The following is a 1,153,433-nucleotide window of genomic DNA, read 5'->3' on the forward strand; positions in this document are numbered from 1 at the left end:
GGGAAGTAAAGGTGAAGAGAACCATGGATTTATATACGGTACAGTTATGCTTTTTGCACAGGTTTTTTTTTTTCAAATATTTTTAAACTATTTTACCCTCATTTTGTAATTTTCAGCCTTAGTTCCGCCACAGAACTAAAATTGATTTAAAAAATATTTTTTAAAAAGTCTTATATTGAATTGTAGAAAGCTAACTTGTGAAGAAATCTTGGTTAATTCTGTGCTGAAGTAAGCTGTCAAAGAAAAAAAGGAAAAACTAAAAAGAAACTGAAACTTTAAATAGCGTCTTGATTCTTTTTGTTGTTAACCATAAATTAGATGAGTCAAATACATCTCAGATGGTTCTAGCTGTGTAAGCCCTCTGCTAGCTTTTAGGGACATTTTTGGCTAACAATATAAAGCAGCTATGTATTCTTTTCTGTGCTCTAGCCTTAAAAGAACAAAAGATCCTTAGTTATGTGTATCTCTTCCCTGCAGGTTTATATCCCTATCTAGCATTTCAATATTTAGCCTGAATATGCTTTTGTACCTCTGTGTGTAAAAGGAGATGAACAAATTACACACTGCATCTTAACTCTGCTTTCTATGTTTCTCTGGCTGTAGCATCTCTACAACCCTGTGTATAAGAAGCGTCATCTTGGGTTTGTGTTGTGTGGAAGTAATTAGTGCACTGAACTATGAAAGGCTGGGAGCTTATTTAAAATTAATTCTATCAAAATAGCATCTTGCTGCAGTGAGGAGACAGATTATATCTTGAAAAACATTTAGGTGAAATGAAAAATAAAATAAAAAATAATGTTTCTAGCTGCATTCTTTACCCACAAACAAAATGCTGCATTGCTCTTATTTTAAACAGGGTTTAAGATTTTATTCATCTAGTCTTATAGACTCTGGGTTGCATTATGAATATTGATATCAATGCTAGAAGTCTCCTTTGTGAAGGGTGCTTTAAAGTAGTAATATATAATCAGGCTCATGGAGGATGGAAATATGTCTATGCAATGAGGCATCCCAAGAACTAATGGAATTTTAACAGGATTAACTTGATATACTGACTTCATACTGGACTCTTCATGGGATGTATACTATTTTATAATTGGAAATATGTGTATGCAGGGCTTGGTGTTCAAATGAACTCAAGACCTGCAACTGGAGCATGTAAAAGCAGTCTCTAATGTGACTTTCCACCCAGCCACATTGTACAGCAAGAGCTGCTAGGTGCTGCGTGCATTTGAAAACCTGGTGTTTATTGTGGGAGATCTGTAGAAGAGAAATAGAAGAGAAAGGGCAATGAGAATTGCTTCTCTGCAGAGCAAGAGACCCAGACCAGGGATGGAACAGCATGACTGCATTCTCATTATGTTTATATGAACATTGCAGTTACTGACCATCTCTGTTTCTCCTGGTATGGCAGCTGGGAAGAGCACCTGAAAACTTTCACAAGTGGAAGAAAATATGCCTGATGTCTCACCGTTTTTACAGATAAGGGTGAAATAGTCCTTATTTTTCTACTTTATCTGCAGGCAAATCTAGCAGATGTATTTCAAAGGTGATTTATCTTTTTATTATGTTTTTCCCTGAGTCTGTTTCTCTGACAGCCCACATCTCCTAAATGGATATGTGCTATCCATCAGAGTCTTACAGAGCTGGCTGAGCAGTTCCATTATTCATTGGCCCTATTTTTATATAGTACTATGGAAATGAATAAGATTTTTTTTTTTTAACTTGCCTAGTCCCTTAAACAAAATAGGAGCTAAGAGTAAAAAGAGAGATCACGAGGGTTTACTTCTTGCTCTAGAAATGGATGCTCCCTGGAGGCCGTACCAACAGTCTGATCTTGTTGGATATTCACTCCCTTTTGGTGGCCTCAGTTCCTCAAGACTTCACTAAGCTCTGAAGGTGCAAAGCAGCTTGCAATATCAAGCCTAGAGCATCTAGCAACACATTTATTTATTTTTCCCTTCGTTCCTTTTCTCGACATTTCTTTATCAGTCTGGGAACTTCTTAAGTAAGGGAAAAATAAATATTAGCCTAGTTGTTGATCTTTTCCCTCTTTTAATCATTTGACTGTGCATTTTTCTTGCTTCTGTCAGACATTTTTTTGGGAGAGCTAAGCATTTTCACAAAACTCTATGCTCTTTGTCCACCTGCTACCAACATTTTCTGACCTGAAGTTCATGTGGTCTCTTAGTGCAATAAGCAATACTCAGCAATATCATTTTGAAGACACCAAATGGGTTCTTCAGAAAGGGAGCCAGGGAATACAGCAGCATGGCTGTAGTGTGTAGTGTAGTGTAGTGTAGCAGGATCAAGAACCAAATATGTTACAGGGAGCAAACTAAGTTGTTGGGCAGGCACACTTGATACAGATCAGATGTTAGGATCATCTTTACTCTGAAGTTACTCTTTGCTTGGAACTTTTGAAAATTTGGCTTGTAAGTACAAGTGAAAAGTCAAATAATGTAGTCAGAGGAATCTGATGAGGTCTTGCACTTTCTCCTGCACCAAATTCCTGATGGAGATTTTTGCCTCAAGTGTGAGAAATAACTCAGCAGTGACAGTCTACTGTAAATTCTCTATTCTAAATGAATTGTCTTAAGCTGCACTAGGACTTAGAACAGTTTTAAACAAGTACTTCCTGCTAAGTTAACTGTTACACTCATTCATTTACGGCAAATAGCTTAAGACTATATTGTACTAGTGTTAAGGTAATAAAAAGAACATTTTGCCCAGAGGCTTTTCTTCACACTGAGTTTTCCATCTGTAGATGCAACAAGACCTCCTTTGAAAAGTGGGTCAGATCTATCCTTAATAGTGAGTTGTGATTCTTTATAACTTTGGTTACTGACAAGAAGGATTAGGACTTCTTGTTGCATTCATAGCTTCATAAATATTTTATTGCATATCTATACATTTTTCATCTATGTTATTTTAGTTGCATTATAGTTTAGTAATTTACTTTATTATGCGTTTAAGAGCTTCATTTACATTCTTTGAAGTCTCTGGCTTTTCAGGCAGATTATCTTTGCATTTCTTCTTGTTTTCCCTCATGCCAGCAGACAATAAGATATTTTCCTTTATTTGACCTCCAGTCTTCAAAACAATTACTGTCACTTTATAGTTTTGGCTTCCTTTTCTCAATGGTTTTGAAAATCCTGTTAGCAACATTAGTTGGCTTCATGCTTCTGTTTCTAAAAGAGATGAAATCTTTTTGAGAAACAAATTACAGCTATTCATGTACTCCAAATCCATGAGACTGTAGAGTTCCTGGAGAGTGAGTATAACACTGACTACTTTAGACTTTGCCAGCAAACCTAATTTTGACTAAATTACCTGTGGTGTTCCATATGTCTCTGGCATGCTCACATTTTCACATTCTGTACAAAGATGGTACAGCACCAGACTTGGTAGAGTTAGACAATGGTTGGACTCAATCTTAAAGGTCTTTTACAAATGAAACTATTCTATGATTCTATGCAATTTATTACTCTTAGAAGTTAGGCCCTTGACAAGGCATGCAGAACCTGCTGCTTGTGTGCAGTAGCTAATACTAACAGCCTTAACAATCAGGTTGATGTTTTGTGAATAATCATAGTTCGAGCCAAAAGCAAAATGAGCTGGCTCATACAGCAAGCTCCAGTACTACTGTCCCAGTGCCAGATACTAGATGACATCTACTTTTTAAGAAAAGGTCCTTTGTAGGAGTAAAACCTCACAAAGCCGGATTCAGACACATCCCCTCCTAGTTTTCATTCTAGCTCAACAATTAGATTGTTTTACTATTATGAACATTTCATGTTAAATTTTCGTTTTTTTAATCTAAAAGTTTCTCATCTTAACTTTATTGCTAACACCAAGAAATAGTTAACCTTCTAATCTTTATGCAGTGTTACAATTTTTTTTATGAGCAGCTACGTTGTAGAATTTTCCAGATATTCATGAAGTAAACCCCTAGAAATTACAATTTTTCAATGTTAAGATCAAAGAATTCATCTGAGGGGAAAAGGCCAATTGCATTGGAAAATCTAGCTATTATCCAAGAGAAAAAACACACTGCTAATTTTAAATTCATTTAAAATTCATCAGCCTTCTTCTGAGACCAACTCTGCTCAAATCACTGACGACTGGTCTAAATCAGGGTGGCTGCCAAATTTTCACAGGGCCAAGAGTCACCTAACACACATGGCATGGTCTATGAGGAGGTGGAATAATGAGAGGGAAGGAGGAAGGGAAGGAGGAAGGGAGGAATGAAGGTTGGTAGGTTGACTCAGGGATGCTTAACACATGGCATGACAGAAACACCTACGGGTCCGACCATTCTGTTACCCGAAGGAGCTGGGTTGGGTGTGCAGTTATTTTCAGGGGGATGCCATAGCCAGCAGCAGATTCTGCTTCATTTCCTCCTGCTGATGGGGTCTGTACTGTCTATACAATCCTGCCCAATCATGGGCAGTATGGTGACCAGGCAGATGCTTATAACCTGCCATGGTGTGGCTCCGCAGCACTTGAGGGTGAACCTTGCAGAGAGATGTGTTTTCCCCAGAATTCACAAAACAGTTAACCTTGATCTGTTCACAGCCTCAGGGGGAATTCCCATTACATCTTGGGTCATGAACTGACAGCAGTACTAATAATAGTCATTATGGACAAGATTAAAGGCCATCATGTGCCCCTCTGTTCTTCTGTCTACCTTCACCCAAGCCATAGACGAAATTCTAGGTCAGGGAGGGTGTCACATTGCCCCCGCTCAGAAACAGTGAATACAGAGAATCACACTTTTTACGCCAAAAATAAAGCATTTTACATTCAGCCCAGCCCTCCTGTGAAGAAGCAGGGAGGAGACAACAGGGGAAACACACAGCAGCAATTGAGAGTGCCGGCCGTGTCTGTAAAGTAGGTTGGCTGTAATCAGGGGGAGGGAGTACCCTCCACTTGGTCTGCTGCCAGAAGCTACTGAAAATGTTCAAGCATGTGGTTGAGAAGCAGCAGCAGCACAGGCTGATGCGTGCAGATCAGCTAATCCTAGAAGATGTCATTCCCAGACCCCATAATCATGAACCATGGCTGAAATTAACTACTGCTGGGTGGCCATGCGCACTGGGGGACTCTCCCTTTATCCCCCATTGCACCAGCCCTTGATCTGGCCCTGATGTTTGTGCAGCTGCTCAGGGAGTCAGCCTTGCAAATTGCAATTTTAGTGTTTTGTCCTTTTTTTTTTTTTTTTTTTCTTTCCAGCCAGATCAATGCCCAGATCACTGCTCAGGCACAGAGACACTTTGGGGAGTGTGTCAGGATGGGTAGGTGAACCCGGCAGTTTAATCTGGTGTAAGACGCAATTCACTGAAAGCAAACCATGTTCTGTGTGACCTGGCCCATTAGCTAGAAGATAAATGGGATTGTGGCAGATCCTCCTGGGATCAGAGACAATACTTAAGGTTTTTTATAGCCAAAATCTTCTCTGAATATGCCAACCTGGCCCACTCTTATGCATTATTAAAAAGAAGCTTTCTGCTGTTTTTTAACATTTATTTCTGTTTAATCCTTTCTCTGAGCTTCACATTTTTGAAATATGAAATGATCTGGCTTCCATTCACAGTTTGGTCTTTAGTGTTGAGAATTGATTCCAAATAATCACCTGACATCAATAGGTAACAGTATGCTACAGCTAGAACAGATCAAATCTTTGGCCTTCCCTTTCTGAGATTTTCTTTAATAATTGGCATTTCTTGAACAGCCTCATAAGCTGCCAAATGTAGCATTTCTTTATAAAAAGTCTCCTAGAGAGATAATGTCCAGCTTCCCAAATAACCTCACATATAAATATAGGACAGTTGGAGAAACTTTACCTCAAAAAATAATCAACTGAAGGTTAAAGTTGTTCATTTTATCATTGAAAGCCCTTTTTGTAACCCTGATATTCACAATGGTCAAACCGCATCTGAGCTGTCTGTATTCAGGGTAGGTGGTAACATGTTTTGGCCACATTCTGCAGCTGTATAAGCTAAGGTGGATGAAAAATAACTTGGCTGAAATGAAACCAGCCTAGAAATTTGTATCAACCAGCCACAATATTTGTTTGCTTGAGTCTTCAGTAAGTGTAGACTCAAGTCAGACTCTGGGGATCAATACAGAAAGCGTTGTGGAGAAGAACCACCTAATATATAAACTGGAGAGCACAGCATTGCAGGTGAAGTTTGCTTGATTCCAGGAAGTCTTTCTTGTACCATCCCACAGGGCTGGCTCAGCTGTCAGTCTCCCAGACTAATTTGATTTTAAAAACTGTTTTTCTTCAACTGATTTTTAATGTATTTTACCAAAGTTGTGGTGATGTGTTTTTTGAGCAGGCAGCTTCATTAATAAATGATATCTCTTAGTATAATTATGCCTCTTAGCATCAGATATATGATATGCCACATACACCATATACATGTGCTATGTACATACATATACATACATAGACATGTGTAACACTTAATATATTAATATAATAAACACCACAAAGTACCAATTCCTGAGCTTACTAGTGCAAACTGGCCATGCAGAGAAGGAAGGTTGGGTTCCTGGATCTGAGCAGCTGAGTGTGGTATAGACTGGCAGAAGAGTTCATTAGAGGGTGCAGCACAGCATCAGCACAGCTATATCCTGGAGATCTCTGCACTGACATAATTGTATTACTCCTCATTCTGAATTAGCTCAATGCCTGCTAACTCAGCAACTCTGTGCTACTATCCATTACAGACTTGCCTTCCCCACAAACCTTCGGAATTTTATTTTCGCACTTTTACTGGAGGAAAAATATATTATTTAAAATAAATAAATAAATAAAAGGAGTAGCTATGTGGTGCTGATAGTGCAGCACTTAATATAATGCCTTTCTTGGCTGGGAATCTCAAGTGAGCAGAATCCCAGAGGCAGTGGGGAACATTCAGCATGCCTTCAGCTCTTTTCCAAACTCCAGAAACAAAGAACAAAAGAGAAGCAAAACTTATTCATAAAAGGGAAACCAACAAAATGAAGCACTGAGTTATCACTCTGTAATAGCAAAATATTCTCCCTTCTTTCTCCTCAAAAAGTCCTCAATGCAGGGAGGAATCCATCAGGACCAAGCTAAGAGGTGAAAATTCCCAGTTTAGTGCATGGAGCTTCGTCTACGTGATTATATGATGTGCTGATGGCCTGTGGCTTTTCCAGGTGACCTTCTTATCCACTGCAGCTTCCCAGGGTCCCTGCAGCAACCCAGCCAAGCAGAAAGGTTCATCCATAAGACTTTTATAGGTCACCTGGTGAATGAACTGCTGCATCTGAGTGGTCTTAGTGCTTATGAAGAGAAATAAATGTAGGGCAGTTCTACATGAAAGAATAAAAGGAAATAGCTTATGCATAGGAACTCCTTATCATACATTTGCAGGAAGGATGGCTCTTTGAGAGGAGGTATATCCTAAAAAACATAGGACACTGATTACAGGTAGTAAACAGATTGAAATATAGATAAAATCCAGAACAAAAGTAGGTATCTAAAGGAGATCTAAAGGATTGAAGGGAGAACTGGAGAGTGAAAGAAAGCCCTGACAGGCATATTTCAAACCTTGGTGATAAAAGCATGAAAAAGTTTATATTAGATTAAGAAGATGTATTAACAAGTATCATAGGAATCATCTGTTTAGGACTTAATTGGATGCCTGAAAAGTATAGTGTTTTTATGGTACCATCACTCACCTACTTCTCGTGTTCTTCTACCTTAGGCATCTGCTATAGGCCTGGTGCCCACGAGTCTGCAGGATTGGAGCTGGATGGACTTTCATTTTAAGGCAGCACAGCTCTCTTCTGATTATGGCTTTGTAGGACTCCAGAAATGACTAATGAGAAAAAAATACAGATCATGGACTGTATTCCAAAAGAAGCGATGTATCACTGGTTCTTCATAAAATGTACTCAGGCTGCAGGAGTACAGAGCCTATCAATTATGAATGAATAGATTGCAGTTCCATTATTTACAATAAAAAATGTGCTCTGTAAGTATGCATAAAATAGCAATGAATAAAGGAAGCTTGGGGAAAGGCAATCCTCAGGCAAAAATATATATAAAGGAGTCAGCAGTAAGGAAGGTCCTTCCCCAGGTATTTTTTAACAGGAGGCTGGACATCCTATTTTGTTGTACCCTAAGGAGCATGACCTAGTCACTTCTATAAGACAAGATAAGTCATCCAGTGGGCATTTTTCACTTCAGATCCTTGCAATTCTATTAAACCAGGGTAGATATGGATGCCTTTAGGGGTATGATGATGAATGAAATGCTTCCTATGATGTGTGCTCCTCCTTGATAAGACTCCTGGCAAGCCATTTCCTGGAGAGCTCACAATAGAAACATTTAAATAGATTAAGTATGGAAAGCATACAAACAGTGTGGACAATTGCTTTTTAGAATAAGGTTACAGTTAAACATTTATGTCAGTATTAGCTAAAGATTATCCACAGGCAGCACAGTAGAAATGAGTCTTCAGGGAGATCTTAATCAAAGATGGCCCAAATCTTGTGACTGAATTTGTGGCCAAAAATATAAATGAGGACACCAAAAGGTCTTTATAAGCTCTGCTTGCAAACTGGCTAGTCAAAGCTAGCACAGATAGAAAAACAGAGACAGCTGTGGGGGGATAAATAGGAACAAAACCCCACAGGGCTTTGAAAGAGGCTTGACTGTATTGAGTTAAGAGAGAAATTTGAGGGAGTGAGTAGCATAATTAAAGCAATGAGAGAAAAAAAAACCAAAACAAAAGTGATACTAGTAGATGCATTTTTCAGACCTGGAGGATAAAATGGGAGTTCAGGGAAGAGGATGCTGAGCAGTAGGTGCTCACATAGAAAACTAACTTTAAAAATATTTCAGTTTGTCTGGGAAGTCAGGCAAAATATCTCTGAAACAAAAAACAGTTACTAGTTCTCTTTAAAATGATGGAATAATATGTCCCAAAATTTTTACTTGAAAAATACTTTTTTTTTTTTAAATCCATATTATGCAGCATAATTCTGAAATTTTTTAAGAGTCTTGAATTGTGATTACTGTAATCACACCCATCTACTGATAGCAAGTAGGTTTAGGTGGACTTGGAAGAAGAAATGCACTTGATGTTTACATAGGCTAAGGCAGATCTGGGAGTATTCAGAGATAATTTTAGTAAACATGGCAATTCAAGTGAGGCTTTGGTCAAAGAATCTAAATTGAATCTCTGTATCTGTACTGTTGCATTCCCAAGGCACAGAAGGACAGCACTTTTTGTTTTGCCATAAGAACCCTGAACAACTTTTGCTAGTATTCAGCTTTAGAATTACAATAACACAAAAATACAACTTCTAATGTGCCAACATTGCTTTTCCTTATGACTCTCAGAATTCCATTAGTTCTGCTCCATGGCAAGAGTAAGAGAAAAGCTGATGTGTTGATGGCACAATACACTATCTCTGCCAGATTGTCATAGCTGTATTGCAGTAAAAGAAAATCATAGTCAGTGATTTATGAGGTTACCAGTCTTTTCAGTTTACACTGATTACAAAAAAAGAAAAGGAATAAAAAGCCAAACCAGCAGAAAACCTCAGACAAGCATTAAAATTGCACAGTGAATTCCACATGCAGACATATATATATATATATATACAACCTCAGCAAACAACATCACTATAAGGTTCTAGCTACCAACTTCTCTCTTATCATATTTTCCTTAGCATCTTTTCATGTGATATCATTATACTTTAGTCATTTCTATAACTATGGAATGAGATTTATATTTAGTTGTAGCTCCTGCTTTCTTTGCCAAACAGAAAATGCTGCATATCATCTAGGCCAAGAAGGCTGAAGAAAAAAATACATTATGAATGATATAAAAGAAATAATAGTCTCACTTGTTTTCAAAGGCCCACAGTGTTTTTTCTTTCCAATAGTGTAAGTTACTTTATTATTTACACTTGAAATGAAGAGTGTTTGGTAGTTTCTAACCATTTTATTGAATATTATACTTGAGGATGAAAGGTTAATGTCCAGACAGAGGTTAAAAAAAAAAAAAGCTTAATTATTATGTAGAACAATTATTAGCAGTGCAATAAAGAAATTCTGAGAATATTCTTCTTTTTAAATATGTTTTTAAAATTAATAATAGAAGGGACAGTGTACATGGGAAGGGAACTGGAAGAACAGTGAAGTAAGAGGGGCAGAGAAAGGAACAAATGATTCACATGGAGGACTTTTCCAAAATACATACTGCAGGATGAGCCTAAATTATAACTAAAATAATAATCTATGCCTAATTACTAAGAGAGATGGTTTCCTTCTTATTTCATATTCTGGGAAAGCCTTGCTGTGTTTTTATGGGTATGAACTAGTAGAAGAGGGCTGCTGCTGTTGGATCAAGAGAAAGGGAAGCAGCTCATTTATACAAAACATTGCATTATACAAACTCCATTTTCATTCTTCAGATTGTTATTTAACCTCTGAATTTGATTTAGAGTAAATAGAAAATTATAATTGAATGTGTTGCCTGCTTCCTCTGATTTGATGAATCCACCCCTTCTTGCAGTTTCCACCTGTATTTTCCCTGCATTTACAAAACTAGTTAAACATATTTATTCACTCTCCAAACATTAGGTAGGAAGTGAAGACATAAGGAAATTTGTTCCATTTGGAAGGGTTATGGGTTTGGAAAGAAAAACAAGGTCAGCTCTACCTAAATACACCTTTTAGGAGAGCATTAACTAATATTTATCCAGCACTTTTATCCAGTATGATTTTAAATTTGTGTTCATATTTGTATATGATTTGACCTTCCAAGAGCTAAGTAAGCATCACTACAATGAGATAGCCTTTCACTTAGCACCATCTTTCTTCCTTCTTCCACAAATAAGAGTTGAATTAGGGTGAATATTGTCAGTGCGCTTGTATGTGTTTGATCTCCTCAGGAAACAAAAAAGAGAGGACTGAAGGGTTTCTTTCCCTCTTTATTGAAGAAACTTAGGCAAACATTTTAGTAGTAAGGAAAAGTAGGAAAGACTTTTCAATTTTTGTTATGTTTACATAGTTTAATGGGTACTTAGATATCACAGAGTATTATGTAGACAGGTAGATTTCTATTATGAGCAGATAGGTATTTTTACAGTACATATCCTGTAATTTCCTGTTGAGGTATGACCTTTTAAATTAAATTCTCAGAAAGCCCATTCTACTGATTAGCCTGCCTTTATTTATTTATTTTGGCTTCTGCAGCCCAGAAGGTTTTGTAGGGGGTGGAAATACAAGTACACAACAGACCTTTCCCCATTATTATAAGGAAACAATTTATTTTATTTAAAACATGTAACAACATTTTCAGTGGCTAAGATTTTATTCTTAGCTCCTTAAAATCAAGCTGTCATTTTTGTCTTGATTTAATGAATTGTCAGAAAGATTTTAAGTAGGTTTTTATTTGGAAGCCTAGAAGTTCAGTCTGTGATTTACAAGAATATGCTTTCTTTCTTTCATCATCCACCTCTGGAAAACTACAAAGGATACCCTGAAAACTGCTCACAGTACATGGAACCACCATAATGCCTTCCATGCTGACTTTTGGTTATGTTGCTTTCATTACCTAACATTGATTCTCTCTTTGTTTGTGTCTTTAGTATCCGTCTTGTTTTTGCCGAGACAGACTTCCCAGGCTCAGCCATGGACTGCAGGCCATTAACAATTCTGAGTCAGAAAGGACAGCTGATTTGAGTTTGCCACAGGTGTATCTCAGACTCTTGCTGAAGTCTCTTTTTTGGGTTCCTCCTCAGGGTGTTCCTCTTCCTTTACCTTCTTTTGAGGGTGGCCTTCCTGGATATTGAGGCTGCTGTACCTTTGTTGGGCTGAGTATAACTTTGTATTGTCATTGGTACAGTTTGGCTGTTTCATCAAATTAATTTTCATTGTAGCCTGTGGGTTGTCTCTCCTTTTCCTGATTCCTCTTTTATGCTGGGGAGGGGTCATTGGGTGGCAGAGTAAAGGCTATAGATTAGCTCCAGGTACAGGATAAACATAGTATGATACCAAAGAGCTGAAGGTAGATAAATGCCCAAAGCAATATTTTTGCAAAATGCTCTGTATTTTGAGCTCTCTGGTTTGAATTTTGAGTAGGTCCCTCCAGTATTTTTCATAAATGTGTAGATTGTCATAAGAGGCCTGAGCTAAAAGAAAACCTGTTCCTTTTTTTTTTTTTTTTTTTTTTTAAAGGAATATCATCTATACTTGAATACAGTAAAAGTGTTTTCAGTTTGCAGCTTCAGCCATGGGTATAATTAGCCATCATGTGCTATGGACTAGAAAGCTAGTACATTGCATTCAAGAGCTCTAATTATTTACTAATATGTTTTCTACTTTATTACTACTGGAAAAAGTAATTCTTCCAGATGCTTCTGGAAGAATGTGCACATACAGTAAACAATAAATTTAAGTATATCCTTGGTCTGGTCAATATTTTTAAATCTTTTAGTGTTCACCTAATAATCTGAGAAAGTTGAAATGCATTGAGAAAATGACTGATATTTTAATCTACAAGGTAATTAGAAAAAACCCTTCTTTTCTGTTGCTTACTAAAAGAGCTGGAAAGTTGCACAATCTCTTTAAACTACCATAGGAAGACTAATTAGTCAAAATAGCACAGAATAAGAGAATAATATATTAGAATAGCACAAATAACCAGAAGAATACATTTCTTGAATCTGGGACTCAGATAGTCCAACTCTCCTGGAGGGAGATGTGAAATAAAAGTGTTAAGGTTGAAGAGTAACATAGAAGCAACAAAGAATAAATACCTTGATGAATAAATAATTTGAACCAGTAGGGATAAAAAGTTTCTAATCTGGGTGGAATGCCTTCTAAGAAGGGCAATAAACTTGAAAGGAATAAAATAGAAGGAAAGGAGATAGTTACAACTGAGAGATATATAACTACAGAGGAGAAAGGAAGTCATGCATCCATTGTAGTTTAAGTCTAGAAAACTGAGCTTATCATTGTTTTTGTGTTTGATTGGTTGGTTGGTTTTATCTTATTCTCCTAAACTCTCCTGTTTTCTTATTTGTTGTTTTTTGAACTTTTAAATAATCTACATCTGAGATAGTCAGAATGGAAGATAAACTGAAGATATGGGCTATGAACTTTATTACTCATTATTGTAGATATTGTTTTAAATTAGATGGATAGTATTAGCAATCAATGGAATTGTTTAGAAGGGGTGGTTTGGGGTAGTTTTAGGCTATGCCTTTAAAATTTTCCACAGATCTTGAACAGAAAGTGGTAGAATGTAAATAATCACTATTGGGTGTAAAAAGGAAAATAATGATAGTTCTAAATAATCCCATTGGAGAGGTATCTACCATAAGAGTTAGTTTGGTAAAACAACCTCTCTCTTTGCTATGGGAGAGACTAACTCTCTTTGGCTTGACCTTGACTGCACTGCTTTGTTGTGACTGGTATTAACAATGACTTCTCTGCTCTTTTCTCTTGTCCTTTTTGTGTACAGGGAGGTAGGGAAGGAGGCAGGGAAGGGAGAAGCTGTTGCAGCTCGCTTGGTCTTTGGCCAGTGTGGGATCATGTGCTGTTTATCAATTGTGAATACCTGTAAATACTGTATATTTTATACATATTCGTTGCATTTCATTGTAGATTGTAGTTTTGCTTGTAAATATTGCTTCATTTGCTTCCCAGCTCAGCTGGTCTGGCAAAATTTAATGTTGGGGGGAATTTTCAACCCACCACATAACTTAATGTTAGAAAGTTAGTGGGGCTTCTGATAGCAGATTGCCACAACAAGCATGTATTAACTTTTTCCTGAATGTCATGGCAATGTTCAAAGGTTGTATTGTGAGTTCCCAGAACACTGGATAAAGTAATAACATGATTTTGGCTATGTTGGAGAAGAGTCTGATTTAAGTTCAATTCAGAATACCTATGGAAAATATTATTTTGGATTACCTTAGAAACAAAGACAGACTCATAGTACCTATGCTAGTGCTGAATTTATTGGAGGAGAACTAGTCTGCTCATTAGTGGTTCTGTTATGTGGGGCTGTTGGACAAGTCACCTCTTAAAGTCTGAGGTATTCAGAGCTCGGGACCCAGGTCAGCTCCATGCATATGTGAACCCAAGTGAGAATGAAGACATCTTCCTTTCTGAGCCAACTTACACTGCAGACAGTATTAAAACCATCTGTGTTTCATCTTGCCTTCACCCCTCCAGGGTGAACTGCCAGCACAACTGCATCTGTGTGAGCCTGTTTATACTTCCAGTGCTGAGTTTGAGGGCCCCATCATTGCCATTGTCTGCATCTTTGCTGCAGACATACTTTCTGAGACCTTGATTGTCTTCTCAATTTTATGGTTGCTCCTCAGTGTGATTTTCTGTACCAAGAAACCTAGAGGCAAGTAACTACTGTGATGATTTGGCTTGTGGAAGTGCACAGCTGACTAGTTGACTGCATTTTATACCTTTTGTTGTTTTTTATTCATGAGAGAGTGCTTCTTGGAATAGCTTCAAGTTTGGTTTCAAAGGATGAAAGAATCTCAAGTGAGTGTCTAGTTGGTATCCAAACACTCACAATAAATCAGTATTTTCTTCAGTCTCTGAATGTTCATAGAGTCCAGATGATTGATTTATCTGGAATTGCAAGGTTGCAGCTTTCTAAAAGAGTTTCTATTTTATTTGTGGTCCGTGAAATGCTTCCACAGGTTCATTTAGCTCTAAGTAAAAGCATGTCCTTCAGAGGTTGACAGGACTTCAAAGACAAGAACTTTTTGTTAACAGATAACTCTGTTCCTTCTTTAAATCATACTTCACTGTGTATGACAAAAACTTGCCTGTGAAAAATATGGTCAAAAGCATAGAAAGAAGAGTATGTGGAAACTCTGTGATGTATATGAAGCAATTGGTTAGATGGAACTAAAGAATAACAGTAGGGAGTGTTAGCTAAATCAGTGCAGGTGAACTCTTTTGTTGCCGCTTCAGCTATAATAGCATAGTAGTGTCTGGTCTTTCCCTCTAACAAAATTCAGGAGGGAACGAATTATCTGATATTGCTCTCTAGATCAAGCACTCCTTCCTGAGGTAGCTTTTTCAGAAGGCTATCTCAATATATGAAAAGATGTCCAAACGTCTTTTAATGGCTTTATGCATCAGAAACCTCTCAGTTTACTATTATAGCTGATATTCTACCTCTCTTGTAAGTCTCTGGGAATTCAGGACATGAGTTAAGCTGGATTTTGCCTGTCCCTTGCTGCAAAAAGAAGTACAGGTGTGGTATACTGAGGTAGGATCTGTGGCATGTGGCCCTACAGTCACTGAAAGTCCATCAGTTTTAAGTGGACCCAGGGCCTTCATGCTACCTTAACATGCACACATTGTAGTGCCTAGCCAAGGCTGGCTGGGACTATCACCAAAAAACAAAACAGAGGTGTCCATAATCTCCTTCTAGCACCCATGCTGTTCCTCTGTGTTTGGGCTAGGCATCCCCAGGGACTGGAAAAGATAAAAAGGATGAAGAATAGATTAATGGGGTTTAATGACAGTGAAAAAACAATGGAAGAAATATTCAAGCCTTCAGGAGACTCAGAAAGGGCAACAAGACCAGAATCTGAGAGGAGCACAAGGCAACGGACTGAACCAGGGCAATAGATTGGCAGTTGTGACAGAGACAGATGAGAACCCAGGGGATGAAAGCCTCCAGGAAAAACTCCTCTACAGAGTCTTGATCCGTAGTAGAAAAGGATTTATCTTCATCACTCTCACAGTCTGAACGTTGTACAAATAGTAGGACTCTGATGAGCCTAACCATGATGCTGAACTGGAGAGAGGAAGAAGCTCAGTACATTATCATTTGATACTATTTTTTAAATCTGCAGGTTTTTTTAAAAGGTGATATTGTGACATGAGAGAGGAACTATGCCAGTGAGATCAGTGTTACGCATTTGGGTAAAAATGGCAAAAGAATGCTGAGCAAACAAGGCTGACTTTGAGAATTTATCATCTGGAAAGCTAAACATTGGAACTTGCAGCAACTGGAACAGCAGTGTTTGCCTCCTGATGATTTCTCTTTACAGTGTGACATTGGTGCAATCACTTGCTACTGAGGCCATTCAGATCTGGTCTAGCTGGTAGATTGAAGTGGAGGAGAATCTTAGACCTTTCTATCTGTTTACTGTCACATTCTGTACACGTCGATAGTTTTGGTCTTCATAAATTTGCTCCTGGGGATTTTTTTGTTTGTTTTTAATAAGTAATGTTGCTCTGGATCAAGTCCAGAATCTTAATCATTAACTTCTTAGCCAGTTTTAAGGAAAATCCAGACTTCAGGTCTAAATTGTGCTCTATGTCTCTCCATCTTGTTACAGAATACCATAGTCCTTCCAGTGTCTGTGGGACTTGGCATTTGCTCTGAGTTGTGTCTCTTGCTCTTGCCATACAGCTGTCTTTTCAGTTTTTGTCTGCAGCACAGGTTTGTACTATCCAGAGCAATTCCTTGATGCCTCTAGCAATCCCTTGACTTTCCTTTCCTGACAGACTGGCACTTCCCTTGATCCTAGTGGGTTGCTAATTACACTCTAAACCCTCTTGGTGCCAGTCATGTAAGTAGGGATGGTTTCCTGGGATTTTCCTGATGAGGTGCGGATAAGCGTCTCTCAAGGGCCCAAAGCAGGGTGGAGAATAACGAGGGTTTCAGTACTTTGTTGTCACAGGGATGTGATTTAAAGCCTGTTTTGTTTCTGGTGTGAGGCTTTTTGATCCCAGCTGGGATCTGTGTGATTTTTCCATCCAGCTAGACACCAAGATGTCCATGGATACTGGAGTTAGCATCAGGATATATTTTTCTTCTGCTGTACTCATGATCTGCGCAGATGCTAAGGGATTAGCATACTAATAAAGTCCAGTAACCATGTTGTGGCCCTGACCCCATCTGCCACAATATGGTATACATCTATACAGCTAAGGTCTCCTACCTTCCTGAAAGCTAAATTGAAAGCCACACACAGAAGCAAAACAAAAGAAGGAGCTCATTTTCAGGCAGACATTCAGCCTTCTCCAGGCTCTATCACACTTAAGGATTGCTTTGGAAGACAAATGTCATCACTCTGAATTTACCCCCCTTCCTTCTTCCTCTTTATATGTTGAGCAGGATGTCCCATGGTATGGAATATCACTTTGGTTTGTTGAGGTTAGCTGTCCCAGCTTTATTCCTTCCCAACATGTGCCCAACCTTGCCTGGTGACTGGTGGGGTGATGTAAGGAGCAAATGTATAGATTCTATGGAATTACTGCTCAGCAATAACTAAAACAGCCTTGTTATCAGTACTCCTTTGGTCACAGCCCCCTTCCCGATGCAAAAGAATCTGCCTAGAACAAAAAACAAAGTAGAATAAAGTATAATTATTTGTTTCCTTACAGAAAGAAAAGTTGTCTTGAGGACAATAAATAAAAATTAGAATTACATTTACTTTTTAAATTGAGAACCTGAGATGCTGAAAGAACTTTTTGTGCATTACAATAGTAAACATCTCAGTAGAATTCCCTAAACATGAAATCTGTCTTTCAAGCTGAAATCCATAAAGGTTTCAGAAGAAAATTCTTTCTCTCCAGCAGAAGGGCTGGAAATTTTGTCTGAAGAACTATTTCAGTCAGATGCCCTCAAACAGAAATTCAGTGTTTGTCCTGCTACAGCCTTTGGTGGGAATGTGGATTTTGTGTTAATTTACTTGGAGCTTCCTTAGGAGTCAAGAGGAGAATCAGTGTTCAGGGGGACATTTTTTCAGTTTCTGGTAAGAAAATCAATACTGGAGACTTTGTCAACCAGCCACTGATGCTTTGAATGTTGAGTGGCAGAAAGCTCATTTGACTTAGTGGCTGACATGAAGGGCGTGGGATCTTCTTCTCCCAAAGGACACTTGAGTTGTGCAGTTGCTTTCAGATGACTGAAGACTCTCTTGGCTAAATTCCCTGCTGCTTTAAAAGACAGAAGTGTCACTGAAATTGATGGAATAGCTTCATTTCACATGAGCAAGCAGGTTCTCTCCTGCACGATATCTTCTTTCTTCGTTCTCCGTCTTCATGTCACAAACATAAAGGGACGTAGACCATCTGACTGAGCTGTGTTGGCAAAGGAAAATGGGCACACTTTTCAGGGACTGGAAGTAATCTGATGGCTGTTAGATTATCTGCAAATCTTTCAGGGGAATTGAGTCCCAGTTTAAGGCAGCGGATTATAACCAACAAAAATTGTATTTTATGTGCAGGTCCTCTGTCACCTACTGAAGCTAGCTCATAATAAATGTTATACGATAAACAAAGTAACGAATAAGTTCAACAACATATATGCTTGGAAGAAGGTAATGGAGAACTGAACTTAATACAGAAATTAAGAGAACTGCTGGTGGGTAGAACAGATATTTGGGTATGAGATTGCTTTTCTATGTGTTGGAAGTAGTCAGACTCTGTATATATTGAAATCTGGAGGCTGAACAGACAAGGATGGTGAATGAGGATGTTTCTGGGGGTGGCAGTGATGCAGTGGCATTCAGAGGAAACGTTACCATGGTATTCACAGGCTGATGTGAACATATAGCTGATACAGAAGATGGAAAACTCTGAAACCCATGCCAGGAGATGAACAGAAAAAAGCAAGAGTATGTTGAAATCTCTCATTATCCAAAAGTGGCATTCTGCCTTTTCATGTTATCAACTTCCTTTTCCTTCACTGCAGCATTTGTGTAACCCACTCTTTGACAATTACACTCAACCATATTGCTCCCTCCCATTTGCAATTCATTTTAGTTAAGTCTTCAATAAAACCTATTGCTCAAAAACACAGCAGTGGTTAGTCATTGCTATGGCGATCTGTGCTCACTTCTCTAGGTTAGGACACTCAGTGATACCAGGTACTGTATTACATCAAGGTTTGATTTTTATCTGCATTCCTCACGCAGTTCTGGATGCCACCGATGTGGTGGGACACTGCATATTGGCTGATGATAATGCTGTTATAGGATACTGACTTTCCAGAGAGATACTCACCTGAAACCACTTGCTCAGTCTGCTTCTACAGCAGTAGAACACAATGTGCTACTTGCTTTTTTGTTGATTTTTATCTCCTGTATACTACTGGTAACTTCCCATGAGAAATACTGCATCTCCAGTGCCTATTTGCACCTATTTGTAGGGCACCTGACACAAAGGGTTGTGTTCTGTTTTTGGGAACTGTAGTTGCTGCAAGAATACAAATGGCCAGCACTACTGTTTCTCATGATGGCAATGTTTCTGGAGTTCTTGGAGAAAAACAGGTAATTTATTTGTTATCCTGGATAATATTCTCATCTTAATTAAAACATCTGCAAATATCTAGGCTTGGGTGTTAGATACTGATAAGTACATTGTAGCTAAGAATCCCTCATAAATATGTAAAGCAAGTTGAGTTACACCAAGTGTGTCTAGCACTATAAAAATAATATTTTCTTAATGGAAGCACTAAAATATAATGCACTGGTAAAACTGTTTATGTGAAAAATATGCAGAAACTAATAAACCATCAAGAGCATTGATTTGTGAAATTTAGGCCTGTCATTTACTAAAGCCTGAGTTCTATGAAACTGTGATTATATTTTGAAAAACTATAGGTGTAGCACTGATAGTGATAATATTATTGAAAGTGCATTAAAATAGATATTCAATGGTCCTGAAAAATATGCCAGATCATGTCATTTCCATATGCTGAATATTTCAGTGCTAAGATATATCTCACCATAGCTGTAAGTAGGTCACAGGTTTTTTTGCAGTATTCATGGAATTTGCATCTCAGGTAATGTCAGTAAGATAACTATTCCTACCTGAAGGTTGTTATCAAGAAAATTCATTCCCAAGAGTGTAAAAAAACTTGAGATTTCATAGTTGTTAGCCTCATGCATCTCAGTATCTCTAATTTTGATTAACAATTTTACACCTGGATGGAGCATGTGAATTTTTGTGGTATTTTTAGTGACTGTAAAGATCTTTGATAAAACCTGTCCAGCAGTGACGTTGTTATACATATATAATTCATCTGAAAATCCTTTATCTCACAGTGAAAAAGATCCCTTAAGAGGCTGTATAAGCATTTCAACAACTTTTTAACCTAAACAGATGTAAAGCTGCTCAATTATATAAAGTATTTAACTGATAGAGGAATTATAAACTCTTTCCTCAAGACTGGAAAGCACACAATTTCAGCTGATAAATTCGGCATCCTCTCAAAGATTCATGCACTCTGCTTACAGGAGTTTCCTATTAGTCCCACAAGAGTTTCATTGCAAGGTTAGACTTTATGAAAAAGAGTGATTGCATGTTGAGTTAAAATAATTCAGTTTGGACAACTGAAAAATGAGATTATTTTGGATAGTTACAGCCATACAGGATATTTGTCCAGCTGCTAAGATGTCTCTGATGATTTAAATCTTCCCCATTAAAAAAACAAACAACAAAAAAATCCCAGTAAGGTCACAGGGCAAATAAGACTGCTGTTTCTTATATGACATAAAACTAGTTCCAGCCAGTTAATTTTGGCTTTCTGTGCTGAAAAACCCTTGGAAATTTTTTTATTTAATTGTAACAGGAATGTCCTCTTCTGCTTCTATGGCCTGACTTGAATGTTCTCTGAAGAAGAAAAGTGTGCATGAGGAAGAAGCAATCTGTGCATAAATTAAGCCAAATTTTCTGCTCTTGCCTTTGTGGTACTAAAGTCCCCAGGCACCTAATGGTGTTTCCTTCCTTGGACCCCTATTTTATATATTTATATATATGTATAAAATTACAATGAAAAAAAAAGATCAGGCAATTTAATTAATCAATGTTTATAAAGCTCTTGCAAGATGGAAAGAGCTCTGTAAGTGGCATGCATTATTAATTGATATTAATATTTGTTCAGAAATTGAAGGTTGAAATTAGTGACATCATTAGTGTGCAAAATTTAGCTTTTTAAAAATTCATTTTTTATTTTAATGTAGTTGTTCATTCGCTTTGCAAATTTTTTTACTGTTTTGGTTTACGAATTCTGCAGAAGTTTCAGCTTTGTCAGCCAGTAGTGAGTAAAGGAATCTGCTATGAATGTTGCACAGGCAGTCAGGAGTGACTAGGTTTGAACACCATGGTGTCTAGTCTAATTTAGGTTATGCTCAATAATGTTTCCAATAGGTCAATATGGAAAGAAAATTCATGTAGAAGTTGTGGTGGAACAGCAGTATGCCTCTAGCCATACCCAATTCGGGAACAATGTAGGCATGGGAAATAGGAAGTCCATTTCTCAAAGGGGTTAAAATCAGATGTCTACATTGTTTCCATAGATAAGTGGATGAAATTTGGGGGGAATCTTTATGAAAGAGTTCAGAATTAAGTCCTTGGAAGCCATTTGTATCTGGCATCAGCATGTGCAGCCTTGAATAGTGGGCTTGGTGATTGCATCTTTCTTTCTCATTCATCATACCATTGAGCTTATGCATTGTAGTTTCTCTCATGTAGTGTATTAAGGTTTTCAAATGGAAAAACTTCATTTCTGGGAGCTGAATCCTTTGGAGACTTACATTTCACATCCACCTGATCCACCTTCTTTGTGCTGATTTAAAAAATTGCCAGGACTTCACAATTACTCAATTGCATGTGACACATTTGCCAACACTCTTTGGAGGATTTACTTCTTTTTTCAGATTGCATTTATCCATTTAAACTTGATACATGTGGATGTCTTCCATGGGTTTGCTGCCATTTTATGGGCTTTCAATAGATGAGGGCTATGTGAGTTTTATGGCCCTCAGACATTTCCAGGCTATCAAAAGTTAATGGGTAACCTGGGAATTTGGCAGCAGCACATCAGCATAGGAATTTATTGAACGATATAAAAGGATCTGGTTATTGCCAACAGGAAATTTAAATATCTCTGAAACCCACTGCTCATTAGTAAGCCCAGTTAATGCAAGTATGTAGGCTGATTGAATGGAATTGGGTGTGCTATTAATTTCTCACTGTGGCTGCATGTTAACCTTTTGAAGATGAACTGATCCATTCATGGTCTTACTGTTAGAAAATAACAATTTAACATGGAGGAGCAGTAGCAAAACAACTGGCTGAATGAATAAGAAGCAAAGAGGTGAGTGTCCACCTCTTTTGAAGAAAGTAGGTGCCACTGAGCAGTATTTGTTTTGAACTGTGAATATATGATAATGCACCAGCTAGAAGAGCCTCGCTGCAGCCTGAGATACAGGGGCACATGGATTTTAACATTCAGTCAGCAGCCAGTGAGACATCATTTCCCAAGAGATAGTCATGAGGGATGTGATCAAAGATGTCTTGTATTCTCTCTTGGAGGACTCAGGGCTTTTTTCCTGGTTTTAATTATTTTTGTTTCTAATATATGTATAACTCAAATGCCAGTGGACCTGCTTTTTCTTCTATGCATTTGGCTTAGATTAATTTATTAATATATTAGGTGGGAGAATTGTGCTCCCACCCCTAGGTATGTTTTACTTATGTTTTGGATAATTTGATGGTGCATTTTAAGGATAAAGATTTTTCTTTTGCTATATGAGGTTTGATTGTGTTCTTACTGCTCTTTTGTTTCATGATTTAAACATAGATAATTGAGAGGACTTGATTGTTGAATTTCATATTAAGCTTAAGATATGAGCTAAATGGAGCTACTTGCTATGAATTCTGTTTTAAAAGAAGTTTTGGAGTTGAAGAAAGATACTTTCTAAAGTGAAGGAGCAAAGGCACATTGATGGTCTGGAAGCTTGGAAAAGTTATAGAAACATTGTAAGTGAAAATGAGTGTAATGTACAGAATGGTGAACTTCAGGACAGCAGGGCAAGAGTAGGCACACAGTGAAGCAGTGTTCAAATTTGTTAGGATACAGTGCAGAGAGAACTGCCAAGCCAGTACTCTAGGGATTCACAAACTTCATCCAAAATTCACACATACTACTCTCTCCAGCTGCAATCCCTACCTCACCACTACAAATAGAAAACTGAATCGTGTGTGCACTGAAACGTAGCATGAACTATTTTGAAAAGCCCTTCAGTTTTAAGCAGATGTTTCAATGGGAGCTGTGGGCTGTGGAACCTCTATGGCTATGTGGTAAAACTTAAGAACCCAAATCAGTTCTTTGTTCTTGGGAATTTTCTGTGGAGTTTCTTATATCCCCTGTGTTTCTCTGGGAGCAGTGTGCACAGGGCAAGTAGAATATTTCACAGTGTCATAGTATATCAGAGGTTGGAATGGACCTCAAGAGATCATCAGGTCCAACCCCCCTGCCAGAGCAGGATCACTTAGGGTAGTTCACACAGGAATGCATCCAGGTGGGTCTTGAAAGTCTCCAGAGAAGGAGACTCCACAACCCTCCTGGGGAGCCTGTTCCAGTGCTCTGTCACCCTCACTGTAAAGAAGTTTCTCCTCATATTGAGGTGATCTCTTCAAAGTTCAAGTCTGAACCCATTGTTCCTTGTCTTATCACTGTGAACCACTGAAAAGAGCCTGGCCCCCTCCACTTGATACCCACCCCTCAGATATTTATAGACATTGATCAGATCCCCTCTCAGTCTTCTCTTCTTCAGACTAAACAGCACCAGGTCTCTCAGTCTCTCTTCGCAGGGGAGATGCTCAAGTCCCCTAACCATCCTTGTGGCTCTCCATTGGATTCTCTCTTGAGCTGCATTGTAGTGTGCCAGTTGAAAGGGGTGAGTAATGAGTGGCTTCTGCTGTTCCATGCAAATTACAATTCCTGAAGGGCTGGAGAGAGAAAAGTCTTCCTAAACAGGGATCTACACTGCCATTCACTCTCTCCAATTTTGCTCATTTCCAATGCAAACTTTAATAGGCATGTAGGTAGTTCTAGCCACCTTTAAATGCTTCACATCTTGTCTTTGACACTGTCTCCCACAGCATTCTCCTCAAGAATCTTGCAGCCCGTTTCATAGACAGGTAGACTCTTTGCTGGATTAAAAATTGGCTGGATGTCTTAGCCCAAAGATTTGTGATAAATGAAGTTAAATCCAGCTGATGGCTGGCCACAAGCTGTGTCCCCTGGGGCTTGGTATTGGGGTCAGTTCTGTTAAATATCTTATTAATGATCTGGATGAGAAAATTGTGTCTACCACCAGTAAGTTTGCAGATGACACTAAATTGAGTGTGAGTGTTGATTTGCTTGAGGGTAGGAAGGTACTGCAGAGCGATCTGGACAGGTTAGATTGATGGACTAAGGTCAAAGGAATGAGATTTAAAATGACCAAGTGACAGGTCCCACACTTCGGTTGCATCAACCCCAAGCCATGCCCCAGGCTTGGGGAAGAGTGGGTGGAAAGCATCCCTGTGGAAAAGAATCTGGGGGTGCTGGTGCACAGCTGGCTGAACATGAACCAACAGTGTGCTCAGGTGGCTAAGAAGTCAAACATCATCCTGGTCTGTATCAAAAAGAGTGTCCAGCAGGAGGAGGGAAGTGATTGTGGCCCTGTGCTCAGCCCTGGTGAGAACCAGCTTGAGTACTGTGTTCCGTTCTGGGCACCACAGTGTAGGAAAGACACTGAGGTCCTCGAGTGTATCCATAGAAGGCCAATGAAGCTGGTGAGGGTTTGGAAGGCATGTCATGTGAGGAGTGGCTGAGGGAGATTGGATTCTTTAGTCTGGAGAAGAAAAGACTAAGGCGAGCTCTTACTGCTATCTAACACCTACGTGAAAGGAGGTTATAATGAAGCTGGTGTTGACCTCTTCTCCCAAGTAACTAGTGACAGGACAAGAGGAAATGAATTTAAGCTGTTCCAGGAGAGGTTTAGATTGGTCATTAGGAAAACCTTCTTTACTGAGAGGGTGGTGAGGCACTGGAATAGGCTGCCCAGGGAGGTAGTAGAGTTACCATCCCTGGAGGTGTACAAGCAGCTTGTAGATGTGACTTTTGAATATAGAGCAATGTGCTCTTGTGGTCAAGAAGGCCAATGCCATTCTGGGGTGTGTGGTTAGCAGATTGAGAGAGGTTCTCCTCCCCCTCTATTCTGCCCTGGTGAGGACACCGTGGAACACCGTGTCCAGTTCTGGGCCCCTCAGTTGAAGGAAGACCTCAGGGATCTGCTTGAAAGAGTCCATTGCAGAGCCACAAAGATGACTAAGGGAGTGGAACATCTTCCTTATGAGGAGAGACTGAGGGAGCTGGGGCTCTTTAGCTTATAGAGGAGGAGACTGAGGGATGACCTCATTAATGTTTATAAGTATATAAAGGGTCAGTGCCAAGAGGATGGAGTCAGGCTCTTCTCAGCAATGCCCAATGACAGGACAAGGGGCAATGGGAATTTGAGGCATAGGAATTTCCGTGCAAACATGAAGAAGAATTTTTTCACTGTGAGGGTGATGGAATACTGGAATAGGCTGCCTAGGAGAGTTGTGGAGTCTCCCTCTCTGGAAATATTCAAAACCTGCCTAGATGCATTCCTGTGTGATCTGCTTTAGGTGATCCTGCTCTGGCAGCGGAGTTGGATTAGATGAACTTTCGAGGTCCCTTCCAGCCTCTAACATTCTGTGATTCTGTGATAGTTTAGTGGTCTTGGTAGTTGGGTTATGGTTGGACTCAATGATCTTACAGATCTTTTCCAACCTTTAAGATTTTCTGCTCTTATTCTCAGTTTGGTATTTTTCCTCTACAGATTTACTCCTACCTTCTCTCCTGTGGTGTCTCACCCACCTTTCATTAGGGAGATAAAAAGGTTCTTGAATTAATGTAGTTTAGCAAGCAGGAGAGGAAATGCAAATGTGTAGATGATAATGCTAGATTTCTATTCAGTATTTTACTGTACACTTGTAAGAGCTGGAGTATTATGAACCCTTCAGATTGCCCATGAATATTCACTGAGCAAATAACCGCATGGACTCTGGCTGATTTTCACTTTCATGTTCGTTTTACAGTTATTCTAGCAAATATTTTTAGTAGCAGGAATCCTGCAGAAATCTAACTTTTTTTGTTGTTTGTTAAGATTCTTGGGTTCTGCACTGGGGAGCTGATCATAGGAGTTAATTTATACTGCCTATAAGGAAAATTGGATAATCCAGTCAGAATTCAACTGTATAACTGAAGAGTTATAGAGAAAAAGTCAAAAAAGACAAAAAAGTCACAATAAACTGCTGGTAACTCTTGACATGTTAAACAAATAACAGCACAAAATACTTGTTATGTAATTGATGTAGGGCATCACAGAATTTGGAGAAGTTTGTAAACAATGTGTGGGCAGTTGCAATAAAAGAGATTAATTGATCAAGTTATTTTCTACCAAACTGCTGCCTATTCATAACAGATTCCAATTCACTGCTACTCTTAAACTCTCGTGAATGTGTGACACTACTTGGAAGAGGTTGAATGAATTGTATGATTTGGTAATGTTATAACAGGACTTGAGTTAGGTCAGAGTTTCAAATAGAGAATTTGTCATGGTAGGGCCAAAAGAGGCCCAGCACAAACCCAGACAGGCCCTAAGGTGTCTAGACATGGTCACCCTCTCCGCCCTCCTTCCTGCAGAAAGTCAGGGCAATGCAGGAAAAGGAACAAAGGGGACAGGACCATGCATGTCTGATAAACAAGTAGTTTACCTGGGGTAAAAGCATGTGTACTGGCCACTGCTCCCCCAGAAACAAGGCTTTTGTTTCTGCCTTTTATGGCCACAACCTGGCAGAACCATTTTCATTGAGCAGCTGTATGCTGGCTTCAGTCGCTCCTATTGGCCCAAATGGATCTTGGGCAAGAAATATCTATCTATCTACGTATATATATATATATAGGTATGGACATATATTGGCTGACTTGTAGTCACCTTTGCCTTGCCTTCAAGCCTTGCCCTTAAACCTTGCTTTCAAGCCTTGCCTAGCTCAAGCCTTGTTTGAATTGCCTTCCTGGACCCGTCTCGTGTGAAGCTGCCTCAATTCACCCTGCCCTGCTTTGAGTACCTGGTCCAAAGACTGGGATAAAGCCATGAGCTTATGCCCAGCAGGCTGGAGAAGCCGTGAGCTTAGGAGTCAAGCCTGCTTCCCCTTGCAACAAGAATTGTGCCGTGCCTCAGTTTACCCAGGACAAAGCAAGTGCCCATCATGAAGAACGAGTTGTAAACCGCCTGCCATCCTCTGAAGCCTGACCAGCCTGAGACTGCGTGGCACTGTCTTGCCAGCAACCTGCCATGCCTGGTGCCTGAGAGTGCCCCAAAGCCTCATAGCTAACACAGCAGCAGCAGCAGCACTTCCCACGTGGGTAGAATCAGCTGTGAGTAATTAATTCATTGCCTCTTGGGCTTAAAGTTTCTTACCGAGTCTCCCCCCCACGCTGTGGGTGAGCACCATTTTCACTCTTGGGTTACTCTTTTTCCATGTGATTTCCTCCTGATTTGCATAGAATTGTTGTATTTGCCCAAAGACTGTACCTTCCTATTGTAAATATATGTTCCAAAAGTACAACGATTCTCTTTAACGAGTTTTGGCAGTTTTCATACCATAAAGGGTTGCTAGTATTTTTATTAATACCTGCTTGCCATATGATTTGTTGGTTAAGTACAATCCCTTAACAGAGTTCTTATAATTGATCTCTAATTCCATGTCACACCAAGGAGAGGATAACTAACACATGATGTTATGCTGTTTGTCATATCTGACCTGTTCTTGTGGTTCACTTGTAACCCATCAAAAAATGATGGGTAAAACCTAATTCTTGCACTGGTACTCTTTGGGTAACTCAATTTTGCCTAATTATTTTTGAGGTACATCAGTATTTGTAGAATTGTGCACATATGCACTGTAGCCTATTTACAATGTATTTAAACACTTGGTTACACAGCAGAATGTTTTTTTTTAATCTAATGCCTTTCTGTGCTGCAAAGTTCCTTTGGCTGGTTGGAGACCTCCAGGGAGAATATCATTGCAGGGCAGGGGGAAACTCAACCAATACTGAATCTTCTTAGTGCTGTTTTCTGCCTCTGGTATGGGACATGTTAGGATTGAAATGAGCTGCAGAGATCAGATCTATTCCTTTTCAGTTTCTAAGTGGATATTTTCTGACAGTGTGCTGGACAGCAGGGAAGCACAGTCCTGCATGTAGATTGCAGTCAATGATATTTTTGCTCTAGGCTGGTTTATCCATTTGGGGAAAAGATGCTAACCTCTGGACAACACCAAGCTGCTCTAACTAATTCCAGTATCACAGCTAGCTTATTTAGAGCTAGAACAGATGCCAGGCTGTAATATTGATGTATGCTGGAGGTTGAAGCCTGAGGATCATTTTCGTTGAAGAGTACTTTACTTCTTAACATGCGAAATCAGGCTGCTGGATTACAGCAAATGTACAGGGGAATGTGAGACTAGGAATGAGACTGGTTGCTTCAAAGGAGAAAACAGGGTTCCCTCTGTCTATCTACATTTGGTCCTGCACAGGACGGGGGGTATTAGGGTAGGTGGGAACATACTTTCCAGCCCTGTCAGCCTCTGTGACATGAAGGAGTGGGAAATAGAGCAGCTGGGTGCCATGAAGTGAGATGGGTTGTGGAAATACTGCTTTCCTGGGGACTGGCTGCTGTGGACTGCAACTTACTGGCAAGTGGAGAAGGGGGCTCAGGGTGATGTGCTGGAGCAGGGATGTCTCCCTGTGTCCCTTCTAGGAATGTGGTAAGAAGATGTCAGTCCTATCAAACTGAAATGAAAGCAAGCCACTAGTTTCCCTTGCCTCTGGGAATACATAGCCAGGGAAGGAGAGAAGGATAAACAGAGGAAGATGTGTTAAGAGCAAGAGGAAAACCAAGCCACTGTGATGTTTATATCTTGCTGCAGTGATCTGACATTGAACCACAGAAATGGAATTCTTTATTTCTTCCTTATCTGAGGCAAGATTTGCCTTGCTTTTTTATTGTGGATAAATTCGTCATGTGGATTTCCTTTCCTGGGCAGTATAAGAACCGCAATTATCTTACAGTGCACTGGTGGATATTGCTTCCAAAAAGTGTGCTACACTGGTCACCTGGGTAAAACCTCTTCTTTGTGTTGCTCATGACACAAAAAATATACATTAGTACATATCTAGCTTAACACTTGATAGAGGTCAACTGATTCTCGAAGCTGACCTGACACTTTTGTGTGTGCTTAAATCAAAACTATAATCATTTGAGTTACCATAGCATTAGCTTTTCAAACTGATCTATTTCTAATCTTCACTTTATCACTTACTGTCTCTTTGCTCTGTCTTTTGAGCTCAATTATTTTATTTTCACATTAATTTTTTTTTTATTATTACTTTGCATTTCATATGTATTCATTAATTTATGTAACATCTGTTGCAACTATACCTGGAAACTCTTGTTAGGTGTATGGCTTTTTCTGGGAATCATCAAGCCTGGCCTCTGGGAACAGTTGGTCATGCATCCTCAGGAGACAGTTTATGACAAGAGCATTCCAGGATGAAGTTTCCCTTGCATTACAAAGTGGTAGACATACCATAGTGAGCTGTCAGAGCAGTTACATTGAATGGCATCCTAGGGCTCGTTGACACAGTGATTATAGTGCCTGGAGTGATGCTATATCATGACTTGGTTACATCTGTTTTTGTTGAGCCCAGCCTTGTAAATCCTAATGTATTGAGACCACTGGCTATCATATCACAGTAGCCAATATGCTCCTGTAATATCCAATGTCCTAGAGACATTGATAAATTTGGCAAGTCACAAAGATGATGTAAAGGCACCTTTTCACCTTCATTTTCTATTATATTTGGTATAGTTTCAGAAAACCTGAGAAACAAGGTGCTTGAAAGCAGTGAGTGCATCTAAGAAGCTCATGGAAATAATATATTTACAGACAACTGGAATTCTAAGCTACCACCAGTGCCTGTGATTTCATGAGTAACTAGCCCCAGGCAATGCCATTGAATACTTTGAAGCCAGAATTGAAAATTTACAGCTTAGGGCAGGATGTATGACTCAAGACCATTATTTTTGTTCTGCGATTTATCCCTGTTATGTTTTTTGAGAACTAGGCCATAGTACCACACATCTACTGAAGTTTCCATATACTTGCCATAAGAAATACTAAGCATATTACATAGCAAAAATCTGGGCTGAAATCTACTGAAACATACTTGGCCAGCATAAGCTAGAGCAATACTGTTAAATGGTGTTGAAAAAACACTGTGTATACGTTGTTTTCAGACAACAAGCACATTATCTTAGACTTCAGATTTCAATAAAGATGATTACATAAAAGATTATACAGTGCTAAGATGAATAGTGATGCTTTTTCTGCTTTTGACATGCAATAAAAAGTAGATGGAACAAAGCACAAAGTCAGCTAGCACTGCAAAGATATGTACATATGCTAAATGATTTTAGGTCCCAGTTGGGGAGCAAATATGTAATGACTTATCCATAGATATTCAGTTGGGTGCATGGAATGTTTTACTAATGGCTTTTGAACAATTCTGGCTTGCAGAAAATAAGAGATGCTTGCAACTGTTGGAGAAGACAAATCTGAAATTCTTTTTTGAAAATTACCTTTTTTTCACCTAGCAACCATCTGGTTTCTGAACTGACATCATGCCTATTTCAGCCTTTTATGATTCATGAAGAGTCTTTTTTGTCTTGGCTTTTGAAGAGAGAATGATAGGCTGAAAATGCTCCTAAATGACTATCCTTCCATATGTTTTTGGTCAATACTTAGGTTTCAACTTCATGTTTAGCATCCCTCTAGTCAAGCCCAGTACAAGAGTGCCCATTAACAATCCTCATATCCATTCTTTGTTATTCAGCTACGGAGCTCTGTGCTCTGGCAGTTCATCACGGGGTTGGTTATCAGGTTTCAGGCTTTCCCATATAGAGATTAATTTATTTTCTGGTCTTTTCACCTTCTCTATCTATAAATCTTGCCTATTTCCTCTCAAGGTTAGGCTATTTCAGGCTATGGATTGAATATCAAGAGGTGACTCAGATCATGCATTACTGATGGAAAGCAGCTCCTTAAATTCTATATCCATTTTTTAGAATCTAGGAGGAAAGCAAGGGGATGAATCACATTTCTAGGGAGCATGTGTAGAAATGGGATGCAATGTTGATTAACCTTCCCTGCACGCATTTAAGGAGCCTTTTTACTTTGGAGTCAGATACCAAAATGGTGGCTTTATATAGGAAGTAGATTAGTCTACTTTCTATGGAGGGGTTTGGTTTAATAAACTTTTGTTTAGCTGATAACATTATTTGGATTGCAGTCTGTGGATTTAGTAATGCAGTCATGTGTGGCTTTTGCCATATCAAGAAATGTTTCCTGGCATGATTCCATCAGTTGCATTCAGCCTAATTGCAGTTCTTGGGCACTCTCACAGTAAAATTTTAGGCATCTGCTTGAGAGCAGAGGGGATAAGTCTGCCTACCATAACTAAATTCCTGACAAGAACAAGGAGTGAAATAGGCCTCTCAGGACATGCAGAGGGCAACCTACCTGGCTCAGGCACTTGTTTTCCATAGACAGAAGGAACTCTGAAGACTCCAGAGATCTATATGGTCTGCTTAACTTAGGTCTCTCTCTTTTCTATTGTGATTGATGGGGAGCCATGAGGAAAAGTCCATCCACTCAACATCTTGCCATAGAGCCCACCTCTGAAAATTAAGGTGAGTGATCCCAACCCAGCTGAAAAGATAGCATCATTTTTGCTGCTGCACATTGCCATGATGCTCATGGCAGCATTGACTTCAGGTAGGTTTCATGCTTCTTAGAGATAATTAGGCAGAGGTCAAGGAATAATTTAGTCAGAGTTTGTGTCTATCTCCCCAAACGTGAATTGAAGCAGGGTTTTAGGTCAGACAGAGTTACCAGTTTGTTAGAATACATGCTTCTAGTATGTGTTAACTTAAGGGTGAAACAAGCATTCAGATTGAATCAGAAAATACAGTATGTAGACATCTAAAGGCTTTAGCAGCTCTGGAGAAGAACCAGCAAATTGGGTGGCTCTTTGAGACTTTAAAAGGACTCTAGGTGTCAAGCTATGTCCCAGATTAGTTTGGGTTAGGTAGACTTGATTTGACATTGCTTTTTTTTTTTTTTTTGTGGTTGTTTTGGTAGCATCTGAAGTTCTTATAATATTTAAAAGGCTTAATCATACTCATGAGCTAATCTTCATATATAAGAACCTGAGATCTTGTAGGTTAAACATCTTGCTATTTATAACACTGTGTGCCTGTGGCAAAGCAGGGAGTTAAACTAAGTCCCAAACTAGGAAACTCCTGACCTGCAAAGGATGCACAGCTACTGCTCCAGTAAGATTTTTTTCATATGTAGTTGTTCTTTTTAGCGGAATTAAAGAATATTCTTTTGCTAGTCTTTTCTGTGTCCTGTTTCTGCAGCTGAACCTTCTGACATGTTACCTACATAGCTCTAAATTATGTCTCAGGCATAAAACTGTCAGAGGCTTCTTCAGAATATTTGGCTATAGGGCATAAATTCTCTTTCCCTCTCACGTTGAACTTATTTTCTGTGGAAATCATAGAGTGGCTGGAAATACTATAGTAAAATAAGCAGAAGCAGAGCAGGGAAGGGTTCTTAGAAGCAAGATGAAGACATTGCAAGCTGCTCTGGCTGCTACCTAGCTACTTTTGATGACTATGGCTCAGTGAAAGGTAAGACCATATACCAGGGAAAATATAAACACAGTAATTTAGAAGGTATTCAAACAGAGATCTGAGTATATTGATGGTGTATTCTGGTAGAAAGTACAGAGAAATATTAGTAAATAACATCTCACTGATTTTGATGCTTTACTAAGTATATAGCAGTGTTAAATGCTTGATCAATATTAGGTGGCAACCTGGAGATGTCTTCAACGTGTGCTGGGAGGGCTGTGAGAAAGATCAAGTTCCATTCTTGAAACCAGGTTTGTGATAGTGGAAGGTACAGATAAATGTATTCACACAGGGAAATACACTTTAGGAAATGCCGTAGGTGGTAAAGCACAAAGCTGCACACTGTAGGTGGTAGAGCAAAAAGATTCAATGAGCATAGAGATGTGTTTGCTCAGATTAAGGAAATCAAATATTGCAAACCAATCTTTAAACCTGACTTGAAAATAGCTGTTGCTATTACTTATACTTGTAATTCAAAGATTTTTAGACTGAAATGTGTCCTTAATGAAAGGTAAGATGCAGTTGCAGTACAGTCATGGACCAGCAGGGACTGGGAATTGTGTTAAGAACATGGATATTTTAAGCATAATTACTGGGAATGACACCATGACCACCAGTTTGTGAATGAGTAAACTGAGAGGTAGATCTGTTTACCACACGTGGTAAGACATGGAGAGATCCTGAGAGATTTGACTCTCCATTCAGTCTCTGAATGCTACCAGTTGGTCTTCCAGTATAGAAAAATAACATTGTAATTTACATTATTTGCTATTCAATAAGAAAATAATGAATAAATGGATATTTCTTGCAGTAGCAGAATCCAGAAAGTGAAAAGCAAATTGTGATTTGCTGTAGTCTGAAATACTTCCCAGTTGCTTTCATGCAAAAAAAAAGGTTTTACCTGTTCAAGCTGTTTAGGGCAATATGTAGGCAGAAGGTGCTTTATGCATAAAGTTCAATTTTCACTCTGATTTTAACAATTAGTATTGAATACTGTGCTAACTTAAAAAAAAAAAAATGTCAGAGATGATGGTAGATATATGAGATCTGTGATAATAGGAATGTGTTGCCATAGACACAATTGTTCAATATGACACCAGGACACTGCTGCTTAAAGAAACCCATTGAAGTTGTATTTCACAATGTCCTGAAATTATGCAGTTGTGTAAAATTAATTATAATCCTTTCACTGAAGTGGTGGTACTGTAATGCTGATTCTAAAATATTCAACAAGCCATTTCGGTGCAGAGGGTTGTGAAATGATAGAAAACTAATGTATCTAAGAAGTATTGAGACATCCTTAAAAATTTAAATTATAGCAGGTGGCCAGCATTTCTGAGCCCTGCATAGCTTAATTTTAGGAGTTTCAGTTATAGCTTTGAAATGTCTACATCTCTTACAAAAATCCATCTCATAAATTGGCATGAAATATCACTATTTATAGAAACTATAGGGCAAGAAGCAGAGAACAATGCAAAGGAAAAGTATAAAATGACAGCTTTCTGTTGCAGATAGTAACAACCTGGGGGTTGGAAAGCTTTTCCAGATTCTTCCAGTCTTGTGCTTTTTTTTTTTTTTTCTTCTTGCTGTGAATTAGCAAAGACATACATCTGGATTTGGGCCAGAAGGCCTGGGCTGTCATCTAGCTTGACTTCGTGGCCAGAACTCCTCCAAAATCAGCAGGAGGCAATAATCTGCCTATTTAGTGTATTTTGTGGCTTGCCTTGCTTTTCAAGAATATCGTATCCAGCAGCAGCAGCCATTAATAAACAAATTTCTGAACAAGTATTTGGAGAGACACATTCTTATCATTGCAAAGGGTAAAATTATTCATGCACATAAACACGGGTCAAGCATTACATTTAATTCTCATTACCTTATTATGTCACAGGTTTTGTGAAACACCAAGAGTCATCAAAGGTGGGATGATGAGATACTTTCCTGTGTTAGTTTGGTGAAGGATAGAAAAAAAGCCCTTCCTCTGTTGTATGTTTATATTTTTATTTCACTCTTTCTCTTTAAACTTCACAATATCACAGTATATTAGAGGTTGGACGGGACCTCAAGAAATCATCAGGTCCAACCCCCCTGCCAGAGCAGGAGCACTTAGGATAGTCCTCACAGGAGCACATTCAGGTGGGTTTGGAAAGTCTCCAGAGAAGGAGACTCCACAACCCCCCTGGGCAGCCTGTTCCAGTGCTCTGTCACCCTCACTGTAAAGAAGTTTCTCCTCATGTTGAGGTGAAATCTTCTATGTTCAAGTTTGAACCCATTGTTCCTTGGCTTATCACTGTGAACCACCAAAAGGAGCCTGGCCCCCTCCACTTGATACCCACCCCTCAGATATTTATAGACATTGATCAGATCCCCTCTCAGTCTTCTCTTCTCCAGACTAAACAGCCCCAGGGATCTCAGTCTCTCTTCGCAGGGGAGATGCTCAAGACCTCTAATCATCCTCGTGGCTCGCTGTCGGATTCTCTCCAGCAGGTCTCTGTTTATCTTGAACTGGGGAGCCCAAACCTGGACACAGTATTCCAGGTGTGGTCTCACCAGGGCAGTGTAGAGAAATAGAAGAACTTCCCTAGACCTGCTGGACACACCTTTCTTGATACATCCCTGGATCCCATTGTCTCTCTTGGCCACAAGGGCACATTGTTGTTCCATGGAGAACTTGCTGTCCACCAGCACTCCAAGGTCTTTCTCTGTGGAACTGCTTTCCATCAGGGCAGCCCCTAACCTGTCCTGGTGCCTCTTGTTATTTCTCCCCAGATGTAGGACCCTGCACTTGTCCTTATTAAACTTCATGAGGTTTGCCTGCACCCAGCTCTCCAGCCTGTCCAGGTCACGTTGGATGGCTGCACAGCCTAATGGGGTGTCAGCCAACCACCCCAGTTTGGTATCATCAGCAAACTTGCTGAGGGTACTCTCAGTCCCTGCATCCACAACTTAGTTTTTTAAAAAATAAACAGCTGTATTGGCTCTCTCTAGCTCACTAAAGACTAACCCAAGTGCATTCTTCTATTTTCTAGACATGAGTCACCTCTCACAGCAGATCCTCCTATCCTCCCCCCTCATGAAAATCTTTTTATAGTCCAGTCTGACTTGTCTTGCTGAGTCACTAAGAAGCAACTCTTAGTGGCCTTTCCTCCATTCTGCTTGATAAATACTAACTGAAATATCTCCTGCCCACTTGCCCTTTGAATATACTTCGACAAATAAGTCAAAATGATTCACTTCAACTTTTTTTCCACTGGCAATCTTATGTGAACAAGCAAAATATTTTCAACAAGTTACATTTGAATAGAAATCTTTTATGCTGACAGTATTTAAGCAATTTTTATTGTGTCAGTGAGACCCATATAATATTTCAATTATTTAGATCGGCACCAAACCCAAAGTCTTTGATTTTTGGAGCAATTGCTGCTAGTTTATATATTTTCCATCACTTTTACAGTGTTTATGGAAATCAGCTCCATGTAAGACCCACATGTGGATTAAAGATGCCCAGGAACGTGTATGAAATTCTTCAGGTGTCTGTATCTTGTGTTAAGAATGCTATCTGATAATCATATGATGCTCTTACCCTTTATCCAGTGTCCCAGTCATTGTGACTGGATAAATATCCACAAACACCTCTTAAAGAGTCTTTCAATACCTGGATTTCACTTTGAATGTGGTGATCGGTGGGGGATAGAAAAAGATACTTTCATATTGTGTTATTCTGCTTTTGTAGAATTGCTAAAGTAGAGCTGATAATCTGCTAAAAGAATACCAAGGAACACTAACTCTTTATAACTGAGGTTTACATACTGACTCACTCCTGTACTATGTGCAGTACCTTGAATATTAGTAAAATTCTTTGAAATTAGTAATTTTTTTTTTTAGTATTGGCTTTAAAAGAGGTAGATTTTCTCACAGTGCATATCAAAATTCACTCTAATTTGATTTATTTTTTTGGCCAGATTCTCATATTTTATAGGATTGCAGATTTTTATGACCCTGTTGGAATTAAAAGATTACTTGTGTTATGATTGACTGTAGACCCTGGCTCTGTTTTTCTGAAGAGATTTGATATTATTTTTGTTTAATGTGTGAAATAGGGTATGCTGTAACTTGGATCAAGGGGACTGCTATTTCCAATATTATTTGAATACACTGTTAGGGGAAGAATTTTGTCCTTTCAGATAAATACAGCTCTAGTCAATTGCTGTTCTGCTGTTAGCATGCATGTCTCATTCAGTCTCGTTCTCCAGGCAAAAGAGATATTGACCCTGTGTACTACACTGAGAATAGTTTTGCATATAGAAGTAATAACATACTGTTTATAGACAGGCTCATATCCAGAAAGATTCTCAAGGATTTTTTTTTTTCTTGCTTTTGTAAATGGTTACAGAGAAAGCTGTGCTAAAGTCAGTTAGCTTGTGAAGTATCATCAGATTATATCAGTGATTTGCATTTTATAAGATATTTCAACTGAAAACATTCTCTGGGTTTATCTGGTCCTCACTGCATGTGACTCAAGGGAATACTGAAGTGAGAAGAGGACGTCTATGGAAGAAATGTGCAAGGCATGGTACTTTAAAAAGGAACCCTCTAACTGCTTGGAAATAGTTGAAATGGTTAATTATTATCAGTACAACAACGTTCGTTAAGTGCTGGGAAATAATAGAATTGCTTAGATACTGTCAGTATAAAAAGTTTCTATGCATATGTGACTTGTTGAAAATATTTTCTGGGATGAGATAAAATTTTCAGGACATTTACAGATTTTTTTAATGCGTGCCATGTTCTCCACATCTCAGGTCACTGAAAATAGTCTGGGGTCCTGAAAGAAATAATCATGCTTTGTCTACAGCATTGGAGCTTGTCCTTTTTTCATGATACCATTAATTAAAAACCCTAAAAATATTAGATCTAACTGCATTGAGAGGCCTCTTCAAAAACAGCTTTTGGGAACACCAGGTGATATTCTCAAAACCAACAGCGAATTCAAAAATGTGTTGTCTTATTAACTGGGTATGATTTAGAGGATGTACATTTTTCCACTTGCTGCTCAGGCAGAAGCACTTTTGCTTTAGGAATCCTATTTGAAGGAAGATACCATTCACCTTATTTCAGCAATTTAGAAATAATAATTCAATTGGTGTGTAGGAGGCTTAGAGGGATGTAGCAGAAAGGGAGGGGAGAGCAAGTATGAGTAGTGATCTGCTCATTAGGGTGATGGAAATTAACATTTTAATGGATCCACAAAGTTGATATATACACATTTGCATATATTGTATATATGTATGCATGAATATGATATGCATGTATACATGTACCCATTTTCAGTGGTGTCTAAGTTTTAAAACTCACTGAATGCTAATGGAGACAAGTAAAATTGCATGACACCTGCTGTGAGACATCAGCAACAGCAGAATGGTATCAGCTTGTACATGGCAGAAGGTCATGAAGGATGAAACCTTTTTCTCCAGTCGCTTTTATTCCTGCTTCACCAGGGCAATGAAATAGATAGCCATCCATGAGGTTGCAGGGTGACACACAGAAAGGATGAGGAAAAGACAAAAGTGAATTTCTGAGAAGAAAATCTATCCTGAGAACTTTCTGTAATCAATTTATGTTATAAAAATCAGGAACAGCTTTAGAGGTATTGGTGGAAGGGCAATCATGGAATCAGAGAATGATTTGGATTGGAAAAGGCCTTGAAAGATCATCTAGTCCAACCCCCCAATCTGGGCTTCAAGCACATATTGCTGCCTCAGGTTCAATTCTTTATCCACCAGTATTCCCAAGTCCTTCTCTGCAAGACTTCTCTCAGTCCGTTCAGCCCCCAGTCTATATTGATACTGGTGACTAACCTGACTCAGGTGCAGCATCTTGCACTTAGTGTTGAGCTTCATAACATTTTCAGTGGCCCACTCCTCAAGCCTGTCAATGTCCCTCTGGATGGCATCCCATCTCTTTAGCATATCAACCAGCATGGTGTTATTTTGTTAATAAAGAATACTGAACAGTACAGGTCTCTGAGGGACATCAGTTGATACTGATCTTCATTTGGACATTGAGCCTTTGACTGGAACAGATTGTGTGTGACCATTCAGCCAGTTCCTTATCCACTGAATAGCCCATCCATCAAATCCACATCTCTTCAATTTAGAGACAAAGGTGTTGTGTGGGATCATATCAAAGGCCCTACAAAAGTCAGGGAGGATGACTTCAGTTCTGTTCCCTTATCCAGCAACATAGTAATTCCATCACTTCATTGTAGAAGCCCAGCAGATTATTTAGGGATAACTTGCCCATTGCAAATGCATCTCATCAATTCCCATGGATGTACATATGTACGTGTGAAAATATTTTGACTTGAGGACTAAAAGAGTAGTTGAAGTAAGGAATTAAATAATCGGTAGATCTCTAGAGGAAAAGTCCCAAACAGTCATGAGAGATTTTTGCTGACTTTATTGCTCCTGCTAGGATAAATTTTTAAAATCTTAGTCTGAGGATTATTTTTATAATTCAGATAGTACCAAAGGAAAAAGTATTTAGGTTGTGTAGGTATCTCCAAATACTAAATGACAGGTACCAGAGGAGATGCAGATATAACATACATCCACACATTTCACAAAGATGTATCACTGACAAAGATGTATAGTTTTACATAGGGGATGCCTGATATAAGCACACTTTTCTTAGATTCCATAGACAAACTGGCTAATTGTATTTTAGAAAGCTCTGATTACAAGTGGATCATGTATTTTCCCCTGCAGAGCTGTTTGGGTTTTGGTTTATTTGGCTGCCTTTTGGTTTATCTGGCTGTATTTTTAAGGAAGTAAATTATTAAAACAATCACTTTATTAGAACAATTAGATTGGCTATATATTCTTTACTAAGCTCAGACTCAGAATGCTTCCAGAAATATCTTGACTCTTGGTTCAAAATCATTAAAACATAGCAAATACACTAATTTTCTTGTAAATGGTTAATTATCCTTTGTTTTCAACTGCTGTGCAGGTTTCGAAATAACTTTTAAAGAGCTGGCTAAATTTAAACATTTTCAAGCCAGGGTATTTGTATAATCGATCAGACTTCTAGCTGAGGTTTCTACCTTATTAGGCTAATGACTGTTATCAGTTGAATGAAGAATAGTTGCAACATAGCTAATGAATATCCGTCATTGTACTCTCTTGTAAGACATTGTACCACTTTGCCTGTTTAATGAAAACACTGGGTATAACAAAAACAGGCCAAAACCTGTGTTTTCGTGAAAGCATGGGTTACTTCCACTGCTACAGAATTTTATATCATGCTTCTCTGCCTAACAATAGGTTGCCTTTAAATAGTTTCCTCATTAAAACCACAGTACAAAAAGTAAAATCCAAAGTGTTTTGGAACATACAGGTCTTTAGCAAGTACAATAAAAAAATCAAGCTGTTTTATGCAAATTTGCAGTAACAGCTTTAAATTCTTTAGTTTGTTTTTGTTTTTTTTTTTCTTCCTGCCCCCACCCCCCTACAAAAAGACTACAGTAATTTCTTGGATGAGAATTGCTGAAGGTTTATTTTTAAGTACTGTAATAAACGCAGTTGAACTTTGGAGGTTCATTCCTTCTTCATTCATGCTGTTACCATGGAAATGTGGATTTTATGCTTAAATGAATTAGCTTAGTTCATAAATTATAGTTCATAAATTATAAAAGTAAAATGTTAATTCATAATTGGGAGGATGGCAAATCATGAAAAGATAGACATCATTTTCCCCAGGATTCATTTTCCCCAAGTTTCATTTTCCCATGTTTCAAACAATCACAGTGAACTATTTTTTGGGGGTGGAAAGTAAGCACAGGCTTCTTCTAGTTTAGGTTTTTTTTAATTGCATTGAGCTCTGTATCTGTCTGGGCTGAATCATCAGTGTACATCAGAAAGTCCCAGCCATCTTGTATGTTAGCTTCTGTGGAGGGCACCATTGAAGATACTCCCTTTCTTATTTTGCTTTTGCTATTCTGTGTAACAAAAATAAACATTGCATACCTGCATATTCCTGTATATGTGTGAATGTGTGTGTACACATCAACAGTGCAGAATACATGGGAACCTACTTGTCTACACACACTGCTGGCAAGGTAACAGTCTTACCCTACAAAGGTGAATGGCAAGCTTCAATATGTGCTTGCTCTTCCAGCACTTCAAAACTACTGACTTTTAGACTTCACATCTTTCCCGTTCATTTACCCATCATTACGATCTCCCAGAAGTGGAAAATTCTAAGAACATTCCAAAAATAGTTTTATTAAATTGGATGAAAGGTGGTACCTTCCTGTTGTGGTGCTGTCCTTAGGCATATCAAGGACAAGAGGGTCGTTGGGATCAGTCAACATGGTTTTGCCAAGGGGATGTCATGTTTGACCAACCTGATAGCCTTTTATGAGGACATAACCAGGTGGACAGCTGATGGTTGAGCTGTGGATGTGTTTTATCTTGATTTCAGTAAAGCATTTGACACTGTCTTCCACAGCATCCTTGCAGGTAAGCTGAGGCCATGTGGTCTGGATGATCAGGTAGTGAGGTGGATTGTGAACTGCTTGAAGGAAAGAAGTCAGAGAGTTGTGGTCAGTGGGATGCAGTCTTGCTGGAGGCTTGTATCTAGTGGAGTCCCTCAGTTGTCAGTACTGGGACCAGTACAATTCAGTGTATTCGTATTTGTATAATATGAATGACCTGGATGAGGGCACAGAGTGCACTGTCAGCAAGTTTACTGATGACATCAAACTGGGTGGAATGGTGACACTCCTGAAGGTTTTGCTGCCATTCAGGGAGACTTAGGCTAGAGTGTTGGGCAGGGAGAAATTTAATGAAGTTCAACAAGGGCAACCGTAAAGTCTTGCACCTGGGAAAGAACAGCCCCATGGATCAGTATAGGCTGGGGACTGACCTGTTGGAGAGCAGTGAAGGGGAAAGGGACCTGAGGGTCCTGGTGGATGGAAAGTTGACCACAAGCCAGCAATGTGCTCTTGTGGCCAAGGTGGCTAATGCTATTCTGGGGTGTATTAGAAAGGGGTGTATTAGTAGGTTGAGAGAGGTTCTCCTCCCCCTCTGCGCTGGTGAGGACACATCTGGAACATTATGTCTGGTTCTGGGCCACTCAGATCAGGAAGGACAGGGGTCTGCTTGAAAGTATCCAGCGCAGAACCACGACAACGATTAAGGGAGTGGAACATCTTCCTTACAAGGAGAGAGTGAGGGAGCTGGGACTCTTTGGCTTGGAGAGGAAGAGATGAGGAGTGATCTCATCAATGTTTGTAAATATGTAAACAGTGACTGCCAAGAGGACGGAGTCAGGCTCTTCTCCTGCCCAATGACTGGACAAGGGGCAACGGGTGGAAGTTGAGGCATAGGAAGTTCCATGTAAACATGAGGAAGAATTTTTTTCACTATGAGGGTGATGGAATACTGGAAGAGGCTGCTTTGGCAGGGGGGGGTTGGACTAGATGATCTTTTGGGGTTCCTTCCATCCCCTACCATTCTGTGATTCTGTGATTTTCTTGATCTTCACAGAAACATTCCCATAATAAGAATAAAGAACCATCTAAAGCAAAGATTGTATTCCCTTTGTAAGGTATTTTGATGGATAGGTTTAGACAAATATTTACCAGAGTAGTCCGTGTATGTTCTCTCATCACGGAAAAAAGGTTAGATAATCTTCTAGGATTCCAGGTTGTCATGGCCTTTCATATGACTGTGGAAGGTGTTTTCATGAGAATGCAGGTCGAGAAGAAAAGTAGCTCTCCTTTTAGAGTCACAAAAGAAAACACACATTACAGAGAGATATTAGTCATCAGTTTCGGTGAAATTCAGGAAATTCAATTGAGGATATTCAGAGTTGAAAAGTTCTTCACAGACTGGGTGTCTCAGTGAAGCCTGTAAGAATCACATCTTCCTGATAAGATGAGGCATGTTTGATTCACAGGTTGCAGGTACAACAGAGGCAATTAGTAACTCAAGATGTTTTGTGCAGCTTAATCCTTTCTGGACCTCTGTTTTTTTCAAGGGAGGTGATTCTCCTTCTGTTATCTGCTCAGGAGAGACCTCACCTGGCGTACTGCACAAGAAGGACGTGAACATGTTGGAGCAGGTCCAGAGAAGGATCACAAAAATGGTCAGAGGGCCGGAGCAACTATGCTATGATGACAGACTGAGAGAGTTGTGGTTGTTGATCCTGGGGATGAGAAGGGTCTGGGGAAACCTTGTTGTGGCCTTTCAATACTTAAAGGCTGCTTATAGAAAAGATGGGGAAAGACCTTTTTAATAGGGCTGTTGTGAGGGGAGAAGAGGTAATGGTTTAAAAATGAAAGAAGCTAGGTTTACATTGGACCTAAGGAATAAATCTCTTACAATGAGGGTGGTGAGACACTGGAACAGGTAATCTAGAAATGCAGCAAATGCTGCAACTCTGAAAATATTCAAAGTCAGGTTGAATCAGGCTCTGACCAACTCGATCTAGTGATGTATTGTCTCTGCTCACTGCAAGGGGGTTGGACTATATGACCTTCAAAGGTCTTTTCCAATCTAAACCTTTCTGTGATTATTTTATAGTATTCTGGTTTAAAGTCTTTTGGGACAGTGAGGAAGCCTTTCCAGAGACATTCACAGTCACAGAGAAGATTTAAAGAATCAGGCTATTGTTCACTTATTTATTATTTGGCCATGTAGTTTGTCTTAATGTGCTTACTGTAAACAATTTTATGGCTGATTGAAATACTAACCGTGAGAGCTTGGTTGATAAAATATGTTTAAACTTAGTACTTAGGGACAATTCCTAAGTAAATTGTGTATTTTTCTCATACATACCTGATCAAATCCTTCCTCAATGCAACAACAGAGGACAGAAAGCAGAGGGCTGGGACATTAGGAAGAAAAGTATGAAATGCTGCAAAATCAGACAATTGAATTAACAAGATTGTGCAGGAAAAAGGAAGTAGAAATGTTTTAGGAAAAATGGTGGCTTAAGTTAAATCAGCTCAGGGAAAAATCTTTGCTGCTTACTGGCCTGGAAGTGAGGAAGAATATTTGACACAGCAACTTTTGCAGCAGAATGCTAGGATGCCAGAGAGATGTTTATAATACTGGAGATGAGAGTTTGTAAATAATCTATTCAGTCTTTTTATTTCTCTTTCTGGAAATGTTAAGATTTACTGAGCTCCAGCCACTGACTTAGTTCCTCTGTCTGTTCTCTGACTGCTGTAGTGGAAACCTTAAGCAAACCTTCTTTCCAGTTGTGGCTTCTGTTCCACGTTCTTCTTTCTGTTGTTGTTTTCAGATTGGCCATTGACTACTGAAGAGTGGAGTCACTCTACAGTAGTAAACAGTTTCCATCTAGGAGCTGTAGACCCTAAGGTATGCAAGATCAGCACTCCACGTCAATGCTTCTTTCAATAGCTCATGCTCCGGTAGGGATACTTTCAGTGTAAGGAACTTCCCATAGAAGTGGAAAATTACATTTTTGTGACAATTTAAAGACTTAGGAAAGGAGTAAAATTGTTCCATTTTAAAGTTCATGCTGAAATCAGGGGCATTTAAGCAATGTAGGATTAGGATGTTATAAAGATTGTATTGCTGCAGTGTACAAGGACAGGGTGTGATGGAGCATGACTGTAGCCATATTGCCGTGACTGCACAAGCCAGTACCTCCAGCATCACTGCAAAACCAGGGAGAATTACACCCCCAGGTGTTCAAAGTTAATGGTATGAAGTATCAGTGTTAATACAAATAAGTGTTACATGGCCAGACTCTACAGATGGCTTTACAAACCTCTACCACTATGTCCAACTTCCTGCAGGCATCTACTCTCCCCTGTTTTGGAGGACAGGAAGATCATTTCTCCCTATCCACTGAGATTGTCCATAAATGTGGTGCTTAAGTGAAGTGAGGCACGTTTCACTGTTGTAGGAGAAACACTGTAGAGTATTGCTTTCTTTACTGCATTTTTTGCTTATTGCCTTTATTGTTACTCTCCTTTAAAATACCACTCTTTCTGTAATGCCTGGGGGAAACAAAAATCCCAAACCTTTAAAATGGTTAAGCTGATAAGGATGAAAGTATTACTCTCTAGTATGGTTTCATTGTTCCTCTACAAGGTTTTCCTAGTACTGTCTGTTTGCTTTGTGTTTGTAGATCGGCATAGCACAGCGGGGGGCCTTGGCCACAGCTTCTGGACACAATGGCAATAGGGCTTTCCTACTACTGCCACTAGCTCCTGTTGCTCTTCTAGGCAGTGACAGATGCTGCAAAGGGCTGTCCCCCCCTCACTCTTCTGAAGCAGACTGCCCTCAGGACCTCCCGAGATCAAGGTCTTCCAGGGCAGCACATTCCCTCTGCTCTCTTTGAACCTGTAAAGACAAGCAGGGTTTCCTTCTAAGTGCTCCCTTTTGACTTTCTGAAGTCATAGGAGAATAAAGTAACAATGAAATTTCACAGTTCAAGATAGTGACTCCAGTGGTTTATGTCATCTAAGCCTATTCAGGTCATAAGTTATGTATCCTTTTAAAGAGGGTCTGTAATGTGGCTCTTTTGGACTACTGTCTCTGGTTCCATACCTTTTTTTTTTTTTTTTTTAACATTCTTTAATCCGTGGGCTTCTTTCCTGTGGTCCCACTTTTAAATGTTTTGCTACTTTTTGGCGTGTCTGGCAGTCTTGGGCAAAGCTTTTTCCTCACTCATTATCAGCTCCATGTCAAAGACTGTAAATATGACTAATATGTGATGCTTTTGAGTGACTGTTAGTCCTTGATGAGAATTCCGCCTTTAATACTTGGACTGCTGCAATAAGAAATGTTTTGGCAGGGGTGAACAAGCCCTGCAGGGATCTGCTTGTGTAGATTACCTGAAGTAGCCCCTGCCAAATGTGTTTGGTTGGTCTGCTATCAAAGTAATACCTTGTTGTTTAGTACAGAGGATTCAATTTTCCAGCAAATTCTCAAATGCCCCACAGTTATTATAGAAGGCATCTGCCGCATAGATGGGAGTCTTTCCTTTTCACTCTTACAGTGTAATGAAGGTCAGGATCTACAATTTCCTAGATAACTTTTCCTCCTAGACACTCAGGAGTCATGGGAGGTTTTTCTGTGTGGAGACTTTGGGACTGTATTTTTGTTTTCTTAAATGAGTCAGCAGTCTTTTATACAGGTGATCACTTGGGTATCATATAGTTAATGTAGCCCTGCTTTCTTTTAGTGAGATTCTTGCTTTCCCCACCTTGGGTTTGTTTGCCTAAACCCCAAAACATTAACTTTTTAGGATCATGGAGAAAAATGTTGCAGATAGTTTGTTGACTGAAAACTTGTGTAATTCCTTTGGCAGAAAGGAGGCTTGAATTTGATTTTCCTGTGCAGCTACATGCTTGTCTGAGCCTTACCTTGCAGTTCAGGACTGTGTCTTTACTTTTTGAATTGCATTTCTCTGGTGGATCAGAGTTTCCCAAGACGTGATATTTTTTCAATGACTAAATGCTCGATTTTACTTGTTAGTGTACTGTACTGCAAAATAATCCATGATTTCTTTCCCCTTCTATTCACTTGAAGAGGGTCAGAAAATTACATCAATGAATTCTCCCATGCTTTTGCTGAGCAACATGTCCCTATGTTTTAGCTTATTGGATGGATATTGCTGTAACTGAAGTCTGAACTGTCATAACTTTGGGATATCCCAGCTTTATGAACTATGGCATCTAGACCCCCAGTTTCATTACTAATAAGAACTGCACAATTAAATTTAAGAACAGAGTTGGTCTCCTTTGTTCTGCAAGTCATTGCTTGTGCCAAAGAAGGTAGTGATTTCTAATTACTTAATTTGTATGACAGATGGAGCTGAGGATCAAATTAAGTAGCTGTCTTAAGATACATTGTAGAGCAATATCTGGCTTTAAACACGACTGCCGTTTTCGGTCCTAAAAAAAGGCACAAACAATGACAGGCTAAAAATAGCTGTTCACTTGGAGTTGACGACAGTTTCTGAGAGCTTGTCTTTAGGAAGATGTTGGAAAAAACCCTGCCGCCTTTTCCCCTCCCCCCCTTTTTTTCTTCTTTAAATGCATGTCCTTCTGTTTAAGCTTCTTCACCTCATTGCCCACAGAAAGATCCCCACTGACTCTGATGGGACTTCAGTATTTCTGCAGATTTCCAAAGGGGTTTACGTAAACCATTATTTAAAGAAATTCTAAAAGTCACTGCAGATATACTTCTATTAAGTTATGCTTATCCTACACAAATTGCTTTGTGCTGATAGAGAAGGAGGTAGTAAAACCTTTTCCACTCTTTGCCTCCCACAGTATCTGCTGCAGTGGGGAAAAAGAAAAAAAAAAAAAAGCCTTATTTCTGGTTTTATTCCTGAAGACTGCTTCATAATTCAGTATGAATATCAGTGGTTCTCGATGCTGTAAACAACGAGTTCAGTCTTTGACTTTTGTGTCCCTGCAGTCTAGTAAACAATCAGTTAATTTGTAGCATCCCAGCAGTTGACAGGAGTGAAAGAAGTGGTTTGATCTTATTTTTGTGGTTGTGAATTAAAGCTTTGCCTCCTGGCTAGCTTCTGAGTTCCCTCCTTCTGGAAGATATTTGAGCAGTTTGAATTCAGAATATGTACTTACAAATATGAGGACACAGCCTTCTCCAGGATTTTTCTGCTTTCATTTTAATTTTTCTCTGTGTTCCTAATCACAGTGGACAAGAAAACAGTGTGAAAACGATGTCCAGTGGCTAAGCTAGGAACACAATGCAACTGAGGATCTTTAGAACTAGTCCGCTGCATTTTTATTAAATGAGAATGAAGGAGTAGGTGGGACTTTTTATTTAAAAATAGATTAGCACAGGGGACTGAACTTGCCGTGAGGAGACATTAATAAGCCAGACAGCCATTGTCCTTAATCAGAGACTGTATTTGTAAGTAGAACATGTTGAATCTGTCATGATTGATGACGTTGTCTTTGTTAAAAGGGATGCTGCATCTTTAACAAGAGCAGACAGAAACAGTGCAGAATCTACAGTAGATTTGAGAACTGGAAAAGAAACCTTTCTTCCTTTTTCTGAGTATAGCGTTTGTAAAATATTGGAAAGAGAAACATCAAAGCCAGGGGGAAATATAAGTAACCCGCTGCTTACATTTTAATTCCTCACCTTTCCCCTCTGGGTGAGTTCCCCCTCCTTTCTCCCCCCTGAATTTAAAATGCTGGAAGGAAAAGCAACTGAGGTCCAAGTTTCAGATGCTGAAATCTCTGCTAATTGAAATTACTGGGCACATTTCTATATATAGTCGATGAAGAGATATGTAGCTTTCACTCAGTGCCTTCAAGACATGTCTTTCTGTAGTCAGAAAAACAGAGATCAATGCATTTTCAAACTGACAGAGGGAACGGATGCTCCTTAGTAGCACATGCTCGGGATCGTGTGTGTACCGTTTGTGCAGAGCAGAGAAGCTGAATACTGGTCCATATGCTCCTTGTTTACTGCAATGTTTTTTGCATGTTACTGTGCACTCCGGACTAATGTGAAGGTAAGAGGAGATGAGACAACAATTTGGCAGGAATGTACATGTAAAACCAGCTGCAGAAAATGTCTACCTTGTGTTGCTGAATACTTTAGAATTGCTAGCTGAACATGCATATTATTACAGGTGGTTGTGGAGGCTTTGTTTTATCGTTGTCTGTGTAGCTAATGCATAGAAGCATGTTTTAATTTTGCAGCTTAGAGACCTTCAGTTTTTAACTGCTTGCAGTTCAGGTTCTGAGCTTGTATGGTCTGATAAACATGTTTTGCTACTGTCCAGGTAGGCCAAAAACAAGATGCCAAAGGCTGTTTGTGGAAGGCTACATAGCTTTGCATAAGATAAGGATTCCTGTACTCTAGTCCCCTGTGCATCGTCCAAGTGATGCTGCTTACATGCTGTCTCGATTACTTGTCTGAAAACTGGGGGGTCTTGCTGGTGTTATCTGTGTTGTTTTTTGTGCTGATTTCTTTCTAACTTGAAACACAATGCATACAAACAAATTACAAGCAATGTCCTAACTAATAAAAAAAAGGATTATTACTGCAAAATGCTACAACTGCCAGCTGGCAGCACTGGTCTCCCAGTAACTATTAACCAGCATTTGTCACTCGTGTCAACATTTACTTGCTCTGTTAATTAGTGTCAGAACTTCAATATAAGTTGCTGGATATATTACCTTTTCTGCAAGTAGGAAAATATTAGCAGACAGGATCATTGGCATTGAATAGAGCTCCAAGCCAAGCTGTGGGCCAGCTGTGGGAATCCAGTTGCATAATTTAAATGAATTACAGTCCTCAGTCAGCATATTGGGGAGGTACGTTTGGCATTCTGGCTTTTGCAAGTTCAAATGAGTGTGTCTGTCTGGGAAGAAAAGCACTGGCAAGTGCTGAATAATCATAGTTTGAATGCTTTTACCTGGAGAAATAATTGTAAATGGTATTTTGCTTTCAAACTGCTTTCAGCATGCCTCTGAATTAAAGTGAGTTTGCTGTATTTGCACTTGGAACGATACCAATGAAGTTCACATTTATTTATCAGGTCAAAATATTTTTTGGCCAGTTGGTTAAAAAAGTGTTTTGCATTTAAACCCCACATTCTTAAGAATCTGCTTCTTTGTATGTAGTGAAAGACTGTATTCCTGAATGCTGTAGTAAAACAGCTTTCGCATCTTATTACTTTCTAATTAACTTTTATAATTCACTTTCTGTTCCACTTCTGAGGACAAAGGTGAAAAATATATTTACTTTGACTATGTGGATAAAAAGCCAAAAAATATGAGTTAAAACTTTTAATGCTTCTCTGTCTTCCTAAGACACATCTATTATTCTTTCCTTATGTTTTCCCTAGAATGTTTTTGGCAGGTTAGTAAATTATATACATTATGTGCCCTCTGTTCTGTGCAGTAAATCGTCAATAAAAAAAATGTTTTGAGACCAACCATTCTTTATTTCTCATTTTGTCCTCCAGCCTGCAGTAACTGTGCTGAAGAGTGGGTTTGAGACTGAAAAATGATTTCTCAGTTTAAATAAGAATAGGTACAGGGGAAATTTCAATATGGCTATTTTTACTGTAACTTCCATGAGATACCTCATCAGTAAGTACCACAGCAAATCTAGGAGTCTTGTAGGTTTAACTGTTGAAATGTCTTTTTTTTTTTTCCTTTTTCCATTCATAAACACGGGAAAAAGTGAAAGGCTTTTACTACTCCAAGTCTGACAATTGTTTGGATAAGATAGTTTTAATTTGTTGGAACTTCTTCAACTTTTTAGTGTCTCTAGAATAATTGTTTGATATACAGTAGCTGTTCTTTACATGGTATTTTTCTAAGGATGTTATTTTCAGTTTTTCTAATTTCATCAAACTCATCCACTTTCAATGTATACATTGATCATCTGCTTTCCAAGCTACACATTTGGGTACAACAACATAAAAAAGCTGAATAAACTTTGCAAATCTCCCCACAAATGGCTCATGTAGGGCTGTGTCACTTATATCCCCAGTAGTTCCTATACTTTTTTCCTGGCATTGAAAATTACTTAATAGGAGTTCATTGAAAGGTGCTCCTCATGCCTGGTCATTCTGAAATGTATAACATAGTGTTTCTGCAGAAATCTCTTGCTTTTAACTTGGTTGGCACTAACATAAGCCAGACCTCTACGGGTGGCCAAAATAAATGAAATACATTATAGAACATCTGTTTTCAGTTTTGTATTTTACCCCTTTTAAATGGGTGGAAAAATCTTAATGGTTCTCAAATATTTTAGTCTTTAAATCATAAGATGGAATTAAACTGTAAGTACAGGCTGTAACAGGAATAGATTTGCTTGCCCTGGAAAGTGAAAAAGAAAAGCAATTGTGTCTATTTCTGATGACAGCTGCAGTTTATGGCTTTAGAGAAAGCAGATTTTTCAAGTTCAAGGTAGGACTCTTGTTTCTTGATTGCCAGTCTATCTGAAACTGCCCATATGAACTTAGCTGTCAGATGCAGACTTAGAAGAAGAGGTCTGTCCCATGCTTTCTTGATCACAGCCCATTTTTACAGTTGACTAAAGAGCAGTACTGACCATGAACATGTACCTGCCTATGTGAATTTCTTCCTGCCTAAGCAGAAACAAAGTCAGTGGTTAAAACAGGCAGAAATATGTCTGAGAAGTTGTGAGCAAACTATCTTTCTCTGTCAGAATTTCTCTGGACTTAGGTTTTTAAGTAAAAATTCAGCTTGGATTAGAAAAAAAAAAAAAGAAAGAAAGAAAGAAAATATAACTGTTGCTGTTGTCTGTTTACTACATATTCTTAAAATTCTACATATTTGCCAGATTTCTTTCCTAGTTTCTCACATATGCACAATTTTGCACCTCACTGGAAGATATCATACATGAGCAGAGAAGTCAGGGAATTAAAAGCTCAAAGCGATGCCTCCAAGACCAGAACTGTTCTTGTAGCAATAGGTAGTGTGCCTGAAAAAGTGAATTCCTGCTGTATGCAGTAGTTAATATTGTTATATCTTCATCAGTAGTAGGTCTCAGGAGTACAAACCAACTGTGGCAAGGGGCTGCCAGTGTCCCGTGTTTGTAGCTTTAATTGTGTCCACTGTGTATTGAAAATATCTCTTGCATATAAATACAGAATGTTTTTAGAAGTTACCATTAAAACCTTTCCGTTCTTGGCTTAGCCAAGTGTTTTAAATTCCCTTAATATTAGCAATATTTCCTGTAAAGCTATGGTAAATGTTGCAAATATTTAGCTTCTATAGTCTGAGCAAAGCTTAAAAACATTTTATGGATTGGAGTCTTGCTTCTCTTAAAAGTTCGTAGGAGTTTTACCTTGCCCTTCTCTTGATGAACTCTATGGGTAGTTCTGACAGATTTTACTGTAAATCTGGGCTGCTATTTCTGGCTGACAGTTGAGGGTCTTATTGGAGGCACAGCTGGTGCTTATGGGAATTTGGGTAGCAGAGCTGATGTCTTTCATTTGTACTTTAACATGGGACTTGATGTGAGTACTAGCTCACCTTGAAACACCTCATTCTCAGCAGTAGTTAGCACTGGCTTTGGGGTCATCAGAGCTCCATGTAAAAATCAGGATCTTTTTGTTATAGATTCAGATCCCAAGCCTTTGAAGTTCCAAAGGCTTCCCAGGATGTTCAGAGTTACTCCAGCAGGAGTTTAAGGCTGTCTTCATGTTAATGGGTATTCTTGGCACCTCACAGAACTGAGCTCCTACCTGAACACTGGGTTAACTAGAAGTCTTTTTTTTTCTTCATTCTGACTGCTAACTTTGGGTCACTGTGGTGGTGATAGAAATTTTCTGCATATGACCCCTTGTATCTCCTGTGCTTCAGCTAAAAGATTATGCTAGCCTGTGTCAAACAGTAACCACAAAATGATTTATGGCTGAAATTTGACCTATGCATTGTCACTTTTTGAGGTTCACAGATGACAGAGGACCTGTTGGGGTAGTAATGGAGTGTGGCCAGGACCCATGGAGAATGCTAGCATCCTTTAATCACTTCAGCTTCCTCTGTTCATCCTCTTGTCCCACCCACAGTGCAAAAAATATAAGTAATTATTTTAAACTATCAGTTTCCAATTGCAATGCAAGGCAGAAGAATCACAGTAACAAACAACAAAATGTTGCATTGCCAAAAGCTGCAAAACATCACAAATGCCAACTGAGATGCTGACTTCTGTCTACATTTTTACACACAGCTGTTACTCATCCCCTCTCCCACTGTACATTAATGATATAGCTACAAAATTAAATTGCATATGTCATATATTTCACCACCTGTACCAAGAATTATCCCAGTGTTCCAAAGAAAAAAAGTTCATGAATATTTCAGATATGAGCCTCTATTGCCAAAATATGTTCAGCTGTATTGTTATGGAGTTCTTTGCAAATGGGGGGACAAAGGCTAAAAGATTTGGACTCCCAGCTCTCATGGACTTCCAGACCTAGTCCTTGGTTTCTCATTCGTATTTTCCTCCTTAAATGTTCTGTCCTGCACCATCCTCTGGCACCTCTCTATTAAGTGAAGAACAGTTCAAAAAGTCACAAGAATGGCTTTGATGTATCACTTTAAAGGGAGTAAGCAGGAAAGATTAGATTCTCACTTTTTGTAGTGTAATTAAGGCTAGACTCAGAGGTAGTTTTTGTTTGAGTTTACTGCTATTTGTAGCTCTGATTATATCTGACAGTCTGGCTTACTGTACTGATAAATGCATAGTCATAACTATAGTACAAGTAGCAGGTCAAAGTACAGTTCCTCTGTTACTGTAGGACGCCAAGGCAAAATGTAGGTTAGTACTGGAAAGCAAACAAAGCTGGTGTGGAATTTCCATGCTGAGAGGCATAAGGACAAGGAAAAGGATAATACTGTGCATTGTGAACATCTAGTTGCATTTCTGTAATATATCTTGTCATCTGTTTATCAAATGTTTGCCTAGGCTATTAAATAAGCAAGACCTTGAACTTTATAAGCAATTTGTTTAACAACTCCTTTGGATCTAGCTTTGAAAGCCAAAAACAGCTGAGCTGTTTGTTATGCAGTAATCCTTTCATTAAATAAAGATGGAATTTTAGGGAAGAGATAACTGGTTGCAAAAAGGGGTTAGTGATCTCTTGGACCAGCTTCTACAAAGAAAGCTCTTTCAAAATTATGACAGTAGTAATACCACAATATTTCTTTCAGTAGCTTGCTGTACCTGCTACTAGCATATATTGGTACTGCCCACTCTCATGCTTTGCAGGAAGTTCTCATTGATGGCCGATTTAGTCACACCACATCAGTGATTTGAAAAGGAGTTCTGGTTAACAAGACATTAGAATCCAGTCTCATACAGTTCAAATAGTAGTTCTGTGTAAATGAGAAGTATATTATTCGAATCTCAAAGACTGACTTTTCCAGTTCTGAAATAAAACTTGTCCAGATTTGCAGGCATTTACCATACCTAAGTCCTTTACTACACAACCCAAGCACATATGCTGATTTACAATACAGGATCATAGCAAGTTATGAATGAAAGCAGTAATTAAAATAGATTTATAACACAGCAGAAGCTCTAGTTTTCTAGATATAATAATATTGGGACTCTGTTTAACCCATAGACCAGAATGATATCCCCCTTAAAGGCCATTATAAATGCATGAACAGGTACAGAGATGCTCAAACAATCTACTAATAATAATTCTTGATGAACACTAAGCAAATATGAATATTGTGCTATAGGGATAAGGGGCACTTATTTAAGGTTAGACAAGTTAGTCTCAAAATCATTTGTTGGAAGACATAGACACTAAGCACTATTTTCTTAATTCAGAAATTGCTGGGTAGATTCTAGTACCAACCCCCCCCTTATTTCAGTCCTATTTTGTGTCTCCATTTTCATGCAGGCTCACTAGAGCTTATCTGATGGACTAGTCTTCTCAGAGATACATAATTGGTCTTTTTATAAGGGAAGAATTGAAAAGACCTAGGACTATAAAAGTATTTAAATTTGTTGAGTTTTTAATATGTGCAAGTAGCTAGAATATAATAGCATGTCTATATGTGGCAACTTCATGTTTGCATAGAAATGATGAATAATCCAAATCCACTACTGTTAAATCGCTGCTGATAGGCTTTCTCTGTGTACTTAAGATGCTAATATTTTTGTGATGTTTATGAGATTGCATAAATATTAGATCAACAATCCTGACAGCAATGCTGCTCACAAAATATTGTGGAACATGCAGTAGACCCAGGTAAAAATAATTTTTCTTGGGAAACTGACTCCTCTCTCCTGGCTGAGGAGAAGTGCAGAAGACCACTAAGTGATGGATGGAGTTCCACAATTAAAGGCTTCCCAACAATCTCTCATGGTCTATCTGCAATCACGTCTAACTTCATCAGTTTCTCTTGTCCTACTGAGTTGGTTAAAGATTGTCTGTGTCTGTGGTTGAGCAGAGTGTTGCATTTTCCAGGGCTAGCCTTCACAGGTGTGTCCCATCTTAATGCTGCTGCTACTGGTTGTATATATATTTTTGACATGCTGAGGTGTTTGACTGCTTTCCAGGCTCCCATGTTTTTGGCATGGGATCAGTGTACCTGTTTTTGGAGGGGGAAGCCCTCACCTCTTTCTTTCCATGGTATCTTTACAAAGAGTGGGAGACAAGGAAAGTACCTTTGGAAGCAGGGGCAAAAGAAAAAAAAAAAAAAACAAAAAAACATGAAAGATTCCAAAGGAAACACTGATATTTTTTTTCAGTTGTGGACACACACCAAAGAAATGAACTCTGAAACATAGTCAGACAGTCTACATTCCACCTGTGTCCTCATGCCAAAACAATGACCAAGAGCTACAGATTAATGACTAATACAGAAGATACAGAATGAAAAAAACTATTATTGAAAGCAGAGCCATCCCTGTTTTCTCAGAGGAGGAGGTGGCTGAGTTTTTCTTCTGTATCTCCAGACAGATCTGATTGTTTGAAATAGTATAAATTCTCCTAAAAACTGAGTAGCTTCCAGACTTCTGTAAAAGGAGTAAACCAAAATCTGAATCCCATAAAAACAATTCAAAGAAACCTGGGCATAAGTGTTTTTTGGTTTAAGTCTCACTTTGATTGAAGAGGCTGGCCTCTCAAATTTCAAATAAGAATCTCTGCAGAGAAGTAATTGGAAAGGCTTGCCTGCTTTTGATAGCACAGAGGGTCATTAAAATCTTGGAAAAGGAGGATTGACTGGAGAGGTAAAACTCAGAAAAACATTTTCATCCAACTTGCAGGACTGATGAAGCAAAATATTGTAGATATTCCATACATATTTGCAGATATTTTCAGCAAGATTTTCAGCTCACTCAGATTTATTTCCAAACTTCAATTTTCATTTGCAAACAAAAATAAGTCACCAAGTTTTCAAGTTAGACTGAACACTCATAATTAATCTAGCCTGTCAGCACAGACTGTAAAACTACCATGAGTTGTTGGAACAAAGAGACAGCTCTTGACACCTGCTGTACCTTTTAGAAAAGCATTCTGTTTCTGGTGAATAATTTCTGATGAGGGAGAACATCTCACAACCTTTACAAATGTATTATTCCAGGGGTTAATTGCTCTGTTGGAGGTATGTGCCATATTTCTGGTCTGAATTAATCTAGTTGCAGCTTCCAGCTTTTGGGTCATTTTCAATTTTTTGCTACATCTTAATCTGCTGGACTGAGGTTGTTGCCCCCAAGAATAGCTCTGGGCTGTGGTGAAGGAGTCACCTAATCATCTCTTTGATTAAGTAAATAAACGGAGCTCCTGGCATCTTTTACTGAAAGGCACGATTACCAGAGCTCTCATCCTTCTCATGACTTCTCTTTGAGCTCTCTCCAGTTTCACAGCAGGCCTCCTGATCTGTGCATGCCACAGCTGCACGCAGCCTCAGAGCAGTTGCAGCCCCGTGCAGAATTAATACATCTCCTGGCTCCCACAGAAGGTACTGTGTGTTTGTCCAGGGTTGCACTAGCTCCTTCAGCCACATTGCTGTACTGGGAGCTCATGTTCTGCCCTGTATCTAGCATTACTTGCATCTGCTTAACAGCAAACCTGTCAAGCTAGGACTTGATTGCTCTTTGTGTTAAAAAATACACTGATCTGTAGCACTGACCTGTGTTCTGCACCATTTACCACACTGTCTTTTATCTCTCATTGCTAAATCTACTCAGTAGTAAATGACTGAGTTTTCACCCAGACTGTTCAATATTTGAAAAGCATAAGTCCACAACTGGCCCTTGAGGATCCTACTGAACACAGCTGATCAACTGTCCTATTTGTAATTGCATTCTGAATCCTGTCAGTTAGACACTTTTTAATCCATTTAATGTGTGCCATTTTGATTTTGTTTTTAATAAAATGTCATGCAGCACCATGTCAAATGATTTACAGAAGTCTGAGTATATTATATCAATACTGTTACCATTGTCAGCCAAATTTGTAATCCCATCTGAAAAAAGATAGTATGTTAGTTAGCTTGACAGAAGCAGTTTTTCATTAACCTGGCATTATGTGTATTTCTTTCCTTCAGAAATTAACATATATTTTATCAGCAGCTCCATGCTCAGTGATTTTGAAAAATTAGCCATAATGAGCACAATAGAAATTGCTGGGAATGAATCTTTGTAAATCCAGTCCTTGTTTAAGTCCCTGTATAGAAATCTATCTACAGCTGAATACTAAGCCAAAGAGAGAAACTACTGAAGGGTTGGTCTTTTAAAACAGGAATCTGTCAGCTAAAATGGAAAAGTGGATAAAGTGTGAGTGAAACAAAACTTGTGTGGAAGAGATGGTTTCTTTTTGTTGGAAGTGGGGAGATTCAGGCTGGAAGTGAGGAAGTTCCTCACCATGAGAGTGGTGAGAGCCTGGAATGGGTTGTCCAGGGAGGTGGTTGAGGCCCCATCCCTGGAGGTGTTTAAGGCCAGGCTGGATGAGGCTCTAGCCAGCCTGATGTAGTGTGAGGTGTCCCTGCCCATGGCAGGGGGGTTGGAACTAGATGATCCTTGTGGTCCCTTCCAACCTTGACTGATTCTATGATTCTATGATTCCATGATCGTCTCTGGTGGTTAAAAAAAGAGTGAATGTGCTTCTGGGTACACAGTGCCCTTTGGTCTCCCTTGCATCCTTAAATCATCATGGTTATGACAATGGCTAGCAACTCAGCAACTAGACGTTACATGAAATGTCACTTTCTTAGAAATTAAACAATACTATATAGTTCTTTTAGAAAAGGAAAATGTTAAGACTTTGAAAGATAATTTCTTTCATTTCTATGAGATAACCTATGAAGTCAAAAAACTGAATTTATGCTGAGAAGATATTTGAGTACTGACCAGTACTTTCATACTTTCTTCTTCTTGTCTGCTTTTGCAATGTTATTAATTTTGTATGAAAACCTGATTTTGTATTGAATCATAAAATACATTCATACATCTTATGCACTGCTTGAGTTCTTAAAACTGAGGACATGAAGGCCATGTGCTCATTTCTAGCCATGTGTGTAAACAGAAGTGAATGTAAGGCATTTTGCCTCTAAAGCAAGAAAGCAATGTAAAGAACACAGGTGACATTCAGCTCACTTCAGACATAACTGATGTAAACATCTATATCTTGTGAACAAGCTGCCCAGGAGGGCTGTGGAGTCTCCCTCCCTGCATATATTCAAGACCCTCCTGGATGCGTTCCTGTGTGATCTGGTATAGGTGATCCTGCTCTACAGTGGGGTTGGACTAGATGATCTTTCGAGGTCCCTTCCAGCTCCTAACATTCTGTGATTCTGTGACTTCAGGCTCCCTTTAGTGTCAGTAGAGAGGAACTGTCTCTTCTAAGGCATGAGTCATATGACCTAGTTTAAATATCTACATGGGTATGAGATTAATTGTGTCCTGAAAGTGCCAGTTTTTCTCCATTTACCAGAGAGAGCTTAGGTGGCTAGCTGAGATATAGGTCTCTCTTATAGACATTTCCATTTAGACAAAGTAATCCCATCCTTCAAAGCAGCCAAAGATGGGATTTTTAAATGTTGGTCAGACTGGCTTTCCTTTTCCTTTTCCTTTTCCTTTTCCTTTTCCTTTTCCTTTTCCTTTTCCTTTTCCTTTTCCTTTTCCTTTTCCTTTTCCTTTTCCTTTTCCTTTTCCTTTCCCTTTCCCTTTCCCTTTCCCTTTCCCTTTCCCTTTCCCTTTCCCTTTCCCTTTCCCTTTTCCCTTTCCCCTCTTTTTCCTCTTTTTTCCCACTCTTTTTCCTCTTCTTTTCCCGCTCTTTTTCCTCTTTCCTCATAACAGAAGGAAGACATAAAAATATGGAGAGGAGGAGTAGGCTGTTGCTAAAGGTCAGACAAAATGTACTTGAGATGAGGCAAGATCAAGACCTTGTTGGACTATGATGATCTCAGAGGTCTATTCCAGCCTCAATAATTCTGTGATTCTATGAGATCATCTGATTTGTTTTCCTTTTTTTTTCTTTCTTTCTTTTTCTTTTTTTTTTTTTCTGTCTTGGTTCTTGCTTCTAAATTACTTCATTAATATATAAAAAAAATAAGCAGTGGGTAATTGAACTGAGCAGTTTGCAGCATGCTTGTCTCTCTACCCAGATGGTAGATCAGCCCATTATTTCAATGATGTTCAATTGTTACATTTTATTTTTGTTGCTTGCTTTAAAATTATGAGAGAGCAAATTGAGGACTGCACACTTAGGTCTGGTTCTTTTCTGAGAGTTGTGCAGCCTTGGCAGAGTAGGCAGGTGCTGCAAAGTCATCAAAACAAGAGCTAGAGCAGATACATAGAGTATTTTAGGCATCTTTGAGGCAGAGGGTCTTCATCTGAGCTTAGTTTCTGTTAGCCAGTAGATCTAGATAACTGAGAAACCAATTCAGCTCATTTTCATGTAACCAGCTGAACTGTGAGTTCAACCCACAGCTGTCCAGCTGAATAGCTAACTGCATCACCAGCCTCAAAAGTGACTCAAAACTATAGTACCATCTCAGGAGTTGGCTATAAAGGCAAGAAAACTGAATCTAGACCTGTAAGTGCAGGTGTGACTCTGGAAGACCTGAATTGCTTCCATGGGTTCACCAGGAAAGGTCAATAGATTTGATAATGCATCTTAAGGGGGATATCTTATGAGGATTAATTAACAAATATTTGTACAGTACAACCACTGTAACTTTGCCATGACTCTATAGTGTGTTATGAAATTAACAAGTAATTTAAGTGCCAGAGACTGTTTAAGATAATTACCAACTTTTCAAAAGTTATTAGGAGCTGAGTACCAGGGGATTGAGGAAGATCTAATTGCCATTAGCCATCTGATTCACACAGGTGACTTGATTCTGAGATTTCTTCCCAGCTAGATAAATATGTTGACATGATCTTCTAAACAGATTTGTTTAAAACAACAGTTTATTTCATTTTTATTTTATTTTTTTCCCACATAAAATGCAATACTTCTCAACCTAGAGATGAACTCAGATTTAATGTAACCTGTGACTTGTGGCTATGTTTGTTTTTTTCTTAACCATATTAAGCTAAGGGAGAATGTTTGCTGCCTTCTGTTTCCAGGAGAATTCATATATTTAATGTGGAAAAATATTTTCAAGATTTCTTGACAAACTAATAAATTATGAATGAATGGATTGTCCCCCCATCAGGGTATAGACTCACAGAGGATCACTAAACAAAGATGCAAAAAAAGTTTTTTTTTTTTTTTGCTCATCCATAGTTGGTGGTATAGATAAGTTCTGATGGAAAAGGGAAAAAATAAATGGGAGGAAAGAGAAAAGGAAAAGTTTCCCCAGTCATCAGCCAGGAAGAGAAGTGGCAGAGGTGTCCCTAAATGAGCATTCCCTTCCTGGTGTCTTCTTCAGTGCATCAGGTGTCTCCTAAATATGTTTTCCAAAATAATTTTATAGTTTCCTTGGGACCTCTTTTGTCTTCTTCACTGTTTTTTCTTGCCTGTTATGCCAGTATTAGCTGACTGATTAGTCAGAGTCATTGCAGAGCTGATAAGCTTTATGCATATACATTATAGCTGTCTTAAGGACTACTTTTTACTGGTATTACCTACTAAGCTGTTTCATCCCTAGCATAGGGATGGCAAAGAGTGAGTAGAAAGAAAAGTAATTCAAAAACTGGAAACCAAGGACTAGAGGTACTGCCACAGCAACAGGGGGTATGTAGGTGGGATGTGTCAATGGCAGAATCAGACTACAACATTGCACATGAAGGGCTGTGAAGGGAAAGCTCTGAGCATCACATGGATTAAGGCAGTGTGCAACCAATAATTTTTTGTTGTTGGTGGTGGGAAGAGAGGAAAAGAGAAAGTAACTGTAATAATTTTTCCAAATGAATTAGTACACAAACTTCTTAACCTTCAGCAAAGTCTCATGGCACTGTTCTTGAAACTGACTGGAGAGAATACTCCCTTAACCTACCCCTACTCACCCCAAACCCCCAGGAGAAGTACCTCTTGCTCTTCTTGCTAACTGTAAACAGTAATGAGTCATTGGGTTTCCCTGGTTTATTCTGGTCTTACTCATTTCAGTTTCATTATGCCTAACCTGCATCTGCCATGGTTCTGTCTCTGTTTCACACATGCTCAGTCTCTCCACTACTGACATTTGATGCTAGTTCCTGGCTTTGCATCAAACTTATCTGTGGAGCACTACTTTTCAAAACAGTATCTGAGTCTCTGATCCCTCCAGTGATATTTTCTCGTTGAAATACTATCTCTTTCTCTTGCAGTGCATATCTTTCACGAGTACCCTGGGACACAGCTCAAAAAAAATTGCTAGTCTTACTGTTGCAGATCTTTTTCCAAGTTGTTTTTTTTTTCCTGGTGGTTTTTTTTCCCCCTCTTGTCCTTTCTGTGGCGCTCAGAAGCTGACTGCTGTGCACTTTGAGAGTCTGTCTTTACATAGTGAATATAAGGTAATGCAATATGAAAACAGTGCTCTATCAATGTACTGAATAAAATGAAGCAGAAAGGTAATAATATGAGCTGATTGTGGACCTAAACACAGTGCAAAGTGATTTCCCACCACTATAGTGGTGTCCTCACTGTGTGCTGTCCCCATCCTTCTGTTCCAGTGTGTCTCCAGGACCACTGCTGCTCCTTCTTCATCTTCATCATTTCAGGATGTTGTGCTCCTATCTTCTGTTTCCCTATGCCTTTTCCAACTCAGTCCCTGTCTGATTCTCTCTTAATAAAACACCTCAAGAGCTGGAAACCACTGTTCTGTGTTTTTCATCACATTCCTCTATGCTCAGCATTTTTCCCTGTCAAATAACTAAGTTGCTTCTTGTTCATCAGGGAAAGCTTTATTTTGCCCTGTTTAATTTCTTCTTCCAAGGAAAAAAACATTTAGTTATCCTCATTTTCTTTACCATGTAATACCATTTTCTGGTTAAATTAATAATAAACAGAAGTAGTTGTTTGGATCTTTTCCCCCCTATCTGTAATTGCTGGATCTGAAATGTTAACAGCCTGGAGCAAGAACAAAACTACAGTACTTATCTGAAAATTCATCAGCTTTTGTTTATCTAAAGGTCACTAGTGAGTAGAGGCAAAAAAGCTTTCAGGACTTGAGGCTGTTTCCTTTACAAATACATAAATCGAGAGGCCACAATTCTAAACATTGTAAAGAAGATAAATTTTCTTTCTGTCTCAAAGTTTTCCTACACATTCCACCAAAGGGGTATTCAGTGAGGCTGAAAGGCAGCACTCTAGACCTGCTGAAAGGAGATGTTTTTAAAAGCAATAGTGCATAGTGATAAAATACCATGGATGCTAAGAGTCTGTAAGAACTTAAAAAAGAAGGGAAAAAAAAAAAAACCTGGGAAAGTGACATATGATTTCAAAATATGGGCTTGATATTACAACCTAGATAAGTTTTTCTATTGGCGTTCAAATTTCTTACTCCTTCTTCTGAAGCAGCTGGTACTCTCCTCTGCCATACACAAGTCAATGAATAAGATGATTCATGACAGTTTAGTGTTTTTGTTATAATGGTAATTAGAAAACAACTAACTAAATAAATGTAGTGCTGGAATTTAATCCCTCAAGAAAGGTCTTATGAAATTAAGGTCTGACTCAAGGAATGGTCTCTCTGGCTTCCATTTCTCTGAGGGTATTTATAACCTCTGATGCATTTGGCTGAAGTTTATCTTTCTGTTCCTCCTGTTGAAATTTCTAGCAGAGGGATTCTGATATTTACTTATCTAGCATAACCACAACTGGTTGAAAATGCATTTTCATCCACAGAAGAAAAATATGGCATCAGTAGGAATACAGAACAACATGAGGCATCATCTAGATTATTGTGTTCAGTTCTGGGTTCCCTAGTTCAAGAGAGACAGGGAACTACTGGCCACAACAACCCCATGCAGCGCTACAGGCTGGGGACAGAGTGGCTGGAGAGCAGCCAGAGAGAGAGGGACCTGGGTGTGCTGGTTGACAGTAGGCTCAACATGAGCCAGCAGTGTGCCCAGGAGAGCCAATGGCATCCTGGCCTGGATCAGGAATAGTGTAGCCAGCAGGACAAGGGAGGTTATTCTTCCCCTGTACTCAGCACTGGTCAGGCCACACCTTGAGTATTGTGTCCAGTTCTGGGCTCCTCAATTCAAGAGAGATGTTGAGGTACTGGAACATCTCCCAAGAAGGGCAACGAAGCTGGTGAGGGGCCTGGAACACAAACCCTATGAGGAGAGGCTGAGGGAGCTGGGACTGTTTAGCCTGGAGAAGAGGAGGCTCAGGGGAGACCTCATTGCTGTCTACAACTACCTGAAGGGAGGTTGTAGCCAGGTGGGGGTTGGTCTCTTCTCCCAGGCAACCAGCAGCATAACGAGGGGGAACAGTCTCAAGCTGTGCCAGGGGAGGTATAGGCTGGATATTAGGAGGAAGTTCTTCACAGAGAGGGTGATTGCCCATTGGAATGGGCTGCCCAGGGAGGTGGTGGAGTCGCCATCGCTGGAGATGTTCAAGAGAAGACTGGATGAGGCACTTAGTGCCATGGTCTAGTTGATTGCTTAGGGCTGGGTAATTGGTTGGACTGGATGATCTTGGAGGTCTCTTCCAACCTGGTTGATTCTATGATTCTATGAAACTGGAAAGAGTCCAACAGAGGGCTACAGGGATGTTTAAGGGAATAGAACATCTCTCTTATGGGGAAAGGCTGAGAAACCTGAGGCTGTTTAGCATGGAAGAGAGGAGGTTGAGAGAGGATCAGATCAATGTCTACAAATACTTTAAGGCTTGGTATCAGAAAATGGTGCCAGTCTCTTTTCACTAGTGCCCAGTGACATGTGGATGGGCAATGGACACAAACTGGATCTGCTCTGGAGATTTTCAAACCTGTCTAGATACACTCCTGCATGGCCTGACCTAGTTGATCCTGCTTTGACAGGGGAGTTGGAATAGATCTCTGGAGGTTCGTTCCAATCCTTAACACTCTGTGATTCTGTAATTAAACATAAGTGGTACTGTACATAACTTCAGAGTACAGCTGCATTCTGTATTGACTGCATGCATCTGAAAAACTGACTTTAAAATAAAGAGTGCTTTAAAATAAAGAGTGCCCAGAAAGGGTGCATTTCTAGATAAAAAAGAAGTGAAATTTGCCTTAGGAAAGACAGTTCTTCATGTAATGATAATTTGAATGATTAACAATGTGTTCTTGCAGCCCAGAAGGCCAATCACATCCTGGGCAGCATCAAAATGAGTGTGGCCAGTGGATGAAGAGGGCTGATTCTGCCACTCTACTCTCCTCTAGTCAGACCTCACCACCTCATCCAGCTCTCGAGCCCTCAACACAAGAAGGACTTGAACCTGACAGAGGGGGTCCAGAGGAGGGCCACAAAAATGGCTGGGGCACCTCTACTACGAGGACAGGCTGAAAGAGTTGGGGAAGTTCAGCCCAGGGAAGAGAAGGCTCTGGGGAGGCCTTCCAGTACCTGAAGGAGGCTACAGAAAACCTGGAGGGACTGTTTACAAAGACATGTAGCAATAGGACAAGAGGTTTGAAACTAGGGAAGGGCAGATTTAGATTGGACATCAGGAATAATTTCTTTATTACTATGAGGGTAGTGGAAGACTGGAACAGGTGGTTGAGGAAGGTGGCCTCATCCTTGAAGATGCTTGATGGGCAGGCTTCATGGGGTTCTGAGCAACCTGATCTATTTGGGGATGTCCCTGCTTATTGCCTGGGGGTTGGACTAAATGACTTCTGGAGCTCCCTTCCAACCCAGTGCATTCTATGGTTCTATGATTACAATCTGAATTATGTTTAGAAATCACTTTGTTTTCTCCCTGTTGCTGACAGCTTAGGCTATGGTGCATACTTGTTTTCTTAGATGTTTTCAAGCAGGGTTATGTTGTGAGATAGTAGGATTTTAGGAGACATTTTCACACTTGCTTTTCTATTGTGAGTTATTCTGGAAATTTAAGTGTAAGGAAGACAGGAATATCTGCCTTACTAATGTTTTCTTTATGGGAAAATTTTTCTTGCTGAAGTTTCAGGGAACTGAAACTGTCAGAAGTTCTAACTTACTAGCTGAGCTTCAGTTACTTGAGTAAACATTTTCCCTGCTTTTCTGAAGGTTTGCCTTGTCCTCCTGTCCTTCTGTCTGGAGCAGACAGTAGAGAAGAAATCCATCAAAGTACTTCTATAACTATCTAGAGCTCATTGCAAAAACTCCTTGATCAGTGCATCTTTAGTAATTTTGTCCCTCCTTGTTTGCTGTCTTTGTCACATCATCTTTTACCTTTTGATCCTTGTTTGTCACAGTTGTTTATTTTTCTGAGTACCAGTTTAACCACTGGTTGAAATTTCACATCACATTTTAGGATATGATAAAGTAAATAAACCAAGACAAATAAGCAGAAGACATTAAAAGTCAACATTTCAAAGCTTAGAGTTGTGAAGGAGAAAAAAAATTAATCCATTTTTTCTCATCATACAGTTTTATGTAAGGACATAAGGCAAAAACCAGCCTCCTCAAAACATCTACTTAAAAGTGGCTTGAAAACATTCATGGTGGAAACATACAATTGAAAAGATTTAAAACTGAAAAGTGCAAAAAACTGCCCTGCAAAAATAGCAGCAGGTTTGGGGATTAATCTGTTTTACAAAACCATTTTAAACCATTTTGTAACCCTTTTCAAAAGTCAGGAAAAACACATCATCATACAATCACAGAATGCATTGAGTTGGAAGGGACCTTCAAAGGTCATCTTGTCCAACCCCCCTGCAGGACATCTTTAACAAACCAGGTTGCTCAGAGCCCTATCAAGCCTGCCCTTGAATGTCTCCAGGGATGGGGCCTTCAACACCTCCTGAGCAACCTGCTATAGTCTTCTACTATCCTCAGAGTAAACAACTTCTTCCTCCTTTTACAATACTTGTAAAAGTTATCTTTTCCCACCCCCTTGAAACCATCCAAAAGGTCTTTCAAAATATTGCACGTGAGTTGGAAGCTTTTAAAATGCTTACATCTGCCATTGGTTGTGAAGATGCATCCACACACGCATCAGAATATGCTAAAATGTTGAACTGGGATCCAAAATATCTTCACTTGTGTTCCAACTCATTTTCTGCCTTCCAAAATCACTAGGTTACTTTAGCTTAATCTTCTGCTTTCAGAAAATGTCTTTCCAGAGAAGAGAACTAGGACTGTACTAATCCTTAGAGGCTTCAAATGAATTGCCTGTGTTCTTAAGTTAATATAGATGGTGGTAGCTGTAATTTATGTAATATTTCTATCAACAGAAATGAATATTAGGATCAGTCAAATAGTGCTGAGAATTAGAGTAAACAGAAATCTTTTATAGAGGAATTATATGGTTTTGTAGGTCTTATATTACCTTTCCCAGACCTTGTTCTGTCAGCACAGTCTGTATCTTTACACAGCCCAGCAGTAATTATTTCTTTTTTTTTTTTTTTCTGTGGTGAACTAATCCCTGGACACCTTCTATCACCTTTTATCAGCAAAAACACCTTTCAAATAGTAGCTAACCAGAAAAAATATGTTAAAATGAAACCAAAGTGATGAATGAAGGCAACAGCTGTGAGCTTTTTCAGTTGGAGAGTTTTATTTGGAGGCAGTATTCATCCACACAGATGGTTGAGATGGGCTATAAAAATGCATTAATATATTTACTTCAAGAAATTACAGTATTATAAAATGGTCATGTTCAACTGAAAGAAGAAGAATCAACCTGGATGGAATGCAAAGCCTTGAACTGTTATGGTGAACAATGAACTGCACAGATGAACTCCAGAAAATGTTGGTAGCAATAGACTGTAGAAAGAGATAGATCTCCCTTTCTCTGCTAAGCCATTTGGTAGATAAGGTCCAGTAGAAAGGAGATTGAGAATCTATAGAAATAAGAGTTTAGTTTTTACTCAACAGGAAAAATGCCAATTGTTCCTCAAGTCTGAATCCTAGGTCATTATAGTTTTATGAAGAAATGTTCATTAAATTAGTGTGCATCCTTCACAGAGAATTCAAGATACCTTGCTTCTATAGGTAAGGAAATAAATGCTCTACAAACCTTAATAGTAAGTTACTGTAGGATTAAAACATATTTTAGTGATTACTTAAGTGAAATCCTCATCCTCTCTGTATTTACAGCACACAAAAATGTCACAGATGTTACAGAGCCCTCAAGGCTTCTTTAACGGCTTTAAGAAGATTTCCTTGCAAAAACTTTTGTAGAAGACTATTGTAAACTGTGGGAAAACAACCCACAGCACTGCAAAGATTTCCAATAGCACTGAATGCTGCTCTATGTCACAAAGCCCAAGGCTATTATTTACACCAAGGTCTTTGTTCTTTGAGCAGCCTAGCACCAAGAAGACAGAAATATAAATGAAATCTGTTTTATTGCCCTGCTGCTCTTGGTTAAAGTTCCTAGCCTACACCTGTTAGAAAATGACCATAAGTCTCTGCAATATCTGGTTTGCACTGCTTTCCATTAATTCAGTTTCCTACTACTTTGCCTGCTCTATTAGATAGAACAAATTGCAGATTTAAGCCATGAATATTACTCTAACATGCTTTTGACTTTTTATTATTTGGATTGTAATTATTGCATTGCCAGTTATAGATATATACTGCCTCATATAATTAATTTCACATGTGACTATAGTACAAACAGAAGAGAAATGGGTCTAGCTACATGCTGTATTCAAAATTGCCTGCGTCTTCTCGGCAAAGGGGATTTAGCCAAGCTCTTTCTGTTTCAAATATGTGAAATTCCAAGGTTTATTCATGATGGTTCTTCATGCAAACATGTCTAATTGTTACTGAGACTGTGTGTAATTCCACATTCCTAATCCAGAAAGCAGGAGCAGTTAGGATTTATAAGTAGCATTGACTCTGAGATTGGTACCTTCTAACTGAAGAAAGCTGCTGCTGTGGTACGTTGTGATGGTTTGAAACTGTCTTTTTAATGTTTCTTTGCAAAGTTCAAGCAGAGAAAGCGAAAGAGTGTAAATAAGTCACTATTGGGTGTAAGAAAGCAAAATAATGATTGTTCTAAACACTTCCACTGGATAGATAGAAATGTTTAAGAACTATTACTCTGCATATTCTGCATACTCTGCACTCTGCATTCTGCAGTGGGGGCAGCTTGCTGGGCTGTCTGGTTGCTGTTTCTTCTTCTTTTCTGGCTGAAGATAACACACTGACCTTGGCAGCTAAGTTAACAACTTTCTGCTCTAACTAACTCTCCTTTCTGCCTGGGGGCTCTGGGGGCCCTGGGAGAGAGGCCCCTTGGGAAAGGTCCCCTTTGGGGGGAAGCAAAGGGAGCTTGGTTGTGCTTTTTCTGTTGATTGTATATATTTGTAAATGTTGTGAATTTTGTATATTTGTACATATTCATTGCATTTCATCATAGATTGTAGATTTTGCTTGTAAATACAGATTTAATTTCCTTCCAGACTGAGCTACCCTGGTTATTGGTGGTGTGGGGGGAATTTCAGCTCACACTGACACATATGTTCTGAGTCACAGCTACTTGCTTCAGTGGTGAAATTCCATTTTTCATTGTTTTTTGCTCCTGTTAGACCTGCTGAGGCAACACCACTAAATGAGAGTGAGGAGACATCTCAGTTCCATTTTGCACATCGTGAACAGAATTATCTCCTGCAGTAAATTCCTGCTGAAAGCAACAGGGGACCTGGAGATATCACAGGGGCATAAACTGGACTTTGTGGGGTTGCTCTGGTGCTGCACTAAAGACCAACAGAACATTTTGTGATGTGGTTGAGTCTCAGAGACCTGAGACAGGGACAGAGGCAGCTAGAAAGTGATTTTGCTCTTTGCAAATTGAGTGCATATCTTCTTCAGAGTCACTGAACATTATGGTGATGCTCCCTGACACCATTTTGTACAGTCACTTTTCATAATACTTTTTCTGCCTTTCGAAGACCGCAGTTTCTTCCTCTCTAAAAATAAAAATATCTTGGTGATTGATTTGCTCCACTTTTTAGTTTGTATTACATTGTGAAGCTTAGTTTGAAATGTTTATGTTGTAAATCATACAAGATGTTTCAGCTAGATAAGGAAATCAATGGTGATAACCATCAATAGCACGTAACAGAATTAGGAATGATGAATATTAGTAGCAAGACTCATATGAGATTTTGCTTATGTACTTAGTATTTATGCCAGATTGAATCTTCCTTAGAATAAGTAATTACACTACATTTATAAGGTAAGCAACATTTTAAATAGTCTGTTGTTTAAATTGGTAGCTGTAGGGTAGGCTGAAAGTCAACTCTGCTCAAGTAATTGCTACTATGACTCAGACCTTGTAACAGATACACAATTAGGTTTGGTTTTCTTTCAACCCCCTTTCCAGCTCTGATTTTCTTTATAGGACAGGATAAAGAAGGAGGAATGCTTTTTTGTATCAACCACAGCAAAGAGAGCTTAAAATGAAGGAAAGCTTCTACATGTAATACTCTTGTTTTAAGGGAGAAATTTACACATGGATTCAAAAATTTAGGACTGCTCAGCAGTAGAGACATAGAGTTACCTGCATTTCTTAGAGCTGATCCAACATGTAGCATATCATCTTAACTGTCCACTGCTATTTTTCATTATATTTCTCCCAGAGATGCTTTACTATTTTACTTTTAAAAATCCAACAAAACCAAACCAAATAGATTAAGATTTTGCTTTCTATGCACCTCCATCAATTTTGTTTTTTTCTTTGATTTTTTTTCCCTTCTGGTTTACAATTTAAGGAATACTAACTTTTGATTCTGCGAATTCAACTCTAATTCAGAAATTCAGTTTGAACTGTCAATCCCTTCTGCATCATTAATGAAAGATATTTGATGAGTTGAAGATATTTGATGAGTTGGAACTTAACTTTTCAGTCCTTTGAGGACAAAAGGCACTCTCCTAGCCTAGGTGAGTTCAGCAATGTTAGTAATGGCAACTTTTTTTACCCAGATTTTCAGTCTGACTGCCAGGAGCAAATGCATGGAGGAAAAATACTATTTTCCTCATTTTCTGAACTCATTTTTCCCTTGTTACACTATCTGTACAAGCACAGAACTGGAAACTGGATTTCTGATTTTGTCAGAAAACTTGGTAAAATGTTTCCAGTATGTAATTCATAGAATTATATAATTCAGGATGGCTTTAGACTTTTCTGGATTCATCTGACAATATTCAAGTAAACCAAGAAGCCTAGATTAGTACCACAGCTGCTATGAAGTCCCTTTGGAAGGAGAGAGCTCTAGGGCACAATTTACACTAGAGCAGAAACTGGATAACAGCTGGAGGGGGGGGGAGTGGGGAGGGGTGTTTAACCTGAATTTCTCAGTTAGGTCTCTGAAGGTAAGGTGAATTCATTAGTTTTCTTATAAAATCTGAGAATAAAGAAAGCATTTTCCTCTCTGAACCAAGCTCTGTGATGGGAAGCTTCTCAGTCTCTGCCTATCAGTAAGAGGAGTTTGTGAACTCACACAGTTAAGGCTTTTAATCTGGATTCAGACATCATGCTTCAATGAAATGGTGTACAGGTCCCTCCAGCTGCTGCTTACTTCATTTTATGTTTGTTTATGTTCTTGTGGAAAGATGAAGCACCAGTTTACACTGTGTACCATGTGGCAAAAGGGAAACTCATAAATAGTGGCTGAATAAGAATCTTGTAAAACGATACCTCTAGGGAAGAGGAGTTACAGGACTTGCAACATTTCTCTTCTGCCTGTGATGTTTGGCTGATACTACGGATAAAATTTGAAATGTGTTTGGCTTATTAGGACAAGCTGATGAAAAAAAAGTCCAGATTCATTTTCTACAAATAATTCTCCGTGTCTTTGGATAGAAATAGATAGTTATCCTCGTGTCTTTTCATTTTGCAAGTGATTTAACATATCATATCCTGCAAAAAGGAACAGGAGATGGTGCTTTTCTACAAATTAACTCCTGTACAGATAACTAATACTTTTTCAGGCACTTTGTCCTCATAAATATGATTGTGAAATGGAATAACTGGCAACTGAATTCCTGTCTAAGGGTTAGTCTTTTTTTCCCCACTTGTGCTGGGGCTTGATCTGAGATTGTAACACTCTAAATCGATTTGATTCCTCTTCTACTACATTGTTACTATTAATTTCAGTGTCTAATCAGTATTTTATGAGTGGTGCTGTAATACTACGCTCTAGTACTTTTAAATGCTCAACTTTCTGTAAAGAAATGGAAAACAAAACCCCAGCAAAAAAACTCTCTAATCACTTTGATCTTTCAGGTAAGGTCATTCTACTTTTAATGAGAATCAACGCTTTAGGTACCTTAAGTAATGTAGCTCCTAATTGCCTGTCATCAACATGGCCATTATAAGGTTTTAAAATTCTTCCTGGAATCTGCATGCATTAAGATATGTGTGAATAGAAATAATGTACTTCAGCAACTTTGATTTGGCTTCAGAAACAGTTTCACAGTAATTCACTGAAGTACAAACCTAAGGGCAACTGCATGTGAGTGACAAGAAATAGAGGAAGGCTTACTGAACAATGATAGTGAGTTTATCCCTGTCTGGGTATCGGGTGCCCACCAAGCTGCTCTTTCACTCCTCAGGTGGACAAGGTGACAGAAAATATACAATGAAAGGCCAGAGAGAGATCACTCAGCAATTACCATCACAGGTTAAACTGACTTGACTTGGGGAAATTAATTGAATTTATTTCCAATCAGATTAAAGTAGGGTAATGAGAAATTAAAACACCTTCCCCTCACTCCCCCATTCTCCCTGAGTTCAGTGTTTTGGTACAAATTCTTTACCTTCTCCTCTCTGAGTGGCACAGAGCAATGATATTGTCTTTGCTGAGGACTCCTCACACTCTTACCCTGCTCTACTGTGGGATCCCTCTTATGAGGGACAGTGTTCCACAAACTTCTTCAACTTGAGTCCTTCTAATGGGCTGCAGTTTTTCACAATTTTATCCAACATAGATCCCTTCCAAGGAGTGCAGTCCTTCAGGAACAGACAGGTCCAGTGTGGGTCCCTCACACGGTCACAAATCTTGCCAGCAAACCTGCTCCAGCATGGGCTCCTCTCTTTACAGGTCTTGCCAAGAGCCTGCTCCAGTGCAGACTTCCCATAGAGTCACAGGCTCCTTCAGGCCACCTGCTCCAGCGTGGAGTCCTCTTTGGGCTCAAAATGAGTATCTGCTCCACAATGGCCATCTATGGGCTGCAGGGTGTCAGCCTGCCTTACCATGGTCATCACCATGAGCTGCAGGGAAATGTTTGTCCCAACACCTGGAACATCTCCTCTCCCTCCTCCCTCACTGACCTTGGTGTTTGCAGAGTTATTTCCCTCATGTACCCTCACCCATCTCCTCCAGCTGCTCTTCTGTAGCAAGTTTTTTTCCCCTTCTTAAATATGTCGTCCCAAAGGTGCTGCCACTGGAGATGACCTTGACCAGTGGCAGGTCCATCTTGGAGCCGCCTCACATTTGGTCTGTCAGACGTGTGGAAGCCTTCTGGTAGCCTCTCACAGAAGCCACCCGTGTAGCCCTGCTCTCTACAAGAGCTTTGCCAGACAAACCCAATACAGCTCTTCAGAGGGAAGATATGGAAGGCATTTGAAGTCCCTAGTGGCTACATTTCTTACTGAAGTCCTGTGTATAGTCCTGTGCGTGTGTACTCAGCTGGCAGGGTCATTTCTTCTTGACTAGAAGTACAACTACTTACATTCAGGATCTCTCAAGGCTTTGGAGATGAGTCCTGTAGTGTACTGAGGAAACAAACAAATAAGACAAGACACAACAACAAGCTTTTAAAGGAAAAGTGAAGGTGGTACCATCTACCTGCTGGACTGACTGCTCTATAGCTGTGCCTCTGAGGGTGATGTATGTGGAGGGACACTTCTGCTGACATCACTACCTGAGTGCTCTGCCTGTGGCTGCATGTACAGCTGGGCTGATCTAAATGGCTTTAGTTTTCATCCAAATGTTTAATGAAAAATTGTTTCACTTTGAATTTTGGGGATTTGAGCTTATTGGAGTTACTAGAGAAGAAACCCCATGACCTGTATAGTGGAGTTGGGAGAGACAGCATCCTGCTCATAAATCAAAGCTAGTGAATTTGCTTTCTTTTTTTGTTGGTTTGCTGATTGTGTGTGGGTTTTGTTGTTGTTGTTGGGTTTTTGTGGGGTTTCTTTGGGTAGTGAGGGTGTTTTGGTGTTTTGTTTTTTTTTTTTTTTTTTTTCAGAGAAGAGCTTCCTAGAAATAAAATGCCATTTTTCTATGTGATTTTAGCACAGTAGTTGTGAGTTGTAAGACTATGTTTGTTTTAAGGAAGGATAGAGAAGACTATATTCCAGAGATGGGACTTTTGCCATCACTTCTGAAAGCTTCACATAAGTAGTTGAAAAAGTCATTGTTGTCAAATACCATCTCCATGGAAAAAATAGCTTATTTTCCTTCCACAGGAACAACATCTGTTGAATGAAACAAAACAAAGCAAGTGAAGTAATATCAATCTTATAAATGACATCACTCAGTCATGCTGGTCCTGTATACATTTTTTTTTTTTTATAGAACTCATTTGCTTTTACATCTTTTTCGTGCATTACTTAAATCAGATTTTTGCTGCTGGCTTCACAGCACAGATTTCACAAAGTAGGTGAACTGAAAGCCTGGAGGAGACTGTGAGGGAATCTTATCAATGCTAATGAATAGTTAAAGGAAAAGAGCATGGGGCCAGACTCTTTTCATTGATGCCCAGTGACAGAACAAGGGGCAGGGAGCACTAACTTGAAAACAGGCAGTTCAGTCTGAACATAAGGAGAAACATTTTCACTTTGAGGTCGGCAAAGCACTGGAACAGGCTGTTCAGAGTCTCCTCGGGAGATTCTCAGAACCTGCCTGGATGCATGCCTGTGCAACCTCCTCTAGGTGAACCTGCTTTAGCAAAGTGATTGTACTAGATGATCTCTGTAGGTCACTTCCAATTCTGTGGTTCTGTGAAAGGGTATTCTTCTGTCCTTGAAGTTATCAAGTGGGGATCTGCAGTGTGTTCTCACACTCTGAGCTGCTTACATGTTCTCCTTGGTTCCACCTACACGGAGGATGGTGACACTGGATTAAAGCTTGTTAGTGATTTGCCTCCAGTAACTCAAACAACTACAATCAAGACCTGAGGACAACGTTTCTGCTTTGCTTTGTTTCCCTTTATATCTATCCCTGCAAGCAACAGACGAGAGAAGGATAATGTTCAGCAGTTATTCAGAGAAAGCCACTTTCCTCTCCTAGTAATGATGGGTTAATTCAAACCATTAATTATTTTTAATATTTTTTTAAGTTACATAAATGTGCTTGCAGGCATTTCATTATTAATATTACTATCCCCAAAGGTCACAGATTACCTAACTCTGTTTGTACTCTGATCTTGTCTCAGCTTTGGCTCATGTGTTGCACAGAGCTCAGAGCGAAGGAATCCACAGTGACTCTGGATGTGGGATTTAACTTCAGATAAGTCACTGATTTCTCTGCTTTGCAAGCAAGTTTTCTACAGCCTTGGGATACTATCATACAATTGACAGCCAAGTAGTCATGTACAGGAAAAAACACAAGCCCTGAAAAAACCACAAGAGACTAAAATGTTGTGGAAGATACTGATGGTTTATCTGGCAAAGAGAGTATGAAGGCAGACATTACCACTCAAAGAAAGAGGTAAGAGAATTGCTCTGAACTTCAGATAGATTAACTAGTGCTCATTGCCTCTCCACATGTGAAGCCATGAACAAAGTGTCAGGATATGTGCCCTTTCACATGAATACCTGTACTCCACGTCTTTGGGGGAAGGTGCAATGATTTCTAGGGACTGGTTTTCCTTTTTAAAATGGGAGGTGGAACTGGTGTGGTAGTGTGCAACATGCAATTATCTCATTTTTTTCTGTCCTAGTATAATTTTTTTTTCTTAATCTTATGTGGCTCCTTCCCTGACAGTATGAACTATCAGCTGAAGAGGTTTGACAGCCAGAATAAAGCATCTTGAATCAAGTGCCTACTTACCTTTGAGGCAGGATCTGGGGTTTGCTGTTCTATGAACTGTGAATATGTTACTGAGCAGTGTGTACCTGGAAAGCCTTCATCTGACTGGTAGGGCATGTCTGAACATTGAAGACAGAGATGGGTTTGGACTGCTTTTCACACACTAGGATTGCCAGATGGTCAAGCCTGTGTACCCACAGCTATCAAACAGCAGAACTGAACTCCTTTAACAGAATTTCTTTAAATTCATAAAAAAATTAAGCAATCTTTTTGATTGAATAAACTGTAAAGAAGGTTTTCAAGTGTGTGGAATTGTAGTAGAAAAGTCTGAATTGCTAACTAGTACAGTGAATTGTCCAATGTGAACATATGCTGATAACAATGAGAGTCACAAGGCCTTACATACTGAGTTAAAAGAGGAATCAGCCTGATTGCAGCATTTTGCATCATCAGTTCACAGGACAATTATCTATGTGCAAATACATATTGTTTCCCTTTTATCCTCTCTTGTGCTTTTGTGCCGTCCCTTTTTTTTCTGGTGGGCTTTAACAGAATTTCCCTTTTGCTGGGCTTGCACTACTTTATATAAAATAAGGGAGGTAAGTTACTGAAATTAGTGATTTTGATAAACAGAGACAGGTTGAAGGACTATGAATTTGCCTCTAGAGATGGGTTACTTGAAGATGACATTGGAGGTGGTGAAATGTAATCTCTATAGAGCAATGTTGCTTTGGGATACTGCTTAGTGTATTGGGAACTTGGATTGCAGCACAGATGATACAGCATTACTGTAGTAGAACCTGGGGAAAGGCATCAGTGTTTAAGCCAGATTCCCAGCCTGTGTCAGTGTTAGCAGTGACAGTTTACTCAGAGCATTTGTTATCCATCTGTCTCATTGCTTAATGAGGATATATTGAAAACGAAACTTGGACACAGAGATGTATTTTTTAACATGGGATTTTGGCAACATGTTTTCTTTTACCTTTGGCATGACAGTGAGAAAAGCCCAGCTATCTGGCAATTTGTTTGAACCTGTTCCTCAATTTCCTGCCCTACCCCATGAACACAATGAGGATGTCCGTGTAGTTCTTCTGCCTGTGCAGCTTTCATATTTCTCTTTTCCCCCTTCCCGAGACTCTACTAGTTGTGTCCTGGCTGCACATGTACTTCGAGGAGTTGTCTCCTTTCAGTCTTTAATGCTGGACATTGTCTGCATGCTGCACAGCTTTTAGGTCCTGTTTCTGCTTCTTCTTAATTTAATATCAGGCCACCAAGAGACTGCTGGTGACTGAGGACACTAAACAGAAACCCCACTCTTGAGACATAGTGTCAGCCTGTCCTGTAGAGATAAATTGTTTATCCCAAACCCAATGAAACAGTCAGCCCAACCATATTTGGAAAATGTATTTATTTCAGACATTCTTCTCATGGTAGGGCAGGGACTGTAATTAAATGACCATGTTATGACCTCAGAACTTCACAAGGAATGTCCAGCCCTGGAGGTATGAATGTGTAGTAAGTGCTGAGAAGTGGAAGGATGAAATTAGGTTAAACATCTGTCAGTGTTGCATTCATGTCCTCAACGTAGTGTAGTGGTTTGAACCACATAATATTCCCCATTATCAGAATCATCAATTTACAACTATGGCATTTAGGGCTGTGTGGTGTTAGGGCTCTGGAAAGGAGAGTCTCAGGTTCTCTCGCCTTTCCGGTCCTTGAGCCGGTGGCTGCGGGTTTGCCTGTTACAGGATCCAGATGGGTATTCCTTTCCCTTTTCCTTCTGTTCCCTATATATACTGATGCAATCTGATAGCTTTGTACCAGAGGAGTAAAATATTCTGTGTAAATCAACTGAAAACTCTCCCTCTATCTTTTCCCCGCTCCCTTTCTTATCTCCTGGTAAGGAGAGAGGAGATTGGAAGGGGAATGGGGGAGAGGGCCCCCTCTAGCCCTTGCACTAAACCATCACAACTAGTCAGACTCAGAGTCTCAGCTATTATACTAAGCAAACAAAAAGACTGTCATCTCTTTACTTGAGTTTAAATGTATAGGTGTATGTCATTCTCTCTCTTGCTGCAGGGAACAGGCATTGCACAAAATGGACAGTGGAAATTTGAAGGTCCAGCTGCCTCCTCAACATCCATCTGCTTACAAGGCTTCCCAGCTTTCTGCTTCAAGAAGGCATGAGCCAGGGGGTGACTTCTCAGACCTTTTGGCAAAGTTTTTCCAAACTTTTAGAGAATAATATAGCATGGGAGCCACCAGGATCAACTTATTGATGTCAGAACACCAGGGAAACAGTAACTGCAGGAATAGCTGGAAGACTCTTCCACAGATTGCTGAGCCCTGTGCTGCCAAGAAAACAGTAGGTCTATAGGGAATTAGGTACTGGTGTGGTCTGCTGTTGGGTGAAATATCTGATTTTTCTGGCAATAGTCGAATCATTGACTTTGGCACCTATGAAGTTATTGGAGCTGCTTTTCTGTGACTCTGAACCTTACACAGATGTTTACCCAGCAGCTAATAGATGTTAAACCTCACTGCTGGATGTGAAGTCACTTGGCCCACACTCTACTCTTGTATAAGTTATTATGCCTGACGTGAGGCAACAATAAATTAAGATTGTTGATTCTTTTTTTTCAGTACAAGAATAACCTGTTCAAGGTATGCTCTGACTCAATAAAATCACTGGTGCTGGCTACCTAGTAATTTGGAGCAAAATTCTATTTTATACCTGCACTTAAGGAAATGTTGCAAAATTGCCTGTGATTAAGTGGAATCCAAAGACACAATGGAAATCTTATCATAAGCCTTCATCTTATTCTGTTTCCCTGGGTTTCGACTTGCTGCTTCAAAAGGAATAAAGCGACAGATTTGGTTTAGCATTAAAGAGGAGCTTGCATGTTTTCCCAGACCAGAGCACTTTTATTTGCTCTCTAGCAGGACACAGATGTCTTCACAACAACCAGTAAAGAGATCATCTCTATAGGTTCTGGTTTAATATCTGGTTCTAATATATCCTTAGGTTTTTGCACCACCAGTCTTTGAAGGAGACAAACTTCCATTTTAGCGTGTCTTTCTGTCTTTCTTTGCCAGTCTGAAGGACTGTGTTTTTCATTTTATAAATACATCTCGATATTTCTGGTAGCGGCACATACAGTAAAATTTAACCATCTTCTTTTTTTTGTTGTTGTTCTACCAAAATATGGTAAGAGCTGTTCTTAAAAGCTTTCTCCTTTGTTAAAGGATAGAGGATGAGGTTCAGGATGAGGTTCAGTGGCATCTCAGGCTTTGCGTTTGAGTATTTTTATTAAAGATGTCTTGATGATATGAGTTTTCATCAGTCTTAGTGAGTAGAACTGAGTGAGTGCTAATGGCATTTTTCTCTTAATGTCAATCAATGTCATCAAATGCATCTCTGAAATTTGTCATGATACAGAAGTCAGTTATTATTGCAGACCTTGATTTTAACTGTTAGGACTTAAATTCAGACTGGTGTACTGCTCTTTCCCACACTGCTACATAGTGAGTAACAGCTGCATATCTCTTACTGCCAGTTTCTCTTGTATTAGCATCATCTACACCTACACCTGTAATGTCACAGGTATTTTTGCCATTCTCATTTTAGCAGAACTGTTGAAAGAATAACCTACTGCAAGAGAGAGCAGTCCTTGATTCTGTTTTCAGCATAAACAACTGCATCATTTAATTTGTAGGTCAGATTGCTGCATATTGACTGGTGTTCCAAGTTCTGAAAAAAAATTAGATGATTTGGAGTTTTTGTGTCTTTGTGTCTCACCAATATTTTGCAATCTACTGGATTAGTGATATTACAGTTTGGTGTATTGATGTTTTTGGGTGAGTTCTTGCAAATACTGAGAGTGAAAAAAAAATCTCTTGCAGTGATCCTCTAATTCTGCCCTCTATTGACATATTCCTGCTTATTGTCTCCCATTATATCTCTTGATCAGGATACTGGTGTTCCTCTTGTGCAGTGTCATTGTGATGTCTTCTTAATGTAAGTATTTGTACTCCAATTAGTTGCTTCTTCATGCATTCTCATCTGCTACTATGTATAGGTCATCACTTTGTTCCAAACCATTTGTATCTGCAGTGTTTGAGCGGGGAGGAGAGGAGCATGACAGTGTGTGTTGTCATCTCGTTTTCTACTTCTGTGGTCACAGCTTTTGGGATTGATTGGTTATTTATGCACTGTGTTCATCATTGATTTTTGAGATCGTACCACTTTGAAAAAACTCTAGCTTATACCTGGCATTTTCTTCACTAGCTGCAGTTATTCCATCTTGGCAGGATTTGGGGATCGTTGACTCCAGAAGATTGATAGCTGGGGAAGTCAAAGCCCCAGTGCATCTTGTCAGTTAGATTTTTGCTTTTTTGATACCAGGGAAGTCTGAGAGTAACAGTTTGCTGCTTTCCTCGGTTAATTCCAGTAGATTGCTTGTTTGTGACTGAATTTCTCTGAGAGGGTTTTCAAGGATAGCTTTTAGTCAGTGGATTGAAACTATGGTTGCTATAATCTGCTGCTGAATTTTTGATTCAGGACAGACCTTCTTCTTGTAAAGCATCCTTGGCTTGAAAGTCATCTTACAATTCCCTCTTTCTTATGCTTTTAACCTTTCACTACTTCTTTGTGGCAATGGGAGCTAATTGAGAGCTCAGATTGCAACACCTTGTTCTGAAACTAGTTTCAGTAATGCTTTTTGGTCTGAATTACACTCATCATGAAATAAATATTCATAAGGCTATTCCAGCAGTGAATTCAATGTCTTAGACTTCCTAATTTTATACTTAAGATATAGGATGTGCTAAAGATTAAAGCTCCATATTAATTTTGTACTCACTTATTGATGTTGCAAACCATTCCTGATTGTTGCTGTTATCCACATATAAATAAGAGTGCACTGCTCACATGGAAGTGCATAAAACAGGGCTGTAAGTGGACCACTAGAAGAGGTGTACTGAATGTACTTTTATTCCCTCTTAGGTCCCTGGAAGCTTATCAAAATTACAGGAGTATCATGGGTTTAACTGAAAGCAAAGATTGACCCACTGTGGTGAATTACTGGCACTCCGAATTTCTTAGTTCCTCACAAGTGAGTTCAGATCTGGTGTAGCAAGGGAAGACAGGGTGAGTGGCTGTTTAACTGCATGGCCACTCCAGACCTAACTGTGTGGAGCAGCTACTGAGTTCTTGTCTTCCTCCTCATGTCTTCCTCCTTGAATCACAGAAACATTCAGGTTGGAAAAGACCCTCCAGATCATCAAGTCCAACCAACAACCTTACTCTACAAAGTTCACCCCTAAACCATATCCCCAAGCACCACATCCAAATGACCTTTAAACACATCCAGGATTGGTAACTCAACCACCTCCCTGGGCAGCCTATTCCAATGCTTGACCACTTTTTCTGTGGAAAAAAATGTTCCTAATGTCCAGTCTAAACCTACCCTATTGCAACTTGAGGCTGTTCTCTTTTGTTCTGTTGTTACTTACCTGTGAGAAGAGACCAGCACCAGCCTCTCCATAACGTCCTTTCTGGTAGTTGTAGAGAGCTATGAGATCTCCCTTCAGCCTTCTCTTTTTCAAACTAAATAGCCTCAGCTCCTTCAGTTGCTCTTCGTAAGATTTATTCTCCAGGCCCAAGCTTGTGAAAACATGGAAGTCCTGTGGAATTCAGAAGGACCTTGGGCTACAGCAGATTTTCTGAAGAAACTCTCTTCTGCAGTCAGGAGAGGGACAAAGAAACACTATTGCTCCCTCTGTTATCTGCTAAGAAGAAATAGAGACACGACTGAATGAAATTAAATCAGTAAAAAGGCAGTAATAATGATGGCCTGGTATTGCTTTGCAGTTCTACCCATCACAGTGCAACATCTTGGGGTGATAACTCTGAGCAGCAGTGACACAGTAATCAACAAATGTCGTGGTGTGATGAAAGGCTATTTTGATGCAATTATGTAGTAATAGCATCTCTGCCCATCAAAATGGTCACTCTCCCAGCACTTCTGACAAGCTTTAAAAATCATGTGATGTATTTGCATTGGAGGGAGAAACAAAAATCAATCAATGTATTTATTATAGCTGTACATTCACTGTAAATGTGAACTAGCTTTATTTTGAGAACACTGCACATGTTAACAGTCTTAACATACCCAAAAACTATTGACATCAGCTACAGCAAATTTATCGCAGGAATTTTCCAATGGAGCTCAGTGGAGCAATGTAAATGAGTAATGTTGCCATTACAATATTTGTTTCTACACAGACTTTAATTTCTACACAAGCTCTCTTGCCTCTGAGTGGAACTGTTTCTACACAGTATTTTGTCAATGGAAAATTTACAGTATCTGCAATAACAACAGCTTAGTGGATTGCACTTTGAATGCGATTGAGATAATTCATTTCTTCTGGCCCTTAGAACATAAAAATTTACAAGTCAGAACTGTTGTGCCCTTCTCCCTTGAATCTGTCTGTGCACTTTGATGCCATTTCTTAAAATGTAGCAGCAAATGTAAAGCTGTTTCTATGATGCCAAAGGAGTATTATAGTGAAAATTTATATGAAGAATAAAATTCAAGCAGTGGAGCGAAATATGAAAAGTAATCAAGATGGTTGTTCTTTGCAATCTATACAGTCTGTTCAATAAGTACTTAAGATGAATGTGGTGACTGTCTCCACTTTCTTGACCTGCCTCAAATTCCTTGCTAGGAGTCTACTTACACTAGCTCACACCTGTGCATGCTAAATGTGTGTGCGTCAACAATCACACCCATATGTCTGCTGTAGCTCCAAGCTTCTGTCCAGCATGCCTTCTAATCTGGATCTAAACCAGATGTACTTATCGCCAGTTTGTTGACTGCTTTTGGAGTCAAAGTAGAGCATGAGTAACTGTAGCAAATTTGACACTGAACGGTGATTCTTTCAAAGTTCCAGGGATAAAGAAAAAATCTCCTTCAAAGAGAGAGAAAGCTAAACGGTCACAGACCAAGCAACTGCTTGGTCTCAATAGGACCCTGGTATTCCTGACTTCAGTGCTGATTTTAAATTATGTCTCAGTAATGTGAAGTTGTGGGAGTCATTAATCACTTGGTCTATTTTCCCACCACTTTATAGAATAGAAGCATAGAACCATAGCATTGTTTTGTTTGGAAAAGAACTCTGCAATCATTTGGTCCAACTATCAACCTAAGATGACCATTGCCATTAAACCATGTCCTGAATTGTCATGTCCACGTGTTTCTTGAACGCCTCAAGGGATGGTGATTTCACCATCTCTGTGGGCAACCTGTTTGAAAATAAAGTTAAAATTCTATTCAGCAGGATAATGAATTAAATTGTGATTGCGTGGCAACTGAAGAACCACACATAAGGTTTTGAATTGCAACAATGACTAAAGAATGGTGAAAGATCAGGGAAGCTCAGGCAGATATCTGAAAGAAGACAGTCTTGGGGAGCCTGGTTTGTAAAGAAAGCACATAGGAAAGTGAATTCTGTAAACCATCTTGGTGAAAACTACTACTGAAGAATCTCTTTGTGAAAAATAACCTTGTTGTCTTCATGAGACAGTTACAGGCTAGGCTTCTTTTCATTATATATAATTTATATGAGTTTACACTGGGTGTAATCACTGATGAATATTCATGTAATCTAGTATCTTTGAAGAATTGTTATCCTGTTTAATCATGCTTTAAAGCCTGTGATCCTCTTTGCTGTTGATAATGCTTCTTAGCATATTTCCTGTTGTGGAGAGTCTGAGCCACTCAAAGATGCTGAACATCTTTGGGGATATAGGACACCATGCACAAGTGGGATATGTTTTCATTTCTTTTGAGATCCGAGGCCAATAAGATGCTTAGTGTTGTCTCTGGGAAACTGATGAGATCAAATACTCCCTGACATTGGGACAGCAAAATAAGCAGCATTCTGTATTTTTTCTTCTGCTATTGGAGGGTGAGACTCATTCACTTTTCAAAGGAATGTCACCTTCAGCAACCACTTTCCTTGTCACTCAAGTCACTTCCCCAAAAGCAGGAGTCTGGCTGTTCTCAAATTTCAAGAATTAATCTTTTGTGTAGGGGGAACTAAGCAAGCACTAGTGAAGGGGCTTGCACCAAGCTATGTCTTGCTCAGTCTAGTTGTGCCGAATACACAAGAGTCTCTGTGCCCCCTGCCTCCAATTGCTCTCTAAGTGGTAACAAAACTAATTGCAGTCTCTGATTGCAGCCTCTGGAAGCTTCTCTGTCTCTGTGTGCACACAGTGGTGTTAGCAAACATAAACTGGAGATAGGCCTTAGAGTCTCGTTTTACAGACCTGAATGTGATGATTAAATATCTATACTTTGGTACAACACTGTCACCTGTCCCACTTCATGGGGCAAAATATGTTCTCTAGTAATATTTTTGGAGTTAAACCAGAAATAAACACATCATCCTAAAGGTTTCCAGCATTGTTTCATGTCCTCTGATTTTTTTTTTTTTTTGTTCTTTTATGTGTTCTCTCTGATTTTTTTTCTGTCATCTCCTTCTTGAAGGGCTCAGGACTGTAATATTACTGTTATACAGGCAATTATAGATTGCCTGAAGACACTTGTTTTGTATCTTCCCAGGAATATTGCAAGCACAGGTACAGAAATACAGTTCCAACTTAACTGATCTCTACAATTCAATATCTTGAGGAAAAAAAACATCCTGATGCTACTTTGGCTGTGTTCTCATGGTACCCTTGTGGCAGTTTCTGTGCTTGCAGGCTCACTGCTTACATGTAAGCACCTTTTTGACAGCTGTATCACAGCACCTGTTTTATTTGTTATGTGATATACCGCTGGTGGGTACAGGCAACTTTTGGGGCAAAACCATTCTCCCATAATTTATCTTTCCAATAGCAGGTGCACAGAAAAATGTGTTACTGGAGTATTTTTTAAAACAAATAAAGCAAGACAAAGGAAGTTTCTTATCTGCAACCATCAATCACTTCTAGATCAGTGTTTTGTGTAGATGCTTAATCAATGATCTTTTGAAGGTGATTAGTCCACTGTATTTATCCCCCAGGCTTTGTCCGATGTCCAGACACAAGATATTTGTTTATATCACAGGAAGATTGCAGTGGTGACAGGAGAGGATGCCACTGCTGCAGAGAATGTGACAGGAGGGGGCATGTACAGCCATCTCCAGCCTTCCTTTGGGTAGATTTGATTTCTTTGGTAAAGAAAATAGAATTTTCTTCTATTTGTGTTTCTGTTCCTTTGAGCTTTGGTTAAAACAGGAATTTTTATTGCGCCATAAATATGCTTTATATGCCCCTTAAAGGAGATATAGTTGTTTTGTTTTTTAATTAAAAAAAACCCCAAAACCCACCAAACAAAACAAAAAAAATGCAAACAAACAAACTAACCAAACAACCCACCATGCTTTACTAAAACTGGAAAAATAATATATTTTTTAATGTTATATTTAATCATCACTGGTTTTGAGGGTAAAAAAAAAACAAACCCTGTTGCCTTCACAATGAATGCTTACATGTATTCATCTGTCATCTTTTTATTTTAGGACCATCTTTTTATTTTAGGATCACTTTTGCTTCATAACGATCCGTTAAAAGAGCCTGGAAAGTTTGATGACTGTGATATATACTGCATGTTTACAAGGTCAACTTAATTCTTTTCTTCTCCTTTACAAATTGACCCGTCTTGAACCTTATAAGGCAAGATTTCTTCTTTGCAGAGAGGGTTATCAGATATTGGGATGGTCTGCCAAGGGCAGTGGTAGAGTCACCATTCCGGGAGGTGTTTATCAGTGTGTGGACCTGGCACTTAGGGACATGGTTTAGTGCTGAAACTTCAGCGCTAAGTTGAAGCTTGGACTGGATGATCTTTGAGGTCTCTTCCAACCAGATGTTTTCTGTGATTCTGTGATTCTGATTTCACCATCTGTTCTTAGCATCCACATGGAATTTGTTAACTTGCTTTTTTTATATATATTAGTAATCATATAGTACAAGAATAATATTGCTTATTTGGCTTTACATGTAAATGGGCTTTATGGTATGGGAAGGGGGAGAGAAGACCAATCAGTTGCACAGACTTCTGTGGGCAGAGAAAGGCTGGGCTGAACATTCCTGCTCTCACGTTATGCTTGAGAGACAATCAAATAAATCATAACAACTCCCCACTTAGGTGGGGAGTATGGTATGTATGAATAGAAAAGAAATAATTACATAATATCTAATACATTTATTCTAGTATAGAAGAGAACTAGCTTCCCCACTATGATGGTATAAAACCACAGCAGACCAACATTTCTATCAACTTTTTCTGTTCAGCCATTAAGCTCTTGACAAGATACCTGCATAGGTATATGCCACAGTAATTTAGCAGCCACAAAGTTATAACAGTTTCCAAATGAACTAGAGAAGTGGTGATTTTAAATGTAAGAACGTGCTTCTATGGAGTGAGGCTGGCATTCAAGTATATTGAAAGATGCTCTGGCTGTCTTTATATAGTATGTGATGCACATTACTCAAGTATTGAGAGCTAGGTGCTGACCAGACAAGAAAAAAATGTTTCTACCAGTCCCATTTCAAAATGATTTTGCTTGATGGAAAATCTGTGTAATGGGTGATGCCAAATATTGATTTCTTTTCCTCCTGTATTTCCAAGAGATTCTTGCTGCCTTATACTGCTTTTTTTTTTTCTTGTCCTTTTTTTTTTTTTACAGATGTTAAAATTTGAATGCTGAGACTTTTTTTTTTCTTTTCTCCCCTCTGCAGTAATTGCATGAGAAAAAGAATAATCAGTTGAATTTATCACAGGACACAGAGCCAGGAGTTTCCTGAATCCCTGCTCTATTGTTAGACATTTGCCTTGGGAAGTCACTTAATTTCTCTGCTTACAGTGGAAAGCTATACTTGGTAATTCCTCAGGAGTATAACACAGCATATGTTAGCAGAAGACTGGGAAGATATATTCTGTTCTGCTTAAGCATGTATCCTATGGTCAGGTTCATTAAATCCTTTTCTAGATTCTGCGTTTCATAGCCATTCTTGTGCCTCTCGGTTTCTTGCTGTGATCTCCCTTGACTAGACACTGTTTTTTAGTCTCAAGCATGGGGCTCCACATTTCTTCTTCTTGATGTTTTATCATGACTGACTTCATCCTTCATAGCTAGAGATTTATGTTCTCTTTTTGATCTCGGGTTTGCTTTTGCTTGCCCCTTGCCTTGTTTGTCTCAGAAGAATCCTACTCTCAAAGACCCTGAATATTCAGTCTCCACAGACAGTGGTTATGTGGACTGTCCTCCTTCCTTCCAACTATTTCTGTGACCTCTTTTTTTCATTCGTTTGAAATTTCCAAGAAAGTTCTCTCCTCTGTTTTAATAGCCCAGTATCCCATTGCACATACAACTCTTCCATGATGGTTATATTCTGCTGTGGTCAGCTCTTGAACAAATCCTTCAATAAGAGTGGTAGTACTGGCATTATCAGAGGACACTTTTTGACTTTATGTGAATAGTTTTGACCTAGCAGCTGATGATGTGGCTGATGTTCTTCAATATAGCTGTGAAGCAATATGTGCATCATAATGTCATTGTACTAAGCATTACAGACACAGTTTCTTAACTAGGGCATCACAATCCACTGCATGTACCATTTTTTTTCAGTCCTGGGACTTTGACTGGAACCAGCTTCTTTTATTATTAATGACATCAATAACTACATCCTTTTTCAGTTTCCTCTGACCAAATATGTGCATGTCGTCCTCATTTTTTAAAAACCAAAGCATGCCCCCCTTTTATTTTGCCTAATAAAGTATCTATAGTCCTTTTATTAGTAAATTTCCTTTATCTTTCCATATAATGTCTCTATGAACCTGGTCTACCGTAGCTTTCATAGCATCCTGTGAACCAAGGCAAACCTTGGAGTCATAGTTCACAAAGTACCAATTCATACATCACCCACTCCTCTTTGCCTACAATTTTTATGTGTGGCTAAGTTTCCTTTTGAGATTCATCTAATGTGATTACATCGATTTCCAGACATTCCAGGAGTTGTGCTCTTCACTTGCTGTGCTCCATCTGCATGCTAACTAGGGGGCAAGAGGTGCCCTCTTACCTGTACTATCCTTTTCCTTCTTTTCTGCATGGTGAGAGAAATAGATCTTCAAATCCTGTAGCTAGGAAGAATGCAATGATTATATGTGTGAAGGAGATACTCACAGAAATGAACGTCTTAGCAGGGAAAGTGTTCTTTTCCATCCTTCCTCACTTCTCAAAGTCTAAGTGATTTCTCTCCATGCAGGCTGAGTCTCCTCAGCTCTTATTCAGTCATTCAGCTTCAAGCAATTATAAAATTCCAACATCTCTCAATGAGCCATAATGTAGAAATACTTTGTCCCATTAAAGAAAATCTCTTGAGACAGGGTGCTGATGCCTTTCTTATTGGAAATATCTGCTGTTCCCTTGAGCAATTTTCTGTTTTGAAGAACTGTTTGAATTCTTTCTTCTTTTGTTATCTGCCTTTCTTCAATATATGCAAGTAGTAAATGGCCTTGCAAACCACCTGGCATTAAAGGACCATTATAAAGCAAAGTTTACAACACTAGAGTAAATTAAGCCTGAATAACAAATTTTACAGATTTCTATATTTTTGTTTATGAGCTAGGAAGTATACTTTGAATATAGAATCCCTCCTAGCATGTTTAGCTATTTTACTGTGTTCAGTTTCCTAGAGAAGTTCTTGTACCCTGGCTAGCTGATTTACAATGAAAGTTCTTGATTTTTCTCTATTACAGAAGATGTGATACCTTCTGGATAAGTTTACCCCCACTGTTATCAAAAATCTACAGGGTGAATGATATAGTTTATGATCAAATCTATAAGCCAGAAATCTGATAAAATATGAATATGATTTATTAGATATATTTTTTTTTCCCGAGCTAATTTGATCCAGGTTCATTTTCCCAGTCGATGATAGGTTGATTACACACGGTAGGACGCTAATGAACATTGGAATATTAGTCTAGAAAAATCACAAACTTGGAATACAGAGGAACAAAATGGAAACTCTTATAACGTGAGAACAAACATCTATACCGCCTCGGGACGCAGGACAGACACCCCTGGCCTCGCTGTGGCGTTAAGCTACAGAGTCTGAACTTTAGAAATAACCAAGTAAATTAGCTTTAGTTACTCACGAACTGCTGAGCTTCTAGTTACCAAAACCTTTGCCAAATGAAGAGATACACGGAGCTGCAATTTGTAATCCAAAGGGCAGAGATAATCCAAAAACAAATCCCAAAATGGAAAGCAGTGAGGGAGAGAAAGAGCACGCCGCTGTGGTGTGGCCCGGGACCCAACAGGCTGCTGTTAGGACAATAGCAGGTAATCGCCCTGAAGACAGGCACAAAGTGGGTGCTTGTCGCTGCCTTGAATCCCGCTAAGGAACAGGGTGTGGGCTTTCGAATCACCCCCTATAAATTCCCCTTTTGAAACTGAATGGCCCAATGGCAGATTACCTTTTCAAATACCGACAATCAGTTCCAAGTGCTGTATGGCAGGCAAACTGAACACGCCTTCTCCACTAGCCTCTGACACCTGCAGTTGTCTGTGTGAAACGTGGGGCACGGGGTCCAGCTTCCACCCCCGCCACCCCAGCCCCAGGCAGCCTGAACGGCACCTGCCGGTTGGCCCTTGACCTCAAACCTGGAGCCTGCAACGAGGAAGGAGGAGAAGGGGCGGTGGCCAAACAAGTTTAGCTGGGTCATTAAAACCGCTTCCAGGACAGTGAACTAATCTTCACAGTAATATCTGTAACCTTTGACCATACTCTTTTGCCTTCACTGTCCTCTCACAGGTATAGAAGAATGAAAAGTAAATCTGCAGAATGTTAAATGTGATTCATCTGCTGAAATGTGTTTCAGGGTTTGGAGCTGGGCTGGCCATGAAACAAGTGACAGATGCTCTCTATTACCCCCTCTCTTTTCCCAAAGGGAAGAGAAAGGGAATAAAGGAGAGAGATTTATGGATTGGAGAATTAAAACTGCTTTAATGACAATAATAACAATAAAATGAAATATATACAAATGCATATAAACCCAATATGGAACCGAATCTCTCTGAAGGCAGTTGCATCATTGTTATCACTGATGCTGTGGCAGGCACTGGCTAAGTTCTGGACTGGACACAGTGGTGGATGGGAACTGAATTCAGAATTTGGATTCTGGAACTGGATTTGGGAATGTACAGATCAAGATCAGAGGCAGAATGGACAGAGCTCTCATCAGATGCTTGGCATTGAAGAGAGAGCAGCCCTTGTGATCCCTCAGCTTTATACTGAATTTGACATATATGGAATGGAATACCTCAGTGATCAGTTTAGGGTCACCTGTTGTGTCCACTCCTTCCCACAGGTGCAACATTTTACTTTCTGCACCCACCACATGGTACACAAGATTTAGCAGTGATCTTGGTCTGCACAGGAGCAATTGTATGCTGTAGCCTTTCTGCATGCCAGTCCTTGGTAGCAACTATAAGCATCAAGTGCTATAGCTTCTAGAGGTTTCACTGTCTCTGAAAACATGTTATTAACTTCAGAAAGTGCAGTTACTTAGACTGAGCTGAAAAGCAAAATTAGTTCTGTTCTAGCTCAAACCAGGACATTGTGCTTTTTCAGAGACTCTACTAATAGTTGAGTCTACATTACAGATGAATATACACTCAGTAATTATTATCCAAGAGAAAAATCTGGACAAACATGACACTCATGAAAGTCCTAGGAAAGCAAATTATTTGAAACACGCATTTGTCTATCTCTCTTTCCATTGTCAGCTTGGGCTCCCAGATACACAGGTGGTCTACTCAAGACTAGTAGATCTGATCCTTTCCAGAAGCATCAAAGTCACTGTGCACCTTTGATGCTCAATGCATGCATTTTGAAATACACTTTGCAATTAGGCCCCTAACTCTGTGTGTGCTCGTGCCAGCTTCTGCTTTCTAACAGCCTGATGGGTACACAAAGTGACAGAGAGAAAAGAAGCAAATACTTAGCACAAATGAGAAAGGTAGAACAAATTCTTGGTAACCGCTTTCCCCAAAGAGTTCTGTAAATGTGATCTCTTCCATCAGTGCTGCAGCAGCAGCTGAATTTGAAGAAATAATCACCCGACACAGAAATGAGGGGGCTAGTGGGGTATATCATGAAGGTCAATGTGGGTGTTCAATAGAAATGATCAACAATAATAGTCTAGACTACAATAGACTGGGGGACTGGCAATGATCATCTAGTCCAACTGTGTGGCCACTTCAGGGCTGACCAAAAGTAAAAGCATGTTAAGGGTTTTGCCCACATGACTCTTAATAAACACTGAGAGGCTTGGGGCCTTGACCACATCTCTAAGAAGCCTGCTCCAGTTTGACCACCCTCTCAGTAACTAAATACTTCCTAACATCCAGTCTAAGCTGCTCCCTTGGTGCAGCTTTGAACAATTCGTACACATCCTGTCACTGGATACCAGGAGGAAGCACCTTCCTCTCCTCAGGGAGCTGTACAGAGCAATGAGACTCATTCATATTCTCTGAGGCAAGACTGGATGGAAACAAAAATGTATTTTAATAAGTATTTTCTGACCTTGCTCTTCAAACGGCTGACTCATTTTCATATTGTGTTTTCTTTTATTTAAACCCCCAGCCTTTTAAAATTGTATGTTCATTTATGCCAATATTTAAGCACAAAAGGACTAGCAAGAAGAGATTTTCACTCCTCAACCAAATTCCAATGGCTTTCACACTAGGGATTTGCAGTGTTTTCCCCTGGTTGAAGAGAGGATGAGCAAAAAGCTGCATTGCTGTTCTCACCCTGGTAATAATACAAAGTTTTTCTTAAACTGACTGTGCAGATGGCTGTCTGATTTATTGGGTCATTTATTTGCTACTATATCATCAATTCATGTGGCAGAACTATATAAAAAAGGAAAGGCATGCACTGTTAAAAGCTTTCATTGAACACCTTTGGAAACATAGTTCTTATTGTTCATTTAATGCTTGTTTTGTTTCACACAAGCTGCTCAGCAATGACAGCCTATCTCATGCTTGGGTGCGCTCCCTGCTGGATCCCTGCTGGATCCCACATGGATCCTGGTCTTCTTAGAGAGATGACAGTGGTGGCAACCTGATAACTTGGTGGCATCTGCCTTGACATGTGAGGCTTGGAAGTCATTGCTTTCATGCGAAGGACTCTCTGCATGGAAGCGGGATTTGGAACACTGTGGGGTTTCTTGGAACATCCCTCTATCTGCTGCCTGGTTATCCTGAATGGGAAGGAGAGAAATAGAAACCAGATCAGTTATCAAACTCAGTCTTTTAATTGGTTGCCTTTAAGGAATGTTTTTTTGTTGCACAATTAGTCTGAACTTCAGATGTAAATTTTTTTTTAGACATTTTTAATCCTGAGTTAGCTGGAAAGCACACACTTGGACTAGTCAAATGGTCAAGATGCATTCTGTATGTAACCTGCAAAATACTTTCAACATGAGACTGGATTATTGACCCTGCCAAGACATATCTCTTTCATTCTGCTCTGTAGGGAGAAGCAAAACATCCAAACAAAGGATATCAAGTAGGCTTAGAGTGTCTCTCTTTAAGTTATGTGCCAAGAGTAGGACAAGCTCCCAGGCAGCCAGGCAGCTGGCATACATGGTATACACTACATCCCTTGCTGTTGTCTTCCAAGCTGTGATGGGAATTAGGCAGAAAGGCCACCCTGGGCTGGTTTGGGCATGAAAACATTTTTTAACACCATCATCAGGCTACAGTGCCAACATTGCTCACATTGCCCTGAGTGGTTCAATGTACTGAGTCAGAGCTGTTGTGGGGGGGGCAGGCAGATGAAGAAGGAATTTGCATTCTTTTTTCCTCTTTCTCCCTATGGCCTTAGCTGGACCTGACAGACAAGAATTACAAGAGGTTGCTTGGCTGGACACCGTAATTTACATTCCACCTTGTCTCTGGACAAAACATTAAGGTAGTTGCTATATAGTAACACCTGATTAAACCTCACAAAACATTAACCTTATTAATATTTAATAGTTATATGCAAATTACAGTCAGCCAATTAGTTTTCTCTGCAGCTTCAGCAGTTCCCAAGAGACCGATGCTTAAGTACCTTAATTTGTCTCTCTGACGAAGGTGAAAGTGTTAAGAGAGCTTTAATTTGTTTTTTAGTTGTCTTTTCAGGTTTTATAGGAATCATTTGAAAGATGATCAGATGAAATGTATTTACTTTTATTTCATGCAAAAGGCAATTGAAATGTTGACACTGAAGCAAAGATAAAGCTTGGTAGTATAAGAAAGTTGTTTCCCTTTGTTGAGGTATAATTACACCTCCACAAACAAGATATTTTGCTCTTTAACAATGAATTAGATGTGGTGTGTATTAATACCTTGGTTCATTGTATGTAATTGCCTCCTACCTATACAAATCCAAAAGTCAACTACCTACTAATCTTTTGCTTTAGCTCAGAAGTCAGATTTTCACCTATTTGAGGTTCAAGATTATGATGGTCATGCTCCCCCTCATCAGCTTTGGAGCAGAGGAAAGTATGATAGCATAGGACAAAGGGTATAGCAAAATGATAGTGTGATCAAACAAAGCTAAAAATTTACAGATTTGATCTTGAAATTGGATGGATTATATATATATATATATATATATATATATATATATATATATAAAGAGCCCAAGAAAAGTGTCTGTTTTAAAGTCCTTCTTCACTCTAGTGTAAAGAGGTATCTGACACACACCACACACAGATGTCTCAGTTTGCTGATGGTTTATCAAATATCTGATAAAGTGGGAAAACTGGCAACACTATTTTTCCTAATACTTCATTGCTGTTAACACAACAGAGCTGGCCATATCTGTATGTAATGTGATTAAACCACTGTCTGATGCTGCTGACAGCAGGGGAAAAGCTCCACTTAGCTGTTCCAGCCAAAGGTGTTGAGATTACAGCTCTTACAGTCATTACCAAGCTCAAGTAGTGCCTTGAGGACTTGATGTTGAAACTCTGCACCAGCATTTTCCACCTATCTGATGAGTCTCATCCTCATTATGGTATCTTTACTCTTTCATTTTCTTGACACCTGAACTTCACTTTGTCTCTACTGAGCATGTATTGACTCGTTACAAAACTGATGCATTTCAAAATGTCCGCATGTTCCTTCATTTGTTTTTAAAGACATTAAATGCATTGGTTAAGCAGGTGGTGCTTTTATTTGTTGTGCTATTTGTTTTTTTGACTGTTTCAAAAGTACAAGTGCTGCCAGGTAAGATGCAGAGATTTCTCTACACGCTGAAATATATTGTCCTCATGTATCACTTAATTGCTCAACTAGTTGTAGTAAAATATCTCAGTGTGAGCTAGTTGCGTGACCTCTCCTCTGAATACAGAAAAGTTTCCATATACTGCCAATCCAAAAGAAGTAGCATCAAAATAAGTATGGCCAGCAGATCAAGACAGTTGATTCTGCCACTCTACTCTGCGCTAGTCAGATCTGAGTTGGAGTATTGTGTCTAGCTCTGGGACCCTCAACACAAAAGGACATGAACTTGATGTTGAGGGTCCAGACAAGGGCCATAAAAATGCTCACAGGTCTGGAGCACCTCTCCTGTGAAGACCTGTTGAGAGAAGTTGGGGAAGTTCAGCCCAGAAAAGAGAAGGCTCTGGGGAGACCTCATAGTGGTCTTCCAGTGTCTGAAGGGGGGTACAAGAATGCTGGAGGGACTGTTTACAGAGGCATGTAGCAATAGGATAAGAGGTTTTAAACTAGAAAAGGGTAGATTTAGATCGGACATTAGGAAGAAGTTCCTTACTATGAGGGAGGTGCAATACTGCAACAGGTTGCCCAGGGTGGTGGTGGGGGCTCCATGCCCAGAAACATTCAAGGTCAGGCTTGATGGAGGTCTGAGAGCTCTAATCTAGTTGGGGATGTCCCTGCTTACTGCCTGGGGGTTTGGACTAGATGACCTCTAAAGATCCCTTCTAATCCAGTGCATTCTATGATTCTATGGATCCATGCAGTCCAGGAGAAAGAACCATCACTACCCCAGCTTGTTTCACGCGAGTAAGCAAATTACTGTCAAGACTGGGATAAAAACAATTCCTTTTTAAATGCTAATCCATTTTGTAGCATTATTTGTTATTTCCAATCATCATCAAGATGGTACTTTACTCCCTGTTATCACCTATAATTTCTCCCTTGTCTTCAAGGCATGATGTTACTTTTAAGGGTTATACTTGGACTTACGCACAACATTGTCAGTCCCGGCTCAAATTCAACCTGACATCCCAAATGCAATGAGGTTAGTGGTTTCATCATAGCCTCAAGTGCTCAGTAGTGTGCTGAATAAACCCGCACACAGAATTCTGCTAAATTTGGACTCTAAGGGGGCCCTAGCACTGAGTTACTATGGAAACAGAATTCTTCTTTTCTTTAGAAAGATATTCCCCCTAGGTTTAACAGTGTGAAAATATTCCCAATATTCCAGCTCAGCAACGTTTCCCTCCGTTATTCTTTTGTGCCCACACTTTTCGTAATAAGAACTTAAAGATGACTTTTTTGACTTGTCCACTTAATATTCAATTTGATCACCGAGACTCTCTGATAATGTAACTGAAAGCAAAAGCAGTGCTCTTCCCCCAGTGCTGTTTGGATAGCCATATATATCAGTGTTGATGTTTTCTACAGGACTGTGCACAAGCTGAGCAGAACACAGACTTTGTTTGCTCTTCAGTAGATTATGTAGACACAGGAGGAATCTCTTCCTAGCAGGCTGTCACATACAGGCTAAAATCTTGCTCTGCATATTATATTTGCCATTCCATCCAGGTCTCAGGCTGAAAGATTTTATGACAGAACACAAATAAAAGATTTACAAGATGAGAAACCAGAGTGCTTGGAGAGGATGGTAGTAAATAGAGAATTATGTTGGACAGAGATTTGGACAGTAGTGTATTTTTCCCTGAGACTATATTTACAATAAATACTTTTTGAGAAGCAGTTTTAGAAGGAACTGTGGGAAAGCTGCATAGGAAGAGAACTAAGCTAAACATTAATGAAAGGTGCCGTGGTACAGAGAGATAGAAGGAAGCAAAGAGGGCTCTGTGTGTGTAGAGGAAGAAATTATGTAAGAGCACAGAGTGTGTGGGAGCAATTGGGACTTGAGAAGAGAAGGGAATTAGCAGTCACTCAAAGGAGAAGTTCTGAAGCTTGATTCTGTGTAAGGAAGTGCAATTATGTTTGTAAGTGCACAGTTCACCAGTGGATAGACTGATGAGTTGAGGAACGCTCCTTGCACATGTACCTGATAATAACCACCATATCTAAGTGAGTGGAGAAAAAAGTGAGATTTTCCAGTTTGAACACAGGTTGAACAAGCCAGTCCTTTTAAAACTGATACTGGGTCCAGCATAACATTAACTCTATAGTCAAGTATAAATACATCATTTTTTGTCCTGGTCTATAAAGTTTATCTCCTCTCTTGTGAAGATCACTGGGATGCATGTTTTCTAAAACCTGTTTTGTTTAGGTGGTGAAAAAACACTCTTGAGAAATATTGACTCTCTTCATATAGCCCAACTAATCTTCAACAACAATTGATTTTCCTTGCCTTGAAAAGGCAGGTTTGTAAGGTCATACAAAGACAAAGGAAATGAGATAATTATAGACTTAGACTCCATGAACAATTTCCATTCATTCCTGTAAATGCAAAACAAATCATATAAATGATGTGTGGCATAGAGCAATGCTGCAACCTTGGAAGAACATTAGCACACATACTCCACATAATGTGGGGAGCGTATACAATCCTCCATTTCCATATAATATGTGTCTGTAGAGCCAATAGCCAGGTTCTTTGTGCTACTGAGGGTATCTGCAATGCCCTGAGGTGTCTAGTGGAGACTTGTCCTTGCAGAGTACCTGTAGGACAGAAAGCTGGTAGAAGCCTTCAGATTTACTTCTAGATGTGGAACAACTTTCATGTTGTGAGTAGACACCTAGTTGCAAAACATATAGCCTTGAAATGATCACTGTATGTTTTAGCAAGGTCCCTTCCTCTTGTTCGTCCTGTAGTATATTGTAAAATATCAGTTGTGAGGACCACAATAGCTCTCCTAACTCCTTAATGGTTGCCCAAAGCTGAATTCCTAGGCATGACTGTGCACACCAGTGTCTTTGTCATGGAAAACATCAGACATTAGAGGATGGGAACTGAAGTCTCCTACAGAGGATTTCACTTAAACAAATTCTGTGTCCAGCTGAGGTGTCAATCCTTGCCCTTTCTGAGGACTCACTCTGCCTGTTACTAATTTCTACAAGTTAAGAGGTTGACTATTGAAGCCTCTTTTGGATGTTAGAAACAAGTTCTTTGCCATGAGAGTAGTGGAACACTGGAATAGGTTGCCTGGACAGGTGGTTGGGGCCTCATCCCCGGAGATATTCAAAGTGAGGCTCGACAGGGTGTTGGGCAATCGGGTCTAGCTGAGGATGCCCTTGCCTACTGCAGAGGGGTTTGGACTAAATGACCTCTGGTCTTCCAACCCAGACCATTCTGTGATTCTGTGATTCTAGCTTTGCCAATGAAACATGTGAAACTTGCCCCTTCCACCCTGCCCCCAAACTTGTTGAACTGTCAAATCAGTCAAGACATTTGGAGAGATTTTTAAAGGTGCAACTTGTAAGTGGGTGTTGAGTAGCATTTACTAGTGTTAGTCAAAGATAACTTCTTGTTTGTGTTATTGGTTTTTATAATAACAACAAGGTCTAGGACTGTGGTATTTCTGACTCCACTTGAAAAATAGATTCAAACAATATTTGAAGAGACTAAATCTACAAGGTGACATGTAGACAGTTAGTGTTCCCTGGCAATACCCCTATCACTCCTCTTACTGCTCAAAGGCAGAGAACTCTGCATTAGGGTATCTGTACAGTAACGCTAGAGAAAATTATAGATTTAAGAAATATAACTATTGTAAAAAGTAAAGATGATTGGACTTAAATGACACACTACAGATAATAGAAAGTCTGTCTATGGCAGCCCTTAGTTGTATTTCAGAAAAAGAGTAGAAGTGTGTTCATAGAATCATAGAATGTTCCAGTCTTGAAGGGACCTTGGAAGGTCATCTATTCCAACCACCTCTGCAGTAGCAAGGGCATCCTCAACTGGATCAGGCTGCCCAGAACCCTGTTGAGACTCACTTTGAATATTTCCAGGAATGGGACCCCAACCACCTCCCTGGGCAACCTGTTCCAGTGTTCCACCACCTGCATAGTAAAGAACTTGTTCCTAATACCCAGTCTGCTCTTCTCTAGTTTGAAAGCATTGCCCCTCATCCTGCCACTGTGGGCTTTTGTAAACAGTTTCTCTCCATGCTTTTGTAGGCCCCTCTCGGGTACTGGAAGGTCACTATTAGGTTTCACTGGAAGCTCCTCTTCTCAAGGCTAAACAACCCCAGCTCCCTCAGCCTGTCTTTGTAGCAGAGGTGCTCCAACCCCCTGATCATTTTCATGGCCCTCCTCTGGACCAGCTCTATCAGGTCCATGTCCTTCCTGTATTGAGGGCTCCAGACCTGGACAGAGTACTCCAGGTGAGGTTTCACCAGAGCAGAGTAAAGTGGCAGAATCACCCCTCTAGATCTGCTGGCAACACATCTTTTGATGCAGCCCAGGATGTGATTGGCCTTCTGGCTGCAAGCTCACACTGTCTGCTCATGTCCAGCTTCTCATCCATCACCACCCCCAAGTCCTTTTCCATAGGGCTGCGTTCTAACACCTCATCCCCTAGTCTCTATTGACTGTGTTACAAGTTTCCATGTTGCCAATGTATCAGATAATTGCAAGGGAATATAAGCTTTAATAAACTGATGATACTTTTTTTCCCCCTAATTTATAATTCTAGACATAGTGACTGAATCCTCCTAATCACTTTTATTACCCAAAATCTGAAAAAAACCCCAAACAAACAAACCAACCAACCCCACAACATTGCAGTCCTAGATTTGTGGGTGGGTTTTTTAAAGCAATGACATTACTATGGCTATTTGAAATATCATGTATACCAAAATGACTTTTGAAATTAATTTCAGGGATATTAGTTTCCAATAAGTGCATAATTTAATTTTGATTCCAAAGTGTACTGATGTCACCAGGAAGTACCTAACAGAAGGTTTGTAGCAGAGCTCTTTTCAGCTGCATGAAGCATATTGAAGGGAATCATCTGGGCACTCACACGTTTTAACACTTTGTAATTTGCAAAACTTCCACTGACATTTGATGCATTAGTACCAATCCAAGTAGTATGTTCCTTACAACTCCTTTCTAATACACTGGAACAGGCTCCCCAGGGTGGTTGTGGAGTCTCCTTCTCTGGAGACTTTCAAAACCCACATGGGTGCATTCCTGTGAGGACTACCCTAAATGATCCTGCTCTGGCAGGGGGGTTGGACCTGATGATCTCTCAAGGTCCCTTCCAACCTCTGATATACTGTGATACTGTGAAATCTTTGTTCTGTTGAAAAATCAGTGTTTAAGTCCTCAGAGCTTTTGTGGGACATAAAATCTTACCAGAGATGCATCATCAGAAAGAGTAGTGCATGAAGAAGGAGCACTGACAGGCAGAAGTCTCTCTGAAATAAACTAAAATCTTCATTCAGAAACCATTTCTATGTTCCCACTTAAAGTTTTCCACTAGATGTTAGAACAGTGTGGTTATTTCAGCAATATATATCTCTGCGTGTGGTCAGTTGTTGAAGTGAGCATATATGCCAAAGACTTTCCCCTTAAAAAACAGTCTAAGTCACAGCATGTGGAGCAGACAGTAACCACTAGAACAATTGGTCAGGGTTCATGAAGATCTGCAAGAACATTTCTTTCTGATTTTCTTGCATCCAGGTAATGAGTGATTTGCTCATGGTCACAGAAGGTCTGTGGCAAAGAAGATGAACCTAATGACTGAGGATTATTTGGATTAATTCCTGAACCCAGTCCAGTGCCTTCACCACACAATCATTCTTCTTGTTTTCACCAAGCATGTTTCACACAAGTTTTCTGTTTATTTGGCAGCAGTTCTTGGTACTTTGTAAATAACACACTTTGGACTAGACATCCTGAAATCAAGTGTATAACCTTCAGCATAGGGAAATGATGGGTAATATGTCACTGTATGGGTGCAATTCTTACTGCATTGTGCCAGCTGTGCAAGCACATATAGAAGTGTCAGAAAATGCTGGATTTCCACAGAGATTGTCTGTGAGGATGTGTCAGAGTCCAGAAAAATGTTCAAGCTCTAGCTCTAAATTCTCATGACCTGCTTTATTGTTTAGCTAATTCAGTTCCACATTGAATGGGCTTAAAAAAGGAAAACAAACCTGGAGACTACTCCTCCATTTCTCAGCTCTCATTCTCTCCTTGTTCTTCTCCTTTGATGCCTAAACCCAGTTATCATTCAGTGTTCCACTGTTCATATTGCCATAGCATCCAGGGAGCCTGACACATGAATCAGAAAAGCACAGTACAAGCACAGATCAGAAGGCTGCCTCAGTTCCAAAGACCTTACAATTGAGGTGAAAAGCCTGAGAAAACAAAGGGATACAATGGGGTAGATGGGGAACAAAGGAAACAAGAAGCTGCTGTTGCCTAGGTAGTAGAACCAGCATACAAGGAGGCAAATCTTGGATTTTATTTTTTTTTCAATACATAGTGGGGGACCAAATTATTTTACACAGTTCAGCTGAGAAAAGTGAGTTAGTTTGCAGGTGTCAGGGAACCTTTCTCTCCAGCATTAAATGCAGCATGAGAAAAAGGCACACAAAGACTATGTGAATTTTTAACAATGGCCACTCAGAAGGAGAATCTCCCTCTGTCACTGAATTGGAGATAATGACCGAGGACAGCATTCAGAGAGCATTGACAGAGAAGACAAGCTTCTATTAGATGCAGCAGGGAAGTGAAACCCATGCTGGGATCATGGAGAGAAGGATGATATGGTCAAATTGATGGAAAAACTATCTTATTACAGCATCTAGAATGGATCAGAAGAGCCCAAGTCAGGATCTGTCATGGCCAAAGAGAAGATAGAATTTAAAGAGATGATGAATATTGATGGCTAGCACCGACTTCACCTTTGAGACATTGCACATCAAGAGTTTAAAAAGACAAGGACAGGCGAGGAAAAGAGAGTTTAGAGAGAATGCAGTTCTCCTAAGTCACATAAAAAAATCAGTAGCATATTCAAGAGCAGGATTTGGGACCGCTGAATTCCAGCACACATTTCTACTTGTTGAATCATCCATTGCTTGGGAAACAGCTTATTTTTGTAGCTCTGTGAACTTAGTGTGAACTTTGCATGTTTTTACAATACCATAATTTGCGGATCTCCAGACTGAGAGCAGATGAGTCACATTATTTAGGCCGAGAAGGATGTGCTACAGGGCCATTTCTGTAGCATGGAAAAATCTCCTTTCCCTGAGGATGAAATCCCCTCTCCTCCCACAAAGCAACTAATATGTTTCAGAACTCCACATCGACTGGCAAATACCTCACTTATTTTGGCATTTAATTTCAGCGTGACTACTTTAAGATAACACAAGGCATTAAAGCTGTCAATATTTTTGAGTGACAAAGACAGAACTGAAACTGTTACTCTCTTTTTCCCTTTCAAGTGACAAACATAATTTGTATTAGGTGCTGAGTATAACTTACTGCAGTGCAACAAGAAACCTTTGCAGTTTGCTTTAGCCATATGCCCATGCAGAAGCAAGCTGTGTCTCTAAATGTGTTTGTGCAGCACCAGACACCAGGAGGCCCTAATCCTCCAACAAGATTCTTCTATGCTCATTATTTTGAGTGATATTTTGAAAAGTAATAGGAGAGGATGACATATTTAAAAGCCCCTTTAAGCTGCAGTATAGCACAGTGATTTGAGCTGGCACATTGCTTTCATCTGTTCCTGCTGCTTCCCTACAAGATTCTCCTCTTAAAGAGAAGCAGGGATTTACTAAGTCATTCAGCTTTGAAAAGTAAGTTTGTCTGTGCATGAGCAGGGTGAGGTCAGGCTCAAGACCAGAGCTGGTGGTTCTGTGTGCAATTTCACTCTGGCCAGCTTTTTACCTTCCACATCATGCACTGCCCACATCTTCCCATTTTCAAACCACTCACAGTTTGAAGTATCAACCAGAACAGATCTGTCATCATCAGAAACCCAGTCACTATGCTCAGCATCTTTACAAAGGATCTGATGCTGCTGTAATGCATATGAAATAGTGCTTCAAATTCATGTTCTTAAGATAGAAAAAGAGGTAGAATTTTCCTTTTGGAGTAGGGAAAATTATGGTTAGGTATACTCAAGTAGGGACAGAGGCCAAAGAGGAATGCTAAGTGGTGGACTCTAGTACAATACACCTACATCTCTAAAGGCCAACTCATCACCTCTCTTTGAACCATTCCAACTAGTTTTTTCCAACATGAAGCTGATCAGGAAGGGACTAAGCCTATGCATGGACAGCAGACAGTTTGTGACATTGGCTTTCAGGATCAGTGCTTGCCCTGCTTTAATTTATCAGTATGGACATAAATCCAATATCCATATCATTGTTTAGATAACTACATCCTTTCACGCTCCATTTCTTGCTCCCAGTCCTTCAGGTGAAAGGTTCATTTTGCTTTTACAGTTAGGAATCTGATTTCCAGCCTGAATGATTCACAGTCAGATTATATTCTCTGTCTTTTTTTCAACTTTTACTTTCTCTGTAACTTTCCAGTTCAAAACTCTCTTTTCTGAGAATAGATTAAAACCATCATATTTGCTCTTTTTCATGAGATCTTGCCAGTGGCTTAGCATTACTATCTTCCCTCGAACTGCCTTGCTCTGTGTTTCATGCTACTATGATTACTTTCTCACAAAGCTTCCTGTTAGAGGTACACAAAAAGTCTATAATTGACTAATACTCCATTTCCCCTCCTCCCTCATTTTAATCCATGACACAATATATTACACAAATCATTCCTTTTATTAGTCCCTAAAGTTTTGTTTTCCTTTCTTTCTCTTTCAAAGAGATTTTTTTTTTAAATTTGTGTTTTTATAGCAAAAAATCAATCAGAAGTCTGATTCACATTTTCAGGTTTAACGTTGTTTTTGAAAGCAGTTTATTGTTGAAAGTAGCAATTGATGAAACAGCAATCTGATTTGTGGGGAACAAGAAAAACCCTGGAAGGATCAGAGATTTATAAAATAAAAAAGAAGAAAAGAGCAGGGAAAGATATCACATGAATAAATAAGTTTAGGAAAAAACATCATAACTCAGTTAATTTCCTTGCTAGCTTTGCTGCTTTCCTGAAGCTATTATTAAGAAAGGAGGAACACTGCTGAAACAAAAGAATAAAATAATTTAAATATCTTTTAGAAACCTGCTCCAAATCCGTACAAGCACTTTGCCTTTATCAGAGAAACACATATTGCAATTTCCTCAGATGGCTGAAGTCACTTCTCAGAGCACTTAATTTGTGTTGCAATGACCTGTTACTGTGTCCTACTGCTATATTAAGTTGTCTGCTCTATCCTTCCACCAGCAAAGTATGGCTGAGGGTTTTTATATCTCTGCATCTTTTGTGTGATGTATCCCAGGGACGTAAGGAGCATCGGGATAACTTTGGGACAGGTTGAATGACAGGTCTGGAAAGATTAAGTGCTGAACAGACTTGGAAGGGCAGAACAGTGGAGTAACAGAGTAGGAAAAGTAGTTTCTCTGTGGACCAGAGCATTTGTGAACACAATTAGGAAGAACATGAAGTTGACAAAAAGGCTGCAATGACAGCCATATCTGTTCATCCACATTTTTCAAGACTGTCAGAGATTCAAGACTGTTCAAGAGATTTTCAAGACTTTTCAGAGATTCATGACAAGCAAAGGAATAAATGCTGAATATTACAGGACACAAAAGTTGGTCAGCAGTCCAATGTGTAGAGTAGGAGTTTAGGACAAGAGTGCTGCGTTTCACAGGTGCTGCCTTCTTGTGGTTTGGCCTTGGTGAAACTACTTCTTGCTAATTTTCTTTCTCACCTGTAAACCAGAAACAACAGTAGCTCCCAACTTCCCATGTGTGAATATATTCACACACTATAGTAGTGAGATCAGATTGAAGAAGCTGGACATGTTTGGTTTGGAGAAAAGGAGGGCTGAGGAGTGACTCTATCACTCTTTACAACTACCTGAAAGGGGGTTGAAGCGAGGAGGATGTTGGTCTCTTCTCCCTAGTAATAAGTGACAGGAAGAGCAGAAATGGCCTCAAGCTGCACAAGGGAAGGTTTAGATTGGATGTTAGAAGACAATTCTTCACTGAAAGTGTTCTCAAAAACTAGATTAGGCTCCCAAGGGAGGTGCTCAAACCCCCATCCCTGCAGGTGTTTAAAAGATGCATCCATGTGGTGCTAAGGAACATGACTTAGCACAGACTCAGTAAAGTTAGATAAAAGTTAGAGGTCTTTTCCAGCTAAAATGGCTCTATCAATCTATGTCTCATAGGTGTGATCCCACTGGCAGCTTCGATTTTCTGTTACTACTGCCCAGACAATAAAAGTCTGCCAGATTCTTCATTGTTTTCTTGATAATTAACCATTTGATAGTTATCAGATCCAGTTACAGGCCTTTTATTGCTGAGTTAATGCAATTCTCTAGCTTTAAGTTCAAGGAATTCATCGTGAATTCCTATTTCCTGGTTTAGACTTCAAAACTGACAGCTGGGGGAAAACAGTACTTTTTTTCTCTGGCTTTAAACTGTGAAAGTCTAGGATGAAAATTAATAAGAGATGAGAAAATTAGGATCCTTCAAAGCCATCCTTCTATTTCAGACTACAGCTACATTTTAATATTACATTGCAACATTGGTATAAAATGCAGTACAAGATATTGTCAAATAATAATTTACTGGTGGAACTAAAATGTAGAAAAAGTTATTAGCTGTTAATCATTTGAGACAAAAGATAGTAGGTGAAAGACAAGTCAGAGAATAAATGCCAGATTGACTGTAAACTATTTATTACAGTTCAATGGCTATTTAAAATTATTTTGAGTTTTCAGTATTTCTCAAACCCATTTCTTTCTTTAAACTAGAGAAAGTATTTAACCAAGGATTTTCAATGACTTTTCTGCACATTATGATCAGAGCACATTGATATTTGAATTCTGAACATGGCAGTGTGTGTTATGATTTGTTTTCATAAGCTGGATCTTATCTATTAAAATAAACACATTAATAAAATGTGGCAAGAAGGATATGAATATGTGAATATAAAGCCATGATAGACATTTTTCTATTGCAAACTGTTTATTTCTGGAGATCAAGTCTTCAAGAAGATTAAACAATGCTGAAGAGATAATTAAGCCAAAAAACCTAATAGGCACAAGCTTAAGAAGATGCTGATATGATAAAGGAGTGTTAGCAGTGTGGCAAACAAATAAACAGACCTAGAATGTCCTTGGTCCTTGTGTGAGTTTGAGGTATACAGGGCTGCAACATTGCAGGGAGTCTCCCCTTGGTGCTCACATCGACATCTGAAGTGTGCACTCCACAGGGGTAGCACAGGATGACCCCACTGCACTTTAGTATGGGAAGGATGAGGTGGAAGCTAATTGATCACCGGGCTAGTGCCCTTCTTGGAACGCTGTCTTGGCTGATGCAAGTCTGAACAAGCAGTAGTATAGGCTTGAGGTGAAATCCTTCAATCCGGTCCTTGGGAAAAAACAGCTATGAGGAGTGGGGAATGCCAAGGGTTCCTGCAGAGCATGTTCTTGTGTTGTAATATAAGCCAGGTTTTTGCACAAAAGGAGTTACAACGGTACATCTTCATACCTATCAGCCAGAGCACCAGGAGCACTTGGCAGGGAATTCATTCCTTGGGACATCAGAGGATTTCTTTTCTTATACAGCCAGTGCTAGAGCAAGAGCTGACACTTTTTCTACAGAAGTTCATTGTAAAATGAACAAATAAAAAATTTCAGGCTGATGTAAACACAAAGATGTACCTACTGTTTTTCTCCACCTGTGGTTAGTAAAAGTGAGGTGTTAAAATACCCCTATTTTCTATAATTAAATGTGTTTACTTTGCCCATTGGGAGTTCTTTCTGTGTTGTTGCTTTCATTGCACTTCAATTGCAGTCCTGATGACAAGCACTCAAAATCATACATTTACCCCCAGAATCAAAACAAGAGACTTTTGAATCATTAGACTTTTAGATGATTATATTTTCATGCTAGTTAAGAGTTGGTAGAATCCTTTCATGTTACATATTCAACTTTTTCCCTTTAATCAGAAAAGTTGTTCCTTGTTGAGTGAAAGCCTAAATGCTTCTAAAAATCAGGCATTTCCGGGAGAGAATGTTTTAACAAGAGCATCATATGTTACTAAAGCCATTGTAATATTATGGGTGTTAGAAATTATTATGCAGCATTAGATTGTTAGAGAGCTTGGGGACATCAGTGTGAAATTGAAAGTCAGTCCTGGGTCTGTGTTAGCAATTCAAAGCATTGAAAACAGATCACAAGATCAAAGCAGCTGGTACAGAAGTCCCTAAATCCATGCAATAAGTGTCTTAAGGATTTAGCTGTGGACTAGGCTTTGGACCTAACTTCTTGGCCTTATACACGGTTTAAAATCTGTCAGTCTGAGAAGATATAGATGGATAGGAGAATGAAGGAAGGAAAATGTGTAGTGGCACAAAACAGATCTTGGAGATACACAGACAGTTCATTTGCTTTCAAACTTTGCAAGAAAAGATTTCAATTTGTGTGCTCAATAAAGAAGTTGAAACACCTTCCTTGTGAGAATCCAGGAACTCAGGGGACAGTCACCTTTTCCTGGATCTTGCTCACTGACAGCATGTGACAGATGTAGGACTTTCCTGAAATAATTAATGAATACCATATGTTGACCTCATACCATGTTTACAGCATAAACATGTTGAGTTACCAAACAAGGTGTTGTCCAGATACAAATTTGGACAATACCATACAATGGTCTGAGTTGTGTCTCACTTCTCCAGAGCAATCTAGCATCCTCAGAGCCTACTGGTTGGGGTTTGTTTGGTCTCCAGGGAGCCTTCACAGTATCACAGTATATCAGAGGTTGAAAGGGACCTCAAGAGATCATCAGGTCCAACCCCCCTGCCAGAGCAGGATCACTTGGGGTAGTCCACACAGGAATGCATTCAGGTGGGTTTGGAAAGTCTCCAGAGAAGAAAACTCCACAACTCCCCTGGGCAGCCTGTTCCAGTGCTCTGTCACCCTCACTGTAAAGAAGTTTTTCCTCATGTTGAGGTGAAATCTTCTGTGTTCAAGTTTGAACCCATTGTTCCTTGTCTTATCACTGTGAACAACCAAAAAAACCAAAAAGAGCCTGGCCCCCTCCACTTGACACCCACCCCTCAGATATTTATAGATATTGATCAGATCCCCTCTCAGTCTTCTCCTCTCAAGACTAAATAGCCCTGGGGCTCTCAGTCTCTCTTCATAGGGGAGATGCTCAAGTCCCCTAATCATCCTCATGGCTCTCCGTTGGATTCTCTCCAGCAGGTCTCTGTCTCTCTTGAACTGGGGAGCCCAAAACTGCACACAGAATTCCAGGTGTGGTCTCACCAGGGCAGAGGAGAGAGGTGGAAGAACTTTCCTAGACCTGCTGGACACACCTTTCATGATGCATCCCAGGATCCCATTGGCTCTCTTGGCCACAAGGGCACATTGTTGTTCCATGGAGAACTTGCTGTCCACCAACATTCCAAGGTCTTTCTCTGTAGAGCTGTTTTCCAGCAAGGCAGCCCCTAACCTGTACTGGTGTCTGTTGTTATTTTTCCCCAGATGTAGGACCCTGCACTTGTCCTTATTAAACTTCATGAGGTTTGCCTGCACCCAGCTCTCCAGCCTGCCTGGGTCATGTTGGATGGCTGCACAGCCTGACGGGGTGTCAGCCAACCCCCCCAGTTTGGTATCATCAGTGAACTTGCTGAGGGTACTCAATCCCCTCCATCCAGGTCGTTGATAAAGACCTTCAAAATGATGGTGTTTAGAAATTGTTGATTCAGCAGACAAAGAAGGAGAAAGGGGTTATGTAGGTTTTTAAAAGATGTTTTCTGGTGAAGGAAACACCATCAGACAACACAAGGTCTTGGTAGGTATCTGAAGAAGACAGTCTTGTCTAGGTCACCACTATCACAAAGATTAACTGCTCGATTCACATGAAATAAATCTAATCAGAATTCAAGTGGTATATTGATCTACGAGTGATTTTTCATCAACTGGCCAGCAGCAAAATATGTTCAGGACATCTATCAGCAGTGCACAGATAAGCCACAATAGTAGAGACCTAGAAAATATTAATATATAAATAGCAATGTCTATGTATCTTTCAACAGTTATTTCCATGCTATTCTAAACTTATATATACACACTCAACACTCACAATCTCACACATTCCCCTCCACAGAGCAACCACCTTCCTCTTCCTGGAGAGCAGGTCCCCTTCCTTGCTTGCTGTTAAGCCACAGGTGCTCCACCTTCATGGCCAACCATGCTGCCTTTACAATCTGCTGATATATCTGCTGATGAGAAAACCACACACACACTGACACCCAGACACTCCAGCTGTGGGTCCCTGCTGCTCTCACACAGTGAACCCATTAGTTGGGTGCAAACACTTCCTGGTGTCCAGCAAGGAGGTTGCTCTGTTTGGCCTCAGACGGAGATTTTGATGATAGGACAGCTTCTGGCAGTGTAAAACCCATGTTGTCTGCTGCCCTGTCCCCATGGCATTGTGTGTCCCCACTGTCACGGATTTTCATGCTTTTTTAAAACTTTTTTTTGTAATTCACTGGTCATCCTTTAACCCAGCTGCTGGTTGTTTTCCTCCTTCACACAATCACTGTCAGACAAACACCTGCTGAGATTTTGGGCATTTCTTTTTACCCAGACTGTTTGTGAGCACCCACACACACCACTGTGGGTGACACATGGTGATCTTACAGAAAGGCAGGAAACTCAGTAAGAGACATGTTTGTGTCAATTCACTGAAAAATCTATTTTTTGCTTCTTTTAAAACTTACTCATACAGCTAAAAATGTAAGCATGTATACATATAAATTTCAATTATAAATTAAGCATTTAATTATCATTGCACATCATAAATATTTATGTAAATGTATATATATACAAACAGAAGTCTGGCAACTATAAATCCCATTGGCTTCAAACTTCAAAGGGAAGGGGAAACGTAAAATGAGATAAAGCAGTTGGATCATGAGAAGGAAAAAACTGATACAGAGGTTATTATCCTCAAGTTAAAGTTTAAAAGGTCAAGTTCTGAAGTAAACATACTCAATACTAGGAAATATGATAGAGATATAGATAATTCTAGAACCATAGCATAGTGACAGAAATATAGATAATTCTAGAACCACAGCATAATGACTCTTTCTAATACATAGCTGTATATGAAGGTCTGCTAGCATGTGGCTTGGTTTACACACAGAGGTGGAAACAACAATCAGGTTAGGCCACAAAAATTAAGGGAAGAGCAAAGCACAACTCTGGTAAGTAAAAAAGTTATTAAATGTGAATTCATGGACTCAGTGGTAGAGCCACAAAGGTAGATGCCTTTGGGACCACATACTGTACATCTGTACATCTTTACACAGATTGATCTGTGATGATTAGTAAAATCAAGAGCTAAGGCAAGGAGGACAACGTCACCAGCACTGACATCACTCCACTACTGCAAAACTTACTGTAGAGGAGAAGAATCTTGTATCCCAGTGGAAAATTCTGCAGTGCAACTGTGTGAGTGTTCATTACAGCTGTACTTCATTATAAAGTTTGTCTGATTATTGCAATCACTTTTAAGATGTCTTGAATAGCCGAGGTGACTCTTTTCTGATTTGAGGCTAAGAAGCAATTTTGAAGTTTCTAGAACAAACAGGAAGGAAATTATTTTTATTTTAGGCCTGTGACTCAGCAATGGATCAGCAAAACCAAAAATGCATTCATTTTTATCGTCATCAGTGAAGGAAGAAGTGGGGTTTCAATGAAAATTTAAATTTATGCCCTGGATAAGATACTTTTCTTATATTGATATCTTAACACCTAACAAAATAACTTATAATACCAGTGTAGATAATATAATAGGGAAGGTAGTGTCCAGATTTCAAGATTTAGAATAATTTGATTGTAAAATGCTCTTTTCTTTGCTTGTAAACTCTCTCTTCTTCCTCTAAGTTTTATTGTACGCAACTTTTAAGACTAGAATAAAAAAAAAAGAACAAAACCAAAACAACAACAAAACAAACAAACAAACAAACAAACAAGCAGGGAGCTTATTTGCTTCTTTTAAACTCTTGAAGACTTTAATCTACATTATAGCTTATATATCCTGTCCAAGATAAATAAACAAGAAAAGCATATCCAAAATGATTTATAGGATTTATATAATTAGAGAATACTTTTCTAGTTATCCAGTAATAAGATCATAAAAGTGCTATAAAATAGGAATACTATTTAGTAGAGAGTGTTGCTGATGTTCTGGTTTGTAAGTCTATATTCCACAATGGAGGCCAAGGTGCATGAAATACGAAGTTTCTGGCTTGTTCAATTTGATGCTCTTGCTGTCTCCAGCATCTGATGTTTGTGGCATTACTCAATACTGTAAAAATGATATACTGTCCAATTTTTTGGAATCATCTTTAATTTTAGTTTTATCTTGTGCCATCATCATATAACAAATCCCTTTTTTGAAAGTCTGCTTTTTCTGAATAACAGTGAAGTGCCTTTTTTTCCCCCAAAATTTGAATAATAGACATTGGGAGATTGGAGAGGGATGCAAACCTGCACACCTCGGAGTATCAGCTGGTCTCTGACTTTAACATACGGAAAATGAGAAAAAAGAAAAAACAACTTTCTTATGGCATCACAGAATTGTAGAATCATAGAATGGTAGGGATTGAAAGGGAACTCTGGATATCCTAGTCCAACCCCTCTGCTAAAGCAGGATCACCTAGATCAGTCTGCAAAAGAACGTGTTCATGTGGGTTTTGAAAGTCTCCAGGGAAGCAGACCCTCCAGCCTCTCTGGACAGCCTGTTCCAGTGCTCCATCACCTTCACAGTAAAGAAGTTTCTCCTTAAGTTCAGGTGAAACTTCCTTTGTTCTAGTTTGTACCTATTACCCATTGTATCTCCAACACAACTTTTTTCCTTTTTTTTTACTTTCTTTGGTCTTGTTCATTGCTGGAAACATGACAGACAATTTAGTAATAATAAAAATATTTTAATAGAAAGTTTTCAAAGATTAATTATTTCTGTAAGATTAAATTAGTTATACATAAGTTATTCATTAAGTCTAGGGACACTGTGTATGAGGTGAAATATGATGTCCAGGTATGGAATACATACTATATAACTGAATAGAGTTTTATTAATTGTATTTAAGTAGGATTTTACTGAAGCCATGTTCTGCTTCTAGGGTATGGTGATAAAAAACCTGGTTATTAGATTGATAATAACTCACAGGGAAAGTTTCCACAGTTTCAGCTTAATTACCTATTTTTTAAAAAAAGTTCTAAGTTTTACCATGGGTGATATATGTTTTACTATTGCCAAGACCTTGGGAAAGCCTTCCTTGCAATACTGTTGTGTCTCAAATATTTTCTTTCCTGAAGCTAACATTAAGCGTTTTGTATCTGTGTGTTGGATATTTGGGAAATGTGAGTGCTGAATTATCTGTTAAGCTTTTAATTGCCCAGACTCTTCTTTTAGTGATTAGTCTGAGAACTATTTCATTAAGTGATCCTGCAGCAGTCGTTTAAAGCTCTGTGTTGTAAATACGGACCTTGTTAGAGACCACAATTAGTAACTGAGCATCACTTCTGAAGAAATCACTTGAGAGTCTGTTTTACAAATGCTCTTAATATGATTAAGAATTGCATGAATGATCCTTAAAGTTCTCACTTTGGTCTTCCAGATTAAATTATCAGTCTGCTGTTTTAATACTTGCCACACTGTTAATACTAGTAGATAGGATGTATTGCTCACAGCTGGCCTAAAAGCATATTCTGTTGTAACAAGGTTACCCCAGTTCTTCATTAGAGGAATAATCAGGAAGGCAAGTAGCAAAGTTAGATTTAGTGCTTTGTCTGGGCAGTGCAACTACGCAAAATTTATGTTTCTACATTCCACCACTCCTACCAATCTCTGCTTAGCTGATGATTTTTGTTTTGCTTCAGGAAATAAAATAAAAAGTGGAGGTAAAGGTGATTATTTTGCAATCAGCCCTCCAGCCCAGCTTCTGCTGGCATTATTCGAGTTTTCATCTACTGAGCAGCCCCCATTTCCCTTTTCCCCAATACTCACCTAGTTTGATTTTGAATATGCATTCAGCAGTCATAGCCTGCCTGTTTTAGCACTCAGAACGAGACTTGTCAACTTTTGCACATTACCGAAGTCTAACATCCATGCTAAACTCATGATTAGCATGGCATAGACCATCTATGAAATTTTAAGTGCTAGTTGGCAGGAAGACAACCAAAAATTGGCTCATGTTTCTTATCTTTGACATACAGAATAACAGAGTGATTACAGAAAAAGAGTGTTATATTTAGAGAAGGAAGGAGGGCTTATTTCTGTGTTTGAAGCCTCAAAATCATAACAGCAGGTCTTATCCCAGTGGAAGAGGAGTCTCAGAACAGATGGACTACAGCAGTGCTCTGATCTGTGTTGGACAGTTAAGTGGAACAGATTTCAAAGATGCAAAGACACGACTGAATAAAGAGGTGTTTGAGCCATGATGATAAAATGATGGTGTTATTCACAAGGAAAAAAATTGTATTACTTAGATATTTAGACTTTACATTTACACAGAAACGCTACTGGTTCTATTCCACCTACCTTCTTTTCTTACAGAGATAAAAAAAAAAGGAACAGCATTTAGGGTTCTACAGAAAAAGACGCTTTTCCTGTTACAGGAATGTGAGAGAATCTAAATTTCAGAGTAACCTAAAAATTCTTGAGTGTTATATCATCCTCATCAGCATCAAAAGAGTTCCTGTCCAGGGGATCATTGTGAATGACAAGAAAAATGTGTATGATAAAATCCACCCAAAAAGTCAATGTTATGTGATGAACTTGTATCAAGCCTGTCCATACCAGACAGAGCCTTTCTGTGAGATTTATTTCTTCCTAGATGCAGGTCTTTTAGTGCCATATTAATGTACTTCAATGTTTTATAACTTGCTGAAAGATGCATGAAAGGGTGTGTGATCAGTATTATAGATTTCCTTGTGCATTCTGTATACACAGAAGAAAAGATTCAAATGGAACAATCTGCTCTTCATTAATCTTCATGATGCTTAGGCTATGACTGCCATTTAAGGACAAATCCAAATAAAAGCCTAACATATATAGAGCTGTATTTCAGCAGGCTTCACACTGAATACTTTTGGTTCCTCAGTAATTTCTTCTTATGCAGTGGATAAAGAAAGGCTGTGGATATTGTCTACTTAGACTTGAGTACAGCTTTTGATACTGTTTTCCACAAAATATTCTTCTAGAAATTGGCTACTCATGGCTTGGATGAGCATAAATTTTGCTGTGTGAAAAACTGTCTGGCTGGTTGGGCCCAAAGAGTTGTGGTGAACAGAGTTACATCCAATTGAACACCAGTCATGTTCCCCAGGGCTCAATATCTGAGGCAATTGTCTTTGATATCTTTAGCAATGATCTGGACAAGGGAATTGAGTACACCCTTGCTATGTTTGCAGATGACACCAAGTCAGGAGGGAGCGCTGATCTGCTTAGGGCAAGAAGGTTTGCAAAGGGATCTGCACAAACTGGATCAATGGGCCAAGGCCAGTTGTATGAGGTTTAACGAGGCCAAGTGCTGGGTGCTGCACTTGGGTCACAACAACCCCATGCAATGATATAGGCTTGGGACACAGTGACTGGAAAGCTGCCTAGTGGAAAAGGACCTTGAGGTTTTGGTTAACAGCCAGCTGAACATGAGCCACAAGAGTGCCAAGGTGGCCAAGAGGGCCAACAGCACCCTGGCCTGTATCTGAAATAGTGTGGCCAGAAGGAGTAGGGAAGTGATTGTGTCCCTGTACTCAACACTGGTGTGTTTGGTTTTGGGCCCCTCACTACAAGAAGGACATTGAGTTGCTGAAGTGTGTCCAAAGAAGAGTACGGAAACTGGTGAAGAATCTAGATCCCAAGCCTTTTGAGAAGTGGCTGAGGGAACAGAGATTGTTTAGCCTTTGAGAAAAGGCTATATCTGAATTTACACCATTTTCTAAAACTACAAACAAGTTTCAGTGTGTGTGATCTAAAGCTCACCCTCAGTCATTCTTTTTCCATTTGATCGATACTCAGTCATTAATTTCTATACCAATCCTTCAATTTAAGAAGAATGAGAGGAACCTGCTTATTCATATAGCAGGTAAAATAATGCAACTGATTCACAAATATTAAAGCAAATATTATGATTGAGTGTGGCATGCTATATTTTAACAGGTTTTATGCTTTGTCATTAATGAATATACAACAACGACTGGGTAATTCTGACATGGCTTGGGCCTCCAAAAGTTGTCTGCCTAACTCAGTGAATGTTTTGTTCTTGAAACATATAGTTTGTTCTTCATTTCATGTGTTTCATCTGTAATGAGAAGGAATATGACCAGACACGTGATATTAAGTGACATAACACAGAGTATGAAGTTGTGAAGGTGAAGTCTTAGTTTTCCTAACAGTTGGCTTTTCCATTTTTCTGCAAGCTTTCTTGGCTCACATGTCTTCATGTGACCTCCATAATTTGGAGTGCAATAAATATTTGTCCTCACTTCTCTGGTTTGGAAGAGAGTAAGTGACTGTTAACAGGTAAAGGTTGATAACTTGACTAACAAACAGTTTCAGAAAAACTTCTTACTGAACTGAGTACCTTGACCTGCAGGATTTGGGCTCCTATTGTCTCTTCACTCCACCTTGCCCTGGGTGTCTTCCCTGGTCCCTGCAAGACTAACTCATAGAGCAAGGGATCCTTCTTCCCACTCCATTGTGGTCCAGTTTACTCCAAGTATGCCTGCCATACATAAACCAAGTGAAGGCTGCTATGAGCCTCACTGATACAAAACAAAATCTTTTGCCGTAGTAGCTCAGAGGAGTGATCCATCCAATTAATCTCAGCTGCAGGTTGAGTCACTCAGCAGAGTAAATAGAAATATCCTCTTCTCACAAAAGACTTAGGCAAAATGCCATTCTGTTGAGAGTTAGTATCTGCCTCCTCTACTCCATCTCTACCTGATTACCAGGTGATAGATTTGAAGGATCAAATGACAAAGGTTTTGAACTATAGACTCGATGATCTTTGAGGTCTCTTCCAACCTTCTTGATTCTATGATTCTATGATTCTCTTTGTATAAGTCCACGTACCAGTCTTTTTAATCTCACCTAACCTCTGTACTCTGTCCTGTTGGTCTCTCACATAGCTGTTTATTCCACAATTAATCATTCTATTACCCAGCTAATGAAACTAACTGAAACTCAAACTTACGTACCCCTTGCATTTCTAAGTGCTGAAACCCCAGTTTCCTGTCTAATAGTTATCGCTTCTGGCATGCCCAAGACAAGTTCTGTAATTATCTTATACATTTTTAATTTTAAAAAATCTGTGCCCTCTGGTAATACATTTTTTTAAAGACTAGTAACCTAAGGCAATCTTGAATTAAATAAGACAGAGGTACTCTACTGCCTGTATTGTTTATATTTAATGAAAAAGAACACATTTCCTTAATTTATCTGAAGCAATCACAATCTCCTCTCTCCTGCACTGGAGAGATGAAGAATTTAGGTCAAATATACCAAACAGTAAACAGGGCTTTGCAAACAATCACATGGAATAGCTCATGACACGTATCCCATAGCAGTCACATTAATAAGTGAAATTATTCTTTGGCTTCCATCATAATGAAGTAAATTCCAAAGGTCCTAATGCTGTGAGGTGGTCCCTGTTCTAAAAGTTTTAAAGTTAACAGTACAGCCAAAGAGAAACAGTGGATAAATTGAGCAACATAACCAAGAGCTGCAAGACATAAAGTTTTCCAAGGAAAATAAGGATTTCTTACTGCTGACTGGGACTTGCTAGGATTTTACTAGCTCAAGTTATATATTCCCCTGTATTAAAAATCATATCTATGCAGTAGGTTTTGAAGCCCATGTTCCATGGGTGGTAGGGCCAGACATAAGCAGCACTGAACGTTGCTGAATAGGTAGCTGGGGATCAACTCCCCTCCCACTCTTGAGTAGCTGCATTTTCCAAGAAGTAGGTTGTAGATACCAGAGCTGCTTGCAGCTGCAGAGCTTCTGGACCTGGATCAGTCTTATCAAAAGGAAGTCATATTATCCTGCACTTGTCTGTGTAAACATATGCTCTGATAAAATAAAAATACGAAATAACCATCTCTCATGTCTCATCACTCTAAAGTGCCACTAAAAGCATGTCAGAATCATAGGCAAAATTGTAGTTTATCTCCTCCTGTCTCAAGGATGAGAAGCTTAAATCTTGTCCTCCTTCCCCATGGTGGCCAGCAAGACTGAGACAGGGAGTGTAACAGCTAGATCTGTAATTTCTGGTCCTGCCCCCTGTTATCCAGGTTAAGCGGCACCCATGGGCAGTCAAAATACTCCATATCTTTTCTGGGCTTCCAGAGCTTTGGCATATCCAAAATAAAGAGTGGTGTGCTTATTTTGCTGTTTCTTGGCACTCTGTTTTCCTCCACAGCTGCTTAGATGGTCTGTCTGGAGCAGGCCCCAGTCAAGCTATCATGAACAAGTCCAGCTCTGTGGGTTTTTTTTCAAGAGAGGATCCCAAGAACCTGACACCTTTCAACAGTTGTATTTACCACCTTGCAACTATTTCAATAAACCCCAACATGTGTCTTATGTTTACAACCCAGGTTGGTTGTCATTTATTGCACAGTTGCTTAAACCTTCCAGTAGCTGAAAAAAAATGTGTCCACCTAAGGTGAAAACTAGGTGTCATACTAAAAGATTCTTCCTGGTCAAATAATGGAGTATGAGGTTTATTTCAGTAGAAAGCATTGCTCATTTGATCTGATAGAATTAACAGGAAGGTCTCTTATCCTTCCAAGCTCCCCCTACAAGAAGGTGTTCTGGTACAATCAGATTTTATAACCCCTTTATTTAATCTCTAGATTGGTAAGAATCATAGAACTATTGAGGTTGGAAAAGAGCTGTGAGATCATCAAGTCCAACTGCTTGCCTAGAGCTCACAATCCCACCACTACCACTATGAAATTTAAGAACTGCAAAATACCCCTTTCGGTTAGTTTCTAATGACAGTTTCTGTTATTAATGAAGTAGTCTTTAGGTGTATCAAAGAGGAGATGATGATAGATGAACCACCATGACAGCTGCACTTCTTTGGATAACACAGATTACAAACGGCAGACCACAGTGCATATGAGCTGTGCACAGAGGGTAATTAGTTGTGTGATCCAGTTACGAACTACATAGCAGACATTCAGGAAAACCCAGCATTTGATCAACATTAGGAGATTCCCCAGAGCCTTTCTCTTTACAAGAAACCCTCTCTTAGAAGTGTAGCATGACTCTGATTCTGTTTTAGCCACCAGCAAAAAAGTAGGAAAACAAAAAAATTTAAAACATCCAAATGTGAAAGCACGCCCTAAGCAGATTTCTTATCACTGTAATGGAGATGTGCCAGTCATTCTGTAAAACCCATCATTAATATTAAAACCATTATCAGTGTAATGTGACAGGAGCTCTGATCTGACTTGATGGGTAGCAATATAAAACACAAGATAGGTCATTATAGTTAAGGCTAGTGATAATAATCTTTAATGGAGACACAGAAATTACTGGTAGGGTTATAATGCCAATCTAAATTCTTAGAAAGGACAACACATATCTACTACTTTACTCCTCCTTCTACTTTCCACCCTCTTTACCTCTCTCTGCTTGGATTCACTGAAGGTCTTTTTTCCAAACACCATTTCTTTCAGAAAGATGTGTCTGATGAGACCTTCCTTCATCACCTGTGTTAACACGTGGTGGCCTGCTGAAGTGTTTGGCCAGGTCTTCCCCATGGTCACACTTTATTATCTCCACATACCTTCTAGGACAAAATAAATTGTTTCAAAACCTGCTGAGCTGCACTCAATTTCCTAAGCAGTGGAGCATGGACTCCCTCTAGCCTCTCTCATGTTTTCTGCAGCAGAAATGCGTTGATTCAGCTTCTCTGAATTTTTAGATCCTTCTTGTTCATTTTCCAGCCTGCACCATGCTACCTTTAGGTAGCCTCCTGTGAGAAGTGGGTTTCCAGGTCAAAACACAGCTCTTTCTGGCAATCAAAAATGGCAGACTTCCTAGAAAAATGTTATCTTTTGCAGCATTATGCTTTTTTGGAGTTAATCCCTCAAGGCCTGGATCTGGCCAACTTGAACGCGCTAACTGTGGCACACTAGCAGGAGGGGCAGCCCAACATCGCATCCTTTGTGAATGCTGAAGGCATTACTCCAGCTGAGTATCTCTAAACAGCTGAGCCCTTTGGTTAGAGGACGTGTGCTACACGACCTCAATTCTAAGCTCAATTAGCTTATAAAAATACCAGAATGGCACCCATGGCTGCCTGGGGTCAAAGGCTTTTGGCTTGGGCAAAGTGCTGAGCGAAGGAAGAGAGAATGAATTTGACATTTCTGTTTACTTCTCCTTGTGTAGGAATGGATTACCAGAAGTGGGGAAAGGCATGCAGAGGTGTATAGCTCTTTAGGAAAGAAATTGTGCCCTAGGGCAAGTGATGATGCAGCTTACCTCCCACCTTCAGGGAGTGGAGTCACTGTACCTGGAGGTGTTTAAAAAATGTGTAGACATGGCACTTTGGCACATGGTTTAATGGCCATGGTGCTGTTAGGTCAACAATTGGATTCAATGATCTTAGAGTTCTTTTCCAACTGAAACAATTCTGATTCTGTGACAATTCTGGTGCACCAGTGAGCATTGTGATAAACTGTAATCTCTGCTTCTGTGAGAAGGGTGCCTGAGACAAAGGAAGCAGCAAGCTGAGAGCTGAACATCAGGAATATCTCAGAGCTACACCAAAACACAGGCAATTTCCAGTGCCAAATTCAATTTGAAGTGCTGCAGCATTCACACAACTGAGTAACCACGTGAGGTGTCCCGGGACAGCAAGGTATCCTCCTGACCTAGCCTAGAAAAGTGTCCTTTAGGGACGCTGCCTATTTACATTTAGTTCTGGTATCACAGATACATACAGAGATCATTCAAAATGGAGTTTTAGCATGGGACACACAATGGTTCAGGTCTGAGTGCTTCAGGGTGAGCTATAGGTGTGCCCAGTTTACGTCCTTAAACTTGCAGAGAGTGTCACTCCTTGAAGTAAACAGGAGAGATGCGTCCAGTGCCCAACATGTAACTAGGCCACTTATTTAGATACTTAAATTTGAATTGAGAGATTTCATTTTAGGACTCGAGCTCAAACATTTTTTCTAACATGTCCAAACCCAGCTGCTAACCATGGTTTTAAAACACTTCTCTCTTTCTTTTTTTTTTTTTTTTTTTTTTTCAGGAGCTCCAAATGTGCAGGCATTTGGCTTTGAAACTGTTGTGTGTGCAAATTTAAAAATACAGCCCTTGTCAGGTTGCTTATGCAACATCTGATGCCTGTGTTGCTATGGTTAATATATGCTTTGGGTGAAGGCTGTGGTAACTAGTCACATATGGTATTCTCACAGAGCTGTGCACAGGAATTGCATCTTAAAATACAAATTCAAGTAAATATAGACTGGCTGTACCAGGAACTGAATCATAGAACCATGGAACTGTTTTGAGTGGAAAAGGCCTTTAAGAGCTTGGACAGAATTGCTTTTATCCCAGGGGAAATTCATAATTAGTTCATTAACAATTTAACCATGTAGCACCAGCTCCTGCTTCTATTTTTTGTAGCAAAGAGCAAAGGTAAATGATAAATAGTCAGAGCAAAGCAAATGGAGGCCTCATGGTGGTGTGAAGATATCATAACGCAGGATATATATATTTTACAAGGTGATATAAAAGAAAGTCACTGTTGTCATCTTTATTCTTGGAGTTATGTAAAAGTTAATGGCATGGCAAAGAAGCTACATGGTTCAGAAAGAAAAGCAAGATGTTCACAGAACATATGCATGCCATTTCTATGGGCATAGTTGTGTTTCTTCTATGTTTTCTTTGTTTTGTACAAAAGTCTTATGGGCATAAGCTTCATTAAGGTATGCCAGTTCTAATTTTTCCTAAAGAATAGGTGCTTAAATATTGCATCACTCAAATGTCCTTTCCTGTAAGCTGTGCATGTGCATATATTTCTTTTTCAGACTGAAAAAAACACCCAAAATCAATAAATTAATTAAAAAAATTATGGCTAAGTTGTGAAAAATACCTTCTGATATGAAGCTAATAAATCGTTTTCCTTCTGAATTAGCACACTGCAACTGAGAAAAAAAATATTAATGAACTTTTTCTGTAAAAGCTGCAGAAGGGCATGTATTGAACAATAATACTGTATATAATTAAAGCTTTAGGTACAAAGAACCCTGTGGCAGCAATGGTTGGGGAACTCTGCTCTGTGTGAAACTCTTAGTACAATTAAAATCACATTAGTTTTTTTAAATGTCACTGGTGGTAGTTCTGCATAGTAATTTCAGAAACAGCATAAAATGTGGCATAACAGTTCACTGTGGAAATCCAATCCACTCCACACTGTGGGTATAAGACATGCATCTTGTTCCCGTGTTAGAAACATGCCAGAAACACAATCCTCTTTTAAAAACCTTCCTGGTTTTAATCAAAGTAGCAGTAGCTCTGCAAGAACCAAAAGCACTAGAAAACATACAATACAGAAGCACATAAAGTAATTTCCACATGTCCTGTCGCTCTTATCATGATACCAGGATACACAACTTGAAAACACTGAGGTACAGTGATGGTGATCACTTTTGAAGTGGGGGTGTGTTAACTCTGTGTTTGCACAGAGTAAACTACAAGATAATGGATCCAAGTGGAAGGAGACAAACTGTAAGAGTGAAAATTGGAAATTCTTACCCTTCTGAGAACAGAGAAGGGTTTCAAGGAAGCAGATCAAGGTAGGTGGTTAGATGGTTGCAACACTGTCTTTAAATAGAATCACAGCATAATTTGGATTGGAAAAGACCTCTACGATCATGAAATCTAACTGTAAATGAGCTACCATAAGTTGTGAAGGTTCGTCAACAGTTAAGATTTCCTCACCACCTAGATCAGGAGCTGTGGATGATAGATAGATCAAGTAATGCAGAAACCTAAGGCAACTGCTACTGCAGCACACCATTTCTAAGTGTCAAGAAAGACATCGGTTCTGATAAAAAGAGGCATGGCTGGAAAGGTCTATTGCCAAAGGTTTTATGTAGAACAACCTTCTCTACTACGTATTATGCATGCTAATAAATTGCATGTGCTGTAGTAGCAATCATAAAATAATAAAAATATGATAGGAGCAAATTAAAAAATGAATGGTTGGAGCTTACAGAGAATCAGGAGAAAAATTTAGACCAGCACTAAATTTGAGTTATCTTACTTTAACGTAGTGAGATTTTCTCATGTGATTGTTGAAAACAGGAAATGTTAATGTCAATACAAATTTGAGAAGTTTTATATTGCTATGTCATATTTCTTAAGCTGTGTCAAATACACTAAGATGTATTTTAAATTTATAGCAGACCTAGAATTAAAACAGGAATTAGAACGTAGAATCATAACACAGAAGTGGAATTCTAACTTGCAAAAAAACACCACCCAGAATTTGCCAAACTTAGCTGGCAGGTTTTGCCTGTGAAGTCCACCAAGAAGAGAGACAATCACATGGCATCATACTTCTGTACTGACAGTGTTGCTTGATATGTGAGAAGAGTGGCTTTGATGTACATCAGATCGAATCATAGACATTTATTTAATCACTATAGTATAGAATTGTGAAGTTAATTTAGTGATGAAGACATAAAATTTATTCATCAGGGCTCACATGCAGATTTATTTTGATGGCAGCAATATAAAAGTTACAGCAAATGGACCTAAATCTGTTACAGGAGATACTTTCTGTTCCTGTTAGAATATTGAGAGCTATTTCATCACAGATGTATATAAATTAACTGCTTATAGGTTCTTCTACTGGCTTGTACAAGATTTAGATTCTCTACTTCCAAGTACAATTGAGGAATCTAAATACAAAGAAAATTTTCTTATGGTAATGTAAACTATTTTGACAAGCATTTTTCTTTTCCTATGAGTGAGAAAATCCACATATCAATGGGATTACCACTGTTTCAGTTCAGTGTCTTTCCATCTAACTCCTTTTACAGCATTAGCTTATGGACAGATAATGGTGTGGTCTGTGGTGAAAGTAGAGTGCTTTATGTATGCAGCAAAGAGAAACGCACTTGCTGAAAAACAATATTTATTAGCTGAGGAGGAGTGCAGCACTAATTATAGGATACAATCATAGAATGGTCTGGGCTGGAAGGGACCTGCAAAGGTAACATTTAGTCCAACCCCATCTGTAGTAAGCAGGGACATCTTAAACTAGATCAGGTTGCCCAGAGCCCTGTCGAACCTTACCTTAAGTGTCTACAGGGATGGGGCCCCAACCACAGAATAACAGAATCAATAAAGTTGGAAAAGACCTCAAGGATCAACCACCTGCCTGGGCAACCTGTTCCAGTGTTCCACCACCCTCATAGTAAAGAACTTGTTCCTAACATCTAATCTCTTCTCCACTGCCATTGCCCCTTGTTGTATCACCACAAGCCTTTGTACACATTCTCTCTCCATCCTTCTTGTAGGCTCCTTTCAGATACTGGAAAGTTGCTATTAGGTCTCCCTGAAGCCTCCTCTTTTCCAGGCTGAACAACCCCAGATCCCTCAGCCTGTGCAGAGGTGCTCCAACCCCCTGATCATTTTTGTGGCCCTCCTCTGGACCTGCTCCATCAGGTCCATGTCCTTCTTATACTGAGGGCTCTGGACCTGGATGCAGTATTCCAAACAAGGTCTCACCAGAGCAAAGTGGAAGAATCACCTCTTTGGATCTGCTGGCAACACATCTTTTGACGCAGCCTGAGATGCTTTTGATGCAGCCCTGGATGTCTAGTGCTGCATTGTGTGTATTGTATATGCACATAACTGCAAGAGATGTGAATTGAAAGTGGGGGTGTGCAGCAGGTCTGAGAATCAGTCTGCCATCAAAATGATGCTAGTGCCAAAAGGCAGAACAAGAGCTATTTTGCAGGAGTGAGTGGGAGGAGGAGGTATGGTACAGCAGGCTGGAACAGTCAGACTACAGCTGAACTACTTGGCAATTATCAAACAGGCTGGAGAAAACTTCACAAAATCTGGGTTTTCTTTCATTTACTTTTTGATTTTTAAAATCAGATTAATCTGAAAGTGTGCTCTAGCAAAGTCTTCTGAAGGGATTGTCTGCAAATACCTAGAAAACATTCAGTTTCTCTTTAGTGTTTCTGATGGTTACTTAGGCATAAGTTAAATTGTTTGAAATGTCTTTGTTACACATGAAAATCTCTGATCTAGTTTATTTCATTAGCGCAATTTTATTAAACCGCATATTAAAAATTAAGCTGAGGTTTCAGAGTTTTCCCTCTGCTGTTCCTTTTCCCAAGCTGACTATTGTCTTATTACTAGTTTCTTCAGGCCTCATTTTGTTGTATCTTTGACTATGAATATTTATAGCAGCTTCTAGAAGTTCGTTTTGTCTGTGTGCCTTGAATGCCTTTTCCAGGTATAATTAACAAAAAGAATTATTAAGACTACACTTGGTACCAAGCCAGGTTTACTTCACTAATCTTCTCCCAAGACTTGTCATGTTGCCCCTCATCTTTGCATGAGATATGAATGGAAATGACTTATTTAGATTATACACTACCTTGACATGGAACTTGGTATGAGTTTACTAAATTCAAATATGAGTTGCTCTCAGCATAACTCTGAGATGACAAGGCTACATGAAAGTCTGATTTTAGTCCACTGGAAAAGAAAAAAAAATCTGTTTCATCACAGAAATACTAAAATTAGACCATATGAATGTCCTGGAGAGACACTGACAATGTGCCAGGGCATTTAAAGTGCTGAGAATACAAAGAAGTAGATAAGAGAAGTCTAGAAAAAGAAGTAGATAAGAGAAGTCTAGAAGATGGAAAGTGAGAGCAGAAGAGATGAATAAATGGGAAGGACTCTGGAAAAGCACATAATAGAGGTAATAAAAGCAGCAAGAAGCAAAACAGGGTCTCCTCCCCTATAACAGAATTCTGTTGTCTCCAATAGACTGGAATTTGCCACTCCTTTAAAAAGGCCATGTGCCCCCACCAGAAGTTGCTCAGAAAAGCCCAGACAGTTTATTCCATCAGCATAATGTAGCAGTTGGCCAAAGTGATGGTCCTTGTACACTCCGTCACACCAAGCATTTATTGTGGCGTCTTTCTCCCTGAGATGACACTCATGTCACAGGCTTGTGACATCTGAGCTGGGTTTCCTACTTTCCCTGAGACAGATCAAGGTACTAATTAATGTTTCTATTACATTTCTTCCTTCTTGTATCACTTCCTTTCTGTCTTCTCTTTGTTATTCCTGGTGCTTTTCTCACTGCATGTGATGAGAGCAGTAGGAAAGCTCACTGAAGTGAGAGGGACCCTTCACCACTTGTGTCTCTTCTGTGAAGTGCTGTGCTGGTGCTCAGTGTCATCTTTGAAGCTGCCAGTGTCAGAGCTCTTCTCCGAGGAGCTTCTCTTAAGGTCACCCTAAGGAGAGCATTAAAAATTAAGCTCTAGAGCCTGAATATAATATGACATACTGCAAGGAGACAAAGTCTGGAGCACAGCACTAGGGAGATGGGCTCATTACCACCAAAGATGTTAGCCCAAATATCTTTCATATGACACACAGTTATACTTCTAGATGAAAAAATTAGGAGTGGGGAATGAAGGTGAAAGACAGGACTGACTAGGTACCTAGCTGAAGTTGTAGGAATAGCTAGCAGCTGAAGAGTTGGCCTAGGTGATCTTTAAAGGTCCCTTCCAACACATGACTGCATGTGATATCTTGACAACAGCAGACCACCATGGAATAGAATCATAGAATCATAGAATCATAGAATCATAGAATCATAGAATCATAGAATGGTCTGGGTTGGAAGGGACCTCCAAAGGTCATTTAGTCCAACCCCCTCTGCAGTCAGCAGGGACACCCTCAATTAGATCAGGAGGCCCTGCTGAGCCTCACTTGGAATATGTCCAGGGATGGGGCCCAACCACCTCCCTGGGCAACCTGTTCCAGTGTTCCACCACCCTCATAGTAAAGAACTTGCTTTCTCTGGTTTGAAGCCATTGCACCTCATCCTGTCACCACAGGCCTTTGTAAACAGTCTCTCTCCATCCTTCTTGTAAGCCCACTTCTGGTACCAGAAGGCTGCTATTAGGTCTCCCTGGAGCCTCCTCTTTTCCAGGCTGAACAACGCCAGCTCCTTCCTTTTATAAAGCACAGTCATTTGCTTCTTCTGGATCTTTATTCTTAAGATGTTAACTGACTTATTTTAATATTTATTTAATTTTCATACAATTAAACTTTCTGGATACTTCCTGCAGAAACACAGAGTATTATTTTTTCCCCTTTAATCTTCATTCATTCTGGAAACATCACCTAAGGAAAGAGAAATATTTCAGAATGCATTAAAATAAAACATTATGTATAATAATATTGATGTATAGAAAACAAACACAATTAATACTGCAGAGATCTAAATGAAAACTCAGGTGATGGCTTATTTAGTACATTTTTCAGGGCTTTTAAAAGGTCTTATTTCAATGTATTACACACCCTCTTTTTTTGTTCCATTTGAGATCCCAGGTTTTCATGTAGAACAGTATGAATAACTGAATTTTCAATTTTGCTGGCCAATGAAAACTGAGTAAATGATGATTTAAGAGGAATAAAACCATTCATGTGAACTGAAACATCTAAAACCTCTTCAGTGTTGATTTACATTTTCATTTGGCAGCTAAAATACATAGCTTTCAAAACAAAAGCCAACAATCTTTATTCTTCAGTCTTCAAAAACTTTCTTAGTTTCTCTAGATCTTCTTGTTGCAAAGCTTGGCCTAATTTGACCCTTAAACTGCCATCCCTGCATACAAATGTGAGATGGGAAGCCCAACATGAGCCACCAGTGTACACTTGCAGCCAGGAAAGCAAATCACATCCTGGACTGCATTAAGAGAAGCATAGCCAGCAGGTCAAGGGAGGCGATTCTCCCCCCTCTACTCCACTATGGTGAGACCCACCTTTCCCCCCAGAGTACTGCATCCAGTTCTGGAGCCCCTGTTACCAGAAGGATCTGGATGTGCTGGGACCTGTCCAGTGAAGGGCCACGAGCGTGATCAGAGGGCTGGAGCACCTCTCCTATGGAGACAGACTGAATGAGTTGGGGCTATTCAGTCTGGAGAAGAGAAGACTCCATTAAGAGAAGACTCCATTAAGAGTAGTCCTTAATGTGGCCTTCTACTATCTTAAGGGGGCCTACAGGAAAGCTGGTGAAGGACTTTTTAGGATGCCAGGTAGTAATAGGACTAAGGGGAATGGAGCAAAACTAGAAGTGGGTAGATTCAGATTGGATGTTAGGAAGAAGTTTTACACCGTGAAAGTGGTGAGACACTGGAATAGGTTGCCCAGGGAGGTGGTAGAAGCAGCCATGGCAGGGGGGGTGGAACTAGATTATCCTTGAGGTCCCTTCCAACCCTAACAATTCTATGATTCTATATAAAGTAGCAGAAGTGCCAGTCCAGTAACCCATCAGAGAGTGTGACTGATCTACAGTATCCCTTGATAGCAATTCCTCAGTGGATCATAGGGTATGCAGTCTGAGTTTTTACTACTCTTTTCCAGCTTGGCAGAGTTACTGATGCTCTCCATAAGTTCTCTATTTTGTGTTGTTTCTTTGACACTCACATCTAGAGGAGCTGGAGATGAAAGGACCTATCAATCCTAGAAATAGCCAAGTCAGGGGGATTCAGCTCCTGCATGCCTCTCTCCTGGCAAGGCAAATTAACCCACATAAATCTTCACACTATTAGCTTGCTTTTGATTTCCAGGCTATCATGTCTAAAGTCATTTAGAAGGCCTTAATTTATGAAAATTTGTTCCAAGTTCCTAAGCAGCTTCAGTTTTTTTGAAAGCTTTGCTAAAAGACTTTGCTAAAAGACAATTTGGAAAAAAAAACAAAGAAAAAAAGCAGAATGTAGTAGTACTATTTGAGCCATACTAAACTGGATGATCACAGATGAAGCCAGGATAAACAAATGCACATAGATCTTTTTTATTATTGAACATGACTTTTGTATGATATATCATCTTATGTCTGTTTGGTGAAAGAAGCCTATGTTTCTAAAGTTGTCCCAATGTGGCTGTTTATCTTCTCTGTATACAGCATTTTATGACTCATAGGCAGAAAACTTGTTGCTTTGGCCAAGTTATTAGTCATGTAAATGCTATTGGAGGTGCAAGAAATGTCATTCTAAATTAGGAAACTTTTGAAAATCCATCCAACATATAATCCAAAAATATTTAAATGAAGTTGCACTAGCAGTTGCCTCTGCCACCAGTGCCTTTTTATTCATTAAACCTTAGGAATTCCTATTTTGATGACACTGTATAACTTCCTTGCTCCTTTCATGTTTTCAAGTCACTATTGCTTGAGGCAGGTTGCTTGTCTCAGCTTTTGTTTGCTTTTGAAAGCACTTTGAGGTTTCTTTCCTTCAGTGCTGTGAGTTATGGTTTGTCCTAGTTTTTCCTTGTTTGGTTTAGGTGAGGGGTTTTTGTTGAGCAGGTGTTTTGCTGTTTATTTCTTTCCATTGAAATGGTCTCTGCCACTTCTAAGTATAAATAATGAATACAATATCCAGGTGTGATCATTGCAAAACCACCACGAACATTGCTTTCTAAAGCAGTCAAAACATGTCCACTGGCTACTTGTACTCCATGCAGGAACTCATCTAATGTGGAAACTCAGGACAGGTAATACTGCTAACTGATCTTCCCAAGAGTGAAAATTTCCTTGGCTTTTTCTGATGGAAGGTCAGTGAGTTCAATGCTTTCCTGTCACAAGAAACCATTCTGAGTAATCTTAACCCTAAATTTACTTAAGCTTCTTGTCCTTATATAAGAGATCCTTCTACCTAGGAGTTGAGACATCCTCATTGATATCAGCTGCTTCTTTGATAGGTGCTTTTAATTCCATTATAAGAAAAATAGTTCTTAAAAAGTGGTTTAACTACTGTTCAAGGGGGAATGATGCATCAAACAAAAATTTGAGGTTCCTAATATTGGTGCTAGAAAAATTAAGTTCTTTTTGCTAGCAAAAGAAGACTGCAGGGCATGGAGGAAAGAATTCCACATCAGAACTTGAAAAGTTTTGTTCCTCTGTTGCAATCAATCTCAATAGCCTTGAATGACTAAGTCGTCCAGTGACACAAGGAAATTGTAACTAATCTCTCAGAGAGATCACTAATTAACCAGTATACAGTCAAAATTATCTTCTTACATATGGCAGGGTAGAGTCTCCACCACTGTAACTTTCTCACTGCTCTTGAAGAGAATCCTGAGAGTTGCACACTCACACAGTCTTAAGTTGTGCCAGAGGAGGTATAGGCTGGATATCAGGAGGAAGTTCTTCACAGAGAGAGTGATTGCCCATTGGAATGGGCTGCCCAGGGAGGTGGTGGAGTCACCGTCCCTGGAAATGTTCAAGAGAAGACTGGATGAGGCACTTAGTGCCAAGGTCTAGTTGATTGGATAGGGCTGGGTGATCGGTTGGACTGGATGATCTTGGAGGTCTCTTCCAACCTGGTTGATTCTATGATTAAGACTTCAGTGATGTGTAGGTCAAGGAGTGATGTGGAGATGGACGGAAAGCATCTGTGAGTGGCCTGGTTGGCTGACAGAGACACAAAGAGTATGGAACAGAAAGGAAGTTAAAACTACCATGGGAAGAGATGAGGCTTCACATTTTTTGCCTGTACCATGAAAAAAAAAGAATATGTGAAGAAGAAATATTTTTTTTCTCATTGAATGGGAGGCTCAGAATCAAGAAAGAAATATCAAAAGTAGCTAGAGGAGTTTGCTGCTTTTTGCTTCAGCAGGGATTTGAGGACAGATTGTTGGTAAATAATTTGGGCCACTATTAAAAGTAAACTGTCTTTTATGGTACAAAATCTAATTCTCAAAAAGCTTTTCAGCAGGCAATCCACATTATTAAGGCAAGTGCTAGGTAATGAATTTTCTACAAGAAAAGAAAACCCTGCTAAACCCTGTCAACTAATCAGCAAAAAATTACAGACATCTCTTCCAGTTCTTGCTTGTGAGTTAAAACTCCACAAAAAAAAAGAGAAGGATTATAAATCATTTTTAGTGTTATTATTTGTTTGAAAATACTGTACTTGATTCCAATAAAATTTGTAACAGTTTGAGTCAAATAATACCAGGAGAGTTATTGCAGATAATACTAGTGTGACAAAAAGTAGAAACAGGCTTTGCTATCTAGAAGGCATTTTTGAGAGAGAATGAGAGCACGTAGGAGGAGGTCTCAGTCAGGATTTGCCTTTCCACCTAAGCAAGGCTTTTCTTTTTCTATAAGTATTGCAGAGGCTGTGAGGATGTATTTATTTTTATAAATGAAAGGTTTTTAACAGAAATAAATTTCAGAAGGGGTCTGAATGTGACCTGCACACAAATCCTACTTCAGTTCAGTGAATAATTTTGAACAAAAAGGAAAGCCATTGAGAGCTCAAACATTTTGTTTTGAGGCTGTCAATTTTATTGTGAGATGCTAGTCTTTGTATCACAAGAAACTGAATAACTCCTCCGTATTTATTTCCTCTGCAAAACAATCTAAAGAAAATAAGAGATTGCTGGTGGTTATTGATTATAGCCCCTAGGCCACTGCTAGGATCTAAGGCTGAAGAGTGTAGAATCACAGAATCATAAAATCATAGAATAGTTTGGTTTGGAAGGGACATTTATTGTTGCCTTTCAATACTTAGAGGGAACTTATAGGAAAGATAATGACAAACTTTTTAGTAGGACCTGTAGCAACAGGACAAGGGATAATAGTTTTCAACTAAACCAGGGTAGATTTACACTAGAGAGATGGCAAAAGGTTTTTACTCTGAGAGTGTTGAAACACTGGCACAGGTTGCCCAGAGGATGGTAGATGCTCCATCCCTGGAAATATTCAAGATCAGTCTGGATAGGGCTCCAAGCAACCTGATCTCGTTGAAGATGTCCCTGTCTATTGTAGAGGGTGTGGACTGGATGATCTTTAAAGAAGCTGTGGCTTCACCCACCTATGAGTGATTTCCTACCTTTCTACCTTTAAATTGTATATTCTATTTTAACAGGTGTGTCTTGTACAAATATTGTCATGATTTGAACTAATTAACAGCTAATCTTTGGGTAGATGTGAAGAAAAATTGTTATGAGACTATACCAGAGCAATCTGTAGAAAACCTTCGGCTGATGCTTTACAGGTTTTCTGCTGTGGGAAAGTTGAGCAGATGCCATCTAGTGGCAAATAAATTCAAGAAGCTGAACTTTTCATGGGAAATAGCAAAACTCCAAATATTGGTATTTTCAGCAAGCAACTGGATAAGAATACAAAACATGAACTGACTAGACTTCACCCATGAGCTGCACAGAGACCTGAATCGTATTCCAGTTTCGAATGTCTCCAGCATTTCCCACTTTGACTTCATCTCTATGATTTTCATACATTGCAAGAATTCATCACAAAACCCCACGCTTTGTTTCAGATTCATTTCAGAGCCACTATAAAGCAGAATAAGTTTAGACCCTTTACAAGATTTGCAGTTGTTGTACACTGAATTTTCTACCGTTTCCTTTTTTCCACTGCCCTGTCCCACTTCATCTCTGCAGGACAGTGCCTGATCTGAAGCGGCACTAGCAGTGCCAATGCTTACTCTAAGAACACAATTTTCGTTTAGAAAATGCCTAGTTCTCCCCTTTCAAGAGCTTTGGCTTCATTAACAAAGAAAAATTCTGACCTACTAGAGAATCAGGCTCCCCTCTGGGCTTGTCTGTTCCTCGATTTCCTCCCTATGGACCACTGCCAGCCAACTGTCTGCAAACTACCTTATGTCCAGTGAGGCAATGAATCTTGGTGAATTAGTAAACCCACACTACTCTGTTTTAGCGCAATCAAGGTGTGGTATAGAAATGGAGTGGCACAGAGATGTCCTGTTGTCTCTTGTCCTGCTTTCTGCTCAGGTGAATCTCAATGTACTTCTCCTCCAGGTATTCAGTCCAGACCAAGACCATTTCTCTTCCAAGACTGAGCCAAGTGTTCTGTTTGACCAGAGATCTACAGAGTGGAGTGCCCAGACAGAATTCTCTGTGTGGCTTTGTTATCATTGTGGTTGAAGATGGGATTTGTCTTCATGTTAGCCCTATAAATAATAAAAGTCTAAATCTTCCTGTAGTCAGCAGAGGTATGTAGAAAGAAAAAAGGATGCTTATATTTCAAATAAATACCCAAGTTAGGTGGAGAAATTGCCCTCTGGAGGAGCTTCTCTCTTCATTCATTTTGGAGAAGCTGAGGGTATACATAAGTAAAGAAGCCTGAGATTGTCCCTTGGACCAGAGCCCTACAAGTGTGGAAGAGTTTACAGCCACACTGTTAAGCTCTACTGTTCTGCAAGGTGGCAGGGATGCATCTAAACTGCCTAATGAAAACAGGGCTTGGCCCATGATTATCTAGTGAACCATTACCAGGGATTGTCTGGGACAGTGTTCATTGATATGGGTCAAAACTTTGCTAGATATTTTCACAGTGTAACATCACAACTGATTTTTAGCACCCACCGGAAACTGGTAGTGCTGTTAAATGTGTTTGTGTAGATGTACAGAACTCAATTTAAATGTGGTTAATTTTACTATTAGCAATTGTTGTATATGATATTCTCAGTCTGCAAGTAGAAAGGTGACTCTGTGAATAGAAATGTAAAACTATTCAGCAGATAACTTCAGAGTTAAACTGAGCTCCTTTTCTTAAATAATCAGCAGTTGCAGAAGCTGCCCAGTGCAAAGATTTCTTTCAAGGACATACCTGTTTTCTCGTTGCTTCCAGCAAGGTTTTAGAATAGAATTTGTTTGGATTCTGCTGATGCTGTATAAGGAGGACTACTATATAGTAGGGATAGGGATCATGCAAGTAATCCCATGAAATAATGAATAATAAACTATCTCAGGTAGAAATAAGCCTATCTTCAGTTGGCTTTTGGTATTTCTGGAAATGAATTAATTTGCTTCACTCTTCTAAAGATGAATGTTACTCCATCACCATGCAAGGAAGGAATCACTATCATTCTTTTTTGGAGTTTGTGTAATTGAAAAGTCCAAACATTCTCATGTCATGCCTAGAGGCATAGAGTAACTTGAAAGATGGTGTTGCCTGGTACTTCAGAACCTCCAGTCCCATGTCTCTTCTCTATCAGCATTAAAACCTCTTCTTTTCTATGCAGAGTTAATATCTTATAAAAATGAACTGTACAACTTGTTCTCAGCTCGATTCTCCTACATTAAAATCTTAATAGTGCAAGTAATGGATTGCCAGAAACATTGTGATGGACCAGCAAGGAAGAAAATTAAAAACCTGAGACTCATGAAGATGAAAGAGTTAGGCCAAACGGCTATCCTACTAAAGAAAGTTCAATTAAAAACATTGATTTTGTTTAGAAAGAGATCAAGCCAGCACTCCAGCACTTATATATTTATCAATGGATGGAGGTTTGTTATTATTATGAAATGCAATGGCACATAAATGGAATCTGTTCTTTCACAACAGTTGGGTTACCAGCTTCCAGGGGTGGTGCCCGGCTCCAGATCATATGGGCTTTAAATTTCCTTGTTACAAGAAAAAGTAGGTTAGGAATGTTTATAGATATTCTCCACTTGGCCCAGCAGAATACAGTCAAGTTGATAAACGTCTAGATTGTAACTTAGAACTGAAAAATTGTTAATGTTGCTTTGTGCCATTTTTACCATTCACACTTTCAAGTTGCGAGATGCATGTTCTCATTTTCATTCTTTCAGTGAATACATTTTTATTACTGAAAAAACAGCTTTCAGTGAAATAAACAGACAAAGAGATAAGCTTTTCAGTTTTTTTTTTTTTGTTGTTGTTTTTTTTTTTTTAACTGCAGTTTTGAAGTATAGGACTATAAAAGTTTAGCAAAAAATAGGAACTGCTATTTACTCCAGACAAACCAGGAGGTTAATTTGTGGTTAATCTTGAAAAAAAACATGCACACTTAAACATATTTGCTCATTTATGTTTCTCCCAACAGACCAATTAGCATCTGTTTCTCCCAAGCACTGATCACTTCCTGCAAAAAGAGAAGTATCCTTACCTCTTTCTGACTTTAATGGAAGTTGAGTGCACTAAAACACACTATTGGCATCTGGCCCTTAGAGATTAATGGCACTATGCAAAGAGTATTACTAAACAGTATACAGCACAGAAGGCATTTTGGAACACTGCAGAAATAGAGTCCCATTTTAAGACTCTCATTACTGTCATAGAAAACAGATGGGAAAGATATGAAAGTTTAAGATGATAGTAAAAAAAAAACTATTCCTGTGCCAAATGCAACTTCTGAGAAAGTTTGTAATAGATTGACAGGAACTAGATTTGAAAAGGAAAAATAAATTGGAAAGCATTGCAAAAGAGAAGACTGCATTGGAAAAGATAGCCAGAATAATGATCTAAAAACCAGCACACTCTGAAAATGTCAGGAAAAGGGAAAAATATGTTTTACTGCTGCTTTCATAGAAAATCGAATGGAAGGATTTTAACTTAAATGCAAAATAAGGACCTGAAACAAGAAGGCAAATATTTGCCATTCATAAACTTTGTCCACGGCAAAATTGGTGTCACTGTGGTGTTAAATGAAAACAATCCTGTCTTTGTGTATATTGACATTTTTTACAGTATTGGACTCCAGGAAGTGGAAAGACACAGAAAAGGTAGTCCTTGTATAAACTGTGTCACATAGGGAACCTAGTTGTATGATATTAAGTTTTCTGCCTCCACTTGTTGTCTGTGTGAGTTCACAGGGATAATGATAGGTTAGCAACTAATTTGCAAATGTGTGTGCATAAGGGTATGTGACTAAGTCTTTTTAAAGTAATATATTTAGTCACATCTTTTGTCACAACTGTTGTTAATTACTTACATTCAGATAGCCAGGTTTAAAATATGGGCCTTTATTTGCCATTTTAATTACTACACTCAAGTTTTGAAGTGCAAGAATATTCCTTTCTTGACATGCTTGGTAAAATTGATAAGTCTCTGTTTTAGTGTCTAGTGCATAAGTGTCTGCTTATGCATCTTTTTCCTGAGGGCAGTTGATCTGAGTTTCAAATTTCTTTTGTAATTAAAGCTTTGGAGAACTTTTACCTGTGCACTGCTATATGAAAACTGATAACGAAGAAAAATTCACCCAAACTGTGTGAAAGGCTGAGTCTAGTTTTGCAACACGAGTAGCACAGGAAATTAAAGTCTTTGGACATTTTAATCCATTATAACAAATTCAGTTGCTGTAGACTGTGAAAGATGACAGCCTGCTTCCCAGGACTGCTGCCCCTCATGAGCTGTGCTTACTCTTTCTTTTGACCTTTAATGTTGACAGCAATGGAGGCAAACGACAGCAGATGATACCAGACTAAGCAGCGGTCAAGTCAGTTTGTCAAACATTCATCTTTTCACAGCTCTAAATGCAGATTTAATGGGTTTACCAGAGCAGATGGAAAAAGGAGTGGAAGAGGAATAGATGGGAGAGCAGGCTAAGGGTCAGCAAACTCCAAGTATAAATGTTTGCGAGGGAGGAATGTAATGGTTATAGGCAGTAGATTATGCAAGGAAGGAGAAAGCATAACTCAAACCCACTTGTCCTCTTGGTAATATTGTCTATGATACTTGACATTTTTATGCCTGCTTTGACTTGTTGTGCATTGGGGATGCCTGGATAAGCAGACCCTTTCCTATGAATTTAGGAAGCAAATTGTGTTTAAAAAGGTAAGAAGTACTAAGAGACAAATAGAAGGGATGGTGTACATTTGGGACAAAGCTTTTTAGAAATTTTGGCAAACCTCAAAAAAGAAATTAAACCTGCACAAGCAAAAGAACCACTTTAAATTCGGCCTGGAAAAATATACAGATAGCTTTTGGTAGGAAAAAGCCCTCATGAAAGAACCAGGGTGTGTATTGGGGTTTTCCACATATGTGCTCAGATGGAGGGAAATGCAGCAATAGCATTTCATTAATTTCCAGGTTACAAGTTATACAAATTTTTTATTTTAGAGCTTGGAAGCTAGTATCCAAATTGTTTGATAATTCTTTCCATGTTATTGATGTTTTTAGCATTATAATTCTAGCAATCAATTTTGGTAAGTGCTTTATAAGCTCTAAATTAGTCATGTTAAGAATTTCCGATTTTCACTTAGCTCATAAGCTGTATTGAGACATTGCTGTAGCTGAGGAAGGTCTTAGGAATCCTACAAAGACAGCTGTGGTGGTTTGCCATTCCAGCCATGAGATCTGTGCTCTCTGTTGACAGACATCTCATACCTTTTGGGTACCATTTAACATGATAACCTAGATGTGTGTGAGTCAGCTGCTACTGTCACCATATGAAAATTAGGGAGTTCCCTTTGTCACTCAGAAAGTCAATTTGCCCCATACGTTTTCCTTTTGGGGTCAAATCCAGCTAAATCTATAGCTCATTTGACACATTTGCAAGGATTTAGTTTGTAACTAAAACTATAGGTCTCTGTTTATGCAGTCATTTAATGTCAGAGCATAGGATGCAGTGGAATACATAGAATCATAGAATCAGTCAGGGTTGGACCACAAGGATCATCTAGTTCCAACCCCCCTGCCATGGGCAGGGACACCTCACACTACATCAGGCTGGCCAGAGCCTCATCCAGCCTGGCTGCAAACACCTCCAGGGATGGGGCCACAACCACCTCCCTGGACAACCCATTCCAGGCTCTCACCACTCTCATGGTGAAGAACTTCTTCCTCACACCCAGCCTGAATCTCCCCACTTCCAGCTTTATTCCATTCTCCCATGTCCTGTCACTACCTGATATCCTAAAAAGTCCCTCCCCAGCTTTCTTGTAGGTCCCCTTCAGATCCTGGAAGGCCACAATAAGGTTGCCTTGGAACCTTCTTTTCTCCAGAACGAACAGCCCCAAATCTTTCAGTCTGTCCTCATAGGAGAGGTGCCAGCCCTCTGCTCATCCTGGTGGCCCTTCTCTGGACACCTTCCAGCATGTCCATATCCCTCTTGTAATAGGGGCTCCAGAACTGGACACGGTACTCCAGGTAGGGTCTCACCAGAGCTGAGTAGAGGGGGAGAATCATCTCCCTTGACCTGCTGGCCACACTTCTCCTAATGCAGCCCAGGATCTGGTTGGCTTTCTGGGCTGTAAGTGCACATTGACAGCTCATGTTGAGCTTCTCGTCCACCAGCACCCCCAAGTCCCTCTCCTCAGGGCTGCTTTCCAGCCAGTCACTGCCCAGCCTGGATTTGTGCTTGGGATTGCCTCTACCTGTGATAAGAATCACAGAATCATAGAACAGAATTATAGAATCATAGAATGGTCCGGGCCGGAAGGGACCTCTGAAGCTTATCCAATCCGACCTCCCCGCAGTCAGCAGGGACATCCCCAACTAGACCAGGTTGCCCAGGGCGTTGTTGAGCCTCACCTTGAATATCTTCTGGGAAGATGCCTCAACCACTTCCCTGGGCAACTTGTTCCAGTATTCGACCACCCTCATAATAAAGAACTAGTTCCTAACATCCTATCTAAATCTGCTCTTCTCTAGTTTGAAGCCACTGCCCCTGCTCCTGTCACTGCAGGCCTTTGTACGCCATCTCCATCTTTCTTGTGGGCCCCCTTCAGGTACTGGAAGGCTGCTAGTAGGACTTCCCAGAGCCTCTTTTTTTCCAGGCTGAACAACCTCAGCCTGTCGTTGTAGCAGAGGTTCTCCAACTCTCAACTCTCTGATCATTTTCATGGACCTCCTCTGGACCTGCTCCATCATGTTCCTATATTGATGGCTCCAGACCTGTACACAGTACTCCAGGTGAGGTCTCACAAGAGCAAAGTGGGAAATATATAGCAGTGAACATATCTGATGCCCTATAAAGGTGTGTATTCTGTGAAAAATGGAAAAAAAGGGAACACACAGAGGGGATGGACCCCTTTGGCTGGGAATACCTACTGAGCCTAGTGGCATTTTCAGCAGTGACAGTCTCACCACAGCAAGTGCTATGGAAATTGCAAAGGAGCATAAACCCCAATAATTAGCATCATTCTGAGACTGAAGAACTGACATCTGAATTTGACTTCTAAACCTCATGTTCTCCATTTTTGTTCAGAAACCTTTCTTTAATCAAATTGTATTTTGCCTTTTTCATCCAATATTGTCAAAATCTCAGTGAAGTAGTTCGCCCATTGGAGTATTATCACTGATGTTCCTGGAAGCATCACTTGCAGCCAAGAGAAAGATTTAAAGGCTTCAAATTATTCATCTTTGCTGCCCCTATGTAAAAAGAAAGTAGAATGAGCATCTCTTTCTGAGCCATGAATATGTGTCTTTGTAACTTTGGTGTCAAAAGTGCCCTTGTCTTCTTTTACTTGCTTGGATGTTATTTATTGAGGAGTTTCTGGTAACTTCTGCCTGCAAGACTGTTTTTGTACCTTCTTTTGTCCTATTTCTCTATTTTAATTTAAATGTTATCCTTTCTGATTCTTAAGTATCTTCATTTTCCTGGTGACAATCTTTTTCTTTTCTTTCTTGGGTTATGCTGACTTACCCCATTATCTACTTCCTGTCCTTAAAGCAATGAATAGGCTGTAAAAATGGTGACAGTGACATCTCCTTCCACAGAAGTGAACAGACAAAGCGACCCTCTGTGCTTCTGACACCTTGATTATGAAGGGACAATGGCAGCTCTCTGCCAGCATTCCATGCCAGGCATTTCCCCTTTATATCTCCAGCACAGCAAGTCCAAAACCACTAACAGAATAGAAACTGATGGCATTGCTTTTGTTGCAATCACAAACATTGTATCAAAAATATACTGTATTTTCTACTATGGCTAGTGTTTTTAGTGTTTTTAGCTATTATCTTTTTTTCCTTCTTGATTTTCCTATGTTTTGGAAAGACATTGCAATAGGCTTGTACCTCTCCAGAAATTAAAATAAACAGCACAATCTGGAATGAGTGTTTTGTGGAAATTAGGAAGCATTGTTACATGACATTTTAATCCAGCACAATGCCTGGATGCTTGTGTATAAATTCTAACTGCATCATTTCTGGCTATATTGGAGAAAGCAATGACCACCACAACTTCCAAATATGTTCAGTTAACTTCCCAGTAACTCAACAAGGGATGTTTTTGTGACAAATGGCTAATTACTGAATCAAAAATTAGTAGTTGCCTTGGTAGCAATAATCATGGTCTAGCTATATTTACAAAAACAGAATGTAACATCAAGCAGTAATTGTTTTCAATGCATTATTTTTTAAAGATTAAAATAACTCTTGGCATGTCTGTGAAAAGTTAATATCCTTGAAATGGGAAGTTCTAGCATAACTTGGAAGTTTTGAGTGTCCTTAATGTCACATCTTAGAAAACATAGTGAAAATGGTTTCTTTAATAAGAATATAATAATAAAATAAAACAACAAACAAACCCCAAAACAACAACAAAACAGCTAAAACAGGGTAAGGGGAATGCAAAACAGAGAATTTAACAGAGAATATATACAGAAAGCATGGAATAAAGGACAAGAAATAAGCAGAATATATAAAAATACTACTGGTAAAAGATGTTACAATGTCTACAACAGATGAAAATGGAAGCAATGAGAGGCAAAATGTGTATAGATGGATGTCTATTTTACACACTGGCAATTGCAATGAAGAAAAATATCCTACCTCAGATATTCAGATGTGAGTGTCAGAGAAGGACTTAAATAGCACTGTAAACAATGTTTCCAAACTGATGTTCTGAGATCAATACAGTGACTAGAAAATATAGTGTGACGCTTGGGTACATTAAAAAAAAAAAAAGAAGAAATAGAAATATGGTGTAGCATTTTATGTAGCATTAGTAAGACAGTTGGTAGAACTTTGTCAAAGTCCCTATTTTAATACAGATGTGGAAGCAGAGAAAAGCATGAAAAAGAAGATGGAAATAATCTTTCCAAAAACAGGCTGAGGACCTCAATCTGTTCCACTCTCTGGAAATCACCTTAGTAGAGGTGATTCGATTACTGGGCTTGGCTTCCTGTAATAATAGAAAATACAAAGGAGTTTTCCAGCTCACTGGGAAAGACTTAAAATTACCCAACAGAAATTAGATAGAACCACTTAGCAGTGAGGGTAGGTGTTGGAGCACCTTACTATAATTAAATCTTCATATATACATAGAGAGAGATACCCATATAATATATATGGGTATATATAATACTGAATGGGCCAGAAAAGATGGAAAGGGATCAGGTCTTTGGGGTTTTCTTTATTATTAAAAAATTTACCATGTACCTTATAAAACCAATAAGAACCAGATTTAAAACGAATAATCTTTGCATTCTGACAGAATGCATAACTATAGTTCATAAAAACATAATTACAAATATTATGCATTTATAGAGGGTAAATCTATCTATGGATGTTGAGCACAATGGTGTGAGTACTGTATTTAAATAAAGAAAATATTCATTGTCCACAATTAGGACTGTTTACCAAAAAGAAACATCATATTTATATTGTTTGCAAAATCCTCACCAAGTATTCATTAATAGCTGTTGTCAGAACCAGAGTAGTTTAGTTTCAGTGTGCCCCCAGCAAGTTTGCTGATGACACCAAACTGTGTGTTGCAGCAGACACGCTGGAGGGAAAGGATGGCATCCATAGGGACCTTGACAGGCTGGAGAGCTGGGCCCGTGACAACCTCATGAGGTTCAACAAGACAAAATGCAAGGTCCTGCAGGGCAATCCCAAGCGCCAATACAGGTTGGGCAGTGACTGGCTTGAGAGCAGCCCTAAAGAAAAGGACCAGGGGGTGCTGATGAATAAGAAACTCAACATGAGCCACCAGTGTACACTTGCAGCCCAGAAAGCAAATCACATCCTGGACTGCATCAAGAGAAGCATAGCCAGCAGGTTGAGGGAGGTGATTCACCCCCCCTACACCACTCTGGTGAGACTCCACGTGAAGTACTGCATCCAGTCCTGGAACCCCTATTACAAGAAAGATATGGACGTGCTGGAACGTGCCCAGCGAAGGGCCACGTGCAGGATCAGAGGGCTGGAGCACCTCTCCTATGGAGACAGACCGGATGAGTTGGGGCTATTCAGTCTGGAAAAGAGAAAGCTCCAAGGAGACCTTATTGTGGCCTTCTACTATCTTAAGGGGGGCTACAAGAAAACTGAGGAGGGACTTCTTAGGGTGTCAGGTAGTGATAAGACTAGGGGACATGGAGCAAAATTAGAAGTGGGTAGATTCAGATTGAATGTTAGGAAAATATTTTTCATCATGAGGGTGGTGAGACACTGGAACAGGTTGCCCAGGGAAGTGGTGAAACCCCCATCCCAACAAGTTTTTAAGACAGGCTGGATGTGGCTCTGAGCAACCTGATCTAGTGTGAGGTATCCCTGCCCATGGCAGGGGGTTGGAAATGGATGATCTTTGAGGTCCCTTCCAACCCTGACATTTCTGTGATTCTTTGATCCAAGACCCATTCTGTCCTTAAATCTGTTATTTTTATAATATCCAGTTGATCATGAGATTTAGGAAGGATTATTTCCATCTATGATTCACACTGAATATGTATGCTCAGAAATACAATTTTTTTTGCTCCCCATAAAACATCAATGTTGGATATAACTGGAGAAGACATGCCAGACTGAGTAGGCCAGAGCTTCAAGGGGATATTGAGAATTCACTGCTTTAAATGCCTGGCTGATGCATCTTAGCCAGCTGGTGGGGATTAAATTTATCATGGGACCCTGGGACAGGCATGAATTTTCCACAAGTCAGATTAGAAGGAACAGTGGGATTTTTTTTCAGTTTTTGATCTAGCTTTGGGCATGGATCATTTCCCACCTAATGAATTCCTTGTTATTGTTGAAGCCCAAGGTAACACCTTGTTCTTTTCTATTCTCTGCCTATGGCACTTAATAATTTAGTTTTTCATGAGCTGAAATGATGTAGTTTAGCCTAAATTACTGGGTTCAGTACAAGGTGAATGGAGGGAAATTAATGTCTTCTGTTATAGACTTCAATCTGAGTCCTTTGGTGTTAAACATAAAACTTTGCCTGGGCAAATTAATTTGGCCTGAAAAGTGAAAAATGGAGGAAATGTCAGAAAGTTAATGAGGATGTTTCCTGCAAACTGAAAACAGTGCCTTTCTTTTGTTTATTTCTATTGTGTCACTAACAGTCTGAAATCAAAACTTTTATCTAAAGTTTCCAGTATACTTTTCTTTCATGTTTTTCATGTAGTTAAATATACTTGAAGCTGGAAGTTCAGAACATATAATGCAATTATAAAACCAATAGTGTTAGAATTCGGAGTTCATTTTATGCATAATTTTGAGAATTACCTAACTTCTCCTGAGTCAGTTAGTTCCAGTTTGGCCACTGCATATAGTGGAACCAGAATAAGTTTTCTCATTGCTGTTTTGTCTGTGTTCAGTTTTAACAGGGAAGTCCTTTCATGGTTTGGTATTAACTGTGCTGACTATGGCTACCCCTAAAGAAAACCTTCCTAGAAAGGATCCTTGTTTCCCAGGCTTGGTGATACATGGTGCCTTGGTGATGCACAATGCCTGACTCCTCAAAGGCAGATATGTCACACATATCTGGGTACACAATGTGCACCCAGGCATCTTCTGAACCTGATGCACAGTGTTGCAGTCCAGCAGTTTGCTACTTCACAGAAAGCTGAGTCTGCATGTGGTGTGGTCTGGCACATGGGATGAGCTTGAGGACACTTCCTGCAGACATAATGCTGGAGGCCTGGTCTAAAGTGTTCTCAGTTAAAACTTGAGTTTCAGCTCAAGGAAAACAATGTTCCCCCTCCACCCCCCCCAAAAAAAAAAAAAAATCTCCATATGATGATATGCTTTGAACATTATAAAAATAATGACCTAAGTTTATCAAATGAGCAGAGGAATTCAGTTTTTTGATAGTAGAGAAGCAGACAGTGTTCATAGTTTCCCCACTCAGATGCAGAAAAGTAGCTGGGGAAGGAGCAACATTCAGAGGTTTCTCAGGTCACATTCTGGCTGTTCTTTTTTTTTTCCTAAATGGAAATCTAAACATCACATGAGAAACATAATGGTGGGCAGGAGATCTTGGCCCTCATAAACATAGTGGCTGTCTTTCAGTTCATTAATGTTATCTTGATCCTGTGTCAAGATGGACTACAGTCAAATACTTTCATCCACCTTTTCTCCCATTCTCCATTAAGGCAAGCCCAGTTTGGGAAGTCAGCCCATTCTCTATTCATTGCTTTGTTTGTGAATTTAAATGAAAAATCTAGCTAAAAAATAAAGGATAACATGTTTTGGAAGAGAAATGTTGGAGTTCAAGCACTGGTGTATCATTTTGTAACAAAATAGTTTTGCATAACATTTAGAAAAGCAGTTCCATTTTAGGATTAACTGAAGGAAATTCTACAGCATAAATGTAGCGTCATAAATAAAAATTACAGTATTTGGTCTTAACGGACATAATTTAAACTAAAGGACAATAAGATTTTATTTTTTATTACCAATATATCAAGTTCCATCCCCAGGCCACACATGTAAAAGATATTCGTAAGGTATTGTGAAAGTTAATGAAATTGAAGCTTCTTCTGACAGCTTGATCTGTCCCAATAACAACAAATGGACTGAAATGTAGTTAAGTAGGTCACTGACATCTTCAAGGGATTGAGAATGAAGTATGGGAGGTACAGGAGCTCATGGGCTACAGGAGCTCATGGGCTCTTAGTTGCACAAAGAAAAAAAAATTATGCAGAGGAAAAGTTTGGGGAAAGAACATTTGTTCTGCATCACTTTGGATATATTTGTTTGAATAATAAATCAGCTCCTGAGAAAACAACTTAAAAGACACTTAGGCAGGGCTGAACCTGCAGCAGATTTTAAGTAGCTGAGTGTAAAACTTGTCTAAACCCTAATCCTAAACACACTGAAGAGCTGCAGAGACCTGTGTTTTTGCCCATAACATGGGTGGCTTTGATGAAAGGACCTTAGTGTTTCTTTGCTATCTCTTTCACCCCAGTGTCCTCTTCCTTCCTGAAACAGATATTTGCACTGGCTGGGTTCCTGACTTTGAAGAATTAGATGGAAAAAAGTCACAGTTAAATGGTAGAAAGTTACAGTTAAATTGTAGAAACTCACAACAGACTGATTTTGTTGTTTGAGCTGGGCAACGGAAAGAAGGAGAAATATATCTAAAGTTTCCCATTCCTACAGAGAATAGTATATCCCCTCTGCTAGTGAGGCACAGCCTCAGCTGCTTTGCTGGAGCTAAACTCTTGACAGTTTTGAACCCCAGGAAGAGACAACAAAGTCTTCAGCTCCTCTTTGTTTCACGTCCATGTTACTAGAATATAGTCCAGAAGCCATGAGATGTGTATTCCTTCTGTCAAGAGGGGAAAAAAAGTAAATGACCTGGAGAAAGAGACATTGAGCCTTACTCAGTAGCACAAATAGAATATTTCTGAGTAGATAGGTGCACATGCAAGTTCAACTTGTAATCGCTAACCTGTGCATTACTTAAGCAAGTCACAGCAAAGGTTTTTCAACAGCATCCACTCCGAGACCAAAGACAAAACCAAGCTGGGGAATTTGAACAGAGGCACCTTGTCTTCATAAGCTCATGCACCTCACATCTATCCAAGTCAGCTTGGATACCTGAAGGGATGACTCAGAGCTGTACAAGTCTCTGCGGAAGGCAGCATGAAGTAAGTAGGTGGGCTTAGTGCAGCATCTAGTGGACAAATGTCCGCATCACAAAACCCCTCTTGTTTCTGGCTGTCTACTGCAGGAACAATCAGCAAAGCAATAAGAGACTGTGGAGAAAAGCAAAACCCACTTTAGATGCAGAAGGCATATACTTTCCCTAAAGAGGCACGCAGCCTAAGGGAAGAAACTCATCCTAATATTACCCATCTAATAAATGTGAAAGAGATATATAAATATGGAATGTGAGGCAACTAAATTGATTTAAATCAAAATGAATTAAATCATGGGTTATATTCATGAATGAAATTAGAAACGGGAAGGCTTCAGTTAAATTGTGATATTTTAAAATTTTGTTTGCATTTTATGTCCTAGGGAATTTTTCTCAATGACTGGCTTTAATGTGGTGATGTGCAGACAGATATGGTTTTTACACAAAATTTGATTCTCTGTATTTGCTAGTGAGAAGGATGCACTTTGAATGATGTATGATGCCTGTATGCCCATTGAATTAGCTACATAATTAATAATTTATTTTCTGTCATGATTTTTTTTTTTTACATTTTATTTGAGTTTAGATTCTTGATAAGTTAATTAGAGAGATGATGGATTGAAAATCTGGTGTGTTGGTGTCTGACAAAGGAAACAGGTAATCAGTAGGATTTTCAAAGCCAATAAGCAGTCAGGCTCTTCATTCTCAATCACATAAATATATCTGAACTAAATCAGAGTTTGGAGCCTAGTCTTAGTAGATACTTTTCAAAATCTTACATTTTTAATTACTTTAAAGAACTGGCAAATATGTTATCATAGATATCATATTCTTCTATCTGGCATTTATTTATAAATTGGAAGATGAGAACAGCATGGCTGCTAATTCATTTCTGAATAATTTTCTCAGATTTCAATGAATTAATTCACAAGAGGAAAATATTCCCACTGAATCTGATAATAAATAGAATATAGAAGAAATGAAAGCAAATGCTTATTTACACAACAAAACCAGAAACGACTGGCCTTTGCAAAACATGTAAATATTTGCATTCAGTCTTTTGTAAAGCTACAATACAGGATAATGTAACATATTTACAAAGTTTGAGCTTCCCTAAAAAGCAGCAATTCCTCAGTTTTAGCTATGTCATTATGGAAAAAAGGTAGCACTCTCCTTAATTCTTTAAAATCTGGAGATAAATGACTGGTGCAGTACACTTTGTTATTTCTCTACTCAGATGTAGTAATTTTAGTAATTTATGCTAGGCTTAGCATAAATTGCTAGGCTTAGCATAAATATGCTAGGCTTAGCATAAATTGTCACAGTGTGCATTTTGCTGATTTTATTTTTAAGAGGAAAAATATATCCTATTTAAATTTTAACAAATCTGATTTTTAAAAGTTGTAGGTTTCATTAAAAGAAAAAAAAAAAAAGTTTAACAGCTCTACTGAGCACTGCACCAAGACCTTCTTTGCCCAATGTTTTGTCTCTGATGTGAGGTCTTTCCTCATAAGGACCCCACCATCCTCACCAACTGCCCCCCGCATACACACTGGCTAGAAGAAGGGACATGGCAAGGGAGTTTCTATGGACAGTGAGCCCTGTTTTCTTACTTTTATCCTCTCACCACCTCAATCCACTGGTTCATTGAATACCTCCAGGGACCAGAGTGCCGGTTTGGGTGTTCTCATCAGCTAGCTCCTCTGGTGGCACCTGTATCATTTTCCTTTTCTCACTTGTGTCTTCACCATGCCTCAATTAGTTGGTGTTTTTCATTTTCTTCCTTTTCTTTCATCCTTTCTCCCCCTAAGAGGGCTTTATAATGCAGTAACATTAGGAGAGTTTGTTTAAGGAGACCATGTGACAATGGCTACTTTCTATGTTCTTTCTGATCTCTGCAAATTCATCCTGGATCTCATTCTCTTCCTAATCCAGCTTCTTTAACATCATCAAAATTATTGTTAAAATGCAATGGTAGCCACACAATTATTTTACTTATATCATTCATGGCCATAATTGCCATAACTGTGTGATAAAATGAGGAAACATGAGTGAGGGGTACCCATGGACATCATTTACTTTGACTATAACAAGATTTTTTACATACCTCCTTTTGTATCCAGGTTGGCATCCTATTGTTTGGATGGATGGACAATTAGATGAGTAGCAAACTGGTTGCGTGATCAGCCTTAGATGGTAGGAACTAATGTGTCACACTTTTTCTTGAGACTGGTGATGACTACCACAGGAGCCTATCCTGAGACCTGTCCTCTTCATCAGTTGACCTTTATCAATGACCTGGAAATGATGATAAAATGCTCATCACTTGACACAGTGCAAGGACAGGCTCAAGGGCAGGGACATGCTCAAGAGCAGGGCTGCCATCCACAGGACTTGGACAGTCTGGAGAATGAAGCCAACAGAAACCTCATGAAATTCATCCTGTATGAATGGGACTAGAGCCAGGCTATCCAGAGAAGTGATGATGTCTGTCCTCTCAAAGCATATTAGACAGCATGCACCTTCCAGCACAAGGAAAACGTTGACAAATTCAAGCAAGTTTAGCAGCGCCCACCAAGACGGTCAGAGATGAAGCACTTACCCTTTGAAGAGAGACTGAAAGAACCAGATTTATTAAGCTTTCAAAAGGATGCTTTGCAGGAAGACCTAACCACAGGCTCAAATGGTCACAAGTTGGTCCTTGAAGAGGTGAAGCTAGGCTTTTCACCATGCTACATGGTTGAAGGATGAGAAGTAATTGGCATATATTGAAATGAGATACGTTAAGAATGGATATGAGGAGACACTGTCACCACCACGCAGGAGTTTGCATTAGAGTCTGCCTGAGGTCCTTTCCAATGTGACTTATCTTGTGATCTAAATTTCTTCACATTAAATAATGCATGGTATAGAACATTTTTTGCTCCTAGTGAGGACACCCCAGTATTCCATCTTCCTTCCTGTAAAACAAAACAAAACAAAACAAAACAAAACCAACCAAACAAAAAAAAACCCACCAAACAAAAAAAAAACCCAAACATTTTTAAAACTGTCAGATTTTCTTGTAGTATGAGAAGTGTGTCTGTGCTGAAAAATGGCAATATATTCCATTGCGCAAGATAGATGTAAGAAGCCTCTACAGAAACATCTAATACCAGGAATGGTTTGTTGCTAAGAACTATGTTTCTATGTGTTGAGATATTTTTCAGTTTATCTTTGTTTAGAATAGTGTAGTGGAAGTTAAAATTAGCCCCTCCCCCCGCTTTGGTTGTAGGATATTTCTAACCCACATAATTGCAGAGAAATACTTTAAAATATGACCCTTGTGCACCCTGATGTCTCAAATAAGAGAAACAGATTATGGGTGGAGTTTCCACTTCTGCTAAAACTCCTCTGCAGGGTCAGGTTTCAACCAGTTGATATCACTGCATCCAAATCTGCTCAAGAGCAGTTAGTAGAAGACTCCAGATGGGCATTTCTGGCTGTGATATTCATAAAGGATCATCAACCACAGTAGTAGATAGAATTCTCCCACAGCTACCAAATCCTGTTAAGCTCCTTCTCTTTATATTCTGGTGCCAAGATGTGATACAAGCATCATGATATTCTGGCAGAGATGCGATGTGCCAGCAGAGAGGGAAGAGCAGACTGCCTGGGATGTGGAGGGAAGGGTACAGGTGGCAGAAGAGAACAGTTTACAAAGCCTCAGGATGTCAACCTACATTCATGTGGTTGCAGCATCACCTGCAGTTGCCAAAGCCCTGCAAACAGTTTTCTTAATTTAAAGGCAGCTCAGGTTTACAGGCACAAAGACTTCCCAGTTTTTTATCCAACTATGGGACATGAAGTGGTGAGGAATCTTAAGGCAAATCAATTCATCTTAGAAAAGTTGCTTTTACCAGCCAGAAATTCCATGTGGATGTGGAGGGGAGGCTCCTCTGTGACTTTGCCATTCTGCCCTTGGTTGTAAGGCAGTTTCCCACCTTCTGCCTGCTTTCCAGCACATGCCTGGCTAAGCCAGACTGCTGCAGTTTAGAGAACAGCATCCTTCAAAGCTAGACAGTACTTAATTTCAATCTGGCATTGATGTGTGGAGTGTTAACACAGGTAATTCCCTTTAAAGCCAACAGTAGCTATCTTTGTCCCTGGTGTGCTCATGGAGAATTTGACTACATGAGCATCCTTAAATTCTGAGGGGTTTCATACTTGTGTTAAATGGTTTGAATCTGTTGTTAAAGATGCAGTGAGGGGAATAAAACTGAAAGCATATATTGGTTTTATCATTAGTAATATTCTTCAAAGAATATAAAAGCATATTCTTGTGAGGTTCATATGAAAATATATAAAAGGTGTACTAATAGTTCAACAATTCCTTTATTCTCTGTAAAATAACTTGTATGTCACACTGACACCAGAAACAAGCACAACTTCCAGGTACACAGCTTTCTAAATACATTTCCAGGAAATTTATGTAACTTTAGCTCCTTCCTATGGCTAAAAATGCAATAGCCTGAAACAGGCGTCACTGTTACATATCCTTAGTAAGACAGGGATAATTGCTGGTTGTGGCTGGCAGTTTATCTTATTCAGAAGAGTGATTTCATAGTAAAAGAACAGAATTTCAGCATTCTGTTAAATCAAGCTGGTATATAAATTAACATCTGAATGAATCTGTTTCTTTAGATACTGTGTATATCAATAGTGCCAGCAGATCAGTTAATTAACTTGTAAGTTACATAATTTTATTTTCATCACTTCAGAACAATTTTCATAACCATTTACATTAGTCTAACTTTGTTTACTAGGCCTTCAGAGAGATATTTTCATCTCCTATCTTGTATAACACAAAACATATTCCTAGCAATCACTAAACAACAGACAAAAATAATGTGATTGAGAGTAGAAACATAGGCTGGATGTACACTGACTTTCACCTTTGAGAACTGTAGATAACTTCTTATGTTAGAGAGCTGCAGGCATAACCCAAAAGAGATATTTATCAGGGGACAAAGATCTTTAAAATGAATATGTAGAATGAAAAGTAATAGTAATAAAAAGGGCTAAAGACCACTGTCCTACACATTCATCTGCATATACATAAGGATTTGCACTCATGGCCAAGTTACCCTAGATTAATGTTGTCACGTCTGTTCAAAGTGTGATTGTGGTATGTAAGCTAATGCAGTTGAACTTCAATTAAAAGAGGAATTTGCCATAGATTATGAGTAATCACATGGACCCTGTCACGACCCGGTTATGCTGTACCACCCCTGGGCAGCAGGGGCGGGGGAGGGTTTCGTGCTAAGGTTCGAATAATTCCCTTGGAGTAAATAAAGGCCAAACGACGCCCAATGGCTGATGAACTGGGTTTATCAGATTGAACCGGAGTAGAGGGGAAAAAGGGAAGGAATAGTGGTAGGAAAAAGATGGGATATCACAATTTCCCTGGCCTGAAATCATGGAAATGTCGCAGGAGCAGTTCCAAGTTTGCCGGCAGCAGGCGCACACACTTTGAGGAGCAGCCGCAGGGGAGTGCAGCTGTGCGCTGCGGTCTTCTCCAGGCCGCAGGCAGGAGGAAGCTGGCAGTGTGGAGTAGCGGCAGGAACGGCGCGGCGGTGGCAGCGGGACGGCCTGGCTCCCTCTGGCCCCTTGTGCCCTGGCCCCCCTGTGACTCCCGTCTTTCCCCCTCGCCCTCTGTGCAACAGGGGCAGGGGAGGGCAGTGCCCCCAGACTGCTGTGTGCACGTCTGTCCTTCACTGGTGTTGTTTGAGACACCCAAACCTCTCAGGGTCTCACAGACTCTTACCAGGATTCGAGGCAAACCCAGTTGTTAATTAAAGGTAATTTGGCAAATGATGTGATCATTGAGCGTTTGCAGAGTTAAAACAGTCCCAACAGGGTACGCTTTGGCAAACTAGGGATGAGTGGTCTGCATCAGTGATGAAGATGGTATTTGGTGTTTGAATGTCACAGACACATGTTCTTTCAAGCACATTATTAGTGAGAAGCAATATTTCCTAAATCTGGATATCCTGGGCTCCACCTCTCACTTGGGTACCTTGGACCTGAGTGTGATTCCTACCTAGTATGAGGACCCATTTTGACAAAAGTCCACTGTTAGCCTCACTGTGCACATCTTTAGCTTCCCAGCTCATTCCAGGATCCTGGTTCTCTGGTTGTACATATTACATAAATGTTAATTCAGTCTTTGACTAGCTTTTATAATCAATCAAGCATGCTGGGGCAGGGCCCTGGTGGGATGCCACCCTGGAGAAGAAAGTTCACAGTGTGGAAGCTGCACAGTCGTCTAGGACAATCCCAATATATTTTCTATCCTCAGACACAGAAGGCAAATGAATGCAACACAGATCTCCAGTGTCATGAACTGTCCAAGATCAATTGCTATGTAGTGCGTATATGGCCCATCTGAGCTGTAGGTGAAGAGCCATACACATTTTCACTATGAGATATGCTGCATTTCTTTAGCCTGAGGTGGATGCAGTCGGATTCATATATTTTTTCAGAAGGATTTAGAGTATGTCTGGGAATCATAAAGCTAACCATAACCTTTTTCCATTTGCCAGACATGCCAGTCTCACCTTGATTTAATTACTGAAAATTTAATTTGGATTATTTAATTTCTTCCTAGAACCAGTGCCTAGGTCAATACCTGGTGGTAGCAATGTGTTGACCATCATGCCTACAATTCACAAACAAATATCTTAAGAACCTTCTGGGTGACCACAAGTCCATCATTTTTTTGATTAATCCTTTCTGAATTGTCAGCTATTTCATTTACATCTGTGAGATGACATTCATAATCACTTATTCCTTAGCAATATATTAGAAAGAGGAAAAGAGGACAAAAAATTGTTACAGTATTCCTATAAAGGAATAATTTACTTAACTGGAAAAAGAAATATGTAATCAAGACTTTAAGTACTGCTGTTCTTTGGAATTGACCCTAATCTCTACCATGAAGTGATAAATGGATGCTAAAGGCTAAGCAGATTATCCTCTGAAAGTCTCCTTGAAAGTAATTTAACAGCTAATCGTATGGTAAGGTCAAATATTCCCAGTTTCTCATAGAAGAGAAGTAGACATCCTGTCTGATTTTTCTGTTGTGAAACAATTTTAGGAATATGTCCAGATGCAAGTTTTCTGAAAATGTCTCCTGAGAAACACCTCTTGTATGGCACTTCTACTGACTGACTTTATCTCAATTTGGTCTGGCCAACATCTATCCCAAGGGCAACAGAGGCCTCACATATTTAGAAGAAATAGAGTACATTTTCTTTTTTGGTGGTTGGGTTTTTTGGGGTGTTTTTTTTGTTTGTTTGGTTGTTTTTTTGGTTGTTGTTGTTGGGTTTTTTTCCTTTTATTCACTCACAGAAAAGCCTGGCTGTGGCACCTGCACTGCCCCAAAACAATTTCACAACATGATTAAGGGTGAAAGGGCACGGAGCTCCAGGACACTATGGCACACAGGTTGACTCTGCTCAGTGTCTAGTTCAGTCCATAGTAATTCCTTCAGTCTATGGCACTCAAGCATGAAGACAATCTAGGGTAACTGACCTGCAAATTTTAAGCAGCTGTATGAGTAGAAACTACAGTTAGGTGAAATGGTTTGGGCATTTATGGAGACACAGCTGACACAACCTGTTTTCCATCTTATATCACTTTTCCACACTCTAAGCTAGTCATGCCTCAAAGGAATAGAATTTCATAACAAGGAGCTGAACACTATAAAAGGATGATGATTTTATAATGATACTGCTTGAAACTTATTTTTTCTACTCGTGAATGAAAGAACTTTCCTTCCAGAGTGGAAAGGAACATATGAATGTAAGGAAGATGATGACTCATAACTGTAAAATTGCTCACATGCATTACATTCACAGAATCGCAGAATCACAGAATCAATAGGGTTGGAAAAGACCTCAAAGATCATCGAGTCCAACCTGTCACCCAAGACCTCATGACTACTAAACCATGGCACCAAGTGCCATGTCCAATCCCCTCTTGAACACCTCCAGGGGTGGTGACTCCACCACCTCCCTGGGCAGCACATTCCAACAGCTAACAACTCTCTCCATGAAGAACTTTCTCACCTCCAGCCTAAACTTCCCATTGCGCAGCTTGAGACTGTGTCCTCTTGTTCTGGTGCTGGTTGCCTGGAAAAGAGACCAAACCCCTCCTGGCTACAATCTCCCTTTAGGTAGTTGCAGACAGCAATGAGGTCTCCCCTGAGCCTCCTCTTCTCCAGGCTCAACAATCCCAGCTCCTTCAGCCTCTTCTCATAGGGCTTGTGTTTGAGGCCTCTCACCAGCCTCATTGCCCTTCTCTGGACACATTCAAGAGTCTCAACGTCCTTCTTAAATTGAGGGGCTCAGAACTGGACACAGTACTCGAGGTGCAGCCTAACCAGTGGTGAGTACAGGGGCACAATGACTTCCCTGTTCCTGCTGGCCACACCATTCTTGATGCAGGCCAGGATGCCATCGGCCTTCTTGGCCACCTGGGCACACTGCTGGCTCATGTTCATGAGCCCTCGTGAGTATGAAGGTATGACTGCAGGCAGTATGTGGCTGTAGTTCTTGTAGACACGTACAAGGCAGTCAGGGCACCAACTGCTTTTGCTAAGGCAGGTCAGAGATGAGCATGGACTGCAAAACCCGCTCAAGTAGCAGTGCAAAAAAAGGGTTTGGGTGACCAGCTCTCACTGAGTGATGGTTCCCATGTCTGTATTGCTTTTTATGTTTGGGCTTAGCTAGCTTATCTCCCCAGCTGACATAGCTTTGTTGGCACTGTAGTCCTGACTCTGATTGTTACAGCTATACTTCCTAAAATTTTGTTAAAAGACACATTTGAGAAGTATTTTGATCCTGGCAATATGCAAGTAAGAAGAAAATGAAAGATCATGGCTTTGCAGAGATGTGGGGTAGATAGAAAAGGGATGAAAGGGAAGGAATGGGAGAAGAAGGATTGAACTTCATCCCTTTCAACAGAAAATGACAAAATTCTTCACCCATTTTCCAGATGAAGGAAGGAAATAGGCAATTTTCACTGTACAGGAAGCTTTTAAAATGACATATTCAATAAACAAAGTGACCTTAGAAATCCAGAAAGGAAGAGTGGCATTTTCTGTCTTTGCTGAGGTGGAGGAAGAAGCTGGAAGAGCCTGCCAGGGTTAATGAAGATCAAGCAAACCGTTCCAACCATCTAGATTGTTGTGTAGAAACTACATTAAGCCACACAGACTTTTCTGTCACACAAGTGAGCTGGTTGAGGTGATGCTGCTTGCTTATTTATTTGTTTATTCAATTTACAAAAGGCTCTGGTCAGCACAGTCCCTTTAGGGCACATATAGTAAAAACAGTACATCAATTAAATAACAATGTTTACAACATTGACAGAGTGCCTAACAAGGGACTTTGAATTACTTCAGGCCTGTCCCTTTGGAGAATATTTAGCTTGTGGCTCTCACACATCTGGAAGGTTTGGAGGAGAAAAAAGGCTGCATGAATATATGGATGTACCTTGAAGCACAGTTTGAAGGACAATAGAAGCTTCAGCTGTTGTCTTGTATCTGTCAGGGAAGTTAATTCTCCAGATTGGAGCCCTACATGAAATAAACTTGAGATTTTTAAAGCTATTTATGTACCTACAATCACAAGTAGGCACTGGTGGGTGTTCTTACTTGCCCTGTTTTTTAATTTTAATTCCAAACTTGTTCAGCCTACAAGTGAAAATCCCACAAGGTACCAGACTGCACTATCTAGCTTTAAAAATCTGGGCCTTGGTAGATAATTGCTACACTGTTAGCAAGTCGATAGAGATACAGCTTCTGAGGTCTCTTTTATAGGTATTTGGTCAGGAAAACTGTCCCATTTCCCCAGTGGCAGTTTTTGTACTCTAGTAGTGGATCCAGCCAGATGTCCCATCTTGTGGTCCTTCAATTCATGCAAACTCACTGGTCCCTGGGCAAGAAAACTTTTATTTTCCTCCTCAACCCCCAGCTTTCTGGCAACAGGTCCACAGGAACTCATGGGGAAGTCACAGAGAAGAGGCCTGTCTAGACGCATAAAGAGGAAGAAAAGAGGCAAAATCTGATTAACCTGACTAGAATTTTCTTCTTAGGTACCTCTAGACACAAAAGCCAGCATTATCTTAAAGGCTTAGTGATTTGGGGTGCCTTCTTTTTAGGACTTGGAACTTAAAATACCCCTAGGGTTGGTTTTAAATACAGACTTGCATTCTTCACAGTAGAATTACAGATGCTCTGTGCTGTCACTCAGACCTACAGATAGATGTTCTGCACCTACAAAATCAGACCACAAGCCTTTTGGCTCAGACACCCTAAAATAGTGCACTACTTCTGCACAAGATTACCTTAGCCCAGCTCAGTTTCTTCACCTATAAAACTGGACAGAAGATGTTTGGTTGCCTAGCTCAAAGGCATTTTGTGAAGATCACTTAGCTAGCCTATAGAGTGCTCTGCTTGTATCTGGCTCAACCAGTGTTGTGGTGTAGCACTGCCCTTCCTCACCATGCTCAGTAGGAGCACTGTTGCTTTAAAAAGGAAGCTTGTCCAAGCTCTCCTCCTTCACTGGATCTAAGATGGATGCTCCTGCTGCAGCACAGCCTGTAAGCAGACTTTGCCCAGCCTGCTTTTTTTGTTTTTCCTGGAAGCTTGCTCCAGACAAGTCAGCTGCAGTGCAGACTGAGCAGAAGCAGGAGGGCAGTTCTCCCCAGGTAAGCTAACACCACCACAAAGCTGCTCATTCCTGCACCTGGACGGGGTAGCAACAAGGATGCTGCCATCCTGAGAATTATGGTCCTCTCCGTCCATGTCTCTAGCTGACTCACAACAGCCCTCAGCCAGGCAAGAGTCAAACAGCCCTGGGCCCCTGCTCCCTTACACTTCTTCCTGGCTGACTGGCATTGATTTAGTTACCAGGAGGACAGGGAGACTCCTGTTCTTGTGCACATTCCTTTCAATTAGTATCATCTCTGTGGAGGCACTCCTGAATGACATGGGAGCTGCCTGTGGCACAACAGTCCAGAGGCTGTGCTGGGGGCCCAGCAGCAGACTTTTCACCCCAGGGTGAGATGGTCTTCAGTCACTGGAGAGAGCTGAGGGATTAGCTTAGAAGGGTTCTTCAGGCTCTCATAGGCCCGCAGTCACTGAGAGCAGTTAAGCTGTGCTGGCTCCTGTCCCTCAGAAATGCATTGATTTTGCACTAAGCTTTTCTTTGAGGCATTAAAACTGTCATCTTTAGAGGATTGCAAACTCGTCACTCCAATAACTCTCCAAAATTTAGCTTTATTTCATCTTATTATTCCCATGAATACTTTGGAGGAGACATTTCCTCTGTATAGTGTTCATTTTAAAAAGGTCTTTCCCTTCCCCATCTGGTGGTGGAGTGTTGGAGGTAAGAGATGTTCCTGACTGACATGGAGCTGGAGGGAAAGTGCTTTTCCTTAACAACTTCGATTTACAGGACTGTTTCTCCTCAGTCAACAATAACAGACCCTGCTAGTACTCCCACAGCCCTGGAGACAGAGTGTGCTTGTGCAGGGCCAACAGGGTGGAAAATCTCTGCCCTGACTTTTAAAGGCATTTTAGAGAGAGAAAGCTGATGCAAAGGGCCCATGGTCAATGCCCACTGGGAAGGAGCAGAATAAGACCATTGAAATCAGCCCCATGCTTTTCCCTGAACAAGCTGCAGTGAAGGATTGATCAAGGACTGCAAGCATTGAGGGAGTGTCTGTGCCATGAGAATGCCCACTTAAGAAGCTGCCATGAATGAGAGGATTGATAGGATTCCCAGGTAACCTAGGATTAAGTTCTTCTCTCCTCCACCTTTTTTTTTCTTTTTTTTTTTTTGTGATCCACAAGGCTTTGTATTCTTGATTTTAAAGCCATGATGACGGGAATCAGCCCATGGAAGCAGAGGGAAGCTCTGTTACAATATTAAAAACACAAAAGCAACACCCTCCAGCTTTCACTGGGTAACCTTTTCTTTTCTCACTGTGAAAAACTGATCAGCTTACAGAGCAAGACACACAGGAAAAGCTGAGTGCAGGGTGGAAAAAAGTCATTTTTCTTCAGTGGTCCCTTGCCATTATTAGTGGCTCAGCTGGTTGGCATCTCTGTGGGGTTTGGAGTCAAGAGCAGCCTTCTCTTCAAAAAGAAAAACATGAACATTAAGGGTTTTCCCTTGTTGACGATGGTTGCTTCCCAGATATGGGGTGGATGTTTCTAACACAGAGATCTGCAATCTCTGTTCCCCAAATTACACTGTGAGGGTCACATAAGGGGATCATGTGTGCCTGCTGTGTCCAGGGTAAACATCCATGGCCCATCCTGAGCATGCTGGGGTTAGAAAATCCAGAAAACAGCCTGAGCAGATGTTGTCATACAGCTGTTTCTGCTATAGTTTTGTTGGAAAAACTGCTGTAGAATTTATCTGTGACCACAATCACATCTCTTTCAGCTTTCCACTGAAATGAGAGTGAATAATGTTTAGAGTTTGGGGTTTTCTTGGTGTTTTTTTGGGTTGTTTTGTTGAATGAGAATTGCATAGTTGAAAAGCCTTTACATTTTAAAATCTGAGAGAATAGTGCCATTTGCTAGAAATGAACACAGAATTTCCTGTTGAGAAAATCTGAGGAAAATCAGTGACAATCTTTCTGACAGCTGAGAACTGCAGGAAAACACTTTTAACAGGAACTGGGGAAAATGGAGATATATATATATATGTATTAAAAATTGTAAAAACAAAACTGCCAAACAACCAAAATATCGGGTTAATCAGGACTTCCTTTTCCATATATCATATGTATTTTCTGACCAAAAAATCCTCACAGAAGAAATGAAAGATGTTCTTCTGTTTCTAGTACATGTGATGCCCACCTGGCTTCATCTCTGACATGAAATGTGTGTCTGATTAGTACCCAGTCAGGGTGCTTGCACTCTGACCATTGTAAGTCCTAGCCATAATAATATGGAGCAAGTGATGTAAGACTTAACAAAATAGGATTAAGTTTTATGCTTGGTCCATTTTTTAAATTTATTTTGGTTTTGTCTCGTCTCCCTGAATGTAAAGCTTTGTTTAATGACATTTTGCTGTCAAGATATCAGACTTTCTTGCAAAAAGCCAGTAGTGTGAAAAATTCATTGTTCTAAAGCATCAAAAAGCCTGACCTTCTCGTGAATTGTGATACATCATGGCTTTTATTTGTACTTCTGCTTTCATCAAGTACTTTTGTTTTAGGCTTATCATTCCTCTCTAAATAGCACCATATGACACAAGGATTGAAGACTGGTTTCTGGTGGTTCCTTTCTGGACCTGCCATCAGCAGTCTGACCTTCTCAGTACTAGAGATGGTAGTATAAGCACTGGCTTTCCAGTAAAAGCAAATTATGGGAACCACATTTGGAAATTCATGCCAAGCCCTTATGAAACAATTTCAGGGAACGCTTTCTTACGTTTTTGTTTTATGATTTCTTCTGTCTCCTAACTTTTATTTAGGTTGTAGCATCATTTCACACATGGCTCTTTTAAGAAATAGACTCCTTATTTTCCTTCAGTCCTTATTTTTTTTCAGTCAATAGTCCCTTTTGGCTTTGCACATATATGGGTCATTAATGTTTACCAGAATTTGAATTCCATATGATCCAAAGACAGTAAAGTCTAAGCAGAGTATGTATCTTCTCAGTAAGCAGAGACATTCATTTAATTTATTGAAAATGGACTTTCCCTTTGAAAATCTTTTTGGGGACTGTAGCACTCTGTGCTCTAGCTAGCCTAAATCCCAGGAAGAATTGCTTCCAAGTAATTTTATTGAAGCCCATATGCTGAGCACTCTGGAATTTGTCAGAGGAATAGCACTTGTAAAGTTCAACATAAATAAATGGCCTGAAAGCAATAGCATGAAATACAAATGTGAAGTGTTGCATGTAGGGAGGAATATCCAACTGCACAAATACCAAATTTGTATTGATTAAACCTGCAGCAGAAAATAATGGGGTTGGGTAGAAATGAATCCCAGAGAGTCTCAGTGAAAAATGTAAGGCTGTTGCAAAGCTAATATAAAAACTTGGGCTATATTCAGAGAATTACTGTGAATGAGAGTTGGTAAGAATTATTCTGCTGAGCAATGTCACAGTTTGGATGCACATTTTGAGAGAGATGGAGAGATTTTAGAGGAAAAGACCAAAGACATAAAGGATTTTATAGTGTTTGAGCTAAAGTGAAGTTTGAAAGAATTAAGTAGAATGACCACCTTCAAATATATAGAAACTGATGTGATAACGATGACTGAGATCTGTTGGGTTCTAACTTTTCATTATGGAAGAGAGACCAGTTGGAAAGGATATAGTACTGGATTATAAAAGCATGAGTGACAGGGTGAGGATGAATAGGAGTTGACTGTTCCTTTTTTACTTCCATTCTGACATTTTGAGCTTGCTATTAAAGATATCAGGAAGAGGATTCAAATTAAAGAGAGAGATTGTCATAGATGAAATGGAAAGCTTGTAGAACTCTTCACCAAGAGATGTTATGGAAGTAGAAGTTTACCTGGATTCAAGGGTAGACTTGAAAATTACTGGAAAATTACTGCCAATTATTGTGCTTCCTGCTGGGGGAGTCCTGTTTGCTCACAGCAGGCAGTACGTGCCTGCAGAGCTGGTGTGTAGGATTGTGGCCAGACTTATGCCTCTATTAAATGCATGTAGTAAATATGTGTATGGTGCAATAACTTAAGTGCATATTGACATAACTAAGCTAGCTAATTTAGTGCTAGCAACAGCACAGAAACACAAAATTTAGTATAGGCTAACCGCTCTTCTGCCCCAGCAGTCTGGATAAACACTGAAGGTCTTAGTCTTTGGTGAGCTCAAGCATGTTTTGGCTAAACTGATCACTTCAGCCTCATTTAGGTACATGTCTGTTACACCGTAATCACTTGAAGAAATCAGTAGGTCTGCCTAATGACATTAAAGTGGGGCATATATATTCTGGATGTGCTGTGTGCATGTTTTCGCTCTGTGTTGGCAGCACTAGGCCTTTATTTCTGTTAATTTGTCACAGAAAATCTTAACAATTCTAACGCATGATATAAATAGGAATCTTCAGAAAAGCAGAGCTCTTTTGTAGCTATTGAGGACTGGCAGTAGACTGCTTAATTTTTTCCTTCAAGATGATATTTAACTTGAGTGATTTTTCTCCCTTTTCTCCTTTTTCTTTTAAATTTATACTTGGCTAAAGAGGTTACTTTAAAAAAAATAACAACAAACCCAAATGGTGATTTTGTGAATTATTTAACAGACGAAATTTCTTTTCAGAAATTATTCATAGAGGTTTCCACTAGTCAAAAATGTAAAACTGTGCTGGTAATGTAACATTATAAAAGGTGTAAACGCTTACGAACATTAGTATTTTGTGTAAGAGTATTCCCATTAACTTAAAAATCATTGTTTATATTACTGTCTACCTAGAGATATGGGCATTTAATTGGAAAGCATTATCTCCATCTTCAGGTAGGAGATTGAGCCATATAATTCTTTCCAAGCTGCCTACTGCATCTGAATTCTTGATGAACAGTTGTTCTTCCAGAGTATCTGAACTGTCCTCTGCCTATCTACCTGCCTCCATACTGTTATCTTGAGTTGTTTGAGGAGAACTTTCTATCTCCGTGAGCTGTCCATGTCCTCTTCAGCTCTAGGAGAAGCAAAGCAGCTCTCCACTAGCAGGGGCTGCTGTTGGCAGGAATCAACTAGCAACTCATTCCTGTCTATATATAGAGATGTGGGAAAGACAAGCCAGCTGCCACAAGCCACCATGTGAGAGGCAGCAGCTGCTGCTCATGATAGTGGAAGAGGTGAGTCCCAGCCATCGCAACAGCATCTCACAGAAGTAGCAAACTTCACAGAATCTCAGAATATTAGGGACTGGAAGGGACCTCAAAAGATTGTCTAGTCCAACCTCCCTGCTAGAGCAAGGTCATCTAAAGTGGGTTTTGAATGCCTTCAGAGAAGATGACTCCATAACCTCTCTGGGCAGCCTGTTCCAGTGTTAACGTGTAACCTCCTACTTGACATGAAAGTCCCAGGGCCACTTTCTCTCACCTGCACCCTAGTGGCCCTATTTATGTCCTTGTTATGGCATGACTCATCCAGATCTAGTCTAGTCCTTGGGCCTTGGACACACACAAAAGAAGTTCCTTATCCTTGTTCAGCATAGAGAAGAGAAAGCTCCAGGGACACCTTAATTGTGACCTTTCAGTTCTTAAAGGGGGCCTATAAGAAAGTTGGAGTGGGACTTTTTACAAGGGCAAGGGGCAATGGCTTTAAACTGAAAGCACATGGATTTAGATTACATGTAAGAAAGAAGGAGTGAGGATGGTGAGGTACTGGTTTCCCAGATAGGTTGTAGACACCTTCCTCCTGGAAGTGTTCCATGTCTTGATGGGTTTTGAGCAACCTAATGTAGTGAAAGGTGTCCTGTCCACATTGGAGAGGTTGGAACTAGGCTGCAATTTGCTTTAAGGTCCCCTCCAACACAAATCATTCTAAGGTTCTATGTTTCTATGAACACATGACACAGGTGAGTGATGTAATTTCTAGTTCAATGGGAGACCTTTCAAGTTTGACAAAGTCAAATGCTAGAAGAAAGTTAGCCACATGTATATCTTGGCCAAGGGTCTATAGATCATCTTGTGGTATCTAATAAATGTGGTAAGGAATTGGAAGAATTTTTAATGGCATAACAATGGGACAAATATTTGGGTAGTGAAACTAGGGAAAATACACAAATTTGTAGTATAGTACTAAAACTTAAGCAAGTTGCTCAGCAGAAACAGCAAAGAATAATAAATAAATAAGTAAAAAGGAAATAAATAAATAAATAAATTCCTAATGTAATCAATGGCAAGTATGTAAAGATTATTTGTGACTCTCCTGGTCTTTACTTCTATTTTTACCTATCTTGGTCTTCTTGATTCTCACATGATATGTCAGGTGCAGGGCTAAGTATTGCTATTTGAACTAGTTCCAGTGGATGAGGACATATATATACATTCATGAAATACTATGCAAGCATGACTATCACACTTTTGGAAATGTAGCTCAGTTCAAAGTTCATTCATCTATTTCCACATAATGATGCACTGTGAAAGGCAGACATCATCAAAGAAGGTTGGGTGAAGGCAACTGCCAGAAAGACTGGTTACACAAGAGAGATTTTACCAACCAGCGGAATGAACCAAATGCAAGTACTAAGTGGAGCAGCAGTTGTTACGTAATAAAGTTGTTTTTGTTCCTCCCATATCCAGCAGGTGAGGGAAAAAGTAACTTTTGAAAAAGTAAGCTCAGACAGCAGGAGTTGCCTTTTGTTCACTGATGGGAACATTTTACTTAAGGTTTCTGAAAATAAATGCATTTTCTGGGAGTGCCCCTTTGCTGATACTTCATTGTGACAGCGTGGTGGTTGAGAGCAATAGGTTGGATCAGTTCACACAAGTCCAATGGAAGGTGAAGGGCTCACCAAATTCAGCAGATCTGTGGACTCTCTTTTTCATACAGTAACACCCACAACGTAGGTTTCGTTTATCCCATCAGACAGAGAGAAAATGTGGACATAGATTTTACAAGATCCCCCCTGCTCCTGCATTATGACTAGGATTTAAATGCCTTTTTTGGCAATTAGCAATTTGCTTCTCTGTCTGAATGAGTGCTGTTTGAAGCAAAAAAAAAAGGTAGAAGAGGATCTCTGAGATAATGTTTTCACATAGCAGTTTTCTATATGTGATAGTCCCCTAATTAAAATGAATGCCTTGGCCATTCTTGATACGAGTTATCATTATTCCAATGTGTCATTGGAATGAATCTTTCTTTTCTTTTTACCCCAAATGACTGTATGTCAGGTAACTGGTTTTTACTTGAAAGCAACAATTAGTTAAAGTGTGAAGAGAGATACTTTATGCCTTGAACCATACTCAGATGATTGGTGTTTGGTGCATCTTAACACTGAAATGAAAACACAGATGAAACATATTCTGGCTGGAAACCTGCAACAGTGTCAGGGACTAGGGAAGAAATGGGAATTTTAATGAACAGGTACGTCCTCCCTTTTGAGAGCATGAGCCAGCTGAATACATAGAGATCCAAAAGATGCAAGAGGCTGACTGATTTTCCTTCCCTCCCTTGAAATCTGAATTTGGAATTAAATGCAGGTGATTTAAATAAGGCCTGTGAATATTAATTGGAAATCACATTTGTGTGATGATTGTGTCTGGTTTTAAATCAGGACATCGTGTTTAAATCTGTGAAAATTGCAAATGCAATGTATTCTTATATTAGAAATGGTAATGATTAGGACAGATTGAGAGCATTCCTGATCACTTCAATATCTAAGATGGGTGAATATTAGAACTGCTAAAACAGTTAAATAGCAGAGTTTTCTGGCATTTTGTAGTAGTGCCTCCTAAAAATACTGTCACGCCACCCCCATCCCAAATTAACACTTCTAGGGCCAATGATGTAGTGTGCTTACACCTTAAGGTAGCACTGTGATTCATGTTTTAATGATAGTGGCTGCTGGCTGTAACTATGGAATGTATTGTCATGGAAACTACACTTTTCTATATTTACACCAGTGTTGGTTATGCGAGAGACAGTGCTTGAAAGAAAATCTGTATAATATATAGCTTAATAATGAGACAGGCAAGCTAGGAATAAACAGATCAAAGATTCAGCAATGCTACAGCTGCTGTTTGTCACCCTAATACATTTCTAAACAGGCTCAGTGACTGTTCCAGATGATAACTAGCACAGCAAGTCAGAAATAAGTGCTGCTGCAATGTCACTTTGGACTAACAGGTCAGACAGACTTAGATTATTGGTAGCTGATTGATTGGTATCTGTGTGGTGAACTCCCATGACATGTAATACCCATGTCCAAGCTGTTAGGAAGAAACCATGAGCTGACTGAATTGAGGACACTGGGTTCCAAGAGCCTGTTATTTGCAAAAAATAAATCTTCAGAAATGGAACTAGGTTGTTACTCTAGCTATGTAGCAGTTCTATCTGTCACTTCAATCTAGAAACTGCTGTCATTTTCCTGAGCTTGGGCTCTTGAGAGCTCTGAGTTCAAAAATACAGAGTGAGAAACAATAATCAGAAAATGTTATACCAAGTTGAAATTTATCTGCTTACAAAAATTGAATAAAAATAAAGTCATTGTATGGTGCAAAAGAAATAATAGGATCAACGTTGGTTAAAAGAATGGTTGTTTTATGTTTTTTGAACTTTACAAAGTGAGAATAAGTTATACTCTACAAATTTTACTTAAAATTTAGCTATATACATACATGCAATACATAGACACATATATATCTGTATAAGTAGTAAAATATTAATAGAGGAGCTCTCCTACACTCAGGTCTGCAGTCTCAGGCAGATCTTTTTAACAATTCTGTACCACTCACCCTCTGTACTGCTTGACCTGGCTGCACACACAGTCCTCCATTCGACAGTTTCTACATTCTGTTGTATAACAAATTTTTAGTCCAGGTTTAGTACAGAAAAATGTTTCAGTTGTGCCTTAAGAACTCACTTGCAATTGCCAGGGAGACAAGCTGCTCTCATTTCTTTAGAAGGAGTTTCTAATTTGATGGGCAGAGCTTAGTGAGTCGCAAAAAAGCAGGGTCAAATCACTGTGAAACAACTGCTGGGTTTACCTTGCTATCAGCTGTGAAATCAATTGAAGACATCGCTTTACTTTCTATGCCGTAGCCTTTTCATTTTATATTTGTCTGTCTGCCATGACCAAACCTAAAACTGGAGCATACATTCATCCAACTTCTGATATAAATAATCCTCTTATAAAGCACAGCTAGTGGTTTGCTCATCCAAGTGCTTTATTATGCATTTTCAGTTGGTGTTGCTTTAACTGAAGGAGCAACGACAGCTGTAACTGAATCCAAACCAGCGTTATGCTCCCAAACTTCTTTAATTACTGCATTTCTGGAATACAGCAAGCGACTTGCAGGTTATAGGATAACAGTACTAGCTGAAGTCATTAGTGACATTGCCTCAAAAGCAGAGTTTAGAGGGTTACGCTTTAAGCTTCACGCTGGTGCATTTTCCGTGTAACTTCATATCTTTATTCCGTGTCTCCTGCAATCCTTCAACCTGTCTATTTGTAAATTCGTGCCTGGAGAAAGCTCCCATGTGGCAAGCCAGGATTGGATAAATGTTACTTGTATTTCTCTGATTGCAAACTCCCAGCATCTGGGATTTTCAGCTTTGAGTACAGTTTGTTTCATGCTGAGATTCATCTTTTTGGGGAAAGCAAAGGTCATCTCTTCTCCGGAGTTGCGACTGATTTGATTCTTTTTCTCGGGGAGGCGCTGGGAAGGGAATCCTTACTGGAATGCATATTGATAAAGGCTGAGGATTCTGGCTTCTTAGATAAGTAATTTTTTTTTCCTCTTCTCTCCCCACAATGACTATGTATTGCAGCAACTCACTGGCTTTTTACCAAATCAGGAGCTGCAGTATTTTTCTTCCGATGGAATAATTTCAGCCCACTTCAGCTAGCATGACAATCTTATGTGATTGTTATGAGTAGGCGTTTACATCCTTTTACATGCTAATACTGCCACACCTGCTAGTCCCCCTCATTTCCATTTCTCTCCTTTTTTCCCTATTTTTTTTTTCCTTCCCCCCCATGATGTAAAAACTAATTTCCCAGAGGAAGGGAAATCCTGAGATTCATGATCAATGCTGCATCGTTGATTCATCAACAAAGAAGGGGATGGCTGAATGGGACACAGGTAGAGATTCAAGCAGGCTGCTTCCGACCAGCAAGAGAAAAGCTAGCTGTTGAGCAGCATATGTTGCCACTCCATGTGCTGTATTAGCTACTTGTTTTCAGCCTTCAGTAGGCTGCCACTACTGCAGCACTAAAGGAATGTGCCCTATTGTTAAAAATCCTGACTGCTTTACACCAATGATTTGCCACTGCAAAGTTGCATGCACCAACAACACTTTATCGTTGATGTTTGGATGCAAGGTAGGATGTGGTTAATGTATTTCAATGCATGCTTGTAACTCCTTTGAATATCTGTGTTGTTAAATTTGATGTCTGACTAGAGATTTCAGTGCAAATTGTGATATGTTGGCTATAAATTAGGGCTTGCAGCAGTCATGTTTTAAATATTAGGAAAAAAAAATCAGAAGTAAAGCTTTCTTATTTCCCAGGGTTGTACGAGAGGAGATTTACATAGGGGAATATAATGGATTATGAAGCTTTTCTCTTTGAGTTGATTGTGTACTTATCTAACAGTGCTAAGATTACTAAACCCCTACTCTGCCATTTGCCCAGCTTTATTGATTTTGATGTGTGTACTGTTATTACAAAAACACAAACCAGAAAGACTAGATACATATATTTTTTTTTCATTTATATTGCTGACATGGCATACTAAAGTATAAAGCCCTGCACTTCTCTGTAACAAATAAAGTAAGCTCCTGAAAACATTTTTAAGTCTACAGAAATATTTTTAAATAAGTGTTTTCTTCTAGGGACTGGACAATCACTGAATTTCTCATTTAAATTTAAATCAAAAGGTGGCGCAGTTAGACAGAGAAGTTTCTTTTCTGGCTGTGTAATGCAAGCCCACCTCAATTTTTTTAACAAAGGTGTTGGATTGGACTATATTTTCCCCCATATAGATCCTGACTTAACATTAGAGTATAAGCAATGCTATTTGTTATCTTACTGAAATAATTCAAAAGTGATGGCATGTTTAAAAAACTTATTATATTGAGTAAACAAGTTTGGTTCATGGATCACTGAATAATTATGATGATTTCACAGGGGGGTTACAAATGTTGTCCCATTCCTTTTCCCTGCTATCCTTAATACTGGGTGATATTAAAACTATTCCTCTATACTTAAATAGAATAGGAAATGAACAGTTATGTAAGAAATAATAGTGGTAGTGTTGTTTTGTTTTTTTTTTTAATTATCCGTGTAAATTTTTTAATCTTCAAAAACCGCTAAACCACAAAAATCAAATTTTATTTGTACAGCCCACAAACTAGGGAACACAGTACAGTTTTCTGAGTTCTTTGTGACAGACCAGCCTAAATAAAAGGAAGTAACTTTATGAAATAGGTTATAGATGACCCAATGATCCCTAAACATAGCTCTGTCAGAAGTTAATGACAGATCTACTGCTTCACATAGTATTCTTAAATCAGCTTTCAGTCAAACATTTACAAATTGTCTACCTTCTTCTCATCCTCAGACTGTGGCCTGCCTACATCTCTAGTTACTTGAAACTTTCCTGACCTCAAGTTTCTTGTTTCTTCACTTCCATTTTAAATAGGCAAAATTATGTTCCGTTAGCGAAAGAGTTATAATTTAATTGCTGTGTCATGATGCCACAAGTGATATAAATAGCACCAAGAGTTTAGCAGTTTAAAAGCATTTTTTTTTCAATTTGCATCTTTTTCATAGGAACAATTCATATTTATTTTATGTTTCACCTTTAAAAACTTAAACCGTCTTGTTTTCAAGTTTTAAATTCTAATTAATAATGATGAATTGTTAGTCATGGGAAATTAAATGCAAGCCACCCTTCTACAAAGGTAGGCCAGTGGCCTAGGGACTAGTATCCAATTTGTATTCCTGCCTGTAAGCATGATTTTCAAAGGATAGTCTTTGATGCACTTAAGTTCTTTCATGATTTTCAGATCCTGTTAGGGAGAAGCAAAAGAATAAAAATAATACATTTCAAAAATTTTTTTCCTCCTTTTTTTTTTCTGTGCTTCAGGCTCATTAAGTTAGTCACAGTCAATGTTTTATCTTCTTGTGGTAGTGTATGAACTACTTCTCAAATGAAAAGTGGATGTGTGGGATAGTGATCCTTTTCAGAAAGATGAGAAGGAGTACAAGCGAACTGAGTTATCTTGGGTTGGTTCAACACATGTCAGATCAGTACCCTTTGATACCACCATCAAGCATCCATGAGATATTCTCTACACACCAGTGTATCACCTCACTTCAAATACCTTTTGCTCATTTCTATCTGTTCTGCAGCGCATATCTAAATACGTGACTTTTTGCTTTGGGCACGTAGGGCCATATTCCTAGATTTAAGGGTAGAGAGCCATTGTTATCAAGTAAAGAAGTCTGAACAAGAAATAAGGATATATCTTTTTTAGGAATTCTGGTAGTTATGTGACATGATATAATGGATCTAAATGTGCTCATAATATTATGACTTCTGCAATCGCGTGGTTCTTGAACTCGGAAGGGAGACTAATAAACTGGAATGACACTTTATATTCTGAGTGAAAGGGCAGAAAAAAGGTTCTCAGAATAGAAGAAGAGTTTTAAAATATAGGTAGTGGTATAGACAACAAAGGCAAAGATAAACATCTCCAAATTCAGGCGAATATCTCCAAGTGACAAAATAATCAGGTCAGGTTATTAACTAGCTCCTTTCAAAAGGGCAGTCAAGTTAAAGGAATGCGATATTGCTCACACTCTACATTTATGTTCTTTACTTTCAATTTTGTGCTGTATGCAGTCTTCTTTTCCTATGGGCACAGAAGTGTGTGAGTGAAATGCACCACATCAGAACCATCGCACCCATTTTTATCTGCTCCCAATGCAATAATTTTACATTCTGATCACTCCTAACAGGTGGTGCCAGGGAGTAAATTGGGGGGGCAGGAAGAGGGTGTGCGTGTCTTACTACACCATATGTTGCAAAGAAGACACTGGAGGAGTCAATTGCACCTGTAGGAAGCTTTCCTTTTCAGCTTGATTTCCTGGATTTGATAGCTGACCTTTTCCTGTACTTTTACTTTCAATCATGTCTAGTTTTATGATCGTTGACCTTGAAATTGCAGAGAATTCAGAGCAGTTTAATTTAAAAGGTAGGGTAATGTCTACCTGAAGTGCCACTATTGCAACCTACTTTAACATATTTAAACAATTTTCCCATTTCTGGTAGAGAAGTGCTTTTAAAATATAACTCTCATGTGCCAGAAAGTGTTTTGCAGGACTGTCTTGTTCATAATCTTGCAGGGCTGGGACGTGAATGTGTATCCCTTGAGTCCTAAAGTTGCTCCATAGCTACAGGACAGATTTCTGTGTGAGGATTAAAGGACATCTTATGTGTAAGACAGAGCTGTGTTTGTGGATCTCCATCGAGAGAAGTGCCAAGGCACCTGAAGATGACGAGACTTAAAATCAAGTTTAAATTTCAGTATGTGCTTACTCGTTTTGCTGAATTCAGCCCTGTAATAGTTCATTCAGTATTGCAGATGAGTTATCTCCCAACTCTTAATATCCTGTTCGTTTTGCACTTATTAGGAGTGCCAGAGAGGGATTTCAGGTTGACTGAGATGTCTCTTAAATTACATTGCAAGCATTCACATGGAAGTGTTTTTCTGTCTTATCTCCTTTACCTCTATGTATTGAATGTAGATATTGAGGAAATTCCATTGAAAGATGAGTGACTTCTCTGTTTGTTGACCTTGACCAGGTATTTTGATAAATCCTACTTTCCTTTTGATTTAGGTTTATTTTTATATCTGTCCTAGCATAATTCAGACGTGGGGTTTGGTGGGTTTTGGGTTCTGGTTTTTTTTGGGTTGTAAGTTTTTTTAATTTTTTAAGGAATAAGATATACCTCCCTCTCCTCCCTGTCTCCTTTCTTTCCTCCCAGCACATTTATCACAAGCAGTTTTCTGGCACAATAGCTGATTTCGGTATTTTTTTCCTACTATTTATCTTTTTTTTTTTTTAAGCAGGACTAGCCACATAATGACCTATTCCTCTATCCAAGGTGAGCATGAAAGCAAAGCCACTTGTTTCTTGAGCTGCCAAAACTTTTTTGTTTTGCAGAACAGTTGCAATGCAGAAGTTTTAGTATTAAAACAAGTAGTAGGGGAAATGCCATCCATCCTTATTTTATGAAGACAGAGGCAGGGTCCTAGGGTCAGGCATTTGGTGAAGGATGCTGGGAAGGGACTTTTTAGGCTATCAGGTAGTGATGGGACTAGGGGGAATGGAATAAAGCTGGAAGTGGGGAGATTCAGGCTGGAGGTGAGGAAGAAGTTCTTCACCATGAGAGTGGTGAGAGCCTGGAATGGGTTGTCCAGGGAGGTGGTTGAGGCTCCATCCCTGGAGGTGTTTAAGGCCAGGCTGGATGAGGCTGTGGCCAGCCTGATGTAGTGTGAGGTGTCCCTGCCCATGGCAGGGGGGTTGGAAGTAGATGATCCTTGTGGTCCCTTCCAACCCTGACTGATTCTATGATTCTATGATTACTGAATGTTTAGATATTCCTATTTATTATTTTTGTCACGATCAAACTATTAGAAAGCTACTAGTTCTCTGTATTAGCATTATTAGGCTCTTGAATGCTTAGCTCTGGTATGTTGCTTAGTTATTAATCAAGAATAGTCTCTATATTGTCATAGTCTAGACATGACTATTGTAAGAAACAGCAATTTGAGATGACAGGAAAATTCTGCTCCAAACTAGGCATGATCACAGAGACCATGTGCAAAGCTTTGCATGCTTTAACTTCTTGATGCATCTTCATAAACTCAGATGGGATTTTACATTTCATGGGGCAGTGTGAGGTGGTTTCTGGATGCAACTAGATAGAATATGCATTTGAATTCTAAATGAGCTATTGAAATTAGTCACCCAGGCCTGCCCATATAGAATCATAGAATCAAGAAGGTTGGAAGAGACCTCAAAGATCATCGAGTCCAACCTGTCACCCTACACCTCATGACTATCTAAACCATGGCACCAAGTGCCACGTCCAATCCCCTCTTGAACACCTCCAGGGATGGTGACTCCACCACCTCCCTGGGCAGCACATTCCAATGGCCAAACACTCTCTCTGTGAAGAACTTTCTCCTCACCTCCAGCCTAAACCTCCCCTGGCGCAGCTTGAGACTGTGTCCTCTTGTTCTGGTGCTGGTTGCCTGGGAGAAGAGACCAAACCCCTCCTGGCTACAACCTCCCTTCAGGTAGTTGTCCTATGTCCTGCCCTGTTTAGTAGGCTTGTAGTGCGCAAATGGAATGGCTTTTTGATGAAACTAAGCAGAAGGATGTACTCCAGGAACAAACCAAGTAGTGTGTAAAATGTTACAGGTATTCAATTAAACCACAAAACAGATTAACACTCTTTAAAATTACACCACAAAACATATGTGTAATGTTGTGGCTGAGTGCTTCTTGCCAGCTCTTCATTCTGTGGATCCATACCTGTTTCTTGCTGATGTGGGCATAACCTCTGACTCCATTAACATATTTCAGTTCTGATATTTTAGAGGCCAGAAGTGGATACATTGAAAAATACAATGCAGTATGGTCATTCTGACTTCCCTGATCCATCTATAGAGACTGATACATTGTATAGGGTTCTAGAAGTCTCTGAAAGAGCTTACTGCTTATTCATAAACAATCATCAAAGTAAGTCAAGTGGAACATTACTACTACTCACTATGCATAATATTTGGCAGTGGCACTGAGAAGCCTGCTTCCACATATTCTTGTTAGGCCACTGTGGTGTTAAAATAACAATGCTCAGCAATAGAAGGAGCTGCTGAAGAGATGCAGGATTGCCACTGGCAAGAAGCTCTGAGTATGATCAGCTGTGTCACAGAGGATTTGTGCATTACTGCACAGTGCTCAAGGCAGGGAGAGTTTTCGTCTCTGCCATAGCATCTATGGAAGATAGACATGGGGTGTAAGCCCAAGCAAATTCAACCGGCCATACCTTCTTTTTCTGTTAGGTATTGCCTAACCCCTTACATGTTAGCACTCATGGCTTAATAACAAGTACAGGCCCTCCCCAGCAGTTCCCATCCATCATTGTGTGTGGGAAAAGATGGACTATGCATTGTACTGGAGGGCCCCAGACTAAACTTTTCTGAGGGCAAAATACAAAGTCATAAGGCTGTGGGACTCTGCCAGGAGCTCCTACCAGTGTTGAAAAGTTTATAGAATGGATCCTACTCTTCAGAACTTCTTGTTCCAAACTACTGAAGAGCATTGCACTGGTTAAATACTCTGGTATCAGAGATGAGTAGACTGTGACTTCAACAGTGTTCCTGAGTTTATCTTGAACTCAGTGTGGGTGCTGCAGAGATCAGTATTACAGGAGACATAAAGATGGCAGAAGCCTAATAAGATGTAGGATGCAGCAGCAGGAAGATCCAGGTGGGGCAAGTGGAGGAGAGAAATGAGGAAGGACAATGCAAAGACAGCAGCTCAGGGGTAGGATGAGAAGGCAGTGACCTTGACAAGGGTCCTAAAGAGGAAGGCAGAAGAGAAAGTAATGCTGGTGAGGTCTGGCTAGCTTAAAAGTGAAGAAAAAAATTGTTCGATGGTGAATTCCCTCAATCACACAGGAGTTAAGCCACTGATTAAGGAATGGAAACAAGTGTTACCATTTCAGTCTTACTTGATGTGAGCTCATTTGCTAGCTGTCACTCACTGGCACTGGCCAGCGTTTGGGCGGGTGATGCCCAAGCATTTTTCTAAAAGCATCAGGATCAGATGTTAAAAATATATCTGTTTGTCTGAGAATGCTGTTTGCCACTGTCCTGCCCACGAGCTCCCTGTACACTGTAAAGAGGGGTGGCTGGTAGGAGACTCCCTGAGAATCCATGCCATAATAAATGTGCAGACAGCTTAAATCAAGAAAACAATACTAAAAGTAGCTTTTAAAATAAATTTGGTGGTTGTTGTTGTTTGGGGGATTTTTTTTTGTTTGTTTTGTTTGTTTTGTTTTTTTGTTTTTTGGGTTTTTTTTTTATGTGTACGCTGATAGAAACTTTGCTTGTTGGTGAAATCTTCAATCCCTGTGTTATTTTCAATCATTTTGTCAAGCCTATGACGTGGTCCCCCACAACATCCTGCTTGCCATGTTGAGAGATACAGATTTGATGAGTGGCCTGTTCAGTGGATAAGGAATTGGCTGGGTGGTCTCATCCAGAGGGTAATGCTCAATAGCTTGAAGTCCAGATGGAAAGCAGTGACAAGTGGTGTCCCTCAGGGATCAATACTGGGACCTGTGCTGTTTAATATTTTTATTAATGGCATAGACAGTGGGACCGAGTGTACCATCAGCAAGTTTGCAGATGACACCAAGCTGAGTGGTATTGTCAATATGCCAGAGGGATGAAATGTCATCCAGAGAGATCTGGACAAGCTGGAGAGGTGGGCTCAAGTGAACTTCATGAGGTTTAACAAGAGCAAGTGCAGAGTTCTGCACCTGGGCCAGAACAATCCTCACTATAAATACAGACTGGGGGATGAGGTGATAGAAAACAGACCTGTGGAAAAGGACTTGGGGGTGCTGATGGAAGAGAAGCTGGACATGAGCAGACAATGTGAGTTTGCAGCCCAGAAGGCAAATCACATCCTGGGCTGCATCAAAATATATGTTGCCAGCAGATCCAGAGAGGGCCACAAAAATGATCAGGGGGTTGGAGCACCTCTGCTACAAGGACAGACTGAGGGAGCTGGGGTTGTTCAGCCTGGAGAAGAGGAGGCTCCGGGGAGACCTAATCTAATGGTGTCCTTCCAGTACCTGAAGGGAGCCTACAAGAAGGATGGAGAGAGACTGCTTACAAAGGCCTGTGGTGATAGGACAAGGGGCAAGGGCTTCAAAGTGGAGAAGATCAGATTTAGATTCGATGTTAGGAACAAGTTCTTTACTATGAGGGTAGTGGAACACTGGAAGAGGTTGCCCAGGGAAGTGGTGGGGGCCCCATCCCTGAGGTATTCAAAGTGAGGCTTGACAGGGCTCTGGGCATCCTGGTCTAGTTGAGGATGCCCCTGCTTACTGCAGAGAGGGTTGGACTAGTTGACCCTCTGAGGTCCCTTCTATGATTCAATGATTCTATATCTGTTTCTAGCTAATATCAGGGGCTGGACACTGGACTGGATGGCCCATGTTACTTGTTGTGTATGCTTCTGTCATCACAAGAATATTTACTGGTAGCACAGCAATACAGTCTGATTTTCATCACTCTAAAATTCCCCTTAATCTAAAGGATGCCATGAATACCCTCTCTATTATACTTTTGAACATTTTGAACATGGTGGGAAATGGGCTTTTTTTTTTTTAGCCAGTAATAAAACAGAGTTAATTGTTGTGCTTCACAGGCAATAAAGTGTACCTATGGAAAAAGCAGGGCAGAAGGCACATGGGTAAGGGTTACTGATTGTTTTGAAGGGGAAGGTCAGAGTTTGCTCAAACACTTAATGTTTTAAATATACCTTTGATTTAAAATATATGTAGTAATTATATAAAATGAGGTGCTTTCAAATAGAAATGTATAAATAGTAGAATGACTTGATGCACAGTTACATGAGCTGCTTGATTTTACAAACTAATTATTGACTGAGGAAGCTATATATAGACATTCATCTTAACTGTAAAAGATGACAGAAAAGAGAATGGTGTTAAAGAAGTGTTATATAAATATATTTAAGTGATAATAGCAATAAAACTGAAAACTGTCACTGAACAGTTCTCCTAATCTTTGAAAAGTGGCTTTTATGTTTCCAGGGTAGTTGTCAGAAATATTCTCATTATTAAAAAATAGGTGTTTATTGCATTCACTTTTTTGATCATATTTCCTTCAGCTTTGAGCATTAATAACCATTAAAGACAGGATTTTTCGAGAGAGCCTACTTACAGGTAGTACTGAAAGCAATGAAAACTTGAATGGGCAGAAAGATTACTGGTGGGATTCCTGTGCCAGGAAAGATGGCACAGAATGGTATGACAAGGTATTAAGGAAGCTATTCAGTGTGTTGAGAGTATAATTATGAATCTGTAAGGTAAATATGGCCCTCTTCACCCAGCTTCAATGAAGAATTGCACCCATTAGCTCAAACAATCCCCTTCACTTTGCACGTGTTCGGAAAGCAGGCTTTCTGGGAAAATGTCTGACTGTGAAACAAAGTTCTTGGTTTTTAGTTTTCCTTCAAACTGACATTTCAGAAACCTTGATTCTGAGAATCCTGATGCATCATTTTTAGGAGATTTTCTGTAGGAGATGTTCACAGCTGTTGAATGTAATTAAGGCAGAATATGCTAAATAGGAGTTTTCAGAAAGATGTGAGCTGGTATCACCACTAAAGTCCACACAATGAATCACCTGGAGGCTCTGTAGCAATAGCAACTATGGTACACAGCCTATGTCAACATGCAGCTTTCTGCAGAAGACAATGTTTCCCCTGTGGAAACAGACCTGTAACTACAGACCTTGCATCAGCTGCAAATTTTTTAGGATATACCTATATCACTAAGTTAAAAAAGGGCTAATGAGTAACCTCAAGTACCCAAGTCCTAATATTCCATATTGCAACACTGTAAGTTCTGTTCTTTGTCTGTGTTCTGGGGTGCTTCCAAGCACTTTCAACACAGTTTGTAGGCATGGATTGTAGGATTGTTCACTCTTTCCAAGAGGGAGCATAGAAGATTACTTGCAGCTTACAGCCAGTTCTCTTGGCTATATCTTCAAACACCTCCCACCTCTGCCCCTTGCCTTTACATGATATTTAAAAGTCTTCAACACATCTCCACAGTTTCATTTAGTAAAAATGACACTTTAGTTGCCACATGAACTCTCTCAACAACTTGGCCTGGGAAGCAAGGATCAGGCTAAAAACCAGAAGCCTTTAGCATAGTATATGTGGTGTAAGAGTCTCTGTCATGATACAAGTAGGGCAGAGACTCTAATACCTCTGTCAGACTTTAGTTCTTCTGGACCTTATCACCACTACACTTCTGAACTGTCACACTACCTGGAATATACGTAGGCATACTGTGTTAGAGATCTAAGCCTGAATCTGAAAGAAATTTGCCTTGGGCTTAGCAAAAGGCAAGATAGCTTTTGCTCAGCACATGGGGGAATCCACCATCAAGCGGAAAGTAAGAGAGGTTTAAATTCAGCTATTTAAAAGATTACATACCTATAAGGTAATTTAAATTAGTAATGCACACTTGTCTACCACCATGTAAGGGCTGGCGTATAGCTTACAGTGACCACCTGTTAAAATTGTTAAAAGTATGTTAGTCCTGGCACTCATCCTGTTTCTGAGAGGTACTGTCAGCCGGCACTGAGATGCCCTGGAATTCTTAACTATCCTAGGGATACCCCAGTCTGTACTAAACAAGGTTCCACATAACAGTGTAATCACCTCTATAAACCATTGAGAAAACAGTTGCTGCCAGAGAGGGGTCTGTGGCCTTGAGAGCGAACAAGAACTCCTTATTTCTATTCTTGGCTCTTAACATAGAGTTCCTGTTGTGGCCGGGAGCAAATTGTGCCTTTCGTCTCTTTCTAGAAAATCAAGCTGGAAATACCTGCCTCAGAGGAATATTGAGAATCAGTAATTATCGCATGTATGCAGCACTGACATTAAATGAACAGTGCAAGTGTAATGCACCATTGGTTTTAAGAACCAACATAAAGCTGTGGTGAGCTGAAAAAGGGGGAGAATATAAGTGAAAATTGAATTATATTAGTGAAAACCAAATCATTTCCTCCTCCTTGTTGTGCTGTACAGTCCTCTCTCCACATTATTTATTTCAGGTATACCTTGTAATACTATTGATCATCTCTTTTTAAAGTTCTTGCTTCAGGTCTGAGCTTTCACATCCCATTTTTGCCTGTAGCGAGTTATTATGTTTGAGTTGCAAGTCCCTGGAAAAGAGAAGCTGAAAAGAAAGTGCTGACAGGCTCTTATCTCCACCCATCCAAGTAGTGGTACTATAATCTAATTTATTATATACAGTTGCCATAGGGGAGAAGCACTTTCCAGAGCTATGGTTATTTGAGCTTTTATTTTGCAAAGACTGTTTAAAAATAGTCATGGGATGATGATACATGAGGCAGGAAGCAGACAAGCAGATGAGCATAAACCTGTTGCAAAGAGGCAAATCAGTAGCTACATCACACAAATTTTGTGACTATTGAGGAATCTGGTTAGGCTTGTTGCTAGGAGGGATGTTCAGCCCAGTTCAGAGGACCATATGGCTCTCCTCAACTACACATTAAGTCCAAAATTCTACTCTCTACAATAAATCAAGCAAAGTGCTGCGGAGTCACGTCAAATCCAGAGCACAACAATCTGCAGAGCTTGGAAGGAAGGTCTTTTCCCTGCTGTTAGTAACGATGTTTTGCACTGTTCTTGTAAAATACCAACAATTTATATTTTTTTCTTACTCATTCCATTCCCTTGCCTGTGCTAGTGTTTGCACTTGGATTTCTGGTCCTTGGTTTAGCTGAGTAGGAGCTAAACAGTTGACAGTATAAGAAAGCATAGCACATTTTGGCACTGGCAAAGTTAACCAAGGACTATGATATTACATGCACAGTAGTTTGGGATATGTAATAAACAGGACAATATGTTTTCATAAGGCAAAGTTTTGTGATACATTTTGAAACATGTATTCCTTTGAGAACAATTAAGAAAACTCAGGGGAGGAGGGAGAGAGCAGAGGAGGGAGAAGAAAGATGACCTAGAAAATGTGCAGATCTAATTTTGTGTGTCTGTATGTATTACAGAAGAGCCTGTTGCATCTCCTTCCTTAAAACTCTGGTGTTTTGCACTCTACTGTATGCATCAACCTCCATGTGAGTCCCAGGCATGCAGCTCCTTAATTTTCCAGCATTAAGGGCATATCTTTCCAGTATCTTGAGGTTCACAGCTTGTAAAGATGTTGGAATCTAGCAGAGGCAGAGGGAAGTGGGACTTTGTGAGACAAAGTTTCAGAGGACTATGAGGTCTGGTTATGAAGAAGGAGCTTCTGTACTGAAAGTGCTAGAGCTGTAAGGCCAGAGCTTCACGTTTGCTTCATCAGGTCAGATACAGCTGTAGGGACAGAGGAGCATCCTCTCCCTCATAGAGAAGGGAGTTGAACCTCATGCTATTGTATCTCGTGCTGGAGCTGGCTTCCTAAAACAGAGGGTTTAATTTGCTCTCTACAACTGCCTAATCTGTATGGATCTGATGTATAAATCTCTTATTATTGCCAGGTTGCGGCATGTTCTCACAGAGCATTAGCAACGACTCCTTCCCATGTAATTGGAATAAAAGTGTTCAGTGTGTTGAGACAGAGAAACAGAGGTTCTCTCAAACTAATCCACATCCTGTGTGCAAACACCAGCTATTTCTTGACTATTTGTATTCACCAAGAGGGGTGGCATAAGGCTCCATGAGTTAATAAAGTTTCTGTTATTAAATGAAAACTATTTCTGTAGTCAGATGAATTTCCTTCCATTGTCTTCAGTTTATTCACAAAAGAAAGGAGCTTAGATAAGAACAAAATCATCTTACATTGTAAGAATATGTACAAAACAATCACAGAATCATTGAAATGTTGATTGGAAAGGATGTCTATAAATCACTTCATCCAAATTTCACTGAAAGCAGAAGTGAGAGGTGATTTAGCATGCAGCTAAATACCTCACTTTGCAGAAGAAACAGATTGGTTTTTAAGCAGTGTTAGGTGAAGTAGCTCTTCAGCTGGGAAGCATAATCCAATGTTTAAAACAAAGGAAAGGAGGTTGAACGACCTGAGCATAGCTCCTTGTTTTTCCATTGATACAAGAGAAGATGTAGAAGATGGCAATTTAGCCCCTTTTCATAAAATGGGAAATATTACCAGGGACTCATATGGTAGAGGTTGCTGCTGCAGGGGTAATATTTCACATTTTGTGCTTCAGTTTCTCCATTAGTAAAAAGTTTGGAGTAGAGTTTATGAAACTCTAAGGTCAAGATCCTTGTGATACTTGAGTACTGGCCACCTTGGCTTTTCATAGCAGATCCTTCTAAGGGTCTGAACATCTGGTACCTCTCTTCCTCCAGTACTTCCTTTCTTCAGCCCTATGCCTTATCTCATACTTTGCTTTACTCTCAAATATGCATATATGCTTTCTTTGCTGTTGCTGACTCTTACCTTAAGTTCACTGTTATACCCAAGAGGGTTATACCCCAGAGGTCAGAGGACATGGTTGAGAAGGAGAATGATTTTAGCAGGGCAGTTCTGGAGTAAGAGGTAAACAGGAATGGGGAATTGTGTCCAGCTGATGATACAAAACTCTGATATGCTGTGATACCCTCTCACACATGTAGACAGCGCAAAAAGGTCACAGGATCACAGGATGTTAGGGGTTGGAAGAGACCTCTGGAGATCATCAAGTCCAACCCCCCTGCCAGAGCAGGACTGTATAATCTAGTGCAGGTTGCACAGGAATGCATCCAGACAGGTCTTGAAAGTCTCTAGAGAAGGAGACTCCACAACATCTCTGGGGAGCCTATTCCAGTGTTCTGTGACCCTTACAGTAAAGAAGTTCTTCCTCGTGTTGAGGTGAACTTCCTGTATTTTAGCCTACATCCATTGCCCCTTTGTCCTATCACAGGGCACAAGTGAGAAGAGTCTGTGCCTGCCTTCTTGACAGCCAGCCCTCATATATTTATATACATCTATTAGATCCCCTCTGAGTCTCCTCCAGACTAAAATGTCCCAGGTATCTCAGCCTTTCCTCATCAGGCAGGTGCTCCAGTCTCTTAATCCTCCTTGCAGCCCTCCGTTGAACTAAACTCTACACTCACCTGGTAATTAGCAATATTCCCACTCTTAAATTCTGAAAATTTGGTGGCTTTAGGTTTTGGATGAGAAGGGGACTAGATGGGAGAAGTGGAATCTTTGTTTAAAGCTGTAAAGCTGCATTTGAAGGTGTAAAAAATATGTGTGATACAGCAGTCTTATGGAGAAAATGCACATTGACACATCCCTGAAATTTCTTATGCCAGAGTGAGAAGTCAACACGACTTAGAATGATGCAGCAAATAATAACATGCATTGTGGTCAAAAATTCTGGTAAGTTAAATCCTGCTAATGCAATTAAAGCATTTCTTTCTTAAGAAGTTTTTAACTCCTTGAATTAAGAGCAACCAAAACTTGATTGACTAGATGACTTTTGGAGGTCCCTTCCAACCCAAACCACTTTGAATTTCTTGCTTAACTGATTCCCCTTGTTAGGTGGTGAGAAACTGATGCAGAGACGAAAGTAAGACTGATAAAGTATATAATAGCAAAATACTTCCATACTGGTAATTCCAGATTTGGCTACAGCACTTAATAAGATGTTTATCCTTGGATGTAGTTTAGTCTCAGAAATTAGAGTTAGGGCTTTTTATTGAGATGCTTACATGCAAAATCCTCTTGGAGCTCAGTAGGAGTGGGTCCTGAAAGAAATTTGATTACCTGGTTTGAAAATAATACTGACTTTTTTAAAGGGTGTACGGCCCCAGAAGATTGGCTTCTCTTTCTTTTCCTATCATGCTTAGACTGGCTTGACAAAAGCTCCACAACACATCAAATGAGTCTAAAATACAACATTTCATGTGGTCCTTTGGTATCTGTTGGGTTTCAGACGGATTTAGGGCCAACAAGTTTAGGCACTAAATTTAGCAATGTAGTTGTACATTGGGCTTTTTGAGTACAAGTCAAAGCATGCAAAAGTGATAATTTAGAAGTATGGCATTTCTTTGCTGTTCCTTAGCTACTGCATTCTTATTTCCTGCAAGTGAATAAAAGTTCTGATAGCTTTCATTCACCAACTGAAAGATAAAATTCATTTTCATAGTGCAACTAATATGGAATGGTTTCTTTTAATCCAAAAAGGCTAGCATGTATTGCAAAGAATAAGGAAATAATGAAGCTGTAGCAGGACAAAAGAGAAGGTGCTGAAAACCAGAAAAAGCTGAATAGGTTTGAATTTGTTACTCTGCAAATTAGGTTTTCTCTGTGTGAAGCTTTGAAAATGAAGTGAATTCCTTCCCTTCATAATAATATTCTTGAGCCTACAGTGTGCAAGCAAACCAATTCTCTGTCTGACCCTCAGACAGAGGCTAGACCCTGTCTACACTCAGCCTGTATCTGAGGTTAAACTGTAGCAGTTGCTCTATTAATTGATAACCCCTCCCCAGCCAGGAAGTGGGATGAGGAGAAGGAGGAGAGCCCCATAGGATGAAATGAAAATAGACTTGATGAAACAGTAAAACTAATGTTAATACTAATGCCCTTATGAGTGAGGTACGTAAAGTAAAACTCAGCCCAATGAACGTGCAGCGGTCACAATAAACAGGAAAGCAGTCTGCAGGAGCAGAATGATAAGCAAGCCCCTCCTGGGATAGTGATCCTTGAGAGGAAAAGGAGAAAGAGTTCCCATCTCCAGCAAACTTCCCCCTTTATAATGTACATGATGTTTATGGTCTGGGGTACACCTGTAGCCAGCACAGGTCAGCTGCCCTATCTTGTGCCTCTCCCGGCTTAAGCTTCTGGCTAACTCAGAACTGCTAGTGCTATGCAGACTGTGGCTGGCCTAGGATTCTGTCCCAGTTAAAGCAGCACAGAGTCATGCCTGTATAATGATGTTTAAAGTTTCAGTACCATTTCCAAAGGAGAAAAACTTTTCAGACACCTAACTTGTGTGCAGGTTAGCATGTGAGATCCCAAAAGAAGAGCAAAACACTTAATTTTTTTTTTCTTAATTTTTATTTTTTTCAATGTGTTATCACTAAATGTTAAATGCCATAAATATGAGCAGAGACACCTGAGGACTTGGTAATTTTGTGGCTGAAAACAACCTGTCTTCAGGAGGTTGTGGTCTTCTGGTTGTATTTGCTACCAATAGATAACCTATTGGCCTTGCCTGTAGAGTAGATGTAACCATTTAGTAGCTCGCTGCAGAGCTCCTGCTTGACCCCTAAGTAGAATGCAGACTGCTTAGAGTCATGTAAACTTTCTGTTCCCTGCTCCCAAATGCACCATTGTGCTCAGCTGCTGTCTGCAAAGATCAGTTTCAGGTGCAGTCCCACAGTGGAAAATCAGTTTTAGAACAAACACACCTTGAAAACCTGGCAAATGAAAAGGGTTCTGAATTTTTAAAGGAGCTCTGTAATCATTGTTGTATTTTTTTGATCTGAATATCTGCCTTAAAAAAAAAAAATCCTTTATTAATTGTATTGAGAAGTTCCTGTCACTAATCCTAGGGCAAAAATAAATTGATCTACATGATATTTATGCTGGGAATACCCCTGGAGGTATGTCCATGAAGGGCTGTCCATCTTTTTGTCACATACCTGGTAGGGGTTGAACTAAGGGAAGACTAAGCTTGCCTTATGGGACTTGGTGTTGTAGTGTGGTGACAGTTTTTTGCTTCTTGTCACCTCTAATGTCAGTCCAGGTGTGCATTGAAGCTCTTTGTAGACCACCCAGATTTTTCAAACCACATGTCCTGATCTTTTGACACTTTAAGAACAAAGTCATAAGTAAGCTTTTTCCCTTTTCTTACCTGGAGAGGCTTTTTACCTACGTGGAAACAAGGTATTTGCAATGTTCTCAAACTTCTCAGAAAGTCTTCTATCAGTAGAGACAGGCCTGTCTTCAGTATGCATTGCGTGGAGGGAGAAATATGAAATTGGGGAAACAGTTCTAATTTGGATTAACTGTCTCTTCGTTTCAGTCAAGACTTTTGTCTGATTCCAAAGTCTGACATGAATTTCTCAGTGAGGAGCTTAAGGTCTGAGTTTTACTCCTGAAATTTCTTCCATGGGAAGTTTTCCTTAAATTTGAAAAAACAAGCCTGGATAACAGGAGAGAAATTAGAAAATACCTGGTATAGCCCTAGTATGTGGGCATTTTCTTGGTGGTGTTTTGTTTTTTTTTTCCTGAAGAACTGTACGTATATTTTTTTCTTTTTTTCATTTAAAAAAAGCCCACACAAAACCAAACAAAAGAATACTCCCAGCTTTAATTTGTGCTCTGCTGTATCACTTCCTAGAGATGCAGTGTACCATTTTCAAAACAAACAGGTCATCTTCTCTAGAAAGTTTTGCATATATTAGAAAATCCAAGAAGTTAGTACCGCTCTCCTTTCTTCATCTTATGATAGAGCACTAACCTATCCTCCTGCACAACCACTTGATTTTTCAAGGACTTCAATTGGATACTCCAGAGCTGTAAAGCCACTGATTGTCATTTGACTTACTGTGAGGAAAATCGTATTTGTTTTTATTTTGTCCTTCAAACTGACTGAGTTAAGCAGTGATGTGTGTTTGTTTAGTCTTTTCTACATAAAATGTTAACCCTTGCCTTGAGGAGAGATTAAAGCTCTGATTTCTTCTATTTCTGGCCCTGCGTTCTTTTGTGGCTTTAGTATATGACCTGTTACTAAATATACATGCCAGGTATTGTATTATTTAATGCTACTATCTAGTCCTATTTTCAGACCCAAGATTGATGCTTTCAGGCGATTCAGTTTTATGCTGATTTCACCGAAAGCAATAGCAGCATTGCCATTGTGTAGGCGCCCAGCTGGGGTTGCATTAAGCAAGCAATCTCCTGAAAAAAAATACTCTTACAGTCCAGTCAGCAACAGAGGTAGGAGCAAAGCAAACATACAGCTAAATGAGGAGGTCCAAAAAGCATCTTTTTTCCCTCAAGTTCCTAGGCTTAAGCATCCCCACTACTAAAAATTTTGCTGATTATCCCTTTAAGGGAAAAATGTTAATATACAAGATCTAATTACCTCTGTCTAAGCTGATACGCCTACAGCACCTTTTACATAACCCAAACACTTGAGTTCCAATTATACAATTATATTTTAACATGTATTAAATGCTATTCCTTTAGGGAGGAGATATACTGAATATTTTAACCAAACTCCTTCCTCAATACAGACCTATATGGTAGGGTCTCATTTCATTACAGTTCCAAAGACTTGGGTGTTTCTCAGTTTCTTTGCCTTTGAATACACCAGATGGCTCTTCAGAAAGCACTTTTTTCCATGTCTGCAGCACTGACAGCAGTGTCTGTACATGTATTTCAACGGCAGGCTATGAAGCTAATGTTCTTGGGGTTAATAGTGGCACTGTTACTGCAATTAGATCAATAATGCTTGCGCAGAGTGAGTATCCTCTGTTTTGTCTATAACCTATGGCAAGGTCCCAGTCTCTAGAGGAAGCAACATGGTCAAACGTGGAGGAAAGGCTGCTGCTATTTTTAATAGTGCATCTCATTCTAGAGATTGATAGCACAAAGGAATACATTTTCCTTTACTAAAAAGACAGTTTACTCCAATGACCATTCTTGTTTTCTGGTACCTTGATACAACTTCTGTAAGACACAAGAGCCCTCATCTGGAGAGATGACTTGCTGATTAAAGATATTTGCTGAATACTTTCAATTGTTAAAATCAATCAAGTTTCTAGGTCAACTCTTCTGAACACCCAGAGCCTAACTTTGGAGTGAGGAACCTGAGTGTATTCTTACACTCAGTGCTAACTCAAGTGTTCTGAATTTCCAGGCAGAGTTGGGACTTGGCCTGAAAGAGCACAGGAGAAGAAAAGGGAGGAAGCAAGAAAGAGTGAATGGAGGGCAAGCCTGGCAAGCAAATCTGGAGACCATTTGTTCTCCTCAAGGTGGATTAAATGCATGTGGCACACAGGCTGCTGGTGGAGGAGAGGAATCAGGTCCCAGAAGTGTTCTGCTTCTTCCCGTATCTCAGTGCCCACCTATGCCAAAAGCTAGTATAGCCTATAGTGCAGCCTCTCAGCTTGTGCTAAGTTGATTGCTGCCATGGTGGTTACCTTATCAACAACTGAACCACTTGGTTTAACACTGGTAGAATTCTGGCAGGGGAGTTGGATCCGATGATCCATAGAGACCCCCTCCCGCTCCTACCATTCTATGATTCTATTTCTATACTATATTGTAGTTATTTCTGCACAGTGATTTTTGGCATAAAATGCTCCCCTCTTAGAATACCATGTTTTGGGAATGTTGAATAAAGTTGTCTCAGCGGGCTCTACCCGTCAGATAAACACTCCTCCTGCTTAAAGAAAACCTGAACACAAGGTAAAGCTATATTATTGAAACATTGGATTTGTTTTGTTTTTTTTTTTTTAATCATACAACCCCCAAAATTCTGGAGGTAAGTTCCCATGGCAACCTTAGCTCTGTCTCCAGTGTGCAGTGGATGTCTGTGTAGGTTTGGGTAAAATAGGATCATTCATTATCATGGCCAGAGTGATTTAGGACTTGCTGATCAGGAAGACGTTAATCAGGTCAGAAATCTCATCTTTAAAAGTGATTTATTTTTGCTATTTCTCTAGCCAAGTGTTGCAGTGAAGAGGAGATTTTGCATTTCTGTCCAGTCTCATCAGTATTCATGCTAAAACATAATGCTCAAACAATCCATATCTTGTCATGAATCTGATCTGTCATTTTTCAAATTTAGCTATGATTGTGGCAAACACCCTGCAGTCTCTAATTTCAAGAGACAGTATGAAGAATTTGGCATCCATTTTTTTTCTGGTGAGCTCACTAGAATCAAACATTTGATTACACTTTGTGCTTTGATGATAGCACTTAATACTGCAGAGCTAATTTAATCTTTTTTTTTTTTTTAATGGGTTAGACATCTTTTGCCTATCCATTAAGGGTTATGGATGATGCAGAGGTCTGGTGGCATATCAGAATTATCTTCAGTCCTTTTAAGAATGTTTCTAGCAGGCATTGCCATGAGATAATCCATTAATCTCTTCATCTCCACCCCCCCCACACCTTGCATATGTTCAGTTTTTCTAAAATGTATACATCAGCTACCCCTCTTATAAATGAAGGTCTTAGCAGAGCAAGGGGACTGATGATCAGGGTAAGGGATGTGTTTAGTGTTAAAGTGGGGAGTGACTGACAGCTGTAAGAAATTTGAGCTATTTTGTGCAGGCAGAGTGAATAAGGCACAGTTTTGTGGAAAAAAACCCCACCAAACACCAACAGAAACAAACCAACCAACCAACCAAAAACCCCACAACACCCTCCCCCCACATATTATACTCCTGTGAAATGTATCTAGCTGGTGAAAGCATTAAAGGGTGCTATTCATTTTTATTACTGTCATGAGATTCAGTGAATGGCATGTTCGTGATAGTGAGCTTTGCAAGTATTATGTAAAGTACTTTTCCAAACTAAAGCTTCTTTTTTTTTCTTTTCCTGCAATTGCCCTGTAACTCAGTTTTCAGTGACATAATTCTTCAGGGTAGTAGCTCAGAAAGAGGATTAATACTTTAGAGGAAGAGCTGAAGATGTGTCATTTTTCCCAGACCATTAAGTACACATTCCTGCATCTACTAAATAGGACCATATTCTTTCTGAGCTGTTGTATAAGGTCAAAAGAGATTATGTACATAAGCATACATATACATAAACATAATGCATGTATCAATATATTTAGAGCACTATGAAGATTTGCAGGGTTCTAAATTCCCAAAGACAGAAACCTAGAGATGGAAGAAGTAAAAGTTCACCATATTTAAAAGCTGTGACTATATAAAGCACATTTAAGTATTAGCTTAACAAAAAATTATGAAAAGAGAATTGAGAAATATTAAGAAAATGCATAAAAATGATATTCTGTAGTCATTGGGAGGATTAAATGTTACAGCAATTAAGTTCAGGAATGTCTTTAAATATAGGAAAGCTGGACTGACTGAGATTGAGCAATTATTTCTGGTCTTTAAATATATGTTTTTTTCCTGTGAGTCATGAGGTCGACGCCTGATACGTAGCATCCTGCTAAAATTAAACAGCATAAAGATTTCCTGCCAACATATTTCTGAATTGGTATATTTTATTTAGATATAGCACAAAAGCTGAAATGTACTTTTATACCCCTGAAGGCATTAAAAAAATACAGCATAGTTATACTCCCCAAACGTTTTTCATCCTAATTACTTTTTGTTCTGCTTGTAGCACCATTTGTTATATTTTGTTAGGAAGATAGGTTTGAAATTCAACTTTAAAACCAAGTAGCATATATTTGGAACAAGCCTCATGACAGGCCTTTTCTAGATTTGCCCTCTCCGAGATAACTGTTGAATGTCTGTCTGAGATAACCAGTGAATTCCACTGTATTCATGTCAGTAAGCCACTAAGACACAGTCTCTGGGGCACGAGAGGTGACATCTGATTTCTTTGGTCATTCCTAGCTGGGGATAAAGGACACCTCTTGCAAGTGCTGTCAGAACTAAGGGATTGCTGGGCATAACTCATAAAATGATCTAATAAAGAACAGAGAATATACACAGTGGAGGAAAGTGAAACATGTCAAAGCCAGCCTCTCCAAGGCTGAAATTCTCCAGGAGGGTGGAGGACAATGAAAGCAACACCACTCGAGTTTTGCCAGCAAAAGGCCGCTTCTTTTCTTACAGTCACTGGTTTGAAATCCTTAGTATGTTTCATAGTTTTTGTTGCCCCAGACATAAAGATGGTAAAGCTGAAGTAAAGACAGATGAGTGTTCTCTACCATATAAGCATGAAATATCGGTAGTGGTTTTAATGAGATGTTCAGAAGATTGAGGAAACTGTGAGTAAAAAGCCTTTTGGCATTGCTGTGAGGGTTGAGTCTTTGATGAGATTGCGTTGGTTACATGTACACTGAGACGTAAGTGTAGTCTCCTGCACACCCCACAAGGCTGATTCTTGGTGTGAACTATGAACACATGCTGACTCTATATTCTGTATTACATACACCCAGTGTTTGTTTTCTCCCAGTCATTCAGCTGGAGCTCTTCCAAGAGCATGTCAAGCCTACTTGGCTGTTCTGTAGCAGAACACAGGGGAGGAGGGATTGAGCATGCCCAAGTCACCTCCCAAAACAGCCCTTGTGCTTGGGAGGGTAAGGAAATCTCAGGAACTTCACTAAAGGATCCCAAAAGGAAAGATGTAAAAATCTGGCAATAAACAGAAGAGACCAAGTCCAGACTCAGAGTAATGGGCAGACAATTATATCCTGATTGAGAACATCAACACTATAAGAGAAAAAAGCTAATCACACAACATTGCAACTCCAACTACAGCAAAAAGCATGTGGAGTTCCAGAAGCAAAGTTAGTTAGCAGAAGTCAACCCACTGGGTGTCACAAAAGGAAAGATGTGAGAAGGAGGATGTATTATATCACTCTGCAAAAGCTGGCAAGAGCCAACAATGTGTTTTGCTCAGATGAATCCTCACAGGAGCAATGAGCACAGTTCATTAGGAGACAAATACACTATTGAACTTGAAAGTGAATGGTATATTTATGAGGCTGGACATGGCACACACCCCACTATTTTTGCCAGAACAGCTGTTTTCATTGTTAGAAAACTAGAGGCTTCAATAATAGATAGTAAATTTACTACTGATAGTAAAAGAGGTAAGCACTGCACCTATTGCCATTAAAGAGGCACAGCAAAAGCTAAATAGGAAAAGATCTCTGAAAATCAGAATTTACTTTGGAGACCTATGGTAGTTTTAGGCGGTACCTGAAAAATTTTCCACAGATCTTGAGCAGAAAGTGGTAGAATGTAAATAAATCACCATTTGGTGTATAAAAAGGAAAATAATGATAAATTCTAAACAATCCCATTGGATAGATTACAAACAAGCTGATTGTGTAAACTATTCTTTCTCTCTCGGTTTCCTCACTCTGGGAGACACCGACTTCGGCTTGGCTTTGCTGACCTTGGCTGTGTTCTTTGTTGTGGCTGAGTATCCTGACAAAGCAACTCTCTGCTCTTTCCCTTGTCCCTTGCATACAGGAGGGTAGAAGGAAAGGGGCAGGGAAGGGGAAAGCTATTAGCTCCCCTGGTTTTTGGCCAGGGGGGTTCTTGTGCTGTTTATAAATTGTAAATACCTGTGAATATTGTAAGTCTGTATATTTTGTACATATTTATTGCATTTCAGTGTAGATTGTAGTCTTGCTTGTAAATACAGCTTAATTTGCTTCCAACTGGGCTGGTCTGGCAATTCAGTGTTGGGGGGGAATTTTCAACTCACCATAAGACCCCAGGTAAAGAAAGATCAAATTTATCAGACGGATGATCAGCACATTGGAAGACAGTCATCTTGTAATGGTACTAAAGCAAGCAGCTTTTACTAGCAGAGAATATGATAGCTCCTTTTCTTCATCAAGAAGCTGTATGCCTTAAAACGAAGGAAGCAAAGCGGAGGTTGGAGTAATATTCTTCAGGAGTAACAAACTTGCAAATGCACAGACATCTAGTAGCATTTTAAATGTCACAGGGTATCTGAGACTCCCCAAGTGTGTGTGATGTAGATCCATCACCCTACTTGTAGGAAACCTGTGCCTTTCTCCAATGACAGCTGAGGACAGCTAAAGATCAGACAGGTCTCTCTGGTATATAAATTCCCTCATCTCAGCTGATGAGCATGGTTATAGCCTCCAGAGACATCACAAAAGGCAACCACTCTCAAATCCATACATATCCCTTAACCTGACGACTGGCAGAGAAAGCACGGTTAGGTTTGGGAAGAAAAAAAAAAAAATCATGTTTCAGTGAAAATTTATTCCAAATGGTTTTATGAGCTTGATGTACCTTAGAAATCCAGTCATATAAGCTTTTTTAATCCATGGAACATATTTCCTTATATTGCCATTTCAGTTGTGCTGGGCAACCAAAATATTTCAGCAGGAAGTACTTCTGTGCTATCTTCACAAGCAGGAATACCTAGAAAAGTGAGAAAGCCACAAGCAGAAGCTCTCTGAAAGAGTGAGCTACTGGGTCAAAACTGAACAAAGTTCTACGTTAAATGTGATTTTTGGGGGGTACTGTTACATCATAACATTGATCCATGTTGACACCTCAAGGCTAAGGCTTTTTTTTTTTTTTTTTTTTTTTTTTTTTGGTGGAGAGAGCAAGAGAGGGACATCAGAGTTTTAATCTTACTATAGAGTTTGGCAAATTGAGAGAATTAGCAGGTCTTGTTTAATTTACGACCTGCAAGAATTAGAGAATCCTGTTTCATTTATGATCTTCATAAGTGAAACATTAAGTTTCTTTCAGCCCGCTTATTCCACTCAGTGAAGCCTGGGAATAGCTTTGGCATTACAGGTGATAAAGGCTGAACAGTTTACCATAATACAGAAGGTTTTAGACTGTGAGTGCAAATGTCTCATGCTCCTAATCCTGGGAAATCTGTCTGTAATCTTATACTGATCACAAACAAATTGCCAAAATGGCCAGGGGAATCCCCATTTTTTTCGTTGTCATTAATAAAAATATGATCCATGAACTGAATATAAACTTGTAGTCTTACAATGGTTATAATGGACGTTGGTTATAGACAAAGTTTCATGCATTTGACAAAGATTTGGCAGAAACAAACAAACAAACAAACAAACAAAAAAAGGTGTCCTAGGCTTAAATTTGTTTTCCCATAACTGGAATTTAAGAACTAGGCTGACTTCAGAGGAGACATTCACAGAGGCTGCCAGAGCAGACTGAAAATAAGACACTGAAAAATGACTACATTTGGCATGTATTTAACCCTTATTGTCAATTTTGGGAAGAATGTGTGGAACAACTAGAGAGGGTGCAAAAATATAATGAACCAGGTTTGGCTGAAGAGCAGTATTACTGATCTGAAGTGTTGCAGGATATCCAAGCTCACGTTGGTCATTAAAACAAAACAGCTCATTGGAAAAAAAGAAAAAATGCCTTTATTTGTTTATATTTTTATGGGGGAGAAAAAAACCCTACAAACCTATGTATTTGTGCTTGACAACTAGCTTTATTTTATCAGAGGATGCTCCTATGAAAGAAGATCTCATTCCATATAAAATCCACTTTTACTGTAGATAGTACAACTACCTTAGTAATATCTGAGAACAGACCACAGTTTACTTCTCAATAAAACTTATGTTTAACCATGTAAGTTCTTATCCCCATCATTCCCTGTCTCATTGGCTGATGAAAATAATGTAAAAAAACTCTGAAAACAAATCAGATTATAAAATCAGGCAGACTGTGGTCCTTATTCAGCACTTTGAATTTCCAGCATGACACCGGTGAAGTGAAGATATGATCATTTATAATTCTGATTAATAGAAACCTGAAAACATGCTCATTTGCATAGCTAGAAACCACCTCTAAAGTCATTTGAGTCTTGCAAATGGGAAAAAAAAAACAAAAGACATGGTGAAATAATTTGAGGCAATGCCTCATGTCCACTCTACCTAAGTCTGGCTCCATTAAGAGCAGTATTGACCTGGAAAGAACCAGCTGGAGTGACCCAAATCAAACAGGTTTCAACTAACATCCAACAATAAGAATAGCGAGGGTGCAGGCTTGAGTCTGTTACTCAGCCCCCTTTTTTCTGGTGATACAGGAGTAATGGTGTTATGGAATTACATTAGGTTGAACTGACCAACACAGGCAGAAACATGAACAGGGAGCAACCAAAACAAGTGATTTTGCATCTCTTTGAAGCATTAGTAAGCATATTTTATTTGAGACACACTGGACATAAGAAACAGATCTGGAAATCTCCATCCTAACTATACTCCTCTGGTAAGATGACTTAGATTCACCAGAAGTATGTTAGCTTATACAGCTGGTGCTTTTTAAGCAGTAATTTTGAGATGGGAATGAAAGGCATGCTTTGAGGACTGTTGCTTTAATGGATGATTTTCCCAGGCAATGGAGTAATAACTTGCTGCTGAGCCTTGCAGCAAGTACCAGACAAGAAATGAAGAAGATCTCTTAGAAGACCCCTGGGCACTAAGTAATCACTGAATGTGACACAAATATCAGTTAGACTGAGTTAATTTTATTCATTTCATGAATGGAGTATAATAATGGGATTATAGAGATGTGGGTTTGCACTAGCTATCTCAATATTTGTTTATATGGAGATAATTAATTGGAAAAAGAGATGTTCTATGAGATGACAGTGTAGAAAACATCATTTTCTAGAGTAGCAGTGAAAAGTAATAGGCTATCAACAGAATAAGTATATGCTTGGTAACCCACAACAAAGATCTTATACCCCTGGCTTTCTCTGATACAATTCTTTCACTTGATTCCCCACCTTTCTTTACTGGACTTGTTCTCTTTACTTTTCCTGTTACCTCCAGCTCATCCAATGTAGTATTAAGCAGATAGTGATATTATACATTAACTAAAAAGAATAAATCTTGATGCATCTATGCAGACAATTACATGTAGTAAAACACAGATCCACTCTGAACTCCAGGGACTGCCTTGAACCCACTGGTTCTCTTTTTCCAAAGTTCCTCACAAACCTTTGTTTTTACAGAAGCAATTAGCTTAGTAGAAGATAAAAAACCCAGTTTTTCCATGCTTCAATCCTAATGTAGGTTTTTCACTGCCAATTGCACTCATTCTTTTGAACTCTATCTGTACTTTTGTGCATTAGTCTATGGCTTTGTAAGTTTCAGGTTTATTCCATGTCACAAATATATGTGTAAGTCAAATATATTGATACATGGTAACAAATGCAGAAACTCTAATTTAGTCATAGCTGCCATTTGACAATCACAGCTTTTAGTGGATTAAGAGGAGAAGATAAATCTGTTTTTAGAATGGGGAAGTTGTTACCTGTTGTCCTGTGCCTCCAGGACTTTGTGTTTTGCTTCAAATTAACAGTGCACAAGACATGGAGGCAATCAGATCGTGGCTGCAGAAATTATCAAATGCAGCACGCCATCTCAATTCCCACATCCAGATTAAGAATTAGAAGGGCAGGCAATTCATAACATGGTTATTATGTAAAACATATGCACAAACTGAGGCATTGTATACACTAGCACAATTACCCACTGCTGGCAATGAATACACTGGTCCTGAATATGATTAACCTGCAAGCACAGCCAAGAACTATTCTTGTTTCAGAAAACCCATGTTAAACCTGCCTGCTTGTGAAACCATGCTCAGCATTGCTTTAAGCGCATCCACTGCTGACATGCATTGTCAATAAGAAGCATTTTTGCTGCTGTGGACAGGGGTAAAATGTAAAGATGTTGCAGTGAGCCAAAGCTTGATACCCCTCACTCAGGATTTAAACTACTAGGGAAATTTTCTCTCTCTGGCTATTTATTATTACATACAACATGTTCTTGGAAATCGCTCCACATTTAACAGCAGTTAAACCCATCTGCTGCTCCTGAATTTTCATTTCATTCACAAGCCTGTTTTAAAAGTATTTTTGGACTTATCACTAAAGTGCTGTCAAGTCTTCTTTATTCTGTTGTAAATTTTAAGAGGAAATTGTGGCCTCCAATAAATTTTTGAGCTTTTCGCTGAAATTTGCCTTCCCCTTATTGTCTGATGTAACTGAAATGTTTAGTTTAACAACAATTATTAGCCACAGAAGTTCATAACCTCATGCTAAATGCCTGGTTTAGTCACTAGTAATTATGTATGTGTAAGTTATGCAGAATTCATCTAGTAATGACATTACTGGCCTAAGGGACAGACTTGAACTTAGCACTGTGATCACAGGTACTATTCGTCAGACTCAAGTTCTTGTAAGTGCAACAATTTTTCATTGCTTTATTACAATTTTATTTACATGTCTCTTCTCCCTGTGTTCATGTTTTATTGCTCTTATGCTTACTTGGCATAGCAGTACTTTAATGCCCTCCACATAAGTCATCAGGAACTTTGCAATTCCTTGAGATTTTCATGAGAACTTCACCATCTCATTGGACGATACCGTGCAATAGTCCTGTATGAAGATAACTTTTGTTGCCCTAAGGTATTTCCCAATACTTATTAGTGCCAATCTTTTCCCCAAGGCACTAATTTGATAATTCCTTACCCTACAGATTATCAAGGCTTTCCAGACTATAGATATATTTAAATTTATCTAAAAGTGGAATACATAGACACTGAAAATTGTTTGTTTCTTGCCTAGTGTAAAGCTTTCACAGGATTTTTTAAAGTAAATTCTGAGAGATCAGATATGTCATGGTAGTCCATAACATTTAAGGTAGTATGAAATTTTAGGGTTTTTTAAAAATCATAATTTAAAAAGCAGAATATTTAGATTTTCTATGCAATAAACTGAAAAACTTTGTATTTTAACTATATAGTTAAATATAACTAGTATTAATGATTATGTCTGTTAGCAAATATAAGACCTCCTTAAAAAGAAAAAGACTTTTTAGAGAGAGATTCAGTCTAAGACAGGCATATAGTGCCATTTTAGATGTCTTGCAAGATCTGAGACATGTATGTGGCTGTCAGAAATGACAGAAGGAAACCCATGCCTTTCTGAAGCATCAGATGAAGACAAAATGATACCTTAGTGTATCTAATGACACAAGACAACTCTCTTTGGGAAACTCAATCTTGCTTTTAGCATGGTCATATTTGTAACTTACAATATGATAGTCATTAAAGAATACGGTTTATAAATGGTGCCTCAGTTGCATTTGAGTAAAGTTTATTCAAAAGCCTATTTTTATGAAGAATATTACCTTTGGACATTGCATGTCCACTTAGTGTCATTTGTACAATGTTACTTTGAAAGCAAAGTACCAAAAAAATCAAACCAGTGGAGAGGAATGTACATTTTGCTGTTAGCAGCTAATAATCATCTGGTTCTCAGAAAAAACTGTGGAAATTGCTGTAGAATAAACTTTCCATGGAAAAATATGGAGTCATAGTACGTAGGCTGTCAAAGGATCTGTTTCAATGTTTTATCAATGTTTTTTTTTTTTTCACCCACACCACCAAGTTTAGGATGATTTTTCTGGATTCTGTCCTCATTGGCGATCATTATCCCCATGTGGTGTTCCTCAGGGCTCAGTGTTGGGACTACTTCTGTTTAACATCTTCATTGATGATTTTGATGAAGACAAAGAGTGTGTCATCAGTAAGTTTGCAAACGACACTAAGTTAGGTGGTAGTGTTGATCTTTGTGAGGGTAGGGAGGCTCTCCAGAGGGGTTTGGATAGATTGGATCAGTGGGCCAATGTTAATAGGATGAGCTTCAATGAGGCCAAATGCCAGGTCCTGCACTTGGGTCACCACAACCCCAAGCAATGCTACAGGCCTGGGGAAGTGTGGCTGGAAAGCTGTCTAGCAGAAAGGGACCTGGTGGTGCTAATTGGCAAGCAGCTGAATATGATCAAGCAGTGTGCCCAGGTGACCACGAAAGCAAATGGTATCCTGGCTTGTATTAGAAATGCTGTGTCCAGAAGGAGTAGGGAGGTGATTGTCCCCTTGTACTCAGCCCTGGTGAGGCCACACCTCAAGGATGGTGTTCAGTTTTGGGCATCTCAATACAAAAGAGATGTGGAGGTGCAGAAGGGAGTGCAGAGGAGGGCAATGAAGCTGGTGAAGGGCCTGAAGAATGAATCTTATGAAGAGGAACTGAAGGAGCTGGGGCTGTTTAGTTTGAAAAAGAGGAGGCTGAGGGGAGACCTCATTGCTCTCTACAACTACCTGAAAGGACATTGTAGAGAGGCTGGTACTGGTCTCTTCTCACAGGTAATTAGTGATAGAACAAGAGGGAATGGCCCCAAGCTGCAACTGGGGAAGTTTAGAATGGACATTAGGAAAAAAATTTTCACAGAAGGTGTGGTCAGGTATTGGAATGTGCTGCCCAGGGAGGTGGTTAAGTCACCAACCCTGGATGTGTTTAAAGGTCGTTTGGATGTGGTGCTTGGGGATATGCTTTAGGGGTGAACCTTGTAGAGTAGGGTTATCAGTTGGACTTGGTGATCCTGAGGGTCTTTTGCAACCTGAATGTTTCTGTGAGTCTTTGATGTAATGTCCTGCTTTTAGTCTTTCCTAGCTTAAGATTTCTCAATCCCTCATCACTCTTTTTCCTTTCCTGTAGACTTCCTTTGGCTTTTTCAGTACCTATCAAAATGCAGTACCTTCAAAAATGATGCAGTTTTGCTGGTGTGTCTTCATCAATTCTTACAGCAGAGTAGTTATAACCCATGACCTTATACACAGCAATCATTCCTATTTTGAAGGAAGGCCATTTTGTAAGAGAGCCTTACTCTTGGCTTCACATAGGTGTTCATGCTCCTTGTTTTTACATTTGATGTTTCCTCTATCAAAGCAGTGCTTACTGCTCTGTAAGCACTTTTTCTGTCTGTGTTTATGAAGCTACAAATTTCTTTTCAAAAGACTTCTGAAACAAATCCACAAACCAAACTACAAATATGCAGTGGCTTTTTGTGGTAAAAATGCATCATCTCTCATGGAACTGTCTATTAACTGTCTCTTAGTTCCTTCTGGTAGACTTGATTCTGATATTTGGGAATCCATGATCACTTATTACACTGTAAAAATCAGTCTCTTGATTTTGTCATATTAAAAGTCCTGTCTGTATGAGCTTGATTCATACAGCCCTCAGGTCATCCCAGTGCATTGAAACAGTGCATTTAAGCCCTGAACCATTTTCAGAAGTTTCCCCTGACTGAAAGGACTCTGCTCCTAGCTGACACATCTGGATGCCTGAAATTTGACAGCATCAATATAAGCCTCAGCTCTTAAGAATGCTGCTGTATGACAGCAGCAATCCTTTTAAGAAGAACTACAAGTCCCTTTTCTTTAGACTATACTTAACATTAAAATGTTATACCCTGATTTTTTTTTTTTTTTGACATTTAGGAGCCAATCTTTATACTAGGATTGTTTCAAGATTTCCCTCAAATGATGAGTGGTTAGATGAGTGGTTTTGTGTTTGCTATTAAAAAAGACTCAATTTTGCAGGTGAGACTGAAGAAGTGTTATATTTTGGTTTTTAAAAGTTGTGGGTTTTAGTAATAAAGAAGTCTCTGTAGTAATATATTACAAGGTGAGGGTTAGCGTTATGAAAGTATCGTAGTGAGTAACTGTGAGAATGCAAAAATGCTTTTCAATACCTTAAGTATTAAAGATTCTGTTAAAAAAAAAGCTACTGGATACATAGCTACAGACGTGGTATTTTTGCTGTTAACAAAAACTGCAATCCTTGCAACATAAGCCTCCCTTTTAATGACAGGGTTCTTCCATATGGTTGGTTTTTAAAAACTCATGTTTTTTTTTTTCACAATGGCATTGACTCATGCCTAGGTGGGAGCCTGAATTCATTGCAGACTTTCTGTTTCACAAAAAACGAAGCCTGATGTTTATTAAAAGCAAATGTATAGTCTCCTTCTGTTAAAACCTCAAAAATTCATAGTGATAATTAGAGTGGGTTTTAACATGTAGAAGCAACAGGATTATTTCTAATTTTAGCTAGAGAGAGGTGGACTGTCAAGAGAATATTTATTTATTCCTAACAGCCTTTTTGCCCGATTTGCTAAAAATTACTTGATTGGTAGATGTTGCTTAGCAAAAATAAACTGAAATATACTAGTGCAGAATTAATTGTAAAATATATATCCTTCACTTGCTCTCCACTGAAGGATAAATAACTATTCTGTAGATATTTATAATCAATAATATGCACTCACATTTTGAGTATTCAATAATATAATGCCATTTCATTTTTGCTGGAAAGCCTCTGGGCAATTCCACTTCTATTAATACCAATTTACAGCTTGAAGGGAATAGATAGCATGCCAGATTATTTCCCAAAGCAGTTATAGCAAAAATGAGCCCCTGACCCCAGTAAAACAACCTGGGAATTAAAAAACCCACACAACTAAGCACCATATGCAAACACAATGAAAAATCTGAGTTTGGAACATGTCCTGAGCAGATGTCTCTATGTACTTCCAGAAAGGCCAAGAGGAAGAAAATCCCACAGGTAGAGGCCTTCAGCTGGGACCTTTTCCTGAAATGGAATGGACTAATGGACAGGTGAGAGTAGTGGATTTACCTGTGAGAAATATTTTGAGGAAAGGAAATAGTTTTTCAACTGCTGCTTCATAGTTTTGCCATTTTTCTCATCAGTGCTTCCCTAGACCCATGCCCTCTTGTTTCATGTTAATAAAGTATTTGGGTGAATGCTTCAATAGTTGCTAAGAGGCTGAGACATATAAGAAGCCTCAGCTACATATGGATCAAACTGAAAACAAATTGGACTGTTAGGAAGACAAATTAGCCTCTCCTGATTTAACATTTGAGGAAGATAATGATATTGCCATGACAGTCAACAGGAAGACCTTCGAGGAATACAACTCTTCTACACTTTTTTTGATGTCTCCTTTAGATGGAGCTGAATCATGACCTAAAAATTATTTTCTCTCTCCATTTACTAGACATTCTCTGTAGTCAAACAACTTAGATGTAAATGTCTAGACTTCAGCTATCTCATGTGATCAGGAAAATTTCATCTTGATCTTTTTGAAATTTCTTTTTATTGTCTTATTTTCTGACTTTTAACAGGCAGGACCAACCTAGGACATATGACAGGAAGACTAAGCATATTTATGTTGGTTAGTGCTGCTATCATGGACCTGAACAGCCTGACAGACAAAAGCATTGTTGAAGTTATTTGCTTTGTCTGTTTTTTTATTGAAGAGCTGTTTTTGATAGAGGAGCTGTCATTGAAACTAGTAGTACAAAACCCCTCCAAATCAAACAAAAACACAAGTGACTCTACCACACTAGGAAACTAACCTCCATAAATGTGTTATCAAAATATTCAGTTTAGTTTGTGTTGCATTTTGCTTCTTAGTTTTCAGTGTATGACCTCCTGCCATTATGATAATAGATGTGTGAGAAACTTGATATTTTGCTTGTTTGCCAGCTGTGTCCTTTGCAATCTCAGGAGGATCAGGATAATGCACACTAATGGGATATTTCTGGTAGAAGTAGTCTAAAGTGAAATATAGTTGATGTCCAAATTGCTATCTTTTGATTTCAGAGTTAATAAGACACTCGGATAAATAGGACAGATGACAATTCTGAGTGACCCTTGCACAGTTCGTTGCCAACTGGATGTCAATTTGTAATGACTTAGGATGTCTAGGTAATTTTCCTAAATATATAGACAAAAAAATATGTGGTGCTTAAAGGGGCAATCCAGGATAAATTCAGTGGCAACTACAATGGATCAGAACTCTTATAGTATATATCTGTTCGCTCAATGTCTGCCTCACAAGAATTCGAGAGAGGTTTTATTTCTTGGTTTAACTTGGATGCATATAACTGATTTTTTTCTGCTTTCTTTTGTAACACAAAAAAGGAGAGAAAATGAAGCTAGTCAATCACTTTTTAATTAATTGTGTCACTTATTCAAGTAAAGATGAACAAAAGACTCTGATACTTCTTCAATACTGAGTGGCACACAGTAGGAGGGAAGTGCTGTTTGCTCCTTAACAAGTCCATATGGTGGTAGGAGATCCAGTGTCCCTACTATGCAAACAACACTGAATCTTTAAAGGCATGTTAAACATCTGCCAGTGATAAGTAAAGTGGAAAACTTTCTTAAAGCAGAAGATAACTTTCACCTAAGAACCTTAAAAAAGGAGGCTGAAGAGATCTATTGGAATATTTTTTATATTCTAGAGAGATGAAGTGTGAGCATGATGCTATTATTTTTACCTTTATTTTCCAAATAATGCTGCAGAGCAAGTTAGAATCATAGAATCATAGAATCAAGAAGGTTGGAAGAGACCTCAAAGATCATCGAGTCCAACCTGTCACCCTAAACCTCATGACTATCTAAACCATGGCACCAAGTGCCACGTCCAATCCCCTCTTGAACACCTCTAGGGATGGTTAGCTATATGCCAGCCTTGGGAGAAAATATTGGAAAGATCAATAAGGATTTAGCTAAGAAAACAAGCATAACAATAAACTAATTGTAGGGATATATTAATGACAGTCATCACAGTTGTAAAGCAAAGTAATTATACTAGATAAACTTCATTTCAGAATGTCACTGTGACTATTGGATAGTCCTAGGTGTTGTTTAGGCTTTTGTAAGGCATTTGATTTAATTTTACATTGTATTTGGTTTAAATCACTAACAGAATAATTTATCAAAATAATATTCCTTAAGAACTGGCATCTCAAAGTACTAGTCAAGGAGAAATTACTCTTAGACAGAAATTCTGAGGGATAACTTTCCATGGTTTAAAGTTAGATGTAAATAACATGTTTAATGTTCTCAAGAATCATTTGGAAGATAGTATGAAGCCTTGGATGGTAAAATTTGCAGATGATGCAATGATGCAAAGGTAGAAAAAGTAGGAAAAAAGGAGGACACAGTATATAGAGCAATCCAGTTACACTCTAGCCTGGTAAATGGAGTCCACTTGCACAAAATTATTATTACCTAGGAAAGAAGTATTACACAGAAGGAAGCAGTGTCAGCCATATTCACACAGAGGAGACCCCTACAGTGAAATAAGCAACACAAAGAATGTTCAAGAGGAAAGAGTAGAGAGCTCTGTAGGGCTTGTACTATTACCTTTAAATGTTAACAAAAAAATCCCAAAACAAAACCAAACCAAAGCAAAACAAAAAAACCAGACTGGAAGTTAAGAAGGAGGTGGTAAGGTCATATTATTTCATATGTGTATGTCCAACAGTGAGAAACATTGGAAACATTGTTCCAACTTTTGGAGTCTGCACTTTAAAAATATATTAAATATATATGAAAAGAGAGAAAAGACACTAGAGTGGAGAAAAAGTCTTCCAGAGAAAGGCATGAGTTAATGACAGGGTATTCCTGTGGGGAGACTGGGAATACAAATATTCTTCAGAGTAGCAAAGAAGAGCAGAATATGTAATAGTGTGAAAGGAAACAAATACTGGGCAGGCATTTTTAGCAGTGAGAATATAGGACAAACTATCAAGGGAAGTGGTAGATCTCAATCTCATTATGTTTTCCAGATTAGATGCTTTTCTGAAATAGATAGGCACACTTCTGTTTAGGACGAGTTAGTTATTGCTGTCAGTGCTGTGCACTGCCGTGCATTAGGCTAACCTCAAAGATGTAATGATACTCTTTCTTAAACACTGAATGTTTCAGGTGCCTGCACTTTGCTCCAGCACAGTCAGTAAAAATTTTTTGAAAGCAGAATGTGGGATTAGATGATACAGTTGAGGGAGATTCAACTCATATCAGTAATGCAATTTATTGCTTTCTTCCCCAGCCACTAGTTCAGATGAAGAAATGTGGACCTTTATTACTTGACCTAATGAGAGCATTTACTTCCTTTTTGCTTCTCATGGATGAATGGAGGCTAGGATTGCTTTTCTCATTTTACATTTTCCTTGGTCTGAGATTTGCAACTTGCATTTTAATACAACCACAAATCAGTCAGACTCTATGTGGAAGCTACATACAAGGCATGCTACACACAGCTACCTTTTTAAATTTTGCTGTTGGCGGCTCACTTGAAGAGTATTCTCAGAAAAAACAAGGGACACTTGTATTCTATCTCATCCACACACGTTATTAGTGTCCCAGGAAAAAAAAGAAGTTGCAATATATTCCGAGGTCCTTAGGTTTACTTTGTCTTTCTTTCTTGTTTTGTTTTTGTTTTGTTGTTTGTTTGTTTGTTTTTTAACCCCATAAGACACTAGATCACGTAAAAATTTCAATACAGCCATCTCCTGGCTTTCACATGTGGAGGATGAAATTTGCATCCTTCCAAGGTCATTGATCTCTGAATTAATTTTCCTTTATTGAATTTTAATCTTGAGTAGATAAATTTTGATTAGAACAGCAAGATTTGGTTGAGAGGGTTTGATGTTGTTTTAGTGCTGTGTGACTGCCATCTAAATCTCAGTGAACTTTGTATAACTGATTGAAGATTGGGTGATCTTTAAAAATGAGATTCTAGACTTAAGATATGTTGTTTCAGGTTCTGGCTTTGGAACTAATCTCTTGAGTCATCCCGGACAGATTGCTTCATTGCTTTTGTTTACCTGTCTGTAAAAGAGAGATACATTGATAAGTGGTTTAAGAAGCATCATTCTTCCTGAAGAGACTTTATATCTGTTTCAGATATACAACCATTACACATATTCTGAGAGCAGTTAAGTGTATGTTCTCGTACAATAATATTCTAGAACATATAGAGATAAGAAGAAACAGAGACTCCCTAGTCTACAAGTCTATAGGTGCACTGATTAGCCCCTGGAGGTGCTGTAAATAAAATCAGTTTTGCTTTGTCCTCCACTAAGTACAGCCCATTATAGCATTTCTTGCCTGGATCCCTGCTTTGACTTGCACCTAAAATAAACTGCCTTGTTTATTCTCATCCTACTTGCCCTCCGTCATTGACTGGCAAAAAAATCCCTCCTCTATACACTTAGGTTAGGATAGGAGAGTCTATTTTTCAATTGTGAAATCTTTGAACAAAACCCATTTTCATTCTTTTTGGTGAATTCATCAGCAAGGTCTGTCTTTGTCTCAACATCTAACAAAAATTGAATAGCTAGGCAATTAGGCTTGTAAAACAGGGTCAAATCCTCATGAGAACCATTGAGCAATGGTTTCTGTCTGTTGCCTCTTGTGTTATACTCAGACTAGAAACTCTGAAGCTCAGACATTTCAATTTTTTATTCTGGATTGCTGGAGGCCTTCAACAGTGGAATACCAGTTCTTAACACCAACAGTGAGGTGTTATAGTGGTGGATATAGGGCTAATCAGAACGTAACCATTTTTTGCATAATCTTCACTTTTCACCTAGGAAAAAAAGAACTGAGCTCCTGTAATGTGAAAATTACAGTAGAGAGGTAGAATTTCTGTTTCAATTGTATTGACAGATTGTATTAAAGTGGAATTTCTCTGATGTATAGCTCCAATTCCTTTGTGTACTATAGGCCATATTTACTAACGGTATTTAGCTTTGTGCCCTGCCAAATTTTCAGAAACGAATCTTTACTCTTACCTATATACCCCTATAAAATTATGAATTCAGTCATTTCTCTGTGAAGAATTTTTGTACTGAAAGTAATGCATGGGTATCAGAAGGCCTACTTTTGCCTTCAGGACCTTTTCATTATTTATGATTATGCACAAGCAGCAGAAGAGTTAGAGGCACACTTGATACGCTTATTTTCCCTTTTCTTGTGGTGTCAGTTGACATTCCCTTGTGGTCTCCCTCATGGATTTTGTCAGAAATTGCTCCAACAGTCCAGCTTATCATCATTATGTAGTTGACCTTCCAACCTCACAAGATGAGCAGAAGAATTCAAGCAAATGATAACACTTCTAAAGACTTTAATGAAACCACGATAATGTCCACTATTTCTAGATGAGCAAACACTTACAAAGGTAGCCAATGTTTGAGAGAATTTATTACCAAAGATCTTTCTTCTGTCTTGAATGCTACTGAAAATTGTCTTTATTTTTAAGAAAAAGGAAGTTATTGATACTAAAAAGGGGCACTATTTGTGGGCAATTTTTTTCAATGTGAAAGTCTTTTAATTGTTCAGTGTCTTCTAGTAACAGTCATCATTGATATTTCTTATAAAATTAGAAAAGTAATTAGGTAAACTGTCTGGAGTAGCCCCTGCAGACACATCTGAAATTATTTTTTTCTGTATTCAAGTTTCCTGCATAGAAGAGTGTTCGTTAGAGCTTCCAGGTACCAAAACTGAACCCTAGAGTTTTAAACAATCTTATGCCTCTTTTGCTACCAGCAGCAAAGGTAAATGCTGTTTTTAAATCCTCAATTAAATAATTCTCACATGCTTTCCTGCCTAATATTAATACACAGATAAAATGTATACGTACTAATTTTGTCAACAAGCTGAGGAAAACAGTGGTAACATGACTATTCTGTATTTCTTGCCTGTATTAAAGGGACTAAAGCAAGTCCTAGAGTTTGGAATGAGTTTTTATACTAGTTATTCTTGATTTTGTCACTCATGGGATGTAATATTGTATGTAATATTGTACGTAAATGTTGTTTAATTTACAGCAACAAAATGGTTTGGGGTTAAACGTTAGAGAGGTAAAGAAGAGGTTGTTCTGTTTTTAATTGATGCTGTGACCTACATTGTTCCCCAAGGCACCACAGACATTTTTCAGCCAAGTCTCCTGTTAATTATAATTGTACTCTGTGGTGCTGGGTCAGTTGCCATTTCTAGTATAGAAACTAAAAACTAGAGGGGGTTTATTCAGTTATTTTATATCACAATAGGTAAGATATGCTATTGAAGCTGGTAGCTGAGATGGAAGCATTTTCCAATATGATGGTGGCTTCAGCCTCACAGACCCTGTGCATTTTGAGGGCTCAGAAAGGTATCTGTGTAGCTGTGCAGACACCGAAAGCACTTCCTACAATCTTTGTAACTTGTGACAACCTAAATTCCCGTAAACAGCTGTAGAGCAAATGTGTGATCCTGACCATTGGCTCACTCTGATATCTGGATAAAATGCTAACCTCACTGCACTGATGAATATTCTCCAGATTTCTTCCCAGAGGATATCATGTGCATTCTTATGTCCTGTGGTCCCTATACCATGTGCCTCATGAAAACAGTAAGATGTATATTTGTAACTTGGATGAAAGATGGCTTAGATTTGTGTAAAGAAATCAACCCTCTTTAAAGAAAAAGAAATTTATTTCTCATCCCTAAAAAGTACAACTTCAGTGTTGCCAGACTTTAATTATAGACCCTCTGCATTCCCATTCATGCTCAGTTTATGTGGTCAAACTGTGGTATCAGGATGTTAACTTCCTCAAGATTTCTCTTCCCTCAGGACACAAAATTTTTGTTGTTGTCATTGTTTGTTTTATTATTATCAGTTTACTCTTGATGGGGCAAAAGCCCACAGAATCACAGAATGTCAAAGCTTGGAAGGGACCTCCACAGATCACCGAGTCCAACCCCCCCTGCCAAAAGCAGGATCATTTAGGGTAGTCCGCACAGGAATGCATCCAGATGGGTTTGAAAGTCTCCGGAGAAGGAGACTCCACAACCCTCACCCTGCACAGCCTGTTCCAGTGCTTTGTCACTCTCACTGTGAAGAAGTTTCTCCTCATGTTGAGGTGAAACCTTCTATGTTCAAGTTTGCATCCATTGTTCATTGTCTTACTACTGTGCACCACCGAAAAGAGATTGGCCCCATCCACTTCACACCCACCCCTCAGATATTTATAGACATTGATCGGATTCCCTCTCAGTCTGCTCAAGACTAAACAATCCCAGGTCTCTCAGTCTCTCTTCATAGGGGAGATGCTCAAGTCCCCTAATCATCCTCATGACTCTCCCTTGGGCTCTCTCTAGCAGATCCCTGTCTCTCTTGAATTGGGGAGCCCTAAACTAGACACAGTATTCTAGGTGTGGTCTCACCAGGACAGAGTAGCTCCATTATAACCTGATTGCTTGAAACATTATGAGAGCTACAAGTACTTTCCAACACTGAAAGACTGACCCAGAACCTCTAAGTCTAAGAATTATAAAACCAGTAATCTTTGTAATCTTGAAAGTTATTGGACAATCTTTAAATCATTGCATGAAGTCAACATTACACACCAGTAAGGACCTGAGAAATTATGCTTCCAAAAATTTCAGAAACATCAAATCATGTTCTCAGATCACTAACTTTCAGGTCTTTTAAAAATTGTACAGCTAAGGTTAATTTTCCTGAAGAAACAGAAGTGTTTTCATTGCTTCTGGAGACAACATCCTGATTAACATTTAAATGTTATTTATTCTAGTTAGAAATTTGGAATATCTCCGACCATGGAGAATGATTGATGTAATTCTTTTAGCTCTTAACATAAATTCCAAAATTAGTCAGAATTCAATTTGTAGCTTAAGGTAAAATGGTTACTGTAATGGAAAACTCTCTACCAAAAAAAAAAGAAGTATGTTATATCTTTAAATGAACTCCTATGTGCTTTTAATTTGTATTGATGCTGCCTGCTGCCTCAATGAACTCTTTTACTTAATTTTGTAATTTATTCAAACTCCTAGGGAGTGGAATTATTTTTCACTTTGTTTCATACTTGCAATTTTCCCCCAATGCAGAAAAACTTATATTGGTAATCCATGTTCTGTCTGTAGATAGCCCAAAGCCTGTTGATTGTTTATATAAACTGTTTATAGGAGGTTTACAGCTACAAGTGGAATTCTTTTCATATGTTATTGAAAAAAGTTTTCCCAGGGTAAAAGTGATAATGATGAAATTATGTCTTTACAGTCCAGAATTGGCTTTCATGGAAACTCATATCAGTTGTACTTTTTTTATTTCTTGGTTCACTAAAGAAATATAGAAGTCTCCACAACATCAAGAGACTATACCTCTGAAAAGAAAATGTTTTAATTTCTTTTCTTGATGATGAACTCTAGTTGAAATCATATTTTTATTCAAATCCTTTATTCAGTGAAGTACTGAAAAGGGATGTAGGAATTAGTAGACAATTTGAAGAATTTTAGTGAATAAATAGAAACAAGTTAAAAAAAAAAAGAGCAAACTGATTAATTTGTCTGGCTTCAGCTTCTGTCATGGGACACTCCTCTATGACGCCTTTTGCACTCAAATCTCAACAAGAAAACAGCAGCGCTTTTATTTTTGGGGGATCAAATGATTATTCTTGCTTACAAAAAATGTTGTTGCTGATTACATTACAAATTAAAGAGTTCAGTTTAATCTGTAGCTAAAGCCTGTAGAAACCGCACACATCAGGAAGCTGTTGAATCCCATAAAGTACAGTTAAGATACCTTTCCATTTTCAGCAACCTGCCTATGAGCCAAACATACTCTTTTTATAAAAGTGACTCAATTGTTTAATTCAAACATAGAAAACCTACAAAAATGTGCATGTGTGTGTGGGGGGAAAGGTCCTTTTTCTATATGCTGGTTATCTACAAGGCAGAGTATACTGTTGAGAGATAGGATATATGTGTAGCTTCTTTACTATATAAGCCTTCAGGGCTGATACAGGTTTTAATTATCACTGAATGAGTTGTCTTAAATCTTCCCACACACACATATATAATTGTAATCTATTCTACTTATTTAAGAACGCTTATAGCTCACTTTGGCCATAGGTATTTGAAAATTGCAGGGTTTATTTTGGCAGATAAAAACTTGCCAGTTATATATTTATAATCTTACAGATGCAAGCAAAACACGGCACATTCTCTGTTCCTATCCTATATTCAAAGGGTTTCTGATCCTTCTGGTGATCTCTGAAGGCCTCTATCCCTTTTGAAATACACATTTTAGCTCATTGAACTAAATGTTCAATAACCAGATTCTTCCATTTTGTGTAGAAGTTCTGTAAACAGAATTGTCCTTTTCTTAGCTTAATTTTTTGTTTAGCTTAAACTCATTAGACCTTTTGGATCTCGAGTTTTCAAGCTCCCCTTGAAGGTCCCTAAAATTACAAGGACCTGAATTTTTTTTTTTTTCAAAAATAATATAGGCCCTGAGTCCCCTACTTTAACTGAAATTAGTTCCACTTTGAAAAGGAGTTGGACTACATGACGGGTTATTTCCAAATTGAAATTTTATGATTCTATAATTCTGTGACTTTCACTGAAATTATTTAGAGATTTATTTTGAAGATGGTAATTGTAGACTAGGAACTAAATATGTCAGTCATCCAAAATAAAAAATCCTAACCCCTGTTTCCTAGCCACACATTGTCACTCTTAATGTTTAGTTCAGTTTTTCCTTTCTGCTGTTTCATTTTTCATTCCTACAATGCTAAGCTGTTTTTTTTTTTTTTTTTGCTTTTTTCCTAGTAACTTTGAAATATTTGGCAGTTTTGCTTTGGCATTTGTCCCTGATCACAAAATCATGCTATAAACTATCTATATCATAGTGAAATCACTGATGCTGAAACTTTCTCTTTTTATGAAAGTTTATAGAATAATTGGAATAAACCTTAGTGTAGCATTTTTTCTGATATAATCTGCATTTATAATCCAAGAAAATGTATACTTTTGCAAAATCTTAAAATCTAAGTCATTACTTGTAAAAAATGCATCTATTTTTGAAGCAGTTAAGGAGCTTTTCATTAATCAGTGCTGATAAAGTGTGCAAAACCGTATGCAAAACCCAACTCCTTCTTTCAGAGACTTTTTTCTTGCTACCATAATACCTATTGTGAAAATGGGGAACTAGAATCTAAGAAAACAGTGCCACAGGAACACAGAGTGAAGAAACAGACTGTCTCTCGAACAGTTTCCAAATTAAGTAGAGAAAAAACCAAAAACAGGTGAAATAGGAAAAGAGAGGTATAAAAACATATCAAGATGACATTATTAAGAAAGTACCAACTACTGATAATTTCAATTAGTTATTACTCCAAAGAAAGATGTTAAAGAACTAGCGTTGTGGAATGTTTCAGATTTCAAGTGCCATTCCTGGGAACGTGATGGAAAATTAAATTTACGCAAGATCCAGTTTTACTCTCATTTTAGGGAAATCTTTGAGTCCTTGTAAGGTTCAAAAAGTGTAGGTGCTCATTTACAGAAGAGGACCAAAAACTACACATGAGCTTAGAATGCCAGATGCTTTGAGAGAAACAGGATAAAACTTCTTCCCTATCCACTCTGAAAAGTTTGTTATCTCTGCAACAAAATCTTATAGGCAAAATAATGCTCTTTCCACTGTGATGAATGTATTATGTGCTCTCTAGCACCAAGAGATGATGCACCAGTCTGTAAGTCTGCTATTCACACATTTCTAGGTTCTCATAGTTCTGGCAATAACTATTTTTCATTTCTTCAGCAGTTGTATTAACAGATTGTTCATAAGGCCATTTTGAGCAGTAATGGAGAAAAAAGTTATAATAAATGACTAAATCTTATTCACTCTTCCCCAGTATAACAACTGCAATTTGAAGATGGCTGGAGCCTGTTATCAGCAGGTAGAAATTCTACCTACATTTGCGGAGTGTAAAACTCTTATGATTTTTGAAAGAACTGGATGACTTCTTGAGTTCTGAGTCAAGATTTATTTATTTATTTCTTTTTAAAAATCTTTTTGAGGATTTAGTATTTGCTGCCCTTCTTCCTGGTAATTTGTCAGTTCAAATCAGATAATTGCTGAGCAAATTTCAAAGTTGTTCTGTGAATGTCAGCACTTGCCTTCTTTAGCTGCTGGAAGTACTTCTTGAATGAGTAGTTGATCATAAAGGGGGAAGAATCTCTTATTAGTTTACCTAATTGCACTGCTACCTCTTTTGTTTTGTTTTTCCTGATGTGTATGTCTGTTGGTAAAGAGGATGACTGGGGATGAGTGACAGTGAGTAAATTAGGTTGAAAACAATAAGGAGAAATGGTACCCCTCAGGAATCTGTACTGTGCCTCAGGGATCTGGGGGGTCCAGTGATGTTTAGTATCTTCATCAGTGATACAGTCAGTAGCATTGAGTGCATCCTCAGCAAGTTTGCAGAGGACACCAAGCTGAGTGGTGCAGTCGATATGCTAGAGGGATCAGTTGTCATCCAGATGGATTTGGACAGTCTGGACAAGTGGGCCAAGGTGAATCTCATGAGGTTCAACAAGGCCAACTTAAAGGTCCTGTACCTCATCTGGGGCAATCCTCATTATCAATACAGGCTAGGGGAGGATGTAATAGAGAGCATCCCTGCAGAAAAGGACTTGGGGGTACTGGTGCACAAAAAGCTGGATTTGAGTCAACAAGGCATACTTGCAGCCCAGAAGACCAGTTACATTCTGGGCTGCATCTAAAGAAGTGTGGCCAGCAGATTGAGAGAGAAAATTCTGCTAGTCTGCTCTGCTCTGGTGAGACTTCACCTGGATTACTATGTCCAGCTCTGGGGCTCTCAACACAGATGATCAGAGGGCTGAAGCACCTCTTCTACCAAGACAGGTTTAGAAAGTTGGAATTGTTCAACCTGGAGAAGAGAAGGCTCCAGGGAGACCTTATAGCGGCCTTCCAGTACCTGAAGGTGGCCTACAAGAAAGCTGAGGAGGGATTGTTTAGAAGGGCATGTAGCAATAGGACAAGGGGCAATGGTTTTAAACTAGTGAAGGGTAGATTTAGATTGGACATTAGGAAGTTCTTCACCATGAGGGTGGTGGGACACTGGAATAAGGTGATCAGGGACATTAAAGGTCAGGCTTGACAGGGCTCTGAGCAACCCTGTCCCTGCTTACTCTGGTGAGTTGGACTAGGTGACGTTTAAAGGTCCCTTCTCACCCCATGCATTCTATGATTCCATGAAAAATTACAGACATGTAAATTAAAAGGCCCTATAGAAAAGTATTGTATGGGAAAGAGTGAATCTGAACAATGTAAAAGGTAATGGAGGGAAAGAAACAAGTAACAAATGTCAATAAATGCCCTGTGGAATGGATACCTGCTGTTTGCCAAGTAGTAGGTGGTTAAAGTTCCTTTCCTCTTGCTCCTCATCCCCCCTCCTTCTTCATTGACCTTGGTGTTGTTTCTCTCATAGATTCCTACTCCTCTCTCCAGCTGCAATTTCTGTCACATACCAACATTTCCCCCTTCTTGAATATGTTATACCTGAGCTGCTACCACTGTTTCTGATGGGCTCGGGCTTGGCCTTGCCCAGTGGTAAAGAAGCCACTTGGAGCTTGCTGGTATTGACTGGTATTTGCTCTGTCAGACATGGGAGAAGATTCTGGCATCTTTTCACAGAAGCCAACCTTGTAGCCCTCCTGCTAACAAAACTGTGCCATGCAAACTCAGTACAAAAGGCAAGCAAAAATTCTCTGTTCCCTGGATTTGTGTGTGTTGTGAAAATTGTTCTTCACACAGATCTGTATTCGTATGATGTAAGTAATTTTGCTGGTCTTTTGAAACATTCTTTATTTGATATTTTATCAAGTAATGAATTATTCAGGATACAAAGAAGGCTTTATAAGTGGAGGCTCAATGGATTCATGCAAAATGACTGTTTCTGGAAAAGCAATATACAGAGCATTTTTACTGTTTCTCCTGTTTAAGATCTCATAAACCAGATTGCCTTCTAACTATAAACATGACCAAGCATCTTGAATTCTGGTTAAATAACCCAAAGAATTCATTATTCAAGTAACTCTCTGTGGTTATACAGTAACAATGAACTGAAGAGCTCTAAACTGATGTACTTCTTATTTTTAGGTTTTATTGCACAGGTTATGCTAATATGAGGAAACAGGCTATTGCAATATATTCCTACATTGCTACAGATATATGTTTTACCATTTTAAAGCTAATTCTAGGACAGAATAGCATAAAGCTCTATCATTTAGCATTTGATTTGTGAAGCAAATATTTAAAATGAAGCACAGCTTTGGAACAGTGCTCCATACTACACTGTTCTGCAGGCATTTGTGGGAAGTTAAGAGGTGTCATATAAATAATGTCAGAATTTCTTGCATTTGACAGGATTGAATGGGGTGGAATATTTCGTATTAAGAGTAATGGGTTTATACCTGTATAATTATTTACAAACTAGCTAAATTATCTGCCAGAATAACTTGATCAGCTACCTTTTTTTTTTTCTTTCTTATTTTTTATTTTTGATTTGATACAATTGTATGTGATTTTCCAAGTACAGGTCAGGCCCCAAACTCTTAGGCTTGGAGAAAAGCATGTATCCTCACAAAGCTGAAGAATATGGTTCAGAGACAGTTCTAAGTTAGTCTGTCTCTTTCTATTGAGTATGTAAAGATTGGCTGTTTGTATAAGAGAAATTAGTAACTTCTATTTGTAAAGGAGTTGCTTAGTTTGGTATATTTGCTCTTCTAGGAGATGGCAAATTTGTGATTTAGTCTTCTAATCTCTTTATTTGGGACAGTCATCTGACAAAAGGAGAAATTATCCAGAGCCTTTTGCTGATGAAACATCTGTTTAAAAAAAAAAAAAAAAAGACAAAACCCTCCAAAATATCTATTTTGAAAACTATGTCATTATCATCTGAACTTTATCCAATAACCACTTTTGTACAAGCTAAGTAATTGAAGGTTTGAACCTAACTAATGTGGTTTATCTGGAGCTTATCATGCATCCTTATTAAAAACTTATATTACAGAAATTTTAACTACTGTAAGCACTTCATTTACAGATCTGAGAATCTGAAATCAAATTTAGAGTTAAATGGAGATGAAATGATGAGTAAAGATATGACAGTCTAGATTATCTGAGGTGCCAGTCTTAGGCTAAACAAAGCTCTCATTCCACTTCCAGGTGGAAAAGAAGATGATCACTGACTTCCTTAAAGATGTTTAGCTAAATGTAGCTGTTGACTAGGGCTCTTAATCAAAATTAAAACTTCTTTTCAGGCTTTTTGTGAATTGCTGAGCACAAAAAGACATTGTGTACACACTACCCATCTTTTTATTATGGATGAATACCATAAATATGCATGGTAATGTATACACCTAACCTGCTTAGGCTAGCTGTAGATGTAATGATATAACACAATACATAATTCAGGGAAGGGACTTTCAGGAGTAACTTAAAAAAAAAAAAACGGTCAGCTTCATAAAGAAGACATGGATTTTCTATTTGTTCATCTTTGTGCTTTTGTGGTTTTGGTTTGGGGTTTGTTTATTTGTTTGTTTGTTTTTAAAGGAGGGGAATGTGGATATTTCCTTAAAACAAAAGTGAAAAATATGAAGAGACAAAATTAAGAGGGAAGTATCTGTTGTGCTGTAATTGAATGGTTTGTCTATGGCCTCAGTGGATACTGGGGTAGTAGATATGTCAGATCAACTGTCTCCAGCAAATAAAGGGTGACAATGACTGATTAAATACGAAAACTAGCTTGTAGGAGATACTTTGAGGAGATTTTGTCTCAGTTCTCTTGCAATTCATTGTGATGAAAAGCAGAGTCTAAGCCTTTGGATAAGTGATGTCTCATTCTCTTAAAAGATACAGTTTTAATACATTTTAATTTTATGAACCTTTGGCTTTAAATCCAGATTTACCAGGTGACAAATGTAATTTTAGATGTAGGAGAATCCCACAGATTAAAATCAATATTTTTATGGGTCTTTTGGTATTTAATGTGAAAGAAGTATAAATAACTTTGTGAAGTAAGCAGAAATTTTACAAGGTACACTAAACTAGGTTCAGTGGAGTATTGCTGAATACTGCAGCTTTGCTAGTTTTGCTGTAAACTGTTCACTTAAAATTAGTCATTGCTGTCATAAAGCTAAAGATTTTCATATTATGCTATGTAGAGAGAGATTAAGGCCTTCCAATTGATGGCTAATTCTAGACTGGTCATTTGCTTTCATCTTGTGTTAATATGCTGACATGAGTTGTTTCAAGTAGAGACTTGCACTGACTTCAGTACTTAGTTAATGTTGCACCTCTATTTCTGTTCACATGGCCTCACATAGACTTTAGAAAGAATATTTTATTTCTCATTAGAAAGAACATTCAGAAAATAGTGTAGTGTTAAATATGCCATTCCCAGCTATTTCCTGAAGGGAACTCTATGACTGAGAGCCAAAGAGGAGGGCAATGCCCCATACAGCAGAGCTTTGTAGTCAGTTTTCACTGTCACTAATCTAAGGATGTAACAGTGTGAGAGCTGAAATCACCCCCACTGACAGTAACCAAGCTAGCTCAGGCTGGAAGCAAATGAAAGCTGTATTTGCAAGCAAATCTACAATCTATGATGAAATGCAATGAATATGTACAAATATACACTCTTCACAACATTTACAAGTATGTACAATCAACAGAAAAGCACAACCAAGATCCCTTTGCTTCCCCCCAAAGAGAGGACTGCCCAAGGGGCCTCTCTCCCCCCCCTCCCCCCCCAGAAGAAATCCCTCCAGACCCCCCTGGCAGAAGGCAGAGAGTCAAGAAGCAGAGAGGCTGTTAGACTTAGCTCGCCAAGGTCAGTGTGTTATCTTCAGCCAGAAGAGAAGAAGCAGCAGCAGACAGCCCAGCAAGTTGTGAACCCAGACTCCGACTGCCCCAACTTTGTTTTGAGTAGTGGTTCTTAAACATTTCTATCTATCCAATGGAAGTCTTTAGAACAATCATTATTTTGCTTTCTTACACCCAAAAGTGACTTATTTACATTCCTTCACTTTCTCTGCTTGAACTTTGCAAAGAGAAATTAAAAAAAACATTTTCAAACCATCACAAAGGAAAACCAGTTTTCCTTTCCCACTGCAAACCAGGACAAGCTGACTCTCCACAGATTTTCTGTCCATTTATGTATCTCATTTTGCTAAGTGGAGAACAACAGGATTCTGTTGTCATTTTATCATTCCCAGTGTTCAGCTTTGCAAACAAAAATTGTGTTTCACCCTGGTGAGGTGATCAAGCAAATACGACTGAAAGCATACTGTGAAAGGGAAGAGGTTAAAAAATATCAATGCTAATTCTGACATCCAATTATATGCTGATGCAGAAGATGAATCAGAGTAAACCATTTCTAGCACTTAGAAGCATGCTGATATAGGGACTGCTAATGAAAATTGGTCTAATAATTTGAAATACATGCATATGAAATACACGTACCCCGTGCACTAAAATATTTTGAGTAAATGGAACTTCTATTGGAAATTCTAATCAATGCTTTATTAAAAATGCTACATTTTCAGTCAGATGCACACTATTAATCTATTCCACCACTCCACTGCTGTACAACATTTGAGATTTTCATCTTCCTCATAAATTACACTTCAGTTTTTGATGAAAGCATCTTAGCAGATGAAGAATATTTGTTGTCCATGTCATTAGCTGTCTTGAAAGCAAACTGTTTCTAGTTTGATTGCTCTTGGGTATGGCTACAGGTCCTTGGTTTCAAGTACCAGAACTAAAATTACAATGGACATTGATTATGATAGATTTATGACTAAAAGTAGTGACACAATTGTACTAATCCCTTCTATACTTACACAAGCAATTGGGATCATTCTGTACAAATCTTGATATTTACATTTGTTGTGAGGTAAATAACAATTAGTTTTCACATTGGTGAGAACTGTAGAGATGCCCATCGTATTGAATATTCTTTTACCAGTATATTTCTTGACACCTCTGTGTAGTGCCCCATGATGTCTAAATTTGCCACAGAATACATGTGTTAGTGTCCATCAGAATGTTCAAAGAGCAATATTTGTCTTAGCCTCTACACGGTGAAGATATCAAAGCAGCCTAGCAGTGTCTTATGAGCAGATAATTGGAAAATTCTGCTTGCTTTTTGTGTCATTCTGTCATTTGAGTGAGGTTTTGATCAATCTCATCCAGACTTCACTATTTGTTTTTAATCCTAGGAAGCAGCTCAGAATCCATCACTTTGTGAATGCTCTCTGTTCATAGTGAGGAAGTTCATAAAAACCAAACACTAGCAATTCCCCAAAGGACAAGCCAATTAAAATACATTTGATGCTGTTGTACATATTGTGTGAATTGATGAAAAGAAAGTATTTAGTATTCATCTTCTTTAGGACTTCAGATTAAATTAGTGACACACCTTCTCAATCTGGTAGCCAGACCAATTTATATATATCTATATATCTCCTAAATTCCATATGGTTCCCTATTCCAAGACAGGCAAATAAAGTGTTTACACTTTTCAGATCATTTTCATAGAGATGAGATTTTTCTATCAGCAACCTCCATCTAGCCTTCAAAATGTCTAGGCCGTCAGTTCACCTCAGGGTGTGGTAGTGGAGCCTCCTTTCAGTGACATTGCCAGAAAAACTGGGACTGCTATTTTAACAATGGTATGTCAAGCACATAGTACTAAGAAACAATTGTGGTAATTAAGAAAACCAAACTCTCTGACATTCTTTATACAGCATAATTTATATATAAATATTCCATGGGCCAAAAGAAATTAGAATGTTGAGTCTGATGAATAGTTTGGTGGAGTTGAATAAAAAAATTTCTCATTTGGTATAGTCTCTTTATTAAAGTGGTATTTCTGAAATAATTTCTCATTTGTGTGAAAGGCACAGGAGAGATTACTGAGAGGAACTTTCTTAATGTACTTGTCAGAGAGAAAGGACAGGATGCTGATGAAAGGAAATAAAATGTTGTAAGTTACTGAAAAAGTACGGAACAGCATGGAAATTATAAAACAACCTTAACTACAGAAGTCTTCATTATACTAGATATATTATGTATAATTATAATTTGGAAGATGTATTCCTTCAGATTCTTGTTTGCTTTTGCTGATGTCAAACATCCAGATGGTACAGTGCATTTTCCGTAATCACCTCTTTTTATCTGCTGCTTTTCCTGATCTGTATTCCGCACAGTGCTTCCTTTTATCTTGTCTTTCTTTTTTCTTATAAAAGATATTCCAATGTCCTTCATTCTTAGCCCTATAGCCATACTTTTCTCTCTGTTGAAACTATGTCTTAGTTCATAAACTTAATTTGTCCTTTTTTCTTAAACATGCTTTTTATCTCTGTTTGCCGATTTCAGATCTAATGGCCTGAGTGCTTTGGAAGCAATTACTTTTAAAGACTATTGCCTGTTACTGTTATCATTCTCAGATCCTGTAGCAGTAAGGATTGTATGCATAAGCTATATGTATTTCACACATATGAATTCTGAAGTTGGATGCTATGAGCTGACACATTTTTCATACTGGCTTGAGATGCGGAGATTATCTGCATGCAGTTTGAAGGATTGATTTTTTGAGAATCTGTGGAAAGAAAAACTCTTCTAACGAGATCTGATAAGCTACAAAGGAACAAACTGGTTCCTCTCAGTGACTATCCTAGGCAGACAGTGCAGATGAATATGTGACTTGGGTAACAGAGTGGGTGGTGGCATCAGCCAGGGGAGGGAGTGTTGAGTGTTTCTACTGAAACTGCTTATCTTTGGAAGCACAGACTGGAGAGGACATGAACTCTGTGTTTATTCTCAATCTCCGGTCTTTGCAGACTTTCCTTTTCAGTGTCTACAATATAAAGAAATTTTTTGCATGAAAGTTTCAAGATTCCCATTACCCAGTCTCTGTAGTGAATGCATGACAGAAAAGAATTAGCATAGAAAGACACTCAAGCACATGATTAATCTTATGTGTTAGCTTTGCTGTCATTTCCATTAAAATGAACAATTTTAATATCCATATGGAATTTAAATCACACCTTTTGTTGCCTGGCTATCTCCCAGCACACAACAATATAAACTAAATCTCCCTCTGTCTTTGTGAGTTAATGAATACTAACAAATGATGTCATCAGCCAAAGAACTTAGAGAGACATAAGTATACATAGAAAACTTTTCCAGGCGCTGAAAGGCATCTGACAGCTATTTGAGAAAGAGTCAATCAGTTATTTGAACAGTGCATGTAACACGTAATAAAAGTAAAAAATAAGTGAAACTGCCAGGAAAATCAACTGATGAAATTTAAAATTTAAATCAGTATTAACTAGGGCACTGGAATTAAAACTCCTAACCTTTCAGAAAATGCTATTCATTTTTTATTGGAGCAATGCTGCTGTCTGGAATTATGATGCTGTACTTAACGTCACATTAAGTACCAGTGCAGCATTGCTGAGGGAGAGGAGAATACTTTTGCCTACTGAGTTGTGATCACCACCTTCTGAACCTCTGTGACAGTTCTGGCAAATCTTCCTGGTCTGACCTTCCAACAGGTCTTCTCGAATACAGATGCAAGTGTTTGTGCATGTGCCACTGTTTCAAGTACTCCCTTGTGCCTGTGTAGATGGTCACATGTAGATGATAACTTTCTATCCTGGCTTCAGCTAAAATAGAGTTAAGATTTTGCTTTGTGAGGCTGGTTTTCTCCCCTTCACAAGAGTCTGGGTGAGGTCACAGTCAAGACAGGCAGCTGAACAAATCAGTGGGTGTTCAATACCATACTGACATCCACTATATAATGGAAGGGCTGGACTGGACAAGTTGTGTTTTGAGCAGGTGACTGTGGTGTTGGTGGCAGTGGCACAGGATCAGGTGGCTGGGCCAGGCCAAGCCATCATGGTCAGTGCTACATTTTGTATCACTCACTGTATATAGTATCTCATTAGTATTTTTGTTTCTCTGGATCATTGTTCTCTCTTTGTGCTGTTCTATTAAAGCCTCCCTATCTCAACCCATGGGACTTCGTGTTTTTCTCCCAGTTTTCCTTCCCATTCCACTATGGGGTGGGGGGGTGAAGGGCAGTTGTGCAAGTGGCTGTGTGGGGCTTGGCTTCTGGCTGGGCCTGAACCAGGGCAGCTTCACATATACCCATCAACGTTCTTCATTGTGGGTTTTCACTATGCTTTTGTTCTCCACACTTTGGCATATGCTGCTAGAGCACCTTTTGATCAGAGACCCTTTTTAAACAATTTTGGAACAGATCATCTAGTTTCAACCTCCCTGCCAGGGGCACAGATACCTTTCACTAGACCAGGTACTTCCACAATACACAGGTAATTTCCTGATTTTTACAGAGAATCACAGAACCACAGAACCAGCCAGGTTCAAAGAGAGCTCCAAGATCATCAAGTCCAACCAATCACCCAACCCTATGTAATCAACTAAATCATGGTACTAAGTGCCTCATCCAGTCTTTTCTTAAAAACCTCCAGGGATGTAGACCCCACCACATCCCTGGGCAGCCCATTCCAATGGGCAACCACTCTTTCTTTTCCACTCTTTATTTTCCACTCATCAATCCATAGGAAGCAAGACTTGAGAAGCTTAAGGCCAGGAGGGGCTATAGAAGCAGAGTGCTTGAAGAGTGTTAGATTTAGTCGTATTTCCTCAAGCCAGCAACTTGCAGTGGACCAAAGAACATTTGCATTTCAAAGACATGTATTTCCCTGCAAGACCTTCAGTCTTTAAAGGTATCAGGTAACACAGAAGCCATCGCTTCTGTGGCCAATTGGTTCTGATGGCTGTTTTCCCTGCTGTTAGCATGTGCCACGTTTCCAGTGTGAAGCTTTCTGACACCATTTTACACTCAGTGGTTCTTGTTACGTTTTTTTCTACTGTGTTAAACACTGCATTCAGATCAATTCTAAATAATCAGATAGAAAGTTAAACATCTTGAGTTTTTCAGTCTTTTACTGAAAGAGAAAATTTCCCTATCATTTGAATCATTTCTTTATTCTCTTTCTTTATATCTTGTTTCACAACATCCTTATTAAAATGTAGTGCATTTAATTTTATGCAATATTCCCACACTGGAGTTATGGTGCTCTATTCTGATGTAAAATTTCTGAACTACCACTTGCTACTAACTGGACCTATTGATCTTCAAATAGCTGTCTAAGGATTAAGTTATTTTATTCCAAAATAGTCATAGAATCATAGAATCATACGTTGCAAGGGACCTTTGAAGGTCATCTAGTCCAAGCTCCCTTCCATGAGCGGGGACATCATCTATTAGATTAGGTTGCTCAATGTCTCATCCAAGCTGACCTTGAACACTTCCAATGATGGGGCATCCATAACTTCTCTAGGAAACTTTTTCCAATGCTTCACCAGCCTGATTCTTAAAATTTTCTTTATGATGTCCTATCTATACCCACCCTCTTTCAGTTAAAAAGCTTGCCACTTGTTCTGTCACTACAGGCCCTGGTAAACAGTTTCTCTCAGTCTTTCTTATAAGCCCCCTTTAAGTATTGAAAACCCACAATAAGCTCTCCCTGGAACCTTCTCTGTTTTAGGCTGAACGATCCCAACTGTCTTTCTTCATAGGAGAGGTATTCCAGCCCCATGATCAACTTTGTGGCCTTTGTCTGGACCAGCTTGAGGCAGCTCCATGTCTTTTTTATGCTAGGACCTCCAGAGCTGAACACAGTACTGCAGGTGATGTCTCACCAAAGTGAAACAGATGGCTGAATCACCTCTCCTGACCTGCTGGCCATGCTTCTTTTGATGCAGCCCAGGATATAGTTGGCTTTCTGGGCTGCAAGTGCACATTGCCACCTCACGTCCACGTTTTCTAATGTTTTTCATGATTCAGAAACCTGCATGTCTACCACAAACACTCAAGTCTTTTAGGAGTCCCTGTTTTCTGATACTCAGCTACTGTTTCTGTAGATTTGGGCCCCTCAGTTTAAGAAAGATGTTGGGTTGCTTGAACGTGTCCAGAGAAGGACAGTCAAAGCTGGTGAGGGGTCTGGAGCACAAGCCCTATGAGGAGTGGCTGAGGGAGCTGTGGTTGTTTAGCCTGGAGGAGGCTCAGGGGAGACCTTATTGCTGTCTACAACTACCTGAAGGGTGCTTGTAGCCAGGTGGAAGTTAGTCTCTTCTCCCAGGCAACCAACAACAGAACAAGAGGATGCAGTCTCAAGCTGTGCAGGGCGAGTATCAGGGGAGACCTTATTGCAGTCTACAAATGCCTGAAAGGAGGTTGTAGCCAGGTGGGGGTTGGTCTCTTCTCCCAGACAGCCAGTGACAGAACAAGAGGGCACAGTCTCAAGCTGTGCCAGGGAAGATTTAGGCTGGATGTTAGGAAGAAATTCTTCACAGAAAGAGTGATTGGCCATTGAAATGTGCTGCCCAGGGAGGTGGTGGAGTCACCGTCCCTGGAAGTGTTTAAAATAAGACTGGATGAAGCATTTAGTGCCATGGTTTAGTTGATTAGATGGTATTGGATGATAGGTTGGACTTGATGATCTTGAAGATCTTTTCCAACCTGGTTAATTCTGTGATTCTGTGATTTCACCTATATTCTAAAAGAAAAATCTGAGAAATTTCAACTCATTTCAAAAAATGTCATGAGTCAGTCTGTATTTTCTTTAGAATCAGTGGAGGCAAATAGACACTTTTAGACTGTTACTAACCTGAACAATCATAGGCATCTAACAGTGCCTATTTTCATTAACTAAAAGTAGGTGGCTCATACAGAGAGGTGACTAGCTCAGATACCCACAAATCAGGCAGTTTTATCTGGTCAGGAGAATCCCACTCCCTTTGAGGAAACAGAACTTTACAACTCTGCCTTTAGTATTCTGAGGAACACCAATCTTTATGTCAGCCAAAATGATGATGAGAAGTGCTTTTATGTATTTCAAACCATTGAATGAAACGGTTCAGTAGTGCAGGACTTACTGCTATAGCTACAAACCTACATTAGAGACATTTTCATTCAAATTGTATTCCTCTGAATATTGACTGCTTTTTCCATTTATTGTCTCTCCTGTTGTCTGTTAAGTCTATGCTTTAATGCTATTTAATAGTGCTAATTTTCTGTATGGTTCTTATTTAAAAGCCTTTCAGAAGTCTGAATGTTTTGCATTGGACAGTTATCTTCATCAGTTGAAGTGGCATGCTCAATAGAGGATGAGATCAGGTTTAGCAAGACCTGTTTTCCATAAAATCTAGGGCGAGCACTTAACAACACTTTAATTTCTATTGAACTGAAAATCTTTGGTCTCTGTTGATGCACCTTTTCTAAATTTCCAAAGAAAAATCACACACAACAATGTACCTGTTATGATCCTTCACATGCTCTGTAGCTTTTAGTATTATGCTATGAAATTCCTAGTAGACTAACCTGACCATCTGCTGCAGCCATAAATACCATAGCATTGAAAATCAGTATGAGAATATTTTATTTCTTAATATACAAATAGACAAGAAACTTTCAGTTTACAAAAGAAGTGTGTACACATGTTTGGATTTTTTTAAATAGCTATAACTCTCCATTTAACAGTATTAAGGAAGGTTTAGAGGTCCATCTAATTATTTTTTTTAATTACTATTTTTTGGAAAGGCTCACACATAGTAATTGTCAGTCATAGTTCTGTATCAAAATCATGGACCAGTTCAGCTGTTTTGATAATCTTTTCTGACTAGAAGGTGCACAAAGTTTCTTTTCCTTACTTGAAAAAGTGGTATTTGGAAAGAAATGGCATATCTTAGTCATGACTATCAGGTCTGCCAGTAGAATGCACTATAGTGCTCAAAACATTGTGTGAGCTACGTTAAGATGTACAACGGCTGCCATGACTAATAATGTTGTTCTTCTGAAAGTCCTCTATAAAAGGTTTTGAATACCTGGTATATGAAAATATATTTGGTTCTTTTTCTCAGAAGCACCAGGTACAATGAGACATCTTCACTTTTTCTCTTCTAAAAGTCCAGGTGACATTGGAGTCAAAGAAATGACAGGTAATAACTGAATTAAGCCATCCAGGATAGCCATTTCCACTTGATTCATCCAGACTTCCAACTTACTCTATTATGTTTTGTGTTCTGAAAACACCAAACTGTAGTGATTCATTGCTATCCATGGTTTGTGAGCAATACCATTTTTTTTTTCATGACATCAACTCTTTGCACTTCTATGATAATTTCATGCTTATGACAAAACTGATGCTCCTTATTTGCCAGCACAGGTACACCCTGTTGCTTGAAATAGCTGAGCCACTTTTCAGAGAGAGATTACTTAATATGTGAAAGATGTTTAAATATTCTTCTGAAGTTGCAGAAACAAGATTTTTATGTATAATTTAATTTTGAATTTATGAACAGGCTTTGAGCTGGAAAGCTACACAGATTTAAATTCAGCTTTACTTTGTTGCTTTAAAAATAAAATGCATATTTAATCACTTACTATTCATTAGCTTCATATTTTCTCTTGCTCTATAAGATTTTAGTGGCTATTATGGATTCTTTAAAGTCAATAAAAGTGATACAGTTATATTTTGAATATATGGAAATTAATTTACCTAAACGCCCACTCCTTGATCATTTTTTTCAGATATAAGCTTTTGGCTTTTATTCCTTCTTTCAGGCACAGCTTATTTACCATTTCTGGAGAAGTGCTTTAGAGGTTGTGACTATAAATACTGCTAGTGGTTCCATTTGCAAGACAGGCATGTAGTATATATCTACTTTCAATGCTGAGATTTTATTTTTATTTTTAACCAGCACTGTATGTGTCACAGAACTGTTGAATTGGAAGGAACCTTTTCGGGTCTGTGTACCCAGCCTGCTCTTCAAAGCAGGGTGAACACTGAAATCACAGAAGGTTGTTCAGGGTTACCAAGTTACATCCTGAAGACTTCCAAAGGTTGAGATCTCAGGACCTGTCTGGACCCTTGTTCCAGTTCTTATTTGTCTTCATAGTGATTTGTTTTTACCTTATATCCAGATGGAACCTCCCCCAGTATAGTTTATGACTGTTGTCTATTCTCCCACCAAACATCTGATGTTGTCTCTGCCTTCTTGGATACCTCCTTGCAGGTAATGAAAAGCTGCCCCTAAAAAGTAGTCCCACTCCTTCAGAAGTGTATGTACAGTACATCACTTTCTCTGATTTGTGGGACATTTTCTTCAAGCTTCTTTCATGATAATTTGCACGGGGTTCACACCCTTTCCCCCCCAGTTATGTTACAAAATATAGCAACCTATTACTTCTGATTTTAAGTCAAAACTTATTTTTTCTTGGAACCAGCTATATTCAGATCCCACATTTTATTGCTCATCCTTTAATACGGCATCTAGTTATCATGCTCTGCTAGTCAAAACTTCATTTTGCCTAAATAACCACTTTTGGCAGAGAGATGTTAATTATACTTGCAATAATTGACCTTCACACCTATAAAGTGCAAATAGGTGCATATATGTAAATTAAGATATAAATGTGACAGAATGCCAGCAGCATTTCACATCAACTATACGCCTTCTGTCTCTCTTGCACTAATAAAACAGCTGCTTGAATTGGGCTCAACTGAATTAAAAAATCAAAAGACAAGTCCCTTTTTTGTATAATTATGATGAATGCATTAAAACATAAAATCCTTTTGGCTCTTTTGCCCAATTCCATAATATTCTTCTGTGCATTTGGATCCTTGCCTTCTTAGCCCATTGCAATGACAACCTTTCTACCTTTTGTAAAGATCCTGAATTATTTTCCTTCTATTTTTTTATTTTTTTTCTCATTGTCCTACCTAATGGAAATGTGTGATGAATTAAGTATCTTTGATTTTCCCTTCAGAGCATTTCTGCTCATCATGACTGCATAAAAAGACAATAAAAACATGAAACGAAACATCAGTAAATAGTGTTTCATTTTCATCACTTTTTTTTATACTTCTGGCTTGTTATGCTATTTTTAGGTGAGTGTCTTTTTCTAATGTTAACATATTTTAAATAAAAATATTTATTTAATGGTTCTTTTCATTTTTCCCCATTTTTGACTGCAACATTTAACCCTTAACCTTGATAAAACAGGTTATATTGGGTAATTAAAATGGCAGTAGTTGTAAAAAAAAGGGATTCTGAGTATTAAGCTTCTTTCATTTTTATGGCTTTTAAAATAATGAATAGAACAGATAGAGCTCATGTTCTTCCCTGTGTCATGGGAAATGCTGGCTTCTGGAGATATGAAAACAATTTTCACAGTGTAATGGGTTCCTCCTTCCCATGTGGCAGAGCTCCAGGCTTTGCACTGCTGGTAGGCTGAGTTTATGGAAGCTTGAGCTAAGAGCTTTGTGGCAGATGAAGCTAAACGTCACCACCTCTGGCCAGGTTTACCCAGTGTTATATAAACATGGGTGGAGCCCTGGGATATCAGAATCACCATCACCATCTTCCTCCCACACAACAAGCTTTTGCAGAGGTCGTTCTGGCATCATATGCTTCACTTGTGTGCTTGGACTTTCTGAAGATGCTCCATAAAACTGTCCAGCATTAATGTCAAGCCTCAGCGTCCAGAGGTTCAGATAGCTTTAGTCTTTCTTCCACTGTTAGGCAGATTAGGATAGTGAAGATAAAAATCCGCTGTCAAACTATCTCTGCCAACAGCTGAGTCTGTATTCTGTGAAGGTGTGGTAGTGATTTGCAGTTAAATATTGTTTGGACCAAGGAGAGCAGCCTTTGCAATCTGGAAAAGAGAGGCTGCAGACATGAAATGTTGATTATTTACACCAGTGGTCACTAACAAGGTTTTTGTAGCTCAGCTAGGCTCTCTAGCTCCAGGTCAAAAGAGACCACAGGGCTGACTTAGGTTAGATTGCAACTCTGTGAATATACATTAAGACTCTTCTGTTCTTCATTCCTGTTACTAATTTTATTTTTGCTATTGACAATTTCTATTTGCAGATTAGTTTTTCCCATAAGTTAGTGAATGCTGGTTGTTAGTTTGGACTCTGTACTGACCATCAAAACTGGTGCAGCATGAGCCCTCATCTATCTAGGAAAGACTAACTTCTATAGGCTGCATTGAACAGACTTGAACACGTAAATGTGCACTCACCAATAGATGAAATAAATTTCTGCAGTTCATAGAAATACTCTGACTTTTACTAAAATTCATTCATGTGTGGAAATCTGGACTCTGGTCACCTGGGAATTAAGGAGAGTGCTGCATCTACTTTACAAATATTTGACTTGCCACTGTTTCTCTAAGGAGTTTTTGGCCTGTTTGAAAAATAGTGGTGCAAAACTTGCACATTCATTAATTTACTCTTGTGTTCACAGATGGAATTCATTCACTGTTAGAAGAATCTGTAAAACTTTCTTCATAAAATGATTTTATGTTATACCCAGCAGGACGTAATTTATGCAAATAATCTTTAATTGTTTCCTCATTTTGGCAGGACTGTTAGAAAATTTGAATGCCACTGTTTCCAGTGACTCAGAATGATGCCCAAAGGGATGAGATTTTAATATTTTTCCCCTCTGTAATTTTCTTTTATCATAAAATTTTGCAGTCTCTATGAATATTTTGCTGTCCCATGAAGATATCACTGGCATTTATAATATTATAGAAATGAATGTAAGTTGGAGATATTTTCTGGTTTTAAATTCCATTGACAATTTTTTTCCTAGGATAGGGAGGTGATTTTATAATATTTCCCTGTAAAAAAACCCAAACCAAACAAACAAACACCCCCCCCCCAAATAATCAAGAAAACATTCAAATAAAACAACCCCCCTCCCCAAGTCTAATCTTCTAGAATAAAAAGAAAAAAATCTTATTTTCTGAAAATCATAACATCATATAATAACTTTTGGCTGGAGGGGATCTCTGGGAGTCATGTAGTTCAATGCCCACTCAAAGTAGAGACAACCTAGAATTTTGAAGTTACATCCAGCTTCAAAGTTAGATCAGGTTCTCCAGAGCTTTGTGCAGTCAAGTGTTGAATATCTCCAATGTCTTCACAACTTGTCTGTGTGACTGGTTTCAGTGTTTGACCACCCCTGTTTTACTTTTTGTCTGTTGAATTCTGGGTTTTTTTAATTCATTTCTGGGAGGAGTATTACTCCTTCTTCTCTATCATCTCTCATCAAGTTAGCTGAAGGCTGTTTTCTTCCTCACCTTTGATTTTTCCAATCTGTACAAACTCATCTCTCATTCTCTATGTATCAGGTGTTCCAAATGCCTAATGATCTTTTTGGCCTCTCACTGAACTTATTCCATTATCATTCTTCTTGTGGGGCACGGAAAACTGGGACACAGTAGCTAGATGAACCTCATAGCCATCAGATGGTGAAAATAGTAAAAAAAAAGGTATAAAATCTGCAGAAATGAATGTGAATGCCTCTAGGTGTTGCTTTAGTTGAGAGATGCTTCATTAAATTATTATTAGAAATATATTAACCTTTGTGCATTGTAATTCTCCATTAGTTATATAGCTATAAGAAATCCTAAACACTGTGGAAAACTTTTGTTTATTTATCTACCGGTAATAGATAATGTGGATGTCAATTTTTATAGCATTATCTTACAGAGTTACTTTTCTTTAATTATTATATAGGACTATATAAATGCTTCACCATTGTATTAGACAAAAGAAATATTTCTTTTGCATACTAGATTTCCTTATCTCAAAGAGCTTAAAAAGAGTGGGTACAAGTTAGTTTGTATATTTTCTTCCAAAAAGGAAGTTTCTCCAAAACATCATGGCTATACTAGCTGTGGTGTTTAGTCTGGTTTGTCTTGCAAAGTCTTAGGAAAAAGTCATAAATGTCCTTGAAGAAATATTTGTGTAACATCCCTACTGCTATTTGGTACCATATCATCATCAGTTAATTAGTGCAATTAACTGAAAACAAATGAATGCTGCAAATTGTACTCTGGATTTACCCTAAGATGTCATAGTAAGTACAGATTTGAGGAAGACAACATGTTGACATGTTTAGAACATATTGACAATTGGGCTCTAGTTTACAGGAACTATAGCCAAATGTCAGTTTACATCCTAAGGGGTCTGTACAATAAATTATTCCTAGTAAACATCTTATAGAGGCGTTGGAGGTTTTTGCTTTCTATCTACCCCTTGTGACTGTTTTCATTCCAATTATCTCAAATAAGGTCTGGTGGCATGTATAGAATCTATAGAATGAAAGGAGCTGAACTGGCTTTGAAACAAGCAGGTGCTTCTAGAAAAGCAGGCACTCATACATTAAATATTTTGTACCATTGAGTGTAGACCTCAGCTCTGTACGAAAGCAATGAGCATTATTTCTAACTACCGAACTGATTAGACTGGCCTTGTACAAATGGTGATTGTAATGAGAGTTTTCATTTCACACTTTGCAAAAAGCTGCCTCACACAAAGGTATGATCGTACCTTCCTAGTTAAATATTTTTTTCCTCTAGAAACATTTTAGTGAATTTGTCTTCTTGTTAATATTGGACATAGTGTTCCTGTTAATGGCAAAGGAGACTCGAAAAGCCTTCAGACTGAGGAAAGAGGAATTGGGGCAAGACTCAAAAGTATGATTACCAAGCAGCATTTGTGTTACCTCAACACAGCTTAAATTTCAAAATATAAAAAAATAATAACACCTCCTGCACTGATTAAAAGCTGAAGTGTCAGAAGTTGCACCCTGGTGTTTGCACTCCAGATACACTCTCCAGAAATACAGCTAATGATTCATTGTGATTCATTGTACTTCTGATAAACTTGCTAAATGTAAGCAAAAAATAATTCCACCATTTCTTCACTTTTGCAAACTGTATGTGAAGCACTCAAGCACTGGGTATTTTACTTTCGTTTGCCTTATTATCAGAACTTTCTGTGAGTGATGACACATTGGCCACAACAACCCCATGGAGCGCTACAGGCTGGGGAGAGAGTGGCTGAGGAGCAGCCAGGTGGAAAGGGACCTGGGGGTACTGGTTGACAGTAGGCTGAACATGAGCCAGCAGTGTGCTCAGGTGGCCAAGAAGGCCAGTGGCATTCTGACCTGTATCAGGAAAAGTGTGGACAGCAGGATCAGGGAAGCCATTCTGCCTCTGGATGCAGCACTGGTTAGACCACACCTTGAGTACTGTGTCCAGTTCTGGGCCCCTCAATTCAAGAAAGATGTTGAGTTGCTCGACCACGTCCAGGGAAGGGCAACAAAGCTGATGAGGGGTCTGGAGCACAAGCCCCGTGAGGAGTGGCTGAGGGAGCTGGGGTTGTTCAGCCTGGAGAAGAGGAGGCTCAGGGGAGACCTTATTGCTGTCTACTACTACCTGAAGCGTGGTTGTAGCCAGGTGGAGGTTGGTCTATTCTCCCAGGCAACCAGCAACAGAACAAGAGGACACAAGTTTCAAGCTGTGCAGAGGGAAGTTTAGGCTCAATCTTAGCAAGGAGTTCTTCACAGAAAGAGTGACTGCCCATTGGAACGGGCTGCTGAGGCAGGTGGTGGGGTCGACATTCTTGGAGGTGTTTAAGAAAAGACTGGATGAGACCCTTAGTGCCATTGTCTAGTTGATTAGTTAAGGTTAGGTGATCGGTTGGACTTGATGATCTTGGACGTCTCTTCCAACCTGGATGATTCTGTGATTCTGTGAAACTGCAGCTCATCTTGCTCCGTAGCTGCCATATCCTTAAATAAAGACTCATGCTCTTTACCATTCAAGGATGTTTTCTTTGTGCTGAAGACTACTCAGCTCTTCTCAGGTATAAGTTAAGGTGGCCTGGATGATTTTGCCACCTTAACGAGCATGTGAACACCAGATATATTTACACGCAGTTTCTCCTAAGTTTCTTTCACATCATGCTTTTTAGCTGTTTTATTGTGTTTTTTTTTCTTAAGCCTTTGGGTGAATTCTCTGATAATTGAGTGTGCTTGACTTTCTCTTAAATATCCCAAGAGCACTGTGACAGCTTCATTTCAAGCACAGGACTAGATAGTGTGAAAGGCAAAATGTAAGTCTGGAACCCAGTGAAATGTGTCTTTCAACTTGACTGCTGAGTCACCTCTCAGTGCTGAAACTGAGACTGCTAGAGGTTTTGAAGCAATACATCTGTAAGGTCCTTACGGTCACAGACCCATTAAAATATGAAAGTTGGAGCAACCAGTAGCCAATCTGCACATAACTCAATTGCCAAAAGACTTTCTAAGTTGACTAATTCATTAAATCAGCAATAACAATGAAATTTTCTTGACTATAGTTTCCAGGAATGATAATGTCTGTTGGAAAGCACTTGAGAAAACTTGCTTTAAGATAAATTTTGGTATCACATTGTCCATTAAGAACAAGATAAGCTCAGAAGTCTCTTTTCCCATAAGTAAGAAATTCAGCTGCCTTCTTCCATAACACAAGACATGTCTTTTCGCTTCCCTAAGAATGGCTTTAATTTCTCAATATGATATGATTGTAAGGCTTCTATTTTTCTTTATTGTATCTTGAATATAATGATTAATATTTGCCAAAAGAAAAGATCCATTTTCCCACAGTATGAAATCAAAGCAATATTTCTACCCATTGGAAAATCATCAGACATTACTATAACCTGCTGATATAGTTTATTTGCTATGTATAGAGAAGTAGGAATTGAACTTTTTCTTAAATTCAGCCTAATTCTTCTGCTATTTCAGTTGCCTGCAATCATTAGTTATCTTACTGAACAAAAAAAAAAACCCAACCCCCCCCCCAAAAACCACTTACTGATCATAGTATGCAATTGTGCACTGTTAGTTACTAATAAAATTAATAATAAAAAGGACATGTGTTATCTGATTTTGTTAGGGTGTTGTAAATGTAATTAGTAAAGCAACCAACAACCATCCCTATGGTATTTTTTTTATATAAACTGATAATGAGTTTTGAGTTGCTGATTTTATCGTACATATTACACTGAAACCCAATAAGAGTAGCTAATGAAAACAAAGTATTTTATTTTTCCTCTGTTTTTCTCACTAAGACAATGACAGTCATTGAAGTTTGGGGTTATTTCTAAAATCATACTGTTTTAAATATATATGTTCCAACTATTTCCATCGGAAGAATTTTAAAGGAAGTGTTTGTCTACAAACTTCCACATGAATTTGAGAAACAAAAGTCTAATTGTTGTTTGGTTTAGTTTTGGGGGTTTGTTTGTCTGTTTGTGGTTTGTTGTTTGTTTGTGGTTTGTTGTTTGTTTGTTTTTCCTGGAAGTTAGAACTATTTTATTCAACTTCTTCCAATCTGAAATGGAGATCAAAGTCAAAGTGGATAATTGTGAAAAAATAACATTCTGAACCTGTATAGACCTGCCATCTGACCAGACTTTTGGGGGATTTTATTAAGAAATTAAAACAAACCTTTCAGTTACCTCAGAAATAGCGCAGCCAGCTTGTGGAGCTACAGACAGACCAACTATCAGGTGCAGCTTTCTTTTGTGTGGCATAGTTTGCCCTCCTCCAGTGCTACTGAGAAAAGAGGAGGACAGTGAGCAGTTTGTGAGCTGCATGGGTCTTTCTAATGGCATAGATTTGTCCATGGGTCATAGGTTGGCCATCAGTGAATTGGTTAGTCATCCTTGTCTGTCTGCACTCTTTGTGTAATTGTCAAGTTCTGCTTGACTTGTGCTTACTGGCCATGTAGGATGTACGAAGGATTTTATATATTAACTAAGATGATACAGGTGATGACTTTATGGGGAAAAGTTCACGTAAGAACATTTTTGATTGAAAATGTTGACTTAGATACTTCAGGGCATGGCTTCAGGGTGTAAAGTGAAGTGCATTTCAATTTTAGTAGTAAGAATGATGAAGATGAGACTCACCAGTACCATTTCATCTCAAATAGTAGTATATTCATTGCAAAGATACTTTTGAAGGACGCTGACTTATGCAGCCTGAGTTAAAAGAATACAATCATAAAATCACAGAACGCATTGTGTTGAAATGGACCTTTAAAGGTCATCTAGTCCAACCCCACTGCAGTAAGCAGGGGCATCCCCAACTAGATCAGACTGCTCAGAGCCCCATCAAGCCTGACCTTGAATGTCTTCAGGGGTGGGGGCTCAACCACCTCCTGGGCAACCTGTTCCAGTGTTTCACCATGCTCAGGGTAAAGAACTTCTCCCTAATGTCCAGTCTAAATCTGCCCTTCTTTAGTTTAAAAACATTGACCCTTGTCCTGTTGCTATAAGCCCTAGTAAACAGTTCCTGCCCAGCTTGTAGGTCCCCTTCAGGTATTGGCAGGCTGCTATAACATCTCCCTGGAGCCTTCTCTTCTCCAGGCTGAACAACCCAAGCTCTCCCAGCCTGTCTTCATAGGACAGGTGCCCCAGCCCTCCTCTTTTTTTGTGCCCCTCCTTTGGTCCCTCTTCTTTATCCACAGCTGCTGTTCCAGGCCTCTGTTGCAAGCATTTGATTCCTAGGGAGATAATTTAAGTAAAATATGAAAGCAAGCAAGGAACTCCTGGTCACCTACAAGCTTTTATTTGCACAAAGGAACTTGTCTTTGAAAAGCATGTAAAAGGTAAATTTATATTAAATTCTGACAGAGAGACTATTCTCATTCATGGTTCTATGAATGTTTTTTTAAACAGTTTTCAGAATTAAAACTCATTCAGAGCAGCTTGGTTTGGACCATGTTTAATGTTTTAAAATTACTTTAGTATGCCCAACAGCAATGCAACCTGATAGGGACTCAACAGAAAAACTATCAAGAAAAATAAAAAGAACCTAGAGAAGTGACATGCTAAACTTTATTTCAATAAAATCTTTCAGGAAGTACATGTACATACAAAATGACCTGACTCAGTCACACTGTCTGATTTCCTCATTTTCAATCAGTTTTAAAATTCTTACCTAAAAATATTAAAATGAATAGCAAGAATCAATACAGTTTAAAATCCAAAAAGCAATCCAAGATGCCTCATGCCACAGTAGTCATTAAGCTTAGACATATTTAATGAATCAAAAAGCGTGGCAAGATTCAGGCACCTTGGACTGGTTTTCTCTTTTTTTGGATTTTAAACTGTATTGATTCTTGTAAAGAATTGCAATCTGCTAATTCTATCAGCTCTTTTATTAATTCAAGAAACAAAGGTCTAAAAGTTTCCAGTGCTCTGGAAAATGGAGACTTTAAAATGTGGGGTTTTAAAATGATAGCTCATTTTTCAAAGTATATTTTTATATTGTGAAATACAGTCACATAAAGGCTTTCTAAGAAAATTCATCAATTTATAGTTCTAGAAAGATTTTAATATTTTTTATACCTTATACCTCTTTTTTTTTTTTTTTTTTAATCAGTTCAGTGTGATGATCCTTTAGCATACACCATTCTCCTGCCTGTCTCACTTATTTTCCTGAAAGAAAACCACCCATATTTCTCATATGAGTCCAATAAGATGTAGTCTAAGGTACTTCATAGAGTGCTCCAGTGAGTTTTGGAGAAATGGAATGAGAATCATGGAATGAGAGTTATTACCAACTATTAGTGACATCCCCCTGTGGAATTAGAGAGAGATTACATAAAAGAGAGATACTATCTTGCTTGCCCTTCATTTGTTTTGTTTCCTCTCTCCCTCTTTGGAGACTGTGATTAAAAGTGGGCATAAATTCCATTGATTTAACTTTTCATAAACTTGGTCTTCTTTGTACATTTTGAATCACAGAATCACAGAATTATTGAGGCTTGAAAAGAGCTCTGAGATGATCAAGTGCAGCCTGTAAGTTTCAGAACTACCAGAGCTTCAAAGCCTTAAAGAGATAGAAGGAGGTAAACCCCTTCAGTTTGGTGTTAACAATTTAATCAAATTTACAGAAGTTTAAGTGCAGTAGGTCAGGTATGGAGAGTCAGTGACATTTCCTAGGCTTTTAGCAAAGTTAAGCGAATTTCAGTGTTTTGGTTTAAGCTACAATGTAGCATCCAGCTAGGATGTCAAGTAATTTGGCAAGAATGTAGTATTTCTCAGACAAAACAAAAATGCAAGACAAGGGATGCAACTGCAGGAGTGAGGCTCCAGAAAATGTGTCCATGAGCAGTGGGAGGCAGATGAGGAAACAAATTTTAGCCTGCAGAAAGGGGAGAGAAGCGGTGACCTGTGTAATGGAGCTATCACAGCACAATATCAGTTAGTACTGGTAAAAATGGACTTGCATTTACTGGGGGTCAGGTAATTCTGTGCTCATGGGTAAGACATAGCCTTAGTCATTGCCTGGCTGACCCATTGTCTATTAATTTTGTATGCTATAGCTGAAATTCAGTCCTTGTTGCATTCCGTAATGGGGCTCCTGTAGACTCTAATCAGCTCAGCCAGCATCAGTGAGGGACCCAACATTATGCTGGATGAGACAGGCAGAGTTGCTCTGAATTTCCTCAGTGAAGCTGACAGAATAATTGGTCTTCTTTTTAAAAGCATCTTAAATATGTGATACAGTCTAGTTTTGCCTGACCCTCCTTAAATAGTCATATACTTCTTCAGACATTCAATAACTTATTGGCAAAGCATGATATTTTGACTTAATGAACATTTTAAGAAGGTGGATGGCATTATGACCTCATTGGAAGTATTTCCTTTCTCTTACTGCATTGTGATAAGGTAGTTAGACTACCTTAAACAGATTTTTTTTTTAAAGCAAGTCCCTTGTATGGGACATTTAAGGGACAGATTGAGATGCCCAAATATGAATAGAAATAATTTTGGAATGTAATTTCAAAGTTTATAATTAAACATGCCCAAGTCAGTGTACCATTCTCTGGAACAGTAGTGAGCTTGCAATATCTGTAGAGCATGTAACAGGCAACAGAGGTAAGTTTTTACCAGGACCATTTTTTCAACATTGGTAGTTTGGAAGCCATATTCATAACCACGTTTCATGACTACACACTGCATGTCAGAAAGTTATATGGCTGAGAGTCATATGCCATCCTCTTTGTCCATGGGTAACTGATTGGCACAAAGTCTCTCAGAGAGATTGCAAGGCAGGAGGAGGCACCTGAAGGGTAAGTCTGGGTTGGGGGGCAGAGGATCACAGGAAAAACCCCTTATGTCACCTCCTACTGCAGAAAGGGATTAAGACTGATGATCAGCACAGATTCTTGGCCAATTGTGACACAACCTCATCACATTTGCAAAGCCATTGTTCTTTCACAACAGCCTGCCCTCAGGTTTGAACTGTGCCCACAATAGTCTGTAACTGTAGAACTGGAAGAGTCCTAATGTCCATACTCCCATGCCCTCGACAATTTTATTTCACAGGAATTGCCTTCACTCCCTTGATGACTGGATGGACCTGACACACTAATCTTTCCATATGCCTCTCTATCCTTGTGCATTTTGTTTTGAGAAGAGAAGACTGAGAGGGGATCTGATCAATGCCTATCAATATCTGAGGGGTGGGTATCAAGTGGAGGGGGCCAGGCTCTTTTCAGTGGTTCACAGTGATAAGACAAGGAACAATGAGTTCAAACTAGAACATAGAAGATTTCACGTCAACATGAGGAGAAACTTCTATACAGTGAGGGTGACAGAGCACTGGAACAGGATCCCCAGGGTGGGTTGTGGAGTCTCCTTCTCTGGAGACTTTCAAAACCCACCTGGATGCATTCCTGTGAGGACTACCTTAAGTGATCCTGCTCTGGCAAGGGAGTTGGACCTGATGATCTCTTGAGGTCCTTTCCAAACTCTGATATACTGTGATACTGTGATACATGCATAGATAGACATACATGCATATATATATATATATATTTGTCAGAACTTCCACATTCCTCAGAAAATTACAGATCTCCATTTTTTCTCACCTACAGCCCCTAGCAATATGGTAGCTTCTTCAATTTCTTCATCATCCCACATAATACTGTTTACATAGGGTGATTTGATGACTAGACAGATTAAAAAGAGCTCTAGACAAACCATTTTTGTCTTTGCAGGCTTTGTATATACTTATTCAAGCAATTCATGGCAGTCTATTCTTTCTAGGAAGTCTCATTGGGTAATAACTAATTCCAGTGTTAGCAATCATATTAATTAGTAGTCTTATAGCACCTTAAAGCATGTTTCAGACAGGAACTTAGTTGCCTTTTTTTAATGTATGGCTTAGGATAAACATAGGGCTTAGTTAATCTCTTCACTGAAATTTTCTTATTTTTCTTCTTGATTTACTGTCACTTGCTTTTTCCCTGTGTGACATTCTTCCATAGTTCTTTACAATAGTGCAGTCAAATACTAGCTTTCGTTCTATTCAATAAAGTCTAAATAATGTGCCACAGTTTTCCCTGTTAAAAGAGAAAAATGGCAAAATCTGTGTAACAATTGAAAGAAAAACTGCAGCAACTCACACAAAACTCCTTGCCATATGCTGTGGGATAATTTCAGAAAAATATCACACATGTCTCTATAGATGAAACATCAATGTGATGGAAGGTGCAGTTATTCTTTCCTGTCTCAGAATGTTTACAATGGAGTTCTTTTTATAGTGGAATCACTATCTTCTATAAAAATTCTTTTCTCAAGGTCAAGTTGTACACAGTAAATGATGGCCTTTGCCTCATAGTATTGGATAAGTGCCACTGACTGTATTTTTTTTCTCCCCACAATCTCTTTCATCTTTTGAACACTCAACATTTTCTTTAAAAAAAAAAATAAAATTATGCTTCGCATGTCCAACTGTCATAAAAATACTTTAGATTATGACCTTTCAATGCTCAATGGATAAGATATAGAGGTAGCAACACGTATTTCATGGCAAACAAACTTGCCCATTCAACTCTTTTAGACTGTCAATAGTAAAAGAACTGAATAAACTAATGGTACTGTCATTTCATGCCCAATTCAGAGCATAGATTGCAATAAGTCTGTTAAATAGTTAAATTCTGACTGTGCTCAAATAATTAAGTAGTGTGTAAATTACTGTGGTGCTTCTCCATTGAAATAAAATCATAGAATCATAGAATGTAGGGGTTGGAAGGGACCTCCAGGTTCATTGAGTCCAACCCCCTGCCAAAGCAGGATCACCTAGGTCTGGCAATACAGGAACTCATCCAGATGTGTCTTGAAATTCTTCAGAGAAGGAGAATTCATGGCTTCTCTGGGCAGCCTGTTTCAGTCCTCTGGTACACTCCCAGTGCGAAAGGTTTTCCTCATTTGAGGTGGAACTTCCTGTGTTCCAGTCTGTATTTGTTGCCCCTTATCCTATCACATGACACAGTTGAAAAGAGAATAGTACCAACTTCTTGACACCCACTCTTCAGGTATTTATAAACATTAACAAGATCTCCTCTCAGTCTTCTCCTTTCCAGATTAAACAGCCCCAGGTCTCTCAGACTTTTCTCATCAGACAGATCATAGAATACAATCATAGAATCAATCAGGTTGGAAGAGACCTCCAAGATCATCCAGCCCAACCTATAAATGTTGGATGTTGCTATAGATGTTCCTGTCCCTTAGTCATCCTTGTAGCCCTCCATTGGACATTCTCTAATGTATGCCTGTCCCTCTTGAACTGCAGAGCCCAGAACTGGACATAGTACTCCAGATGTGGTCTCCCCAGGGCAGAGGAGAGGGGAAGGATTATCCTTAGGATAGCAAAATGATATCCTAAGTTTTTATTTGTAAGGATTAAATTGCTCACAATGCTGAAAGTGAATTTTTTTACTATGCTATGAGAGTACATTCAACTCTAAAGTTCAGATTGATATTCAAAAACAGATATAAGAGAAACCAAAGAACCACTGATGTAATCACGTATTGTAGCAATCTGGGGGCAATATTTGAATCTAGTAGCTAATTTGGACTTCATATCTTTCTTTTTATTGTGCTGAGACTATGAATCCATGCATCAGAAAGTAGTTTACACTTCAGTCCCAGTGATTCTTATTCTCATGTTTTATGCATTAGTTTTATCAGTGGCTGTTTATGCACTTGATTTAAAACTTAATCTACTACGACATAACCATTCACCCTTCTCACTGAGCTTTATAGATTGGCAAGTAAAGAGTGATTAGAAACTAATTTTATATTTTGCATTCTAATCCCTAAAATTTCTATTTAAAAACATTGTGCTCACATCAAATTTCCATTATAGCTGACTTGCCTTGTATAACTGACAGAAATGGAATACTTGTTGTCTACTTTAGTATACTAAAATATCATCTTCTCTGAATCAGGCTTTAAGAAAAATAATACTTAGCAAGATTTTATTTCCTTAGATACCTATTTGTTTTGCCCTGTGGCAAACTTGCATCCAATGAAATAGTTTAAGATATTTTATTCACTTTGTAGACTAGACATCCTGCATTCTTAACAGCAAGGAGTGTAGATACCTTACACAGTAGTTTATGTATTTTAATGTCTGCAATTTATGGTGTGCCTGATTCATTTTGTTGGCTTTTAAAACCAATCACTGTGTTTTCTATTTTAGGCCTTTAATTGGGCTGGTTTTAAAAATAGCATTCAGTGCATGCACTGTTGCCTGTTTTAAAGGCAGAATTTTGTAGCAGTTTTCTGCCACAGTGGAGACAGAGGATTTCAAAGATTGCAGGGCAGTTTCTGCCTGTGAGAGATGCATATGCTATCTTATACTTGTTTCTCTAGGAAGGAGCATGATAGAACATCCAGGACAGACCTAAGCTGATGAAGGAGTGGAAAAATGTTTTGAAAGCTGGTTCCAGTAGGTGCAGCCTCTTTCATAATTTCAGATTCCAGTATAGCATCATGATGAGATGAGAACAGGCTTTTCATTGCCGCTCTAGTCTGCACTCTTTGTCTTTCACTCCTCTAGTGCAATGTGCTCATTGTGCTCATGATATTGGGTGAATGTGCTGTAACCATCAGTTATAATCTCAGAAAAACAACTTTTTGTTTGTTTGTTTGTTTTCTAATTCCAAAATTTATCATTGATAATCGTTGTATTACACTTCATAGAATCAAAGAATCATAGAATCATAGAATTGTTAGGACTGGAAGGGACCTCAAGGAACATCTAGTTCCAACCCCACTGCCATGGGCAGGGACACCTCACTATTTTAATTTTCTCATGCACATTTACTTAATTATTTGTTTCAGATTCAGTTTTAAAACATGCAAACTATAATTTTTCTAACAGATTTGCATTTCTACATACAGATTTATGCAATGCAGAAAATGGCACAGAGACCATTTCTAAAGCTGTTTCAGCATGGATCATAGAATTGTAGAATTGTCAGGGTTGGAGGAGACCTCAAGGATCATCTAATCCTGACCCCCTTGTCATGGGCAGGGACACCTTCCATTGGATCAGGTCCCATCCGGCCCGGCTTAAAAACCTCCAGGGATGGGGCTTCTACCACCTCCCTGGGCAACATGTTCCAGTGATTCACCACCCTCATGGTGTAAAACTTCTTCCTAACATCCAGTCTGAATCTACCCACTTCTAGTTTTGCTCCATTCCCCCTAGTCCTATTGCTACCTGACACCTTAAAAAAGTGCCTCCCCAGCTTTCTTGTAAGCCTCCTTAAGATTACTGGAAGGCCACAATAAGGTCTTCTCAGAGCCTTCTCCAGACTGAATAACCCCAACTCTTTCAGTCTGTCCTCACAGGAGAGGTGCTCCAGCCCTCTGATCATCCTCGTGTAATACATTTATAATTTCTCTCACATACTTCCATTCTTAAATATATACTCTTACAGCTTCAATTACCATTACCATTAGTTTCATTTGGGAAGAATTAGAAGGTGATCAGCAGAGCTCAAAAGACTGACAAGACTGACTGTCTGGCAAGAGGCATCTGTAGGCAAATGAAAATTGTTTATTAGCGTTCTGCTGAGAGTTTTATTAGCAAGAAATAAGAGCCCAAGCTAAGGCAGATGGACACTTAATTTCATTTTACTGCCAAGGAATTGTGGCTCATAGATACATAATTTCTCATGGATCTGCACAGAACTTAAACACAACAGTTTGAATCAAGCTTAAAGGAATTTAACCTTGGCTGGGTACCTTTGGGTTGTTTCACCTTTTGTTTTACATCTTATCTTTTACATCTTATCTTTTATGGAAACAGTTGGTAGGTAGTTTATTATACAGCTTTGCTGAGGTCTTTTTGAAACTCTCTCTGCTTACACTGTATGATGATCTGTCTTTTTTTTTTTTTTTTGGTTTACTAGAGGAATGAACCCAAGTAGTCTTCCAGAGACAGAGATGAGTAAATCTGTAACTATTCAGTCACTATGGTCATGTCACATTTCCAGGAAAGGTGAGATGAAAGCAGGCATCCCCAAATAACCTTGAAAATCTTCACATTTAGTAGATGAATAGCCTAGTTAAGCTCATCAACTTACTAATCATTTGAGCAATCACAAATTGTTTTGCTATAAACCTGTGCATTTTCAAATTCTAGTTAGCAATTTGTTCTCATAAATTATCATTTATTATTTATCCTTGCCATAGTGTCTCTATACCTGGAATTGTGCCAGTCTCCAAGCTGTATGCAAACACAGAGATCTGCTTGCAGTCTGTGACCTTACTACTGTATAAGAGCAAACCTGGCCCATCCTCCACATCCCTGTGTTACAACTTTCCCACCTGAATATCTCTTGTACTCTACCCACTCTACTATTAACTGCACTCTATCTTGAATTCCAGAGCATTCCTCACTCTACAGCACATTAATTGTCCTCAACATCATCTCAAAACATTTCATACCACTCAAACACTCATGTAACACCTCAGCCTTTCTGAGCCTACAGGGCCAGGGGAGCATGATACAGAACTCCTCCACTCTGCTTCTAGGAAGTGGGAATCCCCAAAGCATCAGGCCTGAATTTTCTCCTGTCATTTTTAAACGGGACAACAAATCACATATTTTATTGCACTTTAAAGTCAAGAGGAATGGTTAGAGTATGGCCTCCAGAACGGATCAGCAATGCTTTTTAATGGAGGTGGAGAGGTATAATAGATCTAGGTGTGTAAGTCTTCTATATTATGCTGTTGTGTTTTCCTCTATTACAAAAAAACCAAACCAAACCAAAACAAAAACAACAAAACAAAAACAGCATTGCAAGTGTCTGGCAAAATTTTATGCTGATAATTTTTTTCTAGGCCTCATTATTGCCCTGCAGTGCTATTACCACAATCTGGTAATAAGCCTGTGGTAATGCAGTTATTACTCAGATGTGTAAAAGCACTTCATAATAACACACTGAGTTGTGCCCCTGCAGTTGCTGTGAAGATAGGAATAGCCATGTTTTGCACTACCATAATGACTCTTTAGCACTAAATATGCAAGACTCTGTTATTATGTTATGAAACTCATGAGACTAATTCAAGTTTGTTTGAACAGTCTAGGCTCAGTTCTGCACAAATTGAAGACTTTGTTATACAGAATCTTAGAGGAATTCATAGAATCATAGAGGAATTAATGGAATCATAGAATGGTTTGGTTTGGATTAGAGGGAACCTCTAATGGTCATCTAGTCCAACTGCCCCACAAAAAGAAGGGACATCTACAACTAGATCACAGTCCCTTCCAACCTGGCCTTAAATGTTTCCAGGGTCAGGGCATCTACCACCTCTCTGGGCAACCTTTTCCAACATTTTACCACCCTCATCAAATAAAATTTCTTCCTTGTGTCTAGTCTGAATCTACCCTTTTATAGTTTAAAACCATTACCCATTCTCCTGTTGTAACAGATCCTACCAAAAAGTGTGTCTTGTTCTGGTGGGCTCCAGAGCTGAATGCAGTACAGCAGATGGGTTCTCATGCAATCTGAATAGTGCAGCAGAATCACCTCCCTTGACCTTGCTGGCCATGCTTATTTTTGTGCAGACCAGGATACAGTTGGCAATCACTGTACAGTCTGTCATGACGAGACAGTGTAAATAAAAACACTATTTTGAATCATTCTTCAGAGATATCTGTGTATAAACTATGTATGATTCACCATTGAAAACATCTTTAAATATAGACTTCTAGTATTAAAAATGTACATGTATGTATGTACAAAAAGTAATTGACAAAAAGAGTATTCTAAGCTACAGAATCAATTGGGCTTCTGAATATTGTCACTTATACACAGAAACATAGCATGCCATGTTGGGAAGGACCTCAAATACCATCTGGTCCAACTTTCTTGGCAAAAGCACAGTCTAAGCAAGCCGGCCCAGCACCCTGTCCAGCTGAATCTTAAAAGTGTCCAGTGTTGGGATTATTCCAATGGCTAATTGTTCTTGTTGTGACAAAACTCTAATCAGAATCTCCCCAGGAGTAACTTGTACCCATTATCCCTCCTTTTTTTCCATATGCCTCCTTGTACAAAGGGAGCAGGCCAGTGGAGGGACACAAAAGTGATCAGGGGGTTGGAGCACCTCTGCTACAAAGACAGGCTGAGGGAGCTGGGGTTGTTCAGTCTGGAGAAAAGAAGGCTCTGGGGAGACCTAATAGCAGCCTTCCAATGCCTGAAGGGGGCCTACAAGAAGGACAGAGAAAGACTGTTTGCAGAGGCCTGTGGTGACAGGATGAGGGGCAATGGCTTCAAACCAAACTAGAAAAGAGCAGATTTAGATTGGATGTTAGGAACAAGTTCTTCAGTATGAGGGTAGTGGAACACTGGAACAGGTTGTCCAGGGAGGTGGTTGGGGGCCCATCCCTGGAGATATTTATAGTGAGGCTCCACAGGGCTCTGGGCAACCTGATTTAGTTGAGGATGCCCCTGCTGACTGCAGGGGACTTGGACTAGATGACCTTTGAAGGTCCCTTCCAACCCAGACCATTCTATGATTCTACAACTCTTTATAACCACCCTTTAATTACTGGAACAAGATAAGGTCCCTCCTAAGCCTTGAACAAACCCAACTCTTAGCCTTTCCTTGTATGGCAGCTTCTCAGTCCTGTAATTATCTTTGTGGCCCTTCTTTGGGCCCTTTGCAGCCTGTCACATTTTTTTTTCTTATAATGGGGACCAAACCTGAATATGTGTGTTCAGACCAGGTCTGCTCTGACAAATGCTGAGTAGAGTGGGATAATGACTTCTTTATATCTGCTGCTGATGCCCTTGTTGATGCACCCCAGCATGCTGTTGGCTGTCTTTGCTGCTGCAGCAAGCTCATATTGAACTCATCGTTCACTAAGATCCCTAGGTCTCTTTCTGGAGAGCTGCTTTCCAGCAAGGTAGACCTTGGCCTCTACTGAACTTCTAAATTGTGTTTCCCCAGATGTAAAACCTTACGCTTTCCCTTGTTGAAGTTCATCTAGTTCTTGTTAGCCTACTCTTCCAGTCTAACCAATAGTCCTGTGGGGTGACTCTCTCTTCCATAGTACCCACTTCTCCATTTAGTTTGGTATCACCAGCAAACTTCATCGAGGTATGTTCAATTTCCTCACCAGACCACTTACGAAGATATTAAACATCACTGGGCCTAATATTGAGCCCTGGGGGACCTCACTTAGGCAAGCTGCCAGTTTGAAAAGGAGATATTTACCATCACCTTCTGGGTGCCACTGTCATACAGAATCCCACCCACCACAAGATCACTTGTCTAGACTGTAAAACATTTCTCTAGGAGGAGGCTGTAAGCATTCATGTCAAAAGTCTTGGAGAGACCCAGGTAGGCAATGTCTGCTGCTCACCACACGTCGACTGAGAAGGCTACTTTGTCATAGAAAGTGATCAGGTTTGCAAAGCGTGGTTTGCCCTTGGTGACTCCATGCTGGCTTTTTCCAATCTTATGCCTCATTTCATGTGTGATAGCTCCCAGGAGGATTCATTTCACAACATTAGCAGGGACTGAAGTAAGACTGATGGGCCTGTAATTTCCTGGGTCTGCCTTTAAGGCCTTTTTATAGATGAGGATAACATTAGCATTCTTCCAGGCTTCTGGGATGTCCCTCGATCTAATTATCTTAATTATCTTTAGTAGTTTTTTATGTGAGTTCTCAAAACAGAGAATTGTTTTGATGCAGAGGTGTAAAATAAGCAGATGGGTAAAAGCAATAAACTTCATTTTTAAAAATCAGCTTAATTTTTTTTTTGGTTTACATTAGGGTACACAGAAATATATATCCATTCTGTTGAAAACTCCCAATATTTAATGTGCAAAAGATGTTGTAGCAAACCATTGTGGTCAAGTTTGAAAAAACAAATGGAACTGATTGCTAGAATAAAAAAAGATGGTTGATGTTATTTACTGTAGTAAGACTTCATTGCAGATTACTAATATTAGATCATCATGTATTTAATTAATGTGCAGATATCAGAACATTGGTAAAATATTATGGTAGTCACACTTGGTGGTTTTCAAATTTGAACTAGTATTGATGCTGTCATTGCTTAGTGAAAGGTATCTCATATTTAGGATGTTGGTCTTTGCTTAGAAAACAAACACAGGAAGCATAACTAAAGTAAAAATGTGTTCCTGTGATCACCATGCCATATTATATGAAGGGAGGTGAAAGTATTGAATAAAACACAGTTTACCTGTAGACTTTTTTCCCAAAGGTATCTTTTTTTTGCTACAGTAAAAAAAAAAAAAAATCAAACTTGTAAATTTTTTTTAGGTTCTTCTGATCTCGCTATAATGGTAATGATGTAGGAAAGCTTCCAGTCCTGGTCCAATTATGCCACTCATAAATTATTCTCCTTTATAACCTCTCTAGTCTTTCTAATTCCATAGCAAATGTTCTTTATAAACTTGTCACACCTGAATTTCATGAGTATGTACTTCAAGAGATCAAGTGTGTGTGGCCAACCAGAACAAATGTAATGTCTTCAAGTTATGACTTTCAAGGTCACAAATATATAACATGAAAAATATTCTTGAATTTTCAGTCACTGAATCACTAAGAAAACTATATTCATCTTAACTATCACCCTTCCATTTCCTTCTTAAGTCATAAATGTTAATTTCAGATTCCCAAACCCTTGAAAAGAAATGAAAAAGACCTGAGTTACTATTAGAAGAGAATCAGTTTCTGCACCTAATCCTGCATCTCAAAGCTAGTGAAAAGTTTAGTATGTTTAATGAGAGCAACAGTTTAAAGATAAATCTGCAACCAGGGGAATTGCTTATATAGTATTGGGTCATTAAAAAAAAAAAAGGAGCGACTTTTATTGATATTATTTAATACGTACAATAGATTTGTGTGTGTGTGTGTGTGTGTGGTTTCATCTTTGTGATCCTATAATGCATAATAAACTGGTTGGAGTCTCTATGCCTTAAAGTCATAATAGATTTAGAAATAAATGAATGTCTGCAAGCAGCACTTTGCTACAGATCAGGCCAACAATTTATTTTAACTTCTAAAATCTCTTAAGAATTTTCTAAATCTATCAAAATATATATATATTATCATGTTCTTAAAAACCTAACAATAACATGAAAGTATGGTTTTGCTAAACAAGAAATATTTAAAAGGTTTAGGTAAGTGTCTTCATTTCAATTACGTGTAAAATGTAACAGATCTTACAAATAATCCACCTATTTTATAAATACTTATGGCTAGCTTTAGCCTTGAATGTGAACAATGACTGCTACAATCCACAAACAGATACAGCTGCTGCAATCTATTTATGGAAAAAAAGAAAAAAATACTACCTACCACTGTTAGATATTTTTATTTCATGAGCAATACTTCTAGAAATAATTTTAAAATGACAAAAAATATTGTACTTTTGTATTAAATTATCTCATAATATGACATTGAATTCAGAACATTGGATGCATAAAGTTAGTTTGTAACATATCTGATGACCAGAGATGCTTGAGAAATCCAGGGGTACTTCTCAGAGCCCTCTGCAAATTGTGGAAGAGAAACCACTGAACTATTGGAAAGTATTTATCAGGTTCATTAAATATTAGACTTAATAGCATAGAAATAGAAGCCAAAATGGGGCTGATTTGCATAGAGAGGTCCAGAAGGGTATGTGTGTGTTTGTATAGCTTTTTAACATTTCCAAAAGCTTTCCAGGTCAAGAAGCATGGATTGGAAAGCCTTATGAACAATTTAGATTTCACTGGATTGGTACTTGTCAAAGGGAAAGTAGCTCTCTGGAAAATTCCTGAGTGTCTCCAAAGACATTGACGTGAAGCAAGGCAGAATAGGGAGGAGGGTGTGTTCCCAGACCTCCCAGGGACACAGCTAGGGACGTAGATGTATCCTCTAAAAGGCCATTAGGAAGTCAACATCAACAAAATGTTTCATCAGCTCTGGGAAATGACAGAGGTGAAGGAGCTCCTCTGCAGTGCTTTAGGTGTTTAGTAGGGGAGCTCAGGGACATGGTCTAACAGTTGCATACAGGGCCATGATAGGTTATGGTTGGGCTTAATGATTTTAAGGTCTTTTCAAGCCAGGAGGTTCTATAATTCTATCACATAGATTATAAAAAGGAGTGACAAAAGAATCAACCCAGAGGTTAAAGTACAGCATAGATATGTATTTACTTCTTTTGAAACACCTCAGCATTGTTTCAAACTACAGAACCTCATTTAATAAAGCAGCTGCAATCTGGAGACTTGGCTGTGCAGGTGTCTGTGGGAGGAGGAGCATGGAAGATGAATTTTACCCTATTTGAAGTACTGAGCACAACAGAATTGTGACTAATGCAGAAGTATTATTCTGTTCCTGCACACAGTAAGGAATTTCTCTATACCTTCAAGCTCACTGGAGTCAATAACTATTTGTTAGCCCATGATGACAGATGGGTATAAGGGTGCTAAACAACAAGAATCCAGTTTCAGCACCAAGAGATAAATGGAAGCCTTGGGAGACACAATGTAAGCAGTTTTCCACAATATTACATATCCTGTCTTGCTAGTACTAGAAAAACTAAGACCACTTCTATATGTATCAGTAGCTTCAGGAGACTGGGATATCCATGGGAGTTATTAAAATAGATTATAATAGCTTTTGAGGTCATTGGCTCTTCTGGAGACTCCACTGTGCTAGTGTAAACATTCACAGGGAAAAATCCAATTCTGAAAGTTATAGTCACAGGACACAAAGCTCATAGCCCTACAGAGGGTTGAAAAATGTATCTAAAGCATGAGAAGGTCCTCCTGCAAGGAATGACAAGCCTGACCCAACTGCAATCTGCTGGAAGTTTCCATTTGACTGACAGTAATTTTTTTTTTCTTAAACTATGAGTGCAGTCATGTTTTGCAGGGGAAATGCCCAAGACTCATGCATATATGAAATCCCTATGTATTTTCTAAAATGCTCTTCAAAGATTTTAATTTTTCAGCTCTAGAAACTTTCCAGTAGATTTCTGAGTCAAATCCTCAAAGATGCTGTACTTCTAAGAGATTCTGTTCACCATAAGTGGAAAGAGGTAATTAGAAAAGTGGTAGAAAAAATACATATTTAATTTAATATTGTGTTCCTAAGCACTGTGCACTTTATTATTTACCCATTTAATAGATTATAAGTCATTACCTAATAAACTGAAAGTAATTCATGTGTGTGTATTAATACGCATGTATGTCAGGAAAATAATAATCTTGGATACATTCAGGTGATGGATCTATCAAATAGAGGATAGAAAATAAGCCCTGCTAGGTCTTCCTCATCAGCAATTTTCAGTTAGTTATTCAATGTAACTTTAAAACAAGGCAATATATCTCAACAGATTAGGGAGAAATTTTATTCATTAATTGCTTCTTGTTATTAACTCATGTCAAACTCTCATACCATGTTTATTTTCCTATTTATTGCTTACCTGTGAAAACAGTCTCTACCTAACAGAAACAAGTTTTCACTGCAGAAAAACTGAGTGAAGAAACACTGTATAAATTAAGATTTATTTGGTACCTGTTAGACTGATGCCAGCACATGTATTGCAGCATTTCTGATAGTTTTCTGCCTTTGGAGCTTTCAAATGAAAGAAAAACTTGGAACTAGTAAAACTTTTTCCATCCTCGAAAAGATAAATAAGTCTCAAGCTGTGCCAGGGGAGGTTTAGGCTGGAGGTGAGGAGAAAGTTCTTCACAGAGAGAGTGGTTGGCCATTGGAATGGGCTGTCCAGGGAGATGGTGGAGTCACCATCCCTGGAGGTGTTCAAGAGGGGATTGGACGTGGCACTTGGTGCCATGGTTTAGATAGGCATGAGGTGTAGGGTGACAGGTTGGACTCGATGATCCTTGAGGTCTCTTCCAGCCTTCTTGATTCTATATCATCATCGAATGATTTGGGATGGAAGGGACTTTAAAAATCATCTAGTTCTCACCATGCTGCCATGGACAAGGACACCTTGCACTAGATCAGGTTGCTCAAAGCCCCAACCAGTGAGGCCTTGAACACCGCCAAGAAGGAGGTGTCCACACCTGCCTGGACAACCTGTTTCAGTGTTTCATCTCCCTCACCATAAAGAATGTCTTCCTAATATCTAATCTAAATCTAGTCTCTTTCAGTTAAATACCATTACCCCTCATTCTGGTGCTACATTCCTTGATAAGAGTTCCTCCCCACCTTTCCTGTAGCCCCTGCAAGGGGGCTGCAAGGCTATTATAAGGTCTTTTCTGAGCCTTCTCTTCTCCAGGCTGAGCACTCCCAGCTCTCAGTCTGTCCTCAAAATAGAGGTGTTCCATTCCTCTGATCATCTTTGTGTCCCTTTTCTGCATCTGTCAAAGAACTGGCTTTCTGGGCTGTGAGTGAACATTGGTGGCTCATGTCCAGCTTTTCATCCACAGGTATTTCTCTATAGGGCTGCTCTCAACCAGCTCATTGCTCAGTCTTTTTTATTTGTTACAAATCTTTGTCTTTAGAAAGTAAACATTTAAAAAAAATTAAAATCTGCATACATACAAGTCCAATGCTGACTGCACAGGATACAAAAATCCGTGTTTTTGAGGTTACAATTCATGATTCATATTTGGCATCATCTCCTTCTGGTTCATGAGAACTATGCAGACATATATGAACCAGTAAAGGAACTTTAATATGAATTCCTCACTAAAGTAATAGCACAGTGTCTCCAAACCACAGTTACATTGTTGCTTGAGCATCAAAATTAAGGAAACTTTTGCCTAAATAAAATAATGTTCTGTAACATGACTTGGCCTCTGGAAAAGAAGAATCTGTCACTGATCTGGGATAATTTTTGTGTAACTAATGTAATTTTAGAATAATACAGAGCCTTGGGAAGTTCTTGGCAATTTCCTCCCCAACCATATGAAATGCATGCTGTTCAAAAACACACTGCTGAGGCTTCCAGCATCACACGACAGCAGAAAACTCTGTCATAATTATCTTTGCAACATAATGCATTCTGATTACCTCTGTACAGCAATTATATAAAATAACAGACCTGTTATTGGGCTATTGCTGAGTCACAGAATTCATGTGAATAATTTGTGTAGAATGAAGTAGAAAAGGGCCCCCTATTAATTAATGTTAAACTCTAGAACATTCTTAGTCATTCCAAAGATTAAAAAAAACCCCACATCACTGATTCCTTCTTTCGCCTAACTTTTGACTGTATACCTAAGTATGGCTTTACCCTTTCTCTTAGAGGCTACTGAACATGTGGTTCTTGTGTTTCTCTTTAAGGAAAATCATGCATGTGGCTTTTTATACAATATAAAATGTTCGCTGTATTATATGTTTTTAACAGAAAAGAACTCACAGGCTACCTTGAAATTATCCTAAACTTTGCAGGAATTAGTTGAATTTCTTACCGGCCTCCTTCATTCAAGAAAGACATTGGACAAATTCATTTTCTTCTTGTGAGGGACAAAGGTGTTGTGCTAGAAGTGGACTTGGGTTTTGTCCATTGCATCTGTCTTGGGAATTTAAGCCATTTTCTCATTGTACTGGATCCAGATCATTAAAGGCTCTAAAGATGCAGACAGAGTTGTTGAGATGGTTGTCTGTAAGCAGTAGTGTTGAATAATTGCAGTGTGTTCCCAAAGCTTTCATTATCTGAATCAGGATGCATCCAAGTACAGATTTTACAAGACATTTCTGAAAACTAATTTTTTAGGCCCCTGTCAATGTCATTTCTCAAGTAGCATTACTGAAAAAGCAAAAAAGGCTGAAAAAGCCCCCCGTTTTAGAACTTCAGTACAGCCTGTCCAGTAGTGCTATTTTGTTCTTTGCTTACAGTTCAGAGGGCCAGCCTTTCAAACTAGACATGAAGTTTGAATGAAAGCCTGAAGAAATGCAAGTCCTTTCACTGTCTTGAATAAATTTTAGATAGTTTCAGAAGTGCTTGATGTTCCTTCAGCTTGAAAGGGGAAGAATGCATCCGGGAGTACATCACTATTAAAATCACTGATCACAGGCTAAGATGAAATGATCCAATTTACCACAGTTTAGAAAACTTGCATATTAAGAATATGTTTGTTTGTTTTATTGCAAATGACAATGAAAATGGATGTGTTTCTAAATATTGTATCAATACTGAACAGCAGCAGGTTTGCTATTCAAATACACCCTGACTCAGGTCTGATTATTCCCATTACATACATTATATATACATTATTTAAATGCAATTTCATTCACACTAGAGCATTTCCTAGCAACATACCCATTTTAATTACTTTTTCCCTCAGGACACAATCACAGTGAATTTTTACTTCAGTTTCTTATTGTGATTTACTTAGTCCTACTAACATTTTAAATGTATTAATATACCTTCTATTCAACACTTTGTCTTCTAATATTTCAATACTGTAAAACATGCTTCTGAATATTTTTTTCAAACTTTATTTGGTGAAAAGCTTTTCTGAGTACTGCAGAGATTTTGTAATTCTAAACACTGAGAATTGTCTGTTAAATTCAAAGAAAAGGTAACTTTAAAAAAATAGGAGGAAAGAAAAGACACTATACCCTCTTCATATTTTGAATTCACGTTTTGAAGCTGACCTCACAATAATAAATAGAATAATTTCTTTTTCAGTTGGTGAAGATTGCTATTTACAAAGTGGCACTGTAGGCACATGAGTAAAGCTCTGATTGCCAATTTTTAAAAATTTGCTTCTGTCTTGTAGTTGAATATGGGCCACTTAGTTTACCATATGTTTATTTTCCTTCACAAAATAGGCTTATATAACTGACCTCAAAATTAAGTCCGTTCAGCTAGATTAGTGAAATGACTACATAAGAGGCTTAAAAATATTTGATTCTCTGTTTTCTTAATTAAGTAATTAAGATTTTGTTACTAAGAACCTGACTCCTTGAGCTATTGTTTTGCTAACATCACCAGAGTTCATAGGAGCTGACAGAATTGTGTTCACCCTGCAATCACTGTGAATGTGAGTCTGAATCATTAGAGTAACAATACTTCACAGGAATTTCATCAAAATCACAAAGGCTGCCATCCATTACTGTCTCAGTGCTTCATTTCTAAATGTTGTGGGTTCTCTAGTGGTTAAAATCCACATTATTACTGACAGCTTGGGAAAGAAAATAACAATTTTTTTGTTGAAGTATTTCAAACAGTAATGCTATTGTACAGATTACAGAAGGCAGCTATTTGAAGGAGTTTTCCAGAATGGCCTCTATATCCAGCAAATATAAGAAAGCTCATTAGTAGTGGAATGCTTCCTGTACCTTGTAGAATTGTCTGTGAGAAAGGAAAAAAGAATAAATTGGAGTGTCCTCTTTGCTTTACAGGAAATGTATTAGGAACCTTTCACAGAGTGTGTCCAGAGGAGGGCCACAAAGATGATCCAAGGGTCATCTGCTATGAGGACAGCAGAGGAACACCTCTGCTATGAGGATAGATTGAGGGAGTTGGGTTGTTCAGCCTAGAGAAGAGAAGACTCCAGCGGGGACTTTGTACCTGCCTTCCAATAGCTGAAGGACTGGAGAGGGACTTTTCATAAGGGAGTTCTTCAGTATGGGGTGGTGGAACTCTCAAATAGGCTGCCCAGGAAGGCTGTGGATGCCTTCTCCCTGAAGGTGTTCAAGGCCAGGTTGGATGAGGCCTTGAGCAGCCCAGTCTAGCTGAGAGGTGTCCCTGCCCATGGTAGGGAGATTGAAGTAGATGATCTTGAAGATTCCTTCCAACCTAAGCCATTCTATGTTTCTATGAAAAGCTTCCATCCTTATTTATTTTTGTACTTGACCTCATTCTTATTTTCATGAAGGCTGTTAAATCCACCTTTAACACCGTGAAGGGTTGTGAAGTTGGGTGAAAATTATGCATTTGGTCCCAGTTAAAAATCTCCTTGAACAGCTAGTGTGGTATATATCAGCCTCTGTGTAAATGAGAATCATGTTCATGTTAATGAAAACTTTGCTATCACTGTCCTTTTTCTTTTTTTCCCCCCATTCTTTTAATATTTTAACATACATTTAATAAGTTAAGAACATCAGGTTTCACCTGCTGAGAACTGCTTTCAATCCATTAATATCCAGAAAATAAATTAGCTTTTTGAAAAGTCTTGAGTGAAACCAGGTTCAAGCAATTCCTCCTTCCATGTAAAACAGTTATATGCAGTCAAGTACTTTGTTTCCCAGAGCTGATAATAGCTTTTGAAACTATAAAGTGATTGCAATCCTACAGGAGGTAGCAAATAGTTGGTTATTTGTATACTGATTTTAAAGAGCAAGCTTGGGATTGTCCATCAACACAATTTTCCATCATTAGCCCTGTGGCTGCCTTGTGGAAAACCTCTGCTTCCCACCTACACACAGTTAAGATTTCTGCTAACATCCTGGTTTTAGCAGAAATTTGGCATGCTCGACTGCCAGATTCATGCTGTTAGGTTTTCAGATCTTGAAACAACTGGTAGATATTTTCTAGGCACTTTGTACTTCCATAGAAGAATGCAGCGAGATGACAAAACCTGTGGCTTGTAGGAGCTAGAATATCACACAAAAGACAAAAGTAGCTGCTCATAACGCTCAGTGAGGTGTCTGCCTGTATGTACCACCTCCAAGGAAAACCTCCTCCTCCCCATAGTTAGCATGTCTTAGCAATACCATTCAACTGCAAAATGCTCCTTCACTCTTCCCATTTTTTCCTTCACCTATTCCACAAGTCTTTGTGCTCCTAAAATGTTACAGCTCATGACTACAGCTGAATTTTTATGGCACTTCTCTGCTCATAAATCTCCTCTGAAATTAGGAAAGTGATGTTCAAAAATATGTGCTGCTTATTTCTTAAAGTCCTTTTCCTGGTGATTTTTAACAATGGAGCAGTTTTCTGTTGCCTATAGCAAAATATTGGATATTACCATGAAAAACACTTTATTGTGAAATTGAATTACTTTTTTAGGCTTTAAATACAGTTTCTTATAGGTTTTTTTTTTACAATTTTATTTTAAGTAAACTAAAACTCACCCATGTTCCCTTTACTAATAATGTCATTCTTCTCATTCTAAATCACAGTGTATTGCTGGAGATTATATACCCCAGTAAGAGTCCTGTCAAACTCAAATGTGAATAGACCTTGAAAAAAAAAGGAAATGCATTGACCAGAACTTAAAATGTCAGCTTCACTTTGTGTTCAGATGATGATGGATTTTCTTTTTAATATCACCTTGCCAGTTCCCTGTTGGATAAACCATAAAGTTGTGTAGTAGACAAAGTCTGTTTTGCATGCAAAGATGCTATGCTGTTGTATCTACCAGTTAAAACCCCTAAAATTTAATGGTCTTTTAATCATTCTTCCATTTATTTCACTGCTTTCTTTTATCTCCTTAAAAAAAAAGTATGACTACATTGGTATTTTCAACAACTTGAGTCTGAATTATGTGTACAGCATTACAATTTTTACTACTAAAAGCCTTATTTCTCTTCTTCTACAAGCCTGAGTGGGGATTTTTCTGACATTAAGCATTAATGTATGACTTAGAGACTTGGTTTCAATTCCTAACCTTGCCATGGATTGATTTTTTGGATAATTGCAGTAACATGAAGTGTTAAAGCTAGCCTAATACTGCCTGGCATACGGCTGTATGCACTTAACAGAACTAAGACCTGCAGCTTTCGATGTTTCCTTTCAATTTGCTTAGCAGATGCAAGATTTTTCAACCTTTAGAAAGTGCTGGAAAAGAGCTTGTTATCAAGAGATAATGAGGAGACCTGAAGGATGTTAAAGTGCAGTGAAGTGACATAGGGATCTTGTTGCCTCCAAAAGCTTTATGTTGGCCTAAAGAGTTCTGTTTCTCTTCTCTTCCATGTTTTAATATATGTTAGCTTGGATGATAAATAAAGTTAACATAAAGAAAATTAAACCATATGTGAAGCTCAGTTATGGAAAGAAAGTGCCCATACATGCCACTTGCTTGTTGCTAGGTTTGCAATCACCAGGGGTCCTGTGACTATAAGGATGTGAGATGGATAATGTGTTGATTAATCTGGATTGAACCCTAGCTAAGACTTGCTCTTCCCATATTCATAGAATCATAGAATCATAGAATCAGTCAGGGTTGGAAGGGACCACAAGGATCATCTAGTTCCAACCCCCCTGCCATGGGCAGGGACACCTCACACTAGATCAGGCTATTGGAAAACATGAACAGGGAAATCAGGATTACAGACAGAAGTAAGATACCACTTTATAGAATTAACTTCTATTTTAAAAGCATTTAATTTGGTGAACCTGACTTTCCTGCCAAACAATTTACTTACGGTAAGACGAGTGCTTATTCTATTGCTGCTTCTGATATCTACAACCTTGTCAGACAAATTTGTATATCAGAATCCCAGATAATAACAGAAATGTCAAATGGGAAATGCTGGTGTGAATTTAGGCTTGTCATAGATATAAAGTGAAACAGAAGTAAATTTAATTTGTGGTAACTTATATCCCATAAAGAAAATTGTTTACAAAATCACTGGAGTTTATACTGTTGGTAATTCTCAGCATCACCACCAAGCCAATATAGGAGCTTGTCATTGTGGAATTAAATATTTTTCTATATTAATAAATTTAGTGCATTTGGTCATTATGATCAAGCTCCCTCAGCTACTAGGAATCTTTTAAATACACCAATTATTCTGGACTTTAATTTTTGCAATAGCAGCATTCTCCTGTCTTAGTGAAAGTATTTTTGTTATGACAATATAGTCTTCTCTCTAAGAAATTATAAAGCATTGAGAAAGACAGAAAAATTGGAGCTGCCATTCCCAATGACTTTCCGTTTCAGATTAAGTAAGATAAATTGTTAACACCCCTTTAAAGCCTTTCTTATGCTGTTTATTACTGCTGTCTGTACAGGTAGGTGTCCCAGTGCAAGCTCAGACCAACAGATTTGCTTACATTTTAACACTGTGCATATATATTTGTGTATGTGTGTGTGTGTATATATATATATATGTATATAAAGCTCTATAACACTGTGTATATATATATATATATATACAGCTCTGCTGTAAATCTTGCTCTATACATCAGAGTTATGGCATTTCATTAAAAAGAGAGAGAGAGACTTTCACTCTTGTCATTTTGTCAAAATCATGTACACTGATCATGGACCTCTCTGACCTCATCTGTTTCCATCAGTGATCATTTTTTATATCCATCTTCCCATTTCTTACATCTGACAAAGAAATTTTCAATATTGCTAGTTTTATTTCCTTCTGTTCCTATGTCTACATGCAGTACTGATATACGTCAAATTTCCATGCCCTTGCTTTCCTTCTGCAAGTCTCCAGCCTCTTCTGAGTTTGTTACTCACGAGGGCCATGAAAATGACCAGGGGTTGGAAAACCTCTGCTGAGGGAGCTGGGGTTGTTCAGCCTGGAAAAGAGAAGGCTCTGGGGAGACCTAATAGCAGCCTTTCAGTACCTGAAGGGGGCCTACAAGAAGGATGGAGAGAGACTGTCTACAAAGGCTTGTAGTGATAGGATGAGAGGCAATGGCTTCAAACTAGAGAAGAGTAAATTTAGATTGGATGTTAGGAACAACTTCTTTACCATGAGGGTAAAGAACAGGAACAGGTTGCCTGGGTAGGTGGTTGGGGACCCATCCCTGGAGATATTCAGGGTGAAGCTCAACAGGGCTCTGGACAACCTGATCTAGTTGAGGATGACCTTGCTTACTGCAGAGAGGGTTGGACTAGATGACCTTTGGAGGTCCCTTCCAACCCAGATCACTTTATGATTCTATGAATCTATGATATATATGTTAGCATTTCCAAGGATTGCAAATTCCTCCTTCTAGCCACCAAATCACGACTTGTTCAAGAAAAACAGTATTGAATAAAAGGGAAGTGAGTGTTACTTATTCATTTCTGAACTCTCTTTGGCCATTCATATGTTTGTGGAATTTCTGGCCTTTTTTAGTTAGGTGTCTGATGTTCTTCTTCCCTATCTTTTCAGGTAGTCTGTGCTGCTGATGCAGACCCCTAAAATATTCACACAGCCCTCCCTTTCTCTGTAGGTCTGGTCACCCCAGTGATTTTTGTACCTCTTGGAGGCATCTCATTCATTACTGCAGGAAAGGACCAGGGCAGAAAGCAGCATAACTCATTCATGAATGTAAGACAGCACAGGAAACATCCCTTCATTAGCAGTGATCATTCATTCGTATGAAATTGATGGCAAAGAGATATACTTGCTGGACACATCACTCTCTGGAAATTTTCTAATGAACCTCAGGAAATTAAGAATGTATTTTCTGCAGAAGAAAATTCTGTATTCAGTGGTTTCTCCATATCCACAGGAAAAGGTCTACCATCAATAAAAAGGTCTACCATTAATATTCAGCTCCCCACTTGTGTTATTAGTCCTCAACTAAAATGGCCATTTGTACAGGAAGAAGGAATTTGGTTCACTGAATATTTCATGTTATTTAAATTAATTGTCTCTATTAGAGCTTGTGCAAAGCTTCTCACACACAGGGATGAATGCAAGCCCTTAAGTGTTAAGCCCATGCATCTCACCTTAGACTTGTGAAATTTTGTGAAGAGAATTTTGCTGAAAGTGATAAGGCTAAAGAAACAGTGATTCTTAGGGCCAGTTTTGTGTGCTGAATTGCTTCATTTAATGAGTTGCAGGGGGCTTAACTAAATTAGAAATAATTTATCTCCTCTGTAAAATTCTTTTGAAACTTGGAAATATAAAAGAATGAATAAGAGATCAAGAAACTCTGCAATATGCAATTGCACTTTTAGGATATCTATTAATACCTTCATTACTGAGGGGAATGTGAGTTTTAACCTCATCTCTGATCTTTATTTTTAATTTTTTATATTTTGTTTTATATCTAAGTCTTTCTTTGGGACTTAATTGGCAGATGGATTAGGAACGCCTAAAGATAGAAACAAATTTAATTAAATGACAGAGACTCTGCACACGAATGTTTACCAGTATTTTTTTTTTTCAGATACATTAAGCCTCTAATAAATTATATTGCTATCCCTTCTCCACCTTCAGGTTTAATGAGTGTATTATTCACTCCTCTAAACCTTCATTTTCTATAGTTTTAATATACAGGTGAATATTAGATGAATTAGGTGAATATTTTTACTAAATTACCTATTTTGGGGCTCAGTAAACAAAAGAAAAACTTAATTTTTGTAAATATATATTTATGCAGCCTGCTTACATGATTTGATGTAATTATTTTAGTTGAAACGTTTTTTCTTCCTGGTGGTAAAAGGAAATCTGAATTTTTGCCACAGGAAATGTTTCATGGGAATCTATCCATCTTCACTAATTGTCTTTAAAATAATTTAAATCACAGGTGCAAACCAATGGAATATTGTATCTGAAATCTTCCTTTTAGTTTTGTTTCACATCATGTGTTAGCTTGTAATATTAATTAAAAGCTGGTACCCTGATTGAAGTTGACTGTTATGTTGATTTTCTTTATCCTGTTTTTGCAAGGAAATTCCTCATTTGATTTACTACTGAATGTTTCTGAAATAGCATTTGCTGTGAAGCCCCCATGGGTAGTGGTATAAATAAATACAGATATTCACATTAATTTCACTTGGGATATCTTTTGTTTCTTTTTGTGGTCTTTTGGGACTTTCCTGACTACATTTTCTTACTGATAACAAGTAATAAAAACTGCACATCCTACTAATAAGGATCCAGTGATGGTTTCTGATATGCCCTAGAAAAACAGCAAGCAGACAAATAATCAAATACATGACAGGATACAAATGCCAGATATAAACTCACTGTAAGTATTCATTGTGCCAAAAAAAAAAGAGATGGTTCTAGTCTCTTTTCAGTGGTGTCCTTTGATAGGGCAATGGATACAAACTGGAACACAGGAAGTTCCACTTCAAGAAAAGTGGAAACAAAAATTCCTTACTGTAAGGGTTGCAGAGCACTACAAAAGGCTACCCAGAGATGTTGTGGAGTCTCCTTCTGTAGAGACTTTCAAAACCCATCTGGTTGTGTTCCTGTCTGATCTGCCCTAGATGATCCTGCTTTGACAGGGGGGTTGGACTCAGTGATCTCCAGAGGTCCTTTCCAACTCCTACTATTCTATGATCCTGTGATCCTATGATTCTATGGTTCTGTGTTTTGTGGAAAATGGCCATGCTCTTTATTCCAAAGAAGAAATCTGTCAACGGCACCTTCAACAGCTTCACAGTATCACAGAATGTTAAGGGTTGCAAGGGACCTCTAGAGATCCTCAAGTCCAACCCCTCTTGAACTGGGGTGCCCAGAACTGGATGCAATATTCCAGGTGGGGCCTCACCAGAGCGGAGCAGAGGAGGAGGCGAACCTCCCTCGGTCTGCTGGACACAGTCTTCTTAATGTATCCCAGGACACCATTGGCCTTCTTGGCCACAAGGGCACATTGTTATCCCATGGATAACTAGTTGTCCACCAGGTTTACAGGGCACAAAAAGGAGCCTCCACATTTTTTTTAATAGAAGTAAAAATATGAGCAATACATAGGCTATTTCACAAGTTGGTGTTTTGTACATAAAAGTATCTCTGAGAAATATGAAGCATTCCAAAGCTGGAACAAGGAACAGAATGGGTCCAGAATACCTGATTAGCCACTTATGCATAGGAGGCTCACTAGTATAGATTGGCAATATATATCTAAATGCAGGTATTCAAATTATTTTACAGGCAGGTCAACCCTGATAGCATGCTGAGAGCTGTCAGGAGGTATGCAAGAGTTTTGGAAAATGTAGGAGCTTGACCTATTTCCAGTGAATGACAAACACTTGCAAATGGGCAGTACCAATCTGCAGAATGTAGTGAGGTGGGAGGAACTCAAGACCTGCAAATTTTCATGCAGTGAGGACAATAACTAAAATGCTTCAGAAATTTGGTAAAATTGAATGCACTTCATTTTGAAAAAAAAAAAAAAAGTCTCCAAACTTGAGAAGCTTTGATTTATCCTATTGATGTTATGTGTTTTCCATCAAGCTTTTTAGGAGCTTGGTTTCTATCTATTTTACTGTTGTAATAACATTTCTACTTTTAAAAATTAGGACAGTTTTTACAGAAATTAGATATTATGGTACATGTATTCAGACAACTAGAGCACATCTCATAATACTAGTTAATCATCTGTAAAAGAAGCTCTTCAAAACATTTCCTCCTGCACCATTTAATCATCAATTTGGCGGTTAAAAAAGTTAATAAGGCCACACTTTTAATAAGCTAATAAAGCTGAAAAGTATCTATGAGAACATGGAAATATAGAGATAAAATACTACTGGCAACTGGGATTTGACTAATGTTACAGTATCACAGTATATCAGAGGTTGGAAGGGACCTCAAGAGATCATCAGCCCCAAGCCCTCTGCCAGAGCAGGATCACCTCAGATAGTCCACACAGGAATGCATCCAGATGGGTTTGGAAAGTCTCCAGAGAAGGAGACTCCACACCCCCCCGGGGCAGCCTGTTCCAGTGCTCCGTCACCCTCACTGTAAAGTTTCTCCTCATGTTGAGGTGAAATCTTCTATGTTAAAGTTTGAACTCATTGTTCCTTATCACTGTAAACCACTGAAAAGAGCCTGGCTCCCTCCACTTGACACCCACCCCTCAGATATTGATAGACATTGATCAGATCCCCTCTCAGTCTTCTCTTCTCCAGACTAAACAGCCCCAGGGATCTCAGTCTCTCTTCATAGGGGAGATGCTCAAGTCCCCTAAGCATCCTCATGGCTCTCCGTTGGATTCTCTCCAGCAGGTCTCTGCCTCACTTGAACTGGGGAGCCCAAAACTGGAAACAGTATTCCAGGTGTGGTCTCACCAAGGCAGAGTAGAGAGGTTGAAGAACTTCCTTAGACCTGCTGGACACACTTTTCTTGATACATCCTAGGATCCCATTGGCTCTCTTGGCCACAAGAGCACATTGCTGTCCCATGCAGAACTTGCTGCGCACCAGCACTCCAAGGTCTTTCTCCATGGAGCTGCTTTCCATCAGGGCAGCCCCTAACCTGTACTGGTGCCTGTTCTTATTTCTCCCCAGATGTAGGACCTTGCACTTTTTCTTATTGCACTTCATGAGGTTTGCCTGCACCCAGCTCTCCAGCCTGTCCAGGTCACGTTGGATGGCTGCACAGTCTGATAGGTGTCAGCCAACCCCCCCAGTTTTATATCATCAGCAAACTTGCTGAGGGTACTCTCAATCCCCTCATCCAGGTCATTGATAAAGATATTGAACAAAACTGGACCCAGTACCAAACCCTGAGGAACACCACTTGCCACAGGCCTACAAGTTGACTCTGTGCCACTGATGATAATCCTCCGAACTCTGTTGTGGATCCAGTTTTCAATCCACCTCACTGACCAACCATCTATGCCATATCTCCTGAGCTTTTCTATGAGGATGTTATGGGAGACAGTATCAACAGCTTTACTGAAGTCAAGTTATATAACATCCACTGCTCTTCCCTCATCTACCTACTTGGTCATAACTTCATAGAAGGCTATCAAATTAGTTAGAAATGATCTTCCCTTGGTAAATCCATTTTGGCTCTGCTGGATAACCTTCTTGTCTTCCATGTGGTTAGAGATGACCTCCAGGATGAGCTGCTCTGTCATCATTCAACATTGAGTCTCATAGTTTGCATGATGGCAATCAAATAGCACAGCCCTTCCCAAGGGAGCTACAGAAGAACCATCCTAAATTAACACCACCTGGAGATGATCAGTTTTCAAAACTACAGATGTATATTCACAACAAGTTCTGACAATTCCCACATAGAGAGCTTTCACTTTGATTTAGTCACGTAACAATTAGGAGAAAATGTCAAGTCATTACACTGAAAAATAAACATACCTCCCAAGGGGGAGCATATGTCCACTGTTTATTTCAAGGTCTGAGAGCCAGAGGAGCTTCTGAGTGAGGTTCACCAATACCAGTACCTCAGTTTTGAGCTATCTTGACACTTAACTAGACAGTTAATGGTCAAGCACGTGGTACCATTCAAATGCAGACCACCCCTTTCTGAGCAGCAGAGATGAGATGAATCACTCAAAAAGGTGCATTTTCCTTGGTGTCAGTTGTCATTCACACAGTTGTGATTAATGTTTGCAGAACTTTGCTCATGCAGAAATGTTTTATAAATAGTAAAATGTGTTTTTCCCACTGCATATATGATAGTTCAATGTGAATAATGTTATATATATATATAGCCACTGACTTTTACATCAGTGATCCAACAGCAACAAGGTCAACGACAAGTTAAAGTCATGCTCACTTTCTCATTGTCACGATAAAAATGAGCTCTAGATCTCAGTTTAGTTCCCAGGGATCATTTCTTTTCCTCAACAGAAAATCACAGCTCCAGACTCAATAAATTGTTTTCTTTGTTGGTGTTATCAGCTGAGTAACAAAGGATTGACAGAAAATGCAGAGTGACACTCCTGCTCTCCTAAAGGTGATTTATGGAGAGAAAAAGATGTGATTTTTGCAAAAGAACATTTATTTCAGAGAATTTACATTGCTACTTCATAAAAAATATACAGAGATATAGGTCTTTGGCTATTCATCTAGCGCTTAGTCAAATAGTAAAAGGATAGAAAATAAATAATAAAATATCTCTAAATAGGCCATATTCCCAGATGGATGCTGCAGATCCGAGGATTTGGCCCACTGCACATATAAAGCTCTGGAAAATATTCATTTATGTAATCAATCAATCAATCCATTTGTTGGGTCAGAACTTAAAAAACCCTCTCTGCCTAATAATAAAACTGCTGTGTCTAGACTAAGCTATTAGCTTGAGATTGTGTATGAGTTTTGTTTTGGGTATCATTTTATAGTAATGCCTTTCATTTCAAAGTTAACAGTGCCTCATGATTGCCTTATGATCTGGGCTGAATCTAATTTTAACCAGGATGGGTTTTGCTTTGTCCTCATTTTCTAATAATTAAGAACAACAGAAAATGTACCATGACATTGTTATTCAGCTGACAGTCATTTATGCAGACTTCCTGAAAGCTAGTCCTTAAAACCAAAGGAATTTAGATTTTATTTTCTTCATAATATTTCATATAAGACATTTACTTCCTTCAGCTGAAAAAGTAAAGAAATTGAAAGAAAGTTGTTAAAATATCTAGATGCTTTCAAACAGGGATTCTTAGTGAACACAGGTGGGATTTAACCTTTTAATTGAGCTAGTGTTATTGCAGGGAAGGATAGGTTTGAACCTCGCTCAGGTCAACCTGCAATAAAGAAACTTCTCATTGTTTTGGAGACAACTTTGCTAACTTCTAAAGCAGCCAAACTTTCCCTTTGTCTTCCTGTGGTAGTTTTAGGCTGTGCCTAGAAAATTTTTCACAGATCTTGAACAGAAAGTAGTAAAATGTAAATAAATCACCATTGGATGCAAAAGTATTAATTTTTATAGCATTATTCAGCTCTAAAGAACTCTTCAGACATTACTAATCCTGCCAGATTTACACTATAATATGATACAAAACAAGTACCTGATCATTTAGGCATGAACTCTAGCTTATTTGCAGAGACTGAGTGCCCAGCTGGCTTATTTAAAAGATAAGTGCTGAGATCACTTAAAAATTAAACATTTACCTATTTTTTTCCATGACTTATAGATATCCTTTCAACGTGACTATGGAAGGAGATCCCAAAATAACAGTAGCCCCATCAGAGAATCATTGTCTCCATCTAGAGTAATCACTGGTTGATTATCACATTTTAGTTCAAATGTGAGAAATGCTTGTCTGTCTTACATAAAGGCAACTTTTTGGTGCCTAAATCTAAAAGCAGTTCTACAGACAGTAGAAATCTGTGCATTTATCTCTTTGTTTTCTTCAGTTTTGCTAGATACCTGCATTTCCATTCACAATGAACCACTCAGTTCCTTGGTTCTGGCTAGGCCCTGTGGGAAAAAAGGAAAAGAAAAGCTAATGAAAAAAAAAAAAAAGGAAAACTATGCTGGTAGGCTTGCTTGATCCTTCAGAAAATGCAGGTGTAATGCCTTTGTTAGTTTAATTTTAAATGGAATAAATAAAGATGATGTAAATAAATAAAGATGATGAAAGCTGGTCCCCCTTCATTTCATGTAATGGTATGGCCCAAGGCGTGGTGAATTCACCCTGTTTGTTGACTCAAAGAGTGTAAACCCAAGAGATTTTCCCACTACATTAAACTCGGGGTCCCTGTTTTATGGGATACTCTCCTAGCTTCTGATCTGGCAGTAGTTTTACCTTAAATTTAGTCTCATCATCAGATCAATGAGCTGAATGAGCTTCCCCTAGAACAATAAAATCCCTAGATCAGAAGCTTGTAGAGAGGTGAAAGATTGGAAACACTGATTTTGGTGGTAGCCTCAGTAAAGCAAATACTCCTTTGTTCATACAATATCTTCACATTTCTCTGTATTCATTTTTCTAATGACAGACAATTTGCCCACTTGTACAGTAACCAGAGTTTTGTTAAAGTGTCTGAAAGAACAGATTTTGCCACATTTATGCTGTACTGAAAGGCTGTAGAAGGATTAAGACCCAAAGGTCCAGAGCTGCTTTTTCTGTAAGAGCCTTTCTTCAGAAATGTTGATCTTGACTCTAGCAGGTGTAAAGCACCTGCAAATTCACCTGACACAAATGTGATTTGCTGGCCTATTGAATACCTAGTTAAAAAATGCTAAATACATCTTTTTGTCAGTAAAAGAAAAATTAAAAGAGCTTTTAAAATAGAGGACTGATAAAAATAGTAGATGTATGCAACTTCTAATAACTTTTCCAGCACCAGCAAAAATTGGTTTGATACAAAAAGAATATTATCTTCAGAGCTAATGGTCTGAATTCATCAGTGACAACAGCAGGGTTTGTATTTTTATTTAAGAAGTTTTCCACAAACACTGAAAAATTCAGTACTTATCTCTATACCTTCTTCACAATAGAAGTAGGAATGCTGTTTAAATTTATGAGATTTTTATGTGTGTATACGTTGTGTTCAAAGAACAGTTAAGAGATGGCAGTGTTAGCCACTCAGATTTAAGAATTAAGATCAGAGAATCACAGAATGTTGTGGGTTGGAAGGGACCTTGAAAGATCGTCTAGTTCAACCCCCCCCTCCCACAGCAGGATCACCTGTTCCAGATCACAGGAATGCACCCAGGCAGGTCTTAAATATCTTCATAAAGGGAGACTCCACAACCCCCCTAGGCAGCCTGTTCCACTGTTCTGTCACCCTCACAGTAAAAAAAAATTGCCTCATGTTTACATGGAACTTCCTATGCCTCAACTTCCACCCATTGCCCCTTGTCCTGTAATTGGACATCACTGAGAAGACTCTGACTCCATCCTCTTGGCATCAGCCTTTACATATTTGTAAACATTAATGAGGTCACCCCTCAGTCTCCTCCTCTCCAAGGTAAAGAGCCCCAGCTCCCTCAGTTTCTCCTCATATGGAAGATGTTCCACTCCCTTAATTACAGTATCACAGTATCACAGTATATCAGAGGTTGGAAGGGACCTCAAGAGATCATCAGGTCCAACCCCCCTGCCAGAGCAGGATCACCTCAGATAGTCCACACAGGAATGCATCCAGATGGGTTTTGAAAGTCTCCAGAGAAGGAGACTCCACAACCCCCCTGGGCATCCTGTTCCAGTGCTCTGTCACCCTCACTGTATAGAAGTTTCTCCTCATGTTGAGGTGAAATCTTCTGTGTTCTAGTTTGAACCCATTGTTCCTTGTCCTATCACTGTGAACCACTGAAAAGAGCCTGGCCCCCTCCACTTGACACCCACCCCTCACATATTGATAGACATTGATCAGATCCCCTCTCAGTCTTTTCTTCTCCAGATTAAACAGCCCCAGGGCTCTCAGTTTCTCTTCGCAGGGGAGATGCTCAAGTCCCCTAATCATCCTCATGGCTCTTTGTTGGATTCTCTCCAGCAGGTCTCTGTCTCTCTTGAACTGGGGAGCCCAAAACTGGACACAGTATTCCAGGTGTGGTCTCACCAAGGCAGAGTAGAGAGGTTGAAGAACTTCCCTAGACTTGCTGGACACACTTTTCTTGATACATCCCAGGATCCCATTGGCTCTCTTGGCCACAAGAGCACATTGCTCTCCCATGGAGAACTTGCTGACCAGCAGCACTCCAAGGTCTTTCTGTGTGGAGCTGCTTTCCATCAGGGCAGCCCCTAACCTGTACTGGTTCCTGTTGTTATTCCTTCCCAGAAATCATTTTTTGTGGCTTTGCGCTGGACTGTTTAAAGCAGTTCCCTGAGGTCCTTCTTGAACTGAGGGGCCCAGAACTGGACACAGTATTCCAGGTGTGGCCTCACCAGGGCAGAGTATATGGTCTAAGCTGTTTTATTGAAGGCCTTCAGGTTGCTGAGAGCCACATCCAGCCTGACCTTAAAAATCACCAGGGATGGGGTCTCCACCACCTCCCTGGGCAACAAGTTCCAGCATCTCACCACCCTCATGGTGAAGAACTTCTTCCTGTCATCCACTCTGAATCTGCCCACTTCTAGTTTTGCTCCATTCCCCTTAGTCCTATCATTACGCAACATCCTAAAATGTCCCTCACCAGCTTTCTTGGTGGCCCCCTCAAGATACTGGAAAGCCACAATAAGGTTTCCTTGGAGCCTTCTCTTCTCCAGACTGAATAACAACAACTCTCTCAGTCTGTCTCCACAGGAGAGGTGCTCCAGCCCTCTGGTCATTCTCATGGTCCTTCTCTGGACATGCTTCAGCACATCCATATCTTTCTTGTAATCAGGGCTCCAGAACTGGATGCAGTACTCCAGGTGGAGTCTCATCAGATGCACAACTCCTGTGTCCTTCAATACAAAATTAATTCCCAAAGGACTGTCCTCTCTGCACAGCAAATGTGATAGTGTTCACAAGGAAATCATATCTGACTGCTGAGCTCTTTACTTTGTGGATTTATCTTTCTTTCAACCTATGAGTTGAGACTTAATTTTTAAAGAGCAGAATTTAGTTTTCCTCCTAGATTTCATTTAGACCTGTGATAGCAACAAAAACCAAGGGTACCCATGGGAACACTTACATTCAAGGAGCCTGGGAAATAGGAATGTGTGAGCAATGAAAGGATCCCATTTTAAAATTACTCTCCACAGCCCTAGATGAAAAGTCTACACCATCTAACATGGGGCAAGGCCACCATCTTCAGAGCCACATGCTCTGCCATTGGAGTATTGGCAGAGTAGCAGCTGGGAGAAGCTATTGCTGTGCAAACTAGTCCCAAAGGGAAATAACACAAGTGCTTTCCTTAGGGGGCTCCCAAGTATTCTCCAGCACCAGAGCAGCACAGATGCTGAAGTTCTCTTTCTTTTCTGGTTTTATCACCTAAACCTTGGTCTTTATCCCCTGAACCTTAGTCTTTATCCCCATTCATTCCACTCCCTGTTTTCATGTTTTTTTCTATTCCTTCTCTTTCCTGGAGAAATCTCGTCAGCTTTCCTTGGATGTGCCATTACACATTACAGTTTCCTTGGCTTATTTTAACTTTGACATATAAAGCTCCCTGTACTTGATTATGCATGTGCACAAAAGAGGAAAGGGCTCAGGGTAGTATTTTTGTGTATCTTTTTTCTTATCAGTAAGGCTGTCTCAAGTAATTACTCTGCTCTTCCTTGACTTTTCATTCCTATTCCTGTGCTGCCTCCTCCAATAGAGCTGATGCACCTATTTGTGAGGCTGGGAGCTCCATAAGTGCATACTTTAGGTTCAGACAAACCTGTAAAAACACCTAATCCAAGTCAGTGACTGATCAGTAAAGGAGCATCACAGAGAGGAAACAGATACAGGAGGTGGAGAACCACCCATGCCTAGCACTACTACTATGAAAATCTATACCCAAAGGCTGTGTGAGATACTTGGGCATCATGGGGAAAGCTCTAGAGACTATGTCCAGAGACCAACCCTCCCTAGAGACTTTCTTCAGTGAGACCTTTCAGGGGAGGATAATTAATACTGAAATTAGCAGAGTCTCGCTGCATCCCTTTTTCATCTGAGGGCTCTCCACAGTGACCAGATGCTATCAGACCCGGGCAGTGTTCCGAATTAGAACTATGGAATGGAGCAAGCTTGAGAGGCCAAAAAGCCCTCCACAACTACATCTATTCAAGAGCCATGAGGGCTAAGAATAATAGTCAGGGGACAATATTTGTAATCCTCTAGAGTAACTCAGAAGGTGCTATCCTACTGACTGATGCTCAGAGGGCACTGGGAAATAATATGATGAAAATATAGTTAAAGTTTTAAATCAGTACATAGATACATGCAAAACTAAGGATACAAGCCACTTACATTTTTATAGTTAGATAACAGTGAAGAAGTCAGTGGCAGTGTGCACTAGGAAGAGGAGTCCTATTTTTTTGGTATAAATTCAACTAAGTAGGGCACCCAAGCGTGAAGTCTGGGGAGAGGGTTTCAGCTGCAAAACACAAATGGCCTGCTGTGTCATGTGCTGAGCAAAGCTGGACTAAATTAAAAACTGTATTTTTGTACAGGAAACACATGAGGGGCAAGCCATTTGTTCTGTGATTTTTGTTTGTTTCAGGCAATAATAATATATTATTTATTTCCTGCAATACATGATTACTTTGTAATCTTCTCATATGAAACCAGGGTGTTTGTTTTGCTGTGCTGCATTCCCACCACAGATTTATTGGCAGGGAAACTGAGATATGGTGACCAATGGCATTTGCCAGCTCTGTCTCCAAACGCTCAGTAGTAACCTCAGCACAGCTGCCCCATGCCAGAAACTCTTCTTCAGATGGGGCAATGGGTGCAAAAAAAGAACTCTTGAGGCTCAGTGCTCTCACACTGGGAGATTGTGGCAGCAGAATTGGAGGGATCAGGGAATGGGAGTGGGGAAATGGTTCTAGGGATAAACAGGGAGCTGCAAGGGGGAAACAGCAGAAAAAAGGGAGCTGTTGAGGCATGAAGACTTCTGTAGTGGCTGTGGGAACATGGATATATTGGGAAAAAATATTTTTTGAGGGGAAGAGTTGAAAACTATAAAAAGGAGCATGAAAACTGAAGTTATTGTGGGACAAAAGGAGGGAGAGGGGGCTACAGCCTGGTGCTGATAAACTGTATAATTCCACCCACGTCTTTCCTTTGCTCTGCTTAGATAAACAATCAGTATTAGTTGAACTTTTTTTTTTTTCTTTTCAATTTACTTATTTTTGTAGTCTGCAGCCACATTCACTATTTAATACTAGCAGAGCCGCCCTCTCAGAGTGTCTTTTTTTAAAACTGGTACTTCAAGTTAAAAATCTATTTTAAATTATTGGATAGCAAGTAGCAACCTCCAGAGGGCTAAACTGATGCTGTTAACAGGTCCAAAATGCGATGCAGCATATGGAGCTGAATACCTCATGGTACAGATTTGCATGCAGGCGGTTTTAATTAGGATTTAGAATTCCTTGAGGAATGCAGCATTCTGGGCTAGTCTCAATCTTGTCAATACATAGTGGTTTTGTTCATGCTAAAGCCTGCAAAAGCCAATAGGTTCCTACTTGCTCAGAAATTTTGATGCTTTTATGAACTGTTAGACTTTTCTGTAGCTGCCAGCTTTGTGTGTGATCATAATCTGCTTTTAACTATTACTATAAAACATGGCCATATTTTTATTATTTTTAATAACATTGTACCGGGTCAGTTCAAAGTAAAAATCGTTCGGAGTTCTATGACATTGTGCAGCTACTTGTCTTTTTCCTGCAACACTTCGTGTTCAGTGAGAATCTGCTTTAACTCGACGGCTGCTGTGCCATCTTGTGAGCAAAAGGTGCAACTACGTCCAGCTATTAACCAGGAAGAGATGCTTTGGCTAAAGTCCATTTCAACTCTTTTTCATCGTGAAAATGAAAATTATTGAGAGTTAAAAAAAAAAACCCGAAACACAAGAAAACAAAACCAGATGAGAACAACTCTGGAAAGTGCATTATTTTTCCACTATATTGTACTTGCATTTTAAAAACCCCCAAACATCAATTCCCTGTGGGCAAATAGTTGCTTATTTCAGTAAACTCAGAGAAAAAAATCTTATTTGCTTTCCCCCCCACCTCTTTTGAGAAGAAAAAAAAAAGAAAAATGAACTTTTTGTTCTACTGAATGGAAAAGCTATGCAAGTTCTCAGTAATTAGTGCTGATAGTGTCCCTTCTGTGGAACGATTTGGTTCTTAAAGGGAATCTCTTGTCCTCTAAAAAGCACTGTGTGTTTCTTAGAGATAGTACAATATAAATTACGCAAAGCAGTGCTAGCTATTACACTGACATAGAGAAAACCTAATTTGCGACCTTAGAGAGTCTGATACCTCCTGAAACCTTTGTGGGGGAAAAAAAAGGGCATACCAACTAACAAAATCCCCCAAAACTAACCATAAATCATAATGGCAGCACCCTTATTTCTTACTAGGAATAATTATTATTACCATTAAAGTTTGTGTAGTTGCACTAGGTCTTGAGCTTAGAAGAGCAGACTGGAAAATCTCATAGTTCTACCACTGGTTAGTTAAATGATTCTTTCTGTGACCTTGAGCAAGTTGCTGTATTTCTGTGCTCAATTTTACCCACCTTTAGATGATGCACATATTTTTTTTTTTTTTCAACGGGATATTATCAGACTTGACTGCCACTTATAAAGCTCTTTGGGCTTCTTGGATGAAAGGTATTGCGGTGACATAGTGACAAGCTTGTTAGAAATCTACTGGATAAGCAAAAGAGCAAGTCATTCACAATAAGTATAATTATTCAATGACTTAAGCTTCCTAATCTACTTCCACAGTCTTAGCAAGCAGATTGTGATTTCTTCCATTTTATATAATGAGAAGAGTATTTTTTTTTTCTCTTCTTACTATATAGATTGATTGCAAATATTCAAAATTCAAGCTGTGTTGCTCATTTGCAATCAGTTGGATGAGTAACATTATTTCTACTCATGATTGGAAGAATGCCCAATGACTTGTTTGTGCATATTGTAACATTTGTTTTCTCAAGATACTCATCTGTATGACATTGAAATTTGCTACCTTTGGAGAGCAGTATCAGTAAAAATCAACACAGAGAAAGACCACCTAAAAAAATGATCACAAAAGTAAGACAAGGTAACATTAATGTGTTTAATGGGACTTTGCAGATTTAACTTCCATCTGAATGGATCAGGTCCATTATGGTTTTAGTTGTCTGTTCCTAATGCTGTGAATAAATCCAGTGAATTGAATTCTGGACCTAACATCATGTAGAAGGGGGGTAGTAGCCTGGCTATTGTAACTTGTACTTCAACTTCCTTTATGTTTTGGTTGGTTCCCTACCCCCTCCCCCCCCCCCCCCCCCAGAAAGCTGGCTTTGTTGAAATTTAAGGTTTTCGACCTTCTCCTGGATTCGTATCTTCAGTCCTGTCTAGCTCACGAATCCTTGGCAAACACAACCTTAGAAATGCTCACTTAGAGAGTACGATGCAAGAAGCAATGATGCTGTAATAATCTCACATTGTAAAGAGAATGATCTCTTATGAAAATGTTCGTTCATATTAAAAATTCACAGCAGCACACTCCACTCCCCCATTATAGGTAATTACAGAGGATTTTAAATATCTGATGCTAGCTGGCAGCGTACAATACCCTGTCAGCAGCAGGCACTGATTTGTAATTTAATTATCATGAGACATCCACCTGTTCTTTTGTCAAATGAAGAGTAGCATTTCCGTGCAATCATGCTTTTTCCCCCAGAAATTTGAATTAACCCTTAGAGAAAAATCTGGTTTCTAGGGAATGGGATCATTTCGAGGACATTTGCATGCCCCCTTGAGGACAATCATCGAGAGGAATGAGGCATTTCTGCAGGACAGTCTCAATTCTGGTTTGATTTTTCCAGCCTTACCGTTGGCTTTTTGCTATGTCAAGATGTTGTGATTCCCAGCTGAAAATATTTCAGCGAAGAGATAACTGTGGGAGGAAAGATGTATGAAAACCAATGAGTTTGGTGCTAAGAACACAGCAAATACGTAACAGGATTGACCTAGAAATGCTCTAGGCTCATGCTTTGTAAAGAATGAGAACACTGGGCTTGGGATCAGAGAGACATAAAGGTATATGGAGAAGAAGAAATATGCTCTATGAACTTCCCACTTTATGGTGAATATTATTGAACTTGTTAGGGGAATGCGCAGTAATCAGATAAAATGATTAATTTTAATTATAAAGCATAAGTTTTCATGGAAGAATCTACCAATGGAGATGCATTGAAGTGTTCTGGTTTTTGAGAACTGAGGGCTCAAGGTGAGACACATTCCTCTGAGCCTTGACTTTCATTTAAGCTACACTGCTGTGTGGTGATGGGGGAAGGACTTACTGATGGATACAATGAGATGTTCTCTAGCGCCACTTTACACTGTTTCTTCTGCTGTAAAGCTGAACTAATGTTCTGGCCCAAACTCATTACTGGCTTCTGCCACTACTGTCCCATCTCTTTGGAAAGCTATCATTGGACATTTTCATTTTTACCATTTCCAGGGGAGATGGATTACTCTGGCATTCTGTGGTTATTTCTCCAAATCGTGTTTTAGCAAATGACTCACTTTAAAGAGAGTGTCTCTGAGTAGTTGTCTCTTTTAAAAGAGTACTCACTGGATTCAAAAAATAATTGATTGCTTGGGGCTTAAAAGATCTGTGTGCCAAGGCTTTTAATGTGACATTGGTTGGAGTAACATCTATTAGACTGATGGCTTCTTGCCCAATACTTGTCTGGTGCCAGTCATTTTATAGATTCATTAATTTTGTTATTTGAAAAGTGATCATGTGAAGGGTTGCAGGCATATCCCAAAGAAAAAGAAGTTAAATCATGTCACATGTGTGTTCTGAAAATAACTGGCAACAGCTGAGCCATTTCCATACATGAGAGTGAAGGCAGGAGTTAACTGGGATGATTTCTTCTGGAGTAGCACCCCAGAGCTGAGTGGTTAAAGTGAATGCAGGAGCAGCAGAGAGGTTTGCTTCAAAATGTCCTTGTGAGCATACCTGAACTTAAGGCTTCTTATACCTGGCATTCCAGATAAGTCTTAGTCTTTGATTTTGCTCATCCTAATATTTTAGGATATTGCTATCAGCTGAAAATGACATTTACAATGGCACTATCTGTTCCTCTTATTACCAAAGACTTAGGACACTATCTGCCCCTGCCAGACACAGCCAGTTTCAGACAGCTCCAGACATAGCCAATGACCCCCACCACAAGACACAACCTGGCCCATTCCTTTTTAGACAGAATTATAGCTACAAACCAAATATAGTGATTTAATTTTATCTTTAGTGTTACCAGCTTTATTCTGGATCGTGGACAAGTTTCTTACCTCTTGTTTCTTTTGTTGCCTCTCTGTGGAGCAGGGGGTTATAACATCTTATGCTCTAATTAGTCTTCAGAGTAAGGGGAAAACTTCACTGGAATAGTAATTTTCTGCCTGCCTGTGGCTCTGTGGAAGCGTATGTGTGATCTCCAGCATGAGAATACATGGTACTGAATGGAAAATTGCTCTAATGTTTTGCAGAGAAAAACTATGGAAATGCAGAGTTATTAATGTGGGTATGTGAAATGTGACCTGGTGTTATGGCTCAGCCAATCAACATGTCTATGTTTTTTCAGTATCTCAGACGTCTATCCGATGGTGAACTTTTTGTCTATCAGTATGACGTGCCACATTTGCTATCTTAAATGAAATGTTAAAAAGAAAAAAAAAAAAAAGAGAGAGAGATTCTCTCTAGAATGCATTAGAAAATCCAAGGATTACTTTGTCTAATGTCTGGTACTTTATTTGTTATCCTATATTTACATTGCCACATGTGCATTGCCTACTCAAAACTTATTAGCTCTTCCATGCTCTCTTTTTTCTCTAGAAATATCGTTATCAAGATGAGGATGCTCCACACGATCATACTCTGCCTCGATTAACCCATGAAGTGAGAGGCCCAGAGCTTGTTCATGTGTCAGAGAAGAACTTGTCTCAAATAGAGAATGTCCATGGATATGTCTTACAGTCACACATTTCTCCTTTGAAGGTAGGATCGATATTCACTCTGACTTGGGTCCTGCAAAGCCAAGAAAACATGTAGTATGAAATGCTTGGGAAACTTATTTTGTTGTACTAACAGAAAAGCTGCTTTTTGAAAGGTATAATAGGAGATTGATTGTTCTGTGATGGGTTTTAAAGGCTCGGTGCCATGTAAAATGTGATGGTCCACTTGTCAAAGCTTTGTGTTCAGTTGTGGGCTTCTTAGCTTTAAGTGAGATTTTTGCCTGAGGAAAAATCGTTCCTAGGAAATGAGCCCGGTTTTCTGTACATTGAGAAAGGAACGATGCAAGTTATTAGCTTCAATATCATGGTGATTTTTGAATGGCAGACGTTCCTTCCTGATTTTCCTTCTTCAGAAACTGATAAAAAGCTACTGTAAAGGTAACCATCTGATGGAATCCTGGATTTTGCATATCACAAAAAGCCATAGCAAAGTCTTGAGTTATGCCTGAAATGGGAGCTCATTTGTGACTATTCAGATCCTTACTGCTCAAGCACTTGCTGTTTCCTACGGGTTTTGCTGCAATTCAGAGTGATGAAGAGGCATGTCTCTGTTAACTGAGGCAACTATTTACAAAATAGAGAAAAAAAAATTCTGCATATCTGACATCCTCTAATATATCTTGCTGGGCAAAATATGTTTATCTTCATGGTGAACCTGTATATTAACCAAAAAAAAAAATCCATTCCTGAAAGTTACATTTGCTCTTTAGTAAGGCTGCAATAGTTTAAAGAAGTTCTTGAAAGTTCTCCAATGAAAGGAATACAGTGGAGTTATGAGCATGACGGTTTTCATATTTTATTCTCTACTAGGCTTGAGAAGGTGGCAAAAAGAGTATTTTTTACTAGAAATGGTGATGTTCTGGGTATTAGTTTTATTTGGTCAATTAACTAAGCAGCAAACAGGGCAGATGTGTTTTGCTCCTTCTGGTGCTCAAAGCCTGTGAAATGGACATCACTTGCCTAGCAGAGCGATTACAGCATGGTTACAAGTGAAAGGAAATGTTTATTATTCAAGATTGATGTGAATGCAGCTGCTGTTCATTGAGCCTTCATGGAATAGCCATGCAAATTAATCTTTATCCTCTGCTCTTGTTCTTGTGTGTAGTTTTTTTGTTGTTTCTCTTCATGTTTTAGCAGCTTTCAGGGTTGTTTGCCTAACTTCTACTGCAGAAGCCAACAGTATCAAGCAGTGATGTGTCTTCTTATACTGAAGTAGATCAATTTAGTTGTTTGAAATTATTACCTCCATGTGGCCTCTGTGTAACCTCAGGGGACAATCAGAGACAAAGCAATTTCTTGCCTGAAAGGGAAATGGGAAAAGGAAGCATTCCTCTTGGGTGCCTTGAGTATTATGATTATAGTGGTGCTTCTTACTCATGGAAGCTGAAATTAGGCTTTTTTTTTTTCACATTTGGAGACTTTCAAGTAAGACAGCATGATCCAGGCTGATAAAGTACAATGATGACAAAAAGCTTATTATGAAGTGAGGTGAAGGATATCCCCAGACATCTATAGTGCCTTTAATCAACTCCCAGTCTAATTTGATCTTGTAACAGAAGAAAGTTGTCTGCTCCTGTTTTCTGAAGTGATGGGAGGAGAGGAGATATATAGTGGTTTATTTTCTCAGAAATCAGTGTCTTCTGCAAATTTTCAGCCTGAGAATTTCTGTTATTGTCTGTCCCTTTCCCTTCTTTCCTTCAGATACACAGTGTCTCATCCTTGCCACTTAATAGTGTCTTATGCCTGCCACTTAATCTAAATTTAGTAACATGTCTCTTCAGATGGTTTTGAAGTTCTTTTTTTCTTTCTCCTGCAGTGTATGTCCTGTCTTTTAACCTTCAGTAGAGAATTACCTCAGCGGGCTGAAGTAAACCTTCTGCTATAACCAATGGCATTGTGGTACCCTTCCTAACTGAAATATCTTCTTTGAGTTCAGATTTGTTTCTAGGAATTTTCTGAAAATGCCATTTAGAAATTTTTTGTCTCTGTGATTTTCACAGAGTTGAGAAATGCCATTCCAAAATCTAATCAGAATTGGTTGTTGTTTTAAATTAGAGTTAAATTATAGACTTGAATTTCAGACTTTCCATCCTATAGCCTGATATCATTGAAGTGTTCCACCCTTCTCTTAGCACTACTGTAGTAATATTGTAGACATGGCTGCACTGAATAATGGCTCCATCTGAGGCATACTGACTCTCAACCCATAGCCTGCCTTCCTAAGGAAATGTGAAATACTCTTTTTTAAAGATTGCTTGGATAAACGTGCCTGCAATTTAAATTCACTATTGCCTTGTGTGAGAGGTGGAACTGCTAGAATCCTGCAGTGAGGATCTGTACCAAATACTGAGGTTCAAACACAGCCTGTCAGTTTCTTAGGAATGAGAAGACACTGGCAATTGCAGTGGGATAAAGCTGTCAGAAAACTCTACTGAGAGCTGTTTGCACTGGAGAAGTTGGCTTGCTCTGCCCCAGTTTTCTGAATACAGGTCAGAACGTTTGGTGCAAAGGGAAAATGTGTGTAAATAAAAGTCACAATTTAGATTGTGCCAACAGAGGGATCCCATCACTTCCTGTGTGTCACTAGACTGTCTGACCAGCCACCCAGCCAGCAAGCACGTTGGGTGGCTGTCTGACTGAGTGGGGATCAGTCACTGCTTGACTGCATTTCACTGCCTGATTGTCACAGAGAGGTCTGCAGCACCACAGAGTGCCTCGTAAAGAATTTTCGAGGCAGTCTTTTGTGTTTAGTGGCTGAAAAATACCCTGATGACAGGATGATTTGCTCAATATTGTTATGTTTGAAATAGTATCATAAAAAAAAAAAAGAGCATAAAAATAATCTAGTTGAGATGCCTTGGAACCAAAGTGTTGTCCCAAGGCCAAGCCACACATTCATCTTACATCATTTTTCCTAAGTGACTTGAGTCTGGCAGAGGAGAAAGTCTTTTGTTTCCATATATTTGTGTGCATTTGGAAAGAAATCTGCAAAGAACATGCAGTCAGAAAACTTCAGGGTGACTGATTCCATCCCTCATAACTGACCAGTACCCAAAGCCATATCTGGAAGCCATAGGTGCTGTACCTTGTCATTAAAGGTAGACTGCTTGTTACCATCAGCCTGCCTATGCTCCAGGCTTCCAGGGAACATCTGAATCTATAAGCCAGCCTGACAACTTGAGCACAGACTTGCATCGTTACAGTTACAAGTTTTATGGATGAAGAGCCATCAGAGAAGCCATGGACCTGTCTATAACCTGCATACATCACCAAATAAAACATTCTGGGGATTCTTGAAGGAGTTTTTAACACTCATTTTTTTAACACTTGTGATTCAAAATGCTTGATATGGTTCATGTTGTATAAAACAGCTGCATCTTAAATTTTATATCAAGTTGTGGTGTACAAATTGTGACGGAACTCGGATGTAATTTTGTATTCCAGACTATGTGGTTTGATGTAGTTCAGAAATATCCTAGTGGAGCTCATCATCATTAGATGCTTCAGAAAGTTTTTTTTAGGTACCAAAATATAAAAAGCATTTTCTCTAATGACCTTACATTAATCTGGTCCTCAGACATTCTGAAAATCTGTTTGAGACACTCAGATGTTGATTATGATGAATAATGTTTAGGAATGTGAAAATGTTTTGTGAGAGTGAGATTTGATCTGTCTTTCAAGCGCCTAAAATCTAGCATGCACTAGCCAGATCACTTCCTTTCAGACAATAATAGTAAGCAAGAATAGTTTTGTTGTGTTGTATGTTGTAGGTTTGAACAGACAGAAGCTCTTCTACCTTTCTCCAAAGGAGTAAAAGAAAAATGTTCCACACAGGATTGGAAATAATTGGAAATTAGATGGAAGTACTATTCACAACTATATACAACAGTACAAAAACATACAAAATACACAAAATCATATTCAGCCTCATCCCAGTTCTTTCCATCCTGGGTTTACCCAAACCTAACTAGTCCAGAACCTTCCCAAACCTTCCCTCCACCAGGCCAAAATACCAGGTGTCAATGTCCCCCCAAGACCTCCCTGCCCACCCCCCTCCACTAACCAGGCCTGAACAACTACACAGCACAAATTAGCCAGGCCACTCAAAGCCAAAAGCCTCAACTCGCCCAAGAGAATACCGGAGAGAGAAGAGCTCGGATGCTGAGAAGACAGCAGAAAGAGGAAAAGGGCAGAACAGATAGAAATGCCCATTAATAGAGGGGTTGCAGGATTATGGGAGAGAAATAACAAAATATTACATTTTCCAGTGTCCACCTCCCTGGCCTATCTGGTCTTTTGGGGACTTTCAACTCCATGGTTAAGACATCCACTCTTAAACCCACAACATGCTGAAAACTAGTCCCTCTTCTCACTGTGATTTTTACTTTTGTAATTTGCCTAGCTCTTGCATTAACTTTCCTTTTCTGCTGTCCTCTAGCATTTCCCATACATTCAACTAGTTTAGGAAAAATGCTTGAGGTTAGAATTCTCTTAAAGGTTGATCTACTTATTAGTGTAAAGGGGATAGACAGAGAGACAGAGAACTGTTGGAGAGAATCCAACGGAGAGCCACGAGAATGATTAGGGACTTGAGCATCTCCACTATGAAGAGAGGCTGAGATCCCTGGGGCTGTTTAGTCTGGAGAAGAGAAGACTAAGAGGGGATCTGATCAATGTCCATAAATATCTGAGGGGTAGGTGTTAAGTGGAGGGGGTCAGGCTCTTTTCAGTGGTTCACAGTGATAAGACAAGGAACAATGGGTTCAAACTAGAACATAGAAGGTTTCACCTCAACATGAGGAGAAACTTCTTTACAGTGAGGGTGAAAAAGCACTGGGACAGGCTGTGCAGGGTGAGGGTTGTGGAGTCTCCTTCTCTGGAGGCTTTCAAAACCCACCTGGATGCATTCCTGTGCAGACTACCCTTAGTGATCCTGCTCTGGCAGGGGGGTTGGACCTGATGATCTCTTGAGGTCCCTTCCAATCTCTGATATACTGTGATACTGTGAAATATTTTTTGCAACTTATGGATGTGATGAAATTATGGTTTGTTAATCTATTAAAGGGAAAAGTAATGAACTGGTAGTTTAAAATACGTTTTTTGCACTTTTCCCTTTTTTGACACTAGATGGTGCAGCAAGCTCAGAATCCTTTGTGCGGTATCGCTAAAGCTTCACTGACATGCTACGGAAGTTTTTCCTGCACGGCTTATAAAGTGCTATTTCAGTAAAAACGCTTTGTTATAAATTAGGTGCTTTCTGAATCACTCGTCTGTTGGGAAATCTGAGTACAACACATCTATACCTGAAATTCAGACAAACAATTTCTATCTCTAAATTTCATCTTTTCCTCTTAGGAACAGGGCTAATCATTGTTCATTAAATGAACAACAGCTCTGGCTTCTAAATTAACATTGTCAGTATTACTGTGATGTTAGATTTCTCTTTATTTTTTTTTAAAGTATATTCCATTTCTCTTAGATAAGATTAAGAGCAAAATTCCATGGAAGGATCTTGCATCTCCATGTTTGCCTAAGCATTTTAAATGTCAGGTTATTCCATCTCTGTTTCCTGATTTAATGTAAGGTTTGAGTATAAGCATCAATGACAGTTGTGCACAAACAAGCAGTCAGGTAAATCACTGTTATTATATTAGCCTAAGAAATTTTTAAACAAGGAAATTCAGAAAACTCTTAAAAGAAGAGTTGGTCTCACTTCCTAGAAGGGAAGGAGCTGCTCCGGATATTTCTTCTTTCTTTGCATTCCAAGTGCTGTCCTGCAGCTCAGCAGGATTACTGAGATGTTACAGAAAGTCAGGATTTGATGGAATGACATTGTAGTAGAGAGAAGGTAAAATGACCTCTACATGGAACAAATGAGCAATTCATTTGCTTAGCAGTCTGTAAAATTAAGGTTATATATGATTTGTGCAAGTTACTATTCAGAATATTTGCTTCTCATACTACCACAGCAAGTTGATTCCACCTGTTCATTTTCCTTGCTGATGGAAAATGCTCCTGTTTCACCCATTACTTGAGATTCTCTGTATATACTGGGGAAAAGATGCTTTGTTTCTGCTCCAAGACAGATTTCTCTCTTTTCCAGCTCCCACCCTAACTGTGTAGAGTGTGCTTTGCACACCTGTCATTCTTCTTATTATCCACCTGGGTGCAGGAAGGTCATTCCTGTGAAGGTGCCTAGAATCTGGCACACTTCCTTTTTTGTCTTTAATGGAACAGTTTTTCATCATCTCTGGCACCCTCCTTGTCCAAGAGTGAGTCAGAGCAAAACTACAGTGGTTGCTGTGCTTCTCTGTCAAATTAACAAAGACGAGGAAGGAGGCTCTGAAGATGAGTATAGATGATTAATTAATCTGTGAAAAATGTTTTAGCCTGAGCTTCCTGGAAACTGTCATAAAGAGTAATTTTTTATGTCAAAAATTTAGATTGGGTAAAAGCTATTTATTACATGAATTAACATTGACTTAAATAAAAACAGACATCTAAAGACAATTTGAATAATTAAGGTCAAAACATTCTATATCGATTTGGGGGGGGGTGGAGGGGTGTTGTTTTTCTTTGCCAGATGAAACATTTCCATTTCTCAATTCAAAAAGTTTTGGGATTTTTTTTTTTTTTTTTTACTGTGGAATTCTGTGTAAAATACTAAGTCAGGCACTAGTCACAGGTACTGTGAAAACAGCAAACATCAAGGCTCCCATGATGTTGCAGTATATCATGTGGGTTGTAGTTTGACTGGAGATGTTGCTCAACAGAGCTGCAAAGCAACACTAGAAAATAGACTCAACAGGCCTGTGTAGCTGGAAAGTCCTCTGCTGCTGTAATTGCAAATACCTCTGGCTAACAGAGAACCAGATATATGCAGGAAAAGCTGGTTGCTGCAGCTTTCAGCATTACCATGCCTGATGCTCCTTCATAAATATAGTTCATAGTGCTTTTGAGGGGGATCATCTAACTGTGATAAGAAATTCCATTTATTTTTTCAGAGCTGCTGAACATTCTCAATTCCTATTACCAGGGAAGAATCCAATGTTAGAGGTGAAGTTCCGATAGGGAAGAGAACAAGATAAGGCTGAATTTGTTTTAATTTCTGTTGTTCAGGTGTGACAAACAATTGAGGTTGTGCCATAGCACAGACTGTTCTTCCAGAGCAAAGATGCTGCATTTCAGAGGCTCTTAAGAGCTCTGGAGGGCTGGGAGAGCCTGGTGCTTTGTAATGTGTCAGGAACAGAAGTCTGAAGTTTTCTCTTGCAGTTACAAAATTAATTGGGGTTATATAGAGGACATATTAATGTATGCATGGATATATGAGCAAGCCATCTAAAATTTAATCTTGCATTCTTTTCTTTGCTTACACTGACTGCATTTTATAAGTATAGCTAATCTGCATGAAGTATTTTTTTAGCCCCAGGGTAGCTCAGCCCAGTAGCAACGATCTTACAATAACACTTTTGATCTCTGCCCTGGTAGCTTCCTAGCTTTTGTGTTTTGAGGTTGTTATTTCTTTTGTTTTTTGTTTTTTTTTTATGGTCCCTGTTCCTTTTTGATATGCAGTTATTGGCAAAGTCCCATACTGCAGTCTGTCTGTTAGTGAATTCCACTGAATATTCAGTAGGTTGGTTCATTAAGATACAACACTTGTTACATGCTTAATCATGTACTGCTTTTCTCTTATCTCTTAGTGTAACAGCTGATAAGCATATATCACAGATCTGTATCTGTGATCTAAGTTTTTTAATATAAAAATGCAATCGGATTAAAAAGAGACAAAGGAAACACACAAATGTGCCTATGCCTGTTCTTGCTCTTAGAGAAGTGGCAAAAGTAAATGTGGATTTTTGTTTCATTTTGTTGTGGTTCAAGATGAAATAAGCAGCTTATAAATTAGTATTCTGAATATTTTGTATTTCAGTTTCATGTGGGCAGAAATGCTTTCCATTTTTGCAGCCCTTGTCTTACTTCAAAGAAAGTCCTAAAATGGTGCAAAATTTGAATATTGAAAACTGGAGAATAGCTACTAATGAAGAATAGGTTTTGGGGTTTGCCATCATAACAAAGTTTGTGCTCCTGATTTCTCTGCCTTGGATTTCTGATTGATGGCTTTCCACATTATTTATATTGTTGCAGACTGTATCTTGTTATCTTTCTAGCTTTTGAGAGAATTAAAACAACCAAGTAAAATTGCTTCTGTCAGTGGGTGATGTAACTGTAGAAACCTCAGCAATTTAAGGTAAACCTTAGGTGTTGCAATCCTTTATTTTTTCTTTTTTGCAAAACAAATGATGGCCTCTGACTGACACAAGCAAATCAAATTCTGACAGTATCTACTAGCCCATTATATGTTGTCAGATTTGTCTGAAGAATAAAGAAAAGAATTTTCAAATGAATTTAAAAATATTTTCAGGTTGTGGGCTCTGTTTACTTTATAGGGACCTCCTAGGTATTGAAAGTCTTTTCAAATGTTAATCTGAATTGCAGTTTCAGGAGACTTTCTCTATTCTTAATCTACTTGGTGCTTTATCCATTAATATTAATTAGCTGTTTTATGTTTTGTCTTTTGTTTGTTGTTGTCTTTTGTTGTGTTTTTTTTTTTTTTTTCCAGATAGTAGATTTTTCGTAAGGATGGTCTTGTTCCTGAGTCTTCTTTTGGGAAAAAAAGGGGGGAAAAAAAAATCTGATATATTTCAAATATTTCTGGCCATGTCTCAGTTATAATCAAGAAAAATTAGAGATTACAGGAAGCCCTTTTTCTCCTTGTCTTTTTGTAATGTTTTGCATGGCACTACTTACTCTTTGCGTCCCTATAACTCATTGAGCTGTTTTTTCCCTTGGTATATTTGCCACATGAACCACTCATACAATATAAAATAAACAGAGAGAGATGTACTATTCTAAGGGTGAGGGCTTTTCCCAGCTGAAATAAAGAAACATATCAAATATATCCATGGAATCACTACTAAATGCTACAAGCAAGATTTGTATCCTCTCTTAGTTCCTTTCTTTGAGCCTAGGAGTACAAGAATATCAGTATATTTGTAAAGTCTCTGTAATGATATTTGCCACCTTTCCAAAGTGTTTTGTGACCTACTGATGAAAAGTGCAATAAAGCATCTTGGTGTTATTAGTCAGGCTGTAACAGGAGGGATTTTTCTCTGAGATGTCAGACAGGTTTAACACCATTTTTTTCCCTAAGCTCAGTCGCTGAAATGCCCTTCTGTCAGACTTCAGCTACGTGTGACACTTGGGAGTGTACTCTACATTTTAAATGAAGCATTAAACTGACATAATACCTTTTCACTGAGGAATATCTTGATTATTCACTCACTCAGTAGAAAGAGGCATTCATACCTCCAGTGATGTTCTGGCTTTTGTCAGTATTAGAGAAAAACAAAGTGCAAAGCAGGAGTTTTCAGCTTGAGAAGCTGTAGATAGGTGCAGCCTCCACAATGAAGAGGACAATCTGTCTAGTCAGACCTTATGGTAGAGTATCTTGGCAGACTAAGAAGTGCTTTCTTTTGTTTTGTTTGTGGATTTTTTTTCCCCCAAGTGCTTCCTTTTTAAGCTCGTTTTTTGTGGATTTTAATTCATCTTGCGTTAGTGTAGTTTTGTGGACAGTAGTGCCTTAAAAACAGAATTTTGGTATTTGAAAGAAAAAAATCTTTTTGAACTGGACATTGTTTTCCAACTCTTTTCACGAATTTAGTCTAAATGAGTCTTAGAGACTATAATTGAGTAACATGTGAGTAGCACCAGATAAATGAGACTTCTCAGAAAGATTTTAGATGGAAAGCGCTTTTCACCATTTGGATTCCTTCAGCATATCTGTTTCAGCAGATCATGTTACTTTGTTTTCTAAGAATCTATTAAAGACAATATTGCTACTGAAGCTTATGATATTGGGAGAAATGTCAAAAAATAATCAGACTTGATGAGATGATCCTTGTGGTCCCTTCCAACCCTGACTGACTCTATGATCCTATGATTCAGGTGACTTTTTAAGTTCTTAAGTTCTACACTGTTTACTAACTTGATTTCCTGTGTTCTTTTTGCTGTCTTTTCTCATCCTATGCTGTTGTTCATCAGCCACTCTATTCTGCTCTGGTGAGACCCCAGCTGGAGACTTATGTTCACCTCTTAGGCCCCCAACATGAGAAGGACATGGAACTGTTAGAACAGGCCCAGAGGAGGGCCACAAAGTTCATTAAGGGGCTGGAGTACCTCTCTTATTTAGAAAGGTTGAGAGACCTGGGGTTGTTCAGCCTGGAGAAAAGATGGCTCAGGGGAAACCTTTCAATACGTAAAAGGGATCTATAAAATGATGCGGACAGTCTTTTTACCATGTTGTGTATTTCTTGTTGGGTTTTTGTTTGTTTGTTTGTTTTTTTGTGACAAGGGATAATGGTTTTAAACTGAAAGAGTGGAGAATTAGACTAGATATACAAAAGAAGTTTTTTTTTTTTTTTACAATAAGGGCAGTGAAACATTGGCACAGGCTGCCCGGAGAGTTGGTAGGTACTCAAATTCTGGATATGTTCAATGTCAGGTTAGACAGAGATCTCATTAGTCTCTCCCTCTCAGATGTCTTAGTTTTGGTTTTAGAATGGACAGAAAGATATTTTACCCCTCCCCGAAGGAGTAAAATATGAACCCCCCTCACAGAATTGGAAATTTAAATGGAAATATTATTTACAAATATTTATACTGTTTACACAAATGCAAAACATCCAAATTCACATTTCAGCATACATCAACCTCAATAAGCCAAAAACATTCCAACAAACCAGGCTTCAATGCTCCCCTCCCAGGCCTCCCACGATTCCTCCCTCCCACCCCTGCAAGCTAAGCTTAATGGCACCACTACAAAACTAGCTTTGGCAAAGCCAAGCCAGGCTGCAAACCTCCCTCACATCACAAGAGATATGAAATCCATGCTGGGAAGAGAGAGACAGGCAGAAAAGGGACAAATTGACTCTGCAACCCATTTATACAGCAGATGCAGGGTTTATGGGAAGAAATAACAAAAGATTACAATGTCCTGCACCTATCTAGCCTCTTGGACTTTTCAGTTCTTAACTCTATGGTTAAGACATCCAGGTTTAAACCTACAACACCTGACCTAAAGATGTCTCTGCTTACCACACAGCAGTTGGACTAAATGACCATTAAAGGTCACTTCCAACCCAAACCATTCTGTGACTCTTTTCCGTGGTTAATCAGTGTACCTTGTTCTTGCTATTTATTCTGAATTGTTTCAGGATCCATTCCTATATTTCTCCTTCAGGTATTTCTTCCTTGCTTTTCTCTTATATTCATTACTACACATACACATGGATCTTGTTAATACTGCAAGTCACCCATGAAGGCCAAGTTTGTTCCAGGAATCTGTTAACATGTAATGATTGATGCCCTTCTTGTTCAAGACAATTGAACTCTTATTGATCATTTTGCTTTTTTTCTGGCTGCTTTGAAAGAATAGGAGACATGGTTGCCCCTGCTCCCCTTTGTCGTGCATGGTCTTTATGAATAGTTTCTGTTATTTCTCTTCCTGCTGGAATGTTGATTTGAATATTAGAAAGTCCACTGGGTCAGAGTTGCCCACTGAAATGGCTGCACTGTGGCCACCATTTATTCTGCTAAAAAGGACAGAAAGTCTGAACCATGGTACATGCAGGGTTTTTTTCCACCAACAGACTTAAGCATACTGAATTGCATCTGTTATCTTCTGAATGTGAACAGAATGTATCTTTTACATGCACAAGAGCTAGGAGCTAGCTTTTTAGGTTAAAGTGTGTTATGCAGAAAATGACTACATTCTCAAAGGAAATGTACATAGTTCTTTTTTTTTTTTTTCAAAGCCTCCCTTCCACCGCAATTATAATAAACATCTGCCTGGATTGCTGCATTGGAATTAATCAGCACTTAGTGGCTGGAGTTTGTGCTTCCTAGTAAAAAATTCGTTAAACCTCATAATCGACTTAATAAAACTATTATAATTGATAACATGGCATTGGAAAGGCTGAAAAGGGTAATGATGTTTTCAACAAATAAAGAAATTTCTCCTTTGAAGTCAGTGTCACCAATTGCGTCTTTGATCAAGTAGATGAGCAAATGCCAAGCAGGGAAATAGAATTTTCAGTGGTAGTACATAGCATACGAGTATAAAGGCATATATTAATTACTGGGAATTGGCTAAAACAGCTCAAAGTTAACAACTTAACACTCTTGGAGTGTTAATGTCATCAACCAGTTTCTGAAGACCACACCTGCATCCAATTCACATTCGAAGTGCTGCTTTTTCCCGTTTAGCAGTCACTAAGCAGCTGGTTTCCTTTACCATTTTACAAATCGGCAAACTGAGTAGATCTGGACTGAGTCTGAGTTATTTTCATATATTTAATTTTTTTTTAATAACTTCATTTCTGTTTTGAAAAGCTTTTTTTTTTTTTTAAGATCTTAGAGATCTGATATTTACTTAAGGCAAATGGGAGTGAGTACAGAAAGTGCATACAAAGGTATTTCTGCTTTCCTTATACTTTACTGATAGCCGTAATGTCAGAGAATGTCTGAAAAAATGGCTCAAGCAATTTCAAGGCAGGTTTCCGTTTCTGACAGTGGTGTCTACCTACATGCTTTTAAAGTTACTGGGATTAGTGAATTTTAATCCTGTCTTTGAAGTGTAAACAAGGCCACAAGGACTACTAAACACTTGTACCTCAAAGACTAATTAAAAAAAAATAGAGCTGTATATATAAAGGCAACAATCAACCAGGAGGAGCACCATGTCAGCATTTATGTTTCTATATAATAGACAAAAAATATTGAGCAAACAGAGTATCAGCATGTTGGCCTGTTACTGCTATTGAGAAAGTGAAATGGAAATGCTTTCCATAACTTATAACAGTAACTCCCTCTCTGGAGATATTCAAAACCCACCTGGATGCATTCCTGTGTGATCTGGTATAGGTGATACTGCTCTGACAGTGGGGTTGGACTGGGTGATCTTCATAGAATCATAGAATTGTTAGGGTTGGAAGGGAACTCAAGGGTTATCTAGTTCCAACGCCCTTCCATGGGCAGGGATACCTCATTTGAGGTCCCTTCCAGCCCTTACCATTCTGTGACACTTTTCCATCTCATACTTTCTTAATGAAGTGAAATGACTCAGCAGCAGTCTTTCTATGCTAGGTAATTGTCTCATACCAGAGGGGGATCTGAGCCAGGTTGGATCTACATGGAATGTGGTGGAGTAGAGAAATAACCTGAAAAACATGCAATCTGGGCTTCATCCCATTGTTCTTTTCTTATCTCACTGTCTCTGAAAGTCTTTTCCTTTCTTACTTCCTGTACAAGATTTTTTTTAGGAAAATGTATTTTACAACTAGCTGATTGTGAGGAACCATGAGAATGGAGTTTGGCAGTCAGCAGCTGAAGCGCAGATAGGTGTATGCACCCACGGGGGAAGAGGCACAAAGTGTTAAAATGACAAGGGAGATAGAAGAAAATATTTTAGAGCCTACATTTTGCTACCTGACTGCCTGATTTGACTTTGTAATCATTTAACTGCTCACACCGTAGACCACTGGTACATCTTCAGCGTTATTGAAACATATCTTTGTTGACAGTATGGAGTCAGTATTAGGGGTGAATAAACTGGTGTGCCTGCCACAAACCTGGTATCACAAAATGCATAGAGATTTTCTCACTATTTCTGCTTTTTAACTCAGACATAGCTATCTTAGTAGAGATAATTCTGGCAATTGGAACTCAGGTTTTACTCAAGTTATTCAATTAAGCTGAAATTGCTTGTAATGTAGTACCTTAATTGTAGCAGAGGCATCCTTGGAAGATGGTAAGTAGGTGAGATACTAATTAAATTCTTCTGAACTTCAGTAATTTAATATTCAAAGGAGGCTGAGCCCATATAGTAACTGCTCATTGCTTTGCCAGTGGGGATCACAGAAGAAGAAACCCTAACAAAAATAGCAGCCTCCAAACGGTTTCTTCTGGAGTTGTCTGGCTGAAATTTGGGGGTTGTTAGTGTTGCTCCACTATTCTAGATACAAACACATTGGGTCTTATCTGTCTGTGGGTGAATTTTCTGCAGACTTCAGTAAGATCATGTGTGGGTGGATAAGTACAAAATTTTCCCAAACACCGCTAAACCAGGGGATGATGGTTGTGTTTATATATAATCTTGAAAAGCCAGATTCTTTTATATTCAGCCTTCTGAGAAAAGTAGGTTTCAGCCTAATTTAAGCAGGAATACAGCTCCCTTTGATTTTCAAAGGACTGTATGCCACAAACTCTTATAAATTCCTTTTGAGAATCTCATCTGATAATAAAATGAGAGGTGTGGGAGAGGATGAAATGCATCCATTCTTGGAGTCATCCTCCAGTAGCACAGCTCAGATTGTTTTATCTTTGCTACATCAAGATTATTGACCAGGTTATTAGTGCAGTCCTCCCAGGCCACTGAATACATCAAAGCAAATATTCCACTGCCCTTCTCATTATAGCTATCAGTAATGATCTAAGCAAGACTGGTCCAGAGATTCCTCCCTAGATGCATATTCTTTCCAAGCCTCTTAATTCAATCTGAATGATGATGATGATAATTTAGGTTACAGTATTACCCAGGGGCTATGACTGCAGTGCAAGGTTCCATTGTCCTAAGAGCTATACAGTCATGGAAAAAGCCTAAATGTTGTCATAACATGGAGCTGCCCAGACTAAAAGCAATAAAAGTGAGCAGAAATTAATAGCAATCCCTGTGTATATTCACATTTTATATACTAATCTATCTAATTATAATCAAACTATATCTACTTTTTAACTATTGTACAAATGCTATGTGATTTTTTTTTACCTAGAGATGTTCATATAGACATTACATTTATTGGCTTTTTCCCATTAACACTGCAGTGATGCACTGAGGGAGAAACACGTGGACAAACACACACATTCAGGAAAAAACAACGCTTGGTGTTAATTGAAAATGGTTATGAGAATAGAGTCCTTTTTAACTAAAGAGTCCTAAACATTAAGAATCTTCTATGGTTGCCCAGTGTAGAAGCTAATCCCCTAACTAACATACCACCACTTACTTAATGTGTTAATTAAATAATGTCCTTGATTTAATTCTTCACATGTTGAACTGAGTTGATGAGTGTTACTATACTTTCAATTAGATGGGTTTGTCAACAAAATTTTAATCGTAATGGTTAGTATAAATGAGTTTTCTTAATTATGCTTGGGTGAATGCTTCATTAAGAGGCTTGAGATGTAGTATAACAATATTTGGCACATCCTTGTGGGGACTCATTTTCACAGGGACACCCATCTCCACCTCTAACAAATTCTTTCTAATGATATTTGTTGGCCTTCTAGGTGTGATATCAAAGACCTGTGAAAGGTAGATGGTCTAATACAGCATCTCCATAATATTATTTGAGTATTATGGTTATTATTTAGTAATGGGTTTAGTGTACTGGCACTTTCTACCTTCTGGGAGCACTGGTGGTGTGCACCATGGTGTACCGTAATTCTGCTCTCTGACAATGTCCTGGGGACTTCAGTGGCATTTGATTCAGTGATAAGATCTTATTAAGAAATAAGTTAACAATTTGCTATCAAAAAGAAACATCTTCAGGGCAATATTTTATGGCTGTTAAAATGCAGAATTTGCAAAAAATTCTTAAACTCTGGAAATGCTTTGTCTTCTACCAGGACTGACTGATTCAGCAGGCAGTGTCTTTCCTGGCTTCCCTTTTCCTGCAAGGTGTCCTGAATGAGTGCTTTGACTTCTGCTTGACTGTGAGGAAGGATAATGATTCACTTGCTAAGGAGCATGTTGACTATCCAGATGGCTGTGTATTGTGGCTGAGTCTGAGACAAGAATTGGCATTAGAGAAAAAGATGGAGAAGACAGGAAACAATATTCTTGATATTAATCCCATTGCCATCCTCAAATTAGCTTTTTTATGCCCTATATCTACCCTGAAGCTCAAACTTCACACAATTCTTACAGATATTACATCACGAATAAAGATGGGGGTGTTGGACAACAATGTTTTAAGAACTAATTGATGTAGGTGCAGTGCCAGAACATGATGACCCTGTGTATTCATGGTGTATTTCACCCGGTTACATATATTTTTCTAAAGGGTTAAGGTTGTAGAGTAGTAATCTACCACTCACCTGTCCTTATTTTCTTTGCTCAACCTCGGGCTGTCAGGGTCAGTGGCTCTTTTGTAGCTCTGAGAGGATAGTAGGGCTCCAAAACACACTGTTCAGGACAGTGGCTATGTATCAGGGAAAAACCTGGTCCTAAGAAGCAAAGAATTCTATCTGCTTGGTACAGCTTCTTTTCCAGAGATGTAAGTAAATTTGTAGTTGGGATAATTTAACTCTAGATTTTTAAGATTTAATGGTATCACATATTTTCAAAATAATAACAAAAAAAAAAGACAAAAGTCTTCTTACAGGCACTAAGATGGTTGATGGGCTTAGTTAATAAAGATGTGCAACATCACAGCTTTTCCATTCAGAGAACAGGATGGCAGCAAATGTTTATATCTTTTAAGAAACACTTGGGATGATCTTGGGAATTACACATCAGAAAATCTGTGCCAGATACTTTTAATGAGATAAATGTGATGGGACTGCAATGAACAGGAATAGCTTCTGCAAAAGAAAAACAGGTTTCTTTTGACTTAATGGAATCTCTGATAGCATCAGTAAATCATTAATAAGTGGGAAAGAGGCTGAAGTCATTTATTTGTACTTAATAAATAAGTTTGCCAAATTCCCATCACTCTTAGCTGCTAAGGAAAGAAAATATATCTGAAAATAAAATACTAGGGAAAATTACGTGATCAAAATGGTAGAAACACTTTAAGAAGTTCTATAAACTAAAGATTTTAGAAATGCAGAAAAAAAAGAAGAAGAAAAGGAAATACACTGATGAAAATGAGAAAAGAAAGTGGTAGTGGTGCATGTTTTTCAAATAAAACACTGTGTTAGGCTATGATGCTAATTTTTGCTGCCTTCTCTGATTTTCTTTCTCTTTGATCATTTTCAATCAAATCTGAAAGAGGTCAGTGGTTGAAAAGAAATTCCTATCACTTCCACAAAAAGAGGTAACCAAAGAGGGGAAAGACATAGCATCAACTCATCAGGTATTAGATACCAGGGAATCAATACAGGCTGGTCATTAGAAAAGTGGCAGGTGCTCTCTATTAACCCCTCTCCCTTCTCAAAGGGAAAGAGAAATGGAATAAGGGAGAGAGACTGATGGGCTGAAAAGGAAAACTAGAACAGCTTTAATAAAAATAATAATAACATTAAATATTTACAAATATATACAAAATGAATATTTAACTCAACATCCCTGATGGCAATTTATCACCACCACCGCTGATGCTGTGGACAGACACTGGGGAAGTTCCAGACTAGGGACTCAGTTGCAAACAGGAAGCAGATTCAGGAGCTGGATTCTGGAAATGGACTCAGGAATGTCCCTGTCAGGTTTAAAGGCAGAAGAATGGATGGAGTCGTCCTCTGATGCCAGCCATGGAAGAGGAAAGCTTAACCCTTGTGATCCTTCAGCTTTATATTGAATATGAAATACATGGAACAGAATCCCTTTTTGGTCAGTTTAGGGTCACTTGTCCTGTCTACACCTCCCTGCAGGTGTGACTTCTTACATTATGGCCCCCCAGTGTGATACACAAGATTTATCCATGATCATTAACTTTGGCAAATGCTGGACATTAAAGATCATCTGGTTCCAACACCCCTTCCATAGGCAGGGACACCTTCCACTAGGTCAGGATGCTCTAAGCCCCATCCGTGGAACTGTTCAGATGGATAGGAAATTATAATGTAGAAAGGTTTTCAGTTATGCTGTAGAGATCAATGCGTGTAGGTCTCCTAGAGGTCTCTTTCTGATAAAGAAGATGATTAGGGGACTTGAGCATCTCCCCTATGAAGAGAGACTGAGAGCCCTAGGGCTATTTAGTCTTGAGAAGAGAAGACTGAGAGGGGATCTGATCAAAGTCTATAAACATCTGAGGGGTGGGTATCAAGTGGAGGGGGCCAGGCTCTTCTCAGTGGTTCACAGTGATAAGACAAGGAATAATGGGTTCAAACTAGAACACAGAAGGTTTCACCTCAACAGGAGGAGAAACTTCTTTACAGTGAGGGCGATGGAGCACTGGAACAGGTTGCCCAGAGAGGTTGTGCAGTCTCCTCCTGTAGAGACTTTCAAAACCTATCCAGATGCATTCCTGTGTGGACTACTCTAGGTGATCCTGCTTTGGCAAGGTGGTTGGAGCTGATGATCTCTTGAGGTCCCTTCCAACCTCTGATATAGTGTGATACTGTGATTAAGGGAGTGGAACATCTTCCATATGAGGAGAAACTGAGGGAGCTGGGGCTCTTTATCTTGAAGAGGAGGAGACTGAGGGGTGACCTCATTAATGTTTACAAATATGTAAAGGGTGAGTGCCAAGAGGATGAAGTCAGAGTCTTCTCAGTGATGTCCAATTACAGGACAAGGGGCAATGGGTGGAAGTTGAGGCATAGGAAGTTCCATGTAAACTGTGATACTGTGACAAAACAAGTCCCTGGTTAATAGGATGCAATAACCTGTAACATAGAACCTTTTCAAGGTTGTGCAGATTCGAAACTCCATAAATTTGCTAGCTCAGTGGTAATTTCTGGAATCTACAGAAGGGGGGAAAAAAGGAACTAAACAGCTGTAGTGTTTGAACTTTCTTCTTAAGTGATAAATTAGGCATACTAAACTATAAGATGGCCTTAAATCTTGCAAGTTGTTTAAAAGATCATATTTGAATTATTTCTAATTCCTGGACTGAAAGTACTTATGGTAATTGAAAATACAAGAATATGTTACTTTATAAGAAGACAGCTTTGACATAATTACATGCCTCCTGTTTACTAGACTCTCAAAAAAAAAAAATGAATATTGTCATCAGTGAACAGTATGGTCTTAAATGCTTCACAGAATTTAAGGGAAGGGAAACTTGATGCATTGTTTTCAGTTTTTCACAATTCACTCATACGGATGAACCTCCATAGGTATGGTTTTATACCAGAGAAGTTCATTGTATGTACAATGAAGATAAAATGTTATGTGTGTGTCTAGCTTGAAACTTTACCAGTGAATTTTATGATGTATATTTATCATGCTTTTAATAAAGCTTTAACATTTTTCTAACAAATAGATCACTGAGCAGGAATTGAATTTGGAACTTTCCTGTTACCTTTCTGCATCACTGACTGATGAGGTCATAAAGAGATTGAAAGAAATAAAACATATTTTAGTGAAAGTAGTCTGGATGTCATTTAGTAAAAGCTGATGGTGATCATCACATTAAGTTCAGTGGAGATGTCAAAGTGCTAAACAGATTGAAGGAGTAATTTTTTTTATGTCACCTTAGAGGTTGCAGAAGTTAACGCACAAACGCCCTCACTGCTTAGTTAATGATATTTTAACTTTTTTCCTGTCAGTTTACTAGTTTCAAGAAAGAAAACCAAACTAAAAAAGACCTGATCCTGCAAGACGAGGATACTTTCTTGTCTGTTTTGTTGTACAGTTTGATACTTTATCTAGTTCTAGAAAAAATCTTCAGAAATTAAGAAACATTTTGTGATCATTCTGAAATACTTAAGGTGTTTAAATACAGGGGGAACATGATTTTTTTTTTCTTGGATTTAAGTGGTATGGCTGCAACAAAACTATAATTTTCTGTATAAAAAGAATCCGCATGTATATTTGTCAGAAATTATAGCTTACAACTAAGTATCTAACCACATAAGGTGTTTACCATAAGTGCAGATGGTGACATTTTTAATAGTAAATTTGCTACAAAAAAAGCTATTCTTAATCTTCTCTTAAAACTTTCAAGTCAAAGTAAAAAAAAAAAAAATCAGAAATGACAGTGTCGTGTGTTGACATTTTTAATGTAAGGTTTGTTTTGGAAAAGTCAAAACATTTTATTTGAAAGCTGCAAAATATTTTTTTCCTTTTCTTTTTAAACTGGCAATCTAAAATGGAGTGAAATATTCAAAAGTAAACATAGCAAAAGAAATAATGTTCACATTTATAGATGAAAACATTTTTAGTGGAGTAAAAGAAATAATTCAGGTCTACCTGACATGATGTCTGTCTTTGTTCACTGAATGAATAATCCATTATTTGCACAGGTTTATGAGAAATTCTAGAACACATGCAGCAAATCTTTTAGTTCTGAATCTTTATTTTGATTTATTAAAATACAGAATAAGTTTCTGCATTTTTATCATGTTTAAGAGTTACCAGTGTGCGCTTGCAGCCCAGAGAGCCAATTGCTTCCTAGTCTGCATCAAAGTGTGGCCAGCAGATCCAGAAGGGTGATTCTGCCACTTTGCTCTGGTGAGACCTCACCTGGACTACTGCATCCAGCTCTGGAACCCTCAACACAGGAAGAACATGGACCTGATGGAATGGGTCCAGAGGAAGGCTGCAAAAATGCTCAAGGGACTGGAACACCTCTCCTACGAAGACAGGCTGGGGGAGCTGGGGTGGTTCAGCCTGGAGAAGAGAAGACTGAAATCCCCCCACACTGGCAATAACCAGGCTAGCTCAGTCTGGAAAGCAAATGAAAGCTGTATTTACAAGCAAATATACAATCTATGATGAAATGCAATGAATATGTACAAATATACACTATTCACAACATTTACAAATATATACAATCAACAGAAAAAGCACAACCAAGCTCCCTTTGCTTCCGCCCAAAGGGGACTTTCCCAAGGGGCCTCTCTCTCTCTGGCAGAAAGCAGAGAGAGTTAAAAGCACAGAGAATTAAAAGCAGAGAGTCTGTTAACTTAGCTCGCCAAAGGTCAGTGTGTTATCTTCAGCCAGAAGAGAAGAAGCAGCCACAGAGCCCAGCAAGTTGTGAACTCAGACCCCGACTGCCCCAACTTTGTTTTGAGAAGTGGTTCTTAAACATTTCTATCTATCCAATGGAAGTGTTTAGAACAATCATTATTTTGCTTTCTTACACCCAATAGTGACTTATTTACATTCTTTAGCTTTCTCTGCTTGAACTTTGCGAAGAAAAATTAAGAAGTTTTAAACCATCATACTTCAGGAAGGCCTAATAGTGACCTTCAGGTACCTGAAGCTGGCCTAGAAGAAAGCCAGGGAGAGACTGTTTACAAAGGTCTGTAGTGATAGGATGAGGGGCAATGGTTTTAAATTAAACTTAGTTTGGATGTTAGGAACGAGTTCTTTATCATGGAACAGGTTTCCCAGAGGGGTAGTTGAGGCCCCATCCCTGGAAATATTCAAGGTGAGGCTCAACAAGGCTTTGAGCAACCTGATCTAGTGGAGGATATCCCTTCTCATTGCAGGGAGGTTGGGCTAGATGACATTTGGAGGTCCCTTCCAACCATTCTATGATTCCATGATTCTCTGATTCACACCTTAACTATAGACAATTTCCATACTGAGTACTGTGACCTTTCATTGTACGAAATGATCCATCTATGGCTGTCTTAGGCAAAGTACGCAGTTTTGTGAACACAAATACTGCATTCCCTTTCTGCTAAGTGTTCATGAGACAATCTCCCCAAAAAGCTTACCAAAACACCCCAAAAGACTCACTTATCATCTTGTCATTGATGTTTTAAACCTGGCTTTGGAAATACCAATCTATGAGGATTTTTAAGAATAAGTTATCATGTGTACTTCCAGCACCATGGCCCAAAGGATAAGCAAAATATGAACTGGAAGAGAGAGATGAGAAGGTGCCATTTATGCCTTCTTTAAATCCAGGGTAAGTAGAACAAATCTCAGTCCTTCAATACCAGGTACTAGGAAGAGGTTCTTTACTCTGTGAGGGTGATCAGATGCTGGAACAGGTAGTCCAGAGAGGCAGTCCCTGGAAATGTTCGCAGTCAAGTTGGTTGGGGCTTCGAACAAACTCATCTGTTGGAAGGTGTCCCTACCTATGGCAGGAAAGTTGGAACCAGATGATCTTTAACGTCCCTTCCAACCCAAACCATTCTATGATTCTGCTATCCCTCATAAGGTTTCTTCACCCGGTTTGCAAGACACCAATCAACCCACTGAGTCAAGATGTTTGTCTTTACTTCCATTCTGCATCTAACACAGCTAGCACACTTTTTGAGAAGCATGTTGAACTTTTTACACAAAATACTGACAAAGAAAATGCCCAAAAGTAAATGATTGGTTACACAACAGTAGTTTTTGATTGGCTTGTACAACAAAAGTTTGTTTGCACATGTCCTGGCTCCCATCTAACTCCCATCTAACTATATACAAAAGTGATCCCATATTTCCATAAAAAAATCTCCTCCTAGAAGAGTATTTTTATTAGCTTGTATTTGTATTATTTGTATTAGAGGAGTATTGTAATTAGCTAAAGTAATTAGATGTAATTTCTCCATCCTATGAACCATCATCACATTTTTCTTTAACTTCATGTCTAGCTACAGTTCCTGTTTGAATCTGTTTTGAACAATAATTTCCTTGCACAACGGGTACTGCAAAATTCTGTTCTTAAGGACTCTCCATTCCTATTATCATGATTTCAAAACAAATCTGTCATGGTTGCCTAATTTTTGGTAAATTTTTAACTTATTTCAACATCTGTGATCCTATGGTATCCACATGTATAAACAGGACTATATAGCTACTGCTTGGGAATAGTATTGAGTTTTGATTTTTTATGCATCAGTTTTTCAGCTTTTTCAGTTTTCCATCTGATATACTAGGTTACTGACAGCCAGCTCTGCAGTCAGGGTGATATGCATTCAAGGCAGTGGAAATGCAGTCTAAAAAAGACCCTAATGGATATCTCATATGGCGTACTCCACTGTGGCTTGAATCCAACTCTTGGAATTACCAGTTCATAGTTCCGTGCTCCTCTGCTATGCCACAGTCTTTGGTTACAGTCCTTCCCTGTCTTCCTCCACACCAACCCACCACACCACCTTTCAATAAATGAAAAAAAGACATTTAAATTAGCTCAGAAAGGCTTTCTAAGATTTGACCTTCTGTGAATAATACTTGGTTCTACTTAGTGTACTGTATATTAAAATGTCTTACATTTAGAGTTGAAGGAAATGACAAAAATTTTCTTTCTACATTTGTAACACCTTGTAATGACAGAGGATGCAAAGATTATACACTCAGAAGCACTTTATAAAATGTCAATCATAAACCATTTGCCTGAGATATTTTTTTGGTAGACTTTGCCTTTCTAAATTCAGTAGGGTTTTTTGTTTGTTTGTTTTGGGTTTGTTGTTTTTTTGCTGTTATTGGTGGTGTTTTGTTTGTTTTTTTTTTTTTACAAAACCAGAGTAAGGAATGTGAGAATCAGCCGTCATCGCGGTTTAATGAGCAGACAGATTGCTCTATTGCTCCAAAAGGGGGCAAAAGAATAATGCTCACACGATTGGATTGGATAGTGATGGAAACTTTAAATGGAAAAGTTATTCACCAACTAGAATGCTATGGCTACATAGTGGTGAGCATTGTATATAATATACAAAGAAATCCACATTCTGGGCTTAACACACAAGCTCATTAAGCCAAAACATCACACAGAACTCCCTTTACACCAGGCCAATTAATTCAGACCAAAACTCCAGGGCTCCTCCTTCCTCCCACCTGGGGTTTACCATAAGCCCCAGGGCTCTTTCTTCCCCCCCCCCCCCAGTAGGTCCACACAAGCACAATTGCACAGGAAAATTTTGTCAGGCCTTGAATGCTGCAGATAAGACTGGTCTGGCTTTGAAGGCCACTGACAAGCCTGAAACCATCCTCCCAACTCCACACCAGATAAGGTATCTCACTGCATCCAGGGAGAAGAGAGGGAAGAAAAGAGAAAGAGAATAACTTTGCAGCCAGATTTATAAGGATGCAGGATTTATGGGAAGAAATACACTATTTCCTGTGGGCTGACACTCTAGACATTGGAGGTCTCAACTATGTGACCCCTTTTTTAAAGGCACATAGCCTCAAACAGACACAGCCAGGTAAAATGTAACTCGACTTGTCAAGTGTCAGCAAGTCTGTTTTGGAAAAAGGGAGTAAAAAAAAAGGATGAGCAAATAACAAATGATGAAAGCATCAAAATGGAGTGTTTAATATATTTTATTTATATTGTGTTTGTGCTTAACTGTTATTGGGTGTATCTATGTTTTGGCAGATGATCTGGTTAAAGCCAGTGAGGAGTTCAGCCTAAATGCCATGGTATTGTCCACTGTGTGGAATATTGTCAAAATTATATAATTTTTAATTAGGCACCTGGTGTAAAAGAGTTTCAAAGGGCATTTTAATGATATGCTTTAGATAGAAAAAAACAACAACAAAACCAACCCCTATAGGTCATGAGAAACTTAACTGAATGCGTAGTATGTTCTGTTTAGCTACCTGTCATTTTTTATAGATAAGAGATCAAAAGAGGTTTAAAATTTGGATATCCTGTTGAAAAACCTTTGGAGGATTCCAGTTAAGGTTATTTTTAAAGAATTATATGAGTGATTTGGAGAAAAGGATGAGTCATCTTCTCCCATTTCAGCAGTAGCTTCTCAAACATTCTGCTCCTGTAGCATCCTGTGTAATATATATGATATTGCATGTAACTCATTAAGAATTTTTAAGTGATCATAATTTTTAGAAGAATACACAATTTGATTTTAGTCTTCCAGAAAGAGATCCCTTCACTCATTCAAGGCTTTTTATCTTATTTCACTTCCTTAGAAAGATTGAAAAACATTGACAGTCCTATTTATATATGTGTGAGTGTATATGTATTATATAATATGTAAGCTAGAAAGGTAGGTAAAGGACAAGACTTACAAGGTGCAGAGGAGGGTTGAAGGCTTTGAAAAGACGTGGACAAATAGCAAATAAAATGAAAAGGGACTGCAATAGGAACAAATTAGGAATTTACAATAACTACTGGGGAGAGGAAGAATAAATTATTACGAAGATGAAGTAAGACATGAGGAAGACAAACGAGAAAAACAGAATTAATAACAAAAGTTTTGTAACAGTTCTGTGCTACCAATTTAAGTTTCAACCTGCTCTATTCTTTCCTTCAGAAACCCTTATCTGAAGTAGTTTTGATTTTGAGATCTAAATGGTAAAACATGTATCTTTTGGATAATGTCTTAACTAGTGTGAAGCAAAAAGGATGTTAATTGTACAAATTCAGCTGCAACACATCTTCATAATTCTTTTTTTTTTTTTTAGTCATTATCTCATTTAGTATTTCACTCAGTATAATCACGATGGCTTTTCACAGTTCATTTGTGAGTTTTGTTGGTGAGCATCTTGCAGTATAGGGCATTTGGTTTTGGGTGGTACAGGGAAGGATCTCATTCTTATTTCCCCAAACAATATTGTTTATTAAATATATATATTTAAAAAATGTTTAATGATCAATCCTACCTCCAAATGCTGTGATAGTTTACCATCAAACAGTGTCATAAATTCCTGGCTGTGTTAAAAGAATATAAAATTTGCTTTTGCATCAGCTGCCAAAGAAAATTCTTCCTAAGTTTTCTATCTGCAACCCAAATGCTCTTATACAGGCACTTATTTGAAACTTGTCTGGTCCTTTGACTTTTTCACCTAGGACACTATTTTGTAGTAACTTGTTCATAAGTCAGTCCCTGCTTAACTTTTGCAGATTGCATATTCTGTATTAAAACACTTGAGGAAAGGAAAGTGAACAAGAGATACCCAAGATCACAAGAGCAAAAGAATGTTGAGAGCAATCACTTATAGTTATTATTATAAATATAAGTTCGAAAATAATAAATTACTACATACTGCATTGATTTGTTTTGTGAAATACTGCCTTAGTGTGCAATAGCTAAGGTTTCTCCACGAAATGTCAGGAATGAGATACTTGCTGGGTATGTTCAGAAGTTTAGTTGCTCTCTTTAAAATTGAATTAGGATTAGTCAGAGTTAGCTAAATCTGGATGCATAAATTTATGGACACTTAATGGGACCATAGACTGGCTAACTACCTGTGGTCATTAAAATCAATTCGCTATATATCATCTAATCATAACATTTGATGTTAAGACTATATTTTAAATTGAAAATTTCAATGTTGATTTCACAACTTCCCTCTCTAATGTCTGATTACACCCTTTACTAGTGAAATGGTAACTTGGAACTGATCTAGAGGTTTTAACTGGCTAATGCCCATGGTACAAAGAGGATCAAGAAAAGATTTGCAAAAGTTCTTGACCACAACTTAGCTGCTCATTACATGTTATATAGTGGACCAGGCAAATGGTACACAGACTTGAAAATAGAACCATACAGAGGTTATCCTCTAACACAATCATATTTAGAATAATGACTGGAACCTTTGATTAGGTTAAATCCATTCTTCCCCTTTCAGAGCAAAGGGAGAGTCGAGCACATTAAAAAGCTAATTGATTAGATGTCTCTGAGACACACACTGCTGGGGGGTATGCAAACCACAGTGAAGGATTTCTCTCTGTTGGAACAACTGGTTTTAAAATATGGTATTTCTAATATAGATGTTTATTACAAAAAGCACATTTGAAATTCTGCTGTTGTATACTGTAATTTAAGGATTAAACCCATTTTTTTTTCATATCATTGTTTGTTTCCCCTGTGAAAGAACTGATGCAGTGTATCCAGATTAAGATCGATTAACAATTCTGTGAATTTTGCCCAGCAGATATAATCGTTGGTTGCCTTAGCAACTTGGAAGATTAAATCATAAGATAAAATCCAGTGGGTTCAATTAAAAATTCTTGCTGAAATTCAGATTCCTTTGAGGGTGAAAATGACCAGTGTTTCAAAATGCACTTGAGAATTCTCAGAGTTGTCCCCTTTTATTTCAGTGTCATTTACTAGAAATAAAATATAAATCAAATATAATATTCAGGAAATATTTACCTATTGTCATTTACTATTGGTGTTGATGCATTAAAAATAATGAAGCTTGGTGGTTTCGTTAAATAGCAAGGCAGAGGCTAAACTTTATCTTGCTGACAGAAGAATTTGATTTATCATGTTCGCTAGGCTATGTTTCCTGTATTTGAAACCAACCAGGATTTATGTTAGTATTGGTCCTACACATACTTTAAGAAGCAGCATTTTTTAATGTAGTTTTGATGTATTATGCTAGGACTTTAATTCTGAAACATGCTCCTAAAGGACTTTGTTTTGTTGGAACTGTCTACTGCCCAGTGTGTGGCTGCAGAGCACACACAGACAAGGTTCTCTCCTCTCACCAGCTCCAGCTTGGGTGTTTTCTGTAATTCCTGGGTAAATACCAGGGCCTATTCACCTCTTTTTGACTAAACTGATCATTGTGCTACTGACTTGCTGGCAACTGTATTGTCTTACAGATCTTCTAGCTCTTCTGGTGTCCTGATGACCTCTTCTTTGGGTAGATGTACTTTTAACACAGTGATGCTGAGGGAAGTCTTATTTATTGTTCATAAGCTTTTCTCAAAGATGTCTTTATTTCATAAAATGACCTCCAGGTATTCTGATATGGTGTCAAAAAGCATGAACACCAGAGCATTAACATGTTGATGCTGACCTTGCGTAATGCTTGCCTTTCATTCTTCCCCTTGCATGAAAGAGAAATAAGTACATTAGTGCTTTCTATCTTCACTTGTCCTAATGAAATGTTTGTTTGTTTTTTTTTTTTACTTATCCTCCACTGCTGTCATGGATATCACCAAAGACAGACTACCTGGTCAGACACTAAACATATTGTATCTCATGCAAAGGAATGCATTCTGGTGGGGACTAGCTTGAGTGATCCTGCTTTGGCAGGGGGACTGGATCCAGTGATCTCTTGATGTCCCTTCCAACTTCTAATATACTGTGATGCTGTGATAATGCAGAACCCATTTCCAGCAAAATTTTGGTTTTCTTACTTTAATCATCCTTTTACTTGACTTCTTTGGAAACAAAGATGAAATGATGATGACTGGAAAGAATGTGCTTCTTTTGAAAGAATTAAATAGAAAAATTAAATAAAGGGAAATAAGTAGAATGAGAGAAAGGTAATTGCTGCTGTAATATCCTAGACACCAAGAGAAAAACAGTGTCTTCCATTTACAGGGATAACAAAAGGAGTCACCTCTTTCATTCCCTGTTTAAGTCGCTTCATTACATTTTGGGGTTTGATGCATATTCTACATGTTAGCAATTCTACAGACAAGATACTGAACACCTGTTCTGAAATTATATCTCAATTGTGCTGAATACTGGTGGATTTCACAGATAAAAGGAATAGCAATCAGAGAAAGGAAAGTTGGTATAAAATTTGTAATAAATTGCATAGATAAACCACCATCACTTGACAGCTGAATATAAGACAAATCTGAACTCCTTTGGGACCTGTATCAGCAAGAAATCTTTGCAGAGATATTTTATCCTAAGAGTTATCCCTTGAAACCTTTTTAATAATTCCAGCAGTTATAACAAATTATATTAAATTACAAGGTAGACCTAAAGCAGTATCCTAGAAGCCTCAAAATTCTGAGTCTAGTTTGGGACATAAAAGTGTAGCTCTGGGAAAAAAAAAATATAGAATAAAGTATTGGAATCAAAGCATAGTAAGATAAAAAAGAAGCCTGTGAGTAGAAAATACCTTTTTTCACATAGTTTAAGTTCTCTTTCTCTCTCTCCCTTTTTTTTTTTTTTTTTTTTTTTTTAGCATGCTAAAAACTTTGTGTTGTCACTGGGCATGAGGAACTTTCTTATCACTAAAAGCTAATTAATGAAGCTTAGTGAAAATGAAAGTTCTCTTACCTCTTTTGCTGGAAGGTACTTCCTGGCTTTTTGGTGTCGATTTTACAATCAGCATGTACTTGCAATTATTTTTATTTTATTTAATGTTTATGACAGATTTAATGTTTATGACAGATTTAATGTTTATGATAGAAATCTCATGCTAAAGTGACCCCTTTAACTGCACAGAAATGTAGATTTGCTAAACTTTGCTCTTATGCTGGCGAGAAATCTGCTCCATTGCTCTGTTATTTACAGAACTGTTTTGCAGTTCTACACCATTCTGAAATTACTTTCTTTCAGTTTAAACTCTCTGTTATGGAATCACAAGTGAAAACCTCATCCTAGCTTCATCTGTGCTCTACATTCCTTCCTTAATTTCAATTACTAGTTTAAAAGGAATCAGCTGGGAATAGGCCAGAGGGAAATTTATGTGAATGAATGAATGAACCTTTTTCTCGGTTTCCTTATCCTAAAATAAAAAAAAGCTAAAAGGAAAAATGTAGGAGGTTTACAAATAATTTTGTATATATTCTTGGAAATTTAAATAAATTACTATGTATTTTTGCATTATGTATTTTAGATGTAATGCATAGTGTAAAATCTTACTTTTTTTTTTTTTTTTTTAATTGACCCATGAAGCAGTCTTAATCTCTGTAATTTGAAAGGCTTTGTAGAGATCAGTATTACCATTGTCTTCTGATTTGGTGAAACAAAGATATGGAATGGGGAAGGGAAGGGCCTTCAAGTCCCACAACACTGCACAACAATTTCATGGCTGAGCTACCAGCTCAGTTTTCTGAGTCTCTTCCGGTGCCCTAGCAATTCTCTCCCATCGCTAATACTCCTTGTGCATAACGAGGATATCTTTTTGTTCTAAAGGAAATTGCTTGCAACAAGTCAGAGATGCTTTAATAGGACAGCAGGACTTCAGGCATGATGGATGAGTACTGAAGGAATCATGTTAACAGATGTTGATGAAAACTCTTCTTTCACAGCACTAAGGATTACATAGTGTCAGAGTGCCTAGTTTAGAAGTTTGTGTAATTTGCAAGCCAGACGTTTCTGAAAGCACATCTACAAAGTGCATGCTTTCTTTTAATGCAACTTTAAAAGTAGATCTCAAAAAAGAAAGAAAATCAAAAGACTCCTTGTGTACCAACACCATCAAGGGAGATATGTGATGGATTGTAATATTAAATACTTTCCGCTGTGCATGAAGATTTAAATGAGGGCTACATTAGCCAGCTGATGAATTGCCCAGTTCTTCAGCTTGCCTAGAGAAGTATCTCAGGAAGGGTCATCCAAATTATAACAGAATATATAGCCAGCTGTGATAGAACCAAGTAGTTTTTCATCTGTGTGCTATGCTGGAACTCATTACAAAAAAAAAAAAACCACAACAACAAAAACAAACAAACGAAAAAAAACTTTTAAGCCAAGGAAGCATAATTTTAAAACTTACTCTTTGACTGTAAGATCCATTGGCCAGGCCCTAGTAAGAAGATGTGTTGATGGAGAGAGATTGTTCTTTAAGGCAGCTCTCAATGAGAAAGGTGTAAGGAGAAGAGGAGAGTGGGTTTGCATCACACTGTAGACTTTAATAGATTGCTTTCCGAATGCCTAGCACAATTGCTGGCATGTAGCATGTAGTGAAGATGGATAAGTATCACACCTCCTGGCAAGCATACAAGCAAATAATTGTATCAGCAAGCTGGAAACATGAGTTTGATCTCTAAAGCAAGGAGGTAAATGAGGAAATAATTTTAGTTTTTATCTAGCCTGACCTAAAAAATTAGTTCAGTGTATTTTCTCCATTTTCTGTATCCTGTCTAGCTACATTTTTTTTAAAGATATAAAGTCTTAGAAACTCTTTTATTGGGATTACTGTACCAGAGAAAAAATGTTTGTTTATGGATGCTTGCTTTCAATTCTGTTCACAGAACTGGGATCCTGTCAAATTTTCCCCTGTCAAATCTTTCTCTGATTTGTGAAATTAATGCATAATAGATCCCTGCCTTTTGTTTTCATTTTAATACTAAAATCAGGGTGTGAGTTAATAATGTGCAGTGGCATTCAGCTTAACTATTTCATTGCTTTCTGTAGATAGTTCTGCTGAAAAATGTCAGGCATTAAAATAACATAAATCAATGCTAATAACCTTCACTAAGATATCCTTAATATACCCTTTAAGGTAATATATAACATCATGAAGTCTAATAAGGCAGAAAAATGTAGTTTGAAGTCTTGGTGCTGCACTAACTCTACTTATTCAGAGTGCATGTGTGAAATGAATGTTAATATTGAAAATATGTTTGGTATTGGCATGTTTTACAGTTCCTTCCTTGCAGTGCACAAGAGAAAGCTCTGTGGACATTATTCAGCTTAGTGGAGAAAAAAAAAAAGTCTTATGAAATTTTAAAGTGATACATTTGGGAATGGTAGAACAGAGTGGCAGCACATTAATCTTTACAAGGGTTATCTGTCCCTGGTGGAAAATGCATGATAAGGTGCCATCCTTTTAAATCTCCTGGAAACATATGGACAGGAAGGATGGTGAATGTTTAAGCAACCAAGTTTTTGCAGAACTTTAATTTCTAAATAATGTGGCCAAGGACTAACTTTAAATGGATCTATCCTTGGGTATTGTCAAGTAGTTTCTCCAAATAAGTGATTACACTTGCAGCCAGAGACCCTGGCTAAGAAATCAAATATACTATCTGAAGCAAACTGTAGGCATGACTTGCTTTAGCAATAAGAAAGGGTCATGTTGATGGTCCTGCATACAAAAAAGCTATTTTTCTTAAATAGTTACTGGAAAGCCAGGCAGAATTCCAAATAAGGTAATTGTAACTGAAGATGTATGTGGAGGTGCAGCCCCATAGCATGAATGTGTATATTGAGTTTTAAAAAGATATTTGAATATATTTAAAGTACACTGGGATAATCTGGTGCTTTTCCTGACTTAGCTGAGCATCTGTGTCTGTGGAACCCAAATATTTCAATTCATCCTTCTAGAAAGCCAGTGGAAATCAGTCCAAAAACTATACCGAGACTAGGATGTCTTTGAATGACACCAATTAAATCACATGTTCTTCTGAGTGCTATTCTTAACTATCCTAATTAATTATGCAGAAGGGACATAATTACATATTCCTATCTGTCAACTCATGAAAATACAGAAGTGCATGTTTTTTGTTCAGTAGTATAAGGTGTTTGTGAAAGCTATGTCATGGCATGAATCACCTGCTTTTTAGACATCTGAATGTTAGGAATCTCAGTCCAGGTTTGACATCACAGGACCCATGACAGTCACAGTGGCAAAAAGCAGGCATGTTATGTTGTCAGTTTTGTATGATGTTTAGTCTGAGATTACGTGAGAAACAATCAAACATTCTCAGAAATCCCAGGATGAAGCTCATAGGTGCTGATGGATTTTTAGGGATGATGCAGCCCACATGGGATCCCAAACTGGCAGTTAAGAAGGATGTACTGCAAGGAGTTAACTGCTTTAAAGCAAAACAGGGTTTGACTATTCAGGAATCTATAGTGCCTGAAAGAATCATTGTCTAGAGGTAAATTTGTGCAATTTAGAACAGCTAGTGGCTTTGCAAACATTCTTCAAAATGTCTCCTTCTCTGGAGACTTGCAAAACCTACCTGGATGCATTCACTAACCTAAAGTGATCCTGCTCTGGCAGGGGGGGTTGGTTGATGATCTCTTGAGGTCCTTTCTAACCTCTGATATACTGTGATACTGTGATTTTGCAGCTATAGCTTTAGATCTCCATCTATACTGCGTAATATTAAGATTCTTTGAATAACTGTAAAGATACCCAGACACAGACTAATTTGAGCCAAATTAGAGCTGTTCTGGCTTCTCCTTTTAAAAACGAAACAAATAACAACAGAAAACAAGTAGCAGCTCTCTGGCCATGGCAATTTTCCAGTATCATCTGTGAGCGGCACCTCTACTACAGTGCATAACAGCACTACAGAGCAGGAGGTACTCATCTTCCCAAACAATTATGAGGTTTTACAGAAGGGAGAGACTGCAGAAAGCGCCTACATCAAGGCCAGTATAACAGACAAAACTGACATTGCTTTGTTTGGAAGTGGTGTCAATCTGCCAAACTGTCATTAAAACTTCTTTTTCTGTACACTGCTGTTTCTGTGTCTGTGTGTGTGATTCAGCATTGTACCAGGCATATTACTGGTGCAATAGCTATAATCTAAACATTTTGAAATGTTAGTATTTATTTATAAGATAAAAATTTAGTTTTTAAACTTACTTCAGTCTGGTTTTAGTTTAGCTTTTTTTTTTTTTTCCCTGTCAGTTTTTCTTTGCTTTAGCCCAGGTAAAATATGGGTAAGTTGTGTTTGAGCTTCTATATTTTCACATATTCTTCTTTATTAATTACATTTCCTTTTGAGAACAGAAGTGGGAAAATATAATCGATGCAGTCAACAAAGGCAGTGAGGGGTCTGGAGCACAAGCACTATGAGGGGCAGCTGAGGGAGCTGGGTTTGTTTAGCCTGGAGAAGAGGAGGCTCAGGGGAGACCTCATTTCTGTCTACAACTACCTAAAGGGAGGTTGTAGCCAGGTGGGGGTTGGTCTCTTCTCCCAGGCAACCAGCAGCAGAACAAGAGGACACAGTCTCAAGCTGTGCCAGGGAAGGTTTAGGCTGGATGTTAGGAAGAAATTCTTCACAGAAAGAGTGATTGGCCATTGAAATGTGCTGCCCAGGGAGGTGGTGGAGTCACCATCCCTGGAGGTGTTAAAATGAGACGAGGCACTTAGTGCCATGGTTTAGCTGATTAGATGGTGTTGGGTGATAGGTTGGACTAGATGATCCTGAAGGTCTTTCCCAGCCTGGTTAATTCTGTGATTCAGTCAATAATAAAAGTGTACTATCAAAGCAAAGGATTGTCCCTTCACCTCTTCTTCTTGGCTTAATCCTTTCTGTCCTGATGAAGGAGTTTTGAAGGAAGATTCCTTCTGGTTCCTGAGTCATGGGCATAAAAGATTATCTCATAAACTGAAAACCTCTGAGGCAGAATGAGATTCTTAAAAAAATGCTTGAAAAGTGAGAGATTTTTAATGAATTATTAATGTTATTGGTCTTTTTCTCTCTTTTTTTCCTAAAGAACTTGGTAGACTTTTTTTTGCATTTCAGAAAGTTGCCTAATTTCTACTTCACAAAGTAAGCTATTGGTTAAGTCTTGTTAAGTTGGTTGAGTTGGAAGTACAAGAAAAGGAGTTTAGGGAAAAAAATGCCAGAAAACCTTTTTCCACCTCTTGTGAAGAATCTATGCTGGAGTGAGCTGGGAATCAAAGGGAATGAGAGTAGGCTGAAAAGGATGACATTATTTCCAGTTTGTACCAAGAGATTATAAATTAAAAACAAATAAGTAAGAAAGGAAAAGAAAGTGAAAATGGTCACTGACAATAGGTAATCTAAGACAAGAGAGCCCAGTCAGCACAATCATAACATGTTTGTTTTGCATGGATGGGTTTGACAGAGAATTAATATGTGTGGAAAGATGCATACTGTGTTTCATGCAGATAATATGCTACCTGTGACCCTAATGACAGAGGAATAAAGAAGAGAAAAACGGAGCAAATGAACGTGAGTGCCCTCCTAGAGATGCCCTGAATTAATAGAGTTAAATGACTGGGTACAATTGCTCATATGATAGAGTGCCAGGAGCTGTCAGCTGGGATTGGTTAGGAGAATAATGTCCCTGCGTGAAACATAGTAGAAAATAGTAACAATCTATAATATTAATTGAAAGGTTTAGAAAATAACAGTGAGATGGAGCTTGAGACCTTGTCTAGAGCTGGAGCTTTAGCACAGTGCGGGTGTGCAGAAATTGATTTGGTTTTCAATGTTAAAATTTCCTGAGTAATTGCCAGGTATAGATTCCCCTTTAAAAAAACCCAAAACCAAACACACAACAACAAACAACAAAAAACAGATCCCCATTAAAAAATCCAGCTCGTGCATCATCTACAAAGCAGTACTGGTGTGCCAGGAGTACAGAAGCTGTGGCCTCCAGAAAGGAACGCCTCGTGGAAAACTTCAGATGTTTTTGGGCTTCTGTAAAATGATTCAAGTTATTGTCCAGACTGACACCTTGTATTGCTGACACTTTATTCAGCAATGCTCTGGGAAAGGTCATGACATCTATCTCATGCAGTAGCTTAGAAAATAAAGTGATGCACAACTGCCTATCTGACACGCCCCGGTCTTTGGCCCTCTCTCTTTCCAGTCCTGTTGCTCCAGTTATCTTGCTAGACTGCTTGTAAATACGTCTTGCAGACAGATTGCTGTTACATGTTGGCTCAGCTATTTTATCCTCATTTTCTTCAAATGTTTTTGTCTGAGGATGGGTATAGTCACTCCTGAATGTTGTCAAATAAAAGCATTTGAGAAGTTGATAAAAGATCTGGGCTAGTTATACATGAGGCTATTTATTTAGTGTGACATTTTTAGTTGCTAAATCACACGCGTGCAAATAAGCATAAATCCATAAATTGCTCAGGCATCTTGGACAGGCAAGCCACTTACCTTTCTGATTCCCAAAGCAAAATTGATATTTATTAATCAACCTGTCTGCCTCTATAATAAACTCCTGTAGCTCTCAGTGTGTGGCCTCTTAGAATGCTTTGTAAAAATATACTCCTTCCTAAGAGATTCAGAGCAGCTGTTAAGCAAGCCAGCTGAACAGCTCTGCTCAGTTGCAGTCTGATTCCAGTCATGCACATTACTGTATTATTGCTTTTCAAATGTTTCGGTTCATGTTAAAAATGTGACAGAGAATCTGTGTTGTGTCTCTAATAATGCACTATCATATGCATGGATTAAAATTTGGATTTTAAAAAAGAATACTTATGCATACCAACACAGATGTGGAAAACTGTCTAATCAGAAAAAAAAAAAAAAAAGTGTGCTCATAGGAAAAATGGTGTCATTTAGATTATTTAACTCCATGGGCTATGTTCACTGCTGAGCAAAGGATAAATTGCTAGTTCTTGCATAGCTGCTTTTCTTCATGTAGGATAAATTACAGCAGCATTAAGTACCAGAATCAGTGTTTATTTATAAATGAATTCAGGGCTTTTATGGTTGTCGATTTTTATTCTCATTGACCTGTGGTACACCTCTACAGTACTTTCACATGTATTGAGAAGCTTAATTAAGTGAAAGATATTACTTTTTGTAGCATTTCAGGCTTTCTGCTTGGTGAAGAAATGAAGCTGGATGAATCAAATGTGAGTGACTTTTACAGTCTATAGTTTGACCTTTCTTCCCAACTGAAGAATTATCTATAGATTAGTTGCCTGGTGTTGGCAATAGTCTAAACCATTTAGGCAACCTTTATTTTTTTTTACTGTTGTATCCAATAATGTCTGGAACATGGAAATAGCGAGTCTTCTCATTCCAAGGGAATATTCAATCTTTTATAAATCTTTGGAGGGTGCCTAGAATTCTTAAAGGCACTTAAGCACAAGAACAGAGGCTTTTTCAGAGTCAAATAAGAGAGAAAAAAATGTCATTCATTAGGCAAACTCCCATGTAAATCAGTGGAAAAAGAGAATTTAACTTAGGAATTAGGGGTTTGCTTGTTTGTTTGAAGTGAAACATCCTTCAGACCATCTCAGGTATAACTATATCTATGCTATGTATAACTCTGCATATTTCCTGAAAATTGTTACTGGGAAAATTGTGCTGCATAGTATCAGTCATCTGCTTTTACATACATACTGAATTTAAAACAGTATTCTACATTATGGTGCTGTTTTACAGTCACATCTTACTTTCAACTCTGATTTTAAAACCTGCCCAAAGGGGGCACAATAAGTAAAACAATTATTTAAAATTACATTTAATAACATTTAAAGACTTTATTGGTTCTATGACTAAAGCATATCAGTGCTCATAAATCAAACAGGCCAGCAGTTTAAATATTACTAACATATTACTTCAGTTCAAAGACCTTTTCTCACACTATGCATAGAAAAGCATTGAAGGAAATGGCCTCACTTTCTGAAGGCCACAGCTTTACAAGTAGTTTGTACTTCATTTTGTACCTTAGGGTCTCAAAGGATATACCCCTTCTTTTGTAATTTTGGATCACTTTCAACTGTAATGACTTTATTTACATATATTTCAAGCATTGCTTGAAATGTCTTGTTTTATTTTCTTCTGTCTCTTAAGTTGACATTTGTAATGTATTGTGCCTTGCCACTACACCGTGTTCTCTTGCTTATATAGGTCTCTCTCAACAAGGCACATTGCATATTCCTAAATCTACAACTGTGGAGGCTGAAACCTAGGCTGTGTGCCCTGTACTGCAAACAACTGAAATCGTGACTTACACAGTACTGTAGAATCATAGAATATTTTGATTGGAAAACAGCTCTAAGATCATCAAGTCCAGCTCTCAACCTAACACCCCTATGGCCATTAACCCATTTCCCAAAGTGCAACGTCTACACATTTGTTGTACACTTCCAGGGACGGTGGCTCTACCACCTCCCTGTGTGACCTGTTCCAATGCCTGATGACTCTTTCAATAAAGGAATTTTTTTAATATCCAATATAAACTGCCCTTGGTGCAATTTGAGTCCATTTCCTCTTGTCCTATCACTTGATGCTAGGGAGAAGAGACCAACCTCACTATAACATCCTTTCAGGTAGTTATAGAGAGCGATAAGGTTTCCCCTCAGCCTCTTCTTCTCAACTAAAGAACCCTAACTCACTCAGCCACTCCTCATGGGACTTGTTCTCTGAGTGCTTCACCAGCTTTGTTGCACTTCTCTGCACATGGTCCAGAACCTCAATGTCATTCTTATAACGAGAGGCCCAAAACTGACCTCAGTATTCGAGGTGCAGCCTCACCAGTACCGAATACAGGGGGACAATCAGTTCCCTACTCCTGCTGTCCACGCTATCTGGTATTCCATATGTCTTTGCATGTGAAAAGAAATTCAAGATTTAACATGTAGCATTTATCCATGATACATTGCTTGAGATGTGCAATGAGCATGAAATCAAAGCCAAAGTGTTAGTATGCTCTTTCATACACTTGTTCTGATGGAAACCCCATAGGTAGGAATAGCCATGTTTTGCTGCTGAGTTGTTGCCTTGAAGTATACTGAGGTAATGCATTCACGGAATATATTTGTGTTGTCATGTTATGTCCCGAGGTTTAATGTTGATTTATTGTCCCTAATAGATGAGATAATCAAAAGGTATATTTCTTTAGACCTCTTCAGACTGAGACCAGACTGGAAGATTATACTGCCTGCTTATGTCATCTTTAAATCACAACAAATTACCAACACATTTGTGTAATACATTTGCAATCTACCATCTTTTTGTTGTCTTCCTGCACCATTACTGTAGGCAGAGTATCTTCTCAGGCAAGTGAATATGCATCCATTATTCCAAAGGAATTGAAAAAGCATAAATGCCTAGTATGTACTGGAAAGGGGAGGCTTGAAAGCAAGAAATAGACGTGTCAGAGGGCATTTTAGTGAAACTATTTTGGCAGTGGGATGTGTTTAACTGATTAAAATAATGGCTGTGAGAGTGTGAGGCAGGTTAGTGCAAGGTAGGTAGGCAACTAGAGACACTCCTCTTATCCACTGCAGATGTGGTTTGCTGTAATAAAGATCTGGTCTGGATCGGAGCTGGGGCTCACCGTAACCCACACCAACAGTTATCATTAACTACCAGACTGCCAGGTTGTGACAACCAGCAGTATCTGGGAGCCTGCTAGGATAAGGCACAACTTAGAAGACTGGAGCCTTTTATCACTTTTACCTTCACTGAACTGTTCAAGACTTTGAACAGTGAAGAGGAGGAAAGGAAAGAGAACAGATTGTTTCTCTTAAGATCAGAGTTCCCATCCAATACTGGGAATGGGATTTTGGCACATCAGTAATTATTTAATTTTAGAGCTTTTCTATCTAGTTGGCTCCCCATGAGCCATATAACAAATAAGTAGAGTCTTTGGATATGCTGGTTCTGGTGCATTAATACGTCAAGGGCAAAGATGAGTTGTGAAAATCTGGGTATATTGCATCTTTTGTGTGTTTAGTTGTGGGGACTGGTGGAGAAACAGCCCTTTGTTCTACTTCCATTCTGCTTCTGGCAGGTCTAGGCATGCTTGCTAGTATACATGATAAAATGAAGCGCAGTTAATTGCTTGCTTTTGTGGTGCTTTCTCTCCTTCAGATGCCTTTTTAAAAATTCACATAAATTCACCCTAGCACCTTCATAGAGTCTAGGTGACACGTGAGAAGACAATGAATGTGCCTAGCTTGGCAAAATTCAATGTGCAGAAAGGTGTGGGAGAGTCTTTTGGGCTGCTAGATGTATGGATCAAAAGAAAGTATTTCCAGTGAGATGTGCAGAACAGGAATTTTAAAAATATCTCTTAACTGGGATCCCAAGGAAAAGTTAAATGTAAATGTAAATTTAATTTAGGCTGAAGTATTAACAGCCCTGGAGAAGGCTGAAATGTTCTGATTTTGGATGAAAAAGATAAATATTTTCACAATTTCAAGGAAAATTTTCTCAATTTTCTGATGGCTAGAGAGCTTGAAAAGTTTCTACTTTCTTGAAACACTTGGATAAAATTTTAAAACTTTAAACTCTTTGAAAAGATGCTGTTTTTTATTGTTGTCCTAGAAAGCTACAACATTTTTTTCTGGATTTTTTTGGGGTCTGTTGTCAAAGTATATCCCACTAGCCATATGCTGCCTGAATTCTCCCTCTGGTTTTCAAAGTGCCAAAATCCTTTGCAAGAAAAGATTTTCCCTCCATAACTGAGTTTCTCATGCTTGTCCAGAGCAATGGGAATAAAATATGCTGGGGTTGCACTCAAAAGATATTCACTAAAAAAATATGGTGTCATAAACATTCTTTTCTCCATTGTTAGCATATAATTAACCAATTGATTGAAATATGTATTAGAAAGGTAAATTAAATTTTATACTATAGTACTTGCTGTATTTATTTTTATTTTTTAACTTCTAAAGATCTCATAGGTGGAAGAATAACTTCTTGTCCTTGAATACATATTCCTTTGCAGATCTTTTTTCTTTCTGGTCTAAATGTGTGTAACACTGCCTTTTATTCCTGTTATTGATAAAATGGACCTTTTTACATGTCACATCGCAATGAAACATTTGTGTAACCAGTTTTGTTAAGGACTTGCACAGACCTTTCAGCAGAGTTCTGCAAGGTTTGGTATCACCCAGTGTGGGGGTAGATGCTCTCTTTTTCTGTATGCTTTCTATCATATTATTTCACATTCACTAATACTTTTATCTTTAGGCTCTCCCAGTGTGGTAGAGCATTATTCTTTTCATTTGAAGAATGAGCAGCTGGCTTGCAAAGAATAATTATGCTTGTGCAGAAGAATTGTAGCAGAATTAAGAGAGAAAGGCTGGTGCTTGGTGTTCTGTGTTTTGGGCTGTCCTCCCCCTGCTTTTCTTGAGCAACAGAAATGTGGTGAGTCAGTTTCAAAGCACAGAGACTTCTTCCTGGTCTTTGCCCATAAGAAGCAAGACTTGCAGCAAGTCGTAGATAAAGACTTGCTGTTGTTTTCCTATCATTATATTTGAATTTATTTATGGATCCAACCATTTATTTATAGATATATCTGGATTTTTAAGTATATATTTATATTATTATTTAGTAGAATGTTTTTCCTCCATATTTCTTCCTTTTTCTTGCATTTTAGCAGAATACGTTATTTTTTTCAAGCCTTTGTTCAGCACCTGAAGTGTTCAGCAGTGTTGATCTTAATGATTTGCCTCCAAAATGACTTAATTTCTGAACTGATATTGAACTGTAGGTTCTCTCCCCATGCTGTGAGAATTACAAGCTGGGAAAGCTTAGGACTGAAGTAAAGAGAAAATACTATAATGAGAACCAGCAGAACTCACTATCTGTTGTAATTTTTTTTCTGCCACATGTGGGTTATATTCTGTATCAAGCATTAAAAAACAGGTAGGCAACCCTGAAATGGGAGGGGGGTGACATGAACAATTAGGGTGTGGGATGGCCCAGCCAACAGCAAAATATGGCTGGAGAGAGTGATTGCTGAGAGCGGGGAACCACTGCTTTGGCAGAGGCTTGGGAAAATGACCAAAGGTGGCTTAGCATGAGCTGCTCAGAAATGTGCTGAGTGGGCTCAATCCATGCAACTATATGTCTTGCCTCTAAGGTGCTGGTGGCATGACATTGGTTTACAGCTATCTTGTTTGATTTCATCGCTTGTAATTCTTTACTATTTCATAGCTGAATGATGCCTGGATTCTTGCGCACGAGAGTTTTCTCAAGAGGTTGTTATAAGGACGTGGGCTAGGCACATTCACCTCGAACTATTACATGACTGTGGGTCAAAGGAGGCCATGTGTTTCACTATCAGTGCCTATCACTTGTGGTGATTCTGCTTAAGCTGACTTTTTAATTTTGCTCTTGGGGCTGATAAAGTGCAAGTGAGATTTAAGAAGGGCTTTGAAAGAGATGGCTGCTTGTAATCATCCAGGAATAAAAAAAATAATTAAAAAATGATAAAATTATATATATCCCTGTGATTGTGCCTGTAACTGGCTTTGGGGGTTCTTTTGTGAGTATCAGTGAGATGAGCAGCTCATTAAAGGCTGCCTCACTTGCTGGTGCAAAAAAAAGATCATACAGAAAAGATGTATCCTAGTGGTACTTGTGGGTAGGTAAATGGACATTGGCAGCCCTCCTGCTCCTTGCCTGCTCTGTACAGACAGAAAGCTGTGACTGGCACAGGACTGAGTTATGGAGAATGTATACCACCTCTGCTTGGCTTTGGCCATGACAAGCTCTGTGTCCACATACTGCCATAGAGGAGATTTTGAGCTCCCAGGCATCATGCAGATTCTCTAATGCCCATAACCAAGTAGCTTCTTTGAACTGTCCTTCATCCTGTTTTGAAACAGATAATACTCCACCATCATACAGAACTATTTGTAAGCACTAAGGAAAAAAAAGTACTTGAATATTGTAGGAAGAGAGGAATATACACAGTGCTGTAATATAATAATTAGAATCATAAAACTGTTTTGGTTGGAAAAGACCTCTAAGATCATTGAGTCCTATTACCTTAACACCACCATGGCCATTAAATCATGTCCTGAAGTGCCCACGTCCACATGTTTCTTGAACACCTCCAGGGATGGTGACTCCAACACCTCCCTGGGTGACCTATTTGAATGCCTGACCAGCCATTTCGTAAAGAATTTTTTCCTAATACCTAACCTAAACCTCCCCTGGTGTAATTTGAGTCCATTTTATGTTGTTCTATCACCCGATGCTAGGGAGAAGAGGCTGACTCCCACCTCACTGCAACATCCTTTCAGGTAGTTGTAAAGAGCAATGATGTCTCCCCTCAGCCTCCTCTTCTGCAGACTAAAGAACCCCAGTTCCCTCAGCCACTCCTCATAAGGTTTGTTCTCTAGACCCCTCAACATTTTGGTTGCCGTATCGCTTTCCATTCCAGATTCCATTTTGATCAGGATTGTATTTGGCAAGTCCCTTGCAAAATGCACTGGTGACACACAAATAAGCACTGCTTGTAGTGTGTGGCTCCTTCTTTCTTTTTCCCTCCCCAAGGATAAATTTTGTAGTCCATATTATTTCCTGTGGGCGTACTTGCCATGCAAATAGATAACTGTACTACATACACCGTGCTTTCACTTGACACAAGAATCTGAGCAGCATAATGGCACATCTGAGTATTTCATACAAAATTTTGGTTGTGATTTCTTAACATAGCAGGAAGAAACTTAAAAATTTCTACCAGACAGGTAGAACAAGAGGCAATTTGTGCTGAACTAGGGAGAGAGAGGAAAATAAAGTGACATTTTTCAAGTTTTTATTAATTTTTCAAGGCTGCTAACAGTTGTTATATTGTGTGACTCACTAGAGTTTCCTATGCACCAGCAGAAACTAGAGTGGAAAATCAATTTCTAAAATCAAAATTAAGTACCATAATTAGGTTTGTCTCTGTTCCAAGGCTTAACAAATAAAATAGGAAAAAAAGAACTGCCTGAATTTAAAACACTGTCTTTTATGCCATTACATTGTAAAGTCCTAGAATACCTCCCTGTGTGCAGGGATGAGCTCGGTCTCAGTGTTTAGCATAGGAATTATTTCATTTCCATTTCTTGTGCTTCCACAGTTAAAACTCTATTTCACTCCATTATGTAGCACAACACCTCGTCCTCTCTTCTATTGACCTGTTGTGGCACTAGATAGACGGTGAGTGCCATCTATCACATCAAATAATAGGAAAGTAGGAAAATAGCAGGGATAATTGCATGGCAGAGGGCAGGTACACCATTTTTTAGGCTCTCACACTTAAAGGAGATCAACAGGAGGATATGCTTGCATTTTATTTCTTTACTGCTCTGAAGTCCTGTGACATTGCACACGAAATTCTTCATGCCCTCTGCTAGAAGACAGTTCTGCCATATATCAGAAAAGGTGAGAGAAGAGGTGTCTTCTATTTTAAGGGGAAGTTAGACCTGGGGCAAACTTGTAATGTCACAGATGTGTTTCTGAAAGCACAATTTCTTAAAAAAAAAAAAGGCAGAAGAAATATTAAGGGAGTAGAAAAAGATAAATTGGAAGAGAAGAGCATGAATATCTGCCATCCTTAATATATAGCTTTTCATTCTTATTTCCCCCAACTTCTATCCTATCTTCCTTCTTTTTTTGCCTCCTCCTTTTCCCCTTTCCCCCATCCCCTGAAACATTTCTTTGTTAGGATACATGACTGTTCTCAGAATCACTATGCTCTATTTCAACCGTTGACTTAGAAGCTGCAAGAAAGCATCTGGTTTTTAAGCACCCAGATTTCCCTACCTTTAAAAATCAGGCCTATGTGATAGAATTTTAATTTTTTTATTATGGGGAAAAAAAAAATAACAACCTGTCAGGAAACACCATAAATGGTGAGGCTGCATCTTGAATACTGTCTTCAGTTTTGAGCCCCTCAATTCAAGGAAGGTATTCAAGGAGTGTGTTCAAAAAAGGACAGTGGTGGAAGGGTTGATGAAAGGTCTAGAGAACAACTCTTATGAGGAGTGGCTGAGGAAACTGGGGTTGTTTAGCCTGGAGAAAAGGAGGATCAGGGGAGACCTCACTCTCTATCTAAAAGGAGGTTGGAATGAGGTGAGGGTCAGTCTCTTCTCCCAAGTAACAAGCAATAGTGCAAGAGGAAACAGTCTCAAATTGCACTAGGGAAGGTTTAGGTTGGATATTAGGAAATATTTCTTTACTGAAAGAGTTGTCAGCAGGCTGCCCAGGCAAGTAGTGTAGTCACCATCCCTGGAGGTATTTAAAGGACCTGTAGAAGTGACATTTATTGACATGGCTTAATGGTGGACTTGGCAGTGTTAGTTTTACAGTGGACTCAATGATCTTAAGGGTGTTTTTCAACCTCAATGATTCTATGATTCTGTTTTTTTGAATATTTTGGCTGTATTGTAACTTCAACAGAGTGGGTTCTCCTTTGGCTGAAAAAGAAGTCTGGATTTTGGTGGTGCTGGAGTTACTACCCCTTTTGTGAAAGTGGCCTTTCCTGTGCACTTTGTGAAAGTGCATTTCCAGTAAGAACACTGCCAGTTGCAGTAGGAGGAACATTTGTACACATGCTTCTGTTTGTAGCAAGGAATGAAAAATAAGATCTTTACAAATCTTGAGACTGCCATCTACTTTAACTGTTGTAAGGTCTGAATGCCTAAAATTTATATCCTCTAGATGGAATAGTAGACATTAAGGTTCCTGCCTTTCCTAGAAATCTGGTCATTAAGTAATATGTCTTGGCATCATGTAACTGTGTAAGATAATTAGTTGTGTTGGGGATGGGAAATGATTGCTTGTACAGTCAGCCAAATCAATATCTGTTGTTGCCTAGTACTAAAAAAAAAAAAAACACCAATAAAAAAACAACAACAAAGCAAGTAAGAAAAGCTAGCTACCTTACTTTCACATGTATCCACAGCTATGCTGAATGCTAACATTTAAACCTCAAAGTGAAGTGATTGTTTTAAACCTTTGATAGTACATTTTTTAATTGTTCCATCTCCTGTCCATTTCACTGGAAACAGAGCTCTGTAACCCCTGAATGACTAATCTTTTCATCTGCCTTCCTATTCTTACAAGAAAGGGATTATTTATGACTGAAGAGTATTTGTAATTTAAACGGCCCTGTCATCACATTTTCTGACTACTGTGTGTGTATATTCAGACAGAGGTAGGAAAGAAACAGAATCCACAGCTAACATCTATCTTCACCACAGGTGTGTGAGGGGGAGGTAGACACCCCACGTGTGCACTGTGAGAAGTTATCCCTTAAAGAGAGAAGATTAATGCTCTGTCTAAAGCTAAGCTGTGCTTCTTCCCATGTGCTGCTGAAGTAAAACAGCAATGTTAAAATTGAAAAAGAAGGCAATGCTGGTGATACTCAGTGCATACAAACAGTTGGCAAGGTGTTTGAAACAACCATCTGTTTTGGTACTGAGCATCAATTGCCTTTGCTTACAACGTTGGGGAGCTGTGTCATAAAAATAATAGAATTCAACACCATAGTTGCTTTATGCTTATACCCATGTGTCCGCTTGTGGTAAGACCAATTCTTCTCACAGAACCACAAGAATGCAATTTAATGTATAACATAGATATGGTTTGGTTTACTGAAAGCCACCCACTCATTCGCAGCAATAAAGCCCCTCGTAAAATTTATTCTTAACTGATTATCTCCTGTCTGTGATAATATTGCTGCTCAATTGCATGCATCTCTCTGCCCTTGTAATGTAGCACTTCAGTGAGCAAGCTAAAGTACGTATTACTCCTGTGAGCAGGCAGCAGCTGGGAGCTCCAGTTCTTCTAAAGCAGCTCTGCTTGTAGCACTTCTATAAAACGCAGGCTTCGTTATGATTACAGTAAAATATTAATGATCATAAAATCCCTGGATACCAGTACAGACCTAATAAACCTGCTGTTGACAATGTATGGCAGACTGCTGTATGAAGGAGCTGTGAGAAAATGGCTTGTAGTCTAGGGTTGTAGGATTTAGATAGACCTGCAAATGCATGCAAATAGTTAAAATGCTTTTCTGATCGGAATCAGAATTAGGTATTTCGCGAGATTTATTCTTCCTGATGTAACATTTTCAGTGGGTGGAAAAAATTACCTCCCTATTGCTTTGTCATTATTCCTTAAATGAACAATGTAGTCTTTTTTAGTTTTTTTCCCTCTAAGTGGGATGAATTGTGGCTTTTTATTGCTCTCTATTTTTCCTGAATAAATAGTTCAGTAAAGCTGGTAATGTTGATGATAGAAGTCATAAAAAGGAGGGTTTATTGTTTAATGAGTGTTTCCTCTGATTTTCTCAGCAGCTGAATATACATAAGACTATATAAATAGTTGCTTGAGAGAATGTACCCTTTTTTGGTTGCAGTGCAATGATTTCAAATTATACTTATTCTCTGTATAAAAGCATGGGAGAGAGTAGAAGAAGTGTTCTACTGTTTATGAATATAATATGTGAGATATTTTTTCCTGTTCTTTTTGTGTTAAAATTTATAGTATTGGTTAAGCAGTATGATGATGTCACTTCTCCTTTTCTGTACTTCCCCATCCCCCTTACCCCCCTCTACCCTGTTCATGTTTTCTTACTCTGATAGTCCAGCTAAAAAGATTTCTTCCTAAATTTTTCAAGCCACCTTTCTTCCTTTTCTTCCTGTCACTCCATTATAGGGCACTCTGTTATCCCACAAAGGTGGAGAATGGTATGAGCCTATTATGTGGCATAATAAAGGTTTTCGCACCTTAAAGAATCCATCTTACTATTCTATCCAACTAGAGCTGGAGTGGTATTAAGGACAGATATCTCTTTTATATCAATTTAAACCAATGGCTATACTCTATTCTGTGGTCATATAACTTTCTAACTGCCAGGATTATCTAAAAGTCTGAATTGGAAGTAATTAGAAAATATTATCTTCCAGGAATGCTACCAGTTACCAAATAATTTGCCATAAGGTTTTAAATGTTAAGCAAAACCAGAACATATACTTTGCAGTTTCCTTGACAAAAAATTCACTTTCTAAGAATTTCAATTTAGTTAGTCAACTTACCATTTTCAAATGTGTTGAAGGAATTCTTTGAACTCTTTATAATCTTAATGGAATTGAGCAATATATGCCTTTAGGCTCAATGCTTGGGCACTGCCATCCAGCTCCAGTAACTTGGATATTCTGTGTAAGTTTTAAGTGGGAGTGGAATATTTTCCCTTTTGAATTCGTGCGCCCTGGGGAAAATAATTTCAGCCATTCTCTGAAAATCCAGGGGCAGAAAAAGTGTTTCCTTGGCCCCAAGAGCCCTATACTAGATTGCTGTGGCTGTATTTCCCTTGCTGTGCGTCTATTAATTTTGATTTTCTCGTTACCACTGAAAAGCAGAGGAGAAATTATTCTTTCATGTGTGCATCCCGAATGCAATCCTACACACAGGACATCAGTGATTCTCCTGCATGTTGGTATCACAGCAATGATTCTCCCACATGTTGGTATCACTGCAACTGTAGGTAGGAGGGCAAGGGACAGGATTAATCCTATAATACAAAGTGTTATCAAGTACAATACATAGGTATAAAACCTGTAAATTTCCAGCTTTGATAATGCCTCTGGATGGGAGGAAATCTGGTTAGTCATATGTCTGGAGCCAAAAAAATGTATGTTTCTGCTTATTGTTTAGAAATTATTATTGAAGAAAGGTGCAAGGGTTAAAGCTGAAGTATGCTACAAAAGGAAAATAGTAACACTGCAAAAATAGGTGTTTATAAGTACTTCTCAAGTCCTGATTTAAAATAACTCGAAACTGAAAGAAGAGGAAGAATCAAGCTTAGGTAGGGCAGAAGTTAAAGATTAATTTGGGGAAAAAAAATCTATGTCATGGAGCCATTATCAAAGAAAACCAGAAGTCCTTGAGTGAGTCTTAAATCCTTCAGCAAAGCATGTGTGACATCAGCAAGTGAACTGAACAGCTATGATGTTTTTCTGTTGCAAACTAAAACTAGGTAACAAAAAATATCTCTGATTAGATCTGAAAACACTAGAACAAAGTAAAATCGGTTTTCCTTTCATATCTTAATTGCAGTGAAAGACATAAAACACCTGTTCCTTCACCTTAACAGTTAATATCCATTTCTATTTTTGGCACTTCTGTACCCCTTTCCTCTCCTGCAGTGCTGTGTATCTCATATTCGAACTGCTGCTGCTTCAGTTGCATGCTGGCAAATCAAAGAGAACCAAGGAGTTAAATTTCAGAACAGGAGAAGAGGAGGTGAGCTGTCTGCTACAGTAGTTTACTGCAGTTTCCTTTCATACTGACACATATGTAGTTTGTGGTGACAGTGCTAAAGAACTGCAGACAGGCATTTAGCAGACTGGATGTGAGCTGGATGCAAAGATGCCTCACCCTGGACTTCCTGCTGGCAGTATGTAAATACACCTGCAGACTGGCCACACTGGGTGCTTGTGGTTTTGTTTTTTTTCAGAAGGCAGCATGAGAGGACCTGACAAAGCAACAGCATAGTTGAGAGACCTTAACCAGCATTAGATTTGTATCTCAGTTGTGGGGGAAGTTATTTTTGGTGGTGGTTCTTTTTTGTGTGTTAGTGCTGCATATTCAGACTGAAATCTTCATCACTACAATGTTTGCCTCTATCTGGTATGCCAAGAAGCTGGGACGCAGGTTTGTGCATAACGCCAGGAAAGCAAAAGCAGAAAAGGTATGTTCCTAGTGGGAATATAAAGCCTTATGTCTCATGCAAGCTGCCTGCTGGCATCCTGTTGTGTATTTGGTTAGCTTTTTTAATACCTTGAAAAACAACCTATTGCTGTTCATGATTTCATGCAAGAATCCTCGAATACTTTGCATATTATTAAATAAAGGGGAGAAGATCCTTTCAAAAGTCTTTATGCCCTCTTTTATTTATTTTCTTGCAAGATAAACAGCTGTACATCTGGTATGTTGTGTGTTAAGGGAGCACTCCAGTGAACTTGTTGCTGTGCTGCATTATTTTACTAGTGCAATATTAGGCTTTGAACAATAGTTGGTTGTTTGCTGCTTGTGTATTTCTTCTAGTGTGGGATCAACGGGAATGTAATAACATGTTAAGCATTTATACTGTTTGGGAATTTTGTTTCATGATACTTGTTGAAACTGCTGCAGCAGAGATCCCTTCTATTTAAAAAGATACAGGTATGTAAAAATGGTCAGTACTATCTTTCAGTGCTTTATTCCCATAAAATCTAACTATTTTTAACCAGCTGTTTTCTGGAAGTCCTTATAGGTAAGATTCTTCTGCCAATTTTCTCCATGAGTAAAACTTAAATTGTTTTAGAATTTGCAGTAATGATAACCGGGGGACATCAAGGCAATTTTGTTTAGTTCTAAATACAGATTTTTTTTTTTTTTTTTTTTTTTGTTAGGAGACCTACATTCCAATTTTGTCTAAATTAACATACAAAACACTTTCAAAATGGGACTAATTCATCTTTTACAAACCCAGCATTAGACTGGGGTAAAAAACTTCAATGTAATGTTAGAAAGTTACCAAATTAGTCTGATAATGGTGCCTTCTTCTTTTCCCTGCTGTCTTTGATGTAGTGTAAGAATTCATAAATGGATTGCTCTATTATTTCTTTGATATATCTTCTGCTATGTTATGCAGCTGCCAATCCGCTACATAATTATCCATTGCCCAAATCCCTCTGCATAGCAAAAATGCATTATATTTGTGATTAGAGAAGAGAGAATGGGCAAGGATTTGCTTTTTCTGCAAAAATTCCAGGGATTGAAAAGATGCTGTGTGGAAATTTTAAAATGTAAATATTAAAGTCTTTGTTTTATATATTTCACATTGTATGCATATGGGAAAATAGAAATGCAGTTAGCTATACATGGGACTGTCAAACTTTCTTTCTCATTAATCATATTTCGGTAAAGAGGGCACCATATAAACTCTCTTGATGTTTGTGTGTTGCTATGGAAGGAAAAAAAGTTGCAGGCTGGATCTTCCTCAGTCCTGAGGGGCTCCCTCCAGAGGAACATTTGCTTTCAGGCTTCCTCCGAGATGACAGAGGCAGGATGAGTGGACATATTCCACCCTTGACACAGTGGGGCTCACTCGGCAGCTTTAAAAGCAGAGTTAGTATGGGTGGTTTAAAGCATGTATGTTTGTAGATGATTCCAATAGCCTTGAAAATTTTCATAAGAGTGTTATTCACTAAAAAATTATATTCTTCTCTGCAGAGTCTTGTAGCATAGACTAAAGCTTTAAAAATTTTGTCTTTCTCTTTATCTTAAGGTATATGAAATATTTCTATAGAAATCAATTATGATGCTACTTATTCAGCTCTATAGCACTTTTAGTATAATCAAAATCAGCTGAGGTCTGTGCTGCTGAAGCTTTGAAGCCATACCTCATTTTTTTTTAGAGAAAAGCTTCCTTCTGAACATTTCTGGAGTATGCTATTGGCATATTTGCAAAAGAATTTTATTTTTGGCAGAAGACAGTAAGTCTGCAAGAAATCATCTTGTAAATTGTTTACTTATTTTCTTATATCAAAAATAAAATGTCTTTCTTGGAGCTTTATTTCACAGTCATGGCTTACTTTAATGATTTAATTTAATAATTTGTTTTACATAAATCAGTGGAGTACTCCAGCAAAGAGAAAAAATGCCATTCCTAGCAGGATGCTATTTCAGTAAGTGCTATTGATGATTGGAAGCTGATCAACACTGACATCTTCAGTACAATACCTTGTCACAGGAGAACACAGATCTGAAAACTGGTCTATCAAAAGTAAATGAAAATTCATATTTAAATGCATAGATTTTGGGGCTTATTTTGTTTTTCTTTTTGTTTTGTCTTTTTTTAATTTTTTTTTTAATGGTTGAATAACCAACTTGTTATTCAGTGCTATCTTGCATATTTCTTTTTTTCTGGAAGAATAATTATCTTTTTCTGTGAGTGCACGATTTGAATTAAACATTGGTTTTTTTAGTGTGCTTCTGGAGACAATAACAAACAGCAATAAATTGTAATACCCTATGTATGCAGAAAGAGTTTCTTGCAGTTAAAATCTGCATAGCAGGGATCAGAAGAGTATGGTGCCATAACAGATTTTTCTATTATGCTTAGCTTCTTTGTATTAGTACAAGTCAATTTTTTTTTTTTTTTAAGGAGTATTTCTAATAAACAGATTTTTTTTTCTTAGGACCAGGAAGAAAACTGGGGGAGGGCATAATAGAAGAGTGCTATAGCATGGACTGATATGTGCACACACACATATGCAGAACCTTACATAGTAGTACCTTAAAATACCAGAACTTTGGGCTTTAACTGTGCAGAGAGAGGACTTGGATCTCCTAGGTGACTATGTGGTGAAGCAGAATTTCCAAGGTATAAAACAGAGCATCCAGTGCCAGGGGTGCACACAGAGGCAGGGGAAAGGTTGATGAGAGGGACAGTCCCTTGTGGGACAGTTGTGTGGTGCCCCTTTTGTGTGTGTTCCATATCTGCATGCGGGTGTTTGGTTTTGTCAGTGTGGGTCAGTTTGGTCTCCAGCATCTCCAGAGCTCCCTATGCTTTCCAAAGTTGGACTTCCTATCCTCATACTTCCCATCTGCCCGTACCTCCCTATAGCTAAATATGGCAGCCCTTGCTCTGGAAGAGCTGGCATGCAAATTGTCTCAGAGTGGGACATACTTGTTCTTGATACCGTGAGCCGTGCAGAATTGCAGACCAAGGACTAGGGTCTCTCAGGAGCTAGAACTTGGCCTGTGCTAAAGAAATGGTGTTTGGAGCTTGGTGAAATGGAAAAGGTAAAAGCTGTTAGTATGTGGCAAATAATTGGGAGATCAAAAGGAGAAGCTGGACCTTGTGATATATTAAGGGTATGGACCCCCAAGATATCGACGATGACAACAACTTGACGGCACCCCTAGATAGCTCAGAAATGATCCATTTATTGCAGTTCTCACTAAGACCTGTGGTAGCTCTTTGGCCTCTTTTACTTACATCCCTAACCCATACCTGCTGTTGAGTGCCAGCACTTCTATTCCTGGCCTGCATTTTCAGTCCTTGCTTCCCTTCCAGCCTGGCATTTCCGTGGAAGCTGTGGTCATATGAGTAACGCCCTGTGCTAGGGCACTGTTTCATTCACTCCCACACACAACTTATGGACTTCTTGGTAGATAATAGGCTTCATGAGCTCTTTCTGTTAGAATGTCATCTGGACAGTAGAGAAGACATCAGGAAAGAACTGGATGGATGGAAGCCCTAGGTCATAAGTTCATAGGATTGTTTTGTTTGGAAAAGACTTTTAAGATCATCAAGTCAACCATGATGATAACAGTGCTTCAGTGCTTTCTAGTTAAGCAGTGTTCACTAGTATGTTTATTTGGGTCATATTTTTGTAATATATTGAAAAGCCTTATTTTCATTCAGAAATAGAACAAAATTTGTTGGAAAACCTTAAAACTTTGGAAAACTGAACTTTTTTTTCTTTTTCCCCCCCCAACAGTCCTGGCTAAATCTTCTTATCTACACAAGTAAAATGGAATAATACCTATTGTTTTTAATGTTCTCTCTCTTTTTTTTTTTATCCCCAGGGAAAACTCAAGCATGTCAAAGTTCCTTTATTGGTTTTATTAGACTGGGTCATAAACTCTTTCTGGCATATATTATTGGTGTTAACTACAAATTCTATCTCAACCTGGTTGTCTTGGCTTGCTTGCTAGTGTTACTCACCCTCAAATAGCAAAATACTAAGTGTACAGGGAATACTGCCACTAATATTGCCTGAAAATAACTGAAGTCTTTTCAAAACTCCTCTGCTGTTACCTGTTCTATAAACGTTGTGGAAATGCTTTGTCACATGAAAGGATTATTGTTATGAGAACAAACATAGCCATTTGATCATCAGAACTACAATAACTTAAGCCAAAGATTGATGTGCTGGATTTTTCTCATTAAACCGCAATCAAACAGAAATCAAGAGATATTAACTGCATGTGGTTATGCTATAAAAATAAGTACTCCTAATGATTGGAAGAGGTACAGAAAAGTAACTGAGCAATTAATCATGTTGATCAGAGAGGGTGAGCTAAAACAGCGTGAAAAAGCTGATAATGCTTCACTATACTGATAAAATTTGGATTTCAAGGTACAAAATCAAAAGTGGGGAAAGACTTGCCAAAGTCACCTTATAATTTAATTTCAGTGGGGAAGCTGACTACTGTTTTTCCTGCTTGTTCAGAAGTGGAACGTGTTTCAATCATGAGACCCAAATTATAAAGACTGTTACAGTTACAATTAGTCACATGGTTGAGTTTTTGTACCTAAGGATAACAATAATTTTTAAAGGAGCATTGTTTTTGGAAGGAAAGCAACAGGACCCATTCAAAGTGTTTAAATGCACTGACTTTCACCATCCTTCACAGAAAAATGTCATTAGAATTCTATGCCTAGCTTTTAGATGCCAAAGTGCTCTTATGATGTTATCAGTTCTAACAACTGATGTCCTGTATTTGAAAATATATAAGCTTTACCCCAGGAGGTTTACTTTATCAATTTAGTTTAACTCATTTAATATTTTTATAATTTAAGGCAGAAGCAATTTAACTTTCAAAAATAAGTGCATGCACAGTGAAACAAATAGCATGCAGTTTCTGGACTCTCAGTTGTAAATACAAATAAACATTCCCAATAAGCAACACTTACAAACTGAATAGTATTATTTTGAGTGAGTAGTTTTAAGCACAACATAGTGCAGAGTAGATAAGCAGAACATTGTTCAGGAGACAGCTTTTCACTCTATGTGCCTGGATTTAGAGTTGAGTAAATTCAATATCCTTGGTGGACTGTGATCCTACAAGGAAACAATTACAAAAAACAAAATTTGCCTTAAGAGGTTAGGAAAACTGGAAAATGTAACACAAAAATTGTCTGCAAATGCAGGCATATTTAGTAATTTTTCTGACTGTATCCTGGCAATAACAACAATTAACTCTTCATGTCAAGATGACACTTAACATCTAGCTCATTCTCCTATCTATTTTAATGTAACTAATTGCAGAGTAGGCTGTTCTAGGCAATCCATTCCTTTAATTTTTACTTTGTTTACAAGTAGATGCCCAGCAATTTAATTTGAAAAAGAAATTCACTTGAAACAGTGATTACCCACAACATAGAATAGAAAATCATAAAATACCAGATAAACACACTTTTACTTACATTATTTTTAAAGATTTTTTTTTAAAGATAAACTCTTTCTTTCCTTCAATATTTCCATGTATACCTTAGACTTCTTAACAAGAGCTCTCTTTTGAACCAGAGCTTACCAAATTATTCCAGTCCACTGGGGCTGTGATGAAGTGATAAAGCTTGCAGGTCTAGTTATTGCCTTGGCTAAAGGTGAAATGGCTGCTTCGCTAAGGGACATCTCATGTAGCTGCCACACACTGTACAAACAGGCAGATAATTTTAATTGTATTTGGGCAAAGGAAGGCCCACGCTGACCACAGTCAATGGGATGACAAAAGCGTGTCACTTATTTGTAGAAATCCCTGCTTGAGCAGATACCAGAGCAATTTCAGATCCCTGGAGGACCCTTTTCAAATGGACTTTTTAAGTGCTCTATTTTATACTTTCACAGAGAGATCTTGTCTTTTCACACATAACTGTGCAGAGTAAAATATGTGAATGTTCCTGTTTCCAGAGCTTTGCTTTAGCACAGTTGGAATTCTAAGACATTTTCTTATACTGAGATTTAATAGAGAAATATGTAACTACTCAAATCTTTTTCTTTTACCTTCATTTGTTGTTTGCAGTTCACTATAATCCCATATGTGCCATGACTAATATATAATAGTAGTGACAAGCTGCTTAAGTAGAGATCTATTATGCTTATAGCACTTCCGCATCACAATCACCATAATAATAATAGAATTGAAAAAATGCAGGAGTGGTATTTTAAAAGAAGATACCGATCAACAGTAAACTACTGAAGTTAATCCTTTGCAGTCTTTCATTTAAAATATTTTTCTTCTGTGAGGAATTTTGCTCTTGTTTTGCTTGCCCATTCCATCTGCACACACCCAGCCCCTACCTGTAGCAACTAATGAGCAATAAGTGGTATTCTTGTTTAAATTAGTTTTTATTCATTAAAGAAATACCTGATAATGAATTACAGGTAAGTTCTTTGTAAAAAACAAGGTATTTGTTCTTTTTCTTTCAAATTTAATCTAAGAAGACTAAATTAATCTTAGCTGTCTCTCATGCATTGGTGATGCCTCTTTCCCCCACGCGTTGTCATTCTGGCATACACACTGCTGTATGTATTTGCCTGCCAGATAAAACAAAGTCCTAATTCATGATCCATAGGTGTCTGCAGAATGTCAGCTAAACTAGTTTTTCCTTTACTGATTTAGCTACTGTTGTGATCATCTTAGAAACAGGCTAGGTAACTTTTCCAGTTAAACTTCTTGCTTGCTTTAAACCAAAACCAAAATAGACAGGAAGACATTCAGGAAACAACTGCCACACTGATCGCTGCATTAATTGCTACTCTCAGTGCTCATGCTGTGACTCAAATGGAATCAGTTTGGACCTGCTTCTAATGAATAAGTGGGCTTATTATCGTTGCCTACAAGCTACCCTATTTTTCAGAAGATTTTTTTTCCTCAATTTCTTTTTTTTACCTGTTTTCCTTCAATAGATAATTTCTCATTTTCTTCTTCATTTGTTTTCTTTTAAAGAAAAAAAGTAGTATATCTGCTGTATTGCTAAATTTAGTTGGAATTTCCACATTTCCACATTGTATATCACTTTATTTTAAATTCCAGTGTGTAACATTGTAAATATAGTATTTAATTCTTAAGGAGCTGATTGTTTTATTGTAATTGTTTTATTTCTTTGCATTTTTATGCAGTGTTCAAATATATTATGAATATGTCTCTTGTGACATGCCAGAATGATTATTTCTCTTTTTTTGAAGTTACTTTCCTTTCTGTATATGCAATTCAAAACAGCACATAGTAAAATAGCTGTTTGATTTATGTTCTGAACTGCATTTGGCATCACTCACTATGTTTGCAAATAGAGATCAGTTTGAAGCTCTGACAAGAAACAATCTGTCCTTTGGCTTTAGAGTCCCTGGAGAAAACTGAGATGAGAATTCTCTCACTAGTTCCTGAAGGTAGATTATCAAATTATACTTTACATGTTTTTATTATACTATGTGGGCCATTACAGCTGGTATGTGTGTAACTTCCTCCCTCTGGAAGGCATCCTGCCAAAGATGTGTGTGTACAAACAGCTTTAGTAACATTTAGAATTATTGTCATGTAATATGGTTCTCAAGACAGTTCATTTTAAAGGAAGCACAGTTTATTTTATGGTGCAAAAATAATTCCTCTGCTGTATACCACTTCAAATGTTGAGGCATGTCAGGAAAAGCTTATTGATTTAATATATGTTAACAATTTCAGATGAGCAATTTGACAGAACCAGGGGATTAGCTTGTGTATGTAATTTGAGGGTTTTAACACCAGGAAGGACTCAGTTATGAAGACCGAAGCTATTTGTTTCACAACAGCTTACATATACCTCAGAAAACAGTAGCACAAGGTTTATCACATTTCCCATTGTATGCCTGTTCATAAATGATAGCCCTTAGATACAGAGAAATATGTGAACCACAACTTGGCTCTTCTGAGGCAATGGGTGATGATACCAGCACTATGATGAGTGATTCATTATGTTCAGCTATTCTATTAGTTTACCAATTGATTAACTAGTCTGAGGCTATCACATGCCTTTTGTGAAGCTCAGCAGTTCAATAACTTGGTTGTTATTAAATTGCAATTGGATTTGAACAGCAAACTTTGCATGAAATCTCTGTATTTCAGTCCCAGACTAAGACTTTTTTTCCAATTTACCTGGCTTTCTTCCATTAAGTTCTACTTCCACATTCTACGCAGTAACATTTAAACTAACATGGACTGATGAAAACCTGTTGCCTTGAGAAGCAAGGCCATATCACTAGGATAACATTAGATGCTGAAGTGAAATGAGAGACTCAATACCAAGCATATACTTCTTTATACTGTTTAGAGTCTTGGATAGTCATAGCATACAACCAGAAGTTTGTGAAATACTCTTTAGGTCTGAGACATAAGGAAGATGTAGAAGAATGTTTTATTAATTTTCTAAATATGATACTGTTTTCCAATTAGCTGTTAGCTGTGGTTTTCCTAGTTGACAACTTTTCTAAAGATTGTAGGTGAATTATTTTTGACAAGACTGTCATGTACTTTTATAAAAGTAGCAAAAGGTCAGGATTTGCTATATTATTAATAAAAACAGCTTGACAGCTAAGAATGATTAATTTACTGCTTAGAAATAGATGTTTAAGATTAAGTGAAAGTGATCTTGTGTCTACTCTTTGTTTTCAGAACTAAGCTTATAGCCTGATCATTGTTTTGTTTGGTGTAATATTCTGTGGAATGAGCCTTCCTGTTGAAATGGGACACGCTCTTAGTGCTTTTAACTTCCTCCAGCCTATCTCTGTGGGACACGCTCTTAGTGCTTTTAAATTCCTCCAGCCTATCTCTGTATTCTTCACATTCATCTTTGTTCACAAGGATAAAAGAAACCCTGCCTTCCTCTTCTGAAAGCCATGCTACCTGAGTCAGTGAAGAGGTACTGGAGAGAGTCCAGCGGAGGGCTGTGATGATGAGGGGACTGAAGCATGTCTCTTATGAGAAAGGCTGAGACCTGGGGCTTCTTAGCCTTGAGAGAAGACTGAGAGGGGATCTTATCAGTGCTTGTAAATATCTAAAGGATAGGTTTCAAGAGGATGAGGACAGTCTCTTTTTACTTGTGCCCAGTGATAGGGCAAGGGGCAATGGCCATAAACTGGAACACAGGAAGTTCCACCTAAACATAAGGAAAAAGTTATTTCTTTGGAGGATAACAGAACACTGGAACTGGCTGCCCAGAGATGTTTTGGAGTCTCTCTCTGGAGACTTTCAAACCTGACTGGATATATTTCTGTGAAACCTGCTCTAGGTGAACCTGCTTTAGAAGGGTTAGAATAAATGATCCCCAGAGCTCCTGTCCAACCTCTACCATTCTGTGAATCTGAGAACTCCTCATTGTCCATCTTGCTATACATTAAACAATTTCTGAAACATTCAGTTACATTTATGGACCTAATGACATGTTTTGAAAGCTCACCTTAAAAAGATATGCCATTCAGGTTCAACACTGGAAATAATAGATCAGTCTGGAGAAGAGAAGGCTCCAAGACGACCTTATTGTGGCTTTCCAGTATCTGAAGGGGGCCTACAAGAAAGCTGGAGAGGGACTAGGGGGAATGGAGAAAAACTAGAGGAGGGCAGATTGAGATTAAAGGGTAGATTTAGACTTAGGTTAGGAGGAAGTTCTTCACTGTAAGGGTGGTGAGACACTGGAACAGGTTGCCCATGGAAGTGGTGTAAGCCCCATCCCTGGAAGTTATTAAGGCCAGGCTGGATGGGGCTCTGGACAACCTGGTCCAATGGAAAGTGTCCCTGGCAAGGGGGTTGGAATTAGACGGTCCTTGAGGTCTCTTCTAACCCTTCCAACAGTTCTATGATTCTATGATCCATGCTGAGACAGCTTTAGAAATGATCTGTGTGCCATTTCCTGCATTGCATAAATCTGCATCTATAAAAGCAAATGTGTTAGAAAAATTATAGTTGGCATGTTTTAAAACTGACTCTGAAACAAAGAATTAAGTAAATGTGCATGAGAAAGTTAAAATACCATTACTCTAATTAGTGATGGTACTGTTAGAAAGGAAGCATTGAATCAAGACTGTAACATTGCAAATGCAAAAATAACCTGCTATAGAGAATATAATGCTCTTTTCCTCCAAATTCTATTTATTTTAACTGGCATATGAAGCACATTGTGTTTTCAATTAATTTAAAATGCCATTTAAAAATTATTTCTGTTGCAAGTACTGTGGGGAACAGACCTATCAGCAAATAGCAAACTGGGTAGTCAAGTACATGATTCTTCACTTAACTGCTAAGGGCAAACCCCACAGAAAAACAAATTGTATTTCCTTCCACTTGTATTAGAAATTTACCATTACTGCCCACAATACAGTTAAGATTTTTATTGTTTAAAGGATTGTTTAATTTCAACTAAGCACCTTCAGCTTTGCTACCATTTGTAATTAAATATTTAGTTGTGTAGTAAATTAAGCATGTCATGATCTCTGCAAAGTGGTTCTCCGTTTACTGCTGCATAAATGTTTTACAAGCTGCTCTATTGTTTCTAGTAAATTAATAATGAAGATTTAGATTTTAACTGATTAATAATCTAATTTAGTATTTAGGAGGAATCTAATTTAGGGCTGGAAACAAAATTGAGGTAAACATCCTTGACAGTGATCCCAATTCTCTGGCAAAGTCACCAAGTGATAAGGAAAAATCAAATCAGGGTAAAAGAAATTAAAAGGTTGGAACTTCTAAGAGAAGTGTTGAAATTGCTGAAATTGCTTTCTAAACTGCAGTGTACTTGCACTTCACTTCTCCTGTCGTATCACAAATTATTATACAAATTTTATAGAGCAAATTGCTAGGAATTTTTAAGATAAAAAAATACGAAGCTGACATAAGCAAAGAACTGTCTTAAAGCAAGTTTACTGTGGCGTTCTAGAAATATTGTAATACTCTCTACAGTATTATTTCTATTTATGGTGTCCATAGAAAAACAACAAGTATGCTAGGAAATGTTCAATCATTGAATGGTCTAATTAAGACCTTGTGAGGTGGGATGGAAAAAGCTCAGCACAGCAAAATTAGGGTTGCAAATAGGTGCCCTGTCACAATTAGATACTGTGAAAATATGGGAATGAACTGGCTATTGGAAACTTTGCACATTCTAAAAAGTGGTGAAGTGGATGTGACTGACCAAGTTGAATGTCGAAGTAAGGTACAGCATGCACAGGAAGGAAAATTAACTGTCAGAAATAGCTAACAAGGAGAGATGCTTCCCATCTTGCTCTTCCTTCTATAACCTGAGGGTGTGCAGGTTGGGTTTACGCAGTAATAGCATGTATGAACCTCCTGTTTGGTGTCTTCTCTAATGCGGTTTGGGGTGAACTGTGTTAGTTTTGCTGCATGAAGTGGTTTATTCACCACTTAAAGCTCTGACTTGAAGTAGTAACTGTAAAGTCAATGCTTCTAGTTGCCTCTTGATGTTGAGATGAACAGTTTGCAGCAACTGCGCAGATTTCACTTCTTGTATCTACTGTTTTTCATTTCCTAATTTTCCAGGACATCTTCTGGCAATAGTCCTCTTGTGTCAGTAGTCCTTTTCTGCTTTTATGCAGTGGAAGTTTAATCCAAGAACTTAAACACTTAGGTTTAATTTTGGGTGTGTTTGTGAAACTTTATTGAGTTTTAGAGGATTGCCCTGGGTTCATCCAATAGTCTTTTTAGCTATTCATTTATATTATGAGAGCTTATAGTCAAAACTTGGCTTTATCTCAGATTCTTTCATACGAATGACTTGAGTAGAAACACTACAGTTTATCAAGGATCAGAACCTGTCCTGCTGTGTTTCCCTGTATAAATAGGTCATATCTATTGAGTGGAGAGAAGATTATTTTAATTGATATAATTAACTTTTCTTGTGATTATCTTAGGCTTGAAAATGCATTTTACTCTTTCCCAATTACAGCTTTTTCTCTGATAGAGCTAAACATGCTGTGTGTAATAATGAAGGTGGTCTTGGAAGGACTTAATGTATATAATTGGAAACTAAGATGAGGTAGTATTCTATCAGCAGGAGGGTAGGAGAGCTGGGCTGTATAATTGAAGTACACTGTAATAGGATTACCTGCAATTTTTAAACATTACTTTCATTAAGGAAAATAATAAGCGTATTTATTAAATAAAGTCTCTGCTTGGGACAATATTTGTTATTATGAAAAAGCTTTTGTAATTAAGCTTGAGTATAAAAAAGTATAGAACACACTACATCAGATTCTGGAAAATGCTTTTGTGCATAAAATTTTACTAAAATAGAAACAGCTTTCACAGCAAAGGCAGTTAGCCAGGTATTAGTGCCCGCATCTAGCGTTCACTGTAAATTTTTCTATGTGCTTTCAATTTAGTCAAGGTAAAAAAAAAAATCATAGTCAAATACTCTTAAATATTTATCTTTATGAAAGCATTTAATGCTTATGCTGGTTTTCATTATTATGTTTAGTGGAAATGAAGGCTAGATTTTTTTCTAAAGAGTGTTTTCTTGCTGAAGCTGCAGAAGTATTATGGTTTAGGAATTGTGGCATAGGTTTCTATGAATTTTGCAGGCAGTCTGTTCAACCTGGAGAGCAGAAGGCTCCGAGGACACCTTATTGTGGCCTTCCAGTATCTTAAGGAGGCCTACAGGAAAGCTGGTGAGGGACTTTTTAGGATGTCAGGTAGTGATAGGACGAGGGGGAATGGAGCAAAACTAGAAGTGGGTAGATTCAGGTTGGATGTTAGGAAGAAGTTCTTCACCATAAGTGTGGTGAGACACCGGAATAGGTTGCCCAGGGAGGTGGTAGAAGCACCATCCCTGGAAATTTTTAAGGCCAGGCTGGATGGAGCTCTGAGCAATCTGATCTAGTGTCAGGTGTCCCTGCCCATGGCAAGGACGTTTGACCTAGATGATCCTTGAGGTCCCTTACAGTCCTGATAGTTCTATGATACTATAAAATTCTCCTAAGGATCCTTCTTGTTCTTAAATATGCATCTATCCTTCTTGTCCTTAAATATGCATCTGTGAAAGTCTATAACAGCAGAAAGTATTTTTAAATTGCTTAAAGCATTTTAAATGTGATTGCTATGTTGATGCTTGAGGTATACTATGGTAGTCCCTCTGGATGCTCTTATTATTTCTTTTCATTATAGCTTTCCAGGATTTCTCTTCAGAAAAGCTAAATTAAAATGTGTAGCTACTTTCCTTAATCAAAGTTTGTACTGAAAAGAATTGTCTTCAACAAGTGCTGCAAAACCCTCCTAGATTACTTCCAGGTGTTCTGCTATGGTGATGCAGGAAAGGACAAAAAAACGGAATTGCAGAACAATAATATGGATGATGTTGGAAGGGACTCAGGATATCATCTGGTTCAACCATGCATTCAAAGCAGGTTGCTGAGTACTGTGGCCAGTGAGGGGTTTAATATCTCCAAAGATGAAGACTACACAACCTGTCTGAGCAGCTTGGTCTGTGGTCTGACAACACTTGCAGTAAAATAAAACTGCTTTCTTATGTTTAAGCGGAATTTTCTGCATTTGAGTTTGTGCCCATTGACTCTTGCCCTGTCAGTGAGAGCTACTGAGAAGACTCTGGTCCTCCTCCTCCACCGTGAGTGTCTTCCTTGCTCCAAACCTTCCCATTGTTTTCAGGTTCCTGGGATTCCTGAAGGCTGAATTTCCAGCAAAGAGTGAGGTGAAGGCATTAAGTACTTCGTCCATTACCATGTCCAGTGTCAGCAGGTCCCCTGTACTATTCAGCAGTGGGCCCACATTTTCCTTAGTCTACCTGTTGCTGCTGAAGTACACATCAAAACGTTTCTTGTTGCCCTTGGCAGATATAGCTCCAAATGGCTTTCCTAACCCCATACCTGTGTACTCAGTATCTCTGCATGCCTCCCTAGGTTCCCTGTCTCTGCTTCCACCTCTTATAATCTTCTTATGTCTGAATTCTGTTTGGGGCTCCTTTTACATCTAACCAAGCCTCCTGTTACTCTTGCCTAAACTCCTGTCATTGGGTTAGATTATTCTTGAGCTTAGGGAAGAAGATCTCTGAAAAAAACTCAGCTCTTCTGGACCCCTCTTCCATCCTGGATTGTATCCCATGGGATTCTTCCAAGCAGATCTCAAAAATAGTCATTGATTTGGCTTATGTATGGTGCTCATTTTCAAGTATTTTGTTGCTAAAGGAAATTCTACTCCAGTCTCCAGAATCATTTGCCATACTAACTGACAGAATGATGCCAGCTCATATAAATCTGTACAAGTTGTTCTTGAGGGAATGTGTAAAAATGGAAAATCTAATCTTCCATACTAGGTAAAAAAGTTAACCTTTAATAACAGTTCTACCTGAAATCTTCTCAGATGCAATTTTTTTTTCCTTTTTTCTTCATTACTGCTAAGAATAATTGTATCTCGTGCAAGGGAAAATCTTCTGGAGGCAGGAGGTGAAGAAGTTCAAGAAAAAAGTCCATGCCATTCCTATGCGTAAGAGAAGTTATAAAGCATCAAGAAAGAGGGAAGTACAAAGATCTGGAATGCATGGCTAAACACCAACTCAGTTTTAAATGTCCTAGTTATGTTTGTCCCAGGATTGTCTCTTTGCCAAGACCTCTTACAAGGAGCCTTGCCTTTCTGCCAGGCTGCTTGGAACTTAAGAGCAATTTGCAAAAACTGGCAACATTTTGTTCCCCTCTCTTTTCCCAGGTGGAGGGTTGTTTAATATTTTCCATCCCAGCTTTCAGCAAGTTCTCCATTATCCTGGGTTTGCTGGTGAGATTCCCAAGCATCTCTTAAAAGTTTCTTTTACTCCCCTGCCACTTGCCTTCCTTTCATTATTCTTACATAAATTTGGCCAGTTTCAGGAAATCTTTTCTATGTGGTCTTTTTTCTTTTAACTATGTCATGCTGAAGTAACTTCAAACTGATACTGACAACACAGTGAAGGATCTTTTTACTCTGTCCAAGAGGATGAGGATGTTCAAACCCATAATTTAATGAAGAAAATTTTTCTCTTGATTATGGCAAATTTTTTTTTGAGACATGTTAAAAGAACATACATGTTCCAAAGAAATATAGTATTAAAATATAGTATTTAAAGAAATAGTATTAATTCTGGTTTGGACAGAATTGAAGAGGGCAATAGTTCCATAGCTATTTATCTTTTCTGTTTCATTCATAGCTTCAAGGGCCAGCATTTTTTTTACTAGATTCACTGTCTTAGAAAAAAAGATCATGAAGAAGCCTTGCAGATGCTTGACCGTAGTTTGTTCACCCAGCTAATTCCTCTTTCCTTCCACTGCTGCTAATGACACTCTCCATTCTGGCAGTTCATTAACCCTGATTAAAACACATACCTCCCAAAAAAACCCCACAGAGATAATAATCTTTTTCATTCAATTTTTCAATCAACCTGATTTCTGGAAGCAGATTCTGACTTTCCCAGGAACTTTACAGACCACTTATTAGGGTTGTTTTGTTTATCTCCCACCTAGTTCATGCAACAGGCTGAAATGGGTGGCTTTTGGCTTTGTAGTGTAGGCACCAATTTCCAACAGGCTGCTCGAATCTGAAGATTTTCAGTGAGTGATGTGAAGGAAGATGAGATGTTACCAGGAATCAAGGTGAGAAAATCCACTGACTGACTATTTTTATTTTGACTTTTTTCCTAAAACTCACATGTATTTGAAACAATGAAGAGCTGGAATTGAATGAGAAGCTGACAAGACTGGGGAGAATGGAACACAAAATCATACTCACTTGATAGCTTCTTTGGATGTGGAGTTTAGTTTTTAAATTTTCCTTCTTCAGTATGGGAAGACATTATGTTCAGGGATGTAAAGTATGACAGCCAATTGACCAGATAGTCTCCCATGTTTAGAAAGAAATCTGTTTGGACAGGATAAAGTAGGTTGCATGGTAAAATGCTTTATTTACAGATAAAATTTCTGGCTCATGTGAGAACTGAATTAAAATGAGTAAAGTAAAAAGCAAGGGTTAGAAACTGGAATCGTGAGTTCAGCTTTGGAATCATGCCCACAAAATGCAATTAAATAGATTAGGACCTAAGAAGGAGGCACAAAAAGTTCACTATAGATGCCAAATGAAGGAAGAAGAAAGGGCAAAATATAACCAAGGGAGATTATAAAGAAAAGAGGGAGAAAGAATAAGAATGCTGGAGCTTGAACAACCGCAGAAGTGGCAAAGGCAAGCAGCCACTAAGGGAAACTGGAAATCTGTACGGTAGGATATAAATATGTGAAAATACTTCTGAGAATAAAGATACTTTGTAAATGCCCTTATTTTTATAATGTAAAAGGTTGTTAGTAACCTGAACAAAAATAAGATCAGAAAAATGGAGAAGTCAGAACTCCCAGCCTGGGAAAGAGACACATTGAATATGTCAGGGAGGAAAGTGAGATGCTCAGAATGCACAGCAGGATGCTGCTTTTTTGGGCCTACCATACAAAATTTCAAATAAAGAACTTGTCAATTCTTGTCTTGAAATGTTTTCTTCTTCTTCTTCTTTTATTTTTTTTCCTTCAGATTATGGCATTTGTTGTATCTTTTTCATTAATCATGAATATTTCTTTTCCCAAATATTTAAAATATCAAAAACTTGTGGTCCTAAAAAGAAAAATAGATACTTTAGTTAAATTACAAGTAATGATGAGTAATTTTGATGATTTATGGACAACAAAATTAAGTGATTAAATAGTAGTTCATCATATATGATAGGATCAGAATCCTCAGCAAGAAAAAATAATTTTCAATAGTTAAATTTATTTTCTGTTTCTCTTGATTTTCTGAGTAGATTTAAGTGCTTTGGACTAGGTTTGGATAGTGTGGTAGAGAGACAAAGTGATCTTGCTATGAATCCAGAATATGAGCCTTGACTGAGCCTGCACCCAGTTTGTTGCTCATGGGTAGTTATTCATTTAGGCAAAAATATACCCATGAGTACTTCTGGAAATAGAGGGTAGCCCTCCTTACTCGTATGAGGTTGCCAGTTTGTGGAAAGATCTTTGATCATTGGTTATTTACAGCTTATTTGTAACTGATTTTAAAAGTACCTCTACTTTCAAATCAGATTAGCAAAGCACTTGGTAAACAAAGTTATAATTGCCATGTGTTTCAATGAGTTCCATATTCTGATTTTCAGGTATCTCCAGCAAACTCCTTTTCCTTTAGAAAATATCTTCCAGTAGGATTTGTTTGTATTTTTAAAAATAGATTTCTTTCCTGCTATTTCTTAAAAAAAAAAAAAAAAAAATTGTTCAGGCTACCACTCTATTGTTGGAAGCATCATCAACTGACATCATGATGTAGATGCTGTGAGAGTCTCCCTGCAATTCACAAACCTTGTGTTTCATTTTGTCTTGGAACAAAATAAGCCACATTTTTGAAAACAATGTATTTTTACAGATGGGTTGCTCTGGAGCCAGCTGTATTGAGTAGCAGGATGCCATGGAAGTAAGTAGCTAACAGGCACACTTAGGCAGGTCTGCAAGTGGAGTCAGATGATGACAAATAAGTCTGACTAAATCTGGTATGCTGATTGATTAGGACTCCCAGGCTCCAACAGTGCCAGTTTGTGGAGAAGGCTTCTCCTTCTGTACGCAACGTAAGTAAGAAGTTCTTTTTAAAGAAAAACTCTGAGAACTAGATAATATTTAGATAATATTTAGACCTGTACGCAACGTAAGTAAGAAGTTCTTTTTAAAGAAAAACTCTGAGAACTAGATAATATTTAGACCTGTACATATCCTCACAAATGGAGTCATTAAACTTTAGTTGCTCCAGTGCTGATAAACTATGTTTCTGAAATGTTATCCAGAAGGATGTTAACTGCCTATTGACATTTTCTTACAGAATAATTTAGTATCATTAGACTAGACTGGAATGGAATGGAATGGAACAGAGTATTCCAGTTGGAAGGGATTTACAATGACCTTTAAAGGCCATCTGGTTCAACCCTCTTGCAGTGAGCAGGCAAATCTCCAACTAGATCAGGCCGCTCAGAGTCCCATCCAAAATGATCCTGAATGTTTCCAGGGATGGGGTATCTACCACCTCTCTGGCCAAGTTGTACCAGTGTTTCACCACCCTCATCATAAAAATATTGTTCCTTACATCTAGTCTAAATCTGCCTTTTTTTTAGTTTAAAGCCATTACCCCTTGTCCTGTTGCAACAGGTCTTTCTAAAAGCTCTGTTCCCATCTTTTATACAGGCCTATATACTGTCTGTCTGGAGCCTTCTCTGTTCCAGGCAGAAGAAACCAGTTCTCTCATCCTTTCTTTTTAGCAGAGATGTTCCAGCACACATTGCCACCTCATGTCCAGCATTTCATCCACCAGTACCTCCAAGTCCTTCTCCACAGGTTTGCTCTCAATCCCATCATCCTCCAGCCTGTATTGATACTGAGGATTCCCCCAACCCAGATGCAGGACAGTCCTCCAGTTTGTCCATATCCTTCTTGATGGCATCCCATCCCTCTGGTGTGTCAACTGCACTGCTCAGCTTGACGTCATCTGCAAACTTGATCCCATTGTCTATGTAACTGATGAGGGTATTAAGCAACACTGGTCCCAGTGGAGACCCATGAGGGACACCCCTTGTCATCAGTCTGCAATTGGACATCAAGCCATTGACCGTTACTCTCTACATGCAGGATGTGCCTTTGGTGAAGCCATACTGGCTGTGTCACATCACCTCCCTATCCTTCATGTGCCTTAGCATAACTTCTAGGATGATCTGTATCATGTGACTAGGCAGAGAGGTGAGGCTGACAGGCTGGTGGTTCCCACAGTCCTTCTTCCAACCCTTTGAAAAATGGTCAATTTGTCCAACTACCTGACCAATTCAGGGTTGACCAAAAATTAAAGCATTGTCCAAATGCTTCTTAAACACTGACATGCCTGGGTTATTGACCTCCTCTCTTGGATCTGTTCCAGTGTTTGACCACTCTCAGTAAAGAAATGCTTCCAAATGTCCAGTCTAAACCTCCTCTGGTGCAGCTTTGAATCGTTCTCACATGTCATCACTGGATACCTGGAGGAAGAGATCAGTAATAATCAGTCACCCAGTTTTGGTTTTATGGGAGTAGGAAAATAAAATTGTAGAATTTTTTCACTAACCTTAGCTGGTAGATTTAAAACTGAGTAAAAATCTCGAGTGTCTCCTTTATAGGGTGTTATCCTGAAGCACTGAAGAATTGACATTTCAAAAAGACAGATCCTTTGATGTCTTTTACAAGATATTTTGTATTACAAAAAATAAAAGCCAAAAGGTTTAACCCCTGTTGGAGCAGCTCTGGCTAAGTCAGACTTACTAGCTGTCCTCTGATGTGGAAAGGAAGAGGAATGAGGGGTTACAACTTTTTTCATTTGATTTCTTTTATGATGAAAATTTGTGTTATAAAACTATTTGGAGAATCTCTAGTAGTGTTTTGTGAACCTACAAACCTTTATGCATTTTTCTCTCTAACAGTTCTTATGAGCCATTCCCATTGTGCATAGTAATTTTTCACTGAATTACCATAGAGATTTTCTGAGAATGCCCCGAGCTTCTTGTGCATGTCTTACCAGTCTGCCTAGATTCTTTTTGCTGTTGTTGTTCTTAAAATTATATTTCTTATTATACATAGGAGGGATCTGGGTTCCACAGATCCATGATAGAAGGATTTTCATGCTGTCTTGAAACACACTAAAAATGTGGTAAGATGAATACTGATGTCTTATTGTGATTAACCAAGAGTCAATAAGGAAGACGTGGCATCAAGTTGTTTTCTGTAATTGCCAATAAGAAGAGCATCATCAGCACCAAATCATAAGAATAGAGATTAATATTCTTAACAGTTAAGTTGTGAACAAAACCTAAGTTTGTTTAATTGACACTACAGTACTTCAGATATGTTAAAGATAGTTACCAGTGGATGGCTCTCTTTAATATGCAGGCATGCTTTTCATAACTTATCATACAGAGGTAAAAATAAATCCATGAGATGGATTATTCGTCACTCATCACTTTATTTGTACTGCCACCATTTAAACTTTCTCATTGCAGAACAGACAATAGGTAATCAGTCAGTAACTGGGATGGCTTCTCTCCTGAATGATCAAAATTTCACATAAAAGTTTAAGACCTTTCTTTTCTTTTTTTTTTTTTTCCCCTTAAAACAAAGGTGGCAACTTTGTGAAAGATACATTTTCCTATCTCTTTCATAACACATACTGAAATACCTGGGACTCAGAATAAATCTGAATAAAGAAAACCACATCTGAAGTTGTTCAATATGGTATTGCTATTTCCCGGGCAAATATTATGCTGTAGATTGCTAACAGGGAATGTCAGACTTAAAATAATATGCTCCGAAAACACCCATAGCTCATTCAGGTTCTTTTATTCATTCAAATTTCTTGTTAAATTCAATTTCCCTGGGAATATTTCATTTAAAACAAAAAATCCACTTACTATGAGCCTTACCATATTTACTGAGTTTAACAAACAGACTTCAGTGAATTTAATCTGGGAAGCAGTTGTCAACATGCAACGCCCGTGAAATGACACAGCCCAGCATGTGCTGAAAGGCTTCACATTTGAACAGACTGAGAGAAGACACTAAGGATATCTGACAATATTAATCACTGGAGAGGCAAATGGTGAACAAGGACATCTTTGTATTGTTCCAACCTTCTCTCTAGGTTCTCCTTTTCCATTTCCTCTTTCACTTTTGAGTTGCTGTCTGGGCTGCCAGCTATTCCCAGCTGGAAGTTGTCTTTTTGTGTGTACTTTTTGTGCTGCAGGTCCTCATAATCTGCTGAATGACTGCACCTGCAGCTCTGAGAGACTGCAGATGGAACATGTACTAGGGGAAAAACACCTTCATGTCATAAATAGCCATAGCTTAACTGATCAGGCTTCATTATTCTATGGTCACAGGAGAAAAATACTGCAGGCATGGTTTAGTAAGATCTGCATAGTGTGATTTTCAGTTATGGATAGCAACATATTCCTACATCTGGGTGCTGTTTGCTCAGCCCTAATGTAGGAGCAGAGTCACATTGCCCCATTCAGTGTGCAGTATACATTCAGGAGTGATTCATATTTACATATGCTGAATTGCTCCCTGGCAATGCTTTATTCACCATATGGGTAGACAAAGTTGACTAGGCTTCTAACACAGGCAATTAAAATTATCTGAAATGCATCCAGGTTCTACTGTAATACACACATCAACCTTTTCACCTCTCTTCCTCCCTCATGAGAATGAGACAGCTATAGGGAACAGTGTGCTCTTCTGTAGCATTTGGCATAGTACCTACTGAGAAAACTTCCAACTTTCACAAAGGTTTCCTTTCTGAAGCATTCTCTATAATCACACAGTACTTTTAAATGCCTGTATGACTAGTCCTAGCATACATGTGGTGTTAGATCTTTGTGGTGAACAGTGGGAGAAATCTTGCAAACTGGATTTCCTGGGGGACAAACCTTATGTCAGTAATTTTCTCACTGCCTTTTCCTAAAATTAGGCAAGGAAAACCCAGCAAGTGGGTGGCAGAAAGTCAAAATGCCAATAGAAAATATGTTAACACACATAGTAAAAGGTGCATATGGTCATCTTGAATATAATGCTCCATTTCTTGTAGTGGCCACAGTAGATGAATTCAGAAAATAAATATATTTTGAATTTCAGATTGAGTAACGTCATAAACCTCAGCCACTGCATTCAGTGCCTATTCAGCAGATCAGAAACAAATCAGAATTGATAGTGAGATAGATGCAAAATTTATTCCACATCTTAGTTATATATGACTGAACTATTGATTTTAATTGCATCTGTCAGAATTTAGCTGCTCATTCACACATGTGATATACTCTAATCATTTGTAGGCACATGCCTCTATAAGACTCGTTTCCTGTGTAGATAATATACTGCAGTTCCCTGGAGACCTTATATGCATATCACAAAGTCCAGCACAAACAGCAAGCTTGCTAATACCAAAACAAATGATTAATATTAATTCCTATACTCCATTTTTGTCAAAGGTTTCAGAATCAGCATTTGTTTTTTATCCTTGGAGAACATAAACTAGGAATACAGATTCTAGGATGCCGGTGTAGCAGTCTATTTTTATGCCAGAGGTTGCTATTTTTTAACTTGCATAAAAGTATGTTTTTTTATATATATGGGAATATATTATATTCCTCTTGTTTTACTCTAAATGCTCTTTCCTCATGCTTTTTCCTGAATTTAAGAAGAAAAAAGGCATCACATAGTCACTACAGATAAGCTATTATAGCTAATACATTACTTTAAAAATTAAAAAAAATCAACAAAAATATATTCCTGACCATATTTTTATACAAAACCAAATCATGTGCTAAGGCTCTTTCATGTATCTTTTCTTTTTCCTTATTTGGAAATGTCTTCAGCATGTGGCTGAGATGAAAAAAGTTGGTGTACACTTGGTACTCGATAATAAAGGGTTTGCACTTCTTTAGGAGCTTTTCAAGAGCTAATTAGAAGAAAGAAGCTGAAAGATTATGCTTACTAAATTACCATCTGAAAGACTTCCTGAGCCAGACAACTGCAGTATTAAAATAAGGATTTACTGTCCTTATGATTTTAGAATAAATAACCAAATAAATTATGCTCTCCTGTCTTGAAAAAGCTAATATGTAGTTTTCAGCTTATCAATGGCTTATCTCGTAAGTTCAATGTAAACAATAGAATCAACCATAGCAGAAACAATAGAATTTGTTCCAGTGAAGATCTATTTTTTTTTTCCTAAATATTTATGACACTTACTATCTAGTGATTTATTTTGTTTTAAGGTAAATTTAGTGATTTGGAATTCCATTTCTTTCTATTAACTCCTGAAATGTCTACTAAACCAGTTTTATACCCATTTATGATCATGCTAAGTGTTTGAGGTCTGGAAACAGCAGTGCTATACCTTTGAGGCTATCCTAGTTGTTCTGTATGTAAATGTGCTTTTTTCAGGTGATTTTCACTAATGGATTTTTTCAGATACATTTCTGTTTCTACAAATTGGTATCTTTCAGCAATTAATTTGAAGGCAACAAAATTAAGTATATGAGGAATTACGTTTATCTTAAGTGAATAGAATCACTTCTGACACTCAAGTTGAAAATATTTGGTCTTTGGTCCATGTCAAACCACTGTGTGAATTTATGAAAGAATCATTCTGCCAAGTGGTTAACCAGTAAGCTGAAACCTACTCTTTAGGTGCTATCCTATCGATGTCTGTGAAAAGGAAAAAACAACTAATAGTGACTTAGGTGTGATGTAAGTGGTATGGGAGAAGGGCTGGAATAATGTCCTGGTTTTGCTGGGACAGGATCCCAGGCCAGCCATGGGCTGCAGGTCATTAGCAAGGGAGCTGAGTGTAGCTAGCTCACAGGTGTATCCCAGAGCATGAGAATCACCCTACATATAAAGGAGGAAACTTGCTGACAGAGGAAAGCCTCTTGCTGTTGCTTCCTGAGTGGGCTTTCTTTGGTGCCCTCTCATCCCGTTCCTGCTCTTGAGGACTGCTTTCTTAGGTATTGTGACTGCTGCACTTTTGCTGGCCTGAGTATAACTTTATATGTAATTTTGTATTGATAGTGGTACCAGTTTGGCTATTTCATGAAATCTGTTTTCATTTCAGTCTGTGGGTGTTCTCTCCTTTTCCTGATTCCCCTTCTCTGCTGGGGAGTGGTTATTGGGTGATAGAGTAGTTGCTGTAGTTTAGCCCCAGGTATGGGCTAAATCTAGACACTGATATATCTAATGGTGTTGCTGTTCTCTTTAATCTTTGTTGAAAATATAAGTAGTATATGTTCCATGTTCACAAAGTGCTTCTCGTGGTGGTTTAGAGGTTAGGTGCCTTTAAGAACCGCAAAGCGCAGACCTCCAGAAGGTCCAGAGGAGGTGAACTAGAAGCATATTTCATTCCCATAAGTCCTGCATCCCTATAAAATTGGCTGCAAAAATCACTTCTCTTCTCTTTTCCTTCTCTTTCTTCTCCTGGGAAGGACACACAGGCTGTTATCCCTCTTGTTGAGGGAGGGTTGACCCTGGTCAGCCTTGGCAATGCTGCCAGTTAGGCCTGGAGCAGTCTAAGAGGGGCCTGGTGCTGCCAAGCTGAATTTTAACTGCATCATAATGGTGTGGTATGGAGGTAAGAGAGGCTTGATGGAGGGGGGGATTGGTTAGCCTGGTTTAAAGGCACGTTTCTGTGAAGTTTTGGCTTAATGAGCTGTGTTAAGCCCAGACTATGGATTTTGGTGTGTTTTATATGCTTTGTACTGCTTTGTATCATTGTTTGTAGTTGTGAATAGCATTTCCATTTAAACTTTACAATTTTGCCATCCTGTGTGTGGAGTGTTTTTCTTTTGCCCGTTTTGGAAGAGGTAAAAGGGCAATCTGTCTCATTCTAAACCAAGACACTCATATAGATGACTTTCTCAAGATACTTGATAGGAAGCACTTCAAAACACTGTTTAAATTTGCATTAATTCATTTTAAACACGTAAAAATGTAGAGAAATATGAAGTGATCATTAATTGTGAGTAATACTTTGATGCCACAGGTTTTAAGTCAATATTGGATTCTGAATTCTTAAATGCTCAGTTTTATAGACAGCTGTACTATTAAAAGGGGAACTCCTTAGTTCAAATCTCTATGTTGTGAATTAGTCCCACTGCAAACCTGTTTCTTATTTGAAGATCTCTGTATTAGTAATAGCTGGCAAGATAGCTCAAAGTACACACTGTTGACTTTTAGGTCACAAAGGCTTTCCAGAGAATTATGTGGGCATAGAGAATGGAGATTAAGCTTTTGTCATAAATCTGGCCTTGTTAACACTTAGACATTTTGGGCATGGTAATGGAATAAATATGGAAATTTAAAAGGGAAGAAGAATGCTGAGTTAAAAAGAAATACTTTTTTTTTTTTTTCCTAAAGTATAGATATACTAAATTATTCAGACTATAATAAGGGGAAGAAGCTTATGGAATTATCTCTAAGATATAGCTGTGTGGAAGATATAAAGGCTGAAATCAAAACCTATTAAAAGAGTATATTTAATACAGTGGAATATTTGTAAAATTATGGATTGTTTTATTTTACATTCGCTTGTTCTTTGACTTCCCACGGCTAGATAGGAAGGAAAAAAGGCATAGCCAAAGATTTTATAAAGTGCTTGCACTAGCTTAATTTTGCATGGTTCAACATAATTTCAGTCATACATCAACCTGTATTTTCCAGAATTTTCTTCTTTATGGTTATGAATACACAGTAAACCATTCAGATAATGAAGTCTCAACTTGGTGAAGGAATATTCTGTAGTCTTTATGGACCATTTGCCAGACCTTTTTTTTATCCCAGCCACGGAGGCTGAGGGGAAACTTTGACTGCTACTGGAAATTTTGTGTCATAGTAACACGGTGCAGAACATATATGTATGTACTATATAAGTCTCCTTCCTGGCTTAGCACAAAGGAAGATCTACATTTTTTAAACATCTGTCTTATAAAATCTGTTTTTAAGCACTGCATAGTTTTAAATTACCTGTGAAGTTTCCTCATAATACAGCTGCATTTTAGCTTTCACTATTTTCCCATTCCTTTCAGAAGAAAGGTTGTGATTCTGAAATTTATCAATGCTGTTCTTGGTTTATGGTTTGTTTAAGTGTAATCCTATTTGGAAATTGTGAATTGGTGGTTAGATGCAACTGATAGCCTACTATTAGGCAAAACAACTGGAAATATTTTGTGAGGTTTTTTCCTACCAGAATAGAATTTAAGGAAGAAAAAAATATGCCTGACAGTTTATTACTGTTACTAAAGGAACATGACTTTGCCTTTTATCTGTTTAGTGTATTTCCCTGTGTGATGGTTTAGAACTGGGTTTTTTGTTGGTTTTTTTTTTTAATTTTTCTTCACAAAGTTCAAGCAGAGAAAGTGAAAGAATGTAAATAAGTCACTATTGGGTGTACAAAAAGCAAAATAATGATTGTTCTAAACCTTTCCATTGGAGAGATAGAAATGTTTAAGAACCACTACTCCAAACAAAGTTGGGGCAGTCGAGGTCTGAGCTCTCAGCTTCCTTGCTGGGCTATCTGCTGCTGCTTCTTCTCTTCTGGCTGAAGATAACACACTGACCTTGGTGAGCTAAGTTAACAGCCACCCTGCTTTTTAACTTCTCTGCTTTCTGCCAGGGGAATCTGGGGGGAGGAGGCCCCTGGGAGAGAGACCTCTTGGGAAAGGCCCCTTTTGGGGGAAGCAAAGGGAGCTTGGTTGTGCTTTTCTGTTGATTGTATATATTAGTAAATGTTGTGAATAGTGTATATTTGTACATATTCATTGCATTTCATCATAGGTTGTAGATTTGCTTGTAAATACAGCTTTCATTTGCTTTCCAGACTGAGCTAGCCTGGTTATTTTCAGTGGAGGGGGAATTTCAGCCCTCACACTGATGCACCTTGTTGTTTCTTGATGGTACCTGATGTGATAAGAAGTCCCCAGATGATTACATTGTTCTCTCAGAGTGGCTACATATGTTGGGATTGGAAGTACTTACCATAGTGTCCAGTCCATGCTGCAAAATCTGGAACAGTGATTCTTAAGTTGGTACAACAGAACACTTCTGTGGTGCTAAAGGTTATCTTCTTGACTGTGTGCCTATCACTTATCAGAGTTCTGTGATGTCGCCTCCATTCTCCTCTGAGACCCAGAATATTTTTAAATGTTACAGGTTGGTGGGTTTTTTTTTTGTTTTGGGGTTTGTTTTGTGTTTGTTTGGTTGGTTTTTTTACTGTCTACCTCTGTTACTCTTATGGTTAAGGTTTCTGAAAATATTTTTTCATAACTTCTTGCCAATATCAACAATTTCACCAGTTTCATAAATCAGGGATTTAGGTTATGACTCTTGTTCAAATCACTTCTTGAAATAGGGGAGTCAGAAGTCTAATCTTAAAACACAAAATATTTTTTCCATAAATGGATAACAGAAGCTGTAGAGGCTTCTAGTTTTACCTAAGAAACATGGTGTTTCTATTACAAGTATCTTGACTGGGAAGCATAGAGGCAGCTGAAAAATATTCAAATTTAAAATATTCTCTTGAACTACAGGAGTGGTTTTCAGGTGTTCTTATTCACCTTCAGTTCAGTCAGAATTTTTTTGTATCATCAAATTATAGAATGGTTTGGGTTGGACAGGACCTTAAAGATTGTCTAGTTCTAACCCCACTGCTATGGGCAGGGATACCTTCCACTAGATCAGGTTGCCCAGAGCCCCATAGCCTGGCCTTGAACAATTCCAGGGAGGAGGTATCCACAACTTCCCTGGGCAACCTGTCCCACTGTCTCACCATTCTCTCTGTGAAGAATTTCTTCCAAACATTTGGTCTAAATCTACCCTGTACCAGCTTCAATCCATTCCCTCTCATCCTATGATTTCAAGCCCTTGTAAAAGGCCCCTCCCTGGCCTTCTTGTAGGTCCCCTTCAGGTACTGGAAGGCTGCTATAAGGTCTCTCCAGAGCCTACCCTTCTCTAGGCTGATCAGCCCCAACTCTTGCAGCCTGTCCCCATAGGGAATGTTCTTCAGCCCTCTGGTTTAGTGCTCATGTGTGTTAGAGTTGAAATGTGGTGAAGACTGGTAAGCAGAAGATGCTAAGTTTGTCCTCTGTTAAATCCATAATAATTTTTTTTTATGCTCAGAAATGTCACTTTCTATAATGTCTTACATACTTGCCTTTGCATTAAATAACCTGCATTCATAGAGAAATGTCATAAATCAAGAACTAAATAGTAATTCTAACCATATTTGCTGTCTCTAGATAACTAGAAGACAGGAAATTTGCTAGTACCCTTGTGAAGAAAGTTCACTTCCATCTAAAGGCTGCCTTGCTACAGTTGTATTTTTGAGCTGAGAGCCCATTTCCCCATCTTGTTGTTGTACTCTGTTCTTGGTTGTATTTAAGGACTTGTATTAAGTGCTACTAAAGTAAATTTATTAAAGTGATATTCTACTGTGCTAGTGGTGAAAGTTAGCTTTCACTGCTCCCTGAAGGGGAAAGCAGATCAGTAATTGAGGTGTTCCCCTTGCTGTTCTATGAACCTTGCACTGATGTATGAAAGGTGTCTTGAATTATTCAGTGTTCCTTGTTAGTTATGTTTCTCCTTGGTTTCTCTGTGCAGCTGGTTGTTTGCAGAGGTGAGGATTTTGTGTGCATAGAGCTCAGATTTGTGGGAAAATATCTTTCTTTTTTAGGTTTGTAACACTTAGTAGCTAACATGTTCTTTTGTCCACCTTTTTGGAGATGAAATGTTTGGAAAACTTTTGAAAGTGTATATTACTTTTTCAAACTTCCTACACTGACAGGAATAAAAGAGCATTGCAATAATGCTGATGTTTGCAGTCCTTAGGGTAATTTAATGCTGAGATCACAGAGAATGCTTCACAGGATAAGCATTCCCATTCTGCTTTATTTAAAATTACCTCTATGTATAGGTACACCCATTTCTGAAATTCTGCTCACTTACATTTTACACTCCAATACACATCTTTAAAGACCTTTCATAAAAGGAAAATTCATGTATGTATGAATTTGGAGGTTTTACTTAACTCTAGAAAAGAGTTAACAGGTTTATTTTAGTTTGATTAATCTTAATTTATAACTGGAAAAAAAAATCTATTAGTTACTTAATCCCTAAGCTATCTACTAGCAGGAATGCCAGTTGCAACCAGATGTGCTGTAGGACAGCCCATTCTGGCATAAGATCATACAATTATATTAATGTCATTAAAAAATGTCATTTCTGTGAATATGGTTTAGTTAGGTGTTTTTTTATTAGTCTTTCATCTTTTAATTCCCCATCCAACAGGCTAATGAGTTATATTTTAACTTTAAATAGTTATGTAGTGTTTATATCAGATTACAGCTATAATGCTATTTTCTAATGTTGTCCATCAATACCAATCCCATGAAGGTGAACAGCAATATGGCCTCAAATTGATACTGAACAACAGGGAATGTGCAATGACTTCTGAAATTAGTTGTCACCTTGCTTGCTGCTGATCTCATCACAGGTGGAGTGGATTTTTTCCTGCTTTGTCAAGGAAGAGGTCATCGTATGCTTACGGACCTTAAAGTAAAGGAAAGAACATTTTGTTTGTCTTTCAAAAATGCAGAAACATCCCTCTGTATTCTGAAACATTTTTCACTTGTGTAGTTTTCTGAGCACCTGGAGGAGAAGGGCAGCTGCATCAGGCTGGGTGATCTACAGGAATACATATGTGCTGGTTTTGGTGGGTATAGAGGTCGTTTTCCTCCTAGTAGATTGTACAGTACTGTGTTTTCCATTTAGAGAATAACGATGGTGACACACTGATGTGGTTATTTGTGATAAATAGTATTTATACTAAATCAAGGAATTTTCAGCTGCTTATGGCCTGCCAGTGAGAAGACTGGAGGGACACAAGAAGCTAGGAGGAGACACAGCCAGAGCAGCTGACCCAAACTAGTAAAGGAATATTCCACACTATACAATGTCATGCCTGATGTATAAATGGGAGGAAAGGCTTGCTAGGGGCCACTGCTCAGGCGCTGATGTGGCATTAAGCAGCAAGTGGTGAACAGCTGCACTGTGCATCACTTATTTCAAAAATTAGAATATACAAAACATTATTATCATCATTTTGTGTACTGTTAAGCTCTCTTTATTTCAATCCACAAGTTTTATTTATTTTGATTCTATCTTCCACTCCCTTCTGTGTCAGGGCAGGTAGTGTGGGGCTAAGTTGCTGACTAGGGTTAAACCACAACAGCGCAGCAGAGAAGTCCAAATCTGCCGTTAAACCTACTCTGATATCTCCTTGGAAGACTAGAAATCATACTGAGGTGAAAGCTGAATGTTTCCCAGATGAGGAAATAAACATTTTTGTCTCTTGGTAGACAAAAAATATTTCTAGCAGTATAATTGAGCATATTCATCAGTTCATACAAGATTGTTATATTTGAAAGTCTTACTTCTTGCTTTGCAAGGTCACCTTGGTCCCTAATGGAGAATTGCAATGAAAGGCTAGAGACTGAAACACTATTCTCAGATTCTTCCACTGACCTGCTTTTGCAAATTGTCTGTTTTCTGTATTTTTTTCATGTGTGTATGTACATTTTTACTGTGCACTCTCTCAAAGGTAGGAAATATTTGGTTTAATGCACTTTGGACTCCTCTCTTAAGCACTATATGAAAATAAAAAGAAAATTGAGAAATGTCAGGATCTGGTTGTATTTTACATGGATAACTAATAGAAAAAATACAGACCAGTAAGATGCATAAAATCTCTTTTAGGGTGAGAATCTCAGCTGTGGTTCAAAGATAAATTCTCCAGTAATTGGCGTGAAGTAACTCCCCTGTTTCAATATTAATGCTTTGTAATAGCTGACATTAGTAGTCTGATTTTATTGTTCTTTCTTAACTTTAAGTAGCACATTTTCTTCATTTTCCTTAATTAAAGTCTGTAATATGTTATATAATATTGCAGTCCTAGTGAACTTCCTGCCCAGTTCATGGCTCCACCTAGAGTGATTTGGCTTTATTGATAACGTATTAATACGCAGTTGATGTGGTGTGCCACACCTACCAATTCTAGTCTAAACTGCTTAAATAATGTCCTACATGCAATGTTTAGAGTGTCCCTCTAGACTTTGAGAGCTTACCAGAACAAATTCATGATACAAGGGGTGTGCAGAAATTCGAAGCTTGAAGACATTCTTGTGTATTTTTGTATAATCAAGCAGAAACACAGCACAGCTTTTGGGGCAAAAGCTAACAGAATACCCAAACCATATGCACATATCTTTCAACCAAAGACAATAGAACTTGCAGCTATTCTTTATCCAGAGGGATGTAAATGAATTTTGGAAGAAAAATGCAGCTGTTCCTTTATATAAATGTCTCTGCAACTCTATTATACTAATAAGATTTGTATCTGCAGACTTCAAAATAAAGGACAAATTGTTACTAAGGCTCATTCCATGTGAGGTGATTGCACAGGCCTCATTCAGTAATTCACAGCGTCTGCCATACATGTTGCTTTTTATCTACCAGGGAACTATCATGATTGCTGTTCCCTTTGGCAGCAGGGCTACAACTTCTGGAACCTGCCTGACATCACCTCTTTAGATGTTTATCCTAGAGGAAGGATGTGTCCCAAAATGTTCCAGTATTGTAACTGCTACTAAATTCTTCTGGGCAGCTTTACAGGGGCCAAGTGCTACTGTACTTCTTTGTAAATTATAGGCTATTTTTATGGGAGTAGAGAGCAGTCTTCAAATATTTCTATTTCAAAGTCCTGAGGCAGCAGAGAGCATACTATATTATATTTCCATTCTATAATGGAAATGCAGGAAAATAAATTTTGTTTTTTATTTCCTTCCCTAGACTCTTCCATTTATTTTCTGACACGCCTTCTTCCAAACTAAAATTTTTCAGTAAAATGTCATTATGCAATCTCTTAACACAGGCTTGTGACCATTTTAGATCAATCATGTTTGATTGCTGATTTTTTTTTTAACTCACTTTGCATGCCTAAGAATAACAGGAAATCAGAAGGCAGGTTTTGATTATTATTTGTAGTCTTTTATGAAACACCTTTGTTTGAAGATACCTAATCTGATGATTGGCACCATCTCCATTTTATAATGCAACTGTGTTAACTGCAGATGTCTGGTGCTTCCTATTTTAATCTTGCAGTTGTGGGAATCAGAGGAACTCTGGCATTCCTCTACAGTTCTTACCTTTCTGGATGGGTTTTATACTTGTGAACATATTTAAACATGTAAATATCTATACATAGGTAGCTCAATACATAAAATTAGCTCATTGTTTTCATACTGTTACTGTTTCAACCACAATCTCCTGTAAACAGATGAAGGAAGTAAGGCAGAAGACATAGGATCTGAATACTTAGGGTTGACATTTAAGCTCAAATTAGAATTTCTGCTTTGTTAGGAGACTGTACTTAGTAAATCAAAGGAACTTTTGAAGTGTGATTTGACATGAAGAGCAATGTGTTAATATTCTGATTTCACAAAGCACAAAAATGTCAGTTATCAAAATGGTGTTGATTACATTTCACAGCTGCTTATGCTGATTCCCACTGAGTTGTGGAAAATTATTCCAAAGGATAAAACTAGCTGCTTTAGTACCTTTTAAAACATTTTAAACCATTACAAATAAAAGGGTTGTCAGAAATAAAAACACTTAGATTGTGAATAATTTGTGAATTGAATATAGATGGATTATTTAAGCTATATTGTAATACAAATGCTTGATAATGACAGTAATGAGCACCACAAAATTTTCCAAAAACTAATATAATGCACTTGAAATAATAATGTAATTAATCTTGTGGGTATAAGGTTGTCAGTCATGTTGTAGAGAAAATCTGTGCATTTGAAACCCTCCATTATCTACTAAGATCCTCATTTAGTTTGTAGTGAAGTATTCAATGGGTCATAAAACCTCCATTTGGCTACTGATAATACGAGAAAAATTTCTTTCTGCTTTCCAGAGAACTATATGACTTAAGGTTTGAGTAGCCTTCACAGTGCTGTGTCTACTAAGCATTTTCATTTCCACGCTGACACAAAAAATCTGATGTGAAGAAAAAAAAAATTTGGGAAGGATATCAGCCAGCAAGCAGTTTACAGTGCCTACAAAAGGGGGAAGGGGAGGGGAGGATGGGGTGGACAGGAGCTAAAGTATTTTCTTACACTAAAGTATGAAAATATATGGCTATTATAAAAAGCACAGTGTTAATTTCAGGTTGCCCAATATTTTATAGAATAACAGTTGAGAAACGCCACTCATTTTATGTGATTCTTTATACTCTGAATACTTAATATGAAGTTCAAAAAGCAACTATGGGCTAAACTCTGGTGTACAGCATCCATGGCACAATTTGTAATGGGGTATTTTCAAATCTTCAATGAAGTTAGTAACAGATATAAAGAATTTTTCATCCTGTACTCTTCACATCCTGGAGGAACTTGTTAGTATGTAGCAGCAATTGTTTTTTCCAGGTGTAACTATGCTTGTAAGGTGACCCAAAATAATTAGTCATTAGTTGATCTGCTGGCTCTTTTTTGTCTTTTTCCCATTAACCAGAAATCTCTACTGTCAGAAAATAATGGAAACTCTGCAGTTATGAATTGAAACTGATAACAACTCCAGTCATATATTCAGGTAATGATCTTGCCTAGGGGTTATCAATAATTTATGTTTTAAGGGAAAGGTAGTTAGTAGGTAGGAACATATTTCAGGAATAATTAAGATATCATCTTCTTAAAGGTACAGAGAAAATCTGAAAAAAAGATGTTCATTCTAGCAGGGTCAGGAAGGAAGCATGCCATTTAAATAGTAGCAGCATTGAATGAAGATGGGTTTTGAGGCAGGGGGAAAAGAAGTGAAAAAAGCTATTTTCTTCTTGGCTGTGATCACTGGCAAGATGAAGCAGTGGACAACACTATAATGAATGTTTGCCTGTTGGATATACAAAAGCTCTGAAAGAGCTCTGAAAAATAAGATCAATGCTCTAAAAATATTATTGATTTCAAAAAATGTCCTTCTGGAAACAGAAGAGTCTGAAAAGTGAAGGCAAATTCCTGTCTGTGCTCTGAGGAAAGGAGAGTAGATGGAAAAATTCAAAGTGCAGTCATGTCTGCCCTGTTACATGAGGCTTTTCTGCTTTATTTTTTGTGTCTGTTTGCGGTTGGTTTTGCTTGTTTTGTTTTTGGTTGTTGGTTTTTTGTGGGTTGTTTTTTATTTTTTAAGTACGGAAAGATGTTAGCTGCACCTAGAATTTATTATTCATATTTGAATTAATTAGAATAGCTATGCTGGGTTGGTCTGCCTAAGAGGTCCATCTTGTTCAGTGTCTTAAGTGGGTGAGAGTTGAACCAGAACTGAGAACACGTCCCTGTCTCTAGCTTTTCAGCTAAGAATTACTGTGGTTAAACTAATTATTCTACTAATTGTTTATTTAATTTCACTTTTAAGTCATTTGCTTACTTCCATCCATCTCTATGTTAAGCTTCCTACAATGGTGCAGTGAAGATTCTTTTTTTTATTCAGCTCTCCAGTGGCATTTTTCACTTCATGCCTCTTTATTTTTCTTATCCTTGCTTTTTTTTTATTGATTACTTTTCTTCTAAATTAGGCTGCCATTAGCATACTTACTCTAGCTGGATTTATTTACATGTCTTTGATCTTTAGGCTTTCTTGAAAAACTGGGAGGAACTGGTTTCCAGTTAGTGTTGGAAGGTGAATTTGTTACTTACCTCGTTAGACTCAAGAGGAATTTCTCTTTTATCTGTCCTTTTTTTCAACCCCTCTCTCTCCTTTTCCTTGCTTAACTTCATTTCATAGGCATTTGAAATTTTTGATACTAAATTGCATAAAAATGATTTCTGTTGCTAATATTTTAGTGCATTCTACTTTAACAGGGACTGAGAAGCTCACTAAGGAATATGTCAGTTCTTTCTGCTCACTGCAGAGGCTTCTGGGCAAATTAATGAGTTTAACATAATTATGCAGTTGTAATACACAAGCAGGCATAAACTGCTTAGGGGTCTCAAACATAATTGGCACAATTTAGATGTCTAGGAATCAGTCTCTTGCATTTTAGGTACCTTAGAAATTCTGAGACAGCTGCATGAAGTGGCAGACATGACACAGGACCTTTAGAAACTTGACCTTTTCCAGAGTGGCAGCTCTAAGCTTGTCAGGATACCCTGGGGCACCTAAAATGTTACTAGTCTCATATACACAGACAGCTGAGTTCCACCCCAGATCTTTTATTTCATGCTCTTAACATGCTGTAACACTTTGAGGTACAGTCTTTTCTGCAGCGTTGCATATCAAATTCTAGGTTTGGGGAAATACTCTCCTGTGTGTTGCCAGTATCTCCCAACACACTTAACACTTAGGGTTATGTGCAAAGACCCTGTTTGCTTTAAGTGGTTTTTTTTATTATTATTATTTTTTTCTTTTTGTGGCCTCTGTGATGTGTATATATATATGTTGTCTCAACCATTGCCAAGGAAGAAACATGATACTGTAAGCTCTCAGTTAAAAAAAAAAAAAAAAAACAGATATTAATAGTAACTTGACTGATTTCAATTATCTATTGTGCATACAGTTAGGCATATGGAGCATTAGTACCTTTCTGAATAATTAGGAATTTAAATAATGACAGTTGTTTTTGAAAATAAGTGAGGTTTTAGTATCTGCGTTGCTTTAGAAATGGTCTTAATTCTGTATTGTCAAACCTGTTGTTGGAAGAGTAGGGAGAGAAGAAAAATTATAGCATGTCTTGGGTTGCAAGGGACCTGTAAAGGTCATCTGGTCCAACTCCCCCTGCAGTGATCAGATGAGGTTTCCCAGAGCCCTGTTGAGCCTTGCCTTGGAGGGGGCCTCAACCACCTCCCTGGGTTACTGGTTCCAGTGCTCCGCCACTCTTATGGTAAAGGACTTGTTCCTAACATCCAATCTAAATCTGCTCTTCTCTAGTTTGAAACCTTTGTCCCTCATCCTATTTCTGCAGGCCTTTGCAAACAGGCTCTCTCCATCCTTCTTGCAGGCCCCCTTCAGGTACTGGAAGGTCCCAGGAGCCTTCTCTTCTCCAGGCTGAACACTCCCAGCTCCCTCAGCCTGTCTTCATTTTAGTTGCTTCTTTAAGAAAATATGTACTTGAGTTTTAGTTTGTTTTTAAGAAGAAACTTCCTGATCATGGAGGGATAGGGGCAAGTGTATTTTCTTATTTTGTATTACATTTTTAGGTGTCAGTGAATGTATATATGGAATTTGAATGATTAATACCAAATGTCTGATAGTGTAATTTTTTTCATTTCCATGTTACGGGAGGTTCTTCAAACCTTCTTGAAGATGCTCAGCATTAATAGAGGCTGCCCAGAGAGGTTGTGGAGTCTCCTATGGAGACTTTCAAAAGTTTCCTGTGTGTGATCCTGTGCAACCTATATTAGATGAACCTGTTTAGTGGAGAAGTTGGACTTGATCTCTAGAGGTCACTTCCAAACCCTAACATTCTGTGGTTCTGTGAAAGCTGGAGGCTTTAGCCTCCTTAGATTCGTGCATTTCCTGAGATTTATTCTTGGCAAGTATCTTCCCCTTCCCCCCCACCTTTTTTTTATTCTTTTCTACCAAACTATCCCATTGAATGCTGTTTGTGTAAATGCTTAGAGGAAGTTTCTAAGAGGATTTTTTCTTTGCATTTACTGAGAAAAGAAAAAACAAATGGGAGGGAATGCTTTCAAGTCTGATTCTGTCTGAATTGATGTTATATCTGTTATCCATGATCTCATTTTTTTCTTCAAAGTGAAAATATGATTTCTGAACCTAAAGCTGGAGAAATAGAATTTTCTCAATTACACAATATTTTAAAACTAGCTTGTGAATTTACTGTTGAAACTCAGAAAGTAATTTTAGAAACTTCAACCAAAAAAAAAAAATCAATTGTAGAAGTGCTGAAAATAACAGACAGTAAAACTTTTTAATCATGCACAGTGTTGTAGAAGTCATGACAAAAATTAGTTGAAAAACAAAATTAGTTTTCTCTTGGACTGTTTTATTTCTGATAATAATGATAAAGTCAGCTTGTGCTACTTGAGAGTCATGATTTCTTTTTATCTGCCTACATGCAGTGGAGGGTTTCCAGCTGAAAATCATGCTTTGTTTGAGGGAGAAGTAAAATCTTCCTGGCTCACTTGCAGTTTTGTTTCTGATAGTTTGGTGGGAGAACGTTACTGGTGGTCATCTAAAGCAAATGGTACTCACAGAAAGAGAAACTGGCCAGTGGAATGGCCTGCCCAGGGTGGTGGTAGAGTCACCATCCCTGGAGGTGTTCAAAAAAAGATTGTATGTGGCACTTGGAACCATGGTTTAGTTGTCAGGAGGAGTTAGGTAATAGGTTGGAGTTGATGATCTCTGAGGTTGATTGTGTGATTTGTCAGTCCTATATATGGTATGCATCCCTACCCCACCAAAAAAACAGCACACCACAAGAGAAAGAAAAACAAGCAAACAAAACCCAACCAAACCCCATCTTACATTACAAAACTTTCTGATGCACCTTAAATATTTCCTACTTGTACTACTGAACTTGTTTCTTCGTCAACATCCCTTCCTAATAATAGGAAAGAATTTCAAGGAACCATCAAGTTTAATTTCTGATAAATTCTCCTCATTTGATTCTTAAATGTATAGTGTGCATGATATCATTGGAGTTTTACCTGCAAATTTTCTTGCTTCCAAGTGAAATATCTGGTGTTTAAAAATGTTACAATGCTGCAGCTTTTCCTTCACAAGCAATAATATGTTTTTTTCCTTTCAAGTCTCTTACTGTTCCCATGAAAATTGCCAGGAACTCTAAGAGCTGGCCTCATTTGCTCAGAAATGTCTCAGTAATTGTTGAATTCATTGCTCAGTAGTACCAGCAGATAGATGTTTGGATACAGTCTTTTAAATCATACTGTTGGGGGAGGGGTGGAAGGTGGAAACGAAGTTGTTGGTTGGTTGTTTTTTCTACAAACCAGTTTTCTATGTACTGTTAATGGTGAAAGAAAACTTTTCTCAAATTTTACCTGAAATGAAGACAACTGTGTGAAAAGCAAGATCATATCCTGATTAATGACAAATGTGTTTGCTTGGCTTCTAGAAAATTAAGTTGGAGGCTGCAAAATTTGTGAACAGTTCTTATTATAGGATGGTTTGTGTTGGAAAGGTCCTTAAAGATCACCAAGTTCCAACCCCCAAATCATGGGTAGGGACACCTTCTATTAGACCAGGTTGCTCAAAGCCTTGTCTGACCTGTCCTTGAACATCTCCAGGGAAGGGACATCCATGACAGACAACTGTCATCACCCTCACCATAAAGAATTTCTTCCTAGTATCTAGTCTAAATCTACCCTCTTCCAGCTTAAAGCCATTCTTCCTCATCCTATCACTACTTCCTGTATCTGGTGTGTTTGAGGAGTGTGCAGAGGGGGAGATCACACAGCTTTTTCACAATTGCAGCTTTGCTAACTATAGCTTCTGCTTTAGGCATTTTCCCATTATTTTGGTTTGGATAGTTATGTCTCTCTGCATGGTCTCAGGCTTGTATGATTGATTTTTATTTTATTTAAAAAAAAAAAGGGGGGGAGAAGGAAGTAAAACCAAACCTGATCTGTTCATAGAGCAGAATTCATAGCCCTCTGGCATTAATTATGTGGCTCTGCAAACTATATTCAGGGAACTTTTTAATTTTTTTGCCTGTGTTTTCACAGGCTTTTCATAAGGCTGTGATGTCTTTATTGGCTACATTGACTATGTGTCAATGGAGTTGTTTTTCATGCTGCATGAGTGCCCTGATGCTGTGATCTGCTTTTGGCAATTATAAAATAGAGAGCAGTAACATTAGTACAATAGAAGAGGCACAGCACAGGACACAGAAGTGAGAGAGAACTACCACACAGCCTCTCGCAGAAGAATTGTTAATAATGGATTAGGATCTGCTCTGAGCTTCTGAGATAGGTCAGATAAAAATGGTCACCAGTTTTGTGGTAGGTGCATGACAGAAACTCAGTTTAGGATTGCACAGTTAATGGTATCAAATACCATAAATTACAGTGCAATTTTGGGGTTTATAATTCATGGTACAGAATACTATCTTATGTAGCAAACAGTTTCAGGAGGCTTTGAAATCAGATGTGTAAGGGAATTTGGTTGGCTGGTTTTGGTTTTTGTTATAACTATTTTAAGTTAGAAAACAGTCAGAAGGCTGGGGTTAAAAATGAACTATCTAGTGGTAAATAACTCCTCCTTGGTAAATCACAGAGGAAGTGTACCTAGTGTAAAATCAGCATCTCAAGAGCTTTTGCATCCACGTTACCAAAAAAGGGGCTCTTTGGATGAGCAGAAAGGAAAATCCCAAGAGTCAAGCCAACTGAAGTGGCCATCCCTTCTCACTATTTTTAAGTGGAGACAAAGTTTGGAAGAGCGCCTACTGAAGAGGCACAAAACTAAATTGAATTGTTTTCAGGTAATGTGTCACTAAGAATATCTTGATATTGTAAGTAGTATAGGTAAATGCAATTGACAACTGCATGTGGCTGTGTCTAGGAGGTTAATGTTAGATATGTCTGTCATTCCTAATTTACGCTAATAGTTTGGAAGCTTACTAGTATGTTTTCAGAATTTTTGTTAGTGCATGGCCCAATATATGATGTTCTAAATGGCTAAGTCAGTTCTTACTAATGCCTTCTGACATGTCCACAAACATATTTAGCAGGCTTTGCTGAAAATCATGGAGTCTTTTCTGAAACATCTCAGATGAGAGTTCTGAAGTTGAGGGATAATTCATTCTGAATATAAACATGGTTATTTTAATTTTGCAGTGCATGTGAGTGCTATGTAGTATTATCACAATGCTATGTAGTATCATCACACAGTGCTATGCAGTATCATCACAAATGAAGTCTTTTTTTTATTCTGCATTATCTATTTTCTTTTCTGTAATTGCTTAAAAGCAAATAGGAAAAAAAGTATTACTTGTAAACACAACAACTATGAAAAAAGTAGTTTGCCAGTCACTGTAGTAATGTTTGCAAGACTGTGAAATTTCTTACCTCAGTTCAGGATCCCACATTAAACTGAGAAATAAACAAACATATTTGGAAAAAGTAAATACAATCAAGTGGTATCTCAATATGAGTCATTAAGTGCCTGATTAAGTTGAAAGTTTTCTGCTGACTTCAGTGACAGCGAAATTTCAATAATCTCTAAACAAAATGCTGCGGTATGTATTACTAGTAATGTTAGAGATTAATAGAATAGACTGTGTATAATGCTATGTGTATCTGTTTTCAGGATATTTTGTAGTGAATTTAGTTTCTCCTATTATATTACTACTGTGATTTAACAAATTTATTCTCATCAATGCTGTTACTTGTAGATGGACAGCTATAATTCATGCACATAATGGTATCTTGTCCTAAGTTAACCTCCAAGCAGAAATCCTTTTACACTTCAGAAGGCAAAACTGCAAAAGCAATTTTTAATGAGGAATGGATTTTATTGTAGTTCTGGTAGCAGTGCTTGAGCGATAAGTGTGTGGGTCATAACAATCATTCACAATTCCATTCTTTTCAGAAACTACCCCTTTTTAAAATTAAATGCAGGGCAGGCTTTAATAAAGGATTACTTTAAAAGAATTCGTGTTCTGTTCATATTCAAAATAATAATTTACAGAATGAACTGCTTTGTACTTATGCGACAGTTTTAAGCAGGAAAAAAAACAACGGAAAAGAAACAACAGAAAATGCTTTTGTTCTCCACCTTTTCTTGCACATTTCTTTGTATATAGAATTTAGTTCCTTTTTTTAATAATGTAATGTATTTGTCATGTTTTTATCAAATAAACCAGAATTCTGTCTAAATATTCCATAACACACATGACTGATTAAAAACAAACATGCAGATTTTCTTTCTATCATTAGTGTGTGTTAGTGGAAGCAAACACTCTTGAAGGAGGCAGCTTTGTGTGTAAATCTAAAATCTGTAAATCTCAAATATTTTCATACTTAGCATAGAAAAATCTATAGATACTGGAATACAGATAAATTTGCTGTTACAATATAAACAAGATACTTTATGATGCCTTGTGAATTTGTGATACGCATGAAAAAACATTGCAGAATCTGTAGCAGCTTGGTACTGAGTTTGGGTGTAGGTGACTGGGTCTTAGGAGAAGGGAAAAAGAGGTTGGATTAATATGTTGCCTAACTTGAGTTTGGGATGAATAGTCAAGATTATATTTAAGTGATGACAAATTGCAGGTTTAGGTAGCAAAGAGAGAAAGAAGGATGAATTGCAAAAGGGTCTTAAAAGACTGAGATAAAATGGCTAATGAAATTTAGTATGAGTGATTGTAAAGCAGTGCACCTGGTGGTAAGACTGAACACCTTTTAAGAAGGTTTACTCTAGGTACCTAGGACAGAGTCAAGATAGTTCCAGATAAGATTTCCACAGTAGTGCTTAAAAAGCTGAACAAGCCAACTCCTAAATGCCAAAACTTGTATCAGAAATGAAGGAGAAGAACACAGGAAAAGCCCCAGAAGTCCAGAAATTAAGAGAACAGAGTGACAGACAGGAGTTAACCTTTTTAACCTTGAGGCAAGAGTAAATTGTGGGGGGTTTTCATCTCTTGAAGCAGATAATGGGGTGATGTATGGGGGCCACATATCCTAATAGGCCATAGTTCAGAAGGTCTGAGCCTGGTAAAATCAGCCAGTCAGGTGCAAAAGCCAGAGCAGAATGACCCCTGCCTAATCTACAACTACCAACACACTCCATCAGAATTAGCTACTGGAGAAGGTCAGAGCAGCTGTGTATTTTGGATAAGCTTAGGATGCCAGGTGGTAATAAAATGCCAGGTGAAGATGGAGCTAAAGGTGCTGATATCCCTGATACCCAGTGATATCTCCTGTGGGTATGGTTCAGAGCTGCACTAGGGGAAGTTCAGGCTGAACATTTGGAAGAATTTCTTTACCAAGAGGGTGTTCAAACAGTGGAACGGGCTTCCTAGAGAGGTGGTTGATGTCCTGGGCCTGTCAGTTTTTAAGAGGCATTTGAATAATATCTTATGTCAGCCCTGAAGTGGTCAGGCAGTTGGACTGGATAATCCTTGTTAGGTCTGTTCCAACTGAAATATTATGTTGTGTTCTATTCTTGGCATTTTCATGCTGCTTGGGGTAGAGAAAGGGTCCGTTTTCAAAGTTTAATCTTTGAGGTGGTTACAGATTTCAGTTAAGGCATTTCAGTAGTTCTTATACAGAGAAGTGGATGATGAGCTGCTTTCCTGCTAATGGGAAGTAGTGAATGAATCTCTTGTTTTGCTTTGCCTGCACAAGCAGCTTTTGCTTTAGCTATTAAAGTGCTTTTATATCAGCCCACAGTTTTCACACTTTTACCCTTCCACTTCTCTCGCCCATCCCACTGGGGTGGAGTGAATAAGTAGCTGTGTGAAAATTAGCTGCTGGCTGGGGTTAAACTGCAGAAGTTGTTTGTTGTGGGTTTTTTTTTTTTAGCAGAGCATGGATTTTTATCATGAGTTGTAATACCTGTGAATGGGGAATTAAGTTTATTACTATTGAAGTAAATTTTTATTAAACAAAAACATTTAGTTTTCCTTATACTTTGAAGGTGGAAAAAAAAATTACTTCATGATGGCTTAGCAAAGGCATGCAGTCAGATCAGCCCTTTTTAAAGCCTTCTACTTAAGATTTGTTTGGAGATTAACATAGTGGTAGGTGATTGAATTTATGGCTTCAGGAACCTTGATGATGAATCAAATTATCTTCTCACAGTGAAGTTCAGTCTGCCTTGCTCAGACTGGGATGGCTACTTGCTGCTGCTTGTTGTCTTGCTTTAAGGACTTGGAGTAGCATCAGGGGCAGAAAACAGCACAAGTGATTTCTGTATTTGCACTAACTTCAAGTGTTTCACCTGCAACAACACACCTTTTAATAGATGGTAGTTTAGCCTGGAAACTGCCTGCTAGGTGCCCTCTTCCTGTGTGAGTGTGTTTTTTTGTTTGTTTGTTTTTTGTTTTGGTTGTGTGGGTGTTTTTTATTTTGTTTTGTGTTGGGGTAGGTTTGGTTGGTTTGGGTGGGGTTTTTGGTGGTTGGGGTTTTTTTTTGGGGGGGTGTTTGGTGGGTTTTTGGTTTTTTTGGTTTTTTTTGTTTTTTTTTTTTTTTTTTTTTTTTTTTTTTTTTTTTGTTTTTTTTACTTCTGGTCAAGAGAAATTACTACCTTATTGACAGCCACATGAGATTGCTTTTAATTCTGCTTCATAATGTGTTTGGAGCTCCTCTCACCTTGTCTCAACAGAGCTTTAGCAATTGTGTTGAAAACCTGATGTTTATAGTTCCTTGAAGTCAGAGAGCTGGGCAGTTGTTCATTGACTAAATAAAGTCTTTTTTGAACTTTTTTACTGGTCAATATAGGCTTTTCTTTCACAGATGCTGCTATCAAGATAGCAGCAATTTTGACTTAAAGATGTGTCCCCTTTTCCAGTCTTTATTCTCCCTGAGCACCTTGGAGAGTGTATTTAGCTTCAGTTTAAGATGAGTGCCTGCTGCAAATTTTACAGGGTGGAATTTTAACAAGGAAGAGGTAATTAAGCATTTTCCTTTTCATGTAAATTACAATGTCACCAGTTGTATATAAAAAAATGTGTTATTTTGAGGCTACTTCATATGAATTATGTTTGAAAGCAGCCTGATATAGCAGGTCTTTTCTTCTAGCTATTGCAGTTTGTTGAACACTACTGTCCCTTATTACAGAATTGAATGGAGTAAAATATGTGTTCAATTTCTTGATGTAATTTTACTCTAATTAGATACGGGAAGGAAACTACTATCTCTAATTGTTTTACTGTATTAATCTTTCCTGTACATAAATTCTTGTATGGAGAAATAGACTTCCTTCTTTTCTGAGTCCTCCTCTGCTGTCATTGTCTTCATCTTGCCTTCTGGGTTTTTTTGAGTGCCAAAGAAGGGAGTTTCAAAAGCAAAGAATAAGAGACAATAAAATTTTCTTTTGTTTCACATATACAAAGCACTTGTCTACTGGAGGCAGAAACTGCAACTCCCTTTAACTAGTCTTAATCTACTATATTGAGGTGATAAGCCATGGATATTTCTGAAGTACTTCTATGCTAAATGCACATAGGTCAATGTTACAAGAGACCTGAGTTAGCACTACTAAGAATGATGTGAAACATTTGGTGATAATTAACTCAGTGCACCAAATTATTTTCTAAATACTTGTGTTCCTGTACAAGATGCTGGTGAATTTTAAGAACTAATTCTAGAAAGCAATAGCAAAGGTAATAAGACCTTTTAGGCCTCTCCTTTTAGGGTGCAAGAGTTTCACTGATCATAAGGTGTCAGGCTGGAAAGCACCTTTTCATCTCATGAAGCACTCTCATATTTGACTGTACTCTGGCTTCTATATTAGATTTCGTTTTTTAGATTACTGGGTTTAATAAAATCCGCAGCAGAAATATTCCCTGACTGGAAAGAAAACATGATATAACTTTACATAAGTTTTTAAGAACATTAATAAGCAGCTGATGGGACTGCTGTGGATTCAATTGGAAACAATCTTTTAGAATTCTGTCACTGTGGTAGATAAGCACCACATAAAATGTAGCTTTAATATTTGAAACCTAGAAGCACTGCAGCTCAAAGTGTTTTTATTGAAGGAGCTGGAGTGTTGCTTTGCTTGCTCACTTGAAAGGAGTTTATAGATACATTTCATAATTATATTCTGTGTGTTCAAAGTAAAATTAGCCTGCAAAACACTCAGACATTTGGAGTTATGTAGTCAATGTTTTTGTCTAAGTGTGCCTTTCTACACATCCCGATCTAGCATGAACTAAGATAGGCAAAGCTGGTGTTTAGTTTCAAGTTTCTTGCATCTGTCTTCTTCAGCAGAGCTTTAAGTGTGTGACGTGTGATACCAAACCACTCTGTGATGCCAGGTAGTGTCTAGAGAAACTAAAGAAGTTCACGTTAAGGATAGAAAAAGGATCACACATATGTACTAAAGCAGAATGCAGTCACTGATGTTTATTTAATTCCAATACAGGATTAAAACTCTACATCAAACTTTAAAAAAAAAAAAAATCCATGAAATGCAATTTGTGGACATCTGAAATGCTGTGTAGTGTTTGGGAATGAAGTCAAGACTGCCTTTCACATAGGGCTTCCACAGAGTTTACTTCACTTTCAGGTAATTTCAATGGAGAAGGAAAGCTATTCGTGTTCCACGGGGGACAACAATGTTGTTGCAGCAGTGATACAGTAGTGTAGGATTTCTAAATACTGCCTGAGTGGTGAATGCACTCACTACAAGAATTTGAGGGATTGGAATTGAATTTTTATATTGTATTCACTGATATGTGTGTTGTATTACTTGATCATTCCGATAGTTTCAGAAATCTCTTTGGTTTCCTGTCGCTGTAGTCAGATTATACTAATTAAAAATACATCTGTAAATGCATTGCAATGGGCTTGTAGGTAAAAGCAGTGATGTTTCACTAGCATAGTGTGTATGCAATTCCTAGAGGTCGATTGATGCCCTTGAATTGTATGTTTTATTTTCGTAAATCTCCAGTAGTTGCTGCAATTAAAATCTTAGACATTGCACTCAGAGGAAAGTGTTGGGTTGTTAAAAAGATAAGGTGGCTAATAAAGCTGCAGTGGTTCATCCTTCTGATAAACACAATCTTTGGTCTAGACTGCGAGACACAGGGAACAAGCAATGTGCCATCTTGTGGCCTCTGTAGCCACTGCAGTTTAGTAGTGGTCAAGTGTTAGCTGAAATACTTTTCATGCCCTTTCTTTTTACCTGGTGATTTGCATACAAGCTCTAGTAGAGAGAAGAAAAGTGGACTCTTTTTGAAGAGGAAGAATGTTGTAGACTGTTGGAAATGTATTGAAGGACAGGATTTGAATTGTTGAATAAGTTTTCAGTAATTGTTCCTCACTCGTCTAAATGTGATGCTTTTTCCAGTGATGGAGTCAGCTTTTGTTTGTGTATTCTACTTGTACTTCATAATTAAAACAATTAACACGTAGGCTGCTATGTCTTTTAGATGGAAGCTTTAAGCAGTGTATAAACAGATGGTCACAGCTTAACTGGGTGCAGTATTACTTGACTGGGTTGAATATAGACAATCCACTTCTGGAGCCCCTATTACAAGAGGGATATGGACATGCTGGAACATGTCCAGAGAAGGGCCATGAGGATGATCAGAGGGCTGGAGCACCTCTCCTATGAGGTTAGACTGAGAGAGTTGGAGCTGTTCAGTCTGGAGAAGAGAAGGCTCTGAGGTGACCTTATTGTGGCTTTCCAGTATCTGAAGGGGGCCTACAAGAAAGCTGGGGAGGGACTTTTTAGGATATCAGGTAGTGATAGGACTAGGGGGAATGGAATAAAGCTGGAAGTGAGGAGATTCAGGCTGGACGTGAGGAAGAAGTTCTTCCCCATGAAAGTGGTGAGACTCTGGAATGGGCTGCCCAGGGAGGTGGTTGGGGACCTGTCCCTGGAGGTGTTTAAGGCCAGGCTGGATGAGGCTCTAGCCAGTTTGATCTAATGTGGGGTGTCTCCCCTCAAGGTAGGGGGGTTGGAACTAGATAATCCTCGTGGTCCCTTCCAACCCTGACTGATTCTATGATTCCAAATGTTATTTTTCTATTACAAACATTGTAGCAATGAACAGGTTTTACTTGGATCATGGAGAGAGGTGATGTAGCAAAACCAAACAAAAGCCCAATTATCTTGCAGCCCTAGGTCATTTTCTGTTTGTGACCCATTTTTGTGGCATATATTGACAGTTTACCCATGTCAAAATGTGTAACAGAATCTTTCACGAATAAGTAAAATGTCTTTAATAAAAACATTGAGTTATAGCCAGTAAGGCTCTACTGCAGTGTCAGGAAGGATACCTCTGAGCCACAGCATCAGAAAATGTGTGAAATAATGGAACATTTGTGTGGGCAGGGGTTAACTGACAGATCAATTCATGTATTAAAGACCATGCCAGACCTTTTTCTGCAGAATGACCAGCTGTTTCCTGGAGTAGGAATAAGAGGAGAGGGCTCCATTTGCTGTGATACTATCTGCAGTGGGAGTAGTACTGCAGAGAGTGCTGAAGTAAGAGTGTAAAAAGCAAAAGAGGATGTGGAAGGAAGAAAAAACCATTTTTTTTTTTTTTTAACAGGGTTTTTGCTCTATCTGTCCCAGAGACTCTGACAGGGACAATGACCAGAAATACAACTATGGGATACAAGGTCTGGACCATGGAGACAATACTGTAGTTCTGAGAGATCATCTCTTCTAATTTGAAGCATTTTCCTTGTTTTTCAGAAGAAATGTATCCAAAATTGTTTGGGGTTTTTGTTTGTTTTTTCTTTTTGAACTAAGTAAAGCCAGTATGCATCAGGTGTCTGAGGGGTAATAGTGCCCAAGTCACAGACCACAGTGATAAACCCTAAGGACATACTAAGGATTTTTTTTTTTGGTCTTTTATTCAGCACCTTCGAATTTCCTGTCTATGCAATCTTACTTGAGGTTTCACTTGTACAAATTAGCTTGATTCACACACAAGCAATTGTAAACCAGCTTTGACCAGGTCGTTTTCAGTACCTGCATCCATTTTTTTTCAGTGTAGAAATTCACAGATAACATAGGAGGAAGTAAACCAACTTGATTACAAACAGACACTCAGAGTTCAAGTCTAAACTGTATAGCTATTAACCCTTGAAATGTCTGCAAATGGCAATGATTTATCTTCATATCAAGACTTATTTGTATTTTACTCTTCATCTACAGAACACCTTCAGTATTTTCTTTGTATTAATATGTCAGATAAACCAAACCTGCTTTTCTAGATTTAACTGTATGATAAAGCATTATAAAAAAAGGATAGGTTTTTCATCTCTTTAAATTTCATCAACATGAAGTCATTAACCTTCCTACTTACTGAAGCTACAACTTCTCTTGTCTGAGTGTTTGGGAAAGTTTAACCACTGTTCTTGAGGATACCCTTTGGGAACATAGACTGTCACTGAGTATTTACCTGCTCCTGAATCTCTTTTCATAAGAGGTTGTCTGACATGTTTCAGATGGAACAACCATATCAGGCTATGGAGAATTCATTCTTCCCTGACTCTGCAGCAAGTTTAGAGTCTCATGGCTTAAAATATATATAAAATGGTCAATGAAAACTGAATATTTAAATATATTTATGGTTCTGAGAACAATCCTGTTATGTGAAATCAGAAGCATGAAAGAACAGGATAAAGAAATGTTTTCTTGTTTTACTTTTCATAACTCAGAACTGTTTCATATTCAAAGAAAAAGCATATTGCACATTTTCAGCCATTTAGAGTATTGTGCAGGCCAAGTCTGAGCACAGCTGGATCTGTCTTGGTTTCAGCCAGAATTTGGCATTGAGATTTGACTCTGCCTGAGCTGACACCTTTGTATGACTCATTTTTAGCTAGATTATTTTTTGCACATGTTTCTACTCAGATATCACTTCATTATTGCTGAACAAAAAGGTTGTGAGCTTTTAGGTATTAATCTTGGAAAACCAGCAGAGTAATTTGGCCTTTACAAGATATAGTTTTCCTTTAATGTCTGTATTGAAAGTAAACACACAGATTATTTGTAACACATCCTTCAGTATGGAAAAATGTTCTGTCCCAGTGGTCATAATTTCACCTTTGAAATTTTTAAAGGGTGTTACACAGCTACCGGACAATACAAAGGCAAACTTTCTTACAGAAAAAGCTCAGAAGTACAAAATGTAAGAAATTGTATGGAATTTAACATCCAGTTCAGGAATTTGTAGCCCAGATCAGCCTCATAAGAGGGAAAGAAAGTCACATACATATCTCTGGAAGTATGAAATGCTATGGAAAGAAAGGACAAAGGGCTGGGGGCAGGAATAAGCCACTCCCAAATAAACAAACCCAAAAACCATCAAGCTGTGTGAAGAGTATTTTAATAGAAATACATTTCTATGTGTGTGTCTGATATCTTAAATATTGTTCTGTTTAGATAAATGACCTTATAACAGCCTTCTAGTACCTGCTTACAGGTAAGCTGAAGAGGGGTTATTTATAAGGGCATGTAGTGACAGGACAAAGGACAATGATTTGAACCTAGAGCACAGTAGGTTTAGGTTAGGTATTAGGAAGAAGTTCTTCACTATGATGGTGGTGAGACACTAGAAAGGGTTGCTCAGAGAAGTTGTGGATGCCTCATCCCTGGAAGTGTTTAAGACCGGGCTGGCTGGACAAGGCTTTGAGCAACCTCATCTAGGGCGAGGTGTCCCTGCCCATGGCAGGGGAGTCAGATCTAAATGATCTTTAAGGTCCCTTCTAACTCAATCCCTTCTATGAAATGCCAATCTAATTTATAATTTATTTCAAATTCATAGTGTATAAACCCTGTTGTTCAGATATTAGAACCCTCCTTGGAAGGGTTCCCAGGCAACCAGTGACAGAACAAGAGGAGATTCTCAAGCTGTGCCAGGGAAAATTTAGGTTCAAGGTGAGGAGAAAGTTCTTCACAGAGTAATTGGCCAGTGGAGTGGGCTGCCTGGGGAGGTGGTGGAGTCACTGTCCCTGAAGGTGTCCCAAAAAATTTTGGATGTGGCACTTGGAGCCATGATTTAGTTGTCATGAGGTGTTAGATATTAGGTAATAGGTTGGACTTGATGATCTTTGAGGTCTTTTCCAACCTGGCTGATTCTGTGACTCTAGTCTACGGTCCTTCTCAAAGCTGGGTCAGTATTGATTTCACAGACAGCTATTGTGGGTTTTGTCCAGCCCAGTCTTAGAAATTTCCAAAGGTGGAGACTGCACATCATCTCTGGACAGCCTGTTCCAATGCTTAAATTCTCATAGCAGTTTTCAAGATGTCAGTAATGTGCTCTTCCTTCTAATATCTTTTTCTTTACACATCTGAGTCTCCAGTTTCGTTCAGTTAACACTGGTTGAGCCACAAAAAGAATAAAATTGTGAGATTGCTTAATTGAAAAAATATGTCTAAAAAGACATCCTTGTTCTGCCTTTTAACATATTTTATTGAGTTTATGTAGCACTTCCGAGGCCACTTATTGTCATTGTTATCTTTTCTAATTTATTGGAAATTATTTTTTTCCTCTGTTTCTAATAACTCAGAACTGATTTCATCCTTCCTTGCCCTAATCCACAGTACTTTGCTTAGTGTATTTTAGGTTTTTCTGTGCTAGGTTTTTTTGGTGTTTTTGTTTGTGTTAATTGAAGATACTGTATAATTGCAAATTCTCTTTAGCCCTTTTGTACGCTTTGCATATTTTGAACCACATGCCTGATCTTAACTGTTAACTTGCAATCACCTCCATTCTTGGTTTAATTCTTGGGTTCTGTAGGCTTTTTAAATTTCTCAAATGCTTTTGAAAATATTTCTCTTACTATAGCATGTATAGCAGTTCTACAGGCAAATATATTTCCAGGCCAAACATACAATATTGAAAAGCACCAGTTTTGCTTAGTTTTTAAGCTAGATGGTGGTGGGGGGGTTGTGGTTCTTGTACTGCTTTGTGGTTTGTATAGTGACCTTTCCAAGTATGCAATCACCTGAAAATATTTTAATGCATCTAGTTTAGTCTGGACACAAGGTAGCATATGCAGATAGCTATCTACAAAATTCAATTAAATTGCATTTTCAGTGTTATTTTTGAATCCTGAAAAGTTTCTATCACAAGGACATTCTGCATATTCACTGAAACTGAGGACGCTGATAGTAGTATGAGCCTTTAATTATTTACATAGATTTGCACACCCATAAGGACTCCTCAGGGGGATGAAAAAATACGGTTCACTTATTAAAGTAATTTTTGTAATACATTTGTATCAAAGATAGTATTTACTAAAACCATCTTGGAAAGGGTCAGGTTTTGTTTTAATCATTTGAAACTGCTTGTAATGAACCATTAATATTCGATTGGTACTTTTGCAAAATTCAGATTTGTTGTGCCTATTATTTTGAAAATTACTTCAAGGCTGACATTTTTACGATGTATTTGGTCAGTGAAGGAATTAATAAGGAATTTAGAAGTTGGTTTATTAGCATTAAAAATCAAAGTTTCATTTAAATAAGGTTAATTTAAATGTAAATGCACTTTGTGTAAATAGAATTATTCTTAATAATCTGCCAGAATTCACTGGCTGGGATAAAAAGAATTTAAAAATTACTTTCACATCAGGTGTTAACTATTGGTAAGGAAAAAAAGCTTAATTTTAGAAGTCTGGACTTCAAAGTAATCTTAAAACTTTTTTGTGTAAAAAGAAAAAAAAGCTTGCTTGATAACTTGAGGAAATTTAATGTTTATTACAAATGCAGTAGCTGAGATTTTTCTATTTGGATTATATAGCCCTGGACTATGGGTTGACAAGTATCCCTCAGAACTTTCTTAAAGATATAGTATAACTAAAACCTGCAGAACTGATGTCTGAACAGCTTCACTCTCCCCAAGCAAAACACCACAGAACTTGCAGGATACCACTGAGCTTGGAAATCTGAGAGATCTCCCCTGTTGGGGATGCTTGCAAATGCTGACATAAAGAATCTTGCTGAAAGCAGGGCTGCTAGACTTGTGCATTAAAGTAGGTATTGCATACATAGCATACCTATGGGCTTAAGGAATTGCATTCAGTGTTACTGTCCATAGCAGGCAGAGAGATTGCTGCAAGATGCCCAGATTTTTCCTGTAGCAAAGGCTCTGATATGAAAGAGACTAAATTTGACTGAAGCTATACCTGAGGCTTGCAGCTCTTTCTCAAAGAACAGGGAAGCAGCCCAGAGTAGCTCCTGTGGACTGCTTGACTCCTTACATGAACAGCATGTCACCTTCCCAGTACCTTTCTGCAGTTTCCCCTTGGCAGTGAGATTTAACCTGAATGCACAAAGGCACTCAAGGCAGAATAACACAGGGAGCTAGTGCCAGGCAATTATTTTTTCAGATATGAGCAGTAGCTCCTTTTGATGATGCCTGTGCTGTGTAGACTCTCAGGAGCAGAGGAAAGGCTTTCACAGAATCATAGAATTGTTTTGGCTGGAAAAGCCTTCTGAGTCCAATCATTAATCTCATGCCACCATGGCCATTAAACCATGTTGTGAAGTGCCATTGTCCACAGGTTTCTTGAACAACTACCAGGTATCTTGAACAACATCTACAGGTATCTTGAAAAACTACCTGAAAGGAAGCTGTAGCCAGGTGGGGGTTGATCTCTTCTCCCAGGCAACCAGTGACAGAACGAGAGGACACAGTCTCAAGCTGTGCCGGGGAGGAAAGAGTGATTGGTCATTGAAATAGGCTGCCTAGGGAGGTGGTGGAGTTGTAGTCCCTGGAAGTGTTTAAAATAAGACTGAATGAAGCACCTAGTGCCATGGTTTAGTTGATTAGATGGTGGTAGGTGACAGGTTGTACTTGAGGGTCTCAAAGGTCTTTTCCAACCTGGTTAATTCTGTGATTCTGTGATCTCCAGTGATGGTGACTCTATCACCTCCTTGGGTAACCTATTCCAGTGCCTGAACACTTTCCACAAGGAAATTTTTCTTAATACCCAATCTAAACCTCCCCTGGTACAGTTTCAGGCCATTTCTTCTGATTCTATCACTCGATACGTGATACCCCCACCTCACTACAACCTCCTTTCAGGTAGTTGTAGAGAGCAATGAGGTCTCCCCTCAGCTTCCTCTTCTCCAGAATAAAGAGATCCAGTTTCCTCAACCATTCCTTGTAAGACTCGTTCTTTAGGCCTTTCACCAGCTTTATTGCCCTTCTTTGCACATGCTCCAGTATCTCAGTGCTCTTCTTGTAGTGAAGGGCCCCAAACTGAACACAGTATTTGAGGTGCAGCCTCACCAGTGCCAGGTATGGGGACAAAATCACCTGCCTATGCCTGCTAGTCACTATTCTTGATACAGGCAATGATGCTGTTGGTATTCTTGGACACATGAGCCTACTGCTGGTTCATGTTCAGACAGCTGTCAACCAACCCCAGGTCCTTTTCTGCTTGGCAGCTTTCCATCCACTCTTCCTCAAGCCTGTGGAATTGCAGAGGATTTCTGTGATCCAAGTGCAGGACCCAGCACTTGGTCTATCAATCCAGCCTGTCCAGATGTCTTTGCAGAGCCTTTGTACCCTCAAGCAGATCAACACTCCCCACCCCAAACCAGTTTGGTGTCATTTGCAAACGTACTGATGGTGCACTTAATTTCCTTGTCCAGATCATTGATAAAGATATTAAGAGAGAGCTGGCCCCAAAACTGAGCCACAGGGAACACCACTAGTGACTGGATGCCACCTGGGTTTAACTCCATTTATCACCATTCTTTTATCTCTGGCCATCCAGCCAGTTCTTAACCCAATGAATCATCCACCCATCCAAGCCATAAACAGCCAGTTTCTCCAGGACAGTGGGAAATCATGTTAAAAGCTTTACTGAAGTCCAGATCAACAGTATCCTTTCCTTCATATATGAAGTGGAAGTTGTAGAAGATAAGGTTCATTAAGCAGGAACTTGCTGGGACTTCCCTAGTTAGCCAGGACTGCTGGTAAATGATGGAAAGGGGCTTGATGAGCACTTCCACCAGCTCCCTCAGTATGCTCAGATGTATGGTATCTGGGCCCATAGACTTATGTGTAAGTAGTGTAGCAGGTCACTAACCATTTCCTCTTGGACTATGTGGGCTTCATTTTGCTCCCTACCCTATCTTCCAGTTGAGAGGACTGCATATCTAGTGAACATCTGGTCTTACTACTAAAGACTGAGGTGAAGAAGATATGAAGTACCTCAGTCTTTCCCTCATCCTCAGTCACTGTGTTCCCCCCTGCATCTCTAAAAGGACAGAGATTCTCCTTAGTCCTCCTTTCGTTGCTAATGCATTTTTAAATCACTTCCTGTTCTTTAACAGACAAATTAATTTCCAGTTGGGTTTTGGCCCTCTAATGTTCTCCTTGCATATTCTTATGACAGTCCTGCAGTCCTCCCAAGTGTCCTGTCACTTCTTCCAATGACCATAGGCTCTCCTTTTCTCTCTAAGCAGCAATCAAACCTCTCTATTTAGGCAGGCTGGCCTTCTTCCCTGCCAACTGATCTTTCAGCACATGGAGATGGTGTGTTCCTGTACCTTTTAAGACTTCCTTCTTGAAGGGTGTCCAGCCTTCCTGGTCTCTTTGGCCCTTCAGGACTGCCTCCCAAACGACTCTGTCCACCAGTCTCTGAAACAGTCTACCCACTGGAAATAGCAGGTGGCAGTTTTGTATCTCATTTTATTCTGTATTTGCTGAAGTTCAGCTCTGGTGCGCTTAAAAAAAAAAAAAAAGGTTAGATGGCTGAGTCCAAAGGCTGGTGATGCACTTGCATCACAGCAACTCCATGTAATGTTGTGGACCTGGGGCAGGGTGTCTGGAAAGCTGCCTGCTGAAAAAAATTGGGAATGCTGGTAGACAGTCAGCTAAACACGAGCCAGCAATGTGCTCAGGTGGCTGTGATGCCCAGCAGCATCCTGGCCTGCATCAGGAATAGTGTGGCCAGCAGGAATAGAAAGTTCTTGTGCCTCTGTACTTGGTGCTGGTGAGGCTGCACTTTAAATATCATGTTCAGTTTGGGTTCCTCACTGTAAGAAGGACATTGAGGTGCTGGAATGTGCCCAGAAAAAGGGCAACAAAGGTGGTGAAGGGTCTAGAGAACAAGTCTTATGAGGAACAGCTGAGGGAACTGCAGTTGTTTGGTCTGGAGAGGGGGAGACCAAGGGGAGACCTCACTCTCTACAATTACCTGAAAGATCGTTTGAGTGAGGGAGAGGTCAGTCTCTTTTCCCAAGGAACAAGTGATAGGGGATCGGACTCGATCTCCTGAGGTCCCTTCCAACCCCTAACATCCTGTGAATAGCCTCAAGTTGCACCGGGAGGGATTTAAATTGGACATTAGGAAAAGGTTCTTCCCTGAAATGGTTGCCAAGCCCACACTATTGCCTGGAGTCACCATCCCTGGAGATTTTTAAAAGATATTATAGATGGTAGTGCCTAGTGATATGGTTTAGTGGTCTGTTAGATTAATGATTGACCTTGACGCTCTTAAAGGTCTTTTTCAACCTAAACAATTATGTGATTCTAAGATTCTATGACTTTTTCCCAGTACACATTCACTAAAGGAAACAGTTTTTTGTTTGGAAGCTCCTATTCCCTTACTTACTAATAAAATCAATAAAGAAGAGAACAAGAAAATTAAATCTGATGTTGTCATTAAGAATATTCTGTAGGGGAAAAAATTCTCACCACTTAAGGGTAGCAGCTACAGTAATGTAGCTTCATCTGTTTATCTTTGAAAGTGTTATATTGTCACGACTGCTCAAAACAAAGATCAAGACTGATCAATAACATGCATTTAATGCTAAACATCCATTGTCCATATTCAAAGGTATCCTTTAAGAAAGTTGTAGTATATTTTAAAGGCTCTAACAGAAGTCATGTTTTTTTACATCTAACCCATGTATATTTCATGGTTGGGTTTGTTATTATGCACTTGATCTCATTCTTTTAATACCAACATGAGTATAATAAAAGAAATTCTGTGGTAATTGGTTGCTTACTGTCATTAAGTTATTTAGATTCTGGACTGGCACAGGACAAGGATAGGAAATAATATCCAAAGCCTATTAAATTACAAATCCTAGTTTCCTTAATGAAGTACAAAAATTAATTAACATGAATTTGCTAGACCCCATCATAGATAGACATGTGACTGGTGGATGGTTTTGCCTTTACAGCACCATCCAAGCTGTATTTAAGTGTCTTGGTTAGTATGTCTTCCTTTTTATGCTCATTAACCCTTGGATTCTGAAGCATCTTATAACAGAAGTACCAACTTAGTTTTCATTAGAGAATCTCTTGGTGGAGTTATGATAATGTGTTTTTCAGTATCTGTAATGCTTTCTAAACGTGAGCAAGAAGGCAGCTTGGGAAATGCCTTTCTTTTATTGTGGAAATAGTAAAGCAAATTGAAGTCTGCATTGTTTCAGTTTGAGATTTCTTTGAGTACATCCTGCTGAGACAATTAAAAAAATTAAAACCAAAATTAATATTTTTAAAAGAGGGTGCATTTACAGGTCTTGAGATGCATCTGTGAGTTCTGAGGGAACAGAGAGATCAAGTTGCTAAGCCATCATATTTGAGAACTTGTGACACTGACTTAAAATGAATGTGGTGGTTTGGCCCTGGCTTGGGGCCAGATGCCCACCAAAGCCACTCTCAATCCTGTTTTTAGATGGACAGGGAAGAAGGAAAATGTAACTGGATATGAGTCAGCACTGCATGCTCACAGCCCAGAAAATCAAGTGTATCCTGGGCTGCATCAAAAGAATTCTGACTGGAGGTCTAGGGAGGTGGTTCTGCCTGTACTCCTCTCTCATGAGACTAGTCTTGGAATACTGTATTCAGCTTTCGGGCCCGTGGCAGAAAAAATACATGGTCCTGCTTGAACGGGAGCAGAGGAAGGTGGTGAGGATGATCAGGTGGCTGGAACACATCTGCAATAAGGACAGGCTGAGAGAATTGGGGCTGTTTAGCCTGGAGAAGAAAAGGCTCCAGGGAAACCTTGTAACAGCCTTCCAGTACATAAAGGGGACCTACAGGAAAGATGGGATGAGAAGGGACTCTTCATCAGGGAGTGTAGTGATAGGGCAAGGCTAATGATTTTGAACTGATGGCAGGTAGATTTAGACTAGATGTTGGAAAGAAATTCTTTACTTCAAGGATGGTGAGGCATTGGAACAAGTTGCCCAGAGAAGCTGTGGCTGCAAGGCCAGGTTGCATGCATCTTTAAGCAACCTGGTCTAGTGGAAGGTGGCCCTGCACGTACCTGTAGTGTTGGAACTAGATTATCTTTAAGGACCCATCCACTCCAAACCATTCTATGATTCTGCATCAAGGAGAAAGCTTGATTAGGGTACATTAGAGATTTAGTGCAAAACAAAGCTGTTTTAACTGAAGAAAAATTACAAAAGATAACATCTGCTCCTGTTAGAATTGCATGATTTTGCCCATGCAATTGCTCTTCAGTCTCTATCTTTGACAAAGATTATATATAAAACTAAAATATTCCATGATCTCTTTTGTATCTCTAATTAATCTGATTGTGTTTTCAATTTTAGCCAAAATTATGTAATCATGTATGGACTTAGAGAGTGAAAAGACATTATCTATATATAATAATAATTAAAAAAAAAAAAAAGCAAAAACACTAAACCTGGAATTCTTTCCTGTGTTCCTGATATTCCAGCACTTCCAGAAGAGCAAGATGACTTTTGTTAAGGACAGTCCTTCTGAAAATGCAAACAAATTTGGCTGTTACAGTCTAGACTTCACACAGGCTTAGTATTTACTGGAGATAATAATAGTCTTCAAAATTTAATTTTTCTTGCACATACTGAAGTTTCTTACAGCTCCTTCTGCTAACCAAAGTACATGGGTACTGTTTTCTCAGAGATTAAGCATGATTAACTCCAAGATGAAGTCAACCTTTTGCTTTTAACAACTGCTCCATCCAGTTTGTACACTGGAACTGGAAGCATAAAATCTTTTTTTCATGCTCCAGAATAAGAAGCCAAAATGAGAAACAGGCTCTGTTAGCCTAGGAACAGCACTGTGTTAACATAGCTACATATTGAGTTCAAGTAGCTTACAAACTGGGCATTAGCAGTTATATGACCCCATCTGTCTAGAGGGTGTCTGGAAAGGAAAGTGTAAGAAGAATGCACGGGAAGCAGTAGGATGAACATAATCACTTGGATAACAAATTCTAGGGAAAATGAGACAAAGGAAAAATAACAGAAAACAAACAAAAACCAAACCTAAAAGCTAAACCCACTGTTACACAAATCTTGAATACTTGATTTATCCATGCTTGGTAATTAAAATTTGCTCAACCGTATAAAGTTTGTGAAATATGTGAGAAAATTAATGTTGACATCAGTTGCTTTTTTGGTGTAGTGGTTAGGTGGTGGTGGGGTTGTCATTGTGTGTATTTGTTTAATCTTGCTGCAAATTAGGCCAAATGCTCTCAAACTGAATAGTGAGGCAGGCATATGCAATGACCATGTGTGATAATGTTCTTTTAAATGGCTTCCCCAGCAGAACATAGAAACACAGTGCCAGAAGATGGAGTTAAAGCCATCAGTCAAGGGAATGATTTGGTTACTTTAACTGTAAGACCTTGATTATCTGTATGTATTCCCTGCTCTGGTTCAAATGAGATAGAAGCCTTGAAAACAGTTTCATTCATATAGCCCTAACTTATTTCCAGAGGAGAATGGAGAAAATAAAGCTCGGATTGCTAGTTTTTCCTTAGCCATCACAGACTGGAATTTTTTTTCAGACCAAGGAATCTGCTTTGCCCAGTTAAACAGTAGGTACATCTGATGTTCCATATGGGTAAATGACTTTAATGATCATTCTGAAAAGATGTAATCAGATGGCAAATATAACATCTGTTTACATATCTCCATTAGAGCTAACTAACATTCTTTTCAAAGTCACCCTCAGGGTCTGGAGAGATAATACCGTGTGATAACTCAGTGGTTCATTACTGGAGCAACTGAGGATTATTCTTGTTCTAGTTAACATCAATAACTATAGAATTGCAAAAGGTCTTGTAAAAGATGGAAATTACCATAATCAGAATGATTTAGGATCTGATGAGCTCTGGCCTTTGAAGCAGAAATGTGCTGTACCAAATACGGAAAAAATAAGGACTGGATTCTGAACCGCTTGTGACTGTCTGCATGGGGTGTTTATTTGCACATGGGGAGGGAGGTAGACCTTGAATTCCCTGTATCTTCTCCTTATCTCTACCTAGTGCAGCACATATGTGCCAAGGTACAGTTCAGTGCCCAGCCTTGTTCTGCTCCTGGTGTCATTCAGTCATTTGTGAGATAGGGTTAAAGTTACAAGCCCAAACAAATAGGGACACCTCCCTTCATGGAATGAGTTTTGGGTTTTATAAATTGAGTTTTCATGTCCCACCACACTTGTAGATTTAAAAATTAAATGAAATTAATTAGTTTTCAGGACTGACACTAAATTGCTGAGGAGTTGTGTTACGAATGTCATATGTTTACATTTTGTATTGGTATCTTGAAGAAAAAAATAACTGAAAGTCACATTGGTAGTGCTGGCTAAACTGTGGTAGGCATTTTCCAGGTTAGTTCCTGACAATCCTGCACAAAATTCATGTGCTATTTCTTCATCTTTATGCTATATTTGAGTCCACTGATTTATGTTGAGCCCTTTATATGACTTGTGAAGTAAGGTTTGCATCCTAGCCTTTCTGGTGACCAAAACTTATGGTCAGGGTCCTACTATCAGAATTCTTCCATGTATCCAGATATAGGTTATTTCCTAGTGCTCCAGACTTGCACATTGATCCACTCTTCCAGATGTATGTTAGTCAAAACGAAGAGGTTTGAACGTGTCAGATGAGATTTACAAATTAGCTCTTTGGTTCAAACTACATTGGCACCCAATTCCTTCCCTCAACAGATGAATACACTCAGCAGAGTTCTATAGTTCCATTTATTGTCTTTGTTCTGGAACCACACTGACGCCAGAGGTCTGCCATAAAATTATTTAAGTAATTACATAGAAGGTGAATACCTTTCATAAACTGCCTGGAAAGTAGCTTTGCAGAAAAAGAGCTGGTGGTCCTGTTTAGCACCAAGTCAACCATGAACCAGCCCTTACAGCACAGAAGACAAAGAGACTTGGCTGCATTTAGGCAGTGTTGCCAACAGGCTGATGGAGGTGTTTATTCCTCTATTTAGCATTGCTAACTTCCCAGGTCACATATTCAGTGATTCTGCAAACTAGGTCTACAGGAAAGTGTACGCACTGAAAAGCATGGGAGCCTCACAGGAACTCAGAATTTTTTATTTGCCTGGTAACTTGTGAGGCTGCCAAAAACTATAGTTTTGATTGTCCCTTAAATATTTACTAACTTCAGTAGATTTTACTAAATTAGTTTTAATCTGGAAATAATTCTGGTTTGGCTCAGTTCATGGCACATGGAGAGGTCATGCCAGGGGTTGGAACTAGATGATCACTAAGGTCCCTTCCAACCCAAACCATTCTGTGATTGCCAGCAACCTGTCCATATATATACATGGAAAACAAATGTATGTGGCAAACCATTTCTGGTACTAGAGTAAGGAAGAGTCTGGTTGATCATTTTATTCTGTTGTAAAGTACAAAGTAATGTCATGGAATTCATTGAAATCATGTTATATGTTGTACTTAAAGTAGTACAGTAGTTTATGGATGCTCTGTTTTCGTATTGAAAAGTGTCTGTCACGATGAACCAGCATAATAATTACTGAGATTTAGTTCTGGTCTTTAGTTTCTGTCAAAATTGAAATGTTTTATATTATTTTTCTATGTTTTGATGCCTAGAAAAAAAAGGAAGAACATGAAACAGCTCTCAACAAAGCCATTAGGATAGAAGTCAAATAATGGGAGAGCTGCATTTGAAAATGGGGTAATCCATGTGTGTTCAAGTTTAGTTTAGAAGTGGCTGGTACCATTAAATCTGAGTTTAGTTTTTAATTTTTCTATTATTTTTTTGAGGATTAGCATTTATGGCCTGAAATATCTGGTATCGTTTTTTTTTATCTGCTCTCTTACCATACTCAATAACCACTTGTAATCAGGCAAAATGAAGCTAGATGAAGTTCAGGGAATAAGTACCTGACTGTTCAGCAGTTGCTATCACTGCTAAGATGAGCTGTGGCAGGACACTGTTCACTGTCAAGCTTTATCTACTAACGAAGACGTTCTAATTTTTTGACTGTGTTCCATCCACTACTTTTTGGGAGGATGTAGCTTAGGACACAGGGTCTCATCGTTGGGATCATCTGGTTTTGCTGGATAGCTTGAGCAGGATATTTGAACAGAGATACTCCTAGGCGTGCAAAGACTTGGGTTTAGGTCAAGATAAATTTAAGTCATCATGTCTAGAGTATGTTAAAGACTCCACAAAAACCTTGTTGTGGGTGAGTGTCTCAATGCATGAACTGTTGCAGAAAACGAAGTCATACTTTCAGTAGTTCTGTAAATAAAAGGTTTATTTTGCTTTCCTCTTTTTGAACAGGTAAATCAAATACAATCTGAGTCATGGTGGGTGTTTTGTGTTAGCTGAAGCAGAAGGCTGATTATTTCAGTAAGAGCAAAATACTGATTTCTAATATTGATTTAGTATGAACCTCTATTTTAATTGGGTGGGTAGATTGCTTTTGGGTGGCAAATACACATTTATTGGCAAAACAATGCTTACAGAACTTTACAAAAGCCTTCTGTCCTGAGGAAAGTTAATCTCAAATGTCTTAGAAGGGAAAAATAATGAAGGTGAGTGGAGGTCACAGAAGACATTCAGTAGAGAATTTTTTATGGCTTTATGTATAGATTTTTTTTTTTAATTTTACTGCCAGAATTCTAGCCTCTACATAAAATTTTTGATGCCTGTCAAAGTTTTGCAAATTATTTGGCTGTAAGGAGATAATCTACAAATATTTTCTAAATCTGCACTGGCAACTTTCAATTTAGAACACAATTTGTAGCACAAAAGTAGCATGCATCTGCATCGTCAAATAGCAGAAGGCACAATAGAACAGGTTCTACAGGGACTGTATTTGTGCACTTCATTCCCTGATTCCTTAAATTTGCGGGTCATGATCATAGACACACATGAAATATCCATATTAATACAACTGCTGTCAGGGGATTGCGTGGACCAGAAGCTTGCTGGAGAATGGGTGCTGTGGAGGCTTCCCCAGGGCCAGTAGGTCAAAATGTCACAGCCAGACACCTGAAACCACAAAGTAGTGCAGCACCTCTGAGAGGATGAGACTGGGATGTCAGCCCACAACTGATCCCAGCTCAGCAGGGCTCATAGTTGGACAGAACAGAGCCATAGTGGAGCTTTAGACCACATCCTGCACAGCAGTTCCTGGTGCCAGGACTGGTGGCCCTGGGCTGGGCTCAGATGGGGTCCTGGGACATAGACAGGGCTAAGGGAGACCCATGGGGGAGGTGGGCAGGAACTGGCAAACCTCGCAGTGCCCTGTCCTGGTTTGAGGCCAGACAGATTGTCTCTTGCCCCAAAAGGGACAAAGGAATGACACTCACACAAACGGATTGGAGAGTGATGGAAAGTTTAAATGGAAAAGCGATTGGTGAAACTACAGAAAACTACAAAGCATAGTGGCAAAGAATATCCCAAAGCATACAGAGCCCCTTACATACTACCCAGAGGCTTCCCCAGCTTTCCCTCCTCCCACCTGAGGGTCTACCCAAAACCCTCAGGGCTCTTTCTTCCCCACCCTCCCACTGCTAGGCGAGTCTCAGGCTGGCCAGGTCAGGGCCCAGATACTGCTGTCTGCTGGCCTCATATTGTCTTGCAAATGACATAGAAGACAAAAGTTCCCATACACCTTTCACTCTGTGTAATGATTACTTTGTTGACAAACTTTGAAAAATCTAATCCTTTGATAATCTACTAGCAGCTATTAAAAGATGTTGATTGAGAACTGTATAATCTCTTTTCTAAAAGAGAACAGACTATTAGTATTATAACGCAACCCAGTGTCATCTTTTGCCATGATGAAAGTCCTTGGATAATTAACATGAGGCAAACTTATTTCAGATTTTTTAAATAGATTCTTCACTTTTCTCACATTCTTTTAGCTTGTTGGCAGTTCCAGTATGAAATGTCCAAGCTGAAAAAGTTTGTCTTTACTTGCCAAGACCTACAATCAATATTTAAAAAAAAATTAGTTGGGAGGAAAGAATGAGGTAAATGAGGCAGTGTTAACTCTTGCCAAATGGTGGGTCACTTGGGAAATAAGAAACAACTGTCACTTCTATCTAGCAATTAATTTAATTTACATCAAGGTAACTTTCTAATGTGGTTTATACTAGCTGGGTGTCTCAAGCAGAAACACCAAAGATTGACTAGTCAAACATCAAAAGATGTGCTCTACACCAGGAGACATTTGTTGAGTAAAGAAAACATTTGCAACACTTGTGTAAGCATTAATGTTTTTTATGTGCTAGGCAACTTGTTCCTGTGCTTGATCGCATTCATGATAATTTTTATTTTCATGTTTTTGTCTGCCATCTAATGATATTTCTTTTGTGCTAATTCCTCCCCTGCATTCTGTTGCACATCTCTGAAAGAAAGTCTAACTGGCTCCTCTGTAACTACCCATTTAAGAAGAAAGCCATCTAGATTTGCCCATAAGCACCTTTCCTGGCCTGAAAATTGCTTTCTTATTCTCTCTGTATACATCATATGCTCCAGCCCACTGACCATCTTGATGACTCTCCACAGGACTCATTTCGGTTACTTTATTTTTTACTGAGTAGCCCAAAACAGGCACAGTACTTCAGATGTGTTCTCATATTACTCAGTGGAAGTAAAGAATCACTTTTCTTGTCATTTTTCTACGCTCCTACTGAAGTAAAGTGGTATTTGGTTTCCCACCATTGCTGAAAGGGCATGGTGCTGACTCCTGTTTAATTTGCCCATCAGCACCCCCACCTCTTTTTCTGCAATCATGCTTTCAGCCAGTTTTGTTTTGTGGGGTCATTCATCCCAAGGTACCAGACTACATAATGCTTTTTATGAAGTTTGTGACATTTCTCCTATGAATGACAGCTATGCCTATCAGTGGATCAACAACTTTACTCCAATTTGTGAACTGTAAACTTATTTTTCTTTACAAACTTCCCATTGACTGATGTTAGAAGGACCATCTTGTTGTTCTTCAGTTCTTCTTCTTGCCTTTCTTGAAGGTGGATGGGTTATCTGTATTTTTCAGTTATCGAGATTCTCCTGACATTACACCCTTTCAACAATGAGACATCTCACTACAATGTCTGTATGCTTCCTAAGCAATTTTGGAAGCATTCCATCCATTTCCATGGAATTGTGTGTATCCAGTTCAAGTGGTTTCTATCTTCATATTCCTTTATTGCAGGTAGTACTTCCACTCCTTTACTACTCATTGTAGGGACTAGGGAGGCCAGAAGACTGACCTTGCCTATTAATGTTGTGAAAGAAACCATGTCACAATAAAGGCTTTACCATGTCTTTGACACTGTTCCCAGATTTCCCTTGATGTTCCTTGAGTTGCTGATGTACCTGTAGAAACCTTCCTTGTTATCTTTCACGTCTGTCTCTAATTTTAACTTCAGCTGAACTACCTCTCCTTCTAGAGAATTTAAATTGAGCCATGAATGTATGTCTTCAAATAACACTACCTACCCAGATTCAGTAGTCCAAAATATTTTCTGAGAAGTGCTAAATATTCAAGATTTCCAGTAATTCATTTCCTTTCTCCTCACCAATAACAAGTTTTCATTGAATTCTTCCTCTAAAACTTTATTGCCTTTACAAGTCAATACATACATGGCCTAAAAGAAATCTGGAACACTGCTGTTGATATATGCTCTCTTCTTCCTGTTGTAATTTTTTGCACTCATTATATCTATTTAGGTACGTAATTAGAAACGATTATTTTGACATAAAAGCAATTCTCTAATCAGTCATTAGTCATGAAGAAGCAAAATTATGTTGATTGAAATGGCAGATGAATATGTCATCATGTTTTAATCTGATTCTACTAGTTAAAAATATACTTTCATATTTATGTGAAGTTTTCTTTATATAATTTCAAATTTGCTGTCTAATAAAGACTAATGCAGTGTGCTCAGTTGTAGAGAGACAGAGATTCAGAAAAAGTGTAACCCTCTCTTTCAGAGTTATCTGCCAATAGCAATGTTTAGTTTTCTTGAAACTATCTAATACCAGTTTCGGTAAAGCTTTTGATACTGTCTCCCATAGCATCCTCATAGAAAAGCTTAGAAAATGCAGCATAGATGGCTGGTCAGTGAGGTAGATTGAAAACTGGATCAACGTCAGAATTCAGAGGGTCGTCATCAGTGGCACAGAGTCAACTTGGAGGCCTGTGGGCTGGTGGTGTTCCCCAGGGATCGGTACTGGGTCCAGTTTTGTTCAATATCTTTATCAATGACCTGGATGAAGGGCTTGAGAGTATCCTCAGCAAGTTCACTGATGATACAAAACTGGGGGAGGGGTGGTTGGCTGACACCCTGTCAGGCTGTACAGCCATCCAACGTGACCTGGACAGGCTGGAGAGCTGGGTGCAGGCAAACCTCATGAAGTTTAATAAGGACAAGTGCAAGGTCCTGCATCTGAGGAGGAATAACAACAGGCACCAGTACAGGTTAGGGGCTGCCCTGCTGGAAAGCAGCTCCATGGAGAAAGACCTTGGAGTGCTGGTGGACAGCAAGTTCTCTATGGAACAACAATGTGCTCTTGTGGCTAAGAAAGCCAATGATGTTCTGGATTGCATCAAGAAAAGTGTGTCCAGCAGATCTAGGGAATAGATAATAGATAGCAAGATACAAAAAATGAGCCATGGAAAAAGATAAAATTGCTTTTGCAATATTATCAGTTGCTTGCTTCACTTTCAACTGCACAGAAATATTGGAAGTTTTTTTTTTTTTTTTCTGTACAGGAAAGAAGTCAGGGAAAATGCCTCAAATCAAGTTCCATAAAAGAGGAATATGATTAATTTAATAATCTTATACTGGTGGTACCATGTGGGTTTAGCCCTGGAAGGAACTGAAAATTAAATTTTTAAAACATTAAAACAATGTGTATCCTACAGCTTAGGATGCTTTTGGAAATAGAAGAATGGTAGAAGAAAAAATGTAACGTTCTTAAAATGTGTTTTAAAGATGAGTTAAAAAATATAGACTGGGATTTAGACTGCCTAAAATGGGTGAAAATACAATGCCTTCTGTTCTAAAGGGAAGGCTTTGTCAAAAGACTGTTCCAGTTCCTTGGAAAAGTAGCTGTGTGAAAGAAAATATATGTATACACTGTGATTGTGTTTTAAAAAGCGTTTGACAAAGTTCAGAAAAATGTGTCTGAAGAAAATGATGGCAAATTGGGGAAGATAATAGAAGGTCTATTCTGGATTTATAGTTGCTTAACATGTAAGAAACCTGGAAAGGTAATAGAATTGTATGGCAGTGTAAAATTAGATGAATGAACCTGAAGTACAACAAACTGTGAGGTTACAGAAGTTACTAACTGAACTTGCCAGCTCCTGGGTGTGAAGTAGTTGACTCAGTCTTCATAAAAGATGAAAAATAAAATTGAAATTTATATATTTGCATATATTGAGATCAGTAATACACAGATTGCTTTACTGGCACCTTTTAAGTAAATGCTATATCTATCAGTTTATCTATCCAAAACCATAGCTTTTTGAAGGATATGTGATTCTTAAGAGTCCAAATAGTCACCACTAAGCATACAAATAACTCTCCAGCTTTTGATTGTCTAGAAAAAATGTAGTTTCTGATTAATTTCTTTTGAAGGTTACTTTAGATTCTTTTATGTAGTATATATTATATGTATTCTATATCTCCTTGTCATAGTGTGCCATCCTTGTCATATAAATACACAGCACATGGACCAACTGAATCAGGTTGCTGAAGGCCCCATCAAGTTTGACCTTGCATGTCTCCAGGGATGAAGCCTCCACCACATCTCTGGGCAACCTGTTCCAGTGTTTCCCCACTCTAATAGGCCTTTATTTGCTACATGGATGGGAATAAAAAACACGCTCTTGCAAAAGCCTTGGCTTGGTTATATTGTCCTCTTTATTTATGCAATGCTTGCAGTGCATATTTCTTTATGTAGTATGACTGTAATAAAACTCCTGATTAATCTATCCTATGGATATCTCCTGGGTATTTATGGTATACTTGCTCTGCTTAGGTTACTAAATGAACAGAGACCTAGCATAGTTGAATTTCTTTTAAAATAAAATATCATCTGTAATGAGTAGCATGTTATTTTATTCCTAACTTGACTGAGAGACGAATACTTTAAGTAACTATTGGCCATGAACATTTCTTTATATCTTTTTCTTATTATATAGTGTTAGGCTGATACTGCAATTCTGAAACACAACTCCTAAAAACCCAGGCTTGCAGAGTCAGGTCTTAAAAAAGCTGTCTCAAATTTGCCTGTGTGCTGGACATGAGCAGACAAGTGCGCACTTGCAGTCCAATAGGCATATTGCATCCTAGGTTGCATCAAAAGAAGTGTGGCCAGCAGATTGAGAGGGGCAATTCTACTGCTTTACTCTGCTCTGGTGAGACCTCACCTGGAGCACTGCATCCAGCTCTGGAGCCCTCAATACAGGAAGGACATGGACCTGATGGAGCAGGTCCAGAGGAGGGTCAAGAAATTGATTAGGAGTAGGAGCACCTCTGCTACAGAGACAGGCTGAGGGAGCTGGAGTTGTTCAGCCTGAGAAAAGAGAAGGCTCCAGAGAAACCTAATGGCAGCCTTCCAGTAACTGAAGGGGGCCTACAAGAAGGATGAAGACTGTTTGCAAAGGCCTGTGGTGATAGGATGATGGGCAATAGCTTCAAACTAGAGAAGCACATATTTAAATTGAATGTTAGGAACAGTTTAGCGTGAGGATACTGGAACAGGTTGCCCAAGGAGGTAGTTGAGGCCCCATCTGTGGAGATGTTCAAGGTGAGGCTTGATAGGGCTCTGGGCAATCTGATCTAGTTGAGGATGCCCCTGCTTATTGCAGGTGGGGGTTGGACTAGATGACTTTTGGAGGTCACTTCCAACCCAGATCAGTCTATGATTCTAATATTAGACTCCAAATTTACTGGGTATTAAAGAGACTAAAGTCCTTAGACTCACCGTGCTCTTCACAAATTACCTGGTAAAGGACTTCCACTCATGATAGTGGGTGGCAGTTCAAGGTTATATTTAAGTATTTTGGGGAAGTCTTGAATCTGGTCCTCTTTGTCTTCAACAGCGTATGGAAAAGAGCCATCAGTAAGTATTTCCCATACAGTGAAAATGATTGCAAGCAAGTTTTGCTGTCCTTTTTACCCTCTGTTTTTAATACATCTTTTTCTAAACAGATGTTTTTGCAGTTCCATCTAAGTTGTATTAAGCCATTAGGCAAAATAAATCTAGTTTAAGTGGAATTAAAGCACTAAAATAAAGTGCACAGAATTCCCCAGAAGAGAACTTCACAAACTATTACACACCTCCATCCGAAAATAACAACCTGTAAGGGATACTGCTCTGTTAGCATGGAGATGCTCTTGTATTTCAAACTTTCCACTGTAATTTTGTGATTCTTTGATCCACTTGGATGTGAAATTGGTAAACCTGCTGCTCTGTTCTCCACCAGTTTTGACATGATTGACTTTGACTTCATATTCCCAGGTGAGGGTTCTTTTCTTCTGTTGATGCAGTTCCCTTCCAAATCCTTGTCATTTTTCTTCTTCATTGTATCTTGATTTCTAAATTATTGTCCTTTATCTTAACCTTAGGATATGAAGCTATCACTGAGAATGGGAATGTTTACAACTGTAACTACTTAAGCTTTTCTACTATAATAATCAGAAGAACAAGCCCTTCTACATACAGGCAGATATGTTTTGCAGGAAACTCTCTCAGTACTGTGCTAATATTTTTTGTATGAAACTTCAAAACTTAAAATTCATCCCATTGCTTAAAGGATATGAGGATTGTACACCTTTTAAACAAACAAAATTTTACTCTTAAAGACCATTTCAGACTTCCAGTGAAATTCCCTTACTGGTAAAATTTTCAAATAACCACCTTTTATTCCTTGATTTTTTTCTCTCTTACTGTTTTACTTTTGGTTTTGTGATCGTGTGTGACTCTGTCTTGCACACCTGTAAGAAAGGACGAGTAGGCAGGCCTGAAATAGAACCTGAGCTTTTTTTATTTCATTTCACTCCTTACCCACACCTTATGTTCTTGTTTCTTTAAACAAAACAAGTTTTTCTCTTTTTGCATATAGGATTTGACCAAGATTTCCTAGGTACCCTGTGATAGCAATGAGTTATGCCAGATCAGCTGGTTCCTGGGCTAATCACAACCATTCCTTCTACTGTATGTCACCACTAAGAATATTATTTCCACAGAGGCATAATTGCTTTTCACCCAACAGAGAAATTGCATCTGATTTATTTCAGTAACCTTGCTATCGTGTTAATAATTGTTCTTATTTGTTTCTTTTCTAGAAAAATATTTGTAGGCATTTTAGAACCACTAAATAAGCTGGTCCCCTCCGTGTTTATTACTCTTCTTTTATTGTCTATTTTTTTTTAGGGTTGCATAACATTACATCCTTGATTGGAAGGGAAAATCTGTTACTACATCCAAATCATCTTCACCCATGCTTGTAGCTTCCCTTTCAGAAGTCTATTAGTAATTTTGGTTTCCCATATGCACTTTTTGTTTCGCATATGCACATTTTTGCCTGAAGCAAACTCTTCTTAGTGTTTATTTTTGGTGTATGTCCAACATTACTGTAATCCAGTTACAGTTATTTGTGCTGGTAGAATATCAGCTAAATCTACTTGCTCCATTTTGTCATGCTTACTTAATATTTTAAAAAGAAAATTGGTGATATTTTTCCACAACGTTATTGGGTCAAACACAGTTCACACAGTGTACTGTACAATATTTTTTTTGCTTTGTGCACCAGTTGTTATCAAATTAGGATGATAGTTGGGCATGTGGACTTGAGCCATGTGTTAATCCAAGTTCATCCAGAAGTGTGTGCTATCCTGTCTAAAACAATAGTTCAGTTACAGCTGATGAAATTGTGTTATCTTTTCAATCCATCTTACCATGTTGTCTGGTAATTAGTTGCACATACACATCTTGTATTCACAGATTTGTGACTCACATAGGCAGTGATAAGTTTAAATAAAAAAACGTGGACAGCTAAATAATTTATTAACAGAATTTTTTTATTATGGACAATCCAAGTATGAAATAGCCTGGAAGTGTTGGTTACGTTCAGAGTAAGTTCAGATTCTTTTGGAAATAAACCTTTTCCACATTCTGATAAGAGTCCACCTCAAATATAGTGTTCTAACAGCATATGAATAAATGGTACAGTCAAGAGGATGCCTTTGCAGTTCTACCTTGTTCTGGTGAGGATATAATAAGGTTGCTAAAAGGTCACATACTGCTATAAAATATAGACCTATGGGGATATCTGATAGACCTGTTAGTGCTCTGGTCTAGATGGTTTTACCCAATATTATCAGTGTAGTTTTGTCTGGTCACATAATGTGTAGATTGTTTCCATTACCCAACCATGATGCAGTTATTGCTTGCGCTGATATATCTTTTTTTTTTTTCTTTTAAGTAGTCCTTTATAAACTTAGGTGTGAACTTTTTTTTTTTTTTTCCCCTGTAATTAACAGGACTTCTCCAAATAGCTTTGAAAGACATACTTAAACTTGGGGTATTTTTTAGATTCTGACTGGCATTTGAGATCAGTATATTCTGGAATGAACTGCATAGCTTGCTATATGACAAAAAAAGTTGATGGTTTTAAGCTGATGGACACTGCTAATACAGGTGTACAATGATGAAGTGTGAATTTGGCCTTGTTACTGTTTTGCCTTTAAATATACAAAATAATAATTTATTTATATATACCATATACATATGATTTAAAACCTCAATTGGAAATGACGTAGTAATGATTTGGATTATCTTCTGGTAGACAAGTTTTTAGGTGCTCAAGGTTGAGTTACCCTCGAGCACTAGGGGAAAGCAGCTTTGTGGACAGCTCCCACACCTTCACTTCTTATGCTTGAGTAAAATTGCAAAAATGTCACTCAGTCTTATGTGTCTTTATATGTAGCAATGGTTACCTTGTAGATTACCTTAGCTTGGGCTTTTAAATGTTGGCTTCCCCATCTGCAGTTCAGAAGTGTGTCAATATTTGTTTTTTCAAACATGAAGTGACCCAAACTCTACGCAAAGCTATGAGAGTTCTTGCAGTTGGGCACAGGTGTATGATTTCAGTTTTTCATCAAAGTTCTGAATAAACCTTGCATTGTAAGATAATTGTGGTGTAGTTTGGGACAGGCACCTTGAATGAACATGTGGTTAAACCTGTTGTTAGTTTCATGTTTCAATTTGAATTACAATGTTGTCAAAATATATTCCCCACTGATAAAGCATTGTTGTAATTTCTCATTAAGAATTACTGCCAGTGTTATGGATTTTAGCAATGTCTAAGCTTTGAGGGATTTTAGGTTAGTAATTTAGGAGGAATTAAATAATTGAATCCAGTCATTGCACCAAAGCATTTCTAAAGACTCATTTATTTCACTTGAATGTACGTGTGCAGATAGTTATAGTTGTCTTTGTCTTTGAAATCTTTAAAAGAAAATTTGGTTCAGCCTTTGAAATGGTAAAGCTATGTATATCACTTCTTAATTATGTGTAACTTTTGCGTACTTAAATCCTCGCTGAACACCCACAGACATAAAAGGATTCTGCTGCAGAGAACTATATTTTGTTTAAAAATAAATTGGTTATTTTCTGTAGTTTAAAGTATTTAAGACATGCTCAGTTTAAAAGAAAATATCTCAAAAAATATAGATAAATAGGGGTCTGAGATCCACTGAGTCTTAAGGAGCTGCAGAGTGAGTTGTCTGAGACTGGAGCATATCTCTGAAGCTCTCCAGAAGCTTGAAACAGATTTTATACACTTTACACTCCTGTAACTTCTATGAGAAGAAAGAAACAAAATACTGGCAAGTAAAGATTTCAGAGAAATTTAAGGAAAGGAGATTATATTAGTATTCAAAACCAAAGAGAAGATTTACAGAAAACTCTATACAGAATTTGCAAGAACCAAAGAATTTGTGAAGTGTGAATAAAAAGAAAAGAAAATGATATATCAGTCATAATCTTGAAGGTCTTATGCACAAATGCATATATTCACATTTATATATATGTAAGCTACTGGAGAATTGTCAATTTGTTGCATAGATCTTCCCTAGGTGGCTTTATTTTTAAATTCAGCCTCTCTCTCTCTTTCTATTATATTTCTGTACATCAAGACATACTAAAGTTTGTGCTATGGTTTAGCATTTAGGGTAGATGACATTCTTCCTGAATTTGTCATTTGCATCCTCTGATGCAATTTTGTTGACATGTTTTTTTTCAGGCATGCAGAGAAAAAAATCACTCCTGCGTCTGTTTTGGTCGTTGGCAAGAGGGTATCTTTTTCAGTAGTTTGTCTAGATTCTATTTCCACAAGAAAGCACTTTGCCTGTAAAGCTTGTACATATAAATCTGCTTCAGCAGAGTGCCTGCAAGTTGTGTCAGGGTCAGCTAGAAAAAGACAATCTTCTTGAAAATTTGCAAGGGTTTTTTGTTTGTTTGTTTGTTGGGTTGGTTTGTTTGTTTGTTTTTTCTCCTGTGGTTTGTCATCCAGAAAGGGATGCAGGCGTGCGTCCCAGCCACGCAGAGCATTGATTGCTTCTGCCTGCAACGGGGATGCTGTCAAGTCGCTGCGCGAGTGGAGCCCGGTATTGACACAGAGCTGCTGGCCAGCAGCTCATGCTGAGCCCCGCTCCCGCCATGCCCTGCCGCTAGCTGCTGCCAAAGGGGCTGGAGAGGCCTCGGCGAAGGACCTCGGGTTTGCGAGAAGCAGCACTTTGATGCAAACTAGCCAAAGGAAGCCCTGGATGCGCCATGCACGCACACCTTCCCAAGCAGCACAGCTGCGGCAGGGGGTCCGAGGGGCCGGACGCCGGCAGGAATGTGCCTCCCGTAGCGAGGGATGCCCACTGCGCCTGTCATTGGCACCAGCATCCTCCGGGGCTCCAGTATAGCTCTCAGGCGCTTCCCTCCTGGGGACCTGGGGGTGCCAGCCAGAGCAGGAACAAGTGTGCCCGTTTGCGGGACACTCTGCGGAAGAGCCCGCATAAATCTTCAGCCAAGCCACAGGGCAGCCCGGGGGAGTGGTGGTCACAGTGCGCCTGTGCCCATGGCTGGGCTCCCCCGGTGCAGGTGAGCCAATTCTTCACTCTCCAAGCGACTTAGAAGATGCTCCAGAGAAAGAAAGTGAGGTTTGGTGGTGTTGGCAACTTTTTGTGCTGTCTTTTGATTTGTTTATTGGTGCCTTCTGGAAAAATTATATGCAAGGGTGAGCTGTGGATTGTTAAAGCCTGTTGTTTGAATATTGATTTTTCTGTGGCCTGTGGAAATTGTGGAGTCCTCTTGGAAGGGTTTTCTTGTTAAAACGTTTTGGGGTTTGCCTTCAGGTTCTACAGACTTTACACATTCTATCCTGTTGTGTAAAGAAAGGATGTTTATCCCTTCTGTGTGATGGATTTTGCCTGCTTCTGTAAACAGTTTGTTTTCATATATTGCATGAAGTTAATGAGGATATTTTAAACAGAGAACATGGGAGGGGGGGGGGAAGTGGTTTAGTTTTATTAATAGGAGAAAGTGTGACCTTTTTTTTCTCTGAATTTTAAATATAATTGAAATATTTAATAAGTATGAAATAGACCTTTAGTTTTCATAGGGCTACATGTTTTTATTTAATGGGGAGGCAGTTTTATTTAAAATACAAACCAACCAGGCTCTAGAATGTGTAAAGATACATGAAAGCAATTAGACTGTGAATAATTACACACCATACAACACGGCACTGTGAAATAGAAAACATAGTGATACTCATATGATGGTTACTATTAGAAGCATTAACATTTCCTGCACTGATGCATGCTTTCATTTTTCTTTTAGAAAACTTTAAGCTCATTCAACAGCTTTGTATTATGTCAACATCAAGTCATTTTGTCATGATTTTACTCTAACAAAGCATAATTTAAGGTTGAAATAGCTTTCTGAGGTAAATGTTTACTTACTGAAATAGTATACACTAGTTTAACTAGCCTTAGCCCACACTGAACATGTGCACTCTCTCTAGAGATTAAATCAATTCTTTGATGGAAATGTTTTTAATATACTTCCACTGAACAGAAAAGCAATAAGGCAAAAGATTGTCAGATAGTGTATGTGTGCTTTATCTTGTCTTATGGTCTACAAACTGATGCTCTTGACTGAAAGTGATTGCTGTTTATAAAAAGCTTCATTCTTTGCCTGAAATCTATCATTGAGTGGAAAAAGAGCTTTCTGATATATTTTGGAATGATTAACATGTTGCATGTGATTATATGTTATATATTTTCAGTATAGCCTATATTCAAAGACTATACAAATAATGATGCCAGAATAAATCCAGTTTTAAAGCAATACATAACTACACTTCCTCTCCCCGACTTTTAATGATAAAAAGCTCTAAATATTTTGTTAGGCTCTGAAGAGCCAAGAATTTCTTGGTTTTCAAAGCTATATAATTTATAAAAAGCAAATCAAAGTGTAATTTAAAAATAATGGTAAAAAACAGTAATTAAAGGCTACTTCTAAGACTACTTCAGTATGTAAGTTTATAGATTCATTGTCAGGTTACTTCAGTATTTTCGCTGTCTTTGTAATCATATTCACTTGCCTTTAGGTAATGTGAAACTGTTCAAGTGTATGTACTTATACTTCATTTTGAGCTCTGCACTATAGACTTTCTTTACTATACATTCTTAATGCCTATGACCTTATTCTGTGTAGAAAAATCTTTCTTCAGTTCTGCCTATAATGGATCAACTGAACTGTGATGTTCTGTGCCTAGGGGTGGACAGATGCACTTACTTTGTCAAATACTTGGTGGTTTTTGATATCATAGTTTGTTTCCAATATTTTTTTTCTCCATGTGCAAAGTAAGCGTTGTGCAAGCTATGGGAAGGAAGTGTGTGTGTATGTGTATATTCTATGTATATACCCTTAGAAAATAATTTAAAAATTATACTGCATATATGCAATATAGAAAAGAATATTACAGAGCTGGCCCTTTAATTGCCCTTACTTTAGGGGCACAGGGGTACAAGTTGAAGGCAGTGACATTTCTTGAGGACTATGTTGATTTGGAAAACTCGTTTTTCTTGCCAAAATAAAGAGCAGTAGTGAAACAGTTCTATTTACTGGCCTGAAGAAAAAGGAAAATTGATTTGAAATTTTCATCTTATGTATAGATATGATGATAAATTAGCTAGTGACAGCTTCAAAGGTGGAAAGGCTTTTCTCTGTAAAGTTTTGAAGATATTTTTCTTCTGCTTGACATTTTTGGGAGACACTACATTGTTCAAGCATAGGAAAGACATAACACCTTGAAAAATTGCTTCTTGATTAGTACTAAAGTAATTTAATGCAAAGGCCCTTAATTCCTAGAGTGTGTACTAGACAGCTCTTACTAATGGACACTTTGTCATCCTGACTGACATGAATGCTGATTTTTATAACTGAGGACATGGCTGTGTTTTCTTTACCAGTTCTTCCTTCTTTAGTATGTCAGAGCAAAGGATGACACTCTGGTATTATTAATATTTTAACAGTCTTAGAAATTCTGCTTTGTTAGCTTGCATGTTTATGTTAGCTTGTGGTTTCATGCTGAGTTCTGTATAGAAAAATGCTCTCTATATGTCCCAAAAAGGGATTATTTAGAATTACAAAACCCAACCAAACAAAAACCCTTTAATTTTGAAAATTATTTGAAATTTGATTCCAAAACTTGTTTGGTTTTTTTTGACACACTTCTCTACAGTTTTGTTTTCTTTGTTCAAAAAAAAAAAAAAAAAAAAAAAAGGACAGAAAGAAAAAAGAGAAGAAAAGTAAGTTAATAGGCAAGTTTTGTATGTCCATGTTTCCTGCAGGGCACTGGCTATCTCTATCATTGTTCGGTCATGGAGTCACATTAATTTGTGTGATTCACTCAGTGATTTCATACCTAAGGTCAGTTTTATGCTGTGGGATATCTGAGCAAAATTTTGGATAGAGGGAGTGCAGATGCAAGGAGGTGATTTGATGTTTTCCATGAAACATTCCAACATTGGATGTAGTTTGTAACATTGGGTGTGCTTTCCCTGTTGGCATGTATAGACTGCTGGCACATATCATCTACTGATTAATCAGATTAGAAATGTATGGTAACACATGTAGCTGGAAGCGTGCAATGACCAGCTATTCTTTGTGCAGAAGGGAGTCTGTGTTACTCTGATTATAGGCTCACGAGGAAATTGCAGAGATTGAGCTGCTGTGCTTGTTTTAAGAAGTCCAAGGTATGAATTTTAGTCTGTGCAAACTATATGAAAGAGGACATCCTCTGACCACCTTCCCAATATGTGGTTAACTGCCTGATTTGTAGTTTGTAGAGGTCATCATTGTTCTGCTAAAGGGAAAGGAAGAGATAGAAGCACATTCCCATCTTTGGCTGTTTCCCAGTGGACTCCAATTCAGCTAACTCTTATTTGCTGTTAATTTTTAGGGCCTTCTATTTTGAAATGTTTTCAAGGAAAAGCTTATCAGATAGTATCCTGGATGTGTCATCTGCAAAAATCCATCCATGTGCTTGACTTTGAAAACTTACACAGAAGTGTAAATTTTCACATATTTTTAAATAGTTTCTGTCAATGTTAGCTTTGACTTTTTTGATTGGTTGGATTTTTTCCTAGAAATAGCACGGGGGAAAAAATGGGGTTTTTATGCAGTCAGTCTCTGTTAAACAAAATAGCATCACTTAGCTGTTTTGCTACCTGGTAGAGAGACTTGTGAGCTAAATCCAATTTATAGAAATTGGGTGACTTAAAGACAATGGGTAGCCAGATTCTGAGGTATCAGCTGAGAAGGGTCTTTTGTCTTGGAAGGCCTTTGGTGCTGGTGCAGAAATTTCAATATATCACTTGAGAGTTCTTTGCATGGTGAGATGAAGTGAGAGCTAAATTCAAGGCATTCTGTTACAGTACCAAAGCAGAAAGTGTATTGTAAGAGGTGTATTGCTCTCCTGACAAGATAAAGAAATGATTTGTCGTCAGCTGTGTTTTTGAAAGCTTAGGTAACTCCTTTCAGGTTAACAGATTCCAACATGTAACTGGCCATTCCTCTGAATCACTATGAACAATGAAGGTATGTTAATTAGCTAAAGGAGATCTTTTTACTCTAATTTAGTGTGTTCAGGTGCCAGCAAAACAGCAATTAAGGGAAAATCAAATAATATTATTTAATTGGACTTTTTATATATATATATATCAAGGCTATTGAGAGGTAGATATAAGTCAAGAGTTAGACTGATGTAACTCTGAGACTGTTAAGAAGGATAAAATGGAGAGGAGATGATCAATTTTTAATGCAGAGAAAGGTTCATGCCCCATTTTCAGGCTGGTATGCTCTTAGCAGTGGATTTAGGCAAAATCTCTTAAGTTTCAGGCAGATGCATCTTAGTTCATCATCTTGCCATAGAAGGATTATTATGCTGCATTTATACAAGTCAAGTCATTTATTCATCTTTTAAGTGACAGTTGCACAGATTGCTGACAATGTTTGAAAGTGGAAATACAAAAGCTGTTAGAATATTCTTTTGCAAGATGAATAATACTGTTCTAACAATTCTTGGAGAATGTGGAGAAATCTACAGTGTTCTGGGTGATATTCATATCTGCTGCTACCAGGACAGCAGCTTTAGAAAACATAATGCTTCACATTCATATTTAACCTATTTATTCTTTCAAATAAAGGAAAGCATTTTTAATATTGAATTCATAGTGTTTAGGTTATGTTTGGCATAAAAAGAAGGTCAAAGATTAGCCTTGAGTCTCCTCCATTGAGATCAGCAGTCTCATTAGCAATGTGGGGAATGTTCCTAGTCAGAAGTAACATGAAATGTTGCATAAAATAAGTGGAGTATAAGTGAAGGAGAAGAATGTTATCAGGAGTGTTTAGCATGGATTCATAAAGGGAAACTCATACTTGACCAAAGTTACAGCCTTCTATGATGGTGTAATTAGCTCAGTAGATGAGGGGAGAACAGTGAATGTTGTCCACGTTGACAAGACTGTCTTCCACAACATTGCAATAGGTAAGCTTAGGAAGCTTGGGTTAGATGAGTGGACAGTGAGGTGGAATGAGAGAGTTCAGACAGTTGTGACCAGTGATGCAGTCTAATTGGAGGTGTTCCCTAAGGGTCAGCATTTGGTCCAGTCTTGTTCAACATATTCATCAGTGGCCTGGATAAAAGGATAGAGTGCTCACTCAGCAGATTTGTTGGTGATGCAGTCCTGACTATGACACACCAGAAAGCTGTGCTGCCATTCAAAGAGACTCAGACAGGCTAGAGAGTTGGGCAGAGGCAACATAATGAAGTTCAGCAAGGGCAAGTGTCAGGTCCTACAACTGGAGTCCAATAACCCTGTGCACCAGTACAGGTTAGGGGTGACCTGCTGGAAAGTAGCTCTGCAGAGAAGGACCTGGCAGTGCTGGTGGACAGTTTCACCATGAGCCAGCAATATGCCTTTGTGGCCAAGAAGGCTAATGGTAACTTGGGGTCCATCAAGAAGAGTGTAGCCAGCAGGCTGAGGGAAGTTCCCTTCCCCCTCTATGCTGCTCTCATGAGGCTGCACCTGGAATATTGTGTCCAGTTTGGGGCTTTCCAGTTCAAGAGAGGTAGGAAAGTACTGGAGAGAGTCCAATGAAGGGCTAAAAAGATGATGAGGAGGCTGAACCATCTCTCTTACAAAGAGAGGCTGAGACCTGGGGCTGTTTAGCCTGGAGAGGGTTGAGAAGGGATCTTGTCAATGCTTATGAATATCTAAAGGGCAGATGTCAAGAGGATGGGATCAGTCTCTTTTCAGTGGTACCCAAGGGGCAGCTGATACAAAGTAGAACACAGAAAGTTCTATGTAAACATAAGGAGAAACTTTACTGTTGAGGGTGACAGAGCACTAGAACTACTGTCTACCCAAAGAGATTGTGGAGTCGTCTTCTCTGGAGACTTTTAAAGCCCACTGAGATATGATTCTATGCAAACTGCTCCAGGCAAACCTACATGATGAGCAAGGAAGTTGAACTCAAAGATCCCCAGATGTCTGTTCCAGCCCCTACCATTCTGTGATTTGCTCAGAAACATGGTTTGCTTACCTCAATGGCTTTTCCACGTAATTCTGATTTGAAAGATGCGCATTCTTCATAACATACAATTAAACAGTGGTAAAAAAAAAAAAGAAAAGAAAGGAAAAGGAGAAAGGAAACCCCATTGCCAGTCATATGAGGCACTGTGCTTCTTATATGTGGGAACCTTGAGGCCCTGAGCAACCTGGTCTAGTGTAAGGTTCCCCTGCCTGTAGTGCAGGGTTTGGAACAAGATGATCTTTAAGGTTCCTTCTAACCCATACCATTCAATGTGCTATTCATTCCAGATTTTCCACCATGTCTCAGGTCATCATTCAGCCACCACTGCCTGGATTGATAATGTAGCATTGCTTTGCAAATGGCATTGGGAGTAAAAGAAAAATGGATATTTTCTTTTGTTGTGTAATATTCTGTCTTCTTCTATTAATGTATTAAGTCTTTCATCGGTGTAAATATTTTTTGATATTACATAATTTTAAGTGGCAAAAAATAGTTAAGAAATAAGCCTGGTTACACAGATCATCAAAGTATTTGCGTGCAAGATGTTCTGTATATTTTTGTCAAAGTAATGAAAAGGATAAATATGTGCTATGTACTGTACTAACCAATGATTGTAATGATTTATAGTTTATCTACACCCATTTTGGCTCCTGATGATTGTTCAGTTATAAACCTGTTAATGCTTAATTTACGTAATTTGTTGCACCATATTTAGATTTGCATTTAATTAGTCCCATGTTTCAGAGTTTCTCCTCCGAGATGCCTCAAGAAGCCAAGAACATTTTCTCCCCTTAACATATAATTTCACTTCTGGGATTTTCAGGGGAGATGAAAGGGGGCATGGGAAGGGAATTGTAGAATTTGGAAGGGGATTGTTTATAGCATTGTTAATTGGCCAGAGCTACACAAGTGCTCTAATAGTCCTACCACTATTGATAAATTTCTCTAATACTTGGCATATGTATTCACGCATGAATAAACTGTTCATTATATTTGAGAACAGATAGGCATTTTTCTAGGACCAGACTGGCAAAACCCGAAGGGATTCACATTTTATGTTATTGGTTTGGTTTTCCCTCCGCTTTTTCTATTGTTTTCTATGTAATCCACTCCTAGGAATACACAGACGTTTTAGAATCATAGAATCATAATCAGTCAGGGTTGGAAGGGACCACAAGGATCATCTCATTCCAACTCCCCTGCCATGGGCAGGGACACCTCACACTAGAGCAGGCTGGCCAGAGCCTCATCCAGCCTGGCCTTAAACACCTCCAGGGATGGAGCCTCAACCACCTCCCTGGACAACCCATTCCAGGCTCTCACCACTCTCATGGCGAAGAACTTCTTCCTCACATCCAGTCTGAATCTCCCCGCTTCCAGCTTTATTCCATCCCCCCTAGTCCTATCACTACCTGATAGCCTAAAAAATTCCTCACCAGCTTTCTTGTAGGCACCCTTCAGATCCTGGAAAGCCACAATAAGGTCACCTCGGAGCCTTCTCTTCTCCAGACTGAACAGCCCCAACTCTTTCAGTCTGTCCTCATAGGAGAGGTGCTCCAGCCCTCTGATCATCCTCATGGCCCTTCTTTGGACACCTTCCAGCATGTCCATATCCCTCTTGTAATAGGGGCTTCAGAACTGGATGCAGTACACCAGGTGGGGTCTCACCAGAGCTGAGCAGAGGGGGAGAATCACCTCCCTTGACCTGCTAGCCACACTTCTCCTGATGCAGCCCAGGATCTGGTTGGCTTTCTGGGCTGCAAGTGCACATTGACAGCTCCTGTTGAGCTTCTCGTCCACCAGCACCCCCAAGTCCCTCACCTCAGGGCTGCTTTCCAGCCAGTCACTGCCAAGCCTGGATTTGTGCTTGGGATTGCCCCGACCCAGATGCAGGACCCTGAACTTGGTCTTGTTGAACCTCTTGAAGTTGGCTTGTGCCCACCTCTCCAGCCTGTCAAGGTCCCTCTGGATGGCATCCCTTCCCTCCAGTGTGTCTGCTGCACCACACAGTTTGGTGTCATCAGCAAACTTGCTGAGGGTGCACTCAATGCCACTGTCCATGTCACCAACAAAGATGTTGAACAAGCCTGGTCCCAGGACTGATCCCTGAGGGACTCCACTTGTCACTGGCCTCCCCTGGGACATGGAGCCATTGACAGCCACTCTTTGGGTGCAGCCATCAAGCCAGTTCTTTATCCATCTCATGGTCCACCCATCAAACCCATGTGTCACCAGCTTGGAGACCAGGATGTGGTGTGGGACAGCATTGAAGGCTTTCCTCAGGTCCAGGTAAATGACATCAGTTGCTCTCCCCTCATCTATTAATGTTGTCACCTGTTCATAGAATGCCACCAGGTTTGTCAGGCAGGGTTTGCCCTTGGTGAACCCATGCTGACTGTACCCAATCACTTCTTCATTATTCTTCTGTCTCAGTAGTGACTCCAGGAGGATCTGGTCCATGATCTTACCGGGCACAGAGGTGAGACTGACTGGCCTGTAGTTCCCTGGTTCTTCCTTCTTACCCTTTTTGAAAATGGGAGTAGTATTTCCTCTTTTCCAGTCTGTGTGGAATTCCCCAGACTGTCAGGACTTTTGGAATATATAGAGAGGTGTTTAGCAACCTCGTCTGCCAGTTCTCTCAGTACCCGTGGGTGTATCCTGTCGGGTCCCATGGACTTGAACACTTTCAGCTTCTTCAGGTGATCACAAATCTGATCTTCATTTATGATGGGCAGTTCTTCCTCCCACTCCCTGCCATTAGCTTCCATGACTATTCCAGGAGTGTGGCTGGAGACTCTTGTAGTGAAGACTGAGATAAAGAAGTCATTGAGAACCTCAGCCTTTTCCAGGTCACTTGTGACCATTTCACCTGTTTCCTTTCTGAGGGGGCCCACACCTTCCCTAGTCTTCTTTTTACCATTAATATACCTGTAGAAATTCTTAGTGTTCCCTTTAACCTCCCTGGCTAGATTCAATTCAAACTGTGCTTTGGATTTCCTAACCAGGTCCCTTGCTACTCAGGCAGCTTCCTTATATACCCCCCATTCCAGCTGTCCTTTCCTCCACTCCTTGTAGAGCTTCCTTTTAAGTGATAGTGTGTCCAGCAGCTCCTTTCTTATCCAGACAGGCCTCCTAGCATTCTTCCCTGCTTTTCTCTTTGTTGGTATACATTGCTCCTGGACACAGAGGAGGTGGTCCTTGAATACTGACCAGCTGTCCTGGGCCCCTCTTCCCTCTAGGGCTTTGTCCCATGACACTTTGGCCAGCAGATCCCTGAAGTGATCAAAGTCTGCACACCTAAAGTCTCGGGTCGTAAGCTTAGAATGCATCCTTCTGGTTGCCCTGAGGATGTTAAATTCAACTGCTTCATGGTCACTGCAGCCACAGCTGTCTCTGAGCCTCACATTGCTTACCAGCCCTTCCCTGTTGGTGAGAACAAGGTCCAGCATAGCACATTTTCTTGTTGGTTCCTCTACCATTTGGAGGAGGAAGTTGTGATCTGTGCAGTCCAGGAACGTCCTGGATTGCTGGTGCCTTGCTGTGTTGTTCCTCCAGCAGATGTCAGGGTGGTTGAAATCACCCATGAGGACCAGGGCTTGTGACCTGGTCCTAACAAGCTTCATACCATCACAGGAACTTACAACATAAGAAAGTCTTTGATCTGCCCTGTATCATTCTGATGGCATATCACCACCAAGAGGATCTTAGTCTTCCTGTCTCTTACCATGACTTGTGATGTTGCTAGAACTGTCTTGTGGCATGTCAAAAGAATTGATAAGACTGGATGGTCTCTGGAATAAAGGGGTGTGATGGGCAAGGCATTACCTTATGGCTTGCTTAAAATGATAGGAATAAGACTTGATAATCATGATTGTGCTTTTCTGATTAGCGTTCCACTACTTTTAGGTTAGACATTCAAAGAAACCATCTACAAGATGGTTTTGGACTGATCAAAGCAAAATAAGTGAAGGATGGTCACAAAGTCACAGACTGGTAGGGGTTGGAAGGGACCTCTGGGGGTTATCTAGTTCAACTTCCCTGCTTAAACCAGGTTCACCTAGAGCACGTTACACAAGAACATGTACAGGCAAGTTTTGAAAGTCTCAAGAGAAGAAAACTCCACAGCCTCTCTGGGCAGTCTGTCCTAGTGCTCCACTACCCTCCAAGAAAAAAAGTTTCTCCTCATGTTTAGATGGAACATTCTGTGTTCTAGTTTTTGCCTGTTGTGCTTTGGGCACCACTGAAGAGATTCTGGCCCCATCCTCTTGACATCTGCCCTTTAGATATTTGTAAGTATTGACAATCTCAATCTTCTCAATCTTTAGACTAAACAGCCCCAGATCTCTCACTTTTTCCCATGTAAGAGAGGTTGTTCAGTCCCCTTATCATCTTTGTAGCCTGGACTGGACTTTCTCCAATGTCTCTCACAGAATTGTTGGGGTTGGAAAGGACCTCAAGAATCATCTAGTTCCAACCTCACTGCCACGGACAAGGACACCTTCCACTAGATCAGGTTGCCCAGAGCCACATCCAGCCTGGCCTTAAAAACTTCCAGGGATGGGGCCTCCACTACCTCTTTGGGCAACCTGTTCCAGTGTCTCACCACCCTCATATGGTGAAGAACTTCTTCAAGGTCTAATCTAAATGTACTCTCCTCTAGCTTGGATCCATTCCCCCTAGTCCAATCACTACCCGACACCCTAAAAAGTCCCTCACCAGCTTTCTTGTAGGCACCCTTCAGATATTGGAAGGTCACAATAAGGTCTCCTTGGAACCTTCTCTTCTCCAAACTGATCAACCCAAACTCTCTGTCTGTACTGTCTCCCTGTCTCTCTTGAACTGGGGAGCCCAGAACTGGATAAAGTACTCCAGGTGTGACCTCATGAGGGCCGAGTAGAGAGGGAGAACTTCCCTTGACTTATTGGTTACATTCTTCTTAAAGCACTTAATGATGTCTGACAATTTATGTCTGTTTGCAGAGTGATGGCTAAGATTGAAATAGAATTTGTTTCAGCTCTTTTGGCATGACACACAACTTGAAAATTGATTTCTGTTTTAGAGATGGCTCTCTCTCCTGTTCTGGGGTATTTGAAGCAACTGTGAAAATGTCAGAGTACTGTACAACAAAACTTAAAGGGAGTTTCTAGTTGTAGTAATGACAGGATTTACAGAGTTTGCCAATTCAGTGCTCTGCTTTCTCATGTTTGCATGTGGCTTTTGGATGAAGAATAGTAAAAAGAAAGCCAAAAAAGAATTACGGATTAAATTACTTTGCTTTGAAGAATTGTGTTAGCTTTGAAATAAGCCATAGATTGTTAAAGTAGAGTTTATAAATTAAATAACATATATTCATTTACCTTTTTGTATAAGTATTTTTTTAATAAATTATTGCAATTAGACAGATGAATTGGCTCAGTGGTCACCCAATTTCAAAACCTCCAGTTGTTTGGAGAGTTAGAAATACAGGGATCAAAAAAAGACTTCATGCATTCAAAATACAGGTTTTGCAATATCTGAAATGGGCATCAGAAAAGCAAACAAAGTAATCCTTTTTGTAAATTCCAATTCTGGTATAAGCTTTCTTTTAAGTCACAGGAGCCCGCTATGAAAGCAGTACGAGATCCAATTTAGCAAAATCACATCTGGTTTTGTTTCAAATATATTGTACTTTTAATACAGAGTTTTACTTTTCTGATTAAGTATTTGTACAAGGAGAAGCAGGTTACTTCAGCAGCTGCAATTGCTCTATATAATTGGTCAAACAGAACGTCAGAGAAATTATTTCCATTATGCATTTCAAATCAGAGCAGAATGGAGGAATAGTGCCATAGACCCCCAATTTATTGACATTCTACAGCAGCTAAGCTGCACTCAGGTATGAAAACAGTTAAACAGAGGCTTTTAAGACTGTTTACATTTCTTTTTCTTTTAAATCCTGATAAGCACTTCCTGCATACTGAACTGGTATTTGTTGCATTCACAATCACAGAAATGTTTGCTATTTATTTGTGTGCTGGTTTGTCCAAGTTTTTATGCTGCAGTCATCACTCACCTGATAGCTGAGCACATTAAATATTTATTGAAAGTATGAGTAAGGTTTAAGGTCTGTTTTTTAATTTTTTCTTTATTTTTTTTTTCATTCTGTTGGGTCTTTTTGTGAAATATATGATTTTGACAGCTCTGGGGAACAGAAATGCAGCTGTGCTCCACTTAAGAGTGACTGCAAGAGGAGTAAGGTCCTGGCCCTATGCTTTGCTTCCTTCATTTTGCTGCTTTGTGCCATCGGGTACTGAGCTCAGAGAACTGATACGCCAAAAAGTTAAACCACAAAAGCACTCAAAACGTGTTTAAGATCTATTTCATGGCCCAGCTTGGTGCCCACTAGCACAGTTTCTAGCACCAGTACAGGGCTGAGGGCAGAAACATGTGACAAGGCAAGTGTCCCAGAAGATAGTGCACAGCTGCCTCTTTCAAGGCGAGTCACAGTTAACGTGTTAGCTGATGTGAGCTTTTGGTTTTGACAACACAATAGTGCTTGGGGGGCTCCCTGTGCTAAGTGCAGAAACTTGTATCAAGCTCTTTGCTACCTTCAGGAACCCAATAAAAAAACTTTTCACTTAGGAAATATACTGTTTCAGGGACATCTTTCTCCCTTTTCCTTTCTGTTCTCACTTCCTGTTCCACAGATAAATTTGGATTCTCTCAGACTGTCCATCTTGCAGTCATGAGTATAAAAGTCACTTGTCACAGGTCATTTATTGCCACCTAATTTATCTCTGTGAGATTGGTCAGGCAGACAGACTCAAAAAGGCAAATAACATTTTGCAGAAACCCCCCCAAAATTCTTATCTAGATACTCAATAAGAAGGCAGTAAAAAAATCAGAGCCCTGGCCTCACATTTTCTTTGAAGCTGATGCTGACACACTTACTGATGCTGTGTTCTGGATGGTCTTTGGCCTTAGACTTGCTCAAGCATAAAGTTAGAGGCAAGTGCTTTCAGACACACCACTGTTGTTTTATTTTCCAAAGATTACTTCTCAAACACACACACACACGACTCACCAAAATCCACGAAAACAATAAAACCAACCAACCAAAACAAAACAGCATCACCCAACCCCAAGGAACCAGTTATTATAACTTACACAATTTGGTACTGAAATATCCATCTTCCACGAATACAACTGTGGCTCTGCAGATCAGTTTTCAGAGCCAGCTGGGATTTCTGCCATTCGACATGAATTCTTTTCTGTGTTTTTATTGTGTGTGTAAATGTGGAAGAGTAACATTGCCCATGCACATTTCTAGTGTACAAGACCTTCATGTTTTAATCATTTAATGTTTTAATACATCAGTAGGTAAATGATACTGCATTATGCAGCTATGCACAAACCAAAGCAGGACAGATATTCTGGTCATGTTCTCAGATAGTAATAAAAAAAAAAAATCTTTGTTTTTTCTATTATTTTTATTTTCTAGGATATGGGGTTATTTAAAAATAAAATATTTAAGCAGTTTGATCATCATCGGTTTTCCTTGTTAGACATTTCCTTATCAGCCACGAGGATGATTAGGGGACTTGAGCATCTCCCCTATGAAGTGGAGACTGATATCCCTGGGGCTATTTAGTCTGGAGAAGAGAAGACTGAGAGGGGATCTGATCAATGTCTATAAATATCTGAGGGGTGGGTATCAAGTGGAGGGGGCCAGGCTCTTTTCGGTGGTTCACAGTGATAAGCCAAGGAACAATGGGTTCAAACTTGAACATAGAAGATTTCACCTCAACATGAGGAGAAACTTCTTTACAGTGAGGGTGATGGAGCACTGGAACAGGCTGCCCAGGGGGGCTGTAGAGTCTCCTTCTCCGGAGAGTTTCAAAATCCACCTGGATGCATTCCTGTGCAGACTACTCTGAGTGATCCTGCTCTGGCAGGGGGGTTGGACCTGATGATCTCTTGAGGTCCCTTCCAACCTCTGATATACTGTGACGTGTATATCTCTGACATCAAAATTTAGCACAGAGCTCTAGGTTTCATACTTCAAGAGAGTATGGGACATCTGGGAAGACCTTATTTCAGCCCTTCAACCAGTAGGGCTTATAAGAAATATAGGGACAAGCTCTTTAGCAGGTGCTGAAGCAAAGGGACAAGGGATGATGGTCTTAAACTAAAGACAGTAGGTTCAGAATAGGTATTAGGAGGGAAATTTTATGATGAAGTTAGTGAAATAATGGTACAAATTGCCCAGAGAGGTGGTGGATGCCCCATTCCTAGAAACATTCAAGGTCAGATTGGATGGGTTCTGAACAACCTGATCTAGTTGAAGGTGTCCCTATGCACTACAGTGGGCTGTTGGACTGGCTGACCTTTAAATGTCCCTTCCAACCTAAAGCATTTTATGATTCTGTGATTCTCTGATTCCTTTGCACTTCTTTCTAACACACAGAAAAACCACATATGGGGAAGTAACCCAAACTGTTTAACGTGAGAAATGGTAAAACAGGTGAACAAAATTCAGATCCCAGTACAGATGATTAATATTTTTTCTGGCTGTTCATCTTGTTAGTGTGTATGGATTTACCTATGAAAAATGTGAAAACGGTTTCATTCAGTTATAGACAACCATACACCCTCAGTTTCCATTGATTTAGTTGTTTAGGAACTACTTTTTAGCATTGCCTATTCAGAGCAGAATAGGAGTATTAGGGAATTGATTGTAGGTAGAACTTATCTGTAGGTTAATAACCAGCAACAACTGGCTAGAGATGCAATCATGTAAAATTTGGAGAGGAGCCTAGAAAGTGATGGGAGAAGAGGGTGCCACATCTTCACGCTTTCAAGGATCTTAACCTTTGGAAACACTCAGCTAGTCATTCACTGAACACATGAATCATTGGACATTTTTTAAAAACCTAGTCTAGGGGATTTTTAGCAACTTTGCAAACATTTATGGGTTGCTATGATTATTATTGTAATTTTGAATCGTTATTGAACTCTTTAATGACTTTAAAGAAGTGAAATCCTACAGAAACCTGAGGAAGGACAATATCAGTGTGTCGCAATTTGATTTGGCTATACCACACCTTTTCTGTAATGTACCACATGTAGGTGTATTGTGTGTAATAACCAGTCATGATAATACTACAGTTGCCTCTGGGGCAGTTTCTAGCTTGCTGTAACTGTTTAGCACAAGGGCTAAACTGCCTGCTCCCCTAACACAAAAGTGAGAGGAAGAGTAATACACACAACTCAGGGCTGAGATAAAGAGATATGAGTTTAATGTAACGTAAGATAGCATAAGCACAATGCATAATTACCTTAGCTAATAGTCTAATTAGTCTAATTATACAATACATGATTACTATAGCTTAGCCTATTTGCAGAAGCGCAAGGCAATACACAGGGAAAAAACCAAAACCACGTAAAACAGAAAACCAAACCCATTAGCTACCTGACTCCCACTCTTTTCACCTCCATGTCTGCAGAAAAGAGCCAACACCCAAAAAAACCGGAACCCAGAAGCAGCAACGGGAGCAGGAAACCTCCCATGTTGCAGTCCGAACTTCAAGACCATAATACTTTGCTCCAGTTAGTGTTTTCATTTTTGAATCTGGCGTGACTGCAGCATGGTTTGAACAGCAGCAGCAGGTTCAACTCAATCCATGACACTTGCTCAGCCAGTGCAAGTATAGAAGTGGTAGTAATCTTCTGTGGACAAATCTGCAAAAATACTTCCTTTTGTAGTTCTTTTTTTCTTTGAGTTATCATGGTAGTATTCTCAATGGATTTTCTGGTTTTACTGAAATGCATTTAAGTCTATGTAGTCAGCACAAACTTGAAACTCACACATTCTCTTTAAAGAATTTCTGCTGAAAATTGAGGTTATTGACCCCTAGATTTTTTTGTTTGTTTGTTTGAAGCATTGGTTGTTGTCTGTCAGCTAAACCAGTCCATGAACCAAGAAATAAACTTGTTTTAATCATATAGAGACTTAAAAAAGGAATGAATCAGCTCTCCGTAGTGGATGAAAATGCAGAATTGCAGAAATACTTTGCTGAGTGGCCAAAACCTAAAAAGTTCTTCAGATTCATAATTCTTGGGTCCTTGTATCTTTTCATGGTAGCTCTTGTCCTGTCTAATCAAAAGGTTGCCTTTTGCTCATTTTATGTAATGCCCTTTTAAAACATGTTTTGGTACTGTGGAAATCTAGTACCTCTTTTCCTTCTTACCTTTGACACTGTCTTCTTTCTGAAAAGCCCCATTGTTCTACATTTTTTGTTGTTATTTTTTTCATACCTTACATGTATTTTCACATTTTTGAATGGCTGCCAAAATAGTAGTGGAATTACTGGGTTTACCTGTATGTTCTTTGTCTTATTTCCAGATGGAAGTCTTTTTTTCTTGTGGTTCACTTGCCAGGATTTGTCCTCAGGTGGTAATAACTTTAATGTACTTTCTGCCAGTTTCTATTTCATCATGTTGACTCTTGCACTTGAGGGTTCAACAAATCTGACAAAACAGCAAAATGCAAAAGGGAACAGAACTGCCACATCAGAAACATTTGGTGGCAGGAGGATAAGGGGTAAAGGAGCTTGGTTTTGTTTTTATTAATAGTAATAGCTATAATAAAACCACAAAGATGAAGGAAATTCTTTGCAGTCTGAAGTATTAGTTGGTGTTGAACAAACAACCAGAGACAGGAAAGGTGATCAAAGCAAAATTGATCCTATTTGTGTTTTCTCCAGATGTCATTACTGCCTGATGTCTTGACATTTCTTAGAGTGCCTCAGAAGGCATAGCTACATGATTCTTTTGTTCTCTGACACATTTGTGAGTTAGGTCCATGTTCATTTGATATCAGACTGGGAAGGCTGAAGCAGTGAGGTTAACACTTTGTGGATTGTAAATAAAACAGAAGGACAGCTTTGCATTTTCAACCCCTTTGTCATAGCTTAGTCCTATAGGCAACAGATAGACTGGACCAGTCTGTACTGTTTGTTGAAGTACTCTAATTTTTAGCTTATTTATGGTGGGTTTTGGCTAACCCATCTATGTGTTAAGATATCTGGAATCTCTTCTCCATTCGACTTTCAAGGGCCTTTTTTACTTGTGGCCACCATTGAGGTGTGCCATCCTTGCTGGGAGTCCAAGAATTCGTGGATCTGTAGGCCTGTGTGTGTTGATAGGATTTCCATCTTTTCAAGGTTAGCAGTTCTTCCTGTTACTGAAGAAAGCTTTGCACTGAGTAAGATCTTTGCTGTAGTGGATCAGTTTGCATCAACTCATTCAATCAGTCTATGAGAAATTTGAGCTAAAAGTAGGGCTGTACTCTTGGGTGAGGGCCATAGTGGTTTGGAGTTAACAAAGCAATTAGTCAGCCAGCACTACTTCTTCAAGTCTTTCTGTCAGTACAGGATGGTCAGTTCAGGAGTTTGAGATGACCTTGTTGCTGGGATGTGCAGAGCTGCACAATACAGTTTAAACAGTTCTTGTTTATATATTAGCACAGTTAGAAAAAGAGGGGAAAATACTAAAAATGTAAGAACAAAACAATGACAAAAAGTCATTTGAGATAGCTAAAACTTCTTAAACAATGTTTTTCTTCATGGGCATCTGAAAACCAGAAGTTCAATAAGAAGCCATGCCAACAGAGAGGAAAGTAGAAACTTAGTGCACCATGGGTCAGCATAGTGCTTAAAATGGTTCCCTAAACATTCTGAAACAGTTTATGTTAGTGGGATTTGGCATTACTGGCAATGTTTTGAATGCTGAAATCAACCCAAAAGTTAAGTATCCTGCTGAACTTGGACCAAAGTAGTAATGTATCCTGCAATTAGATTAATTTTTTGTTCATGCTATTGTTTTTTCCATCTCTATGTAAAACTAAAGGAAAAAAATCCTTTAAAATTCCATCTGATATATTAATTGCCAGGATTTAAAATAAATAAGTTTATATGTTTTCAAAGTTTAGTACATCAAACATGAAGAAAATGCTACTTCGTTGTTTATAATTTTTAATTTAGCTTGAATCTACACTAAGAGAGTTGTCAAATGAGAGGAAGAAAGAAAATTATATTTCTGTAGACATTCAGATTCAATTCACCAAAGGAGTTCCAAGGCCATGGAAGTCAGTTGTAATTGGTGCAGTGACTGATCAGTAACGACTGTAGCACTAGTGGGAACAGTTAGTGAAGTAGGATTTTAGTTGATCTGAAATACTGTAAAAGGCATTATTATTGCCCCTGACTATTGGATGCAGAGGTTCAGCTATCATCACAGTATCACAGTACATTAGAGGTTTGAAGGGACCTCAAGAGATCATTGAGTCCAACCACCCCAGCCAAAGCAGGATCACTCAGGGTAGTCTGCACAGGAATGCATCCAGGTGGGTTTGGAAAGTCTCCAGAGAAGGAGACTCCACAACCTCCCTGGGCAGCCTGTTCCAGTGCTCCATCACCCTCACTGTAAAGAAGTTTCTCCTCATGCTGAGGTGAAATCTTTTACGGTCAAGCTTGAACCTGTTGTTTCTTGTCTTACTAGTGCACACCACCAATAAGAGCTTGGCCCCCTCCACTTGACACCCACCTCTCAGATATTTATACACATCGATCAGATCCCCTCTCAGCCTTCTCTTCTCAAGACTAAACAGCCCCAGGGTTCTCAGTCTCTCTTCACAGGGGAGATGCACAAGTCCCTTAATCAACCTTGTGGCTCTCTGTTGGATTCTTTCCATCAGGTTTCTGTCTGTCTGTCTCATGATGCAAGAGTTTTGGGCTGGATCTTAGCTATTACTATACTATTCTTATTGAAAAGTCAAAAATAAGAACCACCAAAGACCTCGAGACTTAAACAGCATGTACATTTCTACAGCCATAAATAAACACACTTGTGTGTAAAACTGCATGGCTATATTGCTCTTATTCTTCTAATGTAGAAGTGAACTAGTTAACTCAATCCTTGTTTTTAATGTATAAGTTTGCAAACAACCCATGAGCAAAACTCCAATGAAGCTTTCTAGAAGCTATTCCCTTCTAAAATTTATTTTAATAATTAAACATTTTAATGTTTCGTAGGAAGGCTCTAATCCAGTTGGAGAGATGTAAAAGGGTGAGGTACACTTAAGTCTAACACTCTCTGATGCAGAGACACGGTGGGGTATTCCCAGCTGATCTGTTATATCAAGTTATAAAAAGGAATCTTGCTGGTTGAATTATTTAACATTTACTTGATTGATAGTAGTACTTGTTTTCATAGCAATAAATATGTATTATAAATGGCATTGCACATATAAGGCATACAGGAACCTCAAATACCATTTTCCTTCAAAACATAACAGTGTACCTGGGACAGTTTTGTCTTTGTGTATAAATTGTATGACCTTTTATTTGATGTAGTTGCATAGGCTTTTGTGATACTTTGATCTTTATTCATTATGAGTTCTATTTTCATGTTTTGTCATTATTGTCTGAGATATTACATACCTACAGTGGGTTTGGGTTTTTTTAGAGATACTTTAGGCTAGTTATTTTTAAACATGATAGAAAGTCTGCTAAAATGTGCTTTAATTGGAAGTATGGTAGATCAAGTTATGGTGAGTTGGACCCATCTGGCAGCCAAGCACCTGCACAATCTCTCACTCACTGTTCTGCAGCAAAGCTGGGTAGAAATTAGGAAGAGCAGGAATGTGAAAGTTCACGAGATGACATAAAAATAAGGAAGTTGCTCACCAACTACTGTCACAGGCAAACCAGGCTCCGCTTGGGGAATTTAACTTAATTTATTGCTAATTAACATAAACATTTAATTACTGAGTGGGGTATTGAGAAACAAAAATAGAGTTAGAGGAACAAAACCCCTCTCTTCCCACTTTCCAATGCTCAGCTTCACTCCAGACACCCCATTTTCATTGCTGCAGGTAGCTCTCAGTCTCTTTGATGAGGTGACAGGTGGTGCAGGAGGTTGGGGTTAGGATGCAGTGATTTGTCTCTGCTGCTGTTTTCTCCTTCCTTGTTTCCTCCTCACCAATGTGGGTCCACCATGCCCACAGTCACTCCGAGTCCTGGCTTCACCATGAGTTTAGCCATCAACTATGGTCTGTGGGGGAGTGCACCTTCTCTGCCGTGCTGCACTAGGCTTGTTGTTCCCGTATTCTCTCCTCCTTGGCATTTTCTGCTCTTTATTAAATACGTTTTTACAGAGCTGCCACCAGCATGGTTGATAGGCTCAGCTATTTCTATTGTGGTCTGTTTACATCTCTCAAATTCACAGGACAAGTTACTCTGCAAATTGAACTTTATTTTTTTATAACATTCAGAAATACGACAAACAAATAACTGCGCTGGAGCATGTGCAGAGGAAGGCAATGAAGCTGGCAAAGGGCCTGGAAAATAAATCTTATGAAGAGCAACTGAAGGAGCTCAGACTATTTGGAAAAAAGGAGGCTGAGGGGAGGCCTCATTGCTCTCTACAACTACCTGAAAGGACATTGTAGAGAGGCTGGTGCTGGTCTCTTCTCACAGGTAATTAGTGATAGAGCAAGAAGGAATGGCCTCAAGCTGTGACTGAGTAGGTTTAGACTGGACATTAGGAGAAACATTTTCACAGCAAGAGTTGTCAGGCATTGGAATGTGCTGCCCAGGGAGGTGGTTGAGTCACCAACCCTGGATGTGTTTAAAGGTTGTTTGGATGTGGTGCTTGGGAATATGGTTTAGGGGTGAACTTTATTTAGAGTAGGGTTATCAGTTGGACTTGGTGATCCTGAGGGTCTTTTGCAACCTGAATGTTTCTGTGATTCTGTAACCCTGCACCTTGCTATATTAAATACAGTTCTCATATTTCAGAATTTCCACTAAATTAACTTGATCATTTGGTCAGATAAGATATTTCCTGAAATTCACTTTGCAGGCATATTGTGTTGTAGTTAATATTGAAGTATTTTTGCAAGATTTAAATTAGCTGAGAATTTTCTCATTTATCAAAGCAACAGTAGGTGCAGGGGTGGAGGGGGAAAGCAGCTCAAGATCTCCCTTTCCTTATCTCCCCTCTGCAAAACTACACAATTTTTGTTACCAGGGTTTATTTTGGTCTTTATGGGAATTGATTTGCTCAGAAAAAAATCCCAACAGTTTTACCTTAGGCTGTTTATCTTATTTTTCTTTTGAAACATTTTGTATCAATTCTTTTTTAGAAACTGCTCATCAAAAATATTCTTATGCTACATTGTAAAAGGCTTTCATGCCAGCCAGTCACCGAGGGGAGCTGCTCTGGAGAGAAACTAGCCCACAGCAAAGCAGTAGATCTCAGTATGCAGAGGTTTTCCTGAGGTCTTCCTGACGTAGGGAAACTCCAGGGCAGTGGAGAGACCCCCCAATGCCAGCAGCTGTCACAGCAGAGGCTGAGGAGGCTTTGGCCTTTCAGGCCAATGGCAAGAAATTTAAACACTCTGTAGTGGATTCCCCATCTTTGGAGGTATTTAAAAGATGTGTAGATGTGGTGCTGAGGGACATGGTTCAGTGGTGCCTTGTCAGTGATGGGTTAATGGTTGGACATGATGATCTTCACAGAACCACAGAATTAACTAAGTTGGAAAAGACTTTCAAGATCAAGTGCAACCCATCACCCAACATCATCTAATCAACTAAACCATGGCACTAAGTGCCTCATCCAGTCTTTTTTTAAACATTTCCAAGGACTTGGACCATTTCCAAGTGGTGACTCCACCACTTCCCCGGGCAGCCCATTCCAATGGCCAATCACTCTTTCTGTGAAGATTTTTTTGCTAACATCCAGCCTAAACCTCCCTTGGCACAGCTTGAGACTGTGTCTTCTCGTTCTGTCACTGGTTGCCTGGGAGAAGAGACCAGCCCCCACCTTGCTGCAACCTCCTTCCACCCAAAACAATTCTAGCATTCTAAGTTGTTTTAAATAAAATATTTTGGTTTAAACCAGACAAAGGTTTAGGATTTTTGAATGTTTCTTCTTAATTTTCCCCTCCTCCCCCCTTTTTTTTTAATCATTATTAGTTGCTGAAGTTTACTGATTTTTCAAATATTTTCAGTCCTTCTGGCATTGTTTTTCAGTTAACTTTGACCATACATATTTGGAAGCCTAAACTGATACTAGTAGACAAAAAAACCCCAAAGTTTAATACAATGATAAAGACATAATATTAGATAAGACATAATGTTTCCTACCCTTGACCTTACTATTATGTAGTTTTCATACTCCCTCCTCTTGTCCCTTCTCCCTCTCCACAAATAATTACTTCCTACTTCCTTTTGAAAATCAGCTTTCATGAGAAGGTGAGGAATTTAGGAATATAAAGTTATTTTAAGTATTTCATCCTTCATACCTGGTATTTCTATTTCACCATGATTCCTCAGCTACTCTGACACTTGAATTTGCTTTAGAGCTTCTTTGGCAAAGGGTGACATCTTGTTCCAGAAAATCTGTGCAACGTCAGTCTTTGTGTGGGTTGTCTGAGCAGACAGTCTGTGTGCACACTATACTCTCCTCCCCAGAGAATGTCATCGCTAAAATCCTGACCTTACAGGCATCTTCAAGATTTCTGTGGTCTCTTTGCTATGAGTAAAACAAACATGTCTCTCCTCTGATGGATGAAAGTCCTGTCATTTATAACATGTATGATAACATCACCCATAAGTGCAGGGAAAATAAACCTGAATAGGTAAAGAGTTGTACAACATGCCTTTGAGAGAGATAAGAAACCATCCATCTCTCTCCTGTGATTGTTAGAATAGTTTTCCTGGATTTAGTCATATTAAACAAATCTTTGTAGGTTGATTATCATGTCAATTCTGTATTCAGTACCTTTCAAATTTTTCTTTTACTCATGAATGCCTGTGATTTTAAAGGGGTCTGAGAGTAACATGCTTACTGCATTGAAATATAAATACAGGGACATCTCCTGAGTTCCACTGAGGAAAGCCAGCTGTGAATAATGTAGTCCTAAGTCATGTAAAGAGATCATTTGAATTCACACACATGTATTTTCACTTCTGAATAGTGGAACAGCATCTAGTTAGACAGTTGAATGATTATCCCAAAGTGAAACAGCTGTCTCTGCTGTAATCTTGTCCTCCTATCATTCCAATGAGGCTTTTTGATTAACTTTTTATTCTTAAGATAGTAATTTGTACCAAGGATCTAATTAAGAACTTTATGTAACACAGCCAAAGTCCTCCTTTTGCAAGTCTGTCTCACCTCAGTCCTACTAATCTTGCAGCTTCCAGTATGGAGCATTCTGAAATGTCTGATATTTCAAGCTATCTCATCTGGTTGAAAACAATTTCAGCTATTGAGAATCGGGAACAAGATTCATTTGATTCTTTTGTCCCGGTAAGGAAAACTGTAGGGATGGTTTTAAAATTTAAATTCTGAGGGCTAGGCTTCTTCTGGGGAGGGGAGGAAATGGCTTGAACTGAACTTCTCTGATGATGAATGGGTGAGTGGGAAAGAACCTTTAATAAAAGCTGGTGATTTCTGGGGAGAAAATGCATAGTTCTCTATCTGGAGTTAAAAGATAGTGCCAACATTTCTATTTTATCATTACTTTAATGATAAAGAAGAGAAATATTACATATGAGTCTTATTTCAAGCAAATTGTATAGCTGTGTATTTATTAACTGTATTTAATAAGTTGAACATCTGGATATTACTGCTCATCAAATGGCATAGAATGTATGGAGTTGTGTAGAAAAGAAAGACGAGTTGACTACATTTACAGCAGTGTGTTACTAATTTTAAACATATTTTGCTTTCAAATATTTTGAGCAACATTTTACTTAGTGTCATGTGCACTGGAAATGTTTATTTTCCCTTATGCAGTAGCAGATGCAGAATGATGCTTTTGGCAGCTGGGTTAGTTAAGCTGGCAGTGTGCTGAAGAGGAAAGAAAAGAGTACCTTTGTTTCTTCTATGTATCTTTATTTCATGTGAAATAGAAATCTTACAGTACCTATCTTTAAATGAAAATGCAACATTGTTGTGCAGAAAAGACAAATACCTGAACTGTTGCATATATTACCAATAATCTGCAGAACTATTTAAGTGCTAACTATATCAGCTCAATATTGAGCTAGTAAATCAGCAAAATGAAGTGCCTTCTCTACCAGATGGGCTGATAGGAAAAGATGTTTGCACCCTCTTTTGTGTATGAGTACAGAGCTTATAGTACAATCAAAGAAGACATTTCAAAATGTGTCACAAAGCATACAGCAGCATGTGAAGGATGAGCTGACTTTAACTTTGAAATCTCTTGATTTCTCTGTGTAATGCTGCCCTAAAAACCCTGGTGCTTCCTGCACATTCTGTGTTCTTCTTGCTGTAATATTTTCTATGTCATTTTTCTACCATTTCTCTGAAGCACATGATGTTCCCATTTCTTGTCCTCCCAACCAAACATTTATTTAGTATCAGGGTCAGGTCTGCAGTGGGGGTTTTCTGTGTTAGTGCTCAGAATTGGTGCACCTGCCTGTGAAGTTGTTTAGCTTTTGGAAAGGACCGTCAGATTAGGTGTTAATTTTCCCCAGACGTCCTATGGCGAAAATCAAGATTTACAACAGGCTGAGAATGGTAAAAGTGATATTTCTGCCAGGTATCATATTTTAATGGGTGAGGGGGATATGCTGAAAATCTTTTCTGTGTCATTTGGAGGGTGGAATTGGTGCCTAGAAGACAGGGTAGGAGGAGACTGGATCTGTCCAAAGGGGTTCTTTGGTAAAGGCTGCCTCGTGTCTGAATGTCAATTGCATGAGATAGATGTTGAGTTGTCTTTTGAGGTTGAAGCACTGTTGTATAGCTGCAAGGCAAATTTGAGTTCCTAAAGCTGAATATTTTCTCGAATGCACACTTTGATACCTATATTCTACCTGCACCCTGCCTTAAGCAGTCAGCTGCATTTGTGTTATTAAATGCTATGCTTAGTCCTTTTCCAAGTATTCTCTCCTAGCACCTGATATAAAGTGCAAAACTTCCTCTGCTTTCTTTGTCATAAATGTTTTCTTTTTCCCTCATAACAGTAATCAAAGCTTATATTGGAAAAACTGAAAAACAAAATAGCATCATATCAGACAGACATCCAGGAGATTATTGCTGTTGTTGTTGGTATTATTATTATTTTTATTAGAGGTTTCCTTGACATTATGAACTGTTTAATATTCCAGTGTTTTGAAGGATCATGTTAATGCATGAAATGAAAGGTTGTTATGACATTTGAATTTCCCCTAATTGATTTGCAAACCCATCTTCTCCATCTTGGTAGATCAGTTCTGACAGTTTTTAGGCTTTATATCTCTGTGATTGTTACTTCATTGTCCAATACAATGACAGTGAGAGGTCATTGCTGTCACTGTGTACAAAAAAGGTTGTTTCATTTTGTGGGCTTCTAGTCATACTTGTTCACACACTAAATCCAGAGAGCACAGAATTCTCTTAGTCCTGTCCAGGTCACTGTACACAAATAGTAGCATCCCAGACTTTTGTATTTTACACAGCAGAAAGTATGTCCTGAAATCCATATCTAGAAGATATCCTATAAGAAGGATCATATTTCAAAGTGGTCCCTTGTGTTATTTTTGACAGCCGAGTCAGTAAAGGTGCTATGCTACTTGCTGCTAGATGTCACTGTTGAAACTGGCCCCCATCTATTTTAATTAAGATCATAAGTTTTAACTCAGTGTTTCTACATCCACTTCTAGTCAGAACAACACTATTTAGAAAAGACAGAATGCTAAAAGATAAAGTTGGAGAAATCAGCCAGGATGTGAGTACTGCCTAGAGTGGTTTGTCTTTTATACAGAGTTTCAGGCAATAAAGATTCTGTCTTCTATAGGGAGATTATGCTATAGTTTGAATTTACCACACAGTTGTATCAGTGTATAAAATCTGTTTGCCAGCCCTTGGCTGAAAAAATATTCCCATGTTAAAAGTAGCAAAACATTTTTTGAAAAACAGGCAAGTATAATTTTCCTCATACAAAGTGTTTCTCATCATCATGCATAACATCAAAGAAATTTGTTTTGACATTTCTTTCCTTTGCTTTTAGTTCAGCTTCTGAAGTCTGTCTGTCTTAGTATTGCTACACTTATTTATAACACTTCTGTAATTTTGTTGGGTTCACAAGGATGCTTTTTCCCTGATTATCTCTTGACAGGAATTACCTTCATTTTTTTCCAGGCCTGTGATTTTGATTTAAGCAAGGTGTGTTTTCAAGGTCCTGTACAAGTTCTTTGAAAGACACTGTACCCTCCAGCCATGTTGTTTGTACTTAGACTTAAAATGGCCCAGACCATTTACTTAAACAGTGGCATACTGTAGAGCTGTTTTTATGGCACTGTTACTACTCATCTCAAGCTCAATCCCTTTATATGGTTTCATCATTCTACATGTCTCTGATGCCATGTTGCTTTGATTTTGGTTTTGAAATTTTGGTAAATGCTATTTCTAAGAGTTTAAAGGTTGACAGCAATAGCATATTGACAGACTATATGTTAGGAGAAGAAGAGATGTCTTTGCTTCTCTGTGGAAAGCTCCTCTATGAACAATGATCAGTAGCTACTTTATGTGTTTGTTTTAATGCTATAACTTTCCTTATGGTTGCAGTACTGCTTCTGCTTTCTCTTTGTTGTTTCAACTACTCAGGTCAATATTTATTTTTAATACAGAATGCCTCGTTCTTCTACTTTCTTCTGCTGTTCCAGTCTCATCTCCAATATGTGATTTGTAGATATATCAGAAAATAGGATACGTTATTAAAAGATACTGAACAAATATCTGTTCTGCAATGCAATTTCAGAAGAATGGGTGTACTGCAGAGAAAGCAGACCCAACTTAATTAACTTTATTAATTTTTAAGTTAGGTATTGAGAAACAAAGTTGACAAGCAGTTAAACTAACACTTGGGGGAAAAGCCTCTTTGCAGGCTTGGCTTCACTCTAGACACCTCTTCTCCTCCTAACCACTGCAGGTCACCTCCAGTGAGGGGAAGGGTGGCACAGGAGGCTGAGGTTAGGGTGTGCTGGTTTCTCTCTACTGCTCCTTTTTCTCACTCTTGTCTTCAGTATTGCTCATTTCTTCTGCTCCCACCTGGGCCATGCACAGGCTGTGGTCCTTGTGGGTTTTCACCCACCCCACCATGAAGCACCACCAGAGCCTGTGCTTTCACAAAGATGCCACAAACAGCATTGGATTAGTTCAGAGGTGCCACTGGCTTTGCTGATTGGCTCAGCTGTATCTTGCAATGGGTCTGGGACTGAAACCAACTCTGGTATGGGAGCCTTGACCTCTCTTCACAAAAGCCACCCCTGCAGCCCCCTTCCCATTACCAAAACCCCACCGATTACAAGGTGGAAAGAAGGCAGGTATTACATGAACTTATGTTTCAGCAGGGCTCATTGCTTGAAAGAGGCACTTGAACATAGCTGATTAAGGAACAACAAAATACAGAGCCAGGAACCTAGACTGGGTTGTTTTTGGTCTGTGCAAATATTTTAGCTACGAGGGGAATAGGTTCTAAAAAACCCAAAATAAAATGGGATCTGTGTGTTCTTACCACCTATCCTAAATCAAGACTGCACCACCCTAAAGGGAACAGTGTCTGTTTGTCGGTAACAAGTGGATGGTGTTGCAGAGAGGACAGCCCTTGGGAAGCTTGGCAACCCATGATGTGCCTGCTGGCTGCTGCAATCTGTAAAACCATGGAAAAAAGCAACAGTTCTGGCATCTGCTGTCCTGCAAGTCACCCACAGAGAGAGAGGTCTCTCAGGCAGAAGGATGTCAATGAGAAAACTGAGATTAAAAATGGTTGGCAAGCCCTATAGTAAAATACCAAATATTTGTAATTTATGCAACAGCACATCTCCACAGAGAAATGCATTTTTATGCCAGGTGAGGCAAAACCTTGTAAAACATCTTACTTGTCCTGAGCCCTGGATAGCTTCAATTTACACACTGATGTTTCTTATCTTTTGAAATAGAGTACTGTGAGTGCAGTGGTCCTGCAGATTTAAGGTTTGGAACAAGCTGTTGGCAAGTGATATATTTTGAATTATTTTGTTGATTTTATTCATACATAGAAACTTTGTGTCTTGAAGGGAGGGACACTCTGGGACATCAGCTAAAACTTTTACAGAGGATGCTAGGTTAGAAATTTACTTCTAATGATGTAAAAATCAAAGCTCTCTTTACTCCAGCACAGAGCCATTTGAATGCAACTTATCTACATATATTCAAAATTAAGTTTAATTATTTAAGTACTTTCTAAATAGCTAAATATACATTCATCAAGTGAAAGCATTTGCCAAAATAGTTTCACTCCTCTATGTATTTAGCCAGAATCAATGAGTTAAGTTGATGCATTTTATGGACCAGAGCAACCCTCATTTCTTCTGGCAACTTCAGTGCTCAAAAAGGATCAATAGTAATTTTGCTGCTTCTGTTATACACGAGAATATTAGAACCTTTCTAAAACTCTGAAGATGATTTCATCTGTATTTCTTATTCTTTTCTTTCTGAAGAGTTTTAGCTCTAGTCTACAGGGTTTTAGCTGTAGCACCAGTAAATCTTGGTCTCTTCTGCTCTTGCCAAGCAGAGTTGAATGCTCTTTGGCAGTGATTCCATTATTTCTGGGCTGCTGTATACAATGCTTCATGTAATTGATTAGTTCTGAAAACAAGTGTTTCATTCTTTGAAATTTATGTTCTGATAAACAACTTTAACAGATACTGAATTCTGGTATTCTCCCTATTTATATTTAGCTTTACTTTGCCTTTTTTGGGGCTGGTTATGAAAGTCTTGACACAGGAATAAATGTTACACTCTACCTGCAGGTACTTCAGACTGTAAAAAGGTAACAGAAGAAAAATATTGAATAATTGCTTTGGTAACTTGGTGTTCCATGATTTTAAAAGTAAAAAGTCATGCTGTTGGCAATGCAGTCTTCACTTTTGAAGAGAAGGGATGGAAAGAATGGGTGTGGGTTTGCTTTGATTTTGTTTTCCTTTTTGTAGAAGTTTTATCTTTGTGCACATCAAGGCTGTATCATGCACTGTAGCATACAGCTGGGTGAAACAGGATACTTAAAAACTATTTTTTTTCCTAGTCTATGAGTCTACATGCATACATGTGTATCACAGAATGTATATGTTTATATGCATATAGTGGGTGTGCGCACTCTGTATATCTATCTCTCTCTATATAGAGAATCATAGAATCAGTCAGGGTTGGAAAGGACCACAAGGATCATCTAGTTCCAACCCCTCTGCCATGGGCAGGGACACCTCACACTAGAGCAGGCTGGCCAGAGCCTCATCCAGCCTGGCCTTATACACCTCCAGGGATGGGGCCTCAACTGCCTCCCTGGCAACCCATTCCAGGCTCTCACCACTCTCATGGGGAAGAAATTCTTTTGTTATGTCCAGCCTGAATCTACTCACTTCCAGCTTTGTTCCATTCCCCCTAGTCCTGTCACTGGTCACTACCCATATATGTATATATGAACTGTTTGAAGGGAAGAAGTCAGAGTTGCGCTCAATGGGACAGTGTCTACTTGGAGACCTGTACCTAGTGGAGTCCTTCAGGGGCTTGTACTGGGACTAGTACTGTTCAATACATCCATCAGTGATCTGGATGAGGGAACATAGTGCACTGTCAGCAAGTTTGCTGATGGCGCAAAACTGGGAGGAGTGGGTGATGCACCTGAAGGCTGTGCTGCCATTCAATGAGACCTCGACAGACTGGAGAGTTGGACAGGGAGAAATTTAATGAAATATAACAATTACAAATGTAGTGTCTTACATGGGGGAAAGAACACCTTCATCTACCAGTATGGGTTGGGGACTGACCAGTTGGAGAGCACCATAGAGGTAATGGACCTGGGGGTCCTGGTGGACAGAAGGATGACCATAAGCCAGCAATGTGCCCTTGTGGCCAAGAAGGCAAATGGATTAGAAAGAGTGTGGTTAGTAGGTTAAGAGAGGTTCTCTTCCCCCTCTACTCCACCCTGGTGAGGCCGCATCTGGAATATTGTGTCCGGTTCTAGGCCCTTCAGTTCAAGAAGGAAAGAGAACTGCTTGACAGAGTCCAGTACATAACCACAAAGATGATTAAGGGAGTGGAACATCTCCCTTACAAGGAAAAGCTGAGGGAGCTGGGTCTCTTTAACTTGTAGAAGAGGAGACTGAGGGATGACCTCATTAATGTTTTTAAATATGTGAAGGGTGTCAGGAGGATGGAGCCAAGCTCTTCCCAGTGATGTCCAATGATGGAACAAGGAGCAATGGGTGCAAGCTGGAGACATAGGAGCTTCCACATAAACATAAACTTTTCTGCTGGGAGGGTGAAAGAACATTGGAATGGGCTGCCCAGAGAGGTTGTGGAATCTTCTTCTCTGGAAACATGCAATTAAGATATAAACCAAATTTGTTTAATTGTTTCTAAATATTTTTGCTTAATATCACTTATATAAACATGCTGACTAAATGCATGAACGCTTTATATATCCTTCCAGGAGGAAAACCCAAAATAATATTGGGAAGAAACTTATTAGCTTAAATTTTTACTCTATTCAAGCATATCAGTGTTTTACCATTAGCTTCACTTATGCAGGGACTTCCACTTAGAAAGTTATGGATCTGTTAGATGTAGCAGAATGTCACTGAGCTGTTTAAAATGGAAGGTGCTACTTGTTTTGCTAACTTCATGGTATAAAAACAGGTAGCTGGGTTTTCAGTAGCATAACTCCATATTGTGTCTTTCCACTAATATTGACTGTAGTGGCAGGATTTTTTTTCAAATATTTTAATCTTTATAAAATTGTTATGAATTACATGAAATATTTTTAAATGTATGCATAGCAGATGTCAGAGTTGTGAAGATAATACACTTATAAAAAGACCATATGGAATATATTTCTATTTTTCTTCCCAGTTCTAAAGTTTCCACATCAAGGCTTGAGAACATACCAGAAAGTGGCATTGCCTGGATTGGTTCAAGTTGTTATTTCCTTAAGGGATGTATTTTGACATGGACTTTGAGAAAAGTTCTCAAGCATAGTGGAGATCAAATTGGAGATCTATGTAATGAATGTTTTGATCTATTCACTTCCAAAAGCCCATGAACACATGCTGCAGTAGTATATCTAAACCCAGGATTCAGGCCTAAACTTCTGCTCAGAGTTTGAGCAGTGGTGTAAAACACTTTGCATCAATTTGTGAGTCAGCAGAGATGTGGTAATAGGACCCCTGTGTAAGTCTAGTATAGCACTTGACATCCTAGAATGAGACAGATGGATCCACCCTGTCTAGTGATAGTGAGGTTATCACCTCAAAATTTAATGGGAAATAGCATTTAGGTGAATAATATCTTCACTGGAAATTCAAGTGTACCATAATTATCCCTCATTCTCTATAGAGCTTTTCCCTTTGACATTTCTGTGTCCTTCAGCGGACCTGAGATTGGGCAAAAACCTACTGTGTTGTTGAGCGCTGCTAATTCAAGTGGCTAACGGGCAGTGACACATAGAGGTGAAACTTCTAGAGTTGTAAAGCAGGTACTTTCTTGCCATTCCCTCTGGAAACACATGGATCCACAAAGAAACTTTAGGTTTTCCTTAGGTCTAAATTATTTTTTGTTTAAATGATGTCACTGCTAGTACAATTTTAAACAGGAAATTATTCCTACAGATTAAGTAAAAACCAGCACAAAACCCCAAGTACAAAAACAAGGCCACCTTCTTGGAGAGGCACTATTTACCTTTAAATTAAATGGCTTTATATAAGGTCACGTCATATGTGTAAGGGAAGGTCTCAGGGATTTCTTTAGGCATTTTTCTTCTATTCTTTACATCTGCAGCCTACAAGCAGAGCTGCTTTTGACTTCTGGTTTGTGTTTCTAAGTAGAGGTAGGATTGTTTGCTGACAAGTCATTCTTTAGGAGTTCAAAGAGGCTCCCTTACCCTTTATGTTTAATAACAAGCAAATGACTTTCTCTCTTCTTAGACTTACTGTTTGTAATTCAGTGATAATTACAACAAAGGTTGTGTGCGTTCTGTGATCCTGAGGCCTCATAGCATGCCAGAGAATTACTGTTTTGACATCTAAACTACCATTTAATCTTTCCTGCCATTGTGTGTCAGTGTAAATCTATTTCTTGCATTTGTAAAAAGAATCTTTTGAAAATATGAAATAAATTTAAACTAATTCAGAGTTACCTTCTTAATGCCTCAGTCTGACACATTGTATCTGTGAGATACAGCTTGCCCTGTTCATGTACAAATAGAAAGGCTCCTCTATTTAATGTTATTAAAAAGTGAAAATGCTAACATTTTGAAGTAAAATAAAACTGCAGCTGAATATTTGAGAGGATGGTTTAGAACTTAGAGCTGGCTACCTGGAAAGATCAAACCTTCTGATGTACAGTCCACAAGAGTCAGTTGCTGCAAAGGATGGTAATAAGCCGCTAACAACTGAAGTTACTTTTTTACTGGTAATACATACACTCTTGTACTGCTCTAAATTTCACCACTCATTTATTTTGAGTTTACTTAGATTTAATAATGTAGATAATGACAGTGATTCCTTAACAGGAAAACAAGCAATTGAGAATTCTGAGTCAATTTAAAATCACAGTTAAGAATAAGCGTAGGTGGATAGTTTCAAAATGATCACATACTTGTTTTAGTGGTTGCTGGTGAAGAAGTGATGTGCTGGGCTCACTATTTATAAAATAGCTACCATCTATCTATGCAAGTAGTTTCACAGCCTGGTGTTGAATACACCACTGCATAGTAGAAACTGTTAAAACGGGGAGTTGAGTTATGAATGCTCCAAAAAGAATTAAATTCAATACAGTATGGATGGTCTATAAAACTGTGAACACTCTAAATAAAACCAGTCAACCAGGATAATGATAGTGCTTGTGGTAGAAGGAAAGTTCATTTTGTCTGAGAGATATGACTCATGTCATACACTTGTAAAGAATTTGGTAACAGAGTAAATGTTCATGAACTAGACCATGTGCATATTTGTTCTCTTTCTACTGTCTTAAAGTGCTTCCACTGTATCTTGCTTTTAAGTTGTGCTTTTGATGGAAAAGCAACTAGCCTGTCTGACTTGCTGCAGGCAGAACAATCTCATATGTATTTGTGGAAGCAGTCTGTTGTGCTCAAGCCCTTTAAAAAGAAGGGGGGGGGGGGGGAATCTTCCTCCTTTTATTTTTTTTTCCCCAAAGCTATTCAAGTTTTGTCTCAGCTATGCCAATCTGTCACTGCAGCTGTCAGTGTGATGCCTTTTCTTCAAAGCGCAGATGCCTCAGCTGAAAGCACTGCTTCTAGTCAAGGGCAGGAAAAAAGGTCTGTGCAGGGAGCAGTAGTTATAAGGCTGACAGCTCACATGGTACATTGTAAGCATAAAATAATACTTGATGTATAGTTAAGGGTTAGGGCAGAAAGGAAAGTGCATGAGGAATGGGGAAAATAGGATCAGTCCACTCACTGCACTCACTAAAATTCCTCTTTCAGAGATTGGTTTGGATTTATTTTGCAGCTGCAGAACTGTGAATAAGTTCACAAAGGCCTCCTCCCATCTTTAAAATCTGATTGCTAAGCCTGTGAGCCCTTGGTATGCTACCTGACTTAAGAAAGGGCTATCTCTTTCATGAACTATTTACTACTGATGTGAATTCACCACAAGTTAGGAAATTAGATATACAAAATTTTAAAACTCCCAAACTCCCTACATACAGATTCTCTCTCTTAAAACTTAGACCAAATTAATTCAGTTTTACCAGAGTTGGTTTATATCTGGGAAAAGCTGGGTAAAGAACTATTAGATGTCTTGTTGAAGACTGTGGAGCAGACCAAAGGGCAGAGCTAGGAAAAAAAGTCATTATCTTTGTCTTCTAGAAAGCCATTTCTTCTTGTCACTCAGTCTCAAACTTTGATAGTTTATATATGTGTGGGCAAGTAGATTGTGGTAGATAAGAGGCAGTGCTGTCTCAAAGACAACATGGGAGGAAATTCTTGAGAGAACCTAGTTTTTTGTGTGTGTGTATTTGTTAATTTATGCATAATTGTACTTATTCTTGATGAGCCGATGGATTGCTATGATAGATTTGTCAGTGTCCTCTATAAGAAATGCACAGATATCTGGGTATCTTTTTTGAGACTTTGGTGAATCAGTGCATGTGACATGTTTTTAAGTCAGGATATAGGCACATCATCCTGGAAGGTAAAATCCTTCTGACTCCCTGTTGCTACTGATCTTCTCTTGACCTATCCCTTGAGTAATATCACTGTGATTACAGTACTACTTTGTTGCTATTCTGTGCTCCATGGCTAGCACTATATAGCTCTCTCCAGTGGTTGCAGACTGTCTTCTCAACTCTGCATGATTAGTCTCCTACTTTTCTTTAGAGTTTGAGCTACAAACAGGACACAACTAATAAAATCATCTTCATTTCCTGCACTTAACTGCAATGTTGTAGCTCAGGAGGTCACTGTGCTTCAAATTACTGTATGTCAGAAACACTGGTGCTATTAGTTGTGAGTGAATGGTTGCAGTCACTGGACCTATCTGAAACTATTGCTTCGTAAATTTTCTCATGCCCTTCTGTCTGATCAGGATGAATACCTCAGTAGCAGAAAAAGATCAGTTTGATATTCAAATTCTTCCAATCAGTAAAAAATGCAGTAAGCATTGTATTAAAACGAACCCCGAAACATAGTCTTGCTTGAAAGCCAATTCTTCACAGATGCTGTAGGAAGGCAAAGAAGGGGAGGATCAAACTATTTAAAAGGGCAACAAATGCTCAGACTTTTACTATGCAAGGGATGATGGGCCAAGTGAGAAACTGGGAGGTAGGATTAAGTAGGAAGTTGACAAATGGAAACATCCTGGTGAGTGCCCCCAGGAAGCTTGGTCAAGGCTCATGAAGAACAGAGAAAAGTGATTACAAAGAGGCAGGTCACTTTATGAAGGGTAAATTGTGCCTTGCCAACATGACAGCTTTCTGTAATGACTAGCTCTGAGCATGAGAGGAAACCAGTAGGTGTCATTTACTTTGATTTTAGCAAGACTTTCAGTGCAAATTCTCTGTCTTGTAGCCAAATAAGGGTGATTATGGACGAGTGGATGAATGGATAGATGTACTAGAAGATGAGTGGGACACCAGCTGGACCATTAGACCCAAATGGTAGTGGTCAACAATTCAAAGTCCAGTAACGGATACAAAGCTTTATCCTTCAGTGGGTTAGAAGCAATTGCTAATACTGGAATAGTCTGTACATGGCAGTGGTGGAATCACCGTCCCTACAGATATTTAAGCAGTGTGTGGACCAAGCACTTAGGGGCATGGTTTATTGTTGACCCTTCTATGCTGGGTAGAAGGTTGGACTATATCATCTTGAAGGTCTCTTCATTCTGTTATTCTGTAATATGAGAATGCTTTCAAAAAGGACTTTCAAAAGATGTTTGTTATTTTGAGAGATGCTGTTTTTTAAAGCAGTGGAAAAATGCTTTCATTCTGAAGATTGCAGACGTTGTTTACACTTGGTACTAGACCTTCTTCCAGTATGTAAAAATAAAAAGAAGATAAATTCTGTACAAGAAAAATAACGTTTTTCTTCCTGTAGCAAAGGTAGCAGTCCTTAAGTGTATGCAGCTAGGCCTTCATGTAAATAAAAATTGATTCTAAACCCTAAATCCTTTGTTTAACCTGTAGGGATAATACAGTTATAAACAATTCCATTTGCCTAAAGCTAAAAGTATAATCATATGGCCTTTAGCTTGTGTCTGTCACTTCAGGGTCCAGTGTTATGGGGCACAATGGGAATAAATGTATCATATCTTTTCAGATAATAAACATTTAAATATCAGACTATACCTTATTGTGATAATTGATACATGCCACGAAATGTATACATACTAAATTGTGCACATCTCATTTTAGTCTTTATTCACAGGATACATAGTTGTATAGAAATAATAACATTAATCATCAGGGGCTGTTATTCAGTCAAATACAATTAATTTCATCATAGAATTATCTTCCAATAATGCACCAGAATTGGGAAGAAACTGATATTCTGAAAGTATTTTAATTGTTGCACTAATGCTACATTCTTAACTTGGGTTATGTTACTTAGTGTTTGAAATCCTGCAATGAATATTTGACAACAGAAATACAGTCAGGGTTTTCAATAGTGCTACAGACACGCCTCTCATGCAAAGACCCTGCAGTCTGTACCAGTTTAAAGTACAGTCAGTCATTGGCTAATGCACAATATAGATAAATAGAGCTAATGAGCCACTATGCTAAGCATTAGTATGTTCATCAGCCCAATACAGTGCCTGAAGAGTTATTGCTGTCGAAGCAGACATTAGTCAGGCAGGGAAGGGGTGCCTTCCATCTCTTTGTACTGCCCTGAGTACATGTTGATCCTTCTCCTGAGTCCCTGAGCTATTTACAATTGCATCTCAGCAGTCCTACCTCTGTCTGACATTTTACTTATCGTATGTGGCTCCACTCAACACTTTCTCACAGCTCTGTAGTTTTCTCAAGAGGCCAAGGCAAGATTAGACAACTGGGTCAAATCAAAGCCCAGCCTTGGGTCACCACCACCGAATCCAAGCATTGGAAGGCATTTGGCTCTTTCAGGTGGTTGGAAACTAGCCTGGATATGGTTTTCATCAACAACTTCAAGATCAAGTTGGCCAGCTTTGCACATTCACAGATCTTTTCAAACTAATTGGGTTATGATCTTTTCCAACCTTAACGATTCTATGATGCAATGTCTCCAAGTGAACATAAAATGAGTGCACGTAAACCTTATAGAATATAGAGCTTTGACCTAAACGTCATAGTATTCATGCATATATGTGTACTACATACCTATATAATACTGATAAGTAGTGTAGAGTTAAACTATTGAGGCTTATCCTCTGTGAAGATCAGCTGATCATCTTGATTTTGTTCAAACAAGTGGATTTGTAAGGTGAGGAAAGCTGAAATCTTCATCCCCAAAATCACCTAACTGTAAAATGAATATATCAAGCGTCTTACAGTTCTTCTCAAATATCAATGACTAATTATGTATTCAGGATGTGATCCAAAGCCTAATGAAATTGAAAAGAAGGATCACAATGAATTGTGGCTTAAAGAATCAGAATCTATTTCTTTCACCCTTAATTGATAGAACTGTACCCAAAGCTGTTGTATGATGTGAATTCCACAAGAAGACAGGCTTTGAGATTTTAAATATATCATTATATGCTTTTCAATGTTAATTAACTTCAGATCTTAAAATTTTGTTTCTCTTATTTTTTCCTCCTTTCAGGCAAGCCCTGCCCCTATAATTGTCAACACAGACACTTTGGACACAATCCCTTATGTAAGTATTATTTCTTTTTACTAATATTTAGAATTTGCTTATTTTCCTACAATTTTTTTTCAGTATTGCATAGAAGTTCTAAACAATTCTTGCAATTACTCATGTTTTTTACAGTTATACAGCTACTTCTTTTTTAGAAGAAAAAATCAGAAATTATTATTGCACTAAGGTGAATGATAGCATACTATATACACATAATTTGTAGTTTAGACTTCAATACATAAGCTGCAACTTACTAAAACTAAGCTTTGGGAAAAAAAATAAAAGGAGCTATTTCATTAAAGCTTTTCTCCTTACCACTAACATAGGGTATGAATATTTCCTTTTAGAGAAGCATGCACCCTCTTAGCTTACTAAGAAGATACCTAGATGAAGATACCTTCATTTATCTGTTTATATTCCTTTTTCTACAAGCATTTGATATAATTGTCATTTTAGACTGTAAAACCAACTCTAATTGAAGATAAAGGACACAGTGAAAGACAAAGTGAATAAGTGATAATGAGAGTAACAAGCTGAAGTGATTGGAAGCACGAAAAGCAGAGTATGAAGCTAGCCAGCCAATATCTAATCTTTCTACTTCCATCCTCTTAGTTGTCTTCTCAAAGCTCCTAATTAATGTGTCTCATCTGTTGTGTTTTGTCCACATCTGTTTCTTATGATACCAGTGCATAAGCCTAATTTTTTATCCACCTACACCAATCATATTGCTAGGTCCTGTCTTTTAGAAGACTCTTGATGAGGAAGTTTAATAGGGCTTGTCCTGGCCAGCTTGTTTATTTCTGACAATTCATAAAACTTAGGAATTATTGTGCAGAACACACGTAAAGATCACAGATGAGTAATTTAGAAGAGTGACACTGCTGTAAAGCAGAAAAGAATTAAATTCCTTGTTGGGAATTTCAACCATCAGGAAGGGTGGAAAAGTTAAATAAAATTTCTCTGTCAATTTGCATTTAGATTTCTTAAAAGGCTTCTCATCATTTCTAGGTCTCAGTTTTCCTTCCTAACATCAGAACCATCTTTCTGTGGCCTCACTGTCAATAGCTCTGTCTTTTCTTCTCTTTTAATGAGACATTTTATACTTAGTTTTCTCTAGATCTACCAAGAGGGACATAGTGAGCCCCAGCACTCATTTCCAGTACTGGACTTGTGCCCAGGATACTCTGCAACTATGGTGGTAGAATTCCTAAATACAGAGGCAATTACACCAGTGACAAGATGTTCGATCAATAAGATTAATTCACATAAAAGTCTATCAATACTTACACACTTTTATACCACTTTTGTATTAGTGTTCCTTAAAAATAAAAAAAAGGACAAATTACCAAACACATTCAAGAGAAATACTGACAGTAGACTGAAAAGTGCCTGTGGGCTCTTTCAGTCTCCAACACATGATGTGAACTAGATAAATAAACAGAAGGTGCTTCTTGTAAAAGTAGAGAATTCTGTGAAAGGGCAAGGTGAAGCATACCTGCTGAGTCCAGGCCACCATAGTGCCCCACGGGACACGGGGTCTTTGCTTTACAAATAGGCATTTCTTTCTTATTAGTAGTTGTGTCCTTGAACATTCTCCCAAATGATACAGACAGACAAACAAACATATGGTCAGATGACCTCTTTCTCCAGCCTAATACTGCCTGTGTTTGCTTGTGTGTTTGCTTATGTGTGCATCCCCTCTTTCAGCCTTTCAGCTTACCAAAACAGGTTTAATGGACAGTATGTGGTAGGTTGACTGTGACCAATAGCCAAACACTTGTCATTCCTCTGTCCTGTGGGCCAGGGACAAAATAGAAGGCAGGCAAGAAGAGTTGAATATTGAGATAATGACAGTTAAATAGTAAAAGCAAAAGCTGCACATGCAAGCAAACTAAAATATGGAATTAATTTTCTACTTCCCAACAGCAGGAGATGTTTAGCCATTCCCTGGAAAGCTCTTTCATATGTAACAATTGCTTAGGAAGACAAATGCCACTGGGACATGGTTTTAGTGGGCATCATGATATCGATTGATGGTTGGACTTGATGGTCTTTTCCAACATTAATGATTCTATGAACGTTGCTACTTTCTCTTCCTTTCCCTGAGTTTTTATTGTTGAGTAGGATGTCATATAGTATGGAACAGCCCTTTGGTCAGTTGGAGTTTTCTGTCCTGACTGGGTCTCTTCCAAGCTGGTCCAGCTTGCTTTTGGGAGGAGGAAGGACAACATGTGAAACAGGGAAAGGCTTGATGCTGTGCAAGATGTTCAGCAATAGCCAAAACATTGGTCTGTTATCAGGATTGTTTCAGCCACAAATCCAAAGCATTTGTCCCATCCAAAGTGGTCCATCATATGGACCACTACGAAGAAAATAAACTCCATCCTAGCCAAACTCAATACAGCCTATAATACCCTGTGGATTCCATAACATAGCCTGGAACACTGTGGGATGTTAGTGGGATTTTACCTCTCTCTGAAATGCTTGGAAAGGCAGAGGAAGATCTTCCCAAACCCAATGAGCTAAGTATAATAATGCATCCATTAACATATCTTTTATTTTACAGGAGATGAAATTTAGCAGATATGCCCTAAAATATTTTTTCCAGATGGGTCAGTTCAGAGATAATAGAAAACTAGATTTAATTAACATTTTGAAACTTGAACATGAGTCAAACACCTGACTTTTCAGCACTGTCAGGACTTCCAAATGTGCCTGGAGGAAGACAGTTAAAGAGTGGTCAGGCATTGGAATGGGCTGCCCAGGGAGGTGGAAAGTCACCGACCCTGGATGTGTTTAAGGGTCATTTGGATATGGTGCTGTGGGATATGGTTTAAGGGTGAACTTTTTAGAATAGGGTTATCGGTTGGACATGGAGATCCTGAGGGTCTTTTCCAACCTGAATGTTTCTGTGATTCTGTGGTTTTGTAAATGCTTAGAGACATCTCTGGTGAATCTTTAGGTATCCCTGCTAGTTATTATAGCTTCTGAAAGGTATCATTCTGGTTTAGTTACCTCAAAAATACATCTAAACACTATAGGGACAAATTATTTTATGGTTCAGAGAATACAAGTTATGATATTTTCTTTCCAAAGCTAAAAGTAGCCCTGATGTATCACAAAATCACAGAATTTCAGGGGCTGGAAGGGACCTCGAAAGATCATCTAGTCCAACCCCCTGCCAGAGCAGGATCACCTACACCAGATTACACAAGAACGCATCCAGGCGAGTTTTGAATATCTCCAGAGAGGGAGACTCCACAACCCCCCAGGGCAGCCTGTTCCAGTGCTCCGTCACCCTCACAGTGAAAAAATTTTTCCTCATATTTACATGAAACTTCCTATGCCTCAACTTCCACCCATTGCCTGTCACTTGTCCTGTCACTGGGCACCACCGACATTAACCTGGCTCCATCCTCTTGGCATTCACCCTTTACATATTTATAAACATTAATGAGGTCACTTCTCAGTCTCCTCTTCTACAAGCTTAAGAGCCCCAGCTCCCTCAGTCTCTCCTCATATGGAGGATGTTCCAATCCCTTAATCATCCTCATGGCTCTGCACTGGACTCTTTCAGGTAGCTCCCTGTCTTTCTTGAAATGGACATAGAGTAGCTGATCCTGTCTCATAACTGTAGGTAAAACACCTGGAAGTGCTGATCTTCTGGGCTGAGTCATTTTGGATTGCTGCTATTCAGCTCCTGTTGTCAAGCCTCAAAGCACACCTGGAGTTCAAGAAGTCTCCTATGAGAGGAACAACAGAAATATTTAGATCTTATCAATCAGACTGATTCTTCTCATCATGTTCTTTTGCTCATATCCTATTTTTCTTCTCTTAGGAGAAAAATACTTCTTCTATGATTCTATGATTCTTTCATTTGAATGTGCACTCCACATATCAGAATATAATTTCTAAATTAACCTGTTAAATAACATTAAAAAAACAAGAGGAAATATAGACAAATGATTTTTTGACATATTATTTTTTGATATATGATGCTTGGGTGTTTTTTTTAAGATGCTTTTTGGACAATTGATTAATGTTGTCCAGTCAAGTTGTTGTAAATAAATGTTGTTTAAAGAAGAAGAAGGAAAAAACATTATTATATTGTTTACATCTTTTTGTATTTACCATACCAAAGTTAAATAATCCATTTTATGCCTTGTAGAAATTATTTTCTGCTTTTAACACTGAAATAAGCAAAAAATTGCAAATTTTCATGAATTAAGATGTTCTTACTTTTCACTGACATTACTAGCCACAACTGATAGTCTGACCTTACAAAAGGATCTCTCAGGCTTTTTTTAGGGTTGTGACACACCAGATGGAGACTTCTCATGGTTTCATTTGGTTGTTGGTTCAGCAGCACAAGAAACCTGTCTCATTGTTTTGTTTCAAGCACTGTACCTTCAATACTTTTCCATTTCAACAACAACTCTGCTCATCCTCTCTGCCACCTCCTTCTAAAATTCCTGAGTGTTTTCAGAGGGAGGAGGCCTCACACCAGTGATTAGCATTTGCAAAGCATTTTCAAATATGTTTCCACTGGTCCACCAGAGAGAAATTTTGCTTTTGTTTTACAGCTTGTATACAACTGATAAATTCTGTGATTTGTCTCATTAACATTCTAATGATTTAAATTTATGCAAATAAACCTTTTGGTGCTGTTCATGCTCTTTAAACCTTTTAACTCAATAGTTTGGAAAAAAAAATCTTTCCGCGAGGGCTTATTTTTCATCAGTATGTTTTTCTTAGATAAAAGGCCTTATTCTATTATACTTTATGCTATTACTTATAACTTGGGACTGTGGTGAAAGAAAGAAGAAGCAGTAAATTAGCTTCGTTTCTAGGTTCAGTGGCTTGAAAACTTTGGCTTGCCAAGCTTTGGACATGGGAATAAATTTGATAGGAAGCTTTGCTGGTACAAAACAAATTATTCTGTGGCATTTTAAGCACAATTAAACATGCGTGGGAGTTTGTTTGTTCTCCATTATTTGGCTGTAAATTTTAGATCTTTTTGCATAATGAGAAACATTAATTTAATAACATATGAATCATCTCAGTTTATCTGTTGCACAGAATAAACCTTTTTTTTTCTTTCTTTCTTTCCAAAATGCAGTATAGTTAAGTTAAAAGTATCTATAATGCTGGCTTTACTGCGTCACTTTCAGAAACTGATGGGAACCTTCCCATTTATTTTATGATTGGATTTAATGTCTTTTCACCTTAACTAAACATTAATACAAGTCCACTCAGGCACAGTGGTTGATCTCTTCCTTGCCCTGTTTTATCACAATGATAAGATTTAAGGAATATGTACTTTATTGTCTTTTTGGTCCCTCATATTTCTTCATTCCCCCATTGTTGTTGTTATTAATTGTCCCTTTTATTATTACAATTTGCTGTTATTTTATTATTAGAATTTGTTTCTATTTTATTATTGGTTTACTTCGTTAATTGTGCCACCAATGGTGAATTTTGTGCAGATACACTCAATGTTGTTTCCTAAAGAAGCGATTTTCATACTACTTAGGTTATGGTTTTGTGAGCTGTAATCAAATCTTTAGATTGTTTTACACATGCCTGAGCACAGTCATGCAGATGGCTGTGCAGCTGTTTCGGTGCATCCCTGCTTAGGGACACTGGGAGCTCAGACCCTTTCTGGAACATGGCAGTTGGTCTGTGACAGCTCCTGTGTGGGCAAGTGTGAGGCCATGAAGATGCCAAAAAAGGGAGATTATGAAAATGTTCAGCTTTCTCCTCTGACATTCCAGTCAGCCAGCACACCTGGTTAGCACATAAGAGGGAGGTATATAAAGCCTTAAACAAAAGGCTGCAAAGAAAAATACATTATTCCTAGGAATAACCCAGTGCACCAGCACAGGTTAGCGATCAACCTGCCAGATGTCAGGCCTGTGGTGAAGGACCTGATAGCCCTGGTGGACAACAAGTTAACCACAGGACAACAATGTACTCTTGCAGCCAGGAAGTCTACAGTGCATTAAGAAGAGCATAAGCAGAAGGTTGAGGGAGATTCTCCTCCCCCTCTACTGTGCCCTAGTGAGGCAACGTCTGGAGTGTCGTGTCCAGTACAACTACCTGAAGGGAGGTTGTAGCCAGGAGGGGTTTGGTCTCTTCTCCCAGGCAACCAGCACCAGAACAAGAGGACACAGTCTCAAGCTGTGCCAGGGGAGGTTTAGGCTGGAGGTGAGGAGAAAGTTCTTCACAGAGAGAGTGGTTGGCCATTGGAATGGGCTGCCCAGGGAGGTGGTAGAGTCACCATCCCTGGAGGTGTTCAAGAGGGGATTGGACGTGGCACTTGGTGCCATGGTTTAGATAGGCATGAGGTGTAGGGTGACAGGTTGGACTCGATGATCCTTGAGGTCTCTTCCAACCTTCTTGATTCTATTCTATTCTATTCTATTCTATTCTATTCTATTCTATTCTATTCTATTCTATTCTATTCTATTCTATTCTATTCTATTCTATTCTATTCTATTCTATTCTGTTCTGTTCTATTCTATTCTATTCTATTCTATTCTATTCTATTCTATTCTATTCTATTCTATTCTATTCTATCTATTCTATTCTATTCTATTCTATTCTATTCTATTCTATTCTATTCTATTCTATTCTATTCTATTCTATTCTATTCTATTCTATTCTATTCTAGGCTCCCTAGTTCAAGAGAGACAGGGAACATCTGGGGAGAGTTCAGAGGAAGGCTGTGAAGGTGATGAAGTGACTGGAGCATCCCTCTTATGAGGAAAGGCTGAGACACCTGGGACTGTTCAGCTTGCAGAAGAGAAGACTGAGAGGGAATCTTATCAATGCTTATCAATATCTAAACAGCAGGGATCAAGAGTATTGGGCCACACTCCTTTCAGTGGTGCCCAGTGATAGGACAAGGGGCAATGGGCACAAACTAAAACAAAGTTTCACCTAAACATGAGGAAAAATTTTATCCTTTGAGGGTGACATAGTGCTGGAACAGGCTTCCTAGAAATGTTGTGTAGTCTCCTTATTTGGAGACTTTCAAAACTTGTAAGAACCCTTTCCTGTGCAACCTACTCTAGGTGACCCTACTTTAAGAGACTTGATGATCTCTGGAAGTCCCTTCCAACCTCTATCATTCTGTGATTCTATTCTGACTGTATAAAGATTTGGGAACATGCAAATGCATTTCTGTCATTTTTGATACACAGTGCTACAGACCCATAGTCAACATTACTGGATTTTGTAGCAGTAAGCTAAAACCAGTAGGGGCTGTGGGTTCGCAGGGATCCAGTGGTTACCACAACCTCTTGAAAATATGCTTTTGTAGCCCAATGCATGGTCTTAAGCCATCAGACACATTGTTTTCCATAAATATTTCTTGGTCTCCTTTTTATTGTTTTGCATAGAGAACAATATACACAAGGACACAACGCATTTCAAGTACACAAGACTATTTCTCCACAGTGATGGCTTTATTCAGCTTTGTTATGAAGTCAGTTCTGAAATGAATTGGTGTTGTGGATTGAGGCATGTGTTTTAAACATAGAGATAATTCCTCCAGAGTAACAGAGGGTACAAGGAGCTGAACAGTCCAGCCCAGTGGGTGGACACAGGAAATTATGTTATTCCATTCCCAGAAAGCCTGCATCTCCCCTTTTATAAGGAAGCAGCACAAGCTGTCCCACCCTCTTTTTCCTCCCTCTCTGCCCCCTCGGGAGGACGCGCCAAGCTTTATCTCGGGTTCAGTGTGGGGGAGTTAGGCCAGGTTCAGCCTTGGCAATGCCTCCAATTGGGGCCTGGAGCAGCCTGGCTCACCCTGGAGCTAGCAAACAAAATTTGTAGCTGTGTCACTCAGGTATAGGATCAGGTAGAGAGGCGTGGAGGTGGAGGGCGGCATTTGAGGCTTGAGGATTTTGGCCTGGTTTGGAGGGAGGTTGTGTGAAGCTTTGGCCTAAAGAGGTTCTTGGAGAACCACAGCCAAGGTGGACTGTGAAGCTTTGTGTATCTTATATGCTTTGCACTGTAGAATGTAGTTATGAATAACATTTCCATTTAAACTTTCCAGTTCTATCCATGCCTGTGTGGAGTGTTTTCTTTAGCTCCTTTGAGAAGCGTTAAAGAGCTCTGTCTCGCTCCTTAAACCCAAGACAATTGGGAAACAGCATATATCTATAAACTTAATTTCTTTGTGATTTGAAACAATGACACTTGCAGGTACGTTTCACTGCATTAGAACGCTGTAAGACTTAAGGCTGAGAGGAACATGCTGCTTAGTACTGAAGAAAAATCTAGTTCTGATAAAATGTGGAAACGAAAACTATTGGTTTCACGTGTTATGGGAAATGGAAGAGTTTAATTATTATGAAGCTTCAGTTCTTTAAATTGAGATAGATCTGAAATTTATTTAACAGTGACCCTTCTTTGTAATTTTAAGGATTTTTGGGGTTTAATGTCTAAAATTGATTGGTATACTGCTTTGCAAAAGTTCAGCCGAGACAAGGTTGTTATTATCTTGGCAGTACATAGTGCACCATTGGATAATTGGAGAGAAAAGGTTTCCTTCTCTTATAATCTTTTATGTATTGCTTTTAGCTTTACGCATTGTAGTTTATGTAAGAGGAGTTTTCACACTATGTTAACTTTTGTATAATTTTCAAATAGCTACTGCATGTTCTTACTCTTTTCCTTCAGCAATATAAATAAATCTGAATTAACATTGTTTTGCATTAATAAAAATGCAAAAGTAGCCATTTTAATTTTCTTTTATTCTCCCTGATGGATAGCCAGAGATCAGATGGTCTATGCTGTAAAATGTATACACCTTCAATGCAGTTCCAAGAAATGTTTTGAAGCAAAATTACTACTGTTGCAAGTTGTGAATGTTGACTCTTTTGGAATGTGACTCACTTCTAATCCACATTTCTCGTAATAAAAGCCCATTCTAATGCAGTGGTCTGGTGAATCAGCCTCAATGTTAAATTATATTTGTAATCAGTGTATAGATGACTTAGCTTTCTACATATAGTAGCAAACCTAAATATACCACATATATTTCTTTTCCTTATCCTACAAATCCCAGCTCTCATTCCATAGAAGATTTACTTAGTTTGAGGGTAATAGAAAGTAAAGATAGCTATAGGAAATAAATTTCCACTTTGTAATTATTATTGATACGAATAAATTTCAACTTACACATCTTTTTTTTTTTAATCTTACATTAATATTCGATCAGCTTATGAGTGATTTGTGCCAGTAAGTTGTTCTCCATGAAGATGGCAGTAGTTTGAACCTTTGAGTTCTTTTTAGTCATAAGTTATTTGTGCTAAGTGGTATTTTATGTTAGGCAGGCAGAAAATTTCACTTTATTGGATTTTGGCAAGCGTGATTGTTTCATTCTTTGCAGAGCTTAATAGGGCAGTAATGTGGTCATAACAAAATTAATCTTGTGTAATGTCCAAACTCAGGACTTAAATTTTGTGAAGGTGAAGCAAAGGTGAGCATGGAACACTGGGTTTATCTTGAGACTACTGAGCTACAATAATTTTTCAAATAATGTGCAGCATACAAATTTGATTAATATTCTGATTTCACCATCATATTCATCTTTATTAGTGCTCTTTTTTACTATGTACATAGCAGAAGTCTCTAACCTCTTGTTATGCTCCTAGAGGAGGACAAATGTGATTTGCAGCTGGTGCTTTCAATACTCTTTCATTTATTTTTAGAGACATTGTGTATTACTTTGAAGTTTGTTTGTAAAATAAGTCAGAGAAGTGCTCCTCTTTCATTCTCCAGGCATTTGATTTTCACATACAAGGACACAAATATATTCTCGTTTATGGAACATTTTTTTTCATATATCTTGACATTGTTGAAAGATTTCCATCATTCTTTCAGGAATCAATCTCCAGGAGCTATTCTTGTGATTTAAGGAGACTGATCTCATCAACACAAGTTGGTCTTTAGACAGGACTAGGCAGACCCCTTTCAACTACCTATCTCAATGAACCTTATCTTTATACACAGACCTATTGGAGAAAATGATATTTGACTTTCTACACAAATTTTGAATTCCACTTATTTTTGATTTCTGGCTATGCTTAAAATGTAGTTAATTTTTTATGTTGTAGGCATTTCCCTGCCTTACTAGAGTTAAAGCTTCAACATTGTTTATAGTTTGCCATCATATGCATGCTCAGTGCAGTTCCTTATTTCCATGCCTCTCTAGCTATTGTTCTTTCCCTGCCAAATGCTGGTGAAGAATGACTCAGAAAGGTTGTGTTATTATAATAGCTCTCCCTGTCATACTTTTAATCTTTCTGTTTTACTGAAAGTAAGAGGTACATTGCAATGAACATGAGCCAGCAAACTTCAACTTTTTTTTCTGTTTAACCTTCCATTGTGCTGTAGTATGTGATAATAAAAATTACTATACTTACATGTGTATGAATTATTACAAAGTGTTAAGGAGTTGCTGAATTTGGTAGCCTAATAGAGGCAAGGCTGCTGCAACTCCATGCAGCAATGTTCAACCAGTGAAGGTTGAGCCTGTATTCCCAGTAAGAATATGTATGAATAGAACAAGTATACTCGCAGCTGAATAGTACAGTCAGCACTCAAACAAAAGCACCACCAATAGCTCCATCATATGTATGTGTGCATACATATGTATAGAGTGAAAACTGCCAGTGGTTGGATTTAGACACTTCCTCAACTCGGCAAAGCTGACCCCAGATCATTCCTTCACCAGATGCTGGCACCTGGATGTGCAAGTCCTTCAGGCTGCAACCCCTCTACAGGTGCTGGTACAGACCCCTTTGTATCCTCCACTGTGGATTCTTCCAGTAACTGGAATTCTTCCCCCTGCATAGTAATGTATGCACACACAAATGGGTATCTCTCTACACCTGGATCCTAAACTCTCTTGGGAAGTTTTCATGGACCACTTGTTCCTTCAGTAGCCAAATCCTCCAGTTGTCTCACTCCCAGTTACACACACTCTTGGATTCTGATTGTTTCACCTTCTCAACAGCTTTTCCATCTTGATGTTTGCTGGCAATCACCCACTGCCATATGCATCCTCAAACACTCCAGCTGCTGGTATCACAGACCTCTATACACATGCAGACACAGAACAAAGTGCCCCTCACCCAAGAAATCAGGTAGAAATGGAATTTAATAGAAAACATGACAGATGATGCTCAGCAGGGACAAGGCATGAACAGGGAAGTGCATTGATTACGTGTGACTGTTCCCTTTTAACTCCTTACCCTTGTCTTCCTGTGCAGCTCCTTCTCCATACTACCTTTATCCGTTCTTTTTCCACACCTTTTGTTTCTCCCCTAAAAGTCTCATGCGTCTTGTTACAACCAATACCAATATGCTACTTCCCTTTATCCTACAGTGTGTCTCATCCCCACAGGCAGTGATACACTCCCCAGTCTGTAAGGTACTCTCCAGTTGTTTTATGGTGCTGGGTTTAGATTAGATATTAAGAAAAGACTTCTTCATCAAAAGGGTTATTAAACATTGGAACTGACTGCCCAGGGAGGAGGTAGAATCACAATTCCTGGAGATACTTAAAAGACTTGTAGATGCGGTGCTGTTGACCTCAAAGATCTTAAAGGTATTTTCCAACCTAAACAATTTGAGGATTCTATGTTAGAACTTGTAAGTGTAGGAAAGTCCAACAATGCCTGTTTAGTTGCCTTGTGGATATTAGAGAATTTGGTGTCTAAGTGATATATTACACACAGTTCCACCTGTGATAGAATAGAATAGAATAGAATCAAGAAGGTTGGAAGAGACCTCAAGGATCATCGAGTCCAACCTGTCACCCTACACCTCATGCCTATCTAAACCATGGCACCAAGTGCCATGTCCAATCCCCTCTTGAACACCTCCAGGGATGGTGACTCCACCACCTCCCTGAGCAGCACATTCCAATGGCCAACCACTCTCTCTGTGAAGAACTTTCTCCTCACCTCCAGCCTAAACCTCCCCTGGCGCAGCTTGAGACTGTGTCCTCTTGTTCTGGTGCTGGTTGCCTGGGGAGAAGAGACCAACCCCCTCCTGGCTACAACCTCCCTTCAGGTAGCTGTAGACAGCAATGAGGTCTCCCCTGAGCCTTCTCTTCTCCAGGCTAAACAGTCCCAGCTCCCTCAGCCTCTCCTCATAGGGCTTGTGCTCAAGGCCTCTCACCAGCCTCGTTGCCCTTCTCTGGACATGCTCCAGCAATTCAACATCTTTCCTAAACTGAGGGGCCCAGAACTGGACACAGTACTCAAGGTGTGGCCTAACCAGTGCTGTGTACAGGGGTACAATGACCTCCCTGCTCCTGCTGGCCACACTATTTCTGATGCAGGCCAGGATGCCATTGGCTCTCTTGGCCACCTGGGCACACTGCTGGCTCATGTTCAGGTGGCTGTCAACCAGTACCTCCAGGTCCCTTTCCACCTGGCTGCTCTCCAGCCACTCTGACCCCAGCCTGTAGCTCTGCATGGGGTTGTTGTGGCCAAAGTGCAGCACCCGGCACTTGGACTTGTTGGACTCTGCCCATCTGTCCAGCCTGTCAAGGTCCCTCTGCAGAGCCCTTCTACCTTCTAACAGATCAACACCTGCTCCCAGCTTGGTGTCATCTGCAAATTTACTGATGATGGACTCAATCCCCTCATCCAGATCATCAATAAAGATATTGAACAGGATGGGGCCCAGCACTGATCCCTGGGGGACACCACTAGTGACAGGCTGCCAGCTGGATGTGGCACCATTCACCACCACTCTCTGGGCTAGGCCCTCCAGCCAGTTCCTAACCCAGTGCAGAGTGCTGCTGTCCAAGCCACAGGCTGACAGCTTGGCCAGGAGTTTGCTGTGGGGGACAGTGTCAAAGGCCTTGATGAAGTCCAGGTAGACTACATCCACAGCCTTTCCCACGTCCACCAGGCGGGTCACCTGATCATAGAAGGAGATCAGGTTGGTGAGGCAAGACCTGCCCTTCCTAAATCCATGTTGGCTGGGCCTGATTCCTTGGCTATCCTTCAGGTATGCAGTGATTGCCCCCAAGACAATCTGTTCCATGATTTTCCCTGGCACTGAGGTCAGGCTGACAGGCCTGTAGTTCCCAGGTTCTTCTGTTCGAACCTTCTTGTGGATGGGCGTCACATTGGCCAGTTTCCAGTCTTGATTGAGTGCTAACTTTATTAGATACTGGTGAGATAAGAACCAGAATATTTTGCACATTTCTGCTGCCAAATAGTTTACAGTTTAGTCAAGGATGTCATAGATTTCATTATATTAGAACACCCATAGAGAACATGCTAAAGATACTTCATATGAGTAGTAAATTATGCTCTACTTCTGAAAAGAGATGATTGACATCATAAAGTAGTAGTGCATAACATTAAACATTTTCAAAGTATTTCTGTGTGGAAGTTGTATATTTTAACATATTAAGAATATTCTCAGAATGTTTTTTTCAGCCATAGGTTTTTTTTTCCCAACACTGCTTTCTTAGTCTGAGGGAGTTTATTGCAAGCTTTTTGTGCTTTTTTTTTTTAAAGAATTTTATGTGTCAGATTTTTCTCAAGTTTTCTTTTTGGCTGTTTTCTTAGTGCTTCAGTACAGTATCTCTGCTGTTGTACGCAGTAATTAATAGATAACCGTAAAGGATTATTTCAAAAGTAACGTTCAGGTTCAGCTTTAAAGATTTCATCGTTGTATCGGAAATGGAACTGAAGGTGGTTTAAATTAATTTTTGCACCTTCCAGACTGAAGATGAAGATTTTTTTCTGAAAAACTGAAATGCAGAACAGCTTTTCCTACTAAGAAAGCTGAGAAACATTTGGAACAATTTGCTGAATTTTGGCTAGGCTTAGATTGTGATTGGTGATCATCAGTTGTGCTATATTAGCTGCTACTCAGGGTGTGCACTGTTAATCCCTGTGGACAACAGCTACATCAATTTTCTTTCCCTGAGCTTGTGAGGAGGAGCAGAAAACCACTTTGATTTTTGTCTTGGCCTTTCAGATTGTCTTTTTTTTTTTTTTTTTTTTGTGCAGCAAAATTAATTGGACATGAGGGAGCTGTTCTGCTATGCTTTTAGTTGTAGAGTGCAAAGGACTGTGGCTCTCTGCCCATATATACACCGAAGAGTCTTCCAAGATATTAAGGGAAATAGTGAACATTTCTTCTGCTATAAAAATGCTTGTAAAGCGAGTAACTCATGTGTGAAAATCTTGTCCTGTGGAATATATGAACATTTGTTTACAAATGTGCATATACTTTATTTATGTGAATGTTACTCATTTTTATTATCTGTGCAAGTAGTTTTTTTGCCTTTTCAGGTCTGCTTTCTCCTGCAGATGTAAGTGCATCCGCAGATTAATAGATGTAACATCAGTTACACTAGTACAAGCCCAGTGACACCGATGGGATTGCACCAGTGTTACTGAGAGTACTGTTTAGTCTTCAGTTCTTGTGCTAGAGTTAACATATGAGAAGAAAAGAACTCAGGATCGAGTTAATTGATTGTGGTTTGCTCATAATCCAGAGGGTGAGAAAGCAGGGAAGAGAGTGAGGGAATTTTAACTTTCAAAGGTAAATAAGCCTACTGGGAGACAATTTTAGGCACAAAAATGTCTTAGGTTTAGGGAGCAAGACAGAATTGCTCTTTTCCCCTTCCCAAAGGAGTGAAAGAAAATGCTTCACACACGATTGGAAATTTAAATGGAAGTACTATTCACAACTAAATGTAACAGTACAAAAGCATACAGAAATACCCAACAATTCATATTCAGCTCAGCTCTCTAGTCTGGGCTTCTCCAAAAACCTTACTGGGCCATCAGCTTCCCAAAACCTTCCCCCAAACCAGACCTCAATACCCTGGGCCTCAAAGCCCCCAAAGCCTCTAATGCCCACACCCCCCTCGTGCCTCCCTACCCAGACCCAAGTGACACAGTAAGCAAAGCAGCTTGCCAGCACCAGGCCCCATTCCCCCACACTGCAAGAGAGAGAGCAGTCCGTGTTGGGAAGGGAGCAGGGAGAGGAAAAGGGGCGAAACTGCCTATGCAGACAGTTTACGTAGAAAATAAAAATGCAATATTATGGGATGGACTGTTCAGCTCCTAATACCCTCTGGTACTCTGGAGGAACCATCTCAACATAGTCCTCAACCTATTACAAAAACTAAAACTCAGACAACATTGTCATTTTGCAAACTGCAAAAGATTAGATTATGTTGGTCATATATTTATTCATCAAAGAAATGGGGCCTGTCCATTATGTGTATTGTATATGTATATTTCGTTATAGGACAGCAGTAAATTATTGCTGTTATTTCCTTGCCTAAAATTTTGCCAGTTAGCATGCTATTGATTCCCCCCTACAACTGAGAGGCAATTTTATCATGTGTTTAACTTAACTTGCAGTTTATTTGTCAATTTCTGTGTTTTAAACAATTTAACTAGAATTACCAACCTTTTATATGCAATTATGCAAATTACAGTATTCAACAGTATTAAAATAACCTTGTAAATAAATCCCAAATTGCAAGTATTTCATAATCTTTGTTGATGACATATGGTCAAGCAAGCAACAGCAGTTTTCTATTTTTATTATGTATCTTGTGCATAGAATGAAATATTGCACAGGAGAACAGTTTTTAGCAGTGTATTACCTGTTCAGACTGTTGAAAATTTTGATGGATTTTCAAAACTGAAATGGAACAGAGATATAGGAACCTGACAAATGGAGCATTTATGAAAACTCATATTTTAGGGTGTCAGCAACGGCAGAAGCACAGAAGGGAATGAAAAGCAGAGTAACTGAATCTCTGGAGCCTTATAGTAAATGACCTGAATTGCGCAAGAAAGAATGTAATTTTGTGGAAATGACTGAATCCAGTTCTCTTGAATGCACAGTTCAAATTCAAAGTTACAAATTTAAGATAGAGAGATATATTTTTAGGGTACAAATCCTAAAAGTTTGAAGTGTCTGTATATAGTCAGTGGGCAGACATATGTTCCTCAAATGGAAATGCCATCCAAAGACTAAGGCACCTCCTCTTGATTCTTGCTTCCTAGTGCCTGTAAAAAACAAAAAAAAAAAAACTAAACAAAAAAACAACCTCCTAGAATATTGCCTAACTTAGATTTCTACCTGCTAGCTAATCTGATGGCATATGAATTTCTCTTAGGGTAAGTGAGAATATTGTAAGTAAAATTGCTGAAATTTGCATTCTTTTATTGATATCAATATTGTACAATTCAGAAGTGCTGGCTTAAACAGAATTCACACGTGGAAGTAATTTCGTTCGCATTTGAAATTCATTTCATTTGAAATCATGATGTCTAATTTGATCTGCTTCATGGATCATGCTTATGGAAATGGGAGTTTTGTGATGGGTATGCATTAGATGTATCAGGTGCTTACAAGCATATATGGACGTTTTTCTTATGTGGCATATATGCCCAGCATCAAACTACAGACAAAACAAATTGAAGATGAAGGAAAATTTGATGGTTCACTGCTCTGGCAGGGGGAGTGGACTAGATGATCTTTCTAGGTCCCTTCCAACCCCTAATATTCTGTGTGTGTGTTTGTGTGTAAAGAACAGAGTGCTACCACATAACATGTAAGCCATGTAAAATAATAATACCTAGGAGGAAGATATCAAGATATTTGTTTTTTGAATTGTAGAAAGTGTCTGATCTATGGGAACAAAGCAGCTGAAAAAGAGCTAAGTTGTTGCTAAATAGGGGAAAGGAGTGAGAGCAGCAAGTAGGGGAACCAGAAGAGAATTCCTTATTTGGATGAGATTTTGAAATTATGGTTAAGCAGATGAAGCATACTAGTGAAAGAAATCAAGGTACATGAAGTGTATATGAGTTATGGGAGAGGATTACATTAAACAGAAAAAAATGAGAAGATGGAAAACTAATCACAAATGCTCACTTGGATTACATGGGATTAGATAAAGTATATTTAATTCATTGCATATGTGCAAGCATCTGTGTGAGAGCAAAAAGAAAAAAAAGCAGATTTTGAGGTAGTAAGAAGAAAGAAACAGCTGGAAAAACAAATATTAAAAGAATGGGGAAAAAGAGAAATGGAAGTTGAGGTGGAGATATAAGAAGTTATGATTAGTTTTAGGGGATGGTGATGCAGAAGGGATACAGAAAATGTGATTTTGTTCTGAGTAAGATTTGAGAAATGAAGTAGGGTAGGATATGAAATCAGAGAATACACAAGACTCTTTCCTGTGTGTTTATATGCAGAGAGAAAGGAAACTTTCAATGCATTTGGGAAACAATTTCTAGAGGACATCAGCAGGTTTCCTTTGACACTTAATGAAGAAATAACCTAAATCTGGAAATGGCAAAGGGCTAAATAAGGATCACTCTTTGGTCATGCTGACAAAACAGAAATCATGAAGAGCTATTTAAAGCTTGCACTCGTTAAATTACCCAAATAACCTTTGTGTTTCTGAAACATAAAATGGACCGTCTTAATTATGCAGTAAATTGGAAGTTTTTAAAGGACAAATACAGCCTAGGGTTACTTGTACAACAAAGATTTGGAAGTCTTGTATTCTGGTGAGGTTTGGGTGGGTAGGCAACTGGTGAAACCTACATAAAAGAATAAAATTTTCATGTTGAGTGAAAATCAGTATCAGGATTCCTGTCTTCCTATGCATATAATGAAAATAAAATAAGCAGTCTTCTTTCTTGAAGACATCTGGAAAACAATATTCAATTAAATATAATTAAGGTGGGGTTTGCCTGTAAAAAAAGTCTACAGATGTAATTTTTAGGCAAAACAATCTCTTCTTGAAAATAAGACTAAACATAGCAGCTCCAATGATATTCATTTTATAGGAAAGAATAGGTACAGTGGGCTATGTAAATAGTGTTACTGTCACTATCATAATAAAGGTTTTATAATTAAAATTCATACGATGACATCTTTATCTTATTGAGTTGGTGGATACAGCTGTAGGTGTGTAGAAGTGTATCTAGAAAGAATTCGGCAGTGCTCACTTGTTTCAGTGTAAATGGGTCTATCACATCAAATAATTGCAGAACTATAAAAACTGTATTATTATTATGATTGTTGTTTTTACTATTATTATTATTGGCAAAACATCATATCAGTAAAATCTTTAAATAGTGACAAAATATGTTAAAGAGAAAAACCCAACAAAATGTTTTTCTCAAGAATTTTGGGAATCTATCATAATCTGTAGAACTCTCTTTCATTAAGGGACTACTTCAGCTGCTTATGTCATCCTTAAACTGCACTACCTGAGAGAAACTTCCTAGAAAGTTAAATTCTTCAGGTAATGCAACAAACCCAAGTTTGTCAGATCCTTATTTTGGTGTTCTGTGCTGTTTATTTTAGGTTTTCCACAAAATAGTATGCAAAAATCTGTCTTTACTTGTTCCTTATTTCTCACCATCCTGAAAGAATAGTCTTGAAGAAGACTAATGCTTTCTTCTTAGAAAGATCACTGAACTCTAGTAGTAAGTAGAGCTTTGCCAGGAAATTGCTCTTGAATGTTGGAATCTAGAGAATTGCCATCCATTACATCTCTTTCTTAAAGATATTTTTGAGTCTGTAAATGAAAGGCAACTGTTACCCCACCTTTGCAAGTAGATGCTTTAAACATTGGGACTTAGTTGAATTATGGTGACTTATTCTACAGGGGCTGTTAAGTTCATCACACTTCGGACCATGAACACAAATAAGGTTGGGAGACTGAGAAGCCTTTTTGTATGCAGAAGTGTATGTCAGTGATGCTACTCTTTTAAGGTTTTCTAAAGGTTTCACGTGAATCAATTCCTCATATAGCATTTGCACATTTTGTTCCTGTTCCTGAATGAGACTTATTTTGTTTCCAAATTATCTGCATTGAAGAAAGGATGTATTTGATTGCATCCTCCCATGATCATCTGTGCACTTCTTATCCGCTTTGGCTAGAGTCCTCTGGGTCTGTTACTGTCACAGGCAGTGTTGAGCACTCTTTCCCTGAAGAAGGGACTTCAGTGTTTCGATTCAAAGAGTGAAGCCAACAGCAATGTATCTCAACTTTGAGCAACTGAGTTTTAGCTTGTAGTCATCCTAAAAGGTTGGGCTTGTGGGAGCAGGTGCTGGTTATCATGCCCTGTGTGTGCTGCCAGATACAGGCACAAAGAAGCCCGACAAAGCAATTGGAAAAGCTGTTAGTCCAGAGATGTCACCTTTCCCTGGTACACAATTATAAAAGCCAAACAGCATTCCTTAAAGCAGAACTTTGTTAACAGTCTCTGGTTAGGAGCAATGTAGAGAAAACACATTTAAAAGAACTGCTCAGCAAACTATACATTGTTTTTAGACTTCACTGATATGTAGTGGAAAGAAACCCCAGGGGTACAAGGCATCTAACTTACCTGCAGGAGGAAATGAAGACCTGAAAGTCCTCTTTTGTTCTTACTGAGTGTACAAAGTGCCAGATGACTACCTCACATTTCAGCATTATAAATATAAACATTTATTTCAGATTAAAAATATCTGTTGTGTTAAAATTGAACTCCTAAAGGATGGGAAAGCGTATTCCCAGACTGACTTGGAAGTGCTGATGATTCCTTTGACTGTAGAGAAGAGAAAACGCTATGCAAATGGTTGGAATTTTTCATAGTTATTTAAAATTATACAGGCCATAGTAAGTTTTGCTGTGTGTTCTTGCTGCAATCTGACATAAAGTCAAAATTCAGAAAGCAAGCCATAGGAACAGGTTCTCTATACTTTCAAGAAATGGAAGTTGCAGGTTCAGACAGCTTGTTTAGATGTTTTGTCAGGTCAGACACTGTCAAATTAAAATGGGGGAAAAAAGAGGATATGTCCATATGCTGCTAAATGAGAGGATGGACAAGCCAGTTCCAGTGCTGGAATAATGATTCTCCTCCTCCTTAACTGTTGGTTCTCTTTAGCTGTTTATTTCCAGCAGGTTCCAGACAGAAACAGCCTTAAGCACTGAGACTTGGCTGAAAATTCACTCTAATTTAGCAGCGTAGGTGCAGCCAGAGAATCTAAATGTGAAATAAAATGGTGCTAGCAATGAATGGTACTGCATACATCATCATTCCACCTGCCTCAGGTAGGTGCAATATCTATTAGATCCCTTACAAAATAACTACATTGGTGTTCTGAGCAACCAGCAAGGAAAACAGGGCAGTGGGCTGTGATGTGGATATATATCTCCTTAAATAAGAAAAGGAGTTGGATCAGGATCAGCTTGTTAATTCATATCATCCCTGCTGCTATGGAACCTGGTAATGGATCTCTGCTGTGATTAATGGGATTTTAATTTAAGACCTTTCTGGAACTGTGATTGAGGATGATAAAAGGATTCCCAGATGATCATAATAAAGATATTTTTTTGTGTGAGAATACAGAATGAGTATTCAGCTTGTGTTTTCTCCTTTCATCTTTATACAGAGGTTGCTCACTTCTCTTGTCCCTCTTTTTCCCATTTTGCTGCACTAACGAGTTTTTAATGCAAAAGAAAAGTGATTATAAGCAGTGAAGCAAAGACAGCTTTATAGAGCAAGACTGAGGAATTGAAGACATAGATCAGAGCTATCCAACAACCTAAGATAAAAGAGAAGTTCATGAAAACAGAGACATATAGATAGCTTTGATTTCATTATCATTAGACAAGAAAGGACAAAAAATGGAATAGCTGCAAATCTGTTTATATCTAGTAAGTGGCCTGTATTAACAAATAAGTCTATGCAGAAAGCATTAAAGTGATAACATAGAGCAGAAAATTACCCTATAGCATACTTTTGTTCATATCTGGTTTTAGTAGGGTTACCAGATTAAAAAATTTTAAAAGTTAATCAATAAAAAAAAGAGTATGTTTTGAATAGTTTCCTTTTTGATTATGTGTTTGTTTGTTTTTTTCCATTGTTAATCATGGGTTATTTGTTTGGAATTTTCTCCCTCTCCATCTTTCCTTTTGAACACAGATTGCAGGGATAATATTTCTGTTACTGATTTTGTGGTTTATCAGATCTTGAATTGCAGACAAATTAAATAGTGGGTGGATTTTTCAGGAAGGTTTTATTTGGTAGATAGATACACCTAGTTATAATACTCACAAGAATCACAGAATCGACAAGGTTGGAAAAGACCTCAAGGATCATCAAAGTCCTGTTGCCCAAGACCTCATGACTACTAAACCATGACACCAAGTGCTCCATCCAATCCCCTCTTGAACACCTCCAGGGATGGTGACTCCACCACCTCCCTGAGCAGCACATTCCAACATCTAACACCTCTCTCCATGAAGAACTTTCTCCTCACCTCCAGCCTAAACTTCCCCTGGCGCAGCTTGAGACTGTGTCCTCTTGTTCTGGTGCTGGTTGCCTGGGAGAAGAAACCAAACCCCTCCTGGCTACAACCTCCCTTCAGGTAGTTGTAGACAGCAATGAGGTCTCCCCTGAGCATTCTCTTCTCCAGGCTAAATCCCAGCTCCTTCAGCCTCTCCTCATAGGGTTTGTGTTCGAGGCCTCTCCCCAGCCTCGTTACCCTTCTCTGGACACGTTCAAATATCTCAATGTCCTTCTTAAATTGAGGGGCTCAGAACTGGATGCAGTCACTCGAGGTGCAGCCTAACCAGTGGTGAATACAGGGCACAATGACTTCACTGCTCCTGCTGGCCACACTATTCTTGATGCAGGCCAGGATACCTAATTACATTTGAAAGGTCTTGGCTAAAGAATGATTTGTGTAGAGTGTTTTCTGATTCCAGTTAGAAAATTAATACAAGAAAAGAATCAGCTGGGCGTGGGGAGGAGTAATAAATGTTCTTGTTCCGAGAAAGGACAAATTTGTTCCTCCAAGGGAGTTCTGATGCTTCATGTCAGTTTTGCTCTTGGATTTTTTTTTTATGAAGTAAAACATTAAAGCTATTTTCAGGAATTATCCTATCACAAAAACTTAACAGGCATGACTCATGTGCAATATGTATTACTTTTGATTAATCAATATTTTCTGTCCAAATAATAAAAAAAAGAAAGTGCTGACCAGCTGCAACTAAATAACACTTTGAAATGTTTCTGAGATTTTAATACTAGAAGTTTTTCATTACTCTGCACTTTGCTTACAGCATAGTCAGCTTTTGCAGCATTATCTGATGTGGTACTCTACCCATTTAAGAAATGAGGAACTAAGAAAGGCATGTTAAGTGAGTTGCCTAGAGGGACAGAAAAAATCCATGTCAGACTGGAACAAGGTTTTAGAATACTGCTTAAATCAGTGTCATGTCTTCAGCTGATAGATTTCTTGTCCGGTGCAATCCATTTTGGTGCTCTACATTTTGTAGCTTAATTTATTTTGACACTGAAACTCAGCGTTAAGAATTGCATTAACATTCTGTGCCCTTTTGCCATTCAGCTATCTATTGTAAAGGTCCTCTGTCATGTTCTTGCCCTGGGTTAATATAGTAAACAAGATGTATTTCAGTATATGTAACAGTGGGTGATTTTTGCATAAGTTCTATGAATTTCCTGTCTCTCCAATTGCAGAGTCAATTGGAGATAATAAGGCAATGAATAATTAATCTTCCATTTTGTAAGAATAACTTTTAGAAACAGATCTTATGGTTTAACATAAAACCATTTCTTTGGAAACTATTTAGACATTTGCATGAAGTCCCCTAACAAACTTTTATCAAGTATCAGTCATGTTATGTGACTTAGTTATCCCATTATGCCAGAGTTTTACAAACTGAAATTTGAGTGCTTTCAAGTTTGTAGGCTTGACCACATGCCACTCAAGACAAAGGGGAGCTTTGTAGGTTGTAATTTAGATAGCCTCACCTATATGTTGAAAAATGTCCTTCAATAAACTGACCTTTAGTGATGTATCTGTTCAGTATCCCTTCCGAGCTGTCTTCCATGTGCACTTAAGGAATTTTCTGGGTTTTTTTGTTTTCTTTAGGTCAATGGAACAGAAATTGAATATGAATTTGAAGAAATTACTTTGGAGAGGGTAAGTACAATTTATTTTCTTATAAGAGAAAATACACTATTACTTATAAAAATACACAATTACTTATAAAATAACACTATTACTTATAAAATTAAAAGTGGCTAAAAAATACCTATAATTTTAATAAATATGTCCACTCTTTAAACTACAAAAATGTCAGTGATACAACAGGATAAGTCTTTCATGCTTTTAAGAAGGTTCAGGTAGAGATTCTTGCTGATCACTGTCCAGAATGCCTTTCCTCCCTATAATCATGTCAATGCTCAACTAGGTGTTTGATTACTGGAAAGAGCTATTGTGACTTGCTACTTCCCTTTTAGCCTGTAAACTGGAATTGTGGCATCAACCTGCTTGATTTCCTTGTGTATGTACAGTAGAAGACACACAGTTTTATACTGTAAAACAAAAATTGCTATAGACCATATCCATGTGTAAAGGATATATTTACACATGTCTGAAATACGTAAGTTACAATTAGGTCTGGCACTGAGGGCTTTGATTGTAATGTGGTTTAAAGGTAGCACGCAGAAAAAAACAAAAAAAAATATTTAAAATTTGTGCTAGATTTGTGCTTTTTCCTTGTCTTTTTTGTTATGTAACTGTTTTAGACTGCAGACTTCCCTTGCTTACAAGATCAAGACCAGATGGGCTGCTTATTGTGTGAAAAAGAAAGTCTGACCTCTGGCATGTGTCACAATGCTTAACAAATGTTTCTAATGGAAGTCAGCAAGGTTGCCGTTGCTGAATTCCTTCAATATTCTACCAGCATCCTGGTAATATTAAGTTTTGTCATCTTGAAGCAAACAGAATTAGGGTTCTTTCTGTATAAAATATTTGAAAGCAAGGTTGAACTTACCAAGACGTGACTGACACCATGTGAAGAGATCCCTATAAGGTAGCGAACTACTATTAACGCAGATACTTAGATTACACAATTCATTACTCTTTTTCTGTATGTTATATTTTTAATTGTCCATGATAATGAATTCCATAACCATTCAAGTTAAAGGAATACAAGTTTGTGTTCTCATTGATTTGTGCTCTCAGGCAAATTATGAAAGAGTAATGTATCTTTTCACCATAGCCTCACTTCATAACAGATAACATATAATGTTATAGGCACTTTTTATCTACTGTCTCTCAACTTATTTGCGCATCACTAGTTATTCATTGGACCAGAGTTTCCAAAGGTCACTGAACAGAACACATGCCTCCTGGGTGATATTTTGAAAACCACTTTATTTTAAACAGATGTGTAAGTTACCAGTGTACATACTGCAGGATGATCGTTAATTGCATCTTCTGTACCTGGCTGATGCAGACATTCTGTCATTCATAATGTCATACAATATAATAGCAGCTAAAAGATGAACAACAATAGCAAAAAAAGCTATGGATCTTAGTAGAAGATAGTTCAGCTGTTTTCAGGATGCTACTGAATCTGTGGCTTGTGATTATTACTGCTTGAAATGTTCTGTCACATGTATCAGTGTTTTGTCTCAAAGGCAGGGTACTGTGTCTGCTGTTTTTTGTGTGAGATATAAAACATAAATGATTGCCTTTAAATAGCTGTCATTTATGTTAGACTAAAAGCATTTTCAGAAGAAAGACATCCTCCAAGTTGATTACCCATTTTCTTCCAAAAAAAACTTGCTTTTAGAAAATCATCTCTCTGTATTTAATGGCAAAGCTGCAAAATATATTAATGTTGCTTCTGTAGAGAGATAAAAAATGAAAATGTAGTTTGCTTGTATTAAGCAGCTGGCAATAAACTTTCCATTTTAGTCCAGTTATCCAAGTTACAGAATTCTGCATCCCCAAAATCATCAGTTATTTTCTTCATTGCCTTTATCCACATTTTGAAGTAGTCAATATAGTTTAAAGAATTTTACAATGTAAAAAATAAATTGGTTGAAAGTGTATTATGACTTTCGTAGAATGAAAGCTGGAGGTGCTAAAGGACTGAATATTTTAGAGCATCTCTGAGTCCCTATAGACTTGGCAAGGACACCATTAATATAATTGTAAGCAGTCACCTTTATCTATAGGTGACACACATTTGTAGGATGTATTCCTGAAGAGAGTTACTGGTTTGGGTATGGTCTTTGCCCGAAGTGAAGAGATGGCTTCACCCTTTATGGTGACAGGGCCACTGTGTGCATGTTGGCAGAATGTGACCCGTATGAAACTGGGAAGAAGATCAGCAGAATCTAAAAAATAACAAAATGAAACCCTGCTAAGGGACTAGGGGGATGGAAAAGAGGAAGCTCCAGGGAGACCTAATAGCACTCATCCAGTACCTGAAGGGGTCCTAGAAGAAGGATGGAGAGAGACTGTTTACAAAGGCCTGTAGTGATAGGACAAGGGGCAATGGCTTCAAACTAGAGAAGAGCAGATTCAGATTGGATATCAGGAACAAGTTCTTTACCATGAGTGTAGTGCAACACTGAAAGAGGTTGCACAGGGCCCCATTCCTGGAGAAATACAGCAAACTGTTCTGGAGCAAGTGCAGAGGAGGGCAATGAAGCTGGTGAAGGGCCTGGAAAATAAATCTTATGAAGAGCAACTGACGGAGCTCAGACTGTTTGGGAAAGAGGAGGCTGAGGGGAGACCTCATTGCTCTCTACAACTACCTGAAAAGACATTGCAAAGAGGCTGGTGCTGGTCTCTTCTCACAGGTAATTAGTGATAGAACAAGAAGGAATGGCCTGAAGCTACAACTGGGTAGGTTTAGACTGGACATTAGGAAAAACATTTTCACAGCAAGAGTGGTCAGGCATTGGAATGGGCTGCCCAGGGAGGTGGTTGAGTCACCAACCCTGGATGTGTTTAAAGGTTGTTTGGATGTGGTGCTTGGGAACATGGTTTAGGGGTGAACTTTTTAGAGTAGGGTTATCAGTTGGACTTGGTGATCCTGAGGGTCTTTTGCAGCCTGAATGTTTCTGTGATTCTGTGATAATACTGTTCAGTTGTTTCTATTTAAAATGTTGTGTCCTAGTTTACACTTTAAACAGACTTGGGGTTTTGAGCATAAAAGGCTTCAGTGAGAGCTCAAAAGACACTGAATTTGAAGCAGATCTACTTTAAAGCTGTGATCAGTTCTGTTCCAGGAGTTAAGAAATTTGTAAATATGCCTCTGCCAGCCTGCTCCTTAGTGCCATGGTCTTATCATTTTACTCTTCTCCAGTCGTGTAAGGTTCAGTCATCAATCCCTGAGCCCACAAGGATCACTGTTAATAAATTATCCTCAGCTAGAACTCTCAGAAGAATCTACTTGAGTAACACAATTACACAGTTAAATGAAACAAATTCTCTTCTCTTAAAAAATATATATAAAAAGGCAGTTTTAATTCCTTCAACTACCTCAGAGGATGTGTGAATTTCTCTGCTAATCTACAGGCATAAAATGCAGATCCAAGTGTGGATTAAGACTTGGCAATTTAAGATAAACTACAATGTCCAAATGATCACTTAAGACAAAATTCCTTAAAATAAGCTATTACCTTGCTCTAGCTAGAGTACTAAAGACACTGTAAAAGGGAAACTCTACCTAAAATGACTCATATTAGTGCAGTGATGTTAGTCTTCCATTATTGCAAGACTTGAAAAGTGTATATGGTGCTATGAGGAGACCAATTTGCCCTTGTAAATCAGTAGTCAGTGTAGGAGATAACTGAACACTCTGTTACCTTGAAGAAGAGTTTAGAAAGACAGGGTCACTTAATGATTCATGTTGGATTCATGAAGAGTTCCACATCTGAGTTCAATTCTCAGTACTTTTTTTTGCTCATCTAACCTATTCTTTCGATGTTAGAGAAAAAGAGGGCAGTTATGATTAATAAAGGTGTTTTCACAGAATCTTGTGGTGCTTCAGCATGTATTTTCATTCTGTATCTGTATAAAAGTAAATTTGTCTTACTTTTTGTAGAATAGACTGTTTAGAAAAATTGAAATCCACACTGGAATAAGAGACATCTTATTCCCAGTGCATTTATATTATGAGATGACTTGGTATCTGAGCTGATTGAGCTCTGACTGGCAATTTTCCCAAGGTTGAAATATGAATAAAATGTCTCTGTTTCTTTTTCTTTTATACTCCTGTAGATTCTCTGGCCTATGATAACAATTCAGGTTATGCTGCAGAATGTTCCTGTTTATAATGAACCATATTGTTTTACAAAGTTTTAGGAATTTACTGTTTTTTTTCCTCCTTACTGGTTGCTATTGGGCTTACTACAATTAAGGAGATGCAGGCATGGTTGTTCACATAATAGAATTTACTACCTTAGAAAAATCAGGTTCCAAAAACAGTAAATGATTTATTATTGAGGAAAGTGCTGTGATAACTCTGATAAATTTTATTCTGTATCCACCACACACTCTGTTCAGTGGAGAGACTGAAAATTCATTCCCTCTTACCTTTCCTTTGACTTGGTATTTCAGTGACAACAAGTGCCATGAGAAGATTTGATTTTTCTAGTTCAATATCTAGAAAATAGAACTGCCCCATCCCCGGAAGTGCTCAAGGCCAGGCTGGATGGGGCTTTGAGCACCCTGGTCTAGCGTAAGGAGTCCCTGCCATTGGAATTAGAAAATCTTTAAGATCTATTCCAACCCAAATAATTATATGGTTCTAAACTTATTGTTCTCTAAAAGGTTGAGTTTCTACATTTCCACCAAATTCAAGAGTCTGTTCAAACCTCAAGTATAAAGATATCACAACAAATCTCAGCTATAATCATAAGTAAAGGGATAAAATTTAAAAATCCTGAGGAAACAGCGGAAAAAGCAATCCCAGTACATTTTGGTAGAGTAAGGAATTTATTTCAGGCCTAGACTTTTACTTCCTTTGGTACCTTGTAAGTTTAATAGAAAATTATTACTGTACTATTAATTATGTTGTTTTCATTGCTAATATTCTTTGTCAAAATGCAGGAGTTGGCAAAATTATGGAGAGGTACTTTCTACTGAGAACTAAAGATAAGTGGAAATTAGACTATTTTCAATGACACAAGGATTTCAGTTTGACTCAATGTCTTGCTTTCAATATCTATCTTCTTACCTACCTACCTATCTTTAATTTTGGCAGAGATTATAGAATCATAGAATGATTTGGGTTGGAAGGGACCTTTAAAGGTCATCTAGTCCAGACACCCTGCAATAGAGCAGGGACATCTTCAAGGAGATCAGCTTGCTCAGAACCCTGTCCAAAGTGACCTCGAATGTTTCCAAGGGTGGGGCTTCTACTACATCAGTTTTTCTTACTCTCAGTGTAACATCTCTCTGCCAGAGATTCTGTCTGAATCTCCCTTCTTTTAGTTTAAAATCATTACCTCTTGCTACAGGCTTTGCTAAAAAGACTGTCCCCACCTTTCCTGTAGGCCCTCTTTAAGTACTGGAAAGCCACAATAAGGTCTCCCTGGAGCCTTCTCTTCTGCAGACTGAATAACCCCAACTCTTTTCAACTTTTCTTCATGACAGAGGTTTTCCAGTCCCTGTAGCTCTCCTCTGGACCCATTCCAGTATGTCCTATATCCTTCCTGTGCTGAGTATGTCAGAGCTGGGCACAATACTGCAGGTGGGATTTCACCAGAGCAGAGAAGAGGGACAGAATCACCTCCTTCTACCTGCTGGCCACACTTTTTGTGATGGATGGGTATGATTGGCCTTCTGAACAGTGAGCTTACATTGCTGGCTCATGTCAATCTTTCATCCACCAAGATCACTGCTTGCTTGTGTGTCTGGGAAGGTTTTCATTGTTAATCAGTACTGTATCTGCTTTCTACCTTTTTTAAGGTGTTAGACACTAGTTGTTCATGCATCAGTATGCTTTGACCTCCCAAGAAAGAGATTGTAAGAGACAGCAGTGCCAGGAAAGTTGTCAGCGTGTGCTTCAGAAATAACAGATTGGGAGTGGTCAAGAAATAGCCACTAAGGAAAAGTATTTAAAAGTTTAAAAGCTTATGCTGTAGACACGTGCCATTTGAGAACTTTGAGTGCACAAATCAATATCCAACCATCAACAGCCCCAGTGGAGTAGTCTGACATCTTCTAACAGGAGAAAGAAAATCTTTTCAAATGACTGTCCCTCAGGTACCTGCCAAGATCTTCCAAATGCAGTGGTGCTCTCTGAGTGTTTATTTCCGCAGAACTGTAGATGTTTTCTTCACTGTTGAAAGTTTTCGAACTGGATGCTCTGATTACATTTCTTCTTTGCTAAGTTCTGCCTGCATCCTACGTGAGAGTACCAGTCGTAATTAGTCTCGCAGCATCAGACTGAAATAAATTATAATTCAAAGGCAGAATCCTTCTTATTGACTAGTTTATTACAGGTTCATAGTAGATTAGTAATCTATGAGTGTTTATTTCAATAAAGCTTAGCTACAGGAACTTTGTGCTGAAAAGGGACAGCACAGTCTGCCTGCAAGAAGAGGCAAAAGTTTGTATGGATCTTATGCCTTGCCAGATTTTGCTTCAACCTTGTGTTTTCCCGGAGCATGGTGAAAGGAGCTGAAGGGGTCTGGTGTGCAGTCCTGCTAATGTGACACTGAAATACCAGGGCAACATTTTCCAAAGCAGCTGCAGAATTTGATTGCTTTAGTTCAGTGACCTAAATTAAGATTCCTTGGAACAGTCTGATTTTTTTGTAATATTACTCACCCAAAGCATGTGACTTTATCACCTCAGAGCAGCCCTAATTTGGCACCCAAAATATAACTAATCACTGAAAAACTTTGTTCTTTGTTCTTATTCTGTCAGAGAGTCATTATACTGAAACTATTCCTGGTTGTAGAGTTGTGCGTGTCTTGTGGGGGCCTGTTCCACCTGTGCTTCATAGAAGTACAAAATGTAAAATGTGCCAGTCTAGGGTATGCATGGAAAAGAAGAAGATCTGGGAGCTGGGGGGCTGTACATTTTGAGAGACAGAAACTCTTGCCAGGTGTTGTTAGCTGTCATTTCCCACTTTCAGTGTCTGAGACTGGAAAGTTGATAAATCGATGTAACTGTCTTACTGAAGACTTTTAGATAGGGATGTGAAGGAACAGCTGCTAATGTTATGTTCCTCTTTGAGACGTGAACAAAAATGTGGGTTTTTATTATTATTATTATTATTGTTAGTAGTGGCATTGCTACATGTTGGGAGTGTAGTGAGGTAGAGCAAGTGAGCTGCCCACAGTACTCCTGAAAGCAGTGGTAGCACTTAGTGGGACTACTCTAACATCCTCTATGGATGGGGTTGATCTGGACCATATCAAACTATGCACTGCCAGAAGAACTGGAGTCATCCAAGGCAAATGCTAAAAAAGCACATGGCTTTCCCTTGAGCCTCTGTTTATAGGGAAGACTTGCTCCATGTTTCATCATTACTACAGCTGTGCAGGGAGTTCATCCTTTCCCAGCTGTGGAGTCGCAGCACCTCTCATCCCAGTAGTCACAGTAGAAATGTTGCAAAGCCATGAAAGGGGAGATGAAGGAGGGGAAAACGCCAGGGAAAAAATATCACTGCTACACTGTGATTAGGAAAATAAGCTGAAAACTACTATACATTTAGCTCCCTCTGGGTGCCTAGCAAAGAAATGCATATTTTCACATTGTTATCTTAGAATCTTGCTTTTAAGTCTAAGTTGCATGGATATTAGCTCAGTTAAATCAGAATAGTGTATTACCTTGGATTTATCACTGTGATGCTATTTAAACTCCCCTGAGGGTGTTATCTTAATGAAAGATGTCCCCTTCTGTGATGCATGCTGGCTTTATATTTCAGAAAGAAAAAAAAATACATAATTTGGATTTATACTTGATGATTCAAGCATTCCAAGGCAAATAATATTTTGTTAGTATGGATTACGGTTTTATTCATTTGTATATTTATTTTTTAACATCTATGTATTCACTGGTTTTAGTAATTCCTATAAAGGTTTCTGGGTTAAATGAGGAGTTCACAAGTTGTTTCAGTGAGTCCTTGAGTCAAAAGAAGATGATGAGAGTTTTCCTGGTTGTGTGAGAAATTTTAAATAGCTGAATATACTGCTATGAAATACGGTGCTATTTTAGCATTTTCAACATGATTTGAAGCTTTGAGGAATCCTCAAGCAGAAGAAAATTGGAGATTTGTTAAATTTAATTGGAAAACTCTCAAATTTAGTAAGAATCACTAGACACACTGAGCCATTTTCCAAAAGGAGTAGAAGGAACTTACTTATCCAATATATCGAATCACAAACCTGAAACTACCTAAAGCCTCTGCATTGAAAACTTACAGGGAATTCTTTTCAGGGAGAGCTTGTCAGTAGAATCTGCAGATACTAGAGAGATGGAATTAACACAGTACTAGAAAGTATTCTGAAAGTGATAGAAACAAGTTAAGAATCAACTGCAGAAAGCAATTCCCCTGTAGTGATAATGATGTATGTTCAATATCAAAATGAAGAAAAGTTGGAAAGTTAAGCAGCATTTATTTAAGAATTCAAACCCACCTATGTGAGTATAGGAAAAAGAATTCATGTCCATCTCTACTTGAAACTTTTTTCCTTTAACTTTGCCAAGATCACTGAAACCTTGAGTTCCCTATTATGTGAAAAGGTTTTTGATGCAAGTCATAGCTGCCTCAAGGCAGCATTCTGCTGCTGTTTCTTTTAAATTATTATTATACTGACATTTTATTTTTTCAGGTAATATCACTCATTTATTGCCTTTCTCTCATTCCCTAGCTCATTTCCTCTCACCAGATAGTTTTCATTGAATAATTCTGCTGCTTTTTTTTATTATTATTTACAGCTTTGCATGAAAATTTCCTTTACTTCTGATGCAGCTCTTTAGGATGTGGTATTTCATCTTACTTACTCTAGGATCTATAACTGACAAAGTCTAAATTTTATTTCACTCTTGTTTGGTGTTTGGAAAGTTTGGAAAGTGGGCATCTAACAGAGACTGGGTGTGAAGCTGTTTTGGTAGTAAAATGAGAGCAGAAAGCATCTCAGAGGTGTTTTGTGTCATCCCAGACTAGCAGTGTAATATTGCAGAGTGAAACTCGCTGCGCAGGAGTATATCACAGTGGCCAAATGGAGACTTTTACAGGGTTAAACTCAGAAAATGCTGCAGTTCCTGAAAGCAATACTTCAGTATGCAGTAGATAGTGGTGGTCTAATGAAGAAAAAAAACAAAAAAAAAACAAAAAACAAACCAAAATCACCAACAACAAAAGACTACAAACCGAACCACAACAAAAACTTATCACAGTGAAACAGAGCAGTCTTTTGGAGCTTTATCCTGGTCCTATAGTTTGAAGTAGGAAAGTAAAGGTTTTTTTTCCCCCTAGCTTAGCATTTGTGCTGTAAATGTCAGCGTTTTGCTTGGAAATAATTTTTAAGGAATAAATCCTTTATTGATTCAAGAGTTTAACAGGTTTAAGGTATTCAGAGTGCATTTCAATTTGCAGGAACTGGAAACAAGTGGGTATTTTGCTCTACACAGTTCAGCTTTTCCAAACTGACATATAAAGCCTACCAGTAGAAATAAATCTAAGCAGATCACCTAAGGAAACCTGAAGTGTCCTACCCTGAATACTTTGCTTGGCAGTATTCACTAATGAGCAGAGCTGCAAGTGTGACTTCCAAGTAAACATAGCACTTCTGGATAAAAATTTCTGGAGCACTTTAAGAAGGGTGTATATGCACTGAAAAAGAGTAATATATGTGTCTGGAATACTGTCTTTTCCAAGAAGCTATGCAGGGGTCGACTTGCAGAAAGATCAAGAAAGCAGCACACCAGAAAAAAAAAAAAAAATAGAGATCTGCAAAGCAGTGGTTTCACTCAGTTTTCATTTAGTTTTGCAATTGGCTTTGGTAAATAATATGTAGATTTAAGATTATATGTACATTTAAATAAATGAGAATGATGAACCTCAATTTACTGGCAGAAAAGAAATCATTCTGGAGATGATAGCAATCATCTTGCAGCAAAGATGGTCACTGTTGTAAAAGGCATCTCTGATGCACTGGATTTGTCTCTTCTGAAAAAAAGCTATGTTTTGCATAGCAGAAAATTGCCTTTCATTTTTAAAATTAATTTAGAATCAATTGTAATGCATAAATTAGGGCCACTCAACCTTGAGGAATCAGTATGCCACTTCAGTAGGGAATGACATTGCAAGTTGAAGAGAAATAAGAGGGTAGGGGTGGGAGAGAAAAAGGAGGAATTAATTTACTGATTTACCCAGACTGAATTCTGCAGCTGTCATTTCTGTGCATCATAACATAGTTATATAGTATCGCAGTAAATGTTTCTAATTTGCTCTTTAAATGCAGCATTGCAGTTATTTTCTGTTCTTATGCATTTGTATTTGAAGTAGTCAGATCATTTGTCTTCCACTTATAACTACCAGCCAGATTCTGTCTGACACTATGAAAGGACGAAAAGTACTTTCTCATCACAAGAAGGATGAGAATTGATCTGGTATACTTTTTTCCAAAGTAGTTTTGCAGGAACAATGTCCCACATATAGAAGTTCTTTGGAATTACGTGCTATAGACCATTTCCTCTCAAATTTGTCCCTATATTTAAAACTGGAGCTAAATGTCAAATGGGTAAGGTAACTGCAGGTATGCTAAAGCTGTAAAGTAGTTGAAAAGCAATTGTATGCTGCTCAAGCATGTTTTATATTGCAAGATACTGCTTTACCCTAAGAATTTCACCCAGCTAGTTTCAAGCATGGCTTGAAAGTCACCTTATGCAGCTTAATGTGATATATGAATTCCAACTGAATTCTATGAATAATTTAATTTTTAAACTGGTTTTTAATTTTGCAGAGTTTAACTGATTGCACTTGGAGCACAATATACATTTCCTATTCCTCACCTGCAAAGTAGAAGAGATGTCCTGGTGGCACACTTTCAATGTGAAAGTTTATACACAGATTGTCATTAACAAGAATTCAACTATACAGGGGGGAAAAAAATCCAACAAGCAACCACTAAAATTATGAGCTTGTATCTTTGATTTTTAGTATCATCAAATAATGCTTCAAAATATGGTGTGTTTTTTTTTTTTTTCTCTTAACTGTGATGAGGATGGTAATATACCTAGGGTTTTTACAGTGTTTCATGATGTGGAAGTGGGCCAGCTGTAAAAGTAGCATGAAAGCACACATATCCTAATCTGTAGTCTAGCAGCCTTTTTGAATCCACTTTGAAGAGCAGACAGTGAAAAATACCAACTTCATTGATACCAAGGGTCTTAGTAGTGCACAATTTGCAGAAGTTTAGGAAAAACTGGGAAAGAAGATGACAATTCTCCATTCTTAAAGTGTCCCTTGAATTTTTAAAGCAGCTAAAATATGTGCAATACTTGTCAGCCCAATTTGTGTGTAGAAATGAGAGCTGTAATATGAATAGTTTATAGAAAACATTGGCAAATGTAGTTGCAAAATTGATGCTTGACGAATAGGTATTTTAATTATCTTTCCAAAGCAGAAATAAGGCTGCATTACCCAGTGAGGTAACATGTCTTTGTCAATAAACATGTAAGATAATTAAAACACTGAATATTGAAATCAGTGTATTTTTAAGCAAGGAGTAATGCTACACCTATGAAACTTACATTATAATGAATGTACTTAGAGAAGTCATATTAAACTTTCTCATGGGAAATCTAGAGATCTCTTTGTTATAATTCAGATGGGGGAAATGTCTTTCTGAGAGGAAGCTTGGAAAAGGAATATGCCATATCTAGGTGTATTCAATGTAATGTACCTGAGGGAGAAATGAGAGAGTCAAGTGTGTATATGAGTGGACCTAGAGTAAAAAAGAAATACCAACTGCTTCAAGTTATAAATTTTGAGCTAAAGAAAAAAGCAAACAAACAAAACCCAACAGACAACAACAAAACCAAACAAAACACAAATGAACAAAACCCAAAACATTAAAAATCAAAGTCTACCCTGATTTTCCAGCTCCAAGCAATGCCACAGTTCATCTCTCCCAGCAGCGGAAACTTCATTGCTAGTTAAACTGAGGAGTTAGTTGAAGAGTGTCTGCATCTGTCATGCTGAGTTTTCAAAAGATCCCTGAGTACTGCAAAAATTTCATTGTATTGAAAGAGAGTTGATGCTGTGGTAGTGATTAAAAAGGGTGCATGTGATAGTGTGAGTCATCATGGTGCCTGTATAGGTCAACAGAGTGCCAGACTGTGTTGGGTATTACAAACTGTCCATATGTCAAGAAAAATTAATACAGTCTATGTATGAAATCAAGGATTCCTGCCTGGAAGACAATGAATCTGTATAAAGACCTGGGCCGCCTTGGCTCTTCATCAGCCAAACACACATTTTCAGTCCAGTGTTGCAGCCAAAAGTCTAGTGAAGACCTCAGGTGAATAACTGAGGACTACAGAGGTAGAGCAGGACTTGGGATGTGGAATAAAGCAAGATTTGGGTCCTAATACGTAAAACATTTGGAAAATCTTGCTTAATTCTACTTGAAAAAGATACTGCTAACTGGAAGTGTCTTTAGGGACGGCCTTGAGAACTACTGTGAATTTAGAAAGCACATCACCTTAGTGAGAGACCCAGGAAGCTTCTTTAATTTAGCTTCTTGGAGGTGGAAATTAAAGGGTAACCTCGTTAGAGAAAATGTGCGTCTAAATGAGAAATGTAATGGTTGTCATCTGACCTGGAAAGAGATAACAGGAGCTGATGGTTTGATGTTACGTCTAGACAGACTAAGAATGTGAGAATGGACATAAATATGTTAATAATTTAGCAATGACAAATGAGAAGGATGCAAGCTTTAGGAAAGGCAAGAGGGTGTTAGGCAGCAAGAAAGAGAGTAGATGAGGAAAGAAAAAAAAAAAACAAAACAAAAAAAGGAGCTTAATATAACTACTAGAAAGGAGAGAATATCAATGAATACAAAAAAGGTTGTCAAACATCAACTAATCTGATAAAAGGCAAAAACGGACTTTTTGGGAAGGACTAGGTACACAGCAGGATGCTGGTAGTGTATACATGTGACACAGCTGTGTATGCAGCATATTTTTGAGAGACCAACAAGGCAAAGCAGATGCTGTAAACCAACTTGGCATCCTTTACTGACATCCTTCCTTTATGAAATGTAGAAGGGACTAAAACTACAGAGTATTTGTGGAGGAAAAAAAAATTGTTCTCAGGGAATGTGTGTTACGTTTCTTTATGAAGGAAAACCTGCAATGCCTATCCTGGCTTCTGTCTTTTCTTTTGGCAGTCATTGCTCTGCATAAGGAAGAGACATTGTGGAATTCAGTGATATTTTTCTCCAGAGATGATATAAGTAGGTCCTACAGCCTATATTAGGCAGGAGTTCAAGGTAAATGATCCAGTTGTGTCCTCTGTCTTAGATTAACTTTGAGGCATTGATTACCTACTTGGATATAATTAAAAAGGTGGCATTTTTCCAAAAGTGTTTGTAAATTAAGTATTTTTATCTCCTTGTTCTGAGGAACAGGGTATTTCAGGTGTTAGAGCATAATGACTGTTGTTAAATACTATTACTTTAACAGTGACCAGGCTGAGTACCTATCAACCCCACAAGTTCTTAATGTTTACCAGATGATAGATCAGAGTGTCTGCACTGGAACTCAGTCTTCCATAAATGGTGTCTGAACTCTGTATGGCCAAGGTGATTTCTTTATATCATCTTCAAGACCTTCAGGAAAAAAAAATCTTCAGCTTGTTCAGGTTTGTTTAGAACACAATGGAGGAAGGGCAGAGAAAAACCTCAATAAAAGTGAACTAAAAATAATGTCTTAGTGAAAAATACTTGCTCAGGCTGCAAGAGCCTGGAGAGAAGGCAGCTCTGGGGAGACCTTATAGTGGCCTTCCAATACCTGAAAGGAAGAAAGCTGGGAAGGGACTTTTTACAAGGGCTTGTAGTGATAGGACAAGAGGGAGTGGATTTAAGCTTGAGGAGAGTAGATGTGGACTAGATGTTAGGAAGAAATTCTTTACAGTGAGGATGGTGAGAGACTGGAACAGGTTGTCCAGGGATGTTGTGGATTCTACTCCTGGGAGGTGTACAAGGCAAGGCTGGATGAAGCCTCGAGCAACTTGGCCTAGTGGAAGGTGTCCCTGCCTCTTGTGGTGGAGTTGGAACTAGGTGATCTTTAAGGTCCTTTCCAACCCAAGCCATTCTATGAATCTATGAATTTAAAACAATTTCTACAATTCAACTACAAATATAGTTGAATTAACATACACTTGAAATAAACAAAAATTTTAAATAGGAATAAACATGAGACAAAAGCAACATACTAGAAGTGGAAATATAAACTATAACAGCTGTTATGGGACACATATGTTTGCTTTGGAAATTGTCAGGTTTTCATTCCTGTTATATTATTCTGCTATGCTTAACAAGTGTTTTGCTTGTATTGTATTTTCCCAGGTAAATCTACTCTTTAGATGCTATGGCTAACTAGGAAAAGTGATTCAGAGATAAAAAAGTTCTTGGTTCACTGGCAGACTGAGTGTATGCATGATAAATGTACATGTCAAAGTGAATAATAAAGCACAATGCAGCAACCAAGCTAGATCCTGGAGGCCAGCCACCCTAAAAGGAACACAACCACATTAACTATTTCTCAGCAGAAACGTGTGCAACAATACACTGACAGACCTGTGATATACTCCACTCTACACTGCAGAGTGGACACTACTTTGAGCTTGCTTGCACAGCAGTGCATCTGAAGTATAAGAATTTTAAAACAAACACAAAAAATCCTAGTGGTCAGTGTACAATGAAAACATCAGTCAAGAAAAGGTTGACAGGAGCTTGAAAATGGTGATGCAAAAAAGCTCTGGCTTTAGTTGTAGGTGAATTTAGATGTGAGGAGATCTGCATCCCATGAGAAACAAAGGTTTTGTTGAGAAACTGAATGGCAAACAAAAACACGGGGACAATACACAAACAGGGATTCCCTGGAAAAAGCCATTGAAAAGCAAATGCAGTGTTTTCCTATATTTCTCCCATTTCCAATTAGTATCTTTATTTTGTTTTGTTTTTACCTTTATCTTATTGCTATCCTAGCTTTCAGAGATCTTTAAAATATGGTGATAATTGCTTTCTTTACTTCTGTCCTTTGGAAAAGAAATAAAATGTTTGAAGATATTACAGTACCAGAATTAGCTATATAAATAATTGTAGTAAGTAAAAAGCAAAGTTATGCATCCTTGAAGATACCTAGTAAATTGTTTCTCAGGATTCATGTGTGTTGTTTTTTCAATTAGATTTATTGGTTTTTTAATAAAGGATTCCAGAGCATCTATTTATCCTGCAGGTGTTTGCCTTGTAAATAACTATTAAAGACGGATTAGCAGAAAAGCTGTTCCTTCTTTGAAAAAGAAGTAGTGGTAAGAATGATAGCTGGATGTAAAACATCCCAAAGTTTAGTCTTAGAGGACAGTATTTATGTGGAGAGGATATTTAACATGTCCTCCAGTAGAAGCAATGATTCACCTGGATAATATAATACTGCATTTCTCTTCTCCACATTTATGCAAAAGGTTTCTGCCACCTTTTTTAAAGGTGGTATTTCTGACTCAAATTCATAAAGGCACTTAGATGGCCAGAGCAGCCACACAGATGAAATGCAGGCCTTCAACTCTGAAAAAGTGCGTAGCAATTTAGGTACCACAGAGTCTATCTGCATTTCAAAATGTGCTGCCATTGATGCTGGTGACCTTAATTCCACTCTTGTGCTTTCTTGTCAATGCTGCTGCTCAGAGATCACCACTTGTCTTTCAACTGGCACTATATGAGATTCATGAACATGATGTCACTAGGTTTGAGTCACTTAAGAGGTTTCCTGTGAACCTGCTCACTTAATAGGGAGGGAAGAAAAGATATATGAAAGTTGCCTATCTGTTCCTGCCCCACCACTGAGGAGGAGACATGGGTGATTAAGAACGCCTTAAGCTAGGGTGCCATGACTTAAGTTTCTGCTTCCTAAGAAGACACTTTAGTCCCTAGACAGACTACATCCATATGATATGAAGATACTTCAGCTTTCCTTTTGAAGGAACAACAAGAAAGCAAAGCTAGTGTGGAGTCAAGAATTCATGGCTATCACAGAATAGTGGAGATTGGAAGGGATCTCTGGAGGTCTTCTAGTCCAAACCCCTTGCTAACACAGGTATGCCTCAATAAGGTTGAACAGGAATGAATCCACAACCTCTCTGGAGAGCCCATTCCTGTGCTCCATCATCCTCACAGTAAAGTTTCTCTTCAAGTTCAAGTGAAACCTCCTGTGTTCTATTTTGTGCCCATTGCCCCTCATCCTGTCACTGGCTGCACTGAAAAGATCCCATCCCCTTCCTCATGACCTCCACCATTTAGATATTTATATGCACTGATAAGATCCGCTTTTAGTCTTCTCCTAGCTAAAGAGCCCCAGGTCTCTCAGCCTCTCCTCTTAAGAGAGATGCTCCAGTCCTCTCAGCATCATTGTGGCCCTCAGTTGGACTCTCTCCAGTAGTTCTGTGTACTTCTTGGACTGAAGAGCCAAGAACTGGACACAAGACTCCAGGTGTGGCCTCACCAGAGCAGAACAGAGAGGGAGAAAAACGTTCCTCAAACTGCTGGCCCCACTCATCTTAATGCACACCAGAATAACATTGGCCTTCTTGGACATGAGGACACAGTTCTAGCTCAGATTTCAAGCAACTTGTTTCTGTAGCCCAAGAATATTAATGTTTGACAGAGAGGCTGGCAATTGTTTTAAGGGAATATCAGGATATTTTGCGTTTAAAAACTTTCCAATATAAAATCTAGAGACAAGATCAGGTGTGAGCTCAGAGAGTGTGTAGAAAACTGGATCTGAGGTCTCATTCTATTTCCATCTGTCATGGATTATCTTTTCTTGAAGTGCTGGGTTTTTAGTAATCCAAAGATCTACTAAAATTATTATTCAGGATGCTATTTATGATACTGATTCCTGGTCTGATGCAGTGTAAGAAATAAGGCTTTGCTTTCAGTTCTAAATATGAGAATTGTCATTGCATCATTGCTAGAATACAGTAGTACCAGCTGGACAAATCTTGCTGGGAATTTTAACAGATGGATTTAAGTCATTCTTTTTAACATTTCTAACCTGAACACATGTGGGAGACTGTTCAGATTAATTTTCTGGGTTTCTGGCAATATCCAAAGCACTTTTGGGAAATTACATGAGTTGTTGAATTGATCAGAACAACTGATCCAAAGCTCTCCTGCCTTTTAAAAGTGCACTGCAAAGCATTTCAGGGATTTGAAGGTCACAGTGTTTGCATCATAGACAATAGTGTATGCTTCAAAACAGTGCTGCAAGGAAAGCATATATGAGTTCTCTTTGGATGTAAGAAAGGGCAGCACATCCCCATCACACAACATTTGGGTTCTCTAACATTTATACTGTGGAAAATGATGGGGTAATCATTAGACATTTGTCATCTAATTGATCGGTGGCAAGAATAATGTCAACATCAATTTGAAGAGACTCCTGCAGAAAACAGGAGCTGTTTTTATAAGCTTTGTCTTCTGGTGAGTGAATATCTCTGTGTTGCAAGGTAGAATCTGAATTCCTTGTATTGCTGCTGGGAAGCAAGTTTGAAAGAATTAGACACTCAGGCAAGATGGAGTGAAAAAGTAAGTCACTATTAAATCATTTTGTTGTAGCACTAAATTGTTTTGAGAAATAAGATCATTGTTCTGGAGACACTGAGAACCCAGGCAGTGAATGATTTAAAGCACTATGCAAACTTAACTATATGGAGAAACCATTATATTTTTCCAGCACAGAAAACACCTGTAACTTTCCTATCCTTTGTTTTTTCTCTCTCATTCCTTTTATCTTTGTAATGTATCAGTTAAATAGTAAAGCACTTTGCAAAAAAGTTTACTTGAAAAAAGCTTCTTGAAGCAGCAGTGTTGTTTAGAATAGAATTAAGCAGCATTACTGTTAAACCTGTAAACTGCACAGATTCAACCAGTCTTTTTTTTGGCCGTCTTTATGCTAACCAGTATTCTGCCACAGGTGCAGGAGAGAAGAGTGAGTCGCTGTTTGCTTGATCTCATGTAGTGGTATGTGGCTATTTAACAAAAAGCAAGCAAGCAATAACCTGAAAACATTATGAAAAGGAGCTATAGAATGAACAGCATCCTAGACTTTCTTAACTTAGCAAGGTAGTGAATAAGAGTGTGCTATTGCAGCTGCTGAAAAATAAAAATGGAAAATAAAACGAAAAAAAAGAAAAAAAAAAAAAAAGAGAGAAAGAAAAAGCACCCACCAGAAATGCTAAGGGAATGGGTAGAGGGTAGAAATCAGAGAAAACAACAGATGGCATGTTCATCTTCCTTTAGGCACACACTCATAAACTGATCCAAACCCTCCTGAAGTCAATAGGAGGCTCTTCACAGGTACTAACAAATTTTGGATATGGCCCTAATGAAGAGGGTGATGGAGGCTAATTGCCTTACTTAGTCTGCCAATAGAGCTGATAGATGTAATTTCAGAAATGTAAACAAGTTTAAAAGATTTTTAAATTCTTCAGCCTAATATCAACGGAGCAGAGACCTCACAGATACCACAGCAGGCTGAGGCTTTGTTTTATGTTGATTTTGTGAGCCAATCAACAATGTAATTATTTGTGTATTTTTCACATTTCTATGAGAATCTTTTACAAATATTAAATTTAACAATTTTGTACACAGACAGCCAGGAAAAGTGCCCATGGGTTACTTGGCTTTTATGCACTCGTCTTAGCCTGCTTCCAGTGTGTTATTGATCTTTAAAAATACACAGACTGATGCTAATATGTAATAGTTTTCTCATCTGTATCACCATGACTTTGTTTATTGGCATCCTCCTATACTAGCTGAATTTGGTAATGGTAGTTTCAATGTTAGTATTTCTGGTTACTGGGAGAAGTAGTGCTGGAGACTGTACAATTAGAGGAGCCATAACTTCTCTATTTGGAAGACACGGAGTGCTAATAATAGATACTGGATATTCTTGGATTTCATAGTCAATTTATTTACCAGTGACTGACTGAAACAGAAAGAAATGGTTATATTTTAGGTCTTACCGGTAAAGATCTTGTAGAAGACCTGAATTTAACAGATTTTAGAGTCAAGTCCTTTTAAATTACTTGTTGAAATTAAAATAAATATTTTGAGTTTCTTAGTGTATAAAGAGAGAACTCAAGGAAACCAAAAGAATCATTTATTTAGTTGAGTTGCAAGGCCAAACACTGGAAATGGAGGAAGATTTCAAAAGCCAGAATAATTTTCCAACTTAGTGGGGAAAAAAAGCAGTAAGGAAGATTCCTGGGCCTTAAGTGGAGGAAAAAATACTTCTCAAAGAATATTAAGAGTAGAAAAAAATAATTAGTGTGCCTCAAAAAGCACATCTTTGACATCAGTATTTTAAAGAGAACTGACAAAAGCGAAGATGAAATAGACCTTGCTAAAAAAAATAAGAGGACATCATTACAAGTTTCTTTTCTAAATAAAAAAAGAACAGGGGGATTATACTTTGGAGTATCAAAAAAAAAAAAAAGATTGGTTTTGCTCTACCTTCAAACTAGTACTTTGACTCCATATTTCTTAAAGATCGTCATTTTGAAAGGGGATGGAAGGCAAAATAGGAAATTGTATAGAAACATAACATGAGCAAGGAAAACTTCAAGAGCCCAAAATGCATTTAAGTTTTGTGGGATTGCAGGTATTTCCTATCTAGAATTTTAAATAAACTAAATAAAGCTTATAACACATCCATCAAGTCAGTCATCACACATTTGAAGGAGAATATAGCAAGTTCATGTAATGGGAAAGGAGAAAATACAATGTAACCCCTAGTTTCATCTAAATAGCATGCTAAACTTAGATCAGCTTTTCTAGGTCATGGAAATCAATGGAAAATTTGATAAAATTCAACACAATTTAGGCAAGCTGGATTGTACCAGACTGCTTTGATAGGGTTTTTCTGTAATTGACTTCCTAGGAAAAGAAAATCTATGTTCCCTTTCTTGATTTAAACACATTAGACATTGTACTGGAGAATGTGAGGATTAGTAAAAAAGCTGTGAAATGGATAGTACCTGTTTTTATGGGAGATAGCAGGGATTGTTCTGAAGAGGTAACTGGCAGGTTGGAAGATCGTTAGATGATCCTCAAGGATGGTCCTTATAATGCATTCTGTTCGGTAATGATCTCAGCACAAAATGATTCTACTTGACATGTACTGTGCCTGTCAGTAAAATTACCTGATGACACAGCTTTGGAAGAGTTTTCAGCACGGGGAGAATGTAAGTGTCCTAAAGACTTTGTGCATGGTCTCAAGAACTGATGTAAAAGAAAGGTAATTAAATTTGATAATACCAAATGATATGGTAAGTACCTGTAACTAATAACTAAAGCTCATTAACTGACAGAGGTGAACAAGATTTTCGTGAAGTAGTTTTGTATAAGTAATATTAAGTAGTTATAAAAAAAGACAAACTGAAAAAGATGTGCAGGCCTGGCAGTATCAAAGGAGGTGTTTCCTGTAGATATGAAAAGATATTAAAGCTATGTACAAAAGTATCATTAGGCATATTGGGATACTGCATTTGTGTCTGGTTTCCTGTGTTAAACAAAATTAATTTAAATGAAGATAGATTCAGGAAATGGCTACTAGAGTAGTTTCGGTAATACGTTGGCTTCTGAGAAGAGCAAAAACTTGTCCCATTAAATATAGAAAAGCAAGGACTGAGAGGAGAGATGGCTGCCACCTGTAAATGCATTTGAGAGTAAAAATTAGGGAGAGAAGATAACTAGGCAGATCAAAGGAAATCATTGATAGAATAACAAATGAGTCTGAATTAATCGTGTATGCATTTAGGCTGAAAATTGAATAAAGTTAATAACCTTCAAAGCCATTAAGCATCCCTCCTAATGCTGACTTCATAGTATGGCCTTCCAGTAAGAGTAATTTTTTGAAACAGAGATTGACCAGCTTACGAAAGGGGCAGATGTATGTAGCAGCCACAGGGCTCAACTCAGAAACCCAGGACTTTTTCCTGTGATTCTAGGGAAGATGCTTATAGAAAACACTGAGATTCCTGAATTTAAAACCTACCTAGGGAGATAAACAGGACAGATAAAATTCTTATTTGCATCCTGTCCTGATTTTGCTGGGACAGAAACTCAGGCCAGCCATGGGCTGCAGGCCATCAAGAGTTCTGAGTCAGCCAGGGCAGATGACTGAAGTTGGCTACATGTGTCCTGGACCATAAGCAACACACTCAGTATAAAGGAGGAAGTTTGGTGAGAAGTGGAGACCTTCCTGCTAGGGCTTTTTCTTTTCCCTTCTCCTCAGGACTGCTTTTTAGGGTATTGTGACTTTTGCACTTTTGCTGGGCTGAGTACATTTTATACATCTTGGGTTGATATTGGTATTAATTTGGCTATTTCATTAAATCCATTTTAATTTCAACTTGTGGGTCTTTTATTTTCCTGATTCCCCTTCTCTCCTGGGGAGGGATCATCGAGTGATAAAGCAACTGTTACAGTTTAGCCCGAGATAGGGGCTAAGTGTACACACATACAGAATGCATCATACAGTAAATTTGTGCTCCAAGGCAAGACTGGGATTTTTGAGTCTACACCTGTTCCAGACCCATTGAAGTATCCTCTACATTCCCTCTCAGGCTGCATGGAACCACAGGTGTGCTCTCTGTCACCTGAGTGGTTGGTTGGATTAGATGTTGATAGCTTCAGCTACCCTTGCCCAGGCAGCTCAACTGAAGGATGAAGCAATATAATTTGCCAGTACTGTTGAAGTAAGGAGAGAAGCTAGCTTGTGGTGCATGGACTATGCTGAGCATTGCAGTTAGCACACCACCTGGCAGTGCTGAAAGGCAGCATAGGAGTGTACCAAACTGTAGCCCCACATGTTTCCCAAAGTTATACTATGCTACTCTCAGCACCTGGACAGTGCTATTTTGTTCTGTGTTTGTAAAGCAGTAGGATAACCAAGTTCTGCTTCATGACTTGTGTTTCTGGAGTTAGTACAATGCAAATTGTTATTCATTCCATTGAAATAAATAAGTCCAGGACCCCTTTTAATACTGGATTCATTTAAATATTGTTGACTATTTCACGTAACTACAAGTTACTGTAGTTTTGTAGTATTTTACTATTTTTTCCCCTATTGTTCTGGAAAAGATATGGCAGCTCTGATCTAACTAGTTTTCTTCATAGCATTAAGGTACTGGATCTGGCCTGAAGTTCATGTTATTTTTCTAAGTAGTTATTAATGGACTTGAGAAAAAGGAAATTTATCATTGAAGCAACTTTATCAAATAGCGAAAGCAAATGCCTCTTGCCAAGTATAGAGAAAGAGGTCATCAAAAAGGCATATTTCTTAATTTGAATGCTTTTACTGAATAGACAGAAACATGACTTATTTTTCTTTCTACTTTTCATTTGTTTAAGTTTAGCTGCAATCAAAGAATCCTCTTACTTTCACTTCAGTCCTCACCTGGAATGAGAGGAAGGAATTTAATCCATTTTTGGAACTGATTGTTCTTTCCTGAAAAGGCAAATAGGAAACTAATAGTTTTAATAGTATTTCTGCAACTATATATTATTGATTTTTGATGCATATTTCAAACCTGTCACTGTGCAATCTGTGTCAATTATTTGTCCTTGACTGTTTTTTTTTTTTGTTGTTTGCCAAAGTTTTTATTCCATTGTTGTTTTCTTTCTTGTCTGTAATGCAGAACAATTTTTTTTTCTTCCATTCATTGCATCCTTCCTCACACCATCTCCAGTGCTAAAAAATAGTGGAAAATTTCTGTATGCCCAGAATTTTATTAAAGTAGTTGGAAACACACTAAATTGAAGTGGCAATAGGGTAGTTTTCCTTAAATCTTGTTCTCTTCAGTTAATTTAAAAATTCAGCTTCATGTGAGTAAAATTTAATTCAGTTCATAATTCAGTGCTTAACGCATAGAGGTTTTTGGTCAATCTGCTTTGATTCCCACCCCCTCACTCCCCCACTCCCTTTTTCAATTTTCATAATTCTTAGCAGATAAGCCATCACTTCAGACTGCAGATAATGCAAAATGTCAAATTTGGAGCTCCCTAATTTGAACAGATACTATAACAGAGCCATAAGCTCTGTTAACAATACAGAGTTATGCAGCCTTAGCACACAGCTCAGTGCGGAGCACTGGTGGGGGGGTCAGGGCATCCAGGGGGCTCACTGTGCACTGGAAGAGGTTGTGGGGTGACAGGGTGAAGAGTTAAAGCTCACACCACTAATTTATGCAGGAAACATTTCATTCGGGAAGTCTTCATGCAAGATTCTACATCCATGAGGAGAGAATGTTTGTGAAGAAATTACCTAAAACATAATGTTATTTACAAATGAGAACAAAAATATTCTCTGGGAAATTATTGACAGCTCTTTTCACTACTTATACCATAGTGCTTTTCGAATGTCGTCTTTGACATCACTTTGCTGAATAGCATGTCTCACTGGTGATTGCCCATCTGTGTGTTTGCACCACTGGTATTCTGTGCATCTTCTTACACCTAGACTGTAAACTTTTATGTTGTTACAGAATAAGCTACATTTAAATTAGGTTACACATGAAAAAGCTCCCATGAATGTCTGGTTGCATCCCAGCTCTGTTTCCTTCCCCAAACAGTCCTCAAACCCACAAAAAACCTAATAAGCAAAACAAAATAAAACAACAACAAAAAACCCACCAAAAAACCCCCAGCAGAGCAGGACATCAGATGGTCGTCATGGAAGGCTGTGAGAACCAGAATTTAGGCAATAAGTGTGAGGGACCCCTTTGCCTTCCCCCTGCTTAAGAGGGGGTTTAAGCATATCTCTATTGCCCATGATTCATAACTTCCTGTGCTTGTGCAGTGTATGATAAAAACTGTAATTAGAACAGTAAGCAATGTGTGTGCAGCAACAAAACTGAGACCACTATGAAACAAGAGACAATAACAAAATTACCCACATGGAACCAGTTCAGGAGAAGAATGTAGTCAATAAGTAATGAAAGCCTTTCACTTGCCACTTAGCAGCTTCAAATCATGCGTATTTTATGAAATTCTGAAAACACTGGTAAACATGTAACAGTAAGTGTATTAAATTACATGAAATTAATAATGGCTTCAGGTGCAGAAGAGTTTGACTGGCATTTAATTATATATTTTGCTATATAAATGTATTGCAAGTCATTTTTACACAGGCAAGTCTTTATAGGTTTGTTTGTGTGCATTCTCTCACTTGCCAACTCTGTTCCTAGGTTAAACTCCTGTTTCTGTTGAGTAATGATTCAAATGTAAAGGAGTCCCTGATGCAACCAGTTGGAAAAGGCAAAGCCATGTTTTTCTGTGAACTTTTTTCATCTAATTTTATCTGTGGTACCTCCTTTGCCATTTTGTTAGTTCAGCAATGTACCCTGGTGGCCAAGAAGGCCAATGGGATCCTGGGGTGCATTAAAAGGAGTGTGCTCAGCAGATCAAGGGAGGTTTTCCTCCCCCTCTACTCTGCCCTAATGAGACCTCACCTGGAATACCCTAAGTGATCCTGCTCTGGCAGGGGGGTTGGACCTGATGATCTCTTGAGGTCCCTTCCAACCTCTGATATACTGTGATATTGCATACAGTTTTGGGCTCCCAAGTTCAAGAGGGACAAGGATCTGCTGGAAGAGAGTCCAATGGAGATGATTAAGGGACTGGAGCATGTGCCCTATAATGAGAGGCTGAGAGACCTGGGGCTGTTTAGTCTTGGGAAGAGAAGACTGAGAGGGGATTTGATAAATGTTTATCTAAGGGCTGAGTGTCAAGAGGAAGTGGAAAAGGTTTCTCTCAGTTGCACCCTGTGATAGGTCAAGGGATAATGGATATAAACTACAGCACAGGAGGTTCCACTTCAACGTGAGGAGGAAGTGGGGTTATGGATCACTGGAATAGGCTCCCCAGAGAAGTTGTGGGGTCTCCTCTGGAAACTTTCATCTGGATGTGTTCCTGTGCAACCTGTGCTAGATTCAGTGGTCCTGCTCTGTCAGGGGGGTTGGACTAGATGATCTTCAGAGGTCTCTTCCAACCCCTAACATCCTGTGATCATGTGAAACAAGCAAGCAAGCAAACAAATCAGACAAAAACAAAACCAAAAAAAGGCAAACCCAAACCACAAAACAAGGCAAAACCCCAAAACAACCACAAGGAATCCTTCCAGGACTGGGAATTACATTCTTCATCCTTTTCTCCAGCTTCTTGCCCTCTTATCAAGAGACATGATCTTATCTCTACCTCTTCTCCACTCTCACTTTATTTGCTTTATTCAGTTTCCCAGAGACTTCCTAGGGATTCCTGTAAGTTCACTTCCACTCTTCTAGTGTGTCTCTCTGTTCTTAAATCTCCTCTTTGTCCCTCTATCTCATCTAATCATTTCAACCTTGTGCAGCATCTAATATTCAGCATGTGGCCAGTTTGGGGGGAAAAAATCTCTTTGCAGTAAAGAAAAAGAATGATATATCAGGTTTTTATGAATGTGATTTTAAGTGTATACTTGTAAGGCAATGTAACCAGTAGATGTCCAAAGTAAAAAGACATACAGACAGTTTCATTGAATATTTATTAAACCTAAGACATTAAAACTTAGGGTTTTTTCTTAGATTCTAGTTTACTTACCAGCTTTTCAAGTGCTAATTAAGTAGACATGGTGTGAGGTTTCCTTATCTTTCTGTTATATTTAATTATACAGGAAATGCAATTTCTTGCATTTTTTTGACAGTACATGAAAGCTTGAATACATTAAAGTCAGTATCAGACAAAATAAGAAACACACAAAAGGAGTAACCACAGGACTTCCTGAGAATTAGAGAAAAGGAAAGAATGGTAATGAAATGCTGAAAGCCTCAAGAAAGCAGAAAAAATGTGTTTGTTTTGGTTCTTAAAAGAAAATATTATGAAGAAAGGAAGTATCATACATGGAACTGAAGTAGCAACAGTACAGAGGCTAAGCAAAGAGCAGCGCTCAACAGGGAGTAGAGAAGTGTTGCAAGGACAGATGGAACAATTTCACTTGCTTTGCAGAAATGGCTAATACCAAGATTGCATTAGGACTGAGTGGTTGCTAGTGGCACACCAATGGGATATGAGCAACATTTGGACCTTGTTAGGAGCCATTAATCATCCCATTTTCACTTTGGTACTGGGATGCATGCCTTGGGTAGTTTTCCTACACCAGTGTCTGAAAGTCAAAGCAGTCGTCTTGTACCTCATATACCTTCTGCTGTTCCTCACTGCTCCTCCAGAACTCCTGTTGGTTTATCCATCCTTTGCTGGATAAACTCATAAAAGAGCAATGCATCTCACAAACTGCTTCTGAGCTATAAAAGCAGAATTTGACCTAGTGTTTTGGATAAGAGAAACTTATCCTACAATGGAAAAAGCAGCAGCCCTGGGAGAAGAGACCCAGAGAATTCAGTTATATTTCCTGCCTCATAAGCTGTCCTCCACCATGAAGAGTCCACAGAAATGCCTCTAAAAGCTGCTTTCCTGTCTGTTGAAAAGAAGGTGAGCAAAAGGGAAAGTTTTCTGAAGAGGTAAGCTCACATTGCAGAGTCATAGGTGCATATGATGAATTCTGATTTCAGTTGTACCATCTGGAAGAAAAACTTTTATTACAGTCATTGTGAGTTTTCTAAACCTTAAGAGAAAAATCATCATTTTGTTTTCTTGGGTTATTTGATCAGAAGACTGATACATTCTTCCAAGAAAGTATATGTTTTAACTGTAGGGTAACTGTACCATGGTCAACACAAAAAAGAACCCCGTGAAAACAGCGTATCTTTCTAGGCTCTTCTTGAAGGACAAAATACAAAATTAAAATGTGAAATGCTAAATTATTTCAATAAGTTGTCAAATAAAATTTCTATAAGACTTCACATAGTGAAAAAGAGTCAAAGTAATTCAGAGCAAAATGGAATTTTAGACCACAGAATCACAGAATTGTCAGGGTTGAAAGGGACCTCAAAGATCATCCAGTTCCAACCCTGCTGCCATGGGCAGGGACACCTCACACTACATCAGGTTGGTCAGAGCCACATCCAGCCTGGCCTGAAAAACTTCCTGGGCTAGGGCTTCAACCACCTCCACGGGCAACCTGTTCTAGTGTCTCATCACCCTCATGGTGAAGAACTTTTTCCTAACATTCAATCTGAACCTACCCACTTCTAATTTTGCTCCATTCCTTCTAATCCTATCACTACCCAATATCCTAAAACGTCTGTCCCCAGCTTTCTTGTAAGCCCCCTTAAGATACTGGAAGGCCACAATAAGGTCTCCTCAGAGCCTTCACTTCTCCAGGCTGAATACCCCCAACTCTCTCAGTCTGTCTCCATAGGAAAGGTGCTCCAGCCCTCTGATTCTAAATAAAATTACAGAAAATACATACTCTACAGGAAAAAAAGACTACAAAATAATGTGAATATAAAATATCAAGGACATAAAATAACATGAAAGTGTTCTGAGAACAGGTCCAAACTCAGATGAACTAATCTTGAGTATTAGAACTATTATTCAGTAATCAATTACTCTGCTGTAAAGGAAAGATTAAAATATTTGCAGGCATGATGAGGAAGAATGGACTGATTAAGTCAGCACAGTAGTCTTTCAAAATCACTGGGGAGTAAAAATTGTGTGAATACCTTATTAAGGAAAGGGAAACAGGGCTGAAGACTAACTGTTTGCTGCTGATCAATACTAACTAATCCTGAATTTGTCCTGCTGAAAGGGTAGAGTAAGGTGCCATGTATGTGAGAGATTATATTTATCGTAGAAGCCTGATCCAGAGTATTTTTACCCGTGGAAAATCAATATGACAATCCTTGACAGAAGTACGTGTGAAGTAAATAAACACAGGATTAATTTCTGAAGTTGGACTGCCTGAAAGTAGTTTCATTGAAGATTCAGCTACAGCTATGTAAGGTGCTTTATCTTTGAAAATATTGTCTGTTGCTTTTTGCAGTGTAGTGTTCCCTGGGCACATTTCTGCTAGGAAACATTGTCTGTTAATGACTTTAGAATTCTCATGAGCTCATAAATTTCAGGTTGGCTCCTTTGAAAAGCTGGCTTAATGGGTCTTCAGTGGGTGGTCAAGGGAGAGGCTTTCTGGAAATATGACATTAATACTGAACCAGTACAACTCACTAATTTAAATTAATTTCTTTTCAATAGGGAGTCAAAGTTTGGGTTTTTTTAGATCACTTTAAATAGAACTGAATTAATTTTTTTTTTTTTACTCTGGGTGAAGCTAAAAAGAGGGCTATTCTTTTTATCTGTTTGCAGTGACTGAGTCTGACATGAAATCCAGAAGAAATCTTAAATATTAATGGGGGTATCATTCACTGAGATGGTTGGGGTTCTAATCATGTTTTCATGTGATTATATTTTTTCCCTTTCAAAAAAAAAAATCCCCCTTTAAATTCACTGCTTCATTTGCAGAAGTTTGTAGTTCAAATAAATGAGAACAAGTGTTCCCTTTTATATTATTTCATAAGCTGACACAGTACATTTAAATTTGAAAAGTTTTATGAGATATAGTTATGGGAATCTTGAACAACAGATGGTGGATAAACGTTGTACACTTTCAAATTTGGTATTCATAGCAATCGTTCTGTCTCTGCTGTGGATTCACTGTCTGTGGATGACTCACACACAGATACGCATTCACAGATAATGCAGAACAAACTTAAGTTGAGCTTTGAAATTTTATTGCTTTCCTGGCTATGTTTTCTAAAAGCTTCTCACACTAGTCTGTGTATGCCATGCTACTTTATTAAAAGGAAGGTGTTTTTGTTAACTGCCATAATGATCTTTGTGCTGGCAGTTTTGAAAAAAATAAATCTTAACAATCAGAAATCAGTGTGGCCAGACAGGGTGAGAATGGGAAAAGTTTAACTGCTTCATGTAAGTCAGCAAGTTTTATAAAGGCATTTCTCTGTGAAGTGAGTGGGTTAGTTGCATGGGTTTTAGTTTTTCTTTATTGTTAAATTTGACTGAGAAAAAAATTTTAAAAATTAATAAAAAATGTCTATTGCAGAAACATTTAAATCTAAATGAAACAAAGCTCTGTAAACATCTTGTCTCAAAATGAATATTGTGTACTTTGGGAGAACAGAGTGGGTGGTGATCATACAATCACAGAATGCTTTGGGTTGGAAGGGACCTTTAAAGGTCATCTAATCCAGCCTCCTGCAGTGCACAGGGACATCTGCAACTAGATCGGCTTGCTCACAGTCCCTTCCAAACTCACTTGAAGTGTTTCCAAGGGTGGGACTCCTGCAACCTCTCTGGGCAACCTGTGTCAGTGTTTCACCACCCCCATTGTGAAAAATGTCTTCCTTCTATCTAGTCTAAGTCTAATCTCTTTTACTTTAAATCCAATACCCCTTGCCCTATCACAACAGATTCTGCTAAAAAGATTGTCCCTGTCTTTATTATAAGTCCCATCCTTCAGGTGTGTCAAACGCACAGCTCAGCTTAGTGTCATCTACAAGCTTGGCAAGAGTGCCCTTGATCTCACTATGCCAGCGATAAAGATATTTACTAGCACTGGTCCCAGTACAGATCCTTGAGGAGCACCCCTTGTCATCCTTCTCTATCTGGACATTGAGCCACTGACCGCTGGAGTCACCATCCCTGGAGGTGTTCAAGAGGGGATTGGACGTGGCACTTGGTGCCATGGTTTAGATAGGCATGAGGTGTAGGGTGACAGGTTGGACTCGATGATCCTTGAGGTCTCTTCCAACCTTCTTGATTCTTGATTCTTGATTCTTCTGGATGCAACCATCCAACCAATTCTTTATCCACTAACCAGTCCACCTATCAAATCCATATTTCTCCAATTTAGATAGAAGGATGTTGTAGAGGACTGCATCAAAGGCCTTGCAAAAGCCCAGATAGGTGACATCTGTAGCTCTTTCCTTGTCCACTGATATTGTCACTCTAGTGTAGAAGACAACTAAGTTGATCAGGCTGGACTTGCCCTGGGTGAAGCCATGTTGTCTGTCTCGAATCACTTCCCTGTCCCGTATGTGCTTTAGTATCGCTTCTAGGAGGACCTGGTCCATGATTGTCCAATGCACAGAAATGAGGCTGATATGTCATTGGTTCCCAGAGTTCTTCTTTCTACACTTAGCTGCAATGTTTCCCTTCTTCAGTCACCAAGGACTTCACCTGACTGCCATGACATTTCAAATATCGTGGGCAGTGGCTTGTCAACTACATCACACAATTTCCTTAGGATTCTGATTCATCTTTTCAGGTCTCATAAACTACATTCAACATTTCTCAGGTGGTCGTGAACGTGATGATCTTCTCTTACAGTGAGAGGGACTTGCTCCCTAGTCCATGTCTTGCAGTCCATCAACTCGAGTGTCATGAGAAGAGAGGTTACCACTGCCATACATGGTATTGATGATGATGTAGGCTCAAAGATGAGGCATTTATAAAATCAGTCTTGTTAGAAAGGGCCATGGTAAATATCTTTTACTGAAGTACTCATGCATTCTATTTATCTACTGTAATGTTGATTTACATGTGAAATTATATCTCTAAATCTCAGTTTCATGTTGCGGCTTTTGGCACAGATCTAACAGTTGCTTGAGGCTAAAGTTGAAATCTTGTCTAGTAGAGTCACATGCAAAATTTTAAATTCACTTTCAAAAGGTCTTATTGTTTTTACACTTGTTGTTTTGGTAGCATATTTTAAATTCTACAGAGACCTTCCTTGTAGCCACTTGTGAAATTAATTGTAACGCACCTTGTAGCATATTACTATTTTTGTAAATTAATTCAACATTAAGTAACTACAACATTTCCTTGTCACTGAGTTGAATTCTTAATCACAACTGAAGATTTACTCTCTCTGTATAACTAATTAACATATTTATCAAATGATTTCTTTTTCTAGTCTTTTATTTCTGTGACTTAAAAGAGTTCAAACATTAAATGCATTGACATCTATTATCCTCTTTGCACCTATGTGTGTAGTTGTAATAAATCAGAACAGGCAAAGCCCATGACGTGTTTCTGAATGTTGACTAGGTGAAGGGGACAGGCTAATACTTGCCCATCAGTGTGCTATTGTCTTCATGTGCTATCACCATGTTGGAGGAGAGGATGTTTTTAAACCTTACAAATCCTTACTCATGGAAGTGGCTGCAGGAAAGGAGGAGATTCATATGCATCATGATTATGTAAGTTGCTACTAGCTCTATTGCCAAACATCACAAGCTGATATTTATAAAGAATCAAGAAAAAAAGGGTTAGGGTTTGTTCTGCTCCCCCCTACCTTGCCTTGTATCTCTAAATTTCTCATCATAGGAAAAGCTTTGCCAGAAGTGAAGGATTTTATCGTACTTGGTTGAAATCTTGATATACACCAAAACTTCAGATCATTTCAGATGTTGTTAAAGCAGTGGTGATCCGTAGAGAAAACCGAGGCAGGCATTGAAATGGATTGATGCATGTGGAACAGCTGTTCTCTTTTTCCCTGTTCATGTATCCCACCACATTTGATTAATGAGAATACAAATAACTTTGTAAGATTGTTGTTTTCTTTTTTCTCCTTGAGACCAGCCTTTAATAGCCGTTTCATTTGTCTCTTCAAAAGCTTTTTGTTACCTCATTCTTTGTTGCCTTTTCTGGAATCTAAATATTTTCTAGGGTATCAGTTTTGGCACAAAACAAGAGTGTGCATGCCCTGCATGTGTTGGCCACTTCTTCTATCACCACCTATGATAATGCAGCCCATAGGCTTCCTGTGTTCAGTGGAGGAATTCTTTCTATTAGGTTATGTGCATCTCTCCAGTTTTGCAACAAGAAATGTCTGTCTTTAACTTTTGCATGTATCTTTTTATGTTGCTTTTGGGTTTTTTTTTTTCTTTTTTTTTTTCCCCTGGATAACTTTGGAAAGGATGAGAAACATAGATATTAAAAATTAATTTGATGTGATACTTACATTTTTGTTTTGATTTTTTTCCTTTCACATACATTTACTACTGAGTAGATTACATTGCAATGACAATGTGTAATTTATTTTCTAACTATAGAATTTCAATGACAAATCTTATTTTGCCTGAAAAAAGTAGTCACTCCCTTCTTTTTTTAAGGATGTTGCCATCATTAGCAGTAGATTTAGACAAGCATATTTAGGCATGCAGAAAAAAAATTCTGATGTAGAATGGAGTCTGTGGATTTTGCAAAGTACAAGGTCAATGCACTGTAGAACAGAAATGCATTAATTTGTGTTTGACCTTAGATCAAGTTGATGCACATCGTGGGAATGGGGAGATGTTTTATGCTTAAAACTACCACATTTGTGCTTTGAATAGGATTTTAAACAAACCTGAAAAAAAAGAAAATGGGACATTTAAAATCTATTAATACAAATAATACACGTTCCTTGTATTAAATAGTTTGGGGGCAATACCTACTGTCTCTGCAGTGAATTTCCAGGAGTATCGAGGAAAGCCAGCCAAGATACCCATCATGGTTCCTCCTAATTGCTTCTACCTTTAGCTGTGATAGCAGGCTGAGAATTAGATGTGAAATATTATGTCACAGTTTTTTACTTTTGGGTTTTTATACTTTTTTTTTTTTTTTTTTTTTACTTCCAATGCACAGTGGAAGAAATATCTGTAAAGTGAAAGGAAAAGGATTAATAATCGTCATAAAAATACTTATCCAGGGTGTGGGAAAATGGGATTGACATGCCTTCTCTGCCTGATGTGTAACAGGGATTTGTCTGTGATGAATGCCTAGCTTTGCTGAGGTGTGTCTTTCTCCTGTTGGACCTGTTCCACTTTGAATAAACAATTATATATTCATTAGATCAGAGATAGTGTGCCTGGTGATTAAAGCACTCCTTTGAAATGTAAACCTCACTGGTGCCAGTTCCAGAACAGTAGTTTGGTTCAGGTTTTGCAGCACAGATAAGTTCCTCATCACCAACCTGCTGGTTATTCTGATTTCATTCTACCTATTTCTTGCTTTTTAAATCACTTTCTTACCTCAATTTTCTCTCTCATTTTGTAGCATAAATTGCATGCCAGGACTAAAAAAACTATTAAATGAAGGTTGATTGCAACTGATAAATGTGTATGAAACATTTTGACTTTAACCAATTTGCATGCTGATGAATTGCAAGACAGAAGTGTATCTTTCTATAGAGTATATACAGAGGATATGTGGCATGCTTAGCCTAATGGAAGATGTTCTGTTGAACATGTATTAAAAGCCAGGTAAAATGGATGCCATCTATTTTGTACAACTCTATATGATCATCCAGAAATATATTTCTTTTCTCGTTCTTACAGCTTCATATGTTCTGCTGATGTTATGCACCAGGAATTTTGGGCTATTACTCATGAGGCTTTTGGGATGTCAATAGTGTTCAGCTCACTGCTCCAAAACTTCAGTACTGGGGCCTATGTCCTTTAATATCTTTATCAATGATCTGGATGAGGGGATTGAGTCCACCTCAGTAAGTTTGCAGATGACACCAAGCGGAGTGGCTAGGTCAATCTGCTAGAGGGTAGGGAAGCTTTACAGTGGGATCTGGACAGGTTAGACAAATGGGCCAAAGCTAATTGTATGAAGTTCAGCATGGCCAAGTGCCAGGTCCTCCACCTGGGTCACAACAACCTCATGGTAATCTACAGACTTGGGGATGTGGGGTTTGGAAATCTGCAACTTAGAGAAGTACCTGGGGGTATTTGTTGATAGATGACTAAATATGAGTCAGCAGTGTGCTCAGGTGGCCAAGAAAGCCAATGGCATCCTGGTTTCTATTAGAAACAAATGTCCAGCAGGAACAGGTAGGTGATCATCCCCCTGTACTCAGTACTGGTGAGGCCACATCTTGAGTATTGTGTTCAGTTCTGGGCCCCTCACTGGAAGAGGGACGTTGAGATGCTGAAGTGTATTCAGAGAAGGGCAATGAGGCTTGTGAAGGGCCTGGAGCACATGTCCTGTGAGGAGGGTCTGAGGGAGCTGGGGTTGCTCAGTCTGGAGAGGAGGAGGCTGAAGGGAGACCTCATCGCTTTCTACAACTGCCTGAAGGGAGGTTGGAATGAGGAAGGGATCAGCCTCTTCTCCTTGGTGTCAAGCAACAGAACCGGAGGAAATAATTTCAATCTGTGCCAGGGGAGGTTCATGCTGGATATTAGGAAATACTTCTTCACTGAATGGGTTATCAAACATTGGAATGGGCTGCCAAGGGCAGTGGTAGAGTCAGCATCCCTGGAGGTGTTTAAGCAGTGTGCGGACCTGGTGCTTAGGGTCAGAGTTTAGTGTTGACCTTTCAGTGCTGGGTCAAGGGATGGACTGGATGATCTTTGAGGTCTTCCAAATGGATGCTTCCTGTGATTCTGCAAAAACCCACTACAATTCCATAGCTCTGAAGGGGTGTAAGAATTCTCTCTCTTTTAGGAAAAGGGTATGGGAATTAGTCTTGAACTGGCAATAGTTAACATAAATGTTAATGACAAAGACAGAGAGGGAATATTTTAATACTAAGGGAAGCTGCAAATGCTCAGTTAGTAAGAATTTTCCTTTCTACTGAAATTGCTTCCTTTCTCAATTTATCCAATACTATCAAAGAATAAAACTAGCATAGGAGGCTGTAGTACCAGGAGGATACTGCTCATTTTGGTGTTACTATTTTATGAGTTAAAATCAAATCTATGTGCATTACTGGAGTATAGACACAGAGTCCTTTCCCTTTCCAAAGGGCTGTTTGTTCCAGGTTTTATTTTTGTCATTAGTCTGTTGTCTAGAGGTGCAGGGGCAGGGGATGGGGGGGAGAGATGTTAATGTGGAATACATTTGAGGAACACAATAGAAGCAGACTCAGGGGTTTTCATACTACCAATAAGAGGAATTTCAGATTTATTTCTGAGAGTAGCTACTCCTAAAATGAATTAAAAAAAAAAAAAAGCTCTTTAGTGACAGAAAAGCCACTGCTAAGACTAAGAAAACTATCGATGAACTGTTAGAAATTCAGATAAAAGGTTGGATTATCAAAAGCCATTACAGCTTGGTCGCCTCTTTTTCAGTAGGCAGTAATTCTGTCAAACATCAGTAGAAATAAGTAGATTCATCTGAAAATTCTGCTCATCCAACTTTCTACTGTACTTGAATAAGTTTATCTGTGTGAGCAGCATCTGTGTTTCACCCAGGGATATCTCAGGCTGTAATCTTTCCATAGAGAATCTCAGATCAAGTGAAAATGTCTTTGCTGATTTTTGGTTTTTCTTCAGAAGTGTACATTGGTCAACTTCCAGTCTAACTTTCATTTATCTGATACGAATCTTGACTTAGACTCTGTCTGTTCCCCAGCCTGTCTTTCCACCACCTCCAAAAAGGCAAAAGTGGCATTTGTGCAGCTGGAGAGACTTTCTTTTTCCATGAATCACAAGATCATTATTCTCTGCCAATGAATCACTCACAGCTGCCTTTAAGATAGTGTTACTAAACTTGAAATTTGCTATTAACTAATCCTAGAAATTTTTTATATCATTGAATATGATTCATTACCATGACACATACCTGAAGCAGGACATGAGTTCCTTTGAATTAAAAAAATTAATAAAATCTGATATTATATGTTATTATCTGAATATTATGGATAATTGTGGTCTAGTTCTGCCACATGATGTTCTGTGTATTTCTTGATTTTGTTTATAAATGTGCATACTTCATTCAGCACATAGAAGCATAGGATGGTTTGGGTTGGAAGGGACCTTCAAATGACATCTAGTCCAACCCCGCTGCAACATCCTCAGTTAGATCAGGTTGTCCAGAGCCTCCTTAAGCCTGAACTTGAATATCTCCAAGAATGGAGCCTCAACTACCTCCCTGGGCAACCTGCTCCAGTGTTCCACTACCATGATGGTAAAGAATTTCCTCCTAGTATCCAACCTAAACCTACTCTTCTCTAATTTAAAACCATTGCCTCTTATCCTACCACTACAGGGCTTTCTAAGCAGTCCCTTTCCAGCCTTCTTATAGGCCCCCATCAGGTACTGGAGGGTCCCAGACTCTTCTCTTCTCCAGGTTGAACAACCCCAGCTCCCTCAGTCTGTCCTTGTAGGAAAGTGTTCCAGCCCCCTGATGACTTTCTTGGGTTGAGGGCACCAGAGCTTGGCACTCCAGGTGAGGTCTCATCAGAGCAAAGTGGCAGAATCACTGGATCTGCTGGCAATGCATCTTTTGATGCAGCCCAGGATGTGATTTGCCTTCTGGGCTGCAAGCAAAAACTGTCTGCTCATGTCCGGCTTCTCATCCACAAGAACTCCCAAGTCTTTTCTAGAAGGCTGGTTTCTACCACCTTATCCCTCAGCCTGCATTGATAATGATGATTGTTTGGGCCCAGGTGTAGGACCCTGCACTTGCTCTTGTTAAACCTCATGAGGTTCACCTGGGCCCACCTCTCCAGCTCGTCCAGGCTCTTCTGGGATGACATCCCATCCCTCTGGCCTATCAACAGCACCACTCATCCTGGTGTTATCTGCAAACTTGCTCATGGTGCACTTGATCCCACCGTCTATATCACTGATAAAAATATTAAACAGTACTATTCCCAGTACGGACCCCTGAGGGACACCACTTGTCACCAATCTCCATCTGCATGTGACCATCCAGCCAATTCCTTATCCACTGAACAGTCCACCTGTCAAATTCTCATCTCTTGGCAAGTAGGGTGTTGTAGGAGACTGTGACCAAACATTTTACAAGTGTGGATGTTAAGTAATGGAACAGCAAATCTTATCTCATTTGATTTCTAGAAGGGTAGGAAAATATTGCCTAGGGAACGCTTTTAGCACGTTTTGACAAAGAGGTACCTGTTTAAAGATTCATCTTTCTTTCTTCCTCCCAGAAGGACACATATAAGATTAATATTTCTAATGTAAGGGAACTGTGCATTTCACAGTTTAGTGAAATTGTTTCATTGTTTAGTTTCAAAGGACTGTGTGAAAGTTTTTAAGTACAGTTTTAACCATGAATTTCAACTGGCTTTCATAAAGAATATGTCAGGGAAGTCTCTGCACTTAAGAATATATAGGTACAAATCTCGTAAAAGGAATTCCTTTAGGGATGTAGCCTAATTTTTTTTGTTTGTTTGTTTTGCAAAATATTTAAATATGTAATTATTGAGATAAAATTTACAAGCAAAGTATTTAGTGACTGAACTATTCATAGGCTGGCAGCAGATTTTGAAAATCTATTTTCTGTTTGTGATGCTGATATTTCATAGAAGAAGAGAATAATTCTGTTTGGAAGGAGTTTGCAGAGGTCATCTAGTCCAAGCTCCTGCTCAGAGACAGACAGCTTTGAAGCTATATCAGATGGCTCAGGGTCACAGCCAGTCAGATTTACTAAGAATAAGAAATAAAATGGACACTGAAAAGAAATGTTACAATACAATAGGGTCAACACAATGTGCTGGGGGAAAAAAAAGTGTTATTTAGTTGTGTGTCTGTGCAAAACAAAGAATTAATTACATTTTATGTATTTCAGTGAAATCCATAGCTGAGCATTATGGGGTCTAAAAGAAGTCTTAAGTGTTACTTACAAAATGCTTCAACAGTTTCCTTTAATGTGTATCAAAAGAGAAAGCAAAGCTAAGCTCTGTGTACTCAGCCATTAGAGTAGTGCAGGGATGACAAGTTACGTGATGCAACAGAAGGAGAACTCAGCCCTTTACCTTTAGGATTTGTGCTTCATCTTCAGAGCCTTAAGGGCCTTTTTGGCTCATTAGTAGTCTATTTTTTTCTTCCAGATTACATGCCCTAAAGATCTTGATTTTGAATAAGGAGGCAAATTAAGAGTTTTACTCGTGCATTTCCTTTGAAGTGGAATTGAATAAGAGTTGGAAAAAATATTATCATATCTTATAATGGATATAAGTATCCCAGAATTTTAATCTAAATGGTGAACTGTATATGCATTTTAGTAAATAAATATAACTGAAGAAATTTTTGGTCTGTAATATGTTAAGAATGTGTTAAAAATCCCACAAAATGCAAGATGAGAACAACTAAATATACTCAATTCATATCTGTGAATATGGCAGTCAAATGGAAAAGAACAATAGCTTAGACAGTGGTTTAGAACTTGGGCTTATTCCAGCACCTTTAATACTTCAGGAGTCTCAAATTCCCCTAAGTGCTTTACAAAGCAATGCTATGGTGCTCGTGTCATCTGTCCAAATAAACCCATCTAGGCACACAGAAGTTTTCCAGGGTAAAGACTTAGAGCTACAAACTGGTTCAATCATGGCTGGTGAGAGGCCTTGAGCACAAGCCCTATGAGGAGAGGCTGAGGGAGCTGGGACTGTTTAGCCTGGAGAAGAGAAGGCTCAGGGGAGACCTCATTGTTGTCTACAGCTACCTGAAGGGAGGTTGTAGCCAGGAGGGGGTTGGTCTCTTCTCCCAGGCAACCAGCACCAGAACAAGAGGACACAGTCTGAAGCTGCGCCAGGGGAGGTTTAGGCTGGAGGTGAGGAGAAAGTTCTTCACAGAGAGAGTGGTTGGCCATTGGAATGGGCTGCCCAGGGAGGTGGTGGAGTCACCATCCCTGGAGGTGTTCAAGAGGGGATTGGACGTGGCACTTGGTGCCATGGTTTAGATAGGCATGAGGTGTAGGGTGACAGGTTGGACTCGATGATCCTTGAGGTCTCTTCCAACCTTCTTGATTCTATTCTATTCTATTCTATTCTATTCTATTCTATTCTATTCTATTCTATTCTATTCTATTCAGTTTCAAGACACCCATGGTGGCTTTCATAGCACTGACTACCAGCAGAAAAGGATGAGAGGTGTCATATTTTAGAGAGAAACTGAGGTCATCAGTGGGAGTTCTCTTTTTTACTTTAATTACTAGCACTATGTGGTTAAATGCCATTGCTTTCCATAGAATCAATAAAATCAAGTTTGTTCCCTAAGTGCTTGTACGGAACGTGACTGTACTTCTGTCACAGAGTTATATTGCAATATGCCTTAACTTCCCCAGTTTTTGCAGATAATTGCATTACAAAATCTTCAGTGATGATTGTGTCAAAGTTTTATAAGTAGCCTGTCTCTTGAATAAGCTTTGTAATTCTTTCAGTTCTTGTTAGTGTTTTATTTCTATTTGTCCCCACCCCCCCTTATATCTAATTACTGTTATCACTTAGTGGATGTTCTCCTTTCCTTGACTTGATTTTTTTCACTTTTCTTGGGAAGTCTGGTTGATGAGAAGTCTAGTGCTAGCCTGGAGTGACACAATGTGACAGGCAGATTTTTTTTTTCGTGAAGTGAAACCTGTAACTCCCCAAAAGCAGCATTTCCTTCCTCCAAAGAACATGCATCTGTGTTTTGACAAAACATTTTAGATATTTAGTTTCCTCCCATATTACTTTTCAGCTACTCATCAGACTGTTTTCTGCAGCAATTGTTTGCTTTCATTGCATGCAGCTTACTACAAGAAGACATATGTTAAATTTTCATTATGAGACAGAATGGGAAAGGTCATATGCTCCCATGATGCTGAGAAGGACTGTCCCTACAGATAATCCTGAAGTATGCCAAATGTGATGCAGAAAAAAAGCAGGCATACATGTTTGTCACAGCTCAGAAGATGTTAATGTGAGCTTAACAGAGATACAAACCTGAGAAGAGTTCCCATATATGCTTTTGTATGCATCTGTACACAGGCAGAGGACACACCAGCATTTTTTAAGAGACTGCTTTGTTTTGTTAGTGGTTTCATTCCTTGTCTGGATTTTCTGTTTTATGGTGTTGTGGATTTCACAGGTATTACAAAAACCCAAATCCAGCATATCTTTTTTAAAATTCTCCTTGAATGATGTACTCCTGTGAAGAGATGAGAGGAGAAGATCTCTTCACAGATAGCAAGTGAGAGTAAGCATAGGAAGCAATTGTAGTTGAAGCATTCGTAGTCGTGTGTATTGTGGTTCTGTAATGAATGTGCTGAACCTGATAAGGGGCTTGAAAACAACAAATGGCATCATGAGAGATGAAAATCTGTACCATATGGAGCATAATATAACTATGCAGTCTCAAAGCTCTGACTCTGGAGAGTGTGCCAGTAAATGTGGGAGAAGTGAGAATTTATGAATTATGTTACCCTTGAGTAGATTTGAAAGTACAAAAGAGTTCAACAGCACTCTGATAAATATGCAAATGTCCTTGTTCTCTGAATGAGACAGAAATGGTGCTTTGATGTTTAGGCTTTGGAAACTTGAGCTTTGGATAAAACATGGTAGAAGAAAAGTATAGTATAGCATGGGCAAATACCTGAAAACATTGCTGTATAGACTTGGGTCTAAAACCAGTATTAGATGTGGCAGGATTAGAAAGGTCTAATATTAGGGTGTGAGATGATTAGAGCACCACATCTTGTGTGGCAGAAAATGAGCCTGATCACAATGTACCACTCTTTCTTCAGAATTCAAACCCAATGCTTGTATAAGGGGTGGATTGTGAAAGAATTGCAAAGCAGAATCCTCTATTGTGTCACAGTTTTTAGAGCCCTGAGTGTGTGGATTTAACAAATGTTTTCTATCAAAATCCTGAATTAGATGGAAGTGTTTGGCATATTGAAGTCACCTCAGTTGCATTAAGAAGAGTGTGTCCAGCAGGCTGAGAAAGGTTCTCCTTCCTTGCTACTCAGCCCTAGTTAGACCACATTTTGAATACTGTGGACAGTTCTGGGCTCCCCAGTTCAAGAGGGACAGGGAACTACCAGAGTTCAACAGAGGTCCACAAAGATGGTTAAGGGGACTGGAGTATCTCTCTTCAAGGGAAGGCTGAGAGACCTGGGGCTGTTTAGTCTGGAGAGGAGAAGGCTGAGAGAGGGGACCTAGTCAATGTCTACAAATATCTGAGGGGTGGCTGTCTGAAGGATGAAGGCAGTCTCTTTTCAGTGATACCTAGTGATAGGATGAGGGGCAATAAACGTAACTCAATCACAGGAAATTCTCAACATGAGAAAAAACTTTTTTACTGTGAGTGTGACAGAGCACTGGAACAGGCTGCCCAGAGAAGTTGTGGAGTCTCCTTCTCTGGAGATCTTCAAAACCTGCCTAGAAGTGTTCCTGTGTGACCTGCCCTAAATGGTCCTGATTTGCAGGGAAATTAGACTCGGTGATCTCCAGATGTCCCTTCCAACCCCTAACATTCTATGATTCTACTCTTCCACGAAGGGCTCACTTGATAGACTGTGGTTTGCAATGTGGCTGTGTGCTGTTGAACTGGGCATTGCTGAGTGATGTGCAAAACATTCCCACTATAGGAGCACTATTAAACTAAGCATGGCTGAGTGAAAGGTTGAGAAAATCCTTCAAAATTCTATCACCTCACTGTTCAATGGCTACATGAAAGTTGTATTTTTTGGGCAAGAAGTACTTTGTGCAGAAAGTTATTATTGAACAAACTCTTCAGAAGTACTTATCACCCACTGATCTTCTCAGCAACCTCAGATTCACAGATTGTGTGAGGTTGGACCTCATAGGTCATCTTGTCCAACCCCCCACAGTCAGCAGGGACACCTACAACTAGATCAGGCTGCCCAGGACCACATCAAGTCTAATCTTGAATGTCTCCTGGGATGGGGCCATAACCACATCCCTGGGCAACCTGCTCCAGTATTTCACCACTCCCATTGTAAAGAATTTCCTCCTTATGTCCAACCTAAATCTACCTTACTGAAGTTTAAACCATTGCCCCTCATCCTGAAATGCAGCTAAAAGGTCTCCCCAGAGTCTTGTCTTCTCCAGGTGGAAAAGCCCCAATTCTTTCATCCTGCCTTCACAGGAGAGGCGCTCCAGTCCTCTGATCATATTTGTGTCCTTCCTCTGGACCTGCTCCAGCAGGTTTATGTCTCTCTTGTGTTGGGGTCCCATGGCTGGACACAGTATTCCCAGTTAGGTCTCACCAGAGCAGAGTGGCAGAATCACCTCTCTCGATCTGCTGGCCACACTTCTTTTGATGAAGTCAGGATGCGATTGGCCTTCTGGGCTGAAAGTGCACATTGTTGACTCATGTCTAGCTTCTCATCCACGAGAAACCCCAAGTCCTTTATTGCAGGGCTGCTATCAATTTCATCATCCCCCAGCCTGTATTGATATTGAGGATTGCCCCAACCTAGGTACAGGACCTTGCACTTTCCCTTATTGAACTTCATGATATTCTCCACACTCACCACTCCAGCCTGTGTAGGTGCCTCTGGATGGCATCCCATTCCTCAGTCTCATCAACTGCACTACTCAGCTTGGTATCATCTGCAAACTTGCTGAAAGTGCACTCAGTGTTGCTGTTGATATCATTGATGAAGATATTGAACAGCATTAGTCCCAATACAGACCCTTGAGGGACTCCACTTGTCACCAGTCTCCATCTGGACATCAGGCCATTGACCACTACCTTTTGTATGCTATCATCTTCTTGGCCTTGGTATATCTAGGAGTACTTCCTCTATATAAACATCTTGTCTGCCAGACTAAGTAATGTTATCTGCTTTAGCTCAGAGGAAAGGAAAAAAGAAAAAAAGAGAAAGCCTATGAATGACTATTTCAGAGCTGCAGCAAATCCTGGTAAATCTTTAATCCTCCTAGGACTGTCAATTAGGGTCAGAGTTTTCAATCATTTATCTCATCTGTAAACTACATTACTTGATCCATTCTACTTGCCCCATAGTTCTTAGTGTTTTTTTTCACCATCTCTTGCCAAAAAAATTAATTCACCACGGTTTTCTAAGTTTGACTCACTCTCAGCTTCAAATTTCCCGTGCTATTCAGTACTTCTTGGAGAAACCTAATATGGTAGAACAAGAGTGAATGTAGTTTATGGAAGAAGGTGTTATTTTTTTCATCTCATGGGAGAAGGGGTTGCCTTTTTTCATCTGAAATGGAAGTATCATGAGTGAGGAAGCCTAAGGGGAGCCAAAGCTGGTAGCAGCTTCAGCCAGGATTCAGGTGCTACTGTTTTGTAGGACTGGTTTTGTTATTAAAAAGGTTGCCTGTGAGAAATTACTTTTGGAAATACAAAAATTTGCTAAGTGTTCCAGCCAAACTGTTTCAAATATCTGTAGAAAACACATATTAGTTCCACATTTTGCTTTTTCTAAGAAGGTCTCAGAAATATGACTTTGCTTAAGCTAAAATGTAAAACTTCAAAATGAGTATGAAGTGAATAGGAAAATTACTAGAATTTATATAAAGTCAAATTGCAATTTGTGTCTCAAGCTCAATAGTAGATTACCAATTAACGTTTCCTCAGAGCAACATTTGCTTAATCTAAGAATCACTTTGGGGAGTGAAGGGACCTTGAAAGGTCATCTAAGTCCAACCCCCATGCCAGAGCACGATCACCTGTACCAGATCACACAGGAACACATCCAGGCAGGTTTTGAATATCTCCAGAGAGGGAGACTCCACAAGCCCCCTGGGCAGCCTGTTCCAGTGTTCCATCACCCTCACAGTGAAATAATTTTTCCTCCTGTTTCCATGGAACTTCCTATGCCTCAGCTTCCACCCATTGCCCCTTGTCCTGTCATTGGGCATCGCCGCAAAGAGCCTGGCTCCATCCTCTTGGCACTCACCCTTTGCGTATTTATAAACATCAATGAGGTCACCCCTTAGTCTCCTCTTCTCCAAGCTAAAGAGACTCAGCTCCCTCAGTCTCTCCTCATAAGGGAGATGTTCCACTTCCTTAATCATTTTTGTGGCTCTGTGCTGGATTATTTCAATCAGTTCCCTCTCCTTCTTAAACTGAGGGGCCAAGAACTGGACACAATATTCTAGATGTGGTCTCACCAGGATACAGTAGAAGGGGAGGAGAACCTCTCTTGATCTACTGACCACATCCCTTCTAATATACCTCAGAATGGCATTGGCCTTCTTGGCCACAAGAGCACATTGCTGGCTCATGGTCATCCTTCCATCCACTAGGACCCCCACGTCCTTTTCCCCTTCACTGCTCTCCAACAGGTCCCCGAGATCCAACGAGTCCCCTATCTATACTGATACATGGGGATGTTCTTTCCCAGGTGCAAGACTCTTAAAGAAAGAACATGAAAAGCAAAACCAAATGAATATCCTTTTTAACAAAAACAACATCATTCCTAAGCCAACACCACCAGTATAAATTAGAGAAACCCAGCGTTGTTTAGGTTAAAGAAAGTTTAGGATTTAATCTTCAGATCATTAGAGCTCTTAAAAGGCTGAAGTATAATTTGACAGTCTCCTTCTCTGGAGACTTTCAAAACCTACCTGGATGCATTCCTTTGTGGACTACCCTAAGCGATTGTGCTCTGGCAGAGGGGTTGGACTTGATGAACATTTGAGGCTCCTTCCAACCTTTGATATACTGTGATACTGTGATAATTCCTATTGTAAAATGACAATGTTTTAAGGAGTATCCAGTAGCAAAGTTGATAGGGTCTTTGAAAGGTGTAATAAAGGAAGGCAGGAGGAAAAAAAAATAAAAGAAAAAAAAAGAAAAATCTGTGTGTGTGGGAATGAGTCACCCATCTATCTGTGAACTTTCTCTTGACTAAACTTGCTCTGACAAAACCTGCAAATTTAGGCAGCACCTCATGCTTTAAAGACATTTATAAAAGATATAAGGGACAAAAACATTCCACAAATTTGGCTGTGAGCTTTAGAGTGGATCACAGAATCACAGAATAATAGGGATTGGAAGAGACCTCTGGAGCTCACCTGCCAAAGCAGGATCACCTAAAGCAGGCAAAATATCCAGGCAGGTTTTGAAAGTCTCCAGAGAAGGATTTTCCACAGCTTCTCTGGACAGACTGTTCCAGTGCTCTGTGATCCTCACTGTAAAGAAGTGTCTCCTCATATTGAAATGGAATCTTCTGTGTTCCAGCTCATCCCTCTTGTTCCTGGGCACCACCAAAAAGAGACTGTTGCCTTCATCTTAGCACCTACTCCTGAGGTATTTATAGATGATAGTAAGATTCCCACATCACTCTTCTCAAGACTAAACAGCCCCTATTCTCTCAATCTTTCTTCATAGGAGAGATTTTCAAGTCCCCCAGTCATCCTTGTAGCTCTTCTTTTGACTCTCTCCAGTAGATCCCTATCTCTCTTGAACTGGGGAGCCTAAAACTGGAGAGAATATTCCAGGTGTGGTTTTGCCAGGGCAGAATAAAGGTGGAGGAGAACCTCCCTAGGCCTGCTGGACACAGTTTACTTGATGAATTCCAGGATGCCACTGGCCTCCTTGACCACAAGGGTATATGCTGTCCACTGTGACCCCAAGGTCTTTCTCCACAGAGCTGCTTTCCAGCAGGACAACCCCTAGTCTGTACTGGTGCCTGGTGTCATTCCTTCCCAGATGCAGGACTCTGCACTTGTCCTTACTGAACTTAATGAAGTTCCCCTTCACCCACCTCTCCAGCCTGTCCAGGACTTGTAGCACAGCCTGATGGAGTGTCAGCCACCCCTCCCAGTTTGTATCATCATCATCACCATCAAATGTGCTGAGGGTACACTCTATCTCCTCATCCAGGTCATTGATGAAGATATTGAACAAAACTGGACCTAGTACTGATCCCAGGGGAACACGACTGTGGAGTCTGTGTCTCTGATCACAAGTCTTGGAGTTCTGTTGGTAATCCACCTTATGATCCAATCATGTAACCCACTTTTGAGTTTACCTACAAAAATGTTACGGGATGCAGGAAGTCTACAGGAAAAAAACAACAGCAACTTATCTTGAGACAAAATTGTAGGTATTTTAGGCATGCTATTAAGAATGAAGAGCATAGGCAGTGTTTTCAGTTTGTGTTTTCTTTAATACAGAAGATTATTTTTTTTTTTTAAGAACGTATCATTTGGCAAAAGATTTTCTTAAAGTCCCTATTTTTTATAGTGCAACAGAATTAATGCAAAATTACAAATCACAGGTTGTTATTTGTTATCTAATTAACTTCCCCCCATCAGTTTTGCTCAAAGGTTTGTACTTTGCAAATGCGTATTATTTATCCCTTTCCTTGCCTCCTCTTTTCCCCAAGTAATTAATCTTTTCACAAAGAAATGGCAACAAGGCAGAGAGAATCAGGAATTTTGATTGTCTTTTGTGTGACCTCAGGAATGGGCTTGAATTCTCCATCCACAAACATGTGTGCTGTGCCCACTCTTGACTTTCCTTTTATTTACTGATAAGCAGAATTTCATAGGGCCTTAGGGAAGACTTACCATACATTTCTGAGATACTGTGGATTTAAGTTTACTGTGAAGCAGGAAAACTTTTTTATGATGGAAACTCAATGTTCTTACTTGGACAAAACGCTTGAAACCAGTGGAAAGCATTGTAGGCTTGACTTATGTCAGTTCTTTTATTTACATACTACTATTTATTTGTTGACACATGACAACTTTATTAACACTAACTTGCACTCCTTAACAACTAAGCAAAATGTTTTCCTTAAAACTAAGTGAAAAAACCAACCAAGCAAACAAATGAAGCACCCCCCAAAGAAACCCCACAAAGATCATTTCAGTAATGGAGGTTGTGGGAGTTATGCGTTGCCACCCAAAACAGCTCTCAACCTCTGTCTTGGACATTTTGCTGACTGATGAACTCTGTTAAACAGGCTTCCTGGTATGCTGCCATGACAAGGTGAAGTTGCAGCAATAGTTAAGTGAATTTTATGCAGCCACATGTATATTTTTTTCTTCCTTAAATGCCAGACAGCTTCAAAATCATGTCACTTCAGAAGATGGTCAGAAAATCTTTTTAGGGGCACTGAAGTAATAAAGTAATTCAAAAAGTGTCTGAATGAGTTGTGCTGTCACCTTGTTGATCAGAATAATAAAAAGGAGAAAGTAAACCAGTAAACAGTTTCTATGTGATTGTAGTATTCCTATTCAGTACACTACAGTACAAATCCCTTGGCCATTATACAGGAAAGAACTCATCCTGCTCTTGATGAGCACTTTTGGTCTCATTTCTGCTTCTTTGGCTTAGCATTCCTCCCTGATTTTGTTAAAAACTGAAGGACTTTACATCATTTGTAATCAAGCTCTCTCCTCTAAGCCAAAATGCAGCTCTTGAACAGAAAAAAAAAAGTTAAAAAAATGAGAAACGGTTAAGGATGAAACCATTTGTAGAAGTGTGAGAAAGTGGGAAAATGTGGAAAAATAACTTTAGAAGTTCTCAGTGTTGACTTAACACATTTTCCAAGGAAATCAGTGGACTACTTCTGAAGATTACTTTCTGGCAAAATAAAAATGAGGTAAACTATGAAGATGTAGCCTGTTCTATGGCTGCTCATAGTGGTGTGTAAGTGAGAAGAAAGGAAGATGGAAGGCTAAGTAAGAAGAATGGATCTCATGGCCTTCTGGCTACCCAACACCATTACCTTCTGAGGATTCTTACTTTATTTTTGTAACCTTTATGTAGTCAATATAACAAGTCTTGAGGGAAGCGGTTCAAACTGGCCAGAACTTGCGAGTTCTATTTTCTTTCCCCACCATGTGAATCATCCATCATCTTATTCTGTCCCTAAGCGTTGTGTTTCAGTGTTTGCAGAAGGTATAACACCAGTCATCTGAAGTGATATCGTGTCTCTGTTGGAGGTTGCTGCCCCTCCAGGACCAGAAGAATTACAGACAGGTCTCTTCCCTGTTCAGCCAGAGCCATAAAGAAGTCAGCTGATCTTTGTGGAGGTGCAAAGCCCTGTCTGAGAAAGGCATAAAGGAGGCAGGCTTGTGTAATAAACATTAAAAAGAAGTACTGACCTTCCCTTCAGAGGAGAACAGGAAGGAGGCCTCCAGGGATAGGCTGGAAGAAATTATTTTGATTTGATAGTTTGACCAAAGTTTCTCTGTTTGAAAAGTAAAGCTGAGCCAAGAGAGAAACTTGAGCTTGATGGTAAACCCGTGAGAAGTATGAGATATCCAGCATGAACAGGAGGAAACTGAGGCAACACATTTTTAATGACAAACAGGGCATGTCGTGCTATGTTAAGCTTTCTGTCAGGCTGCGTGCATGACTGAAACTCTGCAACACAAGGTGGGGAAGCTCCTAAGAAACTAAACTAACAATTAAAAAAAATACTTTCATGTCTCTATTGCTGAGTAATTTTATGTAAATCTTCCTCATATAGCTAATTATGTGAGTTTTTTATAGCAGTAGCAATTGAGAACTTGGGCAAAGAGATGGCAAGATTTAGGTCATGAGAAGATTTAACTAATGTGAATTGACCATAAAATTATATGGATCTGGACCCTTATATATTTGGATGTGCAAATAATGATGGTTGAGTAATGCCATTAAAGTTAGTAGGTCTGAGACTTAATCAGAGCTTCCCCCCCTCCCCCCCCTCCCCGTGGTTTGGGATTTTTGACTGTCTCTTCTGTTGAAGACTTCTGAAATGAAGGAGGCAAGCATATTTAGATTTACATATGAACTTCAATTCAAATCTATCACTGGAGTATCCCAAAGGAGGAAAACTTCTGGTGCTTTACACCTTTTCTCCTATGTACCAGCTGCTATTAGTTCTTATTAAACCTTTATCTACGTTGTCACCAGGCCTCTGAGTTCATTGTTAACTTGCTTTGTAAGCATCCAAGAGAAGTTAGGCTGGGAATAGAAAGAGGGCAGTGAATTAACTTGAGAGATATTTATGGGGAACCACTCCCAAATGTGAGAGTCAGCATCACAGAAAGTGTCAGTGTTCCACCTTGGAAAATGCAGTGTCTAAGTGATGGCTCAGCTGTTGTTTTGGGCTGAGGGAAGGCAGACATTTTCATCAGTTAACATGAAATGACAGGGAGACAGAAATATGCCAAGAAAAGCTGTGAAGATAATTAACACTTTTTTCTGGGATGGGCACAAGGGACATGCAAAAAATAAAGGGTGGGGAGCTAACCTTTGCAGAAAGGTTCTGGAACTGTTGTACCAGCAGACAGTACTTAATTGGAATTGGAGTTACAGCTCATCAACTACAATGAGTTTTTTAAAATTACAACCATATGCTGGTGAATCTGCACACTAGTATGACAGAGCATGAGGTGAGAGATCTGTACATCAGTATTGCTGCTCAGAACTAAAACGCAGTAGCTTTTAACCAGAATGTTGCTATTGAATTATTTTTCAATCCAAGGCTCTTAAAAGGGGCTATCCATGAGTGACAGTAGCCATGTTTTTAGCCTTGTTGGTCATGATCTGAAGTATAAAGACAAAAGATATTTCCATATGGTCAATTCAGACCTTTCAAGAGCCATGATTGAAGAGCAAAAATGTGCAATTGCTTTTAGCTTTTACAGTGAATTGCTTTTAGCTTTTACAGTGCAGTTTCTGGCACAGGAAAGCCTTGCAGGGCTATACCTCTCTGCCGAGGCAGCTAGTGTCTCACAGCTTGTAGATCCTGTTGATCAAGTCAAGGACTTAAGCCAGAAAAATAGTTTGACATTTTCTGGATACCAAAGTGCCAGTGACAAGTGGAGTCCTGTTCTCCTAAAATGTTATTTCTAAGGGGCAGAATCAGAACAGTCTTGCAGTATAACAGATGCACATTTATGGATAAATGTCAAGGGCTATCACTGATTCTTCTGAGAAGTCGGTAGCAGTTTTACCATATCACTACTTACAGTCAGCATTGCCACATTTATTTAGCTCTAAAAAGTTAATAGGAGAAAGTATGGTAGGAGGAGAAGAGTGCTGGGAAAGTGTGAAACCTTTTCAGAAATTATTTCCTGCTAAGAAATCTAATGAACTTTATGTGAAGAACTGAAACAGCTAAGCACACTCCACATAACAGACAAGCTTTGACAGTTTTTAAAGCTCTTCAGGCACACTTTTTTTTATACAGATATACCTGGGTTTGTTTCCTAACCAACTAAAATTTATGTCCAGGTTTCTCCTTGCTACCCTGCTCTTTATCTTTTCCAATCAAGTGTAGGTTGTGGGGATTTGGAAATTCACCTTTATTCATAAGCACAGATTATTACATATGTTTAAATCCCTTTGGAGTGAAAAATAAACACAACAATTTTGTTTTATTTTTTTTATTATTTTTTTAATCAAGTATTACCTAAATTTTCTAGTAATTTCCCCTTGTTTTTAGTAGCGTTTTAGGATTTCTATTCCCAGCTCCCTGAATTGTGTATTAGTACACAAGATTTTTTCATTCTTATGTGTTGGGAAATCAGCTACAATAATAATGACATATAGAAAAACTTACAGGAAAATAGTCCTAAAGTGTTTTTAGAGTGCATGTTGGTGTAGAGTGCACTGTATAATTAGACATGTGTTACAATATTGTAAAAATAACCTGAAATTCAGATGATCCTAATGACAAAAGGAAGATTTATAATGCTGGCCTGGAGATGTTTATTAACTCTGCAGAAAATATATGCAGTATCATACTGGTTTTCATAGTATAGCTAGCTGAGAAGAATTAATATACATATACATATAGTCTTAAATCCTTCTCTTGGATTATAAATTAGTACTGACAATGTATTCACAATTACATACTGATAGCAGAGCTGCAGAATGTCTTTTAAGTAATGAGAACAGCATTGCTTGTGGATGTGGAATCCTGGTAGCACAACTGAGAATCTGACACACTGAAAAGCAAGCACGATACACTCTTTCACATGCAAAATGCCTTCCCTGCCTGACCTACTATTTGAAGTACAGTTCAAGAGTGAAGAAATAGAATTTGATTTAAAATAAATAAAAAGTAGAGTTGCCATATTTATTAGTAACTCTTCACACTAGGACTGAACTGGACACCTGTCCACGAGCAGAAATGAAGCAAAAATTTCAGATGTTGATGAAATAAGAAATAAAGTATTTTTAGTGTGTCAAACATATTTAGTGTACAGTAGTGTGCACATTCTCTAATATCAACATTGTTATATCACTTGGAAAAGCCAAAATGCATAATCATAAAACTACTTTGGAATGTGAAAGACATAAAGGATCAAGTATTACACTGAATTTTAAGACCTCACTTATGCACAGGGGAGTCTTAAACCTAAATCTCCCTTGCTACAAAAAAAAAATAATACCTTGTGAAAAAGAATGTTAGTTTATACAGAAAAATGTAGTAACAAATGTGCACTTCCTCCATGTTTACACAGAAAAATGTAATGATTAATATAGACTTTAAAAAAATCTAGAATTTTGCATGAAAAATGGTGACTTAATTTGCAAGTGTATGTATGTGTCTACATGCCTATTTATCTGTCATGATATTCTCACAGTAGTAAAAGCAATAAGTAGGGTTGTGATCTTATAGTTTGTCTTTCAAACATTTCATTCTGGCAAATCAGTAAGATGAAAGAAATATTCCTGGTTTGTGTATTGGCTGTTTGAGGTTTTTTTAAAGTATGGGAATTTGAGCAATGAATTCAACAGAAAACAGTGTACTAAAATGCTAAATGTTATTCACTGTTCCTCTTTATAAATAGCAGTGGTGTTTAAAGTCTTTTTTCAAAGCTCCAAAGTGGTTTTAGCCTCTAGCTCTCACTGACTTGGATAAATTCATATTGGAGTTCACATGCTAATTTATTGAACTGCTTTCAAAAGCGATTAAATTTAGGTCAAATCGTGTTTCTGTAGGAACATCCATTAACTCTGCCATTAACTCTGGGAAATCTTTGTTTTCACAGCCTCTGTTCTTTAACTGACAATTAATTTCTTCTGACTGAGTCACCTGCCTTCAAATATGGAGTTGCCAATAAAAGTGCTTTCTTTAGGAAGAAAGGATAATTTGCTCGTGCACTACAAAGAAATTCTGTAGAAATCCAACATCTGGTGATGCATTTACTTTTTCTAATTTTTTTTTCAGGGGAATTCTGGCCTGGGGTTCAGTATTGCTGGAGGAACAGATAACCCACACATTGGGGATGATCCTGGGATATTCATTACTAAGATTATACCAGGAGGAGCTGCAGCAGAGGATGGAAGACTCAGGTACGTAGGTTTGAAAACAAAATTAATTATTATTATTGTTGTTATTATTATTATTATTATTATTATTAGACATTATTCTGTATGAATCAAATGCCAGCTAGGTCTTCTGTGGGGTCAGAGCAAGTAAATGACATGACTAGGGTCTCTTTTCTGCTAAGTTAGGAGAAATTAAGTAGTTTAAGGTTAGTTAAGTCCTGTATAAAAGGGCATTTGCTGGTGCCATCTTTGTACCAGTCGTTTGATTTAGTACAAAAGGCCAAATGTGGACAGGGGGAGGAAACAGGTAAATATCATCATGAAAGTCTTCTCTGCTTGGTCTTCATATGTTCATGGCTGAAGCACTTTACATGTTGGTTTTATACATCAAGGCTATCAAGGGTTCCCAAACTACAGAGCCATTGCTATAGTCATAGCTATTTGTAGACACTTCTTGTTATTTGACTGAGGTAGCAAGGTGTGCTTGCTGCTGTTTCCTAACATTTTTTTTCTCCATGAGAATGTCATGGCTAGGCTTTATGTTCTGAGTAACTTCTAAAGCAGTCTATCACTGTAGCTCCTGAGACAAGCATACAAGTTACTCGTTGTGGTTCTCAAATACATGGTAGTACACCTCCTAAATAAGAACCAGAAAACTGCTTGTGGATCTTCTTTTGTTATGGAGTGAATGCACAGGGGCTTCTGTCTTTCACAGAGAATACCACCCATCTGTCAGTTGTGATTCCTGCTGATGCTTTAAAAAGGACATTTAGCTGGAAAGGCTTGGAATAAAATTCTGAAGTGTTCATGATCTCAGCACTGGAATCTAAGCTCTGGGAGCCTTTGCCAAAAGCAGATGGTCTAAAATTCATGAAATGTGACCAGATGGTAGTAATAACTTTTCTCAAATCGCCTTTTGCTCTCATTCAAAGTTAAAAGTAGGGGGAGTTGGCCAGGTTATAGAGCAAGTTTTGGATATTTCTTATACTGGGTTAGCAAGTTTATTTTGAAAATGCTTCTTATTTTTACTGTGATAGTGCTGAGGATTCATGGTGCTTGGAAAACTGGCAGTCTAAATAAGATTACAGACAAAAAGAGTAGAAAGAATGTCATGTAACTTTATGACAAAAATGCAGCTATCTACCCCTAAGCTAGTCATCGTAAAGCCTCCTAATAGTGAAGAAAAAACTAAGCATTTCTGGGCTGTGATTCATCTCATCCTAAAGTCAAAGTCTAAAATAGAAGAATCACATCTTTAAAAGGCCTGTATTTTGACTGGTGACTCAAATGAAAAGGAGCTTCTTCAACTAGTTCAGCTGTATCTTATCCATGATGTAAACATCTGCACTGGGCCAGATGAACTTCATGGGAAAGAGAGCAGGAGGAAACAGCAGTATTTGGAAACGATACTATGAAATTGGACATGATGAACAGCATAAGGAACTCATACCTGCATCTATGTTCTACAAATAAGAAAGATCCCTTGCAAAAAATAATACATCTTTTAAGCAGAGTTTTAAATTACCTGTGAAAGTCTTTTTAGTTTAAGCTATTAAGAAGACAGAAGCTATTGCAGTATTTTGATGTACTTCGTATGCAATCAAATATTTCTGAATTCATTGCTATGATAATTAATTACTATAAGGTTGTAGAGTCTCCATCCCTGGAGATATTAAAAACCTGACCAGACATGTTCCCGGACAACGTGTTCTAGCTAACCTTACTACAGCAGGGACAGTTTGACAAGGTGATCTTAAGACGTACTTTCCCATCTCAATGATACTGTGATTCTGTAATTTGCACCTGAGTCAGCAGTGTGTCCTGGCAGTCGTGGAGGTCAGCAGAGATGCACAGAGAAAGGACTGGAGGCAAGAGCCACATGTTGCCACAGGGGAAATTTCAGCTGTGTCTGAGGAAAAAAAAAAAAACAAACAGTAACAACAAACTTTTTGATGTGGGTAGTAAGGCATTGTACTGACAGTTCACTGAGATTATGGGATCTCTGTCTTCAGATTCAAAGTTCATCTGGGCAAAATCCCGAGCAATGTGATCAGCCTTTCAAGTTGGCCTTGCTTTGACCGGGAGGTTGGAGTAGAAGGCTTCTACACATCCCTTCCAACTTGAATTGTTCTCCAATTCTGTAGATTACTATTATATATAAAACCTATGTGTTAGATGGGAATAAATGTGGGGTTTTACCTCTAGTGGAGAGCAGATTATTACTGTCAGCAGGTACAATGTGTAGCGTGGGTTTGTATCGCATCGTGGCACATACCTCTACTTAAAAAATAGTTAAAGGTGGCAACTACTTTAGACTACATTCATTTTAATAAAATATTCCTGGCTTTGAAAGATTTCATGAACTTGTAAATACTAGCATAGAAGCACAGAATCACAGAATATCTCAACGGAAGAGAGCCATTAGGATCACTGAGTACAACTCCCTGCTCCTCACAGGGCTACCTGAAACTAAACCATGCAACTAAATGTGTTGTCCAGACACTCCTTGAACTCTGACAGGCTTGATGCCATGACCAGCTCCTCTGGGGAGCCTGTTCCAGTGACCAAGCACCCTAGCATCCAGCCCAAACACAGCTTCATGACACTTTCTCATGTACATGCTCCTCACTAGAGAGAGACCTTTTCAGTTGCCTACCTTGAGAAGGCAATAACTACTGTTTACATACTACCTTCCCTGAAATGCACTGACTTCCAGAACTAGTGTAAGAACCAATGTACTAAACAACTCAGAGTTTAGAAGACATTTTATATACATGCACTAACTCCTAATCTTGCAAAATACAGAAAACTCTGGAATCTTTCATCATGTCCATGTAAAATATCTTAAATTTCACATATAGTAAATAATTTCATGAAATAAAAAAAAAAATGCTTTGATTAGTTTCAGTGAATGTGAATGTAATAAACTTGTGAATGTGAATGTAATAAACTTGGAACTAACTGAAATGAGGGTTCTTTTTCTGAATGATGCATTCCATGTTTTTTTGAAGCTTTGTATTTCAAGTCAATGACAAAGAAGCAGCAACCATTCCTGCTGAACTGAAGGACAATTTCTCACAACAGTTTGATCTTTTAAGACTTTTGATGCATAAACCTTCTGGTTCTATCTCAGAAATCTCAGTCATCCATGGGCAAACATCCACATTTTAATAAAAAATCTCTCAATTTAGACTTCTTTTACTCTCTGGAAGAAAGAGGATTCCAGTAATTTATGGCTTAGTGCCTTTTATTGTTTTATTTCAGTTTGTGTCAGAGAAAAGAAATACAGTGGTTGACTCAATTGTGCAGATAAAGCAAAAAGCTTCAATATACTATCTCAATAGTTCCTTCTATTGACACTTATTGATCGTAAGTGACATTCTGGCTTCTAAAAGAGGCAACACACATCTCAAACTTCATCATACCCTGTGAAAACAGGTATTAAACTAGAAGCACAGTGCAGTGGTGTAATGTGACCAAAACAAAACAAAACAAAAAGTAAAAGAATAATGAAAAGCTTTCAATTAAGAACAAGTTTTAAAAAGCAGAGACTCACAAAATAAAAGTTTAATTTCAGCAATCATAAACCAACAATATTTTGATTCAAGACTCATTCTTTCTGTTAATAGTTTCTCACAGTCTGATTCTGATCTTATGGTGTATGTATTTTTCTGAAAACTCTGTCCACAGAAATGAGTTCTTTATATATTGCTACCTACTTGTGAAGGCAAGTTTGAAAGGTGTTAGTCTCTAAAAAAAAAAAAAAAAAAAAAAAAAAAAGAGTCTTGAGTAAAACAAGAATTCAAACCTTATGTTTTATACCAGTCTCTTGGTCACAGGAAACTTACTGAACCTGTGATTAAAAAACTAGTTACTGCATAAGTGACTTAATATAAGTTTATTTGCAGGACTACGAGGTATTTGAATGGCCTTGATATTGAGTTTCAAGGGTTAATGTTGTACCAAAGGTTATTTTGATATTTGAGCCTGAGCTGTACCCCAGGAAAAGAGGGTTGATGTGAGAGGTGACTCAAAGGGAAGAAGTGGTTGTGCCTGGAGGCACATTGCCCTGGTAAGCTGCCTGGACCTGTAACTGTTTAATTCTTTCTTTCTTCAAAGAAACTGATTTTCAGTCTTTTTACCACTTGTGGACCTATCTCTTTTTTTCTTTTCTTTCTTTTTTTTTTTTTTACTTTATGAGTGTGGGTATTTGTAAGAACTTAACACTATAAGAAAAATAGTTCAGCTGAGAGTTTTGACAGGCTAATCAGTAACAATACAGGTACCCTCAGCTGTCTGAATATCATAGGTTAAAAATTGCTACGGCTTCACAGTGTTTTATTTTTCTTTTGTAAATGTGTCTTTCCTGGTATTACTTTAATTACTGACTGTCAGGAGGTTTAGAATTGTGAAACTGCAGCATTTTTAAGGCATGCTGTGTTGTTCTACCATCACCATAATAGTTAGCTCCATTGGATTTTTCCCCCAGCTCTCAAAGTGATTTGTTGGCAGTAAAAGAAACATAATACGCATGCTAATGTGAGAAGACAAGAACTGAAATAATTTGCCCTCAGTTACCTCGTAAATCAGGAAGAAATCTTGGAATAGAATAGTTGTTGCTTCTTTCATATTTCCTTGCCTTACAGTCTCCAGTTAAATGCCCACCAGCAAAGGTTTTAAACACATTAGATTTGTATCCCTTCAGTTGTTAATTAACCCATAGTGATGTGTGTAAAGATCACGAATTTAGCTATGTATTTGTAGCAAGAGGGTAGCTCTGAAGAATCTTTCTCATATTTTGTTAATAAAAGATACAATTAAGAAAAATGAAATTTTCTTAAAAGGTAAAGATTGCATTCTGATCAGATTTTTAAAAGTATTTCTGTTTCCATGAAGATGAACCAAAGAGGAAATATTAAAGCTTCATGACATTCATTCAAAGCTTGAAAACTGAAATTAAGAAACACACTGATATAACTATACTTTGTGCAGTTTACCTGAGAAACTCAAAGGAAAGAAGTAATAGAGGGGAGGAAACAGAAGTGAGTCCCCACTTGAGAGCTGGCAAAATAAAGGACCTTCTTCAGGCTTTACCCCATGGGCTGTGCTGACAGTGCTTTGACTCTGGTGAAAAGTCTGAAACCTAAATCCCTGCAGAGCAGCAGGCACAGAGTTATTGCCTGTTGGTATCTGTTTGTAGCTTTAGACTGCTTACTAAGAATTGAAATGGGAGTGATAATAGGAGCTTTTTCAGATTAACAGGAAGAACTATTCCCAGGGGAGATCATGTTCTTTACAAGCATGTCATGTGTCTCTAATCCAGCTTGGGCAACTGGCTTTATTTCACCGTCATTATATATCAAAACAGAAGTGTGTCTGCTTTGTGATTCACTGCCTAAATCCCTGTTTGTTAACATTTGATCTTATATTAAGCCTATCAGTACCAGGTCTGTGTGAGCTGCGATGGCATACAGCTTGTTCAGGATGTTATTATAATTACAGCACTGCCACAAAACACTGATTCATATCTGCACTATTTACAGGTCTCTGACAATGCTATTAGTTCAGTACATAATTTACTAGTAAGTTAATAAAGAGACATTCACCCCATTAGGTAAAACATGCTTGCTTTGCAGACAGTCATGAATTAGATCATGAATTATTGGCTGCTTGCTCTGTCCTGGTTTGTGTTAGGAAGTTTGATCTTATTAACTCTGTTTGTCTGTGCATCTGTGCATATCATTTTTGAGATACTGTGGAATTAAAAAAAGAAAAAAAAAAAGAATTATGACAGGGGATCTACATGAAAAAAAATGGCAGGTCACAAAATCAAAATCCGATTTTCATACATTAAAACTGAACATGTCTTACCATGGCTTAAGTTTTAAATTATCAACTTACACATCTTTCCATCAATGGAATATGTTACTGTGTAACTGTCTGTCACTCTCACCATTTTTCTTTAGTCAAATCCCCTTTTTTCCCCTTCTTTGTGAAATTTGCATTCCTTACTCGGTATTGCAGAGCTCCAGTGTGTCTCTGAATTTGATTACATTTATCCTTTTCCTATATTGAAAATAATTTGGTAGACTGTATAAATTATTTTATGCAGTGCAAGAAAGGAAAGGGAAAGTATGTTTTAACAGATGAATTCTCATGTAAAGAGAACTGAATTTAATGGGAAGAAAAAAAACACCTCACTGGCTTGGGGTATTTTAAACTGGCGAATGTAGGGGCCTCTTTATAGATAGCAGTAATGGACAATTTTATAGACTTTTTTTTTGTAACGCAAAGGATCAGTTTCTTCCTCCTATAAGTTTCTGAGATATTTTCTACTAATTGAAACCACTGCTTGCAAATAACACTTAAGCAAAGCAGTGCGTTATTAGGACTTTAGATACACTGCAGTTATATAATGCCCACTGCGCCAGATATTCAATGCAATGGTACTAAACTGGTTAACAGGGGTCTCTCCCCAGAGTTCCTTTAGTAATGAAATTACAATTGCCCCAGAGTGCTACAGCAGCAGAAGAGCACCATGCAGCCAAATCCAACTAATTATTTCATCAACATGTTTGCACTGCTACCGGAGTTACGAATTTAGATAGCTCAGTGACAATTTATCTAGAGTAAGAAGTCTTCTGTGATTACATACCTTAGAAACCATCAGATCTCTATGGAGAATAACATTAGTCAAGTTAAAAAAAAATATTTCACATCTGTTTCTGTACTCGACAGGTGTAATTTTGTGGGGTACTGCTGATTTCTTTATTATTTCAATTCCCACCGAACCTGAAAGTAAGATTTTGGATGGAAAAGAAACTGACTTAAGCTATGATTTAAAAAAAAAGAAAGGGAAGGGAAAAGGAAAAGGAAAAGGAAAAGGAAAAGGAAAAGGAAAAGGAAAAGAAAAAGGAAAAGGAAAAGGAAAAGGAAAAGGAAAAGGAAAAGGAAAAGGAAAAGGAAAAGGAAAAGGAAAAGGAAAAGGAAAGAAAAAAGAAAGGGAAGGGAGAGGGAAGGGAGAGGGAAGGGAAGGGAGAGGGAAGGGAAGGGAAGGAGAGGGAAGGGAAGGGAAGGAAAGGGAAGGGAAGGGAAGGGAAGGAAAGGAAAGGAAAGGAAAGGAAAGGAAAGGAAAGGAAAGGAAAGGAAAGGAAAGGAAAGGAAAGGAAAGGAAAGGAAAGGAAAGGAAAGGAAAGGAAAGGAAAGGAAAGGAAAGGAAAGGAAAGGAAAGGAAAGGAAAGGAAAGGAAAGGAAAGGAAAGGAAAGGAAAGGAAAGGAAAGGAAAGGAAAGGAAAGGAAAGGAAAGGAAAGGAAAGGAAAGGAAAGGAAAGGAAAGGAAAGGAATTTCTTTAAGTCCTTTATAATCAGCAAAGATCTGATTCTAAAACTCTTAAGGAAAAGCTTGGTCAACTTTTTGCTTCTGACAGCCAAACCCACTAATGTACAGTGAGACATTTATTCATGTACTGTTAAAAATCTTGGCTGTAGTTTGAATAAACACTTTAGACTTTTAGACTTTAGCCAGCCCATATTTCCTAACAGTACCTCATCACTGTTGTCACATTCCTTACTCCACTTTTACTGTAGATATTAGAGCAGGCATTTTAAATGTATTTCCCAATGGCATGTGTCTTTTAATATCAAACTTGAAATATATGTGAGTACTTTGTTTGGCTGTGTTGCTTACATCACACCATTCTGCATGTTACTCTGAATCACACCGTTAGAAAAATAAGCTTGTTTGGTTTGGTTTGGTTTGGTTTTGTCCTACTTACCTATTTGCATTCTGCTCAAAGTTTGCAGCTAACTCTGAGTGAGTAGCCTAATGGTACTAATGCTTGAAAGCTGCTTAAGTTTCTTATTGAACTTGAAGTGCATGTTTTCTCTCTTTTTTTTTTTTTTTTTTTAATGCTACACCTTTGTTTGGAACAGCTATTCTCAATCAAACCAGAGCGGAAGGGAGGGTTTTAAACTTGTTAGTGCAAGCATCTTGGAGGCAGGACTGCTTAGTTTTGTTCTCAACTTGCTATGCTTGATCTGTGGCAACACTTTCCTTCTTTTGTGCTGAAGTTTCCCCATTTGTAAAATAGGTATACTGATCATTATCTTTGCCTCACGGGAGTTGTTGTGAAGTTTAAACGAGTTCATATTTGCAAAGCACTTTGAGAACCCCAGATGAAAAGTGCTTGTAAAAATACTGAATCTGGAATTGCCTTCTGGGTTATCTGTTGTAACTGGTTTTCCTGCACAAACCTGAATATGCTGCAGACAGTGATAGTGTCAGCTGGATGATTTTAACTATGGGTAAAGAACAACCATGTAGTTGGGTGTATTTAGTACATAAAGCGTACCTTAGTCCCAAGCAAGTGCCTCGTCCTTCCCCAGGCTGGACCCACCAAGGCTGGGCCACAGCATCTACTCCTCCCCTGGGCTCTGGGTCTCAAATTCCCTGCATGGCACTGGAGCCAGCTAAACTGGAGGGTAAGTCAGAGCTGTGAAGCAGTCTCTGCCCTCTACCACACCTACACAGGTTGGCCTGGGGCATCTTCCACTACCTGCAGAGCAGCCCTGCAGCTGGGAGGAGCTTTGCGGCTTCCTGGTGTCTTCATTCATCTCAGAATTCACAGGGTTTTGTTTTTCTTTCCCCTTTCTTCATCCCAATAACTTACTCTCACAACACCCCACAGCAACCTACAACTCCTTTTTCTCGTTCTTTGCTACTCTACTGTCCCACTTTGGCCTCTGGCTTTGAAGTGCAGACATGAATAGTTGTTCTGGGAGCAGTTTTCCTTCTAGCCACCATTAGAGGCTGCTGCCAGAGCCACCCAGATCAAGCCCAGCTGCCGACGGAGTCTTAGTGTACTGGGTATTTCCGTGCTTGGTTGCTAGTGGGAGTAGTTCCAGAAGGAAAGCATCGTGCATGGCACTGGCAGGAGACAAGACACAGAGAAACTGAGGATAACTGGGGAGTTAGAACGGACGGAGGAATGGAAACATGTGGTAAGAGCAAAGGATACCAAAGCTGGAGATCAAGCCATATGAGAAATGCAAAGGGAGAATGAATGCAGGGGGGGATAAACGATTTTGGGAGGGGGGGATAGAAAAAAAAGCTATAGATCTTGTGATAGAAATTAATAAAGAAAGATTGAGAGCCTTCTGGAGCCCCTGCTTCATTTCAAGGAAGCTTTTGGAGCCCCTGCAAGCCCCACTGTTCTGCTCATCCTTGCTAACTACTCTCTGCGTTCCTCCTTCTGTTCCTGCACTCTCTTGCCTACACTTAACTGTCTGCTTCCTCTGCTGTCCCCCTCACTGTAATGAGCTTCCAAACAAATGCAAACATTTCAGCAAAAACGTGGGTTCAGCAGGCCTGCTTGGCTGATCAATTGCTAACTGGGCATTGGGCCAGTCACTGCTGACTTTTATCTGAGATCTACTGGCCTAAATCACCTCACTCTGTCTCTTCTTCACTATTTCCAATCTATTGCTTTTACTAAAGTCATACTTGATTTCCAGTAAGTTGAGGTGGGAATCTCCAGTCTGCGAAGTACAAAATGGTCTTTTATGGGTGAAGAATTGCTTTGATTTGTCTTTTTATACTGGTGAGGACAGCAAAGGGAAGGGATCATCCCAAACCCAGCAGCTTTACCTTGGCCTATGTTTGTGTATCACAGTCCCTGACTCTATTTGAGGAGGGTATGACTTCTTATGCTTCAGGAAGAGGAGTTTATCTTATGCAGGGGGCATTTTAAAAGGAATAATGTGTGAACTGAAAGATCTTAAACTCAGTATGAAATTGCTATAGGTGTGGCTTACCTAGCAATAGAGATAATTTGCCTTGAGTTATACTAGCCAAGCAATAACTGAAGGCTTGATGTCAGAGAAAATCATTTCATTATAAATTATTTAGAACAGCTATACCTTCAAAAGCATTATATCATTTGGCTTTCAGGGTGTTTATGATGAAGGAAAAAATACAACAAAAAACTATGTCCTCCTCTTGTAGAGATTTTTTGCCATAACTTTTAGAAAAGTTTGTTTTGAGTTCATCTGTGTGGAAATTGAATGGGTGTCAGCTACTTCTCCCTCAACCCCATATAGCTACACCCTGTGAAATGAGCTACCATTAGCTAATAACTACCCATTTTCAAAGTGTTTGTAAGATATGACTCTTCTGGGAAGCATTAAAGCAAGTGGTGTTTTGCTACACAGTCTGCACTGGGTTTGTCTGTGAAGAATCCTTAACCTCTCTGATTTTTAACAGACAGAAAAGAAAGGCACTTTTTTGTAGTGTTATTGGGTCAACCTTCAAGCAGAGGTGTGAGAAATTTTAATTGTATAAGGTTTTTCAGTCCTACGGTGAGGATGTAGAGAATGATATTGGAGCTGATGTGGAATTTACCACCCTTTTTAGGTCCAAAGTATTACTGACCATGTTGCATTAGGTCATAATGAATACATTTTAAGTAATAACAAGTCAATCCCATACAGTGAGCATTCACATAGTTTATGAAACTATAAATTTTGTATAGCTTGCAGTAATAATAAGGTCAAGTTATTGATTTTGGAATTAGAATTATTTGTGATGTTTTTGGCAGAAAGGCCCTCTTACAGATAAAATTTACCTCAAATTAACTGCTTAAAAAGTTTTTAATTAAAAATCAGTAATTTCAAATATGCTTAATGCATTTGGCAGTAGTAAATTCTTGAAAGTTTTTGCAATATATTTGTATTATATAGTTTCTATATTTGACTTGTAATTACTTAAATAAGCTATTCTTTAAGCCTCCCTTTGCCCTGTGAGCACCCTGTGAAGTGGTGCCTGAATCACTGCATATAATTTTGCTATCTACAAATTTCAGGTCTAAAACCACTTCAGAATACTATGCTAGAGGTTCAAATTACTTTTCAGTGGCAAAGGGAAAAGAGTAAATCAGGGTTCCTTTACCCATGAAAGTAGTTGCAAAATCACCTTTCAACTCACCTTTAAAGGTAAACCTGCATTCACCATCCTTCTCTCTCTGGGGAAAATAAGCTGATGTCTTCCAGAGGAGTAATTAGACCATTAAGGTGGAGTCACCATGAAACCAATGTATTTTATCTTTTCTTTCTAAAGTTGTTGCAGTCAACTTTCTGCTTTGAGAGTCAGGTAGAGGTTGTGGACCAGGGTCTCCTCTCTATGAGTGTCCTGAGCACTGCTCAATGTCAGTCTTCCATACAACTGCAGTAGTTTCTGTTGTGGTTAGAATTTCCGTAAACATATTTAAAGGTTTCATCAAGTCAAAGCAAGAAGCAGAATTTCTTTCTAGTCTTCAGATTGAGGATGCTTTCCTGACTAATGGGATATTTTGACTGCAGTTTAAGTGCATTACATTATACAAAGTGCAACAACTTCAGTGATGGAAAGAAGGGTAATTAAAGTGTTTTTTTAGGAGATCATATTGGATAACAGGGCAGCAGGTTTTTTGTTTCCCCAACTGTCTAAAATTATTTTACTATATTAAATTCTATTTTCATCTAAGGCATATTGGAAAGAAATGTATTTTTTGCTTGGCTGGAAAAATTATTTGGCCTTAAAAAAATGTCATTTTTGTCAGGAAAAAAAGTAATAAAATCAACTTTGATCTGAACTGCATTTATTTATTTATTTACTTTCCCCAGAGTTCAGTTATATATCTGTAGGTGTTACAGCCAAGAGGCATTCAGATAAATAGAGAGATGGGTGGTGATGTTTCCATCTCTGAAATTAAATTAGTGCTAAGAGTAGTTCAGCTACATGCCTTTGGCTGGAAGAGTTTGTCTAGCAGGGCTTCTTTTTTTATGATGGAAAACCAGTTACTAGATATAAGAGATTGTGTCCAGTTTCCTAACTGTAGAAGAGAAACAGAATGACCAGGGAGCAATGTGATTTTCTCTTCTAACAAAAGGATTTGGGGAACATTAAATGAAGCTAATAACCAGCAGGTTGAAATATCCATTAGGAGATATTATTTAACTTGTAGCAAAGCTGTGGAATCCATTGACAGAAAACACTTTATATGGGTTTTGAAAGCAGTCGAACAAATTTGTGGAAGAAAAATCTATCCAAGGTTATTGAATTGGGAAAAAAAAAAAAAAAAGTATCTCTGATTCAGGAAAGTCCAGTCATCAGCAGCTGAAAGTGTACTCTGGATAAATATTTTGTTAACACTTTTCCTTTACCATCTGGTAACAGCCACCGTTGGAAAGAAACAGCAGGCTAGATGGACCCCTGGTCTAAATTATCACTTCATACAGCTTTTACGTTTCAGATCAGAGGTCAGTGAACAGATTCCTCTACACATGTTAACTCCAATCTTCCTTACAGCGTGATTGCTCAGGCAGTAGGGACAGCAGTGTTTCCACTAGGCAAAGGACTTGATTTCTGGGTGATCTGCCTGCCCCTCAGTAGCGATGTGGTTGGTAAGGTTCAGCTAGGTGGCTATGGTACAAACCTTGTTGGTGGCTGTCTTGCCTTGCTGCCTGCTTGTATCTCTGCAGCAATCCTGCTGACAGGAGCCACAGTCTCTGACTTAAATCTATAGCAGAAGTTTTTGCACTACAAGGTTGTGTGTGTTTTACCTTTTCTATTTCTATTCCTGTTGGTAGCCAGTAATAGGCCCCCTCTTGAAATCAAACACTGCATGGCAGATTGTGCAGGACGTTAAGGTAGCACTAAATAAGCTCAACATTGCAGAGCTGCATTAATATAGCCTTTTACCAGTGGTAATTGGCTGTAGACATGGAAAATATTGACCCAGGTGGATTTCCATGCTAGGTCTTCTCTGTCAGTGTCTGAGCTAGCTTGGATATCTCTGTGTGGGATTTCACTGTGCCGATTTGATGTAATGTAAGCTGTCTTCAGGGTCAGAATCCCTTGGATTCTAGCATTTAACTTGGTGGATATATTCAACCGTGAGGTGTACATAAATTCTTCCAAACCAACAGAACCCCTCTGGTAAAGAGACACTGCCTAAAAGGATAAAAGTATCTGTTCAGTGTGGTATAAGGAGTTAAAGGAAGGAGAGCCTCAGCCTTGGCCAGGAAGGTCTCAGAACTAGACTAGAATGCAGAAATGAAACAAAGTATTTTAAACAACAGATAAACTTCTTTTAGTCAAGTTTGTGCCTCCAGTGTGAAGTCTTACAGCTGAGTATAATAGCTTTAGACAAAAATAAAATAAAATAAGAATAAAAGGCAAATGCTGATTTGTCCTCTATTGAAACTGTGTGAATAGGAACATATTCAAGCTTCTAAATATGTTTTCTTCTAACAGTCTAAAAGCTGCAGGGACTTTTTCATTCCTAATTATATAGTGCAGTATGCTGTCTGTTTCTGACTTGTAACTTCAAGAATAGAAATTAAGAGTCATAAATGAAACCTAGGGAGAGGGGTAAAGAGGTATTTTGTATGCTCTGAAAATATTTTTACTGATATTGTTACCAGTCCCTTGTGTTTTAAATTCAGTTGCTATTATGCAGACCCTTTAACACACTGGCTGCTGTTTTAAATAAAATCCAGGGGTAACTAAAAAAAGTGAAGGACAATAAAAGTAAATCTCTTAGGACAGTTCAGTAGCTGTCCTGGTTGTCTCATAGGTCTCAGCAAGGTCATGTCATTAACAGGGCGTGGAAACACACAGTCGTTTCAGGCAATAGCACATTCTGAATTTCAGAAGTATTTTCTGAAATCTGAATTACTCTTTGACAATTTGGGTTCCCGTCTCTGTTCTGGAAGTGGAAAAAAAGCTCAAAGTCCTCTGATGGCATGCCTGCACGTCACACTGGTGTGAACTTAAACCCTTCTGGATGTGATCTGAAAGTTGTACCTCGTAAATCACCACTGCATTTGTGGTATACAAAGGAAGACTTTCCTTTGTTGTCTTTGCTTTCTCATGCAACCTTCTGGGTGACAAGGGTAGGACTTTGTACTAGTGGGTCCTGGATGTAGGAATAACAAAAAAGACTGAGATACTGCATCGATCCAGAGGGAGCAAGCTGGATCCGCATGTGCAGACTTTTTCTACTGCTCCTCATCTTCTTTTGCAGTTTGTCATTTGGTCAGGACACTGGAGGTTGACTTTCACTTAGAAAAACGGGTAGCTCTTTTCTATACAAACAAACAAAAAAACCCAGCAAAAAACCACCCACAACAACAACAACAAAACCACTGCAAAAATTGAAATGAGTGAAGAATGGGGGTAACTAGCACAATTTAAGGTCACTCTCCAAAACCTTATGGTGGCTGCTGTGGGCTAAAGGCTTGTAGAAGGCTGAAGGACAGAATTTCCACTATGTTGTAGCAAAATCTATTCATAAGATTTCCTAATTTCAGTTACTGGGATGAAAATAATTTCAGTTGCTGGTCTGAATTGTGAGGCTGCAGAAGCACAGCACTAGGCTTAAAACAGCACGCCTTGCTTTTTGGCAAGACTTGTTGTTAGCTCAGCTCTGCTCCAGCCTTCAGGCTCCTGATGGCCAAAGCACCAAAACAGGTTTGCCAGGGCAGGTGGAGAAAGGATCTCTTTGGGTGTATTTACTTGCAGGAATACTGTGCAAGAGTTTGGTTCCTGTCTTTGCATATACAAACACACACAGAGCACAACCTTTGTGTGTGGTGGAAGTGTTTGCCCTTCATCTCTTGCTTCTGAAGATTAGTTACAAGGGTGAATACAGCCAGGACAAGGTAGGGAGCTGCTTTTGTTGGTTATCTGTTATTTATGCTGAATACGCCTAGAGGCTACACTGAGGGTTGGTCTCTGTTTGAGATGAGCCAAGAAGGTGTAGACTCTTCTCTGGAAAGTTTATTTACACTGTAAATGTGAGATAAAGGAAGTGAGAGCAGATAGAGCTTTAATCCTCCATTTGAAAATTATCAAAAAAAGAAGTCACCTGCTTAAGGTTGCATAAGAAGAGTCAGGGTGGCACCAGGCCATCATTTTGGGGGAAAAGATTATTTATCTGTTTGTTTGTTTGTTTATTTATTTCAGTTTACCTAATTGTAATAGATAATGCCACTTGTTAAGCAATACAGATGATTGAAGGATTTTTTATTTTTATTTTTATTTCTCTCATAAATGAAACACTGTGAGTTTAGTACTTATTTGCTTTCCTCAGAACCAAAGACAATCCTGCTCTCACTAGAACCATGGATTAGACTTAATATTTCAAATAACGCTCTCATGTTAAGTGCAAAGGGGTTACCACTTTATTGCACCAATATTTACATATCTATTTAAACCAAAATCACTCTCAGGGTTTTGGTTTTTTATTAAGTTCATCTCTAATTCTGTTATGTTATTCATAATTTATTTCCCCCAATAATAACTTTTATCAAGTATTATTTTCAGTCTGTGACCATTCTATGAGGTATTTGGAATTTCATTACAAAAACACCTGTGTCAAACTTGGATTTGGGATTGGCTGGTGCCTTCATTGGACATTTTCATAAGCACTAGATCCTCTCTATCTTCCAGAAATAGCCAGGATTTTTCTTTACTGCTAAATTTTATCTCTTTATTTTTAACATAGGCATAGTAGTTTTACACTACTTTACAATGTGACAATAGGGCCTGAGGGTGTATGTGAATTTGCTACTGAAATTGGATCGTATCTAAGGATCATTATACCTAAGAAAACAGTATACCCTATGGTATATAAATATCATTGGCATTTAGTTTTAGCTCTGTACTCTGTAATTGGAAAGGCAGATCTGAAAACTGCTGTAGTAAATTTGAGATCCTTTGCTCTGAATTCTTAGTTGACATTTTAAAAAAATAAAATTTCTTCCTCTTGGAAAGAAATGCTATGAGCTGGTGCCAATAATTTTTTTGCCCCTGAGCTGTAAATTTTACTTAGTATGAGACAGGAAGGGTATGTATAGAATTTAAAAGAAAAATAGTGGGAGAGAGTCAGTTTCCCTAACTAAGGGAGTAGACTGATTCCCCTAGGGTCAGATAATATATTTATGTTATTATTCACTGATCTCTTGAAGAAAAGGTAATAATCAGTCGTCTCAGCTTGTCATGTGTATTCTTGTAACTTCTGGAAGACAGCATCAACTCTTGTCTAGGGAAACTTGAACTAAAAGGGTTAGACAAAGCAGGATCAAAGAAACAAAGGGAAACTCTAGTGCTTCTCTCTTTTACTCTTCTCTACCTGGTAGCTCCACACTGACATATAAAGGTATATATTAACCCAAAATATTCCATAGTTTTGCACTGATTCTCCCTTAATAACAATTTTGTCTTGATTTCTAAGCTTTGACTAAAGAATTAATAAACTCCATATCAATTTATGCTTTTTCTAGGAAGACTACTACTAAAAAAGTAATTAGATTTGCTTTTAGATAATCTATTAATGTTGGCATTCTGTAACAGAAAACATGGTAACTCTGTTTGTGAGAAGCAGGGGTGTTCCATTATAGGCTGCCAATTAGTGGGGAGGTATCTGGACAATAACTAAGCCCCATGGATTACTGTAGCTTTTAGCATCACAATGCTGTCCCATTGAGCAGAGATCATTCACTTGTCCTTGAGTCTATAGTTGTTTCCAACTAGCTCCTGTATGGAGCTGCAAGTGGGCTAATGTGCCTTGGCAGGACCATTTGGTCTTCTGGGGCTCTTTGCTGCCATATTAGGCTGCTTTGGATTTCTCTTCAGAGCACCATATTGCATAGCACAAGTGAACAGAATGATCATTACCAGTTGTCACCTACTATATTTCTAGTAAGTGCCTGAGGATGGTACTTGTTTACTTAGAACTTGGCTGAAGCAGTTATCAGCTTTCCAGTGATGTCTGCTTAGTTTCTTGAATACAGTAAGCATGAAACTCAGATGAAGGTATTCTGGTTTGGAACAAATTTTGGATAAGCCTTTAAAGAGAAGTATTTTTTCCTTAAACCAACCCCTTATTTGCTTTAAAGATAGCAACAAGTATTGGTAAACGTGTGCCCCCCTCACTTTCCCCCTTAAGAGTAAAATCTCTCTCATGATTCCTGTGTAAATTTTAAGTGTTGTGACATGATTATAGAAGGTGTTCCATATTTTAAGGACAAGGGTCCTTCATAACTGCATTATGCTACAAAAGTATTGTAAAATCTAGGCATTCTGTTAATATCTGTGTTGGGATGTTCCTTCAGCCTTCTTGTTTTATTCTCTTCTCTGAGATTGTCTTAGTTTTTAATGATAATGATTTGGTTTTATCTTATAATCGCTTTGTCTTTATCTTATAATTTGCTTCTAATTTAAAAGAAATATTCTGGAGCTGCTAGATTAATAATAATAAAGAAGCATTTAGTCACTGTAGTGAAGATTGGAGTCATCTTACCAGTTTATGTCATTTATTTCACTGCAGCATGGACCTGCTGTTTTAGAAGTCTGAATATCTCTCAAGGAATATTTATAGACCTCTGAGATCATTATGTTCTGTTGATCAATTACTAGGTCAGCATGCCCTCCAAAAAATTGCGTTAAAGCCCACAGAACTCTACAGGCAAATACATATGTGCACACTTTTATATGTATTGTATTTCTTTTATTTATGAAAACTAAAACCCTCATATCTTTCTTTCGGGGGCAGTAAAAAAGCCTGCAGGTTTGGAAGGGTATAGCTGGCTATTTAGCACTGGATGTGTTCATCATAGCAGACTGGACAGGATAATTGTCCTTCTGCACTAACTAAGCTTCAATTCTGTACAGACAAATTACTTTGCATGAAAATATTTCTGTCACTGGATCAGCTCTGTGTTCTTTTATTCATATCCATCCTAAACTAGCAGTATTAATCTGAGTGTGTTCTCTTAAAGATAGTTTTACTGTTAAAAAAATGTAACCTTTCAAATGGAAAATTTTAGACACTAAGATATTTCTGGGTTAGTGTAAATATCCTTTTCCAAAAGATCTTGTTTTTTCAGTAAATCAAAGTCTGTAGCTTACTGATTTTGGCACATTAATGCCATGTCATTTATTGATTTTTTCAAAAGACATGCTTTTTCCCTTGACAGGAGGCATCAATGCAAAGCACAGAGTACATGAAAACAAAATAAATGTAATCCTACTTTTTAGTGTTTTTATGATCTTTTCTCACATTTCCATTTTCATAACCATTCAAGTGGTATGGATCCTATAGTTTGTTCATTAAGCATGGTGTAGGGAATTATACTTCAGATACAGCAACAGTAAGAATTATAAATTTGATAAGAATCAGATATATAGTAATATTTATAGAAACAGTAGCAGCTTAGACACAATTACTGTCTTTCTGAGTGGGAAGCACTAGCAGGATGTATTAATGATTTATTTAAAAGAATGAAGCAAGGTGATTCTCCCCCTCTACTCAGCTCTAGTGAGACCCCACCTGGAGTACTGCATCCAGTTCTGGAGCCCCTATTCCAAGAGGGATATGGACATGCTGGAAGGTGTCCAGAGAAGGGCCACCAGCATGATCAGAGGGCTGGAGCACCTCTCCTCTGAGGACAGACTGAAAGAGTTGGGGCTGTTCAGTCTGGAGAAGAGAAGGCTCCAAGGTGACCTTACTGTGGCTTTCCAGTATCTGAAGGGTGCCTACAAGAAAGCTGGGGAGGGACTTTTCAGGCTATCAGGTAGTGATAGGACTAAGGGGAATGGAATAAAGCTGGAAGTGGGGAGATTCAGGCTGGACTTGAGGAAGAAGTTCTTCCCCATGAGAGTGGTGAGAGCCTGGAATGAGTTGTCTAGGCAGGTGGTTGAGGCCCCATCCCTGGAGGTGTTTAAGGCCAGGCTGGATGTAGTGTGAGGTGTCCCTGCCCATGGCAGGGGGGTTGGAACTAGATGATCCTTATGGTCCCTTCCAACCCTGACTGATTCTATGATTCTATGATTCTACGATTCTATAATACAGCACTGATTAAATTGACAGCCAAATCATAATTAAACATTTGGAAAATTAATACTTCTGGCATTGAAGGAAAGCAGCAAACCCAGCCATTGAATGAAAACTGGGAACTTTGCTATACAGTGCTTTTTAATAGAAGTGTAGTATTGATTTTTTTGTCTTTTCCAAATTCAACCAGTTGTCAGATAAAGCCTGCTATCACCATGGTTATGGTCTTTTGTTGTTCTGTTTTCAAACAAAACCAGCAGCTCAAGAACATAACAAAAATCTATCCTAAGTTCTCCGAGTTCAGATGAACTTCTGGCAATGCTTCATTCTGCCTTCTTGTGCTGAGACTTCTGAGCTCAAGTTAAGTGTCCTTTTGCTGTAACATTTGACAGTTGCTCTTTATGTATGGAAGCATAGTGGAGACAGGAATATTTTTAGGAACCCGTATTTTCTTTGCTTATCGTCTTTTCAGACATGCAGAAGAACACATTCATTTACAAATGCCTTTTCCTTCTGTACCCAGAATACTTAGAGGAATTTCATAATAAATGTACTTCACAAGAACAATAGAATTTCAGTTCATCTAGTTCTATGGCATTTGTTCTCACTTTCCCTCATTTGCAAAGAAGGGATGGGTCAGTAGAAAATCCATTAGCCTATTGCTTTGGAGATGGATTTGCTGTTCCCATGGTATGTATTTCCTTTCCAACTTGGACAAGTCTGACAGATAAGGACTATACTGCTCCATCTAACCAGCACTCTCTGAAGCTGAGTATGTTAGTTCATCATCAGGTAATGTACTAAATGACCAAAGTAAGAATATGAGGGAATTTTTATTAGTATTCTATGAAAAATCAATGCTATTACCACATAGCAGACCTTGGCACCTACATCCAGTGGTAGAAAGTTAAATGAAAGTTACTCAAACTATTTACCATGAAACAGTCTCAATTGTCTGCTTTTTGTAGGACACCATTTTTATTTTGACAATTTAGAATTCCTTGGCTTCGAGGAAGAAATATGAGAGATTTTAGAAGGTGTTTGAACAGTTACTGGTCTCTCTACTAAATTAAATTGACTGATTTCCTTAAGAGAACTGTAGTAGTAACAGTACAGAGCACAAATATTGTATCTTGATCGTATTGTTTAGTAATCACTGTTTTGATGAAGCCTGTAAGGACAAGTTGCTTATTACTAGTTTATATCACTCTAGTGGATGCAACACTTGATGAAGGAGGTCAATAGGTGTGGGTGATCAGGTAGATTTTAGTCTGAATCAGGTATGCCTTTTAGAGGGTTCTGTTTTGGTCTCATCACTGATGAAGCATATCACATTAAATCTGTCATCTGGCAGACTTCCCAATGAAGTGTTCTTCATTTTACAGCACCACTGACAAAACTCTCTTTGGCCCAAAATCACAGCTGAAGCATTTAGAATATATGATTCTCTGTTTTTCTTATAGGGTCAACGATTGCATCTTGCGTGTGAACGAGGTCGACGTGTCCGAAGTTTCACACAGCAAAGCGGTGGAGGCCCTAAAGGAGGCTGGATCCATAGTACGATTGTATGTTCGTAGAAGGAGACCTATTCTGGAGACCGTGGTGGAGATCAAGTTGTTCAAAGGACCTAAAGGTAAATATGAAAATGCATCCATTTTAAACATGATGCTTCACCTCTCTTGTAGCTCAGTTGGCATCTGGCTTTGTTGATTTAACTGGTTGATCTGTCAAATACTGAAAGGCAGTTAAGTTAGCCTGGTAGAATTTGAATTCATGGTTGCATGTCTCTTCCTGAAATAAAAAGGAATTCAAGAGCTTGTGGTTTGTTTCATTTGATGTTTACTCTAGAGATGGCTTGTTATCTTCTGAAGAAATGCAAGATGCAGAGATATTATGCTTTACATTGACAGCAACTATATTTCCTCTAAAGTTTCTATACTGAGACCTTTGATTTTCATTTAAGGTGCTGCTGAATGCAGTTTCTGAATTCTCCCTTTTTCAGAGGCTTTATGATTATTCAACTTATCCTTTCTGCTTTCATGTTAATAGTTTCTTCTGCAGTTATCTTTGGAGCAAGACAAGAATATGAATATACCCAGAGACACAGGAGAATTTTATTTTATACTTCACCAACATTACACAGAAGCTAGCATGAGGCTTTCACTAATCTAGATCAGCTTTATCATTTACAGTAGAACATTTTGGTTACAGAACACCCCCCCCACATTTCCTTTCTAGAAGTAGTGCAAATTGTGATTGTTATATTTTCACCTTTCCTTTTGCAGAAAGTTTTTATTTGCAGAAGTGTTATTTTTAACAAATTTCATCTCATAGTTTTTCTAGCCTGAAATTTCCCGCTGGGTACTGTACTTCAATTCATAGCTAATTGGATGCTTTCAAAGTACTTGTGGATAGAATGAACAGCAGTAGATGTTTTGATCCATAATAATTGCTTTATAAGCAAGTCTTTAATTAATGACATAAGTATGAAATGAAGAAATTTTACTGTCTCAATATATGCCACACACATGAGATTTTTCTGCCTGTTTTATCTACAGTGGGTAATCTGCAGCTTTTTCAGAGGTTTCCCTTACATCTCATCTCACAACATCGTTCTTCTACATTATTTTTTATGTCAGTAATGAAGTATATTTATTCCAAATCCATGTGAAAATGTGGACATTATCCACTCATAGTATGCCAAGATAATGCAGTGTTTTCTGTATTGAACTATACTTCTACTATGTGCATCATGAGCATTTGACACAGCAGTGTGTTCACCATGCTCTGCTCTTGGCAAGCAGTAAGATATATTTAAACATGCCTCTGAGAGTAAACCCCCAGAAGTCTGGATTCTTGTGGTCAATTACAATGCTAAATTGACTTCCTAATAGAAAAGCATCTCTAATGAGATTTTGTACGTGTATGAACTCAGAATAGTGATGTAGGCAGCAGTGGTTTTAAAGCTTTGGAATTAAACTAAATGTGTGATATGGCACTCGTTTTGAGTAACCTAAGGCTAAAGAAAATAAAATTAATACATCCTTTCAGGTTGTGATGAAACAGTAAAAATTACTCACCGTGACCAATTTTCTGCTGCATCTTGGGAAAAGACAAGAGAGGCAACGATTATCTAAAACATTTTTGCATCATGTTTGTTTTGATTCAATGCCTGGAACGATTTATTTTTATATTTATTTTCGTAGAAGAGTGGGTACCTAAAAAGTGTCTTTTACAACAAGTTTTGCTGCAAACATTTCATAGCTATGTTCTTATGTGAAGTTTGCTGCAGTTACATGCTATAAATGGTGATTTTTGTTGTTAAGATGAGTATTTTTTTTTAATTTTCACTTCAATATTATAGAAATAATATAGCTGGAAATTTGGATTTTAAACAAGTTGATAGGCAGTAAGTAAGCATACCCATTTATGCTTTCTATAGTCCACAGATCAAAACAGCACAATGAAGAAAATAGGTTGTAGATTGATCAGCAAACTAATCAATACTAATTATAATCTCCATGGCAGCCTTCCTTTCTTTCATAAAAAATAAATTATCTATTGAGAGGCAGAAAATTCATGGCAGAAGTTGAGAATAAAACCCGCGAATCTTTGCTCTGGGTTTCAGTGTTAGTTATTCATGTGATGTTCATCTATTAGTATTTCAAGTGATTTATCTGTGAACTGCCTTTTCACACCATTACTATACAGTGTGAGAACACCTTAGCATGTGTATGTACAGTGTTTTTCACTCCTCAGAGTGAAATTGGGATGTTGTAATGTACAGAGCAGGATTTTAAATTCAATCAGCATGATAGTTCCCTCCATTCTTTCCTTCTTACTAAGAAAGTGAATCAAGAAAGTGAATCCATTTTAGACAAAGCTGTTCCATACTAAATCTGGAGTAGTAAATATCTACCCCTGTCTGTCTCTGTCGGTATAAAACTCAGTACATGTGGAATTCATTCCTAGCTGTGTTTGGAATTTACCACATGAAAGCAAGTCTTGGCTTCTCTAGTACCACATCAACTTGGAGATCACTAGCCTGCCTATGTGCAGTAGATCATATCTTTCAGCACTTGAAGGTGATAATGAAGGAAATTCACAAGGCTTTTAATACAAATTTTATTTTAATTTATATGAAGTACTCAGGATGAGGGTTTTTATAAGCTATGACTTCATAGAAGTTAGATTTTTTTTTTTTAAGTGGATGTTAGTTTTCTAGCTAGCAACCTATCATATAAAAGATAGGTTAATTTTGCAAGTCTATTTTTAGCATAGTAAGTTAAATATGTATTGTAAAGCAATGAAGAGGTGATTCGATTCTGCCCTGCTCTGTTCTGCTCTGGTGAGAACTCACCTGGAGTCCAGCTCTTGGGCCCCCAACACAAAGAGAAACATGGACCTGCTTAAGCAGGTCCAGAGGAGGAACACCAAGGTGATCAAAGGGCTGGAGCATCTTTCCTGTGAAGACAGGCTAAGAGAATTGGGGCTGCTCAGCCAGGAGAAGAGAAGGCTCTGGGGAGACCTTTTAGCTGCATTTCGGTATCTGAAGGGGATCCGTAGGAGGGCTGGGGAAGGACAGTTTAGAAGGGCTTGTAGCCATAGAACGAGGGCAATGGTTTTACATTTCAGCAGGGTAGATTTAGGTTGGACGTAAGGAGGAATTTCTTTGTAATAAGAGTGATGAAATACTGGAACAGGTTGCCCAGGGATGTGTTTGAGGCCCCATTCCTGGTGATACTCACAGTCAGACTTGACGTGGCCCTGGGCAGCCTGATCTAAAATGATAGAATCATAGAATGACTAGGGTTGGAAAGGACCTCAAGGATCATCCAGTTCCAACCCCTCTGCCCTGGGCAGGGACACCTCACACTAGATCAGGTTGCTCAGAGCCCCATCCAGCCTGGCCTTAAAAACCTCCAGGGGTGGGACTTCTACTGCCTCCCTGGGCAACCTGTTCCAGTATCTCACCACCCTGATGGTAAAGAATTTCTTCCTAACATCCAATCTGAATCTACCCTTTTCTATTTTTGCTCTACTCCTTCTAGTCCTATCACTACCTGACATCCTAAAAAGTCCCTCAACACCTTTCTTATAGATACTGGAAGGCCACGATAAGGTCTCCTCGGAGCCTTCTCTTTTCCAGACCGAATAGCCTCAGCTCTCTCAATCTGTCTTCATAGGCTCCAGCCCTCTGATCATCCTCAAGGCCCTTCTCTGGACAGGTTCCGGCACATCCATATCTATATCAAGTTGGAGGTACCCCTGCTGACGGCATGGGAGTTGGACAAGATGAGGGTCCCTTCCAGCCCAATGCAGTGAATGGCTTTGGGCATATGTCAGGGGAAAGACCATATGCAACCAAGTGGTCCCTTCCTAATGCAGATCTGCATGCAGTTGTTCCTGCTGCTTTACAAAACAGCATTCCTAGCATCCTATGTAACGCTTCGTCTTGACTTTTCAGAAAGGATGTAAACAAAGACACAAATGAGTTGCATCGTAGAAAAAACAAGGTTTCACACAGACCTGCAGCTGTGTATGTATTTAAAGATCTGCATTCATCAGTATGCCACACCTGATTGATAGTATTTGCTGATGTCTGTAGTCTGTGGCTTGAAGGCAACTGCTGTGATCCTTTCAGGATCTTGCTCTCCTTCTCGTGCTTGGGAGATTGTCTTTTGTATGCATATTGTATGTCTCTACAGTCAGACATGCACTTTTAGTGATTCACTGTTTGGCTTTGCATAGTATTTAGTAGTAAACAGTATGTGTTCTGTTCTGGTCACTTTCAGGACACTGCAGGTTTCAGCAGCCAGGTCTTTGCTGTAGCTGAGGGCTGTAACAGAGGAAGGGCAGACAATGGAATTTAGACACTGCTGAAAATCCTGTCCTTAAGTGATATGCTTCTCTTGCTCTGTGTGGAAACATGACAAGACTAAGAGCGATGAGAAGGGATTGCCTCCGCTGCAGTATTTGTTGATGGGAAATAAACATGCAGACATTCAAAACAAAGCAATTTAATGGTGCTGTTCAGCTTTGTAATATAACTCATGTACTGTCCTCCTGTAAGACCTTGAAAAGAAACTGTGTACAATCAGTGAATTACAGACTTCAGTCACTATTCAGAGATTGCAGTGCTCAAACCCATTCAATTACATTTGACTGGAGGATTTTAAACCAAAGGACTTCCATTATCTTCTAAGATTTTCATGCTGTCCTATCACACCACAAATCTACTTCTTAGTAAAACCAGAAGTATTGAGTACTACTTTTGATGTAGGATTACATCAGGTAGAAATTAAACTGGATTTTTTTTTCTTCTTTCTTTTTTTTTTTTTTTTTGTTGCTTTTAAAGAATCAACCAAAAAAGGGGGTTTCCACCATTGTAGGAAATTTCTGGCAGTCAGTTAAACACAGAGGTTGTGTAATATTTTACTCTGGTGTTATATACCAGAAGAAAAAGAATGATTCCAGTAACTGCAGCAGCTTTGGATCACATAATAAACTTCTGAACTTAATTCTATAGGAAATGTGATACTTTAAATGACAACACAGCTGTGGAAATGAAGTTTAGAGTATGTACCAGGAAACTTGGAGGAGAAATGACAGGCTTGGAAACAGCAAAAGAAAAAAGGAACAATATAAAGGGTAGCTGATTCTACCACCTGGATATTCTGGTGGCCTGAGTATACAGTCATAGAGAAACAGGATTCATTTCACACACTCTTCATAATAACTCAATAGTAATTCTCATTACAGTGTTTGAGCTGCATCAGAATCTTGTAGTGATAGCTAGATCTGCCCTTTTTACTACTGGATTTTAGATGGAAAGACTCTGGTCAGATCAGCATTTATGTCTCTGTGTTGTCTGTAAGAATGCATTTTTTTCTCATACCTGGACAAATTCTCATCCAGTTATACATTCTGATCAGGTTCACCCCACCCACATCTGGGCACTTAAAGATATTTGGGGGCATTTATTCCTCTGCTTTCAGAATTAGGGCCATAATCAGGACTTTTCACTTAATTAATTTGGAGTCTTGTTATGTTTTGGAGCTCTAAATTAGAAATTAATGCATCTGTTCAGCATTCATCAGCCCTATTCTTTATCTCTCCCCGGATTGTTATCCTCCTTATTTTAATTTTCTTAATCAGCAAAGACTAGGCTCCTAAACAGAACAACTCAATAAAATACTCAAAAATAAGATGTGCTGAATACAAAGGGTGTAATACTCATTTATTTTTTGAATTATGTATATTCATCTAAATGGTAGATGAAGTCATTGGGCATAACTCGTTCCAGAGTTTCCATTTCATTGTTTTCTGTGCTGGCCTGAAACAACTGTGCAGCATGTGGTAGATTTCATATTTATTTGTTTCATTCTTAGTGACACTGAACAAAGTCACTGGGTAGTAATGAAGCTTTCTTATTATATTAAGAAAAGACTCGGTGTGTTTAAATAGTATAGTTTTTAACCCACTGATTATTTATGGAAGTTTTTTGAGAAGACACAGGGATTTTCACCATCAGTATAAGGTAGGATTTCTTTGTAGATTAACCTTGAATCATTACTGTAAAGTTCTCTACTCCATTACTGTCTGTAATTTCATGGAAGTTCATACTATTGTTTCATAGAAGTAGACATACTTTGGATTGATGATTTCATCAGATTTTATCTTGCGTTCTCTTGGAAAAGTAACGTCCCAGCTTGCAGTGACCACTGAAATAGTCAAAACAGTACAGTAGAAGTATGTGTATTTTAAAATGTTTGATTTAAAAAGTTTTCCTTTCAGGACAGCAGAACAGAAGGGGGTTTAAATTTTTTCAGAAGTGCTGCCCCAAGTAAGGAAAGGAGAAATCTTATTATTTTTTATCTTTTAAAGCAAGGCCATAGGTTACCTTTTCATTTCAGATAGCAGCTACAGCACTTAGAATGATAGAAGGAGCTTTTGCAAACAAAGAACCCAAATTATTTATTTCCCAATTTCAGATAACTCTAAGAGCTTTCAGATCTTGCTGTTTGATAACTGATTGCAAGTGCTTACTTCAGACTGATGACAATACATATTTTTTGTAAGTATAGCTATCATGTCTACTATACTGGCCTATTTTCTCTAAGGGATACTAAATACTGCATAACAAACTTCAGCATTTGAGGAGAGGGAGGTTTATGGTAAGTTAGGCAGATGTTTTATTAATTTATGATCACTTTCAAAACATTTTTTGTTTCATGCTAAGAAATGTTTTTATAGTTTCAGAATGTTTTCGACAAAGCTGTTTTTTCACAGTTTGAACAGAATCTTAAACATTTTCTCATGGTCTTGAAAAATTTCAGTCTTATGATCTCATCAGCTGTGAATATATTTCTGTTTTTCACTTTTCTCCTTCTTCTGAATCCTGATCTAAACCACAGCAAAATGACACAACTTACAGAGAGCTGCAGAAAAATGAGGAAGTAGGAAAACTTTCCCAAATCTAGATTTACCAGACTACTTAGGTTCTCAACTGTAATTTAAGTGCTTCACTTCATATTGCTGTAGCGTGCTATCACTTACTACAGGTACAAGTAGAAGACCATCACAACTAAAACTAAAATACAAGGTTGGTTGTTTTTGTTCTTTTTTTTTGTGAAATGTCTTTGCTTGAAGGGACTTGCATTTTATCCAATTAGCAGAAAGTGCTCTGTCAAGCACTAATACATAATTTTCCAATTTGAAGATAGTGATTCAAAAGCATCATTTATAAGTTAACACCACTAAGAGGCATGACTTCCCTTCAGGCTAGGATTGTCTAATGTAGGAATATGTGAGTATCTGCACAGTTTATCACATGAAAATTGCATTCCCTTGAAACCCATAAAATTAGAAAGCTCTGTGATAGTGCTATAAAAGCCTTTGCTGTTTTTCAAAATTATATTGACATATTAGTGTTGTCTGCGCATGATGGGGAAAAGTCAGAGGTTATATCTGCACCTGAAATATGTTTCAGAGACTAAGGATCTCATTGTTTAAGTGGTGATATCTGCACACAGCTGCTCTAACCATATTCTGGTTTATGACACAAAGAAAATATTAAACGTATTAGCTGCCTTTCATCACCACGGACTTGCCATCTCATTTGTATAAATTAACACATGGAATATTTCTTAGAAACTGTTCACTCTATAGAGTAGTTCCTTCCATTCCTGGAGAAAAGCAGTACTTACTTATTGTAATCCCACATAATAATAGTTATGGATATTAGGAAATCACTTCAGTTCTTCTATTTCAGACTTTGGAGACCATCTTTTTTCTGCAGTGGGGAAAGAAAGTAATTCTGTGGTAGTTTTTGTTACAATTTCAGTAAATGGCAGGAGATGGTGGTATTGAATTATTTTCACAGTGGACCAGACTTGATGATTTTTGGAACTAAGTAGTCAATCAATAAAGTAAGGATTTTTCAGATCAACAAGGACAATTTCAAATGGAATTTGAATTTCCTTCAATGCGCTCATCTGTTTGATTGTCTCACCTAAAACTAGAGTTATCCTGTGAGCTGCAGGATAACAAATGTATGAAATCTTATATTTTCATGATAATTCTTACATTTTTTATTATTTTTTAACCATAATTTTCCATTGTCAGTTAAGGGAATAAACAAAATTGCTTGGAAGACATGGAGCAATTATATACACATACATTTTGTTTAGTTTGCTTTGTTTTTTCCCTTGAAATCATTCAGTTCTTAAGAACCCTCCAAGCAGTTTTAAGAATCCTGCATTAATATGCAAAGCAAACATCTAATCTCATAGTAGATTTTAAGTATCAATTTCCAGAAATCATTCACAAAGAGTAAGGTTTCTGCTGAAATGAACACTGCTTTCTGCATCTATCTCTGAAGTGGTGCAGTAGCAATTTCGAAGTGCAGCGCTATGTTTTAATAGCCAATTGAGATGGCTATAAAAATCCAGCACTCCACATTAAGATCATTACTAAATTGCTTCAGCAATACTTACTGATGAGGCAGCTTCCGCAGAACACGATTCATCCTAATGAACTGGGGCTGCAGTAGAGCAAAAGCAGCAGCGCAAAGAAAGAAAGATGTACAGGTAGGCTTGGACGCCAAAAAGCTTAGGATTTTGTTACTACAAAAATAAGCTCTGGTTAGCTTCTTTTTGTCTTTGGTGGAGAAAGTAAGTAAACCTATCTTCTGCTTTGTTACAACTGCAGTTAAATGACAAAGGTGATGGTATGAAATTGTTGTCATATCAGACCAAACTCATCCGTCTTTGGAGCTAAGTAGACCGCTGACATTTTGGTTGACAAAATCTTCTGAACTTGTCCTTTCTGAATTAAGTAGGAATTTCATATTATTATGCAGTTGCCTACCTGAGTAGGTTTAGACCAGACATTAGGAAAATTTTTTTCACGGAAAGAGTGGTCAGACGTTAGAATGTGCTGCCCAGGGAGTGGTTAAGTCGCCAACTCTGGATATGTTTAAAGGTTGTTTGGATGTGGTGCTTGGGGAAATGATTTAGGGGTGAACCTTGTAGAGTAGGGTTATCAGTTGGACTTGGTAATCCTGAGGGTCTTTTCCAACCTGAGCATTCTGTGATTCTGTGATAAATTTCCTCAGCTCTGACTAGAGACAGTGAGTGGAGTTCTGCACCAGTATGACCTTGTTTTTTTATCATTCTCTGTCATAGAACATCAATCTTTTTGTTGTGGTCAGAGTTACTTCTGTGGCTTTCACTGAGAATCAAGAGCAGTTAATGTGACTTACTAGACTCCCCCTAATCTCATTCTTGTCGCTTTAGCTGTCACTGTAATCTCTCACTGGAAATTCTGAAGATGATGCTTGCTTTTTTTTTTTTTTTTATTTTTTTATTCTTTCCCACTTACCCTACCCATACAGACAGAAAAGGCTTTTAATTTCTGTGCTTAGCTGTTGGATAAGTGATGGGTGCATCTCCAGGTTTGGCTCATAAAACATGCTCTGGGTGAGAATAAAGTAGACCATTTTAAAAATTCTGTGTTTGATTTGTCCTATCCATGTGGAAATACTTTAAAGGAAGTTGCTTACTAAATGGGTTTCCCAGCTACTTAATGATTTCCAGTGCACTGCTGAAAAGTTTCTTGGAACATCTTTTATCACAGGCTTGTATGGAAAACTGTCACGTCTGTGCTTTGGGATGCTATTTAACAGTGCTTCCTATTCCTTTTAAAATCCCAGGGACTTGTCTCCACCACTAAGTGCTGCTGCTTTATTTTTTTTCTTTTGTGTATGGCAAGTGTTACACAAATTCACCAAGGTATCCTGTCCAACTTCTTTTTCCAAATCTGAATTTTTCTTCTGACCAAATGTGATTTAATTACAGTAAGTCTTATAATTTTGTCATTATAGCATGCCTTTGTGTTCCTTCTTTTTCCTTTAGATTATAAATTTCTGGGTCAGGGAGTAGTTTCATCATTTCCCTTCCCATTCTGGTGTGCTTTTAAAAGGGGAGTTACAAAAGTTCCCTTTCATTATGTTTGCCACTGCTGTTTTCATCAGGCCAGCATAAGAGAGGGAGGAGATGCAGGAGAAAGAGTAGCAGAGTGTTAATTGTCTCATCAGTATTTCCAGATGCATAATAAATCAAAAGATGAGGAAGGAGAATGGCATCATTTGCTAAACTACTCATCTGAGTCTGGAAAGAGCTCCTTCTGCAGGCAGGAGTCCAATATCTTTTTCCTGTTTTCTTAGTGGAGGTGTGGGAATATTTTAGAGTAGGAGTTTTCTTGGCCTTTTTTTTCACTTACCTATCTGTTCCCTGTATAAATTCCTCAGGTAAATTTTAGAGAATGATTATGCTTAGTCTTTCACCACTTTAATAAATAACTGTATGACATCAATTTTTGTGAGCCTGATTTTACATTCTGATGCAACAGAAGATATGTTTTAAGGCTCTAGTATCCTATATGGAAAGTGTTCATTGCTATGACATCTATCACTTGTAACTGAGCAGTCTGAAAATCCAGTGATTTCATCCTTTATTGTTCAGTTAATTATCTATGTAGCAAGTTCTTTCTTCTTGATAGTTTTTTAGATGATCTGATCATTCTCAAGAAATCTGCTGTCTGGAAGACAACGTGCATCAGCAAAATACTGCAGTGCTGCAAAAAGAACCTTTAAAAGAATATATTGTATTTAATTATTTTTTTAATCGCTTTAGGAGCTGTAGCTATTCATTTTTGTTCTGTTCCTGTCTCATTTTTTTTGTAATCCTAAGCACAGGTAGAAACTCAGTGTTCTAAGTCTTCTGAAAAAGGCATTCGGGATTCTAATGGTGGTCGAGTGACAAAGCTAGGTGAAGGTTTAAAGATTCAGGTGATATGGTAAATAAAGTCATAGAATCAACAGGGTTGGAAAAGATCTCAGAAATCACAAAATCCAACCTATCACCCAGCACCTCATGACTAACTAAACCATGGCACCAAGTGCCACGTCCAATCCTTTTTTGAACACCTCTAGGGACAGTGACTCCACCACCTCCCTGGGCAGCACATTCCAATGGCAGATCACGCTTTCTATGAAGAGCTTTCTCCTCACCACAAGCCTAAACTTCTCCTGGCACAGATTGAGACTGTGTCCTCTTGTTCTGCTGCTGGTTGCCTGGGAGAAGAGACCAACCCCCACCTGGCTACAACCTCCCTTCAGGTAGCTGTAGAGAGCAAAAAGGTCACCCCTGAGCCTCCTCTTCTCCAGGCTAAACAACCCCAGCTCCTTCAGCCTCTCCTCAGAGGGTTTGTGCTCCAGACCTCTCACCAACCTTGTTGCCCTTCTCTGGACACATTCAAGTGTCTCAATATAGTTCTTACATTGAGGATCCCAGAACTGGACACATTACTCAAGGGGTGGCCTAACCAGAGTGCTGAGTACAGGGGCAGAATGACTTCCCTGCTGCTGCTGGTTACACTATTTTCTGATGCAGGCCAGGATGCCATTGGTCTTCTTGGCCACCTGGGCACACTGCTGGCTCATGTTCAGCCAGCTGTCAACCAGTACCCCCAGGTCCCTTTCTGCCTGGCCACTCCAGCCACTCTGACCCCAGCCAGTCTGGAAACTATTTAAACAAAACCAAAACCAAAAATCTAGATTATCAATACTATTCTTCTGGATCCACTAGTTGAACAAAAGGAAGGAGATGCATTAAACATTTCTGAACATCTGAAGGGAATGACTGCAATAGTCAGAAGCCAGACACCAGTGATTAATTGCAAATAGTCATTCAGCTGTTTCCAATAGTACAACCGAGTCCTTTCTGCACGTCTGTCATCCTCATTTTTCTATTCCTCTTTGAGTTTTCCAAATTCTAGCTAAAATTTTGGTTTTCCTGAACGAAAACAAAAGAACCCAACTTGGGTTCTTCTTAGGTGAGAGTTAGAACGGGTAACCTGATCTTAACACTTGGCAAAAAGAAATTTCTCTATGGTATTTTTATCTTTAACTTACTGTTTGTTATTTTAGATTACTTATCAAACCATTTTGAAAAACTCCTTTCTGTTTCATCAGAGTTTTTTGTTTGGGTTTTTTTTTTTTATTTTTTTTCTTTAAATATTATATTTGTATTCCAAAAAATTACAGAGATTCTTTTGGAGCTTTGATGGAAGAAGATCCTTTGCCATTTGCCACAAAATAGGCAGTCTGTGCAGATGACCAAACATTCTGATTGTGATGTCTTAAGATATGAGACCACCAAGAGCAGGCTCTGGGACTCCAGAGCACAAACATTCCGGAGTAACATGTGTTGCATCACTGACCTGTACAATGGGCAGCTTATTTGGATATGTAGCAGAGGTTCCTATACTGCAGAAACAGTGAGATCCAGCTTCTTGCAGAAGCAACATATGTGATCTCTGTGCCAAAGACTTGTGCTGCATGACACATAAACAGCTGCAATTCAGCCCTTCGTCTGAGTGAGCAGTAAAGCCAAGTGATTTATGAGAGACTACATTTTCTTTTTGTTTTTGTACAGAAACTCATCTAAGATTTTTTTTTAATTCATAAATTCTGCCACTTGGGACAAGGAAAAGGTGATAGGCTTTCCTCAGTGTGAATCATTTGGTGTGCTTGGTAGATGAAAAAAATCCTGTGACCTCTTCCATGGTACATTTTGGCTGACTTCATAGCATAAAAGCAAAGAAACAGCTTAATGTCTTTGATGTCTCATTTCTGAGAAAAATGTAATTCTGAAATCTTAAAATAGAAAATAATATTGTGAGGGAACCTCCTGTGAAACCAGAAACACCATCTAGTATATCCAAAGCATTCCTAGAGCACAAAGCTCTGTCTTTGTCACCCATGATGCTGTCTTCTAAACTTTGAGTAGTGATTTACATGAACAAGTAAGAAGCCTCCTCTGGATTTTTTAGAAATAATTTTGTCCAATCATTATATTTGATAGTAAGAAACAGTTGCATTGCAAGATCTTAGAGCTGAATGAGATATAAGAAAGTATATAATGACAAAAAAAGTCTTTAGGATACCGAAAAAGATATGTTGTATGAGCTAAAAGAACAATATCCTCAAGGCATGCTTGTCATTTTTGGAAAGTGATATTTGCAAATAAGGACATAATAGACTTTTTTCTTTTCTAAACTGTGTTCTAGTTTTTTGTTTATTTTGTTTCCTATGCAAAACATGTAGGATGTCTTATGAATTTAAAAGATGGGCATACTAGCCGCTCCAACAGAGAGACATGAAATGAGGAAACCTACAATTGCAGCAAATTGTTTAGTAAAGTTGTTCATTGAAGGCACATTTGCATTTTATGTACTGTGATTGAAAAATTAACTCAGTGGAAATGGTAGGCCAGGGGTAAATCCTATCCACAGTTTGTAGGTCAGAGGTGTATAATTCTGTAATTTCTAAATTCTGATGATTACCACATGCCATAGCCACAATTTCTGAGAGTTATTGTTAAATAATACTTTGAAAGTCTGTAATAGCAAATCACAGCCCCTCTGTAAGCAGTGAAAATATTTGTAGTTTATAGATGTGCTTGGCAGTTTCAGAGGAATGTTGCAATGGTAGGTGCTTTTGAGGCAAGATACAAGAAGTGCCTACCTTTTAGCTGGCATTAGTTTTCACTGAAAGGCCATTTGTGATAAGGCTGGTGTAATGATTAAAACCAGCAACAGAGAGACAAGACCTCCGCCTCAAATGAAGAAAAAATCAGGCCTGGCAGCACTTTAAGAAGTTAGGTATTTTTACACTTGCAGGCCCTGATGGTCTTGATCCCAGACTATCAAAATTTATCTTACGAAATCTAAGTGCTGACAATGATTGGTTTTGAACAGATCAAAACCAGACCTTCACCTGGTATCATGATAAGGTGAAACACTGCAAAGGATAAGCAGAAAATTCATCCTCATTGAAGTGAACAAGAGGAGCCAAGAGCCTATAAAGCCTTGAACTTGCTTTCTGAACCCCAGAGAAACAATCAGGAAATCTCTTTATAAGCACCTAGAGAAAATTTGAAGAGTAATGATTACCAGAGGATGCCATACTCCTCTTTTGCAAATCTTTTTCACGTTTTTCTCAGAAAACATCACGTGCTGGGAGGGTTTAACAATGAAAGTGCTCTGAAAAAAACCAAAAATGTAATTCATCAGGCACAACTGCAAAGTGCCTTCAGCAGAAATCATCAAATAATCTAGTAAATAACGTTTAAAAGAAAACTGCAGCGAAAAAAATTCCATAGAAGAGTATCTATAACTTTGTTAGCTGTAGCATCTTGTCTTTTACACATTATGCTGTGATGAAACATTCAAATACTATATTGGGATTTATAAATTGAGGTATGACTTATAAGACTTATGAGAAATCCTTTCATCCTCCATAGGTAAAGCTTTGAGCTTTCCGCTTCAAGAGGAGTGTAGACCAGTTGGAGAGACTTCAGGGGAAAGCAGTAAAAATGATCAGAGATTTAGAAAGCCTTGTCCTCCAAGGAAAGAATGACTGATCTGAAGTCATTTATCTGAAATACCAAAGACCTAGAGGGGGGTTTTGGGCCCCTGATGATAATTTTCTTGCCTTGCAGCACATCTTTGAAGAGTGAGTTTCCTCTGTGTGCCCCTTAGGGAGAACGTGGAACAAAATTTAATAGACAAATTGTGATAAACAAGATTTGGACTGGATTTAGGACAAATGAGGATTGTGATGTGATAGATTACCAGGCAGGTCTCCAGGTATGTAGCACAGGAAGTATTCAGGTGCACCAGGCAGCCATTTGTTAGCTGTGATGCAACTACAATTGGTTTGTCCTCTGGTCACAAGCACAGAGTAAATGTTCCACTGAGTTTCTTCCAGACCCCAAAATTAAGTGTTCATAACAAAATTTTCTCATTTCATTGCAGTATGAAGAATAAGTATAGGGCTATTTAAATCCTGCACCTACAGAAATTAAAAGGGTGTCTCCCAGAAAAAAAAAAAAAAAAAAAAGGAAAAAAATCCTTTTCTTGTCCTCAAGAGTAATTTAGTCTTTTTGATTTCCCTCTTTTTTATTTCCCTTTTTTTTTTTTTTTTTTTTTGCTTTAGTTGTGGCTAGGAGTGATAAAATATTTTTTAGAAAAACTTCTCCACATGTGAAAGTATTAATCAATACTAGAATAGACAAACTGCAGTCTCAGTCTGCATTCATTCACATCCAGCTAGGATTTCTTTGGCTTTTCAACTTTTCTCTTGCTCAGGCCAAGACTGGACTCCTTAGGAGCAAGGATGGTTCTTCACCACAGAGTGTTGTCACAGAAGATTTCAATATTTGTAGGCTGGTCAAGAGTTTTTTGCTTTGAACTGTGCTAAATCTTTAATACTAAGGCTTGACTTCATATAAAATACTTTTGTCCAGCTCAGGTCAGAGATGAGTTTCTTTACACCCAGAATTGTTCTTGTAGGCTTTGGGTTCTACATTTGTGGGTTTCACTGGCATCCAAATAGTTCCTAAAATTTCCAAAGGATTACCTAGAAGTGGCCTGGGAATAATTCAACATGTTAGTACATTCATACTATCCCCCAGGGTTTCACTTTTCTTTAGGAATACTGTGTATACCATTCCCAGAGACTGAGACGTACACCTTGCCTCTGGTTTTACAGGAAAGTTCAGGGATTGTTATTGACTGAAATTATTAATGGGAGGCCATATTAATATCTCTTCTAGACAGATCTTATGGAGAGCACTGATGAAAAATATTAGGGAAAGTCTTAATCTTTAGTGAAACTCAACCTGCAATAGTCACATTTAGGTGTTGCACTGTGAGTATCAACACTACTAAGCACAATCTCTTAGAAAATTTTTCATGATCTGGGATCAGTCTGAAAAAAACCTCTATGTCAAATATAGATTCACATTATCTTCCTAATTATGTATACTAGAGTACAATGCCCTTAGCAAATATTTGGCATAATTTCTGAGAAGGCATGGAATCATAGCATGGTTTGGGTTGGGTCACCTAGTTTTAGATGACCCAAACCATTGGGTCAATAGTTTAAAGGTTGTCTTGTCCAATAGCCCTGCTATATACAGGGATATCTTCAACTAGATCAGGTTGCCCAGAAACCCATCTAATCTGACCTTGAATGTTTCAAGGGAGGAGGCATCCATAACCTCTCTGGGGAACCTGTTCCAGTGTTTCACCACCCTCATTGTGAATACTTTCCTCCTTGTATCAAGTCTAAATCTACTCTCTTTCAGTTTTAACCCATTATACCTTGTCCTGTTGCAACATACCCTGCTAAAACGTTTGTCCTCATATTTCTTATGAATCAGAAGTGTCTGATTATACCCTGTGAGATTGTAGAGTGCCTCTCATAGACAAATGAAGCATTTTTGTTTTACTTCGTTTCATCAGCAGCAAACAAGACTAAGGGACTACTGTCTGTTAGTGACAGTGCATATTCAGAGAGGTAAAAAGAGTCAAAGCAAAATGCAGTAACTCATGAATCCATTTTTGGAACGTCTTTACCTTACTACTGTGGTTCAGAAAGCACCATCTCTTTTCTTTCCCTCTATCATTTATGTACTTGTAAACTTTTAACATCAGGGCTCTGTTAATTGCCTTAAATAAAGCCCCCACAAAATTACTTGTAAATTTGTGTCTTGATTTCTCTCTGTATTTTTTAAAAAGGAAGCAACTGAATGGATGACAGATTATTTATGGGTTGATTGCAAATAGATGAGAGGCTACAAGATGAACTTTGATTTCATTTTGTATTTTCAAGCTTCAACATAATTGGCAAAGAGCTTTTCAAGAAAGTATTTCTGTTCAGCTTTGCAACAGGGAAAAGATAAATGCTAAATTCCCCTCATCAGATGGAGGATGAACAAAAGAAACTGATGAGTCTCTCCCTGACATTTATGGTTGTTAAACAGATCTCAAACTGACAGACTGCTCCTTCTGTCTCCATTTTATTGGTGACAAATTATTAAATATTTGTGTAGAAGAGCCATCTAACTTAGAAAGCAGTGACCCAACTGCACTCAGTTAAAGATGTATTACCTTGTGTTATACAACACAAACAGCATTTGTTCATGAATTGGAATATTTATCTTCTGTGTCAGGTCTTCAGGTTTCAAGAATGAATCTTGGTTAAAAACAAAATGGCAGGAAAAACACAACTTTTACATAGTACCATGACTTAAAAAAACCCAACATTTCACCAAAAAGTAGTAACTACTTTAAAAGAGATATTGGAATGCACACCTACAGGAACAAATGGTTTTCATTTATGTTATTAGGAGGTGAAATAACTTGTGCTGCTCTCATTAATTACAGTAATTTGTGCAGAAAATTACATAGGCACTACTCATTAACAAACTATGATCAACTGTCAGCATAAATCTGGTTCCTATCCCTGGAACAACTGGTGTACTTTGTGCATGGAAACTGAACCATATTTCATCATCTGAACCCAAGTTAATATGTAATGTAAAAAAGAAAGGCAGATTCTTCAGTGGTTCTCAGTGCAGCCATTCCAGGTTTCTGTAACTGCCTGCTTTGCTCTCAGCACTGCAGGGAAGCCATGGAATGTTATTACTGTTTCTTTGTCCAAAAGTTATGTGTCTGAGTGTGTGTGGCGTCAGGAATTAAACAGAAACAGGTGAAATTTAAAAGCATGAGCAGTGGGTAAAAGTAAAAAAAAGCATCATGATTTTGTCTGAATTGTCTGGTGAGAAGAGGAGTCATGGAAAGGGAACTTATTTTGACTTTACACTAGTGAGATCAAACTCTGCCATGTTGATCACTTTTCCAAATACTTCTCCTCAAAATTAAAACCTTAGAGAGTGTATTGAGGGAAAATGGCATAGAATCATAGCATTGTTCCAGCTGGAAAAGTCTTCTAAGATCATCGAGTCAAACCATCAACCTAACATGACCATGGCCATTAAACCATGCGGTTAAAGTAAATAAAGATGCAATGAGAGTAAATAAAACTATGACAGCATATTTATGGTAGTGAGGCTAAGTGCCTTAGAAACTTTTGTTAGGAAAAAAGAGACAGTAAAGATAATTTGTTTTCCCACTGCTTTCAACCCCTATGAATAACTACTCTCTGAATTAAACATTCTCACAAGGCATGGTACAAGTGTATCTACCAGACCAAAAATTGGAGAAATATTGAATAAACTTTATTATAACACTGATTTCTTTCAGTAGCAGGTGTGTCTAAGCTCTCAGGACCATTACAAATCTATGAGTGCTGACTTCTCTTTCTCTGTTTTAAGCTTAGGAGAGCAGTTTTATTGTTCCATTTACTTCCAGTAGGACTCACACTCTTAAGACATATTTTTCCTGTGGGTTTTTTTGTTTTTTTTCAGGTGCAATGCTAGCATAAATAGCCATTTCTGTCCTACTCTGTCTACTTCCCCAAGCTGAATTTGCTGGGCAGCAGTCATAGCATTGCACTGCTCTCCATAAGAGTCATAACTATGTAATAAAGTGCCTTGTGCTGCCAGCAAAAGGGACATGTGAGCCTGACACCATCCTCAGCTGATGACTCTTAAATGCTGCCATCTCTGTAGATGCTGGTGAATATGCAGCTAGTCTGTGATTCAGACTAATTTGGGTTGGTTTTCAAGCCATTTTCAGCTTGCCAATCCATTTGGCTAGAAAATCCTGAAGCCCCCTCAAGGCAAGCAGTGCGGAAATTTGGCCAAAGGTAGGGAGCAGAGCAGAGTTATCTCTTTTGGCAGTAGTGAGGCTTTAGGTCAGCATACAAGAATTCAAAACATGCACCCTACAATCCTCCACCTGGCTTTCTGCTGCTAATTAGGACAACTGGCTGCTTAGAATCATGGATTCATCGTCATCATGAAATGGTGTTAATGGGCCTTTAAAGAGCATCTAGTCCCACTGTTCTGCCATGGGCAGGGCTATGTTTCACTAGATCAGGTTGCTCAAAGCTCCATCAAACCTGACCTTGAACAATTCCAAAGATGTCTTCCTCATCTGTAGTCATTCATAGTCCAGTTGATGTTTGTCCTAGTGAATGAAAAGGCAGCTATGAGGATGGGATAAAAAAGAGGCAAACCCCACAACACATAAAACCCCAAGCAAAAATCTCTTGCTAAGAAAAATGCTGCTAACGCAGAAAAAAATAGAATGAGGGTAGTCTTCAAGAGTCCATTCCTATCACATCCAACTATGCAGTCACTTACTTTGTTTAACATTATTCCCTGCATTATTCAAATGATCCTATTACACAGGCAACCAGCCAGATGATGTCTACCCTAATCAAAATTTCTGAATTTTAGTGACTCTGCATCTAAGGATGCTTGTGGGTGCATATTTTTGGTGGGTGCACCAAAAATATGCAAAAACTTCCTGCATGAACAGGAAATCATTGTGCACACAGCTTTGGTTGTAGGCATATGCAAAGCTGGCATGTGAGAAGAGGGATGCTGTTTCAGAAAGTCAAACTGCAAGAAGTTAATCCTGTTCCTAAGTGGCAGATCTTAGATTTATCTGCTTTACATCTCTAAATTCACTTAACTTGAGATGTTTAGACTTGGTATATCATGCAGCCTCTCGTAAAAGAGCTGAACTGCTTGCTATATGATTCCTGGAGTGTCAGTATATGCCAAAAATGAAGTAATTTTCTCTTTTTTGCACTTAGTCTAGTAAAATTGTGACAGTGTGATTTAATATTTTCAGTTAACTTGAGTCCTTATTAATGCTTTAAAAATCAGCTTATTGTGAATAATCAGGAGTACTGTCTTCTCTTTTCAAGACAAATTTTAAAGTATTCTTGAGAATTCCTGATGTGTAATTGCTTGTTGTCCATGGATGAGGGGATCAAGTGCACCCTCAGCAAGTTTGCAGATGACACTAAATTGAGCAGGAGTGTTGATCTGCTTGAGGGTAGGAAGGCATTACAGAGAGATCTGGACAGGGTGGATTGATGGCCTGAGGCCAATGGGATGAGGTTTAACAAGACCAAGTGCCAGGGTCTGGTCACAACAATCCCAAGCAATGATACAGGCTTGAGGCAGAGTGGCTGGAAAGCAGCCTGATGGAAAAGGAGCTGGGGGTACTGGTGGATGGCCACATGAGCATGCAGCATGCCCAGGTGGCCAAGAAGGCCAATGGCATCCTGGTGTGTTCAGTTCTGGACACCACAGTATAGGAAAGACATTCAGATTTTGGAACATGTCCAGAGAAGTGTAATGAGGCTGGTTAGGAGTTTGGAGGGCATGTCATATGAGTAGTGGCTGAGGGACCTGGGGTTGTTTAGTCTGGAGAAGAGAAGGCTAAGGGGAGGTCTTTACTACTCTCTAAAACTACCTGAAAGAAGGTCGTAGTGTGGCTGGTGTTGGTCTCTTCTCCCAGGTAACTATTGATAGGACAAAAGAAAATGGCTTTAAGTTGTGGCAGGGAAAGTTTAGATTGGATATTAGGAAAAATTTCTTTACTGAAACAGTGGTAAAGTGTTGGAACAGGCTGCACAGGGAGGTGGTTGAGTTGCCATCCCTCTAAGTGTTCAAGAAGTATGTAGATGTGGTGTTTCTGGTATGGTTTAGTGGTCATGGTAGCTGGGTTACACATGGATTTGATGATCTTTTCCAATCTTAATGATTCTATGATTCTGGGAAATTCATTCCTAATTGAGTTGAATAAATATAAAAATAGACAATAAACATGACTTCCAATGAGGTTGTAAGCATATTTTCTTCACTTGCTGTTTCTTTCCTTTTCAGATATATCTGAATGAATGTATCTTTAGGGATAATATACACAGGCAAAAATTTGCGATGGGGAAAACATTTAACTGCAAAGCTGAATAGTGAAGAATGGATTGTTTTCATTTGCGTGTTAGAGAAATTTTTTACAAATTTCTACAAATATCAGCGTAGTTGAACAAGATCTGTTTTCCAGGCCTTATTAAAGATTACAGAGAGATTAGCTTTATTGTTACGATAATGTAAGACCAATGCTTTACCTACTGTACCTGCAGCATGACAGTTTTTAAACGTCTACTCACTGCCTTGCAGGTATGTTAACATTTGCATCATAATCTCATCCTCTCCTCTCTGGCTGGAAATGTAAAGTTTTTGCTTGGTTGTTTTTTTTTTTAAGCCAAGGGATGTAACCCTGTGTCATGAGAACAGATTCCTTTCTTTCTTGATGTAACCAAATATGTTCAACTGCGATGTTTGACTTCAATGTCCAGAGAATGAAAAAGCACTTTGAAAAGAGTTGCAGTTGTTTAGATTTGCTTCTGAGGCCGTAGCATAACAACTCAGCAAAATAAATCCCTGGAATATCCAGAAGACTTTTTTTTTCTGTATTCTGGATCCCTCTGCATTTCTGACTTTTGGTGTTTCAGATGATGTTGATGAACTCCTTGTGTCTAAAGAAAAGATGTAAATGCCTTCCATTCCCCTATCTGCGGCACAAGAGCAAGCTCAGAGAAACCAAGGTCAGGCAGGGAGCTTTCTGGGACATCCCAGCACACAGCTGTTTTGGCACAGGTATAAGGAGCTGCAGGAAGTGGTGTGGTAACCAAATTTTAAAATCACATTTACTTCCTAGTGATATGGAAGGTGATTAGGGGACTGGAGCATCTCTCTCACAAGGAAAGGGTGAAGGACCTAGGACTGCATAGTCTGAAGAAAGGAAGACTGGGGGAAGGGGGAATCTTATCAATGCTTATCAATATCCAAAGGGCAAATCTCAAAAGAATGGGGCCAGATTCTTTTCAGTAGTACCCAGAGACAAGACAAGGGACAATGGGCATGAACTGGAACACTGGAAGTTGCATTTGAACAGGAGGAAAAACTTTGAGGATGACAGAGAACTAGAACAGGCTGCCTACAGTGGTTGCGGAGTCTCCTTCTCTGGAGACTTTCAAAGCCTGCCTGGACATGTTCCTGTGCAACCTCTCTTAGGTGAACCTGCTTTAGCGGGGAGATTGGTCTAAGATGATCTCCAGAAGCACCTTCTAACCCCCACCATTCTGTGATGCTATGAAAGGTGCAGAAATCCATCTGCCTTTAACTGCCTACTGGAACACCAGCCAGAAGCTACTGCCAGTTTCTGCCACTGAGTTTTAGCTAACTGCCTTTCTTCCAAGCCTTTTAGTCCTTCAGAGAACGGTTTGAGGTGGTATGAATGTACATATACACCAATATATTGATGACATTTTAATCTTTGTGAGATCATTGTCCCTGTTCTCTCTCTCTTCAAGTAAGTAGCAAGAACAGACCTCTGCAGATTCCTTCACAGGGTTGCACTGCATGAGTTGTGTTACTATGTTTTGTATTTTTATTAAATCAAGAAAAGTTAAAATTAGAAACATTTTATTGAAATTTATTTTAAAAATTTCAATATGCAATGTTTACACTTTATGCAGAGAAAGAAAGATGAAAAAAATCAGTTTACTTTCTGTACTATAAACTCCAACCCTAGAGAAGAGTTCTAGGTCTTCTCTCACTGAGGTTGTGGAAGGGTCCAGTCCCTCAGAGGGATACGTCAGTGTTGTTGTGCAATCAGTGCACATTTGCAAGGAAAGATTTTTCTTCACCTACTGCATATTCACAGCTGTCAAACAGTGTCCAGTCGTTGCCTCTTTCATGAGCATGGTAGCCATACTTTGTGAAGATATTTTGTGTCTGCTCCAGGCTGACCCTCAGTAGAGGCTGTACTGAAATCTGGCATATCTGTTATTTCAGTAGTATGGAAAGGTGATGCACTGACAGCCAGAAAGTAGAGATTAATGAAAATATTAACTATAAAAGTGTCTGTGGGCAAGAACAAAGGAACTGTGTGAAAACTGCTGGATAAATAGCTGAAGGCATGAGTACAGAGTGACACACACTCTAAATGGGACAATAATTTTATTTTTGTATAAAGCAAATTCAGAGAATATTCTTTTTACCTGGTGGCACTGCACATAATTTTTATCCTGTCTGACATCAACTGGGAAATAACTGAAAACAATAGATATTTCTGGACAAAAAATGTCAAAACAATAAGGAAAATGCTTGAAGTTTTTAACCCAAGGCCATTAGAAAGAAACATTAGATAATCATAGTCTCAGCTAGATATGTAGGGGCTTAGGCCTTTTTCCCATTTATGGCTAATATCAAATTGTTGGATGAAAAAAGAGCACTCTGATGTGGGTCTGAAAAAGGAATTAACCATGGCAATGAAAGTAGACACCTTTTAAGTACATTATGAATATGAGTTAAAGTTTTATGAATCATACTGTACTTTAGACTGACTATTTCATCCACAGAACAAAATATAGTCACGTTTTATTTATGTAAAATCTTCTGGCATAAGCTGTTACCTGAGTCAGGAATAGGAATTGTTATAAGAACTCACTTAGATAAGTTGGCAGTTGAATCTACCCCTACAACACAAAGGAGATGAGATAAACAAAATGACATTTTCTATGTTTGAGATTAATAGATTCTTGGGAACTGATTCATGGGATACAAAAAACCAAAGCAAACCAAACAAAAAACCTACAAAAAGAGGATCACAGGATGTTAGGGGTTGGAAGGGCCCTCTGGAGATCTTTGAGTCCAGCTGCCCTGCCAGAGCATGACCACAGAATCTAGTGTAGGTCACACAAGAACACATCCAGGTGAGTCTTAAAAGTCTCCAGAGAAGGAGACTCCACAACTTCTGGGGGGCCTGTTCCAGTGCTCCATGACCCTTACTGTAAAGAAGTTCTTCCTCATGTTGAAGTGGAACCTCCTTTGCTATAGTTTACATCAATTGCCCATCGTCCTATCACAGGGCACAAGTGAGAAGAGGCTGTCCCTTACTTCCTGACACCCAGCCCTCATATATTTTTATTTTTATATCTCAGTCTTCTCTACTCCAGACTACAAAGCCCCAGGTCTTCATAAGGCACGTGCTCCAGTCGCTTAATCATCCTTGTAGCCCTCTGTTGAACGCTCTCAAGTAGATTGCTGTCTTTCTTGAACTGGGAAGCCCAGAACTGGATCCAATATTTGGGGTGCGGCCTCACTAGAGCAGAGTAGAGGGGGAGGAGAACCTGCCTCAATTTGCTGGACACACTCCTCTTAATGCACCCCAGGATACTGTTGTCCTTCTTGGCCACAAGGGCACATTGTTTAGTCCCACCTTGTAGCATTGTATAGTTCTTGTGGAAAAAAAAAAAAAGTTTTGTTTTGTTAAGTAATTATTTTTTTCGTGTACTGAATCTTCTGTCAGTAGCAGACACTTATCACAGAATCATAGAATCAGCCAGGTTGGAAGAGACCTCCAAGATCATCCTGTCCAACTGATCACCCAGCCCTAAGCAATCAACTAGACCATGGCACTAAGTGCCTTATTCAGTCTTCTCTTGAACGTCTCCATTGATGGCAACTCCACCACCTCCCTGGGCAGCCCATTCCAATGGGCAATCACCCTCTCTGTGAAGAACTTCCTCCTAATATCCAGCCTATACCTCCCCTGGTACAACTTGAGACTGTGTCCTCTTGTTCTGCTGCTGGTAGCCTGGGAGAAGAGACCAACCCCCACCTGGCTACAACCTCCCTTCAGGTAGTTGTAGACAGCAATGAGGTCACCCCTGAGCCTCCTCTTCACCAGGCTAAACACCCCCAGCTCCCTCAGCCTCTCCTCAGAGGGTTTGTGTTCCAGGCCCCTCACCAGCTTTGTTGTCCTTCTATCATAAGGTTGTGGAGTCTCCTTCTCTGGAGACTTTCAAAACCCACCTGGATGCATTCCTGTACAGACTACCCTAAGTGATCCTGTTTTGGCAGGGGGGTTGGACCCAATGTTCTCTTGAGGTCCCTTGAGGTCCAATATACTGTGATACTGTGATACTGTAATAAATCACAGCTACAATCAGCCTATAAAACTTCCACAATTGTGATGTGCTACTTTTAAATATGTGCTATATTTCTCCTCCAGGAAAACTAAATTTGTCAACTGGAGACTTGAGCAATGGGGCAGAAGGATATATTTCCTGCTGCTCTTCTGTTTATAATTAACCTTGCTTCACTTTGCTTGTTTGTGTAGCACTATATAACTGTGGTACCTGTCAAAACAAGTCAATCAAATTGTATCAATCAAAGCATTTTATATTACCCATGTTCCTTTCCTCCCTCCAAGTGGAATGTGATCACTTAATAACCCAGATTGGACTTCATTGCTCCAAGTTCGACGATTTCATTGGTCAGTTCATCAATATGATTGATGCCTTTCTCCCTTTCAAAGGAAGAAAGAAGATACAGGTTCAAAAATAAAACAACACTGAGCTATATTTTTTGCAATTGAGTGTTGTAGAAGTGGCTGGTCTGTGGAAAGGCAGGAGCTACCTCAGTTTGTGTTCATCATTGCCTTGTGTGGCTGCTCACAGAGGCATGGTCAATGAGTCATGTCCCACAGCCAGACTTGCAGTGCCAGAAAAGGTCCTCAGTGGGTGAAGTCGCTGCATGGGTACGTTCTAGTTTTGTTACCTAGGTTTGCTGCCTGAAACAACAGTTTCATAAAACCCAAATTCAAAGTGTTCTGTAGCAATTCAGTTTGTTTCACACCTCAAGAAAACGATTGTGACAAAAAGCAGTGAGGAATCATACAGGAAGGAGAGTGATATTTATTTGTGATATCTCCAAATAAGTTACCCAGTTATGCTCATTCCATCCTACATTTCATTCACTCTTCGTTTCACCCAGATCCTGACAAGCCACAGGATGCATGTGCCAAGGTGATCTGGCTCACTCATGTGTGACACAAAGGACGTGGGACATTGCACTGATACTACAGCTCTTGGCATTTTCTTCACTGGCAACTATGGACTAATTTTGGACAGATTGTTTATACCCTCTAGGAGTCCAGAGTTGTTATGAAGTGATCCTTTACATTCAATATCCCTTCCTTCAGTCTCTAAGCTTCAGATGAGGCATCTGTCTCTCACTTGTTAGCTTGGTTTTTTTCATTTAGTAAACGCACATCTTTATCACTGTGATCTGCCTCCCTGTTGGGGTTACAAGCGAAAGAATCACATTCGTCACATGCTGTAAACTTGCTGCCAGCATCCCACTGTTACAGTACAGGGTCTTCTGCTGACAAGACACCTGTGCTGTAGTCTTTAACACAGTTCAGACATTCTGTCCAGGCTGTACAGAAACAACTCATTTTTAATTTTATTGCTAGAAAAGTTCTGTGTTGTCTATACACACAATCGCTTCTTGTTTCTTCTAGTTCTTACATGCACATTTCCGTTTATATTTTAGTTATTTCTAATCTAAAATTTCTACTACAAATCCTATGCATTTTGTGGCTTCACCAAGATACTCTGTGTTCAACAGGTCAGTGTGTTGGAATTATGGATTTTATGTCTCTAGAGCATATTGGTTTTCTTAACAACGTGCAAATGCTTTTAATTACATTTTAAGATTATGATTTAAATGCTACTTTTTTGATTTTACCATTATAACTACTACAAATTACTTTTAACTACATTTTAAGGTTATGATTTAAACACCACTTTCTTTGACTTTTACCATTGTTTGGAAGTTCCCAACTAGGACTGTGAAGCTCCTGTAGACTGACATTATCTAGCTGTGCTTGATCTTTTAGGCTCCCTCTTTGATTGCTGGAAATAAATATGCCCATAGTGTGATTTATCCCTTGTGTCTTAAACAGTGATTTTATTATTATCACACATGTTGCTGAAATAATCATAAAGGGAGTCTCTATACCTGCCTTTTGCTAGAAAAGTGGTTAGAACACATGATTTTTATTTTTTTTTTTTTTTTTTTTAGGTAGTGATGCATTAAAAATGTGTACATGGTTGTCTTAGTTTTAAGAGTGGGCAGAAATTATATTTTACCTCCCAAAGTCCTAAAATAAAAATGCTCTCACATGGGATTGGAAAGAGTTGGAAGTTTAAATGGAAGTACTATTCACACCTGTATATGGAAATTACAAAATGCCTAAAATCACATTCAGTCCTTCTACCTGGGCTTACAATAACGTCTTTAAGCCAAAACCTCCCCCAGTTAGGCCAAATCCCCAGGCCTCAGTTTTCCTCCCCCACACCCCACCCTGGGCACCTCTGGGCCCGAATGAAGCAGAAGAAATTAGCTTTTCCCCAGCAAACCAAGGTCAAAACCCTCCCCCAAAATACCAAACAAGAGATAAGGTCTGTCCAGGAGAAGGGAGAGGGAATGAGGAAAAAGGCAGAAAAGACAGCAATGTCCGTTCATATAGAGTAGATGCAGGCGTGATGGGATGAAATAACAAAAGATGACAATTTTCTGTCCCACTCTGGACAGCTAGGCTAGTCCTTAACCCACAACATTGGTGCAGCAAATAATGTGAAAAAAAATGTAAATAGTTACTGGTTATTTTCTGAAATAGCTATGATTGAGACCTGGGAAGCTTATGAATTGTTTTGGTTGCAACTATTTTTTTTTTTTTTTTTGTGGCTTCATTACCCTTTCAAATATTTTAATGTTCTGTTTACTGGTATTCTATGGAAAAAATGTGAATAAATACCTTGACCATTGTTAATATCAGAGCTTTTTTTCTGTAGTTTCCAGTTGTGATTAAGTAAAATGAAATCATGGAATATTCTGTGTGGCAACAGTAATGTCTCCTGTCTTGTTCCAGTATTGGACATTGTTATCTACAGGATCAGTGATTTATGGAACAGATGAGTTTTACGAGTGTCTATCCAGGGAAAAGGAAGGAAATAGAGTTTGATTAATCTTTCCTAGTTTACACATTGACCCAATCTTATGTGTAAGCATTTAGTGGTTTTGACTGAACGGAGTTTAACTAGGTGGTATTAAGTCTTGATCTTTTTCCTTTTTTTCTCTTGGAGTCTTATCTTTTTCACAGAACCATAGCATTATAGAATGGTTTGGGTTTGAAGGGACTTTTAAAGGTCATTTTGTCCAACCCTGCTTTTCATTAGATCAGTTTACTCTTAAGCCCCATGAAGCCTGACCCTGAACACTTCCAGTGATGGGGCATCCACAACTCCTCTGGCAACCTGTTCCAGTGCCTCACTGCCCTCCCTGTAAAAAAAAAATTCCTTTATCTCCATTATAGGTCTGTTCTCTGTATAACACCTGTTCTGTTCTCTGTACAACACCTGTTGTCAGGAAATTGGGTGCTCTCTCCAAACTAAGGTACTGAGTTGAAGCAGATTGAAAAATAGGAAGTGTGAGAGAGAGAACACTCCTCAAATCATCTCCTAATTTTCTATGTTCCGATGGCCATGTTTTCTTAACCACAGAATTCAGTAAGAAAAGGGTTCTGAAATATGCAATTTTAATTATTTAATTGAATGGAGCAATGAAAATGATCAAGTTTATTTCTTGCTCCTTGTGTTTCCAAACATTTGAATGATTCTGTGTTTTTAAAATAGAATCATAGAATTATAGAATCAGTCAGGGTTGGAAGGGACCACAAGGATCATCTAGTTCCAACACCCCTGCCATGGGCAGGGACACCCCACACTAGATGAGGTGTCTGAAATAGTCTGAAGGTGATACAAGACTAAACTCATGTAGATACTGATAGAGAGGAATTCACACCAGAGATGCACAAACATTTCTGAGGTCTTAAAACAGAAACCTCAAGTCTTAGTGGAGGCAAGACTCCAAATCAAGTTGTGAAATTTTATAGAACTGATCTTCCCACTCACCTCTTCCCACATGCAGCCCCCGGCATTTCAGAAATCAAGAGTGTGATTCATATTATCTCTTTCAGGTGTCTCTGAGATGAAGTGAATCATGCTTTAAAAGCCCCTAATGAATTGCCATTGATTATAAAGGTAGCATAAATGATTTGCATCAGTTGTCTGATGTCATTATCCATATGAATCCTATCCACACGTTTTATTGTAGTATACTTTCCTAGGGCCTTAGCAATTAGCAAAACTTGTTTAAGTAAAGTTAAATTGACCTTTGTTCCATTCCCCATTCTTCCTAAGAAGAAATCTTCCAAAGAAGGCAAGTATGATTAGGCAATGAAACTAACTCATCAATAGGAAAGACATGGAAAATCTTTCTCTTCTGCAGCTGTCTCTCCTACCTACTCTTTTTTTTTTTCCTGACAAGATTGTCATCCATCTTGTCCTGCTCTTTTAAACGTTTTTATACACAGTGCTGGTTTTTTTGATCCCAAAGTCAGACTCTGCTTACAAACGCAGTGTAGCTCCCTGCATTGTAACGCAGACACATTTTATGGGGACTCAGAGAAGTGGAAAAAATTCTTTTCATCATTGTAAACTTCACTTTGTAGTGGGAGTAGCATTTGTCAGTACACAGTCATGCAAACAAACAGCAAACACCAGCATCTGACTCAGGTTAACAGAAAACGGAAGGGATTAATTCTGCTACTATTTGCTTATACCATAGCAGGATGGGGCTGAATTAGGAACCCCTTTGCAGAAAATACCAAACACTATGTAGCTAGAAATGACCTTTACAAGCATAGAGTGTTAATAAGAGAGAAAGAGGATTGGGGTATAACTTAATCTATTTTTCCCAAGGTCATGCCCTTGGTGAGCAGTAGAGCACTCTGACTACAGTCTAGCCCACTCATTTGGTCTCATCATTTTGTAATATTCTCAGATATTCACTTTAAGTTGTGGGGTCAAAAGAATTATGTCACCAAGAAACACTATTCAATCATTGTTCCATGTCCACAAGTAATATCTTAAGGAAAATTCCCATTCTTGATGTTTCTTACTATAATATCATTGTGTTCCTTTGTTTAGTATTCTCAGGGTAATGAACAAATTCTTCCTTGCTGGAGGAATCATAATCTTTTTATCCTTATAGTTGTCCTGGCAATAATGCATAAATAATAATGATGATCACCAGCTTTAGCTTTATTTGAATTATCCTATGCTTCTGGATTACTTTCATGTGTATTGTTAATAGTCATTAAATTAAGTAGTGTTTCAATTTAACAGTTTTCTTTTTGTAATTTACTGCTTTTTGTAATTTACTGCTTTGACACTGTCTATGAAGTAGTCCATTATGATATGTAACCTCCCATCTTTTTATCAGCTAAAGTAATGACAGAATGAAAATAATTTGAGAAAAGAAATTATTTTTTTACCCCAAGATTCTTATCTGTGTACTCTGATTCTGGCAAGTTTGCAATAAAATGTCAAGTTCCAAGTATTTTACTGCTCAGGCTGCAGCTATTGCTAGCATGTTTGTTTTAAGAACAACTGAACAGCATAGATTTCATAGATAAAACTAGTAATTATTCCCTAAATAGAGATAACTTTTTTTTTTTTCTGTACAGCTAAAATAGAAATGCCTGGTTGAAGCAATAATCTAACCAGATTATTGTCAATATCATCTTATTTGTTCAGCTGGAAGTTCCCATTAGCTATATGATTTATGAAAAATTAGCTGTGTGAAGTAGATTTTGATGGGAATAAAATGCAGTAGTTTCTATCTTTTCTCTGACTGAGAGATAAAAATCTTATTATAAATGAAAGTAGTGATTTCTCTGTTTATGCAATATTTCAGAGGATAGGGAAAGTAAGAAAAGGGTAAAACTGAGTTTTTTATTCTTCCCCCAACTTCTATTTATTTTCCTTTTCTTTTCCTGAATCATATTGGCATGTATTATTGACATTGTTCCAAAGTTTGACTTTTTTTGATATTTATCTAGGAATTGCACAGGTCGCTGATCAGAAATTATATACTTAAAAAGACTATTGCTTTCTTATTTCATGTATCCATAGCCAAAGATATTTGTGTCCTAGAAAAATATGTGAAGCAGATTTTAATTCAAATAGCTACACTATTCATCTTCTTCTTTCAGAGACCCTTCACTGTGGTACTACAGAAACTTAGAAAATGTGCAATACACCTCTCAGAGTACTTTTTCAAACCGTGTGGACGATCACAATACCTTTAGTTTTGTTTCAATATACGGTGACGTATTTTACACCAGTATGTAACAAAGCAAACTCCAGGCTTCAGGGTTTAATTGCTAATCATGGCAAGTTGTGCCATAACTTCTTGACCATAGGCTGCACTATCTCTGGGTGAGTCACAGAATATTAGGGGCTGGAAAGGGCCTCAAAAGATCATCTAGTCTAATCCCTCCGCCAGAGCAGGATCACCTATACCAGATCACACAGGAATGCATCCAGGTGGGGAATCATCTCTGGCTGGGTTCTGTTTGTCTCTACCTTCCTATAATTGTACATGACAAAGAATTTTCTTAATTTAGTTCTGTCTTTAAACTTCCAAGGAAAGTGAAAATATTGACCCCCTCAAATATCTCTTTGCTTGTTCATATTTCTGTAAAAAATGCTGTAATGTTACAGTAGATTAATTATACGCTGCTCTTTCACTCCTCCTTAATGTTATGTCTTGTATTGCTAGCATTTTGTTTTCCATATCTTTTCCAGGTCTGGGATTCAGTATTGCGGGAGGGGTTGGAAACCAACACATCCCTGGAGACAACAGCATTTATGTCACTAAGATTATTGATGGAGGAGCTGCACAAAAAGATGGGAGGTTGCAGGTTGGAGATAGACTTCTTATGGTAAATATGACAAATTTAAATCACAATTTCTTTGGCTGACAGTTCACCATACAGGACTTTCATTCACCACACATCTTACTGGAGGTAAAGCTCACCACTTCTATAATAATTATGAATTCTGTTATATGACTTCTGTAATAACATTCCCATCACCTTAATTTTTTTCCATTCTTTATCTGAGACTGCTGTTTAAAATTAATTACTCTGGAAACCCAGTATTTTATGAAGAGAAGGCAACGGGTTATACTATTTTGACAAGCCTTTAACTGAGAAGAGAATAAACAGTGATAAGTGAAATTACACTAGAAAATTTTAAAATAAGGGTTTAGACAAGCTGTTCATTAGAGCAGTACTGATCCCACTGATAGTTTTAAGAAAACTGGAAGATTTGAAAACATACCACTAAACTCCCATGTAGCCACTGTCAGTGGATTATTACGTACATTTCAGTATATGGAGCAATGTTTTATATATATTTTCCATATAGGTGTTAAGAAAAAATAAATTTTCCGTATTTTTCCTTGGAAGTGTACTTACTGTTCTGATGAATCTCAGTTCAGGAAATTCTTTGTGTTATTTGCACTACTAGTACATTATTCCTTGCAGATAATTCTTTCCCACTCACAGAGTTTGTTTAATTCTTTGTTAAGGAGGAAATCCTGACTCTGGTGAATCAGCAGAAATTAATCTATGTCAAGCTGTATTCATGTCAATGCATTTGTATAGATTTCAGTAGGTAGTGAAATATTTTTTGAATGAGTGCCATGAAAAAAAAATGTACTGCAGTAGCTCTGTTTTGTGACATGATATCTAAGCACTAAAAAATTGCCACGACCTTTTATAGCTGCCTGTGAGACTTTGCCTAATTGAGTTTTTCTTTATTTGGCTAGGGACACTGTGTCCCAGTCACATGTAAAGATGAGAATTCATTTTATGCAGGGTATTAAACAGAACTGGAAAGGCACTTGGTTGCTGGGTTGGTGACTCTTTGACATTTTTTTAATTAACCCAAGTGGATAGATAAAACAGCTTAAGGATCAAATGGTGTTATCAAAATCAAAGCAAAATTAAACTAGACCTTACATTTTCTTTGGTATTTATTTTCTGCTGTTTCTCAGCACTGTAAAATTCAAGTCACTGTTGATGTTTTGGTTCATTTTTTTTATATAAATGTATATTTATATTTGCAGTTTTTGTACTTTATTTTTTACCTCTGTACAAATCTGCTTGTGTTCAGCTGGTGCTTTTCTCATGATGAGAATTCCTCACAGCTTTTATGCCATCTGTAAGTTCTTGTTACCTTACTCTTTAATTTCTTCAAACTCACTTGAGGTAATAAACAATATCTACATCTATATCGATATCTATATCATCTGTATGATCTGTATCTATATCTATGTAAATGCAAAAGCCCCAAATTCACCATCTCCACTGTAATTCAATCTGAATGAAACTGAATAGAAAAATAATTATTTTTTACACCATTATGTATAAATTCATTCTTTCCAGATTTTTATAGGATTTGTCTATTAAGCATGTCTTCTCTGTCTTGAACTTGGGATTCACTGCAGTCAGGTATAGAGGTTTCTTCACTGTGACAAGTTTATATTCCTGAATCTGGCTTCTGAAGATAAGCAGAGGTCATTCTCAGTGTGTTTGGTACTTGTTCTACCTCTTGCCCTTCAGTCTCGACCATTTATTTACTTACTGTCATCTCCTTTTATCACTGCTTGTAAAATGAGGAAAAAAAATCAATTCTCCTCTCCACCAGTAATGTATCACACTATATTAGATCCTGGAAGGGACCTCAAAAGATCATTAGGTCCAACCCCCCTGCCAGAGCAGGATCACTTAGGATAGTCCACACAGGAATGTATCCAGGTGGGTTTTGAAAGTCTCCAGAGAAGGAGACTCCACAACCCCCTTGGGCAGCCTGTTCCAGTGCTCTGTCACCCTCTCTGTAAAGAAGTTTCTCTTCATGTTAGGGTTAAATCTTCTATGTTCAAGTTTGAACCCATTGTTCCTTGACTTATCACCATGAACCACTGAAAAGAGCCTGGCCCCCTCCACTTGACACCTACCCCTCAGATATTTATAGACATTGATCAGATCCCATCTCAGTCTTCTTAAGACTAAACAGCCCCAGGGCTCAGTTTCTCTTCATAGGGGAAATGCTCATGTCCCCTAATCTTCCTCATGGATCTCTGTTGGATGTACTTCCAGACCAAGATTTTTACCTCAGCTTACTCTTTGTATACATTACCCATCATGTTTTTGGAGATAAATTTACAAGATCCAAATCTATTTCTAAAATTCACACAGAGTACTGTCATGTTTTCTGTTTCTCTCCAACAAGACACTCCAGATTTCTTTATAATTTCTGTACCTTCAATATTTTTTTTCTTCTATTTTGTGAAGTATCTGGCAATTTATGGCATTAACTTCATGTTCCTTTGTGAAAAGTGAGTGAAAGAATTCATTACTTTCTTCTGGCAGGGTATTAACACAATATTACCCCTGTCATCTATGTGATCCTAATTCTACTTCACTGATTCTTTATTGTTTATGTATTTGAACACCTCCCTTTCTTTTACTTTTTTTTCTTTTTGATAGTGCAGTCTTTTTGATCTTTTTTATTTTCCATCAATTATCTATAAAACTTACCAGAATTTGTCATCCTTCTGGAATTCTCAACAGCTGCTGGGATGCTTGTTTCCTTTTTGTATCTGTGTTCTGATAAGATTGTGTAAAACACTTTCAGATCCCAAAGAAGAAGGAAATAAAACACATTATAATATAAAATGCAATAAAAGAGATGCTGCAAAATCAAAACTAATATTGAAATGTAAAACAATTAGGTGCCCTCTGAGCATTTTGCAATGTGATGACCCTATTGTTATTAAATGCATATTGCTAACAGTGTGTTAAGCTTTCAGAAGATGGATTATGTAAATACTGAGCACCCTGAGTATTGTGAAATGTACACCAGGGCATGTTATGCAGTTATGTTTCTGTGGCACTGAGCTTGAATTTAAGGCTTATTAGCCTAAGCACTTGCGCACAAAAAATGCTCAATTGTACAATAATCCAAAGGTGTCCATTAGGAAAAACTAGTGAGGAAAGAGTGCTTAAGCCAAAAACTGAACTCAGAGATTTTTCTAAGTATACATGAAAGGAACAAAACAGAATTCTGCTCTAAAGATTTACAACTAGGAGTAAAATATTCCCGTACTCTATTCTGGTGATAATGGCTGCTGGTTGTGGCAATGCCTGTGTGAGAATGCAGCTGCACTAGGTGTCTCAGCTAGGCTGCTTCTCTTTGCACTGGAATGAAGCAAAGGAAAATCACATAGAGAACATAGAATTATAGAACCATAGAATGGTCCAGGCGGGAAGGGACCTCCAAAGGTCATCTAGTCCTACCTCCCTGCAGTCAGCAGGGACATCCCCAGCTAGACCAGGCTGCCCAGGACCTTGTTGAGTCTTACCCTGAATATCTCCAGGGAAGAGGCCTCAACCACCTTCCTGGGCAACCAGTTCCAGTGTTCCACCACCCACATAGTGAAGAACTTCTTCCTGATATCCAATCTAAATCTGCCCTTCTCTAGTTTGAAGCCATTGCCCCTCATCCTGTCACCACAGGCCCTTGTAAACAGTCTCTCCCTTCCTGTAGGTCCCCTTCAGGTACTGGAAGGCTGCTATCAGGTCTCCCCAGAGTCTCCTCTCCTTCAGGTTGAACAACCCCAGCTCCCTCAGCCTGTCCTCACAGCAGAGGTGCTCCAACCCCCTGATCATTTTTGTGGCCCTCCTCTGGACATGCTCCATCAGGTCCATGTCCTTCCTATATTGAGGGCTCCATACCTGTACACAGCACTCCAGGTGAGGTCTCACCACAGCAAAGTGGCAGAATCACCTCTGTGGATCTGCTGGCAACACATCTTTTGATGTAGCCCAGGATGTGATTTGCCTTCTGGGATGCAAGCACACATTGTCTGTTCATGTCCAGCTTCTCATCCATTAGCACCCCCAAGTCCTTCTCCACAGGGTACCTTTCCATCACCTCATCCCCCAGTCTGTATTGATAGTGAGGATTGTTCTGGCCCAGGTGCAGAACCTTGCTCTTGTTGAACTTCATGAGGTTCACCTGGGCCCACCTCTCCAGCTTGTCCAGATCTCTCTGGATGACATCCTGTCCCTCTGGTGTATCAACAACACCACACAGCTTGGTGTCATCTGCAAACTCGCTGATGGTGCACTCGATCCCACTATGTCATTGATAAAAATATTAAACAGAACAGGTCCCAGTACGGACCCTGAGGGACACCACTTGTCACTGCTCTCCATCTAGTCTTCAAGCCATTGAGCACTACCCTCTGGCTGTGACCATCCAGCCAATTCCTTATCCACTGAACAACCCACCCACCAAATCCATGTCTCCCCAGCTTGGCGAGCAGGATGTTGTGGGGGACTGTGTCAAAGGCTTCACAGAAGTCCAGATAGATGACATCCGCAGGTCGTCCCTTATCTACTGACATAGTCACTTCATCATAGAAAGCCACAAGGTGAGTCAGGCAGGACCTGCCCCGAGTAAAGCCTTGCTGGCTGTCTCAAATCACCTTCCTGTCCTCCATGTGCCTTAGCATGGCATCTAGGAGGATCTGTTCCATGATCTTCCCAGGCACAGAGGTGAGGCTGGCAGGTCAGTAGTTCCCAGGGTCCTCCTTTCTACCCTTTTTAAAAATGGGTGTGACGTTTCCTTTCCTCCATACCCCAGGTGAGGGGACTGGAAGAGGCTAGCCTGAAAATTCATGTTCAGCTATAGGCCCAGACCATATTGCTCAGGAATTTACTAATTGAATCTCTAAATTCTCCAAGGATGGAGCTTTCACAGATTTTCTGGGAAACCCGTTCTGCTGCACCTCTGTCCTCATGAGGAAAGTGCTTTTTCATATAATCTGTTTGACCTTCTCTTGTTTCAACTTGTGCCTGCTGTCTCTCATCCTATATCATACGACACTCTGCAAAGCTGAGCTCTGTCTTCATGCCATTCCTGTTAAGCACCAGGGCTCTGCTTTATATTGTCCACAGAAGTATTCCTTCTCCAGGCTGAAATGCCCAGCTTCCCCAGGTTCTCCTCACCAGGCCAGTGCTCCAACCCCAGACAATCTGGTAAAACTAACCTCAACTTGCTCCATTTTGCTATCTTTGCTGTAGTGCAGGGACCAAACCTGAACATAGTATCTAGGTACAGCCTAATGAATGGCAACAGTTGGGGAATAATCCTTCCCTGGATCTCTTGGCTCTGCTGCTGCTCATACATTCCAGGATTCTATTGACCTCTTTGCTGCCAGGACATACAACTGGCTTATGCCCAGCTTGCTATCCACTGGAAGCCCCAAGCACTTTTCCACAGAGCTGTTGTCAGGCTGTCAGTGTCCAGCCTGTGGTATTGAAGGGAGTTAGCCTGTGCCAGGGGGAGGACTTACTGTTTCTCCCTGTTGAGCATCATAAAATCCTTGTCAGCCCCTTTCTCCAGCCTATCCAGTGTGGCAATCCTGCCCTTGAGTATATGGACTCACCCTCACAGGGAGCTGTCATCTGCAAATGTTATGAAAGCACACACCTCACCTTTTTTAAGGCATTGTTAGTAATGATCAGGAAAAGCTGAAAAATGGTTTAAGCTACTACCTCTCAGATAAAAATGTATTTCATCTGATACCATCATCTCACTTTGGAAGAGTTTATCTACGGAATGGAAAAATGAGAAATCAGTATTAAACTGTGTGTTTCTACTAATATAAAACAATACTAGTAGCTAGAAGCAATGTATTCTTCAGGGAAAACTCTGAAAACATTAGGCTTAAAATTTAAGCTAATATTTATCTAAGTAGCAGCTTTTCAAAAATTTACCTCCAAAACACCCTTGCTTGTTTGGGACATATCCTATTGCTTTTTGGCTCAGTGTTTTCTGGGTTTATGCTCAGATAACAAGAGATTTAATTTGATTCTGGTTTGTTTGAGGTTTTTTTCTGAAAACAGAAGGAAGAAACAGGAGTCACTTTTCAGAAATGCAGACTTGTTTTCTACCCAATTATGTGCTGACAAAAAGCATGTTATTGTTTGGTGATTTCATGGGGCTACTGTGTTATTTTTCCTGCACAATTGTTGTTATATTCCTTCCAGAATCCTTTACTAGTACCTGGTGGGTTTTTTTTTTCGGACTGTATATTGATACAGGTTCATGTTTGTGTTAAAATAATCAGAGCATATCACTTAAGATGCATCCAGAATAACATCTGGTTCAGCTCAGAAGTGCTCTTTTAAAGTGATTTTGGCTGTCTTGTGGGTTGGTCTCTTAGGAAACAAATTGGATTTTTTTAAATGAAACTTAAACAGAAAATGTGGTCCATGAGCATTCCTAATTATCATTGCATTGCAGCTTCAAACACGTTTTAATCAGCAGAGTAGATGTAATGCAAACTTACCCCTTTTAAAGATGTATGGCATGGATGTCATATCCTCTGCACCCTCTGTTGCTCTGGATTGCTGCTAGTGCACACATTCTTTGCTCAGGTAGGTGCACCCACCAATCCAGAGTTATGCTGTTGTGCCAGCTGATGGGGTACAGGCATTACCCAGTTAGAGCAAGAAAACAGTGTGAACAGATAGTACCTGGTCTGTAGAGCGTAATGGGTGACTGGCACAAAGGAATCACTCTAGAAATGTATTTTTATGTGGAGGGTAAACTAGTACTGAACCATCTCAGGAGGATCAATGGATGCATCCCTTCTGATGCAGTGCTGCACTCTGAGCCAAATTTATGCCATCAGTGACTCTGGCCTCACAATGTTCTATCTAGTATTCAAATATAGTTTTGCTAGCTTCCCAATGTATTCCTTCTAATGACACTCTCAGCTTCACTTTTGTATCGTCTTCATGCCGCTACATTGGCCTTGAACATATTTTTTTTAACCAAAATCAGTGTAAACTACAATCAAAAAATAATGGACGCTGTGCATGCAACTAGACTGCGTGAAGCCTCAATCCTACTGGTTAGTCTCATATTTGTCTGTGAAGCAAAAACTCTTGCATTTTTCTGCAAAGAGCAAATCTGGTTTAGGGTACTTAGCCCACAGCTCTTACTAATCTAGGCAAGATAATTTCAGAGGGATTAACAGAGTGTGTCACCTGACGTTACCCAGTTTCTTTCTGTTCAGGGTCCAGCACTTGTAAAACTGGTTCAGGAGTCCATGGGATTACAAATAGTTAATCCAAACAAATTTGCATCCTTAGGACAAATGATTGGCCTTCAACACTGAAAAACATCTCATTTTTTATAGCATTTGAAGTCATGGTGAGTTTTCAAAAAGGCCATCAGTGTCCTAGATTTACAGCTGGTGTGGCACAGGTGTTTACTAGCAAATGTTCACTCCAGGACTCAGGAAAATCCACTTTCTGAATAAAAAGTAGAATATAACACAAAAGCAAACATTTCCACTGTTAAGATCACCTCTTTGTCTCACTCTCTGAGTGAATCAAATCCCTCTGACCCTAAATCAATAGAGGAAAAGAATGAATTCCCTTTAAAAAAAAAAAAAAAGCTTAAAATTAAACAAGACAAACTTACTCCTCCAGAGCTCTTATTCTGTTACCACGTTATGCTGCTGTGAATGAAGTTACTCTTTATAGCATTGGTCATTTTGGGGATTCTATGCTTTTTCACTCAGGCCACTTTTCAGTGCCTTTGTTTTCCAATATGAATCTAGGAGATCTTCCAAACAACACAATTCTTGCTTAAATTTACACTTCATTGCCTTGATTATGCTATTTAGGAAAACAACAACAAAACCCCACCCCAGTCTTTTTATACCTCTTCGGCAATATTCCTTACTGATTTCTCCTATCACTCAAATAGCTTCTTTGAACTTTCGTCTTTAATTTCCTTACCTGTTGCTTTATTATTTCTTCCTCTTATTGTTTTCCTTTAATATTAGTATGTCTTTGTATCATATACTTTCTATTCTAAAATGGCTGCTTATTCTCTGTGACATCCAAGTGTGTTGGGATGGAAGTATGTTGGTCCTAACCATGAGCTATATCCAGGAAGATCTTTAGAAAAAAAAAAATGCAGCAAGTTGATTTCTGTCTTTATAGATTTTATACACTCCTAAAAATCTCCAAAAATCAAAATCCAGAAAATGCTATGATGTTTAATTTTGTGTCTTTTTCTTTTGTCTAACATTTATTTATAGCAACAGTATAATGAGAGGTTATTATTTAGAATCATAGAATCATAGAATCAGTCAGGGTTGGAAGGGACCACAAGGATCATCTAGTTCCAACCCCCCTGCCATGGGCAGGGACACCTCACACTACATCAGGCTGGCCAGAAACTCATCTTAAGCCTGGCCTTAAATGGGATGGGGCCTCAACCACCTCCCTGGACAACCCATTCCAGGGTCTCACCACTCTCATGGTTAAGAACTTCTTCTTCACTTACAGCCTGAATCTCCCCACTTCCAGCTTTATTCCATTCCCCCTAGTCCTGTCACTTTCTGTCACTTTGCTTCAAGAAGCTTACAATTAGGATGAAAGACAAAATAGTTACGTTGTACAGATGATGTAGGAAGGAGAAAAGGTAAAGTACAACTGTGCAGTCCTATTTTCAGAAGAGTAAATCTTCAGTGTTTGTCAGTCTTTAAATATATAAGCAAGAAAGGCTTGATTTCAGTTATTCTATCTTGCTATCACCCTAGTAACTTAAAAGACATTTATTAGAAGTGCATATGTGTGTTACTGCTGTTCATATAAAAGAAAAGGAGGGAAATTTATAGAGAATAGATTTTTATTTAAATAGAAGACCTGTCAAAACAGAGCATACAGCGTCAGCAACTTTCTTCTGAATGTTAGGTTGTATCATTGCTCTTCATGTCAAATCGTCATAACATGCCTGTCATTGTCTCTTTCAATTAACCTTAAAACCAAATCTGAGAATTACACAAACAAAATTTAAACACAATGCTTACATTTAGCAATACTGTCCAATAACAATCATTCCTTCTTGGTGCTGATGAAATTGGATATGGAGAGTTCTCCAGTGACTCATAATAGCTGTATTTCTTTCCGCTTACCAAACCCTTTGGTTTGGTTTATTTTCAGAGAAACGTCTCTGACAATTTACTGATACTAAATTCCTTAGCAAGTATTGGAGTTTTCTGTGATTTACAGCTCTACCATGTTATACTGTGGTTGAGGAGTTACTTTGTCTTGCATAGTCTTTAAAAGGAATCTTTGCAGTAACAGTAGAAGTTGGAGGATGGCACTTTAAAGCACAATAAAGTATTTCATACAACATTTACCATGGAATGTAGGTCACTGGAACAGGCTCCTCAGGGAAGTGGTCATGGCACCAAATCTGTCACAGTTCAAGGAGTGCCTGGATGACGCTCTTAGTCATATGGTTCAGTTTTAGATAGTTCTGTGAGAAGCAGGGAGTTGGACTTGATCATAGAATCACAAAAACATAGAATCATAGAATGGTTTGTCCAACCCTCCTGCAGTAAGCAGATGTCCTCCATTAGATCCAGTTGCCCAGAGCCCCATCAAGCCTGACCCTGAATACCTCCAAGGATGAGGCCTCAACTACCTCCCTGGACAACCTGGTACAGTGTTCCATTCCCCTCATGGTAAAGAATTTCCTCCTAATATGCAACCTAAATCTACTCTTCTCTAAAACCATTGCCCCCTGGCCTTTGTAAACAGTCTCTCTCCATCCAGCTGGGTCTCTTTAGCTTGGAGAAGAGGAGACTAAGGGATGACCTCATTATTGTTTACAAATACGTCAAGGGTGAGTGCCAAGAGGATGGAGCCAGGCTCTTCTTGGTGATGCCCAGTGACAGGACAAGGGGCAGTGGGTGGAAATTAAGGCATGGGAAATTCCATGTAAACATGAAGAAAAATTATTTCAGTGTGAGGCTGACAGAACACTGGAACAGGCTGCCCGGGGGGGTTGTGGAGTCTCCCTCTCTGGAGATACTCAATACCCACCTGTCTGCATTCCTGTGTGATCTGGTATAGGGGATCCTGCTCTGGCAGGGGGGTTGGACAAGATGATCTTTCAAGGTCTCTTCATGCTGCTAAAGTTTAGTGATTCTGTGTTCTGTGATCCTTCTTGTAGGCCCCCTTCAGGTACTACAAGGCTGCTACTAGGTCTCCCTCAAGTCTCCTCCTCTCTAGGCTGAACAATGCCAGCTCCTTCAGCCTGTTCTCAAAGGACCTTATGGGTCCCTTCCAATTCTAAGATTCTAGGATTCTATGGTTTCTATTGCCTTATATCAGGTCTGACTCTTGTATCTACACTCTTCTTTTAATTCTTTCCTCTATCCTATAATTCTTTTGTTCAGGATGTATGTTGTTTGAGGCAGGGACCATTCACTATTCTGTTTATGGGAAGACATGTTGACATTCTGTGGATGTAGGGGATATATAGGTGAATAATATTTGTAGGTCTCTACAATAAACCACTTCTGACACTTCCATTTTGATTTTATTTCTCAGGGAGTAAAGCATAAATTGGCAACATTTATTTCCACCATTTCCTTCCATGTTTAGTCTGTAGTCTTTTATACTTACCCACACTCTCATTAAGAATTTTTCTTTTCCAAAAAAGCACAGAACTAGTACTATATTCTCATCCTTTCTCAATGTCTCTTTCCAAGTGCTTCCAGAAAACTGACAGACTTTCACACTGAAAATGCCTGTCCCCCCATCCAGAACTGCATCTCATAATCATCCCCTTATTTTGTATGCTGCATGGTAGTTCTTATTATTTCAATGGTCAATGTCATATCATCAATGGAAAGATTTGGGGGGGTTAAATATTTCTGAATTCCCAGCCATGTATGCTAAAAGGTGAATTTAGACAGTTCATTTTGACTGGTCAAATAACATAGGCAGATTTTGTAAATGACATGGGTTTATTAAATTATTATTAAATATAAATTTATGTTAATAATGACAATATCACAAAGGTTTTTTCTACTGACAGGTAGAAACATTATGTGATATTACCAATACTGCTGTGTCAGTCTTCTATAAATGTGCTGCATTTTATACCTTACTGCATCTGTAATCTTCAGTGCTCTTTGCCTACAGCATTTTCCCCAACGTTGTTATAACTGCAATACTGTGTTAATTTTTGGTGTCTATTTCTCCATTCTGTCTCACCTGTCTGATTTCTTCTTTAAGGTAAATAATTACAGTTTAGAAGAAGTTACCCATGAAGAGGCAGTAGCAATACTGAAGAACACCTCAGATGTAGTGTATCTGAAAGTTGGAAAGCCCACTACCATTTACATGACCGATCCATATGGCCCACCAGATATTACTCACTGTAAGTAACTCCTGCAATTCATTTTGTAGCAGACACCAGTTTATCAGATGATTGTGTTTCTTTCATATCATGTCCAAAGTACCCCTTTAACCTTTATGAAACAGCTTGGAAGGATACAAAAATGAAATGGTTAATGCCACTTCCATATGCTATACTCATGAAATACTACAGATACTATAACTCTACTAAATTAATTTTACAATACAAATAAGAATGTAGCTGATGTTCTTCTGTTCAGATTCCAATTAGCTATTGTCTAGGTGATCAGACCAAACTGTAACTCTTGTGAAAATTACAGTAATAAGTATATGCAAATATATTTTGAAATTTGTTTAGGTTTGTTGACTGGAGTCCTGTCCACTGAAAAATTGTAAAAGGCAGCAAACCATCTTGTGCAAATTTAGTGAAAAGTCTGAGGCAAATATATATATCATATTTACTCAGGAGTATAAAAATCACTCCTCTACTTACAAAAAGATACCTATTTTCTGTGTATATCCAGTTCCTAAGTTATTGTCCCACTTTGCTTTATTCTCAGTCTGTCCATTAACTTTACATATGTTCATGTGCTATTTTCCCTCTGAGAACCAAGGCCTTATATACGTCCTTGAATTCAATGTACATTCTGTTGTAGAAAGAGCTGTTGAAACAATATGGTAAAACTCATTGAAGAATCTCATAGGAAGGGGAGGTGTTTTTATTTAAAACAAACCAATTTCAAACAGACTGTGATACATATGCACTCAGAATTTTCTGGGCTCATGGCAGCATTCAACTAGAAAGACCTGCATCCAGGTGCATCACCAGGACTCCCTGAGATGACCAAGTACAAGTGTGCATGGCTGTGGAGTCCTTGTGATACAAATATACTTTCTTCTTATGCTGACAACCTCCTTGTTGATGTGGTTTTTGTACACTTAAGGATATGGCAATAATTAGGATCTTGTGTCTCTCCATCTGTCCCACCTATGCATGTCTGCATGATTTACTCACTTCTGTCTCTTTATCTGAGTGTCCAAGGCTCCAATCTAGTCTTTACCTCCTACTGTGATCTGTTGGTATCTTGAGTCTTTGTTTTCCTTTTCATGTAGACTGTCCTGACAAGTTGCATGTAGTTATGTTGTGTATTGGTGACCTCTTGATGAATCTAGGTGCTATCAACACATCCAATTCTTATATTCCTCCTGCCAGCCCTTCCTGATGTCTGCATCCAGGCATTCACATTCCCTTTCATTTACAGCAATCTTAACTTTTCAATTGCAACTTCCTATACTCCTGGTGCCTGCTAGTCTAAACAGTTAATTACTGAAATTCTCTTTATTTAGCTGTTCATTAGAAACTGTCTGCCTTGAGTTAAACTACCAACAGGGACCAGCTGCAGTACCTAAGAACTGGATGGCAGTTAAATTTTTGACAGAAGCTCCAGAAACTTGTCCATACCCATCTTGGTCTCCCAGGGTCACTAAGGCTAACCAAGGGCTAGAAAAGGTAGATTTTCATATTAAATGCTAGAGATTGATTTTTTTTTCCCAGCACTTTTGCACAGTGTTGCGACACTTGCGACAAAGTTGAGAGAAAATCTAAATATCCATAATCCTCCTTACTTAGACTGCACCATAAAAATAGAAGAGAAGGTTTTGTGACATGCACATCAGGTAGGATACTCAACTGTGCTGAGGATACCTATTTAGTTAGCAAATGTTATAGCAGATGGCAATCATGTTGTTCAGCAACAGCCTGATCTTAGCAGAGCCCAAGAAGTAGAAATGTTAAATGTCCCTACCCAATCTCTTGCTTTATAATACTTGCCAAAATAATAATTTGGGACTTCTAAGCCAGTGTGTTTTATTTTGTCAGACTGTAGATCAGCAGCATATGAGAAGACAGAATTCCAGAGGGAAAGTAAAGGTTGAAAGGACTTGCCCATCCCAGTCTGTTGGTACATGCAGATTCATTTATCCTCAGGGAACCTTTCATTATACTTATTCAGAATATTTCAGATGGGTAATGGCCTTTCCCCATAGAAGTATTTCACTTAGAAGCATTCTGTTTCTAAGCATCTGAAAGATTGAAACTAATACTAGAAAATTTGTCTGTCTTCTTCTCACGAAGCAGGATTCATTTTGCAGAAGCACGTATCATTGTTTTTCCTATTTACCGTTTCCTTTTCTGATTACATCAGCTAGAGACTGAATACAACTATTATTACATCTCTCCAGTCATAAATACCCCAAATAACTTCAGAATACCAAAAAGGCAAGCAAGCAATAAAACTCACAGACTCAAATAGCAGAGTCCTGTAATTTTATTTATTAATCATTAATATCTAAAAGATTTGTATCCGCTTTCTATTTTAAATATACAGATTTACTGTGATCTAATTACTGTTTATGTTGGTACCGACACATCAGTTATATGGGGAATTTTGACACTTCTAGTAGATCACAGCTTTAAATCTTCACCATACATAATTCTTACCACTCATGAAGTTCCTACGCCTATCCTGCATTAAGCTCTTACTATATTATTCCCTTTGCTGTATATTGGAACCAAAAAGATGAATGTGCTTTTAGTCTCATTGCATCCTATTTATATTTCCTTCTTCAAGTCAGTCCTAACTGAGGAAAATGTTTCCAGTTTCCCAAACTATCCTTTTTTATTCATATCCCCTCTACAGAGTCAATCCCTACAAATAAGCCACATTATTGTTATTAATAGTATTACTATTAATATTATCATCAATATTATTAATGATATCAATATTATTAATAATAATATCATTGCAGGAAAACTCCAGTTGTTTATTCTCTCCTATTATATTTTAAGCTTTCTCAAGATTGTCTGTTTTGGTCTTATTACACAGCAATAAGCACATTCTGGGTACTTAACTTTAAAAATGGTGCTCTTGTGATATCAAATCAAACATGAATCTGACTAACTAGAAATGTTTATTCTTAACATCAGCTTATTCTCCACCAATGGAAAATCACATACTCGCTGGAAACAATGGCACTTTAGAATACAAGACATCCCTGGCCCCTATCTCACCAGGAAGATACTCTCCCATTCCAAAGCACATGCTTGTGGAGGATGACTATACCAGGTCAGATGCTTCTCTTTATTTGCTGCTTTTCATGACAACAACAGAGGATACAGTTTGCCTCAAATAGAATGTGTGTGTAGTTTTTGTCACCTATGATCGGGGAGGATGAATTGAAACTCTTACAGGTGTGAAGACAACTAAGAGAAAGATCACAGTGCTGACCTGAGGTGGTCCTGCACTGGTGTCTAAACAACATGGCTGCATTATAACAATGCTGGCACTGAGCAAAATGTTCTGTTCTGTTTCACAACTTGAAACTCTCAGAACCAGTGGGTCATCTGGCTTACTGCATGTATGGGTAAAGGGACTCTGTGCCCTTGTACCAGTCTGTGACAGTATGGTGTGAGGGGTGCAGCTTGTTTAGTTTACTGAAAGCAAAGCCTGTAATTGCTCTGTGTACACACTTTGGAAGGTAAATGTTATGGAAAGAAAACACTATGGGACAAGGAAAATAAATGTATAAACTGGCTGTGAATAAATACTGGAGGGAAACTGGGATAAGTTCCTTAACTATTAAAGCAATCATAATATGAAATGGTCTTCTGTGAGATCATAGAGGTTGAAAGGGAACAGTTCATGCAATGACACTTGATGCCTTTATAAATAGGGTTCTTTGATGTGATTATCAGCAAAATTACCCTGGATATTCCTTCTAATCTTTCAGGCTTTTTAATAATCCTGAAAGAATTGTGACTACTATAAAGACACATGGGTGGCAGAAATGTATCTGTGTAGTTGATTTCCAGGTAGAAAATACACTCAGGAAAATGCTGGAAAGGGTCTTTTGTGTCTTGCATTAAATCAACACTGAATGCCACTGATGAGACGATGGGTTTGAAGAGCACCACCGTTCACTTAGGAGACGACAGTTGTTAACTTTGTAAAATGAGCTCTCATTATAATGTCTAGTGCCACAGAAAATGAGAAATTAGTTCTTTTCTGTACTTCAGTATTTAGAATTCATTGTGTTTAAAGCTATGAAAAGGCTGTTCCAGTCATCTAACCTGACTTACTATGTATTTAAAGCCAAAGAATCTCATCAACTTACTTATTCATCAGCTTCATAACTTGCTAATTTGCATTTCTTTTTTCTTGTTGTATATGATTACAATCTCAAGCTGCTTAACTTGTTGGATTAGACAGATTCAGAGTAACTAGATCATGATGTAGTGTTTAATCAGGACATAAATGTATGGAAACCACACCTTGCTTCCCTGCCTGGGTTATAAAGAATTTCTCCTTTGTTTTGACTTAGGATACAAAGCTGACATTGCTTTCCTTGAGCTTATGAGACATTCGTTTAGCACAAATTTTCTCCAAAGGGTTCCAAGAAGTTATATTTTTAATTAATAGTTTTTTAAAAAATAATAATTCAATTAAGCTGTGCATCAAGGCTTTACCTGGGCTGATACTGGCCTCATAAATTCTAAAATGCCTGTTTATAGGGCAAATACCAATATAGTATCTGGATTACAATGAAGAAGGCTTTGTCAATAAGTTTCTAGTGCTGAATTCTCTCCTGTGATGAGATACCAGATGAGATACCATTAATACTGAGAAAGAGATGCCAGAATTTAAAACCAACAAAAAAATGCAACCTTAAAAGTAGATAATAGATAATAGCTAAAGAGACCAAGAAGACCCAGAAAGTGAAAGATGTAAGACTAAAAAAGGAGAAGAGTTGCCCTGAGAAGTAAAAGACCATTTAAGCAGTTACAAAGCCTGTAAGGTAATGAAGAAGTATCTTTAGATTGTTCTGCACTTCTTTGTGTCCTGTACAGCTGTTTTAACTTTCTAATTATTTCTATCAAAAATGAAAAGTAAGAAAAATAAAAAAACAATCATAGGAGAGAAGACAATGACAGCCTTAACCCACTTTTCAGCAGGTATGAAGTAGAAAGCACTCAAAGAACTGTGCAGAATATGTATTGAAATTAATCAATATACCCTTTTGATCATTTAGGAAGAAATATATATTCTTATCTTGATATTCTGAGTTTGTTTTTTAAACAAGTTAATTTTCCAAGTTTGGCTTCTGACACTAAAATTAAATACTGGCACACTCTGGCTTTTGACTGAGATATTCACAGCAATGTCCATTTTCTGGGGGAGCAGGGAAATACATTACACAGAGAAGCTGTTTATATTCTGTGAAATATTCCTTTCCTGTGTTCTTCTTCATATCTGTATTTCCAGATTAGCATGTCATCTAATGAAGGGCTGATATCCTGTGGCTTTGGCACTATTGACTGGAGAGGCTGACTCTAGAAGCATGGCCTTCAGTGGAAGGCTTGTGGCACTGGCTGAAATAAAGGTGCTGAGTCATAGGAGGAGGGTCTGAATGCAACAGAGCAAATCTGAAGAAAATTAGTTCTTAAACAAGTATTTACTTCGACCCTTGAAGAGGAGGGTGGTGTAGTGGACTTAATTATATTAGTGGTAGTTGCTTATATGCTACACTCATACCCAGAATACAAAGGCACAAAGATAAAATGAATGTAGTCATAAGAAAAACAGCACTTCTTGCCTTTGCATTTCCTCACCGGACATTCATCACACAATAGAATCTGAGAGACAGCCAAACAAGAGCCAGAGACCAGGTTTTTCCTCTGATTACAGTGAATAAGAAGCTCTGACCTTCAGAAGCGTTTAACACTTGAACAATGTTAAGCCTTTTATTTTTCAGATGTCCATTTAGCTGCATTGTCACAGTGATTTTCACTGTTATAAACTGAATATAGTGAGGGCACACTTTCTGTGCAGTGCCATAGGATTTGCTGATGAGTCTGCCATTAAATTAAGAACATACTTGGAAAGTCTTTGTTGCTGATCAGTTTAGAAAGACTTAAAAATCTCTTGGGAAGTTAATTATCATATTGATAATTTTAGTGAAACCTATAGATCCCTTGATTGCAGCATTTATAATTAGATTTCCTCACATAATTTTTTATAATTAAATGATTGCCAACTACTGCAGTGATATCCATTAGAACTACCTAGTTCCTGCTGTAATAGGTTTTCAGGGCTAATTTACATGGTGATCACATAAGGAAATTTATAACCCGTGCAGTCATAATATGGCAACACTTCTGGCAGATTTTCATTTGTGCCCACTAAAAATATTTGGAACAGTAACTTCTTCACTATAAAAGGCTTTTGCAATTCCATAATTCTTTGTAACCATGACCTGAGTGAGGCTTTCTTTTAACTTACTGGCTCTAATGAATCCATCAGTAAGTGGTTGAACGTTCAACTCAATTTGTCCATTTTTCTTGCTTTGCTTTTTTGGTTTTCTTATTTATTCAAATTCTGAGGGTTTTTTAACTGTATTTTGTATTTTTGGTCCATGTCTGAAAAAAAAAATCAGTACCACTTCATGAAACTATGGGGAGAAACATACGTTCATCTAAAAACAAGATATAAAGAAATAACAAATAATCTTTAGGCACAAGTTTTAATGAAGTTCTACACTGTCTTCTAATTACTGAGCTTTTGTAAGTTGTGTATATTATGGGTCAAAAATTATGTCAGTGACAGGCATAATTGACTTTTTGTTTATTGAATTAATTTTAAAGTCACTCAGAATGGACGTTTTGCCTTCCTCTATTTTTAATAAAAGTTGACAGCTTTTAAAATGTAAATAAAATCTCACAATTTCAAGTTAGCAGAATGTGGAATCAAAAGTGGATAGAAGCTACATGTCACAAAACAGTCATCACCATTCTTCAAGTGAGTCTTTATTTGGTTTAATTTTTTGTAAGCAAAAAATGTTGTTTGTGCAGGAAGATCCCTTGCCTGTGTTGCTGGCAATTTTCTAACGCTAGTAGAGGGGAGCAACCAGAATAATTCTCTGCTTGACTTGCTGCTTATGAAGAGGGAAGAACTCATAACACAGATGGTGATAAATAACAGCTGCGATCAGAATGACCATCAGTTGGTTCAGTTCATGATTCAAAGGAACTCTGAAAAGGTAGTCAGCAAATTGTGACTGTAAACTTCAGAAGAGCAGACTTCAGCCTTTTTGGAGAATTGCTGAGCAATATCTCTTGTGTTGCTGCCACAGAGACATAGGGTCCATTAAAGACAGATGCTTTCTAAGGAAAACTTATTGAGGAATGACCCATCCTGTTGAGCAGGAAGAAGGGAGATTTAGCAGAAGACCTTCTTGGCTAGGCAAAGACCTTTTTCATGACCTAGAATGCAAGACATGGACAAGCAGTGCTTGACTGCTTAATGACAAAATCAGAAACCTGATTTCAGCTAAGGCTTATAAAGATCTTAAAGGAAAATAAAAAGTGATTCTGCAGATCTGCTACTTTCAAAACTGAAGACAAAATTTGATGAAAGGAAAAGCTGATAAGGAGGGAGTGTAATGACAGGCAATGCAGGAAAAGATGAAGTACTCAGCATTGTCTTTGTGAGGCATTTAAGTGACCAGGTAATTGGAATAGTCAGCATAGATTTACCAAAAGGAAATTATATGCTTGTCCATCCTGGTTTCCTTCTCTGATGAAATGACTAGCTGAGTGGATGAGGGGAGAGCAATGGCTGGCCTATACCAACCAGTGCCACTGCACAGGTGCTGCCTGGAGCAGGAATGCGTCCTTGCTGGGTGAAAACAGCTGACTCCAAAGACATACCTGCTTCATGCCATATCACCCACAGATATGCACCTGGGTTCTACTGTGGGGCACCTGGTGATACCTCTTCTCCACTAGTTGCCCTGGGGAGTGGCTGCAGAGCTATTTCTCACCTCTCTTTTGTGGCTAGGAGAAGCTGTAACACAGGGAGCACCCTTTAAAACTCCTTCAGCAGCCTCTCATTCAAACATGAGGAACTGTTGGATAAAAGTGCAACTGATCCATAGCTGGAAAGAAGACATGATTTGTAAAGGTTTGGAAACGTTCTGGGTAGGCTTTTGGGTATCTTCTGGCTTTATATGCCATCACCTTGCTCAGTAGCCTTCTTCCATTTGCATGCAACAGCAAACTTTGGTAAGGCTTTTGGAATCGTCTCTCACAGCAGTGTGGTTTGAAAGCTGAGAAACAGTGGACTAAAAGAAGAGACTGGGTTGGTGACGGGTCAGTCAGTATTCAAAGGGTAGTGATAATCACTTGACATCTGTCAGGTGGTCAATGATGAGCAGAGTAGCCTAGGATATCTTGGGTATCAGTGAATATCTTCATCAGTGACCTAGATCATGACACAGAGTGCACCCTCAGCAAATTTGCAGAGGATAATAAATTAAGGGGAGTGGTTAACATGACAAATGGCAGAGAGGTATTCCAGAGGGATCTTGATATATGAAAGGACTGGGCCAGGAGAAATCTCATTGAGTTCAGTAAGTCTGTTCCTCAGGTGGAACAGGGCCATGAAACAAGCATCTGAATTGCAGCTTCATTGAAAATGACCTGGAGGTTACAGTGGATGCCAGACTGAATGTGGAACCAGGAGTGCACTCTCATTGCCAGTCAGGTAATCAGCATATTGGGCTATATTAGGTGAAGCATGGCCAGCAGATAAAGAAGAATGTCTCCAATTCCCATTCTTCTGGAAAAACAGAAGGGTCCAACAGACTCTCAAAGTTCTAAATCACAGGGAGGTTGGAGGTATATTGAGGGAACAGGGTCTTTTTTACTGTTCTAAAGAAGATTAAGGGGCAATCCAAGAGCACAATGTAAGCACACAATAGCAAAAAAAAAAAAAAAAAAAAAAGTCACTGCTTTGGATGTTCTGATTTCAATTTGAAAATTAGGGGGAAAAAAAAAAAAAGACACCAGGTAAATGGAGTAGTACTGGGGCAGGTTGTTTTGAAGGGTTGTGAAATATCCACCTGTCCCTGGATTCAGATAGTTTTTGACTTGTGGGACAGGGCTGAAGGTTTTAGGGTTTGGGTTTGGTTTTGATTTTTTGTATGTTTGGGGGTTTGGGGTTGGTTTTGTAGTTTTGTGTATTTTTCCTCTTCATAAGAAGCTGGGAGGGGCCACAGCCAAGACAGGCAGTTGAACCAGCCAATGAAGTATTCAATGCCATACTGATATCATGCCTGTCATATAGGGGAAGGGCTGGCCAGGGCAAAAGTGGGGGCTTTGAGTGGGTGCCTGTGGTGGGGCAGGGTCAGGTGGATATGCCATGCCATGATGGTCAGTGCTGCATTTTACATAATTTTATACTGTTTCATGAGTATTGTTGTTCTTCCTGGTTGTTTTATCTCTTAGTGATGTTCTGTTAAACTCTCCTTATCTCAGCCCACAAGACTTTGCCTCTTTCTCTCAATTTTCCTTCCTGTCCCATCAAGGGGTGGGAGGTGGAAGCAGTTGTGAGCTGCTGTGTGGGGCATGGCTTTGAGATTTTTAAGATTTGGTTAGACAAAATACTTGATATGATCTTGATATAACAATAATTCCACTTCAAGCATGAGATGGGATGAGGTGGCCAACAGAGATGCATTCCAACCATTTTCTATGACAATAGGAAGAAAAAAAAAAAAAGGTGGGGGGGGATTATTTTGATCTAGTTTTTTTGTTTGGTGGGGTTTGGGGGTTTATTTTGCTTTGTTTTGTTTTCTCTTTTTTGTTGTGGTTTTTTTTTTGTTTGCTTGCTTTTTAAAATTCATTACTACTACATTACAACTGAGAGAAAAGTTACAGTTTATTCTTTAGCAGATGTCTGTCTTCCTATTTCCAGAAAAACTGAAATTATAGACTAAAATTCCTGTAGCTATAGGTGTTCATTACTTCTGTCTGTAGTGAACAACATTGTCAAAAGATCCATAAAAATAAAGAACTGCCATCTTGAGTTTTTACTTCCTTTTTAATTTCAGCAAATGGTAACATCAAACATCTGTGATTCAGCTGATAAAAAATCCACTTCAACATTTAACTCTGGATAGATTATTAAAGATTCATGGTTGAAAAAGCTGAGTTATCTGTTTTGCTGTGGAAAGCATGTTTGATTATTTTGGGGATTTTTCATGCACCTTTGTAAACTACCATTTTTTGGACAAGGAGGAGGTCCTGAGGATTGGAAGAGAGAAAGAAAAGCGTGAAGTTGAAGTCTCAGGGGATTTTTTTTTCAAAGTATTGAAAGTGGCATTCCTCAACTGTTTTTGTTTGCTTATATGAACTTAAGAGTTGAATTGAGGATATTGTACAGAAACACCTTTAAATTTCTATTGATGCACAGATTTGAGTTTTCAGTATTAAACCATTGCAACTAATATTATGGTTTGCATATTACGAAGGCCTGTAGTGATAGGACAAGGGGCAATGGCTTCAAAGTAGAAAAGAGCAGATTTAGATTGGATGTTAGGAACAGATTCTTTACTATGACAGTGGTGGAACACTGGAACAGATTGCCCAAGGAGGTAGTTGTGGTCCCATGCCTGGAGATCTTCAAAGTGAGACTCGACAGGGCTCTGGGCACCCTGACCTAGTTGAGGATGCCCCTGCTTACCACAGAGGGGGTTGGGCTAGACAACCTTCAGAGGTCCCTTCCAAGTCAAACCATTCTATGGTCCTTTGACTCTGTGTTTGTCTGTTATAAAACTAACAATAACAGTTTTCTGACAGTGGTTAGATGAAGCTAAACAATAGGAAGATGTGCAGTTTTTAGTAACGAGTTTTGAAAATTATCCAAGATCATTAATGAGTTGGCCTTGGTCTTCTATTGACATAATATTTTGCATATTTTAAAAGTGTATATTTGCTGAAAGAAGTTAACTGCATTTCCTATTAGTTTTTGTCTGAGAGCAGAATTAGAACTCGTTTTTCAGATGAAGATCTTCAAGTACTGTAGGCTGCGCTTTCAAATGGTGAATTTTACACCATGTTTTTGACTTGTTACTCTATGAGTGATGAGTAAAGGAAACATAGAACTATGAGGAGAGGCTGAGGGAGCTGGGACTGTTTAGCCTGGAGAAGAGGAGGCTCAGGGGTGACCTCATTGCTGTCTACAACTACCTGAAGGGAGGTTGTAGCCAGGAGGGGTTTGGTCTCTTCTCCCAGGCAACCAGCACCAGAACAAGAGGACACAGTCTCAAGCTGCGCCAGGGGAGGTTTAGTCTGGAGGTGAGGAGAAAGTTCTTCACAGAGAGAGTGGTTGGCCATTGGAATGTGCTGCCCAGGGAGGTGGTGGAGTCACCATCCCTGGAGGTGTTCAAGAGGGGATTGGACATGGCACTTGGTGCCATGGTTTAGATAGGCATGAGGTTTAGGGTGACAGGTTGGACTCGATGATCTTTGAGGTCTCTTCCAGCCTTCTTGATTCTATGATAGAAGTACACTGACACATTTATATGAATATGGCAGGTGATTGTGAGCTCTTCACTATGACCATGCATAACCCAAACTCAGCATATCACTTATGCTCTAAAGAAAATAAACTATATGTCGTAACACCGGGTGACTGATAATGCCTTTTATTTATTCTTTCTATTAAATTACTTGGACCTTAATTGTTCAAGTTAATAATTTCATACTTAGTTTTTGCCTGGAGCTTGATTTATTTATCTAGAGATAGCAAAGTTTGAATGTTTGTTTTTCTTTGAAATTTAGTGCAAATTATATCTGTTATTTTTAAAAGCAAATTTAATTAACCTCTATTAGTATCAAATTAAATTGCATTTAGTTTTAACCATTGCTGCTTGGTCATTTAAGAGAGGGAGGGAGAGTTACATAACTTACTTCATATTCTATTTTATTCTATTCTATGTTAAAAATTGTGGTGATATATTTTTAATGCTGTAATATTCCATACATAGCCTCAGAATGTTGAAGACTTTTAAAGGACTTTTTTAGGATGTCAGGTAGTGATAGGACTAGGGAGGAATGGAGAAGAACTAGAAGTGGGTAAATTCAGATTGAATGTCAGGAAGAAATTCTTCACCATGAGGGTGGTGAGACACTGGAGCAGGTTGCCCAAGAAGGTGGTAGAAGCCCCATCCCTGATAGTTTTTAAGACCAGGCTGTATCGGGCTCTAAGCAACCTGATCTAGTGTGAGGTGTCCCTGCCCATGGCCGGGGGGTTGGAACTGGGTGATCCCTGAGATTCCTTCCAACCCTGACAATTCTATGATGCTATGATAAAGTCTGAGGCAAAATGGAGATGAGAAAGTATATTTCTGGCAATAAACATCAATCTCCCTTTTCCAGGTAATTCTATGATTCTAAGTATGGGAGCTGATGAAACTGAATCCACACAGTATTTCTACTGCATTTGTGAAAATCTAAGTGCCAGGAAATATGTCTTTGGAAAAACTATAGTTCATTTATCCTCCCAAATATTTTTTTTGCAATAGAACTCTCTAAGATTCCATGCTCACAATGTAGTATATCAAAACTTCTCACAATGTTGTAATACAGCCTAGGCTATATTAAAAAAGCCAGCGTGATTGAGTACAACATTATATGACCAAAGGTAGTTTTTCTCTCTCCTTATTTCTTCCAGCCCTTTCTGACACAGAAATATAATCAGGAGTGATTTGGTTCTATGCTTCAAATGTTCAGTCCTGTCAGATTTTAAAACTGAAGAGACTGGAGGAATAGGGGGAGTGTGTTTGGCAAGGAATTATAGTGAGAATGGATGTGAAAAAGAGACAGAATTTGTCACTGGTTATGTGAAAATGGAACGAGAAGGGAAGACTGGTATTTATGGGGCAAGAAAACTTGCATTTGGAAGAGGAGTTTAGGACAAGGAAGAATGTGAGAAATGGGTGGACAGGCATGAAGAAGAAACAGAGAAAAACAGCTTGGAGAAGAGTAGCAATGAATTTCAGGGCTGCTGAACCAGCAACTCCCTCAGAGAGTGAGACATGAGGTTTGGGATAATCCATAGCTGGACTGAGGAAAGGAACACAGATAAAGAACAGGTAGGAAAAGTTGCTGGTAAGATGCTAGCAGGATCAGGCTAAATTCAGCTATCAGTAGAAAAATTGAGAGTTTTGGAGGTTTGCATGACATGGGCATGATCCCACCAGGCAGTCTGTCATGCTAGTACATCTGTGTTGCCTGTCTAGAAGATGACAGCCTGATGCTGCTACTGATTACTCCCAGTCTCTAAGAAGACAGTTCTCATTCTCTGGCTCTTAGGCTGGCACCCATGATGATGATTAGATTGAATTCAATATCATGTCCCATAACCCATAACAGTCAATCTAAGGAATTATTTACATTAAAAAAATCAAAGGAATACTATCTGAGTTACACATTAAATGTTCAGTTAGGAAAAAAAGAAAAATGAAATTTGTCTGTATAACTTTAAATTACACCCTTGGTGAAATACAATGGTACAGTATTTAGTTATACTATCATCTAAAAATGACTACTTGTAGAACACCTGTCAACATTTTAAAAAAAAAAAAAAGGTCACAGTTATATTTCTTAGCTCTAAGCCACTTCCCTTCAATGAAGCATGAAATTGCTAAACTGCAAAGCAACCATTTTAAATTTCCTGTATTTAATTCACAAATGTTATCTTTAATTGTTAAACTTCGCAAGTGCATAATAATTGTCTGCCTATTACAAGATTTAATTTTCCTACTCCAAATTTATTTTAAATAAGAAGTCTTAACTTGGAACAGTGATTTATGTTGAAGCAAAATTTTAGTTATTGTCAACTCACAGCATGGGGGGTTGGACAATATGACCTTTGATGTTCCCCTCCAACCTGATGCAATCTAAGAATCATGTGAAAGCCACCAGGATAATCTGTTATGTCCTGAGTAGCACACATATTTAAACAGGCCTGTCAAAGATCCCCAAGTAACAGGATTTGGCTATTTCTAGTACAGTCAGGGGAAGCCACTTATTACTTAACACTTAAAAAAAGAAAAAAAAAAATCAAACTTTGCGAGATTTTTGAAATGAGATAGTAGAATTGGCAGCAATAATACACACAGAAATGGTAAGGAAGATTTAATAGTGCACAGAGGAAAAAGATGACCCTAAGTACATACTACATACTACATGTGTCATGGACATGAACTCTTAAAGCAGCTATTACCACTTAAGAAAGACACCTTTGGGGTGACTGTGGTTATTTCCCTGTAATTTTCAACTCAGTACTCAAGAGCAAGAAAAAAATGTGATTAAGAGTGGAAATAGAATCTGATAGGAAAGGAAAAAAATGCAAAATATGACGTTTTTCTCTATGAATCTGTGTGCATCTGAGTCTTAATTGCTACATGGAGGCAACAGGAAAGATCCCGAGAAGAGGGTGACAGAGATGATCAAGGGTGTTGTATAGTTTGCACAGTTTCTTCTTTTGTTGCATGGACCTAGATAAAGATGTCAGAGAGAGAGAGAACAGAGATGTGCAAAAGTATCTGTGGCATAGAGAAGGCAACTATCAGCATTTTCTTACAACACATTGCCGAATTTTAAATACCATTTAGATATTCCCATGTATTATCAATGTGCAACCAAATAACAGGCTTGCAGTGCAAAAAGGTAGAGGTTTTCTGGATATATCACATGATTAGTTTTGTGGGACTCGTTGACACAGGTTGTTGTGAAGAATATGAAAATGTTCAAATAAGGATGAGAGTCAGTGCTCAGAATCATGATGGATCAGCTTGAATTTAGTTTCTTGTTGACATGGTCCTTAACCTGCTGATTTTCAGAAGCTGAAGAGGCAGTTGAGCATTTTTATCAGGAGCTGAGCAGTTTTTTTACTGGCCTACTTTTCTACAAAGTCACTGCAAGGAACTAGGCCCTAAGTCTCATCATTCATATGTGTAACAGCCTTTTCCATTCCTACAATGTAAAAGCATTACATTGTTTTTTTTTTAATTAAGCAGTCATTTAATATCCTAATTCCTAGTGGCTAAGAATTTGATGTGGAATATTAAAAGTTCTAAATTATATATATGCCTTCTTCTAGGCCTTTTCATTTGAAAACCTGGTTAAAATATTTAAATAGTACTGTAAGAGGAATAAAACAATGCATAGTCTTCATTACCATGCTAGAAAAACTTGCTGTGATATTAAGGAATTTTTTTTGTAGTTATGGAAAACTTTGAGACTCATGGGAATAGCACTTAATGCTGGTAAATCATTGATTACAGAAGTATTTCCATGCAGAACTAAGGTAATGTACTCCTGATATTTTCTTCCAGCTGCTTACATCTCTTCTCTGTCTTTCATTTAGTTGAAATTAATATGTCATATGAGTGATTTGGTCTTATTTTAATTGACAGGACAAAACATATTCAATAAAATAACTTTACATTCTAAATAAACTCATTGAACAATGAGTTGTGTTATTCTCCTAGAAGAACATATGAACAGGAAACTCAAAGAGTTCAAAAGACATTTATATATAACTCATTGGTTATTAGAAGTGGAAGAATTTATTTGTATTGAATTACCATTGATTTTTGTTTTATTAGTGACATACATTTAAAGACAGTTCTTTGCACACTTTCCAGCACAATTACATTAGCAATAATAATGTATTATCTGTCTTTAGTGAACTTCAGTACGATTTTTAATTGTACTCAAGTTCACAAAAAAAAAAAAGATTCATGGAAATTTATAGCACTGTGAGATTTATTTTCTCCCTGATTGAATGTCGAGTTTCCTGCCTGTAGCCCTGCACGCTCAATATGTTGTGAGATCTTAGCTGTTTTATTTCTATATAATAAAAGCTTTTAAAATTACAACAAAACAAAACCCAAACACCCCCCCTCCCCCCATTACCATTTAATGTGCTCTATGTTGGTAGCTGAACCCTACCAAACAGGATTGCTGCAATAAAAAATGTTAAAATTAAATTGAATACCCTGCATGATGCTGAGGAGAGAATGGTTTTAATAATGCCATTTTCTTATAACTTCTATTGTGCAATAAAGCCAGCCTGAAAGAATAGCACGAAGATAATCCAAAACAGCCATAATAAGGACTACAAGCAACAACAAAGATTTTCTTTCTGTACACAATCCGTTATAGAGTAAATAAATTAACCCAGCGTCAGATCAATCTTCTGCCTCCCACTGTTACTGTTAGCTCTTCCACCAATTAGTTATAACTCTCTGTGGAAATTGTACCTCACTGCTCTTAGGTCTATTTACAGCTTTTAGCTTTTTATTGGCTAGAATAGCAGATCATAACTATCTGCTCTTCATACCATTTGACCATTTACCTTGTGACTTGATTATCTCTCATGACTGAAATATCTACTGAAGCATGCTCAAGCCAAGCTATGCTACTCCTTACATTTTCTAATACCTTTCCTTTGCTATTGTATACCTGATTCTCATGCTAACCAAGTTGCTGCTGCCCATCTCAATCTAGCAGTTGCTGTCCTAATCTGTCACAGAGCTTGGTTTCTAACTCACTGGTAAGGACAGAGAAGTATAATGCATGTTTGTTACTAAAAAAAAACATTTTAAAGGCAGAAAGAGAGCAGATCTCCTAAATAAGGAGCTAAAGTATCAGTTAGTTGAGTGTGTTTGTTTGTTTTATTTTTTTTTAAGTAGATCAATATTACATAATTACTCAATATTGTAATTATCCAAGAGCTATACAGTAACATTGACACATTTGGCATTTTACATTTTTGTTTGTTGTTTGTTTGCTTTTAATTTAATTTAATTTAATGGACAAAATAAATTCCATAACATAATTCTTTGTGCTTTCTTACATTAACAATCACAAACATTTAAAGTAAGACAAAACCTATTAAACTGTACCTGCTGTATCTGGAAGTGATGTAATTGCAATGAATCAGTCCTTAAATAAAATATATCTAACTTTTACACTTTGGTTACAGCATGTTAAGTGACCTACCACACATTTTTAAATTCATATGAGGAATTAATACATCATAAAATATGGCCTTAATGTTTATATTCTGTCTGACTCCTAAAAAAATTGAGGTGACTTTGACAGTATCTCTTTAGAATGACACATCAGAGATTATTTCTAAATACATTCTCTATATTCCATGCTTTGAGAGGAGACAACCTATCTCTGTTTTAGGACTAGAGAAAAAGTCATGCAAGACATTTTTCTAGGTGGGCCAATCTCATTGGATAGAAGTTACTCTTCCAGTGGAGAAGTGTAAAGCTCAAGAAAAAGTACTGCATTAGGGGAATAATTTAATAAAGCTGACTCGTCTTCATAACATATCCTTTTTTTTTTCTTATTTGCGATTGTCATTTTTCCAGAGTAGGTAGGTACTACTGTAAATAAGCACTAGTTTGCCATACAAAAGTAGAGAGTTAGGACCATATTTGAAGACAGATACTTGTACAGCAAGTATCTCAGATTAACTTTAAGGATTACTGGCCTACATTTTGTATGAACAGAACAGTGATCTCTCTAGTCTATTTTTAATTGTTCTCCTCCTGTGCATTTTTTATCGCAACTTGCAATTATTTTTACACTATTTGTATTCACTGAACAGAATTGAGAGAGAGAATTAAATTTATACTAATCTGAGTTGGACCCTTGGTACTATAAATGGCTTATTTTTCAAACTTCTGCTTTTCTGTGCAAATAAAATATGAAGTTATAGCTTAATTGTGCATTTGGTGGTATAAGTACATGCATCAGAATTGTATAAAGGTATCTAAAAAATCATTTGATCCCATGATCTTAATGAATCCAAGCTTTAAAAGGATAAGAAATTTAAATTCCTTTTCTTAACTATAAGATCTCTCTCTCCAGCTCAGTTAGAGGGTATGTTGCTAACTGGTAGAGGATTTATACATCAGTGCAGTGACTTGTTCAGTTTTCCGTTATCTTACCATCCAGCAAGGCTCAAACACTAAGTGTTCTAAATTTTCCTGGGCTTCTCAAGATATTTTGTTAGAGCTCTGTGTTTATATTTGAAAGACTAATTTTGACTCAGTATCCTGGTAGATGTTGACTGTAGATTTTGCTTTTGGAAGCAGTTTGTATCTGTCAATTAACAGAGCAATCCCTCATATCTATCCATCTCTGTGGCATGATTTGTTCTCAGCACAAGGCTGGATGGTCACTCACTGATGACTCAGTGTAGTTTGAGCATTCAAAAAATATCCAAGGGATAACAACACTTTCATGTCATCTAGCACTCAGAGAAGAAAAGTAACTTGAATATAGGAAGCTAGCGAGTTGCTTGCAGAATTATGAGTGGAGAAATCTTCAGTTTTTATTCATCTTCCTGCACTGGGGTAATATTTCTTCAATTTTCATAGTAGGTATTATTTATAAGTTATATTTGTAATTGTTCTGTAACATACTACCTAAAAGCAATTTTTGAGGGAATAAAAGACAATCTTGGTCTAAAGTAAAATAATAGAAGTGGGGTTTAATGTGGATTTTTTTTTTCTAAAGCAACAACTGATTTAGTAAATAAATTACTAAATCCAACCATCTGAAACAAGTGTGAAATATATTGATAAAAAGTAATTGGTACCTTTAACGTTTTTAAAGGGATTTTACAAAATGCTTGGCACAATGCTTTATAACCAAGTGAGTGACAGCTTTGTTATTTTACTGTTTGCTATTAAATTGCCATTTTTTAAACTGAAAAGTTTTCCCTGGGAAAGTCAGGCACAGACAGTTCTCAAATCATATGTTAGATTGCCATGAATAATGTTATTAGCATCAAGTGAGACCAATTTTCAAGTAAAGCAGCTACTCCTTTTCCCCCAAAGGACAAAACCAGAAGCTAACAACAAAATAAAATATGTTCTCTGTATCCACCAGTGCATCTTGACTGTAATAAATTCTGGTACCTGTGAAAGTCACAGCAAAAACCACACCCATGTGAAGCACAGTGCAGCCAGAATAAAAAAAGGTTTATTAACTGCTTGGCCTCTTGACATTTTTAAGCTTCTGAAATAAGATTATCATCTAGCTAATACTATATTCCCATCATTAAAGAGAGTGGCATACTCTGGATCTTCTGGCAGAGCAAGGATATGGCAGCAGTTGCATCTTGGCACCTTGTAGGATAGAAACTTGAGGAAATTATGAGTCAAGTTTCACTCTGACATTAAGCCCAGAGGCATCTGCTGGGGCCATTGCAGTAGCTGGAGAAATTGCTTGATGGGAAATGTGTTGTGTGATGCATTGTTCTGAAAACTGCTGGTTGTCTCCTGTGGATCCCTGGCTGGTTTTTACCAAAGGCTGCATCCCCTTCTCACCTCTCCCCAGCTGGCTCCCTGGGAGGTTTGTGGTAAGTATTGCTTCACCCAACCACTTGGTTGGCCTCCAAGCAGCAGGAGAGAATGTTCAGTGACTGGTCAAGAGTCAGCCTTAGGGTCTTATTCTTAGCTTTGCAGACTGAAGTCTGTAATCTGGAGCAGCAGTGTGTGCAAACATGGTAGCCTTGTCTACAGGGTTAACTTAGAAATGTGGTCTGCAAAATCAGATTTTGAAGGCTTGATCTGAAAAGAGAACAAAGCACTCCTTGAATTAAATGAACAGCCTGATAATGAGATTAATTGCTTACACAGTTTATTACCATCAGTGTTATTATAGGGTATGGCTCACTTTGACCACAGCTCTACTTGCAAAGCCCTAGCTCATTGAGGCAGGAGTATGTTGTATTAACAAGTAACATATACTTCATCTTTATCTTAAATTAATGGGTTAAAAAAGACCCCTTTTCAGTTAATAAACGTCATATTTCCTTCTCTGAAATGCTCAAAATTCAGGTCACAGAAAATCATGCAGAGTAATGTTGTTAGATTACAACAAAAGAAAGCCAGGTTTGTGGGAAAATTCATCACAGATCTTAAGAGATCAGATATTCCCTTTCAGTGCCACGCTCCCCAGAAGCCAATTTCATGGCCCACCTTTATAGTCTATACCTTTCTGTGTAGCTGCTTGTATGCAATAATACTGTGTTATGAAATCCTAGTGTTTCCTTTAACAGCACACTTGTCAGAAAAGCACTACTGAAAAGGTCTTGACAGATTTGCTATGCATGCTTTTAAAATGATTGCTGGGTTTTCTCTATATTCTGAGCCACTAATATGCACCTGCTCTTTTACTCTTGTCTCTATCACCAGGCCTCCTGAACCTGTTTACAGCACTGTGAACAAACTGTGTGATAAACCACCTTCTCCTAGGCACTATTCCCCTGTCGAGTGTGACAAAAGCTTCCTTCTTACAGCTCCCTATCCCCACTACCACGTAGGCCTGCTCCCTGACTCTGAGATCACCAGGTACTGCATGCGCTTCTTCCTCACCTCCTTCATTAGAGTGCATGAACACCACTGGATTTATCTCATAGTTTGCATCTTCACCATAGATCTTCTTTTTCTACAGCTTGTCCTTGTTTTTAACCATGCTTTCACATCTGCACCACTGGAAGATATATGCTACTTCAGTATATAATTTTGGTCATCCAAAATCCAGTGATGAATAGAGGCAATGCTTTGATCCATTGAAATGGTGCTCTAAAATAGGTTAGATAATATGTATCACATTTTAAAACTGAATTCAGTATTTGTTTTCCTGTGAGTACAGAAAGTGACTAAAACTTCACATAAAGTGATAGCAATTTGCTTTGATTCAGCAATGTTATTTCTGTTGTGTCTACTTCGTTCACAAGCATCTTGGTTTATAGGGTGGCTGCTTAAGCCATTCAGAAGAAATTGAGCAAAAAATAATCACCTCCCTCACCAAGTCATGGTTGAAGATATATCTAAAATTCAGCATTCCCTAGGCTAGCTGTGCTCTGAAAGGATGGTTAATAAAACCCCAAATAATTAACATTTCCATAACTGAAGTAATGGAAGACATTTCTATAAAATACTGTCAACAATTGCCTCCTGAAAGGTACTTTAAAAAAGAAAAACATCCTGTCCAAAACTGTATGCTAGCATGTCCAAATATTTTTCTATAGTCTGCTAGGACAGCAGTAAACTACTTGCAAAGAAGACTTTGGAGATAGAGAGTTAGGCACAAGTTTTCAAGAGGACATTGAGTGTTTCTTTTGTCAGGGAAAAATCCTGTAATCTTTTATATTCCAGAGCACAAAAAAAAAAAAAATTATTTGGTGCTTAGATTATAGGCACTTTTCAAATAAAACAGTTAATGTGGGATGAGAAGAGCATAAGTGTGTCAGTGGAGAGTAAAATGGTAAATTAATGTAAGATACAATAACAAGAAAGTTACCCGAGGGATCGAAAAAACAGCTGTGAAAAGCACTTCAGTGCTATGAAATGGAAAGCTAAATTAAAAAAGCAATATGACAAGTATGAGTGAGGAATGAAACAGATGTGGTAAGACTATGCAGAAGCTGACAGTTTTAGAATGAAAACTGTGTAGCTTATAGAATTGGTAAAAAAGATGGTTGATCAAGAAGTGATTAGTCAGGCTGTTCAGGCCAGTTCAAGTTTGATTAAAAAAAATGGATAACAGCAATGTTTTATAGCATATAAAGGTGCCAGGTACTAACAGATCTATTCACATTATTTTATTTTCTCTGCAAATACTATCATAATGGAAATATATAGCTAAAAAGTTGCAAAATTACTTGAAGTCTGTAGAGGCAGTGTACATACAAGTAATTTATCTGTAAGCAATCACAGTTCTTCTGCATGTTTAGACCCAGATAAAAGGACTTACTTTTAAAATGATTCCTTCAGAAAGGAAAGGACCAGTGATCTAGAAAGTTGAACAATCTGGTTTCTGGAGTCATAGAGTTGTGCGTGGGGAGTGCTAAGGATTATATTGTGGCTTGCTGACCATAGATGCAACTCATTGGTATGTGGTCAGTCTCTATAGACATGACTGTCAGGACTATGGAAATAGGTTGGGTGAAAGGGGTACATCTCTTAAGGCTACTTCCTGCAGACCAGATACTTAGTTGACAATAATCAGTGGAACCCTGGAAAGCTCATAGAACCTCATCATTTTGCCATGTGAAGGTATAATTTTCTACATTGTTTTGCTTTATTGTGCGATCGATTGAATACTTGGTCATCAGATATGTGACAACCTGACGTCAAGACTTTAAAAGCTGGGCTGTATGCTACTGTCAGTTAATAATTCTCTTTAAGAATAAGGTTTCATTTCTCTTCATTCTACTGTGGTGTAAAATTAAGCTTTGGTCCCTGTATATTTCATGAGTTTGTTCATTTCAACAGTGCAATGAAAACTGCAAAAAGCACAGAAAAGATGAGAAAAGACACAACTCATGGTTAACTGCTCTGCACTATGCTCTACTACATGCTGTGGTAGAGGCAACTGATTGCTATAATTTATGCTTCCTACTGTGAAATAACATTCAGATGGAAAATATGACAGTTTTCGATGTTCTCAAATACTGTCATCCTTTCCACAGGACTCTTTGCATAGCTGACCACAGTGAAAGACATTTTAAATAATATTTCATCAAATGCCTTTGGTCAGGAAAGTGACAGCCTTACAGTATATACCGTGATCTGATTTCCAAATGGTCTCAGTATTCACAGTTGGAGAACAGATTTTAGAAAAGTATTCATTCCATTTAACCCTAAACTAAGTGACTGTTTTTTGCAGAAGTGTTCGTTGTATGCAGCCTGAAACTGTGCAAAGGTCACGTATCTCAGGGTTGCATTGTCAAATGCTGGGAAGAATTACTCCATAAAAAAACCTTGTTTTTAATTTGTGGCTCTGATGCCATCATCTCTATTGGAAGTTGTACTACAAGAAAACATTCAAAATTTAGGCGGAGTATTTTGAAAGATCTCCCCTTACTCTCCTGAATTCCCCAAAGCCCTATTCCTCCACATTATACACTTCCACAGTCTCTGGTCAAATGTAGAAAGATATGTACCTGACTTCCTGCAAGACTCCCAGAAGTTTTTCATCAGATTTTGCCAGCCTCCAGTTTGGGGAGGAAGGGACTGGGATTATTTTCTTGTTTTGGTAACTGCAGTCATTGTCATATCTCAGTGCTCCAGTGTTGAGAAATCTGCTGCTGAACTGCAAGAAATCTGGTCTGGTGAATAACTCTTCCAGAGTTCCATGTTCTCCCAATTGAAATCCTTGTAAACCAGCCAACGCCTTTCAAATTGCTGCTCCAGATAATTTGTCGGCTACTCCTCAGATGATTGTTTTGTCAAGGTTCATTAACTTAATAGGCAAAGAGAATTCATAGGCCAAAGCCTTATTTGTCTATAATAAATTCAAGTTTATAACCCTTGCTTTTACGGTGGCCTGTCTTAGCTCCTGGTAGATTTGGAGGTCTAGAGCAATATACTTCCATTTTAAGACAGAAATAATTTGGTTTTTGATTGAATTGCCAGTTCATATGAATTGATATTAACAGGGCTATATCAATGTGCAGCAGCTCAATATCTGTTCTATTGAATTCAGGAGCAGAGAGAGAATTTTGGAGAAGTTTTCCTGTGAGAGCACCACATGGGAACTGATGCATTATTGACAGTCGTGTGTACAATTAGAAGATTATTGGCAGCTTAGAGATGCAACACTCTTTCTACAAACATGAGACTTTATTTCTGCATTATGTAACACAGAACACTCTGTTGTCAGTCTTTGTGCTGAAAACTTCCTTACATTCACCACTACATAGACACATTTAAAAAATGCTTCACTTTTCCCCAGAGGTAACTTTCCTGTCTTTACTGATATATTTTTGGCATTCTAGTTGCCAGCATAGGTTTTGCTAAAGGGCAGTTCTGATATATTGTTAGTTTGGTTTGTTTTTTTTTTTTTAATTTTATTTTCCCTTAGGCATTTGCTTTTTCTCTTAGGCATTTGATCATGTGATTACATCAATATTTCTTAATACATATAGGGAGAGGAACTAAAAGTAGGGTTTCAGGCTTTGTGGTCATGAAAGAAAAGCTTTAGAACATGATTCCTCCCACCCAAAAAAATAAAAATGAGTGAAAATTTTGTTCATCTTCAGTCTAGCTTTTGTAAACTTCCAGATCCTCCTTAGAGTGCTTGGGCATCTGGATTGAAAGTATTTGGCTTGCTTTTCAAATCAAGATTAGTTTCTTGAAGTTAGCCTTAATTCTGGCTGACACTCTAATCTGCGGCTTTAGTCAAGGGAGTTAATGATTTTGTTCTTTGTTTCCCAGTCTCTAGAATAGATTTACCAATGATCTCATAGATCTTCTTTGGCAACTAATTCTGCCTGGAACATAGCATCCTGTTACTAATGGCAAATTGTGTTATTATATAATAACAAAAATGATTTTAAGGTATTTGATGAATTCAATTAATGACATCAGTTCTTGGGATGACTGATACTTTCTCACCAATGGGTATTAGGGAGAGAAGACAATACTGAGAGAGGGCTATAGAGCAGAGTGTTGGAGAAACAGCATGGTATTTGCATAGGCATTCAAGGATAACTGAGAATTGTGTAACTCACAAGTAGCAGCATGCTGATATATAGACAGGACATAAGGGTAAGGAGAAGATAACATCAAGGATCTGAGGGATTTCTGCATGATTCTGTTTCAAATGTGTGGCTGAATTCCCACAGCCTCCAAGTGAGTACATGAGGGTCACTACACTGCAGTAGTCTCTGCAGTCAGACTGGGGTATGTCTACAATGCTAAGCACTACTGTTTGTGGTCACCTCACCTAATTTCAGCGATTCCCAGGAACCCTTAATAGTTCATGAGGGTACTGCTGAGAAGGTGTTTTCAGTGATCACACCAGGAAGTTAAGGTAACTGCACTAGAAAAAGGTGTGAATGTTTACCCTCTCTGCTACTTTTTCTGTAGTGTCCTTTCTCATTTCTTAATATCTGAGCAGCCTTTTTCTTCGCATTAGCCTGTTTAGAGTGAGCTTATTGTCAAAATGATGCATATAACTGTACTTAGGGGTGACTGCCCTCCAGGGAGCATCTTGTCATCTTTATTGAAATTCATATTGTACAAGAGTACTCATCACAGAATCACAGAATGTTAGGGGCTGGAAGGGACCTCAAGAGATCTAGTCCAACCTCCCTGCCAGAGCAGGATCACCTATAGCAGATCACAAAGGAACTCATCCAGGCGGGTCTCGAATATATCCAGAGAGGGAGACTCCACAACCCCCCTGGGCAGCCTGTTCCACGGTTCTGTCACCCTCACAGTGAAATAATTTTCCTCCTGTTTCCATGGAAATTCCTATGCCTCAATTTCCACCCATTGCCCCTTGTCCTGTCATTGGGCATTGCCAAGAAGAGCCTGGCTCCAGCCTCTTGGCACTCACCCTTTACGTATTTATAAACATTAATGAGGTCACCACTTAGTCTCCTTTTCTCCAAGCTGAAGAGCCCCAGCTCCCTCAGTCTCTCCTTGTAAGGAAGATGTTCCACACCCTTAATCATTTTTGTGGCTCTGTGCTGGATTCTTTCAAGCAGTTCCCTGTCCTTCTTGCACTGAGGGGCCCAGAACTGGGCATGATATTCCAGACGTGGCCTCACTAGGACAGAGTAGAGAGGGAGGAGAACCTCTCTTGAACCTACTGACCACACCCCTTCTAATACACCTCAGAATGGCATTGGCATTTTTGGCCACAAGAGCACATCGCTGGCTCATGGTCAACCTTCCATCCACTAGACCCCCAGGTCCTTTTCCCCTTCACTGCTCTCCAGCAGGTCAGTCCCCAACCTATACTGGTGCATAGGGTTGTTGTTTCCAAGGTACAAGACTCTACACTTGCCCTTGTTGAACTTCATCAATCACCCCTATTTCAATCCCATGTGTTTAATATGGGAATTGCAGCTAGCCATATTCTGAGGTTTTTGAAATTCCTGTCAACCTTAAGAATGAAACCTACTAAACAAGCAGTAAAAAGCAATGATACTATGAAACTGAATCTTCAACTTGTCCCACGTAAACACGACAACTTTTCTTGAATTTAAAATTAACTTCTACTGGTTAGTGCTATTATTTATTTATTTATTGTGAAAAGTTCAAATAATAATTACAGAACTTGAAATTACACATACACAGAGTCATACAGAATGATAGGGGTTGGAAGGGACCTCTGAAGATCACATAGTCCAACCCCGCTGTCAGAGCAAGTTCACTTAGAGTAAATCACCCAGGAACATCTCCATGTGGGTTTCAAATGCCTCCAGAGACAGAGACTTCACAACCTCTCTGAACAGCCTGTTCCAGTGCTCTGCCACCCTCAAAGTCAAGAGTTTTTTCTCCTTATGTTTATGTGAAACTTTCTGTGTTTCAGTTTGTGTCCACTGCCCCTTATCCTGCCACTGGACACCACTGAGTAGAGTTTGACTCCATTCTCCTGACACTCAACCTTTAGATATTTATGAGGTTTAATGAGATGCCCCCTAATCTCCTCCTAGGTTTAAATACTCACATATTTAAAATCAGAATTGGAGCAGATTTGCACTTTTTCATATATTAATACCTTGGAATCAGATTCTGGACTGATCTGCATTTTATCTGTTCCAACCACAGACAGAAAAGCTTATTTATGGTAAATTAGCACTAATAAATAGCACTGCTAAAAAACAGTGGAATCAGTATATAGAAATACAGAAGTGCATTTTTTTCAATAGATTTTTGAAGAGCAAAATAGTCAATACTGAGGTTCAACTTAGAATCATAGAATCAATAAGGTTGGAAGAGACCTCCATGATCATCCAGTCCAACCGATCACCCAGCCCTATCCAATCAACTAGACCTTGGCACTAAGTGCCTCATCCAGGCTTTTCTTGAACATCTCCAGGAACAGTGACTCCACCACCTCCCTGGGCAGCCCATTCCAATGGGCAATCACTTTCTCTGTGAAGAACTTCCTCCTAATATCCAGCTTATACCTCCCCTGGCACAACTTGAGACTGTGTCCTCTTGTTCTGCTGCTGGTAGCCTGGGAGAAGAGACCAACCCCCACCTGGCTACAACCTCCCTTCAGGTAGTTGTAGACAGCAATGAGGTCACCCTGAGCCTCCTCTTCTCCAGGCTAAACAACCCCAGCTCCCTCAGCCTCTCCTCAGAGGGTTTGTGTTCCAGGCCCCTCATCAGCTTCATCACCCTTCTCTGGACACATTTCAGTACCTCAACATCTCTCTTGAATTGAGGAGCCCAGAACTGGACACAGTACTCAAGGTGTGGCCTGACCAGTGCTGAGTACAGGGGAAGAATAACCTCCCTTGTCCTGCTGGCTACACTATTCCTGATCCAGGCCAGGATGCCGTTGGCTCTCCTGGCCACCTGGGCACACTGCTGGCTCATGTTCAGCCTTCTATCAACCAGCATCCCCAGGTCCCTCTCTGTCTGGCTGCTCTCCAGCCACTCTGTCCCCAGCCTGTAATGCTGCTTGGGGTTGTTGTGGGCCAAGTGTAGAACCCTGCACTTAGCCTTGTTAAATCTCATCCCATTGGCCTCTGCCCACCCATCCAGCCTGTCAAGGTCCCTCTGCAGGGCCCTCCTACCCTCCAACAGATCAACACCTGCTCCTAAGTTGGTGTCATCTGCAAACTTACTGATGGTGGACTCAGTTCCCTCATCCAGATCATCAAAAAAGATATTGAACAGGATGGGGCCCAGCACTGATCCCTGGGGGACACCACTAGTGACTGGCCACCAACTGGATGTGGTACCATTCACGGCCCTCCAGCCAGTTCTTAACCCATTTCAGAGTGAATCTGTCCATTCAATGCTAATGGAAATCAACTAATCATATAGTCACAAATGAAGAACTTCTTTAGAAAATAAAAGATACCTGATTAAAATAAGTCTTAATAAAGCAGCTCCTTAAAACCATAAGGTGGCATTTAAAAAAATGAACACTGTGACCTTTTGTTCTGTGAAATGAATTATGGTATATCTATACACAAATTTAGGTATTCAGAAGCACAGAGAATGTAGTAATCCCTGAGCAATTTAAGAGATTAAATTGGTCATCACAGAGGCTGGCTTGGGCACTGATGTTTGTATTTATGGGGTTGTTACTGCTGATATCAGTGGGATATGTACGTGCTGTGGCCTTCTCTCCCTAAACAACGTCTTTAGCAATTTAAGTACTTCTCTACCTCTGGCACGTAGACCTTTCTGAAAATAGGTTTGGAGACCTTGTCTCCTCCACAGGAACACACATTGCAGTGTCTGACAAGATGCAGGCTGGACGTGTTCAGCTATATACTCATTATATTTGACAGGGTTGTGCTGCTTCTGGAAGCAGCTCCAGAACTGTAGTATTTTATAGTTATATTTTATAAGGCAGAACAAAATCAGCATGAACTATGTTGATTAACTAAATGTCTACAACTAAATAGTGTCTCAAAGTATATTGTCCCTGCTTGTGAATCAGATTCCTGAGGTCTTATTTAAGATCTTTTTTGCAATTACCAAAATTAATTGTGGATTTTTCTTATAGCTTTCAATTAACAAATTAAAAATTCTCAAGTGAAACAGTTTCCTATATTTTCTTTTTAATCTTGACTCAAGTCAGCTCTCTTCAACTAAATAATCCAGTCATTTAACTGTTATAGTTAATGAAAGAAAAATTACACTGCCTTTCAGCCTCAGCTTTCATGTTATTTTGCGTGGATGAATCTCTGATCCTGATAAGCACAAGCATTCCTATAGACTCTCTTATGCTCTTCCTTATTTATAATGAGGAGTCCTCTATTTTGGACACTAGTCATTAAAATTATTAGGAAAATGCACCTTTTAAAACTCAGATAACTGCAGGAGAATCATAACCTATAAAGGCATAAAATATCTGCAGTTCAAGTGTTTAATTATGTAAAGTTACAGAAGCCATTCAGGTGAAGATGGGATGCTTCAGGTTAACGCTGCTGGGCTTCATTTCCAGTTGCTCCTGAATAATTCTCAGCAGTTGAGCAAATCACATAATTCTATTTGCTTTGTTTTATCTATCAGTAGAATAACCTTCTCACTCAGTTATATTGAGAAGGATCACTAATATCATTAAACAGAATAGAATACTTTTTTTTAAGTGAAAAATTAAAATGTTTATTCTGTTCCATTGTTTAGAAAAAGCTTCCTATTTTTTGAATATATACTTTGATTTTCAGAGATACTGTGCTTTTGTGTGCTACAAATCCTCTTTTGTTCATACTCTGCACCCAAGGAAATTAAACTGTATATTCTTAGCTCATAAAACAGACAGAAATATTAACTCAGTTTAGTTAAGTAGCAGTATTTTCTTAACTATGTCTTTAGAGAAGAAAAAAATAACAGTTCTTAGTAAGAAAACACCTGTAAATCACTAGTATTAAAATTTTCCTGCTGTTATGATTACAAACAGACCTACAGAGAGACATTTGGAAACAAAGGAAAGAGGTCTCTTTCCTTCCATGCCTGTAAGCAAGTTCTGAATTTCAGTCTATATGTAAGTCACAGAAAATGCTCCCAAAGTATCAAAAGGCAATTCATACATCCTTTTTGGATTAATGGTGAAGCCTGGAACCAGGAGACTAGATATGTATTAGACCACTTTTATAAGTGGTTCGTGCCTGAGGATTTTGGTCAGGGCAATCAGTCATCCAATATGGGGAGGCTGAGGTGGACCATGACTCTCAAAATTTAATTTTTGCCTGATGTCCAGAAGACACCATTCACCACCTAGCATGCTACAGCAGGTACTGGCTAGATACAAAGCAAGAGTGGTGCTTTACATTACCTCAGGAAAATCCAATCAGTACAGAACTCAATTCATACAATAACTTTGTTGTTTGAGATGGTCATTTCTGTGAGACATGCTATTGTTCCTTTTCAGTGTATGTAAGCAACCTCTTATATGCCTTGTTCTGGTCTCTGAAATTCCCCTTGAAACAGTTCTTCCAAAATGATGGAGCACTGAAACTCCAGAATGTTCACATGCCTCTGCGTGTTGGAAGAAATTTAAATTCACGCTTTAAATATCGGTTCCATGCCTCCTTCAAGTATATTCAGAAAAAGTGACAACAAAAATTGACAGAAAGTGTCACTTTTCATAGGAGTGCTACAGTAATAAGCTAATGGAGCCATTCAGGAACTCAAATCTTGTCCACAGTGATGAAAGTTAACGACAACCTGGCAACTGTCTAAAGGCTGATATGAAAAATGGAGTTAGAGATTTTAGTTTCATTCCTGTGGACAAGTTTCCACATCATAAAAATCATCACTCCATCTGTCACAGTAATTGCTAGACTCTCGGCTCATCAGAAAATCTGAGAATAGATTTAACCTGGAGAAGAAACACTCTTTTTACCCCAAGAGAGTTCTTGGAGCTTTGAAATTAAATATTGCTGTTGAGACAGGGTAAGTAAAGCTGCCCTGTAGCTACCTACACTGTACCTGGTTGGGGAAGAATGATATCCAGGATTGTAGCTGTACAAAGAAGAGCAAGGAATCTTACTGGTTAGAGAAAAGCGCTGGGAGCTCAGAAATTTACTTGTAGCACACACAGCTTCTTTGACCTTGGCAAATAACACTTGCATTCAATTTTGTCCAGTTGTGAAATATGTGACATGCATCCACAGACACCACCAGCAGCACTGTGAGTTAAAAGGTATTTCCAGCAGGTGCAAGTGTCTATGATTTTCTGCATTGCTTAGAAAAGAGTGATCATTAGTACGAAGTGGAGTGATAAAAGGCATCATGGAAAGCAGGTGGGACCTCCAATTATTGCAGTGTAATTTGGAAATGCAAAAGCATTGCAAGAACAGTAACAACCATGCTTCAGCCCTGAGCTAGTCTCGCTTTATGCTAGTTATCCCAGTGGAGTAATATATAACTGATTCAGGCTCATAGATTATTTTATATTTAATCACCTATATGTAAATACTTGCAAATATGTCCATCTCTGTTGGTTTTGCCAACTCGAGGTCTGACTTTCAACAGTGTATGCCTACAAGTATGCTCCTGGTACAGAAGTCAGGAGGTAGCACAGCTGAACTGTGCCAGGCCAATGATGCTGCAGCCCTGTTTGAGGTCACTGTGGTGGAAGGTATTGCATTAAGTGAATGAACTGTTGAAACTAGATCCTGCAGACCCCAAGTTCATAATGCTTTACTGCTGCTCAAAAAGTGTAAAATACGAATTAATGGAATAGAGAGAAACGTAAAATTTCTGAGGTTAAATACAACTCCCAATATCAGGGAATCCACCTTCCAAATTTGTTCTAAAAAATTCTATGTATTTTTGCTTTCTGATTTTTTTTCCCCCACTATCAGAACATCCATGTACTCCTAAGAGTCTAGTAGAACAATAATTATATTCCATAATAAAGGCAAATTTAATTTCAATAGCCAAAGTGGGATCGGATTCTTCTGCCTTTTCTTTGTTTTTAAAGGACATAGCTATCATTAGGGAAAACATAACAAAGAAGTTATATATTTCTCATGTTACTGTAGAAATAGTTATTGATCAGTAGTCATCACATTTCCTATTTCTAAAAAACATTTGTTGCCCTTTGAAAATATTGACTATGTAATTGGAACCATCTGTTTGCAGAGGCTTCAGTGTGATACAAATAATTATAATTATAACCCTCAAAACTTCAAAAACTAAATTTGAGGTGGTTTGAAGGTTTCAACATAACTTTGTTGAACATTTTTCCCTGATTCATTCTGGCAGCGCAAATACTACACAGTGATTTATGAAAATAGGGAAAATAGCAGAGAGGAAAATTCAAAATGGAGGGAAAAGAAACCTCCCTTTTACCTACAGAGTACATTTATGTGTATGTGTGACATAGTAAGGCATTTTTTAATACCATCTGGGGTTTGAATAAATACCATTCTTATTTTAGGTTAAGCTTTCATTTTGGTGTAGAGAGGACTGCTGATCTTTTAGGTTAAGCTTTCATTTTGGTGTGGAGAGGACTGCTGATTTTTTTTTTTAATGGTTTAAATTAATTTTCATATAAATATAGCTGTAAATGCTTATAATATTTAAGAGACAAAAGAAACTGAATAGCATTTAAAAATTACTAACTTATTTCCTAACCTAGTGAGAAAATTGGTTCTTGTAAAATGGAAGGTGAGCTTTCAGATAATCTCATGAGTCAAGTCCAGATTTTTTAAAAACTACCAATTTGAAAGTAATTCAATTACATTTGAAAGTAAAATGTGATCTCCTAAAGGCATACTGGGAAGAAATATCTCGACAAGAATCTCTGCTAAATTCCACAATTTGGCACATGGTTGCATTGCAAACCATGACACTTTTGATATATATCACAGACTGGATACTGAATTTACTGTCTTTTCACCTTTCAAACAGAAAATAGCCTGTAGTATACACTTGCTGGAACTCCTTAACTCCTAATTAAAGCAATATCACTCCATATTCCACACTTGTCACTGTATTTTCTCACTTCTTTATCTAGTGTGAGAAATAGTGCCTTAGACTTTCATGAATAACATTTTAAAGCTATTACTACATTTCTTGATTGATTAGAGGTGCTATGTGTTTGACCACCAAAATCATCAGGAAATTACTACAAAATATCTTGGTTTGTTGCCATTTTTTTTTTTTTAACTTGTAGACTGAATTTCTAATTATATAACCAGCAATGAGATCTAAATGACTTCAGATCTTTACAATTTTTCTTATAGATTCTATATCAATGAGAATATGCATTAGCAGTCAGAAGGATATTTTATTTTAGCTTAATGGACTAGGGTTGTGCCTATTTGCAGTCAGTGTCTCTTCCAACTCTATAGTTTCTTTGCTGAATTTACATAAGCACTGTAATCTTTTCATGTGTTAGTTTAAAAAGTTTTAAAAGTGTGTGTGTAGGACATAAGAAAATCTTACTATACAGGAAGACAGAAATGTTTAAGAACATTTGTTCATTAGTGGGAGCTGCTGTAAGGTTGTAAAGCTCACCTGTAAATGTACTGTCTCAATACTTGCACCCAAAATTTTCCCAAAGTGTGATTAAAAAAACAAACAAGGAAAAAAAAATAAAAAGGAGGAGGGGTGGGGTAGGAAAGGCAACACAACAAATCATAGATGTTCTGGATTTACTGATTGTCAATATCTTCAGATGAGAGTGTGCCTTTCTACTACATTTGGAGGTTCCCAGGATCTGAATCAAAATCCTTGGTAGTTTGAAAACATTAAAACTTTGTTTTATAACTTAAAAAGTGAAGGGTAGGTTTGGAGTTAAAATTTTGATTATGTTAGTTACACAGTTACTGTTCTTCAGTAGTTTCTGGAGCATCACAGCATTTATATTGTATTGATTTGAGAAGTAGTATCTGGCAGGGTGTGGGAATGCTGGAAAGGGAAGGCAGAAAGAGGGATGCATATTTATTACTCACAAATACAGGAGAAATGCAAAAAAATCCTGAACTTGAATTTTTAAAAGGAAACGTTGAAAAGGATAAGAAAAAAAGATCCATTGATAAAAAATATGCCTCTGTGCCCAGATATTCAGTGCAAATTCGTAGGACAAATTGACATAAGGGTTCGTCCTAAGTATGGTAATTATAAACAGCTGTATGAATGAAGGCACTGGGATGTTTGTTGTTTTTTTTTCCTAAGAAAAAATCAGTTACAAGCTCTAAACATCCCTGAATTTTGTGAAAATCTTGTTAAGCAACTGACCTTTTTGGGCTGAACCTAAATTTAGCTAAGTTGTCATTGTAAATTTGCATGTAGGATTTGTTAATGTTTTGTGATCTTTAAGAATTTATTCTTTAAAAGGTTTTTATTTCATTTTTAAAGAATAGCACAAGCAGCAGCTAGCTCATCTGACTTTCTTAAAAAGAATTGTTATTGTGCATAACTCCATAAAGAGCAAGGTCAGTGGAAGTGACAGGATATTCAAATACAGTATTTTTAGCTCACAGAGGGAAGGAGAGGAAGATTTAGTTTGACTGTCAAAGTTGAAATTTCAATATTGTTAAGGAAATACAGAAACATTACATTCCTCAGGAAGATGCATAGAAAATTCCAGGCTATTTCCATACTCCATGCAGAAAAGGAATTATTCCACAGATAATTGGAGTTACTTGCTGTATCTTCAGAGGATCACTTTAGTTGTTGCTTTTATGCTGTTGAAATTACTACACTGATGAAGTGGTGAGCAGCGAAAAGAATCTATCTCTACAATCCAAGAGTACACTTGTGTATATGGTCTTCAATATCACAAATTGCTTTTGATTTGATTACACTGATTCCTAACATCTGAATTCTGAATAGCAATGACTGTACCCTCATTAAGACAAGCTTTCCTTAAAAGCAGACGGAGACCATCTGTAAAGGCAAAATGTGTCAGCATGCACAGCTGAAAAGCACTGAAGCCCATGTAGAGGGAGTACACAGTACAGAAAACAAGTGTCAGCTGCTGCTTCTCACTGGTGGTAGGGTGCATCTGCACAGTCCAATGCAAGACTGTGGCTGGGTGACTGGGCACAGAAAATGGTTGTGAATGGTGCCGTATCCAGTTGGTGTCCGGTGACCAGTGGTGTCCCCCAGGGATCACTACTGGGCCCAGTTCTATCCAACATCTTTACTGATAACTTGGATGAGGGAATCGAGTCTACCCTAAGTAAATTCATGGGTGACACCAAGTTGGGGGGAAGTGTGGATCTGCTGGAAGGTAGGAAGACACTTCAGAGAGAGAGGCTGGGTCAGTGGGATGAAGCCAATTGTATGAGAGTCAACAAGGCCAAGTGCAGGGTTCTGCACTTGGGCCACAACAACCCCATGCAGCAATACAGACTGGGGGATGAGTGGCTGGAGAGCAGCCTTGCAGAGAGGGACCTGGAGGTACTGGTTGACAGCCAGCTGAACATGAGCCAGCAGTGTGCCCAGGTGGCACAGAAGGCCAATGGCAGGCCTAGGCCTCTATCAGGAATAGTGTGGCCAGCAGGACTAGGGATGTAATTCTGCCCCGTATACGGCACTGGTGAGGACTCACCTCAAGTACTGTGTGCAGTTCTGGGCCCCTCACTTCAGGAAGGATATTGAGGTGCTGGAGCAGGTCCAGAAGAGAGGGATGAGGGTGGTGAAGGGACTGGAGGGAAAGTTGGGGTTGTTCAGCCTGGAGAGGAGGAGGCTCAAGGGGGACCTTATCACACTCTAGAACTACCTGGAGGGAAGTTGTAGTAAGGTGGGGGCTGAGCTCCTCTCCCAGGCAACTTGTGACAAGATGAGAGGGCCTAGCCTGAAGCTGAGCTAGGGGAGGTTTAGGTTGGACATTCTGAAGCACTTCCTCACATAAAAGGTAATTAGACACTGGAACGGACTGCCCAGGAAGATGGTGGAGTCACCGTCCCTTGAGGTGTTTAAGGAAAGATTTTATGTGGCACTTAGTGACATGGTGTAGTCAATGTGGTGATGTTAGGTCATAGGCTGGACTAGATGATCTCAGAGTTCTATTCCAGCATCAATAATTCTGTGATTCTGTGACGAGCACTCAGATACTTCTGAGCTGGTTCTAGACACGTTCAGTAAGTTGATGAAGCAGTCCAACCTGCTTCAATTAAAAGCCCACATTGTTTAACAATTGACTTGAGTATAATCAGCCATATGTGTAGACAGTTCAGTAGCTGATCTGATGAAGATTGTATGAGCTGTAATCAGAACTCAGCCTACTCAGAGGACAGTGACTCAGAGTTGCAGGTAGGAAGACTTATATAGTATTTGTGGCAAGAATGTCATTATAGAGGCTTGATTGGAAGCAGAAGTCCTGCAAATTTGGTTAGGATACAAACTCAGGTAGTACTGTCATTGCAACTTGCAGAAGAAGAATTGATTTTGACATTTCAGATTCAGCCTTTAAAATATTTTATATATTATACTACTTCAGTGAAACTGTACAAAAACTTTATGAAGTTTTATGAAGACATCTCAAATAGACAAAGAATTTGTGAGTGTCATTGAAATCACAGGTGCCATCTGGAGTCTGAGGCTTAGATGACCGAAATTGCTGCTGTTTGATATGTGCACAGCAATTAAAAAGGGAACTATGCAAAGAGAAATTCACTCCTCATGGAAATTTTAGTATATTTTTCCTAATGGATTTTTGGTTGGTTTCCGAGATATTTCTTGTAGTCATCATTCAGCAGGTAGGGTTTGCATTGGTATACCATACAGAACTGGGTTTTTCAGCTAGGGTAGTGGAAGGTTGCACCTTGGAACCAAACATTCAAGATCCAAACCATACTGGAAATTACCAGAACACTGGAATCATGCCCAGACTATTTCTTTTCCTTATGTTTCCTGGTTTTTTTCCTGACAATCTTGTACAGTCCCAGAGTTATTTGAAGTCATGAGAAGAAGGGCAGAGTTTTCTGTTCTGACAGAAGTGGAATTAGGCAGCAGGTGTTCATAAAGGAAGACCAGTACAGTACCAAACCCAAATTATATCTCAGTGAAGTTAGAAGAAGAGTTACATTAACTTTGTTGGAAATTGGATAATCCAAGAATAAACATATTTTGATGTCAAGGCTAATTTCAAATCACAGGACATAATGCTTTGTAGCATGTTAGAGATGCTCAAAAAGCCACAGTTTGTTTGGATGTACTAGCGTCAATCCTTCATAAAGAACAGCATGGCATGGACAGCAAATTCTTAAATTATTAGAATGGTAACTCCGTTTGGCCTTGACTTTAGCAACATGGACCACTGATGAGGAGTAAATCTTAAAACACCGTGCTGCCATATAAATTTATAATTCTTAGTAACTGCCACTATTGTAAGAGAGGATTTTTATAAAAGTTAATGTAAAATAGCTCTTCAGCAGGAAAGAATATGCTCTGTGTTTTGGTTTTGGTTATTTTTTTTTTCTTTCCAGAAGATTTATATAATTTTGTCCATGTCAACCTTTTGTGTTTTCATGTTTAAATTTCCCAGTTCTGCTCTTCTTACATTATCATTTTACAGTGAGAAAAATCAGCCTAATTAGTGTCAACTAACAGAAATACAACATTGATGCAACTTAGGAAATGACAGGTTCTCTTCTGCTTGTCCAAAGAAATGGTCAATAGTAGAAATTAATTTGAGTCTTGTCTACCTAAATGTATGAATATTGCTCCCATCACTGTAAGAGTATGGATGTCTCACTTAGGTTATTTACAGACAGGAAGCCGGTGAACAGAAAGAGTAAATGGCATTACCAAGGTCTGAAAAGAAATCCGCAGCAAGGCTGGGAAGTTTCAGACTCATTTGTCAAAAGGAGGAACAAAAAACCCCACAAAAATCAAGAACAGATTAAAATTTTAACAACATGAACTTATATCAGTGTAATTATCTTTTTTGAAGATTTGAGATAGCTTCAGTTGACTCATCAAATAAATTGCTGGGGGAAAAAAAGTGGAAACTTTAATTTGCTTTGGGAATGTTGATTCATAGGCTGATTAACAAGTATGCAATAGTTGGTAGTATTGTAAAAGGACTTTGTATTTCTAACATGAAAAGCAAAGTGAATTAAAATAGGTTCTAATATTTATTTTTTTTAAAGAAAATATTCCATTTGTGCTCTCAGAGCTTAAACCAGTTTCTAAGTAGAGAACAAGATGAGCTGAGATGTGAGAAGAAATGTTTTCTTTAAAATGCAGGCTGGTTTACTTCTGTTCTCAGTCAGAGATGTGCATAGTGTAACATTTTCTGTAAGACTATTTAATGGGTCTGGATTGCTATCTGTGAAATATCTAAGGTGAGATCGTTAATCTTTTCCCACACTAGTTTATACATTCTGTATTTGCGTTGAAAGGGAAGAGCTGCTGCTAGGGAATGTGTAGCAAACCTATGAGTAGAAACCCCTCATAAATTGGGAAAGGCATAAATTGGGAAAGGCATAACTTGGAATAAAATAATATGTCAAAGGAATTCTAAACACAAGAGCCTATTGCGATGGAATTTGCTGCAAATCTTGCAACGCAAGATTTGAAAATGTGGATGACCATCCAATGCATGGGCTTATCCTCCATCAGTTTTTTTGCATCATCTGAGCAATCCATATTTCATATGTGAAGCGTTTCACTGATTGCAGGGTATTCACAGGTTTTCAGCAGAACTTCTTTTTCTTCAAAAGAAAAGCATGGAGGACTGAGGCAAAAAGCTGCCATGTTAGCTCAATTCACGTGCACAGCATTGACGCAAGAAGCCCACCTTCAAAAATAGCTTCCTTGTGTGGCTATTTTCTTTTTACAGTGCTAAATGACAACAGAATTCTGGTTTTAGTCCAAGATTGAATGAATTTCTGTTTTAAAACCAGCTGTGACCATTTATATGGATTGATTCATGCTTTCTTATGCTTCCCTGTCTTGTCCATCACTCATATGTTTTTTCTTAAATGGCAGTATCCTTTTCTCAGTGTACCCTGTGCAACTGGCTCAAGACAAAGCATTAGGGAACCAAAGTACAACGGTATTTGAAGAGAATAATGATTAGTTGGAAGCAGCAAGGAAAGATTTAGTTCTAGTTAAAGATCTTTATCTAATAAATGAAAGTTGGCTGTAGAAAAAACATGGCAGCATCTTCACCCTTCACTAAAGTAATCTTGAAATTATCCAAGAACCTTGCATCTGCTTACTGTCTGGTGAGAATGTTGTAACTGTAAGAAATGATCCCTAACCTGCAATAAGTATTTAAAGTTTAGTGAAGGACTTCTAGTGTTGTCCAGGACTTCCAGCATTAAGTATCTTAATGACATTAAATCTGTTCCCAGAAGAATCACAAATTGTTTATCAGCTCAGTCATGTGTGCATTCTTGCTCATTTTGCAAGTAATTTACAATTTTAGTGTCCAATGTTTCACTCAATTTATCTATTGACTTTGTAACTAAACAATTCACCTTAATGACTATCACAGGTTTAGAATAAAATTCCCCATAAATTCCTTTCACAGTTCATTCTTAAAGAGCCAAATTTTCTTCAAAGGTTGAATTTAACAAGAATCATAAAATAAATGATGTTTTATATGTTGATTTAGGGATGTAGGTATTGACATAATGGAACACATAAATAATCTTAGTTCCCCATCATTTATCTAATCCAATCAATGGCCTATAATTAAAGAAGGCAAAATTAATTTCTGATGGCCTTGGTTAATATTGCAGTGATCTACTATGGGAGATGCTTATGCCTGACACTTCTACTGTGAATAATCCCAGAATGAGAAAAATAATCGATGTTTTTTTAATTTATTTCTAGTGTATACTTCATTTTGAGACATAACAGAGTAAAATTCTCAATATTCCCATGAAATGCTGATTAACTCCAACTTCTATCAAATTAAAAAGGTCCAAGAATCATGGTTCATATAGGTTAGATTAGAAACAGAATAACTTAAGATATTGGATTTCTTCACTATTCATCTTTCATTTTGACAATGCATTCCTTATACTTCTGCACTTTTGAATTGCCATGCACTGCTGTTTGTATGTACTCCACTGGGATGTCATTTCTTTATGTGCATTACATTATTTCTACTTTTGCTTTTCTCTACGTGTATTTCTCTAGGATTTTTGGGTTTATGTTTGATACAGCTGCACATGCACACATGCATGCTGGGCTGATTTGAATGACAGAGAAAGCGAGACAAAATAACAGTTTATGCAGGATTACATTCTCACCTCTGGTCTGCTGAAAGAGATAGATGTTCACCCCATATTCCAAGCTTGCATAGAGATAATGTATATCCACACAGGAGGGATAACATTATCAGAAGGTATCACACAGGTGCAGTAAACATTGTATCAGGAGTAACTGCAATACAGAGGGTGCTCTTCTGATAGATTTTAGATCGTAATCGTAAATTAATGTTCTTTCTGATGCAATCATTCCTCTGTTTTAATGAACCACTTCTATGGAAGCTGAATACATTCCTTTCTGGCGGTTTGACCTTGACAGTTAGTGTAAGTCATTGCAATGAGAGTTCATAAGTACAGAGGAAATCAACTTGGTCTTATGCAGAAACAATATTAAAACTTAAATTTCTGTGGGAATGTTTTTATTGTGCAAATATACTGATAGAGACTCTCATGGGATATGGAAATGGCATGGTATGGTTTGGCATCCGACAGCTTTTCACTGATGTTTTAAAATCACTTTAATTAATTGTTATTATCCGTATGTTTTATATTGAATAAGTAAAACTCATTGAAGTGACTCTCCCATGAAAATAATTTTATGTGCTTGTTTTACTTTGGATGGAGATGGATAGAAACTTTGCAAATCAGTTTAATGGGTTGCAGTTACTTGAGCTCTGTCACTGGACCTATTTATCTGTGATTTCCCTACTCTGTAAAAAAAAAAAGCAGATAGAGTATAGAAGTCCTATGAATTATTTTTGAAATACCATCTTCAGTGCAAAAGAAGTTAACCCTCCCTTGAGAAAAGAAAGCAAAGCTAAGCTGTTCTAGGCACTAAATGCAGATCAGTGTAACCATAAAGACATAATCTGCCCATTTTGTAAATGACAAGATTGCTCCAACAGAGTTCTGTGTAAAAATGACATTACACTCTTTTTTTTTTTTTTTTTAATCCTGAACTGGAATTACGTCTCTGATGCCTGAAGGGAACTCTCAGCAGTCTTACAAGGGGTATTCATAACACTAAATGAACTTCTATGAACTGGTGGAAAAGTACAGAAAAATGTGAGGTCTTTTCAGATTTTTCTGCTGTCCATTTACATATTTGTTTTCTTAACCTCCTGTTGATTACGTATCTCTTTGGAACTGAACTTTGGCAAAAATAATCCAGTTCAGCTAGTTCTATTGACAGTAATAAACCAGATCATCTAAAACTTCAACTCTTAACACTTTCTAAAATTCAAGTCTTACTGGCTGTTAGCATTGATTACGAACAATTTATTAGTTCCAGAATTTGTGCTGTATTCACAGACTATATGTTAGAGGAGCTTTTTCTTTAGACAACAGGAGGAATTTCCTTACTAGAAAATAGAACAGCTACTGATAGAAATTGTGCCACATACTCCTTGTGCACCTAACTCAATGGGTGCTCAGCTGTGGTGGCACTAGGCCACCACCTACATCTCTTGGTGCTGGGGATAAATGCAGTTACACCCACTGTGTGCAGTGGGAAGGACAGTGGGCCACTGGAGTAGCTGGTAATCAGGGAACTTAACTTTCTACTTGAAAATTTGTATTTCCAATTCTTATCACTTTCATCAGTACTCAAAGACTAGATATATATGGCTGCATGTATTATTGCTTTCCATTCTTAATAAGAATTTGAAATCAAGGATGGCAAATAACAACTGTGGTGAGTTGACCCTGGCTGTTCTATCACTTCCCTCCTCATCTGGACAAGGTACAGAAGATATAACAAAAGGGTCGTGGTTCGAGATAAGAACCAGGCAGAGATCACTCACCAATTACCATTATAAGCAAAACAGACTTGACTCATGGAATTTAATTTAATGTATTGATAATCATACCAGAGTAGGATAATAAGAAATAAAGCACCTTGTCCCCACCCCTCCCTTCTTCCTGGGTTCAACTTAAATCCTGCCTACTTCCTGTGCCTACTTCCTCTAAGAAATACAGGGAGATGGGAAATGGGGGTTGTGGTCAGTTCAACACATGGTGTCTCTGCCCCTCCTTCCTCCTCACACTCTTCTACTGTTCCAACATGGAGTCACTCCCACAGGAGACAGTGTATGCCTCCCACTGGCAGTGGTTCTTTGCCAAATACCCAAGTGTGGGTCCTTTCCAAGTAATTCGGTCCTTCAGGAAGAGACTGCTCCAGGGTGAATTCCCAAGGGGGTCACAAGTCTTCCCAGCATGCAGTCTTCTCTGAATGAGTTCACAGATCCTGCCAGAAACCTACTCCAGTTCAGGCTTCTCACAGGGTCCCAGACTCCTTCAGGCATCCACTTGTTCCAGCATGGGATCCTCCATGAGCTGCAGATAGGTGTCTGCCTCACCATTAACTTCCATGGGCTGCAGGAGGACAGCTTGCCTCATCATGGTCTTCAATGTGGCCTGCAGGGGAATCTCTGCTCCAGCATCTGGAGCACCTCCTCTCACTACTTTTTCATTGACATTGATGTCTACAGAGTCTCCTCTCATGTATTCTCCCTCCTCCATTCAGCTGCAATTGCAGTTGCACAGTCACTCCTTCCAGCCATGTAGAGCCATAAGCTTCAGCACTCTGCCTTTTAATTGTTTCAACATGTTCTGATTATTTAGTATCTCCAGACATCCTTAATGGAAGGATTTTTCCTAAAGCATGCCTTTCTTCCTATTGTATTACAGAAGATGTGACTGATCAAGACTTTTTTTTTTTTTTTGTACCATCGCAGTGAATCAGCATCAGTGAAGCTGATTTCTCCTTACTCAGCAAGAATATTTGTTATTCTGTCACGTAGAAATCAAACCATCTCCAATTTTCTTTCACCCTGTGTGATTCATTGGAATTTTAGTGCTTGGAAAGCACTAATGCTGGAAGGGAACTGGGAGTGCTAGCCTGCAGTAAATGAGGTATGGCATTCGACTGTAGCAGCATGGCAAAAAAAAAAAACCCTCACTAATGTTGAATTACATAAGAATCATGTCAAAGAGTAGGGAGGAGGATGACAGCTACTTTCTCCACAAAGGACTGAAAACTCAGTATTGTGTTAGGCACTGGTGCCAGGGTACCACAAGATGCAGGTAATTGGGAGGCTGTGCAGAGTTCGTGGATCATTTCTGTCTGACACTGCTTAAGCAAGTGAGAATGTGAGATTTAATTCTACTTTCTCTACCATTTCTTTCCACAAACAGTTTCTTTCTACATACCGACATATGTTTTTCACTTGTTGCAAATATTTTGACATGTAAACTTCATTTCTCAGCTGGTATAACTGCCAAACTAACTCATCAAGGAGCATTTCACCTCCCAGGTGGAGCTTTATTGTTATTATAATAACAGCAATAATAATATGTCTGAGAGTCTAGTAAGAAGACTTGAGATTTACTCTTTTAGCAGTAACAGAATGTCTTAGAATGCCATGGAAATTTAGGTGTCCTACCAAAAACCAAAGTCTGTCCAAAGTATGAGGAGAAGCAATAAACAAGCAATATCAACATGAGCTGTCAATGTGCACTTGCAGCCCAGAAAGTCAACCAGATCCTGGACTGCATCAAGAGAAGTGTGGCCAGCAGGTCAAGGGAGGTGATTCTCCTCCTCTACTCCGCTCTGGTGAGACCTCAACTGGAGTACTGTGTCCAGTTCTGGAGCCCCTATTACAAGAGGGATCTGGACATGCTGGAACGTGTCCAGAGAAGGGCCATGAGGATGATCAGAGGGCTGGAGCACCTCTCCTATGAGGACAGACTGAAAGAGTTGGGGCTGTTCAGTCTGGAGAAGAGAAGGTTCTGAGGTGGCTTTCCAGTATCTGAAGGGGGCCTACAAGAAAGCTGGGGAGAGACTTTTTAGGCTATCAGGTAGTGATAGGACATGGGGGAATGGAATAAAGCTGGAAGTGGGGAGATTCAGTCTGGAAGTGAGGAAGAAGTTCTTCCCCATGAGAGTGGTGAGAGCCTGGAATGGGTTGTCCAGGGAGGTGGTTGAGGTCCCATCCCTGGAGGTGTTTAAGGCTAGGCTGGATGAGGCTCTGGCCAGCCTGATGTAGTGTGAGGCGTCCCTGCCCATGGCAGGGGGGTTGGAACTAGATGATCCTTGTGGTCCTTTCCAACCCTGACTGATTCTATGATTCTATAATACAATGAAACAGAAAATGGATGAGATTAAAGAGAAGTAGAGCATTTTTTTTTAAGAAAAAAAAGGTTAGAAGATAAATCAGTACCTAACATTGACATCTAGAACTGAATAATCTCCCAATAGAACAAGGTGCCACATCTGAGTTACTAAAGCAGGTCTCAGGTCTCATTTTTCCTAACATTTTCCGCTTTAATTTTGTATCAGTTTGTCATAGTGGTTTGTGGGGTTTTTTTCTTACAGTTTTTACTCAGTATACCTAGTTTGCTCAATGGTGTTTTCCTCACAGTACTGTGTAAGTCTGTACTTACCCTACATGAGAACATCAGACAATATGTGAGACTTCATTAACATATGCTCCCCAGTCTTCTCCTTTAGACAAGTGCAATTGCCACAGCTGTAAGAAAGCAGATTTGAAGTCAGTGGACATTTCACCACTATGAAGCTAGGTGCTGACTTAGGTGCCTGCTAACGAAGGTGGATAATTGGCTTTATTCAGGGAGGTGAAGTATTTCTCTGAGTCATAGTTTCACCTTGCATTCTTCTTTGTGGCTTATATGATGCTCCCTTATGGCTGCAATAACTCAAATAATTTAAATTGTGTAATGTGGCAAACCACATCTTTTTGGTTACTGCTTGGGGAAGGAAAGAAGGAAGGTGGGAAGAGAGGAAGTAAGGAAATAAGGGGAGAAGGAATTAAGGGGGAGAAGGAAGGAAGAAAGGAAGGGAAGTAGAGAGAGGCAGAAGAGAGAGGGAGGAAAAAAGGGAGAGCAGCAACTTTGCTGACTTCTGCAAGTGAAATTACTCCAGAGAACCTGTAGTCCTTTTTCATCATATTCGTAGGCAGGGTGGCATCCTAATACTTCATTTTATTTCTTTTCTGCTTTCCACTAGCAAAATACTTAGCCTAGCAATATTACTAGGGAAATGTATGTACAGATGTAATTTTTTAAAACGAGTTATGTAACGCTCAGTTACTCCAGAAATCCTCACTGCTTGTGCCTGTGCATAGAAAGGAAGACCCTGGAGACTACCATCCTGTCACCCTCACCTCCATGCCTGGGAAGATCATGGAACAGATCCTCCTAGATACCATGCTAAGGCACATGGAGGACAGGGAGGGGCAAATCCTGCCTGACCAACCTAGTGGTTTTCTATGACAAAGGACTATGTCACTAGATAAAGGACAACCTATGGATGTGATTTATCTGGACTTCTGCAAGGCCTTTGACACAGTCCCCCACAACAGCCTGCTTGCTAAGTTGGAGAGATAGATTTGATGGGTGAATTGTTCAGTGGATAAGGAATTGGAGGGATGGTTGCATCCAGAGGGTAGTGCTCAATGGCCTGAAGTCTAGATGGAGAGCAGTGACAAGTGGTGTCCCTTAGGGGTCTGTACTGGGACCTGTGCTGTTTATAATATTTTTTAAAATTATATAGACAGTGGGATCGAGTGCACCATCAGCAAGTTTGCAAACGACACCAAGCTGAGTGGTGTGGTTGACATGACTGAGGGAGAGGATGCTATCCAGAGGGACCTGGACAAGCTGGAGAGGTGGGCCCAGGTGCACTTCATGAAGTTCAACAAGGGCAAGTGTAGGGTCCTGCACCTGAGCCAGAACATTCTTCACTATCAATACAAACTAGGGAATGAAGTGATAGAAAGCAGCCCTGTGGAAAAGGACTTGGGGGTGCTGATGGATGAGAGGCTGGACATGAGCAGGCAGTGTGCACTTGCAGCCCAGAAGGCAAATCACATCCTGGGCTGCATTAAAAGATGTGTTGCCAGCAGAGCGGTGATTCTGCCACTTTGCTCTGCTCTACTGAGACCTCACCTGGAGTGATGCATCCAGGTCTGGAGCTCTCAATGTAGGAAGGACTTGGACCTGATGGAGAGGGTACAGAAGAGGTCTGTGAAAATTATCAGGGGGTTGGAGCACATCTACTATAAGGATAGACTGAGGGAGCTGGGCTTGTTCATCCTGGAGAAGAGGAGACTCCAGGGAAACCTAGTAGCAGCCTTCCAGTACCTGAAGGGGGCCTACAAGAAGGATGGAGACAAACTGTTTACAAAGGCCTGTGGTGATAGGATGAGAGGCAATGGCTTTGAACTAGAAAAGAGGAGATTTAGATTGGATGTTAGGAGCAGGTTCTTTACTATGAGGATGGTGGAACACTGGAACAGGTTGCCCAGGGAGGAGGTTGGGGCCCCATCCCTGGTGATATTCAAAGTGAGTCTCAACAGGGCTCTGGGCAGCCTGATCCAAGTGAGGATGCCACTGCTGACTGCAGAGGGGGCTGGACTAGATGACCTTTGGAGGTCCCTTCCAACCTGGACCATTTTTTGATTCTATGATTCTATGAAAACAAATGTTGCATCCCATGTTTGATTTTGTTGCCTAAGGTTGATCTTAAAGTAGCAGAGTTGAATATCCTATTCTCTGAAGCTTCCTATTTCCCTCTGATGAGAAACTATCTGTTTAATTTGACACTTCTAATACAGGTCAGTAGCTGTCAGTAGTGGATATTATCAAACTGTTCGTAGCTGAGATAAAATTAATACCAAAAAAAGCACTCTCTGGTTTTCTAATTAATCCCACAGGAGAACAGAAACTCATTTAAGTTAGAAGTTTAGCTGTCGGCAGCATCAGGAAAAGCTGGTTTCGCTTCTCTGAGCTGCATTAAAACCCAACATTAATAAAATTAAAGCTTGTTGCCTTCTTGAACTCTTACATCTATCAAAACAAAGGCTTAGAAGCTTTATAAACTGTGCTGATACCTCCAATCCTTGACATAAGAAACAACATGCTGAGAATAGATCATAAAACCTAACAATGTTAGTGTTCCCTTCACTGTCCTCTAGTGGAACTTTTTCAATATTGAGTTTATCTATCTTTTTTTCTTTCAGTTTTGTGAATAACAAAGAATAATGCATATCTCTAGTTTTGTTTTTTGTTAGTTTGGTTTTGTTTGGTTTGGTTTTGTTTGGTTTTGTTTTGTTTTTTTTTCTGCACAGAGCGTATCACAATATCACAGTATATTGAGGCTGGAAGGGACCTCAAGAGATCATCGGGTCCAACCCCCCTGCCAAAGCAGGATCACTGAGGATAGTCTGCACAGGAGTGCATCCAGATGGGTTTGGAAAGTCTCCAGAGAAGGAGACTCCACAATGCCCCTGGGGAGCCTGTTCCAGTGCTCTGTCACCCTCACTGTAAAGAAGTTTCTCCTCATGTTGAGGTGAAATCTTCTATGTTCTAGTTTGAACCCATTGCTCCTTGTCTTATCACCATGAACCACTGAAAAGAGCCTGGCCCCCTCCACTTGACACCCACCCCTCAGATATTTATACACATCGATGAGATCCCCTCTCAGTCTTCTCTTCTCCAGACTAAACAGCCCCAGGGATCTCAGTCTCTCTTCATAGGGGAGATGCTCAAGTCCCCTAATCATCCTCGTGGCTCTCCATTGAATTCTCTCCAGCAGGTCTCTGTCTTTCTTGAACTGGGGAGCCCAAAACTGGACACAGTATTCCAGGTGTGGTTTCACCAGGGCAGAGTAGAGAGGTAGAAGAACTTCCCTAGACCTGCTGGACACACCTTTCTTGATGCATCCTAGGATCTTATTGGCTCTCTTGGCCACAAGAGCACATTGCTGTTCCATGGAGAACTTGCTGTCCACCAGAACTCCAAGGTCTTTCTCTGTGGAGCTGCTTTCCAGCAGGGCAGCCCCTAACCTGTACTAGTGCCTGTTGTTATTCCTCCCCAGATGTAGGACCCTGCACTTATCCTTATTAAACTTTATGAGGTTTGCCTGCACCCAGCTCTCCATCCTGTCCAGGTGTGATGGTTTGAAACTGTCTTTTTAATTTTTCCTTGCAAAGTTCAGAACAGAGAAAGTGAAAGAATGTAAATAAGTCACTATTGGGTGTAAGAAAGCAAAATAACGATTGTTCTAAACACTTCCATTGGATAGATAGAAATGTTTAAGAACTATTACCCAAAACAAAGTAGGCATTCGGCACATTCTGCGTTCGGCAGTGGGGGCAGTTGCTGGGCTGTCTGGCTGCTGTTTCTTCTTCTCTTCTGGCTGAAGATAACACACTGACCTTGGCAGCTAAGTTAACAACTTTTTACTTAACTAACTCTGCTTCTCTGTCCAGGGGGGTCTGGGGGGGAAGCTCCTGGGAGAGAGAGGCCCCTTTGGGAGGGTCCCCTTGGGGGGAAGCAAAGGGAGATCGATTGTGCTTTTCTGTTGATTGTATATATTTGTAAGTGTTGTGAATTTTGTATATTTGTACATATTCATTGCATTTCATTGTAGATTTTAGACTCTGCTTGTAAATACAGCTTTTCATTTGTTTCCAGACTGAGCTAGCCTGGTTATTGTCGGGGGGGGGCGGGGGGGGGGGGAATTTCAGCTCACACCGACACACCAGGTCACGTTGGATGGCTGCACAGCCTGATGGGGTGTCAGCCAACCCCCCCCCCCCACTCCAGTTTTGTATCATCAGTGAACTTGCTGAGGGTACTCTCAATCCCCTCATCCAGGTTGTTGATAAAGATACTGAACAAAACTGGACCCAGTACCGATCCCTGGGGAACACCACTGGCCACAGGCCTCCAAGTTGACTCTGTGCCACTGATGACAACCCTCTGAACTCTGTTGCTGAACCATTTTGCAATCCATGTCACGGACTAGCATATTGATAGGCATATACATCTGTGTTGCAGTTCAACAATTAGGACCTCAAAAATGCTGCTCTGAAGCCAGGGAGGTCTGTCTCTATCCAGCCCATACCACTTCGTTCTGAGAAGATGCAGGTCAATTGATTTAAGAAGCAAATAATGACTGTTTTGTTTTGAGACTGGACTTGCCAAAGATGTATGAAATCACAAGACTTCTTAAATTAAGTCTAAACCAAACATCTCTTTGTTGAGAGGAGGTGGGTCAAGAGGGGAAAGCTGATAGCTTTTCTAGTATTCTGTGTGTAAAGACAATGTGTATTATTTTCATGCAACCTTCTGTCCTCCACCTTTAATGGAATATGCAGGTTTTGGGATGAACTCTTGAGTGTCTTGCAGACTGCTCCCTTAATGCTAGTATGTCCTTGGTTTTAATTGTCATTATTGTATGACAGAAGTTTAAACCACAATACATGTTTCCTTGGTCTGATTGTTTCATCCCAGGCAGGGTTTCAATTGGATACTGTGTATTGACAGAAGCGTTGTTTGTGAAGGGAAGGTTTATGATGCTGCCTCCAGTATCAGCATCAGCTACGAAGCAGAAGTGTCTTTAAAATACCCTTTGAAGGGCTGGGACAGAATTAAAACTAAAGCGACTGGCTAATTCTCTTCTTATTACTACGATACTTCCTGATGTTGATATTTTTATAATAATCATTAAAAAATTGTTGACATCAATGTTGATATGAAATGGCAGGCCCTGCCTAAGAAACAGGATAGGGCAAAGCCATTTAAAAAGGAGAAGTTGAATCCTTTGCTTTCTATTTTGCCTCTTATTAACTTAGAATCTTGTTCTCTTTTCTTTCAGTCATGAGTTATGTGAATAGTGTGTTCCCTTTGTCTCAAACTAAAAATGAACTGAATTAAGTTAAAGCTGGTATTTCACAGCATGTGAGATTCATTTCTTCGGGGAAAACCCATCTTGCTTGACTGGAGTACTGAGTAGTATATTGAAACATTGTTACTTTCTATTATTAACAGCATTGAGACATTCATTCTGTATCATTTCAGAGAAGAGGTAGCATTTTCATGAGCCTAAATGTCAAACTCCGAATGCTTAGGTCTGTGAATGTAGAAATATGCTGTTTACCTGCATAACTCAATAGGAATGCAAGTGTCTTTGTTTAGGCATGCATCACAGAACATGCTGGTGACAGTAAGCCAGAAGTTTAGCCTTTTGTGCTACAAAAGACATGGCACATGCATAAGTATATTAAGTGCGTGATGGAAACAGCCCCTTTCTGCTGAATCTACCATTTAAAGAGGAGCTTTATATTTTAAATAAGTGTCGTGGTTTGAGCTGAAACAGCTCCGGTCTGCCACCTTGTAACACCAGGCCTCAGTAGACCCAGAGTAGGTCAAACTGCCCCCAGCCCCCCAAGCCTCACTGCTTCCCCACACTGTCTGGGCACGCTAGGCCCAGCTGCACAGCAAGAAAATAGGTTGCCAAGAAGGCGAAGGCCTCACTCCCCCACAAACCAAAGAGATAGCAGCGGCTGCATGTGCCAGGGCTGGGAGGAGGAAGAAAGAGGCAGAATGGGCTGTGAGGTCTGCTTATACAGGGATGCAGGATTATGGGATGGAATAACAAATTACAGTTTCCTGTGTCCACCCTCTGGGATGGACTGTCCAGTCCCTTGGACTCTGTCTTCTGGAGGATTTTATCTCTGTGGTAGGACACTTAAGCCTTAACCTATAACAAAAGTCAGTTTGGAATGATACCAGGATGTTACTTCTGTCTCCAGCTGCGTAGTTGCTTGTGTTGAGATTTTTTTGTGTCACTGTATTCATGGTGATAGGCAGGCATCAGCTCATAATAGGCATTGAACTTGATTTTTGTAATTATATATAAAAAAGGGTTTGTATCACAAGTTATTAATTATTTTAATGAAAAAAAAAAAAAAACAAAAAAAAAAGGATGACGATTCGCTGGTACTCTGTCACAAATACTTAGGAATGGAAGAGGGTTCCTAAAGAGTGAAATATTACCAATAGCTGAACCCCTTGTGTGGAAGAAGTGAGATATAAGGTTCCTTTCATAGCTTTGCACAGGTGGTCATTCCAGTGAGGGATATTGATGAGTGGTTTGAGTGGTTTGATAATTTCAGGAGAATACTGAATTGAAATCAGTGTTTTAATTCATACTACTTGTGGCATTACAGTACTTGATAGAACAGCTGATATAGTAGAAAATAAGATTGCCATCCTAGTATTTTCCATTGAACCACTGAAATGTGTTTTGTCTTCCCAAGAATCTGCTCTTCCTTCATTTTCCACCCTGTCTAGATAATCCTTTCATGGATTTTCCTGCTTCTTGCCCCATCCATAACAGGGCAACTGCCAAACAGAAGTGGTGTCACAGCACATGTTCTCTAGTGGCTGAGGAGAGTGACTAGTGAGTTCTGGGTACACATCTAATTTTCTGAAAGGGATGGATATCTCTTTTGGCAAAACAGGATTTTGGAAGTCCACTTTTAGACTGGACACAGAGAACCAAGGAACTTGGTACTCCTAATAATTTCTGGAAATGCTGTTTTCTTTCATCTCAATTTTGTGTTTCAACAATTATTCTCCTTTAAAAATTCATAAAATAGGATTTTCACCAACCTTTTATAAATAGGAATTTGTGAGAGTGCAGCCAATATCAGGTTAAAATCTAGGCAGGTCTATGTTCAAAATGGTAAGCGAAGCAGAGATGGTTTTTTTTTTGGTTGTTTGGAGTATTGTGGGGTTTTTTGGCATTATTGGGTTTGGGTTTTTTTCTTTAATAAGGGCTAAGAGATTTTGTTGATTCTGTAAAGATCATGATGACAAAAATCCTTGGTCTTAGTTCATCTATTATATAAAATATGTATAAACAATGTGATTTAACAGGTTATAACCTTCAAGTTTTGCACAAAATAGCCTGGGTTGAGTAAATCCTCAAAGATATTTGAATTCATCAGCAAAATGCAGTTTTGCTGTGGGATTTGAGAGCCTATTACAGTCCCTTTCCTGGTCCCTTTCCTCATTTCCAGTGCAGAAGCAATAATTAATTATTCTGTCAATTACTTTGCAGAATGTAGCCCAATTTCTATTTGACACATCCAAACATAGTCACATTCCAAGTGATTACTATTCAGTATGGTTTTGTGGCCATCTTCAGTTACTAATTCTGTAGATAAATGGGAAAATATTGGTTTATTACTTAGAAGCTAGTCCTACCTTTGATGCTTTCATAATTTTGCTCAGAGCTCAGCTGGTCAGAGTTATATAAATAAGTTTGCTGTAGTAAAAATACGGCAATGTTGAAATCTTTCTTGGAAAAAACCCAAAGCTTGCAGAAAGCAAGCCACTTCATGTGGTTGTGCTTGGATGTAGCACAGTGGCTCTGGTTGTAGCAGTGTGCCACAGCTCTAATAAGGAGGAAATCTTGAGACAAGGAGAAGAGGCTTAAATGTTTTAAGGCAAGCTGTCAGTCCTCAGCTTCCCTTTCCTATGGCAACAACTTCTGTTGCTACCTTGCTGTGCCTTGTTAATAGATATTTTCCCCCCACGAAATAAGTAGCATCTGTTGCAAGAATATGAGCTGCTTGTTTGCTGATGCATTGTGGCATCAGCAGCATAGCTCAGGCACCACTCTGACATCCTTCTGTTTGAAGTAGACCTTGACATACAGTGTAATTTAAAGGGCTGTGACAAACATCATCATCCCTCCCCTCTACTGGGTTCTTGTTCCTTGTATCAGCTGTATTTTTGAATCTCTTGATGCAGCTTCAGAGAATAAAGTTTCTGAGTCAAACTGCACAAGGAAAAGATGGAGGAATTAATGCTTTACTGTGTCACTCATATTTCCTGTGTACAGGGGGGAAATTCAGGGAACAGACTGTTCTCTTCTTTATTAATTTTGCATGGGAAGCCAGTACAGGAGCATAAGGACACATGTTCCCTTCCAGCTCTGTAGATGTAGAGGGACAGAAGACAAGATGCAAAGTAAACTTTAAATTTTTTAAACTACATAAATACTAAAAAAAGAGTAGTTTGGAAATACACATCCTAAGTCATTTGCAAGACCCAAACTCAATGTGAAATTGTAACCATCATAAAATTCTGCTCTGAAATGTTTGTCCAGTTCAACTATTCTGCTCATACCACAATGCCAGACTCATGTAGAACTCAGTAGTTCTTCTGATGTACTTTCCTACAAACCTGTAATACTCAGAGTAAGGATGAGTACAGCAGTTCACTAACATGAAAGAAGAACCCGGTGGCTGCAATAGGAAACACCAGCAGCTCTTTCGTTTGTCCTGTGGCATGATATCATGTGTCACAGTTCTGTGTGCTGCACAGCAAATCATTTCTTCTGTCAGACAGGCAGTATTGGCAGTGCCACAGGATAAAATACATGTAAAATAGATGTGTTGCTCACTAATGTTAAATGTCTTAGCTTTTAAGGATAATAAGATGCTTCTTCTGAACAAACAGCTTGAGTTGTATGCAAAGCTTGAAAGCAAGACAAAATCTGCAGTTAGTAGAATCAGTAGTACATAACTGAGCTAAAAAGATTTATTTTTAATGTGTACTTTGCATTATTAATACTGGGCCTCACTGTGTGATGTAGCCATTTAAAGTAATCAGAAGATACACTCAGATGCTTCTGCTTTATTTATCTATTTTTTAACATATTGCCTTGCATAAGGAATGACATTTTTTATCACAGCAGTACCTCCAACTTGATGATGTGTTGTTATCCATTTATATTTAAATGAATAGTTATGACACAATACTATTACACAATACTGAAGTTAACATATATAGTGTAATTTTCTTTGGTTTATGCAGCATAATAACTACTTTTGAAGTTCCTTAGTTATGATAACGTGAGAAGCCATTAGACCTCTGGATTTTCAGTCAAAAATATTTTTCTTTCAGAGAGTCTGTGTTTTGCTGAGAAAATACCATGTTTCTTTTTTTCTAAACGTGTCATAGATTGATAAAATTTCATGTGGAAAAACTCAGCCTACTTAAAATCTGATAGAAACAGTGAGCATTGGCTGAAATTCATAAAATCCGATGTGACATTATGGTGTAATTATAAACAGTGCATGTCCTCTTTCACTGAGCATTCTGCCTGAGAAACACTGATAATTAGGCTGATAACATCATTTACTGTTTTACCTTCTGCTCTGAAATTAACTTGGTGTTTCATGCTTTGTATACTTAGCAGAACAATTACCATCTAGTTTATTTTAAGTCACTGAACTATGTGCATATGCATGTTCAAAAAAAAAAAAGAATAAGAAAAGGAATTAATTATCTTCATTGTCTGATCTCAATGAGGAATGAAACCCAATTTTAAAAAAGGGATTGTAAAATTGAGCCCTTTTTTTTTTTGGAAGAGACAAGCATCACTGAAGTCAAAATGCTTTAGACATGTAAAACAATGTTATTTCTGCTTCGGCATTAGCTAAAATGCTAGAGACAATTTAAAAAAAAAAAAAAAAAAGAGTGAGAGAAACTTCTATTTCTTTAACAACTGCTTTTCTTTATTCTTCCTTGGTCACACAGTCATTCCCAGCACAGCACTGCAACGCGTCCACCCACAGTGAGCTTGCAGCGGACCATTTCAGTGGAAGGGTAAGATGATTCTCTGTTGAAGCTGCCTGTAGAGCTCTCAAATACCACTAAGGCAGATGCTGAACTACTCACATACACATAGCTGTTAACTAGATGTGGTTTTACACACCACAGTGTTTAAGTCTGTGAGATGAAAAAAAGAAATACCTTCAAATTAGTGTTGATCGTGTCTAGATACTTACACTGAAAGGTTTGGTTTTCATGGGGATGAGAGTATCTGTCATGGAGATGATACATTAACTACAATCTGTTTAATTCATTTCATCTGACTACTGTCAATATTTACATGTGTTATCTGTAAAATTGTTCTCACTAATCATGGAAACACCCAGTGAAGTCTTACTCTATTTTCTTAATGTATGCATGAGCTCTTTTTGACAAAGCAGTGTCCCAAAGTAAAGATGAAAAAGTAGTATATAGAATAATAATCCTGTGCTGGTGCATATCTGTGTTGACTGTAGAAGCAGACCTCTGACTCCTTAGCTGACTACATTTTAACAGAAATAATAGGGGGAAATATGTATAATTCACAAACACAGTTAAGATTTTTGCATCTTTAAGGTATTGTAAAACCTGGTGTTTAACACTGAATCACTTAGATTTTGATGCACTGACTGGCATAGTTTACCCCAAAAAATTGGATTTGTTTCTTCTCTCCTACAGAAATGTGGAACTGTTTGAATTATTTTGTGGGCATTGGCAATAATTTGTGTTTAGCTGCTCTCAAGTCTTGTAGAAAACCTTTCTTTCTTCTGATAAAACTGACAATCCAAAGTTTTCACAGATGAAAGATGTAACCTTGTTGTATTTTATGTTACAACTTTAATGTGGTGCAGCCAGAAAATAAAATGGTAGATATGTGAGATAATCCACTCCTAAGTGAAGCCTGGAATGTTTTGCTCACCTCTCAATTTTCTTCTCTTTTACCTACATTTAAGATCTAAGAGTTTAAGTTTTTATTTAAAATGTGTAGGATAGCCGTAGTAATTATTCATTGAAATCATGGCTGAATAATAAAATTCCTACAGCAAATGTGCATATGGCTTAAGGGCTTACATCATCTGGAAAGTAATTCTATATATAAAGCCCTCATCATCTGACTTTCTTGCTCTAAACAGGGCTCATCTCAAGTTGGATCAGGTTATTCAGGGCCTTTGTCTGGTGGAACTGTGACCGTCACCAGATGGGGAGAGTACAGAAGTTATGGGCAATCTGTCTAAATACTTACACATCCTCATTATGGATTTCGTTCATTTATCTCTCTAATGAACAAGGAGAGTCATAATGAGTTCTCCTGTTTTTTAGACAAATTAAATCATTAATAAATTGATGTTTGAAATAATACTGAGCTTCAGGAACAAGTTTATTAATTAAAACGGGGATTGGATTAAAAAAACCCAAATTGCTAAACTGAGATTTAAGGAAAGAAATTCTATTATGATGTCTCTGACTTGGTCTACTGGACTCCATCATTCAGCAGGTACCCTGTAGGTTTGAGCTCCTGTTAAAATTTGTAAATCAATATGTCTGCATGAATTTTTAGATAAACTGCAGAATCTGTACTGGCCATGTAGACAACTTGTATATATTGTGTACGAATCATTAGAGCACAGGAAATCTGCAATTGATATTACAGGTCTCCTGCTGCTCAGGAGATTGAAGAAGATCTGGCTTGTAATTATTACTGATCAACTTAAACTGAGTTGCATTTCATTTCACATAGGAAAGTGGGACTGTTAGCCTACTACACCACTGAGCAAAAACAAGTAATCAGCCCAGCCCTAAATATTTCATTACGTTAAAGCTCAATTTATTCTAATGTTTTTGTGAAGTCCATGCTACTAAGTATGTCTATAGCTAATGCAATTTGAGGTCAAAACAAAGTTATTTCTCTCTCTTAGGACCCAGGTTTCCATCAGTAGAGTCATGTATTTAGATGACTCATTGTATCACTTTTGGGTACACTTTGTAAATACCTGCTTTACCTGCAAGGCATCCTAGCACACACTTAGATTTGTGGCCTGCGTGCTGGCTCTGTCTGACTGACTGTGTAGTCACACAGAGCCTCTGAAGGAATGTAATTATTGGGTCCTGTGAAGGAGAAACTAAGTACGGGAGGGTTAAAGTAATGCAGAGGCAATTGCATTGGTTGGCATTTATTTCTTTCAACCCTGTTGAATATATCAAAATTCAGAGCTGGCTAGAGCAGATTTTTCAAAAACTTTGAATTTTTTCATCCAGATAATGCATTCATACAAAAAAAAACTTTTCTAGGGAGGGCTTTTATGGAGTTCACATACAGGAAAAAAAAAAAAAGTAGTACCAAGGTGAAAAAAATAAAGATGTCTTTAAAGATGAAATTTTCTTTACAGTCAAGCCATACATTATTTTTCATAATATACATAAGGTGAACTGATTTGCTAAGTGCATAGAAGCATGAACTTCACAGGTGTTTGATGTCATTGTTAGTGAGGTCTAATTAGTAACTTCCCTAATGGTTTATTTGCATGGTTTCAAAACAAGAAAACTATAATGTTTCCATTTGAAAACATTGCTGGCTTGAGGGTTTTGTTTGTTGCTTGATGTTTGGGTTTTGGGTTATGGGTTTTTTTATATATAATGGTTTTAATGAATAGTTTTAACTGTGAATATTCAAAATAGGAAAAATAATGGATGAAAACTAAACCCTGTCATCTGGAAGTTCTACTGTACTCTTGCATGAATCTATAATGTTAGTGGTGTGTGATAGCATTATCTCTGCAGTTGACATTCAGATTAAATTGTATTTTATATGCTACCAGTCATCTCTGCTGCTGAGCTGCTTAGAATCTGGGATTTCAACTTGATCAGAGTGTTTTGATGGGGATTTTAAATGAATTTATCAGCATGACCGAGTATCTCAAATATATATAAATATTTATATATAAATAAACAACATTTGAACCATGACTAATGGTAAGAATGTTTATTCTGAATAGGACAGACAGTACAGACTGCTTTGTGTTTCAAAAGTGTCTTGTATAAAGTAATTTTGGATGCTTGCTAGTAACAGACTGTGTATTGATATTTCAAAACATGGCTTAGAGGCGCTGCTATTTTTAGGTATTCTCTTAGCCTTTGAACACTTCCTGTTTCCTGTCAGTGCAATGTCATTGCCTGTCACCATTTCCATCTCATCAAGCTTTGTTTGCAATCGTGCTAGAGCATTCATGGTAAATAAAGCCATCAAATGCTGTAAGTAATAGTTTACAGAAAAGTGGTTTCAATATGGAACCAATAGTTTAAAATGCAAGATGCAAAGCAGCCTTTTCAGTCTGGAGTTGCCTGGATTGAGTGTAGCAGATGGAACAGAGATGTAGTTTCAAAGATTTGCTTTTATTATTAGCATGTAAATAATACACCTCCTGGATCAGGGAAGAGACAGAAGTGCTTCTGTGAGACAAAGTAGAAATAAATAAACGTACTAGGATAATCATTTCCCTATGAAAATTAAAGAGCATATTACCTGCCCTACATTGTCACTCCAGAGAGCAATGAGCTTTCTCAAATCTAAGAGACACCGGTGCATTTAAAGTCAATTTCAGGTGTCATGGTAAAAATATAGACCAGTTTTTTAAATAAGAGTTTATTTGTGGTTGCCAATTCCATCTTGCTATCTGTAAGCAGGAAACATTGCCTAGTGTGCAGACTTTAATTCCTCTACAAAAGGCAAAATGAAAGACTGTTAAAGTCCAGAGGGGTTCCCAGAAAACAAATAAAGTATAAGCCAGTGCACTCATGCATGCATCAGTCAGGTTGAAGCTTGGCTCCCAGTAGGTTCTCCCATATTAAATATACTTCAAAGTTTGTGACAAGTTAGACATGATGTTTGCAAAATAAATGCATTAAAAATGTGGTCAGTATTAAAGTTAGGATAAAGTATTGCTTCTACAGTTACTGCCAACATTTAATCAGCAAGAAAGGCCAAGAAAACTGCAGTCAAAAAAGCAGAAAAACTACTTGTTTCGAGGAGAATGGGTAACTGTAATAAGCAAAATTGTATTTTGTTACGTGATAAATTAATATCGTTAAAGGCTGAATGCTTAGATGTTAGTATATCAATGTTTAGTAAAATGAAATAATAATTCAAGTACATGTTATGAAAATGAACACTCTGCACATGATCAAGACATTGTCCCAGTTTAAGAAGGCAAATTTACCCCTCTGGGTGTGTTGCTCAATATGACAGCAATAAATAAGAGGAAAATTTCCTTGTTTTTGTTATTTTCAATCATAATTTAAACTCACAAATCAGGGATCAGACTGAGCACTGGGTCAGGTGCAACACTGTTGTGTTCAGTCAGCCCCTCCTAGGCTCTGAGATGGTAAAGGACTGGGGTCTGGGGATAGGAAGGTCTGCCAACTCCTACCACTGCCAGCTCATGGTGTTTTGGAAACCTCACAACAAAGACAGATCAGAGGGAGGGCTGGGAAGAAGGCAGGGGTAGCACTGTTTCACATCGTGGTAGAAAAATTTTTGCCAAGCCTAAAATGGGAATAGCAAAGGAAAAAATAATAGCCAAGATGCCACAGAGATGATGTTGCAGTAAAGCAATAGGTCACAGCAGTACAGATGGATTTGTCTCTGAACTGTTGTGAAGCAGAGTAGTAAAAGATGTAAAATAAAATTTAAATAAGCCAAATAAATTTGATTTTGCCTGAATTTTAAAGTCTTTTAAAAAGGGGTGTGTGTGTGTATTCCAGGCCTTCCACCACATAAGATTTCAAATTCTCTCTTGTATGATTAACCACATTTTAAAACATTGTACACACTGGCACATTCTCTGTCCATCCTAGCTTTCTGTGTTAAAATGCTGTGAAGAATGTTCAGTCTAGATGAATCACCTTTCTTAGGTCCTTCCAGTTTGAATGCCCTTTGGCTGTCTGAAATAAATGTGCAGTTATTTATCAGAGTTTTTTGAAGTATGAGAAGAAAACTAGAAGTATTGTACTGAAAAAATGGCTTGGATAGCCAACTCACTCTAAGTAGGAGTAGCTCAGTGCTCTCACAATGAGTTGTCAGAAGCCAAACACCACACTGCTCAAAAGTGCTTTAATCCCTCAGATTATTTTTTTTTCTCCCTGATGTATGACTAATGTGTGACTTTAACCAATGAATACAATTTCTCTCTACTTAAACTTTCCCTTCTGATATTTATTACTTTAAGTAGCTTGAACATTTTTTATTGCACTATGTGTGTGTAGTGTTTCTACAGAGGGTGTGGGTCCTTAGCTGGAGACTGGGTGCTGCCCTAATGCAGGCAGTAAGATAAATGAATATTCCTCTGGACATTCTATGTTGTGTATTATCTATGTTGTGTACCATACCAAATCAGCATGTGCATGAATGGATGTATGATTCCAATATCCTTTGTGAAACAAACATTTGGGGGAAAAAAAACAAAAAAAAAACAAAAAAAAAACAACACTAAAACAACATAAAACCTGCATCCAGAGTAAGATCTGCATCCAGAGTAAGATCGAAGTGATATTTCGAAATCCTTGCTGATTTGGGATACCTCATTGATTGTATGTTACTGAAAAAGTCTCTAGGGTCTGATATTTGAAAGCATCCAATGTATTTCTGTAGATGCTGCAAAAAGCATAAAATCATTTCAATGCCCCAATTTATAGATGGTGCAAAAGAAACAGAAAGATGGAGCTGTCAGTGTGAGATGAATACTAAAACTGACTGCGCTCTTCATGTAGCCAACAGCACAAAATAAACAAACTAAAAATGGATTTTCTTTCACTGACTTATTATAAGAATTACTTGTTTTCAGAAAGCTCTTTTCCTTCATTTATAAATCCAGTTTCTAATCTCTTAAATTAAATCTATAATTACTACAGATTCACAGTCTTTAGAAGAATGAGAGGAACATTCACGTTTATTCTTTTGTCATTTTCTTGTTGTAAAAGAGTAAACTGATCAAAACAAATATTCAGTACAGATATCATAACTACAAAACACATATTTTCAAGATAATGGACAAATAAAACAAACTTGAAGCAAAAGAAAGTGATTAGGGGAGGAACAATGTCTCACTTTTTGATGTATCTTTTTAAATCACATTTTTATGACAGAAGAAATTTTCTTAAAGTTTTACCTACTCTGATTTGTTCCTACTTACTGGTTTCAAATATTAATTTAATAATATTTTGCTCTTACATCAGGCCTGCAGTTTATAATATGCTTTACAGAATCTAATCTGATGCATTCCCTGAAGCAAGTTACCAAGTCCATCCAAACTGATTCTCTGATTTCTGAGCCTGTAAATTTGTGTGGATTTCAGCACTTTATTTGCTTCTTTGCTTCTGGCTTTATTATAGTGAATCTTCCTTTCTTCTTTCTCTACCTTTCTAATTCCTGCTCTGTTCTCCTTTACAGTCTCCCTTTTTCCTGTTCTCTGTTGTTTTTTTCTTTGGGTGGTGTTTGTCTGTTTGTTGTTGCGGAAGGGAGGGGGGTGGGGGGTGTTGTTTGGGGGGGTTTGGTATTTTTTTTTTTCCCTTCTGCTGCCTTCTGTCAGTCCAGGAATGTTTTCACCTCACACTCCTTTGTAATTTCTGCTTGATTTCCCCTGATGCTCTTCTCTATGTTTGGTACAAAGCTGCAGGAGGGCATAAACCATGCACACATGGAATTAAAGTGCTGGTATGCTTTGTTAGCACCTAGAAACTTACCTTCAGCCATATTTATTACAGAAGAAATTGTAAATGGGATAAGTGGTTAAACCTGAAGGCAGAAATGTGCATTTCAGAAACACTGGGTGTCATACAATTCCTTTTTCCTAGGTGGCTCCAGATTGCCACCTACTGTCCTCCAAACAAAACTGTGAACTTTCAAAACAAGTTCTCTGGAATTACCTATGCCCGAGTTGCTGTCTTCTGCAGAGAACTGCACGTTTTTACTTAGTGCATTCACTGCAAGAAAACGTCACTCATGTTTCAGTTACTTTCCTTTCATGTCTTGCTTCCCAACACTGTGTCGTCTTTAAGTCTTTGACTCCGTTACCTCCTTTGCAGAATTTATCTGCATTCTTTCATGTGTACTGGAATTACACTCATAAAGGATTTTAATACAAAGTTTTTCCTAATATTGCTTCCCAAACATTCAAGAAAAGTCGGAACACCTTTTGTTCAATCTTCTTAACCATCATAGTGAAAATGTTGAGTATACACTTTTTGTGTCAGGTGAATAAGTATATAATATTCTGACTTTCAGCTTTATCAAAACTAGCCTTTTCTTAGAGTGTGGGTAAAGCATTGACCATTAACTCTGCATTACTCTTAAGAGATCACCTGGTCAGTGACTGGTATTGTGGTTTATTTGCTCAAGAACTTTTTTCCTACATTAACTTCATAATATGCTACAAAGCTTTATTACTGTAATAAGAGGAGTTTTGTTCATTTTTACACTAACTTCACAAGTGTGAACAATGACATACTTAAAAAAATCTTAGTGATTTATTATATTACGGTGAAGTCACATATACCTTCCGCTTCCTGTAGTTTTTGCACTACAGACATGGCTAAAGGTTATTTCTATGATGATGACACCACCACTTGTGTATTCCAAATCCACCTTTCGGATTTTGCAGGATGCTCAGATATGAAAGAAATATGAGCACATTATGGTTGGTCAGTCTCTGTACAGCCAAATTTCAGGCATGACCAAAGTGACCTGATTAAGCTGAAAAGCAGGAGCCAAATCCCATTGTGTTCTAATCACAGCTTCTGACATTTCCCTGTTATTGTTTGAGCTTCCTCTGAACATACTCATCCAAGAGCAGAATGTGAGTTTTGCTGTCAAAAGGCCAAAGTTACAAAAGAGCACTGACAGCGTTTGGGGCATAAATCTGCTGACTTGATGAGAGACAGGGATTAATAACCAGGCCAACATTTTGTTGAGCAACGCAGCTTACTATTCAGTGGGTACCCAGTTGTATTGACCTAGTTTTGCCCATAGCCCTGGCTTTCAACTTTATGATCCAAGCTGCCTGTCATATGTGGAAACACTCAGCTGCATTTTGAACAAGAGCTCCTCTGGATTCTCAGCAGCAGAGCATTGAAATGTGTTTGACTTTACTGCCTCTTTTTCCTCAATATTAAGGTAAATAGTAATATCCGTAGCTCAGCACTCGCAAAGTATTTTTGATGTGTAGGACTCAAAGATGACAACTGTCACCATATCATTTTGTGGATGGAGAAATCGAAGTTGGAAGAACAAATGACTTGCCAAGATCACTCAGCAGTGGATGGGCTAAGAAGAGAGAGGAATCCATGCTTACAGCTTGCTGTCCTAGTTCTGCTTCAAGCCCCAGGCCACGCTTCCTAATTAAAATCCTGTTTAGACTTCTTAGATCTGGATTACATTATGTCTAACACACACATGCTTAAGCAGGTGCTAAAATGGTTGCTACAGAGCAAATCAATAGCAAAAAAAGCAAAATAAAACTCCCTTTATTGTCTGACTGGTTTAAAATACATCAAGAGTAATCAAACTCTAGATGCTGTATCTTTTTGTCACAGCTACATATTCAACAGGCTTTCTGACTATGCTGTGTTAAGAACAAGTTATAAAATGGAGGACTCTATGGAACAGGACTAATATTTTCACTAAAGATTACAATCACCATTATAATACTACAATAAGTCTGCTTGTGGTTTTGCTTTCAAAAAACGTTATACTTCGGTGTCAGAAAGTTGAGATGTTGCTTAAAGGTCATGATCAAGTTGGGGATACAATAGCATTGGGCAAAGATGAACAAGCACTTATTGATTTCAGAATTATCATGTAAAAATTGTCTCCATGTATAGAGCTATAAGAATTCAGATTAAATAAGAGATGCCTTGTTTAATCTCTTCTCTCTCTCCCTTTTTTTTCCTTTTCTTTAAAAACAAAATGGAACTGAAATAACTATTCATATGATGTAGGAGTGCTATGTAGTACGCAGGAAATACTGGATCATTTTCACAAGAAACATTCTAGAGCATGCTTCTGGAAACATGTCTGTGTTTACAATTGTCTTTTTGCTAGTTACATCTGCTTGTGAACACTGAGAATTAGAAGAACAAAATCATTTCTTTGTGAGGAGTCACAGACATGTACTTATTTGTGTTACATACATAGGCTAGACTTAAGATTTACACATGTTAATATCACAGTGTATACTTTTTATGAAGAGTAAATTCTTAGAGGGATTTGAAATGGGGTAAGTACCAGTAAATAGTGTGTCTTTATATATACAGTTTTGTATGCTGGTATCCAAGGGAGATGCAGATCTGAGGCCTTGTATGTAGAAACTGGGAACAGGAATACTTTGGGCACTTTCTCAAGGATGGTACTGTGATTGCTTAGGAAAGTCATCTCTTTCTGGATATAGGTTTTCCCATCAGTAAAATGTATGTTATTATGTTTACATCCTTTGGGGCATATATTCAATTTACAGACAGTGCTGCACGAGATGTAGCCATTATTATTTATTGATTTGCATCATAACGAACAACTTTCTAATCCAGTGTGGCTTTACAATTGTAAGCTCCTAATAATGCAAAACTGGAATTTTTCATGAGATTTTGCTCTATTAGCTTGATCTGTCAGGATCAAACACACTTGCCATTGCTTTATCTAGAGTTTTTAATTTTTCCTTTGTTCATTTGTTTAAAAAGCAAGACTAGAACTAGAAGAAAAAAAAGATTGATTCTGTTTGTATATAAATAATTGCTACAAATGAGATTATAATATGTAATCAGAGTTTTGGTTTCTCTTTTCATAAATCTGTCACTTAACTTAGTAAGGATTACTCCTCCAGTGGGCTGAAATTTATAGAGATGTTTGGATTCAGCCATGAGGGGGAAAAAAAAAATGCTGGTTAATTCCAAACTTGTCTGTTCTCCAGTTAACAGATTTATCTCACTTATTAAATGGTTTCTTTAGGCAATTACAGACCACTGTGTTTTATGCTTAAGATGCTTTAAGAGATGTGTTTGCTCTGAGGTTTGAATGGATAAACATTATCATTTTGTTTCTATACAGAGAGCCTCGAAAAATCATCCTGCACAAGGGCTCCACAGGACTTGGTTTTAACATTGTGGGAGGAGAAGATGGGGAAGGCATTTTCGTGTCTTTCATCCTAGCAGGCGGGCCTGCTGACCTCAGTGGAGAACTGCAGCGAGGAGATCAAATTTTGTCTGTAAGTATTTGTGTTGGGCCTTGCTGGCCAACTGACTCATTTTGTTCTTTGTCTATACTGCAAGGGACACACAGAGAAGTCTTTTAGGTTTCTGTGTTGTGAAATACCATCTGCAAACAGTTTGTCACCTAATATTCTGTTTATTTACTCTTGGTTTTTATAGCACTTGCTAATGGTGATACTTGCACTTAGCTCAGGATGAGACATTTCTTTGTTTAATGCTGTCTATTCTGTGGTAACACCTCAGAGAGGATCTAAATAACGTGCAGACATCAGCATCTCCAAGTTTAGCCCATCATCCAGTTTCATTTTGCCCAAAATGTATTACCGAGTCTCAAGATACTTTTCAACGTCATCTTTTCTTTGAGAAAGTAGTAATAGGATGAAACCATCTGGACTGGGGGTGCCATCTAGTGTGCATTTAGTGGCTTTGCAAATGGCCAAACTACAACATTATTTAGGTTATGTAAACTGTTTCTGTGCTTCTAATGAATTTGATGATCACCCTGAAATTCATTTTCAAATTTTAGAGGATAAAAGACTTTGCAGCCTGAGGTTATATTTTGCATACGTAGTCTAAAAAATATGTTTTTTCTTTCATGTTTATATTGACAGCATACATTTGAAAACCAGATCATTTATTGTTTAGGCTCTGTCAAGTATTGAATATTTGACTGAAACAATCTGAATGTAAATGATTTTGAATGACAGTGAAAGCCTTGAAAATGTAGTTAAAAATCTACTCACATTGTGTCCCCTTACAGAAAAAAAGAAACTATCCCAATTTAATACAGTTGTGGCTGTTTTGTGCAAAGTACATAAATAGCTCTAAGACAAAGAGATTGATCGGGAGTTATTCATCCCAAATGAGTGATGGACCCACTAGGTTGCAGTGTCACACCCACTCTCACTGTTCTGCTTTCTGTCCCTTTCTGTGAATCTTCCATCCTTAGATGCACTTTGTTTAACATCAGAATGGAAGATAGCTAAAGCCTGGATGGTTTTTGGCATAGTTATGCAGCTTTTTCCTGGTCAATGATTAATCCCTTCATAGGGAATCTGGAACTGGTTTTCCTGCATTGCTTAGGAGTTTCTTGGGCTATTCTGTGAAAAGTTGGCTGGGGCTCCTTTGCTATGTATTGAAAGTCTGGCTTGTTAATACCAAAGGGATGCAGTAACCTGAAGCTGTGAGGACTGTAGCAGCATATTCTATCTAGGCATATTCCTTGAAAATATAATAATTAAAATTGAGAAAGTGCAACTAAAAGAAATTTAGGTGTCTTAAAGAGCTCCCTGAGTAGAAAGTTTGTAGTAAACAGTGAAAAAAAAAAAAAGTAAAAGAGACTTTTATAATGTTATAAACATAAAGAGATAAGGAAGAAAAATGCCAAGAATACAGACAAGAAAGCCAAAGAACAGAAATGGAAATTTCCTCAGGTCAGTTATGCAATTTATTTTTCTTTGGCTAGATGCAGAAAAATAAGGCTGACTGAAAGAACACTGCAAGAACAAAGCCTTTCACATTGTATTGCATTCAGAAATCCAGCATCTCAGATACAAATTTAAAAGTCCATTTTTCTTCATTTTTAAGTGGGAGTGTATTTAACACCTTAAAATACTGCCAGGGTTGTTTTTTTTACTTTGATTTTCATCTGTTTTCTAGCAATGTTGCCCATACACCCTAGTTAAAGTCACCAGTGTTGCTGCAGCATTTAGTTGTCATTAAAGAGTAGTTTATTTGTTCATTGAGCAGAGAAGGATGGAAATTATTACTAAATTAGACTGCATGCATGTCCCCAGGCAATCACCAAGTCAGGCACTGCTGACTTACTTAATTACAAATGGCTATTAAGAATCTATTTTTCCATATGAAAATGAAGCTAACTTCATGCACATACTTTTAGACCTAGTTAATCTTAGACCATTGACTGGTGAAGGGTCCCAGACACCTTAATTTCTTAAGGTATGTTTTCCCTCTCTTTATTCTTTCCTGCCTCATCCCTCAGAAGCACTTCTTTTCTTACAGAAATAGTTTTCCCATTTGTTTCTCAAAACATGACAAATTTAATTTACCAGGAACAATGCCAGACAGTTAACTCCAGCTTGGTTAGATTTGTTTCGGACAGGAAGTCATCACTTACTAGTGTTTTAAACACTGAAGATCTGGATTTAATTCTCTGATTTTACTGTTGTACTTTTATGTGACCTTAAGAAAGACGCTGTATTTTTTTTTTTTTAAGCCTCTTTCTCTCACATAGAAGAAGAGAATCACAGGACTTTCCTAGTTCACGCCTGTGTTGTGAATATGGCAAAGTGCTGAGAGGTTGAGAGATGCATATGCCCACCTTTCGGAAGGTACCTGTCAAAATGTGTTCATGAGCCTGCAAATCCATGAACAAACCCCAACAATACTAGGAATATCCATTTCCTTTGGGTGATATACTGGATGCATATGTATTCCTAGAGTAAACCCACAAGGTTTGGGCAAGTCCCATAACCTCTCTGCTGCTCCTTCTGCCTGCTTGCTGTTAACGTAGCACTGTATGGACCTGTTGCTTAGGGACATGTTGAACCTTCAGTGCTGGATCGAGGGTTGACTGGATGAAGTCTGTATTCTGTGATTCTGTGGTGTGATAGCAAGGGGTCCAAGCACACAGCCCTCCAGGGTCTCTGAAATACTATGCAGAAACCTTGGCTCCCATGGACGAGGGATATTTGAGTTTACTTTCCCGAAGTGCCACCAGATGGCATCACAGAATCAGTAATCATTCAGATCTGCCTTTGTAAAAGCTGAAACCTTCAGGAAAGCAGTGATAGCTGTGTTTTTCCGTTTTCAGTTAACTGACTGGAAATGTTTAAAACTTACCTCAGAAGGCAGGCTGATGCTTCTGTGCAGAGAGACAAAATGAATCCTATCTGAACCTTGAAGGCAAATTGAAGAATATTGAGTAATGTTCTGTTTCAAGGGGTAAAACGTTTCAAACAGCAGAAAGATGAATTAGTTGCATTCATGATAGGATGGGGTTTTTTCCACTGAAATGTAGGATTTTTTTAATGGTGGTTTCTTTTTGCTGAAATCCATTGCAAGAGACCCCAGGGGGACCTTATCAACGTCTGCAAATACCTGAAGGGTGGCTGTCAGGAGGATGGAGCCAGTTTCTTTTCATTCATACTCAGTTATAGGATGAGGTACAACGGACATAAACTCAATCACAGGAAATTCCATCTCAACATAAATAAAACTTTTACCGTGAGGGTGACAGAACACTGGAACAGGCTGCCCAGGGCACTTGTGGAGTCTCCTTCCCACATGTATGCAATCCTATGACCTGCCCTAAGCAGTCCTGCTTTGCAGGGATGTTGGACTTGATCTCTGGAGGTCCCTTCCAACTCTTATCAGTCTATGATTCTCTTGTGAGTTACACCAAATTAAACATTTTACTTACTACTTCTGAATGTCTTTAAAATGTAGTGATGCATGCATCACCACCACGTGTTCATCACTGTAAGAGGATATATCCCTCCCTGTAGTATTGTCCTCTTATTAACTATAATGTAAATATTATCGAGTAGCATTTTTAATACTAATTGATGGCGAGATTTCATTTGCTAGGTGCTGTGTGCACATAGATTAACTTTTATCTCAGATGCGTATAACCCAGACAAATCACTCAGAATGTCAATGGAAGTATTATTGCAATTTCAAGGCAGTGGAAATGAGGTACTAGTATGTTAATTGATTTATTTCAAATTGTGTGAGAAGTCTGGGACAAGTCTAGACTTAGAAGCTACTTAAACTCTGACCTAACCCCAAGTTCTCCACCTGTTAGGAAAATGCAGTCTCCCATTAGGAACAGGAAAAAAAAAAAAAAAAAAAAAAAAGTGATGTTTCTTGGTCCTTGATGCCATTCTTGCAGTTTAAAATGCCACTTCCAATGCTAAGGGGTATATTGCCTATTATAATAACAGTGGGAACTGAGCATTGTTGAGTGGAAATCACATGCATAAGAACAAATTATTTCCAATACCCATACCTATAGAACAGTTTCATATTGTGCATACATCCTTGCTAACACAAAGCAATATAAATCTTACAATTTTAGGAATTTTAGTGAATACAATGTAATTTGGGGGGGAGGGGAAATTCCTGTAGAGGTAGGAGGAGGAACATGGTACTATTCAAAGAAAAATTGGCACACCAATTTTTGCCTTACATTCTCAAATCAACACTAAAACAAAACATACCTATTTACTTTAGGTGTCTTACCTGCATGCTTCAAAACATGTTCAATGCAAAGTGGGTGCACTTTGCTCCTTGAATTCCTATTATGACATTGTTTTTCAAAGTTCTGTGATTTCAATAAGATGCACTAAGTTAAAATGTATATAAAAGAGAGATTTAAGGTGAATTAATAGCCATATTCTTATCTATATATTAGCATTTGAATCTTAACTTTTGAAACTACTGAAGTTTGTGTTTTTGGGCAAGACTAAACCTCAGATTAAGATGCTTAAATTAGACATCTACTTGCTTGCTGAGTGCCTGGTTGCCATTAAACTCAACAGAGACTAGAGAATGATTCAACTGTCTGACTATGAGTTGTGTAGGGCAAGCTGAATTACTCTGTAAGCTTTATTGCCAGTATTGATCCATTGACTTTAAGCTTAAACACTTAGCATGTGTGCCTATCTATACTGAAATGTCTTAACTGAATCTTACCTTTCATGTCTGTTTGACCTTCTAATATATGTTTGCTTTTTCAGTTAATAACATGCTTGCTTCATCACAAAGAAAAGTAAAATAAAATTGTGGACCATAAAAGCAGTATCAGTTTTATTTCATTCTCCTGTAAAAATGCTTTAGTGTCCTGTGGTTCACAATGACAAGATGAAGCGTGGCCAATAGTCTGAAAGTAGAACCAAGGGAAAAAAAGAAACTGCTTGCTTTGGAGCAAGATTGCTGCTCCCAAGCAATACACGCTACATGTTACCTTAAGGAAATAAACCAAGTTTTCTGAAGGGTAATTTGTCAACAGCAACAGTAAAAAAAAGAATAGGCTGTACTGTGATGTTGCAGACATTATTCTCGTAATGCTCCTTTTCCCCTCTCTTTTAACCTGAATCAGATAAATGAAGTTAATCAAAATCTGTATGATTTTCCTCTTGATCTAGCACAGTACCAAGATGTATTTGTATATAGGGAAAGACAGTATCTTTTTTCCACTGCTACTTTGAGATCAAATAATTATTCATTGGGAAAGGGCTACCAGAGACATCCTGTGGGATTTGCTGTCACTGGTTCATGGCATTATGTATAGCTAGTTTGCAACATCATTGTTTAAGCATCTTGCTTTAGTAGTGTCCCTGGTCTTTTATACAAAGTTCTCCCTTCTAGAGGGAAGGTGGTTTTCTTATATCAATAGGATTTTGTTTTGTGTCTGCACATTGCCCTGCTGTCATGTTTTGTAAGATGTTTGCTTCCCCTTATGACAGCTAAACACTTGTACTCAGTTTCTCCTACACATCTGTAGCAAAAATGAAATATACATTTTAAAAATATGATCTCCATTTTCTATTCCAAAATGTGTGTGTATAGAGCAGTATAGAGTGTAAGGACTCTGTGCTTATTTGTAGCAAATATTTATGCTTTATATTTGCTTCAGTTAGAATTGACCTTCAGATAGACCTCCCTTTGTTGCAGAGAAGCTTTCAGCTTTCTAATTTAAAATGACTTTTTGCTCATGGTAAAAGCAGTAAAACTACTTAGGGCAAAGAGCACATTTTGTTACCTAGTTACAAAACTAAGAAAAATGGCAAATGCCATTTGGGTTTCCTTCTCAGTTTTGTGTGTGTTTTTGTTTGGTTTGGTTTTGTTTTGTTTTTCCCAAAGTATAACTTGCTTGGGAAATGTTTGAATCATCTCTATAGGTCCTGGATTCTTTTTCTCCATGGAGCATCAGTTTGTGATTCTCGTGTAACAGCACTAGGATTGTGATAGGTACTTCCTTTGCCTTACAGGAATTACCTGCAAAGGCACTGGCCTTATCCTTAGGATGGTGATGATCATATCTTTCCATGTGGTGGTGTGGGTGATACATGACTGTCCTCTGGCATAGGAAAGTATATCAAATTCTGTGGCCTATCCATACAATCTCTTTATGTCTTCAACAAAAATCCTAATTAGCCTAACCCAAACCCTTTCTTTCATCCACTAAGCAGGTCACCTTGTCATAAAAAGAGGTCAGGTTTGTTAAGCAGGACCTGCCCTTCAGGAACCTGTGTGACTGGGCCCAGTCACCCAATTGCCTTGCACATGCTGCATAATGGCACTCAAGATGATCTGCTCCATGACCTTCCCTGGCACCGAGGTCAGACTGACAGGTCTGTAGTTCCCTGGGTCCTTCTTGTGATGGATGTCACATTTGCCAGTCTCCAGTCAGCTGGGACCTCCCTGGTTAGCCAGGACTGCTGGTAAATGATGGAAAGTGGCTTTTTGCTAGATCAGTAAAAAGAAGTCTCTGGACATAAAGGGAGTGAGAACACAGGTACTGTCTTAGGATCACACCAACAAAAAGGGCAGGTAGATTAAAGTCCTTAGGTACAAATAGTGGTTTCTTACTATTGGGAAGCTCAGAGCATGTAACTGCTTAGGCTCCCTTTGTAGCTGTCAGAAAAATGTAGCCAATTCTGGAGTACAACTTACCTTGCCCTAAGGCAGACATTTTATACAGATGAGATGAACATTGTGCTGTAAAAGTCTATATTTCTTTCCATTGATTACAGTGACTTTGCCTTGGCATTCCTTTACTGAAATAGGTTCTATCCAAACTGAACAAATGTTCATGAATCCTTTTGGTGGGGAATATGGAAAAAAACAAGTATAATTCCAGACTTTATTCTGATCAATAAGAGAGAGTGACGTAAAAAATGGGAGAATGGAACACAACTCACTCGTTAGCGACCGTATAGTGTAGTGACAAAGTTTATGATTTCGTGTTGGAAGGGAATGAGGAAGTTCACAGTAAGTAACATGGACTTCAAAACCAGTCCACAGTGCATTCACAACTGCTGTGAAAAACCTCACAGCAACAATGTTTAAAGTTACAGCTAATTCAGAAGGCAAATGGTCACCTAATGAACAGAGACCACTTGCAAACCACTCTCTTTTATATATTGAAAGAAATGGCTTGTTAAAACAAAAAGTTGGGGGGCATTTGTTGGTTTGGGGTTTTTTTATGGGTTTTGTTTGGTTTGGTTTGGTTTTCTCAGTGTTTCATTTAGATTCTGTTTCAGGAAAGCATCCTTCTTGACCATAAAAATTTACTTTAATGAAGTATGAACAGTGTCACTGTAAGCACTACCATCTGGAAATACTTGACATTGGAAAAGAGCTGGTAGCAAACTTGATTTTTCAGTGTTGTTGATAAATATACATGATCTGATGGCTGAAAGCTGAACTTAGACACATTGAGCTTTGAAACATGATGCACTTGTTTTGTTGTCAGGGTAACCAGGTTATATTGACATAGAAGCTGGTAGACCTGTCACTTTGGGACTTCAAAATAAAATAGATGACTTTCTAAAATACAGGCTTAATGGAGCTTCTAGGGAAAAACTTACCACCTGTGTATGCTGGAATACTACGTACATTGGTGATTTTATGGCTCCCTTTTGTCTTTTATTAATCTAGGAATCTGTCTTCCAAAGGGCTATCCCTCTCTCTCTCCCCTCCCCCATGCCCCTATCTTTCTGCAATCTATAACATCTATTACAATTGCCTTGATGCAGTAACTATTTCCTAAATTAACTCTGGCATTTCCAAGCACATGATCAGAACCTAATAAATTATGCTAACAATTCTCATGAATAAGGTATGTCTCTTCTTGCCAAGCAGTGTTAGTTGTCAGTTGTGTAATGCAAAACCAGTAAATTGGCCTAAAGTAGAGGCTGCTTATTTTTGCTGTGATAAAATCATCAACTGCCTCTAAAACATTCGTTTTACAATTGCCTCAATGAGTATAAGTGATCAGATGCCAGACTGCTTGCTCTTCAACTTATAATGGTTTAAAGAGGAGTTTACATTCAGTTCAAACATTCTGACTTAGAAAATTTTCTTTTAAGACTGTCAAACGGAATTATGTCACATCAATAATTTGAAGATTTGGAGTGAGCTTTACACCCTTAATGGAGCCTTGCCGTGAGCCTCACGCATAGGGAAACTTAAAACACAAATTTGAAAACCAAAATGGCTACATCCCTGAACTTTATTCATTCAGAAATTTGCCCCAGGATGGACTTTTGCCTGGCGCTTGAACAGACTAGGCTCTAGGCATTATTCTGCTCTACTGCCCATTATATTTTAGGTTCTTCAGTGGTTAAAAAAATCATACGACACTGCAAAATAATAGAAATTGGCCATCCATTAAATAAGGTATCTGGGGGATACCTGCAAGAATTTGTTGGAGGAGGTTTTGGAGATCCTTTGGGAAAAAAAAAATAAAGATGATAGATATATATGCCCTTTTCCTGAACAAGCAATCCACCAGGACAATAACAAAGGCAAAAATTGTTCCAGAATACGGGGAGCTATTTGCCTTCCACTGTTTTTTTTAATGAACATGCCTTATTTGAGATCATGGAGCATCATCTATTCAGAGTATCTATAGCACATAATCCTAATGTGTAGAGCCACAAATACACTATGCATGTTGTGATAGTTGTAATATCACAGCATAAACATGTAATAAAACATGAGTATGGAACACTTTGTGTAAAGCTGAAGAATCCAGTTAGACAGTCTACCTTTCAACCACTGATACATTGCCTCATGGTTACTGCATGGAATTCAGCATAAATTTGCCACAAGACAAGCCAATGGCCATCTTATGATTCACAGGCCACATTGCTGTATTCTGTGGGTGTGGAAATGAGAGAAAAACTACCAAGTAGAGATCAAGGCCAGGACATCAGATTTTTACTTTAATGCTACCTCAGTGCTTGGGGTCGTAGAATTGTTTTGGAGGCAAAAGACCCACCCTCAGAGGTCTGTACTGGGACCAGTTCTGTTCAATATCTTCATCAGTTCTACAGACAGAGAGGTTGAGTGCACCCTCAGCAGGTTTGCAGATGATACCAAGCTGAGTGGTGTGGCTGAGAAGAATGAAGGATGGGATGCCATTCAGAGGGACCTGGACAAGCTGGAGAGGTAGACTAAGGAGAACATCATGAGGTTCGATAAGGCAAAATGCAATGTCCTGCACCTAGGTCAGGGCAACCCTCGATATCAGTACAGGCTAGGAGCATGATGAAATTGAGAGCAGCCCGGCAGAAAAGGACTTGGGGGTACTGGTGGATGAGAAGCTGGACATGAGCCAAAAATGTACACTGGTGGCCCAGAAGGCCAATCGTATCCTGGGCTGCATCAAAAGAAGACTTGTTCTCTAGACCTGTCACCAGCTTTGTTGCCCTTCTCTGGACATGCTCCAACAACTCAGTGTCTTTGTTGTAGTGAGTGGCCCAAAACTGAACACAGTATTTGAGGTGCAGCTTCACCAGTGCCAAGTACAGAGGCACGATCACTTCCTTTCTCCTTCTGGTCACTGTTTCTGGTACAGGTCAGGATGCTGTTTGCCTTCTTGACCATCATCTAAGCACACTGCTGGCTCATGTTCGGATGGCTGTCAAACAGCACTCCCAGGTCCTTTTCCTCCAGGCAACTTTTCAGCCACTCTTCCCTAAGTCTGTAGGGTTGCACGGGGTTGTTCTGACTCAAGTGCAGGACCTGGTACTTGGCTTTGATAAACTTCATACAACTGACCTCAGCCTGTTGATCCAGCCTGTTCAGATCCCTTTGAAGAGCCTTCCTACCTTCAAGCAGATCAACACTTACACCCAATTTTGTGTCATCTGCATTCACTTCCCTCATCCAGATCATTGATAAGGATATTAAAGAGAGCTGGCCCCAGTACTGAGCCCTGAGGAAAACACCACAGGTCCAGACAAATCACCGATGTCCTTCTCTCTCTGAACAACACTGAAAATGGTTTTACCTTTTTATTTAATCTCCTGAGTACCTATTGCTTATTGGCTTCAGCTGGAATGAATTTCGTATCATCTTTCAGTAACAAGCACTTGTTAAAATGGAAACCTTTATTTCATTTCAGAAGCAGGAGAACTGAAATGATTATTTCTGCTTATACCATCCTTTGAAATTCAAATGTGAAACAAGAACCCTGCAGCATTATGAGCAAAACTGACCAACAATAGTTTAGCTGTATCCATATACTGGAAATGTGTGGAAAGCAAGGTATATAAACTAAATGCTACTAATGGGGGGATGTCTAAATGACCCAGTATGAGGGCAGGAGATAGGGAATGATGAAGGTAGAATTAGGAAGAAAGAGGATTCATTCAGAAAGACAGCAAAATGAACGGAAGTAACAGTCATGTGTAAAGTCAAAGCTGTAGGAGAGAGGAGGGACAGTTTGATATTTTGTCAGTTTGGAGTAGAAGACAGCAGAAGCTGCAAAGGAAAGGGAATATGTGAAATCTTGAAAAGATGACTCTGTATTGAGGTCCATGAGATTAAGTGGTGATAAAAATATAAAGGTGTTCAAGTGACTCTACAGGAAGAGACAAAACAAAAAAGCAGCAGCTAGATTTGTTTTAAGAGTTAATGATGAGTTCTCCATTTTGACATAAATGGTTATTCCTCCTTACTAAGTATTGTGTTTAATAGATGACTGTTTAATGTATAAAATTAGTGAAAAACATTTATTTTTATTTAAAATGAGTCCATAAATACTAGGATGTGCTATTAGCTAGCATGGTACTCATATATGATATTTTTCATTGATAATAGAAGTTGTCTTAATATGAAAACATTAGCTGTGTGCCTCTGTCTAGACTTTACCATTTAGCAATGAGACAAAATACCATTGATTGCTTTATAGTTGCTGGATTGTATCCAGTCCCTGTTGGTAATTGAACTAGCTGGTAGCTATTTGGTGACCTGAATGAAATAAGGTTCATGTTCATTCAGGCTTCAATGAGCCTGTCTATTATATGTTTCAAATCCAGTTAAACAAGGTTTGAGGAATTCTGATGGAACTCAAAGGAAATGGCTCTTAAGCTCTCACTGCAGTGAAATTCAGACTCAAAGTTTGCCAATCTGGCAACATTCATAAAAGCTACACTCATATTGGAAGCAGATCTTCTGTCTAAAGCGTTTCTATACACTTTGGCTTAAAAAAAAATCTTTGCTGAATGTTGTAGGTTTAATAGGTACCATTTGGAGTGATTCATGTGATCTAGTGAGTCATAAAGCTCATTGGTTCCTACTGTAAAAGGCAGTGTGTGCAAGACACTTCTTCAATAATGTATTACTTCCTGCTTCAAAGCTGTTATCTTTTGATACTTCTATCTGCTGGTTTAGTTATCTCCTTGAACTTCTTGGCATAAATAAAAGGCATACTAAATGATCTAGCTTATACCCCTACAGTGGTTCATGTTTTCCAGAGAGAGAAGATTTTGCCTCCAGAATACCCAGCTCACCAGAGCATAAAGACTAGCTTACTAGAGGCAAAAGTCATAACTCTAAGGTAGCAAGACAAGGAAAACTGAAAAGGTCATTGAAGTTGCTCGCCCATAAAAAGAAAAGAGGAGGAAACTGGGCATGGAGAACAGCAAACATTACATGATAACATGTTTTCAGTGGAGTTCAACATGAGACAACCACTGTGCTTTTCTGTGCTGAACTAAGCAGTTTCGACTGATCAGAAGAAAGTGTAGGCACAGAAAAAAAATGGAAGTGAGAAAAATGAAAGAAAAGCAATAAAGTAAGGCTGAATATGTAGGAGAAGCTAAACTGGAGAATGAAGACTCTTTCCTCCTGTGCATTTCTCCTTTTTTTTTTTAGCCCCCCCCAACTAGCAAGGCAAAATCTCTCCTATATCAATACTGTTCTCCCTGAGGTGCAGCTCCCCACTGCCATGCCCAGAGCTGTCAGGGTGCTGAGCATCTGCCAGCTTCTTCTGCTGTACTTTGCAGAGCTCCAGCCTTGGGCTGGGTGTGTGGCCTATCCAAGATGGAAAAGATCACTGCTTGAGGGCTGTGCTTTGGCTGCATGCATATGTTTCTCAGAATTTATGTACTTTTTGCTAGACTGTATCAGTTGTCAGAGTGATGTGGGCCATTGTGTAGAATGATTGTGCCACTGCTTGTGCAGAAAGTCTTCCCCAGATATGTTCGAGGGCAAATTGCACTTAATGTATGTTTTTCCAATGTTCCTGTCCTGTTGGAAGACTCTACTTCCATTACTAAAGGGTTGATGCTATACGTTCTATTTCTAATGACTAATCAGGACTGCTGGAGAACATGGCTCAGCTTTCCTCCTTCTCTTATTAATGTACATGAGAATATGTAAATTGACATATAAAGTTAAGGCAGGTAAATAGCCTTCTTTCTCTTAATGGAAACAATGGCAGTGCTGGCTGTAAAGAACTGTCTTTATTCAGAATTCTGTTTCCTTCTTCAGACATCAAAAGCTATTATTTTACAAGTTCCAAAAATATAAAATTTAGCCACAACTTGAAAAATCAGCTGCATTGTTTGTTCCATGTAGGAAGGTGCCTTGTCTTCACCATATAATTTCCTGTATAAAGCACTATACTACGTCAGTGACAGTTTAATGAAGAAATAAAACTAAATCCTTTGTATTTTCTATTTGGAGAAGGGATGTGTTTTTCCTTTCCAATACAACAAGGCCTTCAAAATCTTCATTTAATCACTGTGCAGACACAAAATAAGATTCCTTAAATAAATAAATGGCTAAATAAAACATATTATTCTGCTAGCCTCTATTTGAGTGACCTACATAGAAATCATACTCAAGCATGCTAGCAGAAGACAGCCAGACTGTAGTAAGTCTTTATGTGACTCTGTTCAGAACTGAACCAATTGGTGCTCTACTCAAGTGTTTCAAAAGATAATATAACTCTTCCAATTTTAGAAGAGTTTGATCAACCTGAAATATAAATCTTATCATACAATCTTACTATGATTTAGTATTTAGTGAAGTAGATCATGCCTCACCTTGAGTCAATGAATGCAAATGCAATTACCATAATTATTGTGAACTATAGCAGCACCTTATTCTCCATCTCAGTTTAGTTTTGTCTGTAATCTTCCACTGCAGAACTTCTCTTTGTTAGCTTTCTAACTGCTTTTTGCCACAGCATGCAGAAGAGACAGACATCTGTATCAGCTGGAGGCTCTTCTTATTTCCATTATGTCAAATTCATTTTGGAGTTAGGCATCAGAAATTGTGCAGTCAAGTTCATTCTGGGCCAGGACATCAGGGTTGTGCAGTCAAGCTCAGAACAGCACTGCTACTTTTCTTGTTGTATAATGCTTCTTAAAGGAAGTCAGCCCATTTGACAGGAAAACAAAACAAAACAAAACCAGCTTTGATACGTATTAAACTTTCCTACCTATACTTGCAACTTTTTCTGACCTTTATGTTTCTTTTACTGATTATTCTTAACACAAAGCACATTAAGTAGTAAATGAAACCAGATTTAATTATTTGCAATGAAATCATGTCAGGGAAAAATATCATGGCACACAATCATTTTAATTAAGATATTTTTTGAAGGAAGCTGCAAAACAGATTGTTTTAGCCTTTCAAAAACTCTTGCTCATTTTATCCTGAAGGTAAGAATTTGATTAAAATAAGTAAATTAATGGTGTCTTTCATCAAGATTTAATGTAGCTGAATGAACATGCTGATTTTCAACTAGGAGGTTTGGGACTTGCTTATGTTTCCTTTTAAATATTGGGAAATAATACACAGAAATAAAGCTAGCATCTAATTTGTTCTTTACAAAGTCTTAATCTAAGTTGTAAGTCCTTTCTAAATTTAACATCTATTATTCTGTCAGGTATTGGTGAGCAAAATAGCATGCAAACAGATTTCTACCTACCTATTTGACAACAACTGTTTTGATTCTGCAGCTGTGCATCTTCAAGTGGGAGATCACTGTTTTGGCAACCTAGTGTTATTCACATAGTTTATATGTTCACCATTACTTAATCTGTCCTGTCTCACATGTTTATCATCTTGATAAAAATTGCAGAAGATGGATTTGACTTGCTGTTTTCTCTCTGACATTTCTTTTCCTTGCCGTTTTGATACAGCCACTCAGAACTGTCCTCCTCAAGTGTCCATCCCACCTACATCCTAACAAAATAGTGAACTGAATTTCAGAGGAATTAACTCACTGTAATGCTTTGTGTTTGCATGTTAGGCAATCATTTATTCCAGAATGAGCATGCAAAGGACAGAAAATAGTCAGCCACCATTTCAGTGGCTTCTTCTATGGAAAAGTGGAAGATGTTTGTGTGACTTAACTTTTGGAATTCCTGTCTTTCATTTATATTCTTGGTTTATTATTCGGATCTTAGTTATTAAATAGAACTATTTTTTATTTCAGAGAAGAAGGAAAATAAATGTTTAGCTTCTTTATTCTTTTATACATCTTCCCCTTTTATTGACAGATTATTAATTTTGTTAGTGATTTTTAAAGCTACATATTCTGTCAACATGACTCTTACAGACCACTGTAATATTTTCCTGTGTTGCTTAAGAGAGATTTGTGTTCTGAAGTCTAAAGTCTTCAAGCTTAAGACTAAACAAAATTACTTTTTTTTGTTTTCCTGGGCATACTAATACTGACTGGGTGACATCACCCATATGAATCTCCCCAGATTAGGAGCTCAAGAATTCAGTCCAGGCTGTCTCTTGAAACTTTTCTGCAGTTCATGCTATCACTTCTTTCTCAGTACTCTCTCAAGTTATGAAGGGAAATACACATAGATAAAAGCCAAGCTCTCTATTAAAGGAAAAGTAACTTGGCTTCAAAACTGTTGTCTTCAAGGGCACTGAATCAAGGCTGAGGTTTCCTTTATGGCATGATACAGACTCTGTGCTGCCTAAACTTAAGGATTATGCTTGGAACTCCACAGTACCAAAGGTGTGACTGCGGGGCTGAGTTAATGAATACTTGTAGTGCTGGAACATCTGTGCCCACGGCAATGCAAAATCAAGTGTCATTACACCACCACCAAGTAAAAGTAGGGCACAGCACCTCGCTGTTCCACAGCAGTAGCCTGAATTGTGCTCCTTTTGGGAAGGTTGTACTCTCCACAGAGACTGCAAACTAAGTCCTAGTTGACATTTACAATATATTAGTTTTATAGCACTGAAAGCTCTGATTCTCTCCTTTGTTCTTTTAGAATGCACTTACTTATTGTTTTCTAAGAGCATATTCCTAAACTGAACTTCAGCAAGGTTTTTTTTTCCAGGAGTCTATGTGAATCTTGCCATCCACCAAACTTGATGAAAGCACTTGAACCTTTGGCTCATTTTTTGGAAAGCTTCCATCAGCGATCACTTTCAAACAGGAAGACTGGACAACTGAGAACTCTTGGGTTAGCTTATGAAGGATGAGCTATTTAGGAAAATTTTGTTTTTCCCCTTCATAATAAAGAAACTAAAAATTGAGGAAATATATTTCCTAGACAGGTTGGACTGGGAATAATTTGATTCTTATAGAATAATTTTTTCAGGAACTTGAATGTTCAGGTAGACAATTATGTTTATGTGTACAGCCAACAGTTCTACAGCATAAAGCAATCTCCTGGATTAGAAACTATGAGATCTCCTGGGTCTTATGCTGTTGCTATCACAAATTAGTTTTTCTAATTATAGTCTAGATGTTGTTAACATCCTATTAAAAAATATATTTTGTCATTCAAATAAGGAATAACTTTTTTATGATGAAAGTTGGGAAACACTGGCACCAGTTGGCCAGATTGATAGTAGAACCCCCAGTTCTGGAAATATTCAAGATTAGATTGGGTTGGGTTTGGAGCAACCTGATCTAGAGGAAGATGTCACTGCTCCTTTAAAGATTTCTTCCTACCCAAAACACTCCATGATTCTATGATAAGTAATAATTAAACATGTTACCAAAGGATCACATTCTCTAAAATTTGGTGAAGACAGTAATTTAAGATGGGCCAGTTTGTAAATGTAATTGATCAAAAGAAATGTATTCATAACAGATTCAACGGCTGTTATTTGTAAAGTTCCATGGAATCAGATTAATTTTTGTAAGCCTCATAAAACTGTTACAATTTGAATAAAATAAAATACAAATTTTCAATATATGCTCAGCCACCTTGTGATAGCGCTTGATAAATACAAACACATTGCTGAGAACTTGGGGCTTCTGTTTTAGCCTGTTTGCCTATGAAATGTGTGGCAATCAGAAATGGATTTATATCCTGCTGAGTTGTGTACATGTCCTGTTCTTCGCGGAAACATTATGAAGTGGAAACCTGTAGAAGTAAAAAGACAGATAAATATATAGACAAAAAAATAAAACAAAATAAATCTCTCACAGTTCAGTATAGCCAGACAGTAAGACTCCCATTGGAAAGCAAAATTCAAGTTGCTGGAGAAGTTAGTAATTCTATAGGTGAATGCTCTCTCTCTTCCTTTGGGTGCTGCTGACAAAACATTTAGCATCACAAATACAAAGAGTTCTGAAACTGCCCCTGAGATTTTGTGGTGGATTCCCCACTTCGTTAGAATTCTTCTAATTCCACTGCGTATCCAGAAAAAAATAATTAAGAGGAACCCCATTGAAAGTTCTATTAATGTTGAACAGCCAGAGGTGATAAAGCTGTATCTGATAGCAACTCCATTGCTTTCATGTGCAAGATATGAAGATATTTGAGGCTATAGAAGTTGCATGAAAAGAAAATGGTAGATGGGTTTTCTTTGAAAGGTCTCCAACCAGTAGGTTGGGGATTTTTATATGCTCAGTACAGCTCCATGTTTCTCTGAGCCCAGATTGGGTTTACAGTCTGGCTGAAAGAGCAGTTTCCTTGCTTGCAGTGACTTTCAAACACTGCAGAACCTTATATGTTGTATTATATTGACTGATTAAGAGATTGCCAAAAATGTAAAATCAGTAGAGCTTGAAACCCCCCAAAAGTAGTGGTGAGAGAATACACATGGATAAGCACAGATGTGCAGATCCTCATGGCCAGTCATCCTTCTCGCCCTTTGTGACTTCATGTTTTCACTTGTGCTTTTGGGCAACCTGCCCTCCATATCCATCAGATATTTTGAAAAACAATACCTCTGTCTTTCCCTTTCTGACGTGAAACTACTCAGTTCTGTTCTGTGCCTTCCTTCTGTAGGTGAACGGTATTGATCTTCGAGGCGCTACCCACGAGCAGGCTGCAGCTGCGCTGAAGGGAGCAGGGCAGACGGTAACAATCATAGCACAATACCAGCCAGAGGGTAAGTAAAATAATAAGCTTAAAGACGTATGGTAAAAGATAAACGTTTTAAAGCCACCCATTTAACAGGATGAGGCTACTGTAGGTAGTGCTCTTTCCAGCTATCATCAGAAGTCATCTGGAATGAAAATTCAAGTGGTAATTCTATCCCAAGGAAATGGCTGTATTTTTGTCACGGACTTTGCTTTTATAAGTATTTTATGCAACTATAAGAACTATCTTTAAATGTGCGTGTAATAACACAGTAATCAGCGTTTATTTAATCATTTTATTTTTGTTGTTGCTCTTTTTACATGCTTTTCTGTTCTCCTGAAGACAGACAGTGCAAAACATAAGAATGAACAGAAACACCAAAAAGATCTAAAGTTGCTTCAGCCAGTCAGATCAGAGCTGGAGAAGCAAATGCTTCCTGCCAAATGCACAGAGCTTCCCTTTATTGCTTTTGGATGAGAGTGTCCTTGTACCTCCAGGGCAATTGGACCTAGATAACAAGTACTTACTAAAGAAGATGACAGTTTTCTAAATAAAAGCATCAAGAAATTCAGCAAAGTATGTGACATTTGAGGTGGAGTTCATCTCATCCAGATTTTGGTGCCTAATATTTAGCTTTCTAGAGTTTAAACTAGTTTTGGTGGAAAGAAGTAGGCATTGACCAATTTTACATGGCCAGAGTTAAGTGTCAGAACTCCTTCTTATCCTCAGTGAGCTACAACCCAAATTACTCTGAGGCTTTAAGGGAATTCATGTGAGGAATATTACTTACTTTCTCATAATAACTAAAGATGTTTTTTCTCCACAGTAGATGTTTCTTTGAAAGTCTTTCCAGGTGAATTTAGCATATACAGATGTCATGTAAGGTCTTCCTGGCACCATTTTTCAGTTTTCAGTAAACAATTCTAGCTCAATACACAAGTCCTGCTGTGCCCTGTCAACACAAGTTGTTGATTCTGCCTAACCGTGCCCAGCCTATGACAGGTGAAACAGAACAGCTCTAATAACAAGTTTCATCAGTCATTTTTGCAGGGACACTGGGGAGGTGAATTAGTACTGCCAGAATTTATCCAACATGATGCCTTCTTTTCTTTCTCTGGATCCTGATGATAGCACACAAAGAGGAAAACAGCTGGTATTTCAGTTAGACTTACAATTGTGCTTCTGATCTGGTATCATGTATCCATTTATTAGTCTATTTGCACTTGAGTCACCAAACAATAAATTAGGCCATGCTAAGAAATGGGCAGATGAGAGTTAATGAAATGGCAATTGTCTACTTTTAGTCAAATCAATGGAATACATTAATATAAAAATGCGTAACTAATAATTAGTTATTTCAAAGAAAAATTATTGAAAATCAATTCCATTACAGACAGCTTTCTGCACCACATTCTAAATAAAACCATGTTCCCATTAGTTCTGGCAGTCTTGTTTGCTGTCTGGAGATTTTACACTGCAATTATCACCATGGTGTCTGAGTACTTGTGGCAATCACTCTCATTTCAGAGTTGTTCTACGGTATTTTAATACACAAAAAATGCATTGATGGATTTTTCCTATTATATTTGAACTTGTAGTTGACATACTTTGCCCCTATATTTTACCAACTCTGTGCTATGTCAAATTCAGTTTTGGTGAACATGCAATTCAAATGCTGATGAAATCCATCAAGTCTTACAATGCATATTTATTCCATTTTTCTGATAACACTGCTCCATCCACCAAAAACCCGAGTGAGGGCAGACTAGCCTCAACTGCACGGTGTCTTTTAAGGGAAGCACAACCAGTTTTCTATTAAACCTAAAGAATTCAAAAGACACTGAAGAGAAGAAAAGGGCCCAAAAGTCAGTCTTTTTGTAGGAAATGATTGAATCTTTTAAGCTAGTGGGAGTATTCAGTTCTTCAGCATGTGTTGTCTTTCTGCTAAAGCATTCCATTTTAATTTGAGATAGTGGTTAATGAAAATTGCTTAAATATCAATGTGAAATTAAGTATTTCTTTCTTTAAAAATCCCTAACAGCAAAGAAAGATGAAGCAGTTTTAAAACAGTTTTTCACAGAGAATTACATCAAGATTTACAAGTCACAGAGAAAAACACACTTTATATCAGCGTAAACATTTATTTTATTCAAAAGATTCTGCACAACTCTTTTTGTCCTTTCTCTGTAATTTATTCTTAATCTCTTATTTACCATATCTTATCTTGGTGCATATATTGGAACATAGTCATAAAATATAGTCTTAAAACTGTAGAGCTGTGCTTCCCTTAAGGGCTTCTCACTTTAAAATGCTTCCAAAACTAGTGAAGTACATAAATAAAGTAGGCTGGTAGCCTGATTTTTTCCGTTCTCAGACTGGAAGCTCTGAGCTGTTGATACTACTACTTTTCATAAGTGTTATAGGGAAGATCCTAGAACAGCCACTGCAAATGTTAAGCAGTACCCTTTTTTTCCTATCTTTTCTGGCTTACTAAGCCTTTAGATGTTGTTGCAAACAAAAATAAAAATAAGTATCAGTCAATACTATAAGACAGATGATGATTAGCAATTACAATTGTTAGTAGCAAAGCTTATGTTCCAATAATTTGGGTTTTAAGCAGTAAAGAAAATGTTACAGCCCTAGTCTCCAAAAATAGCATACTTTGATGTAGGAAAAAAATGAGACAAATACTATAGAAACAGATTTCAAAGTTTAAATTTCCCATTTCTATTTTCAAACAATCAAAAGTTCATCTAAGCCTTGTATGAACTCTCCTAAAATCCATGTCTATAGACTTGGCAGCAAATCTCATGAGAATGGCAACGCCTGCAAAAAAATCTAGCTCTTGCCATCCACTCACATAGCTTTTCCTCTTCATACTACAGCACTTTGTTTTCTCATCCTGTCTGGATCAAACAAAATTTTTTGAATGCTGTCAGAGTTGTGGTTGGTGATGGTGCTTATCTAAACCATGCTGCCAGTCTCTCAGATTAAAGTGGTCCTGGAAAGAGAAGAAAATTCTGTAAAAGGAGCACAGATACAGTAAACAAAAGCAGAATGGAAGGTATGAAAAGAAGCTGAATGGAAGTACAAAAGACAGTATGAGGAATGAAGAACTCAGGTCTTCTCTTCAGTCCCTGTTTTCCTCATGTACACTCACCATATTTGTTTCACTCATCTTTGTGAGAAACAAGAGAAAAAGGAGGAAAGGAGGTGTGGAAGTCCAAACAGAAATACAAATATTGTGAACAAAAATCTGAAACATTATTAAAAGCAAGAGAAAAACAAATTATCATGAACAAAAGAAATAAAAAAGGCAGGCAGAGCTCAACAGTGAGAGTATATGTTTATAGCTTTAGGAACAGCAGCCCTAACTCTGGGCCCTTCGAGCCATTCCTTGCTTTTATTTTAAAAACTGAATATAACCTGTCTACTGTATCATATGTACAGGTGTATTGTCCAAATGGAGATCAAGTGATGTTAAGCATCATGTTCTCTAACATTGGTTGGGGAGGCAGCTCATATGGAGGTTTGCAGATGTATCCAAAGCACACTAGCCAACCTGCAGCCTTCAGAAAGATGTCTTTTTGTGTATTCTTCTGCAGCTTACATCTGCTGCACACAGTTGAAGTTAAATTAAAGCAACTTTAAGGACGGAAAGCCATTTAAAACAAAATTAAAAGAGGAATCATTGTCTTATATTTAGCTTTGGTCTCCAGTTTTTAATATTCTTGGAAGCATTTTATTCTCCTCCCAGGTTAACAACTCTCAGATCTCTTCAAACATTGCAGAAATATGGAGTAGGCCCTGCTCATCTGAAAAAAACCCCTACACCTGGAAAATAGTCTTAAGGTAGAACAGTGTGTCCTTATTAAACAATTAATTAGAAATTAAAATGAGGATATAGACCACACAGGGAAACACATTTTACACTTTCAGTTTATTATGCTCAGCATATTTTGATTTTAATGGCAACAGTTTCAAATTACAGCACAGTATGGAAGGAGTTAAGAAAAAAACAAACAAACAAAAAACCCACAAACATATTTTGCACATTTTGTCATTGAAACTGAAATGCATTTTTAAAGGAAAGGGAGGTTTGATTGAAGTATTAACAATTTGTCTTGAAAGACACAGATTAGGAGTGTGGGGAGACAGAGTACTGGACACCTAATGGAGGTGCTAAAAGATTGCACGTTTTAATCTCAAATGCTTAGGTTCTTTACCCCTGTGGCAGTATGAAAGGGCAGAATGTAGCCATACAATCTTTGCAAAGCATTCAGTGTCAGTGGTCTGTGAGCTGTGTGATACTGCATTGCAGTGTCTCTGCAGCTATTCCCTCATGACAGTTGCTGGAAAACTGTTAAACCACCCAGAAGTTTCATGCACTTTGAATCATTCAAGCAAGCCAATTAACTTGCTTTCTTAACAGCTTGCATATAAGAAAAACATTCATTGATTACAGTTTGATTAGACCAGCCAACAAGGCAGAAGTCAAAAAGTTGTTACAGCAGGAGAAATTTCTGCTTTGTCACTTTTTGAATTAGCTGTTAGCTGGATGCTTGGATACTCTGCACACACTGTGTGTGGTGAGTAGCTGAGTTTCAGTTAGAGAAAAAGTATCAGACAGAGAGATACAGTGATAGTGTCTGTCTTTGCAGGCGTTAGCTAAGGAAGTTACTGGAGAGTAGCTTCTACAGTTCAAAGAATCTCATGAAAGTATGGTACTAAATTCACTTCCTTGTTCTTTTGTTCTTGAAGCTCTGGGAGGCTCACAGAGTGCATTGTAACAGACCTAACTTTCCTAAGCAGCTTTTACAAAAGCATAGCCCTTGTCTTACACATTTATCTGTTCTACTAGTGTGTGAGTTCTGCTCTTTTGAATATTTAAGGGTGAAAAATCCAGGGATCACTCTTACATGTCTCTCCCTGAACAGTCATGGATACTTAATTGTTGCCCCCATTTCACTGCCTGTTCCTGCCTCAAAATAGAAACACTTGTCTCCTGTCCAGTGGCCCAACAGTCACTAATATTCTTTGGATGTTTAGCTTTTCCAGATGCTGCAGGAACAAAGTAAATACAAAATACATGTGAAGAATAAATAATTGTATTTATTCATCTTTGTCTAGGTCACTTCTATACTTTGAAATGTGAATACTCATGTTAATAGCCCCTTTCCCCAGCTGTCGAAAATCAATGTAGCTTAATTACTTGGATAAAGTTGCATTACAGCAGCTGGCTTTCATCCGGAAGCCACTATATCCAATTGCTAAAGAATGCAAGATATTAAGGTTATATTTCATGCATGTGTATTAAAGAATATAACATAATCTTGGAACAGCCAAGCTGGATCTGACCACAGGCCCATTTGATGAGGATCCTATTTCCAACAGCTTAGGGAGAGAAGAAAGAACAGAGGGGTTGCAAAATCCTGTCGTTGTCCTCAGTTGGAAAACAGCACCACTGTAAAGACCAATAAAAACAAAAAACAATTTAGAATTATTGTTAGACTGTCCTGATGGAGTTCTTTGACTGATTTTTGTTAAGTGTAGTTTTTGAGGAAGAAAAAGTACTACAAATGATAAAGCTTGACATTATGGTACTATATACTTTTTTCCTTGTATTAGAGCTTTTATTTTTACTTAAAAACACTGGAGAAGATATACTGTTCCAAAAGCAGAGAAGTTTCTATTTCAGATCCTAATTTATTGATAATAGTTGATAGCACACTATAGTTGTCCTATGTTGGAGACAAGACCAATTCAAATACCAAAGGCTGCTTTTTCTTCTTTTCTCACTTTTTTTTTCTTTTTTGTATTTTTAACCTCTCCTTTTGAAGTGGCATCTCTTAATCTACTATTTCTTTATATAATAATAACCTAAGTTACAAAATAGTAAGTTGTTTTCTTTAGCTGATTAAACGTCAGGCCTATCCATCCCTTGATTGTCCATGAAGCAGCTACTGAAAAGACATGAGGCAGATTGCAGATCATAAAATCATAGAATGCATTGGGTTGGAAGGAACTTTTAAAGGTCATCTAGTCCAACGCCCCTGCAGTAAGCAGGGGCATTTAATTAGATCAGGTTCCTCAGAGCCCCATCAAGCCAAACCTTTTATGCCTTCAGGGTTGGGGCCTCCACCACCTCCCTGGGTAGCCTGTTCCAGTGTTCCACCACCCTGATGAAAAGTAGTTCTCCTTCATCTAATAATTTTAACATGTTTTTCTTGAACAGAAGTGGGGACATTCACTAAGCAACAAATGGCCTCTTTGTCACAGAGATTTCTGTACAAATTTTTTGACAGTACTATGTGGCTGCAATACACAACTTCATGTCATGTTTCAAATCATACCAAATGATATTCATGTGCTCAAAACTAAAACTCTAGCACTTGAAATAATCCTTGAGTACTCCAGGTCATTTCAGCAGTTAGTGTAGGCAGTTAGATGTTAAGCTTGGTATATTCTTCTTAGCTTTGATAGAGTAAATATGACTTTGGAACCCTCAGGAGCAAAGCAGGAGTTGCCAAGATAGTACCCCACTTGTCTGGCCATTTAAGATCCTCACCTTAGATATAGATTTTGTGCCTCTAGTTGCTGCATGCTATTTAGAATACACTGCTTTTATTTGTACATTGTCGGAGTAAAGTCTTCAACTTTATAATTTCATTGCAAGCTACACTCTATCTTTACCTCAAATAACAACAAAACCCAACAAAACCAAAACCAAAAGCCATGCTTAAAAAGAAAAGGATAGTTTAAAAATCTCCTGATCCACTTTCAAATTACTTTCTCACAGCATTTTCCTTCTGTTTACCTGAGAAGTCATCCTCACGCTTCCATTTAGTGCAGATTAACTCTCGACCCTAAGTGACTCTGCCTGTGTACATGGGCATTGCCCCGGCACAGCCAGTTATTTCTGGGGCCTTTCAGATGCCACAGTTAAATAGGCACCAGGGATTACAAACGTTCTTTTAAAGTCAAGCCTTTCTAGGATTCTCCTAAGACATAAAAGGTTATACTTTAATTCCACTGTTAAAGATCCCATTCCCAGCAGAATTACACAGCATAACTCATCCAACATTTATTATTTTATGAAAAGCAGAATTCTAATTTCATTTTTTGCTTTGCCTGAACTAGCCAGCACTCACTATGTATGAAACAAGCTATGGCTTTGATATGTTTTCTTAATGTTTTGGTGTAGCTTCGTTTGCTTTTAATGTAGTCATCCCAGTCTGCTAGACTGTATTTGCTGCTCCCTCATAGACTCCTGAGCCTTCTCAATCCTCAGTTTCATAAATATTTCAGTTTAAGTACTTACTTTGTAATTCAGTCATATGTAGCTGTTTTATCAACAGGTTTTACATTTCCTTTAATAGTATGTTCTTCCCAAAAGCTGTTGCTATCAGCAGTAGGAAATTGTGCAAGGAAAACATGATTCCCTTTTAAAACTTTTCTTTTCTTGTTTTTATTCTAATTGTGATACCATGAAGTTATGTGGGTTTTTTCTGCAATTCTTTCTTCAAACTTCAGTTATAGTGCAGGTGCTGTTGATGTTTTTATTGTTTGTATGCAGCCTTCCCTGATAATTATATATATACATGTAATTGACCAGTCTGATGGTCTTCTATAATGGTGTGACCAGATGGGTAGATGAAGGGAGAGCAGTGAATGTTGTCCAGCTTGACTTCAGCAAGTCTTTTGACACTGTCTCCCATAACATCCTCATTGGCAAGCTTGCAAAGTATGGGTTAGACTGGTGCACAGTGAGGTGGATTGAGAACTGGCTGAACAACAGAGCTCACAGGGTTACAATCAAGTGTGCAGGGTGTAATTGGAGGCCTATAGATAGTGGTGTTCCCCAGGGGTCAATACTGGGTCCAGTCTTGTTCAACATATTCATGAACAATCTGAATGAAGGAACAGAGTGCACTCTCAGCAAGTTTGTTGGTGATACAAAACTGAGAAGCTGGAGCCAGACTCTTTTCAGTGGTGCAAAGTGGTAGTACAAGGGGCAATGGGTGTAAAACAGAACACAGAAGGTTCCACTTGAACTTCAGGAAAAAATTCTTTACTTAGAGGGTAACAGAACACTGGAACAGGCTGCCCAGAGAGGTTGTGGAGTCTCCTTCTCTGGAGACTCCAAAACCTGCCTGGAAGCATTCCTAGGTAACATAATCTGGGCATACCTGGGTTAACAAGTGGGCTGGTCAAGAACATCTCCAGAGGTCCCTTCCGACTCCTACCATTCTATGATTCTATACATACATTGAAAAAAAGTACATTTGTTAAATCCTTGTATTGAAGATAATTAATTGGTTTTCTTTGGATATTTATTAATTAAAGTTTAGTAATTTCCTCTTTCTGCTGTTTTGTTGAAGATAATCATTATAAAGCCTCATTGGGAATACGAGTTGATCTTTTTGCAACAGCTGCTACATTTTCAGCTGCTAATTTCACTGTTGGGTATGGCTACAAATTCTTCCCACTTTTCTTCCCTCTTTTAGAGTTCACTAAACACAAATCCTTTTCCCCTGTGGTTTTGCCCTTACATGACAGCTTGTTCAGAAAGTAGTATCTTCTAACAGTGGAGAAAACAGGCATAGATTTGTGTACTAAAAGTAATGGGAATAAAAATTTCGCAACAGGGGAACGTTCATAAGCTTGAGTTTGAATCTCACCATAAAAGAAGGAACAGCAAGCTGTAGTTGGTATTATGCTACTGAGTTACCAGATAGGAGTCCAGGGAAAATTTGATTTAGGACCAGATTGAGGGAAAATCTCGAAATTATTTCTGAACCCATCTCAGTGTTTCTTTCTTAACTTACTCTCTTTATTTTTCAATTTCTAATTGTGCTTTTCATCTGGAAAAAAGAATCATTCCATGATAAAGACATTTTGTATTTACTTTCTTTTTGCTTTTTAAACAATAAATTTTACTTACACTTTTGCAAATTTAATTCTAATATGAAGTCATATGATGTATGAAATTGTCGTATGACTTCAGAAGCTATTTGTTTATTGTTTTATATGATAAATTATTTAATTTTGAATACCTATTTACTTTAAAAGATGCTTCCTTCCTTACTGCTTTTTGTACTTTGTAAAAATGCTGTTTGTTTCTTTGTTGTGTTACTTTTGAGTTACCTTCAGTGTCAGATCTTTTTGCTTCTTTGATTACAGTTACTTTAAGTCTGTCCTATTTCCTTGCTACTACCTTTCTTAGTCTTCTTGATGACATATACCACTTCAAGTTTAGAAGCTACTTACAGTAACTTGAAACTGATCCTGGGTGATTAGATACTGAAGATTCTTCACAAAAATAGTGTTTATCCAAAAAGTTTAATGTTATTTATTTAAGAGTTCAGAAGCTCTCTAGAAAACTGGTTTTCTCTGCCTTTACTTAATGTAGACATATGATTGAAAGTATAAAACAGTCTATGAACTGGATGAAATTTCACACTATAGTCAATATTACCAACACCCATGCTGCTAAAATACAAGTTCTGTACAGTGTTCAGTTTATATCCCCAGAGAATATGAATACTAAAAAAGTTGAGCTTTCTCTGCAGTAATTTAGGTAAAAATGCTTATCAAGCAAAAAGTTTTGGTTCAAAATTAAAAATACACCCCTATGGGGCAGCCTAGTGAACTGCTCTTGAATCTGTTAAAAAAGAAGTATGGCTTTCAAGTCTATTCTGTAAGTTCAACCTATATTTGCCTCAATGTTTAATTAGAGTAAGACAAGTTGAAGAGAGAATTTCTAATGTCATTGTCACCGCTTGCAAAACATAACAAAAGAGCAGCTCTAGGAGACAACTGAGATCCATGATGTGAAAAGATGAAGGTTTCCCAAAGGATGTGGGGATTATAGGTTACTGCTGGAGACATCTTATTTTGAGGAAAGACAACAAGTCTGACATAAAGAGACAGCTGTTAGAGAAGCATTGCTAAATATCACAGAAGAGGATGACATACCAGGGATTTTATCGGCCCAGTGCTGCAGCTGCTGTCACCAGAAATTTCACAGTGAAGTCAATGCAAGTGTTAGGGACAGCCATTCATAATTCATATTTTTAAAGTTTATAGTTCTTGACATATACAGGGATTTTCTTTTGATTATATTACAGAGCTAGGCAAACACAATCTAAAACACAATTTCTTCTTTTTTTTATTAAATGTGTCCATTGTCTAAGCTGGTTGCCCAAGGTCTCTTGGTGGAGGAACATAAGTTTCTGTGAGCTCTTTCAGCCTTTTTGGATGAGACGAGCCTCTTCTCACTAGCTGTAGAGGGAATTTCAATGTCTAGCTTAGACTGGATATACAAAGCTAAGGCTAGATGAAATTATGTTTCCTGGTGTCCCTGGGAAGTAGCTGACAGTGACATGCTATGCAGTCAGGTGAACTTGCTTTCCCCAGCTCACCAGGTGAACTGCTAATGAAGCCAGAAATAAACTCTTTGAGATCTATGCCTTTGGTTCAGTCACTAGACAACACTTTCTCTCAGGAATAATGCTCGAGGCAAGTTAGTACCATCATTATTTTGATGGAAGGAAGAAGAGTAGGAAAAATCACAGAATTTAAAGTTGTTATTCCAGTAGGAAAATAAGAAAATTAAGAGTTTCAAGGCAAGATAAGAGATTTAAAGATTACTTGTGAAATGTTTTTTAGGTAAATTGGTTGGCTTATTTGAATTTCTTACCTATGCACCGGTGAAAACTGTTGTAGAGTGTGAGAAATAAAAAATAAAGCATGCACTATTTCAACAGAGGGGGGCAAAGACGTAAAGGGAAGAGCCGCTCTCAGGTGTTTCTGAGCACTGCACTTGCATGAACGGCTTTGTAAACTATTTCCCTTAGAAAAGTGAATAGCTACTTGCTCTGCAAGCCTTCTGAACTCCAGTATCTGCTTGTTGAGAGTGGCAAGGTAAGAGTGAAAGTATGAATACTGATTTGGGGTGCACCTAATGGATAGGTTATTATTATGAAGAACAGAAATGCTATTGAGTAAATATTTGTGCATGCTTACATGCACACATGCGTCCATTGGAAAGTGGAATTTGGGATCCACAGGCATGTCTTTGAAGAGCTGCATGGGATGCCTGTAATAGGTTTCTTCACATCTCCTCCATGCCCCACATTCTGCTTTGGCAGGGGACTTGGACTAGATGATCTCTAGAAGTCTCTTTCATCCCCTAACAGTCTGTGATTCTGTGATTCATAGACTGTAAGATTCTAAGTGTGTGAAGGATAAGTAAGAAGCTATATAGTGTCAGATCACATACTAAGCTATATCTGAGATAAAACTATTTTTTAGCAAGTCAATTAAATGCCTCTGAAAACCTTTTCCCATTTTTTTCAATGATCCTGATCCACATCATTCTTTCTTACACCATTTTTTTTACATGGCTCTTAACATGTCAATTGACAAGAGAAATAAAATTATTAAGACTTCATCATAAATTTCAATACTTAAATAAAGATCCATTGAAAATAATTAACTCCAGAATCATTGAAAGAATTTTGTGTATCAGTCAGCTTGAAAAAACCTCCTCTGTTTAATATTAATTTTGAGTAAGAAATCCTTTTACATGATAAATGACTGAACTAAAGAGGTATACTCTTTGGTTTCAGCCTCTCTCACCTGTATGGATTACCATATAATGTATGCATTAAAAACTTAAGTGAAAGCTGAACTAAATGGCATATTATTTTTTTAAATAATATTAACCATAGTTCAATGTGAAGCGTTTAATAATGTAACATCATTTATCAAGAAAGTAAAAATTTCTATGTATTTTAATCTAAGAATCCATCTTCTTTTAGAATCTCTAGTATCTATGAAACATAGTTTTTTCTCCTGGTTTCAGAGTTGAAGACAGTTTCAAAGAAATTATATTTAATATTTTCTAAGCCTGGTATTCAAAGTTAAACTCCAAAACAGAAAATATCCTGATCTGCTGCAGTACTGAGTTATGTGAATTATTGCATCTCTTAAAATTCAGTTTAGGCATATTTGGTAGCTTAAACATGGACTTAGAATTCTGGCATTAGTCACCTGTTCTGGAAAGTTTGTCATTAGACATCTGGAAATACTTTCTAGCGACTTTCTCATTACCTTTGCAGTTTGCAACATGTTTCTGATTCCCTTTGTAAAGGAAAAAATGTAAGAATAATCCAATTAATAATTCCTAATTTTAGCACTTAGCTTATAGCATATTTGCTTGTAAATGGTTTACACAGAATAGCTCATGCAGATAATTCAGATTTGTAAATGTTGACTTTAATTGTTGCTTCGGTGCTGTTTGGTGTCTAAAACCACAAATAAATGTGTGACCAACCTGTTAGGAGTCAGGTTACTTTAGCTTCAGTTTAATGCATGTGCCTTCTAGACAAGAGATGGATTTTGAGAAAGAGAAACTCATGAGTAGTTTTTTATTGCTTTTTCTGTTTATTTGCTTAAATATTTTTTCTCCCCTCAGTAAATCTGGATCTTTCTGTTTTTCTACAAAGGGCCCCCAAAACTAATGCTGAAATCATCAGCTGCTTTTGCTTTTGCTACTCAGCACTTAAGGATATCTTTATGTGGTGATAAACTACACAATATAGATCAGGGCAGGTCTTGCTGTGTGAGTAGTGGAGTCCATCCCCAACAGAACATTACAAACTTTGCTAAAAGCTTTCTTTGTAATTCCGTGTAGTTGTGGCATGTAAGTTTCTGTATATATGTATATAGCACTTAAAGACATCACAAAGTCCTTGTGCTTTTGTACTGTTATACCTGAGTCTTCCTTCCCTCTTGTGCCTGATGTGGACAGCACATGTGGAAGCATGCAGAGGAGATGACAGTCTGATTTCCCTGAACTGGTTTTCTTAGTTTGCTTTTGTACCAACACAAATAAAAATTGTATGGAAATGGCTCTAAGAAGTAGCCCTCAGTGGGGATTTTGCTGGCTATCCCCTTACTTGCAGAGATAGGCATGTGGCAATGGGGTCTGGGTGTGAAAGGGGAACAGAGGAGAAAGCTGGAAGAACCCAATACTCTAATTTCTCTCTGATTTAATTTGTGAGGTGAGTGTTGAATGTTGTACAACTGGGCCTTTCAAGTGGTGGTTGTAAGGGGGTTTGTGCATATGTCCATACTTTCCAATATCTGTGTGGTTGTGCAAAATTTTTTTTGGACATCCCCATCACCTGAATCATTTGAGCAGCCTCTGATATAAATCATCAAACCTAGATCTGAATAGCAGTGATCTGCCTACATGGCTTGGAGGAGATAGTCATAGAGATAGTCTTGCTTGCATCCCAAGAATAATGTAGGTGCATTATTTTTTCCTGGAACTATATGTCCTGCATCTCTGCTGGATTCTCTGAAATTTGTATGTCTTAGAAATTAAGCACCTTTATAAATGAAGATGCCTCAGTGCAAGGTAAGTATCTTCTTTAATACGGGTTGCTAGTAATCCTTCCCATCTGTAAGGCTATCTCAGTATTTACTACCAGAAAAGAGTTCACATTCTTATCATTCTTGGGCTGAATTCAGCAAAAATGTAAAATTATGCAGTCTGTGGTTACAAAATTCAGAATCAAAGTGAAACAAATAGATGATTGTGTTGGGAAAGAGAGCATTGGAGTTCTGACAGTCAATGAGTACTGACTCTCTCCTTAACTTTGCATAACTCTTCAGATTATTTTGTTAAGCAGTGCAGCCACCTAAGAACTGGATAAGTGTATTATGTATTAACCAATAATTGTATTTTCAAAATAAGGAGGGCAATGTAGGTGATAATTATTGTATAGAAACTAAGTTTCAAAATCAGGAGTCAACCTGCATTGGAATAAAGAATTCTTAAGTTAATGCAATCACTCACAAACTTTATATGTTTAGCATTACCATAAAATAACACAGATAGAGAAGTATCTGCAGCATAATGGAAATAACTGCTGTAAAAGAAATTGCTGAGTATCTTAAGCACAACTGCATTATTCAGTCTTGTATGTGCATTCCCGATAAAAAAATGTAATTCCATTAAAAGAGATAAAATTGCATCAATTATTAGTTACTTTTAAGTGAGTATATGAAATTAATTTAAAATACTGGGAATAAAGGATCATTGATTCTGAGATAAAGAAACTGCAGACCAATGTGAGGACAAGGGCAGGCCTGGTTGGAGCTTGGGCTTCACCTCCAAGCTGTTTTCAATACAAGTAGAAGTTTGGTTGTCTTTTTTCTGTTTAAATCATTTCTTAATGGAAATCTATAGAGTTTCATTAAATGGACCTTTTCAGAAATCAGGCTTGTTTCCATGGAAATTTTCAGCTGCCAAATGAAACAATTCAAATTCTCAGGAATTCACCAAAAGCCCAAATTATTTTCATTTGAAACTGGTTTTGTGGTATCTTACGATGTATACAGTATGGTTAAGGAGAGAGAAAAAAACCCATAAAAAATAAAATAATTAATATATTAATTTATATGTATATATACTCATTTTCATGTAAACATGATTAAATAAAAGTAGTGACTTTTTTGATGTAAGTCCTTCTCAGAGTGAAAACTGCTGGTGGTGCCTTTCTGCCCTGAATGTCATATAACATCCACTGTACTAGGGTGTTATGCTGGAAGCCCAGATTCTGATGGCTTAAAGCCAATATGCTTACCAGTGTGCCAAATACTGTGTTTGGTATTATCTCTTTGAAGACGCCAAGATGCTTAATAGGAGAGGCTAGGCACAGGAAAGCTGTCCAAATCTGGGTCCAAAAGCAGTAAGAGACTGGTTGATATTTCTCTTCTGTGTGAATAAAAGTCCAGATGTGATACTGTGCTGTCTGTTAAGATGGGTCTTACAGTAAAGCAACTGACAAAAAACATTTACCAGAAAAGTCAGTCTTTACCACTGGTGTAATTGATCTGACTCTTAAATAGAATTTTAATTTCTGTGAGGAAAATAAAGAATATTGCATCGCCATTTTGTCAGATTCCAGGAATCTCTAGTCGTCTACTTGGGAGAGATTTTGCCTTTGAAATCCCTCAATATATTTCCACCTTAGCCAAGAGTGACTGAAAAATAGTGCAATATGTTTCCCAGCCCTTCTTACCACATCCAAGGGAGGGTTTATTGACTCCTTCAGCATTTCTAGATTTGGGAAACAGTGGGATGAGATGAGTGTTTGATACTGAGACCCTAACAGCAGCCATTGATTTGCAAGTGGTTCATAAAGTTGTTTTAGTGCTCTGTTATTAAAACCATGAATTCTAACACCAGTGAAAACAATGACTGTTTATTGCTGGTTAAACTTATACTGCATGCTATACTAGAACTCTTTACATTGTTTCTAAGTTTCAAAACTCAGTCATATTTAAATTGCTTGTACCAGTACTCTAAATAAAATGGAAATTCCTGAAAAATCTGCTTTCTAACACACTAAGTGATTTATAGCTGCAGTTGGCAATGTACTAAAATTCTGCCTGTGAAATTAAAAATAACATGTCTGGAAAAGCAACTATGAGGTCAAAGGAAGCTATAAAACCTCAAATAATTAATGACTAACACCAAGTAAAGTGATGGATGGCATTAAAAAATAAAAAGAAGGTAAATTTATTCAGAAAGAAAATAGGGTCTAGGTTGTTTAATAGCCTCAATTTCAAACTCTGCACTGGAAAAATGCAATGTTCAATCTATTCTTAGTTCCAGGGAAAATAATAGCATAGCCATTTGTAACGTTAGCCCTAGTGAAACACTAGCATGAGTAACAAATTTTACAGTGAGCCAAGTAAACAAGGTGGAGTTAAAGCATAAAAAGAGCAGGCAGTGGGCTAAGGCTGTAGAAGGAAAGGGTTGCAAAACCCCTCTGCCTGTTTTTTTTTTTCAGTGCCAGAGCCTTGGAACGCCAGGCAGACAGCTGCCTTCAGCTTTGCAGGAGGGATCAGTCTCTCATGATTGGAGCTCTCATTGATTGGAGTGACAAGCCTGACTCTCTGAGGCTCTTCCTTTCCTCCCCATTGCAGCTCTGCCCCTTCTTTCTGTCCCCCTCCTTTTCAATGTAGGACTGGCCTAGCCTTTCATCCCTGTGGCAGAAAAGATCACTTTTTCCCATGCTTCAAAGGAGTCTTGAACTGATTTTGTGGTCCCCAGTCTTGCAATGTGATTATCAGAAAGAAGAGTTCTGTGAGGGGTTTTTCCAAGGCCAAAGAGGTGCTTTCTCATATTTTCCTTGTTTCCCCACAGATTTTCACTCTCAGTTCATGGTCTGTTGTGGCAATGCCAGCAGAAGAGGGCTTCCAGACCTCGCAGTTAAAGCATAAGTTTGACAACCAGGCATCGTGGGTTCTTCTTAACTCTGCCACTTGCATTTGCTTTGCTTATCAAGTGTTTTTAATTTGTTTTAGTTTTTTGGGTTTTTTTTTCTTTTTCCTCTAGGTTTTTCTACTGTTATGGTATTGCAGATTGCTCTGGTCCTTTATATAGTGGTGTCTGTCAAATGAGGTGTGACATAGCAAGGGATAATGAAGCATGATAATAAGAACATTATGAAATTTCCTGAGCCCTGTTCTGCACTTCCCATTCACCAAAGCATCCCTGCTGAGTTCTCTGGGTCTTGAAGCCAGGGGGAGTTTTAGTGAGTAATGTGCAAAAACAGGCTCTTTGACTATGGCTTAATCCAGAGATATATTTTGTGACTTTAGTGAAAGCTGTGCATGTCCAAAAATTGTCATATTTTCATTTGTAAAGTACTTTGAGATCTGCTGGGGAACTAAGCTATTGTTCAAGCTTTAGTATGCATTGCCATGAGTGAGCTGATTTTGTGTTTGGGCATAAGCAATGATTGTGAGCACCATGCTTAGCAATGTATTTTTGGGGCAGGAATCCTGTATTTAGTATAAGAATAATTCATTATTTAAAGGAATTTAATTATGTTCACGTGTTAAGTTAATTGTGTGCGATTTTCAAAAATCCCTCTATGGCTTCAGGATGATACAGGAGACCTGAGTCTTTTTGTTTAATATGACTTGGGGTCCTAAGTCTCTTAGCTTACACAACAGTATAGTCCATGTGTTTTCCAGGCAGAAATGAACAAAGTCTGGAAACTCAACCAATGGTTCTATAGTGAGGTGACTTTTCATGTCAAAAGCTGGGATTTCACTTTGTTTGTGTATCAAGACTGCAATGTATTATTCAAAGTGACATAAATGACTTTATAAATATTTTTGAGAATTCATAAGTAAAGGTATTTATAAAAGTTTTATTAATAAGTCTCTTAAATTATTCAATACTTGAAGTCAGATTTTTTGAGTGCCTTCTTCAATAGAGGTTGCCATATAATATTTTCCTTCAAAGAATCCCACAAGGAATTTTCCTCTTTAGAAAATGGAAGCAATGTTTTCAATAGGTCTGACACCAAAGGCTTGCTGCCTCCTTTTAGGTAGTTTCCATCATGTTACACTGTTCTGAGGCAGCTGTTTTCACATTTTCAATTCTTAAACACCCTTGCTTTTCTTTTCAGTATAACTAGATCTGTAAAATTCCTAGGTTTGTAAGTCTTGCTTGAGGCTAAATATATGTCCCTGTAATGTGTTTTACCTTAAATTATTAATATGTATGTTCAATTGTAACTTTTTCTTAATGCAGTTTTTGTCTGGGAATTATTATATCATGCTATTCAAGTAGTCCTCAATTGCCTTTTTGTGTAAAAAGAAATTAGATATTAAATAGTGAGATAAATTTCTAGAGTATTCTTTGTATTCTTACTGACTGGGGAGATTTTACTTCTAAATGTCTGTGATACAGGTTGCTGGGCCTTCTGTAGCCATTAGTTGTGGGGCAATATTTTATTGAATGTAGTATTATAGAATGTAATATTTATAGAATGTAATATTTGTATGACTATGGTCCCTAGAAGGCCCACTTACAGACAATAATAAGGCATTATAAAAAAACAAAGTATAAAAAATGTCTTTGACAGCTGACAATAGCACTAAATAGGTAAAGACAGCCAAGTGTCCAAAGGAAGTTGTAATATTGGCCCACATGGCAGGCTGGGACCTCAGTGCATCAGATTTTCATGCAAGTAGCACAATTAAAGGATAAGGATTTGAAAACCAACAAAATAGTGTACAGATATTCCCAAATTGTTCCTTCAGAGTGTTAGAGAATCCCTGAAAGAAAGCATAACAGACATGTCTGAACGTGTGGCAGGTCAATATCAGACTCCTAATGTCACAAGCCGGTTGAGTTCTTCCAGATACTGCACAAAGTATTCAGAGGACTGTTTGGAGCCTAATTCTAGTTATTGTTAGTGTCTGGGTAGACGTGTGGTGTACCAGACAGTGGGGTGCAGGGAGGAACTCATTCTGACACCCACAGACTGCTGCTGTTCTTGTGCGTTGGTGTACAATTGCTTTGGTCAAGACCGTAAGGTGTCAGAGGATTTCAAGGCTGCAGGAATGTCATACATCATCAAATGTGGCACAGTGGAAGTGTGTACGAAAAATATTGCCAAGCAAACTTCTCCAAGTCAATGAGTCTTTCACAGTGCCCATGGGCACATGAGAAAATTTACATGCCTAAATGTGAGACACGTGGGCACACATTCACACACACGCAGATCTTTTCCAGTTCAGATACCCTGTTTGCTTTCCCTGCTTTTTACTGTCTTTTCCCTATAAACTCTTTGATGCAGTTTGTTTTCATGCTATGAAAACATTGCGTCTTACAAATCAAAATTGTAAAGGCTTTCATTGCAGTACACAAGCATTTTACAGTCATATCTCATTTGAATTTCATAACAGTGAAGAGAACAAATTTAAAATGAATCAACAAATGTGAACATGAGTTGCATTAACCTGCTATAACTCCATTCCACTGTCACTGCTGGCATTAATTCCAACATTACATCTCCATCGTTGCAGAGAGCTGACATACAGATCACTTCTGCAAGCTGCAGTTTGGAGATACACCATGAGACTGCATGGATCTCTTAATTGTGCTATTGTGATTGATGGCTTCTCATGCTTTTGCTTACAGAAAGGTCCTTTAAAACATGACTATAGAATTGCTATCAATGAATAAACAATAGTAATACATAAAAAGTGACTATTATTTAGGCTCTTAATAAGTGAAATTAAATCTAGCTTTTCCTAATAAATAACAGAAAATTATTTCTAGCATATTAAACACCTTCACACCGATTTCACTCCAGACTGTGAAATTTTAATGCACGATAATCAATATAAAGTTCAAAACTGGTATTTTTGCTTAATATATTATACCTACAGCATTAGAAATCAACAGGAACCAATTTACAAAACTATTACTTCCCCTATACAATATTCTGTATGTAAAAGCTGTGTAGAAAATTGCTTTGTATATTATTTATACGATATTTCGATTCATTTGTCTAAATAATTTAAATGCAGGTTTTAACAAGAGGATGGTAACAAAAGGCAAATTAAAAAATAGCTGTTCATGAATACAAGAAAAAGAAAAACATAAAGTTAAAAATACCGGTTTTGTTTGAAAACCATGGAGCAAATTAGTTTATTCTGAATCCTTCATTTTCATCAGCAGGCAGATTTTCCTTTAAGATCTTGTTTTACTATTTCCAAAGTATAAAGATTTTCAGCTTGGGTGTGTTTCAGATTACAGCCTTTTGTAATTTTCCTTTCAAATTTTACTCTGACTAGCTGAGAAATTTAACTGAGAAGAAACTCAGAAGAGAGGGGCAAAAAATTGCATGACACCAGAGAAATTGGTTAGAAGATTAGAAAATGGTAAACCTTTTGTACAGGTTGTTTTGGCAACTGAAAAATGCTGCTGAAAAGATACAATCCAATCCAACATGCTGTGAGATCGTGTACCTTCATCCATACTGATGGGCATACGTGTCAGCCAAAGTATAAGTTTCCTTAATGTTGCTCAGACTTCTGAATAAGTTTCTACAGACCAGTCATATTTGGTGATTGCGATTTAATTATTTTATTGGTTATTGAAAAAAAAAACAAACAAACAAAAAACCAAACCAAACAAACAAAAAAAACCACAACAAAACAAAACCAGAAACCTGCTGCATGCATCTCCAGCATGCATCTCACTTTGTGCTGGAGGATAAGCTAAGTAAAAAGAATAAACAACCATCTCTTAAAAATGATGGCAGATCTGCTTTGTAAACATTGAATCCTCTGGGACTTATGAAGAATCTCTTATTAAAAACAGTTTGTTATTTTGTCATTAGATAGTTTGATTTCACAACATTACGGTAGGTTCTGTTGGTCAGAATGAATTGGTGTGCGTTTGTGTTCTGCAGAAATGCAACCAGTATATCACAACCCATATAGGAATATGGCCTTGTGAACCTTGCTAACATCACAGTAAGCTTTAGAGAGAGACTGAAAGGAATTTATTAGCTAACTTTAAAAAATAAATCTTTTCTCTCTTTTTTGCAAGGAATTTCTAAAACAGTGAATGGAATCCGCAGCCGTGGTCTTTTTCCTCTTGCAGAACTTCCTGTATTTCTATGTGTGAATTTTCAAACCAACATACATGATCAAAGCAAAAGCAATTTATTTTGAAATCAGCATTAATTACAACAAAGTAGAGACAGAGCAAGACAAGCATGTATGTCATTTTGTCAATTAATATAATTAGCATTAAATGAGGATCCTTTTTACTGTTTTTCAGAAAAATCTTCTTTGAGTTTAATTAATCTGTGTGCTGGGGAAGACAGTATAAATGGAGTGGCTTTTGCTGGCTTCAGATCAGTGCTTAATTATGTCAATGGCTGCTTCTAGATTCCTGTCCAGAACTACATTTATTAAATAAAGCTTTGCCCACTGATGACTAGAGGGATTTCCTAGAGAGCATCAGCCATGAGTGTAAGTCCTGAATTTAGGTTGTCAGGCTATGAACACATGTACCTACAAGCTCTCAGCTTGCTGCAAGTTAGAACTCTACATGACCATGGGCAGAGGAGCTCCAGTGCTTGGTTGCCGTAACACCATGATTGCTTCGATGCAGTTGCGGCAAGCAGGGCACTTTTTTTGTTGTGTTAGAGTAAGACGCAATTATAAATTTGAGTGTAAGACCTCTAATAAAAAGTCAGATTACAATAAGCAATAAAACCAGGCTGTGGCAGTTTTCAGAATATCCAAGGAAATTTTAAACATTTTTTGACAGTAACACTGTACAGATGTATTTCTGTATGAGTATAGTCCTAACTACACCTATACTAACGAGCTACATAGGGATATATCAAGCCTCAAACTGATACCATGCTTCCTGATACAGCCTGGGCGAAGAGATACCTCTGCAAACAAATGACAGCCATGGTACAGGATTAGCTCAATGCTAATGGCATTGCCATTCAGAACTTTAAGCACTATTTTATCCTATGAGCATGAATCAACTGGTCTAAAATCCAGAAAACAGTCCCTGGCCTAGTGTATAGGCTATATGTAGCCATAGGGCCCTCTCCTACAAATATGGACTTGAATTACCCACCATTGTGGTGCCAGTTGAACTCTTTTGTTGAGTTTGTATGATTTGCTCCTTTCCTAATAACAAAATAGCATTGTTTATGACTCCTTTTCTGAACTTGCAATTCAAATTAATGCTTGCCTCATAGAAAAAAACACTAAAACAGAAAACAAACCCAAAGCAAACAACAACAACAAATAGGATTGGAGAAAATTTTGCCTTCTATGGCTATTTTTATCTCACATCCATTTCTTATGGTCTCTGTTTTCTTTATGTCCCACTCTGCCATGGATTTGGTTTTGCTGTTTTTAAGTTTCTGTTCAATCACTGACCAATCATTCTTTTAAAATAATTGCTTCTTAGTGTGCTTCACATTTAAGAACCAATCACAAAATCACAGTCTAAAAAATAACTTTTGTTCTAAAGAACACTTTGATCTTATTCAAACCATAGTGCTTTACAAAATCCAATTAATTTTCCCAGTGTGATTCCTTTTAACCAAAGGAAGCAAAGAGTACAAAATAATCATTTTACTTATTGACCAGAAGCTGACTAATTCACTGTCTGTTTCTCATGCTTTTGCCAACATTTGCTAATGTTTGGGTTGTGGATCCTACAGTGGATGTTTATTTGCTTATAAGTGAATATTTCTAGCAGCTTTGGTTTCATAGTTTTATAAAATATTTTAAATGTCAGAGCAGAATAGAACTGACATTCTATATAAAAACTCAGATTTCTTTTTTTGACTTTCAGCATTAGCTTTCTATATTGTGCCCTGATTTTTTATAATATGTCTTCAGTATAGTGCTTATTGTATTGGCTTAAGTCTATGTTTTATTTAAAACTGGAGGAATTTGCTTTCAGGAATAAATCATCTGAGTTTATTAACGGACCTTTTATAAATACTGCAACTCTTCTCTGCTCAGCCTTGCTATAAAGCTGCTCTTAATTGAGAGTGGAGTCTAAGCCCAACCTCCCCCCCCCCCCCAGAAAAATCAAAACCCAACAAAAATATGGCAGAAATGCCAAGAATTTAACAGCATTGATCTGAAACACCTTTGGTCCAGTTCTGAGCACAGCCCAGATAGGAGACATATTAGAGAACTGCAATGGTCTTTAGGAGTATGGCTCAGGTGTAACTGCAGCCTGGGTGTTTAAAGCTTTGGTTCAACATTGAATTAATTTGCTTATTCTGTATTGCTTCATCTTGTTTATTTTAATTCTGTTCAGGTTCCATTTTGCACTTCTTATCATTGCTTTTAAGATGTTCTATTTTATTCTCCTTGTGCTGGGACTCATTTGAGTCATTCAAACCTATTGGTGACTACCTGACCAAAACTTTTATGGGAGATGCTTTATCCATGTATAATTTTACTTCTTGATTTCAAATCATGACCTCTTTCTGTATTATTGTCTAAGCAAGATCTGTATAGCAATCCTTTACAATTTTCTGTGTAAATAAGCAATCTTGTGTTATGTTTTCAGATTCTATGATTCTATTCTATGATTCTATGATTCTATTCTATCTCCCTTGATGCATTGCTTCTGTTGTTTCTATCCTTATGGCTAACTAGTTCAAATTCTCCATTACTTTTAATTTATTTGTTTTCCCTACAGTCCTCTAAGAGAGTTCTGTTTTGCCTTTCTGTTATTGCTTTTAATGAGAAAGTAGAAACTTGTTGATGACTTTTCAGTGTAGTAGGTTTCATTAGAAAATGTCACTTGCACAGAACTGGCTTTTTGAAAGCTCTATATGGCAACTGAAAATTAGGAAATTTGCTTTTACATCTATGAGTCAGAGTTTACAGCTCCCAACTTCCTTAGTCCCATACTATCTCTCTGTATTCAGAACAATCTCTTCCTGCCAACCATTCAGTTCAAGTGGTTTCAAGATCAAGCCTGAGAGTGGAAAAGAAGGTTTCAGTTCTTATTTGAAAGAATTTTTCCCCCAAAATTCATTTTTTTTTTCTTAAGGTGGAGAGTGTGTTTCCGACTCTGCAAACCTCTCCACCCTGGCAGTGTATGCAACTGTAGTATGGCTGGAGCAGAGCTCAGCAGTTCCTGCTTTCTCCAATCCACTGAGACAATGTGCATTGCACTGAGTGCTTGCGGAGTGCTCTTCTACCAAAGACATTTTAGTTTATACCCATATTACCCATCTGCACACCTAATTTCAGAGTCTCAGGGTCTCATGTATGTAATCTCTGTGCCTCAGTTCCCACTCATCCACAGACTGACCTCACCTCTCTTTCTGCTATGTTCTCTCTGTTTCTCACTCAAAAATCTCTGCTTCAACTTTTCATTTTCCTTGTCTATGATTCACCAGCTGTCTTACAGTTTAGCTTCTTTCCCTTGCTTGCTCTATTGATTCTTCCGTTAAGATGTGTCCCAACAGAACACATCTGTTCCCAAATGGCATCCTAATCCTGTACAAAGCTGAATTCTGAACACATCAATTTGAGAGCCAGTCATTTGCAACAGTGCAAAAGGATGGACCAGCTGAAGTATCCATTCCAACTCTCATGTGTTTGTGTCCAAGGTCTGTGGCCCCAGCATGACTGGCTTTTCTCCCTGATATAAAGGGCAACATTAGTTTTGTTTCTGAACATACCACTTTAAAGGTTTACTGAAACAAAATTCAAGCTGAATGCTGTAGATGATTCTCTAAGCCTCCTCCATGTGGCAGTTGCTCCTTTTTTTATGTGATACCTTTCCAACACTCACCAAATTTGCAAAGTGAGTTTTCTGCACACCACTGTATCTGTTTAATGGCCTGGTTTCAATGCTGTATTGCTTGCTGAACCACATTTTGGCTCAATATTGTATTAAAAAAATGCTGTAGAGCCATTCACAGCCCCTACAGTATCCCAGCCTGCCATCTAGCTATGCTGCCAGCGATGAAGGATGAGCAAAGCAGAGCAACATGCAGCATGGACTGGCTTTGAAGAGCCACAGGTTGTTGCACCCATTATACACTGAAAAAATAAGTAGTTGTTAAAGTAAGTATTATTTTATGATAAAGGTTACGTTAGTTGAAGTTGCATAGAAATTGAGCATATACCTTGTGTTCAAATAGCGTGATCCACATGGCACATTCCTGGGGGCAGATTTGCTCCTATGAGCGTAGCAAACAACCCAAACTGATCTCTGTGAAAAGATGTTGTTGTCTTCAGCCCTCCTCCAAAATTTTTCAAGTCTTGAATTTGTAGCTGAGGCTCAGCTGGAGTCCTACAGATTGGCATCTGTCACATGTGTTGACACAACATGTCTCACAAGCATTATTAGTCACTTTTTTTTCCGGCATGGGCTTTCTACTGCTGTGGGCCACAAGTCTGATTTCAACACAGAAACTCCATGCTACCTTTACAGCATGGAGAGCATAACAAATAATGATGACTATAAGGAGAAGAATGTAGAAAATTAATAAGGATTCAAATCAGATTTTCTGGCAGTTTTTAATGACTGCATTCCCTGCTTCTGATCCTGTTCACCCTCTTTTCTGTGGCTGTTGCTCTGTAGGGTAGCCAGTGCTGCATCTTGTTTGGCTACCACAACCAATGCTTATTTCATTCTTCTGAGGCTCTCACAAATGCAAGAATTACTTTGGAGAGGGGACATGCGGTTTGATTCTCTTCCTGAGAGGAGTTAGATTTTTCTCATCAACAACCAAGACTTCATTTCTCCTCTGAATTTTCTTGTGCCTTTTCAAAACTCTCAGAGTTTTCCTTTCTATGGTTTAACACCAGGTGGGCCACACTCTCCTGGCAAGACACAATGTCATAATCAAGTCAATTTTCAGAACAGTAACTGCATAATGAAAGCATTCATCTTTTTCAGCTGTGGTTGTGGGACAGAGGGTGTAGAAGTGCCTGCCCTCCTGCCATCTTCCTGGCCTTCAACGTCCCCAGGAGCATGGTACCACTCCTTCCCTCTACAAAAGGGTTGATTGACTCCTTTACTCACTTCAGATCAGGTTTTCAAGTGTTGTTAAGAAGCCAGCAGAGCAATTGCATACAGAAATGTGGCAAATCACATCATTGTTGAACTGACTCTTTGGGAAAAGAAGCCATTCTCAGGGGGGCTTTGCTGGCTGCCTGAAGAGATAGTTAAATTAGGCTGTTATCTTGGGATGCATTTGTTTATCAGGAAGGAAAAAAAGAAATGGGTATGAGCAGGAAGGGGGGTTTTATTCTGCAATGGGGAGTTTCTGTCAACTGCCAAATTATGTTTTAACCAATTCTGAATGTTAACGCAATGATTCTGCTTTTAAAAACCTGCATGTGATTTATGCAATCAGTCTGCTGTTTACGTAGCTGAACTATATGAGTACTCAGCTAGCAGCAGAGGAAGGTTACCACACCCCGCAGGGAGCAGCTAACTAGTGCAAGTCCACAAAACAGCTCATCTACTGCAAACAGTGGGTGCTTCACAGCAGTAAGGTGTAATAATGGGATGAAGGTGTCTGCTATTTTGGCAGCCAGAACAGTTCTCAAGGCAAAGGAGCCCTAAGACAGGGAAGTTTCACTGAGTCACCTGTCCCCGTGACAGTGCAGAAACAGAGGCAAGAGATGATAGTGGGCTGGAGGTGGGCCTGTTATCTCTACTGTCAAGATGATAATAAGCCTTTAACAAAGTCAGAAGAAGCAATTTAGAAGAAAAAGGCATTAGAGTTCATTACCAACTCCCCAAGGAGTCCAGCTCCCAATCCAGCTGTCTCCTCTGAAAACTTTCAGAGCCTTGTGAGCAGCAGTGATACCTGAAAGAGTGCAAGATGCCGTCAGGAAGTTTTACTGTTTTGCCATGGACACAAAAAAGATTTTCATTGCTCCCTTGCATTTGAACTACCAGGAGTTATTCGTACTCGGCTTTCTTCTGGTGTTATGAAATCTTGCATAGATGGATTGAGAGATTTACAAGAAACCTTTTTAACTGTTGATTTATATTATAGCATGGTAGCTGTGTTAGAAGTAGGAGCTAAGGAGTTACAGGGGAGGCAGTGCTATAGTTTCAATATATATATGCCTCGTGGGACATTTCAAACCGAAACAAAATAACCTGGCACTAAGCACCGGTCTATACAGAGTAAAAAAGCCCAGCAACAATATGCTAAAGAACACTTAGTTGTAACACAGGAATTTCATATTGTTTATGTGCAAAGAAAATAAAGAACTACTTATGAAATGTTTGAATGATATTGTATAACGGATAATGAACAGTTTATAATATAAATGCTTTCTGTCAAGAAGGGTGACATGAAGAATAATACAAACGGAAAACCAAACATGATAAGAAAAATCTTTTGAAGATTGCACAAGGTCATGACTGGCAGATGTTATGTCAGAAGTTTTCTGAGCATGTGTGCTTGCTCCTTTTATTTAGTTGAATTGAATAGACTCTTCTTGATAGAAGAGGACCTCAGGGTGCCAATCCCATGTCCAAGTCAAGACAAGGATAAAAAAAATTGGAGCCAAGTGTGGAAGAGGTCTTCTTTTTTCTTTTGGAAGGGGAAGACATGCATGATCTTCTTTGCTGTTTTTAAAATACAGGTAGCATTTATCACTAAAGGGAGCATGAGAAGATCTCTTTCAGGCAAGCAGTGTCCATCTTATGTGTGAGTTTCATTACAGGAGTTGGACATGGACCTACTTCACTTCTGCTGCTGCTGTGTACGGGATCTGTAGGTTTGTAGTCATTGTCTTCAGTGTGGGACAGACACTGTGAGAGCAGCACAGGGATTCATAATATGTGCAAGATCAGGCCATATATGTATGCTTGTTTGGTGGTGTTCTGTTTGTTTTTCAGTTAGTATGCGGAGACCACTCTGTCTGTTGGTAGTTTTTCTGCTAAAAAGCTCTTTCTAGCTGTTCCTAATAAAATGTATTGTGCCTGGAACTTGCATGATCCCCTTGGAAAGTAACAGTTTCTCTTGGGTATATGTGCAGAACAGGGTGTGAGATACAAAGGGAATAAGGTGGCAAAATTTGGAACACCTTGTAAAGGACTGCATGTGAATTATGTTTAGTCAGAGTCCAGAAGATAAGGTTGAAAAAGAACTTTAATACTGGAAAACTGTGGTAAGTTATTTCACAGTTATGTCATTTCAACAAAGAAAAAGCAATCATTCAGCAGTCATTTTCTGTACACAAGCAATGCTTTAATTTATTTGAGAAACTAGGCAGACAGATAACATTTTTGCTAAGTTTCATGAAGGTATGTTTGAGTCCTTTAATAAAGGTTTCCATTAGACTTAATAGTTCCTTATTTTGCTAATTGTTCAAAATGCTCACAAGATCTATCTCTTCAAGACCTATCCTTAGCAACAATGGATTATTTTTACATCATTCCTAGATTATGAGAGTTTTTATCGTATCACTTTTCCAGTTCATGTGAATTCAGAAAATTATCTGGGTAATGAAGGCATTAGGTTGTACTCTGATTGGAGTCTCCAAAAATGCCTTGATTTTATTCTGTATCATCGTACAATTCTTTGCCTTTCATGATGTGGCCAATGAACTGAAGGAATGAAAATTATGAGAGATTAAAAATGGTCTTGCACAATTCCACCAATATTTTGAAGTAAATGTCCTGACACAAAATAAATAGACTGAGAAAATATTTTCTATCCATACTGCAATGTGCAACAGGATTTTTTTTTTCATACTGGCTTTCAAACATCTTGATATACCCAGGCTTTCAAAAGAGCATGAACATTTCCTTTTGTATAAAAATGTTGCTTTCTGTGCTGTATTTTCCTAATCTATTTTAATTTTGTTTGGGGCACTATGACTTGATTAACGTGTGCTTGACATCTTTGTCTTCTGATGCTTTCGCTTATTGTTTCTGTGCTCTCTATTGAACCTGAGTGGAAATGATGCCATAAAATATGAGGGAAGTGTGTGGACAAAATCCTTATTTAGAAGAGTAAGCAAATAGTCATCATGTTTATGTTTGTCATAGTCATGGTGTTTATATTTAATTTCTCATTTATTATGTATTGGTTGTGTATGCTCTGGATGATGATTCAAAAGTGGAGTTTAAGACGCAGTTTCTTTTTCTAAGTGATATTTGTGGGGTAAGTGATGCTCAGTAGACATTTTAAGAAGGAAAATAACCTTTTTAAATCTATTAAAGTAATTCTCATTGTACTTTGAACAATGTATGTATCAGAAAAAAAAATGAAAGCATCTTACTTACAGGGAGAGACTGAGAGAGCTGGGTCTCTAGTTTGGAGAGGAGGAGACTGAGGGGTGACCTCATTAATGTTTATAAATATGTGTAAAGGGTGAGTGCCAAGAGGATGGAGCCAGGCTCTTCTCAATGATGCCCAATGACAGAACAAGGGGCAATGGGTGGAAGTTGAAGCATAGAAAATTCTATGTAAACATGAGGAAAATTTTTTTCACTATGTGGGTGATGAAACACTGGAACAGGCTGCCCAGGGGAGTTGTAGAGTCTCCTTCTCTGGAGATATTAAAGACCTGTCTGGATGCATTCCTGTGTGACCTGGTATAGGTAATCCTGCTCTGGCAATGGGGGGTGGACTAGATGATCTCTCGAGGTCCCTTCCAGCCCCTAACATTCTGTGATTCTGTGAAATGGCTTCATAAATTAGTAAGTAACACCTGGATCAATAAAAAAAAAAATCCTTAATACAATGTGCAGTGAAACCCCTAAAAGAAATTCTGAAGTTTCTGGTTTTATTAAGTGGGCACAAAGACAGAAAAGAGAACAAAGGAGACGTTATCCCCATGTTTGACCTCTGTTTTTTCAGTACGTGGTTTTTCAGTACATACATACAACTTCCCCTCAACATCTCAACATTCCCCTTATTAACAGAAGAGGAACCTGTCAAGAAAAAATACTTATGTTAGAAGAGGAAAGGGAAATTCATCATAACTAGTGAAAAGGCAGCTGCAATTTCATAAGTATTTCAAAATCCAATATTTTTTTCAGGTAGATAATGCACAGTTATGACCAAAGATCATGACCCCAGGGTACCAACTGATGAGCACTTTTGTCCCTTTCCAGAGCATCATTACTATAGTTCAGCAGAGCATGTTTTAGGAAAAAAAAAAGTGATATTTAGATTAAAGTTTGAAAGTAGGGGAAGAAAAAATCAAATAAAGAATTGTTTCACAATTAAACAAGTACTTCAGAATGATGGAACTCATCTACAGCAGCAATACAGCATGCTGTCTTTGTCATTGGCTTCCAGACTGAGCTAGCCTGGTCATTGTTGGTGGGGGGGGAATTTCAGCTCACACTGACACAAAAGGGTAAAGAGCTATATGCACAGAAAATCATTTGAAGAAAAATAGATGGAAATTGATAATGAAAGTGTGAAATAACAAATTTAACAATACAAAGGAAAAAACATAAATACGAATATAAAAGTTGATTATTATTTAAAATAAGAAAATAAAAAATAATTATTAAAAAGTTTTGTATCCAAAAATTGTGTATTACAAAAAACCCTAGCAACCTAGAAAATCTTCTAGCGATAGGCATGATAATTTGTTTTAAAATAGGGAGGAACACTGCACTGAACTGTATTTTTCTGATAATAGTTAACAAAAAGAATGAACCCAATGTTCATTTGCCATGTGTGAAAAGGAAATTAGCATTCAAGCAGAATCAATAAGAAACAAAAGAATGGGAAAAGGTTATTGAACTCCAAAACTAAGCAAAGTTTACCCTTACAAATCTAAGAAAAGCAGCCAATTAGGTATTAAAAAAAAAAAAAGAAAGAAGAAAATAAAGAAACCTCTTGGAGATATGGAGAAGTTTATCACTGCCCATCTATAATCTTGGATCATCGCAAACATACACAATCTTCAACTTGTAATCACCTGAATAAAAAATAAGAAAGGGCAAAAAGGACAAAGTAACTTTGTAAGTAAAATGCTAATTAGAGACTAGATTTTGGTTTATTGAAAGTAATTGTTCACAAAACAGAGGTTTTGCTGAATGGAACAATTTTGTGTAAGTCATAGCAGGATGACTGGGAGGTCACATTAGGAATATTATAATCTCTGGATTATGTACAAAATCAACACATTATATATATATAGGGGAAAGGACAAAGTGCCTGGACAAGAGAGAAGAAGGGTAACAGTGAGGGATTTTAGGCTGTACAATACTCATCCTGGCAAACAATACTCTTGCTGCAGTAGTGAAAATATTAGAACCAAGTACAAGGAAGAATTCAAACACAATACAGGAGCAGAAAATGACTGAGGAATACTTCAAAATATGAAAGACTACATTTGCAAGGAGGGTAACAAGATGAGTGTCAGTAATTCAGCATACATTTTAAAGTAAGTGGCTTAATCATTTTCTCTATACATTTGATTTTTTTTTCAAATGTGATATGAAGAATGAAGAAGAGGGTAGTCTAATTTAGAATCTCAGCTACTTACAAAACAGCAACAGAACTTTTCATCTCAGATCTAGTAAGTACCATCATGGTACACAGAAGATACCTATGGGCAATAGTTCCCTTCAACTGGATAATAGTTCACTAATTATTTATGATAACCAGTTACAAATCTAAGAATTTTTTATGCCAACAGCTCATTTGGAAAATGTGGACATTTATCTTCTTTTTCCATTCACTTTGCAGCCTAGTTAAAGGTCTTTATGGAGGAATTATGTTGGATGCTGAATGTGGACAGGCCTGGAGGCTTCTTTTACAGAACATTGTAATGACAAGGCAAAGGCATAACAGCAGCAAAGAAAATTTTCTTTGCAGGCTAATTTAAAGGTAGCAGATTGAATCTAGAGGATGCTGTAGTAAATCCTCAATATGAGAAAGGAATGTTGTAGTATCCTTTATGCATTTCTGATAACATAGAAGCAAAAGAATGGCCATAACAGAAAAGAAGATGTCTCTATGCTAATACCCTATCTTTGGTAGTGATCAACTATGTGTAAAAGTGTGAAAAGACAGAGCAATTTCTGTAGTTTTAAACAAAATGTTATGGAGGAAATCTAACTAACCTAGTTGAGGTAGATGTGGTTATGTTCTGCTGATTCTGTTGCACCCATTACTTGGATTCTCAGACCTCACATTGGGCGGAAAAAACAAACAAACAAAAATCAACACCCTGCCATCCAAAAAGCCCCCACCAGTTTTGTTATAAAAAGAATAAAACAGAAGATAAAATGTACAAGGTGTGCCAAGACTGCAGCCTGTCCAGCTGACTAGAGGTCTTTTCTCCTTCTATTCCCCACAATTCCCTGTATCCAGCCATTATTTTATTCACCTTTTGTAAGATCAGGATTGTCTGTTTTTCCCGTGATCATACAATGCATAACCCCGATAGTTATCTTTCATAACAGCTCGTGTCTTTCATAGTACAAATAGATGGCTTAGGTAATGTAAATGCTGCATTAGATGGCCTCTCCCTGACTGATTCACTTTATATATCAGTTAATTATCCCACTTTTACTCACTTCTGTCACTCTCTAGAGTAGATATTCTGTAAATAGCAGAATCATTCCTGGGATTCACTTGTAGTGTAGCAGCTGTGCCTCCTTCTCACCACACCAAATGTTGATGGAATAGGAGCGATATGTTCTGAACCTGAAACTAATGAACTGACTGTACTTAAAACGCCTTTATTTTTTATTTTAATGATTTTCTTTGTTACTGAGGTAGCTGGAGAAGGCAAAACTATTTCTGCAACACTGAACAGCTCAGGGGATGTCTCAGACTCACCCAGTCTTTCATCTGGTAGGTGCCTGCAGCTTTTGCCATCTGTATGCTTAGTCTGCTCTAAACCAAAATTAATACATTCTGCTCATCTGTTTCACCCAGAGGAGGATACAATTCTATCTATCCCTTCTCCCCTTACTTATACCACTTTACTACCCTGTTTGATTACTGATTTTGCAGACCAGTGAAAAAAATCATTGTCAGGAAAAGAAAAGAAAAAAAAAAAACGAAAAAGAAAAGGAGTGGTTGCAAACCCCCAAACCCCCACAAAATTACTTTAGCATGAAAACAGTTGAGTCAACCTCATTTAGGAGCAATAACGTGAGAAGATGGAGATGGAAAAGGGTGACATGTCCTGTGCTGGTGTAAGGAAACTAAGACATGAAATTGTACTCTGCAACATTGCTGGCACAATGAGCTCTGGAAGGTCATACTGTCTCTCTAAAGCATTGAAACGCTCTCCCGAGATGCTGTAGTGCACTGTCAGGAACTGGAAAGGTTCAGGAGCTTGAAAAATATAAAAGGACAGCCCATGTAGCTCATCATCCTATCACTGAAATGTGGTCTTCAATGTTTTATTTGCTGTGCATTTCTGCTCTGAGGACAGCAATGTCCCAGTCCTAAGGTTTCCATTTAGTTCCCTTTAGAAATTTTACTACTCGAAAGAAGCCACAATACAATTTACCCTATGCTTCCTTCATATTACTTATTCAAATTTTGTCCTCTCTTCTTGTCCATTTTCAAATCAGGCAGCAATGACAGTTATTATGACCATGCTTGGATGTCACATATGCAAACATTCTACACTATCTACTGTCTGTAGTTTTTCTGTGTCAAGATAATGAATCCTTCTAATTCACTCTTGTTGCTTTTGTTGCCTACCTCCAATGTCATAACATCTTTGTGACCCTGGTTATATTTCTCATATGTCTTGGCAGAGCAGAGTAGGAAATTCAATGTTGATGTTCAATACAACGTTCACCAAAATTGGTGTTGAGCTTAAAACACTGAAAGCCTACTGTAATTGTATTGAGCAAGAGAGTTCAATGCACCTTGTATTTGATTCTTTATGTTTCTGTCCTTGTGATCATAATGGTAGCAGGTAGTTGCAAGGCTTGCAAGAAATTGATTATGGGAACTATTTCCAAATGTTATGATATGTGAAATATTTTGTGTTATTTAAAAAAATTAAAAAAAAAAGAAGTTGAAGCCTTGCCATCTGACTTTCATGACCATGTTACAACAGAAGTCCTTTGATCTAAAACATGGCACAATCCAAAATACATTAACATTAGCACAATGAATCCCACTGGTTTCAATAAGCGTCTTGAGTTGTAGCTGCCCAGTTCTTCATAGGCCATGAGCAGGGGCACAGTAATGGGCCAGTTACATGGATGTCTTGTAATGGAGATACTGTGGTTTGTAGATCTGGCTTAGCAGGTGTATGGTGTCACCAAGGCATCCTCAGAATACTCTGCAATCACCAAACAGCCTTAAGGAAGTCAATTAGAAAGCTCTGGATTAGCCATATTAGTAGAGCAAGAAAACCAGACAAGGACAGAGCTGCTGGTAGTATGAAGGCACATCTCTAACAGGCTGCACCTTTCAAAGTGCTATAAACTGGCAGACAGTAGAGTTCTTGGGTGGAAAGTCATGCAACAAGTGGGGGAAAAAGGCTGTTTAGAAAACTAAACTTACAAGACCCAGACATCTGTCTTCATCTGCACATACCAAACACAGAGTCAGGCAAAGTCGGACAGAGTGACAAAGAATTGTCAGATTTGGGCTTTTATAAGCTAAAACATTCCTTGACTGGGGTTTCTTTTCTGAAAATGCCCATCCTCCAACCTTTACAAATCAATACTAAAAAGAGTTAATTTTTTTCACAAATTATAGCTTTCATCAACAATTTTCCCTTTATGCTATATCCCATATGTAGATGCTATTTCCCTCCGTATGGGCAGGAAAATCCTGCCTCAGCTGCAATGAACAAAGCACTTAACTAAAATATCAGCTGAAACAGGAGACTCCAGCTGGCTGAAGCTTGACTTATATGCTCCAGCAACTCATGGGACAGCAGAAATTTGTTTATGACTATGGAAGTGAACAGCAATTAAAGAAAACACTTGTGTTCACTGTCAAGGCATACAAAAATCTGAATGTGAGATCCAGAGCTTGGATGGGAGGAGATGGAGGGATTAATTGGCCAACAGTAGAGTCAGATAGCAGAAAGCATGAGACTTGCCCTTCTAATGTATTTCTGAAAGTCAACAAAGGTTCTTCTTCCACTTGAGACCTTCTCTTCAGAATGTCCCTTTGGCTAAAATGTGTCTTTCCCTAACTAGCTATCCATGAGTATTTGCTCTGATATCACTACTGTCAAAAGAACCCTTCCCTTCAGAGCAAACAATAACTGTTGATTGTGTTATAACCTACTAATTAGTGGGCTTTAACTGTCAGCCTTACTGTACCATATAACCACTGCAAAAATGTGCTCAGCAGTGAGAAACCCAGTATATATCTGCATTAAAAATATTTTATAAGCGTAATTGCATTAATTTTCAAAGAAGAATAGTCTTTCTTGAGCTATGTCAAGAAGAAAGATACTAGCCTGTGAAAGTGGAACTGAATGGAAACCAGGTTAAAGATTACTGTGATCTAAATTGTTTAATAATTTCCCTTTTTACATGCTTTCCTCAGTCATACTGTGCTTTTCTTGCTTGGGTAAAGGTTATTCATTAGATAAATAACCCAGGTTTTCATCCTGAAAACCTTTTCACTGTATTTATTTGCTTCTGCATTTTTTTCCCCACGTGAGTTTATGTTTAATATAAAGAAAAGAATATTTCAAAGAGAAAATATTCAGACTGTAGTCCTTTGTGGGTGCTATTAAATTGACAACTTGGTTTGGTCCTGATTGTAGTCTTAAATGAAGAAGGCTTAGCACTTTTATTAATTTACATTAATTTTGCTGTCAAAATTAACCAGCTCTATTTATCACAATGTGCTGGGACCATATAAAAGCTGCTCAGATGCCAGAAGTTTAAGATAACAGCGATATAATAAGCTGTCTAAAATAAAATGTTTAAGTATTAAAAGAAAGTGCTTTTTTTCTGAAGAAATAAAGGTCTTAATGTTCCAAACCCACAATATTTTCAGCAATTGCAGTTCTGTAGAAATATTAGCCATTGTAATCAGCATTAATAGCCTGTAAATAGTGAATTCTTGTAAGGTTGTGCTGAAGTTGCCATGTTAAGTTAAAAAAAAATTATTCTGTCAACACCATATGCAGATTTGTTTAGGAAATTGAACTTTAAGTAAAACATGAAGGAAATTTAACAGAAGTATATTCCTTCATATTCCCTTGGTTGAAATTATACCAGTAAGCTTCAGTATGAAAACTGATAAACAGAATATTACAGCAAGCCTTCATAAATATATGTTGTGTATGAAATATTCCATTGAGAAAGGCATATTTCTTGCCACATTTATAGAATTTCTGAATATCAGTTTTCACAAGGCAGAAATAGAGGGTCTTATTATTTACCTCACTGAGTGCTGCATCAGACATTAAATCTGGTCCTGTTTTTTTCAGTTATCTAAATGTGTCCCCAACAGTAGTGGAAAAAATGCAGCTTCATTTGCTCAAAAATTATTTCAGTTGCTGCAACTGTCATCTTCTGCTCTGCATCGTAAGCCTCAAATTCTAGTTGTTAAATCTAAGACAGGTGGAGTTCCTGCTCTAGTAACTTTTTTAAGGGTGGTGAGTCAGACCATAGAAATTCAGGCAGCTTCCAGACCACCTAGAGATAGTTTATGTCCAGTCTGGTTTGGCATTCTAATGGCTTTAATCACTGCCTGTGCCCAAGGAGGCAGCTCTCACTTGCAGAAGGCAGCCAGGCTCAGGCTCTCAAGAGACACTCAGTGGCTGGCCTCTGATCAGAAGAGCTGCACTGCAAAATTCAGGCTTAAGGTGGCTATTTTGAAGATAATGCAGTCAAATAAACTGATTGATTCCATTATCTGTCTTTTCCATAAATATACAATAACCACTTTTGCAAAGCATTAGCATCTGCTGCTGTGAAAGGTGGGACACCCACAAGCCCTGTGTGGAGTGATATATTTACATAACTGATCCTCATGAGCTATTTCTTATAAAAGACAAAACAAGAATGCAATCAAAAGTAGACTTTTTTTTTTCTTTTTCATTTTAACTGGGTTATTTAATAATCCTGTTTGCAGAGACCGGAAAACAGACAGTTGGATATGCCACTCTGTTGACACCAAATGCAGATTTATTTAGGAAACTGAACTTTAAGTAAAACATGGGGAAAAATCTCACAGGAGAAGTATATTCCTTCATATTCCCTTGGTTGAAATTATACCAGTTAGGTTCAGTATGAAAACTGATAAACAGAATATCACAGCAAGTCTTCATGAATATATGTTGTATATGAAATATTCCATTTATAAAAGCATATTTCTAGTCACATTTATGGAATTTCTGACCATTAGTTTTCACAAGGCAGGAGTAGAGGGTCACTGAGTGCTGCATCAGACCTTACATCTGGTCCTGTTCTCTTCAGTCAGCTAAATGTGTCCCCAACATCAGTAGAAATGCTAGCTAGAGCAGCTAAAGTATCTTAGAATCATAGAATTGTTTTTGTTGGAAGAGACCTCGAGGATCATCTAGTTCCAGCTCCCCCTGCCATGGGCAGGAACACCTCACACTACATCAGGTTTCCCAGAGCCACATCCAGCCTAGCCTTAAAAACCTCCAAGGATGGGGTTTCTACCACCTCCCTGGGCAACCTGTTGCAGTGTCTCACCACACTCAAGGTGAAAAACTCCTTCCTAACATCCAATATGAATGTACCCCTTTCTGCTTTTTTTCCATCCCCCCTGACATCCTAAAAAGTCCCTCACCAGCTTTTTTGTAGGCCCCTGTAAGATACTGGAAGGCCACAATAAGGTCTCCTCAGAGTCTTCTCTTCTCCAGACTGAACAGCCCCAACTCTTTCAGTCTGTCCTCATAGGAGAGGTGTTCCAGTCCTCTGGTCATCTTTGTGGCACTTCTCTGGACATGCTCCAGCACATCCATATCTTTCTTGTAATAGGGGCTCCAGAACTGGACACAGCACTCCAGGTGGGGTCACACTAGAGCAGAGCAGAGGAGAAGAATCACTTCCCTTGACCTACTGGCTATGCATCTCTTGATGCAGCCCAGGATGTGATTGGCTTTCTGGGCTGCAAGTGCACACTGGTGGCTTATGTTGAGCTTCTCATCCACCAGCACCCTCAAGTCCTTTTTTCCAGGGCTGTTCTCCAGCCAGTCCCTGCCCAGCCTATATCAAAGCTTGGGATTGCCTCGACCCAGATGCAGGACCTTGCATTTGGTCTTGTTGAACCTCATGAGGTTGTCATGTGCCCACCTCTCCAGCCTGTCCAGGTCTCTCTGGATGGCATCCCTTCCCTCCAGTGTGTCTGCTGCACCACACAGCTTGGTGTCATTGGCAAACTTGCTGAGAGTGAAAGAAAAAGAGTTTGGTGGTTGGGAAAGTTTCTCAGAAATCACTCATTACCACTGTCGGTCCAGGAGAAAGGAGAGTGGTTTAGAGTTTTTGTTGTCTTTTCCTTTGAAATGTAATGACTAAACCACAATTCATAACATTAATCTGTTTCAGCAATCAGAAAAAAAACTTCTACTGATATTTATCACATTTCAATATCTCTATAAAGCTTAAAATTCATAAATATTAAAATAGAATCTTATCACTTAAATGCATTCATTTCTCAACAAATATAGCTGCTGGTTATCACTCAATTCATTTAGATTCAAAAACAGCTGCATAGTAAAAAGGGATGCCATTTATTCAGCATGATGTGAACTATAAAAATATCTACGTATCTATCCCTTGGAATATTGTAGCCCCTTAATTCCTGCAGAGAATCTTCAGTGCATTTTCCCTTTGAGAATCTTTGCTCTAGGAGAACTTTGTACTCGTTGACACTTTGAAAAATTTGCTTTTAAAAAGAGCCATTCTAGTTGGAAAACATTGCTTGCTCTCACTTTATCTAGCTGAGCCAGATTCTACTCTTGTTTTGAATGGTGCTTTTCACCTTGGGCAATCCCACTCATACCTGCAGTTCCTCACTCTTCAACACTATTCCTCTTGTTTTCCAAGAGCCTATTTAGGGACCAGCACATGTGGTGTGTTTGTGCTCCATGCTCTGGGTGCCTGCTTTGAGTCTTCCTTTGCTCAACAAATTCCTGTGTTGCCCTGGTATTGCAGTGCAACTATTAAGGAGGAATGGTGAATTTTACTGCGAAAGTGCTTTAGATGAAGTTTGTATCTCAATACACTACACCTCTAGTTATCTTCCCTCCTACCATCCTTGCTAATGTATCCATCCATCCCCTCCCTCGCTGTAAACAGTTCTGCTATTTGCATACTGCTGGGACTTGCAAAAGCTCTGGGGTAGTCCCAGCCGTGTGAGTCAATCCGCAGCATGCCTTCCTGAACAAATGCCTGCCAGGCTGCTGAGGACGATCTTTATGTAACACTTGTCATTACAGAAGTGATCTAAAATTTGGTCTCTCAAGAAAGCCTCATACACTGTGTCTGCAAGTGCTAAGTGGATTTCTTAATCTGCATGTTCCCCTCTCACAGGAGTGCAGCGCTTTGTACTCAGCAGTCCTTCCCTTATATCTTTCTGAGCAATTTATAAACACAACAAGCAAGAGTGGTTGGATACATTCCTGATGGGGTTCTTAAAGATTTCTACATGGCTTCCCCTGGCTCTCACTCATGCTAGCAGGATTAGGCTACCATGAGTGGGTTTGAAAGTTAACTTAGAGGCACTGCACTAGTTTGTACTTTTGGAAAGAACAGTCCTAAAGGAATGCCAGATTATATATTTTTTTTTCTTCAATGTTGAAGAAAAGTCTTATGAGGAGCAGCTGAGGGAACTGGAGTTGTTTATCCCAAAGAAGAGGAGGCTGAGGGGAGACCTCATTGCTCTCTACAACTACCTGAAAGGAGGTTACAGCAAGGTGGTTGTTGGTCTCTTCTCCCTAGTATCAAATGATAGAATTAGATTAAATGGCCTCAATTTGTACCAGGGGAGGTTTAGGTTGAACATTAGGAACAGGCTGCCAAGGGAGGTGGCGGAGACCCTAGAGGTGTTCAAAACATATGTAGACATGTCACTGCAGGACGTGGTTTAATGGTCATGGTGGTGTGACGTAGGAGGTTGGACTCAATGATCTCAGAGGTCTTTTCCAAACAGAACAGTTCTATGATTCTATGATTATTTAATCACATTCTGAAGAATAATTATAAACAGCACTCATACCCTCTTCTCTATAATAATGTATTTGCAGTTCACATCTCATTTTATAATATGTCTCCAATGCTATAGAGTGAAAAAGTTTGCTGTCTGATGGTACAATCTGTAAGCAAGTATTAAAACCAGGAGGCCCCGGTTCTTTTCTCTACCAGTTTTATTGTATGACCTTCAGTTAAGTCCTGCTCCTACTCCTACAGGTTAAAATGGCAGCTTTCGTGTTCATGTGCTGAAAAACACAAGGGCATTAAAGCTTGTGTCTCACAAACATATCAGTTGTGACAATAGTATTCATTTACCTGTGAGCTGTTACCATCAGTTATTACATTTGTTGGTTATGTGATTTGGACAACATAGAGTACTGTCAAGCTCAAGTAATTTTTTAACCAATGGTTAGCATCACTTGGCAATGAATCTTACCTACAGAAGGTGGCAAATATTTTTATATTTGGTCATGCTATGACCCCTAGCAAGATAATACATTTGTAAGCAAGAAAACTACAAATTGTGCTTGGCTGTCTCACAGTTAATTAAGTCTTTCTAGTGCAGCTTAGTTATGAAATAGATTGTTTAAAAGATCCTGAATGTTTTCATGATAAATATTTAAGCCATGATCTACATCCCATGAAAACCATATAGTAAGAAATTCTAGGCAGCACTAGGTGAAATTACTCACCTCTCCACCTCCAGTGCAGTTGGCAACAGTCAGGATTTATCTTTTTGTGTTATAGTTATTAATAATTGAGATAATCTTCAAGTTGAAGATTTGTATGTTGATAAGATTTATTCCTGAGCAGGAGTTCCTTATAATATCCTTTATGTCAAATTACCTATTTTTTGATATTTACGCGTAGATAAATATACTTGAAAAGTAAATAAGCAGGAAACCAGAATATGTTAGTGTTTACGTACTGAAAAGAAAGTAAATTCATAGAATCATAGAATGGTAGGAGTTGGAAAGGACCTCCACAGGTCACCTAGTAGAACATCCCCTGTAGTCAGCAGGGGCATCCTCTACTAGATGAGGCTGTCCAGAGCCCTGTCAAGCCTCACTTTGAACATCTCCAGGGATGGGGCCCCAAGCACCTCCCTGGGCTACCTGTTCCAGTGATCCACCACCCTCATAGTAAAGAACCTGTTCCTAACATCCAGTCTAAATCTGCTCTACTGTAGTTTGAAGCCATTGCCCCTTGTCCTATCACCACAGGCCTTTGTAAACAGTCTCTCCCCATCCTTCTTGTAGGCCCCCTTCAGGTACTGGCAGGCTGCTATTAGGTCTCCCCGGAGCCTCCTCTTCTCCATGCTGAACAACCCCAGCTCCCTCAACCTGTCTTTGTAGCAGAGGTGCTCCAACCCCCTGATCATTTTCATGGCCCTCCTCTGGACTCTCTCCAACAGGTCTGTGTCCTTCCTGTATTGAGGGCTTCAGACCTGCATGCAGTACTCCAAGTGAGGTCTCACCAGAGCAGAGTAGCAGAATCACCTCTCTGGATCTGCTGGTAACACATCTTTTGATGCAGCCCAGGATGTGATTGGTCTTCTGGGCTGCAAGCGCATGCTGCCTGCTCATGTCCAGCTCATCCATCAGCACCCCCATGTCTTTTCCCACAGGACTACTTGGTATCACCTCATCCCCTAACCTGTATTGATAGTGAGGATTGCTATATTCAGGTCTACCAGAATGTATTGTAGCACCTTTGCAGTAATACATAATGTAATGTAGCTTCAGTTTTCCTCTGTTTCATTAACTTGTAATACATCTGCCAGAAAAGGTGAATTAGAGATAGGAAGGCAAGCTATCATTATGTGGTGTAAAAGGCAGGATTTTTTAAAAGGGAACACATGGAAGGTTCTCTTTTGTTCCCTCTTTTTGTTTTTTTCCTATCAGTAAGGAAATACCCAATGAAGACAAAATCAAAACAAACAAACAAGAAAAAGTTGCCTTATCAGATACTGGGGACTTTTTTTCTGGTGGTTTTGTTCAAGTTTACCCAGAGGTGGGTTTTATGCTGTAATTGTTAGGCTGCAGATTAAATATGTGCATTGTTCCTGTGGAACAATGGGCAAGTTTGAAAGGACATAAAAGACATAAAGAGCATAGAGGAAATGGTGAGTAAGTCAGGAAGGAGAAAGCTTGCTAGTGATTTTTGAACAAGGAGCAGTAAGTCTTGTGAATTAATGTCTTGATGTGAAGTTTTTGGGAAACGAGTAGAGTGAGCAATAATGTGGTTGGTTGGTTGGTTGGTTGGTTTTTTCCTGTTTCGTGCTGACCATAGCAACTTGGTTTTTCAGTTTTCACAAGGATAGAATTCCAGTAAAATACATTGCTGGTTTCTAATTCTGTAGCAAACAGGAAAGTGTGGATCAATATTACAAATGGTGTATTTTATTTAATTATTTTCACTGGTTTCATCATAACCATCTTCAATGGATCTCTGCATGATGTTAAAAAACATGTAAGAGTTAAGACACTAAATGGAAAGACACTAAAAAAGCAACAACAGAGAGAACAAAATGTAAAAACAAAAGTCAACAATTAATTACTTTTGAGGTTGCAATCCTCTTGGCTATTGCCTCTGAGAAATGTGGGCTTTATTGTGCCATCAAACACTAAAAATACAAGAGGGAGGAAAACAAAGTACAAATATACTAAAATGGGAGTATTTCTACTACAGATTTTGCTGTTAAATGTTTTTCCTTACCAAGCCATGTCCATATATCCCACAGCTTATAAAATAATGAGAAATGAGACTGAAATCTGGGCATATAAGCAATCTATTTGCATACATAAATATTGGGAAGTGGCATGTAAGGAGCTGACTGCTATTCGTGCCCCTCAGAAGTGCTGGGGTTTAACTACAGTAATATAGCTTTGAAAAATGAGTGAATCTGACTGCTTTGTACTCTGTTAAGCTTAATCTTTACAGACAAAGTCTTGGACAGTACAGAAGACGAGATGAGAGCTGAAGAAGGTACATTTCTTTGGAAAATGCAAAATGTCAGCATATTCCTAAAATAGGTACAGGATAGACAGTCAGGCAGTGGATTGATGGGGTAATATTTTTGACATTATTTTACCCATCTGTAGAATACTCACAGTAGATATATAGAGATGCTTTGAAGCAGAAAGCAGTGTGCTGCTGTCCCACAGAAGCTCTGTTGAACTCCTGAGGCGTATGGCTGCAAAGCCTGCTTCTGTTCCCTGTGTTGGAAACTGACAGGGCAACGACTGTCCCATCCACAAGAAGGGCTGGAAGGAGGAGCCAAGGAATGACAGGTCTGTCAGCTTGACCTCAGTGCCAGGCAAGACTATGGAGCAGGTCATCTAGAGAGCAATCACACAGCACCTACAGGATGGCCATGGATCCGGCCCAGCCAGTATGGATTTAGGAAGGGCAGGTCCTGCCTCACCAACCTGATCTCCTTCTATGATCAGGTAACCAGCCTGGTGGACGTAGGAAAGGCTGTGGATGTAGTCTATCTGGACTTCAGCAAGGCCTTTGACACTGTCCCCCACAGCAAACTCCTGGCCAAGCTGTCAGCCTGTGGCTTGGACAGCAGCGCTCTGCGCTGGCTTAGGAACTGGCTGGAGGTCCAGGCCCAGAGAGTGGTGGTGAATGGTGCCACATCCAGCTGGCAGCCAGTCACTAGTGGTATCCCCCAGGGATCAGTGTTGGGCCCTATCCTGTTCAATATCTTTATTGATGATCTGGACAAGGGGATTGAGTCCATCATCAGCAAGTTTGCAGATGACACCAAGCTGGGGGCAGGTGTTGATCTGTTAGAGTGTTGGAGGTCTCTGTGGAGGGACCTTGGCAGTCTGGTCAGATGGGCAGAGTCCAACGGTGTGACATTCAACACAACCAAGTGCTGGGTTCTACACTTTGGCCACAACAACCCCATGCAGTGCTACAAGCTGGGGACAGAGTGGCTGGAGAGCAGCCAGGCAGAAAGGGACTTGGGGGTACTGGTTGACAGTAGGCTGAACATGAGCCAGCAGTGTGCCCAGGTGGCCAAGAAGGCAAATTACATCCTGGCCTGGATCAGGGATAGTGTGGCCAGCAGGAGCAGGGAAGTCATTCTGCCTCTGTATTCAACACTGGTTAGGCCACACCTTGAGTACTGTGCCCAGTTCTGGGCCTCTCAATTTAAGAAAGATGTTGAATTACTGGAACACGTCCAGAGAAGGGCAACAAGGCTGGTGAGGGGTCACAAGCCCTATGGGTAGCATCTGAGGGAGCTGGGGTTGTTTAGCCTGGAGAACAGGAGGCTCAAGGGAGACCTTATTGCCGTCTACAACTACCTGAAGGGAGGTTGTAGCCAGCTGGGGGCTGGTCTCGTCACCCAGGCAATCAGTGACAGAACAAGAGGACACAGTCTCAGCTGCACTTTGGAGGTTTAGACTGGATGTTAGGAAGAAATTCTTCACAGAAAGAGTGATTTACCATTGGAATAGGCTGCCCAGGGAGGTGGTGGAGTCACCATCCCTAGAAGTGTTCAAAATAAGGCAGGATGAGGCACTTAGTGCCATGGTTTAGTTGATTAGATGGTGCTGGGTGACAGGTTTTGCTTGAGGATCTCAAAGTTCTTTTCCAACCTGGTTAATTTTGTGATTCTATGACTGCTCTGGCATTAAGTGAGCTTTTGGATGCATTTATTCCCCAGGGCATAGAATATGAATTTATCCAGTTTGAAGACAATAAGTCTCCCGAGATGCCAAATCTTCAGCCGTAGAAAACCTTTAAAGGGGGCATCTGATTTTAAAACTTATTTATTCATCTTCTGTGCTCGCTTTCCAGTTCCATTTCTTATCCTGGACCAAGAAATTACATTAAATTCAGCAGAATTAAACTGCTGTAAAGCAAACATGCCTAAGGCCCCAGAAAATTCTGTAATGTATCCAGAAAGTTATTTTTTCAGGACCTACTTATATCCCAAGGAGGGAATATGAATTACATTTAGGAGAAAAAATGTTTAGTTGTAGACATTTTGGGTTTAGCAGGCTTCCTTTTAACAACTAAAAGTAATTGTAATGTAAATTATCTACTTGTTCTGAGAATTCTTCAGATCTCTGAAGGTCAGGTTGTGTCAGAGGACAGAGACTTAGATTCAAGGAAATCCTTATACTGTGGATCCTTATGCATTGCTTGCATAACTTCCAAATTATTAGCAATTTTAGGTCAGATTTTTCCAATGCTGTGAGTTTGTCTTCAAAGACTGACACCTTATTGTCAGTTAACACAAATTAATCCATATACAATGAAATGTAAGTTGATGACTTTGAATTCTAAATTGTCTTTATCATCTACTGTATTGGAAGGTGTATACTGTGCTTCCTTTAGATACTCCGTGATATTAACAATAATGGTACAGCAAGTGTACAACCCTATGGTGCATCTTTGAAAAATAATTTCCTGCTCCGTTTGTACCTCTTTTAACTTGCTTATTTACAGCAGTAAGAACACTAGCCAATGTCCAAATAATAATATTGTTTAAAAACCAAGAACTATTAGCCTTCTGTTGTTGGGTGGTATAGATGCCTGTCAATGCTGTGTCCATCTCTGAAGGAGGACCAAGGGCTGAAGGAGGACCAAGGGCTGTTGGAGGACGTAGTAGACATCTGAAAGTGGAGGACAAAGTGCAGGGTTTTGTGGTGAGAAACACCATGTTTCTGTAGATAAAGTGGGGATCCATACACTGAGGATACAGCATATACCATTAATACCAGGATCAGGTAGCAGCATATGGAACTTAGGAACAAGCTAGGAAGCTCAGTGTGATGAGGGCTAAAAATGTACAAAGACTTTATTAGAATGTACATTTTCCTCTAATCAGAGAATACAGTGCTGAAGTTTAAAGAACAGTTTAAATAATGTGAAACTCGTGAGAGCTTTGGGAGAGACAGCAATCATGTTCCCTTTGGGACGTCTCCCCTGCTATATTAAAGCAGTTATGTGAAGGACTACTTCTCTGATTCAGCACAGAGGTTCCTGTGTTTATATCGCTTAATATTGAACTAAACTGCTGTTTTGATGCACTTGTTTGTGAATCAATGATAATATAAAAGTTTTATATTCAGAAATGCTGAGTATCTAAGAGTGTCTGACATACAGGTTAGATGATTTCAGAATTTTTGGCAAATATAGGACTTTTTATTTTTAATGCATAGCCAGGTTCTATTAGTGACTCTTTAATATTTAGGTTAAACAAAAAGAAATCATCTTAATGGAGACTTAGTCATCATGAAATAACTGAGAAATAAGAATTTTTAAAAAGGTTTCTATGTTATCCTACGCTGCATAACAAGTAACTGAGTGTTTTCACACTACCTTTTGTTGAGTAATGTTTACTCTTACTAACTAATTTGCTCTAATAACTTAGGAACTATATTAACAACTTGACAGAATAGACAAGGTGAAATATTTGGATAATAATGACATTTGGGAAGTGCTACTGTTCCAGGGTGGAATCCAGATTAATGTATGTGCCTTTGGATATGTAAATCAGGAGTGTTTGTGCCTCATACAACGTACTGGATGTGTCGTTTCTAACCTGCATTTGTTACGTGTGCATTGCTCAGTTGAAAACAGAAGTCATCAACAGGACACTTCAAACAATTCATCCATTCAGTCTCACTCAGTTGACGTGCTGAAGTTGCCATAGAAGACCACAGGGAACCTTCTGGACAGCTAGGGAAGTTCCTAATGAGTTTAGGTATTTATATAGCTGGGCAGTCCCACAATGTAAAACAGCATCATCACTGATTTGAGATTGATGTCTGGTTAGGATTTATGTGAATTTGTATGTCCAAATACTAATTTGGATGGATCCTTCCCATGGGGAGAACCTATCTGGTACTACTGTTTCACAGTGAATTTTTAGAGATGATGGTAGAGGGGGTCTTTGTGATATCTTAAATTTAAATCCTGCTCTCTGATCTATTACTCATCACTTAAATTTAATGGGATATTTGCCTATTGAATAGAAGACAACTGAATAATACACACACACAAAAAATTTGCCTCCATATTGCTAATGAGTAGAAAATGGGAACAACTCATAATGTGCTCAATTATTTCTGAACAAAATTTATACTTATACTCACAAGAGAGCAACTTCAAGCCTCTCTGAACTGCCAAAGCTGTAAAACCAATGTTAGTGGAAGTGCAATCTGGGACGTGTGATTTCAGTTGTGTTTCTTTAGAACACAGCTTTTGGAGAAATGAAGGGCTTGAGGAAAGCTGCTTGATAACTGGCAGCACCCAGAGGATTCATCATAGCTTTCCCACATACTGCTGGCTGATATAACTTTGACAGCATCAACACTGCCAATGGGTAGAAAAAGGGGATTCCTACATGCAGACCAGGAATGGGGTCTGTCACTGATTCAGGCTTGTAAAAGGAAACCTGCAAGGACTGTCCTTTCCCACATCTGATGGAGACAATACTGGGTTTTCTTTACCTTTTTCACTGACTTACACAGAAAATTAGAACATTTTGCCTGCATGAAGACAATAATTGTGTCACTGTAGGTTGATTCTGGTGACACGGTTGTGGTTTAGCACGCTGATAACATATTTTCCCCCTATAAACCTGGCATATAAAGAGGAGCGTAATTTGCTCATTATCCACACATTAGGTCTGGGCATTCTCCCATGAATCTTTTTTTTTTTTTTTCTCTTTTGCTCTTGATGAATTGAAGACAATGTTGTTTCTGCAGACCTCTCAAAGGTATTTGACTAGATTGTCTAAAATCATTAGGTGCAAAATTAAAAGCAAACAGAATTACCAACAGTACAGAGGACTTCTGGTGCTATTTGTTGTGCTATTATGCCTAGGAAACCAATATTTTAATGTATTAACATCTGTTCTAGTATTCTCCAAAGATCAGTCTTGGGTATTTCTTTTTACTTACGGTGACAGTGGCAATAAAATTTCCAATCCTTTTAAGCTGTGCAATGCATAAAGAAAGTTAAGAGAAATAGAATCTGAATTACAGTGGCTCTCCAGAGGAAAACAAAAAAGGTTGGGTTGTGGTGATAGATGAATAGCCACTCTGTTGACAAATTTTTTTCCTGAAATATCTTTTAAATTATTCAGGATGGCTCCCTACTGAAATGTCATCAAATGTTTGATAACTAATTGCCCTGGTTTTGCTGGGACAGAATCCCAAGCCAGCTTTGGGCTACAGGATATCAGCAGCTCTGAGTCTGCCAGGACAGCTGACCAGAGGTGGCTACAGGTGTATCCCAGACCATGAGCATCACATTCAATATAAAGGAAGAAGTTTGTTGAGGAGAGGGGTGTCTCTGCTAGGGCTCATCTTTGCCTTGTTCTGCTTTCTCTCCTCTTGAGGACTATCTCCCTGGATGTCATGACTGCTGCACTTTTACTGAACTGAGTATAACTTTATATACTTTGTATCAACATTGGGATCAGTTTGGCTATTTCATTGAATCCATTTTCATTTCAATCTCCTTTTCCTGTTTCCCCTCTCTGCTAGAGAGGGGTCACTGGGTGATAGAGTAACTGCTGTGGTTTAGATCCAGATATGAGCTAAATGTAGACACTAGTAGACTTTTAAACTGTATGGAGCATAGCCTTCAGAAAGTACAACCCCGATCATTAAAGAATTATCTTCCCTTATTACACTGTCAAATGTCTGTACTGTTTAGCAAGCATTACATAGCTATGAATTACAGAAAAAGTTATGCTGGAAGGTCCAACTTCATGGCCAAATCAGGGCCTTAGGTTATCCAGTGAGCTGTCACGTCACCCTGAGTATTTCCAGCAAGGATAATTCGATCATTTCTCAGCGTAACCCTTCCAGTGTTTAATCTTTCTCAGAGTGATGAATTTTTTTCTTCTATCCAGATGGAATTTCCCCCAAAGCAAGTCATGCCCTCTTGTTGTGTCACTGTGCACCTGTTGAAGAGATGCATTTTCTCAGTATTGAAGAGAGAAATTGGAGGCCCCCCAAGCCTTCTTTTCTCTAAGCTGAAAATGTCTATTCCTTCAGCTTTTCTTCCTCAGGTTCTCCAGCCTCTATAATCATTTCTCTGGCCCTCCTCTGGACTCTGTCCAGCTTCTGAGGAATTCTTTTGACTTGGAGCAGGGTTAAATCTGGACACAATATTCCAAATCTGCCTAAAAAGTGCAGACTAAAGGTGGTATAATGCAAAAAAAAATAGCGAAAGCAGCTCTTAGGCAAACTAATGATAGAAGCTGGTTTCTTTCTAAAATTTATTGGACTAAATGGTTTTCTTTGATTTTTAAGTAGATCTATGACAAGAACTGCTAAAATTATGTATGTGGCTGGGTTTCATTAGTTTTATTTTCAGTGTAATTGATGGAGACATTCAGATCCGCTCATCCTGTTGTTTATCACTTGCTTCCACGGTGTTTCTTGACCCACAGTTTTGTCTTTTTGCTTGCATTTCTGATGCTGATGTAGGAGTTTTTTAAGAAAGGATTTATTGGTTGATACCATCCTTTTGGGCTAGTCTGCATTTGTTTACTGATTACATTAGAATGTTTCAGAAGGTAAAAAGGGTTGGTATCTCTGTACAACTTTTCAGTCAGGTGTCTTAGGACATTTTACAAAACCTAACAAGCAATTTTTCATCCATGCATATGAGATGTCACAGAAATTGTTACCTAAGAAGAAAAGCTGAAGTAGTGGGATAGTATGATTTGACTGAAAACAGGAATAGTTGTAGTATTTAATCTGATCTATCTGATTCCTTCCTAGATACACAGTGCACTGAGGGGCAACTCAAAGCTGTGCTATCTTCCTTACAGGCTTCTTTCTACTTCCCTCATGTAGCTTGTCCTCAAGCTCATTCTACATTCACCCTGCCAGTTAGGACTCAGTACAACCCTAGAATGAAGCCCTCAAGGGCAGAGCAATATACTGTGGGACCAGTACAGTCAAGAAGGGAATATCAATCTCTGCCAGCCCTTTGCAACTTTCCCATCTCTTCTACACCCTTCTGCTTTCCCTCCCATCTCCTATCACATGAAAGAGAGAGGGTGATGAAGCCCTTTTTACAGCCCAGATGTTTACACTGAATGTGAGGTGTTGTACACTCCTAAATATCTGTAAATACAATAAAAGAATCATGGCTATTTCAGATAATTTTTTGGCTTCTGTCCACGTAGGTTATAGAACATTTCCAAGGTTTATGTATTACATATTAGGTCTTAGTTTGGAAGTGATTTTTTTTTTTAATGAATACATTAAAACAATAGAAGTGTCTTAATAACCTGTCTTATGAGAAAAATGATGAGAGATATGAGGCTGTTTAGTCTGGAGAAGAGAAGACTGAAAGAAGTTCTTATAAATGTTTACAAATACCTGACAGGTGAGTGTCAAAAAGGGGCCAGTGGTGCTCTGTGATAGGACAAGGGGCAACAGACACAAACTAGAATACAGGAAGTGGCAGAGCACTGGAACATGCTGGCCAGAGAGGTTGTGGAGTCTTCTTCTCTAGAGACTTTCAAAACCTGCCTAGGCACATTGCTGTGTGACCTGCCCTGTGTGATTCTGTTTTGATGGGGGAGTTTGGCTTGATCTCCAGAGGTCCCTTCCAACCCTTACCCTTCTTTGATTCTAAGTATCATTTAAAAAAAATAATGAGTGGATTAGCCATTGTCACAACAGTCTTAATTTTTCAGTTACACACCATTCTTAGAAGGAAATATAGCAGGGCAAGGTTTCAAAAGTCAAGATGTGTAATGATAGCAAGATCTTTCATCAGTTCACTGAGGTCTTCAAAAAATATTTCCTTCTAAATCTGTGTCCTGAGATTTTTATGAAATCTGAGGGTTATATGACCCTTCAACAAAATGCTCCATATAGACATGACAGTTAGCTGGTTAAATGATCCAAATGAAAAACTCGTTTTCTCCTCTTTAGAATATATAAAATAATGTGGAAGTTCTTGAAAGTGTTGTCATACTTTGAAACAACTGCTGTGCTGCACAATCTCTTTTTTATAATCCCTGGATTATCACCAGGCTACTTTAATTTGTGAATTCCAAGGACGGAAAGAAGTAAGGTGCTGTTAATTAAATATCTTATAGGGAAAACCAATCACCATGAAAGATACTTATTCAGAACTATTCACAGCAAAATTTTCTTTCATAAAGACTGTGTTCTGGCCAGATACTGAGTAGTTTTACCCTTTATGCTTACAACAATAAATGTATACTTTCTTCATGTAAAAGATGGTATTGTATATCACTTCTATAACTGCATTGCCACAAATTTCTAGTGGTAAACAATTTGCTGGGAAAAAGATGGCTTTTCTTCTCTTCATTAAATGTTTGCAGTCAGATGATGGTGTTTATTAATTTTGTTCATACTCAATATGGTTCAGTGAACAGATTTTTGTGATCACTCTGTATTACTTGCCAGCTACTGACAGGAGGTGTTCAGGCAATTATATGGAATTGAATTTTACAACAGGTCAGCTGTGTATCCTGGTAGTGTTGCTTTTTTCTTACTAAGCTCATCAAATAACTGGCTTAATCTTTGTTTAGCTTCCATCCATCTCCAGAGGCAGCTAAAGACCTCTCAGAAGGACAGTAAGATTTAGATCTGCTGCCCCATGGAAAGGAATGGAATTAGGGAATATCCAAGCTGCTCCAACTGTGGGATGGGAAAAGAATGGAGATAGTAATGGGACCAAGATAAAAAGCCAGTGAGGAAAAATCCTACAAAATTGCATTTGCTGTTGTGGCTGCTGGTAAGAAAGGTGAAGAGTGTCTATGTGAGGGAGGAGGAGGACTACAACTTCCTTAAGGTTTAATCCCTGTGCTCAGATCTTGATCTGTGTCTCAGCATCAAGTAAGGTGAGATCCATAGCCATGGAAACTGAACTGTGCTGAGGGGTGAGACAGATAAAAAGGCAAAAACCTGGCACTGCAGCAAAAGTGCAATTCAAGGACAGGGACGAGGAGAACTCATCTCTGTGAAAATCAGGAAACGCATGGTATGAGGAACAAGAGATGTGCTCATTGGTACAGACCCCCTGCTCTGGGGCCCACTTACCTTTTACTGAAGCTTTCAGTGAGGGCTGCATAAATGAAGGCAAGCAGAAACAGAATGTGAAGGCATGTTTGTCATGGAGGCAGAAGGGAAACAGTTTCAAGATGACTTATTGTGCATAAAGATTGATAGTTTCCTGATGTAATTACAACCAAAAGAATGACGTCCTTTCAGCTGAGCCAACCTTGTTTTCTGCAAAGTCCTGTTTCTTAAAATTACTTGAGGGAAGTGTCCATTTACAGGATTTTGGAAGGTTTAGGGTCTACCCTGATTAAAGAGGGTGCTGTGCTTGTGACACCATGTAGCCCCACAGGCCATGGCTTGATGTTACGGGAAATTCATCTGTGGGGCTCTGAGTACTGAACCAAACCCTCTTCTGCAAGCTGATGTAAAATGATGCCCTGTAAGCTTAGACTGCTGATTTAGTTATGTTCAGAAAGTGTGACTGGATTTGTGTTGATATGGCACCTTCCATGCCTGAGTCCTGACTTTATGCCAGATCAAATATCATCTGTCCTCCCACAGCAGGCATAAAGCCAACAACACATAACAGCAACAGGAAGTCGATTGTTAAAGTAATAGGGGGCCTATAAATGCACTCACATTAAATATCACTCAAAATACAAATTATACAAAATAACCTCTGAGTTTATCAAATCAGGTGCAATGAATCATAGATTCCTGGGTTGGAAGGGACCTTAGAGATTATCTAGTCTGATCCCCCTGTCTTGGGCAAGGACACCTTCCACTAGACTAGGTTGCTCAAAACCCCATCCAGCCTGGCCTTGAGCACTTCCAGGAATGAGTCATTCATCTCTCTGGGTGACCTGTTCCAGTGCCTCACCATCTTCATAGTGAAGAATTTCTTCCTTACATATAATCTAAATCTACACTCTTTCAGTTTGTAAACCATTGCCCCTTATTGTATGGACGTACATTTAGTAGCATGTAGGTGTTTCACTGTTGGTTAATGCAAATCATCTTTAGATAACAAATAACTCTGCTTGGGCATGTTTGTTCAGATATTTCTTTATTTTCTTGTCTTTCAAGTTTTACTGGCATGTCTGAAGCAGAGCAGGCCCAGACTGGCTGTGGGGGGGGCGGGGATTAATTGAAGGAAGTGTTGTCTACGTATCCAATTATAATCTGGTAGCAGTTCCCTAGCTGAAGGGTTCAGCTGGCAAAGCTGCAGCTTGAAGATATCTGCGAGCAGTACATAGTAGAAGAGAGCAAAGATGCCAAGAACGATCCATTTTCTAACGAAGGCATGATGTTTGTGAGCAGGATTTTCTGCTCTTTGACCACCTCTGCTCCTCACCTCATTTTTATCTACATGTTTCTTTTCCAGTCTGCCTTTGACTTACACAAAAAGGAGTAGAATTATGCCTAAAGGGTACATTTGTTTTTCTAATTCCCAATACGAAACCAGGTTTGCACTTGACTTTCCACTGTACTTTTAGGTATTTAATTGCATTATGAAATTCAATACTTTGAGTTTGTTTGAAATCATAAAATAACTCTCATCAATGAGTCTTTTTGTTTTACTCTGATCACAGCATGGGTATGATTTAAAAGTTACACCACCCACCTTGTCCAAAATTTTGCTGTGCACAGATGCTCAGTAAACTGCATACCTCCATCTGTGGCAATATAATTAGCTGGAAGAAGGTTTGAATTTGTATTAAATGTATTGTATTATGATTCAGTTTGAAACTGTTTTAATTCCTCTGAATCATGGGGGTGGAGGTTCTGCCATCAAATATTGTCCACTCTTAAATTTTAAATATTTCTCATTTTACTCTGAGAGAGAAATTGATCCCATTTTAAGTAGCATGAACTGCATCCAGCAATTCTTCAAAGATGTAATACAATCATATACATTTGTAATGGTTGTGTTCTATTTTCACATGAAGATAGCTTTTGAAAATGATACAAACCCAGTAAATATCTGATAAATATATTTCTAGAAATTAAATATGTGGGTGTTCGCCATAATAACCAGAATTTTTTAATTTCCAGTAACAATTTCTATCTGAATGCTTCAAAGATTATTAACAACCACTGAACAATGAAATTTTGTAAAACACCTTCAGAATCATTATTTTAGCAAGACAGGGGACAAAGGGATTGTGATTTGCCAAAATGCAGTAAATAGAAATAAAATGCAGGCATCGTGTTCCACAAAATCATTTTAACCACTCAAATAACAGTCATAGGTGGAAAACATTAAATACCATTTCCAAGAAAAAAAAATTCCCAAGAAACTTTTACTGTAATTGCTTATTGGGTTAGATCTAGTGTGCTGTAATAAAGTAGTCTTTTTCTAAACTTAGTAGCAGCAATTGACATCTTGACTTATTTTTCTTTTTCTTTTTCCCTAAACAAATTGATATATTTTTTTTTAATCATCTGTAAATCTATGTAAATTTGTGCCTTTACTGGAACCATACTGAAGGCATGACCAAAACTGATATTTGATTTTTGCAGAAACACATTTTGTTTTTAGAACAACCTGCAAATTTTAGTATCTACCTGATTCCCATCAAAGCAGCATGTACTGCATTTATCATCCAGAAAAACATTCAAGTGAAGCTGTGTTCCTAGCACCAAGTGCCAGCAACTTTACAATCTTTGCCCAGTCATAACCATACAGTCAATCTTTCTCCAGCAGAACAGACGGGTAAAATATCAGCTAACAATAGGTGAATCTTATCGTAGGGAAGAGTGCAGTATGCAGCCAGCTGTGGTACAAGTCTGCAAGATTTCTGCCAAGATGAGAATAACAGTTCATCTTATCTGTCAGTTCTTCAAATTTGAGAGTGCTTGGCATAGGAAAACTTTAAGATCTGAAAAATCCATCTGCACATGTGATAATAAAACTAACCACGGTGGAATGGAATATCCTCTAAAATGAGGACAATATTTAGAATGCTGTTTTGAAATCAGGTGACATCCTCTCCAGCAGCTCAAATTGTAGTATCCACTTCAAGTTCCTCTGAACTTCAGGGAATGTTAGTGTAGCCACTGGGGTGCTCCATCTTCTTCTGTATGTTGTTTCCACTCACCTTTGTGCTGTGCTTTCCAACTTTCTGGCTGTGAAGCACCCTCAGTAAGTTTCATGAGGCCCTTTTCTCTTTGTGCTCAACGACAGGACCCACAGCCTGGCCTTTGGAGACTCCAGCCTGACAATTTTCTTTGCAGCCAAATCCACTGTCATTTCTTGCAATGAATTCTTTATCAGTTCTTTCCATTCCTACATTAATCCTCACTTTCCTTGGGTTCCTGAGAAGCAAAAGGAGAACTTTCTTGTGTTAAAAAAAAAAAGTGTAAATGTGCAGTAGCTCAGAAAGACTCCAGTGCTATACTGGACACTTAACTAACTTTTTGTTGTTGTTGTTACATTATCACCGTTTTCACCTGTCTTTCAGTATGTGATGTACATCTGTCACATTTCATAACTAGTCATGTTCTAATGGGTGATTCAGTTATTTTTAAATTTTAAAAATATTTATGTTCAGAGACATTTTAGTAATAATAAATTAATTTCAGTTAAAATGTGGCTTTTGCAGAATCAGAATAATTGAAATTGGAAGAGGCCTCTGGAAATCATCTAGTCATCTCAAAGCCCTTACTCCCCAAATTAATTGAGGTTGCTCAAGGCCTTGTCTGGGTGGCTTAAGGTGGCAAGTATTTTTTACTACCCTAACTGCGTTTTTTTCTTTATTTTTAACTAGAATTTTCCTTGCTGAAGCTTGTGTCCATTGCCTCTTGTCCTGTCATTGTGTATCTGTGGCTTTTCAATATCTGAAGGGAGCCTACAAGAAAGCTGGGGAGGGACTTTTCAGGATCTCAGGTAGTGATAGGACTAGGGGGAATGGAATAAAGCTGCAAGTGGGGAGATTCAGGCTGGACATGAGGAAGAAGTTCTTCACCATGAGAGTGATGAGAGCCTGGAATGGGTTGTCCAGGGAGGTGGTTGAGGCCCCATCCCTGGAGGTGATTAAGGCCAGGCTGGATGAGGCTCTGGCCAGCCTGATCTAGTGTGAGGTGTCCCTGCCCATGGCAAGGGGTTGGAACTGGATGATCCTTGTGGTCCCTTCCAACCCTGACTGATTCTATGATTCTATGATGATTCTATGGTTCTATGATTCTATGATCTCCGAGAAGATTTGACTTCTCTGTATCCACTTACCAGATAGCTGAAGAAAGCAATTAGGTCTCTTCTCCTGGTATAGGTGATCCTGCTTTGGCAACGGGGTTGGACTAGATGATCTCTTGAGGTCCCTTTCAGCCCCTAACATTCTGTGATTCTGTGATGCTCCAGGTCAAACTAACACAACACCCTCAATTTCTGATATATTAAGTTCTCAGTCAGGCAGTCTCCAGTTTATTAACATTCAGTGAACAGTATTCCAGATGTAGCCTCATGAACTGCATAGCAGGGATTAACACATTTTCTTAACTCACTTCCTATGTTTTTAATAGTATAGTCCAGTTGTTCTTCATCACTGGAATGGCTCAAATTTGAGCCCATTTAATTGTCTTTTGCGCTTTCCATTCTTCATCCATCCTCTTACCTTCACCAGAAGGTAAGAACGATGCTAGTCAGTTAGAATCATAGAATCATAGAATGGTCTGGGCTGGAAAGGACTTCCAAAGGTCATCTAGTCCAAAACCCTCTGCAGTAAGCAGAGACATCCTCAACTAGATCAGGCTGCCCAGAGACTTGTCGAGCCTCACTTTGAATATCTCCAGGGATGGGACATAGTTTTAATAGATTGATGAAATACAGTTGATGGCATTGAGATTGTTGGGTTTTCTAGCAGATAATGCAGATTGCTGTTTTTCAAATGTTTCAGGTATGATTTTGTAGTAAAGATCAGCTTGTAACACGGAGTGGAAATTTCCTTTTTCAAACATTTAGATACTTGGCAAGGTATCCAGAGCTTTTCTCTTGATAGATAGCATCACTAGGTTGCAAGCGGCATTTTGATGCTTGCTTGCTTGATAGGATCTGGGCAATTACACTTCTTGATATGAGTGTCCCACCTGGCATGTTTAAAGATACACTATTAAATCTAAATCAGTATTGCAACTTGCTACAATAAATTCATAGAATCAGAGAATCATTCTGTTTTCTCAACTACTCATCTGTATTAAAATGCAACATTGAATGTTCTGACTGCTGTTGAATTCTAGCATCTGTTTTAACTTACATAACTTTTCGAAACAAAATCCATTTGAACCCAAATACAGTATACTTGTGTTAATCACATAACATGCTGTTTTTCAGAAAGATTGATAAACAGTTACATCCAGCAATTTCTCAACATTTTTTTTCAATTTTGAAAAACTGCATCATTCTTTCATACTTGTTCAAGCTCCAAACATAACATTCCATTAAATTCACAACCAAAACGTTCAGTGATGGCTGGATGACTTAATCTGACAACATCTAAACTTGAGTTTTGAAGAAGGTTTTCTCAGGATTTTGGAGATATTTGTGGTTATCCACATTAAAACAAAATACACTTGCATGTTACTTTATTTTAGATGCTTCCTTAGGTTTAGAAAAATTCGTGAGCTAGAAGACAGTTCACAGAATCACAGAATTGTCAGGGTTGGAAGTGACCTCAAAGATCATCCAGTTCCAATCCCCTTGCCATGGGCAGGGACACCTCACACTACATCAGGTTGCCCAGAGCCCCATCCAGCCTGGCCTTAAACACCTCCAGGGATGGGGCCTCTACCCTGGGCAACCTGTTCCAGTGTCTCACCACCCTCATGGTGAAGAACTTCTTCCTAACATCCAGTCTGCATTTACCCAATTCTAGTTTTGCTCCATTCCATCTAGTCCTATCACTACCCAACACCCTAAAAAGTGCCCCCCCCAGCTTTCTTGCAGGCCCCCTTAAGATACTGGAAAGCCGTAATAAGGTTTCCTCAGAGCCTTGTCTTCTCCAGACTGAACAGCCCCAACTCTCTCATTCTGTTTCCATAGGAAAGGAGCTCCAGCCCTCTGATCGTCCTCATAACTCTTCTCTGGACATGTTCCAGCATGTCCAGATCTTTCTTTTAATGGGGGCTCCAGAACTGGACACAGTACTCCAGGTGAGATCTCACCAGAGTGGAGTAGAAGGGGAGAATCACCTCTCTCAACCTGCTGGCCATGCTTCTCTTGATGCAGCCCAGGATACGGTTCATCACCACTGTGTGAAACAAATGAGTAGAACATAATTGCATACCAATTGAGTTGCATTTATGTTACATTTAGATAATTGAGGTCCAATCCCACCAAGTGTTGGGCGGACAAATCTCTCATGTACAAATTTCTACTCCTTGGTCCCTAGTGATGTAACATGGAAGGGTAGAAGCGGCAATAACCACTTTGGTAATACCTTATACAGAGAAAGCCTGCATGAATATGTTCAATCTAGCTGTAGGTTCTGCTACTGACTGCTCACCTGAGTTTCAAATGTGTTCCTATCATTTTTCACAGGTCAGTTTGCAGAGCCTGCACTAAAGCACGTGCTACCTGTATTAATGGTGCATGGTTGCACAAGGCTGTGTGAGTAACACTCACATCTCTGATTTCCCTTTAGACAGATTCTGGAGGAGTGTTGCCCTAGGAGTGAAGTTCAGGACATTCTTTTGTGAAGTTTTTCTCCTTGGAAGAAGTGATAGTTCGGATGGAGTGGTTTGGGATGAGGACTTCATTTAACTTAATTTTATTCATTATGTTCCTCCCTTTTCCTATCACAAGTAGGAAATCAGAGAAGATGAATTGTGAAAGGTCAGTCCAGGTTTATAGTACTCTGACTGTGAATTGCTACAAAGGAGAAAGCAGTATGCAATCAGAGCAAAATACTCCTACACCTTCTTCACTACTATTCCTCTGTCAGAGTGATGAGCTGAAGGAAGAATTACATCCTTCATGCTAGCTGAACAAATGACAGAAATGTAAAAGAATTTAGTGGCCCTGTTTTTAATAATACATTATATTAGTTATTAACAACCTCTAAGTGATGTCTTAATGCCATGGTGATTGCAGCATCTGGGTCTCCTGTAACATAGGCAACAAAATTACCTATGTGTATAAATTACTACTTCTTGTGTCTTACCCTGGCTGAACTCAAGACAGAGTCTTTCTGAATACAAAGTAGAACAGCGTGACTTCCATTGTAAGGGGCTGAGCTACTCTATTGAGGTGCTGAGAACATTTCCTTTCTGAGCACAAGAAGGATGTCAAAATTGCTCAGCGTTTTGCAGGATTGTGCCTTCAGATTCTGTACCTTTAACAGATTGACAAGCAAAATAGTAGAAAAACTGAGTAGGGAGTTGCCATGGTGATCACTACATTTGATAACTGCAATAACACTGCTCCATAAAGCAATCATGAGCCAAAATAAAAAGATGACATTTATTGTGTCCAAAAGTCCAAATTCCTAGAATCCTTGCCTCACTGACTATCAATATATAGATAGTTGATTCAATTTGATGTCTATCTTTGATATGACTTCACACTCAGAAATAGATTTTTGTCTTCCTCTAATGAATTGGCAGGAACTGTAAATTGGGAGAGAAAACTGGAATCTGAAAACTATGTGGTGATGATAACAAAGCAGACATCTGTCAATATCACAGAATTGTCAGGGTTGGAAGGGACCTCAATGATCATCCAGTTCCAGACATCTCACACTACATCAGGTTGCCCACAGCCACATCCAGTCTGCCCTTAAAAACTTCTAGGGATGGGGCTTCCACCACCTCCCTGGGCAACCTGTTGCAGTGTCTCATCACCCTCAAGGTGAAGAACTTTTTCCTAACATCCAGTCTGCATCTACCCCATTCTAGTTTTGCTCCATTCCATCTAGTCCTATCACTACCCAACATCCTAAAAAGTCCCTCACAGCTTCTGGAAGGGGGATACTGGAAGATTCTGGAAGGCTTCCCCTCTGCTGGCTGGCTGTAGGTACTGGATTCCTCTTTTCATACTTTGTGTTTAAAAATCCGTAGGAATGGGTTCTTTGGCTTAGCCAGTGTGCCACAGAAAGCCATACGAAACAAGTCAAGAAGTCATCCATTTGTCTCCTCTTACTCCCTCTCCTCTAGATTTGACTGACTAGGTTCAGAGGCAGAGAACTAAGAAAAGGCAGAGTCATTCCTCTTCAACAGAACAGATGTAAGCTTTTTTTGTTGTTTGTCACTATAGTGAGACTGTTCAGTCACCTTTAAAATAATTTTCTCCTAAATATGTAGCTAGTGAAACTCCTTAAGCTGTAGCTAAAATTTCACTAGACATCAGACTTCAGCTAACTTGTAAAACAAGATTTAATTTGTCTGATCTCAAATTAGCTGCCATTCTGTTTATAATGACTAATTTAAAGTTTCCTGTCGATTCTTCTCACAAATCTTAGAGACTCTAGTAATAAGCAGAGAGAGTCACTGCTATAGTCTGAGCAAACGGAGTGACTAATCAGAGCATCAATTAAAGATAACATGGTCAGCATGGTGTTGCATAGGCAACTTGGGGAAAATGGAAGATTTTGCAAAATTACATAATCTCTCTGTTTTGGATGATCCTTACAATGCATTATTATAGCATTAAATTGATGCTTATATGATTATCAAGAAATTCTTGTAGCTTAACTTGATTTAAGGTTTGGTCATATTTTTTTTTTTAATTATTTTTGGCAGAAGCATCAGTGACTATCTTCTAAGACAGAGAGAGATGTCTAGGGCACTTGTTAGCGAAAAGTGTTGTGTTTTCCTTTACCCAACATGTCCACCTAGCCCAACTAAACAGGACTGGCACAGAATTGGATTGCCAGTCTGTTTATTTTTTGTCCCCATTCATTCCAAATACAGAGATTGTAATTGCAGACTGAGTTTTTGGGAGGTAATGAGTTATTACTATCTCTTCTCTTTCTATTTTTTTTTTTTATAACACTAGCAAGTTTTTCTGAAGTATCCCTGCTACTTCTGTGCTCTTAGTGAGTTTGGGGTTTGTTTGATTACTGCAATTAGGTGATGATTATAGGGAGAAAAAAAAAAAGGTAGGAATACTTCTGGCAAATCAGAGTGCACATTGTTCTTTATGTTAGTGTAATATTCAGTCAAACATGTAGAAATTTTTCCTTCAGATCACAAGAGATACATGGAAACCTGTGTTTCTGTATCACCTTAAACTGGTTTAAAGATGACAGGAAAGACTAGATGTGGAGGTTTAGCAAACTAAAATTTGTTTGCCATTTCAATATTATTATCTCTATCTCTATTATATCTATCAAGATATTATCTCTTAAAGAGGTAAAGAAAATGAGGAAACAGTAAAAACTTTATTGAGAATATAACTAATTGAATTGCTTCTTTCTTTGAATACTTATCTCTTGTTTGAAATTTAACCCTTAAGTGAAATACAGGCTAAGCAGACACACTTGTACATGCTATGAGGACAAAGGTAGTTTAGGAGGTGATTTGAGATTGAAGGCTGTTGGCTGTCATGAAATTTGGGAGTCTGTGTCAGCTGGGTGTTATGGGAGAGGCATGGCAAAACTCTGCATAATTCCTGGTAGAAAAAGGAAAGGAAGCAACACTAAGCCCTAAAGAAACAATATGAGGAGGAACAAAATACTGAAAGGGAACAATCTAAATTAGGATGTGACAAAACAGGTAGAAAGGAACGAAATGGAGAGGAGAAAAAGCATATGAAGGATACAACTCTTCAAGTACATGTCAAGAGATACAAATCTCCAACCTTTTGTATATCTCTACCAGATACACAAATCCCATGTGAGTCCTGTCTCATCCCTTCCCACCCATACAATTAAACTGAACTCTTTGCTTAAAAATCCCTTCCTAGGAGCTGGTAGGGAACAAATAGAATGAGCACGCAGAGACCAGCTGAGGGCTGGTCCTGCCTCCCAGATGGAGGCTCTAATCTGCTGCTACAATCACTGTAATCAATTTCTGACTTCCTGTTAGTCAGTAATGGTAATTTTCCTCTTTCCTTTCTCTCCACTAAATTTACCTAGAACAGGGTACATTCTGGCAAAACCCATAAAGGAGTCAGTTGTAGGATGTTCAATCTTAATGGAGAAATATGATGAAAGAGAAACTGCAAACAATGGAAGTCCCTCCCACTATACACTGTGCCAATACATGGCACTACAAGGCATTCTTTATTGTTCATCTATGTTCATACTTTCTCATTTGATGAAATTAATCCTTTCATGATTGCTAATTGCTGTGTTTCTCATTAATTTTCTTTCCTGGAAGAAAACCAGCCATCAGTAACACGATGATTGTTTTCAAATTCACAAAATTGTTATTTATCGTGAAAACAGGATTATCTTTTTCTTAGAAACTCTCCTGAATAACAGCCATGCTAGCTACTAGATCTTTCTGGGAAATAAGTTTTCTCCTGCTTACTGTTGAGATTTAAAAAAAAAAAAATACTGAAAAAAATTAATAAAGAAGATAATTCCTAAGTAAAACAGAACAAGATTTTTAAAGATTTTTTTAATGAGATTGTCCTAATTAACTGAAGCTGAGTCTTTTGGGGGAAAAGTACAGCTTTCAACATTAATACTTCCAGAAGTTTCCCTGTTATGTGAAAGATTACTAAGAGTGACAGAAAGAAAAGAACTCAGAGGAAAATTTTAGCTGTATGAAATATAGGTAACTTAGGCTTGGGGGGGGGTGGTGGTGTTGTTTGTTTGTTTTGGGTTGTTTTGTTGTTGTTTGGTTTTTTGGTTGATTGGTTGGTTTTGTGGACAACAGATATAATCACCTACATCATGCATTTCTACATGATTCAGATGATTTGATGAATTGCCGCAGTGACACTAGAAGTGGTTTAGGATTGAGTGATGCCATCACAGAACCAGCCCAAGGAGCAAATCCCACAGAAAACTAAATTTACTGCTACCAGTAAAAGAGCAGTGTTAGCATACTTTGGGGTGTGTGAACATGCCAGGACAGAGGCCAAGGTCTCTGGCTGTACGGGCCACCCTGAAGCAAATAAATAACCAAGCTCCAATGCAAAAGCTGTGCAAGAGCACCGTGGACAGGCAAATAATCCTTCCTCTTAGAAGCACTAATAGATGCTTAGGGTTACTTCAGAGATGGTTTGTGAACACTTCAGAGGGAGTAGGGGTCTGCAAAAGGAAACATAGCTTGCTGATCAGAGAGGCTGGTGAGATATACCTGAACTTCTCTATGATTCTCTGCTTCCAAAGCTTTTGATTTGTGCATGTCTGATTTAGGAAAATTCTAGGATTCACAAATTTTGTCTGGTACTTTTGCACCTAACTTTTCTCCCTGCTTTCTCTTTGGCTTTATAAAAATAGGTCCAAATACTGTCTTTGTCTTTACTCTTAACAGCATCTTTGCAAGCAATGCTCTCAGAGTAGAAAGCTCCTTTTTTTAAACTATTCAGTAGCACTGGAAAGGTACTGTTACAATTTTTCTGAGAAAATTCAGCTTTGATTATGGCTTTTAGCAGCTTCCAAGTTAGCAGCTAAGGAAATCAGACTGTGGTGGTAGAAGATACTGATAGCATAATGGTTCTGCATACTCAAACCACTTCATGAGCATTCAAAGTGCTTTACAGACCTGTGAAACATAGGCCTATAGGTGTGTGATGGTTTGAAACTGTCTTTTTAATTTTTCTTTGCAAAGTTCAAGCAGAGAAAGTGAAAGATCATAAATAAGTCACTATTGGGTGTAAGAAAGCAAAATAACGATTGTTCTAAACACTTCCATTGGATAGATAGAAATGTTTAAGAACTATTACTCAAAACAACGTGGGCACTCTGCATTCTGCAATCGGGGCAGCTTGCTGGGCTGTCTGGCTGCTGTTTCTTCTTCTCTTCTGGCTGAAGATAACACACTGACCTTGGCAAGCTAAGTTAACAACTCTCTACTTTAGCTAACTCTGCGTTCTGCAACGGGGGTCTGGGGTGGAGGCCCCTGGGAGAGAGGCCCCTTGGGAAAGGTCCCACTTGGGGGGGAAGCAAAGGGAACTTGATTGTGCTTTTCTGTTGATTGTATATATATTGTAAATGTTGTGAATTTTGTATATTTGTACATATTCATTGCATTGCATCATAGATTGTAGATTTTGCTTGTAAATACAGCTTTCATTTGCTTTCAGACTGAGATAGCCTGGTTATTGTCGGGGGAGGGGGGGCGGAATTTCAGCTCACACTGACACAAGGTGTTAATGTACATGGGGAAGAAGGACAGTGATTAGAATGGATGGGATAAGGAAGGACAGTGACCAGAATGTTTGGGATAAAGAACCACCACAACAGTTTAAATTGTGCTTTTGTTTGCTTTTTTTGTTTTGTTGGGTTTTTTTAATGCACTAAGCTGAATAAAAACATCTGTCTAGACAAGTGCTGTCCTAAGGAGCAGAAACTCTGCTGAGACAGATGAAGAAGATTGGAAAGGTCAACATAGTTTGTTATCAGTCCAGTCATGGGCTTGTGAAGCAGCTTCTGCATGTGAAAGGTCATTTGAAGACAGGATTTTTATATTAATTTCCCAATGGTATGAGCACATTCTGACTGAAGCCAGAGGAGCCCAAGAGATGATACTTCTATGATTTCCCTTGACCAGAAGTGTTTCAATGCTGCTATGCTAAACCTTCATTAGAGAAGCATTTGACTGTTTTGGTGCACTGCTGGCACAGCAAGAGTGTTGCACGATTCTGCTCTCCTGGAGAGATGCCAATGATGGTTTATGGGGGATAAGGAGGGAAATCTGTCCTGTAGCTATTTTTTTATATTAGTACAGATGTTTAGTTGCAGCAGGAAGTCAGTTCCAGTTATACCACACTGTAATCTCAATTTAACTACTGTAGCCTCCCTTAATGTTTGACTTTTATTGCAGAATCCTCCTGCTGTTGATTTTGGCTCTAAGGGGCTTTCTTCAACCTAAGATCCCTGGAGTCTCATTTTTAATTTGGATTTTCCAGTGGGTAAGGGATTTTGATGAGGCACCTATGGAGTGCAGTGATGTGCCCTGTATTAACTTCAGTGTTAAAAATTCTGCTAAGGGCAATGCTTTATAAGTGCCAAATCATTATTCCTTCCCATGGGATTTATGATAACATTAATCATAATTAATTATTTGAGTTTCTCTGTGGCAGTCATTTTTCTACAGCTGTTTTTTTCTGCCCTGCAGAGGCTTTTTCTTTTACATGCAGGTCAGTGAGCTTTTACTGTGATCACAGAAAATATGCAAATGTAAATTCTTCATATAATGCTACAGGCGAAAAAAATATCCCTAGTTAAGATGGACAGATAATATTAGATGTGGTTTAGAGGCACCCTAAGGCAGTTTATTCTGACCAGTTTGCTTCAGATACACATCTAGGAGAAACTTTGATAATGGAGTGTCTTTCTGAAAGGAAGGGCGGCTAACATACTCCTTTCTAGTTTCTGATCTTTTTGGAAACATCAGCTGATAATGCTAGTTCAATAAGGCCATGGGAATTACAGTTTACCAAGACTGAGTTATTTCAATATTGTTTTAAATCATGGCAGGTTTTAGAAAAGAAATGCTAACAATACTTTGAAATATACAGTTAAGCGGACGAAGTAAATCAGGTGGGAACACACCTCCGAAATAAGACACAGATGTGCTGAGAAACTTTTGCTGCTTAGAGCTGGATCCAGACCTTTAAAAGCATGGAAATCCATGAGAATAAAGCTGCTCACACCACTGTAGGAAACCAGAAGTTCTTCAAAATGTGAGAATCTACCATTGTTGCTTGTTCTGACCGTCTTTTCTTACCGATGTTTGTAGCTGTGGCTCTGTCATTTTGTTTCATATTGTTTTATATGGAGTTTGGGTGGGATTTTTTTTCAATGCAGATAATTTCTGGAAACTGGAGAGCAGATGGTTAGTGTTTGTAAATTGCCAAAGCCTCGTGACTTCAAATGGTTAGTTGCCTTGAAAATTTAAGCAGCTAATATAGCTTTTTAAGGGCTGTATAATCCTTTTCTTTCTACCTTCCTTTCTACCTTGTATAAAAGGATAATTGACTCACCTTTATGTACTTCTTAAACTGTAGAGAATCTTTTTATTTACATCTCACAGTTTAATGATAATATAAAGTCTAAGAAATTATTCAGATTCTTCACTTTATACATAAATACAGAGCTTTTTTATATTTTCAAATCTATCACCATATTTGTTATTATTTGAATCTCTGCATTCAAGTTCTGTGATTCAGACAGCATATATCATAGAGCAAGCAAAAATATAATAGAAATATTTTTTCTGTTATGTGGAAATATTTTTCTATTAATTATGGTCTAAAATAAGTTTTGCCTAAGAATCAAATAAAGAATTCCAGATTTAGTCTGTAGATTATATCTTAAGAACAGGACTCATTTTTAAAATAAAATTTTATTAATTCATTTTATCTTGGCAGTTTTATTGGTTTATGGCCACCAAAAAAAAGTAAAAACCCTAAAATTTGTATTATTGCAGTGCATTTTATGGTCATTGCTCTAGCATTTCCTTTATATAAGGAATAAATCAAACCCATGTAACTCACCCTTCCAGTATTACAAATAAATCAACCAGTATTCTACCTCTGCTTTCTTTGCAGCAAGCAAAGAACAAAGGATTACTTCTGTATGCTCATTAATCTTGTATCAATTAGGACAGAGCCCTGTATGTTTTCATTTGGAAGCCCTCTTAGAGATTTTGCATAATGTAGCCTTCAGTTTATTGTATTCAGTTTTTATGCATTGTGAATTCCTGCTTGGAATTCCTTCAGGTATGCTTTCTATTAATGGGCTTCAGGTACACTTGCTATTAAGGTTTGTCCTGATCCTCAGCAGAGGAGTGGGGTGTAGCTGGGGCTTGTCCACTCTACAGTCTGAATACCATCTCCCGTGTTGCCAGCAAGTAAAACCTGACTCACATCTCTTCTGTTCCAAAGGAGGCAGCAGTTGCCCAGAGGAATGAACTGAGGACTCTATCTCACCAGTATCCCTGAGTATGCCATGGACATATTAGACTCCTGCTGGTCTTGTAGTGCTGGGTGGGTCTTCTAACCTCCCACCTCTCCCCTTACCCAGTCTGTGTGTTTTATCTTTTCTCCAGGTTGTTTGTCTTCCTCTTTAATCCTCACCTTATTCCTTGTTATACCTTGGAAGCCCACATGTACCTACATTTCTCTGCCCATTAAGTAACTTTCTGCACAAGAGATGCCGAGATAATTGATAATTGTTTGTGCCCGTTATGCTCTCTCCATAGCCTGTGACTTTTTCATCTATTTATCTCTGAGAAGGAGGCAACCATTCTCTAGTATATAATTCGTAGCACAGCAGGTCTCTGCTTTTAGTCAGCCTAGAGCTATGAACTGTTAGAAATGTTGTTATTGATGATAAGTGGCTTAGAGGTGCTTTTTTCCCTGTTATTGCAACATAAGTAGAGGGCGACACTCTTCATCTTTTACAGCCTAAAGGGATATATACTGTGGGAATATCCCTGGCTTCACATCTCCAGCAGCTCTTTATTATCCATCTGTACTACCCACTGTGTGGACTAAGTGACTGAATTCTAGACATTTCCGTATTTATAAATGGATTCTGAATTCATGTGGGTTTTTTAATTGTTAGAATGCCCTAGGTTGGAAGGGACCTTTAAAGGTCACATAGTCCATCTTGTTTCCATAGAATCATAGCACTGTTTTTGTTGCAAGAAAATTAAAGCTGATAGGTTTTTTTTGTTTTGGTTGGTCTGAGTTTTTGCTTGTTGTTTTTTGTTTTGTTGTTGTTGTTTTAATTTTATGAAGCTTGCACGTTGTGGTTTGGAGCCAGTTTCATCAAACTGACGTGCTACTTTTTTGTTGGTACTCAGGTAGCTGTATGTGCTGAAAGCTGACTATGCTTTTTGTTTTGTTCTGTTGCAATTAGCTCTTTTCCTTCCAGTTAGTCACTGGCTTGTGTTTACCTTTTCTGCTATGCTTTTTTGAATTTAATCACCTTATTAACAGCTGGCTAGTATCTTATAAATTCAACAACTTCTCATATGCAGTGGTATTCAGTATTTTCCCCCTTTCATTAAACGCCTCTCTCCCCCCTGCTCTTCACTTCTCCTACTCATTTCAGCAAAGTGGTTCCTATGGCAACTCACTTTCCATATACACTTTAGGTTGTGCTTCAGCATAAAAAACATCATACTGGGCTCTACTCTATTTAATCAAGGCTTAGGCACACCCAGCTCCCCATCTGATACTACCTGAGTCACTCTGGGCTTTCGATCAAACCTATTTGTGTTGGGAGACTGTGGATGTTTCTTTTTTAACATGTGTTTTGCAATTAAGGATCTGGGTTTGTCCACTTTTGCAATAGACATGATCTTTCTGCTGTCTTCTTTAGAAGTCTAGGCTGCCTGGTGGGATTTATCATTAATCTTCAAAACTAGTGTTTCTGTTCTGAAAGGATGCTGCAGAAAATAACATCTTCCAGAGGCCACCAGGTGCTTTCAGGATGGCTTTGGTCGGTGGCATGCAAGGGGCTGTAGGATCCTACATCAGATTCTCTGTGCTTCAGTCAAGTAAGATGGTCATTGCTACTCCCCATACAGGTACAAATTGTGCTCACAAAATAATAACAATCTCTTTCAGTCAGCCCTTATAATCCATCAACAAGTCTATCACAAACAAAATCAACAAGATGTTCCCATTTGCAGCTTTTGGATTATAATGATACAGTCTGTTACAAACCCATCAGATGTTTCAGTGTTGGGCTGCTTTGGAAGTGTTTGAACACGTTGCTCTCCAATGTGATGTTTTTCTTAGGATGAAATAATCTTTAAATATTTGCGCAATAATATCTGACAATGTCCACTTAGTTGAATGTGAGAAGATGGGATAAAATATATCCCGTTATTCCTATAGGCACACGTGTAGGCACAGAAATGAATCATAGAATCACAGAATGGTCTGGGTTGGAAGGGACCTACACAGGTCACCTAGTCCAACCCCCTCTTCAGTCAGCAGGGGTATCCTCAACTAAATGAGGCTGTCCAGAGCCCTGTCAAGCCTCACTTTGAATCAGGGATCTCCAGCCACCTCCCTGGGCTACCTGTTCCAGTGATCCACCACCCTCATAGTAAAGAACATGTTCCTAACATCCAATCTAAATCTGTTCTTCTCCATTTTGAAACCACTGCCCCTTGTCCTATCACCACAGGCCTTTGTAAACAGTCTCTCCCCATCCTTCTTGTAGGCCCCCTTCAGGTACTGGCAGGCTGCTATTAGGTCTCCCTGGAGCCTCCTCCATGCTGAACAACCCCAGCTCCCTTAACCTGTCCCTGTAGCAGACATGCTCCAACTCCCTGATCATTTTCGTGGTCCTCCTCTGGACCCTCTCCATCACGTCCATGTCCTTCCTATATTGAGGGCTCCAGACCTGGATGCAATACTCCGGGTGAGGTCTCACCAGAGCAAAGTGGTAGAATCACCTCTCTGGATCTGCTGGGAACACATCTTTTGATCCAGCCCAGGATGTGATTGGCCTTCTGGGCTGCAAGCTCACGCTGTCTGCTCATGTCCAGCTTCTCATCCATCAGCACCCCCATCTCCTTTTCCACAGGGCTTCTTATATCTCTATATAAAATCAGATTTTCAAAAACAACTCTTTCCAGAAACCAGAGGCTCTTAGGTATTATTTCTTTGTATTATCCCAGTTACCCTTAATTTCATGTTCCTTTTCTGCTACAGAACATATCAGTCAGCCTTTCCCATACCAGTAATATTTTATGTACAAGATGTGATTAGAGATGTTCACAGACAGGCAGAAGACAGAATGCAAGGAAAACAGTAAGACAATAATTATCAGTAAGATGGACTGCAGCCTAATAATACTGCCAAATTAAATGCTGTTACAGATTTGTCTGTCTCATGAAAAAGCTGATCAAAGCAAAGATCTAGTATAATTAATTTTTGATGGATTGATTTCAGTGAAACAAGATTTGATTTGCCAGTGACCGAGAAAAAGAAATTGCAGTAATTGAAACATGGTATGAAAGCCTGGGCAGATTTAGGTGGTGGAATAGAATTTACTCTGCTAAGTATTAAAAATCCTACCTACCTAGATCAGGGGAAATAATTTTAATTATATGTAGTTAGAATACTTTGGCTACAATATTCAAGAGTATCCATGAGACCATAACATCCATAGAAGAATGTTTCCAGTTCTACAAAAGACAGAAGCTTTAAGCAGTGTGTATGTCTTTGGCATTGACTAAAAGTACTCAAGTCTTCTAAAGATCAGATTACAAATATTTCTTCTTAGGTACTTAAAAAGATATCCAAGAATCTACCAAATATGTGTGCTGAGTAACAACTATTGCTTTCAGGTTAGACATCTACCTTAATGCCTTTACAAATCTCACTGGGTGCATGGCATCTTTAGACTGATTACTTTTCAGATTTTTTTAAATTTTAATCTTTCTTGAATTTTTACCTGAGCTTTTATGCTGGACTTGTCCTAGATTGTGGCTGGGCCATAGTGCTGCATAATTATTTTACAAAGCTGGATTCATAATTTGTTTTCTGTTGTTACTTTACCAAGCAGCTGCTGTCTTCTCCCTGCAATTCCCATCAAATGCTCATTTCTCCATTTTGTGTTGGTTAATTGACTCGCTAGAGAATTAAAAAACACAAAATGCTTACAGTTTAAAGTATCTACATGTTTTTAGGCTGATGAGAAGTTGCTCTGCTTCTGATGTGAATTGACTCATGACTTTGGTTTGTTTGATGTATTGTACTAAGTGTTATTGTGGCAGCAACAATCCTGAAAAAGTTTTTTCCTAAGCTTTAGCAGAAGTGGTGCCATTCAGACTATGCAATAAAACCACTATGTCCAGAAATCTGATGTTTATAGGACAATAATTGGAGGAACTGTTATCTCTAAGCATTCTATTTAGAAAAGAAATTACTCATTCATACATGTGCTGGTTGAGGCTGAATATGATTAATCAGCTGCATAAAACTTAGAGAAAATCATGAGACACTGTCTGTGGTTTGCATCAGTCTCCTTTTTCAGAGACAAGGATTTTGTAATGTCATGTATCCAAAGGGCAGACAAAGCAGAAAGCTTTGGGAAAAGGGCTGTTGATTTTAATTAGCTATAAACTATTGATTTTTGTGGTATCACTACAGTTTCAAAACACCTTTCATGTTCATTCTTCTCATCTCACCTTTTGAAGGAAAACAGTGTGGGCAGAGATGTGTTTCAGTTGGCTTCCTGAAATTATCTGCACATGCTCATTATTTAAAGTAAGATGAAAAAAATGTTTAAAAGAAAATCTGGTGAGACCTGCAATTACCTCAGTTCTGTTGGGAATTCACTCCTTAGCCACTGGCTAACCTATCATGGCAGTTCAGCTCTTGGGTGCTCTGCATGAGTCATGTCAATGTAATTCCAGCCCAATTAACTTTTCTATTCTCAACTCATATTTGGTGGTTATCAGTGTGTACAGGTCCAGTAAGTGTAATGCAAATCAGACCAAAGTGGGTAATTTGAGCTCTTACATCGCTGGGCATACTTCAAAGTGCTGCTCATAACTTTCCAGGCCACTACAATTTAGAGGCATAATGGGCTTTTATGGAGAGGCATTTGACTAGTGATTATTTAAAGACTTAAGCAAGTAATGTTTGGCATCCTATGATTCCCCAGAAATTAGTGGTGGTGGCTGTGATCAGTAAATGAGAAGTAGAGGTCGGTATCATTTGTGACACTCTTCAGAACTCATTGTACATACTCAGCAGCTTGTGTCTTCATTTTCAAAATGTGGAGGTGTAAAGTGAGGAAAAATTTCATCTTTCTTCAAGATTAGGAGGTTCAAACTATGTGCATATCTGGAGGTTTTCCCACATGTAACTATAACTATAGGCTAATTTTTACATGTGCTACATATTTTTTTTTAAAGCTTGCATATTCTGTCAGAAGTCTGTTTAATAAAAATACTTCCCACAAAAAAATTAAACATTTGGATTCTACTTCTGTCTTATTTTTCTGAAAGCTTTTGTAACAGATTTATTATAGGATTTCATTACCTCAATGAAAATATGTTAATATATTAATTTACTCAAATTTCTATGGGGTTTTTTTTTTTGGTGTTTGGGTTTTTTTTTGTGGATTTGTTGTTATTGTTGTTGTTTGGGTTTTTTCTTATAAAACAAAAGGAATCCCCCAAGCTGCATAGCAAAAACTGTACAAAAATTGGCATTTTTTAGATCCTTGAAATTCTTTGGACCATTTCTCTTGCCTGGAAATGGCTTATTTACATGGAGAACAGGGTTCAGCTCACAACAGATAGGCATCAGTTTAAGATTAGGGTTCCTAAATTGGAGTTCCTCTATGTGGATACCTGTAATGATCCAGCTGTCACTGCAGCAAGGGAGTGACAACCTGTGTGGGTCTGAAGGACCAGCACAAGGCTGGCAAATGTGGTACAGGACTTCACAAGGGCTGAGGCCAGGTCAGGAAGTTGGAGCATCACATGTGGTACCAGCCTCCCGTGCTTAAACAAGCAAATCTTATCCCTAGACTTCCTTTATTGTCAAAAACAAGCAGTTGTAGATAAAGATCCATGAAATCTGTTTTAAGCATCTGCTAACATATCCATTGACTATTAGGGTGGTGTAAATGGCTAGGCCAGATATGTGTCTTCATTTTATACATTGTAGAAGTAATTGAATTGTAACACCTGAGCCTAAATATGAAATTGTTAAACAGTGCAAGCCAATGTAAAGGGCTTGCTGTTACTGGAGAGTTTCTTGCTCTGCTTTGCTCTCTTGCAGAGCTCTGGTATTCTGTCTCTGCACTGGATAATTCAGCTTTCTAAATAACCAGAAAATGAAGTGAAATGAAATAAACCAAATTCTGATCAGATGAACATCACACCTGTCAGAAGGGAAGGGAAAAAGAAAACAGGAAAGGAGTGTCCTTCCTTAAAACAGCAAATGTGACATTGTGTTTTCAGAACCGTGTGACATCTTATCAGGACCTCTTTTTAAAGGCTCAGTGACACCCTCTTTACTTGATATCACAATTACATAGTGTGGAAATAATGATGTCTCTAGGTGCAAATCATTACTTAAACAGAAGGAATAGTATATATAAATACTTTCTGAAGCACTACTTTTGATGAAAAATAGTGAGATCTGCTTCCTTTAAGGACCATTTATTACTAATGCTAGGGAATAGAATTTTCCAAAAACATTCAATGCTCTGGTGTTAACAGGAACTGAATTAGACCAATATGAAAAACTATCCAAGAATTACAAGCAATCACAGAATAACTGAGGTTAGAAGAGGCCTCTGGAGATATCTATTCCAAGCTGCTGCTCAAAGCAGGGCCAACCTAAGCAAGCTCTTCAGTAAAGTTCTCAGTATCTCCAAGGTGAAAATCCACAGCCTCTCTGGGTAGCTGGTTGCAGTGTTCCACTATTGTCATGGTGAAGATCCCCTCTTTGCCTTTTCCTCTTAAGGCTGAGCAAACACAACTGTCTGTCTCTCCTGCATGAATGCCTAAAGTCGAGTTGTTTGAAGTAAACTACATATGAGAAGGCACATCTCGTGCTGTGTTGAGTATCTAACTCTTTTTTTGAGGAGAGGGGAAACTCTGTCAGCCTACTTTTATCCTGAAGCCCTGTGGAGCTCTGACATGAATTATTACCGATTCTAGATGACAGAAGAGATGTGTATTGCTTGGTTACAAGAGAACATCTTTGTTCCATGTGACTGCTCCTTTTATTGCAAACTAGTTCTGCAATTCTGTAGCAAAGAAAAAAAACACATTGCGGCTATCTGCTTTTCCCTTCCTTGAAGTGTCATTAATTAGTTCATAGTAGTAGCTACATATCTCAAATGCATTTCATTTCATGATCCCAAAGTGCTTTAGAGGACTGTTCAGTCTGGAGAAGAGAAGGCTCTGAGATGACCTTCTTGTGGCTTTTCAGTATCTGAAGGGGACCTACAAGAAAGCTGGGGAGGGACTTTTTAGGCTATCAGGTAGTGATAGGACTGGGGGGAATGGAATAAAGCTGGAAGTGGGGAGATTCAGGCTGGACGTGAGGAAGAAGTTCTTCCCCATGAGAGTGGTGAGAGCCTGGAATGGGTTGTCCAGGGAGGTGGTTGAGGCCCCATCCCTGGAGGTGATTAAGGCCAGGCTGGATGAGGCTCTGGCCAGCCTGATCTAGTGTGAGGTGTCCCTGCCCATGGCAGAGGGGTTGGAACTGGATGATCCTTGTGGTCCCTTCCAATCCTGATTGATTCTATGATTCTGTGATTCTATGATTAAGGATTAAGTTATACTTGCTAAAGTACAGAGGTGCAAAGGGGACTGGGAATGACACAGAAAACAGAACAGAGGTTCCCCTTGGGATGATGAAGAGCTCACCAAGAGCACCATTATGGTAGTGCTGGTGACTTTGACTTCAAGGAGGCAAATCTGAGAGGAAGCACTCTGGCTGCTTTATTATACTTGGATTCCAGAAGTTCTTGAATACATCGGCGTTTTGTGCCTCTTTGCTAAAACTGCCTACAATTTAGATTGGTTTAATCCAATGCAAGAGATTTTTCAGGAAGTTTTGAGGTAATCTCATTTTGTAAATGGAAATTTTGCTTCCGAGATACTAAAACTGATAAAATGTAAAGAAAAAAAATTACAAACATTTAAATAAAATTCCTATAATGTCAGAAGAGTACTGCAGCATTTCTACCGATGTAAAAATCTAAATCAGAAATAGGTCACAAACCTTTTCAAATTGTACAGATTGTGTTATGAGTATACTTACATTTTACTGCTTTAATAAAGCTACCATTATGGGCATTTTTTGGATCAAAAATTGAATCAATTTTCCTAATCTTTCCCCCCCTCCCTACTATATGTTTGTTAGCTTTTTTTAAACACACACACACATTTTTTTCTCTTTTTTTCATTTAGGAATGACCTGATAGCTGAATTTGCTGTTCTGTTTAACTTACCATTTCTTCCCACTTCCTCTCTTTGTCATGGAGGAATTTTGTTCCACAATTTTAGAAGCTGAAATGCAAACTGCCAGGGTCTGGGATCCAATTGATCAGGTGTTTAGACACATAAAGCAATTACCTGCACCCACAGGATGGTAGATACATGCAAATTAATGAAGAGAAGTTGTAAAAAATATCATAGCTTCTAAACTGAGAGAAAGAAAAAGGAGAGTAGAGAAATATAAAGGAGAATTTATGAAAATATTGAAGATACAGTATAAGAAGTTGCTATACTGAAAAATTCTACTGTAAAGCTTCTTTCAAAGTATTTCATGAGAAAGCAGGTAAATCTCATCCTTCAGTGCTTTTAAAAAGAATGCAATATGTAATTTTCCTAGGATTCACTTAATAGTCAAGGCCATAATATGAGCTTGGATCACCTACTCTGTTTTAACTGTCCATCGTGACACTGGTACCACACTGCTGAGGATGAAAATTTGGTAGAACTAAACTGTATTTCCCATGAAGGGAAAGTCAAAGATGAAACCTATCTTTAAGAAGTTTATTCATCCTGTTTTGGTTTGATGACACAGAGAAATTAAGAATTCAGTTCATGTGCTAATTTCTTCTAGTGGTTATTCATTTTAATAGATATGAAAATGTGTGCATTATTTCCCGTGTGGATTTTCCTGTCTTCCATTTCCTAATCTCTTCTCTTCATGCCTTTCTAAATGAAAGTCATTAAGTATCTAATGTTTTGTCCCAATGAAAGTAGCTCTGCAGTACAGCTTCTCTATTTTATCTTTGCCAAGCTAAAAACTTTTATAAGTTCTTCAACTGTCTGTCTTGGTGGCAGTTTTGGCTTCTACCCCAGTTTAGATACATAAACCAATTACCTTTTGGCTTTTACTTTCACTGTCAATTTTGGACATTAGAATTTCTTTCAATGTTTTTGTACCAGTGTCTTCTATACAGAAGTACATATATCCAGTCTACATTTTACTCCTTTTGGGGTTCAGTCTAAGCATACGTAACCTATGTGAACCCTTGTTGTTTTTACTGTAAATCCCTTTTAGAGTCACTCTTTTCAAGCATTCATAGCCATGGCTTTCATTCTTTGTTTCTTTTTATATATATATTAGTTGGTTCTATTATGACAGATTTCATTCAGCTGAGACTAGCTTAACAAATGAACCAGATCATAAACCAGGGCTGATGTTCTCTAGTTGTTACTTCCTTTTCTACTAGTCTTTGTTCTCATTTCAAATTTAGTCAAAATAGGTTTATCTTTCAAGACCACTGAAAATGTTCAAAAATGTTTGTTCTTGTATTTATCCTTCTGAAACCCCACTGAATGTATCTTCATTCAACAATTATTTTGTTCTTTTCACTTTTTGAGACACAAACCATTTCCTTGTAACTTAATACAAGCTTTACCAATCCTGTGTGACACAGTCTGTAGTGTCTATTCAAACACTCCATGGAACACTTTTAACACCTAAAAAGAGTGTCCTATTGGTCATCTTTCTAAAGTCAGGAGTGAGGCTTTTGTCAAGGAGCTGTTTTCAATAAAATCACATGGTACAATGTTCTCATCTTTTTGCTGTGTTTGTTGCTGTTACTATAGTTGCCTTGATATTAGGCTGACTACCCTGTGCTTACCCAGCTATCTTTTCTGTCCATCTGGATCATGAAATCTTTCAGTGTGCTGGAGTTGCCTCAGCAGATCAAGGTGCACTAATGAGAAGAATCTATAACCAGATATATCCTCATCTGTCAATTCAAGAAATCTTAGACAGTAATTAATCATGCCTATTTATGTATAATCTTCTGTTTCTCTTTTGTAATATTTCAGGTTTCAGTTTGTTTTTAATAAACACTCTAGTAGTTCCAGGCAGGTATTTCATCCCTTTCATGTATAAAAAAAAAAAAGTGCATCATCTTATTTCTTTCCAAAACCTGCATAGAAGTGTTTAGTCACTAGCTCCCTGTGTTCTGCATGATTACTAAAAATTTTGTTATATTCACCTAATGATGGATCTGCACCATTTCTCAGAGCTTTTTTCATCCAAATAGACTGGTACAGTCCTTTTTACTATTCTTAGTCATGCCAGCTTTATTTCTTTGATATTTTTAGAGCTTATTATAATTTTCTGTACCTATTATCATTAGGATCTGCACTGGCAGAGCAGTGAGTTGGAGGATCCATTTGCAGAGCCTGGTAGGATGCTAACTGAAGGCCTGGCCAACTTTTTAGCCAAATGTATAAAACTGTAGGTGTAGACAATGGGCTCAGTCTCTAGCTATGGCTTCAGCATTAGTGGGAAATCTCTGATGAAAGTTACTTGAATCCATGGAATTGAAAATAGCCTTTTAGCAGCATTTTTTCATATTGTGAACGTTTTTGGCTTTCTTCCTCTGGAGGCAAGTTCTGCTGTAGTTTTCACTTGAATGGTTATATGAAAAAAAAAAAAACCACAACCAAAAAAAAAAACAAGAAACCCCAAGCATACCATATGTAAGGACAGAGGCAAAATTATCTCCTCAGCTGAACCCAGAAAACCTTGACAACACTCCTGTTTCTTTGTCTTGGGATGGTTGAGTGGCAAATTCTGCCCAGAGGCTTGTGAGTACAAATGAGTGGCTAACAAAAATGGTGGGTTTCACTTGAAAGCAGAAAGTAATTGAATTTTCACCAGAGCTTTGAGGGAATGCAGTAATAATAGTTTACCTTTTAAGTACTCTTTCAGCATTCACCTAGATGCTTCACATGCTGTTTAATGATATGGAATAATGCAATAAATTCAGAGTGACAGGCTGGGGAGTTCGGTGTGAAGATTGTACCCTATGCTAAGAGCATGGAACCCAGGAGAAAATATACATAATTAAACAAAAGCAGAGTTGGTTAGAGACTGACTAATAATGGAGAAATTAAATAGCCATGTCTGTGGGCCCTGTTCTGGGTTAGTGCTCCTTGGGCCAACCCTTAACTACCTACTTGACATAAGCCTGATTATTTAATCAGTAGGTATGAAGTTTGTGCTGGAGTCTTTATCTTTGAAGGGAGTGTGTTTGTGGAAGTGCTAAAATGCTGTTTGTATTTGCAATAGGACTAATAGGTTGATTACTGTCCTGTTTTGGATACAAAGAGAGGATAATTTTGAAGAAATAAATGTCACTTTGATACAGATCCAAAATTTTCAGGAAAAAAAATCATAGAGTATCAGTTTATTCTGAGTTAATTCTGATATTTAAAGAGCCCTAAAATTAGTTTTGTATGTGGCAGATGTTATTTGGGGTTTTCTTTGTTGTTCATTATTATCTTCAGCTCCTTTAAGAAGACTGGGCCTGATGGAGCCCCTGGGGTGAGATGGAGGAAGCTCCTGCACAATGGAGAATGAAAGGTTTCTCAGAATCACAGAAACATTCAGGTTGGAAAAGACCCTCAGGATCATCAAGTGCAACCAAGAACCCCACTCTGCAAGGTTCACACCTAAACCATAGCACCAAGCACCACGTCCAAACCACCTTGAAACACATCCAGGCTTGGGGGCTTAACCCCCTTGTACATGTCCAATCTAAACCTACTCAGTCGTAGTTTGAGGCCATTCCTTCTTGTTCTATCACTAATTACCTGTGAGAAGAGACCAGCGCCAGCCTCTCTACAACGTCCTTTCAGGTGGTTGTAGAGAGTTATGAGGTCTTCCCTCAACCTTCTCTCTCTCTCAAACTAAACAGCCCCATCTCCTTCAGTCACTCTTCATAAGATTTGTTCTCCAGGCCCTTCACCATCTTCATTGCCCTCCTTTGCACTCTCTCCAGCAACTCCACATCTCTCCTGTATTGAGATGCCCAAAACTGGACACAATACTAGAGGTGTGGCCTCATCAATGCCGAGTACAAGGGGACAATCACCTCCCTACTCCTTCTGGACACAACATTTCTGATACAAGCCAGGATGCCATTTGCTTTCTTGGCCACCTGGGCACACTGCTTGCTCATATTCAGTTGCTTGTCAATTAGCACCACCAGGTCCCTTTCTACCAGACAGCTTTCCAGCCACACTTCCCCAGGCCTGTAGCATTGCTTTGGGTTGTGATGATCCAAGCGCAGGACCTGGCATTTGGCCTCGTTGAAGCTCATCCTGTTAACGTTGGCCCACTGATCCAATCTATCCAAACCCCTCTGGAGAGCCTCCCTACTCTCGTGCAGATCAACACTACCACCTAACTTGGTGTCATCTGCAAACTTACTGATGACATACTCTGTGTATTCATCAAGGTCATCAATAAAGATGTTAAACAGAAGTGGTCCAAACACTGAGCCCTGAGCAACAGCACTTGTGACTGTCCGCCAGCTGGATTTATCTCCATTGACCACCACTCTTTGGGCCCTTTCACCCAGCCAGTGCTTTATCCAGCACAGTGTGTGCTCATCCAAGCCATGAGCAGCCAGTTTGTCCATGAGAATTTTGTGGGAAACAGTGTCAAAGACTTTTCGAAAGTCTAAGTAGAGAATATCCACCAAGTATCCCAAGTAGTATCTGCAGTTTCCAACCAGCACATGCGAGTGTGAAAGCAGAGCTGACTGCAAGCCAAAGGCTATCATTCTAGCATTAGAGCTTCAAGAAGTGCAGAATGTGAACATGTGGTATGAAGATGTATGATTCTTTTTAAGTAGCCTTTTCCCCTGCAGTCAGAATGTTAGAGTACCAGGAATGAATGCTCAGTATGAGATCTCCAGGCAGCTCAATGCTGCCGTGTGCTGTGCAACCTATTGGCATTGTACAGTCTTTGCAGCTCTCAAACTGGCAGCCTACCAAGAACTTGAGGGTCACCCCTATTTTGCCTATTTATTATTGATTGTATGCGGTACAATGTACCAATTTGCATAAATCTACATAACTTTTAAATTTTTAATTAATGCATTTTTTAAAACCATTTTTAATGTATGCTTCAATCTGTTTCATGAACTATGAAGAAATAAAACCAGGTGAACAAAGACAAAGGAACAAATTACACTTTTTGACCTAAAAATCCACCTTTCTTGCTAATGCAGATGTGCTTTTGAAAGCAATTCTTAGGAAGTGAGCCACATTTTCTAACTGTTCCTGTGCTGCTGCTGTCCTCTGCTTATCACAGATCTTTCATGAATACCCCTACAGCTTCTCATGCAAGCCCATTTAACTGCTACAAATTACTTTTCTCCACTTACAGAGTAGTCAGATCAGCAGCATTGTTTTGTGGTTCCTTTCCTGAACTGCAGTTTCCCTTTGCTGGGCTACAGATTAGGATAGGAAAAAAAAAAAAAATATATGAAGCAGAAAGAAAAAAATTCATGGGGAAAGTTCCTTCCACAAGGTGTCATAGCCATAAAATAGTTAAAACCCCACCATTTCTTCCTTTAAATGTCTCTAAGCTTGTTTTTCAAGTAAATACATTAATCTTGAAGCTTTTTGCTCAGAGGAAGGGGGAATCTTGTTTCTATTTTCATCTGTCAGAAAGGAGGGTACAGAGAAGAGCCAGAGTCTTTTCGGGGATGTAGTGACAGGCTGGGAGGCAATGGACACAAATTACAGCAAAGGAAATGCCAATTTGTAATTAAGGACAAAATCTTCACTATGACAAAAGTCAGATATTGGAAGAAGTTGCTCACAGAGGCTGCCAAAATATCAGTCCTTGGATATGTTCAGAAGTCAACCAGACAAGGGCCAGAGCAAGCAGACAGATCTCTGAGCATGGTGCTAGATGAGATGACCTCAGGAAAACCCTTCCAACCTGAATTATTTTTTGATTCTGTGAGAATCAAGTATATCTATGAGAATCAGGATAGTCTTTTACAAGTTGCACTTCCATTTCAGCTAGATAAATATTATTGATAATTTACCAGTGCATATCAAGGTGCAGTTCACCATGAAAGTCTGTAGCTATGTAAATAAAGCTTGACCACTTTGCTGAAATTCAACTTCAGTTACCTGTCTTTTGAAGCACATTTCATGGATAATGTGCAGAAGGATGAGACAAGTTTGGTTTTTTTCTCATAGGACACTAATAAGTAACGATATCCTAATGAAAGCATTAGGAAGTTGTGCTTCAAACTTGGCTTACTTTTGCATGAGGCATATTAATATGGCAAGTTCTATCCATTCAGTGAAAACAATGTGGACTGTTTCATGGGTATAAGGTAGTGTGTCTTCATTTAAGTGTACAGGAGGTATGTATAAATGGTGTAAAGATTCCATTGCATGAAAATTGCCTTTTGGGACAGCTAGATATTTAGAAATCTTACGGTAGAGAAGTGCTCTAGCAAAACTACCATTGAATTGTCAGGTCATATTTTATATCACATAGAGCCTGCTAATAAAGTTCTTCAGAAAATCTTTAAATCCAAGTAATAAAAAATATGTGTGTATGTATATATATATATATACACATACACACACACTTTCATCTAGAAATACGTTTTTAAAGACAGTTACACAATATTTTTTGCTCTGAACTGAACATCCCTAAAAAGCTGATTGTTACTGGGTGCAAAAGATAAGGTGGTCTTAGTTAGGGAGTTGTTTTGGGCAGCAGAAAATCAAATAATCCCCATGTTTTCTGTAAGAACACATTTTATAAAGAGATTTATTGGTTTGTCTTTATAAAGCAAGAAAGGAGGTTAGAGAAGTTGTATAAAATATATTGAGAGATTGCCTGCTATTTCTCTTCCTTTCTGATATATGTGCAACTGAAGTTGGTTTATATCTGCCAAGACAGTTAGGATTTGTATAGGTATTTGGACTAAAATCTCTGGGCAACATATTGAGTCTTTCTTTTTCCATTCTAAAGCCCCAAATCTATTCAGCTGAGAAATTTTCCACAAAACAGTTTTGTTTTTCTGTCTTACAGTAGCACTTTTATGCTAAACTGGTAAAATCACAACAACATGTGCAAGATAAAAATGATAAAATATCAACTACAGGACTTTATTTGTCACAACAAAGGTATCTATTTTTCTTAGAAAGGATATTTGTCATGTAATAGAACAAACTGTTCACTGACAGTGCTACATCTGGGTATTGTCAACAGGCATTGTTTGCATGTTGCAGAGGGAAAATATGAACAAAGAAACAAACACCTTATTACAGAAACCACTGATTTAGGAACCGTCAACAGCATAATATCTTGGGCCCAGATGGGTTACTGTGTCTGGACATGTAACTCCTGGGGCAGACATGGAGGGTATAGATTCCTTTGCAGAGAAAACATTAATCACTCTAATAATCATTCTTTTGTCCATCACGTTACTCTTCAGAATAGACTATTTCAGTTGGAAGGGACCTACAAGGGTCATCTAGTCCAACTGTCTGACCAATTCAGGTCTGTCTGACCAAATTAAAACACTTTATTAAGGACCTTGTTTGAATGCCTCTTAATCGCTGATAAGCTTGGGGCAAGCCCCACCTCTTTAGGAATTCTGTTCCAGTGTTTGTGCTTCCTATTTACTACTAGATACCTAATATATCATCTCCTGTGTTCCTAGTAACCTGGCTGCTCTACTTGTTTTTCCTTCATATTAGGACTAAAGGAAAAAATGTTTTATGATGATACATTTTGGTAGAATACGATGATTTTGCTGAAGTGGCAGCATAGTCCAGCTGAGTTTCTGCTTCTCAGCAGCTCCGCTCCCCTGGCGAGCTCCCGCTCAAGCTGCTGATCAGCCTCATCCTTCCCACTGAGCAGGGCTCAGGAGCTGCCCCCGGGCTAGATGTGCACACCGCATACCATCTAGTGTTTGACCAGAAAATTTCAAATTTATATGTTCAAGTAAATTGCCAAAATGTCAAAATTACAGAAAATCATCTTTCTCTGCCTAACTCCTTTTCCTGGCTCCGCATATAAAATATTCCTGAAAAGAAAATACTCTTTTTAAACATGCCAGAATGCAAAATATCCATTAATAGAGTTAGCAATCTCTGGAAATATAGAACTAGAGAAACTCTAAGCAGAACAATTGTGCCATTTTTCTCCTCTTATTTGTCAGCATGAAGTTGCTGAGATGAAGTGCCTTATGGCAAGGTTAGATACATCAGCCTTTCATCAAGTTTCACCTGGACTTATCAAGTGAACTGTAAAATTAGCCTAGTCCTAATAATGTTCACATGGCAGGTTACCTCTCACATGCAATTAAAGAGTCCTCAAATGTAGAAAATAATGTGAATCATTCTTTAGGTTTCAGCATCACATTTATCACATAGATCAAACAAAATATTACTTCAAATTAATGAGACACTCATAGTAATATTACTTCAGATACAAAGTTTACCTTTTCAAAATGAGATTTTGTTGGCTGTCAATGCTGTCATTGGTGATTACATACTGTATGATGGCATTTTTCTTCCTCAGTACAAGGTTGAGTTTTGCAATGCCTTGTCCCTCTGCTATTTTTGTTTATAACATGTACACCTACATTTTAATGAACTTAATATAGACCGTCTCTTTTATTACTACTACATGGGAAGAAATAAGAGGATTTTGTTTTGGATGGAATGGTCAGATTTCTGTCTACAGCATCCAATCCAGCTGATATTTCTTTCCCTCAGGAAGCCTGTAACTTTGCTGACCAGGTGTAAAAGGGCAATTAAATAAAATCAATTGTTTGCAGGGAGCACTCTGTTAAACTGGTGCATATTAAGATCTTAAATGAATTTAATTCTTACTGGGGGAAAAAAACACCCAAACAAACAAAAAAAAACCCAAAACAAACAAAGAAGTGGTCTTAATTTCTAGTGACTTCATTTGAACAAAGACCCTGAATTCACTCTATGAGTATTAACATGCTTTAAATTTTACATGCATTGATTTCATACATTTAATTGATTTTCCCTAATTTTCTCCAAGTCTTAAGTCAACAGGTTTTTAGTTTAAAACCAGATGCTTGTTTGAAAAACAATTAACTGCAAACCAAGCAGGATATAAAATGTTCTTCATTTTATGTGGTGTTGATATAGGAATGATGTTACAGGAAGAAAAATGTGGATTACAATTTAACTTTCAAAAAACACACACCTCAAAACTTTACAAGAAACAGCTGGGTTTGTGACCATTTGCATTTGATTTCCATCTAGTGTCTGGATGAACTCATTGTTATTAATGTTTTTTATAATTAACATATTTTGTAGGAATATTTGCCTAAGAAATGTAGTGCTAATAGTTACACTTCACCAAGCAGGAAATTAAGAACTTATATTGTAAATACTAACAACATAATGTTCATGAATCATCTATAGGCAAAGAGCATCTACTAAGTGCTGCATGATCATTAATTTGTGAAAACAATAACAAAAAATCATTTAAAAAGGAGCATTAAAATAAAACAACAGAGAAGAGACCATATCACAGAATCACAGAATCAATCTTAGGGTCTGGACAGGACCTCGAAAGATCATCTTGTCCAACCCCCCTGCCAGAGCAGGATCACCTATACCAGGTCACACAGGAATGAATCCAGGAAGGTTTTTAATATCCCCAGAGAGGAAGACTCCTCAACCCCCCTGGGCAGCCTGTTCCAGTGTTCCATCACCCTCACAGTGAAAAACTTTTCCCTCACATTTACATGGAACTTCCTATGCCTCAACTTCCACCCATAGCCCCTTGTTCTGTCATTGGGCATCACTGGGAAGAGCCTGACTCCATCCTCTTGGCACTCACCCTTTACATTGCTCAGCTCTGCTTAGGAAAGCTTTACTGACTCATCTCTTTCTTTTGGGGGGATATAGGTAATGTAGCATAAGACACACACATGGAATGTGCATTTTTCATCCTCCTAAAAGTCCTTGTTGTTTCAGTGGCAATAGTCCAATGAGATGCTTACTGGGAAACAAAGTAATTAAATTGACTGGTAATAAAGCAAAAGTATCTATTTCCCCTGCAGCTTTCTAGTATAAGCAAAATTTTTGCATGCCTAGAACTTTGTTGATACTTTCAGGGAGGTAGTTTTTATTAATTTCCAACAGAATACCACAATATCCCTATGGTCACACATTGCCAGGACACATCCCACCTGTTAAGATCTGAAACCATCCACCACTGTCCTGTCCTTTAATGGTGGGCTGTTAATACTGTTTTCTTTGTAAAGGTCATATTGTTTCCTTCCAAAGTAGCCCATTTTCATTGCCTTATTGCATTTTTATGCATTATTATTAAAATTTTTGTTTGGTACCAACAGAATATAGTATGGATTATCCACTTTCCACATGTTCTCCTCAGGGCTTTTATTGTCCTCATTCAGTTGCATCACTTGTGATTATTCCAGCACAAAATTGCATTTTAAGAGCCAATAAGTGTGCTTTCTGAGAACTGGAGCTGAAAAAGTTCCTTTAATTTTAATCCACACACAGCAGCAGTTTTTATTATTTTCCCTTATATACCTCAGAATGGCATCTATTGCTGTCTGCTGTGCACTATTAACATTGAGAGGGCCAAAGGGTTGGTTGTTGTTAAAAGTAGAAAAAAACACAGGATAAAATCACTGCTTGGTCTCTCCAGCTATTTGCTTTGAGGGTGCTTAGGTGGCCTGCAGCATCAGCATTTAAGTAGATTGTTATTTTTAGTGTATCTTCACAGTACCTGCATGAAGCAGTGCTTAGTTGAGAAAGTGAGTTGCAGAAGCAGCATCCATCCCAGGACACACAGAGGTAAAACTCCTACAGAAAATGTCCCCGGTTCAGTTCAGGCCTCCAGCAGTAAGGTGGTTATAGTACAGGAATAAATGCCTACAAATTTAAATGCTGAGAACTGCACATCCTCAGCTTTTACATGCACAGTCACTCTGTTCAGTTCTTCATTATTTCCTCAGAATGATGCCGTAGTGAGAATAAGTATTTGTATTTCACCTCCTTTAATTCTTCAGTTAAAGGTCTTAGAGCACTTTCCCATTCCTAATTAATCCTCGAGCTATAAGTAGTTCAGAACAGAGCATCTGATCAGTGGCCTGGTTCGTGGGTCCCATCAGGCACAATCCTTATGAAATAGTGGCTTGTCCTTAAGTGCCTATTTCACTTCTGACTCTGGAAGTTCGTTTCCAGGTACAAATGGGATAGGATGGCAGATGTTTCCTTCTTCAGGTCACTGTTGACCTGTAGATGGAGCATCACTGCCATCCATGCCTTCAGAGTGCCCACACAGTAAAGGTATGAAAGCCCCCTCAAAGCAGGTTCACCAGGGTGTCATCAACCTTAGCTAATCAAATGGGTTTTTGGTTAGAGCTGAATTACTTGGTCTGACATTAGAGCCAAAACAGTAAATCTACAGTTGCAACAGTTTTGTGAACCATGAAAGACTTCAAATGATTCCTACTGAGCTGAAGGAGGTTCTCCCATATCCTAGTAGAGCAGATATTTCTTCCTTTCTTTTCAGAGCAACACTTCACTGTGATGCTCCTGCAGTTGCGTATATTCTTCCCTGCTGGAAGGTGCTTTCTTGGCACATTCTCAAGTAATGGCTTGTGGAAAAAGCTGTGGAAGTAAATTTGCAAGAATGGCTGGCACAGACCTAGCTTGAGTATCACCTACTGTCCTTCCTTGGTTTGTCTGGATCACAAACTGCTTTACAAGTTCAGGCTCCAGAAGTGGCTAAACCACATTATTCAATACGGGTGTGTAAAATTCACTTGTGGTGTTATCTATGCTACTTCATTTGGAGCTAGCCTGGGTATCTCTGCCATTTGCATTGTAGTTAGTCATCCAGGCTTCAGATTTTCTTTCCTGAAAGAAAACTGTAGGAGGGGAAATTTTAATCTGAGAATGTGTGTACTGATTCTTGTGCCAGCTCATTGGCACAATCAGTGCAGAAGGCATCTTCAGGTAATGCCACTTATTTTTTACTATCTGTAACAAAAGCAGGCCTTAATTGCACAGTTTTCTCATGAGGAACTGATCTGAATGCTTGTCTTGTGTCCCTTTCCATGGACAACCCCTTGCAGCACTGTCATGGGTTTCTTCAGTAAAGCAGATGTGCTCTCTCCACCACACATACTGTGCCTCCAACCGTGATGTCTGTAGAGCTGTTAGTTTCTCCATACTCAGTATTTGCTGTAGGTAACGTGAAGGCCTGTGCCAAGCTGACAGATTTTTATCACCATCCTCAGAAGAGTCAAGTGTATTCCTGTGCTGTGCTGCCTCCCCAAATCAGCCTCCTACTCCTCCCACCCCACAGAGTGCATGCAGTTAAACTGCAAATTGCAGGATGATCTTCATGTTGATCTACCATTCCTTGCCATACAAAGCTGTTAACTCATTTGCTTCGTGTACCATGCTTATAAGGAGTAGACCATGGGACATTGTGTATAAGATACTTGCCTGGTTTGCTACTGAATCTGATCTTTACCTAAGAGAAAGTGGATCCTGAGCTACTTTTCCAGAGTTAGTAAGTGCTTTATAGTGTGGTTTGGATTTGAATATCAAGCTTCAGACAAATTTAATTTATTTAAAAGGAAAGAGTGGAAAGAAAACACTGGGAAGCACAGGTTTAAAGGAAAAATGAAAGTCTAGATAGCAAAACAACCCCAGTTCTCAATGCCAAACTGGATCTTCCGTGTTTCAGTTCTTTTAACCAGATGAACCAATCTAAGTCATACAGAAAATGAATTTGTATGAAGTCTCAAACTGCTCCTGAGATATCCACTGGCTTATAAATGGGCTGCTGTAGTCTTCCAGCTTCATAGGGTGCTATAAAATGGTTTTGAAATCAAATTCAGGCAGCCTCTCCAGAGACTGTAGAGAAAGTTCCATTTGATCTTCCTTCTAGCAGCTTTTCTTTATTACTGATATGATCATTCATATTCCTTAGACTATGAAGCCACCATTAAGAGAGTTCAGCCTACCTAACTAGCAAAGCAAGTTCTTGTCTTTGCCCTTGATCAACTGGAACTGCTCTCTTGGGTGTCTTCATTCAGACCTACCTGAATATCTGCTTTAATTCTCTTTTTTCTGTGCTTTTTTCAAACTCAATCCTCATTCAGAAAGAGAACTTGAGCTTGCACTCTGTACTTGCAGCAAAAGGAATGTCACTTGAGGAAAAAAATACTGTAATTCAGAAAAATATTATTGTAGTAATAGCACTTGTACAGTCCTTTACATCTTCAAAGTCCTGTACCAGCTATTTTATTAATTAATCTTAGCATACAGTCTTATTCAGTTATACTTATGAGGATTAATCTTAGAAACTGAAACTGTATTTTTAAACTCTTCTTAAATGGAATGTATCAAGTGTGCTACATTTAAAGGAAATTAATATTTCCATTGCCTTGCCATGGCAATTAAACTCATTTACATAGTCACTACTGTTTATTTTGCAATGCGTGATGTATGTAGGTTGCAGCAATGAAATCTGTCTGACTGAACGTGTGGTACTATTTTACTATTTTACTGTGTAAAAGGATGAATTCTCATTGGATTTACACTACATACTGTGAGGTAGCTTGTGAAATTCATACATTCTCAGTTAGAACTAAAAGTTTGATAGATTCCTGTACTCACAAGTTACAATGACCTTGTCTCACCTTACTACCCTTCGTGTTGAAAATCCCTGTAACTAGTGGTCACCCTTATCAAATGTAATAAAACGTTTACAAGTATGTTCAGCTGATCTTGACTTGAAAATAGGTAGATCTCAGAATTAACTAAACTCACAGATTTCATGGTAATTCTCATCTGGCATTAGGGAGAAGGTCTAGGTTAGTGCCTTTCTGGGAGGAAGGTAGGCGACAGCATGGCTAGCAACTTGCAGCTCTTGAGGTTCTGAGTTTCTGTCTTGCAGAGGACCCAGAAGCTGGGCCGTTGGGAAATGTTGCAGGCTGAGGCAGAGCAATGGGTTGAACCTGAGATCAAAGGAGAAATAAACATATGAAACAAAGCGGGGGAGGGGGGCGAAGAGGGTCGGAATTGAAAAGCTTGGGTTTTTTGTTATTACTGTGCTTCTGGATGTTATTGTCTGACAAATACCCAGTCTTTTTTTTTACATCCTGCTAGCCTCTTTGCTTTAGATGCTCTCTGACAGTGCCATCAACAGGCTATCAGATGAAAGAACATTGCCTTTAGCCAGTGTAAATCTGACAAAAAATTCACTAACAGAATTGAATAGGATAATTGACTAAATGCAGCGTCTTTAGTTTGCATGATGGCTTCTTAGGCCACATGGCAAGAATTACTGACCAGCTTACTGACCATCTGTACCATCTGGCAGAGCCTGGAAATTATCTCTGTTGGTGCACATTTATTTGCCTTTAACTCTGGGTCCACACTGAAGATCCTGAAGATCTAGTTTTGCTTTATTGGGATGCAAGTTAACTGTAGCAGCTAACTCGTTATCTTGAGATAACGAGTTGTAGTAACTCTTAATTTGAAGTTTCCTTAACTTGAGCAGAAAATGTAACTACTCTTATTATTCCAGCTGAATGCTCTGATTTTTCCCCCGTGATCTGTGTGCTCACTTTAGACAGCAAATAGGATGTCTGTGATGTGTAGTCAATATAGTCCACATGACTATGGAGTGAAGAAGTCATGTTTTGACAGGAAATGGGAACACTTTTGTCTTTTTTCTTTTTCATTTTTAGATCATTTCTAGTTTGCAGCTTGAAGAACTTCAAAGTCAGTACCAAATGTGTTTGCTACAAATGCCTTAAAAATACATACTGTATATATATTTAAGTATACAGAAATCTGGCAGCCATATGGGATTTTCACACACCTGTCAGTGAAATGAGTAAGTTTGAATGTGAAATCTCACATTCTGCACCAGAACATATGAACAGAGCCCTGAGGACATGGGCTGAGCCATGAGAATATCCATTCACTGAGAAGGCAGCAGTTGTACAGAGCACCATGCTGCTCAATATTATAGCAGTATTAGCTATGAAATATTTCCCATGAAAAGGTAACATGGAAGCCAGAAGTCTAATTAAAAATTGCAAGTGTGAAAATGGGGTAGCTTTTTTTTTTTTTTTTTTTTTTTTGAGCTGTGTCTATTGTGTAATAGCACAGACTGTGGTCTGTGCATCCCATCTACACACAGCCATGAAATACTGCAGTGCCTTACATCCTTGTGATACTGGTCAGTTATACAAACCGATACTTCAGTAAATGTGAGATGAATTTTAGGGTGAATGTTATGTTGGTCAAGGAGATTCAACCAAGCATTGCTTGTGTCTTAATCATGCTGCACCAAATTGTTATAAGGCAGTGTCATGTTTACATGGATTACTGGAAAGCCTCTTCAGACTTGGATGGCTAAGGCAAAACAAAAAGGAAAATAGATGCCATTTAGGCATTCCAGCACATATGGTTTGAAACTGTCTTTTATGAAAAATAGGTCAGAAAACCCTAATTAGTGCACAAGACAACAAACTGTTGTGCTTTGGCCATTTCAGAGAACCTCCATGATTTGCAAGTGGAATGTGTAAACCCAGAAGAATAGAATTTGACTCTAAAAGCCAAACCAGTGGCACAGATCTTTTTGCTGCTTCTCAGCGATCCAGGGTCTGTTATATGAAATATTTTCTGCCCGTGTTGGAGAATCGAATTATTGGAGTCTCAGCAGCCCTTTTCTCTGAGAAGGATGGAGACATTCAAACCATTAGTCTGAGTAAGTCCTGATGTCTCCCCTACATTCTGCCACGCAACTATACACAGCTTTTCTTGCATGTAAGTAGCTATAGTAAGAGCCAGTAGCAGATGCAGAAACACTGCTCATATCTCTGCCCTTTAATGATTTTTTTTTCTCAGATAGTGAAGGTGTGGAACACAAAGACACAAATGAGAAATGGGGCAAACGAGCAGCTGAAGATGGGAGAAAAAGGATATATATAGGACTTGCTTTTGCTATGCATGAAATGCAACACCCTGTTCCCACATCATGACGCACATCAGTCAGTCCAGATGGTGAGAAGGGTTGGGTTTCTGCCTGGGGCTGCAGGCACAGGCTTCATTTGCATTCCTCAGCCCAGTTGTTCATGGAAAAGCATCCGGACGATGCACAACCGCTCACACAACTGTGTGCACCTTCCCAAGCACAACCTCTTTTTATGGTACTAAATATTGGGAGAGTTTTACAGGCATGGGGAGTGAAAGGAGCCTGGATCAAGTTCAGGCTCCAAATGGAGCCCTCTGAGGGTCATGTCCTGCAGTGCAGAAATAGAAAATCATCCTGAAATCATCATTCACACTCTGGACTTGTACTAATAGCCTTGAGTTTGTGTAAAACACAACGAGAATTCTTGGAGCTCAGCTCTGAAAGAGCAAGTTCTGCTCCATTGTAAAACACTTGCCATACAACCCCCTTTCCAGTGCCTAATTCCTGGCTGTGTATTACTATTGCCCTAACCAGTTTTGCTTGTTAGGGGCTAATTATGAGTGTTAATTTGTGGCATGTGCAACAATTGGGATTGTTATTGCTGTAATTAATCCCACTTGAAAATGTTTCATTTAACCGATTGTATTAATGACTCTTAACTTTTAGCTGTCTGGTTCTGTTGTTTGGAATCTATACATTTACTTTAAAAACAATGCAAAGATATGAAAGACAGCATTAAAGTGAAGAAGATTGCAGAGACCTATTTATAACTTAAAAGGAATTCTAAAACCTTTTAAAATGTATGTATAATTTCACCCAACGAGTATATTACCTTTAAGAGTCATTCTGCCTGGAATAATGCTTTTAAGTTATCCCTGCTAATGTCCGTTACATTTGCCTGAAAATTTTCCATTCATGATAGTGGAGGTTATGAACTGTGTGTTAGTCACTAAACAAGAACTGTGTCTTTAAGCAGGGAAGATTTTATTATTTTTTTATTTAAAGAAAAAAAAATCATGAAAACTGTATCTCGAGGATCTTGTAGCTACATTTACTACTGCATTAAGAAATGTTTAAGTAAAGAATTTGTGTCGGTAGCTGATTTCTTCTCTGAGTTTTGCATCTCCCCTAAAGTGCAGTTGATCATTCCACCTTAACAAGGTGCAGTGATTGACAGGTAGAGATGTGGCACAGAGCAGAAGGTGGGAGCGTGCTCTATTGGTTTGTGCTTGTACATCCTGAGCACCAATTACTGTCACTGCTGCCAACACTGATGTGTTTATCAGGATGAGTTATAGCAGAATATATGTACACAGGCAGTGTGTATGCTGGATGACCACCCCCTGTGATGTAAAATATGAGAGTCTGGGAGCTACCGTTTTATAATTCATCAGGTTCAGCAACTGAATGTTGTTGGTTGGCTTAGTTATAAAGGCAAGTGTGAACTGAACAGCAGACAGGAGCATCCTGCAAAGCTGCATTTGGTGACTGGGCTCTGCTTTTGTTCAAGTGAATTCAGTCCTCGGTGAGTGATGGGGGTTCTGTTGAGCTAAAGCTGATATTATATAAGCTGGGGAAACCTGCCTGCTAGTTTTATGTGTATTTTGCTGCTGGAAGTCCTTGTCTGTGGTTGTTTTTAGATTTTGCAATATTTTCAGTTGTGTACATTGCTGGCACAAAATGAGATGAAAAGAAAAATGCAATGATGAATTATTCACCATAGTGCTGCGAGGTCTCTTTTCTAGCTAAAGTTACTTTCCTTTAGTGAGTATGTTGGGGGCTCAGGGAAGCTACAAACCTGCAAATCTACCTGTCATTAAATTGCTTTTCTTAGCGGTTTAAGACAGCGAGAGCTGTGGCTTTTGTAACAAGAGGAAGAAAAAGAACTAAAATGAGATGCATTTACAAATTTTTTGCTTGTATGTACATGAGGCTTTTCAGATGCAGTCTTAAATCTATTGTGTGTAGCAAGTGGCTGCAGAGAATTTGTGTTGTAGAGCTTTTTAATGAGATAATCAGTAAAACGGTAGCCTCTCTGTTTTTGTGGTAACACGCTTAGTACCACATTAAAATGAATGATTCCCCATCTTGCATAACAACAGTGCTGAAAAATGTGTAAGATGAAAGGCAAAGGGAGACTTTGAAACAAACTGTGGGAAACATGACGTAGCACAGCTAGGCAGGGAAAGGTATCTTTCCTATAATTACTTGTTTAATATTGCCAGCTTTAGATTATTTGCTCTAATTATCGCTTGCTTCATTATGACCTCTACATCATTTTAAGCAAGCTCCTTTAATATCTGTCGACAGTAACCTTTAAAGATCGGTAAGCCAGCATTTTTTTTTTTCATTGTTTTAACCAGGGCGGCTGTGAAAAGCTTTATCAAAGTGAAACATTAACATTGCCATACCTGTGTCCCTCCTCAGGTGATTATGAGTGACAATTTTACTTTTCTTTTTACCATTAGCAGTATTATCAAAGCGGCAGTCGTTGTTCCTGTCTCTCTGTGCCTGTTTGTATTTTATATTCCCCTCTGTGGGCTGGAGAGGCAAGTTGGTTTTATCAAAATATCCAGAAGGCTTGACAGAAGAGCACCTGTTGTCTTACTGCTGTTTTGTTTATAATTGGAGAAAGAAACTCTATTCCAGAGACCTCTCGTGTGGTATCAGTCCAAACTGTTTACTCCGTAGCAATTTAAACTTGCATTAGACTTCTTGCTCAGAAATAATCTATTCTGTGAGTTGTGTGGGAAGCATTGAAGCTGCAGGAAGGATCCTGATTTAATTGATAAGGTGTCTCATTTTAACATCACTTTTTATTTAAAGCAAAAGACTATTGCAAAGTGGCCTTTGCCATAGACTTCCTTTGCAGAACAGATTTGCAGTTATAAATCATAAATCTGAAAAAAAGCAGAATTTCTTGGGACCATAATTTCCTGGCAGCCTAACAGACTGCAGCCTATATCCAGGGAAGAGTATATACCTTTGTCAGCAGTGCTTTATTTAAGAGTATTTCACTGCTTTTTAAGCATTCGGATCTATTTTCAGTGACCCTTGTGCTAACAAATGAGATTTCTTGAAGTGTGAGCTTCTGGCTTTGCAAGTTCTCCTCCTTTCAGAAATCTGTGATATTGCATCCATCTGGCTAGGCATTTATATTGCATGCATCACTATGGTGTAATCTCAGCAATCTGAACATTAGCCATGTAAATGTATGTACTGTAACTGAGGAAGTATAAATTAGGACAGGAAAAGCAACCCTAAAAGGAGAAAGTTATGATATGGGCATATGGCTCTTGTGGGCACCAGAGCTGCAGACTGCCTATTTGTTATAACACAATAAATTAAACTACCAACCAGTTCAGTCTCCAGGCAATAGTATGGAGGATTGGACACAGATGAGTCCAGCTTCTTGAAGTTTGCTCCAGATAAGATGAAGTAAAAGAGCCAAAGGATGTGACAAAAATCGCTTTTTGTCATGGGTGCATGGCTCCCTTTGTGGTCACAATCCAGGAGTGATACTGAAGGGAAAAAAAACAATGACTGTATTTTAAATCCTCTCTGATCTGGAGAACACAGTTGCTTTTGTGTGGATATGAATTTGCTACGGCGATCCATGCCTCCTACCTCTCGGTAAGCAACAGCAGTGCTCTCTGTGGAGTGTTGCACCTTAAATCTCCTTGGTTGCCAGGGCTGGTCCAGGTAACAGCCATCTCTGTGGTTAGTGATACATCCTGCTGGAAACACACTATACCACACCACAACTTGGAGTTGTTGGCTTCCTATTAATTTCTAAACAGAGGTAAAATTTTAGTGTTCTTGAGTATTAGAAATCCACTGTCCAAGAGGAATCTTTCTCAGCTTTTGCCTTTTGGTTACAGCTAAAACCAGGCAAGGCACCTATGTTCAGATTATCCTTCATTTAAAATATAGATGCCTGGGTTAAACATTTTAGCTAAAAGTCCTTAGTTTTGGAATTATCTTGTTTTCTTTGGTCTGGAATACCTCAGGTGTACTGACCTTCAGGTTTGCTGTGAAGTCCCCTGGCAGCAAAATGTTACCAACATTTTTGGTAACACAGGGTACTGGAAAAGCCAACACTACTTTTTGGAGAGTTATTTTTCCATTTGTAGTAAATACAGATAATGTGTGACTGTGCAGTTTGTGTGACTGTGCTTTTTGTCTGTCAAAAGTGACTGGAGATTATGATAGCAATATGTAAACTTGCTTGTGTGTCTGCAACATTTTTATTTTCTTCTTTGAAGCACACATACACAAACTATACTTTTAAACAGAGGAATACATTTATAGTATAATACTGAACATCAAGTACAGAGAGCTCTGGTGCATAGAATTAGAAGCCATTAACTATATATTAAATTTCTTCTTACATTTTATTGAAGTGGCTGATAAAGTGACACTGCACACTGTTTTGCAGCATTTGAAGTCAGTAGCCATGATGGGTGTGAAACAAAGTCTTGGAGATGCCAGCAGTCATAGTGATGTGCTTTCAGGGAGAAATCCTTCAGTGGGAGAAATGTGTTGGAATGACAAGTTTGACATGTAAATCCTCAGTGTTGGAAATAGCCAACATAACTTTATGGCAAGGAAGAGTCAGAACATAGTAAGATTGACAATTTGCCTATGAAAAACATTAGAGGTTTTGGGTTTTTTGTTGTTTTGGTTTGGTTTGGTTTTTTATATCCAGGCAGAGAGACACCATTTGAAAGCATTCTCAAACATATGGTGCATGAAAGGAACAAATTTGGCAATTGGTGCAGATTGAGAGGCATGCTCATAAACTCGGCATGCCCTTTGATGTTGGTCTGTTCTTTGTGTTGGGAGTGAAATACATGCAAAGGCCTAAGCCTGCAGGAAGAGGTTTTTTCAGATGTTGTATGACTGTACAAGCAGGAGAGGATATTCAACTTATAAAAACAATGGAAGATTTGCTTGTGAGCAAAATCTGTCTCATAAATGCCAAGTTTAATTCGTTTGTGGAAACAATTGCTTAGTTTGTTTAGTGACTCTCAGTGTCTTGGCACCTGGCTGGATTGTGCTAGTGTTTAAAAAAAGAAAAGAAAAAGGAAAAGAAAATGAGCTTTTAATGTAAGTAGTCTTTGTTGTGGAAAAAAAATCAAGCAAAAGCAAGGTGCATAACCTCTGCTTCTTCCTTGGTGACAGATGGTTAATACAGCAAGCAGATATGCCTGTCCTTGAAACCTCCCAGGTGAGGAGGGTGTGCTCCAGGGTAATGAGCTGATTCTTGAGAATTCAGCACCAGAAATCAGTAGGAGCCAGATGTCATTGAAATAAAGTGATACAAATGCTCTGCTTTCTGTGTGGCATTTAATGTAATTTAGATGATCAACTACATGAAAGGTATTGATCAAGGGTTTTTTTCAAGAGACAAGATGCTCATGTCAGCTGGTCAGAAAGGTGCTGGTTGCTGTGGCTGTGTCTCCACCAGAGAATAGTTACAATTTGTAAATAGAGATGTAGGCTTCTACTCACATTCAGGATCTTCTTGAGTAAAGGCTCTACAACTTTAAAACATACAGGCAAGTATTAGATATATGTCCCAAGACTCAGTTGCACTGGAAGTCACTGTGCATGGCTCTAGATGAACACTTTGTCTTTTCCATGTGTAAAAGAAAAAGTTCTGCATGAAAGTGACTGCAGCCCCATCAGGTTACAAGCTGAAAGCACTCCTAAATACCTGCTGCTCCTCTGGTCCTCAGTTTTCTGTATTGCCTGGAATCATCAAAGATAGAGAACATTTATCATTTCACGTGCCCATACATGAAAAGGAGTGGTGCTGCAGCATATTTATCTAGTCTGAACAACAGTGGTGTACTGTCTTCTGTCCTGTGCAAAATGCAAGTTGTTAGTTGGTAGCCTAAAGCTTAATACAGAGATTTTGGTTTTTTACTACAGGGAAATGCTTATGGCATCAATCTAGTTCTACTTGGAAATTACTAATGCACTAACTGAAAAGTCAGCCTGAAAAAAAAAAAAAAAGGAGATGGAGTCCTCAATCCCAGAATACTTTCTTAGTGTTAGCAGAAATCTCCTATTATTTTAGCTAGGCAAAAATGTAATGACAACACTTATTAAATCCTGAAAGTTTAATGTCATCTTTACATCACGCTGGTCACTGTGTTGTTTTTGAAGAACCTGCAAAGTGACAGAGTGGGTTGTGGTGTGTCCTTTTTAATTCATTACTGTACTCCCAATGAGATGTTTCTTGTTTGGCAGACAAGAGAAACTCACCACTCTGTAAGCTTGATTTACAATACAATTTGTGCTAAGTTTTAAAGAAACAGATCGGTGCAGTGACATTTGAGCTATGCAAATGCAAATTTAAGAACTCACTATTATCCCTTTTTTGTGTTGTGGTAATAGCCTTTAACGTTATGAAATAATAAAAAACTGATTGACCTGTGTTGTGTGCAGCCATGTGCTGAAACTGAATGAGTGAACTAGCCAGGCAGACTAACCAATTCACTTTGTTGTTTTGTTTTGTTGTTTTGGTTTTGCTTTTTCTTTTATAGATGCTTATTTCTATATTTTAAAGAAATTGTGTTCTCGGAGGCATTTTTTGTTATGTTTAGTAATGTGTGCAATGAGTACAAAACATACATTTAGAGCAGCTAGTAATACTAAAGGGCAAATATTTCTACCTAGCAATGTCTAAGAAAAGTAATGAAGGTATTACTGAAGAAAATTTCTGCTTTCTTTCAAAAGATCTATTCGTAGGTGTTCTAAGAAGGCATAAACATAAACACCCTCAATACACAGTACCCTTTAATATAAATAGTATTTTATTCTCTCTGTATTTATTTACTGTTATTCTAAAAATGTCTAAAGTAGTAGATCTGTGTTTCCCACTACCAGAATGTTACTTGAGAAAGGAATCTGTTATCTCAGACAGAAAACTGTGAATGGGCAATCTACTTAATGTCCTGCAGATTATTCTTGCCATTCTCAGGTGGGTGTTTCTGAAACAGATTGCATAGAGAAATGACAGTGTACACTGGCCTCCGATGGTTTGGGTTGGGCTCAGATGCTAAGAAATGCAGAAAAAAAGTTCAGAAATTCAAAGAAAAGTTATTAGTAGGTGGCATGAGGTGAAATTTACCTGTTATCAACAGTTTTTATTTCTCCTCTTTGAGAAACTACAAAAGTTAAATATCTTAGTGAAATACAGAACCAATTGAGAAAAATAGCACTTATACCTACAACCCAGGTTTTCTAGGCATGACATTACTTTCATTTCCCAGTGTTTTTCAATTTGCCATTTAAAAGCTCTAAAATTTTCTGTAGAAAATTTTTGATCTTGTTTGAATTAAAGCAATTGTTCTGGAATACAGAACGTAATTTAAACGTTTCCTATTCATTCCTATTCCATTTATTATCTTTAAATTATAATAGTAGACTGACCTAGTTTTACAAGGTTCCTGAAACAACTTTATGGAGCAACTCAGATATTTTTATGGTGGCAATTGCATACTGGCATTTGTAAGTTTATGCGACGCGAACATTTTGCACTCAAATATCTTCCTTAGTTTTTGCTCTTTCGTTTTTTGCTACTCACAGCTGACCACCGGAATGACAGCACTCATGGTCAGCTTTGTCCTATCTTTTCAGAGATGTCAATAAATTCTGCTTTTTTTTTTATTAAATTTGTTTCAGTGCATAGGTATTGAGTGTTAGTGATATGAAATAGCAAAAGTAGAATCACAGAATTGTCAGGGTTGGAAGTGACCTCAAAGATCATCCAATTCCAACCCCCCTGCCATGGTTCAGGTTGCTCAGAGCCCCATCCAGCCTGGCCTTAAAAACTTCCAGGGATAGGGCTTTCACCACCTCCCTGGGCAACCTGTTCCAGTGTCTCACCACCCTCATGGTGAAGAACTTTTTCCTAAGGGGCTGGAGGACAGGAAATAGGAAGGACTGCATGTTTTTATTAATTTTTCTTGTGGAATTACTGTGAAGTACATGTGTAAATTTTAGTCCAGGTTTATCTACCATTCATAAATTAGTCTGGCTTTTGCCCTACACTATTCATGGGACTACAACCCAACAATTTACCTCAGTTACTTGAGATACTGAATATAAAGTGTGAGTTAGTATCTGGCCAATGAAGCACCTATACTTACCAAAATTGAAACACTGAAATTTTCTGTTTCAATTTATTTTGGCATGCTTGGTTAATAGAGAAAGAAACAAGGTGCCGATGCTGTCTGTCAACTAATTCTTAGAGAAATATTTCATCAGAAATTAAAGATTTGCAATTATCAGGGAGGTGGTTTTAAGATTTGAAAGATGGGAAGAAATGCTACTAAGATATTTTACTTACAATTAGTCAGCTCTCTGGCATGTTTTCTTTTGAATCTGTACAATGTTAGTACTCCTATATTCTTTCTTTTACTCCTTTACCTTTCCCCAATGTTAGGTTACCATATCTGAGATCCTAGACTATGCTGAATTTTGGTATAGTTAGGAGTTATTTTTAAAGTAGAAAATGAAGGCAAAAATATACTTGATATTTCATGTCAGCTTGAAGTTCAAAATGCCAGAAATATATAGTTGGTTTTTTTTCAGGCCTATATGTATAAACTCTTTTTTTCTTATTCTTAAACAGAAATACTTGTAGAATAGATTAATAGAAAAACCAAAACAAAACAAAGCAAAACCAAGACAAAAAGAAAAAAAAGTAGTTAATGCTGAAAATCTTCAGTTACCCCAAAACTCTCATTTGAGAGAAGGAGAAACGGGAGTGAGAGGGTCTAATGTTTCCATGTCTGTGCTGAAAAATGGTATCTCTACTGGCAAATTGTATTTAGATTTGAAAGTTGATTTATGTCAGTGAAGAAACATATGTCATTTATGTCAGTGAAGAAACATATGTCATGGTTTTCATGATCTTGGAGCTCTCTTCCAGCCTGGTTGATTCTGTGATTCTGTGATAACTCGAATTGAAGTATTACAACTTCTCAAGTAATGGAAACTGTAAAGGCCTAAGTTCTGATCTGGAAATATACAGAGCCTGATTTTTGATGTTGCTAACAATATTTACATATACCTAAAAGCATCAAATAAATACCAGCCTGAGAACACAAACTGGTCAATGTCTACCTTAACCTGTAGTTAACATCTGTGAGGCTTGACCTTTCATCTTCTGGTGGATATGCCTCTTGCAGAATGTGACTCTAAAACAATCTCTAAGCCTGTCAGGCAAGGTTGTAATTAAATTAATCTACTCAATCTGCAGATCAAGCACCACTGTTCTGTTCTTTGATTCACTTGCAGCACTTCTGTAATTGTGACTGACATCCTTGAGGTGGATCCTGTTGATATATGGTGTTTATACTGTGTTGTTTGTGAAACGCATCAGGATACTTTCAGATAAAAGGCAGCGAATATAACTGTAAATTATGTTAACACATAGTTTGGAATATCAACCCACTGTACTTACACAACATTTGCACAGCATAAACCACCATACAAAAATAAATTTAATGAATAATCTTGAGAGATCCTTCATTTAGTGAGGTTCCTTCTCTGACAGAGAAACATCTGAGCTATTATGGTACTAATTCCATATTTTTTTGTTCCAGCTTAAATTTTTGTAGGGGTGGTTAATGCAGAAAGGGCAAACCATTTGAAATGCTGTCAAACCATATCTGAGCATATGAGACACGTGACATCTGCTACTGAAAATGATGCCCCAGGGTATTTATTAAACACCAGTTCTAAAAATGTGAAATGCAGCCACCTCTGCTGATGAAGGAGCAGGAAGATGTGTTCAAGAGGGGATTGGACGTGGCACTTGGTGCCATGGTTTAGATAGTCATGAGGTTTAGGGTGACAGGTTGGACTCGATGATCTTTGAGGTCTCTTTCAGCCTTCTTGAAATAAATAAAAAAAAAAATAAAAAAATAAATAAAGTCGAATGCCAAACATGGCAATATTCTGCATCCAAGGAAAACCAAGTCAAAACAGTGCTCATTCTGCAAGATAACTGAATATGTTTGTAGTGCATGTGCAGAGCAAATGTGGTTTTAAGTGCTCTCCTAAAGGTTCTGCAACCAGTATATTTAATTCACAAAAATGTAGTGCTTACTTGATCTTCCCCAAGATTTGTATTTGGACTCCACCAACTCCAGGTATTTCAAATATAGATTCTTAGTCATCATCTCTGGTGCTAAATGCCAGCAATTATAACTACTGGTTGACTCATTTCTATACTCCATGAGTTTTTATGGATGTTATAAAGCTTTGAAAATGCTGACAGACCTTTAGCCAGTGTGGGCACTCCCAATATCAGAGTGTTTGATATTAAATAGAGCAGGATATTAAACATTTGTATTTCTCTACACAGTTGTTCAGCAGTCTGTCACCAGGGAGGGTAATGTGAGCCAGGGGACACTAGTACAACTAAGTGAAATATTTTATTTTTTCTAATGAGCTTTGCATTCTAAAGGACTGAAGTTGGTAATCATGCAACATATCTTGCCAGTGGTATTTACCAGCTCTGTATCTCTAAGTAGAAGAGGAGAAGAAGAGGAGAAAGAGCTTTGCTTTATGTTGCTGTTGTATATAATCACAGAGAATTAGACCCATTTTTTTCATAAAATCACTTAAGCAGGGGGTCACCAGGAGTAGCTGCTTAGGATCATACAGTCAGAATTTTAATATCTCCACAACTCTAGGCAACATATTGCTGTATCTGATCATCTGTAGAACAATTTTTTTCGTAATGTTTAAACAGAATTTTCTGTATTTCAATTTCTGCTCATTGCCACTTGTCCTATCCCTTGGAACCACAGATAACTATCTTCTTTGCACTTCCCCATAAGGAATTTACAATATAAACTGGTTAAAATCTTTAACACATATCAGCACTGTCCACTTTTGACCAAACCATTCCCTAGGGTTTAGGGTAGGATATCCAACTTGCCTTATGCATGGCAAGGAGGATCCAAGCTTCTCAAAAGACATATGACTCTTCCTTAGTATTCTGAAAACACTTCTTAGACTCTTCCCAGATGTTAGGCCCACTTGTTGTTAAATATCATTCTTGTTATACAAGATTTGAATTAAACAACAGTACTTTTGTCCAATACCTTTACAGTTTGTTCAGATCTGCCAAATGCTTGCTTAGAATTTAAGTTCACTTTGAAATTCTGGTGGGTAATGAAAATTATAGACTTGTCTGCTATTCATCCCTCTGTAGAAGGTAATTATTTCTGAAATCTGCCTGCTAGAAATTAAACAGAATCTCATTCAAACAAAAGAAACCTTTCCTTAATTGAGAGACTTGCCTACATGGCACAGAGTGTGAAAACAAAAGTGTGTTTTCATAATCTTGGAGCCAGCATCTGCATTGAGTTGACTGATTAGAAAAAAAATCCTCTATGAATAGAGTATGGCCTAAATAAAAGAAGTTAAAACCTCAAATTTACTTGTGTTTGTTAACGTCCTCTTTAGCAGCCTTTCTACTCCAGAGATTTCCCTACTTTCCTTTCAGTGTAAGTTGTTCTCATTAAGCTCTGTGATTACAAACAAGGCTTAGCAGTATTAAATGACTGGATATTTTTATGGCCAAATGGGATTACTTCGATAATTGGCTCTGATCTGTTGCAGAGCTTGTTCTCCCATATTTGCTGCATTGAGCCTTGTAACAAGACAGAAGTACCATCCAACTGACATTTCCCAGGTCCTTTGATCCTGGATCTCTTCAGAAGTTTAGTTTCTTTCCAGCTGTAGGCAACAAGTCACAGCGTTTCCAGAATTTTTTTATTCTTCTGTCACTGTCCATGTTGATGGCTTCAAAACTTTCTAGTGAAATTGTGATCAAAAATGACAAGACTTAAAATAGGGACATAGTCACAATGTGTCATGCACCCATTTCTTTCCCAGGTCCTCAGCTCAACTGTCACGTAGCCAGGCCAGATTCTGCTTTTTGGTCAGCACTCTGAGTTAATCTGAGGCAGATCAAGCATAAGAGAGGTTGACAGAAACCTCCAGCTCTGAAATTATAGACTGATGGCATGGTGTCATCCACCAGAAATTATGACATTTCAGATTCATGTATCCTTGTGCTTGCAATGACAGATTCCTGTGGTGAATAGTGCCTGACCTGTGGTAAACAGACCAGTCAAATACTCAAAGGAGTCAAAACCAAATGAAACCTAAATAGTTTCTTTTTCTTAGCATGGCCATATGCTATTTCATGGAGTGGGAGGACTGGTGCCATTACAGTCAGTTTGCATCTACAGATGCACCACAGGGAGGTGGTTGAGGCCCCTTCCCTGGAGATATTCAAGGTAAGGCTTGACAAGGCCCTGGGTCTAGTTGAGGATATCCCTGCTGACTGCAGGGAGGTCAGACTAGATGACCTCTGGAGGTCCCTTCTGGCCTGGACCATTCTATGATTCTATGATTTGAAAACAAAGATGCAGTATAGTTCTGAATTCTGCATCTCCTCAAACCTGAAGCCAACACAAGACTGATACAGTTGGAGCTGCTCCCTGCTCACTGCAGGGGTTTGAACAAGACGACATTTAAGGGTCCCTTCTAACCCAATGCACTTTGTGAAAGACTTTCTTATGCCATAAAGTGAAGGATTGTCCCTGCATCCACACAGATATGTAATGCATTAATCTTCTTTGCCCACTGTGTTGATAAGACTACCCTAATGCTATATAAATGTTTGAAATTAACTCTTGACATGTAAAAGTTCAGATGTTGCCCTGATGGTATCCTGTTATTTCTTAGAAATGCTTGCAAACACTGACTCAGGCTTGATGCTATTTATTTAAGGTGAGATGCTATGATGATGCACTGAAGTGAATTCTCAAGAGAAAATCAGGTTTGCTATAATAGAGCAGAAGGTATTAATGAAACTCTGATATGGTCCCAGAAAGCAGATGTGTGACAGAAACTCAGAGCTTACTGTTCCTGCAATCTGACCTAGGAAAGAATCCTCCTTCCTTCCGTGGCACTTAACATAACTCTAAGTAGCAAGGCCCACCTTGGCCTCATTTGTACAATGGCTCTTCATAGTCACAGAGTACAAATTTTCTCTTATATATCAAAATTAATCAGATATGCAGAAATTATGGAGTTAGAATTTTTTTATGATATCCATTTCTCCAGAAGTGCAACTCTGAGAAGAAAATACTTCTGTATTTGAAAATCCCAAAGCAACACGTTCATTAGAAAGATGGCATTAGCCAGTAACAATAAATGCACCACTCTGTATGCCAGGGATACTTCTGAGGCTTTGAAAGCTTTACTTGATTAAAATACATTCATTAGAGTATTTCCTGTAATGACCAAAAGGTACAACAGAGATAATCCTCATAAAACCTTCAATAATTTGTATATGCATTGTTTTGGATGTAAGGAAGACTGTGTAGCAGCTTCACAGATTGGGGGCTAATGTATGTGTTGTACTTCTGTGCCTGTACTGTGATTTATTTAGGGCAGGGCATGTTTATGGCAGTGCTGCTGCTCTTAACTAGCCAGTAGATATAATCCTGCCAAGTTCTGTTGTCAGTCTGTTAGTAAAAAAAAAGATGTCAGTAGTAATCAGTCGCTGCCCACATCCCTCCTGCTTTCTTTGCTCTCAGGGGTACGCTCTGTCAGGTGATGCATGCTGCCAGTTTTGCTCCTGTCTTACAGAAAAGGGATTTTCCCTTAGCACTCTCCTTTAGCAGGATGTGACCATTGCCTACAGAGCTCTTTAATCTCCTACAGGAAAGTATTTAAGAAAAAAAAATACAGGAAAAGGCTACCTTATGAGCAACCAACTGTTTGCATAAATGTCATGCTCAGCCTGACATTTCTTGCTGCTAGTCCTCTGGATAACTCAGTGAGCCAGGGCTGCAGCCCCAGAGGGTGATAGGGGAAGGCATGTAAAGGTCGTTGTGATTATAGTGAAGGAGATACTGTAAAGCAGAATATGAAGCCTTGTAGAGGCTGGCATGTAAATTAAAATGTAAATAAGGTTGACAAGCTTTCCAGCAAGCCATCAAACTGCCAAAGGGCAATTCTGCCTTCTCCAGGCCTTTTCTGCCCTTCATGAGCATGCTACAGCTGTTTCCTTGGCCAGCAAAGATAGTAACCTCTGGGGGAAGGAGGAAGATGGAAGTCATAGTGATTCTTAGCAGCTGTCACATTTGCAATGGTTTGTTTTCAGAGTATTTCATAATTATTTTTTTTCCAGTGTGCTTGCCTTAGAAATGTAGGTTACACAATCAATATAAATGAATAAACAAAAAAGATGTGTGTATATACAAACATCAATGTCAGTCTTAAAGTTATGACATTCTTACAAAATTCCTGAAAACAGGGTAATTTTGGCATAGATAGCAAAGAAATTGAGAAAGATGAGGGGATGGAGAGTCACTTATATAGGTCATTCACTGAATTGCACTTAAACTGCAGCAAAAACTAGAAAAGGTTGACAAGGGTGAGAGAGGCTTTTGAAGATGAAGAAGCTGAGGTAGAAGTCAGAAGATAAGAAATCTTGAAGTTCTCAGAATAGATTCACCTTCAACCTCTTCGTGTCAAAGACGTGAGTAATTCATTATGATTGTGATTATGATTACTGCTTTGAGAAGTCAGCTTTGATTTGGCTTTTTAAGACTTTTTACTAGAGATTTAATTTGTTTTGTTTCATTTTCTGGCAGAAATTCATTTGCATATATTTAAAAACATTTGTGCCTTTAGCCAGCAATCCCTTTGGCATCCCTACTCACCCTTTGCAGGGTGCTGCCTTCCAGAGCAGACTCCTGGCATGCTCTGCACAGCAATGCCAGATGTGTGGCAGACCTCTGCAAAGATGATTTTTGTTTCCCTTTGTCAGTGCATGATACTCTCTGCCTGTTGGGATGCTTTTAGAGGCCTCCTGAGCCTGCATTCTCAAAACAGGAATGGTTTGCTGCAGTAATAGTGTCTGCTAATGTCTCATTACAATCAATTTAAATGCTTCAGTTCTACTGAGAGCTAATAACACATGAAAGTCAAACTAGGCTCATAATTTCAAAGCCACATATTTTTTGTAATGTATTATGCCCTGTTGATGTTGAAAGCCTGACTATAAATTTTAAAGCTGTGCTTGTAGTGTCATTTGGACCTCGTCTAATATGTCTTCTAAGCTTGGAATAGGAAGATATTCTCATACTCCTTTCTGTTTACCTTTATTAAAATAACAGAGCTTTTTCTATTGTAGCTTATAACTTCAGTTAATTACAATACATATTTAATAGTAATTTTAAAAAATGAACATATCTGAACCAATATGACCTGTCTAGATTCCAGAGAGCATCACATTACATTTTAGAGAAAAGAGAATTTGGTTTGCTGCCCTTTATTCAGTTTATTGCTTCCTCTCCCAACTCAGCCTCTCTCAGCTTGATTGTCTTTCAACTAAACGGCCTTGTGAAAAGGAAACTTTTCAAATGATGGCAAATTACACCTGAAATTATCACAGGCCACTCTACAGATGGATATCTGGTGTAAGAATGGAGACAAATTGTGCCCCACAAGCTCAGTATCTGGCAGAAGTTAGGGAATCAGGAAAAATTCATATATAGAAAGGGAAATCAAATTTACCTGGTCTTCGAAGAAACTCTGCAAGATCTGGAATGGGTAGGATGCTGACAACTTTGGGAAAAGGACAAACAGGCACTTAGGCTGGAGAAAATGAAGAGAAAGCAAATTTATGTGTTCTTTAAAAATTCTAAGTAATTTAAAACATATAGTGGAGAGGTGAGGCAGATAACTGAAAAGAGGAAAGAAATGTGGGAGTTAACCACTCTGAATGGGCAAAGAACAGGGCACAGGGCACACTGGCATACATTAGACACTCTGCATGTGGAAAAATGAAGTTGTTGCTTTCTAGACCTTGGTGCATTGAAAGCTATGGAAAGCTAAGGAGGATGCCTGGCTTTTGCTGAGCCACTGGTGGGATTATGGAGGGGCCCAGGAAGCAGCACAGAGGTTGGAGGAGCTGGTAAGCCTGAGCTTTATTGACTTTGCTTCCCTGCCAGGCCTAGTAAAGCTGCTAAGAAGATCTCTCCTCTACCCCACTTGTACCTATCTCCTTGCCACAGCTCGCTGCTCAGTTAAAAACTCATATAATCTTTACTCCACCAACAATGAACCCTCAGATGAGACATATTGAGGCAGTGGGAGCAGGGACACATGGGCTAGTTTTTACCATAAAATGCAGTGTTTTGTCAAATTCCATTCTCAGTTTGTAACAGAAAGGGTCAGGAGAGGGAGAATCTAGGCTTTGATTCGTTATATTGAAAACCGGGGACAGAAAGAGCTTGGCACAGACTAAAACCCTCCTATTACTGACAAGGAGAAGAAAGGTGGCTCCACCATGCTCCTCCTGTATTCTGTGGAGAGAACGTCCTCTAGAGGACAGTGGCTTTGTATTGAACTTCTGGTGAACCTCTCTTTAGGGTCCCTAAAAGATTGATCCAAATAGGCTGAAAACAGCCTTTATGAATCCCCTGTAATCTGCCCCTTTCTTGTTCACTTGGGACAGCAGTGAACAAGAAGGAATCCAGGAGTGGGACTAGATTGTGAGGATCCAGTTCTGTTGCCTTTACATTATTTTGGGATCACATCTCTGTAGGAGGGTGATCAAAGGCTGCAGCTTTAATAAGGAATGGTGTTTTAGATATGCATGAAAACCGTTCTTATGGAACTGTAGTCCTTCAAAGGAAAGCAAGCCAGGCAAGTTACAAAAGTTTAGTTTTGCAGAAGAGAGAGCAAAAAGACCTTAATTAGCCATTCCTAGCACAGCTAGTCACTGTCCAGACAGTGCAAGAATAGGCACAGCTACAAGACAGTTTAGTTCAAGCTCTGAAGCTTAATTTGCCTTATTTTACTGGCAGGTGATGGCAGTTTTTCCTCAGCCTAATGTTAACAGGGAACAGAAATTGTCTTTCCGCTGCAAGACATTATTTTTTAGTGGAAGAATAAAATGCAGCAGACAACGGAAACCAGTTATCTTCTCTCTTCCTGTCCCTTGACACTGACTCACCCCTCTGATGTGGCTTGATTTCAGCCATGTTGTCTCTCAGTCCTCCAGGTTGTTGGGTTTTATTTATTATTTTCCCATTTTGCCTGTGACTAAGAAGAGGAGAATGCAAGCCCCTCAGAGTCCTACAGCCTCTTATACCTAATGTTTTGTGCATGAAAGAACTTTATCATCTTCCTTTTTGCATGTGCTCAACACCATGCTTTGCCCTAGAATTTGAACATAACCCTCTCAAGATGAAAAGGTAACTCATCCTAGAGAACAGTCCATGCTGAGACTAACCAGCCCCTAGAACGGGTCAAAGAAGCTGTCCACATCTTTTAGCCCTTTAATTTCTGTGTCTAGAGCTATTATATTGCTTATTCACTTAGCAGTGAGTTTCACAATAAATTTATCCAAAGAAGGTAGAGAACTATCACAAGAGTTTTACCATAAGTGATAAGATGAGTTTATGTGACATTCTTGAAGCTTCAGTGCCCTGTATGAGTCAACATGAAAATTCTGTTATTCCACAAAATGCCAGATTGGTTTAGGCATCACTGGTCTTCTGTGATTTAGCACAAATTAATTTCCACATTAACCTGCTTAATGCCATGAGCACTGCACTAGGTACTAGGGAATTCAGTTAATTACAATAAGAATACTTTTGAGCTAATTACAGGGACACACTGAGAAGGTTTCTGTAGCAATACTAACCCATTTTATACCATATAGGCCACTGGCAGTAATGAGCTTCGCCTGTCCCAATAGGTATAACAGTAATTTTCTTTAAGGTCTCATTTCTGACACTTGCAGCCTTTCTCAAAATGTTTTCACTTGCAAAACCAGCCCTGTTTGCCTGTTTAGCTGTGTCCCCCTTTCTCTTTTTTTGTGATTTTACTATAGGGTTTGTTTTGAAATGTTTCAGTTTGCCACATTGTTTTCTTGTATCCGTTGTGAACTAGGAGGAATGGTCTAACCAACCAACAAAAAACGCTTCACATGAGACATGAGTTTAAAAATGCAGCTGCAGAAAGGAGAGAAGCATAGAATAGGCTGTTCGGAAGTGTTTCCGTCTCTGGGGATCTTTAAGAACAAATTAGACATCTGAATAAAGATATAATGTGAGCCTTTCAGCTCCCTCTCTGGCAACCTGTTTCTTCTTCACTCTGAGAGATCAGGCTCATGCTCCAGTTGCAAGTCTCTGATGCCTGGCAAGGCATGTGCTGTTTGCCCTTGGAAAATGCTAGGCAGTGCAATTTGATACAATCTTTTATCATTGTGGTCTACGGTAAATCCATCTCCATTTGCTTTGGAAAATGCAGTCAGTTGCCCCAGCGCAGAGGACATTTGGGAACTTGATCACAAATCCCAGACCATAAGGCACTCACCTGAGTCTTTCAGTTGATCTGAGAATATATCATTCTCTAGAGGAGACTGTATAGAACTAAAGTAATTCTTTATTCTTCAAGAAATTTCTGAAATGTTTTTGAGTTTTGACCGTTCCTGTCCAAACTGTCTCTGAAAGCTGTATGGATATGACATTTATGACTGCTAAATGCTGTTTATTGCATAAGTGAAGGGATAATCTTTATGCACTGCTTTGTCCTACTTGGATCGTCTGAGACAGTCACAAGTAGTGAAGCAGCAAATCAGAGAGCCTTGGAGAAATCAGCCTACCAAGGCTCATACAAAGTACAGTGTCAACAAAATATCACAGACCATCATCATTTTTGTCAACAACCTCTTTAGGAATGGGAAAAAAAACGTTCTGCAGATGTCAAATAAATCTTAGGGTAAAGCCATAGACTGCAGTCATTAAAAACTGTCTGTATTAAAAAATATGATTTCCCCGCTGAAAATGGGTCTAAAAGAATTTGCCTTTCAAGGGAGCATATGGCACTGCAATCCAACTGCTGTCACTAGCTGCAGGCTGGCAACTGTGGGGAAATCTGCACCAGTAAATAGCATTTGACACAGCCTCCCCTTTTTTTTTTTCTCTTTCTTTCTCTGCATGCCATATATACATATATACACATACATTATATACATATATATTTGTATTAAATGAAAGATATATATATGCACTGAACTGACTTTCTGTAAAGTAGTGTAAACCACTGACAAATCAATAATTCCCACCATGTTAAGATAACAAAGCATTTACATACTCCAAAGAGCAAATAGCTGCTCCTTGGGAAAAGGAAATTGTTGTTCTCAGATGTTTGTCAGAATCATAAAAGAATATAAGAAACCTGGATATCAGGTGGGAATTTTTCAACACTTCCATTTTCTCCTAATCTGTAAGCATTGGCCATAACATTGCTCACTAGCACAGCAGGGAGATAGCAGAGGTCTGCTCCCTGCAGAACTGACCCTGATCTTTTTTTTTTTTTTTTTTTTTTTTAACCTAAATCTATGTTTCTGGTACACAAGTTAAGCAAAATCACTGAAGGTATTGATTTGATGAAAACACTGTGCACTGAAAACTTTGAAGGGCTTGGTAGTTAGTAGTAATATTCCCTGACAGACATGTTGTCAAAATAACTTTGCATTTTCAGTGGAAAGTCTGCAATACAATAAAATTATTTACATAGCATACAAGAGCAGTGATGGGGTTGATAACAACTGCAAGATGTTGCCCTGCTGAGGTTAGGCAGAATACTGGAGAATTGACACAGGGAGTAGGAACAGCCTCTGAAATGCATATTCAACTAGAGATAGTGTTTTAGCTGGAAAATGACACCTGCAACGTCCGTCAGGAAGGGAGAAAAATTAATTATGTACATTCAACAGATCTGGCAATGGATAAGTATACTTTAAAACATAGCTTTAGAAACAAAAGAGGGAGGTAAATTCAAAAGGAGGTAAAAAAGTAATGCATAGACAGGCACATTTTCTTGGCATCAATCTTTGATAATACATTTAATTTTTGAAAAGTGGATAAGATTGATGCAATGTATCTGATTTTTCAGGAAGTTATTTGATCTTGCATGATATAGGGCACTGCTATTTAAACCAATGAAGACATAAGTTAAATATAACAAGTTTAAAAAGCCAACTAAATGAGAGGCAAGCATACCGGAAAAGACTGAAACAAAGATTGGATTTTTTATTTAGCAAAATGGAGATTGATAGGTGAAGTTGAGTCATCTCTGTAATCTGTCTTGAGAATCAATATACAATGGAAAAGAGCAATTTACACAGAAGAACTGTATTGGTGCAAAAGCCAATAAGTAGGCTTGAGGAAAGGGGAGGTTTAGTCTGGATAGTAGGAAATATTTCTTCAGTGAAAGGGTTATCAAACAATAGAATGGTCTGCACGGGGCAGTGGTGGAGTCCCCATCCCCAAAGGTGTTTAAATAGCATGTGGATGTGGCATTTAGGGACATGGTTTAGTGTTGACCTTTCAGTGCTGGGTCGACTGTTAGGTTAGACTGGATGATCTTGAAGGTCTCTCCCAACCAAATATATTCAGTGAGTCTGAGATTCTGAGCTGCATTTAGTCAGAAAAATGAGTCTATTTGAGGACTGGATTCTGTGTGTGGTTTTCCAATAGTTATGAAATGCCAGAACTTGCAAAAAAGTATTTGAGTAGTTTATGGACAGAATTTTAGGTTTTTGTTTTCTGTAAAAGCACAAAGTGGACTCGATTAAGAAGACCTTTTCCAGCTAAGTCTTTTATTCCATAAAAGCAGATTTCTGTGGTTCTATGAATGATGAAGCCAAGAGTATCAGCAGTAATTGCAAGGCATTTGTTGGCATTATATTGACTTTTCAGACAGTATTCCAATTTTATGTGATCTGATGCTCAAGTCAGTCAACATTTCAGAGCATCCAGACCATCAGCTATAGCCCCCTTGTCTAATATGTGGCCAGCTGCACAGCATGTGTGTTTGCAACTTATAGATCTCATTGTACAGTAGTCAAAGTTTTCCTTATAATGAGCTAAGAGGGATGCAAGAAACATGACTTATCCCAAGGTAATGTATGTATTTGTCTTGTTTAAATTCATTCAGGCTTGTAATGTGCTCAGCCATTCCCTATTACCTGTTTATATTACAAAGGGTAATCTCCCTTAATCAGGAAGCTCTGGCAAACTAATGCAATTCTGCAGCTGCTCTCAATATTGCCTCTTAGAAAAGATCAATACACATGTGGGAATGTTTTTATCCATTTCATTCCTTTCTGCTTATTTTCCCTTTTTATTCAGGACATTTGGAATTCTTTTATAAGTTTTGTTAATGGTAAAAAAATTACAGCCTTTTTTTCCCAGTCTTTGCTCAGTTCTTGTTAATTCAGTAGCGTGTCCGAGAGGTCCTTTTAGGAGATTGCTGAAGATTTTAGATTGGACATTAGGAAAAAATTTTTCACAGAAGCAGAGGTCAGACATTGGAATGGGCTGTGCAGGGAGGTGGTTGAGTCACCAGCTCTGGATGTGTTTAAAGGTTGTGTTTTGATGTGGTGCTTGGGGACATGGTTTAATGGTGAACCTTGTAGAGTTCTGTGTTGTAGAGTTCTGTTTCTGTGATTCTGATATCCTTGTCTGGAAGAGCTGCACAGCTGAGTATAGGAAGATGAAGGCAACAAAGGGAGGTAACTTTTACCTAGCAGATTTTAAAGTCAGGGATTAAATCATCTAATTATGTCATTATTCAATATTAGCAAATGACATTGATTGTAATAGCAGAATGGTTCAACCCACTGAGGTATGCATGTTTATTTTTATAACACTTTTGCCAGGATTCTGTTGTATTATTGATGGTCCTTCTAATCTGTGTTTTGCTAGTCTGTAAAGCTATCCTGTAATATAAATAACTACATCAGGTAGTATTGATATTCTTGCTGCTATTTAATTTCCTGATTTAGCTTATAATTTTTAAATGATTTGTGGGTTGTGGTTTTGAGTGGTTTTTTTACTGTAGGCTACATCTTTCTTGCTGGTTTATGAAATTAATAAAATCAAATTACTTTCCCCACCACTCTACTTTTTTTTTCCAAAGTCTCTTTTAGAAACTCGTTTTTTATCTCTTCTCACTCTGAACTTATTGGAGTATAAGTATAAAACTGGCATATGATGTCTTAGCTATGAAAATTTTAATGTGAGTTTTCACAAAAGTTCACTTGGAAGTTTTGAGCTCTGATTTAACAGTGCCTCTCTATTATTTTTTTCCTCTTTTATTTTGTCTGAAAATCAGGCAGGTCAGACAGGTCTACATTTCCAGTTTTTTATCAGAAAGATTCTTGCACAATTCCTAGGTAGGTCATGCATCTGCTTAGTTCTTATTGATTCTGTAGATGATCAGGTAGGATTGTATCCTTTTCCTTTTCCCAACAGTTTAGTTCAAGGCTGCATCTTCTGCATACAGCAGTGCTGTGGAAGATGCAACCTACCCCAGTTTGCTCTCAGCTCTACATCCTGCTCCCTTCATAATTGCAGCAGTTTTGTATTTGACTGCTTTCCAATCTGCATCAATCAGACTCAGTCAGGTGGTGTAAAAGCACTTAAATAGGCTAACCCAGTTCATTCTTACTTAAAGACATTTGGGAAAATTCACATGAGCCATGTAGCTGATAGCTGGGGCACTCAAGAGACTTTTGGAAGGAGGAAAGCTAGAAACAGCTGTAGGCAGGTAAATATCATTCACCATTAGAGTCTGTAAAAGAGGAGTATCTACCTAATGTAGAGGAGAATCATAGAATCACTTTGGTTGGAAGAGAGCTTTAAGGTCATCACATTAAACTGTTAACCCAGCACTGCCAGATCACCACTAAACCACGTCCCTCAAAACCACATCCACAGGTCTTTTAAATTCCTCTACCACTTCCCTGGGCAGCCTGTTCCAGTGCTTGGAATTGTTGACTGGGAGAAGAGACCAATACCCACCTTGCTACAACATCCCTTTTAGGTAGATATGAAGTGCAATAAGGTCTCCCCTCCACCTCCTTTCCTCCAGGCTAAACAGTCCAGTTCCCTCAGCTGCTCCTCATAAGACTTGTGCTCTAGAGCCTTTATCAGCTTCAATGCCCTTCTTTGGACATGTTCCAGCACCTTAATGTCCCTCTTGTAGTGAGGGGTCCAAAGCTGAACAGTATTTGAGGTGCAGCCTGACCAGCACTGAGTACAGGGGTCAGCCAAGACCACCAAAATGGCCCTGCCAGAGAAACATCAGAAGCAGTCAGTTATGTATTTTGTTTCTTCATATCAATTCATGTCTCTAAGACCTGAAAGCAGGCTAAACCAGCATCATCATTAAGATGATGTAGCTAATCGGTGTAATACGCTCAACTCCCAAGAAACAGAACTACACTTGATGAAAAGCAGAAGCAAGAAAAAAGCAATGAAGCAAAAATAATAGCAATTACCCTGTGGCAATGATTTTGGAAGAGGAATTGTGGAAATTGAATAAATGTCTGAAAATAAGGTCCTCCACCACTAGCCTGAAGCAAAGAAATCACTAAATGAATTAGTTTAGCTATTAATAGAAAGTAGATTTTGTTTCTTTGCAGTGTCCCATATAAATATTCGTTGAAGAAAGAGGATTCCAATGCACAGCAGTTGTTTGGTTTAGTTTGGTTTGGTTTGGTTTGGTTTTTTTCACCTTGACAGAGTCATTTTGTGCCCAAAATACCAGAGATATCTTGAAACATTTCTGCACTGTACAAAACAGTAACGCCTACAAAGCTAGCAAGGTTAATGAGACATATGCTGCTCTGTTGGGCAAGTGTGGCTGTGAAAGTTGGATGCCTGGGGTGAAGTGATGTGCCTAACTTTTCCAAGGTTTCACACTGTGCTGCCAAAGGCAGACCATGTGTTGTGATATGATTGTTTCAGATCTGACTCTCTGCCTTGCTCCTCCTTAGACACATATGGACATAACTTTCTCCCATGTGTTAGCTCAGTATGAGCTGCAGGGAACTTGAAAAAGTGCCTTGTCCCTCTTTGGATATTTGTGCACATAACTTTGTCCAAAGTGTTAGCTCAGTATGAGCCACAGGGAATTTGAAAAAGTGCTACAAACAGTCCTGTTTAGTTCAAGGGTGCGTCCCTCCCTGGACGTGTTCAAGGCCAGTTTGGATGAGGCCTTGAGCACCCTGGTTTAGTGGATGGTGTCCCTGCCAATGCCAGGGGGTTGGAACTAGAAAATCTTTAAATTCCCTACCAACCCAAACCATTCTATGAATCTATGTGTTCAAATGAAGGAGAGGGGGAGAGGGATAAATTTTTTAAAATACAAGAAAATACAGTGCAGGAAAAAGGTTGCTAAAATCTTGAAAGGGGGTGGTTTTAAAAGCTATTGTGTTGGATTCAGCTTTCTTCTATGACCAGAAGAAGCTGCAAGACATTTCCAGCTGAGAAAGTCCAGACTGACACTTCATAAGCCAAGGATAGGCTTTAAGGGAACAGGTAAATTAGCACCTCAGTAGGATACATAGTCCTTGTCACTCACTAATAGCTTGATTTATTTTAGTACATCTCTTTCACTATGAGGTTTGAATTCTCTGCAACAAAAGCTTCTAGAGACTAATTTGGATTGGAATTATATTCCCCATGACTAAGAATAGAGCTTGATATTAGCCTCCTGAATGTGCCGTGGGAGGGAGATATTCTTTTCAGGTGTATTTTTATTCACAATTAACACAATATGAGGGCTGTATCTAATGGTGCAACAGATGGAAGAAGCATTATATTCAGTAATAAAGGAAATGAAAATAAAGTCAGTGGTGATGTTTAGGCAATGAGGCCAGCTACAGAACAAATATACAGGGTCAAATTATAATTCAGAAGACAGACTCAAGTGTAAATACCTATATATTGATGAAGGAAGACAGTCAACCAACGTCAAAGATGCTAATGGTCTTACTGTTCTTGTAGTTTTAAAGGCCAAAGCAATGAGTAAAACCAGTAAAGATGCCTGTGTCATTGTTTCTGACTTGTTACTGAAAGGTCCATTGAAAATATTCCAATAAAAACAAGCAGATATATTCAGACTGTTGAAAACTAATAAAATGTAAATATGTCTTCATTTCCCCAGTATTGAAATCTGTGTTTTTCATTTCCTCTGCGTGAGCTCAGGGGAATTATATGACTGATAAGGAACAGCACCATAACTTGTTCTATTCTCAGTACTTCATGAATGGAGCAAGTCCTTTTGAGCTATGCTTTATCCAATAAATAATGCACACTATTGCATTACCTATTGATGGCATCAGAATCATGTGCTTTTTTTTTCCTGTAAGGAGTTAGATGATGGTAAAGCTAATTGATCTTTTGGACTTACTAAAAGCATAGCATTTGCCAAAAAATATGAGATCTAAAGGCAGCCTTGTACAGAACTATGATCATGACAGTGGCAAACACCAGACACGGTAGAAGAAGATACAAGAATCAAAAGTACAGTGAACTGTACTTAAGTGTAGTGTGTTTGTTTGTTTATTTCTTATAAAATTACCACAGATTGCATAGACTTTTTTCAGCATCTTTAACCTTCTATGTTTCAGCCTCAGACAGCCGTAGAACTGAACTTCTGGTCATCTAAAAAACAGTAGTTAGGGTACTTTTATCAAAAAAATTACTAAAAAAAATACTAGTTGTAATCAGAAGAATTCAAATACTAGTCAAACCTATTAGCAGTTCATGTCCTTTTTCGCACTCTTTCACATTTTGTGTATATTACAGTAGTTTTAAAGGCTTCCAGAGCTGTGAGGGGCTAGGAACATGGCATGTATAACTGAGGACACAGTGTTAATCTAGCGCTCATATCTTTGTCTTAAATGTCATAGTATTATGATATTTATTCTTTGTGACTCACCCAGGTTCATGCTGTAAATCTGTGGCAAAGCAAGAATCAGACCTAGTCTTCTGAAGTTTTGTTGCTGGTCTGCTCACCTTTGTCTCACCTCCTTGCATAAAACAGTGGTGACTTGACAAAAGGATGAGGTGGAAGACACTCACTTTAGGAAGACATGTGTTCTTCTATTATTTAAGACCTTAACCCATTCACCCAAGGCACCTGCTAAGAGAAGGCAGAGAAAAGAAAAAATATTAAAAATACAGATAAAATACTGTTACCATAATAACAGTAGCGTATACATTGCCATCTCAAATATCCAAGGCAATATGTTCAGGACTTGCTGTAGTGACATACAATTTGTGTTCCCATAAACAAAGTAGAGAAAAATCTCAAAAGGTTTGTATTGGCCTGGATCTACTGAAATTCATTATACCAAATTTGTACCAATGGAAATGCTGGTCTGGCAGGTAATCCTTTATTATAGTATCTAATGCTATTTGACATATCTTTTTTAAGGTGATAAAATTCTCTCTAACTAATGCCTTCCTGGGTTTTTTTGTTTGTTTTGTTTTTTAAGCACTGTAGTCTGTTAAAATTGGACATTTCAAGTTTTACTTTCCTTTCACCCTTTCTCTGTCAGATCCAAGAGATATACATTGCCTTTTCCAACCCCCTGCTTGCATTACAGCCATTACTGCCTCACCATTTGCTGAAGTGGGCTAGAGATGCATTATTTTAGAAGCACAAACGCCGCAACTAAAAAACCTCTTATCATCTAGAAGCAAACAATGATGATCCTGAATTACACAGGAAAGCAAATTTTGATACCTGCTGACAGAATTGCTGTCTCTTTGAAGATGCCAGCATTAAAAGCATTCAGACTAATAATGTGATGCTGAGTTATTATTTTCACTATTGCATAATGCCACAGCATTTCAGTTAAGTATACTTTCCTTGCAGGATCAGGGCTTTTTTGTATCACGAGCTCTAAATTCAAAGCTACAATCTTTATTATTCATTTAAAAGTGAAAAGTAGCAGTAATGTAGCTTCATAGAATTCTTCTACTCTTTCTCATAGAAAAGCTGCAGCATATTTATTCATTTACCATAGCTATTCTTTATTTTATATGACTCAAATGTAGCATCAGGCCATCAGATATAAAAACTGTCTGCTGTTTTTAGATTTAGAAATTATTTTATTCTAACTATGGTTTTCTAAAAATCTTCATGTTCAGCTTCTTGCCTTCATTTTTAGTCTCACAAGTGCATCTAAGACTTCCAAGAGCTTTCTTGTATGCTCAATATTGTAGCCATTTAGGACATTTCTCAAGTGGATTGGAGATTTTGAACCTAAAATTTCAATGTACTGCTTAACTTCATCGAAAAGCTCATTGCTCCATGTACATGAAAGGATTTAGGTCACAGTAACATTCATTCTAATTGTCTGTAATGTCTATGGATCCACTATGGATCTCACAAACTCATGGTGTTTGCCATGACAGCATGTGGAGAGACTTAAGTGTTGAGTAATCAGACTCACATACTACACTGATCATTAGGCCATCAAATCTGTGTGTTGAAAGAACTCCCCCTAAAAAAGAAATAAAACCTAAAACAACTTGTAGCTACCCACCTGCAGAGTCACAGACAATTTTAGGTTTCTAAATCACTTCAGCAATAAAAATGCTGGTGTCTACCTAACCTCAGATGACAAAGTGGGTTAGGCTAGATTTTGCAGATCGTAGTTTTGATCTTGGCCAGCTAAACTTGAAGTTTCACTGTAAGTGCATTCCTGATAGGGTTCAAGGGTTTGGTTTTGTAATGGGACTGGCCATTTACATTGCTTTGATTTCTCTGTATGGGAAGAAAGAAGGTTCAAGGTGTTTCGCAATTGCTAGTCTGCTGCCGGTCCCTTCTCACAGGTAATAAGTGATAGAACAAGAGGGAATGGCCTCAAGCTGCACCAGGCTAGGTTTAGACTGATCATTAAGAAAAAAAAGTTCATGGAAAGAGGTGTCAAGCTTTGGAATGGACTGTCCAGGGAGGTGGTTGAGTCACTGACGCTAGGTGTGTTAAAAGGTTGTTTGGATGTGGTGCTTGGGGATATGGTTTAGGGGTGAACCTTGTAGAACAGGATTATCGGTTGGACTTGGTCATCCTGATGGTCTTTTCCAACCTGATGTTTCTGTGATTCTGTGATACTCACAAAAGTCTTTCAACATGTGCAAATGCTTTGGAACGGCAAACAATTACATTGATATTCAAAGGTTACAATATGTGTGAGTCCCAGATACAGGGCTTGGCAAGCTATTGAAATGAGGATAAACACCAGCTCCCTGTCTGCATATTCAGGCTAATGAGTGTTGTATGAAGCAGGCAAACATCAGTTGATCAAACTGGTGTCTGTACTTGATAAATATACACAGTGTTGGCCTTGTTTGGCCTTGGGATAATTCACACTACCAAAATTCAGAGTGATTCTTCTCCCTCCTCTCAACACCCAGGGTATTGAGCAGAGCCAGTTTTATAAAACAGACCCTTGGAAAAATGGGTATTTGCTTGGGGCAATACTCAGAGCCCAACATACCAGTACCAGAGCCCTGAAAAATGGTCTTGCTGTCCCTGCAGCTTGGCCATTCCTCCCAGCAGCAATCTCCTCTCTCCAATAGCACTAGCCGCATCTCTCCAGGGTTAGTTAGTGAGTTGCAGCTATATACTGGGACAACTAAATTCAGTTCTGCTCACTGCCATGAGCCCTAAGCCAGCTCTAAAGCAGAGTATAAACAAACACTTTCCTCCATCTTATCTGATCTGTTTCTTACAGCAACATTTCCAGTGTCACAGGCTAGCAGAGACCGTTGTGTCATCTGGTCTTACCCCAGCAATAATAGCGGTTACGCTTTACTCACTCATTTGCCTTTTTAGTCTAATGCATAACTCTTATCAGTTTCTAAAGCTACCACAGTTAGTTTATTAGATTATTGAATCAGGCAATGGGCAGGACCTTTGTAGGTAGATTTTGGTAAACCAGATTTGGCAAATTTTGCTAATGATACGTTCTAGCAGCAACAGGTTCTTTGTTCTCCATTTCTTTAAAAGGCATGAAATTAATGAATCCACTTTAACTGTATTTCTCGTCACCATGTCACAATCTCAGTGTCCTTTTAATCTGGGAGCCTTGAAAATATGTTATTTAAATTCAGTGCTGAATTTGAAGGAAGCACAAAGTGGTCTTCTGGACTTTGGCACTGCCATTTATTCTCATTTCATAAATGCAGAGCTATTAGGAAACAGCTCTTCTGGAATGACCCCATATATAAAGAAGTGTTAAGAAAAAAGGATCTTTTCGCAGTGGACAGGACTACTGGCAGAAATGGAGCATTGCTCTTTCTTTTTCTGTTAGCATTTCAAAAGCAGCAGTCACTGTAGTATCTAGGCATCTGTAGGAATAGTAGGAGCACTGAGATTAAAGAAGCTGACCTGAGATGAATTAAATACTACGTGCATTGATGTCCTTGCAATTTTTAGTCCAGGCTTTTGTCAGGAGGAAGGGAGTGGTATACTATACATTTCAGGATTTTTTTTTTATATATAAATATGAATAAGGTACTGGGGAAAAATATAAGCCTATAAATTTGGTTGTTTTCAAATTACCTATATATTTCAATCCAAAGGAAAAAAATTCTCAAGAGCAAAAAGTAACAGAAATGTCATTGGTACTTCAGTATTTCTTTTAATATCAAGCAGGGAGCAGCAGGAGCTTGAACCCTGAATTTCCATCACGTACTTATTAGACAATTTTAATTATGTTGTAGTTTCAAAATTTCTTCCAGAAAGAGAAAGATTACTATATTCAGAATAAGTTTTCAGTCAGATAAAGTCAGAAGACACTCTATAATATCATCATCTGACCAAGCTGTAGTCATTCGAGTATCCCATGAGCTGGTGTTCAAGTTGCAAATAGCTGGATGCTGTACCAGAGGCAGATTTTCAGTCTTCTCACTCTCCAGATCAGTGTCTAAATCTGGGAGTTACTCCCACACCTCAGATACAGAGTCTGCCTGGAATATGGATGCTTATTAAAGGGAAAGCTGCCATTACAGATGCTCTGATGTAAATCATTCATATCTTTGGCCTCGCCCAGATGTAAAACATCAAAGGCGGTGATTGCACTGTATGTGTACTGTGTTTATGTATCTTCAGCATATCCACCACAAATTCAAGAAACTAGTAACAAGTCTTAAAACTGTAGTGTTCTGTCTGTATGCAGAGGATACTGTGTAAGGAAGAGAAGTGCCAGCTTTTTGTTTTTCAAGATCACCTCTCCTCTTTGCCAAGAAGAAATTTTAGATTTGTTATAATGAAATAAAAGTTTAAGTTTTGCTCAGAAGATAGTTATTTACTAAATAAATTCTAGAGCAGGGGAATAGAACAAATATGACTCACACAGAGCAAACTTAAATCCTGCACGGGGATAAACACTTCAAAACTAAACTCTGCTTTAAAAACAGCACAGGTTTGTAGGATTTGGAATTTTACAGGTGAAAGAAATTATCAAGAAACAAGCTATAAAATAATCTGAAATACAATCTTCATGTAGGAGTGTCTCTTCTTTTGACTTACAAAATTTCAGCTTCAGTCAGTGAAGTCATAGGTATGTGGGAAGATTGAAGAGTCTTATACCACAGCAGTGGTTCCCAGCTGATTGGCAAAGTAGCCACTGTCACTTAACAAACTCTGTAGGTAATGTAATAGGAGCTCAATGGAAAGGGAGTTAAAATGCATCAAATGAAAAGAAGATGACTAGGAAAAAGGAAATGTGAAAGCCCAAACAAAACCATTGTGCTAAACTAGCTCAGAGGTTGCTAGTGTCTATGCAAAATGTGGTGTCTTGGAAAGGTCAGATGTTATTATCCAATGTAAAGTTAAAGATGTTATTATCCAATGAAAAAATGAATTAGTTGTTGTTGCAAAGCATCTAGACATTCTGGGAACTAAGCCAATATGAAAAGCAAATGATCAAACAAAAATAATGCTGTGATTTCTGCTAGGAGAAAATGAGAATATTGCAGTCTTACAGCATTCTCACATAGCTCCATCAGTAACAAATAGGGATCAGACCAATAAGTGAAGATTTATTTGCTTAAATTGAAAGGTGGTGTGATCTGGCAGGATGTACTTCGATCCTTTAAGATAAGAAACCTTGTGTGCTGGTTTCAGTTCTGCTCCAGACTTGCTATGGGGACCCTTCTTTTGAAGCAAACAGTGAAATAAAACATTGTGGTGCAGGAGATATCTTCTTCTCTTTGCTGGCATCAGTTTGCAACATCTGAATCTTCAAAGTGTCACTGACTCACTAAAATGGATTTTGCACACCCCCTCAAGTTAGTCCTCTAGCTCATGTTGGTAGATTTCCCAGGTTTAGGTTGAATTATGACTCTGTTGCTGGAGCATTGCCTTTAGGTTGGTGGTTTCAAAGAATTAGAGATTGTTTCCAAAACGTTAACTTTTCATCTTGCAAACACAGCCCATTAGGTCACACAGTGATCAAGAGGAATATGCCAGCAGGAGGAATTGTTAACCAGGCTGTATGAGGAATATATTTTTTTAGAGTGGAGCTTCATCAAATGATATATCTCTAGCTCAGTCTTTGCCCCAGTGCTGGTTCCATGTTACTGGTCAGCAGGTCACAATATTTTACAAAGCTACTACCAGAGCTATGGAGGAGATCAAGGTGTGGGAGATGGTTTTGTTACATTCTTTTGAAGCTTAAATAGGTCTTGAGTTTCTGGGATCACCCACCCTAAGACCAAGCTGCAGATTCACCTGTTTAAAAGAAACAGAGCCCATTTCTCAGTGGACTGGATAAATAAAGTGGCATACTGCTCATACAATTTCACATCTGCTTCATGGATAATTAGACTTTGATACATCTCTTTCAGTTCAGTGGGATTTTAGACAAAAATCTTGAATCATTAGTAACTTTAGTGCATCATCCCACTGCCCCTAACAAGATATCTCATTGTTTGGAAGGAGGAATGATACAGTGGAAAGCTGCTTTCAATGTTTGTTTTACAGACAGAAAGATATTTGGTAACACACTTTAAGCCTCCTTTTCTCTGATGAAACTGCAGGAGAGAAGGTTTAATTATTTGACTTTTCACATAGGGTGTGCTGAAATATTCAGGTATCGCAGTAACGAGAGCAAATATTTACCTAAGTTAATATATTAATGCAAGGTTCTATTAGACCTTAATTTTTAGGACGTGCCTTACACTGATTAATTAAATATTAATTTGCATTTAGCAGCCCTAATGATTATATAGGTCAAGAAAACTAAAATATCTTTATTCTGTTTTTTTTACCTCCTTAGAGTACGCTCGGTTTGAGGCAAAAATCCATGACCTACGTGAGCAGATGATGAATCACAGCATGAGTTCTGGGTCTGGCTCCCTGAGGACTAATCAGAAGAGGTCACTGTATGTCAGGTAAGCAGAGAGAGCTTTCTCCTAGTAATGTGTAGACAGCTACCTTCTCTGTGCCTGACTTGTGTGTTGTGAGTTTGGCAAGGTGGGAAACAAGTTTGAGGAGTTACACTGAATTGAGCTGGGAAATTAATCAATTTTACAAGCAGAGAATCATTAATGTGAAAATTGTATGAAACCTTATTGCTTAATCTGATAGTTTCAAGCCATCTTCAGTGATCATTGTACTTCAATATTGATTCAGTTTCATGAAATGAAGATTTCTTACCAGTTGTCAGCTCTTTCACTACCTGAGATAGATACTGTGGTGTAGTGACGCATTGCGTTTCTCTGTGAGGTGTTGCCCAGGCATGGAATGATTGTTCTCATAAAGATCACTTTTTCCCAAAGACCTCGTTCTTACAAAGCAAGGACTATTATATGCTATTCTAAATGCATGGCAATCTGCTGCTGTTTCCTTGCATATGTTTACCTTTCTATATATCTGTGCTACAAAGAATTTATCATCTACCTAGCAAGATCAATTGTGCAGATGAGATGTTAAACAAGCTGATGTACCTCTCTTAAATGGGGCAGTGACTAAAACAGTAGCTGTGTCACTGGGAGCCTGGAAGTAACAGTGGTTATAATTCTGCTTTGACATAGTCATTGCTGGCTGAGACTGTGTGTTGACCAATTGCCCTTAACAAAGTGCTTGCTGTAACTCAACCCTTTTGGGGACTCAGGGAGACTATGGGACTGTGCCAAACATTTTAATAGTCTTAATAATTATGCTTCTCTAGGCTTTTCATTTCCATTGCCCCCCTCCATGCTTAGCATATAATTTGAAATTCCTGACAATCATGAAGTAGAGTGAAACAATTTGTCAGCCTCCAGGCAGTGATAATTATTCATAGGGGAGCTAATTCAGGTGATAACATTGCAGACATCCAATTAAGGCTAAATTCTACATTCTGTCATTATGCCCTCAGCATGAAGGGGTATTTAGGAGAGAAGAAAGGGGAAACCTAAGTGTTAGTATGGATGGTCTCACTCTAGTGGGCAGCAACCACCTAAGGCACTAATCGGTACTGCTGCCAGAAAGAGCAAGGATTGAAGGGATCATTGTTACCACTAACCTTGCTGTTGGACAAGGTCAGATTGGAAGTGTCAGTGTTTTTGATGAACTTCTAGCTTTCTCTGTGCTCTGTAGCTCTGTGTTTACATCTGGATCTATGCCACTCACAGTAGGCTTTTCCCAGACCAAACACAGACTTTATCGTTTTATTACTTTAGCCTATCAAGAGCTTTGATAGCTCCCTGAATTTGTATTTTATGAAAAGCTACAGCCACGGACATGTGGAATGTTGGATATGGGACAGATCCAAGCTTACTTTGCTTGATCTAAATCAGGAATCAAAAATGTGGTGAACAGTGAAGCAAGAAGACCAAGCCAACAACGGCAATCAATTCAGGTCTACACACAAAGGGCTAACACAGGGTCCTGAACAACTTACTGATGTGAGCTGCATGCAGCAAAACTCAGTTACACCTGAATCAGCATTGATCTGGTAAGCCCTGCTGAGAACTGAGGTATACTAACTTGCACACTCTGCCAGGCTAATGTATCTGTGCTGCATCTGGACTAGCCTAGTTCTCCTGTGTAGTATTGCTTGATGTGCACCAATGAGCCTGGATTTCTGCTAGTTCATGAATTCTGGATGTGGTGTGTCTCACTAAGCTGATATGCCCTGGTGCTTCACTGCAGGAATCTTTGATGTTTTAGCTGCATATCTAAATATCACTTTCCCAGCCGTAAATACAAAATCTGTTCTTTTATTCCAGAGTCATTCCAAAAAATGCCCCAAACCTCTCAAGCAGAAAAGCTCAAAAGCCTCACTCACTTTTGTTAGCATTTTTTTTTTCAGTCAAACCCTCACAACTGGTTTCATCCAACTCTGAGAACCAGTTTGAGAGGCTCTGTACTTTACATATCAGTGTAATGTGTTTGTAGTGAAGCAGTGCTTGCAGCATTGTGCTAGACACTGTTAAGTTAAATCATATCATTAATTACAATGGCAACTTCTGCCTACGGTAGGCACTAAGGGACAAAAAATAAATGTGGGTTCAGAAATGTGCTTGGCTTCAGAGGCTGATTTTTTTTGCTTTATGGATAAATTTTTACAGGCAAGGACCCAGGTAAAATGTTTGTCATTTCAGAACTGTCAGGGTTGGTTCCCTTTTTTTAGTAATATTATTATTAATTATTGGTATTCTTACAACTCAGGACGTTTCAATTTAGTCAATGTGTACAAGAAAACTAGAGGCAAATTACCATATGTTGCAAATCTGTTGCTGTAATGCTAAGTTTATGATTCAAGTTTACTGTTTGATTGTTTTCTTTGGGGTGTAGTGGTTTTGCTGTCCTTCACTGAGTACAAGCATAGTTAATTTTTAGACAGAGACCTTAAACAAAGCAATTAACTATATTCTAGTCCATGCAAGGAAATAAATTAAGGTCCGTATAGGTTGTAATAACTGAAAATAAGTGTCATTATCTGCTCATAGAAAAGCCAACAGAAAAGAGTGAGAAAGCGCAGAGCTCAGTAAGCAGATTTGCATTAGGATGCAGAGTGCATTAGATGCAGGGCTTTCTTCTTTACCTTTCAGATTTCCCCATCCAGACCCTACTAATATAGCACTTTTAATGGAGCTATATGTAATGTATTCATTATATTCAATGAAATGAGGCAAAATTTATTAGGAGGAAAAGAGGTTGAATATACGACTGCATATAGTAAGCAATTAAAAGTCACACTTAAGCAGTGTATACAAACAGAAAAAAAAAAAAAGAGTGATATGTTCAGAAGAAATTCTGTAGCTCTTTGACATGATCTTTTATCTGCACATACTCTGGTATTTCTGATTTTTATATGTTTTTCTTTCTTTATCCCGTCTGTCTTTCTGATGCCTGCTGGAATATTTCCCAGAAATGTTCTAAATTATTTTTTGTTCCACTACTACTTGTTCCTTTTTGTATCACAGACTCTGTAGCTCTCTTTGGTATGTTATCAGAAAGTCCACGACCCTAAAGCCAAAATATGAGACTTCAGGGGGAGAGAGAGCAGTAAGAAATACTGTTAACTCTTTTGGGAGTCCACATCCTCTTTGTTATTAAATCTCTCTGTTGAGGGAAAGAAATACAGAAAGAAAAGCAGAAAGTGAGAGAATAGATATGGAACATAGAAGATGTTATTATTTATCATTTATTTGCTGGTGAAGATTAATGAACTTAATTTGAACTCAATAACCAAACTGAGAGGCTAAACACATTTCTGCTATTATCCTTTTTAATTCATTGGAATTCAGCCATGAGACTCATGAGTAGTGAGGAAAATAAACAGAACCCATCACCAGCTAAATGCTGTGCTATATACATACATAGGAGGTATTCTAGTATTCTTTATGCAAATTCCTGTCTTCCTTTTTGTCTTTTTTGCTCAAGCTTTTAAAATCTGCTCTTGTAAGATTATATACTTGTTTTTCTTGAAATAGATATGTGCTTTGCTTTGTCCTTCTAGGTCCAGATCCATAGTCAAATTTTTCAGGCTACAGGTGGTAACCAGGTCTTAGGAAATGCCAGATCACGTTCATTAATCCATGAGCCACAGAACGTGGCAGCTTCTTGAAGACTTAAGCAGGCATTGTAACTTTAACATAAAACTCTTTTGAACGAAACTGAGAGCTTAAGCATGATGATGAAATTTTCCTGCTGATTTGCTAGATTCCTCCTGCACTTAAAGTACTTGTGCTAGATTTTTGAGGGTAAAAGTAGATACTTCAGTAATTGGTACTAGATGTACAAAGAAAAGTTTTTCAGGAATTATCTGGCATCCAAGAACTGCCTTCTTACAGTGTTGTTGATTTACAGGTGAAAAATAATTATACAAGCTTAGCATAAACAGTCATGGCACCTTTTAAATCTTAATTCAAATCAGAGAGCTCCTGAAATAATGTCTGCAATTAAAATCTCCAATTGGACAAAGCCAGAAACAAACATTGTGGAGGTCTATCACTCTGCAAAACCAATTTAAAAGTTTCATGCACACCACAGACCTTTCTTGCCTCTTCACTGTTTAAAATCTGTTCAGTGCCATCAGTGGCCAAACACCATTCCACCTAATCATGGCTACTGGTGCCCTTTATAAAATGACTGGTTGAATTTACTGAAACTATGATATTTCAGCTTCGGCATAATGCGAATGTTGTAGATGACTGTAACAGTGTGTATGGAGATTAGAGCTGGGACAGGGATGAATCCAGATGTAATTTCAGAAATGTTTCTGCCCTACCACCAACTCTCCAGAGATGAACACTACAGTAGGAAGTATAACCAAGGGCAGACCATCTTCCCGATAAGACTAGGAAGTTTAAGATCAGCCTTGTTGTTCCAGCCCATGCAGCACTATCTATAAAAACTGTGCACACTGCAAAGAGGTGCCTTAGTCCACTACATTTTTTGTCTTCTTCTAGCTGGAACTAGTGTTAAGCATTTCATAGCTTTGATAGCTATGTGCCGTAAAATCACAAAGCATTGTGTGTTCTAGTTCATTTTTTTTTTTATTGAGCCATGAGGAACAGAATCTGATTTGCCATAGCAACTTAGCAGCAGCTGAAGGAAGTCAAGGCTGAAGTACTTTGTGTTGTTTATATACGTTGTTTTATACACACTTCCTAAACTCCTTAGAAATATGAGTGATACCGTATCACTTAGGGAGACTTTGATTTTCAACAAATCACAGAAATTATCACTTGGGAACTTTGCTGAATTACAGCTGAAGTTTGAGGCAGTTTGTGAAGACTGAATCTGGCATCAAAGGCTGTTTGTTGTTTGTGGGGGGGGGGGGTTGTAATATTTGTTACAGCCACTGTTCAATCGCCCGGCCTTATTTGAGGCAGCAAACCCACACAGGCCAGTGAGCATCAGATAAAGGTTCCATCAGCAGAATTTACCTGGGATTGCTGCACAGCAGGTTGGATCTGAAATCCACATGAGAAGTACAGATCTTTGAGATATCATAGTAGGGAAATCTGAACACATGATAACATAAGGTGATAACATGGGTGATAAAAAGCTTTACTATGTAGATCTGAAAGGAGATAATGATATCATTTCATCAGGGCCTTTCAGAGGGAGGTACTGAGGAAACAGAGAGAGAGGTATGTCGTCTGCAAGGACAGAGAATATGTGAGTGTATATATACATATAAAAAGAAAATCCAAATAGATCTGTGAGTTAAATATATGCTATATCCATATGCACACTGCAAACATCTTCACTTATGCTGGTTGCCTAGTATCTCTCTTGAGTCAGTGGAGTGCACATAGCACTTGCAAGGTACAATTCATCTCATCCAGAAGTAGATATCTAAAATTGCTCAGGCGAATCGTGCCCTAAAAATGTCTATTTCTCACAGTTGAGTGGAAGGAGCCTCAGGTGATTAGCTGACATGTAAACATCTATATTAGAGACATTTTAAGTAGTGTGACCTGAATACCACCCACACTGTGAATATCTTTCTCTTTTGCTCTCTCACGCACACACGAAGTATGCATACACGTATCTTGAAGAAATTTTAACATCAGGCTCTCTGTTGTCTGTGAACACTTCTGCTGTATGTTTCAGTAAGACACAGCAATGTAGCTTTGAAATATTGACAGTCCTGCTAAACTGGTTCATTTGTTCTCCACATTCTTATCCCCCAGGATTCTTTGTCAATTCACTTGCCACTTTTGTTGGAAATATTGAGAATTCACATGTGTTCAGTGCATGGCTGTCAAGCTGGATGAGTTTATGATTCCAGCTGTGGCACCACACTGTATATTTCTTTCAGGCTTCAGAGCACTGTAGATCCAGCTAGGTCTGTGCAGGCTGAATGTGGGTGTGTTTGGCACCTAGGCATTATTTGGTTTTGATAGAGAAATAACTAGAGTTTACATCGCTGTGCCTGTACTTTACTGGCATGCTGGAAATTACCTGAATTCTCTTTACTGAATGGTAAGTGGAGGAAAGTGGAATTTTAGTACATTGCTTTTCACTTAACTTGGATTATTCCTTGAATGGTCCAAATTATAGCACATAAGGGAGCTGTACACTCAGAAAATCTGTGATAAACCATTAGTAAGTTTGCAGATGACACCAAGTTGGGAGCAGACATTGATCCGTTGGAGGATAGGAGAGCTCTGCAGAGGGACCTTGACAGGCTGGACGGATGGGGGAGTCCAACATGATGGCATTTAACAAGTCCAAGTGCCGAGTTCTACACTTGGGCCACAACCCCATGTAGCACTACAGGCTGGGGTTGGAGTGGCTGGAGAGCAGCCAGGCAGAAAGGGACCTGGGGGTACTGGTTGACAGCCGCCTGAACATGAGCCAGCATTTTGCCCAGGTGCATCAGAAATAGTGTGGCCAGCAGGAGCAGGGAAGTCATTCTGCTCCTCTACTCAGCTCTGGTTAGGCCACACCTTGAGTAATGTGTCCAGTTCTGGGCCTCTCAGTTTAAGAAGGACATTGAGATACTTGAACAGAGGAGGGCAGTGAGGCTGGTGAAAGGTCTTGAGCACAAGCCCTGTGATAAGAGGTTGAGGGAGCTGGGGCTGTTTAGCCTGGAGAAGAGGAGGCTCAAGGGAGACCTTACTGTTCTCTACAACTACCTCAAAGGAGGTTGCAGACAGGTGGGGATTGATCTCTTCTCCCAGGCAACCAGCACCAGAACAAGAGGACACAGTCTCAAGCTGTACCAGGTGAAGTTTAGGTTCAAGGCGAGGAGAAAGTTCTCCACAGAAAGAGTAATTGGCCAGTGGATGGGCTGCCCAGGGAGGTGATGGTGTCACCATCCCTGGAGGTGTTCAAAAAAAGCTTGGATGTGGCACTTGGAGCCATGATTTTGTTTTCAGGAAGTGTTAGGTATTAGGTAATAGGTGGAACTTGATGATCTCTGAGGTCTTTGCCAACCTGGTGTTGATTCTGTGATTCTGTGAAATGGCATAATACAGAAAACTGGTGTTTATGGTGGCGTTTAGCAGACATGTTTGGAAATGGTCAGATGGGTACATGACTAACCCATAGTTGCAGAAGGAGCAGCTGCATTTGAAATGCCATTTCAGATGGAAAAATTGAAACCTGTTTGGGATGTTAATCATTTCAGGTGCTCTGGTTAAGTGTGAGTCTCTGAGTATTCAATTACTACTTTTCAGCTGTTCTTTGTCTGAATATAGAGTTTTCTCCAGATCCTGATGAACCAATATTCTCACTGGCTTCAGTAAGAACTGCTCAGGTTTCAAAGCAAGGAAACAGTACAAATCTTAATTTTTCAAAGCAAGAAGAATCACTCTGTGTACTTGAGAGACCATTTCCCAAGGTGGATATTCACAAGATGAGAAGTCTAACTGAATAACCGTTAACTCAGCTCTTTATTAATTATCAGAGACATTGAATAACAAAAAAGAATGAAGGATATGTTGAAATGCAAGAATCACCTAGTACAATGGGCAATAAATCCAGCAGTTATTATTTATTAGTTTGAAAATCATGTTTAGAGCAAAAGTATGTGGCTCACAGACCTGTGATTATCTGTAAAATGAAAAAAGGCAATGACAGCAGCTCTTGCCTTTGACAATGCATGAATGTCTACGTGCTTAAAGAATCAGGTTTTTTGGCATTTACAATGAGTGAGTACCAGGTTCTTCATCTTGTTGCTAAATACAGACGAAATGAGATGTTAAAAATTGCAGCTAAACATTTAAGAATAAGGAATATCTGGAGAATATCTAGTTTGGGTTGGGCTTTTTTGAGATGGCCCCTCACTGATGTCAGTGGAAGCTGTGAGCGTTTCACACCTCTTTGTATTATACCCATGAAATTTCCATAGGTCCTTAGTTGAAGTGGCTTAACTAAGATACACAACAGGTTTGCCACTCAGCTGAAAGATGGATATGAGAATTATTGGAGTATTCACAGTTCAAAGGCATTCAGGTTTATACTTTGATGGCATTTTGGTGCTAAGCAATCATACTGAAATGTGGTGCTGTCAGTAAGCAATATGCCTCACCTATGCTCTGGTACTGTGAAAATCTGTATATATTATATATAGTCAATTGAAACTCTAAGCCACCTCACAGCTCAGTTTCTTACTAACACAATATCCTCTGATATTTTTTGGTAGTGTTGATATTAATGAACAGCTAAAGAAAAATGAGGTTCGTTTGCAACTTCTAATAACATTTCACAGACAAAGAAGAAGCAGTTAATGAAGAGTGAAAACTGAACATGTAAACACATCAATCAAAAGAGTCTCATCTCTGCATCTGACACCAGCTCTTTTCTGTGTATCTTCATATTTATGATATCTGCTTCTCTTACGTACCTGGTACGAGATCAGTCCAACTGATTCCTTCCTGAGGCATGGTGCGATGCGCCATTACATCACTATGAACAAACAGCCCAGCAAGCCTTTATTCAAGAGATGATTTTTCAGTTGGACCACAAAGGGACAAAAGGCAGATTTATTTCTATCTGGTTGTGGCTTGGCAATTCATTAAATACTTTATGTTCAAGACTGAAAGCTAACACATACAGTACTGAACACCTTGAAGGACTGTGTCCTGTGTGAATAAACCTACAGTAATCTCAGATAACAACTCAGATAACTTCTGCCTGAAGTTCAGCATATAAAACAGAATATAAACCCAGCTCCTTATCAAATCCATTCTTGCCTAATTCATATTATCTTTACATTAGGAGCAAAACTTGTTAGATATGAGGCTGAGACCTGAAATCGTGTTCTCTGTATTGAATTATTAATGCCTGCTGAAACAGCTTTTCTATTAGCAGCTTCAGTAGGAGTAAGTAGTACATACTTTTGGCCATTTCCCTTATTTTTCTGTTTCATAACTTATTGAAACAATGTCCCAGAACAAGTAATTTGCTTGAAATGTGATGTCTGCTCTAAAGAAGCAATACACCTTTTTCTTAAGCAATGCTTTAATAGCTTTTGATTTCCCATGTATTCTGCTTTCTGGTTCCCAAGTGGGACTGCCTGCTTTCTGGTTCAGAAACTCATCTGGCAGGAAAGTGTCATCTTGGATGATTTTCAAGCCAGAAGATGGTGATGAAGAACTTGGCCACATGTCGGAATAGGATTTGTTTGATATTTCTGGAACCAAGACAGTCACAGTTTCAGTCTCATTTCTAGGCAGACTCAGAACATTTTCTATTGTTGCAAAAGGGGAAAGTAGCAATGAAGATAAGCTGTCTGTGGCATAAAATGGCTGAAAGTGAGTCAGCAAAACATGCAGTTAAGCTGTGCCTGTGCCTGTTCTATGTGAAAAAAAGCAGTCTTACCCAACAACCAGCTTCTTACAATGTTTCCATATCAACAGCTATAATTAGGACACCACCAGTTTGTGCAGTTCTCATAGAATCATAGAATGGTCCAGGCTAGAAGGGACCTCCGAAGGTCATCTAATCCTACCTCCCCACAGTCAGCAGGGACATCCCCAACTAGACCAGGTTGCCCAGGGCCTCATACAGCCTTGCCTTGAATGTCTCCAGGGAAAGGGCCTCAACCACCTCCCTGGGCAACCTGAGCAACACTGTTCCAGTGTTCCACCACCCTCCCAGTGAAGAACTTCTTGATATCCAATCTAAATCTGCCCTTCTCTGGTTTGAAGCCATTGCCCCTCATCCTGTCACCACAGGCCCTTGCAAACAGCCTCTCCCCATCCTTCCTGTAGGCACCCTTCAGGTACTGGAAGGCTGCTATTAGGTCTCCCTGAAGCCTCCTCTTCTCCAGGCTGAACAACCCCAGCTCCCTCAGCCTGTCCCTGTAGCAGAGGTGCTCCAACCCCCTGATCATTTTTGTGGCCCTCCTCTGGACCCTCTCCATCAGGTCCATGTCCTTCCTATATTGAGGGCTCCAGACCTGGACACAGTACTCCAGGTGAGGTCTCACCAGAGCAGAGTAAAGTGGCAGAATCACCTCTCTGGATCTGCTGGCAACATACCTTTTGATGCAGCCCAGGATGTGATTTGCCTTCTGGGCTGCAAGCTCACACTGTCTGCTCATGTCCATCTTCTCATCCATCAGCACCTCCAAGTCCTTTTCCACAGGGCTGCTTTCTAACACCTCATCCTCCAGTCTGTATTGATAGTGAGGAATGTTCTGGCCCAGGTGCAGAACCCTCAACTGGAAAAGTACAAGACAGTACAAGACAGTACGTAGGGCCATGAACATAGGAAAGAAACCTAACTGATGTAAAAGTTTGTGGCAATATGGTCAAAAATTCAAAATCTAAATATGTGCATTGGCACAGCACAAGATAGCAAAGACTCTTAGCACAGTGACCAATGCAAGAGAAAGAGATGAGACTGCTTGGACCCTAGTAAAGGGCTTTCTACCTGAAATCTTACATGGAAAAAACACTGTAGAAGAGGCTTTCCAGATTAGCTGCACTGGAACAAAGCTGAGAACATTGTTAAACAGGACATAACCCTGCTGAAAAAGATAGTGAGAATTGCCATCTGAAGTGCTTTCTAATGAAGATAAATGAGGAGGATCTTTCATCTCACCACAAGGAAGTCCATCTATGACAAGGGAGTCCAGCCAAATTAAGTGATGAAGCTGAATGGGACCAGATGGTTTTACTAACTTTATTTCTCACTAGAAATAGAAATAAGTCTATTAAATCCACAGTGGTCCTGGAAAGGATGTTAGATATTTCCTACCAGAGCTGGAGATCATGCTGAGGGAGGTGGTTGGTCCCCATTCCAGGAGATATTCAAAGTGTAGCTTGGCAGGTCTCTGGATGGCCTGGTCTAGTTGAAGATCATAGACTCATAGAATCAATAAGGTTGGAAGAGACCTCCAAGATCATCCAGTCCAACCCATCATCCAGCCCTATCCAATCAACTAGACCATGGCACAAGTGCCTCATCCAGTCTTCTCTTGAACATCTCCAGGGACAGTGACTCCACCACCTCCCTGGGCAGCACATTCCAATGGGCAATCACTCTCACTGTGAAGAATTTCCTCCTAATATCCAGCCTATACTTCCCCTGGCACAACTTGAGACTGTGTCCCCTCGTTCTGCTGCTGGTTGCCTGGGAGAAGAGACCAACCCCCACCTAGCTACAACCTCCCTTCAGGTAGTTGTAGACAGCAATGAGGTCTCCCCTGATCCTCCTCTTCTCCAGCCTGAACAACCCCAGCTCCCTCAGCCTCTCCTCATAGGGTTTGTGTTCCAGGCCCCTCACCAGATCTGTCACCCTTCTCTGGACACATTGCAATACCTCAACATCTCTCTTGAATTGAGCAGCCCAGAACTCAACACAGTACTCAAGGTGTGGCCTGACCAGAGCTGAGTACAGGGAAAGAATAACCTCCCTTGTCCTGCTGGCTACACTATTCCTGATGCAGGCCAGGATGCCATTGGCCTTCCTGGCCACCTGGGCACACTGCTGGCTCATGTTCAGCCTATTATCAACCAGCCATCCCCAGGTCCCTCTCTGTCTGGCTGCTCTCCAGCCACTCTGTCCCCAGCCTGTAGCACTGCTTGGGGTTGTTGTGGCCCAAGTGTAGAACCCTGCACTTAGCCTTGTTAAATCTCATCCCATTGTCCACCCATCCAGCCTGTCAAGGTCCCTCTGCAGGGCCCTCCTACCCTCCAACAGATCAACACCTGCTCCTAACTTGGTGTCATCTGCAAACTTACTGACGATGGACTCAATCCCCTCATCCAGATCATCAATAAAGATATTGAATAAAGATATTGAAGCCCTCTGAATGCAGAGGGGCTTGGACTACATGACCTTCGGAGGTCCCTTCCAGCCCAGACCATTCTGTGATTATGATTCTATGATCCAAGGGAGCCCAGTTCAGCGTGGGGCTACCAGACTCATCAGGCTGCTATGCAACTATGGAGCTTGTCCTGGTTGCTCTTTCTCTGTCCCTCTTGCACACCAGCCTTAGCAGATGGGATTTGATTCTCTCTGAATGTTTATCATATTCAGAGTAAATGGAGTAAAAAGAGGTTTTAGAAATTAGCACATCTCTCTGTGTGTGTTTCTCTCTCTATTGTGTGTACATCCACATTCTGCCATGTCTCCAACTTTGCCTGTTGTGAAGTCTCTGATTGTGGGTCACACTTCTCTCACAAGCATTTACTCTAATCCATAGAATCATAGAATCAGTCAGGGTTGGAAGGGACCTAAAGGATCATCTAGTTCCAACCCCCCTGCCGTGGCCAGGGACACCTCACACTAGATCAGGCTGGCCAGAGCCTCATACACCCTGGCCTTAAACACCTCCAGGGATGGGGCCTCAACCACCTCCCTGGACAACCCATTCCAGGCTCTCACCACTCTCATGGGGAAGAACTTCTTCCTCATGTCCAGCCTGAATCTCCCCACTTGCAGCTTCATTCCATTCCCCCTAGTCCTATCACTACCTGATAGCCTAAAAAGGTCCTCCAGATTTTCTTGTAGGTCCCCTTCAGATCCTGGAAAGCCACAATAAGGTCACCTCAGAGCCTTCTATTCTCCAGACTGAACAGCCCCAACTCTTTCAGTCTGTCCTCATAGGAGAGGTGCTCCAGCCCTCTGATCATCCTGGTGGCCCTCTTTTGGACACGTTCCAGCATGTCCATATCCCTTTTGTAATAGGGGCTCCAGAACTGGACACAGTACTCCAGGTGGGGTCTCACCAGAGCTGAGTAGAAGGGGAGAATCACCTCCCTTGACCTGCTGGCCACACTTCTCCAGATGCAGCCCAGGATCTGGTTGGCTTTCTGGGCTACAAGTGCACATTGACAGCTCATGTTGAGCTTCTCGTCCACCAGCACCCCCAAGTCCCTCTCCTCAGGGCTGTTCTCCAGCCAGTCACTGCCCAGCCTGGATTTGTGCTTGGGATTGTCTCGACCCAGATGCAGGACCCTGCACTTGGTCTTGTTGAACCTCCTGAGGTTGGCTTGTGCCCACCTCTCCAGCCTGTCAAGGTCCCTCTGGATGGCATCCCTTCCCTCCAGTGTGTCTGCTGCACCACACAGCTTGGTGTCATCAGCAAACTTGCTGAGGGTGCACTCAATGCCAATTGCTTTATCCATAAACGTAGCAAATAAGACAGAGCTGTCTAGTGAAGACTTTGCCAGAGGTTTCTCACTAAATAGGCATTATAATGCTGTAACATTCACCCGCTTATAAATTCTATTTCTCTTCCTTATGCTTTTCAGTTGACCTTCTAGGCAACCCCGTTCCTTCACCCAATACATTGTGCTGCTATAATTATCAACACACCTGCTAACACCACATAATACCTACTGCTATACAAACCACTGCTTACAAAGGCGGCAATAGCATGTTGCTATTTCTGCTCCCATATCTCCCTCCTAGTTGTTAAGAAGGATCCTGGCATAGTGGGTAGCAGCTGAAAGCTTTGTGGAAAATTAGAATAGAAGCAGTTACTTGACAAAATACAAGGAATTTTTTTTTTTTTTTTTTTTTTTTTTTTTTTGTAACTTTGTATTTATAACTACTCAGATTTTAGTTATGCCAATTTGGAATAGTTTTCACCTTGGCATGCTGCTAATGATACACATCCTCTCCATCTTCAAGAAGTATTAAAAGTCCTTTCCTTCTGGGACCCAAAAGGGTTTGTAATTTTCCGTTTTAAAAAGCATTGCCTCTGCTGATGTTTTCTCAGTGTCCTTGAGACACTGTAGAATCCAGGTGGAGGTTGCAGTGGTTGACTGTTGTAGTTACTCCTTTCTGCAAAGTCTGTAAGACAGTTTATACAGATAAGGACATAGGTTATCAATGACAAAATGGAAGCCTAGCCTAATGGCCACCAAGCAACAGTTTGCCACTTTCTTACAGATAGTTCTTTTGGATGTTCCCCTCTGTACCCAGCCAGTCAGATTTTGCTTGTCTGTCATGTTCCATGTTGCTGAGAACACTTCAGGAACTATTTTTGTACAGGAAGCAAGGTTTAGATTTTGAAAATATTGAGGGTTTCTTCAAGTACAAGGAAACATATCTATGTGAACTCACCTTGAAAACAGATTAACTGTGACTAAACAGAATCAAAACCATTTTCAGTAGCACTGCAGGAAACATGGTAGAAGCAATGTTTCTAACGTGATTTGCGGATTGAAAATGCAATCACCCTTTCCATGTAAGCATTGAAAGTGATTTTGCCCTTTCTGTACTGGCTGTCAGAGCATTGCCACATCCATGGAGAGCTATTGCAAAAAGAATGCTCTGCTGCAGGGAGAATCTTTGACTGCAACGTCCTGTGAGATGCCCTGGAAAGCAGATCTTGTGGGTTATTCTGCCTTAGTGTCTCACCCAGGCACAATATTACAGACAGAATTTTATGACATCCACTTATTAATTTAATAGCAAATGTATCACATTATTTAATAATTTAGATTTTAATACAGTATAGTGTTGTCTAGCACTCTAGTGTCTGGTTCTGGTTTCACACTTGCTCTTCTTTATAGAAAAAAAAAAAAACATGAGCTACGCTGTCATTAGCATGGTCAGAACTAGATTCCTAATATCACTACTATTGTTATCAGGAATGGCATAATCTCAGTGTATGGCACTTCTTCAAATCTGGTTTACATGTGTTTCATTCTGGCTGAAGTTAGCTCCTACTGAAGCGCAATGAGACTGATCAGTCTTTACCCCGGTTTCAAGGCAGAATCATCATACATTCTAGGACTAAAAATGAGAATTTTTCCTTCATCATTGACATTTGCATGTGGATTCCTCTTGAAAGGCTCATGAACTTTAGCTAATCTTTCAACAAAACTGAAGTGAATCTGAATTTTCTTTTTAAGTCTCCCAAAATCTAATCATCCAGTTATACTTTAGTGATTAATTAGAATAGCAGTAAGAAAAACAAAATAGAAGCAGACCTTTAGACACTTCATAGCAATTTCTGCGTTGGGCTTAATATCTAGCCAGACCTAGTAGTTACTCCTGGAAGATGACAGGTCAGTTTGAAGTCCACAGCTCTCAACATCTCCTGATGCATGTGCAATAATAACAAACACTAAATACAGGCTGTGAAACTTCCATACAGAACAGAAATGAAGCCTGGCAGACAGTTTCACTGCTTTTGTGGCAAATAGTTTTCTTTCCTGTAAACTTGAACTCATTCAGCAAATGCCTGAGAATTTATTTCAATATCTGAATGATCTGCTGCCTCTTTACATTGACAAATAAATCTGACTCTTTATTATAGCTGCTGTGTTAATGGAGTCATCTTTTATTTTCTTGATGCTTTCAGGATTGTGTAATTTAAAAGGTTTTTCTTGTTTACTTTAAATGTTTTTGTTCTTTGCTTCTAAAATTCAGGAAAAGCTTAAACAGAACGTCATTAGATATACAGAGATTTCTTTTAAATTTTTTGACCTCAGTATTTAACTTATCTGCCTTTGTCTGGCTACTGCACAAGTAGTAGACATTCATTTGACAGTTAGACTCAATGATCTTAGAGGTCTTTTCCAATCAAAACAGTTCTGTGATTCTGTGATTTAGCAGTACTTGCCCACAGGGCTCCTTTAAGAACATCAAACCAATTAAAAAAAAATTAGATAAAATGCAACAGTTAATTTTGGTTTTAATGAGGATTGCACCAGCTTTGGCTGCAAGAAATTGGGGAAAAGATCTAAAAGAAATAACAATCAGCAGACTATTTTTCCCCAGTGAATTTATTAAATAATAGGTAATTTGATTGAATTAATGACTTGAAAATTATCCAGCTGAATGGAATGTCCATTGCTGAATTTAGAGCCTGTAGGAGATGAAATTTCCTCTTAATAGAGTGTGAAAGAATTGTGTGGTAGGCTGCTTCTTCAGCTACTTTAGTTTTGATTTTTCTGTATTGGCACCCTAAAGCCATCAGGCACTGGACAGACATAGGAATATATCCCTTTTTAATGTAAATTGTGCACAAAAGGGTCAAACTTTCCTTCCCCTAAACTTTTTTATTGCTGAAATTTTCTTGATTCAGAGCCATAGCTCTTAATTTGTATTAAGACAAGCAAAAGGAAAATCACTGCTTGGTTTGTTGGGGGTTGAATTTTTAAGAAAGGACATGTCAATTATGGTCGGTTTTCAATGCTGTTTTTTAGGGAAATTCTGTAAAAGTATTATGTCACTACAGCTGGACTTCTAATATCTTACCTAGGGAAATGCTTTACATGACCCCAGTGCATTAGACAAAAGATTAGCATTTGTTCTTCTACCAGTTTCCTTAGGTTTTAAATATATCCCAGAGGAAATCAGTTTGAAATAGGATTTTTTATATATATATATTTGGGGAAAGCAGACAGATAAGTATTTGGAATAAGGGAAATATTTCTAAATGTGTTTATTAAAAATTCTGTAATAATTGTCTTCTACAAACAGCAGTACAACACATCTGCAGTTAATATAATTAATGGTTAATGTGATGTGAATCAAGGAGTCATGTGCCATCATAGCACAGAGAAAAATGTTAGTACTAATAAAAATTCTAGTCCAAGTTACTGTTTAGAAGTGCTCTACCTGATTAAAGAAAAATAATTTTCCATCCTATCTGAGCTGTTCATCCAGAAAGATAAGTGACACCATCCTGGAACTGAAGAGCTCAGATTCTGCAGTGATTTAGGTCCTAAAAGTACAGTTATATTGTGTTTAAGATAGATTTCTCTAATGGCTGATTCCTTGGTAATGGTGCTTGGTAAAATAAAAAATTAGATGTTTGTAGTTTTGGGTTGCTAAGTGATCATGCTTTAAAGAAAGGAAACATTCTTTATACTTCCTGAAGGCCTGTGAAATTGCATCTCATGCCTGGGCATCAGTTCTAAATTCCTCCTTTGTAGCCTGTCCCTGTGTCTACTAGAGTATGCTGCATTTTTGCATATATGATGGAGTGCCAGTGATAAGCATAAGCATCACACAGTAGTTTCTGCCTGGTAGCTTGAATTTTTTTAAAAGTTCAGGTTGAATCTTTTTTCTACTCATGTTTTATCTGTTCTTTATACATTAAATCAGTCTTCTGCAAGTCATTTTCTGTCCTGCCTTTTTATGCTCTAATTGGTTAACATACATGAAATACATATACGAGCTGAAATGGTTAATATCACTCTGTTCTGCTTTTGCTCTGTCCTTCTTTAATGTTATAGTTAAATGGTTCCTAATCTCCACATACTATACCACAGTTACCTTGTGTAGATTTTCATTAGTCCTTTGATGAACTACAGGCATCTTGCTCATTGATCCCATTATCTAAGAGCTCATCAGTCGTGCTTTTCAGTGCTTCATTATTTTGATAGCACGTCTACAGCCATTATGTCTCACATCTTTCAGCCCTTCACAGCTACATTTTTGTGTCTGTCTGAAACTCAGAGTGAAGTGGATGGGGTTTTGGCTGTCTAGGACTCAAGCTGTAATGCACAAGCCTAGAGAATGTTCATTCTGATTAACGTTACAGACATCTATTACATTTTGGGTTTAAGTGAGAAGCAAATTAGTGAGACTCTACCATTTAGTACTTGCTCCCCAGGGCAGTTTTTTGGAATTATAGTCCATCCCTTGACATACATTTCCACTCTTGCAGGCCAGTTCTGTATTTCAAATTATTTTTTCTAGATTAATTTGGATTCAGCCCTTGTTGGGTTTCAGAAAGAATGGGATTACAATCCTCTAAAAGATTACTGTTTAGGTCCTTGTATCACTAGGCAAATAAAATGGTAAATGAAAAAATGCACCTTTAGAAACCTGTGAACATGGCACTTTAAGACATGGTTTAATGGCCATGGTGGTCTTAGATTGAAGGTTGGATTCAATGATCTTGGAGATCTCTTCAAACAGAAAAAAATCTATGATTATAGATAGATAGATAGATAGACATAGATATATTAGTATTCTAAGAATTCTGCTCCATTGAATAACATCACAACTCACTTTGATATAATGAGAGCATCACAATAAATCTGCATCATTCCATAATGGGATATTTTCTCAATTTTTGTAAATTATTACTTAAACCATAATTAAACCATCACAAATGCCTTCTGCTTCATCTGTCTTCTCAAACAAATCATCCCTCATTATTAATTAAGTGGGATAAATTTTAACTACTTGAAAGCATATTTCTACACCTAATGCAACCATACAAAAAATACTCTTTCAACAACATTTTCAGATTTGTCTTAGCTGGAAATGAAGAAATTACTAACTTGTAGCAAGATATGGTAGTATGACAGTCCCCATGTCCTCATTTTTTCAGGCTCTCCCAGACCTCTGTCATAACACATTTTTTTTCCATTGCTGTCATATCATTCCTACCTTATTTTAAATCCTATTCTTATCCTTTTCCTTATGCTATGTAGGCAGAAGATAATCTCATTTTGTTTGGTAAACCTCTAGGTTTTGTTTAGTAAAACTCAGGGATGAGCTGATCCTCTCAATAACAAGGAGCAAACTAAGTGAGCTTTGAGATAATCCCATTTGGTGGCAGTCTGTGAAAGAAGTTAATGCATTTTTTGTAAGACTTTCCCAGTATTTGGTTCATAGTGTTTGCAGCAGTACTGTTATTTACCCCTTTTACCTCTTAAGGGAAAGTCTATGAGACTTCTTCCCATGACACCATTTTTAAAGTGACATATTGATTTGTTTTCATTGATCTCTACTGCACAGTATTTAAGGAACTGATACTGCATTTCAGCAATATGGCACCCTCTTGTTTTCCCTCAAGTCAGCACAAATGGGTCAGACGTTGCTCAGTGTCACTCAAGGAGAATAGACTTCTCAGTCAAAGTAGAGAATTTAACATTATAGTTGATTGCTGGGGGGAGAAACTTGGAACTGACTTTGTTAAAAGCATTTTCCAAGGTGCCCTGGAGCAATCCTTAGGTAGTGGGGTGAGAATGCAGAGGGCAGTGAGCATAACTGACTTAAATATTACCTGTAGAAGTAACAGAAGTACACACCAATTTCAGGCCATATTACGAGCTACAGGAGCCCAACTTTGGCATCACATCTCATAAAACATGTGAGATCACCAAGAAGGTGATCAAAGATATCTAACTTAGTTAGATGAATTCTGCATACAGTAAATGCAAGCTTTGAGCAGAGAATTCAGTTTTACTGTGCTAAGCAGGGAGTTTGCCCAAATGTATCCTTAATAGAGCTCCTTCACAGAGCACAGCAGCACCTGAGGAGTGGGTTAGGTTCAATCACTTTGCCCTGGATTCAGATTAGTGGAGTAACTAAATTCTGGAGTATGTCACAATTCTTGCTGAAAGCGTGGCTTTCGTCTCTGTATTAGGTACCAAGTCTTCTGGCAATTCAAGACCAAAGTTGTACAAGTGAGGACAAGCACTTTACTGAAGAGGAAAGGTTGTGGTGATGATGTTGTTCATGGCATTTTGCAAAACACCCTGGCAGGTGTATATCCCTTTTCCCTCCATCATTACTGTTTCACTGAAAGCCAGCCTGGAATTCGATGAGAAACAGGACAACTCATTTATCATTGCATTCCTGAGCCTCCAGTTGAGGTGTCCCCAGTAACTCCTTTCTCCCAAACTTTAAGTTTCCTGATCACTCAGTCACACTGCCAGGTGAAAAAAAAAAGTCCTTTCTACAAATAGCAACCTGATAGTTAGGGTACTTTATGAAGATGAAAGGTTTGGCTTTGAATCCTTTCAGTCTGCTGAGGGAACTGCATTTATACCTCCCAATTCCTCGGTCAAGGCTGTGGAAAAATATTGAATTTCCCATGCTCAGGTGTGTCTCCTACCACTAGACTACTAGAAAAAACTAAATATCATAGTTGCATTTTTAAATGGGACTAGTCTTTCCTATTCTGATTTGTTTTTTTTTTTTCATTTACTTCTGAGTAGTTGTTAGGAATACTCAAGGCATAATAAATGAATTCCATAACTGTGAATTTCATGAATGTTTAAATAAAGAAGAGAGATATCCATCTTCTCATAAATACATGAGGGCAAATGTAGTTTAAAGTACCTGATCTACTGAAAGGAGTAGGACCTCTGAATTTTACAGTAAGGTCATGGTGCTAAAAATCCATCTAAATCCATTTAAGAGATAAAAAATAGTCTGAATCTTATTCTCAGCTTTGAGTAACCTATCAGTCTCCAGAAAGTTTCATCATAGACTGTATTCAATACCCTTTTAACTTACCATACTTCCAGTGACTACAAAAGAGGTGAGGTTAGAAATGGTTCTGATTTTCAGGATCATTTGAAGCTTTCTGAATAGTGATCATCAAGAAAGTCCAAGGCAATTACAATCACAGTTATAGTAATATCTAAAACAAATCAAATGCCAACCTGGAATTTCAAGCTGCTGTAGAGCTTTCAGAGCTGCCGTTTCTTCCCAAAATAACCCTTAAACTTGCAGGCCATTTTTAAGACACTATCAATGATTACAAAGAAAATATCATAGTTAATTTGTGTGCTGGTTTGGGGCCAGACAGATCGTCTCTTGCCCCGAAAGGGACAAAAGAATGAGACTCACACAAACGGATTGGAGAGTGATGGAAAGTTTAAATGGAAAAGCAATTGGTGAGGCTACAAAAAAAAACTACAAACTACTAAGCATAGTGACAAAGAGTATCCCAAAGCGTACAGAACCCCTCACAGTATTCCCAAAGCTTCCCAATCCTTCCCTTCTTCCCACCTGAGGGTAAACCCAAACCCCCCAGGGCTCTTTCTTCACCCTCCCACTGCTAGGCAAGTCTCAGGCTGGCCAGGTCTGAGACTGCCCCCCCCCTCCATTCTCCTCCTGGCATTAGGCCTAGACAGGCCTAAGAGGCCTTGAGGATACTCCCCCGGCATTACCCGATAAGAGAGGACATCTCCCGTGGGAGCAGAGAGGGAAGAAAGAGGAAGAGAATGACTTTGCAGATGGCCTTATAGGGTGCAGGATTTATGGGTAGAAATACGCCGTTTCCTGTGTCCACCCCTGTGGGTGGGCACCCAGGACACCAGAGGTGTATCTCATGCGGCAGTGGCAGGGGGCACCCAGCCTAAACTGCCACAATTTGTGAGCTACATTCACATTAATGAATTCATTTTTCTCCAAAATAGGAATTACAGCTGGTACAATGTGATATGTTAGATATAACTGGTATCTCACACTAAAACAATATTTCTAAAAGTTCTTTGGGTTCTTTGGGTATGGCTGTGTAACCCAGATAATCTGCAACCCTTTTTATACCCAGGGCCATGATTTCTCACACTCTACTGCTTGTTTGCTCCCAAGCTCTCTTTTGGAGCAAACGAGCTCCTGTCTCAGTTTAAGGAGCAAGACAGGTTCTCTTTATAGGATCACAGAATGGTGCAGGCTGGAAGGCACCTCCAAAGGTCATCTAGTCCAACCTCCCTGCAGTTAGCAGGGACATCCCCAACTAGACCAGGTTGCCCAGTGCCTTGTTGAGTCTTACCTTTGAATGTCTCCAGGGAAAGGGACTCAACCACCTGCCTGGACATCTCTTCACAAAGTAGTTAAACACTTCTCTCTGGATTGCTATCCATAACTAATACTTCAGTGCAAAGCATATAAAACACACAAAATCCATAGTACAGCTTGGCCACAGTTCTCCACAAAACCTCCTTAGTCCAAAGCTTCATGCAACCTCCTTCATACAAGCCAGGCCAAAAATCCAGGCTTCAAATGCCCCACTGCACCCCCCACCCCACCCCACCTCAAATTCCAACCTCCCTCCCACCCCCCCGATCCCAATCCCAAGCGACACAGCTTATAATTTAGCTTGTCAGCTCCAGGTCTCAGCCAGGCTGCTCCAGGCCCAGCTCCCACACATTCAAAGATGAGGGAGCCAGTTGGGAAGGGAGAGAGTAAGGGAGAAGAAGGGGGAGTACAACTTGCACTGTTCATTTTTATAGAGATGCAGGGCTTATGGGAATGAAATAACAAAAAATTACTCTTTCCAGTCCACCTCCTGCACCTATCTAGCCTCTGAAGGCCCTCAACTGTATAGTTCTTAAAGGCACCCAGCCTCAAACCATAACAGCTCCCTTCAAGGCTGAACACAGAGATTTTTAGGATAGTTCACTCCAGAGATTTCTTTGGGCAGCGTGACTAACACGCCATTGGATTTGCTTCTCTTTGCATGACACAGCCTTCCACTCTAAGAGACCCCTGTATGCCTTCATGCTACTTGTTTAGGATGTGCAACACTGTTCTAATGTCATACCATAAAACACAGTATGTGAGGCTGCAATATATTGTTCATATTACTTCAGCCACTTCGAAGCCAAAGAATATTATGTAAAATAATTATTTTTCAGGGCCAAAGGATGCGACCTGGGCTCAAAGCAGCCCTTAGTCCAGTGCTGAGCAGTGTGGATCCTATGTGCTAGAGGAGAGTAGCCTTGAACAGAGAGGCTGAAGACTAGCTGGAAGGACTGAGAACTCTCAAACTGTGGAAAGGCAGTCCAATAATAAGGCGTATGCATCCTATCATAACTGCTTGTAGGAAGATTCAGAAAGATCTTCATGTCAGATGTCTCAGTCTAGAGGAAATTTCATCAACAGTGAAACCATACATCTGGGCTAATTCAGAAAGGTCAAGTATTTTTACATAAAGGTCAGAAGTTACGAGAGCTGATTTTTTTCCCCTCCCAATATAAGTATTTCCCATATGCCCAACACTTTCTGAACAGAATCTCTATCTTGTGAGGGCCAGTTTCATGGCATTTGTAGCAAAGATGTACCATTGTTTCTAATCTTGCTTCTCTTTAAAATTCTGCAGATATTGCAAAAGACCCAGCAGCTGTTGTTTTAAAATGCAGATAAGTAGGACACTATGCCACTCATGGGTACCATCATTACAGACCCATGTTACTGTTTCTGTCAGCTAGAAGTTAATCACTTCATGTTTTTACCCTGTCAATCATTTAGCAAGAGACAAGAACAAAGATATCTTTAGGGAATTCATGGCATCTTTTTTCTCCAAAGCGTTTTTTTGCATAAACATTATGATGGTATTTCTTTATCTGGATTATTATGAGGCATAAGCCTATAGAAATTCCCCTTAAAACATTTCTTTAGATATTTCTGCTTCAGTATTTGTTTAACATCCAATTTAATAGTTTATTTTGCCTAGAAATGCAAACATTTTTACTAATAAGGTTTGAGAAATAGTTTCTGGGAAATTACCCTTCTGCTCATAATTACCCAAAGGCAAAAGGACCTAGATTTGTAGTGGGAGATTTTCTCTGAACATGAGGAATGCTTAGAGAAAAAAGAAATACGGTGCTGTGTGAAAGCATTCCATGTGTTAAGCAGTTTGGTTAAAATCTTAATATTGCTGTGCCTGCATCTGCTATCTTGTAAAGCATACACAGCTGGAGCTGCTTAGTCTTGAGAAGAGATGACTGAGACGAGATCTCATCAATGTGTATAAATATCTGAGGGGTGGGTGTCACGTGGATGGGGCTGATCTCTTTTTGGTGGTTCACAGTAATAAGACAAGGAACAATGGATACAAATTCAAACATAGAAGGTTTCACCTTAACACAAGGAGAAACTTCTTTCTAGTGAGGGTGTCAGAGCACTGGAACAGGCTGCCCAGGGTGGTTGTGGAGTCTCCTTCTCTGAAGACTCAAAACCCACCTGGATACGCTCCTGTGTGGACTACCTTAGGTGATCCTGCTTTGGCAGAGGGATTGGACTCAATGATCTCTGGAGGTCCCTTCCGTTCTCTAACATTCTGTGATTCTGTGATTTTTTTTTTAATTACTGTATGCACTGTTTTGTACCAGTAGAATTCTGTAACAACAACAACCAAAAAACAAAAAAAGTATTCATTTTTTTATGAAAATGATGAATCAGTCAGTAAAATTTGTGTTTCAAGAAGATCTTTCAGTGATGGAAAAAAAATCTGTGCTATGTTTTCAGTCCTTGTATTCAGTGCAGTTGTGCAACACTGCTCAAAACTGGAAAAGCAAAGAACTATTCAAAGTTATATTCTATACATTTTTTAAATTATTTTGATTTAGAACTTTGATAACTGTGCCAAAACTTCCAGATTAAGTGCAGCTTCCAAATTAAGTACACCATCCCTTTAAACTTAGCCTTCAGGAGATAGGAAAATGGAATGCAACTTTCTGGAACAAATGTTTTGATAGTAATATAAAAATAGTCATATCGATCTCTCAATTATTGTTTTTTCATATTTCTAAGCTTTCTCTGAAGGAAGGAGTCGATGAAGAAAAAGAAATATATAGACAGTGACTTATATAGCCTGAAGAAAATTGTTGTCCCTCAGAGTAGGTCCCAGCTCTGTTTATGGGCAGCTGCATTGTATATGTGCAAATGAGGATTCAGCTTGAATTTTTTATTCGATTTCCAGAAACATGGCAGGACATAAACATGAAAGTCATCTGTCAGGCAGATTGTCACAAGCCAGGTGACTACTATTTCATATGAAGGTGAACATGACCACCAAACTCAGTTGGGCCAAAAGTTCTTCCTACCCAGTATTCTGCCTGAAATAGTGTCTGTTAGCAGATCTACTGAGACTACAAAAAATAATCTTTGATGGATTTTTTTCTTCTTTGAAGAGCTTTTTTTGGCCCATTTAAATTATGTTAGTAGTGTTAGTGGTGCTGAGGGACATGGTTTGGTGGTGACTTAGAGTGCTAGCTTAACAATTGGATTCGATGATCTTAAAGGCCTCTCCCAACCAAAAGAATTCTATGATTCTAAAAATGATGAAGCTCTCAATTTCTTGTATTTTGAGAACAGTGAACCAGTGTCCCCTGTTCCTTCTTCCCTGAAATTTATAACTTCATTAACTTCTGTCATACTCTTTTCTTGGTCGTCTTTTTTAGGGTTGAGAAGTCTTAGTCAGTATGATCTGTGCCTATGTGAAAATTACCTTTATTGACCTCTCTGCTCCTTCTCTGCCTTTTCCAGACCCTATTCAGCATGGGAGGATCAGGATTGTCTGTAGTATAGGAAGGTGTATGTGTATGATGTTGTTTCTTTATTCATTTCCTTAAATTGTAGGTACAATTTTGCCATTTTCACTAGTGCCAAGAATTGAATTCATGTTCTCATAAAAACATATATAGTCTCTAGAATTTCCTCCCTGAGGAGTAATTGCTTAGCAAGTGTATATCAGTGTATACTTTTCCCAAGGACTGATAGTCTCCATGATTCCCTTTGGATTTTGTCATGTATTTTATCTGTATTTTATGTGACATTGAATTTTATCAAGTATTTTATCAGCCAGTCACTTGACATTTTGAAATCCTTTCACAAGTGTTATTAGTCTTCTTCTGGATTTGCTACCCTTGATACTTCAGTGTTCTCAGTAAATACTTTGCTTCATTTTTCACCACCTCTTCACTTATGGGAATTCCTCTGTTGCGAAAATTAAACCTTCTTTGTTAATCCTTATTCCCTATCCTTTAAGCATTTGCTTCTAGATCACTATATATTTTATGATATTCTGGTGAGGAGGTCTGTTATAACTTTTCTGGAAATCCAAGTGATATTTCTGGTCTGTTAATTTACTGTTCCTATAAAGAGGTTAAGTAGATCTACCTGTTATTGAAGACAGATTTAATTTATTTGTGGTGTCCCTTTAAAAGATTTGCTTCGTATTTTCCACTTGCACACATCTGAGTAATTCATCCTCAGCCTGGTATTCTATTACTATTAATTTTATTGATTTGTCATTAAACTTTGTCTACTGATACATCAAGCACAGATGGTTCCATTGATTTGACAGGTCTGGAAAGCTCTTCTGTGGATGCATCTTTAAACATATCTTGTAGTTGATTGTAAATACTTCCTTTAGTTTTATTGCTGTGGCCTTTTCTTTCTTGAACTTTCTTACACCCCAATGCCCTGTGTAATTGTTATTTAGTATCTGAATGCTGCACAATTCTGACTGTAGCTATCCTCACTACACTCCTTCATGGCAGAGAAATGCCATCCATCCTTGTTTTATGAAGACAGGCATGGTCCTAGAGTCAGGCATTTGGTAAACGATGCTGAATAATTAAATATTCCTGTTTGCAATTCCTCAAAATTGTCTCCAGCTTTTGGCACAGAACTCCCAAGGACTGATCTCACTGACTAAAAGGAATCAGCTAGAAGGGTCAGATGGATTGAGTGCCAATGAATGGATTCATGGCAGCAAGTACAATGGGTGTTAGCCATACAGAAAAGCTTATGTATAGGTGTGTCTAAAGCTCTGAGTCCTGTTGGTCTCCATGATTCAGAGCTTGAAGAGACCTCTTGCTGCTAGTCTTTTTTGGCACCCACTTCCTGCTCTAGCAGGAGTTAGATACTCCATTTCCTTCAAGGTGGTCTTATGTGAGCTGCCAACAAGCATATGAGGAGGTAGAAGAGTAAGTCAAAGGTGTTGACAATAATATCTTAAGTTGAAGACAGCCTTTCCTTGTCCTGTTGTGCACCTCAGTTGTAAAAGGAGTTGAGGAGGCAACACCTCGTATCCTCAGTGTCACAGCTGAGTCTGGCAATGCAGAGCCATGCCTGCCCCAAGCATCTGCTGGCCTCTGAACAGGGAGTCCATTCTCAGGCATAGGCTCATACTGGAGATTAGTTGATAACATAGACATCTCCACTGTTGCATGCAGGAGATCCCTCAGCCTTGTGTAAAGGGAAGAACATTAAAACAATAAAAACAAATCAAGAAAATTAAAAATATCACCTCACTAAAGACCAGCAATGCAATAGGACTGATAAATGAGGTGCAGTAAATTATTGCTACAGGAGATAAAAAAAAAAATTCAGATATGGCCCTGCTATGTTGGACACTTGGGAAGATATTTTTAAATTATCCCTCAGAGGCTGTCAAATGCAGCAGTGAGGATTTGCTTAATAAATTAGTTTTTGGTAAAGAAGATAGTGCCTGTGCATATTCCTTAACAGAAGAGAAGCTCTTTCTCTTAACTTCAGAAACAGATTTTAAGATATAGGTTTTGAGATCATAATGGAAAGGAACCTCTGAAGATAAATTACATTTCATACAGTCTATTTTTAATTTTTTTTCCTTTATATTTATTTCATCATGTTGTATCTTGCAATGACTTGCTTTTTATATAGCAAAAAATGAAAGTTGTTCATCTCAATACAATCTCACTCTGTTTAGATTCCTTCCATTAACTTAGTTCACTTTACAAAACTGCAATGCTACATCACAGCTATACAAAGGAAATATTTCAGACTTTGCTAGAGAAACAGATATAGGCCTAAGGTAGGAATGGTAGAGCTGAACTTGAGACATCTTTGGGTATTGATATAGTAAACGAAATGCTGTAATCAATCTATAAAGTTAAGGCAGATAGTCAAAGATGATTTGAAACTGTTATTTATACTATTTATTCTTGTTTAAAGCAGCTTTTAGGGGCTGAAGTAATCCTAATCATCAAACACAGTCTTCGATCAAGGAGCTCCCCAGCTCCTCCCTGATCCCTGTAAGTTTTGCCAGCTTCCTGTGATGTCTGGCAGTGTGTGCAGGATCCCGGGTGCTGGGAATTGCTCTTCCCCCACTGACTGGTAAGAGTCATCACCTACACACAGGGAAAACTGCCAGCAAGTTGAAGAGTTCAACCTGATTCTCCTTAAACTGCAAGTTTTCATTATTTGTTTCATGCAGATATTTCAAGTGCTTGATTTTTTTTTTCTACCTGGATTGCTTTGGTTTCTTTAAACACTGAAAATTTTCCATGTCCTTTCTTCTGTCAGCACAAATGCAAGCCATGCAGGCAATTGGAGTTTCGCACGTTCGGTGTCTATTTTCCTCTACAAAAATGACATCAGTTTTGTTTTGCAGCTAGCCTGGCTCAGAAGAAAGGTACATCTAGCCAAGTGTCCTCTCTGTGACAGTGGTTAGCAGCAGATGTTTAGGGAACATATAGGAACAGGGCACATATGGTATGATCCTCTCCCTGCTGTACATCACAGCTTTCTCCGAAGAGAACATCCTTACTTAGCCCTAAATCACCCACTGAACTGCATAGCTCTTTCCATCCTGGAAGTGAACAAATACGAAGTTCCTACAACTTGCAAATGAGACTATGAAATACTGAAAAAGCCTAAGAATTATTCTAGGCAAAAAAAAACTCTTGTTGATGAATATTTCAAACAATTTTGTCCACATGAAATGAAAGAAAAGCATTCCTTCAGTCAGAGACATTTGTTTGTTCACTTTCTTACTTGTTTTTCCATTACTCCCTGAGATTTCAGAATCAACAAAACAACTTACTTTTGGATCTCTGTTCTGTTATTCTGTACAACTCAATTCACTCTAATGGCATCATTTTTGTACAAACAAATGCTAAATGACAGCGTAATTTACACTGCAGGCTTTCCTGACAAAAATTGTAGCTTCAATAGATGCTTCCTTCTCTTGAAATCAAAGAGATTTCACTCTTTATGTTCAATTTACTCATCACAAGGATTCATATGGCTACTTTATCATAGCCTCTGAGCACTTCACAATATTCTCCTTGAGTATTCTCATTTTACAAGTAGGGAAACAGGACATTGAATTAGAGAAGTGCTCACACTACCTATATCAGCCTATTTTTCTCATTTAGCATAAATGCTCCAAATTCTTCATTTCCCACAGATACTTAGCTCTCTCCTTTACTGTCCAGAGAGTTTAAATTATTCTAATAATCTCTGCATTGCACTGAATTTGCAAAAGAAGGCCTTCTCTACTATAAGCCCAAAGTCACATTGCAGTTGCCTACACTGCCTGAAGATGGCTGAGCTACCAAACACACTGTAGATCCCAAATGACTACAGTACAGCCATGTCAGCCATGGTAAGGTTCATCTTTAACATGGCTATAAAGCTTTCAAAATTTGTTTAGTATCAGTGTTCTGAAGAACATCACCTGAACTTGTGTGTAGCTTGAGCATCTCTATACCATCCTCACTTACATATATCAAGGAACTTTTAAGCAAAATTAATTATTTTTACCCACTGCAGAAAAAGCTGTCTCTCAGACACCAAAGTCAGACTCATACAGAGTACATCTCAGAAACTCTTTACATGTCCCAAAGTGGTAAATATAATCTGAGGTAAACTCCTGAATCTCAACATATTTTATACTTCAGTCCTTCTGAATAGACACAATCATAGGTAACTTAGATTGGAGCAGACCACCCTGAGGTATGTCCAACCCCCCCTCTCAAAGCTTAATCAGCTTCAAAATTGTGTTAAGTTGCTTGGGGACTTGTCCAGCTGAGTTTTTAGTATCTCCCAAAAATTCCAAAAACTTCTACACTGCCTCCACCAATACTCACCATCCTCCTGGTGAGATTCTTCCCTCTCCTACATGTTCAGAGCTGCTCCACTAGGGATGTACTTCTCCCTGAATAATGCAAATATTAATGTGGCTCAGAACTATTCCTTATTCCTACACAATCCATTATATCGAGGACTAGATTTTTCAGAAAAGTTCTTGTAATGCTTTGTATGGATTTCTCTGTTCAGAGAGTGGGATTTGGTCCTCATTCCTATAGTGTGAGCAAGACAGTTGGGGAGAGGAGAAGGAGAAGGAGAAGGAGAAGGAGAAGGAGAAGGAGAAGGAGAAGGAGAAGGAGAAGGAGAAGGAGAAGGAGAAGGAGAAGGAGAAGGAGAAGGAGAAGGAGAAGGAGAAGGAGAAGGAGAAGGAGAAGGAGAAGGAGAAGGAGAGGAGAAGGAGAAGGAGAGGAGAGGAGAAGGAGGAAGGAGAGGAGAGGAGAGGAGAGGAGGGGAGGAGGAGGAGGAGAGGAGAGGAGAGGAGAGGAGAGGAGAGGAGAGGAGAGGAGAGGAGAGGAGAGGAGAGGAGAGGAGAGGAGAGGAGAGGAGAGGAGAGGAGAGGAGAGGAGAGGAGAGGAGAGGAGAGGAGAGGAGAGGAGAGGAGAGGAGAGGAGAGGAGAGGAGAAGGAGAAGGGGAGGGGAGAAGGGGAGGGGAGGGGAGGAGGGGAGGGGAGGGGAGAAGGAGGGGGGACTAAAACTTTTCCAGCTACAAAATCTTTGTGTAGAGGGCATTATTCAAAACTTTTAAAAAACAGAGGAAAAAATGCTAGTATAACCTGTAAGTCGGTGAGGAGATTACTGATCATTTATAGTTGCCAAGGACAAACTAGATTTTTATCATTGCTGCCTCAATCTTGTGTTTCCTGCACACACAAATCTAACATTAAGATACATAATGTTCCAGCTTTCAGCATGAAAACATTCATTTGATTCAGACTTAGGAAATAGTAGTGGTTTATGAGGTTTAAAACTGAGTTGTACCTCCTGAAATATGCAGTCAATTTTTTGTAAATAAATTTGATAGGAAAAAATTTACCTATGAGCAATAATACAAAAACAGCTGCATCCATGAATAATTTTCTACTATACAAAATGTGTTATGGCACACATAAGTCTCAATGCATAATTTTAAGTGTGTGTAATCTGCTTGAAATTGATCAGATTACTCAAATGTTAAAGGAAATGCTTTTTAGGAGCCAGACTCAAGAGATTGCTGTAATGACTTTGCTTAAATTCAAGGACATGGCTTTTGATAAACCTTTCCCATCTAAAGTCAATTGCTAAGTAGATGTAGGGGACTATGGTAAATCTTTTTTCTGCAGGACAGAGGAATGTCTTAAAATCAAGGTGAGCTGAAGCCTGTATAGGCAGGAAGACAGAGAAGAACACAACTGCTTTTCCTGGAAGATTTATTTTTAGGCTTTTTGTTGCCATGAGACTTATTTTAAATGACGTTATTAAAAGGAAACGTCCCATTTCTGGTGCTTAGTGTCCTTACTTAAATCAGGAATTACACACAACAAGAAAGTGTCATTATGGACAAAACCATCAAAACTCTGAACTTCCTTCATGGTAAAAGACAAAAAAATGTTTTATCCTAGGTTCTAGCACCATCCAAGAGCAAGGAATCAAAGTACTTCTGTTACTGTACCAGACCTTCGTCTTGTCAGCCTTGGAGCAGCATAAGGCAAATTCTGTCAATCTTAAAGCTGCTTAGGGAAACATTTGCAAAGCGATTTAGCAATTCAAAGCCTAATCTTCATTGAAAGTCAACAAAACCTAGGCTCAGATGTGCCTAATTTACCTTAAAAATGGGATGCAGGAACTTCTGATGTTACCCTTAATCCTGCTTTTGAGCTCGTGAGAGCCAGGGCTCCAGGAAAAGGAGGGCGTGCGTAATGCAGCGGAGTGAATGATTAGCTGCAAGGAGCTCAGTGCACTCAGGGCTTAATTCGGTGTTTAAAGGACAGAAGCTAAGAAGTTTAGCATCATTCCCTAGTGAGTTAATTTAATAAGTATTAAAATACATATTGCTGCTGTTAAATATTTTGGGTAATAGTGGCCGATCAACAATTTTTTTCTTCCAAGTCTGTTTCTAAATGGGACTGACAGCCACACACAGAATGAAACTGCCCTATCTAGCCATTAAAAAGAAGAAACAATCACAGTGTTTTGATACTGACAAGTTGACACCAAAGACTGTTATTTTATTTGCCCTTTTTGTATGTTTATTTCTGCTTTTGCATATCCTGGTGTCTGATTTTGAAGCTTTTCTTTGTGAGAAAGGGAAATGAATGAAAACTGAGCTTTTTGAAATATTTCTTTCACTCCAGAAGATAGAGCTTTATAGGAAACTTCATCTACCAGAAGAATATTCATCCCAATCACAGAATAAAACATAGTGGAATAAACTTCTTTATGATAGGACAGGGTAAGAATTGACAGATAATATCTCAAGGAATCCACAGAACTTGTTGACCAAATAGTAACTCTTGTCTCACAGCTGCTGCTGTTTCAGGCAACTTTCTCTGTTATTTACATTACAGTTTAGAAGATTTCAGCTCAGGCCTTCAACATTGTTCCATATCTATTTATTTCTATAGAATTGCACCTTGTAAATCTGAAGCCTTTAGAGATTTCCACATTTGGTCTCATGAACCAGAGGTTATGTAAAGACCTTTGTGCCATAAAAAATACAGTTTTAGACTTTGATGGCAGTTGGATCTTTGCAAAATTACCTTTTTTCAGTCAAAGAAACAAAGTCAAAACCAAAAATTAATTTCATGTTATTGTGTTAAGTCTGTGATAAAACACAAGGACTCACTCTATCAGCAGCCTCCCACTGACTGAGAAAACTCTTAATGAGCTCTTCAAGTTTTGGCCTAGACACAAAAGGATTTTACCATTTCACAAACTCTTGCATCCAGCAGAGTTCATGGATTTAGTACATTTCTCCACATTATGCAGGAGAATTAATTTTCATAGCAATTTCCATAATGTAGTTCTTGCATGCAGGTAGCACCTCATTATTTCAGAAGTACCTAGTTAGCCAACAAAATAACAATGCAAATCCAACTTCTGATTCTTTCATTGTCAAAGGACAGCATTCAAAGCCAAGCAGAAAAGATTACTATGAAAGAGCTGTTACAGACAAATATCTTGACTTCTCAAAAAGGCCCTCTTTCAGATCAGCAAATGTCTTGTCTCATTCATATTTTCTCCTAGTTTTAGTTGTCTATACTTTTTCAATATCTGGAGAATAGTTCTCTTTCAAATACGTTCTCTGAAGGTTTGAATGTATAAATACATTTATTACGACATAAACAAAAGAATACTTCAATTCTAGGAAAGTCCATAGACTTCCCCAACTCTTACACTACTTTCACAGAAGAGAGAATATTCTGGTTGACAATGTTCCAGTATTACATGTTGATTGCTGGGGGGAAAAAAAAATTTAAAAATACAAAAAAATAGCATTCTGTTTTGCTGGCACAATTACTGAACTTTGGCTGGTAGTGTATTTTTCAGTACTAGAGGCACAGTGTTTGATCCATCTCATGCCACCCTGCTCATTGCAGAGGGGTTGAATTAGATGACCTTTAAAAGTATCTTCCAACCAAAACTATTCTGTAGTTCCATGATTCTACGATTCCCTTTAAGTTTTATTGCCTTTAAAAGAAATATTTTATCATCTCATTGTTTTCCCTGGGGAGAAAAACAGACAACAGACAAAAAAAAAAAAACCACAAAAACAAAGCAAACAAAAAGAAAACCAGAACAAAACAAGAAAAATCACACAGGTAACAAAATGCATGTACTCAGACAGCAAATAAGTTACAATTTCTTGAAACCTAAGAATCATAGAATGGCTCTTTGGCTCTTGTGTCAAACTGTGTAACCCACAGGTTGCAATTTCAGGTGAATTACACAGTAGTTTAAAGTAACTCATTTGACAGCCACTCACTTTTCCTTTGTGGATATAGATAATCTTAAATGTCACAGTCTCAGACAGAAGACAGAGATGTAGTCGAGCAGTAGCTTCACTTAGTTTGCAAGACAAGAGAAGAGAATGAATCCAAGAACAAAAAATTCACAGCATTTTGATGGATAAATGTGCAGGCCAGGTGAAGTTCAATCAAAAATCATTTCATTTCTTTAAAAAAAAAAAGTAATTGGAACAAACCTGCTCTAAACCTTCCAATTTGCTGTAAAATTCAAATCTCACTCATAAGTTTGGGGTTTTATTGTGAAATTTTGCACACAAAGTCAGGAATGTTGCAGAAGCACTCCAGAATCAAAATGTTATTGCAGATCTTCTCTGCAATTTGTCACAATACTTAAGTTGAAGTCTAATCAATGTTCTGCTCTGACCCAGGGCAGTCTCCCGGTTTTAAAGCAAATCTCAAAGCTGCAAATCTGGAATATGGTGAGTACAATGCAGATGTATTTAAAAGCTTCTGCATTTACCAGACATGAAACCATCAGCCAGTTTTTCCTAGTTAATAAATTATGGAAAGGATCGAGGCACATTCTCACAGCTCAGTACTGGTTTCAGGTGTTTGCAAGAAGCAGAATTCTGTTCAACCCTTTTATGCCCTATAAAACGCCAAAGAAGCAAAAAGTGAGTGTACCTTAAAGTGAATTGCCCTTGTGCCAGCACAACAGAAGACATAAAAGAGTGTCATGTTCACAAGCCACCTTTCAATTCCTGCTGGAAGCCCTTAAAGCCAGGCAAACCCGGGAGCAATATGAGTTTTGTCCATGTCCACAGCTGAAAGAGCAACCTGTAAATCCTTCCTTGCTTTGGGCTGTGAGAGGGTTACCTTTAACACAGAATATTGTATGCTGTTCCATAGCAAGACTATGAAAGTGCAACATACATTCATTGATAGATACTTCTGAAAATGCTGACTTACATTTTTCAGTACAGAAGAACCTCTGTCCTGCAGAGAATATAAGGACTTGCTGATAAAAAAAAAAAAAAAAAGCCTATCAACAATATAAGTGTTGGCTCATAAGAGCTGACATTAAGAATTGTGATCATGTCTACAAAATGAGCAAAATATTCCCTGAGGACAAATGGCAGACCTCTTTCCTAGTGTAAACACCATAAAGAAAATTATCTCCTTCCTCTCAGAGAAAGTTTTCTGGAACTAATACTGCTGCTTCCAATCCTCTTTTCATTGAAGTCTGTGGCATAACTCTTTGTTAAATGCCTACTAGGAGCAAAATTATAAAGAATTACTTGGTCTGAATGGAAAAATCTTTGAATGAAATAATGGGATAATATGGTAGCAAATGGAAAAGGGTTGGATGCAAATACACAGTGGGATTTGGTGTAGTGAAAGTGCCTTGGGGCAGCTTCACACCCTTAGGGTTTCCATCAGTGGTATCAGCTGGGAGGTGCATCCCAGCTGTTGCTGAGAAAGAGAGGGAGAGGGAGAGGGAGAGGGAGAAAGGAGAAAGCAGAAATCACAGCACCTTTGAGTTGAAGGTGCCAAGTCAAACATTGAGAAGTTTTTTATTGGAACCATGTTGTTGTAGTATATTCCTAGTAAAAGCTAATAAAACAGTCCCCTCCCTTTCTTCCAAAGGAGGTGACAATATATGACACATATATATGCACAGAGACTTTTCTGGCAGAGCCTCCACTTACAGCAAGTGTGCCTCTGAGCTTCCCACACCTCGCAAGGAGAAAGTAACTTTTTTTCTATGCTCCACACATCATATTTACCTTTTCTGCTTCTCCAGATGGAAACAAGGCTTGGAGAAGAAGATTAAAGCATTTACTGGCATGTCACTATGTGAAAATTTAACCCTTTCAGTAACATCTTAATTGTATTGCAGTGGCTGCTTCTATCACAGTGCTGCTGTGCTATCTGTTGTAGCTATAGCAATGAAATACACTGGGATTTCTTTCATTTACTTCTCATGTTTTCTTCAAACTAAGCCTGCAAGTGGGTGGAAATAAATCCATTACCGAGAGTGCAGAAAAGGCAGCTATGAAACCTGGGACCTGATTCTGAGTCTGATGCTGAATTACTGTTGAAACCCAAGAAAATTATTAAAACTCTGTGCACTGGAAAAACAAACAAACAAAGTGTGTATATATATATATATATATAAGGGGTGATACAGATTTAAGAGAAGCACAATAAAGTATCAACCCCTTATAATGATGCTATGAAGCCTTATGTCTGAGAATCTATGCTATGGAAATTTTCAGAGAAAAGAATAATATCCATAAGTGGCGTGAATATAGATATGCTGGCAGACTGCAGAAGAGTTAGGACTGTTTACAGAAGCTGAAGATCTCTCTTGCTAAATGTTGTTGTCATTTCATAATCAAGTAAATGGCAAAAAAGCAGTCTGTAAATTTATATGCAAACTCCCATCTGTGCCAGAAGAAGAAAGTAATTTCAAAGATGCAAATAAAGCTGCCACCTGAACTATATCAAATTGAGATTACTGGCTGTAGTGCAGAGATATGGGAGTTGAAGATCTTGGGGGTTTGCACTGAACATAGAGGAGCATTCAGCAAAATATATTGCTGTGCTGTAAATGCACTAATATCCCTTGCCTTGTCAGGAAGATCAGAAAGACTACTATTTTATGAAGAGTGTTTACAGCATTAGCTGAGGAAGCTCCATTTCTCTGTTAAATTCACTATTCTGGCACAGGCTCAGTAAGATCACTTAGTCCACCTGTATCTTATTTTTGATTCTTAAACGGTATAGGCATGGTAGATGCCAATAGGCTTCAATATATGGGGTTGCACAAAAAAAATATTTGCTGTTTCCTTAAAGCAATATGTCTTTTTCTGTGTAAAACATTTGTTCCTCTACCAAGAAGAACAGTTGTGATTGGAAGTAGAAATGTACTGCACAATGCAACCTGGGCTTTGGATATAATTCAAATGATGAGGTATTTACATTAAGTGGAGGACAAAAATGCCCGGGTTTTAGTGGTCTTCATTGCCATGTGGACACCCAACTGCATGTTTGGCAGTATATTATAGCTTGGCACTGGCAATATTTTCATTTCAAACAATTTCTGAGCAATGAATTTTGATGCTGTTATGAATCATTTGTCTCATACTTTACACTGATGTGGATTCCTAATAATGATTAAAAGGCACTGAAGCACAAAAATGAAACCTGTTAGATTGTGTCCTAATTATTGCTGGGATTGGTCTGCTGTAATGATCACTTCTGAAGTCTGAAATAGCATCAGGGAACCAAGAGTCTTAAATATTTGTGATATCAAACTTATTCTAAATGTTCGCACCTTCTTCTTCACTTCTCAGAACAGGATTTCTTAAGTTTCTACAAGCAGGAGGTTCTCACCAAGAAGACACTGGCAATACTTAGCACTTGAATAGATTTTTTTGACTTGCAAAATGCTCTACAGATATTAAACTTCTTTTTCCAAACTCATGCAAAAACTGGAAGCGGAGGAAATATATTCAAAGATGTTAATGGGAGTTTGTTACATGTACTTCATGCTTTTGATAGTCAATAAGCAGACTCAGCCATATGAAAACATTAGTCATGTTAGCAAATTCAGAAAGCTCTTTAGCTTTGCTAGTAGGCTCCCCATTGTCTGCACTATGTGTGTTTCTCTTGTGTGAAGATGCTTCTCAGTCATCGCAGAGAGGGGCACTGTGATGTGGGTTAAATCATCTGGCTAGTTTGAATGACAGTTCTTTGCTGATTCTTTTAGACATCTCAGTTTGGAAAAGTACTTATCTAGGGGAGTTAAAGCTGTCAGGTCCTGATTGTGAGGATCCTTCTCTAACTGAAAGGAAACTGGTGCTCATTTCTCAGAGAAGGGTGATGGGTGCTCTGTTGGAGGGTGGGTTTCTTGCTGGACTGGGTTGCTTATGTCCTCTCCTCAAAACAGAATATTCTGCAAGGATGCTGCTAGATTTCAGCCTTTCTTCTGATATTCCCTGTGGCATGGCAGTTCTGTCTAAGTTATCTAACATATCTTAGTATGTTATCTGGGTAAAGAAGCTTGCATAGATCAAATACACTTTAGTGAGAGGGGAAGTTTCCTCTCTGATGAAAGTTTCAGTGCTTGCAGGGTGTAAAGCAGTATCCTGTAAGACTGGGCTGTCACTGCCCAAAAACATGAAAGAGCAAAACCCTACCCATTTCCTTCACCATAAGAGAGATCTGACTCTATTCGTTTTGTATCCCTTCAGCTGACACTCAACAGATGCAGATGTGTTATTTTTAAATATATCTGCAAGACCGAGCACAAACAGAACTGGGTGTTGTTCATCAGGTAGAAAATTAGAAATGACATGGCAGCCTCTTAAGTAAGTAAAAGTAGAGCTTGCAATTGGACTTGTGGAGATCCAGATTTTACTTACAGCCTGAGAACTAAAAGGAGAAGGTGAGGATGAATGTGTCTAGGTCTTTCTGTTGCCCGAGGTCATGTTAACTTCTGCATGCATACGACAGGGCCTAGAGTGAAGATCTCAATTTGTTTTATAGCTGGACCAACTGTCAGCTTACAAAAGTATGTTTTACAGCCCCAGCGATGTTATCAAAGTTGTAAGCTTAATTACGGTTACGTTATCAAGTTAAACCTGGCTCTTAAATGTGGCTTTTGATTTGAAATATTTAGGAAAGAGCACTAAAGTCAGCTCTCTTATCATTTTTGTTTACTAATGGAGTAATCAACATCTGCAGAGCATGCAGCAACAAAATCCCTCAATGAAAGGTGCTCTCAAAAATTCTCTTATCTGAGATCTATAATCTCATTTTAATTAGCACTGCACATGATTGTTCCAAGCAAAGCAAGTTAGTGGGAAACATTTCCATCTGCATTCATCATTAGCATCAGCTAGCAGGATGGCTGCCTGTGATTTTTAAGTTAATAGGTGGCCTCTGAGGTGCAAATGTCTGTTCACGGACAAAGAATGTGGCTCTACTTTCTTTCTACTACTTAGCCTTTGAAACACATTCTTCATCTTAAACTGTGTCAAATATGGAGCATTTCCAGCTTGGCATATGTTTTACATCTGGGATGTGACAGTCTTTCATATTCTCTGCAGCAGAAGATACTGTCATTTGTTTTGAGAAATTTAATTATGCGTGGATTCTGGATTGCATTATGCCTGCCCAGTATTCAGTATGGTTGCCAGCTGTGTGGTTAGGGTTTTGAGATGTTGATAGGCTTCCATCGCAAGACGCACTGTTATTCAGTGAATATTTAAGGCAATGGCTGTTCAATACAGTGGTAAAATTCAGACCACTGCATCCTGATAAGGATGGTACCAACAGGATGATATGTTATATGCTTGTTTGTGTGTGCATTGACATTTCTCCACAGATCAGGTATCACTAGTTGGTTAAAAAGAGGTGACTGATAATACTTAGCTGCTTCTGGATTTATATGCTGCTTCATCATATGTCCCCACAGAAAGCCTTATTTGAGAAGGCTGCAGATGACCCCTACTGATAAGAATCCTTTATGAATGCAAATTCTTACTAAGATATAGTTAAGTTTTTAAAGGATTTCCACTGCTAAGCTATTAAATTTTGTCAAAGATGATGTGCAGTCCAAGAGCATTTAACAGGAAAGGCACAAGCATATCTAAGACCATGGATTATATAAAATTCGACAGGATTATTTGTGTTTACCCTCAGAGAATGGAATTATCTGGACTTTTCTGTTATTACATGACTGTGAACTCTTTAAGAGAAGACATATTCCAAATAGCATTTTTCCTCCTTAACCAGAACTCTGATGCAGAATGAGTGCTTGTGAATGCTTTTAAATTATTTTGGCTACAAAGTTACAACTCTGATTAAACTTTTTTACAGTTCTCCCCATTATAAGAGGTAGCCTTGAGTGTTTTCAATCTATCCATAGAGCTGCTATAATCATTCTCTACAATTGCACTTCAATGCACAACAATTAATTATACCAAATCCATCTCACAGAAGTGTTTACCAGTTACGAGTTTGCATCAGCTTTAATTCTCACAATAAAAGAGTAGTAATTATTATACATCTCTTGGGATTTTACTGATCCAGCATTTCAGTCAGGATTATCATCACATTATTTTCCTTACAGGAAATAAACATCAGTTCTTGAAAGGCATTATCTTTAATCAGTATTTTATAAGAGAAAAATATTGCCATGTGTTTTTTCTTGTCAGAAACCAAGATCTGGATTTTTAGCTGGGTAACTCCAACAAGTAGCCTGCATTTACGTACAGCCTTGCTGGGATTCATATGCAGGGTCTTTCCCTGGGAAGCCAGAGTATGTCTTCCTTGAAGAGTGTTGGTGTAAGTGCCAGGAATAGGACTGGATGCTGCTAAGACTTGGTATCACTGTAGCTTGGTAATACAGAGGCAGGCTCTTGGTTGAATACTTAGGGAGTAAACTCACAATGCACTATGCCCAGACTTTTTTGTACAGGCATGCCTAAGAGATTAACTTCACAATGGAAAGTTTTCCTCTGAGCAGGACCTTTCCCTTTCTTAAGGAGCAAACGTTAGCTGTAACATAAAATATGATAAATTGTTCAGAAGTAAATGTTCACAAAACTGATATAATCAGCTGTCTTCATGTCTTTGTTTCCTTCCACAGAGCCATGTTTGACTATGACAAGAGCAAAGACAGTGGCCTCCCAAGCCAAGGGCTCAGTTTTAAGTATGGAGACATTCTTCATGTCATCAACGCCTCGGACGATGAATGGTGGCAGGCAAGGAGGGTCACTCTGGAGGGAGACAGTGAGGAGATGGGAGTTATACCCAGCAAGAGAAGGTGAGTGCTACCTCCTCCTTCCTACCTCCTTGGTTATGATCTTCAAATATTCCATTTTATTCCAAAGATAGACTGGATCAATCAACTGAAATCATGGAAAAAGTTGAGGAAAACCCCACAGTTATTATTTCAAGAATTGGAGGATATGATTTTTGACATGCGATTTAGAGAGCTCAGGCTGTTTAACTGTACAGAAAAGAAACTCAAATGGTGACACTATTATAGTGGATTAGTAACTTTACAAAGAAAGGGAGGGGGGTGGAGAAAGCATCGTTTACTAAAGAGCTTTGGCAGAAAAAGGAATAGCCAGAACCCAAGTCTAGGAATTAGCTCTGAATTTGAAGTAGAGCACATGTTTTAATGTCAGGGTGATCAGCCATTGCATCAAACTGCTGAGGGACGTAATGAATGGCTTGACATTTTCAAATCAAGATTGTATGTCTTTCTTATGAGAGAGTAATAGAATTAAACTTCTCAGCCTGTGTGATGTAAAGAAATAATGCTAAATTATATAATGGCCCTCTTTGGCTTCAAAATCTGTTAATTTAATCTCTGCCTGCAATCTGATGGATAACCAATATCACAGTAGATATTTCATGTAATGTAAATGAAGGAACTTGTATCCACTCTCCAAGCTAAATCTGAATCTTTATTTGGATTCAGGTTTGGATTTGGATCTGTATGGATTCAAGCTGACTGATTGAGAGAGAACAGACATCTGAATCTCTCTTACTGTTTGTATAATTTACTCTGTCTAGGTGCTTTTGTAAAATTGGCTACAACTCTCTGATAGTATCAAAATTACCACACAAATCAGTGTTACTTTCTGCCTCTATTGATATTTGCTATACAAAGGTCAAGAACTGGAAGTGTAGAAGAAAAATGAAATCTGTCAAACCACACTACATTTCTCTTTTGCAGCAGTGCTCTCATACTGCATATAAACTTTCTATTCCTACCTATATCAGCTTTAGCATTAATGTAAAAATCATCACGTCCGTTTTTTGCAGTGGAGAACTGTGACATTTGATTCTCTGTACAGCACCTGCTGCTGTTTTAAATGTTGGCCCAGGTGCTAATAGAGCTCATGGTGTTCCTTGTTCTAAATCACACAAAAGTAAACTGAAGGCCAACAAATACCTGGTTGACATGAGCTCTGCAAGGACCTTACTTTCTCTAAACATGGCAATATTTAAACAGCAACCACACCAGGACTTTCAACAAAAAACAAATTTGAAGTCATATAATAGACAGAAATAAAAGCTACATTATATACTTTTAAGACTGGAAAAGTGTGCCTGTTAAGCAGGTTAAGTCTCCAGATATTGGGAAAGGAATACTTGCCTACTACTAATTGCTACATTAAATACTGTTGTAATGACATGATTGGATCGCAAATGGGGGAAAGGAAAGTCTATTCAGTTATTACTGAGGGAAATAATGTGCACAAAGCTCACTCACAGGCTGGTACCTACTATGAAAAGCTATAAAAATTTGTCATACTTAATAAAACAGCTGTATGTAGGGAAAGGGCAAAACAAAGCAACTGAGTAAGGTATAGAGGCATATCTTCCTTAAGGTGGAGAGGATACAAGTGCCTAAAGGGTTCCCTGCACAATGACGTTTTCAAGGACAGGTGATAGAAGCTCTCTAGTCAATAGTGGACATATGGTCCAGCCTAGGAAAAAGAGAAAAAGATGTGGCTTAGGAAACACTGAAAGAGGAAAAAAAAAGAAAAAAAAGAAGAAAAAAAAAAAGAGTCAAGATAAAAATCGATTGGATAGATTCTAAAAATAAGTGTCTTGAATTTGTCTCCACTTGTCATCTTGATTCTTCACTAGTGAATCTGAGAGGTCTGGAAAAATCAATGGCATCTGATTTTCTGTCTGCATTAATGTAATGAAGTGATACACCTGAGCTAGGAGAGATGGGGAGAAGTTGCTATTATTTCCAAAAAAGGTTTCACTTGACAAAGTTATTTTTTTCCAATGCACTGAAAACTGACTATTATTTCTGTTCTGTGAATTCTGGATGATTCCTCAGAGTCAGTGAGATTGATGTGCTCTTGCCAACATCTTCTGTGGTCATTTACACCACCCAAGAGGAGGATGAGCAATCAATGCATACAGAGCTGAGTTACAAAGAAAAAAGCTCATCATATCTGCCAGAATGTTCTAATTCAGAGTTGAATTTCCTCTTGTAGCTGTGGTTTATTGACTAGGAGACACTTGATCTAAAACAGAGCAATCCTGCATTGATCAAACACAGGCATCTATGGCACAGAAATATTCATTTAAGCTGCTTACTCCAGGATGCTATATCTCTTATACTTTATTATGGGGCTATTTCTGTAGGCATTGCATTATATGTAATATGGCATATGTAATATTTAGCAGTAAAATATATCTCGTGATAGAGTAAGAGCATCTGTAGCTGTTGGGCTTTGACTTGTCTTGCAAACTCAGCTTCCTATGATGGTGTAGGTTGAAGAGATTAAGGAACTAAAACATCTGTTTTATGAGGAAATGCTGAGAGACCTGGGGCTGTTTAGTCTGGAAAAGAGAAGGCTGAGAGGGGGATTTATTAACGTTTACAAATATCAGAAGTGTGGGTGCAGGGAGAAGGGGCCACTCTCTTCAATGGTGCCCTGTGACAGGATGAGGACAATGGACAAACTGAAGCACAGGAAGTTCCACCTCAACATGAGGACTTTCGAGACCTGTGTGGCCATGTTCCTGTGTGGCCTGCCCTAGGTGATCCTACTTGGGCAGGAGGCTTGGACTCGATGGTCTTCAGAGATCCCTTCCAACCCCTGCCATTCTGTGATGCTAGGAGTCTATATTTGTCATATACTTTTCAAAGCTCCATTTATTTCTGTTACTTTATTTTTCAGTTTGAGACTTTTGGGGAGGTTGATTTGGTGAGGAGGTTTGTTTCTGATGATGTGCTTGGACTCCTTCTTTTACTTACATATATATACACAAATACTATCCTGTAGGACTGTAACATTTTTTGCACTTAGGTCAGGGAGAGGCTGTACAAATTCAGGGTTTAATAGGGCCAGGGTGAGTATTGTTACCATCTGCTTTGCTACCTTATCTCCTGTTCAGCAGCAGCTAATGTACAATTCCTGCATTTTTCATAAGTGAAATCATTATAGAATAGCTCTGAATGCCACTGAGAGCTTTGAATTTATGTATATATATATATATATGTATATACATATATGTACACAAAGCCATAAAAAGTACATTATATTACTTCTTCAAGGTGCTATGTCATTTTAAGACTTTCCAAGTATTTAGGATTGCAGTTTTTCTACATCTTTTTGCAAGACAGCCCTTCATACATTGATATTTTAGCATGACCTGGTAAAAGAAATTTTGATTGATAGATCAAAACTCTTTTTCTCCTCTGTGATATATGTGATATATCAGAAAAAAACATAATTCATAATTATAGGAGAGCTGCTACTCATTACTCTCCCCAGGATGTTGGATACCTTATGAGACTTTACCTCTTAGTAATTCAGTAGAGTTTGAAAGCTATTTGTCATTAGATTGAAAAGCTGGTGCCAGTGTGTGGACTTGTTGCCTTGTTGGTGGTTAAACTGTCAAGTCAGGCTGAAGGGGGAGTTCTGGAGGGTAGCACTGCAGCTAGAGGAAGGTTACTGAAAGAGGCAATAGAAGAAATGAGGGTGGCCCTATATGTCTTCCCTGATCTATGCACAGACTAAATCACTTGAGCTGGTGAGCTAGTGACCTCAGTGGGGGTTGATGTAAACTAAATGCTGAGTCTCTTGCAGTGTTAAAATATCATTGCAATCCTTTATACATCTGAAAACAACACTTTGTCCATTTGTCAGTATGTATTTGTTACCTAACTGGCAGCTGTTGTTCTCAGCCATGGGACTGAGTAGCCAGTTGAATAGAAACCAAATACAATGTTATAAACATCTTGTGATATTTTATCATATTGATGTTCAGGATAGTAGGAGAAGCTGTAGAGCACTTCATTAGTAGTTGAACTACAAACACTTGTTACTATATAATATTAATGAATTCATATTGCAGGACAAATTTATCTTGGTTCCACATCCACTAAAATGATGTATTCTGGCTATGTCTAAGGTGAGAACAGGGCACAGTTATTATGCTGGGCAGAGTCTCCAAGGTGAGGAGACATAACTGCCAGTCTTGTACCAGAGTCTCAGTTTGTGGTATTATCTGTGCACTATGTTAACTATGTCTAAGTTTCCCTTCTCATGGAAAGTCTCACATTAGTTAAAGCAAATCAATAAAAAGCATGGAACCACTGTGCATAAGTTAGAATGTATTAAATTCCTTTACAGATGCTCTCATTCAGTAGTAAATTTTAATTTGCTGTAGCATTGATTTTATAGCTCAAATTCTTTTCACTTTGTGAGTCTCTGCTCAAAAGAAAAGGTCCTACATTGCAAGCAAACTTCAACATCTCAGATGCTGGGAGGCGGTGGAAGCCCCATCCCTGGATGTTTTTAAGACCAGGCTGGATGTGGCTCTGGGCAACATGATGTAGTGAAGGGTGTCTCTGCCCATGGCAGGGGGGTTGGAACTAGATGATCATTGGGGTCCCTTCCAACCTTGACAATTCTGTGATTATGTAATGTCAAGCTTCAGTGTTTTCTATGATGTGTGTACATCTGCTTGACTTGGGTCTGTGGGGCTGAAAGTAATTTCGGCTGTGTTTTACACAAATTGCTTCAGAATGGCTGAGTGTAAATTCTGACCACTTTTACTACTCCTCCCACTGTAGCCAGCAAGGATTTGATCCTAAAATACTACAATATTTACACTAATTTTTCTATTGTCTTTAAGATGTGCAGCCACAAAACTTCTCTCAAACTGAACATCACCCTAAGAATGCCATTTTCAAGTAGTTTAAGTACACTTGACTGCAAAATGTTGTGCGATATCTTTTTTACTATCAGCTGAAGGTGTACATGGTACCAGCCTCATTTTTGTGATCTCAGACAACATTCTTCCCACAAGCACATATAACTACACTCTCCTTTCAGAGCAAAATGGGGAGAAAAGTACACAAAAAATCAGTTTCACAAACATATAAGGACAAGGAACAAGAGGTTTTCCCAGCACAGAAGTCTCTGTGGGTAAAAAGCCAACTTAAATTTGTTATTCTGCTCAACTTGGCAGAAGGGCATGTTTATCCACTCAAGTGGGTTTTATTTTTAATGGTTTCCTATAAATTGCTCACCTTTCTAAACATCCCTTAAGACTTTAATCCCTGGATGTTAAAACTTTGTCTAAAATAAGCTACCTGAATATACTTACTAATTTAATTGGGGAAAAAAAATTTGGAATGAAATTGATATGTATATGTGCATATAAATATCTTCCTGTTCTATTGCAATGATGGGAAACTTTTATGCTGAAGGAAAATAGGCTTTAGCTTTTAAACAGAATAATGTTGTTCCATGATTTTATGAGAATTCACTTCCAAATGGCATTAGATCTACTTTTTTTTTCTTTAAATATTGACCAGGTGCTGAGTTGCTCACTATTAGCAAATCACTCAAGGTGGAGAGCTGAATTAGAACACGTTCTGTCCTACTGAAAAGGACATGTTCTGCTGCAAAAATACCACTGCAGGAATTCTCAAAAATAAGTTTGAGAAGGGGAATCTATTGGCAAACTAAGACCTCACAGACTTATCAGTGCAAAGGATGGAATCAGTAAAAAGCATGGTCTAGGTCCACAAATATGTGTCGGAGGTTTGAGTAGACAGAAGCTATTTTACCCCTTCCCAAAGGAGTAAAATAAAAACGCTCCGCACATGAACTGGGAAGTTAAATGGAAATACTACTCACAACTACATACAACAGTAAAAAACATACAAAATACAGAACTTCATCACAGGATTACAGGATGTTAGGGGCTGGAAGGGACCTGCGAAGATCATCGAGTCAAACACCCCTGCCAGAGCAGGACCATAGAATCTAGCACAGATTGGACAGGAACACATCCAGATGGGTTTTGAAAGTCTCCAGAGAAGGAGACTCCACAAAATCTCTGGGCAGCCCGTTCCAATCCTCAGTGCTCATATTCAGCTTTGGCCCAGTTCTCTCCAACCTAGGCTTTACCAAACCTCCCCTCCAACCAGGCCAAAACACCACCTTTTTCTGGTGTCCACCTTCCTGCACCTCTCTTGTCCTTAGAGGACTTCTCTATGGTTAAGACATCCAGTCTTAAACCCCCAACAATCTGGATTACAAATAGTAATACCTATTTTCAGTTATCTTTCACTTGATGGGCAGGTGAAACAAACAGAATGTGGATGACCTGGAAATCACAAAGCAAGACAAGAACAAACTTGTTAACAAAGATGTAAAAGACAACAAAGCTTTTCAAGTATCCATTTTGCACTGCATTTCTCCTGTTTGATAACCCTCCTTCCTAATGTTCTCATGCTGGATTTGGAAATAACTTTCATTCTGCAGAAGACAGTGACAAATCCTTGCAAATTAGGGTACTGTAACAATGTTGTTTGATTCTCAACACGAGTTTTCAATTTGCATTCATATTCCATATCGGTGTTGAACACTGTTGTTGAAGATTAAAGTCTGTCTCACTTGATATTTTGCAATTCTACTGTGAGGACAAATTAGTGTTTGTACAAAATTTCCAGTGGTCCATTAACCCCCAACAATGGAAGATCACAGTTTATATCAGGCCGAGCCATGCTTGATTTCTTCTTATCTGCAGTGCACATGAAAATCTGACAGTCTCATTTTAAAAAATCCCAGACACCCATTTTCATGTGTGCCCAGAAACACAAAAGCAGATAGACATCACAGTGCAGTGAGTATTGTAGCCCTGTAATAAGTTCCTCAGAAGAGGGGCAGGGAGAGAACAGCATCCCAAAGAACTGAAGTACTAAACTTGCTGTTGAGGAAACACTGACGGCTATTTTCAGTGTACATCTCCACTTCTTCATCTTTACGTGGGAAGAAGAGAATGAACCTGAGCATTTTTGGGAAAAGGGCCATGAAGTGTCTACCACCAAGAATTATTTCAAGAGAAAACAAGCATACAGGGTATACTCCAATGGTCCCAGGTCTCAGACAGACTTGGGTCCGTTTTCCTGTACACACACTATGTCTGCAGGGAGATGTCCTGGAGAGCAATGGAAACCTGGAGGTGAAATCCCCATCAGCTGTGTTTGGCAATGCTGCCTCCTCATGGGGCTCAGAGTTTTTGAGTTCCCCAGTCACGTTTGAATGCTTGGTGTAGGTGTCTTTGAACATTAGTTGAAACTTCATCGAGTTTCAGTGACTCTCAGACTCTCAGGCGTTTCAAAAATGGGACTTGAGCCACAATTAGTTTCAGAAGTCAAATCTGTGCTTCACTCCCTTCATCATAGCTCTACCTAAGAGATACATAATTAGAAAATTGCATGGCAGCAATGTTTATATCAGGCAAGTCAGAGTTGCAACTTAGGGCCTCTGCAAATCTGGCAGATGGGCATTCTTCCCCTTCTTTCTTTTCACAAACCCCCCAAAATCCTGCTTTGTACAACAACGGTGAATGTAGAATGGATACAATTTGAAGTGAAACATTTCTTCCTTTAATACCAGTTTACTCATCTGATTGATCAAAATGTTGTCCAAGGGATGGTAGGTTTGCTGTCACCTAAAGCAATGTGAGGAATTTGTAGTCATATATTATGGAGGCATTTGTAAGTTCAGTTACTGCAAAACACTCTTTGTGTCTAAGCTACCTTTTTTCTTTAGGAAACAAGAAAATCAACTTTATTTAGCCTAAAATGCAGCAATTGCAGACCTGAGGAATCAATACAATTACTAAAAGAGCTTTAATTAGTATTCTTTTTAAAAAGCATTTTCTAAGAGCTGGATCAACGATGATAAAAGGACTAATATTCTATATATTTTATCTTCATCATTTTAGATCCCTTTTAACCTCTGTTTATGGCAAAAGTGTTGTGGTAGCTCAGATGAGAAATTATGTAAGCATCTTAGTTTGCTACAGTCTTGCACCCTGACCACCTCGACAAAGACTAAATCTTCAGAGAACCAAGCTAAATTCTTGGAGTTCTCCAGAGCATGTGAAAACCAAAGCTCTTCAGACGTTCAGATACTCAGCTGATTCCTTCAGGAAAAAGAGGTATACTCCTGACACTAAAGCAATGCATTGCCACCTTTCAAGCCCACATCCAAGACATGAAAGCAGCAGAGCATGTGATCTGGAGAGCTTTAGAGTGTATTATAATTTGGCCAAAACCATTTACTTTATCATAGCCATTGTCTAACAGGTAACCCATTTCACTGACACTTTTAGCAGCAACTGTAATGTAATCATCCTGAAACACATGAAATTTCAACTCAGAAGTTTACAGCTCAGTTAAATCAGAAGTAACTGAGAGCAGTTTTATTGTGGAAGGTGTCGGGAAAATCGTAGTGAGAGGCAACACTGTGTGATGTTCTTAATACAGCACCAGATTCTGAAACGTTTGTAGTATTTATCAGAGATGCTGAGCATGTATGAACATTGTTGGTATGTTTGCCTGGAGGATTAATGACACTTAATGACTTTATTTATATACTTCTCAAAGCAATGCAGAATGTTTCTGCAGCTTCTCATCTGTCTGCTATGCCTGTAGGAAGCAGCGATGACTCCATGGCTGCTAATGCAATTATGACAGATTTCATATATAAGGGTTGCTTTCCAAACTTTTTTACACAGTGAACAAGAAATGAAGTTAAAAGCAGATGTTTTAGGAAGTTAGACAGGACTGGAATGAGTTTAAATGTTAACACAGATTAATAAGTAGAATACTGTGTTCATTTAAGCTAATTATTTTCTCAGAAGACATCCATCCTATTTAGGCAATTACACAGCCTCAAGTCTTCATTTCTTACCAGTACTACCAAGGGATTTCATCTGCTAGTTTAAGTTTGAGACTGTTCATGTGTTTCAAATAACATAGATTTAATTTGAAATCTGCATTTGAGCTGTTTCCATGTGAATATTCCACGCACAGAGAAATGCATTTATTCTAAATTTAAACTGTAACTATAGTAACCAGCGTTCACTGTGTTTCAGTATGAGATATATAAACCCACTCAGAAGGAAACATGTTGTGTTAATTATCATTCTATCACAAGTCTACAATTTGTATTCTTTGAAGCAATTAGCAGAAACTAAATTTTCTTACTATCCAGACTTAGAAACCAAGAGATTTGCAGGAATGTATTCCAATGTCATTTGTGTGAAACTGTGAAAATTAGGAAAAGGGTCATATGTGGACCAGTTTGGAGGGCATAATAAAATTATTTTTTTCCCCAGATATTTATTGCCTAATAAAAATTCAACATCCAGCTAGCTTTGCAGCATTCAACTGAGATTTCCTAGAGCAATTCCTAATCTTAGACAAACAGAGTTACTGCTTCTATTATAGCTGGGTGGCCACATTTTTTTCTTGTAGATGATCCTGTAGGTGATTTTGCAAAGGCACCAAATGTTACTTCTACAGTAATGACCAAACTAGTCAAGGTGAGTAAGGACACAAGTAGCTTCTTGGTTTCTTTAGATTTCTTTCTTTGCACATGGTTTTCTTAGGGGTCAGTTTTGGTTGGGGGATATCTCACCCCATCTTAGGTATGTTGTCTTAATTCCTGGCATTGTTATTTAAGCGTACAGTGTTAGAAGTTTAAAATATATAACACAAGTAAATTTCATAGTTATGATGTACTTCCCAAGCATACTAAGATTGTGTAGTTTTTCCACAGGTTATTTACTGCATATATTTCAGTCTGCTAATAGATTTCAAGTTTTACTAACACATTATTAAGATAATACTCATTCATTAAATAATGGGAATTCAAGATACTGATCCGTAACATTTAAGAAAAGAAACACTGAATTACCTAGTCTGGTGTCCTTTATAAATTCCTTGTGTGCCTCTTTTTTCCCTCTATACTGAGGACCTTATTTTGTGTTTGTCCAGTCTTGATTCTAAGATACAAATCACAGTATCACAGTATATCAGAGGTTGGAAGGAACCTCAAGACATCATCAGGTCCAACCCCCCTGCCAGAGCAGGATCACTTAAGGTAGTCTGCACAGGAACGCATCCAGGTAGGTTTTGAAAGTCTCTTTCTCTCTTGAACTGGGGAGCCCAAAATTGGACACAGGATTCCAGGTGTGGTCTCACCAAGGCAGAGTAGAGAGATAGAAGAACTTCCTTAGACCTTCTAGACACACCTTTCTTGATACATCCCAGGATCCCATTGACTCTCTTGGCCACAAGAGCACATTGTTGTTCCATGGAGAACTTGCTGTCGACCAGCACTCCAAGGTCTTTCTCTGTGGAGCTGCTTTCCAGCAGGGCAGCCCCTAACCTGTCCTGGTGTCTGTTGTTATTTCTCCCCAGAGGTAGGACCCTGCACTTGTCCTTATTGCACTTCATGAGGTTTGCCTGCACCCAGCTCTCCAGCCTGTCCAGGTCACGTTGGATGGCTGCACAGCCTGACAGGTGTCAGCCAACTCCCCCACCCCAGTTTTGTATCATCAGGAACTTGCTGAGGGTACTCTCAATCCCCTCATCCAGGTTGTTGATAAAGATATTGAACAAAACTGGACCCAGTATCAATCCCTGGGGAACACCACTTGCCACAGGCCTCCAAGTTGACTCTGTGCCACTGATGCGACCCTCTGAACTCTGTTGTGGAGCCAGTTTTCAATCCTCCTCACTGACCAACCATCTATGCCACATCTCCTGAGCTTTTCTGTGAGGATGTTATGGGAGACAGTATCAAAAGCTTTACTGAAGTCAAAATATATGACATCCACATATGGATCTAGATGACTCACATTGCTCTTCTATATTATTTTGGTGGTTAAATATATCTAGCATTAAAAGGTAAAATGTAATGTGTCTTCTTTAGAACTAATTTGTTTGGCATTGTCTTGTTGCCAATGATTTTGATGTGTGTTTCTCTCTGAAAGAGAATTTTTTAGATCTCAGTTATTTTCTCGCTCTGAAGGCATTGCATATAGAACATAACTTCTCTCTCAAGCTGTGTTTATTGAAGCTATGGATATCAGCATCATATAACTTTTGAGACATTTCATTTGGGCATTTCAGTTTTTTAAAATATATGAATATTGGGACTGTGCAGACTAAGCCAAGTTTTGGCTCCTGTCACACTGCAATTTGGGCTCTCAGGTCCTGGGAGGTGCGCCCACTGTGGCTGTGTGATCTGATCATGCAGGTCAGGATTGAGCTTGCAAAGCACTTGTCCTTTCTGCCTTCTTTTTCTGCACTTGCTTCATCTCATGGGACAGACTTGATGAATATGTACAAGATTTGTTCATACTAAATTGATCTTGAAGATGAGCTCATCCAATGCATCTGCTAATGAGTGGTCAGTTAATGCGGCCAGACTAGAACCAGCCCAAGGACCTCTGAAATGTATAGTCTGTTTCCTCTCCTATTCAGCCTCACTATTTGGTAGCAGGTACCTCCCATCTCTGTTTTCAGAACTCACCCAATTGCAGTGAAGTCTTCATTAAAATGAGTCAGAAAAACAAATTAATTGCATTCTATCTGCTTTGGGTATGTTGTGACTAAGACCATCCACACAATTTTCAACATTTTAGTGGTTAAAATTAGCTGTTCTGCTCCTGAGAATTTGTACATCTCCTCAGAAACACTTTTTGGCAAACCACTGTAGTTTTAGGTAACCAAAGTCTCAAGTTTCTCTTTACTTGATTATTGTAACAAATACAATAGAAGATGTATTTGACATTGATTTGTAAATAAAGTTTTTAAAACAAGAAAAACTTTCCAGTGATAGCATTTTCAGAATTGCTTCAGTCAAACTGAGGGCAAGACTCTTAAAAATCTGTGGCATTCTAAAGCCAGTATTGCAGAACCTAAGATTTAAACAGTGCTCATAGTGCAAAGGGCTCTGTAAAGGTCATCTGAATGTGTGGTGAATGTTGGTTTATGGATTTGAGGCAATCTGAACAAAGTTAAAATAGCTAGCACATTTGTTAAGGTTTGCCCATTAACTCATTAGTCCCTGGAAGGCTTCTAGTTATCTCCTTCAAACTCAGATCAGTAAGACATTGTTTTTCATTGAGATGCCAGGCAAAGTTGCTCTGAAGCATGAGGGAAAGGAGCTTCCTTTTCCTTTCTTAAAGTCTGCTCCAGTCAGACAAGCTGATGAATCATCTCTTTAAACTCTTTAAAACCATTGCAACTTATTCAGCTTATCTAGGCTGTTAGTTTTCTGCTGTGGAGAAGGCCACAATGAGGGTCACTGATGGGAGCAGTGGCATAGGGAGCCAGTAGTGGGGGAAAGCAGCAAGACTTTCCGACTGCAATTTCTTGAATCTTCTCAAAACATCAAATGAAGCATCATTCTTTCTGTTTGGCATTTACTATGGGTTTAGACTCTATTCACCACCACTGTGTCATATGCTGTTTCGTCAGGCATTTTAACCTAATTTTAAGGTATTTTTTATGCAGTTCATGACTCTGAAACCATGTCACTGTAGGGTAGGGGGAGCATGTTGAAAATAGATTTTTAAATGGTGGGATTCACTTTATTTGGATGATCTAGAAGTTCATCATTTATGTAAGCTAGGGAACAAAGTTCCTTCTATAGTAAGACAAAAAGGTGCCCACGCAGAGGGGGTTTCTTCACTGAAAGAGTTGTTGAGCATTGGAGCAGTCTGTCTGGGGAAGTGGCTGAGTCACCATCCTGGGAGGAAATTAAAAGATGTGTGGATGTGATGCTTAAAGACATGGTTTAGTGGTGGACTTAGAATGTTAAGTTTATGGTTGGACTTGATCTTAAAGTTCTTTTTCAACCTAAATGATTCTATGATACTAGGAAATGTATTGCATCCTAAAGTACACATTTGAAAGCATTGAAGTGAACAGCTCACTCCTCTCACCATAGAATAACTCTAAATTTTGCCTAAATTTTGTTCAGCTTAAATTATACAGGGTAAATTTGTCCTTAATGTGTTTTTACCACACTCCCATGTGTACTGAAGGCAGTGCTATTCTGCTGGTGTGGGACAACCAAGGCTCCTTGTATCCATCCCTGTCTTTCACCAAGAACTGCTGCTTGGCTGAGGAAGTGGCCTGAGATCTCTCCTTCTCCAATTTACCAAATTTGCTTTAAATGCTCACTTTGTACATAATAAGCCACAAATAGTCTTAAGAGATCAGATATCAAAGGTATGGTACAAAAAGCTCCTATAATCAATAGGTGTTTCTTTACTTGTGTTTTCTTTTCCCCAGAGTTGAAAGGAAGGAGCGTGCACGTTTGAAGACAGTGAAATTCAACGCAAAACCTGGCGTAATCGATGCAAAAGGGGTACGTAGATAGTGAAACCTTTTGAAATTGCACTTTGTAATTGTTGTAGATGGTTCAGAGACAATTTTAGCACTCTAAGTAATATTCGGATTGTTGCCTAGAGACTCACTGGAGCCTGGTGACCTGGAGTGTAGTGAAATACAGACAGGAATATAGTATGTTATAATCTTTGAAATAATTAAACATTCTTTTTATAATAGTACTGACTGACAGTGCCTCCTAATTGGAAGATACTAAGAAAATAAAGAACATTCTGTGACTGTTGTGATTTTAGTAAAATGATGGATAGAGGAGAAAAAGCAGACATTTAAAAAGAGGAGAAAAAGCAGACGTTAAAAAACCAATTTGGAAAATTGTTTCATGCAAGAAGTACAAATTCCCTGGCTTCAGATGGTGCTACATCTCAAACAAAACATTAGAAGTTAAAGAGTTTTGGATGCAAAATGTAGGTTTCGGATGTTCTGCTTTAAGAGTTGTGACAGACATTGAACACAGATGTGTTTCACAGCAGGCACAACAGGCCAGCCAACACAAAACAGGCAAGTTCCTGTCTGCAGAAAGCAGCCACTCCGCAACATTTATTGTCCCCAACAGTCAGCAGTTCTCACTAGCCTGGTGTCTAATATCTGGTACATTGCCATCTGGCTGGCAAGAGTTATAGCATGAGGAATGCCCACAGTCCTGGCTGTTGAGGTATGTTTTCATGCTGCAGCATAGTTTACACTTGCAGCAATAGTGAATATTTGACATTACATTTTCAGGCATTTATTTTTGAAAACTGTCCAGTTGGCATGCATGGGATTTACAGCTAAGGGTTTCTGTGAGCAAAACCACAGAACCATCAGGGAAAAAAAAAAAAAAAAAAAAAAAAAAAAGTCCTATTTGGCAGCAGACAACACATCACAGGGCCAAAACTGAGTGATAAGAGGACACAAGCCTATAGTTAGGTGCTAATGAGGGACAAAACCAAGTGGTTTGTCAGATCCTTTCCAGGCCTGCTGTTCTTGCCTAGTTTAAAATTCTCATTCTTAATCACTTCTTGCTTCAGTTTTCCTCCATAGTATGAATAATACTTCTTTTATCCTAATTTATTCTATCCTTAACTCAGACAGATTAGCAGGATAAGAAGTTCCTCTTGCTATGAGCATGCAGTTCATAGGACAGTAGATGCCATGCCTCTGCATGCCAGCAAAATAATACTTCAGACTTGCAAATACTTCCCTGTTGCTTCTCTATGGAAGAGTTCCTGAGTTCCATGCAAATGCACTAATGTCTCAGTTTAAGGAGCGAGGCAGGCTCTCTAACTCTTCTCATAGTCAAAGAAAAACTCCACACAGGATTGGATAGAATAGAGAATATTATTGGAAGTTCAGATGGAAATGCTATTCATAAACTGCATGCTATGGTGCAAAGTATATAAAATACAAAGAAATCTATAGACCACTCTTATCCAAGAACCTTCTTAGGCCAAAGTTTCCCCAACCTCCACCAAACCAGGTTAAATTCAAGTTCTCCAATGCCTCCCCACCACCATACCTCCCTGTTACTGTCCCCCCTACACCAGACCCAAAATGACACAGCTAGAAATTCAGCTTTGCCCAGGCTGCTAGCAGACTGCTAAAGGCTGAAACCCTCTCCCATACCATAGAGGAGATCAGGGAGCCTGTGTGGCCGGGAGAGAAGGGGAAGAGGCAGCTTGTAGTGTCCTCTTATAAAGGCTGGATACAGGCATTCTGGGAATGCAAATACAAAAAATTACAATTTCCAGTCCAGCCCTGGACCTCTTGGGCCCTCCTGGGAAACTTGTTGATGATTTCTTAAAGACACCCAACCTCAAACCAGGACAACTAACTGAAAGCAGTTTTTGAGATCTATAAGGTACATGGAATGAGAGTTCAGCCTCTACACAGTATCTGCCCATGCAGGTAACTTGGTATACAGTATTTACCAAAAAGCACTGTGGAAGGACCTCATCACATTTCTTCAGGAGTCAGAACTCTGTTTTTTAATTTGAAATGACCATTCACTGCAGCCCTGCAAATTAATGTTGCCATTTATTTTGGGGAGATAAAAAGCTTTATATTGCCAATGAAATCACTTGTTAAATGTCTATTTCCTGTACATAATCAAAGCTTCGAGGGAATAACTCATTCATATAATTAATGGTCCTTATTCAAGTGAGTCTGTCAAGAACTTAATTACCTCTTAGATTCCCCAAATTGTTTTTTCCATTTTGTCATCAGTGTGACATTAATCTTCGAATCATCCACACCAATGCTTGTTTCAATGTTTAGGACACTAAATAATTACAGACCAAAACTACTGAACCCTTTGGGGTACACATTTAACTATTGTTAGTATTTGATAAAATTTGCTTTCTTCTATTAAAAAATAATTAATAATAATGATCCCACGATTTCAGGGCTTCTGTTTGAAGAAGCATAAGGAGGGAAAGTGTTCACTATTAAATTAAGCATTAACACATAAAATGCTAAAATGCTAAAATGCTATGTTTCAGTACAGAAATATGTACATGCATTTTAGGGATCAGCATTTCCATTTAGTCTTTTAGTGTTTGAGAAGATGTCGTCTAACAGTTGGGTTTTTTTTTATCTGGAGGAAAATCAGTTCAGACAAACAGGGCTGCAGGAGGCCCAGGAGAACTATTCTGTTGGAAATCAAGTTGAAATTCAGATGGGAGTGAGTTTATGTGTGTCTGATGCACCTTTGTACGTAGACTTTCATGACTGTGTGGGCAAGTGACACTGTGTTAGTTTACTCTAAAGATGAAATTGGGAGAATAGCTTTTCATGGGATATTTCTAAATTTGGCCAGATGTGTCTGGAAGCTTTTTTTGACTTAGACAAAATTTTGCCTAATACAGAGAATTCTCAGTTGGTTTTGTACAGGTAAAAGACTTACTATGTTGCAATTTTACCTGAATCATGTGGCTGGCCCCAAAGGTTTCATAAGATGGAGCCAAAATTCATTTCAGCTATGATTTTAAAATATAAACTGTCTAGTTATTCTTCAGGTTTTAAAAGTCTTATTCATGTTCACCTGTTATACCTCATTTTTAATCCCAAATTCAGATAGGATAAAGAAATTATTACAGATGGTGTGGCATTTGTAGCTGATCAGCTACGTGTGTCTCACTAAAAAGTTATTTGAGAACACTCAGCAATATAGTTGACAAACCTGTTAGCAAGGATAGCTAAAGGATATTTTTTTCTGAAGTCCAGAAGTTTCTCTTTTTCAAGACAAATCCTAGTGTGTGGCCTCATCTGGAAAAATAGTTCAGCAGGTTTTTTAAAACATGATTAAGAATATTTAACTCACTTTTAATTAATTTCATTGGACTCATCCAATCCACAGCTTGTAAAATAAAAGTCTACAAAATAAGGATAAATAGGAAAACAGAGAGTGTGAAACATAATTAGGGAGCTCTAGTGAAATCTTTTTTCTGGTCTCAGATTTTAATCAGGTAATGGATAGTATCTCTCCATACAATGCATAATTAAGTTCCCATGATCATCATTACAGGATATTACATAAAAGATAAATAAGTTTAAAAGGGATTAGATAAATTAGCAAACAATGGATCCAATGACAACTTTTAACACCTTTATCATGTCACTTGGGACATACTAATTGTTGATTTCAAAAACCAGAGATGGTTATAAAAAGGGAAGGCTCATGTTTCCTCAACTTTTTCTTTTAAACATCTGGTTTTGGACAACTTCCAAAAAAGATATTGGGCTGACAGGATCTCTGCATCAACACAATAGGGCTACTTTTCTTTCATGTTCTGTTAGAAAATTAATTGTTCATGTTCAGTCATCACCAGAATCTTAGATTCTATTAACATTTTTAAAGATATGAAACCAGTTAGAGATGCTAACACCTGTGTAATAAGGAAAAGAATACAAATACTGTTAGAAACAGCTTCATTTTACCAAGCAAAGATCGTGCTTCAGTTGGGGTTGCCAAGTTGAGTCTCTAGCTTCATTCTTATAATTTTGGTAATGATCTTCACTAGCTTTTCTAATTGTTACTGAAGGAGTGTGAAAGCAACCAATCCACCCCTCTTGCTCCCTATAGCTGCTCCATGCTACTGCAGCAAAGGGCAGAGTTTCCAGGACACTGTTTGCCTTAAAGTTTCAAATATTTAAAAAAAAAAAAAAAAACATAAATTAAGACAGCAGAGTTAGAATTTCTCAAGCCTCAGTCAATGGTGCCCACTGGTCTATGGGTGATCAGTGGAAAATAGAGCAACCCAAAATTTTATGTCTGATATTTATGCTGGAGGAAGCTACAGGGCTTATGTGAGCACAAACTAAATTAAAAAGTATGTTTTGTGCTGTTGAACTTAAGATTGTATCCCAAGTATTTCCTGATGCTCACCTTGGTGCCAAAGGGAGCAGAATGTGTTAGTAGCTGTGAGCAGGGTTCTGCATCTGCCAAAGTAGCATACTGAATTGGTAATTTTCCCTACCTTAGACTTCAGGCTGAACAAAAATAGACTTTTCTTTTATAATCCTAAAACCTACAGTGCTTGAGGCTTTTCACATTTTTTTACTGAATCCAGAAGAATGTCAAAAGATGCAAATATTACCAAGAGAAAAGAGATAAGCCAGTAATCTGCTTTTATTCTCAACTGTTGTAATTACAACCAGTCTCTCAGGAGACAAAAATAGCACCTCTTTTGCTTTTCTCCCTGTCAGATCATATACTCTTTCTTGACTGTCTCTTGAAAATATTTTTATACTGGAAACTGTAACTCTTGGAAAGAACATTATCACCATCTGACCTTTTGTACTAACATTCATGGATGTTGTGTGTTCCCAAAGAAGTGTTCCTCTATCTTGAAGCATAATGTTTAGGTAAAAATTAAATTTATACAGAGAACCAGGGGGTTTATATCATATGCCTCTTCATTTGACACCTTATTTAGCCTGTGGATCCAGAACATTGTCCTATGGGCAAATATGCAATTTCAGTTCTCAGTATGTCATGCTTCTTACAGTCTCTCAACTTTTAATGCATGTGTCAGGTTGCGTGCTGGGTGTCCAGTCCATGATTACCAAGAATCATTGCCAGATGAATGTGAGGACTGCTGAATGTGGACAAGGTGTCTTGCAGGAAAAGGGAGTGCCCCATCCCTCCAAAATCTCTCCCAGCACTTCTGCAGTGCAGGCCCTGGCATGTGACCCACACCATATTGCTCCATCACCATCCATTAGCTTTTCCTATCCACTTAGCTTGTCATCCACAGCTTTTTCCATATTTCAGCCAGGTCACCTACATTGCACTCACTCTGCCCCTTCAACTGCCTCTGAATGTATTCATTATGACAGTCAGAAGCTGGAGAGCATTTAGTAATATTTCTTATGAGCAGATTCTGTTTACAGATCTCACAGCCCTTCTTGTGATGTAAGGTGATCCTCTTGCTTTATTGTCACTTTAGCAACACTGCACTGAGGCATGACAGGGAAAATCTAAACTTGACTAAGACAGCAAATTCTGTATTGTAGTGTGCATAAAACCCTCTGCATACTTAATTTACCACACTCCCAAATGTCTAAAATTCAGTGACTTTCAGGACATATTTGGGGGGAAAAGAACAACAACAACAACAAAAATCAACCCACCTATTTCCAAACAATTTATGCTCTATAAAACTGTGGTATGTTCAGTCCTAGTCAAAAAAATCAGAGAAAAACTAGTCTGTAAGGAACCTCAAGTGGTCACTGAGTCCCAGCCCATGCCCTGAGGGTTTCTTCTGTACCTTCCTCCTGTCTTGCAGATTTGTCTAATTTCTAGTTAAAGACATACCACAAGACATTTCCACAACCCACTCCAGTGCTTCACTCTCCTCCTCATCAGAAATTGTTAAACTTTTGCAGTTTAAGTCTGTTGTTATTTCTGCTTCTATCAATATAAAGAGAAACTGATTTATTTGTCTTCATATTCTCCAAGCAGAAACTGCAATCATATCTGTCCTGATCTCAAGTACAGCACCTGTGCTAGTTGTTCACCATTGCAGATTTGGATGTATCACTGCAGAGAAAAAGGTGATAATCTCAGCTGAATCCATGCTTCTCAGAAATTGGAAACTAAAAAGATGTATTAGGCTAGTAAATCCTCTGCCTATCAAAGTTGCTTCTAACATCAGTGTTTTACTAGACATAAGTTTTCTAATTAATTTTAGGGAGAAAGTATTCATAATCAGAAAGTTTTCCACATATTCAGTGAATTTTGGCCAACTTTCCTTTGCACTTCTCTTCTAAAGATATTTCACAGTAATGGATTTTCTGAAGTTATTGGTATGATAATAAAAGTAGAGGAAAATCCACAATCTGAGCATGTTCAAAAACCTGCATCTTTTTTGTGGAGCTAGCTGCTGACTTGGAAAGCCTGGTAACACATGCTGTCCAGTGGGTTACGTTGCACTGCCAGAAATAATAAATTCTCTGACGTGCCCCAATATTTAAAACATTTGCTGGGTATATTTATTATCATGGAACCATAGAATTGCCATGTTTGGAAGGGACCTCAAGGATCATCTAGTTCCAAACTCCCTGCCATGGACAGGGGCACCTCAGACTAGATCATGTTGCTCAGAGCCCCATCCAGCCTGGCTTTAAATCTTCTACGGATGAGGCTTCCACCCCCTGGGCAAGCTGTTCCAGTGTCTCACCACCCTCATGAGGAAGAACTTCTTTCTAACATCCAGTCTGAATCTACTCACTTACAGCTTTGCTCTATTCTCCCTAGTCCTATCACTACCTGACATCCTAAAAAGTCCCTCCCCAGCTTTCCTGTAGGCCCCTTTAAGATATCAGAAGGCCACAATAAGGTCTCCTTGGAGCGTTCTCCTCTCCAGACTGAATAGCCCCAACTCTCTCAGTCTGTCTTCATAGGACAGGAGCTCCAGCCCTCTGATCATGACCCTTCTCTGGACATGTTCCAGCACATCTGTATATTTCTTGTAATAGGGGCTCCAGAACTGGAGACAGTACTCCAGGTGAATATGTATCCACTGCCTTCAAATTTAATATTTCTCCACTTCAAAAATGCTCAATTGAACAGGTCCTCCTTTCTTCATGGTCAAGAGTACCAACCTGCCATTCTTGTCCTGTTGTCTAAAACAGATGGGATGAATCATTCACCGAATGTAAAGGGAACCTGTGGTCACTACCTCCACCCCAGACACCTACAGTGTAAATGTTTGAAACTAGGTGCAGCTAATCTATTTCTGTGAGCCTTACCTAGGTGCACCTTCTGAAAAACATAACCACCATTTCAAGACATGGTGGGACAAAGTTATGGCCCTTCAGTGCCATAAGATTAAGACATGAGAAAGCTTTGCAGTATTTATCTGCTTTCTCTTGATTGGACATGACAATTTAGACTCGAGGAACCACAGGGCCTTACTCAAACTGTGTAGTTTAAAATCCTAACACAGACACCTCAGCCACTTCCTTTGCACTAACCTTTGCACTAGTAGTTGCAGTGATTAAATTATGAGCTTGTAACAGGTATTCTCAATATACTCGTTCATTACCACTTTGCCAAGTGTAAAATATAAATGCTTGGTTAGGGTAGGGTAAGGTAGTGTGGGTTAGGTTAGGTTAGGCTAGGTTAGGTTAGGGTAGGGTAGGGTAGGCAGAGCTATCTAGAAATGCATAGGGGTAAACCCTCTGCTCAGCCCAACATATACCTCCTGCAGTGTCAACAAAAATTATCACAGTATCACAGTATATCAGAGGTTGGACGGGACCTCAAGAAATCATCAGGTCCAACCCCCCTGCCAGAGCAGGATCACTTAGGATAGTCCACACAGGAATGCATCCAGGTGGGTTTTGAAAATCTGCAGAGAAGAAGACTTCACTTCACCTGGGCAGCCTGTTCCAGTGCTCCGTCACCCTCACTGTAAAAAAGTTCCTCCTCATGCTGAGTTGAAATCTTCTATGTTCTAGTTTGAACCCATTGTTCCTTGTCTTATCACTGTGAACAACCAAAAAGAGCCTGGCCCCCTCCACTTGACACCCACCCCTCAGATATTTATAGACATTGATCAGATCCCCTCTCAGTCTTCTCTTTTCCAGACTAAATAGCCCCAAGGCTCTCAGTCTCTCTTCACAGGGGAGATGCTCAAGTCCCATAATCATCCGCATGGCTTTCCATTGGATTCAGTTCCAATCCAGCAGTTGTCTGTCTTCTTGAACTGGAGAGCCCAAAACTGGACACAGGATTCCAGGTGTGGTCTCACCAGGACAGAGTCAAGAGGTAGAAGAACTTCCTTAGACCTGCTAGTCGCACCCTTCTTGATACATCCCAGGATCCCATTGGCCACAAGAGCACATGGTTGTTCCATCGAGAACTTGCTGTCCACCAACACCCCAAGGTCTTTCTCTGTGGAGCTGCTTTCCAGCAGGGCACCCCCTAACCTGTACTGGTGCCTGTTGTTATTTCTCCCCAGGTGTAGGACCTTGCACTTGTCCTTATTAAACTTCCTGAGGTTTGACTGCACACAGCTGCTCTCCAGCCTGTCCAGGTCACATCGGATGGCTGCACAGCCTGATAGGTGTCAGCCAACCCCCCCAGTTTTGTTGCTGCATTTCTTGTGGAGATGTGCAGGTTCCTGAACTTCTTTGCTTGTATAGCTACAGACAAGAACGTCCCCTTCTACTCAGAACTGAGCCTTTTATGTAAAATCATTCTATATGTCATTTATTTGCCAGAGTTGTGAATCACTGTACAGTCCACCATCTCACAATGATTAGAATTTTCTTTGTTGTCACCAGAAAATAAGAACACACTTTCATGTATGCAACTTAAAATAAGCTTTGGAAATCATTCATGTGATAAAAATTCTGGTTTTACGTCTCTGTTACTAAGTCACATAAAATCTTTTATGAAATCATTGTTTCTGCAATATTGGAATTTAGCTGCTACTCTTTAGCTATCATTCAAGAATGCTTCCTCTCTGATTAAATAGATATTAATGACAAGGATAAAAAAGTAATATGAACTCATATTGCAAGAATTCCTCACCGGCTCCTTCTAAGTAGATCTTTTAAATAAGTGGGGGAAAAAATTGTAGAAATTATTAAAAGCAAATTGTGGAGCAGATACATCTTCTACACAAGGACTTTTTATTGGCATGGGACATCAGTAGGTCTGAAAATACTCTCCAAAACTTCAGGGTGAAACTGCTCAGCACAGGGAGGAAGAAGAAATTGCACTTCTTCATCTGACTTTGTTGCTATCTTGCTTCTGGTTTTCTCTCTGGTTCTGGCAAAGGCTACAAGACTTCAGAAATGGGGTAAGCATTGGGTGTCATGGAAGAATCAAATCCCAGCCTCATTCCTGCCAGTGCACTTTGTGTCTTAGAGGAGAAAGACTTCCTCTCCCCATGCTGGAGGAAAAGCTAGATCTCATTTGTCCAACTGCCCTTGCTTCTTCAAGCATTTTCACATCTTCCAGAGTCCTGTCTTCTTGTTTCTTGACGGATGGAGCTGGTGCCAGGCAGTGGACACTGGCTGCACATCTGTTTTGACATGAGCCCATATTATTGGACTGCTCTGACTCTTCCCCTTGAGCTGAACACTTTTTGCTCAGTGTTTCTGCAAGGTACATTAGAAATTCTCCTGCCATCAGCATCCAGCTCACTCATGTGCTGAACTAATCATACGGAATTCAGATGATAAAACAGCACATAGCCAGAAAAAAGATTGCTGTACAGTGTATCATTGCTCCAGGATACCTTGAGACACTCCACAAAGTCATTTAATAATTTAATAATAATGTTTGTTGGGCCCAGGTCACAGTCAAAAGTAAAGGAAAGCAAGGGAGTCCTCAATTTTAATTTATGTCATGGTAGCAGTGTTGACTCTAGCAGGGAACTGTCATGCCTGAAGGAACCTGGTTTTTTAAAGAGGTGAAACACTTCTAAAATTGTGAAAATACTGTCAGGTCAAATTTGAAGCTTTTACTCAGCTCAAGCAAAGAAATATGTTTTCACAGCTTTGTTTTTAAAATCCAGTAGGTGGTTTTTTTCTTTCAAGTTAAACAAAAATACTAAAGTAAAAAAAGCTTTTGGTCTGCTTTCCAGTTAAGAAAAAAACAAACCACAAAAAAAAAAAAAAAGAAAAGCCATTTTGCATTTTATTGTTAAGCATAAATTCTAAATATCTGCAGCCTGTAAACATAATCAATATGAAAAATAAAGGCATTGGGGTTCAACTTGATTCAGACAGTGAAAAATATTGCTTCTTATTGGTAGCATGTCTGTCAAAGAAAATACTGATGGACTTATTTCTTCACTTAAAGAGTAATTTAAATACAAATTAAATGTGTGGGATCAGTATCTGATGGTACACCTCAGCTTTAAGAGTGAAAGCTACTTTTAGAGGAGAAAAAAAAAAAAAAAAGAGTAGTGAAAGATTTGGGATTTGGTACCACATTGCCGAACACTGGATATATTTCCTAGCTCCAAAGGAGAGGAAAACCTTCACACTGCCCAGATGATTGTAGTGAGCCCAATTATGTCGAGACCTAGACCTCAGCAGAACTCTGTGATGCTGAATCTGTGAGCATCTCACCACAGAAACACAGACGTTAGAGCTGGGCGAGACTTACTGTCTGGCTCTTTTCTCTCCATTGTCTCCTGCTCTCCCAGCACTGCAGTGTTATTCCCCACAGTACTTAAGATTAGCAGAGTTGTTTTAAATGTGAAAAATGATCTAGGCTTTTCCACTTCCCTTGGGGCAGATTATTCTACATCCAAATTGATTTCACTGTCAAGGAGCTTTGCCCTTTCTTATTTTCGCACTATTAATTCCAGTGTTGCTGCTTGAACAAATCTTTCCCACCCTCTTTTTGTACAACCTTCAGCTGCTTGTAAATGACCTTACCTGTCACACAGAGAAGGTTTTTAAGTTGGTGTTTCAATCCTGCTGAAAATGATGCAATGTAAATTAGTACAGATGAGTACTGCCCTCATACCTCTTACCAAGTCAAATATGTGTCTGCAGAATTGGAAATACTCCTTTTACATGCTTTCTTGCAAGTCTGATAACCTTTCTATTCCCCTGGTAGTTTCTGTAGACTTGAACTGTTGTTTGTTAGCAATTAAAATTGAGTATGCTGGCTGACAAGTGACATTAGGTCAGTCTTTAAAAAAAAGTAAAATTTCATATTTATGAATACTAAACAACACTATCCTTGTCTGTAGAAGCTAGACAGAACAGAGTTTTTAACCAGGCTTATATTTTTTCATTCTGGATTCCCTTATATTTTGTCATTCTGGATTTCCAAGACCCAAATTTCCCTACAGTGTCATGGGAAATACAAGCAAGCAGAGCTATCTTCATCTGAGCTTCTCACCCAAAGTTTGTTCTCACTTCTCAAAAGAGATCATGGTGCAAAAATGCAACAACAAATTAATATGGCCCAGAGTTTTTACTTTGTTTTCAAGATGGTTGCACTGTCTACGAAAATCTAAGGTTGAACTTAACAGAATAGGGACGTGCTTTCACCTTCATCTCATAAAAGGCATAGTGAAGTTGGAGAGTGTTGCTTGCCAGCATGCAACTGTGTGACCAGACTGTGAATGAAAGACATATATCTTAAGGAATATACTGTGTGGTCACTAAACAAGCAGGCTTACAGTTGCCACTAACAGCTTCTTAGTTTATCTTCTGTCTGCACAGATGTCACTAATAGCTTCCTTCACGTGTAAACTCAGTCCATCACCAAGTTTGTCATTACACCAGGAAAGCAAGAATGACTCAGTATCATTGGCTTTCTTCTAGATTTGCTCAAGACACTTAACCCCAGTGTACTTGAATATCTTAGTAAATGAAATTACCATGGCCTCAGTGATAGTATCCACGGGGTCACAGTCTTGACCTAATCCCCACAAAGCGTCTGTGAGCAGGTCCCAATACTGTAGATGGAACAATGAGGCAGAAGATCCCAAAGTGTGGTCTGACTTGTGTTCCCCAGACCATGCTGCCATGCTAACTGCAAAGCCACTTTTCACATAAAACAGATACACTAACAGGATTCTCTTCAAAGTTTGTTTTGGAGATTTCATATGCACTGTGCATTTTGAATTGCTAAATGAAACAGTACACTATAAAGGAAGAAAGGTGATGTTTGAATGAAGAAATGACGCTGAGTATCTAGAGTGAGTGCAGAAGAAGGCAACAAAGGCAGTGAAGGGCCTGGAGAATATGGAGAATAAATCTTATGAAGAGCAACTGAAGGAGCTGGGACTGTTTAGTTCGAAAAAGAGGAGGCTGAGGGGAGACCTCATCGCTCTCTACAACTGCCTGAAAAGACATTGTAGAGAGGCTGGTACTGGTCTCTTCTCACCAGTAATTAGTGATAGAAAAGTTGGAACGGCCTCAAGCTACACCAGGGTAGGTTTAGACTGGGCATTAGGAAAAAAATTTTCACAGAAAGAGTGGTCAGGCACTGGAATGGGCTGCCCAGGGAGGTGGTTGAGTCACCAACCCTGGATGTGTTTAAAGGTCATTTGAATGTGGTGCTTGAGGACATGGTTTAGGGGTGAGCCTTGTAGAGTAGGGTTATCAGTCGGACTTGGTGATCCTGAGGGTCTTTACCAACCTGAACATTTCCGTGATTCTAGTCTGTTACAGTCCAAAACTTTCCTTTCTGGTATTAGTGTGACTTTTTGATATGATGGGAGAGATTTTACATGTAAAGATTTAACAGTGCTTGAGTGTCCTAATCCTTACTAAAGTCAGTGTTCAAACAGAGTAAAGGTATGTCCTTAGTACAAAAAGGCTGAATTAAATATAGAGAAAAGGATTGCGGGGACATAATGTTGCTGATAAATTTCATAGGTTTTTGTAGAATGCTGTATAAGTGAGGGCTTTGCATTTAAGTTAGGCCAAAGGTAGGTATTAAACAAGAATTAAAAAAAAAAGCAGATGAGAAGCAGCAAATGAATGAAGCCATATACACTGCCAGACCCAATGTCAGAACAAGACTGATGCAGATAATCACACAACAGAAAAACTAGGCTGTAGCTTAGTCCAAACCTGCCTAAAAATAGTTGGTAAATTAAATTCATCTACAACTTCTATAAAAGGATTTCACAGCCAGTGGTCTGGAACAGTTTTTTCTCAGGTGATCCTTAAACACCATTTCCCACCTCATGACTGAGGATTAGCATTGGCTGAATGAAATAGCAAAATAAATTATTCCCAATATATTTGTGAGTTTAATGGGGTTTAGGAGATATAGTTGCTTTTAGAACATCAAAAGAAATCTCTCTCCAGCATATTAGCTTCTTGTGAAAAGTGTAAAGAAAACCTCTATCAAGAGCACATCTGCACAAAATAGGATGAGCTGGATCAGGTACCTTGTGGGGGAAAAAAAAAAAAGATTGGGAAGAAGCTCAAAGTAAACAATGATATAGTTGCCTATGGCAAATTACTGATGCCACTATTCTTTGTGATGTTTACGACTGTAAAGCAAATTCTTAAATCATGTTGTTTATTCAATGCTACATGAACATTTCCTTTAAAATAACACTATCCTGTTAGCTGATGAGTAATGTACATACAGCTTCTGCACCTAGGGAAAAGGATTTAGAATTCAAAAATTATGGTGACACAAAAGAAGTATTGAAAGGAGTTTTTAAACAAGAAACACACAGTGTCTTAATGTCTGTCACAAACAGAGAAGGTTTGTATGTGTGAGCCAGACTTGGATAACTGGGGACATCTGGAAATATTTGGTCAAGCAAATATTTTCACACCACAATTAGGTTTTTTTCTGCTTTCTCCAAAATACAGCCTAAGTTTAAATAGTATCAAACCAGAATTCAAGCCAGGACATCAGAAAATGACTTTCCTCCCCTGCCTCTGCTTTTTTTTTTTTTCCTGAGAAAAGACTTCTTTTTTTCATCACAGTTCAAACGCTGTGAAGAATGACCTCACTGTTTGGTTGTCAGGCCATACTTGAAAATTTCATTTGCTTTTTAGTCTTAGGCACTTGTCTATATGAAGTACTTACTATGGCCAATTGGTAGGTTAGTGGTAGCCTGTGTGAACTGGTGGCAGTGAGATATAAAATGTCTCACACAGGTTTTTCACTGCAACTGCAAATTCCCAAGTTATTCGCCATTTCAGGATTTTATAATGTTCATGGCAAAGAAGTTGTGACTGACATAGGAATACATTTTCAGGCACTTTTCCACTGACTTTCAGAAACTCTGCCTGCATAAATATTGTTGAAGTAAGCCTAAGCCTGATATCACAATTTCAATTCCGGTTGCTCGAAACATTTGCATTGAGTTGAGATGCAGGCAAATACCTCTCTCATTTATCCTGCAGCTATCTCACACCTCTCCAGTGGCACAGGGAGCCCCTGTGAAAACTGCCTCCAGAATATTTGACAGGTCTCAAAGTTGCCATTTCATGGAAATAAAATCTGTCAAAAGCACACATCTAAAGTTCACTGTTTAATCTTACCACTGTTGCTCACATGCATGATCCTTTCTTAAAAAAGAAAATACACACATTCAGACTCTGCTCCTCCATCAACAGAGGAAAATCCAGAACTAGCACAGTGTGTCTAATAAAAACATGGTTTTATTCTATATGAGTCTTCCTTTTTGCCAACACCCTTCTCTCTATACAGTAGAGATCTATATCATGGTATACATAAGAAACATTTTGCTAAGTGTCTGAGAATTTCATATCCTTAAGGTGGAGACCATCAGTCTGAGTTTAATCATGTTTATATTGGACACAAAATCAATAAATGCCTACTGAAACAGCATACACTTAATGCAAGAAAATAAATATGTAGTAAGTCTATTCAGTTAATATCAAGGACTAATTATTTCTACAAGTTTTCAGGATCAGACCCATTTTCATATTTTATAATATTTTACAGTTTCTTTGTTATTTTAACTCTAAATACCCTGACTACACTTAGATCATTAACATGAATATATACATTGAGTAATCTATAGAAATATTAACACATACATAACCATTTTACTTATGGATATCATTAAATTCAAAAGCCAGCTTTATTTTAGGAACAAGGCTTTTTCCTGATGTAAATGCAGTTGACACAGTTGGACATAACACTCACCTGCTATTAATTGCCAGATTTTGATTGTCTGAATTGAAGTGGAACCCTATCTTATTAAAAAGGCAGCCCAGTATCTGAAATTGAAAAGAGGAAAAGTTTATATAACAATATAGTATATCTGTCTAATTTGGAATATGCTGTTAGAGCATGCATAAGCTTGGGGGAAAAAAATGTATGTTATGGTGAAAATGGAATTTCTGATGTTTTTACTCTAGACTGTTGGGGGGGAAAATGAAAAGAATGCTTATAAGTGTTATTTATTGTATAATCTTTATGAAACAGCATATTTATTTATCAATTTAGTAGTTTCCTCTTTAATTTCAAAGTGAAATGGCATTTGGTAATAGATTGTCATTTTAAACCCCTTTTGTTTTTTGAGGTGCTATTGTGTATATTCCCCCTCTCTCCCTCTCCCTCCCCCCTTTTAAAGTGTAATGCCTATACTATTACTATGTCAAATTCAGAGGAATCGTGACAAACAACATTTTCACAATGGGAAATGTTAACATGGTACCTTCTTTTCTTTGGAAAAATAACAGAAATTATCATAGAAAACACATTTTAGTTTAATTATATCCTTTAGGTCATTAAAATTATGTAATGTGCATGTCAATCATCCTTTCATCCACAGATTACTTTAGTCCTTCACATGCATATTACTTTTTTTTTTCCTCTGGCTTTCTTTCATATTTGCTTTGTTTTGAAACTGCATGTTGTCTGGATTATTTTTGCATGACTTCCATGTTAATTTCACATTGAATGTTTACATACTCTGAGAGATTTTCATGGATCATTTATTCTACATGTGCAGTTTTTTTTTCCTTTGCTTTCAGTTACTGAATTTTAAATATGCTTGATATGTAAAAGTGGCATGAAACTTTGGTGACACAATTAGGCAACTATTTTAATAGAGTTTTTCAGTACCTAACTTCGTATTATAAACCGCATTTTATGCTGTGCTTCCACAATGTAACAATATAAATTATGTTCTGAAACTCCAAATACATTTCATTTCAGAACTGGAGCCAAATGCTTGTTATACTTCATTTGATCAGTGACAAACACATGAAACTGGCTCTTCACATAAGCTAAGAAGGAAGGTCTGCTCTATTGGAGGTGATGGTTGGCAAAGTCATGTGTCCGGGCATTGCCTATGTGCAATATAGGGAATGGTGTAGTTCATTGACAAGCAACACAGTTCACTTCAGATAAGCACTATCTGCAGCTCAGTGTAAGTGCCCTCTAAAATGCCAGCTTCTCTCAATTAACTGTATGGGGACTCTAATTCCTCATTTAGTATCTGAAATAAATGTTCCAAGTAAGCAAATCCTGCTTTTACACAGTACAGTGCCATGAGCCCCTGTGACTGTCTATAAAGTCAAAGGTTTTATCATGTTAAAAAATATATATGTTTCTTCCATATGAATTCCCCATTCAAAGAATTAAAACAATATAAGCTGCTCAACATACAATAAAATACTGGCTATCAGCAGAATTCCATCTCTAAACCACATAAAACTAAAAGCATGAAAAGCATGTACAGAGGAACTAATGAGTCAATACAGATGTATCAAATGCAACAAACTTGTTATTTTAAATCATGCCTTCCCCCCATAAAAAGCATTAAAACACACTTAAGAATTTGTTGATTAAGAGGCCAAATAAAACAGTAGCAGTTACCAGAAATTTAGTACTTGATGTTAACTGTCACAGGGCTGAATTCACATACCAACTACAAGCAAATCAAAGGCTTCCTCTTTCCACTTTATGGCCTATTCTTTTTCAGCCAGTTAATTAATTCTGTTTACAGTCTGCTATGATTAAAGATAATTGATTTGATCTCAAAGCATGCTGAGCCATCTGTATCCCTTCATCTGAACATGCCAAACACAATAATTTCCAAATAAAGAGCTGAAAGTTGTAATCTGAAGCCTCTGTAATCAAATCGATTCAGTCTCCAGGGGCTTTGCCTTCAACCTGCAGACCTCACCCCATCACCTCTTGATTCTTTGCAGCCACTTGGTTTGGACTTATTTGAGTCACTACAGTTCTCTCCACTTTTACAAACTAGTTGTTTTGTCAGCATGAGTGTGACAACAATTAGACGTCCCTGTTTTTGCCCCATGCCTTTTCTCCTTCACAGTCATTCAATGACAAGCGTAAAAAGAACTTCATCTTTTCACGAAAATTCCCATTCTACAAGAGCAAGGAGCAGAGTGAGCAGGAAACAAGTGATCCAGAACGTAAGTAACCTCTTGGAGACGATGCCACACGCAGCAGCACAAAGAATGGGTGACACGCATGATACCAGTATCACACACATCTAGGCAGGCAGGAGAGGTTTTACTACTGTGACCAATGTGTGACTGCAGTTTGGATCCAGCTGGTCTTTCCATCCCTGGAAACAGCATTTTCAGAAGAATAAAACAGTGACCTTAACTTTTGGAAGAGCAAATGTGGTTCCTCAAAGTTGTTGTTGCACCTGTCATAAATCCAGACTTGTCTCTACCTATTCCCAGATCAGAATTGACTCGTAATAATGCAAATGTGATTTCTTTCACAATACTAAAGTAAATTATTACATATTAAAAAGTCTGCTCTGATCTGTTTTTTTCCTTTTACGTTCTCCAAGTTGGTTGTTATGGGCAGCTTCACTAGAATAATTAAATGATGCAACAGCATTAACTGCTCAAAGAATTAAATCAGATCTTGGAATGTGTACCTCCTCGGGCATTTACTGCTGACTTAAACTATATAGAGAACCAGCATTATTAAAATACATGCTTTTTCCAAGCCTCAATATAAACTCTTTGGATTTTTTAGTTATTCCTATCTAAATTTATCTGGCAATGATCATTTCTGGAACTTTATTTATCTGATAGTTCCTTGTTCCTCACATCTCCAAAAGCCATGTATCGTGGTCACTGCATCTTTCATTGGCTGCCTTTCCATAGAATTGGGGTCTAAAGTTTTTTTCAGGAAGAAAAAGCAGGGATCCAGATTGCTCAATCGACATGGTCAGTCATGGTAGTATCCATTTCAACTCCACTGACTTCTTCCTTCCTCTTCTGCGGCTGTTCTTCCTTTCTCATTGCTCTCTCTGGGGACTTCCATGCAGGACATCCCCGGATTAGGTGACGACGGTTATGGAACAAAGACTCTGAGTAAGTTCCCAGGAATGGTCGCTGTAAATCTTTTTTTCTTTTTTTTCCTTTGGTTTTGTTTTGTTTTGTTTTGGCTTCTGTTCCTTCTATGAGGACCCTCCACTCCTAGCATGCACAAGATAGAGTCTTATTTGTTACCCAGCTGTGAATGCATTAAAAATGTTTCAATTGTTTTGTTCTGCATGATGATATTAAATAACATACAGTGTATTGAGCAGACACTTTCACTTCTTTCGTAATAACACCTTTGGCTTCTGACAGTATGTTATTGTTCCCATCATGGCAGTTCTGTAGACTAGCATACCTACAACTTGTTTTGCTACCTAGACTGTTCTTTTCAGCAACAATCCCTCCTTCTCCGTTTAAAGGGAAAGTTAAATACTGTAACTTGATCACATCCTGGGGAGGTCAATAGAAAATTATTTTATGCTGTTGCTTCTACATTTTCAGCTTTTTTGCATGGGAGTGTTTGCTACTTTGCTGGATTTTAGATTAGCATTTGTTATCAATGGAAGAAGTCATCTGCAGTCTAGAGAAGACCATGCTTTCTCCAAAGCTACTTTTAGAACCATTTCACCATTAGCAGCCTATTTTCTGTCAAGTAACCCTAACCAATTTCTTTTTCTGATGCAGCAATCCTGTCTCAAGACTTGGCATTGCAGAATGTATAACATGTCAGATAACTGTTCAGAAATTATTTTGCTTCCTCAAAAGTTAGACCAATAGAAGTTGTATCGAGTGACATAGTTGCAGCTGATTTCTATATAAACAGCTACATTATATTCTGTATTCACATCTAAATAATTGAAAGAAAATGCCACTTGCATGTGTTTGGCTGCTTTTTCCTCAGTTCTCACCATTTTTTTTTTAAGCACTATGTAGTTGAAGCAAAATGTGTATGAATGTTAACATTGCATCATCTGCTGTTCTGTATGTGCTTTTTAATTGCAGGAATGCACACCCCTGCACGTGGTTTTACAGATTATTCCACTTCTGACTGATTTGTTGAAGGGTCCTTTTAATGATTTGACTTTCAGCCTTATAGTAGCTCACTGTTTAAAGATGAAAGCTTTATCTCTTGCATGAAGAACATTTCTACAAGACAAGCTTTGTCAGTGATAGACAGCAAATGTCATGGCCACAGGACTTTTTACCATTCTGCTACTTTAAGTGTCATAGCAGCTCATTAGCAGCAAATGCAGATTCTTCTGTACCTTAAAAGAAGCAGAATATTTCTCATCTGATAACCCTCCTGAATATCTGTGTCCTTACAAAGGCCAATCTCCATGACATCCAACCACTTGAAGGGAGATAACTGAATTCTACAAATTGCTAAGGGAAAAGTAGCACAGAGGTATTATATAGTTTATTAATATTGCACCTAATTTTCAATTACAGACACACCTCTAGGCATTCCCACCCATCCAAATGTCACTAATATTTGATTCAAATATGCTTTTAATGACAGCTCATACTATAAAGGATATTTGTTCTTATTTAATAAAGTTCTTCAGGTCCTGTATAGCATATTAGTTTGGCTATAAACAATCTTCTGACTACTGTTTGGGAACAGTCACTTCACTTGATGCAGATTGTACCTGTCTTTAAATAATAATGATAATAGAAGCAAGACACCAGACTTGCCGAACTATATAACCCATCATGATAGTTATTATGTCCCTATTCACCTACCCAGACTTGTCCTGTCAGCTTCATACTGTAGCTCATATCCTGAGACTAGACTGAAAAAAAGACTTCTTCCACTTTTTTTCTTAGTTTCGTTGTTGGTTTTGTCTTCTTCTTTGGGGCAGGGTAAAATAGATACAATATTTGGTACCAAAACAATGTTCATGTTAATTTCCTAGATATTCAGGATAGTGCACAGAGATTAAAGATAGACACAGGTTAGAAGTTTAGCAGGAATAGTTCCAATGCTTTCATGATGTACGTTACTGATAGTGCAAAGTGGTAGAAGCAGATGCAGGTTTCATGAAATTAGTCAAGATGTTCAATGAGATGCAAGTGGACCATAATGTACTTTGAATTTCAGTTATCTGAAATATCACTATCTCAAGAAAAGACATGGCTTTGCTATGACACTTATCATGAGCTAATATTTATAAGCCTCTTTCTGAAACTCCTCAAGAGAGAAAGCTTTCATTTTACACCTGTAATTACCTAAGGGTTTTCAAGTGATATCACTACATAGTCTTTATGTTCTCACTGCACAACTACCTCTGCATGACTGTGGCAGTTCTTTTAAGTTTCTGCAGCTTTTTGGTGCTTGGTTATGTTCTTTAATTTGCTGTACTGTTCTTGCAGAACATGTTTCTTCTAATGCCAGCGATAGTGAAAGTAGCTACAGTAAGTTACTGCTTTCATTAGAGTCCTTTTACTTTGCATAGCTTATTCTGTTTGTTTCTTTTCTTTTGTTTCTTTCCTTGCTACACTTTTGTTAATATTAAGAAGACGGTTGGAGCAAATGGCTTGGAATATAAATTTACAACCACATCTTGAATACAAAGCTATAAAAGAATACTGTCAACCTTTATAATATAAGGGAGGAAGGTTGTTATTTGGGACCTATTCTGGGACAAAAAAAAAAAAAAAACAAACCTGGCTTTGGGTAGCCTGTGAAAGTCAAGATTATTTGCTTCAGTGACAAGAAGTTTATTTCAGCAGAGTGTGGGTAGTTTCTTGATGATCTTTTAAGAGTAAAATTACTCCATAGCTGTAGTCAACTCTGCAAAAGGCATTCTTTTTACAAGGACACAATTTTTAATTGGATTGCTGCATGCCTGCATGAAGGGCTAAAAAATAGTCACAGAAATTTTGTTCAGCCCTTAATTTTGGCAGTATGGATTTTTCTAATGCATATTGAAGTCTTCAGAAAAGGTAATATGAACCTTCTCCCCTTAGACACTGCCACCGAATGTCACTGATTCCCTGTAAGTAGAGGTACCGATGCTGCAACCTGATTTATTGGGAATTACAGGCTCCATGTGGTCATATCAGAGGCAAATTGTATGTTACGGGTAATTATTAGGAATAACCAAAAACTTAACCAATATAACCACTTTTCTGGAAAGTGTTGAAAAACAAAGGCATTAAATAAATTACTGGAAATTTAATAAAGGGTAATTAAAAGCATGGGTTGGTAACTAAATTACTCAGTTGTTTATTTTTTTCAAGCCATTTGCTTAGCAAATCAAGTTTTCCACCAGTCACTCAGCACTTGTGCTAAGCACCCACATACATTCAGGTAATCATTGGTATCATACCTCTTATTTACTAGTCTTGATATAGTGCATAGCAGTTGAGCTCTGTTAATAAACACTGGTTTGTTTCAGTAAAACAGCTAATCTTATGCAATTCAGAAATGGTAAATTAGTTTGTATTCTCTTGTTTTGCAAAGGTTTCCTTGGAAAGCAATTGCCAGAGTGACGAGAAAACAGTAGGTGATCTTGTACTGCCAAGATCCAGTTCTGAATCACTTTATTTTTAATGTGTCCTTCACTGAAGAGGAGAGGAGGATTTTATGTTTGAAATATAAGATGCTCTTTCCCCAGACTGACTTTACAATTGGGAATGAGTCAATAGGTTAAATTTTCAAAAGTTCTCATGAGTCAGATCTCCAGGTGTGTTTATTTCAGGGTGAGCTCAAGGTAAAAGCCCAGAGGGGAATCTAGGCTGGTGGCTGAGCATATCCCATGTCTGATGAACTGTCCCAAAAGGACACTTAAGAGGGGTGTGGAGTTGCAGCTAGACATCTGGGGAGAGATCCGCAAAAGCTAGTTCCCAAATTTCATCATAAGATAGGCCAAGTAGCCTGTTCCTTGTTGACTGTGCAATAGCTTGAAACAAAGTAAGGTGCAAGAAGACAGACAGAAATAGTTTGGAGAAGTTGGTTGGCAAATAGATGCTTGGAAGGAAAAATAGTGTAGGGGTAACGACACCCCATGGCCGGCACACTCCCTCTAGAGTGGTTTCTATCTGGGCAAGCTCCCCTCTTACCCCAGCAGCATCCAACCAACATCCTGTGGGCTGGAGCTCCTCACCTGTTACTGGGATATCCAGTAACTGCTGACTTTTGGAGAAGATGTCTATTGGAAAGCTACACCATTTAGCAGCAGAGGAGGCCAGTTTTAGGTTATGCCAAGTGAAAGTGGCTTTAAAATCCAGGACCTGGTGCACAAAGGACCTAATTCCATTTGCTAAGGAATCATTGGTGTGTGCTGATATGACATACGAAGCTATGACCTTGGGCAACTAGAAACTTTGATGACCTGCTGGAAATTACTGATTCAGCTGGCCACAATGGCATATCAACTCTAATCTGATTGTATATTCAATTACTACATGGCCATGGTATACCAGCATATCTCCTGTGGGGACTTCAAGCCTTCCTGAGTCCAGATGGTTACTCCCTGGACTTCCAGGCTACCCTGTGCCAACAGTACATCCCATTGCCCAGCTCATTGCACAAAATCTCCCCTGGAAAAATTCTGACTCAGAAACAGAGAAAAATCAGATAGAGGAGCGTGAGAGGCAGGTGGTCAGAGAGAACGGTCAACACACTGCGAGGGAATGGAGATAAGAGAGATGAAGCCTGTCACAAAGAATCTGTCTTATTTCCCTGCAGTTCTGACCTGTGGGACTGTTGAGGGGGGCACTGCACAGTGGAAGCCCATCAATATCCCTCATGTGGGAAGACTAATTATCAGACCTAGTGTGTGAACATTTCCTAAAGGTGCATTCCTCTCTGCCTTCTAATTTATTTATTCCTAATGAAGGGAAATAAATAATAAATGCTCAGGATAAAGCTCATTCCTGGTAGAATGAGACAACATACAGTTATTATTTCTGCTCTACTTGATTGCATCGGGGTAGGTGGGAACAGGGTCCAACACCAGGCACTGGCACAGAACCAAGTTTGGTTTATCTCTATCTGGAGCCAGCCATGTTGCAAAGCTGTTCTTCAGTGTGATATAGTGCCGCTTTGAGGAGAATTTTTGTGTTCCAGGTGGGGCTTTAAAAGTTATTTTCCCAGTACACCATGTGTGTTGACTTGCAAACTCATCTAGCTAGTCTTCAGTCCGTGCACTGGTGAAATGGAGCATACCAAGACCAGAAAAAAACTGAAGCCAAAAAATTTCACAGGGAGCAAATAGAAAACTGCTGGAGAGCTCAAGGGTTTCACATGGGGTAGTAACCTGTCCCAGTGCGCCTTTTCTGTTTCCCAAGGAAATGAGCAAGTGGAAAGGGGTTGTCTGCCCCACTGCATTCTGAATTTTTGGAAATTGGAGAAGAGTGGCTGGAAAGCTACACAACAGGAAAGGACATGGGCATGTTGGTCAGCAGCCAGCTGAATATGAGCCAGCAGTGGTCCAAGGGGCCCAGGCCAACCACATCCTGGCCTGTATCAGAAATAGTATGACCAGTAATCCAGGAAAGTGATTGTCCTCCTGTACTCAACACTGGTGAGGCCACACCTCCAATACTGGGTTCAGTTTTGGACCCCTCACTACAAGAAAGACATTGAGTTGCTGGACCATGTCCAAAGAAGGGCAAGGAAGCTGACAAGGAACCCGGAGAACAAGTCTTATGAGAAGGAGCTGGGGGAAGTGGGGTTGTTTAGTCTGTAGAAAAGGATGCTCAGGACCTTCTCATTCTTTACAGCTACCCAAAGGAGGTTGTAGTGAGGTCAAGATTGTTTTCTTCACCCATGTAACAAGTGATAGGACAAAAAAAGTTACTTAAAAATGCACCAAGGGAAGCTTAGATTGGATGTTACGAAAAATTTCTTCACTGAAGTGGTTGTTAAGTACTGGAACAGGCTGCCCAAGAAAGCAATTTAGTCACCCTCCCTGAAGGTACTTAAAAGACATGGTTTAGTGGTGGATTTGGCAGTGTAAGATTAACAGCTGGACTCACTGATCTTAAAGGTCTTTTCCAACCTAAACTATTCTGTGCTTCTATGATTCTATTAAACCAACAATTCACACCTTGGCCGACACAAAGAATAGTGTGTGGGTAAGAACCAGCTGGCAAGTGCCATGTGTTTTCCTGCAGACGTTTATATTTGTTCCTGTTGGACAGGACTGTTGGAGTCCAGGATGAGGTATTCTGCATTTCTTCTAGTGGCTCTCTGGCAATTGTTTTAATATCTTTCTCTAACTTTTGCTTCTCATGATGAGCATCTAGCAAAAAGTAGCTAGTGTCAAAACCTGTACTACTTGATCATTCCTAGAACCATTCCAAACTGGGCGTACAAGTACAGAAAGTGTTGTTGAAGGCTTCTGAGAGCTCTTCAGGCTGTTCTCTGGACAGTTACTAACAGAGAGGCTAGAAACTGAATGGGCTTTTTCTAGGAGATATTCTGATGCATTCATGTTTATTTAGAAAAATATACTGCTTAAACAATTTAGTATTTGGCTGAAGTATTGCTCATGTCTTGGGCTTGGGGGTTAAAAAATCTTCTTGACAGGAGTCAGATACTTTTTATTTCAAAATAATAATATAATTGAAAGTCCTGTTACATGATCTCAAGAGAAAATCCTTTGACCTCTGCTCAGCAACAAGGCAGTATACCTGATCTCTTTTGCTCTCAGCACTGAGTTTGTAATGAGCAGAAGAGCTGGAGCCAACAGTGGAGTTTTCTGTATCTCAGCAGATAACCTTCAGCTTCAGGAACTTCAGGGGGAACCACAGAAACATTTGGCAGCAGAATCTCTCCCTTTATTAAAAAAAAAAAAAAATAACAAGCATTTATGAGCCAGGAACAAATGAACAAATGCTGGCCTGATTGAAAATAGACTGAGCTGCCACACAGCTGCTGCTGCATCACACTGGCGACGTTAATACCAAGGCTGTAACTATGTTCGTAGATTTGCACCTGTTCTCTCAGCAGTGAAACAAAGTTTGCAAAGTGGTATAGAAAGTCCTGGTCTAGCAGAAAGATGTTATTTTTGTGATGAGGATACATACAACTAACTTTGACTTATCCCTGTACCAGCCAATCTCACCATGATTGAAAATTTATTTTGAGCTCTGTAACTTAAAGTGTTCTGATTTCTTTTTCAAACTAAAGCTTGTAAGAACATATTTTCTACCATGGAGTCATCAGTTTTTATTTTGCAAGATATGATTTTCATAATGGACATGAATTTCAAGTCTCTTTAGTGCATATGAGTTGTAACACTCTCATGCATAGTTCAGTAAAGGCTTTTACAGCTGTCATCAAAAGTACACACACATTGCCACATCTGTTTAGCCTAATTGCATAACTGGTTGTGATTGCACCAGTTACCTAGAGAGGCAACACATGACTAGAAGTTAAAAATAAGGAAAGTTTTTAGAAACAAAAATTTTTACCCTCTGTCAGCAAGTCACTCCTCGAATGAGATTTGTAGACTCAGAATAGACTTAAAGGAGTTCTGATTATTATGTTATGCCACTGATTAATTAGGATATTTATGCTGGCTCTTACACTCCCCAAGGATTACATTTTTCAGGCACACTCCAGTTGGTGCAAGTATTGGAGTCTGATTCTATGCCTTCACAAGCTATATTGATTTTAAACATATAGTGCTGACAGACCACTTCTCAGTCACAAATTCATTCTCAGGCTGCTGATGAACTTTTTATACGTTGGATTTCCAACTTTTCATAGCTACCAACACATTTCCAAAAAGCCTATGTTTGCCTACATAAATTGAGGCCCAGCAAAAGGATTTTGAGCCAAATAGAGGGTAGTGACTGTCCAGTGCAGTCAATGCATGTGAAACAAAACAAGGAACTGCTTTCTCCAAGATCTTGTAAGTACAACTCAGGTAATCCATAAATTAGCCCAAAACCTAAACGGATGGTGACAGAAAAACAAAGTCTGCTTTGATTTTAGATCCATGTAAGCAACAAAATTCAGGCAAGAGCTCAATAATAAAATTAACTTGGCTCATCTACATGTATTTCATACCTGTATTGATGCTAACCATCATCGTTAGTTCAGAAATTTTAATGAACCCAAAAATTCCCCTTGATTTTTCTAAAATCACTAAAAAATTTTACCTGTCTTCATGAGTACTAGTTTTGTGGGGGTTTTTCACTGCCTTATATCCCTTTACAGATTTTTGCATTCATAGCCAAAATCCATGGATTCCCACTGCCTAACGTGCTCAACGAGTGTGGGGTTTTGGTTACATGGTGGCTGCACCCCAGCAGCTCACAGCACCTCTCCTGCCCCATTATTCACAGTCTAAGTGCAGCTATACCAGCAGTGTAGAAGCTCTGGATGCCCTGGCAAAACAATCCTTTTTATGGATAACATGAAAAATGCTTTATATCTACCTGACAGTGATTTTGACTCTTTCAGAGACTTTCTGCCATCTGTTCAGAAAGAGAAAACAGAGGCAGCGCCTTAAATTCATTTTAGGGCTACCACTCTGAAGGACTATAAAGTCCTTTAAAGAGATGAAATTAGTAGTCCTTATGAATCTCATCCAGCTGTGGACAACCACTCAGGGCCCAGTTCATAGAGGCTATGAGTCATAACAAACTTCAAGTTATTCTTGTCTTCCCAAACAAGAGAAATCATCAACAGACAAACTAAAAACAAAGGCAAGCAGAGCCATAGCAATAATGGGAAAGTGAAAGCCCTATTCCCCCACCCTTCCACCCCCTTCCCCAATAATTTTACTCATCACTATTACATTTAGGAAAACTTCCTTGTTTGTTTCTTCTTTCTCCTTATTTTCCTTGTTTTCTTCTCCTTTTGGCTTGATGGATTTTACTGAAGAGCAAAGGATCATACTGAAATCCTACAGAAAGGGCTTTTTCTTTTTTTCGTTGTTTTTCTCTTTTCGTTTTGGCCATTGCATTTCACAAAGGTTTTGCAGGTCAGTATAGGTAACCCGTGAAATTAAGCTGTTAATGTGGGTGGTAAATGAGGCTTAGTCAAATGATAAATAAAAGCCTGTGTCCTGCTGAATTTCACACTGTGTCTCACAACTCAAAGCCATCACAAGGTTATAGCAATCCGATTATTGATTGACTGTAGAGCTCTTCATTATACTTAATACTGTATGGACTGCTTCAAAACTGTACTGTAGTGACTGAGCAGAGATCATTAAAGAATACCATCTGGTCCTGCTAACATGCATATTAGTCTCTCAGGACTTACAGGGTTTTGTCTGGACACTACTTTGAAGGATTTTATTCATATAGAAACTTGAACTTCTTGAGTCCTTTTTCCACAAAATAAAGTAGTGGAAATAGTTCAAGTTTCCCCCATGCTTGCCCTCCATGTTGAGTCTGAAGTTCAGCACTTGAAGAGCCTTCACTCAGGAAGATGTCAATTTTTAAGTCTCTGTCTATCACAGTCAGCCTCAAAGTTTCCTTATTTTCTGCAACTCTTTCTAATGGCTTAAGCTTCAGCGAAATTTGAGTGGGTCGGAGCTTTTCCTGTGCCTTCAGTCTGGTCACAGTTTCACAAGATTTTTGTGAAATGACAGGCATGTGTGTCTCCCTAGCCCATATCCTACTGATAGCATGGATGTAACAACAGCTTTAGCATGTGGGCAAGTCTGTCAGAGACTGGGCAAAACAGAGGGTAAAACCTGTGCTGGCTTATTCTGTTGGTTACAATTCTGTGCCAAAGCCAAATATTAGCCTACAGAGAAATTTTTAAATAGCATTGGGGGTCCTGGTTATTTTCCTCCATTTGCTTGTCATTGTAGCTTCCATGCCATTCTGCATCTGACCTGGTTGGTTAAATGCCCTTATGGGACAACGGAGACAAACACACCCTTCTGACTTTTTCTCTCATTCTAGTGTAGACATCTAAAATAGGTCAGATGACTCATATCTCAGAATAAGCACTTGCCTATTCGATAGCACCCACTCTAAAGGGTTCCTAGGGACTAGCTCAGACATGAGCACTCACAATACAGATTTCTGAAATTAGCTGAAATTAATTCCTTTCTGTGTGATACAGAAACAAGTATTTCCAAGTTAAAGATTGTACTCATACAAACAGGCTCTCCTCCACATGCTTGGTGCATGATGGCTTTGTCACCCACTCCAAGACTGACTTTCTTACGCCGTTGGAAAGTTTAGCCTTGGCTCTGGGGGGACGCATGACAGGCATTGAATCATTTCATCTCCAGGGAAATGGAACACGCTGAGTTCTCTACCACCCTCAAAGGTCCCAGAGAAACTGAAGAGAAAATAATCCATCTGGTGCATGAAATGTAGTGTAACAATTCTTCTAGGTTTTTAACTTTGCAAGCAGCCAAAGCTAAACAACTGATTACAAATAGAGGAGAAAACCCATCATCAATACTCCTCATATGCTATGTTGCCTTGTCCTCAAAAGCTGTCTAATTGCTTCCTTTCATTAAAAATTACGTCTTCTCCTTCACTGCTTTAGCATCATTGCTAGGCTGGAGTTGGCCCTGTCTGTTCTCCCTCTCTCCTAACACATCTACACATTTTTTGTATTGGCTTTTTCTGTCATTGTCATAAATAACGAAATTATTTTCACTTGAAAAGATTCTTATACATTTCTTACTGCTGTCTAGATTATACATCACAAAAAATATCTAGCAACATATTAGATTCATGAGGTGGGAGTCAGCTTAAGATAGAGCCACAAAAGGTTTTGTAGATGTGAGCCAGGCATTGAATCTAGTACAGATGTAGTTCATGGAGCCTCATAAGTGACTAAGAAATCAGACTACTTCAGGGTGAGGTGTGCCCCCCCCCCCCTAAATCATACCTGTAGCATCCATCTGGAGTCCCCTGCACACTTGGGTTTGGCAGGAGCCCACCAGACTAATGTAACAGACTCATGTGCATGTATGCAGATGAAGTGAAGGCAATCTTGTCTATTTTTTAAAGCCTTGGTACCCCTTCTGACTCTCTTTCTTCTGTAGTATCTAAATTGGTAGCAAAATCCCATCTGTGGATCTTCTGAGATGAGCCCTGACCTGAGTAAAAATAAAATCACCTCTTTAAACTTTACTAAGCCTAAGTCATATTTATACCCTGAGAGAGCCCTTATGTGGTACCAAGTATGTGACAGTGACCTAGAAAAAAGAAATGTCTGGGAATTATTCATGAAGTAGGTTGAAGAATCCTCCCCTCTCTCCTCTTGCACTATCATAGAAGAGAGAACAGTGATGTATTGGGGCTGTACATCTGCACCCAAGTCATGGTCCATATAATGCCACTTGTTTCTCATGGCAAATTTCTCTGTTTTTAAATGTCACCATGTGAAAACAGCACTGTCCTAACAGGAGTGGAGGGAAGATAAGGGTGTAAAATATGATGCTGTGAGTCTTGTGTTCAAGGAAAGGATAAGGGTCAGAAAATAGTACAACGTGAGGTGGCAGGCTGTGAATAAACTAGGCTATGGAGGTTATGTAGAGAAGGATGCCTTCAAAAAATAAAAGTAGATATTCTGAGGATAAAATGTGTTCACCTTAGGTAACCTCTGGATTTGCTCTGCATCAGCATGTTAGAGTCTTAACAATCAGACAAGCAAAGAATTGCATCTTAAATTTCTATCCTTGTAAACAGACTTGCTATCAAATCAATAAATGAAGCCTTATTGTCCATCATTGGGAAAACTTGATTTCAGCAAAGAGAATTGTGGCAGAGGAGGGAAGGGAAGGCAAAAAAGGGGTCTCCACACTTTAAAGTTATGAAGGACTTTGGAATGGTTCAGGTGAGAGGATTACCAGAGAGGAGTGTTGAACCCAATCTGTCTCTATGTGAAGCATCTTATCAAGGTTTAGCACCTGACATGTGGCTTGTCACCTTCAATCTCTTTTTTTTCTTCTCTCATCAGGAGGCCAAGAAGACTGCATCTTTTCTTATGAACCTGTCAGCAGACAGGAAAGTAAGTATCATCTGCTTTTCTGTCACTGTTCCTTAAATTTTTCATTTCTCATTTTGGGGGCCAGCAGAGCAGTAAGCCTTGCTGTACCAGCCTCAGATTCCCTGCAGCTCCAGCTCCATTTTTTTCCTTTTTTTTTTCCTTTGGCTACTTAATCACATACCAAAAAAAAAAAAAAAAAAAGTAAGGGTCTTCCTTACTAGTCCCGAATTCCTAACATTCTCAGGACTATCCCTAGTATGCTCTCATGCTCTTTACTAATAAATAAGCTGATCAGTCTACAAAATATTGATTTTTTTTTTTATTTACTGCAAAGTTGTTACATGGGAAGCCTTTATTATTCTCCTTCTCAAGTGATATGTGCCTCTAACCAAGGTAAATGAACTCACAGGAAAATAACTGAAAATATCACTGCACCCACCTGATTTAATGGGGGATGCAATCATATAACTGAGTAAAGATATACTACAATGTTCTTTCCATGCCTCATGTCCATCTACAAGCATTCAGGAGTGACCCTGTTGAGCAGTAGCAAATATAAACCCTTCCACATAGTTGTCTGACTTATGTGTGCAGGCACCATCACAGAGCTCTGCCAAGTGAGTGGTGCTCATTCCTTCCTCCTTATCCACATCAATAAACAAATTATTTGTCAATAAAATATGCTCCCAAGTGTTCACTTCATACATAAAAGCAACATGCATAAAAGCAACAACTCTGGTTAGTGTATCTGTGGGAAGATTTGCTGTTATTGCCAGTAAGATCATCAACTGATACCTTTCTTTTTGTTGTTCAGTTAATTACACCAGGCCGGTTATTATTCTGGGTCCCATGAAAGATCGGATCAATGATGATTTGATATCTGAATTCCCTGATAAGTTTGGGTCATGTGTACCACGTGAGTATGTTCTACTCCTTGTTGTGCAGCTGAGTGAGATGTGTCCTTTGGCACCACACATTGAGTGAATGCAGCATTCATGAACTATACATAGCTGAGATCTCAAAATCCATTTTTTTCATTGGACAGATTAAAAAAGGGGAAAGCAACAAACACAAGCAAAAATCATTGTGAAGGTCTGGAAAGAATTTCTAGAAAAAAGTTGTCTCAAAAGCTGTGGCATTTTTTTAAAGGAGCTCTCTAGCCACTAGCTCAATTTACTCATCAATTAATCCATGGTTACTTAAAAAAAGATAAAAGTTTGAAGTACTAGTAAAATGTAGGATTGTTTCAACTCAATTGCACAGCATCCATCAATGAAAATACAGACTCATTGATCTGTGATTTGTGTGAGATTTAGACTGCCTAATCTGAAACCAATATTGGACCCTGAATTAAGTAGAGTGTTTGTTTCTTGGATCATTAGAGTTTGCTGTTCATTTCAGACCCTGATTAAAGTCTTCATTATAAACTGTTGTCTCTGCAGTGCACCAGCTTAAAATTTCTAGATATGAGATCAGAATCAGCCTTATAATTAAGGCTAAATTAAATTGATGAAATTCTCGTTAATTTTTTTTCACTGTAATAGGATTAGATGTACAATCTGGAAAGCATTTTGAATTGGGGGTTTGTGTACAGTCCTGCTGAAAAAACGTGAAACTCCTGTAAATCCTAATTTTACGTTAGCCTGTAAGTGTGGATTGGAGGTAAACATCAGAAGGTGTTACTTTAAAAAGACATCTTTATTGTCATAACTGCACTGAAAAAAATGTATGTGGTAGGCAAAGATTTGCTCCCAGGTGTGGAGTACCTGCACTTACAGGCAGACCCAGCACTTTCCAAATAGCAAACCTTAACTGCAGTACTTTTTGAATGAAATGTTTTCACAGACTTCTTGATCTTCCATCTTTTGTGTTATGCAGATACCACACGGCCAAAGCGTGACTATGAAGTGGACGGGAGAGATTATCATTTTGTCATTTCAAGAGAACAAATGGAAAAAGATATCCAAGAGCACAAATTTATAGAAGCTGGGCAGTACAATGATAATTTATATGGAACTAGTGTCCAGTCTGTGAGATTTGTGGCAGAAAGGGTAGGTTGGCACTAGTTTTATTGACCATGCAACATGATTTGTTTTGTTTGTGCATTGAATCTCAGACATTCTTCATCTGCCAAAACTATAAAATACCTGCAGAATGGCATCCTAATATTTGTAGGCTTTATAATGGCTCCATAAGTGGAGTCTCTGACTTTGAATGACACCATCCTTGGCACCTCCTCTACCGGGATGTAGTGCCATGGATCCAGGGATGTGACACATCATATCAAGTATGCCCCAAGACAGCCTTCCCTTTTCCCTCTGTAAGACAGGAAAATGAACTTACCTCACTTTCACAGAGGTGAAAGAACAAAGCACAGAGAGATTAAATGACTTGCCTAAGGTGATACAGGGAGTCTTTGACACAAACAAGAACTGAATCAACCAGTAAGAACATAGACAACCTACTATTTTTAGGAAGTGATTTTCCTCATCTTTGAAGAAAATCCTTCCCCACAAAGTTCATTCCGGCAAAAATAAAAGCCAACTTTGTTCACATGTATCCAGAAGATTTTTTTATTAGCACTGAAATAAAGAGGGCAGAGTCCTGGGATCCCACTTCCCTGATGTGCCAGGAAACTGCATCACAGAATTGCTTCCCATCTTTTGGTTGATCTGTAGCAAACTCTGCAAAATAAACACATCTTCCTCTGTGTCCAACAGGGCAAGCACTGTATACTTGATGTGTCAGGAAATGCCATCAAACGACTACAGGTTGCACAACTCTATCCCATCGCTATCTTCATTAAGCCTAAATCATGGGAACCTCTGATGTAAGTACAAACTCCTTCAAGCACTTTATTCTGAGTACAGTCTCAAGTGAAACAGCACAAACCTTGAGCCTAGATTTTGCCTGTCCTCTAAAACCAGTAAGAAGGGAGAACAGTGGAGATTTGCTTTCCTTTTCTGCCATCCACTGTATCCCAGCATCTCCAGAAGTAAGGCAATGCTGCCTTTGGACCTCTCAGAGTGAGACATATGGCCTCATGTGCTGGACCACGAAAGACTTGCTGCCAGTGCTTGGTGTACTGGTTCCAACCCATGCAGCAAGTTCACCAAGAGCCCATGCAGAATGGCTTGTCCTATCCAGCCTTGGGTGCTTTGTGGGTGTAGAGCCTGGTCACAGGGTGAACCAGAAGATAAACGTGTCAGACTTGTGGTGTGTGCCTCTTCATCAGCCCTTCATATACTGGAAAGTCTGTAAGGGGATAGGAAAGGACCCATGGGACTGGAGAGGAGCAAACATAACACTTAAAAGAAGGAAAAAGCAGGCAACAACTTCATGCCATCACCAGGCAATGTAATTTCAAAACTGAGGAGAACCCTGGAATCTGGGGAACAGTTAAGCAACTGACTGAGTGGATAAAAAAAGTTGTTAGAAGTAGCCAGTGTATGTGCATCAAGGGTAAATCAAATCAATCTGATTTCCTTCTTCCATGAGATGGATCTCAATATTTGTGTTTCATCTTGATTTTTATTCTGGCTCTATGGGACACTGTCAGTAGCAGCTTAGAGAAATATAATATTTATGATTAGGGAAATACAGGGAATCTAGAGAGCACATGCACAATGTATTCAGTCATTGAAAAGGGCACTCTTCAAGTGGGTGGGTAACAGCAATCCTGTGTTTCCTGATCTGTGTCACTATTTGGGACCACTTGTTCATGAATTACTGGAATGATGAAACAGGCAGTACTTTTGTAAAGTTGGTGAGTGAGGTGGCAAGCACTTTGGAGGATAAGATTAAATCTCAATGTAAAATCAGTAAGATGAAATTCAGCACAGATAGAGAAAATTAAATGCATAAGTACAAGCAGAGAATAATTAAGCTATAGCACTGCATGGTGGTTGGCATGGGTCACACAGGAGTATGAATGGATGGATGATGCAGTTACAGAAAAGAAAACTGCAGCCATGGGCTGTATTAACATCAGTGTTGTGTAAGGACACAATAGACAGTTAATTTTTGTTAACTGGGTATGGATGAGGCCTCAGCTGGAATGGTGATCTGGTTCTGGGTTCCACCCTGAAAGAGAAGGAGGAATGGAGGTCACCTAATGACAAGGAGACAAGGCCAAGGAGGAAATATGGAAATGATCTTCATATTGGTTAGAGCTAAGGCTAAAATAAGTTGTGATCAATTGTTTTCCACATACACCCATGGTAATGCAAGAATTTACCAGCTTACCTTGCTGTGATAGTGACAACACTTTAAATTCTGTGCCTTCCTCTCACCAAAGGCTCTGCAAACAGCAGGTGATGCCATAGGTATCTGTTACATAGCTAAAGCATAGGTATCCTCCCTCCTGTGACAAACATGTCTGGTTATGGTAATAGCATGCCCATAAACACTGAGTCACAGCTGGAGACTGCTGATGCCCCGTCCCATGACCTAATGCGCACTCTCTCTGGGTCTGCTCTTTTGGTGATGAGATTGTTGCCTGTCTGTGGACTGATGCTCAGCATGTGGTACTTGCACAGCCCCACCCTGACCAACACCATCATGGGCTGGATGAATTCATGGCATTTCTTCCAGCCCTACAATTCAGATGTATCTTCATTATCTTGCTGTACAGAAGGGGAAGGGTGGTCTGATAGTCTACATTGCACGCCGATTGTTTTAAGATACATTTAACCTACTCTTTTCCCATCAATAAAATATTTCCATTATTTGTTTAATGCTGACATGGCACCTGGAGTGATATAACTAACTAACTAACTAACTAACTGACTGACTAAATAAATAAATAAATAAATAAATAAAAGTGGCTCTCACTCTGAAAAATACATTAGGCAGAACCAGAAATGTGACAATATGAAGGTTACATTGATTTGATGTAAGAACAGCAAATTCCTGAAAAAAACTGAAAAATGAAAAGACCTGACTGAAGATGCAAAATGTTGTGACAATCATCCTGTTCTTAAACCAAATCCATGCTAATATTTCATTTAGGGCAGAACATGCAGAGTTAGAAGAATTTCCCTTAATGGGAATCAAAATAAAATACATTATATGACTTTGACTTCTTTGTACTGCAAATACTCTGTGGAAGACATCCTTAATTAGAAATATAAATTTTCATGGGACAGCAAAACTCCTTATATATCAGTACTAATTTGGGACTTTTTGCAGTAATAGGTTTTATAAATAAATTACATAAACATGATAGAAGTCCTGGGGTGGGGGGAAAGAAAAGGAAAAAATAAAAGAAGGAGAGAGAGAGAAATATTTAATTAATTCAGGCATTCTAAAGTAGTTTATCCCCTGTAGCATGCTCTCCACGAGTAATCTTTTTATCTAGTTAATCTATCTAATGTGTATTTATCTCATCAAAGAGCACCTAAAATTAGTTTCTAACAGAAATGAGAACTATTTTAATACAAACAGTATTATTCTTTTTTTTAAAATAGTCCTGAGAATGTCTGACATAATTCTGAGCCCCTTGCTTGTGAAAATCATTTTATTTAGTGATAAAGTTAAATCACTCAGGCTAAAGAAATAAATACTCTGATGTAAGCTGCAGTGAGTTGTAGGGGGTGCATAGATGAACAAATATAATCCCTTTCCAGTAGATACTATTATTTTAACATGGAGAAGTTTAACATAGTAAAGCAGTGCTTTATGGGAACAGATTAAGGACATTTTAATGACAGCATAACTGTATTCACTTAGTCTTTTTTATGTATGTAACTACTACCACACAAATTATAGGTTTACCCTCCATAACTATTACTTCTGTTCATATTGATTAGTTAAAAGTTAGTGTAATAGCAAGGTAAAACCATGAAAGATAAAAACTATTAATCAGAAGATGTAGAGAAATAAAGTCGAAAGCTTTAACTTGTGGTAAAATTAGCACTTACATTTGTAGATTGTAATTCTCATTTATGCATATGTTCCTTTGCACCCATCTGGCAGTGAAGGTAAGAAGAGAGAAGGGAGCATAAACTAAGCTTTTATCTCCACTTGAAACTTGGTTATGGCCGGTTCTCTGGAAATAAAAACTAATGACCACAGCAGTGCAAGACCATAAAGAGCTATTGGATGTAAAAGTAACCAGCACACATGACCTGAGCTGGATATCTCCTGAGTCTGCTTTCTTCAATTAATTCAGACCTAGCAATCAAATTGCTGTAAACAAACTTCTCCCCCTTCCTTCCTTTCCCATCTCTACATGACTCCACCTCAGAGGTTTAATGCCAGAGGGGTCCCTGTTGATATCTCTGTTGGTACCTCTCAACTGGTCTATCTCTAAAAACGACATGGTGGGATCATGGGGATAAGAGCTGGATGTAATGAAGAGACTGCACTGGGAGAGGAGAAAAACAGGCCTGAAGGAACAGCTTTTTGCAAGCATTTTGCATTTACCAGCTGTGCAGGTCCCTGGCTAAGAAAGAAAGAAAAACAAAACAAAAGAAAAAAAGTAGAAGGGACTGTTGATTGACAGATCTTTTAATTCATCATGAAGAATGGACATCATAGTCCTACCCATTCTCTATCCTCTCCTGAAGGCATGAGGCATGACTATAACTAGCAGAGTTTTACACCCTGGGCAAATTTCTGCTTATGTTAAAGCATTTATTATTTTAAATGCTTGTTTATATTTTCAGCTGTATTTTCTCCTCTGATATTCAAGGATTTTGAAGATGACTCCTCAGAAATTTACCAGAAATAGATCTGGAAGGAGGAGGATAGTGTTGGCACTAAAATATTGCCAGAGTATCTTTAAGATGAGTTTAAATGTTGAGTTTGCATAAGACTTTGTAATGGTTATGTACCACTTGTAGACAGAGTTTTGGTTCAGTCTCCTAAAGACATGTTCAAGTAGGTACAGCTGATGAGAAGCCTGCCTGATCTCAGTTAGATACAATCCTTCCAATAAAGAGAATTAGTAGTAGTATAAATTTAATGTATGACCCAGCATGACACAGACTGGCATATATGAAACCTATTTATATAATCACAAATAACTGTCATAAATTTTTCAAGAAATCTTTCTTATCTTTATAAACCTGCTTTCTGCATTGCATTGGTACTTCCAGAGAAGTCTAAGGAGTGTTCCCACCTATGTGGTTGGTTAGTTAGATAGATAGTTAGATAGATAGATAGATAGACAGATAGATAGATAGATAGATAGATAGATAGATAGATAGATAGATAGATAGATAGATAGCTTGTTTTAAGTCATTTCTAGAAATACTGTTGCATCCTGAACATTTTACAGGATGTTTTTCAGAAGCCATGTAGGAGTTAGCTGTAGCAACTTCATATACTATCATGTACACCACAGATCATTTTTTATGCACCATCATGCACATAGTTTCCCATATGCACCACCCATGTCATACTGCACACAGTCCATTACCACACAGTTGTATGATTTAGTGCAAGGCATAAAATCAGATGTGTGTAGAACACAAGATGCTCCCTTCCCTTACTTTCCTAGTCACCTCAGAACATTTCCATTATGCTTTAAGAAAGATGAATCCTTGCTAGAACAAACTCTATTTATTATTGCTAATTGATTTGTATATCTGTAGGCATGTATATGTAAGGCACTGAATGAGTATGAACTCGATTCCTTGAAAGTATACAGTGGTATTAAAAGCTGAGCATGCCTGGGCAAGACAATTCATTTCATCATGTTATTAAATAATGCCTCAGTCAAAACAGAAATGCTCCTCCAAATAATAAAACATTGGCAATAACAGGATGTTACTGACACTATGTTTTTACATTATGGGTACCCTGTATATTTTTTAATCTACGAGACACACTTGACTGGGCATCTCTATAGTTAATCAGAAAGCACTGGAACAGAGAATACAGATTTAAAAACTCATCTTAACTATTCCTGCTGGAAAAACAGTTTGATTCCTCATGGTTATCTGAAATTCTTACCTGCACCTGAACAAATGTCACTGGAAGACATGCTGGGTTCCTCTGGGGACATCCCTGCAGGGATTAGAATCATTCAGGGATTCCTCCTACAGGGTCAGGAGCATCGCTGTGCTGAATCCTGCCTTCAATCATCTTTTCATTTCCATCACCCCAGCCTCAAGGAAAACACAACTTCCATTTCAGCAGTTTGAATAATCTCATTCAGCCAGCTGTGGGCCTGGGAGATAGGGAAGTTCCTGAAGGAGTTTCAGATCTGGAAGCAAGAGTGCTCTGAGTGCCCAGACTTTGAGACCTTTCTGTGGGCTCCTGATACCACAAATCTGTCTCAGTAAGCATTTACCAGATTTACACTTCATATTTCATTTGGCAATGTAGAGTGGTGAACCCGAAATAAAAAGTTTCACAGAGAAATAGCTGGGGGAAATTCTGGAAACCTATGTTTATATTATAGAAGAATCAATTTAAACTGAAAATCCTGAAACTGCCCATGGATTTAGGGACTAGCCTGATTCTGGTACCATTTTCAGTCCATCTGTGTCTCAGGTGAACATATCTTGTAGAAAACTCTTCTAGTAAGAATCTAAACTTCTTGATGACTTCCTCTGTGTTTCTAGGGAAATGAATAAACGTCTCACAGAGGAGCAAGCAAAGAAAACCTATGATCGAGCAATTAAACTAGAACAAGAATTCGGAGAATATTTTACAGGTATGTTATTAAAAAACATTTTTTACCAAGGTATAGCTTCTTATTCCAAAACAACTAGATCAGCTCTGTTTCTAGCCTAGAATGTGCATCCAGTGTACTGTGCCCTCAGTAAGGGCTCCTAGCTTGGGACTAAGGTTTGCCTTAATACTCAAGGGCAGTTGAAGCATTCAGCTCCTCAGAAGTTTGATGCTCTGAGGGAGTAAGTTTGCATTAATTTGATTCTTTTCCTGGCCCCAAAACGCTTTTGATGAAGTCAGCAAAAATGTTGCATCGTTGCATTTGTACAGACCAAAGATTTCCTCGCTAGCTTAAGGCAAAAGTTCAAGCTATGGATCACAGAGGGAAAAGAGAAAGACATCTTCCTCCTTACCTGGAAAAGAGTGAGATTTAAGACCTGCTCTGAGCCCCAGCATTTTCTGCAGGCAGGTTGAGGCTGTTCCCTATTCAGAAGACTTGTATTTGTAGATAACACTCAGAAGTTCCCCTTGTCCCTCCATGTGCTGACAGTGCACATAATCTGAACTGCAGTTCTGGAGTTCTGCTGCAGGGACAAGGAATTTAAGGGTATAGACCCTCTGCTATTCTGCTTTGTTGTTGCAGTTGCTTTATCTTCTGTCAGTTTGAGCCTGATCTAGTTAACTTTTGCAGCCAAGACTAAGTTTGTTATAACTAGGTCAGGGAAAGAATAGGTTGTAAATCTGCTGCTACTCACTGCTCAAGTAAATTAAATTTAAAGCTTGAGTTGCAGCAGTGTGAATCTACCATGCTGCCCTCCCCTAGGACAGAACTGCTAGTTCTCTAAACTAACCCAGCTTAGTGGGATGGGTCTCTATCATGGGAAGGTGCCATGGGTTTGAACTTGGTTGCCATGCACAGGGTGCATGACTTTTCCATCAACATCACAATGTTCTAGTATTCCTTTATCTATGAGTACAATGAAAATCTGCTGACACTGGATGCTGTAGGATATATTGACTAAAAGAAGTATTGATATGTTTTCTTACTGCAGCTATTGTCCAAGGAGATAGCTTAGAAGATATATATAATCAATGCAAACTTGTAATTGAAGAACAATCTGGGCCTTTCATCTGGATTCCTTCAAAGGAAAAATTATAAATTAGCCACTGCACCTCTGATTACAACGGAAGAATATTTAGAAGAAAACTATAATATACTATTTGGAGGCTTTCCTGTTTTTGTTGCATTTATGTTCTTTGCAGTCAATGTGAATTTTGATGAATGTACAACACAAAGTGTTTGAAGCCATGAAGGACACTGATGGGTCAAAGGGTAGGAACAAAAAGACTTCTACCATATAAAGCAAATCTGTTGTGTGCTCAGAGCACAAGTTGTAGGTATAAACTTTTGACATGGAGACTCTCTGCCAAGGGGAGCTAGCCACCTCCTGTGCCCATGTGGACATTTTGATCGATTTCAATGGCTGAGCTCAGTGTGTTGATTGCTTTAAAGAGAAGTTCCCAGCTCTTGAATCTCATATAGGGCTTGATCCTGCAAGGCGCTCAGCACTTGACCCCAGTTCCTACACAAGTAGCCCGTTGACTTGGAGTCACTTGTGACCCTACTCTATGCTGTTCGGTCCCATCAGATCCAGTAGGACTATTCATGCGCTCAAAGCTAAGCACGGGCTTAAGCATTTTGCTAGATCAGGGCCACATGCACCTTGCAAAATCAAGCTCAGAGTACTTGGTCCACTTCCTACTGAAGTCACTGGTCGGATGCTCTGTGACTTGGCTGGGAGGTGGGTCCGATCCTAAGCTTGTCGTTGCACATTTGTAGTTGGTACACCTCAACTTTGGTAACTATGCACATCTTTTAATTTCTGAAACCAAGTCAAGCATTTCTTTTTCTCCCCTTTGGAAACACTATTGTGTCAGGAGCTAATACCAGTATAGTTTATTTTAATGGAGTTGCAGGGTGGGAGAGGATGGATGGAAGCATTTCACATCACACACATGTGAGGATTCACAGCACCTATGTTGACAAGGAGGGATACAACTGGGAAAAGCTTTAAAATTTTTGATTGTCTATTTTATCATTTATATTGATAGAAGGCACTTAAAGATGGAATAATTTATAAAAATAAAAGTATATTGATGTATAAAAACTAATTTCTATAGGTAAAAATGTTTTTGTGAGATATTTTGTAAAGATTAATTAATTGAAAGATTAAATATTTACACCCTTGTGTGACTGTAAAATGTAAAGAAGACCATCAAGATGCATTATCCCTTTTTCAATACAGATTCTCTATTATTAATGACAAGCAAAAGAATTCCTTAAATTGTAGTTGCCAGATAGTTTTTCTCTCAATTTAATGTTCTCCCTTGCCTCTATTTAATCATGATGAACTCCTGTGGAAAGATCTCTTGAACTGACTGCCCTGTAGGACCTTTCCTGAACACAGAAAGATAATGCATCTTTAAACTGAAATAGATTGTTCTTCAGAAGCAAAACGTCAGTGCTTGAATGTAGTTAACTATTTCTCACGCTTCACCCTGAAATGTTGTACGATTCTTCCTGTTTCTTTAAAGGAAACGCCAAAAGCATTGGATCTTTCCTCTCTTCATAGACAGGCAAGTCACCAACTAACCTGCATCTTCATTCATTTCACAGTCCACAAGGGTCTTAAAAGCAAAAATTGAGGCAATAGAGATTTGTGAGGGATTTGGGGAAAATCTGTGGAATTGCAGTTTGGGGTGCATGGAAAGGGAGAGCGAGGTATTTTTTTCTCCTTGTACATTGCCCTTCCTGTTTGTACTGATGCCATTCTTCACTCTGACATACAAGGGGACAACTGTAAGAGATACTGTGACAGGAAACTGAATTACCTTTGCTGCTGCTGGACCAAGTTTCTATAAAACCCACACTCTCCTGCCTGCTGTGTCACAGGAGTCCAGTGCTGAGCTGGTGGCTACAGTAACCCTAATAATGAAGGCTGTTTAAGGGCAAATGCTAAACAGACTCCTTGGTTACTTGTCTACAGGAAGCTTACGTTTCTGTGCCCTGTCAAGCTGACAGGTATACCCCAGCCAACCTCCGCCAAGAGCGTGACTAGCTGGATGTTTGCAATATAGCCACCAGCAGTGACAGGGTTAAAAATATGGGCATCTTGGTGGCCCTGAGGTGGCCTTTCACTTGCTGCCCTGCTGTGATAACTTTGAGAAGTTCACACTTCTTTTAGTACTATTTTTCTTGCCTGGCCAGCGCAGATTTATAAACAAGGGTTTCAGTTAAGTCTCCAAAACAGCTTTGTAACCAGAAGGGCTAGAAACTTTTTTTACAACATATAAATGAATGAAAGCTTTGACTTTGGATAATTCTGCAGAAATCCACAGAGTGACCCCAGATCTTCGGAAGCCATGGATTTTTTTCCATGCTGGCAAAACACTGTTGCCGTAGGTTGGGAAATAGCCCACCAGACCTGAAAAAGCAAGTATCCTAAAGCAGGAACTTCATTCTAATTTGCAGCTCTGTTTTTAAGCAGTCGATCACATCTGCTTCTTTGTTTCTTAGTTCAGCATGCAGCCTTTTACGGTACTATCCTACTAGTAACTGTTTTGCTTTGTCATGTGCTGTGCTTTATGGTGAACAGTAACACTATGGCTGAGTACAATCAGTTTTTCCATCAGTCCTTAGTTACTGTAGTAACATTATTTATTTCCCCCTGTCTGTTGTTTGTGCTTCCAGTTTAGAGTTGCCATTGCACTTCTCTTTTTTTCTTTTTTCTTTTTTTTTTTTAATAAAACATATATTTAAAAACAAAACACCAAGAGAAGCAGTGAGAGGTCTTATTTAAATCCCTTAGGACTTATACTCCCATTTGTTTTGTGCGTTGACATTTTGTGTTTCATGTTTCAGCATCCTCAGGGCTGCAGTTCATTTTTGCATTGCAGCTGTTCAGATCATACTGGGTGGTAGTGGGAGGAGGAAAGGAAACATAAGGAAAATTACATTTGGTGCAAAAAAAAAAAAAAAAAAAGAGAAGTCCAAACTCACAACCCACAGCAACTGGCACCTGAGACCATATTGGTGCTAACACAGCTTAGCATAATCGAATTCCTTTTCTGTCCATGTGAAAGAATTGCAAGTATCTCAACATGAGACAAATGCAAATGCTAGACCCTTTAGGAAAAGTGCCAGATCACACCCCTGGTGCTATTTCTCATGTTCTGGCACAGTGTGTAGCACCATAGGGTCTAAGCAGAACCAAAATTATCACATCTTTTTGTCCACCCATGAATGATCAAAATGCCATCTTTCTAGCTTTGTGCAGATGTGCAATACCACAATCCGTTTATTTCTTCTTGCCACAAAACACCTTCCGTGCACTGACTCATTAAGAGCTTGCTAACAGGGCTCAGTGAAATGGCACTTTTTACTGGTCTTACAGTTTGACCATCAACCTCTGAAAGAGCTTCTTTCTTGCTTAATTTCCCCTTCCTAGAGAGGTACCCTGTCCATGCTAGCGCTTTGTAATTTCTTTGGTAGTAAAGGCTGTTTCTAGATAAATATTCTGTGATGTAATTGTGTTTGTAGCTAGCATGGTTTGATGCTCCAGTGTGGATAGGGTCCTAGGAACCACCCTGTGAAAGTCGAGGGTAAGAAATCTCTCCGTTGCACTGAAATTCCAAATCCTCATCCTGGAGAGCAGTGTGGAACCTGAGCTAACAACCACTATGAGCCAGCGGCAGTCTCCTAGCTATACAACATCCACCTACCTATTTACTTTAGTTTTCTATGGAGAAATTGTTGGTGTTACACTTTCACTGTTATATGCTCATCAGCAATCAGTCAAATTGTATTTTTGTTTCAGTTTTCTCCTTTTTTTCTGGGGTTTTTTGAATTTTATCTCTGACCAGAGGATTCAGAGAGTGACAACACATGAGGATATTTATAGGAAAACCAATGTTAATGATAAAAGTCTCAATCTTCTTTTTAAGGTGCAGACTTAAAGCCATAATACCTGCTGTGTTCACAGAAAGTGGTCTGTCACCCTTCACAGATTTTAATCTCCACTTTTTTGCTCTTGAACATTTTGTCTGCCATGTTATGCATGCAGTTCACTGTGCAACTGCATTCCATGTGCTCAAGTCCTGGTAGAATAAATGTATTCCACCAAGCCATGGCTCACGCCCATGCCTTGGTGGAATAAATATCTTTTCCTATTCCATTAAAAATCAAATACCTTGAGAATTAATTCAGAAGTAAGAATGAGGTCATCATGTTAAAAAGAAGGTTCCCATTCTAGGGCACAAATCAGCACCAAAGCTAACAGCAAATAGCATCAAAAATTTATTTGGCATATATCTAACCTAGATCCTCAGCTGATGTAAATCATGGTCACTCTTTTGATTTCAGTGCAGTCCATCCCATTTACACCACCTGAAGTCACACATCCGTCCTCCCCATTACAAGAAGTTTTTAGCATTAGTGTAAAACACCAAGGCTACATAATGAAACAGCAGCTCAGAACCTTCTATCGTTATTTACTGCTTATATTACTGTGGCACCCAGAGGGCCAAGTCATGGACCAAGACCCTTTTGAGGTAGGTGCTGTGAAACTGAGAGACACCCCATGGGCCAAATGCTGTGGCCAGATTTTCAGAAGGCTCCAGCCCCACTGACATCTCACCAAGAGCAATAGGAACCACTACCCTGTTGGCCCTTGTGAGACTGTGTCTTTAAGGTGAGGAGCATGGGACGCTATCTATTATCCCTCATACCATGTTAACAGCTTCTGTCATCTGGCCCTGACCTACAGCACAGGCAACTTGCCCTGGTGTAAAACTGCATTTCTGGGAATGAGCATTAGCCAGCATCCTAGGCAAGATCTCTGGGGAAAAAAAAAAAAAAAAAAAGGCAACACTGTTGGCTCTTAGTGGGATAGCAACCTTTTAATTTCTGGATTTCTGTTCCCAAATTTGAATTGGCCAGCCCAAACTTCCGAGTGCAGCAGCCTGTGCTCAGCAGGCTGCTCCACCTAGCAGCTGGCCGCTCCACCTAGCAGCTGGCCGGTGTGTGTCTCTTCAGCAGGATGTTTCTCAGTCCAGCTGTAGTGTGGGGTACTCAGAAATCTGGAGTTTACAAAATACCCTGTCCAGCTTACACTCCTGTTATGTGTAAATACTCTGCGCATCCATTCCATTTGTGTAAAGAATAAAGCACACACAGTTATAAAAATTAAGATGTATATTTCATACTAGCTGTGTCCTTGCTTATTTATTCCGATCCAAGCTCTCAGCTGTGGCTCAGTTGTAAATGCTTGATAGAGTGTTTATAAATATGTCATGAATTTTATTATAAAATATTAATATTAAAGCATTTTTACACTTTATAGCAAATGGCTTCTTCACAAGGCATAATTTGTCTTTTTTCCTTAAAGCAGAATAGTAAAAGAGAATGAATATGCTCTTAATACTTCTTGAGACACAATCACATCTATCACACAAGACAGACACAAGTCTGGATGTGCGATGGTGGCTTGAAAGATGACTGAGGATACAGAAACTTTTTTCCTTCTTGCACTTTTTTTTTTCTAACTTAACATTGACATGGAATTTACCATCAAGAAGATTCACTTTGATGAAGTATTGCCACTTTCTCCTTACCACACTTCCACTGTGTATTTGGTATCATCAGCATCTTGGTGATGATATTATCAGAATATCATCAGGATAATTATCAGAACTTTTTTTTTTTTTAATTAAATCATTCTTCCATGTTTCTGACATTGCAGCACAGCCATTGGGGTAAGAACTGTAATAATTACATGCTTGTGAGCAGCTTAGTGAAGCATAAACTCAGTTGTGCTATGGAGTCCCAACAGTCCAAGAACCTTGGGTTTTGGCCATTCCAGGAATGTCTTTGCAGATGGCTGTGGGCTCCAGGGAGGCCATGTAAACATTGTCATTCTCCAGCAGAGGCAGAAACGTGACAGTACACTGCTTTCAAAACACAGATACTCTGCAGAGGGCCACAGAGCCTCCATATGGCTCTGGGAGCCACAACTGACACCACAGGGAGAAAAAAAATCTGTCCACAGAGTTTTACATGCAGAATCACAGGCATGGTTAATCATCTAAACATTCATTGTGATGCTTTAAACTTCTCCAGTAGATTCAGAAGAGGGAGAGAATCCAAAAAACAGTTCACATCAAAATGCAGATGAACACAACTTAGGGCAAAAAAAAAAGTTTCATTTGAGATGCCAGCCTATTTACTGAGAGATTTTTCACAGCAGTAAGCTACTGCTCCAACAACCCTAGCAACAAAGTGAAGCTGCTTTCCTGAGCAGCACCGTACAAAGCAGTCTGTAAGTGGGCTCTTCTTCACAGAGCAGCATCTCTTATTAAAACACTTTCTTCTTCATCATCCTATCTCTAGGCAAACCTGAGCTTATTTCCCAGACTATATTCTGCAAAAACAAGAGAAACTTGAAAACAATCTTTACAAAATGCTTGGGAAGCAGGAAATAATTAAAATTGGAGGAATCTAGACATGCTGTGACTATAGATTGAGGTAACTTTGGCAAATTTTGATAGTCTTGGCCAGGCGTGAAGTATTTCATCTCATAAAATCATAGACTGGTTTGGTTTGGAAGAGACCTTAAACATGTAGTTTCAACCCCCCTGCCATGGGGAGGGACATCTTCCACTAGGTCAGGTTGCTCAAAGCCCTATACAGCCTGGTCCTGAACACTTCCAGGGAGTAACCTCTCAGGACACCCTGTTCCAGTGTCTCATCACACTCATAGCCAAGAACCTTTTCCTTACATCTAATCGAAATCCACCTTTTTCAGTTCAAAGCCATTAGCCCCATCCTATCACTATGTGCCCTTGTAAAAAAATCCATCTCCAGATTTCCTGTAGGGCCCCCTTTGAAAGGCCATTACAAAGTCTTCCTGCAGCTTTCTCTTCTCCAGGCTGAACTGAGCTTCTTCTATGAAGAAAGCTTCATAGAAATGTTGCTCCAGCCCTCAGACCATCTTCATAGCCCTCCTCTGGAATTACTTCAACAGCTGTATGTCCTTCTTATGTTGAGAGCTCCAGAACTGAACTCCACATGAGGTCTCACAAGAGGTGAGTAGAGGGGAAGAATCACCTCCTTTGACCTCGTGGTCGTGAATGGTCACCTTCTCTCATTTGTCTCACTGCCTTTTAATGGTTCTTCCACACAGGCAGCCAAATATCTGGACATAATTGTCCAATCACACCCTAGTTACTTGAAAGATGCTACGTCACAGTTTGAAAAATTATTTGGGACCACAGTCAATAGGTGAACAGTACTGCTATGTACAGAAACCACCAAGTGCTTAATCCATCTTGGGAAAGTCGTTTCACATTGGTTTTCAAAGGTGCCCATCTGGCATCTGCAAGTTATTCCTTTCACTATAATCAAGGCAATGGCACTTGGGTGTCTATGTCACCTGTGGGGGAGGAAGAAAACAGTCATTGAGTTCCTAAATCTCTGGCCTCACATCAGATCCTTTTCCTCACCATCAATCCGTACAGCAATCTTTATTATCAAAAAATCTTGGACAATGCAGGAATAGTTATCATAATAGCCCTGCCAGAACAGGGTTTGCCAACAACACCAGTACAAAGCTGCAAGGAAGGTGACACCACAACTTCAGAGCAGGGGCTGATTGGGTTGGTTGGCTGGTCATGTCACTAGTAAAACAGCTAGAGATGAGCTAGTCTGTAGACCAGCCTGAAAAGCTGTGGACAAGAATACAGCTACCCTGCTCAGTGCAGGACAGCTGTTCTGGGTGGTACCCACTGCTGCAGTCTCTTGATGATGGAGATGGTTCCTCCCTGCCACACTGGGGAATTAATGGTGCCAAATATCTCAGGGAGCAGAGCACAGTGCCCAGAAGAGATAACTAATTTTAGTAAGAGAAGAAATTGAAATGCTTGCTGCAGAAGCTCATTAACTACTGTCAACTGCTCATTAGCCCTTGATCTAAGCAGAAGCAGGTGGCAACCAGGGAAAATGGATTAGGTTTAATATATCATTAGTGTAAGAGTAATAGGGCTGTTAAAACATCAGTAAAAAGCAATACACAGCTGGCCCCTATGGTACAGCAACTGATTAACTAATGTCTCAGGCTAAACTAGCCTGAATTTGAGGGCTTGCTCTAGTATGTATGCATAAAGTGTTTTTCACCTAAGCCTCTTACTGGCTTCCTTTTCATACAATGACTCCCTGACATTGTCAAAAACTTTGCCTTGCAGTGGAGTCTAGAAATGCAATAGGGTACCAGCTATACATTGCAATTTGCAGATATCTTTAAAGCTGCAAATATCTGGGATGAGCTTTAATCACATAAGTACAAAGATGCTGAAAACCTGGGGTTCCAACCACCTCTAACAGCTTACACATAGTCCCAGCCTGCAGCAGAAATGCACCAGTGGCACCACTAAAGCCTGTCTGACCTCTGCCCTGACAGGCTGGTCTGAACAAAACTCATCCTGAATTCCAAGGAAGCATTTTCCTTAAGGTCTTCTTGCCACCTTCTCCTTTTTTCCTCCTGCCATCTGCAGTAACAGGTGGTCAAAGGGGCTGTACACTATCTTCAAAGTCAAAGCACAAGGCTCATTTGTCATAGTCATCACCACGTTTAAGTACCAAGAGTGTCAAATCTATGTCAAACATCCACTTCTTCCTCTCTTTTTTAACAGAAAGTGTTTCCAGCCCTGTCACCTGCTGACTCACTGAGTTGAACTAAAAGGTCTGAGGGCAAATGCTTGGGATTTTGGACATGGTTTAGAGGATGCAGGAGCCACCAAGGCACCCTTTGCCCTCTCTGGTGGTGTATTTAGCATCCCTATCCTGACTGTCTGGATGTGATTTTCTGGGATTCAGTTTCTGAGCAACGGCAACACATCTCCAGTAAAATATTAAACAAATATTTTCCAAGCTTTTACCTCCTCATCTGTATATAATCCATCTATATCAGGGCTGGAATTTGCTATAGGTAAGTAGGCCTGTCACTGTTCAATATAACCTCAAGGCAGTGTGCCCACACCCTCTGTTCCAACAGACACCACATTTTCCTGTTATAGAGACACCAAATGAGAAGGAAAATGTTATCTGATGCTGCCTCCTAAACAGGGAAAAGCCCTGCAGATCCCCAACACCAAGGAAACTGGCAAGAAAGAGCCTTTCCAACTAAACAAGTTTAGGTGTTCACCTGGTCTTAGTCCACAGAGGGACGTTCCAACTAAACAAGCTTAGATGTTTGCCTGAGCTTAGTCCATGGAGGGACTGGATTTGGGGAATATATACAGTGCACAGAGGAAACACAAGTACAATGCTACAAGCTTGGGAAAGAGTGGCATGAAAGTTGCTTTGCAGAGAGGGAACTGGGGGGACTGGTCAACAGCCAACTGAATATGAGCCAGCAGTGTGCCCAAGAAGACCAACAGCATCCTGGCTTATATCTGGAGTAGTGTGGTCAGCAGGAGCAGGGAAGTGATTGTGTCCCTCTACTGAGCACTGATGAGGCCACACCTTGCATATTGTGTTCAGTTTTAGGCCCCTCACTACAGGAAGGATACTGAGGTCCTGAAGTGGCTCCAGAGAAGGGCAATGAGACTGGTGAGGGGTCTTGAACACAAGTCCTATGAGGAGCAGCTGAGGGAGCTGGGGTTGTTCAGCCTGGAGAAGAGGAGGCTGAGGGGAGACTTCATTGTTCTTTACAACTATCTGAAAGGAGATTGTAGCAAGGTGGGAGCCAGCCTCTTCTCCCAGGTAACAACAGGATGAGAAGAAATGGCCTCAAGTTGCACCAGGGGATGTTTACATTAGGTATTAGGAAAAAATTCTTTACCAAAAGGGTCACTGAGTCCTGTAGCAGTCTGCCCAGGGAAGTGGTGGAGTCACCATCCCTGGAGGTGTTTAAAAGACATTTGGGTGAGGAGCTTAGGGGCATGGTCCAACAGCTGTGTACAGGAAGATGCTAGGCTATGTTTGGAATCAATAATCTTAAGGTGATTCTATGATTCTATAATTCCAAGCGGATAGCAGATCTGAGGTGGGAAGGGGGTGGTGATCTTGTCAGCTATAGTAGGTACAAAAGGCCATAGGTACCAGGCAGAGTTGACAGAGAGGTGTGGGAGAGGGAAGGTCTCACATTACCTGTAACTATTCTGGTTAATGAAGTGAAGCAGGCTAATGGATCCCTTGGCATAAGGTTACATAGGGCAAATACTAATTTCAATGCACTAAAAAACATGAAGTAAAACACTAGGGAGCAGGTAATTCACAGTCCCATTTCTATGGGTAGCTTGAGAAGAGATTTAATTCATGAACAAATTGAACCTCCAACACTCCAATGACTCTGCTCCAATCAAGGTGGCAAACCCTCCACAGTATACTTGTGCCTCTGTGTGTGTGTGTGCACACCCCTTTCCTCCCAAAAGCTTTTCAGTCATGCAGGGTGATCCAGCAGGACACTAGCCTCATCACACTGAATCTCAAATCAGCAATATAGAAAAACTATTGTATGCATTCCCTGCTCTGGGATGGACTCTGATGAGTACACACTGCCTGGGTGCCTACGTGAGGGACCTCAAAGAGATGTCCTGCAAAAATTCAGCCCATGAGAGTTTCTAGGCTCTGCACTGGAGGTTTGTGGGTGGGAGCATGGTGCTCACTGTCCAGAGAGGGACATATGATACTGCTGCCCTCAGCATTTGCAGCTGAACATGTGCCTTGATGGCTGCTCTGATAGTGAGACACCTGGGCTGCTCAGGTTGGTGATTTCTGTGTCTGTGTGCATGTGTGTGTGTTTGTGTGTGTGTGTGTGTGTATGGGGAAGAACATGCATGCAGGGCTTCTGCACAGGCAGTGGAACTGGTGGGTTGGTACACTGGCATGTGTGAGCAGTGAGATTGTGCCTTGCCTGTGTGGGTTGTTCTAAGGCACACACTGTGGTACATCCAAGCCTCCATTCCTGCTTAAGGGAAGGTAATTGCTATATTTAGGGCAGAAATTTGTGATCAGTGGGGATTTGTTTCCACAAGCAAAGGCTCCACTAATGACTGCCTTCTGCCCTGCTGGAATTTGGACAAGATGACGTGCCAAGCACTTCTGCTCTTTCTAACTGTGCCCAGAGACCTGCCTTCTTCACTAACACACTTAGTACTTCATGCTATTTCCATAGGTTTACAGGTCACAGAGGCACTCTGAGTCACTGCTGTATTGAACAACTTGCTGACCTAAAGAGGTCCTGATTGGCAGGGATGAGAGCAAAAGGGGAAAAATGGTACAAAAAGTTGAAGAATTGATGTAGCCATGAAAAGATGACTCAAGGACAGCATCAAGCCTGTAATGGGAGTTGTCCTAAATCCACACCTTCCCAGTGACTTACAGCATTGTATCATTATTGGCTACTGATCCTGCTGGTGCTGGGACATGCCAGAACTAAATTACACAGCGACAAATATATAGGAGAATGGTGATGATGATGATGATGATGATGATGATGATGATGATGATGATGATGATGATGATGATGATAACAATAGAAATAAAGATTTGCTGCCCAGTTTGTAAAAATTCAGGGAGTTTGCTGCATGCCAAAAAGAGATGGAAAGTTAAATTTACTTAAAACTTTTCATGAAGAAATAATGTTCCCAAAATGTCAGTTCAAAAATGTCACATATTTTGACATTCAAGACTCAGAATAGATCACTTCAGACTGACAAACCACAGCAAACCCTTATTAGTTTATGTTTCCTTTTTTTTAGTATAAAAACAACTATAAAAAAAAATCTTTCTTTTGGCACAGCTAAGATTGTCTTAGATAAACTCATCAGCATGTCCCAGACAATATGACAAGCTATGCTTAGATCCTTGGGAAGTTTCTACAGTGGAATATCACAGTACCTCAGAGGTTGGAAGGGACCTCAAGAGATCATCAGGTCCAACCCCTCCTGCCAAAGCAGGATCACTTTGGGTAGTCCAGACAGGAATGCATCCAGGTGAGTTTTGAATGTGTCCAGAGAAGGAGACTCCACAACCCCACTGGAAAGCCTGTTCCAGTGCTCCATCATTCTCACTGTAAAGAAGTTTCTCCTCATGTTGAGGTGAAATCTTCTATGTTCAAGTTTGAACCCATTGTTCCTTGACTTATTTCTGTGCACTACCGAAAAGAGCCTGGCCCCCTCCACTTGACACCCACCCCTCAGATATTTATAGATATTGATCAGACCCCCCTCCGTCTTCTCTTCTCAAGACTAAACAACCCAAGGTCTCTCAGTCTCACTTCATAAGGGAGTTATTGAGAAGGGACTAAGAGGTTTTTGCCACCCTGGGTATTCTCCCTTTTGCATCATCTGTACAATACCGCTAACCCAACAAGTCTGCCTTCCCACACCAAATCCAGGCATGCTTGGTTTGCTTTTTAATTACTCTTGTATTAGAGTGTGATGGTTTGAAACTGTCTTTTTAATTTTTCCTTGCAAAGTTCAAAACAGAGAAAGTGAAAGAATGTAAATAAGTCACTATTGGGTGTAAGAAAGCAAAATAACGATTGTTCTAAACACTTCCATTGGATAGATAGAAATGTTTAAGAACTATTTCCCAAAACAAAGCAGGCACTCTGCACATTCTGCGTTCGGCAGTGGGGGCGGTTGCTGGGCTGTCTGGCTGCTGTTTCTTCTTCTCTTCTGGCTGAAGATAACACGTACTGACCTTGGCAGCTAAGTTAACAACTTTCTGCTCTGGCTAAACTCTGCTTCTCTGTCCAGGGGGGTCGGGGGGGGAAGCTCCTGGGAGAGGGAGGCCCCCTTTGGGAGGGTCCCCTTGGGGGGAAGCAAAGGGAGATTGGTTGTGTTTTTCTGTTGATTGTATATATTTGTAAATGTTGTGAATTTTGTATATTTGTACATATTCATTGCATTTCATCTGCTTGTAAATACAGCTTTTCATTTGCTTCCAGACTGAGCTAGCCTGGGTATTGTCGGTGGGGGGGGAATTTCAGCTCACACCGACACACTTTTTATTTTTGGCGCTCCAACTCGGGGCTCGATTGCTTGTTTGATTTATTCCTGCTCAGATTAGGAAGCAAAATGAAGCTGTTTTGGGTTCTGAGTCATTCTATTTTATCTATTATCAGTGTGATTGTCTACAGATGGGTGGTTTCCTGCATGATAGACAAGATTGTGAGATATGTGGCATATAAGTCGTTTCTTTGGGTTAAAAATAAGTTACTGAATGCTGTTGAATTCTGTTGTGGTCTTATTGGGCTTAGAAGATATGGTAACTCAACTATGAATCTGCTAGCAGACACATTTGAGTTTGTTACTCCTCTTACAACTACAGAGGGTCTTTGGAACCAGTGGTACCCTAGATACCTTGTGCTAGCCTTAATTTTGTTGTTTCTTGGAATAATCATATGGCTGCTGATAGCACTGTGTCAAGAAAGACGTAAGGCTACTCACTCTTCCAACCTGCTTAGATGTAAGAGGAAACATAGAAAAGCTCAGAGAGGTTCGGAATTGGTTTCTGATTCTGATTACGGTGACCAGGAAATCACAGTTCAGGTTTGTGAGAAAGCTGCCGATAGTTTTGACTCAGAGCCAGCAGCAGCAGCTGCGGGACCTTTGCCAGAATCTGAGATAACAGACTCGGGTACACAGGCAGACATAGTTACACAGACAGACTCGGCGACACAGACAGACTCGATTACACAGGCAGAGAGGGGTACACGGGCAGACAGGGGTACACAAACAGACACAGCTGCACAGAGAGAAATGGATGTGCAGACAGACATAGTTACACAGAGAGAAATGGTTGTCCAGGCAGACATGGTTACACAGAGAGAAATGGTTGTCCAGGCAGACATAGTTACACAGAGAGAAATGGCTGCGCAGACAGACATAGCTGTGCAGGCAGACGCCATTAACGAGGCACAGTCTCCTCCTCCTCCCTCTGCTGCCCAGATGGACGCAGCAGTGGCTGCAGGATCTCAAAGCACACCTCCTACCAGCCCTGCACAGACTCCCTCTGCTCCTGCTAACCCTGCACAAAATTCCTCTACTCCCTCCAACTCTGCTGTGAATGTGAAAGCCAATCCAGTAAATTTGGTGGCCACTGTAAGCAGAAAGCGCAAAGGAGCTGCAGGAGGAGATGCAGATGCTGCAGGAAATGGTGCAGATGGAGATGAGGGTCCTTCTACTCAGGGTCCCTCTGTTAAGAAAGATCCTTCTGGTGAGGAAGAGAAGGTTAGCCTTAAAACTCTGGCAGACCTCTTGAGACCCCACATGGATGATGGAGATGTAGACCCTGCTGAATTAGCAACTGCAGGCAGTGCCTCTGAACTCAAGGAAATTCAACGGAGGATTAAAATAGGATTATGGGGACAGCGACCTCAGGATGATGATGATGATGATGATGAGGATGACATACAGTCAGCTAATGCACCCAGACAGGAAATTAGACATGTGAGGAAGGATTACATCAGAGGAGATAACGAGCCAGTCCTGTCTTGGCTAGCCAGGTGTTTTGATATGGGAGCCCCAGCATTAGTGGTAGGCGACAAGTCGGCCTCTCAGTTGGGGATGCTCTCAAAGGATACAGGCATAGACAGGCACCTAGGCAAGTGCATTGGTAAAGCTTCTCTGTGGGCACGCCTCCTACTGGCAGTCTCACTGAGGTACCCCAGCAGAGATGATTTACCATGGAACCCTAAACCTTGGACCACAATAGATGAGGGAATCAAGCGTCTGAGAGAATTTGCTGTGAGAGAAATAATATACGGAGATCATAAGACTCTGAATCCTGATGAAATTCCTGTTGGTACAGGCCTTGCCAAAAAGCTCATTAAGCTTGCTCCTCCTAATTATGCTACTATTCTGGCAAGCAGGATTGTGGCAAGAAATTATGGTGGAGTGCCTCCCACTGTTGGCTATTTCACTGACCAAATGAGGCAATTGGAGGATAGTCTTGCACGTACTTCTTTGGTTTCAGCCATTGAAACTTTGTCTGGAAAGATTGAGAATTGCATGAAAGAGCTGAAGGAGGAATTTAAAACCTCCATATCCAACTTGATGAAGGGGGATGATTCTGATTCCTCTTCCTCCAGATGGATACAAGTTTCAGCTGTTAGGAACAGACGTGCTCCAAGGAGGCCATTCCAGAACAGGTCAAACCAAAACAGACAGCAGAGGCAATCACGTGGCAGTATCTGGATAACTCTGCGTGATCAGTTTGGTGAGAACATGAACAGATGGGATGGTCAACCAACTTCTGATCTTTTCAAGAGGTTACGGGAGCTGCAGAGGGGCAGATCCCGAGGTAGCAATACCAGGAGGGTAGCTGTCGCTTCCTCAGTTTCCCAGAACAACTCTGATAGCTCCAACAGTGATCCTAATTCTGGTGCTGGACGTTGTGCCAGCTGTACATGTGGAGGTAATCCCCACCATTAGGGGTGCCCTGCCTTCCGCCAGGGGGAGGTAAGGGATAATGGAGATAACAGAATCTATTGGGATGTGTACATCCAGTGGCCTGGCACTTCAAAATTTCAGAAGTACAGGGCCTTGGTTGACACAGGAGCTCAGTGCACCATAATACCATCAAATTATCAAGGGGGAGAATCTATAACTATTCAGGGAGTCACTGGTGGATCTCAAGAGTTGTTTAAGATAGAGGTTGATATAAGTTTAACTGGGAAGCAGTGGAAGAAACATACTATTGTAACAGGTCCTAATGCACCTTGTATTTTGGGAATTGACTTTCTGAGAGAAGGGCGTTTTAAAGACCCTAAGGGTTACAAATGGGCTTTTGGAATAGCAACTGTAGAAATTGATGGAGGAAAATTGAAGTTGTCCATTAGACCTGAGCTTTCAGATGAATCTGCAGTTGTGGGACAACATGAGATAGAGGATGTAAAGCTGCCGGTTGCTTCTCAAACTGTGCATCACAGACAATACAGAACCAACCGTGACTCTTTGGTGCCCATTCAAAACTTGATTCGTCAGTTGGAGAGTCAGAAGGTCATCAGCAAAACTCATTCACCTTTCAACAGTCCAATCTGGCCTGTGCGAAAGCAGAATGGAGAGTGGCGTCTGACAGTTGATTTCCGTGCCTTGAATGAAGTAACTCCACCCATGAGTGCAGCTGTACCAGACATGATGGAACTCCAATATGAGCTGGAATCCAAGCAGGCCAAATGGTATGCTACCATAGACATTGCTAATGCTTTCTTCTCTATTCCCATAGCAGAGGAATGCAGGCCTCAGTTTGCTTTCACCTGGAGAGGCATTCAGTACACATTCAATCGTTTGCCCCAGGGGTGGATTCACAGTTCAACCATCTGCCATGCAGTGATCCATGATGCTTTGGAGAAAGGTGGAGCTCCAGAACACATTCAGTTCATCGATGACATCATCGTCTGGGGTGAGACTGCTGAAGAAGTCTTCGAGAAAGGTAACAAAATCCTTGACATTCTCTTGCAAGCTGGTTTCGCTATCAAGCGAGACAAGGTGAAAGGACCTGCCAGAGAAATCCAGTTTCTGGGAGTGCGGTGGCAAGATGGTCGCCGTCACATCCCAATGGATGTGATAAACAGAGTCTCCACCATGGCAAATCCCATCAACAAGAAAGAAACTCTGCGTTTCTTAGGCATAGTGGGATTTTGGAGACTGCACATTCCTGGATACAGTCAGATTGTGAAACCTCTATATGATGTGACTCGAAAGAGAAACAGTTTCCAATGGGGTCCTGAGCAACAAGCAGCCTTTGACCAGATCAAGCGAGAGGTAGTCCAAGCGATGGGTCTGGGACCTGTCCGAACTGGTCCAGACATTAAGAACATTCTGTACACGGCCGCGAGTGACAATGGTCCAACCTGGTGCTTATGGCAAAGAGCTCCAGGGGAGACACGAGGACGTCCTCTTGGTTTCTGGGGTCGTGGCTACAGAGACTCAGAGGCAAACTACACTCCAACAGAGAAAGAGATTTTAGCTGCTTATGAAGGAGTGAAAGCTGCTTCTGAAGTGATTGGAACTGAGTCACAACTTCTTCTAGCTCCTAGATTGCCAGTTCTGAATTGGATGTTCAAAGGCAAAGGTTCTTCACCACATCATGCAACAGATGCTACCTGGTCTAAGTGGATGGCTCTGATAACACAGAGAGCTCGAATGGGAAATCTCGAAAGGCCTGGTTTGGTGGAGGTGATCACAAACTGGCCAGAAGGCACAAGCTGTGCTAAACCTCCAGAGGAGAGAGTAACTCGTGCAGAGGAAGCTCCTCCTTACAGTGATCTGTCTGATGATGAAAAGAGATATGCTTTGTTCACAGACGGTTCCTGTCGTCTTGTTGGGAACAAGCGGAGGTGGAAGTCTGCAGTGTGGAGTCCAACAAGCAGAGTTGCAGAGGCGAGAGATGGAGAAGGAGAGTCCAGTCAATTTGCAAGAGGTAAAAGCTGTCCAGCTAGCTCCTGACGTAGCTGAACGTGAGAGATGGCCAAAGCTTTATCTCTACACCGACTCATGGATGGTAGCCAATGCCCTGTGGGGTTGGCTGCAAGACTGAAAAAAGAATGGCTGGCAGAGAAAAGGAAAGCCAATCTGGGCTGCAGATCTGTGGCAAGACATTGCTGCTCGCATTGAGAGAATCCCAGTGAAAGTGAGACACATCGATGCTCACATTCCTAAGAGCAAAGCTACTGAAGAACAACAACACAACCATCAGGCAGATCTAGCTGCAAGAGTTTCCCAGGTGGACACAAACTCTGATCCTGATCCTGATCTTGACTGGAAACACCGAGGTGAGCTGTTCTTAGCTCGGTGGGCCCATGACTCGTCAGGACATCAAGGCAGAGATGCAACCTACCGATGGGCTCGTGACAGATCCATTGACATTTCCATGGATGCTATCACACAAGTCATCCATGACTGTGACATTTGTGCTGCTATTAAGCAGGCAAAGCGGATCAAGCCCTTGTGGTACGGTGACCGATGGTCCAAGTACAAGTATGGTGAAGCCTGGCAGATTGACTACATCACTCTACCTCGTTCTCGATCTGGTAAGCAGTATGTGCTGACTATGGTAGAGGCAAGCACTGGATGGCTGGAAACTTATCCAGTTCCTCATGCAACTGCACGTAACACCATTCTTGGTCTGGAGAGACAAATCCTGTGGAGACACGGAACTCCAGAGAGGATTGAGTCAGACAACGGAACTCATTTCAAGAACAATCTTGTAAAAAACTGGGCCAAAGAGCACGGCATCGAGTGGATATTCCACATTCCCTACTATGCACCAGCTGCAGGGAAGATCGAACGCTACAACGGTTTGCTGAAAACCACTCTCAAAGCCATGGGGGGTGGATCTTTGAAAAACTGGGAGAAACATTTAGCACAAGCAACCTGGTTGGTGAACAGTAGAGGTTCAGTGAATCGAGCTGGACCTGCCCAATCAGATTTGTTGCGAAAGGAAGAAGGTGATAGAGTTCCTGTTATCAGAGAAAAGAATCTGTTAGGCAAAACTGTTTGGGTATTTTCTCCTTCAGGAGAGGCCAAACCTGTCCGAGGGGTGGTTTCTGCTGAAGGTCCTGGTCACACCTATTGGGTGATGCAAGAAAATGGTGAAATTCAGTGTATTCCACAAAGAAATCTAACTTTGGCTGAGAGAGGTTAAATTCAGAGTGTTGCGCAGATACAGCATCGCGCCCAAGAGGAGAGTTCATGAGATCTACGGTGCACGAACCCTGAGAGCCCTGAGTCACCTGAGAGTCCCTGTTCCTTCCTTCGCTCCATCTGCGAGGAAACAAGCTGTTTGCTGTTTTTCCTGTGATTTGACTCTTTTGAATCATCTACATCTGAGATAGCCGGAATGGACTATGGTCTTTATTCACCTATTGTTGTAGATATTATTATAGATTAGATAAATGATAGTAGCAGCCAATGGAATTGTTTAGAAGGGGTGGACTGTGATGGTTTGAAACTGTCTTTTTAATTTTTCCTTGCAAAGTTCAAAACAGAGAAAGTGAAAGAATGTAAATAAGTCACTATTGGGTGTAAGAAAGCAAAATAACGATTGTTCTAAACACTTCCATTGGATAGATAGAAATGTTTAAGAACTATTACCCAAAACAAAGTAGGCACTCTGCACATTCTGCGTTCGGCAGTGGGGGCAGTTGCTGGGCTGTCTGGCTGCTGTTTCTTCTTCTCTTCTGGCTGAAGATAACACGTACTGACCTTGGCAGCTAAGTTAACAACTTTCTGCTCTAACTAAACTCTGCTTCTCTGTCCAGGGGGGTCTGGGGGGAAGCTCCTGGGAGAGGGAGGCCCCCTTTGGGAGGGTCCCCTTGGGGGGAAGCAAAGGGAGATTGGTTGTGTTTTTCTGTTGATTGTATATATTTGTAAATGTTGTGAATTTTGTATATTTGTACATATTCATTGCATTTCATCTGCTTGTAAATACAGCTTTTCATTTGCTTCCAGACTGAGCTAGCCTGGTTATTGTCGGTGGGGGGGGAATTTCAGCTCACACCGACACATAGAGTTATGATGAACAACAAAAAGTAATTGAGAAGACCCCCTAGATATCTTACTTTGAATTTGTCCTCTAAGGTCACTGAGGGACAATATCATAAATTTTTACTTCAGCATTTTCCATACATAAAGACCAGTAAAATAATGTAAAAGACAACACTATAGCAAAATTGTCAACCAAGCTCTGTTAACTATGCAAGTATGACAGATGCTGATGGGATTTCAGAAGCTTTTTTTCAAAAAATCTCAAAAAGTGTCAGCAAGATGTTTTGAACATGAAGAAACTTAAGGTGACAGGCAAAAAAAAAAACCTAGCAAAATAAATATCTGTTGAAATATAAAATGCCACAGTTGATCAGAGATCAAGTGAAGCTTAGTCTACATTGGTTTTCTTACAACAGTACACTTTCACTGTTTCTCACTTGGTTTGCAAGTGTAACAATAAGTTTATGTTGCTTTCTGCCAAAAAAACTTGCCCAGCAACCTTTTTCAGCTTGGGAATGCAATAAAAAATTGCTGCTTACCTATCACACTTTTTGAGCCATTGAGTTTTTTCAAGTAAAAATAAGTGTCAATTATATTTTTAGCTGAGGCAACATGGTCCTGACTGCATTCAGGTTATCTCTTTTGTCAGTTACTACTCCTCATCAGTGACACATTAGTGCCACAGCTGAGGGCAGATTTCAAGTTCATTTAAGCTCACCAGCAAAACTTAAAAGTAGTCAGAATTCTAGATGTGAACTGAAAACTCAGGAACTTAATTTTTTAGGTTTTGGGGGTTTTGGTTTTGGTTGGTTGGTTGATTGGTTTGTTTGTTTTGTGCTTGTTTTGGTTTGTTTTTGTAAGAACTCAATATGTTAAAGGCAATACAATTTCTACCTATTAGTCAAAAAATGCCCCAGTCTGATATGTGATGCCAAAACCAAGCAGGCAGAAGAAAATGACCTTTCCAGACTTCCTAGTCCTGCCTGGATGATTCAAAGTAATTTTGTTGATGTTTCTTTTTTGCTTTCTTTTCTTTAAAACATCCAAACTTCATAAAAATTCATGAAACACTGGTCAGACGATTCCATCATCAGAAAACAAGAAGAGAGGGGAGGTATGTACTGAGACAGCAGTGTCTGAAAGTCTCCCAGGAATTTACTTGCTCTGGAGCAGTGCTGAGTGGTCCAGAAGAAGAGATAACTCAGTGAACAGGAGTCTGCTGAGACACCCCTGGCAGCTATGAGGGGTTGCATGGTTAGACCTCACCCAGAGCATAACGGCTGTGACACACAGGAATACACACATCCCTCATAAAACTGAGTATCCTCAGAGGGATTTTCCAGATACCTGCCAAGCAGCCATGTCTGTCAGTTCAACCCTACACTTCTGAGTATGTGGGTGGGCTTGGTCTCCTACCCACTGCTGCAACCACAAACTATGAGTTGTCTTTGCAGTCCAAATGCTGTTTCAAGCTGTCTTTGCAGTGAAGATGTAATTATGTTCTGCAGGAAATACAGCAGACAAACTCTTGGGAACTGTCCTTCCATTTTCAGTTCTTTCATCAAGTGTCAGCTTAAGCCTCTCTCACCCTCTTCATTTTCTGCTACTTTTAACATGAATGAGCTCTCTGGAATGGTTCATCACATGAGAAGAAGCTACATCAAACTTTGTATGCTCTTCAGACCCCTAAAAGTGACAAGGAGATCTATCCCTAGGTTTAGATACTCTGGTGAACTTGATAATCCAACATTTACAATTTATCCCATTCCCTGGGGCGCAGTCACACACCCAAAACATCTGTCTAGAGCTTTGCAGACCTCACCAACAGCACCCAACCCACTGATGCTCTCTAAAAGTACAAGGACTTGCAAAATACCACTAGATGCCCATCTGTGCTTGAAACTCAGAGAAAGTCAGTTCTACAGATAACTAAAAAAATTCTCTTTGGGCCTGAGCTGGGAATTGATTCCCATTTGCTGTGCCCATTCTTGTTGTGTGGCCAGAAAAGACACTCTTCCTTACATGATTAAATGATGAAGGCAGTGGAACTGACCTCAAGTAAATATTCTTTTGCCTCCATGTAAATATTCTTTGCCTCAGGTAAATATTCTTTTGCCATCTTCCTTCAGAAGATTATGAGCATGCATTAGGCCTGTGATTTTAGAGCTAAATGGAAACTCTTTCATCCACATGTTTTGGAGGTTGGATTATGGGAGAAGAGGAAGCATCTAGTCAGAAGAAGATACGTTATAACTATATGCAAATAGACAGCAATCATAAGTCACCTTATAGGGACAATCTTCTTGGTATGTGTTTGCATTCATTTTTGATATTCCTTGTAACATGGCAGCTCTCATTGAATGACATTATGCTTACAAAGGCTGCCTGATCTGTGAAGTTTCTAAAAACCTAATACTTCCATAGGGAGAAAAATAATTAAGAATTAAAGAATAGGTCACAATATACATCTAGAACTTGATCCTGAAAGACATTTTCATGCAGATTTTATTCTGGTATGAGTGCTCTTGTAACTTTAGATCCTTAAATTCATGCAAGCCAACAGACATCCCTGGTCTCTTGTTTTCCTAGTACCATCTTCATGTGACAGATTATCTGTTACTGAGTGTTTTCACAAGAGCAAGACCACTTCATTTCCCAGTGATGTCAACAGCCTGTAGCATCTCGAGGACTAACTTTCTTTGCAGTCCAACTACTGTTTCAAGCCATCTTTGCAGTGAAGATGTAATTATGTTCTGCAGGAAGTATAGCAGATGCCTCCTTGGCAGGAATGACTCAAAGTGCAAAACATCAACATTCAGGAAAACAAACAGGGTTGGGGAAGGGCTTTATGGATCCTTAGGAGTGCCACTACCTCAGAAATCACAGAATCACATAGTCACAGAATTATTGAGGCTGGAAAAGACCTCTGAGATCATCAAGTCCAGCCTATGACCTAACACCACAATATCAGCTAAACCATGCCACCAAGTGCCACATCCAATCTTTTCTCAAAGACCTCCAGTGATGGTGACTCCACCACCTCCCTGGACAGTCCGTTCCAGTGCCTAATCAGCCTTTCTGTGAGGAAGTGCTTCCTAATATCTAACCTAAACCTCCCCTGGCACAGCTTCATACCATGCCCTCTTGTCCTGTCACTAGTTGCCTGGGAGAAGAGCCCAACCCCCACCTGACCACAACTTTCTTTTACGTAGTTGTAGAGAGTGATAAGGTCCCCTAAGTCTCCTCTTCTCCAGGCTGAACAACCCCAGCTCCCTCATCCTTTCCTCATATGACTTTCCCTTTTCAATTCTTAAAGGCATTCAATTCTTAAAGACAAAATTTCTTAGCCATTTCAATTGCTATTTCTTGTTTGCTGAGTTCACACAGGTCCTGGGCATTAAAAAACCATGGGCATCTTGTCACTGTTCTCTCTGGAGGCAGACTCCATCTGCAGATAGCCCATCCAATGACCATACCATGTTTAATTATTAAATCAACAGAACTGTCTCAAAGCAGGAAGAAAGTGAGTACTGCTCTAACCTGGTTTTGTACTTATCTATCACCACCAATTCACCACAAAAGTCATGGCACTACTGATCAGCTTGGTGATGGAAGAGATCCTATATTGGTGACCCTAACCCATAGCTGTGGCAAAGAATGTATAAAGATAATATTTTATTAGTTCACTGCTGAGTAATATGGTCAAAAAGCACATGATTTAGATTTATTGAATTAATTTCAAAGTTAGCTAACACAAACCTTTCTGTACTGAAGAGCAATTTGCAAGATATTCAGGTTAGTGTCTTCCTGTTTTTCTTTTTTTTTCCCCCTAACCTGGCATCCAGGGAATGCCATATCAAATGTCTTATCTCTTTCTTGGCTATTCTGGCAACCACTTCATGTCTCTTGCCTCTGGACATCACTGAACTAATTCTGTTTCCACCATGGAGTTCCCTTGCTATTGGAAAAGCTTGCTGTCTGATTGACCTGCCTCTTCTCTATGCTGCTGAAAGCTTAGAGGACAGCTAAACCTTTGATTTTCATAGAGAGGTGATGGACTGAAACTCAGAAGTCTTGATTCCTCTCTGGCTTATTTCTATGTCTCAGGTTCCCCATCTGGAACAAACTCCTCTTCCTGTACCAGAGAGATGATGACAAATTGAAATGTGATATAGACACAAGTAAAACCAAAATTACATCAGGGCTTATTCTGAAGGAAGCCCAAACTTCAAATTCTCAGTTGTGTAAGATAATGCTGAACAAGGAGAGACAGCAATTTCCCTTGCTCTGGGTGCAAGACCATATGTCCCAGTACTATGCCCTTTGAAGGGATCTAAACCTAAATTGCTCTTGGGCTCAGTTCTTTCCAGGTTTGTATCCAGTGCACACCAGAGGGTTTCTGGCTGTCAAAATCTTACTTGCTATTCCTCCATGGAGCTATTGACTTTAAAAAAAAACACCTCCATGAAAGTATAGTTGCAGTCTTCAAACACTCAGCACATTCTGCTTACTATTTATAGGCAAACCCCAACTCAATTGCAACATATTTGAAATATAATTAACTCTCACCAGACGCAACAATTTCTGTTTTCATCGCAGCACCATCCAAAAAGATGAAGAAAATTCTACCCTTGAAACATTCTGCCCTGGAAATATCAACAAATCTGAGCAAAAGTATATGCAAATTGATCTAGTCAATGGTAAACTCTTCTGATTAGTAAGAGCAGGAGGGATCACCTCAGCAAATATGTGGAATGGCTTTAGAAAGTAAAAATCTGACCTGAACATCCAAATTGGAGCAATTGGAGATGAATTATTAAACAGATTAGCCCTCACAACAGTGAACTTGCAGGGACACAGGCACTGAGCAAATACACAGTCTATATATATTTGGGGATGCGGAGCAGAACAAAAAGAAATGTGATCTTGGGGGAATTTCTCTCCAGCTGAGTCAGCTGGAAATTTCTTGCTGCTTTCTCTTAAAAATATATTTTACCCCAGGGAAAATACACAAAGGGGAAAAATAGAAAAAATGGTGGGAGGGTGTAACATAGCCCTGCCACTTAAGAGCTGGAGAGACTTTTTTGTTCATCTGAAAATGTTCTTATGGAAAACTTCATGAAAGCCATGCACATTTAGATTGACAGATTATATGGGTCACTTACTCTGCGTAAATAGTTGGGTGCACAGAGACACACTGGCTCACGCCAGTTGTATGCTTTGGCTTTCATGTTCATTTTCAATTGCTTCATTGCATTGAGGAAAGCCAAGAGTGTATTATGCATGCAGTCCAATGGCTTCCAGCCTTGAAAGAGCAATGGATGTGCCAGCTGGAGAGCATGGTGAGAAATGCAGAGGTTGCTGCAGCCTGCCATGGTGCCAGGGAAATTGTGGAGTCACCATCCCCAAAGGTGTTCAAAAACCATGTAGACAGAGCATGGTTTAGAGAGCATGGTGGTGTTGGGTTGATGGTTGGACTTGATGATCCTAAAGGTTTTAATGATTCTATAAGCTCAGATCTGCATCTGTGAATTTCTCTTCAACACTAATCAAGATTCCATGGGAGACCTGCTCATCTCAACGCGCTTCCCACCAACTCATCACCAATTAAACCCATGCTGCTGCATCCCTATGAAGCAGGGAAATTGGTGATGATGGGGAAGTAACAAGAGGACATTTCAATGTATATTGGGCTTTGGGCTGTGAATTAATTTCTAGATTAATGTAGATCAATGGCTTGATTTATTTAAAAAGTGGACTGGATAAAGTCATGGAAAATGCATCAGAGAAGAATTCTTTTCTTAGGGGATGGACTAAGGGACTGATGAAGTTTTCTTGAATTCTGACACTTGCTGATCACTTTCTTGTTTTCCTGCCTGAAAATAGGGCACCATTGCTATACTTATTCAGAAGGAGATTGAGAATGAAAAATGTGAAAGAATCAGTGAAAACTCTTTTTACTATAACAAGAAAAATCTGCTTGGTGAGCAACTGGGAAAAAAGAACAGTTTTAGAGAGTGACATGAAGAATAACATAGACTGTATCCACTGGGCTCATCTAGCACATTTACCTAGTTCTGATTCTGATGGCTGCCATGGAGTTATTCTTGGTTAACCTCCAGTGTAATAAAAAAGGCTCAGCAAAAAATGTGGTATGTCTGGACCATTATTTTTTACCTGCTCAATCTCCATGTGCCCTTTTTTTTTTTTTAAATCTCATTGCTCATATTTAGCAACCTACCTAAAACTAGTGAGGGGATTACATACTAGGCCCTGTTTGAAAGAAAAAGAATTGTTAGCCCTGCCCTGATATCTTTGTTCAGTTATATGAATGAAGTTATTTTTAGGGATTTGAGGATACATATGTACAACATGAGCAAGAATGAAGCTTACCTCATCCAGAGTAAACCTGGCCTCAGACCTAATGCTGTGTAAACTGATCTACACTGCTCCTAAACTAAAGACCAGGTGAGGTCAGTTTAATGACTTTGCACATATGGTGGCAGCCTCAAGAGAAAGTGGTAACTCCAGCGAAGCACAAGGGCCAAGCAAGTTCTCTGTTCCCCAGTGTATCCTGTAGTGCCCCTCTGGGAGGAGAGGAATCATAGAATCACACAGAATGGTTTGGGTTGGAAGGGTCCTTTAAAGGTCATCTGGTCACACCCCCTTCTGTTGTGGTCAAGGACATCTTCAACTACATCAGGTTGCTTAAAGCCCTGCCCAACCTGACCTTGAATGTTTCCAGGGATGAGGCATCCACTACCTCTCTGGGCAATCTATGCTAATGTTTAACCTTTGTCATCATTTAAAAAATTCTTCTTTATATCTAATCTAAATCTACCCTTTTTTAATTTAAAACTATTAACCCTCATCTTGTCACTACTGGCCCTACTAAAAAGGTCTGTCCCCATCTTTCTTAGAGGCCTCTTTTAAGTACTGAAAGGCTGCAATAAGTCTCCCTGGATCCTTCTCCAGGCTGAATCACCCCAGTTCTCTCAGCCTTTCCTCACAGCACAGGTGTGTCAGTCCACTCACCATTTCTGTGATTCCCCTCTGACCCACGCCAACAGGTTCATGTTTTTCCCGTACTGAGGAAGTGAGACCTCATGCATCTAACTAAAGCTTTGCTGAACAAATTGCTTAGGTATATGTTTGACTATAAACACACACGTAAGAGGTTTGCAGTAATAAAACCAGAGAGTTTGCATCTAGTGCCAAGGAGAATTGAAGGAGGCACCTCATCCAAAGCAAGTTTTGCTTCCCTTTAGATACCAGAGACTAGAGAGGTTAAAAAGGCATTTTCAGTCTGGCAGGCCATACATTTTTACCTCTCTCTAAAACGAAATCCTGTAAAATATTATTTTTCCTGTAACAGTTATAGGGCACATGCTTGCTGTTAGAAAGGTTCCCCAAGATCTCCTGGGCAATGTATAACTAGCATCTAGTTTTCATCTGCTCCATCAGATCTGTCAGAATCTTCGAAATATTTTCATTCTTTCTTTCTTTTGTTTTGGTTGGTTCATTGGTTGATTGGGTTTGGGTTTTTGTTTTTTTTTTTTGTTGTTGTTTGTTTGTTTGGGGTTTGGTTTTTTTTTATTTTGGTTTGGTTTTTGTAGGTTTGGTTTGGTTCGTGGTTTTTGGGGGTTGTTTTTTCGGGTTTTTTTTTTGGTTGGTTGGTTTTATTATGGTTGATTGGTCGTTTTGTTTTTGTTTTTCCAAGTGGGAAACTGCTCTGTTTGAGTGCATAAGATAAAAGTTATATCCGAAGCTCTAAGGAGTGTTGTCACCTGGCTGGACCAGAGGAAAGAGTTATCAGAGATGAAGAGGGCTCATCAAAGGAATAATAATGTGTAATCCCAGTGCAGGGGTCAGTGAAGGGCTGTAACTCCTACAGAGCTATCAGGTCTCTTTACTTTTTATGTCATCTGCAAGCCCACAGCTCTGTTTCCAGGCATTCATGGTATGGATCTCCCACCAGCATCATGAATGAGATCCTACAAGGCACAGAGCAGCTATCTGCTTCCTACTCTTCCACAAGATCTGTACAGGTAGAATTCTCCTCTTAACTTTAGTATGGCAAAGATTTGACCCTGGCAGCTCTGCAATGCTTCTCACATGTGGGTAGTAAAGCCATCTCCTTCTCCTATCAGCTTCTCGTGAGCTCAGAATGACAACTACAGTTCTCGACCTTCGGTTTGAGGATGAGCAGTGAAAAGCAGGTGACGACAAGCAGAATTGCCTGTCAACCCCTTGTACAAGAATGTTTCCTTAAATAGGATTTCTTTCCAGAAATAAAAGGTTACTCGGAAAGCAGAAAACTTCTGTCCAAAGGTACCCTTCAATATCACTAAAGCTGTAAGGCAAAATGCCTTGAGGGCAGCAAAATCCAATATTAATCAATTTAGAAAGCAGGAACTACTTAGTTCCTGTAAGAGCAGATCTTATTGCTATCTCCTGATACCTAATAGAAAAGCATAAAAAAGATGGAGACAGACTCTTCTGAGATGCACAATGATATGACAACTGACCAGGGACACAACTTGCATGGAGATCTCTAGTTCAATATATGGAATATGTTTTACCAGAAAGGTGGTCAAATACCAGAAATGGGACATAAATAAGACTGGACTTTACTGTATTACCTGCTCTACATGGACCCATTCTGAGTGGGAGGTCAAATCATATGACCTCCACAGCTCCCTTCCAACCTAAATTATAATTATTTTATGATCCTGTGATTCTTAGAGTCACATACCTTGAAGCTATGGTCTTTTTTCTTTTTCACAGCAGTGCAACACGAAGTTCAGTTTCTTGGTTTGTAACTCAAAATTTAAATTTTGTCGATAGTTCTTGCAAGCATCTGGGGAAGCACCTACTTAATCTGTACCAGAGCACTACCAATTCATTTATGTGCATCACTACAGGATGGATCTGTTCTGTGTTGCTGTGTAGTCTGTGGAAACACATTTCCACCCTGGATCATTCATATTTTAAATAAAGGAAAATGACAAGGATGAACCAAAGTAAATCCTCCATAACTTGCAGCATGCAAATAGAGCTACTACCTCATTGCCAGAGAAGATCTGGTCACCTCTGCCTGGCAGCAGAGGAGGACCTGAATCATCCAGCCTGCCTCAAGGAGCCCACACAGCTGCCTGTTGAGACTTCTAATGCCTCAGGTTGCAGGCAGCTCCAGAGTGAGACTTTAGTAAGACTTGTTCCTAAGCAATGTGCAACAGGAGTAGCTACAGTGACAGCCCTGAATTCCCACCCATTATACAGCTTTCTGTTTGGTGTAACAGCTCAACTGCAGGCCGTTTGGCATCCAAGAAAGAACTTGGAAGACTAAATGATATTCATTGGTTTCCAAGATTTAGGTGGAATTTATTGCCTACACCCAAGAGCACTACTCAGCTGTTCAGGGCCCCCTAAACTTGTCAGCTCATTAAAATCTAATGGCATCCTGGAGTTAACTGCAGCACTCATTATGCACCTAAACATGCCTGATCAGCTAAGTTGGAACCTGCCACCCAAATTCTGCAACATCTCAGGGAAAAAAAGTGAGCCCCTGAGCACCTTCATTTACCTGGTACAACCAAAGCACACTTGGTGCACTTGAACAGCATTGGCCAAAGGAGATCACCTCTCATACAGCAGTTAAAGAACAAGAATCACCTATGGGATTTGAACCTACTGCAAATCAAAGACATGCTGAGGAAAATAAGTCTTTTCATAAACACAAATGTACTTGTCCATTATCAATTACAGTGCTAAGTTAAGAGAATGAGAATAAAATTTGCACGTATTATCTGTGAAAGGTATTAATGAAAACACTGCTTTGCTTTGCTGTTGTTATGAAATTCAGGTAGGTAAGAAGGATGCTGTTATTGCCAGCTGAGCTTACTTCAGGGACCCCTTAGAATGGATCAGGGTATACCCCACGGTTTCTTCCAGCAAGAACACAGCTCCACAGCTGCATGGAATCAAATAACAATTAAAATGGCACTAATAACTCAGCTAGCTCTTCTTTTACTGCAGAACTTCTATGATTAGTAAGTAAATCACAATGATTAAGAAATTAAATCACTAGAAGGCATTTAATAGCACATTGGGGCTATAAGAGCAAGCTGAGCAACACTGAAGTTAGGAGAAATTTTACCTCTAGCTTTTCAGGGACCAGCAGCAGGTTCAGAATACTATTGTATGGTAGTCTCCTCCTTAACAGCCCTCAAGAAAACATCTGTTACCAGCTTCCAACAAAGAAGATTCAATTCCTAATGACCAGGAATCAGTTCTGGGAAATATTGAGGCTCTATCTTATCCTTGTTCCCACAGATTCTCAAAAGGGTTGAGAATCTGACCAGTGCTGTTTAACACATGTTAAGATAAGGACAGTCAAATCTCTTCCCTCAGGCTATTTGTCCTGGAATCAGGAATAGAACTCTTCCCACTTGTCATTGCACAGCCAACACATTAAGAATATTTTCCAGTATTTAGAAGCATTCTCTACTACTAGTTTTATGAATACTAAAGTATGCCAAAACCCATTTTTCCATTCATCAACATTACTGCTAAGGGTGAGAGAATTTTTTTTTACTGGTAGTGAAGAAAAATTGAGAAAACAAGACAGTCCTACAAGGAAAGACAGTCCTGGGGTCCCATCCTATGGGATAGCACTTCATATTTCTCAGAAACTGCAAAAATTCACAGAGATACATGCTGACAGCACACAGCAAAGCATTGCAATCTCCTCTGTCATTCAGAAGTAAAGAAGTCTGACTGGCAGCAAAGGAAGATTCCTTTGTCTACTATTGAAACACTCTGCCACAACATTTGCAGAAGGTTGCTGTATTATAAAAGTGAAAATTAATTCCTACACATTGTTAACAAAATAGCATGCCTTTTATTTTGCTTACAAACTGCCAATTACATGATTCATGAGGAATTATTGTATAATGCAGTGTCTTTCCATTCTCTATAAAAATAGCTTTTCAGTCAGTGTTTCAAGATTTTTCATCTTATGAGTGCTCAAGCCATCAGGCATTCTCCAGTGATACATAATGATTTATAAAGCCTCTGTTTTTCTGTGTTCTAAATGCTCTTATATCCAATTTAAACAAAGTCAGCGTCTCAGCAAAGTTAGACTTGAAATCTGTCTTAGATCCCCTCTGGGAACACAAAGATTTCCACACACTCTCTTCACGCTTTTGCCTCTGAATAATCTGGACTGTAACAGACTTTGAGCTGAACTTGAATTGCCTAAAGGACGTTGGGGCAGGTACGACAGGAGGACTGAAAATGTCCAGGGAAAAAAAGGTGAAATTTAAATCAAGTACTCAGAACAAAATCCAGGACTCCTTGTTAATAAACAAGATGGCACAAAAACTCTGTGTCTCAAGAACTGCATTAAAAATGTTCCAGTATGATGCACAGAATAACATCCCACTTCTGTCACCATCACAGAGTCACAGGATCACAGAATGTTAGGGGTTGGAAGGGACCTCAAAAGATCATCTAGTCCTATCCCCCTGCCAGAGCAGGATTAACTATACCAGATCACACAGGAATGCACCCAGGTGGATTGTGAATACCTCCAGAGAGGGAGACTCCACAACCCCCTGGGCAGCCTTTTCCAGTGTTCCATCACCCTCATAGTGAAAAAATTCTTCCTCATGTTTCCATGGAACTTCCTGTGTCTCACCTTCTACCTATCACCCCTTGGCCTGTCATTTGGCATTACCAAGAAGGGCCTGACTCCATCCTCCTGGCACTCACCCTTTACATATTTATAAACATTAATGAGGTCACCCCTTAGTCTCCTCTTCTCCAAACAGAAGAGACGCATCTCCCCCAGTCTCCTCTCATAAGATGATCCACTCCCTTAATAATTTTTGTGGCTCACCTGGATGCATCATCATGAAGAATTACAAAATCTGCAAAGAATCAAGAATCAAGAATCAAGAAGGTTGGAAGAGACCTCAAAGATCCTCGAGTCCAACCTGTCACCCTAAACCTTATGACTATCTAAACCATGGCACCAAGTGCCACGTCCAATCCCCTCTTGAAATCCACAGTATCCCTGAATCACATCATTGGTATGTTCATGATAACTCTCCTCAGGAGAGCAATAGGGAATTCCCATTAAAACATTTTGGGTGAAGAAAAAAACAGTTTCTACATGATCTAAATTTTTGGTGACAAGATACTCATTTCTCACTGGGACCACTGAGTTGATCATGTTTTGAAATCTCTTGGCTACCTAAGCTGCTGCAGTATCTCTTGAAAGATGAAGTGCAGCTGATTTAGCCTGCAGGCTGGATTACAGTGTTCATAATTTAGTAATGCCTCATCTCATGTTGGAGCACGATGGCACTTCCCAGGACATGGATCTAACAGAATGAAAACTCTACAAACACCTTTTCTCTCCTGGAAAACCTCCACCTGTTGAAAAACAGTGAAATCAAATGTCAAATAATCAAATATGGATATCAGTAACAGGATTTCAAATTAAAAAAAAAATCACATTATTTGCATTTCCAATTCATAATGAAGTCAATTGGCTAAAACCTGAAAAACAAAACTGGAATTTTCTGAAGGACTAAAACGAACAATATCCAGGAAAAATGCAAACACAATTCATTATCAAACAATGTCACTACAGTGGGTTCTTGCAGGTAAACATGCATTATAACCAGCTGTAGATCTTTGTGGCAGTTTCAGGCTATGCCTTTAAAATTTTTCACAGATCTTGAACAGAAAGTAGTAGAATGTAAATAAATCACTATTGGGTGTAAAAAGAAAAACAAAGATAGTTCTAAACAATCCCATTGGAGAGATACCTACCTTAAGATTTGGTTCCCAAAACAATCTCTCTCTCTCCTCACTTCTTCACTCTGGGGTGATATTAACTGGCTTTACTGACCTTGGCTGCACTGCTTTTGTTTTGACTGGTATTAATTTCTCTGCTTCTGTCTCTTGGCCCTTTTGTACAGAGGAGTAAGGGGGAGGCAGGGAAGGGAGCAGCTGTTGCAGCTTCCTCTGGCATTTGGCAAGAGGGGTCCTTGTACTGTTTGTCAATTGTAAACATTTGTTAATATCTGTAAATATTGTAAATTTGTACATATTCGTTGCATTTCATTGTAGATTGCCTTTTTGTTTGTAAATACAGCTTTCATTTGCTTCCAGCTGAGCTGATCTGGAAAAGTTAATGTTGGGGGGGGAATTTTCAACCCACCACAATCTTTCAAGAAGTTATTGTACCACAGGAAGAGATGCCATGGGTGAGGGGAATATTATGAAGCTAATGTAACAGAGGGGAGACTAAAGCAGCCACTTTCTTCTTTGGTATCCAAACTGTGACCAAAGCTTTTTCTTTGGAAGGCGATAAAAGAGAATTGGATGAGTCTGAAAGAAAGGAGAGAACTGGCAGTTTGGCAGCAAATCAAGACTGGGCAACAACCACAAATGGTCACAGGAGAGAGCTGCACAGACAGTGAGCTGTAGCCTCATCCAAGCAGATATCTGCTGTACTGTCTCCATCTCTGACAGACCCTAGGGTGTTGTCCTTTGTACATTTTGGCAAAACTCGTGTCACTAGACACATCCAAAAAGTATAAATTACTTGTCAAAAACTGAAACTTTCCAACTTCTCTCATGAACTTTCATAACAATATATTGATCATATACTCTTTTATAAACTTTATTGGCTTCAGCCACAGAACAAACCACAGAGATGACAGTAAATATTTCTGCTTTCCTTTCACAAGGGAGTAACTAGGACTGAGAGTGGGACGATCAATGTTTTCCAGCTACAGTGGTTGTAAGTGAATTTGGACAAGCTCTGGATGGATTTTTGACAGCAGATTTCTGCTAAGATGAATCTCACTGCACCGAAACAATAGTGCTTATATGCAGAAAGTGCTCTCCCTTGGGAGGAAAGACAAGTGCATGAGGAAATTTGGGCTCTGGCAGTTGAGGCAGTATCTCAGTATCTATAAGGAGTTTGCAGCTAAGATAGTGCATTATTCTTTTAGAGCTGTACAAACAATTGAGCGTCGGAAAGATCATGTACCTTATTAATTCATGCTTTCTCTTTGCTTAGATAAAAGTTCCGGACATCTCCTAGTGTAACTGCACTGAGACCTGAAGTTCCCTGTGTCTTTCTTAGTGATGGTTGAGGATCCCCAACAGGCTTTGGCCCTATTGGAAAGGCATTCTGCAGATGGAGAATATCCATCTGAGCAGACTGCCTTCATTATGGTATTTTTTAAGAAAATAATCACACCTATGTGCAGTTCAGTAGTCAGCTGAGGTGAGACAACTGTGTGCCTGAGCCTGGATCTGCAATTCTTGCTTTAACCCATCACTGCTGTTTTTCTGTTAATATTGCTAAACTTTTCCAAGAGGTGCCATGGTAACAGGCACCTTGGATTACATAGCATGCCATGCAGAGTGACTTGGTAGGTTTTCTCCTTTTAATATCCAAAGGATTACCTTCAAGGTAGCTGATAGATTTTCCAGTCCTTGAATCCCTTGAACCTGAACGCTTTGTATGTAGCTCTGAACATACTAAACTTTGCACCCAGAATTCAGAAAATCATTTAAAAGTAGAGCAGGTATGAACAGCACAAGGCACTTCTACTGATTCCTCTGGCAGAGAGGTTACAAGAGGCATACAGATGAAGACATCGGAAGAAAAATAAGTGGTAGCTACCCAGACGAAAGAGTCTGGTTCAAGTAAGGCATCAGCAAAGTCAGTCTAGTGGTTTCATATGAGGATAAGGAATGCTGTTTCTGGCTATGCTTGCCATTAGCCAGCCTCATGTTCTCAAGTAGGATTAAAGGCCTGTACTGTGCATCCAGAGGGACTGTCCTCCATCTCCTCATCATGCCCTGTCCCTCCTCTGCATTCTTTCTATGCTGCTGCTCTTCATCCATGCATAAGTCTGAGTAGCTTTGTACAGGAGCCAGGCACTACACCAGTCCTGTTACACCATGTCTCCTTAAAACCACTAAGCCACACAGTGCTGCAGCCCAGGAGGGAGAACACAGCAGGCAACCTTTTTCAATTCTTCCCACTGCAGGGTAGGACAACACCTGCCAAGTCACATAGCCCTCACCCACCCCATCCACACCCACAACTCTCTGTCAGAGCACTACCCTGGGCTGTGGGACTCTGGAGGACAGCAGGAATTACCAGAGCACAGCACTGCCTGCTGTCCTCTCCTGCCCTCCCAGTACAACTCCCTCTATGAGAATCACAATAAATTAGACAAATATCCCCTGGAAGCTGTTACAAAAGCAATGATGATTTATGCAAGCCTAACAAATGGGCACTTGGATACCATGGTGATTAGTCTGTGTAAGGAAAAAAACACAGGTTTTCTTCTCTGTTCTCTCTATTTGTGAATTCTCTAGGGAGCGTGCATTTTGCAAACGCATGTACCACACGGACAGCCAAGGGCAGAGTCCTGGTCTTTCTAACATCCCTGATGCTCACCTGAATTATGAACAGTATGAAAATTCAGAATAATCTCAGCCAGCCTCACTTCCACCTTTATTAAGTGTCACAAACACAGTTCTTGAGTGACAGGCAAATTTTCTGCATCAAATGCGTTCAGTTTCCCAGACCTGCAAAGGAATAACCGCTCTAAATTGTTAAGCCTTCTACCACTGCCTCTTCCCCTCAGCCTGGCAATCACATTATCCTCCCCACTGGTTCATCACCTCCTCTCACTCCTATCTCTATACCTACCTATCTGCTGCATCAGCAGCCCAAAATCACCTTCCAAATCTTCTTGTCTATCCTCCACATCTGTTCTGCTTTACTCTCTCCCACAGAACCATCTTGGCCACCTTCTTACCTGCAAAATTAAAGCTGTTTGCAGCCAAACTCCAAAAGACAGTATTCATGAGGCTTTCCCCACTGCCTTACTTTGCTTAGGGACAGGCCTGTTCTCTGCTAAAAGTGCTGCTGGAGAAAGTGGAAGCCCCTTTAGTGGCCTGACTTTGCCGCTGCATGGAGCCTCTTCCCTTCCCATTTCCTCACATCTTTGCAATAGGGGACAATGGGCTTCATGTGCATTTGGACAGACATTTGATGGGCACAGGGAGACGTTAATTGCAAACCACCAGCATGGAGGAGTACTGTGTCTTGTTCATCTAGACAAAACACATTTTCATGAGATATTAGCACAAAGGCCCAATTTTAAAAAGGTGAAAACCCATGGATCAGAACTGGGAGGTGCAGTTGCATACACGAGCAGAACAGATTGGCTATAGTTACCCTTCATAACAAGAAAAGTGTTGCCAGGTGGTCACCAGTATCCCTGGAGCCATCACACTCCTTTTTCCATTTCAGGCTAGCAGGAGGGACTACCCTGAAAAATATATGAGAAAGGATGGTTGAACATGACTGACGTGCTGCAATACTGCTATCAGGAGTGCCCCCTTGGCAGCATAGGGGACATATCTCAGGAAGATGAATGAAGAAGCCATTCCTCACTACCACTGACATCCAAATATGAAACACTCAGGTCAACTGGCACATGAAGTAGCAGGTTGATAAATAAGCAACATAAAGCAAATGGCACTTCAATGGGAGTCAGGGTTGTTTTTTTTCCTTAAGAGAAAACTGCTCAAACCCCTTTGGAAAAGAAAAATTAACAGGTGATCTTCACCAGATGGAACTGTGGGATCTGAAAAAGGAAAATTAAGATGGAGACAAACAAGGTACTTTGATGATACTCAGACCCACCTTTTTCTTTCTGGGACCCTATGCCTCTCAGCCATTGCCCCATCTCTTAATCTCCTCAGGCATCTCCAAACACTTGTCCCTGTCAGTGTCTGACTAATCTGATAGCCTTCTATGAAATTATGACCAAATGCATAGATGAGGGAAGAGCAGTGGTTGTCATGTATCTTGACTTCAGTAAAGCTTTTGATACTGTCTCCCATAACATCTTCACAGAAAAGCTCAGGAGATGTGGCATAGATGGCTGGTCAGTGAGGTGGATTGCAAACTGGCTCCACAACAGAATTCAGAGGGTCGTCATCAATGGCACAGAGTCTACTTGGAGGCCTGTGGCCAGTGGTGTCCCGCAGGGATCGGTACTGGGTCCAGTTTTGTTCAATATCTTTATCAACAACCTGGATGAGGGCATTGAGAGTACCCTCAGCAAGTTCACTGATGATACAAAACTGGGGGGCTTGGCTGACACCTGTCAGACTGTGCAGCCATCCAACGTGACCTGGACGGGCTGGAGAGCTGGGTGCAGGCAAACCTCATGACCTTTAATAAGGACAAGTGCAGGGTCCTACATCTGGGGAGAAATAACAACAGGCACCAGGACAGGTTAGGGGCTGCCCTGCTGGAAAGCAGCTCCCCAGAGAAAGACCTTGGAGTGCTGGTGGACAGCAAGTTCTCCATGAAACAACAGTGTGTCCATGTTGTTCCATGTGGCCAAGAGAGCCAACGGGATCCTGGGATGCATCAAGAAAGGTGTGTCCAGCAGGTCTAGGGAAGTTCTTCTACCTCTCTACTCTGCCCTGGTGAGACCACACCTGGAATCCTGTGTCCAGTTTTGGGCTCCCCAGATCAAGAAAGACTGAGAGCTGCTGGAGGGAATCCAATGGAGAACCACAAGGATGATTAGGGGACTTGAGCATCTCCCCTGTGAAGAGAGACTGAGATCCCTGGGGCTGTATAGTCTTGAGAAGACTGAGAGGGGATCTCATCAATGTCTATCAATATCTGAGGGGTGGCCAGGCCAAGTGGATGGGGCCAGGCTCTTTTCAGTGGTTCACCGTGATAAGACAAGGAACAATGGGTTCAGACTTGAACATAGAAGATTTCACCTCAACATGAGAAACTTCTTTACAGTGAGGGTGACAGAGCACTGGAACAGGCTGCTATGGGGGGTTGTGGAGTCTCCTTCTCTGGAAACTTTCAAAACCCACCTGGATGCATTCCTGTGCAGACTACCCTAAGTGATCCTGCTTTGGCAGGAGGGTTGTACTCGATGATCTCTTGAGGTCCCTTCCAACCTCTAATATACTGTGAGACTGTTCTAAACCAACCCTAGAAAGTGCCCAGGGCTGATGAACAGTCTTGGTACTGTAATTCCCTTCCCCCTGCCACACGATAATGTGCATTGAATAAAGCCTAAGACATCTTGCCGGATAGACAGGTCAGATACAAATGCTTTTCCTTTCAACAGATTTTGCTTTCTTCATGCTCATTTTCTAGTTTTAAGTATTCTTGAAAGGCATGACTTCAATTTTCATTTTCACCACCTTGATAAGTAGATTCTCAAACCCCAGATTATGCACAGTCCATGCACAAATAACTCTGGTAATAGCAAAAGGATTATATAGAAAAGTAACAGATTGAGTAAATAAATAGATCCTGGTTAAAATCCTGAACCTCTTATTGGCATTAATACAAACATTTCCCCTTGAGTGTGTATCCACTTGAATCACTTACAGTTTTTTATGGTTAAATGGTCCTCAAAGGCACAAAACACCACCATGATTTACACATATGTGCATCTACACATATGACCATCCTCTAGGAATACATATTTGTTGGCAGAAGAATCAGAGAAGTTCTTAAGATATTTTCAAGACCTATTTTTCTGTGATTCTGGGAAAAGAGGCTATTTGGAACCTCACTTTTAGAGGCGTTGAGCGTTGTCTGCTCTCACACATATATAAACTCCTCTGAAAATCCTGGTCTTGAGAACCATCTTTCCATGATAAGCGTAATGGTTTCCATTAAAAAATAAAATAAAATAAACCCCACAATTTAGTGTTCTTATTTTTGTGAAGCAGTGGGTTATATTTTTTTTTAATTAGTAAGGATTTGACTGAAATGAGTATAAGCTGTTCTTCTGTTTAAGGAGTTCAGTGCTATTAAAAAACATGCCTTTATTATGTTCATGGATGTTTCCAGTATAAATCAGACCTTAGAGCCTCTAAAGGGTTCTAAGATACACAAAGGAAAGATAATTTTTACCTTTATTTCCTGCTTTTTTTCTGCACTAAATTATTCAACAGTACATTGACCTATCTAATAAATAAAACAAAGGTGGTGAAGGGTCTGGAGAGCAAGTCTTATGAGGAATGGCTGAGGGAACTGGGGTTGTTTAGTCTGGAGAAGAGGAGGCTGAGGGGAGACCTCATTGCTCTCTACAACTACCTAAAAGGAAGTTGTAGTGAAATAGGGCTTGGTCTCTGGAGGTCTGAACATGGCACTCTGGGACATGATGGTGTTAGGTTGAAGGCTGGACTTGATGTTAAAGGTCTCTTCCAACCAAAACAATTCTATGATTCTGTGATTCTACTCTTTCTGCAGTTTTTGGGCATCTCACAAGGCACCCGGGAATCAAAGAAAAATAGTCTCTCCAGTTAACAAACAGGGAAGTGGGCTGGAGAGCAACCCTAAGCCCTCAGTGTACCAGATCTGGTCCTGCTTTCAGCTCACAATGAACCACTCTTCTCTCACCATATAGCTTTCTCCCTGTTCCTATAACACACCTGGCAAGTGAAGGAGGCAAAAAGTCTCTTGACAAAACCACGGGACTGGGACACCCACAGATCTAGTTTTCCCTGGGACCTAGGACAGACCAGAGCATCTTCTGGTCCTTCCACCTATCCAGGGATTGTTCCAAAGTAAAGGAAAGGGACATGACATCCCTGGGTCTTGGCCTAACTTGCAGTTTGGAAACCATCCTAGGACCCTGAAGCAGGGAAGTGTTCTTGGGTAGCACTAGCTTAGATATAACCTAGAACTGCTTGCACAAAACTATTCTTGGCAACAGCTTCCCACTAGTTCTGTTCAACATGCTTCGTTCAGTCAGATGCAGTGGCTGATATTTCAGGGGGCCTAAGCATCCACACAGTTGCAAGAACTTCTGTGGCTGCCAAAGAGGTTATGTGAAAATCATCACAGCAGAAGAAATACACTGAGTGCAGCAGGGAGCAGGAAAGATGAATATGGAGTTGAGAGGAAATGCCCCAGTGCCAGATTTCAAACCACACACAGAGGCATTTGCTCTCTTTGTTATGCAAAACCCCAACACAACTGTAGTGCTGGTATTTCAGGAAGCCTCAAAAAGAGACTTGGTGGTAAAGGAATTCACTGATCTGATCTCTCCTTTCACTACAACTGGAGACCTTCTCAAAGAAAATCTTGGTGTTTTTTAGGAGGAAAACTGTTATACAACAAAGGAGCTATGACCCAATTTTATGACCATCCAAAGCCATATATATATTATTTTTATATGCACTGTATCTTAGGGAGACCTCATGCTGGTATGTGGAATTAAAAACAACCTGTAATACTGTGAAATACTAAAGCTCTCATCTGGAGATGTAGTCAGGAGAGAAAATGAAGAGGGGGAATGAAGAGGCAGATTTCTGACAAAAACTGGTTACATCCAAGCAAGGCTAGGAGGTGAGTGCCAAGATTCCTACAAGATTTTCGAAACTTGGTGCCCACAGTTTGGCTCCTACATTCATCATTTGAAGTACAGAGTACCCTGGACACTCTCCTCAGGCCGTGCAGGGATGCAGCCTGCTGACACAGCTGCATCTGTGCTGGAAACCTCACCAGCCCCATGCCTGCCTCTGCTGCTGTCTCACACAGATGTATTTCATTCAGAAGTAGGGGCAGATGGCATGAATTCATTTATTTCTACCACACAAACAGAAAACAAACCCCAAAACGGCACATGCAAGAAGAGGCCGTTCTCTCCATCCTGATCCCAGTATCAGCTCAGTCCTTCAGGATGCTGCCAGATGGAAACTATGTTAATTTTAAAGGGGAAAAAAAAAAAGGACAAAGACCAGTTTGTGAGGTGGAGGGGGTGTACATTTACATTTACATTTGGCAGAGTAACAGACATTATCTGTCTAAAATACACCACCTAGAGTGGCAGTCTATGAAAATAAGTCTTTGGTTCTACCTCCCCCTCTGCCCACACTTTTACGGGAGCTCAGAGCTGGTGTAGGGTTTTGGGCGGTGGAGCCATCCACCTCCTGTAGCATCCAGAAGAGATTGACAGGAACAAGGATACAGCATTGAGGTCTCTACACCCATCATTCCATGACAAAAAACAAAGAATTGTCAGTAACTGCTGGTGGGTGGGACAACAGCTTTAAGGCACTTCACGTGGCCCTGTGTAGGACATACCACTCTAAGCCACATTCTCACGCAGATAAGCCAAGGCTGTCCTTGGTCATCCCACCCTAATGGTGACCAGCTCTGGAGCTATTCAACCACTTATAATGCCGCTGCCAATCTAAAATAGAAGACAAAGCTCTTCTGTTACCAACTCCTCCCGAGTAAGTTTTCACAGTGGATCATATCCATTAGAATACATACAGAACACTCATTTCTGTAATCTAATAGAGGGATTTTTCTCCCAAAGGCAAAAAAGAAAGATTATTTCTATAATCAACCACTCAGGAGTATCTCAGATGGTACACTCAGTATCTGGAGAGACATGCAGGCTGCATCTGAAGTTGTCCTGATACCACATCCACAGCAAAGACTTCAAGCTCAGATTTCCCAGACATTTTCACCTCTTGGCTCCTGGGTCCACCTGTGCCCATCTCCTGCATGTGCTCCAACTGGGCCGCAAAAGGAAGCATCAGAAATGGTCATTCTTACCCAGCCAGCCACTGCTGAGACCCTCAACACAGACAGATAATCAGATCATAGCCTGCAGCTCACATCTTCATCCCCAGGTTTCTCAAAGCACTTCACTAGAGCTGCACAATGTTCAGGTTCCTGACATAGAGGATGGTGCCTCCACTGCAAGCTCATGGTTTGTCACTTCTGTGGCACATTAGATTCAGAGGACACATGTGCACTCTTTGTGTATGGGCAGAGGATGTACAGAATATAGCTCAAGCAGTCCACTGGTAATAGCCACGTATATAGGAGCATTGAAAGTTTAATAGGTAACATAGGCAAAAAGTGAAGGACCAGTCCTATAGAATCAAGGGCAGTGGGGTGGGGAAAATAAGACAATAGCTATCACAGAATCACAGAATCAACCAGGTTGGAAGAGACCTCCAAGATCATCAAGTCCAACCAATTGCCCAACCCTATCTAATCAACCAGACCATGGCACTAAGTGTCTCACCCAGTCTTTTCTTAAACACCTCCAGGAACATCGAACCCACCACCTCCCTGGGCAGCCCATTCCAATGGGCAATCACTCTTTCTGTGAAGAACTTCTTTCTAAGATCAAGCCTAAACCTCCCCCTGCACAGCTTGAGACTGTGTCCTCTTGTGTAGGATTGCGGACCAGGACCCCAGACACTGCTTTACTGATAGAAGGAAATGTTTTAATCCTGGTGGGTCCTGGGAACGGAATGCAGCTGTGTAGAAAGAAAAACACAGATAGGTGACTCCTAATGGTCACTGTGACCTACGGGGGTGACGCAGTTACCTGATAACGGGAACTCGGCAAAATGTTAGGACAGTGGAATGCAGAGTTATAGAATCCTTTATCTCTTGTCTGACGTTTGTTTAAGCCTTGGTAAAATATATGCATTCACGTGAGACTTTTTCTGTGTAGCCAATCATGAGTTTACAACTGTCACCTGGACATACTAATGACCAATTACAAGCTGCCTTCTGTTATTACATTAACCTATACAAAGGAAAAGCTTTGTACAATAAATTGACACCTTGCTTGCATCAAGCTTGTCCCATCTCTCAGTCACAGTACTCTTGCTCTGTTGCTGGTTCCCTGGGAGAAGAGACCAATCCCCACCTGGCTACAGCCTCCCTTCAGGCAGTTGTAGACAGCAATAAGGTCTCCCCTGAGCCTCCTCTTCTCCAGGCTAAACGACCCCAGCTCCCTCGCATGCACCAGGGGTCTGAACCTGCGGTTCCTCTCGTACTGAGCAGGATTACTATTGCAACAACACATCATCAGTAGGGTAAAACTAACCTGTCTCATGACGGTCTAATCCCAGCTCACGTTCCCTATTAGTGGGTGTCTATCTATCCAATGGAAGTGTTTAGAACAACCATTATTTTGCTTTCTTACACCCAATAGTGACTTATTTACACTCTTCAGCTTTCTCTGCTTGAACTTTGCAAAGGAAAATTAAAAACACTGTCTCAAACCATCACAGTCCACCCCTTCTAAACAATTCTACTGGCTGCTACTACTCCTCATAGGGCTTGTGCTCCAGACCCCTCACCAGCTTTGTTGCCCATCTCTGGATATATTCTGCCTGCTCAACCCAAGACAAGGGCTCAGTTCTTGGAAGCGTCTGAGTCCAGTGAAGATATGAGCATACAGACTGATGACAAAGTTATAGCTGCATCTCATTTCCAACATGCAGAAGCATTATATAAGAAAGAAAAACCTGGTCAGCCTGATGGGGAAATATTTGAAGTGACACAGTAAAAGGAGCTACGGGCAAAAAAGATTGTGGGGGAAAAAAAGCAAGTCACAAGTCACATAAAGGCTAGTAGGAGACAAATGCAGCAAAGAGATAGTTCCTGACTTGAGTCTTAGTGCAGCATTGCCCTATATGTCAAAAAAGGTTGGAGTCCTGAACTTTGTATTACAATATCTGTGACCTTCCACTGCTCTGAGCTATAAAAGCTCACAACAGCTCATGCCACAGCCACTTCCTTCTGGCACATTCAGATGTTTGCTGGAGATCTATGTTAACCTGAAGATTGTCACACCTGAGCACCACAGAACCTCTGTTACTGTAAATCCCACAAGCACCCAAAACCCCTGTACAGAAACAAGGCAGTCTCATCAATCTTTTGCCAACATTTTCAAGCCCAGTGTGACAGTCATGTGGCTGGCTCTCTCTGACAGATCTTACTGCACCTCTTGCTGTGTTCAGCACTAATCCATCCCTCTGACTGTACTCAGAGATAACAGGTAAGACAAAGGGGGTCACCCCTTTGGATACCCCTAGCCAGCTTCTACAGCTTTATGGAAAGAGAAAGTAGTATTGCTGCCTTCAAATATGAAATTGCCCTAACAAGATCTGGCCTTGGGTGTCTAATGGCATGATTGCACAGGGTTAGATTATGATCAGAAGAGTAAAGACAATGCCCAGTTCAAAGATTTTTCAGTTTAGGTGATAAATGCTGAGATTCCTTCATTCATATGCAATGCTTCATAGTAAGACAGACATTGGGGGTTGATATGACAACAATGAAAAACTTCTCCATCAGTGGGTTCTACCCATAGAGTCTGTGGCCACTTCTTTCTTCCCTACACTGGGAACTTTCAATGATATAGCAAGGGCATTAGACCAGTGTTCTGAAACACAATTTGAGTTGCAAGGCTTTCAGGTTGTATGAAGAAACCAAACAGCCTGAACAGATGAGGTTTTCAAAATTGGGATTTGAAGAAATAATCTATTAGTGAAAGCAGAAAAAGGAAAATGCTTTCTCTTTTTAGCTGATTATGTGGTGGAGGCCTCATGCCTGGAGAAATTCAAAGTCAGACTTGATGCAGCTCTGAGCAACCTGATCTAGTCAGGAATGCCCTTGCTTACTGCAGGGATTTTGGACTAGATGACCTTTAAAGGTCCCTTCCAGCCCAATGCATTCTATGATTTTATGATTTCTTTTATAAACAACACATAGCTCAGCATTCTTTCCCATCCTGATGGATTCATATTCTTCTAATCAGTCATGGTTTTTTGTAACAACAATGAAGTGTCCCATAAACTAGTCATTTAAAGGCAGCTCATAGTGCATCTCTGAGGCTCAGCTTGAAGAGCCAGGAGACAGTGGCTGAACATGCCCTGAACTTCCGCTCCTGAGACTTTTTCACCCAGTCTAAGCTTGGGCATCCAAACATGTCTCTCAGCTCTGCCAGAGCACTGCCAGAACCATGGCATGAGCATCCATGCCATTGCTGACAGCACAGTTGCAGGACAAGGCTCCTGGGCACCACAGAAGCACCACCCACGAGACAAGTGCAGACCAAGAGGAAAACTACACTTGTCCCATGCAGGGACAGCTGGAACACAGCATGTCTGGGGAATCCAGGGCACCAGTTGTATCTTCATGCTTCAAGAACAGCAGGCAGGCACTTAGCCAAAATATCATGAAAAATATCCCAGAGAAGCACTGGCATGGGGCTGTGCTAAATGTGGCCAAAACTTAAAAAAAATAAACATGGGGAAAAATAGTCCTTTCTGAGTTTAGACCCAGGGCAACAGTGGCATCTTGGTGTTGCAAGAGCAGCAGGCAGTTATTTAGCCAAAATGGCCTAGCAAGGGGCTGTGCTCAAAGTAGCCAAGGCAAATCTCCCCTGGTGACCAGTGTCAATTTGCCTCAAGGGAAAAGATTTCTTCCTGAAACCAGTGCTGTCAATCAGCTGTTCCCTGATCGTATGAGCAAGACCTGCCTCCCTGCACCACCAGTTAGTCACATCTATCAGGGATGCCACCACTGCCTGACCCCTTCCTTCTTGCAACCCACAGCCTTCTCAGGGGCTCCCAAGAGTGACAAAAAGCCCCCAACTGGATCAGTCTTAGGGATGAGAATTCCTGTGCCTGGCTCCAGAGCACTGGGGAAGGCACTGACATTTCCACACCTTTGCAGCTCATTCCTAAGTGGCAAGCGCTCTGCAGAGGATGAGGGTGTTGAGCTCTGTATGCAGTACTCCTCGAGTGCCAAGGACATATTCCTGTGGTCTTCTTGGCAAGCCACCAAGCCAACCTTTGTCACTGCTCTACAGCTGTAAAAGGTTTGACATCCTTGGTTACCTCTAGGTGTTTGTGGCACTTCTTGTCTCCTCAGGAGCTTGTCTTCTTTCCCTGAAAGAAGGATGAAACAGAATTTCCATCCAGCAGATGCAACATTGAATGTGGTCCTGCCAGGAACTTCAGCAGCCTCATCCAGCTTTGAGTCTTCCCCTCACAGCCTCTCTAGTTAATCCCACAGGCTCTTCAAAGATGGCCTCTCTCATATGTTGGGGTGGCCCCTGGCCATCTCCGTTCCAATGGCACAGCCTCTATTGAGGCTTCATGCTAAACATGCAGCTGAGACCTTGGTCCTTGGGAAGAAAAGACAGCCTGAGAAGGCACCAGCCTCTTTGCTGCCTCGTGTCTTGCACTGGAGGTCAAAAATGGCATGATAGGCCAAGTTGTTCCTTCTGGGATTAGAGCCTGTGGTCCACTCAAGTCAGAAACACTTACTTCATGGCTGCAGCAGTTTCCTCTAAGATTAAGTTCACAGCTGTCCTCCACCTCTGGGGTGCCCCTTGGAGAAGCCTGTTTGGGATTGGAGCATCTCTCTTGTGAGGAAAGGCAGAGAGAGCTGGGAGTTTCACCTAGAAAAGGCTCAGTGGGAACATCATCAATGCATGTAGCTCTGGCAATCTGAATACGAGGAAACAGTTCCCTGGCCACCAAAAGGGCCACCCCTCTCCTAGGTTTGGCTGAGATAAGATTAATTTTCTTCACAAAGGAGGAAGTCCACAGCCAGGATAGCTAGCTGAACTACCCAGTGGGGTATGTGACACCATTAACATCATGCCCACTATTGAAGGCAGGGCTGGCAGTAGCTTCAGGGTATTCAGCGTGGGTGTTGCATTTTATATATGACTTCCTTTACTATTATTATTGCTATTGTTGACTCATTCTTTATACTGTTCTATTAAACTCTCCCTATCTCAACCCATAGGGTTTTGCCTTTTGCTCTCAATATCTCCTTCCCATCCTACTGGGGGGAAGAGGTGAGGTGGGCAGTTGTGTGGAGCCGCAGCTGAGCCTGAAACCACAACAAGGTCCTTAGCCTCACATAAGCAGCTGCATTTAAGCTCCTGAATCCAGAGTCAATTCCAACCTTCTTTGAGTGCCTCAGTTCCCCCATCTGTGCAGCTGGGATGATGATAGTCAATGCAGCACCTTGGAGAATGAGACTGAATGATCATATGAATGAAACATAAGCAATCTCAATGTGGGCTGTCTCACTTTCTTCATCAGGTTTTCCTCCTTTCACCTTGTGCCTGAACAACACAGCAGGTTCCCTCTGTGTGAACAGGTTGGCTCCAAAGTCCTCTGGGCAAGTAACAGTGCCTTATGCAAATAAAGGTGGTTTTGTTGAGCAAAATCATGAAGCACTGTCCTATTTACCTTCACAGGATCACAGGACGTTAGGGGTTGGAAGGGACCTCCAGAGATCATTGAGCCCAACCCTCCCCTGCCAGAGTAGGACCATAGAAGCTAGTGCAGGTCACACAGGAATGCATCCAGACAGGTCTTGAAAGTCTCAAGGGAAGAAGACTCCACAACCTTTCTGGGGAGCATGTTCCAGTGCTCCATGACCCTTACAGTAAAGAAGTTCCTCATCATGTTGAGGTGGAACTTCCAGTGATGTAGTTTGTATCCATTGCCCCTTGTCTTATCACACGGTGCAACTGAGAAGCACCTGTCCTCTCCCTCTTGACACCCAGCCCTCAGATATTTATAAACATTTATTAAATCCCCTCTCAGTCTTTTCTTCTCCAGACTAAAAAGCGCCAGGTCTCCCAGCCTCTCCTCATAGTCCATACTCCAGTCACTTAATCACCTTCATAGCCCTTCATTGGACTCTCTCAAGTAGATCCATGTCATTCCTGAACTGGGAAGCCCAAAACTGGACACAATATTCCGGGTGAAGTCTCACTAGGGCAGAGTAGAGAGGGAGGAGAACCTCCCTCAGTCGACCTTTTGTGTAGCAGAAATACTATGATGTCTTGTATGAACTGGAACACTAAAGATTTCATTCAGAACTTTTTTTTCTCAGAAAAAAAAAGTTCTCAGTTCTAAACTGTGAGCTGATGAGATGATAACCTCACTGCACTGAAATTCAGCTTTATAAAATGGATTTCCTGTTGCTGACCTGGCTTCTTGGCTCCTACCATCCTACCACATATTTTCACCAAATGCTCCAATTTTAGACATTTAAGGCCAAAAAAATCTTATTTTCTTCATATATCTTGTTTCTTCCATTATATTTCTGTCTATTAAATGAAAGTACCTTATCCATCTTAAAAGCAGTAAATAATCTGAAAAAGGCACAACTATTTTCTCCATATCTATGTCCAAGTTTGACCTCTGAGCTGCTTGCCCTTGCCTCCTCACCCTTATCTTCCTTTTCAACTGGGAGAAAAACTCATTTTCCTGCTATCAATCTAATTCTCCCAATAGGGTGTTTTTCCCCACAATTTCTGTGTTCAGTTAACTGCAGTCAAGGAGCACCTTAGGTTTTTTGGGTAAAGACTCAGACAGCAAACCAACTCCTTCAGTCAATGGTTTAAAGCTCACAACAGAGGACATGCCATAAAGCATCTTCCCCTATACTGAAATCAGAATCACTCTGAACTAGAAGCAACTTTTTTAAGAGTAAAAGAAAGTTTCTTTTGCCATTTTTTGGAAAATATTTTCTTTTCTGACATTATTTGTCTAGTTGTATTATCTCATTGTAATTCTAATGCTTTGCAGCTTGCTAAGTCTACAAGTCCCCCTTTTGGCTCTACATGAAAGTAAATATAGACATGGACAGCTCTAATGTAGTGTTTCTGTGTTAATGCTTTTGCCTAGCCATTTTCCACCCCAGAGGAAAATGTTTCTAAGTAAAGAGCATTACAGCATGAGACACAAACTGTGATCTCTGGAATGAAATGTTACATTTTATTAACCTCAGATTGAAACCTCTCTGTGCTGGCAAGGAAATTATACCATTCTGACCAAAAGGATATTTTAATAATTATTGTCAGAAAGGTAGTAGCTGTAGAAAGTGAAATAACCTCCCAGTAAGACTCCACTGGTCAACAAACTGTAAATGAGATGCCCTGAGCACCTGCTCACTGCTGGAAATTGTTTGCTTTTGAACAGTCTGGACTTCTTCATCAGAGTAAAAGGATAATGAGACTTGATGTTATAGTCTCATTATAAGAAAAAGGAGGATCTACTAGAATAATTACATGAAACTGGAGATGGATGTCATAGCAATGGCCATGAGGTAGGAAGATGGGAGGTGCTGTCAGGAGCTTACAGATTGCCTTCAGGCTTCAGTAAGAAAAGACCTCAGAGTCTGGAGATGTGACACTGTGTTAGGATGAAATGAACTTCTTCACCCAGCAGAGGATCGTGGCTGTCAGCAAACTGCTCATACAGCAGAAAGTGGAAAGCACAAGGACTCCCACCAGGTGTGGAGGATAGGTTTGAGGACAGGAACCAGCCAGCTGAGGAGGAAAGTAATCATACATCCCACTGAGTGGAGGAGCAGAGAGTGCTGTGAACAGGCAAGGTGCAGTGCTAACGAAGGCTGAGGATTCCACAGGCAAATGACTTTGAATTATACTGCTGGTCAGCCACAATTCCAGTTTCACTTTAAAGAACATTGCTGTGGATACTTCTTTTCGGTGCTACACAGTGATAGGACAAGGAACAATGGGTTCAAACTAGAACATAGAAGATTTCACCTCAACATGAAGAGAAACTTCTTTACAGTGAGGGTGACAGAGCCCTGAAACAGGCTGCCCAGAGTCTCCTTCTCTAGAGACTTTCAAAACCCACCTGGATGCATTCCTGTGCAGACTATCCTAGGTGATCCTGCTTTGGCAAGGGGGTTGGACCTGATGATGTCTTGAGGTCCCTTCCAACCTCTGATATACTGTGATACTGTGATACTTTGCCTGGTGCCTTGCCAGTAGCAAATCTTTTAAAAGTAAACAAAATATTCAGATGGGTGAAAAAATAGCAGAAATCTCTCCAAGTCCCTGTATGTAACCTGATGCATACTCTTACCTGAAACACTCTGATGTTTTCCAGCTCTGCTATTGCAAAGAATGCAGTGGAAAGCAGAGCAACTGAGGACAAGCAATGAAAATGTTTAATGGCATGTAGAAAGAGCTGAGAAGATTGGGACGGCTGGGTTAGGGAGAACACAACTATGCGACATGATGTAGATGAAATGATGACTCAGACTCAAGCAGGTAAATTTATCTCCAGAGTACCATAAACTGGAACAAGGCAATGTCTGATGACATTTACGGAACACGTCTGAGGAACAGGCTGCAAGTGGTACAAAGCAAAACTAGTTAAAGTGAAAAATCCCAGGAGAAACAGCTCATCAGGATTTTCATATGCTATCGACCACAAGACCCACACTTACATTAAATTACTAAATTATAAAATTAAAAATAGGATAGAGGAATAGAAATAAACATAAATTAATTAAAAGTTTAAATTAATAATAAAATAAAAATAGGAGAAAATAAATCTTACCCAGTTAGGCTACATATCTCCCTCAGGATGAAAAGACAGGGTGGAAATCAGGGTATTGAATTATTATTTCCATATTTTCCAATAATTAATTTAATTGATAAACTTATACTTTTTTGTCCAGAAGAAAGTAATTACAATATACAGAGTCAGTACTATTAAAACACGCTATCAATCTTTGCTGTAGAAGACAGTGCTGGGTTGCTAGCCGTGGAGCCATTTGAGATGTGGCTTTCAATAATCATTTTTCTGTACTGCCTGAGCCCCTCTGTGTAAAATCCTTTTCTACACAAAAGCAGCTGTAAGCAGGATACCCACATAGGCATAGAAAAGAACTATCCAAGGTGAGTTCTTCAACTGCAATGAGAAACAGCTGTTGCATAGCTCTGCTCTGATATTGGAAGTTCAGCAAGAGCAAATCTGCTCCTGTTCCTCCTACTCCATGGTACCAGGGCTCCTAAAGCCCTTATATTTCTGCCACTGCAGATCACAGTTGCTTTTCACACAGTGACAGCAGTGCCCATCCTGTAGACATCCTACAGACAGAATACCCCCCATCAGCCTTGTTGTGGCTGTGCTTTTGATCCATGACCTGTGACACCATACTTCCATGCACAGATGTGGTAGATGAGAGGCACTGCATCTTGTGTTTCATCTCCCAGGTAAAGCCTTTATAGCTTTCTGGATGGGGGCCACTTTGGGCAAACATCAGATTGCAATTAATAGTAAGGATAATAATAGTAAGAAGGCTAAAAGCAATCACTATTTCAAATACAGCCCATCAGTATATCAAAGCACAAGCTGCAATACTCATCAAAGCAACAAGCAATCAAGATACTGAAGCATAATGAGCTGCTGCTCATGACTCATCCATAGGCTGATGGATGGCTCTCAGTCCATTAGAAAATATGAAAAGTGCTTGTTTCAACCCCAGTAAAAGTGTTTTTCTTACACAAAGCAGAAGGTTTGTGCTAATGGAATTTATTTCCCATTCCCAGTGACCTGAGAATTCACATTTTCTGCAGCAAATCAGATGAGTAACATCTGAGCAAATCAGTCACCCAATACCTTGTGACAGTCTAGGCACACTGTCCAGATCCAGACCTGGCTCCAGGTTTTGGACAACCCAAAGTCCCCTGATGGCTCACCCTACATTTTGAGACTAAGCAGAACTGGATTCTGGTATGGACTAACACTCTACCCTCACCTCCTTTGGAGGCATTCAGATCCAGAGTTGTGGTTCAGGTCCATTTTGGAGAAAACACAAGGGAGGCTTTACTGAGAGCTGCTATTAGAGGAACTGGCAGCAAGACTGGCAAGATCATTCTGCTGTCACTAAGCTTTAACAAGCTGGCAAGAAGCAAGCGTAGCTGTGATCAAATGACAAAACAGAGAAACTCCTTTTTTTTTTTCTTTCAGTCACTGAATTTTGTTATAGGCCTGAAAAGCACCCAAAGAACAGTTTCTTCCTGAAGTCCACTGCTTTAACTGATTGTGCAGCTTTCTGCAGGCAGAGGTTGCAGCAGGGAGAAAAGTCCCATCCCACCCATTCCCATCCTACCCCAGCCAACCCGGTGCCACAGGACTTTCAGGAATGGATGCCGTATGAATGTTGCAAGTCAACCATCTTGGCTGGAAAGCCCAGCCTTGATCTTTCTGAGGCAGAGCAAACAACACAGTGAGAGATGCTGTCCCCAGGGCTGTTGCGAGGATCACCTCCAGACCAAGGAGTCTTCCACCAGGGATTTCCTTCCTTCACTAGGAGCCACCAGCTTGGCTTGGCTGTGCAGCTATTTATGCAGCACTCTGCAGGTTGAACAGGCTTTCTGAACTCCAGTACTCTTCTCTTCATCCTGGCCAAACTCCTCCTCCTCAGTCTTCATTTCTTCTATCGTCTGCCCTCTTCCACTCTTCCAGTAGCATGGAAAAAACACTGTTCCATGGACAGCACAGCAGGTAGCCTGGATCCTGTCCCTAACCGGCGCTGTGGTTTATCTGCAGTTGCCCCATTGCATAACCATGCAACCACACCATGAAAGTCTCTTCTACAAGTAAGAGGGCACCAAGGTTTCATAGTTTGCACTTGTGTGGTGAGCTGAGTGAGCCATTCTCTTCAGTTGGATTCAAGACTCCCATACCACAACTTAGAGGGTTTAATCTTAATTTCCAAGTACTTCCATCCTTCTGTTTCCTCTTCCATCTAATCATGGCTTCTTCATGACCTCCTCTTTCACTGTTCTACATCTCCAATTTGTTGAGTTATATCAGAGGCTTCAAAACCTGCTCTTTGCTGTGTTAACCTCTGTGGCACCTTCTGAATTCATCACCTTGGATAGATGGCATAGGATCCCAAGGGCTGAAACCAGTGTCACCTTTCCTAGTCCCACCGTGAAGAAAGGCACAACAGCATTTTTAGAGCCTACCTGCTTTTGCAGAAATGCTGCACACCACATTACATACAACAAAAGTATACATGAAGTCTAGCTTGACCTTATTTTTTCCTTTCCAGGTGACCTAACCTTCTTGACAGTGCTCCCTTCCCTCCTTCTCCAATATCCTCCACTGTCTTGTCTTCTTGAACACAAATTCTTTAGGGGTTGAGATTCACCATTGCTGTGTGCAAGGAATTCTTGATCCTAGGAAGGATGCTGTGATTAAACAATGCATCAATCCAAGAAAACCATATGTTTTTTTACAAATACTAAATAAAAAAGGGTCAGGGAGACAGCTCAAACACCAGTCCCTGAATCTTCCCTGCTGCTCAACTATTGCTCTGTCTCTGTTTTGGATCATGCCTGCTGCCTCCATATATCTCCTGCGCACAGCCACTAAAATTCTGAGGGTATTTTATAACCTGTTCCTCTCTCAAGATGCCTTTACTCAGTCCCAGTGTCCTCCCAGGAGCCATGGAGTCATCAGCTATCAAAGAGCTAAAACTTGAAGTGGGGATGGGTAAACTACAGGTCTAGGCTTAAACAAACAGATTATATTCATTTAAAAAAGTATGGAAATAGTTGTAGAAGGCCCCAGGCAAAACACAGAGGCGACACTGGCAAAGTGGCTGTCATGATGACATTTCTTACTCTAACAAAGCTCCTTATTCAGCTCTGTGATGCGCTGTCATTGTTACCAGACAGTGGTGACACTGCTTTAAAGCTCCTGCCTTCAAACACAGGTGGCTGATGTCTGAGGATGATAATAGAATAAATCAGACCACAGTTGATCACAGTACCTATCTTTAGCTCATGGCAGAGGCTACTAAAAGATTAACAAATTCATAATCTTCTCATCACAATATCCATGCAGTATCAGAGAGCTGCCTTCAGATAAATGCATAAACACCAACTGGCCACCTCAACATTCTGAAGGCTGTGACAAATCTCCTATGTCATCTGTAGAACTCAGACACTCTGGATTGGTGATAGCATAGTTCTATTTTAACAGTTTGTAGAAAATATCTTGCAATTTGGATGAGAAAAAGAGGGTGAAATTTCTCTGTGTATCAGAGTAATAAAAGCATAAATAATAGAGCAAATTGTTCAGCTCATGAGCAGTGTTTAAAAAAAAAAAAAAAACACCACCACCAAAGTGCCAAGGTAGATTAATCAGCTTTGTTTCATTCAAAGAGGTTTCAGAAAGAACCTGACATGAAGGAAACCGTGTGAAGCAAGCAACACTTCCAGGAGCCCAGGAGAAAAATAGAGTATATTTTTTCAGAACAGGAAAGGAAAAGAGGACACATCATATTTATGCTCTACATGTTTCCATGTAGACTACATAACAGATTCAGGTATGTGTGGTGGAAATTTTAGTACATCCTCCCACAGGAGTTTCCTGCCTGTTTTGGCAACATACACAACACATTTTCACTGAAGTGTCTCCCACACCATTCCCATCAGTTTCTTTCTCTGAGCAACATTGACCAGTCCTAGAGCCTTCTGCACTTACAGAGCCGTTTCTGAATTACCCATCACTGGACCATCTGGGCTGCATTGTTATCCATGTTGTGGATACCAAAACAGGGCATGTTGAAGAGTACATATTAGCTCATTTGTTGCTCCACAGAAACAAGGGACATTTGGGGGTATCTGTTTCCTTGTAGTGTACAGCTGGCATTAATACACCTGTTGATCCATGCTGGTCTCACACAGAGCTCATTGGCTTTTGAAATTGGGTTTAGGCAGCTCACTGTCATCAATCTCCAATGCATAATAAGGGACAAACTGTCAGCTATCATGCACTAATCATTTCCAGAATCATAGAATGGTCTGGGTTAGAAGGGACCTCCAAAGGCCATCTAGTCTAACTCCCTCTGCAGTAAGCAGGAGCATCCTCAGCTGGATCAGGTTGCCCAGAGCCCTGTCAAGCTTCACCTTGAACATCTCCAGGGATGGGACCCCAACCACCTCCCTGGGCAACCTGTTCGAGTATTTCACCGCTGTCATTGTGGTGAATTACAAGGTAAGGGTGAATGCCCCTAATGTTTCCTTCCTCTGGGACAATTATCTCTTGTAACTGATTTCATCATGTTGACAGAATCACAGAATGCATTGGGTGGAAGGGACCCTTGCATGTCATCTCATTCAACACCCAGCCACCCCCAGTCCCCCACCCTGTAGTGAGCAGGAACATCTCCAACTAGATCAGGTTGCTCAGAGCCTCATCAAGTTTGACCTTGACTGTCTTCAGGGATGGGGCCTCAACCACACCCCTGGGCAACCTGTTCCAGTATTTCACCAATCTCTTTGCAAAGAACTTCCTCCTTATGTCCAACCTAAATCTACCCTGCTCCAGTTTCAAACCATTGCCTCTCATCCTATCACTACATTCCCTTCTAAACTGTGCTTCCCCAGCATTCTTGTAAGTCCCCTTCAAATATCAAAATGCAGCTATATGGTCTCCCCAGAGTCTTCTCTTCTCCAGGCTGAACAGCCTCAATTCTCTCAGCGTAAGACTTGTTGCTTATGCATGTAGTTTTACTTTTTAGTAACAAAAGGACCAAGCTGTTTTGTCCTTAAACAAACATGTAACGGTGTGAGAGCTGAAATCCCCACACGCTCAAAATGACCAGGCTAGCTCAGTCTGGTAGCAAATGAAAGCTGTATTTACAAGCGAATCTACAATCTATGATGAAATGCAATGAATATGTACAAATATACACTATTCACAATATTTACAAATATGTACAATCAACAGAAAAGCACAACCAAGCTCCCTTTGCTTCCCCAAGGGGCCTTCCCCAAAGGGCCTCCCCCCTCAGCCAGAAGGAATCTCCCCAGACCCACCTGGCAGAAGGCAGAGAATCAAGAAGCAGAGAGGCTTTTAGACTTAGCTTGTCAAGGTCAGTGTGTTATCTTCAGCGAAAAGGAGAAACAGCAGACAGAAGCCCAGCAAGCCAAGACTCAGACTGCCTCAACTCCCCAACCTTGTTTTGAGCATAGATTCTTAAACATTTCTCTCTCTCCAATGGAAGTGTTTAGAATAATCATTATTTTGCTTTCTCACACCCAATAGTGAGTTATTTACATTCTTTCACTTTCTCTGCTTGAGTTTTGTGAAGAAAAATTAAAAAGACAGTCTTAAAACCATCACAAAATTACATCTGCCATGCAACATGCTAAGCACCAGCCACAGAATGCAACAAATTTATGATTTAGATAGATTTCTCTATTTCTTCAAAATTAGTCACTGGCTGTGCAAAAAGATAGCTCAGAATCCATTGTTTTTTTCAAATAATTCTTATAATTGGAATTATTCTTACTGTGAATTACTCATTAAAAGGTTCCCTCCCTTGCATGAGAGTGTATTTTTCTTCTGCTTACTGCCAATTAATAAACGTTGGGAAAATGCATGAATCTTAAAGGAAGTGAAGGAAAATGAGAAAGAAGTTCTAGGCAGCTAGTTTGGATCCAGACTTGAAACAGTCTGAAATCTAAGCACACTTGCATTCAAGATTTTCATGTGTGCTATCTGGTCTAGGCAGTATTCCTTTATTTGAAAAAGAATAGAGGCAATTTGGACAAGAAAATGTCTTCTTAGAAACTGTTTTTAAAATGACCCTTAAGAAAGAGTGAATTCTTGCTGTGCAATTTGCAAGATAAGTGCATTTGAAGCAATCCTCTGATAAAACAGCATGAGGAAAGGTGGCAGTGAGTGACTGACTTCACGCTAGCCCACAATGTCAGAAGCAGCTCAGGTAACTATAAATAGATTATTCTAGAAGAATAAAAATAAAGGAGAAATAATTACTACAGACACCATTGATTCTCCAGTGGCACACATGCACATACAGCTGAGAAAAAATGTATATGAAGAGTCAGGAGAGAACTGCCTCAGGGGAGAACTGTTCCAAGAAAACCCAGCCCAAGCCAACTCACTTTGGGCAAGGTCAGAGCACTTAATGCAGACATCACAAGAGACCAACAAAAAAAAGGCTGGTGCACTTGGCCTCATCTGTTACAGCTCACTACATCACTACAACAGGTGGGCCAGGGTGGCTTCAAAACTAGGCAAGCAACCCTGGTTACAAGTGCTATCAAAAATGTTCCATGTTGGAAACAGGCAGACTCCACTGGTAGAAGATTTCTGTAAGGAATCAGCAGGACCGTTGCTGCTTCCCTCTGACAGGGAGAGAGTGCTGCTGCTTTCTGGTTGCCACATCTGGGGAGGCACCAGAACAGAGGTGGCCAACTCATGCCACTTTCTCCAAATAAGTAAGCCACTTATCTAAATACAAATTTTTATGAAGAGTGACTTCACCTATCTGAGGACTTGTTTAGCCATACACCACTTGCCCGTTGAGTTCCTTTAAGGGCTAATCCTGCCATTGGGTGATCTGCAGACGTGTCATGGGCCACAACCCGGCTCTAAATAGCTAGGATGTAGGATGGTCAGGCTTCACAGATGGAAGATGTAGCTACCACTTTTCTGCAATTGCATAAGGAGACCACAATTTGACATGTTTGGCTTTCTTGCCTTGCTCACAAGGTCACCCTTCCTTCTGACTCAGTGAATTTCTGAAGCAAATCGATTTTTCTAAAGTGCAGCCTTTCACTAAGCAGGTTGGTTTGATTTCGTTTACTTAGGACTTTCCTGTTTGGGTGTTGTCTCCATTCAATCCTCATCCCAGTGACCTTCAAAAACACTGCACACTATGCAGAATGAGATATTTGGTTCTCCTCTCAATGCCTTGGAGGAGACAATCCCAGATCATATTTTATCTCAGTGTCATTGCTTGTCTAAGCACAGTCTGAGCCTGAATACTCATTCATGTCTCCAAGATATCCTTTTATTTGTATCAATATACCAAGTAAGGTCTGTCTGGGAAATCTAGCCAATGAGCTGAACTCCCACCACTGAAGTTTCATGGCCCCACAAAGAATTGCCAGCATTATACAGAGGTAACCCCTGGAGAAGGAGCTCCTCCAGCTTGCATGGCAGCTCAGAAATCTGTACTCACAACAGATCCTGAGAGCTCAAAAGCTCTTTTAATGCTTTTCAGGAATACAATCATGCTGTATCGTGTGCCACATCTAAGTGTAACACAACCATCCCATCACACATTTAGACCTTACTGGATTTAAATTTTAAATCCCCCAGGAGATATGCTGCTGAATTGCCAACTTATTAAGTCCAAAGTGTCGATTTCTGTATTTGGCAAACAGAAGATTATCATGGTTACAAGTGCTTGGCATTTCAACCCAACATAGAATCACAGAATAGAATCATAGAATCATATAGTTTGGAAAAGACCTTTAAGATCATTGAGTCCAACAGTAACCCAACTGCTATGACCACTAAACTATATCCTGAAGTGCCATATCTACATGCTTATTGAACACCTCCAGGGATAGTGACTCCACTACCTCCCTGGGCAGCCTGTTCCAATGCCTGACTACTCTTTCAGTAAAAAAAAAAAAAAATTTCCTAATATCCAACCGAAACCCACCCTGGCACAACTTAAGCCCATTTCCTCTCATTCTATCATTACTTACTTAGGAGAAGAGACCAACACTGGCCTCACAATAACCTCCTTTCAGGTAGTTGTAGAGAGCAATTAGATCCCCCCTTAGCCTTGTCTTCTCCAGACTGAACAACCATGGTTAGCCACTCCTCTTATGACACTCTCCAAACCCCTCACCAGCCTTGTTGCTCTTCTCTGGACACCCTCCAGGACCTCAATGTCTTTCTTACACTGTGGTGCCCAGAACTGAACACAGTACTCAAGCTGTGGCCTCACCAGGGCTGAATGTGTGGGCAGACAGGAGATATGAGGGCAACAGTCAGCCCTGTGCACCAAATGGAGGTATGCAGTATGCCAGAGACATGGAAAAAAAGTCCTGCTGTGTCCAAATGAATAAAGAATTTCTATGCAGACAATCCCCATTGTCATACTATTTAAAGGAACCTTTCTATCTGACTAATTTCCAGAATTGGAAAGCAAAGCTCTGATTCCACCCTGGAGGATCTGTTCACAAGACAGAGAATGTCAAAACCAAACTGATTTACTAGATAGGAAATTAATGGGTAAAGGCCACAGACAATAGGTTGGGGAGTTCATCGATCAGACAAGGCGTAAAAAAATGCTCTGCTGAAGGAATCCTTTCTTGTGCTGAGGACAGGAAGAAAGCCAGACCTTGCAGTTATTATTCTCCTGTAAGTGCAAATGGTTTTCAGCCATGGGCCTCTCATTAGGAGATGACTTTCAAACTCCTCCTTGAATTTGTCTAACACAATAGAGTACAGAACAGAAAGCCATGTCAATTTTAACAGGAAACTAATCATATATAGCACCTTGTAGCAATTTGTTCTTATAAAGTCCTACTGCTAAACTCTTTCAGTAATTATTTTATATATTTTACCACGTTGTAGATGTGTATGTGCTGATTCACCCACATGTGTATATAGCTGCTTATATACATACACCTATAATTATACTGCACATTCATCCTGCCTGTTACTGTGATGGAATAGTAGCAGTTACATCATATTCCTGGAAATCATTTCCAAACAAATATATATGAAGGAGAAGAATTTGATTGGGAGTAGTCACCAGGGATTTAGGAAGAGAAAATCATGCTTGACAAATCTGACAGCCTTCTGAGACAGAATCATTTAGGCTGGAAAAGACCTTTAAGATCATTGAATCCAACCATTAACCTAACACTACCAAGTCCACTGCTAAATGATGTCACTAAGCATGACATCAGCACATCTTTTAAACAACTCCAGGGATGATGATTTAATCACTTCCCTAGGCAGCCTGTTCTAATGCTTGACAACCATTTCAGTGAAGAGCTTTTTTCTAATGTCCAGCTAAACCTCCCCCAGTGCAATCTGAAGCCTTTTCTTCTTGTCCTGTCATTTGCTACCTGGGAGAAAAAATCAACACCCACCTCACTACAGCTTCCTTTCAGGAAGTTGTAGAGAATTAAAAGCTCTCCCTTCAACCTCCTTTTCTCCAGACTAAGCAATCCCAATTTCCTCAGCCACTCTTCATGGGACTTCTTCTCTAGAACCTTCACCAGCTTCATTAGCCTTCTTTGGACACACTCTAGCTCTCCAATCTTTCTTGAGTGAGGGACCCAAAACTAAACACAGTATTCAAGGTACAGTCTTCCCAGTGACAAGTACAGGGGGACAATCACCTCTCTACTCCTGCTGGCCACACTGTTTCTGATACAAGCCAGGTTGCTGTTGGCCTCTTTGGCCACCATAGCACATTGTTGGCTCAGACAGCTGTGAATAAGCACCTCCAGGTTCTTTTCTGAAAGAAACATTTCTAACTATCATTAAACCAGATAAAGTTCTAGTTGGGCTTTGGCTCTTTTAATGATGATGAAATGACTGACCTAGTGGATGAGGAGAAGGAGCTGGCATTGTTTAATCTTTAGTTAGACTTTCAACTCTATCTTTTATGGAATTCTCATAGACTAGACTGGAATTCTCACAGGCTAGATAAATGGATGGTGAGATGGACTGAAAACTGGTTGAACAAGCAGGCTCAGTGTTCTAATCAGCAGCACAAAATCCAACTGAAGGCCAGTTACTAGTGGTGTACCCTAGGGACTGGCACTGGACATAATACCATTTAACATCTTCCTTGACAAGATAATTAACGGGACACCCTGAGAACCCTAAGCACCCTTGCTGAGTAAGTTTGCAGATGATAAAGTGGGAGGAGCTGTTGATAACACCAAGGGTTACACTGACATTCATAGAGGGACCTTGACAGTCTGGGAAAATGGGACAATAGAAACCACATTAACACAGGGCAACAGAAATTCCTGTCTCTGAGGTGGGATAAGAACAGGCATCTGTACATGCTGGGGCCCACTGGTTGGAAGATACAACACCCCTGAAATGTGACTAATGTTATGCCCATATTAAATGCAGAAGAGCTCAAGCAGAGCAAGGACAGCAAAAGGGCATCTGAAGACTCCAAAACAGAATCAGTCCTTACTCTCCTGCTTTAATAACCCAGACAATTTCCCTTCTTTAACTGACTATCAAAGAGACTTCTATTTTTTCTTTAAATGTGCTATCTAATCAGTAAAGGAATGACAGTGGCTGCTTAAAAATTCTAAACCAGACTGGTACGAATGAGAGGGCGACATGACCTGAATTTCTGCTGAATCTCTTAGTCTCTCAAAGGGACTTAATCCAGTATTGCCTCTCTTGGCATTAATTGGACTTTTCGTATTGACTCTGATCTGACCAGGCTTTAATTAGGAAAATGATATTTTCTTCTTTTCCTATAGATAAAGACTGGGATGTATTAGAAGGGTTATTTCACAAGGACACAGAAAGCATTCAAAATAATAATTTTATTTACGTTAATGAGAATAATTGCTTTCGAATTGGATTAGTGTAATATCTCTAATAGATCTGGGAGTATTTGGCTCTGTTTTCTATGGTATTGAGTTACTTAAGAGAGTGCTCTTATGGCTTACATTAGAGAAACATTAGCAGAGATTAAACCATCCAAATGGCTAATTTCTTTTTGATAAAACAATTGATTTTTCTTGAACTATCAAGAGTCTAGCTGTAACTTGCATGTTCCTAATTCTGTTTGCACCTCAGAGGGAGCTGGAGCACATCTTTGAGAACTTTTCCAGTTGAAAGTCTGTACATGAAAAGTAAACACACCAAACTTTCAGGGACACTGAGTATACAAACATTTAGACTTTTATTGGTGGATGGACTCCTGTCATAAGTGTCTTTGAAATTGCTATATATTTTGGCATAAACACAGAATTAACAAGGCATCCTCTATTTGCTGCATATTTGAGTGAGCAGCATGAAGAAGCAGAATAATCACCTTCATAGATGGCTTTAACTGCTTACCCGTTGTGCCCTTTGAGCTTTGTTTATGATTCTGCATGTTTTCCCATTTGCTTTGCCCTCTGAGTTCCTGGACAATCCACATTCCTCCATAAAATAGCACAATGCTTAGACCTAGAGTCCAGGAGCAATGCTAGGTTAGTTCCTATGTTCACATCATTGCCAGTACACAGAATTTACTGGTTTTCCTGCTGCTTCCGCTAAAGCCTTTGCAGCCTGATGCTGCTCTGGATTGCAAAGGACTTAGCAGGCACAGAAGGGTTGGATTTCACTAACTTGGCCTTTGGATCATGGGACTCAGGAGGTCCTTCAAACCATGAAGTAAATGCTTAAAAAAGGAGATGATGGAAGACACAGTGTCTTCCTGAGCCAGGCAGAAGCACCTCCTCTATAAAGGAAGGTTTTATACATCACCAGCTCAAGTCTGGCAGCTAAAGGTTGCAAAAGGAAGGAACTATTTTTTATGGATCTTCCGATCATCTAGCATTTTAGTTCTTTGACTAGGACTTTTTCAGTCATGAAAAGCTACAGCTGTTTGTATTGTAAGGCTTTGTATGAACAACATGTCACCACGTGGTATTGTGTTTCTATATTTTTCTGTTCTGAATGCAGTCAACTTGTGAAGAGGTTAAAGAGTCCTTCAGGGATTTATCCTTGTTGGTTTTGCAGAGAAATACAATGAGAGATTTCATGCAACTCTTCTGAGTACAGCTTTTTCTCAATACTGTGTTATGGTCAATTAATTTTTAAAGTAGCCACTAATAGTCCTTGCTTGTAAACTAGATGTCCAGTCTTAAGAGAATAAATAGTGACAGTTTTGTTGTTTTTTTTTTCAATTAACCCAAAAGCAGAACAGCAATTAGTGTATCCGCATTTGCTGTTGTATTGTGCATTCTCTGGTGTCTGAATCATTCTTTTGCTTTTCAGTTTGGATGTCTGCAAGAGATTTCCAAGCACTCGTTACTCCAGATAACAAACAGAATATTAGCTTGGAAGCAAAAGCTGGATTTCATTCAAAGTCCCATGTCTGCTCTGTTGTGGTATTAAGCTCTCCTCTTCCTTTGGCTTTCAAAGACATAGCTCACTAACGGGCATTATTATCTGCTGACATTTGTCAGTAAGAATAATTTTTTTTGTATAAAAGGATTATTACAGCAAATGCAGGAAAGTATATTGATTAACATTATTTTCAGGAGATCCAAGAAGTATGGATGCTGGTTAGAAAGATATTGAGTAATTTAGCTAATCCTCAATTCTATTCCCACTAGTATTACTGCAAAAGAACTTCCCTAATTAGAGGGGTATCATTTTAGAAGAAATAAAAATAATCTAATTCTAACATGCAGTTTTATATTGGCATTATTCTATCAATTTCATATTTGTTACGCTTTTTCTTAATGTACACCAGCATCAAGCAAATTATGAGGAGAATGTTATTTGCCATGACTCATGTTGTTTTGCAGAGACTGCACAGAGAAGGTGGTGAGGGAAATACATCTACAGACACTGTTTAGCAAGTGGTGCCTCTGTTGCACATGCTATAAGGAATACAGGAGATAGTAAGTTAATTATAAACCGTTATAGCCATTAGTATATTAGCATTATACAACTTTTGTGCCAAAAGCCTTTTAAACTCTTTGCCTTTGGAAGAAAAAAAAATGCATCCCTTTATAAAAAGTTAATTACAGCATTTTCGGAGCGCATAAGAAAAATATTAAAAGAAACTTAACCAATAAATCTCAGCTCCAAAGGTCTTGCCAAACATTGCCACAACAGATCCTAGGATCTTAATCTAGCTTTAAACAGCCACAGTATCAATATCTGTGTTTGAAATACTCCCCATAGGCTCTCCTTCTACTCCACAGGGAGAAACAGTCACTTGTAAATTGTGGCACATCTGACACATTTTTCAGTATATATTTTAGAATGAGCTGAAGTGCCCATTACTCTCCCATTGGTTATTAAAGAAGATCAGATGATGAGATCATACATGTGGGTGTCTCTATTTGGTTAGATGTGGCCCATATTTAATATTATTTTTGAAAGGGGAACATGGAGAAGTAACAGTAGCAAGCTCATTTGAATCTGTAACATTGACTAACTCATTAGCATGGGGAGAAGTCTAAGTTGTCCTTCACCAGGAAGCATCAGTTAAAATAATTCTCTGTAACATATACAAGGAGGTTTGGACAGTCTGTTCCACCAATCCACCATTCAACTTCTTGAGGCATACATATCTGCTGGCAAGGTGCTAACTCAAGATGCAAGGTAGGTTTGCTACATTCTTCTCAGTTCCGTTCCATGGTCAAGAATAGCCAAGACTACAGAATTGGAAATCCTAAACCAGTTCAGAAGTGCAATTCACTGAGTAACAGTCAATGATCAGCATGGAGCATCAGGTACTTGCACATACACAAAAGCACTCCGTCAGGATTTTGATGGCCTCCATATGAAGCACCTATTAGCCTCAAATATCCAGCCCAACCAGCTCTTCAACTGTCCTGGAGATAATGGGTGTAGGAAGAAGTCCTGCATCACTGACAACAAAAGGTCTAATTGCTTGAGATTGGAAAATTATATTCCAGGCCTCCTGCAGGGAACTGGTCAATTCCTTGTAACGCTTTGACACTGAAAATGTGACATTGTAGATGGAATTTCTATTTTAAGCCTTTTTTTCACAGGTTTATAAAATGTGTTAGCCATAAATTATCACTCTCTCAGTAGCTTGCACAGCTATACCCAGCATGTTTCAGGCAATCATGTTACTAGCAGAGGACAAAATCTTGCAACTCTTAGAAATTTTCTGTAGGCTTTCCTTGTTCATGTGGCATAATGGCACATGTTCAGTGTGATCCCAGAGCTTCATCTCTTCTCCCTACTCTCCAGTTAAGACTTACGGGTGAGAATCATAAAATTACAGAATGTTTTGAATTGCAAGGGATCTTTAAAGATCATGTAGCCTAAATCCCCTGCAGTAATCAGGGACATCCCCAAACAGATCACAGAATCATAGAATTGTTCCAGCAGGAAAATACTTCCAAGATCATCAAGTCCAACCGTCAACCTAAGACCACCACAGCCAAAAAAGATCAGGTTGCTCAGAGCCCCATCAAGCCTGAATGTCCCCAGGAATGGGGCCTCCACCAACTCCCTGGGCAACCTATTCCAGTGTTCCACCACCCTCCACTTCTTCATAATGTCCAGTCTAAATCTACCCTTCTCTAGAAATGACAAATGAAAACTACAAGATGAAAAAGCAATCTACAGCCTGGGCCTAGCAGTGCTGTTGAAAAGCATCCAGCAAACCCAAAGAATGGTAAGCTCTACACACCCAGAGCAGTCCTGTTCCTGCTAACACTGTTCACCTCTTGCTAGGAATGGTACTCCCTTTACCTATTAACCAGACCTCTACATTTTATTCAGATAAGATTTAGGATTAAAAAATGCATCTTATTCTATTAACCAGATGATTAAAATGGATTAAAATTATGATAATTGGAAGAGTTATAGAGGAAAAGTCCTGTGTGACTCACCCTGAAATGTTCTCAGATATACGTCTGAATTTTAACGTTATCTGTATGTCTCTTGTCCTGGCAATACTGTGGAGTTAGAGACCAAGACCTCCAGAAGCTTGACTTGGCAGAGGTCTCAAACTTCCATTCAGTCTTCCTTTTTAAAAGTTCTAACCATCAATTTTCCACTGAAAAGACAATATGGGAGTAAGTTCTTTCCCTCAAATCAAGTATTCTTCACTATCATTTTGATCTTTTGCCACCACTTCATGAGCAAAAAGTGGTATAAATTAGCTTTTCAAGAAATATATCAGTTTATATGTATCTGAAGCTGGGAACGAGATGCTTCAGTTCAATCCCCATTCCTACGTTTATGTCCCTCTAGGACATATTTTAACACCAGAGTGGGAGGGAAGATTGAGAATAATATGAGGCTGATTCACCTTCTACGTTCACCAGCAGAGAGTATTACTGCATGCATCAGTGGAGTTAAAGAAGAAATTAGTCTGAGATCACTCATAAACAGATCCAGTCAGACATGATTGTTACATGAATGGGAATGCATAAATTAAGCTTTGCCAAAGGTTACTAGTAATTTATAGTACTGGCTTTTTGGAAGCTTGAAGCACAATGCTATTTACTTGTACTCTTCATTGAACAAATATGCTTAACAGAGCAGTCACAGAATCTAAATGCTATCTTGCCTGTCAAATATATCTTGACTGAAGAGCAACTCTGAGATGTCATAGGCCAAAACACTACCTTTGAAGTTGAAAAACATCTATTGACTGATGCTTGCCTGAAGAGCTGTCATAGGGAACATGGAAGAAAGAGTAATTGTCATAACATGCCTAATATTGAAATGTGATGTGTTTCTTTTCCATTATTTTCAAAACAGAGTAAATTGAAAGATGTTCAGTGACAAAGTGTTTAAACATGGATAGATGAAAAATGACGTATGTGTGGAAATAACTGACGACTTTGATCTAAAGAACACTCTCAATAAGTAAAAGAACTAAATGAAGTATAAAATAAATATGTTTGGATCCCTTTGATCCCCAGTAATCAGTAGGGAATTCCACAGTTCTGCCCTGAGTGGGGTGCTGATTGAGACAGTAGCTCTAAGATATTCCTTGATTATGAAGTTGTATCATGTTGAGTGTGATCCTGTTTACAGCTTAGAAGCTTAGCAAATCAAGTCCAGGAGCTAGACCAAAGACCTGATGGAGGCAGCAGTTCAGATTAGAAAGATGACATACTTCCCTCACATCTACAAATGCCTCCACTTTGTGCTTTCTTAAACACAAAAAGAAACAAATTGTGATCACTTTAGCCCCAGTAAGTCAGGATAATCAGCTCTCCAATAGCTTGAGCAATTATACTGACCATTTTTCATAAGATTGTGAAGTCTATCACTGAATTTCCCCTCTGATCTCTCTCTTCAGTTACATCCTTCCCTCCTCTCATTTACCATATCCTTTACTGGATGGCCTTCAAACCATAAGGTTGGAGCCTTTTCCTGACTGCTTCATTATGTTCTTTGACTTCACTTAATTAAGAGCTCCACCACCACTAGAGCTGATTTTGCACTGAACTCTCTCCATCCTTATTTTCTGATTCCCGTAACATTAAATGTGAATACTTCCTTCTTACCTAGAGTCATGTATTGGTTCAAATCGGTTCACTACTGTAATGATCTTATGTCCAGTTTTCAATTTCATGTACAGCTGTAAAGATGCATGCATGAAGTCACTTGCAGCTACCCAGTTTAGAGGGCAAGCTGAAAAAGAGCATCAGTAAAACATTGTGGGGCAGCACAAGGAAAAGCATGAGGAAGACACATTACAATTGTCAAAGGAAGTGAAGGTCCTTTACCCAAGTGAGAGGAAGGAGAGCTGGCAGTATGCTTCCAAGAGCATGGAAGTCTCTTGTCTATATAGCCAAATTAAACCCTGTAAGTAAGCTTTTACAGAGCATAAATTTTTGCCTGAAGATACAGCATGTCCATTGTCCCACAGCTTCTGTGCTGCATTTTCCAACACTGACTGAAGATTGCGGGTCAGGAACCTTCACTGCTCCTGTCACAACTGCTGCCACATTACTGAACACATCAGTGGCCAATGGAAGACAAAAATGGTGTGCTGCTTTATGTAAAGTTCATTGCTTTGTGCTAGACGAGGGCATATCTTCAACGTGCTCATCTTCTCTGTCTCTTCTTTAATAGCAGGAGAAACATGCTGCTGGAAATACAGTTGTAAATCTTAGTGTAGTCATCGGGGAATGAGAGCTGATGTCATGTTGAGATGAATGTTTTCAGTCACATAAACAATAGGAGGAAAACTTATCTTAGGGCAAAGAATTGAATTCATCCCTGACGCATATAGTGGTAACTCAATTAGTTAATGAGTTTTTAAGATATTTAGACAATGACAGATGGAAAGCTCCAGTTTCTAATATACTCAGTAGCACTGAGTGGGGAATCTTGAGAATCCCATTTGCCATCACTATATATATTTAGCTGTGGATGTTATCTATCTGGACTTTTGTAAGGCCTTTGATATGGTACCCCACAATATCCTACTCTCTGAATTGGAGAGATACAAATTTGATGGGTGGACTGTTGAGTGGATAAGGAATTGGTTGGATGGTTGTACACAGAAGGCAATGATGAAAAGTGGTGTCCCTCATGGTTCCACACTGGGACCAGTCCTGTTTAATATCTCCATCAATGATATAGACAGTGGGATCAAGTGCACCCTCAGCAAGTTTGCAGTCAACACCAAGCTGAGTTGTGTGGTTGGCTGAGGGAGAGGATGCTATCCAGAGGGACCTGGACAAGCTCAAGAAGTGGGCCCATGTGAACCTCATGAGGTTCAGCAAGGCCAAGTGCAAGGTCCAGCACTCACTGAGCTGTGCCAAAATCAGCAGACTCTAAGGTACAATGAAGCAGGGGCCACCTACTGGCATTCATGACATTAGGTGCACTGTGGCTGGCACGATGAGTTAATAGGAATTAGGAGCAGGAGAAATGACAGCTACATGATGCTATCTGCAAGCTGACGGGGAAGCAGCCACAGCTCTGCAACCCCAACCTTTTCACTTGGACCTTCTTTCTCACTTGTTGTGCTTTTTTCTCACAGCAGCTACCTGAAAGAGTGGATTATCACAGACCCTGGACAGAAGTTCACTGGTTCCGTTCATGGGGTTTGTGATATGGGTTTGTGCTATTGATCATTGTGGGTCTGTTCCATGGGAGGAAGTTCAGGAAAACCACGCATGATCAAAGACTCTTGAAACACAATTTAAGAGTTTGTATGTTGTCCTGGGCTTTGGTGAGGGGACATCTCTTATTTTTAATAAACTACCAAGCTGACATGTCAGGCATTACTGACTGATTTGCCTTGTGTATGGATAAGCAGTGTATGTGAGGCTCTGGAGAAGGCTGCAGGAAACATGGAGGCAGGATGGATACATAGAGTCAAAGAGAAAACAAGGGTCTCTACTCCAAGTCATCAACCTGGCATCTGCAGAGATGTACCTGAGAGTTCTGGTGGACAAGCTGACCATGAGCCAGCATATTAAAAAGAGTGTGACCAGCAGGTTCTCTAGGAAGTTCTCCTCTGCCACATCTGGACTACTGAGTACAGTTCTGGACTCCTCAGTTCAAGAAACACAAGGAACTACTGGAGAAAGTCCAACAGAGGGCTACAAAAATGATTAGTGACTGAAACATCTCACTTACAAGGAAAGGCTGAAAGCCCTGGGGCTGTTTAAGTCTGGAGAAGACTGTAAACAAAACCTCTCAATGCTTGTCAATATCTAAAGGGTAGATGTCAAAAAGATGGAGCCAGAGTCTTTTCAGTGGTGCACACTGATGGGACGAGGGGCAACAGGTTCAAACTAGAGCACCAGAAGTTCCACCTAAATATAAGGGGAAAATTCCTTCTTGTGAGGATGACAGAGCACTGGAGTAGGCTGCACAGAGGGGCTGTGGAATCTTCTTCTCAGAGACCTTCAAAACCCACCTGGACATGTTTCTGTGCAACTTGCTCTAGGTGAACCTGCTTTAGCAGGAGTGTTCGACTAGATGATCCCCAGAGGTCCCTTCCAACTCCTACCATTCTGTGATACTGTGAAGACCTAAGCAAAACCAACAATGGCTTTAAGACTGGGGGCATATCCTAGTCTCTTAAAAATAATTGAAATGTTGCATTATCTTCCCTACTTTAGTTTTTACAAAGCTAAACATATGTTCACTTCTTTCACCTTGGAGGCACCTGCAGCCTCCCTACAGCTGTTTTCCTGGTGCACTACAGGATGTAAAATAACAGCTCAGGGAGCAGCTGGGAGGAGCTGCTTCCTCCGTGGTTTTTGGCTGTTCCAAAAATAGCAGCCGCAAGTGGTGCATTCTCAGTGGAAGCATTTCTGCCTGTGCACCATCCACTGCGGCAGCACAGGTCAGCTCAGGAGTCTCAGAGTGCAACTTTTAAAGGCTTCCTGAAATGAAGTTTCTCCTGCAGTTCCCCCACAACATCTCACTGCCCACAAGGCCTGTGAGCAAGCTCATATCTCTCTGATAGCAAACTCCACTCTTGACTTCTTCCTCCTGAGCAAAAGGCAGGAAGGGTAGAGCCCTGACACCCTCTCAGGAGGGGTTCATCTTTCACTGGCCTCTTCCCTTTGACCAGACTAGAGCTGCATGTTTCAGAAAGCTAATTTTAAGACCATGGTCAAGTTTCAACCCATCTGAAGTGAAGGTAACAGAAAATATTAAACCACGGGGATGTCTATTGCCAGCAGAGTCAAACTGAACCATGCAGGACACAGCCTCACTGGCACGGATGTTTCCCATTTTAGCTAAGATTCAGAGGATTCTGCTATAATCTAAATTAAATGCAATTTTTTATACCTGAACACAATTATCCTATTAAATGCATCCAATGAAAGAATGAACCAACCATATGCCATACATATCTGTTTAAACCCTCATCCATCAGTCACATTCAGGAGGCCCACTGAGCTCTTTACAAACTAATTACAGACCAAGTAGCACTCTGGAATTACTACAAATTTTAAATAAGGAATGAACGCTTGAGCAAATTGTTAACAACCAGCACCTAAAACCAGTAAACTCCACTGAATAAATGATTCCTGATTAATTTCTAGCTCAGTACTATTAGTGTCAGGGATGAGATGTTGGAAACCAAAATGAATTAGTGAGGAAATTTAGGTTAAAAGACTTTTTTTCACCAGAGACCCATTTTGGAGTTTCTTAACCATGGGTCTGTCCATGGAGCAGATCTTCCTAAGAACACTTTGTGAGAACTTTGATTTTTTTTATTGCATTCTAATGTGATCTTAAAGCTCATTAAAGCACTCATTTTGTGCTGCCAGCAACAAAACCCTTAATGTTAAAGAGTCCCCTGGAGCCCTCAACAGAGAGAAGTGCGCTGTTTTTCACTGGGCTCAGCCTTTTAGACCCCCTATCTCACAGAACTCAACAGAAGCTTGCTGCCAGCAGCAGCCCAGGAGCCAGATTTCTAGATAAGAAGCTCAGACAGGGCCCATTCAGCACAGAAATGTTTCAGTCACAGACAACACAAAACCAGTGCTGAGCATTCCGTACGATCACTTCTGCCTCCTTTTTGGTTTAGTTTATTAAAGTAACAGACCGAGATGCACTGATTTCAAGGAATTGAGCTCATGTTCACAAATTCCAGGTAACGACTGACACAGCTGCAGGCCCAAGTCTTTGCAAGTGTGCTAATCTCTAGTAGAAACATTAACAACAGCAAAATACTGAGCTGTGTATTGAAGACCCAGTTCTCGACAAGAAGGTGCCCATGTCTTGGGCAGAAGAAAAGCAGCACAGCCCACGAACCATCCTCATCTCTGCTAAATCCAAAGCCTTTCCTCCTCACATGAAGAGGTGTTCCCCTTACAGTTTTTATACCCTAACCCCATCTGTCTCTGCCTTCTAGATGGCATTCAGCATGGTTTGGGTGAAAAGTTGGGCTCATTATCATGGAGTCATGGAATAGTTTGGGTTGGAAGGGACCTTAAAGATCATCTAGTTCCAACCCCCCTACCATGGGCAGGGACAACTCCCACTATTCCAGGTTGCTCAGGGCCTCATTCAATCTGGTCTTATACACCTCCAGGAATGAGGTGTCCATGACTTTTCTGGGCAACCTGTTCCAGCATCTTGCCTCACTGTAAAGAATTTCTTCCTAATGTCCAATCTAAATCTACCCTGCCCCTTGTTCTATTTCAACAAGCTCTTGTAAAAAGTCTCTTCTCAGCTCTCCTGTAGGCCCTCTTCAGGTACTGGAAGGATGCTCTAAGGTCTCCCCAGAGCCTTCTCTTCTCCAGACTGAACAGCCCCAACTCTCTCAGCTTGTCCCCATAGAGGAGGTGCTTGAGCTCTCTGACCATCTTCATGGCCTCCTCTGGACCTGCTCCAACAGATCCACCTCCTGATCTCCAACTCCTTTCTCTGGTCAGCCAATCAGAAATAAAAGCACTAAAGGCTTACCCCATCTAGAACCAAGAGTAACTTTTTGCATTGGTACATGAGGGAAAAGATGATGAAGTTTGAAATAAAGCCATTTCATCATACTGAGGGGGTCAACTTTAATACTAAAATTGCAGTTAAACAGGCAAAGGTCTTTCCTTGTGCACTCACCTTCCAAATCTATTTTGCAGCTGTGTGTTGGTTTAGCCTTGCTAAATGGGACATGTGTTTTGTTGGTAATCATACTAGCACCACCTTTAGGGCCAGCAGGAGAAATTCTGAGGACAGCCGCTATCAGTATGATCTGCACTGGTACCCCAGATATTTCTTTTTCTGGATCCTTGCACACCCAGTGGTCTTCGTATTATGTAGTAACTTTTGTTTATTCTCCCTGCTAAGTCCAAAATTGAAAAGTTCATTTCAGCACTATAAGAATGTTTTAGTGCTCTCTGGACAAGAGGAACTTTAACTGAAGTTTCATCAGAATCTTCAAGTCTGTCTGTGCATGAGGAAGTAGTTAGGGTATTGGAGGGCAGTGAGAGAGAACTGGTAAAAGCAGTGTTTGAAAAGGTGAAGCAAATCACAGCATATCTTGAGGGGGATTCTGTTGTTTACACCTTTAATGTTTGCCAGGAAATGTTTAAGACAACTCACTGCCTTATTGCTTGTAATGCAGTGCTTGTTTCAGAATTTTATTTGGAGGTAGACTGTACAGTTGACACCAGGGCAGTTACAGAATATAACCTTTTCTGCACTCCTGGTAGGGCATCTGTGTTGTCTGATTTCTGTTACGTTCACCTCCATTTTGGCACAGCCTATTACCTTCTACATCTTTATAGTTTATACTTTGTGTTAGGCCATTCCCCAAAAGTTTATTCTTTTAAATTAGGTTGCCCAGGGAGGTGGTAGAAGCCCCATCCCTGGGAGTTTTTAAGGCCAGGCTGGATGGGGTTCTGAGCAACCTGATCTAGTGTGAGGTGTCCCTGCCCATGGCAGGGGTGTTGGAACTAGATGATCCTTGAGGTCCCTTTCAACCCTGACAGTTCTGTGATTCTATGATAAATTTGTTCCAGAAGACACAAAGATCAGTGGCATTCCAGACGACCATAACAATTTTGCTTTTCTCCTTCATTTAACTGAGGAATATGATCCTTCTTTTTTTTTCTTTTCTTTTTAAACCTTTTGATATCTTTTTATTTGTAGTTAATAAAACTTCTGAAGGAAGTGGATCAGTGGATGCAAGAAGTGGCATTAGATTAGCCACTTGGAACTTCTGTTGACTTTAGTTTTTCTAGTTTGTTTTTAAAAATGTTGTTCACAAAATATTGTTTTGTTAATAAACTTCAGACTAGATGATCCTTGGAGTCCCTTCCAACCTGGCGTTCTGTGAAAATGTTGTTAATAATGCTGTTAATAAAATGTTTGTGTGTGTGTGTGTTATTAAAGTTTGGTGTGTGACCTGTCTAGCAGGCATGTTTCCTGATGTGGCAGTTCAGGCTGGGTGCTTCCTGTTGCTGCCACATAAGCTACACCTCCGGTGTCCCAAGTGTCCACCCAGTAGGTGGATGGAGGAAACAGCGTATTTCTACCCATAAATCCTGCACCCTATAAATCCCTCTGCAAAGTCACTCTCTTTCTCTTTCTTCCCTCTCTGCTCCCGTGGGAGATGCTTCCCTATCTGGTAAACAGTGGGGGAGTATCTCAAGGACTCTTAGGCCTGTCTAGGCCTAATGCCAGCAGAAGGGTGGAGGTGGGGAGTCTCAGACCTGGCCAGCCTGAGACCAGCCTAGCAGTGGGGGGAGAAGAAAGAGCCCTGGGGATTTTGGGTGCACCCTCAGGTGGAGTAAAGGGAAGCTTGGGACTTTTGGTTGGTGTAAGGGAAATCTGTATGCTTGGGATATGCTTATCACCATGCTTTGCAGCTTCTGTAAAATATCAGTTGCTTTTCCATTTAAACTTTCCAACACTACCCAATCCATCTGTGTGAGCATCATTCTTTTGCCCCCTCTCGAGGCAATAGAGGATCTGTCCCGCCTTAAACCAGGACACCTGAAAAATTCAAACACACAGATCTATGCTGTCTAACAACTAAAATATTTTAGGGAGGTTCCCTAATTAGCATGCTCACTGGTCTGTATTTTGTTGTGTCTAAGCAGAAGCAAAGGAGCACACAAGGACTTTGTTTTGTTTCAGGTCCTAGGCAAGGTCAGGTACTCTGTGATGCCTCCAGCATGTTTCTGTCAAAACCTCTTGCTAGATGTTTATGCTTGTTCCTCTGAGATCACGGCCCCAGCTTGCACACCAGCCCTACAGGTATGTGTTGTTGACTCCTTTTTACCCCCTTACCCCCTTTCTTATACCATTCTCACTTTTTTACTCCCTCTTTTTACCACCTCAATCCCCCTCCCCACATTTTCTACCCCTTCCCTCCTTTTTATCCTCCTCCCCCTTTTTATACTCCTTCTCCCTTTTTGTCCTCCTTTTTATGCCTTTACCCTCCCTTTTATCCCCCTTCCCACATTTTTTATAGGGGGAAGGGAGAGGGGGCAGGGCAGCTGCTCCCAATCCTTCCCAGTCCCTCCCAGTGACACCAGAAGAAGCAGAGAAGGTGCAAATGGGCTTTTACTGGGAGATGGTGGCACCTAGTGGGATCCAGATAGACCCTGGAATGGAGAGTGTGTGGTTGGGGAGGGGGCCAGATATGCCCCAACTACTCCTGAATTTGCCCTAAGCCCACCAATCAACCACAAAGCCCCCTGAGATGTGCTCAGGACACCCCCTAAGTGAGGCTCAAGCCCTACCCCAGATGTTTGCCAAACAAACTAAACTTGTTCAATCCATCCAGCATTGGGGAGGATGCACTATTCATACTGAGGACTATCAGCAGCATGAGAACATGGGGACATGGATATGGGGACCACCAGCAGCATGAGGACACAGGGATGGGGACCACCAGCAGCAACAGGACATGGATATGGGGACAATCCATATCACCTGCCCTTATTATGCTGGGAAAATCCTACCTAAAGAAGTGCAGTTTCTTGAGTCCCTCTGGCTGACCTGAACACAGATATATTGGGCAACCTCATTAACCCTTCAGCTATGCTAAGGTCATCAATATCTCTTCTTTACAAGACTCATTCTTTTCCTATTACTGATTATGGAGGTATCCATACCCATGCACAAAACTTCAGCAGAACAGGAATAAAAGGAAGACCTTGAACATAAGTGTGTAATGAGAAAGCATATATTTTCTTAATTAATAGAGCCATTAGTGTTAATAACAGCACCACTGCAGACATAAATAGGCAAAGGTTTAAAATGTCTCTGTACTAAACCACAAAGGTATTTTAGATGAAGATGTGCTCACCAGACTGTAAATCTTACCACTACTTGCACTTGTGAATGCTCCTAAGGGTTATAGCAAAGGATGAATCTAAGCATACTATTAGCTGCTGCAATAAAATATTCAGAGAACTCACTAAACCATGCAATGGAGTCTATGACAATTGCTTGTATCTTACAGACTTATATGGAAATACGTACAGTTTAGGGATAAAAAACAATATTCTTCAAACTTAGAAAGAGAAAGCTGCTTGCCTAAGAAGAGGTCTCTGATATTTGTCACTTGGGGGTGTGAGTATAATCACTGCAAATGTGCTTACTTGATGCCAGTACTAAATGTGTACTTACTTTCTACTATACATACAGGGAGGTTCCCTTCCTGTTCCGCTCTGCCCAGGTGAGACCAAACCTGGAATACTGTATCCAGGTTAGGCTGCCCAGTTCAAGAGAGACAGGGATCTACTGATTAAGGGACTTGAATATCTCTCCTATGAAGAACGACCTGAGAGAACTGGGGCTGTTTAGTCTTGAGAAGAGAAGGCTGAGAGAGGATGATGTTCATGTCTATAAATATCTGAGGGATGGGCATCAAGATGCAGGTGCCAAGGTCTTTTCAGAGGTAGGTATAGGTATAGGACAAGGAACAATGGATATAAGCTGGAACAGAAGTTCCACCTCTCATCATGAGGAGAAACATCTTTACAGTGAGAGTGACAGAGTACTGGAACAGGCCACCCAGAAATGTTATGGAGTCTCCTTTAGAGACTTTCAAAACCTATCTGGATGCATTCCTGTATGGCCTGCCTTAGGTGATCCTGCTTTGGCAAGGGGTATGAACTCGACGATCTCTAGAGGTCCCTCTTGGAAAGAGGATGGAGTCAGGCTGCTCTCGGTGATGACAGGACAAGGAGCAATGGGTGGAAGTTGAGGCATAGAAAGTTCCATGTAGACATGAGGAAGAATTTTTTCACTGTGAGAGCGATGGAACACTGGAACAGGCTGCCCAGGAGGGTTGTGGATTCTTTCTCTCTGGAGATATTCAAGACCCACCTGAATGTATTCCAGTGTTATCTGGTATAGGTAATCCTGTTCTGGCAGGGGGGTTGGACTAGATGATCTTTCGAGGTCCTTTCCAGCCCCTAACATTCCATGATTCTGTGATGATTCTATCATATGCCTACTTTTTCCATACTGCCATATGACTGCTAAGGACAAACCTAATTTAAAAAAAAAAAAAACAAAACAACTATCCTGTAACTTGTCCATTAGCTACTAATTTCTAACGAAGGGATCAAGAAGAAAAGGAGCCTCTCCATTGCTGCCTAGACTTTGTTCATTATAGAAGAAATATGACAATATTTCAGTCTCCTGTCCTGTTGAATCTGATTGTTGTTATTCAGTGTCTTGCTTCTATAATATATGAGATAAGCTAATCTGTTTATCACTACTGGAGGATCATCCTTGCAATAACTCTTACACTGAAAGTCATTTCTATGCACAGATGTCTCAGTGTGCCTTCCCAATAACTCCTGGGCTATGGCCAACATATAAAATACATAAGCTTCCCTTGCTTGTTTTGGCTGTCAACAAAGAAAAATGGCAGCAATGACTATTTAGAAAGAACTTGTTTTCACACATGTTATAAAGTTTGCTGTCTGAGGGAATCAATAAAAACCTCCTTGCATCCTTTTATATTCACGGGACTAGGGTGGGATTTTTTGGTTGTTTGTTTCACATTTTTGTTCTTTCTCTGCTATTAAACCCTTCAATTCCCAGCATCTCCCAGAGTCTCAGGTCAAGTGGGATCCTAAGCTAACATGGAGACAGAATCACAGAATCATGGAATGGGTCGGAAGGGACTGCCAAAGGTCATCCTGCCCAACCCCCTCTGCAGTAGTGAGGCTCCTCGACTAGATCAGGTTGCCCAGAGCCCTGTCAAGTCTCACTTTGAATATCTCCAGGGATGGGGCCCCAACCACCTCCCTGGGCAACCTGTTCCAGTGTTCCACTACCCTCATGGTAAAGAACCTGTTCCTAACATCCAATCTAAATCTGTTCTTCTCCAGTTTGAAGTCATTGTCCCTCATCCTATCACCACAGGCCTTTGTAAACAGTATCCCTCCATCCTTCCTGTAGGCCCCTTTCAGGTACTAGAAGGCTGCTATTATGTCTCCCCAGAGCCTCCTCTTCTCCAGGCTGAGCAACCCCAGCTCCCTCAGCCTGTCTTTGTGGCAGAGGTACTCCAAGCCCCTGATCATTTTAGTGGCCTTTCTCTGGACCTGCTCCATCGGGTCCATGTCCTTCCTATATTGAGGTCTCACCAGAGCAGAGTAAAGTAGCATAATCACCTCTCTGGATCTGCTGGCAATGCTGCTTTTGATGCAGCCCAGGATGTGATTGGCCTTCTGGGCTGCAAGCTCACACTGTCTGCTCATGTCCAGCATCTTCTCCATCAGCACCCCCACCATTCCCAAATGAGAGCTCTCCCCTATTCCCATGAGACTGGTTTTCTCAGATCCACTTTATGTCAGGATGAATAACCACACACAAATCCCTAAGTGCTGCAAAATGGACAGGTAGGCTCAGGTACTTGGCAGTGTAGAACACTTGGCTTTTATCTTTGACTAGATCTGGATGCAGTAAACCATGTCTTTTCACATGGAATGATCTCCTCAGAAGACCTGAGCACAGGACTAGTGCCTCTGGTTCTGAGGTGCCAGTATTTGGTATGCATCAGAACGAACAGCAAGGCTACCTTCACATCCCAGCACAACAGCCTGGCTTCTGCTGCAGGGTTGACTTCCTCATGTCCCATGGCTCCCTCCTAGTTTAAGTTCTCTGGAGCTAATGGATGCTGTAATTCATGGGAGCTTTCAGCCTTCAGTAAATTATCTGGAAGCACACCTGGTCTGTAATTGTAGGACTGCAAAAGTATCATTCACACAATGTGTGCTCTCAGAATAAAGCTGAAGATTGGTTCTGCAGAGCCTCTCTGCCTTCTTTCAGCAACACACACCACTTTCTGCTTGTTTAATATAGGTGTAGCTTGTAGCCATCACCACTACTTGATGATGCAGAGTGAAGTGTTGCTTAGTCCTGTCTAGTGATTGCACCAAGGGCTTTCAAGGAGCAGATCGGAGATGAGCTGATATCCTCATTAGTTCAGCCACCAGCTTTCAGCAGGAGCAGCTCAGAAATCTTTGCAACCACTGACAGAAAGGTTTCTTCCTGCCTGCAGGGAAGCATGTAAAATATTGTGTTATTTTTCAATGTAAAGCTAGATATGGTTTGCATTATGAAGCTGTAACTGTGACATGATGTAATGCTAATTAAATGCCTCTTGAATACTGACAGGCTTGGGGCAATGACCACCTCTCTGGGAAGCCTGTTCCAGTGCTTTAGTATTCTCTTGGTAAAGAAATGCTTCCTAAAGTATAGTCTAAACCTCCCCTGATGCAGCTTTGAACCATTCCCACAGTCCTATCACTGGATAAGCAGGAGAAGAGCTCAACACTTCCCTCTGCACTTCCCCTTCTCAGTGAGCTGCAGAGAGCAATGAGGTTGCCCCTCAGCATCCTTTTCTCCAAACTAGTCAAGCTCAAAGTCCTTAACTGTTTCTTATAGAACATGCCTTCCAGCTCTGTCACCAGCTTTGCTGCCCTCCTCTGGATGCACTCAAGAACCTGAATACCCGTTTAAAATGGTGTGGCATTTAGACTCTGTAAAGTGTCATTTAAGATGTTCTTTATAGAGCTAAGACTAAAAAGAAAGAGAGAATAGTAGAGATAAACTTTGAGATGCTGGGAACTCTGAGTGTTACAGCATCAAACAGTTCTCTGACACAAGCACAGCATACTGTGCAGATCTCTCATCTATAAGAGATGTTTCCATTTTGGTCATTTGAGCTATGGTAGGGTTTTTCTCACAAGGAAATAACTCTATTCACCATTTCTACTGTCAAACAGGAAGAATATTTGCATCAGAAGTTCTTGCTGCACTTTTTAATAAAGGCATGGCCATAGAGGTGGTGTCATCCCCAATACCAACCGAGAACTGCCCACGGGCTGCTCTGACAGCTGACTGTGTTAGGGGTTCACGCAGCACAGCACACACTGTATGTGCAGCACAGTGCAAGCCACAGCCCTCCATGCCCAGGAGAGCCCCTCCAGTCACACCAGCATCCTTCCAACATGACTGCAAAACCTGACAGCCCTGGGACAGGCTTGCTCTTTAATACCACTGTATGGACTACCTACTCAGGAGGAAAGCACCACACTGCCAGTGGTCATCCATATTTTTGTGGCAGTTTAGGCTGGGTGTCCCCTGCCACTGCTACATGAGATACACCTCTGGTGTCCTGGGTGCCCACCCAATAGGGGTGGACACAGGAAACGGCGTGTTTCTACCCATAAATCCTGCGCCCTATAAAGCCATCTGCAGAGTCATTCTCTTTCTCTTTCTTCCCTCTCTGCTCCCGTGGGAGATGCTCTCTTATTGGGTAACGGTGGGGGAGTATCCTCAAGGCCACTTAGGCCTGTCTAGGCCTAATGCCAGGAGGAGAATGGAGGGGGGGGCAGTCTCAGACCTGGTCAGCCTGAGACTTGCCTAGCAGCAGGAGGGGGAAGAAAGAGCCCTGGGGGGTTTGGGTTTACCCTCAGGTGGGAAGAAGGGAAGGATTGGGAAGCCTTTGGGAATTCTGTGAGGGGTTCTGTACACTTTGGGATACTCTTTGCCACTATGCTTTGCAGTTTGTAGTTCTCTGTAGCTTCACCAATTGCTTTTCCATTTAAACTTTCCATCACTCTCCAATCCGTTTGTGTGAGTCTCATTCTTTTGTCCCTTTCGGGGCAAGAGACAATCTGTCTGGCCCCAAACCAGCACAGATTTTATAGGCCTCTGTCTCCTTTGCACTGGAGTTTCTGCTTGCATGAACATTTCCCTTTCACTCTTGCAGGGTGGCTGCTGTGGCATACAGGAATATGTCTCTGTACAGCTTGCAGCTCTGCTGCCAGACTTCCTGGAGCAGAGTGGCATGAAATATTTTGGGCAGATAGTTTAATTGTTACAAATTACAAATTTAGATATTCTCAGCTATTAAAAGTGTCAGGTATTGTTTCCACTTTGGGTTTTTTTTGGTTGTCTGGTGCAGTTTGGTTTTTACAAATGGAGCATTTTGAATTTTCTCTTGAAGAAAGAAAATTTTGAAACATATCTCTTATCTAAACATAGTTTTTCTAATTATAAGAAAACAAACTGTTCTGACTGATATTAAATCTGTTTGATTTTACTGGTGGGTTTTTTGCTTTGGGTCAAGCCAAACTAAATTAATTGTAGTGTTTTTAATTCATGCTGTGGATACAAAAAAAAAAATTAGCTGTTTCCACAGTTCTGCCCCTCAGAACAATCAGAACGGTTTCGTTCTACAGCACAAATTGACCACCAAATTTTCACACTCCAGTTAACTCCTACCAGAGTTAAATGAAAATTGATTTTTCTCCTGCTCCACTGCCTTGCCATGTTACTCTTCTGGATTTGCCTGGCAACATACAGAAGCTGTTCAAATTTTGTTGCTATTGATGACTTAGGAAACTGGTTTACGATGCAACACTTACAGTTCTGCCTGCATAGTTGTTCCTACTTGAGCTAGTAACCTCCCTGGCCTTCCTACCTGCAAAGCACAACATTTGGTCTTCAGTTGATATAAACTGAAATAAGATTGGGTCTCTTTGTCAAGCAGACAGGGCTCTGCTGATGTACTGGCTCAGAGACCAGAAGGTACCAAGACCTCCTAGGCTAGCAAACACTTTGCAAAGTGTTTTCTAACACATTCATGGAGAAATTTAAGCTTTTAACCAATTTTGCCCATGTTGCATCTGCTATTCAAACGTACTAGCTATGCCAAAGACAGGAGCAGCTGAAAAAATGTTTGGCTCTAAAACAGCACTAGGCAACTCACTGCATCCTTTTGAATTGCTCACTGGCTTCTAAAGCTGCCTCCTTGCTGCTGATGATGATGATCTGTGTGGCTTATCTGCCCCGAGACCAGGCAGCAGGTTTCACATCCAGCCTCACAAACAGCAATGTCCACATGCCTCTCCTAGTGACCCAGTGCGTCAAAAGCTTCCTGAAGAAGACAGGTGATAAAATCTGCAAGAGGAGTGGTCATTCCTTTGCTCCCCAAAAGGGAAAGCAAAGAAGAAGGAACTTAAAACTGGTTTAACTTTCTGTTTCTTCCCAATTTCACCAACCAGTTTCAAGGAAGGAAAAAGTCATGGCTTTAAGCAAGTAAAAACTGTGCAGGTTCAGCTTATATGTCTACTCTTGAAAAATGTGATTCTTGATCCTGGTGGATAACATCTCACTGACTGAAAAGGGAAACAGAGTATCTGGTTAAGATACTGGTCCAAGTTTTAACAGCCTTCAGTTCAAGCCACATAATCATCCTGACTGTGTTTAATTGACAGCTTGAGCCCATGCTCTTCTTGAATCCAACCTATTTCAACATGAAATTGACTCTCAGGTAGTATATTCTAGCACATTCTAAAACAATAAAAGGTTTAGTCTGGTCGACTTGATAGTGAAAGCCCACACACCTCCTTCCTCATAGTTTAGGTACCTGTAAGTGCCCCAGGCATAATGTGAGAGACAGGCTGCTGACCTATCATAAGCAAAGCAGGCAGCATGATGCTTAAGTGAGAATGCACTCTGCGTTTTTTCTTGCTCTCCAGGTGTTTCTGAGGACAAAAAGAATTGTTCAACTTCTCCATCTGCATCTGTTGTCTGTAAAACTGGTCTTTAGCTCCTCTGGGGAGAAAGCCAGCAGGCAGGAGGGAAATATCTGATGCACTGCCAGCTGGGTACAATTCTCATTTAGGACTTTAATTCCTAAGACACAGATTAACCTTTTCCTGAGCAAGAATCTAGCCTGGCTACTGGGGGAGAAAAATGCAGCTGGAAACCTCTGTAAAGCAAACAAATAGTAACAAAATGCTATCTCTGTGTCAGAAACATGAGAAGGGCCATCTGAAAGATTTTTTTCAGCTAAATCATCCACACACATATATCTTTTCTGTTTCTCAAGAAAGCAGTATGTGAATAACTAAAAGTATTTTTTAAGGCATTTGAAATAAATAAAATATATTTGTCTTGGTTGAAAGCAGGTTTACAGATAGCAGCCAAAAATTCTTGGCAGTTTGGGATGTTTTTCTCTCACCTTTGTAAATGTGAGCGCCTCACATGAGCTTTGCTCCAACCTCTCTCACACACTGTAATACTTTGTTCAGAGCCAATGGCAGGAGAAGACCATTTTCTCTCCAGAGGGGTGATTTATAAATGTAAACTTGCAACTGTGTTTGTTCTTTTTAGTTGTTTTCTTCATGCTAAATTGCACGTGTCTGCAATGAAGACAGGAATTATTAAAACTCCATGACAGAAAAGAGGTATTAAATTTAATCCCTTCCCATATCAAATTTCTGTACTGTACAGTGCCAAAGTGACTCAGTGTCAGGTGATGATCTTTACTTGTCAAGTTATTCGAGTCTCATCATCAGGAAATTTGTTACAGAAGTTTCATTTTCCATTCCTTAACTTAATCCCATTACTCCTCAATTTAATCCTATTACAACCAGGACGGCTGCTGCTGGCCATGTCCATGCACCAGCACTGAGATGAAGAGTTACTTTAAAATGTGGAAAGTCAAATCATTTTATTACAGCTCACAGAGTAGCACAATTTCTAGGAGGTCTGTTCCAGGGGGTGGTTCATCTCATGCATGGATGGGATGGCCCACTAATACTAGTTCACCTATACCAGTTAATTGGTGTTCATCAAATAAATTCTATAAGTGGTTTTCCTGAGCTTATATGAGAAACCAGACCTGGCATAACACATCTACAACCACAGCTAGAAAAACAAAGCCAAATTACTCCATTGCACTCCTGGATATTTCAGAAATTCCCCATGGGCTTGCCTTAGCTCTGAGGTATGGTCTCAGATTAATCATTTTGATTAAAGCAAAGGAGGAAAGGAAAAGGGGAAGCAGAACAGAAATAATATCTCAGATCAAAACAATCCTTTCTCCAGCTTTACTTCAGTGTTCTGTATAATTGGTTTCCAACTGCTATTGAAACAGAGGTTGGCTGCTTTGCAACAGCAAAGCTTAAATATATGTATATTGTGTATATAGACACACACCGGCAGAAATACATATTACAAATATACTATTTAAAACTGCAAAACCAAGCACATGCAAGTATCATAATGCCAGATTTAGGGTTACTCATGCTCAGGTTGTACATATGCTATGACTTAGTTGTAAACTACATGATCACATCCTACTTTCCTTAAGATCTCTGTCCATTCAGTGCTTAAGTATCTCTGCTTCTGTGGTTCACAGAAGTGTGGATTAACCCCCTCACTTGGAAAACTGTGACGAATTTATAGTTTCTTCTAGTCACTACATTAGGCAATATAGAGATAATGGAGAAAGCAGAGGTAATGTCCTACCAAAATCCCCATGTTGTTTCAAGCTGCCTGCTCTGAAAGACCTGAACCATTCTGCCTTAAGTTTTCAAATTTAGACACAAACAGAATCTCCAGTTTGGAAAATTTCATCCCAAATTATTAAACTGTAGTAAGGAAAAAGATTTTATACCAGAAAGTGACTAGACCCTGGCACTGGAGCCAGAAGGCCTCTGTGCTACTCGTCTTTGCCACTGAGCAACTACAGACCTCTTTGGCACGTTCATACCCTTTCACTCTGTAAATGGTACAAGTAGGCAGCATTTCCACTTTGCTCCTGAAGAAAAGACCTCATCTGTTGCCCTGAGTCAAGCCCTCTCCTTCCCAATACTCTGATTTTATTGCAAAGGAGTCTTAATTCCACCTCAAGCCTTCATGTCAGCTTTCCCTTGACATCCCCTTATCTGAGCATAATTTCCCCTCTCACAGACACAGGCTATAACTGTTACCTACCAAACATTTATTCAGAAGTAATTCTCCTGCCACATCAAACATGGGAGGTTTATCAATGAATCACAGAATGCTTTGGGTGGAAAGGGTTATTTAAGATCACCTAGTCCAAATAGGTGATGTTGATATGGAATCTGTTGTGCACTTTTCTCAATGCAACCATCCTGTAAACTAAGCGGCCCTGGGCAGCCTGATCTTTGGCAGTAACCCTGCTCACTGAACGGGGGTTGGACAAGATGACCTTTGAGGGTCCCTTCCAACCCAATGCAATCTGTGAATCTGGGAGACAGCAGTTACGCTGTGCTTCATAGCTTTAATCTCTCCTTCACAACTCCAAAAAGTGCACTTTTCAATTTAGAAAGAGCTGAAATTGCAAACCAGAAAGGGTACATGGCTGTGAGTTTGAGTTTCTAACAACCAAGCATGGAAAGGAAAGCTGAACTAGCCCAATCCTGGTTATTAAAAAGATTTATAACTAGCTTCTGTAAACCTTATCCCTTATTGGGACAAACCTATTGCTTTTAATGTGACAAACAGTAGAACAACTTCACCAGGCAGATGGCTTCCATTTTCTGCGTATCTGTTACCTAAAGCCAGTAAAACTGTTGAAAATCATCATTATAACCTTAAATTGGATCAATTGCCAGGGAATAGGCATAACACTAGACCAATAAACTTCTGCTCCTTTAGTAGAATAAACCAAATCATAGAACTGCCTAGTTGGAAAAGAACTTAAGATGAAGTCCAGCCATAACCTAACATTTCCCTGTACACAACTGTTAGACCATGTCCCTAAGTACACCATCCAAACATCTTTTAAACACCCCCAGAGATGGTGACTCCACCACTTCCCTGGGCAGCATGTTCCAGCCTGTAGTATTTGCTTATTCATCCCCATCTTAAATGACTGCAGCAAACCACACTGGAGGTCACTGATGCAGAAAGTTTTTGCTCACATGGTTTATGTCCTCTAGGCCAGGCAAAAAAAAGACTTTTCATTCCTGCAGTGCAACAATGTAGGGTCCGAATTTCCTGTTGGGAAAGAAGATCAAAACTTGAATGACATCAACAGGGATTTGGTTTCAAATTAATTTCAACTATTTCCACCAAGTGAGTCCAGCAATTCTTGAAGTAAATCCACTTCTAATTTCTAGCCATGTTAATGGGAAACAAATTTGCTGAAATGTGTCTGTGTTCTCATCATGAAGTCAACAACTCCATAATTCAGTTACCTGCTGAGTAAGACTGGCCCTGGGGACCGCAGGTCAGGCATCGGCTGTCTTGTTTGGGTGATTTAGACACTTCACGTTCAATTAACATTAGTGTAAGATGACAGAGCTCTTCAGTGTAAACTGCTGTACCTGGAACAGGGGAGAAAAATGACCTCATTTAATTCCATTATGCAACAGCACATAGAAGAGGCTGCAGTCATTTCTGAAGGTCTGTGGCATTTTGTGGCTGGCAGTAGCATATCTAACCATTACGATATTGCCGAGAAGACAAATGTCCTTACAGGCAAATGTAGCTAACAGCATGATGGGTTGCAGGGCATATGGATGAAATGAGCATCTAGAAATGAGCAGCTGCTACAGTGACAAGTCTCCCTTGACAGAGCCTTGCCAATCCAGCATGACTGCACCCTCTGCGTGTTGAGGGAGCCCTAAATGGAGATATCTCCACATCTCCACTTGTCTTGAAGCAAACAGTGTACCTTTCTGAAGCTCATCTGTTAAATGTTTTAAGATCCCAGCTGGATTTTCATTAACTTGCAAAGAAATATATTTGCTCTCTTTCCAGGCTCATAAATACTTGACTGCTTTGTGAAAAGCTCTTAGCCCTGGTATAATCCATTCAAGCAAGAAGACCTATGCAAACAGTGGTCTGCAAGCTGTTCCCATGGCTTAGAGCACTGTGGTTAAGTGGGTGCTCTTTGTGCCTATGTGGAAATGCATCAAGATCTATATGGGCTCAAAACCTTAAAAGTGCACTGTGTAATCCAAGGCAAAGTATTTTGGAGTCTATCAGAATTTCCGAGCAACTTTAGGAGCCACTAAAAATGGTCTCCCGGGGAGCTGTCAGCTGTTTCCATAGTAGCTTGTAAATAAGCTCACAGTGACTTTTATGAACTTGTTTACGACCTTCTCCCAACTCCTCCAGGATCTTTGCTAGACAGGTGTACTGAATCTGAATAGGGTGGAGTTAACTTTCCTCCTAACAGACCACATGATGCTGTGCTTCAGATCTACTATCAGTGTTGATAGCAGACCAATTTTCTAGCTATTGCTGAACACAGCTTGCACAGCATCAAGGCTTTCCCTCTTTCCTTTTATGCCCACCCCTCCCAGCAAATTGCCAGGGGGTGGTCAAAGGGCTCGGAGGAGACCCAGTAGGGACAGCTGACCTCAACTGACCAAAGGGATATACCATACCACATGACATCTGGATCAGCAATAAAAGCTCAAAGAAAGGAAAAGACAAAGGGCATGTGGTTGTGGCATTTGTCCTCCCAAGTGTTATGAATGCTGAGGTCCTCGATGGCTAAAATACTAAAAGTGGCTAAACATCTGCCCACCAATGGGAAGTGATTAATAAATTCCATTGGGGTTTTTCTTTTTTTGCCTGTGCATGCAGTTTTTGCTTGCCACATTACAGTGTCACTGCCTCAAACCAGAAGACTTCTCACCTTCCTTCTGTTATATCCCATCCCACAAGATAGAGGAGTGAGTGAGCAACTGGGTAGGTGCCTGGCTGTTAGCCAGGGTCAGCCCACAACAGTCTTTTTCAAGTGCAGCATGGGGCTTGAGATAACAACAGTTTGATCTGAGCATGCCATAAACTGTTACAGTTGTAAACTGGCAAGGTCCTGTTCTGGTCATGGAGCTTGCTTGCTTTACTGTATGTCAGAGTCCAGGCCTCGTCAGTGGCTGCTTTTGCTGCTTGCTGTGGTGCTTATAACTTTATTCCACTGTGCCTGGATACATTTTGATAAAGGCAGTGGTCATGGGCCAGTGGCTCTGGCACTGATAGTGCTACTGTGCTGGGTGAGCTACCTTGTGGAGACCACTGGGGATTACACCTACCTCTGCTCCTCTGGGATGAGCATGTCCAGCTCTGCTGCACAGATTCCCAAGTTTCTTGTACATCCTTCTGCATGCTGTTTGATCATTGCTGGCTTGGTAGTGGTGTGTGGAACCTGGTTTGGTCCTGGCAAAGAGTAAACAACTTCTTGGTGAGGTGACAAGAAATGTGCCTCAAGGTAGTCAAATCTTCTTATCCTAACTTCCATACTAGAATTTTATTGTCTTCAGCCACACACAGAATCCACATGTTGTGATTCCACATCTGAGAGACGCTGACACAAGGTTTGGGCTTCTCAGTATCACAGGATTACAAAGAACAAGCAACAGCTTCTGCTGACACAAGTCAGCATGGCTCTGCTGACTACAGCAACCCCACTGACTTAGACAAGACTTAATCAAATACATCTGTAATCAGGCATTTTATTTCACCATCCTACTTCTGCCTTCCCCACTGGAGTCTCAGTGTTATTCAAGACACTGACAAGGACAGAAGTCAACAGAGTGTCATTAATACCAACCACAGCTTCCAAGTCTGTCTGTACACTGCCCATATTCCATCTAAATTCAATTTGGTAAGATTTATCTGAGCCTGATGTAACTAAATTAATCATGCAGAGCACTGACCTATCCTACCAGAGGCTCCTGTGCCCCACCTTGCATGATTATTTCAAAGGTAATCTAATTTGCTGCAAATGTGCTTATGTAGCTGGAAAGCAAGCTGTGATAGGTACTTCAAAAGGGGAAAAAAATTTCTAGAAAGCATGGCTCAGTCAGTTCCATTATATGAGGAATACAGAATCCATTTTGTTGTTGCTGATCCACACTGGAATTATTTACCTGTTCCCTGCTCTTTATCTCCACATCTTTCTGAAGCACAGTTTAATTCCTAAGCTTCAACCAGTTTCAAATTATAGAATCAGAGAATCATGGAATTCTTTTCGGTTTTGATTGGACCTTTAGTATCATCAAGTCCAACCAGCACTGCCAAGCCCCCACTAAACTACGTCCCTCAGCACCACATCTACAGGTCTTTTAAATCCCACCACTTCCCTGGGCAGCCTGTTCCAGTGCTTCACAGACCTTTCGGTGAAAAATTTGTCCTAATATCCAACCTAAACCTCCCTTGGTGCAACTTGAGAGCATTTTCTCTTGTCCTATTGTTTGTTACTTGAGGGAACAGATCAACAATCACCTCCACACAACCTCCTTTTGGATAGCTGTAGAGAGTAAGAAGGTCTCAACGATTAAGTGGAACACACCAGCCCTTTCCTCTGCGTTTTCTGTGAAGAGCTTAAGCCACTCTGGAGAGCCACTCAGTCACAACATCCTGCTTGCAAGGTACCTTTGGCAAGAGTGAAATTCTGACAGATGTTTGTTAGCAAAATGCTGAAGCACAAGAGCCCCTTGAGTAGCCAGCAGCGGTACGGCCTGCCTTTGGAACACAGAAGAGATTCAGAGCATGGCACTTTGACCTGACTAGTGATGGGAAAAGAGACTCACACTGTGGAGTCTCATGTTCCTAAATACATACAACCTCAACCACCATTGAAATTATTACAGGACAAAACTGTGATGAGTGTTTTCTAGACAACAGCTGTCTTCTGTCCTACTCCATGCTCTTCAAACTCACTTTTTCCTTACATACTGTGTCTGGCTTTGTCTCAGTAGTCTCAGGTATCAGAGTAAAATCTGCTTCACACAGCACAACAATCACCCCACAAGGTGTAGAAAAACAGGGTTGAGAGGGGTGTTATGCAGCTGTACATTGGAGCAGGGATGACAGATGAATGATCTCAACACCAAGCAGAAGATGAGTTGGGAGAGGATGAAGGACTTGTGCTGCACTCCAGACATTTGGCCACTTTCTACCATGGAAAATTTCACAGGCTGAGTCCCAGCAGAGATTTCAGCGCATGTGAAGGCAACCTTCTCTGAAAGTCCTTGTCAAGCCTCTTTCCCTGGAGGCTCAGTGATACTGTAACACTTGGTGGTGGCACGATGCTCCATTTTTCCAGTTTCAGGACTGGAGTTCTAAAGGACTCACGGAGGCAGCACCTACTGCTGCTAACAAAGTTCCCTGTATCCTGTGCTATCCCTTTCCATGACAGTTGACTTAGTAGCAGGACTGCTGCAAAATTACCCAAATAACCAGAAAGAGCTCTAGAGAAGCAAGGTGGGCACCCACAGTACTGGAACTATTTTAGCAGAGAACATGAGGCTTCCAGACTTCAGTAAAAGCTGTGTGATCAGTACTTGATCACCAGAGAGTGACAAGAGGACAACGGCAGAGAATGGACTAACGCAGGATGAATTCTGCCTGAGCATCCAAGGAAATAAAATCCACAAGGGCCCTGTCCATCAGCCCCATCTCTGACTGGGAGGTGCAAAAGCACTTGGACATTTCTACCACTTTAATATCCTTGTTCTCCTAGACTCTGTTCCTTTTAGATTTAGGTTTAGATTGAATACTAGGAAAATTTCTTTACTGAAAGGGTGGTCAGGCATTGAACAGGCTACCCAAGGAGATTGTGGAGTCACTGTCCTTGGAAGTGTGCAAAAAATGTGTAGACACCCCACTTTGGGACATAGTTTGATAACCGTCGTGGTGGTAGGTCACTGTTTGGACTTGAGGATCTTAGAGGTCTTTTCCAACCAAAACAATTCTATGATTCTATGACTTTGTTGAGACTAAAGGGTATCTTGCTTTGCTGTAGCAATTTGTACTGTTTGACATTAGTCACAGACCCCAGAAGAGGTTGGCAAGGACCGAATTGAGGGACCTGTGCTCACTAACACAATCAATATAGAGGCTGCCATAGCCCAGGCCTCTTCTAAGGGTGGGACACTATGCCAGGTACATCTGCCCAACACCACCAGAAACTTCTCAAGAGTTGAACTATGCATGTCTGCACAGACAGTGGTCATATACATACTTTGGTGCAGTGACTATGGTCACACACACACCTTGGTTGAGGAATAAGAAAGTCTAGGCCCTCAGCTAGTGAAATGCCTCTGTCAAGAAAAGTTCCTAGATCATTAGCCAAAAATGATCATGATCATAGGCAGATTCAACTAGAGCATAAATGGAGCCTCACCAGATGGCCATTTTGAGTCGGCCCTCCTTGAAGCAGGACATTTGCATCTGGGGACTCTCCCCTTCGATCAGGGCACTACCCAAGGAAACTTTCTGGTAATTATCTTACAGCAGAGTGACTTCATATTTTGAGTCATCATTCCACACATTCGTAAGTCATATGTGTAGTAATTAATTTCACTCAGCATCGCAAACCTGTGGGTTATTAATGTTGTCAGAGTGTTAAGCAATTTTGATTAAGAACAGAGTTCATTTCCAGTTTATCACCTGTTAGACAGTTTTGGTTAGAATAAATATCCTTTGTCATCTGCCTGATTTGATTTTGTAAGCCTTCACAACAGAGACTCAGAAATATTCAGAAACGAGAGAAAAGGGCTCTTGATATTCAACATCTCTGAAAATCCAGCAGCAGTTTAGGTTTCAAAATGCAGTTCAGGGTATACCTAGCTCTGAAAATCTTTGGTTCACCTAAACTCAAGAAGGATACTTGATAGTGATTTCAGTGGGAAAATCAACCCTAGGCTGGGAAAGATCTCAAAGAAAACAAGGAGAAAAAAAGAAGGCAAGTGCACTCATTGTTTGCAGGAGGGGACTCAAGACAGATGGTGCTTTCCAGCCCCCCATACCAATGGCTAGATAGCACTACAACAACAATGAAACTTTGATCTGTATCCTCAAGTCGTGTGAGACAACAGGGAGGTCCCACAAAGGATATCAGAGAGTGAAAAATATATACTGTATGCAAAACAGGGGGAAGGTTAAAAATTACCTTATCTCATTAGTTACCCTCTTCCCAACCTCCTCATTGGTTTCAACATTTTTCTATCAGGGGTCTTGCCCTCCTTATTTTCTTCTATTGAGAGAAGTGTCTTCCACCCTACAGCATCTTTGCAGAGTATGGCAGCATGAAGCAGTTCCTGCTGCAGGCCCTCATCTAGACAGACAAATAGACAATAATAGAGATGTTTACTTGTGTGCATGCAAAAGCTGTAGGATGGTCGGCTGAGAGCATAGGAATAGCTGCCCTCCGCTGTATTTGTATAAATGACAATAAATAAAACACAGCAGAAGGGTGAATTGATCAGAATACAGTCTCCTCATCAGACCCTGTCTGGCTGTGGGCTGCTGCCCTCCTATGGCAAGCTGGGACAGCCACCCTTATCTTCAGAGCATCTCTGTTATACTAAGATGAACTGAGTTCAATTGCTGGTACCGGCTGCCAGAAATTACAGCTTCCAAATACCCAGTCTGTCAGTTCATTGTCTGTCTGAAGTAGAAAATAAGCACCCTGGGGCATTAAGCTTTTCCATCCTGAGAGAGAAGCCTTTGTGGTTGGAAAGGGACTGCATGCTGCTCAAGGAGCAATTTGCCATCAGGAGCCCGAGTGTGACATTGTTAGTGCTGAACAATGATGTCCCTGCAGAGAGGGCTCTTCTCCCTCAGTGACAGCTTTTTGTTGCTATTGTGGTTTTTTCCTAATATCTGTATCTTGGCAACACAGGAGTTGTTGACTTGGAAACCGAGTGCTTTAAATAAGGCTAGGCTGGTTCCAGTGTTTCTGCTGAATCCCACATCTGTTACCATGGCAGGACTGTGAAGTTAAACCTCAGCACAGGTACCATGCACTGCTTTCCTGCAGGCACCCTTCCAGTGAGTTCCCTGGCTTCTTGCCTTCTTCAGCACCCTGGTTCAGACAGCTGCCACTGGTAGCAGTGCTTCCTTCCCCAAATATCCTGTACACATCTTCATTCTCATCCTAGAAGTCAGAGTAGTAGTGCATCTTTCCCCAAATATCCCATATACACTTTCATTATCATCCTAGAAGTCAGAGTAGCAGTGCCTCTTTTCCCAAATAACACCTTTGTTCTCATCTTAGAAGCCCTCTGAATGAAAGTCAAGTCCTGACAGAGGAAATGGCCCTGAATGAATGAAGATTCCCTCAACTGGCTCGTAAGAATGGAAGGACACAAGGCACGACTGAAGGTCCACATAAGTCCACTGAAGTAATAACCCCTTCCACTCACTTGAGACAATGCTGAATGAAGGCTGAATCCAATATGACAGCAGAAAAGGACTTTCAAATAACTGGAAATCAAAGAGGTTTTATTACCAAGGAGACTTTTCTGCTTTCAAAGGCCAAATTTTATGTGCTCAGCTTAAAGCATTGCATCATACTGACTGTGAGAAAATCAGGCCTCTGGGAAGAACAGAAAGGGTTCAGACTGGTGACTGCTGAAAAATGCATCCTTTTTACTTACAGAAGCCTTACATCAAGGCTCTCAAACTTACTATTTTAGCTAGGTGTTTACAAAAAGTACCATTAGCTATCCTCCTTTTGGTCTGCACTTTTATTTTAAGATGTAACCTCAGCATCCCTGACCTTCAGCAGTAAAACAAATGTCTGAGACAGCCTCAAGATGAAAATCAAGAATCCAATTTACAAAATATTCTGAGGCTGTGAAATCTGCATTTTGCTCTGATGGGGAGTACAATAAAAACAGGATGCAGTTTTAAAGCTTCAGAGTTTGAAAGCATGAGTAGTGAGAGTTACAGTTTTGATCTTTCAGAACTGGAGCCAGGGCTAGTTTTGCATTTAAAGTTAGGGTTATTTGTACACAGGCAGAGCCAGGCTTAAAAAAGTTCACCTATGGCAGTTATCTGAGGCTACAGTAAGTTCAGAGCAGAAGATAAGCAAAAATCAATATAAGTCAGGAGCAGCTCACATCGTCCCAATAGAGCTAGGAGAAAACAGGGCCTCTGTCGTAGTTTAAGGCCAGACAGATCCTCTATTGCCCTGAGAAGGACAAAAGAATGACACTCACACAAATGGATTGGAGAGTGATGGAAAGTTTAAATGGAAAAGCAGTTAGTGTTTTACAGAAACTACAAAGCATAGTGGCAAAGATATCCCAAAGCACAGAGAGTCCTTTACAGCACACCCAAAGGCTAACCAACACTTCCCTTCTCCCCATCTGAGGGTATACCCAAACCCCCAGGGCCCTTTCTTCTCCCACACTGCAAGGCTGGTCTTAGGCTGCCCAGGTCTGAGACTGCCCTCCTCCTGCCCCTGCTTCTCCTCCTGGCATTAGGCCTAGACAGGCCTAAGAGGCCTTGAGATGCTCCCCCACCCAACAGGGAGCATCTCCCATGGGGGCAGAGAGGGAAGAAAGAGGAAGAGAATGACTTTGCAGATGGATTTATAGGGGGCAGGATTTATGGATAGAAATACGCCGTTTCCTGTGTCCACCTTATTGGGTTGGACACTCGGGACACCGGAGGTGTAGATTACGTGGCAATAACAGGAGGTACCCAGCCTAAACTGCCACAGCTTCTCAAACTCTGCACAGACCTCCCCATCATTGTAAAAAAATTCCTTATTTATCTACCCTAAATCTCCCCTCTTTTAGTTTAAAATCGTTATTCCCTGTCCTATGACAATAGGCCCTGCTAAAAAGATAGCCCCTACCTTTCATACAACCCCTTTAAGTCCCAAAAGGCTGCTATAAGGTCTCCTCGGAGCCTTTTCTTTGCCAGTCTGAACAACCCCAGCTCACTCAGCCTGTCCTCATAGCAAATGTGTTTCATCCCCCATTTCTGTCACCTCCTCTGGACCCGACATTTGCTACAGTCAGCCTCTTGCACATCAGCCTCTTGTGCAAGACAGATTACTGACATCAATAAACGACGAGAAAGGAGCCCTGGCCCTCCGCTGACAGAGAACAGGGCGGCCACAGCGCGGCTCCAGCAAAGGCGGCTGCGCGCCGGTGCGCAGCGGGCGCTATCACTCCTCCTCTCCGCATGGTGGCACAGCTCCGCCGCCTTCAAGTCTGGGCCCATTCCTGCGGCCCGTGACTACAGTACCCAGCATGCGTCGCGGGGACCGACCGGAAGTACGTGCACCACCGGCAGCGGCTGGAGGCGCGCGCCGGCAGCGGCGGGCTCGTGCGGCAATGAGGGGCTCGTGGCGTAGTGCCGCCCTCCTTGCCTGGGGCGGAGGTGTTTTCTCGGGCTCGCTCCGGCCCCCGCTGCCTCCCGTTCCTCGGAGAGGTGAGAGGCGCCGGAGGGCCGTGTTCGGCCCTTTGGGCCGCTGAGAGCCGCCAAGACGGCCGCGAGCCCCTCCACCAGGCTGTGCTCGGCGCTGCGCGCAGGGCACACAAACGGCTGCCAGGCTCTCCCGGGGACGAGGCGACATAAAGCTGCCTGTTGTGGTGGGGGTAGCCTCGGCCCTAGAGACTCTTGGGTTGCTTGGGGGCTGCACAGGCTGATGGGTGGGCATGGCGCGTTGCCTGAGACCGATCGTGAGGGCCTGGACTCGAGGCAGTGTGTGAGGGAGCACGAAACGCAGGGTTGTGACAAGCCCGAGGCATGGGAGTGAGTTACATGGGCAAGAGCAGTCGGTTTAGTAGCGTAAGAGGTTTGACAGAGGATGTTTGAAATGAGAGGAGCGTAGGAGTCTTAGTTAACGGTCTGTGAAAACACTCCTGAGTTGTGAACACAGCTTTGGACCGAGAGCCGTGCATCCAGTCAGCAGAAGAGTGAAGCAATAGGGGAAAGAGCAGCATGTCTAGGGAGCCAAGTGCTTTGTTATGTAATGCTAGCTTTTCTGAAGTAATGTCTGTAATATATGTGTTCAGTCTAGTGGGGGGGGTGGGAAATGACTAACATGTTTAGAGAACAAAGCTGTGCATTTAAGCTGTTACAGCTGGGAGAGGGGGATGTTTTATGCCACAGTAAATTTTAGAGCTATTTTAAAGTACATAGTATTCATTGTTCATGCATTTAAATACAAATCGGTTTTTAATCTTAAATTTACACAGGCTTTAGTGTGGATACTGCAGCTCCCTTAGTTATATAGTCACTTCTTTATCGTAGACACAAAGAAGCACATAACAATTTGTCAAGCAGTGGCATAATATAAATTCCTTGTTTAAATGATTCAAAGCTTTTGAGTAAAGGTCTAGATAAAATAGCAACATTTTAAGGCAGAGAATCAGTGCAAAAGGTTTTGAATAAGCAGGGATTTAGAAGTAATGGTGCTATTTAGATAACAAAGAATCTGTCAGATTGGAATCTGTAACATACAAGACCCCACAAAGATAAAAAGGAAGGGAAAAAAGCATTTAAAGTAAGCAAAGCAGTAAAACATCTTTTAGGAAGGCAGCCATGTAATAGAGTGGATATTTAACTAATACCCATCTCTGAGGCTTTACCTGCAAACAGCGTATCACTTCACTTCCCAGTTACTTTCCTGGTGAACCAACAAATTAGTTCTGGTTGTTAGATGTGTCTAGCTTTCAAAAAAGAAATCGGTAGCTGTATCTTCACACATGACCTTCTCCTTGCTGGAAGGGTAGGGATAGAAGAAAGTGTAACCAAGTGATTAAGGGATTCTGGGAAGAAATTAATTATGTTGGCTGTAACCATCAGAAGTGAGCAGAGTATTACAGCTGCTGATGTTTTAAAAGTAAGAAAATTATCTGAATTATGTTTCTCAAATATTACAGAACAATTGGTTGTGGTGGTTTTATTTTTGTTTTATCAGGTGCTTGTGTGTTGCACAGCTTCCTAGTTACACAAATGCACATCAGATGGATGTAGGAGCCCTAGCTGGTGTACGATTCCCAAGGAAAAGGGATTGATAGCTTCTGACATGCCATAAGCAAGCAATCAAAAAATCCCAGCTTTTTATTGCAGCATTCATGCAGCTTTACTATGAAAGAAATTAAAAAGTTCATACTGCATGATAAACAATCAGGTTAACCTTAAGGCATATGTTGTCACTTCCAGGTTTGGCTGCCACGGCTGTTAGGAAGACATACGATGTCAGAAAAGTTGAAATCACACCCCTGGAGCAGAGGAAGGTAACTTTTGATACCCATGCTTTAGTGCAGGATCTGGAAGCCCATGGTAAGTGGTGTCTGATAAATAATTCAGAGGAAAACTTTTAGGTGTAGTACTATAACTTTGAGTGCTATCCATTTGCCTGAAGTACCAATACTTGGCGTTAAGAAACGTTTTGGCAGCCTCAAAGAGGTTGCTGAAGAGGAAGCTTTTGATGCTGTTTGATGCCTCTGTAACCATACAAATTACTATTACATTAGATTTACCTCATTTATAGGCAAGTTTGTATAGTGGCTTCCAGCTGAGGAACATAACACAGTTAACAGATGTAACAGTTGAAGAACTATTTTCTAGCAAAACTGAAGCTTTAATAGGAGCTCCTTCTACTTAGCCTGGTAATAGTAACTTAAGGTTTTCTTCTAACTAGAAATATTTGCAGCAGCATAATGCTGTGATGTATTTGGAATAGTTACGCTTTTATTTTGTGAGATAGCTGTCTGAAGTCAGATGAGAGGTCCATCCATCCCTGGATTCTGTCTCCTGGCAGCAGCTGTCATTGCCTGCAGAAGAGTGTTAAAATGGGGCAGACATGTGTAACCCAACCTCTTGTACTTTTTAAGCCTACACTTGTTTCACCCTGAAGGTAAACATCATGGTCAGGTGTGAGTTTTGGTAGTCTTCAGTGGAATTCTTTTCACAAGTGTCTGAACCACTGCAAACTGATTAGTACCCAAAAGCTCCTTTCTCACAGAATTTCAGACTCCTTTCATTTATGCAGACTCTGGCTTCTACAAGGTTCATTTGATGCCTGCTCAGCTCTTTTGTGAGAAGAGAGAATGAATCATAGAATGTTAGGAGTTGGAGGCATGTTTGATCTCATGTCATTCATGATTAGGTAAAGTCTTGACATATTCGTACAATGGTTTGGGTTGGAAGGGACCTCCAAAGACCATCTAGTCCAACCCCCCTGCAGTCAGGGACATCCTCAGCTAGATCAGGTTGCCCAGAAACTTGTCAAGTCTGACCTTGAATATCTTCAGGGATGGGGCCTCAACTACCTCCCTGGGGAACCTGTTCAGTGTTCCACCACCCTCATGGTAAAGAACTTCCTCATAACATCCAACCTAAATCTACTGGAATCTAAAACCATCGCCCCTTGTCCCATCACTACAGGCCTTTGTAAAAGGTCGCTGTCCAGCATTCCTGTAGGCCCCCTTCAGGTACTGGAAGGCCACCGTTAGGTCTCCCTAGAGCCTTCTCTTCAGCCTGAATAACCCCAGCTCCCTCAGCCTGTCCTCACAGGAGGTGTTCCAACCCCCTGATCATCTTCATGGCCCTTCTCTGCACCTGCTCCATCAGGTCCATGTCCTTCCTGTGTTGAGGGCACCAGAGATGGACACCATACTCCAGGTGAGGTCTTACCAGAGCTAAGTGGCAAAATCACCTCTCTTGATCTACAGGCCATGCTTCTTTTGATGCCCCTATTGTTCTTTTCCAAACAGAAGAATCCTAGCATGTTGTATTTTTCCTTGATCTTTTCCATGCTTTTGATCATTCATGATATCCTCCTGTGACTCTCTTCCATTTGTATTGTGTTGTTTCAAAGGGGAGGGAACAGAGCTCCTGGCGTTACTTACTTGACAACTGAATGTCCTGTGGATTTGATCACATAATGTTGCATCTATTTTGTTCTCCACACCTGTTCTTAGCAGTTTCTGAGGGTTTGGTTGGCTTTATTGATCCCTGCAAAGCACTGAGCTGGTATTTTCATCAGATTAGCAACTACATTTTAAAATCCCATGGTCTTTCTCCTGCATGACAAAAGTTTATCTAGTTTGAAGCTAGGATTTCTTCCACTATTGGGGTCTAAAGATAATATGTGTTAGTAGTTAGTAGAAGGCTCCTAATAGTCCACTAGTAATGTTTGGGTTTTCATGCATGTCAGACTTGTCAGTCTTTAGTTATCTCTTCTGGAACTGTTTTTAAAAACCAGCACTGTATTTGCCATCTTCCAGTCCTCAGGCAACTGAGGTAGTTTGTGAGACACTACTTGTTCCCAGTACTACTTCACCCACTTCTGCATAGAATCATAGAACAGTTTGGGTCATTTAGTTCAACTCTCTTTCAGTGAGCAAGGACATCTTTAACTAGATGTCTTAAACTAAATCTTTACCTAGATAATTTCTTCTTTGAGTTCCTTTAGAACTTATAGGGTGAAGTCTGGTGCTGGGACACTTGTTCTTCAATTTAACTTGAACTTGTTCTATAACTGGAAATACCTCAGTACTACAGTGACAGGGCTCTATAGGTAAAACCTGTATCTCTCTCACAAGTGAGAGAGGCATTTCATTTTTCTCAGAGTTGCTGCAGGCTATTTTCAGGCTCCATTTTCTTCTTACATGAATTTCTCCACATTTTGTAAACTTCCAGTCAACAAGAACAGATCGTGTTACAGAGGAAGAACAAAATAATGAATTGGCGAAAACCTGAGTAACCCTGAAAATCCAGAGGACCTGAAGCAATGCTCTCACACCACTTAGTGGAGGGAAACTGTCATAAAGCTTGCCTAGCTTTTTTAGTAATGTAGACCGATGGAGCAGTTTGACAGTGACAGTATTTTAGAGGGGGGCAGCGGCATATTTCTCTACATAATTTGCCCTGAAAGCATTTTTCAACAAAAACTTAATCAATCTCACTTTATAAAATGGGTCAGTTGAAATACAATGCATCAGTGAGACTGCTGGAAATAAACCCTTAGGGCCAAAGCTCTTAGCACTGGATCAGATATGGCTAATAGGACTGCTGGGGTGTTTTTCACTATTCATTGCACATCGTCTTTAGTGCATCAAAATTGGACCAACCTATAGATACAGTGACATTTTTATTATCAGAAAGCAATAAAAACCCCGGTTCATTCCCCAGACAATGAATGGGTGCAGTAATTTTAAAACCAGTTGTGCTTGTGTTCACATCTATAGAACAATTCCAGCATACACAGATTTACCTTTTTAATTTTATTATGGTATAGGATGCATGCATGATAGATCAAGAACTTCTGAAAGTTCATTATAAAGTAAAATTTTTCTGAATTATTTTTGTAATGCAGAAATTTGCTGCTCTGTCAGGTGCATGTATAGATTCAGTATAATAGAGGTCAACATGCTTCAGATTTTAGCAGCACTAAATATGTTTTTTCCAGTTAAAAGTCACAGTGACTGGCTTCTCACTGTTGATTTCCGTAACTCTGTGACTCCCCATTTGCCATGGTAGTTAGGTCAGCTTGAGTGTCCTGGTTTATTTTGTACCTCTTGTTCTTCCTCCAGCTTTCTATTACCTGACCTTGTCATCCTTCAACTGTCTTCCAGGCTTTGGGAAAGAGCAAGCAGAGACCATCGTGTCGGCGTTGATAACCCTGTCAAATGTCAGCCTAGACACAGTCTATAAGGATATGGTTACACAAGCTCAGCAGGTAAAAAGTCACCTATGGTGTGTACCCATACAGCTGTCTGTAGCTGTAGTGGCTCAGAACTGCATGCTGAAAAGACAAGTGAGCCATTCTCTGTAGTACTGCAGACGTTTCACTGAGGTAGACTTTCCTAAGTTTCAAGGTGGTACTAATGTTAATAGTATCTTTCATCTCACAGGAGTGATTTGCAAATGCAGCTATCACAAATGCAGCCGCAATATCAAAGTGTAATGCAGAGATAGCTTCATTTGCTACTGAAAAGCCCTGTGGTGAAACCAGACTTCTAGCCATGACAATTAAGGGGAGAGGACAGATTGAAAGCAAAGTTCCTGAGAGATAACAAAACCACCTAAAATACAGAAAATTATCAGTGCTTTTACTGACTTCAGTAAAGATGACAGCTCTGTATTTGTCTTGTAGACAAATATATCTACTGTTCTTGTCCTGTTTCACCTAAATTAAAAACTACTGTTAAAACTATTTGATGATTTTGCTCTGCCTTTCATCCTCTAAAGCTACATCTCTAGTTAAAGCCAGCCATGGCTGGAGTGTGGGCTCAAACACCATGGTGTGGTTGTCCAGAGTGTCCCACAGCTACTGTTATGCCTTGGTGTGATTTTGCCCTGTGCCAGCACTCAGTCTTCCTGATCTGGGCATAATGTATGTGAAAGTATAGAGCCAGGAACTGTTCCCTCCAGGCACAGTGCACAGAACCACCATGATTTAGGAGGAAGTGATTTTATCCATCTGGATATAATCTGTGTTGTGTCATGTGCTCTCAGGGACAGCTGGTGGGTTCTGAATTATTTAGTTGTTGGTATAAACCTGGCCATTGGTGCTGGCCATTGGCCTGGCTCCAACAAAGCATCAAGGTGTCTCCTTCACTTCGATACTCGAGTTCATGTTTGTGGACATACCTGGAGGCAGTGAACCAGTTAAGTATCACAGCTGGGTTTTCTGCTGATAACAGAGGTGGTGACAAGTTTCTTTTTAAAAAATTGCCCAAATAAAAGAACTTTAGTTTTTCTTGTAGGCCAGATATCTGGGCCAGGACAGTAAAGCTCTGATGCACAGTAATGGGGTTAATAATGACTCAAGAAGTCTGTGCAAGCTGAAACTCCGTGTAATTAAGCATTCATTGCTATTTTGTTTAAACTGCTGAGTCTTTCTTCCAAGAGATTTTTATCTTGCTGGCATTTATTCTTAATAAAAGTTACCTAACTCATGTTTTCTCTAAATCTTAGAAGGCAAGAACTGGGGTGTCTCTGTTCTTTTCATCCAAATGGAAACCTTCCTTTTTGAAAGTCCCATTACTTGTAAAGAAAGTATCCCAAATACAATTTGCATGGAATTGTGTTAAGCAGAAACGTTGGGGTTTTATCATGTAGTCAGTGTTGAAGGCTAAGAGTTTTAATATGTATTGAGGCATACTAGCTCCCCAGCATAAATGCAACTACAGTTTTCCCAGGAATTATAAAAACTTGTGTTTGGTGAAGTGGGCAGACTTCAGTGGAAGCTGAGTTAGGGTGTATTTTAACAAATTTAGTTTGATGTAGGATCTGAGAAATACCATTTGCTTGTAGGCTGAATAAAAGCTTTGTTTTGCTGACTTTCAGCTTTAAAAACAGAATTTGACAGAAATGTGTCTTTTTTCCATGCTAAATAGCAAAGTAACTTCCTTATGCTAGCGAAAGGAGTATTATAAATAGCAGTTGAATTCTGAACCTGTTAGTGCAAACACTGAGGGCTCGTTTCAGTGCTTTTTAGTAACATTTTACTAGTGTCTCTCAGACTTTAAAGCTGAGAGGGCAGCATGATACTGGTGTCCTTAAGTCTTTGGCTTTAGATGACTTTGTGGACAAGAAATGGAAATGCTTCCTTAGGGGATTCAAAACAACAATTGATGCTTCACAGGTGTGATGGTTTAAAACTGTCTTTTTAATTTTTCTTTGCAAAGTTCAAGCAGAGAAAGTGAAGGAATGTAAATAAATAACTATTGGGTGTAAGAAAGCAAAATAATGATTGCTCTAAACACTTCCATTTGATAGATAGAAATGTTTAAGAACCACTATTCAAAACAAAGTTGGGGCAGTCGGGGTCTGAGTTCACAACTTGCTGGGCTGTCTGCTGCTGCTTCTTCTCTTCTGGCTGAAGATAACACACTGACCTTGGCGAGCTAAGTTAACAGCCTCTCTGCTTCTTGACTCTCTGCTTTCTGTCAGGGGGGCGTGAGGGGAGGAGGCCCCTGGGAGAGAGGCCCCTTGGGAGGTCCCCTTTGAGGGGAAGCAAAGGGAGCTTGGTTGTGCTTTTCTGTTGATTGTATATATTTTTAAATGTTGTGAATTTTGTATATTTGTACATATTCATTGCATTTCATCATAGATTGTAGATTTGCTTGTAAGTACAGCTTTCATTTGCTTTCCAGACTGAGCTAGCCTGGTTATTGTTGGTGTGGGGGGATTTCAGCTCTCACACTGATCATTGAAAGTGGAAGAGGATGAAGGACTAGCTTGTAGTTTCTGGTCTGTTTTATTTCATAGCTTACTTCAACTAATACTTTTTTTTGCTTAAATTTGGATTTAGTGTATTAAAACATCAAGAAAAGCACAAAACCAAAACCTGAATATTTCAAACCAATTGCATTTATAAAATTCTGTGTTTCTGTCACTTTCTTGTTGGAATCTCCATTTTTGTCCTTTGCAGCAGCTAATTTCATCATTTCAGACCTAAGAATCTTTACTTGCCAGAAAGTGTGCAACTTAATGACATGTTTTCCTGTTTCTAAGGAAATAACTTTACAGCAGATAATGGCACATCTGGACTCCATTCGGAAAGATATGGTCATCCTGGAGAAAAGTGAATTTGCAAACTTGAGAGCAGAGAATGAGGTACTAATGAATATTTTTCATCAGTTAAACTGTAATACATAATGGGTTATCCCTGTTGTACATTTTCGTGGAGCAAAATATGAAAGTCAAAGTAATTCTGGATACTTTGATCAAAGTTGAAGCATTTGCAGATTTCAGCTTCTGTGATTACAAAAAACTATATTTCATGTGATAGGATTTGCTCTATTCTTCCATAAAGAAAAAAATAATCTTCTGTAATTTTATTTAAGGGTGATTTTTGGTACAGCCTTGCCACCATTAACCATGCAATGCAGGGAGAGGAGTCAGCTGTTTTCTTTGCAACCATTAAACTGCTGTTTGAGACTTGTTTCATTTTTATAGCATTTTGGTATTTTTCTGCTGTCTTCAGTGTCAGAAGAACACAATCATCATTACAATCTCTCTATTCTGAGCAAAATTCCCAGCAGATTATATATGGCTATACAGACTGAACATACCAGTTAAGATATGTAATCAAGAATAAATTGCCCCATTAGGAGAAAAAATTGGAAGGAATAATTGCATGCATGGCATGGTAACACTTACATGACTGATTCACTTGGTCAGCAGGTTTACCAATTTGTAAAATCTTTTGTTTTTCTCCTTTGCACTTAGAAAATGAAAATTGAATTAGATCAAGTTAAACAGCAGCTAATGGTAAGTAACAGCAAGTACCTATGCACTTCTATTAGGGAAAGTAAGCTGTTCTTGTCATAATCTTTATTTGCTTTTAAGAATGAAACTGGTAAAATCCGAGCCGACAGCAAGCTAGACATAAACCTGGAAAGGAGCAGAGTGACAGATATGGTAAGCTGGTCTATGAAGATACCCTTATCAGTTCTGTCTTGTTTTCCATTACTGACATTGTAATTTATCTTTTGTCCACAGTTTACAGACCAGGAGAGGAAACTGATGGAAGCAACTACAGAGTTTCATAAAAAAGTAAGTCTTGAAGAAGACTTAGGTTACAGTGAGCAGGACCCAGTTATACCTCACCTGAGATGTAAACCCCAAACTTCATGGAAGTTAACAGGTTTTTTTAATACATTAAAGCAAAAGGTTGGGCCATGTCACTTGGCATCTGTTTTACACGTGCATTGCCTCAGCCTGTGGGATCCGCACTGAGTGCCATTCGGGCAGGAGGAGCCATGCAGGCCTTGGCTCTCACTTCCCAAGTATCTTACGTGAAGGCTGGTGTCAACGTCAATGGGTTGTGCTACGTAGTGCTGCCCTTCCCAGTACTAACAGATGAGCTGGTCAGCTGTGCCAGAGCAATGGTTCAGGTGCCTACAGCCAAGCAAGTCTTTCAGGGGCTGCAAGCCTCAAGCTGCTAGCAGGCACTGAAGACTTGGAGGCTGAAGATGGACATGTCCTATCCTCAGTATCTTCTCCGTTTTCTGGATATGACTTGTGAATTCTTAAACATTTGTTTTGCAGAAATATAGGGATACTATCTGTGTTCTGTAGAATGTCTCCTTTAGGTGGCACTGACATACCAGGGACAAAAACCTGTATGATCTGAGGTTTGGGGTTTTTTTTCTGTCTCTCTTCAGTATTCTTCCTGCATTGTATTAAATGCAATTCTGTGTCTTCTAAGGTCTCTCTCTAAGGTTGCATATTTTACTTCAGTGATCGGTTAGAAATTTGTTTCTTGCTAGGTTCTATTCTAAGATGAAAGGACGAAAGATCATTGTCAACTATATACTGTTTTCAATGTTTCAGGATTCAAGCACCAACAGTGTTATCTCAGAGATCAGTAATAAAATTGACACTGAAATAGCTTCCTTAAAAACACTCATGGAATCCAATAAACTCGATACAATACGTTATCTGGCAGGTAGGTGATGGGGAAGGAGCTGAGTACCAGTGTTGTGTTTTGGATGTATAAAATTTTATTCAAGAATATATGCAAAGTGAATTTGAGACATCAGTTGTATAACAGCAGATAACAGGTTAGAGGAGCACAAGAGAACCCCCCCAGTTGAAAGATGTGACAGAGAACACAAGAGGTGGGGAACATGCAGACACTGCTGCAGCTGGACTAGGATTGTCTCAGAACTTGGATTAGGAGGAAACATGGACATGATTTGTTTAATTTTTTCTTAGTGTAGGAAAGAAGCCTAAATACCTCACCTAGTCTGACTTCCTCTGCTTGCTGCAGGGCAGCCATTTATATAGCAAAGTTGCTCCAATATTTTTCTGAGCTTGTGTAAGTTACCCTGAAAGTTTGCTGATCTTCAGAACTAGTCCAAGAGTGACCACTTCTGCCTCCCATTCAGTCCTCCACAGACATGTAGTTTCAATACTGGTACCTTCCCCTGCCAAGCACAACAAATTCAGTCTGATTTGAGATTGTCTTTTCAATCTATATGTATAACCAGTTTGGAGCTGGATAAAAAGAGAGTAACACATTACTTTTGGAAGTGAGAACAAGTTCAATGGGAAACATAATTAGCTTTATTCTAGCACTAATGGAAACAGCAACTTAAATCTGAAAGACATCTCCTCAGGCTTCAGCAGTGTAGCCTTAGATATCCTAGTGCTGTGCCAGATGTATGTCATTTTGTTCAGTAGGGAATCATTTTAATTACGTTAAATGCAAGAGCTGGTAGAGCCAACTTTTCTGGAATACAGGCTCCAATAGATGGGTGGTAATTGTAAAAGTTACAGGAGCCTGTTGAGCTCTGCATTACCCAGTGTAGTTATTCAGATGTGTCCCGGAACACATAGATCCTCGGGCTGCTGTATTTGACCTCCTACCTCAGGACCTGGCAGGGTATTACCTGCAAGACAAGTCATTGTCTTCCATTTGTTCTATTACACCTGCAGCAATTCGGGAAGTTGAGATGCTGCTTTACAGTGGCTGCCATTCTTCTATCTGTTTGCAGTTTGTTTCCTGTATGTAGAAAGCGAGACAATTTAGCATTCAGCTAATTATTTCCTTCCTGTTCTGTTTTAACAGCTTCAGTGTTCACTTGCTTAGCAATAGCACTGGGATTTTACAGGTTCTGGAAATAGATCTAAATGGAGTGACTGCATGAAATACAGATGAAGAAACAGCCATCCAGGCAACATCAGCTCAAGGATCATGTTTACGCTGTAGATAACCTTGGTATCTTTTTGTTTTTATCGTTCTTACTGTGCGCTAGAAATGTTTCCTGAACGTTTAACACTAAAGATCAAAATAATTGGGAGGGGAGCTAGGCACATGGTAGTATCTTCTTGTCCCCTACTGAGTAACTGTATTTATTTCAAAGGATTTGTTTCTTACTATGGTTTAGAATTAATTTTGTTTTCTTTTTGGAACATTCTCACTCTCGGCTCCTCTCAAAATGGAAATACTAAAAGTTTGATATGTCCATGAAATGGAAATACTATTCCCAAGTTAGTATGTCCAGTGTGGGAATGCTAATGCCAACAGATCTAATCTGATCCGAGTAAATTAATCTTAAATACAGGATCTGGATCTTTGCCTTCAGTCTGTTGCTCTCTTTTCTGATAGCTTGAAGCCTGGTCCTTTGAGTTTGTTTTTTTTATGTAGAAAAGACATGCTCTGAGGCCTTTAGTGAAGAATTCTTGGTTTTCCTGAAAACTGGTTTACATAAATTAAAAATCTCACGTAGAACTAAAATGTCTCCATAGATTTACTTTTTGAGCATCACTTGCAATTTCTGTCATCTCAGAGGTCAGCAAACTGGGAGAACTTCTTTGTCTTTGCTTTTCCAAAGGGAAATACCTCCACTCTCAGCAGCTGCATACAGCCCTGGGGCAGATTAGTGCTTTTAGCTCCTCCCTTCAAGTAGTGCAGAGCATTCCCAGTAAGCCATCATGTATTTTCTGGGCATAGGATCTGGCTTGTAACAGGGAAATACTCAGAGTCTCAGTGGTGCTGGTGTGGTGGTGGTCATCCTTCTGCCATCTTCGTGCTTCTCCAGACTGTTCTGTAATCCTGTGGGGGACACTGACACTCCTGACTTCTGGTGATGGCCCCTCTGCCTTCTGCAAGGACTTCACAACTGTTGTTGCAGAGATGGGACACAGCAGGTGGACGCCTTCCAAAACTGAAGCAGTCACATCTTGTTGAGTACAAATGCATATCCTTGGCTTGATTCTTTTAATAAAATACATTCCTGGATTAAGCTTTCAAGTAAGAGCAGGCCCTTTTGTGAGCTAATGAGCATGTAGGACTGTTTGGTAGCAGTTTTTTGTTGCAGTTTTATTCTGCTCACAGTTGAACAGACTTGTTGTAAAAGGCCTTTAAGATCAAGTCCAACTGTTAACCCAGCACTGCCAATTCCACCATTAAACCTTGCCCTTCAGCAGCACATCTACAGATCTTTTATATACCTCCAGGGATGGTGACTCTACCATCTCTCTGAGCAGACTGTTCAAGTGCCTGACAACCATTTCAGTGAAGAAATTTTTCCAAATATTCAATCTAAACCTCCCATGACACCACTTGCGGCCATTTCTTCTTGTTCTGTCACTAGTTACTTGAGAGAAGAGATGGACCCCCACCTCGCTACAACCTCCTTTCAGGGAATTGTAGAGAGTGATAAGGTCTCCCTGATCCTCCTTTTCTCTAGGCTAAACCACCCCAGTTCCCTCTTCTGCTACTCAGAAGACTTGTAATCTAGACCCTTCACCAGCTTCATTGACATCTGGATATAAAATTACTTCAGCTGACCTTTTGCACTGTTACTACGGAAGAGTTTAGCACCTATGGTGATGTAGGAAATAGTTCATCTGCTGCAGCTTCTCACCACTGTCATCCTCTTAGCTCTTACACAAGGCCCATGCTGTTGGTGATGAAGGAAAAGACCCATCAGGATTCAAGCACTAGTGAATTAACCTTGTAGTACAAGGATTTCTTAAGGAAAGCAAAACTCAAAATAGGTACAATGAGGGTTCCAAAGGGAAAATAATAGCACAAAGATGAGAGAAATCTTTGTATGTGCAGTCATAATGTTTTTTGTTTGTTTGTTTGTTTTCTGGTGGTGATGGTGGGTTGCTTTGTTTGGGGTTGGGTTTGGTTTCAAATCAATGATGCAGATTTAAAAAGTATTTTGTATCCCAGAGAACTAAAAACTAGTTCAGTGAAGTGCAGAGAACTCTATGGGGCAGGGCTGTGCAAACACTTTGCATTGTCTGGAGTGTTGCCATTCTACCCTAGCAGCCTGCCTGCCCTCCTCAGAGGTTCATCCTTCAACGCAGTCTCACAAAGACTCCTCCAGGGCTGCAGGCTGGTTTCTTCTTTACTTTCTTTTTCTCTTTACAAGACTTGGAGATAGTCTCAGCTTCCTGAAACAAAGGATACTGGAGCCATTAAATAGCAGTCACTTAAACCTACCCCCTCATGAGACAGGTTTTAAAACTGTATGGCTTTCAGTAACTACAGAATATTGCAAACTGAAGCTGAGGGCAGAGCGCAGTCCCAGGGCAAGGGGATGAAGGTCACAGCAGGGTAAGATTTGATGCCCCCTTGCTTGTAGCAATTGTTCAGAGCCAGAAGTTTATGAAAACAAACCTGCCTCTGTAGAAGTTGTCTCCAATCCCAGACAGCAAGCTTAATGTTAGGAGCTTTTTTCCACTAGCTGAATCCTTGGGAGAAGCAGCAGTGTTACTGCACACTGGTTCCTACAGCAGGAGTAATTTAGGTGCCTCACCCAAGGCTGGTAAAGAAAAATGGGGTCTTGACTGTTGCATCAGTTTGTGGGAATTGGGTGGCAGTGAAAGGAGTGAAACTCCAGCTCTCCTGTCCCCAGAGTTAGGATGTGAACTCCTCATCTATCCTCAAGATCTGATTCTTTAAAAAAGTTAGGTTTTCGGTCTTTGCCTGCTAAGCCAATCAATAGTTCATATCTGCACCTTTCTTGCTATCAGCAGGCTTGATAATTGACAGCAGATGACACACAAGAACACTCACTGAAATCAGCCACTGCACAGCAACACAGCTCCCCACCAACTTACGTCCCAGGCTGGTGTAAAAGGGAATAAAACCATTTCTGAAGGAGAGTTTCAAAGCAAAAGAAACATCCTACATAACTGCAACTACTGCAAACCACGTGAGCTGGGGTGGGGGGCTGACACATTAGGTGTCAACCTGATGTAAGCACCCAGAAAGACATCCTAGTTAGAAGGGGAAAGGTACTGAGCAGAAGAAGCTACCTGCTGAAAAACACTGGCAAAGAAAGTGTCTGCTAGCCTGGGAACTCTGAGGCTGGGAACTAGAAACATCCTTGAGAAGTACAGCTGGCCTCTCTGAAGCACAGCTGTGGTACCTAGAAAACAGAGGTGTCCTGAGATACTACTGATAAGTGCAACACCAAGGGACTGTAAAGGTAATTCATTGTCTGAAAAAGTGGGAAATAGTCTGGAAAAGTAAAAAATGGTCTAAAATAATAGAAACCTCAGCATCTATTGGCTGCTTTCAGTAGTGGTGTCCTCTGCCCTCTTACATCTTTGTGATCTAAAAAGGGCTTCATTTTTAATCCAAAAGGAAGCCTCTCTCTGAGAACTTCCATGCTGTACATAATTTTTTAAACCCTTTGCTGCACAGGCTGAATTGTCCACACAAACTTTCTCAAAGATCTCAGGCTCTCACTTGGGACACGTGTGCTGACTCCAGACTGTGATGCTGATCGCCTCTGAAGTGAGATCCTGTTATTCTCTTGGATCATCTCTGGACCCACTTTTGGAGTTTGGTTTGTCCTTCTCTCTTCTGAGCTGGGTCTCACTCCAGGATGATTTGGCCCCTTCTTAAATCTAAATCACTTCACATGGATATTCTATATCCTTATAGGTAATCAATCGCAAGTACCTCAGCTGTTAGATTGTTGATAACTTGGCTGCACTACTGCAAAGTGTTCAGTAATCTGTAACAGTTACTGCTATGCTGTTGCTTGTTGCTTTACCATTGATTGCTACCATGCCATTGATTGCTTATTATTGATTGCTAATGGTGTTTTGTAATAGCTTGATATAAATATATATTAGCTTTGTTAATCATAGGTATACTTGCTGGTGGTGATGGTTTTTTTTGTGGTGTTCATGGTGTTCTGCAATAAAGTAGATAAATCTAGAGAATAAAAGCATATGTCCTTATGGATTACAACAAACCCAGGGTTATGATCTTTACACACCCACAGGCAGAGTAACCCTTTGAGTGGAGATAACAGCTCTCCTGAAGCACTCAGATACCAGATGCCAGGCCAAGATGAACTGTCATCACTGCATATGCAGCATGGAAGTCCTTAAGGATCAGTTGAGTCACAGAATGCCAGGTTGGAAGGGACCCCAAGGATCATCTGGTCCAACCTTTGTAGGTGATAATGTAGTTTAAATAAGATGGCCCAGTACCCTGTCAAGACAAGCCTTCAAATTGACCAATATAGGGGAATCCACTACTTCCCTTTGGAGATTATTCAAATGTCTAACTGTTACGGTGAAAAAATCTATTCTGGATTTGAAATGGAATATCCTGTAACTTGTACCCATTGTCCCTTGTCTTTCCCATAATGACTCCTTGTAAAAAGGGAGTCTCCATCCTCCTGGTAGCCGCCATTTATGTAGGGATATGTATTAATAAGGTCTCCCTTAAGCCTTCTCAAAGCTGAACAAATCCAGTTCTCTCAGGCTTTCCTCAGTCTTCCAGTCCTCTGATCATTCTTATGGCCCTTCTCTGGACACTTGCCAGCCTGTCCACATCTTTTTTTGTACAGCGGCAACCAAAATTGCATGCAGTACTCCAGGTATGGCCTGGCAAGCACTGGGTGGGACAAGGACTTCTTTATCTCTGCTAGTGATACCCTCATTGATCCAACCCAGCATCTGTTGGCTTTCCTTGCTGCTACAGCATAGTCTTCATTTGTGCTGAGCTTGTTGTCCTCAAAGAACCCCAGGTCCCTTTCCACAGGGCTGCTCTCCAGCCAGGTGGATCCTAGTCTGAGCTGCACTCCTGAGTCATGTATGTCCAGGTGCAAGATGCTACACTTGTACCTGTTGAACTTCATGAGGTTCTTGATAGCCCACTCATTCAGCCTGTCCAGGTCTTCCTGGAGGGTGGCTCTCTCTTCTGGAGTGTCAATCTCCTCACTCATTTTGGTGTCACCTGCAAACTCCATCAGGGTGCTCCTGATCCCAATATCCAGATCACTTATGAAAACATTAAACAGCGTTTGGCCTAATATCAATCCCTAGGGGACCCTACTTGCAGCTGCCAGGCTGAGAAAGAACTACTGACTACCACCCTCTGGGATTGGCATGTCAGCCAGGACTCTTTCATTCCTATGATGATGAAGAGTGTCGGTGCCACGCTGCTAGGGTACAAAGAGAAACCATGTCCTTTCACAGCAGACACTGTTAGGATGTGACAAAGGCTACTGCTCACTGCAGTGCCCCAAGCTAAAAGCTGCCAGCACATCTACTCCAGCATTTCCTAGTACTATGCCTGGGAACCCTGGTGAGAACAAACATGCACAAGCCATGGGCAGCAGCCTCTGTCCCACACTCAGGGGCAGTTTGTGTAGCACTCACCACGAGGACAGAAGGAGGTGTGCAGGTTTTCTCCAGGCTCTTTCTAAGGTGGCTTATCTCAGCACGGCAGCCATCCAGCTGGCTCTCCAGCTTCTCCCGCCTGACACGCTCATATTCCAGCTGGGCCTCCAGCTCCCTCACAGCCCTGCCAAAAGAAAAGGAGACAAGCAGAGCATGAAACACATCCAAACTTGTCCTGGCTACTCTGCGTGATTCTACGCCTTTGCTAAGGAACAGGATAGTGACAGCAGACAGCCGTGCAGTACTCCTCACAGCAGCTGTGCTGAGGTGAGTTACGGCGGGCTCCTGGCTGAAGAACCTTTTTAACAGTTCTAAACAGCTGGGTTTCCTGCTTCCCTCTCAGCTATGCTTACGGCAATCTGGCCACCAGATGGAGACATCTTCCCACACACCAAGCCAGGTGCCAGGGCCTGGGGAAAACTCTAACACAGGTCCACCTCCAGCTGCCTAAGTGGGAGAAGTGCCCATGGTTAGTACGAAATAGAGAAGGGTCAGAAACAGCCCTGTCATTTACATCTGGTGCTCCTACACCCTTCCTGTTGATTGGCTTTTAGCTACAGATGGGGAATACTCAAATGACAGCCTGCATGACACTTACTGAAGGGAAACTGAAGCACTGCCTGATAATCAGTTGCACAAGATTTCATCAGTCACACCCACAACAGCTTCTGAATTAATTGAGATTCTTGGAACTGGTTAGCTGAGACATAATTCACTTATATTCTTATAACAGCAGTTGACCTCAGAAAATGAGTCACCTGAAGCTGAGCGAGGTCTCGTCTCTATCAGGGTAAATTAGCACAGCTACAAAGATGGAAGATTGATAGAAGGAAAAGGGAGATATCTGCCCTGTGGATTCTAAGAGCACAGCAGGAGAGCTCTCAGCAAGAGCTGCTTGCTGAGACTTAAGTATTCCTGCCTCATGCAGCCCAGAGCCATAAGCTTCCATCAGCCTTTGTGACACTGTATGAATGGCCTCTGCTTATGCTTGTTGGGGGGACAGCCCAGCTTCTTGCAAGTTTCACATCAGTAATGGGACAGCTCACAGCCTGCTCAAAGCACTGCACAATGATTCACACCAGATGTCTTACAGCCAGAAAACGGACTGAAGCAGGAATCTCCAAAATCTGCTACAGTGGCCTTCCCAAGTGGCAGCTCCTGCTTTTCATCTAGTAAAATAGTGTTGCCACTAAATATTTGTAAACACGAGAGTTTGGGGCATATGATAGAATCATAGAATTGTTTGGGCTGGAGAAGAGCTCTAAGATCATTAAGTCTAACCACCAAACTAACACCACCATGGCCATTAAATCATGTCCTGAAGTGATACGAGCATCCTGGGGTTTATCCATGGGTAGGTAATGCTGAGAAGGGTAGGTAGGCAGGCTTAGAAGCAATATTTCCATTTCGAAAGGTCAGTGTCAAGATAGGGATTCTTTCTGACTTCCACAGGTGACAGGAAAACCCTTCAGAGATCCTCACAATTTATCTAGTTTAGTTGCACAGGCCACAGAAAGCAAAATCCCTTAAAGAGCCTAATCAGAGCCCCCCACCACCCCAATAGGCACTGCTGGCTTTTGAGTAGCTGCTCTAGACAAAATGAACTCTAATGTCTGCTATTAGTCAACAATGACTTTTTCATCATTGCAAACACATTGGTCAGACCTTCCAGTGCAAGCATCAGCATCTGAGCTGGTCACTCTCCTCCTTTAAAGCCGGAAGAGTTGCCCTTAAGTACATGTCTGAAAGTGTCTCCATATGTCCATGGATTCTGAAAAGGAGCTCAAGGTAACTAAGTCAGATATAGGTATCTACATTGCAGACAAGTTAAGGAAGATGGACCTTCAATATAGGGTGAGTTAAAGGGTAATGCGATGTGATGGGGTGCTCCAAACCCCCCTTCCCCCACCTCCATCAGTGGAGGTTTGAATAGGGGAAGACAAAGGCACAAAATTGCCTTCCCCTCACCCTGGGGGACAAGTAAAAAGGCACCCATTCTTCCTGCCAGGAGCTGAGGTCCCTCACATGTATTCACCCGTTGGGGAAGTCTGTGCTGGGATTTGGAAGTGTGGCTGGGTTCTTCATGCCCAGTATATATTGGCACTGGACACATTGTCTAGGAAGGTCTTAAACAGAGTCACCAGGAAGCGGTCTGCACTCATTTTTAGCTCTCATTTTGGCTTTCATTTTGGCACTCATTTTGGACGTGCTCTGCTTTCGCTCTGGATTCATGGCAGAATTGGAGAAATCAGTACTCAGACCTGGCTTCTCCCCAGACCTGCCTGCCCTGGGGTCCTGCTCCCTGCCTGCTGCTGGAGTGACCCTGCCTGCCATAAAGCTGCGGCTGTTCGCTGGAACAGGCCGGCAGTGCGGCTTCTCTTGCACTGTTCAGACAGTGCTGCTGCACAAGTTTTGCCTCATGGCAGCTGTGTCTAAGGACACTTTGATTTTGGTGGGTCCCTTTTCCTTTGGATTTGTGCCACGTTATCCACAATTCAGATTAAAAACTTGCAGTTCTGGAGCCTGCCACCAAAGAGAGACCTAGGGATTATCTCCAAATTCCTGCTCTGTCCTCGTGAGTAAAACCAGCATTCTCAGCTTTCCCTAGGGTCCTGGCTTGCCTCTGATATTGTAAGTGGGGTAAAGCTATTTTGTGGCTTAGCCTTTTCCATTTTCTGAATTCTCTAAATTGTACTAAAGTTGCCCATAAGCATCCTTGTAGAATTCATGATGGAATAGAACCTGTAAATAAATTGAATCAGGTTTGTACATAATTTTGGGGCAGGGTTTTCAGGAAAATAAAGACAACTATATTTTTATAATTCCCTCCTCGTTAATTTAATCCCAATCAAAACATGCAGAACCCAAAGAAATCCAGGCCTCAGTTTCTTGGCTCACATGCAGCTGTAAAATATACTACTTAATTCCAATCTGTGGCACCTATTACCTGCTCCAGATCTATACAGACTGCTAAGTCTGCCATCTTCTTGATGGCATAAAGACTTTAGGATATAGTCTCCTCTTAGTGACCAAATACAGACAGTGGGTTTTGGTGGATCAAACACATAATAGACATGATTACCTAAATAGACTGAGAACAGTGGGTAGCCGAATCTTGGACAGGTAGAGGTGAAGACCGGGCTGTCTTTTGGATGCTGCAGTATCATTTAAGCTCTGCATCTTCTTTTCTTTGAAACTCAACCTGCCCAGCAAATCACTAGCCCAAACAGAAACTTTTCACCCTGAGAATTAAACATCGTGCAATCTTCATGTGCAAGAGCAGGTTTGCTGAGATTTCTTTTTCCTGTGAGCTAATGCTTTCTTGAGCAAGGAAACATATTGCCCTTGACACAGAAATGTAGCAGGTCATTGAATAATTTCTGCTGTATATGCACTTCCATCCAAGACATGCCAAAAGTAATGGGTTTTTTTTAATTAAAGTGCATACACGTATTTGGCATCCTCAGTGGAAACGAAACAGCCAGGACTGTGCAGACCTACTACACATATACTACAAGAAAACAGCTGATCTTGCACAAAAAGCATGGATCCATCAAACACTCATGTTGTGCTGTGGGGCTAATGCCAGTGGCAGAAGTTTTGAAATGGTCAAACAATTTGCTAAAGTCCACTTCTTTTTGTCCTGCCTAAAGCTGGTAAGCAAAAAAGACAGAATGGCCAAAACAATTTGAGTGTAAGATAGTAAGACTGAAGAAGGCTTAAAACAGGCCTTACAGAGTTACACGTTATCAGGGTAAATTAACCTTACTTCTCAACTTCCCTTTCTTCTTTTTTCAGCCTCTTCTCCTCCTCAGTTATTCCTCCCAGCTGCCTATAGTTGCTGTAGGCAGTTTCTAGAAGTTGCTGAAGTTCTTGGATCTTGCGATAGGCCCTTACTGTAATAGAAAGTTCTCCAGGTCGGCAAAATTCACGGAGAAACAGTCATGCTGGAATCCAATAGGCTGGAAAAGAGTCTCACAAACACAAGAAATTGCACCGCTCAGCAAACACTGAGCTACAGCTGACACCCACAAAAACAAGAAGCAATCCAAGTGGTTTCACCAACACAGATTAAAACAATGTAACAACTACAACTATGTTCTGACTTCCCTCTGCTAGGCCTTCTAATTTTCCAAAATTCCTCTGAATGTTCAGTGGTACAGACATCATGTCAATTAGCTTATCTTAAAACCAAAAAAGTCACACCAGTTGGCAGAAACAGTGCTACTAGGACTATAACGTCTTGAAACTGACATTTTCAAATAAAGAGTGGTGGAAAAACAGTGCTTACTGCGTGCATGCCTTCTCTGTTCTTTGTCCAGGGTTAAATCTTCTTTGCTATCTGTACTCCCTTCCACACTATGTCTTTCAAAAAACTTCACGTTGTTTGCATCTAGTTCTTCATCACTAGAGTCACAGTCTCCAGTTACTTCTGTCAAAAGATCCACAGCTGCCACTTGGGCAAATCTGCACAGAAAACAGTAAGCCTGCACTGAAATATCCCCATCATCTGGAAAAATGCATGTGATAGAAACTCTTTTAAACTCTTTGTGTTCCATTTTATCAGAGGGGGTTTCTGGATTAAAGGAAGCACTAGTACACAAACTATGAGCAGTTAGTCTGCTTTTTGTAGTATTCTGATCCTCGGTGAAATTTTACGACACTGACTCCTACATCAGGCATATCTTTTCCTTTGCAGGATATTTCTTAATTGAGTCTCATCAGAAACTGCATTATTAATGCACAAACCAGCTGGCATCTGGTTATTTACTTTGCACAGCAAACTGTGAGCATAATGGCTCACAACTATCCCTCTGCACCTTTTAAAGCTACAGTGCATCTTTGCTTATCACTCAGCACTGGAAGTAATGGGCCTGATCTGTTCTTGTTCCAACACTGAAAATCAGGATTAATTCCAATAAAGCTGACGCTCTATTGATCTATAAAAAGTAAGTAAATAAATGACAGAGCTACAGGATATGTACTGCTACCTCTTGGCTACATCCTTTGGAGTCTGTCCAGCATCATTTTTAATGTCACAGTCAGCTCCCATTTCAATCAACCACTGCAAGCAATGGATATGCCCCTGTGCAGCAGCTAAAGGAAGGAAGGTGCACATGAGTCAGTTATGTACAAATTGTTTCAAACCTAAACCATCCTCTTCTTGTCACTGTTCAACATGCCAGAGAGGGAGATATTATTTCAAGGGAAGACTGTATGTAAAGATGCTCGAGTCACATGGGTACAGGCAATTGTGGAGAAGATCATACACTGTGGTTTTGTTACTCTTTCCAACTCCAGAAATTTACTGGCAACTTTTCCTGGACACCAGTTAAACTAACCATGCCCAGTCTTATGCAGGAAGCATGAGAAACGCAAATAACTGCTGCTCACACTCCTGCAGTCAGGCCTGTATGTCACAGAGAAGCAGCAAAGCACTCTGGCTTTGGGCTCTCATGTATCAGACACAGCTTGTTGCCCCAGTCTGTGGTGTGTGGTATTGTCTCACATAGGAGAGAAGCCAGGGCTTTGTGCTGGAGGGGCCAGACACTTCAGGCAATATTTCTCAGCTGCAGTCTAATAGTTTTGCCTAGTCATATGGCCTGGCATGGCTACTGCTCGTAACACGTGGTGCCAGGAAGGTCTCACATATGGAAGATCATATTTGGCATGTCTAGCTCAAACCTGTAAGCTGTTTTTCTCAAGGAGGAATAAATCCATTTCTTGACAGCACCCCTCTGTATGTTTGCCACATTTATTTTCTTTCTAAGGAAATTAAATTACAATACCAGCCATAGTATTTCCCCATAACAATAGTACCTGTAAAGATTGGGTATGAAACAATTGTTAAGTCAGCACCATTCCCAGAAAAGAGGGTGGAAAACAATTAAATAAAAAGGGTTTTAAGTCACTACATAACAATTTTTTTAATGAATCATAGAATCAGTCAGGGTTGGAAGGGACCACAAGGATCATCTAGTTCCAACCCCCCTGCCATGGGCAGGGACACCTCACACTAGATCAGGCTGGCCAGAGCCTCATCCAGCCTGGCCTTAAACACCTCCAGGGATGGGGCCTCAACCACCTCCCTGGACAACCCATTCCAGGCTCTGCCCACCCTCATGGTGAAGAACTTCTTCCTCACTTCCAGCCTGAATCTCCCCACTTCCAGCTTTATTCCATTCCCCCTAGTCCTATCACTACCTGAGTGTGAGAACTTCAATTATGATTTTAAAAGTTTTGCCATTCATATATAAGTCAAAAAGAAATATGGGAAATAGTGTTAAAAACATATTACAAAAATACCTCTGTCTTTCCTTCCTCTCCTAGTTCTTCTTTCACACATTGTGAAACCCTCAGCCACAAGAGGACCAAGTTTTTCTGTAATGCTGTCACACGCCACCACACATCAATGTGTTAAATAACAGAAGTTTACCTTCCTTCACAGCATCCTATCAAATGACTTCATTGTGTTTTTATCACACATCTCCACAGTACTGATAGGTTCACTAAATAAGGCCCCAGGCCACAATATGGATCATTCTTATACCTTAGTCAGTGTTTTTAAAAGTCACATCTCACCTGATAAAAATAACAATTTAGTTTTCAGTTTAGATATTACTTTCTCTTTAATATAAACTCTTATTTCTTGACTTCAACTTGGTAACTCTGTTTTAAAGTGGCACCTTCGCACACATACATCACAAAAGTTTTTCAGGGTTGCCCTTTTGAGCCCTCCAGAAATGAGCTGCTGTTCGTCATGAAGTTTCCCTGATTAGCAGCCACTTGAAAAACTAAGTAAACAAGTCAGCAACAAACAATAACAGGCTGAAAGAGAGATCATAATTACTGACCTTTGTGCATGAGAGTGGATCCCTCATCATCCCGCTCATTAATATTGATTACTCCACTTCTCACTAATCTTCTAAGCACTAACAAGTCCCCTTTGAAAGCAGCACCATGAGCTGGGAAAGCTAAAACTGAAAATGAAATGCACATTTCCAAACCACCGCCCAGTAATTCCACTAAACATGCTCATATTTGCCTCTCTTATAGCAACTTATGCATGCAGACTTCATAGCTGTAGTTAGCAAGGTCAATGCACCCTTAATCAGTTAAAATGCAGCTGCATAACCAGCACTGTTCATCACAGACTTGCCTAAACATGTATTTGATATGGCTACAGGCATCTTACACAGCTAAGAGATTCATTTCATAAACCTAAAATAACAAGTATGCCTTTGGTTTATGGTTGATGTTGTAGTACTGGAGGTAACTGGAGTCATTTGCCTATTTTGAAATCCATAGTCTAAGCAAATATATAAATTATTTCTCCTTGCTTAAAACAAACAATTTGATTTTTCTAGTTATTTTGTATAGACAGGGAGTACTGACATATATGTATCACAGAATCACAGAATTTCAGGGGCTGGGAGGGACCTCAGAAGATCATTTAGTCTGACCCCTGTGCTAGAGCAGGATCACCTACACCAGACTACACATGCACATATGTATAACAAAAAAAAGACTAGCAGATTGGACCAGATTTTGCCTGGAAAAATGTTCAGAGGTGAAGGTGCAGTTCTCATATCCTTGCTCTGTCGAAGGCTCTCCTTACAGACCTTGCCACGCTTTCATCCTTTGGCAGTTCTCACTGCAGTAGTATTGCTGGTTAGTGAGTAACCTTAATTTCAGAGGAACACTTCCAGGCTAATATGCTATTCCATGCAAGCAAGGCATTGTGAGCAGCTGAATATGCAAACTCATTAAAGTTATACACTTTTCCTGGATCTCTGCTGGAAGTTAAGAAGAACATAGATAACTTGGTATTCATAGTGATACACAGAGTCATAAGTTTTATTTTGATCATAGTTAAGACATTCATAGATCACACTGAGTATCCCTCTCATTAGCTATCAGTATGTGTAGTGAGCATGGAAAACAACAGCTCTTCCTTGTATCGGTAATTTAAATGTTCTACTGCTGCTCATACAAGTTTTCAGAATTTTGATAGAATCACAATGCCTATTTTAACACCGTCTTGATCCCTACTCACCTTCATGTGTCTCTGGAAGCTTCCCCTCTCTTTCCACACCATCAATATATTTCAGAATATTCTCTTTATAGAATCGTTCAGCCAAGTCCCTTGGAGTCTCTCCTTGGTTATTCCTGGCTTCCAGTGTGTGCCTGACACTGGCCATTTTACTGACCAAGAACTTAAAGCAATGCAAATGTCCTTCTACTGCTGCCAGATGAGCTATAGCACAAGGAAGAAACAAAGTATGTCAGAGCAGAGCACTGCTGTCCACCAAGAAAGCACTGTTCTCACCAATAGCTAGATTTAGCTCATCTACCAGCACTTGAGCCACCCAACACTACACAACAGCTATGGGCAGCCTCAGTTTCAATAGGGATGTCCAGCTCCTATCTAGGACAGAGCTGAGGAGGTAGAAGAAAGCTGTCACCTGCAAAGAAGATTCCCTGACCATGCTGACTTGTAATGTGATGGGTTGAAAGTCCCCTCCCAACATTAACTTCACCAGACCAGCTCAGTTTGGAAGCACATGGAGATGTGTTTTACAAGCAAAACTACAGCCTACAATGGAATGCAATGAATATATACAAATATACAGTATTTACAATATTTACAGATATTTACAGTTAATAAAAACAGCACAAAACCTTCCTGGACAAAGCCAGGAAAGCCAGCTCTCTGCCTTCCCCTCCCCCATCCCCTATTCCCCATCCCCTAACCCCCATCCCCCATCCAAAAGGGAAGAAAGACAGAAAAGAAGCAGAGATTATGTTAGAACTTGCCAAGGTCAGCACACAGGTGTTACCTCCCCCAGCAAAGGAAGCCAGAAGAGAAGATGCTGAAACACCCTGCTAGACTGCTGCAACAGAAACAGACTGAACTTTGTTTTGAGAATAAAATCTTAAGGGAACTATCCCTCCAACAGAATTGTTTAGAATAATCATTATTTTTTTTCCTTTTTACACCCAATAGTGATTTATTTACATTCTTACTACTTTCTGCTCAAGATCTGTGAAGAATTTTAAAGGCATAGCCCTAAAACCAGTACATGACTGCAGAAAATGCTGCCAAGAGACCATTGAGCACTAGCTAGGAGAGTGCACTGCTGGGGTTTTATCCCCCCCATGAACACAAATCTCACTCCTCAGCAGCTGTCTGACTTCACTATCCCAGGCATACTCAAAACTGAGGGCCAGAAAGCAGCATCTTTGATTTCTGCTTTAGTTCTACCTCTACTGTGCCACCACAACCAAGTTGCATCACACCTTCAGTTACTCTGCCTATAAAACAAGGACAGTGACATTCACTTTGCTAGGTAAAGTATTTGAAGGTACATCCCATTGCAGAGGCTTCTGTTCACAACATGTCTATTACTACATTTTTCCCTTTCAGCTGTAGTAAACAGTTCCTGCATGCAGGAGCTGCTCCAGCCTACCATGGCAAGGACTGCTTCCATATGAAAGTTGTTTCCTCCTCTGTCCTTTAGGCTATGCTGAGGTTTATTTAACAAAACTAGAGTGCTGGGCCTACAATGTTATGAGAGGTATAAAACATGTGCTCATTATTTTGAAATGAATAGTAGTCTCTAGTCCCATTAATGGGAAAAAGTTGACAAATAACTGTTTATTAGCTGTTATCACTCTATGAAAATGTCCTGGGAAAGCTGGCTGACATTCAACAGGTAAAAAGATTAGTTTGTCTCCAGGTAAGAATCTCATTATCTTCATAATGCATAAACAATGTACCTAGGACCAAAAAAAAAACCCCAAACCACATGAATTTTTGGCACATCCAAGTTCTCTGTTGCTAACCATTCAGAGCTTTCCAGAGTGTAATTGCTCTAAAAGGTTATGGATATTGGTTTTATAGCAAGATTACAATATTTAGGTATAAATGGTTGCTAAAATTTAAATCTGAACTTAATCAGAGCAGGTTTTCCCATTTTCTTAACTTTATTCAGTGAGTTAGTTACTCAGGGAAAAGTGAAAGGAAGAAGCACCCTTTAAAGGTTAAGTACCAATTACTATTTAGCTGGTGTGAAACTGATTCAGCCCTTATGAACCCACTTTCAGATATCTAAAATTTCAGAGATAAAATTTTACTACACTTTTTTTTTAGTTGTTTTTTTTTTTTTTAATTGGATGTCTGCCGTGTGCCGAAAGCAGTCAGAAAAGCTCTCTGCTTTCTGCAAAGATGGCAATGGGAAAATAGATTAAAGAATTGTATTCTGTCCATGTATTTCTCCAGCTTCGGTGGGATGCTGTAGAAGACATAAAGAGGAGCTTTTCACAGCTAGCTTTTAACCTTTGTGCTTCATAGTAGCCCGTACCCAACTCGTAACCCATCCTCAGGTATGTGGAGCACTTGAAACTGTGACCAAAGCCAAAGGGTACTGTGATGTTAACATAAAATATGCAACTTGGTGCCAAGAACTTTGGAAAACCTTTTCTCAGGCATCATGAACAGGCAGTGGTTAGTTAGTGCTGGTATCCCTTTTATAAAAGGGATACCCTTTTATAAAAGTATTGGTCACCTTTTATAAAATTAGACTAACACTATTTGCTCTCCTCAAAGTGTCAAGAGAAGAAACAGTGTGAAAAATTCAGACATTTGTGCTATGATTAAATTAATATTATATTTAGAACAGGTTTAACTACTGGCAGTAGAAGAAGCATGGATATGGCACAGCATCTAACACAGAAAGAAAACAAAACATTAAATTAATAAGCACAGCCCATTCTGTACAGTGAATGGGCCACAGTTTTTCCAAAAAAAATCAGCATGCTATAGGTAACTAAAGCCTCTGCTGTAAATCACACATGCAAAAGGTGCAGCAAATTTCTAAGTTTCAGTGTGTGGCACTGCAACCTCAGTAAATTTAGTTCAGTATTCTCTTAGGAAAAAATTAAAGCACTCCAGCTGATCTTGAAGCTGAGGTATGTAAAGATGATTTAAGTTCACTGTGCTGTTTTACAAGCTGTGAAAAAGCTGGTCCCTACAGTACATCACCTCTATTAATCTTTTACTAGCCACATTCCAAAGCATTTTCTTTCCTTTGGATGATAATATGATCAAATCAAACAGAATAAAAGCTGGAGGAACAAGCTTCTCCAGATACTAAAATAACAACAAAAATATTTTTCTGCTAAGCAGGATATACAGAGCATTTAAGTACAACTGTGCTGACATTTGCTATGGCTCCTTAAAAGTGTGCTATCATGGATATGTTCCCAAATGCAAACAAAATCCACCTTCTAGACTGCCAACAGCGTGCCCAACATCATAACTCCTTACTGACAACACACCAGATGTCCTGGAGGGATGCAAAAGCCTCACAGGCTTTAACAAGACCAAGCTTTGCAAAACAGAGCACAGATAGCAGTTTACTAGGTAAGTGGTGTTTAACAGAGGGTAAGGGATGTAAGAAAGAATTTAAAAAGATAACTACACAAGTTACAGGGAAAAAACCCAACATGCTATTTGGAACAATGTGACAACCCACAAGAAGAAAAATGCTAAAAGAATGCAATGAGAATCCAGGATATGAATATCATTGAACTTACAGAAGCTATTGAGGCAGTTTTGTGGTAGGCAGAAGGACACTGGAGAAACTATGAAGATCAAGGAATAAACACTGCCCATTTTTAGTGTAGAAACAACTACACCCACAATTAAGAAAAGAGTACAGTTTAGAGATCACACAGAATACCAATACTCCAGAAATCAAGATGAAGAAATAACAGGTAAACAGGTTTTACCACATCAGTTAAAAAAGCGTGGGATACAAAACTCCACATATGAACATGCTAGAATCTGATCACAATGGCACAATAAGCCTGACACAAAATCAAAAAGGAGCCTGTAGTAGCTGAAACTGCCTCCTGCACACCTACCCTTCTCCTCCTGTGACGTTCATCAGCAGACATGCTCTACCACGTGCACTGGAGATGCTTTCCACCTACACAGCCTGCTCCCTATTCCAGTAGCCATTTTGTGCTGGGTTTGCTGGGACAGAATCCCAGACCAGCCACAGGCTGCAGGCATTAGCAGTTCTGAGTCAGCCAGGATAGATGACTGGAGTTGGATACAGGTGTATCCCAGACCATGATCATCATGCTCAGTACAAAGGGGGAAGTTTGCTGAGAAGAGGGGAGTCTCACTTTAGAGCTTCCTGTTTGAGCTCATCCTTGTTCCTCTTCTTTCTCCTGCTCTTGAGGACTGCCCTCCTGGATATTGTGACTGCTGCACTTTGTTGGGCTCAGTGTAACTTTATATGTCTTGCATTTACATTAGTATGAATTTGACTATTTCATTAAATCTATTTTCATTTCAACCTGTGGGTCTTCTCTCGTTTTCCAGATTCCCTTTCTCTGATGGAGAGGTGTCTGTGGATGGCAGAGTGACTGTTACAGTTTAGCCCCAGATACGGGTTAAATGGAGATACCATTCCAACTCTGATCCTCAGCAGCAGCAGCAGGAAGTGAATAGGACAGTCACCAGCAGATAAATACTTTGGATTTTAAAAATCCCTTCATCATCATAAAAATGGAATAACTATATTGACTACATGGAATCAAATTGCAAATGCTGCTGGTGTGTATTAATTATTGATCGCTACAATTACCACACAGCACTACTGTAAATCAAAGGTTAAAAACTGTATGATTTACCCTGACATACCTGGAAGGTTTCCATTGTTATCCACAGCATCTCTATATGCTCCCCATCTAACAAGAAGCTGCAAACACCCCAAGCGGCCATGAAAAGCAGCATAATGAACCGGCTTCCAGTCATTCCTGTCTGAAACATTCACATTCTAAAATGAAAGCAGCAGGTTAATTTATTCATTTACAAATCTTAGACACAAGACAAATTTTATAAATATCATCAACTATTCATTGTCTTAGATTATTTGTATCACATTAAATAACACTGTCAAAGTTCATCCCGTGTATGCAGTTCCCATTCCAAGACAGCTATTTTTCATGTTCTTGGTTTTATTTAAATAATACACATATAAGAGGTGCAATTTTAGACGTACTCTATTGCTGCATTCTCTATTGCTGCATTGGTCATTATTCCTTTAATATGGATCTGGATTAATTTTTTTTAAGTCTTTCTCCTTTGCTAGAGAGGATGTTCGTACAATTGCAAAAAATCACAACCATCACAGCACCCAATCATAATTAATGACATCCTGAGTGGAATGTGGTTTACTCATATTATTGATGCTTTTAGAATTTTGGATCATTTCCCTAATGTGTCTTACAATTTAAAAAAAGGAAATTTACCCTAAATAGAAAATCACCAACAGTAATTAACCTACAGTCCTTAATCTCAGTTTAAACTAGGGAGAGCTGTGTTTAGAAAGAGATACCAGACTCTGGCTCTGCCCCAAGGAATTGCGGGCAGAAGTCTCACCGCTCCGCTTCGCAGAATGGTTAGCAGGGTGTAGGAGTGCCCGTGGGCCGCAGCTAAGTGCGACGGTGTGCAGCCACGATCATCGGGGGCTTCTGCCTCTGCGCCATTTATTAACAGAGCCTAAAGACAGGAAAAGCAGGAGTTTGGTTCACAAGCTGAAAATGCAAACATTGCCAAGCAGGATGACTTCAGACGATGAACAGGGTAACTCTGGGCTGACCTCAAGGCCCTGACAGAACACCAATCTGTTTACACCAGCAGAGCAAATGAGTGCATTGGTTTTAACGAAAATTACTTGCTTCCAGACATCAAGATGAGACACTCATAGCTCCATTAGGAGCTCTCACAGCTGAGCTTCATAATGAATTTGTCCAAACTGATATGCTGCCCTACTTTCACTTGAGAGTGGCTATTAGCACATACCTGCATGCAAGCATCCTGACCTCGGATGGCGGCAAGGTGAGCTGCTGTCCAGCCTCTGACAGTTACATGTTTTACATCAGCTCCATGCCAGAGCAACCAGTGAAGGCACTGCCCAATCAAAATCAAAAGGGGTTATTTAACTATTCTTATCATGTGACATCCAAGGCACATTTTGGCTATGATTTATCAATGTTACATTTCAAGACAGTATCGGAATACTTCATCATGAAAATGAGATCCCAGTGTATCCCTCAGCCAGATACTTGTACATTAGGAAGTCACAGGTGGGTTATACTTCCCAGGTTTCACCCAAGGGGACAGAAAGTGCAAGTAACTTTAGCATTGATTTTTACAATATGGCATCTTAATTTTACTCTTCCAGATTTAAAACATAATCTGTGGAAGTATTCACATGGGATGTGGTAAAAGCACTGGAAAAAAGACAATGCAAACATGCTTACTCAGGTTCCAGCTCAAATTAATGGCAGGAAAAATACTATGAACCAAATTTAAAGCTTCATTTGATTTACTAGTTTCCTTTGGGTACATAATCATAGAATGGTAGGGGTGGGAAGGGACCTCCAGAGATCATCTAGTCCAACTCCCCTGCCAAAGCAGGATCACCTAGGGCTGGTCACACAAGAATGCGACCAGACAGGTCTTGAAAGTCTCCAGACAAAAAGACTCCACAACCTCTCTGGACTGCCTGTTCCACTGCTCCATCACCCTTACAGTAAAGAAGTTTTTCCTCATGCTGAGGTGGAACCTCCTGCATTCCCGTTTGTATCTGTTGCCCCTTGTCTTATCTCAGGACACCATTGAAAAGCACCATCTTCTTATGTCACCTCTCTGCTCATCTTTCCACCACCTAATTTTGTCATAGTCACCTTTTTCTAGCAGATACTATTCCTATTACTATTACTATTGAAAAGCTTTATGGACTATCCAAAAATAGCTACAGGACCAGTTAAGTTTTACTATATATTATTATGATTTATTATCTTTTATGACAGCCTACAGCTCTGGCTCCTCCACTGTCTCCACCAAAGAGTTCAGTGGCAAACAGATGACAGATAATTCAATAAAGCCTAATATATCAGTGGCAAAGCAGGAGATTCAAATGAAAAATAGCAGCATTTATAAAAGCAGAAAAGGGTGGGTAAGCAATCTGTTCTTAAGGTCGACAACACCATGATCAGCATTTTCTTGACAGTTTCTGTACATTCCGAAACAGCACTGCACTTATTATTTCTTGAGGTTAGTGAGAACTTTATAGTCTTTCCCTGGGACATGAATTTTTGTATGGTTATTTATGGCCCTGTTGCTTCAAGATCAGATTGCTATAAAGATTACACCAGGAGGCTGCAACAAGAAGGTGAATGTTGTGCTGAATACAGCAGATCAGTCCTTCTGGAAGTTCAAAACATCCACCCAAGCACCTGCTGATTCCTCCCCGCTTATTCAATGTCTTTATTTACTAAAATAAATTGTATTGGATCTATTTCTTTAGAAAATGAGGCATGGGCCAGGACACTAGTAAATAGAATGAGCTTCATATTGCTCCTCACTAGTTTCAATCATCTTCAGAACATTTTACATATTCTGCAAGCCTTCTTTTCTCAAGGCTGAACAACCTCAACTCTCTCAGACTGTCTTTACAGGAGGGGTGCTCTGTCCCACTGATCATCTTTGTGGCCCTACTGTGGACTCACTCTAACAGTTCCATGTCGTTCTTCCATTGGGCCTCCAGAGCTGGACACAGTACTCTGGCAACACTTACTATATGAACTGCCTGGGGCTTCAGAAAGGCAAAATGAACACCTAAAATCCTGTATTTCTGCTCTTTGGAGAATATATTTAATGAGAAAAAATGGCAGAGTTAATTAATCTAGCTTGACCAAAACTAGCAATTCTGTGTTCAGCCTCTCCCAAAGAAGAAAAACGCTAACTCAGAAAAACCTTGCTGTGTCTGAACATGAACATGTTTTACCTCCAGACTTCCAGAGTGTGCAGCACAGTGCAAAGGTGTGAAATTGTGGACTAAATCCACCTCATTAATGTCAGCTCCACTTTTTATCATGGCTGCAAGTTGTTCTACCTCACCAGCTCTCACTGCCTCATGCACACTGGCATAATTCTTCTTCTTGACAGCTAGTCAGGAATAAACAAAGGGCATTAGTCAGTTCAGCAACATTTAAGAGACAGGAAATGAGTAATTAATCAAAGACAGAGTGTCAGATCCACAGGAACCAACCAAAATGTTCAGAGTAACACGAGATTGAGATTTCTTTCAGCAGGAATCCTAAATCACTTCTGATTGTCAGAAAAAGAGCAATGTCCAAAAAAGCAAGAGGGCCACATCCCCTCTGGCTGCAGAAAAGGATCCAAAGGAATAAGGCTCAGGGAAAGATGACAAGAAGCATTGCAAGAGCAGGAAGCAGAACTACTCCATCTATGTATGCAAATGGTGGAGCAGGCCCACCCCAGCACTGGCTGTCTTCCAAAACTGTGGGCATCATAAACTCTTTCATTAGTCACATTTCCAAGTACAGCACCAGCAAGGCTTCTCACTTGGGCAAACAGCTCTCAACCATCACTTCCCCAGTGCTCCACATGGCCATGCTTCTGCTTCTTCTACCTAAGAACTTGGCAGCAGAGCATGCTGAAGGGCACCAGTGCCCTCAGCAGGTGAGCATACCATGTAACTGCTCTTGAATGAGCTACACAGATCGGTTTCAAGGACAAGCTGATATCAAAAAAAGCTGCTGCAGAAAAGCAGAATTGTTATGCAACGTGTTAGCTATCCTTCGTCAGTCTCTTGATAGAACTATGGCATTGCTCTGACGCAGCTCACTGTTAGCAACCCAGCATTTTGTTCCCACCAAAGTCAATAACATTTTCACGGACCTCAGTGGCACAGAATCAAACTCTAAATGTAGAAGCAGTGGGGTCAAAAAAATTAATAACCCATCCGCAGGCCACGGGATCGAGTAAACTGTGTTATCTTTCATGCCTTTCCACTGATTAACTATGTGACTGGAAACAATGGGAGTCATTTCCAGTTGTTTCCATATCCAACCCCCTTGCAACGCATTGATATCTTGCCAAAACTTGTAAACAGAAATATGTGATTCAAGCAGATGTAATGGCTGAGGGGGCTAATTTCAGATAGCGAAACATAAGAGGAACCTGAAACGGCTAGTAGTCACCTTCTGGAGTTGTCATCATTCCAGTACCAAAAGGCACCAACAATGTTTGATTAGATTTCGTGTTGTTAGGAGAAGACTTGAAGAGATCAGCTACTGTTTTGCGAGTCAAGCAAGCATGAAAATGTAGGTGTCACGGTACTCATGCCTCTGCTTCTCTACCTATGGAGAAGAAATTAAAGTAGTAGTAAAAATTGTTATATGCTATAATTTAAAAAACATTAAAGAACATAAATATGGTATGAACATGCTTGTGATGTATGTAAAAAGCAGTAAATATGATGAAAACCGGCCTTTGCGGTTTACCAGTGCCTATTTTCATGCAATCTGTAGCATGACAGTAGTGATCAAGGCAGATTTGGGGTTGCCACAGAGGGCACAGAAGGCTGAAGATGCTTCAATAATCCAGGCTGAGAGTAACACATCCTGTGTTGTAACACACTGCTTGATCTTGTGGCTTTGTGTCACTCCACTTCCACCTCCCCCAGCTCCACAGGCTGATTCAGTGCCCTGTGCCAAGCGGCTTCAGTAAGGAACAAGGATTCCATCCTGCAAAATACTGTATAATACAAACAAACAGCAGCAGCATAAAAACATAGAATCATTCAGGTAGGAAGGGACCTCAGGAGGTCATCTAGTTCATGTTTCTCAATAATATGTAAGTATGTTTTGTGGTTTGAGTTGTTTTTTTTTTAAGAGAAAATATTTTCAGGACATAATTTTCCCACAAGGGAGTCATTTCTCATTATGCCAAGTGAAGGGTGCATTCTTCAGCACAATTATACAGACCTGCATCAGAGGAAGATCTGGCCAAATACACTACTTGCTGAAGTACTAATGTGTTTAACACAGTGTTCCAGTGCTGCAAATTCAAGGTAATCCATATTTTTTTTTTTTTAATCCAGAAGAAAAGCAAACGACAAGGCCTGCCAGAAGAGTGAATTTTGTCTCCCTTCTGCCTCTGGAGACCTACAACTGTACAGAGGTCAATGCCAATAGCTGCTGCCAGGCTTCTTGGCACAGGCCACCACAAACAAGTCAAAGGCAGCTGTCCTTGGACTGAAGTTCAGTAAACAGCTGTTAATATAAATTCTGTGCAAAACAGAAAGTGAAGGACAGGTTCTATATGGTTCAAGTCCACCCCTAAACCACGGTGCTAAACACCACATTACCCATTTTTGATCTTCAGGGTACTGCTCATACTGAGGAAGACGATTTTAGGTTTTCCAATATTTCTGTGGCACACGCACACACACACACACAAAACCCCAATCCTACACGGCACGTCTTGGCAGTAGCTCCAGGAGACGAAGGGAGGCTGCCAGCCCTGAACAAACCATGCTGCAGGCGAAGGCCACACTACTGGGCCTCATGCAAGGGTAATGCTACCAGCTCAGCCAGGGACTTCAGGCCTGTTTGGCCGGGGCGAGGGCTGACCGCCGCCGTGATGCCTCCCTTCCCCGCAGTTTGGGGAATACTGAGCAACCCCGGTATTTTGTGTGGGTGCTGGCGGAGCCCCATGTCACAAACTGGGTATTTCAGGCGTAATCAACCAGGAGAGCCGGAGCTGTGGGAGCGCAGCTGCGCCAGCCCCGTCCCGCTCCGCACCGGCTGGGAGGGCTTTTCCCTCACGGCCCAGGCGGGAGCCGGGCCACAGACACCACCCGCTGCCGCCACGACGGTGCTCGGGAGTGCAGTAGGGGCTGCCCCAGTCCCCTTTAGGAAAAGGTGAAGAAGGAGCGCGGGTGAACCAAGTCTCACCGGCTGGAGAGAGGGGCGATGCGGCGGCAGTCGGTACGCAACCTCCACAGCAGAAGCGGCGGGTCTCGCCTACGCCTGCCTCACTCGCCACACCCCTTCTCCTCACTGAGCCCGACGCCGCAGGGGTTGCTATGGGTACAGTGAGCGCTTCCCCGGGGCTCGCTTTCCACGCTGGGAAGCTGCGGCGGGAAGAAAACGTCGGGCGGAACGGGTGAGGAGGCCTGCGCCCGCCGGGTGCAGCCACAGCAGCTGCTCAGCGGGCGAGGGAAGAGCGCAGGGCTATGGCAGGGAGGACTGCCCGAAGTGTTTGGAGGTAGGGCTCACGCCTGTGAGCTCCAGTACAGTTACCTGTGCATGCCTGGAGAATGATGGCGTGAAGGAACTTGCGTTGCCGGGTGGTGCTGTTTGGCACTTTATAGCAGCCCTAGGCTACTGTCTTCGTTCCCCAGAGTAAAGTGTAACAAATAAGTATCTTTTGTCGTCTCTGAAACCATCAGTGATGTACCGACCAAGAGGTATTTTAACCTATTTATGCGCGCTCTCTCTCTCTTTGCAGGATAATCAGCCTCCAGTCACAACTTGTATATGTTTAACCCTCTCTGCACTAAAGATGTTCATAAGACACAAGAGGGATGGATCTTGTCCAGCAGTTACATGATCCTGCTTCTCAGCCCCACTAGCCAAAACCAGTGGGTGCACGTGTGGGAAGCTGTGTTCCTTTGCTGGGACAAAAAAAAGAGCACCCTGTTTCCAGAGTCCTGCTTGCAGGCAGAATGAACCCTTCCCAATCAGATTTACAGGTGCACAAAATAATTACACCAACCAAGTAAGGTCTGTTTAGAGCTCAACTATCCTTGTCATTAGAAAAGTGCCATAAATCCTCCTCCTGCAACTTGCAGGTCTTTTTTTTTTCTTTTTATCCCTAGTAAGGTAATTTGCCCTCTTTTCTAACAGTCTGATTTAAAGACCTCACATCCCAGCTCGGGCTCCTCCGAGTTACAATTTGCACAATGTAAAGTTTACAGTAATTCAGGACATAAAGTGTCAATCCGGCCGAGCCTACATCCCCGCTTTGGGAAGAACTTGCAACAAGTGACACAAAAATGACTCCCCCACAGCACAAGCAGCAGCCACACACACCACATGGACTGACTTACCCGTGATCCATCTCCTAAGTATTTTTGTTCTAGAATTTCTCAAGCTTGAACTGCCATTTAGAACAGGACACACTCACAGCCACAGCCTTAATATGAGAAACAAGGAATTACTCACATCTTAAAAACCGCTTGAAGCCTTTTTGTGAAGATGGAAAGAAGTGTTGCAGGCAACAGCAAAATCACCTTCACAGGCGGTTATTTCTACTTACACAGTAAGGCCGAATTCTCATCTTCTAAGTATCCTCACTGCAAGAGTAATAAATATACTAGGACTGTAACATTTAGTGCTTGTTCCCAGCAGCTTTAAAAATACGTACTATACACACAGCAGACTGAATAAAACATTAAATACACGTTAAGACAATTACATGATTAATTCCAATCCCACAAACATGCCAGCCACACAAACTCATTACTGAAAGGAAAAAACTCACACTCAAATATATGCTTAATTTTATTTATTAGGTTTAAGAAATATTAACATCTCAGGATATCTGGTTTACCATCCAAGTCCAGTAATCAATGAAAAAAAAAAGTTAACTATGTTTCAAATGAGCATTCTTACATTCACCCCCTGTATTCCCCTTGTAATGTAAAGTTTGTTCAGCTGTATTAAATTCTTATGTGATTAGTTAAAAAAAAAAGTAAAATAATTAAAAATGTCTTAAGTACCAGGCATCCTGGTTTGTTAATTGTTTGTTGGCACTTGCGTTCACAATCAAGCACTCCCAGCTGGTATGTTAAATTTTTCCCTTCTACTCAGAACTGTCTTTTTGGAGATGTTTGTTTTGTTGAATTGTAGGGTTTTAGATATCTGTATGTGTATGTTTATTCAAATGAGTTTTAAAAGAAAATAAATCTGGGGTTGTCTGAGAAGTTCCTGCACTGCTGCCCTTGATAACCCACCTATGGGATAAAACGAAGGAAGTTACTTGCTCTAATTTTTCTGAATCTTATTGAGCAAAAGTTCTTTTTAATTCCATTTCAACTGAAAAAAAAAGTACAGAAACAGTGTCTTCATTTTATGGTGTGCATAAACATTACACTCCATATATAGCAAAAATATCTTTTATTTATAATTTACATTTCCACAAGTGAAAATTGTACATTTTTACATAGATCATTTAATTCCATTAAATTTTCACGCATCTACAGACCTTTCACACAATGACACCTGAAACTGTGCAGGCAATAAGAAATTCAAATACAAAAATGTATTTATTAAACCAAACAATAGTTGAGGCCCTGCCTCAGTTGAACATTTTTATTCATATAAAAAGTATTTGCCTTCTGGAGTTAGCACAGCAGCTCTTCTGTAAAAAAAAAAAATCATACCTCAGTTCATTTAAACAGACTCAACAGGTTCTGTTTTAATATCTGTAGATGCAGGCGTGCTCTCTTCTGCACAGGCAGGAGGGGTGTCATCAGGTTCTTCTTTGACTTTAGGTGAGTCACAGGACTCTTCTGTTTCCTGCTTAACAATGTTCAACATTATGTTTAGAGGATTTTCTACAGGAGTCTTGCTGGGAGATGGTGTGCAATCAAATGATGATGTCTGCAAGGCAAAAATCAATGCAGCATTAACACACACTGAAATAACCATTAGCAGCCTCTTATCCCTTTTACTTTTTCAAAATCCAAGCACTTAAACAGTCAGGCACTCAAAATCCAAACTTCTACTTTATCTAAATCCCAGCAAATTTATTCTTACTAGCACCACTTTTCCACAATTACTTTGAAAAGCTATCATATGGGCAGTGATTAAACGACTAATGTGAACAGTATACTTCCTTCTGTCCCCAGGGGAATTTTAACTCCCAAAGCCTTAAAAATGTAACATACACCAACACGCTTACTCCGTTTTTGCCAAATCCTAATATTACACACATTACTCAACAAAAAACACAGAATGCATTTTCAAAGTATGACTTCTCTTTACTCTCAGTACTTCACAAGACAGACATTTCAGCTAATTCTCTATTGTAAACTGGCTATGCCCAAAGCCTTCTATTCTTTGTCTAGTCATGAGCAAAAGAAACAAGCAGCATGCTCTGAACATATTTGCCCCCTGCACATATTTGCCCTCTGCTAAATCCAGATCAAGCCAACAAACAAATCAAAACGTTTCCAAAAATACAAAGAAGGATTCACTTACATTCTGGTAATCTTCATAGCAAGATGGATGGTAAATCTGAAAAAGAATTGTTAAACATGTAAATACCTAAAAATAAATTATAGGAGGATTTCTGTTTAGAACACAACAGTTTCAGTTACACATCACAATCCGTCTAAGAAAACAATGGTATCAGAAGGCGACACACAGTGTCAAATAGAACAGACAAAAGATTTTGTGTATATTCACACAGAATCACAGAACATTAGGGGTTGGAAGGGACCTTAAAAGACCTTCTAGTCCAGTGCTCCCACCAGGGCAGCATCACCTAGAGTAGGTCACCCAGGAACACGTCCAGATGAGTCTTGAATGTCCTCAGAGAAGGAGACTCCACAACCTCACTGGGCAGCCCATACCAGTGTTTTGCCACCCTCACAGTAAAAAAAATTTTCCTTATGCTCGTATGAAACCTTAAATGCCCCTTTTCCTATCATTGTCCTATTTATTTAGGAGAAGTTATCATATGGAAACCTGGTTAAGTATTGGGAATTATTTAAGTACAGCTGTATGTGAAAATAATTGAACCAGTATCTACATTAATATCTAGTATATGAAGACATTCATTCTGTTTTTAGCACTGCAGTATAAGGGAAGGCCAGTGCCCTACACTAGTGATACCAGGGCTTCACAAACTTCCAAAAGCTGATATATTCATATAATTGGAAGCCAGGAAAAATACCATGGGAATCCTTCAGGAGAAAAAGTGTCCTTCCTTTTTTTTTTTCTTTTTGCTATAATTCTTTGGGGTTTTTATTATAAGCAAGCACCATACATAAATAAGATCAAATCACCTTTTCATCTACTCTGATTGCATTCTTCAGGTGCCACTCTTCCTCTTCCTCATCCCAGTACTGTTCAAATTGCTCTTGGCAAATTTCACAGCTCTGTAAAGTCATCGGAGTAACAAAGATAAATGAAGTTATTGCAACAATGATCTTTGAAGACTGAGGATCTTTGAAGAATGAGCTTTGAAGACTGCTGTCACTTTAGAAAGGTAAGCTAGGAAGTCTCTGTGAAACACAACCACCTAATACTGTTTTATGTAAGACAATCCAGTACATGTATTTAATTAATTTTATTTATGACATTATCTTCACTTTTCCGTTTAGCCTGGAGTCCACAGCTATAAAACAAGGCAGAACTTTTAGATGAAGTATTAACATTTTTAGTACTCCTGCGCAAAATAATCAGCTCACAGAACAAAGCACAAAAAATACTTTTAAAAATAAAAACAACGGCCCTCATGGTTCGGTAGCTGTTTCTTAGAGGCTTAGCATGCGAAACTAAATTGTAGGTTCTATCAGCATTTTTGTCTGGTTACTACATCTATTCATCTACCAAAATACTGGTTACTTTGAGGTATGTCTTTGTCCTAACACCTATCTTCTACAGAAAATAAGAAATTTCTGTGTCCAAGCATCAAAACTCAGTAAACCTAATCATTATTTGAATGAGAAAAGACTAACTCACTTGATCTACTTACTCTTTCTATGGAAACATTCAGTACATTAACACATTTTGCCCATTTCAGTTTGTTAAAGCAACAGAATGCCAATGGGTACAGATTTTTTTGAGTTACAAGTGATTTATACTACTATCTGACCCTGGGTAACAAACAGTACCTGCACAAATCTATGAAGTCCAACATGAGGTCCAACAAGAAGACTTCAGTTTACATACATCCCATTGTATAGTGGAATGCTCTGAACTTCTTTGAGGTACAAGGTGATTCCCAGTACGTGGGCTAGTAAAAACAAGATAAAACTTACCTCAACTGCTCCAGCTGGTCCAGCAGGGACACTCTGAAACTCCTTCTCTTTCGCAGCTTCTTGTGTCTTCAACACAACCTCTTCATGGGCTTTTTCAAAGAACTGGCTTTTTGCACGCTCCTCTAGATCAGCTATTTCTTCAAATTCAATCCAGTCCTGAGGAAAAAGTTTTCAGCTCACATTCAGACACTGACAAATAGCCAGAAATATTTAGAAAAATTACATCTCGGGGATAAAAAAAAAAGACATCCTAGAAGTACCAGATTTATTAAATCTTATTTCATCAAAACTGAAATGCAAGCAGCATTAGCACAGTGCATGCTTTCTCATAATGCTACATGTCAAGAGTTCTTTCCAGAAATTCCATTCTCTCTGATGAAAACAGTACCAACAGCTTCAAACTGTTTATTGTTCATCATGCAATGGCCTTTTGTATTTTGGCGGTCATTTGACAACTACTTGAAATATCTAAGACATCACTCATTACCCAAAGGCCAACTCCTATGATGAGGTAAACTTCCAAGTGCAATCCTGCAGCGCACACATGAGTAACCCAAGTGACTTATTAAGACATATCCTGCACTGCTCACCGTTAAACTGTAGTACCATCTTCTGTGGGTAATTTTCCTGCTAACATCTTTCTCCGTCCGGTTTTGACGATAATGCCAATCTAAATGATCTGCATAAACATCTGTCTGCGATGTGGTGAATCTCATTCCACATGAGTAACACTGAATTCCCGTGTACAGGCGATTTATAACACTATCATAACGCCTACAAAAAGGACAAAATAGAAGTCTAAATGTTTTTCTGAAAGCAAAGAGGCAAGTTTCTCACTAAGTTACTTTACATGCCCACAAGAGCAGAGGAAAAGCCTGAATCTACTGCAAAGTTAGAGCACATGATATAGCAACATTTGCTTGCTTTTTGTAACACAATCAACTGAAAGATTCAAATAACAATGGGCTCATATTAACTACTCATGACAAATGTGTCATGTTTCATGCCTACTAGTTTCATCACCTGTCGAGTGCATAAAAGGGTAACACCTGCACTTGGCTCAGCTTTGCAATGATCAAAAAGGTGGTAAAATCAGTAGTAACAATGGAAGAAACACTGACTTCAATACATATCACAACCTTATTGGTTAAGGGGGAAAAGGATCCTGGGGCAGGAATTGGCAGGGCTCATTGATAGGGCTTTAAATTAGATTTGAAGGGGAAAAGGGTTAATAGTCTCCTGCTGGCCAGTGACAAACAGAGGGGCAGCTCACCAGAGGCAGAGGGATGGAGAGCTAGTGAGGGCTCTCAACTTGCTGCCCTGAGGCAAGCCACGAATGATGCACCAGGACACTCTGTGGAAATCAAGGGGAACTGGCACAAGAGGACAACAGGGCCAGCCCAGCTGAAGTGCCTCTATGCAAACGCACGCAGCTTGGGCAACAAACAGGATGAATTAAGGGCCACTGTGCTGCTGGGATGCCATGACATACTAGCTATTACTGAGACTTGGTGGGATGATTCCCATGACTGGAATGTAGGGACAGATGGGTACAAGCTCTTTAGGAAGGATAGGCAGGGAAGGAGAGGAGGAGGTGTTGCCCTCTATGTCAATGACCAGCTGGAATCAGTGGAGCTCCACCTGGGGAAGGATGAAGAGCTGGTTGAGAGTGTATGGGTTAAAATTAAAGGCAAGACAGGGGAAGGAGATGTTACTGTAGGGGTCTGCTACAGGCCACCTGACCAGCAGAGCCAAGCAGATGAGGCCCTCCACAGGCAAATAGAAGCAGCTTCCAGGTCACAAGCCCTGGTCCTCATGGGTGATTTCAACCACCCTGACATCTGCTGGAGGGACAACACAGCAAGGCACCAGCAATCCAGGATGTTCCTGGATTGCACAAATCACAACTTCCTCTTCCAAATGGTAGAGGAACCAACAAGAAAATGTGCTATGCTGGATCTTGTTCTCACCAACAGGGAAGGGCTGGTAACCAATGTGAGGCTCAGAGACAGCCCTGGCTGCAGTGACCATGAAGCAGCTGAATTTAACATCCTCAGGGCAACCAGAAGGATGCATTCTAAGCTTACGACCCGAGACTTCAGGTGTGCAGACTTTGATTACTTCAGGGATCTGCTGGCCAAAGTGTCGTGGGACAAAGCCCTAGAGGGAAGAGGGGCACAGGACAGCTGGTCAGTATTCAAGGACCACCTCCTCTGCGTCCAGGAGCAATGTATACCAACAAAGAGAAAAGCAGGGAAGAATGCTAGGAGGCCTGTCTGGATAAGAAAGGAGCTGCTGGACACACTATCACTTAAAAGAAAGCTCTACAAGGAGTGGAGGAAAGGACAGCTAGAAGGGAGGGTATATAAGGAAGCTGCCCGAGCAGCAAGAGACCTCAGCCTTCACTGCAAGGGTCTCCACTGCAAGCCACACTCCTGGAGTCATGGAAGATAATGGCAGGAACCGGGAAGAAGAACTGCCCATCATAAGTGAAGATCAGGTTTGTGATCACCTGAAGAAGCTGAAAGTGTTCAAGTCCATGGGACCCGACAGGATACACCCACGGGTTCTGAGAGAACTGGCAGATGAGGTTGCTAAACCCCTCTCTATTATATTCCAAAAGTCCTGGCAGTCTGGGGAATTCCCCACTGACTGGAAAAGGGGAAACATTACTCCCATTTTCAAAAATGGTAAGAAGGAAGAACCAGGGAACTACAGGCCAGTCAGTTTCACCTCTGTGCCCAATAAGATCATGGAGCAGATCCTCCTGGAGGCACTACTGAGACAGAAGAATAGTGAAGAAGTGATTGGGTACAGTCAGCATGGCTCCACCAAGGGCAAACCCTGCCTGACAAACCTGGTGGCCTTCTATGAACAGGTCACAACATTAATAGATGAGGGGAGAGCAACTGATGTCATTCACCTGGACCTGAGCAAAGTCTTCAACACTGTCCCACACCACATCCTGTTCTCCAAACTGGTGACACATGGGTTTGATGGGTGGACCATGAGATGGATAAAGAACTGGCTTGATGGCTGCACCCAAAGAGTGGCTGTCAATGGCTCCATGTCCCAGTGGAGGCCAGTGACAAGTGGAGTCCCTCAAGGATCAGTCCTGGGACCAGTCTTGTTCAACATCTTTGTTGGTGACATGGACAGTGGCATTGAGTGCACCCTCAGCAAGTTTGCTGATGACACCAAGCTGTGTGGTGCAGCAGACACACTGGAGGGAAGGGATGCCATCCAGAGGGACCTTGACAGGCTGGAGAGGTGGGCACAAGCCAACCTCAGGAGGTTCAACAAGACCAAGTGCAGGGTCCTGCATCTGGGTCGAGGCAATCCCAAGCACAAATACAGGCTGGGCAGTGAGTGGCTGGAAAGCAGCCCTGAGGAGAGGGATTTGGGGGTGCTGGTGGACGAGAAGCTCAACATGAGCTGTCAATGTGCACTTGCAGCCCAGAAGGCCAACCAGATCCTAGGCTGCATCAGAAGTGTGGCCAGCAGGTAAAGGGAGGTGATTCTCCCCCTCTACTCTGCTCTGGTGAGACCCCACCTGGAATACTGTACTGTGTGTCCAGTTCTGGAGCCCCTATTATAAGAGGGATATGGACATGCTGGAAGGTGTCCAGAGAAGGGCCACCAGGATGATCAGAGGGCTGGAGCACCTCTCCTATGAGGACAGACTGAGAGAGGTGGGGCTGTTCAGTCTGGAGAGAAGGCTCTGAGGCGACCTTCTTGTGGCCTTCCAGTATCTGAAGGGAGCCTACAAGAAAGCTGGGGAGGGACTTTTTAGGATATCAGGGAGTGACAGGACTAGGGGAAATGGAATAAAAGCTGGAAGTGGGAAGATTCAGGCTGGACATGAGGAAGAAGTTCTTCACCATGAGAGTGGTGAGAGCCTGGAATGGGTTGTCCAGGGAGGTGGTTGAGGCCCCATCCCTGGAGGTGTTTAAGGCCAGGCTGGATGAGGCTCTGGCCAGCCTGATCTAGTGTGAGGTGTCCCTGCCCATGGCAGGGGGGCTGGAACTAGATGATCCTTGTGGTCCCTTCCAACCCTGACTGATTCTATGAAGTAACAACATGCAACTTGTGTAAAGACAGTTCTCCCAGGTTAATTGTCCCTCTTTCCTCCCTCAAATTTTCCAAGGCTCACATCAAATACTGCAGGTCCTCTTAGTCACAAAGTGACATCAGACCTTTTAAAAGCTCCTTACTGTACCTGGATATCACCATGTCATTATTCTTACTGCAGTGTAAACTCATTCTATTATACGCACTGTCTAAGTTCTTCAACTATGAAGTTAGTGAGGTCTGGAACATTCTGATCTTCATTCTGGTCATCTTCTTCCTCTTCAGCAGCTGGCTGGGTTGAGGTTTCATTCACTTCTATAAAGACAGTATTATATCAAAATTTCAGTACATGAATCTGAAAGAAATGAGTGCTCATTTTTATTAATATTGATAAAAACAATCTGACTATGCTAGAATGTAAGTGTGCAGGAGCTAAGAGAGTCATCTTCTAACGTAAGTTTCAAAAAGCATATAAGATACTACAAGTTACTCAGAATTTCAATTTAGGGGAACAGTATTTCACCTTAGCTTTTGACATTAATTTCAGTCTTCACAGACAGAGTTATTTCAGAAACTGACAGGAATCTCATTATAACCAAGAACAAGTTACTAAGGCACAGCACCAAAGATAAAAATGACTGCTCTGGATAGCTAAGCGTACAAATTAAACAAGACACCACAAATTTACTCCACTGCATGCACTGAAGTCCTTCCCCAAAACAAAGTTCCATTTACAAAAAACGTGCACAAGTTCACAAAAACTCTTACACTTAGCTCACTTTGAGTAAACTGAGTAATTAGAACATAACAAATCTACTACATACGTGCTGAAGTAGAATCAGTTTTTGACAGTTTGAGGATCCCTGTTGACAGCAGTTTAGCAAATAACTCATTGACATCAAGCTGTCCAAGGTGGTTATCAGGGTAGGAATGTGGAAGGGCTCCTGGGGAAAAACATCAACACTCAATGAGACTGAAGTTTAACATCAGAAATTCACTTCACCTTCATGAGCATATTTCAAAACATGCTTTTCCTTCTGCCTCCTGTTTCTTCATTCTTTGTTTTAAATTATCAACTTTTTCTGCTTTATGTCTCATCCATGGCTAATTTCTTCCCTTGCAACAGCTTCCTTCACAACCTTGGGAACTACCAACCTGTCAGCCTCTCACCTCTGTGCCTGGGAAAATCATGAACAGTTCATTCTAGAAGCTCTGTCAGACCACATGGGGGACAGGAAGGTGACTTGAGTCAGTCAGAATGGCTTCACTAAGGGCAAGTCCTGCCTGACTAATCTAATGACTTTCCTCAACAGAGCGACTGCATCAGCAGACAAGGGAAAGGCAATGGATGTCGACTATCTGTACTTCCACAAGGCCTCTGACAGAGTCCCCCACAACATCCTTTTGAAGTTGGAGAGATATGGATTCAATGGGTGGACTGCTCGGTGGGCAAGGAACTGGCTGGATGGTTGCATCCAGAGGGTTGTGGCCAATGGCTCAAGATCCACATGGAGATGGGTGGCAGGTGGTGGTCCTCAGGGGTCCATACTGGGATCAGTGCTGCTCAGTATCTTCATCAATTACATAAACAGTAGGATCGAGTGCACTCAACAAGTTTGCAGATCACACCAAGCTGAGTGGTGCAGTTCATACACCAGAGGGACAGGATGTCATTCAGATGGACCTGAATGAGCTGGGTAAGTGGGCCCAGGTGAACCTCATGACGTTCAACAAGGCCAAGGCAAGGTCCTGCACTTGGGTCCGGACAATCCTCATTATAAATATGGGCTGGGGAGGATGTCGTAAGAGAGGGGCCCTGCAGAAAAGGACTTCAGGGTACTGCTGCACAAAAAGCTCGGCATGGGCACTTGCAGCCCAGAAGGCAAACTGCATCCTGGGCTTCATCAAAAGAAGCATGTCCAGCAGGTCGAAAGAGGTGATTCTCCTACTCTGGAGAGACTTAACCTGGAATACTGTGTCCAGCTCTGGGGGGCTCTCAACACAAAGAAAGACAGTGACCTGATGGACAGGCTCCACAAGAGGGCCACAAAAAGCATTATATTATCAACCACTCATATACTGGGAATGTTTACACACCCTGGAAATGCAAGACAGACCTACATACTGGTATCTCCTAAGGTTGGTTTTGTTTGTTTGTTAATACAACCACATACCAAAACCACACGGTTAATGAAAACTAATGAAAGCCTTCCCTGTTTGAGGGAAATCCCCAAAGAGATGAAGGTACTACAGAAATCACATCTATGGCACCTCAGCTGAGGATGCTTCCCTGAAGAACCTGGGGCTGTTTAGTCTTGAGAAGACTAAGAGGGGATCTCATCAATGTCTATAAATATCTGAGGGGTGGGTGTCAAGTGGATGGGGCCAATCTCTTTTCAGTGGTGTGCAATAATAAGACAAGGAACAAGAGGTACAAGCTTGAACATAGAAGGGTTTCACCTCAACATGAGGAGAAACTTCTTTACAGTGATGGTGACAGAGTACTGGAACAGGCTGCCCAGTGAGGTTGTGGAGTCTCCTTTCGTGAAGACTTTAAAAACCTGCCCGGATACATTCCTGTGCAGACTACCCTAGGTGATCCTGCTTTGGCAGCGGGATTGGACTCAGTCTCTGGAGGTCCCTTCCAATCTCTGATGTTCTGTGATTCTGAGTCCACACAGACTAGTACAGCAGGACACTACTAAATTATAATCTTTGTGGCCACTAACAAACACAGTATAGTGAAAAAAAAAAGGAAGTTAATTATTTTTTTACGCACCTGTGGGGTTCTGAACGAAACTTCCAGGATTTGGCAAATACTGTTGACCTTGGCTGTAAGACCCTGGCTGAGCAGACATGAGAGAAACCTGTGAAAGTAAGCATTTAAGTATTTTTTGTACAATGTGATTATAAACTTAATGGTTTTTTTTTCATTTTAGCATTAACTTGTAGACATTTCTCAAAATTTACACTCCTTTCAGGACTGAAGAATATCAGTTTGGTATGACTACATAACCTTTCCCTCACTTTCATTTCCCTCTAGAAAAATTTCAGAATACACACATTTATTTTTCCTAACACTTAAACTAAAAATAAAACCCAAACACCTTTTCTTCTACTTATCAAGTCTTTGATCACATTTTCCAAACATGAAATCTCCTTTTAAATTGCTCCTGTTCCCCAAAAGCAAGCTCATCAGAAAGAAATGAAAAAAAAAAAAAACAGTTAATAACTTAAATGCCACAAAAAAACTTAACAAATGCCACAATTAATTCTTATGAAATAGCATCCACTACACTAAACACAACTTGAAAGCAGGATTCTTCAGCAGACCAGCTACAGTAAGCTTCAGATAGAAAAAAAATTTAGTAACACTTCTAATAAAAATGGTTTCCCTAATTGTCTGCTTTCTGAATGTACAAGTTTAAAACTTTATCCCATTACAGGTTAGCAGAACGCATTGCCTGCTTTTGTACAATCAGGTAACTCTTCACACTCAGTTATTACCCCCCAAATGAAAAATACTCTCCAAAATCTCTAATTTACTGAAAGAAACTACATTTTTGCTAAAGTATCGTTTTCCTCTTTTGAGGAGAATGTTTCCAACAAGCAACAGCACAGACAACTGAGTTCATAAAGTATGCCGCTGCTTTACAAGACTGTAGTTCAACAACGTTGTTATCTTTCTCAACTCCCCCAAGTTATGGGGATCTCTTTAAAACTGCCTCCTCACTCAGACCATCAGCTGTGAAAAGACAACAGAATTACCTTTGTCCACTCTAATTCCACATCTCTTAGAAAACGAATCGTGTTTATCCACTTATATTTCATGCTTCACAGAACTCAGTTTTGTGCAAACACCACAGGCTTCCCATTACCTAGTTTTACTGTTTTGTTAAAAATACTAATTTCATGGTCCCACTCCAATTTTTAACCGCTTCAAAAGTGACTGTAAAGATTTACTGTATTTTGTTTAGTTCAGAAAAAAAATACTCTTAAAGAATAGCAATGCATGGCCTTCTTTAAATATCTAGAAATTGCTGAAGGAGCATGGCTTCTATCTTGACACTGGCTCCCAGTCTGCTGGCTCTTCAGAAAAACCTGTCATTTTTAGAGGAAGAAGAACTGCCAATTTCCTAGACAAAAACGACTTTTGGAAGCAAACCATTTCATAACATCAGTTCTTACCTGGTTACTTCCCATTGGCATATTGTTGAAGTTTCCATACTGAGGACCTTGAAGACCTTTTTCATCAAAGTAATGTCCAGCTGCTCTCAACGGGAAATTCTGTGCTCCTGGGCCAGCTGGCCCATTGAAATTTGGTCCAGGTGACCCGTCAAACAGATCAGGTCTCTGGAATTGCATCCCATGAGATGGTCCATTGTATCCCTGTCCAGGATGGTCAACAAATGGACCACCTTGTCCGTATGGTGACATTTCTAGTCTTGAGGCAGGGTGGTTAGCTACATTTTCAAAACGTGCACCTTGAAGGCCAAGGGGCAAGTCAAATCTGGAGGCTGACTGGTGGGGTCCATCAAATCTCTGAGGTATGGGTGTATCAAATCGCGGTTGTGCCTGTTGGCCAGGCACCCTTTCAAATCTTGGGCCAGGCTGCCCATGAATTCCATCAAATCTTTGCAAGAGCGACAGCTGTCCAGGCTGACCATCGAACCCAGCTGCATGACAACCATCAAATCTGGGACCAGCCCGACCCAGAGGACCATCAAATCTAAGTCCACCAGCTCCCTGGTGTACTGGTCCATCGATCAACCTAGGACCTACACCTGGCTGACCATGTGGTCCTTCCAATCTGAGCCCTGATGGTCCATGTGGCCCCTCAAACCTAAGCCCACCACCTGATGGTCCATGTGGCCCCATAGGCTGACCATGTGGGCCCTCAAATCTGAGGCCACCTCCAGGTTGACCATGGGGCCCCAATGGCTGTAAATGTGGTCCCTCAAACCTGAGGCCACCCCCTGGTTGACCATGAGGCCCCAAGGGCTGACCATGGGGTCCCTCAAACCTGAGACCACCCCCTGGTTGACCTCGAGGCCCCATAGGTTGACCATGAGGTCCCTCAAACCTGAGACCACCTGAAGGCTGACCACGGGGACCCTCAAACCTGAGCCCAACTCCAGGTCCTTCAAATCTCGGACCACCTACAGGCTGCCCTGCAGGCCCCTCAAACCGCAAAGGCCCACCTATCTGCCCAAGAGGTCCCTCAAACCTTAGTGGACCTCCTCCACCAACTTGTCCGGGGGGTCCTTCAAACCTCAAGGCCCCTGCCAGCTGCCCTGGGGGCCCATCAAATCTTAGCGCTCCAGCTCCCCCTGCTCCTGCATGTGGTCCATCAAACTGAGATGCACCTGCCCCCACCAAAGGCCCCTCAAATCTCATAGCAGCTTGTCCAGGTGGCCCATCAATTCTGGAACTTGAACCAGCAGCAGGACCATCAACAAAAGGACTTCCCTGTCCATCTACCCCAACTCTTGCAGCAGCCGGTCTAGGTGAGCCATCAAATAGAGGTCTGTCCTCCATTAGTGCTGTTATCCTTTGCTTTGCTTCAATGCCTCCAAATCTTGATCCTGGACTTTCTGGAAACGGTGCTTTCTCTGGATCTTCAAACCTCGCTCTTTTGAAACGTTCACTGAAAGGTGATCTTGGTTCCTCTCGAACACCTGTAACAAGAACAAATCAGATAATCCCTCACTACAATTGTTGCCAATTATTAACAGATGTAAAATGATGTAAAAGCACATACCAGCTTGCCCAAGAAGCTGTCTGTCTTCACGATTATCAAATCTGCAGATTGCATCACCATCAATTTTTTGGAACTCTGTTGTGCTTTTCCCCTGTTGTCTGAGAGCATCTCTAAACTCATCTGATTCTCCCCAGTTGTCGTAAGGATCAAAGTTCTTAGAACCTCTTGCTCCTTTAGTAGCACTTTGTTCCTCTATTCTTCGTCGACTCTCCAGTGGTGAGAGGTTATCAGGAAATGATCTGTTAGTGCCACTTACAGGAGAGTGTCTCCTTGACCTTTCTCCAAATGGTTCTTTCCTGTCAAACTGCACTCCACGCTTGGCTTTTGCTTGATCACATTCTATTCCAGAAAGCAATGCATCAGGTATATGATAATCTAAAAGATCATCAGGATCCAGCAAATCAAGCCTTGACAATGAATGCTGAACTTGTGTTCTTTTCAGTTTAGCTTTATGTTCATAGTATGTTAATTCTGCATCTGACAGAAGAGGTTTCTTTTTCAAACCACATTTTTCCTCTGTAGGGCTATCCCAGACACTACATCGGTGCTTTCCTTCCTGATACTGGAACAGCTGTCGGATTTGATGAGCTACCATGAGGAACTCATCTTGTGTTATTTCACCAGATGTTAAGCGTTCGTTGGCCTGTAATATAAAGTTAAAGCTTAGACTTCTAAAAAGAAAAGCAAAGCAAAGTATACCCAGGACACTTCTATGAGGAAAGATTTATGAATATTACCTTCTTAAGTAATTCTCTCTTGCTTGCAGATGTCAGTTCTTTGGGAATCTGTAGATTGGCATCCACACTTAACCGGTGCTGCTGCTTTGGTGCTCGGGCTGATAAAATTCCTTTACTAGCAGGCCAGTTTTCCCGGTGTCTTTGGTGAGGGGTCTTACCAAGTGCCTGGTGTTCCTCATTCTGCTGTGAGCTGCAAGAAAGAATACATTTAGAGATTACTTCTTTATTCAGGACATAACTGTTACACTCCTGTTAGAAATCATCGTGGCAAAACATCGCTATCACCTTAGAATCTAAGTATGCATCATTTCCGTGTTTCTCTAGTAGAAGTAACTTAAAATTATCAATTTTAACAATCTGAACATTGCCTCCCAAAGCTGACTATAGTCAAGTCAGCAGTAGAATTTCCAGTGCCTTCAAACAGAAGTTTTTTAAAAGATAGTAACTTACTTTTTATTTTCTTCCCAACCAGATTTCCACCTCTTGCCTGATTTGGATCCTTGCCAGTTTTCTGCATTCTCCTTTGGATCAGGAGAAGCTTTTGTAGAATGCTGGCTTGCGGTTTCTTGAGGCCTGTCTTCTTGGGCTTTTTTCACTCTCCTCGGATCTCGCACCTCTTGTTTAGTATTTCTCTTATTAGAATTTCTTTCATCTCTTGCTGCCTGTGTGCTTTCTTCAACGTGAGACTGCTTAGTGCCTATCTGTCGTATCTTTCCAACTTTAGGAGTTGATGAAGTGGGAGATAAACTCCTAAGTCGTCTTTTGGGTGATCTCCTCTCTCGTCTTTTTGGAGAATGTGTGGATGGTGACCGTGCTTTAGGAGAGCGTGATCGTGACCGTTTCCTACTACTTGATCTCCCTTGTTTTCCACCCTGTTTTTCTGACTCCTCTGTAGTCGTGTCTTGTTTCTGAACAGCACCATTAACTACTTTATTTCTGCTGCCTGCTGGTCTATGTTCACCTGTCTTATGTTCCTCTTTTTCTTTTTTCTCTGTACTTCTCCTCTTTTCTTTCACCTCATCCTCTTTGCCCTCTGACTTATCTTGAAGATGTCTCTTCAGTCTTGGATCCCGCTTACTAATTTCAGATACTTTAGTGCTTTCACATTCTTGGCTTTTAGTATCTTTAGTACTGGGTATCTTATTTTTCAAAGGGGAGGGTGATTTAGATTTTGCTTCTGACTGGTCAATTTCTTTCTTCTGTGTTTTTTCACTTGCTTTCAGTTTTTCTTGCTTTGTTGAGTTTTGTTTTTCAGCCTGTGTTGTTTTGTTAGCCTTGGTATCAGACTGACTGGTCATGCTTGGTGGAAATTCTTTCCTATGAGACTGATCTTTAGCATGGGAAGAATGTTGAGCCACCCTGTTAAGTCGAGGATCCCTATTTACTATTTTTGTATCATGAAGTGGAGGACTTGGGGATGGCTTATTTTTTTCAGATTGCACAGTAGTTTGATGAGGTGGTTTAACTGTCATATGAGGAGTGGGAGACATGTGTTGCTTGGAAGGTGCTGGAACTGAAGCTACACTAGATGATCCTTGCTGAACACTAAGAGATACAGCCTGAAACAGAAAAAAAATCCAGCATTCATCTGCATGAAAACTCCTGCCCTCAGACACTCATATTGTCTCTAAACAAAAGCTACAGATAGAAATGTCTTGAAAGCCAGTGAGACAGCTGTGTCACTGAAAGTTTTTCTATATATTCCACATACTCCAAGCTACTAAGCCACCAAGTATGTTTCATACTTCTACACTTCAGATGCTTTGTTTTGGCATCATCAACTGTCAACATAGCAAGATTTTCAATTATGAAAGTAACTGAGACCTTATCACTCTCTACAACTACCTGAAAGGAGGCTGTAGAGAAGTGAGGGTCAGTCTATTCAACCAAGTAACAAGTGACAGGACAAGAGGATATGCACCAAGGGAAGTTTAGGTTGGATATTAGGAAGAATTTCTTCACTGAAAGGCACTGGAATGGCTTGCTCAAGGAGGTGGAGGAGTCCCCGTATCCATGGAGGTATTTAAGTCATGCAGACATTCTGCTTAGGGATATGGTTTAGTCAAGGACCTGTCAGTGTAAGGCTAATGATTGGACTGGATGATTTTAAAGGTTTTTTCCAATCCAGGTGATTCTGTGAAAACAAACCTGACCTAATGAAGAAACTGACTTTATTTCCACCAATCAGGCTTACTTCCTCTTTAAGAGCAAATAAATTGGAAAAAGCCCAGCTTGCTGTTAGGTGGAAGTGAAGGATCGGAGGCAGGCATCACTTTGGAGATAAGTTAAAAACAAAAAATCCACAAACCTTTCTTTTTTAACCTCTATTTTGAGAGTAATTCTTATGGGTTTTAGGTAACAAATACCTCAGATCAATTTGCATTGCTCTAATCCTAAAATAAACACACTTGCCTAACATAAGGAAAAATGTACTGCATTTACCAGGATAGCTAAGTACTGCCCAGAACAGAGACCCAGCTATAGCAGTTTCCACTATCCTACTCACCAACTGTGCTTTAGTCTGTTCCAGCTCCAGCTCTAATTTTTTTTGTTGAAGTTCTAACAACTGCTTTTGCTTTGCAAGCAATTGCTGCCTTATGAGTTGCTCCTGTGTCAAATTCTTTTGTATTTCAGGAACAGCTGGAGGAGTAGAGGCACCAGAAGTGACAGCAGAGGTAGGTGCAGCAGATTCCTCTGGCTAAAAGCAGAACAAAAAAAGTTACATTTAAAATCCTGATGGGAGTAACTAACTCCATCTCCTTTAACTGTTACCATAGTCCAGGACTGAGACTTAGTGTGTACAGCAGTTATAAATTGCACTTTCAATGCAAAATACAACTAATTCAAAAATTTGTCCCGTTAGAATTTGTCTGATGCAACAAGTGTACATCATTTACTATAAATCTATCGATGTTCCAAAATCAATATTAAAAAAAAAAAAATCAAACACACTGAATATTTTCTGAATTCAGAAACTCCTCTTACCTGTCTACAAAGGTCAAAGACTTCACTTTTAATAAACTAATTGTCAAAAAGCAGCATATAAACAATGAGCAGTACAAGTATTACCATCTGTTCATACAGTAGGCATGAAAACTTACCGATTTATTTAAAAACTTAGGATTCACATGGATGCTAGAAGTATTCACATTTGGGGGCAGAGGTTTAATTGGCCAAGCAGGATCTAATGAGTTGACTCTGACATCAAGTGCATACAGTTTCTTCAAAGGAAAAATATCATCCCATGTGGAGCGTAATTTAAATAAACTTTTCCTAGTATTTTCATCCACCTAAAACAATAAAACAATTCTATGGCTTGTTAAGTTAATATAAAACAATTTCTTATAAATTCTTCTGTAGAACTTAAGATTTCATTTAGTTCCTACTTCTATCAATAGTCTGCCATTTTAACACACTAAACTCGCTATACAGAATTTATAAGCAGTGCAGATCATAGATCTATACCAACAAAATCAGTAACAGAAGCTCAAACATGGAACTTGTTTCAAGACCATTTGAAGGTTTTATTGTGTATTATCATTCTCTGAGAATTTTCTTTCAACTTTTCCATTACCAAAATTCTCATTTTACTTGCCCAATTTCTGTGGAAAAAAATACAGTAACAAAAATATTGAAAGGCAACAGCCTCTGCAACAATACATTATTCAAATGTTTGTGCTGGAGTGTAATAATGACAAACAAATCAGGAAACAACAAACTTCGTGAACAGAAAAAGTGTTTTGCTTAGCTATTTAGTCACTGAAGGAATTTTTTTCCAGCAAATGCAACAAAAGCGGTATTAGCTAAGATGAAGTCAATTTTATTTCAGTTCAGCTGCAAAATCAGATCCTTCTCTTAGCTACAGATCAAGGGTATTGTAGGACCAGTACCAGTAGTCTGGATTTTCACAATAGGTAAATAAGAAATTTAGTTCATCTCCTAACTTGAGTAGTACAACTAAACAATAAATTAAAAACAACCAAGGACAAAATACTTGCAGCTGTGCTAACGGCAATATCCCAATTTGCTCATTATTCACCACATAGATGGCTTTTGCTGCAATTCTATTTTTAAGTTACCAGAGCAAGACATAGAATACTTTGTAAAATTCAGTGGTTCTTTTGAGGAGGGAGCAGAAACTTCAACAAAAATAATTCACAGTTAGCTACTGTGGAGTGTCTCTACCTACACCCTTTCAATCACTGCAAAATGTGCAGAAATGACTGAGCAAAAATTTAGTATTTCATCAAGTGTCTAAAGATACCTTAGTGACCATTTACTGTTGAAACAAAGTCATAAGCATGTCAGTGCTGGAATTCTACTCCATCTTTTCACACAATCAATTAAGCTACTAGAAGTGACTGCCACTGTATATATTTAATTAATACATATATTAGTTTGTTAGCTCAGTAGACATCCTATTAAAAACATTTAAAACACGTTTTTATCCAGAGCTTTAGCTGCAACAATAAATGCAACTCACTAAAAGAACACGCACAATCTATCACAATGACAAGTAAGTGTCTACCTATCTACTCTACCTGCTCTATCTACTCTAAACTCTAACAAGAGTTTAAGGCTTTTTGTGGCCATTATTACAACCTATTCATTTAATCATGCATTTCACAAATGAAAACCATGTATCAAGCATACTGGGGTCTCAGATTCTCACCAATACGAAACAATAAACATACAAAAGCTCCATCTCATTCATATGACATGTCACTTTCTTAAGAGCATACAGGAAACAACAGATGTTAAGCCTTCATTTCTGATCCAACTTAAACCCATTCAAGTCCAGCTTTTCAGAAACTGGACTCTGATTTGCATTTCTCACTGAGTGATATGCACAATTGCTTCCCTGGGTTTAAAGACTAAGAGTTTTAAAGATATGGCAGCAGTTTTCAATGTTGAATGAAATTAAAGTTATATTTGCAATATAATGTAGGTATGTGTTCTAAGAACCTTTCCCATCCTAGCATTATTTTCAAATCACAGATTAAGTAAATCAGACAAATCTAACTGCATGAGAGCAGCTATGAAAATTACACCAAAACCTAATTCTCGGTCTAATCTTGTCAAAAAAAGACTATTTACTATCTTAAAAATAATCAAACAATTCATAATGATTTGGTCTATACATTACAAAAAGTTCATCCAGGTAAGCAATCAGTAACCAAAATAGTAAAATCTTGCCTGGATGGGAAAATCACAGACTTTCATGAACTAAATTAAGACTTTCCATCTTTCAGCTAACATGTAACTTACATGCTTAATAGCGGCAAGAATAATCTTCCAGAGTACAGATACAGTACTGAGATGTACTGGTATAGTTCACTACCCAAAAAAAACCCAAGACTGAAAGTATTTATTTTACCAGCAACAAATTTTGCTTAGACTACAGAACTTTTCTGAAAATGTATATACCTTTTCAAATACACAAATAAATGTTGCAACTAGGTTTTTAGTAAATGCAGTAAGATACTCTCTTCCCACATTCTTGACAATGGAATCCATAAGATACATAACGGGGAGCTTCTCTGATGCAGGAGCCTGGAGTAATAAGAAGAAACTGAGAAGTTTAGTACAACAAAAACACATTGTAAGCTTTTTTAATAAAGGGATTACCAATCCCAGAAATACAGACCTCTCTTTTTTGGTTGCCACTATAAACACCAAGGGATTTGCTTTGGGATTTTTTGTTTATACAAAAACTTAAGTCTGGAAAATTGATACTCAGTTCAAAGTATAAGGCAGTGGGTCTATCACACAAAAAAAAAAAAAAAAGAAAAAAGGAACACCTTAGGTTATTTTGTTTGCATATCAAAGCTTTGGAAAAAGAGGGGGAAAAAAAGGAAGAAAAAAGCAGCCCACAAGACAGTATTGCCACTACCATGTACTGAGCGTAACCTTTCAAAACCCACTTGAGAAAGTAGCTTTAAGTTAGCAGGAAACCACTGTTAGCACTTCAAGGAACTTCTAAAAAAGGGTTTGCAATTCAAACTTCCAGAATGCTTGTTTTTCTGGATTTCAACGAATACAAATCAGACTTCTGGCAAATAGCCCAAATTAGTGAACTTCTGTAGCTGTTCATTAACTCCACGCAGAAAAGCTCACAACTATTTCACTGTAATCCAAATGGACGGAGCATGGAGTCCCATTGTGTCTTGGCACTTGTGGACAGTGACAGTTCACACTTGTAGAGTGCATGCAAAAAACGCAGTCAGAACAAAGTTAAAAATCCAGACAAAAAGCGGTCGTCTAGTGGACTGGATAAATGCAGACAAGGTCAGGAACTGCAACCACGATTTTCACGGGAGTCTTCAAACTCTGGACACAGCTTTGCTATAAGAGACTTGGGTTTGGTTGGTTTTTTTGATTTTGGTTGGTTGAGGTTTTAAAAATCCTTTTTCAAAACCTGTAACAAGTTTGTACTATAGACGTGTAGTGATGCTGGACTGCTACAGTGCCTTCTAACATACAAAAAGCACTAGTGGCCCCAAGAGAGGTGATTTTAATGCCCACCCCTGGCTTTCACAAAGAAGGCACAGCAAAGCCCCAGAAAACATCAGCAAGTACACAGACTTGTTGAAGAGGACGACATGAAAGACAACACCACAGGCTGTGTGTTGATCATGATCCCCTCAGAAAAGCATCCACTTGTAGTACTGTAAGTCCCATTTACCATTGGGTAACCTCAGGCATAAACCAGAGTAACTTCACCCACTGCTCCTCTTTTTAAACAGGACAGGCTACTAGGTTAATTAACACCACCTTGCTTTGCAGCCCCACTGCCTAGACAAGTGTGTGCAAGTGCTCTTGCTTTACAACCTTAGATTTAATTCCTTCCCGTTTAAGATGGTTCACAGAAGGGCACCAGGTCAACAATACTTTTTATATGGGTAAACCACAATGCTTTCTCCCCCTTAAAATTGTATAAATTCACTACTATCTGAAGAGGGCAGAATTTGTTAGTTGGGGAGGGAGGCAGCATCTGAACCTCTGAGCATAATGAAAAAACAGGCAGATGGTGTATTTTGTAAGTAATAAGACAGAAAAAATTAAGTTAGCTTAAACTAATTGCAGCACATTACAAGCCTATCTTACACTGACTTAACACTGAGCTGTAAATAACATGCAAGTGTTAGAATAAAGCACCTCTCTGGTCTCAGAAATCAAAGACTCTGGGTCTACACCTACTTAACATTAAAACGTCTGTGAAACACTGGTTTCTTCTTTACAGCAGTCTGCACAATGGCACATTGAAAGCACTAAGTTCTGAGAACCTTCCTTCAGAAAAAAAAAAAAATGAGTGCACCCTTTCTGACATTCAAAGTCAGCTGGGAGGGCAACACAGAACTGTCTCGGAAGTACCTGTGCCCAAGAGCTAGTGACACAGTGTTGCATTCTTCCATTCCACCAATGCATGGAAGCAGCCCACTATGTTCAGCTAAGCTTGAAGTTTGAGACGCTGGGGAAATACTTAGCAAAGACACTGTAACAAGTTTAACTGTCACTTCCATTATGCATTCAGGCAGTTAAAAGTAAACACACATGGGGGCATAGTAATCTCTAAGGAAGCCTACTTCAAACTGTGGCACAGAATTAGAAGTTTAGCAGCATAACCTATTTCAAATAGAAGCTACTCAGGTGTCACATTTTAAAAATCACAACTTAAATAGGGTTGGAATATTTAAGTCTTCTCTACTGAAAATGTTTATTATGTCATGGCATCTAGCACACTTTTCAATAACCACAAAAGGAAACCCGAGACTTGAATATTTTCTTTTCAGGAGACCTATACCAGTATTCCCTAGCAAGAAGGATGCCCCCATGACATTAACCAAAAGGCAGGGAGGCGATGCATAATCACCAGAACATAGAAAAACACTAACTCTGAGCTCATCAGCATAGTATTAAAGACCTCATTAGAGAAATCCCACTGTTCCTTCAAATAATGTCGGAAAGCTATTGTTGGAAATGTGTGGCTCTTTTTTATTAGTTTCCTAGAAGTTTTCAAGTTTAAAGTCATAGCTGGCAATTAAACCCCAAGTCACAAACTTGTGCAAAAATTTGTTTAAAACGAACAATCTTGTATACAAAATGGATCTTGGAAACAAATTCTGCACTATACAATGGTAAATAAAAAGACAAATACATATTTCACACTTTTTATTTACAATTTTTATAATACCAGTCACGCATTTCAGAACCATTTATTAAATTGTAAAGCAGACCACTCAAGTTTTACACTAAACAAACTGTCTCCAGGCAACACTTTTAAAAAGTGGCTTAGTAAAGGAGATTGCTTTCCCAGAAACAACTAAAAACTTGCCTTGAATAAACTACAGTCACAAAGAGTAACTAGGTAAAACTAACCATTGATACAGGTTTTAAGACATCTTTAAAAAAAAAAAAAAAAAAAAAACACACTTCAGGGCAGGCTCTGAATCACCCAGAAATGTTAAAAAAAAAATGACAGCATTGGCATTTATCACAAATAATTTTATACATATCCACTGCCCTTTAGAAGATATAATGGTGAGATCTATTAATGAGGCCACCTCCCCATGGAATGGCAAAACTCAGCCACTAGCATTAAAAATTACTGGAAGAGGTCTGTGGAACACTAAAAAGCAACCCTGCATTGATAGAAAAAAGGATTAAGTAAGAGATCCTTTTCCACCCCCGTCATTAGATAGTACAATTCTCACCATTATAAAACACTATTTAAAGCCAAAGGAAAAATAGCCTTTGAACACCTGAGATCAGAGGGAGCAAGGGAAACAACGGGGGAGGGGTGACTGGCACGAATGGGGGGCAGAAATTAAAAGAAGAGCCCTTTTCTTACAAAATGCTTTTGTAAAAAGGTGCCGTAAACCCCCCTCCATGTGCTATGGCTGACTGATGTCAGCAACTGCCTGGGTTGGGCTCAGAGGGAGCCTCCTCTTTCCCTTCTTTTTATATCATGTGCCTTTCAGACGCCATGTTAGGATCCTACAGGCTGCTCAGCTTCTACAGTCAGGGAGAATTTCTTCTTCCCATCCTCAACCAATAAAACTTCTCTAGCCAAAATAAATACACACACAACGCTAGCATCACTCAGGGCACAGGCCACCTGAAATCCAAACAGATCATCCCAAGCCCACAGAATTTTTCTCTAATCAGGCAAAGCGAAACAACCCCCATTCACCACTACACGCACTTCTCTATCCGGAATAGATGATCGCCTTTCACCCATAAACTTTTAAGATACGGGTGTTCACGCCTTCAAAATTTCTATCTCACAGGGACCACATTGGGGAAATACCTTTATCGTAACTGATAATTTATTATACTCAACCCTCAAGAAGTGGGCAATTTGCGTGCCGTAAACTTAAATCTTATTTTCATTCCTTTAAACTACCCCTAAAAAAATTCCAACTCTCCACAAAACCTCCCGGTCAGGCCCTCTCTAATGATCGCAACATTCACCTATTGCCGAAATCGCTAAACGTAAGGGTCTAGACATCAGATTTGAGACACTGAACGCTGGCTCCATGTAGGGGGAAAACTCGGCTACAAGGGCGAGGTGCTGCCCAGTCACTGCCAGGCCGCCATGTTGTGTCTGATATTTACACAGGGCTTAAACCGCGAGCCACGCTGCCCTCCCAGAGCTTTTTGGTGGGGCGAGTCCCAAGCCTTCCCCTACTACGAACAGGGTGGTGTGGGGGTTGTTCCCCTCCCTCGAGTCCCCTGCTCCCTATAGAGTGGAAGGTAAAAGCAGCAGCCTTAAGCTTAGCGAAAAAACGAGGAGCCCCCGACGTCTCGGCCCGTGTTCCCTGATCCCATCTAAAATACGCTTCCTTCAGCTTGCTTCCCACAGCGACCCCAGCCTCCTCTCCCGCTCCCCACTGCCCCTGCCGGGGCCCTCCTCGCCCCTAGTCTTCGGCGCCCTCTGCTCCGCCGAAATCTCTGCTCTCTCCCCCATTAGCGAGCAACCCCACACACGTATTACTTCCACGTACCCTGAACCCCTGTCTGCCGCCCACTCCCCACCCAAGCCCACCTATACCCACCCAGCCACTGGCCTCCTTCACGCCATCCGGCCCAACGCCTCCCTCCCGAGCCTCTTCCTCTCTCTCGCCCCATTTCCCGGATCTCAGGCCCTTTCATCCGCCCTGCCTCGCTGCCTCTCCCTGTCCCCTCTACCCTCCCCTGCTGCCACCACTCAGCCCGCCATTGCCCGGCTCCGCCCTCGCCCCTCAGCAGGCCATCTTCCCTACGCCCTTCCTTCTAGCCCCGCAGGCCGCCCTAGCCCGCTGCCCCGGCCGGTCCCCCCAGCAGTATAGGTAGGAGTAGTAGTCGGTGGAATATAAAAACCTTGGCGATTTGCGCCTCGATCAGGGAGACGATGTCCTTGGCGAAGGGCACGTTCTCCTCTGCCAGGATGGTCAGCATGTTGATATGCGGCTTGCTATTGAACGTCAGGTCTTCCAGCGATGACTGGTAATCGCGGCACGCGTCCTCCCGGGCCTCGCTGCTACCAGCGCTGCTCTCCGGGGTCGACATGCTCCTCCGACCGGGGCCCGCACCAGGACCCGACCCACCGACCGAGAGCCCCCTCCCCGCGATCCCCTGCCGCCGCAGCCGCCGAGCGATGCCGCCCCCCCCGCCGCTGCCGTTGGGCTCCTCTACCGCATCCTCCGAGCTGCGGCTCCCGCTGGCTGTGGTGCTGCTGCCCGCCTTGCTGCTCCTTCCAGCCGCCGCCGACTCAGTCTCAGCGCTCACAAAATGGCGGCGGCGGCTACGGTTCTCAAATCGCTTCCTCCAACCGTTGCGTCATGTGAAATTGTTCTCAGGAAAAGGGACGGCACTTTGGAAAGCCCCTTTTGTTCCTTGACTGCGCCCCGATTGGCTGCCAGCCCGCCTGCTCTGTCCACGATTGGCTCATTCATCACAACAGCAGTCTCTGATTGGCTGGGATCGCACTTCTTCTCTGATTGGCTTTTGCGTTAAGACCGCCCTCTCGGCCCGACGTCCCGACTTGCGATGGGTTGGTTCCCTATTCGCCTGGTTCCCGTCCGTGGCGCTTCTTCCTACCGCCTTCCTGGACTTCTCTGAGCATTCATTGGTCTCCTTCTGCAATCCCGCCTTTCCGCCAACCCCTCAGATGTGGGTACGCGCCCCGCCCCAAGCCCGCCATTGGATCAGCCGTTGGTGTGGCAACAATATTGCCCGCCATCCTCGGGAGGGCGTGTGGGTTAATGACGGCTGCGGCTTCTCCCCCTCTCCTCAAGGAGCGGTCCCTTGGCACCGGGAGAGCGGGGAGCAGTGTCTGCCGGCAGCCTTGTGCAGAGAAACCGCTCGCTCCAGAGAAGCGAATCGTATCGGACCAGGTCAGGCCGCAGCTGTAGGCCCGTCAGTGTGGCCACGTCCTTTTCCGGAGCGGTTGTGCCACGGCAGCTGGGGAGTATCGGTGCGACCCGGTGGTGTCAGCACAATGCTTGGTGCCAGTTGATCCAGAATTCTGGCTGCTCCCTGCCTGCTGGGAATTTGCTTTAGCCAGTGACACTGGCCTCCCTGCTTCTCTAATGTCTGTCACACACCTTTGGTCATCCTTCACACCAATGTTTTGGGTCTAAGCAGAGCCAGGACCAGTGTTTCTCCTTTCACTACACTAGTAGGAGACGGGTAATAAAGTCAGAAGTAACAAAGCCTGGTTTTCTGTCATGAGGTTGCCCAAATGTACCTCCTGAAAAATTGCTTGCAAAGTGTTTCGAGCTATAGCCATTCCTTCCCCCCACTGCATATTACTTATTAACTGTGGAGAACTGTTAGCATTTGAAAGTGAGCCATGGGTGAATGCTTCATTAAAATAAGCTTTGAAAAACACTTTTTGTGAGATAATTTTTAAAATGCAAGTTATATATAGACAAATGTACGTATGTAAAAAAACGTGCATTTATATTCTGCAAATATAGTGGAATGATAGCAAAAAAATGGAGAACTAGAAAGGTCTCAGTAAAAACTGCTGATTGCCCCTTTATCTGGATACTAATGTATTTTAGTTTCTGTGTATCCCCTTTCTGAAAAAAAGTGACCTTCAGAACAGGGAAGACGAGATGGGAAACACAAGAGCGTTGAATTCTATGTTCATGTTTGTTCTCATAAGCCTCAGAATGCCATACTTTGCACATATCACTTTGTCTTTACAGAGTCCCACCACCAGATAAGAAAATGAAACTGAAGTTTCTGTTCCTCTCTGACCGAGGCTGGGACTGCAACACTTTCTCTCGGTGCAGATATTAGCTAGCTATTGAAGACACACTGTCCATGAAGAATATTAATGATGTACCAGGAATCAAGCCATAATGGAAACCCAGTTTATTTGGCAAAAACAGCACATATTGTTCTGCTCCAAGGGGAAAAGCTTGGGGGTGGGGAAATCTAGCTCCTCCTCAAACAACTGTATTTGTAAGTTAGAATGCTTGTTCATACTAATTGCAGGAGCAAACCCAATAATACAAGCAAAACTGCCTTGATGAGGATGTTCTGTGGTCTAAGGTCACCATCAAAACCAGGGTTGCTGTTTATTAATGAGCAAAGAGTCGAGCCTGCTGTGAGACAAAGCTGTTTGCTGCCTTCTGGAACACACGGGCTCCCTGAGACTGAGCACACCCTACGTGCCTGAACAGATCTACTATTTTAGTATATTACTAGTCTTTGCTGGTCTTTGTACAAAGCCAGTAGTACCTCAGCAATGTCTGCAGGCTGTTTGTGAGAGGTTACGTGTGAGGCCCCCATGAGTTGTGTGAACACTCCATGCTCTAAGCAATTTTTCAAACAGTTCATTAGGAGTGGCACAGAAATGCCCATTGAGTCTGTCCTTGAGCTTTCTAATGAAAAGTTGTTTATTATTATAGAAATTTTGCTGTACCAGCAATATGTGCAGAATGTGGATTTGTCTGTGCTTCATACGTGTGTTCTTAAAACCTCCTGTCAAAAGCATAGCTTTGCTGAAATTGTTAGGTAGAAATGCTGTTGGTACAGCTATTGCCCAGGGAGGTGGTTGGTGCCCCGTCCCTGCACATACTCCAAGTGGGGCTTGACAGGGCTCTGGGCAGTCTGATCTGGCTGAGGATGGCCCTGCTGACTGCAGAGGGGATTGGACTAGATGACCTTTGGAAATCCCTTCCAACCCAGACCATTCTATGATTCTATGTCCCACAGCTTCTTAGCCCAGTTGACGCAACTGTCAGTTAAAGGTTTGGGTTTGTTTGTTTTTTTTTTACAGATGCAGCTAAGGGTTTTGCTGGTTCAAAACCCACTAAAAAGCCTTTAGACTAGACCTACACATAGCACACATGGCTTGAAAACACCAGCAACTGATAATTAAAGATGTTTAAGTGCATAGTTGTGAAATTATAGCACTACTCAAGAAAATATGTCAAGGCAAGAAGCATTTCAGGTATTATTACATTTCAAAACATCTGTAATTGTGCTTGAAAATATCCATACTTGTGTTTGTGCTTCAGATGAATTTTCTCAGGAAGTTGAATAGAATTCTTTTAAACTGTTTTATGGCTTGGAAAGGATAGGGGGGGGGGGGGGGGGGGAGGGGTTGTGTGTGTGGAAGATCTCTAGGCACCCAGAAGTAATCTTGTTGCTTTTCATTCTGGAAAAATAAAAACAAATAATTGAAAAGTCGTCCTTTTTTACATGTTTGGAAAAGAAAAACAGACATTAAAGAAACAAACACAGCGTAGGTTTTCAAGTATTGGTTTAATGAGATGTAAATTACCCCTCTGTACACCAGCTGAAGTCCTTTGTTCTCTGGCTGAGAGATTCACTTAAGGAAGCAGACAGTGTTTCTCTGTGGCTTTCCCAAAGGGTGAAGAGCTTTACACTCTCCTCAAGCCTCCAAAGCAGCTCTGCTGTCATCAGCCTTGCACTCTTCACTAGCTGATTTGTAGAACAGTCTTGACTAGGAAGTTTGCCCATGTAGCTACACTAGGAGAGCTCCTGCAGACAAGATCCAATTTAAATTGCTTTAATAAATGTGTATTGCTTATATCAGAAATGCAAGGGATCTTTTGCTGTTGAAACTACACCAGCAGGGTTTTGCCAGAAGCTGTATTGATTGGTGAATGTTGTTACAGCCCTGGTATTGCTAAATCAGCAATACTTTTAAATATAAACCAGGCCTTCATCATCTGCCAGTCAGATTACGCCTTGTCTAGGTCACACAGGTCTCATACAGCTTGCCTCACTTTTATTCACATTTAGAGTTGTACTTTGGTGACCTCTGACCAAATAACCGTAAACCTTTTATAACTGGATTATCTCCTGTTTAGAGCTAAGCACCCAGGTTACTCCGAATAGAGAGAGCCTAGTTTTGTTCTTAAGGTCAAAATGTAGGAAACACTGGAATTACAGACTTGGGAAAGCATAAAAAATTGCAGTTTACCCTTCCACTGCCAGCTGGTAAGTAGGGCTAAGTTGGAGATGAATGATAAAGGAACTATCTACTAACATTTCTGTGCTTAGAATGTTCTGCATATGGTTTGGGTCTCACAGCCTCAGAAATTCTTAAGATGAGATGAATATATTTAGTAAAAAATAATTTGATAGGTTGGTAACTAGGAAAAATTCAAATACTGACATACTGAATGTTATGTCTAGCATATCTAGACAAATGTACTGACCTATATTGCCCTTCGAAGCTTTGCAAGATAGTCCTGACAGATGGTGATTTCCTTAACATTTTCACTGTGTTGGGTTCATCTTTACCAGGACGCAGACTACAAATAGCAGGATCAAAGGCTAAGGATAGACAGGGAAGAAAGTGTTGAATCCACATATTCCTGTCTTTGTCAATCTACACTAAATACCATGGCATAAACCCCAGATCGCTAAGATATTTTGGACAAGATTACCAAACCCAGTATTTGGTATGTGGATGTAACACCCAAAGGTGTGATGGTAGGCTTTTGGGAACCACATCTTTATTGACACCAACTCTTAAGTAGCTGAACTGCTGTAAGAGCCTGGCCATAGCAGCTTGTGTTTTTAGTGCTGAAGACTTGCTGAGTTCCCACAAAGGTTTGTGTTATCTTTTGAACCATCCCCAGCTAGATTGTTGCTGGTACCTGAGTCGAAATGCCAGCAGCTTGCTTTATGAAATGACATCTTGTTGATCTTCTGAGATCGAAGGACTCAAAACCCAGCTATATTTTATTCTGGCACTTCTGTGCCAACTCCAGCTACCCAGGAAGGTATTTATTACTGTTCTGTGATACCTGTGACTGGGTGTCATTTTGCTGGGCAAGGTTCTGGGTTGCTACAGAAACTGTCTTTGCAGATCCATTCAATCAAGCAAGGCTCTAGCGACAAGACTCATGCTTTCAGCAGGAACATAAATAATTCACGTTTTTGTCGGCCTGCTCTCCAAGCCTTCCCTACAAGCAGGCTGGTGGCTAAAAGAAAAGCAGCTGTGATTAGCTGGAAGTCATATCTAGAGAGTTAAAGGCATGCTAACTAAAGGATATTATATTTTCAAAGCATTCTGCTTCAAAGTCTAGTATTTTTTTGAGAGAGGCAACACAAACAAGCCTCTCTGTCAACCATTCTTCAGAAAGATAATGGGAGACACTCTTTGTTTAACTAACCACACTCCTATCACATCACATCACATCACACTCCACCAGTTGTCCCTTGCTCAGTACAGCCGCCAAGGAGGCAGCTGGCTTTCTGGCTGATAAAGCATGCAGTCATGTAACACCGAGGAATTAACCTGGAAAACATCCCTGGTGTTTCAGATTTGCTTGGCTGTCCCTACACATGGGTAGCATCAACCACTGACACAGATATCACTGGGTAACCATAACGGTGAAGAACTCACAACATTCAGACCCTTTATGCACAGTGCTGGAACTGCTAGTTAAAACTTGAAGTTAATCTGTGTAACTGCTCAAAGACACAAATTCAAGAGGATTCCCTCTGCAGGGATCATAAGCCTCTGATTTTTCCTGTCTATGCAAAGTATCAGTCCAATATTTAGTCCACCCCTCTCTCAACCACATTCCTGCTGTTTGGATCTGGGAGTTCAACTCTTCCTTCCGGAACATTCCCTTTTACAACTGTTTTCAATGAATAGGGGATATATGGATATGGGATAAATATCAGTGTATATAATAGACAGGAGTCCAGAGCAGTGTTTGGGCAAGCCATGTTCTAGGAAGTCGATCACCCAAGAACTTTGTGAGTGAATTCCATGTAGTTAAATAGTATTTAGGTTGTACTTGTGTTTAACATGACTGCAGCTAGCCTGCCTAACTAGTCCTTACATTAACCCACTAGAAATGCTGGGAGTGATTTACATATGAATTTACAGCCCACACAACTACATGCTGGCAGTGAGCAAGGATCTGACTAGCAGAGAAGTATCTGATCTTTGCACTAACACTGTGAAAATCAGTTTCAAAAACAGGCAATGTGAACGGCAGGCTCTGGAAAGGAAGAGCTGTTCCTTTACGTCTCTATGGAAGCAGGCCTGCGACAGATACTGGCAGGTGCATCACTCTGCTTCTGCCAGTGAATCACTGATAAATATTTTCTGAGTACAGTTACACAACGAGTTTTGGACCAACCCTATAGAACTTTCATCTGCTTTGCTTATGGGACTGTTACATGAGACAAAAGCCTTACTGAAGTGGATATCTTTAGTTTTGGGGTTTTTTTTAATCTCCAATACCTTCTTACTCACACAAGGATTTCTACTGGTTTGAAAAGATAAATTGATGTTGCCAATTCAAGAAATTGAATCGTTGGCAAAGATTTCCAATGGATTTTAAAATATATGTATTTGTATTGCTGTGGTTTTTTGTTGAATGAAAAACAAAGCCTCAGATTTTCTTTTAACAAAAGAACACTGGCTATGGAAAAATGCGTAGTTTGACACTGAGATGCAAAATAGTTTTCCCCAAAGTCAGTAGATGAGATGGGTGGTGTTCTTTCTCTCTAGCCCTTCCCTTAGATTAGAAGGAAGCTCCATGAATCAGATTGGATATTGCTACTTGGGACGTTTTGCTGGGAAGAAATGTGACTCTTGGCTAAAAGTGTCTTCTCACTTGCCTGGAAGTGTCAGTTTTGGAGGTTCAGCTTATACTACAGGCCCAATGATAGCTTTGTGTTGTGGTGAAAAGTCTTTGTGCATGTACTGTATCGCAAAACACTTCCAGCACTTGAGAAGGGTCAATCTGGACTCAGGATGGCATTTTAACTCTTAATGCAGTCATGTGCCAGCAAAATTAACACTTGCAGGACCTTGAGTAGTGGCTGAAACAGAAACTCTCTCTTTTCCTACTCCCATGCTGGATGGTTTGCTCTGCGTCTCCCAACCAACAGATCTTTCCCCCCTCAGTTTCCAGGCTGGACAAGAGGAGCAATTCTTGGGGCCAGAAAACAATTATTTTTGCTGTGGCCTGAGCTTGTGTTGTCATTAAATAAAATTGTTTCTAGCTCAACTGCAGAAACACTTTCAGGAAACCTGTTTCTCCTTATCAGACTTTGCACAGCCCTCCTGTATAAAAGAATATTTTAAAAATAAGAAGAAATGAAACCACAGTGGCCTGGACTTTGCAGCTGCTTACACCAGAGGAACCATACAGAGGACGAGGGGACTGCAGCATTATCAGCACATTGTCTCTTGTTATCTGGAATGGGCTCTTCCCCAATGATTCAAACAGGATTTTCCTGTTACTGTGTGTGGGCTGGAAGCTTTAAATACAGTCTGACTCTTCCAAATGCTATGACTGCAATTGTCTCCCAGAGATCTTTTCTGATATTGAGTAAGGAGGCATAAACTGCTCAGCAAAGTAGTGTCAGTGCTCTGCAAGCCCAGTCTTTCCAGGGGACAGCTATCCTCATCACAAAACAGCCAAGCAAGCAACCACCCCCCTCAACCCTTTACATTAAGGAACAGTTTTTGCCTTAAGCCTATTTTGCATCTTGTAAGAAGATTAAAAGAATTAAAGAGAAACCAAATTACCTGTTTAGTCCAATTAATATAAAGCATATGACACATAGCTTCATCTTATACAGGGCCAGAATAAGCATGACAGAATTATATAATTTATATAGATATAGATTTATATAGATATATATACACACATACATCTTTTATGCTGCTCCTGGGGACTTCCGATCTGGAATGCCCTGCCTGATGTCCAGAGCTTGTAATTGCATGCACAGAGCATGTAATTGCACTATCCACAGTTGCTGGAAAAAACATCCTGTCTTGGTTGTAGCAGAGTAATTATTTCAGTATATGAAGAGGACCTTGGCAGTGCTGCAAAGGTTTTGAGGTTGTTGTAAAGTGACGGGGGGTGAGTGGGATGGGGCATAGGAGGCCAGGAAAGCTCTGCAGACCCTGCCTGAGGGCTCCTGCACAAGGGCCAGGTGAAACCAGCACTTCCTTTATCAATGGTCTGAGTAGGCCGTGCTCACCACATGCATGCAACAGTGGCACGTTGGTGTGAGGGACATGAAGGGGATGGAGAATACGGTCTCAAAAAAGGGGCCCTGCAGCAGATCTGTGCCTTTCACCCACTCTCCAAGGCTGCAAGACAAAGTGATAAAAGCACAATGAATTCTTCACATACTGGTGGTGCCTTTCCAGCTGAACCCCAGTAGTGCTGAACTGAAGTGCAATATTATAAGGACTCCATAGACACTACAGTAAAACAATTCACTCTCTGACCTAAGCGTGGGTGTTTAAAGAAGTACTTGCAATGTTCTTCAAGACTATCATAAAATTCCTGGGCTAATTCCCAAGTGCTTTTATAGTTCATTTGCCTGAGTTGCTAGCAGGGAAAAGTCTTTAACTACAGCATGCTGTAGGAACATGCAGCTGCCCAATATCCCTGTCTGTTTGCAGCACTGTGTCCAAAAAGTACTTACAGTAAACACTGTCGATCATAAACAGTCTGTAATGGATTAACAAACTGTTCTTTTTACATCAAGAACAGCTGGTAAATTGGAATATACTGTAAGATTACTCCTTGGAGATGTGCCAAGTGAGATAGCAATGGGGACAGGCCCGGTCATGATCAGTTCTTGCTTTGAGAGGGGTTGATATGAAACAATATCACATTTGGGTAGCTTGGCATGATGTTAAACATATTTAGACAGAGAGTGAAAATCGTGTATTGCTGTGTCTAATTAACCACTTCAGTGCTGTGAAAGGAGACAGAATATAGCCCCATAATAAAACTGAGTCAAATTATTCAGCAGATAACCAGAATAAATGCATACTGACAAGCTGGTGAGGTGCAGCAGAACTCAGCAGTAAGCAGGCACATCAGTAGGTGCTCAAAATCTTTATAGATTCTTTCTATCTCCTTTTTCTTCCAGTTAGCAGAAATCCTGGCTTCTCCTTTTGCCCTTCCTTTTGCTCCTTCCATCACAGGAATAAGGAGGTACATATATACCTATTTGTTTCACTCACACTGTGAAAGACTGCATAAAATGACACATAAATAACACATAAATAAATAGAGGGGCAGAAAATATGCTTTGTTCAAAGCTCTGCATCTGCTATCAAGGTCCCCATGCTGCAAACTTGGCAAAGACACAAACATTTAAGAGGGCAAAAATCAGATTGATTAATAGAGCCCAACAAGTTAGCTCTGCTGAAGTGCTTTATTAGTATTTCTCCTTTGTCTTGCCCTTTTATTGCTCTTTACCTCTGTACTCAGCTTGTGCAAATGTGAATGAGAGCAATTTGATGCTTCCAGGCCAAAGTTTAGCAATGGATTCATTTCAAATCACTGTGTTCTGCAATTTATTCTAGCCTTGTAAATGTGGAAATCAGTACACTAAGCATAGGGCAGGGGAACATTGTTTTCAGCAGTTAAGAGTTAATTTCCCTAACCTGTTAAGGAATTCATGTTACAATCCTGCAAGACACCTAAAGGCAGACACCTCCTCATTTTGAAGGTAATAGGTATAATGACACAAGCACTCTGGTAGAGCCCGGAAGTCTTTGAGGTGGATCCACCTCCAGTGTTCCCTTGAAACAAATGTCCCAAACCACAAAGCTCTTAACTTCAGAAATAAGATTTTGTTAAAACATAAGGGAATACTTTTAAAAACTAAAAGAACATTTACAGTGAAACAGTCAGAAAGTTTCTAAATTAACTCCTTATAGGACAGGTCTTCACTTTCAAGTATTTCTCTCTGTCCCATTGGCTCATAAAATGGTTCACCCAGCTCATTGTACTCAACTGCACCAATGAAAGGCATCTCATCCCCTTCCACAGGGTAAACCATGGCTGCAGCATCCAAAACAAGACACAGGCAGTTTTCCTCCTTGGTACCAAACACCATCCTGCGTGTTCTATTATACATGGTGATCCAAGGGGCAGGATACATAGCAAAAATGAGCAGAACAGATACTACCTTTGCAGGCTTAAAAAGGAGGCCCCGTGGCTGTGGCTGTTCTGCCCTGCAGCAGAACTCATTACTTTCTCCTCACTCTTGTTTCCAACCATCTGTGTATCCAGGTAGGTGATCATTATTGCTGAATATATTGGACAGTTGTGTGCCTTGTGCTGACTTGTGCAGGTGAATGAAGGCCACTGGCACATCCATAGCATGTAAGCATATTTATAAACAGCAACATTCTCAGTATTGCAAGACATATAGCTATCATGTTCTGTTGTATCAGGGATGTTACAGCCCGTGTAATGTAAGGGATGTTAAGTAGTCACGTTGGAGACAGATGCAAGAGGCTGGTGATTTCACATCAGAGCTGCTGTATGCCTCCAGAGTTTGTGACCCAGGTCGTGCTCTGATGAAGTAAATACACATTATGTCCTATGTATGGGTTGCATAAAAAGGGTGAGTGCACAAACACGAATCTCACAAAGCCCATTATTTACCTAATTTACTTACCTTTTCACCAAACTGATTAAAAACAAAGCAATGATCTGCATTTTACACAATTTAGGCTCCAATTTCAGTTATTAATGAGCAGATTCAAATTATCCAGTCATCAAGTTAACACAGAATCATGGCAGATAAGCAGATTAGATAATGAAAACAAGTTGGTTTTTTTTTTACCCTTTTCTTAGAATTCAATGAAGGTCTAAGTTTTCTTTTAACCAGAAAACCCCAGCTACTACTGAGCTAATAGTTTATTGACATAGCTAACATGTCACGGGAAGACTCTGTCATTGCTGGGCATAGGTGGCTGTTGAATATTAAGTGTATATTTTGGTCTTAGGCCAGTTAAATCATCCAAACAGACAAGAACTGTACCCACACTCAGCTCATCAAAGTACAGTTATACCAATGCCTACATGACATCTTTTTTAAATCTCCCTGTTAATACACTATGGGGTAGTACAGAATCTTTTAAAGATTTAACATGTAGATAGAGGGTGGATGAATCATCTCCTGCAGTAGTTTTCAAAGAGCGCTGTCTGTTTCAGAGAAGAACATACCAGTGACAGAGTTATTCCCATGTTCAGTGACTATGAAGTATACAGTTCACTCTCCTCTTCTCTGCTGTGGCTTAACAACACAATAAATATGACAATAGGGTCCTTAGTACCAGAGCAGGCAGGCCCTAACCCACTGTCTATGATGCAGATCCAGCTTTAGCTCATGCTGTTAAAATGTCTTTAAAAGTTCTGGTAATTTTGTACCAACACACTGGATGTGATTACAGCTACTGTGTCTCTGTGCCATTGCCACATTATGTCAGATGAGATATCAGCTACCAGCTGTTATAAAACTCATATGAGCTCCATACCATAACTTAATTCAGTGCAAATGTGGTCACGTGCCCGCACCTAAGTGGAGCTAAACCTGTAGGTTAGGGATCCACTAGTGTACAGATCCAGTAATAAAAATGATGGGAGCAGACTCACACATGCACTGCCGATGCACTGAGAAGTGCTTTCACGGAGAAAAAGTTAAAGAAATTGAGATAGCTATTCAATTTCTTAGATTCTCTTTCTTTAAAGTCACTCTGGGATTTTACCAAATTAGGTGTTCTGTCATAAGGGTCATGTCTGAGAAAACCCTGGCTCCTGGCTGAGATTGCAAATGCAAGACCTCAGCAGTACCAATTTTGTTTATAAAATTAATGAAAATTTCTTAGCACAGTATCTCCTTACATCTTTTCTTGTCAATCACTGTCATGTTCTCAGCATTTTTAAAGCACTCTAGACTGTTACTGTGAAGAGACATAAGAATTAATAAGAGCTCACAGCTCATCTTGTTAGCTTTTGACCTAAAAAAATACCAGACTGTTTGGCATTTTATAAGAGGACATTCCACTCATAGCTAAACAAAGTTTTCTTGATCCAGTTATCAAGTGACTTTTACAAAGCCTTCTATGTTCCCCTCTGTGTCCAAGTGAATATTCAGGCTTGGGAAGACATGGTGTGCTACGAGGTTTGGTTGTAGCATTTCAGGGAAGAGTGAGGACAAGAAGGGGGAGATAAGTGGCATCATTCCCAGCTACTCATGATTTCTGAAACTTGACCATCTCCGCTGCTTTAAGATTGATCTTCGTGTATTTAAAAAAACCCAAAACTAGAACCAAAACCCCCAACATTTTTAATACACTGAAGCTTTGCACTTTGATTTGTCTTGGAAGACTGAAGTGTCTGCCCCAAGCCACCCATGACCAGCTGGCAGAAGGCCAATGGCAGATATTTTTGTCTGTGGTTGTACCAATATGTACTTCCTTCCTTTGTTATAGAAGCATGTGTTGATTCAGTAGAAAACCAGATCCTGGAATAACTGCAAGGACTTCTATCATTAAAGTCCCAACTGGTTTTAATGCTTGTCTTCGTTCAGCTCAGTAGACTGGAGTTTAAATAATGCACATAGATGTTCTTACTACAGGGAATCTCTTTCCCTGGGCTTCTCACAAGAGAAAACATTTTCTTAGCACTGCTGCAAGGCTGACACAAGACATCCACAGGAGAGTAGAGCTTGTTTTGCTGATAAGAAGCTGGGTTTTGAAACAGAAGCAGCCCTTCCTCTGCACATGCAGTCTTTTCAAACATGGTGCAAGTTCCCTATTGCTGAAGTCCATCCTGCCAATTCCTTCCCTGTTGATTTTGGCAGAAAGTTCAGCAAAATCAAGTTAAGTAGTGACAAACCCCCAAGAGAATAAGATCCCACTGGGAAAGCTGTGCATACCTATTAAAATGTTCCATAGATTAAAAAACAACAACAACAAAAAAAAAAAAAAAAAAAAAAAAAAACAAACAAAAAAAAAAAACCATGAAAAAAAACCATCATGTTGCATCTGTATTTTCCCTGTCAAAGATTTTGCACAAATCTGTGCCTTGATGAAGCACTGTAAATTGTCAATACCCAAAGGCACTGCATTTCAGCTGTGGAAAACTGTCTTTTACTCCAAGGATCTCAATTAGCTTGTCCTGTATTCCTTCTCTGTGGGATAATGATTTCACACTCTATCAGCTGGGACCAGTGATAGGCAAGACCTATGAAACTGTCCAAGAGATGAACAGGAATGTCTCACTGGCAGGGAGGAATGAATGACAGCATAACTCTGCAGTCTCCAGCTGTTTGTCAGCACACCCAGATTGTGTAGCCAAATGTGCAGCTCTTTAGCCAGATGCTGATTTCAAACTTAACTAAGCCACCCTGAATGAGCACCCAGCGTGCTTTACCTAAGCCTCTGCTATACTCCATAAAGGATAAAATATACAACTGTAAGAACCTGTTAAAAGAATTTATGTTCTGTTTTCAGACACCTATTCCATTTCAGCCCTTGAAGGGTTAGACTGAGATTTCAGTAGCATTAGTAGCTCTTATCAAAAGGCACTGAAACACAGTCCAGCTGAGCATTGCTGTATCTACCCTCCAGCTGAATTTAGAACTTCTCTGTGGGTCCCTGAGCTCCCTATGCTTTGGAAGAAGAGTAAGGTGCCTTAGCACGCAACTCAAAACAGTCTCCTTGTTGGGGAAGAAACCACTTCAAGATGATATGCCAAGTGGGAAGCTGCCTACAGGATGCTGGAGAAACTGAGGACAAGAGTATTTAAAATCATAGAATCAACCAGGTTGGAAGAGACCTCCAAGATCATCCAGTCCAACCGATCACCCAGCCCTATCCAATCAACTAGACCATGGCACTAAGTGCCTCATCCAGTCTCCTCTTGAACATCTCCAGGGACAGCGACTACACCACCTCCCTGGGCAGCCCATTCCAATGGGCAATCACTCTCTCTGTCAAGAACTTCTTCCTAATATCCAGCCTATACCTCCCCTGGTACAACTTGAGACTGTGTCCCCTCAGTCTGCTGCTGGTTGCCTGGGAGAAGAGACCAACCCCCACTTGGCTACAATCTCCCTTCAGGTAGTTGTAGACAGCAATGAGGTCACCCCTGAGCCTCCTCTTCTCCAGCCTAAACAACTCCAGCTCCCTCAGCCTCTCCTCATAATCACTGACCTCACTTTAGAGAATAAAAAGCTAGAGCTTGCAGGGAATGGAAGTTAATCCCCCAAATCAAGAATTCATTAATTTAACCCAAACTACACATGACTCATTTTAAAACAATTTATTATAACTCAGATTAAGACTGATGCATCTCCAACCTTTTCTCTAGGAAGAGGCAGTAATTCATCTCAAACTCAAAAAACTGAGACTAGCTCAAGCAGAAACTGCTGTCTGGTATTATCAATCCAGTTCCTAGGGAACAGAGAGAAAACAACAAAGAGTCTCTACTGGGAAGGCTAAAGGGTTAGTGATGATTCAGTATTTCACTGCATTATTGCAAAGAGGAAGAGGATATTTTATAAATCATGGGTCATTTCCATAATTTGAAAGCCCATATGTATACTAACAGGTCATTACACCACAGAATCACACACCAGCTTTTCCATGTTATTAACCTCAAGCAGAACACATGTGCTGGACACACTTGAGCTCTGCAGAAAGTTCTGTACAGCCTGGTGTAGACAGGAAACTGTTCCAGAAAAGCAACAGCATATGCTGTGAATACCTCTATGTCTGCAATAACTTTGTCTTATCCTTCTGACCCTCTTCTAATCCCTTAATCATTCTTGAGGCATTTCTCTTGAGTTCAAATACATCAAACATCCTTCTTGCACTCTGGACATGGGTTTGGAAACTGGCTCTTAAAGCTTGATGCCTGCAGAAGGATGCAACTCCTACTTGTGTGCGTTTGGTATTGCCTGTGTGTCCTGGAAGGGAAAGCCAGAGGTTATCTGCTCTTTGTAGCCATTATGGAATATGCCTCTTTCATCTTTTGCTTGAGTTGGTCACTAGATTGCTCTGTTTCTGCAGAGGGGAATGTTACTTGCTGTAAAGCCTCATCTGTGCTACACTTCTGAATGGTTCAAAATGAAGACTGTTGGTACTTAGAAGGGTTTTTGTTTGTTTTCTTAGTGTATTTTTTTTTTAATTAAAGAATTTTAGATAGGAATTCCATTTTGAAAATGTGGGTTCTGAGTGGTAAAACTGAAATCAAGGACAGGAACTTTAAAATTTTTGTTCAGACCTTTTAAAACTACTTAAATATGTGTAGAATTCTTAACAGAACAGCTAATACAGTATATAAATGACTATGTATTAGAACATGGCAAGTTTTCCATCATCAGCTCTACCTTTTATTATGTACAGCTTCCTAACAAATCTTCAGGCAACAACAGTCTGAACTATTTATACATGTGCAATTGGTCCCATGTGGAATTCCACTGATCTCAGAAAAGATAATGACTATCTACTAATTACATAAATGTCACACTTCATGCCATTGGATGTGAAATCAGATTCATAAAATCTATTAAGTGTCTACAGACCTTTAAAGATGAGGCAGAACATTATCAGCAGTGGGTAAGATGTATCTGAGCTAGATGTGTAGATTAGAAGTCTAAGTTTGCACAAATCTAACCTCAGCTTCCTCTGTAGCCAACAAAGGAACAGACATCTCAAGAGACAAATTAGTCTCTGTAACACAAACACAAGAATTGAGCCCATGTCTGCATAACAGTTATTCCCATAATTAACTGTCTAGTCATTAACTGTCGCACATGGTAGGATTCCACATGAGAATAATTATACAGGCAGAAATGTTGTTTGGGATCAGGCCCCTGATAGCTTGTGTTCTGTAAACTATGATTCCTAAATTAGGATAAGAAGTATTGAAATCAGCCTTGGGATGTATGCAGTCCTCTCCACAGAATGTAAGGAGAGCCTCAGCACAGACTGGACATTTGTTGGGTGTCTGAGGTTTGGCAAAATCGATTCCATCCACTATTAGTGTCTTAAGTTTCAATCCCTGACAGATGCTAGAATACTGACAGCTTATTCACAAAATTATCTCTTTCAGATACTTTGGTCCTAGACAGAAATAGTTTCCCATCAATAGCAACGATACCTCAAACCTGTCTGCCTAAATTTAATTACACCAATTGGTTAATCTCATCTGGAAGAATAATGTCAAAGCAAAATAAACAGTGAGAAAAGGTGCAAAGGAAAATCTTAATAATTATAAGGAGTTGTTAAAAAAAATGAAAATGAGGATTAGGACATAGTAAAAGCATCAAGGCCATCACATTCACCATTCAGCCTGCAAAGTGTTCAAGTATTAAAGCAAAGTATAAACGGTCTTGGAGCCACCCTCTGCTGGTAGAGACTCACAGGTACAGTGGACTAGCAGCTACAGCACCCTCTCCAATTTCAAAGCTAGCAGAGATCAGCACCTCTGACATGCATTTTGCAGCACCATGTAGTATTTAGGATACTTTGAAGACTTGAGCCAGAGGTGTGACTTGAGTGGTAGAGCTGTAGGGAGGTAAGAGGGGCTGAGACCCTGTCTTTGCCTCTTAGTGTTACAGGATGCCAGGGCCTCTGCAATATGGAACTCTCTATTCCCTCACTCTCCTGCAGCTACATCCAGCCTGGGTTTAAATTTACAGAAACATGCCTAGGAGAGGCTTTGATGGGGGAAAAGGTACAAAGAGAAGGATTTGTGACTGCTAACATGATCCATGTGCTCTTTGCTGCTTTGTAGGCAAAATAGATGGGCTAAGTAAGCCACAAACCCTGCCTGAACATTGCCTGTATGTGTATGCATTTATTTTATTTAAAATGAAACACATACTTAATGTTCTTGTTTTGAAAATCAGGGCTGCATTTATGATTTTTCCTGTTTTCTAAAGAAAGCAATGCAAACATGTAAAGCCACTTTATGTCTTGGACTTTGAAATGTGAACATGATGCCACAAACTGGCTATGAGAATGGATGAGTAATTAAAACTCTTTCAAGGGTCAAGAAGCTACATTTTATCTACAGAAGACTTCTAATATGATCTTTGTTATAGTGGGAGTAGTAGCTGGCTACATTTAGGAGTGCATTAAAATGAGGAAATCTGTAGAGGTACTATTAAGTATTTGATTCTTTAAAATAGTTTTTACACAAAACACTGTAGGCATAACATTGGAAGAAGAGCTGGGTTTGCTCAGCATGATGACAAATTTGTGCACTGTTGTATTTTAGTGGTGACTGGTTGGATCTCAGCAATACAATTGTCCTGCATCTTCACTGGGTATGTGTCATGGATTGAGTTGAAACCATTACAATCTGCAAAATGGCACTTCTGTCTCTAAGGTATGTGAGGTGATTTGCTATAGATATAGAACTGTTTATCCTCAGGTGTCATCAGTTTAGGGAATGGAAGGTACTACTTGAAATTGTGCAAAGATTAAAAATATGAAACTCAGCATTTTTCAGCTACTTGGAGGCATTATGAGATCTCTTCACCCCTCCCCCAGGATTCAATGGGATCCAAAAGAAAGATTTTTGTCCCAGAGGTAAGAGAGGCTGGAATAGCAGCATCCAGACATTCACACAGATGTCAAACACAGTCCTGATGTATAAATTATTCACCCATTGAATGTATCAGGAAAGGATCCTGGAACTCTGAAGTCTGAGCTCAGTGACTCTCATGGTTTATGACTCAATGTTAACATTTGTTATTCAAACATTCGTGACTTACCAAATGTGGAAATGGCTACTTAGGTGTCACTTAGGTGTCTTTGTGTGAAACAAGTCATTTTGTATAAAATGGAGAGATCAATTGATTGTAAGCTACAGGCACTATGAATGGATTCTCTCGGGCTGAAACATCTACTGAGAAAAAAAAAAGGAAATGGGTCAAGTATGTTCTTCCCAGCAACACCTGCACTGAAGAAAAAAAGCGTAAAGCCATCTTCACTTTGTGAGCTCATAAAAGCCTGTTTACTTTGAATCACAGAATCATTAAAGTTGGAAAAGACCTCTAGGATCATCAAATCTAACCATCAACCCACCACCATGGCCACTAAACCGTGTTCCCAAGTGCCATGTCTACATCTTTTTTGAACACCTCCAGGGATGGTAACTCCAACACCTCTGTGGGCAGCCTGTTCCAATGCCTGACCATTCTTTCAATAAATTTTTCCTACCTTAATCTCCCCTGGCACATCCTGAGGCCATTTCCTGGAAAAGACAAATCCCTCACTATAACCTCCTTTCAGGGAGTTGTAGAGAGCATTAAGGTCTCCCCTAAGCCTCCTCCAGACTAAACAATCTCTGTTCCCTCAGCTGCTCCTCAAAGACCCTTCACCAGCTTTGCTGTCCTTCTCTGGATGTACTCCAATAGCTCAGTGTCTTTCTTGAAGTGAGGGGATTCTTATAGCAGAGAATTTAAAAATCCTAACACAAGATCACCACAATATGGCTATGGAAGACTATTTGATCATAGTGTCACCAAAGAGAAGACCAAGTCACATAAAGTACTTTGTCAAATTTAGCAGAGGCTAGGCAAGGCTCTACAAAGGTATTTCAAAGGCAAATCACATCCTGGGCTGCATCAAAAGATGAGTGACCACCAGATCCAGAGAGGTGATTCTGCCACTTTGCTCTGGTGAGACCTCATCTAGAGTACTGCGTCCAGCTCTGGAGCCCTCAGTATAGGAAGGATGTGGACGTGGTGGAGAGGGTCCAGAGGAGGGCCACAAAAATGATCAGGGGGTTGAAACACCTCTGCTATGATAACAGGCTGAGGGAGCTGGGGTTGTTCAGCCTGGAGGAGGCTCTGGGGAGACCTAATAGCAGCCTTCCAGTACCTGCAGGGGGCCTACAAGAAGGATGGAGAGAGACAAAGGCCTGTGGCGAAAGGACGAGGAACAATGGCTTCAAACTGGAAAAGAGCAGATTTAGATTGGATATTAGGAACAGGTTCTTTACCGTGAGGGTGGTGGAATGCTGGAACAGGTTACCCAGGGAGGTGCTTGGGGCCCAGTCCCTGGAGGTATTGAAAGTGAGGCTCAACAGGGCTCTGGGCAGCCTGATCCAGTTGAGGATGCCCCTGCTGACTGCAGGGCAGGTTGGACTAGATAACTTTCAGAGGTCCCTTCCAACACAGACCATTCTATGATTCTAGGACCTTGTCTACATTAATGTCGTCTTTGTTACAAACTACATTAAGGACCAGAGAAAAGTTCATCTGATGGCATGCCAAGACACATTCAGGCCTCCTCTATCTAAAGACTGCTTGTGCTAAAGGGCCACCTTAGAAGAGCTGGTTCAGACAATAATGGGAATAAGCTTAAGGAAGGGCAACACAGAAGCCTTGGGGTCAGAATGCAACAATGGCAGAAGATAACACCTCTTAAGACTGGTGTCCCCTCATCTCCTCCCATAGGGATGCTGCTGTCCTACCACCCAGAGCAGGGGATGGATGGAGGACAGCATCTGGTAAGATACTTGCTCCAGCTCTGGAGCTGTTCAGGACATCCCCACAGAAAAGACAGAAAAAGACCCTGGATCTTGGCTGTTATGATTTGAATCTAAGTTTATCTGCCTGTAGCAAAAGGTTGGGGGATCTGAGATATTATCAAACATAGATTAAAAAAGCTGCAGTGCCACTCAGAATGAATGGCAGCAATGTTACCCATTCTGGAGAGCTGTAGCACTTAAGTATTGACAGAAAATTGTGAGGAGACACCACACACACCTGCCTCCATGGCCAAGCATGACAAGGTTAATCCACAGCGACATAACCTCAAGGATGAGAGTTTAAAATTTTTTAACATTAGAATTGTTAACAAAGCAGGATGCTTCACGTCGACTATATTTGTTGGGGACCAGACTGTCAAGTTTGATCTGTTCTCAGGAGTTACTACATCCCAGGAGTCTGTTTGCAACACAAAGCTTCTCTGTTTTTCCCCTGGCTTATTAATTTCTATTTCATAAATTGTTAATGTAGACATTATTAATATATATCAATATGAAAATATATAAATGCACATACATACATCTATTTCCAGGTATGTATGTGTAAATATATTTATAATACATAAAAATTATTTATACATTAAACATATTTATTTATAATTAAGAGTAAGCAAATAAATTTCTTTTCATTGGACCTACTACAATAAGCTCTCTTTCCTCACCCACTTGTTTCCAGAAAGTAGCACTGGAACAGGGGTTGCTCCAGATAAAACCTATTCTGGTGATGAGAGGAAGTTTTAGTGGGCAGGAATCTGCATGATGGTAAATGGACCTCACTGTTCTGAGCTAGTCTTCAGCCCCAGTGAGATACAGTTCCCCCTTGGCCATACAACACCCTCCTGGCAACTCAAGTGAGGACTGCATCTGCCTCTACTTTTCCTCATTTGTTTTTTCCAGAAAGGTTAACAAGAGCAATAACCTAACTCTTATGGGATGCAATTATTATTTTAGCCAACATTTACTAAAGCAGAGCACGTACAGCAAAGCCACTGCACATCGCTTTGAAAGAGCTGCCACCACATCGTTCTCATCAGAGGACAACTTTCACCGCTATCAGAATGGAAGCAGTAAATCATTATTTGTGTTCTAACTTCCATGGTACTGAAGCTGACCTCACTCATATCAGAGGCAGTGCAAAAGTGTTGATGTGGAAAACTGAGATTAGGCTTTTCATCTATCACACATGAAACATTTTAGTACCCAATTTTCTTTTTGGCAGATCTATTCTGCTACTAAATATAAAAGAGGTATTTGGCTACATGTCCAGGGGTAACATAAAACTCCCTAAGAAATTCATTCCATCGTAAGAGAACATATTGGTACTGTCACAGCAAAAAAAACCCCAAACTTAGGGGAAAACTGCTTCACATCTTACTCTAGCTTTCTTTTCCCACTGGAATTTGTCTGGAAAACATCTAGCAATCACCAGTGCAGCTTACAGACATCAGGGTTTCTCCAGCTGTCACTGCCTTGTCAGAAGGCTACACAGAGCAAAACATTTGGTTGGTCACAAGACCTAAAGCAGACAAACACTGTTAACAAAAGCATCCATGTGCGCAAGGGACACCCTGCTGCCTCTCCTCCCCCACAAAATAAATCACATCCCTAGATGCACAATTTTGAGACAGAGGCGTCAGCAACAAGAATTTGACTTTTGCTGTGCACCTAGCCACCTGTTTTTAACGCCCTGTTGCAGATGTTCTACACCAGCTCACTAACCTCATCCAGATTATAGAAAGCTACACAACTACAAACCTCCACTTCCACTAAGCCACATAAAGGCATACACAGTGCAGGGAGTATGCATTAACACCCTGATTAAGTCACAGACAGCTCCAGATAGTGGTGTTGGCATGAAAGGGAATGGTGTAGTATGGCACAGGAAGGCAAGGGGCAAAAGGTTAACACCAAACAGCTTAAGTCAGTAATGTTACCACAGCCTCTGCATCATGCAACTGCATTTTCTTACAGCTCACAGCAGGGAGCTCGAGCAATATGCCCCCTGGGAGTACATGCCCCAAAATGCTGTTGGATACAAACCAACTCTGGTATGCATGAATGCAGAACCTGAGAATAAAGCTCTCCTTTGAGCAGGCTAGCTTAGTCAGTTTTGAAAAAAAATCTCTCCTCTATTGCAGCATGTCAGACCTATTAAGATATGAAAAACATACCTTTCTCCCCATGAGAGCCCTAAGTCTCACGCATGCAGAAGGGCTAGATTCAGAAGAAATTCTGGGTCATACAACTCAGTGAAGTGACTGATGCTAGAACATCCATTTTTAAATCTCTGCAACAGCAGCATAACAGTATCTTTTTCAGAAAACGTGCAAAGGAAACTGAGGGCTGTAAGAATAGCCACTGAATTCAGTGTGAGGGGGCAGGCTTATGCAAACCTGACCTGTGTGGGCTGGAGCCAAGATGTAAAGGTTAGCTGCTTACTAGCACACCACTAAATTATATCCTTAGGACACTGCATGGAAATAACTTGATGGAATGGAGCAAGTGAAGCCACATGAATGGAAACTTGGCTGGGAACCTGAGATACTGTTGTTACCAGTTCTCCCAGAAGAGGCATTTGCAAAGAAATGGCAAAAAGCCCAAAGAAAAAAGCAATCAGGTGGTGGAAAAGAGCCAACTGATGATAATGTACATAAAGGCCACAACTTTGGGTACACTGCAGAGTCCAAGGTAAGGAAGAGTAAACCCAGGAGATTCTGCCACAGGAGATGCTGTCAAATGATGCTCTCCTCAAAGCTGTTTTTTTTTCACAGTGCAGGGTTACTTGCCAGAAAGGAAATGGTTTGTGCATGTAAGAAATGCTCTAATATGCTGTTTAGGCGTTCACACTGCCAAGCTATGTATTGTAAGCTGAATTGCATAGGAAGTGACATAGAAGTTTGTGCCCTGTATCCAAATAGCCAGAGAGCCTGAGAACGCTACCATGCATAATCAGGGACTTCAGCCTATCAATTTAGCTACAGGACTGTCTTAAAAAATAAACAATGGTGTACAATTTGGCACAAAATTGCAGTTGCTAAGTTTTTACCTCTGGTTACAACTTTCACTCTCTCCTCACATCCAACACTTTCCCCACCACGAACCTCATGTTGGAAGACTGCCAGGTTCACACTGCCTTTGTCATAGCAGTCATCATTTCCCAAAATGTATTCTTTCCAGATACTTAACTGGGCTTTCAACGTCAGTGTAGTTTCTGTGACCCTTCTGTTATCTGGACATCTTGAAAAATATTCCTTGCTGCCTCACCCCTTTGTGGTGGTTTTTTTTTTTTTTTTGGTTTTTTTTTTTTTTTAATGAGTTAAAGCTGCTACAGTGCTTAAAGATTTCAGCTCATGGACTGCTTGTCTGGCACAGACATAGACATCAGCTGTATGGTATCAGTTACTACCTCGTTTGCCACTACACAACAAAAATAGACCTTTCTAGGATTAGTGGCAGCTGACTGCAGTCCACACCTAGCACATCCTCAGCGTGATACTCCACCTGCTTTACGCAATATACGGTTGTAGCAAGTTCCGTGCTGAAGAGGGCAGAGCTCACACATCCAAACGAGTAGCCCAATTATTCCGCAACACCCTCGCAGCCCTTCCCCCCCTGTATTCAGATAGAACATGGGCAACCGGGTGATTCACACTCGGCCCTGCAGCCCATCTGAGTCTTGTATTCCTTGCTCCACAAAGCCATGGGTGTGGAAAGCTTCTTCTCTTCAGAGTACTGCTGCAATCAGCTACAAAGCTCTGCAGGTTACATGGACTAACCAGAGCTATTATTTGGAAACTGGAAAATGTTCAATGAAAACTGAAACCCTTTAGGAGAGTCTGGATATATGCTCTCAAATGTGGTCTCTCTACAACCTTATGGTCTTCAGTGGTCATCTTAGGCCATCCCACCTCAAGACCCATCTGTATCTAGCCAAGAAACAGCTGCACAACAGACTGAACTTTTGCATTTCCTCTGTTTAGCAAGTTTCCCCTCACTGCTACTGTGGCTTCCCAAGAGAGCTCGCACAACTGAAGCCTCTTGTACTCGCACTACCTGCAGTCATTCCAAGGCCCCATCACAGAATCCTCACTAGCACTTCTAAGTCCCCTATTCAGATCCCCATCTGCAGTGTCTACAATGAAAGTAATTTCCTGTTTTGGTATTAGATGTACTCATTTCAATTCATGGGAGTTAAAAGTTGTGTAAGAAACAGTTTTTCTCTGCTAAAATGAATTATTTCAGAGACCAGTTCTATGAACCCCAGTGAAGTGCAGTACCCTGCACACCCTTTCCTGTTGTGTGCTATTGCACTGCTGCAGCTTTTCAAAGAACGCATTCATGCTATCTGAAGAGGTTCTTGACTGCTCTTAGAGCACTTCTCTTGGGCTGCAAGATAGAAAAAAAAAAAAAAAGTTACACTTTGCAATTAGTTGCTACCATTGTTTTCAGAGGATCTTTACCAACTTCTCTGGATAATGCAGGAATACTGGCTTCTTCCAGAAACAGCCCTATGAGCTGACTCTCCACATGACAACACTTAAAAAGCCAGAGAAGCTCTGTTTAAGAACAAGAGATGTTTTCTGAAACAAGCACATACAACGGAAGTACTTACCTACTCTACCCAGCTGAATTCACCCTCACCTTTGACTTTGCAGCTCCAGTACCCGAGAAATAGCTTCATGGGAGACAAATTACAAACAGAAAACTTTCACAGCAGCTTCTTCAACCTCCAGAATCTGAGCAGTTACTTTGATGTGGAAGAGTTTACACCTCTTCCCCATAGACTTTGGTCAGCGACACTTCCAACTCTCCTCCTTCCTCCATAGGGAACTGTCAACAACTAAGTTTTATAGCTGGGGTAATTAAGAAAATGGGATTTAAAAAAAACCTTATGTGCTATGACTAGTACATACCCTTAGAAGAAACCACATTCCACTCCTTGAGTACAGATGAAGATCTTCTCATCTAGCTAGTTTGCACACTAAGGATTATGTTAAGGCGCAACAATTAATTTCCAAGTGTAAATGACATCTGCCACTTGTCCATGTTGCAGTGACAGCGGTGTTGACAGCGTAACAGCAGCACATTAGACACCTTAGAAATTGTTGTCATGTAACACAGTTGTATGCTTCACCTCACTAAACTCATGCATTTCTCATACAGACTGCAGAGCTGGTTTTATGAAGGCTCCATTTAGAGCACCCACACCCTGAAGTTTCCATTTTGAGTAAGAACATGTCAGAATGAAATTGATATGAAGCTAGGTTTCTACTTAAGATTGAGCCATTTCTATTTTCAGCAAAGGCATCACACACTCCTTCTGTATGGTCTTCCAGTCACTTCTCCCGGTCTTCAAGATGCTGGGTGATTGCTTACCTGAGTCCACAGTGACCCAAACCACTTTGTTAACGTACAAACCATCATTTCTACAGTATAGGATGTCGGCATAGTAGTCCAAATACATACAAACCATCTATTTCACAGGCTCAGGACTATACAGACACTGGAGTCAGTTTTCATTGACAGTATTAAACCAGAGTACACCTGCATATTTCAGAAATACCAAAGGCAGGCTTTCAATTCTATTGTCACCTTTTGCCTTTTCATATGAAACAAACAATACTTATTCCTGCATTACAACTATTAGCTTCTTGTGGATCTTGCCATTAAGATCTGGTGGGTCAGAAGAGACTTGGACATTACCACTTCCAGGTGAAGAGAGTATCCAAGACAATATAACATGAACTTCATTATTAATATATCTGAGAAGGTGTGTGGACAGAATATGGAGTGGGTTAGACTGCTGGTGGGCTAGCTGTAAACGACCTTGATGTGGTGAGAATGGCCCCCCCTTTGTTCCTCAAAGATGACTAGCTCTGCAGCTGTGAGATAAGATGTGAGGGAGGTTTTTGCTCCCGGGGAAAGTGTTTTGGGAACCACCCTAGCAGGAAAGTAAAAAGGTATTTGAAAACCAGGGTTTATATTCATTAAAGTGCTGGCAGTTGTTGGCAGTTGTTGATCCATACACTCCTCGTCTTGGTGTGATGCAGCGCTGGGCTAGGGGGAGAGGCTTATGGGGAGCTCCTGAGAAGTTCATGGCTGGATTCTCGGGGGTCTGCAACATCCTACAACAAAGATGTGACCACTAAGCATAATCCACACAGACACCTCAAACAGATAAAAATGAACCACACACTCACACAGAACTGTTTTAATTGTCTCTTGCATCAGGCATTCATTCGGGTAGTTCTGAATTAATTACCTTTTTGCATTTCAGTGTATTATAGTAACTCTTAGTTGAGACATCAGTACCATCTACATATTCAGACAAAGAAACGTGGTAAAACCAGTGAAATAAAGTTATCTGTAGAGCAGGATGCACCCTTGTTTCCTCCCCAGAACAGCAGTACAAACACAAGAGGGAAGGCGAGCAAGAATGGGGATCAATGGTTGTGACAAACAAAAGGATAGGTGTTAGCTCAACAGACTTACCTTGGATGAAAGGTTCATTTAAGTTTTCTGCCAGTTATAGAAACACAACCAAGCTCCTCAATTATCCCATTGCAATACTTACCATCATTACATGGAATAAGCTTAAACAAGCTTAATGTCTACGGAGTGCAATTGTTATGACAGGCCATCACACCACTGCCCGTTTTCCACCCACAGCACACCTGATCTAGAGGCATCTGCACAGAGAAGAATCTTAACGCAGGGGCTTAACCTCTAATTCAGAATTCTTTGGATGTATGCAACTACTAACAAAAGTTGTAGCAGCAATGGAACATTACACTTTGTTCTTTTCCTCAGTGATGAATATGGCAAAACCAGACAAGCTGAGGGTGAGGAGAAGCAACTCCTGCCCCGGGACACTGTACATTTTACAAGGCAAGCAACTGGTTCAGATTCTTTACCTCAAGTGAGCTAGATTTAAGAGATAGACTGACATGCATTGCTGTAGTATCAACAAGTCTGAAAGGCTGCAATGCTCAGGTTAAGTAATTGCATCACAGAACATCTTACAACACCCTTTTTCAACCGTTCCAGTGTATCCTGGGGCAAATGGACTGTGTAGTTATTGGGAGGCAATATGCTGAGCAAATGCGTTGTACTTACCTCCAGGAGGAGCCAAAGTATGAAATAAAAACTTGTAACATTGTATTTCCTGACATATATCACTACTGGACTCTAATGAAGACTTCCAATGAGCCTGTGAAATTCTTCACAGCACTTTTCAAAGGAGTATCTTCTTGAAGTCAAAGTACTTTATTTCACATGAATCAGCTGTAACTAGAAATAGTATTATTTCACAAACCACCAATCCAGTCCTCCCTTCTAGCTTTGAGTGAAGATCTGCTGCATGATATTTTAGGACACTCCAGTCCCCTTAAACCTAATTGAGATTTAATTAGTCTCTCATTTGTCAAAAGATCATTTCCCATTCCCTTACACAGAGACTAGCAAAAGCAGGGGCAATGCTCAGTACAGAAAAAGTCTGTAACCCTCTGCTCAAATCTACCTCCTACAGTCCAGTCAGAGGGGTATGCTGCTCAGAGCATCCAGTCAGCAGGCTAAGCCGTATCAACACTAGACAGCAAGCACAGGCAAGAAAAAGGGGAAGCAAGTTAGCTTGGCTGCTCCCATACCACGCTGAGAGGTATTAGACCATCTCACCCATTCTCTCAGCTTTTTCTATGGATGTACTAAAGACAGCTACCTTTACAAGGGACAAAAGCTCCTCCTGACGGTCACACTAAGCCATGTATCTACGACAGACAGTATCACACGTTATTAGTGCAGTTATCATACATCAGACAAGACACTACAACCCTTAAAACAGCCCTAAATCGGCTAGCAGTCTGTCACCTAGTGTGTGACAAGGGCACGTCCCAGCCTGTTCCCTGCTGAGGGCCTCGCCCCCTAAGGGCAGCTGAAGAGTTCAGTCCTGCTCTTTAAACCCGTTTGTACTCCATCCAGGGCCAAACACATCGGCAACTACAGGCCCAGACGGGGCTCCTCTGCCCTGCGAGCGCAAAAGGTACAACTCCCGAAAGCCATCGTAGCCGCCCAAGCTTCCTGCGCCATGCACAGCTGCCGCCCCCTCAAAAACGAGCATCATCCCTGCCCGACACGTACCGCAGCCGCCTGCCTTTACAACCGCGACCAGCAGCTCCTTTCACCCCCCAACACCCCCCAAACTTCCACAGGCCCATGTCAGCTCCCACGCCGCCGAGGTCTGCCTGACACGGGGCCCCGCTACCACGGTCGCAAGGGGTCCCTCCCAGCCCGCAGAGAGGTTGAGCCCCGAAACCTGATTCTCACCCCACACCTCGCTCCCGCCATGGAGAAGCATGCTGTATCAAGAGCCAGCCAGCACCGAGGGACAACCGGCCGCTACATAACGTCCTTCAAGGCCCTCCATAACTCGACGTGCCCCCTCAGCCTCCTCTTTCCCTCCCACCCGCTCATATAAGCTTTTTTTCTACACCCTAGACCAGAACCTGACTCCCACTCTCCCTCTTTTCCGACATCTTAATCAGATCCCCCGTCCGCTCGTCCCGAGCTAAACGCATCGCACGCCATCAACATGGCGGCAACCCCCACCTCCTCCCCCACAACCCTGTCTCCGTCCCTCGCCACACTGCGGCCGCGCAGCGCGGGAGCTGTCGGGAAACTGAGTCTCCGCCTAGTGAACTGTCGTCTAACCGCTCCCCTCAGAAAACTACAAGTCCTAGAAGTCCTTGCGGCGGCGGGCGCCAGCCAATGGGAAAGAGGCGATGCGGCCCCCTCGCCCCGCCCCGGCGGGCGAGAGGGGTGATGTCATTGCCCAGCGGGCGGCCGCGGGGGCGCGCCGTCGTTCATTGTGCTCGGCTGGTGCCGCCTCCCGCTGCCGCTGCCGGCCACGGCGGGGGGGCTCTTGCTCTTGCTGTCTCTCCGCTCCGGCCCCCTAGCACCGGCCCGGGGCGGCCCTGATCCTGCACCAGCCCGGGGGGGGGCTGTCTTGCACCAAGGGTGGCTCCGTACTCATCTCCGAAGACGGTTGCCTTGCACCCAGCTCCGCTGCACTCATACCGGGGTGGGGGCCTGTCCTGACTCAAGAGTGGCTGAGCACCCATCCCGAGAGGCTGCACTACGCGGGGACAGGAGCTCAGCACCCATCCCTGAGCAGGGCTGCCTTGTACCCAGCCCCGCTGCACCCATCTGGGGGAGCTGTCCTGTACTGGGAAGGCGGCCAGCACCCATCCCCGACGGCCTGCAGCGCGCCGGGGATAACCCCGCACCTACCCCCTGTGTGAGGGGCTCCATCGCACCCCACCCCACTATCCCCATAGTCGGGCGGTCTGGGGTTGCCAGCCTTCTCCTACTGCCGGTGACCGGCTCCTGGCTCCCACCTCGTTTTATGGTTGTGGAGAGGGAGAAAAAATCCCAAACCAGGTGAGTTCTGCGGGGTTTGTTTGTTTGTTTGTTTGTTTGTTTTGGGGTGGGGGGTGGGGGTTGTGTGTGTTTTACCACCTCCTTTTACATCTCTCCCCAACCGCCTCCCATCTCCCGACGCTGTTCCCCGCATTATGCGTTCCCCAGCGGGGAGAAGCAGTGCCGAACTGGGCAGCGCCGCTTTCCCTTGGCATTGCTGAAAAAAAGGAGGGGGGGAACCCTCAAGCCCCCATAAATCAGAGAAGAACCGCGGAGCTGAGCTGCCCTCTCCACTCCTCGGGCCCGGCGGGCAGGTGTGTCCCCGCCGCGGCGGCACCTCCGCGGCCGCGCAGCGCGTCCCGCAGGCAGCGCCGAACTCTCGCAACTCCGAGATGCTCTTGTCGCTCTGAAATAACGCGGTCCCTAACAGCGGACATCGCGGGAGGACTCTGCCCCGTTTTTTTTCTGCACTGTGTAACAGCGGGAAGTCAGATGGGTTTTTAATTGTTGGCGTTAAGTGCTGGTGAGCACCTCCGAGAGCCGGGCTCCTGCGGGGGAAAAATGATTTTTTAAAAAAGTCAAGTAAGCGAGGTGTGGTTTAGGATGGTTTTTGGGGCGCTGGTTGTTACTTCGTGTGGCTTCTTCCTTTGAAACCTCCACTCCTCCCTATCAGGAAAATGAGATGGGAATCAAACTGACTCGCCGTTCTGAATCGTGTGCTTGGTCCAGTTTTCTTTTCCAAATCGTATCATGAATGTACATCTCAAAAACTGTCAGTTGCACAGCCTGATGGTTTATTTCAGCTCCCCAACTCTTACTCCGGATTTCTTCTCTTTTATTGTAAATACAAGAAGTGTGTGTATTTTAAACTTCGTAACAGAACTTTGTGGTCCAATGGAGCTCGGTTTCAGTGTTTTTTGTTTGTTTGTTTGGGTTTTTTAAATTTATTTTTTGTTTCCCTTGCTGTTTGTGAAGTGCAGTTCAGATCTTTTCTTGAATGGTGCTATGATATTACTGCAAGATATTAGATTTTTTTTTTTTCCTTTGGTGCATGATGTCGGAAGGTTTTGTCCCCTTCTACAACTATGTTATTGCTGCATCTGCACTTGTGGACCCCAGACATCTGCTTTTGTGCTGGTGGCAGTGAAATGCGTGCACACAGAGGGGTCCTGCTCACTTCAAATCTGTCAGTGTCTTTTGGTGCCCTTTAAAGTTAATCCACTTCAAAGCCTGACTTGGAGGCTGTTCTGAGAGCAGGAAGAGAGTGTGCAGCTGAGCTGATAGTTTGGTGTTGTTTTTTTTTTTTTTTTTTTTTCCTTTCCCTCTGCTGCATAATTTGCTTCTGCGCTTCTCTTGTGTAACTGGCACTGTGTGTCCTCTGGCAGACTCTGCCTGGAATCGCAGCACTGGGGGACAAATGACATGAGTGCAGTGGGGACAATGAAACTCCCTGTTTGGTTTGATCAAAGTGTTTGTAAACACCAAGGCGGTCTTTGGGCTGTCCCTACGCAATGCACAACGCTTTGCAGCCTTCCCTCTTCCAGTGGAGCAAACATGCTGCATTCACACCTCCTCCTTGGGTTTGTTTTATCTATTTTTCCTTCCTTCCTCTTTGTTACTGACTCAGAGGGGAAGAACAACAGTATGTGCAGGAGTTGCCTTTGTTTGGTTGATATTTTCTAAACATTTTTATTTCCTGGAATGGCATTTTGCTCTTTATTTTACAAGGAAGGGAGAGGGTAATCTAATAGAGGTTTCCCATCTTGGCTATAAAAGGAGAAGTTTTATAGCAGTGATTTTTGTTAGCTATGGAGAGAAGGCATAGGAAATGGAGTGATAGTTTGAAGGAGTAGGCTGGGAATTATTCTGGGAAATACTGATACAGAAGTTGGGAAGAACAAGCTAGGAATTCATGGCCAGGGATTTTGTGTTTAAGTAATGCCATTTTTGTGAAGTCCCTCTTTTGATTCTGCTTTCATGTTTATATAGATCTTTACAAATATGTATTGTATTTATGCATGTTTTGCTATTTTTCCCACATGTATTACATTTGTTGAATTTAGAAATATTTGTGACAATTTGTGCTAGCATTTTCAAGCTATATTGTACTACGAAAAGAAGGGGATTAGAAATGTGCCTCAGAAATCTACGCTATTGTAAGATGAATTTTTGCCCTGCTGCAACAGAAATATAGACACATAAAAACAGACCAAAATTTGCAAATTTCTCAATAGATGAGTGATTGCTGTGAAAAAGCACACATGAGCTAAGGGGCCCTTCCTCTGCAGTATTTTGAGTCCTGATCTTGCAAAGACCGGAATGCAATGTGTACATTTACTGTGATTCAAATGGTCCCCAACATATCAATTGCTGGAAGCAGAGACTGTCCCAAGTATTTTCTCTGGTCTTTCCCCCTGCCCTCCTCCATCAGTTTCTTACTATGTCCAGTGCCTGAAAGGGGATTCACAACTAGATGTTCTGGAAGTCATACCCTGTAGAGGCTTTTTTTTTTTTTTTTTCGTTTTAGTCCTTTTCTCGCTCATTGAGTTTGATGCCATTGATTGACTTCTTAGTGAAACCAGAAGTCACACCTTTGTGAGTTGGCTTTACCAGCATCATGGCCCTGCATTAAATTGCCTGTCCCAGAGCTACTGCAGAAAGAGGTTTAAGCTGCCCTGGGATTCAGGGGTGTCTGCTAACTTCATGTATGGGGGGGACCCAAAAACTGATGAGATGATGTGAACTGGAAGGAGCCAGTTGGGACAGGCTTGCTGTCTTTTAAGCTTAATTTTTTTTTCCTGTGCCCTAAAGCTGAGCTGTGAGAGGACAGTGATTTTTTGTAACCTGGACTTGGGGTCTGGTGAGGCAGCTGGAGTTTCTGAAGTGGAATGGGTGCACCTTGAATACTGTGTTCAGGTTTGGACTCTTGACCACAAGGACATTGAGTTGCTGGGGCATGTCCAAAGAAGGGCAATGAAGCTGGTGAGAAGTCTAGAGCACAAGTCTTATGAGGAGCAGCTGAGGGAACTGGGATTATTCAGCCTGGAGAAAAGGAGGCTGAGGGGAGACCTTATTATTCTCTGCAACTACCTGAAAGGAGGTTGTAGCAAAGTGTGTATCAATCTCTTCTTCCAAGTAACAAGTGATGAGAGGATATGGCCTCGAGTTGCACCATGGAAGGTTTAGGTTGATATTTGGAAAAAAAAATTCTTTATCAAAAGGGTTATAAAGCACAAGAACAGGCTGCTCAGGGCAGTGGTGGTGTCACCATCCCTGGAGGTATTGAAAAGACTACTAGATGTGGTGCTGAGGGACATGGTTTATTTGTGACTTGGTAATGTTAGGTCAAGGGTTGGACTTGATGATCTGAAAAGTTTATCCCAAACCAAACAATTCTATGATTCTAAGAAGGTTCTTTTAGGGGAACTGAACAGTTACTTCCCAAACAGGCATGGGGAGGGAGGGTGTCTGCAAGCAAACTGAACCTCCATCATCTTCCCATGAAGGAGCTGGGTAATGTGTTGCCCTTCTTCCCAAGCCCAGCTGCAGGTGGTAGATGTTGCTTGCAGCCTGATGTGGAGCATTGGGGCACTTACTCACAAGTTGCAAAGCTTCTAGTTGTAGCTCTGGAGATGCCTTTGTTTGGTCCTTGCTATGACAGCCAAGCTGGTATCCATCAATGGCAATTTCAGGTGCTTCTGTTAACTTTTGGGGTGTGTCCTAGACAGATGTATCTGCAGCTGGGTTTGTTTTTGCTGGGATATGAAGTTGTTGGCATTTTTTTATTTGTACACAAAAATATAGCCAAAGAAGAAACTGTAGTTGAGAACTGTATAAATTTCTTTTCCATCCTTAGGGAATATTGCCCATGGGTTTTTTTTAGGACAGGACAGCAGTTTGAGTGCAAGACTTGCTCTTGGCAAGTACAGAAAGAACAATGGGGAGTATGCTGTGATCCAGTTTGTGTGTATTGCCAAATCACCACCCAGGCAATGCAAAAGTCTAGGAGGTTCATTGTAACAGTATGGCTGGCAAGGCAGGAGTGCAGAAGATGGCACAAGGTGGGCATACCTCCCTGTGATGAGGTTGTTTAAACCAGAAAGCTCACATGGATGCTTTCAAGACTTCACAGCAGGAGAATTAGGAGACAGTAAAACAATCTTAGGTATTACAGATGGGGATTTGACACCAAAAACTTCAACCCTTGGGGCAGAGACGCTCAGCAACAGCGCTGCTTTGGCTGGAAGTGATGAGATGACCTAAGGCAATGTTTTGATTGACTCTCCGGTTTCCGTAATTTCATTTTACAGCAAGTCATTTAGCTTCCTGCTCCCCCAGTGATTCTGTCAATAACTTACTAAATCCTCGCTTTGTTTTTAATGATTCTCTTACAACACGAAACAACTGATCTGTCATGTTTGTCATATAATCCTGGTGCCTCTTGGTCAGCCTATGCTTAAATCATGAATTGGGGGAAGGTTGAGTCAAATATTCCCCTGGTGATAATATGTTGAATTAATTAGGGCAGAACAAGGATGAACTTGTCCCTTAAAACTGTCAGTCAAGACCACATTTAAGTCTGTTGCTGTTACAGCAGTTTCATAACTAATCTGTGCTATTAAACCTTGGCCCTGAATAAGGAATTAGTGAGATTTGTGTTGTAATGTCATTTGATTTCACCTTGCGTAGATGAAAATCATTAGAGAGCTTTGTTGCTTTGAGCTGGGGGATAGGTGTTTAGGTTGTGAACAGCTGGAGATTGAATTGCTATTTGTCATCTTCTCCTGGAGTGACAGCTTTCACTACCCTGAGCTTCTTTCTGCAGAGGTATGCTCTTCTCTGATATACTTAAGAAAAAATTAAAACCACCTATCTAAATTAGCCTAGATATTAATTTCTTCAGATAATTAAGGGATACTGCAAAGGAGAATGTCTTGTTTTGTTTGATATAGAAAACCTCATGGAAATCTACTGCTGTCCTTTTAAAGGCCATAGGATACTGGTTTGTTCTTTTTTTTTTTTTCCTTTTAGCAGAAATGCTTTCTTTAAGGTAGTGCTGAACTAAAAAAGTTAACTGTGACCTTTCAGTATCTGAATAATGTTTTCTTTTAGACTTTGAAAAGAGTAATGGGAAAGGGAAGAAGAGAAGAGGAAGAGGAGGAAGGGCTGTGCTGGCATGAAAAAAAAGAGCTTGCACATGGTTCTCAAAAGACTGTATCCTGCAGGGTGGATTTAAAAGGGAAGGAAAAAAAGAAGGCATTAGAGATGCCAAAGTGTACAGAAGTCAAGCAGTGTCTGGGTAACTGTCCTGCTAAAGATGCTTTCCCCAGAAAGAGGAACTTAATGCAGGGCCCCAGCAGCCCAGCCCATTGCTGCACTGAGCTCCCTCTTGTCTGAAATGAAGTTATCAAAACCTGCAGTCTGCTTTTTTTGATTAATCAAAAAGTCAGTTATTCAAAGAGCTTCATGTATGGTGGGAGTATTTCTTTATATAAATCCAACGTGTTGTCTGTGAAAGGGAATCATCATGAAACTACCATCCCATAGGCTGATGCTGAGCCTTGATGCCATTTTTTGGTAGCAGTGAAGAAAATGAATCCTACTGCATTATGAGACTTTTGCATCTTGCAGTAGCAATCACTGACAGGAGCTTTCCAGAGTGTTTTGGACCAGCCCCTCACATCTTTAAAAAACAAAAAAAAATCTTTTATTGCTTCAGAAGGAGGGATTTCTCCCATAGAACTGTTGAGATTGGAAGAAACCTTTGAGATCAAGTTGAACCACTTGCCTAGAACTTGCAATGCCACCACTATTGTCTGTGGAAGTAAGGGATCCCTCTCTGGAGTAATCAAGTGGTTGGAATAGAATATGTCATTTGGAAGGGACCCAAAAAGATCATCTAGTCCAACTGCCTACCTTTTTGGAACTGACCAAAAGTCAAAGGATGTTATCGAGGGCATTGTCCAAATGCCCTTCAAACACTGACAGGCTTGGGGCACTGACACCTCTTCCAGTGTTTTATCTTCTCAGTAAATAAATGCTTCCTGATGTCCAGCCTAGACCTCCTTTGATGTAACTTTGAGCCATTTCCACGTGTCCTGTTACTGGATACTAGGGAGAAGAACTCAGTACCTCCCTCTGCACTTCTCTGTTGAGAGCAATGAGGCTGCTATCAGCCTCCTTCTCTCCAAACTAGACAAGCCCAAAGTCCTTATGTGCTCCTCATGGAGCATATCTTCCAGCCCTATCACCAGCATATGGGGTTGTACTGGCATGTCACTACTGAGACAGTACCAGCTCGAGGGGAACTGCTGATATGCTTGTTGCCATCTTTCTCTGTGCTTTTTTCCATGTGTCTAAGCCTTTTCTTGCTCCAGCGTAACTGCCCCACCTCCTCTTCTGGCTCTGGTTTTCATCTATCTAGTGATGTTCAGCAATCAGCTTTGGGAGCTTGAATATTCCCCAACTACAAATTCATCTGGGGAATGCTGTGAATGGGTGTAAATGGATATTCTCACCTGAAGAAGACATGATGTCAGTAGGGAATAGGTTACTAAAGGTGTTGGGTAGATAGAAGAATGTGTGTCTGATTAGTAGATCAGGCCACCTATGCCCTTCCCTGTGGCAGATGAAACCTGAGTACAGGAAATTATCAGGAGTCTTTTGTCACTGTTTTGTTCCACTTGCCCATTCATCTATATCTACAAAAGTGTCGGGAGATCCAGAAAAATCGCAGATCCATGTTCAGGATGTAGATTAACACCTTGAGATGAGAGATGAATGGCAACATTCAGATTTATGGTTGATCAAAGAACAAGTTAAAAGGCATTGCTAGGATTAGAAAAGAGATTTGGACTTTGCTGTGTTGCAGAGAATGCTTTCAGTAATGAAAAGCTGACTTGAAAAATAATCATTAGCACTTCTCTGTGATTTAAATTTCATTGCCTGAACGCGGAGTAATGGAAAATAGATCAGTCAAGGCTTTTTATCTAACAAGTTTTTAAAGGAATCTAACTTCATGTCTAATTAGTGAGAAGTTCTTCATGGTGCCATCTCCTATGGTTCCAGGCTCTGATGTGTGGTGTTTTCGTCACAGTTGTGGCTCCAGCATGGGAATATTTACTTAAAATAAAATCCTTTCTTAAAAAAAAAAAAAAAAAGCTTGTATATAAATTTATTTCTTGGAGAAACTGAATTCTTATTAGTGACCTCAAGAAATCCCCTAAGGGAGCTCCATGCTCTGTGGTCTTATTTTCCTGTTGCTTTTTGATTGCAGAAGGGAGTTTTAAATTTCATGTTCTCCATCACTGGATAGTCAACCTTTGTTTTTTATAATGGCTGCTGAACTTAATTAACTGAGAGAAGACATGACTGCACTTGGAAGAATATCTTTTTTTTTCCTTCTTTCTTTATAACTGTTAAATCAAATACCTGAAAAATAAATGTAGGTCTGAAAAACACTTTCCTTACTCATTTGATATCTCTGTTAGTCTTCTGGAGACATCAGATTATTCCATCCTGAGACAAGTAATCTTTGGAAGTGAGAATCAGGTGGTCTGAAATTGCTAGGGGGGTGTCAGTTCACTTTATCAGGAAAAAGATTAAGAGAAATAACATTAGCCTTTTTATTCTTGCATTTCCCCTAAAGTTCATGGTGCAGTTGGAATTTGCTGATATAGTTGCAGAGCCTCTCTCCATAATACTTGAAAAGCTCTGGCAGTCAGGTGAAGTCCCTGAAGACTGGAAGAAAGGAAACATTACACCCGTTTTTAAAAGGGTAAAAAAGAGGTCCCTGGAAATTACCAACCTGTCAGCCTCACCTCTGTGCCTGGGAAGATCATGGAACAGATCCTCCTAGAAGCTGTGCTAAAGTGCACGGAGGGCAGGGAGGTGACTTGAGACAGCCATGGCTTCACCAATGGCAAGTCCCCCAGGGATCGGTGCTTCCCCCAGGGATCGATACTGGGTCCAGTTTTGTTCAATATCTTTATCAATGACCTGAATTAGGGCATTGAGAGTACCCTCAGCAAGTTCACTGATGATACAAAACTGGGGGGGGGGGGTTGGCTGACACCCTGTCAGGCTGTGCAGCCATCCAACGTGACCTGGACAGGCTGGAGAGCTGGGTGCAGGCAAACCTCATGAAGTGCAATAAGGACAAGTGCAGGGTCATACATCTGGGGAGAAATAACAGCAGGCACCAGTACAGGTTAGGGGCTGCCCTGCTGGAAAGCAGCTCCACAAAGAACTGGTGGACAGCAAGTTCTCCATGGAACAACAATGTGCTCTTGTGGCCAAGAGAGCCAATGGGATCCTGGGATGTATCAAGAAAGGTGTGTCCAGCAGGTCTAGGGAAGTTCTTCTACCTCTCTACTCTGCCCTGGTAAGACCACACCTGGAATACTGTGTCCAGTTTTGGGCTCCCCAGTTCAAGAGAGACAGAGAGCTGCGGGAGAGAATCCAATGGAGAGCCATGAAGATGATCAGGGGACTTGAGCACCTCCCCTGTGAAGAGAGACTGAGATCCCTGGGGCTGTTTAGTCTTGAGAAGACTGAGAGGGGATCTGATCAATGTCTATAAATACCTGAGGGGTGGGTGTCAAGTGGAGTAGGCCAGGCTGCTTTTGGTGGTTCACAGTGACAAAACAAGGCCCAATGGATTTAAATTAGAACATAGGAGATTTCACCTCAACATGAGGAGAAACTTCTTTACAGTGAGGGTGACAGAGCACTGGAACAGGCTGTCCAAGGGGGTTGTGGAGTCTCCTTCTCTGGAGAAGTTCAAAACCCACCTGGAAGCATTCCTGTGTGGACTACCCTAAGTGATCCTGCTCTGGCAGGGGGGTTGGACCTGATGATCTCTTGAGGTCCCTTCCAAACTCTGATATACTGTGAGACTGTGAAGTCCTGCCTGACCAACTTAGTGGCTTTCTATGAGGGTGTGACTACACCAGCAGACAAGGGAAGACAACAGATGTCATCTGGACTTTTGTAAGGCCTTTCACATGATTCCCCACAACATCATTCTCTCTAAAATGGAGCGAGGTGGATTTGATGGGTGGACTGTTCAGGAATTGCTTGGAAGATCTCATACAAAGGGTAGTGGTCAGTCGCTCAATGTCCAGATGGAGATGGGTGGCAAGGGGTGTCCCTCAAGGGTCTGTATTGGGACCAGTGCTGTTCAATATCTTCATCAGTGGTATTGACAGTAGCACTGAGTGCACCCTCAGCAGTTTTGCAGAGGATACTAAACTGAGTGGTGTGGTTGGTAAGACTAAGGATGGGATGTCATCCAGAGGGACCTGGACAGGCTAGAGAAGTGGGCTGAGGAGAATCTCATAAGGTTTAATAAGGCAAAGTGCAGGCTGGGTGATGATGAAATTGAGAGCAGCCCTGCAGAAAAGGACTTGGAGTTACTGGTGGATGACAAGCTGGACATGAGCCAACAGTCTCTACTTGCAGCCCAGAAAGCAAATTGCATCTTGGACTGCATCAAAAGAAGTGTGGCCAGCAGATTGAGAGAGGTGATTCTGCCACTCTGCTCTGATGGGACTTTGCTAGGAATACTGTGTCCAGCTATGGGTCCCCCAACACAAGAGAGACATTAACCTGATGGAGCAGGTCCAGAGGAGGGCCACAAAGGTGATCAGAGGGGTACAACACCTCTCCTATGAAGACAAGATGAAACAACTGGGGCTTTCAGCCTGGAGAAGGGAGACATTATAACTACATTTCAGTATCTGTGGGGGACCTACAGGAAGGCTGGAAAGGACAGTTTAGAAGGGCTTGTAGTGATAGGACGCGGGGAAATGATTTTAAATTGGAGCAGGGTAGATTTAGGCTGGACATAAGGAAGAAGTTCTTTACAGTGAGAGTGGTAAAGTACTGAAACAGGTTGCCCGGGGATGTGGTTGAGGCCCTGCATCTGGAGACATTCAAGATCAGAATTGATGTGGACCTAGGCAGCCTGATCTAGTTGGAGGTGTATTTGCTCACTGCAAAGGGGTGGACCTTTGAGGATCCCTTTCAACCTGATGTAGTCTGTGAATATGTGCAGCATGTCCTGTGGAGAAAAGGTGTTAACCTTGATAAACTTGTGGCAATGAGTTTAATTAAAACCCCAGCAAGGAATGGCATAATTTGTAACTTTCACAAGAGCATAAGGGCAAGTTTGGAATTTTTGTCTGAACTGCTGAGGACCCCTGGATGGCTGGTTGCAGTATTAGGTTCCATGTCCTGGTTGAATGGAGGCATAGCTGTAAGTTCAACCTGTGTGATGATGGGTTTGGGCTCTGCTCCTCTAATCCCTGTTTCTGTGGCATAACTGTAGAAAAATGTTTTTGTTTTAAGGGGGTTGTTTAAACAGTTTACAATGAATTCCACATTTTCTTTCTAAAGTACACTCAAGTGAAGTGAATATCTGCACCATTTCAGTTACACCAGTCATGCGGACGAGAGCTCTCTCCTGTCTGTAGCCAACAGAAGCTTGGGGCACCATCTAATTTCTCATATATCTGGTAACAAAAATCTGTACTGTAAATATTTGCCTTTGAGAGCATTAGGTAGTTATGGAGGGATATTGAACAATATTTGGTCTATCAAAAAAATAGAAATATTGCAAAACTGTATCCAAGCTGCATGCACCAGAAGCTTGAAACAGTAGAAGCAAAGTCAGTGCCTGATTTCTCTATTGCATTTGTCCTTGTTCTGAACAATTTGTTCCTTCTAAAAAGGGAACTGTGCCCATTTTTTTTTTTCAAGCAGCAGTATTCACATTTCTAGAATATGGTAGTACTGTTTTGCTTGGATAGGTAGATGTGTGTGTGCACATAGAAAACCCTCCAATAAACCCAGCTTTCTTTTAACTCTTTAGACAAACTGGAAGTATGAAGTCCAACTCAACTCCGAGTTAACAGATTTCTGCTTGACCTATTTAGGAGAGAAGAGGCATAAGCATGCAGCTTGGTTGAAACTGCTTTGTGGCATCTGTAGGAATGAGGTCTCCTGTTGTGTTGTGACCTGGTGTTGGCTGGTGGGATGCCCTGACCACCTCTTGCAGGGATTAGTATATGTTTGGTGAAGAAACATCTGTGTCTAAGAATTACTGACACCAAATTCTGAAGTTTCTTTTGCTACACCCCTGAAACTGGAAAACAAACATATCTATACTGTGACCCTAGGGTACTTCTCAATATTACATTATGCTTGTAAACCTTAGAAACTACTTTTGTTGATACAGAGTGTTTGCTTCTAGTAAATCTGTCTATTGTAGCAGTTTGGTTGCCACAGTTCTGCAGGAAAATTGTCTTGGTGCACTTGCACTTAGATGTGCAGCTAGTTGGTCCCTGTAAGTCACCAGGAAGCATTGGACAAAAGGGTCTTCAAATGCATGGCCTGTGGGAAAGTATCTGTTTGGTCATGTTGGACATCCCTGTGCTGGAGATGCTTGAGATTTGCCTGTCCTGTTCCATTATGCATATTTATTACAAACCAGTCCTGAAGACGTGAATGTAGTCAAGGGGATTGATTTTATCAATGCTTATAATATCTGAAGGGTGGGTGCCAAGAAGGTAGGGCCAGACTCTTTTCAGTGGTGTCCAGTCATAGGACAAGGGCCAACAGGCACTAAGTAGAAAAAAAGTTCCACCTAAATATAAGGAAAACTTTGTTGAGGGTGGTGGAGCACTGGAACAGACTGCCCAAAGAAGTTGTGGAGTCGTCTTCTCTGGAGGATTTCAAAACCTGCCTGGACATGATGTGCAATCTGATTTAGGCATACCTGCTTTAACAGGGGTTTGAACTAAATAATCACCAGGGCTCCCTTTCAACTCCTACCATTCTGTAATTCTGAGTTTTTAAAGCTCCTTCTCATGCTGCTGCATGGCTAGATGCTTCCATCAATAGTAACTTCACCTTACTCATAGTAAACCTTCAGTCTATTGTCAGTGGACATATCATTTATATCAGTGTTGCCTGTAATCTGTTGTACCTCAGGATTGGCAAATCACTTGGTTAAAGCCAATCTTAAAACTCACTTTTTTTGCTAGAATAATTTTTTTTGGGATAGTACATCCAGACTCATTCACTTCACACGCATGCAGGTGGTTAGCTGCTATTTAATAATAAAAGCATCTTTAAAACAAATTGAATTTATTATTGACTTGCACAATGAAATAAGCAAGAAAAACATTCATTGTGGGCTAAGGCTAATTCTCTTAGAATAAAGGAGGCTGATTGTGAAATAAATACAAAATAAAGTGTGTCATTAAGTTCTGCAGTTTTACAAGAGCAGTTGCCACAGAAAGGATGAACCTGGCATGAATTATTGTTTGTTTACTGCAGCTGTCAGTCATGGCTGCAATGAGCATTTTCCATCAATTCCTAGAGTAGCCATTAGTAACCAGGCCATCCCCTTTAAATGTCAAGCTCCTTGCTGAAAAATGTGTGAAACTACATAAAAATTCTTTCCATCTTATTAACACATCTTTCACAATATTCCATATTTTGCTTGATGACATCAGTTCTTGGAGATACAGAAGAAGGCTTAAAAATCTCCTGGGCAATGTTGGGTGATGCTTAATTAATGGATTTATTTATGTCTGCCTCTGATACTCTGGAGGGTTGGTCCATTCTTGGTCCTTCCTGTGATGTATACTTTGAGCATTCATCTTTTTGACTGTTCCTGTATTTGATGCAGAGATTGGATTTTGTTATCCACAATTACTTCTTTGGGATATGGCTTGTATCAGTTAGTCTCTACTTCACACAGTGAGAATCTGCCATTCCCTGCAGTCTGTAGTTGTTACTGTAACCTAAGTGCTGTAACTTGTGGGGAATACCCATTAGTGATCTGGGGGAATGGCAGCTCCTTAAATTCGCTGCAAATCGATCTATACAATTCAGTTTGGTCTAAAAAGACATTTTCTACTTTGAAGGCAAGACAATTGAATTCTGCATCTGTTTTGTGTTTATAGGCAAGTCACTTATAAACTTTGTCTCTTGGTTGCCTCCATCTGTAAAATGGAGATAACCTCAGAGGGATGCCTTGAATATTCATCAGTGATTTATTGTGTGCTGCTGAATTGAAGTGTTACAAGCAGTGTTAATGAAGTTTATTACTCAGCACGTTGATCAGTATTTCGAACATCCACAGTCTCTGCAGTGAGTGCTGGCATATTCTTAACAGGACTTAGCCTGTAGATGACAACAATAACTTCAATTTACGTGGGGCTTTTTCTTTGGAAGAGCTCCAAGGAATTTTATAGACTGTAATGCTAACCATAGTGTAAATATTGCCTTAGCAGCCACCAGCTATCAGTGAGGTGCTGCGTGATGGATATTGCAATGCAGCTGGCACCCATATGTGAGAGGATGGCAAAACAGAAGTAACACTGGAAGCAGTAGAGGTGACACAGGCAGGGAAATAGGGAGACAAAATGACACTACTTGAATCGTGATTTTTAGCTTTGATGTGATCAGCAGTTTCTAGAGATCAAGTGACTCTCATGTGAAACATGGCATTTTTGTTGCAGTCCCATGGTGCTGTGATATTGGCTCAATTTCAGCTGAGCAGAAAAGAGCCTTGCTAGCTCCCAGGGGTTTTCTTCTTGCAGAATGTGTGCATTTCTGGATGTCCTCATTCAAATACTGTGGTACAACAAGGTAATTTCAGTTGTTTCTGAGGCTGGTGTAGATGTTTGTGTAATGTCTTCCTGTAAGGGAGGCAAAGGCACAGTCATTTGGAGTCTGCTTTGTACATCCAAGAGACTTGAAAGTATAATCCAGATAATCTGAGAATTGAATTAGATAATCTTTGAAGGTCCCTTCCAACAAAGCCATTCTATGGTTCTATGAACTTACTCTGACACTGAAGTCCCATTGAATCCTAATCTGCCAGAGCAGCTAGTGCTTTAATAGACTAGGCACAAGAGTAGAATGGTTTGGGTTGGAAGGGACCTTCAAAGGTCATCTAGTCCAATCCCCTCTGCAGTAAGCAGGGGCACCCACAAAGCTCAAGTTGTCAAATCCCTTATTAGGAAGAGGTTCATCAGCTTTTATGTCCAATGCAGGAACATGTGTTTTAGAGAGGTTTTGAGTACTTTGATGGCTGAGTGCTGAAGCTTTAAGGGCTCAGAACCACTAAAAACTGAGACATAGAGGGCCAGAAACTGGGTAACGCAAATGAGTAGCTACAATTGCAAGTTGTGACAGGAACATCTGGAAAAGAAATGCATAGCTGCTACATGTCCTCTTGATTGACAGGCATTAAGTGACATGAGCAACCAGCCAGATGCAACCAAACATAAAATGGCAAGCATGGAGGTCAGCCACAGTTACAGTGCAGGTGCTGATTTGGGGCTCATCCCGTGTTGGTCACAGTTTTGTGGTCTTTGTGATTTTGCTGAAACAGTCTTTCCATCAGTAGCTTTTGAACTTGTTGGCCAGTCTAGAGGATTGCAAAAGCTTGTTTTGAAGAGAGGGGAGTTTGTTGAATGCAGATGACTGTTTGACAACCTCATCAAAGTTTGCCAGGTGTGGCAAGAGATTGCATTGTATCATCTTTAGGCTTGCTCTGAGCAAACCATTATTTCTGTTTAGAGCACCCTCAGCTAATGGAGACCTCAGTAGTCAATAAGAACAGTTTGAGGCTTGGCTTCCTGCCTGGCTGTATGCTTACACCAATCTTTACAATGAAAGCAAAACACAAACTATAATTACAGCCTGATGGATGAATTTGTATTGTTGGTATGTTATATCCAGGATTCTGGTCTTTCTAGGTGTTTAAATTTGCATCAGTTCTACATTTTAGTAGGCTTTACACCTCCCCCCACCCCCCCCTTAAATACATGTATTGGTAACAGCATTAATGTTTCATCCAGTACGTTTTTCAGTTCTAGGATGCCGTTCACCCATATTGTTGTAATTGATTTCTCCTGGAAATATTGTGATAATTAGAGGAGAGACGGATTTGCAAGCATTACCATGACACATGTAACCAGCTTGTCTTGTTTTGATCCTCTCATTACCTTCGCTTATGACTTTAATTGTGTACTATCTCAAGTAGGACTTCAGGAAGGAGTAGTGTGAACTTTTCATTTGCATGTTAATGGCGCTTTGTCTGGAAAGGGATTCAAGCAGTGCTATGCAGAAAATGTGTCCAGTATGTAAATGGCTTTGATGGCTAGTGGTTCAGACATTGCTAATAATGACTTTTTCCCTTCAGATATAGAAAATGGACCTTTCAAATGGACAAGGCAATTGCTATGATTTAGGAAAAGAATTGTTACAAAGAATGCCTTCCTGTAATCAACATTTATCGTCTAGGAAGGAAGGGCTTGTAAATTGTGTGCCCTTTTTAAAGGGAGGATGTATTAATTGAATCTTAATATGTGTCATGATGTGCACTGGAACTAGCTGGATTTCTCATCTATGAGAGATGTGCGTTGCTGGGACTGCAAGCTAGGGCTGATGTAAAGGTTATTTTGTGAAGCTTGTTTGGCATTTGGGGGCTTTGTCCAAGGCTCTGACATTTTGATCTCCAATTCTGGTTTTAAAAGGGAACATCTGTCATCTTATCCTAACTGTAAAGTGGGTCCCTGTGTGCCTCCATGTGATTGGGGTCACTTGTTCACTAGCAAAGGGCAAGCGCATAATGGCTATTTTCGCTGTTCCTGGGAAAGTAAAGATACTTTCCATCACGCTTTTGCTTTTGCTTGGGTGTCACAGAAATCCCTGAAAATATCAAGGACGTATCACATGACAGTTCGTATTCTTCTCATAATTCCCTGCTTTCCTGCTGTTTGCAAAAAAAGATGAACCATGCGCTTTCAACTTGCCATCAGCAGCCTGACAGAGCCAAGGAGGGGTTTTTGTTATCTGTGTGGATTGGCCTCACATGAAAATGAGTGGCATTGGGAATAAGAGTGTGACCTTTCCATTTAGGAATAGTTTGATAAGCCTCAAGAGGGGAGACTTGCTGCTTTAAGGGTGGCCCACCAAGTGGGATCCCTTCTTCAGCCTGTTGCTACAGCATTCAATGGCCCACTGTTGCCTCCTGAATAACTGTGCAAATGCAAAACTCAGTTTCCACCTGGCAGAGCTTAGCACTTTCTGATTGATGATAACAGGTCATGGTCATGAACAGGCAGGGAAAGGCCAGGTAACAGAAGTATTTTTGAGCAGAAGAACCCTTGTTGGATGCCTTCAGAATATCTGACCATGCATGAGTGAAAGCAAGGTGGATAAGGCTTCTTTTGTATTGAGAGTAATTAGGGGGACATAGGTTAGATTGTAAAATAAAAGTGACAAGTAATAACAGGGAGTTGGGGAGCCATGGAAGCAAGAGCAATGGGAAACCCTGAAGATGCAAATCAGGCAAATTGTCCTTTAGTGAGAGTTGGTGTTTGGCATAGGTGTTTTGTTTTGTTTTATTTGGGTTTTTTGAGTGGGGATCTGTCAGGGTTGGAAAGGGACAGTTGCAGTAACCGAGATATGAGGAGCTGCTGAGTTCAATAAATCCTCAAGGGTCTTTCTTGGGTTCTAGAAGACTTCACTGATATACTACTTCAGAAAAGGGTTCCCTTGCCAGTAGATATTAAGGCAGTTTTTCATGAGTGACCTGTGTGAACGGTGAAGCTTGCGAGGCTTTGGTTGGGGAGGGAAGGGCTGTCCTCTGGAGTAAAGAGAGGAGAGGGTTTAAGAAGAGGTGAATGATGGCTATTTTAAGCTGGAAAGATTCCTAGTTAAGTATCAGCTACTGGAAATTTTGCTGTCCAGGAGTCTTCCAACTGACAGCACAAGGAAAAATAGTATATTTTTGCCATTCACAGCTTTACCAGCTCAACTGCTGCCAGCAGAATATCAAATTAAGGTGGAGAGCATTTCTACTGGAGTCTGGGAATGGATGTGGCACTAAGGCATTAGTGGCTAGAGGAGAATTTGGGAGGTTACAGAGCAATGATATGTAGCCTGTCCACATGTGGAAACAGTGAAGACCCCTGAGGCAAGACTGTGACATTATAGGTGACTTGGCCTCCAGCACCTGGGAGTGGATAGGAGGAGAAGCTAGAAGAAAAAGTTCTGGTTTGGTAGCTGTAAGTTTTATAGAAAACTTAAAAGGGAAAATTTCCTGAATGCAGCCCAGAAAGAGTTCTTAGAGAAAAATACTAGCCCTATTACACCTTTCCTGGCAGACAAAGATAAAAATACATATAGAAAGCATGGAGGCAGAGGAAAGCAAATATCAACTGCAGAATGAGAAGAAGAAAAAGAGAGATCATGGATAATAAATAAAGTAAAGTGGGGCTAGAGATGATGTGGGGAAGGACATTGAAGGGGTGAAATAGTCCAGCAAAGAGAGCATGAGGTTTAGGTCTAGTTACATGGGGGAATACTCCCAAGTTTATGACCTTGGCCAAACTTTTTGGTCTTACATTTTCCCCATCTTGCCTGTGTGTACAGAGTTCTCAGAGATGGGGAATAATGCCTATTAAGGGATTTGGGTGTAGTACAGAGGTGCAGTGAAGCCATCAGCCTGGCTCAAATTTAAGTGTTTTTATGATACTGATTTGAAGTTACTCTTTATAGTGAGGAAAGGGGGGACATGTGCATACTGTTCATGCACAGCTTGCTCTCACTTTCAATTTTAAAAGGACACATGTCGGCACATGTGGTGAAAAGTGTGCTTGTACACTACCTCCATGCAACAGTTAAATGTTGAGTGAAGCTTTTGATTTGTAACTCTGACCTTTTAAAAAATGCCACAGGCCTCTTTCAACATGATAGACCAAAAAACTGTAATATATCCTCTCAACACTGCTCCTGTTTGTGTTGTTGGAGTCCAGATAACCTCCTCTACAATCTGATACAGAGAAAAAGTCTTGCCGTGCACACTGAGTACCAATAAGTAGATAACAACAAAACAGAACAGTCTGAGAAGTGGGCAAAGAAGAAAAGCCACGTATAGAGAGTCTGTAACAATTTTCTCGTGATCTTAAATAACCTGGCTGGTGTTCGAGTTAGTTTCATGTTCAAATTGTTGTTGTTGTAATGGCAAGATAAGTAATTTAATTTGATGCAACGTTATATATTTCATTGTGGCTTCCTAATCCTTATTTGTTCATCACAATCAGATTCGGGATCCTTTCCAACAGTGCTTTTGTTGGAGGGTGAAGGGGATGATGTTTGTGACCTTGCTTGGATCTTACTTTGCTGGCTTTGGGGCAGACATCAGAGGACACAGACCTGCTTGAAAGAGCACACACTGCCTTCACTGACTGTTAAAGTGTAATAAATGTACAAATAAATGCAAATACAGTGTTTTCTGTCTGATCCTCATTATCTGCAACTCTCATATGGTACCTGGGAAGTTTCACTCACTGTTTACCCAATTTTATGGGAGAATGAAGAGAGGTTACTGCCAAGAAAAGTAAACTCAAACCAATTTAAGTGAGAACTTGGAGCTGCCAGCTGTAACTCTGGGCAGTATGTGAGGCTACTGCAGAGCAGCAGAAATAGAGCTGTGAACCAGAGCAGAGGATTAGTGAGCCCACAGAAAAAACTTGGATTTTTCCATTGGGGATGAAGTTTTTCACTCCAAAGGCTGAAAAGACTTTTTAATTTATTTTTTTTTATGTGAAACACTTGTCTTTGCCACAAGCCAAACTACATTTCTATGCCAAAACAATACTCAAACCTGTCCCCTTGTATTGTAACACAAATGGGATACTTGACACTTAATACCTAATTTTCTCTGATTGTCTTGGGTTGTTTTGCACTTTTGACAGTGAACGTGTGTTTTATTATAGATGCCTGTGTTAGCTGGAGTTGCAGGGACTGTGGTTCAGGCTGGCACTGAGATTTGCACTTGAACCCAATTTGTGCTCAGCATTTGAATTCAGATTCCCAGATTCAATGATAGTCTCAACAGATTGCACAGTTTTAAAAACAGAGTAGTTTTGAAATTTTGGCAGAGGTACCCATTAAGATTTGACTTTGTCTCTGTAGGTAGCTGGCAGGTGTCCTTCCAAGGTTAGGGATTTTTTTTTTTTTTTTCACCAGTTTGTTCTTCCCCTTGTCCCTTCTGGGCTGTTTTTCTCCTGCTCTTATTTTGCTATACTGGGTATAGATGCTCCTCTCTGCAGTGCTGCTGGCTGGACTTGCATGCCTTGGTGCTCCAGCAACATCTGCCCATGTATCTTTATCCCAGATTCATCATGTACCCTTCTGTGCTTCACTCTTTTCCTGTATTTTTACTCCATAACTTTTTTCTTGCTTCGTGTTTTCTTTAAATGACTTGTTTTCTTTTTCTTTAAACACACTTTTAGAGCTATGTGTTTCCTTTCACCATCACCAAGTGTAGCAGTTCAGAGTACTGCCAGCTAAGCAAATACTTCAATCCAGATGAGGCCAATTTTGCAACCCTTGTTACCCTGCATGGATTTTTTTTTTTCCACCACCAAAGCAGCTTTTCCTTTGCTCTTTATTCCAGTTCAAATTGGCTCAGTTTAAGTTGTCCTGCATATGACTATTGCAGAGACAGAGGTTCTTATGCTACATGGGAGCAGCAGCACACATTGACAGTGAAGAATTTTCTTCCCTTGGAGAGAAACTAAATGCACTGGTGAACAGAGTAGTTTGAAGAAGTGGTTCAGAGCTGGGATTTGCTTGTTCTTTGCTGCAACAAAATTGTTCATGTAGTTTCAAACCCTCCCTCTTCAGAGGGAAAATAAGTGACTTTGTGGATCTACTTTAACAGTTAAATCTTGAGATGATGCATCTGCAAAAATTCCTTGCACATAGCTTTGCAGGATGAGTGGGTTTGGTCTTGCAGGGCTACTTTATGACAATGCATATAATGATTGTCGCATAGGGAAGAATAAAACATAAAGAGCCATGTGGGACCTGCCCTGCAAGCAGTCATCAGCAGAGCCAAAAAAAATCTTATATTATGCATTTCCAGTCGTGATCTTTAGCTTTTTTTCCCTGCACAAAAGAAAATGCACACAACAAAATAATGTTTGTTCTCTGATTTGTGGTACAGTCCTGGATATCCAATTTCGGTCCCATGTAGTATAGAAATATGTACAGAGTGGACTAGGAGTAAATGTAGAGCTACTAGAGAATTCTTTGCTTTAGATGGGCTCTGTTAGACATGAGATCTGTTTATAACTAATGACAATTTCCTGTGCAGTAGAAGCTGGTGTTTGTGCATTGCTTTATACTTGGTAGGAGCATGCTGTGCTGGTGGGCAGTAAGGCTCCATTTGTGTTTGGAATAAATGGTAAATTGAAACATGAAGAGGGAATTCTGTGTTTTACTAAATGAAAATACCTTATGTTAAGTTTTGAATTGCAAGTTGTATTTTTTGCATAGACTGCCCATTTTGTTAAAGAGAAAGTGGTGGTAGTCCAAATAGTTTTGTATAAAATTGGGGAAATGCAAGGAATGAACAAATGTGAGTGTTTCATACCCCCAGAAGCATGGTCTGTCTGGCCCATGCCACCTCCTTTAAGCTGTATCCTGAAGAAAAATCTCTGAGTATACATGTATTTAAGAAGCTGCTAATGCAGTCTCTTTTTTTGTGACCAAAATGCTTTTCTTTCAGGATTGTGTGTCAAGATCTTGAACACCTGAGTGTAACCAGCTGTTACTAGCCTCAGGACAATGTTTCCTAGTTTGTATAAAAAACATTTGCTCTGTCACATCACTTCAACTTAAAGGAATATAACTGTGTGGTATCCAGCGATGTCAGCCCACTGTGGTGTAATACTTTCAAGGGATTTATTCTTGGGACTTTTTTCTGTTTCCCTTATTCTTTCTCAGCTTGTCTTTTCACTCCCCTTCAGCCTGTGTTTTCTCCTTCAGCCACCCCTCTCTACATCCACCCACATGCAGAGCAATCCAGAAATGCTCCGGACGCCAAACTGGGAGGGAGATCTGAGCATGTAAGCCAGCCACCCTTGCAGGGAAGGGATGCTTTGGGACTGGTATGCTTGGGGGTACTCTGGATGGAGTCTTATGTGGAAAGATCTTGTTTTCTGTGCCTTTGGCTTATCTGCACAGAAGAGCTGAGTTTTCTTGCCCCCAGGTTGTGATTTCATCTCCAGCAACTTAAGCAGTCTGAATCTTTCAGCTCTGCAGTGTGGGTAAGGGTTAATGTATGAGGCTTGTTATACAATTCACAATGTTTCATACAATGATCTGGGTTGGAAGGGACCTCAAAGGTCATCTAGTCCAGTTGAAAAGTTATTGTGGAAATCTATTTTTCTCATGCTCAATATAAAGTGATCTTTTGATATGTGCAGGTTGTAAAATGAGGAGGTGAGTGTCTCACCCATAGTCTTGCAGGCACAGCCTGGCCAGAGAGGACAATGCTGAATCTCTTTCCTTCTGCCTTGTATCCAAAAGATAAAGGGTCCAATTTAGTTATCTTTCTTATCTCCTGGTGCTTTTAGCTTATTTGTGTGGATGTCCCTGACCATGGCTCAGTTTTATGGAAGAAGTTTGGCGAGGAGCATGGTTACACGGTTTGTTTTGTGGTTGTGGTGATGGCTCTGCAGTGCAAGCATGCACTGAGGCCTGTGCCTTTGGTCAGATACAGCCCCCCTGTATGTGTGCAGGCAGCCTTGGAGTGTGACGGTGTGGTTTTGTACACAGCTGCTTTTTTTGGGAATAGAAGGGAAGGAGCTCATGGCTTTTGTTACAGAATGGGCTGCTTTCCAGCCAGCCACATGTGTGTGGTTGTGCAACTTCTGGTCTCCTCTGTGCAATCATGGCAGATGGGGGTGGCAGAAAGAAAACCTAACCCACAGAGGAACATTGCTTACACCATTGTACCATAAACATTATTCCATACAGTCCCGTTGCTTCTTCTAGACAAAAGGCTGTGGCTGGAGCCCAGGAGGGAAGAGAAGGATTTGCAGAAGGGAAAGGGCTGGAGGCAAAACCAGTCAAAGAAGGCCTAGTGGTGAAATGAAGGACAGAAATCTGCTGTGTGGATATTCTAAACTTCCCAGATTTTTAGCATGCAGCCAAACCAAAAAAGCAGAGTGGCTGGAAGGAGTATGCTCTCTGGGGACCAAATTATTACAGCCAAGTTATGTCCCACCTATATTCATAAAATCTAATCCAACAAAGATGAGTGGTGCTGGTATTGCAGACAGGGTCCAAGGTGCTTTGGATTGCCAAAGTTGGAGCAAATGTTAGGGTGTCTTTGCTGTTGTTACCTGTCTGGCAGCCTAAAACTTGTACAAATATCTATGATTTGGCTTGCTTTGGGAACATATGAAGAAAGTCCTGTTATTGGACACATATGAAGAAAGTCCTGTTATTTGACACGTGGCAAGAAATGCCACAGTGATGCAGTGTGTGGGAGCAGAGGAGGGGACTTGTGCCACTGCCAGGTTTCCCTGGCTGTGCTGTGCTGGCAGCCTCCCCAGGAATTCGATGGCAGAGCCATCGTGGAGCTGAGACCCCCACACACAACTAGCTCGGATTCTCTTTGGCAGGCAAGAAGTCACCACGTTTAAAAGCAGATGATTCTCATTACCCGCGCCTGAATGTCTGCTGGGGCTGAATTGCCTAGATCCCTGAGAGCTGCTCAGTAAGAAACGGCAAACATTTTCCCTAGGAAGGAGCAGCTGTTTAGATATCCTGTGCAGTGGATTCAGGAGTGATTATTAGGAAAACATTTCTTTCTAGTTTTAAAAAACAACAAAAAAAGAGGCATTTTTGCTCTCTCCTTTCCTCTAAAACACACAAGTCATACAGTCAAGGATTTTCATTTGCCATGACAACCAGTGAAACTGTTGAGCCATGTGATTTCTCTCTCCTTCCTATGATTAAATATTTTTTTTTTTTTTAAGGCCACGTTGCTAACAGAGTTGGGAAACATCAGGTGTTATTTGTTTTTTCTCATGTAGATTAGGCAGGATTTAATTTGCATATTTGCTTGGGAGCTGTAGAGAGCTGGAAGATATTGATATTTCCATGATTCATGGTAAGAACAGTGTCTTAGTTCAGCACAACTGTATTGTGTTGAAGTATTTTTTTTTAAGCTCTTTGAGATAATGCTGTCACTGAAGGGTCCTGGCTCCCACAGGACAAAAACTATTGAGACCCATGGGTACTGCTGAATGGTGATGAAGTTCAGAGCCTTGGAAATGTTGGTTTATGCATCTTAAAAATGGCTTAGAGACTTCGTTATGCTGGAGCAAGGTTTTGCAAAGGCAGAAAATGTGATGCCCAGGCCATGGGAGGTCTTCTGCCAGCTTCAGGTTTGAGCACTTCATGCTAACCCAAAACCTGAGGATGGTGTTACTGTGAGCAAAGCCAAAGTGCCAACATTTAATCTTGCTTTCAAAAAATTACTATCTTCTGCTCAGGAATTTCTCCAGGGTGCCAAATATAGATTTAACACAAAAGAAAAACACAACAAAAAGAAACCAGGAGCTTCTCTGTTGCTAAGGAATAAAAATAAATAGTCATAAACACAGTGCTGACGTGCCAAGTTGCATCCTCATGACCATGAAGCTGTGAGTGTGTAGGTCCTTAGCAGGGCAGTGACAACACTGCCCAGGCTACACACATTGGCATCTATGGAGTCTATGGAGGACTGGCTACTGCTTGCTTTAATAAACAAAAGGAAATAACTTTCTGCTTCCTAATGTTAGTCCCAAAGAGGTCAAAACTTCAGTAGGCTGCTGCCAAATCAGTAGTAGTAAAGGATGTTCTCTGTATTTTTATGTGATATTGTATATAACACAGCAATGTCTATATTGGAAAAGTTCTTGGAGATCATATTTGGAGTAAGAGTGTATTTTTGAGGAACAAGACTGTGCTTTGGGAGACATTGGGTCATTTCATAGGGTTGTTAACATTGGCAACATCCAAATGATGAATATTGGTGCTGCAGAAGCTGCGGTTGTTCCTTCACTTTCTCTCCAGATGCAAATTTCTATCTGCAATAATTTATTAACCTATGTGGCTGGAGATGGGAAACAGCTGATCTGGGAGTGGAGGTGTGCAGAGGTGAAGACATGATTTATCTGGGCTAGAGAGCTGCTGTGTCCAATACAGTGTTTGAATGTGTGTGCATGCACATGTGATGCATAGTTTTGTGGGGGGACAGCCTGCTGCAATCCTCAAGGTGCCACATTGTTTCATCAACTCTTAATAATAACTCCCCAAGATCCTGTCTCTGAAACATAGTTTTTTAAAACAGTTTTTTTTTCTTTTTCCTTTTTTTCCCCTGGAGTTTAGGCTTTTAGGTAAGCTTTTTCCCATAATGTCCCTGTGGTGGGAGGAAACCCAGAGTGGAAAGCTCCCACTGAAGAGCTGCTTTTTTGCTTTTCAGGATTTCTTTCAGTGTCAAATTTTTAACCCATACAATCTCTTGAATTGCAGATGACCCAAAGCTGAAAGGAAGTTTTAAAAGCAGATAGCTGCCCTAGATGAGTATTTGTACTTCTATGGTGGTTTAGGGCAAATGAAAATAATGTAACCACATGAGACTATAATGGGAACTGAAAACAGGCTACCTGTTAGTGTGTGAGCTAAAATTGAAACAGCACATGAATCTGTTCCTTATTCTATGAAGAGACCTGTGGTATCCTTATAAAAATCTTACTCAGAAGCCATGGCATGAAGTTACTCTTACAGAGACACTAGTTATAGTAAAGATACTCTTTTTTTTTAATAAAAATGAAATTCTGGGACTAGGGCTGTAAAACCTAATTCTGCTGTCCCACCATCAATTTTTCTTCCCCCCCCATCTGGACTGGGTCCTTGCAGCTGGCAGGGTTCTGTGTGCAGGCAGGACTGTGCGGCAATGCTGGGAACCATACCTTTGGAGGCAGCAGGGCTTATGTCAGTTAAACCAGCCCTGAAGCTGCACACAAGTTTCTACTGCTTCTCTGGCAGATACTTGCAGTGAAAATTGTATTCAAGTGTGGTGGTGGGTTTTTTCCTTTTTTTTTTTTTTTTTCCTTCCCAGAAATGCAAAGAATATTCTCTGTCAGCTCAGCTGTTTGCCAGACAGGCTGGCTGATCCCAGCTGGGGGGTTTCCATCAAGTGAGAGTAATTTTAGACGGAAAAACTTCTTACTGGGGAGAGTGCTTGTACTGGTGGTGTAGATTTTTTTGGGAAGCAGAAGTATATGCTTGGATGATATTGTAGATAAAATGGGCTTCCCACCTGGAAACACAAGGAAATGATGAATTGGGGAACACCGGGGCAACAATCAGCCTAGGAATAGCCTAAATACAGCACTCTAAACTTGATTTTAGTGGCAGAAAGAGTCCTCTTGTTTGGGATTTCAAGGGAAAGGGGGCCTGAGATGAGCTTCCCTGAGCTGCCCATGTCTTCTCCAGCACCTTTTAAATCTTTCTTCCCATAAGGATTTAAACAGCCAATGCTATTGCATTGCCTCTGCCATCATAATAGGAGCCTTTAATGCTCAACCCTGTACTGCTCTATTCCTGCATGCTCAAAAAAGCCATCATTTCTGGGGAAGAAACCATCCTTCAAAATGCGTAACAGGCAGAAAATCTGTCCTGAATACCAATGTGCTATTGCAATTTCTACCTTTCCTATCATGGTGGCCCACAGGTGTGATGCCCAGCTCCCTTGTGGCTGGCTGGTGGTAACGTAGGGCTGTGATAAGGAGCCTGCAGCTCAAAGGCAGGGTCACTTCTTTATTTCCTCATGTTAAGCTGAAAAAAGTCCAAACAACAAAACCCTTTTTTCTCTTAGCAGTCCTACTTCATAGTAAGAGGCTGTGCTCTTGGATTAGGGGGCATGCATGTTCCAGTTTTAGGGCTATGCTTAATAAGGTTTTTCCAAAGGATTTGAGTCTAGGGGCTGGACAGAATAATGAAAGATAAGTTTATCTCATTCAATTGGTCTGCAGAATTTCTTAATATTTTGCAGCACAAGCTTGTTTTCTTTCTCTCTGGGCTCTCCCTTGCCTGGCTTCTTGCTTGTCTCTGCCTTTGACCTTGCTTGCTTGGTTGGCTGATTTGTTTGGATTTGTGGGATAGAGATAATTTAGCTATGCACAGCCCTCTGGACTTTTCTGTCCAGGAGGGTGTGGGTCTATACAAGGGGGAAGAGAGAGAGAGCTGGATTGTCTGTACAAGGGGTTGTGGTGTTGTTGTTGAACTGTAAATATGTGTAAATATGTTTTGTATATGTTTATTGCCTTTTATACTTTCATATTTAGTCTACATTTGTAAATATAATTTCATTTTACTTCCACATTCTGAGTACATGTGGTAAATTTACTCCTTGGGGTAAATTTCCAAATTTAGTGCAATCCAGACCACATGAACTCTTTTCCTGGGGACGCCAGCTGCCTTTTTGAGTCACCAGGAAGATGCTGCCCCTCAAAATCCAGATGCAAACAACTGATTGAAGGTGGATTAACTGCCCTAATAATTTTGTGTTCCTTTCTGGAGGAAACTCTTTCAAGTAATTTTGCTGGGGAGGTTTCTGTGCAGCATTCAAGCTGTGACACAATATGTGAGAGGTGTGTTAGGGGTTGAGCTCCTCTCAGTGACATCTTATCAGTCCAAATGATTCAGAGGAATGTGATTTGGGGGCTTGTTTTCATTTTATCTTTTTAAGCTGTGTTTTGCTGCTGTTTTTATACAATTTCTACAGTGCATGTACAATTCTTACAGCTGTAGTGACTTGGCTTTTGCAGTTTGGGCTTTGATATTTTGCTGTTTTTTAAGAGAACCAGCACAAGTGCATGTAACTGTAGTAGGAGAGCATGAAATCTCTCTTTTAAAGATCTGGGGATAGTGGATGCAGAATAAATTTGGTGTAGAGGAATGGCAGGTACCATGTCTGCTCCTCAGGAGATCTAGCTGCCAGAGGTGATTCTCTCCCTCTACACCGCTCTTGTGAGACCCCTCCTGGAGTAGTGTGTCCAGTTCTGGAATCCATATTACAAGAAAGATATTCATGTGCTGGAATATGTCCAGAGAAGGGCCATGATGATGATCAGAGGGCTGTGAAGGACCTCTCCTGTGAGAACAGACTGAAAGAGTTGGGGCTGTTCAGTTTGGAGAAGAGAAGGTTCTGAGGAGACCTTATTGTGGCCTTCCAGTATCTGAAGGGAGCTTACAAGAAGGTTGGTGAGGGACTTTTTAGGGTGTTGGGTAGTGATAGGACTATGGGGAACGGATCCAAGCTAAAGGAGGGTAGGTTTAGATTAGACATTATAAAAAGTTGTCTACCATAAGGATAGTGAGACACTGGAACAGGTTGCCCAGGGAGGTAGTGGAAGCCCCATCCCTGGATGTTTTTAAGGCCAGGATGGATGTGGCTCTGAGCAGCCTGAACTAGTGTGAGGTGTCCCTGCCCATGGCAGAGGGGTTGGAACTAGATGATCCTTGGGATCCCTTCCAACCCTGACGATTCTGTGATTCTGTGAATATTAGTACGATGAAATCAATGGATGATTAAATACATTGGCAAGAACAATGTGCAAGAGAGAGTTTTAAAAATCTTTGTTGCTTGCTGTTTTATGATTAGGGCAGTGAGACACTGGAAGAGGTTGTCCAGAGACTCTGTAGATGCCCCATCATTGAAAGGGTTCAAGTTGAGGCTGAATGGGGCTTTGAGTAACCTGATCTAGTGAAAGATGTCCCTGCTCATGGCAGGCATTTGGACTGGATCTTCAAAGGTCTCTTCAAACTCAAACAAATATGATTCTATGATTTTTATCTTCCTTATTACTTTTTCCCTTTACTTCTGGTATTATTATATTTCAGGAAAACTGTCTGTAGGTCTGATATATGCCCCAAGCTACAGAACAAAGAGCCAAAAGTTACTTGGTGTGGGTCATGTTGTGGACCATTCTGAAAAAAAACTTTCCTCTTAATATAGCAGTAAGTTTTCATCCTTTTGATTGCTACTGAAGGACACTGTTTAGCTGGCCCAGTGTGGGCTCACCAGTGACACAGTGTGACACAGCATGGTGTGGCAAAGGAGAATTGTGCATGGTAATCTATGGACCCCTGCAGCCCAAGCCACAGGGTGCTAAGCATCTTAGCCATGCAGAAGGGAATTTAGACAAGGCTTAATTACTTATTACTTCTGCTAGGTTTAATGAAGTGATATAAATCTCAGTAAATCACAAGCTTAGTTTAGCAGAAATTAGAGATGGAAATAGCTGCTTTTTTATTTTTTAATTAAGAAGCATCCTTATAAAACAAAACTTCATTAGCAAATTATTTTTTTCTTTTGTTCATACCACAGTCTCTGGCACAGACAAAACAAGATGGTCAAGTGCAGTTAAGAGATGTCATTGTAGTTAAAACTCAAGTTTTCTTGGACATTCTTTTATAACCCAAACTATCTAATGTACATATTTATATTTCACAATGCATTTATGGGACTTGGGTTATTGGTTAATGGCATACTTATGCTACTGCCATGTTTACAACCTCATTTGAGTCACAGTGTTCTTGTAAATATTTTATTGGAATCCTTCAGCTATGATAACAGTTTTCATATCTTCTAAAAAACATTGGTGTCAAACTGTCTAATCTTGCAAATATTTTATCAGAGCCCTGTCACCCAGTGTCAAAACTCCTCTACATACAGCTGTGACACCATTCAAACCTATGCCAGCTCAGCAAAGGAGTACATCAGTAGACTTCGTTGCCTTTTACCCAGCTGACGTGCTCAAACCTTTTTTCTTGACCAAGGGTGAATCATTTCTCTACTAGATTTGCCTCTTTGCAGGCTGTGCAGCCAATACTTCCCTGCTCGTAGGGCTGCTGTCTCCCAAAACCTTGATCAGCTCATAGGCGATACCTGGGATTTCAGCTTCATCCTGCATTTTGTTTCTAAAGGCAGAGAAATTCTCACCCAAGGTGATGATGAATTGCCCCGTTTTGGTGGGTCAGGACTCTGTACAGGAGTTTATTTCTCATTGTAGAGAGCTGGGTTGAGGAAGCTTTCCTGGCTTTTCCTGCAAACATGCCCCAGTTGATGTTTGGCTATAGCTTTAAGAAATCATTTTGATTTGGTTTTATTGTTTCAGGTTTTTTTGGGTGGTGGTGTGGGTTTTTGCAGGGGGGGAGTGTGTGTGTTTTGTGTTTTGGTTTTGTTGTTTTAGTTGGTTTGGTTTGTTTTTGTTTGGTTGTTTTTTTCAAGGGGTGGTTGTGTGTGGTTTTGGTTTGGGATTTTTTTTGTTGGATCTTTTATTTGTTGTTTTTATGGGGGGTTTTTGTTGTGGGTGGGTTTTTGTTTGTTTTTTTGGGGGGGTTAGGGTTGCTTTTCTGTATATTGTATGTGTGTGGTTAGTTTTTTGGTTTGGTTTTTGTGTGAGGTTGTGGATTTTTTTTTTCCGTTGGGAAAATGCTGTTGTTTTTGAGTGAATAAACCAGCACTTTTGGCTGGACTTCTGGCAATGCAGTTTTCTATGCTTGGAAGTCAGCCTGTCTTCTGTGCTGGCTGAGTCTTTAAGCACTTCCATATAAAAATGTGTTGCTGCAGAGTGTACAGCTTGGTGGTCTCATGATTTGCTGAAATGTGGCCAAATTCAACAGTGTTGTTTTGAGCACACAATATTTGGTCTCCCTGTCCAGGTACATCTGAACACATACTTTTATAAACATCTTTTAAAGTTGTGCTGACCTTTTTTGCAATCAGGACCCACAAGGACCCAGATTTTGCCAGTAGGTAAATGGAATATGGGGCTGTTGTCATGCTTGGAAACAGTTTTCCAAAGATGGTGTGTATCCTGGACATGCTGCTGGGTGTGTGTGTTTTGGTTAGCCACTGTTGTGGCATTGGGGTGTGCATGTCAGCATTTTTATATTGTTTTCCATTCCCAAATAAATTAATTTTCAATTTGTTATTTTGCAAGTACTGTGTGAGCTCCATTTTTCTTTGGTAATGTGGAAAACGAATTAGTTAATTTATCTGTGTGAGGAGAATAATCATTGGCTCACAGTCCAATCCTCAGATGTATTTGATGGAAAATAACTTGCTGTTGCACATGGTTTGCGCTTTCATGGCTGTTCCTAACACTGAAGTGCGTTACAAATGTCCTTGAGTCTCCCCTCCCTCCAGGAGGTGGGAAAGTTAAATGAGGACACGGGACTGCACAAGCTGTGACTTGCTTGGTCTTTCCTGAAGAGACTTTAGTGGCACAGAGATCCTCAAGGATGTGTCCAACCCAAGCATCACCCATCCTTCTACCATTCAGCAGTAAATGAGTAATGATGAATGTCAATGCTGCTCTCAACACCAACCCCCGCAGAAGACTTCCCCTAACGGTGGAGAGCATAAACACACAGACTTTTCACCATCAGGAGATGCCAGGAACAGGTGAAAAGCCAGATTGCTCTTGAATGTGTTATCTTGCACTATTAAGCAAAGCAGGCAGGCAAAGAAGGCACTCTGCAATCAGTTATCTCTGTATGTAAGGAGAGCTGATGTCCAGCAGTGGACCATGGCAAGGCTAGGCCCTCTCAGCTGAGTTTCTTGCTTTCTGCTCAGTAAAGCAGAGATGCTGCTCTGGCATTTTCCTTAGGATGATATTGGTGCTGGTTTTGCCTGCTTTTGTGGTGAAGCACCTGTAATTGCTGGGCAGTGAATTCTTTCATAGCACTTGCACAAGCGCCTGGAGACCAACTAACATGGCTTGATCAAAGCAGTCCAGTAAGCTGCAAATTTCCTTGGTGGCAAAAGAGGTAAAGAGAGAGGCTCTGTACTGTCATTGACTCCTTCAGTTTTAGCTTTTCAGTTATTTATAGGAATGTATCTGCAAGATAAAACATACTTGTGCCATGTAAAACATACATGAGAACTTGTGCCTACTAGTCTCACTTGGTTTCTGTAGGAGAAATGTCCTGAGACAAAGGGTTGAGGAGCAGGAATTTCTGCAAATAGGGAAGGGCTGAGGTTTTCTCAGTAAACTGATTTTTACAGATGGAAAGCTGAAGAAAGAGCAAGCTGCATCTAAATATGTCAAGGCTTTTGAATGACTGGCAGGTGATCAGCCAACGCTGACAGGGCTGTTGTGCATGGGAAAGCCCCACACCTCCCTGCTCTCTATTGCTTGCTGCATCCTGGAAGTGTTGTGTGGACTTACTGAGCCTGAATTTGCCAGTGATAGTGAGAGGACACTACAAGCCAAATGCACCATGGAGGTGTGTGCACCAGTAGTCTGGAGGTGATGCATGTCCAGGATAAAAGCTGTTGTGTTTCCTCCTGAGAAATCACGCTTAGAAGCACAGTGTTTCTGCACTCAGGACCTAGGGACCATCCCTTCCTAAAGAGGCAAATTTAGCCTGATGGGAAATGTCAGGCTTTCAAACTCTGTGTGCCTACAATAATTCTTTCTGCCTTGAATTTGGGAAAGACACCCCGGGAGTTTTAATTTTAATGTCACACCAAGCTGAAAGCATGGATCCTCTGTGTTTGTGGCTTTGCCACCAGCAGCACAGAGGCATGGGTGATCTAGGCTTTCATGGGGATGAAGTCTCTCTTAATTTTTCCAGAGTGAATGGAAGTGAAATAGAACCTTGTAGAGAGGAGGACTGAGGAAGGTGGACAAGGGAGCAGAAGGAGATTCTGACTGCTTGTTTGCAGATGGGCATGAGCTGTGCTTGCTAAGTGCAGGAGCCCACTTGGATTGGCAGGTGCTTTGGAAATGAAAATATTTATCCTGAGTTACGTAATGAAGCAGCATGTCCAGACCTGAGTTCCCTGCAATTTCCTGGCCTGCAAGGAGTAATTTTCTGCTTGAAATATTAGCCTTAGCTTTGAATTTCCTGGCTCATATGGTATGTGATCAGTGTAGTATCTGTGTACATAACTGCTGCTCTTTGAACTTGATGTTTAGGTAAATTTGTTTATAGCTGTTGGATGGTGAAGAACAGAAAATACTTATTCATTAAGAACTGTATAAATGCATCAAAACACATCCTCACCTACTGGTTTGATTTAGCAGGTGGGAGAGGCTTCCTTCTGTGTCTAATTGAAGCAGAAAGTTGCAAAGGAGGATTTGAGGTGGGATAAAGATGAGGTGCAAATTAATATAGTTGCTATCTTTATCCCTAAACATGGAGAAGTCCTTGCAATTATGGATTTTGGAGTTTTTGGTTCTTGGGTGGTTGTTTTTGTAATCCAGTTTTTCACTGGGTAAACAAAACTGCCTGGATTGCTGGGCCTGGTTTAGTGGTGGTAAATGGAGTTAAATCCAGTCACAGGAGGTATTACCCAGGGCTCAGCATTTGGGCCAGTTCTCTTAAATATCTTTAGCAATGATCTGGATGAGAGGATTGCATGCACCCTCAGTAAGCTGGCAGATGAAACCCAATTTGGGAGAGTGTGTTGATCAATTTAAGGGTGGGAAGGCTCTGCAGAGGGATCTGGACAGGCTGGATCAATGGAAGTGTCAGCAGTGAGATATTCAAGGCCAAGTGCCAGGTTCCACACTTGTGTCATAACAACTCTGTGTGATGCTACAGGCTTGGGGCAGAGTGGCTGGAAAGCTGCTCAGTGGAAAAGGACCTGGGGGTGCTAGTTGACAGCTGTCTGAACATGAGCCAGTAGCGTGCTCAGATGTCCAAGAAGGCCAACAGCATCCTGGTCTGTATGAGGAATACTGTGGCCAGCGGGAGTAGGGAAGTGATCGTGTCCCTATACTCAGCATTGGGGAGGCCACACCTGAAATACTGTGTTCAGTTTTGGGCCCCTCACTGCAAGAAAGGTTCTGAGGTCCTGGAGCATCTCCAGAGAAGAGCAATGAAACTGGTTACTGGTCTAGAGGACTAGTCTTTTGAGCAGTGGCTGAGGGAACAGGGATTGTTTAGTCTGGAGAAAAGGAGCTGGGATTTGGGTGCTGCTGCCAAGTAACAATTGATAGGATGAGAGGAAATGGCCTCAAGGTGAATCAAGGGAGCTTTAGACTGGATATTAAGACAAATTTCTTTACTGAAAGGATTGTCAAACACTGGAACAAGCTGTCCAGCGAAGCGGTGGTGTCACCATACCTGGAAGTATTTAAAAGACATGCACATGTGGTGCTTATGATGTGGTTTAGTGGTGGGTGTGGCAGTGTAACAGTTGGACTCAATGAAAGGTCTAATCTAACCTGAATGATTCTATAGCCATCTGCTGCATCACCTGACTGCATTAAGCCTGCTCTGATTTGGACATAGTGGTCCCCTAACCATGCCATAAACAGGACATGCCCACAAAGCCTTCAATGCTTCTTCAAGCTACAGGAAATTGACTGGTGGGGAGAGGTGATGCTGTCATGTGCCATGCACTCTTCTTTGGTTGACACCTGACCTTGTGGAGATGTGAACTGCTGCTGCATGACTGCTGCACCTTTCAGTCAGAAAAGGACTGATGTGCCACAGAGATTTAGAAAGAGCAGGTTATTTTTCTTTTGTTCTTCTGAAATGGAGGTGTTAAAATGTTCTTCTGGACATGAAAGGTTTTTTGTTTTTTTTTTTTTTTTTTTTGCTTCAGGTGAAGTTTATTCATTGTGCTCCTGAACATGAGGTGTCTTCTGATCTTCAAGGAGGGTGAAAGCCAGGCAGAGGCTGGCACACCTTGTGGTTGACTGAGAAAGGCTTGCTCTTTTGAAGTATTCTTGCTCTTTTTGAAGCATCTCACTCCACTTTTGACTCCATAAGCCAAAACAACTTGGGCAAACCCATCGTTATAGAGCCTCTTCTAATCATGCCTGAAGGAGGAAAATCTTCTCTGAGCAAAGGAGTGAGAGAGCAGTGCCAGAGATGTATCTATCAGCTAAGAGCCTCGCTCATACTTGCCAGTTGTTTTGAGTTAGGACTGGTGTTTCTGTAAAAGTTGGTGAGGAACAGGCAGAATAGTGGTTTAATCCATTTTTAGGATTAAACCACTCCAAAATCTCATTCATCTCTGTCAGGTAGTATGTGAACATTTGCCCTGTGTTTCTGCCACTTTGCTGGGTACCCAAAGAGGCTGAGCATGGTGTGGCCAGAGCAGGTTAGGGTGGAGATGAGCCCTCTCTGCCCATCCAGACTAATGTGTGAAAAAAACACTGCGAAAGGTAAAATAAGTGGTTTTGTTGATAAACACTGAAGTAAACCAAAGTGGATAAGGGAGAACTGAGAGGGAAATGGAGCAAATGCAGGGTAATAAACTAAAGCATACATGGATATCTTATTCCCTGAACATGTATTTATGGTGGACTAACTCTTTGCTTTGTGGCTTGTGGTGAACAGGAGAAATAAATGGGATTATATGTTTCTTCTCCATCAGCCATGCTGCTGTCCCACACCTACATGCAGTGAGGAGCCCGTGGCATAGTGAAAGAGGACCAAGACCTGCTGACCATGCTGTGTGGGAGAGTTTCTAGAAATCAAGACACTGAAAGAAGCAGGAAAGACTGGTGTACCTCTGCCTTTGCAGCAGTGCTTGCTGCATGGGGAAGGTAGCCTATGGCTTCTGCACCTCCTTTTCTCAGGTGTCTCCATGGGAGCTGGAGCTTTCATGAGGGAAAGGAGAGGTGAAAGTTGCTGGCCCCTGTTCTTCTAGGTGGATCTTACAAGTCTTTTGGGTGAATTTGAATTAATAATCCAAAAATACCAAGACTATTTTCTGCACCGTCTTGCTCAAGAAAACCAGCTAAGCCTAAAACGTGTCTTGCCATCCTTCAGCTGCATTCCTGCTGATGGACCACCTTCCTGAATGGTCACCCCACTTCAGTTTACCCCTTTTGACCCCCTTCTGCTGCCCACAGTGATCATGTGTGGGGCCACCTGATGGAGTGCAGCATAGCAAGGACACAAATGAAATAGAACCTGAGAAAGCTGATCCTCTTTGAGGCTGGTGGATACAGCCCAGGGGAACCATGAGCTGCAGAAACTGGGGTGTGGGCTGTATAAACTGCCTTTGGGAAGAAGGGCCCAATTTTCTGCCCTGCTGCCAGCCTCAGGCTCTGCTCCTGTTTCATCTTATGACAGGACATGTCTCTGTGGTGTAGCCAGCCCTGCTTCTGATTTAAACAAATGTGATGAAGGGTGGCTGAGGTGTGGACAAGCATCCCATCCCCTGCCTTTGCTGCAGGGTCTTGTCTCTGCCAAAGGGTGGGATGAGCAGCTGTTGCCCAAACACTTTACTGCAGAGAGGCAAAGCAGAGCCCTGTGCCCACAAACACAAGGAAATAAAGTAAAAAAGAAAAAACACACCAAAACTCCTCCAAGAAAACAGAAACAGACAGACAAGTTTTACTCTGCTTTTTTTTTTTTTATTTATTAAGCATATAATTCAAAGTGTGATGTATTGCTGACATGCACATTCCTGAGCCATGGCCAGCCAGGCAGAGGTTGAGACACATCTTCCCTGGGGAGAAGGAGGGTTGGTTGAGCCTTGAGTCAGCAGCAAAGGTCACTTGGCTGAAAGATTTGGCTCACAGGAGGAGAAGGTTTCGTAACAATAAGCAGCCCTGAGGAGAGGGACTTTAGGGGTGCTGGTGGACGAGAAGCTCAACAGGAGCTGTCAATGTGCACTTGCAGCCCAGAAAGTCAACCAGATCCTGGGCTGCATCAGGAGAAGTGTGGCCAGCAGGTCAAGGGAGGTGATACTCCCCCTCTGCTCTGGTGAGATCCCACCTGGAGTACTGCATCCAGTTCTGGATCCTCTATTACAAGAGGGATCTGGACATGCTGGAAAGTGTCCAGAAAAGGGCCACCAGGATGATCAGAGGGCTGGAGCACCTCTCCTATGAGGACAGACTGAAAGAGTTGGGGCTGTTCAGTCTGGAGAAGAGAAGGCTCTGAGGTGACCTTATTGTGGCCTTCCAGTATCTGAAGGGGACCTACAAGAAAGCTGGGGAGGGACTTTTTAGGCTATCAGGTAGTGATAGGACATGGGGGAATGGAATAAAGCTGGAAGTGGGGAGATTCAGGCTGGATGTGAGGAAGAAGTTCTTCCCCATGAGAGTGGTGAGAGCCTGGAATGGGTTGTCCAGGGAGGTGGTTGAGGCTCCATCCCTGGAGGTGTTTAAGGCCAGGCTGGATGAGGCTCTGGCCAGCCTCATCTAGTGTGAGGTGTCCCTGCCCATGGCAGGGGGGTTGGAACTAGATGATCCTTGTGGTCCCTTCCAACCCTGACTGATTCTATGAACTGATGCAATGTTTGTGTTCACTGACAGTGTGGTAGGTCAGTGTGTGTGCACAGCTGAGGGACAAACACCAGTCAGGGTGAACAGGAATGGTAGGGCAGCCATGCTCAACCTCACCTGCCCACTCCACCCCCCGCATCACTTCTCTCTCTTCCATGTTACTTCCTTTGCTTTCTCCCCTTCCGTGCCCCAGCTTTTTGTTTCTTCAGTTCTGACGTTTAATCTTGTCGTTGCATTGTTTGTTTTATAGCCTTGGCTCATTTTTTCAGTTCCCATTTGGGGTCGTTATGACAGATGATTAGTTTTGGAACCTAATGAAGGGGATCGGACATAACTCCAGGGTTTGTCTGAGACATTTAGAGTTTCTGAGCTCAAAGATCTGCAGAGGAAGTTTATTTTTAAGCTTCCTGAGAAGATAAATTTGAATGTTGGGTTGTTTAGGGTACAAGTAATAGAACTGAAATCCCTCCAGGAGGGAGCAGTGCCCTCTGGGATTTGAAGCATCCCAGGGATAATTATTCAGTGCTGAGTAAGTCTTGTTAGTCTTGAAATAGCTCTTAGTGGATGATCAGATTTTTTTTTTTTTTTCTCACATTGGCTTGTGTGAAAGCTTGAAACCCTATATTACCATTTAGCCTTCATTGTAAGAGCACTGTCTACATGTCCTTAGTACTTTTGTTATCCGGTTCCACTCTGGGAAAGCTGGGAATGGAGATAAGAACTGATTGCACCAAATAACAACCCTGGAACCTAAAAAAGGACTTTTTTTTTTTTTTTTAGGCTGTTCTTTACAGTCCTATTCTTTCACTGTATTAAAAGATAAGAGGGAGCCACGAGGTCTTGTGTGTTGCAGTAAGGTGAGGGCAAAGCATCCTCAGGACAGCTTCAGCTGCTGCTGTTTGGTGGCACTTTGCAGGGGACTGTAGCCTCATCTTAGCAAAGCAGTAGCAGGGCAAGGGCTGTGCTGTGTCACTGGCTGAGGCAAAGTGACATTTCCTTATAGTGACTCAACTGTATCCTTGCTAACCATATGCTGATGTGATGCAGATCATTAGTCACTAATCGGTGTGATTATCCAGCTTGTTGGGTTTTTTTTTGTTGTTGTTGTTTTTTTTTTTTTTTTTTCAGCCTGCTGAAAAGGCCAAGGATCATATAGTGTGAAGCAGCTGAGTCAGTCTTCTACCCCCTTTGCCTTCAGGTCTGCCAGGTTCTTGGTGGAGCTTGGAAAACAGATTCAGCCTGTCTCAGTTTTACCTTGTGCTTTCTGGACATTTGACTATAAGCCCATCATAGCTGTGTAGTGGAACTGGGATCTCCTGGTGTGTGGCAGTGCACTGCCCAAAGGAAGGACCATTGGAGGCTGCAGGAGAGGGCCCTCTGCCTTTAGGCTGAGCATGAGAAGCTTGTTGTGCCCATGCTTCATTTACTGTCTTTGTCAGCTCTGTGAAAACCCTCTAAGGCATCTGGGGCTTCAATGAGGTTAGCAATTTCATAATACTTACCTTCCACCAATTTCTTCCTTCCCAATCATGTGCATGCTTTCCATCTTTGGCTGTATCTCCTCGTCCAGTGCCTAATCTATAGGTACTGGTGGGTTAAGTACTGATGCTTAGCTGTCACCCTACTGGGTATATCAACTGATAGTTTGTAAGTGTCTTTAGTGACAGCTTCTATGCCATTACCTCAGACTATTCTCAAAGGCAGATTTTTGATGCCATGTATAAACTTGGATCCTCCTGGACTCGGGTTTGAACACTCTCCTTCTGCTCCCTTGTCTGTGGAGTTTTTGGTCTGTCTAAAATCCTCAACTCGTTCTCTTTTGGCTAATGCTTTTCTTGAAGGTTATTAGCTCCTTCTGTGGTCATGGTATCAGCAGCACCCTTGGGTGCACTGCAGAGGGAGGTGTGGATACTTATTCTTTGTGCCTTGCTCAGCTGCAGGAGGAAACTTGACATTTATCTGTTCTATCTTCCCCATACTTTGAATGGCCTAAGGAAGCCATCGAAGGTCTTCCCCTATGTAAGCAACTCTGCAATCTCCTGTGAAATTGCTGAGATGTCAGTTTCTGTATACTGCCAAGGAGCTTGGACATGATGGGGGTGATTTGTGCTGGGTACCTCTGTGTTCACTTCCTATTTGAGCTCTATGCAAGCAGTCCTCACAAAACTAAAGAGAATAATCATACTAGTAGCAATATTCCTAATAGCATCTATTTTGTCTTTTTAAAAAAACCTCTCTTAGTGTACTTCAGCCACACTGTTACCCCACTATGATTTTAGCAGGTGAGCTCTTTGTGTCTTTAAGGCAAATGCTGCTGGTTTTGTTTTAAACTTAATTTCCCCATCTATTCTGTCCTCGTGTGCTCCAGCCCTGCTCTGTAGGTACCCAGCACTGGCCTGGAGCAGCAGCTCACAGGGAATTTTCTGGTTATTGCCCTAACAGAAATAAATTGCACGATCTGCTTGGACAACGTAGCAAAGTCCACTCTGTCCTTTAGAACTGATGTAGTTAGAAGAGAAACAAACCTCTGGGGGCCACAAAGGTGATCCTGGGACTGGAACGCCTCTGCTCTGGGGATAAACTAAGGGAGCTGAGGTTTTTTAGCCTAGAGAAGACTCCAAGGGGACCTTATAGCTGCCTTCCAGTACCTGAAGGGATCCTACAGGAGGGCTGGAGAGGGAATTTTCATAAGGGTGTCTAGTGACAGGACAAGGGAGTTTGGTTTTCAACTGAGGGAGAGTAGGTTTAGACTGGATCTTAGGAAGAAGTTCTTCAGCACAAGAGTGATGGGACTCTGGAACAGGCTTCCCAGAGAGGCTTTGGATGCCTCCTCCTTGTGGGTGCTCAAGGCCAGGTTGGATAAGGTCTTGAGCAGCCAAGTCTAGTTGAGAGGTGTCCCTGCCCATGTTGGGAAGGTTGGAGTAGATGATCTTTAAGGTCTCTAAGCCATTCTATGAAATCTAAGAAATGCCATCTTGGGCTTCTGGTGCGTAGCTTAGAAAGCTATCTCTATGACTATCAGCATCTCTAATTTGTGGGCAGGCAGGTGAGACTGTGTGGAAGCTGAGACTTGGCTGAGGTTTCACAGCAGCTGACAGTGGTCTACGTGGATGCCCCGGCACAGAGTGGGAAAGGCTCTTCTGCCTTATCTGAGGAGCCACGCACATGCCTGAAGACCTTTGTTCTGAGTGTTTGGAGGAATAAAGTTCGGTAGGAATAAAAGGGCGTTTCCCCACCTCCTTGGTTCACATCGTGTTGTGCTCTCTGTCTCTCTTGCAGCTGCGTAAATGAGTATGGAAGATTATGATTTCCTCTTCAAAATTGTTTTAATTGGCAACGCGGGTGTGGGGAAGACCTGCTTAGTCCGTCGCTTCACTCAGGTAAGTCTGGCTGCTTCTGGGGCCTGGGACATCAGGGCAGGGATAGCACTGGGACAGGATCATGGAGCTTGTGGCTGTGCACTGAGGTTTCTGCCAGCATCACATCTTCAAAGTATTTTGTTGCCCACACTCTTGGTGTGTGTGCCATCTACAGTGACATACTGGCACAAGCAGCACATCTGTATCTAATGCTCTGCTTGGCCCTGTTGGGGATCCTGTGCTGGAGAAAGCTCATCCCTCCCTGGAGATATAAAGTCCACTCTGAAAGCCACTGGAATGGCTCCTGATTTGAAGGTACTCTGGGCCAGTCATAAGGACCAGCACATCTCTTTCTGTGCTCATATGTGCTTTCTCCTCCCTAGCCATTGCTGCACAAAGTTCTCCCTGTTGTTTGTCACTAGTAGATAATTAAATCATCTTGGCCCTTGGCTGTCAGTCCAATGTCTTCTGTTAAACACCAGACCGTTTTTTGTCACACAATAACAGGGAAAAGGTTATGCTCCCATGGTCCGAGGCAAGAGAAGGTTTTGCATGATGCACAGTAAAATTTAAGTTCTGGGGGTTTTGTTGCTCTCTCCACTAGGAATTGCCAGCATTTCTCCATTTTTCCCCCCCCCTCCCCGACCCCCCCCACCCCCGTTAATTTTAGTTTTAAAGCTGTGTTGGTGTAGACACTCTCCAACCACTTGTGACAGACAGTGGTAATATAGCTAGTCGGCTTCAAATGGTTAACTGCAAAAATCTGTGGATGCTCCTGCTGCTTTGGCAGTGCAGCTGCTCTAGGGGATGGATGTGCCCCCAAATCAACATCGCTTCATAGACCTACACATGAGAAATCAAAAAATTAGTGTTTTTATAGACTTAGGCACTAGAAATAAAAAATAATTGATTTGGTTTGCTGTTGCTCCTTTCTGATGGTGCTGCAATCAAATACCACCAGCATCACACCAGCCTTTGCCATTGCTGTTGCATTGCTGGTAGTGGCTGACTCTGTGCTTTGCTCCTGAAATGCTGTGCAGGGATGTGACCCCAGTGCTGGGAGCTGCCAGAAATGCCTTTCCGTGCTGTGGTGTGGGGTGGAAGGGGGAAGGGAAGGTGTGAAGTTGCAGGAAGAAAGATATCTCATCCCATGCAGGTGCTCATGCTGCTTTCAAGGCATTGGGGAGTAGGATGGAGGGTCCTCATGTACCTTTCCCCTGCCTCTTGCAACTGCACAGAAGTAGAAGGGCTTTTCCTCACTCTCATTTTTTTTTTCCTATATGGATCCTCCTTCCCTTATCTCTCCCTACCTCTGAAATTCAACTGCTTGCTGCATGACTAGGGATGTGTAGGCAGGGAAAACACTGGGATTGAATTATGGTAAGCTTTGTGCTGTGGAAATGCCACATTTTCCTCTCTAAATGTGGTGTAAATAAGTTTCTGGGGAAGATGACAAGGGAGGAATAGTTTTGAGGGTGGAGAAGAGCAAAGATCGGCACCTAGAAAGATTTTTTTTTTTTTCTTAATACAGAAATTTATTTAATGAAACTCCTGTTCTTTCAGGGACTTTTCCCACCAGGTCAAGGAGCCACAATCGGAGTTGACTTTATGATTAAAACTGTGGAGATAAACGGTGAAAAAGTAAAGGTAGGAGCCTGATGGTTTTAAATGTAAACTTGTGTGGCAGTACTGTAGCTGAGGTTTCTTCCTGCAGCCCTCCCACTGCTGGAAGGGCAGGGCTGTGTGGCATGGCTTGGGTGATGCTGGGTCTAACAGTCTTTGTACCCTTCTCTGCAATTAGGGTTGTAAAAGTGAATCTGCCATGAGGGAAAAAAATGGAAAGGGGAGATGGAGATTTTGCAAAACTCAGTCCTTGCTTAGGAGACACTAAGACTGTGCCTGACTGGGCTTGAGGATGCACAAAGAAGTGCTTCATTGCAACCTCTGCTCACAGCATTTCTGGTAGGCAGAAGTATGTTGCATTCACATCGGGATGTGCTTGATGAAGGTCTCCTGTGAACTCCTGCAATGACCACGAGGGAGAGCAGGCTTCTGAACTTGCACATTTCTGCACCGTGAAGGCTCATCTTCCACTCCTACTGAGCTATAGATCTGGGAGAAGCAGAGATGGTCACAACATTCATGCTTCTGTCAACAGGTGGTATTGAGAAGGGCAATGTCCTCCGTATTAAATCTTTTACTCTCCAAAATAGGGTGGTGGCAGCCAAATTCTTGGGACGATTGTGAGGCAGGGTACCAGCTCCACTGCTATCCCAGGGGCTGTAGGGGACAGTGGATTATGAAACACCCACAATGGTAACAGATACTCCTCTGCTAAGTCTCTGAAGTGTCTGTATACAAACGCAAGAAGCATGGGGAATAAGCAGGATGAAATGGAAATCTGGGTGCAGTCGCAGGGTTACGATCTTGTTGCAATTACAGAGCCATGGTGGGACAGCTCCCATGACTGGAATGTGGTTATGGACGGCTATGTCTTTTTCAGGAAGGACAGGCTGGCAAGGTGAGGTGGTAGAGTTCCTCTCTATGTGAATAAGCAACTGGAATGTGTTGATCTCAACCCAGGGGGAGATAAAAGCGTTGAAAGCTTGTGGGTAAGAGTGAAGGGATGTACAAACACAGGTGATATGGTTGTGGGTGTTTACTACAGACCACCGAACCAGGAAGAAGCTACTGATGAGGCCTTCTACAGGCAGCTGGAAATAGCATCAAGATCAAGTGCCCTGGCTCAGGTGGGTGACTTCAACAGCACAAACAGTCCAAAAGGTTCCTGCAGTGCACTGACATCAACTTTCTCCTGCAAGTAGTTGAAGAACCAACAAGGAGAAGTGCGATGCTGGACCTGATATTAACAAACAAAGAAGGACTGGTTGTAGATGTCAAGGTTGGGGGTAATCTTGGTTGCAGTGACCATGACATGTTAGAGTTTAATATCAATAGACGAAGAAGCAGGGTGATAAGTAAAATTTCAACCCTGGACTTTAAAAGGGCCAACTTTCCCCTCTTCAAGACACTACTTGGAAATATCCAGTGGACTAGGGCTCTGGAAGGAAGGGGGGCCCAAGAGAGCTGGTTGATGTTCAAACATTACCTCCTCCAAGCTCAGGAGAAATGTATTCCCTTGAAAAAAAAAAATCAAGTAAGGCAAACAGAAGACCTGCATGGATAAGCAAGGGACTCTTAGTAAAACTCAAAACCAAAAAAGAGGTTTACAATATGTGGAAAAAAGGACTAGTCAGTTGGGAGGATTCTAGAGATGTAGCCAGAGAATGCAGAGATGCAACAAGGAAAGCCAAGGCCCTCCTGGAACTGAACCTCGACAGAGGGGTGAAGGAGAACAAGGAGAGTTCATTTCAAATATATCAGTGATAAAAGAAAGGGCAGGGAAAAGGTGAGCCCACTGCTGAATGAGATGGGAGATACAGTAACTGATGATGCAGAGATGGCAGAGTTGCTGAATGCCTTCTTTGCCTCAGTCTTCACTCTTAAGACCAGCCCTCAGGAACCTCAGTCTCTAGAAGCAAGGGAGCAGAACTGGAGAGATGTGGACATTCCACTGGTCAGTCAGGATAGGATTAGAGATCTCCTATACCATCTGAAGACACACAAATCCATGGGGCCTGATGGGGTGCATCCATGAGTGTTGAGAGAGCTGGCTAATACTGTTGCTGGAACTCTCTCCATCATCTTTGAAAAGTCATGGAGAACAGGAGAGGTGCCTGATGACTGGAAGAAAGCAAATGTCACTCCAGTCTTCAAAAAAGGCAAGAAGGAGGACCCAGGCAACTACAGACCAGTCAGCCTCACCTCCATCCCTGGAAAGATGATGGAGCAGCTAATCCTGGAGAAAAGCAGCTCCACAGAGAAAGACCTTGCAGTGCTGGTGGACAGCAAGTTCTCCATGGAACAACAATGTGCTCTTGCGGCCAAGAGAGCTAATGGGATCCTGCGATGTATCAAGAAAGGTGTGTCCAGCAAGTCCAGGAAAGTTCTTCTACCTCTCTACTCTGCCCTGGTGAGACCACACCTGGAATACTGTGTCCAATTTTGGGCTCCCCAGTTCAAGAAAGACAGAGAGCTGCTGGAGAGAATCCAATGGAGAGCCACGAGGATGATTAGGGGACTTGAGCGTCTCCCCTATGAAGAGAGATTGAGAGGGGATCTGATCAATATCTATAAATATCTGAGGGGTGGGTGTCAAGTGGAGGAGGCCAATCTCTTTTCAGTGGCATGCAATAATAAGACAAGGAACAATGGGTTCAAACTAGAACATAGGAGATTTCACCTCAACACGAGGAGAAACTTCTTTACAGTGAGGGTAACAGAGCCCTGGTACAGGCTGTCCAGGGGGTTTGTGGAGTCTCCTTCTCTAGAGACTTTAAAAACATACCTGGACGCATTCCTGTGCGGACTATCCTAGGTGATCCTGCTTTGGCAGGGAGGTTGGACCTGATGATCTCTTGAGGTTCCTTCTAACCTCTGATGTACTGTGATACTGTGAAATTGCTGCTGAGAAACTCTCCTTGTCCTGTGCTAATGCCCAAACTGAGCCAAATTATCACTGGACAGGGAGTCTAGGCTGAAATAAACTGGAGTTCAGTCTCATGTTTAATGGGATCCATGGTTGGGTTTCAGTGCCCAAAGATGTTGGCTGGTGCCACTTTCCTCATTAGCAGACATCCTACTGGAGCTAATGTGGTGTTCAAGAGCTGGTAGCCTCTGATATCAAGGTGTCCAGAGACTCTGAGCTGCTCCTGGAATTACTCTGCCTACATTAAATCCAGAGGCATCAAAGTGAAAAACATCAGTTTTCCCCTTGCTGCTTTCAACAAACCTAGCAGTGAGCAAATGGGGAGAGCAGCAGTGGTGTGACAGCAGCTGGATGTGACACTGAGACCCATTTTTTTAAAGTTATGTGAGTGATGGGATGGAAGCAGTGGACTTGTGTGGAGATTCCTGTCCCTGTTTTTTGTTTTTTTGGTTTTTTTTTAACCGGTATTTTAGCAGAGGGTTTTTAAGAAGAAAGTCGGGTGGCACACTCCTGATTTTAGGATAGATTTTAAAAGCCGCAATCATGTCAGCAGGCTGCCCTTCTGCTGTGTGAGGAGCTGCACAAACCTAGGGCAAATGACAATCCTTGATCAGAAGACCTTCCAGCCTGAGCAGGTGAAGGGCAAGAGGTGTAAATAACTTTGCCTGATAAAGACAGAGTTGATATTCAGCACATCACAGTGCAAATGGGACAGAGCAGCAGGAAGGAAAGCAGTGAGGATCATGTGTAGCCCCTGCAGCGTCTGTGCTTAGCTTGGTGGTTTTGATGCTTGTTGGCAGGCATTGTGTAGCACGGTTGGCCAGAACAGGGATGCTGCTTGTCCAGGCTCCTTGGACTGTAGAAATGCTTCTTTCAGCCAAAACCTGGTCCAGTGGAGCTGCTCAGAGGATCTAAGCTGGTAAATGGTTTAAGTACTTCACTGAAGGTGGAACTAATTTTTCTCCTTATATCCCTGGCATAAACCAGCTGTCTCGAGATTGTCTTGGTCAATGAAAAGGAGTCTTGAGGAAGATGAATCCCATCCACTCCAGACATGTCTCCTTTCCAAGAATCTAGTTGCCTGGCAGGTACAGATGGAGCCTTAAGAACATCGCTTATACCTGAGGTCTGGTTTTTGGACAGGTGAACTCATCCTAAGGATTTTTCTGCATTTGACTGGTCACCATGACATCATCTTGTTTTAAGATTAGCTTGCGCTGAGGATGCAAACTCCTTATGAGCAGTCATGCCAGAATGAGCTTCTCAGGGGCAGGGATGGTTCAGGGAAACTCAGCAACCTAAATGAAAACTTATCAGTGTGGTTAAGCTGCAGCTGTCCTGCAGATGTCTGATAAATGCATAAGTGTCCACCCAAGCAACTCTCTTAATCACCTTGGCGGGCTGGCTTGTGTTTCACGGAGCCATAGCAAGTGGTAGCTGGTACAGCAGCTATATTTCACTTAGCAAATAATAAGTTGTTAAATCAAAGTCCCCCTCCTGACCTCACTAGTGGAATAAATTTGAGTCACTGGAACTCAGCCACAATGACCAAGCTTAGGACAGTCCATTTGGGCATGTGAATGAACGTTTGAGTAAGCAGTGGTACTGAGAATAAACATTTAATAAGCAGAAAAAGCAGGAATGAGTCAGAGCTCAGAGCAAGAAATGACACCTCAATCAAACGAGGTGCTTCTGTTAGCTCATTTAACAGTGCCCAAGCTGTGATTCCCCTTCAGTGCCAGGCAGCATCTCCTGCATGTCTGCTGGGATCCAGGGTGAGAGAGTAGAGCTGTTTACCAAAAAGGTTTTCAGACTTCAAAATAATTGGTGGATTTCTGGGGAAAAAGACTTCCAGCTTTTAAAATTGCATTTGAAAGTAAGTGGAGAGGTACTTCATGTACACAGCATGAAGGCTGTGTGCAAACCATATGAGATAGGTGCAGCTATTAAGGCTTGCTGACAGATGACCTGAGATAGCACTGTGCAACTGAGGGGGGTTTTGATCTTCCTGGCCTTTCCTAGTAAATAAAAAAATGTCTGCAAGACCAGTGCTTAGAGCATACGCAAGTTTGAGCCAAGTATAGAATCCTCACAGAATGGTTTGGATTGGAAGGGACCTTTAAAAGGTCACCTAGTCCAGTCTTCCTGCAGTGAGCAGGCACATCTTCAATTAGATCCATTTGCTCAGAGCTGCGTCTGACTTTCCCTGACTTTGAATGTTTCTGAGGATGGAGCTTCTACCACCTGGGCAACCTGTTCTGGTGTTCCACCACCATCATCATAATGTAGACAGCTATTGTGACACTGGTTAATTTAAACATCCTCAGTGCTACAAATGGAGGGCTATGCTATATGGACCTGTGATCTTATTGTACTTGGTGGAGATGTTTATATGCATAAAGCTAAATGTATGTGCAAATATTGGGAGAGCAGGAAGCATCAGCTGGCTCCAAGAAAAGAAACATCTAGGTTCTCTGCAGGCTGAGTCAGGCACTGTCCTTTGGTTCATCTGGAAAAAAATGACAGAAGTAAAATGGTTGCTGTGAAGTATTTTATTTGGGAGAAATAAGCAGTGGGGTGAAGTCTGAAATACATATTTTGTGTGCAGGAAGAGTCTATCAATGGCTGTCAGGGGCTCTTGGCTCTTCCCTGCCTTCTGCGTTTGGCTTAGAGGTAGACTGATAGCTGCAGCCAGTAAGAAACCCTCTCACCCAGGGCAATCCCCTTTTCTTTCAATGTCTGATATATTAAAGGAAAGGAAGAACATATTCATGTCAAGTTTTTATCAACCTGGATATCTTCTCAGTGAATGTGGAACATATATAAGCTGGGGTTAATTCAGTAGGTCGATCAGTAGATGTTTTTCCTGAGAAACCATCTGAGCAACAACAAAAAAATTCTCTCTTTTCCCCTGTGCCAGAGTTTGGTTTGTTTTAACAGGGACTTGTTTGTTATCTGAACTTCATGTACAAGTCATTTCACCTGTGGTTTTTGTATGTCACAATTGCAAGTGCCAGGTTCAGCTGCTTAAATACAACTATGCCAAGAGATTAAGCACAAAGGTGCCCAGGAATTGTGACCCAGCCACAAAGTACTTGCTCTGTTTAAAAAAAAAAAAAAAGTACTTTTCCAACATCATACCCCACATCTGAAAGTTACTACTATCTGGGAGGTCTTATTTCAAACACAGTTATGATGAGCGGCTGGCATAGTTCAGCTTGGAACTGGGCAAAAATAAGATTTTTCTTTCTTACAGGCTGCTGAATACATGGAAGAAATCTTACATACTTTTAACATTTTCTTACCAAAGTACACAGGAATCTGTCTGGAATTCCACATTTAATTATAGGGAGGGGTGCTTTAAAAAAAAAAGCTGAATCAGAGAAACACTCTCTGTGTTGAAATACTTTAATTTTGGATGTTTTCTTTGCCTTTTTGAAGAACTGAGGTTTTGATGACCCACCAAAAACTATCAGATGGTCAAATTATAAAAACAGTGTGAGTTTAGTTTGTATTGTGAAACGTATGTTGTCTTCCTGGAGCCTAGAGGGTTTGGCTGACACTCATGACTTCTTTGAAGTAGTTAAGGACATATCCACCAGTTTTACATGTTGTGAAGACAGGCAGCAGTGGCTGAGATGGATGAAGCTGTAGAGAGGAAACATGTTGGATCATCCTTCAGCTGAGCTTCCTTTTCATTCTTACGGTTTCTACCCATCAGTGCATTATCTCAGGATAACTATAACTAGCTTTGGGAGCTGGAGGAGAGGCTGAGGCTTTCTTATTTCTTCTTAGAATGGATACTACTCTTGCTTGAACTTCAGGGGTGAGAGAAATTACTTTCTCCTTCCAGTGCCTGCATTGTAACTCCAGGCCAGCAGCTCTGCCCATAGCAGAGGAAGACACTAGAGGTCCCATGGAAACCCACAGACTGTATGCCTTCTAGGGGCTGCCAGCCACAGTGCCAGCTGACTTTGTGCCTTGCATCTCAATCCACAAGTACAGGAACAGAAACAAAAATGCCGGGGGAAGGGAAGTCAAAGGGGAGAAGAGTTAAGTGCTTTCCCAAGCATTGGCTTTACCCTGAAGGGTAGTGCTAGCAAAGAAAAAAATGTTAAATTACGGTTTTGGTTTTTTTCCTTTTACCGCCTTTCCTTGTTATGCCAAAAGCTGCAGATCTGGGACACGGCAGGACAAGAGCGGTTCCGATCCATCACGCAGAGCTACTACCGCAGCGCTAACGCCTTGATCCTGACCTACGACATCACCTGCGAAGAGTCCTTCCGCTGCCTCCCGGAGTGGCTGCGGGAGATCGAGCAGTATGCCAGCAACAAGGTCATCACCGTGCTAGTGGGTAAGTGGTGGTCGTCTGTCTTAGATTTAGAGGGAGTGAGACAGGTGCTCTTCACCCTTCCCGAAGGAGTAAAGAAAATGTCCCACACAGGATTGGAAAGAATTGCAAATTTAAATGGAACTAAACAGAAATATCAACTAAATATAACAGTATAAAAGCATACAAACATACTCAACAATTCATATTCAGCCCAGATCTCTAGTTTTAGGCTTCTCCAAAAGCGTCCCTAGGCCATCACCTTCCCCAAACCTTCCCCGTAACCAGGCTTCAAATGCTCCCCACCCCCATACCTCCCTACCCAGGCCCGAATAATGCAGTAAAAATTCTGCTTGCCAGCTCAAGGCCCTACTCCCAGCTCCCCTGCACAGCCCATGCTGGGAAGAGAGCAGAGAGAGGAAAGATCAGAAACTACAATTATGCCTTTTTATATGTGGGAGTAAATGCAGAATATGGGAATGGAAAAACAAAAGATTACACTTTCTAGTCCACCCCTGGACCTCTGTGGTACTTGGAGGACTTTCAGCTCCATGGTTTAAGACATCCCATTAAACCCACAACATTTTCTGTAATAGGGTGGGGTGATAAAGGGGTGAGCCGTGTGAGGGGCTGATAACAGATGGAGGTTTTAGCAGCAGGAAAACGTGGTACCTGTGCTCCAACTGGTGCAGCAGATCTTGTTGCTGACCAGACCTGTAACCTCAGGTGGGAGCAGGGTACAGCTGGTGCCTTAATCACAGTGCTTGGACTATTCCTTCTGCAAATAACCCCAAGATCCTGACAGGCACTTCTCAAAGCATGGGCCTGTCTCAGGTCTGAGGCTATTGCATGCAGAGGTGGCTATTTTCCATCGTTTGGTCTCATACAAGACTAAAGATGGTGCGGCTGCCAACTGGGCTAGGAATAGAGCGTTTTCCCTTGTGACTCCCAGTTCCAATCTCTACTAATACACAAGGGTCTGCTCAAATTGGGGTTGCCTTTGGATTGCTGAACCCTGTAGCTGTGGGACAATCATAGTCATATCTCAGGTGAATCAGGATCTGGAAACCAGATTAGGATATAATGGTTGTGTGGATCATAGGTGGGACAGCTGCAAAACTAATATTTTTACATGGATTTTAGGAAAACTAAAAGTAACTGAATGTTATGTGAATCTGTGGACCTTCAACTCAAGCTAAAGCAGACCTTAGGCCATCTGTCTGCTATAAACAAGGTGAAGGTTATTTTGCCTTTAAATGCTTTTCTGTACTCTGCCTTCAGCAGCTGATAGTCAGGACTTGGCTATTAAAGGCCCAAGAACAATGGTAAAATAGCTTAAGAAAACCCAAAAAGTTTCATACTGCAGTGTTAATGTCACATTTAATAGCTTGCTGTTTAAAAGAAAGAATCCAGAGGCTTTTAAAATGTTTTTAAGGTGGCTTTAAAACTCTTTTAAAGTTTCATATGCCCTAGTGGTACTGCAGGTGAGCCTTGGGATTCACAGAGCTTCCATTCAAGGAACTCATTATGCTTCATGAGAAGGGTATGACACATGTACAAATGGTGCAGAAGTAATTAATATATGGTTAACAAATGTATAATTTTTTTTTCTTGGGGATCATTAAGTTTAATTATCAACATCTGCAGCACAAAATATACATTATAACAGCTTTAGCACTCACTTTGAAGACGGTGACACCCATGAACTACTTGTGTTGAGTCATATTTTGTGTAGAAAACAAATGTTAGTGTATACAGCCAGTCCAAGAAACTGCTTTATCGGGAAAGAAAGGAGACCTTGGACAAGAGGAGGGCAATGAAATGTGGCTTGCAGTGGATGCAGTCTCTTCCTCCCTCTCACAAAAGAAGCAAGGCCAGGAGATGTTTCTTCCTGAACCTGCCAGGTCCTGGGCCACAACCCACTGTTATTACTGCAAGTCCTAGTCTGTTATCTTCTTTGTAAGATTAATTTATGGTAAAAACATCATTTGAAGTGAATTGACTGGTAATAAGGTGTAATCCTATCAGACACTTGCTTGAGGCTTTAATCAACTCTCTACTAAATGGAGCTTTCTGAAGGAAGGGGTTGGCTTCCCACCCCACCTTGTTCTGTTAGCGTTCCCAGGCCCATCCGTCTTTCAGCCTTGACAGCCAAATTCTTCATGGGAACATTGAATAGGAAACTGCCTTCTGAGCCTGGCTTCTTTTAAAGCTTGTAATGACATGAGAAGTATCATGTTTAGTGTCTTGTGTGCCATAATTGACGTTTTAAGTGTTCCTCAGAGCAAGAACGGGAGAATTTTTGATAGATATTAAAATGGAAATCTTTTAATGTTGGTTGGTAGCAGAAAACAGATGCGCTGGTGTTAAAGGTACCTGAGTTGGATGTTCACAGGGCATATTCCATTAAATGAGCTGATATTATATGAACTTAGTTGCATGTATCAGGAAATCCATTATTTGGAGGAAAAAGCAAGCACTAAGAGTTTCATATCAAAACCATTGTCCATACACATATACAACACCAAGCTCTTTTTTATCCCTTATCAACCTTTCTTTCTTTCTTGTTGTTGTTTTTTTTTTAAATCAAATTAATTCCTTTTCTGAATTATTTTATCAATACAGGTAATAAGATTGATTTAGCTGATAAGAGGGAAGTCTCCCAGCAGAGAGCTGCAGAATTTTCTGAAGCACAGGACATGTACTATCTGGAAACCTCAGCAAAAGAATCGGATAATGTGGAAAAACTCTTCCTGGACTTGGCTTGCCGGTTGATCAGTGAGGCACGACAGAACACCCTTGTGAACAATGTCTCATCCCCCTTACCAGGAGAGGGGAAAAGTATCAGCTACTTGACTTGCTGTAATTTTAATTAAAGAGCTGCCATGTGATTTCCCCTTCTGCCATGGGCCAAGAGGATTTTTTTATTTTTCCCTGGGATTTATCTACTTGAAGGCAATTCCTGCCACTCTGACCTGTCTGACTTTCCCTGAGTCAGACTGCAGACCTGGAATCATGGCCAGCTGATGGCTCTAGCTGCATGGTAACATAGCAGAATATAACATGGCTTAAATTTTCATTTTTCTTGCAGTCTGTGGAGTGGGTTAGGAAAAGAAGAGTTGCACAAGTGCTTCATGTAATGCAGAACATGAGCTATCATGTTTCCTGCTATGGGACAACAGAGCAGCCTTTCTTGAAGATTCTGAAGAGATGAAAATCTCTCTTAGAGAACAATGTGTTTGGTCCTCTTTAATATAAAATGAGGGGGAAAAAAAAAACACAACAATGAACGTTGACCCCAGACTACATGGGCAATCTTCTTGGCTGCCAGTGAGTGAGCTACTAGGACGTGTACATAGCGTCTGCAAATGTGTCTTCTCTGGTGTTTGAAATAGTGTTATGTCTCTCATCTACAGGCACTTTCATGAACATGGAATTAAAAAACAAAACAAGCTACATCTTCAAGATTTAAGAAGACATGGATACAGCTCAGTTGCTCCCTTTGGTGCTAGCAGTTCAGCAAATATTCCACAAACCAAACGTAGTCTTACTACTTATTGTCCTCTGAATGTGTAACTTAGGCTGATTAGGGAAAAAAAAAATAAAAGAAAAACACTAATAAGCACTGTTCATAAAAATAAAAAAAATCTCGTTACCTCTTTTTCTAGGCCTGAACATAGTGGGACAGGACTGTGCTTCTTTGATATCCAACACAGGATGAAAAGACTTTCCAGAAATAAATTAAGTATTCCTCCTCTCATTAGTAATGTCCTGATGTTAAAAATGAGCCTTGTGAAAGGTTAGTGGTGGAAGTTGTGCACCAGATGTGACCAAAATCTTGTGTGTGCATGGATTATGTACAGGGTTTCAAAGAGCACAGTTTGAAGTGGCAGTCTGCAATATGTCTGGCTTAAAAATAAAGCTTGTAGATCTAGTTCTTGTTGCAAGGCAGCTGTACAACTGTGTAGAGGGTTCTTTTATGCTAAGTGGAAATAGCAACAGGTTGCAAGTGTTATTCTGTTTGACCCATCCAAGTGCTTACCTTGTGAAACTGCTCTCCAAGATGCTTTTGAGTCATTTAATTTACTTCATGCTTTGTAGTCTCAATCCCAGACTCCAGTGCATGTGTAACATGTAGGCCTTTTTTTTTTTCCTACAACCCTCCTGAGGTGGAAGCACAGCAGAATTTGTGATGTTCCTACACCTCTAGTGCCATATGCCTACAATGCATTGCAAATTTAAACACTGATGTCAGAGTGAAATTGGAACATCGTGAATGTGCAAATGAAAAATGATGATACTTAAAAGTTTGTGTTCTGTTTGGTTAATCTGGATGAATGTCTCCTGGCAATTATAGTGTGATATGCTGTAATTTAGTGCTAATCAATTTAATATTGTTTGGCTTTTACTGAAATTATAACAGAGCTTTTGTATTGATATAAAAAGCTGCCAGTAAGTACCTCTTTAAAAAAATAATTAAAAAAAATAAGAAGGAAAGGGGGGAAAAAAAAAAGGAAGATTAAAAAGGTCATTCTAAAATGCTTTTTCACATTTTCCTGGAAAGGTTTCTTTGGGTTGTATCATGTTGTACCTTTGATCTGTGACAGGGAGCTGACTTTGTGTCAGAGAGAGGGAGAGTCAGTGGGTCATATGGCCACTTAAAATATTTTCTTGCTATTTTTTAGGTCACTTTCTTCTTTTATGGCTAGTGATAAAAAGGGAAATATGGAAGTTGTGGCAAAAAGCTTGTTTGCCATTTAGGTAACACTTAACAAAGAGCTTCTGTAAGTGTGAGATGTTGAAGGATGTGTCATCTGCTACGTTGCCCTCGTCCTTTTCAGTCTCTGCTCATGGAATGATCCAGAGGATTTAGAAATGTGTGGGACTTGGTGGCATCTGCTGTGCTGGACCATATGGTACAGCCTGTGCTGAAGAGCAGTGTCTTTCTTGAGTGTTCCCCAGATTGTCAAATTCAGCCTCATTTGAGCTTGTGATGACCACCCAACTCTGAGACAGCTGATTCTGCACAGCTTTTAGGTATTCAGAGCAAGGCTTGGGGGTTACATGTAAGGTAGTACTCAAAAATCAAGACTGTATATTTAATCTGTCAAAGCTCTTACTCTCCAAATGCTGGAATTGTCAGCATAGAATTGGGAACAAATAGGGCAGGTTGGTTTGGTCAAGTTATTGAAGGAGGAAGGAGGCTGTTTACTAAATCACTGGTGGGTTACTCAGCCTGATTTCCAAAAGCATTGAAGCTGGACAGGTACTTCTCATTCCTGCTGAGTGCTGTTATAAATTCATTTTGAAGTGCTCCTTAAAGCATTTCTGGGAGTTGAACTCAAACATATTATCATGACTGAACAAGGAGAAATGGTTAACTTTGCTTTCTTGGATGTTCACTTTGAGGTTTCTAGAAGGCAAAGTATCTTTTCCCACTGTTTTCCTAACCTGCAGGTGACTGTTTTGGAGACTGGCTGCCTGCTAGCAACCTCAAAGCATTGGTTCTTTTATTGATAGCAAATCTCCTCTGTGTAAGGGCTCAGTGTACAGACAGTGGTGTGCTTTTGTGGTGGGCTGGAATGCTGTAGTTGCGCTGAAGTTACAGTGAAGCCCTGACTTCTCCAGGGACATGTCTAAACTGATTCCTTTCAAGGTTTGTTCTATGTAGTCTTAAGTTGAAAGTAAACAGTGGTGCTATGTGCTGCATTTTTATAAGGTCATAAGCCAAAGCTGTAGTTTGGAACTTGCCTTTTTTTTGGAAGTGAACAAACTCACTACCTGTTGAAGATATTTTACTGTAGTAAATCCTTTGCAGGAGTTATCTTTTTATACCTTTGGATATCTCTCTCGTACATACAATCCACTTACCCCTTTATAGCACTGAGGGGTTATCTTCTCTTCTAGTTTGATCCACTGCTGAAGGCTTCCCAACCAGAAGTGGAGCTTTATTGTCTTCTAATGGCAACTTAGTGGTGTGGCATAGTCATCAAAGTCTTGAAAAATAGAAGGAGGTATAAAATACGAATCTCAATTATCTGATGATCAGCTCTTCAACTATGGCCAATACCTTGCTAGAGGAGTGGATTTCTGAGAGTATTGTCAGTACAAGCATTGTGATGCTGGCTGAGTTGAGTATCTTAAAGCCATGCAAAACTGATATAATGGGGCCAAATTTGACTGGAAACATTCCCTGCTCTCAAGAAAGCAAAGCATTGCTAGATCATGATGTGTTTTCAGTGGTGTGTATTCACAGCCATGGAGTAATTATCATTTCTGGGTGAATATTAATTCTTATAGTAGTCCATAATGAGACCTTTCCCTGATTTTTTTTTTTTTTTTTTTAGCACAATGAGTAGCTCCAAGCAAAAGCTGATACTGAATGGTCAATAGATACTTGCTTTATCTAGCACACTTGTTTGCAGAGATGAGTAAAAGCATCTTGTGTAAAATGGGTGGTCTAAACTCCTTTTTCCAGTTCAGCCAGTGGTTCAGTCAGGCTGATTTTGGGTAAACCACCAAATGTTCTGTGCTTCAGATCACTGCATGCAAGTACTCGCTGGTATTTTTGTGTTGGGTATTTATACACTACAGGTTTGCTGAGACAAGCCATGACTCCCTTCAGTTCCTATTTGTCTTTCCCGTGGGAGACCAAGTGCTAGAAAAAAAATAAGATCCATACAGGTCAACAAGTTATGAGAGAAAAAAAGTGAAATTATGAACTTGAAAGAAGGGAACACTGGGTGCCTCTTCCTACCTCTAGCACTGAAGTCCTGATTTGATCTACAGGTAAGTTTTTGGAGCGAGCAGTCAGATATGTGTTTGTGCTGAATGCTAAATGCCTATATTTAATGAAAACCACACATGACACATTGCCAGGCAAGATACTTTGTTCTTTGCTGCAGAACACATGAAACAGTCCTTTTAAAATCTGTCAGCCTGCTGGTGCTGTTTGTCTTTTTGGAAGTAGCTATACTGCTAAGAGTTGGCTCCTGCTAGTCTAGGTTTAATGGTTAATGGCTATTGAATTGCTTCAGCATCAGTAAGAACAGCAGCAGACTGATGCTGACACAGGAGACAGTGATTTGAAAAGAGGGAAAGGCAAAATTAGTGATGCAGAAGCATGGTGGGTGCACACACATGGGACAACAGGCTGTCTCAAGCTTTTGCTGACAAGGGATGCAGTTAGTTATAGTCAAACCCGCTGGGATTTGTCTTGTTAGTTATCCCTAAGGACTGCTGTTTGTTCAGCTGCTTTTCCACTTAGTATGAGAACTGTCTGTAAGCCAGGCTGAGATTTTGGGCTGGGATGACTTCTGTAGTCAGAGACTGAATTGTTAAATTCTCCAGCTGTTAAAACAAGTTGACAAACACAGAGAATACATGGCCCTTTGGGGACCTGTGCTTTCATCGTGGTCAGATATGGCTGGAGACACTGTCACAGAAACTCTCTTCTTGCTCTGGGGCAGACTGAGAGCTCCAGCCCACTCTGCGATGGGAGAGATGACTGTGGAGTGGAAAATGTGAAGTAAAGAGGTGGTTCTACTCAGTCAGGATTTTTCTCATTCCCATCCTCTTCTGAAAAATGCATCTTAGACTTTGATTTTGATTGCTCTGGACTTTTGTGAGGGATGCTTTGAATCTGAATCTCATCTGAAATTCTTTCGCATTCAGTGTCAAAGAACTCAATATCCTTGTGCAAGTTGCTCTCTACCAAAAGACCTTTTTGAGTTAATTCAGTTAAAAGTGTTTCTAGAGGACTCTATGAATTCCATGTGAGAAGTATGGAAATTCTCTGAAGTGTTGATGTACATAAGGGCTCACCAGAAAATCCACTGGAGCCAAAGGAAATACTCTATTAATTTCTAGTAGTGAAAACCCTGTGAAATATGTTACATTAAACTGCTTTTTTCTTCTGTTTACACACTACTTCTTTCTCTGAACAAATCTGCTTCTTGAACACCACCCTTTCTCCTTGCATCAAGTCTGTCTTCTTGGTACTGTAGGTAACAATTGTTCTAGTTAGTGTTCACAAGCAGCCCAGGGTCATAACTTTGAAGGACAGTCTTGTCTAATGATGATGAGTGGTGGGGAAGTACTCAGTAGCTTGATTTCCTACAAGTGAGTAATGCATCCTAAGTAAAGCCTGGCCATGTCTTTGAAATGTGATCATCCACTTGAGCTGCAGTTAAATGTACCAGAAAGGTTACAGATCTTGCATCTGCCTCAGTGTAGGATTTATCTTGGCTAGGGAAATAAACAGGGTAATCACATTGACTGTGATGCAAGGCTCCCACAGCCAACTGCTGTGTGGCTCTGCCTCACCTCATTAATCACCACCTTGCTAAAGTCACCCAAAGTCTCCTTTTCTGTACTGTACTATATCTAGCCAAGCTGGCTATCATCACCCATGGATGCCATCACACCACTTCTTATGTGAAAGAGCTGTAACTTAAACCAGAAGTAAGAACTGCCATGTGAGTTGAGAGTGTTTCTGTTTTCTGGGAGGCATAGATGCAGGAAAAAACCTCATCTCTAATGCTTGCTTCTCCCAGTCATCCCAGCTGACAGTATTTGGGAAAGGTAACCCAGATACAGCAGAAACTGAGATGGCAGTGAGTGTAATTTAGGCCATGAATGTTGTCAGTGAAAAATTAGATTGGTTCTATGAGTACAGGCTGGGTTAAGAGCTTAGCTCATCTGTCTGGATAAACAGGAGCTGGTTGTACTGTACTCAGAGATTCTCTGTTTGCACATTAATAACAAGCTGTTAGCACTTCCTGGATGTGACCACATTTTTGAAGCAGTTATCCTTTTCCAGCAAGCTCAGAAGATAATTTTAGCTCTGGTTAGTGCTACAATTAAACTCAAGAAGCAGATGCCACCTTTACATTTGAACCTTTGTTTTTTCCACTACTTATCTTGGAATAACTTTCACAAGGACATGCACGCTTGTAAGTGCACCATGGAAGATGCTGGAGTCCAGCCCTTGATCCACAGGCATCTGACATAGCTAAACCCTGTGTCAGTCATGGCTTTAACTGTCTGTGGTTTCCTGGGAGAGAATGAATGTCAAAAGTACTCCTATGTTTTCTTGGGCAGTGATCAAGGGTTCTGTGTCTGGTGCCACATGAATGCAAACCTTGGAGCTTTTCAAAGCCTGATTGCTCTGGTATGAATGAATGAATCTGCTCCTTCCTGTTCATGCTTTAAGCACTGTGGAGATCTTTGACTTGAAACAATCCTGATTGCATGAACCACTGGATCCAACTCCTACTGTAGATAGAAGGAAGAGCATCTGTGGCTCATCTTCTGTGCCACCTTGAGTTTCTTACTATGAACATAATCCTAAATAAATTGATAAGCCTGCTCTCAGCCAGAGCATCATGTAAGCAATGTTTCCCTCATGACACCAATACAAGAGTTTCAGATGTTAAGAATTTACAGGGGTTTGGTGCAAGTGGATAAATCTCCAGTGAGCAGGTGGATACTGCTCTCCATCCAGGGAGGCTTACAGCTGTGTGGAGGAGGAGAGTCATTCTGAGCTGTCAATTGGGTGGTGGTGTGAATATCTCCCAAGTGCCTAGGCTGCATCATTTCATAAGCATAGTGGCTGCAGTGTCCCCAGCAGTCAAGCCTTTATGGAGGGGGAAGCAGAGAAGAGGGGAATTCTGATTTGGCATTTTAATGGGGTGAGAATAAAATGTTTGGTCTATGGTGGGGAGAGGTTTTGTGACTTCAGGCACTGCCATTGCCTCAGCTCTTGCAGGCTGTGTGGAAGAAATCCTTACTGCTGGCCCCCACATACAGTCAGCACTGAAGGAACTAGCTTCTTAAGTAAATGTTTTGGGAGAAGAAAGGCCAACTAATGTGAGAGGAGGGAGGAAGCCCAGTGCTTGTTGCTGTGCTGGTTTGGAATGACAAATATATTTCTGGAAATTAGAGAAGTTGTTCAAAATGTGCCATGGTTTTTAGCATAATAAGATGCACTGCAGATATGTCACATCCATTTTATTCCCCACAGCTGTTTACAAAAGGGAAAAAAAACCTACCCATGATCCAAGATTGGAGCAGCTGCAGTCACTCAGCTGTCAATATGGGACAAGGCTCTTTCTGCTCCTCTTTTATTTCCACTTCACTCTGTTCTGCTGCACATATTTGGCTCTTCTGTGAATTTGCAGATCATGAGATTTTTTTTTTTTTCAAACTGCCTTTGATCTATACAGAAAGACTCACCCAGCTCTCATTTGAATTCATTAATACTTTGAGTAGGCATTTTAATATAATGTTTACTGGCTTGTTTCCCTTTGTAATGTTATCTAACTGACAACTTTGCTGTGCTCTACATTACCGTTAGGTTCTTGAGTCTAAAACGCTTCCTCTTTCCTGAAAGCTATGATCATTTTTAGAGATATTATAAAGGCATTTTCATTTCCTCAGGAGAAAACCTGAATCACTCCCAGCTTTGATTACTAGCAAATCAATATTGAAGCGCGTAATTTTTTTTTACAGCATGAACAAAGTATGTTTCATACCATCAGCTGTAGTTTGAATTGCAGTTTAAAAAACCTGCTTAAACACTAAAAAGCAGCATTTTGTTTGCAACTTCCATGCCAGGGAAGTCACAGCACTAAAGGAATTTCCTGAGCTGCAGTTTTTCTCACAAAGGTCTGCTGTCTTTTCCCCAGCAATTATGAATTTAGCACAATGTACAGAATTTTAGCAAGAACCCTGATTCCTACACATGTGGCCAGAAGGGTGAGGAGAGGATGTGTTTCTTGTTGATCAAGCACAACTATTTCAGTGGAGAAAATGCACTACAGCTGGTCAGACCATTGATCTTGAGTTGCAGGGGTAGTGCTGCCCTTGGGAAGGGTATAGGTGTTAGCAAATTGCCAAACTGTGAATCATTGACTGTCAGATGCATTTGGCTTGTCTGGGTTTTTTTTGTTTTGTTTTTAGTTTGTTTGGTTGGTTGGGGTTTTTTTAAGTTCTTGTGGTCAAGTGTGGTACAGTGGGGTTGAGAAAGGAATGTATTTTGGATGACCAGGATGATGAATGTATGATGCTTCATGTTTATTTGTAATGTCCTTTTTTATACTTAGAAATTGCTTACATCTGTATCTGTATGTAAATAAATGTTTAATCCTTTCCACTTGGTGTTTCAAGTGTTTGATTTGTTTGGGTTTTGATTTGAACTGCAAAGCAAAGTTGCCTTAAAAGTATGTACAAGACTGATTCACAGAATTACAGAATATCAGGAGCTGGAAGGCACCTCGAAAGATCATCTAGTCCAACCCTTCTGCCAGAGCCGGATCACCTCTACGAGATCACACAGGAACACATCCAAGTGGGTTTAGAATATCTTCAGAGAGGGAGACTCCACAACACGCCCTGGGCAGCCTGTTCCAGTGTTCCATCACCCTCAAAGTGAAAAAAAATTTCCTTCTATTTCCATGGAACTTCCTGTGCCTCACCTTCCACCCACTGCCCCTTGTCTTGTCATTGGGCATCACTGAGAAGAGCACTCACCCTTTACATACTTATAAACATTAATGAGGTCATCCCTTAGCCTCCCCTTCTCCAAGCTGAAGAGCCCCAGCTCCCTCAGTCTCTCCTCATAAGGAAGATGTTCCACTCCGTTAATCACTTTTATGGCTCTGCGCTGGACTCTTTCAAGCAGTTCACTTGATGGTCCTAAGGTTTTTCTGCTTGAGTTGAGGACACCAAGGCTCTTGCAGCGTTGAGACCTCACAAGAACAGCAAAAGTAGAGATGCTGTCCATAGAAGCAATGCCCCTTTGCACTAGAAGAAAAAGGTGGTTCAAAAGCATCATAGCAGTTTGAAATGACAAATAAAAGCTGGTATCAGTCACTAAAGGGTGGTCTCTGACAGAGGTAGCATATTCGTTCACCCTCATTGCAAACCTGGAGCTGGTTAAACTCTGGTCCTAGGGAGATGTAGGCTTGTATTGGATGGAGATGATGGTTAGATGCGTCAGCTGTCTTTTGTTCTTTGTCCCAGTGCCTTTAAAAAAAAGCTGGTTCTTCAGCCTTCAGCTTGCTCTTTTCATGCTCACAGAACTCTATTGAATTCCTAAAGGACTTGCCTTTCTGGGGTCCTAGAATCCTCCTGGGCATGATCTCCCATTTTAAGCCTTTAATCTTTTGGTCAATATATAAAGTTTATGCTCTGACTTATTCTGGGGATCAGGTTTCCTCCCTTGTGCTCTGCTCCACATCAAAGATGACTTCTGCTAGCACCTGAGAAGTGAGCTGTGAAGCTTGAAGATGCCATGTGTCTCTTACTGCCTTTTCCACTGACCTTGAAGCTCCTTCCTGAGTAAATGTCTGACATGAGGGCTGGACCATCTGCTCTGTGTTCCACAGGAAGCTGGCAATTTGAGTTAGTGATGACAGAGGTCTTTGGAGACGGAAAAGTACCTAAATGCATTTAGGTACAAAGTGGGCCAAGAGAGGGGAGGAGAACATCCTGAAAGCTCATACAGCTTGGGAATTGAGTGTTTCAGTTACTGAAAGAGGGGAGGGCTGGAGTGTGTTGCCTTTTGGGAGTGATGGACAGAGAATCCAGATCAAGCTGTTCTTGGGCAGAGGCAGGGGGAAAGCGAAGAGTGGCAACTCTTCCTTGCGAGGAGCATGTAACCAGTGGGATGTGCAACCTTCTTGTTCAGCAGATGTAACAGCACAGGCACAGCCTGTGCCAGGCTTTGCTGTGGGTAAAAGGATTTTTGGAGCATGAGGGCTCCCTATATAAAGGGAACAAACTGCCCTGAGGAAGACTACAGGAGCAAACCTAAGACTGCTTACTGCCTCTCCACTATCTTCTCGTGTACAGAGTCTTCCTGCTGAGCACTTGGGAAGCTTTGCCCAGAAGATGTCATCTTGCTGACAGGGGCCTGTCACACAATAGTACTTTTGGGTCTCACTGTCTGTGCAGCCCTCTTGCACAAAGCACAGGAGAGCTAGCTGCCCTGCATTAATTTCAATGCTATCATACAGACACTCCTGCCTCATTTAAAATCTAGTCTTGATTTATGGATTTCTATGCATAGGGAATCAACCACAAACCCAGTATGCATTTCCAGGAGCTTTATTACCTTCAGAATTAAACATGCTGAGCTGTATTCTTTCTGCACAAGCTCATAATTATAATCACATCAGCTTGCAGCAAAGCTATCACTTCCCATAGTATGTGGACGAATTGTCTGCAGAATAAAATCACTCATGCTGGACGAAACATCTCATGTCAAGATGCTGTCAGGTATGTGATGGAGAATTTCTGGCAGTGTTTCAGAGCTACCCGCATCAGGTCTCTGGTGTATCACTTGGATCAGGTCTAACCTCCATGATAAAGTGGATGTTTGTCCAGTTCATCACAAGGGAGTGTTTAAAGAGCCAGTGATCCTGCAATCTCATATTATGAGAGAGGCTGTAGCAGAAACAGCTAGTGTCAAGTTTTATTTGCTTGAGCACTGATGTCTTAAAACCCTTCCAATATTGCCTTCCCTGTGCTCAGTGATTTGGGTATAAGTAATGGTTTCTTTCCCTTTATTTCATCTACATAAGCTATAAATGCAGATTTACTATTTCCAGGCAGGCTACATTTCTTACTCCTTTTCCACTTGCCCCTGACATGGATTCATCAACCAGGATTCTATTTGCAATAAATAAAATCTTTTGGACTGACACAGTATTGGTAAATGCAGGCACAAGCACAGGATTGTTTACTTGAGCCCACTCTGGAGCCCTGCAGTGTCCTGACTTGTGCAACCCTGGTGCAGTTCTGGTGCTCTGATTTGCTGTCATGTACAGAGCTAAAGCCCAGCTGGGCAAGTCATCAACAGCTTATAAAGTCTGTGTCCATTCTCCCATTACTGCTACATCCCTTTGGCTGTGCCATGAATCAGAGGGATCTGAATACCCCTTACCACACAGCATTGCCATGTGCTGCCATGGTGCTTTAGGTGGGTGTCAGCGGCAGGGCACTTAAGAAATGACTCCACTCCCAGCTATGATGCTTGAAGTTACTTTGGTCATTGAATTATTATGTTTAAGTTTGCCTTTTCTTTTTTTTCTCTACCACTGGATGATCTCTTTCATGTCTAGGATCCAGGGACTGCAGGGACCTAGGTTTAGACCTGTAGGAAGAAACACCAAGCCCCCTGCTATCACCACCGACTGTTGTAGCATTCTTAAACACCAGGAATAACTGGGCTGTGTTTGAGTATCTTGCTGCGTAGGACAGGAATGAGAAAAGATGGTTTGCTGGTTAAAGTTTTTCAGTGATATCCAAAGCTAGGTTCCATGCTTTCTAAACACTGAACTTGTGCCTCAATTTCTTCATCTGCAAGTTGTTAAAAAAAACCCCAAACCCGGCATGGACTGGTATGGAAAAACTAATTTGTAAAGTGAATTTACCTGTGCATCCTTGCTGTGTAGCCACGAGGAACCATTTTCTTCATTCCAGCACACTCATACATTGGTAGGACAGGCTGTATCTCCTTTATACCCTGCTCAGCTGCAGAAGCAGCTGCTTTGATTTCAAATACTCTCCCTCCCATCCTCGGTGAGAAATAAATATGATTATAAGGTGCAGAACTTAGGATAAAGACCAAGAAACCAGTAACAATTATCTATATGTTCTGTAAGGGTGATCTATGCTAAAAACAGCAGATAAGGGACAAGGTAGTGAGACTAAACATCATACTTCCATGACTGTCCTCAAAATAAAAAAGCACACAATTATTTTATAGAAAAGATATTGTGGACACTAAGATTATAGCTCAAATTCCAAACATCTATTTTTTTTTCATCCATCCTAAATGTGGTTTCTCTTGGCTGTCTTAGGCAAGCCCTGACTTAACACAGTGTTGTGTGCTGCCCCAGTGAGGTACCTATGGTGAGACCCAGTGAATGCACATTAGAGAAACCTTTGACTCACACAAGCCCTTCTATCCCTGGCTTCAACAGTGACTAACACCACAAAGTAAAAGACACAGGAACAAAATGAGCACAAATGATACATCCCCACAACACTCTTCTAAATTCAGCAACTTCTATGACAACCTCGTGAGATTCAAGACCAAGTGCATCTCAGTTGAGGCAATCCCAGGAACTGATACAGGATGGGCAGTGACTGGCTTGAGAACATCCCTGAAGAAAAGGACTTGGGGGTGCTGGTAGATGAGACCTCAATATGAGCTGCCAGTGTACACTTGCAGCCCAGAAAGCCAACTGTATCCTGGGTTGCATTGAGAGAAGTATGGCCAACAGATTGAGAGAGGTGATTCTCCCTCTATACTGCTCTCCTGAGATCCCACCTGGAGTACTGCATCCAGTTCTGGAGCCCCTATTACAAGAAGGCAATGGACGTGCTGGAACGTGTCCAGAGAAGGGCCACCAGGATGATCAGAGGGTTCGAGCACCTCTCCTACAAGGACAGGCTGAGAGAGTTGGGGATGTTCAGTTTGGAAAGGAGAAGGGTCTGAGAAGACCTTATGGTGGCCTTCCAGCATCTGAAGGGGGCCTACAAGAAAGCTGGGGAGGGACTTTTTAGGGTGTTGGGTAGTGGTAGACCAGAGGGAATGGATTCAAGCTAGAAGAGGGTAGATTTAGATTAGATGTTAGAAAGAAGAAGTTCTTCACCATATGTGGCAGTTTGGGCTGGGTGCCCCCCTGCCACTGCTGCATGAGATACACCTCTGGTGTCCTGGGTGCCCACCCTATAGGGGTGGACACAGGAAACGGCGTATTTCTACCCATAAGTCCTGCACCCTATAAAGCCATCTGCAGAGTCATTCTCTTCCTCTTTCTTCCCTCTCTGCCCCGTGGGAGATGCTCTCTCTTATCAGGTAATGCCGGGGGGGTATCTCAGGCCTCTTAGGCCTGACTAGGCCTAATGCCAGGAGGAGAATGGAGTGGGGGGGAGGGGGGGACAGTCTCAGACCTGGCCAGCCTGAGACTTGCCTAGCAGTGGGAGGGGGGAAGGAAGAGCCCTGGGGGTTTTGGGCAGACCCTCAGGTGGGAGGAGGGAAGGATTGGGAAGCCTCTGGGTACTATGTAAGGGACTCTGTATGCTTTGGGATGTTCTTTGCCACTACGCTGTGTAGTTTTTCTGTAGTTTCACCAATTGCTTTTCCATTTAAACTTTCCATCACTCTCCAATCCGTTTGCGTGTGTCATTCTTTTGTCCCTTTCGGGGCAAGAGATGTTCTGGCTGGCCTCAAACCAGCACACCATAACGGTAGTGAGACACCGGAACAGGTTGCCCAGGGAGGTAATGGAAGCCCCATCCCTGCATGTTAAGGCTCTGGGCAACCTGACTTAGTAGAAAGTGTCCCTATCCATGTCAGGGGGGTTGGAACTAGATGATCCCTGAGGTCCCTTCTGACCCTGACAATTCTGTGATTCTACGTTTCAGCTTTCCTAAGGCAGAGATGGTGACTTTATAACCTGAAAGCTTGTTCTTTGTGTGCACGGACCCAAAACTCTTCTGAACAAACACCAAGTCTGGGGCGTAAGTAGGTGCATGAGAAATTGAGGCCCTGCTGTGGCTTAAGGCCCACAGAAACGTAGTAAAGTCTGTCTTGGAGTAGAAAATCAACCAAGTAGATTCCTTATCACCAGCCATGGTGTAAATGCTGCATACTCATTCCACAACTCAAAAGAATTGCAGTAGCTAATTTTATGCCCATTTCTGCTTCTACAAGTCAGCATTTCAGGCTGATGAGATTCTGTGCCCACATACTTCTGCAGGACCTCACCCTCAAGGTCACAGAAGCAGCTCCAAGATTCCTGTCCTCCATGAAGGATACGGAACACCCCAAATCATGAATCCCCAAAAAGGAAAGTCACTGCCAGGAATCTTGCTGTCAGGAGCATTCTTTACCTTGAAAACTGGGAAAACTGGGAGCTGCTACCAACCCTCTCACCCAACTCCACTCTGTCACAGGACACAAATTCATGTAGCATTTGAAATTCTTTGATGAAAACAATTCTTTGTGAACAAGGACTCCAGAGCTATTCTTGTGATGAAAAGACAACACTGAATGCTAAAACCCTTCACCTGCCTGCACATGATAAAAGTGAGATCTACTAAACAGGTATCTACAAAGTTTTTATTGCACAGTCTAGAGTTGATTTACAACAGAGCAGAGCAACTGCAAATTCTGTGGTACAAAGATCTGCAAACAAAAACTCATCTTAGGAAAACACACACTAACAGGTGCATAATAGTCCTTTTTCTTCTTTTCTTTTGGCCTTATTCCCAAAAGTCTTAAAAATAATTTAAAAAATCCCATACTATAGAAATATTTTTTAGTGTTTTGGCTTTTTGGAAAAAGGGGTCTGTGCTTGGAAGAACAACTCCGGAGACCAGCCAGTTGCCTCCAGTATACCCCCTGAGCAATTTGTATTTGAGAGGAGATTCCTGCCTTCTGAAGGGGAACAAATTTCCAGGACGGCATCATTTAAAGACAAGGGCTTGGTGACACTTGCAGCCACAGGAGTTGTTAGAATCCTGGCTGTATCCCCAGGGTTTAATCCCTCATTTTGGAAGCATGCACCATCTTCACTGTTCTCTTTGCTTTCAGAACTAGGGTTCCTCCTACCATGCCCACAGGTCAACTGCAAGGTGGCAGCCCAGCTAACTGTCTTTAAGTTTGAAGATGCACTTGTTTTCAACCTTTTGCTTGCAGATGGAGGGATCCACTCCTCGAAGTCAGCAAGTGGTTGGCTGTCAGGGAACTGCTGTGAAGCAGAGCTGTAACTTTCTTTGTCTTCCCTGCTACTTGGCTTTTCCCATTTCACTAACCTGTCAGTCAACTGCTGCAGCAGAGTGTTTTGAAAGGAAGACCTGGATCTCTTGCATCTGGAATGGATCTTAGTGGGGTTTTTAGGGGTGAAGATGGTGACAGAACTGCTTCTTTCTGCAACAGGCCATAGTTTCTGGAAAGGTTTTGTCATAGGAGTTGACTGTGAATAAGGAACAAAGTCTTGAGTACTGACTGAACTGCATTCTGGATTACAAAAGGAGTAAGTTACAGGTGTACTTTGCCTACTGAAAGCAGGAGGAGACCTGTGTAGAGATGAGCTCAGTTCTGAGCTCTTACAGAGACCATCTCCAGGATAAAGCACCAATTCAGGAGGTGTGACCTTTTCTGTCAAAGTATCTTCTTCTGTTAAAGAATTGCATGATTTATTTAAGAATTCTACAGGTTTTGCTACCTCTCTGGCACTTGCATCAAAGAGATCAGCAGAAGCATTGTAGCTGCCTTCCAGGAAGATACTGTTCCACAGCATCTCTCTCCTGTTAACATTCCTGAAGATATTTTCTGACAGTTCTGTCAATGGTTTTAATTTTCTTCTTGTGCTGTTGGGTGGATCAAAGTCCCATACCCCTGTGAACGTAAGATCTGTTCTTTGGCTTGGTGTAGAAGAATTTTCTTTGTTTTCACAACCAGCTAAACAGCTATCGTATGCAGAAAGCACAGAGGTAGCTGCCTTGTTCCTTTTTAAACATGAGCTTTCTCCCCGTTCAGCAGTGCACTGCAGACTAATAAAAGACCATGCTGACTTTGAAATGTCAATACTTGCTTCTTTGGGCTGCGCAAATCTGCTCTCAGAAACAGAAGGCTTTGATATTACTGGCAAGGATGGTGACGGAACAGGCAGATGAGGGTTAGGTATAATGGAAGATGCTTCATGTTCTTTATCAGTTGAAGTTGAAACATTAGGTGAAGACTCACACTGTGACGTATCATCACTCAGAGGATTTCCATTTGACTCAAAACAAGCAAGCAACCTGTTTTCCCAACTATCATTCTCTGCTAGTGGCAAGATTCTCCCCGAGACACTTGCTTCAGGCAAATCACCAGCTACTAGGGTTTGCCTGGAATAAGATTTGCTAAGATTTATATCCAACTCACAGCTTTCAAGAAGGGCCTGTTTGCCTGCACCAAGGCTGGGTGATCTTACAACACTCTTGCCATCTTCTATCCTGGCTAAAAATTCATTGAGGCTTTCTGAGAATGGGAGGTCATCCCAAAGCACAGAGTCCATCTGAGACACTCCAGCTACATTTATGCAATTAGGTGCTGAGGAATCTCTCTTGTGAAAAAGGGAATTGTGGGATTTCTCTGGGCAAGAATAATTTCTACTATTAGCCTTTGGGTAAATCCTTCTTAGTTCAAATTGTGAGGGATGTTGTAACAACCTGGAACCATTCCCATGTGAACAGTCAGTCTTTGAAGAGGATACTATCTCTAATTTATCAGTTGCAGAGATACTGTCAGTCTGACCAGGCTGCAAACTCAATTCATTATCCTCTTCTCTATTCCCTTCTTTCACAGAAGAGCTGAAAAACTGCGGATCCAAGAGAGTTTGATTGTTGAGGCTTACACTGCACAATTCTGCAGAGAGAGGCCTCTCCTCTTGTTCATGCTGTTCACTCACCAGTTTTCCCACTTCCAGAGCAGGAAAGTCTTCTGCTGTTACCCAAGCAACAGATGAAGTCAGGCTGAAGGAGTGCTGCCAGGACCCTAAGAAACTTTCTCTGGCACTAGACTGAACAAGACAGGAGTTTCTGCTCAGGCCAGACAAGCTGCTGAGCTCACTGACAGGTTCATCTATTGGAGCTGAAGATGCATCAGGTAAGCATGAGCTGTTATCAGCGCTCCAGGATTTTGCCAACTGCAGGAGCCGATGGAAGCAGCTGATAACAGTAAAGCCAGTAACAGCGGCGTTTGGCAGGAAGATCTGGCAAGCTGTAAGTTTTTTTGTACTTCTATTAATTCTGGAACAGTTCTGCAAGATGCTGCTGGCAGCAGAATGCCCTCCATCTTCCCTTCCACTGCCCTAGGGGGGTAAAGAAAAAAAGCCTTAGTACAATGCTTTATTTTGTGATTAAATAAAGCCAAACCAAACAGAAAAACGCAGGCCTCAAGTTAGGCTTAAATTTAGGTCTCGCTTGTTGTCAGGATCTGCAGAGAAGAGAAAACAAACCAGTCTGTCACGCAAAGCAGTACTCCCTGGGAAAGAAGCACTGGCAAGTGCTATGAAGTGCATCATTCTGAGAGGTTCTTTGCTTGTTGCAATTACAGAGTTTTGGAACTGGAAAAACAACCAAGAAATCTAAGAAAGGGCTTCTCAGAAAATTTTTTCCTCCCTTTAGGGCACTGGGTGCTTCTGAGCTCCCTCCAGTGTAGCTCAGTGCAAATGGCTAGCTACCCAAGGCCAATACTTTCCTTTTATCTAGGGGGCACTGGGCAATACTTGAAGCAAAGCACTCCAGATACATGACTTGGCAGCTCAGCTATCAAAGCCAGCATGACATTTTCTATGTGCTACCTCCCTGAAAGGCAAATAAGCTACAGCCTCCATCTTCTCAGATTTATCTGGAGTGTTTCAAAAGAGCTTTGGATGCAATTCTTTATAGAGCTTGCAACTCTCCACACAGAAACTACAGGTGAAAAATGACATTAAAAAGCAGAGGCAATTATCTAAGGTTATGAGAAGTGGGTAAACCCTTTTCACCTCCCCTTTAAGGTCTGGCAATGCCAGAGAAGCCATAACATCTGGCATCTTCGAATTCAACAACCCTTCTACTCCCCAAGTCTATGCAAAGGTTGAGGCTGAAGACTGCTAGCTGAGGACAATACCCTGCTACGTAGGACTTTAGAAGGCATGTTATGCTGATTCTGAGTGCTATCTGGGTGAAAGCAACTGTATGCATAGCTGAACACAACTATATAGAAATGTCTATAGCCAAAGGCTGAATAAATAGTCTTCGAATGTGTACAGAAATGTCAATTGCTAAAGGCTCAACAAATACTCTTTGAATGTGTGTTCAGGCCTTGTGTGAGCAGAAGCAGCCACAAGGCCTTTGACATGTAGGATTACTTCTATTTGCGCAGGCATCAGACCTAGAGAGCTGGTGAACGATTCCAGTTAAGTAAAGTTAATCCATAAAGTCCTCCAACTTCTATTACTTAACCTGCTATGCATCAGAAAAACCTCGGCTCAGATACAAACATCATGGCACCTGTGGGAACAGAAAAATACCTGCCAGGCAGGATTTAGCTCACAGACTTCATAATATGAATGACTATGCAAGCACCACTTGGGGAGAACTTAGAAGACTGTTTCTATGGAAATATTACTAAGAACTAATAGTTCAAAATCTGTTAAACTCATAAAAGAGCCACAGATGCATATGCTGAACAGCTGTGCTTTATCAACATTTTAAAACATGCTCTTAAATCCACAAATATCAAAATGCTGCAAGGGGATGTGTTTCTCCTTGCAGTTCAGGCACCAGAAGACTATGCAGCACAGGAAAGGTAGAGAAGTGCTTGAAAAAAGCAGTCTGCTTCTTGCTCAAGCTGTACGTGGTTTTTGCAGCCTGCAAGCTGTTACTGCTATGCACAGGAGCTGGCACTGTTCAGGTTTTCTGCAGAACAGCCTTGACAAGCTGTCAAGCTTGACTACTGCCATTCAAGATGACTTTTGGATGGGAATCATTTTAGATAGCACAGAAGTCTGGGGGAAGAGGAGCAGAATCCTTCCCATGCCCTAGCCCTAAATTTCCCTCAAATTCCAAAAAAGATGTTGTACATGATGCTTTGATAACTCTATCTCTGCCCCAAGCTGGCTACAATCTAATGAAAAAATTCACTATAAGAGAGTAATGTGGATTAAAAGTTACCTTCACTCCAAATATAAATCTTTTTCCAATGAAACAGGTTTCCACTGCTTGAACCAACACTCCTGGAGATGCATCTGTGTTTGTTTCTCCTGACAGCTGATTGAAGTCTTGAATACACCTTGAGTAAATACATACAGAAGTATTGGGCCAACAGAGGAAGCTTTACGTAGCATCTTAGCAGTAGTACAGGTAGGAGACATGCTAAAGAGAAGATGCTGTGGCAGCTTGAACTAAACACAGGAGAAAACAGGAAACCACGAACCTATAGATTTGATTACTTCATGTATTAGTGAAATAGAAATAAACAAAACAACCACACTGAAAGGTTTAATATACACACAACTTTCAGGTGCTCCCTGCCCGGCTGTGATTTCTGTATCAACACAATGAAAGTAGAATGCTGTCACTATGCTGCTACTGCTTACACATCCTTTCTGCCCACATCTTTACAGCAATGTCCATATTATGACATGCAAATAACTCTTGTTTTGCACAGCAGTCTAGTGTAGAATGCCTCCCATCAGACTGCTATTAATGCTGCTAATCTGGGATTTTGAAAGTGTTCACCTTTGACTCAGTGGTAACACAAGGCATTGGAAAGTAACACAGAGAAAGAAGCAGTGATTAACCTGAACATCCCATCCTAGCAGTTTCACATATGAGAAAATCTGAAGCTTAAAATGTGGGTGGTCACGCTCTGGGGGCTGAAAGGCTTTCCGTGAAATCCCTCCTTGCTAAAGGAAGATCTGGTCATATTGAAGTCATATGATGCACATTTTTTTTTTTAAATCCAAACTGTTAAAAAACCAAACGAACAGACTCTATCTTTGCCTGAAAATTTGTATTCTAAAATCTTGAGGAAAAAATATGCCTAAATCTCTGGAAAAGCCAATTTGCTTAGTAATCATGACACCAGACAAAAGCAAATCAATAATGTCAAATAAAGAAGGAAGGACACAAGGAAGAAGTCCAACCAAGCTGTGAAACTCAACAGGCAGCAGCTGCCTTCAGCAAACAAGTGGAGGATCTCTTCTGTTTCACAGAAGTAATCCATCTCAAAATGTTTATATTTCAGGAAGAAACTAAAATTCAGCATTTTCTCAGGTTGATGGGTAGGAAGAAAACGCTAGAAGAAAGCACTTTAGCAGGTTCTTCCCATTTGTCTCCCTACCATCCATTTTTTTAGGCTGAAGAAAAAGCAGCAGCTAGAAACAACCTATTCCTTACCTCTGCAGATTTTCTGCGGTGACCCCAAAGAAAGGATCTAAGCAACTTCCAAACACGGTAATTTCAAACAAATCATGAGTGTCAGCAATCTTTAGGGATAATCTATATCTGTAGCTTGCATCTTTAGCTTCACCTATGCGGCCACATTTTAGACAGTTAAACCTGACAAGGCAGTAAAAGGATAAAAAAGATTGAGTACATAAACTTCTGTTAATCACTGCTGAGGTAACATCTGCAGCCAAAAGCAACACTACTATAATATATCAAATATTCCCTTACAAACTTTAAGATTCCTTCTTTACTCCTTGAGACATTAATCTTATGACAGGCTCAGCAAGGGGTCTGTATCATGACAGAATGCTGGCCTGTTGTGAAGCAGGTGACACAGTGGGGCTTTGAATGACCTGTTGGGGAGTAATTTTGAGTTCCCTGCACCCTTCTTTTCAGGCTTTGTTCTGGTTTAAGATTTTTCTTCCTGTAGCTCAAATATAATAGTTAAAAAAATATCAGCAACCAGCACTGCTATCTTTTTACTTCATCATCTGAAACAACAGATATTCTTGCTTTACAAAATCAGCTCCTTCCATTTCGTGCTGACATTCATTGATTTACTGTTCTTCTATGTGTCACACACTTCATATAACAGGAGTAAAAAGGAAAGTCTACACATTTCTGGACACACAGTAAGTGGAAGAGTCATACAGGACTTGCTGATGCATCAGACCTGATGCACTGCACATATAAAATGAGAAGACATTTAAAAAAATTAGGACTTGATTTGGAGAGGCTTTCAACCAATGCTTTCCAGCTTAGAAACAGCACTGAAGAACTGGACTGCAGGGGATGCACTGGGAAGCTATTAACACACATCATTTTATTACTCTAAGCTGCCATTTGATAAGGCATGGCACTGAATGTAATAGAATTCTTGATCCATGATGACCTCCAAGATGCTACTGGAATACAAGGAGATCTAAACAGTGGTAAGTAACAAATATCTGAAATTAGCAATTATTTCTATGATGGCTGGCTTTTCACCAATTTGTTCTAACTTGTGTTCAGCTAACTAAGATCCCCCAAGGCCTCTGACAGTTAATGACCCCCAAAACAGGACTTACCTTCTAGAATCCAGTATCAGCCTAGAAAAGCATTTTTGACAGGCAGGATAGACAAAGCAAGAGTCCTGGATGGAAATTACAGAGGCAGCCAAGAGTCCTCTTACGCTATTCATGTGCTCACAGCATCACCTGAAACAAGTCCAAATGGTTCAAAGAGTTCTCATTTCATGATATGCTAATAATATTAACTGCTTTTAGCTGGGTTGTTTGAACATATTGAAAGGTGACCCTCAAGAAATATTACCTGCGTTTGAAAATGGGCACTCAAGTAAGGCAACATCTATTATAAACCTTAATAAACCCTTTTTTTTTAAAAAAAAAGTAAAGATACACAAGAAGGAAGTGTTCATATTTGCACACCATTGCAGATAAATCATGCAAATTCCCACCTATACTTAGGAGATCTTTGTTAGAACTATCCTTGAGCACAGCACTCTAGCAAATCAGTTTCTGATTTATTTTATAACAACATCACAACATGAGGTTAAATGAAATAAAACCCACAAACCCCTGAAAACACAGCAAATACTTCAAGTATTCCATCGGAATATGGGAGGTAAAGCACAGTCTGGACGAATTCACACAGATTCTGGTAAGAGCTTCTTTTTCTCTTTGGTAGAAATATAGTAGTAGTTATCTGGACATAAGCTGAAAAGGATAGGGCAAAGAGATCCCAGGTGGGGAAATCACACGACATTCCAGATGCTCCCCACTGCCAGACTCCCAAGAATTTTCCCCTTCCACAGCCCTGCAGTCTCACTGAGATTTCCATCAGTGCCTGGTGCCCTCTCGCGGACGCATTGCTTTAAAATTTTCTTAAGGGGAAAAAACCCAACAAAACAAACACACAAGAAGAGTTATAACAGGTCTCGCACTGTAGTTTTTACTCCTTACTGAGCAGCCTTCTCCCACTCCAGCCCCATGACGTCCCCAGAAGCTGACAATGAGATGCCAGGCCAAGCCAGCTGGCAGCTGACACAGCACAAGGATGCTGAAGGCTGCACTGGCTTCACCCCACCTCAGTAACGCACTGTCACAAAATCATAGAATGGTTTGCGTTGGAGGGAACTAACGTTAAAGATCATCTAGTTCAAACTTCCTTGCTATGGGCAGTGACATTTTCCACTAGATCAGGTTGCTCAAAGCCCCATCCAACCTGACCCTGAACACTTCCAGAGATGGGGCATCCGCAACTTCCCTGAGCAACCTGTTCCAGTGCCTTGCCACACTCATAGCAAAGAGGTTCTGCCTTATATCTAATCTACATCTACCCTGGTTCAGTTTAAAACTGTTAGTCATTATAATCCCTGATGAAAAGTCCCTCCCCCCTTTAAGTACTGAAAGGCTGCAATAAGGTCTCCCTGGAGCCGTCTCAAGCTGTCTTCATAGGAGAGGTGTTCCACTCCTCTGATCATCTTCATAGCCTCTGGACTCATTTAAGCAGATTCCACGTCCTTTGTTCACCGGAGCAGAGCAGACAGGTAGAACCCCCTCCCTTGACCTGCTGGCTCACATTCAGTTTCTCAGTTCATTTGTTTCAGTTACTCCGTTTTTCACCCACCAGTACCCCCACGGCCCCCTCCACAGCGCTGCTTTCAATCCACTCATTGCCCTGACACTGTTTTGCTTCGGATTACTCCGATTCAAGCCGTGGTGAACGCTGCACTTGGCCTTGCCGTGGGCACTTTAAGCTTTGCTCGCAACTCAGAAAACGCTTCGGTTATGAAATATTATCGTTCTTACCCATGTGGCCTGTTCCAGCACCCCATGACCAAACGGAGTCTCCGTTTCCTGGTCCCAAGCACCGCGCTTCAATGCAAATGGTAGGGCGCGGGGCAAGGGCTGCCCGCACAGGAAGAAAACGCCGGAAGGCGGTTATCACGGCCGTTCCCCCGGCCCCGAGGAAGCGCTTTCTGCACCACACAGCCGCAGTGCCCCAAGCGCGGAGGAAAGCACGGAAGACTGAAGGGCGAGTTAGTGAGGGCGGGGACGCAACGGTGCTCACCCAATCGTGACGTAGCCTGGCGGCAGGGCCGCTCCACTCTCCAATAAAATGCCAGCCTCGTTCTCACACGCCCCTGTTACGCACAGCCGGCGTCGAGAGGTGCGGGTCACGTGTTTCAAGTAGCAAATCGCCGTCTCGTTGCAGGACGCCGCTCGACCGAATTCCCCTATCCGAGCCGCCGCAGCCAACCCCGAAAGTGCGCGTGACAGGCACTTTCGACTGGCAGCCAATCGGAAAGCCCCACTCCATAGTGCCACCCCTGCACGTGGCGGGGATAACCCCGCCCGCCCCGGGGGTGGGTTGCACAGCGCTGCCTGTTGGGGGCGCCCGCTCAACCTCGCTCCCTGCGCTGGGTCCTGCCGCCCGCCGCTCCCCTTGGGGGCCGGCCTGGGCAGCCCGCGGGCGGGGGCAGCGGGGTTGCTATAAATTGGCGGGGCGGCGGGCGGCCCTTGCAACTTTTGGCTATGCTGCGGCTTTGGCTGTTTGTTCTGCTGACCGGCGCAGCCGGCTCCTTGTTCTCCTCCCGCTACCGCCGTTGGGGCACCGCGCCGCCGACTGGCCCCTACCTCACCCGCTACTTCACTCAGCAGGTAGGAGCCCGCCGCGGGCTGGGGCAGCGGCTCCTCGCTCCTCCCTCCTCTCCTATCCTGTCACAGCGCGCCTGGGCATCTCCCCATGATAAACTGTTTCAGCACCAGCGGGGCTGCGCTGGGGATAACTGCCGCGGGCCGGGGTGAGGGGAAATCCCTGCACACGCGTCTGTGGGTCCCGAGCACAAACACCGGCTGCGCCCCGAGTGGAATGAGAACGGCGCTGCGAAGGACCTGGGCCAGTGGTGGATTAAAAACTGAGTGTGAACTAGCAGTGTGCGTTTTACAGCCCAGAAAGTCAGCTGTAGCCTGGGCTGCATCAAGAGAAGTGTAGCCGGCAGGTCGAGGAAGGCGTTTCTGCTGTGCTCTGATGAGACTTTACCTGCAGTACTGTGTTGAACGCTGCAGTCCTCAGTGTAAAAAAGACACAGACCTGATTTTTTTCACGGGAGTTAATGGTTGTTTTTGTAGGGAGGCATATTAAGGGGAGAGGACACTTTTCTAGTATTCTCTGGTTTGATTAGAATTAGGCCTGTTGCTTGCATGAGAATTTCACACCCTGGACCACTTAGGGTATAATGGGAAGGAGAAGGTATTTAATTCCCTGGCATCTTGGATGATCTGTGGATTGAATGTCTCATTTCAACTTTGTAGAAGGTGAATTTAGGATGGAATGAACAAAATAGGAAAATTTGACGTGCCTATTTTAGTGATTTGAGATTTGTATCTCTCCATCAGCTCCTGTAATAGCCCTGAAGCTTATTTTGATAACCTACTGCAGACACCTTCTGCATTCTGTGGTCAGCATTGTCCAGAATATCAATTCTGCCATAGTGTTGTAACTCTAAGCATGACACCTGATTGTTCTGCACATCAGTTGTTACACAATACTGTCATAGTACTGGTGTTACTAATTCTGTGCCATGGTCTGAATCACCCTTTGTCACTGTGCTGTTACACCTCTGTCCTCATCCCCTCTCTGAGTTGTGGTGTCACTTGGTTGTTCTCACTATTGGCAGAGACAGTCCCTGTGCCCTCCAGTTGCCAGCGAAGTGGCAGAGCTGCCAAGTACCTGAGATCTGGGGGTTTTAGGAGGTAGATAGATGTGGAAAAAAGAGAGGGAAGAATTCTAGTAAGATCCTGTTGTAAAGCTTAAGCCACATCTTTCTCCCTTATATCTCTACCATGACCTCTTCCTCTCATACTTCAAGAAAAATCGTTTGCTGAGAGTGGCTGCTGAGGGAAAGAGGAGTCCTATTCACAGGCCTTGAAATCTTCACTTTTCTTGTTGAGAGACTTACTAGTATTGTTGAGCATGGTAGGAGATGTGTGTATTGATGTAATTTTTGCTGCCATAAGAGATTTGAGTGCTGCTGCCTGGCACTTGAAAGATGTGGTGTTAGCATAAGAGGTCTAATCACATAGAGGACAGAAGTCTGCTTTTTGTCAGTAGCATAGTATGCAAACCTGACAGGCAAATCTTCAGGCCTTTTGAAATGTGCACTGAGTGTTGCTGTCTGGAAATCTGTAGTGGAACATGAATACTATGATTAACCTATTAAATAGGGGCGATGATACTTTGCCACCTCCCAGGATTACTGAAGTTTAATTATTTACATTATAGTGGCTTATGGCATGAATCATCTCTTTCTGTTCTGTGCTGCTCTGTCGAAAGCTAAAGTTCCTGTTTTGATTCTTGTTTCTCCCTTCGGCTTTCAACATGAGTTGACAGTGTTTATGTAAAATCATACAATATAAAAATTGTTTCATAATATGACAAAATATTTTGATATCACAAAAAAAAACGTTCTTTGAAAAGTCTAAGTAGATTTCTTGCATGTCGCTTTAACTTTAAAGTACCTCATGAGCACTGTGAACGGTGTTAATGTTACATGCTGGAGAGGTGAATTTCAGAAGCTGATAATTTTTGTTAGAATTGCAGCCTCCACCGTGAAGGCCTTGTGGATTTGTAGCATTGCTTCAGAGTTTGATGTCGGCCTTTACTGAGAAGCAATGATATTTAAGTCCCTGCCCATGGCAGGGGGTTTGGAACTAGATGATCCTTGAGTTCCCTTCCGACCCTAACAATTCTATGATTCTGTGATTAAATCTGCTTCCACAAAAATGGAGAAATAACAGAGTCAGAGTTCAGCTCAACACTTATTTACGTTGAACTTCCTCCTGTTTACCATTTTAAGTATCAGACATCCCGGATGACAGGGATAAGGTCCTGTGTATGTTGTTAACAACTCTTACTACTTTGGCTTAGGGGTATAACTTATTCACCCCTTTCCCGAAAGTAACCAATGCCTTTTATCCCTCTACTCCTCCAGTGCATGAGTTGAATTACCCCAGTGTAAAGGTACCTCCTGCTGACCTAGATTAGTAGGTAGCCCTTGAAGGGGAGACTGCCATAACCCACATCTTTACATTTGTGTCTGCATTGACAAAGTTGGTCTTCTTTTCAGCTCTTCTGATGTACTAGCATGGCTTTTGTAGGCAAGGCTATTCCCACTTCTGTTTTGGTAGCCTTCTTGCTAAAAGGTTGCTTGTGATTTGAGTGTTAACCCATCCAAACCTGAGCTTTACAGAGAATGCTACATAGGGTGTACAGAACTGCAGGAACATCACCACTGTCTGAGTGACTTTTTGTAGGTTCATCACCACAAATAGAATTCATTTAAAGGGCTTGGTGAGAACCATCTACTTCTATTTGCCCAAGAAATAGCATAGCAAGGAGAGTCTGGAGTCAGGCAGCTTTCCTGACCTTTGTGGATCCTTATCTTGCACCTTTGCATTGCTGTGTTTGACACACATCAGTGTTACAAAAATCGTAGCCCAAGAACATGTGATGCTTTAAGTGCAGTACTGCTGAGAGGATGATGCCTGAAATTTCCTCATATTTGAAGTCTTCTCAGTGATAAGCTGTCTTTTTAGAAGAGAGTGGCAATTGTCTCTTCAGTCAATTTGGTAATTGATGTCTGTGTGAGACTTAATGTGCTGATGGACCCTTCACCCCAGTCACATTTTGTAAGCACATCCCTTGCTTTGTGAACTGCTAGGGATTTGTCTAAGAACCAGTGTAACGGGTACAAACTAACTTCTGTTCAGCAAGTCTCTGGGCCTGGTCCTTCAGTCAGATTGTCCTGTCAACTAATATACATTAATTGTATCACTGTTTCCAGAAGATGAGTTTGATTGCCTTTGATAACTGCCTAGTTTTCATACTTATGTCAGTATTTCATAGCTCAGTAAATTAACATGCAAGTCTTTCTTCCCTAAAACACGTCTGCACTTCATATTGTGTGTACATGAAAGGAACCTATGTTGAAGTTTCAAAGTAATGAAGGTTATAAAGTAATGCAACTTTTCTGCCTTTAATAACCTATCTTGTGTTACAGACTGAAGTTGTGAGGCATAGAAAATTAAAGCTTTGTTTGAAAGTGAGAAAATTAGAATGCAAGTTCCAAGCCAGAAAGGAGAATTTGAGAGGGGGCTGTAAAGGAGAAGTGAAGATATCTATATGTATATATCTATATCTCCATATATGTGTATGCATATATATGTATATGTGTGTGTGTATTTTTATATATATATATGTAAAAAAATTTTCCCAAATGTGGTCCTTTCTGTTTTACAGGAAGGGCCAATTTAAAGAAAGTCAGTGAAGCCTGTAATTTCCTGTGCTAACTGAAAATCAGTACTACATCAAAAACCAACCTGGCTGCACTCAGGTTGATTTGCATGAATGCGTAGAATAAGAGAAATTGTGAAGAAGAGATCGGGCCACCTTTTTTATGACAATTCTACCTTAATTTAATACAAACTAAGGGTTCAGGTTTGCTCTTAAACTACTGTTGCATCTGTTGAACTCATAAGAAGGAACTTTGCAATTACAGAACAAGATCTCTCTAATGCAATTCAGCATTTTTCAGCATTTGAAGTTTTTGCTGTGGTATGTAATTGAGTGTCACTGAAAATGTTTGTACAACGTATATAAGCTCCTGTAACATTAATGGAGTAGTTTTCAGCCATGGGCCTAAAACTCATTTATAAAGATAATGAAATGTATTGAGATGTTCAGCAGGTCTAGGGAGGTTCTTCTCCCCCTCTACTCTGCCCTAATGAGACCACACCTGGAATACGGTGTCCAGTTTTAGGCTCCAAGAGATACAGAGATCTGCTGGAGAGAGTCCAATGGAGAGCCATGAGGATGATTGAGGGACTTGAGCATCTCCCCTATGAAGCGAGACTGCGACTGGGGCTGTTTAGTCTTGAAAAAGACTGAAACAGGGATCTGAGCAATATCTATAAATATCTGAGGGGTGGGTGTCAAGTGGAGGAAGCCAATCTCTTTTTGGTGGTGTGCAGTAATAAGACAAGGAACAATGGGTACAGGCTTGAACATAGAAGATTTCTCCTCAACATGAGGAGGAACTTCTTTATGGTGAGGGTGACGAAGCACTGGAACAGGCTGCCCAGGGAGGTTGTGAGGTCTCCTTCTCTGGAGACATTTGAAATCTGACGAGATACATTCCTGTGTGGACTGCCCTAGGTGATCCTGCTTTGGCTGGGGCTTAGACCTGATGATTTCTGGAGTTCATTTCCAAATTCTAATGTTCTATTCTGTGAGGTTATAACTTTTAATGTTGGTTAGCAGTTTTGTCAGCATTTTACTGTGACTCAGGTCGGTGTCTTGGAATAGTAACATATGGGAATGGTAAAGATGGATTTGTTTTTAATCTCTGGCACCATAACAGAATAGCATTTTTAACTTCTGGTGAAGGAAAAAACAAAGTGCTTTTTACAGAGCCCCTTGGTACCAATTAAAAGTTATGTCAGTGGGTAGAGGAGAAGTGATGCTGATGTTTGTCTCTGAGGTGAATTACTTGGAAGAAGTGTTTTACTCATTAAGTAGTACAGGAGTACTTGGCAGCTCTTCCTCAGTGATTTCATAGTGTGATTTAAAACAGGAGCTGTAAACTATAAACCATGTCCATAAGCAAAAACAATAGCTCTTATTCAGTGGACAGGAAAACAGGGAAGTACTTATTAAAGCTTGTCAGTGAATCTTTATTTTTATGCACTACTTATCTATGGGTCACAATGCAGACATCATCTTCTCAAATTAAGCAGGAAACACTTAATTTCCTCACAACTTGCAGTCTTTTCTTTTCCAAGTGAGCAGTTAATAATAGAGACTACAAAAAGCATCAATGGTCACTGCTGTCACTAAAAACAAGCTTTTTTTTTTCTTAAAATCTCAGTAGCTTTAATCATTAAAAGCTGAAAAAGGCCACTGAAAGTTTTCTGATAGATTTTTCTCAAAGAAATTTTTAAAGGACTAAACAATGAACAAAACTGCTTATGGCTGAAGTGGCAACAAGTTCACAAGCTGGACATGCACAGAATACATTCTTGTGACTTCACTGAAGTTAATCTGATTTGTACGAATTGCCCATGAACTTGTAGCAGCTGAATCAAAATCTTAAATCTGAATTTATTGCTTTTGATTTTGAGATGGGGAGCAGAAGGGGAGGCTGGGAAGAAGATGAAGTTAAAAATGGAATTTGATGCTAATTGTATTCTGTATTGATTTCTTCATCAGAGGAGATCAAAAAGGAGAGGGACTCTTCATGAGAGTGTCTAGCAATAAGACAAGGGAGAATGGTTTTAAGATGAGGGAAAGTAGATTTAGACTGGATTTTAGGAAGAAGCTCTTTAGTATGAGGGTGGTGAGACTGGAATAGGTTACCCAGGGAGGTTGTGGATGCCTCCTCCCTGGAGGTGTTCAAGGCCATATTGGATGAGGCCTTGAGCAGCTGAGTCTAGTTATGAAGCATCCCTGCCCATGGCAGGGAGGTTGGAGTAGATGATCTCTAAGGTCCCTTCCAAGCTAAGCCATTCTGTGAAAACCAGTGAACAGCATAAGAAGTTGTAGACTATGCAAGTAATTTGTAACATTGCACCAAACTGGTGAGAAGACTGGGTCACACCTGATTATTAAATAATTTTAAATCTTAAACTGAAGAAATACCTTACTTTTCTTAAAATTTTCACTTCTTCAGGTAAAACCCCCAAATATTCTAGAATGCATGAAATAAATGTAACAGGGAAAGCCAAGCTGTACTCTGTCTTCCATACACTTACAAAATGGTTTATTTTGTCTTTTTTTCAGATATGTGAAGCGAGAGAATTTAGATATGGACGGAAGAATGTGAATTGCATTTCTGTTAAGCACAGTCAGCAGATGCCCTCCTTCTTGCTGATGCTGTAGGGGGATGATTTTTTTTCTATTTAAAATTTTTAATTGCTGCCTCCTGTGCTTTCGTTCAGCCCTAGGGTGCATGCCATGTTTTCTGATATTCAGCACTGTTATAGTGCTGTTGCCAAGTAACATTAATAATGTCAAACATGCTGTTGTCTGAACACGTAGAGTGAGCAAAAGAACAAAACTTCTTATCCTTTTGGACTGCTGTATCTATCTTCAATTTGACATAATGGCTTCATCCATCATTCATTCCTACAGCCAAGACACAAAGCTTATGTGCAAGCTTAACCTTGCATCAGTCTTAAAGTGCATGTGATTAGGTGAAGATGATCTGGAAAAAGTATTTGTAAGTAAGATTTGAGAAGCCTGTCCCTTTTCTAAAGAGAGCGTTCACTGAAAGGTCTACCTGCATGGGATGTGAATATGTGGGGAGCTACCATACTGTGCTGGTGAGGGACTTTCTAGGGTGTTGGGTAGTGATAGGACTAGGGGGAATGGATCCAGCTAGAGGAGGGTAGATTTAGATTAGATGTTAGGAAGAAGTTTGCCATGAGGGTGGTGAGACGCTGGAACAGGTTGCGCAGGGAGGTGGTGGAAACCCCATCCCTAAATGTGGCTCTGGGCAACCTGATCTAGTGGAGGGTGTCCCTGCCCATGGCAGGGGGGTTAGAACTAGATGAGCCTTGAGGGCCCTTCCAATTCTGTGATTTTGTGCTCTAGCTCCTGCCTCTGACTGATATGGACACACCTGGTGGTGATATATCTCCTTTCATTCCTGATTAATTTATTTTGCTTCCAAAAGGCCTAAGTCCTCTTGCATTGCAAGGCAAAAAAATACCTTTGTAAAAAAACATCCATACAGGGGCTTAGTGTGGAAAAAAGTAGTCAGAGGTAAGCTTATGTGGTAGCTTCAATGCAGAACTTCCTTTCAAGATATCAGGAACAGAAAGTGATGGGCACCAGACCCTTTGACTTCAGCAGGGTGTGGACTGAGGCCAGGCTGAAGTGGAGGAAGTAGGTGAAAGCAGAACTAGCATTAACAAAACATTTGATTTGTGCCCCAAAGCAGCGGCTTACTTTGCTGTACTGCATGATTCCCTGAAACAGTGTCTTCCACAGAAGCTGGTCAGAACTATGTGCTGCTCTGGAAGTGCTGACATTTCTGTAGTGTTTCCTAGACAGTGATAAACTGGCAGGCCACCTACAAGTATACAGGTTTCAGTCCTGGAGTCCTTGCTACCAGTAGAGGAATGTAGAGTTTCCTTAACTCCTGAACAGGAGCTCCTGACCTACAAGGTGATGGGAAATGACTTTTAGCAATGTTTGTTCTGAGCCAGGGTAGTTCATAACAAAATGTTCTTGCCTATTTTAAAGTTGGAAAAGGGAAATAGAAAGATCTGTTTTGTATAAACCATCTGAGAGCATATATTTCATAGAATGGCTTGGGTTGGAAGGTGTGATGGTTTTAAGACTGTCTTTTAAATTTTTCTTCACAAAGTTTGAGCAGAGAAAGTGAAAGAATGTAAGTAAATCACTATTGGGTGTAAGAAAGCAAAATAATGATTATTCTAAACACTTCCATTGGAGAGAGAGCAATGTTTAGGAATCTCTGCTCAAAACAAGGTTGGGGTGTTGGGCAGTCTCAGCTTGCTTGGCTTCTGTCTGCCTGCTTCTTTTTTGGCTGAAGATAACACACTGACCTTGACAAGCTAAGTCTAACAGCCTCTCTGCTTCTTGACTCTCTGCCTTCTGCCACGGAGGTCTGGGGAGGTTCCTTCAGGCTGAGGGGGGAGGCCCTTTGGGGGAAGTGAAGAGAGCTTGGTTGTGCTTTTCTGTTGATTGTACATATTTCTAAATGTTGTGAATAGTGTATATTTGTACATATTCATTGCATTTCATCATAGATTGTAGATTTGCTTGTAAACACAGCTTTCATTTGCTTCCAGACTGAGCTAGCCTGGTTATTATCGGTGTGAGATGGGGATTTCAGCTCTCACACTGTTACAGAAGGGACCTCCATCTAGTCCCACCCCTTCTGCAGCAAGCAGGGGCATCCTCAACTAGATCGGGTTGCCCAGAGCCTTGTTGAGCCTCACCTTGAATATCTCCAGGGATAGGGCCTCATCTACCTCCCTTAGATGGTAATACAGTTGCTTTGCTATGAGAAGAAAAGCATTTGTGGTCCCTGGGGGCTAACTGCACTGGTATAAATACCCATTGTTTATCAGTGTTTGCTTTTCAGCCATTGGAGACCTTTTGTTATGATTGTGACAAGAGACCTGGATGTTTCTGTGGAGCAATCTATAGAAAGACTTTTTATCCTCAGGGAGCCATGGATGTTATTTCCCTGAATGCTGCTGGTCTCCCTATAATTCCAGGTGCCAATGTTTGGGAACACCCTGCAAGCAGAAGTTGTTCTTCTGTGTTCAGAGATGTTGCAAGCTTGCCAAGTGGCTATGTGGTGGTTTTGATATTGCATAAGGGCTGTATGACTAATTGATGCTTTGATGCTTTATTTTCTGAAATTTTCTTTTCCCTCTTAATGCTCGTTAGAATTAGTGGCTGTTAAATAAATGATCCACAGTGGCACATGTAAAAGCTATAGCTGTTGTGTATCTGAATACATTATGTAGATATTAATTGTCTTAATACAAATAAACTACCAACCCTACACTGAGCTTTTACCATTTCGCCTGTGCTTTGTCTAATTAGAAGAATGGATGGATGGGTGACAGGACAGTTTTCCTGTTTGCTTTCACTACATCTGTCTTTTTCTTCCATGGATGCCCTGTCTTGTATGGAATTAGCTGTAGAAAATAAAATATGAATAATAGTGAACTAAGGCAGGGAGAGGAAAAAAAAGAGCATATTTCTTTGTAGCTCTGCAAATCTGGGAAAGAAAACATTTTTAAAGATTAAACTTAAGCTGCAATTCAGCAAAGCAGAAAGTTCTATCCCTTTTGGGTGGGAAGGGTAGAGTCATCTGAGATATTTTATCTGACTAAATCAAAATACTATGTGGAATCTGAAATGCTGTTCATCTTCATGCCTTTGGCTTAAAAAAAAAAGAAGGCTGAGGAAGCCTTCAAATGTTTTGGTCAGAGAAGATTGAACTTATGTTCAAACATCTTTTGTTTAAACAGTAAGTCCTACACAACACTTCAGGATATTCTCAGCAAAACTGGAATATTTTTATACTGCTTAACCTGTGACATATTAAAGGTTTGTGTCAATTTTTTTTCTGTTTATAGAATGCCAGGTTAGAAGAGACCCCAAGAGTCATCTGATCCATCCTTTCTAGGTGGTAGTGTAGTTTAAATGAGGTGGCCCAGCACCCTGTCAAGATGAGTTGTAAATCAGACCAGTGTAGGGGAACCTTCCTCGACAAAGAAAGGTTTTCTGGAATTTGTGAAGGTCTGCCAAGGGATCTGTTTCCTTGACAAGTTAGGATCAGGTTGTTAGTGTGAGGAGAGTCCCCCAACACACATCCTGGGAAGCATGAGAAAGCAGAGATCAGAGAGTTGGGAAAAGAGAGGAGGTGCTAGGGATGCAGTGTGGGGGGCTGGTGGCGAATGCAATCCTCCAAATGTGATGGATTTGCAATTCAGTCTGGAGGGCAGATGGAAAAAATTACAGACAAAAGTTTGTACAGACAGAGACCTTTCACAAGGTAACTTTGTTTTTACTGGTGTAGTACATCTTCTACATGCTTATTTCAGCCTTTGGGTAGGACAGCTCTGACCTGGTTGTTCCTTACGTGTTGCCCTATCCCTCATCCAGCAGAATTTCACCAGGATAATAACGCCTGAAATGGAAGCAGCAATGATGTGAATATTTGGTGTGTTTATTGCCATAGTGGTTTGTTTTATGTTTATGTAGCTGATGGAGGCACAGGCCTCAGGTCTGGGGCACAAAATGTTGGAAGGACCTGTGTGACCTTGAACTGTCCTTCCACCTGGGAGAGTTTTAACAAGGGATTGTGTCTTCACTATGACTACTGCTGGATTTTTCACCTGAGTAATTAAAGCTTAAATATATTTAGAGACTTCATTTTTACATTGTAAGCAGAATCTGAAGTTTCCAGTTGCAGTACAAAGCGTCCTAATGGTTTGTGGAGGTTGAAACCAATTTGTTTGTGTTCTCATTAGCTGCTTGGGTTTCCAACATTAGAAAAAGTTTAATCATATATTGTTTGGGAACTGTTTGTTTCTGACAAAGGCTGTCCTGAATAGCCCAGTGCTTTCCTGCAGCATGTGCTGTTTGGTCTTTTCTAGTGCCTAGTCCAAACTGCGTGACTCAGGGCAGGGGTAGAGTTCCTGTCTGAGGCTTTCCTTGTCAGTGGTTTTTAATCACTGAAGTGATAAATGAGTGCTAAAAGCAAACTTTGTTAAACAGTGGCAATCTCCCAAGAGCAGGTGACATGGTTTCTGCAGCATAAAAGAAGCTTCAGTAAAGTACATGGAGCGTGATTCTAGTTAAAGATCAGTATGTGCACAAGGACATAATGACAATGGAACAGGTCCCTCTATTACAGGGATCTTAAGCCTACACTTGTTCTGGGGAGCACGTTCATCTGAAACTTAATTCCAACCAAGAAAAATTTTGAAACATTTGCTCTAGGCTATTGCTAGTAGAATAGAAGTTTAACTCAGCAAAAAGCCTGCATATTGTAATCACAGAATTGCAAGGGTTGTAAGAGACCTTTGGAGATCATCAAGTCCAACCCCCCTGCTAAAGTAGGTTCACCTAGAGCTGGTTGCACAGGAATGCATCCAGGCAGGTTTTGAAAGTCTCCAGAGAAGGAGACTCCACAACATCTCTGGGCAGTCTGTTCTGCTGCTCTGTCACCATCATTAAAGAATTTTTTCTTCATGTTCAAGTGAAACATCCTGTGCTCCCTTTTGTGCCTTTTGACCCTTGTCCTGCCACTGGGCACTGCTGAAAAGAGTCTGGCCCCACCTTCTTGACACCTGCCTTTTAGATACTGATAAGATCCCCTCTGTCTTCTCTAAGTTGAACAGTCCAAGGTCTCGCAGCCTGTCCTTGTGAGAGATGCTCCAGTCCCCTGGTCATCTTCATAGCCTTCTGCTGGACTTTCTCCAGTAGTTCCTTCTATCTCTTGCACCGAGGAGTCCAAAACTGGACACAGTACTCAAGACAGGGCCTTACTAGGACAGAATAGAGTGGGAGGAGAACCTCCCTCAACCTGCTGGTCACACTCTTGTTAATGCACCTCAAAATACCATTGGCTGTCTTGGCCACAAGAGTAAATTGCTGGTTCATGATTAACTTCTGTCCCCATGTTTTGTTAAATGTGACAGAATAATGAAATAAAATTAAATCTGGTGAACAATGCTTCTGAATTACAGAGAGTATGGAAAATTGCAACCACACAGAGTCCATCTCTTCCAACTTTTTCATGTTTTTTTGTGTAGGACGTTCAAGTAAGTGAATTAACCTAGCTCATGCAAGAAGGTGTAGTACATCTGCCTGCTCTTCCACAGAGCATCAAATGATTAAGCATTTAAACAGACTGGTGGTAATCTTCAATCTCTGCTGACCTGTGTATAAGCTAGAAAGCAAGGAAATACCTTGTTCCTTGCATTTAAAATGAAAAAGATAAAACAAAGCTAAGCTTGGTTTGTTTGTTCATGTTTTTTTTTTTTTTTTTGATCTTTTTTCTTGTCTTCCTTTTTTCTGGACTAAATGATCAGGGACAAACAGAAAATCCTGCCAGCTGCTGGTGAGATGAAGCTGCAGGCTTGGCGAGCTGTGATACACATAATGTGCTATAGCAGGAAACAAAGCAACAAGAATAGTGTCAGGGGGAGACTTTTCAAAACCAGGTTTTAATTGGCTTTCATTGCTAGTTCTGTCTCCCCTGCTACGAAGGCATAAATAGTGTCTGGGTTTGTATTTTTTAGTGGTACTCTATTACTGTAGTGGCTTTTCTTTTATGGGCTTGATTATTTAATTGTATGTAGTAGTACTTGTAACAAAATTTGGCACCTTTGTGAATATGATTTTGCACACAGAGATGGCAAGGTTATCCCTGCTGTCATGAACTTGCAAATTAAATGGAGGAAACAAAGATTATAAAAAGGAAAGGAAACAAAACTAATGGGGTCACTAACTGGACTAGAGTCCACAGCCTGTCAGGAGTAAAACCAGAAATAGAAACATATCAGTGAAATCCCAAAGAGGCTACTGCCTACACTGCTGTTCACGCAGAAGGATATCCTCAGACTATCCTGTATCTTCCTGTCCTCAGGAAATAATTCAGACAGGATGGGCACTCAAACAACTCCATAAACATGTGAAGCGTGGAACATGACTCTTAAAATCCCCTGGCTTCTCACCAGTAAAACTGACTCAATTTCATGTAGAATATGCAAGTTTGGGAAAACAAAGCTGTTGCATAGAGGACTGAAATTCAAGGACAGAAAGGCTTTCAGATGCTCAAAATCTTGCCAGAAACTCAAAAGCTTAAAACTGTCAGGTGCTGATTTACCACCTTGAATGATATTAAAAGCTTCCAGTTAGAGGCTACCCTGTGAATTATAGCCTTTAAAAAAAAAAAAATCAACAAACAAACGAAAAAAACCCCACAACACAAAAAAACCCGCTTGGGTTTGATGTCCTGTCTCTGTAATCACCAATGACCTTAAGGTGCTGCTGAGAAGGAAGTGGGTTTTCGCCCACATGTCCTGTTTTGCCTTTGTACTTTACTCATGGCCACAGTTCCTGAATACTGCCAGGAGTATATTATGCAGGCTAACATCTGTACAGTAACTAATTAACGTTTGTTGTGCCTTGTTTTGTCATACCCCCAGGAGAGATGTGTGGCAGAGTGGCTTGTTTTGCTTTAGATGGGCTTCCAAAACAACAAAAAAGCATATTAAAAAGCCTCACCCTGAGATAAGTCATCATTGACAGCTCGACAGAAGCACAATGATACATGTGCACATATAAGGTAAAGTCAAAGAAACATGCCATGTACTTCAAGTGGAAGGCAGCAAGTTGAGTTTTTGGCCCTTCCTTTCAGTGTGGATTTGGACTGGTGGACCAGTCTAGGGAGGGCTCTTTGTCCTGAGCCTATGAGCTGCACTTTGTTGTGGAAGGTTTCTTTGAGCTGAAGGAACAAAGCTGCTGACGTGAACCTTCACTCTGGAGCTCATCAGCTTCCTGGGTGCAAGCATCTTGTGCTGCCTACTGCACCTCTGTGAGTGCAGTGCTCAGCAGCCATGCTTTTGGGGAGTGTCTGCAGTCTGCCATCTGGAGCTGCCTGTCCCTTAAACAGTCTGTTGTATGTTTGTAGTTTCCCCAAATGCTTTGAGTCTTTGGACTCAAAGATGTGCAGGAAAATACAAGGTGTTTCCTAAGTGAGCCTGTTTGCAGAAGTCATTGCTTTTGTCCTACTCCTTTTGCATTAAGTGTGGAGAAGAAATTTTCTGGTTGAAGTTTTTAATGAAGTCTGACTTAATGTTATCTGGATGCTTTGAGTTATAAAATATACTGCATACAGTTTGTGGTGGTGGTGTAGGTTAAATTTGTACCCCAACAAATTGGAGATTTACCCCTGGAATAAATTTGCCACACTACCTCAGAATTAAAGTGAAGTTGTATTTACAAAAGTGGATTAAATATAAAGTTATAAAAGGCAACAAACATATGCAGGGTATATTTACATACATCCACAATTCAACAATATCAGAAATACCTCCTTACACAATAACTCAGCTCTTCTCCCCGCTACCCTCTCTGGACACAAAGGCCTCAAAGGAGGCTGCACGCAGCTAGCCCAGTCCCTTCCTCCCCTGCACCCTGGTACCTCACACACACCCCGCCAAAATGAGAGATTATTCTGGCAGGAGCAAGGTCACAGAGAGACAAGCAGCAAGCAAGCCAGCCACAGGGAGAAAAGAGAAAGAACTCTCTGTGGTACAGAAGATAAGCTTTTAAACAAACTGATACGATGATATAAAGTTATCTTGCATTATTCTATGTCCAATCCCTAAAACTGTTTAGAGTTGAAGTTTCTGGAAAATTCTTATTATTTACAATTGGTGTCTAGCCACTAGCTCTAAATTGTGACAGGGGTTTATTACTTTATTAATTCCCGGAGTTTGTGGGGGGGTTGTTTATTTGCAAGTGAACTGCTATAAAGGATGGTCACAGAAAACACTTGAGTGAGAACCAGCAGCTCCCAGGTGCAGCCCTGCATCTTCCTGCAGCGCAGTTTGGCTACACGACAGCTCCATCTGCTGTTCTTGATCCAAAACTTGCCTTTTGTGTCCAAACCTCTTGCTTCAAAACCTCTTGTTTCACAATTTTATACTCATTTTTGTGCTACTTCTCTGACTTAGTACTTTTTCAAAAAGTTTTTAGTCTTGTGAAAAGGTACTCCTCGGGACACCTCCAAACTGTGTTTTGATGTTTTGGATTCCGAATTTCTTTTCAATTTCTTGGCAGTAACCAGCAGCTGTGACATTTCTCTTGTTCCGTCTGCTTTACAAACATTGTTTTTTATAGTCATGGTATGTGTCTTACCGTTGGAAAAACAAGTTACTAAGAGGTGTGAAGCCCCATCATCTAGCAATAAAGGAGCTGCTGCTCTTTAGTTGAGTAATTGGTACTTGCTATTTATTATTTTTAGTTTAGTTTAGTTTTGGTTTGGTTTTTTTCCTGGAGAAGTCCAGACTTACCTGTGCTGCCTGGGATCTTACACATGTCCATGGCTTTATGTGTTATGAATATAATGAACAGGGGTAGTTTAGCTGCTGTGAGGCTATCAACATCTTACAGATTAAGGGAGAAATGGGAAAGAAGAACATGACTGATGGCACTGAGTGAGCCTGCACTGTAGCATAGAGTCAAGATGGAGAATCATGACACTGTGATCAATGTGGTTACTGTACTTTTCTTCCTCTCTTTGCTGAGAAGGAGACTTACTCAAGCATTGGAGTTTTGAGGTTTGTTTTGTGGGAGTAGACTGAGAGATCATATAGTGTCATATGTGAAATCATATCTCTAAAGAAAATTAGCCATCATTTGTGAAAATACATTCACACTGGAGTATTACTATACTAATCTTCCAGCTCCTGTGGAACTGGAACTTTAAGATGGGCTTTAGAATCCGTTCTACCCAATTCCCCACTGAATAACCTCAGCCTGGTGCCAGAAGAATGCTTATCCATTAAACTATTCTGATTTTGAGAGTGTTTGTTTTTCCCTTCCCTGTGTGTTTTTTGTCTGTTGAATATTAAGCTGCCTGCACTGAAAAGATTTGGGTACATATCTTTGTAGTCTGGGAAAGCTGAATACTTGGTTTATTCTTGTAGTTGGCACTGTGGCTACAGGCAGGAAGGATGCAGAAGCAAGTTTTGAAGCTGAATGTTTAATTTTAGACGATTCCATAAAAGACAGGCATGTGAAACTATTTTTCCTATCCCTGGCTAGCAGCCTAGCCAGAAAAGTTAAATAGAGAAAGATGTTTCTCCCCTTAACAAACAGGCTTGGAACGATAGATGTACTAGCTGTACTTTATAACAGTGATAGAGTTTATACTGTGATTTTTATTGTACCTTACCTAATCTTTTGCTTTAATTGTCAGAAGGTCTTACAGGCAAAGGCTTTTTTTTTTTTTAGTTGCTGACCTTGTTCTGCCTTACTACATCTAATTACTATGTCTAATCACTCTTCATTATGCTTGATGCAGAAAGCAAAACTAAAATTAACAGTAACTATTCAAAGGAAAAAAGAACAGGTGAGTTGTCAGTGTAAAATAAGCCCAACCTAAGTTAGCACTTAAATATGTGCATGATACAGAACCTCCTACTTAGGAGTAAGTAGGAAATGGTCCCACTGACCAAAACTGTGGAACATACATAAATTAATTTTATTTTGGTCTGGAATCAGTCACTGAAGTTAACTTACTCAGGTTGAAAATGTCTGTCAAGATCATGCACAGAGCTTTATCTGCTCCTCTCACTTCAGGAGCTAGCAAGTATGGAACGTTTGGAAGACACTTTGCAGCTGGTTATAGCCTTAAATTCTTGCTCTGCCTTTGACCCAAAGCAAATAGAAGCGTGTGTTGTGGAGTAGCCTCATCCTGCAGGTCAAGAGTTAGGCTTTCCTGAACTGCCTTGGAGGAATCTGCCTGGCAGTTAGGTCACTAGGTTAGCTGCTAGTGCTTGGATTTGTGTGCAATTTGCTGCTTTTTACCCTTAACTTGAGGACATTCTCAAAACAGGAAATGTGAAAGGTTGGTTCCTGGAGCATCTGCGAGATCTGGTATGGTTGCTGGTGTAAAGGCAGATGGGTGAACAGAGATGTTCAAGCCAGTTCAAGCCAGCAGATGTCAGGCTGTTACTGCCAGCAACAAACCGTGAAAGGAAAGCTTTGTGCTGCTGGAAGTCAAAGTTAGGAAGCTACAGGTCATCTTCAGATGATCAATAAAAGGAGTGATGGTTTGTGAATACATGATAATTAAGCAGCATAGCTCTTCTGGAGCAGTTTTCTGGTTTATTTTTTCTTTAATTTTTTAACAGTAAGAGCCTCTGTGAATTTTCCAGTCTGTGCAGGGAGTTGTGAAAGAAATTGATAAAATTTCCAGTATGGATGAATGTCTGGGGAAGAGTCAAGTGGGATACACAAGACAGTGTGAATAAAAGCTGAAAACCTGACCTTAGGAACTGCAGTTAAATTTCTAATGGGAGAATAAAGCTACCACTGTGGGGCTTAGGTCAAGTGGTATGTAGAGAATTGCAATATTTGTATGGCAGTGGAAAGAACTGGGGAGGGTATGTGAATTAGCAAGAACTGCAAAGAGAGAAGGGGAGGCATTCCATAGAACTAGCTGTCAGTAGCACAACTACAAAGAGTTCATATTTTCTAAGAATTAAAAACAAACCCACTTTCTGTTTAAATGTCTACCTTATGCTGAAAGGAGAAGGAAAAAGTGTTAGAAGTGAAGGTGTGGGGGCTTATTTGTTGGAGTTTTTTTAAAGTACATAATAGTAAGGAATTTTCCTAAGACTCAAAACAGTGCAGTACAATGACTCCTTTTACTTTTTGGTACAGTTTTGTTAAGCAGACTCTTTGGGAACCCTCAGCAGATGTGTCTGATTTCCTAAATATATTTAGAATATTTCATATTAAGTATTATCCTATAAAAAGGGCATGGATATTATTTTTAATAGTTGAAAACAACATTTCTCCTTCAGCATATACACCTATAATGTTGGCAATTTTCCTTTGTAAGGAAGAAGAATTTTGATGCATTGGCAATATAAAATAAATTCACTGTCATTTTTTTTAATCTTCATTTTTTTGCCTTCATTTATTCATTTTTCATTACTTTTCTATATTTCATCTGCAAAGTGACTGTCAACACTTGCAGTGTACTCCAGTATCAGTTTTACCTTTCTGAACACGTTGTTGTTCCTTGTTCTTACAGGTTGATCACTTTGGATTTGATGAAAATCTAACATTCCAGCAGCGCTACCTAGTAGCAGATCAGCACTGGAAGAAAGACAATGGACCAATATTGTTTTATACAGGCAATGAAGGAGACATTACATGGTTCTGCAACAATACGGTGTGTAGAAAAGAGATTACTGAATCATAGAATTGTCAGAGTTGGAAGGGACATCAAAGATCATCTAGTTCCAACCCCCCTGCCATAGGCAGGGATGCCTCAGGCTAGATCAGGTTTCTCAGAGCCACATCCAGCCTGGCCTTAAAATCTTCCTGGGATGGGGCTTCCACCACCTCCCTGGGCAACCTGCTTCAGTGTCTCACCACCCTCATGGGGAAGAACTTTTTCCTAACATCCAATCTGAACCTGCCTACATCCAGTTTTGCTCCATTCCCCCTAATCCTATTATTACCTGACATCCTAAAAAGTCCCTCCCCAGCTTTCTTGTAGGCCCCCTTAAGATACTGGAAGGCCACAATAAGGTCTCCTCAGAGCCTTCTGTTCTCTAGACTGAATAAACCCAACTCTCTCAGTCTGTCTCCGTAAGAGAGGTGCTCCAGCCCTCTGATCATTCTAGTGGGCCTTCTTTCCAATAGTGTTGTACTGAAAAAAATAAGAATATCATAGAATCATAGAATTGTTAGTGTTGGAAGGGACCTCAAGGATCATATCACCCACAAAGATGTTCAACAAGATTGGTCCCAGTACTGATCCCTGAGGGACTCCACTTGTCACTGGCTTCCACTTGGACATGGACCCACTGACAGCCACTCTTTGGGTGCAGCTGTCAAGCCGGTTCTTTGTCCACCGAAAGGTCCAGTCATCAAACCCAGACTGCACCAGCTTGGAGACCAGGATGTCATGCGGGATAGTGTTGAAGGCTTTGCTCAGGTCCAGGTCATTTAAAGAGCCGTTTGTAATGGTTGTTAGGATTGTTATAGGAGGAAGAGGAAGTACAAGAAAAGTTTCAGGGGGTTCAGGGTCGTCTTCAAATCCCATACAAATCAAAGGGATGCACTTTAATTAACTTCCTGGAGTAGTGAAGAAATTTCTAGAGGAAACACTATAGGGTACCTCAAGCAAAGAAATTTTGGACCAGATTACACATATTCTAGTACTTTAGATTTCCCAAGTAAAATGTTGTTTTTTCCTTTGGTGTGGGGGTTCTTTTTTGTTGTTACGTTTTTTTGTTTGTTGGTTTGGTTTGGGGAGGTGGGTGGTGGGTGTTTTGTTTGTTGTTTTTTTTTTTTTAAGGGAAAAAAAAAAAGTGAAATGAAGGGGGCTGGAAATGAAAGACAGATGATTCTTGTTCTCTGACAAGACCCGTGGAAGTTTTTACTTCCCTGACTGGTATGAATGCAGAATGGAGTTTGTAGATATTTTTCAGCCACTTCAATACAAAGTCCAGTAACACAACAGGAGGTGGCATGTGCTGAGCTCAAAGCAACCAAGGACTGCCTACACACTTTGTTCTGTCAGCAGGCAATCTCTGTCTGCCTGTTTCCGTAATGGGTGGTGACAAGCTGTTGTCAACAAGTAGTAACAACTTGTAGTTATTTATTTGTTGAAAATAGTCTATTGCAATGCTCCAGATTATTGCTTCCTGCCCAACAAATTTTGTTGTTTCTGTTATGCAGTCCTACCTCAAATGCATGTTTTTCTCCTGTAGTATTTTTCATTTCCTATGCATTAAGCTCATGCCGTAAGAATTGTGGCAGGATTGCCCATGTGTACTCACATAAGCAGTACTGCTTAGCGTTTTTCAACATTAAAATACACATTTTCTTGTGTCCCTGTTTAGATGGATATCTCTTTTGGGTGTTTTCTTATTTCAATGATGCTTAGAAAGAGAAAGGATTTTTTTTTTTAGTTGTGTTTTCATAGTTATATCTTTCTGATCAAAGAATAAAGGTTGAAATACATTAGACTGAAAGCAGAGACTTTGAAAATAATTGATTCAACTTATTTAAATGTCTGTTTTCTTCCAACTAGGGTTTTATGTGGGATGTGGCTGAAGAACTTAACGCCATGTTAGTATTTGCTGAACACAGATACTATGGAGAATCCTTGCCCTTTGGGAATGAGTCTTTCAGTGTAAGTCTTTTTTGTCTTACTTAAATGTGTTCTATTCAAGCATAATTTTGCCTATTGTAATGTTAGCCTGAGTAGGATTTAAATGTGCTAGAAGCACACAACAATCCTATTTTTTAACTACCAATTCTAGGATTAAAAAAGATTAGTATCTGAGATTTTTCTAGCACTTCAGGGGACAGCTGCAAGGAATATTTAATTTGTTTTCAGACTCAGATTTAGAACTTCATAGCTGCTGTGGGGAATAGAAAGACTGCTGCTGGAAATAATTTCTGTGCGGTGTATTTGTCTCAGGATTCCAAGCATCTGAACTACCTGACTTCAGAACAGGCTCTGGCTGACTTTGCAGTACTCATTGAGTATTTAAAGATGACCACTGCAGGAGCCCGTTACAGTCCTGTCATAGCTATAGGAGGCTCTTACGGAGGAATGCTTGCAGCCTGGTTTAGGATGAAGTACCCCCATGTGGTAGTTGGGTGAGTACTTATCCTGCTCAAACATAGAGCAAGCATTTGTTACTTCCATGCTATAAATATTACAGCACTGAGAGAAGTACAATAATTCCAGCTGGCTTGTTAGCTTTTCACTACTGGGAGGAGGAATTAAGCTACCTTGAGTTTGGGAAGAGGCACTGTTTGCCTCATAAAGACAACTGTAGGTCAGCAGGTACTGGATGCTGTGTAATTTCAGAGCTATTTGTTAGTTTTGTAAAAACAATTATTATGAACAGTGACTTTGCACTTACTTTGTGGGATTTGGTTGTGTTTTTTTTGTTTGTTTGTTGATTTTTGGGGGGTTGGTTGGTTGGTTTTGTTTGTTTGTTTTTAGGGTCACCACACTTCCTAGTGACTTGAGGCAGGTCTTTATTCCCTTCAATGCTTCTGGGAAACAAGAATAGTAATTTCCCTACCTTGATTTTCTAGAGAGAAGATTTTTGTGGCTGGGGCTCTCTTCATCTGTGTTTCCCTAATGTGGGACAGACCTGGTTGCTGGGTGAGAATGAAAAATACTGAACAAAGCAACTCTGCATTTCTGCTTTGTGTTTACTGATATCTTTGTGGTAGTGTCCAAGACTTACAATCTTTAACAACGTTTGCATGCAGACCTATGGAATAGTTTTGCAGCACTATGCTTAGTTGAGGCTTTGTGCATTGTGCAATAGCTGTTATGCAAATTCAACTGAGGAAAGCCCCTGCCCACAAAAATTTAATCTGTAGTAGATAAAGGTAAGGAAATTTCTATTCTTCTTTCCCAGAGAGACAGAAGACCTGTCACAAGTCACCAGGAAATCTAATGACCCTTCAAAAGCCAAACTAGGTGTAAAGTCAGTGTTAATAATAATTGTTTTTACAAAACTAACAAGTATCTCTAAAAATACAGTGCCCAGTACCTGCTGACCTACAGTTGTCTTTATTAGGCAAACAGTGCCTCTTCTGTAATTCCACTTCTAGGGCTCACTGTCCAGGTGGAATTATGAATGTTACATACATAGTGGCTGTGGGGAGGGTATTGACCAGAAAAATGGAAGATCACTTTGCTGGGGTTCAAGATCTTTTTACTTCTCTTTGCAGAGCTCTGGCAGCCTCTGCCCCAATCTGGCAGTTTGGTGATTTGGTTCCATGTGGCACTTTTTTCAGTGTAGTGACTAATAATTACAAAATGGGTGGGACAGGCTGTGCAGAAAGCATCCGGAAATCCTGGAATGCCATTAACCACCTTTCCACAACAGGTAAGACCTCACTGATACTCTTTCCAAAGGGTCATAATGTTCAGGATTCTGTTGTGACTTCATAAAATTAGCAAGCTGGTGTTACAGCTTTCACCCATGGATGTATTTGGTTTTTGAAACTACATTGTTAGTACTGAAAACTGGCAAACTAGATGGGGATTATGTCTTAAAAGACTGCTTTGTTGGATCACAGGTTTTGTTCAGGCCTGGTGTAATTCAGGATCCAGGTCCAAGCATCCATGAGGTCAGACAGGAGCTGCCTCCAGAGCAGAACCACAAGCCTTGTTGTTGTTTCTGACAAAGTAGGCCAGGTAGTTGCTACTCTAAAAAAAAAAAATCTGTACATACCAAGTGAGGCAATCAGATATAGAAGAATCACTGCAATCCATATGGATTAAGTGCTAGGAAATAAGTTGGATTTGATGATCTTAAGTTTTTTTTCCAACCTAAATGATTCCATGATTCTAAAACTACCTGAAAGGATATCACCGTGAGGTGAGTGTTGGTTGTCTTTTTCCCCAGGTAGCAATTGATTGGACAAAAAGAAATTATCTCAAGTTGCACAAGAGAAGGTTTAGGTTGGGTATTAGGGAAAATTTCTTCACTGAAAGGGTTGTCAGGCACTGGAACAAGGTGTTCAGGGAAGTGGACTCACATCCCTGGAGGTATTTAAAAGGCCTAGTGTGGCAGCTCAGGCTGGCTGCTTCCTGGGCTGCCACATAAGTTATACCTCTGGTATCCAGAGTGTCCACCCAGTGGGTGGACACAGGAAACAGTGTATTTCTACCCTTAAATCCTGTACCCTGTAAATCTGTCTACAAAGTCACTCTCTTTCTTCCCTCTCTGCTCCCATGGCAGATGCTTCCCTATTGGGTAATGGTGGGGGAGTATCTCAGGCATCCTTGGCCTGTTGAGGCTTAATGCCAGGATAAGAAGGGTGAGAAGTCTCAGGCCTGGCCAGCCTGCAACTAGCCCCGCAGTGGCAGGGCGGGAAGAAAGAGCCCTGGGGGTTTTGGGTGCACCCTCAGGTGGGGAGAAGGGAAGCCTGGGACTTTTGGGTGTGGTGTAGGGGAATTCTGTACACTTGGGGATATCTTTATCACTATGCTCTGTAGTTTTGTAGAACACCAGTTGCTTTTCCATTTAAACTTTCCATCACTATCCAATCCATTTGTATGCACATCATTCTTTGGCCCCTCTCGGGGCAATAGAGGATCTGTCCCGCTCCAAACCAAGACACCTGTAGATGTGGAGCTGAGGCTGGGCTTGGCAGTACTGTGTTTATGATTGGACTCAATGATCTTTTGGGTCTTTTCCAACTGAAATGATGCTATGATTTTGTATCATATGAGGTCACTGTACCTCAAAGGAATTCCTGCAAAGAAATTAAATAAAAAAAAAAAAAAAGATACCTTGCTACTTAAACTTGATGTCCTACAGAGAAACCCTGGTATGATGAGAGCCTGAGATCTCTGGGGCTGTTTAGTCTTGAGAAAAGAAGACTGAGAGGGGATCTGATCAATGTCTATAAATATCTGAGGGGTAGGTGTCAAGTGGAGGGGGCCAGGCTCTTTTTGGTGGTTCACAGTGATAAGACAAGGAACAATGGGTTCAAACTTGAACATAGAAGATTTCACCTCAACATGAGGAGAAACTTCTTTACAGTGAGGGTGAACAGAGCACTGGAACAGGCAGCCCAAGGGGGTTGCAGAGTCTCCTTCTCTGGAGACTTTCAAAACCCACCTGGATGCATTCCTGTGCAGGCTACCCTAGGTGATCCTGCTCTGGCAGGGGGGTTGGACCTGATGATCTCCTGAGGTCCCTTCCAACCTCTGATATACTGTGATGAGTTAGTTAATTAAAATCAAGGAAGGTGAATTCTATGATTTCTGGACCAGATAAAATAGTGAAAGGAAAATCCAGGAGAGTCCTGAGATCCGCTTGTTAACAGACCTTGTACTGTGACCTAGTTAGTTCACAATTGGAAGAATCACAGAAATCGCAGAAACATTCAGGTTGGAAAAGACCCTCAGGATCACCAAGTCCAACTGATAACCCTACTCTACAAGGTTCACCCCTAAAGCATATCCCCAGGCACCACATCCAAACGACCTTTAAACACATCCAGGGTTGGTGACTCAACCACCTCCCTGGGCAGCACATTCCAATGCTTGACCACTCTTTCTGTGAAAATGTTTTCCTAATGTCCAGTCTAAACCTACCCAGTCGTAGCTTGAGGCCATTCCCTCTTGTTCTATCACTCACACCTGTGAGAAGAGACCAGCACCAACCTCTCCACAATGTCCTTTCAGGTAGTGGTAGATAGCAATGAGATCTCCCCTCAGCCTTCTCTTTTCCAAACTAAAGACCCCCAGCTCCTTCAGTTGCTCTTCATAAGATTTATTCTCCAGGCCCTTCACCAGCTTTGTTGCCCTCCTCTGCACTCACTCAGCACCTTCACATCTCTCTTGTATTGGCCTCACCAGAGCTCAGTACAATGGGACAATCGCCTCCCTTCTCCTGCTGGACACAGCATTTCTGATACAAGCCAGGGTGCCACTGGCTTTCTTAGCCTCCTGGGCACACTGCTTGCTCATATTCAGTTGCATGCCCTGATGTTGCTTCCTATTAAAAAAAAAAAAAAAGCCAAAAAGCCAAATGTCTTGTAAATTTCTTTGTTTTTTAGATTACATTATCCTAGCTGTGACACACCCATATGTTGAAGTATGCAGATTGCATTTCCTGTTACTCAGAGGTGCTGATTAAAATTTGGTCTGCTGTGCTTGCATGTGTAGGGAATAATTTCATCAGGTTATGTATGCTAAATGAAAATGTTTTTTAGCAGCAGCACGAGTGACCTGTGTGTTAATGGTACAATATGTTTTATTACCTTTTTTCTTTTTTTTTTTTTTAATTTAAACTAAAGATGCAGGTTTACAGTGGCTCTCCAGCACATTTCATTTGTGCAGCCCATTAAAAAATCTTCAGGATGCTGTTGTATTGAAAAATTGGTTGAGTGAAACATGGGTAAATTTGGCTATGGTGAACTACCCCTATAAAGCTGACTTCTTGCAGCCTCTGCCAGCTTGGCCTATACAGGTAACTGAGAATCAGTGTCTTGTAGAATTGACCATTTGATTTAACTAATTCTCTCCTTCTCTCCTAGCCTGCACCTTTTCCTTTATTTTTGGCTCTGTAGAACCAACATAACTGAAAAAGAAAGAGAACCAGGACACTATCTTCTTGTGCATCAACTGGTCTGTTCAGTGACACTTTTAGGGCTAATAGAGCCCAGAAGAAAAGAAGTGCCAGGGATGGGTGAAAACATCAGTTGTCCTGCAGAGCTTTCTTGAGGAACAGAAATGCTGCACAAAAAGCATATGCAGTTAGAGCTTCTGATGCCAGGCTTAGCTGGCAGAGCTTGCATTTAAAGTGAAAGTTTTCAGCCTTGTCCTTTTTGAAATGGGAAAACTAGTGAGAGAGGAAATGTGGGTCCCTACAAATGTCTTCCTTGCAGGGTCACTTCTCAAAGAACCACTTTTTTCATGCTTGCAGATCTTCACTTGTGCAGTTCTGTTTATCTTCAGTCTTTCTCAAAGATTTCTGTTTTCTTGAAGTATTTTTTTCCTAAGACTGGCTGAATTTCCTTACATGGGTTTGAGTTATTGTGTATGGCAGGTAAGGTAGGTAAAATAATAGTATTTGTGACTACTAACAGTAGTTAATTACAAAATAAAAAATTCCCTTGGGTAGAGCTGCCTGAAAGAGAAGGGGAAGATCATTCATCTGTCTGATGTGGCTGTATGCATAGGGCAGTATGTTCACCTTGAAAATTATTTTTGCTTGTTAACTATCTGGCACAATCTAAGGAATGTGCTTACCTTCATCATTGTCCATGCTGTCTCTGAGGTATAAACCTAAGGTAGAAAAGCCTGTGGTTCATCTGGGCAATGCTGATGTGTGAGATCTGAGTTAGGCTGTTCAGACACTGTTACTGAAACACAAGCTCTAATCTGACTCTGAGGATGAGAAAGGGGTAAAAAAATGGATATATATCTATTACTTAATCTGTTTTCTGGCCTGGGCTGCCAGTACTTTCTCAGACATACTGATCTCTTGTCTCTGCTACATAGTCTGAGCTTCAGATACAGGGCTGTCTGCAGCCCTCTGTTCTGCTGTCTGCAGTCTCTGTTTGAATGAATTGCTGAACTTTCCAAGCCTCTAATTGCTGAGTTAAGAACTGATGGCAGAGCTAGCCAAACCATAAAACCTGCTTGGAATGGCAAAATGTGGAAGATGTGCTCTGATGTTTTCTTGGAGGGATCAGTTCACTAGCTTCCACAATGAAAACGAGGGGGAAAAGATTATACAGAGGAGGGAAGTGCACTTCTTGGAAGATTCACAGTTTGCATTGGCCATGAGAATTTGTCCCCCTGTGCCTCTGTACTTGAACAAGGCTGGAGTTGCAGTGTACCCTTTGCTCCCTGCAGAGAGAAATTTTGGATTCTTCCAATGGGCTGGGAGCTCAGATTCACAGCTTTTACCCTTGCTGTTTTTGTATTAGTCTTAACTCCGTGGGATCAGGGGTAAGGAGAAAGCCTTGACCAAAAAAAAAAAAAAAAGTTTTAAGATAAAAAAAACCTTTCTGAGGCAGTAGCTTTTGTGTTTTCTGTTTGATTTGTTTTGTGTTTTCCACTACTTGTGTCCTCAGTGAAGATTTTGAATTAAACTCTACTCAAGATTGCTTTTAATTTTTTCACTGGTAAAACAATGCCTAGTTCCACCACCTCTGATTTTCAAAAAAAAAAAAAAAAAAAAGAAATAAGAAATTTGCAATACTGCTGTATGAAAGTTCTTTACTTACACAGACGTTTTCACTTACACTGCAGCAAACTGCAAGGAACCTAAATCTTAGGAACTTCTTTGTTTTATATTTGCATGTGTTATCTTTTATTACAGAGGAGCTAAATACTCTTTATTAAATATTATCTATTTTAAAGAATGGTAAATATATTGAAAAGCTTGGTGAATTACATAATAAAGCTGTGCCATTTTTTAAAGCCTTAATCAGGAAATGTAAAGTTTCAGATCCTCATAGGGACATATAGTATGGAAATGGAATACTGGTTTTTATGATAATGCTCAGTGTATCATTGTATAGAAAGACACTTTCTGGAAGTGGTCTGACTACTTCAAAAAGAATTGGTATCTTATTTGGTATCATGTATTTCCCTCTTCTCTCTTTGTTGCAGGAAATCTGCAAGTTCTTGAAGGACCCCAGTCTTTCTGACAAATTGTTGCTGCAGAATGTTTTTCAGGCAGTAAATTTATACTACAATTACTCAGGAGAAGCCTCATGCTTAGACATGTCTGAGACTGCAACAAAAAATCTGGGCCAGTTGGGTTGGTACTATCAGGTATGTGTTCTTTCTGAGTTGTAACCAAGTGAGGTTTATTTGTGCTACAGCTGTTTAACTGTCAATATATTGCACCATATATAATCAAGGTACTGATGACAAATGTAAGCTTGAAACAAGTATGATTGTGGTAGCAAGGGCAAGGCATCAAAGTGACAACTTTCCCAGGAGTTTTAGGCTATGTCTTCATTAGCTATTTGTTGAATTTCAGCTCTTTGTATTCAGTGAAAATTATGTACAGCAGCAGCATCTTGGTCTTCTAACCCCCCAGCTGTCCACATCAATTTGTGCGAGAAAATATGTCAGGATATGTTGATACTAATTTCTTGTAACTAAAGCTGTTCATCTTGTAGCTCACAGAAACCAACCCTTTGCCATCAAGTGGCTAACAAAAAGACAGATCCATGCAGTAAGGGATCCAGGACATTCTGCTCTATTCATCACATTTACTAAGCATATATGACACAGTCTCTCCTCTGAGGAGCAGGGCAGCTGCTTCCAGAAGCAAGGTGTTAAGAATTGATGTCCAGGTGGTGACATCTGCTCTTGGCTACTGTCCTCTATACATTTGGCTATCATGCCACACATACAGGACAACTGGGTGATTAGGCCCAATCTGCATGGGTTTATGAAGGGCAGGTCCTGATTGATTAACCCGATCTTATTCTATGAGAAGGTGACCAGCTTAGTGGTGGATGTTGTTTACCTGGGCTTTTACTAAAGCCTTTGACACTGTCTCACAGCATCTTCCTCGAGAAACTGACTGCTCATGGCTTGGATGGGGGTACCTTCCACTGGGACAAAAACCACTGGCTGAATGGCTGGGCTTAAAGAGTTGGCAGTGAATGGAGTTAAATCCATTTGGTGGCCAGTCACTGGTGGTGTTCCCCAGGGCTCGGGTTTGGGAACAGTTGTCTTTAACAGCATCAAAGATCAGTGATCTTGGTGAGGGTTCGCCCTCAGTAATTTTAGTAGAATCATAGAATTGTCAGGGTTGGAAGGGACCTCAAGGATCATCTAGTTCCAACCCCCCTGCCATAGGCAGGGACACCTCACACTAGATCAGGTTGCTCACAGCCACATCCAGCCTGGCCTTAAAAACCTTCAGGGATGGGGCCTCAACCACCTCCCTGGGCAACCTGTTCAAGTGTCTCACCTCCCTCATGAGAACCTCAGCCATCTCCATGTCACTTGTCACTTGAAGATGATATCAAGTTGAGAAAGTTTTGACCTGCTTAAGGGTAGAGAGGTGTGGTGGGTTGAGATTGCTGCCAACATAAATTGCTAGACCAACTCAGTTGGAAAGCAAATGAAGCTGTATTTACAAGCAAGGCTACAATCTAAATATGAACTGCAATGAATATATACAAAATATGCAATGTTTACATACATGTACAATTTATAAACAACACGAGAAGCCCCTGGACAAACCAGGGGGCTATCAGTAGCTTCCCTCTCCCTGCTCCCTTTCCCTCCCCCCTGTACATGGGACAAGAGAAAGAGGTCAGCAAAGCCAGCAGAAGCCAGAGCTAGTATCTGCTAGAATGAAGGAAGCTGAAAAGAGAAGAAGTTAGTGTACAAAACTAACTTTCATGTTAGGTATCTGGCCAATGGGATTATTTAGACCTTATCATTATTTCCTTTTTACATTCTACTACTTTCTGTTCAAGATCTGTGGAAAATTTTCTAGGCAGAGCCGAAAACTATCGCATTAAGTTCTATGGAGGGATCTGGACAGGCTGGACTGATGGGCCTAGGCCAATTGTGTGAGGTTCAAAAGGGCCAAGTGCTGGGTCCTGCACTTGGGTCACAACAACCCTATGCAATGCTACAGGGCAGAGTGACTGGAAAGCTGCCTGGCAGGAAAGGACCTGGGGGTGCTGGCTAACAGCTGTCTGAACATGGGCCAGCAGTGTGCTGTGGTGGCTAAGGTGGCCACCAGCATCCTGGTCTGTATCAGGAATAGTGTGGTTAGCAGGAGTAGGGAAGTGATTGTGTC

General features: G+C 39.6%; 7 protein-coding genes across 20 annotated transcripts in view; 4 read left to right on the forward strand and 3 right to left on the reverse strand.

The window, feature by feature from the left end:
* The first annotated feature begins 163,997 nt into the window (after positions 1 to 163,997).
* DLG2 (discs large MAGUK scaffold protein 2) lies at positions 163,998 to 865,359 on the forward strand. 7 transcript variants are annotated; one of them, XM_054382907.1, is made up of 23 exons: positions 163,998 to 164,099; positions 270,057 to 270,218; positions 429,078 to 429,131; positions 452,091 to 452,141; positions 504,062 to 504,186; positions 524,501 to 524,670; positions 555,940 to 556,076; positions 567,324 to 567,468; positions 570,433 to 570,571; positions 587,577 to 587,732; positions 621,419 to 621,487; positions 631,563 to 631,719; positions 648,991 to 649,093; positions 771,717 to 771,831; positions 811,802 to 811,978; positions 825,314 to 825,389; positions 843,655 to 843,700; positions 855,549 to 855,599; positions 856,393 to 856,494; positions 857,457 to 857,629; positions 858,299 to 858,408; positions 864,152 to 864,243; positions 865,253 to 865,359. In XM_054382907.1, the coding sequence occupies exons 1-23, from the start codon at positions 163,998 to 164,000 to the stop codon at positions 865,357 to 865,359; spliced, it is 2,619 nt and encodes an 872-aa protein (XP_054238882.1). The 7 variants fall into 7 exon arrangements, with proteins under 7 accessions (XP_054238882.1, XP_054238907.1, XP_054238862.1 ...); XM_054382932.1 differs by lacking the exons at positions 163,998 to 164,099; positions 270,057 to 270,218 and adding an exon at positions 318,872 to 318,949; XM_054382887.1 differs by lacking the exons at positions 163,998 to 164,099; positions 270,057 to 270,218; positions 843,655 to 843,700 and adding exons at positions 391,403 to 391,720; positions 842,680 to 842,779.
* A 98,814-nt stretch (positions 865,360 to 964,173) lies between these two features.
* Positions 964,174 to 971,040, forward strand: CCDC90B (coiled-coil domain containing 90B). Its single transcript, XM_054381532.1, has 8 exons — positions 964,174 to 964,197; positions 966,981 to 967,082; positions 967,698 to 967,739; positions 967,818 to 967,889; positions 967,971 to 968,024; positions 968,805 to 968,919; positions 970,045 to 970,194; positions 971,018 to 971,040. The coding sequence occupies exons 1-7, from the start codon at positions 964,177 to 964,179 to the stop codon at positions 970,098 to 970,100; spliced, it is 462 nt and encodes a 153-aa protein (XP_054237507.1). The 5' UTR covers positions 964,174 to 964,176; the 3' UTR covers positions 970,101 to 970,194; positions 971,018 to 971,040.
* A 1,247-nt stretch (positions 971,041 to 972,287) lies between these two features.
* On the reverse strand, positions 972,288 to 992,745 carry ANKRD42 (ankyrin repeat domain 42). The gene is given in 13 exon segments (XM_054386491.1): positions 972,288 to 972,383; positions 975,618 to 975,762; positions 979,408 to 979,534; positions 979,930 to 980,105; positions 980,630 to 980,735; positions 982,493 to 982,618; positions 983,695 to 983,895; positions 988,354 to 988,489; positions 989,022 to 989,091; positions 989,093 to 989,214; positions 989,518 to 989,625; positions 991,508 to 991,668; positions 992,727 to 992,745. Coding segments are annotated over 13 exon segments (1,593 nt in total).
* Positions 992,746 to 996,131: 3,386 nt separating this feature from the next.
* On the reverse strand, positions 996,132 to 1,020,733 carry PCF11 (PCF11 cleavage and polyadenylation factor subunit). 8 transcript variants are annotated; one of them, XM_054383505.1, is made up of 16 exons: positions 1,020,515 to 1,020,733; positions 1,015,580 to 1,015,705; positions 1,013,254 to 1,013,373; positions 1,012,659 to 1,012,850; positions 1,010,603 to 1,011,711; positions 1,010,153 to 1,010,342; positions 1,009,416 to 1,010,058; positions 1,007,843 to 1,009,332; positions 1,006,434 to 1,006,521; positions 1,004,479 to 1,004,598; positions 1,003,861 to 1,003,969; positions 1,000,174 to 1,000,357; positions 999,584 to 999,739; positions 998,606 to 998,698; positions 997,797 to 997,832; positions 996,132 to 997,196 (listed from the first exon to the last, which is right to left on the reverse strand). In XM_054383505.1, exons 1-16 carry the CDS (start codon positions 1,020,701 to 1,020,703, stop codon positions 996,987 to 996,989), a joined length of 5,055 nt encoding a protein of 1,684 aa, XP_054239480.1. In that variant the 5' UTR covers positions 1,020,704 to 1,020,733; the 3' UTR covers positions 996,132 to 996,986. The 8 variants fall into 8 exon arrangements, with proteins under 8 accessions (XP_054239480.1, XP_054239523.1, XP_054239515.1 ...); XM_054383548.1 differs by having other exon boundaries at positions 1,003,861 to 1,003,966; positions 1,007,831 to 1,009,332; positions 1,009,956 to 1,010,058; positions 1,013,254 to 1,013,442; XM_054383540.1 differs by having other exon boundaries at positions 1,007,831 to 1,009,332; positions 1,009,956 to 1,010,058; positions 1,013,254 to 1,013,442.
* Positions 1,020,734 to 1,088,833: 68,100 nt separating this feature from the next.
* RAB30 (RAB30, member RAS oncogene family) lies at positions 1,088,834 to 1,100,660 on the forward strand. The gene is made up of 4 exons (XM_054380745.1): positions 1,088,834 to 1,088,926; positions 1,090,469 to 1,090,552; positions 1,097,625 to 1,097,808; positions 1,100,410 to 1,100,660. The coding sequence occupies exons 1-4, from the start codon at positions 1,088,834 to 1,088,836 to the stop codon at positions 1,100,658 to 1,100,660; spliced, it is 612 nt and encodes a 203-aa protein (XP_054236720.1).
* A 14,387-nt stretch (positions 1,100,661 to 1,115,047) lies between these two features.
* On the reverse strand, positions 1,115,048 to 1,121,965 carry DDIAS (DNA damage induced apoptosis suppressor). The gene is made up of 4 exons (XM_054384680.1): positions 1,121,853 to 1,121,965; positions 1,120,735 to 1,120,896; positions 1,119,508 to 1,119,625; positions 1,115,048 to 1,117,658 (listed from the first exon to the last, which is right to left on the reverse strand). The coding sequence occupies exons 1-4, from the start codon at positions 1,121,963 to 1,121,965 to the stop codon at positions 1,115,121 to 1,115,123; spliced, it is 2,931 nt and encodes a 976-aa protein (XP_054240655.1). The 3' UTR covers positions 1,115,048 to 1,115,120.
* Positions 1,121,966 to 1,144,189: 22,224 nt separating this feature from the next.
* Positions 1,144,190 to 1,153,433, forward strand: part of PRCP (prolylcarboxypeptidase) — a 15,421-nt gene continuing 6,177 nt past the window's right edge. The window contains exons 1-5 of the mRNA XM_054385918.1: positions 1,144,190 to 1,144,291; positions 1,144,583 to 1,144,764; positions 1,145,860 to 1,146,017; positions 1,148,944 to 1,149,116; positions 1,151,270 to 1,151,434. Of these exons, the coding sequence (XP_054241893.1) occupies positions 1,144,196 to 1,144,291; positions 1,144,583 to 1,144,764; positions 1,145,860 to 1,146,017; positions 1,148,944 to 1,149,116; positions 1,151,270 to 1,151,434 (774 nt within the window). The 5' untranslated portion in view covers positions 1,144,190 to 1,144,195. The remainder of the gene's footprint in view (positions 1,144,292 to 1,144,582; positions 1,144,765 to 1,145,859; positions 1,146,018 to 1,148,943; positions 1,149,117 to 1,151,269; positions 1,151,435 to 1,153,433) is intronic.

Source organism: Indicator indicator, chromosome 1 (genome assembly GCF_027791375.1).
Source record: "Indicator indicator isolate 239-I01 chromosome 1, UM_Iind_1.1, whole genome shotgun sequence".
In the NCBI taxonomy this organism is placed as follows: domain Eukaryota; kingdom Metazoa; phylum Chordata; class Aves; order Piciformes; family Indicatoridae; genus Indicator; species Indicator indicator.

Bases quoted from the DNA above. Each gene is read 5' to 3' on its own strand.
- PCF11 (XM_054383488.1), bottom strand. From the start codon at position 1,020,703: ATGTCGACCCCGGAGAGCAGCGCTGGTAGCAGCGAGGCCCGGGAGGAC. The intron at 1,011,712-1,012,658 runs GTGAGTAGGATA...TTTCTGTTTCAG, and splicing joins AACAGACTAAAGCACAGTTG to GCTGTATCTCTTAGTGTTCA. The intron at 1,000,358-1,003,860 runs GTGCGTATAATA...TCCTTTTTGTAG, and splicing joins ATAGTTGAAGAACTTAGACA to GCGTTATGATAGTGTTATAA.
- DDIAS (XM_054384680.1), bottom strand. From the start codon at position 1,121,965: ATGAATAGCGTAAGAGGACTCTTGGCTGCCTCTGTAATTTCCATCCAG. The intron at 1,119,626-1,120,734 runs GTAAGGAATAGG...TATTTACTCAAG, and splicing joins ACCGCAGAAAATCTGCAGAG to GTGTATTCAAGACTTCAATC. The intron at 1,117,659-1,119,507 runs GTAACTTTTAAT...TTACCCCCCTAG, and splicing joins GATTTATATTTGGAGTGAAG to GGCAGTGGAAGGGAAGATGG.
- RAB30 (XM_054380745.1), top strand. From the start codon at position 1,088,834: ATGAGTATGGAAGATTATGATTTCCTCTTCAAAATTGTTTTAATTGGC. The intron at 1,088,927-1,090,468 runs GTAAGTCTGGCT...CTGTTCTTTCAG, and splicing joins TAGTCCGTCGCTTCACTCAG to GGACTTTTCCCACCAGGTCA. The intron at 1,097,809-1,100,409 runs GTAAGTGGTGGT...TTATCAATACAG, and splicing joins GGTCATCACCGTGCTAGTGG to GTAATAAGATTGATTTAGCT.
- CCDC90B (XM_054381532.1), top strand. From the start codon at position 964,177: ATGGTTACACAAGCTCAGCAG. The intron at 968,025-968,804 runs GTAAGTCTTGAA...TCAATGTTTCAG, and splicing joins CTACAGAGTTTCATAAAAAA to GATTCAAGCACCAACAGTGT. The intron at 968,920-970,044 runs GTAGGTGATGGG...CTGTTTTAACAG, and splicing joins TACAATACGTTATCTGGCAG to CTTCAGTGTTCACTTGCTTA.
- DLG2 (XM_054382887.1), top strand. From the start codon at position 391,403: ATGCACGCACACCTTCCCAAGCAGCACAGCTGCGGCAGGGGGTCCGAG. The intron at 556,077-567,323 runs GTAAATATGACA...TTCTTCTTTAAG, and splicing joins TTGGAGATAGACTTCTTATG to GTAAATAATTACAGTTTAGA. The intron at 631,720-648,990 runs GTAAGTATTTGT...TTCCTTCTGTAG, and splicing joins GAGGAGATCAAATTTTGTCT to GTGAACGGTATTGATCTTCG.